Source organism: Nomia melanderi, chromosome 9, assembly GCF_051020985.1.
Source record: "Nomia melanderi isolate GNS246 chromosome 9, iyNomMela1, whole genome shotgun sequence".
In the NCBI taxonomy this organism is placed as follows: Eukaryota; Metazoa; Arthropoda; class Insecta; order Hymenoptera; family Halictidae; genus Nomia; species Nomia melanderi.
Genome location: NC_135007.1, coordinates 13,309,275 through 14,456,905, shown reverse-complemented (window position 1 = coordinate 14,456,905; position 1,147,631 = coordinate 13,309,275). Strand labels below are relative to the sequence as shown.

The 1,147,631-nt window shown below is 49.4% G+C and overlaps 28 protein-coding genes and 1 long non-coding RNA gene across 68 annotated transcripts; 11 read left to right on the top strand and 18 right to left on the bottom strand.

The window, feature by feature from the left end:
* Positions 1-34,888: 34,888 nt before the first annotated feature.
* Fak (protein tyrosine kinase 2 Fak) lies at positions 34,889-57,971 on the top strand. Of its 3 annotated transcripts, none has more exons than XM_076371059.1 (23): positions 34,889-36,217; positions 44,749-44,894; positions 45,613-45,788; positions 46,914-47,045; positions 47,488-47,637; positions 48,222-48,410; positions 48,509-48,589; positions 48,939-49,161; positions 49,517-49,552; positions 49,667-49,798; positions 49,946-50,128; positions 50,207-50,423; positions 50,540-50,730; positions 50,808-51,012; positions 51,076-51,155; positions 51,314-53,163; positions 53,992-54,135; positions 54,222-54,371; positions 54,450-54,549; positions 54,790-55,021; positions 55,094-55,385; positions 55,469-55,808; positions 55,898-57,971. In XM_076371059.1, exons 1-22 carry the CDS (start codon positions 35,967-35,969, stop codon positions 55,784-55,786), a joined length of 5,478 nt encoding a protein of 1,825 aa, XP_076227174.1. In that variant the 5' UTR covers positions 34,889-35,966; the 3' UTR covers positions 55,787-55,808; positions 55,898-57,971. The 3 variants fall into 3 exon arrangements, with proteins under 3 accessions (XP_076227174.1, XP_076227175.1, XP_076227177.1); XM_076371060.1 differs by having other exon boundaries at positions 35,531-36,217; positions 51,314-51,468; XM_076371062.1 differs by lacking the exon at positions 49,517-49,552 and having other exon boundaries at positions 35,535-36,217; positions 51,314-51,468.
* Positions 57,411-59,946, bottom strand: LOC116425547 (sister chromatid cohesion protein DCC1). Its single transcript, XM_031973436.2, has 8 exons — positions 59,662-59,946; positions 59,414-59,590; positions 59,164-59,362; positions 58,905-59,097; positions 58,615-58,831; positions 58,438-58,547; positions 58,182-58,365; positions 57,411-58,098 (listed from the first exon to the last, which is right to left on the bottom strand). The coding sequence occupies exons 1-8, from the start codon at positions 59,679-59,681 to the stop codon at positions 57,993-57,995; spliced, it is 1,206 nt and encodes a 401-aa protein (XP_031829296.1). The 5' UTR covers positions 59,682-59,946; the 3' UTR covers positions 57,411-57,992.
* On the top strand, positions 59,882-62,267 carry EloC (transcription elongation factor elongin C). 6 transcript variants are annotated; one of them, XM_031973438.2, is made up of 6 exons: positions 59,887-60,032; positions 60,312-60,398; positions 60,605-60,676; positions 60,867-60,935; positions 61,113-61,306; positions 61,388-62,267. In XM_031973438.2, exons 3-6 carry the CDS (start codon positions 60,626-60,628, stop codon positions 61,527-61,529), a joined length of 456 nt encoding a protein of 151 aa, XP_031829298.1. In that variant the 5' UTR covers positions 59,887-60,032; positions 60,312-60,398; positions 60,605-60,625; the 3' UTR covers positions 61,530-62,267. The 6 variants fall into 6 exon arrangements, with proteins under 6 accessions (XP_031829297.1, XP_031829301.1, XP_031829298.1 ...); XM_031973439.2 differs by having other exon boundaries at positions 60,312-60,530; XM_031973437.2 differs by lacking the exon at positions 60,312-60,398 and having other exon boundaries at positions 59,882-60,032.
* On the bottom strand, positions 61,979-63,146 carry Blos2 (biogenesis of lysosome-related organelles complex 1 subunit 2). Its single transcript, XM_031973450.2, has one exon. The coding sequence runs from the start codon at positions 63,000-63,002 to the stop codon at positions 62,508-62,510; it is 495 nt and encodes a 164-aa protein (XP_031829310.1). The 5' UTR covers positions 63,003-63,146; the 3' UTR covers positions 61,979-62,507.
* A 181-nt stretch (positions 63,147-63,327) lies between these two features.
* Positions 63,328-66,236, bottom strand: Gale (UDP-galactose 4'-epimerase). The gene is made up of 8 exons (XM_031973449.2): positions 65,617-66,236; positions 65,466-65,532; positions 65,106-65,248; positions 64,827-64,945; positions 64,470-64,760; positions 64,224-64,404; positions 63,860-64,144; positions 63,328-63,795 (listed from the first exon to the last, which is right to left on the bottom strand). The coding sequence occupies exons 3-8, from the start codon at positions 65,233-65,235 to the stop codon at positions 63,743-63,745; spliced, it is 1,059 nt and encodes a 352-aa protein (XP_031829309.1). The 5' UTR covers positions 65,236-65,248; positions 65,466-65,532; positions 65,617-66,236; the 3' UTR covers positions 63,328-63,742.
* A 940-nt stretch (positions 66,237-67,176) lies between these two features.
* On the bottom strand, positions 67,177-212,544 carry LOC116425555 (uncharacterized). The gene is made up of 6 exons (XM_076371063.1): positions 210,491-212,544; positions 143,945-144,260; positions 136,396-136,628; positions 73,607-73,791; positions 71,910-72,041; positions 67,177-70,743 (listed from the first exon to the last, which is right to left on the bottom strand). The coding sequence occupies exons 1-6, from the start codon at positions 211,760-211,762 to the stop codon at positions 70,599-70,601; spliced, it is 2,283 nt and encodes a 760-aa protein (XP_076227178.1). The 5' UTR covers positions 211,763-212,544; the 3' UTR covers positions 67,177-70,598.
* A 9,218-nt stretch (positions 212,545-221,762) lies between these two features.
* LOC116425557 (protein FAM151B) lies at positions 221,763-260,741 on the bottom strand. 3 transcript variants are annotated; one of them, XM_031973453.2, is made up of 5 exons: positions 260,559-260,741; positions 227,816-227,944; positions 223,871-224,097; positions 223,453-223,598; positions 221,763-223,213 (listed from the first exon to the last, which is right to left on the bottom strand). In XM_031973453.2, exons 2-5 carry the CDS (start codon positions 227,934-227,936, stop codon positions 222,823-222,825), a joined length of 885 nt encoding a protein of 294 aa, XP_031829313.1. In that variant the 5' UTR covers positions 227,937-227,944; positions 260,559-260,741; the 3' UTR covers positions 221,763-222,822. The 3 variants fall into 3 exon arrangements, with proteins under 3 accessions (XP_031829313.1, XP_031829312.1, XP_031829315.1); XM_031973452.2 differs by lacking the exon at positions 260,559-260,741 and adding an exon at positions 245,610-245,931; XM_031973455.2 differs by lacking the exon at positions 260,559-260,741 and adding an exon at positions 242,868-243,046.
* A 228-nt stretch (positions 260,742-260,969) lies between these two features.
* LOC116425550 (protein croquemort) lies at positions 260,970-281,804 on the bottom strand. Its single transcript, XM_031973448.2, has 10 exons — positions 281,371-281,804; positions 276,453-276,706; positions 272,691-272,857; positions 268,052-268,196; positions 267,339-267,551; positions 265,724-265,935; positions 263,796-264,204; positions 263,093-263,166; positions 262,747-262,972; positions 260,970-262,050 (listed from the first exon to the last, which is right to left on the bottom strand). Exons 2-10 carry the CDS (start codon positions 276,567-276,569, stop codon positions 261,922-261,924), a joined length of 1,692 nt encoding a protein of 563 aa, XP_031829308.1. The 5' UTR covers positions 276,570-276,706; positions 281,371-281,804; the 3' UTR covers positions 260,970-261,921.
* A 2,657-nt stretch (positions 281,805-284,461) lies between these two features.
* bdl (borderless) lies at positions 284,462-294,944 on the bottom strand. 2 transcript variants are annotated; one of them, XM_031973456.2, is made up of 12 exons: positions 294,312-294,944; positions 293,866-294,008; positions 290,140-290,368; positions 288,703-288,869; positions 288,480-288,624; positions 287,619-287,893; positions 287,230-287,364; positions 286,361-286,620; positions 286,113-286,288; positions 285,984-286,028; positions 285,725-285,904; positions 284,462-285,480 (listed from the first exon to the last, which is right to left on the bottom strand). In XM_031973456.2, exons 1-12 carry the CDS (start codon positions 294,364-294,366, stop codon positions 285,257-285,259), a joined length of 2,034 nt encoding a protein of 677 aa, XP_031829316.1. In that variant the 5' UTR covers positions 294,367-294,944; the 3' UTR covers positions 284,462-285,256. The 2 variants fall into 2 exon arrangements, with proteins under 2 accessions (XP_031829316.1, XP_031829317.1); XM_031973457.2 differs by having other exon boundaries at positions 288,703-288,839.
* Positions 294,945-299,878: 4,934 nt separating this feature from the next.
* LOC116433709 (protein turtle) lies at positions 299,879-535,640 on the bottom strand. 15 transcript variants are annotated; one of them, XM_076370870.1, is made up of 21 exons: positions 535,489-535,640; positions 535,331-535,397; positions 516,541-516,613; positions 486,004-486,056; positions 442,303-442,357; positions 404,148-404,188; positions 374,633-374,760; positions 372,980-373,147; positions 371,015-371,322; positions 361,630-361,763; positions 339,513-339,738; positions 336,276-336,551; positions 328,046-328,333; positions 326,387-326,796; positions 325,704-325,975; positions 325,448-325,620; positions 323,748-323,828; positions 319,762-319,947; positions 318,721-318,948; positions 318,371-318,464; positions 299,879-306,964 (listed from the first exon to the last, which is right to left on the bottom strand). In XM_076370870.1, the coding sequence occupies exons 8-21, from the start codon at positions 373,126-373,128 to the stop codon at positions 305,752-305,754; spliced, it is 4,038 nt and encodes a 1,345-aa protein (XP_076226985.1). In that variant the 5' UTR covers positions 373,129-373,147; positions 374,633-374,760; positions 404,148-404,188; positions 442,303-442,357; positions 486,004-486,056; positions 516,541-516,613; positions 535,331-535,397; positions 535,489-535,640; the 3' UTR covers positions 299,879-305,751. The 15 variants fall into 15 exon arrangements, with proteins under 15 accessions (XP_076226985.1, XP_076226984.1, XP_076226994.1 ...); XM_076370869.1 differs by lacking the exon at positions 516,541-516,613 and adding an exon at positions 376,589-376,758; XM_076370879.1 differs by lacking the exons at positions 323,748-323,828; positions 516,541-516,613 and adding an exon at positions 324,946-325,014.
* On the top strand, positions 535,626-536,793 carry RpL40 (ribosomal protein L40). 2 transcript variants are annotated; one of them, XM_031991692.2, is made up of 3 exons: positions 535,626-535,772; positions 536,191-536,390; positions 536,509-536,793. In XM_031991692.2, exons 2-3 carry the CDS (start codon positions 536,201-536,203, stop codon positions 536,703-536,705), a joined length of 387 nt encoding a protein of 128 aa, XP_031847552.1. In that variant the 5' UTR covers positions 535,626-535,772; positions 536,191-536,200; the 3' UTR covers positions 536,706-536,793. The 2 variants fall into 2 exon arrangements, with proteins under 2 accessions (XP_031847552.1, XP_031847554.1); XM_031991694.2 differs by lacking the exon at positions 535,626-535,772 and adding an exon at positions 535,803-536,098.
* Positions 536,794-536,795: 2 nt separating this feature from the next.
* On the bottom strand, positions 536,796-541,764 carry FIG4 (polyphosphoinositide phosphatase FIG4). 2 transcript variants are annotated; one of them, XM_031991690.2, is made up of 14 exons: positions 541,540-541,764; positions 541,182-541,407; positions 540,715-540,879; positions 539,785-540,169; positions 539,483-539,726; positions 539,203-539,398; positions 538,944-539,142; positions 538,284-538,859; positions 538,103-538,215; positions 537,783-538,023; positions 537,509-537,724; positions 537,260-537,442; positions 537,017-537,185; positions 536,796-536,945 (listed from the first exon to the last, which is right to left on the bottom strand). In XM_031991690.2, the coding sequence occupies exons 1-14, from the start codon at positions 541,621-541,623 to the stop codon at positions 536,856-536,858; spliced, it is 3,087 nt and encodes a 1,028-aa protein (XP_031847550.1). In that variant the 5' UTR covers positions 541,624-541,764; the 3' UTR covers positions 536,796-536,855. The 2 variants fall into 2 exon arrangements, with proteins under 2 accessions (XP_031847550.1, XP_031847551.1); XM_031991691.2 differs by lacking the exon at positions 540,715-540,879.
* Positions 541,765-541,943: 179 nt separating this feature from the next.
* Positions 541,944-542,950, bottom strand: LOC116433527 (uncharacterized). The gene is made up of 3 exons (XM_031991688.2): positions 542,782-542,950; positions 542,227-542,367; positions 541,944-542,154 (listed from the first exon to the last, which is right to left on the bottom strand). The coding sequence occupies exons 1-3, from the start codon at positions 542,854-542,856 to the stop codon at positions 542,017-542,019; spliced, it is 354 nt and encodes a 117-aa protein (XP_031847548.1). The 5' UTR covers positions 542,857-542,950; the 3' UTR covers positions 541,944-542,016.
* A 48-nt stretch (positions 542,951-542,998) lies between these two features.
* Positions 542,999-550,491, top strand: LOC116433524 (uncharacterized). 2 transcript variants are annotated; one of them, XM_076370439.1, is made up of 6 exons: positions 542,999-543,111; positions 543,322-543,538; positions 544,193-545,053; positions 545,139-545,290; positions 545,792-549,840; positions 549,922-550,491. In XM_076370439.1, the coding sequence occupies exons 3-6, from the start codon at positions 544,875-544,877 to the stop codon at positions 549,931-549,933; spliced, it is 4,392 nt and encodes a 1,463-aa protein (XP_076226554.1). In that variant the 5' UTR covers positions 542,999-543,111; positions 543,322-543,538; positions 544,193-544,874; the 3' UTR covers positions 549,934-550,491. The 2 variants fall into 2 exon arrangements, with proteins under 2 accessions (XP_076226554.1, XP_031847542.2); XM_031991682.2 differs by having other exon boundaries at positions 543,322-543,387; positions 543,493-543,538; positions 545,139-549,840; positions 549,922-550,490.
* A 69-nt stretch (positions 550,492-550,560) lies between these two features.
* On the bottom strand, positions 550,561-589,824 carry GABA-B-R3 (gamma-aminobutyric acid type B receptor subunit 3). 4 transcript variants are annotated; one of them, XM_076370440.1, is made up of 19 exons: positions 588,757-589,824; positions 582,947-584,427; positions 570,176-570,493; positions 569,817-569,921; positions 569,215-569,280; positions 565,309-565,512; positions 563,380-563,604; positions 562,858-562,918; positions 558,092-558,215; positions 557,022-557,138; positions 556,799-556,937; positions 556,591-556,707; positions 556,341-556,502; positions 556,117-556,220; positions 555,422-555,715; positions 554,576-554,820; positions 552,747-552,947; positions 552,412-552,639; positions 550,561-552,294 (listed from the first exon to the last, which is right to left on the bottom strand). In XM_076370440.1, exons 2-19 carry the CDS (start codon positions 584,369-584,371, stop codon positions 551,618-551,620), a joined length of 4,812 nt encoding a protein of 1,603 aa, XP_076226555.1. In that variant the 5' UTR covers positions 584,372-584,427; positions 588,757-589,824; the 3' UTR covers positions 550,561-551,617. The 4 variants fall into 4 exon arrangements, with proteins under 4 accessions (XP_076226555.1, XP_076226556.1, XP_076226557.1 ...); XM_076370441.1 differs by lacking the exon at positions 569,817-569,921; XM_076370442.1 differs by lacking the exon at positions 565,309-565,512 and having other exon boundaries at positions 550,953-552,294.
* Positions 589,825-600,130: 10,306 nt separating this feature from the next.
* On the top strand, positions 600,131-611,529 carry Eaat2 (Excitatory amino acid transporter 2). Of its 2 annotated transcripts, none has more exons than XM_031991695.2 (11): positions 600,131-601,711; positions 603,259-603,384; positions 603,472-603,679; positions 604,440-604,482; positions 604,577-604,830; positions 604,933-605,166; positions 607,638-607,832; positions 607,934-608,068; positions 608,151-608,259; positions 608,334-608,452; positions 609,575-611,529. In XM_031991695.2, exons 1-11 carry the CDS (start codon positions 601,537-601,539, stop codon positions 609,621-609,623), a joined length of 1,647 nt encoding a protein of 548 aa, XP_031847555.1. In that variant the 5' UTR covers positions 600,131-601,536; the 3' UTR covers positions 609,624-611,529. The 2 variants fall into 2 exon arrangements, with proteins under 2 accessions (XP_031847555.1, XP_031847556.1); XM_031991696.2 differs by having other exon boundaries at positions 600,133-601,711; positions 608,334-608,468.
* A 170-nt stretch (positions 611,530-611,699) lies between these two features.
* On the bottom strand, positions 611,700-833,541 carry LOC116433533 (protein dachsous-like). 2 transcript variants are annotated; one of them, XM_076370424.1, is made up of 17 exons: positions 833,330-833,541; positions 656,945-657,125; positions 652,122-652,598; positions 637,871-638,034; positions 637,353-637,757; positions 634,740-635,148; positions 631,707-631,985; positions 630,957-631,180; positions 630,112-630,778; positions 629,663-630,013; positions 626,836-627,162; positions 626,210-626,696; positions 621,840-622,785; positions 621,458-621,743; positions 617,834-618,130; positions 615,250-615,706; positions 611,700-615,142 (listed from the first exon to the last, which is right to left on the bottom strand). In XM_076370424.1, exons 1-17 carry the CDS (start codon positions 833,354-833,356, stop codon positions 612,841-612,843), a joined length of 8,286 nt encoding a protein of 2,761 aa, XP_076226539.1. In that variant the 5' UTR covers positions 833,357-833,541; the 3' UTR covers positions 611,700-612,840. The 2 variants fall into 2 exon arrangements, with proteins under 2 accessions (XP_076226539.1, XP_076226538.1); XM_076370423.1 differs by lacking the exon at positions 833,330-833,541 and adding an exon at positions 769,834-770,161.
* On the top strand, positions 787,475-788,568 carry LOC116427279 (uncharacterized). Its single transcript, XR_004235060.2, has 3 exons — positions 787,475-787,653; positions 787,807-787,978; positions 788,439-788,568. It is a non-coding gene; the product is annotated as an uncharacterized LOC116427279 (long non-coding RNA).
* Positions 833,482-835,018, bottom strand: LOC116427253 (protein dachsous-like). Its single transcript, XM_076370667.1, has 2 exons — positions 833,582-835,018; positions 833,482-833,487 (listed from the first exon to the last, which is right to left on the bottom strand). The coding sequence occupies exons 1-2, from the start codon at positions 835,016-835,018 to the stop codon at positions 833,482-833,484; spliced, it is 1,443 nt and encodes a 480-aa protein (XP_076226782.1).
* Positions 835,019-843,043: 8,025 nt separating this feature from the next.
* Positions 843,044-843,927, bottom strand: LOC116427252 (uncharacterized). Its single transcript, XM_031977376.2, has 2 exons — positions 843,707-843,927; positions 843,044-843,622 (listed from the first exon to the last, which is right to left on the bottom strand). Exons 1-2 carry the CDS (start codon positions 843,925-843,927, stop codon positions 843,130-843,132), a joined length of 714 nt encoding a protein of 237 aa, XP_031833236.2. The 3' UTR covers positions 843,044-843,129.
* A 249-nt stretch (positions 843,928-844,176) lies between these two features.
* Positions 844,177-848,035, bottom strand: Tbc1d15-17 (TBC1 domain family member 15/17). Its single transcript, XM_031977396.2, has 9 exons — positions 847,611-848,035; positions 847,141-847,233; positions 846,565-847,066; positions 846,315-846,491; positions 846,153-846,247; positions 845,870-846,068; positions 845,581-845,798; positions 845,187-845,501; positions 844,177-845,123 (listed from the first exon to the last, which is right to left on the bottom strand). The coding sequence occupies exons 1-9, from the start codon at positions 847,635-847,637 to the stop codon at positions 844,821-844,823; spliced, it is 1,929 nt and encodes a 642-aa protein (XP_031833256.1). The 5' UTR covers positions 847,638-848,035; the 3' UTR covers positions 844,177-844,820.
* A 5,007-nt stretch (positions 848,036-853,042) lies between these two features.
* On the top strand, positions 853,043-863,804 carry Atet (ABC transporter expressed in trachea). Its single transcript, XM_031977359.2, has 12 exons — positions 853,043-854,569; positions 857,437-857,606; positions 859,680-859,903; positions 860,857-860,974; positions 861,058-861,247; positions 861,544-861,751; positions 861,935-862,111; positions 862,193-862,554; positions 862,635-862,803; positions 862,884-862,984; positions 863,063-863,218; positions 863,312-863,804. Exons 1-12 carry the CDS (start codon positions 854,567-854,569, stop codon positions 863,654-863,656), a joined length of 2,223 nt encoding a protein of 740 aa, XP_031833219.1. The 5' UTR covers positions 853,043-854,566; the 3' UTR covers positions 863,657-863,804.
* A 72-nt stretch (positions 863,805-863,876) lies between these two features.
* On the top strand, positions 863,877-868,619 carry LOC116427245 (small ribosomal subunit protein eS28). The gene is made up of 2 exons (XM_031977358.2): positions 863,877-868,275; positions 868,436-868,619. Exon 1 carries the CDS (start codon positions 868,020-868,022, stop codon positions 868,215-868,217), a length of 198 nt encoding a protein of 65 aa, XP_031833218.1. The 5' UTR covers positions 863,877-868,019; the 3' UTR covers positions 868,218-868,275; positions 868,436-868,619.
* A 2,109-nt stretch (positions 868,620-870,728) lies between these two features.
* LOC116427239 (ATP-binding cassette sub-family G member 1) lies at positions 870,729-886,926 on the top strand. Of its 3 annotated transcripts, XM_076370938.1 has the most exons (13): positions 870,729-871,012; positions 871,564-871,674; positions 872,006-872,127; positions 880,314-880,431; positions 881,571-881,760; positions 882,478-882,623; positions 883,671-883,909; positions 883,972-884,268; positions 884,338-884,498; positions 884,569-884,737; positions 884,807-884,907; positions 884,996-885,337; positions 885,412-886,926. In XM_076370938.1, exons 3-13 carry the CDS (start codon positions 872,115-872,117, stop codon positions 885,568-885,570), a joined length of 1,935 nt encoding a protein of 644 aa, XP_076227053.1. In that variant the 5' UTR covers positions 870,729-871,012; positions 871,564-871,674; positions 872,006-872,114; the 3' UTR covers positions 885,571-886,926. The 3 variants fall into 3 exon arrangements, with proteins under 3 accessions (XP_076227053.1, XP_076227052.1, XP_076227051.1); XM_076370937.1 differs by lacking the exon at positions 871,564-871,674 and having other exon boundaries at positions 870,730-871,012; XM_076370936.1 differs by lacking the exons at positions 870,729-871,012; positions 871,564-871,674; positions 872,006-872,127 and adding exons at positions 876,002-876,484; positions 877,045-877,388.
* Positions 886,927-888,606: 1,680 nt separating this feature from the next.
* LOC116427227 (ATP-binding cassette sub-family G member 1) lies at positions 888,607-901,354 on the top strand. 4 transcript variants are annotated; one of them, XM_076370939.1, is made up of 11 exons: positions 888,607-890,128; positions 893,109-893,226; positions 893,985-894,171; positions 895,055-895,200; positions 897,174-897,412; positions 897,870-898,072; positions 898,142-898,310; positions 899,212-899,312; positions 899,394-899,549; positions 900,059-900,242; positions 900,710-901,354. In XM_076370939.1, the coding sequence occupies exons 1-11, from the start codon at positions 889,954-889,956 to the stop codon at positions 900,880-900,882; spliced, it is 1,851 nt and encodes a 616-aa protein (XP_076227054.1). In that variant the 5' UTR covers positions 888,607-889,953; the 3' UTR covers positions 900,883-901,354. The 4 variants fall into 4 exon arrangements, with proteins under 4 accessions (XP_076227054.1, XP_031833185.2, XP_076227055.1 ...); XM_031977325.2 differs by having other exon boundaries at positions 900,002-900,242; XM_076370940.1 differs by lacking the exon at positions 888,607-890,128 and adding an exon at positions 890,852-891,450 and having other exon boundaries at positions 900,002-900,242.
* A 145-nt stretch (positions 901,355-901,499) lies between these two features.
* On the top strand, positions 901,500-904,297 carry LOC116427229 (ribonuclease Oy). The gene is made up of 3 exons (XM_031977330.2): positions 901,500-902,670; positions 903,365-903,884; positions 903,974-904,297. The coding sequence occupies exons 1-3, from the start codon at positions 902,618-902,620 to the stop codon at positions 904,130-904,132; spliced, it is 732 nt and encodes a 243-aa protein (XP_031833190.1). The 5' UTR covers positions 901,500-902,617; the 3' UTR covers positions 904,133-904,297.
* Positions 904,290-906,118, bottom strand: LOC116427228 (UBX domain-containing protein 1). Of its 2 annotated transcripts, none has more exons than XR_004235054.2 (7): positions 905,931-906,118; positions 905,810-905,863; positions 905,593-905,748; positions 905,272-905,523; positions 904,986-905,202; positions 904,728-904,903; positions 904,290-904,561 (listed from the first exon to the last, which is right to left on the bottom strand). XR_004235054.2 is itself a non-coding variant. In XM_031977328.2 (7 exons), the coding sequence occupies exons 1-7, from the start codon at positions 905,984-905,986 to the stop codon at positions 904,506-904,508; spliced, it is 972 nt and encodes a 323-aa protein (XP_031833188.1). In that variant the 5' UTR covers positions 905,987-906,118; the 3' UTR covers positions 904,290-904,505. The 2 variants fall into 2 exon arrangements, 1 of the variants encoding a protein (XP_031833188.1); XM_031977328.2 differs by having other exon boundaries at positions 904,728-904,908.
* A 170-nt stretch (positions 906,119-906,288) lies between these two features.
* On the bottom strand, positions 906,289-907,784 carry LOC116427230 (histone H2A). The gene is made up of 3 exons (XM_031977331.2): positions 907,614-907,784; positions 907,332-907,539; positions 906,289-906,903 (listed from the first exon to the last, which is right to left on the bottom strand). Exons 1-3 carry the CDS (start codon positions 907,633-907,635, stop codon positions 906,726-906,728), a joined length of 408 nt encoding a protein of 135 aa, XP_031833191.1. The 5' UTR covers positions 907,636-907,784; the 3' UTR covers positions 906,289-906,725.
* Positions 907,785-910,547: 2,763 nt separating this feature from the next.
* On the bottom strand, positions 910,548-1,076,418 carry LOC116427259 (uncharacterized). Of its 2 annotated transcripts, XM_031977394.2 has the most exons (10): positions 1,074,740-1,076,418; positions 1,038,888-1,038,920; positions 988,390-988,608; positions 949,422-949,478; positions 923,845-923,981; positions 921,820-922,179; positions 917,577-917,639; positions 917,022-917,341; positions 916,504-916,800; positions 910,548-916,175 (listed from the first exon to the last, which is right to left on the bottom strand). In XM_031977394.2, exons 1-10 carry the CDS (start codon positions 1,075,308-1,075,310, stop codon positions 915,923-915,925), a joined length of 2,310 nt encoding a protein of 769 aa, XP_031833254.1. In that variant the 5' UTR covers positions 1,075,311-1,076,418; the 3' UTR covers positions 910,548-915,922. The 2 variants fall into 2 exon arrangements, with proteins under 2 accessions (XP_031833254.1, XP_031833255.1); XM_031977395.2 differs by lacking the exon at positions 917,577-917,639.
* Positions 1,076,419-1,147,631: the final 71,213 nt, after the last annotated feature.

The following is a 1,147,631-nucleotide window of genomic DNA, read 5'->3' as shown; positions in this document are numbered from 1 at the left end:
CCTGAATAAAGCAGAAATTGAAAACGATCTTTCGTTCTCCATTGGTCTCCCGAGGTTCTCGTCTCTTGTAGATCCAATAAACTTTGATTCTTCCAATGTACTGCTAAGGAAATTATATGTTTGTTGATTACCTTTAGTATGATATTAATTTTGCTATCAATGTATTATTTTTAAATAAAATGTCTACTTCGAGTAGAATGGACAGTCTCGTTGCATTTCTTCCAAATGGTTGATAGTAAAATGTTATACGAGCTTAGAGAGAGTAAATAATACGTCTAGGGGTTGAAGAATAAAACGATTATATAGAACTGTAACTATTACGATTAACTTGATTTTTCTGGAAAATGGACTTAATCTACTTCTGAAATAAACTCAAACACATTTCTTACATTAACGAGTAACGAGAAATCTCGCTAATTACCACAGTATCGAGAAAATATACAATTTAATTTGAATTGATTATCTATTTAAATATATATTACAGAACAATATATCTGAGTTTCTCTATGCATAGCGATATAAGTTGACCTCAGTGAAAATTGCCATCACAATTCAGTTTTCCAAAAATTGCCATCACAATTCAGTTTCCCAAAAATTGCCATCCGCACAATTCAGTTTTCTGAAAATTAGCCGATCCGCACTGTGGCCAAACGTCGACATTTCGACGAGATGAAATTTCCATATTCGAAAAACCAAGTCGCAAACAACCGATAGAATAACCCAAACAGCAACAGATCAGCGTATAATTCCCTTCATTCCATTATTTAAGCAATCGATGTACAATTTAACTTCATCCGCCGTGGGTTCCGTATATTCCGAATAATCTTCGTCGGCGAGGGGTTAAATTCAATTGAAAATTTCCGTCGCGAGTCCACGGTATTATAGGTCAAGGGGTTAATCACCGCGAGTGATGAACACACGAGCAAACGAAAGAATGAAGAGAGCACGCCAAACAAGATCAAAGAACAAGAAGAGGAGATCCTCACGCTAGATCGGGCCGTCGAAGTTAACTGGTCCCCGTGGGGCTTCTCACGCAGGAGGAAAGGAGACGAGGGTAGGGGCAGCCCGCTGAAGCGAGAGGAGTGCGCGCCGCGTCGAGAGACACGGTAGCTTCTCATAGAAGAAGAGACAGTCGCTGGCTCGCCGCAAGGCTGCTTGCATCACGGAGTACTAGCATCGAAAGAAACCGGGCCCCGCACCCTCTCGGTCCCTCGTCCTTTCGTCGCTTTCGTTCCCGCGACGCCGAGCGACGCGGCCCGCCGCCTCCTTCGCCCTCTCCTCCCTCCGGCGCACCTCTTATCATCCTTCGCCACCTATCCCGCCGCACAATATCGTCGGGCGTTCACGTTAATCGCGAGTTATCGAACAGATTCCACGCGACGTTTACAGTGTCCTCGCGACGTGGCGTCGATTAGACTCTCCGACGCGCGATCGGTGTTTACTCGAGGCAGTGATCGCGTTCGCTCGTTTTGCGAGTGGTGCAAGGTGGTTTGTGTTCTGTGGTGTTAGAGGTAAACTGTCAGGTAAGGGATCGGTGATCGTGCGTGAATCGTTTGGAATTGTTGCGAGTCGGTTGAAGCGTGGATGAGTGATGAAGTTCGACGCTGTTCGGTTTTCAAGGAGATGCGAGGGAGAGTGGGAGAGATTGTTGTTTATGGGAAATGATTGGGAGGATTGTAATGTGAGGATACGTGTACTGCGAATCGATTCTCGCTTCGAATGATTGCATCCTTGGAATGCAGATTGACAGGAGCTTTGAATGATTTCAAGTGGGTGACTTTGGAAGCGAGATACTTGCAAGCTAATCAACTTCAGAAGTTTTGAAGTTTTAGAGCAATCGGTTCTCGAAGTTTTCAACGTTCGAAGTTATGAACTTGTACTGTTTACAACAGTCGAACCGTTCAACTTTGAAACTAATCAACTTCTGAAATTTCCATGTTTTAGAACACTCGGTTCTCGAAGTTTTCAACGTTCAAATTTATGAACTTACTGTTTACAACATTCGAAGCGATCGACTTTCAAACTAATCAACTTCAGAAATTTTCAAGTTTTAGAACACTCGGTTCTCGAAATTTTCAACGTTCGATTATGAACTTGTACTGTTTACAACTCTCGAACCGCTCAATTTTGCAACTAATCAACTCCAGAAATAGTCAACCTTGCAACTACCCACTATTCGAAATGCTCAGAATTCAAAATGCTCAGCATTCGCAATGACCAACGTTCAAAGTTACGAACTTGTACTGTTTACAACACTCGAATCGCTCAATTTTGCAACTAATCAACTCCAGAAATAGTCAACCTTGCAACTACGTTCAAAACGCTCGGAATTCAAAATGCTCATTCGCAATGACCAAGTTCAAAGTTACGAACTTGTACTGTTTACAACACTCGAACCGCTCAACTTCGCAACTAATCAACTCCAGAAATATTCAACCTTGCAACTACGTTCGAAACGCTCGGAATTCAAAATGCTCATTCGCAACGAGCAACGTTCGAACCGACGAGAATCGAGAACAATCAACTTTCCATACGTTCACGCGAATGCATCGAGTCCGAGTGAACAACATAGATCTTAGCCGGGGGTTCGCTCGCGAGAGCCGCTTCCACGAGTCGCTCCGAAAATAATCGTCGTATTTTTACCGTCTCTTTCTGCCCACTTGGTCTACGCGGAGGCCGCCGCCGCCGCCGGAGGAAGAACAACCGAACAAAGTGGCGTTAATTCGCCGTGAAGCCGCGCCGCGAGGATGTCACGCCTTCGCGCGGACAATTGGCCCTTCGACGCGAGAATTGTCGCTCCCATTGTCGACCCCGCGCCTCTTCGTCCCGGTGCCACGGAACTTTCCTTCTCTTCCGCGATAAAGATCCACTTTATTTCCTGTTGGACGCGGAGCCGTCCGTTTCCCTCGCCTCTCTCGTTTTTCAAACGGCCCACTATCCAATTTTCGATAAACTTTACTTCCCCGCTGCCTTATCAACGCTCTCTGTCGCCCGACTTTCCTCGAAGATGACTGTTTTCGTCGCGCTCTCGCTTGGCAGCGGTGCGCTATCAACTTTTCTCGAGAATCGTGTCTGTTACTGGTCTGTGATTTACTAATTGAAAGTCTAACGTTTGAATTAATGAGGCTAAAGTGATTTCCTGGTAACGATGTTCTATGGAAATTTCGCGAATGGTAGTTTTCTATTGGGTTATACGTAGTAATTAAGGTGTTAGTTATATTTAATTTTTATTTTTGAAGAAATTTATTAGATTTGTTAGGAGTGGGTATTTTGCTTTGAAAAGATTGAGTTTTGGTTGTGGAAACTTCGGTGTTTTATCACTGCGCGACGAAGCGTGTTCCCTAACGGTTTACGGTGCTGCAAGAGTTTCTTGAAGCGTCTGCCTGACACAGGATGGTTCTACACGCACGGAGTTTGTGGCTGAGACGGTCGTTCTATATTCCGCCCACGGGATCCCACGGGAAACCTCGATCTCCGAAAGTTCCGCGGACGATCCGGCTAACGGGAACCGAGCCGATGACGAGATCTTGCGATTGATTCTGCTTTCAGCGGATGACGAATGCTACGTGTTTCTTACGTGTTTCCTGGTTTTCCTAGGAATGCAGCTCGAGTCTTTGATTTTTTATTCTGTTGCGAGGTTTTTTTTCTTTCTGTTGGATTCTTAATGGTATTTAATTAGTTTTGCGTTGGACTGTGTGCAAGTGTACAGTTCTCAGGAAAATTCAGTTAAATTTGTGAATAGTGTTTAGAAGAATATTGAGTAGAATTCTATTTCTATTGTTCTCTTTGATGAATCAGAAGTGATTAATAGTAGATTATCAATGTTGGTAGTTTGTAAAGTTGATCAGTTGCAAAGTTGCTCATTTCCAAAGTTGATCACTTCCAAAAATGATTGCTTACAAAGTTGTTCATTTCCAAAGTTGATCAGTTCCAAAGATGATTGCTCGCAAAGTTACTCATTTTCAAAGTTGATCTCTTCCAAAGTTGATCAGTTCCAAAGTTGATCACTTCCAAAGATGATTGCTTACAAAGTTGCTTATTTCCAAAGTTGATAATTTCCAAAGTTGATCACTTACAAAGTTGATAAGTTCCAAAGATGATAACTTACAAAGTTGCTCATTTCCAAAGTTGAGTCAAGGTTGCTCATTTCCAAAGTTGAGTTGCTCATTTCCTACAGTCAACGCTACATTTCCACTGTTCATTCCAAACATTCAAACAACAAATCCACCTTCCGAAAGAAATACCTCCGCGCTTCGTCACCAAGGGTAGTTACCTTTATCCAAAAACCTAATGGCCACGGTGATCAGCGTAACATACAATTAGCAACGAAACAGTTCGAAGAGAGTTTCATCGGTGACTCGATATCGAAAGCTATTATGTCCAGGCTCATCCATCTCCCCGAACGATGATTCACTGAACGTTCCAGGTAGAGGCGCAGCTCGGGCGAAAATATTCTTCCCGGCAATAAACACTCGAGCGGGCCGAGACGGGCCGCGTATTTTCGACTTTTAATCGAAACGTCGCGGCGACTCGCGCGGATCGTACGATTATTGACGTTCCCCGGCGACTGAAACTTTCGAGACCACCCCCTATTGAGATCCTGCGGGAGGATTGTTCGACGGGATGAAGGAAACGGTGTCGGCCTCGTCACCGATCGACTTCCATAGAATTCGGAGCAATGGATTCCTCGATCCATTCCATTCCTCCGTTGTTCGCTGTGCGGTTGCTTGTTAAACGCATTGTTCACTTGATATTTAGTAAATTCACTTTACAAAGGTTCTTAAAAACCGAAAGGAGACATAGGGGATGAAAAGATTTTTTAAGCCGATCAGCATATCAATTCGTATAAATTACTGTTCGTAGAACAGAACTTTATCGAATGGAATCTTCAGTAACCAACAATACAGACTTCAATCGTTGTTAAATTCTCTAGAACTAATCAAGAAACAGGTACAAATGAACACATTGAACGGCTAAATTTCAGCTGCTAAAAACGCGAGCGTCGCTGATTATATCGATACATTTTTAAACATCGATTAAACCAAAATTTCTGACTTACGGAAGAGAATAAGGAATTCGATTTTGTAAATTTTACTTTGGATTTGTGATGTACATATCTAAAATGTTACGTAGGATTAGCGATTAAACGATAGAATAAAAATCCCGCATTGTCGCGGCGCTCAATGTGTTAACTCCTTAAAATAATTGTCTACTAATCAGATTTCCATTGATTCTCCTGGAATCTCATACAATTAAATATTATAGAACTGGTTGTAGGAACAGTGGAAGATTCGATTAATGGAGAACGATTAACTTGGCGTACTATTTACTTTCGTTGCTAAGCTCGTGTAATATTTGACTACCGACAATTTGTAAGAAATACAAAATTTTCCATTCTACTTCAAGTGGAAATTTTATTTGAAGACAATACATTGATAATAGCAAAATATTTGTCTTGATCCGTGGGTAATGAACAACATCCATTGTTGTTAAATTACTCTAGAAATCTTCATCGCGACTCTCACTCTACCGTTTCGTTTCGATATTCGCCACATCTGATTTGCAACGTCGAATCAATTAACGTCGCAACGCGCCGCGGCACGGCCGCTTTATCATCCGCTAGCAAGATAACGCGGTCCGGCGTTCCCGAAACTCAGCCCGGGCCATTCGGTCGAATTGGTCCACGCTGCCATTGAATTTCCGCGGGTGCACGGTCCAGAATTTCGGCGGCCGAGATAATTCCGCGTCGGAGAGACCGTTCGATCCGGCGCAGGTGAATGAATCCTCGCTCTCACGATTCGCGTTCGCCTCTTTAGCCTGTCCATCGACCCTAACTAGCTATTTATATACACGAGCCCGTTGTCTCTGTGGTCGTGTGGGTTCCGCGTATCCTAACCGTCGACGGTGTGCACGCGCCGCGTGTATTCACGCGTCGACGAGCTCGCGAGCGAGAGGAGACGGGGCTCGCTCGCCAGGCTGCCGCTCGCTCGCTCGCCCAATTATAAGCGTCGATGTTATACTGGGTGATTCTTGATTGCTTGTCGATAGTTTTGGGAAGCCGAGTCTGCACGCCGAACCGGGCGAAAGCTGTTACGCGGGCTTGCGCGATCGGCACCTTGGTTTTCGAGTCGTGGATCGTGGATGATCGAAGAAGGAGTTCTTTGATGTTCCTGGAGCTCAATAGACGCTGCTGTAGCACTTTGAACTTTGATGTTCGCGTTGAACCGTGTTTCGTGTTATCCGAGTTTTACCTAACTAAAATTCAGAATGTAGTTAAACGAAATAAATAGGAATATTAGATCTCCAAGTGGCGCATTCTTAACTTTTGTATGAAATATGAAGTTTGGGTAGTCACATGTCTAATGGTAGTGAATTAGTTATGTATAATTTGGAAATTGAGAGAATGTAGGTTCATGTTACTGTTCATTCTCGTCGTAACACGTAGATTTATCAAGAGTCGAATTGAAGCATCGGCGTGCAGTAATTAAGGATCACCCTGTATGCACCGGTGGAAGCAGCACTCGTTCAACATAGCGCGAACCGTGATTTTTCTGGATACCACGATTCTCACCGGTTTCTGCGCATCTTCATCGCGTCGTCTCTCTCTCTCTCTCTCTTTCCCTCTCTCTTCGGGCCCTAACGCCGCAATTTGCTCTCGCCTGTCTTTATTAACTCGATCGCTGCATCTACAACGCAGCTAGTTGTCAATGCTAGAGAACACGAACGTGAACGCGCGCGTTAATGGTCGAAAGTTTGGAGTTCGTTCTTTGGATCGATGGAAATGTACGCTTGTTAACGGATCAACCGGCTGATTTTACTGCCGCATAAATTCACGGCGAGATCGTCGGAGGTGAATGATAACGGCCCGCGACGAATTATGTTGTAATTAATGCGTGTGGGTTTCGAGTTGTCGCCGTTGAAGACTGTTACGAGATAATTAAGTTCGGGCTGCGGATGGATAAACGGGAGGGTAAAAATTCAGGGTGAGGTAGTCGATGTTGACGAGTTAATTCGTCTAACGGCTGATTGGCGAAACGTTTGTTTACCAATCTAGTAGATTAGTCCACTTCTTGACACCGATGATTAACCATCCATAGAACCGAGTAACAGGCAAATTAAGCAACTCGCAGTGGAGAAATTAAACTGAACAATGGACAGTTGAGCAGTAGAATTTGTGAATTCTGCGTTCTCCTTTCAGAAAATTCAGAACTGTCTAGAGTAAAAATGGAACGGATGGGAATAAATTGAAAGTATACGCAGGAACATAATGGAGGTCCAAAAATAAAAAGACGATTGGCCGAACAGAAATTCGAAGGAAGGCAGCGGCGTTAATGATCTTTAAATAGCAACTGCAAGTTAACTTTCCCCGACAGCATTCGCTATAAATAATTGTTAACTCAGGTCTGCGATGAAAAGAACAGGTATTAATAATTCAAAGCAAAAGTCCGCGGCGTATGAATACTTCTTTCTCTCGGTGTAGCGTGGTCTTTGCAGCCTTGGGTCGCTGCGTATCTGATTTGCTTCAATGCTCGTGCCTTGGAGGCCTGTAAACTAGATACTGACCTAGCCGTCGCGATTAAAAAACCTTCTTCCCGTTTCTGCGTTTCATTTTCCAGCTGCTAGTAAATTTCTACGACGAATTCTTTGAGAACAAGCGAAGAGCTCTCTCGCGGCGCCATGTTGCGCAACGCCGTAAAAATGGTCGGCGCAGCGTCAAAATGGCGGCCAGTCGCGTCGCAACGAGAGTAAAAGAATAGAGTACCTTTGCATCTTTTCTAGAAAACCGAGACCATTTAATTTGTCTGCTAGTTCTAATATTAACTCACTATTCTGCTCCATTACTCGTGAGATACTGCTTCTTGCACTCTGGAGGACAACGAGAACGTCGTGTCAGACAATTCCCCGACCATTTGTCTTGTCATTAAACCGTAGAGAACAACCTTAAGATTATACCCTCTACAAAAGTACGATAACCTACGCACACCTAAAAATCTCTAGCACATTTTTCCCTTGTCGAATTTCACCGACAACTTTTTTCTCTAACGAATGATACCTGTTTCGCTTATTCCAAGGCAAACATTATTTTCCAAGTGTTTTTCCAATGACTAATTACTAGTCTAAGGTTTCTAATACTCGGACAACTCGCGTAGAATCCGTTTCCGTCTCTCGCAACGCGGTTCTACATCCGCGAGCGAAAAAGGAGGTCCACGGGACGAGAACTGGACGAGTCCCGAGATCGCGCGCGATTAAACCGCCCCTGGAAAAACTGCCGGAGTCAGAAAACTCTTTGTTCCGCAGCTGCGCGAGGCTTCTGCCAAGGTTCGCCGAGATCGCCGGCTAAATTCGTTAACAAAACGAAGTGTGCACGGCGAATCGCGTGGCGGAAGGCGGCGGACGGCCCGAGGAGTCGTCGCGACGCACGTGGAACTGTTTTCGTCTCGGAACGCTCTTTTGGATTCTCCTCGGCGTCGTCGACGACCTTTCGTTCCTTTGTTTATTCGACCACCGAACGATTCCATCGTGCCATTTTATATTCCGAGCGTTCATTTACCAATCACGAAACTCGAACGTTCGTACGAAGCTTCGAGAGGCTCTCACCGATTCACTGAAACCGAAGGAAGCTCTTTTATTCGGCGAAAAGTCTCGACGAAGCGGTTCGACGGTTCGAATCACCTGTCGACGCTCGCGTCGAAAAAGGAAAGGGAGCAGGATACGCCTCGTACGCCGTGTCAGACCACCATCGTCACACAACGGATATGCTCGGCGCATAATTATCAGGGCTCAGCTGCGAGATGTCACGTACGCGCACCTTTTTCCAAAAGCCACCGGTGCGTCGGCCGGCCGGCCGGCTCGCCGCGCACGCTTTAAACGCTTTAAACGCTAATGAAGAGGACCGGAAGCGACGCGATATGGCGTCCATCCGCGGCGTCGTTTATGGCCACCGTGTGTGTATCGGGCACCGATCGACGATACATCCGTAACGGTCGCCTCGGATCTTACCACCGATCCCTCCCCCCATCCCTCCCCTCCGGTTTTATCGATATCTGCGGATCTCTCGGCGAACCGCAAAATTAATGGAGCAGATAAGGAGGCTCGTAGATACAGTAACCGCAACGCGGCGACGCGCGCGATCGAAATTTTAAGACGCCGCACGGGATACGTGCCGTGTTATCTTCGGAATCTATCGGCGCTTTTTGCAATTTCGCTTTACGCTGCTTTCTTTATTCTTTCGAACGAGGAATTCAGTTTTCGATGGGATACCCGTGACCGTGGCTTTTGTTTTCTGAGGTCTCGTTCGTTTTTGTTACCGGAGGAATTAACCTTTCGCGATTCGAAGTATTTTCGGTTTTTCAATTTGAAGCTTCTACTAATGTTACTTGATTTAATGTATTAACACTAAACCTACCGAGCAGTTAAATTCACTTTTTGAAATTCCTCTATAGCAACTTCAAGAGTGCATTCATCGAGACTTTGATTGATAATTCAGTATACGTGTTACTAAAGCGATTTCTTGAATAATTTCTTCGAGAAATGTCTGTCATCCTTTTAATAATTGCAACAAGAAGAAACCAGGAATGGGTCATTTTGACTCGTCTGGTAGGTTTAGTGTTAATCTTATTGTAGGATTCAACTGAATTCGAGAATACCCGAAGCCCAGACTTTCTCTATTTCTCTCAACTCTTCGTTTCAACTTCAACATTCTCAATTCCGCCACCGTTCATTACAATTCAATATTCCACTCCACTAACCCAATTACATCTACAACGCTTAATTGTCATCTACAAAGCGAAAAACGAGAATGAAAGAATCAAATGCGCCAAGAAGCTCCGAAACACCTGTTCGTCGGAGTCAAACGAAATCTCAACTATTTGAACCGTCAACTCCGGCTCGCGAGGGGTCAACGACGTGTCAGAGGTCGCGACACCGATCGCCGAGCGTAATTCGGCGGCCCATAGCTCGCTCGTCAGGAAGCGAGTCGAAAGAACGGGGCACGGTTGGCACGTGACGCGTGGAAAGCGCGCGTGAAAGTAGTCGCGCGTGCAGCCCCGGGTGTCGCGCGTCGCGCATTCCCGATGGAACGGGACGTGTCGAACGCACGCACGCACGCACGCACGCACGCACGCACGCACGATTCTTTCTTTTCTTTTCTTTTCTTTCTGTCGCTTGTTCCGGCCCGTGCGCGCTCGCGAGCGCGGGGACGCTTGGTTCGATGAACTTGGGAGATACTTTTGTCCGCGGATATCGCGGTTACGCGCGCTGATCCGCGCGTTCTCCTTTTATTCGACGCTGCAACGGGAACAACGAGCCGCTTCTGCGCTTACGCGATACGCGGCGTTTATCATCTGTGCTATCGAGGACAGGGAGAGAGGAGGTTCCGATAGATTGCGGAATATTGACTGGATCCTAGCTGTTTTCTGTTGATTTCGATAGAGCCGGAATGTATCGAGATCCTAGCTGCGTCGAATCGAATTGAATTGGAATGTGTTTGAGATCCTAACTGATTTCTGTTCATTCGAATTGATAGTGTGCTGAGATTCCATTGATATTGAAAAATGATCTTCGATGCCTCTGCTTTGGACTGTTAGTTTTGTCTTACCTGTTTAGAATTGACCCTTTGAACTCTGTAGGCTCCAATTGCACCAGTTCTAATATTAAATATTTTAATGAATTTTAAGTAAACTACCTTGAGATTATTAGGTGTTCCTAATATACAAAGTTCGTACTTTAGAATTAAAGGAGAAATGTTATAACATTGCTAATTTTCAGTAGGACTATCAAAATTTGTAGGAGTTGACATGTCACAAAACTATATGGAGTGCTAAGGATTAAGAGTTAAAGCAATTTTTCTGTTTATACAAGGTTTTTCGACTTCCAACGATTTACTCGTGGATATATTTTCGTAGGTTTGGCAAGGATCTAATAAAGAAACACCGTGACTATAAAAATTCTCCATAACTCTTAGATCAAGAAGTTTAACTGAAGGATCTCAAGAAACGCTTTTCCTCTGCAAGCCAAAGGCTCGAGTGCATTTTTACTATTTACTCTATAATAATATTAACCTTCGGTTTACAACTTTTCCTCAGTTTCATCGAACACTCTGCGATAAACAGGATTCCACAGTAAACTCGCCACTTACAGTCTCTCGCAGCCTCTAGCGCGTGATTCCCATCGGGAACCATTCCCAAACAAAGTCGGGCCCTCATCAATGAAAACGTTCACGCAAACGCGACGAGACAGCAGTAAAACCGTGAACGAATCCTCGTAAAATCCGTCGTATCTCGCTTCAGTAACGGTTTAATGAACCGCGGCCCCTCTATCGGGGAAACTCGTTCTCTAATTAACGATTCGCGACGAGGCCTCTGACCGCGCGAATTTCCCCGACGCTCGTATCGTCGCTTTTCGGATCCTACGCGATATCCGCGGCCCGTCTACTTCCCTCCAACGTCTCGTTATCCTTTCCCCCCGTAGCGTCGCGGTCGAACCGCGAACGGTAGTTCCGCGACGCTTGAAATGCAAACAGCGTCGGGGGCGAGTGTGCACACGGCACAGGTGTGCATCCTCTGGCGAGCGCGTGCGTCGACCGTCAACGCACCGATGCCGGTAATTATATCGAAAAGAGCACGACGGTTTCAATTTCGATGTGAATTTTGAATTGTGTTTTGATCGCGTTGGAAAAATAACAACCTTCCGCCATTTTGGTTCTTCCGACGTTCGAGTAGACGACTGTTCGACGTCTCTTGATTTCGATTGAATCTTTGATTTCATTTAGTGAAGAAGGTTATTATATTTTAGGCATTACTTTAGATTGGATTTAGTGAAAAAGGATATTTTCCTTTTATAACAATATCGAATTCATCAAGTAACAAACTCATTGACATGTATTCTTCTCGACACCTCTCAGAAAAATTGAAATAAGAATTTTCCTTTGTCTAAACACTAGACACTAAATACTTTGAATATCTTTAATCTCTCTCCGTTCAGTTTTGACAGCGTTGGAGAGGGTAACGTTGCGGCCGCCATTTTGATTCTTCAGACGTTCGAATGGACGTCTGTTCGACGTCTCTTGATTTCGATTGAACTTTGATTTCATTTAATGAAGAAGATTCTGGAGATTCCGCGAGAGTAGAGTTCAAAGGTAGTTAGATTTTAGGTGTTAATTTGAATTAGATTGAATAAAAAATGATATTTTCCTTTTATAAAAATATCAACATCATCAACATGTAATACATCGAAAGTAACAACGTTGCGGCCACCATTTTGGTTCTTCCGACGTTCGAATAGACTTCTGTTCGACGTCTCTTAATTTCGATTGAACTTTGATTTCATTTAATGAAGAAGATTCTGCAGATTCCGCGAGAGTAGAATTCAAAAGTAGTTAGATTGTTGGTGTTACTTTAGACTGGATTTAGTAAAAAAGGATATTTTCCTTTTATAACAATATCAACTTGATCAACATTTATTCTCTTCGACGCCTCCCATAAAAATTGAAACAAGAATCTCCCTTTGTCTAAACACTGGACACTAAACACTTCGAATATCTCTAATCTCTCCGTTCGTCCCGTGCATCCCGGGCCCTCGGTCGAACCGTGCAGCAATAATAATAGAAACAAGGCCGGAAAGAGCAGGAAAGGCGCGCGATGATAACCAGCAACGATAAGAGAACGCGTGGCATCAGAAAACGTGGAATCATCGCTGGCTGCTCGTTGGCGGTCGGGGACCGGATGTGCGGCTACACGCGTGTGTTCTTTTCCCTCTCTCGCTGTTCGTCCGGTCGTGCACGCCGGTTCGAAGTTCAAGGCCGTCTGTCTCTCGTGCATCGAGTCGTGTAATTACCGGGGAAACTTCACCGTGGAAAAATCGCTGCTCCCGGGGAACTCCTCGCTGGCAAACCGTGGAACCAGTGTGTTTCTTTTGTTGCTTGTCCCTCGAAGTGGGAGTTTAGAAGTTGGGGGACTTACGGAAGCTTGGAAGGATTTTAGGTTTATATGTTGCGTGAGCTTTCTTTCTTGTTCAGTGTTCGATTGAGCGATCAGTGTGAACTCAGGTGATCGATTTTCTTAGATTTAAGTAAAACTTGGACTCGAAGTTCTCGTCGCTGTCGTTGAAATTAAAGATTTCTAAACTAATCTAACAAGAATTGTTCATTATCCACGGATCAAAGCAAACTATTTTGCTATTATCAATGTACTATCTTCAAAAATTTCCACCTGAAGTAGAATGGAAAATTTTGTATCTCTTACAAATTGTCGATAGTAAAATATTACACGAGCTAACGAAAGTATTTACTATTTAGTACCATAAATCGAATCTTCCACTGTTCCTACTAGTTCTATAATATTTAATCACACGAGATTCCAGGGGAATGAATGGAAATCTGATTAGCAGACAATAATTTCAAGCTCGAAGTTTCAAGTGTCTCGACCCCTGGCTATAAACAGGTCCTATCCGTTTAATTTCAATTCAATTACGAAGTTTCACTTTATCAGCAATTTGCGGAAGCCATCGATAGCTCTCGCATATCTTACCACGAGCCTCCCTTAGCGCAGGGTTCGTTCGGGACGCGAATTCTTCCCTCTCGTCAGTGCTCGCGGCAGCTGTCAGCGACGGAGCCTCCGACGAGCCGACGTCGGATCGATAATTCAACGTTCTCACGGGCCTCGATCCGAAAGAGGAGGAAACGACGGACGGACAGGACCGCCGCGGCGAGAGGGAGGGAAGCTTCGAGGGCTCGATACACAAACCCGCGGAGAGGGAGCACGAAAAAAGGGACAAAGAGGGGGATTCAGGGGGAGAGAGAGAATGAGATGCAAGGGGAAAAAAGTGTGTGCCCTCTCGCCGCACACTAATTTGCATCAGGGATACGCGGGGGATCCCCCTTTGCCGCGGCACGTATCAACAGGGGTATCTAACGGTGAACGAGGGCTCGAAACTCTGCCGAGGGTAACGATAATGCGCGCCCCGAACCTCCACACCCATCGTTTAACTCCTATATTAAATATTAGGCGGTCCCCAGCGGGCGCAGTGGTTTTCTTTCACGCTATAAACTCTCCACCCTCTTAAGACGATTAATTATCGTGCGCGATAGTCTTTTCGCGTTCGCTGAATCTGGTCCCTTGACTTTTGTTCGACGAGTTTCGAGCTTTGGTCATTGATTTGGGTGGGATATTGTGTGATATTCGATTTTATGTTGGGTGAGTGGAGATTTTAACCCTTTGCACTCCGGAGGTGACTCACCACTTGATTTCCTACGGTGAAGCTACAAAGTTTGATGTTTAATATTACACATATAATGCATCAATCTGAGAAATACTGACGTAGAATTGCTTTGTCCGTCAATTCACGTGAATTTGTCGAGGTTTTACGAAATATCGTCTTCGTCTCATCAGAAAATGTTGGAATGTTTCTAGTGAAAAACTTCGGAGTGCAAAGGGTTAAAATATTCTTCCTATCCATCTTTGCTAAGCATAGGTGTTATGTAAAAGATGGCAACGCGTTGATGTTGAACATTCTCGGATTCTCCCAATTCACGTGAATTTGTCGAGTTGGTTTTACAATCGTCTTCATCTCATCAGAAAATGTTGAAATATTTCTAGTGAAAAACTTCGGAGTGCAAAGGGTTAAGTATGAGGTATGTGATAGGAATGGGATGAGGTGTTGAAATGAACACTGTGATTGCCACGTCATTTGAATTCGGGTGATATTTTTTATAGACACTTGAATATTAATTTTTTTGATGGTATATCGAGTTTTGTTGAATATATGAGATATAAGAAAGTGGAGCAATTATTAAGAAGAATCTTGATTTCGCAGATTCTGGTTAATAAGAATTTTCGAGTACATGAGAGTTGATGAGTGTTTACGTGTTGAAGTGTTAAGGAGGGGATTGTTGGTTGATGGTGAAATATTGAGATTGAGTTTTGGTATTTTACGAAGCTTATTAAGATTAAGAAGCTTTCATTGATTGTTTTATTGACTCTTAGATAGCGGATTCATCGAATGTTTAGGTTTCGAAGTGAATTTTGTTGTTCCAGGTTCGAGTTTTTTCACCGAAGTGTTGCGTTATTGCCGCCATGAATTCTTCATTTGTTGTTAGTGTATTCTCTCGGTAGGCCATTTATCGTCGTTTTTATTGAAACGAACCCACGAAGGTTTGAAATAGACGTAAAGCCCGTTGATTTAGCGTTAACATGTGTCGACAGACGAGTTTAACGTCCAACTAAAACGATACACGTGGCGCAGAAAGAGTTGAACCTTTGAAAAGCGGAAGTTTCTGACGCTGGCTAGGTCCATTCAGACCGTCGCTCGTCAAACTTTTTCGGAAACTTTTTTCAAGATGTTTCTTCAAGACGCTTCAAGCTACTTGTTGCTTCTCCTGGAAAGAACTAATGATTCGAATTCATCTCTAGAAGCTTGGCGGTGACATAAAGCTTTAGAAGCTCTATTAAAATCAATTATGCCACACTAAATTCTTCTTTCCACATAACACAGCAAAAGAAATAAAATATTCGGTACCATACAAATTTCTGTTAATACCAGAAATCTCAAAAGCATAATCTACACACAAAACCTCTAGAAACCTCTCAATTCTCATTTCATTAGAATCATCTCGACTACACATTTCCCAAATTTCAATTTAACAATCAGTATCTCAAAGTTTATCATATCATTCTTTAAAAAATTCAATTTTTCAATTAACACGACTGCTACGCAGGTCAAAATGATAAATTATTCTCTGATGAATTCAAACAAAATTGTAAATCAGTCGAAATCTGAGTAGACGCACTTTCGTTTACGAAAAAATAATGAAAAGGCAATTCGTGATAAACAGAATTATAAATTAGTCGAAATCCGAGTAGACGCACTTTTGTTTACGAAAAAATTACGAAAAGGCAATTCGATATTTTCAGCGTTAATTCCGTAAGAAAAATCGACGCGCCACTCGACGAACCATTTCACCGGAATATCTTCCACGTCGATTCCTCCTCGATTCCTCCCCCATCATTCCCCATCATCCGTAAACGATACCGCGCCACTGTCCGCCATTTTATCAAGAAGAAAACGCGCCGGGGACCGACGGTATCATCGCTAAGGGAAATTCCCGTGGATCGATCCGTGTCTCCCCGGCGTAATTTTTCTCCGGCTCGGGTATTATTCCGAACCGAAGTTGTCGTACAGGATGCAGGCGCGTCAAGATTACGTACGTGCCGGGAATTCTGGGATATAACGGGCGTAGCCGTCGGGGGAGAGGGTCCACGAAAAAATTCTTTCGTCTGTTGTTCGCCGATTCGGCGTCGCCGGCGACGGGGAGGAGGAGAGGACCGTCGATTTCCCGGGAATCGAACGGTCGGCACGAGACAAAGGACAGGGGAGGCATTAATCGCGGATCCTACACAGGAAAGGAGGAGACTTATTGCATTTTAAACGCGTTTCCTGTCGCGATCTCCGCACGATCCGCTCCAGATATTTTCATTTTCATGCTCGACGAAAACGGAATCGCCTCGTATCGGGAGAACTTCGATATAATTGTGCTCGAGTGATTTCGATGAGTTCGTTTAACCCTCTGTAGGCCCGTGTGTAACATAAGAATTCTATTAGCAAATAATCAACCCTTTGCACTGGGAAGTTTTTCGCTGGAAATATTTTAACATTTTCTGATGAGATGAAATCGATATTTTGTGAAACTAAGTCGAAATCACGCGTATATTGAGGAACAATTTTATATGAATATCTCTCAAAATGATGCATTATAGGGAATATAATATTGAATATCAGATTTTATAGTTTTACTGTATGAAATCAAATGGTGAGTGAGAGTCACCTCTCGAGTGCAAAATAGAGGGTTAACATTATTAAATGATCGTGGGAGTTTATTTGAGAGCTCATCCGTTATTAATTAATCATCGGTAGGCTATATCGAAACGCGTCGAGTTCGATAGAATCATTTTAATTTCAGCTTATACTTCATGGAATGAAACTTTATCCAACTAATAAGGAGTTAGAATTTAGAAACGCATTAATCTTCAATCAATCATATATCGATGAAATTCGGATTTAATCGAATTATATTCAGTGAATCGATAACCGATGGACTGACTAATCTATAGCAAGTTAATCTAAAATTCACTCTGTGGTCAATCGATATCAACGCTACATTAATTCTAATATAATTTTCCACGATTATTTATAATATTCCCCAAACAAATTCCAAGAGTTTTCAATTATCATCCAGATATAAAACCCAACCGAGAGCTTCGTCGTCTAATAATCTGAACTAAGTACTCATCCGAAACAATTCGTACGACGCACAACCCCTCGGCCTCGATAAACCATAGCTAGATGGTGCACACGCGCGCTAGCAACCCCTTTAGGCTCATAGGGGAGCGTTCGTATCGGTGCTCTGTGGCTTCTCCATTTCCCCTTAATTGTCTGCTTCTCGATGGAACTCGCTGATATTGAACCCCCCAACCCCCGACCGGCGGGGGGACGTTGTTTGCCCGGGATACTGCGACGTCGACGGACGGCCGACGCGATTCCGATTCCTTCGATCCGTGGACAGCGTGTCGCGGCCGAGGAAAAATCGTCGAGGAGAATTTAATATCGTCCCGATTACACGGCGATCGCCCCTTCCGGCGAGGAAATTGTATTTGCGAAACAGATTCACTCGTGACTTCGCGCGACGGATTTACCTCTGTTCCCGGTAGACGAGTTTTGTCTCCGGGGATAATGGAATTTGCGAGGAGGATTAATTTAACGTTGCCGTTGCCTCTTAATTGCAGGGAATCTTATAATGCATTGGACATTCGACCGTGCCGAGATGTTCCCTTTGTGATTGTAGAGCGTTGTAATTTCTGTTTCCTCGGATTCTGTTTGATAGATCGAAAGTCTATTTCGTTGAAGTCATTTGAATTAAGAAGTTTGCAGGGATCGCTCAATGGGAAGTTCGTTAGGTTTTAATAATGTTTCTGATGTAAACTTTGGATAATCTAGCGAATCTACTTTGGACTACTTTCGAATACAGATTTCCTAGATTTTTGGTTTTCTTGGATTCTGTTTGATAGATCGAAAATCTGTTACTTCATTAAACTCAGGTTTGTATCAAGAAGTTTGGAGGGATTGTTCAATGGGAAGGTTCGTTAGATTTCTATAATAATGTTTTAGATGTAAAGTTTAGATAATAATCTTGTAGCGAATAACTTTGGACTACTTTCGAATACAGACTTCTTAGATTTTTGGTTTCCTTGGATTCTCTTTAATAGATCGAAAGTTTATTTCATTGAAGTCATTTGAATCAAGAAGTATGGGAAGATTCATTAGATTTTAATAATGTTTCAGACGTAAACTTTGGATAATCTTCTAGCAAATCTACTGTGGATTACTTTCGAATACAGGTTTCTCAGATTTTTACATTCGAGATATGTTCTACAAGTTTTGGAACATCTTTCCAAAGATCTCAGAAAATTCTCGAGTTTCTCGATAACAATCTACCCGAGATTCACCGAATTCTCAGTATCTCCTTTATCGAAAGGGAAATAAAGTTGAATATGAATGAGACACGGTGTTCTACAAGCAGCTGGTGCATCGACATGCACAGAACCGCAAGCACTCGGCACCCTTAACGATTTTCGATGAGATCAATATGTATCACTCGCGAATTTTCGAGAGGCCGCGCGAATGCGGGGCTAGGTTTCGGCCGTCGCTGAATATTCCTGCGTCCCGTGCTTACAGGAACCAGCGACCTGGGTTTATGTATGGGCAGAGAGGGTTTGCAGGCGACCGATTTCAGCGAGCACCGCCGCTCGAGGGTTGTTCATTGGAATCGAGGGCGAGTTCGAGGCTCCGGCGACCCCTGATGATAGGTTGGACTCTGGTTATTGCGTTCGTCGTGAAAATACTCGGACAAGTTAACCCTCTATAGGCTCGTGTGACTTTGAAGTCACGCATTAATATACCGAGTTAAATTGGCGTATTTAATTTTTTATTGCAAAACGACAAACGACGTTAGATAATCAGCCAACTTAAACTTTTGTACACACAGGCGTTTACGTTCAACCGTCATTGTAATTTCAAAGTTATATCGATGATTTGTGTTCATCTTCAAATTTTATAGAATATTCATTATTGCAGAATATTAATACTTACTATAAGAAAGATATATTCATTGAAGAGCCTTTAAAACTGGTTGAGTCTGTTCGAAGTAACGATAACGACTCATCTCTGTTGCAAATGAGAATATCTGAAATTTCAAGAAACAATGCACTGTTTTAGACGATATTGATACCGAGTTTAATCTCGAGAATGGTTTGCTGAAGCTTCAATGAAATTTCGTACCCGGGGTGACATTAAATTTAACCCCGAGCACCTTTACGACATTATGCACAGCGCACTCATCCAACAGCCATGAAACTTTAAATGGCCTCAGCGTTAAACCTAACCCCAAGTAAATCCGCGAACTTATGCACAATATATTCTTAAAAGAGCCTCCGAAGCTTTCGCGAAATTAGAATCCACGGGAACCTTGGAAACAACAACGACCGCCAGCGAAACCCAGCAACGCAGGCGAACGAGCCGCGGAACAAACGTTTCTCAGCCGGCTCCTGGCTCATTCTACTCGTTCTACTCATTCCGCGTCTCGTAACGAGCCCCTCCGTTCGAGTTAATAATTCATTTCGTCGATTACGCGTGGGTCGTCGTCGTTCTTCGGGCGTCCGTCGTCTTTCCTCGAAGAAATTCTCGAGGCGAAACCGAGCGTTGTCGAGTTTAACCCTTTCAAAGTCGACGCACGCTGTAATATACAGTTTTACTGCATCATTCTCTGGCAGAATATTAAAACTTTGAATGGCAACTGTATAGGCGCTCTTGCTTTGAGCCTGTTTCTTAAGAAATTCGAGTATCACTGTAATTTTTACTTGAAATGTATGGTTAGCGTAGAATAGCGGTGTAACTCATATTTCTAAGTTCTTAAGAAAAAATGTTCCCGTGAAATGGATTCATTAAATGCTGATATTAGTGTTATTAGTAATAGTTATTATTAACACTAGAACTACCGTGGTTTTGGTCTTCCTGTTTCGCAATTATTAATATCTTAACCCTTTGCACTTGAGAATATTCTTCTCAACAAGTATTCATTATTTTCTGATAAGATATCAATGACACTTCTTACAACTGACATAAAGAAATACCTTGTATATATTAAGTGACTATTTTATTTCGATGTCCCACGTGTCGATACACTATATAAAATTTAATATTGAATCTGAAATTTTATAATTTTGTTGGGTCGACTCAATAATGGAAATGATCTTGAAAATAGTTTCATTTGAATACTATAATGAATGTCTAAAAAAACTGACAATACATTACAACTTTTATACGGATTCCATATTAATCGTATTAAATGCTCGGTAGTCTAGCGTTAATTATTAGTAAATTCACCAGGAAGCTAAGGGTTGCATTATACAGAGCGACTCACGTAATCACTGGCGATGCATAAAACAGCATCGCTCTGTTAAACAAGTGAGCAACTTCGGCGAAAAATCAGGTCCGAAGTAGTTGAATGGAAATTCGTCAAGGAAGAACCAGGTTGGCTGCCTAGAGCTCGAAATCGCGACGGGGTTGGGTAGGCGAGAATTGATTCCGATAGTTTGGCCAACTACGAAACTAATTTCGCAAATGGTACGAGATTCCCCGGCCGGTCCAGGCTGCGAATGAACTTACGGCTGCCGCCCGGCCGTTTGAAGTTTCTTGGCCGGGATATTTTGCCGGCAGCCGGCCCGTATTACGCTCCGCTAACTCCCCCGCAGACGGTGCGACGAGTAGAGAACGAAAATTCGAATTTTCCGACAGCCATGACGTGGCTAAGCTGCGACGGACGTGCCGCGGAACATTTTCAAATCGTAGGATTCGCGAAATGCAGCTGGAATCCTCTCTTTCTCTGACGATTTCCCGGCGATTCCTCATTCGGTTGGGAATCGGAGTCAACTGGAAAGTGTTCAGCGACGTCCTCTTGCCAATTGGGTCGTCGAGGGGTGGAAGTTCGCAGGGACAGTCGATCGGGAAGTTCCCGAGCAACGACTAACGCGCGATAACGCGGAAACTCTGTCTTAACGTCGTTCCCGCGGGCTCTACGCTTTTTCGTTTCCGTTCCCCCGTGTGCGTGCGACGCAACCCCCGAACGTTGGCACGAACCCGCAGAACACCGTCCCACATTCGGGCACGCTCTCGCGGAAGTGCATAAATAGAGCAGTCAGTCTCTCTCGCCAAAGTTTGCGTCAGGAGCTGCAACCCCCGCGGAAAATGCTTCCCGCCCGGGGCGAGGGACGCGTCATTCGTCCATAAAGTCGGCGAAATTGTTTTTCCTCGACTAAAAGACTGTTGTTTTATTGTTTCAATCGTTCCCCGATCCTCCGGTGATCGGAGTTTTATGCTTGATCGCGTCTGAAGAAAGTTTCTTGTACGTCGAATGTTTGTGTAATCAAATTTATTCGTTGATGCGCAACGTTGAACTGCGCTGGCGAACGGTGAGTTCAAAAATTGTCAATTTTGCTGTTTGGATCCGTTGAAAAATATTATCTTCTACTGTTACGTGAATGGTTCGCCCTTGCAGTGGCTACACGTTTTCTGCAGATTTCTTTTGTTAGGAAGTTGATAATCTCTAATGACCCTCTCGAGGCGGATTCTATATTTTGTCATGATTACTGCACGATATCTACATATTCCACTGATTTGTGAAGCAACTCGTAACACGGTGATATCGAGAGGCGAAAAACAGCCCCATTTCCAGCAGGCCGTCATTCCCAATCCCGATTACTGTAAACGATCAAATATTCCCATTTCACCGGTGCCTACTCCGTGTATAATAGAACAGAGGCCAGTGGACGTTGGTTACTCGCAGTTCACGCAGGGGCCTGGCAGAGCTGCAGCGTGCGTGTGTGCACACGGGGGTTGCGAGGCGGCCTCGGTAACCCGGTAGGGTAGCCGGCGGCAGGCTGGGACGGAGGGTGAACTACCTACAGAGACAGAGACGGAGTCGGTCGGTCGGCCAGGGACAGAGCGATACTCCCAAACCCAGGGGGAACGTAGTCAGTGAACGCTGGGGGGAGCAAGATAGATTGCGAGAGGGGTTGAAAGCGGGAAAGAGCGAGACGGGCCGAGCGCGGGTAACAGAGAGCGAGACAGGAAGAGGAAGACAGGCTGAGGGAAGGGGAAGAGGAAGCGAGAGGGGTTGATCAGGGTGAAAAACAAAGAGGGTGACCAGTATACGTCGAAAGACGGAGAGTAAGAAAAAGCGAGCAGAGTGAAACAAACGAGGAGCAGGAGAAATCAAAGTAGAGTCAGCGAGAATAGAAATTGAAAAAAGAGACAGGAAGTAGATGACACAGGCGAAAAAACAAGCAATAGTTAGCTAAAAACAGAAACCAACGTAGCTAGAGGGAAACAGCTAGGGTGAGCTTCGCGAGAGAGCGACAGCGAACGAGCGAGAAGGGTGGAAACTGAAAAGGGGGCGAGACAGAGGCAGAGGGTGAGACAGGCTGCAAAACAGGGAGGGAAAGCAATATACGCCGGGAGAAGGTGAAACAGGGTAACGGGGAGCGACAGAGACTGTCAGAGGGGCGAGACAGGGCGAGAGGCAGACGTAGGCAGGGCCGGTTGGCAGAGCCGAACCGGCACCGGCGGGGAAGGACGCCGGGCGTCGCGGCGCAGCCTGCCGCACCCAGCAAAGCGCCTGCTCCCCTTGAACCGGCAAAACGGTATACCTGACGCAACCCCGAGGCTGGAGACGGCGGACAAGCGTCGTTCCCGCGACACGCTGTTGCTAGGCGCCGCGCCGCGCCGCGCCGCGTCGCGTTTTCGATCCCCCCGATACATCCCGTCCGTCCGCGTCCCGTTCGCGTCGTCCCGGGGGCTCGTCGGCCTCGCGCTCGGAACGTCCGCCGGCCCTTATCAGTCCGCGCCGCGCGACTTCCGCTGATATAATCCGAGCCCAAGGTCACGGGAAGCCGCGTTTTCACGGGCTCTCCGCTACGCGCCACGCCGGAAACCCCGGCCTCTCGGAGGCCTCGAGTGCGCACCCTTGTTTCTGTGTTGCCGCCGACGCAGATTGGTTCTGTGCCGACGCTCGGCGCACTTCAGTGCCGGTCCTCGAAGTTTCCCGGTTGCCGGAGGAAGTTGAAGCGTTCGGGAGCTAATTTGCTAGCCTCGAAGACTTCGCTGGCAGGAGCTCGATAGGTGAAGATGAGCTTCGCGAGCGAGGATATTCCGGCTTTATGAGGCGGATCTTCTGGATGGATGAAGGTAGATGCTAGGCGGGTAGATCGGTGAGCTGAAGATTCCGCTTTGATAGAAGATTCTCGATCAGTAAGCGGAGATTGTAGTTCGAAGATTCCTGCTAGATCAGCGAAGATACCGGTGTTTCACGGGGAAAGGTGTTCAGCGCGGTAGATAGAGCCTGCCAGTGAAGCGAGAGGGAAGAGGACAGTGATCCCAGGGTGAACACCCCCGGCAGTTAGCGTAGGATGCGTACGGCGGTCGTTCGGGGGTGGCTGGAACAGCGAAGATCGCCGGCACGCCGCGCCGCGGAGAAGGTGAAGCAGTGTACCGCGAACTCCGCGCGGGCGGGAGCGGCGAGGAAGATTTCGAGGCGGCGTGTCAAGGTTGCACGACCTTGGTGCGGCCGGCGACACGGACCGGGGTCGCGTTTCGGAAAATCGGACGCGTGCACCGCGCGCGCGTTTCGGCGACCCGCGCGAGGTTCGATCGATTTTTCACGGTTTTCTCCGTTAAAACACGCCGTTCCCCCGTGGTTTTCGAGTCTGTCGGGTCGACGTTCCGCGGGGGGGAGGCGGCCCTGAGTTTTAGGGGTTCTGGCCTCGCTTTTTGCGGAATGAACGGTTCGAGTGGCGCGCAGCTCGCATTCCGCGTCGGAAACGACTGCATCGGATCGTTGGGTTCAATCGTTCGTCGAGTTTTCTGGTGTGCTCGTGAGATCGTGTGTTAGTTTTAGGACATTCCTTTGTGAATTTTCGTTTTGGGATAGTTGTCTATGCGTAGGTTCGTTTTGGGAGATTCTTTGGGGTTGGAGATTTTACTCGCGTTTGCTTTCGAGTAGATTTGTTAGTGTTTGGAAATTTGAGTAATGTTGAGGTATTGTTTTAGTGATTTGTGAAGTGGAAAAATGGGGATTTTTTAAATTTTGTAATTGGGATTTTGGTATAATTAGGGATGTCTGAGTGTTGTTAGTCTCTTTAGAAGTTAGGGAATTGAAAGTTTCGGAGCGTAGCGTCGCGCGTCTCCGTTTTGGGGCGTGAACACTGTCCTTTCGAAAGAACTACCCCAAACGTTGCCATAGCGTCGCGAGCAGCTCGGAAGTTCCCTGACCCGTGAGTCGTATAATTTTTAGAGACTCTTACTCTATCTTCAGGGAAACGTTCGCTGTAATCGAATATCGACTTCGGCCGAAGTTAGAACTACTTTCTCACCCCCTGGAGATACAGGAAAGCTAAAAAATTCATTTCACTACTCCCTTGGAAAATGTTTAAAATAAAACTTTCGAATTACCGATTGCAAGCTTTCGAAAATCTCATAAACATACATTTTAATTCGCTGAAAAGATTCTGGTCGAAGAAAAACCTCTTACATAAATAGTTTTATAACGTCGATTCGCATGCGTTCATGTTTCGCCGAACGATTTCCGTTCTACCTAGTCATTATTTAGCTGCAAATATTCCCCTGTAACGTTATGTTCGATAGTAATCAAATGATCATCGAGGAAACCGCTCCAGATTTCGAGTAACTTCGAGCGTTCCTGCATAATTGCAGTTGTTTCGTAATCGCCGTTTACTCTTTCTCTTTGCTGGAAAGGAACGGGTCGCGGTACGCTCGCAACGGAGGTTAATTACCGCGGCGACGGGAGCAACACTGCGGTGGTCGGCTCTGCGGAGACTGCAGACAGACGTGGGTGGTGTCCATCTTGAAATAGGCTGCATACCTTGTTGGGGGTAGCACGGCAGTGCTACAGAAATTTTATTTCGAAGAATCTCCAGTGACAACCGTGACGATACTCTTTAACCCTTTGAACTCTGTAGGCTCCAATATTGCACCAGTTATAATATTACATATTTTAATGGATTTTAAAGAAAATACCCTAAAATTATTAGATTTTCCGCACATCCGAATTTTGTACCGAAGACACTTAGCTATGCAACTTTGCTAACCACAGTATTTGAAAAAATTAAATTTGATTCGAAATTATCTATTTAACCCTTTAAACTCTGTAGGCTCCAATATTGCACCAGTTATAATATTACATATTTTAATGGATTTTAAAGAAAATACCCTAAAATTATTAGATTTTCCACACATCCGAATTTTGTACTAAGGAAAATAAAAGATCGAAGAAATGTTACAGCATTTCTCATTTTCGCTAGGAATACTATAAAAATTAGTTGCATTTCGAAAATAACTAGTTTCACTTGTAACAATAGATTATTTTCAGTTTCTTTGGATATTCATCACAGTACTCAAGTAAAAAAATTCTAACAATAGATTATTTTCAGTTTCTTTGGATATTCATCACAGTACTCAAGTAAAAAAATTGTAACAATAGACGTCTATTTAAAACGATATCAATTTCTATATATTTTTCCGTTGTCAACACAAACTTCGTTTTTTTTCAATATCTCTTTTTTCTCGCGTTTATCCAAAACAACGCATACACGCACGCTACACCCATACATATGCACGCACATCGATGAAGTTTACATCAATATTAACCTACACGTCTACATAACGATAGATTATTTTCAGTTTCTTTGGATATTCATCATAGTCCTCAATTTTCATACAAATTACATATCAATCCTATCAAATGCTCTGCAGTTCCAGTATTAAAACCTCCGAACAATTCTCTCCAACAATCCATCCAGCAGCCGAAGCTCCAGCTCCATCCTCCAAATCCTAGCCATCCCTTCCAGCAGTCAGCCCGTCGTCCAAACTCGAATCCCGTACCATCCAGCACCGTCTCGCAGCAGTTAATACGCGACACCGCGTAGCCGGTGGAAATCCAACGTAACACCGTCGTTGCCGGCGGAATCGAGCGATCAACCGGTCGTGCCGGAAGGGCTTCGTGTTTACGTTCCATCCTCGGGAATTTACGCGCGCCGGACAGGCTGGCAGGGGTTGATAGCGGCCGCGGGGGCGGGGGGGCGGACGGCGCAGCGGCCGGCCTGCAGGGACTGCAGCCAGGCTTAGGCGGTGCCTGCGACGCGGCGGTTTTGGGGTAGGTTAGGTCTCGTGCATAGGGAGCAGCGCACGCGAGATCCTTATCAGTCGCGGCGCGCGCGGAAGACGAAGAAGAGCGTCCCGATAAGGGACAACCGGTGCGTGGCGGGAACGAACGCCCCCGGGACTCCATTAAAACTCGGACTTTCAAATGAACCGCTTCGCTGCAGAGTTCGTTCACCCCTTCGACGCGTTCAACCCCCTTCGCGATCGAGGCTTCCCGGCGCGTCTACCGGTTCGGCGCGGATCCAACGAACGGCTTCGAGTGGCAATTTTGTAATGGGTTTTTCGGGGGGTTGCGATTTTAGGGTGGATCTGACGTTTGAATGGCTTTCGCGAAATGTTGTTCGGCTGTCGTTTCGCTCGAGTGTGGTCGTTGGTTATCGAACTGTGAATAAGTGAGCTTTGGTAATGGTGAGAAGCAATTTCGGGATTCTCGACGGATGTTGGGGCTGGTAGGGGAACGAGGTTTCCGGGGTTGTCTCTAGGGGTTGCCTTGGGAAGATGTAATAATGAAACTTTATTAATCCTTTACTAACAATGGAAATGAATTAGTTAACTTACGATCGCTTCTTGCGGGAGATACTCAAATTCGATCTTTTTCGAACATTCTGCAATCTACTGTTAGTATCATCATTAACTGAATCCAGAAGCTGACAATTCTTTCGAGTAACAAGAGAATGTATGATTTTTGGTCGAATAATTCTTCCAGACAGACTAAAGGTCTCATCTCAACCGAGCCGCATTTTTTCGAATATTCTGCAATCTACTGTTAGTATCATCGTTAACTGAATCCAAAAACCAACAGTTCTTTCTAGTAACAAGAGAATGTATGATTCTTGGTCGAATAATTCTTCCAGACAGACTAAAGGTCTCATATCCCGTTAGTCGCCGCGAAGAAGGGCAGCGGTGAAGTCCTCTCTCCGTTGCACCTGTCGCGCGTGTTTTCCGCGGAACGTATCGATTCGGAAGCGGACCATACAGGGGGTACGCCGGAAAAGGGAAGCGGCGGCGTTGCGTTGCACGTGAGAGAGAGCGAAAGAGAGAATGGACAGAGCGTGTGCGAGAGAGAAAGGTAGATCAAGCGAAATCCCATTGAATCCTGCAGCCTCGTGCGCCCGGACGGTCTGAAATCCTGCGAACACCGGAACCGGAAGCAAGGAAGCAGCTCTTCCCTTCGCTAGGATACGTTTCCTTTGGAATCGGTCGATGGTATCGTTCGAGCGAGTCGTTTGAACAGGAAACGCGGAGAAGTTGAGAGATTGGAGACTTCTGTTGACTTTGTGGGTCTTTGTGGGTTTTTGTTTCTTTTTTTTTTTTAATATTTCTGTGGAACGTGGACACGTATTTTTGAGAAGAGTGTTGAACATTGTGCCGATGAGAACAGTGACCAGTGGTGGGTGATGATCAGTGAACCCACCATTTCGAATGAAGTGGTTTTAGGATGATGGTGGAGCGTGTCGAGGACCATCTCTTCATGTATCGACGTCCCGTTTACCGGGTCTTCCAGTACCTCGAAACCACCGAGTAAGTATGAACCCTGAGCAGCGGACGATGGTAATGTTATGTTTTTTCTAGTAATAACAGTGATTCCGTTAATGATTCTTTAACGATGCAGTGTACGCGAGATATTCGATTAGAAACTACTGTGGTAGTTACTGGATTTATCTATAATTTTATTTAATACGTTTGAAAATAGTTTCTTAACTTTACTATTTTCTTTCAGTTATTGCTTGAGTTGTTAATAATTCCTCAACTTGATATCGTAACAAGCTGACATAACTCAGAACTCTAATGCTCAGTATCTTCAATCAGATTTTCACTTTTTTCAACTTACTAACAGATTAGAACTCGGTAACAACACGGTACTTATATTCATTAGTCGACTATATTACACTGATACTTAACGATGAAATTAATCTTCTTCGTCCCATTTAGTGATAAAATGAAGTTACATCCGACTGAACACACGAGAGTTTCAGTGGCACCGAGCATCGCTCGGTTAACAGATTAATCAGCTCCGCCGCAGACATTCCCAAATGCACTGCTCGCCCGCCCCCCGACCCCCCAGGCCGTCAAACAAAATCCCGCAAAGCGATTCCCCGTAGAACAAACGCGAAAATCGCATTTCCCCGCAGCCTCATCGAATCGGATCCGCATAATAATTCCTCCGCCAAGAGCGTTCGGGAAGTTTACCCGCTGAGGGCGAGAAACGGGTTCGGGGGTCGGGATCCTCGGTCTCCCCGCGTATCTGCGCCGGAACGCGGAGTATCCCAGCTGTTGGGATCCTCCGTGGAACAGGCGTTTAAACAAAGGAGGGTTGGCTCGCCCGAGCATCCAGCCAATGGCGATTCACGCGCATAAAGCGTCTTCGAGTGGCAGACGGTCCCTTCGAAATCGTGAATGAAGCAACGGAAGCGGGGTTTCGCACGGAAATCTGGTTTCCTCTCGAGGAAATCGCGTGTTTTCGGTGGTCGAGTGATATTGTTCGTTGCCCGGTTGTTTATCGAATGGTTCACCCTTTGCACTCGAAGATGACTGTCAATAGCCACTTGATTTGATGCAGCGAAAGTATGAAATTGAATATTTAGTATTTTAACCCTTTGCACTCCAGAAGTTTCTCGTTAGAAATACTGAAGATTTTTTAATGAAATACCAACGAGAAATATAAATTAAAGAAAGAGGCTGTTTTATTTTAATATTTCACACGTCGATGCGTTGTACAAAGTTTAATATTAAACGTCAAACTCTATAATTTTGCTGTGTTGAGTCAATTGGCGATTAAGAGGTGTCTACGGAGTGCAAAGGGTTAAATGAAACTTTGTATTACTATAGGAAATGTTTAAATAAAATTACTTTATCGCTTAATTTATCTGTGAGTTATCGTTAAATTAGTTTAACAGTGTCGTCCGTATCTCGTCGAAAAATGTTATTTCCAGTGAAAAACTTTCGAGTGCAAAGGATTAAACGTGTGAATTACTAAACATCCTACACGAGACTTTTGATATCGTTAAGGGAATTTATATTTATGCTTTATTTGTGATACTGCATTCCTAAGTTACCATACTATATGTTTCTAATTAACGCATTGTGCACCGGTTAATTGGAAAACTGCCGATGATTTTCAGTGAGATCGACTTATATCATTATATGTGAAATAGTCGAATACTTTGTCATTTGATAAATTTAGAGCTTATTAAATTTTATTAGAACTGATTATTTTTAAGTTACGTTTAAATTTATCAAAATATTAGATTTTATTAGAACTGATTATTTTTAAGTTATGTTTAGATTTATCAAAATATTAAATTTTATTAGAACTGATTATTAAGTTACGTTTAAATTTATCAAAATATTACATTTTATTAGAACTTATTATTTTTTTTTTTAATGATGTGATAGGTATCAAAGCTAAGGAGGTATATATTTAGATAACTTTTACTTTTGAATATTATACAATCGACTCTCCGTTTCCAGCGAATAAATCAATGATCAAAGATGCATTTTCGCAATCGTTCTCTTTATCAACACTGTTACGTCGATGCGAGGGTGCGCGAATGGGGGTTGAAAGCGCAGGGAAGGATGGTAACCATGGCGAAATTGGCGTCATCGACCACGGGCCTCTCTCTCCTCGGTAACCGTTGCTAATTGGCGCCGTTAAACGAGCGGCCGGCAGGTATCGCCTCGTTAGAGTTTCGCAACTTTCCGATTCGTCGGGATATTAAATTATCCGTTTTGCGGTACCGTCACAAAAGACGATTGCTATCGGCTTTTATCGGGAGAGTTGACTGACCAGTGATAATCATACGGATTCAATGATATTAACTCGTTGAGCTTCTGATAATTCAATTTTTTCAATGCTTCAAATTATAATACTCTTCAAAAGAATTTCGCTAATTGCACTAAAAACTTCAGGTACTTCTAATAATTTCGATATTGCATTTTCTACGAGAATTGAACTTCGTTACAGGTGAAACTGAGTTCGTTACATTTTTGAAAATTTCATAAAAGAACGAGTTAAATTTGATAAAATATTGACAGAAGAATTTTGTTCAAACAGTAGTCTCGTGCTCGTCAACGCTACAAATGTCCGATAAATCGAAGCAATCCGTTCCGCGTTTCATATTTCACGATTATTGGAAACGTCGGGGTGTTTTCATGAAAAATTACTAGCCGATCGGTGTCTCGATGAGTCTACTTCTACATTCGATATTCAATATTGTAAAAAATACGGGGCAATTACTTCGATTGCTCTAGTATTAATCAAATGAGTATCTCACCGAAAACACTCCTCTATCGAGGCAATGGAACGATGATTAATTAATTGCAGTTAACTCTCAACCGGTGGACAGTTTTTTACCTTCTCTGCATACGAACTTTCCCGTGCTCGACGCGTAACTTTCTCGTTTCACCGCCGAAACTGTCCGAGGTACCATTTTTCCCCCGAAGATGGGGAAGAACGCAGGTACTCGAATTAAGGCGGAAAATTGAACTCGCAGCGGAAAGAAAACACGTGGCAAATGAGAAAAGTTTTCCTGAATTCCACCACCGTATCCAGAGGATCATGGCGGAACTCCGGGAAGAAGAGCACGGTGCCATTCGCTGGGTTTCGGCGCTGTAAGTCGCGTTTCCACCGCGAGAACTACTTAAACACCGATTTTCCGGGCTGCCGGCGCAGTTCCGTCCTTTGTAAGCATTCGGGCTCTTCCCGGAGGGAAATTAAAATGGTCCGAGTCTAATTAAGGTGTTTACTAATTCTTTACAACGTAATTCACAAATTCCGCCAGTGAAAATTAAATTATTCGCGTACTTTGCACTTTATACTCGCACTTCGCTTCGTTTAATCGCACAACTCGCATGGTAAATACGATTTTCTACGTAAATCGACAGTAAAACTTGAACTTCCATCGTAACTACATTAGCAAACATACGAACTACACGAACCAACAAATACAAACTCCAGCTCCGAGCTACGTACACGATAAATAAAATAACAAAACTATTCGCTCCGCCGTTTCCCGTGCACGAGCGACGCGGAAGTTGTCGCGTGACGAAGTTGCAGAACTTCCGATGTTCCGACACATCCCGAGGACAGTTCCTGTCCAACCGGAGTTGTTCAGTTATCAGATCGTCCCGTAGTTCGAAAGTTTGAACCAGCCGCAGGCTTTTCACGAAAGGTTCGCCGAGCTCTCGGACCTTTCTAGCTTTGATTTACGAAATTAACCGTTCGCGGCGAGGATTTTTTTTCGTTCACGGGAACTCTCGCCGAAGTGTAGGAAAAAGTGTAACGAATACTGAGAGTGTAACAAGTGTAAAAAGTATGAAAAGGTATAAGAAGTGTAGAAACTGAGTTATATAATAACATTACATATCGATCTATTATTTTAATGATTGAACTATTGCAACTTATGAAATCGTGTGACTTTCGATTTTAGACATAAAACCTCCAAGTCGCCATTACGGCGTTTAAATGCAAAATTTAATCCTCAATTAAAAGAGTTTCTTAACACTGGAACTACCGAGCATTTAACACGATTAATATGCAATTCCTATAAATGTAACAATAGATTATTTTCAGTTCCTTCAGACGTTCATTATAGTACTGAAATGAAACTATTTATTTTCAAAATCATTTCGAATATTCAATGCTTCGAAGATATCAATAATTGCTAAAAAAAGTCGAAATCAGTCATTCTGACTGGTAATTCTAGTGTTAACGCGTTGACTGCCATGGGTCACCGGTGACCCCCGACCAAATCGTATTACTATAGTTCACTCAATGAAACGACGATTATATGAAAAGATTTCTATATTATAAATGATGCTACATACAGTGACATTCAGCTATAGGAACGTGGAATAGTGATAATGTAATTCTATCAAATGATTTAATATTATATTTTTTCCACTCGGCGTATTTTCCTGCGTGAAATCGTGCGGCGTTCAACGTGTTGAAGCGAGACTCGCTATTTACTTATGAGATCTTCAAACGTTTCTTGCGTCGTCTTTTCTGTTTCTCCTCTGGTTTATCGCTGTATTAATCTCGCTTGCAATTAACCGACGAACCCGAAACTCGCGTAGGTTCTAGGATCGGCGAGAAGAAACGGATATCGTCGCGCTACAACGATAAATCGGATCCAGTCGGGTCCGTCGACCGTGTATCCGGTCGAAGCGCGGTGCCATTATGTGGAATATGAAATTACAGACTGCTTCCTCGCGAACGTTTCTCATCGCCACGGACACGCGAAACTGCGAGCAGCGATACGCGAAAATCTTTTGTTCCTTTTTTCGCTCTCAATAGAAAAATTCCAGTCGTTTAACGCTAGAACTACCAGTCAAAATCACTGGTTTCGATTTTTTTTAGCAGTTATTGATATCTTCGAAGCATTGAGTGTTCGAAATGATTTTAGAAATAGTTTCATTTGAGTACTATAATGAGTGAAGAAACTGAGAATAATCTACTGTTACAATTTTTATAGGAATTGCATATTAATCGTATTAAATGCTCGGTAGTTCTAGTGTTTGAGAAGATAATCTAGTTGGTGCAGTCTTCTGCGCCTTAACCTTTGAACCGTATATGTTTCACCTATCTAGATTGTTTCATTTGAGTACTATAATGAATGCCTGAAGAAACTGAAAATAATTTATTACAATTTTTATAGGAATTGCATATTAATCGTATTAAATGCTCGGCAGTTCTAGTGTTAAAAAGTCCAATACCGAATATCTTTTCCCTTTTTACACTATTCAATAGTAACTATTGAAATATATTTATTAAATTATACAACTAGTTATTCAAACTGGCACTCTTCTATAGATTGCCTTATTACAATAGATGAAAGTAGATCGAAGTAAACCTCGTTTACCATCGTTTTCACAGGAAAAAATGAAAGGTCTGCACGGGAAACACGGTAAAGAATGTTGATCTTTAGGTTAACTGTTCCCCGCGCTTTGTTTCGGTTAAATATCAATGGTGTTATTAGTCGAGTATCAATATTATTCTCACCGCAACAGGATCTCTCGCTGCAGGAGTCATAAGGTTCGCGGTTATTGAAAAAACGGGGATAGATCGCCGATGATACATCGCGAACGAACGTTGCACAGTCCATTGTTAACATTTTGTTCGTCGCCTAAATGCCAGTAGACATCGACGGCCGCTCGATCGGCAACCTTTCACGCCGATCGACGATCTCGCGAGCCGCGAGCCTGACTGATCGCGCGCCTGCATAGACTAATGTCCTCTTGACGGACGTCCACGTTCCACGGTGAAACTCGCCGGGAAAGAAAGTTAATTAACGATTCGCGCAGAAATTTCATTCTTGAATACCTTCGTACCATTATCAAAAGTTTATCGATGCTTCCACGTTCTACGGCGGTGTTCAATACTCCTTGGACACGCGATTTTTTCCGTTTTGCTCACGGCAAATTACATAAACTGTGCACTAGTCAAACCGGTCGATGTGCAATTTTCTGTCAGGATAGTAAAAAACCTCTTCATCAATCAAATTACTTCACAAGTTCTTATAATGGGCGTCCCGAGTTTTCCTCAATGAACGCAAAATTTAGTTATACAATCGATCTACTGGATCTAGTGCAGTCTATTTTATTTAAGTTTCGAGTATCGTTAAGAATTCCTTTCTTCCTCCATTTTTTTTACTTCGCAAGCTGTTATAATAGGCGTCTCGAGTTTCCTCAATGAACGCAAAATTTAGTTATACAATCGATCTACTGGATCTAGTGCAATCTATTTTATTTCAGTTTCAAGTATCCTTTCTTCCTCCATTTTTTTTACTTTGCAAGCTATTATAATAGACGTCTCGAGTTTCCTCAATGAATACAAAATTTAGTTATACAATCGATCTACTGGATCTAATACAATCTATTTTATCTAAATTTCAAGCATCGTTAAGAATTCCTTTCTTCCTCCATTTTTCCATAAAATCTACAACCATTACAAACCCTAAGAGATCTCTAAAAACAAGAACCTATAATAAATTCAATTATCCACAAACTCCATCAGAAGAGTCTTCCCGATTTCCCTAATCGACAAGATTCTAACACAGATCTACGATTCTTCCACAATCTCTCTGCCCATTAAATGAAACCTCCATCCGACCAATCAATCGGCGTGCAATCCTCGAATCCGAGAAGCCCCATCGAACGAGCCCACTTATCGAGCGCCATCAAAGGAATCCCCCCGATTTCGCAAATCGCGTAACAAGGAAACAGATCGACGTGTCCCGATAACGGCGTCCGATGAGCCAACCGGACGAAAGCGTGTCGCCGGAGCGGAGATCGAGTCGACGAGATTACCGGCGGTATCAAGTGAATCAGCGCGAGAATATGAATCGTCGCGATCCGGGAAACGCGGCGGTGTCGCGTTATGAAAGAAATATCGGTTGACCGGCGTCTCCAGGCAGTCTGTGCGCTCGGTCGCCCCGGCCGACCTGGATCCGGGGGCCTGTTCATTTGCGCCGCAGGAATTACGATAGCGGCGCGATTTTTCGCATCGCCGTCCCACGCGTCGTACGCGGCGCGACGCTAGTAAGCGTACGCCGGCCCGAGAACGAGACCGGGAATCGAGGGAACCGTCGCTAAAGAGTACGGACGAGGGAGGAAAAGAGAGAGAAGAGAGGAGAACGGCAGGTTGCGCGTAAGACAGCGTCGATCAGTTTCTGCTCGACGGCGAAGTTAGCGCGATCGCGGGGAAATGATCGAGATCTTCGAACGTCTAGCGGATATCTGGATTATTGTATCACGATGGACGCTTGTTTCCTCGTAGTATATTAATCCGAGGGGCGTACACCTTTCGGCTTCTCTCTTTCGGACTGTCGTAGATGGTACGTTCACGTTGTTGCGAGTGATCGTTGTAAGATAAGTGAATCGGAAAGGAACGGATGGGAAGTTTCATTTTCTTGAAATTTCTCGTTAGAGCTTCGTTTTTATAACCATCGAGCTCGGAATCTTGCAAGATAACTGGGAAGGAGGATTTCGAGAGAAATTGTAGGGTGCGTCTCAGCCTCTGAATTCGTCGTCTAAATTGATCGTCTCGCAGGACTAAACTGGATTTCAGAGGTTCCGGCGAGGAGTCGAGATACTAGGATGTCGTCCTTGGTTAGCTGATAAAATTGATGGAACGTTGCACAACGACACGCGACACGGTTTCGTAAGGCAAGATCCATGCGAACGTTCCGGCGACCGATCGCCGGAAGCTCGCCAGGGGATCGATAGTCTCGTGTTTCCCAGGGAGAAACCCCGAAGACGAGTCCTACGGTGACTGAAGGAAGGACTTCACCGGAAACCTAGTAAGCTTCTCGAGGAATCGATCCATCCGAACGAGGGACTTTCCCGCGGCCGAAACTCTTCGCCGACTCTTGCGCGCCCGTTCGGCTGAAGAGATGACCGAACGAATTCTTTGTTACCGGAACACTCGCAGCTTTGTCCTTGTAACTTCCGTTTCCTGGAAGTTGGCTGCCGGAGCTGCCATTTTGGCTGTGCAGCGTTGACGGAGCAGCCTTTTCGACGATCCCCATCGTCGCTCGAACGTCGCCGCTTCTAATGAATAAAGTTGATTAGACAATGAGGAACACTGTCGGGGGTGCGTTCGCAGAGATAAGTGAGTCCTTCGGGCAAGTTACGAGGTGTCAGTGATTGTTCAGAGAGATTGGGAAAGTTGTCAAAGAGACAGGATGCTGGAACTATTAGAGCGCAAAGCGAACGGGATCTCCTGGCCAGCCTGCCGAGCCCAGAATCTCGAGTCGTTCGCCAAGGACGCCAAAGGGGTGTTTTTCCTGAAGAGGGACAAGGGCTGCACGAGAGAGAAACGGTGGAGGAAGGAGAACAGGGGGTTGCTGTGCTCCCTGGGACAGTTGGGGTGCAACGAGTCCTACAGTCCGGACACGTTGGGCACGTGGAAGTTCCACAAGGTGTCTCGAACGAGGTACACTTCGCGAAGATTCGTTTAATTAAAGTTTGCTACCCGCCGAAGAGCGTTTTGCGCGTTTCAGTTCTACTCGTCATTGTTCCTCGAGTGTCTCAGCTTCTGTCCTACTTCTAGCTTTCCATGAACAACTCTCGTTTCGGCGTTTGGTTTAATTTGAATTAACCCTTAGTCTTCCAACGATTCGTTGAACTGGTAAGCGAGATTGGAAGATAATGTGTTTGTTATCGGGATTAGTTTGTTATCGTTGATAGTGTTGAAGTTTGACGAATCGCTGGATCGGTGAAGTTTGAGTTCCCCTCGTTGGAAACGGACCTGCATTTCACGCGGCCGCCGCCGCGCTGCCTCGCGTTATTACCCGCGACGATGCAAAAGCGCAATAGAGAAAGTAATAGTGAAAGGTAAAGTGCGTGGGCGACAGTCGCAGGTGCGTGGTAGTTCTCGCGACGGCGGGTCAGGGCCGGAGAGCACGTAATCTCTCTCTTTCTCTCCCTCCCTCGATCTCTCACCTGTGTCCCTCTTCGAATGAGAATCATCCCCTTTCATCCCCTTCGAGAAACTTCGATGATTTCGATAGGTACCTCGGAATTCGGAGCTGCCTCGATCAGTCGATTTATTCATCCCTGAGTATCAACGTGAATATCGATCTTAACCCTCTATGGGGCGAATTTTTGCTCGTGATTATAACAAAATCAGTACAAAATTAATAAATATCCACGTATGAATACGAGTTAACAATGTACTGAGTAGTTTCAATAATTTCATCAAACGAGTATATTTTGTAACTTTCAAGTTACAATGACAAACTTTCACGCCTGAGCGTATAAAAGTTTAAGTTAACTGGTTACTTAATTTTATTCACCACTTTGAGTGCAAAATCGAAGCCTATCGATGATTAATTAATGACAGATAGGCTCTCAAATAAACCCCCACGATCATTTAATAATGTTAACCCTCTATGGGCAGAATTTTTATTCATGATTATAACAAAATCTATGCAGTACAAATTGAATAAATATCCACGTATGAAACCAGTCATTTTAAATTTACGGAAATTTTTTCTGCATTTTATACCATTGTTCCCAGAAAGGTCGATGTTCGTTCGTTTCGATCTTAGTAGTTAGAAGTTCAAAAGTAGACAATTTAAATACATATTCATGTACTTGCATGAATTAAAATTGACGTGAACACTTACCAAATAATATTTATAGAATTCAAAATGCGTCAAATTGACGCGTTCCGTGAACGTAGTGTTAACTGGTACTTTAGTAAGTCTTTAGCAGATGAAGCTAAATTATATATCAGTTACTTAAATGCTAGGAAAAACAGAAACTACGTGCTGATCTCTTGGCGTTCGAGTAATTAAATCATTTGCAACTTAGTCTTCGAAACATGAACACTTCATCTTACCGAAACGTCGACATTCGCCCGCAAAGGGTTAAACAGACTGGAAAACGAGGGTTCGGAGGCGACGTTTCGCTCGAAACAGTTACCTCGTCGACCGATCCGCCGAAACAAACCGCGAAACTCGAACAGCTCGCGCGCGGGCATTGTTGTAGCCGCAGAAAACGTTCGGTCCGCGACAATACGCAAACAATTGGCGCGCGTCGTCGAAGCAGCCTTTAGAAATTCTTGAAAACCCTCTCGCTACTCGAAACGCGAACACTCGACGCCTGTACGCGCGTTCGCGCGCTTTTCAAAGGACTCCTTTTCTTCTTCTTCTTCTTCTTCTTCTCTCCGTTTCTTTTTTTCCTCCTCCCTCGATAAACCTGGCGTCGTTGAAACGCTTTCGAAGGCTTTCAAGTGTGCCACGCTCGGCTCGCGACGGGATATCGCGTATTTTTTCCCGATGCACGGTGCAACGCGACCGATTACCTCATTCTCGACGCTGCACGGCAGTATGCAGCGAGAAATTTCAACGTGTAGTTTTCATATTTATCTAGAATGCGCGAGATCTTAATTATAATTCATCATCGAATGAACTGTACTTATAATTGTACAGTTCATTGAAGTTTCAGAAGCAGAGTCCATAAAAATTCAAGGACTCTAGAGCTTACAATCGCAAAAAGTCTCAAATTTCAGGTAAACAATAATAAATTCTATACTTCGAAAACTATCCTATTAACCTAATTTTAATCATTTTCGATCTAGACTGAAGAACTCTGCTTCAGGTCAAAGTATAGTTTTTATATCTATCGAGAGTTTTCATTTATCTACAATTCGCGAGATCTTAATTATAATTGATCATCGAATGAACTGTACTTATAATTGTACACAATTCATTGAAACAAGTTTCAGAAGCACAGTCCATAAAAGTTTAAGTAATCTAGAGCTTACAATCGCAAGAAGTCTAAAATTTAAGGTAAACGATAATAAATTCTATATTTCGAAAACTATCCTATCAAGCTAATTTTAATCACATTCGATTTATACTGAAGAACCACGTAAATAGTAGGACTATGATCGATGAAAATGTAATTTCAGCGTTTTTTCTTCTAATTCGATCGTCCAGACCGTTGTCCTTACGGCGTATATATACACCGAACCGGGTGTGCGTAATTTACAAGCGGCTGGCCGCTTTTAACGGCGTTACCACCACGTCAGATATTCTCGCCCGCGATATTACGCGATAAACAAATAACCGTGCGCGTAGAGTGGCGCGGCGCGGCGCGCTCGGGGAGAACTCGTATCGCGTAACGCTGTCCGGTTAATTATCGGTGGAAATAAAGTGGAACGGATTCCTGCGAAATTAATCCTTTCGAGATAAACACACCTATTATTCGACGTGTTCTTATTAGCGGCCGACGGATTACGGGTATTTATGCGAATTAGCGTTTTTGCCGATCGGTTTTGTCGACTTTAGAACCGGGAAAAGCTCGTTCTGTTGATTAGAAAATTCTTTTCCGTCAATGTAACACGAAAAGAGTATGTTTTCTCATTATCCGGCACTTTTGTTCCTCTTTTGGCTCTATACGGAGTTGATACGCAAGATAATTACGCGGAGATTCGCAATCCGAGGATCGTTCGACTGAATTCTTTAATGATACCGAAAGACTAGAATTGAACGCTTCAGGTCAGAGTATTTTAGCTGTTGGCTCACTTATCGCTGATTGATCGTTGTGTTCGTTTAGGAGATAGGACACTCTATATATACACCCCTTTGTACTGTCTCCATTCTGCTAACCGACGTCGTCTACCTCGAACGCCCGGACGAAACACGAAGGGGATGGTAACTATGCGAAGTGGTTTCCTCAAGTTATCCCGTAACGAATGCAATTGCCGTGCACAGAATGCTGGCAGAATCCATCATATTACCAACACTATTTCGATCGAAAAATTTCCAACTCAATTGTAATTTACATAACGTCGCTTTACATTCCTTTTCTCCCGATATAACGTACAATCTTTCTTCTACACAATCGAATAAAAAAATCTCCAAGAAAATTGCTATTTACGTCGCTTTACATTCCTTTTCTCTCGATATAGTGTGAATCTACACAATCGAATTAAAAAATCTCTAAGAAAATTATTATTTACGTCATTTTACATTCCTTTTCTCTCGATATACAGTGTGAATCTACACAATTGAATCAAAAACTCTCCAAGAAAATTACTATTTACGTCACTTTACATTCCTTTTCTCTCGATATGACGTACAATCTTTCTTCTACACAATCGAATCGAAAAATCTCCAAGAAAATTACTATTCACTATTATTATTAGAACATAAATTACTATTACTACTTACTTAACGAATATTAACGAATATTAATTACTATTTATTAGAATATAAATTACTATTACTACTGATTTAACGAATATTAATTACTATTAATTACTATTTATTAGAATATAAATTCCACTGTCCTACTTTCCCATATTTCACTATACCATCACTATACTCATACGCAATATGCATGAACGCATAAGCTCCTGGACAGAGGAGAAATCCAGAGATCATCCAGTTACGGAGAGAATCGCTCGCGACGGATATACTCGTCTTAGCAAGTGAACAGGCTATCGTAACCTCCTGATGCAACAAATGGATAACAGCGATAAATAACTCGCTGCTCGGAATGAATTCACCGCGGAGGAGCAACGAACGCTCGCCGGTGGCTCCGTCCACGCGTGCGTCTCGTTCGTGGAAACGTGGCCAGAGCTTGAACCCGGCTCGCCGTCGCTCTTTGATGTTCAGTGCCACTAAGATCGACCCGATTCGGGCCGCGTGCCCGAGCCCCGCGTATTAGCCGAACAACTCTCCGTGGCTCTTCGCGTAAGTGCTTCGTCCCTGACCGACGGCATTCCTTAGCTGGGCCACGGCTCGTAATACACATTTGCATTAACCCTGGGACCGACTGGCCATCTGACAACGGGGCAACGGTCCCGGGTCAGCCGCGAGTCTCGTTTTTTTCGATAATCATTCACCGGAGATAAGGGCGGGTGCGTTAAGTGCATCGACGCGCTTTTCCTGGTTCGATGACGTTCGAGTGCGTTCGAGATTATTGGTACCGAATTCTTCGATGAGAATTCGGTTTTTCGAGGCATTTCGGGGGAAGGTGATTCTTTACGTTGAACGATTTTACAGAGGAAAATACGTAGAATGGAGAAAATGTAGTATTAATCCTTTGCACTCGAGAGGTGACTCTCAGTCATTTGATTTGATATAACAAAATTACTTTTGTTTCTTTGGATGGATCGTTGCTGGTTTTCTATTATAGGATTACTAATAATAATAATAATAGTATATATTATTAAACCTTTGAACTCGAGAGGTCACCGATGACCTCCGACCAAATCGAATTACTACAGTTCACTGAATGAAACGACGATTATATGCAAACATTATTATAAATAATGCTACATAATACAGTGACATTCAGCTAGACGAACGTGGAATAGTAATGCAATTCGATCGAATGATTTAACCCTTAGCACTCCAGATGGTTTCGTAATTTATCAGCAACTAATTTTTATGGTATCTCTAGTGAAAATGAGAAATGCTGTAACATTCCTTCGATCTTTCATTTTCCTTAGTACAAAATTTGTATGCGTAGTAAATTGAATAATTTTAGAGTAGTTCCTTTGATTCGTTAAAATATTTGACACAACTGGTGCAATATTAGAGCCTACGAAGTTCCGAGTTAAAATCTATCTAGTGGAAAACTGTCGGGTGCGAAGGGTTAATTGTTTCTTTGAATAAGTAATTGATCGATCGCTTGCATTATAAGATCCGAGTGTGGGCTATGAAGTCGTTCCTACGGAAAGCAAGTGATCAATTCTGATTTTCATGACATCACGGATAGAAAGAGGCTAAGAATCCTTATCTAAATTGCAAATGTCCGCATTGCGACCACGCGGCGAACTAGAGGATGTGGGATCGCGGGCGTTGAGGCATTTTTCACGGTGAATACAAACGGCCGAAATCAGGCGTTTCCGGGCACGCAACAGAGCCATTCACGATTTTAAATAGGGCCATTAAGCCACCGGCCGATTCTTTTCTTCACCCTTAACGCTCGTGCGCGCGCGGACGTTCAGCGGTTTCGCAATCGCGATGGAATCACGGCCAAATGAAATCACTCGGATGACGTTCTTAGTCGAAGGACGCGCTCGGAGAAGCCGATCGGCGATTCCCGCGCGGATTTTCGAGTATATTAATAAAAGCTTCGCACACAAACGACGAACGAAGCTCACGGAACTGTCGAGTAGTTAGGGAAGAGGGCAAACTACGGTTTAATCCGCCGAAAGAGCCGAAACCGAGCCAATAACGCGGGAAGTTTCGAGTGTCGCGATTATTCGGCCGGTTCGAGCTGCTTCGCTTTAACTGGAGAAGTTTCCGGGGCTCCAAAGTTTGATCGATTATTGAATAAAAAAGGACTCCGTACGCCGTCCGCTCGTACCAAGTGTTCCTTGGCTTGCTTTTCGAGCAGGTATCTGTGTTACGTAACTGGAGTAATCGCTAGAATTGAAACCGGTATAATTGGAAGACGCTGAGAAGTTGTTAAAACAGAGAAACATATTTTCTCGAGTGAATTCAATATATCTCAATTAAATTCGAATTAAAATGCAACTTACGATAAGAATCTATAAGAAACTTCACGAAAGACTCGAAATTCAGTGGTGAAACATTGAAACAAGTGCGGAACTTGAAAAAAATCTTAGTTAACACGTTGCATACTGGCAACGATAAATCTCGTTATATGAAGACACTTAGCTATGCAACTTAATAATTAATAAATTATTTAATAAATTATTTTCAGTTTCTTCAGGTATTCATTATAGTACTGAAGTGAAACTGGTTTCGATTTTTTTGTTTAGCAATTATTGATATCTTCGAAGCATTGAATATTCGAAATGATTTTGAAAATAGTTTGCTCGGCGATGGGGCTGTTAACACTAGAACTACTGCACCAATCAAAATGCCTGGTTTCGATTTTTTGTTTAGCAACTATTGATATCTTCGAAGCATCAATATTCGAAATGATTTTGAAAATAGTCATTTTGACTGGTAGTTCTACTGTTACCAGCGCCACCGCCGAGCAACGTAATTTCGAAAACCAACGGACGATTCGAATCTCCCGTATCCGTCGGAGTATTTCGAGCACGCACGTCGAGTTAACTCGTTTCCCCTGTTAACGTTTATCGCGATCCCCATCAAAATTTCCTGCGAACCGTCACGAGAGCCGTTCGATCGCAACGTCCGCGCCGCGAACGAGACGGTAACCGAGTGCAGTCCCCGCGCGCAAATGTGTCAGAAGGGCGCGTCCGAAGGGTGGATGAACGCGGCGCTTGAATGGGGCCGCGGTTGCGTGCAGACACGTGCGGCCCTTTTCAGAAAAAACGACCGTCCGTCTGTTCACGCTAGACGAACTTTCTATCGGCAGCCGTGCCGGGGTAGATCTCGCCCCGCGATTTCAACGGACACAGTCGCCGCCCTTTCACCCTTTAAAACCAACGAAGGGCGACTTCTCGCTGGAACGTTGCAGCTTATTTTATTCAGACATTTTTTTCGAACCCATTCACGTTCTGTTTCCGTTAACAGTTCGCGCGACGTCCGGTCGGAGAATCTTGGAACGAGTTTGGAAATAAAAGCGTCTCCATTCGTTCGCTCGCTCGTTCCTCCAACGGGAATTCACCGTTGAAAACGAGAAACTACGTAATTGTAACGCAACTATTGCGAAACTGTGCAGAAATTCAGCGCAGTCTGGGAAGAATAGATTCGTAGGAAATTGCAAAATTTTTCTCCGGCTCGCGAGAATTCGGTTGCGCCAATATAGCGATGAGTCAATCAAACTGATAAGGAGAATGCGCTTTCTTGGTGCAATGGTCACTCTCGATCAGTCTCGCCGTGTGCGTACACGTGGTGACACGCGACGTTTCTGGAAATCGGTGTCCGTCCCGTCCGGAAAATTCCGGTGTACAGTCAGACGACGTTCGGGACTGTTTCGAAGAGATCGCGTGAGAAATCGTGTTCCGATGTATCGTTTCGTGTACCTCGAAATAGTCTACTGGTGCCGATACTGCTTGTGTTGTGTGCGGTCCTCGACGAAAATCCGCCTGCAATCGGAGTATCTTCGTCATCGAGTCACCGTCGAGCTCCAGTCGTTGCTGAAAATGTGATCACCTTTATACTACCTATTCCTTACGTGAACAACCGATTTCTCGATTTTCCTCGTGATTCTTAACGTTTATGTGAAAAATTGCAAATTAACCCCTTGCTGTGCAATAACGAGTCAGACTCGTGACGAAGATTTCGGCATTAGTTTAACACTAGGATCTTGAAAATTAGGGATTGAAAATTAAGTTATTACCGACATAAACGTTTGCCAAGTAATGTTTATAAAATTCAGTATGCGTCGAATTGACGCACTCCGTAAACCTAGTGTCAGTAAAGATGAATATTGTTCAATGCGCATGGATCGAAGCAAAAAACTATTTTATTACCGATATATTATCTTGAAAGTAAATTTGTACATAAAGTGCAGTGGACAGTTTCTTTGCGTTTTTTCTAAACTGCTGATAGAAACATTTTGAGCTTAGTAGCAAAAGTAAATAAGATCTCCCTCTGCGATCGAACGACCGCGGATTTGCTAAATAATTCCGTCCTCTCTCGCTACATGTTTTTTACACTGCTCAATCGCAAATGCAACGGTGATATTGACATAAAACAAAGGTTACGCCGTGTTTTAATCGATTCACCGTCGTTTTTAAGCGAACAACGCAGTCCGGGCGACGCGAGAACGCTGCTCGGCGCAGAGAAAAGCCGGCGTCCGCCTTATTATCATCCGTTGCTTTCGCGACGGCGAAAATTCCTGGGCGCTCCCGATGGAAATCCTTTTCCTCTATGGCCCGGTGAATAATTAATCCCCTCGGCAAGCTTCCGCTTGAAGCGGGTAGCGCGTTGCCGAGGTTTTACGGGATAATGCATAATTGACGCGCTCCCGTTGCCGCCGCCGTCGATCGACCAAAGCCTTACGTTCTTGTTTTATCGTTCTTTCATTTTTCCCTCTTTCCGCTCCTTTTTTCCATGTCAGCCATGAGGGGATGAGCACTGGCGTGGGAGATGGCGGTGGTGGCGGTGTCGGCGGTGTGCAGGGCAGCGGCGGCGGCAGGAACACGCCGCCCCACGGATCGCCCACCCCCATGGACAAAGCGACGTTGAAGGTCCATCTGCCGAACGGTGAGTTCCTTTGATAATCCTTTTAATGTTTCTTCCTCAATCGACTATTCGGATTTCAATGACAACCTTGGCGGAGCTTAACACGTTGAACGCCGCACGATTTTATAGAGCAAAATATACAGAATGGAAAGAAGATACTATTAAATCATTTAATTGAATTACGTCGTTATTATTACATCCAGCTGAATACCGCATCGGGTAGCATTGTATATTATATAGAAATATCTTCAAATAATCGTCATCTAAGTGAACTATAGTAATTCAATTTGGTCACCGGTAACCACCATGGCACTCAACGTGTTAAAAACTGAAAATTTCCATTATCGTTCGTGTAACTTTGTATTGTACCGTTCTCTACCGTTTTATAATAGGACTGATGTAATGGGAACAGCAGAATCGAGTGATTTGTACTTTCCTCTGCCAAACTTTAACCTATTTGAAACTTTAACCTAATGTTTAATAACATAAATAAGTTAACAACATCGCGATGTAAGAATTCTTATGCCAAATAATTAATAATCGTTCCTATTTACCGTTGCTACGACGGAACAAATCATGTATAAAACGTTCGATTCTCGTGGCGCTTAACGTGTTAATGTGTGCACTAGTTTCAACTACCACGTCGATCCCAGATCGTCAGATGAAATCCTAGCAAGGTGTACCAACTTCTGCTCGTAACTTCCAACGTCGCTCGGTTGAACATCCGTTAATTTTCCAGGCGGCTTCAACGTCGTGAAATTCGGCGACGCGATCGACGTGCGAGGCATCATCTCCCTCCTGACCAGTCGATTGGCGCCCGGCCCGAGACACTACCAAAACCTCTACGCCATGAGGCTGCATCACCCTGGGTCGGGGGAGAGTTACTGGTTGCACCAAGACACCACCATGTATCAGGTACCGCGCACCTCCGAACCTAAAGTTCGCGACGACGGGGACACGGTAAGCCGGCGAAACCAGCGGGAACACAAACAGAGCGGTCTGTCAAAGGGTGAAATGCCAGCTGACTCGATGCAGCGAAATTAGTTTCCCCTTCGGGCCCGGAAATGGCAACAGTGAAGTCGCTTCTGGGCCTGAGGCTGATAGGACCTGCCAAAGTAGCTTCTGTTTATTGTCGTGCTGAGTTTGCTGGCTTGATGTGTTCATTGTCTTTCAGAGTATTCTGTAATTCACGCTTTAGACGTGAATTGATGAGTTGGGGATGAGTCATTTTAATGGTTAGACGGTGATTTTGTGAATTCAACCCTTTACGGAGTAAGTCACCTCTGATGAGTTATGGTAGGCAATGGTAGTTCGTGGCAATGGTAGTTCGTTGTGGTCGTACGCTACGTGCGTGACAAGATCATGTCGAAACCATGAATACGCGCACAGTTGTTAGATCTTTCTTAGATCTTTTGTTATCCTTGTTAGTAGAAAATTTGGATGTGTGGAAAATCGTATAATTTTAGGGTAGTTTAAGATTCATTAAAATATCTAGTGTTATTCCTGCATTATTGGAGCCTACAGAGTTCAAAGGGTTAATATTTCCGCAAAACATGAATGAAGAGAAGTTTATGAATTTAGATGACAGTGAATTCTTTGGAGGCAGTTATGAAGGTGATTTTGATTCTAGTAATAAGATTAAGATTAACAAGGACTTATTGTATTGTATATAGTGTGTTCTAATTGTACATTGCATGAACATTTAAGTTAAACATTATTTATAAGCTTTCAATGTATATCCTTTGAAACAATGTTATGAATAATTGTTTCAAAGGATATACATTGAAAGATAAATAATTATTCGAAGCTCATATATTTGTGATACTGCTTCAAAGAATAAATCGTTCCTATCAAACAACTATAACTTAGTGAGAATCATGTATGCAAAGCTAGCGTCCGATAAGGGTTGATGGAAGACTAGGTGATTAAATCTTTGATGAAACAGACGAACGTCTGTTTAACCGGTATTCTGGTGGATTGATCTTTGAAGAAGGTTCATACATTCACTTGGATATCCGTTAATCGCGAATTCATCGTTAGGTTCAAGAGAAATACGAGAAGAAGCATCCCCATTCCGAGTGGAGGTACGAGTTAAGGGTGAGGTACCTGCCGCAGAATATGAAGGATCTGTACGAGAAGGACAAAGCGACGTTCTATTACTACTACGACCAGGTACTTTGCTGTTATAGTATTTTTTTAATCTTAACCTCTTACGCTGGAAAGACGTGCTACACACGTCGAGACGTTTCTGTTTCAAAATGGTTAACGATGTCTGTTACACATTGATAATCTTGCATTGCGCATATTAGTTTCGAAATGAATCACTCTATACAAAACGATTAACGAAATTAATGTGCACATCTGCGTAAAATAGGTGAAAACAAAGTTCGTCGCGCGAGACTTTGTCGAATCTGTAAATTCATTTCCAGCGCAAGTGGTTAAAGTCTACGCTATAAACAATGGAAAAAGAGAGATTATTTGTACAAGTTCGTGAAGTCAATAACCGTAGTAACTCGGTGATACCATTTTTTATTGTTCCTTCTGTTTCTTTAAGTTATACAACATAAGTTTATCTAGTCAATCGATAACACCAACGAAAACATTACTCCCGCAGATTCGGAACGATTATTTGTACGCGAACCACGCAGCCCTGGACCTGGACGTGGCGATGCAAATGTGCTGCCTGGAGATACGCTACTCTTACAAGGATATGCCTCAGATGGCCCTCGATAAGAAGAGCAACATCGAGTTCCTGGAGAGAGAGGTAAACTTACGAGGATGGTGGGAATTAGGAGTTCGAAACGTTACCAATTAGTAGCGCGTCAAAAGTTTCAACCCTTTGCGTTCATCGTGAAAATACTCGGACAAGTTAACCCTCTGTAGGCTCGTGTGACTTTGAAGTCACGCATTAATATACCGAGTTAAATTGACATATTTAATTTTTTATTGCAAAATGACAAACGACATTAGATAATCAACCAACTTAAACTTTTGTACACACAGGCGTTTGAGTACTATGATGAACATCCAAAGAAACTGAAATGAAACTATTTATTTTTAAAATCATTTCGAACATTCAATGCTTCGAAGATATCAATAATTGCTAAACAAAAAATCGAAACCAGTGATTTCACTTTTGTGAATTTCTTTATTTTTGTGAACATCCAAAGAAACTGGAAATAATCTATTGTTACAATTTTTATAGAGATTACGTATCGATCGTATTAAATGCTCGGTAGTTCTAGTGTCAACGCGTTAATGATAAAGTAGTTGTATCGATCGTAGTAAATCGTAGGAGCAAGGGGTTAAGGGTTAATATAACAAGGATTGTCGCACCCCTGCCCGCAGTTCGGTCTGCACAAGTATCTACCGCGGACTGTCTTGAACGTAATGAAACCAAAGGCGCTGCGCAAGCTGATACAGCAGCATTTCAAGAAGGTGGCCGTACTGTCGGAGCTGGAATGCATGTACAAGTTCTTCGATCTGCTGAGGGCGCACTGCAGGTTCGACCAGGAGAGGTTTATATGCGCTCTTGGGGTGAGTAGTCTTATCTATTGTCGCCTGTCTACCGTACACCTCTTATGACTCTTGCCAGTCACCCTTGATACTGACTTTGTCGCTTCTCTTGTTTACAGTCGAGCTGGTCTATACCCGTGGAACTAGTCATCGGACCGGATTTAGGCATATCTTACATGGCTCACAGGGGTGGAACGGTGGTAGGTTCATCGCTGTCAGAGCATTGTCTTGCAAAAGATCGTCTTAGAAAAGAATCGATGAGACAGGACAGTGACCCTTGCTATCCTCATTGAACTTTTCATTTTTCACCCCTTGCGGTTCACTTAAAATCTGGACAAGTTGCTTAGCCTATTTCCTGAGTTATTTCTTTATTGCTCTAAATGTTGAATATTTATTATTGAATAATATTGTAAACTAATACTGAGTAAGATTGTTGCTTAGTAATATAGTATTTATTTGAGTAAAATGGTACATATATTATTTGTTGCATGGTGTTGTACTTTAGATAACTGAAGCAGTTTGTTTCTGATTTAACGAATCCTGTTGCAGCCAACGAGGATGGCAGAGTTCTCTCAGATACAATCAATTCAGACTCTGGTCTCGGACTGCAAGGAGCATGCGAAGGCGTGCATCAAACTGAGGGTAGCAGGGGCAGCGGAGACGCTCAGCATCACTTGCTCAAGCCTGGACCAAGCGGAAAGTCTCGCAGACTTGATCGATGGGTACTGCAGAGTGGTCACCGGGAGCAACACGTCGTTGTGGAACAGAAAAGGTACCTCTCCAGCTAGGCTGATGTCTCTGCCACAAAGAATCCCCCAAAAGATCATGGCATGTCCCAGAATACGAAGTAAATGTCCAGCGATACTCGAATAATTTCTATTTACACACGTATATATATATACATACATATACATATATACATATATTGTTTAGCAGTGTCGTTTCGATACCAAGAGTTTTCTTATCTTAGCTTTGATTGTACTCGAAGACTTAGTACGTTGGTTGATCGATAAGTACATATCGTTAGACACACATGAACGCACACATGCAAACGTGTACCTAGCACGAGACCCCCTTTTACATTTACGAACGATACAACTAAGTTTCTAATCGTTTATACTTGCAAGCTGCATCGTGGAAAAACTATCCCTGTCCATGCAAAGGTTTGTAGTTCTTGTATGATCCCGTAGACTTAACGTGTCTGGTGTAGACATACTGCATGAGCACCGGTCGCGAATCGACCACCAATTATTAAGAGTTACATTGCTTTGGAACAGACGCCCATCCGCCCAAGTACAGGCAAGACGGGTCCAACAGTCCCGAGAAGAATGTCAGCAAGACTGGGACCATTTTGTCGGAGGATTACGCGGAGATCGTGGATGAAGAGGGAGATTATTCGACACCAGCGAGTAAGAAGCTACTTTGTTGACAGTAATAATTGAATTTGTAGATTTATGAGTTGCAAGAGTCTTGTAGTGTAGTCTAGAATAATGAGTATTAGATATGAGTGTTTAAAGATAAAGGAATCCGCTGATAATATCGGTGAATGGTTTCAGCACGAGATTACGAGATAGTCAGGAACCAAGTGGAATTAGGCGAGATCATCGGGAACGGTCAGTTCGGCAATGTACATAAAGGTTCATATAAAGGAAGGGACAACCAGGTTATAGCCGTCGCGGTGAAAACCTGTAAAGTGGACGCGGATCTCGCCACGTCTGAGAAGTTCCTCGAGGAAGCCTGTAAGAATGCTAATCTACCAATCAGTGGAATTAGAACTTCCAGTCATTTAGTCCTTAATAAATGTGTATCCGCCGCAGACATAATGCAGCAGTTCGAGCATCCTCATATTATACGACTAATTGGAGTGTGCTCGGAAGCACCAATCTGGTTGGTGATGGAGCTGGCCAGGCTAGGAGAGATGCGAGCCTATTTACAGTCCAATAAACAGCGTTTGGATCTAGCTACGCTTCTGCTTTACACGTTTCAATTGAGCACTGCCTTATCGTACCTTGAGAGCAAAAAATTTGTGCACAGGTAACACTTGTTCTACTATTATCTCTTATTCAACTTATCTGCTGAATTTGAACAGCAACTTGAAGTATCTTCAGGATAAAAAGAGTTAAAACATGATGTAAACTTTTGCTCTGCAGAGACATCGCTGCGAGAAATGTCCTAGTGTCGATGCATAACTGCGTGAAGCTAGCGGACTTCGGGCTGAGCAGATGGGTAGAGGATCAGAGCTACTACACGGCAAGCAGGTGTAAGCTGCCCATCAAGTGGATGGCGCCTGAGAGTATCAATTTCCGTAGATTCACTACGTCTTCCGACGTCTGGATGTTCGGTTAGCTTTGTTGCTAAGAATAAATGCTCCCGCGCGTTTTTTCAAGTAACAGAATTCTATTCTCTCCCTCCTCCCAGGCGTCTGTATGTGGGAGATTCTGATGCTGGGAGTGAAGCCGTTCCAGGGCGTGAAGAACCACGACGTGATTCACAAGTTGGAGAACGGGGAGAGATTAGCCTTACCGAACCACTGCCCACCGCGTTTGTACTCACTAATGTCTCAGTGTTGGAGCTACGAGCCCAGCAAACGGCCAACGTTCAAGGAGATCAGGGAAACTTTACAGTAAGTGTATCTCACCCACTTGTCACTCCAGCGTGATTCTCATCGCTGCGTGTCGTGTTTCAGTGAAATTCTGTTGGAAGAGAAGCACCAGCAGCAAGAGACGATGAAGCGTGAGAACAGGAGAGTGCAAGCCATGTCTTGGGGTATGTACTAGGATACAAGGTAGCTTATACGGGGTGCCTCAGTAGAGGTAGCTTGAAAGATAACTGGATTCTCCAGACACTGTAAGACCGTTGAGGCACCCCGTACGTACAGGAAGGCTTAAGAGCTCGCACGAAGGAGATAATCTCTGGTGATTTAGGTGCAGACGATGTACCGCCGCCGAAACCTTCGAGGCAACCGCAGAACACGACGGATCAATCCCAGCTGACCGTCGCGGCGCCAGTCTCCACCTATATCGTAGCCCAAAGCCCCGAGGTTCTCGCGCAGCTACTCAAGGACAATCAAGCCAGGGGGGTATGTCCCTCCGTGTACACAACCCCAGCCTCACCCTTCAACACCCTGGCGGTTCAGTTCCAAGACGAAGATCAGGTTCTGACCACCGCGCTGGTCTCGGATCTGCCGTTCTTTGACCCGGCCGTCTCGGAACCGTCCGCCTCCCACGACACCCAGTCGGCCGACTCCACCCTGTCCGACACCAACCTCGACTCCCTCGACTCCTCAGACGCCGCTCCACTCATGTCCAGCCTGAGCATTTCAGAGGCGTCGCAAGCCCAATCACCCGCTGCGAACAGAAAGCAGCAACAGCAGCAAAAGGTTAAAGAGATGCAAAATTTGTACGCGGTCAGCTCTAAAGTGGTCGGTAGCGTGACCGGAGACCTCTATTCGCCGGTGCAGAAGTTCACCGCGTCGAGCGCGGTCCCGGTGACCACCGTCGCGGCTAGCTGCGGTGAAATCTACGGGCCGGTCGCCAATTTCACCCAGAGCTCGGCTATAGTCGGTAACCTGAGCCAGAGCCCGAGCGTGGGCGGCAATTACGGCGAGAACCCCGGCAACTTCGGGCCGAGTAGCTTGAACAGTATAGTAGGGCCCGCCGGTCAGACACAGACCCCGAGCTTCGTTCAGTTCCCCGCTCCGAGCGCGGGTCAGGCGTACGTCGTAGGTCAGGCTGTCGGTCAGAATCCCGTGCAGAGTCAATCCGCCGCGGGCGCGTATCCTCGCGTGCCGGTCAGTTCGTCGACCGAGCCGGTCGTTGTTCCCGCGTCGAACGCCGAGTGCCTGTACGGGCCGGTTCTGAAGTTCCGCGCGCAGAACGTTCAGAATCAAACCGTGACCGAGCTGAAGCCGATGAACGCCTCGCTGGCCACCTGCGTCCCGCCGGCGAGGAGCAATTTGACGCACGCCGCGGCGCCCGCTCAGAATCTGCAGTCTCAGCCGCAGATGATGATGCACCCGCAGAATTACCAGCAGCAAATCTACTCGAACATCGGTCAACTGGGGCCGCAGCCAGTCTACCTGTCGCAGTCGCAACACGTGCAGAACCTCCAGCGACAGGGGAACCAGGCCCATCAACCGGTTTCTTACATCCAGCCGCAGCAGACGTGCCAGCAGAGCCAGGGGAGCGGCGCGAATCCGATTTACACGGCCCACGCGACTTCCGTCACGGTCGTGCAGGCGCACAAGGTCCACCAAGGCGGCCCGTACCCGCAGCAAATCCAACAGCCGGGGATGTTGCAGTGTCACGTGGCCGGCTCTCAGCCGGCAGCCGTGAATCAGCAATTGCCTTACGCGGCCGCGGCGCAGAGTCATCCGGCGGTTCAGCCGCAGTTCGCTATGGTGCCGGGTGGCGTGGTTCAGCCCTGCGGGCAGCAGCTCGTCCATCCGAGCACCTCGATCTACGTGGCGACCCAACAACCGTGCCCCGTGTCCTCGCAGTGCAACGTTACCAATCTGGTGACAAGCACGGCGAACGTGCCGGCTTACCTACCGCAACCGGTGCTCTGCCAGCCGCCCCCTATTATAAAGACTGCTGTCGGCCCTCAGATAGCCACCGGGGTCGCAAAGATCACCACGTTCGTCGCGCAAAAGCCAGACGAACAGCTGACTAGCTCCACCGATGGTACACTCTCTGGATCTCTGATATCCTCCGCTGTCAGCGACAGCACCATGTCATCGAGCAGCTCGATGACAGAGGAGGCACACCAAGACCAGGTTTGGCAAAGCCTCCTAGGAATGACAATCGCATCCTCTATCTGCAACAGCATATTGTTCCGTATATGTATACTACAAGTGTCTGAGCCTGTAACGGTGACAGGATGACGATGATTCTACGTGTGCAAATAAGCTCGCTTTGAACCGAGGAAAGAGAGATTTAATGAACTGTGCCTTCGAGTTATTTTCTCATGTCGAATCTCTGTCCTGGTCTACCGATTATAAGACACACGGTATATGTATATGTATATATATATATTTATTATATTTCGTTACTCGAAAACGCTGCACAATTGTACACCCTTTGTTGCGAGCCGAGACGTGTACATACATCCGCGCAAATACATGCTTTTATTTTTGGTTAACGCAGACCTGCTCACACTCTCGCGGCGAGTTCACAGAAAACACGTGCTACACACAATCACGGTGGGCCTCTCTACCTTTTTCGTTCACGCAAACCTAGACAGGACGGTCTCGTTCCGGTCTCATTGTTTTTTTTTTATATATACTCTCTGATTGTTACGCAGTTTGGTAGGCTAATAATCCTTGTTCTACTTTATTTTTTTTTCTCATTTTTGTTTGCATGGCGAATGGACATGATAATACCAATAATGTTGGACGTTGTAACAATTTGAGCTGCATGCGACCAGTATGACTGCACTACTCTCGTCCTGAGATTGGTTTTTTTACCTTGCATCGAGAATTATGCATCTCTTTAATTTTACTGTGTACATACGTATATACATACATACATTTATTTAAGAAAATCGTAACCAATAAGCGTGCCAATGGATTTCAATGATACAAGACTGGTTCATCTTGTTGCAGAGGGTCGTGCAGTCGCAGTTGTTCGACAACATCACTGAGAATTTCGGTAGCAGCATAGATGATGAACAGAAGCTGCTCGAGCAACGACTCTTGGAGCAGCAACGCCAGTCGGAAGAGGATAGTCGTTGGTTGGCCAGGGAAGAGGTAACAATTTCAGACAATTGTTCTATAATTGACCTCCTTTGATATCACACAAAAACTGTCTCAATTATGACGATCATTTTCCTTAGAAACGCTTGTCAATTGCAACAAGTGGAGATGAGAGCGCCAGTCCTCCAGTTCCTCGCTCAGTCACACAATCACCGAATCATGATCAACACAGTGCCAATACTGGCTCGCTTGGTTCTGACAAAGGCACTGAAAAAGTGATCGTTGTAAAGGTAATTGGCAGCATTATATTCCATTCAAATAATAGCGTAGTCCATGAATGATACAGTAAAATGAATTCTCTTTTATAGAAAATGGAACCCACGCCAACAGCAGATTTAGATAGAACCAACGACAAAGTATATGATTGCACGACCAGCGTCGTTCGCGCCGTCATGTCTCTCTCCCAAGGTACACGTATATCTTCAACTGTTCGTTTAACCCACTTGCATAATTTGTATATCACAAAAAAGGGAAAGATACATTTTATGAGTGCTATAATTGTCGTGTAGCTATATAGGTTTTTTTTATTTCGAACTACTTTTATTTTGATGCAATTGAAACATTTGTTGACCAATTTTCCATTTTCTCGTATGATGCAAACGGGTTAATAACATTTCAACTGCCATACTGAACAACATTCTATCGCAGGTGTACAACAGAGCAAGGCGGAACAATATTTAGAGCTGGTCAGCAAAGTTGGCGTCGAACTGAGAGCACTGCTTTCATCTGTGGACGCTTTGATGGGGATATTACCCATAACTGCTCACCGGGAAGTAGAAATGGCGCACAAGGTTCTTAGTAAAGACATGTACGAACTGGTTTCCGCTATGAGGCAAGCTCAGAAGTACAGTGCTACCACTTTGGACGCGGAGTATCGAAAGTAAATATTCAAGGATATACATCTCCCAGTATGGTGAAGTAATGACAGTGCTAAAAAGATCTCCGATTACAGACAAATGCTCTCAGCTGCCCACATACTGGCGATGAACGCGAAGAATCTGCTGGACGTAATCGACTCGATACGCATTCGCTACCCTTACGTGAACAGCCAGATTTGCCAGAAGCAAAACGACGCTAGCGTCCCGCAGGAGTCCACGCCGGAAGCTCGCATCCGTTCCAGCCAGTCCGGGGAGCAGTTTCTGAGGAGAAGCCAATCGACTGAACGACAAGGTACAACGTTTCGACAAAGCCAAAGCGGTGATCTTCTGCACAGGATGGGCCAGTCGGTGGACCGCTCTTTGCAGGTAAAGATGACAGCCTTAAAACGAGTTACAGATCTTACGTCGGAGGGCCAGTATTGCTGTAACAGTCGGCTTCATTTATTTAGGGTAGTCAGACCGACGTTAGTAGTGGCTCAAGTTTAGAAAGAAGGCACCACATCGTCACCAACAGTCTCGAGCGTAACTCGACAACCAGACGACAAATGGCGACGAATAGTTTAGAAAGGAAACGACCCTCGTTATCTTGTAATATCAGTCCCATGAACAATTCGGTTAATCTGCCGCCGATGGTACCAGTTACCTGTAATTTAGTCCAAACGGTGGGACCTGTTATTCACCCCAGTCAAACCGTCTCGACAGGTATTAGTCAACAGTTTGCACCTAACAATAAGACGGCAAACGAAACTGCCACAAGTGATAGCTAACAACGAGGTGCCTTGCATTAAGGTAAATAACAATGTCGAGTTGAGGGTGAGAGCTTGACGTTTCCGATTTCACTGTGCTCCATATCTTCTCTTTTTGTTTTTCTATTTTAGGAGAACTTCGAGGAAATATTAGTTCGTATGTACATAGACGACATCGTACAAGTTACCCGTCTACATCCCGCGCATAACTCAGCAGCAGGAGATTTAGTATTTGTGCTTTATAGCCTCTTTTTAACATTCACCTACAACAGACTTTGTCTAAACGTACTTATAGATAGGACAGTATTCGTTAGATGTAGCAGTAGAAGAAGTATCATTAGCAAGTAAGTCACAGCTAATAAGGAAATCACTCCAAAGCTTTAGAATTATTGTTAATTTGTTATTGTATGACAACCGCATATATAGGGTGAAGCAAAGGGAACGCTCGACCATAACCTTGTTAATGTGAAACCCTTCGCCAACATAAAATAGTTTCAGTTCTCACGTGTAACATTATCGGAAATTTCTTACAAGAGAAAAAAGAGAGTTATCGTTACAACATTGTCACGTATACGATCCATCATCCTGAAGAGTGATCTGTTGCATCACCCTGTAGGTAGTTGAATAATTCTATATATATATATATATACATATTATATTTATAAATATATATATATTTAAACGAATAGTTCAAACGGTAATAACTCGCGAAAATTTAATTTCGAGTAGGACTTGATCTTACAAACGTTGTTTTACGAATCCATAATTTAATAGTCTATTTCCTGCTACGGGGAGTGATTACATTGTAAAAAAAATGCAACAAAAAGAATGGGACTGAATGTTATTTCTATTAGGTAATTATTTAGCGATTCATACCGATTTGTGAAATTTATACAGAATGTTTTATAAAAGAAAAAAAACGCGAATCATTCTTCAACGGCAAGTCAGTTCCTACGAAATATTTATAGAAAATTTCATCCTTGTGTAAGAATAGTATTGACATGAATTTGTCACCGCGATGCGCCTATGTGTGCGATGCATTTACGAATCTATCCAATATTCCATAGATATATAAAGTATTCCATTTTTATAGAATTTGTTACACCGCGCGTTCCTGGGAAAAAAATTTACTTTCATATATGAGACTAGATTTTTTAACTAATTTTTATTAATTACTTTACACACAGCAATTCAATGCACTCTTTCGTACGGTGCATCGTTTTACAACAATGAAGGTTCTAAATAGTAATGTGCCAAGGCGTGTGTGCTTGTGTACTTGGAATAAATCATACTGTCAATGAATCATCATCCCAGGAATTTCCAACATACGAATACGATGTTTGGCGTTGCAACCATAAGATACTTTCTTTCTTGAATTACATTAAATTGTATATAAATGAACATTCAAAATTTACATCGTTCAGTAATGACGTTGATCATTGATTAAGCATTGTATTTCGTGCAAATTTTATTTAACGCATTGCACCACGTGCATGATTAAAAAAAAAAAAAATTGACTTTCGGTTAACAGAACTGCGTTCAGACGTTCAAGTAGGTTTTTGTTTTCAATTGTATTATGTACTATGATGTTTACATTCTCTGCAATATTATAATCTTTATTCTGTAAAGTATAATTTCCATCGCGTTCTTCTTTTTATGTTACGTGTAATTACCGCAACTGTGTCGTGTCGAGTATCATAATATGTGATGATGTAAATTAAGACGAAGAACAAAATTCACTATACGCGCGATCCGCAGCTATAAAAATTTAGGAGATCCGTATATCTTCGAGATAAATTTAATTAATCGCTCTATTATCGAGTCATTCATTCAAGTTTCCGTGAATTGAACACTATCGAATGCTTTGTTTTCCTTTTATTTTAGCTTTGCAGCTAAAGTTGTTCCGCAATCATGTTACATGATATAAATTTTGTAATCGACGACGAAAAGATAAAGATACAAGCCATTTGTCATTGTTAGTACAGGTAGTTGTTCTCCGAACTACAAATGCAGTCCTTTGAGAAGGAACAAGTATTGAAGCGACGGCAGTCTACGATGATCGATCGTGTTACTGTTATCAACCAGACGAAGAATGATAAAAGTGAGCACAGTGCGTAATAATATTTCAAAGATATTTATAAAATTGTGTAAATGTAACTATGTATCATGATCACGAGCGAAATAAACAACGTGAATGATTTCAGTATCATGAACCATTTTCAATCGACTATTTACCGTGCTTCGAGCTATAATATTTAACGCCATTTACCGTTGAACATCTAGCGTATTTAGTCAGCAGAGCATTAACATTCATTTGATTCGTGGTCAAGTTTCTGAAAAGCAACACAAGAAAACTTTGTACGACAAACAAAAAAGAAATATATGTTCTGTGACATTTAGACGTTCTTTCACTTACAATACATATGGTGTTATTTCTTCGACTGTCCATTTATCTTTTGCTTTGAAAAGTTCATTGAACCTATCATAGATATTCCTTGACAAATCTGTTTCCAGAAACGATACTACTTCTTTCTTCAGTGTTGAACTATTCCATGTAATCAGAGCTATACCACTCAAATATTCTTCTTTTGGTTTCATTTCTAGATAAGTACAAAATACTATGTAAATTTATACTATGTTTACAATTTTTTATCTAGCAGATCTTGGCTTACTTTCGGGAGTACCAATAGACCATGATTCCATAAATTGCTTATGTTCTGTTACTGGTGAAGCGGACAGAAGAACCTTTGCTAAACTTTTGCAGCATTTTCCTTCCTTATACCTATAATATCATACTTTATTGTACAAATACATAAAGTACATTGCTACTCTAACAATAAAGTAGATACCTATACAGAGGTGTTCCATCTGGTTTTAATTTATCACTCACTTCTGTATACTTTGCAAATATAATATCAAACACACATTCAGGAAGTAATTCCTTTATGGATTCATATGTGATTTCTTTATCCACTTCATCTATTTCCCAACTATTTTCCTCAAATAGATCTAACATTAAAGTTAAACTTCGTATCTCAAACTCAAATGATATTATACGAAAATAACCTTTGGATACAGATAAATGGAATATAGACATAATTATAGTTACAGTGGTAGAATATCAAGACAAATTTAATACCATCAATATTAGTTATCAAATAATCATTTAATGCTTTATTTAATTCATCTTCACTGGCCTGTATTTCACTTCTTAATTTATCCCAATCATATAGATGTTCTTTGGATATTGTGGATTCATATTCTATTCCTTTGAAAGAAGTAGGCTCAAGTGTACTAATTAATCTATCTAGCTTAGGTTTACCTTCCCTCACCTAAATTATTTTTAAAGTATACAAGTTAATAGTTCCAAATAGTTTGCTAACTTATCATTCTTATACCTCATAATATCTATGAAAAACTCCTGAGATATTATAGTTCTTCATTATTCGTTCATTTGTATCTATATTAGTCTGCTCAAATAAATTTAAGTTTGGTACCACCAAACAGGAGTTGGATGTTTCTGCTTCTTTAATATCATATGTTTTATTTTTTGTACACAATACCACAGAGTCTTTCTTATTCCCCTGGAAAGTTAAACTAAAATATAGCAGATAGCAACAAGTTATAAAAATATAAATAGGTGTATACCTGTCTCCTGCCTTGATGGTTTCTAGCAAATCTTCGTCAAGTTCTAATAACTTTGTACATTGCTCTATGTTATTGTCTGCCACAGAATATACAATTTGTGTTACATTTTGCAGCTCTGGCTCTTTAATAATAGCCAAGCGTAAAGTTTCGCGTATCTCGTCCATGGTTCTTTCATATCTTTGAAGATAAGTGTATAATTAGTTTATAAAATTTAGTATTAAATAACTCGTATTCTAACAAATATTTACCCAGAATTTATAGTTACCATCCTGTCGAACTTCCACTGTTATTTGAACGGATTAAAAAAAATCTTATTTACTAAAAAATTAACCGATGTACTCAGATTAAATTAAAATCCAATTATTATATAAATGAAGTATCAACAGTCAGAAAACTATATTAAATAAATGTATGTTACAACTTGTACACAAAACAACTAACTTTTGCGCGCCACTTTTTAGCCCACTGAATAGCGCTGCTAAAGATGGAGTAGCATGATTCGACTTATCGAAATCCGTCCGACATTGGTAGTAGCCATATTAATTGCTATTGCACTTGTTAGGAAAATTTACTGTGCACCGAAAAGTCTGAATTTTATACGAATTTTCATTTGAACGAGGTATGTACCAGTTGTCATTCGTAAATCGTATGCGTTAAATAACTCAGTGTTAAAGTCCTTTTTTTATATGAATAATTTGCAACTCCAAAAACAATGTTTAAACTAGATGCAACAATGTCCATTTATTTTTCTGTTCATGCATGTATTCTTTCTCGTATCTGTTTTTCTGCCAATATCCTTCGTAATACTTTTGATCACTAGTGTATATGTTAATATTAATTCATAATATCTGTGTGTTAATATTAAATCCATTATGACGCGTTGTCTCTTAACGTTCAGAGTAACCTTTTCATCGACACGAAACGATGGAGTGAAAAACTGACCTTTCATTACGAACAAGGATATGTATGCGGATAGAACTCAATGGTATTAAAACGGTTCAGTCTTAAACAAAGATATTATATTTTTTTTTTAAAATAGTCCAATGATAATAAATTAGGTTGGCACATATGAATTGTCATACTTTGAACTTTCATATACATTAACATATATTTTAAAGTATGTATATAATATACATTATACAAGTCAGTGGAATACGTATTTGCAAATAATCGTTAATTTTCCTTGTGCAGATACCACACTTCTGATAAAACATGTCAAACGATACAAACATGCCAAATGATATGAACATGCAAGCTGAAAGGGTATGTATTTCCCTTAAAATATTTCGCATGTCTAACTCTTGCATGACTATTGGGGTATGTTCAAATGTATTTGAAAAGAAATGTACACGCTGTTACAATCGGGCTGCTATTTCATTGATTTCTCTATTGGAAAGCAGGAAAGTCATGGTAAAGAGTTCATTGATTAATGTTAATTTTTCTTTGGATCAAGCCCAATGAGGAAGAAACTGTCAATCGTGCAGAAGAAGAAGAAGTCAGTTCAACTATTGACCTGCATGCGGTACCTATTTCTGCAAATTAAAGTTTTGCTGCTTAATCTTTTTGTTTTTTCTTCGATCATTTACCCTGTCTTCTGTTATTAACGATAGATTCTGTTGTACAGTAGTTGGTATTAACAATGTAACGTTTAAGTGTATATTCAAGATAATAGAAAGTAAATAAGGGGTTAAAATTTTAGCAAGAAAGAGGATCTGTTTATGGTGGTTGTGAAGGGCCAAATGGAATGTATGTCAAACTAATCAGTAGTGATGGACATGAATTTATTATAAAGCGTGAACATGCTTCGATTAGTGGAACTATAAAAGCCATGTTAAGTGGTCCTGGTCAGTTTGCTGAAAATGAAGCCAATGAAGTGAACTTCCGTGAAATTCCGTAAGTTCTACATATATTTTGAAGAATGTTTCAATTAATCAAATGAGAATACATTAAATGATTAATATATTTTACTTGCAGCTCTCATGTATTACAAAAAGTCTGTATGTATTTTGCGTACAAAGTACGATATACAAATAGTAGCACAGAAATACCAGAATTTCCCATTGCACCTGAGATCGCATTAGAATTATTGATGGCTGGAAATTTCTTAGATTGTTAAATTCAGTAAAGAATTCCAATGATTAGATGGAATTTTATTCTGAATTCTAACAAAATGTTTTGTTACAATTTGTACTTTAAGATTTGCCAAATTATTGTGACATTTTCTTAAAGAAAATACATACCATGTGTTCCTCACTTTACATTTGTAATCCCAGAACATTTGGTATAGTATAATTCCAGTCATGATAACGCATTATGGAAATCAAGTAAGTGGCAGAATTTGTGGATATGAATTAAAAGATTTGTTAACATGCATTGTGTGTCTTGACACAAACGTTATAAACTTCAGTGAATGAGTTATTGAAACCTTACTGCTTTCGTGTAGAAAGTAAATGAAACTTGTTCACTTTTATTGCATACACCAGTGGCATAATAAACTACTGCATCTGAAGGAATCTGAATCAGGAACTACTGTATTGATTACATATATAAGGCTTAACTCCACCATTTTTACCATGTTTAATTAATAGGAACTGGTTGGAAAATTATGCAATTATGAATGTCAGGATGCAATCCTATAGTAATAAGTTTCCGTTACATTTAAGAATATTTATTTATTGGTTTATGTGCATAGTATAAATTACTTTCTGTACATTATGGTTTAACAACTTCTGTAACAATATCTTATATATTTTTGAAACAAAAAGTGACATCGTATAGATTAATAAGTAGACTACAATACAGTTAGACTAATTACAAGATTAAAAAAAAAAAACCAATATGTAATATATTGTAAGGTAGCTGCTAATGCATTAATTTTATACAGTGTCATGTAATTCAATAATTATAATACAATATCTCGATTGATTGCACATTTGAACTTTAAATACAAACAACTGTAAAGACTAACTGTATACACAATAAATTAGATCCATGTATCATACAACTGCCAGCGATCTTTACCATCCTTTACATATTTGTTATATACATATATTTCATTACTTATTACATGTGCACAGCATTTTCCATCACAGATTCACTTATTCCTCGTATCCTTTTCAATGTCTTTGAACTTCGCTTCTAATCGTTTAGAATATGATGCTAATTTATACGCAGCCTGTTCCAGCTTCGTTACACTGTCATCGATTTCATTAATATTATCCAAGATAGGTTGCAACTTTTTATATTTTTCATTCAAAGAGTCCAATGACTGAGCCACGCTGGAAGATATAGTTTTTAATTCGGTGTACTTGGCGATCGTCTCTTTATTTAATCGTTCCAATAAACGATAATCAGCATGAGTGGATGTGAGTTCTTCTTGCAAGTATTCACCGGTTTTCTGAAACATCGTATTGGCTAAACGGCTCAGATTTGGATCGTGAGGATCCAATGCTTCGAAACTACTCGTACTGGTTGACAGTGTAGTTCCACGTTTCGGTGAATCGCATCTTGAGTTGCGATCCGCTGTGTTATCCACGAGAGGAGGCTCCATTTGTGAGCTTTCTTTTAACAGATCTTGAACCGATGTCATGTCGGTTCAAATGTTTTATGTTTTAAAGGAAATTACCGTAAACTTCACTTGCAATAACAAACAAAATACTTTTTCCAGCGCCACTGTAAATGTCAGCGACGCCATGGACCAACAAATAATATAACCACCTGGTGGTGATAGGTTGGAATTAAAATGAACCTACTTTAATTCTTTAAAGTAACCAATCGAAGTGAGTGCTACTTCTTATACCGCGATATTCAGTTTAATGAAATTTAAAGGAACACTAAACAATCTTTGTGCATATGCCTTCTATTTTTGGATACATCATTCATACAATGAGGCTCTTAATTTACTCTAGATCACATTACTTAATACATTTGGTATTTATTGCACGTTTTATTAACACACAATTTACAGTAGGTAAATTTTTATTTTGTACTTATTGGTAATTTAATATCGTTGTCGAAAGCGGATTTATGCGTTTTTTGTAGGCACATTCATTAATATGGCACGATAATGTAATGTAGTTTGTCGTTCTGTATAAAACTCCAATGGGTTTCGATTATTATATCAGTATTATATTATAGATATTTAATTAAAATGATTTCGAAAATAAGAATTGCTTAATATTAGATAAACATACATTTACATTGAGCTTTGGTCTAAACTTTGGTAACCAGATACCACCATGGCTTATATATAAATAATTAAAAATGTATCATTGAAGATCGTTAAACTATTAAACAATATTTAACTGATAAATGCATCAACAATTATAACTAAGACTTATAACCGTTTGGATTGTTTTGTTGCCATTTCCACGTGTCTGCACCTAAAATTAATTGTACATTTAATAAAAATTCTTTCAATAATTACTTAAGCATATGATAACATACACATATCGTCAATATTCTTCGTGGCTTGCCATCCTAACTCTTTGTTAGCTGTTCCAGCATCTGCATAACTAGCAGCTATATCTCCTGCTCTGCGCTCGACGACTTTATACGGTATTTTTTGACCCGACGCCTTTTCAAACGCATGGATCACTTCAAGCACTGAATAACCCTTCCCAGTACCTAAATTGATAGCTTTAAATCCAGTTGGATTTTGAGTTTTCTGATAAATCATTGCTTTCACATGACCTGTTGCTAAATCTACAATGTGAATGTAGTCGCGAACACCTACAAATTAAATTACAATTGGTTATACACTGCAAGTATTTTGTAAATTCAGTGAACTTGTATTACTACTTCAATTAACCTGTTCCATCCACAGTATCATAATCATTGCCATAAACATTTAGTACTTCTCTTTTGCCAACGGATACTTGAGCAATGTATGGCATTAGATTGTTTGGGATTCCATTAGGATCCTCTCCAATTTGTCCAGAAGGATGAGCTCCAACAGGATTGAAATATCTCAAAGATATGACAGACCATTCCTAGACATATATTTATGATAATATTTAGTTAAACTGAGAATTCAAGATATAAAGAAACATTATACCTTATCTGATGTACACAAGTCTTTTAAAATTTCTTCAACCATGTACTTTGTCTTTCCATATGGATTTGTACAATTGCCAATTTTCATATTTTCAACTAGGGGAAGTTTTTCAGGAACCCCATAAACAGTAGCACTGCTCGAATAAATTAAATGCTTTACATTGTATTCTTTCATTACTTCCAACAAATTCAATGTCCCATTGACATTTGTTTTATAATATTCTAATGGTTTATCACAGGATTCACCCACAGCTTTTAAAGCAGCAAAATGTATAACACAATCATATTTATTCTAAAATACAAAGAATAATTGCAATATTGCTTGCATACTTGAATCTTGTATCAAACTTAATTATACCTTTTTAAACACATCTCTCAACTCATTGATATCTGTAATATCACAAGGGATAAATGCAATTTGTTTGTTTGTCAATTTTTCTATTCTTAATAGACATTCTGGCTTCACATCATTGTCTCCTAGTGATTCAAACAAATTTGTTATAACATAAATTCAATTTAATAAAGAGAAATGTAAATATACTTATTATATCTAAACAAGCATCATACGTGTTAATACAACTCTACTGTGTTATAGTATAATATTATTGAAAATTTCTTCCACTTTGATACTTCTCACCTTTGTAAGCATTACTAAGGTTGTCTATTACCACCACCTTAAAATCTGCCTCTAATAGTTCCAAAACAGTGTGAGAACCAATATAACCAGCACCTCCCGTTACCAGCACATTCCAGGTTTTATTTGCCATTGTTTTTTTTGTGCTGATGTTAATATAATATTAAACAATTATTCTACTTTTAATTAATAGACTTACATTGTGCTTCATATTAGGATACAACATGTCCAACCATGTGCAACAGGTTTTAGTATAATAATATTTATTTACATGAACAAATCAAACAATGTGTATAATAATTAAATACAAAACACGTAAAAACCTCAGAAATATTTACAAAGAAAAAAAAAGAAATGTTTTACCTTCTTTGACACGTAGGCAATTAACCAAACTCCGGGTTAGCGGGAAGCGTACCACTTCTATCGCAATCTACGAGAGGCAGAAAAAATTGTAATTTGTGATAAAGTTATGTAATTCTGACACGTCATTATGGATTTGACGTAAATTTACTACCTGGAATTACGATGAAACAGTAATGGAATGGAAAATTCGTTGATTCACATTTCTTGATTCATTTTCTGATAACAATTTTCCTAAACTAATTACCTAAAGGTATCTAGATTAAAATTTTGATAAACAGTGCCACATAACATTGTAAATAATGACGAACACCTATCTCTTTGTTCTCCAATTCATATTGGACATTAACAAACACACATTACATCCCATTGTAATAATAATACTCCACACTGTCTAGAATTTTAGCCACGGACTTAAGCTTCATACAGACATTGCATGTATTGTAACTTTCTAACAACTGTTCTGAAGTATCGGCATTATCAAAAGTGCACTCAACGTTATCGATAACACTTCATCAAAATTTAACAATCTGATTTAAATGTAGCCAGTGTGTCCTCACTGTCAAATTCCACTTATAGATAAAATAAATTTGTCAAAAATATAGTTTACTATCACATTTTAAAATTCCTTTGTTAATATCCCTGCTATTCTTTTCATAAATAGTTAGTTAAAACCAAGCCGTCATAGAAGCTAGTCGATAAAAATTATTGAATATAACAATTTAGTGAATATTATAAATAAATATATTGAATTAACACACGACAGAGAATTGACTGTGGCGCCATCCGTGGGAAAATGCTCAAACTGGTAGCCAATTGTTACCGATCTGGAAATTCACGAGGATCGACTGTGGCGCCACCCGTGGAAAATCGGTGAAACTGGTAGCCAAATGTTACCGATCTGGAAATATAGAAGGATCGACTGTGGCGCCATCCGTGGAAAATCGGTGAAACTGGTAGCCAAATGTTACCGATCAGGGAGTAAATAACGATCGACAGTGGCTCCATCTTTGAGAATATGCTGGCTAATTAAACGTAATTAAATAAGCATGTATGAAATCGTCTTGTGGACCGGAAACGGCTCAAAGCGTAATAAAAAAAAAATACTCCCACATCGGTAACGTTCGGCTACCTTTTTGAGCGTTTTGCCACGGATGGCGCTATATCCGATTTCTAACTTTTTCTTTAGTAGTGTCGGTAAAGTTTCGTTACCGATTTCTGCTTTTTGTGATAGATGGCGCCACAGACGATCGCATGAATTTCCAGATCGGTAACATTTGGCTACCAGTTGCACCGATTTTCCACGGATGGCGCCACCGTCGATCCTTGTGGATTTCTAGATCGGTAACATTTGGCTACCAGTTTGGCCGATTTTCCACGGATGGCGCCACCGTCGATCCTTGTGGATTTCTAGATCGGTAACATTTGGCTACCAGTTTGACCGATTTTCCACGGATGGCGCTACCGTCGATCCTCGTGGATTTCTAGATCGGTAACATTTGGCTACCAGTTTGAGCGATTTTCCACGGATGGCGCCACCATTCCCTAAATTTCACTTATATATCAATCACATATAAAATATAAATTTTAACATATCAAACGATTTCGATTTCTTTCTAAACAAGAACAATATCCTCTCCCACTTCTCTTCTACATCTCACACTACTACCAATTTTCAGGAGAACAGGGCGTACCAAGAATCGACACGTTGGTCTATAATTTACTCGTAATTTATTTAAATAATAATACGAAAATACACAATTGCGATTTTATTGAAACGATAATCATGAATTTCTTTATACAACTTTATTGCATGGTTTGCTGGCTACGTCTATATGAATATTGTCTACTGTCGGTAGCGAGTACAACAGCAAGCTGAATATCGGAGCGTTCGTCGTTCCCGCCTGTTAATCATGGAATCGGAATATTCCATCGGCGAGACACGACGAGACGCTCGTCACGATAAACCGTGCACGTTCCCCGGATCTCGTCTCGGAAACTAACAATCTCGTTCCAGAGAACTCTCGGGAGTATCATTTTCAATGATCGGGAACACGCTTTACTCTCTGCGCACCGACGAATCCCCCGCTAAAGGGAGATAAACGATTGAAACCGATCTGCGGACGAAACGTACACGGTATCTTCGTTGGCTTATAAATGCTGGATCGGTTATCGGTTCGCGATCAAGTAGTAGATACGTATATATTATAGTAATGTATATAAAAGCGTACAAAACACGTTTAGTGGGGTCGCAGAAGGATGGGATGGTCGCGATACGAAATACTCGAGACTCGAACGAGTCACAGGCTTATATTTTCCTCTTCTTTTTCTTCTTCCTCTTCTTCGTCTTCTTCTTCTCCTCTTTCTTGCATTCTCTCTCTTTCATTCTATCTTTCTCTCAATCTCTCTCTCGCTCTCTCTCTCACTTTTCGTATACTTAAATAGCTTCTTCGAAGGTCCGTCGTTTCTGTACAGGTCGGGGGTGGACATTGTCGCGCTGTTTCATCGATGAACCCCTTGCGGAGATTGTTGAACGTACAATCCTTTTGCGGATTCTGCTGAATTAACACATTGACTGCCAGGTCATCCGAACAAGGTGACGCCATTTTTTAGGTGATCTTGAACATTTTTTTGGTGACGCATCGAACTAAGTTTCATTGGATGTATGAGTTATAAGGAAGATAGAGCAATCGTTACGAAGAATCTTGACTCTTTAGTTTCTGGTTTATTAAGAAAATTGGTTCGATTGGAAGTTTCGATGATTTACTTGGCAGTCAAAGTGTTAAACACTGAATGCTTAATGCATAAATATGGATTCATAATTTTTCTCGTTAGAAACAAATGGAAATATATAATATTTTTCTCATCCAAAAGTTATTCTATGCGTAGTGTCTGTATTAAACCAACAATTACTTATATTCCTTTCGGAAGAATATGATCGCCAGCTGAAGTGCTGGTACGTTCAGTGTTAATGCTGTTCGAATTTCTTGCTGTTCGAATAGTTCAATCATTTGTTCAACTTTTCATCTCAAAAACGCCGACATTCGTCCGCAAAGGGTATAACCATTGCCGTATAATCCTCTTTTCTGAATTCCTCTAGCTTCCACCGGACGCCATTTGCGTTTCCCGTCCATTCTAACCTCAAATCCATGAACTTCCTGATTAACACTAGACTTATGTATTCTATACTTCATTCTATCGTTCCTAGAAGAGTATACTTGTTTATATAGATTGCGAAAATTAGTGTTTCAAGAACGAAGAATTACAATGGGTGTTCGCAAAATTGCATCAATAAAAATCGAGTTGAATATCCCTGAAATTGACGGGTCCCGTAAATCTAGCGTTAATCAGTGTTAATCATTTTGTTCGTTTCAACTCGTGCCAGTCATGTTCGATTCGTTTATTTGTTATTCAACGTATTTTCGAGAGTTTCCGTTACAGGCAGAGATACTTTCAGGAATTCTGACGCGAGTCTTTACACGGCAAGGGGTAACCAGCGATCTCTCGCGATTAGCGGGATCCTAGGAAGAGAACAGCAGACCGAACGATAGGGACCGTGAAAAAGGTTGCGATCTCGAGATTCTTTCCTAGCCGTTCGAGTGCCACGAGCTTTTATCAACTTATATCACTATACATAGAAAAACTCGAATATCATACTGTTGTATAATATATTTTAACCCTTAGCACTCCAGATGGTTTTGTAATTTATCAGCAACTGCAACTAATTTTTATGGTATCTCTATTATATGCATCGTGGAAAATTTAATAATTTTAGAGTAGTTTCTTTGATTCGTTAAAATATTTGATACAACTGGTGCAATATTGGAGCCTACGGAGTTCAAAGGGTTAAATAGATAATTCGAATCAAATTTTATACTTTTCAAATGCTGTGATTAGCGAAGTTAGCTAAGTGTCTTTGTATAAAAACGAGATTTCTCGTTACGACATTAATAAATTTCTCGGTATGACATTAATAAATATCAATATATGAAGAAATCTCATAAACAAATCGCATAAATTTAGTCATAATCACGAAAGAGAATTCGGCCCACAGAGGGTCAAACGAAACACCGAATAACCGCGATCGCGGTGTTCGCCACTCGAACGGCCAGTTTCTCAACAGAGCGTCAAGATTCCGCGCGCATCGTTCGCTTCCGCCGGGACAACTCGTCCCCGAACTGCCTCGACTCTCGACGTCTCGACTACAATTAACTAGTTCGCGGGCTGCGCGTCGTAAACGTTACAGTATCCTTCCTACGTCGGGGGCATCAGTGAGCTTACACCTATAATGGCAATCGACTTCCTCCTCTCTATACAAAATCGACGATGCGGCCGCGATCGTCCCCCCCGTTCGCGAAGAAACAACAAAATCTCTCTAACAATCGCGAACGCGAGGTAGAAACGTGACAAGGGACCATTACTCGACCCTTCGACCAACGGAATCATCCATCAACACGTGATCCTCTCAGCGACGAACAGCTTCCCGCTTCATCCGCGTGAAACCAACCGATTTTCGCATTTAATCAACGCGATCGGTGGATTCTCTACGAAATCGAGCGTCGCTGTGCGTTAACGATTCCGTTTCGACGCAGCGTAGCCGAAAGGTTAATAACGCCGGTTTAATCACTTTGGTATACGGCCCTCTCAGATCTACGAAGCGACACGCCATATTGTCGGAGTGGGAGTTCAATATTTGCGATCCGCAGTCTGCCGCCGTCGGTTCCTTATCGCGCGATCGACGTCGACAACAATAGTGTAAAAAAAAAGGAAAAAAGAAGAAACGAGACGGAAAAGAAACAAACGGAGAAGGGACAACGGAGTATAGCCGTCGGCGTCGACGTTCAAAAGCAGCGGGATTATCTTTCACCTATACGTTAAGTCGCTCCGAGAAGCGCATATATATAAATATATGAATAATATATATATATATATATATGAAGAGTCTCTGGTAGAAAAAAAAAGAAAGAAAGAAAACGGAGGAAGGAGTAAAGAAAGGAAAGAGAAAAGGCACTCGGAAAGAAAATGGCACCGTCTGGTTAAACGTCGCGTGGGTTCCCGCGCCGCTCTGGACTTCATCCTCCCCGGTTTTCCCTCTTCTCACTGGCACACGTCGCGATAACCCTTTGATCGGGCACTCTAGCTTCTGTACCGGTGGCTCAGGCTCGTCCGGTGGCTCACGATCGCGTCGAATTTGTCCTTCTTACGGGGACACTTTCCCTGTCGTCTCATGTACTCGCCGAACTCGCAGCTGGGCATCGCGCACTCCTCGTTTTGGATGCATCTGCGGAAGGCGAGGGTGTTTGGGTGAGTTTGTTATAAGTTTTGCACTTCTGATTCGACATTTTGAGGATTTATTTGGTTTATTGTTGACATAGTAATGATGTTTTGTAGCTGGGCAGCGCGCATTCCTCGTTTTGGATGCATCCGCGGAAGGTGAGGATACTTAGGGTGGGTTTGTTATAGGTTTTGCAGTTTCGATTCGAAATTTTGGGGATTTATTGGGTTTATTGTTGATATTGTAATGTTATTTTGCAGTTGAGAATCGCGCGTTTCTTGTTTTAGGGTGAATTTCTTATAGGTTTTGCAGTTTTGATTCGAAATATTGGGGATTTATGTGGTTTCTTGTTGATATAGCATGTCATTCGATTATTTTTAATACGTTCCGTGCCACGGAAACTTCAACTTCAAAAGTTTCTTTCGTTTCATCGATATAAATGCAGAATATTCAATATTCCATGTTTCATTGTACTTGGATGACACACAACGCATTCTGACCTAGTAATTTGCACTCATTTGTCTGGAATATAACTTCATCTTCGCAACATTCTTTTCAATATAACAATAAATAAATATTGTTGATAATCTATCATTTTCCTTATGAACTGTATCGATTTTCTCAAAGAAACAATAAGTTACTCTCAAGTTTCTGATTTTTATCCCTTATCACTCCTTGCTTTATAATCTATCAGCAACAGCAACTAATATTTATATTATTCCTATCAAAAATGAGAAATGCAATAACTCCTCAGTGCAAAATTTGTATGCGTGGAAAATCTAATAATTCTAGGATACTTCCTTCAAGATTCATTAAAACACTTAATATTCTAACTAGTGCAATACTGTACCCTACAGAGTTCAAATTACACACATTAATATTATTTCTTTGTTTTCACTTCGTAACGTACACTATCCGTGCACAAACTGCGCCACAGTTTCAAAGTGTGCACCAGTCGAAATCTTAATAAATCGCGAACCGGTCTATTCGACTGTCAGGGCACTTCCAGTTTAATTTATCGTGTGTGACGAATCCATTAGGAACTCCCGGCGATGAAAAAGGTCTTGGAAATGATAGGAGTGTCGAACGAAATGCAAATCGGAATGAAACGAGCCGTATAGAATGTTCAAGCGCGGCGTTGAGAGATCGGCGATGGAGATTGTGTCACTTACAATCGATCCGCGAGCGAGAAGTATCCTTTCCCCCGCCTGATCTTGATGCAGTTTTGATGATTCTCGTAGCAGTTGCACTGGCACTCGCCCTCGTGCGTGATCCTGGGCATGAACTCCGAGGGGCAACGGCACCTGGACAACCACCGGGATACAAATTATTCGTTGTCCGGCCAAGACCGAGCCGATCGTTCGCCTACGAAACGAGACAGGGTGGAGGGAAGTGGACACGGACCGCTCGATGTTCTCGGTCGGACCTGAATTCACGTGGCGGGACATTGGGCCGGCTCGATTGTGCAAGGATGGGCGCAACGGAGGATTTGCTTTTTGAGAAATAAATAGAATAAATGTGGAAGCTGTCTGGGTTAGGTTGGAATCGGAAACGTGATAGTTTTTGAGGGATGTGATGGGAGATTTGGTATTTATAGTGGGATAGAGTAGAATATGTGTTTCTTGTGGGGTAGAATTGGGAAGTGGTTAGTTGTTGTGGGCTGGAATCGAAAGTTTGTTAGTTTTTAAGGGCTAGAATCGATGAGTTATTAGTTCTTGTGGGCTAGAATCGAAAGTTTGTTAGTTCTCGAGGGTTAGAATCGATGACTCGGTAGTTCTGGTGGGCTAGAATCGAAAGTTTGTCAATTCTCGAGGCCTAGAATCGACAACTTGTTATTTCTGGTGGAGTAGAATTGAAAGTTTGTTAGTTCTCGAGGACTACAATTGATGACTCGGTAGTTTTTGTGGGTTAGAATCGAAAGTTTGTCAATTCCCGAGGTCTAGAATCGATGACTCGTTAGTTCTTGTGTGCTAGAATCGATGACTTATTAGTTCTTGTGGGCTAGAATCGAAAATTTGTCAATTCTCGAGGTCTAGAATCGATGACTTATTAGTTCTTGTGGGCTAGAATCGAATGTTTGTCAGTTCTTGTGGTCTAGAATCGAAAGTTTGTCAATTCTCGAGAGTTACAATCGATGACTCGGTAGTTCTTATGTACTAGAATCGAAGGCTTGTTAATTCTCGAGAGTTAGAATCAACAACTTGTTATTTCTTGCGGGCTAGAATCGAAAGTTTGTTATTTCTTGTGGTCTAGAATCGAAAGTTTGTTATTTCTTGGGGACTAGAATCGACAACTTGTTACTTCTTGTGGACTAGAATCGACAACTTGTTATTTCTTGTGGTCTAGAATCGAAAGTTTGTTAGTTCTCGAGATCTACAATCTACAACTCAGTAGTTCTTATATCCTAGAATCGAAAGTTCGTCAATTCCCGAGAGTTATAATCAACAACTTGTTATTTCTTCCAACCTAGAATCAAAAGTCTAATAGTCCCCGAAATGCTAGAATCGACACCTTATTATTTCCCGCAGACCAGAACCGAAAAACTCCAATTTCCCATGGACCAGAACCGAAAACTGCTCATCTCTCATCCCACAACAAAAACCCATCATTCCCGTGTTCACACTCTAAATCTAAAACCTCCCACACTCGATCTCGAAAATCTATCCGTCCCGTACGCGATATCACAGAAGCATAAAACAAGAAAATTGCAGACGAATCATTTTCAGACAAGACATTCCAGGTCACCACAGGCGATTTCCATACGAAATCCGATCCACACGCGAGAACGCGATCGGCGAAATCCTCGTGTCCGAAGAATCGGCGATCCGATTCGATTTACAGGCGCAGCGGAAGGGAAAGAGGGACTCACGGCTTTCTCGGTTGTGCCACTCTCATGTTCTGAGGCTGCTGGGACGGCTGATAGTGCCTGTACACTCTCTGCTCGAAGGGTTTCTCGTTGCCGGTCTCGTACTCGGACCTCTCTCTGCACTCGCATTCCGTGTGGTTGTAGAAGGACAGCTTTTCCACCGTGCTGCCGCCGCCCACGTTCATCATCTGCGAAAGAGGAGCGAAAAACTGTAGACGGTTTGTTGTGTACGCGTTTTCCATTCCGAAATGTTACAGGGAAACCCGTACGTCGCGCGCCGACTTAACTTCGTGCGAACTGATCGGAAGTGGACTGTATAAATATCAGTGAAAATAATTTGCTGTTTAACTTTGGGAGTTCAGTAATACTCGTAATATTTCACCATGCATTAGACGAAACTTAATATTATACTGTTGCGATACATCGAACTAACGAGGTTGCGACGTATCGAACTCGTCCCTCCGGTACGCACGGCTGAACCAACCCTTAGGATCTGAAGGGGGTTGGAATAAAATGGTCGCTAAGGAGTTGGTCAGAGTAAACGAAGACAAGCGAGTAGTCTTCGAGCGAAAGACGAGAAAAGACGTGTCGAACTATAGATTACATTCTGTAATATTTGTATGAAACTGTAAATATAAGTGTATAAAGAACATTGTAAATAAATATGTCGCGGGCGAGCACCCCCTTTATAACTTTGTTATATCAAATCAAATGACAGAGTCACCTCTCGACTGCAGAGTTAATAATACATACTATTACTATTATTAGTAACATATACCATCAATTACTACCTACAACACCCAATCCTCTAACAGAAAACCAGCAATCTTCCATCGAAAGAAACAAAACATAAAAATTCACGAATGCTCCCGAAACCCGAGACTAATTATCGAGATGACAAATGTGCGCGATTCCTCTTTCGATTCGATTCATCCCGCGATTCGACTCGCCTCGGTCCACATTCGCTTCAGCCGGCAAGAAGTCTTCATCCGGTTGCCACTTCTTGTCGTCCCGGCGTTTCTTTCGTCGGACCTTTCGCTGGGCGCACAAGGGTCGGCCTGTGTTAATTATGCGCAATTGCCGATCACCGATCACGATCGAACGGCCAAGGAGCGTCGCGATCACCGCGCCTACGCGCGGAATCCCATCGGGGAGCTTATCGATGCCCTTGGCGGCCGGGATCGCCGCGTTTCGTTCCGCCAGGCCCATTGTCCCCGCGATCCTAGGCCACGGCCTACTTAACGCGATCAATTACGGCCGCCGGTAGCCGCTTATCGGTCCGCGATCCTCGCCGGAGCAATTAAAATCGAGGCGATCTCGTTCGCTCGGCCAGGTGCGCCCCCAAACGCGCCCGCCGATCTGTATGCCGCGCGGGCCGGCTGCGTTTCCGGCGTGATTTACGAGCTTTCTATCCGCGTATCGGCTATCCCCGATTCCCCCGGATCGGGAACGACGCGCCTCCGAATTGAAATGCGACGGTTATCAGCGAATTAGCGGATTCCGGGCGCGTCCGTCCCGGGTTCCAGCAATTAGTGCTAACTAAATGCCGCGCTCGCCACGTACCCGCTTTCAAATCGTTTACAGCATGCATTATGTATCTCGCTCGCGCCGGTTCCCCGCGTCGCGCGACGCGGGGAAACCTCTTTTCAGAAAGGAAATTCTAATTATGAGTCCGCGACGTTCGTCTCCGTCACTTTTTCCTGCGAGTTTTCACCGCGGACGCTTCCGTCTCGTTCCGAGCGTGTGAAACTTCGACGTTGAAAGGTAAGCTGGATGCTTGGGTAAGAGTTACGTTAACGCGCGCTGAGTTTGGAAATCTGTGGAAGGAGTGATCGGAATTGGAATTGGTATTGGGATGGTTCTGATTGTGAGACTAGTGTTCTTTTGAATATAGATCACTGAGCTTGAGTTAGTATGTAGCTAAATATTCGAGTCGTAGACTATGGTTTGGAGAATTTATTTTGAAGAGAGTAGCTGGTTAGATGTATTGGTGGATTTTAATTAGGAGGAACGAAAGCGTGCGAAATTAACGTCGGCAGACTCGGTGGATATCAGCGTCCGAATTCACAGAAATAGTTCGCGTTCCGTTTAGAGGAATGTTTGGTCATCTAGGATTAATTATTCCGTTAATTCTCGTTCTCGAGAAAAGATCACAGGACAATCGCTATCTAAATAAGAACATTAATTCCCATCCATCTAAATCTACAAAATCGATAGCGAAATCAGCAGCTAATTAGAATTATTATCAACCGATTCTAACAGCGAAACTGCAGTATTCCTTTGAAGCTCGATCTCCGAGCGGTTGCTTCTCATTCCTCTCGTCGCATGAAACTTTGACGCCATCGTTATCATCGCCGAGAAATTCGCGTGGCGATCGTTATCTAAACAAGAAGCCACGTTAATACGCGTCCGACCGGCGAGCCTAGAAAATCGGTGCTGTAAAAATAGCAACCGAGGGTAATTAGTGTCGATTGGAGGAGTTGGTACGTGCGGCAACCCCCTTCCGCGGAGCGGAGCGTGTAACCGGCCACTTTAGAGCAGCCGGCCGGCTAAGGTTAATTGAACTCAATTAAAAGCGAAGCGATGCGCGGCCGATCGCGCCGATTCCGTCCGGGTCCTGGCCGTCTGCGCGATTTCCGCGTAGATACTGGGACGCCGGCCGAGGATCGAACGTTCGATAACGCGTTCACGACGATGCTCGATGCTTCGACGGCGTTTCTTTTGTAGGGCTACTAAAATGGAAACTAAAATAGAAACTAAGTTATATAGAATATTAAGCTTTGTTCGATGCATCGATATGTGGAATATTGAAATAAAATAACTTTCCTTCTTAATGTATGTTTCCTCATTCATTCATTCGATACAGAAAGACTACAAAGTTTGATGTTCAATATTAACCCTTTGCACTCGAGACTCTCAGTCACCACTTGATTTGATTTGCAAAATTATAAAGTCTTATATAGAATATTAAGCTTTGTACGATGCATCCATATGTGGAATATTGAAATAAAATAACTTTCCTTAATGTATGTTTCCTCATTCATTAATTCGATACAGAAAGATTACAAAGTTTGATGTTCAATATTAACCCTTTGCACTCGAGAGGCGACTCTCAGTCACCACTTTATAATTTTTCAAATCAAATCAAGTGGTCGCCTCTCGAGTGCAAAGGGTTAATATTGAACATCAAACTTTCTAACCTTCCTGTATCAAACCACGACTGTGTCTCTCGAGTGCAGAGATATTACTCTTCACAGAGTTACTAAACTCGAATTTTACGTTCGTCGAGTAATCATTGCATCGTGCAACGGAGCAACAAGGTTGCTCGCGTGTTTCAACCCGAGGAGGTTCCCGCGACGGGTGATTCACTGTAAGTTCAAGCGGAGCTCGACAAAAGGAGAACAAAGGAGACTAATGCCTCATCGAAGTCAGTATTCCGTCGAACGTGATCCGATGAAACTCTAATGGGATCGCTCGGACTATGAGTCCGCTCGGAATCGTTGAATCCTGGAGGAACGAATCGATTATCCTGCGAAAGGATACGGCCGAGCCCGGTGGAACAATAAAGAAACAGCCGGGACAAATTGCCGCGAAGAGTAGCTCGGGTCTCCGTGGGTTTTTGCCCGCTGACAAAGCGTGCAAAGATCTTCGCCGGATCTTTGTAACACGAACCGCGGGGCTGCGCGCTCGCGGCCCGTCTCCATCCTCCCGCGGCGCACTCTGTCAAGACGGTGCACGCCGGGATTGAGATTCGCGATCGTCCCTGACGAATAGCCCGGCCGAGAGATCGTGGTCATAAATTTGCTGCCACAGTGGCGTACTATCGCCTGTCCCTCGAGGAATCCTCGAATCCGGAGTAACTCGAAAACAGGATGCGAGCGTTCCGGCAACCTGTGTTTACCGATTTCTTGCTGCTCGAGCGATCCGGTTAGTGGTTTCTTTGATATTTCGCCTTCGCTTTCGAACGTTCGCTTGGGAGCTGGCTCTTGGGCTTGCTTGGCTCGATGTTGCGACGTTGTGGAGTTTAATGTTTGATGGTGACAGTCTTTATTGTTATTGTCTTGATGTTCTAATGGTTGAATGTTTGAATGTTTTAATGTTTGACTGTTTATTCTCTTAATGTTCTAATGTTTGAATGTTTTAATGTTTATTGTTTGAATGTTTGAATGTTTGAATATTTTAATGACTTAACGTTTTAATATATCAATATCTTAATGTCTTAATGTCTTAATGTCTTAATGTTTCAATGTTTCAATGCCTTAATATTTTAATGTTCCATTTTTTAAATGTTTCAATGTCTTAATGTTTCAATGTTCCAATGCCTTAATATTTTAATGTTCCATTTTTTAAATGCTTCAATGTCTAATATTTCAATGTTTCACTTTCTAAATGTTTCAATGTCTAATACTTCAATGTTCCATTTCCTAAATGTTCCAATATCTAATACTTCAATGTTCCATTTCCTAAATGTTCTAATATCTAATACTTCAAAATCCCACTTCTTAAACATTTCAATGTTTAATACTTCAACACTTTAATATCCAATATTAAACCATATACAATAATCTCCACGTAACTTAATAACTTAATCCCAAAAGACATCGTCACCAGAAAATATCAAACAACTGAAACCTTTCCAGAGCAAAGCTTCAATTCTCAGCATACAAAATAGATCACCGAATCCCTCAATACATCTTCAAGTATCAAAAATACCAAAGCACGCTAGAAAACAAACATCACGATAACAGAATCTCTTGTCCGACTATCCTAAGAATGCGCCAAGCTTAACGCGAAGCGGTTTACAACTCAGGGACACCGCTCGACGCCATTGTTGCGCAGTCTCCGTCTCAGCAACCACCCATGGCGGTCCGCGTCGGTTCCCCGCGACGGGCACATCCGTCCCGAGCTTTTGCATATTTTTTGCACGCTCGTCCTGCGAAAAATCGAGCGTGAATAATGCACTTCCGGCGCGTTCCGCGAGCTGCCCTCGCCGCCCTCGCAAACTCTCGATGGATCGAGGGATCGGGGTGAACCGGTGTTCGAGCGGTGCACGCCCATGCCGTGAACGCTCGCTCGAACCTGTCTCCGACGGCGATCGAGCTCGTTTTTCGACGTTTTGCGGTGCTCGCGCCTCTTTCTAAGGAATGCCGTACATCTCTATCGCGAGGCGTCCTCTTTTTGCAATGTAATCCGTTTATGCAAACGATCGCTCGACCCAGAACCCTGAATTCGACGCGAAAGTTCAATTTCGTTTATACGTGAATATGGAAAAATCGACATTTGCTCAATTGCGGCTCTCAAAATCCTCAGTTCAAGATTTGCGACTCTTGTTAGGATAAAGTCTGACCAAGTATGATATATAATAATGTTTACAGCGCGATGCAGAGAGTTGATTTATAGCTGACGGCGCACGGCCACACGACCGTTTTCTGAATGAAATTCGATAACTTCGAAAGTATGAGTGATACAAAGAAACTCTTTAGACAAAAGTTGTAAAGTATAGAGTTAAATATACGATGGTTATATTTTTCTTTACATTACTAGGATATTACGAAGTTTCTCCACTGACAATGGGTACTTTGCGTTTCGATCACAACGTTATATGAACAGAGAAACGGAGTTTACTCGCAGAAAATTGTCATTTTTCGAGTAAGAATCATTTCCTATAGCAAGGACTACTTAGCAGCACATTGGTAGTCTTCAATTTTCGTTATCTCAGTAGTCCAATTCTGGGATTTCTTTCACAGACGGCCGCATCGAGCCGACGATGCACAGAAGAGGAAACGAAAGAAGGCGAGATAAGGGAGAATCGCATTAGGGAGTCGTACGATGGAAGATTTCCCAAATTTCTCGACGAGAATCGATATGCACTTCGAGGAAGAAAGTCTCGACGCGAAGACCGAAGATCGAGTTTCAAACGATCTGTGACTAACGTCGTCCCGAAGACTGGAAAGTCGCATTTGCATGCGAAAATGCACGTTGCGGGCTCGCGGGAAAAAGCGAGTCGCGGTCGTCGAAGCTTCTTGCGGCGTCTCGGGATCGATCGACCGCCCACGAGATAGTTTCCGCAGGGCGATCTCGTTCGGCGGAGGTCTCGATGAAAGTTCCGTGGATCGTGCGATCGAAAACGACACGGCGACGCGCGGTTCCCAGCTTCTGGAATCTGGAACGGTCGTGTTACACGCTGAAGTATCAAAGACGATCGCCGCCCTTTTTATTGGCAATCGAAGTACCGTTCTGCGAAGAATCAATGTTTCGGAATCAATATTCGAGTTCATTGTAGTCGGATTTGCTATGGAGTTTCTTCGAGCTTTTCCTATAATCATTTACTTTATAACATTCTTTATAATGTTCATTTATTCCCTCTTTATTTATTTGTAATATTTATTAAATCAATTGAGAGCCAATGATTATATTTATACATAATATATAGATATTATTATTTCTTCAAGCTTCCTATAATCATTATAGAATCAATGATTACATTTATACATAATATAGAAATATTATCGTTTCTTCGAGCTTTTCCTCTAATCAGTGACTTTATTATTATTATGTTACTATTATTATTATTATTATTATTATTTTACTTTATTATATTCTTATTTATTAGATCAATCGAGAGCCAATGATTATATTTATACATGATATATAGATATTATTATTTTTTCAAGCTTTTCCTGTAATCATTATAGAGTCAATGCTTACATTTATATATAATATATAAATATTATCATTTCTTCGAGCTTTTCCTATAATCATTTACTTTATAACATTCTTTATAATGTTCATTTATTCCCTCTTTATTTATTTGTAATATTTATTAGATCAATCGAGAGCCAATAAGCTTTTCCTGATCATTGATTCTCGATTGATAGAACAGATATTATAAATATACAATGATTACGGATAAATATTAATGAATTCCCTCTTTACTTCGTAATACATTCTCTTCCAAATTTGGCAACCTAAGTACTGCTAAGAACATATATCAGCACCGAACTGTTAATCTCCCGCCGACGCTGTCCAATAATAAAAACGTTCAACCGAGGAAACAAGATCATTGCGGAGTAATCGACGAGCCGAGTCACGAAACGCCGAAAACCGCACGAAGAAACAGGGAAAAGAGAGATAGATCTCGGCGCAAGAAGAGCGCGCCGTCGATTCACGGTTCACCGATCGCCAGGCTCGTGTGCTCGCGATTTCGTGGCCGCTTGTTGCGTTTCATTCACGAGCGGCTGCCCCGAGCGAGATACGGTGAATGTTAATGAGAGCCGGCCGGTCAGCTGCTCGATCCCCACCGGAGCAAAATAATCCAGCTAGACAGGAAATTCCAGGATACGTCTGAGCTCTCAGCGGCGATCGCGTCTGCCTCGTCTCGTTCATCTTCGATCGTCTGGCTTTCGTTACTCGCTGATTGTTCCCTTCTCGATGGAAAGATCCTCGAGAAACGCGACTAAATCGTCCGTGATTCACGCTGCAATCGGCGAACAAACCCTTTGCACTCGAAAGTTTTTCAATGGAAATATTCAACACTTCTTAAGAAGACATAGGTGATATCGTTTGAAACTAATTGAACGATAATTCACAGATAAATTAAGCAGAAAGGTGTTTTATTTCGATATTTCGCGTTTCCTCATTAGCGAAATTCGAAGAACAGAGTACATATTTCGTGCATATTTCATAAAATTTCGAATATTTCTAGCAGAAACTTTTCCAGCTTAACTCTAACATCACTCACGTACAAACGACGAGTAACATGGAAACACTAAAAATTTGCGCTAGTCAACGTGTCAACGACCGAGTAAAGGGTTAATTACTCGAGCAGCAAGAGATTAGCCTCTAGCTTCTGTTTCTATTGCTTAAGCGATCAATATATGATTCAGCTTCATCCGTTGAAGGTTTCCTACGTTTCAAATAATCTGCGAAGGGTTAAAACCAGTACAGAGGTGAATTACGCATCGCGTTCTGCCAATCTTCCCGCTGGTGTCCGATACGAACGGATAAGCAGCTTGACAAGCGATCCATCGTTCGGCGAAGACTCGTTCCGAGCATTAATAATCGAGCGCACTCGCGAGAATCGTTAGGTATGCGAAGCAGGGAACAAAGAATAAAGAGCAGACGCACTTGCGCCCCGGGTCAGGCGTCTTATCAGCGCCGCGCGCCGTTTATCGGCGCAACGATAGAACGTTGACGCGGATCATAGGGAAAAAACGCGCGATAAGCCTCTCGAGGAGGAGTTTGTTCTGAAGATCTTGTACACAAAGGTGTCGAGTTACCGAAGTATCGCGGGGGATACGCAAACAGACGCGGTCTCGAGGCAGGCCGCCGAAACGCGCTGCGCTCGCGTTTCTGTCGCAGTCGTTGATAATCGCTCTCCCGCTGCTCCTATCAATGTTAACCCTTTGCGCTCGGATGTTTCTTACTAGAAATATTTAACATTCCTTTGCGAGGCGAGGACGATGTTCTTTGAGACTGATTCGAAGAGAAATCATAAGTACTGTCAGGGTACGGTCAATTATTGTACTTCGTGCCGTCTAAATTTACTGTCGAACCCAATTTTATACGGAATGGGGCCGTAAAGAATTCAAGTAACACTGATTACTGAATAAAAAACCTCTCGGTACTCTCTATTCTCTGTACTCTGTCTTTACTCTGTTCTCACTACTCTGTGCTCTCTACTGCTCTGTACTCTATTCTCACTACTCTGTACTCTCTACTGCTCTGTACTCTATTCTCACTACTCTGTACTCTATACTGCTATGTACTGCTCTCTACTCTATTCTCATTACTCTGTACTCTATACTGCTATGTACTGCTCTCTACTCTATTCTCATTACTCTGTGCTCTATACTGCTATGTACTGCTCTCTACTCTATTCTCATTACTCTGTACTCTCTTCTCACTACTCTGTACTCTCTACTGCTCTGTACTGCTCTATTGCTCTGTATTGCTCTGGTATTTTTGGCCCTTTTTGCCATATTTAAACGCTGAAGCCGAAAAATCAATAAATCAGTGCACGGCCATAACTGCCTTTGCTAAACTAAATGTCACGTACCATAGTGCTGGCATACAGATGGTACGGATAATAAACTATGGAATTCAAAAGTGGCCAATTCTTCCGTCATGTCGTAAACCTCGTCTGTATGAAACTCCAACAAATGCATCGAGGAACAAAGCAGTTATTCGAATATTCCACGTATCAACGAATTATGCAAAGTTCAACGTTAAATATCAGATGTTAAATTTTCACCGCGTCGAATAAAATTCCTTTGATACTTCAACCTCAACGGTTAAATTCCTCTGATAACTAGACAAAATTACTAATGTAGTTGAGAATTAAAATAATGAACAGTTTCGAATAATTCCGGAAATCCTCAGAATATACACGAAACAAACGAGAAACGAGTGTTCGATATTCATTACCCTCGCGTTCCCATGAGAACCAGTCCGATCCCATCTGTCGCGCTTATCGTTCGGCGAAATCCGCGGCGACTCGTGCGAAAGGTCGCGCGGCGGGCAGAGGTCTCGAAGGGTTTACACGAATACGCGTGTTCCTCGTCCATTCGCTCGTCAGCTTGATTTATGAAGTGTCCCGCGCTGGAACGAGGCGAACAGAAAAGAAGGAAACCCGCCGATGCGATCCGACGAGTCGCGTAGGTGTCCCGGAAGTCCGGGATTCCTAGGAATGCAATTAACGCACGTGCGCCGTGCAACATTGTGAGCGCGCGGTTACCCGTTGTGCTCGCTCGTCCGCCGATTTTCATATCATTAATCCTTCCCTCGATTCTCAGAATCGAATCGCCGATCGATCAATCCTTTTGTAACTGCAATTAAGCCGCCGATATGCCAATGCAACCTTGTTTCATTTTTTATTCATTACCGTCGGCTTCCAGGTTGCAACAGGCGACTATATTTTGCATTTTCAATCGTGCATTCGAGATAAACGAAATCATGGAAACTGCGATCTTTCTGGATTCGATTTTTTGTAATGTACTTAGAGTTGATAAGAGATAAGAATCCTTAGAATTTCGGAAGTAATATGTTTTAATTATGTAATATCTTGATTTTAGAGTGTTTACTTTGATTCATAATTTATTTTGGAATGTATATGTATACAGGTGGAATACTCGAAGAAAGTTTGTATTCTGCATTAGCAGATGCAGCCGTGTTTGTATCTTGGCTGCGGGTCGTTGAAAATCTGGCTCGTACCTCGTTAGTGTCGTACGAATGAGCTCGGTTGAATGATCATTTGTTAGCTGGGAACGGTGCTTCGATATAATAAATCTCATTGATGAATACAGAGACACTTATCGTGAAATACGTAGAATGTTCTCTTCATTGGGTTATAGATCATTGGTAATTTTTAGTTCTCACGTTAAAGAATTTCTTTGTAAGCAATATTTTTCTAGAGAGGGCTGTTTAGCCATGTTTTATAGGTTAAACAATTTTCACGAAACAAACGATACTTAATAATTCATCTTCATTTTCAATCGCAAGAGTCAAAAGTCAGAATTTTCGAAAAATCTACCGGTAAATCGGTTGAAATCACTTCAGCCTCCGTTTTCCTCGCGAACGGCGTCGCCGCAAGGAATGAAGACGTTGCAGAAGGGATTTCGATCGGATCCGCGGTGTCTATTCGTTATCTCAGACCGCACGAGCCACGCTAGGATCGTTTTACACGTGCGGCCGGTCCGCGACTGGTATGCGGATTTAGCCGCGACCCTCGGCATTAACCAGTTAACTGTGTTCGACGAGTATACACGTCATCTTAAAGCCTAAAACGATAGTAATTTCTTCAGCAGTTAATTATTTCCTTCAAAATAATCATATAATTCTCTTCCATTTTGCTTTGGCCTCTTATTATAATATATTTCGAGTGCATTTGCTTCGCGTTCACATGATCACCATAGTAAACGCCTGTTTAATTCATCTGTTCGACGAGTATACACGTCATCTTAAATAAAACGCTAGTAATTTCATGAACAGTTAATTATTTCCTTCAAAATAATCACACACTTCTCTTCCATTTTGGTTTAGTCTGTTATTGTAATATATTTTGGGTGCATTTGTCTCGCGTTCACTTGATCCCTATGGTAGACACCCATCACTAACTCTCCCGAATTGCGAACGATGGCAACGAGCCAACTGATATTAAGTGAAAATATTTAGTATCTAGATAATACTGCAAAACAAGAATGTTTAGTACTCAACTCGTTTCACTCGAAAGTTTTCTGCTAGAAACGTTGAATGCTCTTTGATAAAATATAGACTAATCTGTTGCGACTTATGTAACTAATTTAGAACTGGAACTAATGAGCATTTAATAGGATTAATATGTAATAAATTATATATTTTCAGTTGTTTCAGACATTCATTATAGTATTCAAGTGAACCTTTATTTTCAAGATCATTTCGATAATTCAATTCTAAACTATCAATAATTGCAAAATAACATAATCGTAACTAGTCAATTTCATTGAATATTCTAGACTATATTGATTTTCTCTATATTGATTTTTATGTTGATAATGTTCGTTTTTTATGAATCTAGAATATTCCAAATATACGTGAAGTTAATTTATGGTAATGAAAGAATGTTCTAGAACATAAACAGTGCGTGCGTTGATTGATTTTATTATTGTTTTATTGTGAGTTGTCATGAAATAATTATACTGTTTCAAATAAAATTCTCTTTCTCCTACAATGTTACACATCAATGTTTATAATATTACCGTATCAAACCAAGCGAGAGTCAGCTCCCGACCGCAAGGGGTTAATAATTAATAAACATAGTTGCTACTGTCCATCTCTGCATACGATTCTCGCGGCAGTGGACGCGTTAACTAGTTAACGGGTCGTATGCAGAGAGATTCGTGACGCACACGCGATTGCATTGACAATTCAAATCGTTCGGCCGTTTCGCAGCGCGAAAGGGAACCCGGACGAATCACGATTTGTCACGGACACCTGGCCGGTCGATCGGTTTCCGCAATTTATCGCCGGATCGTTACGCAAATGCGGATTTCTACGGGCCAATCCGTGGAGAATTTACTTCGGGAATTTCGCCGGGGAAATATATTTACTCTGCTAAAGTTTCTGGCAGGATCATTTGTACCAATGTATCACGCGCGGGGAAGATTTCACATTTCTCTTGACAACTTGTCTTCTGGGTTCTCCACTTCCTTTCGCGTTCTCCCCTTGTCCTCTTCGCAATCGAGTCGCAGGAAGCAATAAATCATCGCTATTACTAGGTTCACGCGTCAATTCGACGACCACTGAATTTTGTAAACGTCACTTGGTAAATTATTTTATATTTTACATTTCTACAACGGTTCCGATTAACGCGATCATACGAGTATACAGCAATTGTCTGTTTCGAACCTTTGATTCTCAAGATTTAAATCAATGTCGATTCTGAGTGCAAAAGAATAGTCACTGTATTCTACAAGAAGCAATAGGATATGTAACAAGTATTTTCAAATCATTGTTAACCTTTTGATATAGGAAAATTTTGAAGATATTTAACCCCTTGCCTTATAACAACGTGTTAGATTCGTGGTGAAGATTTTCATCACTTAACGAACACAAATATTACTGGATTTATTCGAATTCAAAGTGAATATTTTTCTTCTGTAATCAATTACTATACTTAAGAGCAATCATTTCCCAATAAATCTTTTTCCAATAAATTACTAATGACAAAGTCGTATCGAACAGAATTGCAAAAGAAATCACAAGGCAAGGGTTAATATCAAATTTTGTTGCATCAATCGTGAAGTATTCAAAGAAATTATTTTTCTTCTGTAATCAATTGCTATACTTAAGAGCAATCATAGACAATTTTTCTCTTTTCCCAATAAATTACTAATGACAAAGTAGTATCGAACAGAATTGCAAAAGAAATCACAGGGTTAATATCAAATTTTGTTCCGTCAATCGCGAAATATTCAAAGAAACTATTTTCCTCACTAGAAAATACCGAGTATTCCCAGTGAAACGCATATGGAGCACAAAGTGTTCATTTATTCTTATCATTCGAAACATCTAAATTCTCGCAAGGATTCGAATTCTAAACTGCAAGCCTGCAAGGGCGGGCAGACTCGGAAAATCGCGCGCAGCGAGCGAACAGAGCGAGCGACGTATTTATTACCCGTCATCCGAGAAACACCGGGTGAAATATAACACCTGGCCGAACGACGGGCTCTTGTTTCGTGCAATTTGCAAACGAGCTGAATTCGATTAACCTCCTCGAAGGGGACGACGAGGAAATGAGTCTCGCGGGGATCTCGCCGGACGGATCGATAATACCGTTGCGTCCGGCGTCCGAGGCGGCTTCGATCCTCGATACCGTGGATCCCTTACGCGCCAGGCATTCGCCTAGGTTTCCTGGATCTCTCTTCCTCGTTCTTTGCATCCCGAGGAATTGGAAACAGCTTCGAGAGGATTTATAACGACCACTTTCACCCGACACTCGTACCGCCGACCGAATGGTCCATCCTTTTTCCATGTGCCTCGATTATCGAGGCGAACACCTCGAGATTTCTCAACTCTGCGAACGGGCAGCTTCTGATATATTAGCCCTTTGCACTAAAGAATATTTTTCTCAAGAAATGTTCATTATTTTTTTTAATGAGATATCAATATGTTTTACAACTAATATAAAGGAATACCTTGTACGAATGAAGTGACAGAACTAGTTTAGGTCGATGTTCCATGTGTCATTATATAAAATTTTATATTGAATTCTAAATTTTTTTTATTAGATATCAATATGTTTTACAACTAACGTAAAGAAATACCTTGTATAAATGAAGCGAACTAGCTTATGTCGATGTTCCATGTGTCGATACATTATATAAAATTTGATATTGAATTCTAAATTTGATCATTTTGTTAAATTATATATCGACTGCTTAATTAATAGGAATAAAGGGAACTGCGTGCTGATCTCTTGCTATCCGACTAATTAAATCATTTGTTTGCGACTTAGTCTTCCAAATACGAACATCCGATCTCGCTGAAATGTCGACATTCGTCCGCAAAGGGTTAACATTAAATATTATACCCCATAATTTTTCTGCGTCAAATCGACTGATGACTGAGAGGAGCCTATGGAGTGCAAAGGGTTAAATGGTATTCCTAAGCGATACGATTGATTTCGATGAAAACGACCGATAAACTGTGAATTCCCGGTGTCCGCAATAATTTGTTCATCGCGTAAACGGGTGAAACCGATCGACTTTTTCACCGGCACGCGTCAACTGCCGGCCGGTCGATTTGCATGCGATTATCGACGGGCGTTCCCGTGTCCGATACCGAGATCTCTATCGGGCCTGACGCTGGGCGAGAAGATTACACGGGAATTAAGCGGGCAACGCTTCGCCTAGCTCGCGCGCGAGGTGGCTGCGAGCGTTACGCAATAGTTAAGTACCCGCGCGCCTTTGATCGCGGACGTTTATTGTTATTACGGTGTACTTGTTACGCAATAATTGGACGTGGACATTGTGGCTCTACACATATTTCACGCGGCGTTGCGAGAGCGCGGAATATAGGCTCGCCGTTGCGGAACCTGGTCGACGAGCTAAAACTGGAATTGGGTTGCAGTGAACTAATATAAAGAGTGCTCCTGAAATATATGATCGGTACGAGGGTGAATGTCAGATGAGAAAAAGAATGAGAAGAAGAGATTCGGAGATCAAAGAGTTGAGATTTGAAAATATAAGAGATGAGAAGATTGATGATTAAGGGAGATTTAAGAATTGAAGAGATGGGAAGATCAAGGGAGACTCGAAAATTTTAGATATTTGAAGATGGGTAATTGAAAAAGTAAGAATTGAAGAAGAGACTCGAGGATGGGAGGTTGAAAGAGATTTAGAAATGGAAGAAGAGGTTCAAAGATCGATAATTACAAGAGATTTAACGATTGAAGAAGAGACTGAAAAATCAAGGGAGACTCGAAAATTTTAGATGTTCGAAGATGGATAATTGAAAATGAGTGAAAATTGAAGAAGAGATTCGAAGATGGGAGATTGAAAGAGATTAACAATCGAAGAAGAGAGTCAAAGATGAAGAGAGATTTAAAAATTTCGGGAGACTTTTGAAGGTTGAAAGAGATTTAAAAGTGGAAGAAGAGATTCGAAGATCGATAATAAAAAGAGATTAACAATTGAAAAAGAGATTCGATGATCGAAGATTGAAAGAGATTTAAAAATGGAAGAAGAAATTCAAGAAGGAAGATCGAAGATTGAATGAGATTAACAATCAAAGAATCAAAGATTGAGAGAGATTTAAAAATTCCAAGAGGCATCCGAAGATCGAAGGTCAAAAGAGATTTAAAAATCAAAGAAAATACTCAAAGATCAAGAGACACTCGACAATACCAGGGGACATTCAAAGAAACCATTCCCGAGCGAATCGAATTCGAAAGTTGGTCCGACGCGCTCCGGTATTTACATAAGTAGAAACGGCATGTCATGATCAGACACGCTACTAGATCGATTCTCTGTTCACCGGCGCACCTAGAACGAATTTTCAATCGCAATTCGGGTGGTCTGTGGCGAATCGGATTTCATTGTCTGTTAACGATCAAGTATCTATGTCTCTCTTAGTAGATTTTAATGTTTAACACTTTGTAGACTAGTATCGGCATATTGTAGACATCGAGTTTTCGTGTCCAGAATAAAAGACTTTCATCACATTTGTTTGGCACATCTTTGCTACTTGATTTTCTAGTATTCCTAGTTCCCAGTATTCAACAGTTCTACTAATAATAGATTTAGGAATAATATAGGTTTCGAATGCGAGAACTCTTTCTCCCCAAAGAATTAACCCTTTGCACTCAAGCGGCGCCTTTCAATCGCCATTTCCTTTGACCCAATAAAACGATAAAACTTAAAATTCAATATTAAATTTTATTCAATGTATCAACATATGGAACGTCGAAATAAAATAGTTCTGTTACTTAATTTATGTTAGTTGTAAGAAATACAATGAATATTTGTCGAGAAAAATATTCTCGAGTGCAAAGGGTTAAAATGTTCAGAAAATTTGCTAAATGAAGTCGCCGAGAAGTCTGAACGAAGTCTAATATTTGAACGTCGCTGTATATGGATCGAGTGTTCTCCTGGCACAGTGCTCCGAAGTTTCCTGAGAGATAACGCTGCGAGCTCATCGTTCGAGGAGCCACGCCGCGTTTTATCCGCGGGATCGCGATAACCGCGCCGATATTGACTGGTTCGCGCGACCGTCTCAATTTGTCTCGTCGATGACAGACCGCGCGTAATTTTAGTCGTTGCCCGATAAGGTCGCATAAATCAAGTTCCCGCGGGCCCCCGTTCAACCTGCTTCGAACCAGTTACCGATCCCGATCGCTCGGGGCTGCCCGGGGCGCTCCGCGATAACCGTTAAGTGGACATTGTCAATGAGATCGTTCCGCCTCCGAGCGCGTTCGGGAAGCGTTCGACCGTTGCGACTTTCTTCGTGGAAACGGCGCATAGCGATCGCTCCGGTGGGAAATCGTTAAAAATTCCGAGTGGAAAATCTACGCGTGTTTGTAGAGATTTCGAATAATCAAAGGATTTAATCGTTTGAGTGCCACAGGTGCGAAAACTCGAAATCCAAGGCGCGATCGCGCTTCTTTCGTTTCAGTTCGGAAATTGTTGATTTGATGAATTGACTATTCTTATATGAAAAGATTGTAAATATCGCGATCGTTCCGTTTTTCCATTTGTAAGCAGGTAATAATAAAAGTAAATAATTAAGACAAATAAGTAAAGTTAATTTGATTCAAACGGCTGACGTTGTATCTATTCTTTATCAACCCTTTGCACTCGAGAGGTGACTCTCAGTCACCATTTGATTTGATATGACAAAATTACAAAGTGTTATATATAATACTATGTTTCGTACAATGCATCGATACGTAAAATATTTATATAAGATAGCTTTGTTTCTTAATTTCCGTACGTTTTCTCATTAGTCCGTTTCAAATAGTCTGTTTCATCGGAAAGTGTCGAATGATTAGCGCGCTCTCAATTTTGACTCAAGAAGTTAAACTTCGTCGAGTGCGTTCAATACCGTACGATCTTCCGACAGGTGCAAACAGATTTTTCCAATACCAATCGATTGAAATTGAATAGAAATTTGTTCGAATTTCCCACGGGAAAATCTGCCGCGCGATTCGAGCTCTCGTCCGGTTTCTTCGGAGCGTTTTCGAGCTGTCCCGCGGCCGTAAATCAACGTGTCGCCGGATATCGGCTCGCGATCGTGTTAATCGATACGCGCGAGCTCCGAGAGCTGATCCGCGTCGCCGCGGCATTTGCATACGCGCGGACACGCACCCGACTTCCCGACGATTAACGCCGTCGACAACGTTTCTGCCGCGTCGGCCGGCTGTGATCCGGCATTTTTTCTGCCTGGTGAAATTCTAGCGGCGGTGCTGGTTTCTGGTTCCATTGGGATACGGTTTCTTCGATAGAATCGTTCTTTCGATCGGGGATCTTTGAAGAAAGATCGCTGAAAGTATGTGTGTACAGGGCGAGGCACGAATAATCATTTAACGGTACAGTTTATGGAAACTTTGAATCATGGGATTTAATCCCTTGTCTTATGATTTCTTTCTCAACTCATTAATGACAAAGTATCAATCAGATATTGACATTGATATGATATTTGATATCAGATAGAATTTATTGGGAAAAGAGAAAAACTGTAGGTATACTCTATGTTTATGTTCGCTTAAGTATAATCGATTACACAAGACTAAAGTTTACTTTTGACGAAGTATATGAGCACTAAAGCTACCAGACGGGTCAAAAATGACCCATTCCTGATTTCAGTGATAGAACTACGGATAAATAAAGTATTAAAATTGCTAAATAAATAAAGTATTGAAACTGAACGAGAGAATATACATAAGTGAGCACTGAAGCTACCAGACGGGTCAAAAATGACCCATTCCTGATTTCAGTGATGGAACTACGGATAAATAAAGTGTTAAAATTGCTTTTAGAAAAAGAGGGATCCTACGAAGAGAAAAAAGTCCCAAGCTTTCGTTTTCCATCGAGAAAGTTCGAAGACACAAAGGCAGACACGCACGTGTCCGGTAGACGGTATCTCGGATATTGATTAAGGATCCTCCCGCGCGGCGTCGTGCGACGGATAACGATCGAGCCGTGCCGGTTCTGCGATTCCGCGGCGCGGATTAATTAACGTTGTACGGCCGACCGGTTCGCAGCTCGCGCGCGCCGGAGCATTCTTCGGTGTTTTACAACGGCCGGCCGAGCCGATCACGTCCTTGGAATGCACGATCCTCGCTCGGCCATTAATTCCCAGATATTACGGAAATTCAATAAGTAACAGCGCATCGATACTTTCACTCGCTGCGTAAAATGGGAGATCTTTCTCGCATCGATCCCTCGCGGAGTAGAGTAATTCCACGTGGGATCCCATTCTCGGATGTTTATGTTTTCAGTGATACCTAGTGGTACAGTGAATATTGCGCAAATGACTATGCTCGTTGTATATATTCAAACACATTCACTTCATAAACATATTCCTTTTCCTTAGGCATCAATCATGTTAATGATGTAACAGTTTAAGAAAAGACCACCTTCCTCGATTTCCTCGGACTGACTTAACACTAGAACTACCGTACCAGTTAAAATGACTGGTTTCAACGTTTTTATTTCGTAATTATTGATATCTTAATATTCAAAATTATTTTGAAAGTACATACTTTCACTAGAATAATATGAATGTCTGAAGAAATTAATAATAATCAATTATTACAATTTTTATAGGGATTACATATGAATCGTATTAAATGATCGGTTCTAGTGTTAATCCTAATCATTGATACGTGAGATCCCTCGATCTCATTCCGGTTCTCGAATGTTTGTTTTCAATGATACCTAGTACAGTGACTCTTGCGCAAGCGACTATGCGCCTCAAACATAATGATTTCATAAACATATTCCTTTTCCTTAGGCATCAATCATGTTAATGATGTAACAGTTTAAGAAAAGCGGACCACCTTCCTCGATTTACTCGGACTGACATAGTCCTAATCATTGATATCTGTGCTAACATAACACAGTTTTAATAGCCGACATTATCATCTGGATCAACGACCACAGCGCAATCCTAATCGTCGATATTATCGTTCCGATCGACGACTAACTGCAACGCGTGCGCACAATAACCAGTTAAAACCGCATTCCGTCCGCGCATTAATTTCCCAAGTTTGCACAGTGGACTAGTTGTCCACCGCGTGCCGATCGTTCCAATGCAGCTGGTGCCGGTTCGCTAGCCGCGTTTTTAGCGGGTGGACGTCTGCGATTCAGGTGGATACCATAGTTCGCAGATGACTTGATGTATAGGTGTTCTAATTCACCGTTTTATCATTTTGATTGGTTGGCTGTGTAGAGATATACATTTTCTGGCACATTTTTCTGGCGGCAGTGCCATCTAGTCGAAGCAAATGTATGTTTTTGAAGTTAGCTTTTTATATGTGGTTTATAATAAATATATGGATTACTTTTTTTAATACTAGAACTACAACCAAAATGACTGGTTTTGATCTTTTTATTTCGTAATTATTGATATTTTAAGAGCATTGAATATTCGAAATGATCTTCAAAGCAAGTAGTTTCATTTGAAGAAATTGATAATAATCAATTATTATTAGAATGTTTTGTAATCTATCAGCAATTGCAACTAATTATTGTAGTATTCCTAGCGAAAGTGAGAAATGCTATAACATTTCTTCAATTCTCTATTTTCCTTCTCAGTGCAAAATTTGGACGCGTGGAAAATCTAATAATTTTAGGGTAGTTTCTTTAAGATTCATTAAAATGTTTAATATTATAACTGGTGCAATATTGGAACCTACAGAGTTCAAAGGTTTATATACATTGATATTGTTTCTTTGTTCTAAACTGTGCCACAAACCGTTTCAAAGTGTGCACCAGTCGAAATCTTAATAAACTGCGAACCGGTCTATTCGACTGTCCCGGCACTTCCAGTGTAATTTATCGTGCATGACGAAGGGTTAAAACGAAAGGGTTAGAAGGATTAAAACGAAAGAAGCGCGATCGCGCCGCTTTATTTTTCGAGCAGATTTCCGCGAAAACCGGCGATACTCGAGCGGTTAACGACGAAACGAATCTCCAACTGTACGAGAATTTCGACGAGCAACATATCCAATCGTCTTCTCACGTCGACGCATCAAACGTCGAAACATTTCTTCGAACTTTCCATTTCGTTTAATCCGAGCGCCGATAGATTAGGAACTAAGCAAGCGGAATGCAACGGAACGCCTGTTAAGCCTTTAAGCTGCAGGACGGTTTTTCCGTAGGTGATTTCTCGGTTAACTGATTTATTATCGGCGAGTATTTAGCGGAACTTGATCCGGCGGACGGCGATCGACGCGAGCGAGTCCAGGGGCCGTGTCCGATCGCGCGAATATATACGTCGTTACGCGGCCGCGCGACACGGGCCCCTCGGGCCCGCATTCCGCGCCCGGGACCCGCGCAAAAACGGCGAAACGCTCGTCCGCTTAACTTCTTGCGGCGCTGGCCGCGCGCGTACGCGATACCGATGCGATCGCGATGCGGATGAACGAAGCATGCGACGGGCATGGAAATGCGCCGGGCCACTTTACAAATTGCCATCGAACAGTGGCCCCTTAACAGAACCTGACAGTCCCCTAAGTATTTCTAGGAGATCGTTCGACGGCTGAGGAATTCGGCTGATCGATCGGTTCTCCTTTTTGCTCGGCATCGGTTTCCCTTGGTCGTCGTAAACTGTTCACGCGCATGTGAAATTTGTATTATCATAGTGTTACTATAGTATAGATAACGAAAAGGTGGATCTTCTGTTTGATGAAATATGGAAACAACACGGACAACACGTAAAAACGACTCAATGCCACGGAGAATGCCTCTTACAGGCATTCTCTCTCGAAGTCGAAGTTTCTAATTAAAATCTACTAATATATCTCCTAACCAGCTACTCTGTTCGAACATCAAACTTCGTAATTTTTTGCACCCGAAAGTTTTTCACTAGAAATATTCAATATTCTGCGATGAGATACAGACGATGTTCTTTGAAATTAATCGAGGAAACATATATACATTACGAAAGAAAGTTATTTTATTTCAGTATTCCACATATTGATGCATCATGCAAAGCTTAATATTCTATACAAGGCTTTATAATTTTGAAAATCAAATCAAGTGGTGACTGAGAGTCGCCTGTCGAGTGCAAAGGGTTAATATCGAACATCAAACTTTGTAATCTTTGTATCAAACCAAATGACTGTGAGTCTCTCGAGTGCAAAGAGATATTACTCTTCAGTTACCAATCTCGAATTTCACATTATTCAAAATGAACGAACGAAACGCTACATTATTTTCGCGAACGTTCAACGTGCGCTTCGAGCGATAACCCGGCGGATTAAGGAATCTCGATTTGAAAGTCAATCTCCGCGACGGTCGAGGGGCCAGTTTTTTCGTCGGCCGCGGAGGGAGGACGAAAACGAAGGAGCAGGACGTCGTGGAGTCGCGGCGGAGTCGTAAAGAGCTGCTGCCCGGAGCTGCCGCGCGATCGATCTCTCCCTTGTCCCAGGTAATTTGTCAACGACGCCGGGACACGGGACTCGGCGAGTTTACGAATCCCGAGAAGACTAAATCCGGCGGGTTTAGGCTTGTCAGAGCGGGGGTTTAGCTTGTCAAAACGTTTAAGCCTCGCCCCGGAGGGAGCGGACGTCGAAGGGGAGGAGGGAGGAGCGAAAAAAAGGGGAATAGGATTACCTCACTAATTCCTCGACTCGTTTGCTGGACGTTTTTCCGACTCGATCGTCGAGAGATCCGAGGAACTGGCGTCCTCGGCCGATCGCCGGATTAAGCGGCCTCGCGTCGCTCTATTATCGTCGGTTTATCACGCCGGATGCGCCCGTCGAAAAAGCTCGACACTGTGCAACACGACGGCGTTATTAGCCTTTTGCATTCGAAAGTTTCTTAACCCCTTGGCGTACTATTTACTTTCGTTACTAAGCTCGTGTAATATTTTACTATCGACTATTTGTAAGAAATATCTTAAATCTTCGAAACATTGAATATTCGAAATGATTTTGAAGATAAATAGTTGATATCGTGATACTTATATTTAGCCTGAAATTTTAAGTTATCAACTTATTACCGTAAGTCGGAAAATAATCTAACTCAAGATTTAATTAATAGACTCAAGATACAGAAAAGTTTCGAGTTACAGGTGATTTCGTATGACGATTAACACTAGAACTACCGCGCCAGTCAAAATAACTGGTTTTGATTCTTTGTTCCGCAATTATTGATATCTTAAAATTGAATATTCAAAATTATCTTGAGAATCAATAGTTTTACTTTACTATAATGAATATCTGAAGAAACCGAAAACAATGAATTACCACAATATTCATAGCGATTGCATCTCGATCGTATCAAATGCTCGGTAGTTCTAGTGTTAAGTTATATTATCCAGTTACAAGCGTTACGAAATATTTTCCTCCGGCAATATTTCATCGAATATTTCCTCGCGACCGGGTAGCGTCGGTCGCCGTTGACCACGGTGGCAGTGAACTTGTTCGTTCCCAGCGAATCGGTAGCCGGCAGCGGTGCGCCGGGATAGACCGATAAATTTTCATTCGTTGTCCGCCTGTATGACGGTGCCCCGATATCGGGGATCCGGTCCCGCGATTAACCCGGAAATTTATCGACTGCGAACACCGACACCGACGCACACTTTTGCCGGCGAATCCGCGCGAGAGAGGATCGATCCCAACGGCGGCGACGGCTATAAATCCGTTTACACGCGATCGCGGCCCGCCGCGCTGCTCTCCCGCAACGGGTTTCGCCGCTCGGCTGACCGATAAAACCGCGTGTCGCGACGCGTTTCGTGTCTATTATCCGCGGAGGCACTTAGACCGAATCGCGACCGTGACGGAAACACGTGTTCACCGAAATGGCCGGTAATTGACCGCGAGATACGTCCCGATACGCCGGCCGACCGGTGACCGGTGCATTAAGGACTCCTTCCAGCAGATCTTTTCGACGATAGTCGTTCGACGTTAACCTCTTTCACTTTGGTTTTACAGAGGACAATTATAATGTTCGGTATTCGAGTATTATGTAATACAATTAGAGATATTGGAATTATAATTCTAATGCTTGATTCGTGTGTTCTAGTTGATAACGATCGATCGGTGTTTTGATCATCTGAAATCTCTGTATAGTCGATATCCTCTAATAGAACCTCTTGATCATCTGAAATCTCTGCGTATTCAATATCCTCTAATAAAACCTCTTAACACTAGGTTTACTAAACGCGTCAAATTGACGCATATTGGATTTTAGAAATATTTTGTAAATGTTTACGCCGATTTTGATTCCAGTTTCCAGAAACTGTTGTTGCTGTGTTGCTGTATCTTTCTGTTGCTGTCACGTCCACATTTTTGTTTCGCACATTCGTTAATTTCTTTCTCGATACCAGTCGTTAGATCTGATCTACGATCGACTAGCAAATCAAGTTGAACTTTCGCTAGAACATTCTCTAAAGCTCCCATCCTCGACAATCAAAGCGCCGGTGATCCAGTTCGAAATCGATGGAACACAAATAGCACCTAGACAAAATAATAACTCGGGCAATCACGAGTCACTTCGAACGCCGTTCGTCTCTGCCACGACGTACCAACCGGACAACACGCGGAGCGCTAAAACTTCTCGTGACAGTGGACACCTTAAAATACTCCCCGCCCGATCGATTCAATATCCTCTTAGCGTTCGGTCGCCCCGGGGAAAGAGTAATTAAAACGAACGGCGACACGTCCGAGCGAGCGAACGAACGAACGAACGAACGCGAGCGCCGGTGCTCGAGGGAGAATTAAACGGTGCCGGAAACGCGAGCGATGCGACGATAAATCCGTCGAGAGGTAACTTTCGAAACGAACGGTGGAATAAGTAGCGCGAATTGGCGAGCCGGGGCCCGACGGATCCCGACGATCCGCCGCGGAGACGTTTCGTAACGAAGCAACGTATAAATATCAGGCCCTCGCCGAGATTTCGCCGACCGGTCGTCGACGCAGGGTCGAACGGCGATCGGCCATCGAGCAGGATCTAATTACAGGGGTTCGCTTCCTGCCGTAATTAATCGCTACAACCCGGAAGATTTATGCGCGCAGGATCCTCTCCCCCCCTCCTCTCCGCGGGCCGGTGTTTGCCTTTCTTTCCTTTCGCCCCGAAATCCCGTGCTCTCGCCCACTCGACTCGTCAACCGATCCCGTCCCACCCTTTCAGCCGTCTGTTAAACGTCGAACGCGCAATCAGTCGAATTGCCCGGCAATTACCGGCCACCGGCTTTAATTAAGAACGATCCTGCTCGATCCCCGAACTGGTCCCATCGATGTCCTCGCGGAATATACGATCTTCGGTTAACCCTCTTGTCTTATGATATCTCCCTCGTGACAAACCTTTCGAACCGATTTAACGTCTGTGCGTTCGGTTGAGGGATGGTGTTTGTTGTTGATCGTCGATTTTTGACGATGGAATATTGAGTTTTTCGGCAGTCTTTGGTTGAATGGTGTTGTTTGATCGATTGAACGGTGGTTACTTGGAATGATTTCTTTATTGTCAATAATGTGAATGATATTGTGCGATAACGTGACTCAACACGCTGACGCTCAGTTTGAAATCGGTGATGGACAGAATTCTGAATTTCCTTCGCTAATTCCTTGATTCTTGGGAGTTTGATCAAGGTTTCATGCTTCTAGAATAGAATTATTATACTAAGAATATAGCCATCATTTGCACCAATATTTATGAGCACTGAGCTTCCATAAACATTCACGTAAACGTTAAATAATTAAATATGTATTTATAAGAGACATTTAAAGCTTGAGCGCCGGCAACGTATCAGCCACTTAGCCCAAACGCTTCACTCGCTTGTGTCTAATCAATGAGTAGCCAAAAAAAATATTCTAAACATTGTACATTTTCGTACAATAGTACATTTTAATTGCATATTCGTCAAACCCAGAAAACGCCGAATCCCAAGTTTTCACGGGGCCAAGCTCAATGTGTTATATTTCTGACTAAAGTAGTTCCAATTCCTCTCCAGCTACCACCGTTAGCAAGTTCCCAATTTTCCCAGAGATCACAGCGACGAAGACCGAGCAACGTTCTCAGCGGCGATCCGTGCCGCGGAACTTCCGGTGTTCCGGGGAAGACAGGATCGCTGGAGAGGCGTCCGGGGCGCGCGATCGAAATAGAGTCGAACGCGGGAAAGCTCGAGGGGCTTGCGCAGAGCGGTCGCAGAACCGGCTGGTAACAACGCGTTAATATTAGCGACGCTGGGATCCGTCCGAGGCGGAGGATCGGCTCCCTCGCGGCCTGCCGGCGGAGAACAATGAGCTTCCGGTCAGCTTTCCGCGTACCTGCCGCGACAATGTCCTCATTGTCCGGCGCGCGCTGCATAAAGATGCGGCGCGGCGCTTCCCTTTCGGCCGCGGCGCGCCGCTGTTCAGCGGACCGGGGAACAAGGGAACGTTACCGAGCGCGGCGGAATTCCGCGGAAATTTCACGGATCGGTAACGGTGAGTAACGACGCGCAGGATCGGGACTATTAATCGCGAACGGCCGCCGCGAGAATTATGTCTTCGCCGAACGATAGCCGGGCGGACGTGAATGGAAACGTTCCGGTGTCTATCTGTTCTTCCATCTGGCCGTTTGCACAATCGGCCCGCGCCGCGCGCTCGAGTTTATTACTCGCGCGACCTATCGGTCCCATTGCGATTGGTCAATCGCGGCTCGGCTCGTTGGTCTCGCCGATCCTGCCGATCGGAACGAGAAGGGCTCGAGGATCGTGGAAAGTGCTTCTGACGGACTTTTATTTTTATTCAACCTAGTCTGCAATGGTCTGTTGTCTATAAAATTTTATTGCATTGTTGTCTGGGTTGTGTGTGGAAAGGTTGTCTGCGCAGTTTTCGTGCGAACGTACTGTGAATCTTTATAGTTGTTTATATGAATTGTGTACTTAATGTGCGCTAACTGACTGATTCTCAGTCACCACTTGATTTCATGCAGTAAAACTATGAAATCTGATATTCAATATTGAACTGTAGAATATTGGGATATAAAAGCTTTGTTTCTCAATTCACTTGCGATTCTTCTTTGAGTTAATTTAAAAAAATGTCTGTGTCTAGTTAGAGTGTTAAATATTTCTGACGAAATACTTCCGAGTGCAAAGGGTTAATTAGTTTGAAATATATGCAGCTCTTTGTAATACAGTTTTGGTTTCTTATCGACTAATTAGAATTTGATGTTTCTCTTAATGAAGTGTATATGTAGAAGCTTGATTTGAAAGGGTGGATTTGACACGAAAAGGAGGAATTTAAAGTGCAACAATATTTATACAAAATTCTGTACTTTACAGAGTATCCAAACTTAAATTCTCAATTTGAACCAAACTAGTAGCATTCCCATAATGATCACAATACTACTACCTACAGAATGATTTCCACCTCATCCCACCGAAGAAACACCTGAAAACTCCATGCATAAACTGTCCCCATAGGACTTCCGTGAGAAGAACCGACGTGGTACCCAGTACTCCCCATTTCCCATGGACTCGTTGGACACCGCGAAAAGAGACAGTCGCAGTTCGATCGGGAATCGGATCGTTCCGTGCACGATCCCAATTGCAGCAGGCTCGCCCGCAGTACGTGCCGCTCGAATGGCGGCCCGGGGCCATTTCGTGTCCGCTTTCCGAACATTCGAAGGTTAGTTAGGAACTCGGCTCGCGCGTCTTGCTGTACTATTTTCCGAGTTCGCATCTCCGCGCTCGGCGTCCCACGGCGAGGATCTTCAACGTCGCCCCCGGCTGACTCACGGAATTACCTTTTGCTCATCGCGAATGCATTTGGAAGCGGCCGAGCGCGAGGGGAAGACCGTTTCCTCCGCGAATTTCCGTCCTCGAGTGTAACGCGCGCGGCCGGCGATCGCTCGTGTACCATGGAAGCGAACGTATTAGAGTTATCTCGGACTTTTCTAAACGGAATCTCGTGTTCTTTTATCAGCGGCCGATAGCGGGGCGGCTCGATAACCCGCGATACAAGGTGCTCGAAGGTCTCAATGGCCGAGGAAGCCTCGGGGAATCGATCCATCGGGCGCGGAGGGTTCAACGAACCTGTTCTCGCACCGTTTCTCGAGCATCTAGGAAACGCTGTCTATATCGAGCACCCATTGACCTCGTTGATCGAATCGCTCGAGCAAACAAATTGGCGCGCCAGGAATCTCCCGGCGGATTGTTCCCGCGTGGCTCGGGCCCGTAACTCTCTCGAGAGCAACGTTCCCGATTAATTTCCTCGGATTCCGGGACGCGGAACCAAGTAGCACGCTTCGATAAGAATTCATTGGATCGCTCGCGATTAACCCGGTGACCTATAATCGCGACGAACCTTTCAAACTGACTTTTAAGAATCTAAGCGCATCTTTGACAAATACAAATAAAACATCAATCTATGATTTGTAATATAACTTTAGCGAAGAGAAAGTCGAATGCTGGTCAATCATCAATCACACCAATCGTTAGCTTTTATAGCACGCAACAATAGAACCTTTAGCTACAAACGACGCAGCCTCGAAATACATATCGATCGTTGTTCCACGACACTTAACATGCTAGCAATTTGTTTGATCCTCTCGATCCCGAGAGACTCTGACAATGGGGATTCCCAGCTAAACAATGTTCTCAAGGCATTTCCTCAGCCTCCGAGCAACACTGCAGTGAAATTATTCCAAGTTTCCATTATTTTATTCCACGCCTGCGAATCCTAGCGTACAATCGTTAACCTTTATACCACAACCGTGGAACGACTTTTGCTACAAGCACGACGCAGTCTGGAAATACATCGCATCGATCGGTTGTTCCACGATACTTCAGCCGCAACTCGCTCGGTCCTCGAGGAGCCGCGATACTTCGATCGCCGAAGGTCTCCTCGCGATAAGCGACCTCGCCGCGTCCCGAATACCTGCAGCGGCGCGCTAATGGACGCCGGGATGGCCCCGGGCAGAAAAGTCGCGAGCGGAGAGTTCACGGCCGACGCGCGACGATGATAAATCGCGCGCGCGAGGGCCGAACGCCGCGGCCTCACCGCTCCTTTCTCTCTTTCCCTCGCCCGGCCGGCGGCGCGGGCAGCGCGGCGCTTAATGAACGGGACAGGTGAGCGCGGAGGCCTAAGTGGCATAAGTGAAAACGCATGAATGGCTCGGGGACCGGGGAGGAGAGCGCACGAGCGCGTCTAATGGCAGCCCTCGATAAGGCCGCACGAAGAAAATGGCATCCTCCGGCCGCGGAATCCTCCGGCCGCTCGGAACCAGTCCCCGGCGAGCGGCTATCTTCCCGCGGGCGGGTCGCGCGAGGGCCGGGATCCTCTCCTCCGACGCGATCGCGGCTTAATTATCGCCGGCGGCGGCTGGGAACGCGTTAACGCGCCGGCCGGCGATCGCCGGCTCCTCCGAATCGCTCGGGAACGATTGCGACCGAGGGATCGGCGGAAAAAGGTGTGCTCAGTAACGTGGATAAGTGGATAATCTTCGCCGCGAATGCATAAACGCCGGACGGAACGCTCGAGATTATCGTTAACGCGTGAATATTAGCTATCGGACACTCGCGCTTATTTACTTGTATCGCGCGGAGAGCACGGGGAGCGACGTTTTACGAGATTCCGTGCTAATTTATTGCTCTATCGGGCGATGCGATCTAACAGTTCCTCGGAGAAGCGTTTTTAACGATTCGACGATTGCGACAGGACATGTCTGGTTTCGACTTGTGATGCTTTATCTGCCGAAAATTCGGATTTCTAATATTAACGCCCGCTTGTAGGAGTTTTACGGACTTTCTTATCGATTGAATTAACGCGACGGATTATGTCACCGCGATAGTTCTAAGAGAGATCTAACGTATGATAATTACGTTAGTTATCGCATAACGTTCGATCCGAGTTGAAATTCCTCGAATGAAACGATGATAAAACGCCTCGGATAAAGGAATCGAATAAAATTGAAAGCGACTCGAGCTCGGAGTCGTTACTCACGGGACTTTACAGCCGATGTTTGTCCGTCGACGTTTCACGCGAGTATCGAGGCGTCCCTCGCGCTTCTAATTAGGCTCGTTCGGCGGCTGTAAACGCGCCGGGCCCGTTTGTATCGTTCATCGGGTGTAACCGAGCGGCTGTAGAACCAGGGAAACGTTGCTCGGTCCCCCGGCGACGCGACGGGCCCGAAGATCGCGCGTCGAGGGCCCGAAACGGGTGTCGGAGCGCGTTTCCTCGCGCACGCACGTGTCCCGCGGCGTCATTATCGCCCACGCGCGCTAACTGTACGCGCAATTGAATCCCTCTTCGTCTTCGGGGTCCGCGCGGCTCGCCCACAAAGTTCTCTTCCAACTTCCTCGCGGCCGGGCTCCTCTCCGAAGAGAAAGGGACTGCCGGAACGGAGCCGCGCGGGTTGTAATTAAAGCGCAATCAGCCTCGCGGACGCGGCCGACGTTTTTGCGGAGCCGGCCTCCGCGGCCCGACCGCAGCCTCCTCGCTCGGGATCATCATCTTTCATTACGCCGCGCTGCCTGCTGTTTGGTTAGGCGTTTAACCCTTTCACGACCAAGGCAACCGTTTATCGCCGCTCGTGAAAGCGTTCGGAGAACCCGTTCGTGACGCGATTTTTACGATTGTAGCGAGGAATTTGATAGATTTCGGCGGTTTCCGTAGGAAAATCTGTTAAATTCTTACATGATGTTGCTGGATCGATGATTCTGAGGGGATTGAGGATTTTGGGGTGTTGTCTTCGAGTTGACGGTGTTTTAGAGACCTCCAGGTGATTTTTTCCGAGGAAACTATCGGGAAATCGATTCGGAAAGCGTCGCTATCGATTGCCTATGTTCTTTTTCATTTGATGTTTGAAGTTTTGTCTGTAAATTCGTAGAACATAGAATAGGAGAGATGTAGACGTCTGTCGAGGAGGTTTCTTCCGATCGATGAAAAAGAAAGCGAGACCGCGTCGGAAAAACGCGAACGAGGCCGCGCGCCGTTTCCCGAGTGTTGTGGTTGTGGGTGTGAAGGGAACGCGTGGGTGCCTCGGCCATTATGTACCTGACATCGTGACGAGCTCGCACGAGCCCCGGGGAATCGGTAGTTGCTTGGAAACGGGCGAGCGGCAGACTACGCAGACTGTTTGGTATAAAAGCGCAGCTGCAACCGGTTGCAACCTTTTCCGAGCATCCACTTCGCCGGGCAGTTTGCTTTCGAAAACATAATATTTCGTTACGCAATCCTCTCTGCGCGTAATCCAACATCGGGAACGCGGAATCGAATGCGATTTCTCGGAGGAAGTTGGAGCGAGTTTCTGGAATTTCTCTGAAAATCGGTTTGTAGACGGAAAAATGGAATGCGATTCGAATTTCAGGATATCGATACGTGATTCTGTTCTCACGATGAATTCTATCTTGATCTTCACTGTTCTCTGTATTAATGATCACCGTGACATCATCCCGAGATTCAGAGTAGTATTAACTTCAACGATTCGTTACTTATCTCTTAAACGTGTGATTCAGTTTAATTTTGATTTAGCTCTTGATTGTAATTTATGAGTCACTCAGAAGATAATGCGGTTAAGTGTAGAAAGGAAAACTGAGAAGTCTTTTGCCCTGTCTTAACCCTTTGCACTCGAAAGTTTTCACTAGAAATATTCACTTTCTCCGAAGAGACACAGACGATGTTCTTTGAAACTAATTAATAAGAAAACATATAAATCAAGAAGGGAAGTTATTTTATATGAATATTCCATATATTGATGCATCATACAAAGCTTAATATTATATATAAGACTTTATAATATTGAAAATCGAATCAAGTGACTGAGGGTCACCTCTCGAGTGTAAAGGGTTAAATCTTTCCTTGATGAATCGAGTGTTCAGAGAAGTTTCACGATTGGAATATTCTTCTGTAAAGATCTTGATTTCCTAAGAAACTAATTGCGTCGCTCAGAAAATAAAAATTGAGAAAATATTTGTTTTAGAGAGGCTAGTATATTAATATACACCGCAGTTGCCACGAGTAAAAAATATAATTTCCCCTTTTCGACCACAGTTTCGATTCGCCGCTCGATCACGCAGCAACAATGCCGGATCCACTGATTCGTTAAGTGGCATTAATCGACGATACCGGTTAGTCACGGCCTGTTCTAGGAGGCCCTCGAACGTATTCATTCTTCCCACGTGCCGCGTTAACGATCTCCGGCGAGGGTCCGCCCGGTCGATTGTCTTTTATCGTCGGATTCATCGGACGCCGGCTCTCACGAAATCCGTCCAATCGAATCGTACGCGTTCGTTCTACGAGCTCCACGCCGGATTTAGGCCGGAGGCGCATGAGGGTTAAAATTACGCGCGTTATGGTGGACGCCGTTTTGTACGGGCGTTGATTCTCGCAGCACGCGAGTCGGCACAAAGTGCGAGTAAGTGAACGTGCACTCTTAATATTAATTTAGAATTGATTGTGCTATTATGATATTGTCTTTCGAAAAATATTATGATATTGTCTTTAGAAAATTCAGAAATCGGTATTAATTAGTTAACTGTGTTTGACGAGCACACGCTCCATTTTTCGATTTTATTGCGAGAACGAGAGGTTTTTCCAACTAAATTCCCTAGTTAACTGGTTAATATCCTCTGCACTCGGAAATCCTTCAGAAATATTGAGTTATATGCGACACTCCTCGAAACTGAACGAGAGAACATACATAAGTGAGCACTAAAGCTACCAGACGGGTAAAAAATCACCCATCCCTAATTCCTTCTTTTTGCAATTATTGGAAAGACAGATGTTTCTCTGAGAAATTCTTAAAGAAGTTGATTTAGTAATACGCAAACTGAATAGTAAATTAAAGTCTCAATAGATGCACTCTCGGAGTTTATAGAGAAATCTCAAGAAGATCAATGTAACTGCTAGTTCTAGCATTAAAGAACAGAGTTGCTTCACATATTTATAGACTACACGAAGCTTAAAATTCCCTGTAAGCCTTCATAACAGTAACAGCAACTCAAACAATGACATTCATTACTCTTCAATTCACCAATGCTCAAAATGCCAACATTTTCCTCCAGAATCCCGCACAGCAAATCCGACAGAAATCATCGCACGATGAATCCTCTATAAAACAATCCATGCTAATTGCATTGCAACGCACGCCGCGTCCTTCGTTCCAACACTCGCTAGAATCTCGATAGCGCCAGCAGCCGGTCCCAGCGCGTTTCGACGATTGATTCCGATAGAAGCCGCCGATAATAGCGGCCGCGCCGGCACAATCTACAAATTGGCTCGCGAACGATCCTTAATTTCGCGGCCCATTGTGCCGCGCCACGGCCCGCTCGCGATAGCTCGAACGCGTCCGCGGGGCATTGTCGTTGTTCGGCACAGTCACTCCGTCAAATTGCTTTCGTCCACCTTCCCCCCTCGTTCCGAGCCAGCGGGGCTCTGCCCAGAAGAGGAACGGGCCCGAGATAAGGCGGGCCGGGACCTCGGGCACAGAGTCATCGTGAGCCCGCGTTTCTCCGCTGCTGGGGGTTACTTAACGCGCTCCGTAAATTAACGAAGTTACGTCGATTACTTTCGCGCGGCCGAGATAATCTTAATTACATTGTTGAGCCCGGCGCTGCGCATCGTTGCGCTGAGAGTCCTCGCCGGGTATCTCGATACCGGCATCTGCGAAGCGGATTTATACGCGGAATCGACGGAACTCGGTCGTGCACTCGCGTGAACTCGGTCGATCCCGCGCTGTTTCCGCGAACGCGGAAACGCGTTAGAGTGCAAGAGGAGAAGAGGAATGTTTGCTGTTGTTACGCGCCCAAAAATGACAGTAGGATCGAATACCTGCGAACTTTCTGATTTTCTAAGGAACAATTAAGGAACAACAGGGGGGAAAGATTGAGAAAATTAAGGTTTTGGCTTGTGAGATGATTGTGCAAGATTCGGAAGCTGTAAGGGAAGTTCTTTCTTATCTAGGAAAACGAGTGGATCATTTAATAACTACGAAGAGTGTTATTTATTGCATTAAAATTGAGAAAAACCAGGAAATAGACTAATCGCATTGGCTTCTGAGCGACTCATATGTTCCGCGATTCTGAATATTCTTTACCTCACTCTTTACCTTGGAATTATTAATTATTAATATAATAACGATTCATAGTCAAGAAGAAATTAGATAAAGTTATCGTCAGACGTTGGAAGCCTAGAACTTATGCGAATATTTGAGGTTCAGTTGATTTTCGGTTACGATAGAAGTCATCTCTGCAAAAGGTCAACACTAGTCACTGATCAGACGAATCCTCTGTTTCCACTTTCTCACAGAAATTACAAGGGTGTGAGCCATGATGTATGAACTCGTTTAGTCATTCCCCGAAGTAATGTCTGCGCGTTTCAATAATTTCAAGGAGGAAACCGGGAATAGATCGCCAGGATCCACTTAGCAGTGTTGAAGCAACGATTCCGAAGTTTCCCTTTACGCGTGAGACGTATCGAGTATCGTTCAACCTCGCGCCAGCCCCCAGCAGTTCGTTCACTTTCGACGAAGATCGATGGGAAGCCTCATCTGCGTCGGAGTATCGATGCGAGACGCCTTGATCCACTTCGACCGGTTGAAGAGCAGTATTCCCCTTAACTGGTCTGATTTATCGATCGCAGCCGGGCCGCGCATAAATAATATAACAGCGGGATTCCAGCGAATCAATTAACCCCTTTCCTCGTAACACCGCGCGTGCCGGTGGCCGTAAATTGGATTTAATAAGCAACTTTTAATCGGCGCTCCTGCCAGGAAGCTATTACGGTGATTCCGGCCGAGGCGCGATCGTGTTTCAACTGCCAAATTTCTGTCTTCAATTATTTCTAGTACAGTGAACCTCGCATATACGTGTATTCAACTATTCTTACATACATTTCCTTTCATAAATATCTTTCATTTGTTCGATATCAATATTTACGATGTGACAATTATTTGCAACCCCTTATCCTATTCCTTTCGCAACGCAATAAAACTGCTCTATCCTTGATAACTCAGTAAAATAACAGAATCTGATGATTAACCCTTTGCACTCCAGAAGTTTTTTACCGGATATATTCAATATTTTCTAATGAGATGACGTTTTTTTAGATTGAATTACGAAATCTCACTTGCATAGAGGAAGAGAACTATCTTCTTTCAATATTTTGTATATTGATGCATTATACAAAGTTTAATATTAAATATCAGACTTTACAGTTTCGCTGTGCCAAATCACTTGGCGACTGAGAGGCGTCTCTGGAGTGCAAAGGGTTAATTTATCTACGTGTACTTTAAATGTTAAAGATTAATGATTTGAGTCTAACACGATGCTATAGGAGAAGGTGTTAACACTAGAACTACCGCGGATTTAAAGCGATTGATATGTAATCCCTACAAAAATTGTAACAATAAATTATTTTCGGTTTCTTCAAACGTTCATTATAGTATTCAAGTGAAGCTATTTATTTTCAAGATCATTTCAGATATTCAATGCTTTTAAGATATCAATAATTCCGAAACAAAACAATCGAAACCAGTCATTTTGAGTTCTAGTGTTAAAACTGGCCAACTCTTCTTGGCTTCCTCTAACGCAGAGGTGGCCAAACCGTGGCGCACGCGCCAAACGTGGCACATTGGATGATCATTGCATTCTTGCGACTTTAAGTGCTTCAATAAACGTGTGCCGTTTGAACTCACGTAAATTAATTTAATTGCGAGATTGAGTTATTCCTTCTCCTCTAAGCAGATCCTGTCCCTATTTTCCTAGCACAACCGTGAATAGGTCGAAGAGGTGCTCGAGTTGTACAACGTATCTAAACTTGTCTGTGAACAAAATTGGCGTCCGGTATGCGAAGATTGCCAGCGCTGCTCTAATGGCCGTAGCTCTAGCGCAGTCGCGAAACCAATCACAGGATAAGAGAATCGAGAGGATCGCGACGGAAAGCTCGTTCCACCCCGCGAATCAACGGTAATGCATAATGCAATGCATAGAGGCTCGGGGTGAACCGGAACGGGCTGATTCCAGCGCTCGGCAGAGGCACACGCTTTCAGCGGGCCGAGGCAGCCGTCGTAAAGCACGTCATAGCGTATCTAGATGTAGCGTGCGTGTCGCGAGGACAACGTCACGGAGGGTCGCGGTTCCGGAATGAAATTTACGAGCCAGAAAACAGGTGGTCGGGCCGCGGCGTACCCTCGGACGCGGCTGAAATGCGACTCCGTTCGAACGAGACCAGCATCCTGCGTCGTCTCTGCGATTTTCGGACTTAATCCCTCGCCTTTTGCAGTATCTACGTTTGTATCATTGTAGAAAGATTGTTCTTTTAACACGTTCAATGCCGTACGGTTTTATAGAGCAAAATACATGGAAAAAATCAAATATTGAATCATTCGATTGAATTGCATCGTTATTGCACGTTCGTCTGGCTGACGAGTCACATTTACGAGTTACATTATTTAGAACATAGAAATATTTTCAAATGATCATCCTTTAATTGAGTGAACCATGGTAATTTGCTTTGGTTGGAGTCACCGGTGACCCCCACGGCGTTCAACGTGTTAACACTGGAACTACTGGACGAGTTAAAATCTTCCTGGAGTCTTTTTGCAATTATTAACCCTTTGCGGAGGAAGATTCTCTGAAGTATACAGAATATTCAGCAGATGAAGCTGAATTATATGTCAATTACTTAAATGATGGGAAAATAGAAACTACGTGCTGCTTGGTGTTCGAGTAATTGAATCATTCGTTTATGACAATCTTCGAAACATGAACACTTCATCTCGCCGAAATTTCGACATCCGCAAAGGGTTAAAAAGGGTTAAAATTATTAAAGAAATTGATTTAATAATACGTAAACTGAATTGTAAAACAATTGATAGATGTACTCTGTAGAGGAATTTCATTAATTTAAACGCTACTTTTAGTGTTAATGTAAAGAAACAGTTTACTCGTAAGATTGTTCTGTAAGATCTGTGGAAATGCACTTGCAGTCCCATGACCCAATCAAATCGAATCGTTACAATTCACTGAATTGAACGAGAATTATTTGGGAAGGTTTGTTATCGTACATAATATTAGATACCGAGATAAACGCGACATAATGAAATTCGACGAAACAGTTCGATAATCATTCTTTCCTGCAGCCTCGTGAAATCACACAGAATGACGTACTCGCAACAGAATGATATACTCTCGCGTAGCAAAGCGTCTGCCCTCTGATTGGCAGCCGTATTATAATAATGTTTTATTGTATTGTAATAACAGGCTGTGGCTCGTAATGAAATTTTGAAACTGAATACATCGCGCTTGGGCATCACTTTTTCCTTCGGAGCCGAGATGAAATATTATCTTTCTCGAGTGAGCGTTTAATCTTTATAGCGCACTAACCGCGGACTAACGTAAAATTCTTCCCGCGTCTAGTTCGTTATTAAGGGTGCAGCGCGGCACTGAAAGGGGACGGCCGGGAAGGAGATCGTAAGGTGAGGGGTAAACCGCGATAATGCTCGGCGAGCGTTCCATTATCCTTTAATATTTTTCCGCCTCGCGTTGCTTAAACCCAATTTATTACTCGGGAGTGTCTTTGCTTTCATTGGCAGTCGCGTAAGGATCCGAGACGAAGATAAAGCGGCGGATTCACGGTCCCCGCGGCTCGCGGGGAAGGCGCGGAGGTGCGGACGCGGATATTATACGGCGACAAGCGGGCGATTTTACGGCGAGGCTCGCCATAAATTAGTCAGTCTATTGACGTTCGTCACGGGGCATCTGAACGGCGCCATTGTCTTTTACGCGGCCGACGAAATTCGCAATAGCTCGGTTCCCCGAGGATTTACTCGCGGAGCCTTCAGTCGGCACTCGGTCTAGCACGCTCGGCATCTCAGACGCACCACGGCCGAATCAGTGAACTCTGCGAAATAAAACCCGGAGGAACGCGACGGGACGGTGTACGTTTATTTTGAAATTTCCTTTAACCAGTTAACTGTGCTCGACGAGTATACACGTTATTTTAAAACTAATGGTGCTTTTTCAACGGTGGATTATTTATTTTTTGAGAGAAACGTGTGATTCTTCTTTGTTTTGCTTTAGTTTTTCGTTGGGATATATTTTAAGTGCGTTTGGACTAAATTTGACGAGTACACTTCATTGTTTGATTTTATTGCACGCACAATGGGGGATTTTTCAAACTAAATTCCAGGCTTAACTGGTTAACTGGAAAATCGAATAAACGTACAGTATATTTTACCTCGTACAACAAAACAGTTGTACCTCTCGAGCAATCTTTATTATTGTCGAGAGTAAGCATTAACATGTTCAGTGCCACGTGTACCACATGTGGTACACGTTAAGTTTTGTAACAAAATATTTGTAAGGGACACATGGTCAAGAATAGCTGTGTACGTTTCAAAGCGCCGAAAACATCAAGAAACGATATCCAAATATATAAAATTAAAAAAATCTTGAATATAACTTATCATTTTATTTAAAAAAGTTCATAAGCAAAATATCACCGAAATTTCCGTTGCACGGAACGTGTTAAATATATTTTTAATGATAAGAAATATGTTTGTAATCGCAAGGGTCAGTTTTTAATTTAATCAAATACATATTAATCAATATATACTAAGTTTCAAACTCTATTGTATTTAGCAAATGAATATTCAACGATTATTGCAATACTCGCATCAAAGGAATTATCAACCCTTTGCACTCGAAAGATTTCCACCGGAAATATTCAACATTTTCCGATGAGACACAGACGACGTTTGAACCTAATTCAACGGTACTTCACAGATAAATTGGAGCAAAGCTATTTTATTCAAATATTTCACATAGCAACACAAACTTTAAAATACCAAATATTCAAATTCATAGTTTCGTTGCATTAAATCAAGCGTTGACTGAGAGTCTTCTCGAGTGCAAAGGGTGAATACCCGCCGCTACCAGATAACAAAGGAACATACAGAAAAAGCAGAAAAATTTAATAAGCAGTGTCAACCGACGGCGAACGAGCTAATTAATCCAGGCGAAGGAACGATCCCGCTTTTCGTCGTGTCCGAAAGTAAAATACTAATCGCCGAGCGATGTTATCGCGGCGGGGAGGGCCGGTGACGCAACAAAGAGCTCATTCGGCCGGCCGGATAGGTAAGAAACGAGGAGGTAATAGAAATTCATGAGGTCGCGTCCGGCAAGCAAATTAATACCGCAAAGGGGATAAAAAGATAAATGAGATTTTTAATTGGACAGTGTCGAAAGACACGACTGTCGGGCGAGGAGGTGGAGCGGGCGGGAGGGGCGGAAAAAAACGTCGGGCCCTCGAGCCGTAGGACGCACGTAGGAAGGAAAAGGGATCGCGGACGCGTGCAACGTGACGCCGACAGGCTGGCCGGCCGGTTTCCGAGCGAACACGCGCGAGGAATCGAGGATTCGCTGCCGGAACGGTCCCCGAAGGGACGGCTCTCTCACTCCACTAACCCGTTTTCGCGAAAACGAACGTCCGCGGCTCTATTAACAGCGCCAGATTGGAGCTGATTGAGAAGGATCCTGTCCGGAACCGGCGCACGGCACGGAGCCCGGCCGGTCAATTAGCGGCGTAACGAGATTCTAATTGAGGAACCGATAGATACGACGGACAGGTGGCTAATTAGTCGAACGGGCGCAAATATTAACCGGTACCGGTACAGTCCAATTAGAAAAGCTTGGTAGCCGGGGCTGGCTCATCCGATTCGATAATTAACCGCTCCAGACAACCTGTCCGAGATCTGGTCACGAAATACGTAATTGTTCCGTCGTGTCTGTCTGACATCGACGTCGTGCAACACGCTCCGGCTGAGGCTCGAGGATGGAAGCTGACGGGTGGGCTTGGAAGTGAATTCCGAGTGATTTTTAGAGGATTTTAAGGGCAAGAGGTGTCTGTGGATTGTAGTTTTATGGTTTACGTTGGTTATAAACGTACTGGTGAATGGTAACTAGTGATTGAGGAATTAGAATGTGGAACTGAGAGATAATTGGGCGAGGGAAGATTGATCGATCGGTTTTCGTTTTAGCGGTAGTATAGGATCGGTTGGTTTTAGCGGTATAGGGAAAGGTGTCTTTGTAGTTTCTAATGGTTACGACTGTATTAACGAATGGCAAACTAGTGGGAATATCAGGGATTGGAATGTAGAAGTGAGAGAAAACTGGGCGAGAGAAGATGAAGACTCATCGATCAGTTTTCCTATTAGCTGTAAGGAAGATCAGTTGATGTCTAATCGACATAGAGGCAAGAGGTCTCTGTAGTTTATAGTTTCCATTGGTTACGACCGTATTAACAAATGACAAACTAGTGAGAGTATCACGAATTATGTGAAATCGAGAGAAAACTGGGCGAGGAAGATGAGAACTTATCAATCAGTTTTCCTTCTAGCTATATTCTACGAAAATCAGTCGATGTCTATCGATATGGTGTTTTTCTATATGTTTTGTCCATAGTTTTGATTGGTTACGCCTAACAATACTATCGAACAGTGAATTAGCATCGCAAGAAAAATTACAATTGACCGACCACATTCCTCCTAGTCATCGTGCGATCTCCAAGTACTACTCTAAACCACGTTGAATCTGGAGTGCTGGTCGAGGCTTCCGAGAGAAGGTCTACATGTCGCGAGACGAAGCCATTGGGAAGTACGAGCGGCTAAATCGAGCGAACCGCTTGTTCCTCCTGCGTTCCGAGCTGAGCTCGTCCCGGTCCAGGAGTCGTATGCAGAAGCTGGCCGATTAATCCCGGCCGGAGAAGCTTAAGGCTGCCGTGCACGCGATGTTACGTGAGCGGTCGCCACGAATGGTCCACCTTCTGCGGTTTTCGTCCGCGGTTTCTCGCGTGGCCGAGCTTCCCGGCATTGTTAAGCTCCCACTCGGCGCTCGTTACGCCGCGACAGTCCGCGTGCTCGTTATCGGGCTTGTAATTGCGGGCCGCAGTGAGCTTTCCGGCTGTTCCCCTCAGGGATTATCTATTAACCTTTTGCATTACTAGCTGAAATCCGGGTTGTAAAGTAGCGAGCGATATCTTACTCGTGATACTTATATTTACCCTGAAATTTTAAGTTATCAACATCTTACCGTAAGTCGGAAAATAATCTGACTCAAGATTTAATTGATAGACTCAAGATACAGAAAGGTTTAGTGATAGGTGATTTCGTGTGACGATTAACACTAGAACTACTTTGTTCCGCAATTATTGATATCTTAAAATTGAATATTCAAAATTATCTTGAGAATCAATAGTTTTACTTTACTATAATGAATGTCTGAAGAAACTGAAAATAATCTATCACAATTTTTATGGAGATACATTAATCGTATTAAATACACGGTAGTTCCAGTGTTAAAAGGAATCTTGAAATTTCGTACGAACAGTTCGAGATGTTTAGAAACTAATTCAGCATTACACTTAGGAGTCTATAATTAAAAGATTCCAAAAGGACCTTCCAGTATCCTAACACCTTCATGTGTTCAGCAAACCGCAATTTTCGGCTGAAAAACACCGAGTTCCAGGATCACCGTTCGATCGACGGCTAAACCAATCCAGCTTTCGGTTCGTCGAGCTGTTCCACGGACGTCCGCCCCCCGACGCCGGGAATTATCATTCTAAACGACGGTTAGAGGTAGAACGCGCGTATACACGCACGATCGTTCTTGCGTTCCCGGAGTTACAGCCGCGTCGGTGTGTCTGGATAGATATTGTGCGGCCGGACAACTCTTCTCTCAGAGACGGAGAGAAAGAGAGAGAGGCAGACGCGACCCCGTGGAACAACTCGCGTATAATGCAGTCACCCGTGGTAACTTAACTCGAGGAATAATCAAGCCTTAACGAACGTCCGCGCGGAGGTTCACGTGAGCGAAGGTTAGCCGAGGTTAGTCCCCCGATTGCTTGTCTGCTCGCCGGTGTCGTGTAAACGCGCTCCAGAGAGACCAGTTCCCTTCCCCTTCAATTTTGTCCAGGCTCGTAAAGTGGACTCCGCCGATCCCTCTCCCCGTTCCCCCGCGACGGATAGAATTATCCTGGCCGATTGCCTCCCGCCTCCTCCGTTCGCGTCCGTTTTCGCTTTCTCCGGGACGTTAATCCCGCCGGAGAAATTTTATTTACGGCCCCGTCGATCGGCCGGCCTCCTGCTCTGGAACGATCCATCGAAACTTTTAACCCCGTTCGAAGGGCGCCTGTCAGACGCAAATATCAAGCTTTCCGCTTCGACTGTACTTGTCAGACACTCCGACTATCTCGTCGCGCGTAACAGTAGATTTAGACGGATTAAACGTCCCATTTGGGAATGTTGATTGCACCATTGAAGTTATCAAGATTTCGTGAGAAATGGCACAGTGAATACAGATACGCGTCACTCCGAACGCGACGAAGCTAATTATGTTCCAGAGTCGCTCCAGTTAACTAGTTCCAGCGTTGAATCATTCGAGACTTGAGCAATCCTCTAATTTCTCAGTTGCTCGTGGTAAATATCGTTTCTTCGTGACGATTGTATTCGCGATACAAATATTTCTATTCGCTGACGAGTATACTCGTTAATCAGTCAGCTGTTTACGTAGTACTAAATTTGTGAGTAGATACAAGTCACTTCGAATGTTAAGCTAATTTCGATACGTTGCGAACGAGTCGGTCCAGTTGTTAACTAGTTCTAGCGTTGAATCATTCGGGACTCGAGCGATCCTCTGCCAATTTCTTAGTTGTCCGTGGTAACCCGAAATACCGTTTCCTCGTGACGAGTATACTCGTCAGGGTCCAAGATATTCCCATTCGGTGACGATTGTACTCGTTAATCACGGCCAGCTGTTCATCGCGGTCCGAGCGATAAGGGTCAATTTGGCTTCTCCCCGCGGGTTTTGCCAAGGTTCGACACGCCTCGCCGGGAAACGGCGCGGTGCACGCGCGGCCCCCTGAATTATGTATACGGGCCAAATGAAGCTGCCAGCCGTGCCTTTTCTGTTTCCCAGCGCGATGACGAACGGCGACGGGCATCCCTTTAAAACGCTCGAAAATTTATCGTCTCGCGCCGCGCCGGTTCCCTGTGTTATTGCTTTCGCGTCTTCTTGCCCCGAAGACAGCCCGGTGCGCTCGGATAAAAGACTCCTTCTGTCTCCTCCTCATTGTATGCAGATTCACGGTGTGTCTAAGACCGTCCTCTTTGAGGCCTCTCGACGCGCCTATGCAGATACTTCGCTCGGCCGCGTGCCGCGCGGTGCCAACGACGGTTTCCGAGCTTTACGATGAGCCGAGCGTGATCGCCGAAACTTTCAGAGATCCTATTGTTCGCCCGAGAAACTCGGCCGCCTCGAAAAATCCTGCATTCCATCGTTCAACGCTTTACTCGTTGCTCGATCGTTGTCAATTCTGTAACTGTACGAACCTCTAACTTTAAAGTCAGAGCAGAATGGGACGCGAGTCGCTTTTGTCAAGCAACGGGATTCTTTACCTATCGGTTGATAGGTAGTAATTGGAAATTTAGTTGCGTCTATTCACCGAGGAAACTTGAAAGCGCAGAATTGTACATAGTGCAGAAATGTGTATAAAACATTAGTAAACGTTCGTCGTAGCCATTGGCGATACTATGTTCTCTTTTTACGTTCTTAAACACTGGAATTCGTCGGAAGATCCGCGTATCGATAAACGTCGACGCCGAAAGACGTCGATAATGGACGTTCGGCAGATGAAGCGTTAAACGACGGCGCATGAGAGTTACGGCTGACCATCGTCGCACGGTAACACGTGAAAATAATTCGCAGGTCACGGTAGGCGACCGGTGATTCTGCGATTCCCGGCGAAGAAGCTCGCCGGACGGGCCGCGAGGACGCGGCGTTCATTATGGTTTATTCATAAAACGTTCCCCCGCGAACGACGTCGTGCCGGAGGCTGCTGCGTCGCGCGGCAAATTTAGACGCGCTCGCCTCGAGAATTTCTATGCGGACGCGGCCTGTCGATTCGCGACGTTTATTGCCCGCGACTAGCGTCGCTCGTCCGACGGGACGATCCGATAGCGAGCCCTTTCACTCCGTCCGGACGTATAAATGCATTCCGCGGCCGCGCGACTTTTTTCCCCCGGCGGGCGGTTGAGAGCCACTGGCGGCCGACGGCCCGATAGTAAATTACGGGCCGCGCGGATACCCGCATGCGACGCGTCCAATCCGCGCAGGTGGTCGACCGAGGTGTACACCGGGAAATTACGAGAGACAATGGACTGGTTTTTCTCGCGATTCGCCGGCGAACTCTCCCGGGAGAGGATGAGATTGGTCATTGTTTGTCGATTCGACGCGGTGAGCCGGAAGTACGCGAACGGAATAGCAAAATCGGGTTTGACAGACACCGGAAACGGTGAAAAATGCGGAGACAATTTAGAATGTCCATTGTTCGTTCGTTACTCGATTCGCATCGAGTTTTGCGAACATTAATTGATGAACGTCTGCGCGCGCGCGTCCGGCGGCATTCAATTTATCTGCGCGTCGGAGATATCGCGAGGAAGAACGAGGAAGAGCCGGAGGTAGTAAAATTAAACTTATAGGGACTCCTTTTAATAGCGACTAATAGAAATTTCTTTTCCGCGGGGATTGATTAATCGCGACACCGCCGGCATCCTCCTTTCTTCCGCCGGGAGGAGGAGAGAATCGAAATTCCGCGCTGCACGCGAACCATCCCGCGTGAACGTGTCGACTTTCCATTTCGAGAGCTGGATCACCGGCGTTTCACTGGTCGCGGGGTTAATCGATGGCTCGCTCCAGATGGGATTCCTCATTGACAGACCGCTTCCTAGCCAGCGGCTGCCAGCGACGAGAATGCGCGCGATGGATGGCTCTCCTCTCCTTTATACACGGCTCGTATCGAAATATCCTCTTACGCTCTCGGTGGTACTTTACATTCCACTCGAGGAGTAATTACTTTTTGCATCGGCCCGGCGAATCGTACGTCCGGAGTTTCTCGTCAAACGATCCCCGTGCTCGCGGGAGATAAACGTCAAGCTCACAAGCACGCCTCGCTTCGTCGTGAGATATTACCCTGTAAAGTTCCCCGTGACGGAAGCTCGCGGGAAACTTTGTATGCGCATCGTCCGAGGAAGAGACGATTGATCTTCACTCAAATGAGAATCGCTTGTTAAAAATACAAAATTTTCGCATGTGGCTTCGATGGTTTCTGGGATGTTCGAAGAAGTTTATTCCCGAATCCGAGAACTTAGAGTATTCTTTCGTTAACTTCCGAATTCGAGAGCTGCGAATCTCCAGCTTTCAACAGTTCCTCACTTCCAGATTTGAAAGCTTCACGCGTTGATCTTTCATCAACCTCTCACTTGAAAACTCGAGAGTTTCAGATCTCCAGCTCTCAGCAGTTTCTCATTCCCAAATTAGAACGCGTCGAGTCCACATCTCCCGCCAATTTCTCACTCGCAAATTTCGGAACATTAATTCCTCCTCGTTCGCCGATTTCTCATTCCCAAATTTCGGAACATCACATCCTCCTCGTTCACGAATTTCTCATTCCCAAGTCCCGGCAGTCGGTTCGCCGGTTGCCCAAGGGACAACTGATCGACTCGCGGAGAGCGTCGAGCCGAAAGATTCGTTCCAGTTATCGGTCGATCGCGACGATAGCTCGACGACGGGGAGAGAAGTGATCGCGGAGTAGCGGGCTCTCCTATTCAGCATTCGTGGAACGAGGATTGGCTCACGACGCGGCGGACGTGGCACGAGCTGCAAATAAATCGCGCCGTCGAGCGGTCTTATGCTAATCCGCTTGGCACGAGTGTCTATTACGAAAGTCGCCGCGCGAAGGAAAAAAGAAAGGAAAAACACGGAGGCAGGAGGGTGCCCGAGCGTGTGTGCCCGCGTGTACGTGTCGCACGCGCGTGTACGCGACACACAAAACGAACGATAACTCCTTCCGACCGGTTGTCGCCTGAAATTTCACGCGACTGCCGCTAGACGCTCATTAACTCCGCCGGCCGTAATAGCGTGTAATATAATTTCGATTCTCCGCCTCGCCGGGGATGCGGCCACGCCGCGCCGGGAAACGGGACTGGAAAGCCCCGGCGGCCGGCGTAATTTATGCGAAAACCCGCACCCCGTAAATCGCGCTTCGCGAGGCCATCGAAAGATGTAATCTCATCCAGTGGCGGTGACTTACCGCGCGGCGTCCTGTTACCAGCTGCAACTAGTGTTACTTTCCAGTAAGAGACTCTTCCCCGCGAGACAGGACGCCGGCGATCCTCGCAACGAGCGGCCCGTCGGCCGAACGGAGGCGTGTAACGCGTTCCGATCGGCCGCGAATTACGCGCCGTTGCCCGTTCCAGCGTCCCGGCACCTCGTCAGAATCAATATTACTGCAATCATCGGCCGATCGAGTTCGACCGTAAGAGCTGATTACCGGGTTCCTCGTTTCCGGTGCTCCGGCTGTTTCATGCTCGGCGAAATCGGCGGAGATCCCTACCGTTACACCGCAGGTTTCGTTCGGCGGCGAATGATCGTACGCATGGGAATCAGTTCGGATGCGGGTTTATTATTTTAAGTATACGATCCCGCGATGCTAAAGGCTTCGACGTGATGGCGTTAAGTGGAGCGCCGTTGGTGCTTTAGGAGGATACGCGTGTTCGATGCTCGGTTTTGACCGTGTCTGGGACAAGGCGATGGGAATATTAACCCTTCGCGCTCGAAAGGTGACTCTCAATCTCAGTATTCGAAATTAAACTTTGTATTACTATGTGAAATATTTAACTAAAATAGCTTTGCTTAATTTATCTGTGAATTATCGTTGAATTAGCTTCAAACGATGTCGCCTGTATCTCGTCGGAAAATGTTGAATATTTCCAGTGAGAGACTTTCGAGTGCAAAGGGTTACCCTTTGAGGACGAAGACTCTTTGAGATGTAAACCTTCGGTAGCTAAATTATGTGTCAACCGTTTGAACAATAGAAAAGGAGGAGTAATTAAACCTTTGCTTACGATTAAGTCCTTCAAAGACAGAACTTTCTATTCACCGAAACGTCGACATTCCTCCACAAAAGGTTGAAGAAGGATTAAATGGCTGATCCAGATCTACGTTGCTACTTGGGTCATTCAGTCAAGGGTCGACCAGAAGTCGTTATTACCCGACTTCCTTATCGTTACTGAATCACTCTAGGAACTGGTCACCCGACACCAGTAACGCGTCGTTTTGAAATAGGAGTTCGTGTCCGCTCGATGGTCTCTAAATCTTTGAAATGGCTCGGCGTTCCACGGCGTCCAGGGTGGCGTATTAACACTCCCAATAGCAGACCATAGTCGGCTCGTGGCATTTGCATTTTTTGTTGTCGTATCGTAAAACAAAGACTCCCCATTCTACCTTAGAAGCTACTAAACTCTATCACTGGAAATTGCACGTTACAAAATGCAAGAAAATTCGCACCAATTAACTTTCACAAAGTCCAAACCTCTTCAAACACTTTTCAAAACTGACATCTTTCGCGGAAAATTACTCAACGAGGAAATCCGTCTCCGAACGCTCCGCCTACCGGAAGCCTATTAATAGACGACGAAAGTAGTTTATTAAACGTCCCAGTGACTAATAATTACAAAACCGAGACAGCCGAACGGCCGTTACGCAATCGCCGCGGCGATAGGATAATCGACCGAGAAATTCCCGATCAAGAGATTATCGAAGAACCGTTGGCAGGCGTTATCGACAGGCGTATCCTTGATCGCGAGTAATCGGTCGGCGCTGTGCGAACGCCGGTTTTCATTCACCGTCGTAAAAGGAGCGTATCCGATGGGACCGGGGCCCAGACGCGGGGTTCGCCGCGGAAGCGTGCGTGACCGGGACATGCGCCGCGGTGGGCAGCGTGTCCGGTTGTCCGGCAAAAAGCAGAAACGGCGAACGGTGCATAGCGTGCAGGGCTGGCGTGCGCGCGAGGCGGGGACCATCGATAGCTGACAGCTGACCCCGCCGGGTCAGCGCGAGTAGGCGAGCCACCCAGCGGAAAAGGAAGTCGTGACGCTACCATCGTCCTCTCGCGCTCGATTTTTTCGACCGGCTGCCTCGTATTTTACCCTGCGAGCCTCGTCGTTTCATAAAATCACCGATCTAGAATAGGGGACACCGGGAACTTACACTCCCCTCTCTCTCCCCGCGATAAATTATGCACGACAAAGTCCTCGATGCACGATATTTCATGTTTTACAATGGGTTCCTGAGTTACGACGCATTCTGATCTATCGGAAAGACAACCCGACGATCGGTTCTAAATCAGTAGCCCGAGATAATCTGAGGAAATTATAGTTTGCGACCGCGATCGGAGGGTATAAGATAGAATCAGCGAGTGTTCTGAATGCTTCTGTTGAGAATGAGCATGAAGTATATTTTTAACACGTTGACCCCCGATCAAATCGACTTACTTTAGTTCGCTCAATTAAACGATGAATATTCGAAAATATTTCTGTATTATAAATAACGCCACCTACTGCGGTGACGTTCAGCTAGATGGACATGCCATTGTAATAATGCAATTCAATCGAATGATTTAATACTTGATTTTTTCCATTTTGTGTATTTTGCGGCACCAAATCGTACGGCATTCAACGTGTTAATGACTGCAAAGTATCCATTGGTGCTCATTGGAACTCAAAATAAAGCTAGTACTGGCATTAGGCAACAGAAAATGAGATACACAATTTAGCGAACAGTGGGCGACAAAGTATGGTCAGCCGCGCAGTCGCGAAAAGTGGCGCAGTATGTCATAGGTACGCCGTCGCGAAAGGGTTAATAAATATACACTTAGCTTCTCAAACTGTGTGTTTATTTCTACAAATAAATATTCAGCTTCAAAATCGAGGACAAGGGAACACGGACCCACCCTATGTAACCTGCGGCAGACCAGTACGCGTGGATCGGTTTCGGTTTGGGGTTCCGCGGTTTGTTCGGCTGACGGGAACTCGTTTCGAGTTACCCCGTTAGAGAGCCGGAGGAAGGGCATTGTCAATACCGATAGGCGTGCGAACGTTCCTCTATCGTTCCGAGCGTCCTTCTCCCGTTCGTTTCTTCTCCGCGTCCCCGTGATCCCCGGGCGACGCGCCGCTCGCCGGTGGATCGTTAATTTTCCTGCGGTTTAAACCGTTTAACCCGAGTCAGCCGCGTAAGAGGCTTACGCGATAAAGATGGGACGACATTCTTTTCGCCGCCACCTGTCAGGACCTCGGTCAGGTGTAATTCTGAAATAAGAGCCAACGCGGGCGACCCATTAAAATGACGGGCTCCGGCGGGCACCCGTCCTCGCCGGGGCCCGGGCCGCCGTTAATCTTGCGTGGGGTCCCGGGCTGCCCAGAAACAACGAGGTGGCCGAACGAATCTGGTAGCCACTCCGGCTGGCAACTCGAGAAAACCATTAAAAACGATAACTGGGCCTCTCCGTCCCACCTTGATTGGGATCTACCGCATTCCCTGGGAATGTAACGTCGCTCGGACCCAGGGGCCCGGGTCCCCCTTTGCTCGCAGGTGCGCCCTGCTCGGATCCCCTGCGCCGATAGCCACCGCGGATCCGGAAACTATGCGATTCCCGGAAACAACCTCGCCGACTCACGTATTTTCCGTTTTCTATTGGAAAGATCGGAATCTTTTGCCTTGTTTTCGGTGCGTTTTGAAGACGAGGGTTTCGGGAATGTTAACCCCTTGTACTACGACGAGTGAGAGTCGTGGTGAAGATTTTCAACATGATTCAACAAATATATATATATATGTTTATCGTTAATAATGCACTAGTAAAACAACATTCCATGATTCTTCTAAGTCTAGGTTTAGTATAAACCATAAGATTGCTAACAAGAAGAATAATGGATCATTTAAACTTAACACAACTTAATGATATATATATTTTTTGGAACTGTTTATCGTTAATGCACTAGTAAAAGAACATTCTATGATTCTTTTATGTCTAGATTTAGTATAAACCATAAGATTGCTGACAAGAAGAGTAATGGATCATTTAAACTTAACACAACAGAATGACATGTTTGTTGAACCATATTAGATGCAAATTCGCAGAAGTGACCTAGTATATTTAACGCGTTAATTGCAAATATTACAGCAATGTCAGTGATAAAAATAATAAAATGACTTATTCGCCGGCATTCGTTAGGAATTACGATTAAGTTTCAATATTATATTAATGTTCGAACTAAAACGAATCCCTATTTACAATAACCGAAGCATTCCCTCTCGTTTCTCGGAGATCGCATTAAAGTTAACCTTAATCACAAGGAAGCTCGCGCAAGGAGCTACAGCGTTAGTCATCCCTACGCTCGTTTTCGTTTCGTTCGCGTTCCGCGCAGCTCCTTACGCGTTCGCACGCGTTTCGACGACAGGGATAAAACAATAGCGAGGAGAGTCCCGTTTTCGTCGAGGCGGTGTCCGTCGTTGGCCGGTGTCGCAATCACTTGGCAGTGAGCTCGAGGCAGCTGTTCCCTTCGTCAAATTCGCCTCCCCCGTCCCCTCGGAACCACTGTTTCCAGGTTAATAACTTCCCGGATGCTGAGACCACGGTGCCGCAGCGGCGCCGACCTGTTCCCAGCTCCACTCGCGACAATTAGACAGGCTAGAACGCTATTCCGATCTCGTGTCCCTTATCCGTGACTCTTGTCCCCCGCGGTTTTACGAGGGGTCGGCCAATAGGTCGAACCACGAAGGGAACAGACGCCTTTAGAGCTTTCGCGATAACTAATGGCACCGGGCGCATAAATAGTGCGTCCGCCCGATAGGAGACGTTTCCAGCGAAGGTGGACGGCCGAGAGCGGCCCGGGATGCCCCCGCCCGCATGGTTTTACTTTGAATTATCGAACGACTTCGTTAAAAGGCGGGCGGCAGCGGCGCGTTCCTCATCGGAACGAGCCCTCCGACTCGTTACGCGGCTAGACGCTCCTACCGCGCCGCCCCCTCGCCGGCGAGAGCCCTTGCTTCGAAATAAACGCGGCTCGGTGTATTTCAATCTTTATGGCTCATAAGTGGAGTACGCCTCGATGGGCTTAACGAGTCGACCATTAGACGGTCGCGCGAGGGGCTCGAAGACAATTACGGTGCACGAAATGTCCCGGCGTTCGCTCTTTAGAATGACTCTTTAGATAGACTGCGTCCTCCGCGGCTCGCCGGACGGAACGAGACTCTAACGCCGATTCGGGCCGATTAAGATACGTTAACCGGTGGATCGTGGAATTTATATTGGAGGAGAAATAAGGCCCGTTCGAATAAGGAACTAAAAGCGAAGAATTGTGTAGTTGGAAACGCCAGTTCGATTTCAGGTCTCGAGATTACGAATGCGCTCGTTGAATCCGGTGAACTGGTTAATTGACCCTTTCACGGCTGCGAAACGAAATTCTATCGGCGATTCGGACGGTCAAGATGTAACTGATAATTGACCAAACCAATTGACTCCAATCTTCGAATTCCTCTCGGTTTCGGGGACAACGCTTAATTGGCGGATTTCTATTTAATGAGGGATTCTTTCGTAATCTCGTTAACCGGTCCAACGAGCGATCGACTCAATTACGATCCGCGCGGCTCGCCCGGTTAGGATCGTTAACAATTCCCGATTACGCAGCGGCGAGCCCGTCCGCCACGATCCATCACGCGTCGACCAGGAATAAACCCGGTGCATTATTCCTGTCCGGTGTCGCGGCCGTCCGAGCGAATGAAAAAGGCGACCCGTCGCTTACGCAAATACATGGAAACGAGGTGATTGAGTCGTTTCGAAAAGGTGGCCGGTCGACGCCGAGACACGGTATCCGCTCGTCGCGCTCGGAACGCCTCGAAGGTCCGCGGCGATGCACGATTCGCACCTTTCACCGGATTTCGTCGCGTCGTCGGATCAAGAACGCTGCGTTCCAGCGTCCCCTATTGATCTACCTGTCGCGGGAAGTCTGCTCCACGCTCGCCACCCTTAGCAACGCGGAACGACTCGAGCTGCCTAACAGATGTCCTCTTGCGCAAAGCGTAATATTGCATTTATTCAAATCTCCATTGTCTCGTGTGTTGGAACGTATATTACTTGCGAACATTTTCGGATTAGTTGCGTCATCGACGTCGGCGTCGGGTAACGATGTTCTTTCGAACGATTGTCGCTTATGACGTATGAGCAACGCCTTTTGTCAGGCATTTGTAAAATATCTAATAAATCAATGATACTTTAGTTACCTTTATGTTTTATTCAAGACTGTTGTGTGCTAATTCGCGAATCCTCTCGGATAGTAAATCAATTTTGCTTATACATTTCTAAGAAGAAATCTGTGTCTTTTTAATGATCCTTGGAGGATTCCAAAATGAGTCACCTCAGTCTCTTAGATAACTCTATTATTACACCTTGATGCATCAATGGTGGCAAAAGCCAGTTAATTACTTTGTTATTGTTGCAATATTGACAATTAGCATTTAAATATTGCGCTAGGTCACTTAACTTGAAATACTTTCAGCTCGTTAAGGGTTAAATCCAGACATTTCAAAACAATCTTTTAACACTAGAACTACCAGAGAAGTCAAAATGACCCATTCCTGATTGATTTTTGAACAATTATTATATAACAGATAATCCTTTAAGAAATTACTATAGAAATTCAACAATAAACTGAAATGTAAATCAATAGAAATCTCAATAGTAGCACTGTTTCCACAGAAAAATTTGAAAAAGTCAATTTGACTATTTGGTAGTTCTAGTGTTAACCCTTTGCGCTCGAGAGGTGACTTAGTCACTAGATTTGGTACAGCAAAGTAATAGTCTTATACATATTGAAATATTGTAATAAAATAGCCTTGTTGCTTAACCTGCGTCTCGTTCATTAGTTTCAAAGAACGTTGTTTAGATCTCATCGAAAAGTGCTGCACGTTTCTATCGAAAAACTTCCGAGTGCAAAGGGTTAATTTGTCGTGCACTAGTTTCAACTACCACGACGATCCCAGATTGTCAGATGAAATTCTAGCAAGGTGTACCAGCTTCTACTCGTGAGACGAAATGTTCAGATTTTGAAGACTAAGTCGCGGAAAAATGATCTAATCAGTCGAACAGTAAGAGATCAGCCAGTAGTTTTCTTTCTGTTTATTAATTAAGCAGTTGATATACAATTTAGCTTCGTATGTTTCGAAGAATCTTCGTCCGCAAAGGGTTAAAACACAGGTTCCCCTCTTCTCTCCGTCAATATCCGAAGCGGCTGAGCGTTCACGGAAATCCGAAGCGCTTTTAAAGCTCCCCGATCTAGGAACATCGCCGCGTGTTTACGCGGGGGCGCGACGAATCGCTTCTCGGAAGCCGAATTTCCCGGCGACGCAACCCGGTACCGATTCGCGCGTGCACTCTGGAAGATTTTAACGATCGACAGACGTTAACCCAGTTCGCCCCGAAGAAGGGAGGCGGCCGATGGGGATCCACATAGAGGTGGATCGTAAATCAGCGTATTTCGGTATCGCGGAAGCCGCGCGGCTGGGCCCCGGTATTAATATACGCTAAGTTCGCGGCTCGTGTCACGTTTTGTCCGCCATCCGCGCGTCCGCGGGACGCACGTATCCTCGTTGCAACAAGACCACATGCACCGCCGAATTTGATACGCGGCCAACTTCGGCCTGGCCGGGGGAGCTGACTCACTTGCCGCGAGGGGCGAGGAGCGAGCATAAACGACGGGTTGTACGGCGATCGTTTTGATGAACTATGGGGTTGGCCCGCTGCTGCTGGGACAGGTGGTGGTGGCTCAGAGGGGTTGCTGGGGATAATTATAGAGGGCAATTGGAGCGCGACGTCTCGTCGACGCCGCGGCGAGCTCGAAGCTGAAGTATCTGTCCAGAGTCGTTGGGAGAATATTTTATTTACTGGAGCTTGTTCCATGGCTTTTGGGAAGTTGTTCGTTGTTTGTAGGATTGTCACTATCATATGGGAAAATTCTGGAGTTTGATTAAGTATTAGAGTGGTGTTAAAATATCAAATTTTGTATGATGTACTTGGAATTCAGTTGTAATGCGAATAAGTTATATTCTTTGATTTGTGAATTGCTTGTAAAGAGCATCACCGATATTTTCACCCTTTGCACTCTGTAGGCTCCAATATTGCACCGGTTGTAATATTAAATATTTTACTGAATCCTAACGAAACTGCCCTAAAATTATTAGATTCTCCACACACCCAAATTTGTACTAAAAAGGAAAATAAAAGACCGAAGAAATGTTACAGCATTGCTCATTTTCGCTAGGAATATAAAAATTAGTTGCAGTTTCTGATAGATTGCAAAACAACCTGGAGTGCTAAGGGTTAATAGATAATGAATATTTAGTTAAAGGAATTTCTAGTGTAACAGTTTCGTTATTTCTACATAAGGATGAAGGAAGATTAACAACCTTCTGAATACACATGTTACTAACGAAAGCTCCAGATTTCCCAATTAACCTCGATATCATCTGCAATTAGAACTGCAATCTATCCTTCTAGAAACCACTAACAATTACTTTCGATGTCCCTATTCCCTCTCGCAGCAGTCATAGCGAAACCTATTTATAAGTTTCCAGTGCGTAAAGCGTTAATCCTGTTCTAGACCCAATTACGTTCAATCAACGAGCCATTTCAAAGAGTTCTCGAAATCTTCGCTTGCCCCCACCCCGGCGGCGTTCATTGAGCCCTCGGTCCACTTTACTCTCGACGCGATCGGCGTCACCGGGCGGAGCCGATTCTCGCTTATCCATCCCCGCCGCTGGAAATTACTCGATAATTGACGTAATGGCTTAATCGCGTTGTGTAAGCAGTGCCGCAACTGCGGACGGGATTGCTCGCATTCCGCGGCACGCTATCGGGCAGCGACTCGCGACAAAAAAACGCCCGCAACGCGACCCAGTCGATTTATGTAGCCGCGAAGCGACCCCCAATGGACTTGGACCCGGACGTTTATCAGAATCAAGCCGGCCGGCGCTGATTGGCCGGCCGGATCCGCGTGGGTGCGCCGATCTGTCGATCTCGATCGAGATAACGCTCGCTTTCTAAAGAACGCTGTCCCGGCTATCGACGCGTAATTAACGTTTTCGCGTTTCTCGAAACGCTGCTGCGATCTTACTCCCGCCGACACGGCGGATACGATCGATCGTGATCGACGAACACGCCGATCGTTCGTTGTCTCGCTGCGAGATCGATACGATTGCCGATCGGGCGAGCGTATCGACGACACAATGGCTAGAGGACATCAAGATAAAAGGGGAATGACTGAGGCGGGAGACAATAGGAAATTATTGAGGGAATTGTCGGTTGGTATCTCCTCTTAGAATTATTGAGCTTCTTTGAGAAAGGATTGCAGGAGCTGAGCTGATAGACTGAAGTGTAAGTTAATTGAAATTTGAGGAAATGTGTCGGAGTTTCTATAGAAAGATTAAGGAAGGAATTAAAATTGTCGGTTGGTATCTCTTAGAATTACTGGCGAGCAGCTTCTTTGAGAAAGGATTGCAGGAGTTGAGCTGGTAGTTAGTAGATTGAAATATGAGTTAATTAAAATTTCAGGATAGTTGTCAGAGTTACTATAGAAAGATTAAGAAAGAATTAGAATTGTCGGTTGGTATCCTGCTGAGCTGGTAGTTAGTGGACTGAAATGTAAGTTAATTGAAATTTCAGGATAGTTGTCAGAGTTACTATAGAAAGATTAAGAAAGAATTAGAATTGTCGGTTGGTATCCTGCTGAGCTGGTAGTTAGTAGACTGAAGTGTAAGTCAATTGAAAATTGAAGAAAATTGTCAGAGCTTCTAAAGAAAGATTAAGGAAAGCATTAGAATTGTCGGTTGGTATCTCTTAGAGTTATTGGCGAGCAGCTTCTTTGAGAAAGGATTGCAGTTGAACTGGTAGTTAGTGGAATGAAATGTGAGTTAATTGAAATTTCAGGAAAATTGTCTTTCTATAGAAAGATTAAAAAGGTGTGATTCCTTGGTGAATCTAGGGGTAAGTAGTATTGTAGAGAAAAGAAGGGAGTACATTGAACTTTGTTCAATCAGTAAATCGAACACACAAAAGTCCATTTTCCCATGGGAACTACAAAGCCGCTTAACGAATCCGCAACGAATTTCCCAGAAAAGTGTCTGCGTTTCCAATCGAAAGTTGAAAAATCGGAGACGAGTTATTTTAATTCATGCGTTAGGACGTCAAAGTGTTACGAAATTAGCGGTTACGAAATACTCGCGACCATTCATCACCGTCAAAGAATCGAATCCCCGTCGGAATGCTCAACACCTCGACGGAAATAATACGCTATTCACGAGATCGCGAAGCGCGAAATTCGTTCGCGGGAAAATCACGGCGCCCGCTCGCGAATTAGAGAGCAAGACGATCCATCACTGTCGTTCGCGTGTTTCATGATTCATCGCCGATTCCACGGGGAATCGAGGATCCGACAATGGGAACCCGCCTGTGGCCGTCGATTCCCGGTAAACAGTCGACGGAGAAAGAACTCACGCTAATCCCACAGCCGAGCGGTAATTGCGGTTGAATGCAAATGGAGCCGCGGCGCTATTTCGCGCCGGCAATTACGCCGGGCCCGGTTATTGCGATTTATACCGGGCCCGATTTTCGTTCGGGCCCGGCCGAACGGCGTGCTTTCGACGGGGACCGGTCGTATCTTATCCCCGTCGGGATTTCCGGTTCCATCGGACCCTCGCGGCGCACGGCGTGGCCGTCTGTGGACGAAACTGCTAAATTCGACTATTCGGATAACGAGAATTTAATCCTTTGCACTCCAAAAATTTGTCGCTAGAAATATTCAGTTTATTTTTATGAGACATAGATGAGATTTTTTTAAACTTAACGAGCAATCTATTCACAAAATTCGACTATTCGGATCACGAAAATTGAACCCTTTGCACTCCAAAAATTTGTCGCTAGAAATATTCAGTTTATTTTTATGAGATATAGATGAGATTTTTTTTAATTCAACGAGCAATCTATTCACAAAATAAGGGGAACAATATTTTATTTCCACATTTCACGTATCGACAGATTACTCGAGACTTAATGTTAAATTTTACAATTTTCATGCACCAATCGAGTGATGACTGAGAGGCATCTTTGGAGTGCAAAGGGTTAAGGTTAACAATGTGTTGCTAAATAGTCATTGCTATGCAAAATGATTTTTATGGGAATAAATCTCATTTTTCTATGTAGATAACATTAGAATCGAAACGCAAAGTATCCTTTTTAATTGAAAAAACTTCGTAATATCGTCAGAATGTTAACAAAAATATAACTACCATATATTTAGCTCCATACTTTACAACTTTTGTTTGAAGTATCATTTTCTATCACTCATGCTTTTTGAGTTTTGTTTAGAAAATGGCCGTTTGACCGCTTGTACGGTGTGACACGCTACGAGGGGACACGCTCGAGTAGATTGTCTCGGAATGTAGTCCAATCTAACCCGCGGTTTGCATCCGGCAGGAATGCGATTGATCCATCAGGATTAATTGATTCGTTAAGACCGTTAGAGAAGCTTAATGACTCGGTTCGATCAAGTCGCTACTCCAGTTTCTCGGTAGGAGTCCGTGGGGACTGGGAATTGGGAAAGGCTGCGATTATTTGTGATATGAAACTATAGATCTATGTCAAATATGTTCTATATCTGTTATCGAATAAATTTCTAACAAAACATGCATCTATTTCGAAACTCATTTCCCTTTGCTCAATGGAAAATTTAATTCCTTGTCTATATCAATTGATCTGCTGAGAAATGTGATTAAGTCCATTCGTTGATATTTGATTTTCGTATCTCCTTATGCAATAACTAATATTCCTTTCAGTTATTAAATCATTTACCCAATTTCTCTCCAGAATAAATTTCGGTCAAAGCATGCATCTATCTCATAAACATAAACGTTCGCCAAGTAACATTTATAAATTCAGTATGCGTCAAATCGACGCACTCCGTGAACCTAGCGTTAAGTATTTCCAACGAAATACTTCCGAGTGCAAAGGGTTAATATTTTCCAACTTCCCTTCGGCCGATTCACCATCGACAGATTTTCGCCCTGAAGTTCACAGATTCCCGATTCCTCCGAACGAACCGTCGCGACGAAGGTTCGACGCGCGGCGAATCGCAGGCAACGAATCGTCGGACGAATAAATTCACGCGCGTCTTTCCTCTATCTGCGATTCGCCACGGCGCGAGGGACGGAACCGCGCGATTAATTAAGGAGCCCGCGCGAGGATCGATCCCGAACGGGTCTCCGCGGTCGTAATTCACGCCGACGGCAAAAACCGAATTAATTACCATCGGCACGTATTACGCGCGATTCGTTCTGTCGCGCCGCGCGCGGCTTCGATGACCGTTCGCGGCCCTTCTCCGCGAGCGTTCCGCGGCTGGGCGTAATTTATTGGAAAAATCGCTGGCGACGCGACAACGCGCATTCAATGAGACGCCATTAGCCGCTAATTGGCCACACCGCTCGTCCATTTCCCGCGCGGGACGCCGTATATTCCGTCTCGAACCGCATTCGACGCGCCGCTCGCCGGAGATAATTTCCGGACGATCGGCCCCTCTCCTCGTCTCCGTTCGTCCGACGACGGACGCGAGGATCCCCGACGCCCACGCGCGCATCCGAAATTAGGTTGGCCGAGGGAAAGAGCCGAGCCGTCTGTAATCGCGCGATAAAACGACGAGCGACGGTATCGGGTTGCGCGACGGTAGCTTCTGCGCCAACCTGGAAACGCCTACCTCAATGCTGCGATCTGTTGGTTAGGTTGTTTTGGGGTTGGCAGCGAATCTTCGTCGTTGGGGTATTTAGTTTCTAACGTCGTATTAGATTCGTGGGGGGTTTTGGTCTGGTGATTAATCCTTGGCACTCCAGATGGTTTTGTAATCTATCGGCAACTGCAATTTTTATATTCCCAGCGAAAATGGAAAATATTGTAACATTTCTTAGATTCTTTATTTTCCTTCTTAGTGCAGAATTTGGATGTGTGGAATATGTAATAATTGTAGGGTAGTTTTTTAAAGATTCATTAAAATGTCTAATATTATTCCTGGTGCAATATTGGAGCCTACAGAGTTCAAAGGGTTCACACTCGGAAGTTTTTCACTGGATATTCAACATTTTCCAAAGAGATATAGGTAACATTGGAAGTAATTTAACGATAATTCATAGGTAAATTGAACAATAAGCTATTTTATCGAAATATTCCACATAATACAAAGTTTCATATATTACTAAAAATTCAATTTCATTCTTTTGTTGTAGCAAATCAAGTGGTGACTGAGTCACTTCTTTATAACGTCGTATTAGATTTGATTCCCTTTGCATTCGAAAGTTCTTCACTGGGAATATTCAACATTTTCCGACGGATATAGATGACATTGGTAATTTAATGATAATTCATAGGTAAATTAAGCAATAAGCTATTTTATCGAAATATTCCGCATACAAAGTTTCATTTAATACTAAAGATTCAACTTCATAGTTTCGCATCAAATCAAGTGGTAACTGATCTCTATCGTAAAGGATTAATCGGTTGGAAAGCTAGATATCAAATTCCGCGTTCTTTTCTGTTTAACTTCATGTTCGCCGTATCGGTCGATTAGTTTCGACGTTCTTATCTCCCCTTTTGTTTCCGAGTTATTTAATCCAACTTGTTTACCTTTACTTTGTAACCAGTTGTCCGACTGGTATATACAAAGTGCCGGTTTAGTGTTAAATGTCACTGCATTCATTTCAGTCGAATTACTTTTTCCAAGCTTGGAATGCTTCTGTTTCTAGAAAATTATCAACGATAAGGCAGTTCTAACAGGTGCAACGGAAATATAGCGAACAGTAGACAGCAAATTAACACTAGGTTTACATTTATTGTACAGTTTATTCTGTTCCTGGGGAAGTTGATATTCGTTTAGATCTTGGAAATTGTAGATATAGAAACACAATCAGGATTCATATTATAAAATTCAATCTGCGACAAATTGACGCGTTCCGTAAACCTACTGTTAAAGTTCCCAACACTGGTCCCAACACAGTCAGTTAAAGACAATCACTTTCATTCGTCTTCGAAATTGGCTCCGAAGAATCGTTTCATAAAAACTCCCAACGATGCGCGTTTCAGCGGGTCGAGATTGATGCCGTCTGGCGCGGGGAACGCGGATCGGCAACATTGTGAGCAGGCCTTAAGATCACGCACCGACGACAATCAAGCGTAATGCACAGGTAGGAGAACCGATAATTTTCCCGGGGATCGATTTCGTGCATAAATATAGTCGTGTGCGGCGAACGAGACACGGACGGACCACCCATGGTAGAAGGCGCGTGTCGTCCGTCCAATTATGGTTATACTGGCCCCGAAAGGGCGCGTCGATGCTCGTAAATGCCGCGCGGTTCCCTTCCTATACGGGACGTATTATGAATCGAAAGTTGCCGCGGCGAGGGAGCCTCGTCTCTTCGATGACTCACGCGGGGAACGTTAATTAGACTCGTCCGTCGAGAGAAAAATCACGGATGCTGAAATAAAGGTACAAGCTGCGCTCGAGCAGCTCGAGTTGTACCGAGACTCGAGCAACATGCTGAAAGATTGTGGATTATTAACGACGCGACTAACGAATGGATCTGATCGGCGCAGTCTTGGGTTGTTTAACGATTTATTGAAGAGAAGGAAGTTTCTCGGAGAAGCGATTGAACTGAAATTGATCTGGTTATGTGGAAGTTGAATATGTCGATTGACCCTTTGCACTCGAGAGGTGATTCTCACTCATCGCTTGACTTCATACAGTAAAAGTATGAAATTTGATGTTTAATATTATATTTCCTATAATGCATCATTTTGAGAAATATTCAAATGAAATAATTCTCGTCGACTTAGTTTCATGAAATATCGATTTTATCTCATCAGAGAATGTTAAAATATTTCTAGTGAGAAACTTCCGAGTGCAAAGGGTTAACCTCAATGGATGCATTCTTAGATGAGAAATGTGATCGGTAGTTACTAAGTTCTGAAGTTGCTAGTATCTAAATACTAAGCAGTTCTAGTGTCAACCGGGCATTCAATGCGATTGATATGTAATCTCTATAAAAACTGAAACAATAGATTATTCAGTTTCCTCGTAGATCTATGAATTCTTTAACGATTTATTGAAAAGGCGGACGCTTCTCGGAAAAGTGATTGAACTGAAATTGATTTAGTTATATGGAAGTTGAATATGTCGATTAACCTCAATGGCTGCATTCTTAGATAAGAAATATCATCGGTAGTTACTAAGTTCTGAAGTTGCTAGTATCTAAATACTAAGAAGTTCTAGTGTCAACCGAGCATTCAATGCGACTGATATATTATCCTTATAAAAACTGAAACAATAAAATATTCAGTTTCTTCGGACATCTATTATAGTACTCAAGCTTTAATTTTCATGATCATTTCGAATATTCAAAGCTTCTAAAATGTTAATAATTGCGAAACAAATATCGAAACTTCATTCTAGTGTTAATAATTTCTCTAATAACCTCGAAAAGATATAACAAAGTCTAAGATTTTCGAAAGTGATCGGAATATACAATATAAGTAAATAGGAACCTAGGATTACATTAAGCTATTGTACCATTTAAAAGTCTGTATCATAAAATGTATCAGCTATGTTACACGTAGCTCAACTCTAATGAACAACTTGTAAACTCTCTATTAATCTTTAATGACCCAAGTGTCGATGCGACTATAAATAAATATAAAAGAAAAATTTCTTTAAATTCTATACTACGTTTTTCCCATGTAAGCTAAAGGTTACGTTACTAGAAACCGAATAGCGATTTCATGTTCATAAGCAATGAGAAGATAAATAATTTCCTCGCGTACAACACTTCACCGAGACCATTCGACGGTCAAGAAATCGCGATTTTTCATCTCGAGCCTCGCACGACGCGAACCAATAAACCGTGATATTCGAGGGTCGACCGTATCTTCGTGCGCTTTGATCGATGGCGTAGCCCGGTGCGGGAGATAACGAAAAATAGCCGACATTCCGGCGAACGACGCGGACTAGCAGTTCCCTATGACAGTAATGGGCAGGTCCGCGGGCCGAGAAAATTTATGCGTGTTCTTTTCGCCGGCTGGTGTTAGATAAGCGTGTTTTGTGCAGTCATCGAATTCGCGGGCCGCCGATAACGTCGCCGCTCGTTAACCGGTACAGCGACCGGTCGGAAAAACCTGGCTGGTGTTCTTTTCTTCCACGTTGGACAAAATTTCGCATCGCGATAGATTCGCGCGGCGATACCAATGATAGATCGTTCGATAAATCATGACCAGCCACCGAGACTCGATAATAAATTCGCCGGCAATACGAATCCTGCGATTAATGCTACTTTCTCTGCGAAAGCCGATAAAGTCTTCGCGGCCGCATGCGCCTGTTTATCGTCCCAGCGGATGGGAACGCGTGTCCCTTTCCGCGCGCGCGATTCATCTATCCCCGAAAGATCCGCGAACATCTTTCAGCTGATTAGTGGAGATATATATCTTCATCGTCGTAATTTGTGATTCTGATGTAGTTTTCCCTCAATCTTGGTATCGTGAGATTTGCGGCATTCGAGTTTTGTTTCATGAAGTTCGCAGTGATTTTGATGGGAGATCCATTATGTTTGAGTTCTAACGTCATTTGTAATGTTAATGCAATGTTATCTGAGCCTTGTAGTGTATCGCAATTTGTAATTTTGATGCGATATTAATTCTGGAACCTATCGGTGCAATTTGTACGTTTAAAGATATGTTCCTTGATTATGAAGTCTATCGTTGCAATTTGTAAGTCTAAAGCTGTTCCTTAATTCTGAAATCTATCATTGCAATAAATTTTATATCAATGTTCTTTAATTCTGAAATTTACCATTGCAATTTGTAAGTTTAAAGCTATGTTCCTGAATTCTAAACTCTATCGTTGCATTCAATTTTAAAGCAATGTTCCTTAATTCTGAAATCTATCATTGCAATGAATTTTATATCAATGTTCCTTAATTCTAAACTCTATCGTTGCAATGAATTTTAAAACAATGCTCCTTAATTCTAAGCTCTATCGTTACAATTTGTAATATTAGAGCAATATTCCTTAATTCTGAAATCTATCATTGCAATGAATTTTAGAGCAATGCTCCTTAGCTCTAAACTCTATCGTTGCAATTTGTAATATTAAAGCAATATTCCTTAATTCTGAAATCTACCTTTACAGCACTTTCAACTCGATTCATCTCTAATTCTCAAACCTCCGTCGCAATCTCAATCCCAAAGCAGCGTTCCCCAACGCCAAAATCTACATTGGCAATTCTCGCTCCAATTCTCCTCTAATTCTCAAACCCACCGTTGCAATCTCAATCCCAAAGCAGCGTTCCCCAACGCCAAAATCTACATTGGCAATTCTCACCCCACTAACTTTTCCTCTAATTCTCAAACCCACCGTTGCAATCTCAATCCCAAAGCAGCGTTCCCCAACGCCAAAATCTACATTGGCAATTCTCACTCCAATTACCAAACCCACCATCGCAATCTCAATCTCAAAGCAGCGTTCCCCAATTCCAAAATCAACACTCGCAATCCGCACTTTCAGCTCGATTCTCCAATTCCTAAACCTATCGCCGCAATCTCCAGTCTCCCTTCAACATTTCAACTCCCACGTTCCTCGTCGTTCATTTCCTCCTGTAAACCGATAAAATGTAAAAATTGAAAGTAGACTCACGTAGAAGGAGAGCTCGACGCGATGCGAGTGCTTCGGCACGCAGGTCAGCGCTTCCGATCTGCAGCATCCGGTGTCGTCCGAGCACCTGTGCAGGATCGCGCAGTGTGGAATGTAGGTGGTCGAAGGGCTCGGGTAGACGTCGCGGACCGGGATCACCCTCGGCCGTGGCACCTGGCAGCTGCCCTCCCGCGACACTTTGATCGCGTGCTGAAGAGCCTCTCGGATTTCCGCAGCTGAAACAACACCGGGAACCACTCGTTTAATCGCTCCGTCGTCGGTAAACAAGCCAAAGAAAACGTGCCATCCGGTTTTTACGATACGCCACTAAATCTCGGCCCTCCGCAGGAAGTCTTAAATCGAACGGGAACCATTCACTTCGCTCCGATCAATTAATAGACGCCGAACGTGTATACAAACGCGGAGATTTATGGATTCAATTAACCCTTTACGGAGAAATCTCGACACTCCGCCGAGAACTTTCACGTTTGTGGTATTAAGTAGCGAATGAATGATCCAATTATTCAAACGACGAGAAACCAGTATATAATAAACCTTAGTTTATATTACTCGACACTAGAACTATCAGTCGAAATGACTGGTTTTGATCTGTCTGAATTTTTGTTCATAATTATAACAAAATCTATGTAGTGCAAAATTAATAATCCACATATGAATACGAATTAACAATATATTCAATAGTTCCAATAATTTCATCAAAGGAATATATCTCGTAACTTTTAAGTTACAATGACAAACTTTCACGCCTGAGCGTACAAACGTTGCAGTTAACCGATTTCATTTTATTCACCACTTTGAGTGCAGAACGAAATAAATCAACAAGATGCCACATACTGACACGTGACTTCAAAGTTACACGAGCGTACAGAGGGTTAATTCCTCATCGATTTACCTAAGTTTCAAGCGAAAATTAAGAACACCGTACCGATTCACCTGCATTTTACAGAGACTCGAGTTAAAATTAAGAGTGAAAGGTATCTTATCAGTAAGAGTGAGAGTGTACAAAACTTCAAGTCAACCGATTACTCAATTTTATTCACCACCTTGAGTGCAGAATGAAAATCAACAAGATGCCACATACCGACACGTGACTTCAAAGTTGCACGGGCCTACAGAGGGACTTCAATATTTCTATAACGTTCGGAACATAGAAAAGGTCAAGTCAGCAGTGGCATTGCTTCTCCGAGGCAGTAGTCGTTCGAACGAGCGACGTCGAACAAGAGCGACGAGTTAACTCGTCTCCGACGCGTGACAGGTTAATGGCCCGGTCGCGCGTATAATAAAGCCGAGGCGTTTCTCGCGTCGAGATAGCTTCGCCCGAGGTCGGCAGGGAATATCTGGGTCGAAGATCGGATCGGGGCATCTCGAAAATTCGTTCGGCCGGCATTCCGACCCACGGATCAGCGGGCCGCGTGCCCGCGGTGACATAAGCGGCGCGGGAGAGCTTTCTATTGATTCAGCGCGCGGATACCTAATCGCTTTCTACGCGTTTCACGGGCCGTCGATAATTATGCCGCGGCTATCGCCGCCGATTGCAATTTGTATGGACGGGCTCGCGGGAGAAACTACAATGTACCCGGGAAATCAATAAATCCTGCGTACCCGCTTCAAATGCCAGCCGGGAATCCTTTCCTGCCTCGATATTAAGATATAAAGCCGCCGCTAATCGGGGTAATAAATAACCGCCGCGTCCCGCCGACAAGACTGTTACGTCGTTACGCTAGGTTCCCGCGTTTCGACCGAGATTCACGGGATCCTCAGCAACTATTCTATGGAAACTGCGAGAAGTCCGCGTCGGACACGCCTCGACGATTACAAATTGCAGATTTACAGGCTGCCGGATGATTAGGATTGATTTAGAGCGGCTCGATGGCGATAAGGAAGTTGTAGCAGTGCTGCGAAGCGCGAGTCTTCGAGGCTTAAGCTTAAAAGCTGAGTCGATGAAGCTCGAGTTTCCGAAGCTTCAGGGCTTAATGTGAAAGGCTGAAGCTTGGGAAAGTCGCTTTGAAGCTGTGGAAGCTTACATCGAGCGTTGAGCGTCTTACGCTCGAATCTTCCTCGGCGGCTGAACCGATCCCGTGGCTACGTTCACGCTCGTTTTCCGCGTTTCGACCGAGATTCGCGGGATACTTAGCAACTATTCTATGGAAACTGCGAGAAGCTTACTTCGGACACGCCCCGACGATTACAAATTGCAGATTTACAGACCGCCGGATGATTAGGATTGATTTAGAGCGGCTCGGTAGCGATAAGGAAGTTGTAGTGTTGCGAAGCGCGAGTTTTCGAGGCCTTAAGCTTAAAAGCTGAGTCTTCGGAGCTTGGAGTTCGATGAAGCTCGAGTTTCCGAAGCTTCCGGGCTTAGTGCGAAAGGCTGAAGGTTGGGGAAGTCCGCTTTGAAGCTGTGGAAGCGTACATCGAGCGTTGAGGCGGCCGAACCGATTCCGTGGCCACGTTCACGCGAGCGTTCGGCATGGGATAACGTAACTCGGACAGTTTCCAAGGGGTTAATCGCGCGAAGTTCGACCCGAGACGGTTCAAACGGTAACGTCGCTGGTTATTAAAAATTATTGCGGACGATCAGCGAACCCGGACGTCGCCGCAGGCGTTCGTGGACTCGTTTCGACCACTCTTCGTCCATTAAACGATCGTTTGTCAATTTGCGGTCTCCCGCCCGTTGAAAATGAAACGGAATGCAAAGCCGCGTTAGCGGCGAGGGACGGCCGGGGCGGGGGAAGGAGATTGGTAGCACTCGACTCGCGAGATTAAGAACCGGCCGGGCTTCTGGCGCGTTTCAGCGGGTAAAAACTCTCGATCTCTTAACGAGGGAACGTCTGTCGGTGATTCGGGGAAACGCGTTCATCCTCTCGAGGCCTCGACCCCTTGCCGGACGTTTCGGACGATGGAACGATTATTCTTTCTCCTTCTCGGACGCGGAACGGGGAACGAGGGGTCTTCTTCTTGTTGCTGGAATTCGGGGGAGAAATGGACAGTGTTCCTTTGTTTTTTCGAACGCGAGGGCAGGAACGGAAATCTGCTTGTTCTTTCGGCGTGAACTGAGGAACGACAAGTGTTTTCTGTCTTCTGACATGCGACAAAGGAGATAAGAGTGTTTTTCCTTCTTTGTCGAAGCGAAGGAAGGAACGAATACTGTTTTCTTTCGTTCGCGAAGGCGAAGGAAAATTAGAAGCTGTGTTCTATATTGAATATGAAAGAAGAAAGGAAAATCTTTTCTGTTGCTTCTCGAATTCGAAGGGAGCAATGAAGACTTTCCTCTATTCTCGAACACGAAGAACATGCGAAAACCTATATTCTATTCCGAATGCGAAAGAAGAAACGGAAATCTCTCTTCTTTTTCTTAGACGCGAACGAAGGAACGATTCGTCTTCTTCTTCCTTCTGACATTCGAAAGAAGAAACAATAATCATTTCTCTAGCTTCCAGAGTGCGAAAAGAAAAATAGAAGACTTTCCACTTCCTCCTCAAAAGCGAAAGAAGAAACGAAAATCTGTCTTCTTCCTTTTAGACACGAAAGCAGGAACGATTCGTCATCTTCTTCCTCCTGCAACGCGAAAGAAGAAACAATAATCATTTCTCTAGTTTCCAGAGTGCGATAGAATCATTTTTCTAGCTCCCAGAGTGCGAAAGGAGAAACAGAAGTTCTCTTTCTCCTTGAAAACGAAAGAAGAAACGAAAATCTGTCTCCTTCCTCCTAAACGCGAACGGAGGAACGATTCGTCTTCTTCTTCCTTCTGACATTCGAAAGAAGAAGCAATAATCATTTCTCTAGCTTCCACAGTGGAAAGGAGAAACAGAAGTTCTCTTTCTCCTCGAAAGCGAAAGAAGAAACGAAAATCTGTCTCCTTCCTCTAAAACGCGAACGAAGGAACGATTCCTCATCTTCCTCCTATAAAGCGAAAGAAGAAACAATAATCATTTCTCTCGCTTCCCAAGTGTTTTCTCTTCCTCCCCGAGAGCAAAAGAAGAAACGGAAACGATTCGGGGAACCGGAGAGGTCGCAGATGGAACGATTCTAATTGCCGCTCGCCAGGGGCGTCGCGTGGCACGGAAGCGCGAGGCGAGCGATCCGAGCGGAGATCGTTTCGGAAACGTCCCTCGGCGTAGAATTATTTTCTCGTTTAATCTCCGCCGGTGATCTGGCTATGCTAATTCCCGACGTAGGCGTTACTCTCGCCACGGCACCACTGACACGAGATCATATCGGCCCTCCGTTCACAATGGAGGCACGACCGTCAGGGATCCTGAAGTATGCGCGCCTTTGCCCGCGACGAACATCCCGTATTCAAACGTATTCCAGCATGTATTAGAAGAGAAAGGGATTAGATCCGATCGTCCGTTTGTTTTTCCAAACGGCCGGATCGATTTTCTTCCATTTGCCGATACGTTCCCAATGAAACTGTCCGCCTTTGCTTCGATTTACTCGCTTGGTCCGCCGTATGTTTCGTTCTAGCGACACGAACTTTGGATTCTTTGAATTTTCTATTGATAATATACGATCGTAGCTTTTATAAGAAAATTGGAAACAACATTCTACTGATAATTCGTGAAAGATAAAATATATCGTGTCATCCTATAATATTCTTTTACTCCACTTTCTAATATAAGACTTACTCTTAATCGTTGCACGATCTTCGAGTAACATTTCAATACCTTCGAAATGATCAAAATATATTAAAGAATATAATAATATAAATAGAAACATGTACAAAATAATCTATAACAACGATATTACCATGTCATCCTATAAGTAATATTCTTTTACTCTACTTTCTAATATAAAAGTTACTCTTAATCGTTACACGATCTTCGATTAACATTTCAACACCTTCGAAATGATTAAAATATATTAAAGAATAGAATGATACAAATAGAAAGATACAAAATAAAATATAACGATATTACTCACAGGACGACCTAATATAAAAGTTGATTCCAAAGTGAAAGACTATAAAACTTCGTTCCAAGCGCCATTTCCACGCGCGCTATCGAAAACGCATTAGCCACCGTGTCCGTGCATAGTCTACCGTTTCTACTTCTCGCGGAGATAATACTAATCCTACGGCAGCAGCCATCAAGTTCAACGTTCCGCGAACGAAGCCTCGACCGAGAACATTTCGCTGCTTCCATCCGACTCGTTTCAGTAAAATCCAACGAGAATCGTCCGCAGGAGGAACCGAATTATCCATCGGCGGAATAATTCGACCGCGTCGCGGCAAATCAAATCGTTCGAATCGTTCGAACGAGTCGAGGCGAATCGAACAACTCTCGCGGGTCGCACACGTGCGCGTACGTGTCCCGTGTGGGACACGGGAGTTCGTACACGGGAGGGCGAGATATCGGTGTTGCTGCAATAGTGGCGGCTACGGCGCAATCGTCGTCGTTAATTTGCATATTAATAGGCGGCTCCGGCATTCCGCTCTCCGCTCCGTTAACCAGTTAACCGCGAGTACGACCGTCATCTTGGAACCCGAAATAATACTAATCTTCGGGGTAATTGGTTGTTTACTTTAGCCGGATGAACGCGTAGCCCTTTCTTTCTAGTTTAGCTTCTCGTGACGTTGATAGGTGAAAGGACGGAGTTTACGCGTTTGGGAGGAAATGTGATGTTCAATTGTAATTCTTTCTTTGTTAGAGGAATTTGTATAGGGATTCGTCTAATTATCAGAGTTCTCGCTTTAGATTTTGTTACTCTTGTTACTAAATATTTCCATGATATAGAATTCTAACTGTTTTCCTTATTATAATAGGAATTTGCCTAAAGATCCGTGTGTTAATTACAATTCTCGCTTTAGATTCAGTTACTCTTGTTACTAAATATTTACATAACATTCAATTGTAATTATTTCCTTGTTAAATGAGGAATTTGTATAAAGATACGTCTAATTATCATAGTTCTCACTTTAAATTCAGTTACTCGTGTTACTAAATATTTACATGATATTCAATTGTAACTGTTTTCCTTATTATATTAGAAATTTGTATAAAGATCCGTCTAATTATCCCAGTTCTCACTTCAGCTCTAGTTACTCTTGTTACTAAATATTTACAAAGTATCCAATTACAACAATTTTCCTTATTATACTAGGAATTCCTATAAAGACCCATGTATGTATCACATTTCTCTAGTTACTCTTGTTACTAAATATTTTCCTTTGATATCAATCTCCTTATCGCAACTATTCCCAGTCGATCCAGAAGCGCCAGATCGATTACGGCGCAGCAGTGAACGCTTTAACGATCACTCGACGAGAAAGAGTGCAGAAGACATTTCAATCGCGCGTTTTACGACGCCACTGGATCGTTCCTCGGGTTATCGATACGAACAAACCTCCATTTACGAACCAGCCCGGGAAAAGTTCACTGGCACAGATACAAAAGAATTCGCGCGGTGATACGAGTCGCGAGTCCTCAAACTTGATCTCCACCCGGTGTGTCGGGTTTACGTACACCGTATTTCAGACTATTAATTTCTAGCGGAACGTGGCTAACGATCGGCCTCGATAATTACACGATATTTTACGTTCAAGAAATAATTGGGTATGGTGGTATCGCGGGTTGACGGAGTCTGGGAGCGACGCCGGGACCACCGTCGTCGATATAATGGCGATCAATAACAATATCGGTGGGGGACGCCGTATCTGCATAAATCGATAGTTCGATCTTCAGCCTCGAACGCGATCTCCGTCGCGAATTGCCTTTAGTAACGAAGATTTATAAGAAGACCTCCTAAAATGATTTATCTTCGCAATTATATCACTTGATTAAATTTCCTTTTTACTTTCACCTTTCGTCGCAGTTACCTATTTCACGCGAAAATGAGAATTCCTCTATGGAATTTTTTTTCGCGATTATAACAAAATCTATGCAGTACGATATTAATAAATATATTGAATACGAATTAACAATGCATTCGATAATTTCAATAATTTCAAACAAATATATTCTGTGACTTTCAAGTTGTAAGGACATTGAACTTTCTCGCCTGAGCGTATGAAAGTTTAAGTTGATCGCTTAATTTTATACACCACTTCGAGTGCAAAATGAAAATCAATAAGACACCGATATACTGATATACGACACAGTTACATGAGCTATATTGATTTCTTGTAGCTTCACTAGTCAAATCATCGTTTACAACTTACTGTTTCAAACAGGAGATCTCAGAAGAATGTCGACTTCAAAGGATTAATTTAAAGATTTCCAAACGAAGTTTGTGTTGACAACGAAAAATATATAAAAATTGTCATCGTTTAAAATAAACGTCTACAAAATTCATAAGTGGGATTGAAAAAAAATTGTCATCGTTTAAATATATAAAAATTGTCATCGTTTAAAACAAACGTCTATACGAGTTAAAATTAAGAGTGAAAGGTACCTCAGCAGTTCACCTAGATTCTACGGAAAAATCTCGACCTTGAACGGTTAGGCTGAGAAGTGCCGAGAAATTTCCGCGAAATATAAAACTAGGGCATTGCCACCTTTCCCATTGCGTCCGAGCCGAGGGAACAACTTACTCTTCCCGTTCTTGTTGTACTGCTGCATGTTGCCTCTGGTTTCTTTGACGCTTTCTCGAGTGCCCAGGGACTGCCACTTGTGGACGCTGTGCGCCGACATCGGCGGGTAATCGTTTTTACCCTGGTACCCGTTGTACTGCGTCCCGGTCCCGCTCTCGTACCCCCTGGGATCCCTGTAGTCGTAGTTCTGGGTAGGTGGCGGTCTAGGTGTCGTGGTGGTCGTGGTGGTCGTGGTGGTAGACGTGGTGGTGGTCGTCGTCGTGGAGGAAGGGAACGCGGCCGGAGTCTCGCCCTCGTCCTCGTCTTCGGTGTAGTCCTGTATCACACAACAAAACGCCGTTGAATTACGTCGTCTCTCTCGAGCCGCCATTACAACGCGATGTACAACGCGACGCGGCTGTTAAACTCGCGGAACAAAGAACTGCGGGGAACAACGCGGAAGAGGAGAGAAAGAAACTGAGGAAAAGAAGAATTTTCATGTTACATGTATGAGATGAATAGTCGATTATTTCTTTGGTAAGAGGTAATTGATTATTCGTCTTATAGATGTAATATGGAAGAGAGTGAAAGAAACTGAGGGAGAAATTGGATTTTCATGTTACATCTGTGAGATGAATAGTCGATTATTTCTTTGGTAAGAGGTAATTCATTATTCGTCTCATAGATGTAATATGGAGGAGATTGAAAGAAACTGAAGGAAAAGTAGTATTTTCATGTTACATTTATAAGACGAAGAATCAATTACCTATTGTCAAAGAAATAATCGAATGTATCAACTGCAATTTCAACTGACTTCTGTTTCGATTGCTAAGGAAAGCTACACTGAAATACGTCATTTGAGATTCTAATTAATTATGGTTTATAAAGAGATTTGAGACAGAAACAGAAATACAGAAACCAACGTGACCAATTCAAAATAGGAGCAAGGGACAACCTTAACACTAGAACTACACCAGTCAAAATAACTGTTTTCGATTTCTCTGTTTAGCAATTGATATCTTCGAAGCATTGAATATTCGAAATGATTTTGAAAATTGTTTCATTTCAGTACTATAATGAATGTCTGAAGAAACTGAAAATATTAAATCCTCGGTAGTTCTAGTGTCAAAAACAACATAAAATCTTATCAAGTTCCTGAAAAATTCTAAACTATTAGAAAAAATAGTATAATACATACAATTGCTCATAATCAAGGTATTGATACTTAAGATATATAGATAAAAAAACAACAAGTAATATTTTCCATTCCTCAATTCCCGAGTCACGCTCGAAGAACTCCGTTCAATAGACCTCCCCGAGCCGGTGAAACTCCGAGCGGAAGTTCGACGCGCGCGTCGATACGCGACAAGCGAGCAACAAGCAACCCGCTGAGCGATTAGCGACCGGGTGGACGAGTAGCGCATAAATTTACTCCCGTTTCCTTTTTTTTTATCTGCCAGCGAGTTTTTTTGCCGCTCGTGGGTGGGCTGCGCGAGAGATTTCCCCGGCGAGATAAACGTTAATAAGCGAATTTGCATCTCACCGCAACGCACCTTCCCAGACGAGCCGCTCTGAGAGAGAATGGGGGATCTACTTAATGGCCGTACGCAACATCTGGGCCCTTTGATCTCGAGCCGCTTAATAGAAACAATCCGGGGGATACGTCTACGCGGGTACGCGAGTCGAATCCGAGAAGAATCACCGCGGGCTTCGATTCCGTTCTCCTCGAGTCGCGCGGCCGGTCGCGGACGGACGCTCGAAACTCGCGACCGATCGCTGATTTTTGCATCGTACGCCCTTCGTTCAGAGCTGATTCACGCTGGAAGTCACCTGAACGATCGAATCAGTGGTAGATTGGAAATTGCTTAGTTGATTTTTGGATATTTTCTTCGATTCGTGCGACCGATCGCTGATTTTTCTTTTGTACGCCCTTCGTTTAGAGCTAATTCAGGTTGGAAGTCACCTGAACGATCGGATCAGTGATGGATTGGAAATTGGTTAGTCGATTTTTGGATATTTCCTTCGATTCGCGCGGCTGTTCGCGGACGAACACTCGAAACTCGCGACCGATCGCTGATTTTTGCATCGTATGCGCTTCGTTCAGAGCTGATTTACGCTGGAAGTCAACTGAACGATAGGATCAGTGAAAGATTGGAAATAATCGGATTCTGTTAATATATGAGTCGCTTAGAAGCCAGTGGTTAGTCGATTTTTGCGGGTTTAATGGAATAAATAATATTCTTTTTGGTTGTTCAAGGATTTAGTCGGTTCTATGTGTTTTCTAGGTGAGAGTGTCCTTTTTGTAGCTTCTGAATATGTTGTATAATCCTCTTAGAAGCCGAAATATTAATTTTTTCAATGATTGTTTTGTGGACTGACCACGTTGGGTTCTGAGCGACTCATATACCTGATTCAGGTTTTTTCATTGGTTCGAAGAGAGAAGGCGACAGTTTTGTATAGCAGATGTATAATTGCCACAATGAAATTGAGCTTTTCACTTTGCAGAAAGTATTAAATATTCAATAATACATAATACTAAAATATCAGATTACTAATTGCTCGAAAGAAGCGTAAGATTTCCTTATCAATCACTTCTCAGGAGAACCTTGTATCTCCATTATTTATAAACAATTTCCGTCACGTTTCCCCGTAAGCCCTCACGCGCGTTCGGCTGCAGAGACGCCCTTACCGATTGCATCGCGAGAAAAACGTCTGCAGACGCAACTCGCTCCGAAAATGCCTGGAGGATCTGATTTTTACGCCCACAATTCGGCGCCCACCGTATAAATCTCTCGACCAATCTCGTTCTCGGTTGTCGCGGGGTTAATTCCTATCGCGATGCATCTGCGAATCGCGCCGCGGAGCGCGGTGCATCGTTCGAATGTAAATATACACCGTGTAGGATAGCAAATCAGCTTCTAGCTTCGCTCAGAGAGGTTCAAAGGCAACTTTCACTTCGTTAAGTTAAACACTCGCGCGAATTAATATAATATCGAGTTCCCCGGCGAACGAATGCATTATCGTTCTAAAGTGTTCTATGCTTGGTTCGACGATAGACGTTAACGTTAATAAATTTCGCACGGCCAGAGAAGGGGCAGAGGCGCAATCGCGATACAATGGGTCGCGGAGTCGTTTATTTCCTTTTCCTCTGTAAACCACGAACGCCGAATGCCGTAAAACATTTTTCAACCGCCGCTCGAGTGTATATGGTGTCTCGAAAATATATATCATGAAAAAGGAAGTAACTATTCGAAACATTCTGTTGGTCTTGAGAAAGAGTTCAAATTTATCACTGTATCATATTCTTAATTGCGAAGGTAAATATACCACGCTTTGGAAAGCTTCCTTGCAAATTACTTAAGTTCTCTGAAGTTCCCGTTTTTTAACCTTTGCACTCGTGAGACTGTCAGTCGCCACTTGATTTGATACAGCAAAACTATGAAGTTGAATATTTAGTATTTTAAATGAAACTTTGTATTGCTGTGGGAAATAATAAGTAAGATAGCTTCGTTGCTTAATTTAGCTAGGAATCATCATGAATAATCATCACTTGATTTGACACAGCAAACCTATAAAATTGAATATTTTGTATTCTAAATCAAACTTTGTATTGCTATGTGAAATATTTAAATAAAATAGCTCTGTCGCTTAATTTACCTGTGAATTATCGTTAAATTAGTTTCAAACAATGTCTGTATCGTCGAAGAATATTGAAAATTTCCAGTGAAAAGTTTTCGAGTGCAAAGGGTTAACACTGAAACTACCGAACAGGTCAAATCGACCTTTAAAATCTCTATTCCGCAAGTATTTCAATTATGAAGGCGTTCGCGATTGTCAATGAAATCTATATTTGCACACACAAGACTATATCCTTCGAATTCCAAGAAACGTGCTCTAATTTCGTAAAAAATTGGAAAGTCTGGTCGGTAGTTCTAGCGTCAAAGGTCAGAGTGAATCTTACGATTACTTATATCAAAAGGAAGTTGCGTTGTATGTTTATTAAGTGGAATAGTTTCACGTTAGTTTACGTTAGCTAATGAAATCACAATATCCAATCGATCGCGACGTATACCTCTGAAACACCCTGTGCATGGGTGCCCACGATGCGCGCTCGCGCTCGCAGCGCAGCGTTCCGTACCGTGGGCGTTATTATTACCGGCGGCATTTTTGACAGAGCGCGCCGAATCGTTGCGCGTTGCCGGCTCGCGGTAATTGAATAGAAACGAGTTCGCGGTCGATCGCGAAAGAAACGACCATCTGTTCTCCCTTATCTCTTCCCGGCCGGATACGATCTGATAGGGCCCGCCGTTATCCCGCGGGGTAGCGCGGAGGAATAATTCACGGGCGAACAGAGGAAAGGCGGCTCGAATTAACTTGTCGAACGCGCACAATAACGGCCAATTACTCGAAATGTGATGTATCGGTCGTTGCGCAACGGCCTCTCGCGGCGTTGTTTATCTTCCCGCTCGCGATCGAACGCGGCAAATGAATTTACACGTGCGTCGGGGAAAGATTGATTCCAACGAGCCCAACACCTCCCCGGAGCTTTCAATTACGCGCGAACAACTCGCGCGAGCCCGGATCTACGATCCCATCGCTTCGAACGGTGTTTCTGCAATTCCTACCGTCGAGTCTGTTATACATCTTTTCCTCGTTAGTTTCACGCGGCGGTGAAATGTATATATAGTGTTGCTGTATTATAGATAATGAAAAGGTGGATCTTGAGCAATCGAGAACTAGGGATATATATGTATTTAACTCTAAGAACCAAATAGATTCAAATGACGCATCACTGACTTCCAATCGAAACGTAGATTCTAAGTAAATGAATGTCAAAGTGCAAAGGAAAGTACAAATCAATCTTAATTCTCTGTAGGCAGAATTTTTATTCATGATTGTAACAAAATCTATGCAGTAAAAAATTAATGAATGTCCACATATGAATGCGAATTAATAAAATATTCGATAGTTTCAATAATTCCATCAAACGAATATATTTTGTAACTTTCAAGTTAGAATGACAAACTTTCACGCCTGAGCGTATGAAAGTTGAAGTTAACCGATTACTTAATTTTATTCACCACTTCGAGTGCGAAATGAAAGAAATCAACGAGATGCCAATATACTGATATGTGACTCGAAAGTTACATGGGTCTATAGAGGGTTAATATCTTAAAAGCATTCGATAATCCAAATGATCTTGAAAATAAATAGTTTCATTTGAATACTATAACGAATGTCTAAAAACTGACAATAATCCATTGTTACAATTTTTATATGGATTACATATTCATCGTATTAACTGCTCGATAGTTCTAGTGTTAAGAATTCGATGACTTGGCAGAGTCACAGAAGGTTTCGTACGCTTTAGAGAATCTTCGTCTGCAAAGGGTTGAAGCTCCCATCGAACACAAGGGGAGCGATCTCAACATTTAACTGTTACGCACGCGTACACGCTCCGATCGAAGTCTTCCTCTAATTTTAGCTTTCAGATCACTCTAATCGAATTCTAGAATTCTAGAATTCTAGTCCACTAAAATCGCTTTCGAAGGTATAAAGCATTCATTATCAAAAGAATCTGCACAAGGTGAAATTACTAGAAATAGAACGCGTCCGTCCTCGTATCTATATCACTTAAGTTACCACTTAAGTAAAACTACCGAGGTTCAACTACACGCATGCGATACACAAATTATCAAATTATCAGCTTGCTGGTTAGCTCACCGGGGGCAGTTGTAAATTAAGATTCAGAGGAAAAAAGTATTAATAGCCGATAGATCCTTTGAGAGATTTCTATTCCAGGCTTTTTTCGTTGCGCCGATAAAATATAGGCTGAGCGGCTGTGCATTCCGTTTGATCTTGGATCGCGGAAAGCGGATTAGGCCGAGCAATAAATTCAAGCGATACCCGCGCGCTGCGCTATCGTCAACGAATCCCACGGCGGAATCGGAAGGTCAGCCTCGGGTCGGATTTAAGAACACGCCGGTTCCTCTCTGAATCTCGATCTTAGATACCGACGGACGCCACCCACTTTTTATAGTCCGAGTTCATAGGTTGGAATCTGCTAGACGTCGAATCCAATGGAACCGACTGGATTCGTTAATCTATTAGCAGCGCTGTTAACAACCTCGGGCGTACACAATTAACCCTTTGAACTCGAGAGGTGACTATCAGTCACCGTTTCGTTCGATATAAAAAATTACAAGGTGTCATGTATAATATTAAGTTTCGTACAATGCATCGATACGTGGAATATTTATATAAAATAATTTTGTTTCTTAATTTACGTGTCTTCTCATTAGTTCGTTTCAAATGTCGTCTACGTCTTATAGGAAAGTGCCGAAACGTTTCTAGTGAAGAGCTTTCGAGTGCAAAGGGTTAACCCTTTACGGAAGATTCTTTGAAATGTACGAAACCTTTAACAGGTGAAGCTAAAGTCTATATCGATCGCATAAATAATAATAAAGAAACTACTGGTCTCTCGCTGTTTGAGTAATTAGATCATTCGTTTGCCACGTATTGGTCCAAATATGAAAATCTGATCGAAATGTCGACGTTCGTCCGCAAAGGGTTAAAAAAGCATTTCAAGTACAAGTAAAAAGAAATTTTAATTTAATATTGAACCTACCGAACAACTAAATTAACTCGAAATTTCTCTGTAGAAACTCCAAGAGTCTCTTGAGACTTTTAATTGACAATTCAGTTTGCGTACAGCTAAATCAATTTCTTGAATAGTTTCTCAGAGAAGAATCAGTAACCTTTTCACTCTTAAAACTCTAAATTTTAAACGACTCCGCTCGAAAGCGGCCCTAGTGCAAAGGGTCAATCGAACATCGAGTTATTCAATTGAGTCCGATCATTTTCCTCGACGAACGTCACTCGCGGCATCGACGAATTCACGAACGATTATCGTTTACACCGAACGAGTTACAGTAATTCGATCGGCCGGGGGTCATCGGTGATCCTGTTTCTTACGAGTCCAACGCCGATCGCGTCGCGTTGCGTACACACGGACGGGTAAACACGAGGACCAGTCGAGTGGCGATTAGATACCGGTCGACGTACGAGAATAATTAAATTCAATAGTGGGCGATAAACGGCGGCTAAAAAAAGGAGGTTAGAGCATCTCCAGGGAGGAGGAGCTGGGGGAGAATCAATTTCGGAGAATCGAGGCGTCATCCGGGGTTTTACGAGTGGCCGGTATCAAAGGTCGCCGGTTCTGGTCGCCGGGGAGACTCGCCGGGCCGCCGGATAAAGCGGCGCAGTCGCGAGCTTATGAAAATTTTCGCGATAAAAAATGACAGGGGTCGTCGACACGCTCGTATTAACCGGTCAGACACGCTTTCAAGGATTTCGCAGCTACGCTCGAAAACCCGCGACACTCTAACGCCTGATAACGGGCTGACGACTATTGTAAACTAGACCACACGCGCGGCCCTCTTGGCGGAGGAACGAGAGATCGTTATTCCGTCGTTCCATCGCGATGATTAACTTTAACGGCCGCTGTCATGGGAAATTGTGAAGTTTGATGTTTAATGTTACAGTTTGTATAATGTATCAATATGTGAAATGTTGGAAGAGTCTAGTTTAGTTCGTCAATACGCGTGATTTCTAGGCAAGTTAATTTCAGGAAATTTCATCTGCATCTCGTTAGAAAATGTTTAGTAGGCTTGGTCAGTAACAAGGACATGCTGAAACTAATTTCGCCATTATTATCGAGCCGAGCAGCAGAAACTAGCATCGCCGATGGAATTCCTATTGACGATGGTACTAGGCCAATGGCTGCGGAATTGTATGAAATTGTATTAACAAAAGAAATCGAGGTTCCTATAGTATCATCGAGTGCAAACGGTTAGACGAGGTAAATTTCAGCTACTAAAAACTCGAGCGTTGTTGATTATATTAATACATTGTTAAACATCAATCATACTGAAATTTATAACTTGCATTTTGCAATTTTACTTTGGATTTGTGCTATACATATGTAAAATGTTACATTAACATAACAATTAAATAATAGACTAAAAATCCCCCCACTATCACGGGGCAGGCGCGCAATGTGTTGATAACAAAAACCAAGGTTCCTATACAATCGTCGAGTGTAAACGGTTAAACAAGAAATTGTTTTTGATGTTGAACTCTAGGAGGTCGGGAGTAGGGTGGGGACCTTCGACCTTATAAGGACAGTCTGAACAGCAGAGGACTCAGTTCCTCGCGAACTCCTCAACTGGGAGGATCGGGGAGGACCAGAGGACCCTCCTGGAGCATCCTGGACTACCCTGGCCTACCCTGGCCTACCCTGGCCTACCCTGGCCTACCCTGGCCTACCCTGGCCTACCCTGGCCTATCCTGGCCTATCCTGGCCTATCCTGGCCTATCCTGGCCTATCCTGGCCTATCCTGGCCTACCCTGGCCTACCCTGGCCTACCCTCGGCTACCCTGGACAACCCTCGGCTACCCTGGACAACCCTCGGCTACCCTGGACAACCCTCGGCTACCCTGGACAACCCTCGGCTACCCTGGACAACCCTCGGCTACCCTGGACAACCCTCGGCTACCCTGGTCTACCCTGGTCTACCCTGGTCTACCCAAGGCTACCCTGGACTATCCTGGGCTACCCTGGACCTCTCTGGGCATCAGTGGCCTACTCCTACCTTCACTCTTGGGCACTGCTGACCAGTACTGACTACTACCGATCAGTCGAGGTTAATGCAGATCCTTGGCGGCCAATACTGATGGATGCCAATGAGTGGTCCTGGGGTCCTCCTAAGCTATGTACCGATTGCGAACAGCGATCGGTGAGTCGCATGCTCTTTCTTTTTAACTCCAGTCACCGATCATGTCGTAGGACGAATGGTCCGTAACGGCACCGGTGGCTGGTGTTACCATTTTAGTAGTTTTTGATTTTGTGAGTGCAGTGAGAGTAGTAGCATTTATTAATTTATTTGTTAGATAGGATAGGGTTTTCTTGTACGCCGCGTTTAACGTTAACAGCAAATACTAGCAACAATGCTTTGACTTTTTACCGAATTACGAGTAACGTAACTTGATCTTGTAGTTTCGTATATAAGATAATATGACTCAGAACTTAGTGGTACATTAACTGTATCAATAAGTTCAATCTAGTCTTTGATTTTTAAAGTTCTACTAAGATGCAATCGATTAAAATGATTGATTATTCGCGTTATAATTAATTCAATCGTTGGAATATCATACTAAATATCGTACAAGAAAACATTTCGCGACGGGTAGATCTCTGAATCGAAGCAAATACTTTGTAATACACTCTTCTGATATTAGAAACAGCTGCTTCGACAAAGGGATCACCTGAGGATCTTTGACAATTTGTTAAAAGTTTAAAATAGAATCATTCATATTGCTGTTTCACTTAGAGTCTCATTTTCTATTAAATTTCAATTTCTCTTATTATTTTATTGAATATTACAGTAGTTGTGCACTAGTACCCTCTTCATTTCTAAAGTTAGAGAGTAAAATTCTTAATATTGAGTCAATTACAGTCACTCTAGAGAACCAAAGAACATTAGTCCGTTAGAAAAATCAGAAACTAACATGATTTTATAGCTAGGATTTTCAGGATATTGTTTCCATGTTCGTTGCTCGATCTCTCTCACGTGCCCAGGTGCTACTTGGGAGAGTGAGAGCAATGGGCATGATGAAATTGTTATTATTTAAACATGTGAGCGATTGGCAATGCTTGACGTATCGTTCCCGACGTATTATCCACTTGTGTGTGTGTGGTTAGGAAGTGGAAATGCGTCGGTCTTTATAATATCATAAATACTCTTTATACGTATATATTCCAGTTACTGTAAATGAAATAAATAAATTATTCATGGAATATATACACACACTTTTCCTTATTCCCTTACTCAGTAGAGTACTAACATTAACATATTAGAATACTTTGATCGTCCATACATTACCAAATGACATAAAGAACAGTAGAATTATATTAATTTCAATAAATTCTTCATGCCAAGTAAAATATTGTCTCAAAGATCGTTAGCCATTGCCAGTCGATTTCAGGAATTGATAGAGTATGAATGTGGTTGTTAGCGAACGTCCCGGGACGTTCTCTCTAGTCGTTAGGTTCATTCGCACCCGGGTGCATCAGAGACAATCGTGGAATGATGTGTGTTTGTGAGAATGAGTCTTGCCCCTTTTTTAAATATAGCTATAGGTAGGCAGGTAGCATACTCTCTGGAATGAATGATAGTTTTAAGTAGGCAGGGGCCGGTGCTGGCCGTCGTTTCTGCACGATGGTCAGTTACCGGAGGAACTTGAGAAATCGGTTCAAAGTCGATAGCAAAACGGAGCATGCCGTTTGCTGATCAACCTTGATCTCGACTTTTCAAGTTCCACTTAGATACCGCGGTCGCGATCGGTATTAGGCGCGAATAGGCGAAACGTTCGAAATTGCTCGATTGCACTGTCGAAGGGTTGATGACTGCTTCCCAGTCATTGGCCGTTCGCTATCGAGCAATCTCAGGGTTTCAGAAATGGCGGACTGCCGAAGAAAAGAAGAGGCGTACGCCGAAGAGGCCCCGACAAAATGTCGCTCAAGAGGGCAACTACTAATGGCGCTCCATCTTAGCATGGAGATGGAGCGTCATTTTGTTACTACTTTGTCACTGCACTCACTTTAGCTTCAGTAGAAATGGTGGTAGTAGTAGAAGTAGTTGTAGATGCATTGGGCTGGCCATAGCCCCAACGTCCAGCAATGAGCATTTCGCGATTTTTAATTAGCGTTGCGAGACAAGCATTACGGTTTGAATTAGAGTTGCGAGTGATATAATCGCGATTTCGATTAGAATTGATTTTTATACTTGGTTTTTGAAGTTGCTTTAAAGATAGCTTTGCGTATAACAAAGATTTATCGCGTTTGAGTTTAGTACTATTGAATATAAAGTGTAATTATGTTAACTAACACGTAGTTGTCTTGATTTTGAGATAGCGTTGCGATTAATTGAATAAAAGCGATTGAGAGAGCGTAATTTTTTAGATATAATTTTCATTTATTAATTTAGTGTTGCGAAATCAATTGACCGCGTTTTTCTCAGTGTAGCGACAATGATTTTTCGCGTTGTCTTAGAGTTGCGTTATATTAAATGCTCAAACATATGCTGGAAGCATAAGAACCACAGAGCAGTTTGCAATACTGCGAAAGGTGGTTCATTGTAGCTAAAACAGCTGCACGTTATAGCCCGCAGCCCAAATGGCTGCCCCTTATTCTTACATGTAGCGTGGCGTGTAAAGAAACTGGTGCACGCGAGTTATTCATTTTAAATGAAATAATTTAGAGTTGCGTTCGATACTGAAACCCTCGCGTTTATATTTTACGATATTTGTAAAGTAGCGTTGCGATTAATCATACACCTTTCGCGTTTCTTATTGCAATCTCTGCTTATTTTATTAATTAGCGTGGCGAACAGTAATGCACCTCTCGCGTTTATTATTGAAATATTTTTATATTCCATAAATTAGTGTTGCGAAAGAAATGGTCCACTCTCGCGACTTTTATAGCACATATAATGTACAGAGTGGACAGTCCCATTTTTTACATATCCCTCCTATTCAATTTCATGTAATTGAACAAAATTTAATGAAGTGAGTTTTTGTTTCAGAGAAATCTGAGAGGGATACGACATGGCATTCTATGGGAAAAGTGGTAAACATTTTAATTTTTATTTTCATTTTATTTATTTAACCCTTTTTGTTTCTGTTTCAGGGAATATTGGAAAGGTAATTGTAAAAATTGTACATTTTAGACTACGTTTCTTGAATTATATTCATTTACTAATCAAATAAGGTAATTTCTGTTGCAGAGAGGACTGAGAGGTTTAGAAGATGGCATTCTGTGGAGGTAGAGGGAACAGCCACTTAACATGGAACCCTCCTGTTCGAAGAGTCTCTTCGGGATCTTAAATTTCTCTAATATTAGGCTCATCTCCATCAACTTCATTTTCGCTGAACAACAATCACATTCTAATCATTTTTGTTACAGGTAGCAACATATGTTACTACACACACATTTCTTGATTTTCTAATTTAAGTTTATTTGTTTCAGCTGCAATTCTAATCTACTCTTAATCTAATCTCAGTTTACTTGTTTCAGATATAATTCTAATCTACTTTTAATCTAATCTCAGTTTACTTGTTTCAGCTGTAATTATAATCTACTTTTAATCTAATTTCAGTCTAGTTTTACTCTAATCTTAATCTAATTTAACTTTAACATTGACACACTAATTTATTCGTAATATAATTTTTATTTAATGTTATTGCAGATCATTTACAATTCCATTGTAACCATTTTACAAATGCGTATTCTATTTCAGAATAGACTCAAGAAAGAAGACAGCCGCCGATGGATTAGTACAATATTAAGTGCAATAAGAAAAAGTGCGTAAAATATAAGTGCGTAAAATATAAGTGCGTTAGAAATAAGATTTCGATGTAGAAAGGGAGGTCGGTGGAATTGAGTTTCCATCCACCTCCCAGGGTCCCTCGCAGCAACCTCCACGTGGTAGACCTGGAAACTAGAACCATCGCCGACAGAGTAGTTCCTGTCGAGGATGGTGCTAGGCCAATGGCTGCGAATTTTGTAAAATATGCCGAGTAGTTATTCTTTAGTTTAATTCTGATATTGCCTACTTCCAATCAGAGTCTTCTCTTCTGATTTCTCTCATGATCGAATCAAGGACTTCCTCCTTGATTCTCATCCTTTTTGCTTCTTGTCACCATAATTGCTCGGCATATATGAGACGAATGTATAGTTTTATAAGGCTACACTAAGTTAGAATTAAGATTGCATCCCCCAATTTTGCTCTGGTTGAATCAGAGACTTCTCTGATTCGTCTCATGCTCGAATCAATTCTTCCTTGCTTCACTCCTTATACTGCGATGATTATGTAATGAAAGTTACGCGTCGCGGCTGAACTGCGTTAGAATTAAGCGAACGAAAGAAGACATCGATCATCCACCGTGGGGTACTCCATTATTTCAGACTCAAGAAAGAAGACAGCCGCCGTGGGATTATTATTAAGTACGATAAGAATAAATGCGTTTAACATTAAGGCTTAGAATTAGAACGGGAGGTCGGTGGAATTGAGTTTCCACCCACCTCCCCGGGTCTCCACTCGCAGCAACCTCCACGTGGTGAGACCTGGGCTACCACTCTCCTTATTTGAATATTTTCTGTATGGATCGTGGTAGGCTAATTGGCTGCGATAATTTTATAACTCAAACGTAAAATATGCAATATGCAGATAAACAGTTTAGATAATCCTTACGTTCTTCATGTATGGACAGAGTTATTTAACTCAAGCACTTTTTAGTATTTCGTATAATTAAAATAAACGGAATTATCTGTTCAAGGTGGAAGGCCGAAGTTCAAAGTGCAGTATCTATAGCACTGCGTCCATAGTATTCTTGTAAAATACAGAGTCATTCGTCTCGGATACGCGACGTTAATAGCGAACGTGTTTCCGATGATTAACGTCCGATTCCTGAGATGCCGACGTCGATAGAAACGGGCACGCGCGTCGCTCTAGATTTCATGGAAACTTCTTTCGTGCCCGAGCGGAAGCGGTGCAAAGATCACGTGGAACGATCGGGGCCCTCGCGCCGTCTGGCTGCGAAGGAACGGGCACGGTCGTTAAGCGCATTATCGCGCATTGTCTTCCCGTCGCTATAAAATATTGGCGGCGCGCGCGGTGCTTGGAAAAAGATCGCTGGCACGGGTTCAGGGAAACGTCTCGCAACTAGAGCTAGTGCCCTCAGCCTGGCACCCAGGTATCGCGCGAGATAGTTGGGACCGAAGTAGACTGAAACTAGTTCAAGACAAACGAGCCTATTAACAGAAAATGTAGGCTTTTCAGCTCTATCGAATCGAATTTCAAAGTGCCGCTCGGTCGTTTTATTGCTCGCCGTCGATTGAACCTTTTGTGTTCGATACTTTTCTCGTCGTACGTGTTCGCAGTCTGCTAATGAAACATCGATTAAACGTGTAGAGACTGAAATTAAGAGGTTCGACGTATCTATCCTTCGTTAACACTGAAACTATCAGATAAATCAACACGACGCGTTCCAGAATTCTTCTTTCTGCAATTATTAACCATTTGCACTCGGATGTTTACTAGAAATATTTGACATTTCCTTACGAGGCGACGATGTTCTTTGAGACTAATTCGAAGAGAAATCACCAGTACATTGAGGAAAGCTGTTTTCCAATGTTTCACGCATCGAGGCGTTATACGAAGTTTAACATTAAATATCACATTCTATAGCTTTACTGTGTCAAATCAAGTGGTGACTGAGAGTCACCTCTCGAGTGCTAAGGGTTAAGCTGCAACTGAATGAACTAACGTCGAACCTCAAACTAAGAAACCAAGAGCACCACGAAGGGATAAAGTATAGCTCCAATAAAGGGGATGCAAAAAGTAATCGGAGCAAGCGTGACCCAGATCTCCATAATGCAAACGATCGTCGTCCCGTGGACTCTAAGCGGACCACCGCTAAAGTTTTTGGGTGGTCCGGCAACTCGGCCGATGGCCCGGTCCCGGTCCCGGTCGTTTAATGACAGGAGGTGCACCGAAACTGCGCTAACGTAAGCTACATTTAAGGGCGCTTAAAATATTTCCGCTCGCCGTGCTCCCCGCCTCCAAGCTTTACACCTCCGCGTGTAGGAGAGCACGACCGCTCGCCGAGCAATTTGTAACCGCTCTCGTTGGCGCGTTTCGCGCCGCAAATTCTGCTGCTCGCCCGAAACCGGACTTTTTACTGCGCGAGGTTTCTCCCCTCGTCCCTCTTCCTCGCGACGATAAACCGCGGTTCGGGCAACCGTAAATTTTCCTAGATACTCCGACGCCTCTTCGCCGTGGCCGTTGGCACGGGCCTCGTTCAAATAATTAACACGTAATGCCGGCGCGATACGAACGGCAAACAGACGGTTCGATTCCGTCCCGCGGCTCGTCCCCGTTCACGGTGAACGTTCGCGGACGATTCCGAAATCGGGATCACCGTCGGCGAACCCGCGAGCCGAATTCGCAAGTGAAGCCCTCCACTCGCGAGATAACCGGGGCAAACAGAAATTCACCGGATGCCTGAGATAGTCGAGATTACGTATCTATTATTTGATCGGCTACACGGACGTTCGGCGTGCTGCGGTTTTGCGGTTAGATCTGTGATTCGACTCTTTGCACTTGAGAGGGGTCTCGTTGTTTCACGCGGTGAAGTAACGAAATTAGCGCTGACGCCTTCGCTGGAATATTTTAACCCTTTCGCGACGGGTGCCGTGTATACGGCAGTCGCTCGTTGGTGATAATTATATTGTTGCGATACGTCGAACTGACGAGGTTGCGATGTATCGAACTCGTCCCTCCAGCACGCACGGCTGAACCAACCCTTAGGATCTGAACTGGGTTGAAATAAACTGGTCGCTAAGGAGTTGGTCAGAGTAAACGAAGGCAAGCGAGTAGTCTGCGGAACGTTGACGAGAAAGGACGTATCGAACTATAGACTACATTGTGCAATATTTGTATATAATTGTAAATATAATTGTATAAAGAACATTGTGTGAATAATTATGTCGCGGGCGAGCACCCCTGGACCCGCCCAGCGCAACAATATTATTGTTTTATTTCAATAGCGAACTCAAAATAAAGCTAGTACTGGTATTAGGCAACGCAGAAAATGAGATACACAATTTAGCGAACAGTGGGCGACAAAGTATGGTCAGCCTTGAAAAAGTTGTTAAAACAGGTAGAGGTTGTAATGAAATAGAAGTTAAGGGTTATACTGTTCTCAACGGGCACACTATGGCAAAAGAATATAAATACTAAAGGAAACATTGAAGGCACCGATGTGTGTTCTGCGATATGAAGCCAGTAGATCCTTTGAAGCTGATCTGTTATCTCTAGTGAATTGATGGACTAGTTTGCTAGATATTATACCGCCTCTACTAAATTGATAGGCTAGTTTACAAGACACTCTACTACCCTTAGCGTATTTATAGACTAGTTTACAAAACGTGCTGTGTTTAATAAATTCTCAAGCTAGTTCGCGAGACCTAGCCATAATAAATCTCTACGCTAGTTTACACGATCTCCTGGTACCCTTAATAAATTACTAGGCTAATTCGTGAGATCTTCTCCTATCCCCAATAAATCTCTGAGCTGGTTCACAGTACCCACAACCCTTAAAAAGTCGCTGCACCGGATCACAGTAGCTTCTGGCAGCAGACGGATACTTCCCACAGAATATTAGATAATTACGTCTACTAATCAAAGTAGCAACGTTTTCTCAATCTATTAATATGTACAAATTGGGAGGCATTATAAATAGTATCACAGTCACAAACTTGAAAAATGTTTGTGTTTTGTTTTAGAGACACTAATCACATAACTGTCAGTACAAAAGAATTAATATCATAAGTGGAAAACAAGTTATAACTACTTCTTATATGTTACTGAAACGAGTTTTAGATTTACAATGATACAACATTTAATGTAAGATTCAATTATAAGAATCCAAGATTTAATTTTTTTGTCAACTAACTTAACGAGGGATCTATTCACAAAATAAGGGGAAAAAGGGTATTTTATTTCCACATTCTTTATTTTAGACAGTTTACTCAAGACTTAATGTTGAATACGAAGTTTTACAATTTCGATGCACCAATCGAGTGGTGACTGAGGCACCTCTGGAGTGCAAAGGGTTAAATGCTAATCCTACGTTCATGCAACATTTCAGATACGTACAACACAAATCCAAAGTAAAATTTACAAAATCGAATTCCTCATTCTCTCCCGTAAGCTATAAACTTTAACCGATGTTTAAAAATCTATCAATATAATCGACGCTCATGTTTCAGTACCTGCAATTTAACCACCGTTCAATATGAAACAAAATAAGCGTACCACTATAAAACACGTAAAAACAAAATTCATGAGACTCCAAATTTCGGAATTCACTTCCAAGCAAGTGGTCAAACACACTCAATACCTCCCCTGCATCAAATCAAGTAGTCTCTGAGAGTCTCTCGAGCATAAACCTCCCATAAAAAATCCCTTCTAGAAACCGTGCTCGCTAGAACCCGTCCTCCCGTCGAAAGTACGCGCGCCGCGCCGTCTATTCACCGGCGGTATTTTTAACCGTGCGCGAGATACCGACGCGAAGATAGAAAGACAGAAAAATGCAGAAGGTGGGCACGCCGGAGGGGAGGTACGCGTGTGATCGTCATACGGAATCGGCGTCGCCGGCTGGTACCGGGAAAGGGATCGCTCCGCTGCCAGGCTGTCTGCGAGCGGCCGCCGGTGGCTGCTGGCACTCGGCATGGGAGACCATAAACCGAGGCCAGCGATCGTCATAGATAATGCGTCGCCGGTGGGTTCTAGGAACGGATTCGCGCCCACGGAGCTAATTGATATGAATGACGATCGGCCGGGACACCGGGCGACACTTTAATCGACGTACCTGCAGCCGTTGCGTCGCGTCGCCCCGAGCAATCGCGTTAATGAGCCGCGGAGCAGCGCGTTAATGAACCGGCGAACGGCTGGAGGAACAATATCTCATACACACACGCGCGCGCGAGTGAGAGAGAGAGAGCGTTGGCTTCATAGTTCTATGCGGCCCTTATTAATCGCCGATCTTATCGCCGGTCTGTTAACAATAATTGATTTGTAGCCGAGCACGCCGGACAGCAACGATTGTTCCGCGAGCTCTAAACGTCTCTCGCAGGCCGGAGTCATTAGTCGTCCCGGGGTTTAGAGGATCGTTATCGCGGATAGATCGCAGCCTCCGCGTGGTAACCGCTGGTATGCTCTTATCTTCGACGAGATAACCGGCGTTCCGGCCGTTTGTTGGCTGAGCTGACTACGCTTGTTTGGATTCTTCCGAATTTTGGCGTGTAATAAATCCGTCGACGGAGGGATTTGTTGGAGTTCAGGGAGGGAGATAGTTAGAAATACTGGTGATAACCCTTGGCATCCGGGAGTTTTTCGGTGGAGATGTTCTAGATTGTTTGAAATTAATTTAGTGATTCATAGGTGAATTAAGCAATAAAGCTATTTTATCGGAATATTTCACATTGCAGAGTTTCAGTTGGGATACTGAATATTCGACTTCGTAGTTTTGCTGTATCGAATCAAGTGATGATTATACATGACGATTCATAGCTAAATTAAGCAATAAAGCTATTTTATCGGAATATTTCACATAATACAAAGTTTCATTTAGGATACTAAATATTCAAATTCATAGTTTCGCTGTATCAAATCAAGTGATGACTGAGAGTCATCTCTCGAGTGCAAAAGGTTAATACTAGAACTACCGAGCATTTGATACGATTGAAATCTAATCGCTATGAATATTGTAGTAATAGATTATTTTCAGTTTCTTCAGACACTCATTATAGTATTGAAATGAAACTATTTATTTTCAAAATCATTTCGAATATTCAATGCTTCGAAGATATCAATAATTGTGAAACAGAAAAAGTAGGACCAGTCATTTTGCCTGGAACAGTAGTTCTAGTGTTAAGATTGCGGTGAATGGTTTCTTATCTCTTGGATCTTCTGTGATGGAAATGTTGAAATTAATCATCAAACACACGAAAATTGAATCAGCTATTTTATTTCAACATTTCACATAGCAATACAAAGTTCCATTTAACATAAAACATTCATCTTCATAGTTTTGCTGTATTAAATCAAGTGACCTAGAGTCACCTCTCGAGTGCAAAGGGTTAACACTAGAACTACCGTACCATTCAAAATGACTGGTTTCAGTTTTTGTTTCGCAATTATTGATATCTTCAAAGCATTGAATATTCGAAATGATTTTAAAAATAAATAGTTTCATTTCAGTACTATAATGAGTGTCTGAAGAAACCGAAAATAATCCATTGTCACAATTTTTATAGGAATTGCATATTAACCGTATTAAATGCTTGGTAGTTCTAGTATTAACATTGCGGTGAATTATTCCTTATCTCTTCTAACTTCTGCGACGGAAATATTAAAAATAATCAGCAAACACACAAAAATTGAATCAGCTATTCCATTCCAATATTTCCCTATGTTATACATCAATCTTTACATCTCCATCGAATCGAGTGACACAGCCACAAAATACAAACGATAAAACCCATGGATCCCCATAAAACTTTTCATATCCACTATTCAGCGGCACCAACGCAGTCCGACATCGTCGCGGAGTTAAACGCCGCTAACGAGTGGTTCCCTCGCGATCGAATCAGCGCTCCACCAGCGCGCCGTCGCGGTTGCTTTGATTCCGGTTGACAAATATTTGCCCGTATTTTTCTGCGGTTGTTTTCGCCGCGGCTCGTTTGTTTGGTGAAACAACCGTCCCCCGGAGAACACGGCCCGGCTCCGGAGCCTTTCCGAATATTTTTCCGGCGCCCGCCAACGAAAATAAAGTTCTCGCCGGAGAAATTGGCCGCCGGCCAAGGCAGATGAAAGCGGCGCGGACGGGGAGAATCTCGACGAAACTTTCCGCTAAGTTCTCGCCTCCGACGGAAAGCTGTCGCGAGAGCCTTGGAACCGCGATCCGCGTTTCGTTGCGATCGGCGCACGTGTTCCCCAGACGAAACCGCGCCGATCGTGTCCCGATTCGCGCGAGCTGATGACGCTCGAGCCATCGACGGCTCGTCTCGCGACGTAACGGGCCCGGCGTGCGTTCCGAAGGCCTCGATTTGATATTCAAATGTTGCTCGAAAACGCGATCCTTCTCTTTCCCGGGGCCGTCCGATCCGCTCGCTGTCTATTGACCCATTTCGATATCTCGGGGAACGGTATTCGTGCCGGCGGTTATCGCGATTCTAATGTTTACAGCGAGTCTTGGGTAATTGCGACGTCGGGAATCTCCTGGTGGTTGTAACGTCTCGCGAATGAGTGTACCGTGAACTGATTATTATCGAACCCGATTACGATGTTCCTTCCTCGTCTGGTGATTTTCTATGTCCGCCCTGTCGCTTATCGAGTATGTAATTGCGCTCGTAAATCTGTCGTGCCTGGTGCTTTTAATTGGAAAAACGTAAGAAACGTGTTGACGAAGTCGGGAACATCAAAGTGGAAGTTGTGTAAATTATGTATGGGGATATTGAGGAGCGTGACGATCACGGTTCGTTACCGTTAACGACTCAAGTAACGCTTCATTTGCATAGAGACGCCTGTGCGTAGTCTACTGTAATAATTTAGATAGAGACGTTTAAAGCACTGAGATCTGACGTTTGATTTCTTAACACTAAACCGTACGAGTCAAAATTCCCAATATCTTCTTTCTGCAATTATTAAAAAGATAACAGATATTCCCCGGAGAAGTCGTTAAAGAAATAAATTTAGCAAACTCTATGGTAAATCAATTGAAGTCTCGATAGAAGTATTAAAGTCTCCACACAGAAATCAGTTTCAAACAATGTCGTATCTATCTCAGAGAATGTTGAAATATTTCTACTGAAAGGCTTCCGAGTGCAAAGGGTTAAATTCTCTCGGTCGATCCACATCGCGGGCGCTCCGAGTAGCCCCGGGAAATCAAAGTCTATCGCCGCTCGGAGGAATCCGCAGCGGCAATTGCGGCGGAGTTGAGAGGTCGATTGGTCGCGGATGGGATCGTTGGACGGAGCAATCGAAAGTGGCAGCCACTTAGGTTCCAGATGCCGCGCATCCGACGACAGTGATCCCGTCTGTGCCGCGTACGGCCGATTAATCGGCGAACGGTCCGCGGGAGACAGCCGGGCGTCGAACGGTCGGGTCGCCGGATGAATCATCGAAACTGGCTCGGCTCGGCTCGGCCGCGTATATAACAGGCCGGCTCGGACCACCCGCGAAACAAAAGGGAGGAGAAGGACGGACAGGTTGCCGCGCCGATTATAAATGATCCGGGGATCGCTGTTGCGGGCTCGCGATCGACTCGGAGGCCGATCGATTACACGAGGACGCACGGCGAACGGACGTTTCCGATTCGAACCGTCCGCGACATTGGTATTCCGCGCGCGGCCGGCCGCGGGTTCGCGGAAACGGAGGAGGGAAAATGTGTCCCCGTGTGACGCGCGCATCCGGCGATCAAATGTGCTGGGGAATCGAGTTTCCCGGGCACGAGCGAATCCTCCGCGTCCGCTGGGAAACTCGACGTGGATATTCGACGGCTGCAAGCAAATTGGGATGCAAATGTTGATAGTATAGAGGGATGAGAAGAAATGTCGAATCTAGGGGATGCAGAAAGGGGCGAGAGAAGGACCAACGTTCTCGCGATGAAATTGGGAATACTAGAACTGGAGCAGTTAACCCTTTGCACTCGTTGATATGCTTCACTGTTTAAGACGCGATTTTAACAGTAGAACTACCAGGTTGAAATGACCAATTCCTGATTTCTTTGGAGTGATTGCAAAGGTACATCTTTGAAATTATTGAGGAAGCTGATTTAGTACTTAACCCTTTGCACTCGACTTTTAGTCGCCACCTGATTGGACGCAGCAAACTTATAACGTTTTAAATTCAATATTAAACCGTAACGTATCAACGCATGAAACATCGAAATAAGCAATCGCGTTAGTTGTGAAAAATATCGTTAATATTTAGTCAGAAAGCAATGAATATTTGTAATGGAAAATATTGTCGAGTGTAAAGGGTTAAACTGAAGTATAAACCAATTGGAATGTTATTAAATTCACGCGTATAGTCTTTGTAATGTTCAAAAGACGGTGGTACTCGGTAGTTCAACAAACGATGGTTCTTTGATTGTACGGTGAATTGAGAAGGTTGGTACATTTGTAACGAAGAAATGTTAGCTAAAGGCTCTAGAAAATTGAAATTTAAATATTGGGGTAACAAACGATGGTTCTTTGATTGTACGGTGAATTGAGAAGATTGGTACACTTGTAGCGAGGGAATGTTAGCTAAAGGCTTTGGAAAATTGAAATTTAAATATTGGGGTAACAAACGATGGTTCTTTGATTGTACGGTGAATTGAGAAGGTTGGTACATTTGTAGCGAAGAAATGTTAGCTGAAGGCTCTGGGAAATTGAAATTTGGAGAATATTGGAGTAACAAGCGATGGTTCTCTGATTGTTGAATTGTGAAGGTTGGTACACTTGTAGCGAGGAAACGTTAGCTAAAAGCCCTGGAAAACTGCAATCCAAAGGAAACCGTAGCAAGCGTTCGCTGCTACGGAAACCCATAAATCAACAGTTTCCTATAAAACCGCCTAGAGGCCGCAGGAAATGAAAACTTCCAAGAAGCCAGCAGACAATCGTTGCTTTCCATAATGTATGCCTAACGTCGCAATGTATTCTACAAATCCCCGAGCGCGATTCCTGTCGATCTCGAATTCCTCGAGGTCTCCGCATGATTAGACGCGGAGACATTTCCAGTTTCCAACCGGCAAGAATTCCGAATCGCTCGCTCGAGCGTGCTCCGAGATTAATGCGGCCGATAATCGGCGAACAATGGAAACGGAAAACAATCGGGCCTGAGCGACGGGGAACGGATCGAACGGTCGTGTGCACTTTGACATCGTTCGATGACGGTGAGCCAATGAGATCATCCAGAAGTCCTCCGGACGCACGGTTGCTGACCGTCGGCGCAGGGGAGAAGTTGCAACGCCTGCATGACATCATCTCGTATTCACGCCTTGCAGAACACGGCGCACACGCGGCGGAGCCGTCGACACTCCTTTAGAAAGTCTTCGGGATAAATAAATGCCTGGAAATTTATTTATCCGTGCTCCTCTGGCAGCCGTTTACGATAAATCTATCGCCGGGCCGCGTATCGGGGAATAGATCAGCGGAGGACAATGGCCGTGCTCACCGCCGCAAATTACCGGACTCGCCGATCTGAACCCTTCGCGCTGCGAGCTTCTTGTCTACACGTCTGCCACCGATTCCGACACATTTCCATGGATTGATAATTATCTCCATTGGTGCGTGTTTAACCCTTTGCACTTGGAGAACGAAGATTTATAAGAAGAGCTCCGAAAATGATTTATTGATTAATGATTAAATTTCCCTTTTACCTTCACCTTTCATCAGTTACCTATTCTACGAAAATGAAAATTAAGTTCCTATGGAACTTTTGTTCGTGATTGTAACAAAATCTATGCAGTAAATTAATAAATATTGAATACGAATTAACAAGGCATTCAATAATTTCGATAATCTCATCGAACGAATGTATTCTGTAACTGTCAAGTTGCAAGGACAACTTTCTCGCCTGAGAAAGTTTAAGTTGATCGCTTAATTTTATGCACCACTTTGAGTGCAAATTGAAAATCAACGAGACGCCGATATACTGATATGTGACAAAGTTACATGAGCCTACAGAGAATCAGTATTTAATTAAGACAATAAGTGGTACAATTGATAATTGCCATAGAGACTGAGATACGTTGTTCTTTAAAATTATCATGTTGTCCAGTCGAATTATCATTAGAATCCACAGACAGCATTGCCAATTTTCATCCCTAATGGAAATTACTTGCAATGTATAATTTTTTAATTATTTCCGTCGCACACTGCAGTAACAATAAAAGTGCTCTACATAACTCTCACCAAAGGGTTAACACCGTCAATCAACAAAAAACTGTCTCACCTCCTTTCCTCCCCTTCCCTCCCACTTTCTTTACGACTCTCTCCTGTATAACTTGAAGAATGATCGCCATTAAATCATTATTCGCCGTTCAAAGCGTCTCCTCCTCACCCGGAAACTCGTCGGACTTAATCACAGTGTTCCCAGCTACGAGTGAATCGTACAAACACGTCGATCGCGTTCCCATCGGCGGAGAATCGAGGGATCGACGCGCGGCAAATTGCGTTTTCAGGGTTGGAGGGAAAAAGGGAGGCAAGAAACCGCGACAGGACTTCGCGCGGAGCAACGATCGAAGGGGCCGAGGTACGAGCCGATGGAACGGATCTAGATTGCCGTCGTGCCAACGGCGGCTACTGAACCGTGCAGTATTTCAATGACGCGTCGGTGCATGGCACGTAAGACAAGCCGAGCCGCGAGTGGCTCTAACGGAGGGCCATCGACAATTCGCCTTGTCGATGTTTAATTAACCGAACGCGCTCGCATACCGGGGCGTGGACGCGTTCCGAGGCGACCCGCGCCGTGTAAAGGCCTCTAAGCGGCCGGGAAACATCTTGTCGCTGTCGCTCACCGCGAGCAACGGTTACGAGGTACAGTCGGACCTTGTTCGACACGTTGAATACCGCGGGGGTCACCGGTGACCCACTACCAAATCGAATTACTGTAGTTCTGTTGAATATTTATTTGTAGAAATAAACAGTTTGAAAAACTAAGTGTATATTTTTTGACACTTAGGCGACCGCCTAAGAACTATAACTGCAATTGAACTCGTTCAGTGAATTCGGTTAGAAACTGTGTTTTTCATGAATTGCAAATAATCCCACTTCAAGACTTACTAAATAACAAAAGAAAAGATAAACAGAATAAAAGGCAATACGGTGCTGAGTGAAAAGTGGGAGATCTCCCCATTCGGTTGGCTAAGTGTTAACACGTTGAATGCCGTGGGGGTCACCGGTGACCCACCACCAAATCGAATTACTGTAATTCTGTTGAATATTTATTTGTAGAAATAAATGACACAGTTTGAAAAACTAAGTGTATATTTATTGAAGTGTGTATTACGGTGCTTTGCACTCGAAACTTTTTCTCATTGGTATTGCCAGCAATTCCAAGCAATTTTAATAGAAAAAGCATATTAACCCTTTGCACTCGAGAGATTCTCGAATTTATTAAGAAACCACTTAGGGAACTAAAGCTATTTTCTTTCAATATTTTTTTACAGATTTCTTTTAGAACCGGTATAGAGATGATATAATATTGTAGGATGGAGTGTGGTGTGGTGGTAGGCTTAGAGATTAATGAAAGGTTGTACTATATATTGAATTTATTAATATTCGGAGTTATTTGGTTGTTGGTGATTTTAATAGTTCAAAGATTTTAAGAATACAAAAGTCATTTCTCTACAAACTTCTTTTAGAACCGAGAAATATTTATAGAACTAACATATTACGATATAATATTGTAAGATAGAGCATTGAATTATTTGAAAAATGAATTCTATAAAATACATGTTTATTACATCTCATCAAACTCGAAAGCTTCCCACATATCTGCGACGCCAGCGAACCCATAGAAAGTTAAGAAAAGGAGACACACCTCGAACGTTTCATCCCTTAATGATATCCCTCGAAATGACCAATGTGCGAAGGATATACGAAGAATATAAAGAGAGCTGAATGAACACCGGTATTTTTGTTGCCTGTCACCGGCGAGTTTCTCGTACCGGTCGAAGAGGCAGGACACTGGAGCAAGGGAAAGGTGAGGAAGGTCTCCGACGGGGAGGTGGATCCGTTCATACAAGGTGGATTTCATTGAAAGAACTCGTTCCTCGGGCCAAATAGGGTCACTCCATTCATCTCGCGGCGGTACGATCGAACGCGGAATACCTATTAGCGGCGACGGGAAGTTGCCGCGCGATAAAAGTCGCTCTAACAACGAGGGTAGACGTTCCTGTCTGCGACTTCTAATAAGCCGGCGCGATTGTCGTTTCGCCGGACAGCGGGAAAAACGGAGACACGCTCGACAATTCCAACGAACACCTGGTAGAGACGTTGTCGATCGTTGATCGCTGTCGTAACCGACATCGCGTTCAACGTATCGTTCTATTAGTTCCTTCGGACAATAGAGTAGATTTTCATGGAGCCCGTATGGAAAATTTAGGGTGATTAATGACTCTGTTTAACCCTTAGCACTCCAGATGGTTCTGTAACTTAGCAACTGCAACTAATAAAGATGAAAAATGCACATTCCTTCGATCTTTTAATAAAAATCTAATAGTTAGCAATAGGAAATCTAATAATTTTAGGGTAGTTTCTTTGATTCATTAAAATATTTAATATTACAACTGGAGCAATATTGGAGCCTACAGAGTTCAAAGGGTTAACCCTTTAAGACATGGAAATCGTTTTGAAGATGAAAACTACAAATTGAAGCATTATAGTGCTGGATGGTTATCTATGGTAAATGCTGGAAAAGACAGCGATGGTTATCAGCACGTAGTTTCCTATTGTTCTATTGTTCAAGTAATTGATATGTAATATAGCTTCATCTGTTGAGGGTTTTGTATTAAAATATATATATTAAAATCGCGACATCCACGAAAGCCATACCGTCGTACAGTACCAAAACCATCAAATTTTCCAATCTCCCATTTCATCCACCAACAAGCCAGAACCCAGTTTCCCGACACCAAGAAAAACAGACAACCGACAATCGCGATCAGCGCGCCAAAACGTCGCCCACCGTCTACAATCCAGTCCGTCGACATACTTAATCAGCAGGTAGGCGGGCGGTATCCGCGATCGTCCCGCGCGAGATCCGCGTGCATCGTATCCGGTACTGTTTTCAATTAAAGTCGCGCCCGCAAGGAGAGCCGGTCTGTTCGAAATGCGCGATGCGCGGCATCAATATTCATTCTCCGATGACGCGGCGGCGGCGGCGTGCGACGGAGCGACGATGGACACTCGTACAGCCAGTCGTCGATCCGACGATCGCTCGAGCATTTTCAAGCGGGTCAACTATTTTTACCGCGGCCCGCGAGACATCCTCCTCTCGGTGGTCGTCCAATCGCCGACGCGATTCTTCGTACCTGCCGCTTTCGCCCGCTGGTTCGCGGGAACAAACGACAGACGGATCGCGGGAGTCCGCTCGCGCGGTGTTACCGATCAATAGACGGCCGGGCGAAGGCGGACAGCCAGCCAGACGAACACGACTCGGCGTAGCGAGCGTCGTTAATGCATTCGTAAAGTTTCCATCGTTCATCGCGATCGTTCTCCCGTGACAGCGCCGTAAATTATTCATCGAACGGTGTCGCGGCTGGCCGGCAAACTCTTGGTACCGCGGCGTGTTCTCTTCAAGGTGGCGCAATCGAACAGCGTCGCCTCGCGTCGCGTCGCGTCGCGTATGATGCATCGCGCTCGTTACGCGGCTCCCTCCCCCGCGGCCGTGCCGATAATTGCCGGGGGAAAGCGATCCGGCTCGCTGTTAAATCAACGGACAAACGGCCGGACACACCGCAGACGGTCTTCCACGAAGCGCGATCCGAACCGGGAACCCAACCGCATTCCCGCGGACTCTCTTATCGAGCGATTCCGGCCGGGAATTAGAGTCGCGCCGAGCGATTTACGGCGACCCTCTGCGCCGCGGCAGCGAGCAATTAGCGAGATGCGATCGCGGCTCGTTCCATCGATGCCACGGCGCTCGACCTTGCCCGCCAATCGAGCCGCCGAAGACGCCTTCTTCCACGTTTCTCCGCGAATATTCTCCTGGAAACCGCGCGACCGACGATTCAGGCGGACGGAGATCGGTGATAAGGCAACAAACTTACGGCCGATCGAGGCGATACTCGACGGGAAACGTCGGGTTTAGAATATCGATGATCGGCTGTGAGGGATGCGTCGAGGTTTCTGACTTCGGTCTTGGAATTGCTGGAGAGAGGCTCGCTGGGAACTTTTGACGAATGCGGAATGATGCAGGGTTGACCTCTTGGCCTGTGACTTCTTTGTGAACTGTGATCGATAGAACTGTGTAATTTATTGGAAATAAAAGATATTTCCAGTCTTATTCTATGTCGAGATGTGCTCTAAGGTACAATCATTGATAACGGACGTAATTTGCATTCAAAGAATTTGAATATTTATGTTTGTTAAATTTATTTATGTTTGTTACATTGCGTACCGGTAAGGAGAAATCTTGTTTTTATAAAGACACTTAGCTATGCAACTTCGCTAATTACCACAGCATTGAAAAAATTTAATTGGAATTGATCATCTATTTAAATATATTACATAACAATATGATATCTGAGTTTCTCTATGTATAGTTATATAAGCTGACCTCAGTGAAAATTGCCATACGCAAAATTCAGTAACGGGAAATCTCGTTTTTATATAAAGACACTTAGCTATGCGACTTCGCTAATTACAGCATTGAAAAATATAAAATTTAATTCGAATTGATCATCTATTTAAATATATTACATAACAATATATCTGAGTTTCTCTATGTATAGTGATATAAGTTGACCTGAAAAGTCTTCAGTTTCCTAAAAATTAGCCGGTGTGTTAAAAAAATAGTAGGGCAAGGGGTGAAAGGTGCGTTTCTTTGAGAAACGTCGATCACTGTCGATCTAGTCCGAAATTCGTTCCACTGAGAATTCAGTGCTAACGCTTTCATGCTAGATTGATCTCTGAAGGAATATAAAAGGATTTCGAAATTGTCCTGACGCCTGAGACACGGAAGGTCACCGAAAGTTTCGAGAGAAATCCTCAGGAGCGTTTACGCTCGCGCAGCGAGGAGATCCAACGGAGACACGCTGGTCTATTGTTCGAGGAAAGATCGCACGGGACCTCTGACAGGCGCGTGTAATTGTAAAACAATGTCGCGCGACGCATAACTGATACTCGGGCCCGTTATTCAGGGAATAAGCTCTCCCCGCTGGTGAAACTTGTACCCTCGTGGACCAGTTCTCGCGTGTGACACATACGAGGGACGCGTTAGATTTCCGAACACGTCGCACGGTGCGTCGTGCAATGGAGGGAATTAGGAGAACTAGATTTTTCTTATTCAGAAGACGGGATTTTAGAAGGAACTGGGAAACAAAGGAGAACTTTAACCCTTTGCACTCGAGAGACTCTCAGTCACCACTTGATTCGACGCAACAAAACTATGAAGTTGAATATTTAATATTTCAAATTAAACTTCGCATCGTTACGTGAAATATTGAAATGAAACACCTGTTGCTTTATTTATCTATGAATTATCGTTAAATTAGTTTCAAACAATATCACCAATATCTCGTCAGAAAGTGTTGAATGTTTCTATTGAAAAACTTTCGAGTGCAAAGGGTTAATAAACGCTTTACAATTTTTAATAAAACTTTAAAATGTATATTTGTTTATTTCATGACAAAACAGGAACAATCTGTCAAAAGAGCTAGTGGAAGTATGTAGTTCATAAAATGATTCGGAGTTGCTGGAAGGTCATATCAACCCCTTGACCTATGACTTCCTCAACTGTGATTGATACGGCTACTTTGTCATTAATAATTTATTGGAAGAAGAGAAAAATTCTAAGCATGTTACACCTATATTTCCTTTCAAGTATAATAATTGATTATAGAGGAATAATGTTTACTTTGAATTCGAATTAACTGAGTAATATATATATTTGTTGAAACATGTTGAAAATCTTCTAGGAGTGTAAAGGGTTAATTCCTGATAATTGAGTTTCGGAATATGTATAAATATCTTCGTGTATATTTGTCGAAATTTTATAGAATTTTCTCGCGAAAACAGACTTACCGACGCACTCTGCGTCGTTGCAGCGCGGCAGCACGTGTATCGGTAACCGATCCATCGAAACTCAATCGACCGGATGACAGTCCGTTCTCATTTGCCGCGGACAATGCGCCCGATGACGTTCCCCGATCGGCAGGTCCGGTTGATCGTTCGCGCGAACGAGGTTTCGAACAATAGTGGGACGTTTGAGACATTTATTCGCGACAAGTGGCTGTTGGGTGAAAAACACGGCCGACCGAGGAGTGTCTAATGCGAATCGGTGACTCCGACACCGTTCCCAGGGCCTTTGTTTTTTTTCTATTTATTTATTACGATTGAATCTCGACGAGTCGAAACGCGACGGGGGGAAACAGGTCTCATTGAGCAACGGAGGTTTCATCTCGTCAAGGTTTCGAGTAAGCGGTTCGACGAAGGAAACTTCGAGTTACGAAGATCCGAACCATCGAGATTATACTGATTACACGTAATTAACCCTAGACAACTAAACTCTCCTCTGAATAGTCCAACTTCCGCCACTTTCGAGAACTCGGACGCACTTTTAGCAAAAACTAGAAACGCTTATCTATTCCCTAATTAAAACCTAATGATATACAATCTATGCTGCCATATAAATGAGATCTAAAAGTATGCTTAACCCTTTGCACTCGAAAACTCTCTACTAGAAACATTCAACGTGTCTAAGATGTAGACTTTCTTCGAAACCAACCAATGAGATACATAAATCACGAATCAATATTTCACATATGGATGCATTATAGAAAGCTGAATATTATGACTGCATAATTTTACTATATCAAATCAAGTGACTCACCTCTCGAGTGCAAAGTATTAATTAATAGTGTCGAATGTTTATAGCGACAGTAATTTAAGGTTAGTCGTCCAGATTTAATTACGTTCCTCTCTATAATCAAAAGCAACCAAGAATGGTACGAAAAAATCCGAACAATGAATGAATTCCTGCAACACCTGTAACAGAGAAGGAACACGAAGAAATCGACGGAAACCTGTACTCGGGCGTTGTCCCTGAAAAAAATTCATCTCGCGCACGTGAGACGACGGGGCAGGTGTCCGCGTCGCGATTTCTATTTGCAGGGGCGTGAGAATACAATCGAGATAATTGACGTCGGAGGTGCATTGTTCCCCGCTCGTCGGTCCCCGGACCTGTTGCATTCGTTCCACGCACCCGCCTTTCCCTACGCGTGCCTCGCGTCGCTCGTAATCACCGTTTTCTTCGATCATCGCCGGCCGGCGACCCGATCGCGGACCGTCCACCTACAACCGCCCGCCTCGAAATGTCATCGGCATCGGGTTACCTCCAATTAACGCTAACCGTACTCGAGAACCGGTCATCTGACCGGATTTCAAATTCTAGGTTCCTTTTCCTGTATGTAGTTTTAACCGTTTGCATTCCACCGATTTTCACAGGAATCCGAAAAATCGCGCTTCTTTCGTTTCAATGTAGAAACTACGCTTTTCTATTTTTACGAAACCGGATTTTAAATACGATCGTTACATGTTTCTAGCTCTAAGTGGGTAATAAAAGTAATGAATAATTAGAAGGAAAATGGATAAATTAGATGCATCTGATTCTACGAACCGATAGACGAACTTTTAGGCAGCGCAGCGGAGAACCGCCATCTTGTCGCTAACTCGAACGGTTGACGCTGGAACCACCGAGCAATAAGACTGAGCCATTTATAATTTGTTCGGAAGATTAGGAAAGCAGATTTCTTGAGATTTGAATAGCGTTCTATTACTGCATTTCTTTTGAAATTCCCCATGAAAGTATCTGTATTTTAATAATGAAGAAATGAGAATCTCGGAATTGGTCATTTCGACCAATGGTAGTTCCAGTATAAATATCGATTCCTATATTGTCCGATTCCTCAGTTTTTCAATCCTTGCCTCTCCTATTGTTTCCGTTTTCACTACAAAACCTTTACCTAACTTGTTTGTCTTATTCTACAGCCAGTTATTTAACTGGTTACGGCAGGAAACGAGCCGATACGGTTAGCGTTAAGCGCGAAGATCGCTTTTCTCTTCCGAATTATCGTCCGTGATCTCTTACGGTCGGGAGAAATCTGTCCCACGAATCCCAGGTCGCTTTCCGGCCGGGAAAGTCAGTCGTCGCAGGACTCCCGCTGAGAGGAAATGATCAATTAGCGATTGGTCTCGCGGACGACGCGCGAGTTCATAGGCGACGGGCAATTGAATTCCTGCGGCGCGAATTTGATCGGCCAAGCGACGTGAAATCGACGATTTGCACAGTGCTCATCATTCCGACGAACGAACATCCGAAGATCGCTCGTGTGCTCTTAGAAATCTATGTACGTACGGTAGAACCTCGATTATCCGATTTAACGCGTCGCGCTGCAATACCAAACCCATGGATACTTCAAATAGAATTTGACAAACATTTATATCGAGCAACGGAGGTTTCATCTCGTCAAGGTTTCGAGTAAGTGGTTCGACGAAGAAAACTTCGAATTACGAAGATCCGAACCATCGAGATTACACTGATTACACGTAATTAACCCTAGACAACTAAACATTCCTTTACATTTATGTCGCTTGATCCTTCGTATTCGGAATGAAGTATTATTCATCTAGCATCAATTGCAGAGCATCAGAGTGAACGTAGAAAAGCATGAAATTTACTTCTGTCGCTAATGAATTGTAATTAAGGAAGCAGAAATCGCGCAGAGGGTTAATCGAGCGATTAACAGATAAACGGAGAATAGGAGAGAAACTCACTACCGAGTTTCCAGGTGCCTAGAACTTAAATTATACATCAATTGCTTAAATAATAGGAAAAACAGAAGCCGATCTCTTACTGTTTAAATAATTAAATCATTTATTCGCGACTTGGTCTTCGAAACAAACAGTTCATCTCGCCGAAATGAAGAAGCAAGCGGTTTCATTTAATCAGCTCCAAGTAAGGACGCTGCTGTGAACGCCCGACAATTAGTCTAAATTCGCGTCCATCGCAGCTCAGCTCCGCCGTGCTCCTCGGCGATCCGCTTTCGAACGAGACCCTTCGGCTACCGCGTCGCGTCGCGCGTTCTTTCCGTGGCCGTGGAACAGCTCAATGAGCGGCGGCCTTAACCCGATCCGACGGGATACAAGCTGTCCGTTTTCAATGGTTCGGAAATATCCCGTGACTAATCTCGCGCGCGATGCCGTGACGCAACAAAAGGCGTCTTTAGAATCCGGGCGGACATGAAAAATCTCTGTCAGCCCGAAAGAAGCCTTTTGCCCGCGAGCGGGTACCTGACTCGCGGCGCGCGAGCCTCGTCCGGCGAACTTTTCAACGGGCCCGTTGAAATCTCGGATCTTGAAAGGCATCGAACTCTCGAGGAACGCAGGCGATTTGAACGGCGAGCAATGTCGACGGCACAATGGCGCTTCAAGATGCACCGGGGGCATACTCAATGGTTACCCGGAGTCCTTTGAGCGCCTCAGAATCGCTTCGTAACTTTTCAGGAGTAATGCAAATCACTTGGCTACCCTCGGCGAGCGCGAGCTACCGATCGTCGAGAGTTATCGCGCGAAATTACTCGGAACTTCGCTGACTCGGGGATAGAGACGCGACTGTTGGTTATAGAGAAATCATCGTCGTCTATGGAAATGGAATTTCTCTCGTTAATACTTATTCCGGATTAGACGTAGCCGTGTAATCTTGTTCTATGAGTCGTTTCTATTCGAAAAGTCGACACTCGTCTGGAGGGTATCTTGAGTTTTTGAGGTTAAGTGGGGTAAAAAGTGTCCCTTTGATTAGCTTCTTATGTGTGATGCGATATATTTTACACCTCGGGAAGTTGAAGTTGTAGTACAGTTTAATATTATACTTAAAGATTCTTGAAGTAGCGAAAGAATAATTTATACAAGTCAGAATTAGTATTCAGACTTGTGATTAAGCTTGATGAATTGTTTGGTGTAATGAATTCTCTGCAGCTTGAGTTTTCTTCTTTAACCCTTTGCATTCGAGAAGTGCCACTGACTCACCAATTGATTTCATACAGTAAAACTATAAAATTTGATACTAAATATTAAATTTCGTGGAATGCATCAATTTGAGAAATATTCAAGCAAAATAACTTTGTCCCTCGATGTAAGGGTTAATTACTAAATGAGCTTCTTCAATAATTTCAAAGATGTACCTTCGCAGTCATTCTAAAGAAATCGGGAATTGGTCGTTTCAACCTGGTAGTTCTAGTGTTAAAATCGCGTCTTAAACAGTGAAGCATATCGATGTCTATAACTCTATCGATAGCCTCATCCGGAGATCGGAAGTCTTCCGAGAACAATTGAAACCAAATGAAACGATTATACATCGATCCCATATCGAAACCACAGCTGAAAACTAATATCCCCAGCGACGGTTACGACTGTATTTAGATTCTCCATAACTGTTTCAAGCACCGGAAGCAATGTAATCGTTCCCATCCCTCGGCGGCATCTCTACCAGCCGGGAATCCGCATCGACGCGTCACTGGGTCGTGCGCGTTCGCCTAGGATCGCTTGTATCGGGATGTCGGATCCTTATAGCGCGGCGTCGCCGAAATAGCCCGGTGCTTAAGATAGACGGCCACTCCGGGGTGTCTAGCTGGCAAATGTTAGTAAACCAACTCGGAGAGTCTGAGTTGCGAGGGGGTCGTTGCTCTTCCCGTTGCGCCGACGCCGAGATATCGTTCGCGGAAAGACACCGTGATAATTGGTGGAACGTCCTGTGTAACGGCCATCGTCGCCGGCGATGATCGCGTCGAAAAGCCGGATAGAGGACTTCAAAGGCGAATCCACGAGAATATAACGCGAACAATGCGCGTTAGACGCGTCCCTCTGACAATGGGAATTCTAAATCTCCGAGAGACAGCGGCGGAGTTGCCGCCCGAGGCTGCATCGAGGTATAAATACCGGCGGAGGCATAAATCACGGGAAATTAAGAGAGATTTGTCGCAGGGGCGCGACTCGTTGGGTAAAACCGTTGCGAACGACGCCGCGACCGAAACAATGACGGACCCGGCTCGTTAATAATTCTGTTCGATGGGATAGCGTCATCGGCGGAGACAGGTATTTATGTTAATGCGGGGGGACAAAATGGCGGACGTCGAGCGGACGTCGCGCAGTGGGCGATCGGCCCGCCGGTGGAAAATTTGTTCGGATCAACGGAGATACCTGGGTTCTCTGGTAATGAAATGTTCTTTGGGAATCTTTAAATTAACCCTTTGATGCCGATATTTTCCTGAGATCTCCTGTTTGAAATAGTGAGTTTGTAAACGATGATTTAACTAGTGAAGCTACAAGAAATAGTTTCTTTATTCTGGTATTTAAGCATTCGATATCTCATTTGGTAGAATTTCCAGGATTTTTAAACAGTCTTCGTGAAGTTAATGTCTAGGGTTACTCGCAATGATTCAGAATTGCAGTTTCTCAAGAAATATTAATACAAGATTGATTCCTATTCATTGTTACACTTGTTCATTATCTTCTAAGGAGATCATTATATTCACTATCAGCAGATACTGTGTTCCTGGTTAACCAGTTAACTGTTTGACGAGTACACACGTCATCTTAAAACTCTCAATGGTGCTAACCTTTTCAACGATTATTTATTTTTTGAGACAAACATGTGATTCTTCTTCGTTTCGCTTTAGTTTCTCATTAGAATATATTTTAAGTATAGACGTTTCTTTAAACGATGACAATTTATATATATCTTTCGTTGTCAACACAAACTTCGTCTTTTTTCAATATCTTTTCTCTACACCCATACATATGCACGCACATCCATGAAGTTTACATCAATATTAACCTATATATCTACATAAGTGCATTTGGCCTGCATTTAACGAGTGTACACTTCATTGTTCGATTTTATTGCACACAATGAGAGATTTTTCGAAAATTCCACACTTAACTGGTTAAACTTCCAGTTAGAGAACCAAACTTCCAAGTTTCAATCAACCGAGTCATCTCCTTTGTACAAGAACCCCGAAGGATTGCGATTTCCGCCATAAAAGCATGGGTATTTTCGACGTTTCGTATCGAGGTCGATGAAACGCGCCGTTTTTCGCGATGGGCTGGGCCGTTTCCCTGGCATTTATTCCCGGCGTACCTTGCGGAGTGACGCGACGCGACGCATCGGACGCTGGCCAGACCGCGGCTCGCGGCGCGCCGCTGAAATTCCTCGCGCGTTCCGCGCCGCCTCTGAATCAGCCGGAACGGTGACATCAATGGGAATTGACGAATTCGCCTAGTTAACATTCGCCGCGGCGCGCGGCGCGCGATTCTGCGAAAAAGGTCTGAGGCGTTACGAAATCGTCGCCGCGCGCGAATACAGATGCGGCCCGAAAGAGGAACGGCGCGGAAGCGACGTGTCCGTTGGCGATGGCTTTTCGAAAAGAAGATGGCGTTCCCGGCATTTCAATGTTACCCGTTAAACACGAACGGGTTCTCTTTCGGAATCTAAACAAAAGTACGGTAAACCTCGGACAATTGCGACATCGGGATCCTCGACACGATTGCAACGTCTCGCGAATTAATGATGTATTAATGATGCGCAGCCAACTTGAATCGCTTATTAAAGTAGCTGCGATCATAATTCGTGTTTGTGTCTTTTTACTGAGAAAACTATAACGAGTACGATGATAAAAGTTCCATTTATTGAAAGTTAAATAAAAAATGAAACTTATATTTCGACGAATGGCCTTTAATTCAACAATGAAACTTAGGGTTGAACGTCTCGAGCACGTCGCGACGCCGTGAATGTATAAATAATTGCAACCTCTTGTTAATTACTGATGTACCATCGAATCAACTCGAATTAATTATTAAGGAAATAATTATAATCGTAGTTCTATCGTGTTTTCACTTCAAAGCATAACGAATAAGATGATAAAAGTTCCATTTATCGAAAGATAAATGTAAGTTTCATTTTTGAGTTAACCCTTGGCGCTCCAGGTTGTACTCTATCAGCAATTGCAATTAGTTTTCATAGTATCCCTAGCGAAAATGAGATATGCTATAACATTTCTTCGATCATCTATTTTCCTTCTTAGTACACAATTTGGACGCGTGGAAAATCGAATAATTGTAGGGAAATTTCTTTAAGATTCATTAAAATATTTAGTATTACAACTGGTGCAATATTGGAGCCTACAGAGTTCAAAGGGTTAAACGTCTCGAGCACGTCGCGACGCCGAGAACGTCTAAACAATTGCAACCTCTTGTCAATTACCGACGTACCATCGAATCAACTCGAATCATTTCTCAAACAATTAATTATAATCATAATTCCATCGTGTCACTTAAAAGCATAACGAATGAGATAAAAGTTTCATTCACCGAAAGTCAAAGATAAGTTTCACTTTTTATTTAAACATCCCAAGCGAGCCTAACGTTGCCGAACGCTTCGACTCCCTCTCGCCACCCACTCCGTCCCCCCCACCTCCCACAATTGCAACATTTCATTCCCGATTCGTGTCGCAATCATGTTCACTGTACCCGCGATAGCCACAGAAATCATCAAGATCCCGAAGACCAGTAAATCATACAGCGTTGCTCTCATATTTCCCGGAGCGTGCAGGCTGATCGCATTCATTGAAATTTATGGCATCCCCGCGTATCCACGCTCCCTTCCCCAGTCCCGTCTCGTTAAACGCTGAACGATCGCCGGAATACCTCTTCCCCGCCGTCTGATCCGCGACGCGAATAAATTTCGCGGCACAAAACGAACCGTCGAACGGCCCGGACGGAGTCCCTCGTCGCGACGTTCGGTAACGCGAGCCGTGCAGCGTGTGCCGGCGCGATGCATTAAGAGCGCGATGTTGCAGAATGTTCAGCCGAGCAACGCAATGTATCGAGTTCCCTTTGAAGCGGGCGTCTTGAACGCGGAGACGAAATTACGCGCGTTTCGTCTTCTCGCGCTTTGAGACGCGCGACGCTTAATCGACTCGTCGCAGTTGGTAGTTCTCACGGGCGCGTCGGAGCGTCGTAAATTCGGATCGCCGTTTCCGGCACTCGGCGATCGCCTCTTTTTCCAACTGGAGCGCGAGCGTGGGCGGCGGCGGAGACAATTCCATCGGGATAACGGAGCGCTTCCAGGAACCGCGTAATCCAATAGCGAGACACGCTGCGGGCATTAGCCGCGCGAACGCACGCGGCCGCGATAAGCTCCGCATCGATCAGCATCCGTGTCGGATGAACGTGCGCTGGGTACTCCGGGTTCGCTGACTTTTCCCGGAAAATTTCGCCGGCCCTAACGCCGCCCACGCGGAACGTCAGAGCTGCGTCGTTTGAAATTCGCGGAGAGAGAAAACAAACGGCTACGATTTCCAACGAGGAACAGGCGGAACTTTGTCTTTGCGAATTTGGCTGTACTGTTGTAATTTTCGGCGTGGGAATGTATTGACGTTTGTTTTGGAAAATGGAATTGTTAATTCTCTTGGAGATTTGGAAGTGTTGATCATTGTGTTGATATTGTTTACTCTCTTGGTGATAGAGGATCATCTGTTGGAAGTGTTTTGGGGTTATTGTACCAGTGATCTAATGAAACTTAATTGGTAGAAGTTTCCTTTTGTACTCGGAAGCCTTTGACTAGAAATATTCAATATTTTCGGAAATATTCATATTTTCAAATATTCATATTTTCAAATATTCAAAATTTTACATTTTCATCAATAGGTGGGATATAGAGGAGATATAGATGAGTTATACATAAGTTAAGAAACAAAGTTATTGTTCCCATATTTTGCTTATGGATTATACAGTTTAATATTCTGTGAAGCTTTGTAATTTTTATATATCAAATCGAATGACTGACAATGCCAAGGGTTAACCAGTTAACTGTGGAATTTAGTTGGAAAAACCTCTCGTTCTCGCAATAAAATAAAAATGGAGCGTGTACTCATCGAACGCACGAATGCACGTAGAATATTTTAACACTAGAACTACCGTACCACTCAAAACGACTGGTTTCGATTTGTTTCGTATTTATTAATACCTTAAAAGCATTGAATATTTGAAATGATTTTGGAAATAAATAGTTTCACTTGAGTACTATGATGAATATCCAAAGAAACTGAAAATAATCTATTGTTACAATTTTTATAGAGATTACATATCGTATTAAATGCTCGGTAGTTCTGTTAATGAAAGGTCAAAGCGAAACAAAAGAATCACATGTTTACGTGAAAAAAAACAAAGAATTCATCGCTGAAAGAATTAGTATCATGATAAGCTCGATGACGTGTGTACTTGTCACAGTTAACTGGTTAATATAAAGTGCAAAAGAGTTAACTTAAAGGAATTATGGAAAAATTGAAAGATCTAAGGGATAAAACTCATTGGTAGATTCCGCAGAGATTGTCTCGCTGCGAGATGGAGTCTAAGGCTGTCGATTCAAGGATGGTTTATCGTCGCAACGGTAAATCCGCCGATGACGCCGCCTCGTTGCGCAATCGTACGTTAACGAGCTTGTTTCCACGGTGTCGAATACTTTCCTCCGTTCGTCCTCGATTCACCATTGAGTCTCGGGGACCGAAGATTGCTCATAATTAACGCGCCGGCTGGGACGCGTGCCTGACGGATAACGAAGAGAAAAAACGCCGCGTCTCTCGTAATCACGGTCACCGTCTTCGCTCGTGGCGCCTCGTTTTCTTGCTCGAATTCGAATGCTAATTAACTCGTTAATTAGCGTTCGTTGTGCGTACAAATTGACCGTAGAGATTCGATCGCGATCTCCAATTAGACGCGTGCCTCCCCCTCCTCTATCGACCGCTCTCTTTTCTTCGGAGACTACTTATAATTGCAAATTTACAGCGTCACGAATTTCGATCTTTTCTTACTCGCCCGCACGATCTCTTGCCGATCTTTTCTCGTCGGAATTCAGGAACCTTTCTATTCTCTCAGCTCTCGATTCAAAGTCTTTTTTCGATATTCTGAAAAATCACCTTGAATTTGAAGCGAACTTCATTAAGTTCCATATTAAGCTCAACTCACACTCGACAGATTTTCACAATATTTTGAAAAATTACTTTAGATAAACTGAATTTCATATTAAACTCAACCCACACTCGACAGGTTTCACAATATTTCTAAAAATTACATTAGATAAACTGAATTTCATATTAAGCTCAACCCACACTTGACAGTTTTTCACAATATTTCTGAAAATTACGTTAGATAAACTGAATTTCACATTAAACTCAACCGACACTCGGAAATTTCCTACAATATTTGAGAAATATCACATCAGACGTCACTTTATGATTCTCCTCTATCAAACCGGTAACTAAGTGCCGAATGCCAAGTAAAACGCATTAACACCTGACAATATCGTGTCACACTCATACTAAAAATTCCAAACTGTAAGAGTATGCGTTGTGCAAATGGCGAGTACGTAGAGATATTGACAAGCGTGACGATCGCCGGTTTGTCAACGTCAACAACGAAAGTAACACTTCGCTTGCTTCGGATTCGCATAAATCCCCCTTGCGTAATCTTAAACCACTAAATTCCATAAGTCACACTAAAAAAATTAGTGTCATGTCAAGCTTGATGACGTGTATATTCGTCGAACACACTTAATTTGTTAAATTACTAGTAATCCTATATTTTACATAATGAAAACGAAATTAACCCTTGCACTCGAGAGACTCTCACTTGATTTGATGGTAAAACTATAAAATATATTTAAAATCGACCTGTATAATGCAGTGTGTGAAATATTGGGACAAGGAAGCTTGATGCAATCAATTCCCAACGTAATCAATTCCATCCTATTACTGTTTCATGGTTTCGAACATTGATTTGCGCGAAATACAGCCTGAAGTTAATAAACATCGACGTGCAGGGGACGAGAGAAAGATCGCGCGTAGAAAGTTCAGGTGGAAGTTACCGTGCCGATTAATATTCGCGCGAAACGACGCGCATAACTCGCGAGACCGAGGGAACAAGGGGGGGAGGGTGCCGGATCGTAAATCCGTGAAATCGTCTTGACATTTTCGGTTGTGTAACCGAGCGGCGCGCCGCGCCTGCTTGGTCCGGATCGGAACGCCGCGAATCGGCGCCTAGAATCGTTTGCTCCGCGATGTTACCATCGACCGTGGATCGCGATCCCAACGTACGACACCGTCTCGGACTAAATGTACCGCAGTTACCACTTGCGAGAGAGATCGGACAAAAAGATCTGTATTTCACAGTTTGCACTCGACAGGCGACCCTCGGTCACCTGATCTGACACGGTAAAGCTATAAAATCTGATATTTAATGGTGAACTTTGTATAATGCCTTGATACAGAAATATTAGAGTAAACTAACTTTGTTTCTCAATGTACTTGTTATTTCCCTTGGGCTAGTTTCAAGGAATATCATGTTCGCTTCGGGAAAAAGGTTAATGTCTAGTGAGGTTGTGGCTTTTTTGATAATAGTCCTCCATTTTTGAAGGAAATGAGTTCTCGCGTGTTCGGAACATCGTGTTCGCTTCGTTAATAAATGTTAAACATTTTTAGTGAGGAACTTCCGAGTGCAAAGGGTTAAATGAAACTATGCATGTTGTAGTAAGTATCTATAAATGAAAAGCTCTTGTGGCTTTTTTTATAATAGTCCTCCATTTTAGAAGGAAATGAGTTCTCGCGTGTTCGGAACATCGTGTTCAAAGAATATCTTGTTCGCTTCGTCAAAAAATGTTAATTTCTAGTGAGGAACTTCTGAATTTAAAGGTTTAAATGAAACTATGCATGTTGTAGTACGCATCTATAAATAAAAAGCTCTCGTGACTTTTTTGATAATAGTCCTCCATTTTTTAAGGAAACGAGTTCTGCTTGTATACTGCAGTAAGACGATTGGAAGAAGTTTGCTGCAAGGTGTAGTTTCAAGTGTCCATACTTGGAATTCTTATTTTCATAAATAAATATTCATAATAAATATCATTCATCGTTTTACAACGGTAAGGTACAAATTTGAGATTACAAAACTCCTTTGTCTCGAAAACGGTGGACCACTGTCGAAAAGGTCACGAGTTTCATTAGAAGTTTCGTTAATTGTCAACAATTCACAGGAAGTGCATTCGAAACGACTGACGATAGTTTCGCCGTGAAATGCACACGTGCCCTAGCCCGGCGATTTCGGTCGTAATTTCTAATTAGCGCGTTGCAGATCGGTTAATTCGCGCGAGAAAGCTTCCTGGGCGGAACGCGCCGCGCCGCGCGCTCCGGCTCGTTGGCCTCGTGTCAAATGTCAAAGGTAAAATTCCATCGTCTGTAACGAGCGAAAAAGTAGTGGGGAGAGAAACTACACGCACGATCGGCTATGAAATTTTTGTCCGGCCGGTCGCAGCGCGTGCGTTAACGATCGGGGACACAGCTACGATTTGCCTACTTAAGCTGCGTCCTGATTAACACTGGAACTACCGATCATTTAATACGATTAACATGTAATTCCTATAAAAATTGTAACGATAGATTATTTTCAGTTTCTTCGGACATTCATTACAGTACCCAGATGAAGCTATTTATTTGAAAATCATTTCGAAGATTCAATGCTTCGAAGATATCAATAATAAACAGAAAAATCGAAAAGAGTCATTTCGACTGGTACGGTAGTTCTAGTGTTAAGTATAGGCATTTCCCAAGAATAATCATCGTTCTCTTGTTCTTTCAAGTCCAACGATGATCTAGCCTTGCTCGAACCGATCCTCCTTCGACAATCGATTCTCTATTGCGAACCGGAACGCATTCCTGCCCCACTTTTCGTCGGCGTTACGTCGAAACCGTATAATCGACCGATAAAACGGGGAACGGAGCAAAATTCTGTTGACGTTCCTGAATCGGCAACGCGATTAACGCGATAACCTCGTATTATCGGTCACCGTGGTTAATATCGAAACCGGTTCGGCTATTCTCGCGTCGGCAGATACGAGCGATCGCGTCGAATCGATTTCAGAAGCGCGAAATCGACCTGTTTCATCGTCTCATCGATTACGCGACGATCGTTTTATCTCCGCGGGATGTCCAATTAGGACGCGAGCGTGGGAGCGGCGAGACGAGCGGCCGATTGTCGCGATCAACGGGCGAATTGAAATCCTCTAGCGCGGATCCAGCGGATCGCGTTACACGCTCGGTTCCGCGGTGGCGTTTCAATTGAGCGTAACAATGCCCGTAGACGGGTCGCGATCGTCGCCACGCGAATTAACCGGTTAACTGCGGAATTCGACAATTTCTCGCGGGGCGCGCGATAGAATCGACCGGTGACGAGTACGCACGAGCGTAACGTTTGTAATGAGTCATTCGTGAATTGTTGCGAAGATAAGAATCGGTGAGATAACGCGCTTCTATGAGAGATCGTTAATACTGGAACTACCGAGCATTTGATACGATTAATATACGATTACTATAAGAACTGTGACAATTGATTATTTTCAGTTTCTTCAAGCGTTCGTTATAGTACTCAATTGAAACTATTTATTTTCAAGATCATTTCGAATATTCAATGCTTCGATGATATCATTAATTGCTAAACAAACAAATCTAGACTAGTCATTTTGATTGATATGGTAGTTCTAGTGTTGAAGGAATTGATCTAGTAATACGAAAACTGAATTATAAAGCAATCGGAATGATAGTAGACTCTTAGAGTTTCGATAGAAAAATTCTATTCAAATAATTCAAGTTCAAACAATTCAAATTCAAGTAATTTAAGTTCAAAGAACTCAAGTTCAAGTAATTTAAACTCAAGTAATTCAAATTCAAAGAATTCAAATTCAAGTAATTTAAACTCAAAGAATGTAAATAACTCTAATGTTAAAATATGCCATTAAACTGCTTGATTAAAGGAAAACGCGGACAGCTCTTCGACTCGATCCGTCAACGCTTTCTCGCTAGACGTCAGAAAGTGAGAGAGAGAGAAAGAAAGATCTTCGAACGCGTGTGTCTTAAATTCTCTCGTTGAGCCGCGATTCCGCGAGTAAACGCGAGAACGAAATTAACTCGCGGAACGACGAGTTGATTTATGGATCGAGACACACTGGAAATGTTTACGATCCTCTTAACAGCGTTACGCGGGGAATAATTGTATCCGCTGGGTAGAGTGACACGTGTGGGTCGCGACAGTTCTCAATTAATAGCTCGCGAGAGGTTCCATTGGCAAATCGACGAGACAGGGCAACGCCGATGGAAATGGTCCGGTCACCTCGGCTAACGACAACTTTGCAACAGGCGCGCGAGTTAAACTCTTTCCTCGCAATACTGAGTCAGCCTCGTTAGAAACCGCTCAAATCAGAAATTACAAAAATTAAATGTCGCTTCATTATCTTTGATTCGAATTGATTATTCTTCCACTATCAATCGTTACGTTCTGGCATAGTTTAACCCTTTGCACTCGGGAGACACTCAGTCACCACTTGAAACAGCAAAACTATGAAGTTGAATATTTAGTATTTTAAAGGAAACTTTGTATTATGTGAAATAATAAGTAAGATAGCTTTGTTGCTTAATTTACCTATGAATCTAGTAATATGGAAACTGAATTATAAATCAATCGGAATGATGGTAGACGCTTAGAGTTTCGATGGAAAAATTCAATTCAAAGAATTCAAATTCAAGTAATTTAAACTCGAAGGATTCAAATTCAAGTAATTTATATTCAAAGAATTCAAATTTAGCGCCTATATCTCGTCAAAAAATGTTAAATATTTCCAGTAAAAAACTTTCGAGTGCAAAGGGCTAACTTGCCATACAATGACGAGTGAGACTGCGATAAAAATTTCTACACTATTTTGCTATTAATATATTATCTTGAAAGTAAATTTATGTAAAGTGGAGAACAATTCCTCTGCGTTTCTTCTAACCTGCAAAAGTAAATACCATAAGGGGTTAATCGGTAATTTTTCTTGTTTCTCCGGTAAATGATTAATGACTAAGTGACCCCAGCGAGCGCGGTTAAGAAAGAAATCATAGACAAAGAGTTAATCGCGCTGTCACCGATGACGTTTCCATCGTGCCACGGCTCGTGGCTCGATGTTCGCTGGAGAAGTCAATCTTCCGTTGGGAAATCGCGAGATAATGCTCGACTCGAAAGCTCATCCGCGATTTCAGCAACGCGAACACGCCCGGCACGCTTCTCGTGTTTTCGATTCGCGCGCGGCGGCGTCGCCTAGATCGCTATCGACGCGACGAACGATCGCGAGCCAGATTAAGCGAACAAAGTGTACTATCCGCGGGAGTGTCGCTCGTTTTTCCGCAGACGGCGCCTCGCTATGAAATATAAATCATTCGCGTCGCATGAATGATTTAGCAGCGGTCTCGATCATAATGGGATCCGTCGCGTGAGAAACCAGGAAACGGCTTGTTGATCGGTTGATAAATGGAAACGAGTTAATCGCCGCGTTGAAATCATTACGAGCGTCCTCGGCGTTAAGCAGGCTGCTTTGTCTCGGGAAAAATTGAATTAACGAGCGTGCCATTAGCTGGCGACAACCGGCGATTATCCCCGATCGAGCCGGCTCGACGGGAACGTAGGATAATCGAATCATCGAAAATCGCCGGCTCCGAGAGAGAGAGAGAGAGAGAGAGATAGATCGCATAAATATCGGGCGTACGTGCGAATACGCGGCGAAGTAGCGTCAAGAGGGCTCGCGCTGAGCAAACACGCGCCGGAACATCTAAGTAAACATGTCGGGCCACCGGGTTAAACAGCCACGTGTCCTCCGAGAGCAGCCACCTCTGGAGTTCAGCTACTGGGAACCCGCTACAACGTGAACTTTCGTCCTTTGCACTCGAAAGTGGCCGAGAAATATTCGACATTCTCTGAGATGTGGACGATGTTTGCGAGTAATTTAACGATCGCGTAATTAAGGAAGGAAAATATTTTATTCCGATGTTTCAGATGATTGTAACCTAGGAAGTTGGAATGATCTTTATAGTGCGCCTGGTGGAAATAGAAGCTATTACAGGTCTTATTTTCCTGAAAACGGAATTCGTAGGTGAATTTCCGATTTACGATCGTTAAGGTATTTAACTGCTTCTGGTGTGCCTAAAAGTGGCAGCCTATTGGAATTAAATTGAGTAGAAGGTTTTTATATGGAAATAGAAAGGCGTTAGTTTCTGAATCTCATTAGCCTCTAATACTGTAATAACCTTTTAACACTAGAACTACCAGTCAAAATGACTGGTTTCAGTTTTTGTTTCGTAATTATTGATATATTCGAAGCATTGAATATTCGAAATGATTTTGAAAACAAATGGTTTCACTTGAGTACTGTAATTACTGTCTGAAGAAATTGAAAATAATCTATTGCTACAATTTTTATGGGAATTGCATATTAATCGTATTAAATGCTCGGTAGTTCTAGTGTTTGAGAAGATAATCTAGTTAGAGCAGTCTTTTTGTTTCACCTATCTAGATTGTTTCATTTCAGTACTACAATGAATGTCTGAAGAAACCGAAAATAATCTATTACTACAATATCCATAGCGATTAGATTTCAATCGTATCAAATGCTCGGTAGTCTTAGTGTTAATAGTAGAAATTATGCGTGGAGCCTGTTGAAGTTTCTAACGTACGAAATCAAACGTCAAGTCTATCGACTGCACTTTGCAGTCAACCCTTTGCCAACCTCGTCGTCCTCGAGGCGTTGCGACAGCGGTCGCGGCGCGTCAACATTTTCCTAGCAACTTTGCTAGGTCAGACGGACGCTTCTGCGGACGGTGCGGACGGCGGCAGAAAAACGGCGTTGCGGCACGTCGGCGTTCTCAAAGCTGCGCTCATAAATATTGAACGACACGATTGTGTCCACGAGTGTGTTACAATGAAAATGGATCGAGCCGGTTCCGGCGGGGCACGTTTATCGATCGGCGAAATCGAGAAACTCGGAGCCGCCATTGGTACGCGAGGGAACAGCTACAGTCTTTGCCTCGATTATGGAAATGATCGTGTCCAAGGGTGTAATTACACGCGTATCACTTAACAGACGTTTGCATAACTGCTCGCGATTAATGCTTCCAGGAACATGTTTCTTTCGCATGTCGATACCAGTTTCGCATTTTCGTGCACACGCGCGTTCCCCCGGCGAGAGATCCGATCTCGTGTAAATCGAACGTCGCCGGCTGATGATTATTGTTCACACTGTGCTAATGATAGGTATCGGATGTTGTCCGGCGACTATAATCGGGCCGAGCCGATGCTAATTCCAGGCGACACGTCGGCCCGTTATTAAAACACGAATCCGGGACGATAACGACGTGCCATTTGCGCAAGTTCGTGCGCACGCGACGAATTCTTCTCTACCCGCTGAAGGGAAATGTCGCCGCGAGCCGGCGCGTGCTCTTGCGTTAGCGATCGGAGTGCTTGCGCCTGTTCAAACTTCGGTGTCGCGATGTAATCGCGCGAATGTTTGGCTTTCGAAGCGAAAGTCGCCGTGACGCGGCCCGAATGGCCGAGGTTTAACGGAATTTTCTTCAATTTCTGCGCTCGCAAGCACGTAGATTTGTGGGTTTATATGCGCTTTGAGTAATGATTTGATAGAGTTTGAATATTTGGGGTTGCTGCTAATGGTTCTATCAGTTTATTCGAAAATCACGAATGAAGGGAAACGTGCGTATCTGTGTCGTAATGTAACATGCGAGAATGGGAGGAAGAAAGCGTCATCTATTCATCTATCTATTCATCTATCTATTAATATAGCAATTAAACTATCTATTAATCTATCTATTAATGTATCCATTAATCTGTCTATTAATCTCTCTATTAATCTCTGTATTAATCTCTCAATTAATCTTTGTATTAATCTCTCCATTAATCTCTGTATTAATCTCTCTATTAATCTATCTATTAATCTCTCTATCAATCTCTCTATCAATCTCTCTATTAATCTATCTATTAATCTCTCTATTAATCTATCTATTAATCTATCTATTAATCCATCTATTCATCCATCTATCAATCCATCTATCAATCCATCTATCAATCCATCTATCAATCCATCTATCAATCCATCTATCAATCCATCTATTCATCCATCCATTCATCCATCCATTCATCCATCTACTCATCCATCTATTCATCCATCTATTCATCCATCTATTCATCCACCTATTAATCCGTCTATTAATCTATCTAATAATCCATCTACTAATGTAAAAACGAGTTTATCTAGTTGCTCGGCAGATAAAGTAAGGGTCAGCCCATCGAATAATCTCGACGATTGCAGCAACGATCGCGATCTGTCCGCGACACGTCCTCGCCCACCGATCTCTGTCCACGCAACGTTCACCTGTCCACCGTGCCGCTCTCGTCCCGTCCCGTTCAATATTATAATTAGATCGGCAGGCGCGCATTGACGACAGCCGGGGCTAATCAGGCCGAGGGAATTGCGCGAATTACATCGAGTCGCGGCCACTTTACCGAGTCGCGAGCGGCGCGGATAAATTGGCTCGCGTATCAGCCGCGCTGGGCGCGCGCGCGCGGCATAATTACCGTCGAGACGGCCGGAGGCCCGTATAAATCACACTTTACGACGCCAGGGAGAGGGAACGATTTCGTGGCGAATATTTCCTGGGACGGGTCGTCTCGCCCGCTAATTTTCTTGGACATTCTCTGACGGATTCGCGCGGTTCGAACCCATTGCAGCCGACAGCCGACTCACTGTCGCCATTTCGTTTGACGAAGCGAAACTGAAGTTCAATATCATGTTTTATTGTAACGCAATTAGACATGCAATATTCAAATGAAACGGTTCCATCTACGAACGAGCCAATTTCACTGGTATTGAATTTTATAAACATTATTTGCTAAACCTTTCGGTCGATTTCGAATGCTTCGATTGCGTGATTATGCATGACATTTGATTTCCTTGATCTAAACCGAGGAACACCAATCTTTCTGGTAACAATATGAACTATAATAAATGTCCGTGAATCTGATATTACTCGATAGAATTAATAGCTTCATGAATATTTCGAAATTAATGTGAAACGCATTTTGCCACTGGAATTTGCAAACGTTCGAATAGTTGAATGAGTGAATTACAAATTACTGTACATTTATCACTAGATGCTATTGATCAATAGTAATCATTGCATAGTAATCATCGCATAGTGATCATATCTAGCGATAGATATACAATAATTCCGAATTCCCTCATTAGCAAATAACTAACATCTTTCGACGCTGTTACACTATCCCCGCAAGTCTCCAAGTGCAAGGCTGAACGTCGCAGGCAAGAATGCAAGATGGCGCGACGCGGTAACGCAGATTCAAGGAACGGAGCCGGACAACGCGTTCCCGGGGCCCCGACGATGACAATTTAAAGGAGCCGCGGCTCGTTGCCGATTCTCTGAATCGATGGCGTCGCTAGTCCTCTGTGACGCGACAACGAGGGACAATGAGGCCGGCCCAGCCGTCGTAAATTCGCCGGGCACCCACGCCGAGGGCTGCCGCGTCCTGTAAATCGGTCGCGATGACTCCGACGCGGTAGGTCGCCGCGGAACGCGTCGCGTCATCGCGATCCCCGGAAACCGGCGTGCCGTTCCATCGAAAGAGAGGATTCTCTCCGGACGACAATGCGAGCGTGGCAAATAAATTCCGCCCGTCGCCTGATCCACGACTGGCTCAATGGTTTCGGGCGTCCGCATATTCTACGCGTGAAAGAAAGCTGTTGCTCGCTCGGGACGCGTTCGAAGCTGGCCTAGAATGCCACGGGTCCTGTACGAATGTTAGAAATAAACGAGCACCTACGCAGAAATATTAACCGGTTAACTGAGTGTGACGGGTGTACGTGTCATCTTGAAATTGAAATGATACTAATTCTTGCACCGATGAATTGTTTATTTTTTTAGGTACACATGTGTCATCTTAAAATTCAAATGATATTAATTTTTTTTGCATTTGGCCTGCGTTTGACGAGCATACACTCCATTATTTTATTTCATTGCGAGCATTATCTGAGATGTCTGAAATTAAATTCCATAGTTAACAGTTTAAGAGTTGTTCAAGCAAAAGTCGAGCGGGGTTCTTCTCGGAAGTTTCGTGGAGAACTCGAGGAGACTCTCGACGTGGGTGATATCATCTATTCCAACACTTCAGACTAGATTATTTTATAAAATTACGTTCACTTATCTAATAATAGAGGACTATCGTTTAACGTTCGCTACCAGCGTTTATTTCAGTGATGGTTTCAATTATATTTTCTTCAATGGAATAAATCTAAAGAAAATAGAAAAATGAAACAAAGTCATTGAGTTCCTACATATAATGTCGTAGTTTATTTCTAATAACAATATCTATAGGATTAACCCTTTACACTCGGAAGTATTTCGTTAGAAATACTTAACATTCTCTAAGTAGACAAAGACGATTTTTTTAAACGAACTCGAAGTCACAAGCTTTCTTATCACAATATTTCACACACTGCATTATACAGTTCAATATTAAATATATTTTATAGTTTTACTGCATCAATCTAGTGAGAGTCTCCCGTGTGCAAGGGTTAATTTCATTTTCATTATGTAAAATATAGGATTACCAGTAATTTAACCAGTTAACTGTGTTTGACGAGTAAACACGTCATCGTAAAGCTTGACATGATACTAATTCTTTATTTTTTCATATAAATATGTAATTATTTGTTTCGCTTTGACCTTTCACTAACACCAGAACTACCGAGCATTTAATACGACTGATATGTAGTCTCTATAAAAATTGCAACAATAGATTATTTTCAGTTTCTTTGGATATTCATCATAGCACTCAAGTGAAACTATTTATTTCCAAAATCACTTCAAATATTCAATGCTTTCAAGGTATTAATAAATGCGAAACAAATCGAAACGTCATCTTGACTGATACAGTAGTTCTAGTGTTAAAATATACTCTACGTGCATTCGTCCTCCCTTCGACGAGTACGCGCTCCATTTTTATTTCATTCCGAGAACGAGAAGTTTCTCCAACAAAATTCCACAATTAACTACCTAACGAACTACCAGTATCGATACGTCGACTAAAATAACGGCACCGCTCTTGCCAGTAAACGTTTCGCCAGATATTGAAGCAATAAACGAACGCGCCTCGCGATGCGCGTTAGGTCCGAAGAGGTTAATACGCATTAGACGACAGTCTTTTCAATTACGAGTGCGCGTCGAGCGCGAATTCTCGGCGGAGCAAGTCCCAGCTGCACGGGGCTCGGTGAAAGAGCATTCCCGGGCGCGCGGACAAATTAGGAAAGCGAATTGAGCGATTAATTTTACGGCAACAACCGAAACGGGCGTCGCTCGCGGCTCCGGCTCGAGCATAAAGCTTCTTTATGGCGACGGAACGCCGGAGCGGGAAGCTTTCGTTCCTCTCGAGTGGGGATTCCTCGGCCACCCAGCAGCCGGAGGATCTACCGCGCGGACGGCTACCGATTCTAATTCCCTGAATCGACCTCTGCGAGTTCGCCCGGATCTGGAATACGATCAACGTTCTCTAGGGGAGTAAAATTGAATGCGAAAGTCGCCGGTTTACTTATGCAGAGTCGGATCCCTCGGGACGTCTCCACGTTCCCCAAGGAATTTCGGTATTCCGATGGCTCAGGTATTCCGGCTGGTAACGACGCGTTTTCGGAGTTAATTCTCCGTCCGCGGAGCTACCGAGTGCTCACGTGTCTCTTGAACGGAACGTGACCGCCATAGGAATCCCAGAGTACCGTGGAACACCCCGGCGTTTCGGGATTCGAGAGTGGCTACCGATGCTGATGCTTAACGCTTTGTGGAAGTACATTCGAGAACGTAGGTATTGTCTCTTAACGGTTGCGCGACCTAAAAGGAACTGTAACTACAATTTCCTTCGTTATCTTCAGTTGAAGTCGTTCAGAATTCGGTTGGAAACTGTGTTCTGTGAAAACGAGAATTTGATGAATTGTGAATAATCCAGCTTCGAGACTTATTAAATAACAAAAGTAGAATAAAAGGCAATGCTGAAGACTTACTAAATAACAGAAACAGAATAAAAGGCAATGGTAAAGACTTACTAAATAACAAAAGTAGAATAAACAGAATAAAAGGCAATGCTAAAGACTTACTAAACAACAAAAACAGAATAAAAGGCAATGCTAAACACTGACTAAATAACAAAAACACAATAAAAGGAAATGCTAAACACTTACTAAACAACAAAAACAAAATAAACAGAATAAAAGGCAAGGCGTTGCTTCGGTTGGCTAAGCATCAACATGCTTCGCGACTGATGCTACACTTGCTTCTCTACTAGGTTGACGAAAACACGGTGGAGATTCAAGAAATCACAAATAAAACTTCATTCAACTACACGTCGCGTGTTTTATTCTAGTTTTCTGAAACTCTCTTTCAGTTTCCTTATTACCTATTACATCGCGATACGAACATTGAAAAGCTAAAGATTTCCTACTCAACCTAATACTTCGAAACCTGCATTAACCCCTTGCCGTACAATGACGAGTGAGACTCGTGATGAAGATTTCTAAACTAATTTAACAAAAATCAATGATCTTCATTACCCACGGATCAAAGCAAGCAACTATTTTGCTATTACCAATATATTATCTTCAAATGAAATTTCCACCTGAAGTAGAATGGAAAATTTTCTTGTATTTCTTACAAATTGTCAGTAAAATACACGAGCTTAGTAACTAAAGTACTTCAACCTGTCATTCGCAACAAAATGCATTTCAAAAAGAAGAGTCCAACGGTACGCTGTATGTTTCCCACAAATAAATCCTCCGTCCCACCTTTATCTCAAGGTAAGCGCAAAAACTCGACTCGCGTCTACGGGGAAGTTTACGCAAGGTAATTCGGTGCTCAAGGGGTTAATCTTTAGTTTCGCGCGAAAGCGAGTCGCGTCCCGTTCCCCGCGTTTTCCGCTGGCTCTCCCATCAGGCTCGCCCGGAGGACGCGGCAGGGCGACGAGATGCATGTTCGAGATCCCCGGCGGAAAGTTACCGCCGTGAGATAAGAAGAAGAATACACCACGGTGCGCGAGGAACCATAATGGGCCAGCGAACACTGATAACGGAAACCCCATTAAGGTTCCGCTTCGGTAAACAAGCCGTTTCCCTCTCCGGTCGTGCTCGCTTTGGATCCCGGGCGCATCGTCGCTGGGCTCTCTGCGTGCGACTTTTTATAATGACTTCATCCCCGACCCCCCGATCCACCGATCTCCCCCTCCCGGAAGGTGGTAACGTGTTATTTGATCGATCCCGTGGCCGTTCGCGCGACCAGACAAAATTGCCCGGCATTTCCGCCCCGAGCACTTAACGGAAACCGCCGCCGCCGCCGCCGCCCCCTCGGATTCAATCGAGATCGCCGGACAGTGTAAACAGAATCGACAGCTGCGGCCTAATTGCGGGGCGGGAACGCGTAAATTTTAGAGCTAGATCGAAACTTCACCCTTTACGGCTGGGCGCCGACGTAATGGCGACTGCGGGGCTTAGGCGTCCGACGTCCACGAGCGGTCAGCGCGATTCGAGTAACTAGAGATCGATACTTTTTCTTCTTTCCGAGATTAGAAGGTTAAATTGACGGATGTATCGAAATAGCTTATTTCTTGTTTTCTTTGTTACATTGATGTCGGTCTCAGAATTTCTTCGTCGAGTCTAGCAACGGATAAGTTAAACGAATCTATTAGAATTTTGATAAACGCGTTTCGAACTTTCTATAAAAGAATCATAGACGATAGTCATAAGAACTCAATTTTCTTATTGTTGGTGAGTATTTTGTTTTTCTATACTTTACAGGTAGTATTGAGTCAAAATAGTCTTATCTCGACGACTACTTTACTCAGAATAACTGATAAATGCTCATTATTATTATTGCACACACGTGCAATCGGTTTCGAATGGGTTGAGAAGATACCAACTGAGGAAACGCAGGCGACCAGCGTTCGATTTTCCTTTCACTAAGATTATCTTATAACCCTGATTCGTCTTTTATCCGCCGAAAACCAGGGCCACCTGCAGCTAGACCGGCGATACGACCAATTTGGCCGGCGAGGACGGCACCGACATATTTTTGGATTTTATCGGTGCATCTGCCCGAGGGAATACTCGAGTTGGACAACCTCCAAACGCGCACGAGAATGACCCGAATACGCGGCGCGGGCACGGGCCGCTGCTCTCGGCCCGTTCCATCTTGATCCGATCGGTATCGGATGTGGCCCGATTGGAAGCAACGACCGGTTCATTGCGGAAGATATATCCGGCCCGAATATCCGCAGCTGGGCCGGATTACGCCGCAGATTGCGGCCGAACGGCCGTTTTCTGGGCAAAACTTCAAACAGAAGTAAGATATAGAGCTAATCGTACGGTGATTATATTTTTCTTTGCATTAGTTTCCATTAAACGGGATTAATTGGCAGTAAATTTCTATTTTTCGAATGAGAATCATTCTATAGCAGGGACTACTTAGCAACACATTGGTAACTTTCAATTTTCAAAACTCAAGTTAACTGTGAGTGACAAATGCTTCAGACAGAAGTAAGATATGGAGCTAATTATACGGTGATTATATCTTTCTTTGCATTAGCTCCCATTAACCCTGCAAACATCGTGTCAGACTCGCGGTGAAGATTTCAAACAGAACTGAGCAAACATAAATATCATCCACTTCGTTCGAAGGAAAACTGCATATCCTTTTATCAATGATTATAGAGCATACGTTGACATAGAATAAAACTGGAATTTCCCTTAACTTCAATAAATCATTAATAACGAAGTAGTTAGGTCACAGTTCAAAAAGAAATCATAGATTAAACAGGATTTACTCCCAGGAAATGTGTATTCTTCACATAAAAATCATTCCGTTTAACACCACAATTAGTACCCTTCGATTTTCATTACAATCAACTGTCGTTGCTTTTTGTTTTCGATCCGTCACACGACCTGGAACCGCTCCAAACGCGTTCTCCCTCGGACACGATCTACCCCAAAAGATCCTCGGCCCGTGTATTTCGATCGCCTCGCGCGTTTGCGCAATAACGTTTGAATTAATTGCGTCATCCCGACACGAGCGGGTTCGCGGGACCCGTAACGGACGTCACCCGCATGACAAATCCGACGGCGAGCTTAGTCATCCGAGCCATTGTCGCCGGCCGCGGCGTATGGAACGTTAAATAACTCGCGCCTTTACGCGCGTTCGATCTTGGACGGTGTCCAAGGCTCGATACACAGGGGAGGAGGTGGATCGGCCGTAAATGCCGGCGGTCGCGGGACACGCCGCGCGGATCACCGTTCCACGAATTAATTAGGATGATAGCCACGGACCGCGAGAGCAGGATCGGCGACACCGAGAGTGTTCCGTAAACGAAAACCGAGCCGACAGCGGGAAATTCGTGAGTCACCGATTAGTCGGCAGCCGGCGTCGCGACGCGCGGATCCTCGCCGAGGCTTCTTGTCTCGTTGCCCTCGGCTATTTCGCGGCTCCGCGCCGCTCAGGACTTCGCGACGGGCCGATATGATTCGCGAGCGCGGCGACCGTTGATCTCATATCTAATTCTGAGCTTGACGATGCTTCGCGCAGCGTTCTCCTCGGTTTTTCGAGTGTCCGCTGGACGAAGGGGTGAGTTAGGGGATAGATCGGTATGAGGCGAACCGTTTAACTCTTTGTGAAATTTTTAATATGACCTTCCAGTAATTCCAAATCTTTTCTACTCTGTGGAAGATTGGAACTCCTGCTTTGATACTAAGAAGGGGTGCATACATTTTAACCCTTTGCACTCGGAAGTTTTTTATTAGAAATATTTTAACGTCTTCTGATGAGATAGAGAGAATATTTTGTGAAACGATGAGAAATCACACATCGAGGGACAAAGTTATTTTGTTTGAATATTTCTCAAAGTGATGAGTTAAAGGGTGAGGGGTTGACCAGTGAAGGGTTAAAGTTACGTTTGATTGAAAATGGAGTTAGAAGCTTAGAATGTCGCGACAACGGAGTAAAAAGGATTAACACTAGAACTACCGAGCACTTAGACTGACTTTCGAATATTTCTTTATAGGAACTACGAACGTGCCTCTCAGTCACCACTCGATTGGTGCATCAAAATTGTACAATTTCGTATTTAACATTAAGTCTCTGTCGATACGTGAAATGTGGACATAAAATACCATTGTTCCCTTATTTTGTGAATAGATTCTTCGTTAAGTTGAAGAAAATGTCATTTATATCTCATAAAAATAAATTGAATATTTCTAGCGACAAATTTTTGGAGTGCAAAGGGTTAGTTAATCAGCTTCTTTAGTAATTTAGTAGCAACACCTCGAAGATATGTCTGCCTTTCAGTGATCGCGGAAGAAATCAAGGAATGGCTAACTTCGATCTGGTAATTCTAGTGTCAATTAGGTACAGACATTCGCTATCGCGAATTTTCTAATTAGTTTAGAAACTACAGCTCTAGTAACCGTATCACTTTGGAAACTATGCTCGGCATTCGCGATAACCTTTAGAAACGACTCGTCTCGAAAACTAGTCTCTGACCGAAATACTGCGTCGAGAACTCCGACACTACGAACAGCGACCATTGTTTCTAGAACTGCAGCATCGGAAACAATAGTATTGCTTCGGAAACTACGGTATCGTCCCGCTAACCGAAGTGTCGCCTCAACAACCGCGTCGCCCGAGACGTACCCGCGACGTTCACGCAAAAATCGAGACCCACTCGCTTTGGAAACTAGTTTCCATCTCGAACGCGCGAGGGATAAAATGCGGCTGCGGAACGCGGGCCGCGGCTTTTCGAGTTTCCCCGTTGCGCAACGACGCGCGTCGTTCATCCTTATTTCATGCGATTGCAATTAGAGACCCTGCCGTGTTCGCGCGGCTGCACCTATGCGCTCTCTTCCGCGTACGCGCTCGTTCCTTTCACGGGGGACCTTTTATCCGCTCGCTGCTCACGAATTTTACGATCGGACTCTCCCCCGTTGTCCCCGGCTCGAATTGAAACGCGGTTATTACCACGCCGGTTGAACGCGACGACGGTTGTCCCTCGGAGCCGCGCGATTCGCCGAAAGAACGCGGACTATTTCGGTCGATTCATTAAGCGAACCGGGTGCACCCGGCCTTCTTTCGCGCGGAGATCCTCCGGATAGGCTCTGCCCGTGGCCCTCTCGATGAATCATCGTCCGGGAGGATTAGCGGCGGTCCGCAGATTCTTTCTCCGCATCATCGGGAACGCTCGACTTTTTCGCAAGTGGCCCCCGCTTATCTCCGCCGCGATGACTTCATTATCGTTTAAAACTGGCTCGCGGAGGGAGGGCGACGGCGAAAAGGCCTCTCTCGCGTGTCCCTCGATTTCGCGCCAGCGATTCCATACGGTTGCGTGCGGAGCGACGTTTTAAATACGCGTGACGGCGCACGGAGAAACCGTGCGGCCGTTGGCGTGCGAGTTAAATACGGCCGAGTGTTTGAAAATTTCGAGACAGATTCGAAGATAAGCCTCCCCGCCGAGCCGCTGGAAATGGACGTCCGCGCTCGCATCGTTCGCTCGGTGAACGGCTACTGGGGCTTCCGAATTTGACCATCGCGCGAATGTCGAATGAGTATTTAGTAATAGGAGTGACTAAATAATAGTATACCTTAGAAACTATGGCACCAAACGGAAACATAAGACACGGTCGTATGAAGAAAATGTCGAATGAGTAATTTAGTAGCAGAAGTGACTAAATAGTAGTGTGCCTTAGAAACTATGGTACCAATTGCAAACTTAAGACACAACATGCAGAGAATGTCGAATGAGTATTTAGTAGCAGAAATGACTAAAAAATAGTATACCTTAGAAACCATGGCACCAAATGGAAATATAAGATACAGTTGCATGCAAAGAATATAGAATGAAAGTATTTAGTAACAGAAGTGACTAAATAATAGTATACCTTACAAACCATCGCAGCAAATGAATAATTCTAGTACCTTCGCCACGAAGGAACCATCGGTATCAAACGCTTAACACGTTCAGTGCCACGTGTACACATGGTTCACGTTAATCTAACAAAATATTTTTAAAGGACACATGGTCAAGACAAGCTCTATACTAAGCACCGAAAACATCGAGAAATATCAAAATACACAAAATTAAAAGAAAAACTAGAATATAACTCAACATTTCATTGAAAAATTTTGTGTTAAACTTCGCGTGTGCAACATTATCTGCCATCGAACCGTTCAGACGTCGATAAAAGTCGCGGCGAGAAAGAGAACTCTCGTTAATGTGGTCGGCCGAGAGCCTTTTTCCCCGGAGGAACGGGCAGGAGTGAACTCTAGGGTCGAGGAGGCGTCGCGTAAATTTTTCCCCGCGATCGTTTCTTTTTTATCGCCTCGGTTTACGAACCCGCGGCGCGCCGCTTTCTCCCGCAGAATCCCGTGACGGCGAGCCACGGATTTTTGCGCGCGGTCGGGCGCAGCTTCCGCGGCCGTCCGAGGGAGCGAGCTTTTACGGCCGATTTATGGGTGTTCCCCGCGTGGTCAGGTGGCAAAGTCGTTCCTCAACGCCGCGGTGGGACCGTTTCGGGGAAACGCTCTCGGTTATCCGAGCATCGATCCCCCGTTCCGCGCGCGGACGAGGATTCGGAGAAAGACTAGGCGGATAAAGCGGAGAGGAGGAAGACGGAGCGACGCTCCGGCCGAGATCCGCGTAAACACTGCTTCTGCGAAGTCTATCGGCTGTTTACGGAGACGCCGCGCCCGCACTCGAGAAGAGTTCGAGGTGGCGACCTGCCGTGATCCGTGAATCATGTAACGCTAACGATCCTTAGTCGTGTTTCTTTCCACTTTTCCCGCGACTTCTTTCCGCGCGACGCGTTTCCCGTGGAACTGTTCCACCGGAGGTTCAGCGTTATCTCTGGTGACGCTTAGGGCAGTGGAAAAGGGAAAGCGAAGGAAGCTAGGGATTAACCCTTTGCGCTCGGGAGGCGACTCTCAGTCACCACCTGATTTGATACAGTAAAACTAGAATCTGATATTTAATGTTAATTTGATACAGTAAAACTGTAGAATTTGATATTTAACGTTAATTTGATACAGTGAAACTATAGAATCTGATATTTAACGTTAATTTGATACAGTAAAGCTATAGAATTTGATGTTTAATGTTAATTTGATACAGTAAAACTATAGAATCTGATGTTTAATGTTAATTTGATACAGTAAAAGTATAGAATTTAGTATTAGAATTACTTGCGATTTCTCTTCGCATTAATCTCAAAGAATATCTTTGCCTGCTCAAAAAATGTTAAACGTTCCTAGTAAGAAACTTCCGAGTGCAAAGGGTTAAATGAACTCTACAATGTAGAGTCGCGTCTGTAGTACAAATGGTTATTGCCGACGAATCGTTTCTGTCAGCGAAGTTACCCAGTCGAATTATCAGTGAACAGTCTATCCGTGGCACCTGGTTCGCCGTTATCGTTGCAAAACGAGCGCGGCCTAACGAATTGCCCGCGACCGTCGTGAAACTCTCCGCGTAATTGTCTACGGGGGTCGAGCGTTTTCTAATGTCCCGGGAACGATCGTCTGGAACGACGTCGTTGAACTGTCGGTCGGCTGAAAAACACGCGTCCCCGCATTCCCGATCGGTCGGTAACGATCTCATTAATCTCGGATGTTTTTCCGTTCGAAAGGTAGGTCACGACGGATCAATCGCGGAGAGTCGCGAGCCTATCGCGATCTCCTCGGCTGAACAACGCGCGTCGGCGGGAAAGAAGCACGGCTATATCGAGAACGATGATTAATGACTAGACGATTATTGGTTATATTTATCTATCGCGCCCGATAATTTCTCGGACGCGTCTCGCGTTACGTTTCGCTCGGCTCGCTCGGTCTCGTTCTCCAATCGAATTACACGCCACTTACTCTCGCACACCGGCCACGCTTGTCTTCGCCTCGGAATCCTCGGTAAAACCGTGCTTCTGAATCGGACGTGGGAAACGTGCGTGTTTCCCTCGGTGCGCCGCTTTCCGCGTGTTTCTCCAGCGGGACGCAGTTTGCGTATGGAATTTTCTGAACTTTGCTCGGCGAACGTTCGCGTCGATTTTTATTGACAGTGACGCGGTTAGTCGATTATGAGATCTAAATGAACGCCGAGTTTTCTGGGAATGATAGACTGTACGAGGAACGTCTGAGATACAGACGATGTTCTTTGAAACTAATTAACGAGAGAACGTATATATTAAGAAGGAAAGTTATTTTATTTCAATATTCCAGATATCGATGCATCATGCAGAGCTTAATATTGTATATAAGACTTTATAATTTTAACCAGAAGGAATTCAATATTTAACTCTCCATTTAAGTAACTAGATTATCAAGGAAATATTAGGATTCTTTTCCCTGGTTAACACTAGAGTCAAGTGAAATTAGATTTTATACTAGATTTAATTACTAGAATAATACTTAGATCGGTAATACTTAGATTCATCTTGGAACGAAGGCTAATTATACTCATTCTATCCAATTTCGAAACTTCGACAGTATTATGAATCAAAGACGAGCAAACAATAAATAAACGAGCATCAATTCTTTTAGGAATAGAATGAAGAGTACAATAAATGCCCTAAACCTAGTATTAAGAATCAAACTTTATAATTTCACTGTATCAAACTCAACGGCGACTGAGAGTCACCTCCGAGCGCAAAATGGTTAAAACCTCAAAAACACAGCTACCCACCGCTCTCATCCAATAAAATTTCTCCTCCACGATGTCCCTGCCAGCGGCCCAGAAACGAACCTCGAAGCCGCAGCGGTCCCGGAGGGTTAACAGTTTCTTAATCGATGTGTACAACGATTTCGAGTCGGTCGTTCCCTCTAATCAGCCGCGCTGGCGAATATATCCGCGCCGGGAAACCGCGGGGAGCAACTGCACGTAGAATTGCTCAATTACCCGCCGCGGTAATTCCAGCCCGGCCGGCCGGCACGTACGAGTAAATCGCCGATGGAACGTGGCGGGTTTACCTTTGTAAATTGGCGCAAAAAGGCCGAGCCGCGATCGGCGGCGTCGACGACGACGACGACGACCCGTGTCCTCGCTATTTTTTCTTCTCGTTCGCTCCCCCCGGCCAGAAGCCGAGGCTCGGTTGAAATTAAGGTGTTCGAACGCCGGGCCCCGGACAATCGCGCTCGTCCTTTTCTCGGCCGCCGATAACAATCGCCGAGTAAATTCCCTTTAACCGGGGCTACCAGAAAATCCGCGGAATTCCGTTAGCCCCTTCCCGCCGGTCCCGCCGCGTCGCCGAGCCGATCCGTTGCGTATTCTTCTTGCCCGCCGAGGCGCGGGAGAGCGAGGGCCGCGCGCATCCGCGAGAAGTGAATGTACCGTTGCGATCGAACCGAAGCTGACACGCGAATAAAAACGTTTTATGATCTGTAGCAACAGACGGCGACGGCTTGGAATCACAGCCGGTGTTATTCCGCGATGCCTAACAGCTGCGCGACTCCGATTAACCGGCTAACTGTGCTCAGGCGTCATCTCGGCAGCCGAAATGCTAGTAACTCTTTCAGACGTTAATTATACGCTTCGTCGAACGAACGCGTAGTTCTTTGTCGTTTTGCTGGCGTTTCTTGTTTCGATGCGCGAGCCGCTCGGTGGCCTAGTAACTCCACCTTTCGGATCTGGAGTCGTTATTGACTCTAGAGTTTTAACTGACGCGCTGGGACTTTCTGCTTAGGTGGAGGAAACGTTCGTGTTTGAGAGAATTACTCGAATTCATTGGTTTGCTAGCGTCTTAATCTTTACACTTGTTAATGGATTTATACTATTCTGAAAATGATAAAGTATAGGTTGAGAGCAGAACAATGTAATCGTACAGCGTGACGCGAAGTATCCAAAAATCGGCACGAAACATTTCAAGCAAATTCCCTTGTTACTGAATTTAGTAAATAAAAATTCCCTTGGCCTAATGGATTCGAGTAGATATAAGTAGATGTAAGATAATTACTCGAAAATTCGTTGGTTTGCTGTCTAGCATCTTAATCTATACTCTTGTTAATATATTTATACTATTCTGAAAATGATAAAGTATAGATTGAGAGCAGAACAATGTAATCGTACAGCGCGACGCAAAGTATCCAAAAATCGGCACGGAGAGTTTTAAGCGAATTACCTTGTTACTGAATTTAGTAAATAAAAATTCCCCTGGCCTACTAGATTCGAGTAGATATAAATAGACATAAGTAGAAGTGTAGTCTATTACATTCATTTGCCGCGTTTCAAGTCTCCTCTCATCATCGCGCGATTTCATCCTCGCGAGAGACTTTTCAAAGGCAGCATTCCACCAAAGATTGCTGCATCTAGAGACGCAGCGTCGCGTCTTCGCGGCGTTGACTTCTCAAAGAATCTTGGCAGCCTGTTTATTTCCTTCCGGAGGACCGACGTCGCTCGTCTCCGAAATTCGCGGCGATCCGTCAACGTCCCTTCCAGCATTCCCATTTCCCTTGCTCGCGGCCCGCGAACCGCGCCAGGCATATTCCCGTCACGCCGTTGGAGCGACGGTAATCGAACGACGATCGCCTCGAGCCAGTCATTAGGCGACGCGACGTTTCGATGGCGGTGACAAATGGATCGGCGACGACGTGAAATTTGTCTCGGTTCTTACTTTCGAATCGCGGCGGGAATCACTTGTCGCGCGTTGCGCGCGAACTGTCGTCGGCGTTCCCAATTCTCGGCGGGATTCTCGCGTTGACGGGGCATTCGACGAATTCGACGCGTCCAGCTGACGGGAAGGTTCGACTGCGACGCTCGCGGATGGCTGACCCAAATACCGTTCGCCAGCGCGAAGATAACTATTCCGGCGATACCAGAAATTAACATACGCTCGGGCGTTTACACCTGTACGAAACGCGTAACACTTTTGAAGGAACTTACTCTGTAGATATGAAATTTTCCTGTTTGGAAGACTAAGTCGCAAGCAAATGATTCAATTACTGGAACACCAGAAGAGCTCGTAATTTCCTTTTCCTCTATTACGCAATTCATATATAATTTAGATATATCAAAGCTTTCGATTATATCAAAGAATCTTCATCCCCAAAGGGTTAACCCTTTGCACTCAAACTGTTCGGAAATATTCAACATTTCTCAACCAGATATACGTTGCTCGAATTTAACGGTAATTCACAGATAAATCAAGCAGCAAAGCTTATTTAAATCACATAGCAGTACAAAGTTAAAAATAAATATTCGACTCCATAGTTTTGCTCTATCAGATCAAGTAGTGACCACTCTACTACCATAACTTACTCTGTAGATACTTATGAAATTTTCCTGTTTGGAAGACCGAGTCGCAAACAAATGATTCAATTACTGGAACACTAAATACCAGCTCGTAATTCCCTTTTCCTCTATTACGCAACTGATATCGAAAATCGCATAACGCTGACTGTTTGAAAACTTTTCTATACATTCTATACATTCGACAATTCAAACTTGTAATAATAACAACATAATTCAATGGCATAAGTTGATACATTATTTTCATTTTCTACATTTGTCTTCTCAAAATCGTGCAGTCAACGTGTTAATAAATATACACTCATCAAACCGTGTTGTTTATTTCTACAAATAAATATTCAACCGGAAACCGCGGCACCACGTTCGAGCGGCGAATCAACGGAGTACGGAATGATTCCCAGACGCCAGCGGGAGCTTCTAATCCCCCGGATCCGCGTCTAATTTCCATCTCTCGGACTTAGCTCCGGCGAGGCATCCTCCGCCTCTATCATCATCGTGTCCCGCGCGTCGGGAGCTGGCCGGTGACTCAGCTCCGCCGAAGGGGGAGTCGCGGTTTCGTCCGACCACCCTTGCGGTGTCGATTTCTCGCGCGAGCCTCCGGTAATAAAGAGCGGCGGCGCCCGACAGCCGCGGTATTCCCGAGGTCGTACCTACGGACGTCAATCCTGGGGAATTTTGACGCGGATAAAAGCAAGCTGCCCTCTCCGCGTCTCGCTCTCTCCACGGCTGTGCCGTCTGCATTGCCAAGGTCGATCTAATCTTGGCCCCCATAAGTAAGTGGAGAGGAACCGTCCGCCGTGGCCGCGTTCGACGCACTCGAAAGTGCAACGAATCGCTAGAGAGCTTCTTGGAATCTGCCGAATGCCCGCGCGGGGGGAGCTTCCGCGGAGAAGAGGAACCTCGATTCGCGTGGCCCTCGGGACGCTTGCGTCCGGCAGCCGAGTGCAGGTTAAAAATGGTGCATGGATCTAGGGTTTTCTTGGGGTATTCTTTGATGAGAGTTGGGCGAATTGTGAATGGAATAGTTTTCTGTTTGCGATGTTGTATTGCTGGGCATAGTGGGTTTTTCTTCTGGGTTGCTAGAATGTTGGGTCTTCTGTTCTGGGATGGTGAGGATACTAGGTTTTTTCTTCTGGGTTGCTAGAAATATTAGGCTTTTGTTTCTGGGTTGCTGAGAATACTAAGTTTCTTCTTCTGGATTGCTAGGAATATTAGGCTTTCGTTTCTCGATTGCTAAGAATGTTGGGTCTTCTCTTCTGGGTTGCTAAGAATACTAGGTTTTCTCTTCTGAGTTCTTAAGAATATTAGCCTTCTGTTTCTAGGTTGCTAAGAATACTAAGTTTCTTCTTCTGGGTTGCTAGGAATATTAGGCTTTCGTTTCTGGATTGCTAAGAATGTTAGGCCTTCTCTTCTCGATTGCTAAGAATACTAGGTTTTCTCTTCTGGATTGCTAAGAATATTAGCCTTCTGTTTCTAGGTTGCTAAGAATACTAGGTTTTCCTTTCTAGGTTGCTAAGAATATTAGGCTTTAATTTCTGGATTGCTAAGTATGTTAAGCCTTCTCTTCTGGATTGCTAAGAATACTAGGTTTCCTATTCTGAGTTCTTGAAAATATTAGCCTTCCGTTTCTGGGTTGCTAAGGATACTAGGTTTTCCCTTCTGGGTTGCTAGGAATATTAGCCTCTCGTTTCTGGGTTTCCAGGAACATTAGGTTTTCCCTTCTGGGTCGCTAAGAATATTAATCTTTCATTTCTGGGTTGCAAAGAACGTTAGGCCTTCTCTCCCGGATTGCCAAGAACACTAGATTGTCTCTCTAACTCCCTAAAAATATTACCCTCTCGTTTCTAGACTCCTAAGAATACTAGGTTTTCAATTAAAAACCGTATAGAACACAAAGTTCCCGACTTCGAACCACGAAGAATCCATCCTCGACTTAGCTACGCATAACGAAACTACGATTCTAATTCGCGGCGAGACGAAGGTCCCCCGGCACAGCGCAACAGCGTGATCGACGAAAACGACAGGCGACGCGGGCGGACGCGATCGCGAGCGAACCGAAATAGGTATCTGGCATCGTTCCGGTCCCGTTCGCGAACTCTATTGCCAAGGACGGGTCCAAGGCAGAAGGATACTTCAAGGCGAACGGAGGCGATCTTCTGCACCGATGCGCTCCGTGAAAGTGGACGGTATCGGGCCGCTTCGCTGGCGCGGAACGCCGGGGATCGTTAAACCGTCTGGACCCGTTTCTGGCCGCCGAACGAACATGGAAACCTCTCTTCCCGCGCAGTCGGGGTTAAACGTCTTTGTTCCCAGCCGTCGTTTCGCCGATAAACGAGGAATCATGTTCTTCAGGTAGCAGGATGCAGAACGGCGCGGCACGTGACGCCGCTCCGAAAAATACTGCGCATCGACGGCACGATCGGCGACGGGCGTTCGAATCTCAGCTCCGAATTCCAAGTTCAACACCGCAGAAACTCGAATCATTCACGGTCAGATTCCACAAACCTATGCGACTCTCAAAAACATGCAAAACCTTCAAAATCTCGCCTTGGGTTCGACAGATCTTGAAAACCTAGGAACCTTCGAATCCCGATCTTTCCACGACTCTATACCGAATCAATCTCTTTTCAAGACTTTTATATTAACAATTATTACCGAACTATATTCCCCCACTTCCCCAAGTGTATCTCCTACCAGCCACCAAGCCTATCGCGTAACATCTCCGTGAAATAAATCTGGACTATCTTCGCCGTTCGAAATAATTCAGATCTCCCCGATTCGAGCCGATTCGACGTGTCTCGGAGCTCGTCGGTGGGTACGAGGCGAGGACGGAGGCATCGATAAGGATTCTCGCGTGTGGAGGAGAGCCGAGCAGCGCGAGAGAGCGTGCTCCGTAAAATCGAGCCCACGACGATCTTAATCTTCGTCGACAAGGTCGATATACCGAGAACACGAGGTGGCTTCCTCTCCCCACCCGGTCCCCGCGTTCTCCTCTTCTTTCCGCCGCGATGGGATCGTAGCTTAGCCTCCGAAGGGATCTCTCGAACCGGATGCGAGAGCCTACGGAGATCCCACCCCCGCGGCTCGCGCGAATTTCACCGTGTACCCGCGGACTCGCGCTATCAAGGTCGGCCGCGAGAGACCAGTCTCGATCCGACCGGGGAATATCTAATCCCGGTGTAATCAGGTGGACGGGACGGCGCTCGTAAATCTGTTCCGCCATCCGGGAACAAGAATTCCGCGGCCGCCGGCGGTATATCATCGATCTCGACTACCGAGCGGGCAGCGCGGCCGCGACTCGCCGCGTATCGGGCCAGGTATGCGCGTACGTACACACTCCCCGACTCCGATTCCCGTCCAGGCCGGACGCTCTCCTCGGCATTGTTATTAATTACCGCGGCTAATACGTTCTTTTGTCACGCGATAATCGAAAGCGAGTACCAGAGACGCTTACGCAACGCCGTTGGGCAACGGCCTCGTAATCGCGCGCGTTACGAAAAGACGGACGCGTGAGAATACACGAATCAGCGCGTCTGACATTTCCGCGGAATCTCCGATGCCGTCGGTTTCTGCCGGCGGGATGACAGTGATATCTCTCCGATCATGAATCACTGTTGAACGACTTCAATAGGTCGTTGCTTTCGGTTAGCCTCCGGTTAATGATTCGCTTTGCTCCCTAGAATTTCACTCTTCGCGCTCTACGGACGATCAGTCACTCCGGTGCTCGGCGGTATTGTGGAATGATCGATATTCCTAATAACCTCCGAGCGCAAAGGGTTAAAGCATTCGCGATTTGTTCCAGTAGCAATCTCAGTCGCGACTTCATCCAACGTGAAACAGCGTACTCTCGAAAGCAGGAACTCGAGTCTTCGGATAAGATACAAAATGACGTTCGAGTACGACAAATACGTCGAGCCCTAACTATCGATTCGACTCACCGTGTTGGTGACGTCCGCCTGCATGCCAGACTCCTCCTCGACCCCGGCTTTCATGAGGTCCTCCTCCTTCTCGGTGTCCGGGCTGTTCAGGTACTCGTCGTAATCCTGCTCGAGGCTCTTGGTCTTCGCCTGGGTGTCGTCGGTCTTCGATTTGGCCTTCTTCTCCTGCCGATCGACGCTCCTCGCCGCGACGGCGCTCGCGTTCCGCGCGGATTTACGGTCCACCTGCGAGTCCACTTGCTTGCTGGCGTTCAGGGTCCTCCTAGCCGCGTCGGCGTGGTGCAGCGAGTTCGCTTTCCCCTGGACCATCACTCTGGACAGATTCCTCGGCTCCATTCTCAGATAAGCGAACGCGTCTCGTTTCGCGTACTTCTCGATCCCGGCGTTCCTGTAGTCCCTCTTCACCGAGGACTTCGGGGTCGTCGGGTCGTCGGACGTGAGCCTTCTGATGATATCGTCGTACGTCTTCAGAGGAGCCTTCCTCTCGTTCTTGTAAAAATCATTATCGAACTCGTCGTCCTCCTCCGTCTGGTTCTCGTCCTCCGTCTCCCTCCAACCGTCCTCTTCCTCCTCCTGCTCGTCCCAGTCCTCCGCGCGATCGTCGTAGTCCTCGGAGTCCTCTATCTTCCTGCGACCGCCGGAAGACTCCGTCCTCCTCCTCCACTCGTCCAGCTTCCGCGCCTCGTCGGCGCGGTGCCTCTTCGCGTCGAGACGCCGGTCGCGTCTGGAGCCGATTCTGCGGCTCCTGCCGTTCCTGCGCCAGGCGCGGCCGTCGTCCTGCGACTCGTAGCTGCGGGACCTCTCCAGGTCGTCCTCGTCGTCCTCGTAGTCCGACGAGTCCCTGTTCCTCGAGTGGTCGAGCTTGTGTCTGGTCTTGTCCTTCTTCCTGACCCTGCGTCCGCGACGATCGTCGTCCTCGACGCGGTGGCCGCGGTGGTACCAAGCGGGGTAGCGCTGGTCCAGCGTCAGCCCGTGGAAACCGGGGTGCAGGAAGTCGAAAGCGTGGCAGCCCCACTGATCCCTGAACTCCTCGTCGTCGTCTCGGTAGGCGGACGCGTCCGCCAAGTGTTTCGGCGCGGGCGACAGCAAGCGCAGGGCGTCGAGTAGCTCGCGTTGCTCGCTGGCCCGTCTGGCCGAGGACTCGCTGTGCCCGTGTCTGTGCCGGTGCCGCGGGTCCGCGTCCTCCTCGTGCTCCCGGTGCCTGGCCTCGGCGAGCAGGCCGCAAGCCATCAGCAGCATCAGGAGCAACAGCAGCCTCCTGTCGCGCGTCATTTCGTCTGCCAGCAACAAGCCGTTCCTCGTTCGCTTCCCCCAAGCAGCTTACATTATACCAGCGCTGGCGATTCACGGCCCGCTCCGCGCCGGGGACCGCTCAAACGAGCATGCGTCGCGATCGGCGCGCGGCACGGCTGAAGATCCGGGACCCGCCGCTGTCGCGGTCGGGACATTTAACTTCGGCCCGCCCGCTGCTACCTAGGGGGGCCTCTGAGGAAGCTGGCAGCGCAAGGACGAAACGCTCCAACCACGTGGCCTGCGTGCGTACGTGCGTGAGTGAGTGTGGAGACCGCGAATATTAGCCGGGCGACGCACTCGCGGAGAGCAGCGAGGCTGCTCGGTTCTGGCCTGCTTCCAGTTCACTCGATTCCGTAAAAATGCCAACGAGCAACGGTAATCCCGCGCGGATTCCGCTCACGTCCCAACCGCCTGGCCTGCGCGTCCGTCTATCGTCGAATGGGACAGATCCGCGTACCCGGCCTCACGTCCATCGCGCGTGTCGCTTCGACGGCGAGTTTCCCGAACGGATCTCCGCCGGTTCGGCGGTGGCCCGCCGCCGACAGGTGTCGACGTTGTTCGAGAACGATCGATGCGAAGCCTCTCTCTCCGCGAGCCGATCGGTGGACTTTGCTTTTGTACAGGGAAGATATATCTCGTGCTCGCCGGCGACCGGCACACACCACTGCTCTACTATCTCCCTGGCAAGAGAGTCCGGCACGCGGAGATCACACCGAATCGTATCGCGGACCGAATGTCGCGGGCGACTGAGGCCAGCCTCTCCGGCCGGCGGCCTGAGAGATCGCGGAACGCACCGCGCATGCGTGCGGCCGATATTCGTCTCCCCCTCCCATCCCTCCGTCACCCCCGACCGACGAGGCTTTTCTGCGTCTCCTTCGTCCCTTACCTGTGCGCCCGTGTGCCACCGCGGGAGAGTGAGCACGGCCGTGTCTGCACACGACGCGACGCGTGCGTTTCACGGACTCCCATCGACAACGACGGGCACCGATCGCGGGGATTCGGTGATATCGATGCTCGAGCTGTCGACCTGTAGGCAGGGTCGCGGGCTGAATCGAAACGCGAATGGGATTCGTGTCGTGTCGGGGATCATTTCGTGTGCTCCGTGGAATGATTCTTACGAGACTTGTGACTCGTCGGAAATCGGTTGTAACCGGTCTTGATGCTGTTGAATGTTTTACCTGGGGACGGGAAATTAATTAGGGTCCGAGGAGCTGCGATTGATTTCGGGACGGGTTGATGTATTCCGAGTTTCTTGTGTCTGATGAGTGGAAGGGAGATTTGAATGATCTTTTTGATCTACTGGTAACGTTGCGGTATTTCTCGATCTTTTCTGACGAAGAGCTGATGCGATTTGGCTCGGTGTGGTCTACTTCTGGCTGTTCAATCTTCGTGCCGATGTTCGATATTCCGAAATCCGCTGCGTATCCGGCTCGATTCGATTTAGTAACTTATTTATTACATATTAGAGACAGATTCCGAAGCAACGATTTCCGTCGCGGTAAAGGACGAGCGGCTATCGCAGGTTATTTCCTATAATTGCTAATCACGGTCGTCCCGATCACGCCTGTCGATTAACGATTACCAGTCGCGGCTCGTAATCGCGGCGATTACGATTCAACGGTCGCCGGCGGTGGCAATCGGATTACGCTTTTTCACGGCTCTCCGCGAATAACCGATCGGATCCGCGTTCCATCGGCGCGCCATCTTCCCCTCGGTTCGCGGTGCAACAGCCGAATCGCGCCTTACCCGTGACGGCCGTCGTTAAACGGGCAATACGCCGGGCGTTATCGCGTCCCGTAGCGCCGGGTTCCTCGGGAGCCAAAGGACCGCCGCGGAGCGGGTGTAGGAGTTGGCCTTGAACCGCTCGATGCCTCGGATAATGCGGATTACGCGAGAGAAAAAGCGCCGAGAGGCTCGGAGACGGTAGAAGCGGCCTCCGTCTTTTTCCCTCGCGTTCGCGGCTTCGGTTGCCCGTAACCGTATTGACAAATAGCGAATTAGCAGCGGAAGGCCGAGCGAAGATGGAAGCCGAGCAATCAGCCGCATTCCTCGGACTACCAATCAACCGGTAAACGCTCGGGATGTTCTTCGCGGACTGTTAGATTGGTTCGCCGTGTATCGCGTTCGATTAGGGCAATCATAAGGAATCTTCCGCGATGCGCCGAGCGTCCCACGTTTTTTCGTTATCCGCGCGTATCGGCCGGTACATGTGTTTCCGTCACGGTCCGCCGGCCGATCCGTGTACCGCGGCCGATTTTACGATCGTCGGACGACGGGCCCTTTTCGGGGCCGCCACCGCCTCCCGTCCCATTCACTTTCGCGTCGCCATTCAGAGACGCGCGCACGGCGGGACCACGAAATCCGGTCGAGCGGAGATCGAGCCGCGCACGTCCCGCCGGTCGCGGGGGAGAGGGGGAGGAGCGGTCGACGGGATCGCGACGCCATCCTTACAACCGGTACAACGGGGACTGGTTTTTCGTCGCGTACACGGAGGTCGTCGGGCGGTTTTTGTCGCCCTTTTAAGCCGGCCCAGCGATAAATAAACACGGCAGCCTCACCCCCTCTCCTCCGGCCCAGACGGCTTCCGCTCCGATTCGATTCTCGATAAGAGAGCGCGCCGCGTATCGCGAGGAAGCATCGCGCTGCTACTGTTGCGAGATCCCTCGGTGGCTAGGATGAGAATGCCAGGCTGATTGGTGGGTCAGCTTTCCTCATCTCCGGTTGGATGATAGTTTGCAGGGATTCAGGGGTTGGAAATCGGTTGTGTAGTTAGATAGTTATGTGTATGTTGGTTTCGGATCCGATTGTGTTGGTTGTTATGGATTCTATTGGGTGAAGATTTTCAACATGATTCAACAAATATATATTACTCAGTTCATTCGAGTTCAAAGTAAATATTCCTCTGTAATCAACTATTAAAAGGAAACATAGGCGTAACATATGCTTAGAATTTTTCTCTTTCTCCAATAAATTATTAATGACAAAGTAGCCGTATCGATCAGAGAGAAAGAAATCATAGGCCAAGGAGTAAATAGCCAGCTATTTGACTACTTACGGTAGTCAGAAGTGGTATGATTATTGTCAACAATTTCGAACACTTTCGTAACCTTTCCAATACCCGATCACAACAAATCAAAACTAAACGAAACGCACAGAGAAGGACGTCTCCTGTTGCGTTCTGCTCATCAATCACCGATAATACGTCACCGGTTCCTTTCTCCCGGACAGGAAGACGTGAAAAGGAAGCACGACGTCATACGAGACGCAGGACCTCGTCCTCGGCCGATCGTCTGGCCCTTCAACGCCTCGTCGATCGTTTATCTCGTCCGCCCACTACCTGCGCGACCCGTTCGCTCGATCGAATCCCTGCGCCTCGCAGTTCCGAGCCGCTGCTTTATCTTCCCCGAGTTGGCGATCTTTCAAATGGAAGCTAGATATCAATTGTACGGGCGTAGCGTTCGTTCAGCTCGTTGGGACCAGTCATCCCCTAACGGTTTCACTCTCGTAGACTCGAGGAAATGTTTCCGAGAACCGTTCGTGCTCGTTGAATCTACATTACCGTCGACTATGAACAAATTATGAAACTTCATATATACTGTTAACCCTTAGCAGTCCTATGTCTAGACTCGACATTCTATTTTATTGCAACCTCTACCTTTAACAATTTTTTCTATATTTATTCGTAGTATCACAATTGTACCGTTTGAAGGTAACATTTCAATGACTCCCAAATATTCTTAAATCAATAGAACGTCATATTAAGCTGTCATTGAATGAACGTCGACGAATTTCTACATCTACAATTTCCAAAATCTAAATGAACGAATATCAACTTCCCCAGGAACAATAGAGTCTACTGTACAATAAATGCCCGTAAACCTAGTGTTAACCTCTTAGCTACCATTAGCAGAAGCTCGAAAAATTTCTCGGTGTACTATTGCTCGTGAAATGGCAATCGCAGCGAACCTTCAAATAAGTGGATCCTAATTCAACAATTACATCTTCCGTTAGTTCTACGTCATACAAACGCGATTATTTCCAATTTCCAATCGTTCATTTCGTCCAACCCAGTTCCGAAAGTTTCGATACACGAAGCACGCGTTGCCCGAAATTCTGCAACGCGTCGAGAAAACTGTATCCACTAGATAAGTGTCTACTTTCCACTGTACTTGCCCGTAATCCTGTTAACAATAACTGGAGTCCACGCGGATTCAGGAATATCATCAGCGACAGCGAGGCTGGAGATAAAAACGGAGTAATCCGTTCCGACCCACGCGCGAGTGAAGAACACCGGTGTTTAAGGCTAATATCAATCTCTCATTCGAGCAAGTATGATTCATTGAATTCTACTAGAGGTCTTCAGCGCGAGTCTCCCTCGTAATTACACGAGCAGAGGATAAATTGCGGCCCGACCGGGGAATCCGAACGGAACGCGTGTAATCAGCGTGCCGGATGAACGGAGCGTGGGTCCCAGGTGAGAGAGGGGAGGGGAGGGGACGAACGAACGAACGAAGACGAACAAATGACGCGGCGAGTTCGGGTCTGTAAGACACTCCCGTGGAATGCGATCGTCCCCTGCCCCGGGAAACGCGCGGAGGAGCCGGGCAGAATCTGGCGCGCGTTTTTCAAGATGATGGAGAGGAGTCCGACTTTCCAACGGATTATTCGGAGCAACCGAAACCGCCGTAGCTTTGTTCGGGACGGCAACGGAGGCGCTTTTGTGCTTCTATTCCTGCGCTCGCCGGCTCATTGCGCGGCGAACATGATCATAGTTTTACTTGTTTCGTGGTTAACGGCCCGTGACGTTTGAAGAAATGAAGATAAACTGATTTTGTAACGAGAATAGGACGGTCCGCGGTAATTCCACGAAAAAGTGGTAATCGTTTTCTGTGGAGATACTCGTTTTAACTGGGGATCGTTGCTGTTGCTAATTCATTAAGTTGTATTGTTGCTGTAATATGGCTTATACTTAATATTTATTGTTATATGTTTGTTTGGTAGTTTTAAGAAACTTAATATTTATATATTTGTTTGGTACTTTTTAAGAAACTTAATATTTATATATTTGTTTCGTACTTTTTAACAATAGAACTAATATGTCACTAGATTAATATGTAATCCCTATAAAAATTGTAATAATTGATTATTTTAAATTTCTTCAGACATTCATTATAGTATTCGAGTGAAACTACTTTTAAGATCATTTCGAATATTCAATGCTTTCAAGATATGAATAATTACGAAATAAAAACGTTGAAACCAGTCATTTTGAGTTCTGGTTCTAGTGTTAAGAAGCTTGTTATATTTATCGTTACTGAATGTTTCGCTTTTAGTGAAAGAGATCGGTTGCTTTAAGAACTCTGAAAAATGGATATCTCGACGGAAAGATTGATAGTTTCATAAAACACATGGCTGCAGCCCGAAGAACGAGCTTCCGTGGCATTCCATCAGCACCTTCGTGGTCACGCAGCGGAATTAGTCACACGGATTTAGGCATGGTCCTCGCGTCGGCGCACAGAGGGGCATTTGACCCGAAAAGCTGGTCAAAAGGTCAGATTCTATTTGCGAGTAACGTTTTGTCGTTTATTCGTTTGTTTCGAATAATATTCTTTCTCTGTATTCATGAACAGTTATATAAGTAAACTGTATCTTCGTTTTTCTATGAAAAGTAATACTTGTTAAGAAATGTTACACTTGAAAACAATTTCGTTTCATTCGTTCTTTCGACAATGACGATTTTGACGATTCTTTACGATCACGATTGTTAAAATTAGAACCAACAGATTCTTCAAAATGACTTATTCCTGATTCCTTTCACGATTACTGAGAAGATCAGAATTAGAATTAAAATTAGAATTGGAAAAGATTTCATTACTTCTACGAAAAATGATTAAGGGAATTTAATAACAGCAAAACTGAAATATAAGCCAATTGGAATCTTAATGAATAATGATAATGCTTATGGTTTTTATAAAAAAATTTGTATAAGTCAGTTCAAGGGAAAAACGTCAGTGTCTTACGTACTTATTCCTTCGTAGCAAAAATGGGAGAATTATTATCTGCTACCACGATCCCTATGTTACTCTGTTATCTATTTACGCTATTGGACATTTTAACCCTTTGCGGACGAACGTCGACATTTCGTCGAGATGAAATTTTCATATTTGGAAGACTAAGTCGGTAATAAATCATTTAATTACTCTGACAGCAAGAGATCAGCCCGCAGTTTCCTTTCTTCCTATTAATTAAGTAATATTTAATATAACTTCATTCGTTGAAGACTTTGTAGATTTCAAAGCATCTTCGTCAAACGGTTAACCCTTGAGATTTGACCCAAGAAAATTGTAAAATTGAAAATTCAATATCAAACTTTATATAACGCACGAGCACATGGAACATCGAAATAAAATAGTTCACTTAATTTATGCAAGGTATTTCTTTATGTTAATTGCAAAAAATATCATTAACATTTCATCAGAAAATAATGAATATTTATCGAGAATATTCTCGAGGGCAAAGGGTTAATACCGATCTGTACAGCTTCCGTAGATCACGACGAACGCGATAGGTTTAACGCGACGATGAACAACACGATGACAAATGGCTCTCGACGAATGACGAGAGATTACTCGCGTTCTTTCTTCGGTTTCCCGAAACGTTCTACGAAACGGGACGGAGTTAACCTCTTAAGCACGACGCGCCACTATAGTGGCTCCGTCGCTACCAATATGCCATATATTATACCCAATTGTATTAATTATTATTCTAAACTGTCAGAGTTAAATTACGTGTATCGTATCTTTCAGAAAAATTATAATTTAATCATCGAAAACTTCATTCCAATGTACTCGCGTAGAGAACAGCATTGTCCGTACAGAGAAACAGCCCCGCGCAAAATTCAGCCGCGCCTGAGAGGTTAAGGAAACCATCGACGTAATGGGAAGAGATCGATCTGTCGCGCGTCCCGGGCGCGCTGGTTCGGATCTGAAATCGTTCGCTCTGGATCACGAGGTTATCTCGCTAGATTATGCTTGTAGGTCACTTCGCCGTTTCCCGAAACCCAGCATCGCGTGTTGCTGGGACGAGAGGTCGCATTGTTGATCGCGCTTCTTACTTTCCTCGTTGTTGTTATGTAATCTGGGATTCGTACGAGAAACGCCATAGTTTCGCCGGGGATCTAGAATCTTCCGAACGTTGACGATCGTCGGATTGTACTCGAATACAACGTGGATCGCAACGCTTAAGCAGTCTTGCTTAACCATCGAGAGGAAGTGAATTATCGGTTCTACTAGAATGAGAAGATATATGAACTTATGGAGAAATTTATTTAGAAATTTACTTAGAATAATCGTTATGATTGAGAACTTAGTGACTTCAATCTAAGGAATTTTGATTTCTTATAGATATTCCTAAAATTTGTCTTGTATTGTTGTATTGTTAATCTTGTTTAGCAATAACTCTGTACAGTGACACATTCGACAATCTAGTTAATGCAGTAAAATTATCAATGCGTATGTCATTAGCAAGTTTGCAATAAAAACATCGAGACGTGCGTGCCACGTCTTTCCTGTATGAGTCGTGTAATTTATACAGCACTTTATTTAATTACGAATAATTATAGCAAAAGTTCATCGACTAGTCGGAATAAATCGATTCAATCCAGCTCGACGTTCTCCTGACAAGGAAAAAAGGCCAGACATAAAATCTTTAACCCCTTGACTTATGATTTCTTTCTCAACTCTGATCGATACATTCAACGTGTTAACACTAGAACTACCGAGCATTTAATACGATTAATATGCAATTTCTATAAAAATTGTAACAATAGATTATTTTCAGTTTCTTTGGATATTCGTCATAGTACTCAAGTGAAACCATTTATTTAAAAAATCATTTCAAATATTCAATGCTTTTAAGGTATTAATAACTGTGAAACAAACAAATTGAAACCAGTCATTTAATAAGATTGATATGTAATCTCTACAAAAATTGTAACAATAGATTATTTTCAGTTCCTTTGGATATTCGTCATAGTACTCAAGTGAAACCATTTATTTTCAAAATCATTTCAAGTATTCAATGCTTTTAAGATATTAATAAATGCGAAACAAAAAAATCGAAACCATTCAGTTAATAAGATTGATATGTAAACTCTACAAAAATTGTAACAATAGATTATTTTCAGTTTCTTCAGGCATTCATTATCGTACTGAAATGAAACTATTTATTTCCAAAATCATTTCGAATATTCAACGCTTCGAAGATATGAATAATTGCTAAACGAAAAAAATCGAAACCAGTGTTTTCGACTGGTACGGTAGTGTTAGTGTTAACAGCGTGAGTTTTCCCGGCGTGAAACGCTTATTCTCACGGTAAAAAAGCGGCCTCGCAGTTCTGGCTTCGATTGCCATTCCCGTCATGCACGGCGCACGCGGGACCGAGGCTTTTTCACGGTGCAACACGCAAACGCGTGACTGCGGGATCGCGCGAAGCACCTGCGAATGCGCGAGCACAAAGAACGACGAGGAGGAACGCGCGTAACCGAGCCCGATTGTGATAACCGGACTGCGTTCCTCCGTCCGTTCAAGGCCGCTCGCCGCTCGCGACCCTTGACACTCTCGCGCTCCGCCAACGACACCTCCCACGGTTCCACGATCGTTTTCTTTCACCGTCTCTTACCTTGGCACCGTGCCTCCGCGAACGGAAAGTCTCCTTCCTCTTCGTTCGATCGGAACGTTCGCCGATACCGTTGATTTGTTCCCCCCGATCGCACGATAAGGTTTTGAGTTCATGAAATATTAATGGTCTCCAAGTCCTGGAATTACTGGAAAACAGTCAAACGCAAACCTCGCGATAGCGTTTAGATCTACGTTCGGATTCGTGTTAGCGCGTTGGGGTTTCGTTTATTAAAGAACGAGAGGCAATGACAAATAGAACGAAAATATACGTCGTCGCACGGCTGAAAAGGGGAAAAGTCGCGGCGCGACAGACAGGCATCGGTGAAATACAAATGCGCCATTGATTAACCGAAGCGACATGAAATCTAGACAGCGCGATCGCGTCGCGTGCGACACGAAAGGTTAAAGGCGATCAGTTTAGACGAGGAATTCAATTACAGTGTCTGATAAAAGAATTAGGGTTGTCCGTTTGGAACGTTTTCCGTCGTACTGCAGGTTCAAACGATAATTCGGTAATCAATTCCCTATCGTAGCGTGAAGAGTCAAAGAAATGTCTGAGCTATTCATCATCGATATCATCGCTGCTCTAAGATGACATCAATGGTGGCCCTAGTTTTCGGAGTAACGATCGTGGCCGCTCGTCGGGACGCCGAGAATCTAACTCGCGTGAATTTCCGTCGAAGCAGTCGATCTGCCGAGCAAATCGGCAGTAACCAATGGGCAAACAGAAAAGATTTAACCTGCATTCCTCGACAAATGGTTCCGCAAACACGGCCGAGGAAGAAAGACGAAGTTTCTTTACATCCGGCAGACGGTTTCTCCCTAGTTTCTCCGATCTCTCCGATCTCCGGTTTCTACGCTACGCTTTATTTCGGAGATCCACGGGAACTCGGGACGCGAGTCAACGAGCGTGACAAACGCAGGATTCATTTGTATTCTTCGACGCGCGCCGCTGAGCGGCCATTAATTCGGGGGATTAGCAGCCGGCCACCCGTGGATTGCGGAGCTGAAATGTAAAATCCCGCCGCTGGCCGCGGTCACGTTCGAATCGCATCACAATGCGACCGAAACCCGGCTGTTCCAACACAACAGAACCGCCCACGGATCTAATCGATCTGCCAGCTTACGCAGGAAACGATAAATTCATAGCAGAACCGTCGAAGATGAATATTCTCTAAGAATCTGCCGCGAATCCTGGGCACGAATCTCTTTTCAGCGGATTTCGTGACGTTTATGGTGGAATATACACCGAACGGAAGCGTCGAAATCGTGGAATCGGTGGCAATAGAAGCGTCCCGGTGTTCAGATTTGATTGATTTCATTTATTTCGTTATCAAACGCGATACGCCGGCAACGTGGTACGCACGCGTAACGCAATCCTTTGGCTTACATGTATACACGTTACAGGTTAATACATATAATAATATACATAGACTAATACCGCTTCTGTTTCGTTTTCTGCTCTGCACCTAGGTCTGAGATATGTTCAAGGCAGGTACAGGTGATACGTCGGTGAACACTAAACGAGGTACGATACAACACACTAATCGGACGCGTCCGATTTCGTGAAACGCGGGGAACGGTCCGGGGTGAACGCGCGTGTGTGCCCGTGATAGACGAGTTCTCGCGTGGGAATCCCGGCGGGTCGCGGGATACTCCGTATGCGCGCGGTGCAACATTGACGTGTTCGAAAGAAATCGATGCGTGGTTTAGAAATCAATTGACAGTCCCGAACGACGCCGACGACGGGACCCATCGAGGAGAGTTCGGGCGAAAAGCGAGCCTCTCTAGTATGTTATATCTTACTCTACGCGGCTTACACACTCCCGTCCTGTCGACAGTTCCTCTCGCTGCCTCCCTACTGGTCGCGGATCCGTTAGAAATCTACAAATCGTGGCCGACGGGGCGGAATGAAACTGAAACTTGGTCTCCGGGTTAGTGAGTAGAATACGTCCAGATGTAAAAGCGGGATTTCCATTCGTGTTCCGCGAATACCTAAGAAAGCTCCCTTAAAATACTTAGAAAACACCTGTTTGTTTCTGTTGTTCTGTTGCGGATAAAGCTTACACGCTAAGGAGAATGACGGTTCGGGGCCCGGGCACGCCGACACGTCGCCCGGGTCGCGACACGCGCGCCGATGACGCCTTTTGATTACTCTTTTCTGTTTTCCGTTTGCTCGCCGTCGAAAATGTCGCTTTCAGACGCGCGCGCGATCGTTCGATTCTGATGGTTGTTTCATCCCGTAGACCGGTGCTGGCGTTCCTCTCTGTTGCGAGGCGATCTCGAGGCGACGGAAGGGGCGCGCGACCTCCCGACCCTGAAATCCCTTCGGTGCACGGAATCGTTCGGGGGGAGCGCGGCTCAACCCCTTCGCGCCATCGACGAGAAGAGGTAGCTGACGAGGAACGAGCCGAGAGCCATGGACGACGCGAAGCTCAGGCTGCTGGCGCCCGACAGGCGAAGCTCCTTCAGCAGGTCGGCCGGCAGGTCAAGGTACACCTTCTCGACGCCGACGTCCTTGATCAGCGTGGACAGCTGCGTCGCGTTCACCGCGTCGCCTTCGCTCGACCAGATGGTCAGCGTCGCGTTCTTCAGCTTCGCGCTCTTCTCCATCAGCGACTTCATCGTGGCGATGTCGTTCGCGGCTAAGCCGGCTCTGACGGCGTAGGTTATCGGCTGCTCGACCTCCTCCACCGCGGTGATCATCTGCTGGACGTGCTCCGCGGTGTACGAGAGGCTGCTGTTCGTGTACCTGCAAACGAACGGTCGCATGAAACCTCGGATGATAAAGCAAATACGTTAGATACGGAGCATCGATTTATTCGAAGCGTTTGCTGAGGGAACGTTAATTCTACGATAAATATTCGGCTGTAAATTTCTAACAGCTTTCGGATGCAGACTCCGCTTAACACATCACTTTTCTATTTACCGTTCTAATTTCACTTCGCGAATGGAATTATTCTACATTGCAAGTGGCACTGGGTTTCTTACTTGGTGGTCCAGCCCAGGGACAACGTGAATCTCGGGAACGCCTTCGCCATGGAGAGGAAATTGGTCGAGTCCACGGGTTTGGTGGCGTTCGCTTCTTCCGTTGGTCCCGGAAGTATGTCCGCGTTCAGGAACACCGGCTGTTTCGTCTGAAAGGGAATCGTTCGATCGATTAATCGTCGACGCGAGAAGAGAGAGAGGGAGACAGAATTATCGAGAACTGAAGAGCTTCGAAGAGTTCCGCGCGAACAGCGAAGAATTCCCGAGTACCGAGCGCGGCGAGGCGGCGGTGATCGGGCCGCAGAAATAGCGCGCGATTCCTAGAATATCCTTTTATCGAAAAAGTTTAGCGAAGCATTCCATCGGCGGCCGGCACCGCGAAACGTCGGTAGGTCTAAAAATAATCGGCGGCGTTACGTACGACGTTGTGAGTGTCTTTCAAGATCGCCATGCTCGCGTTGAAGGCGTCCAAGGACTTGAAGTCGAGCTTGGCGCCCTTCTTCGTCCCGTTCACCTCCAGCAGGAAGTCCTTCAGCGACAGGTCGCTCTCGGTGGCGGGTGGATGCGCCATTATCGGGATCTCCTCGTCCTTCTGCGAAGTTTTCAGCTTGCCGAGCACCACGTCGGCCTCCAGCATCATGACGGTTTCTTTAAAATGGAGAACAGAAGTTTCTCAGTTGCGTTCGTGTGCGTTTAGTAGTTTGTGTATGTATGTGTGTGAATGTGTGTGGATGTCGGTGCGACGGAGAAAGAGCGAAGGAGGGGCGGAACGCTCGCGGGAAAAGAGGGAAAAACGGCGAGAGAAAAGCCGGGAAGGAAAGCGAGAAAGTCGACTGGTTTCAGAGCGGGCTGCACACACGTGCAACGACAATATCGATCAGGCCTAAAGAGGCTGGGAGCCAACGACGGATCCTACTTTCTCCGACGGCGTTAAATACGTCGTTCCAGAGCGCGCCGGAGCTAAAAAGTTTCTCTAATCCGCCGCCATTTACCTTGCACTCTCGTCTATGGAATGCGCCGGTGCATCGAAAATATTCGACGACACCCGCCGCATTCGAGGCGAAACCGATCCGAAGGTTACGAGTCTGCGCGGTGAATCACGCGGTGATCTTCGCGCAACGAGGAAACAGGCCTTTCGAATTCGCAGTCGTTCGCGCTTCATTGTTTGGACAGATTCTACGTTTGTTGCGACTATTGCACACTGCGCCAAATTTAGATGGACCAGTGAACATTGCTAACGATCATACGTAAATCGAGGAACATGGCTATTGTGTTTCACATGCACGCGTTACGCAAGGATTAATATCGAATATCCGACTTTCTAATTTTACTGTATCAAATCTAGCGACTGGCGAGAGGGCCAGACGTAGAAATCTGTTTTCTAATGACACTCTATGCTTGTCGTATATACGTATCTAAATGAAAAACGTGGCTTTTTCGACAGTGGTCCTCCGTTTTCGAGGAAAATCGGTTCTCAGCTCGTTACCATAAGACGATCAGAAGCTTACTAGAAGATATCGTCCCAAATATCCATTATAACTCTTTCCCTCCATTCTTTGTCTCCAAATTATAATCTCTAAATAACTTGTACTTTATCATTGCAATATTATCCATCGTCCTATTACGGTAACAAACTTAACCTAAATATCCTTTGTGGACGAATGTCGATATTTCGGGAAGATGAAATTTTTATATTCAGATAAGTCGTAAACAAACATTTTACTCGAAGAACAAGAGATCATCACGTAGTTTCCTTTTTTCCTATTATTTAAGCAACTGATATATAATTTAGCATCTGCTGAAGGTTTTGTACATTTAACCCTTTGCGAACGAATGTCAGTTCGAGATGAAAGTTCTGTATTTAAAAAACGTGAACGAATGATTTGACAACTCGAACAGCAAGATATCAGTACGTAGTTTCCTTTTTTTATATTAACACTTTGCCGGCCGCACATTTACCGCATCGCCGTTAGGTTGGCGCGGGTATGACGCAGGAAGGCAGCAAAAGACAGTTTCAAACTAACAGAAGCATCTGCTTAAAAGATTTTAACAAAAGACGATCTGGTAAACTGGGAAGGGAGAACAGTGGAAGCAATTGTTCCTCTAAAAATAGCATCAATATGTATTCCTATACAAGCATCGGAATGATAATCACGCGTACGTGACAGCGACCGATAACAGCTGGCGAAAAGAAGTCACGTGTACGTGACAGCGACCGGTAAAGTGTTAATTAAGCAATTGACGAGTAATTCAGCTTCATCTGCTGTTTCGTATATTTTATAGAATCTTCGTCCGCAAAGGGTTAAAAGAATCTTCGTAAAGGGTTGACACTCATTCCTCTCGAAAACAGACTGTCAACACACTACATCCACAGTTTCATTCAAAGACTCTCTCCTCATGAATTCACTTCATTACAAATTCTACCCCTTACGTCCACACCCCCGCATCGAAGGAAACTCAAAAGGTGACCTTAACTTCGGAAGATCCGATTGCTCGCGAAAATCCGGCGACCGCCGTGCAAAGGGTGTTCAAAGGACGCGAAGTCGGAGTGACCCTGGTTCGTTTCCTGTTTTCGTCGGCGGCTGCGCGCGATCAATCGCGCGATTCGAGGATCAAGGCCGCGCGTGTCCGAAGACTGACCTTCCGCGACGATCTCCTCGCCTCCTCATTGGAATTCACGAGCGGCCCCAGTCTCTTTCTCGAAGATCTTTCGTCGACGTGATCGTTCGCCGGTCAACGCGCGCGCATCCGTTTCCCTGAATATTAATCGGGGGCTGACCAGCATCCGGTAATCCCTGCGACGCGTGTCCCAAATAGCAGATCCTCGGGAGCGGCCTTCGGCCGAGGATGCGCTTGCTCGGCGATAATTAGCGGCTGGTTACCGACGGCTCGCCCACGGCGAACACATGTTGCCGTGGTCGGCTTGTTGCATCCGAGAGCGGCGTGCCCCGAAAAGTTGCCAAGGATTCTTGGCAACCGACGCGACGCGTGCTTTGAAAGGACTCCGTGCGCGCGGGTCGGTCGGAAGGATTAACCCTTTGCACTCGAGAGGTGACCGTTAGTCGCCATTTAATTCGACGCAGTAAAATTTGAAAATTTAATATTTAAAATTAAAACTACCGAGCAATCGACTTTTTAAAATTTCGCTATAGAAACTCCAAGAGTGCATCTGTTCAGACTTTGATTGATTCACAATTCAATTTGCGTAGGGCTGAATGAATTTCTTTAATAATTTCTCAGAGAAACGTTTGTTACCTTTCTAATAATTGCAAAAAGAAAACATCAGCGTCTGGTAGTTTCAGTGTTAATATTGAACTATGTATAACGAATCGGTGCGCGAAATATTGGAATAAAAAAGCTTTGTTCCTCAATTTACCTGTGATTTCTCTTTGAATTCATTTTCGAGAAACCATCGTCTTTGTCTAGGTAGAAAATGTTAAGTGTTGCTGACGAAATACTTCCGAGTGCAAAGGTTTAACCCTTGTCATTAATAATTTTATGAAAGAAGTTTTGTCATGGAGATTGGAGAAATTGGTTTGCTCGAATTTCTGAGTCGTCGAGGTTTCAATTTGGTAATTAGTTCACACGAGGAATAGGAGAGTTTGGAAAGAGAAAAATTCTAAGCATAAGTTATGCATAATTATTGCATAATAATTCATTACAGAGGAATAATATTTACTTCGAATTCGAATGAACCGAGCAATATTTATTTATTGAATCACGTTGAAAGTCTTCACTTACTCGTTGTAGGACAAGGGGTTAACAGCAAAAGTAAATAATCTAGATGAATCCTCACTTTTTCATATTCTCTATCAAACAAGAAACAATCTCGCAGGTCGTCGCATATATTTTCGAAACACTCTGCGCGTTTCTCATCGCAGAGTTCGTTAGCCAATGAAACGCGGAGCCGTGGAAAGGGATTGGAATGGTATCTTCACCATACCCGGGGGAAATGAATGTTTCATGGGAAATCCGCACGGCTATCCGGCACATCATACTTTTCCGAAATCGATTATTCGGAGGCTGGCCGCCCGCCAGATACGTATCCCGGAAGAGACGAATCGATAGTCATTGACCACGTGTCGGAAGTTTGATCGCGGACCTCCAATACCATTTAACTTTCGACGTGTTGCTTGGTTACAAGGAGCCGCTGCTGCCAGCACCGCTCTCGACCGAGTTAAAGGCGAGGGATTGGAACGAGGTGCTCCGGAATTCGATACGGACAGTGGGAATACTCGTTTTAAGAGGTTATTCGTGAGAACCGAGTAATACCTGTTCATCCTTCTACTTGTCCGTGATGTTTCAATGGGAAGAAACGTGTGAGGATCCGAGTATAAAGGAGATACAATAATTCGGAGAGACTTACCATTCTTCAGTGCACTGTCCAGTAACGCTTTGCTGTTCACCGCGTGCGCCCATACGACCTTGGTCAAGTTGCCCTCGATCTCGGGGAAGAAGATGCTCGGACTCAACTCGTCGTTGCACATGGCAGCCTCTGTAACAAGCAGAAGAAGTCGTTTAGTTCGATGCCAGTAGCTTCGGTGCACTCGGGTTGACCCTGCAGTATTGCGTGACAAGATTTCGAATAGAATAGTGGTTTTAATGCTAGTCACCAGTTATTTTAATTCAGCTGAACAATTAACACATCAGTATCAGTGTGCCTTTAGAACTCTGATGAAGCTAGCTGCAGTGCTGGCGAAACGTTGGGAAAAAATTCCTAGTGGACACGGCTCTCTTCCGAAAGTCAGAAATGAATGTATTTCGAATAGAATTTGACAGTGTCAGTTAGTTCTTTCAAGTTAGAATTGAGTGTCATTTTTCTGTTAACAATTAGACTGAATTACGAATTGAAACAAAGGTTTTGCATGGTGAACACTGTAACATCTTGAACATTTCATATATATTCTTGCAAGTTATGCAATTTTTCTTCAAATCGAGTGGTGACTGAGAGTCACCTCTCGAATGCAAAGGGTTAACAAGCATCATTGTTATTCATTACCTACAAATCAAAGCAAACAACTATCTTGCCATTATCAATTTATCTTCAAATGAAATTTCCATTTCAACTACAGTAGAAAATTTCGTTGCATCTCTCTCAAATTATCGATAGCGAAATGTTACACGAACTTATTAGTAAATAGTACGCCAAGGGGTTAATATTCTCGGAGCCACTCTCGACCTCCGACCCCGATATTCGGCTGGCTCGTTCCATAATTGACCGGACGGCGAATTCCTCGCGAGGCGGGATGCTCGGTGCGCGCAAGGAGCCGGAGAGTTTTTGGGGGGAGGGATCGGTAGCCGGATGACTGAGAATCTCGCCCTACTTCGCTCATTGTGGCTCCTTCACTCCCCCCTCGCCGGCGCGCCGCCCCCTCGAGGCAGATCGATAATCGTATTCACTCGTTACCGTCGTTATGCTCGTCGACATCGAAGGAAACCGTTCCTCCCGCGACTCGCCGGAAAAGAATGCCAATCGGCGAATCGATTTTTCCTCCATTGTGCCCGGCGCTCACCTCGGAACTCCTTACCTGGACTTCTCTCGCCGCGAGTCAGCGTTTCTCGTTACACGAGTTTCTCTTTAATCCGCGCGATTCTCTCCTCTCCGCGACATTACTCGACGGAAGGTGCTTTGTGTTTTTTTATGATTTATTAACGTGACCCCGTTATGAATGGCAATTGAAAGGAGAAATAATAGAAGGGATCGAGGGAGATATTAGTGACATTCCTTTGGAATATTAGGAATATCACTGAATGTTCAGAGTATTGGTTGGAAATAATTGGACGAAGTTGAATGTATTTATAGGAAATCCGAGTGTAATCGAATACGTGTCCATAGTGTCGATTAGGAGAAACTAGCTATCGTAATGTTGATTTGGCAGTCGCTGTTAGAAATTTGAAGCATGAAGTTTCTGAAATAATTGTAACATCTAGAATTTTTAAGGTTAACGCTAGGTTTACGGAACAAATTGACGCATATTGGATTTTGGAAATATTATTTTGTAAATGTTTACGCCGATTTTGATTGAGATCACACTGACATGTACCCCAATTACCTGCTATCGAATCTCCAGTTTCCACAATCTAAATAAACGAGCATTCTTTTAGGAACAATAGAATGAAGTGTACAATAAATGCCCGTGAACCTAGCGTTGGTAAGAAAAAGCCTTTGACACAAAGTGAGCATTGCCAAGAATACAGCTGATAATAACAGAGCAGAAATAGATGCAACGAAAGTGACAAAGGGTTATTTGAGGAGAAACAACGGCCACGGTTCCACCGGGAAAGCGGAGAGAATTCATTCTCGTGTAAGGATAACGCGGGCCTTTTATTTTTAGACCGTTACGGGACCGGCAATCGGCGTTATTTTTGAAAACGGCGTATTATCTTGCGAATTTTAGTTGGCCGAATCGATACGGGGAGAGCGAACTGCCGATACAATGGTTTCAACTGACCCGTTTCCGGTCCAGCAAACGGTGCACAGTCGGGAGGGGGGGAGCTGCTGCTCTGTGCGTTAGCCCGATCGACCATCGAGGCGCGAGGGAAAACGGGTAAGCGGTTTCCCGTTCTTTTTATATTTTTTTCTGCCACGTCGGAGCGACGGGGATACCGCGCATGCACGAAAAATTCTGACGTTATCCGTTTATTCGCAGCCGTAAATCGACGGAGAGCGACAACAACGTTGCTCGCCGATAACATCGTAGAGTTTCGCTAACTTCTCAGCGTAACGTCGATTCGTCGACGATAATAATAGAATTGTATTGTTTAACATTAGATAGAATAGTGTCTTTTAACACTAGAACCACCGAGCACTGACATTGACTTTTGAAATGTCTATAGAAGCTGCAACGTCTATTGAAGCTTCAATTATTCAGTTTGCGTATTGCAAATCAATTTCTTTAATAACTCCCAGAAAATCTACTATATTTTTAATAATTTCAAAAAGAAATTAGGAATGGCTCATTTTCGTTCCGTGGTTCTAGTTAACCCTTTGCACTCGAAAGTTTTTCACTGAAAACATTCCACATTTTCTGACGAGATATAGACGACATTGTTCGAAAGTAATTTAACGATAATTCACAGATAAATTACGCGACAAAGTTATTTTATTTAAATATTCCCTATAGCAATACGAAATTTCATTTAAAATACCAAATATTCAACTGCATAGTTTTGCTGTGTCAAATTAAGTGGTGACTGAGACCTCTCGAGTGCAAAGGGTTAATACGCAAGTATTGAATTTCACACTGAAACTACCGATCGAAATCACCCATTCCCGATTCCTTTACTTTGCAATTATTATCAGTATAACAGATATTTCTCAGAAATATTCAAGAAATTAATTTAAGCAAACCGAATTGTCCATTCTCGATTGCGCTGTTAGAGTTTCTATAGAGGAATTTCGAAAAGTCGATGCAACTGCTGTGCAGGTTCAGCGTTGAAAAGATAATACGATGTTACGTGGACTGGCAACGTGGAATCTCCGATAGGGAAGGACAAAGACAGACAGTCCAGCCAATTACAAGTTAATTTCCCCGTCCACGGTTGACAGGTTCAAATGATTTTTCTTGAACGGTAAAAGGAAGTGCAGTTAGGAATGGTAGAACACTCGCGCCGCGGCCACAGCCTCGTCTATATTTCACGATTTCGTCTATGTAGTACAGTTAATTATCGGTTTTCTGCATATCCGCGGCTACGCGGGTACAATCACGCTATCTAGAGGCTCGAAAGGTCATCTGAAATGTGTCGCTTGCACGGTGCCCCTTAATCACGCTGAAATCCGGCACCGATCCGCGGAAAGTCTGGCCAGTGTAATCGAGAAGATTACGGAGTCAAAGGTGGCCCGACGCGAGATTTCCTTTAACGGCGGATAAATAATTGGCGGAACACAAGAAGAGCTGCAATTTCGGAATCGGGTCACCGCCGGGTGCACCTGTATTCTCGTTGAACGTTCTCTCCGTCGTTTTCGGTCGACGAATATTCCCGTGCTATCTCTGCGGAAATGGAAAAGGGAAGTAGATAACAAGAAGGAAAACATTCAGACGGCTCGGCCGTTAAGCTCCGGTTCGAGAGATCGTTGTTTAACCTCCCGCCTTATGAGTCGTTTCGCAATTATCCTCTTGAACGCTTTGATTTCAACCCGAATTCGAGTGATACCGTTTCTTAGGTAATTTGAAATATTAATTTTCTCGGTGACGTGTCGGACGGATGAATTCTGTTGGATGTACGAGATATGAGAGATATTGTAGAGCAATCGTTTAGGGATGTTGTAATAAATATATTTTAATTAGAAATCAACATTCTCTGACGAGACATAAGCGATAGCGTTTAAAAACTAATTTAACGACAATCCATAGATAAATTAAGAACAAAGGTTTTGTTTAAATACTTCACGCAGCAATGCAAAGTTTCATTTGAAACATTAAATATTCAACTTCATAGTTTCCTTGTACCGAATCAAGTGATGACCGAGTCACCTTTCAAGTGCAAAGAGTTAATATTAAAATCAATGTCAAAATCACGAATCCCATTCGCCGGTGCGACACAATGCAACCGGCCGAGGCGTTGTAGCGGATCGAAAACGGTCGTTATCTCGACCTTCTCGTCCCCTTCGGCTGCGATTCGCGCCGTGAGACTTCCGGTCGACTTATTTCCGAGCCATCGGTTCCGCACAGAAGACGTTCTGTCAGGGAATCGGTCATCGACCACGAGGAAAACGTGGCGCGGCCACGTCCTCTCGTTTCACCGCAGAGTTCTCGAGTTCCCGAGGTGGGACTGACCCCGCGCTCGCCCTAGCTCGACGTCGCTCTAATTGGCTGAACAATCGATCGTCTGTCTTCGCGGGACACGACGTTCCCTAATAACGCTGTAACGCGTCGCCGTCCTTATGCAACCGCAGTGTTTCCCAGAAAATTCCGAGCAGTCGCTTCTCTCTCCGTTATTCTCGCGCGCCGCGATCATTTCCCCGGGGGCCCGACTCGGCTCGACTCGACTCGACTCGACTCGCCTTTCCATTCGCCGACGCGGAGTCACGCTCCCGGGGACGTCTCCTCTCCGTTTGATCGATGCGTTATCGATCCTGGATATTAATTCCTCCGTAAACTGGAAGACATCCTTGGGAACGTATCATCAAGCGCGAGGTTATCGCGTTTAGAAGAGTAATTTTCAAAGAATTCTCCCTCCCACGCCTGTTTACCTGGATAAACTTGCGTCTAAACGATTATAGAGGAACGTGTTTGACAATTTCCAGGGAACGCCTTATATTTATCGTGGATATTTACCGTCCTCCTGTTACTACGACAGTTGATAAGCGGAAGATAGAATGGCCATTACAGATGTTCCGATACCAACGGCAGTTGAGAAATACTAAAATAAAACTTCGCTTCGAAATTACTGTATACTTTCCCATCGGTTTAATAGAATGTCGTGTATATTACGTCGTAAAATGTTGAACACTTGCAATAAAAAGCTTCCGAGTGCAAAGGGTGAATATTTATAACAGATACTCCAATTCTTATAAACCTTAACACTTGTCACCCAAATTCAAGAGGAATTAATATAAACTTCAATATTTAAATTTAAACATTAATTTTCTTAGCATGTCGAGCCGAACACTTGGATCTAGAAAGATACCACAGAAATCGTAAAGAATACTGACGTCTCAATTTCTGCCTTATTAAGAAAATTGTTTATGCATAGAACTGTGTTTACTTGACAGTCAGTTACAAAAATTTCTACTAACGTGCTTCTACGAGATGCATCGATCCAAATCTACTACAGCTGCTCAACAGTTGAAAGAAAAGAACGCGAGAAGCGGCGACAAGATGGCGGCTCCGAGGAGTTAAACGGCGAGGGACACCAGCCTACAGCGATCCATCGCGATCCGTTCGGATGTCGCACGCGCGAGGATCGAAACAGCTCCAGCTTCCGCTTCCAACTAGCTTAGGCTGCAGTTTTGCAGAGCCTCGCGCGGATTTCCGTCGGAATTGCCGGAATACGCGCGGCAGCGAAGCCGAGCCGGTACGGAGCTTAGTCGAGCTCAGCCGGTCCGACGGCTCTGACTTATGGTAATCGAGCCAGCTAGAATCCGGCTTCCATCCCCAGTCAAACTATCGGAAATTCCAATTTCCAGTGCCTAGCTGCGCGATCGGATAGCGACGAAAATCAAGACCCCCAGCGCCGTGCCCGGTTGCCTGGGCAAACACGACTTTCCGGGGAAATCTGCGCCGCACGTGTTCACCGGCTGGCAACAGGGGGTTGGTTCCCTCGAAACGAACAGATGGCTCGGATTTTTCGGATTTAGACCTTCTTGCCCCGATTTCCTTCGACGTACAAAATATCTCTCGAGTGAATCGCCGAAGCATATTTCCTGGGACTCGACACGTTGGGAAGTTCTCCCTGGAACTTGCGTCGATGTTCCTTAACCCTTAGCAGGGTTATTTTATTGCAACCTCTACCTGTTTTAACAATTCTTTCTGTATTTATTTGTAGTATCACAATTGTACCATTTAAAGGTAACATTTCACTGACTCCCAAATATTCTTGACGTTAAAATATTCCTAATAAACTTCCGAGATTTCTCAATAGAAATATTAAATATTTTTTGACGAAGCGAAGACGATATTCCTTGAAATTAACTCGTAGGGAAAAGTATATCAAGTAACAAAGCCATTTTATTCCAATATTTCACGTATCGAGGCGTTATACAGAATTCAACATTAAATATCTTATTTTATAGTTCCATTGTGTCAAATCAAGTGGTGACTGAGAGACCTCCAGAGTGCAAAGGGTTAACACATATTGTTACTCAACACCTGCAGAGTTCCATTCGAAAACAGGTGTTCCCTAACCCTATCTTGAGTTCGCTCGATTGCAAATTCCATACAATCGCGAGTTCCTTTACGAGCGAGCAATCTTACGCGATTACAAGTCCTTACGTCCACATCGCCCACGCCGGGTCTGAAATCGGATCGCCTTGGATTCAAACGTTATAGCTTCCGTTACAGGTGCATCATTCCAGTTCTCTAGGCCAGGACTTACGACCGGCATTACATCCCGAACGGCATCGAACCGTTTCAATACGATTACGAGCGAATAGCTCTAATGGATCAATTCCCCGCGGCCGAATGCAACCATGGTACCACCCATCCTGATATATGCATCGGTTCTCCCTGTGGACAGGCCAGTTATCGATACGCGCATACACGCAGCGCGGCACAGCCGCCGGCACGTAACCACCGGGTATACACCACTTTCTTTTCCCGTGACCTGGAACCGACTTCAACTATCGACTGCGTTTAACCGTGACGCGCAATTAGCTTCACGGACGAGGAGGACGCGCTTCAGTCGATGCAAGTTCAATGCCGACCCGCAGAATTTTACGGAAAGACGAGCTGCTACGTGGATTTCCCGCGATGCCCTTCGACGACGTTCACGTGACTCGCGTGGTTCGAACCGTCTTGAACTAACTAATACTGTGGTGAACCATATGCGCTTACTTTTTAGGTTCTGTTCAATTCTTTTGCATTCGAAAGTTTCTCAATGGAAATGTTCAACATTTTCTGACGATGCAAGTTCAATGCCGACCGAATTTTCCGGAAAGCCGAGCTGCTACGTGGATTTCCCGCGATGCCCTTCGACGACGTTCACGTGACTCGCGTGGTTCGAACCGTCTTGAACTAACTAATACTGTGGTGAACCATATGCGCTTACTTTTTAGGTTCTGTTCAATTCTTTTGCATTCGAAAGTTTCTCAATGGAAATGTTCAACATTTTCTGACGATGCAAGTTCAATGCCGACCGAATTTCCCGGAAAGCCGAGCTGCTACGTGGATTTCCCGCGATGCCCTTCGACGATGCAACGTTCACATGACTCACGCGGTTCGAACCGTCTTGAACTAGCTAAGACCGCGATGAACCATGTGCGGCTGAGTCATAGACCCTGCAACTTCAGATTTCGAAATCCGTGTCGGGCTCTGTTGAAATCGGAGTACGAACGGAAGCGGCGTGCTACGGACACACTTTGAATTCTGATTTTCGAGTCCTCGAGTACGAGGGATAGAGGTTAATATTATATGTGTTCTTGGGACTTCGTTTTCCGGTGTAGAGATACTCGGCTTATTCGTTGTCGATAGACTTTCTGCAGTTAGACTGGTGAAGTATATAGGTAGAAGAATAGATTAATGGGAAATAGTTGTTCTAATGAATACTATAGAAGGAACTATACTTTAGATTTCCCAGAAATTCATAGGAATGCTTGTTTGAGAGCTAATTTAAAGCTGAAGAGCTAACACTTAAAATTCTGCGTTTTCGTTTATTCACTGAATTTGATAGCAATTCCTATATTGTTCGATTAATTAGTTTCTCAATGTCTATCCTTCCTTTCCTTATCTGTTTCCATTCAGAAATGTATCATCTAATTTGCTTATCTCTGTTTTTTAGTCAGTTGTTTGACTATGTAGCTACGGCAGGAAAAATTCCGGTTAATGTTAATCAACGATTGTCTCATCGGTATTTCCGCCAGTGCATCGGTAAAATATTCGACGAGGTATCTATCGGCGGTTGCCTGCCAACGACGAGGCACGCTTTCATCACGTCAATAACGCGACGGATAGTCACCGATCTATTTTCGCTGCGATACCCTAATGACTGGTCGGTGCCAGTCGTGCGGACAGAAAAGATTCTGAAACGTCACGTTGCCCTTTATTGTCGGGATTCGAACGTCCCCCTAACCGAGAGAGCACGATTCGCGGTCCGGCCTCCGGGCACTTTTGTGCGAGCCACGTCGAGTGATTTCGCACGCCGAAACTCGTCTGCCTTGTAGACACGAACTTTGTAGGCCACGGGGAGGAATAATTCTCGGCCGTCTGATCGATACACGCCGGGTCACGATTTAAGCCGAGGCACTGTGAAATATTATTGCTGCAACCAGCGGAGACAGGATATCGCCCGGACAAAGCACGTGCATGTAGAGCCTCGATAAGGCGAATCGCGAGGGAGGCGTCAGATCTTCCAGTTATAGGGATTTCGAGCTATCGAGTTTCAGAATAAAAGCTTTAAAGCTCCGCATTCGAATGGCTTCGCTGAACAGATGTTTTGTATTCAATGTTTTTGATGTTTGTTGAAACTGAGTTGACACTAAAACTGTCAATTAGAGTGATTTCTAATTTTACAGAAAATTAGAACACGCAACGATTCGAAATGCAGAAATTTAATTACCTGTCGCAAGTGCTCCTTTATAATTCGAACGCTAGTAAAATAAACATTCTGAAATCCGTCGAGAGTTTATAATTTTCTATCAAAATTAAAACACGTTTCTGACCATTCGAAGGGTTGATCGTACGAATGCACAGATTTAATTAAAACCCTTTCGCAAACGCGCCTTCATGGTTTCAACGATTGCGAGATAAAAATTCTGAAGTGGGTCAATTTCATCCGTCCGGTAGTTAACGATAATCCGATACATTTTATTTCAATATTCCACATATTTCTCATTTCCCTATTAAATATTGAACTTCGTAATTCTGCCGTATCGAATTGACGATTGAGTCATTCCAGTGCAAATGGCTGATAACGTATGGAGGTCTTATAAAGGTTCCGAGCTCTTTGTGATCGTGAGTTTCGAATAGTGCAGGTTTGGATTCCGAATTTGCGTTAGAAAGGTGAAATATGCGCCAAACGCCTGGCAAATAATTCGAGTTACAGAGTTTTTGTATCTCAAAGACAGTTTAGCATTATAAAGCCTGAGTTGTACAGATTCCGGTGCGCAACGTTGCACGTAAATGCATCGATGCATTGTGGATCCTCAGAAATGTCAAATATTCATCCTGTACAAAAGCATAAAATATCCGCAATCTGTCGTTCGCGTTAGAAACCAGTTGCAGTTTCGCCGACGATTCGCAGACATCTACTTTAAACGCGAGCCGAGGCAGGCCGCAAACTTTACGAACGTCCGGTGAATGTTGCAACAACGAACCTGTAATCCTGACAACGTTCTCTTATTACCGGTGCGAATGATATTTTGGCAACACACCGTGCTACGTTGTGGAGCACGGGAACACGGCTCGTGTAGCCGGTTCGTGACACATTGTGTATGCATTCCACGCGGGCACTTTAAATGGTCCGATGATGCATCGGTATCGAAAGAGAAATTGTAACGAGGATAGATGTTTATGTCGCGGTTGGGAAAATATAGAAGTTAATGTTGAATGAAGGTTATCAATATTGTTGAAATGTATGTAAATATAGAACACTGGTAGATCTGTAGAGAAAATATCGAAATTAATATTGAATTAAAGTCATCAGTATTATAGAAATCTATAAAAATATTGAATACTGATATTTCTGAATAGAAAACATAGAATATTGAGGTTTCTGTAGAGGAAATATAGGAATTAATATTGAACTAAAGTCATCAGTATTATAGAAATCTATAAAGATATTAAACACTGATATTTATGCATAGAAAATGTAGAATATTGATGTTTCTGTAGAGGAAATATAGAAATTAATATCGAACCAAAGTCATTAGTATTTTATAAATCTATAAAAATATTGAATACTGATATTTCTGAATAGAAAACATAGAATATTGATTTTTCTGTAGAGAAAACATAGAAATTAATATTGAACTAAAGTCATCAGTATTATAGAAATCTATAAATATCGAATACTGATTTTTCTGTACAGAAAACACAGAATATCGATACTTCTACACACAAAATACAAAAACTCGAACAATCGCATTTCCATAGACACGCTCGCGATTTCAACGACCAACATTCCCTTATCCGTGCACAAGATCTCGCTCTACTTTGGTAAAAATAAACTGGTTCGTCTCGTTGCTGCCCAGGATAGAGATGTTGCGACAGAACACGTCTCTTTCGCAAAATTAAATCCCCTTCGCGACACGCAGCGCTACGCCGATTAAGAGGATCGAAAGACCTGTTGAAAAATCCACCGTGCGACCGGACGCGTTTGCTCGGTCAGGATTAGCAGCGCAGCGAAATCGAGCGGCAGCCGTTCTCGACAGCAAATATCTCGCGTACGTGAGCATAACGATTAATGTAACACGGTATGTACGCGGGTTTCGTATCCTTCCGAGAACCGCGCTCGCCGCGGCGCACAGCTCGAAAATTCGATTTCACATAATAAAAGTTGAACATTACCGAAATGTTGCTAAGCAATCTCTGTTATACAAAATGAGGTTAATTTTAACCCTTTGCACTCCAGAAGTTTTTCATTGGAAAAACATTTTTTAATCAGATACCAACGACATTCCTTTAAACTGACTTGACGAGGGACGAAACTATTTTCTTTCGATATGTCACATATCGAAGCACTGTACAAAGTTTAATACTTCTCAAACTTTACAATTTTGCTGTGTCAAAGCACTTGGCGACTGAGAGGCGCCTATGGAGTGCAAAGGATTAAGAATAAAAATCTTCTGCAAATAAACTCCGTTTCTCTGTTTATGTAACGCTGAAATCGAGACGCGAAATATCCATTGTCATTGAATAACCTTCATAATATCCCAATAACGTAAACAAAAATATAACCACCATATGCCTAGCTCTATAACTTACAACTTTCGTCTGAACCATTTGTTTTGTACCACTCACACTTCATAAGTTATCGAGCGTCGTCCAGAAAACGTTCGTTTGATCGCACTGTGTGGCGCGCGCTTTACGCCGCGATTCATCAAGTTGCGAGGACACATTCCGCTCGAGGATTCTATGAAACGTGCCCGCATTTCGCTCGCGTCTCTTTACGTCGCGTCATCCCTTGAGGCGGTTTCGCGCGTAGCGACAGGTTCAGTAGACTCCGAGGACCGCGGTGCGCTGATTGACCTACGACCTCGATGATTTACTCCTCTGCACTCGAGGGTTCTCAGTGGACAGGAATTCCCTATTTTCTAACGCGTGGACAACTTTGTACCTAATTAGACTTTCTAACTAAACACAACTAAGAAACCAATCTGCTTCAATCTCTCACAGATTAATGTATTATTCAAAGCTTGACGTTACATACATGATTTTCCAATTCCGCCGTATTGAATCAAGCGATAACGATCTCTCGAGTGCGAAGGATTAAAACGAACAGCAGATAAGCCTCTCAAACACAGGAATAATTCACTCAAGAATTAATCCGCCTTTCACCTCGCTAACAAAGATACTCTGAAATTCTTGCGTCCACAATTGAATTTCGAAACGCAACGTCGCGTGAAGGAGCCGCGGACCGGTAACAAGAGAGCTGGCAGTCACGATCAAGTGCAACCGATCTCGCAACGATGATAAGTTCGACGTTAACGCCACTCGAGATATCTCGACACAATTAGGAGCCCTCGCGCGTATAATCGAATACACAAACGAACAAAAACACCGTCGAGCAAATACGCGCATTGATACGACGATAACGATGATAATGAGCACATCGGGATTTCGAACCGTCGATAAGACGCTGGAAGAGGAATCATCGTCGAGAGCAGATGGTACAGGGATTTAGACGCGCCTCGCAACCGACCGTTATCGTTGCCCGTTTTATCGCGGGCAAATATTTTCCCAGTGACCCGTATAGTTGTCTGATTTCGTCGAAATCGGAACGCGAGCAGCATCGGGGCCCGATGGAAACGGGAATTAGAGACCGGTGAGTCACGCTCCTCCGCGGCGAGATAAGAGCGCAGTCACCGCCGGCGCGGAGATCCTCCGACTAAACCGGCGACGGGCAAACAGAAACGGGGTTTCTTGCGCAAACGGTATCAGGGCAAACAATTTCTGATTGTGCGGAGTGCCGGCTATGCCGTCAGTCACGTCGCTTTCGCGGCACCGATCGAAAACTCCGATAATAGCTGGGATTAGGTGGGCGGGGTCGAAGGCTTATCGGCGCCCTCAGGCGCACCGCCGGCGATATCTATAACTTTGTAGCGACCTGTTGTTTAATACGTGTCCCGCATCTCGCGACCGATAATTGGATTACACTCGAAACATTCTATAATATCTAGGAGCGCGATGATACTATTCGTTTTGGAGTATACGGAACACGCGCCGTTGGGATTCGTCTGAGACACTTGAATCATTATCGAATCGAGTGTCCTTTCGAGTGATAGCGCAGTGATTCAGGTTTGCAATTCTCTTTGATGTGTATCGAAAGCATGAGAGATAGATTGTCATTAACACTTTGCACTCGAGAGGTGATTCTCAATCACCACTTGATTTGACACAGTGAAACTATAAAATAAGATATTTAATGTTGAATTCTGTATAACGCCTTTGCTATTATTTAAGCGATTAATATACAATTCAGCTTCATCTGTTGAAGGTTTTCTACATTTCAAAGAATCTCGGCATTCCGGCGAGATGAAAGGTCCATATTTGGAAAACTAAGTCGTGGACAAATGATTTAACCCTCTGCGGACGAAGACTCTTTAAAGTACACAAATCTAACAACATATGATGCTAAATTGTACATCGAGTGCTCCAACAATAGAAAAGAAAGGAAACTATATACTGATCTCTTGCTATTCAACTAATCAAATCACTCGTTTCCATCTTAATACTCCAAATATGAACGTTTCATCTCGCTAAAATATCAACATCCGTCCGCAAAGGGTTAATTATTGAACCAACAAGAGATCACGTAGTTTCCCACTTTCCGATTAAGCAATCGACATACAATTTAACTTCACCTATCGGTTTCGTACATTTCAAAGAACCTCCGTGCAAAGGGTTAATTCTCAGACAAACAAGGAATATTATAAAAATTCCAAACAAATCTCCACAAACATAAGAATTCGATTAGGTAATCCAGTGCTAACAATGTTCCAAGGCTAACGGAGCGAAAGCAGTCGACTGGCGGGAATATAAAAATGAACACGGTCATTTCCTATCCGCTCCGTTTTTACCGTCGAACATTCTCCGGGCCGAAACGGAATTTATCGAGGCAGCCTCGATAAAGGTGGCCCGGGAAGAAGAGATCCGTCTTCCGCCGTTCCTGATTTATGCGATTCGCGATTATCTGTTTTTCCGCGATGAAATATCGCGGCCGCGGCACGCTCGTACGCGCGGATACCGGGCGAAGTTTCGCCCGGCGTTCGACGAGAGCTCGACAATAATATTTACGACGAACGAGTGTTGGTCAAGCGAACGGGTACGCCGAGGTCTGTTTATAAATGACGACGACCCGATAATTAGCCCGCTAACGGGCAGGCCGGTGTTTATCGGCGTTAAATAGAAAACCCGACGCGAGCCATCGATCCGCGGGCCCGGCCGATTAGGTTAATTAGTATTATTAATACGTCCTAATGGGCTTGGTCAGGCGATGATTAATTTTTCCCCGCTAATTACTCGCGTCGAGTCCTCGGTCGCTCCCGTCTGTGCGTGTCGCTGTTACGCAGACGTCGGATACTCGTCCTTAAAACCTCTGTACGATCGTATCTGACCGATTTCTCGTCGAAACGCTCGCCGTCTAATCGAAGGAACTCCCTTTTTCACCTCGCTCGCTAATTAACCTCTACTCCCCGGCTCTCGAAGCCGCTCGAGCGGTTTTTTTTCCAGCGTAAGATTGCGGGAACTCGTTAAAAGCGCGCGACCGTTGAACTTGGATATTAAATTCGAATGAATTATTACGATATTTTCACTATTTCACGGAGACAGAGAGAACGAAAGGCGATATTCGATTGTTCGACCGAATCGCGCTGTTATTGGACGTTCGTCACGTCGAATGTCACCGCGTTCGATAGCATTATTTGTAACACGCAAATGTAGCCGAATAATCATCGTTTAATCGAGTAATTCGATTCGGTTCGGGGTCACCGGTGACCATCGCAGCGTTCGACGCTCAACAGTTCGGCCTCTTCGTTCCCTTCCAAACATTCCGACGTGCGTAACGCGTCGACGTCATGAGAATCTTTACACTATTTATTCTACAAATTCAATTATTAACCCTTTGCACTCAGAGGTGACTCTTAGTCACCGTTTGATTCGATATAACAAAATTACAAAGGGTTGTATGTAATATTAATCCTTTGCGGACGAATGTCGACATTCGAAATTTTCATATTTCGAAGACTAAGTCACAAAAAGATAATTTAATTACTCGAATAGCAAGAGATCAGCACGCAGTTTCGTTTTGTTCTATCAGTTATACAATTTATATGTAATTTAGCTTCGTCTGTTGAAGGTTTGGTACATTTCAAAGAATCTTCGTCTGCAAAGGGTTAAGTTTCGTATAATGCATTAACTTGAGAGATATTTCTATGAAATAGCTTTGTTTCTTAATGTACGTATATTAGTTCCTTTCAAATGTTATCTACGTTTCATGGGAAAGTGTCGAATGTTTCTAGTGGAAAGCTTCCGAGTGCAAAGGGTTAACATTAGATTCACTTAATCCGACAATTCGACGGATGCTGAATCTCTTAGACCTACCTTAATAAGTTTCACTTGATTTCCATTGCAATTATGCGAATACGCGTTGCAATACAATTTCTTATCTACAATCTATTTAAAGTTTCCTAGAGCCAATAGAATGAACGTCCATAAATCTAATGTTAAAGATTCAGTACCATAGCTCTCAAGTTCTACAATTATAGCTACTTATACAAACACTTCCGACAGACTAATTGTTTCCAAGCAACCTGGAATCTCCGGTCGCCATAGAGGTCACCGTGTTAACCCCTGTGCTACAATATCGTGTAGACTCGAAAATTCCGAATAGAAATAAACAAACATAAATATTCTTCAATTCGTTCGAATACAAACTACATGTTATTTCTGTTATCAATGATTATATCTTACACACCATAGACTTTCTCTTATTTTCAATAAACTGTTAATAACAAAATAATCAAATCGACCATAGTTCATAAATCATAAATCACCGTGTCAACACCGATTTTTTCGTTCTTGAGCATATATAATATGATTGATTCATATATAATCCCTACAAAAACTGTACTAATAAATTATCTTCAGTTTCTGCAGTCATTTATTATAGTATTTAACCCACTTGCGTGGAAAATTCATTCTCACCGCCATAATTGTTTCAATTGTATCGAAAAAAAGTTCAAAACGTATGAAAAATCAAAAACCTATACAGCCATTTCCTCTTTTCTTGTGATATACAAATTACACAATGGGTTAAATGAAAACATCTGTTTTCAATATTATTTCGAATGTTCAATGCTTTCGAGATGGTGGTGCTTTCGGCATGGTAGTTCTAGTGTTAACCGTTTGAGTGCTGAGGAGCGCTATAGCGCTCTTTGTTGCGCCAAAATTGCGGAGGCGCTTCTGTTTATCAGTATCAATTATAATTTTCTTACTACATTCCTCAAGAGATAAATCAAAGTAAATTTATTCGAATGAATGTTATTTTTCATATTTCTCTGTAATAACACAATACTCGTGATCTCGTTAGATAAACCCTCTTATTAATTTCGTTCGCACACACACCCAATAGCTTCCGCATTTTTGATAAATATCCGCGAAAGTCGTTCAGCATCGAAGCGGTCGAACGCGTCGAGAATAACGAGCAGCGTCCGTTTGAAGTTCAAACTCGAAAGCTCTCGCGCGAGCCGAAGGATCCCCGTAACGAGCGGGCTCGCGCGCCGGGCATTTTCCACGCGGCGCGATCGACGTGCTATTTTCCATCGGGCGAGATCGGTTTATTTTCGCAGTATTTTCGCGCGCCGCGTTAGTTGCACATCCCCGCTCGCGGTCGCGGCGTTAATCTATTTTTGCGAGCGTTCCGCGCGTTCGCGCGGCGCCGCTCGCCGGGAACAGCTGGAAAACGGCGAGAGGCGGGAAACGCGAAAACGGACAAAAGAAAAGGCGGAAGGTGGGGGCGCCGGGGAAAAAAATACAGAGGAACGGCTCGAGTGGCGGCGGGTCAGGCACGAGCGGCCGGGTTACGCCCCGCGTAACGCCGCGTTTGCATTTCGAAATGAATCCTCGCCTCCCGCGAGAGAGCGGTCTTTGACGGAGCGGCGGGCAAACGCGTCTCCGTCCTTCTTTGAAAATCAATTTGCTAATTTCGTTGGTTCTCCTTCGACCGCGCGCTTCGAGAGGGACTCGGGCAAGGACACGTGACGCGTATGGATTTTGCGTTTTCCGTATCACGGGCTTCTACGAAGCGCTTCTTCGGTCTAATCGAACCGTGAATATATTGGCTTGCATATTGCGTACGATCTTTGGAGAACTGAATTGGATGATTCCCGGTGAGATCAATATATAGGAAAATTCATACGTTGTTCAAGCTCGGGAAATTCAGAAATCTTGCGCCCGTTACTGTAGGCGCTTGAAAATCTTGTTTCATCGGATTATTAGATATATCGTGGAAACAACATCAACGTGAAATTTGTACAATAAGAATTCAACGCAGAATACAAAGAAATAAATAATACTGTCTTAACACATTGAGTGGCTAATTCTCAGAAAACAATCATGCGGATGGCAATTTTCACCGAGGTCAACTTATATCGCTATACATAGAAAAACTCATAATGTTGTGTAATATACTTTAAATAGGTAATCAATTCTAATGAAATTTTTCTTAAATGTGGTTAGCTAAGTGTCTTCGCACGAAACGATTCCTCGTTACCAGTAATGCGCAATGTGTTACCAGTAATGTGTTAACACTACTACAATTGAAAACGTCTCGATCCATTCTTACAATTGCTCCGAAGACAACAGATGTTTCTCGCGATTAAGGAAATTTAGCGAAAGCAACCTGAATAGTACATCAATGAAGCCTGAACAGACACTCTCTTAGTTTCCACGAAGAAATTTCCAGTAACCCGACTCATCGTAGTTTCATTGTCGAAACGACGTTCGATCGTTCGCGAATAAAACCGATTCCGTTGCGTAACGCGAGTCGATCGCGAGAGAACCCGTTCGCGACGCGCGACGATCGAGAAACGTCCGCTCTCTCCGGATCTAATCGATACGAAACGGGCAATCGCGAGAGAAAGGCAGCGCGCCGCTCCGTTCGAGAGGCTGGATCGTTAGAGGATCGAGAGATACGGGCCGACACGGTCGCGTCGTCGTTCCGACGTGGAACAGTTGCGTCAATTCGCGACACATCGAGCCGAAGCGGCTGTTAGGGGTTGCTCGTTCGCGCTTCGCGCGGGATCCCGAGGGATGCTCGGGCGGGTAGACCGACGTGGAACTTACGGATCACTGCCAGGAAGAGGACGGCGATCGCAGCACCCTTCATGATCCTTTCTCAGCGTTCCTCTCAGCGTCCGTTGCTCGAACAACACCGAATATTCGCGGCGAGCGTCGATGAGGGATGGCGCGCGACGGGTTTCGCGGCGGACTGGCGAACAAGAGCGTCGTCGGACGACGTCGAACAGGCTCCACTACCTCGTGGAAAGAAACAGGGAGGAGAAGGAGAAGAAGAGAGGGAGAGACGGTACACCGGCGCGGCTCTGCGACGCTCGACGACACACCCGGTCAGCTCGGCAGCCTCGAAACGACTGAACTGTCGCCACCGTGTCCCGCGGTGTGCGTCGTCGACCGGCCGGATCGATCCTCGAAATCCACCGCGTACGCACCGTATCAGCCGCTCATTGGCGCAATCGGTTCACTCCGATTTTTCGACCTTTTCCACGATTTTATGCTCGATAATCGAAACTTTTGGATTGGACAGGTTAATGATCAGCGTGTTAGCTCTGTGCGATCAAACGAGAATTTTGACTGTGCAACAGTTGCGATGGAGATTGTAACGGATTCTAGAGGATTGTAGTCCCATTGTCTCTGGTAATTATCTTCGGTTAACGTTGATAATTACGGCAGAATTTTAATGGTATTTCTGAGAAAGTGTGTGGAAACCGTCGAAACTGAATTGAACTGTATCAACCCTTTGCACTCGAGAGGTGACTCTCAGTTACCGCCTGATTTCAAACAGTAAAACTATGAAATTTGATATTTAATATTACGTATAATGCATCAATTTGAGGAGTATTGAAATAAAATAGCTTTGTTCCTCGACGTTATCTTAAAATCTAATAGTCTTTATCTCGTCGTCAAATGTTAAAATATTTCTAGTGGAAAACTGCCGAGTGCAAAGGGTTAATAATTTCTTGAGAAAAATTCTAGGCATGGTTGTTTTGTAATGTACCAGCAACTGCAACTAATTTTCATAGTATTCTTAGCGAAGATTAGAAATGCTACATTTCTTCGATCTTTTATTTTCCTAGTTAGTACAAAACTTGGATGTGAGAAAAATCGAATAATTTTAGGGTGGTTTCTTTAAGATTCATTAAAATATCGAATATTATTCCTGTTGCAATATTCAGGCCTATAGAGTTCAAAGGGTTAACCGTGTACAATGACCCGATACATGAAATATTGGAACAAATTTTTCTTCCAATATTACAAAAGTTACAAAAGTTTGTCTCAAAGAATATCGTCTTCGCCTTGTCAAAAAATGTTAAATATTTCTAGTAAGAAACATCCGAGTGCAGAGTTAACTACATAGTTACAGTAGGAAAGGCGTTAATGTTAATCAACGATTCTTGGGTTAATTCACGCGTTTCCACATTGGCTGCCAAAGAAACTCATCTGCCTCTATAACCGTTGAACATTTCTAATGAACTTTCGAGTGCAAACAGTCAAAACGGTCGAATTCGCGTGAAAACGCGTTTCCGTGGCGTTTGCCCTCGCCACCCTCGCAGCAGCCGCGTACGCGCGCGGGGATGCGTCGGCCGGCCCTCCCGCTCGGATTTCGCGGCGCACCGGACCCACGCCGCGCGCACACGTGTCCGGACACTTCACAGTCCCAGGCAGTCGACGAAACGTGGGGTGAACAAGAGGCAGCGGCCGTGGAACCGGGCTCAGGGGGAGAAAGAAGGGCCCCGGCGATCGGAAGAGGGGCAGGGCTCGTGGATCGAATTCGAAGTCGCCTGGCCCCGGCGAAAAAGGATTGCCAACGGGTTTTTGTTTCTCGCTAAACGGCCAATTCAGTTTTTTTTGGCTTTCCCCTTCCCTTTGTTCCCTGTTTTTTCCTGTTGGATTCCGATGCCTGGGACAATGACGCTTCGAACGGTCGCAGGACCTTGAGGGACATTTTCAAATGATCGTATTTGGAAAGTGTTGCAACCTGAAATTGTGTATTTCGTTTATTATTACTGAATCTGTTTAAATCGTACACTTCTGGTTAATTCCTGTTTCGCTAAGATAGATTTATAAGTAACCCTTAACACATTGCGTATCGCTAACGAGAAATCTCGTTTTTATATAGACACTTAGCTATAACTTCGCTAATCACCACAGTATTGAAAGAATATAAAATTTAATTCGAATTGATTATCTATTTAAAATACATTACACAACAATATGATATCTGAGTGTTTCTATGTATAGCGATATAAGTTGACCTCAGTGAAAATTGCCATCCGCACGATTCAGTTTTCTGAAAATTAGCCACGCGATGTAAGACAGTATTATTTATGTCTTTGTATTCTGCATTGAATTCTTAATGTACTACTACAAATTTCACGTCGACGTTGATGTTTCCACGATATATCTAATAATCTGATGAAACGAGATTTTTAAGCGCCTACAGTAATACGGGCGCAAGATTTCTGAATTTCCCGAGCTTCAGGAGCCAACAGTAGTCAAAGGGTTACATAAATAATAATACATAATATTCTAATCCAAAATCTATGATATTAAATCATTACTAATTGATTCTACTGCCATTTGACTTTGTTACAAGTTCCGGCAATAATTCTGGCAATAATCAGCGTGTCGATTTGTCAACGAAAATTCGTTCCTCGGCGAAGTTCGCGCTCCCAGGAACGCACGCGTGTTACGCGGACGGTACGCCGGTTACCTGACTCCACCCGAATCGATGCATTCACGATCGCTATCGATTACGCGCACTGTTTGAACAATTTTTTTCCAGTTTTTTGATAAGACGACAGCTGGCACCGTTCGCACCTTGCCGCGCCCCACTCGACTCACGGTTTCGTACGTACTCGGTGACCGGCTCGGAAATAAAGGCTGATGTAACGGAAATTGGCTAATCGTATCTCGCCAGCGAAAATCGAGTCTGCCGATGTTATCGAGCTTGGTCTCTACGCTTAACCCTTTGCGGACGAAGATCGTTGAAAGTAAGAACCTTTTGCAAATTCTGCTAAATTAAACATCGAATGCTTAAATCATAGAAGGGAACTGTGTACTGATTTCTTGCTGTTGAATGAACTAATATATTTATTTTGAATCATGCTGAAAATCCTCACCACTCGCTCGTTGTAGGACAAGGGGTTAACAGCGAAAGTAAATAATTTAGATGAATTCCCACTTTCTGATATTCTCTATCAGACAAGAAACAATCTCGCTGCAGGTCGTCGCATATATTTTCGAAACACTGCGCGTTTCTCATCCCAGAGTTCCTTAGTACTGATTTCTTGCTGTTCAAGCAGTTAAATCATTCGTTCACAACTGCGTCTTCCATACATGGAAGTTTGATCTCGGCGAAATGCCGACATTCGTCTGTAAAGGGTTCAAAGGACGACCGTACCTTCGTGATTAGGAGCTGATAGATTTCAAATTAATGTTAACGCTTTGTCGTGTATTGTCACGAGACGTAGGTGTTGGTTTCTAGTCTGGTAAAAATCAATGTTGTTCCGTTGCAACTAGGAACAAGTGAGATATTTTACTATCGATGTTTTATCTTCAATTTAAATAGTGCACTAAACGGTGAATATCTCGATCCTGCGTTTTATTAACCCCTGACGGAGCCATGTATAGGCATGGCGCTTTTATTAGATCCAATACAGCATATGGAAAATATTTTATTATTTCCACCACTATTCTTGTAATATTCACAGATAACGAGTATTGTGATAGGTTCTGCGAATTTCTTTCCACTTGTTCTCCACGCTACAGTATTTTTCGGTAAGTAAGCTTGAAACGCTTCGTTAACATTGCGTGGCTAATTTTCAGAAAACTGAATCGTGCGGATGGCAATTTTCAACGAGGTCAACTTATATCGCTATACATAGAAACACTCAGATATCATATTGTTGTGTAATGTATTTTAAATAGATAATCAATTCGAATCAAATTTTACGTTTTCCAATGCTGTGGTGATTAGCGAAGTTATAGCTAAGTGTCTTTATATAAAACCGAGATTTCTCGTTACCGATCTGTAATGTGTTAATGTTCCAGAACTCGAATTTTCATGTTTCGAAGATTAAGTAATAAAGAAATAATTTAATTACTCAAACAGCAAGAGATCAGCACGTAGTTTCTGTTTTCCCTATCATTTAACACTAGAACTACCGAGCATTTAATACGATTAATATACAATTCCTATAAAAATTGTAACAATATATTATTTTTAGTTTCCTCACATTCATTATAGTACTCTAGTGAAACTATTTTTCGAATATTCAATGCTCCGAAGATATCAATAATTGCTAAAAAAAATCGAAACCAGTCAATTTGACTGGTACGTAGTTCTAGTGTTAAGTAGTTGATATATAATTTAGCTCCATCTGCAATATTTTGTATATTCCGAAGAATCTTCTTCCGGGTTAACCCTTTGCACTCGGAAGGTGACTCTCAGTCACCACTTGATTTCCTACAGTAAAGCTATAAAGTTTGATATTCAATATTATACTTCATATAATGCATCAATCTGAGAAATATTGACGTAAAATATCTCTGCCTTCGTCTCATCAGAAAATGTTGAAACATTTCCATTGAAAAACTTCGGAGCGCAAATGGTTAACTCGCTGTTCGAGTAATTCAATGATTCGAAACTTTCCGTTCCGCGAAAGTTCGATGTCGCCTGAATAACGGCGTTCGTTCTGGAAGGATTACCTCGCTCTCGAATCGCTCGGTAAACATTCGACGACCTCGCCAGAATTCCCGGCGATACGAGATAAAACGCGTTATTGACCGACGACGTCCGCGTCCTCGCGCCGTTCCGCTACTAGTTTTCGCAGCCGGGGAGTAAATATTTTGTTGCTCGCCCGCGATTGATCGCGGGGGCCTATCGATTACCCGAATCGGGGGCGGCCGCGCGAGGGTAAAGGGTTAAACGCGCGGGGTGTGCACGTTCGACGCGTTAAACGCGGAGGCTCTTTTCGCTTCGCTTTCCATTCAGGCGGCGCGAAGATTAGAAGATCGCTTTGGCGAGCGACGAGCGCAACGGAGAAAACCATTTTCTCGTACGCGACGCTACAATCGAATCCGTTCCAACGAACTCGAACGAATCTCTTAACGTCGTGTGACTTGTGAAACATTGCTCGTTGGTATTCAAATATTTATTAACCCTTTGCACTCCGAAGTTTTTCAGTAGAAATATTTCCACATTTGATGAGATGAAGATTGTAAAGCCAACTCGACGAGAAATTCACGTGAATTGACGGACGAAGCTGTTTTACGTCAATATTTCTCAGATTGATGCATTATATGAAACGTAATATTAAATATCAAACTTTATAGCTTTACTGTAGGAAATCAAGTGGTGATTGAGAGTTGAATATTTAATGTTTCAAATTAAACTTCGCACTGTTACGTGAAATATTGAACTAAACACCTTCGTTGCTTAATCCATCTATGAATTATCGTTAAATTAGTTTCAAACAATATCACCTATACTTCGTCAAAAAGTGTTGAATATTTCCATTGAAAAACTTTCGAGTGCAAAGGGTTAGATATGATCGTAACCCAGCGGATTAGTAACAAACGAACTTTAGCCTTTACCTTTTGCGATCCGACGTCGAGTCGGACTCGACGTTATACTTATTTTAATGACTGTCGCTGTTATTGTACTATCGTAATTGTGTTGTGTAAAGGTACAGTTTAAAGCTTCTGAAGTCTTCCTGAATAAATAATTAAAACGTTTGATTAAAGTATAATACGAAGTACCGACGATGCGAACTTTGGAGCGAAACACCAAGGACACTGTGGAAAGCGTCGAACTTTATAAAACTCAACGAGAGAATCGACGTTTTATGTACAACCGCGACACAATAGAAACATTGCTACCAATTATACAAGTCAAATAGAATGTTTCAGTCAGAACTGCTATAGAATTGAGAATCTCGTGACTCGACATCAGTTTTATTCACAGGTGTGCTTTGTAAGATATTTTTACAATAGATTATATCATTATATTATTTTCAATATTATTAGTAAAGATCGTTCACATTGCTCTCTGCAAACGAACTATCTTCTCGAATGCATTTCAAACGAAATCTCGCAACGACACGGAGTCATCGAGGTAGAAACGAGAAAGAAATCGTGCAAAGGGTTAAACGGCAGGAATATTCCGATCGATTTTTCACCGGTAAACGTTCGAAATCCCTTTCGAATCGAGCGTACGACCCGTGACTATCGCTTACCAGTGAAAAGCGGCGCAGCTCGCGCTGGGAACCGCGACAATTACGGCAAATTGCGCGTGCACGCGAGCCACGTTGTCATTAGCGTTCTAAAACGGCCGTGGCTTTCACGAAAAATTTGTTGCTGCGCGCGACATGTGTTCGGTGCACGAGCCCCAAACGAACCATGAACCCGGCGACAGGGGTCGTTTCACGAACCGGCCGAGGGTTCGTGCGGAACATCTGTCGAGGGTTTCTCGATAGGGGACGGGGCGGCCGAGCCGCCGACAATTTTGCGGGCCGCTCCGCGATCGGCGCGGCTCTCCTCGTCGCGCTTCGTTTGCGTAATTTCGCCGAACGAAGGTCACCGCCGGCGATCCGGTTCATTGTTGTGCAATTGGAGTCGAACGACAGCCGCGGAAAATCATTGACATCCGGTCTTATCGCGATCGATAGCGGCGTCACAGCGAGGAACCGGATCGCGCTGACTAAGAGCTGCGTATCGATTCGTCTAGAACACGCTCGTGGAATACTCGAAATTTACAGGTGCTGATAATGATGATATGGACGGAGAGGCGAAGTGTAATTTGAATATAGTAACGCGACTCGTTCGTTACCGATGGATATCATTTTATCTCTTTATCTTCGTATTACGTAATTGCTGACGTGACGACGATCATTAGCACTGGTAATCAGTTGGAATCAAGATTCTGAAGAGGACGATCGTGTAATTGATTGAAATATAATCTATCTACTTTCTCGACTACGTTAACACGTTCTGTGCCACGTGTGCCACGTGTGGTACACGTCAATTTTTGTAACAGAATATTTTTAACACTAGAACTACCAGTCAAAGTGACTGGTTTCTGTTTGTTTCGCAGTTGTTAATACCTTGAATGCATTGAATATTTGAAATGATTTTGGAAATAAATAGTTTCACTTGAGTACTATGATGAGTATCTAAAGAAACTGAAAATAATCTATTGTTACAATTTTTATAGAGATTACCTATCAATCTTATTAAATAACTAGTTTCGATTTGTATGTTTCACAGTTATTAATACCTTGAAAGCATTGAATATTTGAAATGATTTTGGAAATAAATAATTTCACTTGAGTACTATGATGAGTATCCAAAGAAATTGAAAATAATCTATTGTTATAATTTTTATAGAGATCACGTATCAATCTTATTAAACGCTCGGTAGTTCTAGTGTTAAGAGACACATGGTCAAAAATAACTGTATACGTTAAATCACCAAAAACATCAAGAAACGATATCAAAATACATAAAATTAAAAAGAAACTCGAATATAACTTAATATTTTACTTAAAAAATCAATCAGTTCGCAAGCAAAATATGACCGAAATTTCCGCGGCATTCGACGCGTTAAACAGTAAATTCTAAATGCGTCTACAAAAGCAAACCGTGAATAAAGGTGAAAAGGAAGATTGCGCATCGATTTTAGCACGGTGCTTCCCGGCGGTTATTTTCTATCCGCATTCGTCACGTTTACCTCGAAGCATAGCTGTCCGATGACGTTCGTGTTCATAGGCGGTTACAACACGCGATAAAACTTTCGAAAACCTGTTGACACGCATCGTTACGCATTCATTCCATTTCCTGCGATCTGATACGCTGGATAAGGGGCGATCACACCGGTGATTTATAGCCGGGCTGGATATATTCCGCGAGCGAGAGGAAAGACGGACGACCGGCCAGAAAGGAAGAGTGTCGGCGGGACCCGTGGGGTCAGGCCTGTTAATAGGTCAATCTCTCGAGCGACCGTCACGCGATTTTTGCTAAAAGGACGTGGTATTTGTTTGACGCGGTAATTGCGGCCTTTTTGATGCTCCGGCCGAAGTTTCGCGGCCGGGACGAGCGGAATTGTATTATATATAGCACTCCCGTGATGCAGTCGAGGGAACTCGAGGAAATTCTGCACTTCCCGGACCCCTTTTTCCATTTCCGAGGAACGGGAAGGTCTCATCGACAGTTCTGTCGCTGGGAGTCGCTTTCGAAATCTTCGGGAACTTTGGAACTTTAACCCTTAGCCTTGTAACACCGAGTGGGAGCGCGATGAAGTTTCCAAGGAGAATCTGATAAATATACGTGTCATTCTTCTGAGTTGAAATTAGTAGCATGTTATTAACCCTTTTGCACTCGGAAGTTTTTCATTAGAGAAATTTTAATATTTTGTAATGATATAGATTAGGTTGAGACATTGAGGAACAAAGCTATTTTATTTCGATACTCCTCAAATCGATGCGTTATGGAAGATATAATATTATATATCAAATTCTATAGTTTCACAGTGTGAAATGGGTCAACCCTTAACCCTTTGCACTCGGAAGTTTCTCAGTAGAAATATTTGAACATTTTCTGATGAGATAAATACGACATTCTTTGAAACTAATTTAACGACATTTCACTGATAAATTAAGTAACAACGCTATTTTAATTGCAATACAAAATTTAATTTAAAATACTGAATATTCAAGTTCATAGTTTTGCTGTATCAAGTGGTGACTGATAGTCACCTTTCGAGTGCAAAGGGTTAGCACTAAACGTACCAGTTCATTGTGTGAATTATTTGTAAATTGTCATTGTAAGGAGAAGTGGAATGAAAGATAAAAATTGAAGAACTGATTAATAAAATATAAAAATTGATGTGAAGTTAAGTGAACGAAAGAAAACGCAGAATTTTAAATCAAATTTTGAAAGCGGAATTTGACCGGTCGCGGTACGCTTAGGGTTAACGGACCAAAGCCGTTATATAAGCGGCACTGGGTCAAACACACACATTTACTCAGTAGGTCCACTGCAACGTATGTAGATGTAGAAATTATTTAATTTTATATAGTTTAGACTCGTCGGTAAGTAACCTTGGAATACTTCTGGCCGGTTAAAGGTTAACGATAACTTAATAATGATCTTTAAAATACACAGCTTGCAATGGACATAGAATTCTATTGTCTCTAGTCAATTCTTAATCAGTGCACTGTAGTATACGATGAAATGACACACTAAATCAGAATGAAAAAGAATTACACGCCCGTTTGGCCGAACAATCAATTATTAACCGTTTCCGGACGGATGTCGACATTTCGGCGGGATGAAATTGTCATGTTCCGAAGACTAAGTCCCAAACGAATGATCTAATTAGTCGAACACCAAGAGATCAACGCGTAGTTTCTGTTTCTTCTATTATTTAAGCAATCGATACATGATTCAGGGTCATCTTCGCTAGGAAGAGGATTCGAGAAATGATTATTTTGGGTTTCAAGATGACGGATATACTCGTCGCACACAGTGAACCGGTTAACGGTGCTTTAAAGGAGATAATCATGAAAGAGCCGCCAAGTCAAGTGATTATAGATATTTTTAAAAGACCTTCCAGTTCGCTTCGCGTTCTGTTTTTACATCGCGTTGGAAAAAGGACAATAAAAGAACACGAAAGAAGGCGTGCGCGAAGGGGCTTTTCATATCTAGACACGTCCCGCAACACGGTTCCGTTCGAAAACAGATTTTCACGCCTGGCCCTCTGCTCGCGCGATGTTTCTTCGTATCGTCCGTGTTCTTCGAGAAAATTGGGTGTTCTCGACTCGCGGAAATACACTGCGCGCACAGAGGAGCGCGCGCACACGTGCACGGGCACACCGACGCGGTGCCGGCGACGACCTGGAAAATTCGGAATTGCGACGATGCATTTCCATCTGCCCCGCTCCCTCTGAGCCCGGATCCGGGAACGGACGAGTCAAGGACAAGTCCGGGAGAGTTACGACCGATTTACGAACGACCTCACCGCGAGGCCGTTCCGAGGAAGCGTTTGCGAGGGTCGTGGTCGGCTCGAGAGTCCCGGAAGAGTGTCGTTTGAAACCCCTCCGTCGTCGCAGGAGCCACGGGATGCGTGAACTTACGCGAGGAATTAACCCTTTGCGAGCGGATGTCGGCATTTCGGTGAGATGAAACGTTCGTATTTGGAAGACCAAGTCGCAGACAAATGATTCAATTACTCGAACAGCAAGAGATTAGTATGTAGTTTCCGTTTTTGCTATTATTTAAGCGATTAATATATAATTTAGCTTCATCTGTTGAAGGTTTTCTATATTTCAAAGAATCTCGGCATTCCGGCGAGATGAAACGTTCAGATTTTGGAGACTAAATCGTGGACAAATGATTTAGTTACTCAAACAGCAAGAGATTAGTATGTAGTTTCTGCTTTTGCTATTATTTTAGCGATCAATATATAATTTAGCTTCATCTGTTGAAGGTTTTCTATATTTCAAAGAATCTCGGCATTCCGGCGAGATGAAACGTTCAGATTTCGAAGACTAAGTTGTAGACGAATAATTTAGTTACTCGACCAGCAAGAAATCATCGCGAAGTTTCCTTTTTTTATATTAATTAAGCATTTGATACATAATTCAGCTTCATCTGGTGAAGGTCTTGTATATTTCAAAGAATCTTCGTACACAAAGGGTTAAATTGAACCGTGTATTTTTTAGTGTATTCTTATAGTGTGCAACGTTTGGAACCATCGCGATAACCTCGTTTTTATTTAACATTAGAACCACCGAGCATTTAATACAATTAATATGCAATTTCCATAAAGACTGTGATAATAGATTATTTTCAGTTCCTTCGGATATTCATTATAGTACTCAAATGAAACTGTTTTCAAAATCATTTCGAATATTCAACGCTTCGAAGATATCAATAATTGCTGAACAAAAATATCGAAACCAGTCATTTTGACTGGTACGGTAGTTCCAGTGTCAGATCGTCGGCCAGTTATACCGTTGAATTTTGTTCAACTTCGTCTGGGAATATCTCCTCGTTCTCCTATTTCTTTCGCAGAAAATTAGATGTTGGTTCATTGAAACATACTGTGCACACGTTTCCGCGCTAGCCAGCGCGTGCACACTACTTCCAGGAAGGTGCACGTACCGGACTCAGGGCCGACGCTGTTGAGATACAATAGAAAAATGGGAGTTTCCCCGAGACAATGGGGAATGCTCTCCTTTGTCGAGCCGAAGGTCCCCTCGGCTCTTCCTTCCCTCTTTCGCGCTCCGTCTTCGTTCCTCTTCCCCTTCGCGCGTTCGTCTACGTTCAAGTGCTCCGTCGGATATCCCCTTTAATACCCCTCCGCGGAATCGGAACGGCTCCGCCAGACGACGACGACGATTGACCCTCGAACGACGGATCACGCAGTCGATCGCGGAACCCGGAATCATTTAGGACTCGCCGTTCACAGTATTAACCCTTTGGGGACGAACGTCGGCATTCCGGCGAGACGAAATGTTCATATTTGGAAGATTGAGTCGCAGACAAATGATTCAATTACTCGAACAGGAAGACATTAGTATGTAGTTTCTGTTTTTGCTATTATTTTAGCGATCAATATATAATTTAGCTTCATGTATTGAAGGTTTTCTACATTTCAAAGAATCTCGGCATTTCGGTGAGATGAAATTTTCATATTCCGAAGTCTAAGTGACAAAAGAATGATTTAATTACTCGAATAGCAGGAGATCGGCACGTAGTTCCCCTTTGTTCTATCAATTGTGCAATTGATGTATAATTTAGCTTCATCTGTTGAAGATTTTCTACATTTCAAGGAATCTCGGCATTCCAGCGAGATGAAATTTTCATATTCCGAAGACTAAGTGACAAAAGAATGATTTAATTACTCGAACAGCAAGAGAGCACGTAGTTACCCTTTTTTCTATTGATTAAGCAACTGATCTTTATCTCTTGAAGGTTTTGTACATTTCAAAGAATGTCGTGTAGTCGACAATATTTTTCATTAGAAATATTCATTACTTTCTCATGAAATATTAAGGACATTTTTCGCAACTGACACAATTGATTGTCTTATATAAATTAAGATACAAAACTATTTTACTTCGATGTTTTATGCGTTGATACATTACGCAAGGTTTAATATTGAATTGAAAATTTTATAAGTTTGCTGCGTCGAATCAGCTGGCGACTGTAGGGCGCCCCTCGAGTGCAAAGGGTTAACCCTTTGCACCCCTACCACTTCCTCGTTTTTCTTTTGAATAACATCCTATGATCCCACGGGTGTTGTTTGGCTTCTATTATCTTATTCGATTCTTGCTTCAGATATTTGATTACTAAACGTTCTTTCTAAACTAGTAACATCGAGTTTCTAAATATTTCTTACTGAACCGTAGAATTCTACTAATCGGATGATCGAATTAGCTACTTTTGTAACTACTTTGTACCTGTATTGTTATCAAGATAAAAAGACGCGTTACTGATAAAGTAATACAAACTAACTCTAAACACAATTAACGCAAAGGTTATCAATTGCATATAATTATCGATTTGAAAACATTGAACGAGTCTCGACATAGAAGCTATCTGTTAAACGCGGATATTTTTCAATGAAATTGAAACTTGAATGACCCTGGATACTAAAGATTGAAATTTTGATGATTATCGGAAAGCAAGCTCGTTAGAGTTCCGAACACTGGCCCTTGAAGTTAAATGCTTTCCGTCAGGTCCGCGTAGAGGAAGGTTCTAACGAGCCCGTCGTAAACGGTTCAGAATCGCGTCCCAAAGTTTCGGGTGAATTTAAGCGTTTCATGGCCACGATACAATGACCACCATTAAGGGCTTTCACCCTGCCGAGCTCGTTTAAGCTGTGCTTCCCCGTCGTCCGGCAAACATGTTGCTCGCCGAAAATCCGTGTTTCCCGGATCCGTGGGAACTTGATTTACGAGAATTATCTCAACGATCAATCATTCCTCCCCGCACTCTCATATTCGTACTTCTAGCGAAGGTTTCCTTCCGGCACATAAATTTCAAACTTTCTTACTCTCCTTCTATCTTCGTTGCATTATTCCCTATTCAATTTTCGTTGGCGTTATTAACACTAGGTTTACGGGCATTTATTGTACAGTTTACTCTATTGTTCCTGGGGAAGTTGATATTCGTTCGTTTAGATTTTGGAAATCGTAGATGTAGAAATAGAGAATCAGGATTCATATTCCTGTAATTGCCAAATTTGCCAAATAATGTTTATAAAATTCAATCTCCATCAAATCGACGCGTTCCGTAAGCCTAGTGTTAATGTCGTTCTCAGTAGAAACGATTGCAACAGCGCATTCGTCGTTCGATCACGAATAGATCGGTCCGTCGCTGATAAGTTAGAGTACAAAGATTCTAAAAATCGAATTATACCAACGCGCATCGCACGCGAGATTCCCTACTATCTTCTCAGCGAGAACACGAGAAGATAAAGGATGAGTAAGTATCAAGAACCATGATACATTCCAGAATACTTTCTGTTATCGCTAACTACGTGACTTCGGAATCGGACGTTACGATCTTTCGGAATCGAAGAATGACAGCTAGAAGCTATACAGCTAATGTTAACCCTTCGACTGCCGCGTCAGCCGAATTCCGATGACAGTTCCTCGCATAAACTGAAACATTCATTTTCTTGGCTACGTGGCGAACCGAATTCCATTGAATGCAGGAAATATACGATGCAGAGCAATTGCGAAGAATCCTAACTTTTTAGCCCTGACTTTATTAACACTAGATTTACGTTGTGAATGAGGGTTACGTTCAGAATGACGCATTCATCGACGAATTTATTTAGCAACATGCCAACTGACTTGTAAATCAATTGAAGTTTCGATAGACGCACTCTTGGAGTGATTCAAAAGTTGTAACAGGGCTTTCCGATATAGGGAAACGAAGAGACGAGTGTAGTGTTTGAATAATTGAAAGGAATATTAATTAGAAACATCAGGAAATATCCACATTACGTTGATTTCTAAGAGAGTTAATTAAGTTCTTACTACTATATACTTAAGACGTGTGAATTATTCACGTTGCCAAATTAACACTGAACTCACGGAGCATTTAAGCTAACCTTCGAAATTCCCAGCAACTTCAAGAGCGCGTCTATCGAAACTCGAATTGATTTACAATTCAGCTGTTCGATCAATTACGATAACACCTAAGGAAGCCCCGCGTCCTCGGTAACCCTTCCGCGGAGGAAGATTCGAGAAGGTGCGAACGACCGAAAGAACCACGAGATGCAGCGCCGTCGGCTATTGATTTTCAAGCGGGCCGCGCGAGCCCTCGGCCGAAATTGCTTTCTCGACAGGCGGGCCGTCTCATTTCCATTCAATTAGTCCGCGGGATCGGCGTTTCGCGCCGTCGCCGCGCGGCTCCTTCCGGCACTCTTCTACTTCCCTTAATTTCCCATGGCACTCGCCGGCCATTATCCGGATTGCCGGGGCGGCCACTCTTTCGTCCGGTGACCGTAAGCATTCCCGGATAAACCCACGGGCGTGTAATTGCGGCCGTCGCGATAATTCGAGCCGTCCGGACGCGCGGCGCTCGCCGCTTAACGCGCGGCTTTACGACGTTCCGCCTGAATAATTCAGTTTACGGCCGCGCGCATGAATTATTTCCCGAGCCGAGCGTGGCGGGTCGTCGTAAAACGGAGAGCGTCGCGTTATCATCGCCGTTTTATCGCGTCGCGGCTCACCTGGCGTCGCGCGGCGACGTTCGTCCGTTCCCTCGAGCCCGCCGCGCGATCGGTTTCGCCCGGCGATCCCGTTGCTTCGCGTCGACTCGCGTCGGAATCGCTTTTCCCGGTCCGCGGACCTCCCCCTCGATCGCCCGTCGATCCGATTGAAAATTCTGGAATCCCGGCCGCCGCCGGGGATCGTTAGCCCGTCGACCGAACGCGTTACGTAAGGCTGGATCAATGCTAGACGGTGCTCGCCTTACCTTCTGCCGAGCGAATCGCTGGTCCCGCTACTTGCTGCTCGACGATCTCGGGAATCCAGGTTCCCCGGTGTCCGCACCGCTGACAACTGGCCGCGTTCGACCTTTTGTTAACGGAAACGCGAGCTTGCGTGCGCCTTCACTCTCGAAAGTCGCGTGAAAGCGGTATGTCGCTGCTGGATGGAAAACGATGGAATATCGAATTGTGCTTGTCATCTTACGTAATGGGAGTTTGATTTGATTCTTATTTCTTTTAGAGTTCTGTAGTCTTTGGTTTGAGGTGGACGCAAGGTCCCTAGCTTATCGGTGAGAGATAAGTCTGCTCGCTAGGTTACTGGCTAACGATAACGAACGAGTTCCTTCTATTCCGCAGCGGTTCATTTGAAAACCTGGCGCGCCATGGAAACTCGGCAGTAACGTAGTAAAAGTCTGGAGTTTTTATTAAAATACAATACAAAATTTCCTTGTCTCTAACGGCGTCCCGCGTCCGAGCGTGAGTCGCTCGGCGCTGAATGGCGAACGTCGTGGCCGTTCCGCGAGGAGACGAAACGGAAATAGAACGAGTAACGCTGTAAATAGGACGCTGGACTTAACCGACTATAAACTTAACGCTGTAACCGCGACTAAAATTATTGGCACGAGACGTTGTCGCCTTTCGAAAGAAGAGGAACATACGCGCCGGCCGGCGGCGTCGCTAATCGCGCGCCAACCGCCGACGCAACGGTATTGCTGTCGGAAGTGATTCGCGGAGTAAGATTGGCACCTTCGAATTGACACGATTCGTTGCTTCCGTTTGGCACACGTCGAACGCGCTCCCCTTTGGTCCCAGTTTCCGCGATTACCCTAGAAAAGACTCGAAATTTCCGCGCCGGAGACCGATCGTTCAGCTGGCGGGCGTCCGTCGAAGCCGCGTTCCTCCGCCCGTCGTCAGTCTTAGATTCTATCGATCAATTCCCCGTGATCGCGGCGCGCCGGGCGATAATCCTTTGTTGCGACTCGGCTCGATCGAGCTAACGCGACGACGGTGCCGCCGTTAGCCCGTGACTAACCGTTCCCGAGGAACGAGAAGCATTCCAGTCGACGACCGTCGAAGATTTCACAAATATTTGCTCGCTGCTCGAGCGGCAACAGCATCCTCGCGAGCTCTGCGCGTTTCCTCGTCTAAACAGCCTACTTATGTCAGAGTTATCTAATAGATACCGATAGCTCGGCCCCGTTTAAAATCCTAGGTTCGAGCGCAGCTTCGATCAGCCGAGCCCGCCGAATATTCCGAATTTCCGCGGCGCGGCCGAACGAGACCGCCGCGCCGTAAAAGATCCGCCCAGGGACGGCCGGGGCCGCTTCGCCCGACCAACGCTGCCTTTCGCTATTTCCCCGGCTGGATCTTCGATTGTAGATCCATGTTGAAGCACTCGATCGAACTGGGGTACAGTCTGCGATCGATTCGCACGTGGGCGTCGTCGTTGCCGCCGCTCGTGTCGAGGTACATCAACACCTGCGGAGAACAGTCGCGATGATTAACAGGGAAACCGTGGATTAACAATAGGTTTATGGAATTAGATTATTGAATTTAGTTCCTGGTTAACAGTGGAACTACCGGTCGCGTCAGAATGACGCATTTATTGACGAATTTGTTTAACGTGCCAACTGAATTGTAATCAATTCAAGTTTCAATAGATGTACTCTTGGAGTTGCTAGGAATTTCGAAAGTTAGCTTAAATGCTCCGTAAGTTCAGTGTTAATTTGGTAACGTGAGTAATTCACACGTCTTAAGTATATAGTAGTAAGAACTTAATTAACTCTCTTAGAAGTCAACGTAATATGGATATTTCCTGATGTTTCTAATTAATTATGCAAACACTACACTCGTTTCTTCGTTTCCCTATATCAGAAAGCCCTGTTACAACTTTTGAATATATAATCACTTCAGTCCATTTAACACTAGGTTCACGGAACGCGTCAATCTGACGCAGATCGAATTTTATAAACATTATTTGGCAAACGTTTGAATCGGTTTTCGTTGATCCAATTACACGAATATGAATCCTGTCTATTTCTACATCTACAATCTCCAAAATCTAAATGAACGAATATCAACTTCCCCAGGAGCAATAGAATAAACTGTACGATAAATTCCCGTAAGCCTAGCGTTAACGGTGAACAGTTCGACAACTGCTGAAATGGAACTCACTTTGTCGCCGGTCGGCGATTTCACGCGCTGCCTGCTCAACAGGTACAACAGAGCTACGGTGAAGATCGTCAGTGATCCGACGAGGACCAGGATCACGCCGACGTACATGAAGACGTCGGTCAACGACAGCAACGTCTTCAGATCGTTGATAAACTTGTCCGTCGCCTCGACATCCAGCGAGAACCACATCACTGGGAAGTACACGCTCGGCACCTCTTTGAACAGCCTACATGGATTTCGAGGGAATTGAATTTATTATTAAATTCTACCTTCTGCCCGATACACCTCCGTTCGTTTATTTTATCTCGTTCCCCCGCGCGATTCTCATCGCTGCGAACATACTTACGACACGATCTTTGATGGCTCCAGGAGCACGTTCAGCTGCAGCTTCGCGGAGACTTTTAGCGGAATGCCCGTCGTCTGAAAGGAAAGTGGCAGTTTATTTATGAGCATACTTTATTCCAGCCTTTTACTTCATGCATTACTCGAAGTTTAATATTATATGGAAAATTCATTCATTTTTACGATTTTGCTCCTGTCATCTCTCGAGAGCAAGTTAACTAATATTCTAATAGCTCGTCGCTATAGCAAAATTCTTTGTAATCGATAGTTGTGCATTACAGTCTAACCTAACGTAGTTGCACAGTGGAAAATTCTCATCGATCGAAATACATTCAGAATATGCAAATCATATGAAACTTTACCGTACAGCAGCGGCTATCTTTTAACCCTTCGAACTCGAGAGGTGACTCTCAATCACCGTTTGATTTGATACAACAAAATTACAAAGTGCTGTATATAATATTAAGTTTCGTACAATGCATCAATATGTTCTGTTCTTGTCCAAGGACAGGAAGCAAGTCACTGACACCAAAAACGCGTGAGGAAAAACGGGGCGCGAAAATCTTGAAAGTGTCCGCGTGGAAAACCCTGACTCGTGCGAATCTGGCTGCCAGATGCGAGAGAGCGTACTCCGATATGTACAAAATAAATTGCCTCGCTACAATATCGTAGGCAAGCGGATCTACGGAAAAAGAAGGGTAGTTCACCGGTTCCAGGGTGATGGAGAAATCGTGTTTCTCTTCGTCGGGGCTCAATCCCAGCACTTTGTCCTTGAGATCTGGATCAGCCCTGTTGAAGTGAGGCAGGCTGACGAACACGGGCGCGCCGTAGCGACAGGAGCTGACGTTCATGAGGCCGACCGGGGTGCATCTTCCGTTGCAGTAGCAGTTGCCGATGTTCACGACGTCCGGGTCCTCGTCGGGCTGGTCCGTCACCTCCGCCGAATGTTCCGCCTCGAAGAAGTCCTCGGTGGTGGTGGTCTGCTCGAAATACTTCGCCTGTTCGTGAGGGTAGCGCCTCCTCGTGTTGTTGCCCAGCGTTTTCTCGCTGAGGATGAACCGGTAGCCCTCCACGCCCGAGTGGAAAGTGGAATCCGCGTACTCGAACGTCAACGGCCTGTGAACACCGACGGAACGATGCAATGGTCTTGAAACGTTAACGCGTTAACCCTTTGCACTCGAGAGGTGATTCTTAGTCACCATGCGATTCGATATAGAATCATGTCTTACATGTAATATTAAGATTCTTACAGTCCATGAATATTGGAAATATTGAAATAATAATTTTGCTTAACTTATGTACCTTCCCTTATTCAGTTCGTTTTAGAGTGTCATCTGTAACTCGTTGGAAACTGTTGAGTATTTTCAGTGAGAAACATCCGAGTGCAAAGGGTTAACCACGAAAATCTTAAGCTTCCTGTAGGTTTTCTTTTATAAACAAAAGTAGGAGCAATTATTAATTATTTGTTACAATGTTTGTATAGTATTGATAAGTTACGTTATTAGACATTTCACATCGGTATCTTGTATATTACAATTGTTCTCTAGTCATTTAGAAGCGTGAGTCACCTGATGGCGTTTAATGTGATCTTTGATTCATAGTACTAACGATGTTTCGAAATTGGATAGAATAATTAGCCTTCGTTCCAAGATAAATCTAAGTATTACCGATCTAAGTATTATTCTAGTAATTAAGTCTAGTGTAAAATCTAATTTCAGTTGACTCTAGTGTTAACCAGGGAAAAGAATCCTAATATTTCCTTGATAATTTAGTTAAATGGAGAGTTAAATATTGAAATCCTTCTAGTTAAGTATTATTCTAGTAATTGAAATCCTTCTAGTTAAGTATTATTCTAGTAATTGAAATCCTTCTAGTTGAGTATTATTCTAGCAATTGAAATCCTTCTAATTAAGTATTATTCTAGTAATTGAAATCCTTCTAATTAAGTATTATTCTAGTAATTAAAGTTTTTATTAAGTAGTTAAGTAGTTAAATTAAGTAGTTAAGTATTATTCTAGTAATTAAAGTTTCTATTAAGCAATTAAGTAGTTAAATCAAGTAGTTAAGTATTATTCCAGTAATTAACTAGGATTTCAATATTTAACTCTATCTAAGTAACTAGATTATCAAGGAAAATTAGGATTCTTTTCCCTTGTTGACACTAGAGTCAAGTGAAATTGGATTTTCCAATTTGTCCGTGGACTCTCCAAGAGATTGACGTTCTCGATAACCGCGAGAGAAAAGTTTAGGATTGGACGATTTCGAGTTATTCGGTAGTTGTAGCGTTAATTACCGAGGGCGATCCAAGTTTGAAGGTGGCAATCGCGAAGGAGATCGCGGGGCAGGGTGTGTAAGTCCGCACAGAATCGAATCGCAGGGGATTCACCGTGTCAATTACGATCCCATATATCGACGGCACGCCGGCAGACTGATTGGCTCCACCTACGGACGTGGAGCCGGCCCGCAAACAGGATTACCGGACGATCCAATTTACGTGTCTCGAAGGTTAATGGGGGAACGTGGGAATTAAGATTGTCCAAGGTTCAGCGACGCTCAATTTAGCGCGCGCAGACGGGACTAATTAGCGATCGACCGCGCGTCCTCCCTTTCCTGTTGTCCCCGGCGACCTACTGACCTGCACAAGTCACCGCTGAACAACACGATCTCGTCTTTCCGCCGGTACGGCGGCCAGAACTCGCCGGCGCTTCCCTCTACCACGTTGCACGGGCTCTTGAAGAACCTGGTGGTGTCCTTGTAGTTCCATTTCCTGAGCACACCGAACTGCTCGATGTCCTGGACACCTGTGTCCATGTTGAAGTGGCCGTCGAACATCGTGGACCCGTTCCTCTACGAAATCCAGCGGAGAATTGAAGATAAGGGATGAGATGCGGGGAACTTTCGAATTGTACGGTCGAAAATTGCAACAGATTTTGCAATGATGTTTCAAACTGGGGAGGATTTATAATTGAATTTGAGAGGAATAAATATTACTAGATTCTTTTGAATTCTAATTAATTATTAGTCTTCTGCTATAGATCGCTGCAACAGATTAACCTCTTTGAAATAATGTGTCAGGCTGGTGAAGATTTCTAATTGAATTTAAGAGGCATAAGTATTACTAGATTCTTTTGAATTCTGATTAATTATTAGTCTTCTGTTATAGATTGCTGCTTATAATTGAATTTGAGAGGCATAAATATTACTAGATTCTTTTGAATTCTAATTAATTATTAGTCTTCCGTTATAGATTGTTGCAACAGATTAACCCCTTTGAAATAATGTGTTAAACTGAGGATAATTTATAATTGAATTTCAGAGGCATAAGTATTACTAGATTCTTTTGAATTCCGATTAATTATTAGTCTTCTGTCATAGGTCGTTGTTTATAATTGATTTTGAGAGGCATAAGTATTACTAGATTCTCTTGAATTCTGATTAATTATTAATCTTCCGTTATAGATCGCTGTTTATAATTGAATTTGGGAGGCATAAGTATTACTCGATTCTCTTGAATTCTGATTAATTATTACTCTTCGGCTATCGATCATTATAATTCAGATACTAAATAACATAGACACTAGAACAATAAACAAAATAATACTTTAGACATCAGAATACCCCCAGAATATTCCTTCTTCCGAAAATGAGTTCTAACAAATCCACAAGTGATCGATCGCAGATAACAAAAAAGAAATCATCACATTTGCCTCCTTATCGCGAGTCCCGCATAATAAATACCCAATCAACCCGGCTTTAATCGTGATTACTCGATTAACGGTCATTCTCACTCAATTAAATCGCGCAGGTGTAGACATCAAAGGATTTCTCGGCCTCAAGTAGCCCGGGACAACGATAACATCGGCTGCACACTTTTCTACGCAGCGAATCGCCGAAATCTCCGCAGCCTTATCGCGAGATAAGGGAGAGAAAAAGAAACGCACAAGATGAAACCGTCGGGCGCGAGAGCGGCCGAGGATCGGCAGGCCATAAATGTTGCACGCGTGACGCGACAAATTAATACATAATATGCCTCCCATTGCTTTTCATTCGTCATTCAGCGACCTACACGTGACCCGTTCTATTCAGTAGCAATTTAAGTCTCGCTGCGAATAATTTACCGGCCGGCTGCAATGCCGTTGCTACGACACGCGCAAATCGCGTCTTCGACCTTCTGCGCGCCCTCGACACAATTAAATAAACAATTCCCAGCCGAACATCCGCGGAAGAAACGGCCGACGGACGCCGCTCACCATGTAGAACCAGCCGAATTTGTCGAACGGCGGGATGTCGTCCGCGACGCCGCCGACCGACTGCCCGAGTTTGATCAGCGTGTCGTCGTAGCCGGCGAACAGCAGCTCGTTCACCGTTTTCGTGATGTGGATCGGCGTGCCCGTCGAGTACAGCATGATCGACAGGGTGCTCTGCATCATCTCGTCCCAATAGCGCACCTTGTGCTTCGCCGACTGAAACGCGAACGTTGTTCATCCGCGCGTCGGGGAACGCGCGTCAACCGGCAACGAGATTTCTACGTTCAAAGGGAAACTTCGTTTTCCTAGCTGTCGATCGAAAATCTTCCTTTCCATTTCTTTCGACTGTCTACTAACATGCAATATCTAAAGATATTCAGTACCGCGATAAAGCTGTTGACACGTGAACGTTTTTCACTTGCGATACGCATTAGGAAATTTTTTAGGACTTATCACTCATAGCGTCAACGTGTATGGGGGTCTTCGTATGGAGTGTTCACGTTCACTAATCTCTTCAGTGTCAGATAATGTCTACACTGTATTGAAGTCAAACACTGCTAGTGGGTGAGAATATGTATTGACTATGTGTACTTGACTCGGAACGCGACAGCGGCGAGCGAAACGAGGTAAAATAACGTTGTCGGTTGACACGCCGTGGAATTCAGCGATAGGGAAGGGACCCGTGAGAGGAGCGAATCTGGAGTTCGTATACTCACGATCGCGACGGCGTTTAATTGCGTAATAGGGTCGCTCAAGGAGCCATTGGTCAGTTCCGGTTCAAAGTACCACCATCGCCGGTAGAAGTAGCTGACGGTGTTGTTCTCCGCGTGGAACGTCACGTTCGCTTTCTGCCGAATTTCCCTGCGAATCATATTTCCTCCGTGTGAATCGTCCGATCGCGGCGATCGCGATCGCCGAATGTCGTTATCGACAACACTTCAACCTGTATCGATAAACGGCGCGCAGCTGAGCAAACGCGCGTCGAACGGTTTTTAACGAAAATGTAGCGATGTGTACACCTGGCACGTTTTTCTTACGATTATGATAAGCAACCCGGTTTCCCGATACGCTAATGCCGCTTCCAAACAGGTGTACGCGTGAAAACATAAAAACCGATTGCTTCTACGAGACTTCGTACCTAGATACGCTGCGATCGGTTCGAAAAGTACACACGATATCGTCACGTGAAACATTTTATTTCTCGCGTTGTACATTACCAACCGCACCTACCATTTTTTCTAGAAACTTTCCTTTGACTTTTTTTGTCAAGCTAGCTGCGAGATAAAGGCAAACAGGTTGCATGAGAAACTAACATGTTGACTGACACGGTGGTCACCGATGAGCGGAGCTTCGAAATTGCTGAGGAACAATTACAAGAAACTTGATTTTAAATAAAATTTAGTAACATAAGTAGGTAGATCATAGCGTGATATGACTACTGTGATATTGAACTATTGATAATTATTTTCAATATCGTTTGCCTTTGTTATTAAAGAATAAGTATTACTATTCAAAACGTTAGAAATTTTGGTGGCAATCAGTATGTTAATGGAAACAAACAAAAGGACAATACTAATAAAATGAATAATATTACAGTCTTTTGTTTGAGAAAATAAAATAGACGACATTGCAATCTACTCTAGCTTCTAGCTTTTACGCTTCCGAGTGGTAAGTCCAATTCTCAGACGAGTTACGCGATTAGTTAAGGAAATCTGTTCACAAGAACGCGTTAACTCGTTAACGCAGAGGTGGCCAAACCGTGGCGCACGCGCCGAGCGTGGCACATTGGCACTTATTCTTTGTAAGTGCTTCAACAAACGTGTGCCTTTTGAACTCACGTAAATTAATCTAATTGCGAGATTGAGTTATTCCTTCTCTGAGCGAAGCAGATCCTGCTATTTTCCTAGCGCAACCGTGAACGTAAGAAAATCAAAGAGCTGCCTGAGTTATGGCGCATCTGAACTTGTGAACAAAATTGGCATACGGTAATACAGCGTACACATCAATCATTAACCTCGATAGCACGCAACAATAGAACCGACTTCTGCTACAAATACGTAGGCTAGAAATAGACCACGATCGTCGATTTTTACTATACTATTTTCTCAAACAAAAGACTATAATATTATTCATTTTATTATTCATAGTATTGTCCTGTTGTTTGTTTCCATTAAAAGAGTTTTTCATGCACTATATTAGATATACTTCGACATCTGCAATTCGCTTGTTCCTCTCCAGCAAGAGCCACGCTGACAAGAGGAACATCGCAGTAAAAAGAGTACCATTACGAGTTCCCACCATTTTATCTCAAGCCTATAAAATCCTACACATCAATCATTAACCTTGATACCACGCAACAATAGAACCGACTTTTGCTACAAATACGTAGGCTAGAAATAGATCGCGATCGTCGATTTTTACACGATACTTCATCTGCAGGTAATTCGCTTGTTCCTCCTCAGCAAGAGCCACGCTGACAAGAGGAACACCGCAGTAAAAAGAGTACCATTACGAGTTCCCATTTCATTATTCAGCCCATACGCGATTACCAGCTCCGCGTCTTCCCAAGATCAGCGACAATCGACGCGAAGCGTACTCGATATCACCGTGACTCCCGGTACCGGTGCTCGAGCACCGCATGCCCGGAGAACGGAAATCGGCGGACGCGGCGAAGAATTGCAGTGGCGTGCGGCGTGTAATTAAGAAGGCCGCTGTTTAGAATCAGTTCCACGAGGCGGCATTCAATTAAGGGACGGCGGGCACGATCAGAGAGCCGTGATTCGATGCTTTAGCCTACATATCCGTACGTGTCTCCCCGCTGATTAAATTTGACGCGACAATTGTCGGCCGCTAAGCGCGCGGATGCACCTCTCGCGGTCCGACTTAATGCTCCCTTATTGTTGCCGGCGCAATCTTTTTGTTGTGTAACCGTGCCGGGGGAGTCGAAGACGGAATCGGCTGGCCGCCATCCGCGAGGGTGACCGGACCGGATAGAACGTCCTGCCGTTTATTCCGAAGATCGCCGTGACCTGGTTGCATCCGCGGCGCACGCGACGCTGCGACGCAGCGAGCAACCTGTTTTTCGCTGTATACGGGATTTTTCCCAGATCGAGGTTGTATACATAATATTGCGGGGTGTCGACCTAACCCGCCAGATTGACGTCGATGAGCGATGAGCTGTACAAGAACCGCATTTGATGAATTGCAAATAATCCCACTTCAAGACTTACGAAGTAACAAAAGAAAAGAGAAATAAAATAAAAGTGAAAGGTGGGAGATCTCCCCATTCGGTTGGCTAAGTGTTAAGATCATTTCGGATATTCAATGCTGAGATATCAATAATTGCGAAGAAGAAGAATGGAAGTCGTTTAGATTATTACAGTTTTTCTAGAGTTAACGAAGAATGGACAATCTCTTGATCGTTTGTAATCTCTATAATATAGATACTATTCGAATAGGAATGTAGAGATCTATCGATTCTATTATTTAACCATTATCGCTCCGATATTGTAAGACAATTTGATAATTCTGTTTTTAACGGAACATAACGTTGAACTGTAAAGCTAGTGTCTACTGATCCGTGCCACCGGTGGGAAACGATGAAATTGTTAGACCTGAATGGCAATCATCGAGCAAACTCCAATTGCGCTTGGCTTCTAAAACGAGTTCCCCGGCATTATTTCGCTCAGCCGATCGCGTCGATCTTTTAATCGGTCCTCGGCCGCAAAGGAACAAAGGACGGTCTGCTCGCGAACGAGTCCACGAGCCTGGCGAAAGTAATTAATTAAGTAATTACCCGACGCAACGTTTCGAGCCACCTACGCCTGCGCAGCGGCGCACGTCGTAGACGTCTTGCCCGTTCATTAAGAAGTCAATATCGCGAGGTTAACTATGCCTTTCTTATCGTGATTAGACCGTCTATTAGAATGCCCTCGTCGAAGGATCGATTAGGCTCGTCTGGCCTGCGGGTACGGTGCACCGCGCGGAATTCTGATCGGCGATTTTCGCGTCGCGCACCGGATCGCTCTTCGACGTTGCGCAACGGTTTCCGCAACGATGCCGCCTTTTCCTCCGGCGAGTCCCCGATTTCCGTGACGCGCCGAACGGCTGGTGTAATTGATACTCGAACCCGATCACTGTGTTTCGCTCGCAGCAGGGACGAGACCGAACATTAACGCGACCTCGAAGTTTTCCTGGCGTCCAGCTAGGCGTTCGTTTCATGGTTAAGCTATGACGAGTTATTGTCGACATCGGTTTTTAGAGATGAATACAGTGGGATTTTCTATAGCATGATTTGAAGGATCGTCGGAAGGTAACTATGAAAGTGAGATTTTCTATGAGAAACTGCTATTAGCTAGAGGACCTAACGAAGACTTAGTTTGACTTAACCCTTTGCACTCCGAAGCTTTTCACTAGAAACATTCGACATTTTCCGATGAGACGTAGATGACATTTGAAACGAACTAATGAGGAATCACGTGGATTAAGAAATGAAGCTGTTTTATATAAATATTTCACATGTTGATGTATTATAAGAAATTTAATATTATATTCAACAGTTTGTAATTTTGGTATATTGAATCAAATGGTGACTGAGGGTCACCGCTCGAGTGCAAAGGGTTAAGAGATGAGTACAGTTGGACCTTCTATAGCTCCATTTAAAAGATTGTCGGAAGATAACTATGAAAGTGAGATTTTCCATAAGAAACTTCTACTAGTTCCCACCATTTTATCTCAAGCCTATAAAATCCTACACATCAATCATTAACCTTGATACCACGCGACAATAGAACCGACTTCTGCTACAAATACGTAGGCTAGAAATAGATCGACGATTTTTACTATACTATTTTCTCAAACAAAACACTATAATATTATTCATTTCATTATTGATAGTATTGTCCTGTTCTTTCTGCTTCCATTAAAAGTTTTTCATGCACTACATTAGATATACTTCGACATCTGCAATTCGCTTGTTCCTCTCCAGCAAGAGCCACGCTGACAAGAGGGGATTCCCCAGCTAAACATTGTCCTCAGAGCATTCTTCCTCTAAACGAGGAAAATTGCAGAAAAAGAGCACCATTCCAAGTTCCCATTTCATTATTCAGCCCACAGAATCCTGGCTTACGCGTCGTCCGCAACGCGATCATCCGAGATAGTCGCTGGAATCATCGCCCCCGCGATCTTCGCTCGCAAGGAACAATCTCCGAAGCAACGATAATTTCACTCTCGAACGGACGCGCGCGCTTATCGCACCTGCGAGCGTTGCACTCGCAGCGTGATTTCCACTTTCTTGCTCAACCGATTCGAGAACGACGCGCGTCAGATATGTTTACCGTTTCGCGTGTTGCATACCTAAACACGTAGGGGCCGACCTCCTCCAGGATCGGTTTCTTCCCTTTCACGTTCAGCTCGTCCGGGTTGGTCCAGTTGAAGAAGCGGATCCTCATGTACATGGGTGGCAGGCTGCTCGTGTCGTTCCACACTTCGAACGCCTTCGACGTCGGCGTCAGCGGCATTTCCTGTCGAATGAAAGGCGCGTTTCGCGTCGCCGAGTTTTATAATCCACGAGAATCGATCTTTCTTATTCTATTGTTAATCGTTAATTTACTGCAGTACTGATTAACTTGGTAACTCATAGATCAGACACCATGTGTGATTTACTAAATGAGGTATATTAACCCTTCGCACTCGGGAGGTGACTCGGTCACTTGATTTGCAAAACTAAAATCTGATAGGTAATTGAATTTTGTATAATTCGATACGCGAAATATTCGAATAAAATAGCTTTGTTCCCAACGTACTTGATTTCCCTCGAGTTTCAAAAAGTCTTCGCCTCGTGTTAAATATTTCTAGTGAGAAACTTCCGAGTGCAAAGGGTTAAATTATTCATATTAGTGAAAAGCTTTCTAGAATAACTTATCTTTGAACGAAAGAAGCGAGAACAGTTGAGTGTACAATGCATCCAAACGAAGCGACATTCTGAATTTCATTCAACACATTGCTTTAAAACGTTCGAGTCAACGTCTGGCGCAACCGTGAAACGATAAGATCGACTCGAGTAACCGTTCACGTTATCAATCGCGTCGGCCCAGCGGCCAGACGCTACACGGCGATCACGTTATTCCGAATCGGTCGGCGACGGCGTGAAATTTCGTCGGCTTCGACCGGTTCCTCGTCTTCCGCATCGGAAGTCGTCGACGGTTCGGAGCGTCTCTATCTGAGCCGACCGCAGGAATTTTGAAGAAACACGATACCGAGATAACCCAGAAGCGCGGGGCTAACCAATACGAGTCGTCGATGGGAAGGAAAATAGAGCGCCGCGACTCTGTTTACACGACGCGCGGCGGCGGTCTCGCTTGGAAATGAGCGGCGCGTACCTCGTTGAGTTCTCAGCGAGACGTGGACAAAATATCTGAAATCTGGGATTCGATGCGCTCCGCGAGCCGCTGGGCTCGTTGAATAATCGAGGAGACGATCGAAAATGATAGGAAGGAAACGGTGCGTAACAAACGCGAGCCTCGATGGCGGACGATTGGAAAAGAACGCGTTAGCTGTTCAATATGTATCACGCGTCGCACTTATCTTTGTTTTTCAATATTGTGCACCAACAATTGAGTCGTTTAGGAGCTGACGCGGTTAACGCTAGGTTTACGGGCATTGTACAGTTTATTCTATTGGTCCTGGGGAAGTTGGTATTCGTTCAATTAGATTTTGGAAATTGTAGATGTAGGAATAGATAATCGGGATTCATATTCGTGTGATTGGAATAACGAGAACCGATTGAAACGTTTGCCAAATAATGTTTATAAAATTCGATCTGCGTTAAATTGACGCGTTCCGTGAATCTAGTGTTAATTACCGAGCATTTAATACGATTAATATGCAATTCGTATAAAAACTGTAGCAATAGATTATTTTCAATTTCTTCAGACATTCATTATAGTACTCAAATGAAACTATTTTCAAAACCATTTCGAATAGTCAATGCTTCGAAGATATCGATAATTGCTAAACAAAAGAATCGAAACCAGTCATTTTGACTGGTACGTAGTTCTAGTGTTAAGAATATTCAATGCAGAGATATCAATAATTGCGAAGCAAAAGAATAGAAGTCATTTGGATTTTCGAAATTGGACTCTCGAAATTCCTAGCAACTCCAAGGGCGCGTCTATTGAAACTTGAATTGATTTACAATTCAGTTGGCACGTTGCTAAATAAATTCAATAAATGCGTCATTCTGACGCGACCGGTAGTTCCACTGTTAACGAGAAACGAAATTCGCTAATGTAATTCATCGACAGCCCGAGCGACGTGAATGAAAGGTCGAGCGGTTGTGCATTCAACGCGCCGCGTCGGCGTTTAGAAATCCAAATGGATCTTTAAATTTCAAGTGACAGTGGTACACTTCACTCCGGACGAACTGCGAGGATCGTAACGCTTAACCCCTTGCCGTACAATGACGAGCGAGACTCGTGACGAAGATTTCTGGACGAATTTAACAGTAATCAATGTTGTTCATTATCCAAAATAACTGCAAAATAACTGAATTTAAAATAGCAAAATTTTAAATTCTACCTGAAGTAGAAATGTCACTTGAAGATAATAAATTGATAACAGCAAAATAACTGCATTTAAAATAGCAAAATTTTAAATTTTACATGAAGTAGAAATGTCACTTGAAGATAATAAATTGATAACAGCAAAATAACTGAATTTAAAATAGCAAAATTTTAAATGCTACCTGAAGTAGAAATGTCACTTGAAGATAATAAATTGATAACAGCAGAATATTATCTTCAAGTGAAATTTCTACTTCAGGTGGAATGTAAAATTTATTTCTTCCAAATTGTCGATAGCGTAATGTTACGAGCTTAGAGAAAGTGAAGTAAAATTTTGAAATGAAATTGATGTTACATGAGAATATTTACTGAGTCGAGTAGGTAGTGTGAGAATGAATGTATCTGAGTGTGAATAGATATATTGATGAGTGATGAATGTGTGTGCAATAGATGAATGACGCGACTGTGTGCGCGTTTTGAATGAATGTTCACAGCCTTGGAATATTCTAGACTAAATTGATTTCCTCTATATTGATTTTTATGTTAATGATGTTTGTTTTCTATGAATCTAGAATATTCCAAATATATCTGAAGCTAATGCATGGTAATGAAAGAATGTTCTAGAATGCGAGTGAGACGAGAGCATCTGAGTGTATAAATAGTGTGAGTTGTTTGATTTGTGGATTGTCTTATTGTGAGTTGTCATGACATAATTGTAATGTTTCTAATCAAATTTTCTTTCTTCTACGCTAGGGAATAATATCATGCGATGAACCGTGACATGATGTCACTCTAAGTATTTCTAACCCTTTGCGGATGATGATTCTTTAAAATCTGCAAAACCTTCAGCAGATGATGCTTAATTACATTGCAGTTAGTTAAATAATAGGAAAACAAACTTTGCGGACGAAGATTCTTTAAAATCTGCAAAACCTTCAGCAGAAAAAAACTACGTGCTGATCTCTAGCTGTTTGAATAATTAAACCATTCGCATACGATTTAGCCTTCGTTACATGAAAATTTCATCTCGCCGAAATGTCAACAGTCGTCCGCAAAAGGCTAATAGCATAGAACTCTAGAGAACTCCGTTAACACTATTTCTACCGAAATTTTAACTTAAAATCATTTCCCAAGACTTTTCCAATAACGATTATAAAATTAACTACAGGAAATGTACAATATTCAACAGTATTATGAATCAAAGACGAGCAAACAATAAATAAACTCGCATCGATTCTCTTAGGAATAATAGAACGAAGTGTACAATAAATGCCCGTAAACCTAGCGTTAACCCCTTAACTTGTACGCTCGAGTTAATTCGAGCGCGCTAAACAGGCCAAACTGAGATAACAATGTGAAAGCAAAGAAAAAAGATCGTTTCATTGATATTTCTCATTTACATGGGATTGCAATCTACAACACTCATTTATTCAAGAATAAAATATAGCCTTTTCCATGGAACAAAAGCGCAGTATATCAAAATTGATTTCTCTGGGCTGGTTTTTTTTCAAAAGAACTGTGCGTTAAGGTGTTAAGTGTAAATAGGGTCGCTCACCTTTTGCAGTATCTGATGGAAGATCGACGGCGAGAAGAAGTACAGGCATGTGCCGAAAATGATCAGGAGGAGGCCGAGCAGGCCAAGGCCGGCGGATTTGTTGGTCCAAGGCCTCATGGTGACGGGAGGTTGCGCACGCTCGACGACGCTCGTCTCCTCAGCATGTGCGGTCCGCGTCGCGCGGTTGCGTTTCGCCGGTCAGCAGGCCTGGCGCTCGATCGTTTCCCCGGTCGGTGTGCTCCGCGCTGCGCGATCTGCCCGGGCCGAGATAAAACGTATCTAATCAGCGAGTCGTCGGGCTCCGGTTCTATGCGTGCTGCGGCGTCTTTCGACGCGCGTTACGGTCACGTGCTGTCGTTTTACTGAACGCTGACACGCGTTTCCCGGCCGGCAACCACGGAAGTGACAGTTTTGTCGCCCGTCGCGGCGGAATGATAGTAACAAGGGAACCTAAGAAAGGATCAATCGTGGCTGGCTCTAAAAGATTCATATTCGTTAAAATCATTTTCGTATCTTCTAGCAGCCTCTTTTTTGCGCTGAGAAGGCCTTTCTTTTGAGATTTTCAGTTGCGGATTGAAAAAATGGTAGACTATGGCAAGCAGTAAAATATTCATATTTGTTAGAATCATTTTCGTATCTTCTGCCAGCCACTTTTTGCGCTGAGAAAACCTTCAGATATTTTCATTAAGAAAGTTTCGTAGGAAACGATGGTGAACTGTAGCAGACAGTAAGAGAAGTTTGTTAGTATAACATATGTATCTTCAGCAGTCCCTTATCTTGCGCTGAGGACATCTGTCTTTGGAGATTTATCTTACTGAAACCCCTATGGCAATCTCATTTAAGAATCCCCCGAGAATTTCCTCGGAAACAGCCTGCTTTTCTTCGCTTCGTCTCCTTGGAAATTTTAAACATTTCTCGAGCTTCGGACAATCTTTCCATTAGTTCCGACGAGAATTTTCTATATCAGTTACAACTTAGAATGCTCGGTTAGCGAAGACGCTGGTTCAAGAAAGAAACGAAAATACTACTCTACGAGTCTACGTGTTTGTCTTCCACTGAAGTTCACTACGCTCGCCGATATTTTTTGTTCATTCATTTGTTATGAATCGAACGCACGATCGAATTTACTTGAGAGGAACCACGCGTGTATATAGCGAGCAGTGGATAAGTTTATTTGTTAGGCGGCCGACTCAATTTATGCCTCGGTTTTCCACCTGGCTTCAAACGAAACAGAAAATATTTGATCTCCACAGGTTCGAATTGTTCCGCCGCGATCGCCGCGGTCTAACCGCTGAACGATTTCAGGCCTCGCCGTGGAAAACTCGAACTTATTCCGTAAACTTTTCAGGCAGAAAAAATTCATTGATAAATCGAATCGCTAGAATAACAAACATAAAAACGAGCGATACTCTGTTCATCCTTGCACCGATTTAGCTAAAGTTCAACTCATTACTTATGAAATTATGCAACTCACATGGAGGCCGTCTTTCGCAAGTTCCGCGTAGATTCCGCGTACGAGGAAAAAATGAATCGATACGAGGAAGTGCCGGATTTAAATCGATATGGAAAAAAAACCGTATGTTTTTCATCGTTTATTGAAACTCGATTGTAATCTCAGCCGAGGAGTCGCGATAGTAATGCGCGATAATTGCGCGATCCGTAATGAGCGTACGAAAGTTTATCGCCGACCTCGAGTTAATGGCTCGTTATCGTTTAATTACCGATGGACAGTCGCGTTTGTTAGGCAAATGTTGCTGACTCCTCGAACGACGGATGCAAAGCACGTCTGAGATCTCAGGACAGGAACTCCGTAATTTTTCAAGGCCTCGGCGAAGGAAAGATGCATACCTCGCGTCGCGGTAATGCGAGCCGACCCAATCACGGGTCGCGCGCGCGCGCCGCATTTACGTTCTGCTCCCCTTAATCGCCGAGTGCCGCGAAAATCGGGCTGTCACGGCGCAGGGAAAACGGTAAACATCGTATCAGCGTGAAATAAATCACTCGTTCGTTAGAGCCATCCTGCTCCAATCAACGCCGTCCGCCAATTATGTTCATGCAAGCTTCATTAAACGAGCCGCGCGAACGTAAACACAGCGATTTTTCGCGGCGTAGTGCTTCGACGCAGTATCGGCAGAGGTTGGATAATTCGATAGACATAACTATGTAAATGTGTCTGCCATTTCGTCAAATGTCAACCTAGATTGACGAACCTTGTGCCATTGTACGTGACTGAAGCGTACTATAACATAGCGTAAAAATGGCGGCTGCACCACCGAGACTCTAGAAATCCCAATTATATCAGTAGAAGTTTGATAATAGGCACACAAAATTACATAAATGTGCTTGCCATGTTATGAAATATCAGGCCAAATAGGCGAACTTTGTGCCATTCTACATGATCGAAGCGTACTATAAGATGGCAGCGTAAAAATGGCGGCTGCGCCACCGAAAACCTAGAAATCCCAGTTATATCAACAGAAGTTTGATAATTGGCACACAAAATTACATAAATTTGCTTGTCATGTCATCAAATATCAGCCCAAATAGGCGAACTTTGTGCCATTCTACATGATCGAAGCGTACAATAAGATGGCAGCGTAAAAATGTCGGCCGCGCCACCGAGAAGCTAGAAATCCCAGTAACACCAGCAGAAGTTCGATAATCGGCGTACAGAACTACAGAAATGTGCTCGGCATTTCATCAAACATCTGCTACGACATACAGCTACGTCGCTCGTATTTTTCGTGGCCCTTCTGCCCCCGTTTCCCGCGACCGACGCGGCGTGTCCATTCACAACCGGCCGCCCGTTATCTCCGTCGCAATGAACTCTAACTCCGATCTACGCGCGTCCGACGGAGAGAAAAGAGTGTGATTCTTATAGGTCGAGTTTATCGCGCGTTCCTATTTCCGATGAAACCTTATGCACTTGCCACCGACGAAGTCGTACGATGATAAATACCGGCGCGCGATAGCGACCGACCGGCCGGAGCGAGAGAGACGCGGAAACATTGTGCCGGAAAGGAACGAGCGGTTGAAATTTATTCCGACGCAAGTCCGCCCGGCTCGACGGCGTCGGCGGAGAAAAACTCGGCCTATTCCGACGCGTTTCGCAACGTGAACCGCATCGGCGGCGACCGACGGGCTGCGGCTCGTCGCCGGCGTGCGATTCTATTCCGCGTGGCTGGAAACTTTCCGCCGAGCGTGACCAGACGCGTATAAATAGAGGGACAGATAATCGTTCGACGTTTGGTTCCAGGCTTTTGTCGCGGTATCCGGCGAATCCCGGCCTCGCCGCGTTGCGAGCGTTGTCGCTGTTTGATGGACGAGCGCGAGCAACGAGAGGTCATTTATCGGTTCACCGGCCCGTGGTGTGTGCCAACGCGTTGCACCAACAAAAGACGCCAACGAGCGAGCTCTTCCTATCGTGGGGAACGCTCGTTGGCTCTCCGACCGACGAATCTACTCCACCCCGATACCACTTGACCCCTAATTCCTATCCCGACGGGAGACGCGTTGTTTCGTGATTCGGAACTCTCAACACTTCACCTACGCTTTGCCCAAGTTTCGTGCTCGCCGTCTATCGGATTGCTGGAGCGAACGCGCGTTGATAACGACGCGTCGCTCCGCGGAGCTCTCCATTTGTATGCGAAGCTCATGACGCTGCTAATGTGTCAGCGCGAACACGGCGTAATGTTGATTCAGTCGATGACTAGTCTTGGCAGATTTCTCTGTCCAGTAATGAGTCTTGACACTGAGACGTTTATTGCACGATTTATGTTAAGTCCTGGAAGAATTCATTTCTTCTTTCGGATTTTGGGAGCTACACGTTGCGAACTAGATAATAGCATATCTGCTGTAATTGCAGATAAAATTCCACATGCCTCAAATTGAAGCGTTAACCTAGCGTTAAGAACATTCTCCGAGCGTGGATCGCATCCGAGATCTCTGGAGAAATGCTCCGGAGAAATGATAGTTTCACTCCCGAATGAACAGCTAATCCTACGAACACCCGGTATCGTGCAACTCATGAGATCTGCTGCGATATCTGGAATCGATCGCGTTTTGAAAGATATGTAATTCACGGAGAACCGACTTAATGAGCGTAAATGACACGTTACGCTAACGTTTAGCAACATTCTTATTTCTTGCTCGGTGTCGCAACTCGTAAATGTATATTAACCTGGGAATCGCATAAATAAACCGCTTTGTAGTCTATTATACCCATTATCGATAATTATTGACGAGTCATGCGACTTCTGATAAAACAACGGCGCGGCGCGAACGCGGAGCGTCGCGGATGTGGAATTGAAACGGCTCAGACCCTGCACTTTATCCCCACGGGAGCGGAGCCGCTGGATGAATGGTAGAACCGGCTCCGCGTTCGACAAGAGGTCCGCCCGGCCCGAACTGTTTTGTTGTTCGCCGTTACAATTGAGCCACGGTAAATTGTTTCCTCGTTAGCGGCCCGTTTCCTTTCGACATAAGCCAAGTGTCGCAAAGTGTCATTACCGCTCGCGCTGGACCTCTCGCGCTGGCTTTCTTCGGCCGCCAGCTAACTATAGCGTTTCAGCGCGTGCTCGCCGCGTCCGTGCGCGCGGCTACGGAAAAACGACTAGCGGAGTCGAGGCTGTGCGTAATCCTATTGTCGTAACCGGCTGGAGTAATTTATAAGCGGCGTTCGCTCGGTTTACGTGACCGTTAATGAATAATAAAGGGCAAGGCTCAACAACAACTCATCTCTAACGAACGTGTCCGTCGAATCGGATCGATTTAAAAATACCTCGAAACACCACCGAGCCGCGCGTTCCTCGAATACTCCGATCCGCCGCGCGACGCGACACGAAATCCGTGGCCCGCTTAAAAATAACGCGACGGGAGGCCGACGGTTCGACGCGGAAAGGGATTGATCGTTGCTTACCGCGATCGAACCAGCTTCCCTAACGTTCGGTCCGACAGTCGGACGCCTCGTTTCGCCGGCGGACTCCAAAAGGTCCCGTCTTTCAGTCACGAACCGTGGGCGACGACGAATTTAACGGAGACCACGCTGCAGCTCAATCACCTCGCGACTCGCGTGCGGCGCTGTATACGGCGCGGCTGTTACTGCCGCATTCGATGAATCAACAGGCTGCATCTAATATGTCCATTGGTCGCATCCCCTCCACCGGGGGATCTTTTCTCTCTTTCGGTCGGCTCTTCTGCCTGGCCGGCCTCGCCTCGCCGAGAAATTCTCTCCCCCGTGTGCGCCGGCGGTGGTCGAAGGATCCCCATTATCTTCCGGCGGACTATCGCGAGACCACGAGCGGCGCGATCCTCTTTGGCGCGGGTCGATCGCGCGCGTCGGACTGCAGCCTCGTTAGGAATTAATTGCTACACGTGCTCGCGTTATCGTTAACGCCTCACGTGGCTCCGGAACGTTGCACGCCGACTATCGGATGTATGGTTGCACGAGGATCGCGCGGAATTTGATACTCCGTTCGGATCTTGTGAATTATAAGAGAATCCTACGAAGTTGCAACGTTGCGAAAATCGATGGTCGGCGCTGAGTTTCGCGTGATGCGAGTTGGACGTTAAGAATTGATGCGGAATCGTTCTGTTTATTGTACTACTAATTGACGGTGTATTATTCCTATGTTATTCAATCGATAATTCGATCGACGGTTCATTAGCAAATGAATTTTCATGTAAAACTCGCGAGAAGGAGTCGATGCCTCGAAAGCTGAGCTGCCGAGCCGCTCGAAAACCGTCTCCAAAGACGACACGTGTTCGCCGCCCACGACGAGCAACCAGTCCGACGTTCACGGCCCCTTTTTTCCGACTCGCGACAGACTCGTTCCGTCGCGTCAACGTCCGAGCAACCCGGAACACGATGAAGGCGTCGGTTCATCCGCGACTCCGACGCGTGAGCCAACAACGACGCTTTTAAGCGAGCAGCCGTCGAAAAACAACTCTCGCCGCGAAGTGGGCCACACTTTTGGCAACGTGTTCGCGGCGAGTTCTCGACCTCGGTCCGCCGGCCCGGCGTTGCGTGGCATTAACGTTGTTATCGCGGCGCGGCACGTGCGTGCTCGGCAGCCTTTCTCGGGACTAATTATCGTTCCGGCGCGTAATCGATTGCGAACGCTCGCTGTCATAACTACGCCGTGAATGGGGAAAGATTCTCAATATCAGCATGAGGAAGCAAGAAAATGAAGGAAGATGAGTAACGCGTAATATTATTAACCGACAGCAGACAGGACAAACCGATTTTCTTCAGGAACGCAGTCATGGTCAGCTTATCTTCGAGTGGAGCACCTTAATTTGGCGACGGGGGTTCGACATTTTTCTTCTCCAACGAGAAATCGGTAGCACTGACACGCGTGATCGGTTGGATTCGTAGAGCGACGTTCCTCAAGCTACGAGAAACGCGTGCGCTGCAAGTCCGCGGTGTATTCTGCATCGAGATTTCCGTGCGGCGAGGCGCTCGTGGCGAGGCTCGATGCAAAACTGAAAGGGTTGGCGCGAGAGGAGGAAGAGGGTGCTAGTCCGCGACAGGTAGCAAGCCTGTAAAGTGCCGAGCCAACCCTTGCAGCCCCCTCCAACCGGTTGATCCTCGCGTCTCAAAGCCGTTGATCTCTCCATTGCTAAGCGGGATCGTCTGCCGCGTCTGCGACTTGGCGTCGGGACGCGGCTTCTGTCCGTTAATTGTTCCGGCAATTACGCTCTGTCGAACTCTGACCTGCCATCGAGCGTTTATCGACTCCCCTAAGCGTCGTTAACGCGTTAACGGGAATGCGAACGTGTTTCCGCGCGTTAACGTTCGGTTGTCGCGCGAAAGTACCGTTTTCAAGCCTTCGGATATTTTTGTGACGAGCACGCACCGATAGGAATTCTGCAACGGAGGGAATTGTCAGCGAGAGAGATCTATTGTTCAATGACTCTGTGTTAGTAGGAGTTTTACTGCTCGATTGAATCGTATCTGCAACCTTTGCGACAACACGAAGTAATCATACAGTCGCGCGGAACTCGGAGATACGCGGTCTGCGATGTTAGACGTAGCAGTGCTCTCGGAAGATAGAAATTGTTGATTATATTTCTGATCTTTGATCGGACTAGGCTTGTTTGCGGTAGATAACGGTGGGATTGGCGCGACTGTACAAACTGCTGGTATCTTGCCCGTTTCCGATACTGGCTACCTAGTCGGTAAAAGGCGGGGCACCGAAAGGCTTTCTCTTTCGGTCTCCGACGAGATCCTTGGACCGATAATCGGTAGTGGCGAGTGCTCCTAATCTCGAATGGACATTGATTATCGGTGTGTACGTACGTATACCTCGAGACGGCTAGTAAATTGCATTACGCGTTACAATCTTATCTCGCGGATCAACCGCGCCGCTTCGGCCACTGAATTCGCCACGGGGCGTTCGTCGGCATGCATCCGATCGCTCGCGAAAATCGCGAGCAAATGAAATTCTTACCGATCTCCCGGCGTTCTCGGTGACAGAGAACGCGCGTTTCCGTCGCGTTCGACGTGTACGGTGCCCCGACACCGTTCACCGGCGAAACACTATCTTTTCGGCGGATCACCGGCTATCGTTCAGCCGCTTACGAAGCCTTTCAAGACCTTGTAGTTGTAAGAACACCCGCATTATTCGATCCTGGTTCCTCGCGGACGATACGTGCGTCGACCGCGGGTCGATTGCACCCGAGATGTCCAAACAATTTGGGGGATTCTCCGGTCACGCGAGCCGCGTCGACGCTCTGACCCTTCTCGCGCCTCGTCCAGCTCGGCGGCGTGACGCGTCGAATCGAAGCGAAAATTATTAGACTCGTTACAACCGGCGTGACGCAACGATCGGAGAAATGTGCAACTCACCTGTGCGGTACGTTCGAAACGAATACATTGATTTTATTGCGTAACAGTCGCGGCGCGTAACGAAGCGAACAAACGGAAGTGAAACTGGAAAATACGGTTGAGAAGCTTTACACTTTCTTTCTTCTTCGAGAGTACAGAGGGCGAGGAGCAGACGGCTGTGCACGGATAATCGACACAATTTATTTACAATAGAAAAAAAAACGTATCGGATGTATACATGTATGCATAGTCCTAGCCTCGGGTTCGATCCTGGCCGGCGGCGAGACGTGCTCGGGCGCGCGCCGCGCCGACAAAATGGCGGGGCGCGTCTCCCGCGGCCCGGTACCCGAATAACGACCAAATGCCAGAACTAATCCTTAATAAACGTGCACTTATCTAATAAAGCTTTTAAACGATACATAATGTAACGAGATGCAATGCGAGAACACTCGTATGTAACTTATATGTAGGTAAACGCAGTAAATTGAATCGTCCCAGATACAAATTCCTCGGGCGAATCGCTTCCTCTCCGGCGCTTGCTCTCGTTTGCTCTCTCATTCTTTCTCTCTTTCTCTTTCACTCAGTCACTCTCTCTCTCTCGCTCTCTCTCTATGTTTCTCTGTTTCTGTCTCTATATCTACGCGATCGATATTATTGTATAATATATTACATAACTTAATCGAGTGACGATTATAAGTTCACGACGATCGGCTGCGAGACCTTGAGACGCGGTCGAGAAATAGAAATTAACTCCCTCCACTCTTTCCCTTTCTCTCTCTCACTCTCGGTCTCTGTTTTTCTCTCCCTCTTCGTTTTCTCTTTCACTCTGTCTCTCTCTCTCTCACTCTTTCTTTCTCTCTATTCGGCTATCGATAAAACGCTACTTTAGGGAAGTTAATTGGCGGCTGACCGTGGCAACGTATACGGTGTGCATGCGTGGCTCGTCGCCTAAGTATGTCGGACCACGAGGCATCCCCTACTTCTCGTTCGGCGACTGACAGAATCGTTTCCTTGCCCACCATATGGCTGCCAGGGCTGCGGCCAGAAATCCAATCCCGGCCACGATTCCCATGGAAATCGCTCGGTTTCTACGGTAAGCAGGCACTTCTAGGCTTATCCTCTCGCTGGTCGCGACGTCGTCCGAGATCGACATGGCTGCTACCTCGAACGTGTAGTAACTCTCTTCTTCCAGAGCTTTAACTGGAAAGACGATCGCGGAGAGGTTACTCGAAACGTTCAAGCCGCAAGTGTGTCTATCCGCAGATTCTCTTTAGATAGACTCTTTTCCAGCTGAAAAATTCTCAAGGAAAAACCTCCTACTTCTTACGATATAGATAAAAGAACTGATCGTAGATCGATGATAGGCTTCCATCTAGGTACTGCGCAACCGAATTTCTCATTAATGAGTAACAACGAAGTAACCGAAGCAAACTGAAGACGTTACCTAGGTAGTATGTGTCCGTCGTTTCCGCTCTTCCGTACAGCCGCTCGGACGGTCCACGGAACCATCTGACAGCGTAGAGTCTGACCTGGTCCTTGCCGTACATAGGAGGCTCCCAGGTGACCAGGTAGCCCTCGACGGTCGCCTGCACTCTCACGTTAACCGGCGGTCCCATTCTCTCATCTACGAATCACCAACGATCAATTGATATCAATCCCGCCGGAAAATTACAGACGAATCATCTCGGTGCTGGACACATTACCTGGAGGACTGCGGTACTCCGACGCGGAGTTCTCGTCGAACATAGCTGAAAAGCGTGTAGCATCGATAACACTTGCGTTTCGGAGATCGCGCGCGTAAAATCGTAATTACGTTAAACTGGGAAACGTACTCGGATGGGTGAAGATTCGTAAGGTCTTACTAAACATCCCGTCGCCGTGTTTGTCCTGGCTGAGCACCATGAACTCGTACTCGCGGCCCGGATTCAGGTTGTTCACGGTCGCCTCGGTGATCTTCCTCGACAAGATCTTCATCGTTCGCCATTCGGTGGTGTCGGTGGGTCTGTACCTGATCGCGAACGGAGATCGCGTTAACCTTTTAGCCACCGCGGGCCGATATGGATCGGAAAACTTCATTTACCAGACGGAGTACTCCGTTTTCGGTCTCACGTATCCCGGCACCCAAGTCAACGTGACAGCGCTGTTGCTGGCGTTGGCGCTCAGATTGTACGGAGCGCGCGGTGGCACGTTCATCACCATCAATTCCGTGTCGGCGACCACCGTCGCGGCCTCGTTGCTCGCCGCGCATTGATACAGTCCTCTGTCCTGCTCCTGGATCAAGTCGATCGTCAAGTTGCCTCCGATCAGGTAGGTCCTGTTGGGCGGAACCGGCGAGCCATCCTGGTAGGAGACGTCTTATTATCAAAAGTAGCAATAGATTTACGAGGAGATGCGAAGATGCTTAAGATTCTTCAAGTAGCAGTTAGCAAATGTTTAGAGTGATATGAATTCAGAAAGTTGTCACTTTGGTTCGTTAATAAACTCTTACTCGTTAACAATAGAACTACCGAGGATTTAATACCACTGACATGTAATCCTTATAGAAATTCTAACAATAGATTATTTTCGGTTTCAGACATTCATTGTAGTATTCAAGTGAAGCTATTTATTTTCAAGATCGTTTCGAATATTCAATGCTCTTGAGATAGCAATAATTGTGAAACAAAGCAATCGAAACCAGTTATTTTGACTGGTAGTTCTAGTGTTAAAATCATTTCGGATATTCAATGCTGAGATATCAATAATTGTGAAACGAAACAATCGAAACTAGTCATTTCGATTAGTACGGTAGTTCTAGTGTTAAAATCATTTCGGATATTCAATGCTGAGATATCAATAATTGTGAAACGAAACAATCGAAATCAGTCATTTCGACTGGTACTTCTATTGTCAAATCGAGGGTGATTTCGTTACACCATCATTCCACGTAGGATTTCCTAAAAGGCGTACCTTGAACCACACGATCGAGGGTCGATGAGCATGATCCCCGTCCGTGGCGTCGCAAGGTATCTCCAAGGTTTCTCCCAGTTTCCTGATGTACAAGTGCTGAGGTGTCACCGTGAACACCGGCGGCCTTTGGACGATCTGCAAAAAGCCGGATCGCGAGTTAGCGGCGAATTGCCTCGGAAACCGTACGGCGGGCAACAGTCAATTGTAATTGGCAGATAAAGGGACGGTTAACACTTGTCTGCTCGCGGCGGTCAGTGGTCTTGCTCGCGTCGTCTCGTTCTTTGTAGCGCGCACCACTTTTGTCCGGCGGATTCGAGGGTGGCCGCGGCTCGTGCTTCTATCAATTGCGACGGCCGCTGCTTTGATCGTCCAACGGGTACAATGCTCACCACTGAGATGGTAGGGCTCGGGCCCTCTGTACCCAGGTCGTTGTACGGCGTGCAGGTGTAGCTGCCGGAATGCGTCTCGTCCACTTTGCTGAAAGACAGCGAGCCGTTCCGTCTGTAGAACACTCCTTGCACGTTGTACGGGTCGAAGAGGAATCCGTCTTTCTCCCAGCGCAGATTCGTCATGGGCGGGTTCGCTCTGAAGTGGCAGTCCAGAAGGGCCGGCTTCCCGTAGGGGAGGTAGACTTCTCGAGGAGCGTAGATCACTTTCGCCTTGACTGGAACAATAGGCGAATGGAGGCGTCAGTGGGAAACATTTGCCAGGGAATCTTGTGCTCGGTGCTGTGAGAATTTCGAATGTTCTGCGTTATATTACTTATTATATTAATATATAAATATATGAATATTTTAATATATTAATATATAAATATATAAATATAATATAATTCTGGATTATATTACTTAGTCTGTCGTACTAATGACGAATCTTGAACACATTCATTGCTAGTGTAAATAGGCAATTTCGTCTATATTTCCGATTCATGGTATTGACTCTTTGACTACTGTTAGCACCAGGAGTGCTGAGAAAACGCGTTTACGACACTGAAGGCGCTTGAAAATATTGCTCTTATGGAACTGTAGACGCTTAGAACTATCTGAATTCTCGCTATTTTCGGTGTACGTTGCGACTGAATTCCTACGTCTCAAAGTTTGGCACAGTCGAATAGCTAACAGACGATCTCTAAGTAATATAGACTGATACACTATAATAGCAGACTGATTCTAATAACACATAAGCGTCCGACACATCGAAAGCCATCGAAATTCCCAGGCACGCGTTCAAGGTGCTTCGTCGATATTCACACTGCACATTGAGGAAGGCTGATGCGTTCTGTTGCTCCCCAGTTTCGCCGGTAACCAGACAGGTGTATTTCGCCAGGTCCCCCATCTGGGCTGAGTTGATCTTCAACGTTCCATCATCGGCGACCGACGCTCTTCTCTTGAAATCCTGTTACGAGGGGACGAAAGTTGTTCAAAGTGAACGATACTCCTGCGAATATAGGAAACACGCGATTCGTTCGGTTACCTCGATCTGCGTGATGTCTGTGCCGTCGCGTAGCCAAGTGACGAAGGAATTTTCTCCTTTAGCGACGCAATCGAAGCTCACCGACTCTCCCTCCATGATCGTCTTGTTCACCGGCGGAACAGCCAGTAGGTTTTCACCTGGAACAGACGTCCCAAACGGCGACGCACCTGGGTTGAACGATTTAACGAGTCTGCCCAGTGTCAGGTTAGTAAGCGTCAGCGGGATTATTCTATTCGTTCGTTCTCGGTCTCGGTAGCCATTTTCGAGGCGTTATTCTTTGTCATTCCGTGTCAACCTCTTGCCTTCTACCATCGAATGTAATTAGAGACGAAATTTTCAAAGGAATTTAATGGATGCAGGTATTCTCTCGTTCGAGACGAAATGGAATTCTTGTTCATCTTCTTGGTCAGTCTTTGTAGGATTATAATCTTTCTAATTTAAGTAGAATTCTTGCTTTTCCAATTAATGATTAAACTTAAGGAGAGAAACTTCTAACGGACACAATCTGGGTCAATCTTTATAGAATTATAATCTTTCTAATCAACGCAGAATTTTTTCTTTAATTAATCGGTAAATATAAGAGAAACTTCCAACGGACACAACCGCGAGGAAAGCCGCAAGGCAAGAGGTTAACCGCGTTAATCTCGCCGCAGTCAGCCGCAAGAAGTAGTTAATCGATCAAGATACATCGCAGGCAAGGGTTAATCGACGCGCGATCGGCGTAAATGAAGCGCGCACAACGCAAGTGTTATTACGAATCGGTGCGTGACGCAGGCATAAACGTTTCCGAATCGGAGACAGGCGACGGATATTCCTGCCCGCGGTTTTCAACGGTTCCGGGAAAAGGCGCGCCCCTATTGTGCGCGGGGCGGTATTGTCCGTCGATCTACGGGTTCCTGTTAACGGCAGGTCGCCGCTCTTTCGATTGATTATCCTCGAACAACGAAACGTGCCGCTGGCTGGCCGCGGTGACTCAATTCTCTATTGCCTTTCGTCCGGTGGAATTCTACCAGCAAAAACCAGAATTCCGTCTGGGTTAACGAGTTGAATCATTGACTCTAATCTCGCTGCGCGCGGAGGGTCGCGACTATGCCACGTCAGCCTCGAAGGTTCGGCTCGGAACGATTCGTCGATCCGCCCGGAAGATAAAATGAACCTGATCGATCTCAGGGTATCCTCTCCAGGATCCGTTCGACGAAGATCGGCGGGGGAATTCGAGCTAGGTTTTAAACGCTTACTTCATCCTCGCCGAGAAATCTCTCAAGATTTCACGGTGCAAGTCTCCGCTCCGTCCGGTGTTAGTGTCCGCACGCCAGCGTGACCCAATTCAGTGCTCAGGGTTAGTCAGCCGGCGGTTAACTACGTTAATTCCCTTCGCCGCTGGCTGTTATCGAATTAGTCGGTCAACGGATTACGAGAAAGCGAGCGCGACCTTACCATCTATGGCCAGGTGGAACCAGGTCCCGTTGTTCCGGGAGTTCGGCGTCCTGTTCGGGAATATCACGCGGCACTCGTACCATCCCTGGTCGCTCTCGCGGATGTTCGTCAGGTTGATGCTGCCCTGCCCGTAGCCGCGGAGCGCCGCGTCCTCTATCAGGTGCACGCGACCCTCGTAGCCCAGACCCACCGTCGGCGGACCGTTGTACCATGAAAAGATCGTTCGACCCTGAAATCACACGTGGACCCCGACGTTAAAGCTCCCTTCCGCCGCTGGAGGATGATTCGTACTGATCGCGCGCCGCTAACAGGTTCATCCCCCTCTGTCGGACGAGTTAGTCACGTTTCTCTCGAAAAGATCCATCTGTCTGTGTATACCACGCGATTCCTCGGATTGTAATATTAACCCTTTGAGTGCTGGATACTCCCAGCCGAAACGTTCCATGTGGACGGAATATTTGTTTGCTCGTAAGATCGATGAATTATGTTAATTCATACAATTAAGTTTTAATTCAACTGTACTTGTAATTCCTCGGTTTCATGAAACTGAATAATACCAAGAACTTAGTTAATTCGAATTCAAAATAAATATTATTCCTCTGTAATCAGCTATTATACTTAAAAGGAAATATAGTAATAACATATGCTTAGAATTTTTCTCTTCTTCCAATAAATTATTCATGACACAGTAGCCGTATCGATGAGAGTTAAGAAAGAAATCATAGGTCAAGGGGTTAATATTATATTTCATATAATGCATCAATCCGAGAAATATTGACGTAAACTAGCTTTGTCCGTCAATTCACGTGAATTTGTCGATTTGGTTTTACAATCGTCTTCATCTCATCAGAAAATGTTGAAATATTTCTAGTGAAAAACCTCAAAGTGCGAAGGGTGAAAATATTCCTCCTATCCATCTTTGCTAAGCATAGGTGTTACGTAAAAGATGGCAACGCTTTGACGTTGAACATTCTCGGATTCTCCCGATCGGAAATCTGATTCACTTTGTGTTAGTCGAAGGCTGCAAGACATTCGATCGTTCTAGCGAAGGATAACATCTTCGCTCCGGAAGTGTACGAGTAGAAGGAACCGAGTAAGAGTCGCAGGGAGCAATGGCGATCTATAAATCAATCGCGCTTGTTAGGCCGACGATGACTGTGTCTGTTCGACGAAGATTGCAGACGCGGCCGAAGGTGACGCGACCAGACGAGACGAGACGCGACGCGACTCGCGAGTCCCCCGGTGAAAATGTAAAACGACGGGCCTGGGGAGTCCTCGCGGTCAAAACGAGGCTGGCGAAAAGGCCGCTAATCGTCCCTAATCGTCTGACAATGCGTTAGCAGTGACCCACTGGTTGGACCCCTCGTGTCGCGGACCAGCCATCGCTGGATATAATGCAGCCTTGCGTCCCGTACTCCAATTACCATCGTTCGATAGACAGAGAGGGAGCCAGCACCTGTTTTGCATACGCATCAGGGACCAATCAGGTTAAGTTCCACTTGATTTTATGCGGTAGCCATGCGCAACGCTCAATCTGTTTCCGGCGTACGGCTGCACGCGCGTCGAATGCAACATCCGCGAAAGAATCTCGCCTCCTGTCCGCGGGCAGGAAGTCAACGCGACGCCTCGACGTCCTTTGGAGGTTTCAGCTCGGTTCGATGCGGACTTACCTCGCGAGCCGACGGCAACGTCGGCTCGCGGAAGCTTAACACTGGAACTACCAGTCAAAATGACTGGTTTTGATCTTGTTTCGCTATTATTAACCCTTTGCACTCGAGGGGCGCCACCTGATTCGAGGCGGCAAACTTATAAAATTTTCAGTTCAATTAAACCTTGTGCAATGTATTGACGCATGGAACATCGAAGTGAAAGAGTTCTGTCTCTTAATTTATAGAAGATAATCAATTTTTCATGAAAAATATTGTCGAGTGCAAAGGGTTAATATCTTAAAAGCATTCGATAATTGAAATGATCTTGAAGATAAATAGTTTTATTTGAATACTGTAATGAGTGGCTGAAAAAACTGACGATAATCTATTGTTACTACTTTTATGAGGATTACGTATTAATCGGTAGTTCTAGTGTTAACCCCTTGCAGTCGGATGTTTTGCAGAAACATTCGACACTTTTCGGTGACATTTCAACGACATTTCACGAGACTAACTAATTAGAGAATGTACGTGAGCTGGGAAAGCTGTTTTGTTGTAATATTTGTGGCGATGCATTGTACAATAATGTTATGATTTTCCTATGTCAAATCTAATGGCGACTGAGTACCTCTCGAGCGCAAAGGGTTAATCTTCATGCGATAGGATTAAACGAGAAACACAAAATTCACTTAATTTCAATTCGAAACATCAACATTTTAATATCACTAACGTTGCCGACGCTTAGCTACGGATTCTGAGAGGACGTAGGCTCAATCCACTCGCTACCAGCGTTTCCTTCGACTCCACGGTTGCAATGTCTCATCAAATGAAACACCGTCTTTGCAAGATACAAATAATAAGAAAGACTATCTCTGCGACTTCCTCTAGATTATACCAGAATACTACACAAATGAGACACTAATCGTCGCAAATACGCGAAGCTGGCAGCGACGCGTTAACACTAGAACTACCAAGCATTTAATACAAATAAAATGCAATTCCTGTAAAAATTGTAACAATAGATTATCTTCAGTTTCTTCAGACACTCATACTACTGAAATGAAACTTTTCAAAATCATTTCGAACATTCAATGCTTCGAAGATATCAATAATTGCTAAAAAAATCAGTCATTTTGACTGGTACAGTATTTCCAGTGTTAATAGACCTCCGTTCTAGAAAATGTAAACCGACGTAGGACGTTACCGGTGTTCAGCCGCTGAAACTCGAATGACACGGAACCGCGTCACCGGCCGTGCACGCGTCGAAGTCGTGTTTTCACGTGAAAACCGTGTAAACTCGGCGGCCCCGCGTAAGCGCGGCCGCTCGAGATTGTGCAATCGCGTATCGCGCGACGCGACACCTCGAAACCGAGACTCGGCCGACGGAAACTCGCACCCGAGACACGCGCGCTTCCCACGCGGCTCGAATTCGATACACACCCCGAGGAAATCGAATCGCCTACCCTGCCTTGAGCGAGCACTTTTCTACGCGGTTGAACGTTCTCGCTCCTGTGCTCCGTCTCGGGAGCGCGGCGATCGTCGAGGTTCGTTAAGCGACCCGCCGCTTTTTCGTATCAGCCGAATTGGCTTAATGCCGGCCAATTGGGAGCAGCTTTTTGCGTCGAAAACGCGGACGCTGCCGGAGAAGAAGCTTTCCTTGAGCCGGCCGATTGGTTTTCTCTCGTTGATCGAGACCGACGAGCAAGATCTTCCTGGACCGACCGCAGACCGCGTGTAAACCGACGCGACTCTCGTGATTTTAGCGTACCGATCGGCGGAATATCGCTTACGACCGTTGCGCAACCTTAAACGCGCCACTGATGCGCCTGAATGCGACAGGCTTTTAGAAAAAGGCGTGAGATGGACGAGGTCATCCTCCGCGACCTAACAGAGCTGCATTCGGATTCGATAGGAAACTGCCATCGATGCGACTTTCGAAGGAACATTCCGCGTGAACGAGATAAGATTCAGGGAAAAGACGTTCCTAGACGAGAAGACCTCATCTTCCTTAGTCTAGTAAACGAGAGGTCGCGAGATTTCATTGGAAAGTCGATCGAGCGGATAGCGTCGCGCTTACATCGCGGTTCCACTGCAGAATGTACGGGATCGGCGTCTCGTGCGGGAAGTCCAGGTCGCAATTGAACACCGCGTACTCTCCTACGCCCGCGTTGAGGTAGTTCGGCTCCTTCTCTTCCTCCAGTATCAGGCTGTAGCTGTAAGCTGAAACAGAGGAGAATAAACAGGAGTTGCGAGGGTACTGAGGAGGAGCTCGGTCCTCCGAACACACCGCGAGCGAGGGAGCAATCGGATGGCGCGATCGTCGCGTGACAGCCGGCGGTGACTATGGTCCGACTCAATTTCAGCAAATTGGTTAATTTTCTAGTTGTATTACGCGCGACCGTCAAGCGGGATCGCGGCGAACGGACGCAAAGTTCAATATCAATGATTCCGAAGTTGGAAATCGGGATCAGGGCTGCTGGAGAGAGAGGAGCGGACGGTTCCGATGGTTCCGGTAGGGCTCACCTTGCCAGCAGATGAGGATCGCCAGCAGCTGATGAATCCTCGCCGCGGCTGACATCTTTCTAGTGTTTATCCGAGTCCAATTGCGGCGTATTCTCACCGATCTCGTGGCAGTCTCGCCTCGCGGAGCGCGGGATCGCGAGCACGCGATCTCACAAGCAGGTCACAGCTCGCGACCGACAACGAGCACGACAACGCGAACGGAGCACGGGAGCAAAACACATCTGTCATCACCCACACTGGTCAACCGTCGGCCACCACCTGGCACAATAAATCGGCACGCGGCACTCTCGATCGAGGAGGCTAACGGAGAACGCCGATTCACCGGAACATCCCCTCGACCCTCGTTACTATCGGTATTCACCACTCCGACCAACGATCATCCTCCGCGATCGCGGATCCCCTATCCGTCGCGATTCCGGTCACCGTTTCACCCCGGCGATCGGGAAACCTGATGACTGCTCGCGTCCCTCGAACGGTTCCGACGACGTACTTGCTCCCTCGGGGGCCGCGGATTCGAAGCTGGTCCACCGTGGAACGTTCGCTCGGCGAGTGATCCGGTGGTCGCGGCTGATAACCGAGTAATCTCTCCGCCTCGCTCAATCCGAGCGGATACGACGCCGAACTGCAGCGGTAACGAGCCGCGGGTAGGGGTAACCGAGATGGCACAGGGAGGGAGACCGCCAGGGTACCAGACGTTTCTATCGGCCATCGTGTGCGAGCTGCACCAGCTCTTCCAGAGCGGTTTCTGCTGATCGACACACCCACTGCAACGCGTTCGCGGAAATTAGCCTGCGTCTTAAACTGCGACGTGGGCTCCGGGAATCTCGGCGGTTTGGAAATCGCTCGTTCGTCCCTTGACTCGAGGCCTTCGGTTCCATTTAGATGGAACTCGGGCGTACCCTGGTTCCATCGAGTAGAGCGAAATGTAGGAGCGTTCTTAATTATTGTAATCCTCGAGAACTGATGGAATTAGAATGCTAGAGTTAATTTCTGAAGGAACTTTAATTACTTTCTAATGAAATGAAGAAGAGTTACAAATTGTATTGATTCTATTATTTATACAAGAACATTGAAGTAACCATTTTCTCTGGAATGACCCTAATTGCTTCTCGATGTTTCACTCGGTGAACGGTTCGCCAGCACGATCGCCGTCGATTTCTGAAGGAACTCTAATTACTTTCTAGTATGGAGGAAGAAGAGTTGCAAATTGTATTGATTCTATTATTTATACAAGAGCATTAAGCTAACCATTTTCTCGGGAATGACTGCTTTTCGATGTTTCACTCGGTAAACGGTTCGCCAGCACGATCGCCGTCGATTTCTGAAGGAACTCTAATTACTTTCTAGTATGGAGGAAGAAGAGTTGCAAATTGTATTGATTCTATTATTTATACAAGAGCATTAAGCTAACCATTTTCTCGGGAACGACTGCTTCTCGATGTTTCACTCGGTGAACGGTTCGCCAGCACGATCGGCGTTGCATGCCGGCCGCCTTTCACGGCGAACGGAAGCATTACCCTCGCATTGAATCGGTAACGCGTCCTTTGAACGGCGCCGTTTCGTGGCCGGAGCCGATTCAAGGGAATTAAGGGGCCTCCAGCTGGGACTAAAGGTTCCGCAGAGCGAGCCGAGCACAGAGACCCACGCAGCATCCGAATGGGCCTAAATTTAGAGTCGTTTCAGTTCGCATCGAGTCAATCGCAGCTATTGACCCCCTCTATTTTTATCGAATTCATTTAACGTACGCTCCGCGTACCACTCCCCGAATGTTGTCTCCGTACGAGCGACGGAAAAATTCTCTAGATAGGTGTACCGGTCGGCTCGCCGCGATCGGCCCTCCCTTTATTTATCCGCCCACGCGGCGTAATTGGAGCTCGCGGCGTTCCCGCGGCGAAGACGCCGACTTCCGGCCGCGAATATTTACCATTGTGTCACGTTCGCCGAGTTCACGGCTGCGTTTTCGCCCTGGAGAAGCCTTCGAGCCTCGTCTACGTATCTTCCGCGGCTCTTCCGCCAATTAACGGCATGAAGGAATTAACGCCGCAACCGTCGAAGAGGTCGGAGTGACCCACTTCGGGTTTCTTCTGTTACGATCGCGAAAAGATGCAGTGAACCGCTTCTCTAAGGAGTAGTCTGAAATGCAAGCTAATCCAGATCGATGCACCGTGCAATTTGTATAAAGAGATAATAGTTAATTCATCCGCCAAGTAGATCTAACGTTAAGGACCACGTCGTTCGAGTCAATTGAAAACTATCATGGAGGATGACTAAAATTTCAGACGACGTTCCGGGAGAAACGAAGGTCTGGCTCGAAGGGTGAAACTCGGGAGGTTTCCTTGTTTCGTCGGTTCTCGATCGTAGGTCACCGTCGGCGGACCGTCGACGACGTCGCCGAAGCTGCACACGACCGCCGCGCCGGGCAGAGTCGTGCGCCATTTGCGTGGGTGACCTCAGATTACGTCACATCCGTCCCTTGCCGCATTAGCAGACTGCCCACAGCCTTGTCACGCTGTTGAGATAATGGATCCATTCGCATGGATCACGATCCAGGATTGGACGTGCCCGGGACACTGGAAATAAATGCGTGCATAATGATACCGACCGTATTATTTCATCGACGAGCCATACAAGGGAACGAACGAGTTGTTCCTGGTCCACCTGCCATGCGACCAATCAATCCGGCGAGATCGAGAATCGCGAGCTCCACGAGCGAACGGAATTTCCGTGTGCTGTTCCCCGTCGTTCCTGGATCTACTGTTTGTCGCAGGGACGAGGTGGACGAAAACAAAATGTTCGTGAGATGAGATTGGATGATATGTGAATATTTTAGTTGCTGAGTTAGCTGTCGCTCATTTCTGTTTACCTTTATTGCCTCGGATGGATCTTAATTGTGGAGTCTCGGTTATTCGGTGATGTGAACACTTGGGTAATAGGTTCTCGTAATATTATAGATCATTGTTACTGATTTCGAGAGATTCTTTGCTATTTAGACGTCTGGGAGATAGTGTATCGCCAGCTGCATTCTGTTTGATCAATTTAGCGTCTCTGAGAATCCGGGATAATTAACGCTAGATTTACCGACGTTATTTTACGCTTACGCTTACTTAGTTCTAAGTAACGAGAAATCTTGCTTTTATGTAAAGACACTTAGCTGTAACTTCGGTAATTACCACAGCATTGAGAAAAATGTAGTTTGATTCGAATTGATTATTTAAAATATATTACATAATAATATATCTGAGTTCTTATATGTATAGCAATATAAGTGATCTCACTGAAACTTTCCATCTAAACAATTGAGTTTTCTGAGAAGTGGCCGGTACGCAATATTAAGCAGAAATGTGCGCTGGTTTTAAATGACTATTGCAAACCTTGTCTGCGAAGGGTTAAATAAGACTTCGGTAACTCCACTGTAACACGAAAGATTCTGGCCCGATCGAATCGCGCGTCCCACGGTATTTAACCCTTTGAACTCTGTAGGCTCCAATATTGCACCAGTTATGATATTAAATATTTAATGAGTCTCGAAACTACCATAAAATTATTCGATTCTCCACATCCAAATTTTGTGCTAAGGAAAACAAAAGATCGAAGAAATGTTACAGCATTTCTAATTTTCGCTGGTAACACTATAAAAATTAGTTGCAGTTGCTGATTACAAAACAACCCGCTTTTATATAAAGACACTTAGCTGTGTGACTTTGCTAATTACCAGAGCGTTTAAAGGAATATTAACCCTTTGCACTCGAACATCGCTAGATATATTCTTCATTTTCTAATGAAATATCAATGGTAGGTTTTATAACTGACATTAATATAAACAATATAGAAATCAAGGGATAGAACTATTCTATATTAACGTTTCATGGATAATCACGTTAAATGAACTTTAATATTATACTTTCTAATTTTGCTGTATCAAACCAAATGGCGACTGTGAGTCGCCTCTCGAGTGCAAAGGGTTAAGTTTCATTAGAACCGATTATCTATTTGAAATATATTGCATAAGAATATGATGTTTGAGCTTTCCAATATATATAGTTTATATATATACACTTAGCTGTGCGACTTTGCTAAGTGCCAAGGGTTAATCCGTCCGCTGCTAAAGAAGACTCGTCCCGGCAGCGATTCGCCGCGCGTCAGCCCTCTGACACAGAATCAGGCATTCCAGACGTTATCGCGGGGGGATCGCCTCAATTTCTCGCGCCGCGCCGCGTCGCGCGCGAGAACCCGCATCGAGGGAAATCATGGAAATTGCGGTAATTCTCGGTAATCAGTGCCGTAGACGACGCGTTGCGCAAACGTCCCTTCTTCGCGCGTTTAATAGCGAGCCGCGCTGGCGAGCGCGTGGTCTCTACGCGAATTACGGTCAAACCGAGATTCCGCGTTTTCTCATCGCGAGACACTGGCCCCGTTTCGGTGGAATCGACATTGATCGCCAATTGATCCCGCTGCCTTGCCTGCCAATTATCTCGCCGGTGTCTCCTGGAAATTTGCGGATTCACTCGGATCTGTTCGACGGATACAGACGACAGGATCTTCTAAAATGATGTTTGTATTTATTACATTCGAACGTTGTAAATGATGGTATATGTATGTGGTGTATTATGTATATATATTTATTCGTTTATTTGTTTATGTATATTTGTGTATACGAAGCTAAGGTAATATGTTATATCAATACACGACAATAGAATATATACAGTATTATATTCTCTGTTTTAAAAAAGTGTGCAAGGTGTGTTAGTAACGACTCGATCCTCGATCCTCAGTCCCTACGATCGTAGATCGAACTCTATCCGAACCTGAATGTGCGACACGCGTGTACTAATACGACGTTTACCAAATCAATTAACAAGGTTCGAGTTTAGAAACATTTTATAGTGAATTTTAGTGAAACAAGAATTCTTTTCATAAATTGTAATAATAATAAACGTTGCATCCGATGTACACTTAATTCTTCATTAACACTAGAACTACCGAGCATTTAATACGATTGATATGCAATTCCTATAAAAATTGTAACAATAGATTATTTTCAGTTTCTTCAGACACTCATTATAGTACTGAAATGAAACTATTTATTTTCAAAATAATTTCGAATATTCAATGAAAATATCAATAATTGCTAAACAAAAAAATCGAAACCAGTCATTTTGACTGGTACGTAGTCCCAGTGTTAAAATCAATGTACTTCGTTGCATTATAAGTAACTGAGTTGATAATAGCGTAATGCAAAGATTGTATAGTGAATGATTGTTGCCACGTTTCTTCGGTAAAAATGATAACCGTACAGAAAAATGGTGATTTCCATGGCGCTTAACACGTTAAGCAATTATCCGAGGTGATCGAGATAGGTGCCTCGCCCTGTGTATCGTCGACGATCCTCGTAACGTTATCTCCGGCCAGATGTAATGTACTCGTGTCGTTTGCAATCGGAATCGAGTCGTCTCTCGTGTCCCCGCGGGTCGCATACGTTTCTTAGAAAGTGCGGGAGGAGGTGGTATATCTGGAGCGAGCGTTTGTATAACGCAATCCCATGCAGAACAGAGACAACGATCTCCATGTTTTCCTTTCAAATGTCGCTTTATTTTCCATTTTATTTGATAATAAATTGTCTACAATTTGTCCTAGGTTAGTACGTCTTGGAGTTGTTCTCGTGGGGGGAGAGGTTCGCGAGAGAAGCATAGGTCAATCAATAAAACGGTGAAAAATGGAGGGTGGAATAAGCGAGCACTCGCGATGATGTTCGGCAAACGAAAACGCGCCTCTTTCTCTCTCAATCTCTCTCTCTCTCTCTTACTTTCTCTTTCTCTCACTTTCTCTCATATTCTCTCTTTCTCTCTTTCTCTCTCTCTTTCATCGATCATCGATCAATCGTTCAAACATCTTTCTCTTCGCTCTCGATTCGCTGTTTCGTGTCGCGCGTACAGGACGAAAAAGGGGGACGACAAGCGAGAAAGTAGTGAGGACAGACGGTACAGAAGAACGTTACTGTTGCGCGCGCGTATTGTGTCATAGTCTCTTTTGTGTCCGTTTATACGTGTACGTGTGTCTCTGTGTATCGCGTGAGGATGCGTGTCTAATCTGTCTGTCCGTGTACCGGGTGAGTGAGTGCTATACCGCAGCAATTTCACGGACGAACCAATATCGCGTTTAGAACGAATCGCGCGTTCTCCGTTGCTGCTTGGTGAACGAAGAAACTGAAAAAGGTGGCTCGTATCGGTGGTCGACGGAACGCGCGGCCGCGACGCGTCGATCGCGATCGGGATCCCGTCCGATCCGCGTTCGAACGAATCCTCTCGCCGCTCTCGGCCGACCGAAGGAGAAACGCGCGCGAAACGTAAACGAAAATGCGGCGCGTCGAGCCGAAACGATCGGAACGCGACCGGCCCCCGGAAACGACGTTCGCCGCGAGCGATCCACGCGACCGCGACCGGTAACACACCCCCTTTTTGGAACGAAACGGAACGGAACACAGGAACGTGAAACGAACGCTCTCGGTGAACGTAAAAACACGGCGCGTAACCGATCGATCGATCGATCCATCCGCTCTCGCGCGATCCCTTGCCGATCGCCGACGATCTCCGCTCGTCCCGAAGCCGCGCGCGGCCCGCGTGCGTTCTGTTGTCCGCGAACGTTCCGCTCTCTCTCTCTCTCTCCGACGGATGAGAAAATTTGTCACTCGCGACTCTTCGTGAGAAATACGCTACGCCTAGGATGGCTTTCAGGTACGTAAAGAGCGAATACCTAAATTAATTTCATCCGTATGCTCGGCCCGGCGTGTGCTTTACCGTACCGGGATACTCTAAATAAATAACGCGACGAAGGTATACGTGATCGCGAACGCAAAGGAGAAGCCGTGTTGTGAACGATGAAACGTTTGAGGTAGACAGAAGTGAGAAGTAGAAGAAACTTTTGGGGCGCTGGGCGGAAGAAATAGAAGGGTGGGGGGTGGTAGTGGTGGTGGTCGACGATGAGGGGTTCGCGATGAGAGGAAAACGGGGTGGGAGGTGAAAGGCCTTTTGCGGAACGAAAGGAATAGACGACATGAAACGAAGTTATTCGGATAATGATTGTTGATGACGAACGTTACACGAACGAATTCACGATTCAACCATATTATATTCACTTAACACGCGATCGCGCGGAACCATTGTCCATTCTCTCCCGTTCTACATCGAATCCTTCGCCTTGATCTCTGTATACACATATATAATTATTACTCGCTAAATATCTCTTTCTCCATTACTCTCTCTCCCTCTCTCTCTCTCTCTCTCTCTATCTCTCTTTCTATTTCCCTCTTTCTTCCTCTTACTTTCTTCAAGCTCGCACACGCATACACGCACGCATTCGCTCCCTGAAAAACTTTCGAATCAATTACGCCGCGCGATTACGCTCGAACCTCGTCCGCGGCAACCGCGATCGTCGGAGATGCTTTTGTGTTTTTCCCTTGCCGGTCGTCCATTTTTTATCCGGCGGCCGATCGTCCACTCTGTTTTGCGCGTCCTCTTGAGATCGTTGTATCTAACTATGATATATCTACACGTTACTTATATGCCTATATCGATTGGTTGGTTTTCTCGTCCGTCGTTCGTTCTCGTTCCCCTTTTCTCCCTCATGTCTCCCGGTTCAGCTGTTCCCGGCGTTGAAACAGTCGAGGGGCCGAGAAGCATCGGGAAAATCGTCGCGCGGGGGGGATCGTCGAACAGAATTCGATCGACGTTCCCGATATCCTCTCCCTCGTCGGCTCGACGTCCGTTCGTCCGCGTTATTCCATCGTCGAGTCTCACCGAAGGGGAAAACTGCGGGTGTGAATCCGAGCCGATCGCTGCCGTTCGACGTACAAAAAGTTTATCGGCCAATCTTCCTGTTCGTTTTCCCTCCGATCTTCTCGTTCGCTCGCGTCGAACTCGCCGATCGACGGGTGCTCGTTGCGACGTGTCGCGAGCATCGTTTAGCGCGCACCGGGGGATTATGTATATGTGGATCGGGGCGTCGTTCCTAACGCGACTTTTCTTTATTATGATACAATCGGCGGCGACCGATCGAAACGCGTGTCATTCCTCGATCGCGCGCCGGCTCCTCTCGTTCTTCATTCCTCAACGCTCGCTCGCTCGCTCTACTCTTTCTCTCTCTCGTTTTCGTCACTCTCCGTCTCTCGCCATTCGCCTCGAAATCCCGGGCAAATACGTAATTAATGTAATGGAATTAATCGTCGCCGCGTTCGTCGTTCTCGTTGATTAATACGCTACACGCTACGGTCGTTTACGATTTACAATATCAATTAATTATCAAATTATTAAGTCAACCATTAGAATTACTTTAGAATATTGGTACTCTTTCGCGTCACCTCCGCTTTCATTTTTCATATTTTGTTCGTCTATTCTTCTCCGTTGGAATCTCTGTTCCCCGTTCAACGCTCTCTCTCTCTCTCTCTCTCTCGCACACACCATTTTCTCCATTCTCTCTCTCACTTTCTCTCCCGTCGTATCGTCGCGAGCAGCATCCTCCTCGCGGTTTCAACGACGACGCACCGCGAGTCTCAAGATCTATCCGCGTGATCCGAACGTCGGTGACACGCGCGTGCATTCCACCTCGCTGTCCACGCTCGCTTCGTCTTTCGTTCGTCGCTTCAGCTCTCTCGTCCTCGTCTCTCTCGGCTCTCCTCTCGCGCAAACACCGCAGCCACACACGCATACACGCGATCCTCCTCTCTCCCCCTCTGTCTCTCTCTCTCTCTCTCTCTCTCTCTATTTCCCTCTTTCTCTCTCTCTTTCGCTCTCCGTTCCTCTCTTGCTCCCGCGCACGCATTCAGATACACGTCGAAACGGAACAGCTCCAATACCAGAGCGCGTTTCCGCTTGTTTCGTTTGGCGCGTTCCGAGTATAGTTGAATCGTGAGTAGGGCCCTTGCTAATATCTCTATAATATAAGTATGTATAATACGTACGTATATAAATTAGTGTTTGTACTATAAAAAAAACGTGAAACGCTGAGACGCGTCGAGGGCGGTTGACGGTCCGCGCGCGCGTGGCGCCGCGGGCCCGAGAGCGCGGTTCGATCGTCGTCGTCGTCGTCTCTAACGTCGCTCCGACGCGCGCACGAACGGAACGCACAGAAGTTGGTGACGGAGGGAAAGGGTCTCGCGGCCGGGTGAAAGGGGGTTTCGCGGACGAACTTCGATCCTTTCGGGGGGAATCGGCGCGCGGAACTTTCGAACGATCCGAGACGATCGGTCCCGTCCGGTTTTAGGTCGCGTTCCTCGTTCTCTCGCGCGTGATCGTGATTAGCCCGTGTTTCACCATCGAAACGCTCTCGGGCCCGCCTCCACAGGCTTCGACCTCGACTCCAGATGAATCGGTGCGACGCGTTCGGTGTGGATTTTACGTGGGTTCTCGAAAAACGCGCTTCGGTGTGTGCGCGTGTATCGCGTGGTTTCTATTATCTCTGCTCTCTCGCTCGTTCTCTCTTGCTCTTGCTCTCTCATGCACACATACAGACATTCCTCTCATTCTCTCTGTCTCTTTCGTTCTCTTCTCTCATCTACCTCTCTCTCTCTGTCTCTCTTTCTTTCTCTCGATGGCGTGTATACGTGTCGTGTCGATTAAACGTGTCCGTGTGCGTGTACACGCGTGTAAACGGCTCCGTGTTCGCTCGAATGCGCGGACCAGGGCCGATCGGCGGTGCTCCCGACGCGAGTGCACGATTCGCGTGTTCTGTTGGTTCGGGAGGTGCGAGCCCCTTCCGCTCGCGGCGAGCCGGGGCGGCCGCGATCGACGTTTTCCTCGTTTTGTTCATCGGTTCGAATTCGATTCGGTTGGCAGTTCGTCGAGGATATAGGAGGTCGCGGTTCGCGTGAATCCGGCCGCGGGAACGCTCGCCGGAGGAGCGAAAGAGGCCCCGGGGATCACGCGATCCACGCGCAGAGAAGACGGCGAGCGGTTTCGAGATGATCGCGGGAGGCGTGCACGCGCGTGTACGCGAGCCTCGTGGCCGCCCGGCCGAGCGCGCGCGCGCGCGCTTTCGTTCCATCGAACGTTGTTGTTTGTTACATTACTTTTTATTTTTCTCGGTTTTCTCCGTCGTATTTTTTTTTTGTTTCTTTTAATCTTTTGTTTTTACGTTGCTTAAGAAAAATTATTGTGCCGATAATATGTTGGGTCGCTAGCGAAACCCTAAACAGGCAGTGCAGTACGAGTGAGTCCTTAAGCAATCTCGAGGCAAGCTTCGGCCTAATATCACGTTTCACGAGTCCATTTCGCTCATCGATATAATTACTTTTTTTTTCTTTTTATTTTCATATCGTGTCTATTTGTATATGTACGCTTTCGTATGCGTGTACTTGTGTATATGTACGAGTGCGCGCGCGTATCTTCGTGTGTGTACGTGTGTTACGCGTTTTACATTCGTGTCTGTCTCGCGCATGTACGTATGTGTGTCTGTGTGTGTGTGTGTGTGTGTGTGTATAGTAAATCTTCGATTATCTTACGTGTGTTACTTTTTATCTGTTGCTTCGCTTTCGTGTTTATATTTCTCTGCTCCTCCTTCATCGTCTCCTTCTTCCTCCTCTTCAGCTCTCTTCGTTTAATTATCACTTACTGTGTACGATTAAGGTAATCTTAAGTGTCGGTTTCGTTTCTCTCCCCTCTGTCGAAGGTGTATACGGAGCACGGTACAGTTTCTTTGGAGTATCGTAACGCCGTCGCGTTCTACCGTTTCCGTTCCGGAGTAATCCTCGCACTTCCCTTCTCGGTTCCTTCGTGTTCCTCGCCACGAAACGTGTCGCGCTACCGAGACATCGTTTCCCTCGTAATTAGAACTCTTCCGGCGCACTCTCGTCTCCGCTCTAATCTAGAATACAGCGTCGCCGAAGATCGCTGCTCGCCGAATCGTTCCCGCGACCAACAGCGGCCGGGAACTCGAGATCCCTTCGAAATTCCATTCGCGACGAGCATCGACGATCCGACGTCGCGACGGTGTCTCCTTAACGTACGCGTTCTCTACTACGTTAGTCGTCGCGCCGGCGAGAATTGATGTATCCCGAGCTGACGCTTCGTAACAGCCTTTTCTTTACAGCAGATGGTTGGCCAGCTGGCGTAGAATTGACTTGAAGTCGGCCACGGCGTGGCCGCGTGCAGATGATCCTCGTTGCTGTAACGGTTGGTCTCCGATGATGATCACCACGTCCGCCTTCGAATCGCTGGAACAGTCGCGCGTCGCAGACGGGGTGTGTGTTTATTAGAATCTTTCCTTCGCTCCCTGACTGGAACATCTCGTCTGCCCCCGGGGGAAAGCTTCCGAGCGGCTCCTCGGAGCCTGGTCGCTTCTCCCAGTCGATTGGTCCGCTCGCGAGTCACGCTGGCTCGCGAGCCGGAGCAGACATCCAACGCTGTCCAACCAAAGAGACTCGTCCTGCTACTGAGAGGGAACAGTGGCGTCAACAGGCGCTCTCCAGGTGTGCGCTCTGCCTCCGCCTAGCCTGCCGCTGCCTGAACTGATGGAACTCTGCCTTCATCGCCTGCACCCTGGCCTCGATGTTGTCCCTGGTGTACCTGGGCGGCTGGTGGTGCACCGTGTGCACCTGGTGGATGTGCGGCACGTGGATGGTGTGGATCTGGTGGACCGGCGGCCTCTCCTCCCTGGTCGGCGTGGAGGCGGACGTCGGCGTCGGCGTGCAGGAGACCGGGTCGAACTCGTAGTGCCCGTCGACGCTGCCCGCGTCCACGGCGTTCTGGATGTGGGTGTGGCCGGCGGTCAGCTTCGCCTGGTCCTGTAGCTCGAGCCATCGGCCGACCAGGGGCGGCGGCGGTGGCCTATAAGGCGGCGGCCTCCACTCGGCCACCGTGCTGCCGCTCCTCGAGCTCTGGTTCTGCTGCGAGGTGTTCTTGCTGCCGAAGCCCGAGCTGCTGGACCTGCTCTCCGGCGAAGTCTCGAGGTCGGGGGACGCGGCCAGCTCGGGGGCGGACCTCGCGTGCCTCGCGTGTCTAGGCGGTAGCCTCGCCCTCGGCCTACCGGCAGGCTGAGGCGGCGAGGAGGTCGCCAGAGGCTGGACCGGGACAAACCTCCTGGACTCCGCGTGGATGGCTTTCAGCGAGGGCAGCTCCTGGCTGTACCGCTGGTGCATGCTTCGCAGCTGGAGGTAGTCGGGCGGCGTCGGGAAGGAACGTTCACCGGAGGACGGCTGCCTGACCGAGCTGAGATCGCTGAAGTACAACGGCGTCCACGGCACCTGGGGCCCGCTCGGCGAGCTGGCCAGGAACCTCGGCGACGAGATGGTGCAGATGGCCGGCGCGATCCTGGCCAACGAGTTCACCGTCCCGTGATGATGGTGGTGATGGTGCATCGGGGGCAGGCCGCCGTTGATGGACACGCCGCTCCCGTCGGACCTGAGGCTCAGCTGGCTGGTGCCGACCAGCGGCCGCCGCCACGAGGACTTGAGCCGCTGCTTCGGCAGGAACCCGCCGTCGTCGCTGCTCGACGCGTCCAGTATGCTGTTGTTCGCCGAGCTGAGCACCGAGTCCGCCACGACGAAACGGCCGTCGGCCGCGCGAGAGATCTTACCCAGCGGCCGACCGCGGCACGAGTCCGGCGTGTCCGGGGTCAGGATCTCCCGCAGGAGATTCAGACCTGGTACTCGGCTTTTTCTAGGTCTACGGGTAGGACAGAACGGCGTTAGACAGATCGCTGCGGTGGCGGTTCGCCGGTGACGGCGACGCGATCAACGCCGTCGCGGGAGGCTGCTTGCTCTTGGCTCGTCTCGAACGGTATCGAATCTAGATCGCGATCGTTCGTTACTTTCTCTTTTCGATTGGGTTCATTATATATGATATACTCGAGATTGGAATTTGTTGTGTATGTTTTGTGGATGATTACTTCAGGAAACTCGTCGCGAGTCCGTTCGATTCCGTTAGCGAGACGATGGCAGACCAAGGGAGCGAAAGAAGAATTCTCGGCAGAGCGCGACGGCTCGAATGGAAGAATGAATCTCCTCCGACGGCGTTGATCGGCCGCCGTACGTCAAGAACGTGCAACAACGACGTGAAAAACACACGCAACTGTTAAAACCACGAACAAAACGAATTCAAAGGAAACACAAGGAGCTAGTTGAAAGAAATCATAACGTTAGGCAGACGTACAAGTTGAACGTACAGGATAATCAGGTAAAATTCAATTACGTGTACGTATATAATAACGAATAACGGATGCAGGCAGGGAAGGCATGCTCATGCGCATTCCGGTGCACGAGTGGTCGGGCGTGACGTGGGTTGTGGGTGGGTGGGCGTTGCCAGTGACTGGATCTTTCTCTTTTCGTTCTTCTTTTTTGTTTTTGCTTTGGTTTCTTATGTACGTACATATACGTTATTACTTTTTTTTTGTTTTTTTCCGTTACTTTTTTTGCGTGTGAACAATTACATTCTTTTCTTTTTCTCGTTTTTTTTTGCTCTTTTCTTTTGTCTAAAAAAGAAGATCTGTTTTTTTGCCCAATTTGTTTGTAATATATATATATAGATTATTTTTTTGATTTTTTAGTGATAGCAATCGTGGATTTAGGTGCTCCGAAACTCGTCACCTTTTCTCCTCCTTCGGGTCCGGCAGCAAGGAAAGATGGGGGAGAGAGAATGTTGTAACACAACGATTACATTCACAAAAAACAATATCGTAGCGATAATGATAAGAAATATAACGCTAAATAACCGAACGTTACTTCTAGGCGGTGGTGTTTAGGGAGCAAATAGATAAATGACGTTCCTCGTTTCCACCATCCGGGCGTGTCTCGCGCGTTCTTCGTCACTTTCTCCGTTGTATCCGCGGGGATTGCATCGTTCGCGCGCCTCCCCGACCCGCCCCCCACCCCCGGAAAGAAAGAGGGGGTGGTTCGCTCGAAAGAAAAGACGGAACAAAACATCGTGACACCCGTGGGATAACGTCGTTCGCGGCAAACCAAAGGAAAACCGTGTAAAAACCGAGGGAAAACTGGTGAAGAAGAATGCGGATAGAACAAGATCAAATCGAACGAGATATATATATATGTAAATTATTGTCGGTAAATTGGGGCTGGTAGTGGTGGTTAGGGGGGGTTGGAGTGGGGGCAGTGAGGGTGGTTGGAAAAGAGAGAGAGAGAGGAGAGATCAAAGCACATCGAAATAAAGAATGCTCGTCGGTCGTATGGGATATCGCAGTGGGATCGAGCAACTCGTACAACGACAACCGTCGTATCAACGTTTAAAACATGGATATACAATGATAGTCGTATGTTTGGATGCAGTTTCGGGGGAGGGTATAGCCGCAGTGCGAGCGGCTTACCTATTGCTTTTCGTTTGCATATGTCCGAGTGTTCGAATGCGATCGCGTTCTTTTTACGGCTCGTCTAAAATCGATAGACTGGAAAAGAGGAAAAGAATACAAAAAGTTTCGGTTAAAAATTTCGATCGTTTCTTTCTTTTCGAGTTTTTAATTATTTTGTTTCGCTTATTTATTTGTTTTCTTTTTTTTCTCTATATATTTAGATTTTTTTTCGTTTTTTTGGTCGTCTATCTGTCTGTTCCTTCTGGTCTTTCTGTTCTCGTTGATTTTCTCTTTCTTTCTTTTTTCCCTTGTTCGTCAGAAAAAGGCGTATCCTGATCGGTTAGAACTGTTACGCACAGGATAACACGTCAGATTGCGTATTCTCATTGGCATGCTCGGTCAAGTGTGATCACATGCTACGTGAGAGAGAAAAGATTGAAAAGCGAACGGGCCGACCCCGTCTCGTTCCGTACTTTTCTAGTGATAGAAGTATATATATATATATATTTATATGTATATATATATATCTAGATTTGTAACGTGTGAAGAGAGAGAAAAGGGTTTCAAAAGTGAGAATAAACAGCCGAGGCCGATACCGGTAGATTCTCTTTCACAACGCAGCGATAGTTCGCTGCCGTTTTATAACTGCCGGGATCGGCCCGAGGCATGTAAGATCGTTAAAGAAACGAAGCAAACTACCGAATGAATTCTCGATAACAAGTAGTACTTCGGTACGGTGCATCTACTGATAGAGAAATTTTGCGCGAGATCCATGGAAACTTCAATATAATATACGAGCAAGGAAATGCGAAAGCGGAATCGACGGTTCGGCTCGGATCGCGGCGCGAGAACCATGCGCCTCGTTAAACGACTCCGTGGAACCGTCGACTCGCTCCGGGGGCCTAACGGTAAGTATCGTCTATCGATTGAGCGAGTGGCGTCAACGAGAGACGACGGACAACTTTGCTAAAGTGGACGTGAACGTGAGAGCGATCGTGATTTCGGTGAGCGAAAGGTGGAGTCGACAGAAAACGAGCGAGTGTGATAACGAGAATGAAAGAAGGGATGAAAGAAAGAAAGAAAGAAAGTAAGTAAGTAAGATAGACAGAAAGAAAGATAGAAAGAAAGAAGGAAAGAAAGTGGTAGGCCGTATGAGAAAGAGTATGCGCAGAATATTAATGCGATATTGGCAGATCGAACAGAAAAATCAACGGAAACCAACGAACGAACGAACGAACGAACGGAAGAAAACTGGTGAACGAATAAGGTGAACTATGGTTACGATAAATGAACAATGCTGCTGGTCGAGGCGAGATCGAGAATGAACATCGTGATTCGATCGGAATGGTACTGATATCAATGTCCCGCGTTTCACCGGGAACGGTTCTTGTGCAACGCCGCGAACAAATGTAGCCTCGTTCGCCAACCCCGAGCAATTTGCGCAAAAAAGAAGCAGAACGTGTTTCTGAAGGGGGGGACCGATGTGTATGCGTGCGAGTATCAGTCGCACGCAGCCACGTCGTCCACAAAGCGTGTTTAACAGTCTCGACACGAAACGTTCGTTTCAACTACTTAAGAACATCTACCGTCTTGCCTCGATACTTTTTATCTATGTACTCCCTAAGTCCGCCGAACGAAGGTATTAGGGTACTGACTGGATGTTACTAGTGTGACTCCTAGCTGTATTGCCTGTACTGCTGATCTCATCTACAGTCATGACAATCATCCTAAGTAGTAGATAGTAGTAGATGGTAGTGGTAGATTAGTAGGTCCTAGCAGGTACACATTGCAGAGCTGTAGTCTCGCACCGTAGGTTGTGGTAATAGTAACAGTAGTAGTAGTAGCAGTAGTAGTAGTAGTAGTTGTAGTAGTTGTAGTAGTAGTAGTAGTAGTAGTAGTAGCAGTAGTAGTAGTAATAGTAGTAGTACTAGTAGTAATAGTAGTAGTAGTAGTAGTAGTAGTAGAGTAGTAGTAGTAGTAGTAGTAGTAGAGTAGTAGTAGTAGAGTAGTAGTAGTAGTAGAGTAGTAGTAGTAGTAGTAGTAGAGTAGTAGTAGAGTAGTAGTAGTAGTAGTAGTAATAGTAGTAGTTGAGTAGTAGTAGCGGTGGTAGTACAGTAGGTAAGTAGTAATACTGGTAACGGGCAAGTCCCAGCGGCAAGTGGCAATTGCTCGCTCGATCGATCAACGACGAACCACACGAACGTATCGATCGGGTCTCGTTTGACCGATCGACGGATCGTTTGTTTTTGGCATTAGATGTTTCAGATACACACACAAACACATACATGTAATACCGTCGGCGAGCTCTCATTCTTTTCGTGGTCTCGGGAGCAACCGTTGTCTCGGGTACGTAGTAGTAGTGATGGTAGTAGCAGTAATAGTAGTAGTAGTAATAGTAGCAGTAGTAGTAGTAGTAGTAGTAGTGGTAGTACTTGGTAGTTTTTTTTTCAATGTGGCTAGCGGAGGTTAGGCTTACTGTTCCGCCTCTCTATGATAAACACGCTCTCGTAATCTCGATTATCGAGGTGGAGCGCGTGATGGTCACGATCACGGTTCGGGGGGGCCTGCTCGTGGACCGGCTCCGAGGTGGCAGTGGCGGGGGTGGTTACTTGCGTAGGAAGTGGTGGTTGATGAAGAGGTTGTGGTGGTGGTGGTGGTAGTTGCGGATTCAACGGGCTGCAACGGGTCAGCGTCGAGACTGACTCGCCGCACGCGTTTAGATTTGTCGACCTACAGAAAACACAGAGAGAGAGGAGGACAAGAGACGCCCACGTGTTTTTTTCTGTTTTTTTTTTTTTTTTGTTAAGTTTCTTTCATCTCTAAACTGTTCATCGTACAACATTTCATTCTGTCTCTCGTTTCGTTTCTTTTCTTACTTTCTTTCTTATTGCGTTTATTTCTCGTTTGCCGTCTATATATATATATCGTTTTCCTCCGTTTTCTTTCTTTTCTCTTACGTTCGATTTTTTTTTCTCGCCCGCGTTCTTTTCTCGTTTATCGTTAACGGCTCGGCGCTCGTTTTCCCCGCGATACTTCTATCGCGACTGCCGTTCCTTCGCGGAACGGCACCGCGGCAAACGGGGAGAGAGAGGCGGAGGCAGAGAAAGAAGAGCGATCGCAGGCGGTGGCGTCATTGTGTCGTTACGCTCGATCCCCGGTACTTCTTCCACCGGTTGTTCCCCGACCCATCCCCTTCTGCCCCTCCTGTACCCTTCGATTTCCCATCGCGAGCAGCGAAAATTCGCCCGGTGACCGCTCGCCGACCTCTTTCTCTCCGTTCCGGCCTCTCGATCCCCAGGCAGAATTTTTTTCTCTAGCATCTCGCGTGTTGGCTCTCTTCTGATCCTTGCTCTGACCGCGATCCTCGAACGTCGATCGTCGAGGTTCGACCAGGACCGTGTCCGCGGTCCGAGCTCGCTCTCCTTCCGGTTTCTCCCGTTGTTCGCCGATCGATCGCGCGGGAGGCGCGACTCGGGGCCGCGAACCCGATCCTGCGAGTGGAAATCTTGGCAGTGGCTGAACCGTCCAGCCCGTTCTGGATATACGTGTTAGGTATAAAACGTGCATTATCGGCCCGGCCCGTGAATGCCCGAGGGAGAAAAACAGCGTTCGCGCGTCAACCGAAAAACGGGGCTTATCGCGGGGGTCGGCGGGAGGACGGATGGAACGGATGGATGCCTGGGAGCAGGGACTTCTCGCGTTCTTATTGTGCGTCTCGCGGCGGAGCAGCGAACGAATGCCGATTTAACCCTTTGCACCCTGTGGACGCCACTCAGTCGCCGTACGATTTGTTATAGCAAATTATGAAGTAGTGTGTTTGAGCCTTTGGTTTGACACATTGCGTACTGGTAGCGAGAAATCTCGTTTTTATATAGACACTTATGCAACTTCGCTAATTACAGCATTGAAAAAAATATAAAGTTTGATTCGAATTGATTATTTAAAACATATTAATCTGAGTTTGCTATGTATAGTGTTATAAGTTGACCTCAGTGAAAATCCGCACAATTCAGTTTTCTGAGAATTACCCGGTACGCGATGTGTTAAGTCGATTTATTACGGAAATCAAGTTAATCCTTATAATGGTTAGAATTCTTTATAGTCTTTTTATTCTTTAATGGTTCTTTAATGTCTTTTTTAATTAGACGACCGCATAGAAAGAATTATAACTACAATCTCCTTCATTATCTTCAATTGAAGTCGCTTAATTAATTCGGTTAGAAACTGTGTCTTGTAAAAACCGTATTTGATGAATTAATAATCCCACTTCAAGACTTACCAAATAACAAAAGAAAAGACAAACAGAATAAAAGGCAACAACCAATCGGTTAGCCAAGTGTTAAATCGACTCGAATCAGTTTCAAAATAAACGGTTCAACATTCCGTTTCGTACGTTGCATTACGTGAAATATTCAAATAAAACTGCTCTTTCTTTAATTCATCTACTCCTTAGTTTCCACGAGTGTCGACTAGATTTCAGAAAGCACACTTCCGGTAGAAGACTCGAGCGCAAAGGGTTAATCGATCGGTTCGCAAGGAAAGTTCCCGAACCCGGAAACTCGCAGAATTATGAAACTTGGCGAGCGAAGTAATACTGATACGTTTCAATTATCTTTTCAATCCTCGATCGCGACTGATCATACCGTCGACCATTCACGCGACTCAATTTGAACGATAGCGATCCGATATCGATTCGACTCCGAACGATTCCGGCCGCGCTTGAAAAGCCGTAATTAACAGAGACACGAGTTCAATCCGCAGATTTCCAGGATCCCGATTCGAATTACTTACGGCACGCCGTGCGCGTCCGATCCGCGACAGACGCGCGTGCGCGCGGGGCTTAATATTATCGACGCAAGTATCAAACGAGCGTTAATCGCGTTAATACAAACACCCGCGACGCTGGGCGTCGATGGCGGCGAGCATCAGCGATATTTTCACGGCTAATCAAACGTCGAAAGTGGCCGGGGTTCGATTTAAATCGTGAGTCCGCGGTTTCGAGTGGCGCGGGTATGCCCCGGCGATAAGCCCGGCTGCAAAACTCCGCTCGGATGTTTCGACGTTGTCCGGCGCGCTCGAATGGACGCGTCGATACACGAAACAACCGGCGGACGTACGGGGAGCGGCGGTTGCGGAAAGGGTGCGGGAGACTGGAGAAACTGCGTCAATGAAAATGAAGGACGGTGAATGAATTACCGTGGAAAATCATTCGCGACCGGTCGACGCGGGTTGAACGAACGAAAACAAAACCGAGGGCTTACGGGGAAGAGGGGAACAGAGAACGGGGAACGAAAAAAAAAGAGAGATATATATATATATATATATGTATATGTATATATATATATAGAGAGAAAGAGAGAGAAAGAGAGAAAATGATAGTGACAGAGAGCGAGAGAGAAGAGAGAAAAAAAATGATGGAGAAGGGAAAGAAACGGGCGTCGAACGACAAACGAAATGGCTCGTCGCGGGAAACAAAGGCGACATACGATCCAGAATAGGCATCACTGCAGTCGTATTGTGGACTTTTGGATGCCACGATGGAAATCATAATAGTCGGCTGAGTACCCGCTACTACACGTGCAGTCCGCTTGGCGTGATTTCAAAGCTGAACACCTCGGTGTTATCGAGGCCGATTCTCATTTATACGTACGTACGGTTCGTCGGGAAAATGCGATGACGTCGGCGAGCGTGCTCTCTCTCTCACGACCGTTTTCTCTTTCTCGACCGAACTCTTTTTCCCGTACGTATGATAACGTGCACACACCGTTATGTGTGTGTGTGTATTATATCGTTCTTTTTTCTTCGTCTTTTTTTCTCGGCTCTTTCTTTTTCTACGTATTTTTTCATCGCCATGCTGTTTCTTTTTTTTTCGCTCTAGATCGCATTACTCGGTCGGTTGACTCTGTTCTCTCTGTTTTTTCTATTTTTTCTGTTTTTTTTTTTTTTTTGCCGGTTCGCCGGTGTAGGCGGAAGACGGGAAGGTTTCGAGCGGGGCCCGCGCTCGGTCCGATCCGCCGCCGAGCCTCGCCACTGCGCGAGAGACAGCCGCGCGGCCGAATCGAACGATTCGGGCAACAATGCGACGGGGAATGCGACCGGGATCGAATCGCTCGGCGAACCCGGCTATGCCGCCTCGGCGTCGCGGACCGAACTGTGCGCCGGCGGCGTCGCTCGATCGTTCCTTCGCGCTTGGAAAGGTCGATCCGCGTTGGACGATCGGACGTGGAGATGTCTGTGCACGGTTCCTCTCGGGGTTGGACGCTTATTGTTTGTACCGTTACGTTCTGTTGTTGTATGAATGAAGGGAGCTTCGAGCTTTTAGTTGTGTACGCCACTGTAGTCATTTCTTTAACCCTTAACCCTTAGCAGTCCTCGAGTCAGACTCAACATTCTATTTTATTGCAACCTCTACCTTTAACAATTTGTTTTATATTTATTTGTAGCATCACAATTGTATTTGAAGGTAACATTTCAGTGACTTCTAAATATTCTTGAATAAATAAATGCGTCATATTCAGCTGTAGTTGAATGAACTAACGTCGACGTGAACCTCAAAGTGAGAAACCAAGAGCACTCCGGACCGCAAAGGGTTAAAATGATGAGTGGGGTCCTATAGGGAGTCCAGAAAGTATTTTTCTTTAACGCTTTCACGTCCGGTGACCTCAACGTGGTGCTATTGGAAATTACACGTATCATTAAATACACGTATTACACGTATCATTTAATAAAAAGCAGCTAAGTTTATTATGTTGTGAATTTTATATTTTATATTTGTACATTTTAATGAGCAACTTTGCAAAAAGTTCCGGCACAGAGAAGAAAATAATTGTGAACCGTGCGGACGTGAAAGTGTTAATAATCTTGCAAGTAATTTTTTGTAATTTTTCATATTTTATGGATTTTCTCTTTTTTCGTCAAGTATTGTGGATGATTTGTCCATTCTAAAATCATTACCGTTATTTTGTTTTTAGCTATGAACATACTGAAATGCTAATTCTAGACAGAAGCTAAATGTTTCATGTAGCTTTTCTACTTTAAACAGACTAAATTATTAATTAATGATTCTAATACTATTTGTCATTGTTACGAGAGAATAATTAATATACAAAATACTAAAAATTCTCGAGCTCAACGTGTTAACGATTTCATAGTTGCCACGTCAGTTTTAACGTTTCTAATTTCAACTGTGTTTTCAGGTGGATCATTTGAACCACCTATATCTCCACTGATTCGGAATCATTGACGTATCATCGAGACTGTTGTACGTCCCTCCTTACAAATGGAACAACCGTGCCACGTCCGAGCGGGCAACGCAAATCGACCGGAACTCTCGCAGCCGTGCACGCGCAGAGACGGACGCAAAACAAGTCCATTCGGGGATCGTTCGACGATCGTCGAAACGGATCGGTCTCTCCAACCTCGTCCAAAATACCTCTGCTGCTGCGGTTTAGTCTGCCGTTTTACGTGATGGGTCATACACACGTGTGGTTGCTCGCGCTGTGTCATGTACGGCGCAAGATCAAAAGAGATCTTTCGGTTCTCTAGGATAATCGACCTCCCCTTGTCCCGTTCCCTATTGTTTTCGCCTCCGTTACGCGTGTCCCCACCGCCCTTCCGACGAATTACGTAGAACCTCGCTTATCCGAACCTCTATTAACCGAGCCATTATCGTACTCTCGGTTACATGAAAAACTAGATAACACGTTGACACAAATATCGTCTACAACCGTCCAATATTCGTGACACCATACGTTATATTAACCCTTTGAACTCTGTAGGCTCCAATATTGCACCAGTTATAATATCAAATATTTTAACGGATCAAAGAAACTACCTAATTATTCGATTTTCCACACATCCAAATTTTGTAAGGAAAATAAAAGATCGAAGGAATGTTATAGTATTCTTCATTTTCACTGGAGATACCATAAAAATTAGTTGCAGCTGATAAATTATAAAATCATCTGGAGTGCTAAAGGTTAATATTATAAACCAAAAAATATAATTTTATTCTCAAAGTATAAAATCTTGACCGAACTAGAATCGACTAGTTGAAAATCAAAGAATTCCTCACCGGTTTCAAAGTGTCAACGTGTTAACACTAACTACCGAGTAATTCGATTAGATCTTATAATCTATCCATAGAAACTCCAACACTTGAGATTCCACTCGATTTACAATTTAATCTAAATCACTTTCATCGCTCATTTCCCTAAGCATCTGTTCTTCCTTAATACTAGGTTTACGGAACGCGTCAAATCGACGCATATTGGATTTTAGAAATATTATTTCGTAAATGTTTACGCCGATTTTGATCGATGCGATCACACTGACATGTACCCCAATTACCTGCTATCAAATCTCCAGTTTCCACAATCTAAATAAACGAACATCGATTCTTTTAGGAATAATAGAATGAAGTGTACAATAAATGCCCGTAAACCTAGTGTTAACTAGAAGGATTTCAATATTTAACTCTCCATTTAAGTAACTAGATTATCAAGGAAATATTAGGATTCTTTTCCCTGGTTAAAACTAGAGTCAAGTGGAATTAGATTTTATACTAGATTTAATTACTAGAATGATACTTAGATCGGTAATACTTAGATTCATCTTGGAACGAAGGCTAATTATACTCATTCTATCCAATTTCGAAACTTCGACAGTATTATGAATCAAAGACGAGCAAAGAATAAATAAACTCGCATCGATTCTTTTAGGAATAATAGAACGAAGTGTACAATAAATGCCCGTAAACCTGTTAAGAACTGCAAAAGTGAGTGTAGAAGTAGATCATTTCGACGTACTCGGTAGTTCTAGATACGCACGTTCGTATAACAGAGAGTAAACTTCCAAACGCCAAAAGCAAAAATCTCCTATAAAAACAAACTACATCATCCAACCTTCAAAACTCGAATTCTCGCAATAAATAAGATCAGGAGACAACCGAGCACACGCGATCCTCGTGTTCGGATAAGCGAGGTGCCACGGTGGAGGGCGGCAACCGGTGTTCCGCGGAGGAACGGGTCGTCCCCCGCGTCCCTGGCGGGCCTCCCAGGTAGACACGGCGATAGCGATCTGGTAGATCAAATGGGAACGGTGTCGTTCGCCCGATAACGCATACTTACACACCGCGTTCCGACTGGTCGGAGGCAGGCCGTCGATCGGGCTCGGTTATCGAACGAACGATCCGCGTCCCGGGTCCAGTGTCAATACATAACCTCGATAAACTCGTGACAATAGAAACAACGTATAGTAATATATATGTATTATATAGAGATATATATATATGTATGCATAATCAGGTAATAGAATCATCTCGAACATTTTGTCAGCTATTGATTACTCGTGAGAGGTTTCGTAAATGCTTGCGGTGCTTCGGTCGCCTAATGCTCGTAAGAGGGGGTGGAGTGGACTTAATTGCTAGCTCTGGCTAAACCTAAGTGATGTATATCTCTTCGAGGTCTCATCTGCCTCGTCCCGTACTTTCCGTATAATCTTAGCCGTTTCTCTGTTCCATCGAACCCGAAATTTCCGAACGAGAGGCGACACCTCTGTCTCGTCTCGTACAGGGACGGGCGCAGATGCGACCTCCTACGTCCTCGGTTCTGGCATTAAATCGTTCGAGAGTGTCCCCGTGTAACAGGGGGACCGAGAGATTCAAAGTGTGATTCGGATATATATAACCTGTATGAGTTCTCGATAGAAAGAAAAACGAGAAAATAAATGGAGAAAAGTAAACGTTAACGATCCGGCGGTTTGACACTCACTTTTTCAAAGGCACTGTTCCCTGGGGCCCCTGCCCTGCGCCGTTCCTGGCGTCGGTGACCCGGCAGGTCACCATACTATACGCTGAAAGCAGTTCTACAATGTTACAAAATTATGTTAACTGGATAAGGGGCGTGTTCGTGTGGACAGGTGGCTCGCCCAGCTCCTGCGTTACCGCAGTCGTCGTCGCCGTCCTTCTTGAACAGTTCGTCCGTCGCCGCCGCGGAACGGACGAAGTCACGAAGGAGGCGTTCGCGACCGAGAGCCCAGGTGCAGGCCAGAGTCGGGGACGACGTGACACGACGGCGATTTAATACGGACGCGTCAAGGCGTCCCGGCCGCGCTCCCCTACCTTTCTCCTGTTTTCGTCTCTTCCGCTTATTGCATATCTTCACCGCGCATATGCTCAGGATGATCGCGACGATGAAGAACAGTATACCACCGACCACGCCGGCGGTGATCGCCTTGTGCTTCACGCGGGCGGGCACCGGGAATTTCACCTGCTCGCTGGCGCCGTAGTTCGTCGCCGAGTTCGCGAACACTTGGAAATAGTAGGTCCTGCCGCCGACCAGATTCTTCACTGCACGCCGGCCGCGTTCGCGCATGAAACAGGGAATCATTGCTTGATCTGTGATTTACTGTTTTATTTACTGGTGAACCTGATGTATCGGGAGTTTCTTGTTCTTAGGGTTTGAGGAATACTAGTTTGTATGAACTGGAAGTAAGTCACTCTAATTGGTTAACAGTCTTAGATTTAGCCTTGAAATATTTTATACTTTCTAATTAGATGTAGGCAAGATTCTTTAAAATGAATTTAACCAGAAATCGTAAATTAGGTGAAGATATTTTCTTTCAAATATTCCTCGTATCGATGGAATTTATTAACCCTTTGTACTCGATATAGACGACATTCTTTAAAACGAGGAAATATACGGAAATTAAGAAACAAAGCCATCTTATTCCAATGTTTCGCGTATCGATGCATTGTACGAAGGTTGATAGTACATATAAAACTTTCTAATTTTCCTAGAGTCAATTAACCCTTTGCACTAGAAAGTTTTTCACTGGAAACATTCCACATTTTTCGACGACATAGACGACATCGTTTGAAATTTAACGATAATTCACAGATAAATTAAGCGACAAGCTATTTTATTTAAATATTCCCCATAGCAATACAAAGTTCAATTTAAAATACTAAATATTCAACTTAGTTTTGCTGTATCAAATGGTGACTGAGAGTCACCTCTCGAGTGCAAAGGGTTAACCATCGTTCACCGGTGAGTATCCAATGATCTAACATACAACGATCCCACGTCGATAACGAGAAACAGTAAGAAAAGTGATCTTTCGATAGAATATCGATGAACGCAGCGCAGCTAGGAATACCTACCCAAGTAACTGGTTTCTTCGGGTCGGATTTGTCCCTTGTTGAGCGTTTTCCAGGGTCCGTCCGTCTTGTACTTAATGGTGTAGTACTGGATAAGGTGGTTCCGTTCCACAGGAGCTTGCCAGGTTATCAGGAAACCGTTACTGATCTCTGTCACCGTGAGATTCTTGGGGGGACCTGGCTTCGGTCCTGACGATTTAAATCGAATTAGCGTGATCGTCGTCGGCACCGCCCGCGGGGATACAGAACGGACACTCCGGAGATACTCGAGAGACGAGGACGTGCCTTCACGTTTCTTTTTTTCTCTTTTTTTACATCACGGCCCCAGAGCGTCGATTCAAAGCGTCATTAACGTTTCCTCGAATCTGCACGGTCAGATACGGCGTCGCTCGGGATTGGCGTTTGCGGCGTTAATAACGCTAACGAATGTATGTCGGAAGCAGTTAGGCCGTAACATTATATATGCGAGTGGCGACGACAGAAGATGACCTCACGCGTCTCCGATTCCACCGAGGAGTTGCATCAACGCGGTTCCGCGGACGGTCCGCGACGCATCCGCGCGGCGGACGCCAGCGACGGGTAACGTTACCGTTCGCCGAGATTTATTTGTCGTTCCGTTTAATTGAGAGACGCGCGGGCACGCTGGAAAACGGAGGATACAGAGGGAAACGGAGAGTGACGAAGAGAAACCGAGAGAAACCGAGAGACAGGAAGAGAATGAGAGACAAAAGAGAGAGAGAGAGAGAGAGAAGAGACGAGAAGAAACGCGAAATAAAACCGAACAATCGGCGAGCGTGGAGAGCCGTTGTTCTTGTTACGATGAATTTGCCCGCGCGCAATATTCCCGATTATTTGCGAACGCGGAACAATGGCCGGACACAATACGATAAATTTCCACGATGGAAAAACATATACCTCGCAGCCGGGGCGGCCTATATTTCCGCGATCGTTTCTGCGGTATTTACAGTGTCCGTATTTGTTAACTTCATTTCCATGGGCGTGCACTCGCGCCTCTCCGCGCGGAATAAATTGCCGGGCCGCCGCGCCGCGCGGGCCGCATTAGGAGGCGCGGTGAAAAACACGCGAAAACAGCGTCGCCCGTCCCTTCCTACCGAGCATAAAAATATAAATGGTTTCCCGATGGAGCTCGAAGGCAGCGCGAACAACCGAAACCCGGTTATTGTGCCCGAAAAAGCTTTTCACCGGTGTAACAGTGAAACGCGAGTGGCTGCAATTAATTCGGCGAATGGAAATTTTTGCCCCGCGTCGCGCCGGGCACTTCCGTTTTTCTACCGTCGAGGCACGCCGCGACTCTTCGCGCGACACGCTTCCGTCTCGACGGTTTTAGGCGATGATCATTATTCTCGTTCGGGGGAAAGTTAATCGCGGACGCGCCGCTGTCTCCTAATCAGCGCGATAGAGAGAGCTCCGTCGTCCCGATTCATTATCGATTCGTTCTTCAGCCTGCCACTCGAAAATAACATCGAGTCGCGTTCGAACGTCGCCGCGTTTGTAGAAGCGAGCCACGTATCGCGGGGAATTTCGGAATCGCCGCACGGGAGCGAGTTTTGATGAACGTTTCTTTCTCGTCGGGAAGCCTCGATGAAGCCGGGGCCGATGACAGCGAAATCCGCTCGCGCGGGAATTTTTCCCGGGCAACGGAAGACAGTCGGAAATTCGGCGGAGCCGGGATCAGCCTCCGCTCCCGGGAAGCTTCGCGGTTCTGCGCTTGACAATCGAATATCGCCGGATAACGGGAGGACGGGCCCAACGAACGCGACTCGTCCTGAACGCTGGGCGCAGTCATTAACTGCAGTCCCGCGGAATTGTTATTTTTCCAGCTCCGGGCAGCTCTGCGCGATCGATACTCGCCCCCGAGCCCGCTGACCCGGACGATAATGGTTAATCCTTCGGTTAAGAGGACTCTAATCGCGGAGAAAGCGGCGATCGCAGGCTGCCCCGGCGTTTCTGCTTGAGCGTGCAATAATGCCGCGCGGTTTCGACAGGGGTAGATCGGAGGGACCGATCTTCGATGGAGCTCGACTCGGAAAATAAACGGCGGGGCCGGTCGAGGGTGTCTAAATGAAATCTCGCGTGGAACGTAATAAGGGAGATCCGAACGGAATCGGCCGCGACCGGGGAGGAACTCGAGGAAACACTCGGGGAACGAAAGATTAACGCAAATAATACGGACGAGGATGAACGGATAATGTAGTTTTAAGACAGTGGGACAGCGAGTGTTCTAATGGAGGATTCTATATGGTTTCAGCTGTGATTATATGTTAACCCCTTGCCTTACAATAACGTGTCAGACTCGTGGCGTTGATTCTTCTCGTTACTCAATTCTTCTGAATTGAAATTAAATATTATTCTTTTGTTACCAATTATTATACTTTATAGTAAAGATTGATATAGAATATGCTTATCATTTTATTCTTTTTGTTAATCATTATTAATGTCAAAGTAGTTGTATCGATCATAACTGAGAAATAAATCGTAGGGCAAGGGGTTAATGTTTGCGAATGAAGATTATGATGGTTCATTAGTTAGCCTGCGTAGGACCAGAACGAAGACGTCGGTTTGCGTAATATTTGTGAAGATATAGAAAAAACCGAGCGCATGGCTATGTTAAAGGCGATGTTTTGTATAGAGTGGTGAAAGATTGTTGGCGATCGTACCTAAGTCTATGCAGGTACAGGTAGTTCGGCGAGCGCGGTCACTTCGGAGTGAGACTAAGGTTTTATTGCGAAGGGATTACTGGTTCCAAGGGATGCGCCGAAAGGTAGAAAAAGTTATTCAAAGTTGCGTAGATTATATTCTAGCGGAGAGAAAGCGAGGTGAACTAAAGGGATGTGTATTTTCCATAAGCAACGATGAAGTGTTAGCGACGTTTCACGGCAATCACTTAGTGTCATTACGAAAAAGAGATACGAGTTTCGCCGTCATAAATGCGTTTTTAAAATTAGTATAATTGTAGAAGTTGTAATACAACCGAAGCGATCGAACACGAAGAAACAGTCAATTCTGTTTCGAAACCCTCGACGAATTATTCCACATACTGACCACTTGTGTAGAGACACCGAAAGAACTTATGGACCCTGCGATACCTGAGGTCAGGCATCTTTTGTCAGGAATGGCCGAGTGTAGTATCGTAGTTTCAACCCTTAGCACTTCATGATGTTTTGTAATCTATCAGCAATTGCAACTAATTTTTATAGTATTCCTATAAAATTTTTTTGATCTTTTATTCCCCTTCGTAGTACAAAATTTGGATGTGCGGAAAATCTAATAATTATAGGATAGTTTCTTTAAGATTCATTAAAATATTTAATATTATAACTGGTGCAATACTGGAGCCTACAGAGTTCAAATGGTTAAGACAGTGGGACAGCGAGTGTTCTATGGGCCATAAAAGAGAAAGGGACTCATGGAGACCAGGCCCAAGGGTTGGTGGGTCTTTCCGAAGGATGCAGAAGTGGGGTGTTGCAGAAGTTGAGAGTAGGGTGTTCGAGAATTCGTCGGAAGTGTAACAAGAATGCTTGTGGGGGAGAGAATGATTTTAACCAGTTAAGTGTGGAATTTAGTTTGAAAAATCTTTCATTGCGCGCGCAATAAAATCAAATAATGAAGTGTAGTTAAATGCAAAATATACCCTAACGAAAAACTAAAACGGAGCGAAGAAGAATTACATGTTTATCTGAAAAAATGAATAATCCAATATGCGTCAATTTGACGCGTTCCGTAAATCTAGTGTCAAGAGTTTCAAGATGACGCGTATACTCGTCAAACACAGTTAACTGGTTAAAGTGTTGAGAGACTTGGAGAGAGTTTCGTTGACCTGAGAAGAGAAAAGACCTGTACACTGCGAGCTACATCGTTTCTATTTATTCCTCCTCTATCCAACGATCTATTCCTACGTTTCTTTCAAAACAAAACATACGTAAATACCATTAATACCACAATAATAAAGAAACAGAAAGAAATGATACCTTTCGGGCGCATGATCGGCGGGAAGACCGGGTTGCCTGTGGAATCGGTCGGTAACACGAGGGTACTATAATCTAAGATGTCTGAAACGAGAAAGAAAAAAAAAGAACAAACGTGCGGCGGTGAGAAACGAGCGTGGTCGGGGCGGGTGGCGGTCGCGCGCGGTAATAACGGCTCGCAGGGAGCACGCCCGGACGTGCCGCAGGAGATGGATCCCCGCGAATCCGATCCACCGGAATTCTCGTTAAGCTGGCTGTAATCGCGTTACTCGAGGCAGGCTAACGAGTTTCGGGGCCGGTGATGCGTGGACTGGCGGCGGACGGGGAAGGGAAAAAAGGCCGCGCGGAAATTGAAGCGCGGGGGAAAGAAAAGGCGCGCGCGACGGGACATATGTACGCGCGCGGCTCATTGGGACGCCGGAATTTTCGTCGCGGGGTTATTAGCGCGGCTCACGGCCGCCGTTATTAATATGGAAATGTCGGGGAAATAAGGGTCGGACGCGTCGGCGCCGCGATCTCGCGGGATCACGGGGCCGGCGCGGACGTGCCGAATGAAGATTCACGCGCGCCGACGGGAACGGGGAGATCGGTGCGCTCCCCGTTGCCTCGGACCGGATGGAAATCCGTACGTCGGCTTTCGCGGAGGAGAAACCGAGGCACCGTGTGTACAAATGGAAGCCAATGAACCGGCGGATTCGGGGGAGGAAATAAAAGCGGAAACAGAATGAACGGCTCGATAGGTTTTCCGATACGATAAGTCGCAGCGGAAGTCTCCGTTGCCTTCCTCGCTCCCCCGCTTCTTCTTCCGCCCCTCGCCGCGGTATCTCCGCCGACGTTCCGCCTCCTCCTTCCGTTCCCCTCGATTCCTCCGCGTCCCTGTTTTCGGAAAGTTTCCCCCGGCGCGACCGCGAAATTCTCGCGCGCATCGGGCATCCCCGGGGGTTCGTTCCGCGCGAGGCATCTTTACGGAACCGTTGAACCGAGGTTCTTTGTTGGCCGGCCCGTTTTTAGGGGAACCGTCGAGCCCGGTCGGTCGGTCGGTTTCACGGTCGATCGTGCCCGAATGCCGGACCGTCCCTTTGATTCTCCGGCCGGCTTTATCTCGGCTCGAGTTGTTCCGACGCTTCGCTCCGCGGCTGCTTCCCGGCCTCTCGGTACCCGCTCGCGATTAATCAGCTGCGACTCCGTGGACGGGGCTTACCGCTTTGATCCGTGGCCGCGGCCTGGCCGGCGCTCGAGGATGGAGTCTCCGAGTGCGTCAGCGCCACGTCTTCGGTGCGACGGGCGGCCGGAGGACAGCGTTCGCATGGGAGAGGCAGTCTCGTTAGTCGGTTAGTGCGGGGGAGGGGCAGTTAGTGGAGTTGTTAGCGGCGGTGGTAGCGAAACGGAGGATTCCGGAATTTCGATCGGTGCGTTTCAATTGGCAACGCGGCGCGCCGCTATGAATATTTAACGCGCCGACTGCCGGGGGAGTCGCTTGTTGCTTCGCGACGGCGATAAATCGCGCGAGCAATTATACCGGAGTTCTTGCGTTACGCTATTATCTAGTTCGGTCGAGTTGTTAAATACGTTCATCGAACTTTTTACGATTCGGATGCTCCGGTTATCGGCAGTGGACGCGTTAAGAACCGCGGGCAAAACGGCGTCGATCGCGAACGTTGCACCGCCACGCACAAGATAGACGGCGAAGGAACGATCGTTACCAAGAGTCCTGATAGTAATGACTTTGCTCAGCATCCCGTCGCCCAGGGCGTTCTTCCCGATCACCTGGAACTCGTACAGCGTGCCCGGCGTCAGGTTGTTGATCGTCACCGTGGTGCTGCCGGAAGGCGTCACCGGGATCGTTAGCCATTCCGACGTGCCCGATTCCCTGTACCTGCGCGACGCGAGAAAAACTTTCCTTGAGAACCTTCCGAAAGACGCCTGCCGACATTTCGAAGGGTTCCCGGGGTTCCTCACCAAATGGTATAGTCTTGCTTGTAGTCGGGCCCGCCGGAATAGCCCGCCAGCCACGTCAACGTGACGGAGAACTCGGTCGCGGTCCCCGACACGTTGTACGGCGCGTGCGGTTGGGTCCCTTCGACGATCAGCTGCGTGGACGCCGAGATCGTGGCCACCTCGTTGGTCGCGACGCACTGGTAGAAGCCGAAGTCCGATCGCCGCAGGCTCTCGATCGTCAGATTGCCGCCGATGATCTTCGCCCGGTTGCGCTCGATGGACGCGCCGTCTCTCTGCGCAAATCAATCGAGCGAGCGTTAGATTGTGCACGATGTACGAGGATATCGCAGCGACGATTCGCTCTCGAACTCTTCTTACGAGACAGAAGTTTTGTCTTAAGGAACGACTGTTCTTCGGAAACTACCGTAGCTGCGATATCTCGCGAACGGTTCGCGCGAGTTTGGCTTTAAACGGATAACGAGCGGAATTAAACCGTGCGATTTAAATTGCTCGTTAATCGATCGATCGGTCCGGGAGCCGGCTCTTTTTCCCGGGCGGACGCGAAACGAGCGTAAAGCGATCGCGGGTATCGCTCGAATTTCAATTAATTAGAGTCCCGATTGAGCGAAGGGTAATCCGAGAGAGCCGGCCGTCGGCGAGCTCCGAATCGGATCGCCGGTTTTTTTCGCGCTCGGGGAATGTACCCTGTGCCACTGTATCGTCGGCTTCTGCGTGCCCTCGGCCTCCTGCGCGTCGCAGTGCATCTCGACGGTCTCGCCGACCTTCTTCTGGTAGATCGGCTCCGGCTCCAGCGTGAACACGGGCGGGTTACGCACGAGGACCTCCATCGGGCCGGAGCTACCCTGCGTGCCCTGCGCGTTGTACGGCGTGCACGTGTATCTGCCCTGGTGGTTCTCGTTCACACGCGTGAACAGCAGCGAGCCGTTGTTCATCACCACGATGTCCTTCGTCTGGTAAGGCTCCAGCAGCCGCTTGTCCTTCGTCCAGGTCACGTACTGCAGCGGCGGGTTCGCTTTTATGTAACACTGGACCACCCCCGCCAAACGGAACGGCAGGTACTGGACCGTCGGGGTGAACGTAACCTTTGCTGGATCTGGGAACGGAAGTTGGACGATCTTAGTGCATTCAGTCTGGGTCGTTTGCGACGTATTGATACGGTTTGGTTTGAATAGTTCTCGTAAACGTTGAATTCTGTACGATTTCCAGCAAATAGACGAAATGGGAGAAGTGAAGTATTAACCCTTTGCACTCGAAAGTTTTTCACTTGAAATATACTTTCTAATTAGATGTGGACGAGATTCTTTAAAATTAATTTATCAAGAAATCACAAATTAGGGAACGCTGTTTTCTTCCAATATTTCACGTTTTGATGCAGTATACAATTTTAAATGGTGAATGCAAAAGTTTATAATTTTGAGTGCAAAGGGTTAGATGTTTTCATTGAATTGCATCGTTGCACGTTTATCTAGCTGAATGTCACCGCATTAGGTAACATTATTTAGAAAATAGAAGGAATTTCAAATAACCATCATTTAATTGAATAGTAATTTGATTTGGTTGGGGTCTCCAATGAACCCCATGGTATTCCATGTGCTAATCCTTTGCGGACGAATGTCGGCATTTCGCAATGATGTTTGATATATTTGGAAGACTCGGGAACAATGATTCAATTACTCGAACGCAGATAGTTTCCTTCTCTTCTATTGAAGCAATTGATATAGTTTAGCTTCAGCTGTTGGAAGTTCTGTACGTTTCACAGAATCTTCGTCTGCAAAGGGTTTACATGTTAGAGGCATGATTTTGTTCTAGTTTCCGAGATGATCGAGGAATTCTCATGCTATCTCCCTAATATAGTAACACTAAAACAGTAAAAATGAGTTCCAGTATTGTTCTGTATACAATTATTAACCCCTTGCACTCGAGAGAGAGAGATAAAATTTAAAATTCAATATTAAATTATTTTATAATCTACCAACACACGCATCGAGATAAAATAGTTTCGTCAATTTATGTAAGATATCTCTTTATATAAATTGTAAAAAATACCATTGATATTTCATCAGAAACTAACATTTCTTCGAAAAACATTCTCGAGTACAAAGGGTTAATATTTTCAACGCATTAAACCTTCGAAACGATTTCAAAAAGAACTGATTTCACTCGAACACCATACCAAATGTCTAAAAAACCGGAAATAATTTACTGTCAGAATTTTCTAGCGTTAAAAAATCATTCGAATCAACCGGTACAAGTGTATCAGATCCAACCCTCGAATCCCCCAAAGTAAAAAGCGTCGAATCTCGAGGACCGACGAGATCCATCTCGAAGTTCCCGAAACTCACATTCCACGTTGAGGTAAGCGTTGGCGCTCTGCGGATCCCCGATGCCGTTGGTCACCTCGCAAAGGTACTGGCCGGAGTCGTCGGCGCTGACGGGATTGATAACGAGGCTGCCGTCGGCCTTGATGGTCACCCTCGTGTCCAGCGCCGAGACCTCCGTCACCGGCGCGCCCTCCCTGAACCAGCGCACCGTCACGTTGCCCGGGAGAGCCTTCGCCTCGCAGGAGAATTGCACCTTCTCGCCTTCCAGCTTCGTCTGGTTGGTCGGCGGCACGGTGATCACTGCTCCGCCTGCAAGTCAGACCCACGGGACGTTCATTCCTCGTTTTTCAGTGTCCGGCCATGAATCTCCGTTTCAGGAACGATCGGGAAAGCCGGCGAAATACAGTTAGAGAGTGTGCAGGAATTCTAGGAGGGACAATGCGAGAGTATATTACAGTGTGGGCGTTCGAATCATCTTTTATTCGTGTAACGCCTACGCCCGAATGACCAGGTTGCTGGGAACCTGGCACTCGTGACGTCATAGGGGCGGAGACAGTGGCAACGAGACATCCAGTCGCGAGTCGGGAACGGCTCCTCGCGCGACTGGATTGGTGGGCGTGAGCGCCTCGGCCAATCAGGCGTGCGCCTTCGGATCTGACCACTTAGACGAGAGTGCCAGGTTCGCTGCAACGGACTCTGCCTTCGTCTTTATTCTTTTCGGTGTGTGAAATACGGATGTTTGGAGGGATACTTTTTTGTAGGAGGGAACGGTGATTCCTTTTGTTTTCGATTATTGGCTGGGAGTTTGAAGGTTTGTTGGTGTTGTTGATAGGGTGTGGCGATGGGAGTTTGGGTTTATTTGGGGGTTTGTGTAGGATCGGTGTTTGGATCTTTTGGGGTTCTAGTGAAGTGGAGGATTGATCGGTGGTTAGTCCCTGAAAGGTATTACTAGAATTAGAGTGAAATTTCAGTTATGGTAGTCTGCAGGGTTGAAGGAATTCGTGATGGAGTTTAGTTTAATTGTGTAAGAGGATGAATATGATGATTCCTTTGGTTCTTCGTTCGTATTATGCGTGCGACTACGTGTTTGAGTACTATTGAATAAACTACTCGTTAATTTTTCGTTCGCTGTTGAAATAAAGGTTCTATGGCGCTGAAATTCCAGCGTCACATTTTCGGCGAGTCCATCACTTTGGCTGCCATGTCACCGGAATTCGGGTGACACCATGATTCACATAAACTTAAACATTACTTTTCTCGGCGATGAAACGAACAAACCGAATTGTGTTAGATGCGAGATGCTAGAAAGATAGTAGAGCAATCGTTACGAAGAATATTCACTTAGTTTCAGCGTTAAAGAAAATTGCTTTGATCGCATAGGAGTTTCGATGAGCGTATACTTGGCAGTCGAAGTGTTATAATTTTCTATCTTACATTTCCAGATTACCACTGATCAGACCTCGTCTGATAAAAAACGAGGACTTTTGCGAGTGTAGAGTGTCCAGAGTAATGAAGATAACTGCATTGCCTCCCTATTAAACCACGCCACAGTATTCGCTTAAAACCTCCATAAGACTGATCCCACAATATACCCATCGACGTCACCCGCTTCACCCTGCCGCCGGAAATACGCCGGCCAACCAATATCCTGACCGAAACGACGGACCCGCGGCGCGTGGAAGCTTTTAACTCGGACGTCCGCGAAAGCGCAAATTTCATCGGTCGACCGTCAGTCCCGGCGCTCCGCGACGCGTGAGCCGGCTCGCCGGACGACACGCTTAAACAAATGGCGACCGGCGATGGCTCGCGGAGCACGGGCGGATCGATGGCCCGATAGTCGGAAGGAAATATCCGAGCCGCGACTCGTCGGCGCGAAAGTTTTCGTTCCGATGGACTTTCGCGCGCGGAAGTATAAATCGAGCCGGCCAGAGTTCAACGGGAAGATGGAGAACAACGGCCGGGAGCTGGGAGGATGGAGCGTCTTTCGAAGACAGGACAGTTTCTCAGCAACGGAGCCACCCTTTGCTCGAACGACTTTTCGCTCCGAGTCTTCGTAAAAAGGATCAACAGGGTGCATTATATTCTCGTCGATATCCGAGAGGTCTCTCACGACCGTACTCGAAGAATTTTAAAACTTGCGGCTTTCGAGAGGGCCTCGCCGGGATAGGAGGAGAGGGAGGGGGAGAGAGAGAAGCGAGTTCCTCGTCGCGAGCGCGAATACCTTGACGTATAATGGGAGGGGATCGATCACGGCCGACAAAAGACGGAACTTCTCCGGGATTCGCCAGTATTTTCTGCAATCCGATCTATCGTCACTCGTCGGGAATTAGGGTGGCTACCTCGTGCTCGCGGGGATAGATACCTTTGACATTTATTACGTGTGTACGTATATCTCATTGAACTATAGTTGGACTTTATGGTTCAGCGTTGGATTCCTAGGAGTTAGGAAATTGTACAAAATTACTAACACAAAAAATTAGTGTACATATCTGTATGTAATAGGTGAAGAGAAAATTATTCATGCGAGATCCTGCCGAGTTTCTGAAATCGTTGCCACCGCAAGTTAATATAATTTAGATAGTTCTCATCAATATTTTTCTAAATGGTAATCAATGAAGCTACATAGCTAATTGTCTTAATATAAAATTAGACATCGTATTAACACTTAGCCAACCGAATGGAGAGATCTCCCACTTTTCATTTAGCAACGTACTGCCTTTTATTCTGTTTATCTTTTCTTTCGTTATTTAGTAAGTCTTGACGTGGGATTATTTGCAATTCATCGAATACGGTTCTTGTTTTTACAAAACATAGTTTTTAACTAAATTAATTGAATCATTATAATTGAAAATAATGGAGAAGTAGTTATAATTCTTTCTAGGCCTAAGGGTTAAGTAGAATGAAACAATGAAAAGACAGAAGAATTCTATTCAAATGCTTCACGTCTAAGTGCATTACTCGAAGCTATCGAATTCTATCATTCACATCGAGCTGAATGGTGACTGCGAGTCTCCCGAAAGGGTTAATAGATCTTCCGCGGCGACAGACGGAGTTGAAACTAACGCGCGGAATATTTCCCCGGCGCGCGAGGAATCTTCCGCAGCGAACGAACGAACGAACTCCGTAACAAGTTTTAACTCCCAAGATAAATTTCCGAGCGTGTTCGAGAGTTCGCGTCGCAGCGAAGAATGTTTACGACGACACACTGGGAACGACTCCCGGAGAAGGGAGAGGGGGGAGGGGGGGGGGCGGTGTTTCCGGTATCAAGAAGACCAACGACCAAAATTATTCGGTCCTTTGTCGCGTCGCCCGTCGCCGCTCGTCTCGTCGCGAAACAATGGGGAGAGGACCGCGGTTGAATTCGCGCGAACGCCCCCGCCCGTCGCTCGGAAACCGCTGCCGACGGCGGCGGGGGAGCGTGCCGCGGATTCCGCGACGCTGAAAACCCGGAGTTCACTTCCGGGAACAAAGCGAGCCTCCCGATAAACGGGCCAATGAAATTCACGAGAATTCAGCTCGCAGGGCTGGCCGCGTTCGGCCGTGCCTCGCCTCGCCTCGCCTCGCCTCGCGGCTGCTGAATGAATTCAGACGCAGCGGCACGGTAAATATTCACGAGTCGAATTAAAAAGTTTTCCTTGGCGGCGCGCGGTGTCCTTTCGGTTGCCGAGCCCAATGAATCCGAATGCCGCGCGTAGCGTCTGGCGAGCCGGTCGCTACGCGCGGACTGAACTTAACCCTTTGCACTCGAGAGGTGGCTCTCAGTCACCATTTGATTTCATACAGTAAAACAATAAAATTTGATGCTTAATATTATATTTCCTGTAATGCATCATTTTGAGAAATATTCAAATAAAATAGCTTTGTTCCTGAATGTACGTGTGATTTCTCGTCGACTTGATTTCAAAGAATAAAATAACTTTGACCTCGACGTAAGTGTGATTTCTCATCGAGTAGGTTTCACAAAATATCCTCTCTACCTCATCAGAAGACGTTCAAATATTTCTAATGAAGAACTTCCGAGTGCAAAGGGTTAACCCTTAGCACTCGGGGTTGTTTTGTAATCTATCAGCGACTGCGACTAATTTCTATAATATTCCTAGCGAAAATTATAAATGATTCAATCAGCAGAATTCTACGATTCAGTAAGGAATATTTAGAAACCTTTGTGTTACTAGCTTAGAAAGAATGTTTAGTAATCAACTATATCTGAGGTAAGAATCAAATAAGATAATAGAAACCAAACAGTTCAAAGGGTTAAGTGGTTCATTATTTTCAATATTATCGCTTAAGAGAATCGTTCATACTGCTCTCTGTACAGTAACTACTTCTTCAAATGCATTTCAAATAAAATATCGTAACAATAGAGTTCTCAAGGAAAAAATGCAAAAAATTCCTAACGAAAAGAGTTAATATTAACTATCAACAAAAAGACGATAGATGGTTCTCCGAGAGATCAGTAAAGAAATTGATACAGCAACACGCCAGCTGAAATGTAGATCAATTCAAGTTCCCCGCTAGGTGTACTCTTAAAGATAATCGAAAACAGTTCGTCGTTTCTCGTATAAAGTCACTGTAGCTTCGTATTTCCATTCGGACATTTCGAAAGATCCTAGTACCGAGCTGTTCTAATCTTTTCATAGAAAGAAGAGTATACATCAAGATTTTTCAGTAACTTCCGTGAGAGGCATTCCCGAGATAATCGCGAAAGGAATCAAGCTCGCGCCATTTGAAGTCGTCTAGCAATTCTAGAGTTAATAAACGTCGGCAGAATCTGGTCGTTCCGATGAATCCTCGGCTGGAACTGCTCCGTCGTGGAGCTCTGGGAATTATGCAGCGGAACGGAGAGCATTTTTTAGCAGCGCTTTCCGCGATTCGACTGGAATCGAGACGCCTTTCATCGCGATACACGCGCGTAGAGGGAAACGACGCCGACGGACGACGACGACGACTCTGCCGGGGATGAATCTCGGAGCGGTGGCTCGGTAAATATTCAAAGAGCGGATTCAAAAGTTTCACGCCGGCGAGAGGAGCAAGTTCGGTCGGGCGAGGCAGCTCGAGGATCCTCCGCATTAGCGGCGCAGTCGGTCGTCGGGCGTTTTATGCGCGAGGACGAGGGAGCCGCGTCTACTTTGCACTCGCTCGGGACTGCGCGCCGGGCGGTTTATTAGTCCGAAACTTCAGACTTCCGACCGAACCTATAAATCTCATCCGGAAACGGAAAGAACGTCTTCTCCTCGCGAGAAGGTCGCCGGAAAACGAAAAACACGCTCCCAGTTCGACCGATTAGCTCGCGAATTCGAGCGTTGTTCTCGGAAACGTCTCGACCGCGCGAAGAGTAATAGGCGTTCGCGTTCGGCGACGCGTTGCTCGCATCGAGCCGTTAACCGAACATCGGAGAAGCTCGACGGGCGTGGAAAGGATGCGCGATGATGAAGACGAATGTTCCCGCGGCCCTCTAACGAACCTCGCAAATCCGCGAGGAAGGCGAGGCTCCGCCGGGCGCAGGAAAACGCCGATCGCCGGGGTGCTGGAGAACGAGACAAATCGCCTTTTAACCCGCCTCTCCGGGAGCTTCGCTCTAATTGGCCGTGCGAGCGGCGCGCGCGGACGAACACGCTTTCTGGACGAAACTCGGTAACTTGGGAAGTATGAGTGATGGAAAAAAATGCTTCGGATGAGAGTTTTAGGGTATAGTGCTGAGCATCTGGTGGTTATATTCTTTTTTCACATTACGGAGGTATTAAGGAGGTTTTTCAATAACAATGGTGTAGACGGTTCTTTTGCGTGTCGATACTTGGGGGCTGAGAGATAGTCCAAGTCCATTGACAAATTTATGACCCAGGGGACCACCATGACGGTCACGTACGCCCTCGTCTAAATATATTTAGCGTAATAAATATACTTAACCTGACTATGGACTTAGTTTTTATTTTAACAGCCCTACAACGGATACGGTCCGATTCCAACGTACAAACAGAGGAGCCAAATTTACTCGCTGTAAATTATTTCCGAAACAAGAATCATCCGTACAGTTGCTACTTAGCAACGCATAAATAACCTCCAATGCTCAATATCCGCATAGTCGAATTTCGGGGTCTCGTCCGCGGGCGGACCGCGCGCGTCCGGAATGCCTAACGCTTCGATCGCTTCGGCCAGCACGAATTTCACCGCGGACAGGCTCGATCGCGCGCATCGGAGCGCACCGACTCGGCGTAATTGATGTTTGCGCGGAAGCTGCATCGCGAGCTCGCAGGGACGACGACGAACGACACGCGGATCGATCGATCCGGACCCGGGGGAGGGAGCGCGGCGATGGTTTCCGGGTCCCGGAGGAGCGGAAGTATCGAATGAGCCATCGGCGGTCCGCGGTGATAAGTTGAGTCCTTAATTAAAATACGCGGGAAGTTACATAGAAGTTGGAGCGGGCCGGCCGGGCGATTTCATGGCCGCTCTAAAAGACGTTCGGAGATTAAAAGTGACGTAAAAGTTGTACCGTTACCGGGGACAATTCAGCGGCCCCATCGGGGACGATTCGGTTAAACGGGAGTTTAAGAACTTCCATGAAATCGCCCGGTAAAAGGATAGTTGGCGTCGTACCACGAGCCAGACCGCCGCCGACGCCGCGGACGCGGACGACGCGGACGTCTCACTCCTTCGAGCGGCCCTCGAGGATCGTCGAGGGCCGCGCCGCGCGGATTCGCCGATCGATCGCCGATAATCGGCCGCGGAAATTTCCCCGCCGCGGTCGTCGACACGGATCCGGCGGACGGGGCAACAAAACCCGCCGACGAGTCGCGCCGAGGCATTTTCCGGCGTCGCGGTTATCGGAATTTCATTATCGGCGCTCGATCGATTACCGTCTACCGAAAATACCCCGATAACTTCTAATAACCCGGCCGATAATTATCGTAACGATCCGGCGTGCATTAATTATCGGCGCGCGGATAAATTCTTCCGTCGGAGCGGAGGCGCGGCTCGCGCCGGCTTCGACGCACGGTGGACGATGGACGCGAATACGGGGGCTGTTCTCTGTTTTAGGGAACTAGTTCGAGGATGTTCGGAGGTAAATGGTGAAGTATGAAACAGAGAGGTATTGAATCGAATCGATTCGATTGAATAATATTGAATGTAGTCGGACCGCTTCGGTAAACGTGAATGTTTATTAACCCCTTGCACTCGGAAGCATTTCGTCGGAAATATTTAGAAAATGTTACACAGACGAAAGAAAAATCACAAGGGAATTGAGAAACAAAGCTTTTTATCCCAATATTTTACACATCGATGCATTATATGCAGTTCAGTATTGAATATCAAATTTCATAGTTTTACTACATGAAATCAAGTGACTGAGTCACCTCTCGAGTGCAAAGGGTTAATGTTAGTTAATTTTGATAGGTTTATTGATACTGAGTGTATCGCCGAGTGGTCTCTTAAGCGAATGCGATATAAAAAGTGAATATGAACTGTAGCTTTACGTGCTGTCGATTGTCTCGTACCAGGCTTCCCAGTATCGAGAGAAGCTGTCACAAAGCGTCTCGCGTATGTAAACAAATGTATTCCAACAATAAATAATATTCCTTTATTTACATAATTTATCAGAGAATCCTCTCGCGAGAATACGCGCTCAGACGCACCGCGCGAGCGCTTCATCGTCTATCACGATCCGCGGCACGTCTGCGTTGAAAAGAGATATCGGGAATAATTGCGATGAGTCTCTGAAACGGGGCGGAACAGGGGACGAGGGGCGCGGCGCGTGTTTCAATGGTATTCCGCGTTAAATGAAAATTTCGCGTCAACTTCCGTAACAACGGGGACAGATTACGGAGCAGCGCCAGGAGCCGCCATTATTACGGGGCTCGCGCGTTTATGCCGTTCAGCAAATTTACTCGCGTCACGTTCGGCCATGCGTCGCCTTGCCGATTAACACGATTCCCGGCGCGGAAGCGGGCGGCGTGGAAGTCTTTGTCGCGATCAGGTGTCACGCCCGCGAATTAATCGGATTAAACGCTCTCCGGGTATAACGGTTTTCCGTCGCGGGGCAACGTTCGACGGAGAACGACAAGCGTTCGGCGCGCGTATCGGCGGAACGGGTTGTTCGCTCGCATTTATGATCGTGTCTGCGACCATCGCGCGTTACGTCTGCCCACCCGTTCGCAACGTTTCAACGAGAGAACTCGCCGGGAGAAGGGAGACGGAAGGAGTTGCCCGCTCGCGACGAAAGAGTGTTCGCGGCCGGCGTTTCTCTACTCACCTGCGATTATCACGCGGGCCGTGTGGCTGATCTGGCCCTCCCCGTTACGCGCGATGCACGTGTAATCCCCGATGTCCTCGGTCTTGATCGTCGAGATCCTGAGCTCCGTGCCGTCGTTGAATATCCCGATGGTGGTCGACGGCTCGACCGGATTCGCGTCCTTGTACCAGAGGATTTCGGGCGTCGGCGTGCCTTCCGCCTGGCAGTTTAGAATTATCGCGTCGCCCACGTTCACGTAGATCATGTCCTCCGGCGTGATGCTAAACTTCGGCGGCGCTGTGGAAACGAACGATCTTTATTCCGTCGCCGCGCGCCGATCGGACGTTCGCTTGCCGCTGATTGCTTGGGAGCTGAAAGCCGCGGAGACAAAGGGACTGCTTCGCAGCGGAGTGTCCCAGATTATCGATGCTCTGCGAACCTTTATGCATTTACAGGGGGATGCACGTTTCAAATACACGTGATACGAGAAGCAAGTGTTCGGATTACAGTTTTTATGTTTGCTGAAAACTGTTTCTTATCGTAAGTATACTTTTCTAATTAAGGTAAAGGCAGTAGTCGAGTTAGAGACCCAATGCGTGAGAACGCTGTTTTGAACTTCTGATGAAACAAAGAACTTTCTATACGCCGTTTCTGAATGGCAACGTTAACACTAGAACTACCGAGTTAATTTGAGTTTCTGAAATTTCTCTGTAAAAACTCCGAGAGTGCATTTGTTGAAAGTCGAACTGATTTAGATCTCAGTTTGCGCGTTGAATCGATTTGTTTAATAACTTCTCAGAGAAACATTTGTTGTCTTTTTAATAATTGCACAGAGGCGTTAGGAATGCCATTTTACCCGTCTGGTAGTTTTAGTGTTAAGGAAGTTGCAATACAGTCAACGTCAATGAAGTAAATCGTCAGTTTCTACGATAAACAATTTAATTCAGTTAAAAGTGTCTCGAAGCTGATATCTATCGCGCCTAACGAAAGGTTACTGCTTTCAAAAACCTAGTTTCCCCTTCTCCTAAAAAATGGTGCCTTTACCTTACACCCTCGAACACTCGAATTCCCATAAAAGTCCACAGTCTGATCATTAAAAATTCCCCCATCGCATCTCTTCGAATTGTTTCGTTCGTGCCTCCGAGGGCGTCAGTTTCCGCAACCACTCGACCGCGATCGAAAGGATCCCTTTGCCTCCGTGACTTTTTACACGCGAGTAGCCAGCCGACATTTCACCGGTGCACGGTGGTACCGACTCACGGAACGTGTCTCGCAAGGAGCCGAGCGACGGAACCGGCGCGGTGGGATGGGAAAACCGAAAAAAAGGAGATCGGCGGTCCGATTGCAGTGCCGCTTCATCGATCGCTGGTCGAAGAAGGAGCCCGAGACTTTTATGGGGTCGTCGAACGGACGAGAAAACGACCGCGGCACCCGGTGACGGTGCATTATTCCGCGGAAACGGCATTAAGGGAACAATCAAGCCCTCGAATCGCGCGGCCGCTCGGCGAAGACGCCTCCGCGCGCTCTTCGGGCGGTTTTTACCTCCGACAGGAATCACGACGGCCCTTCAACGACCCCGACGACAGCGCCGGCACAAAGGAGCGGGTCCATTTTTGCCGCGCGCAAAGCGTCTCCCTCCTCCGCGCGTACAGACGAGCGTCGGCTGGCAAATCGCGGACACTGGATAATCGCGCCATCGAGAACCTCTTCATAATTCGAACACTCGAGTCCCAATTCGCGTCGCGATTATCCAATATTTACCGTACTCGAAAGCAGCGACGAGGCTAACGGAGGGAGAACAGGAAAATCCGGAAGAGGGACGTCGCGGCGTCCGCGGGGTCTCCTCGAGCGTTTCCGGCTTCCTCGCGGCTCTTCTTTCTCCGCTTGCGCTCTTGGTTTTATTCGCGACGAGCCGCTATCTGTCGCGAACTTCCCGAAAGTTCGTCGCGCCGGCGATCGGGGAGGAAGCCCGACGGAAGGGCCGACGAGGCGGAAGGGGGCGGAAACAGGGGCAACAGTTTACGGGTGTAACGCGAGCAAACGACCGGCGGAGAGACCGCTCGGAAAAAAGAAGTACAAAGGAAGTAGGAACGCTTTCGCCGGCCGAGTGCTTCTCCGCCTTTGACGCCGCTGGCAAATCCTTAGTCGACGCAATCGTCGCTCGCCGCTGACGTTGGCCCGTCATCCGAGCCGTCGTCGACGTCGTCGGCGTCGTTGTCGTCAACGTCGTCGACGAGAACGTCGAGTGGTGGCCGTGGGCTCGGCAGAGAACGAGAGTGGAAAGTTGGACGGGCGGAAAGAGGGAACTATGGGGAGCGGGTGGAGGGGAACGCGCGGCGTGACGAGAGGGAAAAGGAGGATGCGGCGTTTCCTAAGCCATCTAAATGTTTCTCTTCCCAGAGGCCGTTCATCGTCGCTTTATGGCCGGGCAAAACGCGGCAATAAGTTCTCCTTTCTCCTCGGCTGCCATTTTTCCTGTTCTCCGTTCCTATCGTTCGGTTCGCTGACCCCGTCCTCGGCGTCGTCGCCGCCGCGGCGGTCGTCGCCGTCGCGTCGACGGAACGCGTAAAACTTTATCGCGCCGCTCGACGAAAAGAATTGAATTGAATCCGCCGTGGAACGTCACCTTCCTTTTCCCTTCGCCCGGTTGCGTCCTCTTTCTCCTCCGCTGTTCGGCCCCCTGTTTCGTTCCCCTGTTATCAGCGTCGCTTACCGGATTTTCCCTCCTATTTCCCCCCGGCGACGCGAGGAGGAAACTCCATTCGGGGGAATAAGAATTTACAAGTCCTCGCGAAACGATAGGGAGGCCCGAGCGACTTTCCCCATCCGTCAGGGAGACAGTGAAGCGCGGTCGCCCCGCGAAATCGCCTTAAGCTCGGGGTGATGTTAATGAGACAGCTAGGAGCCACGTAATTTCGGCGACTCCACTGCGGAGAGGGACTCGAGATATCAACCGATCGTCGGGAGTATTTGAATATTTTCGAATGGATACGATGATGTTACGAGATTCCTCCGATTTTTCCGTTTCCCGACGGAGGAACGCCGGATTTCCGGTCACAGGTCGCGCGGATGGATGACCGTCGCCAGTGGACCGATCTGTGATCGCGCGATTAAGCCGATCAATCGCGCGGAACGGTCCGCGCGCGTGCAAATTGGTCGGCCATTAGTAACGGCGGTCGTTCGGCCGCGATGCTGACTAATCATCGGGCCGGAACCGCGCGGGAACGACGATGTCCGCTCGCTCGCGCGTGTACTCACCGTGAACGTCCAGGTGAAACCAGGTGCCATTCTTGTTGTTGTTGGGCGACCTGTTGAGGAAGACGACCTTGCACTCGTACCATCCTTGATCGCTCTCGCGGATGTCGGTCAGGTTGAGGCTCGCCACGCCGTACGGTGAATTCGGGCTCACCTTCGAGACTCGACCTTCGTAACCCTCGCCACTGTGGGTCGGATACGACTCGTACCATATGTATATCGGTATCTCCTGCCCCTTGCACCAACACCAACACGCAACATAAACGAGGGATCGGCATGAACGGCTGCACACTGGTGCGAGACACTCTTCGGGATCGCGCGGTGACGTTCGGTACGGTCTTCGACTCGGTTCGGTACCGTTTCGCGACGCGTGTTCCGGCACGTGGACTCTATCGGTAACTCTGAGCTTCTTTCCTCTAATGAGAACCAAGGGAAACGATGATGACGGAGAAAATAGAAAGAGAGAGAGAGAGAGATAGAGAGAGAGAGTGAGAGAGAGAGAGGGAAAGAGAGAATGATACCGCGATCGGAATGTCCGAGACTCGCTCGCACCAGCTGCCGGGGTTAATGAAATGACAAATGACGAGACAGAGGATGCAGCGTGTGTGAAGAGCGGAAACGATCTACGAGCGAAACGTCGCGACCCGGTCGGCGAGCCGCGTCCGCGCGAACCGCGGAACGCAACGAGCGAGGCGGCGCCCCCGCCCCGTCACCGAACCGCGGGGCGCGCCGTGAATCCGGTGAAAATTTCATGCTCGCTGCGTTCCCGCGGAGCTGTCCTCCTCCATGCAAGCTTCTACCTACGGCCCGCAAAGGGGTTCGTTGCGCGCCGATGAAAAAGTAATCCCCGGACACGGTCGTGCGTGGTTCGAGGGGGTGCTGCTGAGAGAATAGGGAAGAGCGCGGAAACCAGCATGCGTTGCGTGCAGAAGTGTCATGCGAGAGAAAGAGAGTATCATCGATCGTCGGACGTTCGTTCGCTCTCGGTTTCAAAGGGAACGAGATCTCCCCGTTAATCGAATTCCAAGAAGCAAACGATCCATGAGCCGACCGTAGGAACATCGACCCTGGCATAGGGGAACTCCGCGTTAAGAATCCAGCGATTAAAGTAGCGCAATGGAATTTCAGCGGAGTTCGAGAAGGAAGTTGGATAGGGAGCGATTCCAACGTTCGAGATCGATGATCTTCGGCGTGCCAAGCAGACACAGAATACAGAGCAGCGTCGTGCGACGGATCGATCGGGGAGTCCCTCGATCGGCTCCTTTGTTCCCGTGCATCTCGCCTGCGGCGGGTGGCAGAACGGCTGCCGGACGCGCGTTTCGTGCGAGGCAGCGTCTCGTCGGTCGTCGACGTGAGCGAAGTGAGTTTGCCGAGCGATCTACGGAAAAACGGTGCATAGTGCGTTCGAAGCGGTCGACCGTGCGCCGAGATTCTCCGGGGCTGCTCGTGGCTGAACGCTGGCCGGGATCGATCGGAGAACACGCGATACGGCCGGGAAAATTGGCTGCAACGGGAAAAACGCTTGTCGACGATCGTCCCCGTTTCAGCCTCGCATTCTTCGGGCGCTCGCGCGCCGCGGCGGATCGATCCCTATCGAAATCGGACGGCCGGCCGAGGATCGTCCGCGACGGAGGAGCCGGCGCGCGTTTGCCGAGCGGGCTCGATCGAAGAAACGGGGAAAAAGGAGCGAGAAAAACGTCGAAGGGGCAAGAAAACCCGCGGACATGCCGTGACGATCGTGCACGTTGGCCATTGACTGCCCCAGTTGACGGTTTCTATTTCGAGCTGGCCTAGTTGCGGCGTCGTCGCCGGCCGGCGTCGCAGTCGTCGCGCGCTCGCGGCCGCGCACGAACGAACCGCACTGATTTCAATATTATTCCCTACCCGGAGCCGCCGCGGAGCTCTCCCGGCGTTCGATACCGCGATCCCCGCGCTCGACCGAGCCCTCTCCCGGACAAACAATGCGGGAACGCGTTCCCGCGTCCCGATGCCCCGAACGGGACAAACAATCGCTCCTTTTTCCACTCTAAAAACCCCTTTCCTCGGGCTCGTTCAGCCGCGACGGCAGAAATTAAGCGGCCCAGCCGGTTCGTCGCGTACCCGTTCTCGGCTCGTTCCAAAGACGATGCGTTCGATCGACGATTTCCGGAGTTTCCTTCGAACGATCGAGAACTGGGTGGAAGCGTCGCGTCGCTGCGAACCGAGCTACGAATTTCCCGTTTCCCGCGCGGTGGTCGGTTTCTCGATCTAACCGACGAAAAGCGGATACGCGGGGAAACGGAGGAAACGTAAGCTCCGCGGAACGAGTCGCGCGAACTCTCGCGTTTACACCTACGCGCGGCGCTCATGTAGGTCAGCCGACTTTGTTTTATTTTCCAGTCCGCGCTCCATTGTCCCCCGCGTTCTATCGCGTCGCTGCATGCGAAACGCCGCCCCTCGAAAGCCCCGGTGTCACAATGCGACGCATTGTACGTTTAACGTTACATTTAATTGTCAATTCCGCGCCGCGTTCGACGACGGCCGTGACGCCGCCTAAAATGCCCGTTGGCCCGGTTCCCCCTTAATAGTCGCCGCCGCAGAGTGCAGAGTGACTAATGCGCGAAACGTTTTCTAATATTCGGTCGGAGAATGTGGAGCAACGAGGATATACAGCGACGCGGTCGGCCGATGGCGTTCACCGGCAAATAATTAACTTGTCCGTCGGACCCGAGTATCGCGTCGTTCTTGCAACTTATCGTCGAGCTCGCGACGAACGTTCTTTTCCGGTGTCGATCGAATACAGTTACACTGTCCACTAGTAGAGGGTTTCCTTATAGGAGTTTCCCACCGATAAAAGTCAATCTTCCAGATATAAACCTGCCCGAAGTAGAATCCGCGGCGGACTAAAACGGGAAACTAAGACGCCCCGGCTCGTTCCGAACTGTACCGGTCGAAGAACGATAATCGATAATTCATGCCGGCGTGTCCTTTGACCGTGGAAAATAAAACGCCGTCGGAAATTGTCCTGGCACTCCCACGGGGAACGGGATTCCCTTACGAACGCGCGACTTGCCACGCCGACAGTGAAGAAGGGCTGCGCGGCGCGTGTTGCGGAAATTTTGATAATTCATCGCCATCCCCGTTCTTTCGGCCGGCTGAAGGCTGATATTTAAAGGGTCGCGGTCCTCCGGAGATCGAGTCGATCTTCCCGGTAACCGACTCGGTGAAATGTTAACGAGACGCGGCGAGTTTCTTGTCGTTCCGCGACTCCGACCGTTCCGGCGTCGAATAAATCTACTTCCTACCTAAACAGGCCGGCGTTAATATTAGGGGTACGCGTAAATCGTCTTTTTCCGCTGGCTGAGTTAATTTCGGCTGACTTAAATGTATTTATTTAAATCCTCGGGGCACGGGACTGTGAGAAGACAATCCGAGCTGCATGGAATTCACTGCACCACGATTCGTCAACCTTAACCTCTTGCTGTACAATGACGAGTGAGACTCGTGATGAAGATTTCTAAACTAATTTAATAAGAATCAATGTTGTTCATTACCCACGGATCAAAGGAAACGACTATTTTGCTATTATCAATGTATTATCTTCGAATGAAATTTCCAACTGAAGTAGAATGGAAAATTTTGTTGTATTCTTACAATTGTCGATAGCAAAATATTACACGAGCTTAGTGAATCACGATCTCAACTTACTAGTGTTTTGTATAAGTTGTTGGTTTCACTTGTTTACTATTTACAGTTAGTTCATAGATTGCGACTGGATGAGAAGCTTTAACCCTTTGAACTCTGTAGGCTCCAATATTGCACCAGTTATAATATTAAATATTTTGAAGAATGAATCTCAAAGAAACTACCCTAAAATTATTCGATTCTCCACACATCCAAATTTTGTACTAACAAGGAAAACAAAAGATCGAAATGTTATAGCAGTTCTAATTTTCGCTAGGAATACTATAAAAATTAGTTGCAGTTGCTGATAGATTACAAAACAACCTTAAATCAAATATTCAACCGTAGGACTATGAATAACTTCAACTTTTTGATATTCAAACACCTCACCATATATAAAAACCTAAATAAACAGTGGGACTATTTAACTCATCTAACTCCAAAGAGTTAAGCAAAATGAAACAACATATAATACTCTATATATTCTTCATTAGGTTAATAGCCTGCCATTTTGTTTCAGTACCACCCACTGTCCAGCAAAACAATACAAACTCACATTCAAACGTCGAGAAACATACAAAAACCTATCCTCACTAACAAACATATCTAAATCAGCCAACATTCACTCAACCATCTAGAGTACTGCCTTATTGCCCCAAATATTAACCGGCCGATCCGTGGACGGGCCGAGTTCCGGCTGAATTTCAGGGAACCGGTACGCGTCCCGAACTTTCCACGACCCGGGTACTTATTTCGACGCTTTGTTTCAGTGTCGGAAGTTTCCGCGTTCGCGTGGAAATTCATTAACATGCCCGGGGGGAGGCGGCCGGCTGGTTCTTTCGAGAATCGCCGGCCAAAGTCGACAGAGTTTCCGCGAGTTCCGAGAGAAAGCCGTGGGAAACTGCTCGGCCCCGCCCCGCGGACCTCCGCATTAACGCGGCAACTCGCCCCGAGACCTTTCCCCGGCGATTCGATACCATTTCTCAAAAATAATCGCGTCCCCGTTGCCGGCCGCCCCTCGCTCGCCTAATTATTCCCGCGAGTTCTTTCGGGGATCCCGGATTTCCGTCGGACCGCCGTTCGGTTTACGCGGCAAGTTCTCGCGGAAACTTATTAAGCGGGGCAGCAGCACTTTCGCCGGGGGACAATTAACTCCGACGCACACGCTTGCGCACGGACACGGGGCCGGGAACGGATTCGCCGAGTTTAGTAATCCCAAATGAGTTTGCGATACAAGGCGGATCGGTGTCCCGAAGCGACGACAGTGGAGCAAGTTTCTTAATCGATTAAGTTCGGCTCTGTAATCCGACGCCATTGCCATTGTCGACTCGCTAGCGGGATCGCTGTACAATTCGCGGAACGGTTCGCGAGCGACCGCCGCTAGAGATCGGCGACTGGCTGCTACGGCGTCTGACGACGCGTTGACTGGTTCTACTGACGCCGCGTTGTGTTCGATCATTGTGGACTGGAGTTCGTGGTCCAGGTGTTAGAAACTGATGATCTAGCTTGGAAGTAACCGACAGAAGCGTTCTACGAGATGATGATGATGAACTTAAGCTATCGCTCGACAATTTCTCGCTGGAAATGTTTATTGACGTGGAAAAAAGGAATCTTTTAGGAACAATAGAATGAAGTGTACAATAAATGCCCGTAAACCTAGTGTTAACTAGAAGGATTTCAATATTTAACTCTCCATTTAAGTAACTAGATTATCAAGGAAATATTAGGATTCTTTTCCCTGGTTAACACTAGAGTCAAGTGAAATTAGATTTTATACTAGATTTAATTACTAGAATAATACTTAGATGGGTAATACTTAGATTCATCTCGGAACGAAGGCTAATTATACTCATTCTATCCAATTTCGAAACTTCGACAGTATTATGAATCAAAGACGAGCAAACAAGAAATAAACGAGCATCAATTCTTTTAGGAATAACAGAATAAAGTGTACAATAAATGCCCGTAAACCTAGTGTTAAACACCACATTCTATAGTTTCACTGTGTCGAATCAAGTGGCCACAGAGAGTCACCTCTCGAGTGCAAAGGGTTAACATCGAAAACCGTCTTTTTACCGGATCCAGTCAAGTGACGACGATAGTCGCGTCTGAAGTGCACAGGGTCAGCCGAACGAGCTTATCGCGAGAAGACGCGATTTTTCAATTTCGCCACCGTCGCCCTACTTATTCCCGAAGCGAGGAGGCGCAGGCAGTATCGGCGGCTGCCATCCAATCCGAGACCGCGGACCGGGTAGCTCGCGTCCGCCGGCAGACGAAGCGCCGCGGATCGCGGATCCCGATGCCGAACGGTTGGGACGGGTTAACGGTCCGGGCTCCGCTAATTATCTCGTTAGGCGGCTCATCTCGAGGGTGGCATTAACAACAACAATGCTGGAAAAGGGAAGACGATGCCGCCAATTAGCGGACGTAACAAGCCGCGAAGCCCTGAACTCTCGCGGAGCGGGAGAAACAGAAACGACGGACGGGGAAGGCGCGCGGCCGGAGCGGCACGAGGGGGACATGACAGGAGGAGGAGGGGGAGGAGGAGGGAACGCTGGAATCTGCACGTGGAATCGAGCGCCGAGGAAGGGGTTAACCCTGACACAGTTGAGTAGTTCAGCCTGGCCTCCGTGCGCTCTGCATTATGCATGTAGACCTCCTAACCCCGTACGATAACACGCCTCCGCATTGCTCGGAACGATTTAGGGTCGCGGGAAGCGCTCGCTCCCGTCGCGTCCCCGAAGACGGCGAGTTTGCGCGAGCAGGCGTCGGCCGGAGCTTGCGGAAGACGACGCTCTAGCCGAGAACCTCGGACTAGCTGAGATTCGATGGACGGAGATCAACGATGATATTGTAGGCATTAGATATGAAAAACCCTTTCGCGAGCCTATCCTAGCAGCGATAAAGCCCAGGGACCCATTGCTTGTTTTTAGTTAATCCGTGGATCGAGCCCGAGGTAGGCAATAGCTACGAATTTTACACCTGCGTGTAATTCAAAGTCGAGGCGATCCTTGGGGCTGCTGCTACGGTCGTTAGAAATTTCCGAGTCTCCGGCTAACGGAACCAACCGACGGACCGCTGGGGAAGTAGGGCTTTCCCAATTTTGGGAATCCCACGCGTCCGTCACTCCCCACTAGCGGAGAGATATATATTACACCGACCAACCGGCGTATTCATTGTACATTTAGAAATTGAAATATTAGATTGAGAGATCGTAGACTGTCACTTTCGCGCTCCCCAAAATACATCCTCCCCAACGCCCCATCGTTTCGGTTTTCTTTTCTACAGTATCGTCTTTAGTTTTCGATTACATGTAACCGTATCGACGAATAGAGAGCGAGGAAAGAGGGTAACCGGTTGGAGCGTCGTTCGGAGCGTCACTCCTAGCAGGTTCTATCGAGCAGCGTACGTCCCGAGGATCAGGCCGCAGGCTGGTTTATGTAACACGGAGGCGGCCACGCGGCGCTAGTCTACGTTGTCCTATTTTTAAGCCAACTACGGGTTAACCGGCTAACGCTCAATCGATAGCGCGAGAGGGCAGCGTTCCTCGAAGCGCCGCATCGGCGACCGCAAACTCGGTCCCGGAGCTTTCGCCGAGGATGTCCGGGGCAAGAATTCCTACTCGGAAGCTCGGGCTAATCGATTCCCGCGCGACGGGGACCCGTCCGACGCACAAATATTTGGCGTGCAACTTCGAGGCGTCCGTCGCGGGGGATCCCTTTGTTTCGGCGGAGCCCGAGCTGACACCGCCGCGGAACCTCGGGGAGAAGTCCTCGGACAACTTTTGATAACCCCGCGAACGGTCTCCCGGCGAACTGAAATTAATTCCACGTTAAACTCCCGTAACAAGATTTCCTTCTTATATCCGGCGAAAGGCTCTCGGCCGGCCCCCGACTGAATTTACATTCGCGTAAGCGGAAGATCGAACCCGATCCGATCTGCATATTAACGAGACCGTCCTTCTTTTATGCGTCGAAGTTCCGCGAAGGACCGTCCCCCCCTCGCCGGCCGGGGACCGCGTTCCCTATTAATTGCGAATTATCCGGAGTTTCCGGCGGCGACGCGAGAGCCGCCGGCACGCCCCGAGCGGAAAATTGCTTCTTTGCCGGGGAAATTGTAATCGCGCCTGCGAGCGCGGCCGCAGCCGCCGGTCTCGACGTTTTTGCCGGCTGTTCCCGCTCCGGCGACCGTAACGCCGGTCTCAAACGCGAAACTGAATTGCCTTCTTTTCGGACGACGGCGCACTGTGGGCGAGACCTGTCTCGCCGAAAGTCTGCGGCGTTTGAATAAATCAGGGTAAACTGATTTTCCGATGGGAAGACTGAATGGTAATTGATTAAATGACGTAACGACTACAGCACTCTGCTGTGTATTTGTATTTATAGTTAAGTAAATTATAGCCCAAAATGGTCACTATTAACGAATAGTAAAGAATGTTGGAACAGCTTGTAAGAATATAGGAAGATAATTGCCGAACGTGAAGTTACTTAAAATATTGTAATTACTTGTCTTATTAGATATTCTAGCTAGATTATGATCGTTACTCATTTACTCCTCAAACTTCTATTATCAACAGATATTTCCTTTTCAGCGAAACAAATCGCTTAACCCTTTGCACTCGAGGGGTGACTCTCAGTCAACATTCCACATTTCTCGACGACATAGACGACATCGTTCAAAACTAATTTAACGATAATTCATAGATAAATTAAGCGACAAAGCTATTTTATTTAACACTAGGTTTACGGGCATTTATTGTACTTCATTCTATCATTCCTAAAAGAACTGATGCTCGTTTATTTAGATTGTGGAAACTGGAGATTCGATAGTAGGTAATTGGGATACGTCAGTGTGATCGCATCAATCAAAATCGGCGTAGACATTAACAAAATAATATTTCTAAAATCCAATATGCGTCAATTTGACGCGTTCCGTAAACCTAGTGTTAAGGAAGAACAGATGTTTAGGGAAATGAGCGATGAAATTGATTTAGATGTAAACTAAATTGTAAATCGAATGGAATCTCAAGTGTTGGAGTCTCTATGGATAGATTATAAGATCTAATCGAATTACTCGGTAGTTAGTGTTAACACGTTGACACTTTGAAACCGGCGATGAATTCTTTGATTTTCGTTAGTTAGTCGATTCTAGGGGAGTTCGGTCAAGATTTTATACTTTCGGAATAAAATTATATTTTTTGGTTTATAATATTAACCCTTAGCACTCCAGATGGTTTTGTAATTTATCAGCAACTGCAACTAATTTTTATATCTCTAGTGAAAATGAAGATTACTATTCCTTCGATCTTTTATTTTCCTTAGTACAAAATTTGGATGTGTGGAAAATCGAATAATTTTAGGGTAGTCGATTTGACGCGTTCCGTAAACCTAATGTTAATATTAAACTTTGCGTAACGCCTCGATACATGAAACACTGGAACAAAACAGCTTCGTTCCTCGATGTACCGGCGATTCTCTTCGAAATAGTCTCAAAGAGCCTCGTATTCGCCTCGTAAAGAACCGTTCAAATATCTCTAGCAAGAAACATCCGAAGGGTGAATTCCTCCAAGAACTCGAAACCGATTCTCAGCGGACACGTCGATAGTTTCTAACTGCGGTGCGGTTAGTGTCCGAGATCGCGCGGTCCCGTTTCTTCGAGGAAAACCTAATTACCGACCGCCGCCACTCGAAACAACGACTTCCACTTGCCGCGCGGCGGGATTTGCATTTCCTGGTTGTTTACGCCGCCGGGAAAAATAATTAACCCCGTGGCGCGCGCCAGGGCGAGACGGGGGAAAAAGGACGCCGCGGAGAGAGAACCGGCGTTACCGGTTTTTTATCCGGCGCGCGTCGGGGACGGGGGACGACGGGGACGTTGTCGAGCGAGCGCCGGAGAAATATTCGGTCAGACCGCGAGTGGGAAACCTGCCAGGCTGCGGCCAACTTTCGCAAACCTCGGCGAGGCCGTTCCTCGAGCGGATGCTGCCGGGGACGGAGCGGGAGGCCGAGAGTCAGCTTCCCCGTGGGGGTGGATGTCTTCCCGAGCGGAAACGCCGGAGAAATTGAATTGCACGAGGACTCTATTTCCCTGTTTCTCGAACACGACGCGTACAGGGTGTTCCTTGAAACGCGGAGCGGAGCTGCCTCTGAATATTCCACGCTTACTCGCGAAATGAAGGTACTGTGGATCGAACCTGTGACGTTGCTTTGGTTCGTTTTCGATTGGAGGGAGGTTGAGAGGAAATGGCGCTCGAGTGTCCCGTGCTGATTGGTTAACGCGTTAAGAACCGTAAAAATCTTGACTATCTTTCTGTAGAGTTGTTTTTAGCAGATGAAAGTAGCAAGGAATATTTACTATTTGGTGTTACAATCTTTGCATTACTGTTTTCGACTTAGTTATTAAGCATTTTGATTCGACATGGATTATCTTGCGTGTTTCGATTGTTTCAAGTAATTCAGAAGCGTAATTCAAAACTCGCGACTCGACTCTATCACGTTCCTACTATTTTTCTCTATTCTCATTATTTCACAATATTCGTCCTGTTCTTCGATTCCCGGCATTCAGAGCTCGTCGCTGCGTACTGTCAATCGAGCAACTTAGGTCGACACCCTACATTAACCCTTTGCTCTCAGAAGCTTCTCCCTAAACATTCGACACATTCCGATAAAACAAACACTAATTAAAACTAATGAGAAAACATACGTAAATTAAGAAACAAAGCTATTTTATATAAATACTTCACATATCGATACAATACTAACTTTATTATATCAAATCAAGTGACTGAGAGTCACCTCTCGAGTGCACTAGGATTACGGAACGCGTCAATTTGATTGAATTTTATAAACATTTCTTGATAAATGTTTCAATCGGTTCTCGTTGATCCAATGACACGAATATGAATCCTGATTGCCTATTTCTACATCTATAATTTCCAAAATCTAAATGAACGAATATCAACTTCCCCAGGAACAATAGAATAAACTACAATAAATGCCCGTAAGCATGTGCTAATAAATTCATATCAGACTCCTTACGATACGCTATCCAGTAACGTACCACATCTACGCTAAATTTCCATTCGACACGAGACGTATTGCAATTATTTCCAAGCAACATGGAAGCTGCAGTAGTCGGCGACCGCGACGGTGAAACGGTTAAGCCCGGACAGTGACATCGTCGGACACCCTGTAGCTGCGCGAGAGGTTCCTTTCTACCCGCTCGTTTTCCGGCCGGTCGTTTCGGACCTCGTTCCTTTCCTTCCCAGTCTGGAGCTCTCTGTCCGCGCAGTTGACTCCTGTCTCCATTTGTTTCATTAAATTACGCTACACTCCGCGCCGGCGATTCCTCCCTCACGGCTGAAACGTCGTCCACCCTCGCTCCCTCTCCAGGGTCCGTGTCAACTGGCCCGCTCGCCCCTCGCCCCTTCTGCCGCTCGTCTCTCGACCTCTTTCGAAAATAGAGGAGCGCGACGAACAGGAAGAAAAACTCGCCTCGTTACCCTCGCTCCGCTGCACCCCGGCCCCCGAGCATTAGCACATTTTTCCGCGAACGTTTATTTATTACGCTTCGCCCCCTTATCTCCTCCTCATCTCGTTCCTCTGGCACTCGCGGCGACGCGCGAGGCGAAAACCGATACTTCCCGCGAATTAACGATGCACGACGGAGACTTGGGAATTACGTGAAACCGGACGAAATGTGCGTCGGGGGTATGAACTTCTTTACGATGAACTTGGCGAGAGTAATATTGAACCTTATCGGTTCGAAGGAGTACTAGGGTGTCGATTTGATTGAGACTTATCCCGCTAGTCGATTCAGCGATGATAATTATCCTCATAATTCAGTTTCCTAATTCAGTAGTTCATTCAGTTTCAAATGCAAATTCGGAACGAACGCCATTTTACCGACAACAAACTCATCTTTGAAATACCAAGTAACAAACGATTCAACCCCTCAAACAGCAAGAAATCAGTACATAGTTCCCTTCTCTAGTATTCAACCATTTGATCTGAAACTCAACAGAATCCGCAGGTTTCGCGTACTCCCAACAACCTTTATCCGTAAAAGCTTAACCGTCTGAGTGCTGAGGAGCGCCATAGCGCTCTCGTGTTGTGCCAAAATTGCGTAGAACGCGGAGGCACTTCTGTTTATCAGTATCAATTATAATTTTCTTACTATGTTTCTCAAGAAATAAATCAAAGTAAATTTATCCGAATAAATGTTACTTTCTGATATGATTTTGTAACACAATATTTGTGATCTCATCAGAAAACTACTCTTACCAATTTTTTTGCATACACACCCAATCACTTCATTTTTGGTAAATATCCACGAAAATTGTTCAGCATTCAAAAGCTTAACACTAGGTTTACGAGCATTTATTGTACACTGCATTCTATTATTCCTAAAAGAATTGATGCTCGTTTATTTAGATTGTGGAAACTGGAGATTCGATAGTAGGTAATTGGGATACGTCAGTGTGAAAGCATCAATGAAAATCGGCGTAAACATTTACAAAATAATATTTCTAAAATCCAATATGCGTCAATTTGACGCGTTCCGTAAACCTAGTGTTAATCTCAAGTGGCGGCGGATATTCCTAAGAAACCGAAGAGTTCGGCAGCACATCGAACGTTCGTCGGAAATCCACGTTGCACGTATGCATCGCGGATCCCGTTTCCCAGGGCCGTCGCGTACGTGATTCCGGGGAAAGTATCGCGGGAACGTCCGCGAGTTTCGCTCGGATATTCGAGAATTGAAACAGCCGTGAACCGGCGAGTAGCGAAAAACCGCGGATACCGTGGATTCGGCGAAGCCGCCGCCACCGCCGCCGCCGCATCCGAATGCAAATCCCCCTGGCGCGACTTTGTTTTTCCGGGTCTCGTGTGGAACGATGGCGCCGCGCACACGCGAGAGATCAACCCCGGCCAGGCCCTTGTTCCCGGCTCTTTTTGTTTGCTACCTGCCTAAACACGCTCGGCGATGCAAACAGACGCGTATGCAAATTACCCGCGGATAAACGCTCGTACGTCAGTACGGGAAACACAAAGGGTTTAGGGGGCGGCGAGGGGCTGGGGAGTCGCGCGCGACAATCCTCGGGAGAATATTGCTGCGAGACGAGATGGTTTGACTGGAAGTTTGGCCGACGTTGCGTGCGCGCTTGAAAAATACCGTTCCCCGTGACAATAGCGATCTTAATTAACACTTTGCGCGTCGCGTTGCTGCGTGACGTTCGGAACTGAACGTCGACGCGGTGTCAACCGGCGAGGGAGATTCAACGTTTCCCTGAACGTTGTCCCTTGGCTACGCTGATCTCTTTTTTATCGGGACAGATCAAATGACGTCGGTGTTAACCGTTTGAGTCCCAAGGCGCCTGGTGCTTCGTTACAGTGGTTACATGTGTCGGTCTATGTAGAAGATGAAGCTTAATTATTTATTTTTATATTTGTTATTAAGGAAGTGTTATAAGTTATAAAGGAAGATGGACGTTGTAGAGTCGTGAGTTGTGTAAAATCGCGTTCGAGTTTCATTAACCCTTTGCACTCCGAAGTTTCTCGGTAGAAATATTTGAACATTTTCTGATGAGATAAAGACGACATTGTTTGAAACTGATTTAACGATAATTCACAGATAATCACTGTAAGAAGTAGGATCGGAGCGTGAATCGCGAAGTCGAAAACATCAACGACTAACCTCGCGAACTATAGAACTGAGGAAAATAACGAAGCATTGAAAGCTTGTTACTGTAAGGATACTCGTAGTTTTTGAATTGAAACAAAAACGCTCGGTAGATTTCTAGCGTGTTTTTGCAGACTGTAAGGCTCGAACAGTTGAACTGCAATCCGTCTTCCACTCGATTCGATGGAGTTCCCCGCGAAAAACCTGTGTATTAACATTTCCAACGAAGTAGAACGAAGTTAGTCTCGGTGCGCGAAGATTCCCCGGGAAGTTCGCTGAATATTCGTAGCGTTAACTCCGCAAGTTTCGGTTATGACTTCGCATCATTAATAGCTCGACGTCTGCGGCGCGCGCCCCGGCGGGAGGGAAGCGCGCGGCTCGAGGCTTCAGACGTCGTCGAGAAACAAGCACCGCGGGGGATCGTACAGTTACCTATTCACCGTGTTCCATTAATCGAAACGAGAACATCATTTAGATAAACGCGAAGCAATTGAACAGCGTCACGCCACGCCGCTTTGTTGCCTCCTATCGACTCGGAATCCCCGATAATTGTGCTCGCCGGCGTAACTCACGGTTTTCCCTCGCGGACTGGAAGCCTACGCGAGAAGGAGAACGTGATTCGAGTGGCCTCTCGCGTCCGTGCCGACCGGCGGCGAGCGAAAAGTGCACACGGCCGAGGGGAAATGTCCACTCGCGATGCTGGGATTTCGTTGTCGGACGAATCGCGTAACGCAGAACGGTGACCGAACGAAATACGACGATGCGAGATACGTATAAGACATCGATCTTGTTTGGATCGTCTATGTTTTTTATTGTTTTTAGCTATAACCGCTGGAAATGAATTTAGAGATTTGACAATGTCTCGCGAAGATGAATTTGGTTTGTACCTACTTTACGCGGATGTGGACGTTAATTTCGTTAATCATTTTGTATATACATTTCGAAGCAATTTAATATGCGTGATGCAACAAGATTGTCATTGTGTAAAAGACATCGTTGACCATTTTGAAACAGAAACGTCTCGACGTGGCATGTTTGTTCCAATATTTCGTGTATCGGGTCATTATACACGGTTAACCCTTTGAACTCTGTAGGCTCCAATATTGCACCAGTTGTAATATTAAATATTTGAATGAATCTTAAAGAAACTACCCCAAAATTATTCGATTCTCCACACATCCGAATTTTGTACTAAGGAAAATAAAAGATCGAAGAAATGTTATAGCATTTCTAATTTTCGCTGGGAATACTATAAAAATTAGTTGCTGATAGATTACAAAACAACATGGAGTGCTAAGGGTTGATCCTTACGTAGAATGTCGCATCGACGGGTATTCCTGAGGAAATGTATCGAAACCCTGAATTGAAATAAATGGAAGCAATCTAAGGTAATTTCATTTATATAATATACGACTAACGGAAGATTGTATATTTTCAATTGTTTTTAGGGGTCTACTGAGAGCTATTTAATCCTTACGTAGAACGTCGCGTCGACGGGTATTCCTGAGGAAGTGTATCGAAACCCTGAATTGAAATAAATGGAAGCAATCTAAGGTAATTTCATTTATATAATATACGACTAACGGAAGATTGTATATTTTCAACTGTTTTTAGTGATCTAGAGAGCTATTCAACTCTTTGGCAACGTAGAATATCGCGTCAATGGGTATTCCTAAGAAATTGTGCAGAAACTATCGAAAAATTGAATTGGAACTAAATGAAAACAATCTAAGTTAATTAATATTATATAATATAGATTTATAGAAAGATTGCCATTTAGTGGTCTACTTAGACTTATCAACCCTTTGGCAACGCAGAATGTTGAATCAAGCTACATTAAACCACTCTAAATAATCACATTTATACAATAGACACCTATCAGAAGATGTAACTGTTGAATTCGAATCCACCTACGTCGAATCAAAGCGAGCTTCGATTACTGTGAACATCTTACATCCGTCTATGAACGCCAAGTACACGAAATTTGTCAAGCCAACAGTAGCCAAGGGGTTAACTATCCCTCTTATCTCCATTTACACACTTCCACGAGTATATTCTCCTTCATTAACCAGTTAACCGTGGAATCTAGTTGGGAAAACCTCTCGTTCTCGCAATAAAATAAAAAAAGGCGAGTCATCTCAGCGCAGCGCAGGAGAGGCAAACGTATCGCCCACATACCTACATTCCCCGCGAACGAAATCCGCGGCCAGACGTTTCACGGGCGCTCGTTTTCGAAATCCATAATGCGGGTATCCTCTTTCGTCCGTTCACGCGGAACCGTGGCGCCCCGAGCTCGGGGCAAATAGAACGCGCTTCCGTCCCTGCTGGTACACGCATGGTTCGCGGCGGTTGCCGAAAAAGAAGGGCCGGAGAATAAACACAGCGAGCGGGACGGGAAGATAGGGAACGAAACCGAAACCCTCGCATCGGGGCCACGAAGCCCGGAATTATTCCTCCGTGGCTTTTACGCGAGCGCGGCGCGGAATCATCGACGCAACGGCTCTCCCGGCTACATCCTTTCAATTACACCGACCCAGACGTAACTTCCAATTCCACGGGAGCCCGACGTTTATTTCCGAAACACTTCCGGCGGAGTTCCGTTTCGCCGCTGTGTGGAGAGTCGGTGTTTTTAAAGGAAATTATGAAATGAATATCATTTATGTGTGAGGAAGATAAGTCCTTTGCACTCGAGCGAAACTATTAAATTGAATATTTAGTATTTTAAATGAAACTTTGTATTATAGGAAATTAAATAAAATTACTTTGTCGGTTAATTTATCTGTGAATTATTGTTTGATTAGTTTTAAACAGTGTCTGTATCTCGTCGGAAAATATTAAATATTTCCACTGAAAAAATGGGTGCAAAGGGTGGATATTTCTATGAGAAGGTTATTATCTTGATCATAACTATTAGTTTTATCTTCTCTTAAAAGATCTCTTCGATCTTTTATTTTCCTTGTCAATGCAAAATTTGGATGTGTGGAAAATCTCAATGAATCTTAAAGAAACCACCATAAAATTATTAAATATTTAACCCTTTACTTGTCGACACTTCGGCGAGATCAAACTTCCATATTTGGAAGATTAAGTTGCAAACAAAGGATTCAATTACTCAAGCAGCAAGAGATCATCACGTAGTTACCTATTTCCCTATTAATTAAGCAATCGATATATAATTCAACTTCATCTGAGAATTTCGTATATTTCAAATCTTCGTCCGCAAAGGGTTAATATCATAACTGCTGCAATATCGGAACCTACAGAGTTCAAAGGGTTAAGTTGCCTCCCTTGCACCCGGAAACCTACAGATCATTACTAATCGCAGCGGGAGGTCAGTCGCAGGTGCAACAAATCGGAAACAAGGATACTCGACGATCTGAACGAGATCGGACCGTCTCACCCGAAATCATCCCGACGAATTTACTCGACGCCCTTCCACGGCGTACAACCGCGAACAACCCCTGATCCGAAGCGATGCTCCGCGTGACGGACGCCCCCCGTTCGCGCGGCTGGTCGTCCATCTTCCGTAACGATTGCAAAACTGCGCGCGGATGGCCGGTGAAGAGACAAGGCCCTCCGAGCAGCTGCGTGGAGCGGAAGAGCCGCGCGAAAAGCGATCCCGCGCGCGCGTCCGACGCGCCACGGCCCGGGGAAAAAAGTCGGACGGGAAGAGAAATTAGTTGTCAGCCGCAGTGGCACAGGGTGAATCGAGAGGGGCGGCCGGGGGGCCTCCGCCACGGAAGCCCCGGGCGCCCCGCGTGATTTATGCGCGCATAAAAAAGGAAACAGGCTGCCTAGAGCACCGCAGCGTGGACTGCCTGGAAATGGAAATGGCGACAGCGCATCGTTCCGTCGCTCGGGACGCGGTCCGAGGTCCCGACCGGAAAGAATCGGCCGCTCGATCGGAATCAGACTTCACGCGGAGCCTTTGTGATCGATGAATACACCCCTTGATCCTTTGATCACCGGAGGGAAGTGTTGCGGTAATTAAGTTGTCGGCGCTGTTGATGCTAGTGTACACTTTGAACCCTGTAGGCTCCAATATTGCACCAGTTGTAATATTTTAATGGATCTTAAAGAAACTACCCTAAAATTATCAGATTCTCCGCGCAACCAAATTTTGTAGTAAGGAAAATGAAAGATCGAAGAAATATTATAGCATTGTTCATTTTCGCTGAGAATACTATAAAAATTGCAGTTGCTGATAGATTACGAAACAATCTGGAGTGCTAAGGGTTAACACCCTGGCTTATGATTTATTTCTGAACTGTGCTTGATAAAATAACTTTAATAATTCAGTAGAATGAGAAACGAATTCTATACTTATTTTGTGTATATTTACTCTAAAGGTAAAAGATTAATAATAGATGGGTAATAATTTATAGAAGTCAATAGGTAACATTTAGATTCGTCGAATTCGGTTCGAAATTTTCGAGTCTGACACGTTAGAAACGTTTGTTTATAGACAGGCTACTAAAGTCTATCTATAGAAATGATCGGAGAAGTTCGACAGTGGAGTATTAGGTAATCCTTCACAAATTCGAATCCGTTTAAAGATTCACGCGGCAAGCTTATTCCCGGAGAATCGGGCGAGGAAAAGGTTAAAGAATCTGGAGCAGCAGATTCTAAACGGCTGCGGAGGGGTTGAACTTTAATTTTAGTCACGCTCGAACTAGCTGACGTTTGTCGTAGACCGTTTCACCGATGGAAATTCGTATTATTGGTCGAAAGGATAGCAAATGCTGCGACCGCGAGCCGTTAATGACAACCGTGCCATGTCGGCATTATAATTCCAATCAATTTCTATTGGTCCGATCCCAGGATGGAGCCATGATCGCGGAGGAAGCCGATGATCGGTGGCGCGCGGCGCGGATCACGCGGACGCTGATCGTTATAAGAGAACCCGGTCGCGCGGAAGCGGATGCGATTGTCATTTGCGGCAATCACAGTATTGTCCCGCGGAATCGATCGATCGATTAATTAATTACACGAGGATGGATACGCGGGTTAGCCGGGTCAATATTGAATTCACGGTTAATGCGTCCCAGCCACGGCCGACGTGGCCGGTAATCGTCCCGAAATCCGGTGTCGATCGACACGGTCCTTTCGCCCTGCAAAAATGTTCTCGCTTCTCCGCGACGGTGTTCGACACTTTGCAATCGAGAGAACTCCCAGTCGCCATATGGTTCGATAGAGAAATTATGGAGCTTCGTATAATTCGTGAGTATGTGGAATATCGAAATAAAATAGCTTCGTTTACTCATTTAAGTATGATTTCTTAATAACTTCATTTTTAGAAGTGTTGTCCATATTTCGATAGAAAATATTATATGTATATAATATTAACCTCTACATAATTCACCAATATGTGAAATATTGAAATAAAATAGCTACGTTTCCTCATTTAAGTACGACTTCTTAATAACTCCATTTTCAGAAGTTTCGTCCATATCTTAATAGAAACTGTTGAATATTTCTAACGAAACACTTTCGAGTGCAAAAGATTAACACGTCAACTCGTTATAAAGTCTTCTATATAATATTAACCTCTGCAAAATACACCAATATGTGAAATATTGAAATAAAACAGCGTTTCTTAACTCAAATATATCCTCTGATCGCTCAGTTTCACGACAAATCGTTGAACCCCATCCACCGAGTAACTTCCGAGTGCCATAACAAGACGAATAACTAAACACCCTAAGATCTCCATCGCGATATAATTAATAATTGCGTCTATCCATCACCTCCGCGAAAGAACAATGCGCAAACCGCTCGAGATCCTCAAGATTGAGCGCGTCGATACGTCACGAGTACCGGCGTCGCACACTCTCGCGCGAACTTTTCCTCTCGTCCCTTTTTCGAGCGCGTCGAACGTTCGACGGGGACGCTCATTTCTCTCGGCCCCCTCGTTTCTCAGCGGAACGCGACGGATTAAACGGTAACGGCACCGACGCGGCCCGGCCGTGCACGTCCGCGGGTGACACGCAGATTAGTCCGGCAGAAACTACGAGCATGCAGGTGCGCGGCCGCCTCGTAACGACAACCAGATAACGCGTTCCAGCCGGAGCCATAATTTTTTTTAATGCCGCGCCGACGATACGAGGAACCATTCGTCTTATGGCATGTTAGGTAATATCCGCGGTCGTGCTCGCGTGCGGGCTCTCGGATCGCCGACCGGGACCGCTAACGAACTCCCTCCCCGCCCGGTTTTATCCGAGCTTTCGATTTCGAGGAACGACGGCCGATTCCGAGGTCGGCCTCCCCGCCGTCGGCGAATCCGCGAGCCGCCGCGCCCGCGTTTTCATGCAGAACACCAGAAGTTAGAGAGACAGAGACGTGATTTCCCGATTTCCCGCCTCCGAGAGGAAGGTGAGTGCACTACCCCGTTTCCTGGCGATCGACGAGCTCCGCTGCGATTTCAAAGTGTGTTACTCGTGACGAATACATCGTAGAATGTAGACGATACGATGACGATGGGAGAATAAGAATTCTTAAGTAAGAAGAGCTACGAAAATCTTAAGCGTCTTCACATAGAGTTTGTCTTTTGTAAAGAAAACTAGGAATAATTATGAATTGTTTGCAACGTTTGCGTTACTATTATCAACCTAGTTGCCTTGTTAAACATTTTTATTTCACATCGGTTGTCTTGTACGTTACGATTGATTTTTAGTCATTCAGAAGCGCCAGTCACCAGTGACTGACACGGCGCTTGTGTTAAGGAAGACGGAGCTCGTCGATCGCGAGAATTAGACGCTCGTGAACACCGTTTAGAGACAGATTCGAACAGACGGTTGGAAATTTCCGCAGAGATTCGACAGATTGTCGCAGCAGCTAAGAGAGGAGAGAAAAACGGTTGCCGATTCATCAAGCCAGATCGAGAGACGGATATGTCCGGTGATCGCGAGACGAGGAACAGCCCTTTCTCTTTCTCGAATCGGTGCAACGAACTCTCACGCGATCGAAGCTGTCGGGGACGCGTGTATCGCGGCTCGGGGATGCGTTAGGAGGATGTTACCGTATCTTCTACCGATAGCCGGTCATCCCTCGAGTCCACGATGCAGCGTCCCCGGCGATGACGTGGCGATCGCGTAGACACGATGGATTCGCGGCCCGTGATCGCGGAGATGCGTAAATATGAGAGACGCGTTGGTGATTCGAATCGGCCCGGAGGATCGCCGGTTCGATAGAGAAGAGATCGTGTGATCGGATGACTTTCGTTGATCGACGTAGAAAAACGTGCTCTGCCCTCTCCAGTCCGGATATACGGATATACATACGTATACAGTATAGAAACGTATCGTGGAAAGAATAAACAAGTTCGTTACTTGAAACTCTACGCGAGCGGGAAGCCAAAAAATACGTGAATACAAGATACTGGGCGTCCCCGCTCCGGATGGGAAACGAGAGGCGTGTCCCGTTCGCCGCCGGTTCCAACCAAAACGAGAAACGCAAGGGAACATAACGAACGAACGAACGTAAAAGAATAACACTCGAGAGAAACAACAAACGTAGAACGCGCGAACGAAAAGAAAACTTAAGCACTGAAGCGAACAAATCGCCGAATAAACAATACGTAAGCCAATTCGAAGTATCTTCGACAGGTATTGCGATGCTTTAAGAACGGTAATGTGTGCCCACGGGGCCCCGCTTCGTCCTCCTCGCTCCGCCGTTCCGCGTCTGGTATCAGCTCGGACCCGCGACCCGACGCCGTTTGCCGGTCGTATTTTTCCCGCGCGCGCGACCCGCGCCCACGCGGAACCCATAAAAACCGAGCCCGTCGCCCCGACCGCCGAGTATCGGGCCGGCGCATCCGATCCGGCCCCTCCCGTCCGCGCCCATAAATTCTCCGCGCGAATTTCGCCGCGAGATACGAAGCGAACTCGCACCTGGACGCACGCCTCCGTCGCTTATCGTTCTCCGAGACCTCCGAAACGCTATTATTAGATCTCAAGCGTTCGCTGATCGAAAAGGAGTTCCTCGAGACTTTCGGGAGTAAGTCTTGTCCCGTGGTAATTAACTCCCGACGAGGTAAGCTTATGACAATTCTATAACTTTCGTATTATACGAGATTTACTCCCGAAAGCTCGATCGCCTTCTAAGTCGAAGCGAGAACGAGGAGAGAGACTAACGCGAGAAACTCGAGATCGGTACGCGAGCGGCACCGCGACAATGGATACGTCGACGTCGCCGACTGCAACGCGCAGGACGGCCAGTGACCGTGCCTGTCGCTGGCAGAGGGAACGATAAAAAGAGCAACGTCGGTGCGGACGGAGGGGCGGAAGATTCGATCGCGTGGCTCACACGAGAGCACCATTCATCCGTACGCCGGACCCTTTTTCCGTCGCCTCCCCCGCCGACGGGTTTCACGCTCCAGTTTCCCGATTACGCAACGTTCGACCGGGAAAACGAAAAGGAGAGGCTGTCCGTCCGCGTCCGCGGGTCCCAGCGATTTCGGCGAATCCCCGGCGCGAGCCGCTGGACGTCCGGTCGGAGGAAACCGGCCGCGTTTCGATTCGTTATCCGACCGGTTCGCCGCGTCCCGCCGTCGGTCGGCTGGGGTGAATGTTAAATAACCGAGCCGAGCAATCTCGATCGCGCGACGTCGACGCGACGAGACGTTTTTACGTCGGGACCGATCGAACGGATCGGCCCGGCTCGAGAGCTCTCGTCGAGCCTCTGTCGGGTTGCTGATACCAGAACGCGATAACCGCTCGAGCGGGGCCCACGTATTTAACTCACGGATATAGAGAGCAGAGGGTGTCGTCCGATATCGTACCGTGTCGCCTACCTTCTTCTCCCATTGGAGAACGTAGGGCACTGGGTGCTCACCGGGGAACTCTACGTGACAGTTGAAGACAACGCTCTCCCCCAGGATTGCCGTAATGTGCACCGCGTCCTGGTGGCAGAGACCTGAAACACCGAATGAAAAATGCTTGGTTAATCATTGCTTCTGATGGTGCTCTTTCATAACCCTTTGCACTCGAGAGGTGACTCTCATTTGATTTTATATGACAAAATTGCAGTGTTATAGAGTGGGGTAAGTGCACCCCAGTTTTTAGTAAGTAACTTTCAACCCATATATATTTAGTTTGTTCTATAATACTTTAACGTTCATTGAAATCAATGAATACTCGAATTAATACGCTTTAATTGACGTTGACAAAAACGCGAGTTTCACTTGTATATTTTAATTTTTTAAGAAAATTGTGAAAAATCTAATGATAAAATACTTTTTACCGCATTCAAATATGTTGTTTCGTTTTGGAGTGAAGCAAATAAATAGAATAAATAAATAAATACAAAGGAGCTAGTGAAATAAAGGCCTAATATAAAAAGATCTGAAATATATTAATAGTAATGGTACAGTGTTAAATGTTAAAAAATGATATTTTTGAACAAATTTACTAATCAGAATAAATGTATTAATAAGAGCCTTGTGCAGTATTAATCCTTTGCACTCGAAAGGTGCCTCTCAGTCACCACTCGATTGGTGCATAAAAATTGTAAAATTTCGTATTTAACGTTAAGCCTTGAGTAATCTGTCGATATTGTGAAATGTGGAAATAAAATACCATTGTTCCCCTTATTTTGTGAATAGATTCCTCGTTAAGCTTAAAAAAAAGTCATCTATATCTCATAAAATAAATTGAATATTTCTAGTGACATTTTTCGAGTGCAAAGGTTGAAGTTTTGTCTAACACATCAATATGCGAAGTATTTACATAAAATAGCTATGTTTCTTAATTTACGTATGTTTTCTCATTAATTCGTTTCAAATGTTCGTCCATGTTCCACCGAAGCGTCGAATGTTTCTAGCGAAAAGCTTCTGAGTGCAAAGGGTTAATGTAGGGATGGAAAACGCGTAGCGACGCAGGATCTACACTGCAGTGCTTAGTTCTTAACACTTAGCCAACCGAATGGGGAGATGTCCCACTTTTCCGTTAGAAACAAAGTTTCTTTTGAGTGTAATTAAAGTTAATAACGAAGCTTATGGTTATAGTTCTTTTCTCAGGCGGTTGCTAGTGCTAAAGTATGAATGAACGACTGTTTGCGCGTGTGGCTGGCGTCACATTGCGACAGACATGCCACAGTTCCTCGCAAAGATCGCTTCAATCCTCTATCTCTAAGCAAGCAACGCAAAAGGAACTCTGTCCTTCCATTGTAAACCGATAGTCAGTTTAACCCTTTGCACTCGGGAGGTGACTCTCAGTCACCACCTGATGATACAGTAAAACTATAGAATCTGATATTTAATGTTGAACTTTATAATGCCTCGATACGTGAAACATTCGAACAAAACAGCTTTGTTCCTCGATGCACTGATGACTTCTCTTCAAATCATCTTTGCCTCGTCAAAAAATATTAAATATTTCTAGCAAGAAACTTCCGAGTGCAAAGGGTTAACACATCGCAAAAGAGCAGCGCGATCAAACGCATCAAATTCCGTTATCGAACTCCGAAAGAAGTGCAGAAGCAAAAAATCGCACATTCGTCAAGGCTTCCGCGAGCACAGCGGAAACTTCCGAGACTGCGGGACAGTTCGCGGTGACGACCGATAGATATTTCGCGAACAATCTCCGGCTGACTTTTCCGCGCCTTAAGTTCCCCGGCGCGCCGGCACCGGTCAACTTCCGTGAATTCGCCGAACTTCCCCGGCGATCCGACGACCGGTCGAACGGGACGCCCGGCGCGGCGATGTTTTCCGCGCGAAATGTCACGGCCGGTCGTTGAAAGCGGAGACGCCGTTTAAACGGCAGCCAAGTTGGCGCGCGACCCGCCGCCGCGCGGATTCGGTGCCGTGTCAAAGGCCGGGAATATTCCGGGCAACGCGGCGGAAAAATCGCTGCCGCGGCGAGGGAGGGCCTCGCGCGCGCGTCGCGGGAGGTCGCCGGCGCGACGAGACCCATTCGAATAATGGATCCGACTTTGATGCCCGCTCCCTTTGACTCGCGACGCGTCTGCCGCGTGCATTTCCGCGGCCGCGACAAAGGATCCCGCGGTAAATCCTCCGGATCCGCGGAGCGCTCCTCTAATCGTTCTCCGCCGTCTTCGCCGGAGGAGACTCGAGTCGTGGGCGTCGCTGACGCCCTCGAGGAATCGCCGTGATTGATCGACGCAGGATGGTACGAAACACGTAATACACTTGGGTGATAAATATTGATCGTATCGAGTTACTCCTTCGCTCGCGGATCATACGAATACTTAGTAACGAGCATCGAGCGGTTATCGCGAGCTGTTTCCTGGTAATTGTTTCGGTTAGACGGATCGAGAACTTCGAACGACGGTCTCAATTAGAGTCGAGTGTTAAGGATCGGAAAACTTCGGTGTAGATTCGAGAACGATTCTTTAGATGTTCGATGAACTTTAATGCATACAGGGAGAAACGAGTTGCTAATAATGATACGACGGAATATGAAAGGAATGTTTCAAAATGAGGATTTAGCTTTTCTGGCAGCGGCGATGTCGCGAGTTCTAGACCGATTTTCTCGAGAATCGACGGGAAAGTGAGGCGAGAGAACTTGGAAAGTATGAGTGATGGAAGAAAATGCTTCAGACGACAGTTTTAAGGTATAGTGCTGAGCATCTAATGGTTATATTCGTTTTTCACATTACGGAGGTATTAAGGAGGTTTTTCAATAACAATGGTGTAGACGGTTCGTCCTTTTGCGTGTCGATACTTGGGGGTCTGAGAGATAGTCCAGGCCCATTGACTAATTTATGACCAAGGGGACCACCATGACCTGGGTAACGTACGCCCTCGTCAGAAGAGTTTTCCTTTTTAGAAAAGCTGTCGAGGAAAAGCAGTAATCGCCGTTCCTCGTTAGAGCCACATCGCGTAATAAATATATTTAACCTGACTACGGAGTTTTTATTTTAGTAGTACAAATGAAACAATTAGAAGAGAGATCGGCGATAAAGAGGGAAACACTGTAGCGTTCAACTGAACTGTTTATTACATCCTCGAGGAGTCGCGTTGTGAAAACAGTAGTCGCAATATCCTCGTCATGTTATAGGGACTCGCGTTCGAGGGTCTGTTACTTAAAGCGACGTCGAAACTGCGCTTAAAGCTACGGGATTCCAAGCTATTGACTTCCCGAGGAACGAGGAGCGCGCGTTCACCCCGTTTCCGCGCGCGGAACGACCCTCCTCGCCGGCTCCCGTACGCATCACGCATAATAATTCGGCCAGAGGAACGCCCAGCGCGGGTTCCCGTCCCATTATCGTGATTACCGAGTCCTAGCTGGGAGTGGCCCGGTCTCCGGGACAACTGTTTTTATTGTCGGCCATTGTTAAAGTTTCAGGGCGGCGCGAGGAAGGCGCGGGCGCGCGCGCGGCTGGCCATCTCGTTATCGTGAAAAACGGGCTCGCGGATAAAGAGTCGCGCACAATTAGCGAAGCAGTTACCGTGACAAACCCTCGCGCGGCTATGGGGACGCACGGCGGTCGCTGCAATTACCAATTTCACGAATTGAAAGAGCCCCGACGACGTTCTAATGCTCCAGTTCCGCGACAAACGAGTCGCGGCCGCCTTTTTCGCGCGGCGCCGCGGCATCGCTGCGACGCCCCAGAAATCTGGAGAAAAATGTTTCCACGCGGATGACTCGGGACTCTTACGGGGACTCGAATTGTCCGACTTTGATTTTGATAGTGTAGTATTTGGATTTTTCTGCGCATAGCCACGACTGCAAATAATTTACTGATCTAAGATATATTTAGGTATCAAACTGTTATTTGGAAAAGCCTTCGCCATAAAGGCGCTACTCTGTACCTACCCTCGTCCGAACATTGTAAGGCCGGGGGAACATTTCTTGAAAATAAATTTGGTCTCTATTTGGATTTTTCAGCGTAGGTTAAGGTATTCTTAAGAAGAATGTAAGAATGAGTGCGAAGGACAGGCTTTAAATTAGAATTTTAAGAAGTTTTTAACGATTTTTATGGTACTCCTAATGAAACCTAAGGGATTTCATAAAGTTTCGTAGAATTTTTATTCTCCTACATAATTTACCTGTGTAACTAAATAATAATAATAATCTATCAGCAACTGCAACTAATTTTTATAGTATTCCTAGCGAAAATGAGAAATGCTATAACATTTCGATCTTTTATTCTCCTGAGTGCAAAATTTGGATGATTGAAAAATCTAATAATTTCAGGGTAGTTTCTTTAAGATTCATTAAAATATCTAATATTATTCCTGGTGCAATATTGGAGCCTAGAATTCAAAGGGTTAATTCAAGTCAAGAGCAACAAAGTCCTTCCACTGTATAAACAGTAAAATAAAAGAACTTTACTTCTCTATCCCGTTTCCATTTCCACCGTATTCCTCCCAAAATCGCACAGCGGCAACTGTTTCTGTGCAAACAGCTACGGTTCCGGAAGGTGCGGCGCGGAAATTGTCTTGGCCCGGGTAACAATAACTCGAAAGGAGAAGCCTCGCCGAGGGGATTCGTTCGATTCCGCGTCGAAGGCAAACCGCGAGCTGCTCGGAGTTTCTGGGTAAACGCGGGAGCCGGCGAGCACTCGCGGCGAATCGTCCCGCGACGATTCGAAGGAGGGAATTCGACAGCGGCGAACGCCGGGAGCTGGAAAACGGAGAGCGAAGGGAAGAATGATCGCAAACAGCGACTGAAGCGGACTCGCCGATTAGTTTCGAAAGCGACGGTTCGCTCTAGGCGCGTTCATCGGCGTTGCCGTTGCGTTGCGAGCGCGACTTTGATCGTGCCTTCCTTCCCATTGTCGCCGGCCATTGTTCGGGTTATTGGCAGGCTAGAGTCGATGCACGCGTTCGGGGAACTCGGCACGTAATATGCGCGCACGCAGCTCGGGGGTGCGTCGCCTAGCTTCCTAGGCAGTGTCCCCTGGTAGCCGCGCGAGCGACGCCTTTCGCCGGTGCGTCGGCAGCTTTTATTCGCGACATAAAGACCGCGCACGCTCCGGCTATCCCCGTTATCCGCGATCGAAAACTTCCCTGCCTCGAAGTCGATTCTCCTCGCGATCGCTTGTAATCCCTGCCACCGGGATTTACGGATTCCCGTCGCGCGTGGCTCGTTCTTTCGGGAGCATTCAGTGTTTCTGTTTAAATACGCGTCGAGTGATTGATTTCTGGTGATTAGCTCGACGATTCGGTCAACGATCGACTAAACGTGAATTATGATTCACCGACGATAAGGTGACTTCCTTACTGTTACGCGCCCGAAAATGACAGTAGGGCACTCATCGCTGTCGCGTGAGAAACAAAAGAAAGGCAAAGTCGCACTGATTGGCCGCTCGGTAGATGCTCCTTTTTCCTATAAATATGTCGACTTCTTTCCTTGATCGTCGGTTAACCCTTCATTAACCCGAGTTTCATTAACCCTTCGCACTCGGAAGTTTCTCGGAAATATTTAGACATTTTCGATGAGATAAAGACGACATTGTTTCAAACTAATGTAACGATAATTCACAGATAAATTCAGCAACAAAGCTACTTTATCTCAATATTTCTAATCTCGTCGCGGACGCGCTCGCGAACCCTCATCGAATCACTTTGAACGGAGAGTAGTGATCCGACAGTTAGATCCACGAGGGAATCCCTTCTCGCAGGAATGCGACACACGATAGGCTGCGAGCAGCTGGTAACGAGACACGCTACCCGAGGATGACGCATGGAGGCTCGCCCTCGCAAGAAGATCTCTACGCTGTCGCCGAATTTTCGGGCAGCGACGAACCGTGATATTAAGCAGCCTCTCCATCGACGCGAGTAAGCCGTGTATCGCGTGCAACGCCGAATAGTTATCCTCGCGCTAGCTCGCTCGCTCGCTCGCTCGCCAGCGAGCGAACGCTTAAGCTCGGTACACACGCGAGAACACGGCGTAGACGACGCGGAGCGGAGGAAGCAATTAACCGGGAGCTAACGAGCATTCTACCGCCTCGGCTAACTTTCGTCTAGAGTACAGGTTTTAATCATTTAGCGTAATTGGATACCCTCCCGGCGAACGTATCCCGAAACTAGACGCGTTCTCGTGTTCCCCGCCGCGCCGGTTAGAGACGTTCCACGGGAACGCGTCCGACCCGACGTCGCGGGCTCCGGTTCTTTTTTTTTCCTCTCGCCGCCTATCGATCGCGCCTAACGCGTCGCGGCCGCGCGACGGCGATCTCCCGTGCGGAACGGGCTTTAGCGCAAGGGGCAACGTACCCTCCAGGAAGGGACAACGTCATTTGCAACTCGTTTCATCGCCTGCCATCTGGGCCGCCTCGAAGCCGGCTTGCGAGGAAGAAACCATAATCGTTCACCGCCAACACGCGCGGATGCCTCGTTATTTATGGCGGCCATGCGCCGTTCCCCGGCCACGAGTCCTCGCGGTCCAGACAGGAATTTAATCGCGGCCGAACGCGCTCGCGAATAAAGTCTCCGCTCCCCCGGCGCTCCTCTCTCCCTCTCTCTCTCTCTCTCGCCGGCGAAAGAAATATTCGGGAAATAACACGAGGAGAGATCGACCGACCGGCAGTCATTTCGGCCGCGCAGGTATTTACAATGAAACGCCGCCGGGGTTTTTAAGCCGGCCGGGGCCAGGCTTTCTCGGGGAAATTACGCGGCCCGGCGAGTCCATTCGTTCGACGGAATCAATTTAAAAACTCGCGGCCGTCGCCGCCGTCCGAGTAGCCTGAAGGGCACTCGGCGCGGCCCGGAACTCGCGAAGAGGGCGGAAGGTCCGGCGGAAAATAATTGGGGAATAAATAAATTACGAGCATTAATTTGAAAAGTTCCCGGCGGAACGGGGACCTAGCAAGTGACGATCACAATGGCCGTCTTCCGGCCGCTCCGCGACTTACCGGAACTTTCTATATTAAACAACTTTTCCGCTAATTTCGCTCGGCGACTCCTCTTTTTCCTCTCCGCGGCTTCCTTCCTCCTCGCGTCCTACCCTCCTGGTATCCCTGATCTACGAGGTCGAAATCCACCAGTTGAAATCGAAAGCGAGAGCTCCCTTCTGTTCCCGGCTCGCTCGGGATCGCGGGAATAAGCTAAACGATCCGAAACGCCGGCGTTTCGCTGCACAAAAGGGGAAGGAACGCGGTGGTAAATTACATCGATTCATAATTTTCCGCGGGGGCGCAGGGCGCGTCGTTAGCGGGCGGGAAGGGCACACGTAAAACGAGCTTTCCGGCAGCGAAGACGGAGTTTTAATGAAATTGTTCTCGTTGATGAAGCTAACGAGCGTCGTAAGGGCGCTCGCCCGTTGAAAGGAGAAAGCGTCCTTTGAAACGAGCACGCATTGACGTCACTTTATTCATCTCGTCCCGGTAAATCGGTTAAGTGCGCCGCAGATTTTTCTGCCGCGGCTCAACGGCCGTAAATAAACGCGATAGAAATGCTCCGCGGGAAAGGTAAACCTCTCTCGCCGCGGCCTTTTCCTTCCGCGCAGCCACGACTTATCCCCGCGCCGCGCCGCTCCGCTCCGCGGCGAGCAACCGTGCCGAAACATTTCCATCGATTCGCGGGACGTCGTTTCAACCGTTCTTCCCCCGGAATTTTCCGCGTCGCTGTTGTTCCAGGCTGACTGTTCCCGAACGATAATAGATCCGGAGAAATTACTCGGGGCGATATTCGCGGGATCGGTCCGGTTCCCTCGCTCGCGGGGAGTTCTTTCGACTAAATTCGGAGCACGTCGCTCGCGATGACAAACGAGCGACAACGTGAATTCCGAGAGCGCCGCTGCTCCGCCGCAGATGCGTTTCAGCTGGTTGAAAACCGAGAAGGAGAGAGGACACTCCGCCAATTATGGAATATCAAAAATACGTCGGTCCCCTCGTCTCTCCGGGAAATTTCGTTCGTCTTCGAGATCGCTCGGGGAGGACCGTCCTCGGTTTCAACGGGATATCGTTTCTCGGGTAAGAGTACGGTTGGTAAACGATCACGTACGTCGCTCGAAGTTTCCGGAGTCGAAGGAGTCGCGGGGAAACTCGCGAAATTCCGCCGCCGGCGGCGCGGGGCCGGCGAGGATCGAATTATCCCCGGACTCGCATCGAGGGGAGATACACGGTGTCGAGTCTCCAGGGCTCGCGCGCGAGGTTCGCCGGCGCACGACCGAGCACACGTGTAACTGTACGCTGCGGCGGCAGACACGTATTACCAATCGCGAGAGGCATCTTGACGGAAACCCTCCGCTCGATCTCAATCGACGTGATTACGGGGGTCTGACCTACGCGCAGCCGAGCCAGCCCGCATTCAATCCGGGCATCGATCGGCTCGATCGTACTTGAGGGACGATGGAAAGCCATTACCGTGGCTCGGTAGACTTGTTCTGATTAGCGAGCTCCTGTAATTGATGTACAACGCGAGTAACCGGTAGACGGTAATGAAACAAACGCGTGTTGGAGCACCGCGCGCAAAGGGATCAACAAACATCCGCATCGCCTCCGACAGGTCATCGTCGGGTTTCCCATTTGCGACGTCCGCTGTCCGACGATCGATCCGGCCCCGAATTACTCGGGACGCGGGAAACGCGTCTGCGGAAGCTCACCTGAGACGCGGAACGCTAAGACGAGGAGATAACGAGTGGACCGTGTGTTCGCACGCTTGGCTCCCGTTGTCCTATTATCTGGTGTTTCGTGACGATAGATTAATAATATTGAGTATAAAAGAAAGTAATGGGAATGTATCTTGAAGAATCTTCGTTTTAAAGGAAACTAGTTGATCATTCACAAATGAAATTAATCATATTGAGTATAAAAGAATAAGAATATGTTTCATTCGTGAATGATCTAGTTTTCTTTAAAACTGTAGTACACAGAATAATGATCTACGAGAGTTTCTCAGGACGTAAAGAATGATTAGTTTGCTTGACTTCTTCAAACACTGACATCTAGTTTCCTTCTAATTGATTTGTAAGAAAACATGCAACGTGTGTATTATAAGGATGTGTGTGTGTGTGTATTCGAGTAGGGAGACTTTTCTGCGATGGTTTCTGAACGAACGACGAAAAAGAAAGGAAGGTGCAAGGGCTTCTGTGCTGAATTATTATTGACCAAATGAATCCTTATAGATTTATCAACATTTTACCCACAGAATAACCATTACTGAGAGTTGCTAATATTTTCCCTTACGAAAAGCAGTAGGCCTACGACGCAGGAAGCGCGGAAGCTCTAATCGCAGGACGATAAACGCTCGTTGCACTCACCTGGCGTGACGAAGAGCACGATCCCGAGGAGCAGGGTCCTCGTCGCCACATCCGCGATCCACCGTAAGTCCCTGCGACACCATCGGAGCCGATGCCTCTTCCCGTTGCTGGCTTCATCTTCCTCGGCGTCGTTGCCGAGGAATCTCCCGACGGAGATTCGGCGCAGCTTTCCGCAGAGCGAGCCGCAGCCGCCATTCGCGCGTCTCACACGCTTCTCGTGGCCATTCTCTTCGTTCTCCTGGCGTCTGCAGGGCCGGGAACCTGTACAAGTCGGTTGACCGGAAGCGAGGGTTGCTTGCAGGCCAACCCTGTTGAGAAAATCAATCTCCTCTTTACACATCTCGCTATTCTGCTTGTACATCCTCTTTCGTCAATGATCTTCGCGATACGATAGATCTTACTACATCGACTTTTTATCGATTTATTCTGATTTGTCTGTTTAACACGTTGACTGCCACGCCATCGTTGCTACCGGAGCTACCAAATTGCTTGACAATTACAATTAGAATGGAAATATTTCATAATGTAAATTACTAGATAACAGTGTAACTTAAGTATTATGATATCAGATAATGAGCAGCTGTTCCTGTTTACGTTTGTTACGAAGGAATAAGCGACGTATAAAACTTTAAAGGTTTTCGTGGCAATCAGCGTGTTAACTCTAGGTTTACGGAACCCGTCAGTTGCCGGATACTGAATTTACTAAACGTTATTTAGTAATAGTTTAAGTGGACTTCGACTCGAGCAATTACGAGAGTACGCGTGGAAATACTCTAGTTTTGAAGCTATAGTCTTCGCGGTTTCTATAGACGAACGTGTAGTTTTCTAAGAACAATAGACTAAAGAGCAGAATAAACGTCCGTGAATCTAGTATTAACCCCTTGCCTTACTAATATGGTTTAACAAACATAAACGTTATTATGTTAAGTTCAAACGAAACATTGTTCTCGTCAGCAATTTCTACGGTTCACATTAAATCTATACATAGAAAGAGCATGTTTCCTTTTGCTAGTGCATGATTAACGATGAGCAGTTCTCACAAAACGAAATTAAACCGTAAGGCAAGGGGTTCACCTGTTAACTGTGGAATTTAGTTGGAAAAACCTCCGGTTCTCGCAATAAAATCGAAAAATGGAGCGTGTCGTCGAACGCATGAATGCATAGAGTATATTTTAACCCTTTGCACTCGGAAGTTTTTCACTAGAAATATTCGAACATTTTCTGATGAGATACAGATGACATTTTCTTCGATTGAGTTAAGAAATCTCACATGCACTGAGGGAGAGAACTATTTTCTTTCAATATTTCGTACACTGATACATTATACAAAGTTTAACCCTTTGCACTTGGAAGTTTTCCACTAGAAATATTCGAACATTTTCTGACGAGATAAAGACGATATTTTGTGAAACTGACTCGAAGAGGAATCACACGTACATTGATGAACAAAGCTATTTTATTTCAATATTTCCTAATTGGTGCATTATACGAGGTATAATATTAAATATCAAATTTTATAGTTTCACTGTATGAAAGTGGTGAGTGAGAGTCACCCCTCGAGCGCAAAGGGTTAATGAAAGATCAAAGCGAAACAAAGAATTACGTTTCTGTGAAAAACTAAAGAATATCATGTCAAGCTTTACGATGACGCGTATACTCGTCAAACACAGTTAACACTAGGTTCACGGAGTGCGTCAATTTGACGCACACTGAATTTTATAAACATTACTTGGCAAACGTTTACGTCGTTTGGTTGATGCAATTTTATAATTTTAAATCCCTAATTTCCAAGATCCAAAGGGTTGAACACCAATTTTTCTAGGAACAACAGAATAAACCGGACGAACGTCCGTAAACCTAGTGTTAACCGGTTAAAGAAGAGGAACGTTCAGAATCCGACCTATTGACCGACCGATACAGGTCGACGGGGAGAAACTAGATTCCGGAAGGGTCAGAGGAGCTTACCTTTCTTCCTGGTCGTAGTGGTTTCCCTCCGCTGCCGGGTAACCATCGTGCCTTAAGGAACGAGGGCTCTGGGGAAGAGTGCTTCCTGAACACCGGGACTCGAGCCTTCGCCGGAGGTCCGTGGCTTGTAGCCCTCCTCCGCCCCCCATACCCCCGCTCCCATAGTACCTGTAAATCATAAAGGAGGGTCTTGACCAGGCGGCACGTGACGGTCCGGGATTCGATCGAATCGACGAAAAACTCGAGGGTCTCGGGGAAGAATGATTCGAGCATTTCCTTATCCCCGGCTCCCGCTCGGCGATCTCGGAAACGAGCATCCAGCGAACGATACACCGGGGGGCCGGCGAGCGAGCACGCGAGCCACGATTTATTAACGATTAGAAGAAACGGAGAGGCGCTATCGGCGCGCCTTCGTTTCAATTAAGAGGAATGATAAATCGCGGCGGTCTAATCGCGCGCGCCCGGTGTAATTACACGTCCGCCGGTTTATCCGATCGCGGTGTTTTCAATTTGCGCCGGCCGCGAGCTACTTAATCGGTCGCCGGAGCAATTCGAGCCGCGATAACCGCGCGTCTCGCTCGGCTCATTCTTTCCCCGCCCGTTCGGCCACCGTCAACCGAGCGATACAGTCACGAGACCGGCATAATGCGGCCGAGATAATGCCTCAATCGATCCTCGAACGGTTTAATGCCCGATTCTTATCGCGACCCGATTACTCCGCCCGGAGACCGACTCGGAATCGTTCGATAAAGGGTTCGATCGGTCGGCGCACGAACGGCCGCCGCAGCCGCCGCCCGGAGCGTGGAACGTGGTTCGTGTCCGTTCGAGGGGATGGTCCGCCGGCGTCTAACATCGACGAGGAAACGACGATCACGACGCCTCGGGGTCGAATGCTTGGCCGGATACCGGGGCCAGGATATCGGACGTTCGACGGAGCGCCCGATACGATCGTCCATTCACGGCACGATTCCGCTATTTTCAATCAGAATTCGCCCGACGCCGGTCGGCTATCCTTTAAATTGCAGATAAAACTTGTTTGCTCTGGTTCGCGGATTCTAATTGCCGCCAGGGTATCTCCGGTCGAATCCGACCCGGGGATTGGACGCGGTAATTCGTCATTCGAACGTCTGGGCTAGGTTACGGCTTGGAACTGTCCGATTTCGAGACAATTCCGGTGGTAACGCTGGGACTATCCGTCTTAGCTAATTCTAGGTGACACTGGGACTACCGAAGCAAACTGACTATATAAAATTCTTCGATGGGAACTCATGGTGCTTATATTGAGGGCACGATCGACTCTCGATCTGACTACTACTGAATATCTCTAGCAATTTCTATAGGGAATTTCTCTTATTATTTTTGCAGTAATTGCGAATTTGAATAGTTCTTCGTTGCTAACCCTGCAACTATTCGTCTTAGCTAATTCTAGGTGACACTGGGACTACCGAGTCAAACTGGCTCTTCAAAATTCTTCGATGAAAACTCATGGTGCTTCTACTGAGGTCTCGATTAACTCTCACTCCGAGTATTACTGAATTTCTAGCAATTTCTATAAGGAACTTCTCTTACTGTTTTTGCAGCAATCGCGAAGGGAATTTGCGAATAATTCTCGCTGATTTACGAGGTAGCTGGCAATTTGATTCATGTACTCACCCCTGCCGTTCCGCCACCACTACCGCTGCCCGGATCTTCCGCTCCCGGCGCCGATTTTCAGCAACTTCGCCACTTCTTCAGCCTTCGCGACAGCCACTTCAACCGCCACAGCGTGCCGCTAGCATCACCTGGAAAAGGAGGATTCGTTAGTGCCGGGAAAGGGAGAACGGACGGTCGCGTATTACGCTGCGAGCGCGATACTCGCCGGCGTCCCGCAGTTACGTTAACCCTAGCCCTGCGGGGTCGACGCGTATGTATTACACGTGCGCTTACATCGTGATTATCGAGCACGGCTGCTTTCTTCCGGCGCCTCGTTGAAATTCCGCGCAGGCAGCGCTTCAATCGAATCGATTAGCAAAATACGTGCTCAGACGCGAGCCCAATTGGATCGATTCAGTTTTGCTCCCGGCCAAAGGGACGAAATAGGTGGAAACATTTCGAACCGGCTGCCCGTGTCTCCACGGATGACCCTCGATCAGGCGGATTGTATTTCTACGAGGACCGATAATCACCTATGTGGCACCTGGACTCTAAGAAACAGCTGCCCTTTCTGTTTCGTCCGCGTTTTAATCAATTATTCGCAACAGACACGTGCGCAAAGGAATTCTGTTTATGTCGGCGTGAACTATAATCAGGAATTATTCCCGGAGTCATCGACATGACTGGTTAACACTAACCGCATAGGTCAAATGACCGGATTTAGCACTCCATGTTGTTTTGTAATCTGTGAGCAACTGCAACTAATTTTTATAGTATTCCTAGCGAAAATTAGAAATGCTATTTCGATCTTTTATTTTCCTTGGCACAAAATTTGGATGCGTGGAAAATCGAATAATTTTAGGGTAGTTTCTTTAGATTCATTAAAATATTTGATATTATAACTGGTGCAATACTGGAGCCTACAGAGGTCAAAGGGTTAAGATAATTTCCTTCAGCTTTGTTTATAGAAATATCTAATACTGTAAATGGCGACCTGATGGAGTCTATAGAATGCAAAGTGTTAAGAATATTCAGTTTTATATAAATTATACGTAACTCTATCTCTCCAATGAAAACGAATGAAAATAGTTAAACGAATCTACGCGCTAGATTCAGTATACCGCAGTGAGAATTCTGCGTTCTCTTTTGTTCATTTAACTCTATCCATCCCTACATCGTTCGATTTTCCAATCTTCATCCTTCCTCTTGTTTGTTTCTAAGAAAAATCTAATTTCTTTATCTCTATTTCGTAGCCAAATCTGACTTACGATATGAAAACTGCCGGTCGTCTGCGAACGACTCACCGTTCGACTAATTCAATCTTAACTAGATTCGAGCGCGTTTCAACGCAGAATTCCGCAAACATTATTCATTCAGCCCGATCCGACACGGAATCGTACGATTTCTCGATTCGCAGGATTCCGAACACATTCGACCGATCAAAGCATCCTTTGCCCCGGATTTCCCGAACGAGTCCATAACCGGCCAACGCAGCAGCAGAAATATACGGAGAGTCGTTCTCCGCGGAGTCCGTGTTGCCGGTCTCTCGCGCCCCCCCGGTTACATTCGTAAAAGGGAGAGAACGGCTCGCCGGCGTTTACGATTATTAGCCTTTAACGTCGATATTATTCCGGGCAGAGCAGCGTTTTACTGTCTCCCGGTGAACTGTCTCGGAAACGCAGTCTGCCCCCGGTGCTTCCGTCGTGAATCGCGGTCGGAGTAAACCGGCAATGAAGCGTAACCATAACCGGGATTCGGGACGGTTACACCGGAGCGGCCGGCTAACTGGAAACCCGTCAGCACCTTCGTCGCTGAGAAGGGGGGAGCCGCGGGGTCGGGGGGTCACGCGGTGCTAATAGCGAACCTACGGATCGGCAGGGCCGGCGAGGGGGCAGCCGGGAGGAATGTGTCCCGCTTTGAACAATGGCACATGTCGTCCGCTCAATTCCGCCCCGCCGAACGGCCCCACGACATCACCTGTCATAACTCGTCTTCGTGTTCCACGGTTATTAGCGCTGAGCCGCTGGGATCGGCCAATAGCTATCGCAGCCCCTGTAATCCCCTGCTCCTTTCATCCCCGGCCGATCGTCGCGCGCTAACGCCACGCACACCGACGGCGACGCGACACGGGAAGCCGAAGAAGCAACCTGGAACGATACCGATTTCTGGGTTTAGAGGCCATCGGTATTTTTATCGTTCGCCGGGATTTTCCTTCCGAGGAGAGGAGGACGAGAAGGGAATAGGTTTCGCGATCATCCACGAGAAGCTGTTGAGTTTATACGACGCTCGTAGCATCGCGAGAGGACTCTTACTCGCGAACGATCGGTTTAAGTAGGTTTTCGCTATTAGCGACTTTTCCGAGCGTCGGGGCTGCGTCTCCTTTGGATCGGCGCGGATCGACCGACTAATTGGACTCTGTCGTCGAACGCGCGACGCTTTGCGGGTTGAGGTCTCGCGTTGTTCTGGAATTTGTGTTTTGTTGGGTATAACCGTATCGAGCAGCGAGTTATCGGAAGTATGAAGTATGGAAGGTGATTAAGCTTGCATTTTTAGAGATCTTATGAATAATGCTGAATAGAAGATCGCGGAGTTGTGTAGAGATCGTTCGAAGGACCGGTGGACTTAAGTGCGTTTTCGATATCGACGGGCGAGGTTATAGCAGTATGACGCGCCTTTCCGTCGGCTCATCGTCGATCGAACGAAACCGAACAACGGGCTAATTGGCCCGTGTCGCCGGCTCCCGCGTGACGCCACTCGTTAGCCGCGATCGACGGGGAAAAACGATCGTTGTACTCGGCCGGCGGCCGAAAGGGCACGAGTGGCCGCTGGAATACGTGCCGCTTCATGATCCGACATGTTATTTTTGTCCCGTGATTAGCAACGATCGGTCCCCAGCAATATTTATCGCCGGCCGGTGACAGTTACGCGGCCGCCGTCCGCCTCGCCGATGCACCAATCAATTTCGAAGGGGCCGAGTTTATCACCGGCGCGCGCGGCCGCCGGTGCCAAATTGGCGAAAGTTCGCGGTCAATTTCACCTTCGCCATTCGTCCGTCTGCCGGTGGCTTTGGCAACTTCCTCCCGCTGCGCCGGGGAATTAATTAGGGCCGGTAAGCTGCGAACTGCGAGGAAATTTCGGGTCACAAAGCGAAGTTGCGCGACGGAAGGCGGTCAGCTCGCGCTGAAGGCATCGCCGGCAGACTGTAAACGAGTTCCGCAGTTACCAGCGAAGCACCGCGCGTCCGAGAAGGTAATCAGCCGCGGGAATATTCTCGAAAAACCGGCGAGCTGGTAACCGTTTACCAGCAATTTCGCGGACAGCGCGGTCCGCTGGTCTCGTCCGTTCGATTCGATTCGATTCGATTCGATTCGCCGCGATTCGATTCCGGAGGCGGCTGCACCCGATTCGATCAATCGCCGGCGTTTCTCGCTGTGCTTTTTGTATCCCCCGCGTCATGCAACGCGCGACGATTGCCGTCTGAAATTGAAACCGCTGCCGGGCCGGTCGACGCGACGGAACATCGATCCGGCGATGACAGGCGGCGCGCGGAATTTCCGCCGACCCGAATTCCATCGCCGGCGGAGGACGGCCTTGCGCTCCTTCCCTCTTAATCGGACTTCGGACCGTCGGCTAAGAAAACAGACACCGATGTTATTCTTCGTTCAAGGACCGCGGCCCGCTCCTCGCCGTTGAAAAGCCCGCGCGCGCGCTCGTAACCTTCGCGCCCGCTCGGACGCGGCGCGCTCGAATGGCCGAGGCCGACGGCTAAGAAACGGGCCGGGCCGGCCCGGTAGCCGAAAGGTAAAGCGGGACGAACGACGCCGGGAGACTTCATCAGCCGCACAAAGAAGTCGTTTCAGCCGGGAAAGATCGGATGCGCGTCCCCGAAGCTTCCCCCCGGCATCCTTCAGCGGAGGCTATTGCGCGCGGAAATATGTCAAGTGTCAGAGAAGAGTAACGCGGACTCGCAAATGCACTTGACACGTTCTCGAGGCCCACCCTGCCTCCCTCCCTCCCGCCCGCCCTCCCCGCCGCGCGAGTCCTCGTGCTCGCCGTTTCCAGGCTGCCTTTCGGAAGATGTTTCTCCGGAGAAAATAACTCGGGGCGGTGAGCGCGTTTAGGCCCCTAGTCGAAACTGCAGCGAGTAAACTGTTGCGCGTTTTTCGCGCCATCGCTGCCACCCTCGCGGAGCAACGTTGTCTATCGCGAGTCCACTGCTGCTTGGACAACATTCGAGTTGAATAGGGGTAGGCTTGGTGGATCATTCGATTCTGTTGGTGTCTGGCTCTTAGATGATTCGACGAAGGATCGAACCATTGAAAGTCAACGTTACGGAACAATTTATGCTTAGATCACTTTAAACTAGCACTCGGAAGTTTAAGTAGAAATATTTTTAGTTTCTAGTGAGATAAAGGCGATACTTTTTCAAGCTGACCTGGAGAACGCGTTGAGGAACAATGCTATTTTGTTTCAATATTTTAGAACGATTTCGCTGATTACGATAGGAGACTCGTGATGAAGATTTCTAGACTAATTTTACAACAGTCGATGTTATTACCCACGGATCAAAGCAAACTATTTTGCTATTATCATTGTATTATCATCAAATAAAATTTCCACTTGAAATAGAATGGACAATTTTATTTCTTCCAAATTGTCGATAGTAAAATGGTACATGAGCTTAGTGGCGAAAGTAAATAGCCAAGGGGTTAAATAGAATAATGAAGGATATTTAACTCAAGTTGTTCTCTAAGAGCAATCGCTAGATTAAGCAAACTTTAGAGCCAACGAACGTCCAAAACGAATCGTCCACGAAGGGAAGCAGCAATTCAATAGTGTTTCGATAGTCTACCGAATGTAGACCTCTAGTTCAACTAGATCGCGCTTCGGCGACTCATTCCGCTCGCGGCGGAAGGCTTCCGGCGCGCATTGTCAGCGTGCATCTCGTCCTAAATGCATGTCCGCGTCAGCGCGACCCGGAGCCCTTTCATCGCGCACAAGAGACTATGCGTCACGAGATCCGTTCGCACGTCCTTGCGGCACGATGATGAGCACGTTAATTATTACCGTCAAGGTTCTGGGTTAGCTGCACCGCGCCGCGGCGCGTCGGCCGACGAATTTCGGAGCTAAAAGGAAACGAACCCGAGGTCGCGCGGTGACGTTTTCATCGGAAGAAACAACCCCGTGAAAAGAAGCGCGCCGTTGGTGCGGCTCTCGAGCATTCTCCGCGGCGATGGGAATGTTTACCCTGCGACGATGAGCTCTCAGCGTCCTCGAGTCTCCTCTTTCGCAGGATTCTCCGTTTTTCAACTCCACGGAACGTCGGTGAAACTGAACGACCGATCGTCGGACGCTGGGTTTGCACCGGAATATTACGCGCGATCTGTTACAAGCTCGCATTAAAATGCACACTCGTCGAACAAAAGCATCGAACTCGCAACAATCGCGCATGGAAAACAGCGAAGTAGCGTCAGCCTGTTCGAGGCTGATCGAGGCTGATCCGCAATTGGACAAACAGGTCGACGAGCAATTAAACGTTCGGCGTGGCCGCGAGATCGTTGAAAATTACAGAAGCTCGAGAGGCATTGTGATCTCCGTTTAACGGCGTTCCATCCCGCGGCGCCGGCGTCGCGCGGCGTATTACCGGAAATGAATATTTTGATATTTCATGGGGTCCGGCCGGTGGCGCGCCGCGTTCGCCCCCTCTCCCCCACACTGGATTTCCGAGCGGCATAGACGTCGTTAGCGTCGCCGACCGCGGCCGAATCGAGAATTTATAACCGCGCTGGATGAATATCGAAGCGGGTCGGCCGTTTCCGCCGATAAAGACCGGCAAAGAAGTTAATTATGCAGCGCCAATTAAATCCGCCGCTCGATGCCGGTTCGCATCGATCTAATTACACGCGTGCGCGGGCCGGCTCGTCTTTTTTAAAGGAATTAACGGCCGACCGGCGCGCGGTCCGGCCGCGCGTATTTAAAATCGTCGAGAGCCGATTGACGCGATTAAAATGTCCGCGTCGACGAGGTTAAGCGAATTCGATACCGTAATTCGTCACGGCCCGCCGACTCGCCGCTGCGATACTTTAATTATTTTCCGCCGGAGTTACACCGCCCCCGCGCCCCCGATCCAATCGTCGCGAGGATCGTTGACCGCGTCGACTGCCGCAGCCGGCGGATTTCGATTGCAACGTCTTCATGGTAGCAAACGCCGAGGGGCGGACGGATGAAGCGTTCCGGGAAGCGAGGAACGAGCGAGTCGCGCGCGGGGGTTCGCCGGCGTCGGCGGACAAGCCTAACGGGGGACTCGCCGGTGATTACATCGGCGATAAGGTACGTGGGGTGACGGGCGAACAAAGGTGGATAGATGGAGGAGCTGCGATACGAACCCGACAGGGGAAATGGAGGGAAGGGTTGAACGCCGGGGCGAGCAGCGAGGGGCGGGGAAAGAAACGGAGGCGCCGGAGAATTCGGTGACGGACAGCAGGTGATACGACGGGAATGAATGTTAAAGTGGGGATGTTCAAGGCGCACCGCCCCCGGGGAAATCTCCGAACATCGACTTCCTAATATCGAACCCGGAACCTAACGGATTTTACGGACGCACCCGACGCGGGAACAAAAGACGCGAGACGGTTACGAGATAATGACTTTCCACGGTGGCGTCGCTGGAAAATCGATCTCGGAGGTATCCAGGAATCCCGCACGGTAATTACCGCCGGTACAATGGCCGAGAGGAGCTCTCGAACGGTTACGCGGCGAGAATCACGCCACCGCGCGCGGAGGTCCGGGATCTTTATGCAAACGACCGTCCGAGCGGGACTTCGTATCCGAATTAAAGAACATTCTCCTCCACTCGCGCGAACTGCAATCACGAACTGCTTCTTTTTCCCAGCGACCCACGGATCGCCAAGTTCACAGATTTCCAGAGGCGAAATTTCATTTTTAGCGACCAGCGCCGCTGTCTCGAGCAGAATGTTCCGCTGGACTGCGAGGGAGAAAGTTTCGGCTGAGTCCGCTGGGGAACTTGGATAACCGAGTTCGCCGGTTCATTCTTCTCCCGGCGGCTGCGTCTTGATTCCGAATGGAAAACCTCCCCGTTCGACGCGCGCCGCGAGGCGGTGGAATTCGCAGGGAGTCGAGAGGCAATCCGGAGCGACGGTTCGACTTACCGAATCAACAAGACAGGCAACTCAATGTAAATTCCGTTCCCGGCGCGGCGGCGGAAGGCAACGAGGCCGTTAACTCTCGACGAGTACAATCGACGACTGTCTGCGCCCGGGAGTACTTAACTCGATTGTGTTAACAAACCTAGGCGGTACACGTTCAGCCATCGTCGGCGGCGATCGAATATTCGCGCCGCGTCGCCACCCTTCCCGCTCCGACCCACATTCGCCCCGGCCGACTTTCGCCCCCTTCTTTCGCCCGCCCGCCGGAAAAGTCCAGAAACGGTCGACGAAACGTTTCGCCCCGACGATCGGGCAGATTATCGTCGCAATTACCGCGGGCGACGATAAGCGTCCGCGGGACGCGCGATGGGATCGCGCACGCCCGCCGGCACGGCAGAAGGCAATTTCTCCGGCGCACGTGTCGGCCGCTCGAAAGAAGGGAAGCCGCCAGGCCGGGACTCGCGGACCACCGGAATTACCCGCGGCGGCCGGCTGCGCCGGAAATGGCGGCGAGCACGCGATCGACCCGGTTTTCGTTCGCGGAACGGGAGCCACATTGTCGCGAGAACGGATCGCTCGTCGGCCCCTCGGATTACCCGGCGATAGCGACGGCGAACACGGCGCCCCTTTCGACGGGGCGCTGTCGGCGGGCGACGCGTTTCGAGAAAAAGGCAACGACGCGCTCGCGTGATCCGGCCGAGAGCTCGATCGGCGAGAGCCGCCGGCCGTGAAATTTTAACGGCGACGGAGCTTGTTCCGGGCTTCGCCGGCCGGGGCGAGGAAAACTGCGGCGACCGCGCACGGAAATCCGTTTTCTCCGGCTGCACTCGATTCTACGGTATAGATCCCACGGGTCTGTTCCCGGCTCGTGTACGTGAGGATGTGCAGCATTCGTGTGCGTGTATTCTCTGTACTGATTTTTCTAATGAATACTTTCTGGGTTGAATATATGCTACGTGTTATCGGGGAAAATCGTGAGTTTAGTTGTATATGTTGTTTATTAATGCTAGAACTACCGTACCAGGCAAAACTGGTTTCGATTCTTTTTAGCAGTTATTGGTATCTTCGAAGCAGTGAACATTCGAAATGATTTTGAACATAGTTTCATTTGAGTACTGTAATGAATGTCTGAGGAAACTGAAAATAAGCTATTGTTACAGATTTTATAGGAATTGCGTGTTAATCGTATTAAATGCTCGGTGGTTCTAATGTTAAATAAAAACGAGGTTATCGCGATGTTTCCAAACGTTGCAAACTATAAGAATATACTGAAAAATAGACGGTTCAATTTAACCCTCTGCGGACGAAGATTCTTTGAAATATGCAAGACCTCCAGCAGATGAAGCTGAATTATATATCGAATGCTTAATTAATACAAAAAAAGGAAACTTCGCGATGATTTCTTTCTCTTCGAGTAACCAAATCATTTGTCTACAACTTAGTCTTCCGAATCTGAACGTTTCATCTCGCCGGAATGCCGAGATTCTTTGAAATATAGAAAACCTTCAACAGATGAAGCTAAATTATATATTGATCGCTAAAATAATAGCAAAAATAGAAACTACATAATCTCTTGCTGTTTGAGTAATTGAATCATTTGTCTGCGACTTGTTAATTAGTGTTAATGAAACTCGAACACGACTTTTTGAAACGCGACTCAGCATCTTTCTTTCTGTCCGTTTCCGCTTAGTTGTTTCGCGATATTCGCTTTCGGTCGCTGTCAATCGACTAGGGATTAACACTAGGTTTACGGGCATTGTACACTTCATTCTATTATTCCTAAAAGAATCGATGCTCGTATATTTAGATCGTGGAAACTAGAGATTCGATAGTAGGTAATTGAGGTACACGTCAGTGTGATCGCATCAATCAAAATCGGCGTAAACATGTACAAAATAATATTCCTAAAGTCCAATATGCGTCAATTTGACGCGTTCCGTGAACCTAGTGTTAAGTCGACACCCTACGATAAACTTCGATCTGCGTGTATCTTCGAAGTACACAGTGAATCAGCGAGGAAGTTGAAACGAAGCAGTTCCCAACCCTCTCCCAGCGAACCCTTTCTCTCCACGCGGATTTCAAGGAAGTCCGAGGCGACCGTTCAAACGGGAATCGTACACGGAAATCCGGCGGAACGCATCGCTCGGCGAGGGGAGAAAGTAATTACACGATTATATCTTCCGACGGTGTTTTTCGCAGTTTTGCGGGCGCGCCGGTCGGTTTTGCACAGCCGAGGACGCGGCCAGATAGAGCGGCGGGCGCGGGCGTTTTTGCGCGGGCGAGTTTAATTAAAGTCGAGAGCCCGCTCGGTCGGCCGATGTCCCGCGGCTCGTCGCGATACATTTATGGAAAGGTCCCGGCGATATTTGCGGTGCGCCGTTCCAGTGTAAACCTCAAAGCGTCGGGCGTGCCGCCCGGCGATTCGCAGGGCTGCGTAACGACCGCGGGCGCCGCAAAACGCGTCGCCGCCTCGCCGCGGCACCGGCTGCGACTGCATCGTCACCTCTCCGACCGCAGAACTGCCAGCGGAATACCGAAACGCGACTGCGAGTACGAGCGGGCAGGCATCCGTGAAACGATATCCGGAGGAACACCCGAAATAACTGAAACTTTTGCGGCCGCGGCTCGGCTCGCGCCGCCGGATGCCGGGGATTCTGCCGGCGCGATCCGTCGAACTATCTTCCGGCGGAAACTCGCGCGCGAGACGCAGCGTCGCTCTCTTCCCGGAATGCCCTCGGGCGATCGTTCGATCCCGAGAGCGCACGCGACGACTGCTCGCGACTCGGATTGCTTCCGCTTGCGGGCGCGGCTCTCTGATAACATCCCGCGTAGAACGCTCGCGAGCGCGAGACACCGCCGCGTCGGGACCTCAGACGCGATATGAAGGTTTTATTGCCTCCGTTGGCGAGACGGCGCTCCAAAGATCCCGAAATCAGGGAGCTCGAACGGAACGGAATGGCGCGACCGGTATTTCGCGGAGGGAATTTCTCCCCGGTGATATCCTTTAGGGCTTTGCGCCTTTAGCTACATAGTCTGGCTTATACTCGGCCCGCGGTGTAATAACGTTAAAGCTCCCCGTATTCCCGGGGAAGAGAGTTCCTCAGCCTGTTCGCCGGTTATGAAAGATCGTAAAGCCTCACGGACGGGGCACGCGGGAAACAACGGACGCATAGTGTAACGAATGGACTTTGGATGGACGAAATTCGCCTCCGAGCAAACAGAAGCTGACTGTTTCGGTGCGTTGGGACTCTTGGATGTTGTAGCTTCGGGTTCTTTGTGTTGTACGCGGAGCGTAACTTCGGTTGAGAGGCAGATAGTTGACGTATAAGTGAATCATCACGGTTCGGTACCGCGTTTAGTAACTGAAAATGATGTGTTTCTTGATAGTGTACTATTTATTGAATGATTCTGTGCTAATTTCGTTGTATACTCTATCTAATCATAACTTAAAATATATTCTATAATTAACAAAAACAAACTATTATGACTCAACACTAGGTTTACGGAACGCGTCAAATCGACGCATATTGGATTTTAGAAATATTATTTTTATTATTATTACCCCAATTACCTACTATCGAATCTCCAGTTTCCACGATCTAAATAAACGAGCATCAATTTAGGAATAATAGAATGAAGTGTACAATAAATGCCCGTAAAGCTAGTGTTAATAACTATATCGTACAACTATGAACACCTGAATCGATAAACACAGATCCCACATTGACAATACTGTCCAGCTAAAACGTTCGTTCGTTACATTATGTGCATCGCGTTCCCCGTTCCCCTCTAATTTCTTCGCTCCTCGAAGGGGACGCGGGGCGAGGAGCGAGACTTTCAATTACCCGGCTCCGGTTCGCCGGAAGCTATACGATTCGCGGCCGAAGGTTCGCGGCCGCTCGCCGGAGAGCCCGGAGAATGTGGAACAAATCTAAAGTTGTCTCATCAACTTTTCACCGTTCGCAGCACCGTTCCTCGGAAGCTCGTTCACTTATTCATCCGCGCGCGCCGCGGCGAAGGAGCTCGATCGATGGATCCGCGGGAGGGCCGTGTGCCGCGGCGGAAGAAACGGCAACTTCCGCCGGCTCACCGGCGAGAAGCTCGTTGCCGCGGGAATCGTTCCGCGAGAGCATCGAGGATTTAATTGCGAGCCGCGCGAACGAATCTCGTTACGGAGGGAGACCGGGGGAGCCGCCCTATATTACGGCTGCTTTACAATCCCGTGGGACGCGGACGGTTAAACGGCGGCCTCCCGTAATCGAGTGACTCGCAATCTTCGCGAGACGAGGTAACGCGCTGCCGGATTTACGGGCCCGCCCGATATTGACCCCCGAACGACGCTTCCGCTTCGAGAGCCCGCGATCTCGGATATTTATTAAAATAGTGGCCGCCGGTAGCAGCCCGCTATCCGAAGGGTTAATTATCCGGCGCTATTAATGCCCGCTAACAATGCGCTTAAATTGCGGGTAAATAAAGTACCGCGCGCGCGCGAGCGCGCGGCCCTCGTAATTTCGCGCTTAATTAACGTTCCTCTCCGGCACGTATCTCCTCCAACCGACCTCCTTCCTGTCGATCCATCTTGCCGAGGCGCGAGAGCGCGCTCCGATCCCCGCCGACCCTCGCCGCCGCCGTACGCGCAGGCCGTCCGCCCCTCGCACCCCCGCGCCGCGGCGAATCGAGTGTTTCGAGGCGAACGCGGCAACGGGAACGCGTTAAACGAGCCGCAATTTGCGCGGCCGCCGAGACTGCGGGGGCATCGAAAGGGGTGGCGCAACCGGGCGCGGCGGAAAACCCGAATCCGCCGGGATCGAGAGATTTCCAGCCGCAGTCTCGACCCGAGAGGGTTTTTCTTCTCGAGCCCCCGCTAAGGAGGGCAAGAGGACGCCGCGCGCGCAAAAGGAACGAGACGTCGACCCCGTTCCGATGCCGAAAGAAAAGGGGTTGGGGCGGCCGGAACCGGCGCGGAGGGGGGCGGGGGTGGTTTCCATCGAGTCGGTCAGCAGCCCGCAGCTGCAATTGAATCGAACGTGCCGTAGGGAAGTGCACTTAGCCGTCGCCGTTGTCTCGTCTCGCTTTCGCCGGACGCGCGCGGCCCGAGCGACTTCTTGGAGGCGGCGAGCAATAACCGTGGCCCGACCGAGCAGCGCCGAAAGGGAAATTGCCGGTGCCGGGCGAATTTACTCTCTTCCCCGCGGGAAACCAATATCGCCGCTTCCAGTGGGTCAGCGGATCAGTCGGGCCCGGCGCGGCCGCGGATCGAACGCCCCTGGACGCGTCGCCGAGGCCGAATCGGAATTCGAACTTCCCTCCTTCCTGCGCGCTGATATTAACCCTCTGAGCTCGAAAGCTTTTCGCTGGAAATATTTAAGATTTTTCGACGAGATAGACGACACTGTTATTCGCAGATAAATTAAGCGACAAAGTGATTTTATTTAAATATCTCCTATAGCAATATAAAGTTTCATTTAAGATACTAAATATTCAATTTTAGTTTTGCTGTATCAAATCAAGTGGTGACTGAGAGTCACCTCTCGAGTGCAAAGGGTTAACCGTTTGACGGAGACAGCAAATCGAAAGACAGGATGAATATCGCGAAACAAAACGCGGAGACAATAGGAAGATAGACGTTGTAGAGTCGTGAGTTGTGTAAAATCGCGTTCGAGTTTCATTAACCCTTTGCACTCGGAAGTTTCTCAGAAATATTTGGACATTTTCTGATGAGATAAAGACGACATTGTTTAAAACTGATTTAACGATAATTCACAGATGAATTAAGCAACGAAGCTATTTTATTTCGCGCTCGCGAACACTTATAAAGAAAACAATCGGTTAAACACAATTCGCTTCCGCGAGAATCGCGTCGCTTGCTACTCAACCTATCTAACGACGGTATTACTCGGTTTTTAAGTCGAGCAACCTTTAATCCCCGCCTTGAACATGAAATTTCACGGTTTAATCCCGGCGACTCGAGCGGGTCCAGTCGAATATTCGATCCCCGCTGGCTGGTCCGAAGTTCCCGCTAGGCTTATAAATATTAATAACCGGCGGGATCGAAGTTTCATGGAAGTTGGGAATGAACTAGTTTCTTTGCCGCCCCTGACGCCCCCCGCAGTCCCGGTGCCCGGCCGCGGGACAATGTAAACGCGTCGCGGAAATCTATAAGCAGCTCGGCCCGGCCCGGCGTGAATTATTGCCCGGCTTCAACGGTACACGGATTATCAAGTAGAAAAGTTCCCGGGGAGAGCTCGTAAATTCCGCGAGTGTCGCGGGGCATATTTCAGCTGGGCAGCTGCGAGTCCGATCCGATTTTCCTAACTCGACGCGCCGCGCGTTAAGGGGATCGTGATTTCCTTAACCAGTTAAGTGTGCAGTTCAGTTTGAAAAATCTCTCATTGCGCGATAAAATCGAATAATGAAGCGTATACTCGTTAAACGTAAGCCAAATGCACTTAAGATACGTCCTAACGAAAAACTAAAGCGAAACGAAGAAGAATTACATATTTGTCTGAAAAAAATAAATAATCCATCGTTGAAAAAGTTAGCATCATTAACACTAGGTTTACGGGCATTTATTGTACACTTCATTCTATTATTCCTAAAGGAATTGATGCTCGTTTATTTAGATTATGGAAACTGGAGATTCGATAGTAGGTAACTGGGGTACACGTCAGTGTCATCGTATCAATCAAAATCGGCGTGAGCATTTACAAAATATTTCGAAAATCCAATATGTGTCGATTTGACGCGTTCCGTAAACCTAGTGTTGATTGAACGAGTTCAGTCGAAGGAGGTTGTAGTTATAGTTCTTCTTAGGTGGTCGCCTAAGTGTTAACCCTTTCGCGACGGGTGCCGTGTATATACGGCAGTCATTTATTACTTTACAGCGACTGCGCCGTCCAGATACGGTCACTTATTGGTTTTTTTACATTATTTTATTTCAATAGCGAACTCAAAATAAAGCTATAAATACATTGGTGGCGAAGTACGGTTCACTCGCGCTTTCGCGAACGACGACAGAGTATGGTCAGTCGCACTGTTGCGAAAAGTAGCGAAGAATGACACAGGTGCGCCGTCGCGAAAGGGTTAAGCGTAACTCGACCGGCCGCGATTTGTTAAGCGCGGATCGGTGGAACACGAGCGGCGACCGAGAAGAAGATCTCGTCCCCATTTTCCCCGCGAAAGTTACAAGGACGAAGATTCTACCCGGTGGTTCCGGGCGATGCAATTTCGTAACTGCTGACGAATCGAGGGCTGGAACCCGCGATAACGCCACGACCACCGGCGCTCCTCTTCCCACTGCGCGGCGGCGGATCGCGTAACAAGCGCGGAAACCGCCGAAACAACGACGGTCGTGCTTAAGCGGCGTCTGCGAGCTGCCTAAAGCACGTGGCGCAAACTTAGCGGGGCACGAACTTTCGAACGAGTCCGCTTGCATAATGCGGTGGCTCGGCGAGCAGCCAGACGAAGACGGCCGTGCCCGCGAGCGGGATGGAAACGAGAACCGATACGGAGGAAGAGAGATCGCTCCGGGGAAACCTGTTTCTCCCTTATCGAACGGAAGAGCTGCAGGGAGAGTTGCGGTCGGATTAGCCGGGACGCGCGGCGAACGGCGAGATGTAAAGACAATTTTTCTGTACAGTTGATGGAGGATAAGTAGAGATAGTTTTTTTAAAGAGCTACTATAGCGGGAATGTCATTGGCTTGTGAGAAAGGAAATATGTTTGTGGAGGTTAATACGGAATTTTTGTGTATAGTTGATGGAGGATCAGTAGAGATAGTTTTTTTAAGAGCTACTATAGCGGGAATGTCATTGGCTTGTGAGAAAGAAAATATGTTTGTGGAAGTTAATACAGATATGTTTATAGTGAAAATAGAGAATTAGAATTTTAAGAAATTTTTAACGATTTTTATGGTATTCCTGATGAAACTTAAAGGATTTCATATTACAAAGTTTCCTACATAATTTACCTGTGTAACTAAATAATAACAATAATAATTTATCAGCAACTGCAACTAATTTTTATGGTATCTCCAGTGAAAATGAAGAATACTATAACATTCCTTTGATCTTTTATTTTCCTTGGCACAAAATTTGGATGCGTGGAAAATCGAATAATTTTAGGGCAGTTTCTTTAGATTCATTAAAATATTTAATATTATAACTGGTGCAATATTGGAGCCTACAGAGTTCAAAGGGTTAAGATAATTTCCTTCAGCTCTGTTTATAGAAATATCTGATACTATAAATGGCGACGTGATGGAGTCTATAGAGTGCAAAGTATTAAGAGTACTCAGTTTTATGTAAATTATACATAACTCTATCTCCAATGAAAACGAATGAAAATAGTTAAACGGATCTACGCAAAAAATTCAGTATACCATTACCAACAATTGAAAATACAGACACGTTGCAATTAGAATGGAATCGAGCCATCTCAATCAAGACTACCCTGTCATTAAGAAAATAGAAACACAGTACACTTCACGAAACAAGAGCACGAATGCATTAGGGCCAACCAAACAATTTGGTGCAGACAGAACGGAAACATGACTGAGTGAAATGGTCCCGAAGAACACAGCAGGGTGAAATTCCGCTTAAAGGGTCGTTAAGGCCGAATTAGGCTGGCCGCGCGACTCCGCCGCAGGGATCGGTCCGCGGAATGTGCTCCGTAACTTTTGAATAATACTCCGCTCGAGATATCTCATCGTCGGGGCTTGAAGGGTGCTCGACCGCGCCGTTCTCGAACGGCTGGATGGCCGAAATGGAGGGCCGTATATATCGGTACGTGTCTCGCGCAAAGCGGATGACCACTGGAAACGAACTTCAGCCGCTCTACAGCGTGGGTGTCCAACCTTTGACTTCCCAGGCTGCCGGCGGAGGAAGAATTTTGATAAAGTGTATTTAACCTGTGGCGGCCGAAAAGCTGCCTTACGCCACTGGATTTTCCTCGCTATTCTTTCACCGTTAACGCTGTCCTTCCGCGCGGGCCTACGAATTTTCCGAAGGTTTCCCAGGCCTCGCTCGGAACTGTCCAGTTCGAGGGGCAGGCCCTCGCAGACCTGGAAACTTTCACCTTTTTTACAACACTCCTGTTTACTTGTCTTTACACCGTTATCCTTCTTCTTCTCTGTCTTTTGGATCTTTTCTCTCTTCCTCGTTTTTCTTCTCTGTCTTTTGGATCTTTCCTCTCTTTCTCGATCTTCTCCTACTTTCCCATCTTTCTGTCTTTCTTCAGACGAGTATATATTTTTCGAGGAGAGTTTAGGAGCGGTCATTTTCGTCTACACCCGCGACCGACGTCATCAATAATAAATACCCACATATGAATACGAATTAACAATGTATTCAATAGTTTCCATAATTTCATTCAACGAATATATTTCGTAATTTTCAAGTTAATGTTAAAAAGAAATATTATCTTCGATCACCACGCATTCGGAAGTCAATCGTCGATCGCATTCCGTCGAATGTCAAACTCTGGTCATTTCAATAAACTAAATCATCACGCAGTGTATTTTTGTTCGGGAAAAACCACCCTAACCCTTCCGAATTTACATAATGCTACCTAATGACATTCAGCTAGATAATGACACCGACCATAACAATGCAACTCAATCGAACGATCTAATACTTTTCCATTTCGTGTATTTTGCTCTATGAAATTGTGTAACAACCGTTTACGAAAGTAATCTTCGACTTCCGTGCGTCGAACCCGCGGTATCCGTACGCAGGATTACAGCGCTATAATAATGTTTGACGTGCCTGAATCATCGTCGCTCGCGATCCAGTCGATTCCGATCCGTTCCCGGTGTCCATCCGCCTGTCGGCGTACCTTTGAATTATTCGGCGCGCCCTTTTCACCCGGACGGAAGGATCGCGGTCCAGCGTCGGTGGCGGAATAAAATTCCGCGCAGACGACAGGGAAATACGCGGGGTCGCGGGAAAATCAGCGCAGGCTATCCGTCAGGGTATTAAAAGGTCGGCAAAAAGCGGACAAAAGAAATATTGGCTGGCGGGAATGGTGATGAACAGCCGGCTGTCGGCGTTCGGATGCTCGCGACGCGACGCGGCCACTGCATTACACTGTCACCGGCCGGAGGAGCGCTGTTTATGGCCGCCGGAGCCGTGGAACGCCGCGAAAAATCTACGGCGAATCGATCGCGACGGCAGCTGCGCGGTTAACTTAATACCCCGAGCGACGGTGATCCCTGATGGACGACCGGGGAGGATCGTGTCATCGAACGTGCACCGGGTGCTCAGTCGTTGTTTACGAGAAGAGTTCCGCGAGGAGTGCGGATCTAATTGGCTGGCTTTCATCTTGCGTCTCGTCTTCGATACCAACTCGTCATTCGTCGATACGGTTACCGATCGGAAGATAGGAAGAAGCTGAATCTCTTCTCTTCAAGAACTCCCTTCCGAGGAATCGAGGTAGATTCTCAGGACACGTCTCCGCGTTTCACTCGTTCGTACATCGTCGAACGGGACGCGAGGAGAATTGGCGTAAAGATTACGGTCGTCCAGCTAACGAGTTAATTTCCGCGGCGCACGGGAACCGAATGGCCGAACCGGTCGGGGGCGAGCACCGAAAAGTTCATTAACGAAGAGAAGTCTGTCGCGAAGCACGGCCCGGAGCTGACCGGGTTTAATTACATTTCTCGTAGAAACACGGTTAACTGGACGGCCCGGTTTAATTACTCCATTCGCGGCTGTAAAGTGTAAGCGTAATAGATGCCGGGCCGCGGGAGCGCGCGGCTACGCGACGCGTAATTGAAGGTTTTATGAAAATCGATTTTCCATAAAGCGGTGCATTGTCACGCTACATTAGTTCGAATAAATCTGCGCGGCGGAGGCGGCGCTCGGCCGTCGCGCGGGAGGATCGATCGCCGATCGACTCGCGATCCCTCGGGGACGGGGGCGAGCCGCGTTCCGCCGCGCCGAGCGTGTCGTCGCGAGACTTCGCCGCGCTCATTAGCGTTTACAGCGCGCGTTACAAACACGAACGGACCTCCGGACGGGGCGCGGCGGCGCGCAAGGGGTGAACGGTCAAACGAGCTCGACCGCGGGAAGCGCGGACGCGACTTCAATTTCCCCGCGTCCGATTCGTAATTACCGGCAACACCTCTCTTTAATTGAGACCCAATAGCGTAAATTAAAATATTGCCCGACGCGCGCGGCCGAGCCCGGCTTCATTACCACCCGCGCGCGCATCTCTCCCTTTCTCCTATAATTAAAACGGTAAATTACCGTATGGCCCGTGTCGTTCGCGCAAAAACTGGGTACGCGGCGTCGTTACCGTGCTCGCGGACGTTGTTTGCCGCGCTCGTTTTCATCGGCCTCGACGCGGTTTCGCGTCAATCCCGCCCCGCGAGCCTTCGATTCGCGATCTTCCGGCGGGACGCATCGTTGCGCGCGCGAGTCGAGTGTGACGCCGTTTGGTTATCGGAATTGTTGGGATTTCAGTACTCTTGACTGTTTCTATTGAACGTGTCAGAGGACACCTTTAGAATTTTTAGGTTAAAATTATTTTGAGTTTAGTGGTTTATTGTGAATTCACTTTTCGATGTTTGTAGTAACGATTGTAAAGTAGGAAGTGTTCGAGATTTAAATGAGGAAGAATAAGTGAACTGAGAAAGTGGTTTTAATTTCGGAAGAGTAGAAATAGTGTTGACACTAGAACTACCGGATGGGTCAGAATGACTTATTTCTGATTTCCTGAATTAATAATAGCAAAACTGAAATGCAAGTCAATTGAAATCTTAATGAACGCTTATGGTTTCTATAAAGAAATTTGTAAAAGTCAGTTCAAGTGATCGGTAGTTCTAGTGTTAACCCTCAGCAGTCCTATTTCATTGCAACATTCTGTTTTATTGCAACCTCTACGTGTTTAAAAATTTTTTCTATATTTATTTGTAGTATCACAATTGTACTATTTAAAGGTAACATTTCAATGACTCCTAAATATTCTTGAATAAATAAATAGAGCGTCATATTAAGCTGTAATTGAATGAACCGACGTCGACATCAACCTCAAAGTGAGAAACCAAGAGCACTTCGAACCGCAAAGGGTTAAAGAAAACTCTTGGAGAGATGTTCGTTAGATCTTAGGCTTGAATCGAAATAAATCAGGTTCGATTTAAATCGAGGAACGTGTTGGTTTCACACACACTGAGTTTCATGAGGATCAATCGAGGAATCTTCACGTCGACCTTGATTGACGCAATCACACGAATCTGTTTCCTAATTGTCTACGTTGAATCCTTTAATTTCCTAGATTCAAATCGGCGAACATGAATTTTTTAGGGTACAGAGCAGTTTACCCCGCGATAAACGTCCGTAAAGCTAGTGTTAAGGCTGAACGCAGTCGTTTTTACTGTCGGTGTACGTCGCGGTTAAGGGGTTAATTCGTATCCGACACGGACGAAGTTGATCCGGGCCGGTCTATCTATGGGCGCGTGGTATTCGCACGCCACCGGATGGAGGCCGAAGTTACCGCGTTGCTCCTGGACGGCCCCGAAGAAAGACCTTCAACTTTCGACCTACGGGACTGGCGAGAAGAAACGGCATCGCGTGTCCGCGAAATCAGCACGATCTACTGCCGGAATTTCGATCGCCGCGTCTACCGTCGGCACTCGAAGGACAGATGTTGTCTCGGCCCTGGGCCAGAGCAGGGAGTTCCGGATTAGCTCGAGGAAAACCACGGGCGCATCGAATATGTTAACCCTTTGAACTCTGTAGGCTTTAATAGTGCACCAGTTGTAATATTAAATATTTTAATGAACCTTAAAGAAACTACCCTAAAAATATTAGATTTTCCACATATCCGAATTTTGTAGTAAGAAGGAAAATAAATCGAAGAAATGTTACAGCATTCATTTTCGCTAGGAATACTATAAAAATTAGTTGCAGTTGCTGAGAGGTTACTAAATAAGCTGGAGCGCTAAGGGTTAACACGTTGCGCACTGGCAACGAGGAAGCTGGCAAAGTTTCATTAGAACTGATGATTTATTTGAAATATATTGCATAGGAATATGATGTTTGAGTTTTTCAATATATAGTTTTTATAAAGACACTTAGCTGTGTAACTTTGCTAATTACCAGAGCGTTTAAAGGAATATTAAGTTTCATTGGAACTGATAATTTATTTGAAATATATTTCATAAGAATATGATTGAGTTTTTCAATATATAGTTTTAAAAATATACACTTTGTGTGACTATGCTAATTACCCAAGCGTTTAAAAAAATATTAAGTTTCATTAGAACTGATGGTTTATTTGGAATATATTTCATAAGAATATGATTGAGTTTTTCAATATATAGTTTTAAAAATATACACTTTGTGTGGCTATGCTATTACCAGAACGTTTAAAAGAATATTAAGTTTCATTAGAACTGGTGATTCATTTGAAATACATTGCACAACAATATGATATTGGAGTTTTCAAATATATAGTGTTATAAGTTGATCTCACTGAAAATCGCAATTCAGTTTTCTGAAAATTAGCCCGTACGCAATGCGTTCACCGTGACGCGTGGAGGCCGTACTAACGAACGCGGCGATTAACCTTTTGCACTCCAACGGCCACTCAATTTAATACATACAGAATTATAGAATTGAATATTTAACATTAAGCTTCGTATAATGCGGCAAATGTGAAATACCGATACAAAAAGGACTTGGGTGAATAATCTGTGTGTTTTCTCGTTAAGTTGCTTTCAGGAAATATGCAATCTCATTAGACAATATTGATGTCAACAATGGTCAACACATCTGAGCTTCTTGAAAACTGCAGTAATATGTTAGAAGACTGATGTTAAATGAAAGTGTAGTACTATACAACATAAATAAGTTACTAATAGCATAAGGATGACACCATATGATTAATAAAATAATTCCCGAGATGGCCACTTCAACTATCTCGTACAAATAATCGATGCAATTATATTTAATACGTTGAATGCCGCACGGCTTCATGGTACAAAATACTTGAAATGGGAAGAATATAATATTAAATCATTTGATTGAATTGCATTATTATTATTGCAGGTTCGTGTATCTGAATATCACCACATTAATTAGCATTATTTATAATATAGAAATATTTCCAAATAATCATGGTTTAATTGAGTGAATTGTAGTAATTCAATTTGTTTGGGGGTCACCGGTGACCCCATTAAAGTTTTCTTAGGAATCAAATCTACTGTCCTAATTCTGATTGAATCGCATTATTATTATTGCAGGTTCATCTATCTGAATATCACCGCATTAGTTAGCATTATTTATAATATAGAAATATTTCCAAATAATCACGGTTTAATTGAGTAAACCGTAGTAATTCGATTTGGTTGTTAAACTTGATGTGTTAAACTTGATGTTCAATTAAAGTTTTCATAGAAATCAGATCTACCATCCCAATTCATCCAAGAATAATCTAACCCCCCCGCAATTACGTTAATCGTTCCTATTTCTCCTCTCCGCGAAAGAAACAAGCGTCGCGTGGATCGGCCAAGACTTCCGTCGCAGTTAACGCGTTAATAGTTGAAGCGGCTCGGCGGGCCGCCTCTAAATGTAAATCGCGGCCCGACTGGAAGCGGAGGCGCGCTGCCGCCGTCGAAGGGGAGATCGAACGACGTCCGCCCGCGTCCTAGCCCGAGTCGCACTCGCCCGAACGTATTAATGCGGGAACTATTGGAAGCGTCGTCGGCCGTCGAACGAACGTATCTGTCAAACGCGAAAGAACCAATATTCGTACACTCGAATGATTCACCGATCAATTTCCCCGGGCCGGTTGATGGCTGTTCCGCTCTATAAAAACCAGTCGATAAAAATGACGGTGCAATTGCGCGGCCGGACAACGATTAAATTTCATTCTCGCCCCGCGATCGCCATTAACGCGGCGCGCGTCTGGTTCCTGGGCATCGCTTGTCAATACAGAGAAATTAGCCGGCGAGAAAAATACGGTGGCGCGGCGCTCCTCGCGAATCGATGCAACGCGCTCGAGAGCGCCGCCGCATTTTCGCGATCGGCGATCCGAAAGACGCGGAATCAGCCGCGATATTTCGAACGCGCCGAGTCGCACGCCTCGCTCGGCCCCGCCGGCGGTTCCGGCGGGAGCGGCGGGGGCGAGTTTCGACGAGTGCATCGGGTCAAGAGAGATTAAATGGGGGTTCGGCTGGCGGAAACGCGCGCGAAATGGCCCGCCGTAAGCGCCACACCGCGAACAACAATAGATTTTTCTCTCCGACGCCGGTCCCTTTTGTGACTCGGTAATCGTTCGGTTACTCCGCAATTGTAGATAGCGTCGAGATGTATGCGCGCATACGGGCGAGCCCGAAAAGCGAGCCGGCGTCGTTTCGCCCTGTTGTTTCTCGAATATGGGTTACGGCGTGAAAGCTCGGGGAAAAACCGGCGCGCGACGTCGGTCTGTCGGGTGCAGCGTTTCGCCCGGTGACTCCGCGCCGCTGCGATCGTCGGATTCGCGATTAACAGCGATCGCGGAATTTCCGCAGGAAGGACGCGCGCGACGATCGTTTCCTTCGCCGAGCTGAATCGGTACTAGGTGGCAATCTCATTGGCCACGGCGAGCTAACTCGGCCGCGAAACGCAATTTAATTCTCCTCGATTTAATCGCGCCCCGGCGCTCTTCATTTACAGCCGGCCGAATGAAGAGTCCTCGATGCGCTCGAATTAAAACGCTGCGCCGGCACCGGGATCGAGCGAGCCGCGCGCAGGATCGATCGGCCGACCGGTCCCCGACCGGGCGGGCGATTCCTAGGATTGAGAAGGAGATCGCAGCGCAGCCTTGATTCTTTCAGGCTCCGCCGCGATCCTCCGTAATTGGATTCCGCCTTTTCTCGGACGAATTCGCTCCCGTCCCCGCCGGTCCTCTGTGTTTCCGCCCACGCAGAAGATTGTTGCGTTCTTCTGCAGAAAGGCGACGCCGGCACGGAGGACGCGAGGGTTCGATTGGATTACAAGGATTCGCGAAACTTCGGCCCCTTCCCCCCGGCCGTTCGTGCTAGCGCCGATCCAATTTCGCGGGCTCGGAGTCCGCCCGTGACTAATACACGCGTCACCGATCCCTTTGCGACTCGGATCGACGGCTAATAAGATCTGTCGATGGGGAACTCGGTCGTGATTTTCGATTAAGGGTTCGAACGAGTCGCCGAACGTGAATGGCCGCGAATCGTTCGGTTCACCGGTTTTGCCTCCAGCCGCGCTGTTTTTCGATGTTGCGCTGTAAACTGTTCACGCGTAACGCTCGCGTCCAATTATCGCGGTGTAAAGACGGCAACGATAGAAATTCGCGTCCGGTAACCGAGCACGTCGGCCAGCGCCCGCGTTCCGCTCTGGATTTCAGCGAATTCGCGTTAGCGTTCGACTGTACTCGGTCTTCCTGCTGCGAGCCGATCGGGCGGCGGCATGATCGATGCGAATGAATGAAAAAGGAGAACCGATCGAGCCGCAGTTGCAGCGGACCGTTGCGGAGGCAGGTGCATAACCCGCGGTGATGTTGTACCGTGACGTCACGCGGCTCGCTAGTTCTCGGCGAAGCGGCGCGGGTCGCGGCGTAACGGGCCCGTAAATAACTCGCGGGGAGCAAAAATCCCGCATAAATTACGGTGAATTGATATTTGCCGGGCTTGTAAATTATATGCCAGTCCTGGCCGAGCGGTGAACCGTGAACCCGCTCTGCCAGCGTTCCGCGCGGAGATCGGCGAAATCGAGCGCGTCGCGATCCTCGGGAAACGAGTCGATTCCTGTTGCAGTCGCTCGAACGTCGTTCGACGCGAACGCGTGGCAGGCTCGAGAAAGACGCGAGACTACGCGTGAAGCGGAAAGCTGGATCGATGCGCCAATTAACTGTAGGAGGCTGATGTTTGGGTCTAGTTTGACCCAGATTTTTCAACACTTCGTTCAACTTCTCACGTGCTTACGCCGAACGTTCTCGGTTGATTACATCGGATCAGCAGTGAAAAACATAAACAACAATTTCCAGAGTTCAAGGGACTTCCGTTAATCGTTGCGCGGAGAAAGTTAGCAACCGGCGAGCGAGCGGCGGAGCCTGAGTAGTTGCTGGCTCGCTGGGAATATCGGACGCCACCGTTTCGCGACCGTTTCGAGGGCAATTAATTCGACTCGAAACGAGATCACGGGTGAGTTTGTTCTCGAGCCTCCGCTGTTATTTCGAGCGTCGGTCGGAGGCCAGCGCACCCAGTTCGAGGCGATCGCGCGAAATAAATGCGCGGCGGGACCGGGGATCGATCGGGAGGATCCACGGCTACGCGCGGCTCCGCTCGCTGGCATCCTCGCGCTGCCCTTAACCCGCCCTTCCTTCGCGGCCCAGTCGGACCTAACCTGCGCGACGTCGCTGCGACTCGCATCCAGCGTGGAACGAGGCCATGTGCGCCATTAGATCCTCCTCGAAGGATCAACGGAGAGAGAGAACGGGGTCGGAAAGAGGTTACGAGCGGCGTCGCGGCTGACGGACCTCCTCGGGAATCGCAAACCGCGCGAAACGGGGCTCGCCGCGTTCCTCGCCGGTCCCCTCTCTCCGCCCGCGCGATTTGCATTCCGCGGAAAAGAACTCGGAAGCTGGGTCGGACGAGAAACAGAGAGAACGGCGGATGTCGAAGCTTACCAGGAGGAGAACTCGGTAAATCTGTATCCTGGGTTCGTTCTCTGGCCGGGGTGTGGTTCCTTCGCTTGCGGGCGGGGCCAGGATCACCCCACGGGATTAAGGACTTTGGACTTGGCTGGATTCGGGAGGAAGCTCGCGTGCCCGTGTACGCGTCACCCAGTGCACGCTCCGTGTGCCGTTTCGCCTCCGCGTACGTGTGCGTGCTCCGTCGTCTCTAGGTGTGCGCTCTGCGCGCGTTTCTAGCCGAGTCGTGTCCACGTTCCTGCTGGAAACTTGCCGAGAGAACGACGTCGGGAACGAGGACGCGCGATCGTTGCGTGTTCACGTCCACCGTGTCTCCGTTCGGTAGATCGGGTCGCGCACGTGTCCCTTTCCAGCACCGTCGAGTCTCGCGCGTGTCGATCGGTGGCTCGAGAGTCGGTCGTGTTTGTTCCGGAGGTTAGGGTGTTTGCGAGACGGGGATCGAGGTTCTGTTGGACGAGAGACGGAACAGGACGAGGGGGATCGGCCTAGACGCGGTCCTGCCTTCGCTAGGACATTGTTAGTCCCGGCCCGTCGTCGCTGAGAGACCCGGCCGCTGCCAGCTCGGTCCGCCCACGGCTGGTAGCCACCTCCGTCTGCGTTCGGCGAGCACGGCGCCCTGACCTGGACCCGCGAAGGTCCTCACCGGAAGGTCCTCCTTCGGTCGGTCGGCTCGCTCTCTCTTCTCGCCTCTGCGCCCTCCACCGCTATTCCTCTCCTGGACCGTGCTCAGTCACGTGACCCATCGCGGCGCGACATCGTGCGTACTACCAGCCAACGAACGATCGCGTCACGATTTCGCGTGCACCATCGATTCACCTCGCGCGCGAACGACTGCCGCGGGTCCGCCGATGGGATTTTCGCTCGTGGCCACGGTCGATCGAGGGACGCCCGAGGCCGAGCCGCGGATCACCGAGTTTCCACCACCGAATCCTCGAGACTGCTCGCGAGGGCCTCGGACGCGCGGCTTTGGAACTCGCTGTAGCTCTCTCGCGTTCCGTCACAGTCTCACTCCGCCTCGGATACGCGCGATCCTCGCGGCGGTCGGACGACACTACCCCGTTCGCGATCCCTGGCTCTCTCTCTCTCCTCGCCCCGTGTTTCCAACGGACGAGGGCCGAGAGAGTTCTGTCCCGTGACGCGGAACGGCCGTTCGCGGACCTGCTTCTACCGACACAGCCGCAATCCCACGACTGCGACACGGCGTTGCGAGCAACGATTCGCTCGCGCCGGAGGATCGCGAGCTCGCGCGCGCGCGCGCGGCCTGATCGACAGCACTCCCGGAACGGGGGACGAGAGCGGAAGCGTTCCGCGCGGCCCTCGCAAATCGCCGGACACACTCGCGGAGCCGAAATTTCACCGGAGAAACCGCGGAGAGCGCGTCACACACCGCGAGGGAGTAGTTGGAGGTACCGCTTGGCTGGCGGTGGTGCGCGGCGCCATGACAGTGCTCGCTCCTCTACTACCGCCCCCACCAAACAACCCCCACCGTCGGCGCACTCTCTCAACCCCTCCACGGCCGACGGATCCGTTCCATTCGCCCCGCCGTGCCTCGTCTTTCACCCTCGCCTGCCACCCCCTGACGTCCCTCGCCGTGGTTCACGCTGCCTCGGCCCCACCAACGCAATATTGATCGGGCGGAAGGGCGGCATCCAAGCTCGTAACGACTTCCAGCGGTGCCCTGGCCACGTCCCTCGTGTCATCCGCCACCCTTTTTTTCCCCGTCTTCTCTTCTCCATCCGAAACTTCTTTCTTTCGCTTTTTCCCCGTCCCCCGTCCACCGTGGCCCGCTCCACCCTCGTAAAACGTTTCTCGCGATCGTCCCGCGAAACAGATTCTCCGGAGACGCGAGTCCTTTTTGCCCGACCGCCGCTACGCGCCGCGACACATTTTTTTTTCTCTCGTTTGTCGCACACCGCACGTGGATCGTCGCGTGCGCCTGCACCCAGCGGAGAGAGAGAGAGAGAGAGTGCCACCCCGAAATCTCCGAGGTTCGCGCGTGACCGGGTCGAAGCGTTTCCGTTCCTTCGCACCGTCTTCCGCGGAGTTCCCCCGGTGCAAACAAATAAGAGCGGTATCGCGAGGCTCCCGTAATGCGATCTAATCCTCGCGGCTTACAGGAAAGAACGGAAGCGGGTTTCGGCGTCACCTCTTTTCGCCTGGACTCAGTCGTGGGTAGCTAAATTGCTTGTAGCTCCGTAACTGGGTACCTGGCTAGCAAGCTAGCAAGCCAGCTAGGTAGTTAGGTAGCTAGATAACTAGGTAGCTAGGTCGCTAAATGGCTAGGTAGCTAAATATCTAGGTAACTAGGTGGTAGCTAAATAGCTAGGTAGCTAGATATCCAACCAGAGGACTTGTCCAACGCAACCGAGTCGATCGGGTGAAAGGATAGATCGCCGAGACGGCAAGCTACGTCGACGCACCACCGCGAACAGCCGCGTCGACAGGGAAACGATAGGCGCGGTTACACGGATAGCGAAAGAAACGCGGAACTCGGCGGCCGGGTTCGATTTAATTAAGCCGCCGACGGATCCAGCGATGCCCGGTGCCTTAATTTATTCATCCTCCGCGGCACGCCGTCCCGCGGATGTTCGAGCAAATGTATTCCAGTCGAACGAGACGTCCCGTCCCAAAAATTTATCGCCGCTGACGGAACCGAGCGTGTGCTCTCCGAACGAGACCGCCGCGCGTTCCGATCCATATTTATGACGTAATGAATATTTGCTCGCTTTTGTATCGATGCCCGTCCCGTTCCGTCCCTGCCTCGGCGATATTTCCCAGGGAATCATTCTTCGGCCCCGCCGAAGATTTCCGCCCGCATAAATCCCCCGGCGCGACGGGTACGCGCCGCGCGAACGCGCCGAGCGACACCGTCTTCGAATTAGCATGCATCTATGCATGCATGCGACGCAGCTTCCGCGTTAATAATTCAGCCGCGCGACTTTTCGCGGGATCAAAGGGCTCGCCGAGATTTCGCGGCTCGTCGGTCGTCCGTCCCGCGGAAGGTTCCGCGCGCGCCGATGCCGGCCGCCGACTCGACGAGCCGCCGAAGTCGGCTGGAACTGTCTCGAGCCGTGCCCCGGGAACGGGAAACTTTTCGGGGGGAGGTCGGGAAAATTTCGCGCTCCGTCGCTTTCCGTTATCTGTCCGACTGCCGGCTCCTGCAGTCCCAGGGGCCGCGTTCCGGGCCCTCCGAGCGAGCGCTCGACGCGAAGTTCGCGATTATCGCGGGACCGCGCGCCTCCCCGTGACTCGAGCGTCGAGTTCGACGGACGCTCGGATTACGCCTGGCCCCGCTCACCGGCGGGGAACACACCTTCCCGTCCGCTTTCAGCGTTCCCCGGAACGCACGCTTCGTTGCCCTTGCACCGTGAAATCCGAAGATCTTTTGTTCGCCGGTCGAACGCCTGCACCGACAGTCGCTGATCCCTCCGCTTCGGAGTCGTAAAACGTAAAGTCGCAGCGCGGCTGCTGCCATCCCCAGCTACGGCGAAGTGGGGTTCGAGTACGAGTGATTCCCTTTAAGCGTGTGTTTCTTCGAGAAATAAGGCTGCCGCTCGGAAGGGAGGCGGAGTCGCATAATAGAAAATAACGAGATACGATGCATCGTTGGCTCAGGCGGCTTGACACCTGATCCCCATTCTCGGGGGACACAATGCGCGCTGTTAACCAGCCGTAGGAAGCCCGACTTTTGTCTGGATCGCGATAGCGCGAGCGCCACCCTCGCCGTTCCTAAATAATACCGAACGCGTGGCTTACATTCATTGTGCGACGCAGCCGTTCCCTCTCGCGGGGACGCGTTCCGACGATTTATCACGCGGACTGCGCGACCCGGAGGAGCCGCGGACGCGCGGAAATCACGCGCGCCGGGAGCCGCGTTCCACTCCGGGGCGACGATTTTTCGTGCCGTCCGGTTATCGAGCCTCCCTAACGAACGCACCGGCCCGACGGATCCTTCGCCACCCCTAAATAACGAGCGGATGCACCGTTCAAAGTGGTATCTAACGGCGCGCAGAGGAACCTCGTAAAAACCGTTGCGTTCATGCATATGCAACGGCCGCGGAATTTATGCGGACGTTCGCGTCCCGTATCTTTATTCAGATTCGGACTGTATCTTTTATTTTCCGTTCGCCGAGGGGTCGGGGGGAAATATAAACGAATCGCGACGTAACGAGCGCGAAATACGAGGGGTCGATAAGGGACCGGGGGAAAAGTACGATCCGGCCGCCGGAAAAAAGCAGAACCGACGTGCCAACCGCGCGGGATTATTAACCCCTTGCCGCGCGGAATCGCGTCGGGCTCGCGATGACAATTTTCGAGCGTACGAGACGAATCGTCGCGTTACTTGCTCTTTCCCGATATAAATTACACGTCTCTTTACATTATCAACCCCTTGACGTACTATTTGCTTTCGTCACTAAGCTCGTGTAGTATTTTACTATCGACAATTTGTAAGAAATACAAAATTTTCCATTATATATAACTTGCTTTGATCCGTAGGTAATGAAAAACATTGATTGTTAAATTATTTTAGAGATCTTCATCGAGTCTCACTCGTCATCGTACGGCAAGGGGTTAACAAGGTAAACATAGACATAACCATCAAATCCTTTTCTCAAAGAAATTCACGATGAAGCAAGTATCGAGCAAAGAAATCACCGATGTTCAACCCGATCGGTTCACGCGCGATTATTAAACGCCGCTTACCGAGAGCGTGCTCGTCCGGATCCGGATGGACGTCTTGGGATCTGTAACAAGAAGAAACAACAGTTAGCTTCGAGGGGGTAGCGGGAGGGAGCTGGACCGACGGCGACGCTGGAAGTTTCGCAATTTACAGCCGGGAAAATTCCCGTAAGAGCGATCGCGTGACCAAAACGGAGGCGGTCCGGGCTGGGGCGGGGAGGCGGCACGCTCGCGGAGACGTGGCCACGGGTTTCGTGGCGGCGCGAACGTGAAAAGAGAGCTGGAGACCGTGCGCGGCGCGGGGGAAGCGGAAGGGAAAAACTGAAACTGCGCGGCGAAAGTCACCCGACACTCCCCGGGGACTTCGGAAATCCTATTGTATCCGGGTTTAATCGGGGAGCGGCGACGTCGGGACATCTTCCTCCTCCAATCGGAAGGAGATAATAGCGGAGAGGGGATCGAGCGGTCTCGTAATCGACGTCGCGAGATAACCGACGGGGCGGAATTCCTTGCGAAAGATTCCTTCCTCCCGAGGCACGCGGGACCATCGAAATTTCCCTGCTGCGGTTCGAGTTAACGTCCGGACCGCCTCGATCCCGCTTTCCTCGGAGACACACGGGCGATCGGCGAACCCGAACGTGCCGAGACTGACCGGCTCGTTGGTTTACGAGAACGACAGCGTCGTCGGAACGACTCGCGATCCCGACGGTGTCTCCGTTAACTCGAGACACTCGTTTACAGCGAATGGCCGGGTGTTATCCGGGCGGCCACATAAATTATCCACTCGAATTCGTCCGGCCGCGTTCCCTGGGAAATTGGGTTGGCCGACGTTAATGCGACGTTCGCGGCGCGACCAGCCGGCACTTCCGCCGCGGAGACGCGTTTCCGGCGAGGACTACCGGCAACGAATTGCTAAATATCCGCGCTGGAAACGAAGCAGCCACTCCGGCCGCGGAATAAGCAGACTCACTCTCGAACGCGCAGTTGGGAACTGTTATCCGAACGGTTCTCCTTTTATCCGTTCTTTTTTTCCCCCGTATGAAATTCGAACGGCAGTCGGATCCGACTCGACGATCGGCTGATCCGATGGGAATGCAAACGAGCCGAGCAGCGAATTCGAGCGGCGCGATCGACGGTGCGCCCGGCGATCGCGACGGAATAAAACAGCTATAAATAAATATCTATTTGCGTGAAACGATGCGAGTTATATATACTGCACGCGTGCGATCGATAGTTTCGTAGAGTTTAATATAAATGTCATGCCAGTATTTTCCGCTCGCGCGAGTGCGACGGGGGTGGGGGACAGGTGGCGGAGGGAGGGGGAGTCCTCGACCTCGTAGGAACGAGTACGGCAAAGCACGGCACACTCTGTCGTGCACCGAATAAATACGAGTCCGCCGATATCCGCCAATAAAATAGGACGTCCCATAAATCTACATAAAGCTGTAATGATTGAGAGCCGAACGGTAACGCGATCCGAATCGACCGGTGTATTAAACTTTAAGAGAACGTCGTCCCACGAATTGCCATCGTTAAAGCATTAGGCAAACATCCGGCCGTAATTTAGCAAGGCGGGAATCTCGCGTCCTTCCCGATACGACTGCCGGCGACCGCCAATCCGGCTGTAAGCCCGAGTCCCATTAAAAATAAACAGATTTCTCGAGGTTTCCAGCCCTTCGTCATTAATCCACCCTCGACGCCTCCCTCCCTCTCTCACCCTCTCTTTCTCACCCTCTCTCTCTTACTCTTTCGTCTCCTAATCCGTGAGAACGCTCCGAGGGTCGCTCGTTTGCATCTTCTCCCTTCGCCCCTTGATTTTTCCGCTATCCCGTTTCCACGGTTCCCAGGGAGAAAGGAGAGAGAGCTCGGAACAGGGTAAACAAAACGAACCTCCCTCTCAGCTATTAACAACCTCTCTCCTGTCCTCCAAGGACGCGATACGTCGGAATGGCTCTTAAAGCTGTTCACCGGGAAACGCGAGCTACTCGAGAGGACCGGAACCGAAGGCGAAACGCTTCGACCGAGGATCCGGCTGGAAATCCAATCGATCGCGGACGAGCGTCTCGAAGGATCGACCCGTCCCCGGAGGAGCGAATAGGGAAACCGTCTCTCGCCTCTCGACGCGGCTACATTTAATTGTTCTCGCTCGCGACGGCACCCGAGAACGCACGTTTTTATCGCGACGCGCGCGGCGTTCCGGGGACAGAGGCGTATTGGATTCGCGAACAATCGCGTCGGGGAAGAAAGAGACTCCGCTCTCGATCGAACGGCGCGTCGCGAGAAAAATCGAGGCGGGACCGATTACTCCGGGATCCGTTCGGCGTCGATTGCGAGCGCGACGGTGAGTGCATCGGCGTTTCATCCGGGCGTGGAAATTCGCGGAAGAACCTTGGGACGGAGCGCGTTTCCCGTTCGCCGAGCGTGCGCCGGCTCGGTTCACGCGACCGTTCACGGATTCGCGGCGGTCCTTTACCTTTGCCTCTAAAGATAGCGGATCGTCGCGCCGCGCCGCGCCGCTCGAATCGGTCGCTAATTTTACGCGCGGCGGCTGCGACTGGACCGGCAGGCCGATCCGAGCCACCGGCGCGGCGCGGCGCACCGGTAACCGACGGGACGAGCAGTCAGGGCTGGCTGATGATCGGACGGCACCTCTAATTTTAGATAAATCCATCCGGCCGCGGCTGAGCGATATTAGTTCGTGGCCGTGTGGCTCGTACGTGCGAACGTACACGCCGGCCCGAATACACGTCGCTCTCGCCTAATAATGCACGCGAAGGTGCGCGCATATATGTACGTGCAGCCGCTCGATCCGCCGGCTCTCGTCTCTCCGAGCCCTCCTCTCTCTCGCTCTCTCTCTCTCTCTCTCGTTATCCCTCTCGCCTCTCTCGTCTGTGCGAGACCGACGGCCCGTGTACGAGCATCGAATTGCTCGCCAGGAAATCGATGTCCCCCTGGACGGTACCAGCGCGGCACCGACCGCCCCAGGCTAGCCTCCGTTGGGTACGCGTGTACGCGCCGCTTCGGACGAAACTCCGCTGCCGGGGATCGCTCTTCTTTTTCGCTTTTCGGGGGGAATAATTACTCTCTGAGACCCCTTTGGTAATCGCGAAAGGGAAACGTCGATTTTCTGCGCCGCGCTGCGTCGCCGGATCGGCGAACGATGGGGTGAAATGCTAGGGGTGGCCGGAGGTCGTCGGTCTTTCTTAGAGGCTGAGTTCGTTTAACGCGTTGCATGCGGTGAAGTTCGCCGCGGACTTGTGTAGCGTTTTTCGCTAGTTTTGTGGTTTGATTCAGTAGAATCGAGATAAGTCGATACTACTTTGTATTTTACACTTAAATGTATGCTCTGTGATTACTTCTGAACAATGCAAATCGTTGCCTAGTAATACATAGATACAATGCTCGTATTTATACGTAGTGAGAGTCACCTCTCGAGTGCAAAGAGTTAATAACTAAAAAGAAATTGACAAGAAAATATCAAAAAATCGGCTTAATATCAGCTTCCGAGCGACTACATCGATGCGCCTCAAAGCGAAGGCGGAAATCCCCGCCGATAGAAAACAGTTTCGAAACACGCATCGCCGCGCGGCTCGCGTGCAATAAGCTTCCGCGTCCATGCCGACTGTTTACCTATTTACGAGCCAAAGACGCGAGGAGAAATAGCCAACGAACGGTTCCGCAGCTGTAACAATGACGCCTCGATTTTGGCAGATTCGCAGCTGCGAGAGACGTATTATACACCAACGATGACTGTCCAGAAGCGTACAATCGAATTCCGTCAGTTTCAAAACGCATCAGCAGCGGTGATCGACGATCCCGCGGACGTAAACTCCGGCGGCGGAAGCATCCGGTAATTCGAGCTCATCGAGGTCCAGCGGAGTTGCTGAAAAGCGGAGCCATCGCGGGATCCTTCGATCCCCCGTTCGTAAACAGAAATATGCAAATCCCCGGGCAGCCTCGTTCACTTTCGCGCGCGGGCCCGAAGGCGAACGCTCGAGGATCCGGCGGAGCGTGGAGCGGAGAGCGTAGCTTGCCAAAATATTGTTTCGCTTCCCGTCCGCTGGGAGGACGATCGCGGGGAACTGATTATTCGCGAGATACACGCGCGAGGATTCGCCGGGTTGCGCGTGGGAAACGCTCCGGCGAGCACGGTTCGCGGAGTCGACGGAGCCGGGAAAATCGGGGAAACCGAAATTTATTCTCGGCGGGCCGCGTTCCCGATAATTCTGTTTGCCCGATCCCGCGGCGGGCTCGCTCGCGCCGTCTCGGTGGCTCCGCTCGGCTTCTGACCGAGACGGCCGCGGCGCGATCCAGGCCAGCGATCGAGCGAGACACCGCCGCGCGGGTATTTATTCTCGCGAACAATCGGCGCGGCCCCGCAAGCCCCGGCAGCGGCTGGGAAATCGAATTAGAAGGCCGTCGCGTTCGGGCTGCGGCTCGAGAGCTATCGGACCTAAATCGTTTGACACACATTCGTCGGGCCGGGTCGTCGAATGTGACCGAATTTAGCCCGGGAGGCCGGAAGAATTGTTTGAAAGCGGAAGGACGACGACAGGAGGGCCCGGTAACGAAGGAGAAGAGCGGAGAGAAAAAGCAGGCCGACTTGAATGAACGTTTCATTTGGACGCTCGCCGTCCCCGGAAGCGGGAAATGGAGCTCGAGGCCAACGAGACCACTGAAATGCAAATGAATGGCTCGTTCCACCAACTGCGCCTTCCTCGTGCCTCGTTCCTGGCCGAACGATGGATTCCGAGCGTCTCGCGCGCTCGCCGGGAAACTGCGATCATCTCGCGGGATCGCCAATCAGGATCACCGTCCATCCAGCAGCACAAGCATCCGACTGTCTGCTTTTCGCTGCGTGTTTCGTTTATAATTTCAATCGGCCGTACGCAACCGTGACAGCGAATTAGCATCGCAAATGAGACGAAAGCTAATACATTCATCAGCCCGATTTGCCCGTAGTACTCTCGATCTCGAAACTATCGCGCGACGTCGAGGTCGGACGCGTGCCGCGTGATCGCGTAAAACAGGAGACATCGTCCACGGAGCTCCGGATGATTGCTGATCGAATTACCGCCGGTCCGACGGCCGTCAAAGGAATCCCCGGATTCCGCGGGACCGGAAATTTCATTCCGAAGTCCGCCACAAAGGACCGCCGGCCAATGGGATTAACGAATTCGACGGAAGACTTCCATTCCATCGATCTTCCTTTCCGCGTTTCTTTCCTCCTTTTCTTGCGTCCGCCCTCCTCCGTCCTCGTCGCCGATGGAACGCCGCGATTGATTCGTCGCGCGGACACCGCGAGGAGGTCTCCCGAATATCGCCGCTACCGATCTCCGACATACGCGAGCGGAACGATTAAACGGGACTCAAAGGAGCTGCCCGGAACCCGTACAATCCAGTTTCCAGCCGATTAACGCGTGCCCGGGCTAACGAGCTTTATTAGTCTAGTCTAATGAAATCCGAAGTTATCGAGTACGGGGCGGTAAGGGAGTCGGGAACAAGCCTGTAGCTGGTAGGCGCCGGACATAACCAGGCACAATACCCGCGCGCCTCTCGGAGTTGCCGGCAATTCCATTCGGAAGGGCTTCGCCGGAGAGATCCGAGTTAGAGGCGGATCCGATGAACGGAAGAAGAGGGAACCGGCCGCAGAAAAGGAGAGGGGAAGAGCGGGACGGGCGGTCGGCGACGGCGGAACTACGAACTGCGGCTCGACCGCGGGAGTTTGCCTCCGACTCCCAGAAATTCCACGGTATTAATTTATCTTCGTACCTTTAGCCGACCGTGTTCACCCACACCCCCGTTCCTTCTTCCATCGATCTACGCGTCTAACGTGTGATTCGTGCTACGAGCGCCCCGTCTCCTTCGCAGATTCGTTCTGCTGCGGAACGCCGCCTAATATGGAACAGCTTCTAATACTGAGTAACATAATATTATGGGGAATAGCTTGACGTGTCAGTTACTAGGGAACACTTGATTGAAGAAAATCGTAAATATTCAGTACTGGAGATAGAAGTGTGTTTCATTTGCAAATCGCATAAGTGTTCGAAGCCATTCTGTTGTTTCTGTTTCTATACATCCTTTGCCGCTCGGAGGCAATTGGATTATTAACCCTTTGCACTCGAGAGGTGACTCTCAGTTACCACTTGATTTGATTTGTAAAATTATGAAGTCTTATATGTAATAAGCTTTGCATGATGCATCTATATGTGGAATATTGACATAAAATAATTTTCCTTCTTAACCCTCTATGGGCCGAATTTTGTTTTGTAATTATAACAAAATTTATGCAGTATGAAAGTTTTCTTAAAAATCAAATCTACAGTCCTAATTCTGATTGAATTGCATTATTATTATTGTAGCTTCATCTACCTAAATGTCACCACATTAGTCAGCATTACTTATAGTACAGAAACGTTTTCAAATAATCACGATTTAATTGAGTGAACCGTAGTAATTCGATTTGTTTGGGGGTCACCGGTGACACGGCATTCAACGTGTTAAAATATCACTCTTAACCAAACGATCCTCGCAGCTTCCTGGCGCGACACGAAAGACAAACGCCGGTCCAAGATTCCCTCGAACGCGTCTCGGTGCGGTGGTTCTCGGCGCGCGTTTCTGCTCCCGTCCGCCCGAGAGGCGTCTCACCACATAAGTTACACGCTTTTCACCTAGCCCACGGTCGCCAGTAAATATTCCTTTGCAACCAATTTCCATTTGCGAGTCGAGTCCGCCGCCGTTCCCGCTCCGGCGACCGCCGTGGAGCGTTTTCTTTTCCCTAAGTGAACGCAACGTTCCCCCTGGCGCGGGCGGCGGGCGACCGCCAGACCAGGGTGAAAGTGGGAATTCAAAGGACCCCGCCGAGGGGTTCGAGCTCTCGCCAGACGCCGAGGGAACGAGCGTTTACGAAGAGGAACGGCGTCGAGAGAGAGAACGCGCGCGAGAGGCCGCATATCGCGGCGGGCACGTTAATTGCGACACTCCTCGCGACTCGCGCGCGAAAGTAATCCGGACAGCGTCGCGTCGTTTCTCGATAACGTCGCTCTCGTCACCGTCGACGCGCGGCCCTGTCAAATTCAAACGCCTCTCGTCTCGCCCGCCTCTCGGCGATCCGCTACTCGACAGCAATTTTTCAGGCGGCCAGGGAATTACTTATAAAGAGAAAACTATATAAAGAATCAGCGTTTTTCGGAGGTACCCGCGGCTCGCGCGGGGAGAGCAAAGAAACGTCGGGGAGCTCGATATTTGTTCCGATTACGCTCGGAAAAGCGGCCGAGGAGGAAACGGCGGGGGGGGGGGGGGCGATGATGATAGAAGATCCATAAACGTCGCCGTGACAGCTGACCAGCCTTTCGCGATCGATGTCAGGCTTTCCGGAGTATCGTCGATCGTGATTCCTAGAGAAATCGACGCGGTCTCGGCTCGCGAGCCCGTTGAATCGCGGCTGAAACGCGGAGACAAGCTGCCACGGTAGATTCAAAGGGAGGATTTGCTGAAAAGCTTCGCGTGCTGCCGTTCAAAAGAGTCGAGTGAATCTCTCGAGCGAAGATGCGCAGGCGTTTGCGGCTGAAGGGGCCCCGTCCGCGTCCTTTTGCGCGCGATAATTTTCTTCTCGCCGCACCAATTTCTGTTCCGCGGCTGAATACTTTAATCCTTTCTCCGCCGCCGCCGCCGCGAAAAATAGCCCGGCGGATTTGTGTACGTCACCTTTCGAGAGGAACGAGTCGGGAGAAATTTCCATGCAGATGTACCCTTTTACCGAGCGGCGGAATGGTAAATGAATACTGCATGGAAAAACGCGAAGGGCGGCCCGCGCCGTACTTACCTTCGCTTTCCCTCTCCCTCCCTCCCTCCCGCCCTCGTTCGTTCCTCCGGCAACCCCTGCCGCGTCCCGTGTCCAACGCGCCGGCCGAGTGCGAGCTGAAATTTCGTTGCAACGCGACGCGTTTGAATTATTCCCGCCTCCCGTTTCTTCCTGCCACTCCCGGCCCCGACTCGCTTAACATTTCATAAACGCGTAGCGGCGCGCGACGCCCCGCGAAATCACTCGCCGCGGAACATTCCCGAGACGATCCGCTTTCGTCCGGTTCCGTCGAATTCGCGGAACCGTCGGAGCGCGCGGAATTCGCGGCATCGTTCTCGTTCGACGGCGCTGACGCTTCCGGGGCGAACCACGTCGTTCGCTGTCCGATTCGTGGCGAACGTCTGGGGGTTCTGTTGTCACGTGACTCGCGCTTGGCGAAGGGGACGCGTGTTTGTTGGGTGTTTTTCTGATAATCGACGTTTTTCTGGCTCTCCGATTGAAATCGATGATTGCGAGACGTATGTGTGGGGTGACGAGCTGATCTGGTGGCTGATTGACAGGCAGTGGGGGATGAGGGCTGAAGACGGCAGGAGTCGAGAAACAATATCGTGAAAAAAGAGACAGTAGACAGACAGAAAGAAGGAAGATGTCAGAGTCGAGTTGCGAGTTTTGTACAATTATGTTTGAGTTTCATTAACAGTAAAACTATCAGATCAAAATGAAGCATTCCTGGGTTCTTCATGTTAGAATTGCTAGAAAGACCACAGATGTTTCTCTGAGAAGTTGTTAACCAGTTAACTGTTTTTTGACGAGTATACACGTCGTAATGCTTGACACGATGCTAATTCTTTCAGCGATGAATTCTTTATTCTCTCACAGAATGTAATTCTTTGTTTCGCTTTGATCTTTCATTAACCCTTTGCGCTCGAGGGGTGACTCTTAATCACCACTTTCATACAGTGAAGCTATAAAATTTGATATTTAATATTATACCTCGTATAATGCACCAATTAGGAAATATTGAAATAAAATAGCGTTGTTCATCGATGTACGTGCGATTCCTCTTCGAGTTAGTTTCACAAAATATCGTCTTTATCTCGTCAGAAAATGTTCGAATATTTCTAGTGGAAAACTTCCGAGTGCAAAGGGTTAAACTTTGTATAATGCATCAATGCACGAAATATTAAAAGAAAATAGTTCTCTTCCTCAGTGCATGTGAGATTTCTTAATTCAATCGAAGAAAATGTCATCTGTATCTCATCGAAAAATGTTCGAACATTTCTAGTGAAAAACTTCGAATGCAAAGGGTTAAAATATACTCTATGCATTCGTGCGTTCGACGACACGCTCCATTTTTCGATTTTACAGTTCGCGGAACGAGAGGTTTTTCCAACTAAGTTCCACGGTTAACTGGTTAAGGAAATCGGTTTAGCGATACGCGAAGTGAAACACAGATCAATTAAATATCTGAATAGATGCACTCTTGAAGCTTCCACAGAGGAGTTTCAAAAAGTCCATGGAACTGCACGGTAGTTCCAGTGTTAATAAAGAATAGATACAGCGTTGGCTCCCTTGAACGTTGAATCTCTACATACATCATCCTAGATAGTTTTTACCGAGTGTTTCACCGGCGCATCGTAGCCAGCGCCAGCGGTAAAATAAAGACGAAAACTGCAGCAACGCATCATTCACAAGCGCAGTCAACAATTCAGTATCACCGGCGAACGTAAATTCGCCGCCGGCTCGAAGAGCGCCGTTGTTCCTCGTAACGCGACGCTCCGCGACGAGGCGACCAACAGGAAAAGTGGAAGACGGCTGGACGATAATGGCGATTTATCGGCGCGCGAAGTTCCGGCGTAGTCGCGGCGGAGTCGACGTCCATTGCTCCGTCGAAAATCCACGCTGAAGAATTTCGTCCGAGAGGATAATCCCTCGTCAGGGAGCCGACGATTCGAAACGCGTTACGGGCATCGACGCCGACGGTACGACCGCGGATTAACAAGAAACGGCGTCGCGGAACCAGCGAGCGGAAGGGTGAACGGAGGAAAGAAGTCGACGGAGAGTGAACCCGGAAACGCGAAGGAGCGGGATCGCGGACGAGAACTCGTCTCGACGTAGGGAAAAAAGAACGGAGGCGCGAAAAGCGAGGCTGTCGGGACGTCGGGGACTTTTGTCGTCGCTTTGGCGCTCTTATTCAATCTCGTTTGGACTAATACCGGAAGGCGAGGCAGAAACAGCGACCGCGGGCCGGAAGGGCGAGCGGGAACGCGAGTTTCCTCTGTCGGGAAGACCTGCCCACCTTCCTTCTTAATTACCGAGCTGGCTCGTACATTCGTTTCGCGGCTCGGGGGCCGGTCGCAACACTTCTTCCCCGCGTTGCCTCTTCAGCCCTCGGCCGACACCTCCGCCCCCGTCTGGCCCGCTCTCCGAGGGAAGCCGGAAGCGCGAGAGCGTCGGCGAACAAGTGGCGAAGGCGTTCCGCCGCGCTACCGTTCCTCGAGGATTTTGGCAACGCGGAACGTTTCTCGCGCGAACGACCACGCCTTCGTCTCGGCCGCCGCCGCCGCCGCCGGCGTCGGAAACGTCGCACGCCCCCGGCAGAAATTCGAGAAACGAGCGCCGATCGCCTCGCGAGCGGATCGAAAGGTGGGCGGACGTCGCCCGCGTGCTCGCGACGTTCGAGGTGAGTACGCGTGCCAAATTTCCTTCGCGGCGATTAACCGACCCGCCTCGAGAGCCCTCCGGAAAGTTTCCTCGATCGATCACGAGACGCGACGCGTCGGCGGGAACTCGCGACGCGCTGGAATGGGTCGTTCGCCGCGGAATCATCGCGACGTTATTAACGCATCGGCCGCGATCGCGGTGTGCGGCGGGGTGCGGAAGAATGGATGGTGTTTTTGTGGTGAATGGAATTTTTAGCGTAGGTTAAGGTATTTTTAAGAAGAATGTAAGAATGAGCGTGAGGGCAGGCTGTAAAACGGCCGAGGAAAGTGACCTGCGCAACGCGGTGCACCCAAGATTTGGCTTTAATATGATATGGACATAATATTTAACTCGAGAAACAAAGTGTTCAACAATGATGACAACATTATATTTTGAAATGTATTTCTATGTCTGCGACTTAGTCTTCGAAATATGAACATTTTATCTCGTCGAAATGTCGACATTCGTCGGCAAAGGGTTAACCCTTTGCACTCGAGAGGTGCCTCTGTACATTGCATCAATTTGAGAAATATTGAAATAAAATAGCTTCGTTCCTCGTACGTGTGATTTCTCTTCGAGTTAGTTTCATAAATTGTCTTTATCCCATTAGGAAATCGGAATATTTCTAGTGAAAAAGTTCCGAGTGCAAAAGGTTAAGTAAGATAATTCTAGCGGCAGGTATTGTTTCCCAATAGAAAATAAAGCAGTTTATTACAAAAGAACAGAGAAAGAAATCAGCGAGATAGAATATCGCGTGAAAGATACATTTTCCGTATCATAAATCTCAAAATATTTAACGTCCAAAGACAAGGTAAATAATCTAAATTTAATCTCGTTAATTCCTTCATTGTTAAAGTCAGCAGACATTCAAACGAAAACAGTTGATCAGACATCGATATACGAAACTTCAATTTTCATCAGAACGTCGCCATAATGTCCACCCACCGTGCGCTCGAGCCTAGTTTCCCGGTTACACTCCGCGAGATGATTATCCGCCGCGATTCCGATATAAACGTCCGGAAATTTCGACGAGATCGCGCACACAAAACGAAACGAAACGAAACGAAACCTGCTCGGCGGTGTCCCGGAGTTTCCAATTTTCCGCAGCCACGGGTGCAACTTTAATTCGTTCCGTTCGCGGTAGTTCCGCGGCCGGTCCGGTCGGGCGGGCAAGACTAATTCCCCGCGAGACGGCGGAATTCAATGCGCGAACTTGCTCGTCCCGGTTTATTTCTGTTAGCCGCGTGTCTCAGCCCGAGGACTCGATACAATGGCGGCCGCACAATCGCGTCTTTGACGTAATTTCCACTTCTTCGCTGGCGGAAAGACGCCCCTCTATCTCTCTCTCTCCCTCTCTCTCTCTTTCTCTACCTCTTCTTCCCTTCGGCAAGAACGACGAGCGGTGGCTCGAACGTGTCGTCGGACCGGAGTTTCATTGTTGTCTGTTCCGTGTTTCCGGATGCTGGGGGTGCGAAAGGCACCTAGGAAATTACGTTGCACGTCAGGACGCGGTTTCTTGTCGCAGAATGCAGCCGGTTTTACCGACGATCGACAAAGAGGTCGCGCGCCGCGATGAAACGGAGGAACGGAGAGAGAGGCGGGCCCCTTTGACGAGATTCGCGAAATTCACCGTCGACTCGGATAAGTCTCTAACCCGCCGCGCGAAGATTTCCGAATCGAAACGAGTCAGGTTTTACGGGCACACCACGGCCACGCACCGCGACGCTGCGGGAATTACGTGCTCGTAACGTTTCGCTCGTTACACTGTATCGTTACGTAACGAACGACGCGCTCCGTACGGCGGCGGTATCGGGAGGAGAGTTTTTGCCCCGCGATTGATATTATTATACGCCGGCCGGAGGTGGCTTCCATTTATTAGAGCTCCCGGACGAGGGAAATCGGTGCTCGGAATAACAGTCGAGGTGGGAGCAATCTTTAAACAAGCGTCGTAAAACTCGGATGTCCCGGTCTCCCGTGGCCAGTCATAAAACTCATAAAGCCGCGCGCGCGGAAAGGGGATTCGCAGGAAAGAAGCCGGCGCGCTGGTACGGGCTATCGGTTACCGGCAGTTATCTCGCCGGGATAATCGGGAGACGGAAGGAGCGGCTCGCCTGTTACACTCGTTCCTTTCGGGAAGCCCGCGGAGATCGGAAGCGTTCCCGAAGAATCGACGCCGCGCGCCGAGCCGAGCGTATCTCGTCGCATCGCGGCTCTTCCGGCGAACGAGCGCGGATCAACGAAGAACGACAAATAATAACGATAATCCTTCTTCGCGCGAGGGCCGCGATAACGAGGCAGCCGATGCGAGGAGGGATCGCGGAGGTTAACGGGCCTGCGAACGAGATACGGCGGATCGCTGTTATTCCCTCGTCGCCGGGTAAACCGGTCGCGTATCGGGGAACTCGAGGAATCGCGATCTGCGAAGTTCCCGTTCGCCGGGGCGGCGTTGAAGGATTCGCCGCCGCCGCACGAATCGAATGACCGATCGCCGGAAATGCCCGCGATCCTTCTTTCCAGCGGAGTGAGCGGTGGAATCGGTGTCGCGCCGGAAGAGGGATGGAGTCATCGCGGGGGAAGTTCCCCAGGAATCATCGGAACTTCCACGGAGACACGAAACTTCGGCTTAACCATTTGGAAGTCAAATTTTATCGCGAGCTGCGCGCGATGCCGGAGAAAAAAAGGGGAAATAAAGTCGTCGGTCTCGGCGGGCGAGAGCGGAGATGTAAAATGGCTCGAGACGCCGGCGTCGAGAGGCGGAAAACGAGCAAGAAAGAGGAACGGGGGAGGAGGGAACTCGATTTCAGGATCGGGTCCCGGAGATCGATCGCGGAAATCGTTTCCGGATCCCCGAAAACCGACGTCGCGCCCGTCCGAAAATTCGACGACCGTTCGCCGGTGACGCGCGGCTTTCCCAGCCGACATTTTTCTTCCCCGGTTTTTTCCCCGTCCGGCGAAACGCGGATTCAATTTCCACGATGTCGCGGCTCGTGTGTCGATACCGAATTATCGGGCGCGTCCCGACGCCGCGGCGAATCCCGCGCGCAATAATTCATCGGTTGCCAGCCGATCGTCGTCATAATCGTTGCCAGCTGAAAATTCGGATTGATATTAGAGTGTTATCGGGCGGACGCATCGCCGCGCGGCGTGTCACGGTTCGGTTCAATCTGCTCGGACTCGATGCAATTGCATCGCGATTACGCGGCGAGATCGATGATCAGCAGTGATTTCGAGTCGGAAGAACCGGACGATTGAAATGTTCGTCGACGCGGCGATCGTTGAAGGTGTCGAGACGCGTCTTGAACCGTTTCGTCGGGATGCTGCACGCGTACGCTCGCCTATTCCGCGTCTTCCGGGAGTGACGTCTCTAGACAGGCATTCAGCGGTTTCAATTTTCCCCTACAAGTTCCGAAACGAGTCCGAAACTTCTGTCGCGATAGAAACATTACGTTCCTCGTCGCAGCGAAGTCCAGCGGTCACGCGAGCGCGTTCGAATCAGTTCGAAAGACGAACAACTAAATTCCTCCATCGGTTCGGCATTCAAAGTTAACCATGTTTGTCGAGGCTGACGCTAATCGAGCTTCGTTTACCGTAGATGGGCAACCGCAGGTTCCGAGGCGTCGATACCGCGGAGGTTTACGATCGGCGATAATGTTCGCGCGGACGCGATACGGGCTGGCCGGGCGAACGAGCCTGGGAAAGAATTATTTCCGAGCGGAGTCATTTAGATCGCCGCCGGACGTGCCGTCGCGTTAATAATTCAACGACGGAGAGCCGAACGGCGCGGCGGTGGCTGTCGGCCGTGGAAATTCGGGACGTTATGCGACGCCGACGGGAATTATTAACAACGCTAACGCGATCGTCCTCGGAGTGTCGCTTATTCCGGTTACTCGCGGGATCTTCGGCGGGTCGCGACCCCCGGGGTGCGCGTCGCCATATGAAATCAAGCAGACAGCGATCTCGGATACTTCAATAATTCCGCGGCGAGCGCGCAACGCCGTTCAATCTCTCCGACAGACGCGAAGCGTCCGCGGCCGGAGAGCTTTCAACGATCGCTATTCGCCGGAAATGTCTCTTCGGCGGGGAGGTGCGCGAGATCGGCGCGGTTATAGAAATTCCTCGGAGGAGTAACGACTTAATAGAGTTCTCCGACGGAAAACGAGCTGAATCGGTCGCGCACAGCGTTCCGACTGCCATCGCGGCGCGCATAGTTAGCCGAGTTGAAAACTACGATTCCGACGGCGGAGACCGGGGACGGACCGGACGAGTTTCGCAGTGAAGTTTCTTCGACGTGCCTAAGCTCGCTAATCCGGGAACAGTTGGCCGCCATTCGGAATTATTAATCTGTAATCTCGTGAACGCGATCGCCGCGCAGCTTAGGCTTGTCCGGAACAGCCAGCAGCGGAAGTCCGCTCCGTTTTCCGCGCGCCGTGGGATGGATGGGACTTCGAAATGCCAACGGAAAGCCAGACGCACCAGCTGGAACGTCGGGCTGCCACGCATCCGACAAACCATGGTGAAAGAGGGATAGAGAAAGAGAGAGAGAGAGAGAGAGAGGGAGAGAGAGATAATGCGGACGGTACACCTCGAAGTAAATCGAGTTTGGAACGGCGCGCGCTGGGAGTTGACCGGCGAATTCCCCGCGTGCCGCTCTCCCCACGGCACGCATTAAAACAATCTTGTTTCCCCTAGTCCGATACGGAATCATATTAAATTATAAACAGTTATTACGCGCGGCACGGCCCGGCCGACCGGTCAAATTAATAATGCGGTCGCGAGCCCCGCGTAAACTTCGTTAATATTCCATTCGTTAAATCGGATTACACGGGCGACCTGTAATTTCAACGGCGCCCGCCCCGCCCCGCCCGCCAGCTGCCGAATCCGCGTAAAAAACGGCCGGAAGACTCGCCCGGTTTCCCTCTTCGACGCGACAAACACTCGGTCGCGATTAATATGCGACCGGCGCGCGATCCTTTTGTGGGAACTCGGCCTCCGATGAAGCGCGGCCTCCGGCGGAGCGCGGATCGCGTCCGATCGCGCGATTACGCTCGGCCCGTATTATAATCAATCATTATCGCGTATTGTTACGTCGCGTAACAACAGCCGGATACAGAGAATCTCACCGTTGCCGGTCCCGTTGAAACACGACGCGGTCAATCGGTGACTAAAAACAGACGAGTGTTCCCAATTTTCTACATGACTCGGGGCAATTAACGGAGCTCGGCCGCTCGCACGCGTACATCACCGCGTCGATGGATTATCTGATAATAAGGAGATTCCCTGCCGAAATCCACTAATTGCGAAATTCCTATTTACTGTAATGAGTCTGGAAGTCGATGGGAAACGCGATCGCCACGTCGAAAAAACGTTAGAGCGCTCCACGTTCTAATTTCTAACTCTACCGCCACAAATACGTTTTACTGTAGTTTGTAACGTATTATTCAACTTTTCTAATATCGTAGTTTAAATGCATTATACAAACTGAAGTAATACCCTATCGTTGAAACATCCTTAACTTGCCCCGTAATTTCTTCAACTGTGATCGATTTAACTTCGTTACTAATAATTCATTGAAAAAGGAAAATTAGGCATGCTCTATGTCAATCACTGATAACAGGAATAATAGTTCAAATTCAAACCGATTAAACAGCGTTAACATTTGTTAAATTCTATTTGAAATCTTCACGAGTCTAACACGATATTATAGAGCAAGGGGTTAATACCTTAACGCTAAACCTCCCGAGCAATTAATAGACTTGTCAAAATTCCTAACTTCAATAGCATCTATCGAGACCTTAATTAACTCACAATTCACTCCGCGTATCGCTAAATCGATGTCTATAATCATTTCTCATAGAAACACCCATCACCTTAACAATTGCAAAACAAGGAATCAGGAGTTCCCACCTGTCTCGTATTTTAGCATCAGCGAGCAATAAGGAACCTAACGAGTATCAAACACGCATTATTACAGTGCGCCAGAATAAGGGCGGCTCGCGGTGTCCGCGCGGTGTTTAGCCGGCGTTCGATGCACGAAACCGTTGGCCGCAACAGAAACAGGAACGGCGAATAATGTTGCAGCGAGGAATTCGCGGGAGTCCCGGGCAGACTTTCGCACGGGAAACGTTCGAGTATGCTCACGCACACAGAGGCGCGGGCCGAGGTAAACGTATCCCGCTAACGGTAGTATCTTTCAGCCTGCTAGCCTCTTGCCGTACCTTTAATCCGATATCGTATTAACTCGAGCATACCGGGGCGCCTGGGCGTGTGTAGCCAGCGATGGCTTCGTTTCTGCCCGCTCCCGGGGAGTTCCGCAACTTTCCCCGCGGAGCTGCTCTCTCTCTCTCTCTCTCTCTCTCTCTCGCCGGGCAGAAAAAAAAACACATCGCCCGGCAGGTCACGTTTATTATTCGATAATCCGTGTAATCGAAGTTTCCAGCCCGAGGGAAGTCGCGGCGAGAATAGGGGACGCGATTTCCGGCGAACCGCATCGCGGACAGCGGCGCGCTCGGATTCCGGCCAAAGTTCAAGTTTGCGAAGGGAACGTCGGCTCTGATCCGAGTATTTACATTGGCCGAGTTAGATTTCCGAATGGATTATAAAGCCATCGGGTCCGATCCGACTGTATCCACACGCGGGCCGCGTGTAAATTACGAACTGGACCGTCTCCGCGGGCGGTCCCTTAATTATTCGACGGCGGAGGAGCCGATAGCCGAGATTCGGCGAAGTTCGATCGGGAATTTCGAGGGAAGATCAGTTCATCGGCTCGCGAGCCGTGGGGAGGGATTTTAAGGGGAAAGGTGCGCCGCCGATGGGTCGAACAGCGAAACGGCTGCGGAACGTAGCGAGCAACTGGAACGAAAGACACGTGTACGCCGGCAAGAAAATACGAGCGGACTTCTCGCGGAAGTCGTATTATTTTAAGAAGAAAACTCCCCTCGAACAGGCCACTTCGCAGAAACTTTTCTGCCGGTCTCATCCCCGCGCCCCGCCGCCGTGTCGTCGCATCGCCCTGTAATTAGAGAACTTTTGATCCCTGTATCCGGGAGCGAGGTAATGCGAACAAACGTCTGTCGCCGGCAATTTCGCTCGCGGTCGAGCAGAGGCCGGCCGGGAAGACGGACCGTTTCGCGCTCGAGCAGTTTTTAATATTTCCTCGCGGACGACGCGTCGCGTCCTCTCTTCCCCGCGCGGCTGGACGCCGCGCGATAACGCGTCGCGACGTCCGATCCCGTGTACCATTATCAATTCACGGCTTTAATTAATTCGCGCGTCACATGCGTGTAACCGGCGACGTCCCCCTCGTCGCGGAACGATTCTCACGATGTCGAGAATTTTCCCGTAATTACAATCGCCCGGCCGATCGCCGATCGAAAGGGACACCTGGGAGACGCGCCTGTTTTTTCCGCTCGTATCGCGCCGGGAGGTCCGAGAGGAGAATTTCGGCGAACGGCGAACGAAAGGGTCGGTCGAATATTAACCGGTCGCAGTTACGTAACGGCGGAACAGAGCGGCGGCACTCGGCCGCTATCGAGTTTGCCTGACACTCGGTTCCAGGGTTTTCGAGCGGGGCCGGCGGCGCTCGTGCCAGCGGAGTCAGCGGAAAAATTCAATTTTTAATTAATACCGATACAGCCACTTCTGCCCGGGCGAGGCTCGCCGCCCGCTCGCCCGATCCCGTTGTGCCGTAATTACGTAACGTCCGGCGCGGGATTGCGCCGCGCGAATGCAGTCCGCGTCGTTACACGCGACACGAATAGTTTTAACGATTCCGCCCCCGGTGCACACAATTTTTCTCCCCGCCGTCTTCTTCTCGCGCGGATTTTCGGCTGAGCTCGCTGACGCCCGCCCACCCCGGCCACCCTCCGCCAGCCCCGCCGGGCACTATCCTAACCAGTGTCCCCGTGTTCCATGGGAGAGAGGAAAATCCCGGCCGGGCGGGACGTCAAAGAACGTTAATTCGGTGCGTCGCGTCGCGTCGCGTCGAGTCAAAAGGCGATTCAAAGCGTTGCGTCGCGCCGCACTGATTACAGAGAGGATCCCCGGTAATTTGCGGTCGGCCGGGAGTCACCTGTGGGATTCAGAGCCGTCCGCGGACCAGCGATTTCGCGGACGAAGCTCTCCGCTGAAATCCGCTCGGCGACGGTTCAATGGAACGCCGACGCGACGTGTCTCCGGCGACTTTCTTTGCGCGAGACGTAGATATCCCGGCAAAGGTCGGACAATTAGATCGGACATGGGCGGGGTGGGCGGCGCGGCTTCCAATCAAGCTGCCGGAATTGAAAGGGATGCTCGCGTTGGCTGAAAAATGTCCCCGGGAATGACGACACCGTTGCCAACCTCTGATCCGGGGCGTCCCGCGGAACCGGGCGCCCCCTCCCCGTTTAGACTGCGCGTAATTAATAAGGCTTTAACGCGTCGTCAGCTGCACCCGCAATTTTTCATCGCTTCCGGCCGCGCTGGGATGCCGATTCCTCCGCAGCCGTTCGCCCAGCAGACCGAAATGATGGAAGAGGCGCCGATGTTCTTGTTGCCGGGCCGAGGAGGACCGCGCGCGGAGGGCAGGCGGAACGGCCGAGACCTCTAAGATAATTCATTAGCCGGGCGCGGGGCATTGTTGTGATTCATTATCGGCGCTCGCCGGCCAGCCTCGGCTTCCCGGCAATTTATTAGCGGCGAACGAGGATCGATGATTAACGAGAAGGGGACCGTCCCCGTGGCAGGGGGTTAACGGACGTAAACCCGCGGAAATTTGTTTCGGAACGATCGCCTAACGATGTCGTCCACTCCTCCCGCGAATCTTCGTGATCGTCCTTTGTCCGTCCAACCGGCGATCCTTTTCTCTCCGGCTCCTTTGACGAAACGCGCGACGTCGGTCCGCGCGTTTCGCTGCGTCGAGTCGCGCGCACCGCAAGATCGGCCAGAGAAATCGTCAGGATTAAGAGCCGTGGAGGACTCTGAAGGTCCTCGACGCGGCCGGCGTCCCTTGACTACACGCTCCATCGCATCTTCCCGCCGGTCGATACCGATGCTCGTCAGCCACTGTCCTCCACCCTTCTTCCTCACCCTTCCCCGTGGCCGGCTCTCTCCCTTTATAGTCGGCCCTCTGTTCCCCGGGGCTGCTCTCTGCCGGCGAGACTCCGCGCGTTACGTCAGTGGCAGACCGACCTCAAACCTTCCACCTTAACTCGGCGTCGCCGATGTCTTCCTCTCCCGTCGGTTTGCCCGGCCGTGACGTCACGCCGCTGTCCCAGTCTCCGCTCGGTTAAATTCATATCGCCGTGCCGGCACATAATAACACATCGATTATCAATGACCGACGTCATCCGCTACATTTCTCGCTCAGCTGCTTCGGCGCCGTTGCACTCTTTTCGTAGCCAACCGGGACACCTGACGCGATCCTAGCGAACCGTTCCGAACAGTTTCCTGTTTAACGGCGAACCCACCGGACGGGTTAAAACGGTCTGTTCAGGATCTCCTCGTTTAGAATCGTTAAAAATGGAGATTGATTTCTTCGAGATTTACGCGCTGGTTGTTAGAGGACTTGGTGCTCTTGGTAAAAACTATGTAGCTCGATAGTGTGTCTTGTAATCGTAAACTTATATCGGAAAAACAGGACGTCGATTATTTGTGAAATGCAGAGACGCTATAGGGAAAACTCGGAAAAGCTCAGTAGACGCTGATCCTTTCGAACGAATGCCGACACTGCTGAGATCAAACTCTCACATTTGTAATACTAAGTTGCACACAAACAATTTAATCAACAGCAAAAGATCTGTACATTGTTCCTTCCTTCTCCATTAATCGACAGGATCTGCAGTTTTCGTATACAATAACTAATCGTCCGCAAAGGATTAGATAAATCGATTAGCGCGAAGTCAACAGGAATCTCACCGAATATGCACTAATTCCTAGAATAAAACAAACGAAGCAATTCGACAGCTAGACAGTCGCAGCGTTAAACGCCGGAGAATTTCACCCGCGGAATTTCATGCAAATAGACGCGTTCGAAGTACACCTATGGAAGCTGACCGGGCGAAGTGACGTTTTTGCAAGTCAACGACGGGAGTTAGAAGAGTGGCGGCGGAGTTTGAAAATAGTTATCCCGCCGGATTCCGTTTAACCGGGTTCCCCGTTAACGCGCGGGGATCACGGGGCCCGCGATAACGGCACTGCGAGGGAGTTCGCGGGAGAATCGGCCGTAATCAGTCCATCGAAAATCCGGCGGTGTTAACAAGCCGTCGCGAGCAGCGGGCCGGCATTAACATTCCACTTTGAAAGTTCGCCGGGGTAAAAAGACAGGCGGGCCGAGGGCCGACGTCGAAGCGAAGATAACGAGAACGTTTAACATGCAAATACTCGGTACGAAACGGCCGCAAAACAGCGGCGCGGGATCGTACGCCGGGTCAAACTATTACGTGGTCCGGGCGCGGCCGCGGGAGGATCGCGACCGGGAACAACGTCGCCGCGCAAAAACGGTAATGTTACGATGTAGGTCGGTCGCCGGTGGTTCTTGCCTTCCGCTGGAAGCTGCTGGAGATCGTGTGCCCACGCCCGACCGGCGAATCTGGTTTACTGGCTCGAATTCTCACGATCGCGCCGGACAGAAGTCGGGGAATCGAGAAACCGTTGATCGGATACATCGGCGTTACGGGACGGGATCCAGCCGACTAGGACCTATCTTTAGAAGCGAACGTTGGGGTGTCGACGTAAAGATCGAAGTGGATCTTCCTGGACCATTAAACGGATAAGACTTTCGATATTAACTTCGATCCTTCGGACTTCCGCTGCAAATCATCGGATCTGCCCGATTAAGTCGCGCCTGAGCAGCCTGGGTCCATTTATTTCCATACCGGCTCCGTTTACAGAGGCGGCGTGTAATTACTGGACCACTGGGAGCTATCAAAGCATTCCCGTGGACGCGTGCAGCATGACGGCTGAGATGGTTAGCTAGCTAAAGACGCGTATTCGATGATGATTGGGAAGTTGTGCGAGAACAATCGGATCGTTCGATGTTCCAGGTCTTATTCAAGGGCTGAATCGCGTTGTTCAAGCAGTTGAAGCTGAACAGTACGTCGAATACGCATATTGTGGGATTTTCAATGTGTGTACTGTGTGGGAGAGGTGTAATAAGCAATGCTCTCTAGGTTTTAATACACTTTTAACCCTTTGCACTCCAAGAGTTTCCTATCGAAGGTACCCAACACTATGCGATGATATAATTAACATTTCTTGAAACTGGCTTCACGAGTAATGGTACATGAATTGAAGAAAGAGGCTGTTTTATTTTAATATTTCACATATTAATGCGTCACGCGAAACCTAACATTAAATATTATACTGCGTAATTTTTCTGCGCCAAAAATCTTATTATGCGCCATTTTATTTCATTTCCAATTACTCTTTCTCTTGCGCTCACCTTCTCACTCACAGTCTTTAACCCTTTGCGCTCGAGAGGTGACTCTCACCACCTGATTTCATACAGTAAAACTATAGAATTTGATATTTAATATCATACCTTATATAATTCATCAATTTACAAAATATTTCAATAAAATAGCTTTGTTCCTCAATCTTTGTTTCACAAAATATCGTCCTTCTCTCATCAAAAAACGTTCAAATATTTCCAGTGAAAAACTTCCGAGTGCAAAGGGTGAACATTCGATCCTCAAAACACTTCATTCGTACCTCGATCTCTCAAGCTCTCGGTCCTAAACATTCTCAGTCTCTCGATCCCTACGCTCGGTCATTTCACGCTTTTCATTTGCACCCTAATCTCTCGCGTGCCCTACACTCCTTGGTTATAAACATTCTTCATTCGCACCCTAACCCTTAGCATTGAAGATGAAAGAAAGAATGAAACGTTCTTCATTTACACCTTAACCCTTAACCCTCAGCAGTCAGCAGTCAGCCTTAATATTCGACTCTATGGCAACGTCTACATTTTAACAATTTTTTCCATATTCATTTGTAGTACAATCGCACCATTTCAAGGTAACATTCCAGTACTCCCAAATATCCTTAAATAAATAAATAGAGCGTCACATTAAGCTGCAATCGAATGAATCAACGTCGACGTAAACCTCAAAACGAGAAACCAAGAGCACTTCGGTCCGCAAAGGGTTAACCTCTCGCGTGCCCTACAATATCGTTTCGTTCCGTTCAGCGTTCGTATCCCCAGAATCGTCTATTTCGAGAATAACGAACCCATATTCGAACCGATTACCGTGCGCGCGTTTACCCGGGCGTCCAGCGATCCCATCGGTGCACGCCGCTTTATCTCGGCCGGGCCAAGCGCGTTTACGCAGGAGGGTGCGAGGCGAGGGCCGAGGAGCGTTCCGTATCAAACTCCGGCCGGTGTTTGACGTTCAGGAGACAACGCGGGTAGGGCGAGGCGTCGCGTGGCAGAGCAATGAATTTCCGGCTTAAGACGCCCGAACGATAGAGGATGAATGGGGCCGGCCGGGGGAAGGGTAAACGGGCGGACAAGATAGAGTGCGACTAGTCTAAGCCGAATGCAACGGCGGATAGCCCTCCGGAGCGCGTCGAGCCCGCCGAACCGGAACAAAGCGAGATCCCGATGAGCTGACTCGGCAATTCCTCGCTCGAGTCTAGCCGAAACTAGCTCGCTAATATCGCCCGTGCATTCGGTGCCGTTCCGCGCCACGCCGCGTCGCGTCGCGTCGCGTCGCGGCGTGCGCCGAGGCATCCGGGCTTTACAGGCGCGGATGGCCACTTGACCCGCTCTAGCCGCCCAGCTCGGGCGCCGTTATTGATTCCAGAAAAAAAAGAGAAGAAGAAGAAAGAGAGTGGGGCGAAAAAGTGGCGTGCCACGGCGAAGGGAACGGGACGCGTTCGGGACGAGAAATCGGCTGGGAAATCGCGAAGGACGAACCGCGGGAGAAATTAGAGGAAGAGAACCCACGCGTTGAGCTTTCAAAGTCCAGGTTGCAGAGAACGGAAGAATATCGCGAAGTCGCTGGAATATGGGATGAAAATTTGGAAGATCGAACCGTTTCGTGAACAGGTCGTCGCTAGATACTTCGTAACACTGTGAACATCATCGTGTATCATCCTGCAGATTGTTATTCTACATTCTCCAGTAACCTAGTTTATATAAATTACAGTCCACGCGGGTTCAGGTCTCATTTGAATAATCCTTAACAAGCCTTAACGAACGTCCGCGCAGGAACAAGGCCGTCGAGGGGAAAGCGATCGACGGTTCGCGCGGCGCGCGTAAACATTATTAAAACGCAACCGGTGTGTCCCGGCTGGGCTCTCCTTTGGGAGCGCGATACAATTTATTCGTTAAAGCGAGTCGGAGCGCGGTCGGCACGTTCCGAAGGAAATCGTTTGATTCGCCTGTATCACGACACATTCAATTTACCTCGTAGATGCTTTTATTTCCAATAAGCGCGCGCGCGGACCCGTGCTTCCCTTTGGACGACTGCGGATCAAAGGTTTCCCGGCGCTGGCGAGGAAAACCGTGCGGGGAACAAGCCCGGCCCGCGTCCGAGCGATCCACCGTCTTCGCGGCGAGCGGTTCGATCGGAGGGAAGGGATCGCGATCGTCGACGCGGCCGATTCCCCCTCGGCGTTTCGCGGAACGTTTCGACGCGGCGGAACGAGGGGAGAAAGCGGGGACACGCGATATCGACGAGGCTCGCCGATGAGAGGAGAAAAAGAGCATCGGGGTGGGACGATAAACGGCGAGCCAACGAAACGGAGAAGCCGAGCCGCGGCGCGTTGGGGGGACGAGGGAGGAGAGGTTAAGCAACTTGACCCGATTCGCAAAGTGTTTCACCTGGATGAGATCGTCCCTACTCGGTTGGTCCGCACCCTCTTGACGTCACAGATGCACTCGGTGACGTCACGCCGCAACGTCACTGCACCGCCGTGTTGCCTCGGGTCAGGGGTCGTTGCCAGGAACGTGGCGTGCACCGGAACGGGGGAGGGCATCGATGACGCGCAAGTCACTTCCGTTGCACGCGCAACGTATTATCCATGTGCAATTAATTACCCAGTCCAGCATCGGGACGCGTCGATACCCCAGACTACACGGCAGATATATATTTGTCGGAGGCCCGAGCCTCCTCGCCGCCCCGGGATCGATGGGAAATCGCGGCCCGTTATGTATTCGAGCGGACACCGCCGCGATCACGCGCAACGGAACGCCGCGCGCGATTGATCCGGACCGCGCGCAGGTCTTCGCGACCGCTGGAATATTTTAATTAATAATTCGCGTCGAGTTCACGGAACGGTTAACCGCGCGGGAGAACGAAAACAGTTGCGCGATTATCCTGCGCGATCATCCGTCCAGCTGCGGCGCGACGCGACGTCAACTTTCCTTAACGAGTTTATGCGCTCCTCGCAATCGATAGCGACGACGTTCTGTCCTATGCAAACGCATTCGCTCGATGCACATTCTACCAAGTTCGGTACCAGTCCGAGCGAATCCCTACAGGAAACAGTCGAAGTCCTGCCGATATCAGTACCTTCGTCTACTCGGACCTTTGGGACACAGTTGCTCATCCGTGACACGACCTGATCCTCCGCTACATGATTTCCTTTCTAATTTTATTTCTAGATTCATTTTCCTGCGGGAAATTTCATTGAACCGTCTTCAGACTAATCGCGTCGCGAACTACAAACTTAACTTCTTGGCGTACAATGACGAGTAAGACTCGTGATGAAGATTTCTAGACGAATCTAAGAATAGTCAATATTGTTGAAGAAGAGAAATATTTGAAAGACCCACGGATCAAAACTATTTTGCTATTGTCAATTTATTATCTTCAGATGAAATTTCCACTTCAAATAGAATGGAAAATGTTGCAATACTTCTCAAATCGATGCATCACACGAAGTATAATATTTAATATCGAATTTTATAGCTTTACTGTGTGAAATCAAGTGATAAGTGAGAGTCACCTTTCGAGTGCAAAGGGTTAATACAATAATCGTCAAACAATAAAGTCGAGTCTATCGAAACGCCACAATTCGCAGCGGCATTTATACACCGTGTTGCCTAGAACCTAGAACCGAGAACCTAGAATATAGAATCTAGAACTTAGAACCTAGAACCTAGAATATAGAATCTAGAACTTAGAACCTAGAACATAGAATATAGAATCTAGAACCTAGAACTTAGAACCTAGAACCTAGAACCTAGAATATAGAACCTAAAATATAGAATCTAGAACTTAGAACCTAGAACCTAGAACCTAGAGCCTAGAACCTAGAACCTAGAATATAGAATCTAGAACTTAGAACCTAGAATATAGAATCTAGAACTTAAAACCTAGAACCAGAACCTAGAACATAGAACCTAGAATCTAGAACCTAGAACCTAGAACCTAGAACCTAGAAGCTAGAACCTAGAGCCTAGAACCTAGAACCTAGAATATAGAATCTAGAACTTAGAACCTAGAACTTAGAACCTAGAATATAGAATCTAGAACTTAAAACCTAGAACCAGAACCTAGAACATAGAACCTAGAATCTAGAACCTAGAACCTAGAACTTAGAACCTAGAACCTACAACCCGACGAATTCCCCCGACGATGGTCTTCGAACTTCAATCAACGACGCGTCTCCGTCGTCGGCCCGCGATCGGTCCGCTTTCGTTTCTCCGTCCCGTCTCCTCGAGGAACGCGCCGTTTACCCTCTCGACACCGCGACCGAGCGATTTTCCTCGGTAAAACGACCGGGCTCGGGTTTCGGCCGGCGGCCGCGCCACTTTATGAGTGGCCTCGTTATCGAAATGCGATAATTTGTTTAGCCGACCGCGAAATCGGTGTTCCCGCCCCTCGGCCCGGCTGCACCCTCCGCCGCGACCCTCTTCGTCCCGCCGCCACTCGCCGCGGACCTGTCAACCAGCCTGCACTTCCCCGTCCGTCCCCCCCCCGCCGGGGGCGGCGTGTTATCGTGCGCCTGACAGCACTGACACTTTGGCGTCATTACGATGTAAATGAACGCCGAGTGTCAATACTGGCCGGCCTCGCTCGACCTGTTCATTATTTTCCGTGGTCAGGAATTGTCCGCCGCTGCGCCGAGCCGCGCGCCGCCTCGCTGGCCGTGCACCGGCCAGAAATATCGTCGAGTTTATTCACTGAATATCAAACGCGCCACGGCTGATGGAACACCGTGTCCCGGATCGATCCGCAGCGGTGCACTCTTTAACTTTAATTCGCCCGAGCCGCCGCTGGATACCGCGTCTCCTCCTCCACGCGCTTATCTTCCCTTCCGTGAGGCAAGTCGGGGATGAAAGTGCCGTTTTTCGTGTGGATGAAGTTTAGTAACGATCTGCAGGTCTCTTCCTATTTCTCGTGGACCTGTTGTGATTCACTTCTACGCTGTGTTCTGATTGGTATTGCTTATTAATCCTTTGAACTGTAGGCTCCAATATTGCACCAGTTATATTAAATATTTTAATGAATCTTAAAGAAACTACCCTAAAATCATTCGATTTTCCACATATCCAAATTTTGCACTAAGGAAATAGAAGATCGGAGAAAGGTTATAGCATTTCTCATTTTCGCTAGGAATACTATAAAAATTAGTTGCTGATAGATTACAAAACGATTGATACGTAATCCTTATAAAAATTGCAACAATAAACTATTTCCGGTTTCGTCAAACATTCATTACAGTATTCAAGTGAAGCTATTTTCAAGATCACTTCAAATATTCAATGCTTTTAAGATATCAATAATTCCAAAACAATCGAAACCAGTCATTTCGACTGGTACGTAGTTCTACTGTTAAGTTGTATCAAATATTTATCAATTCAGAATGGACTGTTCACCTTAAACACCGGGCAGGTCAGTACTACTTTAGAACTTGTTCACGTAATTACGTAAGGAATTCTTTTCTAATTAACAAATATTTATTAAACACATCCCTTTTCACTGCATCCCTTATACACAGACAATTGATAAACTGATTTTCCATTGAGGATTTCTTACTCGGACTTTTAACCCACTCTGCCCTCCCCTTTGAACTCCGCGGTGCACCGGAACACGCGTTTAATCGTTTCCATCAATCGTTTATCTTCTTTGCGTTCGTAACAACCCGATCGCCTTTGATCGTTATCCTCGTTTTTCGGTAGGCGTTCAAGTTGATCCGCGTTATCGATCCACCCGTTACATTTCCACTCGTTCGACTATCCGAATCGCCGGTACTTACGGGACAGTGGCGAAAGCGAGGCGAACACTCGCGAGGAACGCGCGGACCGCCGCGACGCCGCTCGCGAAGACGCGAATCTCCTTGCGCGACTCACGAGCTAAACATCGTTTACGACGTATCCTGCTTAACTAACTGTTACGATATTAATGCACCCTAACAGCAGCGGGAATCTCGCCGGAGATATTCCGGGGTTTATCCGGGACTCGACGCGGCGCAGATGGATTTCCTCAGTTATTCGATGCAGCCGGATCCGCCGCGAATGGAGGTCGCAGGGGAAAGTTCGTGCGCGGAGAGCGCACGCAACGTTCGCGGAACCGCCGGCCGAGCGGTTTCACTGCGAATGGCCATTTTTGCGCGGAGAAGATTCATTTTCAACTGAACAAAAGCTAATTGCTCCGATATAATCCACGGTAGCCGTGGACTGACACCTTTGAATATTAAAACTTCAAATTCTTTCGCTGAATTTTTAACCCGACTGCGGCGCGTTCAAAAATGAAACAGACCAATTTTCTGTTTGTCCGTGACGGAGACACGATTTATGAGAGTTATATTGGAGTTTTGTGGGGGAAACTCTTAGCGGAAGGCGAACGAGTTAATGCGCATTGTTAGGCTGATGTTTAAAACAAATTAACGGCGCCTATGGGCGCTGTTTGCTGCGTCTCGCATTGGAGGCCTGAAGGCGTCGCTCGTTGTTGAAGGGTTAATAGCGTGTAAAATTCATCTAAAGACCAATGGTTCACCTATGAATTAACTACATTTCCATAGGCGTTAGAAATATTTGGAAGTTTACTGAGTTTTTGAATTTGCTATGTATGGATGTAGCATGTTAAACTGTTTTAGATTGAATAATTCCAAACCTACGTTCTTTCATGATCGAAAATGACGTCCTTGATAATATCTACTATTTGTTAATCAATTAACTGTTAATACTTTAATACTTTAACTGCCACGTCACCCAAATTCGGATGACACCATTTTTACATAAGCTTGAACACTCATTTTCTTAGTAACGTATCCAACGAATCGAATTTTGTTGGATACACGAGATATAAGAAAGGCAGTAGAGCAACCGTTATAAAGAATTTTGACTTTTTAGTCTCTCTTTTATTAGGAAAACTGTTCCGACTGCATACGAGTTTGAGTATTTACTCGGCAGTCAAAGTGTTAATACAACAAACACACGAGTAACAACACAGAAAAATCGCACTTAGAATTTCCTCCGGCTGAAACGCCGACTCGTTAGACTATGCGCCGAGCGGAGCCAGATCGATGGTCGGATCGATCGGCGACGCTCGCGGCCGCGCATCGAATCTTCTCCTCGATTAAACGGGAAGAACGCGAGCCCGGGATAAAGGGTCGACACACTCCTAAACCTTCTATAAATACCGGATGATCGATCCCGCGGCGAACGGCCACGAGTTTCGTGTACTTTTCTGCCCATTGTGCTCCGCCGTGCACGTTAACTTCATTCTTACTTCTGCGAGCACTTCCCTTTCAGAAACGTCTCCGGCCGTTATCGTGTTCCGCGGCCGGGCGACATTACCGCCGCCGTCGCCGCGCGAGAAAGAAGCGCTCCGAGGAGGAGGAGCGGCGGCGGAGGCCGCTCGTGGCACGTAAAATCGCGATGCGTCGAGGGTGTTTATTATTTAGCGGTAATAAACGGCGATATCGGCGTAATGGAGGGGCCGCCGCTCCGCAATAACGCCTCGCCGGTGCGACGCGCGTGCGGGTTCGCAAAGCGGAATATAGGCCGTGCCGTGTACGGCGCCGTTAACGCGGCTGTACGTGACAGGAATGCTTTCAGATATTATCCGCCGCTGTGTAAACCGATAACGTATTCGCGATACGGGCCACGGAAGTATTGTTTACCGCCATCGAAGGTGTCGATCGCAACGAGGCCTCGCAGACGCGCGCGTTTCCCCGCGGTCGAGTTATTGTTTCCGTTTCCACGGGAAACATCGCGGCGCCGACCACTTCACGATCTTCGGTTCTCGAGCGACGCGTTCATTCGCGAAACTCGCGCCGGGACGAGCAAAATGGCCGCCTTACGTCTAACTTTACATCCGACGAGCTTCACAGGTTTGACGCGTGGGAGCGGAATCGCATTCGCGGCGATAACGCGACTATCGCGGGCGGCACGTGGCTATTTCGCAGGCTCGCCTATCTTCCGTGACCTCTGATAAGTATCCGCGCCGATTGAATGGCGTCGAATGGTATCGATATCGACGGACATCGGCGTTCGCCGGCTGTTGTATCGAATGGCTGAACTCGCCGAGCTAATCTCCGCGAGCAACTCGCGTGCGAACATCTTATCGAGAGCAGCTCCACCGTGAACAGCTGAAGTTGTGGTTTAATTCTTGGATATTCAGGGCAATGAACCGTGTTGCGCGCCCAAAAATGACAGTAGGACACACCGTCGTCGCGTGAGAAACAAAAGAAAGGCAAAGTCGCACTGATTGGCCGCTCGGTAGATCCTTTTTTCTATAAATATGATTTTTTTTCCTTGAGCGTCGGTTAACCCTTTGCACTCGAGAGGTGACTCTCAGTCACCACACGATTCGACGCAGCAAACTTATAAAATTTTCAATTCAATATTAAACCTTGTGTAATGTATCAACAGATAAAACATCGAAGTAAAATAGTTCTGTCTCTTAATTTATAGAAGATAATCAATTGTGTTAGTTGCGAGAAATAACGTTAATATTTAGTCAGATCATGGACATATTTAATGGAAAATATTGTCGAGTGCAAAGGGTCAACAACATTGGCTCGCGTAATCAACAACCACCCAGTCTCAACAACAAACGTAACAAGCATCCAAAACCAACCTCTGTGTTGATGGAATTGTTAGAATCACTGTATTGCTTCAACATTGTACTTTCAAGTGTGAAATTATATTGTTTGGTGAAACTAAACAAACCAGTTCAACAACCTTATTACCCTATCACTATAAGAAGTAGGGTTCAAGCGCGAATCGCGAAGTCGAAAACAGAAGTAACGACTAATCTCGCGGACGCGCTCGCAAACAGAAATATTGAACCTTATCGGTTCAAAGGAGTACTGCAGGGTGTCGATTCGATCGAGACTTATCCTGCTAGTCGATTCAGCGATGATATGGAGTGACGGAGACAGCAAATCGAAAGACAGGGTGAATATCGCGAAACAAAACGCGGAGACAATAGGAAGATAAACGTTGTAGAGTCTTGAGTTGTGTAAAATCGCGTTCGAGTTGAAGTCATAGTGTCCGAGCGTAAATCGCGAAGTCAAAAACAGAATCAACGATTGATCCGTTCGATCAATCGCGTCTCGCGATCGGTAGTATCTTCGATGTTGCGCTCGAAGCGAGCAGAGCGAACGGTCGACCAGCGGAACTCCGGAAATTTACATTAGAGGATCGAACCGTTAAACGAACGCGATTCGCCCGTAACGCGGCCGGGCCTGCCATTAAAGCGAAGCGGCCGTTCGCGATTTTATCCTTTTACATTTAACCCGCGCCGCTTTATACCCGCGGTATTTACAAAGCTCGTTAAAGCGCGCACTCCGCGCGATTATCCGGGAAACGGCATTTTCGAAGTTTCGCCCGGAGGAGCGTACCGTTTAAAAACGCGCGGCCGAGTCGGTTTAGTCCGCGCGACGTTAACTTTTTAATAGAACAATTTGTCGCGGCCGTGTCGGGGAACGTTGCCCGCGTAAACTTCGTTATTCGACAGCGTGCGACCGTTCACGCGCGGAACTGGCCACGTGGATCGCGCTGAACGCGGCTGAGCATCGATTCGAACGCGGACGGTTGACTCGACGATCTCGCCGATGGAAGCGGCGGAGCTTTCCGAGCGTAATTATCGAGAAGCTGGTCGGTTTGCGACCTCTTGACCCGAAGATGAACGTGTATACTGAGCTTTCGTGTCAAGAATTGCAAATTGCATGTAATGCTCCGTATACGAACCTTCCTTATTGTTAACGCATTGCGTAAAGGCTGATTTTCAGAACACAACTTCATGGTCGTTTTCGGTGAGAACATATATCATTACACATACAAAAACTCAGATATATTGTTATGTGATATATTTCAAATAGATTTCGAATCAAATCGAATATTGTTTCAAACGCTGATAATTAGAGTTACATAACTAAGTATCTTTAAATAAAAACGAGATTCCCTGTTACCAGTGCGCAATGTGTTAACTCTTTGCACTCGGAAGTTTCTCACTAGAAATGTTTAACATTTTCTGACGAGACAAAGACGATATTCCCTGTAACTAACTCAAAGGGAAATCACAAGTATATCGAGGAACAAAGCTATGTTATTCCAATATATCACGTATCAAGGAATTATACAAAATTCAACGTTAAATATCAGATTTTATAATTTCACCGCCTCAAATCAAATGGTGACAGAGTCACCTTCCGAGTGCAAAGGGTTAAGGTGTCAATGACGTTTCAATGAGCAATGAGTAGACTATACTCCCGAACTCAGTGTCACAAATACTGATTTCTCGCCATCAACACGCCAACTAATTAGTCCCCACATTAATTTACGTCGAGAATAGATCATCGAGATTCCATTCATCAAAGCAACCTCAACAACAAAGAAATATCGTTTCAGTGTCATCCCCTCTTTTCCTCGGATCCAACGTACATCTTTCCCTTCACGAAAAGGCTCGCAACATTTCGAGAAACCCCGGTCTTAAAGGGTTCGCGAAAGCCTCGTCCGATTCCAGGTGTGCGCCGGAAGTTCCGGAGCCGTCTAACTTATAGCCCCATCCATACCGCTTGTATCCGCGAGACGGCGACGGCCGTGCCGGCCGTTCGGCGATCTTTCCGCGCGGCTGCGGCCGCTCGGAGATATAGCCAGCGGGTTGTCGCGAAACGATATCGACCGCGGATTGTTCGAGTAGTTACCCGCACATAAATAAGCGCGCGCGGCGCGGCCGACACAGCCGAGCGGGTAGGTACTCGGGAAAATTAAGAGCACGCGATCCAGAAAAACGAAGAAAGAGGAGCGCCCCGGCGGCTGTGCGCTCCGTTATCGACGTCGAATCGGGCCGCAGCGTTTTCAAATCGGACGAAACGCAGCCTCCACCCGGCGAGTTATCGTCGAGCGCGGTTTCCGTGTTCCCGGCGAGCTGAAAGGAGCGTCTCGCTCGTTCCGCTGGGAAAACGTCGCTGCGCCGAGCGCGCGAGACGCCAGCCGCCCCCGATACAGGCCCTCGCGGCGTTCCGGTTGCTCCGCGACCCGCGCGTACGCGCCTGCCGGGAATTTTCCGGGTCGGAATTACGCCGAGCCGCCGCGAGCGCCCGGACGAGCGTATCTCGGAGCGGCGCGAAACGCGATAAACACGTTCGGTCTGATCGTTTCGGCCCTCAGCCGGCGCGCCGTAAATTTTACTCCCCGCTGGAAGAGGCTGTTAAAGCGGAGGAATTAAGAGAAACAGCCATTAAACTGTGAGAATGGCCGGTATTCGGCGGGATCGCAGCCGCGGGAGTGCTCCCTCGGCTAGCGCGTCGTGCCTCAACGTCGACGCCAGGAATAGAAGGAAAAATAAACCGCGGCCGCATCGACGCACCGCCAGCGATGGGATCCCGACTTCGACGCGATATTTTCCAGAAAGAACTCCGTCGGCGAGAATTTTTCCAGTACGAGCATTATGGCAGCCGTGTTTTTCTGGGGAACGTTCAGGCGAAGACTCGAAGAATTAGGGAGCTAGATTTGTGAACTTTAACCCTGCGGTCCGAAGTGCTCTTGGTTTCTCACTTCGAGATTCGTCAGTTCATTCAATTACAGCTTAATATGACACTCTATTTATTCAAGAATATTTAGGAGTTGAAATGTTACCTTTAAATGGTACCATTGTGATACTACAAATATAGAAAAAATTGTTAAAGGCAGAGCTTGCAATAAAATAGAATGTCGAGACTCGACATAGGACTGCTAGTTAATCTCTTGCAATGTGATCAAGGATTGAAATTGCAAGAGGAAAACATCGATTCTTGAATGACTATCTATGACTATCCTGAAATTCGAAGAATAACCTATCATTATCTATCCTATGGAATTCACTGGGAAATTCGACAGCTCTCCGAAAATCGGACCGACCGATCGAATCGAAGATTCGACGCCGGTATCAGCGGGGGGAGTCCGGTTTCGCCGATTCGATGGCTGCTGATCGCGGCGCATTGTGCCCGCAACAACGTTGCAACTTCGATTACACGGCGCGCGCGGATAATCGGTGCCGCCGAATCCGGCCGGGCACGGTCGCGCGATCCAATTTGCAGTCTCTTCGTTAATGAACTTTTCAGCGGGAGGTCCCCCAATGGGATTCCACTAAGTCAGATTTTATTGTCCGGCGAAACCGCAAGGGTCGCGGAAATGGAACGCGGCATTTGGCTGCGGGTCTCGTGCGCCGTGTGCGTGCGTGCGCGGAATCGCGGCGAAGGGTCACGGGTTCGCGCGGCTATCAGCCCCGGCCTCTGAAAAATACCATCGAAATTTCGACGGCCGAAAAGACGCGTACGCGCGCGCTTTTCGATGGCCGCCGCGGCCGCGTATCGGCGCGGCGGTAATAACGCGGCTCGAATACCAACGAATCCGTTTAATTATACCATTCGCGGGTCGACGCAGACGTCGGCTTTCGGCGTTGTTTGCCGTCGATCGGTTTTAATGAATCATCATCGGCCGCCGTTCATAGATTAATCGAGCAGCAGCGGGACAAAGGACGCGGATAGAATACTTCCGCGGTGTAGCCATAGCGAAATAAACAGTATTATCGTACGAGGGCACCAATTGTTTTCGATCTCGTTATCGTCAATCTGTTCGTACCCACGGCCGGCGCTCATTTCGTTCGCTAATCACCCGATCGTTCGCCCTCCCGTTATCTTTGTCCGTTAAATCGCGACAACGCCGCGTCTTTTTCGCGACATAACCCGGCGCGAATCGAACAACGTTAATTGCTCCGACGATCCCCGATTCGGAATTTCCATAATCGCCGGCGCGTTCATAACCTTTCGGAAACGGACGGAGAAATATCGTACTCGGATCGCGCGACTGGTTCTGCCGCTTCGTTGAATTAACGACGAGTAAACGTTGAATTTTTGAAAGGGAGCGCGACTCGCTGGAAGGAGCGACGGAGACAACGGAGAGGAGGGACGCATGCGGAGCAAGTCGAGCCGAGGCGAATCGAACCTCCCGAAATACACAAAACCATCAATTTCCTCGTTCCCCCGTATCCGCGGCCCGAAATCGGCACGTTTGACAGACACCGACCATTACTTTTGACACGACCTATACGTGCGCGGCATGTCCTCGTTTCTGGGCCGCGCCACCCTTTGGTGATACCGGCGGCTCCCGATGGGAGGAACGGACGGTAAACCCGCGGGACGTGATTTATTCGTGCTTTCAGGGATCCTTTAAAAGGGACCCGCCACCCGCGCTCCCCTGTGAAAATGTATCAAGCTCGTTTCCCTCGCGAGCGTTCCTTTTTTTATAATATTTCCCCGGCAATCCTCTCTGCCGAGTCGCGTCGCGTCGCTCGTTCCGCTCTGCAGCGATGTCTGCGAACGAAAAAATTGCGAGACGCGCCGGGAAAATCTGCGACGGCAACGACGGAGGGAACTCGAAACGCGATTCTCCTTTTTCTAAAAGACCAGCGGAAAAGCGGATAGCTTTCGCATGTTCGAAACGTTGTTTTCGTTACTTTGCCGCGCAGTTGGCTCGACGTGTCCGTCGTTCCGGCTGGATGAGCAAATTCGACGGCGAACTCGAGAAACGAAACGACGAGAGGCGCGTTCGCAACGTCCGTCCTTCGGTCGCGCGGCGTTCGAGAGTTGCGTGGCAAATAATTGGCCGTTTACGTACAAAGGAGGTAACGATCGGATTATAGGGACGTTTAAATTGAAGCATCGAGCGCGCGCTGGAGCTCGGAACGAAGGATAATTCGCGTGACGTCAATGGAACGCGGCGCGCGGCGCGGCGGGGCGAAAGGGCGGCCGCGGGTCAAAGCTAAAACGCGCGGAAAATAAAAATGTACTGCCGGCACGCGAAATTCTGCGGGAGAACGCGCGCGAAGCGTACGGCCGCGCTGTTAAGGGGAGTCCTTACAATGGGATACCAGAGTCCTTCGCGTTTTTTCCCCTCCCCGGCGCGTTGAATAACTCGGCCGGCGAGAAACGGAGGGCGAGAATGGAGGGCGAGTAATTAAAAATGTAAATGAGGATAATTATTCGAGGGAAATGTGGCTAATAGCGGTGTCTAGCCGGGAGTTTGGTGCGAAACGCGCGTCGGCGGCGGCCGCGGACGTTGAAATTCGAGGCGAGCCGCGAACCGCGCGCCGCGCGCGGGGCCCCGCGCCGAACCAGTCGAACAATAGCTTTCATTAAACCGCCCAAGTATCGCGCGGGAGTTTGCGGAACTTTACGGCACAGCCGTTGCTCTTAATAAAACTCTGTTGCGAGAGATTGTATATCTTGCGCGGGTGGAACTCACGGAACGAAATTGAAGCCAGCTCGTCGGAACATTAACGCGTTCGAAGGGAACTTGCTCGGGAACTCGGCCGAGTTCTCCGGGGGCCCTCTGCCAGTCAGCCAGCCAGCCAACCGGCAAGCCGGCGAGCCAGCCAGAGATCATAATGCGAGAAACCCGACGAAATTCCCGCGAATTAAGCCGAAACCCAAGCAGCGCGCCGAGGTCCGCCTCCATTTCGGCATCTCCCGGTCGAACCGAGAGGATTCGCGATATTAAATAATTCACGTTCGTTAACCGATTCGGTGCCGTGGCCGTTGCCCAGTGCAGAGTAACTGAAACCGCTCCCCTAACTCCATAAATATCGATCTCCCACCCGAAAACGATACGGTTCCCGACCGACCGACCGACCGACCGACCGACCGACCCACACCGTCCAATTTGCTCGCTTTTTCGAAATCCAATCACTTTCGAACGCAAACGTGTTCTACCGTGCAACGAGATCATGTTCGGTACCCAACGATTCTTTCGCCGTTACGTTCCTCGGGGCCGTTGCTTCGCGGGAGAGCGCGGTTCCTTTTATTCGTTCAACGGTAAATCACCGGACGAGTATCCAGTCGTAACGGACATCGCGATCGAACCCATTAACGCGCCATTCAAGGCCGTTAATTATACGCCCCCTTTATGACGCCTATTTAAACCGTATTCAGCCCCCGGACGCGACCAACAACGCACTCGTTACCGCGCGAAGAATAGCGCGCGGCCAATTCCGAGGCACGATTTCCGCGCGAAATCATTCCGGCGAATAATAACGCCGGAAAAATCGATCGTCCCCTGCCCCCGCCGCGTAACCCGCGATCGTTACCAGCGATTCCCGTCCTCCTCGCCCGGAATTCCTCTCGGCGAGCGTCGAGGAGACGCGTCGACGCGGCTCGTTCGAGAAATTCGACCCTTCCGACGAGAGGACGATCTTTATCGTCGAGGGTATGCGCGACGCGAGCCGAGATGGAGTGGATCCTCCAAAGTTTGGCGAAAAAAAGGAAAACAAGCCGGGACACGACGGGTCCTCCCGCGCCGCGCGATCGATCCGGATGTTTTCAAGGGGGCGAAACGACCGAACGATGGAGCGGAGACAAACGCGGGAAAAAAGCAGCCGGAGAAAGGGGAGGGACGCGCGTCGTCGCGGCGAACGCTCCGGGCAGCTTTGACGAATGGGCTTCGAGGTATCTCCTCCTCGCGGCGGCGGGCGCCGCGCGACGCTGAAGAATGATGTTTCCCGAACAACGATAAATATTCGAGGGAACTTGGCGAAACTCCGAGCCACCTGGCCCGTCGACTCACCTTTCGCGGCGAGCGTTTCGCAGCCCGGGGACCGCTGTCTGCGCGGCTCATCGATGCTCGCCCGTCGTTTGTCAGCTTGCGCGGAAAGCCGGCCGCGGGCCGCGACGAATCCTCCGCGAGCCATTACGAGGCGAGAAAGGGAGCGGGCACGTCGTTCCGCGTGCCTCGAGGACTGGATCTCTCCGGACGCGCGATCGACCGCTCAACGACGCGAACGCCATTAAGGGGTCGGCTCTTCTTTCCCCGTAATATCCTCTCGAAATAACGATCGAGTATATTCGGCCAGAGAGAGAGAGAGAGAGTCCGGCGCGGGAAGATGTCAAGGGCCCTCCGGTCGCGTTCGCCGAAGAAATTTTAATCGCGGGTTTCGCGCCCCGCCCCCGCCGGGGGCTGGTCCCGCGACGCTAACGACCGCCGCGGCCGGAAAACAAATTGGGAAAAACCGCAGTTACCGGAGCACCGAGCTACGAAGATGGTCAATTACCGCTAATGCACCTATATCGTTTGCGGGGAAGGGATTACAATGGATCCCGGATGGAACGACGGGAACGACCGAAGGGAGTACTTGAGTATGCGGCGGCGGGAGCCCGGTCCGCGCCTCGAAAACCGTAATTTAGGAGCAACTTTCGGCCGAAGTTAATTTCGTCGCGCATTTTTCCACGCGGAAAACGCCGCGCGCCCGGTGAACTCACCTCGCCTCGGGAAACTTCTGCCTTGGCCCCTCCTCGTCGTGCACTCGGCTCCGTTCTGCAACAAAGTAGCGACGACCCAATTAGCGCGTCGTTGACGTTACATTTTTTTTTCCGCGGGATATTTAACGAGTCGCCCGTTCGCGCTAATAAAACCGAAAAATAACGGAGATTCGCCGATCTCCTCCCGCGATCCGTGAACCCCACCGTTCCCGCTCGCGGTTGCGTGTCCCGCGATCGACCTTGGATCTCGAGACGATAATCCCGGCGTTCTTACGATCGAATCGATAACGACGGGGGTGTGGAACGAGGGAGGCAACGGCTGAGTACGAAGGAAGGGCCGAAATCGCTGCCTACGGTTACCGGTCGACCTTTCCGTTGATCTTCGGGATTCGAGTCCGGTAATTGCCGCGGCAATTACCGCGAATTACGGCGATAATTACCGTCATTACGCGGTGCAGTAATTTCGGTAATTACTGCAGTAAATCGTAAGCTCCGATTGCAAGCTCTGCCAACCCCTCGGCGGCTCGAGGCCGCATAACTTTTAAGACGCGTGACTAACAGGTTGACACCGGATCCCCCTATAGCATCGCGCTGCTTCCGTTCTCCGCGATCCGCGTCCGGCTGCTCGGACGAGTAATGGCTGAAAACCTGTAAGAACTGCTTCTTGATGGTAGAGCAATACTATCGGACGCGCAGCGTTCAAGAATTGGAACGCTCGCGCGAATTTTTAGAATTGTCCACGCGCTCTTTTCAGAGGTGGACGCAAGGGATGAGCGCAAGGGTAGAAAACAACCATTATCGTTATCTTTAACAGTGTTTCTACCAAAGCTATCGAAAGACGCCTTTCGAAAAAGTTAAAATTCTTTTCCAAGTTTGCTCGTACATTCTGAATAGACTTTTCGAAGGTTTCAACGACGATTATAGAATTAACTATAAGAAATGAAAATTCAACGCAGAAAAACTAATGAAACTGAGAAAACGAGTATAAACTAAAATTTCAAAAGGTGTCTGCTGACAGCTTCTATAGAAATGGAGTTAATAAACCGACTAATTATCGCGCGAGTGTATTTCTGTCCCGGACACCATCTTTCCGAGCTTCCATTGCGAGCCGGCGTTCCGAAATTCGCAGAGGCGAGCGGCAGTTCTTCGCGGATGTTCGTTGAAATAATTGCTCGCGCGAATCCGGCAGCTGCGATGGAGGCAACGGCAAATACTCGGGACGGGATCAATGGGAACTGTATTTCACGGGGCGACTTAACGCTTCGCCATTTCGGGCGGCGGCCCACACGCGCGCAGGTGGTCCGATTTCGAATCGAAGCGACGACTCGTGCGAAACTCTGTAGTCAACGTTTCCACCGGCGAGATCAAAGGAAGCCTGGGGCCGAATCGATGCTTCGAGCGGGCCGGCCAACTATCGTCATCGGACCGGAAGCTGTAATCGCGTTTCTGTTCCAGCGTTATCCGGAAGCGAGCGGCGAGGCACGATCGGTGTTCCGCAATCCGAGCGAAACCAGAGGGGATCGCTGGAATTGGAATCATCGTTAAAAGTGCGCTCGAGGGAGGTACGCGTCCGTGGCGGAGCGACTTTTATCGAGACGACGCGCGGCTGCCCGTTCGCGTCGCATCGCGCCGATACGGAGTCCCGAAGAGAGGGGCTGGGGAAAGGAGACAATGAAAAAATGCTGCGCGGCGCGGCGGGCTTTCGGTTCACCGGCGATCGACGGAAACGATGGACGCGAATGCGAAGACAATGTGATCTTTGTCGTCGAATCACGTTGATTCGACTCGAAACGCGAGTATTAAGTACTGTTAACCGCCGTACTTTAACGAGCTTGATAAAAATTTTGGACCAAACAAATACGAGTCTGACTCGAGGTGACGACACGAGAGAGATATAGGTCGCTATAATTATGGCACGGATTTTACCTGGTTAAATAGTATAGCAAGGAGTTAATATAGGCGTAATAACTTTGTATGTAGATACTGGTTTAAGAGAAAGTAATGTATTTTGAGAACGTCCGACTTCATGAATATTCGAAGCCGAAAGTAATTACAATTCTAATGGCAACTATCAGAGCTTCACAAAATCACTATAACGTTCGCCACTTTTGCTTGTCGATACTTGGGGCCTGAGAGACAGTCCAGGCCCATTGACAAGTTTATGACCAAGACGACCACCATGACCTGGGTCACGTACGCACTCGACTGAGGAGCTTTCCTTTTTGGAAAAGTTGAAGAGCAGTCGCCGCTCGTTAGAGACATCGCATAATAAATATATTTAACCTGACTACGAGTTTTTATGTTAGTAGCTCTACAAACTAATATATGCTCTGTTCTACGTCATACAGCTACCCGAAACATTTCCCAGTACCATTCATACGTTTCAAGTCGCGGAACTTCATCCCGAGAGCAGGCTCGTCGACGCTCTGTCGGATCGAACCGCGTCGCGAGCGCCGAGCGATAACGGGTAACGAGTACGATCGCGGTCGGGGCTCCGCGGGAAGTCGAAAGAGATTAAAACGGTATTCAGGAATCGGGCTGCCGGTTTCATTCGTCCGGGAACAACGGGACGGAAATGAAAAGCAAGGGGACGCCGTCGGAGGAACGAAAAGTCAGGCGGATCGGCCCGCCGCCGATGATTCGGAAGCGATCGATGGAATAACGGTTTTCTGCGCGGCGAAGTCGGACAGGTAGGCGGACAGGCACGCAGTGATTGCGCGCTGCGCGCCGCGACTCGCGTCCATCAAGCTGACAAACGTCACGGTCGATGCAAATGGCTGGGGCCAGAGGCTCGCCGGCCGCGCCCGCTCGCCCGCTCGCATTCGGCGGAACGCTAAGCCGCCTAATTCGCGCTAAACTCGGCCATTTTTTACCAGGGCCGATCGTAACGTTGTCGAGCCAGCCAGTGACGGCCGCTTAACCGTGATGTTTTCCCGGGCGCAGCAGCGCGCGCGGTGCACCCGCTGCGTTTGAAATGATTACCGGTGCGTCGCGTTCACCGGCGCGCCGAACTGCCGCGAATCGTCGCCGGCCATTTCCGAATTTATGCGCCACTCCGACGGCCTCGAATATCGAGGTTCGCTCCTGCCCGGTTCAACCGGCCGGCATTATTTCCAGCCCGTCGTCGTCGCGCCCCTCGCGCGCGCACCGATCTCTCCACGGGTGCCGTTCGCCGGAACGGCAGCGCGCGCTGCCGGCCCCGATGTTTACGACCCGCGGCGAGCTCGAAAAACGCCGGGCATTACTGTCCACGTATTCGAAAGCCTCGTAAACAGGAGCGAAGGGATTCGAGGGATTTTCGGGGGAACGCCGGACGCGACGTCAGCCTCGAGCGTTCCTCCGGTTTACGTCTACGGCCCCGCGACCCTAGGGCCGAGCCCCAGCCACGGGCTCCCCTCGATCGCGCGGGACCGTTTTTTCCCTGCAACGTACGGCCGCTCGTTTCCGCCGAGAAAATTACCCTATCACTTGCACCGCGCCGCAAAAGTGCCGGCTACGCGGACCGACCGCCGCATTCCGCGGAATCGACGGCGGCGCGCCGACGAAGAGGAATCTGGTTCGACGACTGCATACGTAACGAGATCGGAAGGGATATTCAAATTACGGCTCGCTCTTTCGGAGATCCCCGGTAATGGCCGATATTTTCACCGACGCCTCGCGCGCCGGAGCATTTGCCTTGGAAAGTTGGACGAGATGTTAGATTCGATTTTTTCGGACGAAAGTTTTGTACTTTGGTTCTGGAATGCTTGTGAATAAAGAATGGTACTCGATCATTTGGAGAGTGCGGTGTTTAATATTCCGGGAAAGGATGGTTTTAGTGAAGAAACTAACTTTGATATTGTTCGAGGACAGTCCAGTTTTAACCCTTTGAAATGTACAAAGTCTTCAACAGATGAAGTTACATTAAATAGCAATTACTTAATTAATGGGAAAGCAGGAAACTACGTGCTGCTCTCTTGCTGTTTCACTAATTAAATCATTTGTTCGCGACTTGGTCTTCCAAATATGAACATCTCGCTGGAATGACGACATTCGTCCGCAAAGAGTCAACTTTTACAATATTGTAGCTTGTCTAGACGAATTCAGTGCTACATTACCATTTCTAAGGTCTAGATTTTTCGAAGGTTTTGCTAAGTAGTGCCTGTTAAAACGATGTTCATTTCAAAATTTCCAATCGTCCGCAAACAAACCCCGTTTACATAGCGTTGGAATCAATACGAAACACCCATTGTCATTGAAAAACCTTGATACCAACCCCATAATGTAAAAAAAACTACAACCACCATATATTCAGCTCTATACCCTACAACTTCTGTTCGAAGCATTTGTTTGCACCACTCGTGCTTTTTAAGTTATTGACTTTTTATCCAGAAAACGGCTGCTTGGTCGGCCGGCCGCGTTCACCGGCGAAAGGGCTCGGCCGAGCCGCGCGCGGACTGACTGGCAAAACACCGCTCGCGGATATTCCGAAAGCTATGAAAGTTTTATGACTCGACGGCTGAGACGGCGCCGGAAGATGAGCGAGAGGGTTCGCCGGGGACAAACCTCGCGCCCGGCGGCTCCGCTTTTTCGTCGCGCCGCGTGCAATCGCGGCCTGATTCGATCGCGCCCCGCCGCCGGGACAAGATTTTTTCCACGGTTTTTCGGACACCGCGAGTCGGAAAAACGTTCCCGGGCAAAAAGGGACGGGGAGGAGCGATGCGCTCGCGTAGCCAGGGGCCGCGAAATATAACGAAGTCTTCGACAGCGCGCACCGCTCCCATTTTTGCGGCGCGGATTGCCTTTGTTCCGACCGCGATTCATAACTCGATCTTCGAAAATATTTTCACAGTTTTTTTCCGATCGCCGCCGGTGCTTCGATCTCGGCGTCGCGATGAGTGGACCGAAAGACCGCGCAATGGAGGAGTGGGGAGGAAGATAGAACTCGTTCAGCATCGTAAATGTCAATATGACAATGGCATTCGTTTACAAGATAGGTGTTACGCGCCTAAAAATGACAGTAGGACACTCACCGTCGCTGTCGCGTGAGAAACAAAAGAAAGGCAAAGTCGCACTGATTGGCCGCTCGGTAGATGCTCCTTTTTCCTATAAATATGCCGACTTTTTTTCCTTGAGCGTCAGTTAACCCTTTGCACTCGAGAGGTGACTCAGTCACCACACGATTCGACGCAGCAAACTTATAAAATTTTCAATTCAATATTAAACCTTGTGTAATGTATCAACAGATAAAACGTCGAAGTAAAATAGTTCCGTCTCTTAATTTATAGAAGATAATCAATTGTGTTAGTTGCGAGAAATATCGTTAATATTTAGTCAAAAAGTCATGGATATAGTTAATGAAAAATATTGTCGTATGAAGGGAAATAGTTTTCTACATTATTAAGAGTGTCGGAACCACCATTTTGAGGATTCCAGTGGTCAAAGGGAGTGTTGATTTGTAAGACGCACCGGTTGGCAAGAGCAAAGTTGCGATGGGTTTGAATCACTGGTTCACCCACCCTACAGTTCGAATCTAGGTGTTATAATTTGTTCTCAAATTTAAAAAGCAAACTAAGGGGAAGAATGTAAAGACGAGGAAGAAGTGAACGAAGCAATTTCGAATCATTCCGAGGGCAAAGATGTATCTTTTGAAGTTACGCAGAAGTTAATTTCAAGGTCTAAACGATGCATCGAGCGCAAGGGTGATTACATTGAGAAAGAAAAACAGTTGCATTGTTTTATTTAATTTAAAACCGTATTTAAAACGCGTACCCTCGGTACCTCGCATTCCCAACCGGACGCGGACACGGCCGGTCTTCTGCCGGCCGATAGCCGAGCGCGTCCGCCTCGATAGCGCGAATTACGATCCGAGAACGTTCCCATCGACGCGGCGCGAGGAATAATGGCTCGCAAGTGTTATCGTCGTAAAATTAATTTCAACGATCGCGCCGCTCGACCCGCCGCGGCGCGCCGGGTTAATTCGAGTGGACCGCGGGGCCGTGGCGCGACGATAAATCAGGCACGGCGCAATAATGAAATTCAATGCGCCCGTTTCGGCGTCAGGCAAGTTTTCTCAAAAGCGACTATTCATCTTTCTTACGAAACAGTTTGAAAACAGTTCGCTCATAAACGGCACCGGCCGGAAAGATCCTCGTCCCCGCCCGGTCGCGGGGCGAAACTGGGCCACCGAGATTGATGGCTTTTCTTTTATTCTCGAGATAGCCCGGAAAGTAGCGGCGGGTTATTCAGGAATTCGGTAAACAAGCCCAGGTGAACGGCGCCGCGCCTCGATGCGACACTTTAAACGCCGCCCCGAAAAACCGCTAGCTCGCGCCTAGATGAGAGTTTCCGGTTTCCTCCGGAGAAGGAGCGGACGCGGGGTCGGAGGTAACTGGCGGGGTCGCGCGGTCAGCTGAAACCGAGAACGGGATCGAGAGAAGGAAATCGGATTCGAGGAGGTAACCTGCCGGAATCGAAAACTCTCGAACGTGTCCTCGTGGCCGGTCGGGGACCGACGAAAGGGATAGGCGAGGACTCAAGTGCCGTGAAACCGATTCGATTTGCACAACCGCCCTTCGATTCCAGCGTTCCCTCGGATTCCGCGCAGTTTCCTCTCGATCTCGAACTTCACCGTTCCTCTGTCTCGCGTTCCCTTAATTTCCTGTCGGCTCACGGTCGCCGATGCGCCGGTTCCCTGGAACGATCTCGATCCGAGTTCGCCGAGGCTTCGATCGACGAAGCGAGAAACAGTTTCGGAACGCGCGTGGCGCCCGTGACAAACGCGGCGCGGCAACGGTGGAGTGAAAAAAATTGGCCGGGAAAACGGTCAAACGAATCGCGGTCCGGGGCCTCGGTTCGCGCAATTAACTCGGTTTGAAAACGGAGAATCGGGGGACAGGCTCGCCTCCAGCGAAGCTCGAATTGGATTCATCGGGGTCCATAAATACGTTCCGAGCGGGACGATCAAACGCGCGATTCCGATACGGTCGATTCGTCACGCGCGCCCTCTCATTAGCCCGCGTGAAAGGGATCGGCGGATTCAAGGGCGGAAAGGCGAGCGAAATCTCGGCCGGCGGCGCGTCCGAAACCGCAGCTATGCGGCCCGGAGGTTCTTTCGCGGAAGTTTTCCCGGCGACTAATTGTAAGAACGTTGAATCGCGGGGAGGAGGAGGATTTCCTGCGGTTCGCGGCGCCGCGCGGCAGCCGCACTCGACCCCTCGCGACTCCTCGCAACCCCCGAGATGCCTTTTGACGTTCCCACTCGACGAACCCCGGTTGGGGTTCGCTTCCACGTACGCGTCGTATTTAATCCGCGTTTTATGCCTCGTCGGCCTCAAGTGTGATTCAATTACGAAACGAGGCTGGTTTAGATCCACTGTCGAGTCGCGTACACGGCCGTGTCGATCCGCCTTGTTCGCTTCCCTTCTCTCTCTCCCTCTCTCACTCTGTCTCACTCCATTTCTCTCTGTACTCCTCTTCCTCGAGCCACGCTCGCTCTCCGCAGTTCCCGTCGCAGCTCTTCCTCTACACCTGCAGCCTCCGGAATGCGAGAATTACCCCGCGGACGTATGTACACCCGCGAATACGTACGCGTGTACCTGCGAAACGCTCGGCTCGTAATGCGCTCGTGTTTCGGAATGCTCCCGGCCGTCCACGGAAAAGGAATAATGGGAGAGCGGAGCCGTGTACACGCGCGGCTGTTCCCTCCCTCGCCCCCCGCCGCCGCGCTCTTCTGAAAATTTGACAATGCCCGAGCTTGGAAATTAATTTCCGCGGGAACGTTCGCCGGTACCGAGCTCCGCGAACCTTCTATCGTGCAGTCACGAACCCCTTTCCCGCGAACGCGACGGAAGATGGACGTACACGGCGCAGAGGCTAATCGTTCGGGAACACGCCACCGAAATTTCCCGTTTTACAACGTTCGACGCGTTACGATTTCGAATCGGAACGATCGCGAGACTTATCGAATCGAAGATAACGATCGAATACCGGGACCCTGTGCTTTCCACGAATCGATTACGATGAGGATAATAAGGTCGAAAGCCGACGGGTCGTCAAGAGAAACGTATCTTCGATGGCTGATTACCGTCTAACATCGGTGAACGCTCGGATCAACCGTTACTTTGCCCGCGATCCCGAGGCCGATAAGTTTCCGCGGTATTTTCCGCAGCCGTCTAACGGAAACAAGGTAACAATGGGCGCCTAATGTTTATTCTAAGACGCGCGAGGCTCGCGGAGGCGCGGATCCGCGGAGAGCTCTCGACGCGTTAGCCGAGCGCGTTCTTTACGTTACCAATTCCCCGCGAGAGGCCGGCAACGAGAACTCCACGGCTAATGGGTCGAGTGTGTTCCCAAAGTAACCGAGTATAAACGCAGCTGCAGCGGAGCGCGCCGCCGGCGCGTTAATTTTAAGGTGTATTTGAGCGCTCGTTGCAGGAAGCTCGCGAGTTCCGCGCCGAGCGTCGAGCCCCGCCGTCGAGAACGCCGGCTGTTTTTCCGCCCCTCCTCCTCCGCCGCCCCCGAAAAAGCTTCTATCGTATTTCCGGCTCTTCGACGAGAGTCACGGCCGTCTCTCCGAATCCTTCCGCTCGTTCGATGCTCTTTAAAAACGTCGAGTGCTTGCTTTTCGCTCGAAGAATTTCATTGAAACCGTACAATTTCGTTGCCGGGCCTTTAGCGGGACGCGGGCAGCTCCCGCCGGCTGGAGAGGCGCATTAATCAGAGTACCCCTGTCTCTGACCTCGAGTGTCGCGACCGAAATCTTCGGAGACTTGTGTTCGAGGCTGCGCCGGCCGCGGCGGTTGTTCTCCGAGGAAAGAGAGAACGAAACGAATTCGACAACACGCCACGAAACAGCCTGTGGCCGGTTGCTCGACGATTATTAGAACACACCGTATATGAATTTCCGCCATACCTGACTCGAGCGAGTTGGCCCAGGCGAAACAGAGAGGAGTATCCGAGGGGGCGGAAGGTCGCGGGGTGAATTCCGTGGAGGCCGCGGACGGGGGTAGGCCGGCGGTACGGAGCTACCAAGTTTAAGATAAAATGGATTCGCGGAATCTGAAATAGAAAATTCCCTGGCTAATACCATCGCGGGATTCTCATTCCCCTCGCATAACCTCCGTCATCCGGAGACTCCGTTTTCTTCGTATTCCGGTCGCGAACGGTGGCTTCCCCGCTGCCTCGGCCGAAGAGAAAAAGGAAATAACCGAACGCGGATGAAATCGGTCGAGTTCCTTCGAATCATTCCGGCCGTGTCCCTCGGCCGCCCCCGCGCGCCGACCCCGCTACCGGCGACGACAACTCGAAAATGTACAATAAACCCCGCGCGCGCGCCCGGCGCGGTAACGTTTCGTTATTGTTTCCCTTCCTTTTTTGCCGTAAATCGGATTCCGTCGTCGGAAGAAATTGGCAATTTCAACATTTCGTGAACAAAGAACCGTTGGAAATATTATGACGCAACGTTGAACGCCGCGGTCGGGGGAAGGGGTCGACGGCGCGGGGGAAGAAGAGCGGAATAAACGCTCGGAATTGAAACGCGAGCAACGGAGAGATTAGAAGCGAGGAGGGGGCGGATAGAGAGGCGCGGAGCCTGTCCGGTGTCTGCATATATTAACAGGGTACTTTTGCGGCTGGATGGAAGGAGGATGGACGGAGCTGACGTCACCGGTAGCCGGCGCACAGACGCAGCTTCGAGTACAGTGGAAAGCGGGTCGGGGATGAAGGTGTGAATTATATCAGAAGCCACTACCAGCACACCCACTTTTTCCAGACGGCGAGCACAGGCCCTCTTGCACGCGCGTTCGGCGCGGCGGTCCGCTAATCGAATTTTTCCAGCCTCGGACGGGGAAGACCTCGAGCCAGCATAATGCGACCGCCCCGGGAGAGAGGAAAAATCGCGGCCGGCCGGAAGTTTCGGATAGTGGGATCGGACGCGTTCCAATTCCCGCTAGAAAATGTTCGATAAAACACGCGCCAGCTAATTCCACGAGCGTTCAGGATCGCGAGGCATCCGATTCGAGGAACCGGTGCTCGCGCGTGGACGATCGGGCTCGGAAGACGGAGAAGATCGGTACGCGGACGTTCGTTATTACCTGCTACCTTGTTAACCGTTTGAGTCCCACGGGTTCTCGCAGAAACCCGGTCGAAAAATGCCAAGCGGCGCGATCGCGCTTCTTTCCTTTCGATTTAGAAACTGAATTACGCTTTTCTTTAAAACAAATTTTAAATAGCTCGATCGTTATAGTTTTCCAGTTTCAGGCGGGCAATAAGAAAAATAATGAATAATTAGAAGGAAAATAAATAAAGCTTCATCTGTTTCTACGATCCGATATACTGGCACTTTCGAACAATGTAACAGAGAAGCGCCATCGCGCCGCTTGGGACTCAAACGGTTAAGGATGTTTCAAGTGGATTGTATAGTTTATTTAAACTGCGATATTAGAGAAGTTGAGGAATATGTTACATATAGTAAAGTAGTAGAGGTTAGAATCTGATGAATGCAGACTTTTCCAACGACGTCAAGAAATCTCGTGTGTAAGGTCTTTATGAGAAACCATAGTCCATTTCCTCGCAAGCCATAAACGGAAAATAGCGATAAACACATTGAACCCGCGGGGTACAGGTAGGATAGAAATTTAGAGAGTTTGCACTAGGCTACGCCTCCTCGTCCGGTGTTCCGTTAATTGCCTCGGAATTCGTGTACACGGTTGGAATTTGTCTGTTTTTAATCAGTAACGCGATCGACCGATTTTAACGGGCCTCCGGACGCCGAGATTTTACGCAACAGACTGTTGTCACGCGACGAAATCAGGTTCCGTGAAAAAAACCAAAAGCCGAGGGAAGCAGAGGAGGGGAAAGTCGAAGATGCCTGAAATATCCAGGTCCCCGGGCGTACTCGCGTTAATTGATTCCGTCTGAATACCATCGACGCGTAGGCGTGGTCGTTGACTGCAGTCGCCATAAATTAATCTTTCCACCCGTAATCATGTAAATTTTCAATTCCGCGCTGTTGACGCAGTGATTACGCGACCCCACCCTCGTCCCGGACCAGTCGCCCCCTGTTCGACACCGTTTTCCCCATTCCCGTCGACGGTTTCCCCGCCCCGATCTCTTTCTCCCGCCGATGTCTAAGTTAATCGCGCCAATTAAGACAGACCTTCGGCGAGGAGAGAGAGAGAGAGAGAGAGAGAGCCGGGGCGAAGTAACGATTCGGAGGAAATCGAGAAATTAATATTTCCACGAGTTCGGGGGCTGCGGAATGATAGCGCGCCCGTGGACGGCGAGGGTGGAGTCTGAAGGTCGGAAGAGGGTTGTAAGAGAATAATTAACAGTCGCTCTATAAAATCCAATCGAGACATCGCAGGAGGGGAAGACGGCCGGCGAGGGGAGAGCGGGCCGGGAATAGACGGACGGACGGACGAGTGGTTGAACGAGCGACGAAGAGACCGAGAACGCCGGAGTGTATTAATGAATTCATTTTCGCCCCCGGGCTTCCCTTCGGAAACGGGGGACGATCTTCTTTGCGTCGAAGAACGGCGTCCGACCGTCGAAAGACGTCCGCCGGTTGCTCGCAGTTTCCGACGCGGCGGAAGGAAAGTCGCGGTCACCGCGAAGAAAAACTCGGCGCGCGCCGGCCGGCTACGCTCGCCTCCCCCTGACCCCGGTAATTCATTCCACTTTAAGGGGGAACAAAGAAAAGTGTCGTCAAGACGAGCCGGCGGGGAGAAAGAAATAAGGAAAACAGACGACAGCACCGCCTATCCCGCTCCACGATTTTTCTTTCGCGTTCAACCCCCCGCGAAACTCGTCCAATTTATCTGTTCGCCGGTTGTACCGGTGCCGGCCGAGTTCTTTGCTCTTTTGTTCGGCCCCGGCGTCTGTTTTACCGAGCTCGACTAATTCCGCGCGCCCTTCCTCGCGCCCTTTCCCTCCATTCATGCCTCCTTGTACCCGCGATAATTATCAAGCCGATTGTTTATCGAGCGGCCGTATCCCGGCGTTGCCTCGGCTAAATGAAAACGCGAAAGGGATTGGAACTTTATGAATACACAAGCGGAGGGAAACTCGCCCCGGCCTGAAAGAGGACGTTTTCGATTCTTCGACGGCGCCCCGCCTCCCCCCTCGCGCCGTCGGCGGCTCCATTCTCCTCTGACTTTATTACGCGAGGATTTAAATGCGTGCACGCGCGAACGCGCCGGGAAAGACGAGCCGCGCAGCGGGGATTTCGAGGCTTCTCCGCGGGGGCTGAGCCCGGAGCGCATAAAACTCGACGCGGCTCGCGCGCGAACGTTAATTTCATTTATCGCGGAGAGCACTTAACGGAAGTCGTTCCGTCCGCGGTCTCGATGCCCGTTTTTTCTCCCCCGGTCGGGGAGGAGGAGAACGGATCCGCGAGCGATCGCTCCTCGATATACCCGTTTCACGCGCGATCGCCGTTTCCCTTTGCGAGACACGACCGTCCCGGTCGACGGACCGCCGCGGGCGAGCGAGGCGTCCCGAATTTTGCGGGCGACGCGTTTTAAAAGCATGCCCCGCCGCTCGATGATCCGGTTTTCAACGTTATCGGCAAATTGTGTCGCAACAGGGTTTTTGTAAAGTTGCGGGTCAGGTCGGGGGCGACCTAGCTGGCTGCGGCGCAACGCGGATATAGGTTTTATAATAAACCAATAATATGGCTGGTCCACGGGGAGAAAGAGGCTTTCAGGTCTCTCCATCCAGGGGCGCAGCGGGGGCGGGGGGCGGAGCGGCGGACAATTCATGGGCTCGAACGAAGGATGAAAGGATATAAACGCATTACGGAATAACGAGCCGCCGCCTTCGAGATACTCGCTCCCGCTGCGACGCCGGCCGCGCGTACCGCTCCGTTTCCTTGTTTAAACGCGACGGTTAAATCGAAAACTGATAACGACGCGCCGCGTGCGTCTCCTACGCCTCGCGTCCCGGGCGGCCGGTGTTTTCGCGTTCATTCTTCCTCCGCCGGTATCGGACACGCGTGATTCCGGGCGGAACACGTTACATCGTCCCTGTAATCCGGCTTGTTCCGACGCGGCAGCCCGGACATCCGGTCTCTGGCGGGCGCATAAATTAACCGGGAATCTCTGCCGAGGCTAATTATCGATGCAAACTCGTCGCGAGCTTGTCTCGCGCCGGCCCCTCGATAATGTATGTGCGGTTGCGACTAGGAGGTCGCGATTTCGTGACGCCCGCCGTCGATACCGAACTCTTGTCAACGCGTGCCCGCCGCGTACGCATCCGAAGATGATTGGGGCCGATAAGGCGACCGATAAGGAAATAGGTCGAGCGTTATCTGACCGAGAAACCGGAGCATCCCCCGCGCGATCGGCATCGAACCGGAATGAACGACTGCCGCTGCAACGTTGCGCAACGTTCATAATTCATTTCGGCGTGGCGGGGGGCCGGTCAAAGGGGCGAGACAAAGACGTCCGATCGAAAGCAATTTCGCGATCGGGCACGAATTAACGGCGACCGACCGAACAGATTTTAAGGAGATTCCGCTCCACGGATTCCCGGATATTACACGGATCTACGGATAGAGAGGGAAAGGTCGGCGTCGCGGCGCGCCGCGCCGCGACGAAGGGAAGCTGAATAATTTCACGGGAGTATCTTTCTTCGCGTTGTTCAAAGCAGTCTCTCCTCTCCTCCGCCCGGAGAAGTGCACTTTGTTTCATTAAAGCGCGCGCAATACATCTGCGCGGCCGCGGAGTCACGCCGAGAAAAAGAAATGTTTGCCTTAATTTCGCATTCCTTTGTGCCGTCTCGCGTCTCGCGTCGCGCCTCCACCCGCCGCCGCCGTCGCGCTTCAGCGCATAATGCCCGAGCGATGTATAAACTATTTTCGTTGTCGTACCCGGGACGAAGTTTACCGCAGTTTCGTTTTCCCTCGCCGCGAGCTGCTTCTTTCGTTCTTCGTCGAACGCCACGGTGTTCCGGAGCGACGGGGCGCGTTCAGAACATACGGGCACCGTCGATTGATCGCTTGAAAATCGTCGATGGAACGAACACTGCGTCTCAGCGCCGATATTCAGGTTCTCCATCCGCCGCACGATGGTCCGTTTCAGCTATCCGGCCAAACAAAAATTCTTAATTCACTTGTAACTGATCAGAGGGAAGAAAAAGCGACTTTTGCTTAAGAAACTGCGTGTAATATATAATAATAATGAAATTATTGATAATTTTATTGAACGGTTTAATATATTTGACTTAATAGAAGAATTTAAGTAATGAAATCGTACTCTTTAACCGTTCAGTGTGACGAGTTTTCGCGAAAACCCGGTCGAAAAGCGTGAAACAACGCTTTTCTATGTTCGCACAAAACGATTCTAAACAGTAGATGCGTTTCATTGTTTCATTTCCAGGCTGGCAATAACAGGACTGAAAATAACTAATGAGAAGGATGATAGATAAATAAATTCAATTTGATTCTACGAACCGATAGGCACTGTTAGCCAGCTCAGCGCGATCGCGCCACTCGAGCGTCTATTACGTTTTTGATTATTCTCTTCTGTTTTGACGAGTTATACATCAATTGGGAGTTTTGTCCGGCTGGCATGCCGAAACGAACCACCGCTCGCCGCACGCATTCCAGTCCCGTAGCGGGCTATTCAAAGTTGTCGTCGCAACGCGCGATTCATAGACGCGAGACCCATCGCTGTTAATAACCGCGGCGGCCGCGATAAATGGTTTTATTATACCGACGCGCGGCCGTGTCGCGTGTTCGCGTGAAACGAAATATTTCGACCGTTTCTCGAATAATATCGGGCCGGTTGAAAACGCGTCGCTTCGAATTACAAATTGAACATTAAGAGAGACGTCGAACGCGCGGCGCCGACACGCGAGCTGGAAATGTCGAAATCCGATCCGCGCGCCGAACGGAACGCCATCGACCAGCGTCGCGGGGAAAAACAGCGCGTCGCTGTACGGTATTTACGATCTATTTCAACAATGTTTGGACCACCGTCTATCCGAAGCATAAGAGAGAACGAGGAAGATCGGGAAAGATCGGGAGAGAGAGACCTCCCTCGGTGCCCGCCTCCGGTTATTATCCGCCGATATCACCCTCTTTAGTCGTCCCGTCGATTATTCCCGCCACCTCATTCATCTCGCAAATATCCGAGGATAATAATCATTTCCCTCACCTTCGATCCCCGGGCTGAAAATAAAAGTTCGCCGGGGGGGGAGGGCATGCAATTTAAAAGTTCCGCCCCTTTGAATTTCACGACAATCGGCCGGAATGAGTCTGCATACCGCACCTACGATTAACATTCAACGTATTCTCGAAACTCGGTTAATCGACTCACGTGGCGAATCGAGCCCGTGTGTTCGACCGCCCCCCAATTACGTGCCCGGCGCGGCGCGGTTTATCGATTCAAAATCGACGACCGCCGGGGCCGCGTCGTCGTCCCCGCGAGCGGAGCGGGCCGGGAAAACGGGCGCAGATACGATTGTTCCGTTTTGAAAGCGCGCCGATATGAAAGGAGCCGGCCGACCCGATCCCGACGCGACGCAGGCACCCATTAGGTGTCGCTAATCAGTCCGCTAATCCATCTCTCGACCCCCGTTTGTCCCGGCAGCGTCCTCCTGCGGCCCCCGTCCGGTCCATCCCAGTCGCTCGAGGTCCGTACTCCCCGGAGTCGGTTTAAAGATAACAAATGTCGGGCGTTTAGGGGCCGCGATTACGACGGGCCATTCGTTTCGCGCGTCAGGCGAGTCAGCCGGTTCGAGGGAACCGGGAACCGCGGTCTTCCCAGCGCACGTACAGCCCCTTTCTGCCCGAGCGTCGTTAATCGCGTCGTGTACAGTCGTTGCCAAGGTGCGGCGGGCTTGTAAAATCCGTCCACCGTTGAAGCGAACATGTATCAAGCGAACGGCGATGCGAACGAATCGACGGCGGCATGATCCGGTGGTTCTACCTTTACAAGCTTTAATCGCTGTATCGCGGCGAGCGTAGGCGGAAGACTATTCGCGGATTCAGCGTCCGGTGAGACTCGACGGATACAAGACGTTCGTTCGTTAGAGCTGGGCGAAGAGCGGAGGAACCGAATGGAATCGCAGGCGTTTCGGTGCTAAAACTCGAAGATGATTCATACTTCGGGCAGCAGGGGGAGCACCCTTAGAAATTAGTTGAATGGGAGCCGGCGAGGGGTAAGACCGATGCATTCGCGCCGGTGCCGCACGGTACACGGCGAGTTTATCAAGTAACTCGGCGAGTTACAGGCAAGTTCACACCCCTATCTATGACTGAACACCGGTTCGCACTAAATCGACCAATTCCGACCTTAACACGCTCGGCCGGAGCCGAGCGGAATGTCTCTCTTCGGAAGAGCTGTTACGTTCTCGAGCCCCCGGCAGCCAGCGGCGGATTAAACCGCTTGTAATCTTCCTCCTTCACGGTGCCGCGGACTCCGGCCCGGCCCCCGCCTCCCCGGGCATCCCTTCCGTCAATGAATACGGAATGCCGAGTGTTGTACGACCTCATTCAGGACCCGGCTCGCGCTTCAATGTCCACGATACGAGGCCATTGTTCGCGACGGCATCGCTAGCAGCATCCGACGGACGGGTGCACCCCGGCCGCTGGCTCGCGTCATAAATGTATAATTAAACGGAGCAATCTAATTTCGCGGCTTAGCGAGAAGGGGCCGTGAATCGTCACGACGACGAACGCTCGGAGGAAACGAGCGAACGCGAGCTCGCGCGTGATCGGGCCGAGCGGATCAAGCGTATCGGACGCTGAAGGGAAGACGGCCGGCCGGAGGGAAGAACGGAGGCGACGCATTTTCGAGCGCGTTACGTAATTCCGTTATGAACAAGGTCGCATTCGTTTCAACGTTGCAGCGTAATTCGAAGCGGATTTAGCCGGATGTGCTCACTCGTCCGTTCATTCGCAGACTGACTGACACTCGGTGCACAAAGCACCAGCGCACGTGACCCGCCCGTCCCTCGGCTCTGTCCTCTCGCACACCGGTGCAACCACCCCGCAGGACGCACCCTCTCGCTCGTTCGCCCGCTAGCTCGCCAGGTCGCTCGCTCGCTGATCGCGGACACTAGCACGGGGCAACACTTCGTGCACACCGTGGTGCACGCAGTTCCTCTCTAGGCTGCTGACACACTCGGTCGTGGCCCTCTCCCTTGCCGTTCCTCTCCTTCTCACTCTCTCTCTCTCTCTCTCTCTCTCTCTGTCTCTCTCTCTCTCTCTTCCTGCCTCTGTCTCCCGGCCGCCGTGCCACAACCAATCCTCGCAGCCGGAGTGTTACCGGATTACAATGTTTGTCGGCGACTGTGCAAACACCGTGTGGTTCCTCCCGTGTACGCACACCCACTTTCGCGTGGACGCGAACCAACGCTTCCCGGTGCACACGTACGCGTCTCCGTGATAACACAGTGTCGAGCGGGCGACATAAATAGAGGCAAACGAGCGGCCGCGCCCCGTCCTCCTCGTTCTCCTCGTTCTCCTCGTTCGCTCTCTCCGCGGCCCCGTTCCGCCGCTGTCTCTGTCCGGCTTCCCGGTAGCCTGTGCACTCGTCCGCACTCTACCACGCTGGCCGAGCTTCCTCTCGGCCGTAGTCGCGAATTAAAATAAAAATCCGCGCGATTTCGGGCGGTCCGCTAGTCACAATTTTCCAGTCCCGGCCCGGCCACCGTGTCCCCCCGCTCGCTCCGCCTTTATCCTCGTTCCCCGGCGTGGGTTTGTTTCGCGCGCGGGCTCGCCGAAGACGATGCACCCGGTTACACGTGCCCGCCCCGCGAGAGGCACAATGCCGCAGGATTTTCGCTAAAGCGAAAGTGTGTCAGACCGAACGTTCAGCGCGGATGTCGTACGTAGCGAGTCGGGCTCGTTGTTTGGGAAACCTTGGGCTCGAATGAACAGCTTGCGACTGGGCGAACGGTCCTGATTGCGCGGGCCTACATGCATCGCGGAAGGTTTGCGCGAGAATTTAGATATTGAAGGAAAAGTTGTGTTCTCAGCATCGAGGAGGGATGTAAACAATCTAGACGTTCGAGCGTTAAATGTTCTAAGACACCTAGAAACGACGCTGCTGTGATCAATGTGAATCACTGTAGACTTTACTTCGGTTCCCGATAATAAACCGTGTTACCGTTAAATCCGCGAGTTCGTTACCCATTCGCCACGTGGGACTCGCTCGAAAATAGTCCCTACAACGCCGTCTGCTCGACGGCCGTTAGATCGAACGCGTTTCCTTCCGCGCGCTTACGCGACTCGTCGAGACGATACGATCACGAGGAGGAGCCGGGGTGAAAGGCGTTCGCGGGAAATCGCGTATCGCAGTCGCGTCACGTACGGAACGCGTGAACGGAGACAGGGAGGACTATTTTTCCGAGCGCTCGCCGAGAGAATCCTTGTCGTCGAATATACATTTCGGGGGACGGGGAGACGCGACAATAGCTGTCGCGCCGGGAAGGGGATGTCGTCTTCCATTCGGCCGAGAGCGTTCGCGAGGAAGGAGGCTGCGGAACGGAGCCCGGCCTCCGTCTGCCGCAGCGGCGGCATTCGACGTTAACGCACTCGACCCCTGAAACGATAAGTAGATCGAGCGAACGCGCAGACGACGAGGTCTCGACGATGTGTCGACGTCACGTGCAGTTGGTAAGGAAGACGGGGAGCGGCTGGAAACGCCGCGGACGAGCGGCTGCCTGGCAGACATGCCAGCCGGAACTTGACAAAAGTTCAGACACTTGCTAATGAGCGGTACACGCGTCCCGCCGACACGCGTACACACGTTTCTCGCCCTCGCGGATCTCGGCGAGCTACTCTTCCGCCGGGTCTACGCGTCCCGAGCAGCCAACCGGTCGGCCGACTAGCGAAACACGGGACCAACGACCTCTCGGCCGCGCCGGCGACCTATTCGAGCCGCGAAAGACCGACTTAAGGAGAGCGGTTCGTCTTTCAACTTCGGAGCTCGCTTCCACGAGCGACGCGCGTTCGCCCCGGAAATTCGGCTCCGTTAATGGCATTTTAATCGGCCGAACGCGACCCGTTCACCGGGGGTGTTGAAACTACAGCGACTGCTCGGCGCCGCGGCGATTGTAGCCTGCCGCGTGCTCAAAGAGCATCGAGAATGTCAAAAGATGGGGACCGCTCCGGCGAGGAGGACGAGCCGCGCAAGGATGCAGATTACTTCGAGTCGACGCACGGAATGCCTAACGAGGAGCCGGCTCTCCGATAGTGTACGCTCCGGATCGAATCCACGAGGAGTCTGGCAAGCCTTTCAAAGGCAGCGATTCCTGGATTACGGGCTTCCGATTAAATTACCACGACTAGTCCCGACGTCGCCGGGGCGAGAAGTATCGATCACTCCGCTTTGAGGCTCGCTTCTTAGATTTCCGGTCGCATCCGGCGCACGGTTACCGTCGCAGCGTCCCGTTGTCTCGGCCGGAACACGAGATAATAAGGAGATCGTCGAGCGGAATTCGTTTAAGCGACGCGGTAATCCCCGTGCAACCGGTGGATCCAGGTTTCATTCGAGCATAGGACAGACCGAATGATCCCTCTCGCGCGGTTCGTTTCGCGCGGCGAGTCACGCTCGATCGGGACGACGGCGAGTCAGCCGGACGAAGAGCGATCGCGAGCGTGATGTACCTTGAACGACGCGAGCACGGAAACGCGAGTTTGACGAAACGAGCGCGGCAGGGAAATCACGCTGCGCCGAGCTCCGTTCTTCCGACGATCGCGAGCGAGTAATTCTCGCAATCGCACCTTTGCTCCTCCTTGCGGATACAGCGTTCCGCTACGTGCCCGGGGAACCGCTCGGCTCTGAAAGAACGAAGCTCGCGCGCGCGCGCGTGCGAGCTTTGAATCGGCCGCAGGGAACTTCCATTTAGCGTATCGTCTTCGCCCGGATCGCGCAGCAATTTCCCTAACCGTGCAGGCGGGGTTACATTTCAGCTCGGTGCGTGCAAGCATATTCCCGGCCGGCGTTACAACGAACAAGATCTTTGAAGTATCCGCTCCCGCAAAGCTTTGCTACCCGTATCCGTCCTTCTTATAACGATCCTCGCCCTGCTGCGCTCGACTCGGGGCAACCAGCGTATTTTCATTCCCGCGAGGAGATTCGAATCCGCCCCCGCGCCGAGCCGCGCCGCTTAAGCGCGCCCGTGAATGCGAGCGGGCCCGAGCATTTACACCGGCGGCGTGTTTAACGATTTCCGGGCTACTGATTCCGTTCCATCGACGCTCGCCCCTTCTTCTCGCGGCGAGGGCGAATTTTCGAAATGGACCCGAACCTCCTCGAGCTTCACGGTTTTTACGCGAGTCGGCCTCCCGTAGACTAACGGGATTCGAGGGATTCTACGCCGGGAACTGATCGTTGCCGCTCGCTTATTCCCCTGGAATGGGAACGGAGCAAAGGAAAAGGATTCAGGGTTTCATAAATATTTCGCGAGAACCGGTTGAAATCTCAAAGGAATTAATTTCGACGAATTAATTTCCGAGACAATTCCCTCTCGGCTAGCGGACCAACGAAGGAGGTAGGCACTTCTATCAGGGACTATCGGCCCAGACAAACGAAACGCTCCAAGTTCAAATCTTTCTTCGTCCTTGGCACGAGCCCTCGAGGAATTTGAAAGGCAATCCCATTTGCGTCCTGTCACCGCCCCCTTTCCATCTTCTGGCCAACATTAACGTTTCCCGTCTCTTCCCGCTTCTCCTCTCCTCTTTTCGTCTTCTCTTCCTCTTCTCCCTCCCTCTCTCTCTCTCTCTCTCTTCTTCTCTTTCCCGTTCGCTACTCGGCTTTCTTCCTTTTTTAAGCCTTATCTTCCACTCTCTTTACCAGGGTAAACACAGGACGACGATACCAACGGATGGTTTCATCGAGCTCTTTGAGAGGCCAACCTCGCGCTCGCGTCATCTTCTTGGCAATCTGTTGAAACGGATCATAACGCGCATGCCCCTTTCGCCGCGACCCACGGTGAAAACGAACACGGACTAACCCGGGAACGGGAACCACGCCGGGGATGAAAAAACACGGCGACGGTTCTCTCCCTTTGAAGTCGGCTGCTTCCGTGATCGTCTAAGAAACTAGTGTTCCCGGCCTTTCTCTCCGCCCTGGCGCCGTGTCACGTACTCGGTCTTTTATGCCGAAGAAACGAGGAACGTAATGCTGATGAACCGGATAGGGGAACCGAAGATCTTGTCACGATTATTCCCGCAATCTTTCCGCGAGATACCAACCGTGTACCATCGCGTAACACGGCCGTGTATATGTTGCCCAACGTATTCCTCGAGTGTCGTTCCTTCGAGAGAAACGCCGAATAATAGAATAGAATTTCGTACCCGCGAGCCGGCCGAAGAATCCCCTTCAACCCTGCCGTGGCCTTTTTACGCGAGGACGCGACGCGCCGCTTCCCACGAGGGACAGGCTGGAAATTTGAAAGAAACATTCCCGTCCGACCTCGGTAACTACAGGGATCGATTCGACTCTTTGTTACGGGAAGCGTTCCCTCCGCCCCGGCCGCGGCACTTCGCGACATTTTCACGGAGGCCAACGAGCAAGTTATTCTTGCGACTATCGAATTTCGCACTCGAAGAATTCCAAGAAGTTGCTCGGCGCTCCCGAGCGTGCAACGTCAACCGGCTGCATCAAAATCGGAACCCGTACGCTTAGGCCGCAGTCGGCCAACTTTTGCGGCTGACTACAGCCGGCACGTTACCACTGGAATCCCGACAACGCAGCGTCGCGTACCAATCGCAGAGGCACGTCTCGTTCGCGAGAGGGACTCCCGAATGTCCCGAGGCTACGAAAAAACGAAACCCCTCCGGAGAGCCTAACTTCGTCGCGGTTGCCCGGGAGTCCAATTTCTTCGAGACTCGGAAGATTGCCTCCATCTTGGTGCGTCTTCGATGTTTCGCGTGTTTAATCGAGCTCCGCGGAGCAATCGATGCGTGCAACGGGAGACAGGTAAACGCGACGACTGGCGAGGAAAAAATTACTCTCGAGGATTAACCTCTCTGACGGGTCTCCCGTGAAAATTCCGGATCAAACGCGAGCGAGACTCGACATCCCGGTTTCAGGGCGAATATCGCCGGACATCGGTGCAATTGTGATTGTCGGTAGTGCGCGGGGTTGAAAAGCGACGACCGGTGTCCAAGTGCTCCGTGATCGTGGCTCGGTGTCGTCGGATCGGAACGCGCTGTCCTCGGCGTCCTCGCAAAGGCTCCGCGAGCCCCCCGAGAGCGTAACGCTTGTAATAATTATGATATTCCGTCACGGGGGTGGTTTTGATCCCCTCCGGCCAGCCCCCCTCGCTCGCACCTACGCGCGTTCACATTTACGGGGAGACCCCCGCGCCGGTTCGCTCTCTTCCTCTCGGTCTCTCGGCGCGTCTCTGTTCCACCCTCGGTCCTGACTCCCTCCCGGGGGGTTGGGGCGCGGCCGTGTTTGCTCTATCGACCGCCGACGGTCCACGAACTTAACCGAACGTGTCCGAACGCCTTCGTGGAAGGGCACCACCACCACCGCCGGCAGCAACGCCGCCGCCATACCACCTATCTACCCGTCGCGTGCCACCTCTCTTCCGTTCCATCCCCCGCCGCGACTCTCTCTCGCCTAGTCTCTGCTCCCGTCTCTTCTCCCGAGAGCACCGGCACCAGCGCCCGCTTCTCGTTTCCACCCTCTTACGTCTCCCTTCGACCATTCTTCCCCGCCACTCCTCCGCCGCCACATCTCCGTTTTCCCTTTTTCATCCCCCTTGTATCCGTGTTCCGCGTTCGGCCCTCGCCCCGACTTGGCCGGCGTCCCCGCGGAAAGAAAAGGTAAAAGGCAACCGGCGACTTTTCGGAGGCTCCGCGGCGAGCCGGCCGAAAGAAGATACGCCGAGAGGAATCGAACGTTCTTCTCGCGAGCGGATCCTCTGGGATCCTAATTTCTTCTCGCGTCGGTCCGACGTTTCTCGGGGGAAACGTCGGTCCGCTTTTTCAACCGCGGCGCGGTCGCGCCGATGCACCTTGAACGGACGCGGAAGTCCGTTCGCTCGAAGACGCAGAGCGGGGAAAGGGTTTAGCGCGGTTTAACGAGAAGTCTCGCGGAAAGTTCATGGACCGAGTGTCTCGCGATTATCGTGGTACGGCTCGATTCTCGTTACTCCGAACCTCGCGGTAAGCGTAACGGGAGATATCGATGTTTCTGTGGGAGAAATCAATTCGCTGTTAGAGACGTGAAATGATTTCAACCGAAGGTGCACGTCTGGTAATGACGTGATAGTTTCCTTAAAAAATAACGAGCAAATGCGAGCAACGATATGCTTTAATAATGCAGCTCGAACAAGCAACCGCAGTAATCCTTAATTACCGCGTGTAACCCAGTACGAGATACTTATCATTCTTTCGCGGAATTGTCAAAGAACGTCTCATTACCGCTAAAAGAGCTCGCGGTCGGTTATGCAAACGTTACAGGCGTTTGTCCAATAAAGCTGCGATCTTGCCCAGTGCGCGACGAGCCGCCGGCCGAAGTTATTAATGCGAGCGCGCGTTCGCGACTTAATTAACGAACGACAAAGATTTCGGTCGGCGCGCGGGCAGCGCGTGCACGCGGTAATCGCGATTAACCGTGCGTACCGGCGAGTAATTAACTGGATACAGGCCGCCGCGCCCTCGCGCAATCAACAAGTCCGCGTTTTTCCGGCCGACTCGCGCTATGAATACTAATTACATTCGTCCCGCTAAAAGATCCGATGACTCGGTGACACCGGCGTTCGCGAGTAATCCCGTTTCCCGCGGTCGTTCCGGGAACGAAGTACGCGCGCGGCCCGACGGTGCGCCGATAACGCGGAAAGTTGAAATTTTAATCAAGCTTAAATTTCGACGCGCCGAATTACGCGGGAATGAGACTCGCGCTAGTCGACTGTTTCGCCTGATGGGAAATGGAGGAGCGGCGGCGCGGATTAAGATAATCGCCGAGGCACGCGGGCCGACGTCGCATCGAAACTCGATTTCCACGGGGGAGAATGGGGCGCACGGAAAATTAGGGTGCAGCCGGCGAGATCGAAAGGCGAATGGAAGAACGACGAGGGAAAAGGATTGTTGTTCTTCCGGTGGAAGCGACTTTAAACCGGATCCTTTATCTCTGTTAACGGTTCCAATCTCGCAGAAGGGACCGGCGGGGGTGGAGAAAGCGAGGGAGGCACGGTGTTCCGTACGTATCAACGTCGTCCTTTTCGAGGAAACTCGATCGGTCCGGTTAGCACTCCACTTACCGCGGTTTGTTTCCTCCCGCGATTGCTTCCCACGCGACTGCGACTTCTTTGATCCACTCGATCCCGTCGGAAATACCCGGTGCGCAGTGGTTGCGACTCGGAGACGAGGGAAGACAATGAAAAATTCCGGTGAGGTCGTTGCTTCGTTACTATGCGGCCGAGGAAAAGTTTCGCCCCGCCCCGCCCCGCCGCGATTATGAACAGTTTGTTGTTCATAAATACCCCACGGGTCGGGTGTATTAACAGCTTGTTAGGCGGCTTTAAAGCCGAAGACGGTTTTCCCCGCGCACAAAGCGGATAAAAATAGCGAACGGTGATCCGCTCGTCGGGCAGCGCGGCGTTCTTCCTCGATCTTCCCCGGACGGGGTCTCGCGTTTCTTCCGTATCGGACGTTGCCCGAGACAAAAGGGAAACGCTTTGCGTAATATCCTCGTTCGTTGCACGGAGGATTTCTTTGAAGTTTCGGGGGGGGGGGGGAGGGCGGCCGGGCCGCGCGATCGAGTAGCTCGCCGCGCTCGACTCGGCTCCGGCTGATCGATAGGTTAAATTCAAGATCGCGTGAGAGAGGCTATTACGGGCGGGCACTCGAGAGTTCGCCGGTCGGGTATACGGGTACCAGACGCCGATCGCCGGCGATCATTCTTGTTGAACCAAGAGCAATCCACCTCTCGGAATGCCAAGGAACCTTGACGGCGAGATCCCGAGATTGCGGGCCGAATGAGAATCGGCTATTACGGACGCCCGTGTCCCCGGGACCGAACTCCGCGGCCGGCTCGGAACAGCTGCGACACTGGTTCCGCCGTCCGGGAGATTCATCTTTGTCGCCCGGAGGCGTCCGCGCGGCGAGAATCGATGGTTTTAATCCCGCGGCCGCGCGGAGGGGGACGGGAACAGAGGAGCGGGAAAAAAAGCAACGACCCTCGACGTTGCGCCCGCGTTTTAATTCGACGAGAAGAGCTCGGTCACTCCGCGGCAATTACGCGCGAGCGAGCGAGCGGACGCCAGAGCGAACGTTGAGGACACCCTCGAAGCGGGCGCGGGCACCGTTCGCAATCGAGGAAAGCATCGGGGCACGAGGTGTCGGGCGAATGGAAAGAGAGCCCACGCTCGACGGTCGAGCAGCCGGTCACTCGACGAACGCGTCGACCGGCGTTCGTCAGAGAACGGAGGCGTCGCGCTCACAGGAAAGTTCCATCTCATCAGCCATTAAACAAAGCAGCAGCAGACACAAAGGAGCGTCTGCATTGTCGAGAGGGTAGCTGGCAACGGCTCAAGAGACAACCAACCCCCCGCCGACTACCGTCGAGAGGTGTTTCTGATTAATCTCCGCGGCCCCCTCGTTGCCCCCTTTCTTTCCTTCTCTCGGCCCGCGTCCCTTTCTCCGCTAGGTTCGGCGCAGCTTTCAAAAATGCAAAACGCTACGTAGCTGGCCCGTGGATAGCCCTCCTCCTTTTCAACCGTAAGACTGCCCCCTTGCGGGTAGTTAACCATCCGGGAATATCAAACTCAAAGGGACGGAATCAATGGCGAACAGCGGCGTGCGCGCCGACGGGCCGACGCGACGGGCCGTCCGGCCGGCATCCGTCGAGATCGTCTCGGGAGGAGTCCGGCCGGCTATGAATAGTTATGAATCCCCGGCCGGCATTAATACAAATGCAAATTAAAACGTCAATCGCGAACGGTTCCGGCTCGACAGCCCGGAATAATATTGTGAAACGAAACCGGGGGGATCGTGTCCGACGAGGCCGCGCGCCATCCCCCGCAGCGACGGCGGCCGTAAGCGCCCTAAAGTTTTCTAATCTTGGGGAATCCGGTTCCGAGGCGGCCGGAACGGAAGTCTGTACGGCGTGCCTTTAATATCCGTTATTGCTTCGTTTTCCGCGGCGCGATCGGGAGAGGAGGGAGCCGAAGACCGATGCCGAGACGGCGCGAAGCGCGCCGGTAGCTGCCGCCGCGATATCCTACCCGATAGAAAGGCGATCTCGATTGAAAGGGTATCTGCTTACCCGGCTCTGGAAAGTCGAGATAATCAAGCCGAGTAACACGAGAGTTCCGTGAATTGTTTGATCAACGACGGCCTCGGCTAAGCAACTCCGAAATCCGCGCTACCTTTTTCTCCGCGGCGGAAGATTTACACGGAGAAACGAGAGGTCGACTTTAATCGCGGCGAACGATCCCCGTTCCAACGAGCGGAGCAGAAAAGATCGGAGCTATCCGCTGAAAGCAGCGGGAAGCCACTTGTCCTTACACGAATGTTCCTTGGTACAGGTTAAAGCTTCAACGACGATTCAAATGAAACTTGAATTTTAATGGATTGTGCTGAATTTGCAACTACGTTGTTGGAAACATGTTGAATTACGAAAACTGATGACTGCCTAATGAATACTCTGTTCGCTCGCCCAAAAGGACACAAATGACATCTTAATTTTATAACTGGTTCAGCTGAAAGTGATTTTTCTAATTAGCGGATGGCAGAAAATTCCGACATGTTTCTCCGAAAGCCAGACACGGAAAATCGCGATATAGACATTTAACGACTACTTGTCCGCGCAGATGGGATAGAAATTCACATAAACCAGAGCTCTCCCGGTGTTTCGTTAATTGCCTGAAAAATCGCGTGCACAAAGTTTGAAATATTTATCTGTCTCTAGTTAGCAGCGCGATTGACCGCCTCGGGTTCTAACGGGTCGCCTAACGGCGCGATTTTCCGTGGCCGGCTATTGTTACGCGTCCGGCCGCTGACAACGCGAGCAGCGGCGGGCGCGCAAATAAATGAACGTTTATTCGGCTTCCGCGGTACGATCCGCTGGTCAAACTTCCAGCCGCGCTTCGGCTCGTTATTAATCGACGGGGGTCGCTCGTAACTCATCGCTCGCTCGCTCGCCCTCTTCGCCGTCTTCCCTCGCTCTTCGTTTTTCCGCCCTCGGTCTCCGTCGCCGGCCGCATTTTTCCGCGCTAGCTCGACCCGCAGCCGCGCACCTCGTATATCTCGGCCGTTCGGCCGGCGTCGTTGCGTTTTTACCTCTCGCTCGGCGCGACAGCGGCGATCGAAAAACGTTCCGGCCGCGCGAGAGATCGTGCCCAAGGCCGGCCAGCGTAAAAACCGTGCGAGCGATCCGGAGAGGCCGCGAATAGGCGGCGTGCACGGCCTTATGACGTCCGCGAAAGGTCAGGGGTGAGAATATAAAACGGCGCGAGGGAGGTCACGATGCACTTCTTTTTAGAGATAATTTGGTCGAGCCCGCGTGGGCGGTGCAGCACCGGGGAAGGCCGGGACGGAGGATTTCGAATCGAGCGATAAACGGTTCGCCGAGAACGAACGGACTACTTTCGTCTCGCGGTCGCGCGCCGCGGGAGGGAGAAAAAATCTGGTCGCTGCGGCGACCGTGGACCGAAATAGGGAGGGAACCGGTGGCCTGTCCGCCCGGAGAGCGAGCGAGACCGACGGGGGAAAGAGAAAACGCGTTATCGATCAGGATAGCGAGAGAGATTGAATGTTCCAGCTGACGTCTGAACAGGTAATGGCGCGGGACGTATACATTGAACCGCGCGGATGGAAGTAAGACCGATGGCGTTTGCAACCGAGGATTTTGGAAGCCGAAGCTCCGGTACCCGTGGCGGCGGGGCGGAGCGGGGAGCCGGCGGAACGGTGATCTCCCGAGAGACTTTAATGACCGGACCGCCGAATTCCATAAACCGGCTCGGTATCGGATTATATCGCTGCTGCTATACGGCTTTCATGATCGTGTTCGAATTTTAATGCCGCGTTTCGCGTAACGCGCACGACACGGTACACATAGAAGCGCCTACTATGAGGTCCGCCTATCGCGCCCGGCTTCCCCTCCGGGCTTTACGATATCGCAAAACGCCCCCCGGACCCGTTTAAGTGCGATGGACGTCGTAAGCTTTACGACCGTCCTAGAGCCGACGGCCCACTTTCGCGATATTGCAAATCGTTTCGATTTTCCGGCCGGTCCGGCCTGCCGCCACCGGTTTTTCGAGCCGGTACGCGGGGAACGCGAACATTCTTCGGTTGTTCTCGCGTGACGAAGTTTCCTCGATTGCGAACGCGTTTCTCCACGTTGCAACGGGGTTTTCGAGGAACAAACATCCCGTAGATCGATGTTATCCGACCGCCTTTCTTCGAAAGATCGTTTCGAAGGCCGTCGACGTGCAGCGTTCGATTCCCCTCGGATCGGCGCGACGCCGAAGAAACCGGGGACTCGTGTGAGTTCCCGCGAGCGTTGCGGTGACAACAACAACGCGACTCGGTCGGCAAGAAACTATTACTCCGCGGCGTACCCTGCAATTAGTTCGCTGGCAAAGGAGTGCAACGTTTAGCGGTCGCATCGTTCACGCCTCCAAGTTAGCTGCGAGTTTAAGCGCGCGGCGCAACTTCGGAATCCCGGCTGCTGATTAGGTAATTAGTTCCCGTGACGTGCCGTTAAACAGAGTTTAAGCCTTTAAGAAATTTCGCGGCGTTCAAATAAACGCGGAGTTCGCGGGCCGACGGGGTCGACCGCCGACGAAAAATAATCCCGGGCCGCGACGGGGGAACGCGAATTCCCGTTGACGCGCACCGGGTCGAGAAACTTCCGCGACCCGTACCGGGGGAACTCTTCGTGGGAAGCCTCGCAGCGAACAATATGCGTTACATCGATAAATGCCGGGACCTGTTATTATCCCGTAACAGGCTTCCAAACTGGCCGTTTTCACAGAGCCATCATTCCCCCGTCTATACGCGGAAACAATCCCTTTCGCAGAAGGAAGTTCGAAAACCGCGGCGAGCCACCTTATATGCAAATTTAACAACCGCTATCATACTATGCTGGATGAAGTAGCCTGCAGGGGAACCGACGTGCGCCGACATCGAGCGGATAACTACGGAAAACTCTTCTCGCCCGGAGGACTTATTTGTCGTGCATCCTCCTCGCGGAATTATCGCCGCGACGATTCCTCCGGCCAGCGGAAGCGACGCGGACGCGTTCGACGTGTTTCCTTCCATTGCGTGTCCGTGATTTCCAGCTCTCGACGCGTTTGACATGGTTCTATCCATCGCGTGTCCGTGATTTCCAGCCCTCGAACGCGTTTCAACGAAAACGAGGGTTGTTTACCCTAGCCGACGCACGCTATTCCGTGCGTTGTATTTGCCCGGCGAGGTATTCGAGCGAGGAACGTTTTATTGGAACGAGAGGCGGGGGGAGTGCTAACTCTGCACCCCCTCCCCCTCCCCCCTGCGGAAACGCAGAAATATGTGCTGATCGAGTCGCAGGAATCCCCATCTAGGATTAATAGTCCGATATTGCCGATAGAGGGGAACAAGCCTCGGGCGCTTTCGAAAAAGTTCCCAGCCATATATTCGGCCTGTCTAAATGAACCGACGTCGATCAAGCCGAACGCTGGTCGAGATAGCCGGCCGGCGGAGGGTCGATTTCGCGGCGGCATCATTGGTCGGGGCAGAAAAGTTAAATTAAATTCTACGCGGCGGCCATTTCGGTTCGTTTCGGCCCCGGCGTCGCGCGTACGACAGACGAGACGAGCGCAGCCTACACTTACGCGCGGTCGTTATCATAATCCCGCTCTCCCAGAGGCCTACTATAGATTTTTACGATAATGGGCGGACTGTAAAATTTTCCGCGTTACTCACTTCCTGAAATATTCCCGCGGCGGAGCGCGCTCGCGGATAAGGGATCGCTGTCCCCGCGATCGCCGCTCGTTAGCTTTCTCGTTCGGCTCTAATTGACCTCGCGGAGCCGGGCTCTCGAAACTAAATAATTATCTCCGTCCGCCCACGGGGATCTTCAGCGTCGCGCGGTGTTGCGCGGCCCGATGGGGGCGAAAAAAAAAGGTGGCGGATAACAGGAATCTCCGTAATCCGGCTGTGTCCCGTTCGCCGTCACATTTTTACGAGCGCGGCCAGCATAAAATCCCATCCACGGGGCTCCTGTTCGTTTCGCGAAACAACGGGGGTGGAAGGTGCGAAGAGCCGTCTCGAACGATAACCGGGGTACGCAGGGGTCGCAGCCGAGGCAAAGGTCGCGCGGACAATTATCCCCGTCCACCCTTGTAACTGGAATAGAGAGCAGGCGGGGGAGCGCGGAAGACGGGCGGCGAGCGCGCCGGCAAAAAGCGGCGGGTAGCGTTGAGAGATACGTCTAGCAGCTGGCGGGAAAAAGACGGGGGTAATGGGAGGAGCGAGTTACGGGAAGAAGGATGAGGATACGCGGCGGGAGGGGGATGAAATTAATGAGACGTGGGAAAGAAGGGTGTCGATATAGACGACGCTCCCCGATACGCGAAAAACATCGCGGAACGGAGGAGGATCCGGCCGAATATGCGCCTCGAATTGCGCTTATCCGCGATCGTCCCCCTCGTCCTCCAGTCATTTTTCCCGCGGAGATGCCGCGAATTGTTTTTGCCCCTTTCACGGAGCGGCGGGCTTCCCCTCGCGGTTCAATATCCCGGGAAACATCTTGCCGGGGAACCGAGCAAGATATCTCCGGCCCGGTATTTCACTCGAGCGCCACGCAACTCCCGATGGAATGTACAATAACGACGGTCGAGCGTGTACACCGCATCTGCATTTAACCGTTCCGCATCGGACGACAACGGCTGACGTCGCGAACGCAGACGTCGCCGACAGGATCGCGCGTCGAGGGTCTTCCCCGGCGAACGCCGCGACCAGACGACCGGAGTTCGAAAGCCGGTCGGAAAGTCGCGCGACAGTTCGATTAGACTCCGACAGAATTTTCATTGGACATTTTCCCGGGGATCACCGCGGGGAAAACCTTCGCGACTATCGCGACGCGAGATCAGCGGAATGGCCGCCGGACCGAGCTGGCTGAAAGAGTTCCCAGACAACGTCTCGGACCGCTGTTCGCGTCCGCGGCGGCTCAGACCTCTTCAGGGACGGCTGAATAATACAGAGGGCCATCGGTGCCTCGAGGTCGACCAACCTGTATCTTCGCGGCCACCGCCCGCGCCGGCGATAGTTGTGAATAACGATGCCCGGGGGAAAACCGACCCTTGTCCGTATCGTCATGCTAGGTAACCGGACTAGCCGCCGCGCCGACCCTCCCGTGATACGCTCCATCCCTCGCCGGACAAGCTCCGATTCTATGCGCTTTCTATCAAGCGCACGCCTGTAACGCGACACATTCGCCGCGCTGCGAGGAGCGTTTGCCACGTGAACGCGCAGGTTGCGTCTGCTGAAGCTGGGAGGATACGTTTACAGCTGGGCTAGGATACATTAGAGGAGCGACAAGCGAGATACACATCGATTTCAGCACATTTTAAGGGAACTATGGAAGATTTTCTTTTGTATAGTTACGTCTCGGTTCGTTATACTCGGTCTCGCTTCTGTTCTGGGTTATTGCAGGACGCTGATGACTATGCGTCGGAAACTCGACTTCTTGCTCATAAGAGCTGTCAACACTTCTCAGTCGGACGATACTCTTGTTTCGCAATGGAATTATTCTGCGTCGATGCTCGGAGATGCGTTCAGTCGATTCTACTGTCTTCGGTCTCTTTTCAAATTGTAAATTATGGAACTTCTTTGGTAACATTCTTCGGGGTACCATACACTTCGTGTTCTCGTACTCTGTTAGCATGTTAAGCGGTCACCGGTGACTGACGCTTCTGAGTTAAAATCAATCGTAACACGCAAGATAACCGATGAACATGTTTAATAATGTGACTAAGCTGGTAATAGCGTGCAAGGATTGTAAACGCCAAATAACGAATCGTTGTTTCTGCTTTTCTCTGCTACGAAAGAACTCTACGACGAAACGGTCAAGACGTTCGTAGCGCTTAACGTGTTAACCATCGTGCATTTGTTCCCGTTTTCGTTATTCCTTATACGCTGAGTAACTCGCGGTTAAAAATTGAATCTGTTTACCCGTTCAATACACAGCCGAACGGTACTTTCCCGTGTTCCGATACCACGGACGGGGTTCCCGATACCATCGCGAAATGGACTACTTATCGGGTGCCGCTACTTATTCTACCCTTTCGTTTTCCACCGCGGTATCGCAGCCTGAAACTTACTTCCAGGGAGGGTGAAGAGCCTGGGAAACCGAATAGGAGGAAGTTTTATCTGGGAAGGTTCCCGGATGGAATCAACGGACCCGACCGGCTGCCGCTGCAGATATTTTTCAGTCGCGACCCCTTCTTCTTCCCGCAACGGAAGAAGAATCGGGCTACCCTATCGGCCGCCGAACCAGGAATCGAACCTGGAATCTTTCGCTCGCCGGGCGACTGCTTCGAACGTTCCGCTAAGTATCTGTGCCGCCGCGAAAGCGACGGGGACACGTTGACGTTCGAGTTAACACATTCCGTACCGGTTAATTCTCAGAAACCTGGGATGCGAGGTTGGTGATTTTCAGTGAGATAAACATGTATCGCTATATGTAAAACATTCGAGTATTTTATTAACACTAGGTTTACGGGCATTTGTTGTACACTTCATTCTGTTATTCCTAAAAGAATTGATGCTCGTTTATTTAGATTGTGGAAACTGGAGATTTGATAGTAGGTAATTGGGGTACATGTCAGTGTGATCGCGTCAATCAAAATTGGCGTAAACATTTACAAAATATTTCTAAAATCCAATATGCGTCAACTTGACGCGTTCCGTAAACCTAGTGTTAAAAAAGTTTCAAAATAATCGGTTCTGATAAAATTTAATGTTTTTTCTACTGAGGTGGTAGTTACGAGAGGTATTTACATAAAAGATTACTTGTTTCCGGTACGCAGTGTGTTAATATAAAAGATGCAACGAGCACGGACCACGTTTCGCACGAGTTTCGAGCAGCGAGCGGTACTAAAATGTTCCGACTACTATTTCCAAGCGTCTTTTTACCTAAAAACGTCTCGGCGCGCAGCGAGTTCGCGTTTACAAACGTTCGCTGGATATCAAACATTTCGTTGGGGGTATCCCGCGTTCAATTTACCGGGAATACGCGAGCGCGCGGGAAAGTGCCATTGCCTGCACGGATTTCTGGGGAATTCGCGACCGTTCCGTCGACGTCTGCGACGAGCCAGCCGAGTTACTCTCCCGGACGAGACGCGACCGGTTAACTAGCCGACGACCGGTTGCATCGCGAGAACACGATTCGGAGATCCACGAGTTCCCGTGTTCGCGGCCGTAACCGTGATAAACAGGAGACAAAAAGTTCGCGACGGACGGGAGATATAAATAGATAACAGGGGAAGAGTTGCGAAGTGAAGGCAGCCGATACTCGGCTCTCCGACGGCGACACGCTCGCGAGAGACGGAAGGAGACGGAATACAGCGGTTACTCGGGAATCGTGCCGAACTGCGGGAACAGGGAATGCAAGGGAAAAGGGCGAGGGGACGGGAAACTTGACAATGCCCGCAGGCCGAGGTGGCACACGGAGCAAGAAGACTGGAGAGATTGGAAGAGAAAACGACGGCGGAGGGGGAGAACGAAGTGCCACTAAAAGTGTCATCCCTCATTCCTGGTACTATTTAACGGCGTGTACAACCAGATACAAGTCGGACGTGTGTGTGTGTGTGTGTGTGTGGGTTACCAGCGAGCGTGCGCGTGCATGCACGTGTATATGCCGCATGTACATAGAGATATAAGTATGTACGAAATGAAAGAGGTACCGACTCGCCATTTTCTTCCGCAACACCTCCAAAGTTTCACGGGCACTCGGCCAACGTGCCATTTCTCCGCGAGTTCCGAATCCTCTCTCGACACCTACAGAATTATCGCGGCTCGCCTCCCGTTTTACAATTCCCGAAGGATTCGTGAAAATGCAGAAAGGATACTTATTTTCCCGGGGAAAATACCGGCGAACGGAGACCGACTGGCTTCGAGGAAATCCACTGGAGACATTCGAAAGTGCTTTATGGTTATACGTCGCATACATATTCCCCCCTCGCGACCGAGCGAATTTTTGGGAACGGCTACTTCTAATGGATCCTCCGAGCGGAATATATTATTCCCCTCTACGCCGATAACTATCGGGAGAACGAAGGTCAGGCTGGAAACCGCGTCCCGCCGGGACCTTTTTATCGATCCGCGCAATCGGTTCGCGGAAAGTAATGTCTGGAGAATTACGAGATTCCTAGTAGGGCCGCGGTGATTCGTTCTCGCGGGCAGAGCGATCTTATCCGCGGCCGCAAGACCGCGGGACAGCGAGGACGACGGGGCGGGGGGAACACTCGAAGATCACAATTACCGGCGGAGGAGCGGAGGCCGGCAAGAAAAGGCGTGCAAAGTCGTTGCGGTAATTAAGTAAGAAACCGGACGGTTCCTTGGAAACTGCTCCGAGGCTCTGTTCGCCTTCAATTACCGCTTCCGCGGCAAAAAATCGCCGCGAGCTTCGGCTTTTCGAGCACGGCCGGCCGCAACCTGTTCCGAAACACCGAATTACCGTTCCCGGCGAACAATCACGCTCGAAATTGACGATTCGTTTCGCAAGCTCCGGCCCCGGGCGCAATTAAGACGCAACCCCGTATCGCGCGCGATGCATTGGCGATCCGCCGCGGATTTTGCACGTAATAATGCTCGCGCGTCGGCCGGGTTCAACGGGGAAGCGTAAAGGAACGAATAACGAGCGGCGAGCGGGCGAACCTCTAACCAGCCGGTTAATGCAGAAGTAATTTTCCCGCGCGTTTCGGTAAACCGGAGGCACGAACTGCGATTAGCCACGAATCCTGAAAATTCCGCCGTTTTCGGGAAACTTCTGCCCGACGCGGGCGGCCATCGCCCCTCGCTTCCGTCTTTCCGCCGCCGCGGCCGCCATAATACCGAAACTTTGCATATTGTGCGCGCGCGGTATCGAGCAAGTTGCGCGTTAAGCGGCCGAAAATTGAATACATTCGGGATTTCCATAAATTGTCCGAGCCCCTCTCGTTACTGTAATTCGCGCAACTCGAATTAGAATTTCGCGGCGGGTTTTATTACGGTCGTTCGGGACGGTCGAGGCTCGCGTTACTCGGAATCAGCGACGCGACCTTGTTGCGAATACACGAAAGAACGGCGATCGCGATTGCAAAAACGAAAGAGAGAACGGCGGGCGGAACGAGCGGATCGAGAGCGGGAGAGAGCCGCCGGGGCGCGATGATCGCGCGAACTCGAACTCCCATTCCGGCGGATCGTTTCTTCGCACCTGTTCTTTATTTACTGCCCCGGATCCGCTCGCGAAATTTAATACCGGCCGAGTAATCCGGCTGCCGAAATTAATGCCGGCGGTGTGTGCCAGATAATAGACAAGAAACGTATGAAACGCTCGAGGGAAGAGTTATACGAGCGCCCGCCGGGGAGCGTGGCACGCGGAGATAAAACATCGCGTCGAATCGATAAAAAATGAATGGTCCGGATCATCCTCGATCAACGCGAGCCCGTTTCTCGAGGAGATCGTTGTCTCTTTCGTCCGGGATCGAGCCGGCCGCCGCTGTTGCTGCTGCCGCTGCCTAGGAGAATCCTCGAGGTCAATGAGACCATTGCCAAGATCCGCGGAGAGCAAGAGTCGCTCCTTAGAAAGCACTTGCCGCCGATGGCAAGAGAAAAAGTGGATGGATATAATCTGGCCTCCATCGGGAGACACGGGTTTAAGGTGCCGGGGAAAGATGTCTGCGCTCGGCACCGAGCACACCGCGCCGATTCGCGGCTCCGGGCTCGGTTCGGGGCGGAGGACTCGCGAGGGGTGCGCCGGCTAGGAGCAACAGAAGGGTGGAGCAGGCGGGGGTCGGAGCAAGGCCGGAGACGCTTCCGACGGTCGACTTATTCAAATCAGCCGATAGATTGAGCCACGAAGGCGCCATTTGTTTCTTTCTCGAAGTCGTTTCGCTCGTACTCCTTCGCCGCGGGTGAACCCCGACTGAGCTGAAAATAATGTTACGGTGGTTGGCGTACGAGCCAGGAATCTTAGAATCGTCGTCCCCCGGATTCCCGCTGGAAAAGGAGCGCTGGAACTCCGGGGCGACGTACGATTCGCTTTAACCAACGCCACGACGACGTCCGCCGTCTCGGGCTCGCGGGACAGCCAACGCTGAGAAATCACTGACTAATCGAGTTTCCCCGTGCCAGTGTCCGCCTTCCGTCGGACGAGTCCGCGGCGATCGCGAACGAATCGAACCGAACCGACTCGCCGGCGTTAACGAGATCGGGTCAAGCGGTTGAAAGTAAATTCGACGCGAGAGAGAGGGAGAAAGAGGGAGACAGTGCGAGGAAGGGGAGAGACAAGGAAGAGGAGAGACGCTAAAAGATTGCACCGGACTAAAGGAGCATTCCCTCCGATTTTCCACGTCATTTCTTCGCATCAGCTGCGATAGGAAATTTTCTCGGGTTCAGCTGTGATACGGCGAGGGGAGAGAAATCAGTAACGCAGAGAAATCCTACGTATAGTCTGCTCGTCGATCGCTCCGCAGATCTTGCTTCCTCTTTTCCTTTGATCGTTGCCTCGCCACGTCGCTCCTCCCTTTCTGTTCGTCCCCTCGGCCCGCTCTCTCTTTCCCGTGCTCACCCTTCGATTCCCGTGTCGAACCTCCACCGCAAACGTAAAAATCGATGCTGGAACAGACAGTCTTCCTTCTGCTCGGTTCTCCCCGGTTGTTTGTTCTTCCCGGTCGTACGGCTGCTCGGGACGAGCGTTGCCGGCCCGCGTAACGAGCCCGTCGCCGGCGATCCAGAAAATTTTAATCAGCCGCCGGCCGTTCGATGACCAAGGAAATCGTTAGGATTAAATTCCCGGAGCCCGGTAACCCCGATGATCCACCTAACTTTCGCCGCGCGCGGCTCGTTATCTCCGTTTTTCTGGCTCATCTATTCACCGAGCGGATGAATTATGCCGTCGAAAGAACCCGAGGAGCGAGTGGGAAAGAGCTAGCCGGAGAGAGCGTGCGGAGCCCTTTAGAAATCGAATCGACGAGCAGCGCGGCCGCTCGACGAGGAAACTTCTGACTCCCGCCGCGATTTCCGATCCCCCTCCTCGCCCGGCAACCACATCCTGAATAAAATAATAGGACACCCTCGCGCTGGTTCTCGTGAAATATACACGAAATTTTCCCCCGTCTTCCTGCGCCCCGGCTGCTCGGCGAGGGGTGGATCCGGCCCGAGACGTTACGTTACCACGAAGAAGCCGTGCCTCTGTGCCGGAAGCGGTCAGACGCTATGTAAACGCGCGTGCACACGTGTTTGCGGACGAGCATCTGGAACCCGCCTCGCCTCCGTGTCTACCCGGCGAGCAGGTAACTTTACACCGGCCGTAAAGAAGGCTAAAAAATGAGACTAAGTCTTCCCGCTGACCACGAGGAGGAAATCTCTTGTTTGCGGCCAGCCTCGGATGCACGGATCGATGCGCGAACGCCGCCCCTGGGTTCGTTTTCGTGTACGAACCCCTCCCCGACGGTGTTACGGAAAAGAACAACGTTGGAAAAATTAAGCTTTCAATTAAATAAACTTCACCGGTGGAGAATAGCCTCCGTGTCGCAGGGAAAACATTCGATCCATTCTCTACCCGTTCCGCTCCTCTGCCTCGGAAGCCTCGTCTCGCGGTCGTTTAGTCGTATTTAATGAGAAATCCCAGGTATTCCGCGATCGGAGTCGGACGTGTTCCATCCGTTGCGGGAAAACCTGGCAAAGAACTCGCTTCTAGCCGGCCGATAAAGTTTCTACCTTATAAGCAGGCTCGGGGGCGGGCAAACTTCCCTTCCGAAACGTCGAGCATGGAGCACCGTGTTCGCCGTAAAGGAATTACGTTTCGGGAAAATGGAAAAGCAACTTTCAATCGCATCCCGTTCCCGAAGTGGAAATAACGCGCCGTTGCATCGGGCGGCACGTGTATGTACGCGGAACGGAACAGGAACGTATTACATCGGTGACCGGCCTGCGACCGTTTAGGCAACGGGGAACGTTCGCTATTCCAGCCAGCCCGAATTCCTGCTGAATCGAAGCTATCTTGTTTCAGCTCGCCTTTGGATCACGGCTCCGCTCTCTCTCTCTCTCTCTCTCTCTCGGTCCTCGTCTCTTGTCGGTTAATACAATTACTCGCAGTCGCATAAGTTTGCGGATGACTCGACAAACACGACCCTATTTCTATTATCCGGTATCTCCCGGTCTCGAGCGCGGTTCCGCTCACAGGTGGAGCGAGTCGCTTTCAGGCCCGTAAAAACGAATGCATAAAAGTGCGCGTCATGAATGCATAAAATAGCGAATAAACCCCCATAGTGGAATATTCCTTCTCACCTGTTTCCTACCCCTTCGATTCCGCTGGCCTCTGCCCGATCCCCCGTCCGCCCGGAGAGCGCGGGCGCAGCCACGCGATACCTTTGGCCGAGGATCTATCGAGTTTCAGCGCGCCTATCGACGTCTAAGCCGATATCCTCTCCGGCGAGGCCCCTTCCTCTTGCCAGCGCGACATCGAGGATCCAGCCGGCCAGCCGGGAAGCTTGTATACGCCAGCTCGCTCCTTTGAGAATTTAGTCGACATCCGATTCTCGCGGAACTTATTGGCGCGCTCTCGTTTCTCCGCGCTCCGGGGAATTTTCATCGAGCCACGGAGTCCTCGTCCTCGTCGTCGTCGTGGTGGAAAGGAAACCGTTCCGAGCGCGGCGTGCACTTAGCCCCGGATAAGTGCAATTTTCTGCTATTTCTTTGACTTAACGTTTACGATTTCCCCGTCTCGCGAGCTCCGGAACAACGAGATTATACCGGCGCGCGCTTCCGCGACTGCCGCTCGGAGCGAGGGAGACGGGTACATTTTCGTTGCAGCGCCCCTTAAGAGAACAGCGCTTTGTACTTCTTCGGCTGAATACTTGCCCGGCTCCTGGGAAAAGTTTCCGAGAGTTTGCGGATCTCTTATCGCCGAATGAAAGCGACGAAAACGCCGCGCTTTAACTTCGATCCCGTTCCTATTAACGGTCCCCGTTAAAACGCCCGACGTTTATCGCGATGCTCGCGACTCGCCGCCGCCCCGCGCCGATATGGTTTTCACGGGCGCCGGCGGCCGTGGTTGCGCAACGGGCTCCTCGATCGATTCTCGAAAACCGATGTGTTTTCTGGCAAGAATTCCGGCGAGCCGGAGAGAGTTCACGGTTCGAACGTGCCTGCGCGCGCGTTCCACAGTGGGCCAGGATCGTAAAGACCTGGACTACATTCAAATTTTCGACCTGCTTCGGACGACATGAGGTTTTTACATGTTCCTAAATGTGTATAGTAACCGGAGATATACTTAACATTTGCGGGAAGGCATAGGAAATTAATTTAGGAAGCTTCGAAAATAGAAAAGTCGCTTTCCAAATCAATTTGGCGAGGATTCGTCTTCTTATGGTGGAACACCAGGCGTAAGTTTCTCATTTCACTGAGAAACCAAGGCTAGAATCAGATTCTACGATCCCAAAAATCTCGAAAAAACACGTTATTTCGTAATTACTGATACGAAACTGGCAGAAATATAAATTTAATCCGGGCGTTTACGATTTCGGCCCACTGTGCGCCGCTGCGAAACGGCGAACGAGACGCACTTCGAGGGCTGGCTGCACTTACCCCTGAAAGAGCCCCTTTCCCGCGTCATCCCCCAGCCGGTACAACCGTACTCGGATCCCCTACGCAGAAATGCAATATGTGCATACGGCGGACGTGCCGGGAATAACGCTGCGAGTTCGCGCACGTTCCCGATTCTCGCGGGTAGACAGCCGCGCGCGAGACTGCGGTACCTCGCATCAAGATTTTCCTAGGGTTTATCCGCGAACGCGAACGCTCCGTTTAAGAAGCTGGTTGAGTCCTCCATCTCCTGCATCTCCTTTTTCCGCGTCTCCTCGTTCACTTGCGTCGAGTCCAATGAAAACGTCCGCGAGACGATTCGTTCGAAGCGATACTTCGCGGAAGGAAGGACAACCGTAGATCGTTGAGAACCAGGGTTACACATCGATTCTTCCCTCGATCTTCGCCCGCAAATGGTTCCCTTCCGAAGAATATTAGCAACGGAGGAATAAACTGAACGATAAGACCCTGCTAACGACCGGGCGAGAGCGTGTCGCTGCCAACTTCGCGGGAGAGCATCTCTGCGAAGCGAGCGCGGGGCGGTTGTAAAATACGAACGGCCGAGAGGGAAGAGAGTTCCGGCCGCTTCCGTATTTTACGCCGTGGTTTTCGTGTACGTGTATGAAATTCGCTTTATCTGCAGCGTGGCTGAGGGTTAGGCGGGACGGCGCGCGGGAAAGGGCCGGGGGCTGTAAACTCTCGGGACGGGGCTACGGTCGAGTAGCGTTTTCAACTATTCGCGGCGGCTGAATACGCGTAATGTCCTCCACGCGAATATCGCGCCGGATCGCTGAATGAGTCGTTAAATTAAGTCCGGATCCGCGCGAGATGGGCGGTGCCCACGCGTCACGTCGGCAACGTTTCGCGCGAATTAACCGCCGCGAAGGCGCGCGATATCAATGCGCGAAATCCGTGTTGTACCCACTCGAGCCTGTGTATCGGCCTGTCTCTCGGCGAGTGGATAGCTACATACACGGTCGCCCGGATCTTCCGTCGAATGGAGGCATTCAGCGGTACTCGGTCGGAGATACTACCGTTGTCGCGTGTGCGCCGTGCACGTACGTGCACGCGCACGAGAGTAGCCGGCGGATAAAACACCGGCGGAAACGGAGCGAAAGAAAACTCGCCGGGGCGAAATCATCGTCGCCGCGTCGTCCCGGGCGAGTGTCAAATTTCGCGAAGGATTCTCGAGATGAATCGCGCGGGGGATCTGTCGCGAATGAGTTTCACGAATGTCACGGGAAGAATCGGAGGCGCGGTGAGAACCGTTCCGCGGGTACTCGTGTCAAGATGCGTCTGCTTGTAGAACGACTGTTGAGTTACGTGCCAGGCAATCGCCCAAATGTGCTTTTTCGCGAGATGCGGAGGAACCGAACGTATTCCTATCGTACACCTCTGGAATCGCCTTGCGAGCGGTCAGATGCTCGATTGCGAGCATAGACTAGGTTCTGGAGTCATGGCTACCTGATTTGTACCTGAAAGTCAGAGGAACACGGCGATGTTGCACGAGAAAACACTGATTAGTTGCACTGAGAGCGGCAGACTGTGGACGTGTGATAACAATTATTATAATTAAATAGCTCCGAATTCTCAGATTTCCTTTTTCTTCCGATTTTCTCTTATTCCCTGCTCGCAGCTTCCGAATCGTCAGTTCCTTTTTAACACAACGATCGAAGTCATTGTATCCCTTTCACAGCCGACAGGAATGTACGCGCAGCCCCGAAGCTTTCCGCGTCGCCTCCTCCGGATCAACCGATCGTTCTCGCTGCTCCCGCTCGCCGACGCCCGGAACCGGCATGATACAGTCAACTTTAATATATCAGCCGTATTACCGACGGCCGCCGCGACAAAGACAGAACGCCGGAAGGAAAGTCGGGGTGGAAACGAGCGAATCGCGATACGATACGCTGAATCGACGGTAGAAGCGACGACGAGCGCACGGATGAACCGGGATCGACAAAGAGCCCGGGCGGAGCCCGTCCCGCGATAAATACATACACGGAAAACGGGCAATATCGAACGTTTTCCTCCGTCTCGGGGATTTCTGCCGGCTCGGCGGAGGCAAAGACGAGGGGAGCAATAATACGGCTCGCGGCAACGATACGGGAATTGCCGCCGCGAACCTCCCTTTGAACGCGGCTGAATTCGAGAACGCGTCGGGAATCAACTGAAACGCGACATCGCGAAACATCCGATGAAACAACGTTCCGCCGTTGACCGAAAAACCCGGCGGTCGATGAATATTAAAATTTCACCGACGCAACGGTCAGCCCGCCGCGAGTTCCCGTCTGTGAAACGGCAACACCGTCACGGCCGCGGGAAACCAACAGCACGCAACGCCGATGATTCAATCTGTTTTTTTTTTTGTTGTCGACGGGGTAAAAAGGATCTCTTTCCGGATTAATTTCGCGGTCGTTTACCAGTTTGCCCGCGATCGAGTTCGCTCGCGTCCGCAGCGAGGACTCGCGGAATACGCGGAATCGCGAGCGGTAAACGCAAGAATCGCTGCGTTTCAGCGTAAACGGCGACATTGTGCGCTTCGCTGCGGAAACTCCTCGCTTCGGGCAGTAAGAATGTCCCCGCGATACGGGGTTGCTTTCAATCGAGCTCTCGCCGACCCCATCGAGCGTTTTTTTCACCCCCCTCCGCGCGTCTGAGGCTCGCATTCATCGCGATGGAAAGGAGTCCGTTCGCATCGCAGGGAAAATATACGTTTCCGCCCCGTTTCCCGTTGAAAACGTCGCGATAGAAGGATCGGGGAAGCAAAGAGCTACGGCAACGTGTGCGTCACAGGCGGAGGAGATGCGTCCGCGGCTGGCTTCCATCGGTGAAACGTGCTAGAATGATTCCGGAATGCGATCCGACAGTTTCGCTAAACTATGCAGATAAATTCTTTCAAAGAAGTTGAAGAATGTAAACGCCGCGGGAAACACAGAAGGCGGTTCGGCTCGGAAAGCCCGACAAACCTCAAGGTATACGTGACCGTCCCCTCCGATACGGTTTTTACCTTCGGCAAAGACGGGTTTTTCCAGCGCGACGCGAACACAAGCGGAAGGGGGCGGGGGGGAGGTTGCACGAAGACGTAAAAGCGAGCGAGTGAATAGTTGAAAATTACGGTGAATTCGTCCGTGAGAAGAAACGCCAACCTTGCCCGCCCTCCGTGACCCTTCCCCCTTCGACCGGCACCGAGTTTCTTTCCCTCGGCCGAGAGAATCTTCCGATCCCTGCGCGAGCCAGGTATCGCGACGCGATTCGCTCCGATATCACGCGAGACTTAATTCAGCGATACGAGTTTCTTCGTGCGTTGCGTGTTATGTTATACGGAGGAAATTCTTTATTCGAATACGTAGCTATGTATCGTAATTTAGAGTGTCGACCTAATCTGGCAGTCGATTTACGACAGTGGATGAAGACAGCGACAGAGAATATAGAAACGAAAACAAGAGAAAGATAGTAGAAAGACGTAGAGTCGAGTCGCGAGTGTTGTAAAATCGTGTTTAATAAAGAATAGATGCAACGTTGAATCCCTTGATCATCTGAAATGTCTACGATACGCGGTTGGAAATCATTTTGATCGGTGGCTATTGTGATCCTGCGAACGGGTGTTGATGGCCGAGAAATGAGCGGGTTAACGGGTTAATCTCGCGGCAGAATTCCAAACGAAACATTAGACCCGGCGTATTGAGAAACGGCCGGGGCGAGCGCAGCGAACCATTTACAAACGATTAGATTTCAATCTGGAGGCAAATGAGAGCGGGCGCGCGCGTTAATTGCCGGTAGTTTCGACTGTTCTTTAAACACAGCATGGAAAAGTGAATGCGCCCCGGCGCGGTGAAAGACGCGAGCGGAACGGCGCGCAAGAAAGGAGGGAAAGAAAGAAAGGGGGAAAGAAAGGATAGAACGTTGAATGGGAGGCGGCCGCTCGTTCTTCGCAGCCGTTTACAATTTATAATCGTATTAAACGGCTGGGGAAAACTCACCGGTTCGCGTAGCTCCGGCTCGTCGGCCGAGCCCTCTGCCAGCAACTCCGATTCTGAAACAGAAAAAGGAGAAAATGCAGTTTGATGGAGGCGCCGGGATATCAACGGGTCGTTGGCTGAATCACGTTCGTCCATTCCTCTGTGTATCGCGAGGAAAGCTACTTACCGCCGTCAATTTATCGGTGCTCAACGTGCGCCGAGCATTCGTCGACGTTTATCAACGTTCCGGCGTACCGGGTAATTTCATCTGCCGCGATCAAAACGCGATGCCAGCCCGGAGCAATTGTGTCTCACGTCGTCGCTCCCCCGTTCCCACTCGAGCGTCCAACCGATTAAAACTCCGTTCCCGCTTCGACTTCGCGCCACGGAGCCGCGCGACCCTCGAGTTACCTACGTGCTACGTGCTCCGGCTCGTCGGCGACCGAGCCGGTTCCCCCCCTTAGAATAATTCCGCGTGCGCGAGCTTTCGCGATCCGCCGATCGAAACAAAACAGAGAACGATGGGGAGGGAAGGGATCCGAGTTCCGCGGCGATTACAGCTTAATAAACGATTAACAGTTACGAGCCCGAGAGCGCGTCGAGTTCGCTAATTGATTTTTCTTTGAACGCTTTTCAATAGCCGCGAGACGGAAAACCGGCGGAGCTCGCGGCGGAAATTCTCGTGGAACAGCCAGCCCATCCGGCGACCGGCGCGCGAGGCGGATCTGAAAACCCCTCGACGGAAATCTTTTTGCGCTGGAATATTTAGCGAACGATTCCCGCCGACCGTGCTCCGCGCCCACTTCACCAAGAAAATCGTCCCGTCCTGCCGGCGAACGTTTATATCGTTCGACAAACGCGATAGCCGCGCGTACGCGATTCTTTGTTTCCGCGAAGGATAAAAACGGCACGCGCGTCAACGATGCGCGAAGCGTCGCTAACGTGTGGGAAACATATCGAACACGACAGTGATTTCTTTGCGAACCGTTTGTTGTTCACCGGCGTTTACGCTCCGCGCGCGTTTCCATTCCGTTGTTTTTTCCGAACGTTCCCCATCGTTTCGCGTTTTATCCGGGAAAGTGTAACGGAAAAACCGGAGCGTTTCACGCGGTCGTTCGTTCCTTTCAAAGTATCGCGCGGCGCGCGTTCCCGCCGGACAATCGTAATCCCCGAGTTAGGAAACAATATAATAATTTTTCGCGACGGAAGGTAGGGTCGCCCGCGAGGCTCGTACGAAACGATAAGCCTTCCGTTGCATTGCGTGCTCCTGGAGATTAATTCCCCCGCCTAAGGGGGACATTATCCATTCAAAATGGCCCCGGAGCGGAGTAGAGCCCGGGCAACGAAAATCATATTCGAGCGAACGCTGCGAGGCGCTCGCTCGCTTGCTCGTCCGACCGGAGACGCGTGGCGCGCGTGTAATTCATTTTGCTCATTCATTATGGATTTTAATACCGGCCGCGTCGGGAGCCCGTCATAAATTAAGTTCCGTCAGGCGACAGCCCACCGAAACGAATGAACCCGCGGAATGCGACGCAGACTGACAGAATCACTGATCGGAATTTTTTCCCCCGATGAGTCTCTCAATTTTCAGAGTCGAGCGCCGATCGATACGCGCCCTCCCCGTCATCCCGCAGCCACGCGAGCCCGACCGCTCGACCTTTCACCCCGCGGACGCGTGCTGCTTCGTTAAAATGCACAATTCGCGGAACGCACGAACATGCCGGGTATCGCGCACGCGACGCCGCTCGTCTCGAACCTTTCGTCGAATCGATCTCGACTCTCGAGGAAACTTTCATTGGATCATCGGCTTCGTCGGCGACAACGAAACGTCGAACCGTCGACGCGTTAGGGTACGTTTGCAACGGAGGTATACAAGACGCTCGACGAATCATTTCGCGGAGCTGAGACACCTGTAATTCGTGTTTAGTTACTGCTTCTAGCAGCTCCGCTATTAAAGAGCGCCGCGCAGAGACGTCCTAAATATACGTAAACTTTATAAATTACTTTGATAATAACTATCAACTGAAAACTTCTGATTTAAGACCCAGAGGAAGTCAGGAGTTTCCACTTAATTATTATTAACAAAGGAATTCCTAAAGTTTACCTTTAATTAGAACGTCTCTGGGTGTCTTCCCTTAGCGTAGAGGAAGACACTTCATCGAATACTTTATTCTCGCGTCTCCTTATCGGCGCTCCCTTGGTCAGGTGTAAACGCACCGTCACGATCGTCCGAAGGAAAGCATCGCGCGAACGGAGCATCGGCGAAGCACGAAAAGGCATCCAAGAAATTCAAAGTTACGTAGGTTAGGGCTCGCGGGACGCTCGCGTATATAACCCGGCCCGTGTTCACGAACTGTGACGTTCGCACACTCGTTCCCGGCCGCGTATCCCACGAGAGTGCACGAGAGGGCACGCGAGGAGGGGCCATTAAGAGGTGGCACCAGCTAGTTTTCCTGTCGTTTCTTCGCGATACCGCCGTCTGGCGAATGTATTACCCTCCCTTTAATTACACGCGTTACTTACGCTCGTTAATTAGGCTCCGCCCGCGAATTAGAAAGCCAACAGCGGCCTGCGGAAGGGAGAGGAGGGTCGCACGCGAGTGATCGCGAGAACGGTAAGTGGCCGCGCCACGCGATATTTTTGCGAAATCAGAATTTCGTGATTCGAGCGGATACGTTATCCCGTCGCGAGCCCCGCGTAGATTGTTCCCGTGATTCCCAGATTCGAATCCACCCCCACAAGCGTCCCCCGTTAGAAGGATCCGACACAATTTCCCCGGCGTCTCGCGCCTCGAATGGATGCATACGAATTTTTATGCGTCGAGATAGGACCGCTTCCCGTCCGCTTTCCAGGTCGTGCATCGTGTCCGGTGAATTCGAGAGCGCGCCGTTTACATTCTCCTCGGCGGACGGCGCGAGCGAAACAGAAGAGAACCGAGGAACGAGATATCGCCGATGGGGCATCGAGTTTCCGGTGACTTTCAGGCCGTCCCGTGGCGCGCGAGAATAATACGGGAGACCCGGAGGAATAAAAAGGCGTATTCTTCTGTGCTCGCGTCCCCGTTCTTCCATTACAAGCCGCGCGCTCCGCTCTGAACGGTGTTCCGATACGCTAGACAAACTTCGGTTAAGCTACTTACAGCAGCATCGTGGAAGATCGTCGAAGTTCGAACAACGAATCGGGAGCCGCGGTGACGAGGAGACGTATCCGCGCGAACAAGCGAGTTAATAATTTCGCGGCGGGTGTGCGCGATAAATCCGGAATAAAGAAGCAAGGAGTTTATCGCGAAAATCGCGGGCGAGAGGACTAAGCCGGGATTTCAGCGTATATCATAACCCGGGCGGGGAAAAAAGTTTACCACCCATCGCCAGGAAATATAACACCCCCCATGGTACTGCTAGGATCCTGCGGCGAGCGGAATAGCGGTCCGCGCAGCCCGTGGCCCGGCACGAAAATGTTGTACCCGTGCAAGCGGCCGTGATAAAACACAGGGAGGATCGTTAAACTGTTCCGCCGCGCGTCCCCGGGAAAATACATTCGTCGCCTATCGAAACGACGCGGCGCGCAGCCGATCCGCTGGCCGGATTCTCGCGTTCCCCGGGCCGCGGCTCGCCGGAATTATTCGGCCGCGCGGATCGCGGAGTCCGCGGAGCGGAATCGCTGCTGTCGGCTCGCGACAAGCGTTTACCCCGCTTTCTCTCTCCGTGAACTTGAAATCGAATTACACGCGCTCACGCACACGAGCAATTCCCTCTTACGCAATTCCCCGTAATTCCAGGCACAGCGGGAATACGGGCCACGAGCGCCGCCAGAACCAAGACCGTGAAAGCTCCGCGGAATACGTGGGTACGCCGACACGCGGCGCGGCGCTCGCAATCTTATTCTCCTCGTTGCGGAAACCGGCGATTCGCGGTACAGTGCGCTTCATAAATTCCTGCCGGGGAATGTCGGAGCGGACGCGACGCGCATTCTTCCGTGGCCTCCGCCGTCCGCCTTTGTCTCCCTCGTCTAGTTCCACCCCGCAGCGAGCGCCGGTCGAAAAATAATTCCCGCGAGTTTCTTTCCTCGAACACGTCCCGGCCGGGTTCGCCGCGGCCCGATAACGTCGAACTTTTCGACTGGATTAGTTCGGCGGCGTGCACGCTCTAATTAATGAATCGCCCACGGCCCGAGCACCGGCGAAACTTAATCGGGAGCGCCGAAGGAAATAAGAGAAATAGACGAGACTGATCGAGCGGGCGTTATCGCTCCAGCCATTCCCCGGGGGGTGCACCAATTAACGTCACCGGCTGATTCGTCCCGAGCCTGAAGTGTCTTAATAATAACGGAACCGCGCCCTCGCGAAAAATCAGAGTTCGATCCGTCGCGGACGGACGATTCTCGTCGACGAGGAGGAAGGCTGCTCCTTCTTGTCCCGGAACGCCAGCGCGACAGTTGCTCGATCGCGCGGAGCACACGCGTCGCTGACTCCGCTAATTGCGGGGCCGGCTGTGAACGCGGGGAATGAAAAACGCGGGAGCGCCGGAGGAAGACGGGGAGCAAGGGTTGAAAGGCTGGATCGGAAGTGCACGCCGCGCACAATGCACGCCACGAGGTTCCCACCGGCAACGTCTTCGCCGCATCCTAAATTCTCACAGGTAAGAGTGCGTTCACTTCGCTAGACGAGTCGTCGACCGATTCCTCTCGTCGGGCGGCGAACGCACCTCGGACAATTTCAAGCTTTCACGGAATATTGTGAGAAGTGTTGAATGTTTGCGGTGTAAGTCGCGTCCATTAGGAACTGTTTCCCGACGTTTCGCTAGCGTTGCTGGCATCATCGGAGGGTTGAGGACTCGCTGACACTGGTTAGTCAGAATCAGTGCTTCCTATTCAAACATACCTTCCTCGGAGTTACGGATAGATGATCAGTGTTTTGAGTTGATCAGCTGAAAACACGACTGATCATGCATCTGTAACTCTGAGCAAGGTATGCTTAACCCTTTGCGTGACTCTCAGTCTCCACTTAATTTGATACAGCAAAACTATAAAATTAGATATTTAGTATTTTAAATGAAACTTTGTATTGCTATAGGAAATATTTAAATAAAATTACTTTGCCGCTAATTTATCTGTGAATTATCGTTAAATTAGTTTCAAATAGTGTCGTCTGTATCTCGTCGAAAAATGTTAAATATTTCCAGTGAAAAACTTTCGAGTGCAAAGTAACAGCTTGGCTACTGTTAGCGCCTAAGGCTTGAAAAATTTGGTTCCGGTGTAATGTCGACCCCATAGGCAACCGTAAAATGTTATCGACAATAATTGCGAAGCTGGCTTAGATCTGACGTAAAGGAATTCTAATAGAACAATCACACCTTGCGTTAGACATATATTGTCTACATGCGATTATTCTAGATTGGTTTAATTTAGTTCAGTTTAGTGTTCCGATGGTTTCAATACGCTTTCTTAGGAATACCCGTTGACGCAACATTCTGCGTAACCAAAGGGTTGAATAGGAAGCGAACAATTCGAGAGCGTATTCCTAATAGACAGGGCTTGTACCCGGAAGCTTCGAACGGTTCTCGTGTCTCGGACGGTTTCAATCAACGTGTACGGATAGGTTCAGAGAGAAGCGGGCGAGTACGATTCCGCTGGATTTTTTAGCAGCAATTTCGACGAGCGAGCGAGTAATCGCTACATGCAGATTTACGGTGCCGCGGGAGCGATCTCGCTCGACCTCCGATAGACATAAGCGATGGCAACGCCGTGTCCCGCGATGCATTAACTGCAGCTGCCGCAGCGCGCGTCTGCACAGGACGGACTAGGTCCAAGCCATTACATTATGCACATGTGGGTCACATAAATACATCGATCTCATTGGTCGCCGATAACAATCGGACCGATCCGTCGGATCGACGTCAGCGGCAACGTTGCGGGGCGACCCGTGCTCTTGGAAGACGTTCAACCTCTCGATCTCGGTCCACCGGAGACCTTCCGCGTTTGCCAATCGCGGCGATCGCGTTCGCTCGACCCTTTTCCCTGTATTTCTATAATCTCCCTTCTCCGTTTCGGAACTACTTCTTGCGGGTCGAAGTTCGAACGCCGTCGCAGCGCTCGCGAACGAGCCACTTTGGCCGATGAGCCTCGCGGCGAAACCTTAATAAGACTACGTCGGTCGCGCGGCTGACTGCTCATTAGCCGATCGGAAGCGCGCGTACGGAAAAAAGAGTGAACGGCTTCCGACTACGGGGACGAAACGGACTCGCGTCGAATCACCTCGTTAACGGTGTAATTGATAAAAGAGCCGGCGCATCGGTGGCTTGTTTAATTAAGAAGCTATCCATTCGCGTCACGTACTTTCCGTTTGACGCCGTTCGACGGTAGAAAAACCGGGAGGAAAGTGTGACGCGATACGCGTCGCCGCTGGAAACTAAGGTCTGCGAGGCACTTGCACCGCCGTGTCCCGGGATTTCTATCAATGCGGCTGGAGACGGAGTTGCTAACTAAACGAGTTTCTCGCTAATAAACCCGGTGGCGCGAAACAATGCCGGTGACAGTCGAGGCTTAGGGGAATCATTGGAGAAGCTGCGTTAATATTGTTCAGAAGTTCGTGCCGCGCGATACAACGATGGCGAACGTAGGGGAATCGAGTGCACGGGGAAAATGGTTATCCAATAAATTCGGACGATAAACTTCAGGCTCCGCCTAACGTGCCGGGGTATTACTTCTATGCAGAATAGATGTATCGAGCGGAGCGCTACCATTACCGAGCCGGAGGAGGAAGCGGGCGGCGCACCCGCCGAAACGTAATTTTTAACGATTAATAAAACTTCACTGCCGGGAACGCCGGGATCGCTGTTAACAGATGATCGAAGGAGCCCAGCGTCTATCGGCGTTCCGCGCTGATTATTACAGTAAGCTCGAGCCGCGGTTGAATAACAACGTTGAAATAACAGTTGGCCGCAGATGAGAACAACTTCCTGCCAGACCACCATAAATAGCCGCGGATCGAGCTGTCAGCGGGCGAGGCAAGCTTTCCAGAAACTTATTAACGCAAGTTTCGCGAGCGACGCGGCGGCACGGGATTCGGTTAATTTAATCCACGCGAATTCCACGAACGCGATCGAGTTTGCGGAGTCGCGCGGTGTCGCCGCTTCGGGACGATAAAAACCGTTCGAGGTGTAGCGTCGAAGGTCCCGATAAGAATAACAATAACTCGGCGAAACTCGACGTCTCGACGAGAGAAAAGAAATATTCTGGTTTCCCCGGGCCGGCGACCGATCTCTCGGGAGGAGAGAGGTAAGAAGGCTACAGAGAAGCCAGCAGGAGCTGTTTCTGCTGCGACTGCCGTTGCTGCTGCTGCTGCTGCTGCTGCTGCTGTTCGCCGAAGAAAGGGTGAAAGGAAGGCGAGGATGGTAGCGAACACTCGACAACTTGTGGATCGTTTCATTATCTTGGAGTGGTACTCGCGCGCAACTTCTAAAGTTTGCCGCACGGATTCGGGCCATCCGGCAGAGCAGAATAATCATATTACCCAGGCCGCGGAGCCTTTGGCAGCCACCCTCTTGACACGGTCCTGGCTAGGCACCGCGGATCTCGACACGAGATTCCTATTCGCCACCTCGGATATCATCGGTGTAAATAGCTAGTTTGCTTAAGGCGACCGCGATATCGTTCGCTTTGAATACGGGCTCGGCCGCGCATTATGCTTCCGGCATCTGGCGTTGCATATCTCTTATCGCGTCCATCTTATTGTTCCTTTCCGAGTAATTCGCCTAGAAGGGAATTCGAGTTTCGGTTCTCGCTGGGTCGAAACCGCGGCTCCGCGATACAGGGACGAAGCGGAGAGTCGAGTCGAGTCGAGTCGAGTCAAGCAGGACGGGTCGATCCACGGAAGGACAACGAACAGGAATGGAAGGATGCGGATAAGTTCGTTCCAGCTATTAAATTAACGGGATCGAGGCTTTCACTCGGAGCCAATCCAGCACGATCGGCCCGCCGCGCCGGTCAGGCCTCCGGCTTTCAGTGGATCTATAGTCCCGACTTCTGCGCTAGAACCAAGGTAAATTTGTTGTGCTCTTCAAGACCGGCTATGATGTAATATAGTAATGGATGCGACCATGTTGACTTTGGAAGTATATTTAGGTCTTCGGAGGAAAACTCGGAAGATCTTCCGGATACAAAACCAACATTTCCTTTTCATATCCGACCGCATACGTCGGCGTAACATCCGAGTTACACAGAGATAATATTGAATCACGGCGCGTGCAAGTCAAAGCGGTATTTCAATCTCGCTCGCGGTAAGATGGTTCGGCTGCCTGGTCGCGGTAATTAGAACCGTGTGAGACGAGCGTACCCTTTTTTCCCTGGTTGCGCGTTCACAATTGCCATCGATCACGTCTCCGCCGGGTTCTCCATTCGTCTCGAAAACGAGCGCGCGCGCGCGCCGATGTTCCCGTGGAGAATAACGCGTTCGAGGAAGCGGAGGAGCGTGGAAGAATGGTCGGGGCCGAGATTGTTCTCGGCGAGGTGGAAGGGAAAAAACGAGGAAGAAAAGGCGGAAAGGTGCGGGCGGCGGTGCGCGGTTACGCGTAATTAAATTTGCAAGTGTTAATCGAGTTCCGGTCAATCGATACCGACCGAGCACCGCAGACCTCTCCGGCGAACGGGGAAAGAGAGGGAGAGACCGAGTAGTTGGGTCCAAGAGTTTGGACAGCGAAGTGCGGCGTCGATCAATAAAATCGGACAAACACGGACCGACCGGCCGGCCGAGAGGAAACGACAGTTCAAACTTCTAATTGGAAATGACCGTGACAATGACCAACAGCTGCCTGACGGTAGGAGGGCGGACGGTGGAAAGAGAGAAGCAGCCCTTGCTCTTCAATCCTGTAATGACGCTCTTCCTGCACCTTCTATTGGTTCAATCGGTCCGGTAGTCGTCGAAATTGTCGGCAAAAGTCACACGATCCGTGCGGTGTGCGAACGGGATCTGGTCCTGTGGTCCTTTCCGAAGCCGTTTGCGGCGGGGAACACCGGAAACACGAATCATCGCTAAACACTGGGAGCGACGGGGACGTTTGAAATATAAGAGCGCCGCGTTTCGGGCCGGGAGCACGGCGCGTCGCCCTTTCAGCGCGCGGTTTAACAAGCGTTTCGCAGCTTAATCGCTTCATCGACCGGCTACGTCGCGGCCCATTCAGAACAATGTGTGTATGCAAATACATCTGCAAGATTGATGACACGCGAAAGATATATTACGGGCTGCGCCCGTAATCAATTGACCTTACAACCGACGCGATCCACGGCGGAGAGTGCAACGATCGATGCGCCGCGCCGCGCCGCGCCGTCTGGCAGCACGGGTATTATCGTATCACCGATATCCCCGGCCCAGCCCAGACATCTTGCGACTTCTTCGCCGGATACGGGGATGCCTTTCGCCTCTATAAATCTATCGCGTGCGTAAACACGTCGACGAATCTATTGCCATTTCATAGCGGGAGATCGTTACCGACGATTCCACCTATAAATCAGTCCACTGGAACTCGTGAAATGTCACACGGCCCAATATTGCCCAACTGCCAGCCAGAACTTCGGCGTCGGTGAAAGTAATTTTCGACCTTGCGCCCGTCTCTCGCTTCCGCGGGGAAATGGAAACAATCGCTGCGAAAGCTGCAGAATTAATTCAGACACCCGCGAAACGCAGCCTGGAGCCGCCTCGAGTTTAATTATCTAATGGCTTTCGCCGGAACGGCTAATCCAGATGACGCGCGGGCACGTTTGCATATTCGCCGGCGGGATCCGCCGTAGGATGCGGCGCTATTGATACCCGCAAATAATAATTCTCTGGCTACTCCGGGTCGTAACGCGAGATTGTTTACCGCCGCTTCACGCGCTAAAGATCAAAACGGGGACCAAATTCCTGCCAGCGGCGGGCTGCTGCCGCTACGCCGCAACACGACGGGATAGATTGAACCCGATCGAGCCGATCGATCCGAGTCTCGTCGCGCGTCCTAACGTTCGACGCCGGTAAACTCCGACGGCGAACGGTGGCCCCTGATCGCTAACACCTGCTCGAAACCTCGGAAATGAACTTCTCTCTGGCGACAAGTTTATTTCTGCATCAAGTGCCCTAAAGGCGAAGTTTCCAGACTTCAAAAATCGCTGTCATTAGTCATACAGCCGTCATACAGTCGTCGTGTGATTAAATGGGATTTCATTGAGTGAAGTATAAAGTGAATAACTTTTCAGCAAACTCACCAAATGGAATTCTGTAAAATGAATGCTATTCCTCGTAGTAAGTAGAACGTTTACGAAATTGCCGAAGATAGTTAAGAGTTAGGTATGGCAATTGAAAAATGTAGTAGAAATATGAAATTTACATTTCGTAATCAGCGATCGTAAAAAATCCCGAGTACGGAATTTCGGTTCGATTGAGCCATGTTTCGGGGGTTCGACAAGGTTTTGGCCATTTGGGACCACTGTACGGCGTAGCTAGTATGGGACAAGTTGCTCCGCTTATCCAAACACAGCGAAGCGGGCATTCATGCATGGCCATACGGCGAACGGAACCCGGGGAAATGTGTCTGCGCGGACGACACCAGGGAAAATGGCAGCGGCGCGGAGGAAGGGGGACCGCGCGCATCCAGAGCGGAGAATCGCCAGCGGCTAGGCGTTATCAGTTCCCGGTCTATTCCGCGCGCGCGTTGCAGTTCGATCAAAACCACCTTTTTGTAGCGGGCTCGTTTTTCTTTCCGTTTCCCTTGCTTTCACGAACGAACACCGGCCATCGCTTCCCGACGCCCACGCAGCGGTTGGCCGGCTGACGGGAATCGTTGCGACGTCCTACGCAGCCACGCGGTTGCGCCATCAAGCGTAATTCGCTGTCGTTCAAGGGAAACGATCTAAGAACGCGCTGCGCAGCACGGAGTTCGAGGCGGAGAGCTGGCCTCCAACGCCGCGCCAACCGCGCAATCGGCTCGATCTATCTGGTTTAACAAATCGTGACGCTTCGACGGATCGATCTAAACAGATTAGTTCGTTCGCGGCTACCGTAACGAGCACCCAGGTGTCTAGAAATTTCTATGAAACCCCCGTCTCTCGGTTCCCGTTCCCGGATTTACGACCTCGCCGACACCGCCGATTCAGCGCTTCCGCTCTAAACGGACGCAATAAAATCCACGGTGTGTCCGAGCGAACGCCGTCCGTCGCCTCGAAACAGTTGGACACTTTCTTTTCATCGGTCCCCTCGTATTTTCACCGCCTCTAATGGCCGACCGGCGATTCGTCGCGACGACGGCTCACGGTGTTCACGGGCATACCGAACGAAGAACGCGCTGCGTTCCTTTCGCGGACAATCGAAAACGATTTTACGCCCGATCGACCGTTCCCCACCCGCTCCCGCGGCTTTTACGAGGCCCCATCTGCTGGCTGAATGAAAGAAAAACAGCGGGCACCGTTGAAAATGCGCCTAACGAACGCGCCGCACGCGACCTCGCCGCGCAGTCGGCTGAATCGGGGGAACAGGTGACATTTTGCTGTAACTGTTCAAACACGGAAGATGTCGGCATGAAATTTTCACTAAAGTTCGTTAAAAACTTGTTATATTGTAACGATAATCATTGTTACATATTGTCAGACGTAAAGAATTTTGAAAATGTTCATTACTTTGTTACTTAAGCGTTGTTGTTCTGATAGGTAACAAACAGTACCGTTTAGTACAACTGTAATTTCAATCACAGAAGTATACTGAATATTTTAAGACCAAAACGAAGGAAACATATTGCATACAATTGTCATAGCATCATGCAGAGGAAAATTTCTTTCGTAAGAAATGGTACTCTCAAATTGTCCAACTTTCGATGTTTACAACTACAATGTTTACTAAATTATATTCAGTGTTCGTTTCCGAGGTTCACAGACATTTAAGAACCAAAATACCCTGACTTTTCGGCAAAATGTCAGCCACTGTTTCGATCCGGCTGACTGTGCGCGATCGTCGAGAGCGTCGCGGCCATGGCACACACGATCGTTCCCACATCGTGCGCGCGGTACATCGAGCGGTTTCGCTCGTCGACGTAAACTCGGAATTCCGTCGCGTTCCCGGTGAAAGAGATGCTAATAAGGACCGTCCACGCGACCATATATTCCGACGTCCTCCTCCTCGAGGCTTTATCAAGCCGAAATCGACGGTTCGTTAACGTCGCCGCGTCTCCGGCTTGTTCGTCGTCTCCGGCGACGAGCAGGCCACGTCCAACGGAGGACATCGAAGCGAGCGTGTCCAGAAAACGGATTCGGCAGGAACAATGTCCGTCGCGCGATCCGTCCGGCGAGCGGACTAAATATTTGCCCCGCATTAATTGCGACGGGTGACGCCGATACTTCGGTTAATTGATATTTGCAGAGCGGTTCGCGGCGATTCCGTTGGCGTTGCGCTAATTAAAATATGACTCGGCCGCCGCCGTCGCCGCCGCGCCGGTCCGCCGTTTATAAATTCAGACCTAGGATCCATGGTCCCCGGAGCACGATGATTCGTGTAAACGTGGCCGCAGCCCGGCGTGTTCCATCTCGTGGAAACCGATCGAGCCTCGCCGGGAAATATTAACTGCTTTCGTAATTTTCCGATAGACCGTGCCACCGGTGACGAGGCCGGTTCGCGGCTCGGTTAGGCGAGACGAGGAGGGACGCGGGAGGCGAAAGAGAGGCGCGCCGCGTTGCCGGAGAGCGACGCGGCGCGACGCTCCGTATACCCCGGAAATTCTCTTTAAAACGCTGATTGCTACGTCCTCTGACCGAGTCCCGCGCAAACGACGAACAAATGCCGCTTCCATTCACGCGATAAACTGAAACTGCCTTTAGTAACCAATACGCGGAGAGAGCCGGTCGCGGGTCCGCTCGCGGTGTGCGTGAAAGGTAACCGATTGATATACGATGGGTATTTTATCCGTCGCCGGCACCAAGTACATACATTGATCCACGGCCGCGCGGTATAAATCTGGTGTTCGTCTGAGCATGAAATTAATCGACAAACCGACTTCCCTTGCACCGGCGCGATGTCGGATCGAAATGCTCCAGCGTAATTACAAGCCGCGGAGTATTTAAGGCGGGCAGCGTTATCTAACGAGTTAGCGGTTATCGCGCGAGCGATAATCGCGGAACACGTTCCCGACGAGAACGGCCAGCCGGCCCGCTGGTTCGATCCGTCCCGACGTCGGCTCGGCCGCGCGTTTTCGCCGGATTTCTCGGATTGTTCGGCTCTCTTCCGGATCCTCGCGCGGCCGGGCGTACGCGTATCGAGGGCACGAGAACGCCTTTGTCGAGGATCGAGCGTCAGGCACGCGCGCGGTTGCTACTCCCAAAGCAAATTGGAAGGGTTCGTTGCGCCAGAAACTCGACCACGTTTAAATGGCGAACCGAACGAGTCTGCCAAAAACCTACGTCCCACCTCCGCCGCTAGCCGGGGGACAGGGATACGAGTCGGCCCTGCGGAGCGTACTCAAGGCGACCGCTTTCATCCGTTCCGGGCCTATGCTTGAAATTCAAGGAACTCCGTTGGCAACGTTGCCCGCCTCACTGCCCTGGATTGGAAAGGAATATAGTTCCTCGATCGTGAAAGAGGCTAAGGGAAAGAGAGAAGGAATCAGAGAGAGAGAGAGAGAGAGAGAGAGAGAGAGAGAGAGAGAGAGAGAGAGAGAGAGAGGGAGAGAAAATATATATCGGAGGGATGGAAGGGGCAGAGTCAACGCCGCTGCGAGCACCACGCGAATGCATCCACGAATCGGTTTGCAGTCGCTGCAGTGCCAACCAAGGCCTGCTTTACGTGTACGTATAGTGGAATGGAGGGCGACGGGGGTGGCCTCCCTTTATTCCTGATCCCGGGGAGCACGGAACCGCGGCCTCGATCGGCCATTACTTAGAACTCGATTTATCGGCAGCGAGTAGCGTGCCGGAGCTGCTGCTCACAGCTGTGCCACGGATAATGCAGGTGCAGGTGCAGCGGGAGAACGGACGGCTTCCAGGACACACGAATTTATAACGTCTGGCCCCCGTGTACGCGGCCGACCTGCCCTCGGATCGTCGCTGGGATACGAGTCCCGGGCTTTTCTCGGTATTTTCCTTTTTTTCCCCGTCCCCGCCTCTCTTTTCTCACATCCTATCACACGGTTCGTCGCCTGTTCGTCAGGAAAATCCCTCCCAGCGTTCGCCGGAAGAGAGCGGGGGAAGAAGATTTACAGACTCGTAAATCGTTCCCGATCTGCTCGGAAATGATGTTCGATCTTGTTCCGGCGAATAGACAAAGACAGGCCGGATGGCCGACGGAACGGCACAGGATGGGCGAGGCCCTGGTCGCGGATCGTCGCCGAGGCGAAATGACTCGTGACGAAATAATTTTCGTGCCGATACGCGACGCGTAATTCGACCGAGACTTTTCACCGGAGAAACGCCTCGACCGCGTTATTCCGCTCGAACTCGTGCGGAGGCCGTAATCCCGGGGCCGATAAGGAACGGGATTCATTTCTCCGGTCGTACGTTTGTCCAGGGAACATACTGCGCGTCCACGACATCCCCATGCGCGAGGATTTACGGGGGAGAGCCAGTTCTCCGAAGAATAATCCGCAAGATGCGGGGAAAACTTGAAAATTGGTCTTCAAACTAGGAGAACCGGGCGCGTGATAAATCGACCGAAAGGGATACTCGTCGAGGTTCCTGCAGGCGCCGGAACACTGCCGTTCGTCGGTCTCGCGAGGGTCATAAGTTTCGCGATGGCCAATATCTTTTCAGCCGGCATGACACCTATAATGGCAGTCATTATGCGCGCGGAATACGTAAGGCATCGATAAATCAGGGAACGGCGCGGGGCGACGCGCGACCCGCGTCCCGAGAGGAGGCGAGCGAATTTTCACGCGGCCCGTAATCTCCGTCCGGGAGGAAACGGAGGCCTCGCACGCGTTAGGGGAGTCGTTAGAGTCACCCCGGTGTACGGAGAGCCGATTTCACGCGCGATCGTAACAGAGACTTAAGGTTACACGAGCCCGCGACATGGTCTCGCTACGTCCAGCCACGAAGTATGTAGAGTACCTCTAGGTATTCGTGGCGCTGCTCTTCGAACACTGGTTCACCTTGGACGTGTCTCGACTCCGACTCGCCTCGCACGAAACTCGTCGAAGAGTCGGCTCCGCTCGTCGAACCAACAGGATAATTCGATCGAGCATTACTCGCGGATAAGTGGCTTAATTGCCGGTTATCGACGGATACGCTTTCGAAGTTGACGAATCAACCGGGACGCCGGAGACGTCTCTGCCGATGCACACCGAGGACCGACCGATTTCTTTCGCGCGACCGTGCGCCGGTGAAGTCGGTTTTCGTTTAACGACGCCGGTTATCGTTACGGTCCCCCCGACGATCCGAGACGACGACCCGGGGATCGCTTATGATGGAAAGTTCGGCGGATTTATTCTCTTATTTTTCTATCGGTTTCGAACGACGTCCGTTCCTGAGCTCGATCCCGCGACGGAGTCCCGCCATTCCGTGCAACCGTAAATATTTTAGAGCCCCGGCGACGAGCACGCGCGGCGTACAATCAATTCGTTAGCTTGATTCACAACATTTAGACAATGTTTAAGGGACGGTCTTTGCGATGGCATTCGAGCGGCAAGACAGCTTCCTTCCTTCCTTCCTTCCGGTCGAAACTCGGCAGCCAGGTTCAGCAATTCCAACAAAGTTAGTTTCGACTACTGTGACCGCGAGTGTCCATCACAGTCGCGTTCGAATGTTCCTTTAACACCGGGATTACGAGCGCTGTCGTTACAGCACGAACTCGGCCGACCGCGATCGTTACCGCTAATAATACGGCATCTACAAGCCAGGTAGATGCAGTTCCGACGGCGGATACTACTTCCAAGTTTGCACGATTTTTAAAAACCGGTTCTCTCCTCTCGCTGAGAGAAGGAGAGAAAAAGAGAGAAAGAGAGAGAGAGGAAGAGAGGGAGGGAGAGTAAGGGAGAGAGAGAGAGAGAGAGAGAGCCCGAAACGATTCTTCTAAAGGCGACACTCCGGCTCGCGGCGAGCCTTCCTGTTATGCCAGCGAATTTCTACAAGCCCCGCGGAAAGTCGCCGGCGACCCTTTTACGGTCTCCTTATTCCCCGTATTATTTTAATTCCCTAAATGCAATTACCGTCGCCGAACGCTGGGACGATTGCATAAAACGAGCGAAGTTGACTCGTTCCCTTCTGACAGTTACCGCCGAGAAACTTGAAACTTTTATTACCTTCGCGTCCGGTATATATCGGGATCCCACGTTTCCACGTATTTATAGCAGCCACGGTTTCAATGTTATTTTAACATCGTCGTTACAGTATGTATGTCCGACTCTCAGGAATATTGCACCGGCGCGAATAATTCATGCAAATATTCCGCTTAACATCCGCGCGCCACCGCGGGCTCATCCCATAACTTTCTATTTGCGAGCGCTGCTTAAAAGTTTACACAGTTTTTTAAGGACTGGTTTTACGGACAGAAGTTGAAACAACCCCGGCTACGATGACGTTCAGGTGTTAAGGCGGGCTTCTTACCGCCGCGTCCCCGAGAAACTCCATAAAAACTTTCCGCCGCCCCGGGGAACGGCTAGTTTCGGCTATTGTTGCGAACCACTGTCGCCCGCGGATCGTACTCGCCTACGTGTAGGTAGAGAAGTAACGTGCATACCTATGTAACGCGTTATCCCGGACTCGGACGGCGCGATCCGAGAGGAAGAAGAAGAAGGGAGGCGGAGAGGAGGAGCTCGCGCGCCGCGGCGTCCTGTGTACACAACCGGACCGGCGAGCCGTGTTCGCCGGACGTGTCCTGAAAACGCGGGGATTCGAGGAAGGGCCCGGCCGACCGAATAACGAAAATAAATTGGCCGAAGCGACGACTTCCCGCTACGATAACGCGATTCCAGCGAGATACCGGTCCGCGATAATCTCGCCTCCCACGCGGATGATCCATCCGAGGGATCTAACGGGTGAAATTCTCATCAAGAACGATCCTTTGACTGGTAGGAGGTCACGACCGCGCCCTGAGGAAGCAAGCTGATCGTTCGGGAAAGTGAACAAACCACGTTCCATCCCTACCACCATCGCGGAACCAAGGTTCTCTCCCTTTGCTCTCTGCCCATCTGCGTGGTTCTGATCCTACCATCCGTGGTCTCACGATTCCCTCCGATCCACCCAACATCTTCTCTCGGGCCAAGCTCGCTTCGCTCGCTCGCGCGTCTTTTTCCTCGGCCGACTCTCTCGCTCGCCTCATCGGCCAACAACGCCTCTCGGAGTCTGGTTTGATCTTTCGCTCTATCTGCTCCTCCGTTTTCTCATTCAATCGTTGCAAAACCTTCTGCCTTCCGTCTCCGTCTTTCCCCCTGTCTTCCCACTCCTTCCTCGTCTCTCTTTCCTTCCCCGGTCGGATAAACGTTGCCTCTCCCTCGCGCCTGGTACCTTTCCCTCTCTCCGTCGCACCGACCGTGTCCCTTCCGCCTCTTTGTTTCACCAACGGCCGCTCTCGGACGAGAGGATCTCGAGCCGAGAGACGGAGAGAAGGATCGAGCCGCGCACACGGGAACAGTTTAGGCGAAACCAGTGCTGCCGGGGATCGCTCGGACCGGTATCTAGCTCGTGAGTAATCCTAAAGGCGTGCACTCATCTATGTTTACAAACAGAGCAAGTTGAAGGAACCATGAATGACCAATGCAACGGGGCGAGTCCACCAGTCGCGTCCACTTTGGTCCCGGTTTCGCGGAACCGGCGTCCCCGATCAAGCTGAATTCAATTTTCCGAGGAGCATCGCGGCATTGATCGTCCGCGGCGAATCGTATCGCGATCGCCGAGCTATTAACCGCTCGAGCACCGATCAAATTTTACTCTCCGGGAAGGATATGAGATGTCCGTGCAGCTCCGCCGCGCCGCGCCGCGCCGCGAATACCGTTGCGTACACCCATTCCAGTTCTACACGCGAGAGATCCAACGGCGAAGAGCGCAGTCCCATTAAACTTCTTCGCGGAGACACAGCGTTTGACAGGCGCGCGATATCCCCGAGGTATACATTTAATCCGGAATAGAGCTTGTTCGTCATCTAACTAAAACGTTTCGTTCAGCTACGGAATTACTTGGTCGCGGATGTTTAAGCTGCTCCCGGCGTTCGTTTTATCAGCTTCCATCAATTTTATCCCGACGCTCGCTCCGTTTTCTTTCCTCCGTGTCGAGCGTGTGCCCCCGTGAGCGCGCCGACGCCCGCACTTCGGTAATTACTATCGAACAACGAGCGCGTTCCGCGCGGTGACCCGGTACAATGAATTCGGGAGTGGCCGGGGAACGCTCGACGCCGATACGCTTTCACAGTAGGATCCGAAGTATCCTACGATATCGAATTCGGTGGAAGCCGAGGAGAGCTCGGGAGGGTCGGGGGAGGGCAAGAGGAAGGCCGAGGGAAAACACAGAGGGAGGGGAACTGCTCGAGCACCTCGGCCGTTTCGCTCGGAACGAACTTACGTCGTACTTTGATCCGCTGATCTCTGGATTAACAAATAGCTCGAGGGTTTGATGGCGAGTTAGAGTATCGGAGACGAGCATTGACGAGACAGACGGAAGAGGAATGCGATACACGTGGCTGGCTTACGCTCAAAATCGTTACTAAAACGTTCCGGGGTCCAGATCCGACGTCGCGAATGAATTTCTGCCAAATCTATGGCGCGCATCGGGATCTGGAGCCCGTCCACCGAGATTTATTCGCGAATACGGTCAACGAGCAGAAGAAAAACGAAAATGCCCGGTACATTCCCGCATTTTCGTTCCCCGACCACGCATTTGTATTCTACGGCGTCGGTATATACTCAGTGCACCCGTAAAACGTCCGAGTAGCTGCGGGTTACTGCGAGAGACCTCGGCTCGCGTCCTCCGTACACTCTCGCGTGGACCGCACGAACTCACTTTAATCCGTTGATCTCGAGATTAACGGATGCCCCGAGGGTCACCGGTGAATTCCTCTATCAGGGGCGCGAAACAGCGAGGAATGCAATACCGGACGAGACCACCGCGTCGATCGTCGGTTCCGCGATTATCTTGGAAAACTATGAACGAGTACGTTGAACGGTTCGAAATAAATAACGATGGGAAAGACTTCCTTCACGATTAGTCTCCTACAAACGAAGATTTCTAGGAGTGTTAGAAGCCTTTTACATGGAAAACTACATTAGATACGACACTCTTAGTACCAGAAAAGGAAACTATGTAACAATCTTTCATTCTTTCAATAACCAGATTTCTCGTTCGCAACTCTCGATTGTATAAACCTGACACAAGCCAATGGCCAGTCGCTCGTCGTTCGAAAAATCTAGCCGCACGAAGGAATCTTTCTAAACGGATTCGTGGAAAGTATCGTTTCCGTCGGGCCTGTCGGAGATTCTTCGGGGATCTTAGCCAGGTAAAACCACACCCTCGGCGTCGGGGGTGAGGGATGCTCCACGGATGTTTGACACTTCGGTCGGCGAGGTACAAACGATACGAGCGCGATGATGGGCGCGTCCTGTGGGAAAGTCAACCGCTTGAGAAGGGTCGGGAAAGGCAGATACGATGCCCCCGGCGCGAAGATCGAATTCTTCGATTAACGCGGAACGAAGCTCGAGGCTAATAAAGAAGTGAGCATGGTAAACGGGCACCCCGCTGCGAGGCGGCCGGTTCGAGTACCAGCGATCGTACGTTTAAACCCGCGGAATCGTTAACGGGCTACTGTAAGAGCAAACCATTTACGTCACCTCGAGGAAGGCAGAAAATACGATCGCAGCGTACGCTCAGTGCAAGGAACACAGCGCAATTACCGATCCGACGGACACGAAAAAACCCTGTAACCCGGCTCCGGCGTTCGCGCTCGCGCGGCGGAGTTAAAGTTCAACGTTTCACTCGCAAATGGAAACACAACAGCGCGCTCCCGGCCGCGGCGGATCGGCGCGGAAGCCGATCGAGCGGGCACCGCGCGAAACGAGTTCCGAACTTCGCGATAATTACTCGTTTAACCCGTCGCGCGGCATCAAGTCGACGGTCGGCAATCGTGTTCGATCCGTTCGCTGCCGCGACGTTTCAATTAAACTCCGCAGAAACCGCTAGTCGGGATTCGCGGACGGATACACGCGCGACGCATAATTTCCCTAATTGCCAGTCCCGTTTCCGAATCGCTCCGCCGGCAGCCAGACGAATCTCGCCGCGCGGTCACGCTCGACGTCGATACCCGCCGATGAGTGTCGCCGAGGGGAAGGAGCGGAATCGAGACGCATCCCGCCGGCGAAAAGTCGAGGCGGGAAAAAGTTTCCGCCGGGTCTCGAGCCCGGAGAAATATTCTCCGAGCCACAAATTGCGACCCATTCAAGATTATTTGGAATTCGACGGAAGTTTCGCTGCAAGTGGTTTTCTTACCGGTGTGTGCGACCGAGTTCAATCAAGTCGAGTCTCTCCTATCCTTTTCCTCTTTCCCATCCACGCACCGTTCGCCTGCGACCGACTCCCCGCCCCGCCGTGCGCCTCGTCTTCCTCGGTTTTCCGCTGCGAGCGGGCTCGAGTTATCCGACGTCCGACATCGGTCGCCCCGGCATCTGTCGTTCCCGTTGCGACACGCCTAACTCAATCCCGACTCCGCTTATTACGCTGTTTCATTCCTTCGGCCGGGACTCGTTCCCCCGGAGTCCCCCGCGCCGCCCGTGAAAAGAATCAACCGGGACACACCGTGCACGCGTATAATCACGCGAGAATGAGGGCCGACGAGGAGACGCGGCCGCGCTGAATCCCGTGAAATTGCTGGGAATCGGGAGCCGCGCGCTCCTGAATGGACGCAATCGCGAAGAAACGTCTAGTCACGTTTACACGTGCGCCGGACGGGATCGGGCCGGCCTTTCCTCCTTGTACACGGGTCGCCACGTTAAGACGGAACGGGAATATCGGATTAAACGCGGGTTCCGGGACGCGACTTTATCGATGCGCGGGGAACGCGCGGAGAGTGGAACGCGGGAGCAGTTTTCCGGCCGATAAACCCCGAGCGAATCTCTGCTCGTCGGACAGATTGTAAAGCTTGTATCGGCGCGCTCGTATGGGCCGCCGATTAATTTCGGTTAATGACGTCGATAACGACCGCCGTTGTGTACCGTTAAAGACGATTCATTCGACGCGGCGATCGGTTTTCGAGAGCACTCGCATTCATCTTTACAGCCCTGGCGATGCTCGACCGAGCTGAACGCCGCTCGTAAACGGGAACTCGTCGAGGTAGTGCTTTTCGGCGGCGAACTCGCGCTTCTTGACCTATTCCCCGGCCTGAACCTCGCGACGGACCCACGGGATTCGAAGATCCCGCGGCCGTTCCCATATCAGCCGCGTGGAACAACCCCGCCTTTTGTATCGGGAATTACCGGAGAATTGCCGGGCCAACTCTCGCCGACGATATATCTCTCGCTTCTCAGATTTTACGAGCCCCCGGCACTTTTTCTTTACCGCGCGCGCTGGTAAACCTGCCGAGTCTCGCCCTTCCGCGGGGACCGGCTCATTTTTTCTCGACTCGTCGTCGTTAGTATCCGAGACGCGGGGCCGCGAGCTGCCGCCGCAGCCCCGCACTTTAATGCCACTTAACTGCCGTTTAACGACTTTTTTCTCTGTTAGCGTCGTTCGCTTTTCTTACGCGTCACTCTGTCCAGTCGATCGTTTTCCTCGGTGCCCCTGTTCGTTCTCGCCAGCGAGCTTTCCTCTCGGTTTCTTCTACTCTCGCTGCGTTTTTGCTCGCCCACCGGAGCTGACACCGAACTAACGGTGTTCCTCGCGGAAAGACAGTTTTATAAGCGACACGTTTCCACGGTGGAACATCTCGCGCGATGGAAACGTACCGCGAGCAGCGCTGGTCCTCATTCGACGCGCGAACCGGTCGATTTCGTACATCCTCGTCGTAGAATTCGCGAAACCACTCGCAGCGACGGCGAGGCTGAGCGAAACTAGCGGGTAATAACGCGACAAAGAACCCAGCGAATCGGTGATAAAACGAATTAAAATTAATGCCTCGAACAGTGGATAACAGGGCTACATAATATTTTCACTAAGCACTCTCCGGCAAGCTGTCAGACCTGCAACGATTTGTAGCTCATTTACGCGGCCGAAGAGCTTAATTCGGTTGAGCTATTAACCGTGGCACAATGGTTTCGTTGATTTAGTTACATTGCTGCAGGCGAGATACAGAGGTGGATAGGGACCGAGAGAGACAGAGACAGGCGGACAGACGGGGAAGGGGGAGGGAACGCGAAACGGAGAATAGCTGTTCGAAGCTTCAAGTGGCGCGACTCGCTCGAAAACACAGATCCGGCGGGGTACAGCGGCAAACACGCGTTTGTTGACTTGATAAAATAATCTGATCGACCGTAACGCCGGTCGAACGTTCGGCCTTCTGTCGAACGCATGAAAATTATGCGTTCTCTGTGGCGAAACAAGTTCCATTCTGCCGGTGATCGTCAATAGCCGGTACATTAATTGCCGCAGCGTTGCGCCGCGGCGGACTAAACAATCCCGGCCGGTTTCGCACGGTGCACGCGAAATCCGTTATTCAACTTCGTCGTGCCATCGGTGAATTTCTAACCAAATGTTATCTTAAAGGAGGAACCGCGCGCGCGTTGCTCGGCGCTGGATGCGGCAACGGCGATCGCTGTGCCGATTAATACGAGTACCAACATTTATAATGGATCTATCAGCAGCGGTGCGGTAAGTGCATCGAATTGTACCTACAAAGCTGATTGTACGGCTCCACGGTTCTCTAGTCTGGCCGTTTGCAAGCGCGCCGAGGGTTGCGTTGCTGTAGTTAGGAACAACCACGAGGGAAACGGCAAGGGACGCGGCCGCAGGGACGAAGAGGGAGAGTGTGTGCCAGGTGAAACGGGAACGGACCGGTGAGAAAAAAAGGGACCGAAATAGCGGGGGCAGGAGAAGCTGGGATAGAAAGGACTCGAAAGATTTCTGTTATTTGACGTAATGATCCTTGTGGAATGCGACGAACGCGGCCGGGAGAATATTTTCTTGGCAAGGCAATTTTACCTGCCATCGCTTTACCCTCTCCCTCGGAGCCTTCCTTTCTTACTCCATTTCCTCTCCCTTCCGGGGCCTGTCATCGATCCGGCAGCGAGCCGAAGCGAGAATTCCGCGCGCCACCTTCGAACGAATTTTCTGTTAAGCCTGCCGCCGCGCTAATAAAAGAAACAATGGGCGAGCATTGCGCGGGGCCGGGCTATCGACCGGAAAAATTAAAATTCCACCGACCGGCGCGGCGGGCGGACCGTTGATTAAAAATACCGAAGAATCTTTCGCATAACTCCTTGGCTCGTTTCGAATCGGGGAACTAAGTCGCGGATACCGAGGTGCCCGCAAGTCGTGTATTCGCCGCGTGAACATAAATAGCCAAACGAACCGTAAACTTTTAAAACATCCCTCAATCGAACAGAGTGCCGTCGTCGAGTTTTCCGCGAAAAGCGAAACTACTGTACACCGCCGCGTACTCTCCAATATTGCCCGAGAAAAATACTTCACCTAACCAAATTACTCACCGCCCGGCCCCGACCATCGTTTCTCGATGAACGCGGAGAAACCTTTGCGTCGAAAATCTACCGCGTAAAAAGAGAGAGAGAGGGAGGGAGGGAGAGAGAAAGAGGGAGAGACAGAAGGGGAGTATCTACCGGAGAGGAATAGATATCGGCTCCTTTTAATCGGGAAAAGTGCTCGGCCCGCTAAGATTTATAAGGAGCCACGGGCATTTTTTCAACGGTCCCAGGAAGATAATGATTGCCGTTCGATTCGGGGTACAAGCTTTCCGAGCGGTCGTGCTCGGAAACCCGAAACAAATAATCTCCCACGGCCGGCGACGCGCCCGGCACGGAAGGAGAACGCGAGAGCGAAAGTTATCATCGGGAGCAAGATAATGGGAAGACGCGTTCACCGGACGATAACCGTCAATCATCATTTCCTCGCGACCGAACCGTAGCCGGGTGTCCCTTCGAGCTAAAAGCTCGCGGACAGAAAAAGTAATTGCCTCTTTCGGCGGCGTAAAAGATGCACGGGAACAAAACACCAGGTTGTTTTCGCGGCGACGGTCTCCCAGGAGCATCTTACAGCGCGATCATCTATATTCCGCCGAGGCGTACGGGTGGCCGTCGGAAAAGTTTGACGCGTCGCATCGACGAGTTCCCGCGAAGCGCGAAGAAACGAGCCGAGAAGGTTAAGACCTGTCGTTCCTCGCGCGACTCGCCCAATCACGCAAAGTGCCTGCCGCCTCCGACTTTCCGCGCGCGTTTCACCTGTGTGCGCGTGCCTCGGCTCGCGCGAACGCATCTCTCCGCAGACAAGCCTACGTTCCGGCAAATATTTACGCGCGCGACGTGTACGATACGAACGGGTAGGCAGGAATCTCGATGCGAGGTTCCATTATCGGTCGAGGGAGCGACGGAGAGAGCGAGCGGGCGAGACAAGGCGCGAGGGAAGACTGAAAACCACCCTCTATAGCGACTTCCCTGCCTTCAGCGAAGAATCAATGCGACCGCCTCTCTCTACATCCCGCACCGCCAGCCCGCGTTTCCTCTCTTCTTTCTCCTCTCCACAATCGTTCTACTCGCTTACCCTCTCGCCCCCTTTTTTCCCTCGGCTTCTTCCGCTGTTCCCCGGGCGGCGAAGAATAAGGTACGCGCGCGACGCGAGAAATAGCCCGCGCGCGGTTTATGCACCGGCGAATTTCCATTCTGATTCGGGGAATCCAATTTACATCGCGGCCCGCCGGAGCGGAAAAGTCGAGACAACGTAGATTCGTGTTGGTTAGACATCCGCGGCTCGTCCGGTGGAAATAAGAGAAAGATCGAAGGATTCGATCTACGGTTTGATCGCGGTGCGGTTCGTTTAGGGGACGATCGCGGCGGGAACGCTCGTTCCGCGGCCGATATCGAACGGATGGATGTTTAAGATTGGAAAGTTCATCCGCGAGTTCATTCGCGCGGTTCGGCTCACCCGGGAAAAAATAGAATTTTAAACGAACTCCGACCGACGAGTTTTCCACCCTCTTCTCTTTTCTTTCCCCGCGAGGGAAGTTACGCCGGGGGAAATTCGTGATCCGCCGGGAGAGAGGCGAGAAGCAAACTTGCTCGCGCCGGGGAAATACGTTATAAGATTTCCATAAGTTGCTCGCGCGCGCGATTATTCGAATTTTAGGTTTTACGATCCGTTCGCCGGCCGAGTACCGATAACAGCCGCGGCGCCGAACCGGCACGGGGAACCGAAGAAGAATCACGGATAATCGTACGTTACGAAACCGAGTGAACGGATGGTCGCGAACCGGCGCCGGTAAACGATTCGAAGAGCGTGTTACGTGGGGCCCAAACTCGCTGATATTTTGACCTCGGAAAAGAGGCGCTTCGAGGAATCCAAAATCAGGTAAGGAGAGCGAGCGAGCGACCGACCGACCGACCGAGCGGGTGGGTTTACGTGACTGCAATGTGCAAGATTGTCCTTTGTGGGAGGAAATAGTGGTCGGGCCGACATGCATTATCCCCGGTGCGGCGGAGCATATGCAAACTGCCAATCGAGGCTTCGAAAAGAAACTTTCGTTCGTGAATTCGGGTCGGGGTAACGCGAAACCGATCCCGGGGAAAAATCGTGTAGAGCATTGAACGGGACGGATGGATCTCCCGTCGAAGACAAGGGGAAATATGCGGAAGGAAGCAAAAAAACGAAGGGAACCTACGATAATGCCATGCCTCGGACAATCTTTGCTCGTCGGACCGTTGATAGATGCAATGGCTTCTGGTAGAGAGAATACGGGATGTCTCGGCGAAATATTTTTCGAGCGAAGCGCACGCTGAAAGGCGCGCGACATCGGAGACAGAAGAACTCTCTCTCGTATCTCTGGCTTCTGGTACAACGGACGCGTACCTCGACGTTCTGCCCAAACATCTAGTTGCAACGACTGCGCTTGTATATACTCGCGACGTCACGTTACTTTCTTTGCTTTCTATGGGAGGGATAAGTCATCGAGAAACATTTTCCATTGATATGTAAATCCCGACGCGAGCTTCCATCCGAGAAAGCGAGCGGCGGCGGTCCTAAAACCTTTCGCGCTTCTCCTTCCGTATTCCAAAAGACATTCTCGAGAGACTACTTTACGACTGCTATAAATTAGAATTTTATCGGGCGCCGCTAATTGGAATGCACTGGCTCGCCGGCTATTTTTTCTTATAAACTCCCCGGACGGTTGACGCAACATCGGACTTTATCGGTTTTATAGGTTCGCCGTGCACGAAATCTGTTTTCTATCGCCCACGGGGAACGCATCCACGACGTAGGAGAGACGCGTCGCTCGAAGACTCGAACGATCCTAAACACGAAGAGCCGGAGGGGGGACGCTATTGCATCCTACGATCGGAGACATCGACGCCGGGCAGAAGCACTCGGCATCATAGAATTCAAAGGACGGCGTATGAATAGCCGGTTAATCCCGGATTCCTATTCACTCGATAAACAAGAATCTCGAAGTGTAATTATGCTAAGTCTACGTAATACCGTTCGATTGTACGTGTAACGCGATTGCGCGTTCCGGTAACGCTAACAGTCCGAAGCTAGAGCGGCGGGCACTTTCAAACAATTTTCCCTGTTTCCCTTCTCTCGGAGATTCCGTTCTCCGCGTCAAAGGATAAATTGCATTAGCCTCTAAGCAACAGACTGTCGGAGGGAGACCGAGCAAACCTACCCCCCTCCCCGGAAATAGGGGCCCGAGGCCATTTCAATTTAGACCGGCGAGTCATTAAATCGACCAGGTGCGCGACGAGAAAGAGAGGCGTAAGACGGACCGTCCTTTCACCTGTCGCCCTGGCTTTCGAGTAACGAACGCGTCCAACCCACCCCTCGCCAATTTCCATGGCTCCTCTGCCGTTCGCGTCAAGGTAAGGCAAATGCTGCCGGCCCTTCCACTACAATGAGTTACCAGCCTGCTCTGACCACAAATACGCTGAATATGCATGAGCCCCTTGTCTCTACTATCGGGTACGAACGTCCTCGAATTAGGTTTCCCGCAGGTTCTTCGAGTCCTGTTCGCGTTGGTGCTCTAGCCACTCCAGAAGCTCTCTAGTCACCTCTCATACCTTCTCCTCGAGGGCCGTGCCACGTCGAGCCTCTGTCGTGCTTTTCCGCACGTACCCCTTTAGACGGCCCGAATTCGAGAGTCTCTTCTGCCGCGAATCGATAGATCGGCATCGAACCCGATACTCCGTGAATAGAGTCGCGCGGGGGCGGAGGGCCAAGTATCCGGGGACAAAGAACCCACCGGCGAAAAGTGTTACGCATCGAGTCCTGCTAATACAGGCGTCGCTCCCTTTCTCCGATGGACTACATACACGAAGGGATTTACAGCGCGCCGTATAACGGTTGCGCGGCTCTATCTGCAATTAAAACAAGGGAAGAAAAGAAAAGGAGCAAACTCCCCTCGGTTTCTCACGTATCGCACGCGATTCCTATCCGGAAGTAACCGAGAAGATAATACGCCGCCGGTATTCTCACGCCGCGCGAGATGTTATCAGAGTTTCCTGTTCCAGAAGTTTTCGTTGCAAAAAGGAAAAAAAGGGGGAACGAGCGGTAAAAGCTCCGACGGCGTCTTACTCGGGCGTCGAATGCCCGTCGATCTTTCGACGGCCCGTCCCGGGCGAATCGAAAACAGTTTTTACGATGCAATTATTCCATTGTATCGATTATTAACGAACGTTCGGCGACGTTAGAGGCAATATCGCCGCGCTTTATATCGAACCCCGTGTATTCGAGGCTCCGGCGAGCGAGGGTGGGGACGTTTATGCGAGAGGAAAGCGCGCGCAACCCTGCGCGAAGGAAAAAGCGAGGAGATACGATCAGTCACGAGAAGGAAAGATTTTCGTCTTCTCGCGTGCGAATTCCTTTCCCGCGATGGCGTGCAGAGCCGTAAAGAAAAAACGGAAATAAAAAGAGAAGACGGGAAAAGCATTCCATTCTCGGCGCGGCCGCTTTTATATTCGACGTCACGACGACGTAGCCTGCTTTTACCGGCGAACAATGGCCCGGCGTCGACGATCGAGAGAATTTTCATCTCTTTAAAAAATAATTCACTCCTCCCGGTAAGTTGGCGCGTGCATCCACCTGGCTTCGAGTCGATCGCGGCCGACCGACCGACCGGTGCGTGCATATTTATAGGAAACACACGCCGGTCGAGTGCTCGTTCGATACCGACTCCCGGCCCTTCGCATTCGAAATATACAACCGTGCTCACACGTGTCTCTGTAAAACCAATATCGGCGATGCGCGGTTATCTATATATCGCGGATGCGGCAACGTTCTATAAATAATACGCGCCGGCCGTGATGGAAAACGCGGCGACGACGAGCCGCAGCGATTCGGCCGCCAAGCACGTGAGAAAACAAAGAGATCTTCTTCTCCCTTCTATCCGCGAACGCGGCAATAATATTATCGCTGAGCGCGTGAGAATCCCGGGATGTGCGTCCGCGCCGCGCGTCCCATTTCTCATCGTTCCCGGGATAAATAACTTGGCATTGAAACGCGTGACACTTTCGCTCGCGTTCGTTAACTCCCGGTTCACGGCTCGACGGCGCGCGGGAACACGGGAACCGCGAGCGTACCGAGGGTTTTTCCGGGGATACGAAACCCGCGGCGCAGGAAACTGAATTACACGTCAAACCCTTAAACGCTGGAAAAGTGGAGAGATCTATCTGCGGATCTCTCGTCGCGAGAACAATGAATTCATTCGTTTCGAGGTCTCCATTTTATGGAAGTTCAACGTCGCCGACACGACAGTCGTCCTGAAAGGCTTAACGCGCGGAATCCGTGCTCGCCGTGTTCGCGCCTCCCTAATAAGAAGACGGCGCGATAACGTGGGAAAATCAGCTCTCCTTAACGAAGCGTCCCGGCAAGTGTAACTCGCCGCGCGTAAAAGTTACCGTGGGCAAGCAAATATTTATGCAACGGTGGCGGCGGGATACAAGCGACACGGGGCAGAAGAGAAAAGATCCCTCCGCCGACCCGGCAGCAAATTCCTGGCCGGCGTGGCGCGCCGTTAAAAGAGGGAGGGAAGCATCCAGTCCGATTCCTTAGCTGTCGCGGCGACTTATTTTTCGATGCGTCGCGGGCATCCCCGAAATTCGGAAAATTCATGTACACCGCAACACCGCGACCGTCCGCATGGTTTAAATCACGAGAGCGAGCTCCTCGCCGGGCGAGATGGATTCTAGTCTGGTTATTACCGCGAGGAGCGGGCACGAAGGCGCAGAGTTCGACGAACCGGGGGGGAAGCGGATTCCAGAAGTTAGGGCGACGCGATCCAATACCGACCGGTCGTCAACCGTGTTTCTGATCGAAACGGCGTCCACCGCTTCGGTCACAATATTTACCCCGTGCTCGGGGTAACCTTGCGCGGTTCGAACGATACAATTCGCGAAGCGTGGTTGCGTGGCAGCTTCTCGCGAGCGTACCTCCGCCGAGCGAAAAGAATTCCGTGGAGGAGAGACACGAGGAATGCGTCTCGAAGCATTCGGAGGATCGGCGTCGTTCAATCTGAGGAGCCGGCGACGAACGAATCGAACGATCGTCGACGGAGGTGCTTAAGATGCGACGAATTCGAAACCGGATAGCCTCGGCTCGGGAAGAACACCGAGCCGCGGGGATTAAATTGCGAGATCTCGCGTCGCGCCTTATCGGTAATCCGACAACGCGCTGTGCAAACGCGACGGCGAGAAACACGAAGAGCACTTGTTAATTCAAGCGATTCGACGAAATTCCGGCCTGGAATCGCTGCACATTTAATCGACGCATAAGGCGCGCGGTAGCCGCGAAAAGCCAAATATTGAACGGAGCATGGCAAACGTCAACGCGGAAGCGTCTCGAGTGAAACGCTTTCGACGTCGGCAAATATTTACGGCTTCCTTGGGAACGGATTTTAAATCGAAACCGAAAACTCAAAGGACGCCGTGTCCGGCGAGCGTCTATTTGCTTCCCGGTAAATAACTACCCTGTACAAAGAGACCCCCGCGTCGCCGTGGCCGCGGTTCGCGGATGCCCGCCGCGGGAAAAAAAACGCAGTCACGTACGGAAACTTTCCGCCGTTCCGAAAGGCGCGCACACTTGACCTTTGCTCGGTTGACCCGTGATAGCGGCGTGACGCGGATACCGCCGAGACGCGCAGTTTCAGCGCGAAACGACGTCAGAGGAAACGCGGACAAAGAGCGGTGAATTGAACGATTAAAGGAGCGGTCGCGGGGAAACGTCGAAGAAACGGAGTTCCGGAAGGATAATCGGATGCGAAGGCACGATAAACAGGACCCGCCGCTGCTTTGCCCCGCGGCGAACGAGTACGCGAGATAATTCCGACCGATACGGGGATACCGGGAGACGATCGAGAGCAACGACCTTCCGATAATAGAATCACAAGAAAACGAGATTGTTGTCGGAGGATAGAATGCCGGGCGAAGGGTGAATTAACTGGTCCGGTCCGGTTGCGAGTTAATTGAAGGAAAAAGAGAAACTTACCAGCGAAGAGAGCGCGGAGAGGAAGCGGTCCCTGGTATGCGGGTTCGGTTCGCCAGGATGCAGATGAGAAATCCTCGAAAAGCAACAAAAGGCACTGGATAAACGAGGACTCGCGGAACACAAAAGGGCTCGGTCACAATGTGAGCACGTAACGACACCCGGCGGCGCCCGGAAAACCCGCAGAATCGCGCCGCTCTCCCGCGGAGCTTGACAGCCGGGTTGAAAAACAAGAGCGTTTTCGACGCGGACTCCGTCGCCCGACGACACCGATGGGATGAAGAGAAATTAAAGGGCCCGGCAGCGGGATCGGGCAGCTGCTCCTCGGATCAGGCGTCGGTTTTGCTCGCGCGAGAGGCACAGAAACGTCGGGGGCCACGGGGAGTACCGTGGAACCATGGGAAAACGGGGAAACGAAAACGGCCGCGGCCAAAAGCGTTCGGTTCTGGCACGCGGTCCACGGCGGAGCTTCGAAGCTTGAAAAGCAGCGACACGTAAAACGAAGCAGTTTCCCGTGCGAGGCTCTGCCGGGTACTGGGGGTTCGAGCCGGGCTATCGAACGCACCTCCGCGCGCTGACCAATAGGCGCCGACGCCGCGCACCGCTCGGCCAATCGACGACCGCGACACCGGCATCGCCGTACTTACACACGCCAGGACTCTTGCCGCCGTAATCAAAATCCCTTCGCTGACACTCCGATTTTTATTATGCGCGCATATTAAGCCCTGCATTTCTCCTTGAATGGCTACCGCGGATAGAATCAATGGAACAGACGCCGGGGGAATCTACGAGATCTTTCGCGGATCGCGCGACCTTTCGCGTGCTAGCGTTACGAGCGGCTTGCAAATTGTTGCCGGCAGATGAGATTCGGAAACGAGCGTGTGCCGGTGTCTTTTCGGGGGAACGGGTACGGAGTTTCGCGAAGTACTTTTCTCTTTAGGATCCCGTTTCGCTGGTAAAACGGAGGAACGCCGAGGATCGGAAAGGAATAATCGCAGCAGCCGCGTGTCCCTTCCACGGTCCGCATTTATTAATTGTTTCTGCCCGTGGCTCCGTGATTTATGACTTTTGACGATTCACCGGGCAGCGTTTCGCGAAATCGCGTCGGAACGGGAAATACAATAGCGGCTCGCGGAACCAGCCCTGCTACGATATAATCCCTTGGGCAATAACCAGGATAGGATTGGCCTAACGCATATTAACGCTTCTAATTTATGCGAGTCCATCGGCCGTGCTAGATCGCTCAAACCTGGCCGGCTCACTATTCAACCGTGGCATCGCGGTTGGTCACTAGCTGCGAGCCGGCCGGCGTGTCACTGTGATCGCGTTGATCAAGAGGTACAAAGGGATAGGGAACACTTAGAAGCCGGAACCATAATCCGCGAGGCATTATCGCCGGAATCCGAATATTTCCCCATTAATAACGTCGATTATCGCAATTAGAAAGTTTCGGCCGTATCGATCCGCGGTCAGCGGAGCACGCGTAAATCCAAAGTTATCCGGGGGAGCCACGTGCCCCGCTCGCTCGTCCGACGCGACGCCAGAAATGGAAAAATTTGCTGCGATAATTCGACCGTTGTTTTCGGCCACGCTGTTTCGAGGGAGCTGTTTAATGTAACGGACAATGCGACTGGCCCCTAGACAGATACCGGCCGTTCCCGTTATTCCGTTGATGAAAATATTCCACTCTAAATAACGTTGGGACAAAAATGATCCGCGAGCACGGGGCTTCCCGGTCCGGCTCGCTGCCCGCGCTGATTTTGAATGCCGGACCGAAAATTAATGAAAACCATTCACCGTGGCCGACGTTCCCGCCGGTTACAAAAGCACAGACGTCCGCATGCATTGCGGGATAGACGTCTCATTGTTTTATCGTTTACATTTCGGTGATGTTCACGCGCCGATTGGTAATCCGGTCGAATTGCGTTAAGATCGTAGTCGGATTAACGACGCGCCGGCCGAATTCGCTTAATAAGGCACTGCTTTAGCCTCAGGCATCAAAGGAATATTAGTTTCGTAACTGGGTTACCGTTAACCGATTAATACGTCAGAGCTTTAGGAGGTGAATCGGATCGGATCGAATCGGGGGAGGGGTATTCCGATTGGCGGAGCGCGAGGGCGCGCGCGGACCGGCGAAAAAAAAAAGTTGATCGCAGTCTGTTCGCGTTAAGGAAATATTTCGTAATCGTGTCAAGGATATTGCTTGAAATCCAGATCACAAAGGGCGGACTCGATGCGTCCAAGCCGAAACAGCCCGAAGGGTCGGGCGAAATAACGTGGACCGCCATCCACGAGAAAGCAATTAATTCTCATGGAACGTTTGATCTACGGCGGCGTCGAAAGGGTAAGAGTAGAGCGTAATCTTTTCCTCGAGGAGATATTGTTCTCTAATTAGACAAAAGAATTTCATTTCTGGATCTCATTTCCATGGAGTAGCGTGAACCGGCCGCCCCCATTCGAATAATCCATGATAGAACTTTTCACACTTTGCCGTATTACCATTTCACCCCGGAATAAGAACGGCGGCGCTAGGCTTCGCGCCGCTTTACCTCCGGTAGACGCTGCCATTTTTCTTGGCAAGCGACCATAAACGTATCTCTGTAATCATGATAATCACCAGAATAGCAAGCGGCCGCTGTACATCCGTTCCGGGGGGTGGCACGGAATTTATGCCCGGAATACGATATGAACGAAAAAAGAATGGCAACAGCGACGCGATTCTTAATACCCCCCGGCATCGGGAAACGCCGCCACTTCATCGTTCTCTTTAATTTATAGCGATCGATCGTTCGCAGTAATCAGGAACCGGGGTAATTAACAAGCAGCTCTTTCGTCCTACTTGGACTCATTCAATCTTCGATCCGCACAAAGGTGGCAGTTGCCTTATTCGATTCTTCCATTACTCGAAGCGATTCGTCTTCGTTATTATCCGTCTTGTCGTGCATTCTGATGGGAGCGGAAAGGAAAATAACGCGAACGGGGGCCGCCGCCTCGAAAGTTCAAGCTAGTTGCTTCTACAACCCCGTGATCATGTCAACTTTCAACAAAGACTGCTGCTCCCTTTTTTTTGTGTGCGTTTATTATCTTTCCACCCCAGCCCTCGACGAAGCAGACTCCGTCGAATCTGATTTTGCCGTAACAGCCAATGAAATCGCGTCTTTCCGCCTAATATCTCGCCGTAACGAGGATCGCGATACCACCTAAGAACCAATTAATCCTTCCTCCGCGTTCGCGATCCGCGGCTTGTCTTCGAACGCCGTCCGAATCGATGAGACTTTAAAACGCTAGACGGGGATCATTACAAACTCGAATAGTTATCGGGCCCAGACAGCCGCACTCCCCTATCCAAACGAACTCTTCTCATTACAACGACGGAAACGTCGATATTCGACAGTTATTCGTATGCAATGCCTGTCGAAGCATTCTATCCGTTCCTCTATAATGTGACTCGCACGATCCGTCGACCTCATAAACCATGCCATTATTCGATTCGAGTGACGTTCATTAGGAAAGTTCCGTTTCAGAAAGTCGCGGATATTTCTTCGGAAAGGGGGATACTCCGGGCGCGCGGCACGCTCGCGCTAACAGCGATAAGAATTATTTCCGAACGATGAAATATTGAAAAATAGGATTCCCGTGTAGCTTTGACGTGGGACTTTGATCGGCGTCGAACCCTCGATTTGAAGCGCGACAGAAGGAGGCCGGGGAAAAAGGGGAAGAATAATCGAGGAACTTTGGGACCGCTCTTCTAAATCGATGTTCCGCAACTCTGTTCTCGGATGACAGTCACACTATGAATCAACGTGCGCGCCACGCCTTCGTTTCAATCACCCTCGAACCGAGAGCGCCATTTGCCGTCGTCGGAACGCGCGGGACGAGGACAACCGGCGGTATCCGCGGACGAGAGGGACGAAGAGGGCGAGAACGAAGCCAACCACCAGGGGCAGAGATTGCGGTGTCCGTTTTGGCCTTTATTGGAGTCGGATCCGAGACGACTCGATATTAGTAGCGACAGTTACGAGTCACCCGTGAAAGCACAAATCCTTCGAGACGCGCTGGATTCGGAGGAAAAGGGAAAAAAAATGGAGAAACGTTACAGGGATTCGGGGCCGGCGATGCTCGCAGTCAATCCGGGTAGCGCGACATTCGATTCCGATCGCGCGTTCTGTCGATTTCCCGTACACCGCGAGGAGAGAATGAAACAGAAAAAAAAGCAGGATCGCAGAAACAATCTATACGTTTCGCTTCGACGAGTCGCGCAGCAAATTCACAAAACCAGCCTGTCATTCGTACGAAATTAACTGTCCTGTCGAGCTTGGCCGCGATTCAAATTGAATTGACTATCGTTATGCATTGGAGGAGCGTTGGACATCGGCGAGGGGGACGGAATTCATTCGATTTCCGGCTCGATCCGAAGGGCCAAAGGCTTCGCCGGAACGATCACCTGAGACGGATGATCACGAGTTTCCGCGATCTCGTGCGAGTCCTAGGAACGAGGTTCGCGTCGTTTTTTCGAGGAGCAGGCGCGTTATCGCGCCGCTGCGCCGAGCCGAAGCATTTCGAGCCGGTAAAAGGGTTCAAAAGACGAAGCCCACATGGAAAATAGAGTCGGAAACTTGACTTGTATCCATTGTAAGCTAGATGACGGAGCATTGTGCTGGTTATGAAGGCAATTTACCACGCGTAACGAACGGCAAAGTTTCGTCGTTGCGGCCTCGCCGCCGTGGAACGTGTTCTTTGTTCGTTCGGCGTTCCCTCTGCCTCTAATCGTTTGACGCGGCCGCTCGCGCGCGGCTGCGACATCTAACTATTTAGCATTCTATTTTGCTCTGTCGCTTAATTCGTAGCCGGTTCTAATCCCCGCTCGAGGCCCGGCCCTTCTTAACGGCACGCGATCGCCAAACTTCATCGAACTTCAACGCTCTTCTCGCAAACTGCTTCAGCGGAGCGCGCTCACTTGAAGTTTATCAATGTCCCGGGTTAATTGGCCGTGCGGTCACGCCACCGATACGAAAATTAAAAGCCGTCGACCCGCGTGCGGCGCCCGTCGAAATTTCGAATTCTGATCTATCGGCGCGCCGCGCTGTATAACGCTCCGTCGGGCAGACGACATTCCGGACTGTCCTATAGCTTTAGCTACGATTACGTGCGTACGTAAATCGCGCCTTCACGACCGTGAATCCTGTCGGTTTCGATCGAGGATAAATTGCTAACCGAATTACGAATCCCACGGATAGTTGGCCGGACTAATAGACGCGCGGCCCGAATTATCCGTTTTCTCGGTGTTCCGGCAGTAAACATCGCTCGTGGACGCACGTCGCGATGCAACGAGACCAAACGAGACGAGTCCGAACTTCGGTTCTTCGGTGCCGGTGTTTGTATTTTCGGCACGGTATCGAACGATCTTCGGAAAGACAAGCGTTTCAGCTAGAACCCTCCCTAAACGATATCGAATGGCCCGGTAATTGAACGGTAACCATGCACCCGGCGGAATATCAATCCTCCCCCGTCGCTAGACTTGTACCCCCGTTTTACACCGGCGTTTATATAAATGTAAATCGGCGATCGGCCGGCCGCCGTTCACAAATCGAAATCGTGCTCAATCGTAAAACAGAATCAAAATACGAGGAGCATTCGTTCCTCCGACCAGATATTCAATCATATTGGGCTCCGCATTTTATTCGAGATAAGCTATCGAGTTGGCCCGGCTCGTACGTTTTAAAACACCAGACTTTATTGAGCTGACCCGCCAAAAATTTGTTGCATCGACCGCCGCGCAATAATGACGTACGTGACCCGGCGTATCTCTGCAGCCAGATGCACAACGTTTGCGGCGTTATTGTTGTTACGCAAACACTGGAACTCCGGCCCGCCCCGGACACGTTTATCTTCGGATTAATGATTCCATTCCCTAAACCTTTCTCGTCTCCGTCCAAGAACGCTTCCGACGCGTTTTCCGCCGTCGGGTTTCCCCGGGAATCAGAATCTTATTCCGGTATTCCCAGCTACCGATCGTCCTCCTTTCCCTAAAAGCGAAGAGTTCCGTCGTGTCGTATTCGATGTATACCTGAACGCTCGCGTGAATACAGATAAACGGGAACGCGGAAAGTTTAGATAGGGCTACCTAGACGACGTCGCGCGGAACTCGAAATTTCATGGGTTCTGACGTATTTCACCGGTTCACGAATCCGGTTTACGATCGTTGGAAGTCCGTGGCGGAATCCTGCTGGAACTGGAGGACGAACGAGATAGAGAGAAGTCCTCGGTCCTCCGCGCCGCCGATCGATATACTCGAATCGACTTACTTTTCCCAACACACCGAGGATATCTCCGATCGCGGGCGAGTCGATGGAGGATGAAAAACAATCTAATGACCGGAGAATATGTGCGCGATCCGGATGCCGTTCGCAGACCGAACTAATCCAATCTCCATCGCGAAATCCGGCTCCCTATCAGATTTAATTTCCCGAATAATTCCGTCGTTTATTAACGTCGAGCGACCCGGGTGTTCCTCTCATAATTTACAAGTAGCGCGCGATGGGGCGTTAATTGAAATATCAAGTGGCCGGATCCTCCGCCGAACTCTCGGCTCGGTCTTTTTTCCTCGGTCACGCGACCAACGTCGAAACTTTCATCTCCGGCGAGGCGTGAACGCCGCCGCCGCCGCCGCTGGGTTAAGAGATGCACATCCTCGTCGCGCTGTGTCGCGTTTTATTTCATCGATTCCCTCCGCGAAGCCCGTTCGAGACTCGCTGAAAGCGTGAACGGGAGATTCGACACCGGGACGACGGTACGCGTAAAGGCGTTCGCCTTTCCGCGCGATATTTCTACGGAAATAGCGGAACAACGTACGCGCGCGGCTTGCACGCTTCGGGCTACCGTTGACTTTGTTAGGAATAAGCAAACAAACGGTATTCGAGCCAGCGCCCGCGTCTTAACAATCCGGGAACACGTGCGCCGAACAGCTCCGGCTTCCTCGCCGATATTACTAAGAGTTGATCTTGCCGAAAGTACTCGCCCGGTGAGAGAGAGAGAGAGAGACTCGGAGGCGTCGCTACGGGTTTTACGCAAAATCCCGGCCACTCCAATTAATTACGCCTAACGACGTTAATCCGACGAACAGACGGATGCGATGCGAGACGACTGCCGTCCACTCGTCACGCGTCATTTTCACTCGCGTAACCCCATCATTCCGTAGAGTCGAGAGTGATTCATGAAGCTCGAAGTTCATCCAAGTCCTGGGTCCTTTGAGGATACGAAACACGCGCGCGCGCTCACACGCCGCGGAGAAACGAGAAGATGGAACTGTAGAAACACCCTCGGGAAACTGTCGGTGACTTTATCCTTCTCTCTCTCTCTCCTTCTCTCTTTCTCTGTAGCTCTCTCTTTCTCTCCCCCCTTTCTCTCTCTCTCTCTCTCTCTCTCTCTTTGCCTCTGCCTAGGTCTCTTTCCTGAGCGCACTATCTCCGGGAACGAAGCAACGCAGAGATTCCTGACTGTAGTAATGCAATTTGGTAGTTGCGCAGCTGTAACGAGGAGACCATAGCCGTGTTATGCGCGCTTGATGCGCTGCTTCCATCCACCGTACAGCGGTCGTTATATAGACGGTCGTTCGGTCGGTCGGTCGGTCGCCCGGTTGGTCCACATGTCGTATTTGTACTACAAATCCCCTAACCTCAAATCCCTCGTCTGCAACGCACGCCAGCAACCCCTAATCATGCCCATAGTGACGCCCGCCGAATTTCACCACCACACTCTCCTATCCCTTTCAGTCCGGCAATACGACAAAATGCTTGATTAGCTTCTACACCTCGTAACGCCATGGGGTGTACCCTGCACGCGACGCCACAGTCCCGTTTGTGCATTCGCAGCGTCCGGTTCAAGGCTGCTTTCACCTATACCGACCTCCCGCAATCCGGTCCACCCCTGCGCTATCAATAGCTTCGTAATGCCGACGTTTCCGTTCATCCGTCGAGTTAAGAGTAACAACGAATCGGAAGCCCATCAATATGAATCGAGAGAGAGAGAGCTACAGTCTGCGCGTCGAGGCTCCTCGTACTCGAGCGATCGATCGAAATTTTGAATCGCGCCCTGTACTCTCTGTCCCGATGCTCGTCCTTCGCTGAAAGCAACCTGCGCAGCGAAGACAGCAGAATGATCGATGGTACCGGCAAGACGTTCCGCGGTACCGTTCCGGACAGCGGAAAAGTGTCCAACAACTTCCTCCCGCCGCGAACAGTACCGCATACTCGAACTGCCGTCACGTTCAACGCCTAGCCCGGACCTTTTTCACGGACAGGTGGAACCATACATACGTAGAAGCATTACAAATGCATACGTTTTCAAAGTTTCCGTCCAGTTTGAACGAGTGGACGTCAAATGAATGTCCTTACGGCGAGGCGCAGCGGCGCGAAAACAACCGTGCGAAGCGTACGTGTGGGTGTGTACCTGTGCAACGTATCGTATTATAGACTTTTGGCGGCGACTGCGTACGGGCCAACAATGAAACGTCAGGTATTTCCCAGCGTGAATCTGATTTCCCCGCGATCGGGGCGCGGCGCGCATGTCCGCCCGCGGGACTCTACGCGAGTCGGCATTAACAGGAGAATAAATTATCCTATTCGGCACGAACCCTTCATAATTCACCGCGAGAAATTAGCATAAGATCAATATTGCTTTTTCGCGGAGCCACCGACGGAGCTTTGTCCCTCGGTCCCGCGTACCCTCCACGGCCGACGCGTTTCGTCGCGCGAGACGAAAGACACGCCGGATCGATCATCGGAGGTCTCGTTCGGTCGGCGTGCAAGCGCACCGTTACCGTTTCCCGTAAGCGCGGCAACCTTTCCGAGCCTGCCCCCGATTTCACGTGCGAATCGGTGACGACGGTGACATCGAGCGAAAGAGAACACGCGTGGTTCCGCACGCCGCAAAGTCGGTCCGGCCGATGCGTCGGCCGGTGTAAAAATAAAGATCCTCCGGTTCTCCGGTTGGATGACGTTGGGGAAAGCGTGGAAGCGGTGACGTTTCCAGGTTCACGTAAGAGACCACGTAACCGAGGACGCTTGGCATCGGCGACGCGTACGCTCCCGTACATCCAACGTTACCAAGAAGGACCGTCGCGGTGAGGAGAAAAAGAGGAGAGGGTGACGTAAAAGGAGAGAAGGTGAGAACGAGAGGAAGAGAGGATCGCCGGGGAAGAAGGGAGAGAGAGAGAAAGACAGAGGGAAAGGGAGGGAGAAAGGCGAAGCGTGTAAGTACGTATTTTGTAGTAGACCGTGGTCCACGTGACCGGTTGTGCTCTCGGAGTGGAACGCCGAGGTCAATGCTTTCCGTCCAAGGCCAAAGGACCGGCACAGCCAAGACTCGAGTGGGTACTCGGATACGAAGAGTACACAGCATCCAGCGTTGAAGGCAAGCAACGCGAAGGCAAGAACGAGAGGTACCACCGATCCACCGGCCCTTCCCCTTTACCTTTTACAACCTGCTCGTTCTCTCGTTCGCGTCCAGAGGCTCTCGAGGTTAAACGAGGTTCTCGCTCTCGCCACGAGGATCTCTCCCGTAACGCGCGACGTTACGTGGACGCCGAACGCCGCGCTCGCGATTCGGAGCCAATCGGATTTCGAAGCTTAACCACCTTCCGACGATGATGCCCGCGATGAAACTTCGCGAAGATACTTCCGCGTGAAATTTCGAAACCGCCTCGCGCCGGGGAAACGCTCCGTGCCGCTGATAGCGCGGCCGGGAGGAATCAACAGCGAGGATAACAAGGCGAACGAACTTCGCTGCGGCCAGCGGAATGGGCGAGTTGCTCGCGAAAACCGAGCAACGCCAGCCGTTTCTCCCTTTTTCTTTGCCCGGCAACTTGCCGCGGAGCAGCCGTGTTTACGTCAAGCTCGTCGGTGCACGCCACATAAATATCCATTTCACCGCAACGAATTCGATTCCCCAAACCAATAACCGGCGGGCGGTTGGAAAATTGCTCGAAAATAGCGCGAGACCCACGCGCAACATTCCGAACGTGTGTGTCGGGCCAATTGAAGCACCGAGAGTTCCTCGGATCTCGCGCGACGTTTTAAACGGTCTGATATGCGGTTATTTCTTCGCTGGGAAAAGGGCAAAACGCTTATCGCTCGAACGGTCCGAAACGCGCCGCGACGATGCTCGTTCCGTAAAGTTTCTCCGGCGAGTAATCCCCGCGATCCGGTGGGAAACGCGAATTTATATCTCCAATCTTCGCCCGTTGCCCGAATGACCAAGCGAGAATCGTACTTTTTGAGGGGAGAACATTCGGAAGTTCGATTTCCATAACCACTCCGCGAGAAGCCGCGGGAACACGCGAAATTTGGTCCGCGAACTACGTCGAGTGCTCGGTCCCATAAATTCTCGAACACACTGGCCTGATTGAATATCCGATCGGTGGGCACAAGTGGCGCAGTTAGGAATGTATGTTAGAAACTCGTTTAATGCTAGCCCTCGGGACTGAAATTCTGCGGTGGCGGCGGTAGCTGCTGCCGGTGCAGTCGGTTTCGAGGCACGCAAACTCGCACCGACCGATCCGCCCGCCCGTGGTGCTGTTCCGTCTCTCGTGCCGCTGCGGCCCGGCGTAAAGTGCAGTCTCGCTCACGGTTCACGATTCACGGATTAATCGACTCCGAACGAACGCAAAGTAAGGGCTTGTAAACGCGTTGCTCGATGATCCGATCCGTCGCGCCCGCAAATCTTTCTCTTTCACTGGTTCAATCTGATTTCCGACGGTTCCTAGGAATGGATGCGAAGCCGACAGGTAGCAGAACGTTCCCCGATATATATCGAGTAATCGATGGATCGCTGGTGGCCCCGCAGGTCGTGTACGCGATATGTACTTCCTATTCGCGTTGCATTACGTCAACCGACCCAATTTGGAGAGTGCACGAACGTAGACAATGTTCGTGGCGGGCGACGCCTAATAAGGTACGAAGAGGCGTACCCGGGACAAGACGCGGGACACGCGTGCACATACCTCTGTGTGCACACAGGCTCGCGCGGTTACCAGTGTGCAGAGTGCAGGCCGCGCTGCAACTACAACTGTTCGCTTCCACCGAGTCCCCGACGCCTGGTGTCGGCGACGCCGTCGCCGCCGTCTTCGCCGTCCTGAATGGCGCGGCACACATGCATATTCAGACTGGTCGACCAGTCGCCGAGTAAATTAGACTATTTGGCCCGCTCCATTATTGAAGGAAACCTGCGGAACGGAGCTGCTGCAGCTTGTAATACGCCACCGCAGCATTCGCAACTTCGCGACTCCCCATGGCTTTCACGAACTTCCAGCAAATGCGGGAGACACGAGCAGAGACCGGAGACCGGAGGCCGGAGAGAGCCCGGCCGAGAGAGGGAAATAATTCGAGGGACGGAGAAAGGATGTTTTGAAAGTGAGCTTTCCGCCGGGACGCTGATTGCGAAATTTCTTCACACTGATTCTTATTAACCGCTGTTGCGTGCGTTCCTTAAAAGAGAAAGATTTACGGAATTTACGGCAGATTTCGATAGAACTTTCAAAGGAAACATCAAGTTAGCGGCGTTTTATGATGCTTGCGTTTATCTGACGGGTCGAACGATATCTTGAAAATGTTTTTTCGCGGCGCGGCAGAAATGTACGCTGATACAGCAAGAAAGGCAGTGATATATGCACCTGGGTCAATCTCTGCTCAAATACTGCTGCTAAGCCGGAGCGAGGCGAACTGAACTGACGGTGTTATAATTTTGGAGATTTTGTAAGTGAGAGTGGAAAAGGATACATCGAAGAAGGCTGACGAGTTTGCAGTAGATATCGTGATTAGATGGGAGAAACGAATCCAATACGCCTAGAAAGCGGTGCCTATGTCGCATCGAAGAGCTCGGAGCGAGAAAAACGTCGAATCCCAGGTACACAGCAACAATGCCGATTTGTCTGACTGCTCCCGCCGTATCTACTTGACTGCACAAAGAAAGAATACCGGCAATTGCGGAATGCCGCCCATCTAACTTTAAGATTTCCTTCGTAACCCGATGCAACGCCGAAACTACAGGATCAAAAGAACTCTGTAGGTTTCAGCGATAAACTGGCCAAAGTGAATCCTGGACTTGGATGTTATTTTACGTCGGTAAAGTTTTGAGGCAGCTTTTTTCAAAGCGTAATCCTCCAATGGAAAGAACGGATCCCGCCGGGAACCTCTTAAAAAGAATAAGTACCACCAATACTCGCGAGGAGCCTTCCTATAGAAATGTTTATTCTGAATACAAAAACGTTTGACTGAAATAATACGAAGAAAGAAGAAGCCGTGCTTCTTTTCTTCCTCTTTAATGACCGGTATTTAGAAAAGAGAAGAAAAGGGGACGAAGAAAAGGCGGGGGACGGGTTGAACGAACTTGTTACGAAAATAGTACGCGCGATTTACCGCAAATTGCATAGCCGGCGGGATCCGTATTGTTCGAATTACACGTATGTTTCCCCCGTTTATATGCTGCGGTCTCAGCGAAACAGTCCCGGCAGGCTCGTCCGACTGATCAACCAATAATTTTTAAAATTTTTAAACGCCCCCCGCCCGAGCGGAACGCTCCGACCGTGCCGCGCGAGCTTGCTCGTCGATCCATTACAATGCCACCGTGATCGGCATGAAAACGAGGCGGCAGAATGGAACGGCCATTCACGCTGTGAAAGATGAAATAACGCGAGAGTCAGGTGCCGTGGTTTTGGACCGGAAACGGGTGCGCGACCGCTGGCTTCCGGCCTGGTTTCACGAATCAAAGGAAGAAGGGACCGTTTTATCCGTTTCGTACCGGATTCGGATGGCACTCACACCATTCACCATCACGGCACGTTAATTACAGCCCGGCATAATAACCTTCCCGCGAGCATCGAAGTTCACAGAACCTGTTCATCGTTCCAGATTTCGAAAGGAAGATCGTCCGTTAGCAATATCGGCAGATTTCCCGTCGCCGGAGACGTTACGCGATCGCGACGGATTTTATTTTTCGCATCCGGGAGACACCGGGCGTGCATCGAGTCCCGCTTTATTTCGCAGTCTGGTCCACGAAACGGGTAAACCACGAGCCACGCGTGCATCTCCTTTTCCTTCCGCTCGCTACATGCCGCGTTATTCGAGAGAGAGTTTCTTATTCAGCGAGACTCCGGCGGAAAGCAAGGTAGCTCCTTTAAACTCTCGCGCTAAATAAAGTCGAGGGACGTTTAATTTACATACATTTACTCTCCCCCTCTTCCTTTTTTCTCTTTCGTGGCTCGAAGTGGCACGATGTCCCTCTCCCGGTGCGGTCTGATCCACGATATCTCGCGGCAACCCTGCACCCCACCCACGACGATGACGACAACCTCTAACCCCGGTCCAGCACCCCTCTAGTTACGCGCGTTCGTTCCGCCCTCTCTTTTTCTCCGGCACTTTCTCTCTCTTACACCCCCTCCGCCGGTGTTACTCTTCCGCCGGTCTCCCCTCTGCTCGGCTAGTCTCTCGTTCCCTCTTTCTTCCGTCCCTCCGCTACTCTTCCTTTCCCACTGTCTCTGTCTAACCCGAAAACTCGCTGACCTAATTTCCACGAAACTGCATTGCGTGTCCTACCTGCACGGTTGCACCTACCGCATTCGAAACTGCACGTCCCCCTTGCCTCGCGATGTCCTCCGTGCACGTACGTATGACGCGCGCCATCAAACCCCTTTACACCCCCTCCACCTGGCCCGCGTCCTCCCCGCGTGTACACGGTACCCGATGTCTTCCTCCTATGCGGACGGGAAAAAATATGCCATCCGGTGCATCGCGCCTCGTTCCCATACGGGAACACGTACCAGCTACCAGGGAACCAATAACGCGACTCGAGTACACGGGGAGCGTGCAATAAATTCGCGACGCGCGCAACCGAAATCCGAGTCGAATCTATGCACGCTTTATTGCGAAATATCTGGTGAAGTATTACATTAGACTGTTCCCTTGCCTACGAATGTTATCGAAGCCAAAATATTTCGCGAGACGATCAACGCGCGGACGAAGCTTCGTTTCGCGGAAAATACAAACGTTGCGATATCACCGGGAATCGGAACTGCAGGCAAATTCCTTCTTTCAGAGGAAACTGTAGAGGAGAGCCGTGTCCCGGTACAGTTGTTCGCATCGCACCAGCGCGCGGCGAGAGGGAAAAAGGGTAAACGGGCATCGGGTAACGTAGATAGTTGCTCGGGGAGAAATGAAAAAAGTCGGTCGACGATTTAGACCGATGAGAATCGGCGGGTCGCGGAATCGGCTGAACGAGCAAAATACGAATAGCGGGTATATATCGGCGAGATGGGCGAGGGACGAGGGAACGGAGGGCGCGGTTTGATGGAAAAGTTTTATCTTGGATCGCGATGGCGTTTCATACTCATTTTGTGGTCCTTTTATCGTGGCCGCCGATGTACGGGGAGGGCGCTCGAGTTATTACCGGGAGGGGGAAGAATTACATTTTGGTCTGTAAGTAAGCAAATATAAATTTTACGGAAGCGCCGATAAAATTCTGAAAGTTCGTCAGTTTCTTATCGGACCGGGTCACTTAGAAATTTTACGATACCGGGGTCCCCGTTATCTCGACAATGCTTGGATACCTGTAGAACGTGGACAACCCTGTAACGATCTGACTCAGAAAATTGTTTCACGCGTTACTCGCGTAAACGACTCCTGCCTGAATTTAACAAGGAATTTCAACGGGGGTCCGCGAATAGACCGAACAGCAGATTACACGGGAACCCGTGCGCGGGATCGCGGCTGGAGACGAAAGGGGACAGTCTCGTCTATTCATCGATGAGCTCCGATTTCCTTTAAAAGAGCCGGCCACAATTAAACTGGTTTCGAGCCACGTTGGTTAACAACTTTTAATTGCACTCCTCCGATTTACTGGTGGGGCAAGCCGAAGTCCGGCCAGCAATGTAAGAAGTCAAGTGGAAGAGCAAAAGAAGTAAACGGCGGAATGGCGGAAAAGGTTGCCGAGAAGCGTTGGTCGCCGCATCGCCCCGTAATCGATGATTCCGACTTTTCGACTCGCGGGCTGCCGGATACGCGCGTTCTTCGGGAAAATTGTGACCCAACACGGGCCAAAGTGTTGTGAAAAAGTTAACGGTAGTTCGAACGAGTTCACCATAGAGTTAGACATCGATTTCAAGCTGTACACCGGGGCCTTTGCAGTTTAATGATCTGAGTAACTTGAACGGGCTTTTCCATTTATTAGTTTCCTCGAGGGTTAGCTCGCCTGTCCGCGCGATAAGGGTAACAAACATTAATGGGTCGCCTCGTCGGATCGGTGAACGATGCTGATCAGCAATTAATAATAATAAAATCACGGGCCAACTTTCTATGTTGCGGATCAAACGCTCGATCAGCCTTCGCTCGGTCCACGTGTCACCGTATCAGAGTTTCTAGCGGTACCTGTAGGAGGTATGTCGTAAGGGTTTAAGCAGTGTCGAGTGGAAACACTTGGATCTGCACTGAGGCCTGCCGCGGCGCCATCGCTCCGAATGTCCGTTTGGTATCTCTGTCGGAGAGTGACTGTACGGTGCAGAGAAACCGGTCGGAGCAGCAGCGTGGTAGCTATTCTTCGTCTTCGTTTGAAGCCCGCGTGCGTCTAACAGCACTCTAAGAATAACGTTACCTTACTTAGCATGCAAGAGATTGCAATTTCTAAGGGGAAGTACGCGCTACCCTTGTTTCGTCGCGAAAGGTACGCTGCGAGCGTAATAGTATTATTAACCTGCGAGACCCAGTGGAGCGAAACTCCATTTTGGTCAAGAAAAATTTAGAGTCGGCGGAAACGATCGGCTCGTAAGACTGGAAGGAGCCTGAACAGCAAATCTCTGATGGAAAGTCAGGACTGAACGAAGGAGAAAGGCCGTAACCAGAGAATTCGCTAATAATTCGATGTAGAAACGAATGTTCGGTTCGGGTATAGCCGGAAATAATAGCCGTGTTCTCGTTAACGTCAGCGTACCGCGTAGTTTGTTCGCCCGAGGTGATACCTGCACGCGATCCTTGTCAAATTTATTAACTATTCTACTGAACACACGGCTCCGCCGTAGGGTGTCCATCAACGGACCGTCTGGATAGACACAAACTTTCGGTAGATAAACCTGGGGGGCTGTCGTGTTCGGTTGGTCTTTCCAGTCGTTGAAAACGTCGGGCGGAACGATGTCCGCACGCATTACGGCGATATCGTTCGAAATTTCCAGAGATAGTACACGGCCCGGGGTGCATTTAATTGGGCCGTTTAAGGGCGAGAGTGTAGTGTGCAGCGTGTGTAAATGGAAATCGCCGGCGAAACATGGAGCACAGGTATCCACAAACGGACAACCGGCCGAGTGTCATAGCGGCGATGGCGGTAACATCGTCACTCAAAAACGACGACATCGGGCTACGTCATACGTTTACGCGAGAAATTCGCTGTTCCTCGGGGTGAATAAAAGCCGAATAAAAATAAAAGCTGTTCGCGAACGTCGCGGGACACAATGGGATCCGAGTGCGACAACGTTCCCGTAAATTTATAGTGTTTCAACGCGGACATTATTCTGCTCGCTTTCAATACGGCCGCTTGTAAAATAGTCATCGTGCTTCTGCACGCCTACGGTGGTCGTGTTCGGACTACCGTCTACGCGTTCCCTTCGTTTTCTATTATTAAAACGCGCCAATATCGAAGGAATTTATATTGGCGCGGACAACCGGTGACGCAGCAAACGCACAAACGCACATCGACCACGCGAAGCCGCCGCGATATAAATACAGCGGTAACGCGGAACAGATAGAAAACGCAGGTTTTATTATCTTCTCTGTAACGCCGGCGCGCTCGCGTCGATCAAATTCCATCGCCTATCGCGCGAACCTACGGATACGTTATGATTAATGCTTCGCGCCGCTCGTTTGTACGCAAACGGACCGAAAGTTGCGTAACATTATAATTGAATCGTTCAATTCTCGACGAGCGGCGATCGATTCCGCGGGGACGAAATTGCAGATGGGACGCGGCTCGTTATTCGCGACAGAACCGCGCCGTTTCGCCCCGATCAAAAACATTCGGAATTCTCCTATGAAATATCCGTATTAACGCCCATTTTATTCGTCCGAGCCCATGGAACGCGGTAATTCTCATCCTCCGTTCATAGCCGGCCCATCCAAAGCCAAATCCAGTTACCGTTCGATTCCCACAATAGCCTTGAGACTCCGGCTAACTTTATTACAGCCCAATAACTCAAAGCAAGTTCCCGTGCCCCGGCTGAGATCGATGCGCGCGAATCGGGGCGCGTCGCGGCGGCGTACGAAAAAACAGGCGATCGGTGAATCTACAACGAGGAAACTCGACGCTTCTCGCGAGCATTGAAAATCATCGCGTCGCCCGTGGAAGGTTTCGCGCGGTATCGGTCCAGGACACGACCGACCGGACAGCGAAAGCCGTGGCAATCGATTGCTCGTTTTCCTCCATCGAGCGATACGTGCGCGTACGTCGGTGCCTCGCGATAGACCGAGACGAAAATCCGAGGCGTCTTCGTTCCGATTACGAGCTCGATACGACTTCTCGCTGGCAAGAAGGCATCGTATACTACTTTGAGCCAACAAGTGTTGCTCGCTGATGCGTTAAACGTAAATACGCGGATCGAGCTGTGTCAGCGGTTTCATAGCCTAGCCGCTACACTGCCGCCGAAATTTATGATACGTTTTACGCATTTCCTCCGCCTTTCCCGTATTTCCTTTTATCTACCTCCTTACATGTAACGCGCCGCCTCGTGACTTAGGTGATATACAGGGATTCACGTTCAACGAATGCAAAGGCATTCGGGTCGTCGGGGTATCATAAAACTTCCTATACCTCTTCAAAGTATCGCGAAACTCATTCGAGTTTATGGAACGCATTCTCGGGACGTATACCCGCGAGAAATCGCGGGGATGCGGATATTTCGCTGGGAAAATTCAACGAATCATTCGTGCTATCTGGACCACGATAACGCACGAAATCGTGACTAACTTTCACCGGTGATTTTCGCGCGGCCGCGTGTACCAGCCGGGGTGTATCGGGGATGCGGGTATCGAGGCGACATCGTTTACATGGCACGCGTTTTCATTAACGACCCCGCGAACCGTATTCGAACGGGATTCCCGCTGTTACTCTAATTACAATATCAAATATGTTTCGGCGCGCAGTAATCGCGCCGGCCAATTAAGATTAATTAATAAATCCGTGGGCGCGGGGGCGCGTCTGTTCCTACAGGATACCGTAAAACACGTTTAATTGCGAAGCCTTTAGGCAGGTGAGCATCTAGGTCAGAGTGTAAAGTTTAAGGGTTACTACTGAAATTTGCATATCACCGTGGCCCGGAGGCACAGAGCCTTCGTGTTCCCGAGGAAGCTGTACATCGGATGTAACGCGCGTTCCTCTGCAATACGCCTCGAATATACCGGTACACGAGTACGGCCGCATTTCCGCAAATACGAAATTAGTAACGTATCCGTTCGATGGTACCTGAAATAAATCAAACTTGTGCCACCCTGGCCAGAATGTCTCGCAAGACTTTAAAGGCCACTGCGCTTGATACGTCTCCACCATGATAGGTTCGTTCGGGTTTCCCACCCCTTGCCTTTTAAGTCCGCGGACGTATTGTTCCGCGGTTATTTTAATATTATACGTAACGCGGCTGTTACTTAAATAGGTTTAACTAAACAACACGTTATACAATTATTCAGTAACCTCACTTTGTAATAGTTTGTTGTATAATAACGAATATTGTTGTTTGTATAATAAAAAGGAACATGGATAAACTTACGGTACACTGGAAAAGGAGAGTGCAACGGGTTTCTGACGATTATTGACAGTTAACAAAGCGTTGACGACTATAAAAATGACAATAGAATAATTATTTTAGGTAGCTTAGATTTTGGCGGTTTAAGTTGAAGGTGGCTAATCTTATTGTTTGAGATTTACCTGCGCTGCGGGTTTCTTAAAGGTCGTCTATTATATAGAAATGTGGGCGGAACTTCGTTATTGTAATTCGTGCAGATCTCGACAAGAGAAAATTGGGAATTGCAATGTAAATTTAAAAAATTAAACGTTCCGTGAGCAGTTCAACTTTTGCGTGTCATTCACCAAATAACTTAATAATTCTGCCACGAGATGGCAGATGCATTTCCGTGTTAACGGAAGTTACAGTGCTGCCATTGTACAATTTCTTTAGGTTGGGTTTCTGTGGCGTACACGTTTCGTGAACGGTGAGTGTTCAATATTTTTTATAATTTTTAGGATTAGTTTAAACGAGTTTCACAATACTGGTACCTACAAGACATCCTATTTATTACTCTAAAATAGGTTTTCTCTTATTTTTGGTATTAATCAGTTGAATAGTTAAACAAAAGGGCTTCAAAAACAATCGCAATACGATACGTTGCTAGAACACGTTCGTAAACGCAATGTCGGTTGTGAAATTTTCCAGTTGTTTTTTCATATTTTTTGAGACTTAACATTAAAACTAATAAAATTCAAGAAAAATTGTAAATAATAGTGATAAATTATTTGCTAAATCTAAAGAAACTGACAGGTACAAGTTGCGGTATTATTTAGAATGTGAATGATTTAACGTTGTAATTACATATGAAATACTTAGCTGGCCTTTTCTCTGTTACAAATTAGATAAGCCACGATGCAGATATTCGTGAAGACCCTGACGGGTAAAACTATTACCCTTGAAGTAGAAGCTTCAGATACTATCGAAAATGTAAAAGCAAAAATCCAAGACAAAGAAGGAATACCACCAGATCAGCAACGTCTTATTTTCGCTGGAAAGCAATTAGAAGATGGTCGTACCCTCTCTGATTACAATATCCAGAAAGGTAATATATAATTTTATTAACAACTTATCTATTTATCTAATAATTGTAATGTGTAAATAGTATATATTAATGTATTGTGTTTACAAAATATAAAACTGAATCTATGTGTCTTTGACAGAATCCACTTTACATCTTGTGCTTAGACTTCGAGGAGGTGTCATTGAGCCCACACTTCGTATTCTTGCACAGAAATATAATTGTGACAAGATGATTTGCAGGAAATGTTACGCGCGTTTACATCCACGTGCAACCAACTGCCGTAAGAAGAAATGTGGACACACAAATAACATTCGTCCAAAAAAGAAGTTGAAGTAGATTATAAATTCCATTTATGCTTGCATGTTTTGCAAGTTAATGTATTTCTTAAAAAAGTTTTAATAAACGAAACACGAATATAAAAATATGTATTATGAAATTTAATTTTTATTTAGTTTACAAAATATGTACATAATTTTTTTATTTTTATTACATTTTGAGATCAATCTGTGTGAATTGATCTTTTATATAATTTTCGTATAAATTCATGTCGTTAGGACTAGGTATTGATCCACCAACCTATGTAACAATCTTCATGTAGCTCATAAACAGTAAGAATGATCATTAATTTACACATAAAATGTACTTACATTAGCTCTTTTGACGTATTGTTCGTATATACTTATGCTACATTCTTTCACTATAGGTAGCGCGATCACGGGTGTCGTAGTCTCTGGGTACGATGCTTGTTGTATTAATTTGGATCGAAGTTTTGTATAATCCGATGGATAAGTTGCATTGCGTCCAATTAATACAAATCTGCGAGATCATTTTCAAAGTTAAAACAACAGTACATGGAAAATGAAATTTTTTCTGAACTTTCAATCACTTACTTTTTATACAATACTAAATCGTTTCTTTTCGGGTATTCAGGTTGTGTACCATATACTTCCTTCATAGATGGAAACAATGACTCAAAAGATACTAATTCCAAATTTTCTTTAGATGATATTAATTGAGAATCATTGGTATGCTGATGACTTTCTTCATCATCTGAACTAGAGTCTTCAGTAGAACTGTAAAATAAATAAAATTCATTATTACATAATTATATATGAATTAAAATGTCAAATTAATGTTACCTCGCACTTGACGTAGTACTACTGGTGCTACTTTGTCCAGTCATTGAAGGATTTTTCATATTTAGGTTTTTACTACCCGTTTCTTCCCTTCTTCTACCTGGCCGCACTCGTACCGCAAATGGGCTAAAGTTCGTCGTAAAATGTGGCATAAAATCTCTTACGGAATGACTAATTTTATATGTATAAAGTTCGGAAAATACAGATAATTCGTAAGACCTGCAAAAATTATTTTATGTATGGATCATAAATAACTAAGCAATAAGATGTTCAGTACCTGTGATAATCATAATAAACATCAATCATTTCTTCTAATGAATTCTGTACTTGTATCATTTCAGTACAGGATTTCGTTACTTCGTTCAACGCATAAGGGAGACACTTTAACACGCTGGTATCCCACCACTGCGTTAAGAGCTTTGTTCTACGAGAATAATGACAAGCGGGTTTATGATGAAGATAGTAATCAGTTACAAGCTCCCAAATTGGAGGCTTCCCTTCCTCAGGTATGAACAAACCTGTTTAATTCACTTATTTGTTAATTAATTGATTAATTCACTCTATTTCTCTATGTTTTTTACAAACTTTTTTATTTACCTAAGAATAAATTAATTGTATGTTGTTTTTCTTGATCGCTGAATGTGTTACTATAATACCTACTTAAGGTTTGCATAATGTCGTTACCCTGACTAGTCCATGGAGCAGTCTTTCTAAATCATAATAAATCATCTACTTAGAATTTTGAAAAATTTGTTTATTTAATGTAATATGGTTTTACCTGTATGTTTTTATTCTATGTACTAATTGAGAACCACCATATTGCAATGCTAATGTATCTCCATGATCCTCATATAACTCCTCCAACATTCTTACACAGTCAGAATCAAATTCCAATTTAGGAGACTCTAATACACCTAAAGCACATAACTGAAATCCTAAAGCACATTTTCCTATTGCAAATTGTGCGGTATTCGTACGATCTAAACAATCGACACAATTTGTTCTGATAATTCCAGTTTGCAATGTGCCTTTTTGGCCAAACCATTGTCTTACTTTATGTTCTATGTGATTTAACTCATAATTATGTTCCATGGTATATTTAGAGCCATTATTGTAATGTATAGATATATTATTAGTATTATCATCTGCTGAATCTAAAGAACTTTGAACATTATAGGAACTGAGCGATAAAACTGTGCTTGAGTTTGTTTTATTCAATTTTTTAATATTATTTGATTGAGCAGAAAATTGATTTTCTTGACTGTAGTATGGCTTTTGTGACTGAAAAATACCTGTCTTTAGCACTGCATTATATGCTATATTTGCCAAGCGAGCCATAACATTGACCTTTTTCCTAAAAACACAGTATCCTCTTACTATATATTTCTTCATTCAATTTTTTCATAACTTGTAATATAAGTTCTCTGTAACTCTGTACCTTTTATTCATTCGAGCCATATCAAAACTTATGTATTGAATATGATGTTCTGGAGGTAAAAATTGATTTAAATAATTGACAGCCATACACAATTCTTCACTTAGTGTACTCTCGTGTTTCTTTTTCTCACGTTTTTTAACAAGATTCAAAATTATGATTGGAGATCCATATCTTTTCAAGAGTTGATTAAAATGTGCGCCTACATTTATTAATCACGAATTAAATATTATACTAAATACAAAACCCTTAACACTGTTACCTGCAGTTTCTACGTAAGGATCAGCCAAATCACAAGTAATAGTCGGCTTAGGAACAATTTTACTAACATCTTGACTCCAATGACCAGGAACTGATCCTCGCATTTGAACAAAAGAACTGAAACGGCCTTTACTTAAAGAACTTACTCCGGAATCGTGAACTATTTGTTCTGTTTCTACTTCATTGGCAACATCTCCCTTAATTAAAAAAATTTTATTGAGATAATTAGCTCTGAATAATTGTGACCGTGACAAAAGTGTGTATTCTATAATTGAACTTACATCAAAGTTTGCGCCACGCTTTAAAAATCTAGTACCCGCATATTTGTTACTTCTTCTAGCAATGATAGTTACATATATAGATCTCCCAAAAATACTAACATTTGATTGACCAATAAAACCATGTATAATATATAAAATCCAATCACGATGTAAATCTTTTTCTACTGGTTTTAAGAGATGAGAGTTCCATACAAATCGGCGATGTGGATTATTTCGTATACCGTAATCAATATATTTCTCTGTGCTAATGAAAAAATTTATTATTTTAACTAAACTAAATTTTTCAACACATTATTACACACCTATTATTCTGATAATTCTTTCGAACTGCCCACATGTTAAAAAAATCTCCTGCATCTTCTACATCATCATTGTCTGATTGATTAGAAATTTTATCAGAAATATTTGGCATATTTGATTTAATATGTTTTGGGGTACTCATATTATACTGTAGAGTGTGTGTTAAATCATATGAATAACTAAAATAAAAGTTGCTGCGAAGATCAATACTTTGAAACATTTTTACATATCTTTGTTCATCAGGATGAAAGATACGCACTGTATCATTTGGAATATAAATCATTGCAGTATCTTCTATTTTATATATTGTATGGTGCCCAATTACAGTAACTCTACGTCGTTTTGTCACTAGGATTATATAATATCCTTCCAGAAAACGTACAAAACCTATCACAAAATTATTAGAAATTATTTTAAAATCATTGCAATGAATATATTTAAATATGTGTTTGTTTCTATCCATTAATATATATCTCATACACAATACATATAACATGCTTAAGGCCATGTTTATAAATAAAATGACAAGCAAATATGGTATATTATGCTGAAACACATATGTATTGCAATATGTTACACATGAAATATTTGAATTCGTACAATCACATAAAATATATATGTTACAATTAATTTTAAAAAAAACATCAAACTTTCAATGTAGTAATGTACCATGAATATGTTGCAAAAGATCGCCATAATCATATCAAAGCCATGCTTTTATTACATTATTTTTTCATTACACCAATTCTAGAAATTTTAGTTTTCATAATATAAAAAAAAAGACATATCTGTACCTATATATTTTCTCATATATGCTTATAAAAATTGAAAAAGTATATATACCCTTTAAAAAGTATTAACTGTGTGATATCTTACTGAAAATACTCCATTTAAATGTTAGTTGTTTGATTATTAAGCTCCATAGTCCTTACCAAGAAGGCCGAAAGCTGGCACTAGCCGAGGAAAACTGTCTCTCTGCCACATTGTTTTCCAGGTGAATTTAGTTTGAGTTGGTTTGTGCATCGGCTTTTGAAATTCTTGGTGCTCAGACTCTTCTGATACATCATTATCAGGTGTGGATTCTTTGTAATTGCTGCCTTTGTTATCAAGCAAATATAAATAAGCATGGACTACATTTTACATGCGGTGAAAAAATAAATGACATGCAAATTGGTGAATTTTCAGTTAACATGTCAATTGTAAATGAAATATCAGTATGCTAATGAATTCATAAAAAATATACACATAAAATTGTATAATCTTTATATTTTACATACTTATATGTAAATGTTAATGATCATAATGTGTAAGAACATCATATATAATAAAAGCACAAACATGCTCTAAGAGATTGTAACATATGCAAAACTGAAAGAGAAAGAGGTTTGAAGTTATTTACCAACAATACCAAAAGCTGAAACAATTCTTGCAACTCCACCAACATTATTTCGTTGTCCAGTACGTGTACGGTTGCCCATGTCTATCATCTTCACAAGATCTTTTATCTCATCTTGATTATATTCCCTCTTATCATCTACAACAACTAATTCTTTTGGTTCCATACGATCTATTTTTAATACTCGAAAACGATTTAATGTATTATTTGATCCCATCAAGTAAAATCTCTGAAAAAGAGATTATATTACATCATTAAAACATGTAGTTTTGGTAACATGTTGCAAACTGTATCATATATAGTATTTTAATTAAACAATGTATCTAACATATTAATCATTTATTATTTGTAGTAAACTTACAGACTTTGTTTCATAAAGTGCAATTTTTTGTATGGATGAAATAATAGGATGGAACACAATAACAGGAACTGAATTGTCATCCATTTTACATTAATTATTCTTAATATCCAATAGTTTTAGGTCTTTTAGAATTCTTTATAGTTCAGTTTTACATATGACATTTAATTTCTCTCATGACAAGTAAAACATGTTGTACCTCTGAATTCCATATGACAATCTGATAAACGCTATAGCCATCTAGCGGTAATATGTAGGAACTGAACGTAGACCTAATTTTTTAATGTCTTTAAATAACTTATTAAAAACGATGTAAATGCTTAATACTGATTCACCTATCATAGTATAATTTAAATTAATATGCCTATAAGATCAGAGAGCAATTGGGGGTAGAATAATACAAACAATTTTAATATCTTACTATGAATACATTTATTTATGTTACAGTCACTATTATTCTTATGATATAATGTTTAAGATCTAGTTGCCTTTCTTTTCAATCTGATACCACTTATACAAATTTGCAAAAAAGCCAAACGTAGTGAGTGCAACTGTAAACCGGAACAAAAGCACATCTCTTTTACCTGCCAATAGGTAGGAAGGTACTGACAGATCAGCCTGCAAAATAGTTTCAATTGTATAATCCTTTATAATATAAAATTATATTAAAACATAAAATATGTTTCATACCTGGTATCTTTTCTGAAGTTCTTTTATTTTTGCGGGTACTGTAGAGTAGTTGCTTTTACTCAACGAAGTAGATACTGGTTTAGTTTTTTTAGAATCGAACATCATGGCTCTTGGCTCTCTCTTATCTAATGGTTGAGGACTCTATAAACAAACAACTTTTAATAACTTTCTAATAACAAAAATTAATTATGTGAAGGCATGGCCAAAATAATGAGTTACTTTGTATTATATTGTAAAAAATAATATAAATTTTTAGCTATGGATTTTTTCCTACCAATATTTTGACATCAGCTATTACATAAACATGTAGAATTTGTTCAGTATAAAATTATACATTGTTATCACAGAGCGTAAATGTGTTTCAGAAAAAAATATTTTGTTTTCTATAATTTGTTATCATTAAGAATTTATTCTGTGAACTGTATTTAGAGAAACTGCAATGATAAAAGTGTAATATACTAAGAACAAGTCTGCATTATGTTTCCATGGAAATATTTGATTAGAAGATCCATAATTTGACAGCTTTACAGCAGATTTAATGGAAGTGTTACTTACTAATGGATAAAGAGGTTGAGACTGGGTAGACTGTTTCAACTGACCAGTAAACTTATTAAAATCATGAAACGACATGGCTTCGATTGCGCAACCTATTTTCAGTAGACTGCTTGATATTGACTTCACCACCCTCTATAGGGGAGATTCTTGAATGTTTAGTGTTAAGTATGTTCATGTTGGCGATACGACACTTGGTGATTTTATCAATAATTCCCTAGTGTGAATATGTTTGTTCAGGGATTCTCAACTTCACTGTGAACCATTTCCAATAGATCAACAACACAATTTCTGAGTCATATCTATTAGATATAAATTATATACTTTACACATGTACGTATGTATAAATGTATATATTTAACTTTTCAATAACCATTTTTGATATAATAAAATTTTAATGTCAATAGTATATAATACCCTACTTTTGTAACACATTATCCTCCAAATTTCTATGCATATGTACTATTAATATTCATTGATCTTGGATTTTTTCACATTGTTCTATCTTATTTTATTGTACATACAAATTTGTTTATTTTATAGCTAACATTCTGTATAAAAAGTGGATGAAAGGTTAGAAGTACCAAAAAACAAACACCTACAACCAAAGTATGTACACTCTGGAAGAAATACAGATTTTAGATAATCTACTAATCCATGTAATAATCAGTTTCATTATGAATACTTTATAAATTCTGTCTAACTACAATATAGGAAGCAATGGATTCTCCACAGAAGGATATACGTATCATAAGTTTTTGTAAGTTTATTACTTAATGTATAGTCTTTCCTATAGGTATAACAAACAAAATCAGGAATTTTATAATGATCCTAAGATATGGTTATGGATATAGTTATGAATTTGTTAGTTCAATAATATATAATTTCTAAATACTCAAACTTGTTATGATGTTAGAGTTTTGATTTTGGTATACATAATACCAGAATTTTTATGAAATACATTCTACTACAGAATGACAATTACAACATGTAAATGATCCAAAAAGTACCTAAACTCGTGAATTGATTACAAATGATTTGATTAAGGGCAAATAGATTTCTACATTAGATTGAAAATATTGCAATTTGTAATATCTTCAACATAAATTATATTTCTATTAGGTACAATGAGATTCAATCTATATAAGATCTATAATATATTACATTTTAAAGATTCATTATACTTAATAATACAAAAATTTGTTAGGATGATCTCATATTAATTATTATTGTAATGCACAATTAACTACTTGCACATATAATATAAAATATGAATTATTTAAGAAAGTTAGTCTATGTGTACTGAACTCTAAATACTTTAAGCCAATGAATTAGTATTACAATGTAGTAATATAAACCATCATAACAAAATAGTATTTATAGTTTTATTTTCTTAAACTTAATATGTTTCCAGGTTTTTATATTAGGGAAGATGGTTATAAATATTCCATTATGACCTGAAAGTCTGCAGCTATGCCAAATATGCAATGTTTACACCTGCAGTTATTACAAATAATAGTGACAACATAAAGCAAGCATTTACTCAATAATATTGGGAATTATCCTGTATAAATTATTGCAAAACATTTGTTATATCTTTGACTATAAAAGTGTTTGGATTTCTTAGGATTGCTTCCAATGTTTTCCGCAATGGCAGCTCTGTATATTCTGTTTTACCGACATGTTGGAAACAGCAAAACATATCATGGCTGAATATGGTGGTTTTCTGATTTATAACAATGTGTTGACTTTAATTAATCTATTACATGATATAAAAGAGATGTACAATAAGAATAATTAATTGTGAAACTTGTTAAGACAGATGTGATTAATTGTTCATAGTGTTATCTGATTTTAAGTGTTGTACCAAGCTCATTGTATGTCATGAAAAAGTGTATGATAAAAGCTTGTAGTGAACATGATATATCACTAGATGTAATAGTGTTTCACTGCCTTTAAAGAAGTTCTAAATATTCGTGCAATAATATAAACACTTCTATACTGGAGTCTCATATTCATTTGTGACTTTCAAAGCATCAGACATATTCTAATGGATCATACTCTGGAATACTGTGACATGTAATAAATAGAATCTCATGCCAAGACTACGAAAGGACAGAGGACACAAAACCAGGTGGGGTGTTCAGTATTATGCAGCAGTAAGAAATGCTGTTTTTATGATACGGACACCCCCATATGTACCACCAGAACCACCTCCTTCATTAAATAAACATGAATGTGATACTTTATATGTGTGTCCACAGTGCAAAGATCGGTAAGTTTCTTAATATGTTAAAGGTTTTAGTTTCAATTAGCTTAAAGTTAGGTATGTTTAATATATAAAATTCATTTTGTGTTAGCTTCCATTTTCGAAGTAGCTTGGAAGATCACCGTGTACGGAAAAGTTGGATATTGGGATATTGGTGTCAACACTGCTTTATGACAGTTTGTAATCATGAACCTAAAGAGAGGTCATTATGTTCTGTATGCTCAAGCTTAGAACGTGAAAAACGTATGTATTTAAAAAACAGAGGTTTGCATAAAACTCAAAGGTTTGGATCAGTCCAACTTTTTTTTAATCAGTGTCAATTTCTTGCACATCTGAAAGCTCATTCTATTACAAATGTAAATATGAGTGACCTAATGCTAATGCCTATTCCAACAAACTTGACTCAGAATTGGGATCCTGAAATTAATATAATATGTGAAGCTCTTATGGAACATACATTTATAAAAAAGGTTCATATAATGGACTGGTTAAAGGATGAAAACATTGTCAGTAATTGGTGGCAGGTAACTAACAAAGAGAGGAAAGATGATAATGATGTGGTTAGATCTATTCTTAAAGATTACAAGGGTCATTGTTACTTTCCACCAATAGAGATACCAGTAGAGGAGCAGGTTTATATTTTGAATAATAAGTCTGTATCCAATTTTTATACCAATTGTTCCAATAGTGAAATGATTAATACTACAGAAAATGCTGATAAAATGAAGAATTCTTCCTCTGTAGATTCCACAACACTTATTTCTGATGACAATGAAATTGAGAATGAAGATACTCCTTGTACAGTAAATGACATTGCTTTTGTGGATTGTGGCCCAGCATCAAACTTTTTTGAATCTGAAAGTTCAGTAAGTAATATTTCAAAAAGACGGACTACAATTACCACAAAGTCAAGTAAAAATTTGTCTAACGTTTCTCATATAACTAATGTGGTTGTTAATAAAGCTAAGAAAGTTAGTGCAACACAATGGAACTCTATTTCATCTAACACAATCATGTCGTATGGTAATACAATGATAACACCAAAATTTGGTGAAAAAGATTCTTCTAAATGTGTTATTAGTAAAAAGTCAACGAAAAATGTAATAGATAAATCCAATAAAGGTACAACACCGATGAAACTAATTAGAGATGGCATTAGTATGGGAAAAGGAAGCAAAAGAATATCTGAAAAAAATGTATCGGTTATTGAATCAGTTTCTAAGGTAGAACCTGATACTTCCTCATGTGCAATAAAAACCGAGACGTGCAAAAATAAATTAGAGAAACCAAAGCAAAATACACCTGTAGTAACTGTTAATTCTGCCCAAAAGTTTGTTACACTTCAAAACACGGTACACATTGATATTAATAAAATTATTAATCAATTGCAACCTCGCGTCGTAGGCAACAAGAAAATTTACTTGATCGGACAAGACTCGAAGTCTATCGTTGTTCATAATACGGATGACAAGCCGTCTAAAAAGTCAGTTCAGTTGGTCCCCGATGCAAATCACGAGAACGGCGTGAAAAATAAGGTATTATCGTCAGATTCATCGGAGATCGAGTTAATCGATAAAGATGTGAACAAAAGTGTCCAAACAAAACCAACTGAATCTGTTGCAAAAAAACCGCAGTTTATAAGAAATAAGATTGTATGTCATAATGGACAAAAATATATTATCAAACAAACACCAGGTGCTATAAAACCATCGAAAAGCAGATCCAGTGTTAACAGATCAATGAAGAAAGAGTACCAAGCAGTACTTTGGAAATCTACATGTAGTATCCCGCCATTAATACCTATAAAACGGAGCGACACAGAAAGCTTATCGACACCAGAAAGAATCAACAGCTTGCACGGTGATACCTCCCCTTTAACCCCTTCACCGTCACCATCAGAATTATCAAGCAGTTCCAGTTGTGATGTGCAATCGAAGCAATCCATTCTAACAACAAAGAGCACGTTAAAAACCGATGCTTCTAATTCGAGTAACAAGTCTGCAGATGTTAATATGAAAGAGCGTAATAGCACCGATTCGGTCGCCCCTCTGACTTTTTATAAAGGCGAGGACCAGAACTTGTATCTCGACATGAAGTATCACCCTCAAAAGCCAATCTACACTATTGTTGATTCTGCGAGTATGATCATGAAAACTAAGCACGAAATGCTCAACGAATTCTTTCACTTGACATACGCAGAACTGAAGAAACGATACGATCACTTGCAACAGCTTAACAGTGAGATATTGGCAGTAATGGATTTCGTACCTGATAACATGGTTAAGGAACGTTTGAAAAAAATTAATATCTTGGAGCATGTATTAAAGCACTGTATGGACAAGTGTAGCGATAAGGTTGAAGATAGCGGCACGAAAGATCGGCAATTGGAAGATTGGGAATTGGAATACAATCTCTCGGCGGAGAAAACATTCTGTAAAGCTTGCAAAAAGCCACGGAAGCCCGAGTATTATATTCCAGGATTTTCAAAATCTACGAAGAACGATATCTATTGTTCTTGTTATAGGCACGTTTGTCACCAGTGCGATACCTACCAAGGCAATTCAACTCGGTTCGTGGCACATCAAACGTTCCACGACAAGGAAAAGCCATATTTATGTCCGGATTGTTATCGCAAATTTCTAGCGTTCACGTCGCTGGAGGCTCACACGTGGACCAGCTGTTTTCACCCGTTAAAAAAGCGTGTCCTCGGTTGTAAAATCTGCGAAATAGACGGTTTCAGGGACATGGAAACTGTCGCCAGGCATTTCGCTGTCATGCACAGTCATAATAGAATCGCGTGCGAGAAATGTTATATCGTTTTACCGTCGTACACCGAATACCAGAAGCATCACAAAGAGAAGCACTCGGACACGGATGACGAGCATCCGATAAGGCTGGTCTTGTGTAAACTCGGCCGATGCATTGTACGCTGCGAAGAATACATGCTGCATATGGAGAAACATCTGGTCGTTCAAAGATTAATATGGTTCACGTGTCCCTTCTGCACGTTCATCCATGTAGAAGCGAAACGGATAATGGCTCATCTGCAGAGCGAGCATTTGTCGCAATTGTTCGGGATCATAAGTCCTCGGGTGCTGTGGAAAATCTTGCCGCCGGACATTGCGAGCAGTTTCCTGAACGGCACGCAGCAGTCGATTAAGTCGTCCTGCCTGAACGAGGAATCTTCGGAGGACAGGACGATCATGCCTAAAATTGTGAACACCAGGACCATCACGTCCGAGGTGTTCGAGCGCGGAACCGAAGAAGTGGTCGAGTATCTACCAGTGACCGACTCCGGGCAGCGACCCAAAGTTAACAAGAAGTTCAAAGCTATCACGAAATTCTTCTCGGAATTCAATGAAAGTTTACCCAAGATACTCGAAGTCAGATCGATCGCCGAACAATCGTCGAGCGACGCTTCCGACTCGCCTATCAATGAAAGTGCAATAGAGTCCGTGAAAGGAATGGAAGACGTGGCAGCTCGGAAGGAAGTAAAAACTGATACAAAGCGTCTAAATGATCTTACAGAATCGGAACACGAAATTTCGATCGAAGACATCAAATTGCAACTTTCACCGGGCAATCGGGAGGTGAAGGATGAGCACGCAACAGAGATCGATTTAAGTAAGTTGACGACTGAACCGGCTCAACAAGATAGCAGTTCGTATCTTCGGAAGGATGCGCTGCTGTCGACGAATAAGGATGCAGCTAAAACGGATACCATCGATCAGAAACCATCATGCGAGATAGGCGATGCGAAGGAAACAGAAATAAGACAAACGAATGATACTTTCAATAATTCGAGTCGGCTGTTGAAACCTCCTCCACTCGCCAGAATTCCTCAGCGCGTTCTCGAACCGGAACAGACGTCAAAAACGGAGGGAAGGCCGAAGGTGTTCTCGCGCAGCCAGAAAACGAGTCGACATTTTTATCAACGAATCGCCCTGAACGGCCCACTTAAAGCGAAAGAAACGGTCCTAAATTTCTTCTGTCCCCTCTGCGGAGACCTGATAAATACGTCGTGGTCGGTCGTGAGTAGTCATTTCGAGCAAAAGCACAGGCAGGATTGCAAGCTGGTGGTGGTCAATCCAACGCTGGTGCGAATGTCGCAGGAATTCATAAACGACGGTTACAAGGATTTGCTGGGCAACAGAAAGCGCAAATCGGACAATGCCTCGACGAACACGAAGAGGAGACGAAGGTGGACACCGAAGAAGTACTCGGAGGGTAGAAACGCGAACTTCGCAGGAATCGGGCTGTGCGTGACGCAGGAGACCGCGGAGGATAGCGAAGGGAAATTCCGGTGTAAAAAGTGCGACCAGCGGTGTTCAAACATGATACATTTGAGAGAGCATATTGCGACCGATCACAGGATCAGAGGGCGATATCTGATCTGCCTGGAATGCGGTGACAATTTCGTGGTCGCGCCTAGTTTGCAGATGCATCTGAAGGCGTTCCACGGGATTGAAGACCCCATTGCCTATATGGCAAAAAACCCGTCCTATGCACCGGATAGCATCGAAGATCTCGATGTTGAAGGGAAGGCCATCGAGGCGAACCAGTGCCACGTCTGCATGGCTGTCTTCGAGAACAAGGCTGCCGTGGATAAACACCTCAGGGTTCACGGTATGGCGTTTCTAAATCGAAAAAGGATAGAGGCGCAGAACGCCATGAAGAGTCCGGAAAAGAAAAACGGGACCGACGAAGAAAAGCAGGTACCGGAAGCGACGACGGGACCAAAGGTACCCGTCAGGAAGGGTAAACCGGCTGAGACGATATTAGACAAAATTACTGTAAGTTCATAGTAATAAATTGCGCGCGTCGAACTTGGCGATTTGTGTCCTGGTATTGATATCGTTTGTTTGCTGTTTTAGGCAACCATGTAGTTAACGGAAACACGACTATCCGGAGGCAAAAGCGACCGAAGCATAATAAATACTTAAGAATTCCCATTCTCAAATATGCCAATCTGTGATTTACCGTTTTATTTAAGTGTACGACGAACTTTTCTTGTAATTAGGGCAGTTTAGACAAGGATTGTTAGTTATTTCATAGGATCGTGGGAGAATAGCGTCTCGTTTATCGGAACAGACTTTTATTAACTCGCTCGAGTTAATATAGGCGTATTACCTTGTTTTAGAATAACGAAACGTAATGCGAAACGTAATGCTTCTTGTAAATACGAGCGCGTAACCGTAGACAAGTCGTATTCCAAGTACGTTTGATTCATTACACAACGCGGATCCGTTGAGATCCGATCGTTCGATTTATTCGCGAACTTTGTGGTTTTACTTTGTGTTACTCGATCGTAGGTGGCTCTGTATCTATTGTATCCTTTGGTATTTACAGAGTCCCGCGGTTACAAGTACAAGATAATGTAAATAATTCTGATTTAAAACAGATATAACTTTTTGTACTCTACTAATTCGTATACATCGTTGTACCAAAAGATACATGAAAATAAAATATTCTAATTTACTTTCGGTCATTCTGTACATGTATCTGTCCTCGAGAATAGAAAAGAATCTCATTGATAACAGTCACATAGAATATATATATATATATATTTATCTTTATTACACCGTCTTTAATTGCACCGACGAACATTATTGCTTAGTAATTAGCGGTTCAATGATTGACACATCGATATTATTCGAGGTACGAAACGAGGGTACGGTTGCGCTTCATTTGTTCTTATCTACATATTTATAGATGTATACATAACGCTTCTTTATGCGTTGCAGCATCAAAATATCAGTACATCTCGCATTAAAATTTACAGAGGGAACTGACATTCGTATTTTCGCAATTCTGCCGCGTTACGAAGAATTATATATATATATTTTTTTTCTTTTAGTATTACATCGAGTGCAGGTACTGAAGGAAGGGTTTATAGGGCACTGAACACTTTGATGTTGGACCTGTAAGAGTACTCTCAGCTTGCTCTCCACGATATTTGCACGGTTCGTGCGGTTTCGTACAAGTACATGGAACGATATTGTGGACAATAAAACTGTTAACATAGTCGTCGCATTCTCGATTGGCTGCACGAATCGGTCATATTTATGAACTTTCATCGTTTATTAAAAATAATTTCGCGCAACGAAGAGAAGAATTTGTTGCTTTGGTCCCTTCGCGATCCATATACGTAGTCCCCCCCCGATTTGCTGTATATACTTTTACGGGTCCTGGATTCATGTCTTTGGCACAACTGCTACGGAACACACACGATTAAATTGAAACATCGATTAGTCCTCGAGTCTCGCACATTTGAGCTTCGCTTGAGCTTGATCCTGCACCCGCCGCGGGGCGCAGAAGATTGTCGCGCGCGCGAAGGATTGCGCGATCCCTTCGAAAGGAAAGGAGAACGTAGAATAAACCGATCATATACTTCTATGTGTCGCTCGATCTCTCAAAATGTCTCTGTGCCCTGTTACTATACATCGTTCTTATCCTTTCTCTCTCTCTACTACGAGTAGACGTCGAAGCGAGAATCAACCGATAAAGGAAGAAAAATAACACGACGATGAAGCAACGCTCGCTATTTCATTCCGCGCGACGGTCGTTCGATCAATCTTTGCACGACGGGTTCGCGCGATTGTCCGCCGCTTCCGGTTCATCTAAATTCGCCACGTGAACAATAGGACTCGATGGTCGACTCGGGACCCGGGAATGCTCCGGTTCCCGAGTAAAGTTTGTACTCGCGTCCAGTTGAACTGTGCCAGTCACGGGCTTGGGACGCGATTCAATTTTCGACGGCGTCGCGCCGTTCGTGTCGTCGGACGTTCTGACGTTAGCCGGCGACGACGAGGCGGGAGAAGCTTGTCGGGTAGATTTCATCTCTAATTCAGCGGGACTGGCGGTCCCAGGGCTGTCGTTTCCCCTGAAGAGCGTGCTTGAATCATTACCGAGTCTCGTGTCATCGGGACCCGCTTTAGATTCCGCGGTGCTGGGCAGGCCTAACGATTCCGGAGGTTTTTTCCCTCGAGCGGTGTTTCCCAGTTCGCTTAATGGAATTCCAACTTCACGGGTCGCCCACACGTCGTAGCTGGGACTGCAGGTTAAGCCTCGTAGACCCTGCGGGGCTTTCGTTCGTCTCGCGTCCTCCATTGAATGCCATCTCTGCGACTTCGAGATCGATGATCCGGAAGCGATAGCGTTCAGGCTGTTCGCCGGTACTATTCGATGCGGGAATCGCGGTGATCCGCGGATCTTCTCTCGCGAGGATGTCTGGCTGGTGCTCGCCTCTGCAACAGAAACGCGTTTCATTCGGCGGCTCGAGAATCGCAGCCGTCGCGCGCGCGATCGCTCTCTACATATTTCATCGGGAAGTAATCGAAAATGAACAGTCTGCGTACACTTACTGGGTGGTAGGCTAAAATTGACTCTGGGCTCGCTGCACTCTTTACGACGCAGCCCGAGGCTTAATCTGCGATCCTCTTCGCTAGTGATACTAATTATTGGTCCTGAGCCACAACGGGGATGAGGTGGACGGGCGCCTTGGGCATTAACCTGACAGGTAGACGCGGCCTTCGTCCCTGGCACCAGACCAGCGATGTATCCCATGTGTACTCGGAGCGCTGACGCCACTCCTGTGGCATAACAATAAAGTTACCGGTAATCCGGACAGAATTCAAGCTGATATTCCGTGTACCGTGTTTCTCTCGTTGGTTTCCCAATGATATACTCTCACCCTCACCCGTGAACGACGCGGTCGACGTTTTCCTGCTCGCCGGACGACTGCCGAAAAGGCTGAACAGCCGCTGAAAAACGCCCAAACGGTTCGGCCCCTCGGTCTCCCGGCGACGGTGAAGCTTGTAGATGTCCGCGAGACTTCTTCTGGGACCGTCCGGCTCCAAGTCCGGCTGACTGCTAAACGCTACCGTACCTCGGCGCATTCCTGTGTAAGTTGAACAGGTACCAAGTCGAGTCTTACAACCCTTCTTTCGCAGTACTCTCGCGATTCAGCGGATGCTGGTAGATAGTTGGTCGCTGGGTTTTCGCGTCGATACGGCGAATCGAAGCGCAACGCAGAAGCGAAAGCGGGTGCTACGGTAATTGCGGAAGAAGAAGGAGGAGAACTGCACATCTTTCTCGTGGGTGTGTAACTCTCGCGGGTTTCTACACGAAATCTTCGTGAAACGGGTGTCGTATCTTGCGTCTAAGGGGTACCATTCGATGAGCAAACTCGACGGTGCCGCGCGAGATCAGGGTAAGAACAGTCGTCGGATCGATTCGAACGTTCGTGTACGCGACGATGCTTGACCATCGAGTTTGATCATCGACCATCTAACCAATTTTTCTTATTGCATTCTGAAACGCGTGCAAAGCTATGGACGTATGCATGTATAACGTATGTATTATTCGCACAATATACGTCGGGGTCTTGTCCGAATTCGTCAAGTAGATCGAGTCTTGCGACCCGAGGAATACAAGTGCAACCTACTACCTCAAGTGGCAATTACTGTGTCAGGAATGCATGAACTGTGTTCGCAAGCTCTTGCAGGTTAGTAATACGGCCCGATGTCACGGTGACAATCAGAGCGATTTCGTGTCAACCGCTTTGTCTGCGATCCCGAGTAGCAGTCGATCAATTATGAAACATACAATATTCACTGACATTCGTGCGCTTTCAAATATAGCCGCCCCGCGGACTTGAATCAGCGCGGTTAGCATTATTAGACTGCTGTTCTAGATCGGCGGACAATAACCATTCGCGTCAAACTACGGTTCTACGTGTACTCGCGGGAAAATCTTGCTCCGTATTCTACTTTACATGCATTCTTCTTCGAAGAACAATAAAGGGAGCTTCCTTGAAGCAGAGAAATGGTCGAGGAAAGAGACGTGTCCGTTGTAAAACGATATCAAACATTCCTAAAACGTTTGGCCGTCCTATTCTAGTGCTCTCTATCGCGAGAACGGGTCCTTTCGTCGAGTACAAAAGTCAAGCATAAGAAACGTTCGAACCGTTCAAGCTATTATACGTGCAATAAACGGAATTCTGTCACCTTTCTTGAACACCTGAACGACCGAAGGACGACGAAGCGAGAAGAATATTAATTATGTATCGTTCCTTCCTTCTCTCCTTGGCATAAAGGTTCATTCATCGTGCAAATTTACATAATACATTGAGGAATTTCGCCTCAGCGGTTCGCGGGTGCCTCTACGAAGAAAGCAATCTTTCCCGTATATACGCTCTAGTGGTTCGCTACGTGTATCCCGCCTCCGGTTTTCTTTTTTTTTTTTTCTTTAAAATCCTGTCGGAAATTCGACGCGGAACGTGTGTCGTCTGTGACGACCTACATCTTCCCCGTCGGTCTCTAGACGGAGGTTCGACCGCGTACGCTCTCGGGTTCGTCGAATATCCGGGCGTAAATAAAATTCATGAGAAAATGTCAAGAGGATGGATAACGAATGACTGATTGATTGGTGATGCGGTATCCGGCTCCGCGCGTCACCGTCGAGCGGCGTCGCACGGGTTCATTTGCACAACGAATCCTCAAGTACGTAGCGAGGAGTCTCACTCACCGGATGGGTCCGCGGACGGCCAGCTAGCCCTGGGGATGACCGGCGGGAGGACGCTGAGCAACAACAAAGGTAGACCGCCCCCGATGCTAGGATTCCGTTGCGGGATCGATGCGCTCGACGAAGCGTGCGACGGTTCGACCGGCTCCTGCGCCAGTTGTTTCTCCAATCTGGCCAGTTCCAGCTCCAGCTGCGCCATTTCGCGACGGTACACGCGATTCTGCACTTCCACGCGGTATTGTAGCTCGCTGTCACGGCGTGAAATTTCATTTCGGTTAAGCTCGTTAAACAAAAAGGGGACTTTTTCGTCGCGCTGTAATCGAGAGGCCAGAGGAAAACGCCGCGATACCGGCGGATTAACCGGCCCGATACCGCTGCCTTCGACACGGGGGAATTAAATCCTAATTGGCTTCGGTCCCGAACGAAAATCGACGCTCGTGATTCGATACCCGTTCCGCCGGTGCTTCGCGACGAATAATCCCGTCGCGGTGAATTAAATGAACGGTTCCCAGCGGCCGACGTTTCGCAGGAAATCCAACGAAAGTAGCGGGCGAGTTGAATATAATATGATAAACGATATCTGTGACCCGGTTCGAGGCGAATCGATTCTTTGTACCGTTCGAGCAAGGGTTTAGGGGGATGCGATAAGGTGTTTCGTCCCGAGGTCGATCCGTCCGAACGATTAGCCCGCAAGTGACAGACGTTTATCGCTCTCGGCGGCCGACGCCGATGCTCGCTCGTCCTCTTTCTTCGCGCCTGCACCCTTTCGGCTTTCCCGTTTCTTCGTCGCCACTCCCAACCGCGCAATCTAATCGACGGGAGGATCGCGAATGGAAGCGAGTGACTTACTTCTTGTCGTCGGTCACGAATCTTCTCGTGTTGCACTCTATCTTCAGGCCGAGGCTTTGGACCACGGGGTCGGCCCTCTCGCCTGCTAGAATATTCGCCAGCTGGGGGAGGAAGAGCAACGCCAACGTCGCGGTCGTCGAGGCCAAGATCAGGGCGGTTATCGTGACGAAGGCCAAGGTCGCGCGATCGGACATCAAATTAGCGAGCACCACCACGATGCCCGACGTGATCACGACGAAATAGACGCTCATGCCAATGTACTGCGAGTCGTTCAACGCCGGTATCTTCACGTGCCTGAAACGATTCAATTAGCGAGTAATCGCGGACGGTTCGTGTTCGAATGGAATTATCGACGGGTCGATATGTTCCGTTGTTATCTCCTTAAATTCTCCGCCTCCTCTTCATTTTCCTCCCGTTTCTCACCCCCCCCCTGTTCCCCCGCCTCGTAACGGGTAATGCCAATATACGAATGACAGTTCTTCGACAAAAAGAGGAAACACCTTTGCTAATGAACGTCCTAATGGCATCCCTCATTAAACTCCAATTCCCGTCCCGACCCCGCCTCCCCGGGTCGAACTTCTGCGTACCCGAACGCTCCGAGGACGGTTGTTGGAACGAATTTTCGGCCCCGGAGCGTAAGCTAAATTATCAAACGGCCGCGAGTTCGTTAAAAAACAGTTGTCTGGTATTTTTACCTTGTTTCCCAAGCCATATAAACACCGACTATGAGCAGCAGACCTTTGTAAACGTAAAGCGCGCCCAGCCAGCTGTTCGTGTGTTGCGAATGACACACCTCCACCTGCGCCCATATTCAAACGTGCAAGTTAATTGGCTACGTTCGTTAAAGTTAACGATACCGATGCCCGATATACGCTTTTAATGGAACGATCCGCTCCGGACCTGGCCAGATTTCGTTTACCTGAGGTTGATACACGACGCCGCGGTCCTGCGGGTTAAACTCCAAGGTCAGATTCCGCAGATGACGCTGCATGGGGTCGAAGGTGACCCACAGGGTCACCACGAGGCCGTCTATCAGCAGGAGGACGCAGATCAAGCTAATAAGCCGGGTGTCTTGCAGCAGCTGCAAGCGCCAGACGAATACTGTTTTCGTAATGCCGAGGAAACGGGGGAGCTCCCTGATAGATCTGAATCTTTCAGTGGCACCGTACCTTGTTCTTGACGACGCCGCTTCTGCTCTTCGTGAAAATCCGATGCACGCGGTACGTCTTGGTGAACATCGATCCGAAAGCCAAAGAGAAGCCGGCGGACAATAGGTATACTCGCGCCTGGAACGAACACGATCAGATTTCGAGGAAAGGGGATCGAGATTGGTCGCGGGACCAACGGGCTTTCCGGCTGTGGAAAATGAATGCTCACTGTGCAGACCGCCGGATAATAATCGTCGCTGTCCGGCAGCGTGGCGTGATCCAGGCCGAGAAGGATCACCGCGGCATAGACGAGGCCGCATCCGACGGCCGCCATGTTATTCAGCCTGGGGCTCGAAAGTTTGATACTCCTGCCGGTCGCGAGAAACGAAACGATTTGTACAATTCGTCGAAGGTTATCGCGCGTTTCTGTGCAACGAACCGGCGAGACTTACTTGTGCCTGCGGAAGTGCAGATTGAACGCCAGGAATGCCAGCGCCAGAGTGACACCGACGCTCGCGATGCAAGTAACCGCGAGGAAAGCTGCAGGTGCCACGGTCACCACCCGTAACCTGTGCACACGAAGAACGACCGTTTCAATGCCTTTACGATGCCGCCGAAAGTTAATAAACCCGTAACCGTGGCCGTAACGAACGTCTAATGCCCCGAGAAAACCCGCCAGGATGCTTTAATTGGTCGGCGTTCCCCTTCTAAGCACCGGCTCCAATTGAAAGTTCAAACTTCGCCGGCTTCATCCCCCGTTCTATTCATTTTTCTCCGGCTTATCGCGGTGTTTTATCATGGCCAGCTTATGCCGCGATACCATCTCGTAACACGTGCCCGAGCACTTTCGCCGGATATTTCAACGGCAAGATGTTAACAGAAATTTTTCTCGAAAGTAAACGTCAGCCTACGCCCAAATACATTTTTATCATCCATATCGGTTCCCGCCGACTATACGCGGCTATCGTAAAATCCCCGTTTAATAAGGGGAACTTTTACAACCGTTTTATGTGCATTACCGATGTGATCAAATTTTACGCGGTCGCGGGGAATCGCTGTTAACATGGAACCGCGGCGCACTCGAGATTCGCTGAACGCGTCGCGACAACGTTTACCCTTTACCGTGAATAACGCGGTTATTAGCATAGGGAACCGATACCTGGTTACGAACGATCATGTAGTTAGGAGTCCTGTACCGGCGGATACGTACGAAGCTTGCCGATAATTATATTTATATCCCGTCCGTATCTGCGCCAGCAGATTGTTATTCATTATTTAACAAAACCCGCAAGGTGTACCGGAATTATCGACAAACGGAACTGCCTGCATGACAAGTGGAATTGAAGCGTGGTCATAGCGTTATTAACACTATACCGATGACAGAATACGCGTCAACGATTATTTTACCGATGCGCGGTGTAATCCAGAAGCAACAGAATAATTGACGCAATTGGCACGGCAATCAGATCCGGGCGATCTAAATCGCGGTTGAAACGATAAAATCGGACGCGTTAATACGTACCGGAAAACCCTTCGCGCCGTAGGAGGTTGTCCGCCGGGCCATTTCGTCGTTGCACATTCTGGACAATTCATTATCAGTTTTTCATCCTCGGGGTTAAAAGTAGCTATCCGCCTGGTCATGTGGTCTGTAATTGAAAAACCTTAAGACCTCCTCAGTCTTCGAGCGGGATCGCGGAGCAACATTTGACAAGTTAAATAATCGTACAACACGACGCATCAATCTTTCCGAAACAATTACCTGCTCCGTGAATCAATCGGACGCGATCGAAGCACGACCTCGGGATCTGGACGCGATCTCGCTGACGAATTCATGAGGCGAGCTTGTAATAAACGGGGAAACGATACCCAAGACCGTCGGTTTTCATAGAGTTTTCGATTTTGTTGGGGAACGCCGGTGCTATTAATATTCACGGAAATCAACGCGAAGTTTACATTTAAATGACAATACTCGCTTCGTTTCACGCCTGTTGCCAGGTTTCCCAGGCAAAGCCAATTTCCGAGAGCTTCGAAGTTTATATTCGCGGGAAATGCTGCTCGGTCTTTGTCACGGTAAATCTTTAAACAAGTATACGCTCCTATTTCTGGGTTGACGAGTAGTGGAACCAACGCGGACATTTTTTATTTTAACGGGTCTTCTTTCCGCGAGTGGTATTATTTCCTCCTCGAAATTGAACGAGATCTTGCATCGCCGATGCGATTCTTTAGAGCGATGCGCCGTGAACTTTCGCGGAAGCATCTTCGCGCGTTCGTCAGATTCTCTGGGGCCAACTTCGCGAGATACCTCCGTGCAGTCTTTAAATTTTATATCATACTGCAAGCCCTGGGAATTCCGATCTTACAGTTTTCCCATACTCTCGATTCAAAAATCGCGTGTTTACGCAACTCGTCGCGTAACCGGCGCTTCCTACGAAAAGGACAATTCTGGAAAATTGCTCGGCAATTGAATTTACATCACGTTTCCTCGAGCACTTTGTTCGAACGTCGCGAGCGCTTGTGCTTTACCTCCTTCGCTCCTGTACAGTTAATTAATAATCACTAGTCTGTAATACAAGTTGAAAGTTACTGCTCCTTTAATCAACAGATCTTCTTCTGAACGAGAGAAGAACAGAGATTTCCATGCGTTCACGTTTTTCCTGGTCTCCCTCGGAAAACTGACGTCGCCAATTCCGATCCCGTAATTTCTATACTCCGACGTGGACTTACACTTCTCTCTGGAAACTTTCGACGGGAAACTGTTCCAACTCGTTCCCCTCTCCGCGAAAGAGTACTTTCGCAATTTATGTTACCAACTTATCGTTTTTTGCATCGAATGCGACTACCGACGGAACTTCGTTCGTCGAACGTACAGTTTACTTTCCGTCGTCATTACTTCGCAGGGAACTACTTGGCGCGACTAATCACCGCGAAAATTGTTTCGAATCGAAGCAGTGATATTTGTGTTGGGTTTATCTTCAGGAAGCCAATGCGCGGTACGTTTCCCCTCGCGTGGCCGGGAAACGAGGCGAGCACGCGTCCGCCATTTTTACGCGTCGCGCTGCTCCTTCTTCAACGTCGCCCGTTTTCCTATAATAAATGTTCCACGGAGACAACGAAATCATCCGTACAGTTTTTTGCTCCTCCCGTCCCTCGGAACTGATAATACTTTTTCGTTCGCGCAACAGCGACGGCTGTAGGTACACACATTCAATTTCTGGCGAATCCCGCGGTTTTGCGCGTGATCCGTCGCGTGAAAGGGGAAGGAAAGCACGGCGGCGTTCTTCCTCCTCCTTTCTCCTGTCGCCGAGATTATGCTCGAAAGTTAAATCCGAGACCCGCGCCGATGTGGCTGTTATCCGCTACGGGATTTGATGGATTACAGCCGCAGGATCTCGACTGTCGCCTGGCTAGATGGATGAAAGAGTGCGCGGAGGAGGTAAAGTGGAATAAAAAACGGAGGAAACAAGGAGAAAAAAAGGGAAAATACAGAACAGAGGTAACAGAAAGCGCGGAGGTAAAGAAGCAAACGGTTGATGGTATCCAATTTGTCTCGAACCGGCGAGGGTTCTTTGTGGAGTACCGTTAGCTATCGCTGTCGGAAATTCGTGCCAGTTCGTTGACTTTATCTGAAATCGATGCTCGAAACGCGAACCAGAAAAAGAAGCTGTTTCTTCGAGGCTCGTGCAAGGTTAACGAGCCAAGCTCCGAGTCCCCGGGACCGCGAACGGCCGTCCGGCCGTCTGAACTGGGTGAAAATGTCATGAACTCGGTCGCCTCCGTCAATCCCGTAGGACACCACCTTCGCGGGGCGAAGCTGCGCGACTTTCGAATCTCATAGAAATGTTTTACGAAGCGACGGAAATCTTCTTGTACCGCCCCAATCTTCGGTCCTCTTCCATTCCCACACCTCGAACAACGCGGAACCAGCGGTTTCCCGCTGGGACGATCGTAACGGCTTACAAGGAAACTGACAGCCACCGGGATAAAGAAAGAAACGCCACCCCCCGAGTCCGGCGAGCTCCGGCCGAGCGATTCTAACGATCGAGGACGCGTTTCAACGGTTTCGGCGGTCGGGACACAGGTGTAATGAAAGACGAAAGACAGGAGCGGGCGTCTTCCATCGAGGCTTTTAAGAGATTGTTCGGATCTTCGTCCAATAGCGACTATGTGGAACGAGGGAGGGAAACGGCGAAAAAAGGATGGGAGCGAGGGGAGCGACGGGGGGACACAGGTAGAAGAACGGAGGAGGAGTAATGAGTCCCGTTCTCAATTTCATGGCGCAGCTTGCGAGAACGCGAGCACTTTCCGGCAGATTGATTTTCGATCGCGTCGAACGTAGGTACAATAATCCGTGAACGCGAAAACGGCGCGTGGAGCGGCGGGCGCCTTGATTGCGTCGATTCGGAGCCTCGGGTCCGCCGCTTCCGTTCCGCGCGAATTAAACGAATTCAAATCGAAACAGGCGACGAACGGCCTCGACGGCAGGGGCGCGAGTGTCATCGACACCGATACATCGAGGTCGCGGGGCGGAAAAGAAGCTTAATTTCACAGAGAGCCGTACGTCTGTTCTCGAGGCGGGTGTTTCGAGGTCGTCCAAATTATGCGCTTGCGTCGTTAGCCGGAGGAGAGCGGCTAGTACGCTCCGCGAGTAGCCTCGGGGCGCGTTCCGTGCCACGGACGTCCGACAATTGACACGGGCGAAATTCGTCGATGCAAAAAGATTCGCGGGAAGCGAAGGGAAGATGAACGAAGAAGAAGAAGAAGCTTGACACAATATTCATTGACTCGTATCCGAGGCAGCGGAACGCGGGCTCGCTTCTTCTGCCGGAATAACGATTAATACAGGCTGGATGTAATACATTCCGGCTCCTCTTGTTTCCCAGCTCCGGTTTTTCTGGATTCTCGGGCACGTTCCCTTTCGCCGAGGATTCCACGCGGGTCCTCTCTCATTAATTATTCATCGGCTTCTTGCCGACATCCGGCGGGTAGAACGGCGAGCATCTTCGCTCGTGTTCGCACGAACCTCACGCCGGTCTCGTTTCGAGGTTCGAGTCGCGGGCTCGAGCAGCCTAGCGGTCCTCGCCGCGGCAGCCGCACGGAAACCCGCACACGCGCGACATCGAGAGTCCTTACGGCTCTTTCGACTCGATTTCCCACGCTTACCGCCTCGCGAGTCCTCCACACGGAAATTTCGAGGCTGATACGCGACCGAGCGGCTGATTGATTCATCGTTAAACACGGCTGTCGATGTTCCTCGCTGTTCAACGCAAGATCGATCGCGAACGTCTACTTAGAATATTCGCAATCGCAACGCGACGGTTCGCCGTTTCGCCGCGGATCACCGGAACGATGATCGCGCATCAATATTTCCTCTCTCGCGAAGAAAATGAATGGTTGCCGGGCAGAGGGACCGTTTGCACTAGGGGTGGGCTCGTGTTGCCTCGTCATAACTCTGTTTGACCGGGTAGCGGGCTGTTTCTTGTTCCAGCGTTAATTACGCTCTCACTCTACCGTAAACACATACCGAATTCATGACGGGCTAAGTGCGGCGCTGGTTTAATTGTCTCGTGTTTGAACAATCCCGGAACAGCGCGACGTGCATGACCGATCCATTTTGGCTCGCGTCGGGCTCCTATCGCGATCGTTAATTTACCGAGGCACTCGTCAAAGGCACTCGTTCCGCCGCAGTGAAAGGCGGTCGGACAGCAAACGCTTCGATTCTGTCCCCGGCCGCGACCGATGTAAATAACGTGTCAAACGCGGATCCGTGTCGACGGTTTCTTAAAAACCGTGTCGACGCGTTCGTCGGTGTTCCGTTCGGCGAACACTGCGAGCGAGAGGTAGACGCGGGCGTTAAACGATCCGTGAATTCTTCTCGAATCGTATCATCGGATTTCCACGCGACTTGCCGCTCGTCCTGTAAACGGGCAATCCAAATATTCCGAGTGGACGACGAGACGGTACCCGATAAATCGGCCGATCGAACGCGTCGCACTTAGCGGCGGAATTCATTACGAGAGACGTCGCAGCGCTATCCTGTCGGTTGAAATCATACCGTCGACCGGACAGTTCACAATGCGAATCCTGTAAATGGGTTCATCCCCCCGTTAAAACGTGTCAGTTAACAGCGACGCGAGTGTCCGCGATGCGCACAATTGTGCTCCCCGGCTCGCCGTCCCGATTTCCCCTTTCATGCATCGCTTCTTACGAGCGGAGCCCATTGTCGGGGCTCGCGTGCGCGCTGCACTCCGGGAATCGCGGACCGTTCCCTGAAAAGTAAGCGCTACTCACCGTGCATCTGATAGAACGCCGTGATACCGACGCGATCCGCTCCATCGAACGAGACGGGACCCTGAAACGACACGACACAATGAACCAATTCTTCCCGATCGATGTGCACGCGATGAAATTAACGACGCTCACGAGCGGCCGTTGAATTATCAATGATTCACCGGAGCAATCGATCGTCCTTAAACGATGTTGTCCCGCGGTTAATGAACTCTCAACCCGCAAACCGTGTGGCCTACGAAATTGGTGCACGCGTTTTGCTGGTCGAATAGCTTAGGGACCGGAAGACCCGCCATTATTGCCTCGGCGGGTGATTGATGAGTACGTCGGGAGCGGAAGAAGAGCGAGGTGGCCCGCTAATTTTGCTGCGCCTCGCGTACGTGGCGCGGTTGTTAACGTGCTCGAACAGAAACGTTTAGACAGACGTTGAACAGTCCGGAGGAGACTGTTAGCGTCGCTGCGCCGGCCGTTCCGCTCCCTTTGCCCATGTGTTTCCGTCGATCGACCATTGTCCCACCTACTCACCGAGACTCCGACGAAACGAAGAAGCTTCATCTGCTCCAGAAGTTTCTTCGCGATGTCCTTTCTCTTGTGCGTGTACTGCGCCAGCGACGAGTTCTCTTTGTTCAGCACGATCTCCGTCCTCTCGAGGCCGAGCGCCATGGTCCAGACAGCGTCGTACGTTTGCGCGGCGTATTTCGAATGCGTCACACCGATTCTGGCCAGTTCCGAGGTGAAGCTGCTGCTCGTCTGCGCAAAAGACGATCGTATCCGCGTTAGGTTCAACGGTTCTTTTCGTCGAGTGTAATAGCAGTTACGGCGGAGCCCGGCGTAATCCCTTGGAAATATGCGCGAACACTCCCTCTGCGTGTCCCGGGGCTTGATAAAGGTTTCACGGCGAGGATTAAATAAAAAGAAGACTCGCAATCTCGGTGTATCTTGGTGGCGCGCGGACGCGGCCAACTCTTCCCCTTTGTTAGCTCACCTCACCGGGAAGGAAGGTAAATCTCTTTCGCCGAAGCGGCCATCGCTATGCATCGCGGAAAGCGGAATTGCCGCGGGAGGGAATGGTTTCGGGCCTGATAGACGGGAAAATAGACGGCGATGTGTTTTTTTTTCCCGAGCGCGTTGCTCGCCCCGGGCAAACAATTGTTACGAGAGGAAAATAAATTTCATTTCGCCGAACGGCGCGGCGCGGTGTGTGCTCGCGTGTCTTCGGCGGCGCGGCCGGTTATTAACAAATTAAACGGTTCGCGTGCGCGCGACAAAGAGCGCGACAGCCGTCCGCAGTTTGTCCGACAGATTGGAAACTGTTTCGGTTTCGATGGAATCTCGCCCGCGCCCCCGTTAAACGCGCGTGGAAATTTGATCGAGGTTGTTCCGTCGTTGCGTTCTCAAGCGATGATTCCGACGGATTACCATCGCCTCCCGGGGCTATCGAAATCTCGCCGGTTTCTGCGATCATGCTCGCCGGAACGTGTCGGAAAGACCGCTTACACAACCGTCGGTTATATCCCGTCGAAACGACGCGTCGTTCCCGTCGAATCGAAACAGTACGAAACGACCGACCGGGCCTGTCGGGTTTCTCTCCCGTGTAATGGAAAATCCGGCCTGCTTCGCGCGCCGGTTGCTTGAGTATGCAAACAAGACGGTCGCCGCGCGTCGCGTACCCTTCTTGGTCCCGACGCCGCGTGTAAGCCCGCGGGGGCCGCGAATTTCTATTTTTCCGCGTGCACGCGCGGTAAATATTCAGCGCGCACGCGAGCGCGGCCGGAATTATTCATGGCGTCGTTCGTAAAACCAAGAAGACGAACGGTTTCGCGGGGGACGGTTCCGTCGCGGACGAATCGGGAGCGAAGCTCGCGGCACGGATCGGAAAGGATGCGTGACCAATTAGGAGGGACCCACGGACGGGCATACCGCACGGAACGAACAATAATTAGCGACACGTGATTTCATCGTTAGCTCGATCGCTCGAGCACGGAAACGCTCGATACGGGCAAGTTCGTACCCATTATCGAATCCGTGACCCGATGCGCCGTGACGTTTCGTCGACTTTCGTTCTCCGCGAAAGGAAATTCAATCGCGGAGCTCTCCGGTCGAAATCTATAACCCGCGTTTCTTTCGTGCGCGCGATTTCCTGGCCGATATTATCGAGGGATGCTCTCTTAACGCGATATCGGGTAATCACAGCCGGCAAGAAAGCTCCGAATCGCTTTGTCTTCCTTCGAACCGGGGTCGGACGGTACATTAATCACCGGCTACCGCGAAACCTCCTTCCGGCGGAATTTCTTTGCGCAACGGGCGATAACTATTCGAGCGGGGTCGCGCGATTACTCGACTGAGACGGATCGTTCTCCCCCGAGCGTACGACACTCGAACGCGTTTTCCACGCGCTGCAAATGAGCGCGAGGGCGTAATTGGGGAAAGGCAAACGATCGGAGAGGCACTTACCAGGCCCGACAAGCTAATCTCGTTCCCCATGACGGCAGCGTGGCTCTTGACGATGATCAATCCGGCTAGGGTTTGCCATAGCTGCGAGGGCGTGCATTCCTCTGGCCCCGAGTGCCACCAATTGCTCGCGAGCCCCGACAGGTCGATCGTGTCACCTGGCAGGATCCATGCATAGTCGCCTCCGTGCATGCCTAGCTTCCATGCCTAATTGCGGCCGGCGAAACAAAGCGAACGAACCGATTAAGCTGGACACTTACGGGCGCGACCCGTTTGTTTTCCCGACTTTCGCTTTTCTTTCGCGAGACCGGGCGAAACGGACGGTGCGAGCCTCGCAATTGGCTCCCGCTGGCAGCTTCGCTCTTTATGTTCCCGCGAATACATGCAGCACACTCGGATAAGTCTTTTATCTCGCCGGGAAAACAGACGAGTTCATTACGCGCCCGAGTTTTATATGTTTCAGGAAAAATGCACCTCTCCTCCCTCTCTCTCTCGCTCCTGCCGTCTGTCCGTGTCGCGCACACCGTGAAATTAACGCAGCGTTACCCACATTCTCGACGTGCCGTCGCGATACGTCCGTCTGCAAGGATCGATCGTCGAGTGCACTTGCCAGCGAAGAAAGTTAATGGGGTCGCACTCCTCGCGGCGAGGCTACTGTAGAAAAAATCGCGGGGAATGCAACGCGCATCTGGAACCTCGGAGGGAGCCATTGGCATACCGGAAATACTTCGTCGATAGGCTTCTGAGTGGGTGGTCGCTCGGTATAGCCGGGAACGTCCCGAGATCCGGGGGACGTCTTAATAAAGCACATCTCGCGACGCAAGCCTTTCATTCTATCGAAAACGTCGCACGCGTCTTTCGATTATCGTCGAATCGCGTTTCCGGCGTCGTATGCGGTTCAAGCTAGCCGAAACCGAGAAATCCCATAGTTCCTCTACGTTTTTACCCGTTTACGGTAAAAAGTTTTCGCGTTCGGGTAATCGATTTCGCTCGCGCGGCCGAGCCGAGTTGCGTCGAGCCACCGACTATCGATGTCGATATTAACTTTCGCCGGGGGAACTCGCGAAACTTGTCGCGAAGCGCGCCGTTATCGCCGGCGGTCCTCGTTCTTCGAAAGTTCCGCATTTCTTCGGGAAACCGATCGTTCGCTCGCGGTCACACGCGACTGTCTCGGCGAGCTCGGTCGCCGCGCGAACCTAAAAAACTGGGTCGCGCGACGAATCGTCGCAGTTGGTCGAAATCGTCGAACAGTAGATATTTAATGGAGCAACTTTTTCTCTTTGCACTGATACAGTGATTCTTTATGGAGACTATTACTGTAGAACAAATACGTATTTGCAAGCCGAGGCGCGTTCCTTGGCTGGGAAAGCGAGAACGACGAACGCGGCGCGCGCGGAGCGTGATACGCTTCCGGAAACGGGCGAGAAGCGCGAAAGTAAAGTAGCCGTAGTTCGCAGCGTCGAACGGCGACGCTCGCGTAAATCAGACCGGTCTCTTCGTTCCAGCAAGAACGGGGAACGCAGTAAAAATGGTAATAAAGAGATATAGAGCGACGCGTGCCTCGGATGCACCGTAAGTAATGCCGTGTATTATTTACGGTTCAGGCTGTTCCCGGGCGTCCGCGCGTACGCGCGCGACCGTTCCGCCCGTCCAGGTGTTCTCTTTATTTTTCCCCGTGAGTTTACATTGCGATTAAACGGGTGATAGGCGCAGGGCGACGATAAATTCCGTTCGATCGCGAAACGAAGCCCTCGGAAACTATACTCCATGAAACGACGAGTTCCCGTACAGGCGTTCGCCGTAATTTCCGTTGATTTACGACAGGAACGTTTTCCGCGGGCTTCTTGTTTCGCAGCGCGCGCCGAAGAAAAGAGGAAAGCCACGTCCCGGCCGAGTATCCGCGTAACGAACGACCGATCCCGACCCGCGTTTATTAAGCATCGGCCGAGTAACGAGAGGCGCAATTGTTCCAATGGGAAAAAAGACACCGGCACCGCCGATCTAACGCCTGCGTTCCCGTTTATTGCTTTCCACCGCTAATTATTTCCGGCCGGGTAATGGTGCAGCCGACCGAGGCAGCTGGGAAACCGTGTCCCGATGAAAAATAGCCCTACATGGAAGCCGGCCGTCGTCCGGTCGGTTACACCGCGCGAATCCGTGATTTTTCCCCTAATAAGGTTCTAACGAAGCGTCCAGCGAGTTCGCGAACAAAAAGAGAGAAAACCGAAGAAAGACGAACGACAGACCAACGAGGAATTAACGTGGATATAACCGACTCGACTCGCTCGGACGAGGGTGAGGGTAAACGGATACGTTTCGCGCGAGTGTATCGACATTGGGGTTTCTATAGGGCGGACAGGTGGCGAACCGTGATACCTGAGGGACCGATAACGGGGTTTAAAGAGCATCGGAGGAAGGTCGGTCCAGCATTTGTTGCGAGTTCGCGTTACGCCAGCGTTCGCAATCCGACCTCGACGTATTTTCGTGAAACGGTCCGCGGCGGCGTGTCGGCGATACCGGTGTAAATCAGAAGCGCGATTCGCTGACGCTGATACAATCCCGGCGAACCCCGGAGCGCCGGGACATTACCGGGCAGTGCAACTTTTCCATTTCCCGGCTAATTTTCGATGAGCAATCAAGTTTCTCCGACAACGGAACAAATTAGCTCCGCGCCCGGCCCCTCGCCGATTCGGCGGGCGGAGACCCGGCGAAAGTTTCCGCGATGGCCGACGCGTGCGTTTCGGGCCGGCGAGCGTCGAAAAGTTCGCCTTAGGGTCGCCGGAATTCCGGAGGAACGGGGGTGAGATCCGGCGGAGACGTCTTCTTTAAAATTATTTTAATGATTTAATTGTGCGCGACCCAATTTGCCACGGGTTATTAGTATGCGAGCCGAGCGGGCGGTTAAAAATTTTTCCAATACACCAGCCGCCGAGTGGTCCTCCGAAAGCATCGGTCTCTAAATGTAAAGCGAGCCGGAGAATAATGATAAAGACGAGGGACGGCGGGGCGAGAAAGAGGGAGGAATCGCGTCCTACTTTGACACAATGTTCATTATTCGCTTAGCTGGAACACAAGCTGCGACCATGTGTTTGCATTTCATCGGCTCCCGGCTGAAAACCGAGGCGCAAACCTCCTCCGCGCGGACGGTGCATTTTAGCTAATCGATCGGCGCGGGGGGGACACGAGCCGACGAAACACGTACGCGAGGATCGTTACCCGCCGCGAAAATGGAAAAATAATGCCCCCCGGACGCTTTAATGTCGCGGTGTCAACGACAAGGGGCCGCAATTCGTCGCGGAAACGACGATTTTACGAGTGGCCTGTAAAAATTCGTAATTGAGCTGTCGTCGGCGAGCGGCCGAACGGCTCGTAAACCCGGAACACGCCGACCGCCGTTTTATCTGCTCGCCGTTCGAAGAGAATTCCAGACGCACCGTGTCGCCGAAAACGGAAGCCGCGATGAAAAAAAGAGAAAAAGGGCGCCGTGGTTCCGCGCTTTTAAAAGCGTCGCCGACGTTTACCGCGGCCGCGTTTCCCCTCCGCGTCCATTGAATCCTCGCAGTTGACGAACGGAGTTTCCAGAGTCGAATTCACGCGGGGCTATCGCGCGCCACGGGTCAGTTGGATTCAATCTGTTTGCGCTCCCTCGATACGTTTCAGTGCATCTGTCTCTTCGATGTTTTCAGGACGCAGCCTGTGATCGATTAGCGCCTGTGATCGTCGGTTATCTCGACGAACGGTGGACAAATTTGAGCAGCGAGCAGCGAGGAACAACTGCACGATTATTTGCCACGCGGTATCTATTCTTTATCCACGATCCTCTATATCCGCGCTCCAACGGAGAAAAATGCACCACGAACGGTGCTTTTCTAACGCGACCGAGTTTCTACAAGTTCTCCAGCGACTTACCTCGCAGAAAACTCGCGGCGCCAGTCGCGGTGAGAAACTCCCGATGATGATTCTCGTGTCCAACTCCTGTAACCGTGTAAAAAGTCTGGCTGAACGATCTTTCTGCTCGTCGGCCATTTTCCCGCCGCTCATCCCGAGCGTCGCGTCTCCTCGCGCGAGCTGATCGCGTTAGACGCGGCGAGTAATTAGTTATGAACTGTAACGAAAGAGCTACGGAAGACCGGGACTAACTCGATTCCCTTCGCCGGCTCCTCTTACAACGATTCTTCTCGTCGGAGCGTTCGGGGCGCGGCTCGACAAAGCGTCCGAATCGTTGACATAGATCTTTAAAGCCGAGACGCCGGTATTCCGCTCCGCGGAGACCGCGGGAACGGGCGGCGTGTTAATCCCCCGCGCCCGGATGCCGAGTTTGAATTCTTTTTCATGCGAACCCTCGGCGCTCCGGCCGCGACACGCCGCCGGTGAATGCGGTTTAGCAAGTAAAATTCTCGGCGTCGGGAACGGCGAAGCCGTCGCGTAACTATGCGCGTCAAGTGGTAGCAATCCACCGCGGAGCTCGTCGGAAAAATTCAATGAAGTTTAAAGCTTTAGGCGTGTCTTACTTTTAAAGTCCGCAGCTGTTCTTTGTAATCGTTCTCCGCGAACGTGATGGTCGCCGTGCACGTGATATTCGCCTGCTCCAGTTCCGTGACTAGATCGTTCACAGCCTGAAAACAGAGACGCGGCCGCGACTCGTCATCGCGTTATGCAACTTTCGGACAGAGCGGAATTTCGCGTGGAACGTACCTGCTTTGCGCGTGCATATCTGAAAATTCACCCGCGCACCCGGGGGCGACTTTTTAACGAAATTACTCGGCCGCGCGTCGCGCGCCGCTGGCTGGCTGGCGGCGACGGCGAGCAGACCGCCGCACGCTCGATTGAATTTCCGCATCGGTTACCGTATCGGGTCCCTTCTACTTACCAGCGAGTACATGTCGCCTGTTTGCGACAGGGTCGTGACCGTGTCCCAGCCGAAATGCTTGATGAGAGCGATCCTCGCCGAATTGTGACTCGAGTCGGGCGCAACGGTCCGCAAGAACAGCGGGAACTCGGTGGTATCCGAGAGAGCAGGTGCGGTGGATCCGAACGAGACTTGGGTCACGTTCCAGTAGGGCACGATTTTCGCCAAGGTCTCCGTAACCTCGGAGCAGGCGGTGCCCAGCAACAGCGGTATCAGATCATTCTTCTTCGCCGAGTAGAGAGCGTGGAAGAATCTATCAACCGCCACGCCGGGATCGCACTGAAAATAAATGAATTCAGGACGCCGGATCGCGTGCAACTTTGATAGTTTGATAAATCGGTTCACCCGCCCCGCGCGGATATTACGGCAGCTACGCTAGGACGAGCATCGACGCATCGTTCGACGGACCTCGAGGATACCGGCCAATTGCCGGTCGCCACGTAATCCGTAACGTAGAGCGGAGGAGGAACGATCCTACTTTCGGCAGATTTACGTGTGTTTGCTCGAGAGATAACGCGAGGGGAGACAGGAGAAAGAGAAGCCAAAGTCGTGAGTCTTAACGAGCAATTATTCAAGGCGGACGGTGACGAGGGTGGATAGCTCGCGAAAAGCGCACGAGGGCTCGTCTCGTATCGTGGAATCCGACACGATGTCGCGCGGTGCTCCTAAATATCTGAAATCTCTCTGAAAGCTCGAAATACACTTCGATCGAACCTGATCTCTGTACTCGACGGTTTTTCGCATCGATGATTACAAATCTCTTAAAGTTTCGTACGTCATGTATATATCAAAAAATCGTTAGTACCGAAAAATTAACATTGCAATGTCTTTCGTTTCTCTGATTACGAATCTACTAATCTACTACATTTCTCAGTTGCAAGACGTCGTAACTCTCTTAGGCAATTTCGTATCAACATTCTACTTGCTCCCAGGAATATCATCCATTCCACAGAATTCAGTTCGATTAATTTATTCCAAAGTCATTCTCTTTATACTTCCTATGAAGTTCCACTTAATCACACTACGACCGTACGACTAATAACAGCGATTTTTGAAGCTCAGTGCGTCGATTACAGTGCGTCAGCTCGAGGTAAGCTACAGATTTACCGACCCGACTTTCCTCGAGTCGCGCCGCGTTTCCCCCCGATTTTCAATCGTCCCGATACGCAGCTGCAAGTTTCTTCGGGGCAACGGTAACTTCGTTAATGACCCGCTCCGAGAAAACCGAATCGCCGTGCTTCTTCACCGGAAAGGATCTTCGCTCGGGAACATCCTTTGTTTCGCGTGGCCCGCGGCGACCGCTCGCCTCGATTCCAGCCATCGATAGTCCGGCAGAAAACCGTCTCGCCGATAAAACGGCAGCGCCGGCGATCGCTCATGCGCCGAATTCAATCTTCCCCGCTCATCCGTAATTTCGGCTCCGCGTTTCCCGTTACACGGGCAAACGCGCCGCGACGTTTAACTCCATTATCGCGCGCCGTCGTGAGTTTCAATTGCAGCCGAGGTTTCTGCCCGAATTTCCTCGCGTTCCGCGCACCCGGGCGGATACGTATGCGCATAGAAATAGGCGGCTGCTAACGAGACCGAGTAATAATTCCTATAAATATTGTTACCCGGGACGCTTCATCAAGGAGAACGGGCGAGGCGGAAACGAGAGAGATTCCGCGTCGCGCGGCGCGAAATACTGGGGAAATCGTGGCGTTCCGACAAGACGCAGGCTCGATAACGGCGTGCAGACGTGCTTAATAATATTAAACGACTCTCTCGGAATCGGGCGAGTAGCCGACTTTCGATCGGTTTTTCCCGAGCATCGAATATCATCCGTTTCCCGCCGCGATCGCCGGGAACGTGACCAGACTGCCGCGCGACTCCCGATCGGAGAACAATTTGTAAAATTGCTTTTCCACGCACGGACGTCGAGTTTCCGGAAACTTCGTCGGGATCCCCGCGGACCGAGGAGGAATCTGTATCAACGCGGAGACGATTCCCCGTGTCTCGGAGTCATGGCTTTCGGTTCGGCCGGCCATTGTGCGCGACGTCTGGGAGCGGAACAGGGGAACCGATGGAACAGAAAATTGCCCCGGGCCAGGAGATTCCTTAGTTAGCAATCGGAACAGCGCGGCCGATGAGAAACAAGCTACGGCTCCTGATGGGAGAGCCGGCTGTCTGATTATACCGTCTTGCGCGGCGGAACGTCGCCGTAAATTCGTCGGGTCGCTATTCTCTTATGTACGGTATCATTCGAGGCCTGCTCGTCGTACGAAAAAAAGCGGGCTCCCTCCCCAACGTTCTTCCGTTACCGGGAACGGAACACGCATTCACGTCTCGTTGCTCGGACATAATGTTCCCATGCGGAACGAACAATCTATTTTATTGTCAAGCGAGAGGAGGAATAAAAGTTTATGGTCCTGAAAATGGGACGATCCGATGTATCGGGCGGGAACGGCGAAGGAACGTCGTGCCGCGCGATTTCTTCGCAACAAACGATTCCGCGGGCGAAGGCGCGCGCCCGCTCGCGAGGGATCCGCGCCAGGATTACTCGTTAGTCGACGGAAGCGCGGCCATTACTTGTCCTATGGCGATCAGTTGACGCGGAACGGATCGCGCCGACGGTTCGGACGAACAAACGCCGGTAATACGAGCGTCGAACTTCGAGGGAACAAGTTCCGCGCCGGGCGTGCGCGAGCTTCGCAACTTTAAACGAACGCGGAGGTTTTCACCGATGCGTTGTTCCCGTTAAGCCACGCGGAAGCTCTTACAAAGCTCGGAGAAAGAAACTGCCACGCTTTATGCTCCCGCGACGCGTGTCTGCAGCTACGTAACGATTCCGCGGAAGTTTCGCAGGCACTTGGGCGGACGCCGGACCATGATCGCTCGTAACTACTTACGACCGAGTCGGAGTTCGCCCGTGGCAACCGGTGATAGAAGGGAATCGAGCGCGGCCACGCCGACGTAAACCGTCGCGTCGTTAGAAAGTTTGCGAAACGCTGATGCAACGCGCCCCGTGTAAACTGGCATTATCGCGGGAATGACGAACGCCGCCGCCGAAACACCGGGGAACGCGGATAAAGCCACGAGAATCATGCGCGACTCGCCGAGCAACAGCGACGGTAACGCCGAGTGTAACGGGGCGTGCTTGAAAAATCGGTTTCGCACGAGTTGACGCTTTAATTCGAAAGTTATCTGGCCCGCGGAGCGGAAATGTTGCGCACGGTTCGCCGCAACTTTGCTGCCGCGATACATCAATGCGGAGAGAATTAAAGTCGGCGCGGCCGTCCGAGCTGGCCGGCGAGCGGCCATTTGTACGCGCAAGTCGGCCGATCCGCGGGAGAAGGTTTCCCTGTAGAAAAGAGGGGACGATACGTCGAACGTTCGGGCAGACGGGATCGCGGTCACACGGATTTACGACGCGGCTTTCGCGCGGCCCGCAAGTTTTGACAGTGTAATCTTGAATAAGCCAACTTCTCGGCCAGGGTTAACGTTTCCGTGCCGCGGGACGCAAGTTCGCGCTGCCGGAGGATTACACCGTAGAAAGGCGGAAGTTCGTACACGCCGACGTCATTCGACGGTTTCGAAGCGCTGTAGTTTTTAGTGGTCCACGCCTGGGAACTTCCCCGTGCGAGCTTAACGCACAGCGTGGAACCCATTAGCATTTTCGCGTGTTATCAGACGCGAACATCCCGCCGAAGACGCGGTAAATGTCGAAACTCGATATTTCGCGGAGCGGTTGACATTTAGCTGCTCGACGGCTCGGATTACGTCCATGGAACGTTGGTTACGTTCATGGGACACCATGATTCTCGGTGACGTCTAATATCGCGGCTGCCTAAATGTTACCCCGACGGTGACGCGCAAACCAGTTCACTTTTAGAGCTCGTTAAATCCCATTCGGACGCTCCGCGAACCACTTAACGCGGCCGCGTGGCTAGGGAATGATGGCCGAGGGAGAAAAATTGCATCAAAGCGGTGTGTTCTCATTAAACGTTTGCTCGCGTGGGCGTGCGCCGGCGTCTCTCGCGGACACCTCGGAACAGGGAACATCATTTTTCATTTCCTGAAGGATTACCCTAACGCGGCGAACGAACGAGTCGCGCGCACTCGCCCGCCCGTATTCCTGGAGCTCGTATTCCTTCCGCTCTATTTTTTCGACCGATTCCGAAATCAATTTCAGATGACTTCGCCAGCACGTCGTCGCCGGGGAAGCTTTTTCATTTCCCTTCCACGGGAGAGATACGCGTGTTATATCGCGTCCCCGGGACTTCGTTGCTCTTATTATCCGCGCGTCGTTTATTTTGCCGTGACACCGACGCGTTCATCTGTTTCTCGTCCCGCCACGGTGGTCCCCCGGCGCTGAAAGTTTCGCGATGTCCAACGGATTGCTGATCGCGCGCGGGAAGCCTTCCCCGATATCAACTCTGGCCGCTGGTTAACTACCCGCGACGAATCAATTCCGAATGCGCGGTCGATCGTCACGTATTCGCGTGATTGTCGCGTCGTCCTCGCTCGCCGCGCGTTACGGCATCCTCGAAAAATTAACGGCCGGATCGATCGCCCGTAATCGCGCGCCTCCTCGCGAATATTCGCGAAACACGGAGACGCCGCGGCGAATGTATCGCGACTATTTGCAATAGCCGCGCTCGGCGCGACGGGAATGAGAGATCGGGAGGAATGATGGAGCGCTTAAGCGACCGATACAAACGAGCAGCATATTTTTCGCGCGCTGACCTCGTCTTCCGGCCCTATTCTCGCCGTTCCTCTTTATCTAGTGAAAATGCAGATAACACACAATATCGTGGTCGTTTGTCAACTGTCGCGGAGCCCCGGAACCCGCCGTAGACGCTTCCTTTTCCACTTGTTCCGCGTCTGCTCCGAGAGGATAGATACCTCGGCGCAACGTCGAAGGAGGAACGCTTTTGAAAGGGATCAAACTGGCCAAGGCGAGTGCACGTTAAATGGACGAGTTACTCGGAGGTAATTGGAAAACGCGGAACGCCGCGCCTGTAACCCGATTCATCTGTCTCCATTCCGCTTTGTCCGTCGCCGATGACTGGCGTTCACAGAGACAAAGCGGGCCCCAATGGAAACCGATGAATAACTTCGCCGATAAGATGCTTCTGTCTTATTCAATCTCCTCCAGCGTTTTAACCGCTGCCGGCCTACGCTCGCCGAGACACCGCTGGACGAGTTTCCGCGGCGAGCTCCACTATTGCTTCCCGTGAATTCAATTTCCCAGCCGAAAATGCTCGTTAACGAGATCAGACCCGCGCCCCTCTCGGCGATATTGCAGGACGTTCGGCTGGGAAAGGATTGCCCGATCTCGGCTCTCGAACGGGAGAGCAGTATCACAAAGAAAAGCAATATACGAGCGACGAATCCGAAAGGGAAGACGGGAGATTCGAAATCGGGCCGGCGATGCTCGATTTATTATTTGACGAGTGGCTGCCAGACACTTGACCGTCCTCTTCTACTTTGACGTAGAACAAGGCTCGCCGAAGCCGCGCCGAAGGCCCTCGACGCCGGGCTACCTGTGTATCATTTCAAGTCCCCCCACCCACGTTCCCATCGAACACCTCCCCTTCGGCGCGCCCTTTTAAAGGGCCAGCCGCGAAACAAAACTGACAATTTCGCCGGGTCACCCACCGCTCGGGGAAGAAGCGAGCAATCAATCTCGAGGACAGCCCGTGGGATCGAGGCGGCTTGTTTCGGTGTAGCTTAACGCCGACAAGGCCGGTTTATTGCGAGCCTCGAAATTAACGCGGTCGTTTTTGGGAAATTTTAAGAAGCGGGTCGTGCGTGCGCCTCCCTGGCCTCTTTTCATCTCTCGATCGGCTCGGAAATGAATGGCCGGATCGACTGGAAAGTGCTTTAACGGCAAACGCCGAGGATCCCGGGGGAAGAACGGAGGCGAAAGGAGACCGACGATCGGACGCAGACTAGAGGGAAGCGCGCTGAAAATTGTCGCAGCGTCCCCTGTAATTGTTCCCGGATTTACCGGATTGGAGGGACACCTTTTTGATTCAGAAACGGCCTTTCACTCGCCGTCTCTTCGTTTGTAATCCGAGCGAATTGATTTTCCTCGCGTTCGGCTGCGGGTCACTCGGATCGATAATACGGCCGTGGTCTCGAGACCCTGCTCCGGGGATCGATTCGGACCCGGCCGGCCCGTTTCCTAATTACCGGACGTACGTGGTAGATTACCGAGCCAGACGACTCGGATTTATTCGACGCGCTGGATCCACGGGAATGTACCGTTCAACGGAGTAATGGCTCGTAGAGATTACCCGGGCTGTAATTGTTGAAGTTACAAGGAAGACGTGCAGCCGGCAAAAACGGGGCGACCGTCGGGGCTTTGATTATCCCGTAAATTTGTCGCTTTATATGCCGTCGGAGCCGCGACGTGGAAATCTCCGGCCCGTGAAAGCAGTGTGCAGAGAGGGTGCTTCGGGACGAAGGAGAGAGAGTGAGAGAGAGAGAGAGAGAGAGGCGAACATGCTCGGAGCTCGACGGTGAGCCAAGTCCACGCGCCGCTCCGTAGCAGGCAATTAATCAAAATTTCTCCTTTCCGATCCCAGATTGTCACGCGAAACGTACCCTTTCATCGGAGTGCTTCGGCCCGCGACCGGAATATCGATTATGAAAATGTCCAATTTTCCTCGATTGAACCCCGAGCGTTCGCCTTTCAATTACTTCCGAAGTGGGGCCGCGCGTGATTGGCGTCGCGTCGAAAAATCGCCGTCTTTATTCGGAGCGGTTCAACTTTCAAAATTAACCGCGATTCGTTCCCGAGCACGACGCCGCTCGGTCGCCGGGATTCGGTGTGCCGCGCACGTATTACCCACACCGCTCACCGAAAGTTAGGTTCGCTCGCGGGGATCCGCCACGGGAAAAACGGTCCGCGATAACGCCGCGGAATGCGGTTCTGGCGGACTTATCTCGCGGGATGCGCGCTAGGATAAACGATGGCAAATAGTTTTTATCGGGGCGCGGCCGATTCGTTCGAGCGTTTCCATTTACAAGCGGCAGAGGCGGTTTACGATGCGCTCTCGCGTAGAGACGCCGCTCTCGCGGATCCCCGTTTTTTCAAAGTTCTCGAAAACCCTTTGCCTCGGCCGATTGAAGGAGATTATTGCCGGCGGCCGCCGGGAGCCTCGGTAGATCCGCCGCCTATTTTTTTGCATCCGCGGTTTAATTGGACCGTCGCTGATAGCGACGCGCTTTTTAGGGTAACCCACGTTTCGAAACAGGTTCCCACTTTAATCTGCGCGCCCACCGGGACTTAGCGTTCCTTTCTGTCCCGCGTCCCGAACCTTGCCGGGCGAAAGGAAAATTTATATTCCGGGGAACGCGAGCGGCGGGGGGTGGGTCCGCGAGGCGCATAATAGAATTAAACGCGGTGCCCATTCCTTAATTGCGTTTCGAGGTATCGCGGACCCCTGCGGGAGGCCTCCCTCTCCGATGCAATTCTCATTCGATGGAACCGGGGACGCGGCTATTATCGAATACATCGGATTTCAACTGGAAGTAGTCGCGCCGGTTTCACGCGAACGCGCCGGTCCGTTGGAACTTTGGTTCAGCAGCGCGATCCGCGTGGCTGCTCGGAGACGGGCGGATATTCTCCTCGGTTAACGCGTTAAGTGCCACGGAATCTTGAGTGTTTTACTAATTCTTTAAATAGCGAGATAAGTAGGACTGATTATTTATTATTTGGCGTCATAATTGTTACGCTAGAGACGACTCTCTTCGAAAATTCTCACTGACGTCTTTCATACATTGACAATCTTGTTGCATTACACCTATTCGACTGTTTCGAAATGTATCACTCTATATAGAATGATCAACAAAAGAAATTAGTGTACATATGAGCGTAAAATATGTGAACTCAAAATTCATCGTACGAGACTTTGCCAAATCTCGTTCATTTCCAGCGCAAGTGGTTAACTCCTTGTCCCACGAGCAAGACTCGTGGTGAAGGTTTTCAACAAATATGTATATTAGTGAGTTCATTCGAATTCAAAGTAAATGTTATTCCTCTGTAATCAACTATTATACTTAACACTATGCCGTCTGGTCACACCACGTTGGTATCGCGTGCGAAGCTATCGAAATTTTATGAAAACGGAGGGACAGGATTGAGAACTGTCGAAATTAGTAAAACTTGACGTTCGATGATCTCCCGAAAACCTTGAGGAAACCCGGGCGAAATGGTCCAAACGAGTTCTACTGGCGCCAAACAAAAGATTCCCGATTACGCTCGCGGACGGTGTTAAAAGAAACTATACGCGTAACATATGCTTCGAATTTTCCTCTTTCTCCAATAAATGATTAACGACAAAGTATCCGTATCGATCACTCGAGAAAGAAATCACAGGCCAAGTGGTTAAGGGTAGAAATGATCCGAGTAAATTCGCAATGATAGTGAACTGGTTTCCCGGTGTACGCGGGAAGCATTTCAACCGGGGACAACGACGTTCCATTCCCCGCGCTTTTCAACGTCCACCGGCGACTGCCGGGAAAAGGAGCGGGGCTCTGTTATCGTATCACGGGCCATGCAAATTTTCGAGGAACGCAAACACATTAACGTCGAATATTCAGGGATCAACGGGGGAGCGTTTCGTTTGATAAGCGGCTCTGTTTCCCGGCGCGCGCGCGGGGGGTGGGAGGGGGTCGCGCGCGGCTCGGAAGAAAGAGGACGGAATGGAAGCGTGGAAACGGTCCTGCGAGGAAATCCCTATTTCTCGAATGCCCGTGGAGGACCGGCATCTTGCCGAGAAGTTCGCTCGCGCGGGATTGGTTCAATTACGAATGGCCTACGGCCGTTCCACGCTCCCGATTCCATTTCCAGCCGGGCACTCGTATTCATAGGTGAGCCACGCAGACGGCCGGGCTGGGCACACAGCCAACCGAAAAGACGTGAAACAGGCTCACGCACTAGGCCGAGTTCGCCGAAGACACATAAAAGCCACGTGACGCTCCGGGCCCGCGTTTAATGAGACCGCTGTTCTCGCCCCCGTCAGGAGAGAAAAAGGGAGCGACCGCGAACTCTCGAACTGGGAAACAATCGGTACCCCCGGCCCGCTACTGGCACGCCAGAAACCTTTCTAATCTCGTACCGGTGCGTGTTACGTCGTGTTACAATAGCCGGCTACATCGACTCTTGCTGTTGCGAGACTGTTAAGCCTTTGCGGACGAAGATTCTTTGAAATGTAAACCTTTGACAGATGAGACTAGATTACTTCTAATCTCAAATTAAATTATCACTAATATCTTGGCCGGGTATTTCTGATTCTTTGAAAAGCACAAAGTCTTCAACAGATGATGCTAGATTATTTTTAATCTCGAATTAAATTATTACTAGTCTCTTGGTGTTCGAGCAATTCTGATTCTTTCAAATGTAAAGCTTCAATAGATGAAGCTAGATTATTTTTAATCTCAAATTAAATTATCACTAATATCTTGTCCGAGTAATTCTGATTCTTTGAAATTTAAACCTTTAACAGATGAAGCTAGATTATTTTTAATCTCGAATTAAATTATTACTAATCTCTTATCCGAGTAATTGTGATTCTTTGAAATGCAAACCTTTAACAGATGAAGCTAGATTATATATTAATTACTTAAATAAAAGCGAAAACAGAAACTATATGCTAATAAATTGCTCCAAGTATTAAATCATTTGTCTGCGACTTAGTCTTCGAATATAAACATTTCATCTCGTCGAACTCTCGACATTCGTCTGTAAAGGGTTGAAACCTGACGCGGTCAATCGCGCTGATAGCTGAAAGTAGACCCCTCGTGTGTTCTCTCGATGATCCCTCTGCACGTATCATTTGGTGCTTTCGAATAGCCCTTCGGTTCGACTGGACTGAAGTTTGGGTACTTCAGCTTCGGGAGACGAATCGAAAGGGCGGGGAAAATTCCGATTGTCGAGAACAAAAGATTAGCTTGATACGTAAAATCAACGCTGACAGCTAAAAGCAGAGGAATATTTCCTGATCTGCATACGACTTCCGGGGCAACAGACGAAACACTGGATAAGGTATAACCTAGTAGAAATTTAACAAATTTATTAATTTTTACTTGCACAGCTAGCTAGCTTCATGTCTTCACTGCGATATTCCTTTTACGATCGAGGATCTCTATTCGTCAGAACTACGGTTTGCGAGGATCAAAACACTATCTGTGCGGATGAAGTATGAAGAAATTCCCTTTCGAGATCTACCAATGAAATTCCTATTTACTGAAACACTGGAAGTCGCTGGGAAAGTTCATTATCTCCGTCCTGCCGGAAAACCGATTCGGCAGTCCTACAACGTTCGAGCAGTTCACAGCGTAAACTCTACTACCCCACCGCAATCTATTTTCTTTCTATAGTCTGTAATTTATCATTCAATTTTTCCAATATCCTAGTTTCAAATAAACTATACAGTGCACTAGAATATCGTTGATCATCGAAACATTCTTAACCCCTAGCACTCCAGGTTGTTTTGTAATGTATCAGCAACTGCAACTAATTTTTATAGTATTCCCAGCGAAAATTACAAATGCTATAACATTTCTTCGATCTTCTATTTTCCTTCATAGCACAGAATTAATGTGCGGAGAATCGAATAATTTTAGGGTAGTTTTAAGATTCATTAAAATATATATTATAACTGGTGCAATATCGTAGCCTACAGAGTTCAAAGTGTTAACACCTTAACAAGTAACGAGGACCGTCCACCAAAATTCCATTTCCGTGTCCCGCGAAAGAATACGAGAGCTTCCCGATGGAAACGGGACGCCCTAATTACACGTTCCTTTTCCGCCGTGTTACTCGCGGGGTGAGGCGAGGGGGAAACGATTCTTCTACTTGTTGAATTAACACCGCCGTCCACGGCGTCCGGAGAACCTCATGATTTCACAGTTGGAAAGGGTCGCGGGAAGATCATTAATTCTACCCTGTGCATTGTGCGGACGTCATCGGTTGCGCGGAACGGGCACGGAATTCTCAAACACCTTGTACCGAGCTCGCGCGCTATTCGTCTTGCTCCTTCGACCTTTCACAGAGGAGGCGACGCTGGTGGAAAGTTTCGAGGGTGGAAGCTGTTTCGTATTCGATTCGCGTTTATTTGTAACCGCGGGCACGTTGCCTGTCGGTTCGAAAAGAGTGATTCGCGCGAATTAAAGGGTTGCCCACCCCCTACTTGTTGAGTTAATTCGTTCCTTTGTTCCGTCCGCGATCCGATCCCCGCGCAACGAGGGGCGCGCGTTCCTTCCGACGGAGATCGCGGGATTTCGCAGCGGCGCACGATGTAGCTTTCGCCGTTCGCTCTCTCCGCGGCTTTTTTCTCTCCGGCCCGTTGTTTTCCGTTCGCCTGAAAACAGGCGTCCCCAAACAGTCCGTGTTATTTTTAATTCGAGAACGGGACGCCGGAGAGGCCGGAAATGATCGCGGCGGCCAACAAAATTTCTCCCCGTGCTCCGTTCCCCCGTTTCCCAGGGCTCTCTGTTTTTTTCGAAAGGCCAATGCACGCCGAAAGTAAGACCGGAGCGCGCGCTGTTCCGATCAAACATTGGACGAGCGATTTAATTGCTCCCGGTGGAATTGCATGTTTTCGAGTGAACCGACGACTCTCGTTATACGGTTATCGACAGCGCGTTGACGTGGAATCAAGGAGTGGCAGTTGACAGGAACTAAGAGGAAAAACAGTTTAACGCCGAATACTCCCGGTACGCGGCCGAGACGGAGAGATAACGAGGTACGCGCGCGGAATGGGCCGCGCCGCGTTATAATTCGGTGATAATGTAATCCAACGCTCATTTCGTATTTATCCCCGTTCGCGAGCGTGCGCGCGCGGGGCCGCTCCTTTGCGAATTAAAGGGCGCGTCGCGACCGAAACAGCTGGGAATGAAATTTTAAACGGGCGTAATTTGCAAATTCGCGCGCAGCTAATTTAGAAGTGAAATTCCGACCCGTATAGCTCCCGCCGCGGCCCCGCCGGGAGCGCGCCGTCGAAAATATTCCGCCGCGGGGGAAAAGAAGCAGCATCGACGGAGGAACGACGCGTAGTTCGAGGATCGCGCGACACACGTTCTCCTATGTAAATACGCAGCTAATATCGGGATCTCGTTTCGCGGAGAAATTTCCGGGCGTCATCGAGGAACTGTCGCGTTCCTCGACTACTCGATACATTCGCGAAATAGCTGGGTCCGACCAGGACAGATCACGAATAACGAGAGCGCTTCAGCTCGCGGTTTCGTTCCGTCACCTCGCCCGACTGTCAGACGATATGCCGAAGCCGCTCCGCGCGAACGTGCAATATTTCGCGGTCGCCTGCGGTCGCAGTCGAAGGACCGATCGCGCGTGCATCTGGCAGTGTCCGAATCGAGGGATCGCTTTCAACCATCGCACGGTGGTCCGTTTCGGTAATCCAGCACGAAACTTCCAATTGATATATAACTCAAAACAAAACAGAAGCTACTTTTCCTTAAAAGGTAAATTTAATCGTAAACGTTGTCCTCATATCGTAACCATAGATTCTATTTGACAATGGTGTTGACCTCTCTTATCAAACTGTGTTATCACAAAATGAAAATAACGCACGTTCAAGTGGAAGAATGATTCGTGACCGAAAGAGTTAAGGAACTTATTAATTCTATCGAACTCATTAAAATTCATTGTTCACATCATTTCATCATTTCATTGTTCACATCCAAAGGACGACAAAGTAAACATTTGCAGAAATTCCTCACCTTGGTATCGTTGTAAATCAGGCGCAGCCTGAACTTGGAGAGGATGTTCATCTTGTTCACGTGCTCGACGGCCAAAATGGCCGCCTGCAGCTCGCTGGGCCCTTCGGGTCTAGGCTCCAGTCCGCGCGTCATCTCGAACAGGCCTAGGATCGTTATGTTTATCTTCTCGCTCTGGGAATCCTCCCTGACGGTAGTCGCCGCCGTCGTCGACGTCGACGTCGGGTGCTCCGTGACCGTCGTGACCCGTTTCTCCTCCGGCGAAGGCTTGCCGCCGGCGATGTTCGAGGATCGTCGACCGGACGACGCGCCCGGCAGCCAGAAGTCATCGGTGTCGTTCATGTTCTCGCTCGCCTCGACGGTTTCCTGCCTCCGCTCCTCCTCCGTGATCTCGTCGACTTTGCGGTGCCGGTTCAGGACGTCCCTGCCGGGGCTCTTGGGCAAGTCCGGCGACAGCGTCGACGGGAACGCGAACGCAGTGGTCTCCGGGACCGGGTCCACCTTCGGCGGGCCGAAGTGTCTCCTGTCGAACTTTTCCACTTGAGGAACCACCGGAGGCTTGTACGTGACTTTTATGGGGAACTTCTGAGAGCCCTCGAAGCCGGTGAACGGCTCCTCCTCGCTTCCGTCGGAAGGCGGCGACGGGTCGCCATCTATTTCCGTCGAATTAACTGCGCCCCCGGTCTCGTTGTTCCCGGCCGGCTTAGGATTATCCGTCACGGTATCGGATCTGTTCCGTCCGACGGAGCCGGGGTCGCCGAAGAATTCCGCGGCGCAGCCGGCGCAATCGGAAAGCGATCCATTCAGCCCGAGGGAATTCGCGGCGGCTTCCGATTCGGCGTCTCTGCCGAAGTTCCTCTTCGCTCTGTGCCCGGTGTGTTTCTTGGCAAAGGAGCTCGCGCTCGCGACGGTCGACGATATCGCGCCGTCGGTTCTCCCGTCCTCCTCCCGGCGAAATTTCCGTCTCTCGTGTCGTTTGCGGGTGTCGCGACGACTGCTCGCGTCGAACGGCGAGCCCTCGAGCGAGTCCACGCGAGGCTCGTTCGAGTTCTCGCGTCTCCTCGCGACTGGTTCCTCGCGTTCTTTGGTTCCCCTTTGCGAGGGTCGATCGCCGTCGTGAACTCGGAGGCTCCCCGGTCGGTCCGACGAGCCGGGAACTCGGTTTTGACTCAGACCGCGTTGCGGCCACTCGCGATAATCAGCCGGGCCCCTTTGCCGGTGGTTCCTTTCAGCGACGTCATCGGGACGCGGAAACGCTGGGAAGTCATGACTCTGTGGCCCCGCGCTTTCACCGCAGGCCAGGACGCTGCGAACGGAGACCAGGCCGAGGAGAAGGAGGATCAGGTTGCGAGGAAGATGAAGGGTCTCGAAGGATGAGAATGGCAGGAGGAGACGAGAGAGATCGCGGCGCGTGCGGACGCGCGTCATAATCAGTCGCCGTCGTTGTTCCGACGACTCAAGGCGTCATCCCGGCTTCTCCTCATCTGTAACACAAGAACACGGCTGTACGGCGAGCTTTGGAACGGCGATCGACCGCGCGCGGTGTAACGCTGAGACTAACCGACGTATTAAACGAGACCGAGGCTGCGGTGGAAATTCCGAGTGGCGTGCTCCGCCGCGGTTTTAAACTGTTTTCGAAAGTGCATGAACAATTTACGAGCAGGCCGGCACGTTAACCGAGTTCTTTTCCAGCCGGAATCGCTCGTGGGGAGCGTGCCAGCCTCGCATACGCGTCGAACGACGAGCCATTAGGGCCACGAGCGTCGGAACGATTTCTCGATTCCGCTAGATTCCGTCTTTCGGCGAGATCTATCATGGCGACGCGACGCGACGGGCGTCGCGCACTCGGCCGCACTCCCCTTTATTGCGATTAACGAACATCGCTCCGTCAGGTGTACCCGCGACGCGGAAACTACCAGCATCCGTCACCTTGAACGGGAACTGGAACTGAAACGGGAACGGGAAGGAGACAAATACGCTCCCGACGAGCCGTATCACTGTTCCGTTCCGCGGCCGGCGGAACCGGGGGCGCAATCTGCTTAATGTAACGTCGTAGAAACGGGAGCACGTGGCAAGAATCGCACGGGATACGTTAACGAGCTCGATGCTGCCCGTCATTGTACCGTTGCTAAAACTTCTGACCTTGTTCCGAACGAGCGCCGCTCGCGACGGCGGCGATTAGAAACAACGAGATTTAGTTTATTCGCTTCTTCCCTCCTCCCTGTTACGTAACCGCGCGCTCGCTCGCTCGCTCGCCCTTCTGGACCGACGCACGGCCGGCTCGCCGGCAATCATTCCCTCCGACGTTTTAACGTAATTGTCTTTCTAACGACTAGCGCGGCCTGCCTTTCCGAGGAACAGCATCCGCAAACGTCAATTGCACATCGCTCCGCCTACCTTCTGTCACGCACGGGAACGCAAATGGAATTCGAATAACCCGTTCGATCGGAACATTCCCCTACGGATCCGAACGGTGATTCTCGAATCTCGTCGCGTCGATTTCTTACGTTCCACCCGTCCCTAATTCAGGAACCGCGAAACAGCCCCCGGCTGCGCCGCCCCTTCGCGCGACACCGTGGAAACCTGCGACGTTTGCGTTCAATTATCGCGTAAGAAAGCCGACGTAATGGTGATAATAACAACAGCAATAATCCTCGCGCCGCGAGCGAGAATGTTTGACGGCCGGGCGCACGTCCCGTGGAAATTCCTCGAAAAACAGACCGTCGTTTCGCGTCGGGATTCGCGTCCGCGGCGACACGGATTTAATCTGCGTCCCCGGTAATTGCGTCGCCTCGCCTGCGAGTTTACAGCTTTTCGGGAATTGAAGAAACTCCCCTGACAAATGAAATTCCGCCCCGGAGCCGACCTGGCCGTTCGGTCCGCCGGCCTTTAAGCAGCGAACGCGCTGGCCGACGCGTTCCTCGAGCGTTCTTAGCGGACGTGACGCGATCCAAATGGATATTATAAACCAGCGCGACCCGCTGTCGATACCTGTAAGTCGGATCCCCGGGTATCGACGTTTTCATTGTCTCGGGACCGAGGCTCGCGCCCCTTCCGCCTCTCGGTTTCGTATAATCCCACCTACCGTTTTATTTCTGGCTCCTCGAATCGAATAGGGGGTGGGTCGGAGCACGACGCGCGACACTTCCGATAGACGCTCGGTCCACAGAGGAGGCCCGTGTCCGAGTCTAGCACGAGGGTAGACCTCTCGACACCCTGACCTAACCCACCGGCGAAAACCGTGCCTCGATACAACACACACACACACACACCCCCTTTGAGCGGACACCGTCGAAGAAAGGGACCGACGTCTAATCGCGGCGTCAAAGAGTTCATCGGCGAAACTAAAAATACGTCGCGTCGGGGACCCCGTAACGGACGCTTTGACTTCGTTTCTCGCGCCGGCGACGTATCCAATTACGCGAAAGAATGCGAGAGCAGTTTAATAAAGGTACGGGCCGGCAGGATGCTTGATCCTCGATTCGGGTCCGTCCGCCGCGAAAGATCCACCGGTTGCTCGCGGCGACGGCGAGGGCGGCGTTCCGCTTTCAATAATACCGTAGCGACGACGAACCCATCGGGAGAGTCGTCGTTTAAGGGAATCGAGCCATTCCAGAAGTTTCCCGGGCTCGACGGCGGAAATAAGTTTCTGCTCGAGAACCCGTGTCGCCGATGGATCGCGCGCGCGCGACCCGCCGCGATTGCTTTCCGCGCGTCTGGAGAACTGAATTTCCCCGGGTCCCCCGAGTATCGGGACAAGAATTACTACTTTCGGATTCATGCATCTCGTATGCGTGCTCGGTATGGATTCTGGACGTTCCGTCGCCGGGAGCCTCGCGTTCTGCGAAAATCCGTTATCGCGGAGTTTCCCTTTTGCCCGCCGGTCGGGCCCCGGCGAAACGCGGCACCTTTGTCGCGGTCCGAGGAATTCCCTTGTCGCCTCGGCCAATTGCTGGGTCGCCGGGAAAAGATCGAAGGAACTACGCGGAGAGACCCTCGGACCGTGTTCCGCGAGTGTAATCTCCGTTCGCCGTCCTCGAGGCGCAACCCCCGCGCCCGACCGCGGAGCCGTCCAGCGGATTTCTGAATTTCGACCGGCGTGTCGCGGCTGCTTATGAAAATTCACGAGGCGAGGGTCGAGAAGCGCGATATAGGATAACAATGTGTCTTGCGTAACCAGAATAGCTGGGTCTCCGGGGCAACCGGCGCGCAGAGTGGCCGGGTCGAAGCCGAGACACGGGCAAGAAGGCGAATCTCCGTACGCTCGGCTCGGGAGATTCAGCGGAAAGTTCATTAAGCGATTTTTACCGAACTTTCCCGCTGATTGCGGTTTCTTTCGGCTCGCCGTTGGCCCTCGGGAAGTTCGCCTCGCCGCGTTTCGACGCTTCAGCCGGCGGTCGTTACGTAAAGTTCGCTCCTCGGCGAATGCCCTGTAATTGCGCGTAAATCATCGCCGCGCTCCCGGTTCCTTAAGCAGCCGAATACGGATTTGTACGGTGCAGGGGAGGGGGGATGGGTTCAGCGCAACAAAGCTGCAATTAAACCGTGCGATTCAACTCCGAGCGAAGAATTTCCATCAAGCCGTCTCCCTTTTCAGCTCCCCGAGATCGCTCCGATCGCGATAAACTGCTAGATTGCGCGTTCGATCAAGTCTCGCGAAATCCTGCGAACGATTATAGAGTTTCGTGACAAATTTCGTCGGCGACGGACAGGCTGAAGGGCCTGTGCGGCGCGGCAACTCCGCGGCAACTTCCATAGATCGCTTCCGCGTAATGAAACTGCGCGACTCGAAATGCCGGGACACCGATTACCCGTTGATTGTCCGTCTCCCGAGACGGTTCAAGATTGGATCCGCGTCTACTGCGAATTAACGTTCGAGATAATGAAAACGGATGGCACGGTCGCGGAGCGGAGACGCCGGGTCGCGGCGAGTTCAGCGGCGATCCCCCCATTCTTCCGCGGCGAACCGACCCACTCTCATTGTACGCGGACGGAACAGGAAGCCCCGCGATTCGCGACTCGCGTTTAACTCCATCGATTGCATTTATTAGAACTAATGGGAGAGACGGAGGGTCGCAGCAGCCTTAAAAGCTCGCTCGGTCTCTCCTCATTTGTTTGTCCGCCCCGTCGATGTAATCGTTTTATCATTATCGGAGAGCGATCGGGGAAAGGATGAGATCGATCACGCGGCCCGGGGGGTGGGGCGGCGGCGAGAAGACGGGTAGCTTCGCAGGAAGCGATTCGAATGCGAGCATAACCCCGTGGAAAATTGAAATCGAGTGCGAGCCGCGCCGCGCCGCGTCGGTTGGCTAGGAGAAAAGCGATATCTTCTGGCGACAGCCGCCGAGACAAAAGAAGTACGGCGGATTCTTGAAACTGTCGCTGAACCGGAGATTATACGGCCCGGGAGAAGTCTTTTTAAGTCTGCGCGCGATATCAGAAGCGTCCTGACCTTCATAACTACTCCTTTATGAAAGTTGGCTCGCGACGCACCGTAAACTCGGGGTATTTCCTTTAAAAGGATAAACGGGACAACGAATAACGACGGAGGTACTCCCGTTGTTTCTCGTGCCCGGTCGTACCGAACTTCTCGAGCTTGATATCGGTCGGTCTCGTTTCTCGATAACCCGAGGCTGCCGTTACATTATTCGCTGCTTCTGCCCGGGCAGCTTGCATCGTACATCGGTGTCCGCGGCGGAGCCATCGAATATCGGTCAGCGGGAACTCGTCGAAATTAGTCGCGGAAAAGTTCTCGCCGATGGTATTCGGCGTTCGCCGCGGGCGGAAAGGGGACGCGAAAGGGCGCGAATTACCGTAAAGCGGAGCAACATCGCCTCGGACGCCGCATTTTTCTTGAGTGCAGCGGGAAGCCGTAATCGAAGTCGACGGTCGTCCAGGGCAGCTTCTTGGATAACGTCTCCCCAGCGATTCCTCGGCCGCTCGAACCAATTTATTTCTGTTGCCTCGATTCCCCGGCAGACGCGTCACTTCTCAAAGGATCATTCCTGGGAGCGATACCCGACGCACAGGGTCCTCTCGGACACCTACGTTGTTTGCTCTCGTCCCGTCGACTTTTTTCGCCGGGGCTGCGCTCCCGTAACCGATACTCGTATCGACATGTGTCGTCAGAATCCCGCTCCCCGCATCGCTCTAAAAACTATTTGTACTTTTTCCGAGCGAACGTCCATTACACGGACCCCCGAATGATTGTCTTTGGGCGGCCGCGTCGCCTCTTCACGTCCAGCCGCGTGGATCCGACCGCTGTCCGCGCGGTCTTCACGCGTCCTTCGACGTCGCACCCCGCACGAGCGTTACCTCACGATCGCATCCGAAAGTTTCGAGGATCGAGGATCGACCGCGGGCACCGCGCGATCCCATCATTCGCCTTTTCCCGCTGGAATACCGCTCGCTGTCCGCATCTTTCATCGACGATCCATTGCTCGTCGAACCGATTGAAACCCCTCCGCAACAACCAGTTGCAAAACTGTCTCGCAGGTTTTCGCAGGAACGTCGAGGAATCTCGTCGAATTTCGCTGGAGTCCTCCGGATCTTTTCGATCAGGGGTTTCGTGGAGGAGATTCGCTGGTTGCCGCGTCGTGTCGGTTGTATTTTCAGGATTGCGACGCGTCCGTGATGGCAATCGCCGTGGAGAGCGTCGGGTGGCGTCGCGTCGGAGCAACCGCGTCGCGTGCTGGCGGTCCGCGCACTGTTGGCTCCGTGAAATTCTGCTAGCCCCGTCTTCCACAGGAGTTCTCGCGACAACCAGACTCGGGAATGCGCAGTCGCTCGTCGCTCTTGCATTTTCCCTCGAGAACGTGGACACCTCTCGTGTGTTCCCTCGATGATCCCTCTTCCCGTATCGTTCGGCGCTTTCGAATACCCTTTCGGTTCGACTGGACCGAAGCCTGGGCACTTCAATTTCGAGAGACGAATCGAAGAGGCGGTGGGGCACGATTGCGGTGACGCGGCGACCCTTGTCGGGAACAAAAGATCAGGAGGACGCGACCGGAACGAAAGCGAGGAAAGCGGCGGAGCTACCCTGGCGGGACACCTACCGATTTCTTTTATTTTCGATCCTTTTCACGCGTCCCCGTGCTTCTTTGCCACGTTTCCCGGGCGAAGCTGGTTTAGAGCGCCTCAAAGGGACAGTTTTCGATCGTTCGGGAAGCATCAGCGCGCAATCTCGCGCGGAAAAAGCCCGATTCGGCGAACGGGTTCGATGGAGACCGATACGCAGAAACAAGTTCGCCGGATTCCGGTCTCGCTAACAAATTCGAACGGCGACGGCGCGGCAGTTGCTCGGCTCGGTTTCGCGGGATCGTTCTCTTTGCGCGTTAACGGAACGACATAGGCGTCTACTTCGTTAACGAATCGTCGGACAAATTGCGAGCCTGGGAACTTCCGCAATATCCGTTCGGTGGCGTTTTCGGTTCACCCGTATCGATGCGTATTTATATGCAAATGAACGGACATCGATGGCTTCGGGGGAAAGTAGATCGAATAAATTACGTTATTCTGCACTGGGAACACAATTTCCGCGCGTCTTGCCCGCGGACAAGCTTGGAAATGTTCGCGACTGTGACGGTCAAGCACGTAAGTATATTATCAGTCGACTGCCGGCCGCTTAATGCTCGCTAATAACGTTACAAATTTCAATCGGTCGCCCGTTTTACGGGCGGGCCGAAATAATTTCATCGGCGCGGCGGACGGGCCGATGGCGGAATTTTAATTTGAAATTACAGTTCCGCGCCGCCGGCCGGGCCGTGATATTTTACGCTGGCCGTTCGGTCAACGGGCGAAAATAATCTGCGGACGGAACATTCCCGGAAACTGCTCCAAGTTTCTCCGAACAATCGAGCCCGCCGCGTCCCGGCCGCGCGCCGCGATTTCGAAAGCGCAGTAAATTTTCAATCGCCCGTTAATTATCGGTAACACCTGTTCGGGTTCGCCGTTCAGCCGGCCGCCCGATAAATCTGAGGGCTCGGACTGCTGTTGCGGAACGCTCGAGTCCTCGAGGCTCTCGACCTTAACGGCTGAATCTTGGAGGCTTAAAGTTCTGCAAAACTCGAGCATTCGGAGCGCTAAGACCGAAGCTTAAAGAGCGTCGAAGGCTTCAGCTTTTACAGCTGAAGGCTCGACCCTTCAAAGCTTGAGTCCTCTAAGCTACAGATTCCAGTCGTGAAGCTCGGACCTCATTCTTACAACACTATTGACTGATATACGATTGTGACGGATTTCGGACGATTGTTCGAGCGTTCGAAGCTCTGAGATCGGTGCTTGAAGAGCGTCGGAGTCGTCAACTTTTACAGCTGAAGACTCGAGCCTACAGAACTCGAGTCCTCTAAGCTACAGCTTCTAGACGCAAGGCTAGAGATTCTTTGTTACATTAGTACTACTGACCGATATGCGGTCGTCACGGATTTCGGACGATTGTTCGAGCATTCGAAGCTCTGAGATCGGAGCTTGAAGACCGTCGGAGTCGTCAACTTTTACAGCTGAAGGCTCGAGCCTACAGAGCTCGAGTCCTTGTGGCTACAGCTTCTAGATGCAAGGGTATGGACTCTTTATTGCAACACTACTACTGACCAATATGCGATCGGCACGGATTTCGGAGGATTGTTCGAGCATTCGAGGCTCTGAGATCGGAGCTTGAAGACCGTCGGAGTCGTCAACTTTTACAGCTGAAGGCTCGAGCGTCCACAGCTCGAGTCCTCTAAGCTACAGCTTCCACACGCAAGGCTGGAGATTCTTTATTACAACACTACTACTGACCGATATGAGATCATCACGGATTTCGAACGATTGCTTTGCGCATCGTGGCCCGCACTCTCCTCGCTGTAATCCGAGCGGGATCTCGTCGGATTTCGTTAATGCACGCTGTCCAAGAAACTGAAACCCGAGCGAGCCGCGTCCTCTTTAGACTAATCCTCTGCGATTCGATCTCCAGCCGCGCGCATTCTCCAGACACGGTAAGACAGTGACCTTACTTCATAGTCGTCCAGCGTGTTCCTCCGTTTCCCATGGCAGCGCGGTATCATTTCTGGGGATTTTCCAGGGGTTACCGGAAGTACAAAGCGGCCGGCGGAGTCAGAGGACGATGGTCTTTGTGTCGGAGACTGGCCACTGGCTCGGCGCAGTTCCAATTTGCTTTGCCAGCTCGCACGCGTCATCTATCCAAGAGAGAGGCCGTCGATCAGTTGCTTAATTAGATTACCTGGACGTCGCCGGTGATAGCTATCAATACAAAATGACGAAACGGCCGCGGAATTTGCGCGTGGCCGACTAAATTGCGAATGCGTCCACTGATGGATCGTATTGGATCGAAGATCGGTAACTCGAGAAGAATCGCTGCGTGCGAGCGTGCATTGTTCCGAGGGAAAGTGTCTCGCTCGGTGGGATGTTTGAAATTTCAGTGGGACGACGGTATTGTACGAGAGTGCGCGCCGTGAATGATAAAAATTCTACAAAGATCCGTCGCAGAGCAGCCGGTCGAGTTTATTAAATGTCGTCGAGTGTCCGCGATGTGATCCACCGGTGGCTCGACTGTATTACCGGGGGCGTTGCAAAGGGAACGCAGCTGTCATTTTTCTTTGTCGCGGCCAGGCCGCGAAGACGTTGCCTCGAGTAGGCGAATCAATTTCTGCTCGTAACAAGTTTTCCCCGCGATTGTCTCGGAAGAGAAGTAACGGCACCTGCAGCTGGGATAGATTAATATTTAACGCCTTGGTTTGTTGCCACTTGATTACCAACTGCAACGCAAAGGGCAGCCGGAAAAGCGAGGGGAAGAAAGCCAAGAAATTGTAGCGCGAGCGGAAAGTAAGAAACGGGGAAGCGCAGCGTTTAAATAGGTCTTACGTCCGTAATGTTTGTACTTATTGTCTGTAACATACTATCAACATTTTGTCTGACATGATTTTAAATGAATTATAGTTCACTGAAATAGCCTTGTATCATTGAGACATTAACACGTTCAGCGTCATGAAAGTCCGTTTCTCCGTAGAGCTATTCTTTCATAGCAAAGAAAAGAAGGAACAATTATTATTTGGCTTTATAATTCTTGCGTTACATTATTATCAACTTACTCACGTTATTAATCCTTAGGATTCCAGATGGTTTTATAATTTATCAGCAACTGCAACTAATTTTTATAGTATCTAAGCTATAACATTTCTTAGATCTTTTATTTTCCTTAATGCAAAATTTGGATATGTGAAAAATGTAACAGTAGGGTAGTTCTTTTGAGGTTCATTAAAATATTTAATATTATTCCTGGTGCAGTATTGTAGCCTACAGAGTTCAAAGGGTTAAACATCATTCGACATCGGTTATCTTGCAAGTCACGATTATTAACCTTTAAATGCTTGATGTATCTAAATTCGGTAAATTTGATTGTAAACGTTCTCACATCATCACAACCATAGAATCTATTTAACAATGACGTCGACCGCTGTTATCAAATTGTGTTATCACAAAATAAAACTAAAGACTAACATTCAAATGGACGCAGGAGAGAATAATTCGTGATAGAAAGAATTAACCAGTTAACTGTGCTTGACGAGTACACACGTCATTGTAAAGCTTGACACGATACTAACTCTTTCATGATTTTTTTATTTTTTCACATGTAATTCTTCTTTGTTTCGCTTTGACCTTTCATTAAATATACTCTACGTTCATTCGTCCTGCGCTCGACGAGTACACGCTCCATTTTTCGATTTTATTGCGAGAACGACAGGTTTCTCCAACTAAATTCCACAGTTAACACATTGAACGCCAGCTAAATTTCAGCTACTAAAAACGCGAGCGTTGGCGATTATATCGATACATTTTTAAACATCGATTAAACCAAAATTTCAAACTCACGGAAGAGAATAAGGAATTCGATTTTGTAAATTTTACTTTGAATTTGTGTTATACATATCTAAAACGTACATGAACGTAGGATTAGCGATTAAACGATAGACTAAAAATCACGCATTATCGCGGGCCCACTGACATGTTAACACCTAACCGAACGCGTTGATACCTTAACCCTTTCACGACGGGTGCCGCGTATATACGGCAGCCACTTTTTGGTCCACAGAGGCTGACGCCGCTTATATACGGCAGTCATTTATTACTTTACAGCGGCTGACGCCGTCTAGATACGGCAGTCACTTATTGGTTCTATTATATTATTATTTAATTTCAATAGCGAACTCAAAATAAAGCTATAAATACATTGGTGGCGAATGGTTCACTCGCGCTTTCGCGAACGACGACAAAGTATGGTCAGTCGCGCCGTCGCGAAAAGTGGCAAAGTACGGTCAGTCGCACTGCTGCTAAAAGTAGCGAAGAACGGTACAGGTGCGTCGTCGCGAAAGGGTTAACAAGTAACAAGAAACGTTCAAGTCGAAGGTAAAACGCCGAAGAACAAGGTGTAAGCGAAGGAAAGCCTCGGCGTATCGAATGGCGCATTAACGGGGGGGAATGGCGCTAACGGGCGTAGCGTCGGGGAAGTCGGAAAAGTTCAATTGGAAACGCCGCGAATTTCAATCGTTTCGCACGTGCGGCGGAAAGTTTCGAGGTTCCCTCTGCATCGGAAGCGCCGTCAGGGACTCCGTTCTTTCCCGCAGCTTTCTTTGAGCATCACGCCTCGCGGGTTATTACACCGACACCCGGGGGAGCAGCTAGCCGGCGTGTACAAAAGCCTGATCAGAAAGTTTCGGTGGTATTAACGGTCTTTGACGACGGTGAATGAATCATGAGCCCGTGATGGGGGGGCGGGGGGGCGTAATCTCCTTAACGAGTCGAGGTCGAGGAAATTGTACGAGAGCGGGCTGGGAGCCGACGACGTCGGTTGCCCGAGAAATTAAATACCGTTTCTGCGTAACGCGAAAAATAAGTCTTGGCGGCTGTAACGTTGTTACGAAAAGGGAATGCCGCGCGCTCAATTAAGCCCCATTCCGACGTAAATCTCGTTTTTGCAGGGGCAATTCCCGGCCGGATTCATCGACGAAGATCGCGTCGGAGGGAAGAAACTCTCGATGGACCGTGTTTCGACTGGAAATCTCGTCGCTCGTCGCCGAACGCGGCACGAGGAAAAAAACTCGTCGCCATTTACCGGGAATTTTTCGTCGTGCCATCTTCGCCCGCGTTGCCTGTATTGGGCGGTTCGTTCGCGAGTTAACGATTATCAAAGATAAGAGCGAACAGCTAGGTCGCGCCTGCAGTTCCGCGCTGTAAGATGGCGGCTAAAATTGTTAGATTACGAGTCCGGTCCCCTATGAACTTGGGAAATTATGGAGAGCTCGTCGAGCAGTTTCCAAGGGACTTCCTGGTAACGAGTCCCTTCCTGCCCACCCCCCGCGCGGTATCGTTAAATGTTTCCTCCTCGAGGATTCGATTATATTCGTCCGAGTAATGCCCGCCGTTTTCACGATTCGCTGCGATTCGCGGAATTGGATCGGCGACGGCAAACGAGCCACCGGGACGGCGGATTCTTTCAGCTCGTCGCGGCCGCGGATCAAAGCTGATTCGATTTTCCAATTTCCGGAGCCGCGCGGTCTTTGTGCGGCGCGCACGGGCGGACAAAAAAGTCTCGAACGCCCAACTTTGGGCGACCGCCGTAAACGTTTCCGCGCTCGCGATCGTCTGCGCGGGGAAAAACGCGGCGTGATTCAATCTCCCCGCCGCGGCGTCGTCGTTAATATTCCCTTTTGTCCCGCGTATTCCGTGATTCCCCCGCTCAAACGGATCGTGCCGCACGGAATTGAACAAAGTGGAATAGGTAAACGATACACGAACCCCGAAGATTTATCGCGACGCCGTCTAATTCGCTCGAACGGTCTCCGCGGCACGTAAGCGCGCCGGTTCCCCGGGAACCCCCGTTGTTCCTCGGCAGTTCGGTGTTCCTTTGGTCTGGCTGCACGCTCAATGAAAATCCTCGCAGCGCTCTCTCCTCCTACGGAAGCATCTTTCCGCTGGAATAAAATTACCCTCGATCATGGCGCGTCCTAGCCGGTCCTCTCCGCTCGCAGCGTCTCCGGCGAGCTCTTCTCCTCGCCGCGTCGGTCAATTAACTCTCCGGCGATGCAGCATTTTCTCCAAGGTTTTCAGAAACTTCATCCGATTACCCGCTGCAGTTCGGATCGGTAATTGTTGCGTCGACTCCGAGGGACGACCCGGGCGCCGTTGAAAGGCTGCGTCTTCCACGGGTTAATTGACGGGAACTTTAGGGAATACTCGAAAGTTGCGAGTCACGTGAGAACAATTCGACATTTTGCCGCGTGTTTTCAGTGAAAACATCTTCCCCGCTGGTCGCAGCGACGCGGAGAAAGGATGAAACGTTCGAATCGGAAGTACGGAATAAGCTCCGAGTGTTTCTTCTCCGAGAAAGGTTGACCGTGCATTAATCATGTATACCTGCTACGCTCCGCGGACGAGTATCGGTGTAATTTATTGCTTATCACGCGTAGCGTGAATTAGAGCATGCTAGATGCAGATAGCGGCCGACGACGGCGCACGCATTGCACGCGCCTAATGCAGAAACGGTATTGTAACGGCAACAATACCCTTACCCGGAAGACCGTGTGGATACGCGATAACCGACGACCACCTACGGAAAATGCATTTATTCACGGCTGCCGGCGGATAAGTCCCCGAGGAATGCCGGACCTCTCGCCTGCTCCGTCGGAGCAGCGTTACACGGTAAAGGCGTAGCTTAGCTGGTTAGCTGAGAAGCCTGATGCCGGCTAATGAAAATATACAAGATGTTTCGGAACCGGTGCCACGGGATAGAAGATTGATTGCACTGACAACGATGGAGCGGAAGAAAATAGCTAGCAGTCGAATGATTCGATTTATTCCGAACAGTTCCATCCTCCTTCGTTAACTTAATTCCGCGTGTATCGGGCAGTGATCTCTGCCGTTCCGTTTTAGCACCCTCTCCGGAGCAGCTCTCGAACTCTCATCCCGTACCCAGGGCGTTAGGTAAATCGAGGGCTCGCTGTCTTTGTGAGTTAAGAAGTTTCGAGGGGAAATTCGGAACGCAAACCGGCGCTATCGGTCCGTTATTATCAATTCATCGATGTAATTGGGGGAACGTGACTTTTCGCAACCTCGTTTCCGAATTAACCTCCCGAAGATTCCCACCTGCAGCCGGGCGGGCGCTCGAGTCGAAAGTTTTCAACAGGCTCGATCGATCTTCGATACTCGTCGTGTACGGACGCCGGGAAACTTCGTGAATAACTGAGAGCCGGCGAAACGAAAGGAACGAGTACACCGGAGAACAGCGGCGCCTTTAATTACGCGTCCCGTCGCAGCGCGGCGTCGCGCCGTGGGAGGAAATTGAAAAATTTAAGTCGATCGGAGAAGTTCGGGCGCGCCGCGATCGACGAAAATTGAATTCGCCCGTCGGACGTGCCGGCGTTCGCCGCCGGAAGAGGAGGAGCCCCGGCGGGGGATTTCCGGATGTCCTCGAGACCCGGTGTCTTCGTGGCCTACCGAACGTCGAATCCCAGGCGGCCGAGACGCGCGAAGAAATAGGTGAAGAACGCCGGGGAAAGCGAGACTGGATGACGGAGAGTACTGTACGACTGACGTCGCGGCGGAAGACGAGGAACGCCGGCTGGACGGAGGACGCGAGGAAGAAGGAACGAACGGACACTCGAGCTTTGGCTGACGTCGCTTTACGTGCCGGCATAATGGCCCTTGTCTTCGCCGCAGTTCCGAGTTCTATTCAGGCTCGGGGCGAGTCGCCAGCCGCCGTGCAACAGCGACGCGATTCTTAAATCTACTTAGGGGAAACCCGACTTCTTTCCCGCCGTTCCCGTTCCGCGGCGACGCCTATTGTGCGGGCCGTCTTCGTCGCCGGCGTCGCGGGCGGAGGCAGCGCGAGGAGCGCCGTTGCCAGCGGTGTTTTGCCTAACGTCGTTTAATCGAATTTACCGTCGCCGGTGTACACATCGGGGATAAAGGCAAAGGAAGATTAATGGTCCGGGACAGGCGGTTGTTCAAGTATTCACGCCCAGATCGCTTTTGTTTCCCGTAACTACCATGTTTGTGCTCGTTAAACCGATTTGCTAGTTCGCGGCCGAACAATGGAGGATCGCGTTACGCCCGCGACAATATGATGCAAATCTGCAGCAGCACCGACAGCGGCGGCACCGTCGCGCGTGCATCGGCGTCGCCGATTATTGTATTCGATTACCGCGAAAATGACGGGCCCGCGAAATTTACGTGTCGCCGGTGCGGTTCGGGACGCGATTACCAGCCACCGGAATCCCTCAAAGTTGCGGATCCGAGATTGCTCGAGCGGAGGCCGGCTGACGGAGCGTCGATCGATAGTTCCGTGCGTCGTGTTATTCTTCCAGCTTCCAATAGTTTTCGTTACGGCTTGATTAGGCCGCTTTCTCGGTGTTCCCGGCGAGCCGTTCGCTCGCGTGTGCCCGCTCGGCCGTGATGACAATCCGATCGCGAGAATTCACCGGTCCGCTTCTCGTTCCGCCGACCCTTCCGCGCTCTTCATCGAGCTTGCGATACAAATTGAATCTGTTGCTCGTTCGTTCGCTATTCCGCTCGTAATGAGATCCTCGGATTGCCGGCGAATCGTAAACCCGGCGTTCGACGAGCGGGACTATAAACGATATTTCTTTAGCCGGGCGTCGACGTCGGCGTAAAAAATTCAGCCCCGGCGAGCCGTGCGCCGGGAGACGTTGCGTTTCTTCTGTCCTCGCGCGGCTATCCGTGGAAAGGGAGATACGGAAACCCGTGGCCGTGCTCGTCCGCGGAAACTCGATAAATAGAAGGTCTCATGTAGACGACGCTGTTGCTATTACCGTTGCCATTGCTGTTGCTGTTCCTGTTACGCTCGCGAGCGTAGAGATTATTTACGAGGGGGATGAGAGCGACTCGGCCGGAACGATCTCGGACGAGAAGTTGCCTTCCATTATTCAGCAATGTTGACCCGTCGGTCCCTTCGAAGCGCACGGACACTCCACCGATGGGTCGCCTAATTCACGCATTTCCACGGACATTTATCATGCGAACGCGACGGAGGAACGGCACCTAACGGCAATTCAGCGGCCGGATAAGAACCGGTCGTTTTTCAAGATCACGTTTATTTGAATTGTTATCGGCGCGGCTGTCCTCGCACACCTACGCGGCTTCGGGGGATCGAGAGTTCTTTCTGACCGGAGAGTGTACATATTTTTACCCGACGTTTCCGTAAAAGACTTTCATTGTTCTTGTCACTTGGAGAACGGAACTCGAGCCTGTGTACTGACAGCGTTGTAAGGATTTTAGCGGTGAAGCGTTCGAATATTTTTGAAGGAGGCGAATGTTGTAAGGAATGTATGATTAAATATATTAACCCTTTGCACTCGACAATATTTTTCAGTACAAACATTCATTGTTTTCTGACGAAATATTAACAATATCTGCAACTTACATAAAGAAACATCGTGCATAAATTATGGGGCAGAGTTGTTTTAGTTCTGTTTTATTTGTTAGTACCTGATTCAACATTTTATATTGAATTTTTCAGTTTGCAATTTTGTTGCATTCAATCAAATGGCGACAGAGTCGCCCCTCGAGTGTAAAGGGTTAACCCTTTGAACTCTGTAGGCTTCAATATTGCACCAGTTTCAATATTAAATATTTTAATGAATGTTAAAGAAACCATCCCAAATGTTCGATTTTACACGCATCCGAATTTTGTACTAAGGAAAATAAAAGATCGAAGAAATGTAGCATCTCTCATATTCGCTAGGAATACTATAAAAATCAGCAGTTGCTGATAGATTACAAAACAACCCGGCTAAGGGTTAATAAAACGGTAGGATCTATTATCTACAAACGATTCCCTTTGGGGATGGAAGACAAGGTTTAAAATGGCAAGAATTATAGTATCAAATGTATAGTAGTGTCATCTGTGGCGTTTCGCTGAAACCGGCAGAGAAACGACTGAAATTTGCATATCGTAGGTACAATCGACAGCAATATTACCGACGGCTCCTAAAATACCGATCACAGGTAAATCCGGTAATTAAACCAATTATTGGAATCAGCAGTAGAAAGAGACAAATTCTAGTCAGACGCGAGTAGATGCCTGCACGCGCGGTCGAGTTTATCTAGGACGCGTTCGAGAGCGACGTTATAGCTGCTAGGAAATTCGTATTTAAGCGGTCGCCTCCGAATAGGCGAAATAGGATGAGAACTGGCGTCGCGAGCCGCGCGCGACGCTTAGAATTTTCCAAATCCAATTACACGAAACGACGCAATTCTCCGCGGCGACGGTCGTTTCGCTCGGCTACAAGGGGTACGGTCGGGGGCGGTTTGTCATTACGTAATTAGAGGCTGCTCGGAAATCCGGGGCATCCGAGTGCAACGCTTCAAACCCGCGAAACGGCCGGATCCGTGTCAACATTCGTGCCGTTCACGGTAATGCATTTTCGTCGACGGAAAGCTACCGTTCGCCTGGCGGCGTTACGCGGCTCACCCGTTCCAGGCATCAAAGCCTGCGAGGCTTTATCCGGACTCCTTTGTGCTCCGTCTCTGTCCGACCATCGTGTTTGACGATGTACAATCAAGCGGCAATATCATCGGCGTCGGTGCACAATCCTCGTTTCTGGCGACCGACTTAGCCGCCGGAGTTCGCGCAAGCGTCTTCCGTCCTCGGTACGTCGACGTGACGAGGGAAAGGGTAGTAGTCCCCAGCAAATCAATACGTATATGTCCGCCAGTAACCGGCCAGTAGGAGCTCATCCTTCGTGACGGACGTATCGAAAATCCAACGAGCGCCGACATTTCTGAGGATCGTACGCTCCCAGTTCCAGTGAATCATCCCGTTGCCCGGGTGACGCGCATCCTACTCGTTCCACGGTGGAGACGCACGAGCCATCCGAGCGATCCTCGCCCTCTCGCCGTTCCGAGGATATCGGCCGAAAGCTGCCAGGCTCTTAGAGGTAACTGACCCTGTGCAACAGCGCGAACGTTCAGCGCTGGATCAAACGACCACTCCGAGCGACCGGTGACCTCGCCGCGAAACGACGATCGCCGAACCGCCACCATCCCCAGCATCCGTCGTTCCCCCCTTTTTAATTTCCCGTCGATGTTGTCTCGCCGGAATCGCGTCTGAGGCGCGCACGGTCCACGGATAAGCAAACGAAGCCAAGGGAGAATCGCGTCCGAAGGTTCCGGGCTACCGCCGTTGGAGACGTCGTCGTTCCCTATTCAACAGCGAGTAAGCGAGAGAGGGAAAGATCTTCGATCCCGCTGGCGAAAGAGCGTCGGGCTCCAGACAAACTCGTCCGAACGGAGTTGGGTAGCAAGCAGGTATCACGATCGAGCTACCGGGTTCTCGCAGGGCCGTCAGGCTATTGGGACGTCTGGTGGGAGCCCGTGATTGCTCGTTCCGCACGGATTTCCCGAAACACCCCCAAAACGGCAACCCGTCGTCGTCGTGGTGCTGCCGGGGCCCCGCCGTTAGCCGCGAGAGATCGCGAGAAGGGAGCTTGGCCGAACCGGTCGACCGATCGACCAGAGGATCGGCCTCCTCGTGCGCGACCGGCTCCACCGCCACCACCTACACCGCTTACTGGCGGCCCAGTGAAATGGAGGAGAAGTCCTCGGCTCGGTTCTCCGAGTATCTGTTCGCCAAGATGGATGGGCAGGACGTCTCGGCCTCTCAGGGTCCCCGTAAGGTGACCGCCGACACCAGGAAGTTCATGCGGGAAAACCTCCTTCTTGTGGTCACCCTCTCCGGCGTGCTGTTCGGCGTAATACTCGGTGAGTATCCGCGATACTAGATAATCAAATATTCCCCGTCTTCGTCGAGCCGAGAGCATCCGGCGCTACGCGAGTAAACAGATCATCGATATGCCAAGTAAATGTCAATCGCGTGCGCGTTCAGCCCCGAAAGGAGGGGAGATCGCGTTCGAACCCAGAACGGGGACGAACTTCTAGCTCAAGTTTCTACCGTGCTCCGCTTCCGGACCGCGTCCAGCGATAGGCCCGCCGTTAAATAGGACAGAGGGATCGTATAGGCGGCTTAAGGCGCGTTATGTGCCGGGGCTAATGATAGGGCCGTGCCAAAAGCACGCCACACTCGCATCCATTACGGGAGATCCATGCCAAGGTCGAGTTCATCCGATGTCGGCCGATTTTACTTTTTCATCGAGACCGACGCGAGATATACGGTCGGAATCGATCGGCACGATTAAACACGAAAACCCTTTCGAATCGTGAACGGAACGATTCTTCTACCCCGCAGCCTATACACAGCCCCCGTTGCGTCACGTGCGCTCTTACGTTCGCGTTAATAACGGCTGGTTATATCTATCCCGCTTAGCGATCTATTTAAGGCTTCGCGATCGTTGGATGTTAGAATCCTCGGGCGGTCGTCTATACACCGCGTTCGGATTAATTCCATAAGGAACCGATGTCTCGTAGACGTTGGCTGACAAGAGAGAAGCTGTTCCCACGTAACAGGGCGGGCGCAGCTTCAACGTGAACGACCCAATTCGAGATTCGCGTCGGTTACATAAAAGCTGATCACGTTATCCCGTTAAAAGGTGCCAATCACCGACGAGAGGTTTCCTTCGAAAGACTCATCTAATTAACTCGTCCCCCTCGTGGTTGGAGGAGCAACCTTGAACGAGCGATTCGCGCACTCGACTCGACCGATCCTCCGGGAGATCCTTCGGAACGCGCGTTCAATCGCGGTACGTTCGCACGAGGGCCGAGAGAACGAATTCGATTCCCCTGAAGCGCAGCTCCTCCTCCTCCTCTTCCTCCTCCTCCCCCTTCTCCTCCTCCTCCTCCTCCTCCTCGGACGACGAAAGCGAGTCACGCGCGATCGATCGGCAACGCGATGAATTACGCGTAGATATTCGCCGCGGAATCTGTCTACCTGCCGCGCGTCAATTACGTAGGTAATTCCGATGAAAAGCTCTCGTCGGGTTCACTCGCGCGTGTCGATAAAGCAATTTGTTATATAACGCGCAGCTTCTATAGCCACAATGTCAGCAGCCAGCTCTGCCCGGCGTTAGAGGTACACCTCGGAGAAGTAAACGGTTCTATCGACGAGTTTTCAGGAATAGATTCTCGCGTTCGGCTTTGTCCGAGCGCTTAACCCTTGCCCGGCGAGTCGCACCCTAATCGTTTCCTTGAATGGGCGCAGCGGGACGAGAGGAACGCCTGTCGAAAGCGTGGCTCGAAGATGAATTTTCTCGTCGGTTTAACAAGCGCGCCCCGGGGTCGACGGAGAGGCCGAGAATCGACTGTTCCGTTCGGAACGGATTTTGCCGCGGTCGTGACCTCGTTATTCTTTCCAGGTTTCGGTCTGCGACCGTTGGGCCTCGGCGATGACGCAGTTATGCTAATCAGTTATCCCGGAGAGCTCTTCATGAGGCTGTTGAAGTTAATGATCTTGCCGCTGGTGATCGCCAGCCTTATATCCGGTAACGTGCACACGCTCGAACGACATCGAGCGTCCCCGTTTCGAGCGGACGACGCCTGGACAATGACACAGGAACGAAAATTTTCAGGCTCGGCCAGCTTGAACGCGAGAATGAACGGGATGATCGCGGTGCGCACGCTGGTCTACTTCATCCTGACGTCCCTGTTGAACGCCGTCCTCGGCGTGATCCTGGTGATACTGATCCACCCGGGCAATCCGGGGATCAGAAAGTCGATGACGACCTCGCACAACGGAAGGGCCGTCAACATCCTGGACAGCCTGCTAGATTTGGGGAGGTAGCTTTTCTTATCCGCCGTCCACAGGGGTCTACGCCTCGTTAGGTTATCGATCGGAATCGTTATTTTCGTTCTTTCGCGTCGTCACGCATGGCAACAGCCTTCCGGAATTTTTCCACGATAAAAATGGAGTCCCTTGCCCCGTGGTCGAAGCAACGCTCGACTCGTTCCACTGAACTCGCCGCTGACAGCGGGGCTGTCGTGAAAATCGACGCGATAACCTTGCTCGCGTCGGCGGCGGCGGGAATAGCTTATCATCGATCACCGCTCGTTCGTCTTATCTAAACGGGACGGCGGGCGGATCGACGCGGTTCTAAATAATCAATCGGCACTTTCCTATCGACGCTTTGCCATCGACAACATACCGAACTACCGGGGGGAACTAAGCCACCTCGTCAACGGTAGCCCGCCGTTCAATTATTCGACAGAGCGACCGCGACGGTTGGATTAAGGTCCCGCGTAGCTTGACGACCGGTGAACCTTTCTAAGCCGTCGCAATCGAGGATGATACCCAGCGCGATGAAAATAGAAGTATGCATATCGATCGCGCGCGCACTTTACTCGCACCAACGCCGAACGCCGCCGTTTGAAAGCTACGCTGGCCGCACGTGTCTCTTCCACTAATATAGAATCGCGCGTTCTATCGAGAGAGAATCGGCCACGGTGAACCCCCCCGATAAAAAGAGCCGCGTATCGATCGGAGCGTACTTATAAAAGGTACCACTCAACCATCTGAATCGAACTTTCTCGAACGTTACAGAAACATGTTCCCGGACAATATATTCCAAGCGGCGTTCCAGCAAGTACGTGTACCTCTTAATCTATTCTGTGTTCTCTATTCGCTGTCGCCGGGCCGATCCGCCGTCGCGCCGCTAACGCGTACGTTGTTCCCCGCAGGCACACACGGTATACGTTCCAAAGACCCAGCCGTTCCGGAACATGACCGACACCATCTCGACGGAGGTGATGGGCGACGTGGAGCTGACGAGAGTCACGCAGTACAGAAGCGGAACGAACACGTTGGGCATAGTGTTCTTTTGCCTGGTGTTCGGCACGTTCTTAGGTACGCTAGGCGAGAAGGGACAGATCGTGATCGACTTCTTCAAGGCTGTATTCGAGGTCATCATGCGCATGGTGTCGACCGTAATGTGGTGCGTCAGAGAGAGAGATAGTTTTCCAGCGAGATTCTCGCGACGAAACGATAGAACACTACGGGGCGGGCGTCGTTAAACGAAAACTCATTGAATCCGTAGGATGACACCGGTGGGCATCACCTCTGTGATCGCCGGTAAAATACTCGGGGTGACCGACTTGGCGCTGGTGATGTCGCAGCTCGCCTGGTTCATCGTCACGATCTTGATCGGTGTGTTTTTCTATCAGCTGGTGATCATGCAGCTGATCTACCTGGCGGTCGTGAGAAAGAACCCTTTTAAATTCTACGCCGGCCTCGCCCAGGGCACCCTCACCGCCTTCGCCATGGCATCAACGTGAGTCGTCGATCTTCGAACTCAGCCCGACCTTCAGCGTATAACCCATACATGACACGTATCGCCTGCCTCACATGGCCTCGGTCGTCATCGTCGCCGCCTCTGTTCTCCGTGCATATTTTCTTTTCTGTTTCCGTATGGCTCGCAATTCGCATTCTCGATCCTGCCCACGGTATACGAGTAACGTCACCTTTTATACGTTTCACCGTTCGTTCCGTTACGTTACGTTTTGTTTCTGTCGCGGCCGCCGCGAGAATTCGAGACACTTTTTAAAGCCAGGCCGGTAGATGAAGGTAAACAAATACCGAATCGAGATTGATCGAGACAATATGTTTCAGCTAGCCGAGAGGAGGCTTTGCGAGGCCGTGGTCCCGTAATTCCATTCCAAATACCGCTCCGATTTAGAGCAGCGTTTCACAACGTCGGCGCGGTGTGACGTTGTCGAACGCTGACGGAGACGCGTTGCATATTACTTCCCGTCCAATAACAAATATTCTGATTCCCGCTCGGGCTCATTACGTTTCTTTAATGTTCTCGCGTTTCTCATTGGGGAGGTCTCGCCACCACCGATGAGAAAGGGAGAAAGAGAGAGAGATATATATATATATATAAAAGAGAAAGAGAAAGATGATGAGATAAAAGAGAGAGAGAAAGAGAGAGAGAGAGAAAGGGGGAGAGAGGTATGCAGTTCTGGGTGGCACTTAGGATGCGGATACTCCCGGTTGTCGATTGATCGTCCGCGAACTTTCGGTGTAAAACTTTGCTTTTTGTCTGTTTCGCTCTCTCCATCCGGTCCGTCCGTGCGTGTTCGATTCGTCCCGATCGAATCGGACCTCGATACGAAACCGAAATTTCGAGGCGCGCGGCGCAACGCATGTGCGAACAGAGAATATACGCAGGATCATGAAGGACACGTGAAAGATACACAAGTGCATGGGAACGGTGTTTCGTGTCTCTTGAGCCGGAAATCAGCTGACTCCGTGTCACCTGGACTGATTACCGGCGTAGAAGCCTTCGAGGGCTTCCATTATCCGAATCTTCCAGTCGTCCCAGCCGCGATGGTAATCGACGGAAGAAGAAGATATCGCCAAAGGAGGCTTCCGCGCCGGCCAATGTTATTATGTAAGCATCACCTACATTCTCGAATAACAGTGGGAAACTGAAAAAAATATTGATTGCTCGCGTCGAGCCCGCTCTTCCAGGTTTGACGGCGACGTCCATCACTGGCCAGAACTGCTGAACTACGATCGCTTTCTCTTTATTATCGTTCACTATTTGTATATTCATTCTCTCCGCGGATCACGCGAAGCAACGATCATTTTTTCAGTTTATCCGACAACGTTTGCCAAACGTCCGAATCCCCTGTCTCCCCTTCCGTTCTCTTCACCCTCGACGCTTTCCCACCGATTCTCGTCCTCCCCTTTCCGACCCGAACCGTCCGTCACCCTTGACACCCTTTCTCTGTTCCCCTCACCCCTTTCATGCTCCCGTCCCCCTTCTGGTCGGTCCTTTTTTTCTAAAATGCATCGTGGGACAGAGAAGCATTCGTACCCGAAACCGCTTGGAAACGAAACGATTCCAGGCGTTGAATAGCTCGTGCTTCGAACCTTTTCCGTCCCATCGTCGCGGTGCCTCGAAAATCAAGATCGTTCTAAACCGTCCCGTCCGCAACGGCAATGTCTAATTCAACTTGTTTTCTATGTGGATTAACTTTTTCCAGAAGAGAGCGTACACAACTGTGCGTACACTGTGACTGATAGAAACAGCTCTCAGTCTATCTGAACAGAGACTGTATGAATATCATGATGATGTATTAGAGCACGCGCTGCACGCGGCCTTTTGCAGGTGGTTCAGAGAGAGAGAGGTCGAGGGTGGCCTTGGTAAGTAATCGATGGCCGCAACATGAAGGTACATACGATTGTCTGTTACAGGGTTAGGCACACTGCGAGACGCAACGGACGATCACCTTCTGCCCCCCAACCCCCTCCCCCGACGCCGTCCTGATTAACCCTAGGTTGATTTTCAGCTCGTCTCACGGTCATTCTGGTTAACCCCGATCGAATTCAATACGCGAGAAATTTCATCTTTCCGCCGGACAATGACATCTCCGCCGACGAACGAACGCGGCCCCGTCGCGCCGGTGGCATTTTGTCCGTACCGCGCGCGCGCGCGCGCGCGCCGTCGTTGTCCCGCTCGTTTCTTTCAACAAACGTTCCAATTAACCCCGCCGGTCGCGATACTCGTCTATCGGGACGGCAAAAGCGAGACGGGCGGCAAATCGATGAGATCATCGCGACTATTCGCGGAACGATCGTTAAACGATCAGCACACAGTTTGCTTCGACGATTCTCTCACCAGAATGACCACCGTTTTCTTCACGGACGCAGGGCAAAGCAGCGCGCGGAGAACTAACCATTCTATCGATGTAGACACGCGACCTGCCCGATCTTTTCTAACGCAGCTTTGTACAGGGCCGCCGCACTACCGGTCACGTTCCGCCTGATGACGGACAAGCTCAGAGTCGATCCCCGAGTGACCAGGTTCGTCCTGCCGATCGGCTGCAACATTAACATGGACGGGACGGCTCTGTTCGTCGCTGTCGCGAGCATATTCATCGCGCAGATGCACGGCATCGCTTTGGGCTTCGGCGAGATCGTCACCGTTATGTAAGCGGCTTACGCGACCCGATCGTTCGCTCTATCATTCCACCTCTATGAAAACCCGTTTATCGGAACCGAACGTTAACATTCTTCTCTCGCCCCCGAAGCTTAACGTCGACCGCCGCATCCGTGTCCTCGGCTTCGGTGCCGAGCGCCGCGCTGGTCCTGCTGCTCGTCGTGCTCAGCGCCATCGACGCTCCCGTTTACAACGTGTCGCTCCTCTTCACCATCGACTGGTTCGTGTAAGTACACCGTAGTTCCATAGATCATCGGCGACGCTCGATAATTCGTCAATGTTAATCACCTCTGCGCGCCGATACTCAGGGACCGCATTCGGACCACCAATAACATGCTGGGCGATTGCTACGCGGCCGCTGTCGTCGAGCAACTGTCGAAGAAGGAACTGATGGCATTGGACGCGGCAGCTTATCAGGTAGGATCGTCGAGGACAATCGACGTACCAGCCGGCAAAACGGAATAATCCACGCACGATTGTGTTTCTTTCAGTCGGAGACCGTTCTGCCGACCACGATCGCGAACGGATGCATTTCCGCCAATCGAGTACCTGACCCTGACACCATCGTAGTTGAGATGCAGGACGATTCGAGGATAGCCGGCATCGCCAAGTAAACAAGCTTGTTGGTAGGGCTAGGCTATCACTTTGTACGATCACGAACGATCGCGTGCATTCATCCTGGTTTACGCTGTGTCTTTGATTCCGCTTCGCTACCACGCTCCTCGCCCGGCGAGGAACCGCTCCGCTCCGCCTCGCGATCATACCGCGACGACGGTCCGTTCGATTCGTTGGCATTTATAAACGATTCATGGCAGGCTTCTTTCGTCGTTCCCGCGCCACGAGCCCGTCCGGCACTCTTCCGTTCGTTTTCCAAGGGAAATCGACGATCCTCGTCAATCGCATCGATCACGGACGGAAGAAGGTGAGTCGACGCGGCTCGCGTCTCGCGCTCTACCGTCCGCGGTCCGTGGTTCTCCGACGGGACTCGTAATCGTCCGGCGCCTTCGTTTGCGATTCGCGACGAGCAATCGCGCGGCTGACCCGCGGAGGCCGTAGAGCACTGCGTCGCCTGACGCGCAAACAACCGATCAATCGCCGGCAAATGTACCGCGCCGCGAAAATGATTCACGCGAGAAACGGCCGGGCAGTTCGGCGCGCCGGCATTATGCAAATCCTTTGCGCAACGAGCGCGGAGGGCGCGCGGCACGATAAATCGAGCGTGGCATCGGGGATAAGCGAGCGTATTTAATTCCGGGAGAGTAATGTTGCTTCTCGGCTGTCGTTTGTTTACACGCCACGGTCCAGCGAGTGAGGCTGCGTCGCTCGGAGGTAGATAACGATCTCTTTCTCTGTCTCGTCGACTTTTCCTGGGGACTCCGCAACGGCGGCCGGCACTTCGCAACGGTCCCGAATCAATTTATAGATCGCACGCACACCTATCGAACGACACGAAGCACGCCCGAACCGAATCGCTTCTAAGATCGCAGCCTTGTTTGTCTGCCCGCGCGATTAGACTAGGCGCCTGCTCGTTCCCGGCGATCGTAGAGAGATATCATAATCCGGCAGTGATTTCGTCGATCGTCATCGCCGCCGTCACCACCGGTCATTGCCATCATCACGATCTCATCGCCATCCGCAAGTCTCTCTCTCTGTCATCCGCTTGTTAAAGTGCCGCTGCGAATCGACGCAGGATCGTACGAGACGTCCCCTGAAATCTGTTGTTTCGTTTCAGCATCAGCGTGTTGCAGATGCCCAGGAGCGTCACGGAGGAGACCGTTTGACCGCTGATTCGTCCCGAGATTAGTTCGAAACGTGCCCGAGCGAATTGTTAACGAACGCACACTTTCATCTCGGGAAAGTTCGACGAACGACGCGCGTTCACGCGTGAACACTAGACGAACTAACGCGATGCCGCGAGTGTCCGCAAGAAACATTCCCCGATTGCGACGATCCGCGAGCCGCGCGAGACCGTTCGTTCCCGGGTTGGGTCAGCGCGTTCAGTTCTATATATATATATATATATATACATATATATACCTGTACACATGCCACGAGACAAAGGGAAAACAATTTACGAAAGAAAACCAAGTCAATATCGAGGAGTGCGCCACACGAGACTATACTATATTAAGGACATAGCAATAACGATACTGTTTACGAAGCTTCTGTAGTAGCTTTCTCGAACGGATAACGTAAACCGAGAGATCACCGATTCAATCGCACTCCTGGATTCGAACGGTACAAAATCGTTTCCGCGACTGGCCGCGCGAGCAGCAGAATCTGGTGCCTTATTTTCACACGGCGTTCAATCAGCCGTTTCGAAAGTCGATTAAACAAAGATGAAAAATACAAAAATGCAAAAAAAAGAGCAAGGAAGAAAGATAGAAAGAAAGAAAGAAAGAAGGAGAGAAAAGGTAATAAGAAAATCTAAGAGAACATTCTTTTCATTTATCCGGAGTTAGGGGAAACATTTAGCTCATTGACTGAAGAAACACTGTCTGGTGATCGATCGTTTTACTGCCACGAAACACTTTTCCACTTGATACGTAAACAAATCCGAGCGTCGACTAGCGTTCACGATACGCCGGGCGACCGCCGACGACCACGATCGTTTCGCGACGCTAGATCGATGATACGAGAACATGTCCCAAGATGTCTTCGGCGATAGTTTTGTTCTGTATTTCGTTTCGTAGCCGGGACGCGTAGATTTAGTAAACCTCGCGAGCCCCGGAGCCGATTATCGCGAGCCGCGACACTAGTCGCGTGGGCGAGGAATTAGTTTTCGGTTAGGTTCGACGCGTGCGAACGCCGTTCGAACGTTTGCTACACACCGTAGGCGAAGAGAACGTTCGAGAGAAACCGTAGGTTTACGTTAGATCTCGACTGTAAAACACTGAATTTCAACTTTCGGACCATTCACAGACTACATGAGACTGGTGCACGGAAACCGCGCGCCGCGCGACTCTGCCTCCGTGCGCCGTTTTACGATTTAGTGTTCCCCGTCTAGGGTAATTCGAATATACCGGAGGCGACACGGTATTCACCGGTGGTCTCGTAGATCATAGAAGGAAAGAGAGGATCATCTAGCGCTCTTCGACGAGCAGCCTCAAGACTGGACATGCCATTTGAATATGTCGTTTTAATAAATACCACATACTACAAGGAGTAAAAGAAAAAAAAAGAGAAAAGAAACGTAGGAAAGTTACCAGGTGAATTTCACTAATTCTAGGGCACTAGGTACGTAGGTCGATACGTGTTCTACCGTAGAGACTGTTTAAATGTACAAATTAACTGGGTAACAATAGTGCTTCGTAGTTCGTGTCGTTCAAGCAAACTGATCCGCGGGATGATTCGCGATGCCCGAGCGAGTTGTTTCCGTTCGACATGGGGACACGACGATCCAGCCCTCGATCGTTTCGTCGTCGTTCAGTCGTTGCGCCCGCAACCGAACCAACCAGCCGCCGCCAACCGTCGATGTATCTCCGACTGTGAGCCAGACACATACCTTCGCGCGATACCAACCTTTTATTTGACCGTTGAACAGTGAATGGGAAAGTGCTTTGTTTATAGCCTACAGACTGGGAGCGGTTAATAGAGAAAGAATTTATCGAACTACTTCGAAGACTACGTGTGAATATACTTATAAGGCTCAACGTGTTGTATAACAAGATGCAGGTTTATACGGGACCACGCTTTCTTCTTTTATTCCCTCCCTTCTGCCCCCCGCCGTCCTCCTTCCTCCGTTCGGCGGTTCGCCGGTTCCCGGACACGCGACGGTTGTGAAATAAAGGGATCTCGTAACACGGTTTCCTAAAAAATTCATTTATTTAAGATCCACCGTCGCGCGGATCCTCGGCTCACAGGAGAGTCTTTGTACAAAGAGTTTGTCTGTCTTTTTTTTTATACAAAATATGACAAATATCTATTCTCTAGCGTTTACGCGCGTGTACCTGGCGTACGCGTCGTCCGCCGTTACATCGAGATTCCGCTCGGCGGACGGACGCGGCGCGGAAAAGAGAGTTAAATGAGAAGTGATCCAAAGGATCGCGTCCGGTGACGCGCTGCCACGAATTCCAGAGTAATCAGTCCGCTCGTGGCGACGCCATTTCGGACGCGACGACGACCCGCCATGCTCGCGAAAACGTTTCGCCGAGCGGTTCGACCGACTCGCCTCGGTCCCTAGTGTTAATGATAAACAAACAGAAAAAAAAGACGAAAAAAAAAGACGTCGTCGCGTGTCATCTGTACAGTCCGCGCGTTTCGACGGGCATGGCGTGAGCGTCGACTTCGTTCGCGTAAAGGGGCAGTCTATCGTTTTGATTATAAGGCGAAAAATCGTGAACTCTTCTTCGTCCGTTCGTTAGAGTATTATTTACACGGTCACTTACCGGCTACGCGCTCGCGTTCGCGACTCCTATTTACAAGGATTCGAGTATTCGTTCGGCTATCGATCGACCAACGATCGAGAAGGCAAGTAACAGTCGTATCGTACAAAATAAAGAGAGAGGGAGAGAAAGAGAGAGAGAGAGAGTGAGAGAGAAAGGATTGGGGGACGTAATAATGTTAACTTACAGGAATCAACGCGCGATCGCCTCCTGTTCGCATCGTCGATGCGTATCGTAAGTACACTCCACCGCGTCAAGTACCTTGCATAGCGCGAGAACACGAGAATTATCTACAAATGAAAATTAATACACGCGAAGAGGAGGCGCTCGCTTATCACGTGGGGCGAGGGGGCGTAGAAAATTTGCACCTTGGCGCCCTCGAGGTCTCCCCCGAAGGTTAGTCAACTTAAAGTCACTAATTTATACACATCGCGCACCTGGATCAGACGATCAGTCCTCGAGTTCTACACTAAAACACTTCTCTCCTTCCGGCGATCCGTCAATCCGATTCGGATCCCCTCGTCGCCGGCCTAGAACTCATTTCCGGCCCCGACGTCGAAGTATCACGCGACTAATACTAATACGCGACGCGACGATTGTCCAGCGAGGATCCTCAGATCCTGAGTTCCGCGTCGGTAACAGGAATTCCTCTATTGGCACTTTGACTGGACCTTTGCGTGGCGGGCGGCACCAAAGGACTGATGCTAGGACTTCTAGTGGCGAGCGGCGACAGGGACGGCGAGAAACTCGGGCTGAGGGCGGCGGAAGGGAACGTTGACGCGTCGTGACTGATCGGTGACCGCGGGAGGATGCCCCTGGCCAGCGCCGGGGCCGCCAATGATCTAGGAGCAACGGAGGTGAGCAAAGGAGGGGGCGGAGCTTTATGTACAGACTTGGTTTTCCCGCTGCTGCCCGAGTTTCCGCTCTGCACGCTGGCCGCGTCGTCCTTTAGCCTGGCGATTTCGCTAAATACGTGGGCGAGCGGTTGATAGTGAGGACCCCAGTCCAAGAGGTAGTCCCAGTTGTACGATCCCGTGAGCTCCTCCTCGCTGTGCACGATCGAGCTCAGGGAACCGTTCATGGACGGGCCGCCGGGCACCTCCAAGCCCGACATCGGTCTCCCCGGCTCGCCGATTTTCCCGTAGATCAACGTGGCGATGTCGGCCTCGGTGGCGGCCTCGTCCTCGAACAGGTGCAAGCTGTTCAGGGGCAGCGCCTCCGGAGGTCGCCTCGGCGTGCCGGCCGGCGGGTCGACGATACCTAACCTGGCTAAGTATTCCTGAGTATTGTGAACCGACAGGTCGCTCGCGGAGTCCCCGGTCTGCTGGCCTTCGTTGATCATTCGGATCTCCTCGTCCTCGCCGTCGTCCTCGGCGGAGCCGCGGCCGGACGAGCCGGACTGGTCGCTGCCGGACAATTCGGAGGTGGCCTGTTGCTGTCCGGACTGGCCGGAAGTACCGTACGGCGGTATCTCGTCGTACTTCGGAGGCGCGAACTGACAGGAGGCAGCGCCGCCACCCCCGTTACCGTTCCCGGATCCCCCGTTCCCTGCCGTACCGACGCCGGCCACGCTTCTGATCGGAATGGTGTCGAAAGCGCTCGGGTCGACGTAACTGTTCGACGCGGTGGCGTTGCTCTCCCCGTTCAGGCCCGGCTTCGTGCCCGGTTTCTTGTGCCTTCGGTTCCGCAGGTGAAGGTACAGGAAAACGGCCCCGAAAGCGACCACCAGCAGCAGCAGCGCGATCAGCAAGCCTAGAGCCCAATCCGCCAGGCCTCCCGTCGCGGCCACGGCCATGTTGGAGCCTACGTCGGTCGGAGTGGACAACGCGGTGTCGTCGGTCAACGTGATCTCCACCACCGTCATGTTAGACAGCGAACCTTGCCTGCCGGAACTGGCGCTGACCACCAGCCTCGAGGACTCCTCGACGTCCATGTCGATGTGCAGCAGCTTCTGTTTCACGATCAACGCTCCCGTGGTGCGGTTCAGCTTGAAGTACGGGTGCTGGGACGTCAGCTGGTAGACCAGCCTGCCGTCCGGACCTTTGTCGCGGTCCGTCGCGGTCACCTGACCGATCACAGTCCCAGGCAGCACCTGAGCCCCGCTCTTGATGCCGAACCTGTACATCCTCTCGGTGAATTGCGGATAGAACTCGTCCCTGGACTCGATCTCCACTCTAACCGGAACGGCGGCGGTCCTTCCGCCCGCGTCCGTCGCGCGCAGAGTGAAGGCGTACCGGTTCAGCATCTCGTAGTCGAACACGGCTCGCGTGGTCACCGTGCCGGACTTGCCGTCCACCGCGAACAGCTTCCAGCTGTCGTCGATTTCGGAGAAACCGGTCGCCGCGGCGGACACGATCGAGTAGTTGAGGGAACCGAAGATACCGCGGTCCAAGTCCGAGGCGCGGGCGGAGAAGACGGTCGTGCCGATCGGCTCGTTCTCCCCGACGAACTCTAGGTACTCCGAAACCGGGAATTTCGGGGAATTGTCGTTGACGTCCTCCAGACGGATCCTCAACCTCGCCAGCGCGCACAGCGGAGAGACCGGGTCGCTGTCGCACGCCATCACCACCAGGTTGTAGATCTCCGGCTCGAGGTCGCAGTCCAGGGTCGCGTTCACCAGGACCGCGCCGGTGCTCTTCTCCACGCGGAACAGACCGGCGTCGTTTCCGGATGTGATTTCGTATACTAGAGTGGCCGCCGGGCTCCCGGCCAAATCGTCGTCCTTCGCTCGCAGAGTGGCCACGATGGTGCCGCGGCCAGCGTTCTCCTTGATGGACACCTGGTGCAGCTCCTCCAAGAAACGCGGGTAATTGTCGTTCACGTCTTCCACCGTGATGATCACCGTTACGGGCTCGTCTCCTACCAGCGAGCCGATCGTCATGTTCTCGTTCTTGGAGCCTAGCCGCAAAACGTACCTGGAACGATGCACGTGGTTGTTAGCACAAAACGACGATCGTCGCTATTTTTCTATTAGAGAATATCGAATGAATCCCGAGTAAACGATAATACTCGGCGTACTCACTTGTCTTTCGTCTCTCTGTCGAGCACCTTGGAGAGTATCAACTTTCCTCTGGACACTTCGAACGTCCCGCTGTCGTCGCCAGCAACGATGCTGCCGTCCAACAGGTCCACGTCGGACAGTCTCATCAGCGTGGTGCCCCTCGACGAATTTTCCTTCACCGTTATCTTGTACTCCTTGCCTGGCAGGGTGCTCTTCAGGCTGCTCAGTCGCACCACGACCGAGCAGACGGCCGACGCCGGTGGTTTGCCGTAATCCTCCGCGACGACCGCCAGCTCCACCTCTTTGGGCAGCGGCCTCGGTATCGCGGTGCGATTAACTGTCAGAACACCGGTCACCGGATGCACCGAGAAGCCCTTGGTAGCTTTCAGCAGATAATAGCGGATCCGGCTGTTGTCCTCGGTGAGGTCGTCGTCGGTCGCGTTCACCGTCAAGACTTCCTGCAGGTCGCCGCGTCCCTCTGCGCAACAGAGAAAAAAGGGGGGCGTGAGAAAGACACGAGGATAAGGTCATCCGCTTCGAGCGAGTCGCGTTCGGAATTGGATCTCGGGGTGGAGCGGTGCTAGCGCGGGGGCGAGAGACGGGGTGCGCGCGAGATTGATCGTCGGTTCGCGAGAGGCGCGAATGCGTACTCGAAAAGGGCCCGGGACAAAGATCGAGGGATCACTGGCGCGAGGTCAAGTACCCTCTGCCTCTTTTTGCCGGTGGTACGTCCTCGAGCTGGTGGTGGTGGCGGTGCCGGTGCCGGTGCTGCTGCCACCACCTCCAGTTCTTTCTTTTCTCGGTAAAGGAGGAGGATAAGCCGTCCTGACATCGGGCTGAACGGAAGTATGAAATAATAACCAGTTGTATAAATCGCTCGGCGAGCCGAGCCGTGGGGCCAGCTCCGCTCCACCGTACAAAAATCATTTCGATGCGTTTCAAATCGTCGGATAACTCGGCATTAATGTGCCAAGCCCCGTCCCAAAGCGGGAAGAGGGACGAGGACGGCCGATCGGACGGAACGGAGAAAGCGGCGAGGGTGAGCTCGAGGTGGTGGCGGGGACGGGAACGCCGGTGGAACGAGGGGGGCGGAGGGGAGGAGAGAGAGAGTGGCTGAAATAAAACTTCAACGGACTCGCGCAGCCCTTTGGGGATGTCCGAGGTGAGGAGGCAGGAAGACCACGGAGAAGGAAGGGAGGATCTTAACCGAGAAGCGACAGGTACTCTATAATTATTGCGAGGTGCGTATGACCGTGGAGTATGCGTGTTCGCGTCACGATGCCTCAGTGGGACGAATTCTTATTACCGGCAGCGAACCTCGCCGAGATTTCTACCTTTTCTTCATTAATCCCTCCTCCATTACGGAACGTACCCTCGGCCGTCCCCTGGGCCCGCCGTACCGCGCCGCGCCCCGGCCTCCCCCGGGACACCTTAATACGATTTTGATAATCACCGGATTAACTCGTCTTCCTTGTTCGCTGATCGCGAAATAAACGATCCGCCCTTCTCGCCAAAAAGGAATTGAAAACGCTGAACCGGATAAGAATTAAGGCCGCCCCGGCCTCCGCCGTTACCTCCGCCGTTACCTCCGCCGGTTATCGATCAATTACACCGCTCCGAGATATTTTCCCCGATTCCCCAAAACGTTTCTCGTTCCACGCCGGTCCGTTCCTTCCCACCCCTCCCTCCCTCCCTGCCGGGCCCGTTTTCGCGATTCCACGTTACCGACGGGGGCCGCAGAACCGAAGGCGAACGGAACAGAAGACGAAGATGCAAATTCGCGAGGCCGCGCGCGGCCGTCGCCGTGGGACCACCCCCCACCCCACCCCTCTCTACCTCGACTCTTTCCACGTCCACCTCCTGCCAATCCAGCCTCCACCGTCGCCCCTCCGCCGCCCACCCAAATGCACCATTAGGCGCGGGCCTATGTATTTTTAATAAGTTTCGAGAGTCTTCGAAGCCGGTGATCTCGGCCGGCGGTTGCCAGCGAAGGCGGCTTTTCGGCTGCCACGCAAACGGTGTCCTCGCGTTTATTTATGTGCGAGGCGTTCGCAATTCTCCTCGTCTCCTTCTCCATGTCCCTCCTTTCTCCGCCACCCTCTCGCCGAGGCAGCCTTCGCCGTTCCTCCTCGTCCGTCTCTGTCGCTCTTCCCGTTCCCTTCGTTCCCTCGTTGCTCCCTTCAGCGTTCGAGCGCAGCTAGCTTTTCATCGGTCCCCTCCCTCGCCCTTTCTCCATCGTCATCCACCTTCTACTACTTCTTCTACTTCTTCTTCTTCTTCGTCTTCTCTTGCTCATCGTTTTCGTCCTTCCTGCCCCTTTTCCTCCCTCTTTCTCTTTCCTGCGCTTTATCTCGGCGCGGTGTCAATTCGAGTTTGGAACACGGACAACAGGACAACGCGTGTCTACTAAAAACCAGTTTTTAAACTCGCGTTTATTAAACTCTCGGCGAGCCCTCCCCTCCGTCCCCCCATTCCGCGCACACGGTACATACTCCGTTTCGGCCCGATTCCCGATTATCGGTCTTCGTCCGCGTCGCGAACGGATTCGCCGGCGATTCCGCGCGCATAGATTTCCGGCCGTAACGCGGCCGGGTACGGTACTCACCTGGAAGGGTGGTGATGTACGCGGACTGCTGCAGCCGGGGCGCGTTGTCGTTGAGATCCGTCACGCGCACTATCAGATCCGTGACAGCCTCGTGCATGCCATCGCTCGCGATCACCTGAAGGCTGTACTCCGACCGCGTTTCTGCGTCGAGACGTCGCCGGAGGACGACTTTACCTCCGTAACGATCGATGCTGAAGGGGCCTGGATTAGTCACGTTCCCGAATCGATAAGTCAGCGCCGGCGAGCTGTCCACGTCGTTCGCCGTGATGGTCGTCAGCACCGTGCCCACAGCGGTACCTGCAGCAGAATTTGTCGCGCGTTAATAATCCCCCGGGATTCCGGCGTTCGGCGGAACCGAGCGCGATCGGTAGCCGCGCGACGATGATACCGTTTAACCGCGACATCGGTCGCTTTATCGCGCCGCAACGCCAGACACCGTTGTTACTGACGAATGGCGTCGTTACGAGGGCGGCCGATCCTCTCCTGGTCCTTTTCTGTCGGACCAGAGGGGCCACTTTGTCACCGGCCAGACGATCGTCCGCGATACTCGCGCGGGGCACCGTCGCTTGCGAGCTCTTCCGCGAACTTAAAGACACTCGGTGGGAGTCGCGTTTAAAATGCATTGAATCCGCGCTATCGGCTCGTTGCATCGCTCGGCGACGGTGAAAAGAGGCCGGAGCGGATCCCTCGAACGGGACAGCATCGTAGACGATAATCTCCTACCAGCGATCGATCCGGCAGGCAATCCCGAGGGCGACGCGTTCACGATGGAAACCGGGTCAGGTCCGCCGGCGAATAAAGATCGCAGCGGTTCGGGGGTCGTTCGATACGCGGCCGAGCCGTGCAACAACTGCGCCAATAAAAGAATGATCTCGCGGCGCGGCGCGGCGCGTTCGGACGGCTCCGGGGACTAGCTGGCACGCGGCAACGTCCGCTCGTAAATTTCACGGGCGATCGTTAAAGTCGTGTAAATCGGTTTCGAGAGCGGTCGCGTCCCTGAGCGAACACGTGGCCTGCCCACTCTGCGCGCTCCTCCGGTTCCGGTAGTGTTCCCCGGCCTCGGAAGCGAAGGCGACCGTGCGATCTCTCTATTAGAACGCGCGTTGCCGCTTCCGAGGCGAGTAGGATCGGGACGCGGCTCTCGCGATTCACCGCGCACGGCGAGCTCGCTCGCGAAATAATAAATTCGCGTCGGTGCCCACTCGATCTTCGTACGTTCTGCCGAGTTAATTCTGATTACCGGGGGTCCTACGCGAACGCGATACGTCGGCGGCGGTGTGCGCCATGTACGGAAAATCCGCTCGTCGGTGGTCTACCATTGTTTCGATTTCTCGTGTCAGTGCCAGTTTCGGAACCGATTCGATCGATGCTGTCGATTAAATCCTCTTCGGGACGTGCGTGCGAGCGAGCCGGCCAGCGATCGAGCGGGCGAGCGAGCGATCGAGTACGCGTGTGGACGTGCGTGTGAACCGCGCGAGTGGAGGTGCGTGCGGCCCTGTGTAAGTACGGAGCTGCGAGTGGACGCGGCGAAGCCCCTTCAGGAACAAAGGCGTGTGGGGCTATCAAACATCGGCAAAACCGCGCCTCTCGTTTTAGGCCGAACGATAATTATATACGCCGCGTCCGTCCGGATAATTAAAAACAATTACTGTGCGCTTCGCTATCATACGACCGGTCGCGGATCCCGGGGATCGTTTTTTTACTGGCGCGCGGTTCAACGAAATAATGAAGTATTCGATCGGCCGGTGGAAGATCAACGATACTATTTGCCATTCAATTTGTTCGTTCGGTAGTCCGTGACCACCGGCCCGCGCACGATTACGGCCGGATTAAAATTCCGATATCCCGGAGCCGGGCCGATCGCGCGTCGCGCGCGATCCACGCCGCTCGGCCTCGACGGACCCCGTGTGACGGACCGCGCGCGCGATTGTCAAAACACGATACGGGGAGGATCGGTACCGCCGACGAAGCGCGGCGGCGGCGGCGGCAGGTGCCTGGAAAGGCAGCCGCGTGCTCCTGGATCCGCGCGGCGCGGTATCGCGCTCGGGCCGCGCTGGTATTAAATAAATTCTATCGAGCGGCGAATCGCGAATAGAAGTGGTAGCAAGTCTCGTTTGCGCCGGCCTGAAATTTTATGGTGATACAAATTAGATAGCGATCTCGAGTTACTCGGTTGGCGCGCGAGTACGCGGCCTTTCGTGTTGGACGTTCTTAGAACTTCGCAATAAGAAGCTGCGGAATGGAACGAGGCGAACGGGACGAGAGGGAGAGAAGAGGAGACGAGAAGGTGGAAGCTGGAAGAACGGAACTGGGGAATGGCGAAGCGAACGGGAACGCGGGTGGACGAGATAACGCTGCCGCGATGGAGATTAATGGACTCGCGTTTCGGATGGAACGCGGTTCTAGGAAAATCGGATCGGTACGAGAGTTTCGGAAACTGTCGAGAGATCTGTACGCTCTCGAATGTTTCTCGTTCCGCGCGTCTCGTGGTACCTTTCATCGGACGATCCTCTGGGCGATGGTTCGCGCGGTGGAAATATCGTTCGAAGAGGACGGTAGCAGCGCGAGGCCGGCGCTTGCGCGTCAAACTCCCGGCCACCTTCCCTAGGTGCCGTTCCATTGAATCGTATCTGTCAATGGGGAACAATATGAGAAGCCGAGAAGGACAAAGGAACGAGCGAGCAACGCGCGAGGGAGAGACGGCGAGCTACCCGAACGGGCGTTCGCAGCCTCGCCTAAGTTATGCAGATTGTTCCGAACAGTTGGACTTTAATGCCGACATAAATCCTTTGCCACTTAACTTTATACTTCGAGAGTAGTATGCACTCCCACTTGGAGCGGCCGCGTCCTCCTCCCTCCTCGTTTCGCCCTCTCGGTCTAACTTTCGCCCTTTTCTCGCTCCGTTCGTCCTTTCTCGTTCCCCTTTCGACCTTCCCGCGCGGTCGTCTCTTTCCCCGACCGCTTTGCTCAGCGGCCGGTCCCCTAACGGATCATCGTGCTTCACTTTGCCACGCAGAAACGTCTCTTTCTGCGGCCGCGTGGGCGTCCTACCGACAAATTTATCTACCCGCGGCGTGACGCGGAGCGGCGTCGACTAGATTTCGAACGATCCCCCGTCTCGGCCGATGCGCGCGCGCGGCGAACGTCGAAACTCGATCCATCGATCGGGGATCGCGGGCCACGCTACCGTGTCCCGGACGACGAATCCGGAGCGGTTAACCCCTGCTTCGGGCAAAAAATCCCGTCCGGTCGAATCGATCCGGCAATTAGATTAAAGAACGAGGTCATTCGATAATCGTCGGCCACGTTGCTGAACGGCTGATTGGAATTGACACGGACCGATGAAATATAAGGAGGCGTACACGCGATTGCGTCGGCTCGTAACCTGTTCGCCACCATTCCAAATAGTACCGGCTAATAATCGCCGGTTGGCCTTCACTTCCGCCGAACGTTAAGGAGAATAAACGCTATAATTGGACTATACGAGCGTTGCAATTATCTCTCCCGTTTAATTTCTAGGGCACGCTGGCACTTAAATTTCATGTCTTCTTTTTTTCGATAAAATAAATATATCGCCCGAGATGCTGTCCCGATCTCATTTACGAGCAATCGTTTGCGACTTACCCTCGGAAACCGAGATAATGCTGTGCTCTGGAAAAGTCGGCTGATTGTCGTTGATGTCGATCACTCGGACGCTGAGCGCCGCCGTTCCGGTCAGTTGCGGATTCCCCTGATCCGTCGCGATGATCGTCAGCCTGTACTTCTCGCGGATCTCCCGGTCCAACACTATGTTGGTGCGCACCACGCCGCTGTACGGCGGGCTTATGGTGAAAGCGTTGTCCGGATTACCGTCAACGATGTGATAAAGGATCCTGCTGTTCATTCCCTGATCGGCGTCGCTCGCCGAGAGCTGCGCAGAACGAGAAGAGAGAACCATCAATTCGAGAGCTAGGTTACCGCGTCGAATAAACGCTGCCGGCCGATAACTCTTTCGCGCGTGTCCTACCTTCACGACAAAGTCGCCTTTCACGTTGCCTTCGAGCACGGTCGCCGAGTACTGCGTCTGCGTGAAAACGGGTGGATTATCGTTCACGTCGGACACCCTGACGACCACTTTCACGTAAGCCTCCAACGGGTCCGATCCGGTGGTCTTCGCGACCACGGTCAGCACGTGCTTCGAGCTCTGCCTCGGCTCCTCCTTGGACAGCTGTCCCTCCAGCGATCTGCCCCACGAGTTCACGCGTCCCTCCTCCGTTTGTCCTTCCGAGGGCCTCACTCTCATGTCGGTCCACAGCTCCGCGTCGAGCCTGGTCGGGTCGTTGACGCGGAGCAGTCCGGTGTCCTCGTCGATCGCGAACGTCCCGAAATCGTTCCCCGAACCCAGGGAATAAGAAACGTGCTGCCTCCTGCCGTCGGACCGAACCGCGGTCACCTGCACCACCTCCGTCCCTGCCGCGGAATTCTCTTGGATCACCACCTCGTAGCTCTCGTTCCGAAACTTAAGAGCCGGCGACAGGTCCGCGAGATCTCCGACCTGCAGCTCGATCAATCCCCGAGCGCTCTTCGGCGGGTTTCCCTTGTCCCTGGCCAGAACTTCCAGATAATACGTCTTGCCGTTGTCCTGCGACAGGGACAGCGCGGCGGTGACCGCGCCGGTGCTCGGGTGTATCCTGAACTTTGGCTTTTCCTGCTCGTGCAGGAACGAGTAGACGATCTCTCCGTTCAGTCCCTCGTCGACATCGGTGGCCACCACGCGCAGGATGTTCTTCTCCGGCTGCGTGCCGATGGAGACGCGCGCGCGGAACGGATACTCCGCGAAGACGGGTGCGTTGTCGTTGACGTCGCTCACCCGAATCTCGACGGGGATGGAGGTGCTCTTGGCGTCGTACTTGCCGCTGTCCGTGGCCACCACGACGAAGTTGTACGAGCTCTGTCGCTCGCGATCCAGCGACCTGCAACAGAGACGATCGTGAGGAATCGAGTCGCGCGATAATTACAGCGGGACAAGGTAAACAAGCGATTCCACGGCGAAGCCCGGCCCGCGGGGAGGACGAGACGCGACGCACGAAAATTACGCTCAGTTCGGAGCTCGTTCGTGCGCGCATCAGATGCATCTTTAATACTGATTTATCGGCCAATAGACGATTGTTCGAATCCGGGGAACGGGCCGGATTTAAGCGGAAGGTGGCGACGCGGCGGTGCGGCGGCGGGCAGCTTGTTTGTGTGACGGAAGCCTTAATCGCGCACGGCGATCTTGTGTAATCCACGTCCGCCATTACCATAACTCTGCGGATCCTCCGTGGCGGCTCACCGACCGCCGCCGCCGCCGTCGCCGCCGCGGCCGCGGCCGCAGCCGTTTCGTGTCTTAAATCGCACGAAAGCTGGGGGAGGTTGGCTGCATTTTCGCCGTTGCCAACCGAGCGAATTTAACGTCCCCGTCGCCGTGAGCTATATACCCGGAGAAACCGCTGCTTCGACTTACATTAGACGACAAGTAACGAGATACATCGAATCTAGAAGCGTTCTAGATATTACGACCGCATTAGAAGCGAGCAAATTTCGAAGAATGTTCGCTGCTATACAACATGGATCTTCGATTTCTCAGTGACCCTTTGACGACAGTTGAGACGCACCGATCACACGGAATTCACTCGACGTACACCGAGGCGAAACATTTTAAACGATATTTCTAAGAGTCTTTAGGCGCCTACAGTGTCACAAGTTTTCTTCTTTAGGCGTAATTAGTGATCAAAGGGTTAATACCGATTAAACGAGTCGCGACCGTCGATGCAACATACATAGAAGCCTGACGTACAAAGCAGAGAACACGGTAGAAGTGTTCCTCTTAGATTGCAACAAATCGATGCACAGCTACACAGCGCACCGCGCGATAACCGCGGCGGGAACTCTATTACTCCACGTGTTCTTATCTGCGTCCGTTACGCTAAACGTTCAAAATTATCCTCGCGTTAGCGTTCCGGCCGCACTAACCCCTCCGTGGGGCATGCGTAGCGCGATTTCCGTGCCGCGGCGGCGCACAGGTACGCCGGCGGATTTTTCAGCTCCGTTTTCCGGCCCACGCTCGCGTTTCCCACGCGAACGCGTTCGCGGAACGGCTCGACGTCTCTATCGGGCGCACGCTAATTCTAATCTAATTATACTATCGCGGCGAATTTTTCGCTCGACCCGTTCGAATGCATAATTCGGTCTCATTGAACGGGCAACATTCAATCGGGGACCCGGGATTTTCGCGCGACGTCAGATGCCGGCGATAACCGCACCGGGCCGGGCGTAATTTATCGAATCGGCAAACTTTGTCTTTATTAGCGGGCCCCGCGGAGTCACGCGAACCCATGCGAATTCGCGGCCGGCCGATAAGCACCGGCGCGCCGGTCGGGTCGCCGCCCGCCCCGTCCCGTCCCCCCGCCCCTCTCCTCCCGTAATGGGTTTCGCGCGTACGTACCGACGAACGTACGTACGTGCACGTAATAACCTTTAACGAGCGTGGAATAATAATCGAGCGCCGGTAGCGCGCGCAAGATCGACGCGGTTATTTACGATTTAACCGAGTCGGCCTGACCGCGCCGCGACTCGCCCCGTCCTGTCGTGCGATTAAACGAGCTCCCGACTATTTTCATTTACCGCGGCACGAATCGCCTCCCCGTAGATGCCAGATAATATTCCTCGAACCGGGCCGCTCATTGAAAATCATTGTTTCTGTCACGGCAACGTTCGCGCCTGCCAGGCCGGCCCGTGGGCCCGGCGGATCGCGAGCGCGCGCGCGCGGGGTCCACGGATCCGGCAATATTATCGCCGCGGAATCCTACTCGACATCGAACTTCGTTATCGGCTCGGATCTCGTGAGATCTGGTCTTGTTTCGCGGCGCGGTTCGGCCCGCATCTTCCGGGTGGTCCTGGGAACGAACAACGGGGAACATCGGTACGCTCCGCCGGCGGTACCGGACCGATGCCCGGACGCCGTCGACACGCGCAGCTAACAGCAATAGCAACAATAACGGCAACAACGCGACACCGGTGTACGCTTCGCGGCTACCGATACGCCGGTGAAACGAGAAGAAACGGAGGAGGCACGAGCACGAGAAAAAGAAGAAGTAGGCGGCGATGGAGGGAAGGAGGAGAAGAAAGAGGAGGTGGAGGAAGAGGAGGAGGAGGAAGATCGGGGGATGAGGAGGACGACGACGAGAAAGAGAGGAAACCTCGAAAGAAGACGAGGCGGCGGAGAAAGGGACGGAGAAATGACGCGGACAGAGATCGCGAAAGAGTGGCCCGACCGGGATCTGGTTTTGCATATCGGGCTTTTTGCCGGCTGAAATAATGCATTGAAATGCCACATGGTGTCCCGCTGAAATGACACACGGCTGTCGCACGGCAAAAGTACGCCCCTGCGTGCCTCCTCGCGGCTACCGACACCCATCGCCCTATAGATCTCCCTATTCCTCCGGCTCGCTTCCCCTTTCTTTTTTCCTCCTCGCTACCCGTGTTTCTTTTTCTCCTCCGGCCGACGTCTCCCCGGCAGTCCGTCGCGTCTCTATCGGAAAGCGAAACCGAAACGGACAGCGTCGTTTATCGCCGCTCGCCCGGAAAATCGAGGATTTCGAGAAAGCTCTTCGATCGCGCGGGCGGAAGACGGAGACGCCGCAGTCCGGATCGAGCGCGATTCGGTCTAGGATTTCCGTTCGGGGAATCCGGCGTGAAATTGTCTATCGATTAACCGAGTTCAGCGCAGACGGGACACGGTAGCCACGAGGAGGATACCAGTCTAACGACGCGTCTCGCGACGCTGGATTATTACGCGGATAATCGCGAAGGACACGGCAGAGGGTGACGCGGAGGAAGATGGAATGGCATCCGTGGGACAGAGACAAAAGAAGGAAGAACATGTTTGGCCGTGGCGACGGGTTATGCATATGAAATCGACTAATCGACCGCGGTGCATCGTTCGCGAGGCGCATCGGCTGACTTTATAATTTTACGACGTTCTTAGACCCTCCGCTTCCTTCCACCTCCGCCACCTCCTCGCCCGAATGTTCCGTCCTCCCTCCCTCCCTCCCCGCGTCCCGCCGGCTCCTCCCAGGCACCTACTTCTCGCTTTATGACGCTACAGTGCCGGCGTAATATCCCACCGGCGATCCTAATCGGTCGTGCAATAAAGGTCACGCGGTAATTAACGCCGGAATGAAATTAGTCTGCCGCGCGAACGGCGGAACGCTGTGGGAGAAGGGTTTCGGGTGAAAAAAGCCGGGCGACCGGAGATATACGCGGCCGCAGTGAGAAAATCGTCTCGCCGCGTAGATGGAACGAATGCGCGATTTCGATAACGAGAAAGGGGGAAAAAGCGGTGGCTCGATCACTCACCCTGCCGTTGTAATTATGCCGGTCAGGTTGTCAACCCTGAACAGCCAGCTCGTTTCCTCGCCGATCGAATAGGTGATCTTCCCGTTCACTCCTTGATCGGGATCGGTGGCCCTCACCGACATCACGCTGGAATCCGGCGGGACGTCCTCGGATATCGTCGCCACGTACTTGCTGGCGTGATAGTTGCTCGGGTAGTTCGACGACGCGTACAGGAACCCGCTGGACAGCCCGAATCCGGAGTATTCCGAGGTCTGCACCACTCCGCGGGATCGCGACTCGGTGTATTGGTTCTGGGCGAACGCCGGCGCGTTGTCGTTCACGTCCAACACGATCACGGTCAAGTTGCACCGGGCCTCCAAGCTGGGCCGACCTTTGTCCTTCGCCGAAACGGTCAACACGTACTTGGAGACGGCCTCCCGGTCGAGGTTCGACATCGACAGCGTGCCGGTCACTGAGTCTAGGATGAACTTTGCGCCGATGTTGCCGCCTGCGAGAGAACGCGAGGTTACGCGATTGAAACGAATCTGGAAACGTACGGTAGGCAGACTGGACGATGGCTGCGCATCGAGTCTGCCGACGATACGTTCCGTTGGAGGTTAGGTGAAACTGCGGGGAACACTACTCACCGACTATGCTGTAATAGATCTCCCCGTTCTTGCCCTCGTCGAGATCGGCCGCCGCGATCGTGTGGATCACGGCGGTCTGCTGGTTCTCCGGTACGGCGAGCGTGTAACACGAGCCCGGCCGGAATTCGGGGCTGTTGTCGTTCTCGTCCATGACTAGAACCTCGAGCGTGCTGATGTCCAACAGCTTGCTGGACCTGGCCAGGATCGGGACGGAGTAGCGGGCGGTCTCCTCGCGGTTCAGGGGTCCGCGAAGAGTGACCAGACCCCTCGGGGAAACGGCGAACTTGTCCGACGCCACGTTGCTCGGAATGCTGAAGCTGACGTTACCTGCATAATCGTACACGGATTTTTGTCAACATCTCTGTTCGTGTTTTTATCGGCGGAAGACTCGCCGGGTCGAATAAAATTAGCCGCTTTTTCTACGAGCGCTCGCTCGCTCGCTCGCTCGCGCGGGCATCCGTGCCGCGCGTGTTCCTCGCCCCGCGCCCGCTCGAAATTAGAACCACGCGACCGGGTCTCCGTTTCCCTCAGGGACCATTACGCTGTCGCGTCCTCCCCGAGAATCCGAAATTATCCGGCAGTTTGCATACATAAAGGCGTGCCCTCAAAGCGAAAGCGATTAGGCTCCTCGCACGAAGATCGACTCGCCGGCGAGCGCGGGGAGCTGCATAAAATCTAAGAAATATACCGCTCGAAATTCGATTCTCCGAACATCGTCGGGTCCCGGCGAGCTGGCCCGAACAAGGGGAATCGTCGCGATCCGCCGGAATTGTACGCTCGCGCGCGCGGAGGCCGCGGACATTGTCGGGGATAGTTACGGCTCGATCGCCGGCGGATTATCGGCCATCGTTCAACGCCCGCCGTAAAGATGCTCGTTCGTACCCGCGGGAAATATACTGTACCGGTCCGTGCCGCTCCGGACGAGCGCGTTCGGCTCTCGAATTCCCGCGGAGACAGCGCGGCGGTCGGTTTTTCAGCGGGTTCCGCGAACAAAGCGACGCGTTCGAAGTGTATTGCGAGGGTATACGCTCGTGTGTTCCTTGCTCGTAGACGAGAAGCAACGGGACGGTAGTTACGGTGGCGACACGCACACGCTCGTGCCGCTCGCGCTGCTACACGCGCGGCGAGAGGGTGTCGGTGCTGGTTGGAACCGGTGATTTGCCTATGCGTACCGCGGCAGGCTGGCGGCACGATGATATACGCGGCCATTGTTCCGCGTCTCTCCCTCCGCGCCGCGAGGCTCCTCGGCCCTGCGGAGGACGAGTCGTCCTTCGGGGTATTGCATGGGGACGCGGGTCCCTTTGCCGGTTGGTTCCGCGGGACGCGCTAATGCGCTCGTCTGATACACGGGCGCCGGTCCAGATAAGCGCGAAACGAGCGATATACCGTGTTCCATCGGTACGGAACGCTCCTCCGGCGAGATCGATCGCGATCGATCGCAGGCCTCCCCCGTTTTTCCGAGATTTCGGCGATCCTCGCGGTCGCGGCGGACTCTCGAGGGACGGATCGTCGCGGAATGGTGTCGCGGAACGATCGCGGCGCCGATAAGCGGGGGACCGCGATGTCCTTGCGGTTCGAATGGACACGGTATGCGATTAAACGGGAGGAAGCGGGACGGGTAATGTCGAGCCCGGGACGATTATCGTTATCGCTTGCACGCTGAAAGTAGAGCCGGCAGCATCTGTACCATGCGGCGACGAACGTATCCGCCGTACGATGGAATTTTCTCGTCTCTTTAGGAATCCTTCGGCGAGCTTTTAGAGCGGCGACGAGGAACACCGTTCGGTTCGGCTCGGGGACGGGGACGGAGGGCCACGGGGAGGAAAGGGGCGCGGGCACGGCCGCAGCAGGGTATTCCGCGGACGTTACACACGGATGGAACGCGCTCTCGACCCCAAGGGAGTCGGACCGCGAGTCATTTCGTTGAATTTACTATAATGCCCCGCACCGACCGGATTCAAGGCAATTATTCGAGGTATTTTCATAGCAGGGCTTTCCTATTAGCCGGGCTGGGTATCCGACGCGGCCCGACGCCGATTATATTCTCTCCTCGCGGCCGTGCGCAGCGTAGGTGGCGCGTACCTCGACGTTTCTGCGCCGCGATGTCCGCGCGGACACCGTCCGGCGAAGCAACAGGCCGAGTCGAAAATCCGAGAACCCCGGGTGGAGGTGGAGTAGGAGGAGAAAGGACGCGGCGAGGAAGGGAGGGCCGGCGAAAGGGAGAACGAAAAGCGGAGGAGAGGGTGGAGGCGGCGCGGAGGAGACACGGGAACGGGGACAAGATAGGAGACTGTAATTTCAACTTCTCGTCGTCCTATACAGCGCTAAATTGACAGCGCCTCCTGTTCCATGGCACTTTATGCACCGACGCACCACCGAAACAATAACGACGCGAGCGGAACACCTAAAAGGGTAGCCGCGGCAGCCCCATTTTTGGTCCTCTCCTACGTCCTTGTCGTTCCTGGGACGGCGGGGCGCGCGCGTGTGTGCGTTTAGGGGAGATCGATAAGTCCCGAGCGTGCCGGGTTCAGCTTTGTCCCTTCGCATTATCCTCCGCGCGAGCGTTAAACGGATACACGCGGTTTCTATCTGATCATCTCGCGCGAGCCGCGATACGCGAACACCGCCGGATATTTATCAATAAAACCGACCGACCGGTTGTAAATCCAAACGGTTTCATCCCGCGCATTTAGCGTCGCTATAGAATGGAATTGGGGATCGGCGGGGGGAGGAGGATCGCCGAGATCTTGACGATCCGCGGTCGTTACGGACGCGCGGCCGCGGCCGCGATAACCCTTTCGGTGAGATCGCGGCTGGGAACGCTTACCCTGATCGGCGATGATAGGCCCGGCGACGTTTAGAACCGGCGCTCCAACCTGCAGGTCCTCTGAAATTCTAGCTACCGGGTTGCCGAGCAACAGCCGTGGCGGCCCGTTGGTCTGCCCGGAGGCGAGCGTCAGTTGCAGCCTGAGCGTCGACTTTCGCGGTGGGGAACCGTGATCGTTCGCCGTAATCTCGAGTTCCGTGGACCTCACCATCGGCCTCTCCAGGCTCACTATACCGGACTCGTAACCCACCGAGAATCTCGCCTCCTCGTTCGCCGATGTAATCACGTACGATACACGGCCATTGTCACCTGCGTCTTTATCCACGGCCACCACTCTCACGAGCGTCGCCCCTGCAACGATGCCAATTTACGATACGGCCGTTATAATTGAATCAGCCCGTCACGCGTGCGTCCTGATAAATTCATTAAAACGGAATCCGGCCGCTTACCTGCCAGCAGGTCGGGCGTGACCGCGACTTTCGTGGTTTCCGGGGCGACGAACACCGGGTCGTTGTCGTTCTGATCGAGAACGATGATCCTCGCGGTCACCGTCGAGGCCAGCTGCTCGCCGGGAGGCGCTCGGTCCGATGCCTTCAGGATCAACGTGTACTCCGCCCGGTCCTCCCTGTCGAGCGGCCTCGCCAGAGTTAGCGCCCCCGTCAGCGAGTCCACGGCGAAGCAGCCCTTCGACGGGAACTCGGCCACCAGCCCGTACCGCAGGTCGCCGTTAGGACCGCTGTCCAGGTCCGTGGCGGTCAGGTTGTAAATGGTGGAGCCGATCACCGCCTTCTCGGACACGCGGACCGTTATCGGGTCCTGCAGCCACCGCGGCGCGTTGTCGTTCGCGTCCTCGATGACGATCTTCACGGAGACGGCGATGCTTTGAGGGTTCCCGATCGACGTGGTGTCCAGCGCTCGGATCTCCAGGTGGTATTCGCTGACGTTCTCGCGGTCGAGGGAATGAGCGACCACCAGCTGGCCGGAGCTGCGATCCACGTCGAACGCCGGGAACTCGCTGATGGGCGTCAGGGAGTCCAAGGTGAAGGCCACGCGACCCGCGGGACCTGCGCCCGACACGGAGCCCACGGCTTGTCCAATGCTGGCGTCCTCGCGCACCTGATGCGACAGAGAGAGGAACGTCGATTAGTCGTTCGGGATCTTCGAACGGTCGCTTCGAATTGGTCCCGTGCTCGGAAAAATCGCGAGGAAAATCGTAAGGAAAGCCGGCGGGAAGGACGAGACGGGGAACTCGAAGGTTGCAGGTTGGTGGTTCGATGGAGTGGTTCGTACTCACGTTAAAGGTAAGACTGCTGCTGGTGAAGGTCGGCCGGTTATCCGCAAGCGCTAAAACCTCGACTCTTAGCGCGCGCACGCTGTGCCGGGGTGGTCGTCCGGCATCGGTCGCTTTTACGGACACCCGATATACGTTCCGCTCCTCGTGATCGAGAACCGCCTTCGTTCTGATCATGCCGGTGATCGGGTCGATGGTGAAAACGTTGTAGCCGTCCGAGTCTCGGTCTGGGAATCAAGGTTGCTCGTGAACATAAAATAATCGGGCGGGAGTAAAAAGTGGCGATCGGGGAGGCAAAAGAAATCGGGAACGAACGACGTTAAGACGCCATTAAGGAAATAGCAATATTACGGCTGCCGAGCGTCGATTTAACCATGTATCCGACGGACGCGTCGGCCGGGTAGCCCGAAACAGTTGCGTTCGTGAACGCGCTCGAGAAAATCGGATGCCGATCGTAACGAGAAGATATAATCGTGGCAACGTTCGCCGTACGTGGCCCGCGGCTCCTCCATAAAATTCAACAAAGCCGCTCCAGCCCGTTTTTAAGACCGTGCATAATTGTTTCGGTAATTGGCTAATTAATTCGCTGGAAACGTCTTATTTCTTTTTCGAAATCCCGCGGATCGAGACAAAAGGCGAAACAGGTTCGATCCTTTACCGTGGCTCGCGTGTCACGCACCCGCCGCCCGTAGGCTCGCTCGCCGGTCGATCGGCCCCGATGCGTTGCGTCGCGTCGCGCCGCGCGGCTTTTACCTTTTAGAATGGTGTAAGTCACGGAGGCGTTCTCGCCGAGGTCCGTGTCCAACGCCCTGACCCTCGCGACTTCCGTTCCGGGCGGCTGCTCCTCCCTGACGCTGACCACGTCCCCCTGCGGGTCCACGATCTCCGGCGAGTTGTCGTTCACGTCGAGAACGGTGACTTTCAGCGGCACCCTGGCCGCCCTGGACGGCGTGCCCTGGTCCCGCGCCTCGAGCACCAGCTCGTGCACGCTCTTCGTCTCCCGATCGAGCGGCTCCCTCGTGCTGATCTCGCCTGAACAACGACAACAACAACCAAACAAATTTATTAGACGAGTCGCTTGAATTGCGTCCCCTCGATGGCCCGCGCATCCCCTACGAAACGTTCCGTTAACGATCTATTAACGATTTCCCGCCGCTCCATTTCGCGGCCGACGTCCGTAAGTGGACGCCGGCGAGCGTTTATGACTTGCATTCGTTTCAACTTCCACAGGCCGATTGCTGAAACCGTTTCCCTGCCCGGGGAACATTTATATCCCGATCGTTCGGGGAGAAAATATACCTGAAATCGATCCAGTGGGGCTACGAAAGGAGGAGTGAATTGCCGTAAATATCCTCGAATAAAACGGCATACGAACGACCGACAAACGTTCGGCCGGCTCCGCTCGGCTAGACCGACCTTATCAATTTCCCCGGACGGGAACGGTTAATTGGATAATCGGCGTTCGTGCGCTCTTAAGAAACGCCATTCGGAACGCTCGAATTCCTCGGTCGCGCCTCGACACCGGCTATCGTATTTCGTTTCCGTCCTCTTCTCGCATATTATAATCGTACCACGGCTGCGTGTGTAGAGTCGCGCGTGTAACGAGCCCCGCTGTAATTACGTATCTCGGAGAGTAGACGCTGTGTTGCAGAAGTCGCGAACTGCGCCGAGCCCCGGCGAAGGGAGAGGCGAGCGGAGGCCTGGAAAGGGGTGAACGAGAACCAGAAGAAGAAGAAGAAGAAGAATACGAAGAAGAAGAAGGAGAAGGAGAAGGAAAAGGAGGAAAAGAAGGAAAGGGTCCAGAGGACCGGCACGGAGAAAACGAAGAAGAGGGAAGGAGAGAAAAGGCAGGTCGGAGCTGTCTTCCCGACCGGTCGGCGCATTAATGGGTAATTAAGCAAGCGCCTAGCCGACCGGCGGGCGGAACTATTCCAAGAGCTGGAATAGGAACGGGATAATAATTCGTACGGAAGGTCCGAGGCGCAGCGTCGATGTTCGGCGGGACACACGGTGGGCACCCGCGTTCCACCACGAATTCTCGACGTACCTAGTACGTCCGTCCGCCTCGTCCTCCTCGTCTACCGGCCCCGGGGAGAGGACCGTCGACGTGGCCGTGCTCGTCGTCGGGAAGACAAACGATCGACGAGGGACATGCAAACGCGCCGGCATCGAGGGATACCATCGCGGAACAATAAGAAGTATATCGTAGGACGCGTGCTAATGCGTTTCTCGTGTTAACCGTGGGACCGTGCGACGACGGGCTGCTCCCTCCCCTCCAGCGGCGGACCGGCTCCCTTTCCGTTGCCGCGTGTCTCCTCCAATATTTGGAAATCCATGCTCGCCGGAGCATGAGTTAGGAAAGCCTTTTCCGCGCCGCGATCGGCGAGTATCTTCTCGGAAGCGGCGAGGCCGTTGGACCGCGATCGATTCCGTCGCCGGGGGTTGAAGCGTCGTCCACTTCGACGTCGGTGGGACCCTCGGACCGACGGACAATACGCGAGGTACACCTCCGCCGGGGATTAATATAGAAATACTCGCGCGTCGGGGCCGGCTGATACTTCCGGCAGAGAGTGGTCCGTCTCGCTTTTATTTTTCCGCGGCGAGGCTTCGCGCCGGGACGACCGAAGAGGTCCCACCTCTCCGCAAACAGGCAACCCGGCGAGAGTTCTCGGCGGATGCGAGAGGAAGACCGGCCTGGTCTCGAACCAGCGTGTACACAAATACTCTCCGTGTCGCATGCCAATCAAACCACGTATGCGGCCGGCATACGGCGAGAGGGGCGGCGGGGCTAAGGGGCGCGGCGTGCGTGCTGGTTCCGCGGTGCTCGCTGAACCCGGGCCCCCTTTCTGGTGATTTGTTACACGCCGGCCAAGGTGAAAGCACCACTCTTACGGGATTATACTTTGATATCCACGAAGCAGGGGAGATGTTACAAAAACGAAATAATCGTGCCACCGTCCGCGTCCCTCTCTCTGATATTGCGTTCTACGGTCCTCCAATTAAAGGCATTCGTATCAAAAATAAATTTACGCTCCCTCCATATTCCGCTTCTTTTTTCCCCTCCGTTCCGGCCGCTATAAATCTTGAACGCGCGCCTCCGCCGAGACGCGAGCTTGTACGGAGATGAGAGGAGACGGAGGACAGAGGGCCGCCTCGTTCACGCGAGAGCGATAGAAGAGCCGATCCCATTAAGCGTTTCGAGGACTTACGAAACACCCGCGAACATCCATCGAGCTTTCGAACGATTCTTTCTAATCCCGGTTGCCCAAGCCTACAATGGCGCGCTACACTCAACGGCGACGCGCGTGAATCAAAACCGACGACGGCTGCGGGCTGCTTAGAAAACGAATCTCCCTCGTTTTCACTCGCCCGGCGACTCGCCGCTCGCATAGATCATTTTCCCTTTAGAATCTCCTAAACCTCCACGCCAGGCGGCAACGAAGAAACCTCGGACGGTGGAAGCCAGTCCGAGCCGAATAACTCGCGCACGGCGAGTTTCGTCGAGGATCGAACGGCAGAGTGGATTCGCCAATATTTTTCTCGCGGCTCGAATCGCGTGGGACACCGCTCTCCGTTTTGGTTCCGCGGGTCCGGTGCCGGACAAGCTTTCGTAAACACTCGAGCGTCGTTTCGACGAGACGGACGCGTAGCCGGCCGATTCGCTTCGCCGGATACGGCGTAAAAGCGAAAAAAGGAGAAGACGAGGAACGGTACGCGCGCTATGGGAAAAAGTGTGTATGCGTCTGTGTATGTGTATGTATGTGTGTATGTGTAGAGGCTTCTTACCTGTATCGGGATCCACCGCGAAGCTGCTGTTTGCCTGGACCACCGCGTACCTGAGCAGGGCGTTCTTCCCAAGATCGGAATCGGAGGCGCTCACGGATCCGACCAGCGTACCCGAAGGCAGATTCTCCAGCAGCTCGAACCCGTAGAAGTCCCTCTCGAACCGGGGGTCGTTGTCGTTGTCGTCCAACACGGTGACCAGGACGGACGCGCTCGCGGTGGCGGCCGGCGAGCCGTTGTCAGTCGCGAGGACGGTCAACGCGTGCCGGTCCAAGGTCTCCCGGTCGAGGGTCTGCGCCAAATAGATCCAGCCGGTGTTGGGGCTGATCCGGAAGGCCGAGGATCCTTGGAGCCGGTAGCTCAACCTCGCGTTGTTGCCCGTGTCGAGGTCCACCGCGGTCACTTGGAGGATCTGCGGAGCGACAAACGATCTTACGTTTCACGGAGCGACGGAAAAATTGTCGCGGGCCAGAGAGATCGAAAGAGGAACGCACTCGAGAGAGACGGGACCAGTCGTTCCGTATTAATTAAACGCGACCGTAGACCTCGAACCTAAACGCGTTCGAACCGGTCAACATTTTCCAGCGCGGGAGGATCGTGAATTACGGTGGTCGAGGAGGAAGGCGAGGAACACGAAGAGGACGAAGCGAGAGAAGAGGACGGAGCATAGGATCGAGGGTATATAAGTTCGTATCCCGCGCACGAAGCTGGCGCGCGGGCAATGATGGATGGCGAGCCGAAAGAGAGAGGACGATCGGCGCGAACCGAGTAAGCAAGAGGAGAATAGAAAGCATCGATCGCCCGTGCTCGTTCGGTGGGAAGGAGGACGACGAAAAGGTGGGGAGATCATCGGGCACCATTAGAAGGAGAACCTGACGTGGGAGCAGGCTGTAATGTGTCTAACTGTACGTTATTAGTTCGCGGTGGGTGAAGGGTTACGCTCACTGTAGCCAGGTTACTCTCGCCGGCTGCTACTTCCCTCCCCGCTTTGGTCTCCGCGATTCTTTCTTTCTCCGGCTGTCTCCCTTCTTCCACCGCGGCTAAGATATTGTCCGGATACCACCGACAGCTCACAGATCTGTTTCGCCGATAGATACCACCGATATATACGTGTACCACCGGGAGAAAGATGGAACGAAAGATCGAATGGCGAACGTGGAAGGGAAGAAAGAAACGGGTAGAGAAGGAACGTGCGGTTCTCGTCGTCGTCCGGCTCTGGTATCGTACCCTCGTGTATCCGTTGTATTAAAAATGTGACGTCATTTAACGGGCCTATCTCGCGGCAACGATCTCGCGACCATTCGTCATCGGTATCCTCGTATTCGGGATTACGTCTACCGGTGGCTACCGCGGCGAGGAATCGTTGCTCGTCGCTCGTCGCTCGTCCCACGACAGCGCCGCGTGTTCCCCGGCCCCCTAATGACTCTTTCCCGGCGCGTTTTCGAGGGATGGTCGCCACCGGCACGATTTCGAGAAACCGACAAAAGACACCGCGCGAGATCCCGTCCGTCGAGCGCCGTCCGTGCAATTAATACCGCGGTTAACGAAATGAACGATCGTTCACGCGGCCGGTAGCGACGGTCGCGCGAAACGGCTGACAAAAGGATTCGCGAGACCGCGTAAAGGCTTGGTTCATCGTCCGCGCGTAATGGTGTTTAAGCACGATAAACAGGCTCACGTGCGGAATAACCAGCAAAGCCCGCTCGTAAAAGGAGCAGCAAACGCGCAGCGTTTCTGTTAAGCCCATCAACGATTACCTATCAATCCAGCGCATCCCGGACTCCATAGTGGCTCGCGATGCTCGCGTACGTATGTATGTATCGCGTTACAGCGCGCCGCGTTCCTATATCAACCGATCAGTTATACTCTATCAATCCTTACACCGAACTGGTCTGTCTGGTAAGCCCGCAATCCGCATCAACTAATCTCTCGCGCGTTGCATCGTCCAGCTAATTCATTTCTGTTCTACGCTGACAAGGTGAACTCGATGAGTCAACGTCTTCTTCTTCTTCTTCTTCTTCTTCGTCTTCTTCGTCTTCTTCTTCTTCTTCTACTACTACTACTACTACTACTATTAAAACTACTACTACCATTACTTTTACTTCTCCTTCTTCTCTTGCTACCACGGCCGACGAGGTTCCGCGTGTCTAATCGAAGGGGAACGAGAACAGCGCGGGAGGGGAACGGCAAGGAGAATGGTAGCCGCGCACGTTCGATCCGGGAGGGAGCAAAGGTTCAACGGAATAGTCTTCCTGGTTGTCTCGCCGGATGAAATTACGCATCGCGAAGGAGACTTTGAGGAACAAAAAGGGTCGGAACACGAGGGAGGAAGGCAGACATAGCGGAGGAGGGCTGTTAACTCCCGCGAGAGACCTCTTCCTCTTTCCGACCCAGAATTTCGCTTGTCCTTCTCCATCTCCGTTCACAGTTTCTCTCTCCGTCCCTCCCTGCCCCGGTCTGTGTACCGATTCTTTCTCGCGTGCATTTCCATGTACGTGCCTCGGCACGCACACCCTCGCCGCGGCTGGGTTCCCTTCCGCGAAAGGGAATCCTACCGCACGTCTCCTCGACAAACAAATGCCCGCGTGACGGGCGTGTAATGAAGATTTTTCTCACTTGAGAATCAAGCTTGGCGCCTTCGGGAACCTCCACGTGATACTCGTTCCTCTCGAACACTGGGGGGTTGTCATTCACGTCCTGCACCTCGACGCTCAGGCTCAGGTTCGCGGAGAGGCCGGCACCGTCCAGCGCCCTTATCAGGAGTCCGTGCCGTTGCTGGGTCTCGTAATCCAATCTCCTCGCTAAATAGAGCTCTCCGGTGAGGGCGTCTATACCGAACAGCTCGTTGCTGTTCTGGCCAAGGACGTAGCGTATCGGCAGGGGCGGTGTCGCGTCCGGATCTGTTGCATGGGCGACGTACAGCGCCGTATGAAGGGGATGCGACTCCGGCACGGAAATGCGGACGTTGCTGGTCGGGAACATTGGGGCGTTGTCGTTCACATCCTCCACGTTCAGCTCGACCTGCAACGACGATCAACGATGATAAGAATCCGCTGCTAAAGCCTGCGATCAGAACCTCCTTCTCTCGTCTGGTCTCGTCTTGTTTCGCTTTTGTTAATCAACCCGATGCGTACCTGGCAATAGCCGACGGACACGCCATTACGCGCGACGACGCTCAAAATGTACTTGTCGCGCCTCTCCCGGTCCAACGGAAGGCGTATTCGAATCATTCCCGTATTGGGGTCCATCGTTAGATCCGGTTCTTCCTTCGCCAAATAAAATATCGTTGGCCGTTCACCTGCGAACACAGTTATTATCGTTATTAAATGGCTACAAAGTGGCTTTTTCTTGTACTTTTCTTTTAAATAATGATCGTGTTAAGGCCGCGCGCACCAGTCGGAAGCTCGAATCTTTGATGAAGGAGAGATACGGGGCACCGCGGATGGTCGATGCATAACCCTCGTATTAATTTTTTTCCCCTCGACCTTACCGAACGAAGAGTTCATTCGTTTCTTAAACGGAACGAGAGAAAAAAAGAGCGGAAACGAAGGGGGGTGTGCGCGCGCGCGAGCGAGCGAGCGCGCGGGGAGGGAAAGGCTGAAAGCGCAAAAATGACGAAAAAGTGGACGGATACTATATAAGCAGACTGCTCGTTAATTATAACCCAGGCTTGTTCTCACGTCTACATTTTGCTCTTTTCTCTCCATCGGCGTGCAAATTGCACGAAAATTTTCGTAATGGCCTCCGGGCGCGCGATTCGACGCCAGCTTCGGGCCGTATGATCGATCGATTGAATCGAATGCGCGCGCGATCTCTCGCTAAGCATCGTTTCGCGAAACGTCCCCGCGCGCCGGTCCGCGCAGCGGAACGCATCGTTCTTTAACGATCCTACCAATTACCGTGTTGCCGTACGCCTTCGAGAATCGAGACGAACGTCCCCTTTTGACTAATTTTCGCGGGAGAACCGGCAGACAGATAGACGTAGGAAATGACTGATGACCGGCGACCGATGGTTAAACGAAAACGAGTTCTCGTTGCCGCTGACCTCGGTCGATTTCATCGCGCGGAGTGCACCGGGGCCCGGCCGACCGACCGCAGCCGAGCGAGCGAGCCCTCGGTTCACTCTACTACTCGAAATCAATTAATAGGCAAATCGGCCGGTCATTACCGCTGGCAGATGCAATTGTATGATGGACGATTCGACGGCGAAGCGGGGCATGTTCCGCGCATAACGAGTGCCGTTCCCCGTCCGCCCACGTCCGACACGCCGCGGTGCCCAGGGATGTTCCGACGTCGCCACCGCCACCGCGATACCACGCGGAATCCCACGTGGCATTGTTCTTGCGTCAGACTTCCAGATCGTCCTCCCTTTTGCACGCGCCTATTCAACGTTCCCGAGAACCGTTACCGCTTTTGTCTCGGCGTTCGCCACGTTCCAGCCGGATCGATCGATGCGATGCGATCGATTCTTCGTTACCTCCCTGATCGCCGAGAGCTCGATTTTTTCCACGTTCCTTTGCTCCGGATATATTACGACTCGGCCGAGCAAAAAACACCGACGTGGCTGCTGGTTTATGCCATACGGTATGCGCGAACCGTACCCCGGGAAGCCTGTCGATAATTGATCCGATCGATCGGCGCTCTACTCCAAAACGGGAGAGCACGCGTGTATCGTTGGTGGATGCGTTTCGACAAACACCTCGGATCTACCGCGTCGCCGTCGTCTCTCCCATGGAACCGATCGAGTTTTTCCCCGGGTGATCGGTGCGGCGGGAAAAACCTGGTAGACGGGCCCGCGAGCAGGCACCGCCTTCGCGGAGTTTACGTGGAAGGTATCCAGCTGCCAGCGTTTCCACGACATCCGGTGACGTCGCGCGCTCGTCGCGTCCGCCGGCGTCGAATCGGAGCGGGTCGACCGGCTCGACGTCGCTCGACATCGCCGAGATCCCCTCGGACCGTATTCTAAAGATGGTAGCTTGTAAACGTGGATAACATAATTTATGATCGCCGTTCGCGTCGCTTCTGCCTCCGCAGCCCGGTGACGACTCGGAGAGCAAGGTGCTCGAGAGCTTTCGTCGATTCCCGTTCGACGGTTTAACAAGCATATTTCGACGGAGCCGGGAAACGAAGGCGCATTCCAAGGAGACGCGATAAAGGTTGATATCGCGCGGGGATGCGTTTATACGACGCTTACTTTCCTCGCGCTCGCAAGGGCGCGAATCGGTCTCGCCCTTCCCATCGAGCGTCCGGTTCGATATCGATCCGAGGAACGTATCGGGATACGCCGCGTATACGGCGAACACACACGCGTGCCGGCCGCGTACGCTCGGCCGAAACTTATGCTTACCGGCTGGTTCGATAGCCGTGTTATTAAAATTGCTGCGGACTCGTCCGCGCGCATGTGAAGGTAGTCCGTGCGGTCGGAGTCGCGGCTGTGTGCGCGCCGGTTCGGGGAACACCGCCGCGGATCACGAGCGCGTAAATGTAAGCAGGTTTGTACGAAATTGTGTATCGTAAAGTGTAATTGTAAAATAGCGTACGCGGGCCAGAGGGGGGGGGGGCGGGGGGACGCGGCGGACTCGCGGGAGACGATCCACGGCTAGCCGGCCGCGAGAGGGGATGCCGAGATGGGGACGGAGGAAGACGTGGCCGCGCATCGACACGCTGTACCTACACCCATCGGCATTCGGTACCCGTGTTATTAAACGTCCGCGTGATCTTTTTCCATCGACTCGCCGCGAGAGGAGGGACCACCGAACCTGTACTACTCTTCGTATATAATTACGATTTACTTCGCTTCCCAATACGGCAAAATCGTCCGCGTGTCCGAGGGGATCCGTGGCTCGGACGCGTTCTCCGGCTGGAAACGAGATTGCCGGGACCGTTCGAATAATCGTCGCCGCGTTTTAAACGGCAATATAAACAAACGCGGATCGCTCCCTTCGCGCCCATCTATTTATCGATAATCGTTAAATTATAATAGCCGGGCGAGCCCCTCGTCTCGCCTCGCCTCGCCTCGCCGCGCCGCGGCGCAGCCGTGTTCGACACGGGGGAAAAGGTATCTCGATTCGCGAATAAAGCGATTCAAAAAAATTTCATCGTGATTTTACGCGCTCCGCGATGGCGCGGCGCTGTCGTCCCTCCGGGCCCTGCCTACGGTATACCTACGTCAAACCCGGGGACGCTCCTCCGCGTATCGTCCGTTTATCGAGGGACCAAATTGCGATCGGCGCCCGAGCTCCGAGCGGTCGCAGTCGGTGAACGGGTTTTTCACCCGCGGTGCCGTCGACTCGAGGGGGCTTCGTCACCGCGGTTACACAGGCGTGCCTCCGGGGTGCCCACGTGGGTGTAACGAAGACAAATCGCTCGCGTATTTGATTAATTCGCGGGGATCGCCGGTCCCAGCCCAGTACCTCGGAACCCTCGTGCTGCTCCGTGTCTGGCCATCCTCCTTCTCCTCCTCCTCCTCCTGTTTTCCTCTGCCTTCGCCTCTTCCGCCCCGTCCCCGAACGTTCATCTCCGAGTTTCGTGCATCGAATCAAGAGCGAGTTTTTACTCGGCAACCCGACTCGGCCGAGGAACCCGTAACCTACTCATTATTGATTCTCGCCCTCTCGCGTTCCCCCGAGTCGCAGGACGAATCCCCGGGATTCGTTCCGTGGAAACGCGAGCGTGCAACCTTAACCCCTTGCGCCAGTTCGACGGGACCCGGCCGTGAAACGATTACGAGACGAACGAGATCGTCGGCAGCCGCGGCCCAGATTTCGCTTAACCGAGTAACGGCGCGAGGGGGTTAATAGAAAGCTCGAGCGAGGCGAGTCGTGTTGCGCGGCCGATCACGTTGCGCGTCTCCCGAGGCGCGCGGGGTATCGTATTAAAGATGCGTATCTCGGATCGGTCCTCCGCGATTTTTACGCGCCGCCCCCGGTCGCCGGCGCACGAACGTCGGGATCGGTTCTAATCTCTCAATCAGCGGAGTCACGGGGCTCCGAGGAGCGGAATCTAACGCTGCTAATTCCGCGCGGAGGGTATCGGTTCGTCGGGAATGTCCGGTGACGAGGCGAAATTCGCTGTTGCACACTGTTGCGATTTAACAGTCCCGTTGTTAAATCGAGCGGCGCGATACAGCTGGCCATCAGCCGGAGATTCCAGTCAATGGTCCGCCGATCGGTATGTCCTGGTTCTGGTGTGCGTGCGCGTGTGCGTGCGTACACGTGCGCGGTGCGTACAGGATATATCCCCGTAACACCTCGTACCCGTGCAACACCTCGTACCACAACGTGGCCCCTGGCGTACCGACAATACGAGCCGGTAGAAACTCGTCGAGAGCTCCCCGATTCAGAATAATCCCGCGCGTTCACCACGGTTTCCTCTCTTATTTACAGTCTATCCGCGTCCCGCTCCCTGCCACGGGCACCGTTTATCTCCTATCCTCTTTTCTATCCGCCTCGGCGTTCGTCCCCGCGCACGGTCCCGTGGTATCCTTACTTACGTCTTTCCTTCGGTTCACCACGAGGCAAGGTAACCCCCTTCGATGCCGTGTTCCTCGCGACCGACGTCGTGCCAGAGCCCTTTTTATCCGGCCCCCCTCGCCCGTGTCCTCCCTTTCTGCCTTTCTCCGTTCCTCCCTGTCCGCCTCGGTTCCACCCGTTCGCCGGCTCGGCTTCGGCCGCTCGCTCCCTCTCAATCGCACAAATGGAATTCATTTCTAGTTCCTTGACTCCCGTTCCCGCGTGCTCCTTTTCTTGTCTCCGTCGCTCTCTCCGTCCGTCGTTCCCGCGCGACGACGGTTCGTCTCGCTTCCGCCCGGATCGTTCTCACGTGCAGAGACGGGAGAAGGGCCGCCGCGCGCCGTCCTCTTTCTCCCATTCCCTCGAGCGTCCCGGCGCACCGCGCGTTGTCCTCCTCGCGGTGTGCGCGACGAGGACAAAAGTTTGTGCGGACGGCCGCGCAGCGAACGCGCCACCATTTATTTTTCTTCGATAGCTCTCCGCGGGCGATGCGCGCCCGCCACCCTCGTATAAACGAGCCGACGATACGAGCCCCTCGTATCGGGGCAAAAACTTTCTAATTGATATCGAGCGTTCGCGATCGAATCGAGTCGCATGGCCGCGTCGCATTCTCGTCTCGGAAAGAACCCACCGGGCAAACGTTAAGCCACGTTAATAAACGGCCGCGTTTACGAGCGGCATGCGACCCACGGTTCTCTCTCTGTCCATTCGTTCGTCCGTTCGTTCGTTCGTTCGTTCGTTCGTTCGTTCGTTCGTTCGTTCGCTTGTTCGTACGTACGACGATCGCGTGCGGGATACCACTTGGACCGAGTTAGAGAAGCTCGAGTCTGAGCAGCGGTGCTGCGTGGCCTCTAGTAGTCGGACCGGCAGCTCCCTGCTACGCTCTCCGGTAGACTAATTTTCTCGTGGTCCGCCGCTGCGTCACGAGCTCGTGCGTGCAACGAAACCCGGCGAGCCGAGGCAACTTTTTATCCGATGCGCCCCGATGGATTCGATTCGAAAACGATCGCAGGAACATCCTCGCGTTCGTTGGCGCGAGTATCGCACCGCTCTCCGGGCGCCGCGCAGGGACAAAAGTCTCGAGGGAGAGAGAAAAAGAGAGGAACACAGAAAGAGAGAGAGAGAGAGAGAGAGTGAGAAAGAGAGTTAGAGGGACGGCGGAAGGGATGGAGGGAGAGATCGCGAGGCAAAGCTCGGCGAGCAAAAAGGGTTTCGTTCGGTTAATTAAAAGCAGTAATTATCAGAGGAATGGGTCGGCCTTGGCTCGCCTTCCATAATCCGATCGGAGACGATTATAGGTATCGTTTTCGACGAGGCCGGATAGAAAATGACGAGCTCGCGGATGATATTCGTCTCCTAAGCATCGCGTTTAATTGCTCTCCCGTCGGACGAACGAGACGGGAGAAGAAGAAGAAGAAGGAAACGGAGAAACGGCGGGGAACAGAAAAAACCGGTGTACCGAGTTTCACAAGGAGAAACATTCCGGGTTAAGAAAACTCGCGATAAATTACAGACTGACGATTCGATCATGCCGTATAAGGACGCACGAGTTCTCTTGCCTACGCTGCTGCTACGACGCTGTATATACCTCACAGTGAGTTTCTCTTATTTTGCTAATTAGCTCGTAACGGGCCATCCCACTCGAGGTCGGTCGGTGGCTGCGACTGTGACTGTGGCTCTGGTTCTGGCTCCGGCTCCGGCTCCGGCTCCGGCTCCGGCTCCGGGTCTGGACTCCGGGGCTCCGGCTCGTTTGCCGTCCGTCCAGGGGCGGCACCGTGGCCGCGATAGCCCCGACCACGTAAACGCGCGTTTACGAGCGGCGAGGAAACCTCACAACCGCCTTCGGTGAATACTTTGTCACCTTGTCCCTTCTTGGCTCGCGGGACACCGAAACGGACCAGTCGGTCGAGAGGCCGAGCCTCTCGGGGCCGGGGCCGGGGCCATTCACCACCGAATTACGAGCTATTTCGCTCTAAATAGGACGATTCCCCGCCGGCCGAATCGTCGGATCTCTTCGTCCCGCGCTAGCGATTTCCGACGCGGTATCCGGCGCGATCGATTTCAGAATGCCCCGAGTCTGGTCGGCAGCCAATAAAAGCCCGACCGTTTGCATAAATTCGTGGATTTTTAATTGGACCGGGTAGGCAGCCCACCCTCCGCCCCTCCGAGTTATAGCGGGCCGAGCGAGATAGCCGCGATCGGAGTTGACGCCGAGCCGAAGGGAAATCAAATCCGGCCGCGCCATTCGTTAATTACGAATTTGGGAAATACAGTTTCGGTAATTGCCCGATCGACCGAAATAGAGAGGAAACGTTCGCCACGATTTTAATCGACGTCCTTTCACCCGGGACTAGGGCTCCTCGCTGCACCGCTCCGCTCCGCGCCGCGCCTCGCCGCGCCCGTCATGCGCTCCGTCGTTCCGCCGTTTCGCCGTTTCGCTGATTCTCCGCCTCGCCGATTCTCCGCCTCACCGTCGGTCTTTAACGACGATTCGATGGCACGAGAGCCGTAAAACCACACGGACACCGAGACCTCGCGTCCCTACGACGCGAATACGTGTCTCGAATTCCAGCCGGGCCGGAGAACGACCTCCAAACCAGATTTACGAAAATCGCCGAGGGAACGGCGCCTACCGATGATTAGGACGTGCCTCCGCGAACCAGCGACACTCCTCTCCGCGCAGCGAAAAACGACCCCGTAATTAAATAATGATGATTAGCCGCGGATCCGTGGTAGCGTCGAGCGACGCGACGAATGCGATGAAGAAGCGATACCGTGGCGGAGGTATGCTGTCGTTGACGGGGGTCCCGCTCGTCCCTCTTTCACCCCGCGGCCATCTTTCTGTTCGTACCCGTTCCGTTGCTCGCGTCTCCTTTCGCCCCGCGAGCCGCTCCGGGTTTCACTCGGACGCGTCCGCGCGCGCGGTTCCGTCCGCCTTTTATCCTCGGTCGCACGTACGCGATTCCCCGGAACGCCGCGGACCGCGCGTACCGCCTTCGAATCTCGGGATTATGCGCTCGAGGGATTCGCTCGGGTCGCGAACGCGGCGAATCTCGGATCGCGCCGCGGCGATGCACCTTCTCGCGACTAGACGACCCGGAGATCGCCGGTCTCGCCGAGACTTGTACTCGGCGCACAATAGAGCAAGAAATGCAACCATCGAGACCGGTAAACAAACGAATAGAGATCCGTACATGCGTAAAACGTCCCGCACGCACAGTTGCGGCTAAATGGTCTGGTACGGCCGACTGTTGTACAGAACGAGGGGCAACAGCAGAGGAAGCAGCAGCAGCAGCAGCAGAAGAAGAAGAAGAAGAAGAAGAAGAAGAAGAAGAAGAAGAAGAAGACGAAGAAGAGGACGAAGAACAAGAAGAAGAAGAAGAAAAAGGTTTAAAAGCGGAGGGCGGCAAGAACGACAAGACAATGGACGGCGACAATAAGGTTGCGCGCAGCTTGCGGCCGAACGAAAATAAAATGATACTCGACATTAGCTACCGTTGTCTAGCACCGTGGGGCTATCCTATCCCATCTCGGAACACGCTCGAAGCAACATCGGGACGTTACCTGTCTCGATCCGCGGCTGGAGAGTGGCCGCTGCGCCTGGAACGCGCGGCACGAAAACGAGGGTGAGAAGCTATGGGAAGCGAGGAATCCGTCATACGGTTCGCCGCGCTGAAACTCGAGCTCGCGATTAATAGATCGAGGAATCCGGGTCACCGGCTAGTAAACTCTCTCCGAATTCTAGCGAATTTCCTATTCGAAGGTCGTCGAACGTGTCGAGTTTCGCCATCGGCGCGTCCCTCGGCGCGCCCCACCTGTGGCCCACCTTCTCGTCCGATCCGGGCCCCTCCTCGTTCCCGGCAATCTCATCTAGGATTACCCCGCAGTGATTCTCCTCCCTCGAAATTCCAGGGGAGGCGCGGGATACGGCCCCGAGTGGAGAGATAGAAAGGGGATCGAATCGCCGAAGGATCGGAGGAACAGCGAGAAAAAGATATACGGCGGAGCACGTGCATGTACCCGCGGAGAGCGCGCACAGGACCCTCCGCTCTCTAGACCGTGAGATGGTAAACGGCGATAACGAGGCGCGAGATAAGAGTCGGGAAGGCGCATCATAGGCCTAGCTCAGGGGAGAAAGGAGAGCCGTTCGTTCTGTTCGCCGCGGTCTCATCGCACCTCGTAGCGCGAGTCCTATCTGCGCATCTATATGTTCGCACGCACACCGCGCGCTATTGGCCGGCCTGGGCCGCCGCCGCCGCCGCGGGAAGGGAGCGAGGAAACGATTACACGCGGACCTGTCCGCGCGTCGCGCGAAATACCACGGGAACTCGCGATTTCTGCAACGCCCGTCACCGTCGCGGTCGCGGCCGGTCGTCGTCTTCCGACCGACCCGTGTTCGCGGCGATCGAAAGCGATTGCCGCGGCCATAACCGCTCGCACGGACTCCCCCCGAACCGGGAAGACGTGCTTTCCCCGCCTGGAAACCGGCCACCGAGATCCCCGGCGATTTATAATGCCGATCGCGCCGGGAAACAGGGTAGCTTCGGGCACCCGCCGATCCCCGGCAGCCGCGCCGCAAGCGGCCGTGCACGGTGTACCGTGAATTTGTTTCAATTAGAGCGTGGAATCGAAAGTATTCGGGGTTTTGCAACGGTATTTAACCGGCGATCGTTTCGGTCCGGTGGAACGGAAAAAACTCGCGTTTCGCGAGAACCGGCTCCACGTTTTCTGGGAGCCGGGGAGCCAGCAAAGGCCGCGAACAATGAGGCCGCCACACCTGTGAGTTATTATATTAAACCGTCCTCGCGAAGCGGCTTTATGATCTGTGGAAATACCTGCGCCGCGGCGAGTCAAGTGGCCGCAATAATTCACGCGCGACCGGACCCCGCTGAACTTTCTCATGATTCGACGGAACGAATCGGCTGCTCGCTGGAAGAGCGACACGCGAGCGCGTGTCGGTCGCAGCGGAAACCTGGGCACGATTGTCTGTAGACTTAATTCCGCGATCGCTTTTTAATTGAACGATACACGGGTGCCGGGTAGACGGTCGTGGAATGGTCGCTTTTGTCGAGGAACGACGGAGAGGAAGGAAAGCGAGCAGTTTCCTCGGAGTTTGCAATGTTACGAGCAAAAATTTCATCTCCGATTACCGGGGCGGCGGTTAAGATTACCCGCGAGACTCCTCGATCTTCGTTCGAAAGCCGGCGAACGGCGCACGGATGCAACAGCAGTTTCGCGAGGCGAGCGAGCGCGCGCGGAAAGCGTCGCGAAAGTATTCGAAGAAATGAATTCCGAGAAACCCGGCTGGCGTTCTCGCCATCGGAAGTTTAATCGAGGGTAAATACTCGGATGAGCTTCTCCGTTGAGTTATTATTAGTGCTCGCGACGGGAATACCGGGTCTGCGCGGCCCGATCGTTAATATGGACGAGTCCCGTTCTCGCAGCCCGAAGACCCAATCGCGTCCAGAAGAATCGCTATCGTGGCCCGCGTCGACCAATTAGAGAAACTGAAATGGATCGTTAGTAGACACGTCGGTCGTTATCTCGGGAACGGCTCTCTTAAGAGCGGAGTAACGAAAGGGTTACCGATACAAGGCGACGGGCCCCGATATTTGAAGCGCGAGGTTCGCGGCGCCGATCCCGGTGAATCGATGCGTCCGGCCGGCACAAAAGGGGACTGGAGCCGAGACAACGGGCTGGGTTTCGGCTTCCCTTGAAGGTCCGCCGGTCCACCGCCTCGCGTTCGGCCCGAACCCGTACCTTCGGAAAGGAGCGCAGAAAAGGGAAAAGACGCGGCGGTGGTGGCGATGGCGACGGTGCCGGCGCTGGGAGCCCCTCAAACCGAGCTGAACCGTGATATTTAAAGCGTATGCAAAGAGTGCAACTCCGTAGCGGCAGCGGCAGCTTCGCCCGCGAACAACCGAGGGAGAAGGCGGCAGAGGTGGAGGGAAAGAGGAACAGAGAGAACAGCGGTGGAGACGGAGGATGAGGCGGAGAAGCGGAGAATGGGAGAACGAAAGAAAGAGAGGGAGAAAGGCAAAAAGTCCTGGACAATGGCGGCTTGCGTTCGGCTGCCCGGAATCCGACTCGCGACGATTTATGCGACCTCGACGACGACGACGACGACGACGACGACGGCCCACCTCCTCCTCCGCCTCCTTTCTTTCTCCGTCTCGTTCTCGTCCCATTCTCTTGTCCGGAGAGGTTCAACCCTCTCGTTCCTTCCTCCATCGGGCGACCGCCACTCGAAGCGCATTCCCCGGACAAGAATCCCAGGGTACGAAAAGCTCTAAACTCCCGATCGCGAGGAGCGCGCGAGAGATTACGGCCGACGGTGGAGATCGATGCGTAATTCGACCTCGTTACCGGCGATTCCCGATCCGTAAATTAAATTCGAATACGTCCCGTCCCGGCGGGTATCTTATCGTCGAGATTAAGTATTTCGGTGTCCGAGTTAATTCCGGACGGGGGCCGCGGCGGGGCTCGACGCGGCTCCATCGAATAATACGTCCCCGGGGATCGGTGGGATTGCGACGCGGCGCTGAAACGAAACGAAAGGGAACGAAAGGAAACGGAGACGAAGCGAGACGAAACGGGACGAAACGAGACGAAACGCGCGCTCGATATCCTCTCATTTCCATTCCCGATCGGCGCGTTCGCGGTTCGATCGCCGCGATTGCCGAACGACACCTCGGTACAAGCGCGATCGAGGGTCCCAGAAAAGTTGGGAGCGACCGCTCGTTCCGCGGATAAGATAAGACCGGTCGTCTCTAGTCGACGCGATCACGGCGCGACGCGGCCGACGATTCAGCTCCGCCGGGTACCATAAAGTCGGCCGTAAAATGAAGCGCGTTCCTCACTTTGTCGCCAGGGTTTTATGGAAGGTTCGTGCAGTCGTTCGTCCGTCCTCGGCTCGAACCCTGTCCGCCGAATAAGGAGTTCGTCTACGCTGTTTTTACCGGCCTTCTCTTTTTTCGACGATCATACGCCCGTATAACGACCGCGCTGTTTTTTCGTATTTCCAGGGGGGGAAGCTACGCCGGCTTTATCGGAACAGGTGCTCGTAAAGCGGCGGTACCGTCTTCCGGCGCTAGTTCCCGTCGGCGATCTGATAACGCGATTCGATGTCCCACGATATATACGAAACTAATGAAGTCCGAGGTGACTTCGCGGGGCAAACAGTCGGCGGCCAATAATTATGCAAATCTTCCGCTAGACCGACAGCTCTCGCGCACCACGGGGATACACGGGCCGAATTAACCTCGCGTTCCGAGCGTCCATGGGAACGCTCGGGACGCGTCGTTCCTATCGCAACGCCCGTGTCGTAAAACACCGAGCAACGGATCGGAGAGCGGTCGGAGGTGCGCGTGAAGCGAGCTGCTCTCTCGCGAAATCGAGTCGCACCTGTGCCGACGAGCGAGCCCCACGGTCGGCACGTCTGACCGTTTAATCTGATAATCTGATTGGCTGCCGTGTGTCAAATATTGTGGGCCCGAGTGCCAAGCCTCGATCTTCCGCGCGAACAGGTTCTCGCGCGGACGCGTGGCTGATTGGAAGCCGCGCACCGAAATCGCCGGATCGATCGGATCTATACAGGAAGAGCGAGTTTAAGCGCGAAACCCGAGACTCCTCCGAACTTCCATTAGGAGCGCGAACTGCCCTTCTCGAACACCAGTCGATTTCTCGACTCGTTTCCTTTCAGGAGCGCGTCGTTAAACTCGCGCGGACGGAAAAAAGGCCAAGACGACCGAGCGAACGACGCGCCTGGATGAACGTCGTCTCGCGGGACTCCCAGGTTCGCCCGCGCCGTCGTCGTCGCGGTAATTACGACTTATCTGAGAACGCGATCGCGTGGCGAACGCGAGGAATTCGAGTTGCGCTCGGGCGAATCGGGATCGCGCGTCGCTCGAGGTTAAGACGCTCGGATAACGCGACCCGCGATTCTCTTTCGTCGCACTCGCGGCGGGGAACGGCGAGGAGCCGGGGCCTCGGCGAAAGAAGAGATCCGTCCGAGCGGAGCGAGCGGGCCGCAGGAATCGGAGCGAAGGAGAGGAGCGCGTCGCCCGGCGAAGGAGGAACACACTCGAGGTTCGCGCATTGATATGCAACAGGCTGCATATGCGGGCCATGGCGGTCGAACAATACGACCACCGGTAAGGCACCACCGTGTAAACTATCCAGCATCCACGGCCCTATAACGTACCGAACCGTGCCGGTCGATACGCCACGAGACACTTTACACGGTGCATCGGGTATATGGCGCGGTGAGCGCAAGTCGTGACGCGCCGTATCTTGCATCGGATGTACCACCAGTGTGGAAACACGGATACGTACCTCTCCCGCCTTTGCCGCTCTCCTCCCGCTTCCCAACCCTCCGCGAGTTGGACCGCGACCGCGACCGCGAGCAACCCACCCACCCGTTCGCGACCTTACCCTCCTTCGGATCCACTCGTTCGTCTCTCCGCGCGCCTCGCCGCGCCGCTTCATGAATTCTGTTTCTTCGATTCGGAGAGTGAGCCATGCTTCCGCGAAACGCGAAAATTCGTTCGGCTCCCGCGAGAATCGCGACGTTACCGATACGCGGAAGAGGCTCGCGTTCGCTCGGAACGCATCGTCGCGGCTCGCCTTTGCGAAAGAAAGAGTTGCGAGCGGCTCGCGTCCTGTCGAAACGGATACCGCGTTCCTCGGAGGCATCGCGCACAATAGACTCCCCCGTATGATTTACATGCCGTCGCGTCGGTTCCCCCTTGGACAGGAGAAAGAGGGATACAGGATGCTCGCGGTCCGGGGCCGCTGCCTCTTCTTATACGATCGCGCGGCCCGTGGGCTCGACGTACTTGCACGTACACCAACACGTGGGCGTTCGCTACGTCGCCGCCACCGCCGTTTTCTCGTGACGCGACTATGCTAACGCGGTAACGCCGCGCGTGGAATACGTTTCCGATGCATTCGCCGGCTACCGAGCGCTGGTCCTACCTCGCTTTTCAAACTTCAACGATTAAGGGCCGTCGCGCGTTTAACAACGCGCGGCGGACGGAACGGTCGGCGACGATCAAAAATCTATGACTTTGATACTGACTTCTGTTTTCATGAAATTTACAGGAGTAGATCGTTACGATAGAGTATCGTGAGATTTCAGGGGGATTGAAACGCCAGATATTCTGTTAGACATGCTGAACTTGTGACCATTGTCTTTGTTCAGTAGCAATTCTATAGTATCGTTTTTCGTCAATGATCCGAGTATCCATGTTTTTTCCAATCTGAGCTCGTACACAGCGCGATATTATAGGCGCCCTCAAAATAAGTCCGCCTAAGCTACAAATTAAACCTACTAAGTATACGTGCTTTACTCGTGTGATCATCCGTCTTTAAACGTTCACAGCAGGAAAGCAACAGCAAAATCGCATAAAGTGTCTTTTAATGTACAGTATTATAAAATCGGCTTTCAATATTAACCCTTTGAACTCTGTAGGCTCCAAAATTGCACCAGTTATAATATTAAATATTTTAATGAATTTTAAAGAAACTACCCTACAATTATTAGATTTCTCACGCGTCCAAATTCTGCACTAACAAGGAAAATAAAAGATCTAAGAAACATAGCATTTTCCATTTTCGCTAGGGATACCATAAAAATTAACAGTTGCTGATAGATTACAAAATCATCTGGAGCGCTAAGGGTTAAACGTGTCCCAGTTCTATCATTCCACTTGCGATCCCCAGACTCGACAAGGCACAAGGTATCGAACGCTCGGAAACCCTAATCCCGGCGACAACCTTCGCGAGATCGCGACTTCTTCACCGGTAGCGTAATTCGCGATAGTTCAGCTTCCAAGGGGCGCGTGCCTTAATAGAGTCGCAGCGCGGAACGTACCTGGCGAGGAGGACGACGCCGCCGCGTCCTTGACGCCTCCCACGATGCTGTTCTGAGGCACGGTTTCCTTCACCGTGACGGTGTACCGCGGCTTCTCGCAAGCGGCGATCCAGTGTCCAGGCGAGGACACCGTGATCTGGACTTCCGCGTCGACGGTGCTCTTCAGGCCGGCCGCGTCCGTCGCGGTGACGTTCAGCTGATGCAACGGCGAGCGGGCGAGCAGGCTCGGCCTCTTCAGTTGTAGCTCGCCGGTGTTGCGGTCGATCTGGAAGACTCCGGCCTCGTTGTTGTTGATGCGATAGGCGACCTGGCCGGAGAGGGCCGCGTCCAGATCCGTGGCGACCAACCTCAGGATCGGACCCTGCACCGGGCTGTCGCTCCTCAGGGTGACGTTGTACTTCTGCGGCTCGAACACCGGCCGGTTGTCGTTGATGTCCGTCACTTGCACGCGCACGATCGCCACCGTGCTGAGTCCACCTGCAACGGAACGTTCGATAAGTCGGGCTGCGTGGCGTCGTCGGGCTCGGCGATTCGGCGGAACGCGAGTTGGGAGGCACTGTATATGGAACTCGAGGCGGGTTCCGAGTGCGGAGGCCAGAAGTGCGAACCGGCGCGATTATGTTTATTTCATTCTCGAGCGAAATCCTCTTATCGAGCCAAATAATGTCGGGGTATTAGCCGGCGTAAAGGACGAATCTACGGGGACTCTGCGAGCTGGCCGACATAAATCTCCGCCGCCCCGTACCGTGGCCTTTTTTCGGAGCCAATCAGCCTCCCGCCTTCTTTCCACGTCATTCGCTCTCTCCCTCGTTCCGCCCGCGGTTCTCCTTCGCGTCTCGCGTATCTCGGTTTTTCTCTTTCGTTCGCAGAGCTATCCGCTTATTCCCGCGTTCGGACGAGCACGCGTCGGTCGATTGGCGTAGGTACGCGGGCGTTGTCGAACGGGATCAAAGGAAAGGGAAAAAATCGGGGGAGAGTGATAATTCGTTCGCGGGTCGAGGTGTATCGGCTCCCTTCGCGGTGAGGTGATATACGGTCCGACGGAAAGTAATAACGTTCCCCCGATCGTTATCCGTAAATCACGTTATTCGTCGGGGCCCGATCGCGTACCGCGATTCCTCTTCCTTTCGTCGAAGCTGGACGCCTGACCAGGGGAGGATTAATTAATCGGTGCCGAAGGAGCGGCGCGGCGGCCGCGGACCAGCGCGGACGCGTTAACTCTCGCGCTGCTCCCGGTCTGCTCGGGCTGATTTAGGCTGGCCCCGGCGCAAGTGTTAATATTAAAGACAGTATGTAAAACGGGTAATCCGATGTTTAAACGGTTTACACCCGTAACTCATAGTAATATATGGACTCGGCCGCGCCGAGCTCGGAGCGCGACGAGATTTATAGGTACGAGTGTCATTGGAGTCATGCGTCAAGGGCCGGCGGCCTCCCTTTTCCCCGTGAACCGCGCCGCGCCGAGCCGCTCCGTTCCGTGCCCTTCCGCTCCCGCCCGTTCCATTCCGCTCCGTTCCCCTCCACCGTCTCCAGGAGGATCGAAAAGAAAAACGAGGAAGGTTTCGGCCTCCTCGCCGTACGACTGCGAGGTATCGAAATGCCGATCTTCGGGCCCCTACGATACTCAGCCACGCGAATTCCCTCCCGAGAAATGCACCTCTAATTTCTCTATCGAACGACTCCCTTTCTCTTCGCAGCCGTCCTTCCCCCCCCCCCCCCCCCCCCCGCCCCCGCCGCGCCGCCGCCGCCGCCGCCTTCCAGATTCGACCGGCCGAAACGATCCTCCGGCATTCCTCGCGCATCTGGTCCCCGGAGATCGATCAAATTAACGATCGAATAAAATAAAACCGAGCATCCGGGAGTAGATATCGGCGTGTCGTCGAAGGATGCCGCTTCCTGGACAATAGGTCAACGACACCGTGACGAGGTACGCCGATAGCTGCCGGTGTCCGTGCGGGCCAACCCTTTTAATTTCACGCGGTCGATCCGGGGGACGAGTCCTTTCCGTGGTGTTCTCTCGCGGCGAAGGATTCAGAGCCGGCGGAAGATTTATGCGGCCGGTGGTCGCCAGCGGTGCTCAACCGTGCCGGCGTCCCGTTGTTGCGCAATCGACGACAAACACCGTGAAATCTCCGAGGCGTTATCCGGCCCCGGACGATCGGGACCCGATAAGCCCGCGGCTCTCGAGGTCACTCGAGCACGACCGCGATCGCGCCGACGAACAAACCGCGGGGACAATGATCGTCGGTGGGAGTTAAGCCCCGGAGATTTATGACACCGGTGTCAATAAAGTCACCGGCGCGCGCGGTGTCGTCGCGGCCCTCGGGAAGTTGCCGCAACACGGGCCGCGCCTTTCTTTGCATTTCTGCCCGTTGATCGTGGGACGTGCATCAAGATGCGCGGGCCCCGTTTCGCATGTGCCCCACGTAATGCGCAATTTCCAGAAAGGAGAGATAACATCGATCCCGGTCCCCGTCCCGTCAAGATCCCGGCGACAGCCGTAGCCGAAATCTCGAGATTTTATCCCGCCGGTCGTCGCATTGTTAAGAGGAGAGGAACGCGCGCGCGTCCCGGCTGGTCCCGATCAACGATCTTGCTTCTTAATTCGCGAAAAGGGAACGGGAAGCGGGCTCGGCTCGAAAGGAGAGCGACGAAGCGAGTGGACGCACGAATAAATGCACGCGCGAGGATCGCTAAGTGACGCGGAACGGAGCGACAGTCGAATTTCTAGTTGTCCTTTGCATAGAATGTGTCGTGCATTCCACTGTACCGTTCGTACTTTCGCAGCTTTGAATGCGTCGTTACCTCTCGAGTCTTCGGACCAACGGCACGCAAACTGCGAACGATACGCTGTCTTCTTAAGATCCACCGAAACCCTTAGTTTGTAATATTGTTGTAATAAACGTGAGAGTGTCGATCCAAACAGGCAGCCGATTGACAGCGCCGGTACGGAGCGACGAGCTCTGAATCGAGAAACAGGAGCGAACGAATATCGCGGAGTAACGAACGCGGAGAGAGACAGCAGAAAGAAAGACGATGCCGTAGAGTCGAGTCGAGTTTCGTAAGATCGTGTTTCGTTAATGAAGAGTAGATAGAACGTGAAATCTCTCGATCATGCGGAATCTCTACACAGGTTATACAGCAAATACAAGTCTAACGGAATTCCGATAACGGGATTCGAGTTTTAAATAAAAGCTGTACGGAGGAATGATCCGATTGTGCTTCGCTACTTGGCTCCTCGATGATTCCCCGGTCAAGGGTCGAGCGCGCAAGAGTATGCGTCGCTACGATTCAGTTGTGATCATCATTAGAATCACTCCAAATGGAGACTGATCATCCGACAGTGCAAAGGCTGTCCGCGGATCTACGAATCCCGATTCGAAGCGGGACCGCTCGTGGGCAATAATTACCGGCGTAGGTCTGCCGTTACCCGACACCATTAAGACGATAGATCGGCGCGTTTAGAGCATCGTTGCTCTTCCCGGCAGATGCTTATCGTCGGATGCGTTCCCCGCCTAGGCGTCGCGGCTTCTAGCGGCGAAAATGAGAAATGACCTCGTCGGCTCGTCCCGCGCGCGAGGGGCCAGCTCCAGCCGTCGACGGTGAACCTCCGCGCCTCGGCCCCGCGAGTGTCGCGAACCCATTCGAGCGGCGAACCGGTAACGTAAGTGACTTTTTTGCGCGGACTCGCGAGGGATAGTTATCTCGGGAGGCGAGAGGAGCCTCGGGGCGTTGATTTTGCCCGTTGTAATCGCGTATCTCGAGAGCCGGCGCGGCCGGGGCGCGTTCGGTGCCGGCCGAGTCGTCCTAAGTCGTCAGCAGGTGGTATAAATCACGCGAAGCCGGCTCCGGCGTGGCGCGCCTCGCGGTTGGTCCGTCCGCAGCACTCCCGTCATATCCGAGCGGTACTATTGTGCCGATGGTGTCGGCGGGTCTGGTAGCACACCGAACAATCGTATCGATAACGAGCGACAATTATGGACCGTGGTTCTGCTGTTTGCAAAACGGCATGCAGCCAACAATAGAGCTCTTCCATTTGCTCTTGCCCTCGCTCGTTCGCCGATCCGCTCCGTTCCACGGGCTCCCGCTCGACTTCCCGCTCTAATTTTCCTATTAATCCCGCGAGCCTCGGCAACCCCGACCGCGAAGCCGCGCGCCGGTCCGATTTATTAAAACGTCGTTGGGATCGCATCGCCGACCCGGCTACCTGTTGCGACAGGGAACGCCAACCTCCCGGCGGATCAATGGACTTCAATGATTGTCCGCGGCGGCGTAAGGGCGGCGCGGACGGAGCCTGTTGAAAATGGGCACACACCGTGCACCGGCGACATAAATCATACACCCCATTACAGAGCTACTAGATCTCGGCACGGCGATAGCTGGCGTCTTCCTTCGTTCCACCGGCGCGGCCCTCGTGGCCGGCTCTTTTTCTCGCCGCGCGCACGTTTCCACCGGGTGTCGCCACGGCACGGCACGCCACGCCACGCTACGGCATGGCACAACGAGCCACGCCACGGTCGGGGCTGCGGCAGCTTCTTCTCGTTCTCGTTTCTGCGTCTCTCACCTCTCGCCGCGGAGAGAGAGATAAGACCGAGGAAAAGCATTGTTCGCGCGGTCGCTACTTTACGGGCTCCTATTTTGGTCACGGAAGATTCGTTACGGTACACCGACGCTAATCGATCGACGTATCGGGCGAAAGTTTACGAGATACGCTCGCAGCATTATCCGCCGCGGCGTGCCGCGCGGTACGGCTCGGCTCGGCCCGGCGACGGGCGAAACCATTATCCCCGCGGAGAATAATTAAAGCCGCGTAACGTTCTTACCTCTGTCCGTGGCGATGACGGTAATCTCGAGATAGGGAGCGGTCTCCCTGTCCAGCGGCGTTTTCACGCAGATATCCCCGGTGTCGCTGCGCACCATCAGCTGCTCGCTTTCCACTCTGCCGGCGGCCAGCGTGTAATTCACCATCGCGTTCACGCCGCAATCCGGGTCGGTCGCCTGTACCTGAAACGGACGAGATTTTCAAATTAATCGCGCGCCGTTATGTAATTGCAGGGTGTCGGCGACGAGTTGAATAAACAGGGACGTCAGCGGACTGGAGGGTATCGATTAACAACGAGAGATTCACGAGTGCGGAGGCTGGCCGAAAGCGAGGCGCCGCTCCTAAGGCCCCGCGCCAATCTCTTTTTCTCCGTTCCTCCCTCGGCGCCGGGCCGATTTGTTTAATTTCGTTCAGCGTTCCTGAAACGGGATACCCGATGGTCGTCAGGGAAGGTGGTCCATTCGTAATAGCGGCCCTGGTGACTAATTTGCGAGTGGTCCGTTTGCTCCACCTCCCGTTGGAGAGGATGCGGCGACGTTATAACGACGAGCGTGGGGGCGGTGATGGACGCCTCCGTGCTCCCAGCACTTGTTATTTATGCGACCACGCAACGCCACCTCTCATCCTCGATGGATTACACGCTCCAACGTTTCGCGGACGCGTATATTTTTCGGTAGGCCGCCGAGACGCGACGATTCCACCGTCGGCCGCTCCGAGCGAGCTATTCGAATTCCCCGTCGCGACCTTAAATCGCCAGGTGAGCGGACGTTTTTAATTTCCACGCCGACGCGGTATCGAACGCACCGCGCAGCCGGTAGATTAGAATCGATCAATGGATCGGTAATTGGTATCGCGATCGATCGGACGCGGGTTAACGCGACCGGCAGGCGGAAACCGCGGAGAGAGGAGCGAGGGGGGAGAAAGAGACGTAATTTGCGGAATGGTAGTCGTGTTATGTGCCAGTCGCCGGGAACTCGGAGCAGAAGAAATCGAGACGCGAGCCGGCGACGGTAATGAACCCTTTAACCCAGCCAGAGCTGCCTTAATGACAGTTTAAAGTTTCTTCTCGCGTTCGAGGTATCGCGGCGGCCATCTAGCCGTGATCCGAGCGCTCGCCGCGCCGCTGAAATCGTACCGGTTGTGCTCAACGGAGAACCCGGAGTCGCGGGATCCGATTGCGATCGACGAACGATTACTCGATTACGCGGCTCGCTCGACTCGCCGCTACCAATCGCGCCTAAAATTCTGGGATCGCGGCGCGGCGATATAACTTATCCGGCGGGTTTTCCTCGGCGCAGGCGAACAAGTGGCCCGGCGAGCTTACGGTTGCGAGGGGTTGGCACGAGAAACGCGGCGCGGCGAGAGGGGCGAGGAGGATGAGGGCCGAGCTCCCATCGAGAAAGGCGAGGAAAGACAAAAACGAAGCAGCCGAGGCTCCGGCCGAACCAAGAGAGACAGTAGATAATAAAGCAGGAGTCCACGAAGAATGATTTACTGGCGGCCGGTCGAATAACTTTCCCGCCAACACTGTTGCCACCTTGAAGAGGCATTGCGTGGTATCCGCTGCTCGCCGGGCCCTAGTCTCTCGGCGTGTAACGCGAAGACGGGAAAAAAGTTTCGGACACGGGCAAAAATCTGAGCAGGTTGTCGCCGAGGGAAAGAAATCCACCGAAGCCCCCTCGAAATTTCGTACGGCTCGAGGCGGGGAGGCGCGGGGAAAGGGGATTCGCTCGATTATGAATCATCGTCGCGATACTAACGAACCTCGATCTTTAATTCCTCGCGTGTCGTCCGGCGCGGACGCGTCCCAGTTAATTCTTCGCATTAACTATCGCTTAATCTCCGGCTAGCGTCACCAATTCCGAAGGCAACCAGTTTACGATCCGCGAATGATGTTATCGCGACCCTTTCAGTTCGCTGAATTATTATTAAGCCCGACGCGTGATACGGTTAAACGTGGGCAGATATCTTGTTACAAACACGCTGTTCACAATTTTCCAAGCTAATCCAATAACTCATGATCGCGCGCGACGATAGTTTCACTTTCTATCGACAGATTAATTCTTATTCGTTTACTTTATGCCGCGCCAGTTTCGCTCGCACCGCGCGTCCAGCTCTCCCGGCCGCATCTGCATAATTTTCCAATTTAGATTTGCATTCCTAAATTGCATTCTCGCGCCTCCTATCTCCCGGCCGGTTATCAGATAATCCCGGGCAGTCGCGAATGGTTCCTTTGTTGGCCAGCACGCTCTTTATCCCTGCCGGGCGATCAGCAAAAATCCCGGCGAGCGAAACCTAGCCCGAGCCCCGGCTCGCCCGAAATTTCGCTCGAGTTTTCCGTCGATTCCCGGCGGTTCCAGCGAGAAAACAAAGCGCGGACCGGAGATGGGAGGAACCTACGCTCCGGCTGCGGCAGGTTCACGAGAGCTGTATTAAATCGCGAGCAGTTTTACCTGTTATTCCGCTGCCCGGCGAATGTATACCACGCGAACCATTGTTCCGCTGGTTTTGTTGCGCGCCGACCTTGCGGGGAATATCGATTTCAATCGGGGTGTATACGGAATACAATCCGCCGTGGGTTTCCTTCGAAAAGGCCCGAGAGCAGCGTGTGCACGGCTCTCTGAATACCAGCGCTCTCGGACCGAATACCTTGCGCCCTTTGCACGGAACCGAGTTCTCGTGCTTTCAAAAACCTCCGAGCACAAAGGCGCTCGATAAACGCAAAGGGATTCTATCGAATTTCTAATGAGCGCGCCTCCTCTCGATTCGCGCGCGCATAAATCCCGCCTAACCTCGTCGTGCTCGACGGTCCTACGGCCGCGAACGCGACTCGCGCAATTACCGCGCCGATCTTATCCCTTCCGTTCGGCAATTCGGGAGTTTTCGAAGGAATCTCCGGTGCCTCCGTTCGACTTTCTCGCGAAGCCGCCGTCGATTTCGCGCGGTTAGTCGCGCGCCAGCAGCGTGCCGTCGCGTCGCGATCAAAGCCGCGAGCCAACTACTCGCCCGTTACAGGTACAAATTGTCCGGCTGCTAAAGTTATCGCCGTAAATCGCGGATGACTCGGCGAACCGCATCTGGTATGTCGAGTTTTATGTGGCCGGCCGGCCGACCGGCCGATGACGATACAGCTCGACGCCGCATCGCACCGCGCCGGTCATCTAAGCAATAGATGGCCCCGCGATTGACCATTCTTTCCGATGGGACGCGCTCGAACACGCGTGGCTGTAATTGCGCGTTGCGTTCCATCCCGCGCGACCTCTCGTCGCGTTTTTCGCGTGTATCCTTTTCAGCCCGGACGGCCGTCGGAATCGCGAGAGTAATAGAAGCGAGTCGCCGGCGCGGTGGAAGGTTCGCGACGCGAAAACTAACCGGCGCGGCGGAAGAAGGAAGACGTCCGCGCAGGGAGAGAGGAACAAAAGGAGATGTAGAGGGCGGATTCACGCAAACCCTCGGCGAGAGGGTAACCCCGGTAGAAGTTCGCGTGTACGAAGCAATTATTCTAGAAAGATATGAAGTTCCCGTCTCGTATAGATACATAGCTCTTCAACGCTTAAGAAGAGCCCATTACGAGGCTATAATCGATCTCGCGCGTAATTGCTAGACCGGTTTGCCGCGTTCCGGATCGTGTGGCACAGTTCAATACAGCTCGTTTCAAATTTTCTCCGCGTCCGCCGGTCTATTTAATAAGCCCGCTCTGCCCATTCTGTTTCCACGTAAGAATCGTTTTACCGTTTAATCGACGCGGGGCCGAGATTGGCACACGATCCGACGAGCCGGCTACGCGGCCTGATTAATACGAGCGATTCAACGAGTTAATAGCCCCGCCTTTCAGTATTTCCTGCCGCGAGGGAAAAAATCTTCGTTAATATTGTATGAAATTCCCGTGCATTAAGCTCACCGAAAGGCCTCGCATTCCCCGGGGTCAACGATGCCGCGCTCACCAGGCATTCGCCGTGTGTACACACTCGGCCGGGATCGTTGCCGCGGCTACGATACAACGATATTTCATACGATTATCCTTCGCATCGTTGGGTTACTAAATCATCCCCAAAGGCAGTAGTATCTTCCTTCCGAGCGGTCGTATAATCCTCCGGAGCGATCCATAAAACCGCGGTGAACTGGAGCGCGATCTCGTCCTTAAGAGACCGTTTCGCGTCGCTTCGTTTCGTTTCGTTTCGTTTCGTTTCGTATCGTCTGGATTCGAAAGGAAATCGAGCAGGCCGACTGCAGCGCGTCGCGCTCCGCTACCGAGGACGCGAACGTCTCATTAACGATGCATCGGCACCGCGTGCTCGCGTCCTCTCGCGAGCAATTAACGCGATATCGTTCGCCGGCGACGGGCGCTCGATCACCCACTCGCCGCCGCCGCCGCCGCGCGTTATTAGCCACCGCCGGTGAAATTCCGAGCTCGGATTCCATCGCGGAGTATCCACGCTTCATAAAAGCCGTGGCGAGCGAGTGCCTCGGCTCGTGCTCGCTCGCGGCGACGGACCTTCCGGATCTTCCCGCCGGTCGGCCGCCCTCGTCCGCGGCTGCCGGCCCGCCACGGTTCGTGCCGCCACCCTTCTGGACACGGGAGAGCGGTATCCGAGGGTTTTTCTCTCGGCCGCTCGGCTCCTAACCCCCCGTCGTCCATCGTCCCGATGGTTTCCGTTGGTCGTGCGTGCGACCACGCGGGCCGCCGGTTTTTGCTCGCTCGAGCTCGACAGATAGAGCTGTTCGCCGGGTAAGCTGGGAAGCCATCCTCGGTATTCCCGGCTCGCCGGCTCTCTGATGGACTGACAGTCGTCCTCCGCCGGTGCCACGAGTATTCCCCGCGATCCTTTCACTCTTCCTTCCTATCCGCGACGCGCGTTCCTCACGGTCCCGAGAGCTCGGAGCGTTTCCCGGACGACTGCTCGAAATTCGAAGCCCGACCTGCGAGCCCAATTCGCGCGGCCAGCGCGCGAGCGAGCGGGCTGCTCGGTTATCTACGAAAGGGAAAGGAAGGGAGACGCCAGAGGACGAACGGTAGGGAGTGGACGAACCGGAAGTTTCGTGGGTGGACGCCGGCTCCGCGCCACGACCCTTTGTCACGCGAATTGACATGCAGGGACGATGCCCGGGTAGCCGTCACGTGAGTCACCGCGGGTGTGCGACCGCACAATTAGCTGGATGCGTATTCCGTTTGCATAAATAAATATGCGCGTGTTTGCCGCCCTCCTCCTCGCTCGGCCGCGATCATTCCGGCCCCTCTCGCTCGCTCCCCGTTCCACTCTCGCCTCTTTCTCGCGCTCGCGAGTGCGTGCCCGTACCCGCACGTAGGCCGCAAATAGACGGTGAAAAATCGCGGACGTCGCGCGAAGGAGGGAGAGGAACGCCGAAGGAGAGCGGGACCGACGAACACGAGGAGGAGAGGAGCAGGTAGAAGAGAAGTAAACGGAGGGAATAAACGATGCTGCAAATTTTGTTCCGTGTCTCTAATCCTAAGTAGAGTCTCGCGAGGTAACTGAAGTCGGGACTTTTTCCACGCGTACAATAACTGCGCGCGGATATTTCGGAATGCGCGGCCAGAACGCGAGAAAAATGCACTCGAGCGCATGTTCGAGATGCATCCCGCTTTCTCGAGGATTTCTCTTGTTTCAAAAGTGAACGTCATTCCGACTACCTTGGAATTAGAAAAACGTGCTGTAACGAACGATTATCTTCAAATATTACGATGGTGGCTCATTCCGGATGACATCCCGCGAATGTCAAGCGTACCACCGGTTACTGTGAATATTTACAATGTTCAAGCAGCTCGAAAATTTGAGATCAGTCCAGACTTTTACGAGTCTAGCCCAGTGCGCGCGGTAATTGAGGCGCACCCGAGGCGGCGATCCCGAAGGAATCGGAACGGTGATCCATGGGCGGCCAGTGGGATTTCGAGCTGGAGACGGAACGGGGCCTCCGCGTAAATAGAGTGGCAAGTGGGCGCTGCGGGCACCGGAATCGGTCTAAAACGTCCGCGACGAGGAGATAATCGAGCTCGGTGTCCGAGGGTACCGCGGCTCGTCTCGCGGCGCAGTTACAGCCGGTATACACGACGTACGGTACTAAATGTCGTAAGCGGTACCGAGGCCGATACGACGCTTTACATACGAGCTCGCGAGAGTACCGCGGCAAAAGTGACCGCTAAGGGAAGCCGGAGGAGAAGGGAAATCCGCACAATGCTACCAACCCGACGAACTCTATAGAGCTGTCACTCACTGTTGCCCGAAGAGTCGGTTGCCGGAGACGACTCGTCCTTCTCTTTCTCGTTTTCTCCCTCCCACCATCTTGTTCTCTCTCTCTCTCTCTCTCTCTGCCCCTCTCTCTTTTCGTTATTTCCCGTCTCGGCGTCCTCTTCCTCCTCCGGCCCGGGCTTTCCTCTTCCTCTCACGTCCGAGCGTTCCAGGATCCTGCCACGCGAAGAACCGCGGCAACGCGAGGTCCGTCGACGTTGATTTTCTATGGAGTTGGATAAGGAATATCGAGACGTCACGGATATCACTCGGCTTCGGCGCGCGCTGTCGATGATCCCGGTGCCGCGGATCGTCGACGAGGACCGGCGTCGCGTCAACGTCGCGCGTACCCCTGTAAGTATGTATGTAGGTACCGAAGGTACACGCGCGGTACGGCTCGCGACGATCCAAAAGAGGCGTGCATCGGATCGTTCCGGCCGATCGAAGGACGCGACGCCGTCTCCGCTGAAAGAAGAAGCTGCGCGGGACCTCCTCTTAACCTTTGCTCTCGGGGTGCGTGTTTTTGCGACGGGGCCGCAAGCCGAGAGGCGAGTCGAACCGAGGCCCCCGGCGGGTCGGTGCCCGGTAATTGCGATGAGATATGGCGGCCACTTCTCATTAAAATAGTTTAATATATATTTGTCAAGCTATCACCGCGACATATGTCCCGCCATTCGTTATCGCCTCTCCGTCCCCGTGTTCACCGCGCGTCCCGCCCCACCTGCGCGGCGACGCTCGCCACGGGGACCGGGTTTATTTTTCGCAAATTCGGCATTCGGCTAATAGCGGCCGTTTGTCTCGTTGTCACCGTGCCGGGGACGTTCACAGAAATTCAGATACGGACATCGTGCGCGAAGCGACCCGCCGCGAGGCGAGGAGACCCCGCCCTTCACGGCGCTACGAACGAGCGCCGGTCGTTTCCTTTATTTCTCGAAAACCTGTCGCATCGACGATCGAGAAACGGCCGGATATTTCGGCGGTCGACGCGGGTCGTTTCGATCTCGTCGAGGTATCGCCGAGGCGACGGGGAAACATCCCGGAACATAGACGGGAAATCTGGTTTCCCTGGCGAACCCCCCCGTCGAGTTTCCTCGTTCGATCGGCGCAGACGGCGCGGCGAACCGTCGCCTCCTCGGCGTGTCCTCTCGAATCGTTACATTATTGCGCGCGCCGGGTCCCCGCTACTCATCGTTCCCTCTTGTTTCTCCCTTTATCGCTCCTACCTGCGCTCATAACCATGCACGAAGGATACTAGGGCGCAGAAGAGCTCGTTAGTAATCTGCCTTTACAATCGGCCGCTATATACGAGCCGTGGGCGGATGTCGACAGTTAAATCTGCAGTTTAAACGCGCGGCTCGTTGCACGACACTGCGTACACACACGTACGACGTTTTTACGCGTATTAACCGACTCAAAACTGGCGTACCGGGACGCGGTAATTGGAGCCCCCGCGTCACGGAATTGCACCGCGACCTTGGCTAAGGTGCAAAAGGTTTTATCCCCGTCGCGCCGTCCCAGCGAGCCGAAGCAATCTCTATCTCTTTTAGCCGATAGTCGAGGCGCGTAAGACCTGTCGTTACGAGCGTTTCCGTTGCTCCCCGTACCACCGACGGCAATTAACGTGTCCCGCCCGGGACTCCAGAAATACGATCGTCCGCCGTACAACCCGTCGATTTTTCCGGTCGGCTCGTTTACGCGCCGCTAATGTTTCTATTCCGTTCACCGGCTAACTAATTAGGCGGCGGGCCGATAAGGGCGCCCGATGCGCGAACCTATCGACGAAAGCTCTCGGAATAATTCAAGCTTTTACGAGCCTCTTGAAAGCGCGATCGCGCGAGACCGCGCCGCGCCGCTCCGAGGAAAAAGCGGAGAATATAAATACTCGGAGACAAAGAGGAGCGGGATGCTCGCGGCTCGAGAGACCAGTTTATTATTATTCGGCAACCGCCCACACGTACCCGGTTCCCGTTCCCCCCTCGTCTCGACCGGTTGCCCCGATGCCCGATTCCCGGCCTCGGATTCCGCGTTCCTCCGTTCTGTCTCTTATTCTTCCTCCGGCTCGTTCGGCCAGCCTCGCCTCGCCTCGCCTCGCTTATTCTCCCTCGTTCGAGAAGCGACGGACCTTCCACGAGAAGCGACTCGTGGAAAAGCAACTGTCGGCCGAGCGTGCCGCGCAACCATCGGCGGGTTAAGAGAAAGGTCGTCGATTAAGATAGCTGTCCGGTGTTCGTGGCGTGCCTTCCATAGTCCTTCCCCGGCTGGCTACCCCTCTCTTCCATCCTCCCTCCTCTCCCCGCTCCGTTCCTCCCTCGCCGGTCGGACGTCGTCGCTTCGCGTGGTTTGTCTCAATAGAATACGATCTACGGACCGGTCGAACGACACCCGCTACCCGTGGCATCGCCCCCCCTTTCCCCCCCGCGTTCACGCTCTGCCACCGACGTCCCCGCCGCAACGCCACTCCCTACCGTTCGTTGATTACCGGCCGATGACAGGGAGAATGAAACCGCGTACCTCGCGGCTTTTCTAATACCGCTCTCGCACGGAACCCGTCGCTACTCCGCCGCGCGCAGCGAGACAAAGCCGTTCGCGCGACGTCGCGTCCGGTGCGATCCCCCCGACGTGTTAATTGTCCGCGTCGCTGGTGAACTCCGGCGGAGTGTTTAGCCGTAAAAGGAGGGACAAGGAGAGTCCGCGTGATCGATGCACAGTTGGATTTCCGAGGGGCCGGAGTAATTGCGCGCGGCGACCGTCGTGTCCCGGGCAATCCGCGATCGTGGAAGGTTGCGGCCGATCGGCTGCCAGAGCGGCCGGCAAAAGAACAGCCGGATAAACGAGATCGCAATAATCGATACACCTATCCTCGCATTAAAGGATCCCCTTGCGCCTTGTAAGTCCGTCCAGCGATATTATTGATCCTGCGCACGCAATCGGCCGTATCCCATTGCGATTTAATCGATCGTACCGATTAATAATCGCGTCTCTGAATAACCCGGCCTTTTCTCTCCGGCCTGCTCCCTCGGCCCCGTCGCCGATCGACCCTCGGCCCGCTCTCTTCTAACCGGCGATTCGCATCCTTGCCGGTGAAAAATCTTCCTTCGCCGTCGCCACGCCGCGCCGCGCCGGTTTAGTTCCATTTCTCGGGTGTCGGGAGTCGCTCGAGCGCCCGATACAGCGGGACGAATTTATTATCGAGTGTCGCGACCCGGCGAGGTCGTCGCGGCTGTCGAGGTATCGCGCGACACCCGCGGAAGATCGATATTCCGCGGCGACCGATTCAAGGGACGGTCCCATGACGCGTACGCGAGCGGAATTTGAGCGCGGGCCGAGGGAAATCGGCGACGGGCCAGCTCGGGTCGTCTCGCGACTTCGCACGCCTCGTCTTCGTGGAATTGCGAGAACTTCGAAGATTAATGGGACCACGGGGAATCCGGCTCGCGTTTTTGCCGGGCGGACTCGATCGGTCCTGGTTCCCGACAGGACTCGGCCGCGCCGCGAATCACGTTCTACCCGCCGCCGCCGCCGCCGCCGCCGCCGCGGTCCGTCGCATTATAATAAACGAAAAAGCACCTTTGTTCACCTGTCGGAGCGAGGAGACGACGCGTAACCCTCGCCGGCATGGCGCCTGCGGACGCGCGTCCTCCGCTCGCGGTCGAAAGAAATCGAAACGGAGCCTCGATTAACGGTACTCGAAAGTAATCCCGAGATTTTTTCCGACGAATACGGAATACCTCGCGGCGCGCCGCGAGAATACGAGCGCGCCGGGCCCGCGTTTATGGGTACGTGGAAACGTCGCGTTCAAGGGGACACGGAATTTCCGAGATTAATGGGGGCGCGAGAAACCTGATTCGCATTTTTGTTGCCCCGGAGCCGCGCCGCGGCGAGCGAGTCCTCGTTCTTTCCGCGAGCGCCGCTCTCCTTCCTCGTCTTTATCCTTGGCTCGTGAGCCGTAATAAACCGAGAAACGAACGCACCGGCAGAACTTCTTTCACCGAATAAGAAAAATCGGTAACGATCGATCCACGCTACCCGCGGACCCGTACGCGCCCGAGCCCGTTAAATTTATTCCAAGGCAGCCCTATTTTTTCCGTCTGCCGAGAACAGGTCCGGCGATCGTCGTTAAGAAGGCGGACGCGCGTCGATACGGAATTCTTTATTGTTACGAGAGACGAATTAATGGAAGGTGTCTCCGCTTGTCTCTGTAATTAATTGATCTCGCGCATGATCGAGCGAACGTTCCTCGAAGCCTGGTCAATCTCGCGCTCGCAAACGGCACGGTTTTAACTACGTTCCGAAGGGGTAACCAGTTAAATGGATCGGCCGTCATTACCGGAGAAAATTAAGCTCGCGTTTCATCGGCGCGCAATCTAAATGATTGGTCCATCAAGGCGCTGAGTAGACGGAACGATAGATGGTGAAACTCGCTAGATAAATAACCGTCCGGCCGAGCGTACCCTCGCTCAAAGAATTGTTTCTACCGTATGAGATTTCAATTAGGAAAAAGAAAACGACGACGACGACGACGACGACGCGCGGTTGCTCGCCGCGCCGGCCGTTCTCGCGCGCTCCGCGGTTCCGTGAGAAAACCACCGGCGATATACCGGCGCGTCCCGTACGCCGTCCTATTACGCGTTGCGCGAGATGCAACGATTACGGAAATGTAGCGTTAACGCGATCATGAATCGGCTGGAATGAATACGAATCGCTGCGAACCGCCTGGTAATCGAAGCGGGGCCTCTCGACGCGACCGTGTAAAGACGAACCGGTGGTGGTTCCCTCGCGTTTAGATCGCTCGCGAAAGAATCCGAGAGGCACGAGAGAGAGAAAGCGAGAGAGAGGAAGGAACAGGTAAAAGCGATGTAAAGCAACAGCTTATCTTAATAGATTGCCCAGCCATTCGACGTAATTTGCCGAACCCTATTACCGGCGTGTCCGCAGACGGCGTCGCCTCGCTTGCCGCGATAATATTCTCTTAATTCGGGCCCATAGGCGTTAATAGCGTTAATCTTGTCGCGCTTCGAAGAACGCTGATGAACGTTCTTGCCGCTCGACCAGATGCTCGCCGCGGATAACAGCTGCATCGATATCGGTCGCGCAGTTAAGATCGCGCATCGTTTTCCGGAGTTCCACGGACAGTCGGACAACAAATGCCTTTAACGAGGCGCGTTCCATCGACGTTCCCGCCTTTTCCGCGGTCCGATCGGATCGGTCCAACCCGTCACGATGAATCAATGTTCGTATTCTCGATCCCACCGCGATTCAACCCCGGACGATCGCCTCCGCGTACGTGTGTATGCAACGTAAGCGCATCAACGTCGCGATGCGACGACGCACCGGGCCGAGACGGGACCGGACGATGCCAGACGAGAGAAGATGAGAGAAAACGAGAGACGAGAGACGAGACGAGACGAGACGAGACAAGACGATGCCGCTCTCGCGCTCGTGGAGTCCCGCCAGCCTACAGTGTACGTACGAATGACCGCCTCTTTGGATGCATTACGATGTATGTATTAGCATAATTATTGGTTGTTCGCTATCAGTGCCGGCGGGCTGGCGTTCACCAATTTATGATTTCATCGCCGGTCGTGCCGTGTGCCACGGCGCCGTTGAACCAGTGCATTCGGCGTGCGGAGACCGAGTTCGAGCACGAGCCGAGCGGATCTCGCCCATTGTTGCTTCATTTTCTCGTGCGGCCGAGCCGGCGCGAGCCGACAACCGCAGGGAGGAACGCGGCTACGTAGGCCGCTTACGACCCCAATCGATTTTTGCGCAACGATCGATCGACATTTCCGCTCGATCCGAGGAACGGTGTCGCAACGGGCCCGGGACTAAAAGGATTTGCCCGCGAGTGTGCGTGTACTCGCGCGCGCGCGCGCGCTCTCTGTCTCTCTCTCTCTTTCTCTCTCTTTCTCTGGCTCTCATTTTATACTCGTCAAATATTCCTCTGTATCTGCGTTCGATAAAGACCGGAGGATCGTTCGATCCTTAAGGACATCTTCGGAGGCTCCCGGCCCCTTTCCCTTTTCTTTCTCCCTCTTTCCTTCCTCTGCTCTTTCATTCCCGCGGAGCAATCCGGTCCTTAAGTGGCAGGTGCTTAAGATTCTCTGCGATCGCGCGAGGAGAACCAGTCGTGCTGCATTTGGATCGCATTCGGATCTCTCCCTCCGTCTCTCCGTCCCAGCCTTCTCCGTCTCTATCGGTCCCGGGCACCGTGTATGCTAAAGCGTCTTCGGTCTTTTCGTCCGTGAGCGCGCGCGTTAACAGCGCTCGCCGTCCGCCGCGAATATTTCAGCAAATCGCGTCCGAGCGTTTCGCGCGGCGACGCAGATAACGATCTCGATACGGGAGCGGCGCGGTCTTGCTCGATTTTAAGGACGGCCGTGTCCGCGCGTCTAATCGCGGAACGGTTCTCCGGCCGATTTCTCGATCGGTCGCGCGGGAATAAGCCGGGACGTTATCGCGGCGGCCATCTCCGGGCGTATCGCGCGAGCGCTAGGCGGAAAAACAATTTGTCACTCGCCGCCGGCCCGCGGGGGGCCGCTCGTTCGCTTCGCCGACCGACCGGTCGGCGCGCCTGTATATCACGCGCGTCTTCGCGCGTGTCGAAATTTCGTAACCCGCGGGACCTTTGTTCGCGAGGTCTCGCCTTACGATCGACCGGTCGATTTACTCGAGTCGTCGGCGGAGAAAAGAATCGGCGGAAGAGAGAGAGGAGGAAGAAGCTACGCGAGTCATGTCGATATCCTAGCAAAAGAAAAGCTTCGAAGCTGTCGCGAAATGATAACCTGCTCTCGACCGCACGCGTACAGGTGCGAGGCTGCCGCTTACGTAAGTGCAGGGGGGAATAGGTGGCAAAAGAAAAGGGGCGTGATGAAAGGAGCGAGAGAGAAGCTCGATGTACAGAGAAACGAGAGGCGGTGTACGCGGTGTGTTCGCTCGGTCTCGTTCCCTCCGCCTCTGTTCGCCTTTCCTCGCGCTCGTTCCTTCCCTCTCGGACCCTTTCCCTGTTCGCCTCCCTTCTTCTCCCCGACCGTGCAGATGTGTGTGAAATATAGGTTGATATCGCGATAAATAATGAGGTGCCCTTCGTGGTGATGCCCCGGGCTGCCGCTACTGTACTTCCACGACGCGCTCTCCCTCCTACCTACCGAGTGAAACGTGTACTTGGTGGCTGGATATAGTCGGGTTATACGCGAGCCGGCCCACGTAGAACCGTAGCGCCTACGTAAGATATTGCTAGGCAGGGACGGCCACGCCGTGTTAATCTCGCGGGCCGATTGGCACCGTGGCCGATCCGCCATCGCGCCTCGTTCGCCTCGGTTCCTTCTTTTTGCCGCGAGGATCATCCGCGGATCTCGCCTCCGATTTTCCTGGAAAACCGTTCCGCGCGCTCGGTCGCCGTTGGGTATGGAAGAGGGCGGATAAAGATAGACGGACGGAAAAAGGAAGATGGATGCGGAGAGAGAGACTGAGAGAAAGAGAGAGAGAGAGTGAGTAGTTGAGGCAGTAAACACGGCTAAAAACTCGATCGAAAACGCACTCGTTAGCGTCGGCGTGATTCAAAGACGGCTCCGTGGAAAGCGCAACGAGTCGCCGCGCGCGGCACACCGGTCTAGGGCGGATCGTTCGGTGGTTTTTTTTCCATTCTCTTTTGTCAAACAGGTAGTCGACGAGTGGAACGTAGCCCGAGGTGTCCACGTTTTCATCGAGTCTCGTTCGAAAGCGCAATAAAATATCAGATTCGAATCTCTCTCGATCGTATTCATTATGCATACGGGATCTTTTATTTATCTTTATCGCGCACAGTTCGCTCGACAATTTTCGGCGATCGAGCAATTTTGATAAAAAGTATGGGCCGTGTCTTATTTATACCCTCGAACAGTATGGTTAAGTCAATTTAGTCTTCCGGTTTCCCACTCTCGTCGCCCCGAGACAGGCTCGCTCGCGTGTACGAGCCTCTGCGGAGGAACGGTGCCACGAATGTTCGTCCGTCGGCCGGTCCCCATCCCCCCGTGCCGGTCCGTTCGATTTCGCTCGGGGATCCGAATTCTTGCGATCGATACGCGCCGGAATCGCGGCACACGCACGCCGGTCGGCCCGTCCGTTCGCGCCAGAAACGAGTCGAACGAGGGACGAACGCGGCGATCGCCCTCGCATAAACAATTACGCGAAACGCGCTCTATCGTCCTCAGGATCGGCGAAGTCCCGCCGACCGTAAGAAACCGCGCGATTTCTCGGGCCAGACAGCGTTGATGTATCATCGGCGTTATTAACGCGTCGATCATAAAGATATTCACAAAGAAACATCGCCGCGCCGCGGATCCTGATCGGCCGCGTTAATGAAAAAAACGAGTATGTATATCTATTCCCCGGTCGGCTCGGCTCGTTTCGGTGAACGATCACCGGCGTAATCTTAATAGCGTTTAATTATACGTCCGCGCGAAATGATAGAACCGGCGATCTCCCCTATCCGCATCGCGAGCCTGGCGAGCCACGCGAAACGCTATACCAGATCGGACCGATCCATCCGGCCGAGCGATGAATATCGCGTAGCGAGAACTAAAACACCATTCGATCTTAATGACGTGGTTATGAATGGGGAAAAAACGGCAACAGACCGGAGAGGGGTTGGAAACGATCCCCTTTTCAGCTCGGCGATGATCGTCGTCGTTTTGCCTCCCGTCCGGCGCGGCTCGTCCCCGCCGCGGTTTCTCAGGATGAGCGTCGGAAATTGAATTAAATCCTTCCGACTGGTTAAGCTGCGAGCCTCGGTTAATTCGTCTCGCGCGGCGGGTCACGATTCCCCGGTCGTACAGTGCTCGCGGTCCGGCCGAGTCGAGCGGGGTCGCGTCCGAGACTACGCACTCGATGAGATCGGCCTAGGCTGCGAGGCGAGCCCAGGCTTGGAGTCACGAGTTACACCGTCGAATCGCGCGTGGTTACACGCGTGTATCGACCTCGCTCGCGCAGACCGTACCTAATTACCGGCGGGCGGTCGGGAGGTCGGCCGGCCCGTCGGCCGCAGGATCGCGCCGCCGCACACGGCGCATCGTAATGGCCCGGGACGATCTATTTTGTCGGGTCGGGAACCTGCGTCGAGGGATCGTGATCTATGTCCAGTCTCCGGGATACCTGTACTCGTCCGTATATCGGGTATTCGTCGCTCGTCGTTCTCCAGCCGCGATGACCAAAAAGTCCGATCCTACCCGTTGTGAATCCCGCCGGCCGGTCACGGCCCATTACTCTTGCGCGTCTCGTCGCCGCGCCTCGAACGATAATTTCGTGACCGAATACGTAAACGGCGAACGCCGCGGACCTAATTCCGAGCCGATCGGGATCGGCCGAACGTGTAATCGCGACGGCGAGCGGCCGCGTAAACGGATTTCACGCGCTTTTACAACTAATGGAGCGAGACTATCTCTGTCGTCGGTCGGGGACCGGTGCCGCGGCGGGGCCCGATTTGCCGGCAGTGGCCGACAACAGTGGTCTCGATTTATGTTCGACCGGTGCCTCGCGAGGCGGCAGGCGCCGATCGCGAAATTGACGCGTCTAATCTGTCCGGTGCGATCGAGCCGCGTGCTTCGAACAGGCTGAACGTCGTCGGCGAACCAGGCAGGATCAAACGTAGTCGAATCTGTCGCTCGCGGAGCCGGCAATCTACTTAGAATTTCCCTCCGCTGGCCGCGTGCACGCCGTCGGCCGCAATTACCGGAGCGAAACGATCTATTGTCCGGCACACGAGCCTCGACCTACGATCCTCGGCGCACGCGCGCGCGACTTTGAAACCGACCCGGACCATTTCCATGGTCGGCACCTTGCGTATTATTTGCGAAGGGGCGAAGCGTAGAGAAAGGCGATCGCCGGGAGGCGGAGCGGCGCGGGATAGAAATGAAAATGGAAATGGAAATGGAAGCGGGAATGAAAATGGAGAGAACCGCGAACGTTCCGGTAGGTTTCGTCGCCGTAATAGAACTGCCGCGGCGGTAAGGAGAACGAATCGGCCGCGGAACCGGTCGTTTTTTTCCCTCTTAACAGGGAACGTTTTCTACCGACATCGCGTCGAACACTCGTTCGATTTGCCAACGCGTCTGGCTAAGTGATTAACGGACCGGACCCAGTTCGCCGGAGCTCGTTATACGCGCGTACCTAGCCGTTTTTTGTCTACGGCGTCGCGAGTGATTAAATCTGTGTGTTGTTGCCGCTGGAAGACAGGTGAAAACGAAGTTTCTGTTTGTAGAGCGAGCGTAATGCATGCCTGGATTTATAGTTTCCGGAGCGCGGGGCGGCGCGCGAGCTCGCGAGTCGTAATTACACCGAGAGCGGCCTGTAAACGCGGTGGCGTCGCTTTCGCGGAGTTCAACGGCGAGCCTTTCGCCGGAATCCCGTTCCTCGTAATCTCCGATATAAATCTTCCGCGGTGATGTAAACCGCGGGAGCAGCAGCGTTCGACTCGGACCGATTGGATTTTCTTCGGGCGCGCGATACTATCCGCGGATCGCGATAATCGAGGCCGATCGAGTTTGCCCAATACCGAGCCCCGCGAAGCCGACGGTGTACCCGGTCGCGCGCGGCTTCCGAGAATCACCGGCGTTCCGGTGTCGGGGAGCAATTATCGGTGTTTCGAGTGGGGCCGAGCGTTGCGAACGCGATACGAGCGGCGCGGATTTCTTTCGCGTTACCGTTGAATTCCATGCCAGTTGCGCGCTCCCGCGAGCACACGCTAATGCATCCGATCGGAATTTATAGTTTCGCTCCGGACGCGTATCGGCCGGTACCCTCGGCTCGGCCGATTAGATTCATGGGTTTCGCGCGTTTCAATTAACACGTCGACACAGCTGCCAACACCGGTCGCGTTTCACTCTGCCCCCTCGCGCCATTCCTCTCCTCGCACGGCCGTTCGTCCTCTCGCCGCCGTCCGTGCGACAGCGGCGAGGAGGAACGGATTGGTTTTTACAACGCGGCTACAACGATTCGCACGCGATTCCAAAGTCCGCTGTGTCCGCTGAAATTGAACGACAAACGAACCGGTCCGAGTCGGCGATTCGGTGTAACGACTGCTCGCCGAGGTGGACCTCGTTATCTCGTGCCCGGGATAATTAATCCCGGATTAATAACTCCGTTATATTACCGTTCCGTTTTCCCCGCGCGTTTCGCTGTCCGTCGACGATCGGGCCGAAGCCTTCCTCCGGTTTACGAGATACGATCAACGCGCTTGAATTCGCTCGGACCCAATAACGCGGGGATAAAGATAGCAAGAGAGCCGCCAGTCCATGCGTCAGTGGTACGTTCCAAAACCATTCGTTTTGATTACACCTTTCGACACCGACTTCATCCGGTCGTGGAGCAGATAGGCTCGATACGTTCGCCGGCCGCCGTGATTTATACGCGATTAGAACGGCCAGAGGAAGAAACGCCGAAGACCGAAATTCCTCCGATACTCATTTATCTCGTGGCTATTTAATCACCGGCTACCACGGCACCGACTCCACGCCCGACAGCAGGAAGCGAAGCCATCGCGCGCCGCGCGGACCGGCGCGAAGACCGAACAAGAACGCGAGGAGAAAGAATATGGAATCTTAATCTTAATCTCGCGCGTTATCCCGGCCCTTCTAAACGCTAAAACGCTTCCAACGAAGCGGCCAGCGACCGGAACACGGCCGACGATGACCGGTTCATTTCGTTCCTCCGATCCGTCCCCTCGCTCTCCCCCACCGCGCTTATTCCCCGGGGAATTACCGGCTATCTCGGCCGCCGCTTGTTCGTTACCGATGCCACCATTTGTGTATCGGAGAGACCGAGCGAAATGACTAATACCGCTATTAGTACCGACCGAAAACTTTACGTCTCAATGTATCTCGTTCCTCGTTACGTCTCCGCTCACGGCGTCCCTCCCTCTATCCGGCGCTACTTCGACACCGCGCAGCACCCGATAACGCGATGGGAATTCTTTGTCGAAAGTTGAACGCACCCGTGGTGTCGGCATAATCTATCGCTTCCTTTCACTCCGTTCACGGATAAATTAACGCGCCGCGCCGGGACGATCGCGTGCCTCGCGCTTACACCGGTCCGAACGAGAACTTCCTACATCACTTAACGCCGCGAAGTGGGCCAGAATCGTAAAAACCCGAGCTACATTCGAATTTTCGGGCTGCTTGGGAAGATATGAAACGTTCAACGTGCATTCCTGAGTCCGTATAACCGGCGGTATGTTTGAACTTTGGAAGTCATCGGAAACTCATCGAGCAGGCTTCGGAAATGTAGTAAAAACGCTTGTTCCAGAAGAATTCAACCTTTCTCGACAGTGGCGTATTTTATTTCGATTATTTCAGTTACCTGAAATCCAATTGTATAGCGTTGAAGAGCATTCTTTTGTCTACATGTAGGTGTAATTTTAAAGGAACACGAATTTATCCCGGGTTTTTACGATTCCAACTGCGCGACGACCGCTGTTTGGAAATCCGTTCGCTCGGTGAACTCGAAAGCGTGTATCAAAATACGCGATCGAGTGCTGCGAAGATCGCCGAAACGAATTCATCGCTGTAGATCTACGTTCGATCGCCGACGGCCAATTTGCTTTTTTCGCCTCTCTACTTCTTTCACTCTCTCTCTCTCCCCCTTCCCTTCTCCGAAGCGGCCTTCGACGCGACGCGCGGCTAATGCCTCGTGACGTTGATCTAACGCGGCTCGATGGGTCACGGTATCTAGGCCGATGATGTATCGTCGGTAGGAAAGACGATAGTCACGTTCGCGTGTGAGCCGTGGCTCGAAATTACGAGGAACGCGCGTCGCGTCGGCTCGAATCACGGCCGGGTTGCTCGTTATTAGAGGGAATTTTGTCGCCGGAACGCGTGTGATCGGTTCCCGCGGGCGCGACGGAGCCGAGCGGAGCGCCGAACGGAATTCAGATGTCTATCGGGAACGCGGGGCCCTCGCGGGGGCATTAGCATTCACGAGCATTTCATTACGCCGGAACGGCCGATTCGGAACATCGCCGGGTTTCGGTTCGACGCAATATTACGATAAATTCGGCCGAATTAATTACCGGCCGTGCGTTTAACTAAATTCAGGGACGTATTTCGCTGGCACGCCGGCGGGACTCGTGTAGAAAAAGAAGGCCGAGGGCGGCGGAACGAACCGGGGGTAGGGGGCAGCGTGGCAAGCTCTCGGACCTCCGAGTGTATCGAAAGACACAGGGACGGAGGGGAATAAAAGGGAGCAGAGCGGCGAGGACGGGAGAAAAAGTGAATGAAGGAGAGGAACGGACCGAGGGAGGAACCGAGACGGAGAAAGATATTGCCAGGAGTTACGAACGCATTACCGCGAGGCGGCGAGGTGTCGAGCATGTTTATGCCCTGGTTCACCGGACTCCCGATAGTCCCTAATGGGCCACGACCACGCTGCCTTCGGCTCCGCTCCCCTTTCCCTGGCCGGTTCCCGCACGGAAAAGCCCTCGTCAACGCTGCCCTTTGTCGTCCCTCCCTCCCCACCCCACGTCTCCCCTATCTACGTACATATTTCGTTCTCCCGCGGCCAGCGTCGTAACCTTAATTGGAAACGGCATCGAACTCGCGTTCCCCGGGACGCCGAAACCTTAATTAGAGATTATATAAGACGGCGGATCGCGAGCGGGCACGATCACGAGACGGCCGGGCCGCGGATTCGCCGGTGAAATCGATCAATGCGCTTTTTAACGGGGGAAACCGCTCCGAACAGCCGCCGTCTCGGAGCGCAATTACGATCGGGGGGGAAGAGAGCGTATCGCGACGCACCGCGCCGCGCCCAGCCACAAAAATTATCGGTTCGCGAAGCGAGACGAGTTTAGCGCCGCTGAATAACGATTTTGCGCGGATCTCGGGATAATTCCCGGAGCGATTGCCACTGGACGCGACTCGGCCGCGCATTTGCATAAACAGTACCTACCGCATCATAAGCGGTTAACCTCCTACAGTTTCCTGCTGACTCGCGAGCAACTCGAACCGGCCACCTAAGGGCATTATATATCCGTGGCCGTTTCGAGGCGAATTTCAACGGACGCGAACGGCACATTGTAAGCGGCATGGACGCTTCCATGATCCGAGAATCGCGTACGGATGTCGTACGTGAATCGGTAACGAGGGAGGCGGGACGCGAGCGATCGCCGTGGCTCCGCCGCGAACGGATCCCGGGGAATGAAGGGAGGCCGTAGACGCCGGTGAAACGACGGGAAAGGACAGAAAGGGACAGAAAGGGAGAAAAAGAGAGGACGGTTATCGGTGGGTAAGTGCCCTCCCGTGTCGAGATAACGCCGACACCAGGGGCGACAACATCATCCACGCCGGCGAATCGTACAAACGTAATCCTCGGCGCGTCACTAGGTAACAACCGGTAGGTAGGTAGGTTGGTAGGTTGGAAGGTGGAAAGGTAGGTAGGTAGGTAGGTAGGTAGGAAGGCCTGGGTAGGTAGGTAGATCTTTCTTTCTCGCCGTGCGTCTCTCTCCTTCCCCGTCGTCCCGTCTCTCGCGTACTCGTGCGTGTACGTACCGCCTCGTCGAAGACGAAAGAGACCCGCGCTGAAAGCGAACGAGAGGAAAAGACGAGCGAAGGAAGAGGGATGGAGAACGAATTGACACGTCATTCCTCTTGGGTAGCGAGCACCTGATCGCCGACCAAAGGGAATAAGACCGGACCCGATCCGCGCGACGACACGCGCTCACGACCTCTGCGAACCAAAAAGAACACTCCCGTCCGCGAACAAGGTCGACATATTCGTCTTCCGAGGCCTCCGCCTCGAGAGCCGTTCGCCGCTTCGTCGTTCGGGAATCGACGCGATCGGCCGGGACTTCGGTTTCCGAAAGGGACGTCGAATTCATAGGATACTCCAGTTCGATGCTAGACCTCGATCGCCACGTGTTTCACGGCGGATAGAGGAGGATCCCTACGCTTCGAAAGCGCGATCCCGCTGCCTCCGTCGATGGGATTGCGTCGTCGTGTTCCGGCGGAAGATCGATCGGCTCCCGGTCGAGATCGCAGTCGGATAGGTAACTATGTATTAATTCGGCCGAGAGTTTGCCTCCATCGCGTACACCCGCAGGTACGCGCCGGGGCGGCGAGGAGAGCTCGAAAGATTCCGATTCGGATCGACACGCGGTCCGCGCCGGCCGGAAAAAGGAGGAAACCGAAAAAGAAGACGCGCGAAACCGGGGAACGGCCGTTGGCTCTAGCGTCGCCGCGCGAGCCTGTGTGCGTCCCCGGGCACGTAGATTTTTGGGGATAGGTGTGTGGCCGAGTGTGTGCCCCGGGAGGATCAGGACCTTGCATCCTCGAAGGGCTCCTATCGAGCGGACCCATCGCTTTCTGTTCGCGCCGGGCCTTGTCCCGTGTCGGTCATTATCGGCCCTCATTATATTGGAACCGATCAATCACCTCACGTCCGAACCGCCGTCGACAACCTCGCGGAATCGCCTCGGCGAGCACCCCGGACGGACCCACGTGAACGTTCCCTCGGACACGCCCGTGCCGCGGATGAAGATACGCGGTGCGTTTCGAGAGCGTCGAAACGGTCGCGACTAATTACGGGTTTCGATGCTAGCGCGCCGGCACTCGGAGCGTCGCCGCCGCGACGAGAAAATATCCGGCGGTATTCGCCCGATGACGGAATACCGGTGCTCGCGGCGGTTCTCGGGTTCAACGTGACCGCACGTCGCTTTATGTTAATGGGTGAAACAGCGGGGAAACGTCGTGCCGCTTGCACTCGCGAAAATTTATGGCTGACATTTCAGCAACGCCGGCAGAACCACGGCCGCGACGGAGGGGGAGAGGGATCGTCGAAGCCCGCGGTTCGTATCTCGGTAGCGTCGATCTCGAGATTCCACGGGAGATCGGAAAGGGAGCTCCGAAAACGCCTGGCGAGATCGTGCGGCGAAAGAGAAAGGTCAGACGAATCGCTGTGCGGCGCGGCCGGACGATAGCGACGTACAGGATGAAACGGAACGGTGATTACGCGAGTCACCACCGGTGGTATCGGTGTCGCGAAAATCGAGCAACACGAGCGAACAACAGTCTTAGATACGAAATTAAATCAAATAAAGATTAATGAATCGATAAATTTTAATGGGCCGCGTCTCAGATTAAACCGCGCAATCGGACCTCGTAATAGACGAATAAAAATGCGAGAAGGGGAAGAAAGGAGAGCAGTGGGATAGGCGCTGCATCCCGGGCTCTATTCGGCAGGGGCGTACACGGCTGCTGGCGAGCGGGCGAAGCGTCGGGGAAGTACGAGGCGCCGATGTATAACGAGTCCGGGCCTGCCCCCGATGGCCGGGCGGTTGATTAGCAATTTTAAAAGCAATAAAAACGATTCATAATTCGTCGGGAGAAAAAGCGGCCGCGCTAATGAGAAACTGCCGCACTCGTTATAGTGTGTATGTATGTATACCGTGCGTATAACACGGCTCCGTACCAACACCAACCGGCGGACGGCTACCTGCGCGTTATGGGATACCCACGATCTCGATTCCCGTCTGGCCGCAACACTGATTCCACTCGAAGTGTTTGATCGACGGAGGAACACGACGACGAATACGAGTCCCCGCGTCTCCGCCGCGCCGCGCGATCGACCGGGCAACGAGTGGACGATGAAAAAAACCGTTTGACAAATGGGCGCCGCGTGTTCCTTTAACGCGACCAGCGAACGGCGCTCGCGCTCGGTCTTTATGCCGGAACGTGGCCGCACCTAAAAGCTTCTTTATCGTCGCGAGGGGCCGTGACGACGATCGCGCGATGCCACGTTTTCTTTCGGCGGGCCGGTTGATATCGTAACGGTTAACAGAGTCTTTCGCGTTCGTCGTCGCGAAACTTTGAAGCACACGCGAGCGGCCGACAGAGTGGCAGGAGGATATCGAAAGGACCAAACAGGGATATCGGAAACGAACGAAACGGACGGGGGAGAGCCGGCCGAAAACGAGTGCGTCTGGACCCCATATCTCGGTGCCCACCCTCCTTTCCTGGGCTCCGGCGTTATCTGCATAATTAGTTACTTCGAGTTATATATACGCACCGAACAGGAGCGACTCAATTCGTGCTGTCCTCCTCTCTTTCCCTCCTACGTGCTCCGCGCGCGTCCTCCTCGGGGAGGCGCGGAAGTTACTCGGAAGACGCAAAATGGCGAGGAGGATCCTCACAGTGCGACGCAATCGTCGAACGCTGGGCATTCGATGGAACGTCATTTTCTCTTTCTGTCATACTACTTTTCTACTTCTGCTGTCCTTGCAGAAATTCTATCGCAATTTTCTAACGCGACACCGTACTTTGTGCATAATTCGGTAAACTTCATTTGGAAGTCTCGTAGCATACCCAAAGTATTCTTTAGACTTTAGAGGAAAGGGTCGTCTGATCAATTTATGTTGGAATAGCTTCAAATTGTGTTTTTCTTTGACATTATTATTTTTTCTTTCGGCAAATTGCCACTTCTTAAACGATTCAAGATCGCAAGAACGATTTCTCTACGAAACGCCTAGCGTTCGACGATTCCGTCGCGTCGCGTCGTTCCACGGAGCGCGTGCTCGGTCGGATATCGACGTGTTCTCGAGTATCCGGAATCGAGACCGGTCGAATCGCTCGTTTCCCGCAGCACTCGAGCGATAACAGTTCTAACGCGTCGCTGAAAAGCAATCCGCGCGATCGATCGCCGATTCGGATCGCGGCGGATTTAATTGGGCCGAATCGGTCTGTCGGCGCGGAAAGTTAATTATTTACATATAATTGAAGGTGCGCGGCGCGGTGGTAGATCGCGCCGATTGCGTATTTCGTCATCAATAAAGTTCCGCGCAGGTAGGGCTTTCGCGGTATCGCCTCTCATCGGCGAAAACATCCCGAGGCTCGGTCTCTCTCTCCGCCTCCCTCTGTCTCGGCGGCTCCCCGTTCTCGCCGTCTCTGTTTTCCGGTCGGCGTACCGGCCCGACGAAAGCCTGGTCCTGCACGGGTACACCGACGGCCGCTCGCCCGCGCGGGTACACACGGCGCGGCGCACGGAGCGAGCGAGGGGGCCGTATAGGTGCGACGAACGCAGACTACAGTCGCATTAATATCGTCGGATGATGAATTATGCTCGCCGAGGGTTTGATTTATTTTTATTCCGGCGTAAAACATATACTCCCCTCGGGAACTCGCATATGTATGCACGTTGTCGCCCTTATCGCGCGCGGATGCGTATTCCATCGAACGATGGGACGGCCGGGCCGAGCGCAGTCGCCAACGGACGAACACTGGACGCGTTGAAAACACGCCGTAAAGCCGATCGGACCCCTCGTCGCTTCCGTTCCTACCAGTATTCGCGGCGCACCGCCGCCCGCGTACAACACTCCTCGCGACGCCCGTAATCTCTCGGACGTCCCTCGCGCGTCTCGTAACGAGCTCGAGGTTTCGCGTTCCTCGTTACCCCGTCCGATAGAAAATCGCGGTTTAATTAATCCGCGGCAACGCGGCCGGGGATAGTTCTCCCCGTTGAGCACCCTCCGCCTGTCGCTAGCCGGCAGCGTGAGATTTATCGCGGTGCGGCTCGGCGCGGCCGCGATATTGGCCCGACGCTGGCATTCCGACGGATTGTTTTACCGCGAGGTACTCGTTAATATCGGTTCGCCTCGATTCGGCTCGGCTGTTCGACTCCGCGCGGTTCACCACGGTGATTCCAGGTCTCCGATAGAGAAGGCCTCCGATCGACCGGCGCGCGGAGCGGAGAGCGCCGGGGAACGCTTGTTCGTCGCAAATTTGTATTCCTCCCGACCAGCGGTAACGCTGCGTAAAAGATTTCTCCGCGAAAGGATCGGCCCCCGCTGACATTTACGGCGTATCGCGTACATATTCACACACGTTTAGAACCGTTTAACATTTCAACGGCGTGTACGATTCTCCTTATTTATGTTGCACACCCGACGGAGTTCGTGGCAGATTTGTTAGCCGCGTATCCGTTGCCATATACGCGATATTAGTAGATGTTAGATAGACCGGGTGGAATTGGTCAATCATCGCATCGGCCGGCTGGATCCCGAGCGTTGCCCAAGGCGAACGTTAAGCATCGCGCGTTCCGATTGCACCTGAGACTCTTTATTCCCCGCGCGGCATCGCTTCAACGCCCAAAGTTCATCATCGTCCGTGGCATCATCGCGAACTATCGGCTCCGCTTCGCGGCCCTCGCATCCTCCCCATTCCGCATTCCCATTCCCATTCTCATTCCCATTCCCATTTTCCTCGGCACTTTTCAACGACTCCCGGCCGGTTAACTGTTGCAAAACCACGCGGAGTACCCCGTCACGGAATCATGCCCAATCACTATCGTCCCGCATAAGCCGTACGAATTGAAATTCGTAACGCTATTTAGTATCTAGTTTCACGACGCAATTACCGCTGGAACGGAGCAAGGGCAAGCAACCGGTTAATTCCTGAGAAAGCGGAGGAGATTACTCCTCTCTCCGTCTCTCTCTCTCTTTCTCCCTCTCTTTCTCTCTCTCTCCGTCTCTCGCTCTCCCTCTCTCCCTCTCGCTCTCCTCCGTCCTCCCTCCCCGTCCCCGCCATCCGCTTATTAACCGGTCGAAAGATTTCGACACACGAACCCGAAGGATAACTCGCCCAAGTTCCTTTTAACGATTAATACGGGTGTCGGTCGGCCGGTCCGTTCGCGAGAAGAGATTTATGGAAAGAGCGAAGCCGTGTCGGCAGGGGGAACAAACGGAATCGCGGATCGCGAATCGCGAATCGCTCGGTAGCATCGATCTTCGTCGTTTGGCGAGGCCGCGTTATCGGGCGTCGGGATCCACCGACAGATTCGTCCTTAATTAAGTCGTCGTTCGTTGCAGAGGCGTCACCGTCTTCGCGGCGTAGCTCGGTTCCCTCCTCCGGAGGCCGGACACCTTCCCTACGACAAACGAAAGTGGAATCGGACCGAACCGACGGAGAAGCCGCGAGAGAACGTCGAAGAAGAAAAAAAAGAACGGACGTCAGTCGGGGACTACGAAGTCGAACCGAAAGAAAAACAGATAGACCGCGCCGAACCGACGTGCAAAGCGGGGAAGAAGGAGAAACGTGGAAGACAAGGAGGAGCAGGAGGAGGAGAAGAAGAAGAAAGAGAAGGAAAAGGGTGGAGAGGAAGGAGAAGGAGTGGCTCGAACGATGCTCCACGGAGAGGACCTAATCAGCGCGCTAATGCACCGATCCGTCATGTCGCGAAGCGGCCGCACGAGATAAACCCGCATCAACCGCTTATACACGCCTCGCTTCCAGGATCCAACGAGGACGAGATCCTCGGGAGAGACGAGACCGGTACGGGAGGCTGCGGTCGATTCCTTTCGCGACAGGTGCTCGACGGGAGTGTCCCGTCCTTGCGCAAACTCGCCGGCGAGCACCACGAGTTTGCGGATCCCGGACTCTCCCCTGGCCGTATCGTTCCGGGAGAGCAAATACTCGGCGCCGGGACGCACTCGTGAATCCGAGCTCGCGGACCGCAAGGTACTCGAATCGCGCGAATTCGTGGGAGCGTGGCAATTCGAAGGAGGCTCGACCCTGCCCCCGAGGTCCTTGCCGCGCGCAACGGCGACAGGTGCTGGACGGGAGCGTTTGTTTCGCACGACCTCTCGCGGGGAAGCTTACCCCGCATTCCTGCGGGACGCACCGAGACCGAGCTCGCAGCCCCATAAATACAGTTAGCACCAGGCGTCCGTTAAATTTTAATTAAGTTCGCGATCCTCTGAACTCGTTCTACCGTTAAGTACACACGTATCTCCGATAGGCGTGTAGGAAGCTTTGATCGATGGGAAAATGGCTTCTCGAAACGACGGATTCGATCGGTTGAAAGTAGCGCCGTGACATCTACGCGACACGTTTGAGCGTATTTTTATTCGAATTTCCATGTTAATCGCGTCGCATCGGCGATCGCGTTCCCGTTGATTCGAGATGAAGCGAGAGATTCCCGAAATCGGTGTGGAGTAACCGGTTTTCCACGGGCCGCGATAACGCCGCCAGTCGAACGGACGTTGCCTCGGAGCTTGAGCGAGGACGCGAAAACGGAAAGGAGAAAGCTCGGCGCCGCTTCTCCGATATTCGATCGAGGCGAAGTTGAAGGATCCACGGCGAACGAGCACGATCGTCGATCCGTAACCGCGACTCGGAAGACCGTAGGCAACGAAGCTGGCTTGGGAAACGGAAAGGAAACGTTTCTATTTTTCTTCGGTTACAAGGTATTTTCTCGTAATAATCCCCGGTAATTGCCTGCCGCGCATTCGCGGACGCTAATTTCGTCGTATAAGTTTCAATCCAGCCTAGGCTCGCTGATATCTTCAACGCCATTAATATCTCGCATTCGTACGGGGATAACTATCCCGAAGATTAATGCCAGTGGTTGGCAGCAATATTCTCCTCGGAGCAACGTCTGTCGCAAGACCCGGCCCCTCGCTATAATTATCCCGGTGCCTAACCCCTGACGAACGTACAGGAATTTCCTTAATGAGGGATTCACTTTGCAACGTGGCCTAAGCGCGACGCCGACACGTCCCTAATTAAGGACAAAACGATTAAGCTACCGCCGTTCTGACTCGCCCCGATCCGACATTCGTCATTTTTATTCCCGTTCGAGTGTAACGCGCAATCGCAAGAAAGGAGACTCCGCACGGTCTGGACGGGGGGAAAAAAACAGCGGGAAAAGAGGCGAAGAAGGAGGAGATTTTGCTGTTGGTCGCGAAGTGCATCAGACCAGACTAGGATAAGACCGGCTTAGAGATTGCCGCGTTTACGGCCAATAAAGTCGGCTTCTTGTTGCCCGTTAACATGTCAGCCCCAGTTTTTCATCGACGCAGCGTCTTTACTGCTTCGTTCCCTCCCCCTTTCCCGTCCGGTCCCGTCCCGTTCCCGTCCCCGTCCCGTTCCGTCTCATCCCGTCTCATCCCGTCTCATCCCGTCCCGTCTCGTCCTGTCCCGTCTCGTCCCGTCCGGCCTCGTACGTTCCTCCTTTTCCATTTCTGGCCGGGGACAGGCTAACGCGCATCCTCCGGCGGATCGTACCTTCCGAAAAGAGGAGAGAATGCGCGTCAACCGGTGGAAGCCGCTCGGATAATTTATATCGGGCCGAGAGGAAAAAATAACGCGGCCAAAACACCACGGTGGAATGAAGGAAGCGAGCCGCCGCGCGCGAGAGAGGATCGGGAATCGCGTAATCGGGAGGATCGGGATTCCCTAATAATTGAGACGGATCGCAAGAAACGAGAACGCAGGAAACGAGGTGTAAACGGAAAAAGAACTTGATAGAATGTAATTTCACGGGTAATAGTGCGCGCGAGTAATACGTTCTCTCCTGCCGGGGCGGCGCGGTCTCTCGCTCTCTCACGATCCGAGGATCGTTTTTGCGGCCGGCAAAATCGATCCGCGTTGAAATCGTTTCCAGTCGAACGCGCTCGCTTCCAGTCCGCGCGCACGCCACAATGCCCGCAAGCGTCGGTCGCGTCCCACTTTTACCTATTCGGATTACAACCGGAATTCGATAGGGTCGAATAATTACCCTGCCGCGCGAGGGCGGCGTTCGTTGTTGGGCCGCGGTGCGATTCGCGCGAAACGGAGAACCCGCGCCAGTCTGATTTATCGGTGGATGTTCGATCCGATCGCCGCGCTTAGCATGCTTTTTCACCGGCGAGAGATCGATGACGCGAGGAAACGAGAAGGGGAACAGGGGAACGGCCGGGCTCGCGCGAGCATGTGCTTCCGTGTACGTGAGCGATCATACGTGGGTGGGCGTGCACCGGGCGACCGGTGTGCGTTTTGACGTTTCGACTTTACGATCCGGCACGGCCACGACAACCTGCGGAATTAAGGATGTAGATTGCTATCGTCGCGTCGGCTGGTCGCGACCGACCGACCGACCGAGCGAGCACGTATACGTCCAGCCTCGTGAATCCCCGCCCGGAGGTGCATTCTGAATCCCGTATTCGCGAATTCCCTCACGAAATTACTGGGATCAGGACTCCCGATCGGCATCGAATTTGAAAGTTAATCCACCGTCGATGATATATCGCGGCGCATCCCCTGAAATATTACACCTGATATTTTTCGTGCGTTACAGCTACAATGTCGGATGAATTACAAGCGCGCGAGCGCGGGGCTCGGGTGGACCGACCGAGCGGGCGACCCGCGCATAAATTTGTCGCGTTTACTTCTGCCAGACGCGATTATCGATCGCGTTCCAGTTGGCCCGATCGATCGCCGCGCTACGCGCCGGATGGTTCTCCGGGGGCCGAGTTCTCATGCGCGCACTCCGCGGGGAAGTGATGTCGGGGGAAATTGAGAAATTGCGATTCCACGGGGTCACCGGTGTTCCGAGCAGCCGACGTTGCCGTTGCCATTGGCTCGTCGCTGCCATTGCATTGCCTTGCCTTGCCTTCCCTTGGCTCACCGTTGCCGCGACTTACGATCACTAAATTCCAATTAGCCGTACGGCTTGTGTCGTAACCGTCATTCGATTCTAACTCATCTAACTCTGAAACTTGCCACGGTACGGTTCAAGCGGTTATTCGCTTCTCCCAGAACCGGCGATCCGAGGAGCGGCAACGGTCGAGAACATTACGACCGCATTCCCTATCGATGGATAAATAGTTACCGAAATCCAGGAACGCATCGCCTAAACCTTCCTTCTCGATCGCCACGGCGGAACGACGCGAGTTATGTTCGAGCGGCGCGCAACACGGAGCGCAGTGCCGTTCCGTTTCTGCGTTTCGGTCGAAACATCCGTTCCATCGTTCCGTTCCGCTTCGCTTCGGCCAAATTTGCTCGCAATCTCGCGCCACGGAACCGAGGGGGAGTCAGCGGCGAGGAGTAACACGAACGAGAACGAATAACCGCGCCGACACGGACCGTTTCTATCGCGAGCCGAGGTTGCCATCGAGGCGCAGACGTATCGCGCGTCGTTCGATCGGCTCGGTAACCGCGGGATAGCGACGATCGGCTCTTTGTTCGTTCTAACGCGTTCTAGGAGGTTGACGCGCTCGGCACCGGCCACCACGGGGCATCCGACGAACGATCGGCCGGGAATCGCTTCTAAATACGGCCTAGTCACGGTATTCCGTTCCGAGCGAACCAGTCGGCGGATCGGCGGGCCGGCAGCGCGTTCGCGTAGGTGGATTACGCAACGTTCGGCCGGCCGCGGATAAAAGTTCGCGGGCTTTAATTAACGGTCGTTACGACGCGCTACAGGTAAATGCAATCCCGGCAAGAATTTACTGCTCGACCGTGGAATATTCGACGGCGTTTCTTGCCTCCCGCGGGACGGGTGGGACCGACGGAGGGGCGGAGGGAGAGGGAGGCGAGGAGTCGGCGAGAGAACGCCTAGCGACCTCGGAGTTCTATCGGGGCCGGCTACGCACGAGGCGGGTCCCATCAGAGGGGCTCAGGTTAGTTTCGAAGTCTCATCTTACTCTCACGTGGGGCGGCGTAATGAAGCAACATGACTTGCGGTTTGCGGACCCGTGTTCTTGCCTTATTGAAAGCAGTGTCGCTCATCCGCCCACTTTGGAATGCATCTATCTTCCGCGTCCCGGCATCTCCTAGAGCCTCGGCGGACGCGCGGTGCCGAGCCGTTTCGCGTTTGCCCGGTCGGGTCGTCGTCGCCGGGGTTCCCTTCCGGCGCGGCCTTGAACCCGTTCCGCATCCATCTTCCGCCGTTACGCGGACGATAACACCGCGACCGATGCGCGCGGAATGTTCCGCGTCGCGACACGGCGCGGGACTAACGTTGTACGACGGGACCGACTGAGAACTTTCTCCGTTGGCCCGACGCGTTCCGCGAACTGGTCCCCGGGCCGGTGGACGAGGAGTCGCGGGCCGAATGGATGGGGTCGGCACCCAGGGCGCCATGAATTATGCAGCGGTGCCCGACATACCGGTAAATTTCCCCGTAAATCGCTTTGGAAAGTTTCTTTCGCGCCACGTGAGCGGACAAGTTATTAGATCTGTATTCGCGGGGACTATATTTTTTCAAAGGGCCCATCGGTACCTTTCCGATGTTGTTCCTTTTGTACGGGCGGTAATGCGAGAATCCCCGGATCCGACGTATTTATCGCGCGCGGCCGGTCGGTCGCGAAAGAATATAGCGTCGCGGTTACCTGGAACGCGCCTCGTATTTCTCTGGCCATCGCCGATAATTAAGGGAACGAGCGGACTCTATTTTAGGGGCTCGTCTCTATTGTGGGGCGTCTAAATAAGGCGGGTACGAAAGTGAAAAACGGGTTCGGGAGGCGACGTAAAAGCGGTGCGCCGGTTGCGTAACGATTTAAATGATCGGTGCGCGGTATGTACATGCGTCCGCCGCGGTTTTTGCCGCGTAATCGTTTTACAGTTTTCTCCGCGGCTGGACGGGCGAGATCCCGCGACGGCGAGCACCGCGCGCCGCGCGCCGGGCGAAAAAGTTCCGCGACAAGCGCGCGGTTCCACGGGTTCTGGATTCCAGGGTGTCGAGTGTCCTTGAAATTGTACGCGGAGGAACGCCGTCGGACAAGAACCTTCGATTCCACCGGTCGATCATGACTCCGAGTCGTTCCGGATTATGTCTTGCTTCTCACCGTCTCGTGTACTTCTCTCCGCGCGGACGGATTTTTTTCCACGGTGCCCGCCGCCGCGACCTCCTTTCCCGAACGCGCTTAAAAACGCCCATACTAATTACGTCGGGCCCTAATCACTTTTCCGCCGATCCTTCTTTACGAGCGTGTCCGTCATATTTTTTAATGTTCGCTGCGCGCTCGAAGGGACACGGAAAGAACGGCAAAAAGCGGCTCGCGGACGGCGAACAACGAACGCCGGAACGGGGAACGGCGAACGGGGTCGTCCCGAGAGGAGGAACGTAAAAGGGAGAGGTCTTAATCTCGGTCCGTCGATATTGCCGGCAGATCGGTTCGGAGATGCACCCACGCTCGGCTCGGCCGGATACCGTGCGCACGGTACAGGTGCAAGGCCCGATTCGACTCGCTCGTCGCCGGTACCGATGACTATTACGGCCATTAAGGGCCAAATTTGAATCGGAAAGGCATTAAAGATATTTTATGGTCTCCCGTGGCGCAGGGCACCGTCGGACACACGCACACGCGGCCGCGTTCGTCCGCTGTATCGCCCGTGGCTGCTCTTAATTATCGTTATAAATAATATTAACGCCCTTTTCGTCGATTTGCCGTACGCAAATGCGAGTGGTGCTCTAGTACCGCAGACGTCGGCGACCCGCGGCCCTCCTTTTATCTCCAATCGTATAAGCTTCGCCCGAAATTGCCAAAGCGGGGGCTCAACAGTTTCTTTCTGGGCCCGTCGATCGTACGGTTGTCCACGGATCTCGACCGGAGCCGAATCTCGAATGCAAATGAACGTAATTCCTTGCCTTTTTCGTCCCCGCGCCGGAAGGTGGGACGCCGAGCATAGACCGAACGACTCCGCGCCGTCCACTTTGTCCCCTCCTCTTTTTTCCTCGTCGCTGTTTCTATTAGTGCGAGCCGCTCGAACGAGCCTGTATAAATTAATTAGTAGATATGTCCCGATACGTGGCCTCCCACCGTACGACGTGCCGCTATCTCGTTCTCTATCGAACGTCGACCGCCGTGGGTAACGCATTACGATCTCGACCGTGTGCGTGCGCTATCCCTTTCTCCTTTCCTCCTCTTCTACCCTTCCTCCCTTTCTCCCTTTCTCCCTTTCTCCCGGCGTCCGGTCCTCTTCGTCCCGGCCTGTTGCTCGCTGCTCGCAACCTCCCTCGCTCCTGCTCGCTCCTCGCGTCGCTCTCACTCTCGCTCTATCCCGCCGTTACCCCCTTCTGTCTGTCCATTCGCGCATGTACACCGGCATGTTGACCGCGTGTGTAGAGTCGTGTATATCGACCACGTACACGGAGGTGTCGGTAGAAAGGAGACCCCTGCAAGGGCCACCGAAGAATACTAACGGTCCGGTGGCTGACACACCGAAGGACTACACTGACAATGAGAGCAAGGGTGTAATTGGTTCCGGGGTAATAAAACATGGTGCTCGGGAGATAACCTCCGGTTGTACGCGTCTACGATATTCTTTCGTCGGCGCGGCACGCCGCGATTCGACTCCTGCTATCCAGCCGGGACGAGAACCGGAGTTACACGCGCGAAACCGAGCCGCTCGGAACGACGGACACGGCGGAGGTTGTCGATCCTGAACCGCGACGGAGATCGACGTCGCTCGAACCTCGCGGCTTTCGGGACGAGAGTACAAAGCGTCGCGCGGCCGCGGCGACGCGTGAGGTCCGCCGGGGGGAGATCCGGCGAGGGCAGCTCGTAAAACGCGAGGCGGTCGTCGGCTGCGCGAAACCGCGCGCGCGGCTTCCCGGTTTCCCGCGATTCGACGCGCTCCGCCGATCGACTCGCCTCGATCGTTCGCCTTTTCGGGCCCGAGATCCATCGGGGACGCGTCCGCGGCGGAACGTCCGTCGACCGCCGATGCGAAACCGCGAGAGACGCGGGAGACGCGACGGCCGACGATGGCCAGCGAATACGGAGCGGAGAGCCGTGGCGGGGACCGCGAGACGGAGAGAGAGCGCGGAGCGGAGTGCACTCGGTGGAAGAAGAAGGTGGTCCAGGGCGGTCGAAACATTCCCGGCTCAGGGCGTGCATTAAATATGATATATGCTTATTGAATTTGTAAGTAAAACGGCCGACGGTAGAACTGCAGCACCTCGCCGTTGAACGGGATGCGGAGAGTTGGAACGGACGGAGAGAAGAAGTTCGAAAGAGAACTGAAATACCGAAGGAGAGGAACATCGCCCCTTCTTCTCCTCGTCGCTCCTCCGCTTCCATCTTTCGTCCTCTCTCCCATTCCTTCCTCTTTCTCTCGTTTCCGAGCGATCATCTTCCCTCTGCCAGCCTCTTCTCGCTTCATCCTCCAGCCTCTTTCTATCCCTCTTTCCCTCGCTCGCTTTCTCTCTCTCCCTCTCACACTCTCTCTCTCTCCATCGTTCGCCGCCTCACGTTCCTCCCGCTTCCCGACTCGTTCCCTTCGCCGGTCTCTGTCGGACGCTCGGTCGGTCGGTCGCTCGCTCCCCGACCTGGTAGCCATGGTGGTAAAGCGTGCATAATTAGGAGGAATTCAACGGGGATTACCCTCGTACGGATCCCATCCAGTCATCCCGCTGCTGCCCTTCTTTGTCGAGCAACTAATTTATTTAATCATTCCAGCGTCGTCCACGAGGCGGCGCCTTTGCTCGGCCGCGGACCCTAAGTTGTTTAATCGCCCTAAGAGGCTGTTTCTCTTCTCCCCGCGCCGCGGCTCTCCCTCGGCCGTTCGCCACTGGTGCTCTTCATCGCGGATCCCCGTTGCCCGTCGCCCTCGCCCTCTTCCCCGGAGTCGTTGTTTAAATTTTCGAGGTCCCCGGGAGTTGCCGGACGAGCGGCGTCGCCGCGTCCTCCTCGGCCTTCGCTCCCTCCTGGCCGAGTTTGCGGTCCTCCGGTCGTAAACGACCGCAGCGGCGCGATGTTTCGAAAAACGAACTCGCGCCGCGTCTCTTAACGCCGGATGGGTGTTCCTCCGGTGCACCCGAACGAAAACGGCGAGGCGGGGGGTGGAGGAAAACGAATATCGAGCGCGGAGGAAAAAAGGAGCGAGCCGAGGGGGAGGACGGAGAAGGAGAAACGAATAGAGGGGCCGTGCGCGCGTAGTCGGGCTCGATAATCGGGCGAGCGTGCCGTGGCGGGAGCCCGGCCGACCGTGTTTTGCCCGGTCGCGCGTACATCGAAAAGGAATCCGGTTCGTGGAACAAAACCGCGTATCCTCGTTGACAAATTGAGTCTCGGGGAGAGGAGTACGCGTTCGCGCGTGCATACGTCACCCGGTCCACGCGCACCCGGGGCTCCTCTTCCGCGGCCGACGAGCCCGGCCTCGCGACGCGGCTCGGCCCCCGGGCCATCGATCGTCCGACGGTAGTCGGCGAAATTGATTTTTCGAAACACTATATTTCACGGGCCGAATTCAAATTGCATCCCTCTCTACGGATCGCGTCGCGTCGCGTCGGTTCGTCGATCGCGGTGCACGACCGAGAAGTTGCGCGATGGGACTCGGACGCATGATCGATAGACCCGAAACGCTGGCCGGCCGACCGGCTGGCTCTCCGGTTAAAAAACGACGGAAGACAACCGCGGCTAACTTTTCTTTTTGCTTTCCTCCGTGTACGTCCCTGGCCCCCTCCCACCGGGCACTGGTACCCGATGGAAATTAATCAAAATGCGCGCGCCACGATAATGCAGAATTCGTCAGCGGGTACGAGTCATTGATTCAACGGCGAACGACACCGTCCTGGGAGGCAGGAGGGGGGGAGAAAGGGAGAAAGAGAGTGAGTGAAAAAGGAGAAGCGACGAGAAGAGAACGCTGAAAGGGGTGGCGGAAAGAAAAACAGAAGTAGTCGAGGTGGAGGGAAGAAAAAGAAGACGAGGAAGAAGCGAGGATGGTGGGACACTAGCGGAATAAGAAGAAGAGGAATAGAGGGAGCCGTGCTCGAATCGAACGAGTATAATTTTAAGCGGAGTTCTTTCAGCTCGAAAGTTAACCGGTCTGGTATTCTCCTGCCTGAATTATCGTTGACCTCCAACACGGTCTTACAAGGCACTCTCCTCGAATACAGGGTTTCTCCCTGTGGCCCATCCCCCCGCTGCCCGGCTCTGGACCTGGGGCCCGGGCAGGCCTGTTCCGACAATGTTGCACCACATAAATTGATACCCGGGTCCAGGAGTTCCTGTGTTACCGGCGAGCATCGACATGCACATGCACCGGTGCCGATGCGCCGAGATGCCGAGCCGAATCGAACCGAACCTGCGTTACCCAGGCGGATACTGGATACTCTTTCTGTCACCGAAAACTAAAACCAGGCATCGAAAACTCTGCGCCGCGCCGCGCCGCGCCGCGGTAATAAACGCTCGGTCCACTTTCACGTTCGTTTATCTTCGACGTCTGATCAGTACTCCGCCAGATGTACGTTTCAAACGTATTAATCGCCCGTTTCCCGAATAACTCGTCCCTGTGGTCCGCGTGTCTCGATCGCCGTGTCGGAGAACGAGAACCGATTCGGATCTCGGGGCCCGGAAGAAATCGTAGACGAAACGACCGGCTGAAACGCGTTCCGTCGCGATAAGCGCAATCGTCGAGGAGGATCGGGCCGGCCGTAGAGCCCGATCGATCGGTCCGCGAACCGTTCTACGGCCGGTCGAAACGACACCGTGGCGGCCGACGCTCGTGGTTTCCGCGACGCGGTCGATTTGCATAAGGGAATCGGTAACGGCGATAGGGCCGCTCCGTCCTCGCGTCACGTAGCCGCACGGCCGCGGAGAATGTGTGCTCGTGTATCGGTAAATTAGTGCGGGGGGCTGGGAGAGGCGCAGCCCGCGGCGAGCACACCGCGGTGGTACTCGTCGTGTCCCATGCCACTAATCGATTTTACCGGGCGAAAGCGTGCCTCCGCGCTACGTCTAATTGGTAATTAAGCTTAGGTTTACGGCTCTCGAAAGCCAGGCTACCGTCGCGTCGCCAGCCGGACGAGAGGAACGGAGCCGGGGCAGGAGGAAAAAGCGAGACGCAAAGGTGGAAGAAGAGAGCGAACGATAGCAGAAAAACGGGCAAACGGCGAGAGAATGAAAGAAGGAGAGAGATTCCTCGGCGCTGGGTTCGCTCGCACCGCAAAAAAGAGGTGTCTCCTACGACGTTCGAGTTAACTGCCGGATAATACGAAGCCGTTTAATTACGTCATGCCGCGTCACTGCTCGGGGAAATTTCTGCAACGACGACTACGTCGATCGCGGGTACTCGCGTCGGCGCCGCTCGCCGAAACGGCGAATTAGAGATCGAAACGGCGTCCGAACGACGACCGTCCGTTTCTGGCCGACCCGCTCCGAGCCGTGTACGCCCGGGCCAGCCTAATCCCTGGTAGACAAGCTCTCGTAATCGGATTGGCTCATCTCGTATTCACCGATTCATCCCATCAAAACAGACCGGACTTTCAGCCGCAGCCCTGCTCGCGAAGGCGGAAGTTGCTCGGCCACGCTTCCCCTCTAATCATCGATTTACTTACAGCTGACGACAGTGACCTATCGATCGACCTTGACAATAGAACTACCGAGCAGTCAAAATGTTCTCGATTTCGCCATAAACAAGAACGGTTCTCGTAATTTCTTTTACTAATACCCATTGCACACTCTATACCCTGCAACTCTCGCTCTAACCTTTGTCGGACGACTGCAAGCGAGTGAAGAATCGCGCGTCAAAGGTGACACTCCGCATAGTTCAATTTGCGTGTCACCGAGTCGATCCTTCGGCAACGTCTCGGCTAGGCATCTGTTATCCCTTCGGTAATCGTTGAAGAGGAATTCAGGAACGAGTGATTTCGACCGATTCGGTAGCGTCAATCGTTTCTTCCTCCTCGAGACATCGCGCGCTAATGTCCCCGACCGATACGCTCTCCGAGCCGCAGGAAGCGGTCTTCTGCCCTCACGGACTCGGCGGAAAGAAAGAAACGACGGTTACGGTAAGAAGTCCTTTCTGGCTCGAGCCGAGCCACGAGTCATCACGATTACACCGAACCCGTCTTCCCTCGGTTCCTCCTTTCTCGTTTTTCTCCCCTGTCCATCTTCGCTCCACCGTCCAAGATGGGACGAGGGAAGAGTATCTCTCTCCTCTACGGGCCGAGTATCGCTAGGACGATCGCCCGAAGAATTCCCAGAAATAATACGAAAATCTCGGCGGTCGCCGCCCCGTCTCCGTTTTCGGCTCGCGGGGCCCGGGCTTAATCTACCGGCGCGCGTGCACCTTTATCCGCTCTACGCCCGCTCGCCACGTAACAGTAAGGACGTGTACACGCGTAGGGTACGTGGCCGAGCCGCAAGACTTCAGCGTCGCGATGGCGGTGGCGGCGGAGTTGCCTTCTCTTCCCGGCCGTCTCCTTCTTGCCTGCCGGCATGCTGATATATAGCGCGCATAAGAGATGTAGTCAGATCACGGTCCCCTTCATGACGCTGCTTCTACACCGGTGAACACGTTCTTTCCTACGATAAATCCTCGCGGAATGTAAAACCTCCGGACCGGCGCACACGGGCTTGAAGAGAGCAGTCAGCGGAGGCGGGGACCTTCTATCCCGTGCTCCTTTTCATTCCGCCTATTCTCCGCGTCTTCCTATTCCACCTCCCCCTCGAATCGTCTAGATTCCAGGCCGCCTCCTCTCAGGCCGACCTCGTGAGAAGTCGCCGATTCCGCATCCGTCATTCGCGTTTCGCCACGCCGACTCCCATCCCCGAAAGATCCGTCGTTGTTCACCGGCCGGCCGCGTAACGAGGCGGAACGAACGCACGGACGGAGCGGATTCGGTGTTCGTCGACCGATCCAGGAATTTCGAAACGGAACGGGACCTCTGGCGCTTTCTCCTCTTTTCTTTGCCGAGCGGACGATACATCACGGAAACCGATTATCGGGCATCTCGCGAAAAAACGACGAGATCATCCGATCGATCGGAGGCTCTCAGTCATTCAAGCTGTGTAGTAAATTTATATTTTTGTTATTGTCACTTGAAGTGAAATCGGATAAAATTCAGGTTCGCTGGAGGGTAGTTTCGTAAGAGTTGCAATAGGTGTATTGCTTTAAAGTTACACGCACGTATAAGTGAAAGAATTTTCTTTAACCCCTTGCCCTACGAGTGAGACTCGTGAAGATTTTCAACGTGATTCAACAAATATACATTACTCAGTTCATTCGAGTACAAAGTAAATATCATTTCTCTGTAACCAACTATTATACTTGAAAGGAAATATAGACATAACATACACTTCGAATTTTTCTTATTCCAATAAATTATTAATGACAAAGTAGCCGCCTCGACCAGAGTTGAGAAATCATAGGCCAAGGGGTTAACGCTGTATGGTTAGATCTGAGATAACTTATCTACAATCTGAACGTAGTGAAGCAAAGTACGACGAGTTGAAAGGTAATAGAATTCTCCTAGAACAAGCACTGCTGATCTTCGAAGCTTTCTCAATTAAGTCCGGATGACTTCCAGCAAATTTCAAAGGTATCATCGGTTACTGTACACATTGGATAGCGCGCGGTACAAGTTTCACGTCTTCCCGAGCAAGCCGACGATTCGAATCCCCCCGTTCCCGTGGCCGTTTTCGCCGTGGGAATTGTTCGTCGGCTGGCCGCGTGCGTCGGATGGTACCGTCGTTAACCCGTGAAAAGCAAGTTCGCGGCTCGAGTCCCGGCGGACCGGGTCAATTAGACGCGCGATTCTCTAATCACGAAGTTACTCCGGCGAACTCGGTAGAAATCCGCCTCGGTAATTAATTTATGCGGTTAGCGTCTCACGATGGTCAGCTCGGCGAGATCCGGCGCCTCGATACACAGCGCCACGAAATAATTCCCCAGACATTTTTCCTCGAACAAAGTCGGCCGTACCCTTTTCCCCGGCGCGGAGGGCGAGCTCGCGCGCCGTCCAATGAATCACGATCTCGCCGAATTAATGGAACGGCGGCCGGTCACGTTAATTACGAGGGAAAGCCGGCGAGCGGCCGGCCCAGTTCCCCGCGGCGAATCGATCCCCGATCGGTCTGCGCGCGTCGCGCGGCCTCGCGACGAATTTCAATCCGCGTTTAATCGGCGAAAGGGGACAATGCCGCGGCGGCCTTAACAACCGCGCATAATTCGTCCGCGCGACGACTGTAGATTCTGTATGATTGACGCGCGACCGCCACTGTTCATTCGTCGCGGGCTGATTGACAGTCAGGGAACACGCGACGCCGGGCCATAGGCTGCATGACGAACCGCTCGGACGCGTCGATACTTTTCATCGTCGGCCGCGCACACGCGCTGAATGAAGATTAACGCGGAGGAACGGTCGCGAAACTGGTGGAACTCGTTAAGAATACTTACACCGGAATCCCCGGGCCGCCGAGCGATTCGGTAGTTTTCCGCGGCTCGATCTTTTTACGGCTCGCCGAGAGAAATCCGCGATCGCGGCGATTATTCAAAGGGATTCGCGCGAGGCGCGCGACCCTCTTTGCCCACACATGGTAACGGTGAACGGCGCGGCGACGGCTGCGAGTTTCGCTCGTCTCGTCGTCGCGGATCGCGCGAATCGCGAATTAAGTCTCGGACCTGGAAATCAACCGGTCCCGCTCGTCCCGTGTTTACGGTAAACCCGTTCCGTTCAGCGGCGCGCCACGAATTCTATCGGATCCGGCCGCGTTCGATCGATTTCGCGGCGAGTTTCTTCTGCTCGTTGCCGATGCAGCGCGGCGCGGCGCGGCGCGAGGCGCGCGTTCGCCGGGCACCGAAAGAAGGCGCTTGGCGAACCCCCGAAGAAGAACGATCGGCGCGTTTCGTGCAAGGTCAGACCGTCCGGCAAATTTATTTCACCGGAAACGCCTTCCTACTCTACTCGCTAACGACCGACAGAGCGAGCCGAAGAACCGACGAAATGAACTCCTGCGAATTCGCCTCTCGAACGCGGCGATCGAAACACGCAACGCTCACCGCGGAGAAAGGAATGAACACGCGGCGAGGAGGCGAGCGAGCGAGCGAATCGATCGGAGGGAACCCGATCTCCGTCGTTTCAGCGGTATCGTTCCATAATCCGGCACCGTAGGCGGTACACGTACACGTACGATCCGGGAGCGTAAGATCCACCGAATCGCGGAACGACGAGGCGCGCTGCACCTGTTCGCGCATGCGATCGATTCGCCCCCGTGGCTTTCGATCTTGCACCTGGACGACCGTCTCGCTCGCTCCGGCAACCGCGGCTTAATTAATTCGTAAACGATCGACCATTTTCAATTGCTCGTTAACCGGCCGACAAATCGTTTTTCGATCGCTTTGCTCGTCGACGCCGTCGCGCCGCTTCTCGGGCTACCGACTCGGGAGGAGCGAAGATTACTCGGATCGACTGTCACGGTGGTATTAATTTTAAAGGCGATCGAGATCGGGACGAGAAACCGGGGACGGCGGACTGGTCCGCGAGGATCGCGAGGACGGGAGGCGCGTTTAATCCGTATCCAGAAGTCACGCTGCGGTGCCGGGCCGGCTGGTCGAGTTCTATCGTCGCGTTTCGCCGATCGACATTATTTATTGCGGCGCAACGCCACCGGCGAGTTAAGATATCGCTCTGAAATTGGACGGTGTACACCGACGGCGATACGGCGCGGAATTTTTCATCCGGTTTGCGCGCGACGCGCCGCTGCCTTTTTCTTCGGTGTCGCGCGGCCCGCCGCCCGAGGAAAAGGGAAGAGCGCAGAAAGAGAGAGCGTGCGGCGAGCTCCAGATTAATTGCCTATCGACCGTTTGTCTCGAAAGCCAACCGCGCGAGTCCCACTTTCCGCGAGAGCCAGCCCGTTCCTCGCTGACAGGAGTATCGTGGCCGCGGATCGCCGCTCCCTCGGAAGACCTACGCCTAATTATTGCGAGCCGGTCGGCTCGGTAGGGTGGACGCGCAGAGACGAGGAGCCGCGATAAGGCAGCCACTTCTGCGCTCCGCGTTTCTACTTTTCGTATAGGCCGCGCTCGCGACGCGTTCGTTACGGGCGCCTCTCGTTTCGTCGGCGGCCGCCGAACGTGGACCGGACGGCGATCGAAACAAAACGAAATGGAACGCGTCGGAAATTGTTTGAAATTTCGACGGACCAACACCAAGGGGAATGCTCCCCGGCGGATTGATCGTGTGCGTGCGCGCGACGGCAGCTGCAGGATGCAGCAATTAGGATTAGGATCGAGAACCCGTGTGATTCGAGGCGGGCGAACAGCCGGGATAGACCCGTAGGGAAGAAGACACCGAGCAACGGCGGCGGTGCTCGCGATCGTTCCGAGGATGCGCCGAAAGAAAGGGAACGCGATGCCCTGATGCACGGGTGTCCAAGCAAATTGCACCGATTCCAGGATTTCGGGCTCCCGGAATCGACGAAATCAACGAACGGAGGGAACGAAAGGACCGGTCCGTGCTCGATAAGAGGCGATTAAAGATGGTGTTCTCGCGCGTAACGCAATCCGCGGGTCGTAAAGCCGTCGTCCGAATGGACGGATCCGTGCACGGACGGGACCGTACGTAATTATTCGCGAACGAGCTAATTGTTTCAGCCGGAATTACAGAGCGGTTTGCCGCGCGCACACTCGCCGGCGACGCGTTCAAGGTTTCCGTCGAGCGTTCCGATAATTTCGCTACGACTCCAAGTACCCTAAATTGTTGTTTGTTTAATGGAGGACCGCCATTATTCGGGGATCCGAGACTAACGAGCGACGACCTCGTGAGATTTTTTCTCCCCTCGGGTTCCCTTATTTCTCTTTCTCTCCCCTCCGCCTCTTTCCACTTTGTTCTTCGGAGTCCACTCCCCGCCCCGTCGGCCGGTTGACTTCTTTCCCTCGGCCGTACCCGGTCGTCTTAACGGAGTCGCTGCACGCGTGCGTCGCCATCGTCGCGCCCGGCTTTCCCCGACAACCGATCTCGATCTGCCCCGAGGTATTCGAGAACGGACGGTTCAAACGATTCGCCGGTCGTTCTCCGACCATCGTTTCTACGCGATTCACCTATGACCCTCGTTCCCGAAGATGATGCTCGGGACGGAACGGATCCGCGGTGGTTCGCCGAGGCTCGGAAGAGAGTCTCGACGCAGCGGAAAAATACTGTACCGCGAAGCAAAAAGCCACGGAGAACATCGGTTACCGTGTTCAGATACAATTACCATCAAGGCCAGGAGGAGAGGTCTATTAAAGTTAGATCAGCGGAGGCGAACAACCTAGCCGCGTGCTTCGTAGCCCCGTTTCGTAATTTGTTTTCCGATTCGCGGGCGAGACGCGGCTGACGCGTAACGCGCCGTGAAAATCGCGGGGGGGAGCACGGGGGTGGGCCGCGAGATAGGCTCGGTCACGCAAAACGATCCCGGTTCCCGAAGAAACGGAGGAGGCGGACAGCAGAAACGCCGCTGCCGGGTCCGCGACTCCTCGCGATCGCGTCAAAGACCGAGCGGGGGCCAACAGCCGACAGGCCGCGTACACACGAACACCGTGAGTAATAGTAATAGCTTTTAAATTGTCCCTCGCTTTAATGGCAAATAATATCCGCGCTGTTTCGCCGTCCCTTTTTTCTCCCCTGGCTGGCGCTGCCCGCCTCGTCCCCCCGTCCGGCCGCGACATCCGGCGACGAACGGACGGCTCTCGGGAACGCGGTCGGTCCCGGCCCGTCCTCGATCGCCGGCGGAACGCTCGGAAACGTCCGCGACACGCGCGACTTTCTTCGCCTCGCCCATTGTCCATAAACGCGAGGTCATTCGAGAACGAAGATTCGCGGTTTTTGCGGAATTTCGCGAGCAGCTCGGAACCGGAGCACTTTTGTCCGACCGGATTCGACCCGCCTCGACCCGGCGCGAGGGCAAAAACCGGCGAGCGGGGTTGTCTTTCGGTGCACCTTGATCGTTACGGACGACAGCCGGACTCGTTTGCAGCGAGTTTTTAAAGGCGGCGGCGCGGATACGAAACTCGCGTGGAGAGATCTCGCGGAAAAATCGTATCGCACTGCGTCGGACTCGATGTAATCCGATCGAGGCGAGCCGATGGATCTCGGCTGGCTTTTTCCCCGAGCAGGAAGCGTGCAGGGAACAATGAAACCGAGGATATTATCACGACTCGCGGCAAGGGTCACATGCGAGCCGAGCATTAGACGATCCTTTCCGAGGACATCGTCGCGAGCTGGCCGTTTCTTGCGCGGACGGAAATATTTCTTGCGGGCAACGCGAGACGCGACGCGACGCGACGCGAGCTTTCGGTCCGGGTTACACGCGGCTTTACGGATCGCTTCATTAGCCAGAAAATCCCGCGCGACGAATCGCCGGCCGGGATGAAAGAATCGACGCTGCGTGGCACGACAGACGCGACGCGAGGCGACGCGACAGCTTGGCGAGCATCACTTTTATTTCGTCCTCGAGGAGGGCTCTAGAGGCGAGCGCTGCTCGCGTGGGCAGCCCGACACTCATTGTTTCACTTCAAATACTGTGTATAAATATTCAGCAATTCCGGCGGTGAGCGCGGCCAGGCACGGCTCGGCCAGAAAAACCGTAGGGGGCGTATGGAAATCCGTATCTCCGGCTCGCCCCGAGGCTCCGTCCCGATACCAGGACTCGATATCTGGCGGCCGTTGCGCGGGAAGATCGCGCGCGCGCTCGCCCGCTCCGATCGAAACAATTTCCGGCTCGTCGACCCCTGGATCTCGCGCATTCCAGATTCCAGATTCCAGATTCCAGATTCCAGATTAGCGGGGATCGGTCGCAGTGGATCCCGGTCGGTGTTCCGCGCGGTCAAAGGAGCCGCGAATCGCGCGGCCCCGCTCGTGTGCGGCCGCGTTAATAAATGCTCGGACCCGAACAGGTGCGGAAACCACCTCCGCGCGTGTGGTGGCGTCGTAAAAGGGCCGGGAACGAGCGAAAAAGGAGCGAAACGCGGGCGGTTCGGCGCGGTTCGGCGGCGTATACGGGAGTATATAGAGGCGTACGGAACCGAGCGGATAGAGGAAGATGGCGGCAACCGTCGGCCGAACGGGGCTCGGGAGAGGTGGAGTGGAACTCCCGCGGCGAACCATGCTAAAAAATGAGCGAGGCTCGGGTGAACCGACGTGGTCTCCGACTGAATGGTCCACGCCGAAAGTTAAGCCGCGAGCCACGAGCCACGAGCGGAGCGGGACGTTCGACGCGCGTGCGTACGTCGCCGAAGCTACCACGCGCACAGGTAAACCCGGCCTATCGTCTACACGTGTACGCAGCCGCGCGAGCAACACGCTACACACAAAAGAGGTACGCTGCTAGCGACCGGTTCGCGGCCCCTTAATGACTCGTAATCACGGAACGCTGATGTCCCTGAGTTATGACGCGCCTTCCCCGGCAGGGACGGGTACCCGCGCGCCGTGAGCCCGAGACCCGGCCACAGAGGCGAAACGCTTCGGCCACGAGGAAGAACGCTGCCCGGATCCCCTCTTACGTAACACCTACGGGGTTACCGCGGCACACCCTGCTCGAACACGCTCCCGTTCGCCACGACGCGACGCGACTCGAGTTACGAGCCTGCTCGAAATCCAGATCCCCTCGCCGGCGAGCGTCCACCCGCGATCTGAAAAATAGACGGCCGCCGCGCTGCCGCGCTGCCGCGCCGCCGCGCCGGCGCGCGTGATTTCCCGTTTCTCGACCTCCCGTCGAATTCTGGCTGTCCGCGAGATTAATAGAGCCGACCGCATCCTTTCCCGCACCGGCACGGCGTCGAACGAGCTTGCCTCCTGCTCTCGTCCGCGGCCGGCGATCGTCTCTTTTTTCAATTGCTACCTCTGGCAACCACCGATTACCACCCTACCCACGCGTGCCTCAAAGAGAAGCCACTAATGACTCCGGCGTTTATGAATACGGATTATTCGAGTGAGGTCGAGAGCGCGATAAAGGATTATCGCGCGAAGGGGCGTCCTTTTGTATGCTGGAAGGCGAGCGTGCACGAGCAACGGTACAAAAACAGCCCCGTCAGGGCCACCTTCCACCTCCATCGCGTAGAATACGTTACCCTACCCTCCTGCCCGCCGCGGCTCCCGCGTTCCTCTCGCTTCGCCGCTCTTCTTTCTTCTATTATTCCCTAGCACATTCGACCAGTGCTCCTCTTCTGACCGCCGACGCGGCCGGCCGCGGAGGGTTGGGTCGACGACCTTAAACCTCAGCGCCGGCATTTTTCTCGCTTTTTCCCCGCGCGTCGTCGAGGGGAGCAGCCATTGATCGCGGAGTGTATCGATTTACCGTTCACGGGGGAGAGATCTATTCGCGGATCCCGATGACGAGTCGCGGCGGGTCGGAGCGACGGCCCCGACGCGACGTGTCCCCGTTTTTACGGTCGAAAACGAGTACGGGTCGGCGACAAGAAGATACGTCAAGGCCGGTTCGCGAGGCAGCAACGTCGAGCGAGCGTTGTCCGTTCCGGAGCGGTCCTCCGGAACGCGAAAGGATACTTACGGGGACGGAAAAAAGTGGCGGTCCCGTTTTTTCCCCGGCCGACCTTAATGATCTTTGCTTTTCCCCCATTACCGGGCAAACTGACCGGTCTCGGCGAGCGACTCGTCTCGCCGCGATTTCAGAAACGACGGACGAAGGGAACGAACGACGCACGACCCGGAAACCGCGTCGAATATGAATTTCAAATCGCCGCTATTATCAGGGACGTGGGACGCGGAGTTCTTCCAGCTACGTCCTCGGAGTGTCTCCCCGCAGAACGATCGGGGCGGAAGTCGCGCTCGGTAGTAACGTCTTCGATGTCGACACTCTCGAACGAATCGGCCGGTTCATCGACTTTCATGAGTCCACGGTACCGTGACTTTCGAATACCGGATACTTTCCTACCGCGGAATGCGTCTGCGACCGAGGATCGATCGAAGGACTCGCCGCAAGAAGAGATCCTTCGGTTTTTCTCACCTCCTACTCGCCGTCCGAATCGAAAACCTGTTTTCGGCGACGTCCGCTCGTTAATTATTCGCCTATGACGAATTCACGGGAGCCGGCCGAGCCGCGAACGGACGGAGAGAGTAGAAAGGTAGGGGGGGGGGGGCTACGACGAGACGCGTCGATCGCGAACGCGTCGCCCCGTCGAGATGTCCCCCGCGTTAAAATTATAGAGTACATCCGGACACGCTCGGCTATAAACCCTGCCGGCGGTCTCGTTGATTAATTGCCCGCGACGATCGACCGGGATCCACCGTGGCATCGCGGCTAGACGTACGTGTGAACGAGTCGAGAGATTGGTACACAGGCCGTTCGATAGAAAACCTGTTTCCTCTTTGCCGCGACACGATCGGGTGACTCCTTATGGTCGATTGAACGGTGTTTGCGACTCGCTGGAAACACGAGAGGATAATATTATCGACGAACGAGGCTGACTGCGTACGGAAAGATGCTCCGCCGGGTCGCCGGCTGCTCTCCGACCGCTCTCCTGCCGCACTCCGTCGACCCGGACGCGTTAATTGGAGCGGTCCCCGTCGTGCGGGGTCCATCGATTCCGAGAAATCGTCATTTCGAAAAATTACAGTGCCCCGATATCGCGTCGCGCCGCGTCGCCTCCGCGTCGCTTCCCCTCGAAATGCTACTTTCCGACCGATAAGTTTGCAACCGAAAATGATACGCTTCCTCGTTAATGAGAGCACGGACGGGTTTCTCCGTTCCAGCTATCCGCGTCGAACGGGAACGAAGACGAACGATCGTCCAGTCGCCGTGTAGAGGCGTGTTTCGTAAATTCTCGACGACCGCCGCGAGGTATTATTTTCCAGGACGCGCGGCGTGGAACGCCGAGAGACGCGTCGCGACGCGACCACGCACGCCGGCTGATTTTACGTGAATGGTATTCGAGACGCGGCAACGGCCGCTGTCAGAAGGACGATATTCAATCGACACGGTTGAGACGGAAGAGGGAGAGAGAGAAAGAGAGAGAAAGAGGAAGGGTGAGAAGATGGGCGCAGCCTCCTCCACGGTGGCTACCATCGAGGCTCCCTCTCACTCCTCGGCAGGTTTACGACGAGCCAACGCAAACACGACACTTGGCCGCTAACTGGCCACCTAGCTACCGGTGACTAGCCTCTTCCTGCTACAATCCCGAGCCCTTGGAATTTAACCGCGTTCACCGTGCTCGCCGCTTCTACCTACTCCCACTCCGTCGCGATGCTGTTACGGTATCGAAAAACTATCTCGCGTGTGTAGCCCGTCTACCGGTCGATGGCTGGCCTCGGGAATCTAATTGGCCGGTTTTCATCTCATCTCCACCCCGTTTTCGTTACTAATCTCCTATTCGTCGTTACGGTTACCTATCGAAACTACCAACCAAAACCATACCGCGAGAGAACCTCTGACCGTCGAACCATAAACGACATCGTACATCGGCTATTTCCCTCGGCAGAAATCCGTTTCCGTTGTTCGACGCGGATGAATAGGAAAGTTACCGGGTTCTGGAAATGTTTGTCTCGGCCTCGTACAGCCCGATATCCGGGTACGAGGAGGATCGTGTAGTTTTGACGTGAGGCTCGCCGCTGCGAAACCACGGCGAAAAAACGAAAGATGCAACCTCTAGATTATGTCGTAGCCGTCTCTAAATAATATCCGCGACGGGCACCATATTTATCGAAATACCTCCGCCTGGCATCCGGCGCGGCCCTCTACAATAGCGGAGTAAAGAGTAAGTGATGTATTCTCGTGAGGAACCGTGGTCGACCGGTAACGTTGCGCGGGTCACTGTCCGATATCTCATTCTCCCGGCTACGTTGCACGTATACGCTCTGGTACATGCGGTTTACCTCTTTCCCTCTTCCATCTTGCTCGGTCCGCGCGTTCGTCTGGCCGGCTCTCTCGCTCGATCTGGCCAGCGAGCGCCAACAAAGACGGGGGGGAACGGAGAGGGGAAGATTTGCAGATGGTATCGGTCGTATCGCTCCGTAGACAGAAGTGGCTCTATACGTATATACAGGCCGATATTGTTTAGCGACCGGTGAACGGAAAATCATCGGCGAGTGACTGGACGCGTTGCGTGGGTCAGGGTCCTAGATCGTATCGCTTGCGAGGACGGGGCAATTAACCGCGATGGCAACAAGACGAATGTTATAATGCGAATAGGAAATATCTGCGTGCGTCCTGTTGCACGCGTGTACCGCATCCCCGCCGATCGACCGATAATTAGAAACACGTACGACGCTCTACTCGCACGGTACCGTAACGCGCCCATCTCGTGCGCAGCTACGCGCTGTTACTGCAAATCATCTTCCGACGATTACGGCAGATTTTCTGCGGGGATCCTCGAGGTGGTCGATTTAATGCGGCGCCGGACAGTTGGCCAAGCGGCCGTTTCCGTCGCGTGGTAGGTAAACTCGGAAACGCCGCAGGAATCGTTCGAGAGCCGGGTTACACTTTCAGAATCATCCGGGAACACGAAGGGGCTGGGCGATTCGGTTCGCGTTCTTGTAAACAGGATCGCGTTTTACGACCCGTCCGTCCCATCGGAGCCCGCGTGTCCTACCTTGCCGTGGAAAAACCGGGGAAAGGACGGACTCGCGTGATTTCCAGGCGCGAAGACCAGCTCACCTGAAACAGAAAGAAAACGTATGGTTAGATAGGGTTTCGCGAGGCTCGCCGCACAGTGGTCTGTTTCGGAAAACCTGCGGGACGAAGGTATTAACTCTTAGCACTACAGATTTTTATGGTATCTCCAGTGAAAATGGAAAATGCAATAACATCCCTTCCATCTTTCATTTTCCTTCTCAGTACAAAATTTGGATGTGTGGAAAATCGAATAATTTTAGTGTAGTTTCTTTGATTCGAAAATATTTGATATTATAACTGGTGCAATATTGAAGCCCACAGAGTTCAAAGGGTTAACTAACACGTAACTCGTCGGAACAAAGAAGAAGGAACTGTGTGTAACGTATAATAAAGGAGTTGTTAATCATTTTATTGAATAGTTCAATTTGTGTAATTTGTTCTTTATTTCGATACTTATGTCTAAAGAAAAGTGACAAAATTACATCCAAATGACACGAGAGTTTCCAGGTTCCACGAGATGCCTGAATATTATCCCGCTGTATTGCCGAACCAGAGCACTATGCACCGCGAGAACGGTTCAATTACGATGCGATAAATATTGTGCGAGCCGAGGCGCGCCTCGCGTAAAGTTGGCCGGGAAACTTGTAAATCCGAGGAAAATGTCAACGTGCCGCGCATTGCTCGCGTTCCTCGCGGTCCGGGCTAACCGTGCGGCGCGGATAGCCGCGGCCGCGAAAACCGTAGAAAAAGTCTGTCTGTCGCTTCGTTCGAGCGTGACCAACCGATACGGGAGGAAAGACGCGGTCGAACTTTCGCGGTGCTTCCGATAATTCGCAGTAGTTGGTTTACGTCGATCGAAAAGCACACAGTGGTGCTTCTGACCCGATCGTAATTATCGATAATAACAGTACCAGTTTCTTTTTCTAATTAATATCGATCCCGGCCGTGGCCGCGTACACCGGATAGCGTGCGCACCGGTATTCGTAACGCAACGATAATCGATCGCGCTGGATGAACGGCAGCGGTAATTAATTACCGCTGCGTCATAATTATTGCTTTCGCGGGTAATACTTTTCTTGTTGCTCGTAAACGTTACCCTCGCCGCGCGGTACATATTTCATCGTTATTAATAGGCCAGAGACATATACTCTGGCCGGTACGAGACGAGCGGAGGCCGCGCGAGAACGAAAAAACCGCGGCGGCTGCTTGCGAGAGCGGCAGCGCTATTATGCAGATTAAATTGATAAGAAAATCGGCCGACGCCGAGCGCCCGTCTTCTTTCGCTACCGTTTTGCCGCTTCATTTTTCCGGCGGGTCTAGCCACGTAATTTCGCGCGACGAGCATCGCTCGTAAAGAGCGAAACGCAGAATGTCGTTTCTTCCAGCCACGCTCGTAAAACTGCGAACGCTTAAACCCGGCTCGGCGAGCGCGACTCCGTCCGTCTCGGGTCGGACACGTCAGGCACGCATCGCAATGTCGGACGAATCCGTGGATTCGGTGAACCGGTTGCCGAGGAACGCGCGAATCTGTTCGTTATCGGGCCGCGATAAGCGGCGCGATCGGTTCTCGAGTTAACGCATCGTCGAAGCGTAACGCGGACGACCGGGTTCTCCGCGTGTGGTCTCGCGAGCCGAGCCGAGACGAGCCTTTGACGCCGGCCGGGGAAACCCGGCGGAGTAAGACACCGACGGGAGAATACGACGCGGCGGAAACGGCGACGGAGAGGACGCGCCGGCCGAGGAAACGAGAGGAAGCGAGCCGGCGGACGGAGGCGGAGGATGAGGAGGCGGAGGTGATTCGAGAGGATGCGCGAGGATACCGCCATCTGACCCGGGACAAGGGCTGCAGGGGAGGAACGAGGCACGACCCTGCTGCCCCCCGGTGAGCATTATTACACATTTAACTAATTTCCTTGTCTCGTAAAGTACGGGAAGACACCGCGGCGCTCGCGCGGCTCTCACAAAGCGCGCCGCTGTTATGGCACCTCCGCGTATAGAGGCTGATTCGAGGACGCGCCGATAAAATTCGGGGACGGCCGCGACGAAGAAAAGAAGACGTGGAAACCTGGATCCACGAATCACCGAAAGTGGGCGTTATATTGCGGCTTTAATAGCGCGCTTTATTGATTCGCTTTTTATTGCTTATTTACGAGCGAACTCGAATTTGCACGCTTTTATCTCGAACGATCTCGCGCGAAATTATCTTACGCCGAACAGCATCGGCCGGGGCACGTTTTAGAAACGACAGGTATCGCGGGCCATCCGGCGGTCGTAGACCTTTCGGCGACGCGCTCGTTAATTGCGGCCGGAACGTGGTCGGCACCTCGGCCTGCGAGCCGAGATCCTCGAGGATTCGCCGGGCCCCTAGGGGAATCGCGAGTCCATCGAAGCCACGGCGGATTCGTCGTAGATCTCGCGGACGAGCGAGTAAATTCGAGCTCGCCGGTGGCGCGGGAACCGAGCTCCGAAAGGAAGGACCGATTATCCGAGCCGGAGAAACGGCGTAACGGACATCGGCCGGGGTTATCTCGCGATAATCGCATTGTCGTCTTCGACCGCTACAACGTCATTAAGGATAGCGGTGGAAGGCAAATATGAGACCGCGTCTCACGTTTCAAGCGAGCTCGGCCGACGACAGTGTCTTTTTTCGCAACGTCGCATCTCCCCCGCGCGCGCGCCCGCGGCCACTTAACACCGCTATTCCGTCCTTCGGATTTAACGATTTAAGGGATTCCTCGATCGCGGGATGATCCCTCGGATCGGTCGGTCGCGTCCTCCTAGGAACACCGGTGAAACAAATGGAACCGCATCGACGTTTCTGGCTCGATCTTTATTGCGCTCGCCGAGACAATCCCTCCGAAACTCGATTTCCTTCGGCTCCGGGACGTTTAATTAAAAGTTTTACGATTATATCGACGGGCTTCCAGCCGTTGGTTGCTTTTCTCCTTTCGACGCGGTTCCAGGATGTATCGAAGACATAAGAACGGGACGAAGAAATAAACCCGTTCGCTGCTCGTAAAAAGTAAGCGAAACCAGAAAACTGGTTTGCATACGCCGCGCCGACCGGGACGCGCGTTTACACTTCGCGACGCCGGGAACCGATCGGCTCGCCGAACTTCGCGCGAGAAATGACAAAAGATTCTGCGTGGTTCGCGTCGCCGATAAATCTGCCCCGCGCGCGCGAGCTCGTTCCCGCGAGCGGAGCGCCGCGATCCCAGGAATTTCAGGAAAAATTCGAAAAACCCGCCGTTGCAAGCGGCCGCGAACGCCTCGGACCGAGTTTCAGGATCGGCCGCCCCCTCCCCGGCCGCCCGCGCCGCCGCCATTCGTTGCCCCGACCCTCACGATCCTCTTCGGCGATTCACGCCGTCGGTGGAACGATCGCGGCGGAAACAATGGCCGTTTACGGCCGACCCGTGGAACGCGAGAGCGTCGTGTCGAACCGCGATTACGGAAACGCTTCGTATTTTATATCGTTGCATTGGAACGCGCCTAGGAATCCGGGAATCGCGTTCTAGAGAACCAATTACTCGTAACGGTCCGCGAAACCGAGCCGGCGAATTTCTGCCTCTCCTCCCCCCGTTGCCCCGTTACGAGCTGCTGCCTCCGCTTCCTCGAACCGTTTTCTTCGTGTTTTCGGCGCCTGTTTCGAGCAAAACGCGTGCGACCCGTGGCCCCCGACCACGGCGACGCGTAACGATGATTGCTTCGAGGAAATATTCTTTTTCCCTCTCGCGCGTTCGTGGCCGGCCAGTAAAAACTCGGCGTTCGTTTGCGCGCGAGCCCGCGAACCGAGAAAAAGACCGCGGAGTCGTTCGAAATCGTAATTTCAACGATTCCGGCGCTCCCACAGTGCCTAGTCCACGCTTCGCCGAGCAAATTAGGGGGTTCCGGTGCTCGCGAGAAAGCGGTGCTCTCTCGCGCCGAAAACCGGGTCGAGCGGACCCGATTGCTCGAGAAGGAACCGTCGAAATCATCGGTTCGTCGATCGTTCGTAACGATTTCGCACGTCTCCGAGCGATATCTATTATTCGCGTTCGTCCGAGCTCGAAGTTCGCCAAGTTTTCCGCGGCGCGAGCTTGCCGCTGCGATTCGAGAATAATTGCGAGCCGCAAAAAACACGAAGGCTCGCCGAAAAGGACGAGGAGGAGGGTCGCGATGCGCGCGAGCGGGAGAGAGACGTCGCGACCGGTGAGGTTGCCCACTGACGCCGAGTTTGCCGGCGTGTCATTGTTAGCCGCCCCGGGCGAACACGAGAATTCAGCCAGAACGACGTCTCCGGCCTGCTCCCTCGCCATTGCCGCGCCGCGTCCCGCGCCGTTCGCTCGAACAAAGCCATCGTTCGATTAAGCGAAACATCGGAAGCATCGCATCCGGCGCGATCGCGACTCCTTCCGCACGGAGGAGAAAAACGACACGGGCAACCGGAGAAACCGCTACACGGTAGCGAAAGGGGCTGTTCGTTTCAATGAAACGGGTCTATACGTTGGACGGCGGACGAAGTAGATATCGTTCGTACGACCGAGAGTAGCGAGCGACGACAGCTCCTCGATCATCGCGAACTCGAGCAGGTTTCTCGCATATGCTTGTCGGGATTCCTTTAGATATTTATCGGCTTTAATGTGGACAAGGGACCTTTCGTTGGCTGTCGCTCGGGACGCGACGTCCCGCGAATCGGAGCCGATCTAACCACGAACCGGGGCCATTCCTCCTCACCTAGACCGAATTCGGCCGCGTTTCGAATGGGTCGGCGAGATATCGTCGGTGAGAACGGTTGGGAACCAGGTCGCCGTTAGCTCGATTCCCCCTCGGCCACTTTCCCCGATCCGCGGCGCGAAACTTCTCGGCTGGAACGGAATAATGGAGATCTCGGGATGGGAAAGCGGGGAAGAAAAGCTCTCGAAGGCTTCGCCGGTCACGAACTCCGGCCGGATGATCCAGACTGATACGTGTCGGCGCGTACCGAGCGTATCCGGTTCGCCTTTGGCTCTCCGAGCGGAGTGCAGTTCGAGTTTCCGAGCGAAGAAACGCGGAGCCGGGACGATGAGCCGCGCCGCGCCGTGCCGGGGAAGCCGCCGGCTGGCCGCGAAATGCAACTTAAAAGGACGGTAGACAAATGAGCTGAGCGTTCTACATAGATCCCTTCGAGAAGATTGGATCGAGTTTCTCGCGTCGTGAGAGAAAAGAGTAGCGGCGGGAGAGGAAGGCGCGCTGGTTCGCCACCCTCCGCTCGCGAGCCTCGCGAACTCCCTCGGCCGCAGTCGTCGCGAAACGGAACCGAGCCGAACCGAACGAAACGAAGAAAGAACGACGAACGGAAAAAAGGAGGAGCGTCTTTCTTCTCGCGAGAGCTCCGGAATATCTGCGCGGCCCTATTATGCGAGAATGATAAATCGACGGGCAAGGCCGTCGGGAATCTCGATAAGGCGCTCCTCCTCGCCCTCGTTCCTTCTTCGTCCTACCGCGGACGCGTAGTCCGCGCGCTTCGTCTTCCTCAAACTCATCCCGAAGCCCGAGGTCGTTCAAACTATCGACCATCATCGTCCGTCCAACGTAGATTCGTTCTCGGCCGGCAGACCGGCCGACGATTCTTAAACGCGTTGCCTCTATCAAGGACGCTCGATGATCCCGGATGCCGACGGAGTACAGAAAACTGTAGCGATCGCTTCCTTCGAGCAGGTTTCCCTCGTCGCGCGACGATGCTCGATGGTATCGCGCGCGGAAAACGCGGCGGAACCGGTGGCCGGTGATCCGCGAAGATCGACCGCGGACGATAAAAGTCCCTTCGAATCTCCACGACCCTGAGGTATCGCGGCGATCTCGAGTAGGAGTCCGCGAGGACGGCGCGGCCGACAGAAGCGGATGAACGATCGTCATAACGGGCTTCCGCGCAAGGGAAGTCATGGAAACGGGAAAGGTGGCGAGATAAGGAGTCTCGCGAATGGTCCCGGAATCTCCGCGGACGCCGTGGGTCACGGTGCGCGCGGGTAACTCGTGTAACTCGAAACGACGAACCCGGAGCTGGCCGTTACCACGAGACCCCTGTTCGCTGGCTTCTTCTCCATCTCTCTTTCCTCGGTTGTCTGGGTTTTTATCATTCGGTTCTCTTTGCCACTAAATGTGCCGTTACGCCGCGAGAAGGGCAACACAACGGAGGCAGTCGACGAATGCAGGCAACAACGAGCCGAGCCGCATCGCGGTTGCCAAACGTATTGCCGGGCTGGGTCGATTACTTAGGATTAGCTCGCGCCTACGTGCGAGGGATACCTTGCATCTCCTCGCCTTCCGTTTCTTCGTCCCGCCGCGAGCACCCTGAGAACCTGCCGGGGGTGGGAGACCTGGAGGTAGAGAGGACGAGGTTCGACGCGAAAACGAGAGAATCTGCGCGAAAGGGACGCCGAGGCAGGCAACTGAAAACGAATGGAATGAGGAAGGAGAAACGAGAGCCTCTCTCGGAGGCTCTATCGCGGAATAAAAGAGAGTTCGTGAGGGAGAGACGGACGAGGCCCGGACAGGAGACAAAGAGAGGAAAGCGACAGACTTACAAACAAATACACGGGGAGATACACGAGAGCAAGGATCTCTCCCTCCTTTCTAGTATCTGCTGCGCAACCTTTGCGGCGCTCGAGTTCCCGGGTGAATGCAAATGAGACAACCGGGGTACCGGTTAACCACCGCTGCCACCGGGGAAGACGCTCGGCCGTATCCATCGTTCGCTCCGGTACGATCGATGACGTTTCGACGGAAGAATCCACCTGGATCCAATCCCCCGCGCCTCTATTCTTCTCGTTCCCGATTCGGAGCCGAAACGCCGAGCGTCTCCCTGTATTTAGTATGGCGCGGAGGAACGCCGGCGAACCACTCGGAACGTGAGAACGCCGGTATTTTACGAAGCACCGAGGAACGGTACAGGGAAACACCGTCGGGCCGGCTGGCCGGCTGCCGCGCGTGCTCGCGCTATTCCGCCTCGCGTGGATAGAACTCTCGCGCTCTCGGTCAGGAGCGAGGAAACGGCGCGGCGCGCCGTGTCGAAGCGGCTCGCTCGCTCGCGTATCCCTTTCGCGACGTTCCGTGCGGAAAGCTCCTCGCCCCGCCGGCAACCACCGTCGTCCCCGGGAACTTTATGGCTCATGAATGAAACATAGGCTTAACCGTATATTCGCGGGGCTACGTGTTGCAACGGTGGCTTAATGTATGCCGCGATCGCGAAAAATGCCGAACCGATAAATGGAATTAAGGCGGGGACCGGTGTCGTGGTCTTTGTAGGCTGCTCCGATATCACGAACACGACGAGCAACCGCGTTCGCCGCGCCACGACTCGACCGACTCCGGCGACGCCGCCGAAAGATCCAGCGATCTCGCGGAGGAACGCTCGAAATCGGGTGAAAGGACGGATCACGACGATCGACGGCTGCCGAACGCCGCTTTGCACCCGCGAGCCACGTTTCCGGGCGTCTCTCGCCTAGGTCCGTCGACGCGTTCTCGTATTCCCGGATCCGACGAGACGCGAACGAAAAACCAGGGACGGAGCGGCGCGAGGGAGGTGACAATCGCGCGGCACCTACCCGAGGGATTAAAACGTCGGGCGGAGGTAATATTTTTGAAAGGCGGCGGGTGGTTGAAAATGCGCGACGAACAGCACGAACGACGCTACCGGAACGCGGCGCAAAAAGTTGTCGCGTTAAGTTTGATCGGTCCGCTAAAAGTACAAAAGGAATCGGGCATAATGTTGAATAAGAGGCGGGCGGACGGGCGGTCGGGCGGACGGCCGACCTCTGGTCCACCTCGGAAGCGAGTGTCCCCGAACGTCGTAAAGAGCGGGGCCAGAACCCTCTCGCCTCGGCCCACTTAACCGCTTAATGGCGGGTCAAGCGGCAATAACGCCGCCAAATAATCATAAAAATGAGGTTGGTAGCTACGCGGAACCCCCCGTTGCGTTCGTAGCGCCGCGTTAACGTCCTCCACGGCGACGACGTATCTTATGCTGGGCCTTCGCGGGGGCCTGCAACGATACAGCTGTTCGAGCCACTGAACTCTCCGTCTCTCTCTCTGTCTGTAGACCACGCACGCCGAACGAGTCACCCTTCCAAATTTCCGTCCATCCTTTTCGCTAGCGAAGTTTCCGAGTCTGCCATCCGAGAATCGATTTCTCCGGCACGGCTGTCCGTGACAGGAGATTTTTTGTCGGCTTTCCATCGGACCCGCCCTACGCCCTTTGTCTCTGCCACCAACGAAGACGGGGGATGAAGGACAAAGGACCGAGCAGCTTGCCGGGTAGAAACGAAGCGTGGTCGAGGTTACGGCACGCGGTGGGCCAGGAAAATCACGCTCGACCCTCGGCCCTGACCCGTAGGGCCGTGCAGTAGCGGGGACGTCACGTTAAAGAGGAGACCTCGTTGCCTACACGATCCCTGCGGACGACATCGTGAACGCTTCCATAACCCTTTAAACGTCCATAGATCTGGATGCCTCTCGACGTTGTTATTCCCGAGTGCGTCGCTTCCGCATCCGCTTCTCCGAAGTTAATTCCCGGGGAACGCGGGGGGATTCTTTCGATCGGCAGAGCGTCGGAGAATTTTCTGTACGGGAATGAGTTTCGTTTGCTCGTGCACGTTTCGCGTTATTTGGTTGTTCTCGCGAACGAACGTCGAAACCCCGGCCGATTATCCTTTCGGAGAAGCGGTTTGCGCGAGGACACGAGCGGAATCGAAGAAACGTAGAATCGAGGGGTCGCTACCCTCTGCGACGTCGACGCGTCCGTCGTTCTTCCGTTACAGATGGACAGGAGGCAACGTTACCGAAGGGGTAGCTCTATAATCATAATTTAGCCATAATTACATTTATGACCCACTTTACCCTCGTAAATTGTCCACGAAGATCGAGGCCCTCGGTCGTCGTTATTACGCGCCTCGGATACCATGGCCGATCCTCCCGAATCACTTTTTCTTCCTCTCTCTTCTCCACCTCCTCCTTTTCCTCTCCCTCCAGTGCCTTCTTTCTCTTCTGCTTCTCCTGCTTCTCCTTCTCCTTCCTCTTCTTCTGGCTCTTTTCGTTCCACTTTCGCCGGCGAGCCGTGTACGCGGCGTCGTTGTCGTCGACAGCGCCGTCTTCGTCCTCTTTTCGACCGTCCGAGGTTATTAAGATCGTGATTGGAAGAGGCGAATGGCTCGGTTCGCCGGGAGATGCGAGAGTTCAGCCACCCCGAGTAATCGAGAACGGTGATAATCCGAGCGCAGGGGAAACGATAAATTCCAGGTATCGATCTCTTTCCAAGGAACGCCAATATTCCCCCGAAAATTAGCGTTCGTGGCTTGTTTCCGAAGGTATCGACACTGCCCATGTCGGACGGCCGAGCCGCAAACGTTTCGGTTAATCGACGCCCCTTCCGTTTCTCGCACCGTGACGCTATTACACGGATCGTAACTCCTTACCGCGGCGTTGCTCGCGAGTAAAACGAAAGGAGACCCTCTCTTCTGGAAATTTCTCGATTCGCTCGGGCCAACCCCACCGCTGCGAGTGTTGACCGAAACGAAGCGGTGCGCCGACATCCGGTTGCTCGGACGAACGGAAATCGACGCCAAAGTTGCCGGTGTTTCGGTCGTCACGGTCGTTGTCGCCGTCGACGACGATTCAACGTGTCGAGCAATAAAGACAGCGAGAGAAAGAAGCGAGAGGATGGCACGAGAAAGAGAGAGAGAGAGAGGGGAGAGGGTGAGAAGGAGAGGGAGAGAGATAGAGATAAAGATAGAGATAGAAAGAGAGACGAAACGAGGCAGTTTCGGATCGATCCCGACGCAAGAAGAGAGAATTCGTCGATCTTGCCGGAAACGGTGGGGGCTCGTTTTCGTGGAGGGCAAGAGCGAAGGTAGGAGTGGACGCATTCCTGCCGCGATGAGACGCGGTGCCATTGGCTCCTGGGACGCGGAGCGTCACACCGGTTGGCCGCCTTAATAATATGGTACGGCAGCCCAGCCAGCACCGACGACTACCACTGCCTACCTACCTACCTCCTTCTGCGTTCCTCGGCTTACCTACAGGAGGTTGTTGCCGCATGGTTGTTGTACTCATACCTATCGGCTACCCGCTCGTTACCTTGCCCCCACGACAAGCGTTGCGCCCGCGATCCTGGCAGGCCCGTGTTTCCCCATCGACAGCAGCCGTTCACCTCCTTCGAAAACATTCTACGTAATTTCGAGCTCCGCGGACGATACCCCGCCGCTCGCCGCCCCAGAACCGCCGAGCCATTTCACTCGAGAGAGTTTCCCGGTTCTCGCGACATCTTTCCCCACCGCCGGCTTTCGACCCCCCGCCGACCAAGGTCGAGGGACGAACGGCGAGTTCAAAGGGATCCTAGACAACGGCGAGGGGGGGGACTCGCGATGCGGCGCGACGCGACGTCGCCGTTTCCTGATCAAACCCGATGGAACGTGACCCGTTTGCAAATGGTCGAGGCACCGGGGAAAAAGAAGTGCGAGGAAGACATTAGGCATTTCTCGCCTCTCGAATCTCGAGCGGTCAGGGACGAATTCGCGCAAATTTCATAGTCCGACTTATGATTAGTCGAGACGCAGCCTATCATTACGCGTATTACCATCTCTCGCGCGTTTCGACGGAGGCTTCCGATGCTCGGGTAGGAAGGAACGAGCGCGCATGCATTCGGCTGGACTGAGGGCATAGATAATACGGGAGCGCCGACGGATAATTTTACAGTACGCTCCAAACTTTTCATGCGATACGATTACCTCTCCCAAACCGATCGGCCGATCGGCCGAACGGCCGGCGCGGCTGCGCTCGATCGGCCACGAATCGTGCGTTTCGTGGCATTCGGCACTTACCGCCGGACTTTCTTCTTTGCTCATTAACGATCGGTCCACCGACCGACCAGCCAGTCGATCGATTATTCCACGTACGTACCGGCGATCCCGGCGAATCGTCGACGCGTCGGACATCTCCCTTTGTCACGAACGTGCGTCGATGGGACTCCCTGCGACCGGTATTGTTTCGCGGCTGGCGTCGCCGTCGAAGCGAAGAAACCGAGAACATTCGATCATTACGGCGGCGGTTCTTTCTTTCTTTGTTTCTTCCGATGCGGACCACCTCGGATCAGCGGCGTGCGCGGAAAAAAATTCTCCCGTGACCACAAGCTACGCTGCTGGCCCTCGTTGCGGCTTGTTTCGGTAACCAGTGGTGCATGATACATTGTAACGCGCGTTATTATTTCCAGACGGCCGTCATAAACATATTTTCTCGCCTCGCTTCATCAAATTCAACCGCCTCCTTCGCAGATCCATCCCCGAAAATTTCAGCGGCGATTTCGTCTCGAAGCTCGGTGGACTCTAGCCAAGAGACTCGCCTGCCATTGCAACAACGGCGCCGTTGAGTCGGATCTTTACGTAACGCGCGTCATCAGTCGGCGCGAGATCCCTTCGCAAGGGTTGACAAAGGTCGCTGGTACTCGGGAAGAAACGCGGTGCTCGATGGTATCGCTCGCAAACGGAACAAGGCGAGGCCAGCGACAGCGACAAGGCGCCTCGATTACGCGTCGGAAGCGTCGATGAAACGGAAACGGTGCTAAAGCGATCCGCGATAGCGGTAAATGAAAATCAACTGGTTTCCATTTATATGTATAATCACGGCTCGTTCGTAAGATGCACCGTTATTATCGAGCGGCATTCAGCATCATATCCGGAGCTCGGATTTTCAATTAAGTCGACGCTGCATCTGGATTGCCATCGTTGTTGGTGAAAGCCCGCGGCAAAGAAACGAAACAAAGTATCGATCGGGAAATAACAGTTGCATGAAAAAAAGTGGAAAGAGGTCGGTCCCTTATTACGAAAACGGCGCGTTCGAAGCTGATCATACACAGGCCAGGGTCCCCCTTGACGCGCGCAGGGGTATCATCCGGAGCATCATCGCTGGCTCGCCTCACGGTACGCTACCAGAGGAGCCTGCAGGAGTGATTTTTGCGTGGGCTACGGCCGTTCCAATAAAATTCGAACGGCAGACAATTTTCGATTACGCGTGATCTCATTAACTCGCCCCGTAGACGTCGGCCTCTTCCCCCTCCTCCTCGGCCCGTCTCTCATCGTCTCTCTCGGTCCCCGGGTCACCCCTGTTCTATCTCCTTCTGGCCCTGCTCCTCCTCGTCCGCGGCCCGTTCGGCCCTCTCCCCTTTTTATGCCTTCCGTTCCTTTCCCTTCGGCCGCGCCCCCACGGATTTCAGCTTCGCTGACGTGGCCCGCGTACGCCCGAGGTCGGGGGACGATCATTATTTTAAATTCGCTTCAAATATTGCTACAAAAAGCGCATATTGCATCTTGCGGTGATCGGCCGGTCCGGGTGGATGCTCCCCGGCCGATTCCCCTCGGAGGGGAATAACTCGCGCGAGCGCGCGCGACTCGTTCGCGGCGAATTTCTGTCCCGACGCGGCGAAGCGGAGTAATTCGGAGGAATCGGTGGGGCAGGGACCGGGATGCTACGAGCTGGGAGGGAGCAAGGAGAGGCGGGTAGGGCCGGGGATACGCGAGCCTTCCGCGAGTAAAATGGTAGCACGCGGGATCGCGTACGGCGAGCCAGATGCATCGCCGTTGGATCGCGGGGCGGAGGGGTGCGCGGCGGAGGGGGCCCGCGAATGCGGCGCAGAGGAGGAACGAGAAGATCGGCGAACGCGTCGAGATGGAAGAGAAGCGGAAAGACGAGGGAAGGTGACGAAGGTAGCAGCGAATGGAAGGAAGGTGGTGGTGGTGGCAGCGAGTCCGGCCAGAAGCGGGAGGTGATGGCTTAAAAATGAAGTAATATGGTAAAAATATGGCGGGCAATTTTCAAGAGAGACGGAGCTAAGCCTGTTACTCGCCGGTCGCCGGGACACTGACGTACACCTCGTGTACGAAGGGGGTTGCGCGTGGCTGTGTGCGGCTGAGAGCGCGGCCACGTAACGTCGGTAGACCAAGGGCTCACGGTAGATACGCCTCACCCGATCCGGCAGCGTAAAGATGGTCGTCCGAGATAGCGTAAAGTTAATAACGAACGGCCGGATAGACGCGTACGCAAACCTGGACGTGGACCAAGGGGATCCGTCGCGGCAGCACGATCAAAACCGCGGACGTTTTTTGCTTTTACGTTCGTCATAGCTGACCGCGTAAATACGAAATCCTCGCGAGCGTGTAAAATCACGATCCGCCGGGGGATACCGCTGCGCGACGTGTACGAGAGGCCCCCTCTCGGCGACGTAATGGCGTCCCGATGTTGGATTACGCGTCTCCTACCCCAACATTAAGGCGCGCACCTTTGTCGAGCTCGAAACGGATCGAATGAATCGCCTCGTTTCCCCACGCGTGTGTCGCCCCCGTTCCCGGCCATTACTCGGGAACGTTAATACGTCGCGCCGTGTAAAAAAGTCCACTCGGGCTCGGCATTAAACGCGTCCCACGAACGGAGATCGCTAATCCGGGACGCAACGGGAGAAAAGACGGGCGAACTGCACGCGATCTTCTTAATAAAGAGATAACTAACGACGGCAGAACCTCTAGGAACACTGGATAAAACACCGCGATCCGAAGCTGTATAGCGTGCTGTAACCTGGTCCCGCGAGACCACCGCACCGCGGAAAATTCTACTGGTTCCTCAGCGCGAACGGTCCTCGCTCATTTAATTATTCCCGAGAGATTTCTCACCGATCGGAAAGCATAAATCTCTGGCATGCACGCGATTACCAGCGTTCCTCGAGCGCTACGACGCGTGGCCGCCGGTACTCGCGTTCCTTCCTTTCTTTTCACGCCGGACGAATACATAGACCCGACTTTTCGAAGGCTGCTCGTTTCCAATAGAAATCGGAGTCGTCGCATCCGTCTCGGTTGCGGAGGAGAAGCTCGGCCGCGGTCGCACGCATCGCTCCGCGAACCGTCCTGCACCCCCGCAGTGTCCAGAACAGATTCGCCGCGGAGTCGTTCGAGCGTTGCGACTGCGTGTACCGGAACGAGCACACGCGCCGTATCGATTCGCTCGCTCCTCCCCGCGTTACGGCCGCTCGAACAGGACGCGTATCTACTTAGTGTCGACGATGTACGCGGGATTGCTGGTTGCTCGGCTGCGACGCGAGCTATCCGTCGTGGATGGCTAACGAGGGACCGGTACATCGTGTACTCCTTGTATTTGTCTTCCGAGCAGAACGAACGATAGAACCTTCGTCGCGGCGAACCGAAAATTGAAACGTTCCGGTGTCGCCGGCCGATTTCACGAGAACACAGGACGAAAACGCGAGAGCGTTTCAGTCGAATAGTCGTCGACCGCTTCGAGAGTCCCATCCGTGAATCGTGTCGAGTCGAAGCATTGTGCTCGCGTCGTCAGGTGCTCGTGGCGATGACTGCGCGCATAGTTTCGTTTACACGTGCGCTTGCGTCACGCAGTGGGTCGAAATCGTCAAACACTAGGCGCTTGACGGAAGAACAGTTGTTTGTTTCTCTAGTGTTGTACCACTTTTCTACTCCTTGTATCGTACAACAAATATCCATCGCAATTCGGTAACGCGAAAACATACACGCTCTCTCTCTCTCTCTCACCACTTTCAAGTTTCTTTAAACTACAAAAATTCTCCGTATTTGTCCGAAGAATGACACGTACATTGAAACGTAATAGACAATCACAAAAAATTAAATAATTGAGATCGCGTCGTCTCTCGTCCGATCGTGCGTGAAACGCGTGCCACGCGTGCCTCGCCGCCGTTCGTCCCACGTTCCCGAGCCAACAATGCCCCGGTGTTCGTCGATCCGATTCGATCGATCTCGTCGATCGGCTAAACCCAATCGGCGAGAGGGATTCCGTTGTTGGGAGCATTATAGGCGCGACACGCGTTGCGAACGATCGTTGAATCGTTGAATCGTTGAATCGTTGATTCGTTGAATCGCCGAACGCCGATCGACGTCGTGGGCTGGCCTCGCAGTCGTACGCAACAATCGTGTCGGATTAGCGAAACCGGTAAAGGACGGAATGGCGGCTGTAACGTGCAATTTTGATCGACGCCGACCGCCAGACCGGGCATTACCGAGATCACGCGGGAACGAATTATCGGCCGATTAACGCGGAGCCGCTCCGCGTTCCCATTTTATGTAACACCGGTCCCCCCCTCCCCGATCGATCAACCGTGTTGAACGTCGATCGAAAGCGTTGCCTACGCTCCTGGCAGGTGCTAAGGGAGACACGCGCTCGCTAGACGCGTGAAAGGATCGGTCCACATTCCGGGCGCGACGATTGTGTACCGCGACGCTGGAACAGCGGGAGCACTTGTCCGCCGCGATTCTGCGTGGATCGGTTCGACTGCGACGCGGAATGCGTGTCAGGGAGACTGGCAACACAGGTTCCATCGGTATGTTTCTATAGACGGACAGACAATCCTCAATTATCGTAATAACAAATAGTTGATGATTGTACGCCGAGACCGCGGTCTGGTAGCCCTAATCGTGGGGTCAAGCTTCCGAAAACAAATGACCGCGTCGTGTAATTTACGACGCAGCGCCGCGGTCATTGCGAACGCGGCAACCCGCTCCCGCCTCGACCCTCCCCGCAACCGGCGTAATTAATTGACCGAACCTCAGTCGGTGGACGTACCGGCGTTCGATCGGTCCAAGAATAAATGAACGGACCGTTTCGACTTTTCGGAACATACCTCCCTCCCTCGTAACAAACGGCCTTTGTCGTCGTCGATCGTCGGTTCGGAAGGAAAGTTCCACGGCGAAAGCTGCCGATCGGTGAGCGTAACGTTCTTCGGAATAATGGGAACAGCCGTTGAACGTCTAGCTTCCAGTTGATCCGTGAGACGGGCGCGACGCGATAAAACAAAGCGATAAAACCCGAAAATGAGTCAGGAGATGATCTCATTGGCGTCTTCCGAGCGCAACAAGAGAATTTTACAGCAGCCCGATGACCGACGAACGCCGTGACGGAAATAGTCTCGCGGAAAGGTCTCGGTGTTATGTCTGATTACCGCTTTACAACCGCAGAGACCTTCTGCCGGCTGTTCTCCTTTCCGTTTGTTCGGTGAACTTCGCGCGGCCGTCCGACCGGCTGCGCGGACCGGCCTTCCCTCCTCCCCTGTGCAATACCGTACGTGGAAAAATGCAGAAACGAACGGGGCCGGCCGGTGAGAAAACAAAATCACGTTGCGCCGTTCCGAGCCCGGAGAAGGAGAATCATCGTTGACCGGAGAATAAACCGACCGCTGCGCTTGGAAGGAAGGAGGACGGTACGCGCGCGCTGAGATTCAATTTACGATCGATCGAGCCCGGTCGGCCGGTCGGTCGGTCAGCCGACCGGCTAGCTTCGCTCTGGACAAATACCTCGCGCGAGAGATAAGGCGGATCATTTCGGCCGCTTCCTGGAGCCGAAGGCTGTTAGGCCTCGAGTACGTTTGATTCATTGAACCGCTTTTGTCACCGGAGAACGCGGACGGCGACCGACGAAAACACGCTGGTCCGAGGGTCGGCTGCGACGAGAGAGATTTCGCGTCGGTTTCAATCGGAACTGACGGCCGGCGTGTGAGAACACGACGACGACCGTGCAGCGGAATGAAACGTGGATTATTCGAGCCGTCGCAGCTCGTTAACGCGATACGAACGGATCGAGCACGAAACGATGAATGGAAAATCGTCGGGCACGGAGGCGAGTCGTCGGCACTGGGATCAATCACCCGCGTCGATATCGGGAATGACACCCAGAAACGAGTCTATTAGGAGGTCGATAACCACCGCGGCAGCGTTCCTCGGGACTTACAGCCCCTATCGTCGGACCCCATCGACATTCCTTATCGACGCGATAATAATTTATTACCTTGCCCCTCGTTCCGGTGTCCCACGGGGCGACGGACGGTCGAAATACGTGGATCGCCGTAGGACCGGTCAGTCACACCTCCGGCCGACGGGAATAATCCACGAAAGTAGACGTCCCTAACACGGAATTGCTTTTTCCCTAGGCAGTTCGGCCAGCCCCGATGATCCCCCCGGTGAACGCGTTCGACGCGTGCATCTCGCGTAGAATGTAACGACTCGAAGTAACGACCCTTAAGAATGAATTGCCGGTGTCCAACCTTTTTGCAGCGAGGTACGAAGGGAACGACGCCGGGACAGGCATAAAGTTTGCCGTGGTGTTACGCCGGCGCGCGCGTTCACCGAGCCGCGGAACGGTGGGTCGCGTAGATGGAGACGCATTTATTTGGCAAAATACCGAAGGCCATTTTCTTAAACGAAAAACCGTCAACATCGGCCGACGTTATTAACGTAACCGACAGGGCCCCGCATTAATGATACGTAATACAGAAACACAAAAAGGTACGTTTCATCCCGATAATCATCGACGCACGTTGAAACGGCCGGAGGTCGTCACCGACAGAGGCGGGGAACACGAGTTAAGCCGAGCGCGCCTCATCTTCGTAAATCGAGTCTTCGACGTCCCTGTTCCAGCCCCATTTCAATATCCCTGGCTTCGTAAAAGCAATCGCTGATTCACGGCGTAACGATCCAGGTGTATGAGATTTGCACCTTGCCGGGCCTCACGCATCGCGCATGAAACGACCGACCGTAGAAGAACCTTTCCAGTCCGAATGGCGTAGGGATATCGCCGCGGCCGAAATGACATCCCACCTAGAGAACGCGAACGGACGAAATTCGGTGGGGTCGTTGCGGAGCCGAGCGGCGTTCCGCGGAACTGCAAAAACCTCGAAATACGGACCATTGCGTTGCGTTGCCTTTGCGTCGAATACGACGCGATTTGCGTCCGCCAATAGACGAACCCCGGCTTCGGCTCTGGCGTTCTTCTTCTTGCCCCGGCACTTCAGTCCCCATTCGTTCGCGTACAAAAACTTTAATCGCATGCTCCGAGCGTAAAGGCGGCCCTCTGCTTCCGTCCTTGTCCCGTGGCCTCTGGATGCACGTCGCCGCGCCATCGCCGTCGCCATTGCCCGACGACCGTGCTCGGCCCGAAAAAAAATCGCTGACCGACCGTTTCGCGACGAACCACGACGCGGCACACTAGCCTCGGAGTTCAAGGTTTCCGGGAAACGTGTCGTGTTTCCTGCGGGTTCCCAAGGACGAGTGTAGGTCAAATCATTTCGAAGGAATAACGAGACGCGAGTTTCTTTTATTCCTCTTACCGAGGGACGAAAGAACTTTACGTCTTTGCTCTTCTAAAACGGCCGCCGCCGCCGCCGCCGCCGCCGCCGCGAATTGCTCGTGTGTGCATTTAGCCTAAAAGATGGAAGCAGCAAAGAATTCCTAGTATTACGAGTTTCGCGCAAACGCTTCAAGGACGGGTAAGCAATTTCCATCTTCTTGCGGCCGGCGAGGCGAACGTAAACGGCACGGCAGATAGAAGAGTTTCTTTCTTCTCTCGGTCTCCTCGCCGCGTCGTCGTTTAGTCGACCGCAAAATTAGCTGCGAGCTGTTCGAAGGGTCCTTGAGTGAGATAAAATAGCATCCGTTTTTTGATGGTGCGCGCAGAGACAAGAAAGGTTTAGAGTGCCCCTCGCGGCTGAATGCTATTTGCGCGGGGACGAGCAGGCGATTACTCCGCTCGGTCGACGTTCAACGAACCAAGGGAATCTACTCGTTGGCGGTTTCGCTTCCTTCTCGCTTCGACGTTTCCCAGATCCGTCCGAACGTTCTCGTTCCCGATAATTCCGCGCTGCGGCTTCTCGAAATTCCGCGGCCTGCTCGATCGTGGCTCAACGAGTTTGATTTGCGACGCTGCCCGTCGCGGAGGAGTCGTTCTCCAGAGAAACGTGCCCGACCGTAGAACGATCCCACGAACGACACGAAACGTATCGGCCCCGGTCGCCGGGCTTCCACTCTTTGGGAATTCATTAAACCTTTTTTTCGCGCGGCGAGCAAATCGACATCCGTGGTTGTACCGAATCAACCGGCACGGGAGATGCTTATGTAGGTCTCCGACAAAAACAAGATATATCGTAGCCGGTATAAATGCGCGGACAACGGCGGGAGACGCGCAGCCGACCCGAAGGTGCTCGTAGCGTTCACAGGGGTCGTGTACGAAGGATCTCCGAAACGTCTGTTCGAGGCGCTAACGAAGCTGCACCCCTTCGCGCCCTCGTCCGAGCCCGGCCGGGGAAAGAGGACGAGAACGAAGAGAGGAGGAGCAGTGGAACGACCGGGGTAGGGGGGGAAGGTGTCCGTGTCGTCGCTCGGGGAGGTGAACGGGGCGGCCGGTAAATGTAAATTGATCGAAGCAACGTTCATTAATTAGTCGCGAAGCGGTGTGTCCCCGCCGCGTTCCCGCAGACACCGCGGTCCATCGGTTCCCTTTCGTTGTTCCTCCCGCCGCGCCGCTTTATTCCCGATCTTTGGTGGCGTTCGTCGCGGTTTCTTTGGGAACCGTGTCCCGATGGCCGGCTCGGAATACGCGACGTTAGTATCTTCGCGGGGACGACCTACCCGGCGCAGCGATGACTCGCGCTCCTATGGGAACCAGTCTTTTCGAGCCGTTCGGCGCGTGGACGTCGCTCGACGTCCCGCGAATCAAAGAATGATTTGCTTCGGGAAGGTTAAACGGCTATTCACCTATCGGCTGGTCGTCGCGAGACCGTCCGGCGAGGATGACGAACGGCTGAAAACGAGCCACGGCTAAAGAAAGCGAAACGAAGGAGGCGGAAGCCGAGCCCGAGGGGCGCGAAGCAAATTGCATCGTCGTCGTGGTCGTGTTCGGTGCGTGGCGTATTCGCCGCATGCCCGAAGGTAAATTAAATAAGCGGAAGAAACGCGACACTCTCGTCGCGGCTTGTCGCGGCTTGTCGCTGCTCGTCGCCGATCGTCGCCGAGCAGCGGTTGCTTTCCTGGAGTGCCGGTGACGGAGAGCGAACCGGGGACTCTCCGCTTTCCAAGCGTTTCTTTGCTCGCGCTTGGTACGGTCGCGACCGTTCGTCTCGTATTTACGGAGGTTCGCGAGGCGATTACCAGACCCCCGTCGCGAGCGAATCGACGGAAATAAGATTGTCATCCGAGGGGATGCTCGCCGGGAAAAACCGGTAACGATTCCGCGAACCAAATACTCGATCACCGTTGACTCCGTTCAGCCGCGTTATCCTTGGGGCACGCTAAAAAATCGGTGACGCGCCGCGTTCATTTCAATCGTCGAGAACTGGACGGCGCTCGGTCGCCGGGACAAATGGACGGACGGACACCGCGCGGTACGGACGGGGCGTCGATGTAAAATTCATCGGTGAAAAAGGAAGCGAACGTCCGTCGGAATATTACGATTCGATTCGGCATTTATCACTCGTCGCCTCCGTGAAGCCCGCGGAGAGGGGGATACGGTATTAAAAGCAATTATTCATCCGGCCGAGGCACGAATTCGTAGAGGCCGACCGGCCGGTGCGTGTCCGTCGTGTACGGAATAATCGGCCGAACGAAAATACCTCGGAACGCGCACGCACGGATTATATCCTTTGCACGCGCGTGCTCGCGCGGCCGCTCGCTCGCGATCGCGCCCATGCCCCCCGTTTTTCTTTTTCGCCGCGGCCCGCTCTCGTAATCGAGTTCTCCCCTTTAACAGGGACTCACCTAATTAAGTCACCCGCGGGGTACCTTGATTTATTCGATCGTGTAACGGGGAACGCGAGACGGCGCCGAGAAATCGCCGGCCGATTTCGGCCACGATGGTCCTCTCGTCCGGTACGCGATGTAAACTTTTTGGCGGTGATCCCCCGAAAAGCCCGGCCGATACCTCGCGCTTTGCGGCCCGTAGCCGAGCGTCGCGGTCCGATACGCGCCTGCACCGCCGCCCGCCATGTATCTTTCGCGCGGAACGTAATGCATGTATCGTTCTGTGCGGTGCCCTCGATAATGCTCGCTCGTGCATCGACCCGCGCGCGTGTGGGATCCGTTCCGCCGAAATTCTCGCGCGCGCGTCCTCGGCCGGGGATGATTTCTCTCCCCCTCCTCGCCCTCTTCTCGTCTTTCCACCGTTCGGCGAGGGAACGTTCAGAAAAATACCGGCGATTGCTCGCGTTTCACGCGCTCGCGATGGACGCCGGCGAAGAAGGGAAAGGGGGAACGGGAGGAGGACAGGAGGAGAGGGAGAGAGTTCCGTGGAATGTCGGCGCGGTGCGTCGGCGCGCGATGAAAAATGCTCAAGACCCGAAGGCGGTACGTGCCTCGAAGAGGGGCCCGCTGCGAAAGGGCTCCGGATATCGATTCAATAAATGCCTCGATACCGATGCACGGATGTACGAATGCGATCCGCCGCGGCGGCGGATCTCTTCGGCCCTGGACGTCACGTCCGGGCCAGCGAGAGAAGAACGGGCCGTGGGTTGGGGATCGCGCGGAAGAGATCTCTGAGAACGCGCCGGTATTAATTGGCAAACTAAATACGGCAATCGAGCAATTGACGGGGAAAAATGTCTGCTTCTGGATTAATGCGGCCTGCCATGCCGACGCGCCGCCGTTGCGGCACCGCCGGAACTCTCCTTCGCGGCGAGTCCTTCGCTCCGTTTCCTGGATCCGCGTCTCGAGCCGATCGAGGACCGGTCCGAAATGAAAATCTACTGGACCGGTGCCGCGAGGCGACGAGTCCAGGTCGGTGCTCTTTCATTTCGAGGATCGGGATCGTAAAGCGAAGGAAAGCTCGTGGAAAGGGGCGTCCACGTGAAACGCTTAAATTACATCCATCGGCAAGATGAATCGCCCGACGAACTTTCTACATCGTCCGTCTCCGTTCCTCCAGGGACGGACTGGCCCCGGAGAGAAGGGAGGCAGATAGTTTGGGACCAGGTTCGGTGCGCGAACATAAATTAAGGGACCGGGACGCGTACGTATATACACGAACCCCTCCGAGCGTCGTGAAACGTTCCTCTTCCTTACACCTCACGATTAGCCACGGAGCGTCCAGCTCTCTTCGGCCGAGAAGGCGGTGTAGGTGGCTCTGGGAAGCCATCGCGTCCGAGGGATTTGAAAATCGGGAAGTTATTGCGCCACGGGGCCTCGCCGGCACTCGCTCGCCCTCTGCGGACCCTTTTCGGGCTCCACGTCGTGAAAAGGGAGGCATCTCGTTCGAGCTGCTCCCTCAAAGGGATCCGGGTGACGCGCTCGAGTCTACGATAACGGTGCTGGATCAACGTTACGGTGCGTCGACCGATAATCGGTTGATTTAATAAGGAATTTAACGCGGTAACCTTCGCGTAAATAAGGATCGTCCGTCTGGCCCGGGGCCTGGAAAGTATTCCGGGGCCGGGGGCATTCGAGGACCGGAAAAAGGCGACGAGAGATATCGTTCCCTCGATTCGGGGACGGGTAAGCGTTAATTATTAGGTATGCCTCGGAAACTGTGCCGTCCCGTCGCCAACGGAATACGCGTCCGTCCGGAAAACCGTGCCACGCGCGCCTCCGTCCGACGATTTCGCCGTACCGACTTTCTACCGCGGACGCGAGGCCACGGGGATCACGCGCACGCACGAAATTTCCGCCGAAGGGCTGCACGTCCCGGCGTAGCGTGCAACGGTAATTAACTCCGAGACGATCGCGTTAAGGCGTGAAAATATGAAAGAGTCTTCCCTATCGCGGCGAACCGAGCGCTCTCTCCGCCGAGCGGTCGTAACCTCGACCGAGCCGATCTCCCTCCACAGTCCTCCAGCTTCGCGTCTTCATGGCTGTTGCTCGAGATAACGAGCGTGATTCAATCTCGGTTGTCTTTCGACGTTCACGAGCACCTCGCATTAACGGGGGCTACTTGAAAGTTCGCTCGGGACCTCGCAGCGACAGCCGGTCGAACGATTCGTCGGGCGGAACGCCGCGGAACCAGACGTTCGGCTCCGAACCCGAATTTTTTTGCTCCACCCAGCTAATTGATCCGTCGAGACGTCCGTCCGTTCCTCTCGGAGAGGATATTCGCGCTCGAGAACGAGATTGTTCCTCGCCGAAGCTGAAACGCGAGCGACGTTGCACGGCCAATCCGCGTTATCTGCAACCGGCCGCGTTGCCCTAATGATTCACTGTTTTCGGGCATCTTCGGCGGACCCATCTCCGAACTCTGAGTCACGACGAGCAGGGTTTATCTCCGAGGCCTGCTCGTCTTCTCCCTTTCCACCGCATATTTCAGTATATAGAACCTCGGTATTCGGCGAGACGACAACCCTGGCGAATCGCGACGAAATGTTGGCGAGTCGGTGACCTCGTGCATCGGCGCGTCGCGTACAAAGCCGATTTGTTGTTTCCCACCTGCGAGGCAAGAACGATCGCGTGACGCGTCGATCGCTCGGAACGCTTCCCGTTTACATCCCGCCATTCCCGTCTTCCTCCTCGGCCGGACACTCTTAATCTTCGTGGGAAATCATCGCGGCGGACGCTTCGATTTTCACGCAGCGTTTCATTGGATCGTTCGTGCGGTGCGATCTCTCGTGGTCGTCCGGAACCGCGGCTCGTCGCCGCTCGAAAGCGGCGGGTATCGCGAATCCAAGCACCTCGCCGAGCCGGGACCGGTCAAGGAATCGTGTTTTGAATTTTAGAGAGGTCTCGCGGGACGCGCTCGGGATAATAATATAATTCTAATAAAAATACGAGCGAGTTGGTACCGCCGCTCCGGCGCGATGCTTATGTCCCTATGAACTCTGTTACCGAACGTCCCTTGTACCGGAGCCGTGCTCCCCCGAGCCTGGTGCACGGACCTATTCCAGAACGCGAAAGCCGTATCGATAAGAAGCGCCGACCGGGGTGTCCGATTTTACGATAGCGGACGGAGAAGATCCTCCGCGGCGTCTTCCTGCCCGCGGAATCAAGTTGTCGCGCTTCCTAAAACCGTTCCCGCGCGGCCGCGACGCTCGCGTTCGCCGAAGAAGGAGGGAACCGATACTTTCCCCGACACCGTTTCGCTCTTCGTGCTGCCCCGGCGCACCGGTAGGTACTATAAACCGCGAGATCGAAGGGTCGACGAAGGTGAAACGGATGATTCCCGGCGGGACGGCGCGAAGCGGCGGCGCCGGAGGGAAGGAAACGGAGAAAAGGGTCGTACGTACATGCGGGGGAATGTAGGAGAAATATCCGGCCGGGGAACCCGAGGCAGGCGGACAGAGACGGAGAAGGAGAAAGAAGCCGGAGGAGTGCGAGAGACAGCGAGAGGGATGTGGAAAGAGGAAGAGCAGAGTCCTCTTCTCGGAGGGTTTATGGTGGAGGTGAACAAAGCGGGTGGCGGTAACACGGCCCGTACGCAGAAGTTCTCGTGTTTATGTGTCTACGGCTGGCCCCGAGTGACACTAATTAATGAAATAATGGCACCGGGACCGACGCACTCGCGAACCAAGGTGTCGAACGTCTCGCGGCGGGGCGTAGGCGGTTATTTACGCTCATTTGCTTTGCACGCTTTTGTCCCCTTTTGTCGCGATCCCTGCCTCTCGCCACGCACTCACGCTCGCTCCGCGCGGCGAACCGTGCGACCTCGCGCCGCCACCGAACCGATCGCCCGCCCCGGCTCCGATAATTGAGTACTGATGTTGAGTTACATGATAGGCAATCGCCCCGAATGGGCTTTTCGGCGTGATCCGGAAAACCGAAACATTCCCATTCGCGTATACGCCGTCTAGCGTGCCGACTGATATTTGCGAGCGTCCAGATGCTGAACTGCGAGCGAGAACCAGGCTCTCGAACCATGGCTACCTGGTATGTACCGAGAAATAAGAACAGACGGAAAGTTACACGAGAAAGCGGTGATCAGCAGTGGAGAGCGACAGCGTACGAACGTTTTCACCTACGAACGTGTACATTTATAGAGAAATAAATGACTATAGTTAAGTAGCTCCGAATTCTTGGTTTTCCTTCCGAGTTTCTCTCGTTCCTTACGATTTTGGTGTCATACTGAGTTCCCTTTAAATTCAACAATTCAAGACTCTTCCATCGATCAATAAGATCCATCGGTCTAATTCCCATCCGTTGCCGGTACGATCGATTTCACGAAGCATCCGGTCAATCGAGTTCCCGTATCGCGAGCGAAATCTGTTCCCCAGATTTCGGCCGGGGGAATCGTAGGACCGAGGCGACACGGAATTCTTAAACTCGAAATTTGATAGGCTCCGATTTCACCGGTTTTCCCAAGCGGCCGCGGGCCCGCGGCGCACTTTCACAGGCGAGGGGAGCGGCGGACCGCGCGCCGCGACAAGCCGAACACGACAGAGTTCGTAAATCGGCGTCGCGCGGCACTGTCCGGACCACAACGGGCCGACGAATTTATCCAATTCCTCCGCCGGCCCAGCGAACGTTTAATATGCCTGGGATGTATCTACTTCCCCTTCGTCGCGTTTCCCTCCGATGTAGCCCAGGTAATCGGATACTTTCTGTCGCGCGCAGCGCCCAAGCCGATCCCGATAATTAATTGCGTGGAATCTACGTTCTTCCCTCGCGAATCCTTTCGATTTCTTCGTCTTCGTTGTCGTCGTGCTCGTCGTCCTCGTCGTCGTCGAGCTCCGGCTCGAAGCTTGTCGGACGTCGCGGTACCGATGATTCACCCTGATACGTTCCGGATAAAACCGCTCCATCTTCGCGCGAGATAAGCATCGCGCGGATCTCGTCGGAGAAACGCTGTCGAGAGCGGCCGATTTTTCGAGGAATACAGAGATTTCGTGGACTCTCCGACGGTGTACACTGTTCGCGTTATCGAGCCTGGAGATCGGGAGTACGTTAATCGGCTTCAATCAGCCCGTTGCGGATCCGTCCGGGCGTAAATCACGGCTCGATCGGCGGTAATTCCATCGCAGAATCGAACGCGCCTGTTACAACGTACTTCCGACCCGCGAAGCGGAATAAAGTCGTCGGCCAAGCGAAGTTACTGAAAAATCGGCGGCCTTCGCAGGAAGCTCCCGCGCCCGAGACATCGTAAATCGGCCGCGGAATGGCTCTCCACCGGTCGCGATGCGACCGAACGAGCTATATGCGATTCCGTGCGAATACCTCGCGCAAGGACGCTAATTTAGTCGGCGGAGCCCTGTAATTTACACTACGGGACAACGAGGGAAAACGAAGTCTTCATTGCGAGCGTTGATTAAAGTGTTAAGCATTATTGAAATGTCACTTGAATCCCAGTGGACTGTATTTAATGTATTCAAACTAGGTTGTTGGGAAATGTGGAATAATTTAAAAGATTACGGAATATCAGATGAACGATGTTCGCGGGCTGTTATGAAGTATCGAGACGATGAGGAAAGACAGTGACTTAATAAGCAGCTACCTGTGCAGCGCGGATAGGAATTATGAAAGTTATCAATAGGCTGTGTGTTCGCGAGTTACCCTGGAAGTCGCGTGTATGCATTTTCAAATGATTGTTCTCGTTCCGCGACAGAACACAGAGCTAATATCGGCGTTAACGGCGCCAGACGTCGAATCGGTCAGTTCCGTCGAGATTGCCAGTTAGCTGAATCGAGTCCGACTAGGTGCGCGATAATCGAACGCCACCGGATGGCGCATCGAGCTCCATAATATTGAGACATCCGCGGATCGAGCGAGCCTTCGATTCCTCCCGGTACGAGACGATTCGAGTGGCCGCGATCGCGCCATCATCCGTGGCAGGATAGCGAACAGGTTTTTCGTCGGGGTGCGTCGGGAATATTTCCTACCATCGAGCAACTCTAACCGGAGAATGATAGCCGGCGCGTTCGCGCTTCGCGGAGGGTTCCACGGTAGAAAAATCCTCACCATAATTACCGGCGCGTCGCGACGTCACCCCTCGAACCGCGCACACGCGATTTCCCCGATGTCCGTCGGACGTCGCAGTGTCCCTTTCAATCGGCTGTTCCGTTCCGACGATCGCGGCGAAGAACGCAGCCGAAGAAAAGTTAAAGACGCGATGCAGATAGTCGGTTAGAGACAGGTCGTGGCCGCGCAAAGAGAAGCGGCCGTGGCGGAGGCGGAGAGGGGGGCAGCAGGAGGAAGAGGACACGACTAGCGGCACGTTTGAGTATTCAAGTCGTACCGTATCATAAACTGTCCGCCCGCGGTTCCCTCCTTCTCCCCGGCCTCCCGCGACTCCTCCGCCTCGCTCCTATATCTCTTTCTATACCTATGTTACCGCGTATGTAGCTACGTATGTCTGTCCGTCGGTTTGTCCCGCGGGTACACAGTCCTCCGGTACTGGCAACGCTTTCTCCACTCCCCCGGTAGCCCCGCTGAAAAGTCATCGTACCCGTTGCCTTCGCCGAGGACGCTTCTGGTTTTCTGTTCGCGTTCCCCGGCCCTCGTGTTGCGTACCCGTGGAAGAGGGACGAGCCACGGCGCAGCGGCCGGCGTAGCAGGAGCACCGGCGGGAGCAACGGCAGGGGCGAAGAAAGAGATACGGAGCGTTTCATACGTTTCAGGCAGCCGGGAACCGCGCGTCCTGGGTCACCGGGAAACGTACGCGACGCACGCTTCGATGATATATACGAGGATAATGGAATTCGCGGAAGAGGCCGAGACGCGAGATACGTAAAACGTGGAAATTGATGGCCGAGGAATCCATTCCGAGACGCAGCGCTCTTCCGCGAAACTCGTTATACGCCTCGTTATACGTCTTTGACCGGTGCAAGAAATATCGTAAACGTACGAGAACAGCCGCGGCCCAATAGAACGCGTTTACCGCGAGATTACACGTACCCGCGCGACGATGTCGTCATTTTTCAGCTGGCACGACGGATTCGTCCTTTCCGGTGGTTCGAAACGAAAGGAAAACCGACCGGCGAAAGCGAGGCATCGCGTGAAAATCCGTTTTCTCGTAAGACCGCCCCGACGACGGACAATTAAGCGACTCCGATCCGCGGAGAAATTCCTCGGTCGCGCTACTCGATGCCGCGGTCGTTAAAATTCTTTCGATGGTTCTTGCGCTTCCGGCGCGCGCGAGGCCGTTTTTGCGGGTCGCGCGAAAATCGTCGCGTGGCGTGTTCGTGACCACACGCCGTATCATAATGTCCCCTCGTCCTTCGCGAATCGTCGATCCTACCTGCGACCGGCCGAGACCTCTCGTCTAAGATTAACCTTTCTTGTAGCCGGAGAAATACTTAGAAAAGGATCCGGCCGGGGGTACGAAGAGAGTGGAGGGCTACATCTCATTAAGATGCTTCGCCACGGGAATTACGGTACTTATCGATACTCGAAACGAAACCCGATCGTCCGTGGCAGACAATGCGACCGAGAGGAGCTCCATGCTAGGAGCTTCGATTGATCTCTCCTCGTGTTTCTTTCTCCGTTCCCGGTTCTCTTTTTCCCCCCGCGGTTCGGCCGTCCTCGTCGCTCGCCGGCGTCCCCCGCGATCTCCCTCGCCGTCGAGTTCTCGTTATTCTTACCGTTTCTTCTTCCCTCCCGTGCAACCGTCCCCGAGGCCGCTGCACGAGGGCACCGACTCTAATTAACGTTGACAGTAATTAACATAAATACCAGCGCTTCCTTGCTAGAAGTAGCTCGCAGCTCGCAGCTCCGGGGCTGCGACGACGCAGGCTCGCTGCCGATCCCGTCTTATCTCGCGAGTCCGCGCTAATCGTTCCGCTGCTCCTACGTTCTTCTCGCTGCCTCCTGTGCAGCCCGTATTTCTAGTTCGAACGGTTCCATTAGACGGGAACTTACCTGAAATAAAGAAAAATCGCTGGATGAGTCGGGTTATCGAGAACGGAAGAGTGGAAAAACGTGTGCGCCGGATCGATCGGTGATCGAACGAACGTCGAACCGCGGGAAACGGAATCACGCCGTGTGGACGAAACCGGCTTAATGAAGACGACTCGCCATCTATACGCGCGCACACGTTGCGTTTCCTCGACGCGTCGCGCGTTCCTGCGGTCGATATCACGGCTTCCCGTGTCTATCGCGATCACCCCGGACGATATAGCGTCGTTATGCGAGGCATGTGTTAGCGGTGAGAAATGGCCGTAACCGGAAAATAAGAGAGACGCCGGAGTTCCGTACCGGTACAGTGGGTTTACCTAACGGCCGATAAATACAAGCCAATGCGCTGCCTGTTATGCCGCTTAACACAGCCGTTAACCAACCGCCTCGCCGGGTTCATGTCTGTGTCCAATCATCGATATACGTGTAAACATATTCCACGGTATCTAGATACGCACGGAACACAATTGCCGTTCACACGGGGGGATTTATCGCGTCCCGGTCGCCCTCGCGACAAATCGCCGCCGCTGGCCGGCTCTCGGGTTCGCGGCAGCTGCGAGAAATTTCGTAACCGCGTCTCGCGCGTATCCCCTTGAAAATGAACCTCGACGATTGTCCCGGGTGTCCGCATCGATCGCGCGTATATTAATATCTTCGCGCTGCTCCGCGTGTTTTACGAGTCGCGAAGTCTCCGATCGAACGACCAGATGTCTCGGCGAAACGTTCCGAGCCGTGGGATATCTCCGCGTATCGAACAGCTCACCCCCCCCCCCCCCCCCGTTCCGCGAGACTGCATTACGGTAACGAACGAGGAAATTGGGCTCGACGGACGCGAGGCAACGTTTCAGGTAACGCGTATCGCGAGTGCGCACTAAAAACTGGTTATATGTATCGGGCCGGTGATTCGAACGTTCTTCTAATCGCCTCTGCTAGAGTCGTTGCCTTATTGAGTTGCAGCTCCCTTCCTACCTTGTAATCTCTCCCAGCCGGTGGAGTCCGAGAACTAGAATATATCGGAACCGGGGGAGAGGAAACACGCGGAATTCAAGTTTTCCCGTAGCGGATGAACGGGGCCGGAGTGATCGAATCCGCGGCGAAAGAGACGATAGGACGCGATCGCGGATAGTCTGGACGGGGAGAATGAGGAGGAAGGAGGGGGTGGAAGAAAGAGACGCGATGAACGAACAAGAAGGATGAAAAGGGGTGGGGGGGGAGGAGAGCAACGTAGTCAGAGCGGTGGAAGCCAGCATTCGAGGCCGTCCACGTAGTGGCTCTAACACGGCTCATTAGCCTACAGCGTCGCTAATGAAAGCTCGTTACCCGGGTGCATGCATGCCGAGGAAGAAAAAGAAGAGTGGGAGGAGGACGCAAAGGAGACGCGAGAGGAACGGAGAACACGAAGAAGCGCCGGGTGGGGAATCCCTCCGGTGTATTTTGCGCCCGGTGACTTAGTATTCGCAGGCCGCCCCCGCGAGTACCGTCGACGAGCTTGCTGCTTTAAGCAGGCGGTAGGATGCTGACGACGTGTGTATATACGTGCATACGTACATGCATACATGCTCGCGGTGGCGTGGCGTGGCGTGGCGAGGCGAGGCGGAGCGAGGCGGTCCGCTCGCCTCCCCGCGAGAGACGCTGCGCTCCAGGGAGAGGAGAACCTTATCTGGAACCGCGGATCTAAGTTGATTGGGTGTGAGGTACAAGGCACTCTCTCGCGCCCTACGTCGAAGAACCGAACAAGGCCGAGGACGCGGTAACCTTCGACCAGCTACGTGCCTCTCCTCTTCCATCCTCCGGCGGCCTCTTTCTCGCCGCGTCTCTCGCGTGTACCCTTCGCGCTCGCTCGATGCCGAATTTATTATCTTCCGCTCTCTCGCGTTCACCCTCCTCGCACGCCCTCGCCGGCCGCCGCCGACTCTTTCCTGCGACTCGAATTCCGAAAATACCGCTCGGTGACACGGGTGATTATTTTCGAAAGCTCGGGGACCGTGCGAGAAGCGCGCGAATAGAAACGCCACGGCGAGAGGCGAATGCGAAGGCGAAGGGTGAGAGGGGGAGAGAGAGAGAGAGAGAGAGAGAGAGAGAGAGAGAGAGAGAGAGAAGGAACGCGAAGGCGAGGTGGAGAGATCGTTGCGCGAACCGGAACGCGCCGCGCCGTAAATTCCTCGGCGTGTGTTCCCGGTCGGCCGATGCACGAAACGAAACGCATCCTCCGAAGAATGGATATTCGGTCGGACGATCGAAAAAGCGAAAAGCGAGAGGCGAAAAGCAAGGCGGGTGCCAGGGTACACGCGAGCCGGGAAAGAGGAGAGGACAGAAGCACAGAAGCGCATCGTCGCCGGTGGTAGAAAGGCGGGGCAGCCGGTAAAAGCTTCGTTACCCCTAATGTCGATCCCCGCAGGATGAAAGGAGCCGACGCCGCGCTGGAGGGGGTGGCCGCGGATGGCTCTTTGCACCTCTGCCGCTTTATGACCGCTAAGTGTACCCAAATCCCATTCCGTGCCATAAAATCCTTAGAGGCAGCGTCGTTCGCGCGGCAGGAGGCAGACTGTCCACGGACCGTTCGCATCTCGGCCTTCGGATCGGCTCGCGCGCACACCCGAACGGCCTCCGATCGTTTCTACATACGAGTATAATGCGTGAACGATCCCCGCGCGGGAGAAAGCTCCTTTTTCTCGTTGCGAGAGGAGGCCGGTGGAGAAAGAATCGGAGAATTCTCGAGTTCCCGGCGAGCGAGTCGGCCGGGCGAACGAGCGGCCGCGGTCTCCCACGAAATTTATCGGGACGCCCGAATACGGTTCCGTCTCGGGTAACAGCTGTCCGGGCCGGTGGTGCGCGTCGTCGATAAACGCCCCCGGGTCCGCGCAATCGCGACCACTTTATGTTTGGCAATTATTTAAAATCGACTTCGATCAACGCCTCGTTAACCCACTTTTTGCGGACGTTTCCTTTGGCAGTTTTTTGCCCGGGCAATCGGGGACCCTCCAGCTCGCGATCGAGAAAAGAGACGAAAATGAGCGGGGATCGATGCGCATGCGACACGAAATCTCCGAGAGGACCGGGTTACAGGGATCGCGGGCCAGACCGGCGATTCGGCCGGCAGGGAGGAAGGAAACGGGGAGAGAAAACGGTCCGGAGGAAAGAGCCTCGCACACGGGACCGCGGCGCGTCCGAGCCTCGGTCAGGCATCCGACGTTATTAGCTCGGTGAATCGCGCGCGGCTTCTACGCCATATCCCCGAGCTCCCACCGTATTATTACGCGCAAAATGGCTCATTATTATCATTATTATTTCATATTTCCTGCGCTTCACCGAGGCCCCGAAACCACCGAAAAGCAAAAAGCCAGCGAAATTAATATAAATAAAAGCTCTGAACCGGACGGCTCTCGACACACGGAGAAGGACGAGAGCGGGTGATGCCCGAAGATGCCGAAACGCGAACGAAGAATAAGACAGGATCGATGCGCGCGAACGACCGACGGAGATGGAGGCGCGAGCCGTCCGCGATGGAAAGAGACGGCGAGATTGTACGGGGACGCACACGCGTGACCGGCCGGTGTATAGGTGCGCATAGAAAGAGAAGGAGATGGGAATCCGAAGACGTCGGACGTATCGTTAGTCGGGGATACCTAGTCGTCAGGGCAGAGAGAGAAAGAGGCGAGGAGACGGTGGCGGCGGCGGCGGCGGCGGTTGCGGCGGCGACGCCGGAGAAGGGCGAGGGATGACCGGTATTAACAATAATTATTGGTTCGAGCCTCTCTCCGTTCGCGATCTTTCGAATCTCAAGATCACGAGTGAGATCAATTATGTCCGTCTGATTAGTCCAGGCCTCCGATCGGTATATAGGCGCGCGTATAATACGAACGGGGCCCTCTCGTACTCCCGTACTCCCGTGTGTGCAACGCGATACGTAGCCCGCCACTCTCCTCTACTCTATCGCTGCTCGGTAAACTCATTTCCTCTCGTTCCTTCTCCACCCTGTTCTCCTCCCTCTCTGTCCGGGCGGACTCGCGGGCACCCCTGTCGACGTTATTATGCGGAGCACCGGCGTTGCCCGTCGTTTATAAGGACTTTCCTCCGGCTTCCTCGTCGTCCGCGCAACGCGGTACAACGGTCCTAGGCGAGCACTTTCTCGTCGACTCGGCGAGTCGTTGTTTCCCGCGTGTTCGACGGCGATTAAACGACGGCACGACGGACTCGCGGTCACGGATAGTCCCGCAGGAATGTAGAAGAAGCGAGGAGACGCATCGGACGGTGACTCAGGGATTCAAAGGACGGTGCGCTCGTAAAAAAATATAGTGAACCAACTGGTACTTGTTCCGTCGTGACAACGCATACCTACGCTCGTCGCCGCCACCGTAAGAAGGTACCCACCTAGATATAAGTATCTTCGAGATCGTAAAACGCCTACTGGCCGCAGGCGTGCGATCCTCCCGAGCTGGTCGGACTGGCACGCGGTCGCGGATCCACTAGCGGAGAAAATCAGACGTACCGCCGGGACGAGCACGAGGAGGAGGAGGGGGAGGGGGCGCGCGAGCCTTCCATCGAAACCACGAAATTTCCTTGGCCGACGCAAAGTAAAGAAACGCGTAATAGGCAACGCCGCCGCGTGACGACTTGATTACACCGGACGCGGACTGACGCGGAATGAGTTTAAGAAAATTATCTGCTGGATGAGACGTACTCCTGGCTCCGTGCTCCCCTGCCTGCGCCAACTTCGGGTAATAATTTTCTCGTGAAACTTCCAAAGTGGCGTGCAAAAATTAATACGCACGAGAAAAAGGGCGGTTCGACGACGTAGCGGCCCTTTCTCTTTCGCTCCCGTTCCCTGCCTTTCTCTCCACCTCCTCCTCCTCCTCCTCCTCAGACCAGTACCTCCTTTCTTTCTTTTCTCTTGCCATTCGCTTTGGCCCGTTACGCGAACGAACGGGCCGCGTGAAACAACAAGTCTTCTCTCCAGCGCCAAAGTCGACCGAGAGGGGCGAGAGAGCGAGAGGGAACGAGTAAAAATGGTGAAACTCGGCTGAGAAAGAAACGGAGGAACGAAACGGCCGAGGTATTAAGGTATCGAGCGCTCCGCGGGATATCCGATACCCGCACCGTCCGTTTAATGCCTCGAACGTGGAAGCTGCGCCGCGAAATAACGACGAAACGAATCGGGAGGTCGGTGCACCTCTTTTCTCGTCCGCGGCGAACGAGAAACGCGCCGCGTGCAAGCAGGACGATAACCCGGCGCGGCGCGGCGTGCCGGACGGTGCACGCACGATAGGTGTAGGTGCGTATCGTAGACGAGAGAGAGCAGTAGGAAGGTAGTTTGCAAAGTAAAAGGCATCCACCTTACCCCCATAAATTTCGTGCGGCGATAGTTTACGAGGCGGTACCGCCCCGTGTCATTATCGCGCACAGGGGAAGCACCGGTTCGCGTGGATCGCCCTTGCCCGTCTCTGACTTCACCTTCTTCCACCTACTCCCTTCCGATCTAAACCGTTTATCGGATTTTTCCGGCTGGTCCCACGGCCACCCGATCGCATCCTGAATCTTCGACGAGGCCAGTTATTCCAGTTCTCCGGCTAGACAGCCGGACTTCTCGCCACGGACCATCCGTTATCGCGAGCAACGGCGCTGCCCGCTCGATTTCTGCTAACAGACGACCTTCAGCCTTCCGATAATCGGACTTTGACCGGCAATTAACGCGCGGAGCCACTCGGCGAGCCGCGGTGCGCGATACGCGCCCCCTGTGCCGCCGATGCGTGGGTGGCGCGTGAAATAACGCTCGATGGCGGGCGTCGCGATTCGCGGGGCACCACCGTGTCCGTGCGAGGGAAATCCATCGGTATCATTTTTACCGGGAGCTCGTCAGCGAGTCGATTTGTCTCGCGTCCGGGCAGGTCGCCGATTCAACGAGCAACGGGAGAACCGTCGGATTCCAGCCAGAACCCGGCCAGAGCCCGGACAAGGTCTAGAGGCTACGAACAAGTGACTCTATCTGCACGCTAGTAGGACATATCGGATTACGTGTTTCGCATCGGCCGAGAACTCCGGCAGTCTGGACCAGCTAGATCGGCGAGCGAACGACCGAGCGAGCGAGCGAGACGCGGGGATCTCGATTCCAGGGCGAACGAGAGAAGGATTCTCGCGGAGGCCGGGGAATCGACGAAGATGGAATAATTATGGAGTGGCGAGAGATGCTGGGGCCGAGACCGAGACCGGTGCCGGGCCGATATCGAATTTCAGCGGGGTCCTCTGCGACGATATTTTTTCCTCCGATTGAACCTTTCTTTCGCTGTCCCCGCGCGACACGCGAGGGAAGAGGAAACAGAGGGAGAGAGCGGTGCGCGTCGCCGGTGACCGCGTCGAATCCGGCGGAACCCACCTCGCCGAGGTGAGAACGATTACGCCCGTAACCGCCTTTTCTTTCCTTTCTCCGGCTGTTACCTATGCGCGGTTTACCCCTTCCCCGAGAACCTACTGTTTTGTTCTTTTTCCGGGGGAGGTTATCCGGAGAACCTCGCGAGGTTATCCTTTACACGAGTTCCAGCTCGACTCGCCGTGGATCGAGGTTCCATCCCCGGTTCGCTCTGACATATTTATCTGGTTCCTCGTTCCCGCCTCTATGAGAATTTCCATCCTCCTTTTCTTCTTGTTCGCGTCGTGGCTCGGCATCGTGGATCAGCCACGGTATCACCGCGTCCGTATAATACTCGCGCGAACGTGAGCGCGAGCGCGAGCGCAGTCGCACACTCTACACGGCTGGTATATACGTTACAAGACCGAGAACACTCCTCCTCCTCCTCCTCCTCCTCCTCCTCCTTCTCCCAATCCCTCTTTCTCTCTGTCTCCTTCTATTTCCTCTTTGCCCGCCAGAGAAGCGGTGCCTTGCGTATATAACGTAATAGCAATTTAATCAATAAAATAAGAGGATCGCTTTGGTCCGAGCGCGGCCCTCCGAGACTCTGCAATAATTACAGCAGAGAATTATGAGCGGCTATACTTGATTGGATCTATACGCGCTTCTCTTCCTCCCCTTCCGTTCTTCGATCCCTTCTTCTAGTTTCCACGTTCCCTCTCCGGCTTTCTTTTCAACGGCGCTGGCCGTCCGCCTCGCGTTGCTCCTTTTACTCCACCGTTCAGATATCTCCGCTTCTTTGTTCCGTCCGTTCGCGGTAAACGGGACGAGAGGGTCGGGCCGCGGGGTGTATCTTCTCGATATCGCTCGCCTATCGTTCCGTTTCGCGGCCGTTTTTGCCGGGTGAACGAGACGGCCGCAGCCGACGAAGAAGTTACTGGGAATCGAATAACTCCACGGGTAACCAGAAGGCGGACGCAACGCACGATCGCCGAGAATAGTCGGGAATAAGGAAAATGCGTGGCGGCCGATGACTTCTTCTGCAAGTTAATGAATCCTGCCGGCGTGGAACGAGGAAGAGAGGCTCGCGACTACGATGTATCCCTCGTCGAGCGCAGGGACGGCGCGTACGCCGGGTTTAATCAATATTCAAGTCGTGATTTGATTATAATTAAACAATAACGACGGAATTATGATTTATTACGGGTAATTACTAGTTGCTGGTTAAATCGAGACCCTCGTATTCCGGCTGTAACCCCGCCGAACGTCTCCCCGTTTCTCCTTCTATCCTCTCACAACGTTCCTTTCCACCCCTTCCTCCCGCTGCCCGCTCCTTTCCCTTCCAATCCGTTCGATTCCATTCTCTTCGTCCGGCGAGCTTCTCTGCGATCACTGTCGCTCGGTATTCACCGGCGCTCGATCACGAGCGTACGAGAAGGAACGAGATTTACGGCCTTGACGAGGTCAATTGCAAATTCCCCTGCGGTGGAAATCGAGAGACAAAAGAGAGTTGGCGCGCGCGAGCGAGCGAGCGGGCGACCGTTCGCCCCGTTCTTCGTGGCTCGACGCGAAACTCGGATCTCTGGGTCGGCGTAAAAGAAGCGAGAATCTTTGTTCTCGGGGGTACCGGAATCATAAATCCCTCTACAATTAATTTAGCGGGGGCACCCCAGCATTAATTACAGGCATCGCGCTGCCGGTTATCGAGGCCGCGTATCTGCCCGGTACAAAGGACCAGCTGCAACTAGAACGATCCGACCGATAAGCCTTGGAATCAGATACGGAAAGACGGGGAACGCGCGCCGTGGGCGATACGCCGTGACCGGCATAGAGACGCCATTGTCCTGAAACACTCGATTCGGTATGTTTAAGTTGTACCGCGGCCCGCTAAGCGACGCACTAGTTGGATCGCATTAATCTACATATCCGGGGGAGGGGGACTTTTATTTTATCCTTAATTGTACGTGCGCCGAGCGGAATGGTACTTAACGAAAAATATATAGGCATTATACGTCAGAAAACGAGTCATAACTGGTACTTATGCTAACCGCTGGGCTAGGCCAGCTCCGCGTATAAATACGCTTATACATCAGACCGATACCAGGCAGAAGATAGGGAAACGACCTAGTCCAGCCTGGAGATCGACCGCTCTCTTCTCGTGTCCTCGTCCACCGTGCTTCTCGCCGTACATTGTTAATTATTATATAGCCGGTTAATTAACGACCGACGAAGGAAACGTTGTCGAAGAAATCGACGCAGAGGTACCATAACTCCGGCGCAAATCGCGCCGACGACGAGGATGCTAATGTAGCCGCGATAAGCTTACGATCCGAAGAAACTATGTTGCAGCTGCAACGATCATTCTAAGGGAGAGAGAGGAGGATTAAATGAGAGAAAGAGTCGGCGGCATCCGACGTATCCGTCGCATCCATGGGATTCGTCGCGTCAGGTGAACGGACGAGAACTCGACCGCAAACCACCGGCAATCGATACTCCGCTCTGGAAATAGCGTCGCGGTAACGGCGACGCGCACCGCGATCGAGTAAACGAATGTTCGTCGGTTGTCGTGCAGCCGGGAATCTCATCCAGCGGCGAGTGCCGCTTTCGTTCGCCTTTAGCAGAAACGTGTCACGCTTATTAAAACGTTTTCTTCTTACCAAAGACGGCGGCGCGCGGCGGGCCGTTCGCGTCCTTAAAAATCGGGCACGAGAGCGCTTCGCGCTCGCTCGCTCGCTCGCTCGCTCTCGCCGCTGAACCAATTTGGACCGAGCTTTCGAGCGAAGCGAATTACACGCGACATTACTCTTAATTACCTCGTCTCTCGGTCCGCTCCTTGGAAAAACTGCGGATCGCGCGAGCGCGGGGGAAACGGCGTAAGGTTAATTAGCGGGGAACGATGGAAGCGGTCGACGTTCGCGGGGTAGCCTTGACTATTTATTTCTAGACGCAACCGTATCCTTTACGGTACAACTAATTGACTCGTGGTGCACCGGCACGAGTTATGTCACTATTTATGCTCGGACTTCGATCGGGACAAGTGTACACACGCATCGGTCGCTGGGAGGGAGGGGGCGTGTTGCGATAATAAACGGGCAGCGTTTCATTAGCGGCCGCTAATACCGTACACGCTAGTTCAGCATAGCGTAACTATCACCGGTTGTAATACACAGCGGTCGCTGATAGCGCCACGAGCAACCAACCATTAAGAATGCTCACGAGAATAGCAACGTTCGTTAGCTTGCCGGAGGAGCGCGCGGCGGACTCGATGCGACGCGGTTCGCGGTGCTCCGCTCTCGATCGACGCCTCGATACCCGTCCGATCGACAACGAATCCGCCGGAGCGGGAAACTGCGAACGGTTCTTCGCGATACGCGAAAAGATACCCGGCGATCGGCCGATCGGGGACGATCGCATAATTCTAATCGCGGCCGCGGAGGAATCCCGACACCCTCCGCGGCCGCGAGAAGATCGTCCGGCTAAAAACGCTTTATTAACCCGCAACGAGTTTATACCAAGCCATTATCCGCGTTACACAGCCACGGTCTCTGGGACAGCGTTAAGTTCGCCGTCGAACCGGCGGGCATAAATCCACGGTGCAACGGATCGTGACTCGTAACCGATGCGCCTCCCTTCCCGCAACGTCCGGTACGGCACCGCGGAGCTAATTGACTCGTGCTACGTTGCCCGGGAGTTATGTCACTATTCGCACCGTAGCCGCGCGTCCCTCGGCCGAGCGTCCGTGCCTCCGTGCCACCGTGCCTCTGTTCGTCCCTACGTCCGTACCCCCCGGCCGGTTCTTCGGCGTCGTATCGCGGCAACTTTCTAGGTACATTGAAAGCCCCGCAACCGGTTCACAACGATCGGGGGCTATCTAAAAATCGATGGTCGCGCGAACGCATTACGCGCGACTCCGAGGAGAGGAGGAAACGCGTAAAGTCGGGGGTGCGCGGCGGACCGGGGGAAACGAGGCGGAGGAGAGGATGCAGAGCGCGAGGAACGATAGAGGAGGAAGTCTCCGAGGCGAAGGGCGAGAAGGGATCAAAATTACCCGACGCGAAATTCCTCGCTACCAATCAGCGCGGAGATAATTAAACGAGGGGAGGGTATACGGTGTTCCCGAGAAAGAACGGAGGAAACGGGGGAAGGGGGAGATAGGATCGAGGGAGGGGCGGGCGTGGCTGTTCTCGAGAATGATGGAAGCACCGGTAACCGGCGGAGAACGACGATGAGCCCGAATAAAACGTGCAACGAAGAGACCGAGGAGACCGAGGCGAAGCGAAACGATGCGATGCGATGCGATGCGATGCGATGCGATGCGATGCGATGCGATGCGAGCGATGCGATGCGATGCGATGCGATGCGATGCGATGCTGTGCGATGCGATGCGATGCGATGCGATGCGATGCGATGCGATGCGATGCGATGCGATGCGAAGCGAAGCGGGGAGAAAGAGGCGGAAAAGAAGAGACGAGGAAGAAAAGGAGGAGGACGATGACGATAATGTATATAATAACACGCAACGTTGCGGCGGGGCGAGTAGGCGTTGCTCTCTTTCTAGAGCAGGGATAAGGGCAACGCGCGCGAGTTGCGTAAGAAGCACCACGACGTCCCCCGTTCTGGGTCGCGGCTCGCCGTTCGATGTTCCCCGCTCGCGGTCGAACCTGTTCCGTTTGTCTCGGAGCGCTCGATTTATTCCTAGCGGAGCATGTTCGCGATACGTGCTCGTTTAGAGGCCTCTATCTCGTTTCTCGATGCTTCCAGGGCCTGGTCGACCGACAGCGCGCGGTGCACGCGAACGAAATAATAAAACACGACCGACCAGGAAAATCCGCGCAACCGAAATGATGGGAGATAGTACGGGGTATTAATTGAACATGCGATGCCGTCTCTCTTATCGTTGCAACCATTTGTCTAGAAATTAATTAATAAGTTTCGTTAGGTTTCGCCGCTAATTAGCCGGCGCATCGTCTCGCGCCGCTGTACCGGAATCTTTATTGCGAGGCAGCTCGGAACCGCGGTATTCCGGGGTGGAGGAGAAGCACGCTCGCCTCGGAACGTCCCTCGCGGACGGTTTACGCTCGGGCAGGAACGTTTCATGTTTCCGCCTTCGCGATCACCGGAGTCGCGGCAGTCGGCCTCTGTCTTTTCTCTCCAAACACGCCTAAAAGCCCAAATATTTGAGGCTATACCCCGCCGACCGTTGTAAACACGGAACGGGTTGGCCACGTTTCCCTCGGATCCTCTTTCCGTTGCCACGCCGCGGTCCGTCGACGCGATCGCGGACCTTCGCAAACGCGGCCGCGACCCGACGTTGACACGCGATAAACAGCCGTCCTCGGAAGGCGGTCGTGTTGATTTAGGCGCGCGCGCGGTCGCCGGCTCGATAACTCGAGATCGACTCGCGTTTCCGTCGCTGTCGTCGTCGGACCGCGACGAGTAAGTAGGTAAATCGAAATCCGAGAGCGTGTCCGAACGTCGGCGACGCGTCCCGATCCGAGGAGTCCCGACGCCTCGGCATTCTCGCGGTTTACGACGATACCTGTCGGCCCAGCGTCCCACGCCTCGAGGTGCGCGCAAACAAAGGAACCGGCGGATTAAGCGGCGAAGAGGAGTCGGATCGAGCGCGTGGCCTTTGCCGCTACCGGATTTTTAGCGCGTTTTAGAACGTTTAGCGTGTAAATTCGGAGTTATAAGAGCGAAGAGCGATTGCCGGCAGGCAGGCCGGTGCATCGGCCGGACACGATTCGGTGTCCGACAAGGTTCAGCTAACACCTCGACGCTAACTGCCTCGAGTGTTTTCACCTTCTCCTCTCGCGCCTACACGCCCGCCTCTTCCGCGCCTCCGTTCCTCTCCGTCGCTCTTTGTTTCTCTCTCTGTCCCTCTCTCGCCCCCCTGGCCGACGTCCCGCGCCGACCGAGCTTTCTACCATGCGTTTCTTTAATTTACGTTTACATCAGCCCTCCATAAAGCCGAGGGGATACGGAATGCTGCGCGGCGCTCGCGGGTTCGACGTAGAAGGATTCCTCGGTGATTCCTCGCTGCTCGGCGACCAGCCAACAAATAAAAAGATTCCAGAGTGCGTCGGTTACGCGCCTACTAAAATATCCACGACGATAAGGAAGAGGCGCGCGGTAATTTCCCGACGCGGAACGTCTCCCTATCGTCGCCGCCGACGGGAAAAAGGTGCTCGACGCGTACGAAACGTTGCTCGGGGGGCACCGCGGGGGAAAGAGAAAAAGGAAAAGAGAAAGTGAACGAAAAGGAAATGCGGAGGAGAGAGGAAAAAGAAAGAAGAAAGCCGGGGAAGACGGAAAGATGGAGAGAGGGGAAGGTCGAACGGTCCGTTTCGTTCAATGCCACGAACCACACGTTCACATTTCTGGCGAAAGCATTTACCGTTCGGTGATTTATGCGAGTGTAGACGATACGCCGACAGTCTTACGACAGCACGCGCGACTCTTCCTATTGCTTCACACGCTCGCCACTCGGAGTAATCTCTTGACGCCTGCCAGGTACTCGTCCATCGCGGCGGCACGAATTTGTCGGTAATTACGTTAAAGCCTTTTTAACGCTTTTTTACTCGAGGAAGTCAACGGCCACGAGATAAACGGCACCGAATTGAAATATCTCGGCACTTCGGTGCCCCCTTATCTCAGGAATTCCACGTTTCACCGTAAGAGAGTCGTCTCCTCGGGGCCATGGACCGATCTCTCCGCGGCCTCCTCGTCCCGTCCCTTCCGGCGTCTTTCCTCGTAGTTGTCCGTTCGGCCGATCGTGTTCCTTGAATTCGTAGGCCCGGCGAAATACGAACTCGCGAAACGATAGGGCAGGTGCGTAACGTCATTGATGCGACCAGCGAGCGCGTCAAAGAGAAAACGTCGACCGGAACCCACCCAGAACCGCCGCCGACCGATCTATCCGGCATGTCGACATTCCCAGTCGTTGACATTATCGGCGTCGTAGAAATCTCGGCGCGACGCGTGCGCCCGGCCTGTTCGCGCCTCCCTCCGCGGACGCGTCGCTCTCCCCGGGCGAATAGGAAGAAACGAATCACGGGAAATACCGGTCGCGGCACCGTCGAGTCGGCCAATTACCGTAATTTTCATTGCGTCATCTCGTGCTCTCGAGTTATCCTTTCTCCCGACGTTATTACGGTCGAAGCAACGCGGCCAAAAAAGAAGGGGGGAGGGTGGAGGAGAAAAATGAAAAAGAGGCCGCATTCGTACGGCCCGAAATGGAAGGTCGATAAAATGTAACTAGTTCGTCTGGTCGTAACTGACGGCCATTAAAGCCCGTATCTCGCGGCTCTTTACGGCCAGTTTGACGGACCCAGATTCGCCTCTCTCCGACGCGACGAGCGTACGCTCTCTTCCCCTTCCTGACATTCCTCTCTGCCTTCCACCGGGACCTCACCGGGAACGTGTCAGCGAGATCCGAAAGGAGCCGTAAAAACTCGCGTAAAGATTCGCCGGGTATAATGCGTATTGTCGCCATATGCTCCGACGCGAACGAGCATAGGCCCCTCACGGAACAGCCCTCTTAATCGGTGCCCATTCGGTTCGACCCGACGCGACCCGACCTTCCAATTCTGACCACGCCGGGCCGTGATCCCGCTTTCTCCGGAAACGGCTCGCGCGAACGGGCCACGTCCGCCGCGCGGTTCCGATATCTGCGGACGCAGCGGAGCTCCCGGTGAAAAAAGAATCGATCGCGTGCGAGCGGGAACTCGTTAAAAATGACTTTGTTTAATAAGAAACGGGCCCCCACCCGAACCGTCCATAACGAGTTCCAAAACCCCGTCGCGATGCGTTTCGTTGGCACGCAACCGGTGCTAAATCATCGATAAAATGTTGCGGAGCATCGCCGGTGAGCAATCGATAATAATTACTCGGCCCGCGTGAGTTATCGCCGGGCGTTATTCCGATTACGCGGAGAGAATCATCCGCGAAGGTTCGCTGCGAGGCGAATCCGCGGAGATCGGTGCCGATGAATCACACGATCGGCGAGGCGTTCGCGCGCAAGACGGACGCCGACGCGGAGCAGGTTGAAGCCAGGAACGCCGAGAGTGTCTCGCGAAAAGAAGAGAGGTCGCGGACGTCGGTGGGACGCCCCGTGGGATCTTTGAACGCATTATGCGTCCGGATGCAAATTCCCGTTGGGCCGGCCGCGACCGAGCCAGCGAGCATTTATTTGTCACGCACTCGCGGACGTACACGGCACGGGATGCCGGCGAACGCTATGAACAGTATGGGACGAGCACGTATTCGCGCGCACACGCACCCGACGTCCACGATGTTTCAGACTTCCAATTCCTTCCACCGTATTCTCCGTGCCCCTCCTCTCCTCGCCTCTCTTCTCTTCCCTTATCCACTGTTCTGTTCTCCTCCACCTCCGCCTCCCGCGGCGGATCGTGCGCCGTTTCACTCCTACCCGCGTCCGCTCGCTTCCCTCTCTCGCTCGAATTTCCAGCGACCTAGGCGACCGTGTACCCTGCCACGATTATCTGCCACCGTCATCTTTCAGCCCCGCGTACTTTTGTCCGCGTATCGCCGCGGCCAGTCTGCGCCGCTGCACATGCTGCTGTCGCTTGTACTTTTCTATTAATTATACAACTGTACTCGACGTTCTTTAACGAGCTGACAGCGCGCGCCGGTACTCGACCGGCGGAGAGGGAAAGAGGAGAAGAGAAAACGAGAGGGAGATAGAATCCACGAGCCTGCACTATCGTTCGTCGCCGAGTTATTCGCGCGCCGACGTACACTCCCCGCGGAATCCCTTGATTTCGCGAACATGCAAATTCGCCGAGATATACGCTTCTCCGGGGACGGCGCGCGCGCAGTTCTGGATCCTAACGATGAAACCATTCTTGCTCTGGCCTGCGGCGTTTACTCGTGAAATCGTAATTAATATCTAGGGCATTCGTCATCCAGATACGAGTCAACTTCGGTCCACGGAAAACATCGCAGCACGTGCCCACCATAATTTCTAACATTCTTCTAAATAAACTGCACAGTCTAAAATATCGTTGCGTCATTGAAACATCCTTAGTACCTTAACCCGTAATAAGAAACATTCGCGCACCGAACACGCAGTAACAAAGTAATAAAATTCGTGTCACACGAAAAAGAGGATAAAAGATCTTCCCGTCCCCATTCCCTCAACACAATGAGAACTGCGACATGTTTGTTCAAGTATGCGCCTGTGCATTTGACCTAAACGGTCTCCGCGCGTCGTTCACGGATCGTAAGGCATCGCATTACTCGGACGCGCGAACGGTCCAACACAAGAAGGCACGCACGCATCGACGGGTATTAACGGTGGTCCACCGCGTCCCGGTCAGTCGGCAACTCTCACCGTATTTTGCATAATTCGTGCAGAAAAGTGGCGGGACACCGAACGTAACTCTGTTTCAAAGTCGACGACCCGAAGGCGGAGGAAACATTCGCGCGTCTGCGCGGCAGCGATTCGGTCCGAGTCACCGGAGGCGACTCCGGTGTCGCGTGCAAACCGCCAGCTCCGCGAACTCTCGAGTTCCGTTGGCGGACAGCAGCCTCGTTCCGCCGCCGGTCGATATTCCGCTTCAACGAGCCCCCGTCCTCCTTTTCTCGCGCTCGTCCCCCGCCCGTCTCGCGCGTACCTGTTTCCCCAACCCCGCGTTCCAACGAAACAAGAGAAAAATGAGGCTTTCGGGCGATGATTCCGCGTCCGCGATACCAGCACGCCGGATAATCCCCGCGAACACGGAAGCCGGCAGTTATTCCGCGCGAGTTACTCGCTTGTTAGGCGTGTCAATAAGTTGCTCTTTTTGCGGGGGCACGATGAATTCGATGGCCGCGATAAACCCGTTTTATAAATCACCTAAACACGCCCGAATGAAAGCCTTGGAAATTGTTATTATCCCGTGTTCCTTGTTTGAGCTTCGTTCCCGTAATCCAGCCGGGCCTCGCCACGACGCCGCAGGATGGGAATTAGGGCTAAGTAAGTAGCGGCTACCTAGGCAGGATGCGTCCCGACGGACCGAGAGTATGCAATTCATGAACGCCGACGATGCCGGGCGGTAGGAAGTCGCGGCGGTGAACGAGCGCGCGGGGAACCCCGGGACGAGCGGGAGCCGCGAACGCAAGGCCCGCCGGGCTCGATGCGAGATTAGGTGGTCCTCCCGCCGACGTATCGCGAGATGCGTCCCCCGATCCGCCGGCGTGTTACACGCGACAGTAATGCCATGTAATCCGGGAACAATATCCCACCCAAACGGTTCTGGCTGGAAACGGGAAGTAGTAACCGGGCGGCGTCGATTATCGCGCGTCGCATCGATCCGATCGATCGGTACGGAAAGTGAAACGCGACAGGGTGACGGGCGCGAGAGTACGCGCGCGCGAGTGCGAGAGGACAGGGGGGAGTCTCGACGGGGACGGAAAGGTGAAGCGGCGCGGAGAAGGGCGATGGTGAGCGGGAGCGGAAGCGGCGAGCGCCCCCCGGCCGACAAAATGATCAAAAGGCAAATTTCATACATTATTTTCACTTTAATGCTACCGTATCGCAATTTATGGGAGGCCCGGGATTTATGCGGGCGCGTATACGCACCACAGGGCCTAATCTGAGAGGGCCCACCAGACAGAAACGTTCCCGGGCCCGTTCGGAACGAGCAGTCGCGAGAGCTCGCCGAGCGGTAGCACGCGCGCGGCCGGCCTGATCGTAAAGAACTTTGTATTAAAACGTTGTACGTCCCGGACCGTTTATGTCAACAACCTCTGAGTTGTGTGTGGAACGCCTCACGCTGCGATGTTAGGGTCTACGCTCGGTGCAACGTTCGTTCTGGCCCCCGGGGCAACTCGGCGGGGAGGGTGCTGCCGCATCCTTTTCCTTTACGCCCCACTTACGGCCGAGCCGGCTGCGATCCAGCCGACGACCGATCCTGATGCCTAGTCGATCGGTAGCCTCGACGATCTACGGGTACGCACGAATAGGATCGATTCAAAACCCGTTACCGGCAGCGATCTCCTTAGCTTACCTACCATTCCCTTCTCTCCTCCGCTCGTCCCTACCAGTCCTTTCCTATCTCTCGCCGTCCCTATCCTCCGCTATCCTTTCCTACTCCACACTACTCTACGCTACTCTAGACTATTCTACTCTACTCTACTCTACTCTAGGCTACTCGGCTCCACTCGACTCTACTCTACGCCGCGCTTCCCCACCTTTCTCGGCCGATCCACCTTTTCTCTTTCGTCGCAACCATCCCGGATCGTTTCGTTCCATCGATCCACGGATACGCGACCAAGTTGGTTCTTTTGCGTCGGTAAACCAATACTTATTCGCTGGGAAGATCATCGCGAGGAATGAAATTATCGAACACGGGTTTCGCACTCGGTTTCCGAAGGAACTCCGTAGCGATCGTTAAACGGAAACACCTTGATCGTTCGGCGGCGAATCGTAGCGCCGATCGATAATTAATAGCGACCGCGGCATCCGCGTGCAACCGGACCGATCGACCGCGAAAGGGGCGAAGCAACGGCGGATTCGCGTCGAAGGGAACAACCGGCATCTCGACGGAACGTTCGAATAATGTGCAAGCTCATAATTAATTTGCGGTGGGGCATAATTAAGGAGTGGCGGGGCGGGGGATCGAGCCGCTACCGGATTCGTAAGATCGTCCGGTCGCGGTGTCGCCGCGCGAAATTCGAGCGGCCGCTGGATATTAACCGCGGCCCCTGTTCGACCGGCGAACCGCCGCTCGGTTGTAACGAGGCGAGCGGGTAGACAGGCAGGCGTGCGAAAGCCGCGCATACGCGTCGAGAAAATCGAGCCGATGAAAAGTTAAAAAGCATCGGGGCCCGAACTGTTTCGGTCTTCGCCGTTATATTGGCAATCGGCGGAGACTGACGGACAGGTATCGAGAGCCTTCCCCGCTGCGCGCTCGCTCTCTCTCCCTCTCTCCCGTCTCCCTTTTTTTCCTGTTCGGCTACAGATGACGTGGAAGAAGCTGAAGAAGATGAAGAAGCAGAAGAAGAAGAAGAAGACGACGACGACGATGAAGTTGGAGGAGGAGGAGGAGGAGGAGGAGGAGGAGGAGGAGGAGGAGGAGAAGCGGTCGAGAAGAGAGTCTTAACCGCGCTCCGTCGGAATATGGTCGCAATTACCGCGGGAGATTAATGAGCCGATGCTCGCGCGATGCGAGAGACTGCTCTACGAACGGTCCACCCCCTCCCTCCTCCTTTCCATCCTCCTCCACCAACATCTCATCGTCCCTGTCGAGAAAACGACTAATTCATTCTGCGAGAGACAGGTCACGTATCTATTCTTCTTGTTCGCGTGCGAGCGAGAAAGCTTATAATTAAACCGAGAGATTTAGTATCGACCGCTTTAATGTCGCTACGAACTGTTTTCCTGCCTTTGCTTCCATCCGGCCGTTTTATGTCCCGGCGCAATGATTCAAGCCAATCGATGAACACCGCGCGAGCGCGAGCGCGCGCGGGCATCGTGTACTCGCCGCGGCACGGTTAACCGGATTACACGAGACATTTCTCGCGACCGGCAAACCAGAACCACCGGGAGAAAGCGTCTCCGACTTTGCCATAACCTGGGAACACCGATCGTTTCGACGATTCGGCCCCGAGACCGTATCGACATCGTTCGATCCTCCTTTTGGGATCGAGCGAGGCGACCTGAAATCGAGGAACGACGATACACCGGTCGGCACCCGGGCTCGATTCAAATTTCTGCGGACGGTAACGCGCGCGTCCGTTCTTACGACGACGCAAGCAACCCACCACCTCCCCTTCCTCCTCCTCTTCCTTCTCCTCTTCCTCCTTCTCTGACCCCTCTAATTAACCGTCACGCAGCAGGCGGATATCGCTACGAAGTTATTATCCTGGGCTAGGTGCACGATCGAGATCAGTCGGCAATATTAATAATCGGTCGTTAGTCACTCCCTTTCATTAGCAAACGTACCGGACGTAGCCCGTTTTGGAAGCCAGCCTGCCAACCCGTCTAATTACCGGGACTGGGTACCAGCCACCTCTTCGACCCTCCCTTAGAACTAACTTCGAGCGTGACAAACGTGCCGAGAAATCGTTCTTCCGTTACAACCTATCCGAACGAGAGCTTGACTTTCACTGGATGCACCGGTATTCGAGTACCGTGAAAATTACGAGCTGTTCCAACGGTTTCGAGAAAGGGAGTGTGATCGGCGCTCCCTTTCAAAAGGTGAACACGGAGAACGGCCGATCGGCGAATCGGTACGCGAGCCTCCGAGTGCAAACGATCCCGGCGCGAGTGACAACCAGTTACCGGGCACGTAACCGAGCAACCGGCAGACGGCCGCGCGTCGGATAGCCATCTGCCTCCAGTCGAGTTAAAAGAGTACTAATCCTAACCCTACGGGCATGGCTCGGCACGCCACGGAACGGAATAGAACGGAACGGAACGGTTCGCGTGCACGCGTGTTGTTACGGTGTTCACCTACGGCGTGGAACGCGCGCGTAACTACGTAAGCTCGAGCGAATGCACTCCTACGCCGTATACCATGCGCTCTTATCACGGGGAAACGAGCGCGAGCCAATCCCGCTGCGTCAAGGGTTCCTCCGGCATCGTCGGCGACGATCGGTGTGGACGGCCAGTCGTCGCACAGTGGTCACAAACGGCCAAAACGTTAAAGCGTACTTCAATGCAACCAACAGTTCGTACGCAAAGGATTGAATCGCTGATTACGAATCCCAACTTAAAATTTCTGAAAACAAAAGGGCGAATAGAATATGCCGTACGTGTATATCAAAAAATTGTTGGTACCATTAAAAATTAACATTATGTTTCTTGGAATCTTAGGATATCTCTTCTACTACGTTTTCCAATTGCAAAACGTAAGTCTTAATAGTCTTAGGCAATTTTGTAGTGATAAACGTTACTCGCTAAAAGCTCTATGAAATCGCACTTAACCACACGCCGACTGCGTGACTAATGACAGCCATTTTTGAAGTCCCGAAGCAAGTAGAAGCGATTAACCCCCTACCCTTTGGTGTCTTCAGAGACATACGTTTAGGGTACGTGATTCAGAAGTGAATTTATCGCTAGCGAGAAGTCGATTTTCGAAGTTTTCAGCGATTTTGGACCACTGTGCGTCGCGGATGAAGAGGCGAGACCGAACGGAATCGAGAGGTGTTCGGCGACCAGTTGCCGGCAGGCTGTCTTCCCTCTCCGTCCGCCGCGATGAAACCTCGGCCGAAAAAAGCTATTAACCGATATCCATCTGAGGTCATTCGTTGGCGCGCGCGCGGAGGGAGGACCGGCGAACGAGCCATTTTCAGCGGTATCGCGCTTAGCGGAATGGGTAATGCATCCTGCCAAAGCCCGGGGGCGCCAAATGAATTATAATATTTCATTCTCACGCCCGTGCACGCTCGACAACGCGACGGCCCGTACCGGCGCGGCGCGGCGCGGTGCGGTGCGGTGCGGCGGCGGAGCCTAATTGCATTTCACTCATTATTGGTTCATTCGCGCAACGACCACGAGACACACGGCCCCTCGTTTCCTTCTTTTTGCGCATTCACCCCCCGTTCCGGTATCCAGTGGCATCTCGCCTCTCTTTTTCTTTCTCGCCTCCCATCTCCCAGCTTCCCCCCTCCTTTCGCGTCCCCTTTCGATACGTCCGTACCTCTTTTCACTGTCGAGATTATTACCGTTCCCCTTTTTTGTCCATCGAACTCGCCGTGACGCCGACGTCCGACGTTAATGCAGCGGGCCGATCGACCGATTCGAGGACGACTCCTCTTTGATCGGGAGCACCTACACGCACCTCGTATCGCTATCTCACCGACGACGCGACGGAGCCGATCGTCCTGGGAACGAGCCGCCGGGAATACTCGCCTCGGGATAAATTCTTCCGGCGTTTGATCGCCGGCCGACATCGCTACCGAACAATCGCGGATTCCGGCTCGACCGCGACGAACGCGAGACCGTAATTCGCCGGGTACCGTTGCGTCCACGGATTATTGTAATTAGCTTCCTGTCGCGCATCCTTCCTCGTCCGAAGTTCCTCGGTCCCTTCAGCACCGGTAACGATTAACTCTCGTTACGACCAGGTGTGCAAGCGCCGGCTCAACCTCCGTGCGCGTCCTAGCTTCTCCCTTCCTTCGCTCCCCGCGCCGGCTCATTCGGCCCCCACTGTTCTTCTGCTGTTCCGCCTTATCCGCGTTCTTTTCGCTTCAATTCCCTTTCCAGTTTTCACGCGGCCATTTTCTCGGCGAGCACAGCACTCTCTAATTGATATAATCCACCGCGGCGTGGCTTTGTTACGCGGAATCCACGGATTATACGGCCCCGCGCAATTAGTCGACCACTCCGCGATGGATGTTAATGCACCGTTGCCGTGTATTAATGCTTTTTTCCTCTTCTTTCTATCCGGCGCGCAGCGCGGCTGCGTCCCTTTCTCGGTCTCTCGGTCGTTCGCGACCGCCGCGCCGTGCCGCGCCGCGCCGCGCCGGGGCTGGCCCCGGTGATTCCCGTTCGCTCGAATGCCGCGAGTAATCCCCGCGATATCTTAATCCAACCCGCGACGCCGCGGACCGTTCGCCTTTAACTCGCGGAACTGGCTCGTTAGCCGAGCTACGTAGGTACACGTCTCGTGCTGCGAGCGTCCGCGAGCAACCAAATTAATTTCTCGCTTTCCCCGTGGCCGACCAGTTACTGAAACGAGCGGCTCCGTGCCCGGCGACCGTCCGAAAGGTCGACGATCCTAATGGGGGAAGCTTCCGGAGATTGTCGAGTAACCAGAGCTCGTCGAAAGAGTTCCGTTCGGAACGGTACGTCCGACGATCGGCTACCCCAACGGCGAGACGAGTACCGATACAATGAGGAACGGAGGGTGACGATGAAAGGATTGGAGGCGTGCACGCGATTTCTTCGCTGGGCGATGCTGTAAAGTTGTCGCTGCGACGAGACACCGTAGACGATAGACGACAGACGATAGACGATAGATGAGAGAAAGGAGAAAACACGCGTCGCGTTACGTTACCCGATCCTCCGCCGATCTCTCGGCGAGCCTCGGATCCCGTCCCGAGATCGACACACTGACGTCCTTCTGCCACGCGTGTGATTCTCGTTCCCGGTGTCCCGTTAGCCAACGTTCACGCGAATCCGCGTTGCCGGACGAGCGTGTTGCGCTACCGCCGAGCGAAGATACCGATCGGATGGGCCGCGGTCCGGGCCCACCGAGCTTGAGAAACTCCGCCGAGTGGAATCGTGGAACGGTGGAATGCCCGGTCGGGCTAACCAATGGAAAGTAAAGGTACGCGCGCGTTAATAACAGACGGGAGGTATTCGCGGTATCCGGCTAACTTTCGGATCAAACGTCTTCGGTGGAGGAAGGCAGAGAAAGAGAGAGAGAGAGAGAGAAAGCACAGCCCAATACGCGGCCGCGCCGCGGCCACACCGCGGCCACGGAATAGATGCCATAAACGTAAACACCGGTCTCTGGGCTCGCAACAACCACCGGTTCGTTAAATGATTGCCCGGAGGTAATCGGTCCTCGCCAGAAGGACAATGAGATCCGGTGTACCACGAATCTCGGTCTTCGTTTAGAGCGGAGAGACCCGATACACGAAATTACACCGAAATTTCGCGGGACGAGCTTATTTCGGAGTTTAACGACGCTGGGCCCCGGTAAGACGCCTTCCTGGAAACTTCTCCGCCGCGGCGAATAGAAATTTGGGCCGCGGAACTCGGCGCCCCTGTTCCGTGGAATTCGAAGCCGCCCGAACGGCGCGGCCAGAGTAAAACTCATACGCCAGCGAACGAAATAGCTGGTACGTAATCGGCGGTCGCGAGACGCGATCGACGGGGAATGATCGACCGACAACCCCCGCGATCGGTGGCTACGGCAAAACAAGAAACGCGCGCGCCCGACGTTCGCCAGCATCGATAGGCAATATTCGTTTTCCGGTTCACAATAATTACACCGCCGCTGGCCGCGATAGCGTGCGTTTCGCATTTTATTGCTGCCTCTGTCGACTCTATCGCTCCCATTTTTCAGGCTCCCTATCTAAGACCTCGCTTTCCGTATCCACCTCATCCCTTTCCCGTCGGTAATTATCTCCGTTTCTTCTCGTCCGCCGCGTTCTTTCCGTCCCTGCCCCCCATTCTCTTCCCCGCTGCCAGCATCTCGCGTACCAATCGCGTCCCGAGCATATACCGTTAATTCTCCGTCGTTCGTGAACGTCTGGCACAAACACCAAGGTCCATGCGTGCGTGCGTGCGTGCGTACGTGCATGCGTGCCTGCTCGCACCGGCCCGATCACTCTCTCGAGAGTGCAATGCCGCCGCGACGATCGAATCGATTCTACTCGTTCCACGACAATGTTTCCATTCAAATATGTATCGCGCACCGTCCGGCGTGTCACCGGGCAACAAATAACTCCGACGCGTGCGACCTCGCCACTCCGCGATTCTTTTTTTCCCCTCGTCGAACTTCGAACCGATCGGCATAAAGAAGAATACGATCGGTGAACGGTGGTTGACGAGCGCGGCTCCGAAAAAACGATCCTTTGTCGGTGTTGTCCTTTAAATCGGTTTAAAGGGACCACCGACGGGCCCGGCTGATTAATAGTCCTCTCTCAGCCGGCGAAGCCGGTCTCGATGACGAATCGAGAATGGTGCGGGGACAGCCGGCAAAAATGTCGGCTGACGCTTCCCGGCGAGCTTCCGGATTACGATCGACTCGCTCTCCGTCTGGCTCGAAAACTCGCCGTTCGCTTTTCCCGCTCGATCCGAGCGCGGCTCGCGGCTGGACGCAACGCGCGCGCGGTACGTTCGCGGTTGCACACGCGAGCGGGTCCGAGATGGACTCGAGGCGTAGTAGCGAGAGATGCCACCACAGAGTAATTTTACAGCAAATAGGTTTACACAGCGCTAGGTGGAGAGAGAAACTGAGCTACGAGGCGAGATACAGCTGTAGCCTGCCCCGGGGTGAATGCACCGAGCCGCGTGTACTCGCGGCCAATCGCTGCCGCGGCTATTATTCTCAATTACCATCGGCTGTCGGCCGTTTCGTGACCGGTGACGCTCGGCCTCGAGTATTCGCGAAAATCTGGTCAATCGGCTGGAAGGGAGAAGGAAGCCGATCCCGGCTGCGGAATCTCCGAAACGATCGTCATCGTTGCTCCGGTGGAAACAACGAGACGCTAATATCGACGCGGCCCCGTAATAACGAGTACTGTTCCCGGAATGCGAGCAGCTACTCGAAAATAAGGCTAAGCGCACCGCGGACGGACTATTCTATGGGAGGGGAGACCGGAGGACTCGGCCCTGTAATTTCAGGCCCGTAATGGGCCCCAGTCTCACAATTAGACCTTCCTGCACCTCCGCGTCTTTCTCTCTTTCCACGGCTCACGGTCCTCTTGTCCATCGCAGAAGGCATTTTTCTTCCATGTCGAGGAGTTCCATCGAAATCGCCGCATGAGACCCACACACGCGAGCGATAAAAGCTTCTCTCTCCAGTGAGCGTGCGCGCGCGCGATACGTGAAGTCGTTTCTATACCTGATAGAAGGAAACGATCGCACGTATTTACGAACTCCGGTTGCGCGCCGAGTATCGTCCTTGTCCCAGGCCAGATTCGTCCTAGAAGACGATGACGCTGCATGACTCGCCGCTTCGTTTCTTATCCTCCGGTCTTCCTCTTTACCCTGAAGGACCCTTCGAGCGTAATTACATAGTGGTTTAGCGGTGCCGCGGCAAAGAACGGCCGCTTTCGACGGGTAAACCAACGACTAATGACTAATCGGGGTCGCCCCGTCCCAACGCCGCGCGATAGATCCCTCGATACCATTAAGCCGCATCGGGAACCTACTTACGCGCCGCGCTGCGACCAAGCGTTAATTACTCGACCGAACGGGCGCGCGAACCTTCCCTAAAATTCACGTCGGTGAGGGGGGGCGACGCGGGTCGAGATCGGTCCTCGTTTCCAGCAATGGGGTCCAGGTACGGACGTCTGGTTCGGTTGAGGCTACCTCTGGCTTCGTGGAAGCATCCCGTGTTATTAGAGCCGCAATCATAGAAATTATTATCCTCCTTCCGCCTCCCGGCCGTCCGGCCGACCTTCCTAGGTCTTCGTTTCGTTGTCGCGGCGTGACGTAACAACGTACCTTTCCCGAAGAATATTATCGCTAATTCGTGCTTCGGTTGTAACCCTCGTTAACGACCGGCCGGCCAACTCGGAGGACGCTGACTGGAATTATTGCGTAGCACAGATATCGGCGAGGGCCTCTCGATTCGTTCGGCCGAGTCGTTAAACGTCCGGATCCGAGCGTCGCTAGTAGGACCGCGACCTTCGGAACAATCGCGGAACGCCCCTCGTCGCCCGTCGTTTCCGTTCTCCGCGTCGAAATCGACGGTACACCGCGAGTTTCGAAATTTTCGCGGGCGTGGGGCCGTTCGTCCCGAGCGGCGCGGCACGGCGTCCAAGTTCTGGTTCAAGGTTCGCAAGATATTCGACGGAAGAAAGAGAAACAGGGCGAAAGAGGTCTCGAGGTCGTTTCTGGGCGTGGTAGCATCCACCTTTACATCTCCGGTGTTCGTATACCTCTCCGGTCGGGCCTCTTCTCTCTATAACCGTCTTTTCCTTCGTATCCTGCTCGTCCCGGCGGACAGCGGCGTTGCGCGCGCGCGCGCGCGTGCACGCGGGTTCGCAGAGGGTTTCGGTTCTTCGGGCCATTTATTTTTTCCAGCGGCCCAGCCTCCAGGGCTGTCCAAACGACGGCCTGACGGCTGTGGAAGGAAGAGGCCTGGCCTATTGTTTTAGCCGGGTACGCTTAAATTGAAGCCCCGAGCGATCCACGGTCCCTGCCGCGAAGAAAAAACCGCCGTGTCCACGTGCTTTAACTTGTAGGCGGTTGTTACGTGCCCCGTCTTCTTACGTGGCCGAACTTTTTACGAGAAACAAACCTTGCGAGGATGGTTTGCGCGAGATACGAGAGGAGTCGTCGTCCTTTCGTACATCTTCCCCGGACCGTGGCCCTCGCATACACGTTTCGCCGGTTCCATCGTTTCTTTCGCGGACTTCCTCCCAACCGGAAAGACATACCGTGACCGTTTCGCCTAATCGTTTCCGAGGAACGTCGACGCGATCAAACCTGTCGTTTCCGAAACGGAACGATCGGTCGGCGGGTCGCGAGGTTACGAGTTCCCGGCTCCTTTCCGCGCCTCGCTCTTCTCCTCGTCCGGCTTTCGCCGCCTCCTGCCTCCGACGTTCCGTGCCGCACGACGATCGAAGAATGGTCCGAACAAAAAATTGCGAGTACCATCGGCCCATCGTGCCTCTCTTCGTTCGCGTCGGGGAAGGTTGAAACGAGAGAGCACGCACCTGGACGAACCATCGCCGCGTTCGAAGCGAACCGGCGCGGCGGAGGAAGAGAAGTGTAACGACGAGGACGCCGGAATGGAAGGGAAAGGATAGGAAAGGAAACGAAAGGGAAGGGAAGGAAGGAGGAAAGGTAGAACGAAGGGAAGGAACGTCGAAGAGAGACGGCGAACCCGCTGCCTCTGAGCAGCAAACAAAAACTCTAATCGAACTTTCCGAAGCTCTCCGGTGCTCTTGTTGGACCTTTTATCACTCCGGCCTTAGGGTACCGTCCGAACGCTTATTTATACATACACAGCTGTGCGCGAGTATGCGTTTCGCCTCTTGGTTATTAAAGAATGGGCGTCCCCGGCAACAATATTTATTTATTATTTTCCACGACCCCTCCGCCCATAAGGGATCACCGGCCGTCTCCTTCTTCCCCGTGTCCGAACGGAGCAACGGGTCGACGACGAAAACGTACCGCGTGGTAGGTAAATTCGCGTCTCGCCACGCTCGCGACGGGTTTACCGTTCCGGGCCGTTTTCTACCGATTATCTTCGGTATCTCCAGGAAACCTCTGCGGAGATTTGCCAAGCCGATCAACCGTTCTCCAGGCACACCGTCCACGTGTACGGACACGACGTTGCCTCGAAACGTTCGAGCCGCCTCGCCGATAAGTGGCACCGATTTAACGCGTTTCGCTGTTCATTGGCCGCCGCAATACCCGATCATTTCACTCGGGACCTTATTAGTTGATAATGACGCGTACATTTGCCCCCCGATGCCGGCCAGGTGTTCTCGTTAAACGTTCCGTGCGAAAGTCGCGGTAATCGTTAGACCTTTTCGGGACTCGCGGATACTTTACGAGCTATCTATCGATCAACGGAGACCGAAAGGACCGTCGAACACGGGCCGAACGGAACCCTCGTCGCGTTCGCCGCGACAGACGTCGAGAATCGAATCGCACCGACCCGCGCGCTCCGAAAGAGCGCGATGGTAGGCGAGTGTTTGCTCGCCGCGAAGCGAAGCTCGAGAAGTACCAATCGTAGGCGCGCCGTGCGGGTAGCACCAACGTAAATCGAGCAAGACGTAAAGAGGGTCCGGCGTATGGAACAGTACGAACGCGGGAAGATATGTAAATGGACAGCGCAATTTGTCCTCGACGCGCACAGTTGGCCGCTTAGAGTACGTCTCGGGCACGCACCGGCAAAACGTTTCCGTGACGGTATTTAGTGTTTATACTTGGCTCGCCGGGTTCCACCGAGTTCCGCCAGGTTCCGCCAGCCTCCGCAATGACAGAAATTGTATGCTAATTAGGGGTAAGAGTGGCATGCTGCGCCAAAGTGGCTAGGCTCGGTGCCCTTAGACCGCTCTCGTGCTCCTTGTCCGCCTCTTCTTCATCCCAGCCGTACCGTCGTCGTCCGCGTCGACTTTCCTTACACGAACGCGCATTATATTTATCGTGTTGAACGGGCAGCACGCCGCCGGCCGCATTCATACTCTCCTCTCTCCGTACCTACCTCGACGATACATCCTCTCCCGGAGAGGTCTATCCGCAAGAACTGGTACCGGCTGCCGCGCGGAAAAACGCGGAACCGTTTAACGTAGAAGTCAGAAGTTGCCTACCGCCGGAGCCGTCGAGACTCCGTCGGAGCGGTCGGGTATCGAAATCCATTGGATCGAAAACGGAATCCAACGGCGAACGCTCGCGGATCGATCCCCGCGCGCGGGCGCTGTTCGAGGTGAAATCGGGTTCCCGGCGGCGCACGAGCCGCGCCATCGCGCGTCGGCCTGCGGTGTACGGTGCCGACCTCGCAGTATTCGCGTAATGACTCGTCGAAGCTCTCGTGTGCACCATCCACGAACGAGAAGAGAAACTTCAGACGCCCAAGTGGCGGATGATGAACGACGAGACCGAGACGGAGAACGGCGTCGAACGGAGACCGACTACGTTGATTGGTTACAAGCAGAGGCTCTCACCAACAGCTGCCACCTAGACTAATATCGTCTGCTAACGGCAAGGTGTACCGAGAGAGGCGGTTTAGAGGCTCTATCTGGTCGTGCATCGGGTATCCTCGATGCCTGCCACTTCTCAACGGCGCAGCGGCGGCGCGGCGCGGCGCGGCTGGCTCGCGGGAACGGCGACGCGGAGTTCGCGTCGATCGGTGCGTCTTCGAATCGATGGAACTCGAAACGGACACGCGTTCCGCGAGCGATTCGTCGCCGGCCCGATAACTTTCTCCGTTGAAGCGGCGCATTCTCGATTCGATCTCGCGCCGCGAGCAACAAATAATCCTTGACGGCGCGCTAATCGGCAACATTCGACCCGTGCATTTCTCGAGGTCGAGTTCCAGACGAAGGAGAGCGATCGTTAGGCCGAACCGCTTCACCGTCGAATAAATTAGCATGACTAGCTAGGACGGAAGGTAATCTACGACACGAGGGGCGCTAGTCTCGTCACGAAAAGAGGAGCACCGGGGCGACGGTGATGAAGCAGAAGACGAGGAGAGCAGAGAAGATGGACCGCCAGCGTGCTGACCTTCTGCTTGACCCGAGACGCCTCCGCAACGACGACCCTAACCATCGTCGTGGTGGTTACGGTCGCGATCGCAGCCCGAGGAGCCGCTCCCGGATTTATTTAATTAGTCCTCGAGGTACTACCGTGCCTCGTCAACGTGTCCGTCCGACTGTGATTCTCTCTCCTTTCGTCCGGCCTTCTTTTCTTCATTCCTCCCTTCTCGTCTCTTTCTTCCTCCTCTCGTCCCTCCTCTTTACTGCTCTCCTCTTCTCTTCCCGTCTCCTCGTTCCTCTACCCTTCTCTTCTCGTCCTCTACGCCCGTTTCCTCCTCTTCCCTTCCGTCCCGATTCGTTCGCTCTCCTACAAGATCCGCGCGTCCTTACGCCCGCGACACGACTCGAGTTCTCCTCCCCCCCAGCCACTCGCGGACCAACACGCTCTCACCCTCCCGGTCCGCGGCACGTAAGTAGCTAGGCCGTGCACGTTTGCACCACGTACACGTATTCGTACGCGAGTGCGAGCGTGCTGGTATACCGATGCTAATTAAACGAAACACAGACCCTAGATATTTATCCCACGCTTGGCGACGTCCTGCTGCCCTCCGTCGCGCCCCCACCTCCTCCGCCAACCCGTTCCACCTTGATATTCTTTCTCGGACCGCGAGTCACGAGTCGAATGAATACGTCTATAAATGGTGACCCAGTGTGTGTGCGCCGAGAAAACGCGGCCCGAGTTTTCGTTTTCGACCACCGGCTCTAATAGTCGCGCCACCCCGGCTCCTCGCGCCACGTTCTATTTGATGTATGTGGCCCGGAGTGGAACGCGCGCACGCCTAAGAACTGGAACGCGAGCGCGCGTCAGCATTATTAATGGAAATTACCGAACCGACCATTACACAGACTCGAATAGCCGCGCTATCGTTCCCGTTATAAATGTTCCCAACTCTATTGTATCGCCTCGTCCGGGATACGTTTACCCGTCGAGCAGTATTTCTCTTCCTCTCCCCTCCCCTTTCCCCTTTTCTTTCTCTTCGTTTTCTCTCTTCGCAGTCCCGAGTACGACTAATGCTAACTATGTTAAGGGCCGGACGAGAATGTTCCTCGTTACTCGGCTGCCCCTCCCCTTCGCCGTAATCGGGATATAAATCTCGATTACCGAGAGCACGGGAGCGCACCGACTCCCTTACTCCACATATTTCGGCGCAGGAACAAAGTTTTCTCCCGCATAATGCGCGACACCGGGACGTTTATTTACCGCGCCGGCCGACTTTCGACGCTAATATCCCACGGTGTTGCCGGTAACCATCCCTGCTCCGGTATAATTCACCCGAATGCCGAACCGCGCTCGCATCTGCTCCCGGTTACAAGTGTTTTCGCGCTTTGCCAGTCGCCGAAACAACGAATCTCCCCTCCTCCTTCGCTGGTCTCCCAGCATTTTCGGTCGATTTTCGAAAGATCGATAGCCTCGTCGCGTCTCTTTCATGTTCATTCGCGGCTTCGAGCACGCGACGACCGATTACCGCATTGTATCGTTATTCTCATATTAACCGACGATAATGCAACACGTTGGTAGCAGACGCTAATGTTTTCTGGTACGCTCCGTTCACCGAGCGGGCCCGAGTTCGTGGCCCGAGAAACGATGTTGCATTCATCAAGCCAGATGATTTGAAAAATCTCAAGGACCCTCCTTTCTTTGGGTCTTTAGCACTGTGACGTCCATGATTTATTGAGTAATATTCACCGGCGTATTGGCCAGCGAAAAAAGGCGCGTAACGTTAATCTGAATAATGAGCCTCCGGCATCAAGCGCCGACCGCCACCTTTTCATTGCTATCGATAAATAATGTCCAACCCCCCTTCCTGGCTCTCCCTTCCTCGCCCGTTCTCCTCCCTGACACTCTCTTTCTCTCGTTGGTTCCTTCCCCCTTATCCACGAGCCTTCCGTCTTCGAATCGATTTTTCGTTCGCCGTTTATACCGATTCACTTAGGCGCACCTATCATTCCCTTTCGCTTCCTCGATCGAAAAAAAGCGGAATACATTTCTGCGAAAACAAACGCGGCTCTTGTTTTTGTCCAGCGAGATTCGTCCGGACGTATTCGAAATACGCGGTGAATTTAAACCTCGTCTCGGAATTAGGACGAACCGACCGAAATTCGAAGTAACGGTTCGGAGATAGCATCGGTGTCAGTTTCCGTCTGGTTTTTCTCGAGTTTACGATCCGGTCGACACAGGAATCCAATTTAAACGATACAATGATCCGCGGCAGACCCGTTTTTCGTTTGCATAATGTATCCCGCGCCAATCGGGACGAGTCGATCGGAATCGAAATAACAATCGAACCTGTCGATGACAACTAGCGCCGCAGGGAATGCCAGAGAAAGAGCGAGAAAGACAGAGAGAGAGACAGTAGGAGAGACCGAATAGAGAAGAAGAGGAGGAAGAAGGTGAATTTGACTTTCCGAGGATGTTGTTTCTTCTACCGCGCTATCTACTACGATCTGGCTAATAGGTACAAGCCGATCGCCGCAAGAACCAAGGCTGTTCTTAATAAATGGAAATTCCGGCCGATTCCGGTAGCCGACTTATGCAGAAATAGGCGTGACCGAAGAAGTCGCGTCCGCCGGTTCCACGCTCTCCCCGTACCCCGTAATTTAAATCCGTTGAACGCGACGCGTCAGTATTGTACCATTCCGTTGTCCCGCGTCTCGCGGCCCTCTATCCGAACGCGAATCTCCATCGATAGCGAGCTCAATTTCAGGCCGTGTTCGACTAGCACGGAAATCGATGGGTCACGGACCGAGGTGGGAGGATCGGGGAGCGGTCTCTCAAAGATACCTATCCTTATCCACCAGAGGCAAATAGGTGGAATAGGTTTCGTTGAATCGGTCGAGATCCGGAGGACTGCTAATAAATGGAAATGCGATTCGCGGGTTCCCGATAGAGCGATAAACCCGTGCCGGGTCCGGACGACGTAACGACGAATGGAGTTATACGGTGCAACGGCAATTCCACCCTCGCCGGGACGGAACGGAGGGGGAGGTAAGGCGAACGCGTTTGCTACTCCGCGAGGAAGCCCTAACGTCTAAAAGGCAAGAACAGGAGGGACAGAGAGTAGGGAAGAGGCGGACGAAGAAGAAGCGAACGAGGAAGAACAAGGGGAGAGGGCGAAGGAAGAACGGAGAGGTTGCGAAGGATGTAGGAAAGGGCAAGGATGTGTGGCTCCTCGGATTGTGCTCCTGATGCCGCCACCTCGCCTCCTTTTCTTCTCTCTGTTGCTCGACGGGAACAGAAGTAGCAGCGGCAGACTGGAGGGAGGAGGGGCGCATTGTGTGTTTCCGAGAACGGTGCGCTTATCGGTGGATCTGTCGCGGTAATGAGGTATCAGCCAGCAGCAAATAAACGAATGAACGTAAAGAGGATGAGGTGGCGGCGGCGGCGGCGGGTGCGGCTGTAGTACTGGTGGTGGCGGCGGTGGTGGTGGTGGTGGTGGTGGTGGTGAAGGCGAAGGTGGCAGTTGAAGCGGTGGCGGTGGCGAGTGAGACAAAAGACGAAAGGGAAAGAGACGGAGGAAGAAGGAAGAGATGGGCGGAGTGTCTCTTTGGCTAAACACAACGAGAGAAGCCAGCCAGGCAACCAGGCAGCCAGGCAGCCGGGCAGTCAGGCAGCCAGCCAGCCAGCTAGCCAACCAGCCAGCCAGGCAACCGGGCAGCCAGCAGCTCTGGGTCCTGCCGATACAATGCTTCGATTAAACATTCGCTGCCTAAATAATCAGGCGCGCTTCGACCCGGTGAAAGAGAAAGAAAGAAGGACAAAAGAAGACGAACCTTCCTCCTGGAGGTACTCCGCGCTCCAGAGGAAGGAGAAAGAAGAGACGATTCCGGTTCCGACCGAGTGGGAATGGAACACGTTCCTCGCCGTTCCTCGTTTTCGATCCGCGCCAGATCCTCCCTACCTCCCTCCCGCCTCCCAGCCGGCCACGATCAACGTTTCTCTTCGTCTTTGCCATACGCTGCGCCGGCTCTCGCGCCTTCCTTTCCCTATCCTCCCGCTCCTCCCCCGTTTCTCGGGTCTACCTTCTTTCGCGTCCTCCCTCGCCACCCTTACCGTAAGTGTATATACGTATTATGCAAAGCGGGTAACCGTAGGTGGCCTAGGGAGCCGGACGCGCGCCATGTAATTAATACCGATGCTCTCGTTCTTTCTTCCTCCCTCCGACCCGTTTCTCTTCTCCTCCACCTTCCTCGCCTCGTTCTACTTCACCACTGTTTCTTTTAGTCCCTTCTACCGATCATTCGCTTTATCGGTCGTCCATGCGCTGCTCCTCTAGCCTCGATCCCAATGTTTCCAACGTATAACGCGCACCCGAGTGACAGGGGTCACAGCGAATATGAAGCTACAACCCCCGGTGCTTGTACGCGATTCGCGCGGATAACGATCTCGAGGATTCGGCGAGGGAACAGAGGAAATTCCGCGATAGGATCTTTTTAGGATTTCCCCCCCGGACCGGTTCGACGTTCTCGCCATGATGAAGTTTGCATGGAAACGAAAAGTATCCTTGAGCGAACGGGAAACGGTACAACCTCTGCGAGGATAGATAATCGTCTAGGAAAACGTGCGACGGCGAACTGGGGTTTCTGTCCCCGAGGATTGAGTTATCTGTAGGTGAAAATCAAGCGGTAGCGCGTGCCACCACTAAATAATTCGTCGCCGGAGACCGACGGTAGCCCTTCTGGCCGAGGTTCTAACGGGACCCCGGGGACAGGCTGGAATTTTCAATGAACTGCGACCATCGACACCCACGCCCCTGCGTTCCCCCGAGCGAGCTCCGGCATAAGCGATACCCGCACGAGCCGGTTGCGGCCTCCGGAAGATCGGCGAACGTGTGATATTTGCGTCTCGCTCATCCGAGCGAGGGAGCGAGGAAAAACGAAAGCGTTAGATGCGAATCGGGCCGTATCCCCTAACGGACTGTGAAACAACGTGAACAACGGCCAAGGGAGAAGAAAGCTTTGTCGTCCCTTCCACGAAACGTAGTTTTTCCGGTGAAAAGGCTAAAGGATTTTACGAGGCGACACCGCGTTGGTATGTGCTATCGTCGATTCCAATCGTCCCGCGTAGCTAGGCGTCGCGTTGAAATTCCTACGATGGCCGGGCAAGATGTCCGGCGAAAGAGGAGTACGAAGAACGATGGGAGAAACGACGGAATAGCTTGTACCTATCCGAGCAGAACCCGCGATACTTCTTTATCGAGCCGCGCGCCCTTCCCCCGCGAGCCAGAACGGACCGTGCTACGCGAAAAAGCTAATCCACCGTTCGACATCGCGAAACGCAATCGTTTCTTCGATTAACACGATCGCAATTCTATCGATCGCGGGCACGATCGTTGTTCCTCGGTATATACATATACCGCGCGCCGCACCGTCCGGCTTCATTAATTAACGCAATTTGTTCTCCCTTCGGAGAACGAGCCACGGCAACGAGCGCCGCTACGAGCGCGCCGCCGCCAAATAAAACGTTAACGATACGAGGATTCTCCTGGCTCAACGTATAAAAGGACGTCGTTAGGACGCTTTCAAAGACTAATCGCACTCGACGCGGTCGCGGGACTCTCTTCGCTAGCGGAGTTCGAATAATTTCAAAACTCCCGCCAATTTATCACGCGAACAGTTCTGCGCAGGTTTCCAACTTTCCCTTCTGCGCAGGGTTCGAACTTTCGCTTCTGCGCAGGTGAAACGCGCGAGAACGATAGCCAAGGATGGGTACGAAGAAAAATTTGTTGGAAAGACATTGATGCATACCTCAGACTGATGCGAAGGGATTGTCTGGAAGTTCTATAGCATCAGTTCCATGGATTCCCAGTGTGACCAGTTGCAGTCTCTCGAAATCCGTTCACCAGGTACTCGAAACATTCAGGTTAACCCCATGTCTATGCTACGCGTGGTCACACTTTTTTTCGGTCGCGCATACACGGCTTTCTAGGACTTGCCACTTCACGCAAACGTTCACGCGAGTCAAACATCTTATCCGCTTTCCCGACACGAGCTCGAAACTTCAATCACGCGACACCGATAACAACTTTTTCGCCCGATCCGAGGAACGCGGCGCGCTTTCCCCGCTCCGCGCACGGCCATGTTGGTCTACTGGTCACGTGACGCAGCCGCGGGAACGCAGCGTCGCTATAACTCGTTCGAACGGTGTTTCAATATTTCCGGTTGTTTCTCTTGTGAAATATTGAAACTGTTTAAAAATATTGTTTCCTTGGCAATCTTTGTATACGGCAGTGTCTCCCGAATGTATTTAATGGAAGTTACAAACAAATATATGAAAAATTAAGGGACGAAAGCTATTTGGTGAAGAAGTTGACTTGCGCAGTGGACTCACGTGATCGACATAGCTGCGCGCGCAGGGGGGAGGCAGTCCGCGTTCTTCAATTAAACGGTCATGTTGGTGTCGCGCAACAAATGTTCCGAACTAGTTTTGAGAAATGCTGTAAGAAATTTGGTTCGAGCAAATATATGTATCACGGTGAAAGTTCCGGGAGACGGTGAGTGACCGATAAACGCATGAAACATGTCTGCACGCTTTGAGAATGCGGTTCAAAGAGAAAATTAGACTGGCGCGTGAACGAGCACAGCGGGCGGGAGGGTGATCAGCGAGAGGAAACATCTTCGAGACGTTGGAACAGAGGATCCAGAATATTCCTGCGAACCGGTGGAAGGTAAATATCTATACGTTCTATATAATTGCATAAAGATTCATTTCGTCGTTGACAAACACTTCGCCTACATACACGCGCTCGTCACCGATTCCTCTCTAACCTTATTCTTTTCGTCCGCTCACAAACATGGCGGCATCGCGTAAACGAACATTGCACATATTACAAGTATCTATATCTTCACGTTAACGAATACTTTAACTAATTATTGTAAGAATCTTAAGCGATCTTGAGATTCGAAACGGTATTTATTTATGAATAACAAGGAAAACTGAAACTATACAGTGTAACGTTACCTGGGGACTTTACAGTAATCACATTCGAGCTTGCCAATGGACAAGGGTACGCGGTAACAGGAATGTCCTGCGTGACCTTGAAACCGACATATTGATATTGAATCCGAGGAACTGTCAACCGTGATTTATCACTGGGAAAAGTAGAAATACTGTCCGAGGAATAATTAAAATTAAACCGCAACGCAAACGGACGTAACGCGAAAGCGAACGCTTCACGGTTATCTCCATGTGCGACGGCTGTCACGGCCGAACGAATGTTATTATGAGGCATACATGTGGACGCGATGGTCGTAGCAGAGTAACCGATACTCTACTCTCCCCGACGTACTCGATGCACTCGAGTTTATCGAGCTACAGTATCGCCTAGGCGGTAATCTTACCGGTCTCGTATGGAGACTACTATACTTTCCATTTAATCAGATTCGCGCAACTGGTCGATCCTGCTCTTCTTAGAAATTTAGACGGGATTCCCTTATCGGAGGATCTTATTGCAAACCTTCGACGATAGTATTTCTTTTAATAGGAAGGCGCGGCGAAGCAACCATTAATCGCGCACAGGTTCGGCTCGTCCCTGGAATCGCGAACGATAGACTCGTTTGGAACCCTTTCGCATAGTCGCCGACGCCGCCGCCGCCGGTGATATCCCTTTACCCCGGCCCCGGCCGGATGCACCGCGTTGCCGAAATTTACGAAGTCGGTGCACCGGAATACAGAGATTCTCCAGTTCTACCTGCAACGGACAAGAGAATCCGAGCGAAAGCGGCATTAGGATGCGCGGGCGTCCACGTATCCCGTTTCAAGATGGAGATAGCCGACTCTCGTCCCGTGGCATCGCTCCGAGGAGATGGCTAGACCTTCCCCGGGCACCGGCTCGTGGAACAAGGAGCCAGCCCTCTTCGCGGCCCTTGACGCGCACATTTATCACCCTCTATTGTTGCACGGCCAAACATCCGGCCTCGCAGGCCACGTAACCGAGGAGACGAGACCCCGTCCCCCACCACGTCCATCTGAAGCATCGAGATTCGCGGGAGCGGGTTAAACCTGCGATTTCCTTTCGGTCCGAGAGACTCGGGATGAGACTGTTCGGCTCGATCGTCGTCGATCTCATTGGGAACTGCCGAAAAGGGCACGACAGGGTCCGAGGCGATAACGAAGGCACTCGCGGAGGTGAACGCGTGTGGGAGGATCTCGTGTCACCGTGGGCAGCGAGCTTCTATTACGATGATTACCGCCCCGTTTACTCTCGTGGCCGGTGTAATCGGGGAAAATTGACTTCCTGGAAACGCAGTTCGCCCATCGGACGCTGCGACCGCCGATGGGCGGAGGAGTAAAGTCAGCTTTTAATAGTAATACCGGTTATAGCCCGGCCCTAAGTATCGCGTGTAATGTATTCGTCGAATAGTATTCCCGAGAGTTATTGCGGGTCCCGCGGTACGACTATGCGGCGGGCACGTTCGGCGTATCCCGATATCGTTGAATCGGGAGATTCCAGCCATCCCGTCCCGTGGTTCCCGCTTATCATCGTTTTCTTATCTTCGACGCAATGCCTTGTTTGCACATTGTTTTTCCCATTAACCTAGTCATTACACGTCGCTGCATTGTCTCCGGTACCCTGTAGTTTGCACGTACTCTATGATCGAAACTTTCCACGTAGGAAAGACTCGGCTCCGGCTCCGTCTCCGGCCGCGGTCGGGCTCTGCCCGAGCGCATCTAATTTTCTATTATGCTCCTTATCGGAGGAGAAGAACCCGAGGTGGGTTCTTTTCCGCGGCGGGGTCCGATCGTAGCCCGCACGAAAGCGTAAAAAGATGCAATCCGAACCACGATAATCACCACCCACTGCCGCCGCGGTGCGGCAACGTCGGGAATTTCCTTGTTCCGCTGACCGTTCGACGACAGCGAAAACATTCGTGACGCGTTAACCTTTCGTCGGCCGGCGAGTCCTTTCTCAGGATGTCGGCCGGTCCACCTTTAGAGATTCCCGCGATTCAGGAAGTTACCTCGGCCCGACCCTACCCCGAAAGGAACTGACAACGAACGTCAGGCGGAGAACGTCCGAGTCCACGCAAAGATAGCCGGGGATGTTAACGCGCGGGAGCTCGGAACCCGGATTTTTTTCGGCTGGAACGCGAAGAATCGCCTTATAAGTCCTCGCGGACTTACGAGAAGAAGAAAAAAACCGCGGGGGAAGAAAGACGAACGAAGACAGCAGAAACAGAAACAGCGGCCGCGATGCGGCGGCACGGCGCGGCGCGCAGGAGCAGCGGTAACCGCAGCACCGGCAGCACCGGCAGCAGCAGCAGCAGCAGCAGCAGCAGCGGCAGGAGCTGCAGCAGCAAAAGTTGCAGCAGCAGAAGAAGAAGAGGAAGAAAAAAAGGCGCGCGACAGTCGGAGCGGCGCGTCCGCCTGCCTCTCCGCACGACTCGTTTTCTCCGCGGTTCTCCTCGGTTGGTCCTTGTCGCTCTCGGTTCCCGATCGGCTGGTCCCGAAACGGTCGAATAAAAGGGAGGGTAGGGTTCGCCTCTCTCCGGCGGAGTGGTGAGCGCTCGGTGGTCGTAGAAAGAACGCCGGAAGAAGAAGAAAAAGGGGAGAAACGGAGAAAAAGAGAGAAAGAGGAAGGAGCCAGAGTTAGGCAGAAGCTGGACGGGAAAAGGGAACGAGAGGAAGAATCGAGACTGTTCGTGAATTCGCCGAAAGAGCGAAAGAGAGACGAGTGGGAGAGGAATCCTTCGGATCAGCGACGCGTTATTGTATCGATGCTCGTCCCGCGGCGCGATTTCGTTGCCGGGCACGAGCGGCGAGGGACAGGCCGCCCCGAGACGCTTCGTTTCATCTCGAAAACCAGCCAAAGATCCGAGATATCGGTTATCAATTAACAGACCGTACACGGAAGACCGAAACGCGTCGGTCTTTGACGATCGCTGGCCGGCCCTGGCTGCCGATAGTCGCAGGTTCCGAGGGACCGGCTTCGGTCAGGGTAATTTAGAGACTGACGTGGCTGTCGGGCCTTGCGGAGGGAACGAGCAACGCGAAGATAGAGGGAAGAAGAATGGGGGAGGTGGAACAGTGCGCGGCAGAGGAAAAAGGGGAGCACAGGAGGAATGGCGAGGACCTACGCGGGAAGACAGCTGAAAGGGGAAACGGGCCCCGGCAGCCGGACCGATCGCCGAAACAAATGCAAAGCGAAGAGACCAGCGGGCCGACGATCCGCGATCGAGGACCCTCTTTCTCGCTGCTCGCGGCACCGCCTTAAAGTATCTACTGCAACGTGGAGGGGGATGGAGCTGAACGAAGGCTTTTGCCAAGCTAAACGAACCAACTCCCGGTTACCGCTGCCTCTGCCCCTGCCCCTGGCCACGGCACTGCCACTGCTTCTGCCTCTGCCGGCTCTTGTCCCCCGATCTCACGGGGTGAGACAAAGATTGCTCTCAGGACCCCGCGGTACCCATAATTCTTTCAAAAGACCCAGCTCCGTAACTCCCAGGACCGATCATTGCGTTTCTTGTAAAGTGTCATCGGGAGCATGGGTTGTTACCGGATAAAGGGGCCGCGTCGGATCCAGCTCGACGTCGAGCCGAACCCTGCCTCGTCGATTTGCAACCGCGCTCGCCAGCCAGTCCCTGCTCCATCTAGCCCAATATCCGACCGCGTTCGATTTTCGGAAGCTTCTAACCGAACGCGCCCACCGAAATTACCCTCGTACGGACGGTCGAAGGCACAGATTCGTCTCGAGATTGTTTGACTCGTCAATTAGCGAGACGTTTCCTTTGCGTGTTTCGGACGAGTTTGTATCTCCGATCCCCGGACGGTTTTCGCCGTCACGACACCGGAATATTTGAGCAGCCCAGTCGACGAGGACGCGGAACGCGCTCCTACTTACTTACTTACGTACGTCCCCGATCGGCGATAGGTTGATCCGTATAAGCGGCGGAACGTGATTCCTTACCTGTAAACAAAAGGAACGGAACGGTTAGGTCTCGTTACGAATTTTGTGTTTGCGATAAATCTTTCAAATGCGGGCTACTAACGTGTAATTTACGAGCGGTAATAGAAAATCGCGATTTATAGGTCATGGAGACTTCCGCTGCGCGAGCGATATACCAGCTAGAATTAATCGCGTTATATTATAATTATTACGGTCATTAATCTACAATGGTATTTCAACGGCGAACTCGTTATGTAAATTGCGCGACGTTTGATCGCGGGAGAAGGTGTCTCGTAAAGAAGAGAGCTTGGCAGGTCGCTCCTACGGTGCACAGGCGAAACGAGAACGAATCATGGATCTCTAAATCGACCGCGCCGCGACACCGAACGAGAAACGGCGCGCAGCTTTTCGTCGAGTAATTTAAATAATTTTCGCGTAGATCGGCACAGCCTCCGAGCGCGGTAGAACGACGAATCCGATCAAGGTCGCAAATTTTAGATCGGTCCACGGTCGCGCCGAACCTTCCTCGTGGTCCTTTGAATGTCAAACGAAGACGCTCTCGAGCGGTATGCGCGCGACCAGCACGGAAACTGGTGGAATGGGCAGAGAAGAAAAGGATTTTTTCGTTGGTCGTTTCTAGTACTCTTCTGGCAACGATGCCCTCGTATATTCGCATCCGAAGTGGAACCATGAGCCGTGTATGCGGCGGTGTTCACGTGTGCGTGCGTGCGATCCCAGAAGGAGGTTGGCCCGTTAGCTGCCTCTGTGATGGTGATATTTACGGTCCGATAGAATCAGCCCCCGTACGACGTAGACGAGAGAACGAGAAGAAGCCTGACCGAAGGAAGAAGAGTGGTCGTCCCTTTCCTTCTGTATCGAACGAACGAGGGACCGGCTTTCGCGTTCGGTGCCCGAACCGTGTGTGTGCTCTGCGCTTTTTTTGCGGCTTCAATTTGAATTGAAAAAGGCTGTGGACACGAGGACAATAGGTTGCGCCGTCGCCGTCGCCGCTCCCGCTGCCGCCGCCGCCGCCGCCGCCGCCAGATCCTCTCTTTTCTCCGTGCCTCTCCCTTCCCTCGGGTCCTCCGCCGTCCCACTCTTTCATCTCTTTTTTTCCTTCGAGCCATCTTCTTCCGTTGTTTCGACGGCCACGTTAATAACGACGGCGACATCGACTAGAAAATAACCGAGGAGCCGCTGGACACCCCGTTCCCTCGGCTTTCGTAGCGAAATCTACAGCGACGACAGATCCTCGAGCCTAAATATCGCGTCACCGGCGAAACAATCGTCGTTCTCGCGTTCGCGAGTCTTCCTCGTCGCCGGTACTCTACTCACTCCTCTTTGTTTCCGCGATTATCTTCGTCGGTTGCAGCGGCCCTCTATCTTTTTTCCACTTGTTCTTCTCTCTACGGTTCGATTCGTTCTACGTCTTTTTCTTAGCCTCTCTCTATCTGGGGTCCTTTATCCGTTGGCTGCTGCCGGATCCCCCCGCGGACCGGGATCCTTCGTCCTCGTCCCGATCGCGTCCCCTCGCCGCTTCCCGTCTTGCTCGGCGAGAGCGCGCGCACGACGGCCGGGACAATCGCGCGGGGGCCTGCTCCCTCGGACGTAGAATCAGATATTACGTATGCACGGCTTAAACCGCAGAAAGCAACCTCACCCCGGCCATCTCTTTTTCTCTTCCAATTTCTTCTCGTTCCCCGTTCTTTCGTCCCGCGTCCCCAAGATCGTCCTCCCGCCCGCCCGCGCCATCCCCATCCCTCTTAACCTCTGCATTCGAAGAGAACGACCCGGCTTCTGAATACCATCGAGATGGTTCCGACCCTAGCCGGCCGACCGGATCGTCGATCTTTTCAATCTCGCCGTGCGAGGTTCCGTCCCTCTTTCCGACTTCCTCGAGAGGCAACGCTATTAGCCTCGAAATTGCCGCCAGGGCGATCTTAATCGCGCCAGCCGCCGAGAACGATAAAGTCGAGCACTGTTCGCGTGCCGCGGTTTCGTCTAGGCCGGCCGCTCTACGACCGATTTAGTCCTCCAGCTGCGAAATACGTCCGGCTCGCCAGTTCTCGATCAATTCGCTCGGTCGTTCCCTTTTTTCTCTCGTGCGACAACGATTCCGTCATCTTGGAATTCCGAGTGCCGATCTACAAATTAGACTCTGGTATCGCGGTGCTCGGGCTCGGCGTTCGCGTTGTTCCGGCGAACCGAGAAGCGAATCGGTCGAGCGGGCGTTCGATCTGGCTACGATCTCGCGTGCGAGTACTTAAAAGAAGGACATTTAACCGAGAAACCGAAGTAGTCGGTTACCGGTCTGTCTGACCGCCGTTGGAAACCGTTCACCGAGCACGGTGTTGGTCGATTTTATTGCTAATAGGAATCCAATGGTCTCTAGAGCACCGATGTAATTTCCTTCCCTTAACGATCTTCGTGCGTCCTTCTCTACCTCACGCATCGCGGATCTCGGGGCCTCGTTCCTCTCGTTCCGTCTCGTTCTCTCTCCGCACCCTAATCCGTATCTCGCACTGCCCCCTCCCTCGGTGTCGCAGCTTATATTTCACGAGTATTTTTCTCGGGACGCGCGCCTCGCCTCGCAACCCTCTCTGTTCGCCGCTCTCTCTCTCTCTCACACACACATACACACACTCTCTCTCACACACACTCTCTCTCCCTCTCTCTCTCACACACACACACTCTCTCTCTCACATACACACTCTCTCTCACACTCTCTCTCTCTCTCTCTCTCTCTCTCTCTCTCTCTCTCTCTCTCTCTTTCTCTCTCTTGCCGCGGCTGGTCTCCTCCTTCTCCTTTTTCCCTTCCACGAAGCGAGTTCGCGTGCAAAGTCGATGTACGTTTAAGCGTAGCACGAGAGGGAGGGGCGAGATGAAGCAGGGGGGAAAGGGGGAGAGAGCGAATTACCGATCGCGCCGCGGCGCGAAAGGTAGAAATCGGGAGGGGGAGATGAGCAAAAACGAATTTACGACTATCCGGTCGTTTTATCGACGCGCTAGGCCCTCCGCTGCTGGATGCTCGGCTGGCTGGCTCGCTGTCCAACTCTCATCTCTTCTTCCAGCCGGTGTTCGTGTTCGTGTTCGCGTTGGTATTCGTGTTCGTGCTCGTGTCCGTGTTCGCGTTCGTGTACGCGCCGCGTTCTTTTTCCGCGTAGACAGGAAAATAGCGGTCGGCTCTCCAGAAAATCCCGGTTCCGGTCAGACGGATTTTCGAGAAAGCCGAAAATCCAGCCGCTTTGAGGGGCCGAAACCGTCCGCTTGAAATTCCAGAATCGCGCGGCTCGATTACATGGAACTCGTGTAACGCGGCCATAGCGGCGACCGCGGCGGTATTAAAATTCCGCGAAGCTCCCCGATTGTTTCGGAGATGGCCGCCGTGTTACCATGCGGCGTACGGCACACGTATCGCCGGCGGGGAGTAGAACGGAGCGAGCGGAGATAGGACGGATACGAAGAAGAAAAGAGCCACGTCCGGTAGTAACGACTCGCTAGGAACTTCCGCCCGCGCGCTCTTTTCGAGAGCCGGCCCGAAAGAGGAGGAGGACTCGACCGGGGACCGAGTTCCGTGTCGTTCGCGGGCACGATCTCACCCGTCCCCTCTTTCTCCAGCGGTCACTCGATGCGAGTCGTAAAAAGGGTACCGCGCCGCGGTACTCTGTATACATCCTCGTGCGTACGGCGTTCCCGAGTCGCATACGAATCGCTTCATTTCTTTACCCGCTGAAGGCCGGCTGCATTTCTAATTCCGGGTTTGCCGCGATCTTTTCGAAAGACCGTAAAAAATGTTACGAAACTGCGCGCCGCGGCGAAAGCACGCGCGGGACGGCGTGCCTCGTGTTCATTCATCGATCGTGTCCGGCCCCGTCCCGTCCCGTCCCGTCTCGTCCCGTCTCGTCCCGTCTCGTCCCGACCGATACAACCGCCGGGATTCGACCGGTTGCGCCCCTTCCAGAATCGCAGCGCTGGAATCCTCGCTGTCAAATTAAGACGCGCTCCGTAATATGTAAATCGTCACGGTGACTATAAGCAATGCGCGCTGGGATCGTTAATCATGCCCGAACTCTACGGGTTGCTATTAACGTCCGGAGCAACGAGAGACTCGATCGGTAAAAGAATCGTGGTCCTAGGACGACCCGTAATTTATAGTCCCGCCGAAAACGTTCGACGGGTCGCTGTCACCGTCGGTGAACGGGACCGATCGATTTCGATTTCGACGTTGTATCGAACTCTCGGTTTAGTTCTAATTCCAGGGAAACGCCGTTCGAGCATTAAACCGGCGGGATCGGGTTCGGTGAACACACACCGGTGCAAATAATTCCGGAGAGCGAGGCGCGCCGACGAAATTAGCCCCGAACTGGTAGTGGTGGCGAACCGAGAGGATGGTGGTCGTGACGTTCGAGGACGGTATTGGTGGCGGTGCGATGCGTACAACAGCCTAATGGTTGTGTGCCGGCCGAACACGCTTTTGTCGTGGAACGAGCGACGCTCGGACGAGCGGATGGACGAGCGAACGGAGGAACCAAGGAAGAACGTACGAACGAACGAGCGACCACGACGACGCAACGCGAGCGAAGACGGTGGTCGTGCCGGTTACACATGCGAACGAGGATCGCGTGCTTCGAGTCTGAAAACAGAAGCGACTCGCCGAGACTGACGGCGAGCCACGGTAAAAGAGTTTCAGCCAGAGAGGGAATATAGGCTAGGCCGAGGGCACACGGGACAAGAGGGAATCCAGTCCAGCTGGTAGGAGTGCGCCTGGAGACGAACCGAACCGTACCAAAGAAACCGTGCCTCGAGCCTCGCCTAATCAACGTCTAGCTAGTTCTTGGATCTTCGCGATCTAAGCGATCCCGTGCGAAGCGTGCTCGGGATATAAGTGTCCGTAATTTCACTGAGCAACACGACCAAGCCCCTCCGATAATTTCGAGCGTACCATCCGAATGCCGCAGGCGCGCGACGGATATGGATTATCGGATGTGTCGCGACTCGAAGCCACGGAATAAAAAGGCGAATCGAATGGTGTGGCAGGCACCGTACGAATCCGAGTTGGAACGCTTTCGTGACGGACATTGAGCGAAATCGAAATTCCCTGGTGCCGAGGCACGAAAGGACGGACGGCCGGGACGGAAAGGCATGGCACGATGCAGGTCGGTCGAAGCGTAGCAAATCGGATGGAAGTTTCGGCGATCCTGCGGGCGCGTTGGTCCGGCAAAACGGCGCGGATGCGTGCTTAAGGACAGAGCATGAACGGTTGCAACCCGACACCTGATAAATTCGATATCAACGGGCCGCCCGCGCCCAGACCCAGACCCGGGCCCGGGTCCGGGCCCGAACCAGGCCCGAGCCGAGGCTCGAGCCCGCATTTAGATCGGACCCCTTCCCCTTCGCCTCGTCTCTTTCCGTTTCGCCTCCGCGATCTCTTTCCTTTGTCCACCTTCTTTTCCATCGAATCCAACCTCTCGTTCCATGGCTTCGTCCTCGTTCTCCTTCTCGTTCCCTCTGTCGCGCCGGGGAACAGGCCCGAAAGAGAAAAAGGAGGAAGGGATCGATCGAGAGGGAAGAGGCACGAAGTCCAGGACGATCGGTCTTGCCGTCTTTATCCGACGTTGCGAGCCGGCAGGCGGCGACGCGCGGGTTCCCCTTTTTAACAGGCGAGTCGGCCGCGAGCGTCGCGTTTGGCTGAAATTTCACCGCTGTTTGCTCCTTCTCCCTCTCGCCGGCGACGCGAGCTACAGCCCCCACAGCGAACACGAGCAACTCGACCGATTCGAGGCGGTAACTGCGGAAATTCGCGGCCGAACGGACGAACGACACCGACGAAACGATCCTAGACGCGCGAACCGTTCGCGGAGCGAACAGTTTATCGCGCGGTTGCGAGCTCGACGATGCGAGCAATCTGGGAATACCTCGGATCCTTCGATCGCGACGCGGAAAGGTTCAATTTTCGGCATGGCACCGGTTGCATTCCGCGGCTGATTCGCGCGTCTTCGCGAGTTCCTCCGTTCCCCGCGAGACGAGAAAAAAGGCGGACGGAATTTAAGGGACGCGCGCAACGGTTCCCGCCGGGGGTGACGCGGGAGAATGGAAGGGAGGGACGGCCTGCGAGAATAACGACAGCGAACAGCATCGATCCCGCGAGGATCCCGAGCGCGTCCACCAATAATGTTTCGTTCTTGGCATTCGGCCGGTGCATCAAGATCGGCCATCCGGCTAAATAATCGGATACGGCCGTCCGAAAATCCCTCTTGCGGTGGTGGAAGAGCACCGTCGAACGGTCGGCGGACCGCGAAGACGAACAACAGCCGGAGACGACTGCGGATTCTGGCCAAGTCGAATTCCGGGGGAAGAGTGGTCGGTGAAACGCGAGTCCGCGGATTGTCGGGCCGAAACAGGCCCGGCAAATAAACGCGTACGAGTCGCGCGGAATGCAATCCGCTTTATGTACACGCGATTGATCGCGGAATCGTTCGTTCCGCGCAGCGAGGCGAAGCGGTCGTGAATATCGGTGGAAGAGAAAGACGAAGGGGAGGAAGACTGGACATGGGAATCGAATACCTCGAATCCGCGTTAATTTACTTTCGCCAATTGGAAAGGGGCGAGGGCCGGAGAGGAGCGCCGGGCGAGAGGAGAAGAATAAGAGGAAGGCATCCTTTCGGAGTCGCGGGCATGCTTTATCGAGTCTATACGATCTCCGCGGGCCGGTAAAGTAAATAAGAGGGCTCGCGTCCCTCACGAACTTAACCTAAACCGCTAACCCCGCGACGCCGCGCGGAAGAGGGGACAGATCGTGGGAGGTGGGAGAACCTCTGGAAAAAAAGGGGAGATTCCGGTAATAAACGCGCGTGGGCGAGCATCGACGAATTTTACAGTAATTCCCGACTCTTTATCCGGCAGATACCAATTTAAATTCTTTTAAGGTACTGCTCGTACCTCTTCTTTCTCCGCGTCTCGTCTCGTCTCGTCTCGTCTCGTCTCGTCTCGTCTCGTCTCGTCTCTTCGAGTCGCTCGCAGAGGAACCGGTACTCTGCGAGAAACGGGGAATCGGTTCCCGCGAATTCGTGAACGCCATCGAGGAAGCGACACCATCGGAACAACGAACCGTTGGGAGCGTTCGCCGTCTCCGTCATCGATCTCCGGCGTGGCGGCGGGATCGCCGGGCTGTCGGTGAATCCTCGGGACGTCGGAAGGATGAGTCCGCCGCGACTCGCGACAATATTAAATAAATAGCTTGACGGCTCGAGACACGGCGGGCCTCACGGCGGGCCCCACGGCGGTGGAGTTATACCGACGGGCACGGTGCGCGGTAAACACCGCCACAGGACGGAGGCAACGAGAGAGAAAAGGAAGCGAAACGCGAGGGGGTGAGACCAGTTGAGAAATGACAACACGATCGCCGACACCTCCCCTGCATCTCGCCGGCTGTCTTCCCGTCTCCCTTTCTCCGGCGGTTTCTCGGTTCGACTCGGTTCCCCGGCCGATCCTCTCGGCGCCGATTCACCGCCACCTCCGCCTTCCTCCAACGTGGACGCGCATCCTCCATCGTCCGCAACGTTACGTGCACGAGCCTCGTACAGCTTATTACGAGCTATAGGAGAGGTGTTCTCGCGGCGAGCCACGCCACTTACCGGGATTGTTTAGCGGCGTTTACGCGTCGATTGCTGACAGGGGGGTCGTTCTCCGGGTACCGTATTATGCATTCGTACGCGGTCGACTCTCTAGCCTTCTCCCATTCCGGAATTGCGACTTTGCCGCGCGCTTCTCGGCCCCTACTCACCGCCGCCGTCCTTTCCACTTTCCTTTTTCCACGTACGAGCCACCGCCTCCCTCCGACGCGGCAAGAAGCGCCGGCTCCGCTGCGTGCCGCGCGCTCCAACGAGGAATAGAAACGAGAGAACGCGCGCGAGCAGACCCGTTCCCTCTCTGTCCGCCTGTACGTAGTCGGATGTATATACATTCGTTCGTTCCTTCGTCCGTTTCGTTCGTTCCTACGTTCGTTCGTTCGTTCGTTCGTTCGTTCGTTCTATGGGAACACGGAACGCGAGATAGCTGCTATTCCGCGACACCCGGATGCGGACAGCCGCACGAGTTGCTGCTCGCCTCTCGATCTCTCATCCGATAGAGATCTTCGATACTGGCTAGCCGCTTACATCGGGATACGATACGGCGCGCCTTAAACGGTCAGCTCGAGCCGCGATTCTTCTTCTTTGCACCGAAATAAGCCAACCGCGATCACCGCCACCTTTCCCAACGAGCCACCATTTCCGAATCGGTTTCACGCGACCGCGTTAAAAACCGCTGGAATCGGAATTCCTCGCCGATCAACCATTCCGCGGTTAAACGGCGCCGAGCGGACTCGCGTCGGCCGGTGTCCCGATTGCGATCGATCGCGACGACCTCGTCGAACTCCGCGGGATCGCGCGATTAACGTTCCGCGCTAATTGCACGCCGCCAGTCCTACGACGAGGGTTTCCGACGGCGAAAGTTCGAGGATCGGTTGAGAAACCCTGCCGCTTCGAGGAGGGCATCCACAAAGACTCGCGAAGAACGAGGGAGAAGCAGGGAAAGACCGAAGAAAAGAGGATTGGATGAAGAGGAGGTGGGCCTACGCAGCCTCCTGCGAAGTAATATGCTCTCGCCGCATGAGGTCCTCCCTTCCTCCTGGGTTCGCTCACCCTCCAGGCTGCACGGAACCCTTTTCAGAGCCTGGCCTGCGCGTCCCTCCTCCACGCCAGCCTCTACTCCACAGTTGATCAATGTTTTAATTGCCGTTAATGATTCGGAGATATCTCTCACGCGTCTAAAAGCGAAGAAAGACCAAGCTCGTGATGAAACGAGGAACAGAGAACGGGAGGAATCGAGGAAGAAAGTACGGACGCAGAGGAAACCCTTTTACCGTCCACCAGCGGCATCCCTCCGTTCCTTTCGAGTTTTCTCGACCACTTCCATGTCTACAGCCTCGTCGTCGCGTTCACCTTTTCTCGAGATTCTTCATGATTTTCGATCGGTACGAGACTAACATGTCCGTCGAATAGATCTTCGACTAAAATGTCCTCGACTACTTTTCTTAAACGTGCTCGGTTCCGGCGTCGATCGAATCGGATGTCCGGCGCGTTCGTTCCACGACAGCGCGAAACAAGAGAAAAGGTCCGTTGAATCGAGTACCCGCTTCTCTCGATTTACCAGGACTGGGTGCGCACGTGGCGGAGCAGAAGAACGCGGCGGGTGGCTGGCCGAAAGAAGGAGGACCGGAGAAGCGAGGGGAACGAGAGGCCCGGGCGAAACGAGGAGGTATATGAAATAGTAACTGTCAGCGTGTAGGCCAAAGTTGATGGCACATTGTCGTATTAAGCCGGGGGTAATTTGTCTGGCCTTCTTTCAACCACCCACACCCGGGAACGAGAGGCGGCCGTTCGACGACCTCTGCTGGCCTTCGATTCGACAACGTCGTGCCACGCCACTTCGTGGACCTACACGTCCGGGTGTTCCGTCCACGCGGTACGACCGCCTCATCAGGTCGGCCGAACGGTCCGTCCAGCCGGCCGATCAGCGGAAAACTAAAAAGCAACAGGAGAATAAGAAGATTGCGCGGGCAAACGACACGGCGACGCTCGGGTCACACCTTTATTGCAGGACCGGCTATATAATCGAGCCGCCCGGGTGACGGAGAACCGATAACGCAATGCGTAAATTCACGAGGAAGCGGCTCTACGTCGCGTCGCTATCTCTCGATGGTAAGTGCGCCCGGCAAAAATGAGTTTACTCCGGCCGAGCTTCTTCAGCTGTCGACAACCTCGCGGGAACTTTCGTCTCGCGTTTCCCCGGGAAAGAAAGAAAGTCCTGGCGCGCTTCGCGGCGGGAAGAACCGTTCATGTTCGGCGTCTAAACGACGCTCGGTTGCATTCCGTTTCGTGGGAAGGCGAGCGTGCCTCTTATTCTTCGCATACCATGCCCCGTTCTTCGCGGACCCGCCGTTTCCTATTCATTAAGTCGGCACGCATTTCCTGGATCTCGCAGCAGGGACAACGCGGAACGACGGCGGAGAGTCGCGTGCGTGTCGGATCGCCAGCCCAGCAAGCGAATTCGCATGTTCGAGCCGTGAACTCTGAGCAAACCGCACTTGTCGCGACGACGTCGACGCAGTGACACGCCTGGCGAGATCGAGCCTTGATCGATTCGATCCGTCATTCGATTGAATACCTGCGAACGTTGGCTATTCCACGAATTTACTGGTCGGACGGGTTACTCCCGGATCGTCGCTCGTCTCTCGGAGCTCGGCAGGTAATCCATGACTCGTGCAACAAAGTTCGCCCGACCGAACACGCGCGACAGCGGCGAACAGCCGTGGAAGAGGGTGGAATCGGAATTTTAAGCGGCGCGACGCGCGACGGGGAGAGATTACGTCCGAGACCACCTAGACCCGTCGCAGATCATCGCCGCGGGAGAAACTAAACTAGCCGTCCCGTGACATTGCCAGGATTCATCGGACGTCGCGAGAGATTGGCAATAACTGCGATCGCGTGCAAGCATCTTCGGTAAGGAGCGAGGGAGAGGACGCTCGGCGCAGCGGCGGCGCGACCGGGAATACCCTGCGAGAGGACGAAAAAAGAGAGCCGGCCGGCCGGCCGGCCGGCGGCCGGCGGGGAGGGACGGAGAAAATACGAGCGAAAGAGGATGGGTGACGCGGTCTACGGCGGGGTAAGCCGAGTCGCGCATCGCTTACGCACGCGCGTGTATATGCAAACGCGCCACATGGGGCGACGAGACAGCCGACAGAGTACACGGCCACGGGGAAGAAAAAGAAGAGGGGGCTCGATGGGGCTGGGAGGCCGCCGGGAGGGAAAGGACGAACGAGCCGGGAGAAGCTGGAAGAAGCCGAAGCGAGGGAACAAGGGTGTAGGTACTTCTGATTCTAATTACCTCGAGTTACGAGCGGACAATCGGCTGATCCGGCGAGGTCCGCGGGGGTTTCCTTGCCAGGACGCCGCGCACCGTAACTTCGCTCCCCGTTGCTTATAGACCGCGTAGCTCCGTAATGGTCCAGCCGGCCGATACACCGTGCTCGCGATACGGTTACGGGGTGAACGAGCAGGACGCCCGGCCAGACGCGTCCGCGGACAACCCGGACGCCCCCTCTTCCCCCCGCGAAACCAATTAGGTCGGAAGAACGCGTGGCGGTAACGAAAAGAATGCGGAAACGCGGCGATTTTCTTTAGCTGTACCTCATTCATGACTGGAGTACTTTGGCGTGTCGAATCGCGATGCGTGACACCGTTACATTTCGGTGCGCCGCGTCCGGGAAACAAGAGAGAAAGGGGAAAATGGTAACGCGGAAATGAGCGCTTAACGAGGTTAATTTATCCAGTCCCCCGGCCCGTGTTCCCGTCGAACGAGAAATCGCTGAGCAAGCTGATCGTAATTGCGAGCATGATAATCGTCGATCGTTTTGTTCGTTCGGTACGATCGAACCGTTTCCGACTATCGTTTCGATAAATCGTGGCCAGTTGCCCGTTTCATCCGGCCGATCATCGACGGCGAGCATCTCGGATCGGCTCTTGACGTTCGAGTTCGCTCGGCCTCGCGCCGCTCGTCGCGAGCGGTTCGCTTTCCGCCGGTTTCTATCGGTCAAATCATCGTCGTCGGCTGTACTCTCGTACGATACGGACACACGCGAGCCGTTGGACGCGTGCGCGCGGGCCCTCGCGAGCGCACGCGAGTCGAAGAAGATGGCAAATTACTTGACCGCGAGCGCTCGAGGTGACTCGAAGGAATTCCAAGCCCGCAACGGTGGATAGGTCGCTGGACGGGGAACGTCCTTGAAACGATCCGCAGATTATTCTCGGCATCTCCGAGACCGGCGGACGTGGCGTCGTTTCGAAGTTACGCGAGCACCGTGTCTCTCGCCTCCTCGCGACGGGGACCGACGATCGGGTAACGTCGACGACGCCGTGTCTCGCGGCGAGCCGCGACGTTCTTTCGTCGCCGAGGATATCCGCGCAGCGGCGATTCCCGTTACTCAGGCGTTTAACGCGTTATTTGACGCGCAACGAGGCAGTTATGCGGTGGACGCGTATCACCGTTATCGGCTCCGCGGGTAATATCGCCGCGATGCACGCGGCATTAACGTCGCGTCGCCTCGGCTGCGATAGTAGTCCCGCCGTTTCGCTATCGACGCGTATCGCGGCTCTAAACGTCCGCCGCGCCGTCGTAATTTGTCCCCCGGACAATCAATCGAAAGCTGCTATCGCGTTCCCTCCGAACGTGGAAAGAATGCGGAGAGGCTGAGAGGAACGGATCGCGAAGACGGTCACGAATCTATTAGCGTTCTACAGAACGACGAGGAAACGATGTGCCGGAGGAGATAAAAAAAGGAACGACGCAAAAGCGACAATGACGAGGCGAACTCCGGGGACACGGGAGAGGCGTTTCGGTTTCCACGGGGGGTAAAACGCGTTATAACGCGGTTATGCCGCAATCTCGGTCCATTACGCCATCGACCGTTCGGTTGCTCGTAATTCGTTCGTTTCGAGATTAGGTGCGACCTCGAGGTCCGTCTTCTTCTAAGTCTTGATCGAAGTGTGTGCGCGTGTCCGTTCCTCGAGACTGGTTAAAGTATTAAGGATTGTCGAAAGGAGACTTGAATCCGTGTGGACTGTATTTAATCCATTTAAACCAGGTTGTTGAAAACACGTAGAACGATGAGTTCGATAACTATATATAAAATGAACAATATTTATAGACTGTCTTATAAAGTATTGAGATGATCAGAAACGAGAGACAGCGATGTTAACCGCGCGAGTAACGGTGACTGTTTTGATCGCTTTTCCAGGAGGGCAGAGATGCAGTCTTACAGAGACTGCCGAGCAGATTTCCCCCCGGTAAGAAGGATTTATGTGATCGTTTGAGGCGGATTTTTCTTATCAGCGGATGATGCCTGCCGGTGCAAGGAGTGCGGACATTAAGAAAGTTAGCAGCAGGCTGTACCTCCACGTCTCACGTCTGTAAGTTACCCTGAAAGTCGCGTGTATGCGTTTCGAAATGGTTCGATCTTGTTCGGCGACGGAACACGATGAGATGGACGCGCGGAATTCCAAGTCGGCCGTACGGGAAGCGAGGGAATCGCGAGCGCAATGCCCGTGACATTGCGATCGGGAATTACGCGCGCCGAAAAGCGGACTGGTCTCAATGGCAGAGCGTCGTCACTCGGCTGATACATACGTGGGTATATACGAGTTCCCTCGTGTGCACGCCCGGTGCCGTCGCGTTCCCCGTGTTCGCCGTGGAAGTTTGGACGCGGGACGGACGAAACTTTGGCCGGCCGGTGGCCCGCGAGCATACACTGCAGATCCACCTCGGGACCCGTTACCACTGCGAAACTATTGGCTATCTCTTGTTGTGTATCTGGCATATTGTTAAGTTAATTGAAAGGGGTGATAAAATCGCAATGTTTTTGACATTAAGTGAGCTGCGAGTCTTTGGGCGGGAGACAGAAGGAGACGGGACGAGATAGGACGATGGAGCGTGTCTGCGCGAGGGAGGAACCGGCAGCGGCGGAGGCAGAGGGAGAGAAACGGCGACACGGGGGGAGGAGGAGCAGGAGGATCGGCAGGAGGTGGAGGAGACAGAGGAGGGGGATGAAAAGAGCGTGGATCGAGAGAGCGAGATACGCGGTACGTGTGTATAGAACCGCGTACAGGTAGATAGAACGGCATCCGGGGCAGCGCGTGTTTGTGTCGCTGTCGGTGAAGAGCCCGGAGGATCGGCACGGGACCACCCGAACGGTCGCTGCCTTCTCTTCTCCGATTCTCGCCAATCCGCGCGACTATCGGGTCCGTCGACACGTCGCGTCGGAAGTTGCCCGGGAGATCGCGGCCGGTTCCGCCGACGCGTTTCGCGTCGAATTTATTGTACCGCCGATGGAATAGATTCGGAGCGAACGGTGTGACGGTGCGCATTCCTCGGAGTAGTTGGAAGTAGCGCGCGATTCGATCCGCGCCGAGGAGTTCCCAGTGCGTCAATTTCCCCGGGCAGTTTCGAGGCCGATCGAAACGATCCCGGTGTCGAGGCTGGCTCGAGAGAGCTGCCTCCGCTCGAAAATTCCCCGGGCGAGTCGCACGGTCGTCGCTTGGGAGGAGATTTCAGCGGGCGCGGGCGGGCGGATCGCGGCACGATCGCGTCGACCTCGTCAGCTCGGCTGTTGCGTCTGTTCGAACGAACCACGAGGAGCCGGGTTACGGCGATGCTAACGCAAACGGACCGTATCTCGGTGAACGTCGCCTCGCGCTGCGACAGGGGAGACACCGCGGCGGAACGAGAATGCCTAAACAGGAACGGGAACTCCCGTAACGAGAGAGAGACCCGGCTCGCGTCGAGTCGACGGGGACACGGCGGAGACGTGCCCGCTAGCCGGGCTTCCTCTCTTCCGCCCGGGGAAACGGACCTCGTTAACATGAATTACAACCGTCCGGTGCGTACCCGGTCGGACGCGATCGAGCGTGTCTCGCGGCTCGATAAAGCCCTCGCGGCTCCGTGCGCCGCGGATGATAAAATTCGACGCGTAGGTAGGGCGTCGATGTAGCCGGCGGAATCTGAATGGTTTACCCTGTCGCGATTGCATATGAAAGCTGTAAGCGCATTCAGAGATCCTCGAAACGTTTCGTCGCTCAGCGGGCTGCCTGCGCGCAGGCCCGAGAGGTTCTCGCAGGGAAAAGAATCGAAGGACGATTAACTGGCTACGAAGGAGGACGAGAATCGCGAAGACAGATCAACCGGTGTCACGCGTTTAGCCGGGCTTATTTATGCATTTACGAGGTCCAGGATTTACCAGCGTTCCGCGTGCGTCCGAGGCCCGAGGCTCGAGGCCCGAGGTTCCGGGGGAGTCCTGGTACCGGTCCCGAGCTCTCTCTCTCTCTCTCTCTCTCTCTCTCTCTTTCTCTCTGTCTCTTCCTCTGCCTCTCCCCTTTCTCTCCCGCCTTGTCTCTCCCTCTCTCTCTTGAACACAGATAATTATCTGCGGGACCTATAGCGTGCTTTATGCTGGAATGCGTTTCTTGTACGGTCCGACACAACTGATGCTCGCACGAGCCCCTTTCTGCTACCATCTACGCTGACGCTATTATTTCCCTGCCGCGATGTTTGCACGACTATTTACTGCGTTTGCATGTGAATGCCGCGCGAGCTGCTTCGTAGCCGAGGTTATGCGGCGGCCGTGCCTACGTATATCTAACAGAGTTGCCCGTATTGCCTACCGGGAGCGTACCGCATCGCGCGCCGCGAGACACCGGGAATATCTGAACGCTCGCGGTCGCGTAATAACGCGAAATCCCACGGTCGCGTTGAGTTCGTGGAAAATCTCGCTCGATATTTCGCGCGCTATCCCCCGATTCCGTCCACCGAGGATCTCCGGCTTTTATCTCCGACTCGAGCGGACGCGGCGACGACGTTCCGCGGACTCGCTGGACCGTCTCCTCGGTCGTCCCTCGCGAGGACCTCGAGCAACGAAACACGGAGGCAGCGTCCGACGGACGAGCACAGTTAATAATTCGTCCCGGGCTCGCGTAGCGGACTGCCGTTTCGTGCACGGGAATCCAAGAAGCGAACGTCGCGACGCGATGGCGAAAAGAAAGAAAGGGCAGCGATGCTATCTCGCGGACGAGCGGTAACGGGATTTCCGCCTCTCGAACTCCTCGCCGGCCGGCTTCGAAAAGTCTACGTTTTCGGGCTGCGTCGATCCTTCGGCGCGTCCACCGAGATATCGTCGCCGGGCTTCCAGTGAAAAAAGGGGTCTCGATTTACGAGCAATTTCGCGCACTTGCGGGCCAGCGTGTAACGTTACACAGAGTTAATAAAGTCCGCAGCCGAGACCTCGGACCCCCCTCCCTATTTTCTTCGTCCTTCTCTTGTTCATGTTTGCGTGGCTCCGCTGCCACGCTGCCACCCCGTTTTCTCATCTACGGCCACCGACCACAACATCCTCTGCTCCTCCCCGTTTCGCGTTCTCCTGCTCGCGCTCGACCGGCAGCCTCTACCGGCATCCTCGTCGGCCGAACCGAGACCGCAGACACAGCCGACCGGACACCCGCAAATTATTTTCTCCGGAGAGAACTCATCCAGAAGAACCTCCCTCGTTCTTCTCCGCGATTCTTCTTCACCGCTCTTCGATTTAAACCGGCCGCCTAATCGCGCGCGTACGCCTTTCCACTCGACGGAGCAAGCGTTTCAGGAAAACCCGCTGCGTCGCGGAGCAGGTTCGATCGATCCGACGTCCATCGATGAGAGAGTCGCGAGAGCCGTTCGTAAAAATGTGAAAACAACGGCGAGCTCGAGGATAAGAGGAAAGGAGAGAACGCGTGAAAGGGACGATTCGTTGAGCTGCCGTTTATTCGGGCGCGCAGGTGGTTCGTCGCTCGCGATCGTTTCGGAGGTCGGAGGATGTTCGTGGTTCGGTCGTTTCTCCGGGCAACGAGATCGCACGAAAGATGAATGGCGTCGGGAATCCGTCATACCGAAAACGCTCGGGGCGTCGTCCAAACGCCCGCCGCACGCAGCCCTCCCCACGCGCGTACCGTTAAGCCGAGCGGATACGGCATCGGGCCGCGCGCGATTGAAAATTTGAATAATTCGCGTTAACGTTCCGTCCGAGCCGGCTCGCCGACGAACGCGTTCCTCCGCGGGTGGAGGACTATTCGGCCGCGACCAGGTAGCGCGGTTCCATCGTGTTCGTAACGGATCGCGCGGTGAGATGGACGGACCCTCTTGTTCGAGCGTCGATTTGTCGGTGACCCTCGTCAATCAACGTTGTTTCGATGTTTCCCGAGTTGCCCGCCGTCACGAACGGTCGACGGGGCGAACCCGCAATTCGCCGTACGCGGTAACGACGTTCCGCGCGGAGGAAGAGGTCGCGCAAACCGGCCGGGAGTCGGGAACGCGGCGCAAGCGGTGCGGGCACGAACGAGATCGCCGAAAACGATACAGTGTAAGAGCGGTTGCGAGCGGGATCGTTACGGGCGCGCGTATATTTCATTTGTCGCCGTTCGGTGTCGGAGCCCCGTGCTTTTACTATAATTATCGCGTTACAGTTTCGCCGTGCGAGTCGATTTATTCTGGCGAAGTTACCCCGAAATGACGGACGATGACGAGAATCTGGAATCTTGGTGTAGCCGGGGGCGCTTCAAACCAGCTCTCAGCGCGCGCGCGCGCGCGCGCTCGCCCGCTCGCTCGCTCTTGCTCCAGCTCGCGTATACGGTAGGAGGTTTTTACCGTCTCATATAAACGGGGCTGTCCGGCTGAATAGTCGAGCGGCATTGGCGTCGCGCGATGAAAAATACGGTTTATTAGTGGACGCGCGCGAAAACAGCCGCGATCAGGACGGGCCGTGCCAATGTCTCGATTAATCGCGCCGTCGTCATTTTATCACCGCCGCGCCATTGCGCTCGACTACGCTGCCCAGAATGTCCGCTCGTACCGCGTTCATTAGTCTCGATGCGGCTATTCAGTCGCCCCTATGCGAAAACGCTCCTATACGTTTCAGTCCCTTCGCCGGGAACGAGGAATGCCGACTCGAAATATCGGTTCGGCGGAAAACAATTTTTTCGACGGTTCTTTTTTTCGCTGGAATGCAAGGCCAAGAGCGGGAGAGAGATGGAAAGTGAAACGAACAAACTGTTGGATAAGGAGACAGTGAGTGAGAGAGGGGGGGAGGAGAGAAACAGCGGGAGGGGGAAGGAGGGACAGAGCGACAAAGAGATAAACAGCGCTAGAGAGCGACGCATCGATCAATCGCGGTGAAGATCGAACGATCGGCCGACGCGTTTCGTCCTCATTAAAATCATCTCCTCGTTAAAAAGTTAAATGCCGGCGGATCGACGGAAAGAGGAAGGAGCGAACACCGGCGAGGCGTGCGCGCGAGATAGGCGCAGCCGAAAAGACTCCGTTCCCCGTGGATACCGGTAGCTAAATGCGAAAAGATTATTAATAACTTGATCGTCGATCGACGGTGCGCGCATAAAACGCTGTCGATATATTTCATGCGTTTTTATCGGTGCCTCTCATCTGCTCCACTGGTAGAAAGTTGCATGGAAGATAAGTGGTGTCGAGAATCTGGAATCTCCGAATGGCCTCGGGCCGCGAAACACTTTGCACGCGTGCAGCGAACGGTTTTTACCGGGCATCCTACTTGCGTGCATCCAACGACCGCTTTCTACCATATCCGATCGGTAGCGCCTAATGATGGATTCGACTTGCATCGCGGAAACGTGTGCTTTCGGCTCGGCGTGCTCTTCGAAACTCGATTCCCCTCGTCGCGCTACGGATATCTTCGCAAACCTCCGATCGCGTCGATCGGGAAGGAAAGAAGAAAAAAAAAAAAGAAGAAGAGACGAGGACCGAGCCAGCGTAGGTACGCTGCGAGACAGGAACGAGATCGGCTCGAAAGTAAGGCGGTTTCCAGGTTGTTCAACGCGGATAATTACCGAGATAGAATTACCGGTTATCAGCGACGGTGGTAAATACGCTGGCAAATGCCGCGGACAAGCCGAGCGAACATAATGCACGGCGGTGCATGGCTACCGGCGCGAAACAAACGCGGCGGCTCGCGTTTACGCAAGGTTTTTCCTCTAATCGGTAGAATCGGATCGCTAAGCAGCCGCTAAACGCCCGGTTACACGGTACGGTGCAACCGAATGCATCGCCACGGTTCCCTTGTTGCTTTACGAGCGTGCAGCGAGCAACAGTCGGTGCACGCTCCGGTGCGGCGATCTCGCGAGCGGTGAACGGGCTGGGCGGTTTCGTTCAATTACGAAACTTCTTTCCGATGACTCGCGATCTCGCGGGATACCCGTCGCCGCGCAACCTGTCGCGCGAATCGATCGTCGGGACCTCCCGCGACGCGGAGTCGTCGACGACGTCGCTCGACGGGCTTCGCGCCGGGTCGCCGCCGTTCCGGTCGACAGTTTTATCGTGTAAAGTGCACGCGTTATCGGTGGATCGGATATGCTCGGAAGACGCGTCGACCGGGAGCAGTCGGGGCGGCGTTAATAGCCGATCCTGAACACCGATAATCACAATAGCCATGAGTTACGGTATAAGCGTGGTCGCATACCTAATGCGCCTACGTCGGATCCCTCGCTTCTATTTGCGGGAAATTCGCGCCGGTGGCGGCCGCTTTCGCCAAATTTATAATCAACCGACGCGCGTCGCCTCGTCCAGTAGACGGCCGTATCGTTTATTAAGCGCTCGACGAATATTTAAGGGAACATTCGGTGTGTCGCAACGAACGAGGCGGGGTCGTCGGCGGTAACGTCGTCGGGAACTGGTTTCACGGTTGAAACCTGGAGCCAGTTGCGCGCATCGCTCGCTATTACAAAACTGAGGCTCCGGAATCCAGGAAAAGGGCCGTGGCATCTGGTGTCGCACAATAGGCAGGATCGCGCGCGAGTATGGCGGTCGGCAGCGTGTACGGTGTACGCCGTCGACAAACCGCGAATGCGACGTAACTGTAACCTTTACCGGCGGCGATAAAAATCCCGACCAACGGATAAATCATGTTCCATCGCGCTGGTTTTCCGTGCGGTTGCGCCTCCGCTGTGCTCTCTGCACTCCGCTGAACCCTCGCGAGACCATCGTCCGTCCTTCTCTCTGTCCCCTGCGACTCTCCCTCGAACGATTTATACGCGTGTTCCCCGCTGGAATGTATAGGTGACGAACTCCGTAACGTTTCTCGTTTCGCTCGGAACAATGTTACAGCGACGGAACTTCGGTGTTTCGAAAGCTGTCCGCGGGACACGGCGCGGGGTTGCGCGACAAAACGAATACGGGTGAAACGAGGAAGACGACGGTATATTCGAGAAGAAGGAAGAGTCCGAGAAAGTGAAAGAGGCGGGGAAAGAGCGAGAGGAGTAACGAAGAAAGAGAAAAAAGACACGAAGAACAAAAGGATGTTGGGCAGAGAGTTCCGAGCTAGGAGGATGATCGGCAAACGAGGAGGGAAGAGATAGATGAGGATTGCTGATGGCAGAAAGATGAAAGAAAGGGGAAAAGGCTGGCGGGAGGAGGGCCGTGAGGTGGAGGAGTACGCTGGGGGTCCGAACCCTCCCGCGGCGAGAAGCTATCGACGCTACAAGAATTTTTCACGTAATAACCTGCAACGCCTAGAGAATCGATTGATCGATTGCCCGACGCACGATTTCGCCTGTAAACAGCCTCTCCCTCTTTCTCTCTTTCTCCCTCGCTCTCTGCCCCTCCGCGATGCCTTTTCTCGGAAGGACGGCCTGGACCGGACTTGCTCGGGCAACGTCTTTCATTCCGATGGTAATTCCTCTCTTTCCGCGAAAGATCGGCGCACCGATGATCGATGATAATTAACTTTACTCCCCGATACAACGAGAGATCGAGGCGCCATTAGCGATTACGAGCCGAGAAAAATCGTTAGACGATCTCGTTCGAAGCGCCTCGGCTCGCGAAAGCGGGAGATACGTCTATGGAAAAATGCCGCGGCTAATGCACGCTCTTCACCGGGAATGAACGCTGTCCCCCCCGATCCGCGGAGATTCGCGAAATATTCCCGCGAACAAACTCCCGACGACGGTCTATCGTTTCACGGGGCGATAAAATTGTCAGAGGCGCTACGTCTGGTGTCTTTATAGGCAGACAAGTGGGCTTCGCTAATGCTCGCAGACCATTAAAACGCTGCATACCGTAATCTCGGAGCGTTTAGCGTCCAGTCCGGACTACTCGTACACCGGGTTTCCCTCGTAATTGTTATCTCGCCGAGAAACCCTTCAGCGCCGATAATTATTCTATCACCGTTCGAACGTGTAGGTACCGCGCGATTTCCGCGCGACGATGTCGCGTCCCGTCGCCATCTTGTCGCGTCGCCGGACTTTTCCAGCCGCGAACGAAAACACTTCGAACGATGCAGGGCGAGATATCGAAGGAGGTTTCCGCGAGAAACCGATGGAATCGCGCAGGCCATTCCAGTATGCAGCAATTATAAACGTTACAGCGCGTAATAAACGCGAGCATTAAAATTCCAGAAATTACCACTCGACGGAGTACTTCCTAATAACCACTCGTGGTTTCCTTGCTCGCGAAAATTTCGCACGGTCGAACGCGCTAATTACGGTTCGGCTTCACGGTAACCGCCGATCGAGCGTGTAGCTTCAATTACCTGTGTCTTCAATTTTTATTACACTCGTGGCTCGGCGGCGGGGCATCGGCGCGGCGTCTTCCGCGAAATCGCCGCCGATAGAGTCCCGTAATGAAGAATTTCAATCCGGCCTTCGCGAATTTCGGGGGATTACGGACCGGACGCCACCGCGAGGATACCGAGTTAACGGTAAACGGACACGATCTTGAAAAGCGCGGCTGAGCGGAGGCGACGCGACGCGTTCGAGTTTCTGGAATAATTAGGCGCGCGCGAGTGCCGCGTCGATCGACCGATCGACCTCGAATAAAGCGTAAACGGTGTGGCGGATCGAACGCGGTCGCGCCTGCGGATTTTTCCCGACTGGGAGCCGGTGTACCTTTGTGTAAACACGAACTTGCTCTAATTAAAGCGAATCGAAGCGGAGGCACGCATACACGCGCGCGACGCGGCCCCCGTCGCGTCGATCCGAGCAACGGCAGCGATCGCGCCGACAGCAACAACAGCACCGGGAGCAGCCAGCCTCCTTCTATCGGCATCGTCGCTCTCACCTACCAACCTACCTACCTACCTACATGACAGACACGCTCCGTTGGCACACATTAATAAACAGCGCAATTCGCTCGGCTCTTTTCTCTCCATCGTTCTCTCGCTCTTTCCGTCGTCGCACCCGCTTCTCCTCCCATTCTTTCTCCGCCGCTCGGGGTCCCTCCGCCGCGTTTCTCTATGCTTCGCCTGCGATCGGTCCACTTTATCGGTACACGCGGCATGCCGTGCTCGTGGGTTTCGCCTATACCCGACGATAGGCGTAGTAGAGGCAGCATAGGTGTACGCGAGGTCTGCTAATTGCATCAGCATACTAGTCCGCTGTGTCAATCCGCACCTGCGCTTATTGCGTTAGCCTCGGCCTCGTCCGTGGCTGGGCTCGGCGCGCGATTCGCTCTCTTCCTTCCCATCGGTTTCCCGTTTCTCGTTCCGTTCGTTGTTTCGTCCGTTCGATCGGCTCGAGGAAATCTCGCCTGGCCGTAAATCGTAATATAATCGAATTCTGAGCGGCGCAACGCGCCGTGGCGCGGCCGCAGGATTTCCCTCCTCCGTTCTTGCCTTCTGTCCTTTCGCTCTTGTACTCCCCCTGGTACAGCCGGTTGCAATTACCGATAGGATCGCGTCGCGCTGTGCGGTGCACGTTCGTCCCGTCCACGACGACAAGCGGTCGAGTGTATCGTCCCAGAAATCACGGCAAAAGAGAGGTCTCCAACCTTCCCCTTTCACGGGAGTAAGAGAATTCCTTTACCGCCGGCTCCGCGTCGCCGGGGAAAGCCGGCTCGAATTCGACGGGAAGAACTGCGAACCGAGACGCTCGCTCTTATTCCCTCCGCGCCCTGTATCTCCGATCGTTCTCGCCCTCGATCGCGTCACGAGTTTCGGCACACGTAACCGACGGGAGCGTGGAAAAATCGCCGGACGGGAATAGAAATCGCGAGATATCGCGTTATGAGTGAGTCACGAGAATCGCCTAAGCCTCTCGAGAGATAGCGAACCGCAATTAGCGATACGATCGCATCGCGCGCGATGCACGCTCGTCCGTCCGAGCGAACGAGAAGTCCGAGAAGCGTGTATCGAGCGTGGAATCGCAGCGGGAACGGATACACGAAACTATCCCGGCCGTCGTCGTTTCCGGGAAAGAAAAAATGAATGCCGAGCAGCCGAGCCGATCGGCTCCGGTTAAGGGAAGACGAGCGTTTCGCTCCGGAATTCGGCCGGAGCCGAACGAAATCGACGGAACCGTGTTCGTGTCTTTTCGGGGACGGTTCGCATTCCTCGGAAACGAATTTAGAACTAGCCCCGCGAAATTGCTCGGACAATTTTCTGGCCGGTTCGAGCCGCGGGAACGAGGGCAGCCGCGCAAACCTGTGATTTAACACGGAATTTTCGTGGTGTCCGCGACGATAAATACTCGATCGGTAGGCGATCGTGGTTCGCGGGGAATTTTTGCGCAACACCCGCCTATGAACGTTCCCCGATACATCGTGGAAACGGTCAGATCCCATTCCCTCTCCCTCCACGCCGCTCGCAGCGCACTTTCCACGCGGCACGCCGGAGTTATGCATCTCAGGTGCATAGGTTCTGGGTAAACCGGAATGCAGATAACTACAGGCCACGTCCGAGCCTCTCCCTTCTGTCTTTCGTTTCTTCTCCTCTGTTTTCGTCCGACTCGATTACTTTCCGCCGCGCCGCGCCGGTCCCTCGAACCGCGACCGAACGAACACGTTTCACCGAGGGATCGCTCGCGATCCGGATCTACGAGACATCGTCGACGCGTACGGCCGACTCGCGCGACGCAGCCGAGCGACCGTCGAAAATAAATCCGAAGACCGCCAAAGCTTAATCCGTTTCTTTACGTGGGCAGATACGAATAACCAGTTGCCCGCGTTAAAAATAACCCGCGGAATTAATTGCCACGCCCGCGTCTTACTCCGGGCGGTATTGAAAAGTCCGAGGAAATTAGTGGGATCGTTTAAAATCTTTATGGGAATGCGTTCTGGTATAATTGTATCTGGTTCGTAATCCTGTAACGCGCTTTACCGGCTCACCATAGGCTGCGCGTGTATATGGGCCACTCGGTGCTAGCGAGCGGCCGATCCCGGCCGCTCTTAATTATTCATGCAACGAACGAACGAACGAACGAACGAATATCCCACAGCTCGCAAGACAGGACACGAATACCTCCCTCTCCTTTTGCCTCTCCGGCTCCATTTCCCCCCGATGCCGTTCCCTCGTCTCATCCGATCTCCACGGACCGACCGCTCGATCTCCTTTTTCATTTTGATTCGCCCTTGTATCTGTCCGTGGCCTTTCTCCCTCGTCGTTTCATTTACTCTCGATCAAAGGCAACGAAGGCGGAACGAACGACAGGGAATACCGCGGCGACGCGCGTTCCAGCTTAAAAACGACTGCCCGCGGACCGGAACGCCTGCGAACGGTGGACCGTGCATGCATGCGTGCATAGACGAGCGCATAGCTAAACGAGGCTCGTTTCGTCTCGCCTCGTCGGAACGATCTCCTCTCCTTTCTGCCAGCGTACTAAACGGATCGCCGAGGGGTTGCCGAATACTTCCAAACGGAGCACGGCGCGATCACGTTCGGACGCGTGGTGGGAATAGAAAACGGCGATGGAAACGGGAAACAACGGAAGAGAGAATGCGTGAAACAGAAGACATCGAGAAGCGAGCGAGTCGAAATAGAGAAAGTAGCGGGAGAAGCGCGAAGAAAGAAGACGCAGGAAGAAACGAGGCATCGCGATCGGCGAGGCTCGCGAGTACACGGGAGAACTCGTACGTACGTGCATAGGAATGCGTGCGTGCGTGCGTGCGTGCGTGCGTGCGTGCGTGCGTGCGTGCGTGCGTGCGTGCGTGAAACGGCTGCAGCGTAGCCGCACGCTCGAGTATAACATAGCGTGATTTATATTCGCGCCTCGGTTCGCTCTGTGAGGGCCGTATACGTTCGGGTACGTCACTGGCGTGTACCGGCGCGCGGTTCGACTGTGTGCCACGAGTCCGGCGTTCTCTCTTCGGGTCGTCCTTTCGCCCGGTGGTTGCACCGTGACGGCTTGCACCGGGCCTTATCGCCACTTCCGTCATCCCCGCGCCTCCACGATCCTCCAATTAGACGGCTCTAATTGGACGGCGAACGGCCGCGTCGTAATAAGAACTCGCCATCTCTCAGCTACCCTCTTCGCTCCTTCCCGCCTTCGTCAGCCTCCCTACCCCCGGGAGCCTACTGCCGAATCTTCAGCCGGATACCGGCGTGTCGCGTGACACATCTCCTCCGCGCGTGCATTCGATCACCGGTGCATTCGACTTTTGTATTTTCGATTCGTCCCCGGGTTTACGGTTCCCCGAGGACTCTTTTATTTTCCGTCTGACACGGGGAACCGCGTCGCGACGATAGACGTGTCGACGCTCCGTCGGCAGCCGTCGCCGGTGTACGACGGAACCAGCTCGCTTCCGCGATAAAAGATTTCAATAAGTTCCGACAAATCCGTTCGGCCGGGCATCCGAACGTGGTCACGAACGTACGCTCGTACGTATTCATTCGGATCGGCGATACTACGCAGGCTCGTGCGTGCAGACGATTGTCGAGCGAGTTTACGAGATGTTTCTGCACGTTCTCTCCGTCTGAATTCTTCGGCCGGCCCTCGCTGTCTCTGTCCCCTCCCTTCCCCTTCGATTCCAGGCCGCTTGGCTGGGGAGAAGCCGAGGAGCTCGAAGACGGATCGCGTGTTCGAGAATGTCGTTGCATGTTTAGCGACTCGTCCGCAATTACCGAACGGCGATCCGAGGCGGACGACGAACGGCGGCGGCGGCGGCGGCGGCAGCGGCGACGATACCGGTCGCTCCTCCGTCGGTAGCGGACGCCTACGTAGCGGAGTTTCTCGCATCAGCGGGACACCGTTGCCTCGGGCGTGCGTTATCGCGAAGCCCGCGAGCGAATCGCCCTAACCGAATCGAATGCCTCCCCGTATCGCGTCGAGGAATTCTTGCGAAACAAAGGGAAGCCAGGGGACCGCGCCGTCCGACGACTGCTACGAGTAGTCAGCGTTTCTCTACGAAGCCTTAGGGCCCGAACCGATTCTACCTTTCGGAAGGCCGGGTAACGCAATGCTCCGAATATTTGGCAAATGACCAGTTGTTGCTCTTCCGAAGGGAAGAAAGGAAGAAAGACACGCGCGATCGAACGGACCGGAGTATAATGAGTGGCCGGGGTGGGTGGAGGGCGCTGAAAACGTCGAAATGCGGGAGAACGCGGCGGCGCGGCGGTTTCAGGTAGAGAGGAACGCGCGCGATGGAGCCTCGAAAAGTGGGGGCTTGGCATCGCGGTGAGCCTCGAAATGACACGACCCGCCAAATTATACCGTCTGTCTATCTAGACGAATGGTATGCCACGGATAGGAATTGTGTAAGTCCGCTCGGAGAGAGACAAAGGAGCCCGGACACGATCATTTGGCGGATGATAGCGGTCGGTGCCGGCGATCGTTACGAACCCTCGTTTCCACGGAAGAATTATTCGCGGCGGATTCGTCCCGTCGCCCGTCGGACGGACGCGATCAACGCCGGGGACCCACGAATAACAGCCCCGAGTTGTTTCGAAGCCGGAGGAACCTCCCGGCGCGAGTATCGGGGACCGATCGCCGCGTCGGTGGCGAGAATCGTTTCGATACCTCCGCCGCGTTTCTGCTTCCGAACGAGTCATGCTGCCGGTGATTCGAGGAACGGGTCGAGACTTGGCGAGAGATCGAAATATTCATCCCCACGGTAGAAACGGTTGGCGTACGCAATTACCGGGCTTCTTTCTTACCGGTGGCCCATGCGGTAGCCCGTCCTTCTTTCTCTCTTTCATGCTCTCAATCTTCTTCGATCCCACCTCTCTCTCCGTCTTTCGCTTTTCTGCGTCTCTCCCGTGCGCGCCCGTCCGTGCTCTTTCTCTCCAGCGTTCCTCCTCTCACTCTCTCTCTCTCTGTCTGGCCAACCGGGTTTCGTCTCTTTTATCTCATTGGTGCAGCCGCGATACGTACGCCTTTCCTTTTTCGTCGGCTCTTTCTCTCTTTCCCTTCGTACCTTCTACACCGGGTACACCGGTGCGCGCCCCTTCTGCTTGCCACCTTCGCCCTCTTTCTCCCGCTGTCTCTTCCTCTTTCCCTCGCATCTGCGGGCAATTCGGAGCGATGAAGCCCCAGACGAATCGCGAGAGAACACGGCATACCGCTCCTACAGTGCCCAGTCATTTTGAAAAATACCCCGGCAAAATGATTCGGCCGCTATTACTGTGGCGCGGCCTCTACTTCTTCCTTTTCCCGTTCCTTCTCTCTCTCCTCTTCCTCCCCTCGGCCCGTCGCGCTTCCTCCTACCCCGGCGCTCATTGCAGCCACCATTTTTCTCATTTTTCATCCTGCTCGGACGGAAGCCGCGCGCTCGCCGCGGCGACGCGCCGCCTCGCACCGTTCCAATCCCGTGCTCGATATCCGTTTCCTCGCCCGCGTTGATACGCTTATTCGGGAGGAACGACGATATTCCGGCGACGGCCGATCGAGGGAACGGCCCCGAGATTTCTTTGAATCGGCGATCCACCGGTGGTAACGAGCACGCCCGTCTTTCGGCCGGTTCTCCTCCGCAACGGATTACGCCCGGCGCAAGGGGAAGGTACCTTTCTTCGCGTAAATACGTACCGCGCGTCGTGTAAGCTCCCAATTAAAGTTTCGAGAAGAACAGGCTGATACCTATCCTCCGGTTGCTATCTGTCTTTCCCTCCTCGTCCCCGGTCTTTTTCGGACCTCCGGCCCGGCCTGCCTGTCCGAGTACGAGCGAGCGGTGCGTTTTCGCGTGTCCTCGTCATCGAGCCTCTCCTCTCCTCTCCTCTCCACCTCGCTCTCCTCCTCCTCCTCCCGCTGCTTCCCTCTTCCCCCGCGGAGCCGGGGCGAACTCGGTCTCCGGAATCTGCTTGGTCCATCTGAAACGCGCAGGGACGAGGACGTGAACGCGGACGCGGACGCGGACGCGGCGGACAGAGACCGGGGGTATCCGAGGAGGATTCCGGGTAGGGGGCCTGGTGGGTCCGGAGGTGGAGGCGGGCAGAGGAGACGTTCACCCCGGTAGAGTTGGCAGGGACAACCACCGGACAGATACAGATATGCTAATACCCGAGTCGTTTACACGTGATATATAGCCGGGCTGACGGACACACCGCAAGGGGCTGGCCGCCGTCTCTTTCGCGGGCATCTCGAACGCCTTCGCCCGAGCCTCCCCTCTACCCCTCGACGGCAGCCGCTCTCCACCACCTCTTTCGATAAAACTGTACCGCTCTCGCTCCCGCCGCCGCTCTCGGTTTTACTCGCGCACCAGCACCCTGCTGAAATCACAGCGGTAGCTCGACTCCCTGTCTCGGGTGTGAGAAGCTCCGCGGAACGGACCCGCTTCGGGGTGAATTCCTTTCTCTTTCTCTAGCCCCCCTGCTCCTTCCTTCGCCTGTCTCTCCGTTGATTCTCGAGTTGCGAGAAATAATTAGAGTCGTGCCGGGATTCTCTCCCCGCGAAAATTCCACGCGCGCGCGCGGACGGATGGGGAGGACTCTTCCGGATCCGAAGGGTACGCGCCGCTCGGCTAACGAGATGGTCCGCCGACGAACGCGGAACGTCGGAGCGTAACGTCCGAGGAAACGGGTCGGGCAGAACGGCGGCGATACCGGCACAGGCAAAAAGAGGGACGCTCGCCGTGGATGGAACAAAGAGTTTACAAGCCGCTAGAGCGATTTTTTCGGATCCACCGAAGAGACACGCTACGGCGCAAGAACGTCGATGACTTTTGGGACGGAGGGAAGGGGACGGAGACGCTCCGAGATAGGCGGATAGACGGTTTCACGGAACGCTGGAGAGAAAAGGAGAAGAGACGGGGCGTAAAGGCGAGTGGGTAGGAGAAAGAGCGAGACGGAGCGAGCAAGGGAGGAAGAGCGAAGCGTAATCACTACAATTACCTTACCGCCGCGGCTTCGCTTCCGAGAAGAAGAAAAAGAGAACGGGAAAGGGATGGAAAAGAAAGACGGACGCGCGGAGAAATGGTTTGGCGGTTGCGAACTGGGGAGGAGCATTACCGAGGAAGCGAGAAGAAAAGCCGAGGTGTGTCTACGGGCAGCAGTCCTCGCGTTACGGCCAGGCGAATCGGCGCAATGATATCCCCGGCTTTCGTTTCGTTCGGCGCAAAACAGCTTTACGCGGTTCGAACGATATCGACCGCCTCCGAAGCCTCTCCCCTCTCGCCCTTTCAACCCTGCGATTCCAGCGTCCTCGTTCCTCTCGCTCCTCCGCGTTCCTCTTTTGCTCGTCATTTTCTGCCACATTTTCATCATCATCATCTTCTCCCGCCTTTCCCTCCGTCCTCGCGTTACCTCTGGCTGACTCGGCGATACGCCGGATCGCGCGGACTAATGACGAGCCTCGGGGCGATCTTTTTCGAGCGTTCCACGCGCTCGTGCCCACGACGCTGCAACGGCCCGCAATCTCTTGCCGCTCCGTGCCACGAACGTTTCCCAGATTCCGCGCGATGAGACCCGTCCCGTCGTTACGTTTTCATTGTTTCCCCGTGAATGCGGTCGTACGACGCGAGAAGGAAGCGTTGAGAACACGCGCGAAATCGGGTCGTGAAAGCGACGATCGATGGAAGCGTGACCGTGCCCTCGACCGAGGTTCGTTTCACACTCGCCATGATGAACACCGTTGAACTCGCGAGAGCGCTCGCGCGCGCTCGTGCTGCTACGACACGGTCACGCTTGAGAGAAGGAAGGTATTCCGCGGACGTTCGACGGAGGATTCGCGCGGAACGGAGCTCGCAATCTTTCGGGGACGGAGCGCGAGCGAGAGAGGACACGAGATAAAGGGGGACGGCGTGAAGGAGAGAGGGAGAATAACCAACTAGGAAGAGGAACGGGAACCGCGTCGAGAAAAAGAGAGAGAAGGAAAAGAAGCGAGATGCCTGGGCGAACAGAACAAACTCGTAAAGCCGCTTAACGATCCATAATTTTACAACGTTCTGTAATAACCGTGCTCTCTCCGCTCCTCGAGCTCCTCCCCGGCCCTTGTCCCACCTTTCCAATTCTCTACGTACGCCCTCTCGCGGTCGGCTCTAGGCCTCGCTGGACCCTACAGCTCGGATTCTAGGACGGTGGGTGTATTTATCTACGTCCGTGGCTCTTCAAGGGCGCGACTAGTCCACTCCCCCCTCGGCTCCTTTTATTTTCGGACCTTGGGAACCTTCTCGAAAGAAGCGGACGCCGCAGCATCGTGCGAGAAGAAAATCGAAATCGCGCCGTCCGCTGTATCGCGTTTCGATCCGCCCGACGTTTCCGTCGAGTTCGCCGACCCCGGCTGTCCGGCTCCCCCGTGGAATTCAGGAAACGTCAGCGTCGCGGCACCGACGACGGCTCGACGAGCGGCCGGCCGCGAGAATGCCTTCGGCGAGTCGCGTCTGAAAAGCGTCGACCCCGCGCGATACGCCGATCGCGCGAGATACGGGACACGGAGGGCGATCGAGAAAAAAAAAGAGAGGAAAGGTGGGAAGGCAGGGACGAGAGCCCGAGGAACTCGTCGTCCCGCGGAACGCAGGAAAAAGAGTGGAACCGAAAAAGAACCACGTCGATTTACGTCAAGCCGGGGAACGAAACTGATAGGGGGCGCGACGTCGAATCTGCGCGATAGAAGAAGATACGGCGTCAATGTAGAAAGAACATCGTCATTGTCGACGTCAAAGAAGTTACAGGTCTCAGGCGAGAATGATTATTCGCGATCTTCCCTCTCGTGGCGCGCCACGCCGCTGGCCAAATGAACGGACGAGCGGAGAACGCGCGCGGATACCGATAAAACGTGTCGGTGAACTCTCGTCGATCACCGGTAATTCGAAGATAACCGGCGCAGAAGTCCAGAGAATAGAAGAGCTAGCCAGCGAGCGGACGCGGCCAAAGAATCCCGGGACGGAGCGGGGAAAAAACGTTGGCACGAGGATCGCACGGACGAGGCAAACAGACGACTAGACTCGACGGGATAGGAGAACGGAAGGAGGGCAACGACTAGAATACCCGCGGCGGAATACTCGCGTGGATTGAACCGTAAAATGAGAAACAATTAAGCTTTTATAGAGTTACGATCGGGACGGTTGCCACGGGTTCGCGACGTACCGACCGGCGACTGCAACGGCAACGGCAACACCACCACCATCACCACCACCACCGCCACCATCACCATCACCATCACCATCGTTGCCGTCCCCTCGTCATCCGTTCCTCTGTGTTACAACTTGTTACATACTTCAAGGTCGAGAGCGAGCAGACCAAAGGAGAGGAAAAGACGGAGATCCGATAGCGTCGTTGATTTTTAAAGGAGAGAGCTGGTCACGCGTGTACCGGCGTCTTGCGTGTCACGCGTGTTTGCGCGTTCGCGTTTCCCCACTCGTCTGCCACTCGAATGTATTAGTGCACGCTTATACGGACGTTAGATGTACCCGCGAGATACCCGTACACCGGCCAGCGTGACAGGCTTCTTCTCCGCGCGCACTTCCTCTCCCTCTGCGGCCTGTCTCCCGCCGCTGTGCCATCGGCTCGATTTCCTTTTCGATTTTCGACGGACTTCCGATCGGCGCCGCGCCCTTCGGATCGAACGCGGCCCGACGACGCGACGCGACGCAACGCGGGGAAACAACGTCCTTGCGAAACGACGAAACGGCAAAAATCGTGCGGCCGAGGATTTCTTCTTTTTCTGCCGGCTCTCCCGCGAGCTGCCCCCGTCTCCGGCTGCTTTAAAAACGCCGCACGCATCTGCCAGTTTTTGCGGGTCCGAGCTTCCTTGCTCGTCGCTCGTAGCTCGTCGCTCGTCGATTCCGGAGCAGCGACGCGCGTCTGTCTATGGCCGCGCACCGCGCTGCACTCCCTTTCTCGCGCCTCTCGCGAAATCGCCGAACCGCGGACAACTTTTACCCCGTGTATACCGATGTCCGTGAGGTCCGATAACAGTCGGTTCCAAAATTCTCTCGTTGTCTATTGTTTTCGATGGACGAAGGTAGAGATTGAACCGTGATCGATAATCGGAACGGACGAGTTATAAACTGCTGAACGTTCGACCGAATCAAAAGCGGATCGGGATCCGGTGCTAACTGTGTATCGAGTCTTGTGTACAATTGCGGACTGCTCTTCTTTGAAAATTCTGCAATTCTCATATAGTCGATATATAAAGTAACGAAAAGAACAAAGATGAAAATATCGAAACAGCTTCGTGGCGAGTCACAAACAAAATACCTACAGTGGGCGAAATTTCTAGAAGATTACTATTTTGAATAAAAAATGCTACATAAGTTCTCAATGCAAATAGCAGGTCAGGAAATCATAGCAGAAGGACGCAGAAAGAGAAAAAATGTCGAAAACAGTCTGTTTTCATGGCGAAATCCAGTTCACCTTGGGTTTTATAGATCAGAATTCACATTTTTGTTGAGCATAATACAGAGGAAATCGAGACGAAATCAAAAACAATACATTTTTACCGCCATATACTCGATTTACAGTGGCAACGTGATTCGAAACCGAAGAGACTACAGAATGTAAATACATTAATATTCCTTCGCAAACGATAGTCTTCTCGCAGAAACCTCGCCGACTGTAGGTTGATCATGCGACGCAAGAACCGCGATCACGTCTCGACACGCAAGACTATTCGCGATCGCGACGGGAACGAGACGATCGTTCGATTCGAATGGGCGTTCGAGTCGCTGGTAAAAATGCGAATGACAACGACGGTAATGACCGCGATAAGGAACTGTCGTCTAGCCCGGCCCATCCCCCGTTCCCTCGGCGCACCGGCACGCCACCCGGCCGCGGCTATTGATTTATCCGCCTCGGCCTACCAACAAATAATCTCTTGTAGCAATAATTGCTGACAATATATAGCGTCGATAGCGTCTCCCCTTCTCCGGATTTTTTCCCTCTTCCTCACCGACCAAGGGAACCCGCGCGAAGATATTTACAGTCCGCCGGTCGCCGTCGTTGAAAGCCGCGCAGCGCGATGCGGTGTGAGGGTGCACCTACGTACTCGCGGCTACGTGCTCGAGCATACGTAGCGACGTACGTGTAACCGGATAATATGTTCCGCGAACGTGTCCGTTCGGAGTACACGTTGCGTCTGCGCGCGCGCGCGGGCGCGGGCGCGGGCGAGCTCGTCTACACGCGAGCCGAACACGATCGCGCTTCTATCTGGTCTCGTCCGACCAACGAAATCGACTATACGCGGCGACCGATGGATAACGATCTTCGCTCCCCATTCTTCGAGCGATTACAAGCTTTTCCGGATGTCGGCGGCGTTAACGATCAGCCGCGGGATCAACGGATACGGTATAGATGAAATTTCAGCTTATCCAGCAGACGCGGCGCAGCGACGCGTCATTCGCCGAGGCGATTAAATCGGAGCAAGCCGGTCGCCACGCTGGCGGCGCTAAACCCTTAACGGTTCATCGAGGTTTTCGATATCGCGTTACTTAGCATCCGATCGTAGCCGCGGCCCGCGATTCGCGTAACGAGAAGCTGTCCCCTATTCCTAGGGCTTTCACGCGATAGCCGTCGTCCGCGATTTCATACCGGTGAACAATCGGATCGAGCGGACCGTTCACTTTCGTCGCCATTATCGCGTGCTTTCGACGAGTATGGTGTCTCAAGGACCGACCGATTAGCCTCGGCGACTCTTTCAGACGACACCGAGAATAACTTTAATTGTCCCCGTGATTCTGGGTGACTGTTAAAGGCACCTTGTTTCCGGTCCCTCGGCCTCGGGCCGGCGCGACGGCACTAGCGGCAATCGATATCCGGCCCGGGCGCATTAAGTCGTTCATGTTTCGCTGATTTTTCATCGAGCCGCGAGAACCGAGCGATTGACTCGATTATTCGCGGCGATTAGTTTTTATAGGGTCGGTCCATTTGCCGGTGGTGCTCCGTTCGCGCGCCGCCCTTGAACGAGTTCCGTGCCGTACGTCTTCGGCACGATCGTTAGCTTTCCTTTTTCGTCCGCCGACTTATCACCGGTATCGCGTGTATAAATTCGATACAAATATTCGCGACGGCGATTCTCTCGCCGCGTCCGTCTCCGTCCCCTTTATACGCCGGACACCTCGGACGCCCAGGGACTCGGCCCTGGAGATATCGTTAATTATTCCCGGCCGAATACTCGGTGTTGACCTTTCCCTCTTATCGCTGGAATAAGACCGGTCTACCGAGACGAAAGAGGAAAGCTGCGGAAGTTATTAAGGAGAGGAGAGAATGCGCCCAGTGAATGGGGAACATCGGGAAGTAATCGTGGGCGTGTGGCCGCGGAGCCTCGGGCCTCGGGTAACGCACGCGGCGCGGCGCGGCGCGCAGCGTCGACGCTTTCCGGGTAATATCGAGAGCCGGTTGATTGCGAACCATAACAGTACCGGCGGCTGGCTCAGAAAATAGCGGGTCGTCCGGTAATACGCGGCCCCCGTACCGGCGATACGGCTGCTCGAATAAGAATTTCATTTAGCGGATAGCCCTATTAGTACCGTGCCAATGTTTCCGACGGCTCGCATTAATATCGCGAAAGTATTCCCGATAAAACGCCGAGCGAGTTTTCTTCCTCGGATCGGCTGGCGACCGGTGGATCGCGGTGAATCAATTTCACAGGTAGCCGGCGTATCGTCGATTGGGCACCGTGCGCTCCGCGACGAATATTCTCCGGGCTTTGTTAATTTTACGAGCGGTATCCAGCCGTAAAATACAGCCCGGCCTCGGTTCCACGGTCGAGGGGTGGGGAGGCTCGGAACGTTTGCGATATAATTTCGGTGTTTCCATCGGTCGGAACGCCATCGACGGCGGTGAGAATCCAGACCGAAGGAGGAACGCCCGTCGGCCGCCATTTTCGTCTCCCGTGGAACCCCGTCAGGCGAACGAATTGGTTTTCTGGCCGTTTTTCGTGTCCCTTTCCCGGGGCTAGGGCTAGAATCGAAGGGAACACGACGCCGGGCAACTCGTCGGTTTCCTCTCGTTCCCTCCTCCCCTTCGCCTCCGGTCCCTTCGAACCCTCCGGAAGCCTGATCCGCTGGTCCTTTTTTCGGCCACGACCTAAGAAAGTCAAAGGTGGTTCTCCGCGACGGGGCGAGGGATCTCGGTGCCGCTGGTATTCGTGATTCCGAGGTAAAGGAACGCGCGACAAGGTTTCCAACTTAAAATTCTTCCTGTCCCTTCTCGTTCGCTCTCTCTTTCTTTTTCTCTCCATCTCGCCCCCCCTCGCCGTTCTGTCAACATCGTCGCACCTCCGGGTGGACCCTCTCCAGCCTCCACGTTACACCGATGCGTTTCGACGCGAGCAACGCCACCAGGCCCGTTTTCACCCTTCGAGAATTCTGAATCCGATTCTCCGGGAGGCGCGTCGGTAGGATAATCGAGGCAAGAAGCGCGCCTGGACTTTCGAACCGGCGGGGATTCGAGAAAAATGTCGGCACCGGGTTGAAAGGTGGACTGAACGAAAAGGGAAGAATTTAATCGCGCGTATCCCGCGCCCTTCCCACCCCGCCCTCCGCCGTCCCGCTTCTTTCTTTCCGTCTGTTCGAAACGACACTAAAGCTCCGAGAGGATAAGAGACGATGGCTGGCGGATAAATTTCGTTCGCGCCGGCGACCTTCTTAGGATCCCGTGTTTAAGCAGAGGAGGATACACGGGAATCGCGAGCAGCGATCATCGTACGAGTTCCCGATAACGCGCGGCGGCGTTTAGATGGTATCTAAACGGTGCGCGCTTCGGTCAGCGTCACGCGTTATTACGCATGGCGCGTTCGGATAAACGTGGGACACGCCGAGGTTCACGCTCGTATAACTTTTTCGAATTCGTCGGGACTCTAACGGCTAACGGGCAACGGCGGATCCACGGGTCCGAAACGGCCGATAAATCGTGGGACTCATCGCGCGAACCTTTCGTTCTATTCTAGAACGCTGCCCGAGAGGCGTCGTGACGTCCATGACCATGAGCACCGAATAATTCCGGATTATGGTCCTTAATATCCCCATCAATTTCGAATTATAATGAGAACGATATATTTTGGCATTAATAAGCGATACCGCGGAGGAGCGTGTTATACCGGTTCCATTAGCACCGAAATATCCCCGCGACTATTTATCGAGGCTTTCCCGACGTCCGTTCCCTTAAAAAGATTATCCGGCCGGCGTACATCCTCGTAATTATAAAAAACTGTATTATCCCCGGGACCGTGGTAATTCAGAACTAATGATTTCAATTTAAAGCCGGGAGAGGGTCCCGCGAGAAACGGCGATTCCTCGAAAGAGAGCGCGCGCGAAATAACGAAATGATTCTCGCAGCGAGACATCGGCGATTACGTTTCCATCCTCCTCGGCTCCCTCTCGCCTCTCGTTCCTCGCTCCGACCGCGTGTCCGCCGCTCTCTCTCTTTCCCTCTTTCTCTCGCCGCTTGCCCGCAGAGGTCCCCTCTCGCTCTCACCGCCGGGACCAGTCTGTTTTTCTCGAGCTCCCACTCGTTTCGTCCCCTATAATTCTCTTCTTTTCTCCGTCTCTCTATCTCGGTTCACGCCGGTACGCGTTCGTACGTACGTACACAAGTACGTCGTTAGCGCGATCCGCTAAGGGGCTGGTCCATAAATTTGCGATTCGCGAAAATATCTCGGCAGACGGGCAATTAAGATATCGAGAGCGAGAGAGAGAGAGAGAGAGGGTGAGCGAGAGAAGAAGCGTGCGAGAAGAGAACGGGAGGGACGAAGAGATCGAGAGAGGTAGAGACAGCGGAGGGTGATCAGAGGAAGGGGAAGCCGCGAAGGAGAAAGAAGGTGGAGCGGTCGCGCGCGCGCGTGAACGAGACGCGAGTGGAACGGGGCGGGGAAGAGCGAGTTCCGAGGGAAGCTAGAGGACGAGAGGGCGTCGGCCCTGAACACCGACCGAGCACCGGGCACGGGAACACCGCTTTAGCCAGACACACTCGCCTAGCTTTAATTACGACGCTGCGGTTCACCGACAGCCGGAAAAAGGGAAGCCTGGTCGAACCCCGTCGAACCGACTTCGGATCGACTTCGAATCTCGCGCGCAGCCCCCGTCGGCCGACGAAATTTCGCGAACGTTAAAAAAGGAGCAGCCCAGGGCGAACGGTTTTGCCGACTTTGCCCGGGCAAAGAGCAACGGATTCGCTCGTAAACCACTCTCTCTCCCCCTATTCGCGGTCCGGCATCCGCTTCGGATTTATCTCTATGTGTTCGTTCCCCGCTGGCGGCTGTTCGCGCTACAACCCGAGCGCGCCCTGTCACCCACTGACCCTCTCCGTCGCCTCCTCGGCCGGAGCCGTTTCACGGCTGTTTTCTGTCGGTCGCCCCGTGCGATCTCCACCTTCCTTTCTCTCCTCCCTTATCGTGTCTCTTGTTTTGCAACGCGCGAAACAAATCACTGTCTCGCAGCCGGGAATTCGCGACCTGCGACAAGCGGCGAGAAAGTGGGACGGTGCCGGAGCCGGTGCCGGTGCCGGTACTCCCGTGCGTCGCCCTATGCTCGCTCGAACGCGATAATCCGCGCGCTGTTACGCGTCTGCTCCGATTTTAAAGACTTCCCAGCTACCCACGCGGCCATTAGCCGGATCGTCGATAATTACGAAGCGTGGGCCGTTAGGCGGCTATAAATTTTTCCTCGCCGGCCCCTCGATGATCTAGTCGCGCGGCCGCGTTCGCGCCTTCGCCTGGAACACGGCGGGACACTCGCGAGAATCCGGTACGCGGTGACCGGAGAGTCGCGAGCCGAGCGATGGAAAAGCTGAACGTCGAACGGGTCCGCAATCTAGCGCGATAATGTCCGGATAAAGCGACACACCTGGCCCCTTGTTCCACGATGTTCGCCGCGACGCGGACGCTCGGCGCGAGCCACGTATGCACACGCTTAGGTAGGTGCGAGATCGCGGACGAGAGAGGCTATCGGCCTGTGAACGACGCCGATTAAACCGACTTTGAGGTATCGCGTCGCCGTGAACGGACGGAAAAACGGGCGGTCGTAAAAACGGTTTTCGTTCGGAACAAAACGCGTCTGGCGCGCATCCGCCGAGCTGTATCGTGTAATTAACCGCCAACGCGTTCCCGACCTGGCGTGGCGCGGCCCGGCGAGGCTCGGAGGTGACACCGGTCGCGATTGAGAATCGAGAAATTGAATACAAGATAGGAGGCGGTGTCGGTCATCGCGGGTCACCCCGACGAAAGAGGAATCGTGACGGCTCGTCGCGCGAAACTCGACGCGGCAAAAGTTAAGCCGCAACGAGTCCATGGGGTCGGCCGACCGCGCGAATCGCAGAGACCAACTTTATTTTCTCATGACAGTGCCGGTGGGTCCGGCCGGTCCGCGTCGGTGACAGACGTTAAAGTATTAGCCGATTGCGAGTATCCGATGTCTCTTCGAACCGACTCGGAGGAGGCGAACGTGGAACGCTCGAACGGGGAGGAAAAAGAGGAGGAGAACGAGCAGGATAGAGGAGGAGGAGACGGAGGAGGAGCAGGAGGAGCTGGAGGAACCAAGTAAGAACGTTCCTCGTGCCACCCACCAAAAATAAAATCCTCTTTCCCACTCGTACTTTGTCCCTCTCTCTGTCTTCTCTCTCTTCATCACTCTCCCGTGTCCCCTCTGGGAAGAAGACCTTCTTCCTCGATATCCACCCACAAAAATGCAACGACCGTCACTCCTCGACCACGTTGCCGTCCGCCGATGGGCCAACAGTCTCTCCTGAACACGATCAATGATACCCTTTCCGAACGCTGCCGAAGGAAAGGGACGGGAACCCGGTGGAAAGGCTTTCGAACGAACGGATCGAGCTTCCGCAGAGCTCTTCCTCCGCGGAAATCGCGCGAACCGCGAAACGCGAACGAGGGAGGCAGCCGCTTCCCCCGATTCCGTCGGAAAGAGTTACCACGGAGACGCGAGAGGAACCTCGTAGCGTGAACCTGTCCATGGTTATAAATAAGGCCCAGGGGTCAGGGTGAGGGCCAGGTTTACGAAATAAATACCGTAAGTTATGCCGGCCCGCGAAGAACGAAACCTGGACCGAACAGAGGGGCTAATTCTACGATTTAACGCGATCTGCTATGCCGTCTCGAAGCGTCGTCGCACCCGCGCACCCCCGCCCCATCGGAAATCCCCCGAAACGCTCGTAATTCCTGCTCGCGAGGTCGACTCGAATGCGTTCGGGATTCGAACGCTCCGCCGCGTCGAGCCGATCGGCTGACTCTGTCGTTCCGACGAGCATTCTTGACCCCTCGGGTCAACCGGTGACCGTCGCGTCGCTCCTCTTCCTCGTCCGAGTCCGCTCGAACTCTGAAAATTCGATTCTCCGCTCGCTGGCGGCGTTGAACGGGATCAACCCAGTTCCCCGCGCGTCGAGGCTTTCGAAAAATTTCGCTCGCTCGAGCAAACGGCAACGCGAGTCCTGCTGGCAACGGATCCAGCGCAACGACAGGATATTCGGAGGCGTGGACGATTTTTTTGTGCCAGGACTCCGCTCTCTGCCGCCCCTTGCTCCCTCCCTTCGCCTCCTCTCCACCCTCGGTAACCGCGGTCCTTTTTTCTCCCACCCCGTTCTACCTGGCGAAGCCTCCGGCCAGCCGACCATTGCGCTCGACAAAGCTACACTTTTCTACTCTATCCCGGGCCTAATGGATAATTAATTTTTGATAAATCGTTCCCCGGTGACTGGCGTCGACGCGCGGCCTAATTTATTTTTCGATTTTTCACAAAAGCGTTCAACCTTTCCTCGGTCGAGCACCGTCCGCCCTCCCCCCCCTGGGCCCGTACACGACGGAACGGGGATTCCGAAGCCTCTTTCGGATTTGTTGGCGTGCCAGCGTGTCAGGATACATTAGGATAATGCGACGAACGACCGCCGTAAACTCGAGAACTCCGACCGAACGGTAACTATTGTAAGCGGTGATTTACACTCTGCCTCTCCGTTTCCTTCTCCATTCGACGGGGCGCTGTTAACTCTTCGAATGTCGTGCAATATTTTCAGAACACCGGCGAGACCCCGGAGTTGTGGCTCGTTCGTCGAACGGGGCCGCGGTAACTCGTAAGCCGGGGCGATCGAACGAGTTCCCGTGAGCGAGCGCGGCTCGCCGGAGAAAATACGTCGATACGGAAGAAACAAATTCCGCCTCGCAGCCAACGGACTGCCGGTCGCGTGCTGAGCCGTCTCGATCGGGCGGAGGCTAGTCGAAAAATCGGGGAGATCCTTGACGAGTCGCGCGTACGGAGAGCGACCGAGCGAAGGTCGTTGCCAGCGAGGGAGGAACGTGCGTCGACGTAGCAAGGACCTACAAGTAAAAGAGACAAGAGGCAAGGATTCGCCCGAAGCGATCGCGTGGCTACCATTCCACCCGGCCGTGGATCGCGCGCGCGAACGCGTCTCCTGGTCGTGCAACGCGCACGCAACGCTACCGCGCGCGGAATCATCACGGTCGGCGATCGCTTTACAAACGAGATGCAACCGAAGATCCCGCCGGTTCTCCCGTTCTCACGACAGTTTCCATTGCGTGAATAATTATTCGCCTTTCCAGACACCGTCTTCTCCTCCCGAAGTACTTTCACCTTCGGCTCCTACCGAGAACGGACGATGTTAATCGGTTCTGGAGCACGGCGGTTGCGTAACTCGGAAACAGAGCGCGATAACGAACCGCAATGGGACGCGGTTTTCACGGTCGGAGCAGTTCTCGCCTACTGGTTCACGGTTCAACCGTTCCATTCGGCAAGAAAGGTCGCGAATCCTTTCTAGGAAAGAAGAACGGAACACAGGATTTCGAGCGGGCACGCGGAATGCTAGTAGCGTGTGGTAGCAAATTTGATGGCGACGCTAACGGAAAAGAAGAGGAATTTTTTAAGCGTTCCGCCGCGGAAGGGAAGGGTCCGGCCTACGATCGAAGTTTCAGAGGTGCAATTTCACTAGCCTACTGTCGGGTTTAGCAGTCTCCGGACCGCCGTTCCGTCCCTCTTCCCGTCTCCTAGCATCCTCGCATCTCTCCTTTCCTCCTCGAATCCTCGCAGCGGCGCAGTCCCGTGCCATCTCATCCTCTAACTTCACCCTTCTCCGCCACTCGCCCCGCGCATCCCGTCCGACCCCTATGCCAGCCCTCCACCTAGAGGTAATTTACTTTCCATCCTCCTTCGCTTGCCACGAGTGCCAGGTACGTTCCTTTTTCCCCTCCCACTCTTCTTTCTCGTCTACTTCTTTCCCTGGGACGCGTCGACTATATCCGATACGCGTTAACTATATTCCGCTCTAGCTCCAGCGGCGCGTTCCGACGCTCTCGTTCCGTGTTCGAATCGCGTGGAACGATAGGAGACCGGGGATCAAAGGATCTCTCCCCTGCGACCAACGAAATCGCGATTCGGGAGGGAACGCAGCGTGCAGCCTCCCTGGACGCAGGATACGCGGTCCTCGCTGTCGATGCCCGTGGCAACAATGTTGCTTCACAGCGCCTACCAGCTACATCCCTCTCGAGTTTATTCCTCCAAGCGTTCCGGCTTATTGTTAGAGAGGCAGTAGATCCGCATTAGCGTACTCCTACCGCAGTCGAGAGGTCTACCTTCGCGTCCCTTCTCTTCCCCGCCCCTCGTACGCCGTTCCCGTTCCGTTCTGTTCCATTCCGTTCCGTTCCTTTTCTATCCGCGCCGTCCGGTCGAGCCGCCGCCGCCGCCGCCGCCGAGGCGATCTCTCTCGCTCCCGTGGCGGCCGCGGGAAAAGGAGGGTCGAGAGAGACTGGAGGAACCTCTTTCATCGGAGAGAGAAAAGAGGGAGACGGGCGGACGGCGAGACAGAGACGAGGAGAAAGGAGTCCAGATTTCTCGCTCGCACTCGCGCAGCATCACCGAGGCCTGGTATAATTAATACGGGCCCCGTGGAATGCCGGTCGCCTCACTCTCTTGGGCCCTTATCCCCTCCTCTCCTCTCTCGCCTCGTCCTCGATGAGGGACTCATTCCGCCTTCTCCTCTTACTCACCCTCGTCCCTCCTCCTCGGCCGGCTCATCCGCGTCCCGTACACATCCGACCAGTTTCCATGCTATCGCCTAGGCCCTAGTCCGGTGCCAGACAACCCCTGCCCGGACCGACTCGGCCCCCGAAACCCTCCGGAGCCGAGGTCTTTCTCTCCGCTCCACGAGAGGGGACCTCGTCGAAAAACTTCAAAAGTGGAGCACGCGTAACGAGGATCTCGGCAACGCCGACGACAACGACAATAACCGGACCCGGGGCCTCTCTTTTGACAGCCGGACTCAAAATATTGGGCCCCCTTTATCCGTGGACCTCACAGAAGCGTGAACTCCGGTAGCACCGGCTCGGTGCCGTTACGATTCCGGGTCGAATTCGTCCCGACACCCGGAGACGGTCTCTTCCGCCGGGATTTTTCCCGTCGCGGCGGAACTGTCGCCGAAATTACGGTGAAAAGAGCCGTGGGAGAGAGGGACGAAAAAGAAAACGGCAGGTAAAACGGAACGGTCCACCGGATTCGGCCGGGCGGTTTTCTCCTTAAAAGGTGTAATGCGTTCTCTCTTCCCTTGACTCCGTGATTTCGTAACCGTGCGGCGCACTCGGCTCACGGAATATTACGCGCGAAAGTCGGGAATTTCTCTGGGAAATCGCGATCAAGCCGGCGAAATCCGAGAGCGTCCGGTTCGCCGAATCCGCGCGAATGTATTCCGACGCGAGCGGGCCCGGCGCAGACTAATTTGTCGCCGTTCTGTCTGTTCGTATTTTTCGAGCGCCGTGAGATTAATGTTATCTGCGCGGCGCATCGGTGACGAGCGAACGAACAAGGCAGTCGTTAATTAAAATGTATTAGACTGGGTCCCGGGGACATAGGAAGAACGCGACTTCCTTTCACTCTCGGGAATTTCTTTGAGTCGAGCAGCTAATAAAACCAACCGGGTTCCTTTAAAGGAGGCAAAATCGAGAACGCCAGTCTCCTTTTCGCGTTAGAGCGTGCTATCGGCCCCGGCGCGCCTGGCCTGCGATCCCGCGTCCCTCTCCCGCCGTCTCGTTCCATCCGTCGTCTCGCGCTGCTCCTACTTAGGATAAACTAGCCTCTCTCGTCCTGGTTTCTGTCCGCGTTGTTTCTCTGAGCCTCGTTCCCGGATCGGTCGCGCCTATCTCTCGTCCGAATGTTTGAATTCGACCTGTCGCGGCTCGATTCGGGGACGGAGATGAGACGAGATACGACGACGGCTCTCGAGTCGGGAATCCTGGCCGTTCTCGTAGCGAACGAACTGTAAATCCGGAAGTGAAGGAATTCGTGAGCGCACCTTTCGGCGCCAGGTGCACCGAAGAAGGTGGTCCCGGAGGGAAGAAGCTCGGGCGGGGGACGTTCCTGAAAAGTTTATTTTCCAGACGCGTTCCCAAGGTCCCGGATTCGACGGATCGAACGGGAGAGAGGAGCCAATTATCTTAATTTCTCCGGTCCGCCTGTTCGTTCGCCGAGCCATCCTCGTAGCCGACGACGCGGAACGGGGCAAACAACGAAGAGCGGATTAGGCGGGGCCCCGGACGGGAATAATAGAGTCGGAGGCGACTTCTCGTCTTTCGAATTTCTCATGACTCACTATCGGGATCGTTATTACGCGCTGCACCGGCAAATGAGCGTGCCCGTGAGGGAGCGTGGGTGCAAAAAGCCCGGCGCGGAGCCCACGGCGTCCATGAAATTAACTTCATTTCCGCGGATGACGCGCCGAGACCGCCTAGCGCCTCTTTTTCCAGTTTTCTCGTCGGCCGGCGAACGATCCGCGCGTCGTTCACCTTGGAGGGCGTTACGCGGACAAGGATGTCTCGCGCCCGCGCGTTCGTTTCCAGTTTTAATTACTTTAATCTCGGCGGCGGCGGCGACGACGACCACATGGCGCTTCGATCGTTCCTTAAACTCCGCTTAAGCGGATTTCAATGACCTTAAATAACTGGGATTCCTCGACACCTCCGTTCCGTCGTCTGATCCGCAGAAATACACAACGGCGATCGTAAAATTCCAAGATAATTTCAGCGGGTCTTTCTCGCTTTTTCACCGGGACAAAAATCTCGAGCCCCGAGCGGCGGGAAGGCCGGTCGGTCGTTCGACGCCGGCATAAAAGGACCTTCGCGGACCTTTCGAAAACTCGAGTCGGGCGCAGCTCGAGTCCCCCGGCGGACGCCGAGGAAATCGCGCGATTTCTCCCGACGCGGGAAAACTCGATTTCCAGTTCCGTGGTCCCACGGCGCGGAACAACCGATCGGCGCGCCGCGTCGAGCGAGCACCGCCGAGAATTGACAAATGAGTTTGGGCAAGTGCAAGCGAAACCTGCCCGCAAAAAGCAGGTTCGCCCGTCCGATTCGGCGGGACGGAATATGGATAGCCAGTCGGTCGGATCTCTGCCCTTCTCGGCTGCTCTCCGTTGCCGATCTTCCCGGCCGTCTATCCGTTAGTCGGCTACCTCCGAGTCCTCATTAACCGACGGTTCCTCCTTCGCGATCCTGTCGGGCAGAGGCGGAGGAACGGTGCAATCCCCGCAACTCCCTCGAGATTCCCCGGAGCCGAAGAGGAACGGACTCCGCGCGGAACGAGAAATGCTCGCCTCGAAAAACTCGAGCTTATCGTTCGCCGAGGATGTTCGAACACCCCGCGAGTTCGGACAAGCTCCTCGGGACGATTGGAAGACAACGACAATGGACGGGGCGAGGGAGAAGGGCCGACGGCGCGGTAGAGACGAGGAACGAAAATCGGCCGTGCTCGGGGATCGGCGAAATAAAACGATCCACGAATAGGTCGAGCTCTCGCGGTTTAATTTATGTCGTCGTGGTAAAATTAACATGATTAGGCAGCGTGGTAAGCCTGGACGGCCTGTTGAATGCGGCGTACATCCCATTCGCGATCGGCGGCTAAGGCTGTATGATAAATAACGCGGGGCCCATACGTTACATGCCGTGTACAAACGAAACACATGTGCGGATCGCGGAGGAGAGGAGTCCGATGTCGGACGGGATAGAGAGAGAACGAGCCGGCCGGCGGACCCGGGAGGGCGACAGGGGGCCCGATGTGAGTAACGAATATCTGATAGCGAATCCTCGGCATTTCCAACGTATTCCTCGGGCCCGGAGAACGAATGCGGGCCCCTCTCGACATCGCGGGCCCCCCCGCGCGTTCGCGAACCGTGGCACGATGCCACGGTACTTTTACCCACGCACTCGTCCGCCGATCACCGGTGATGGCCTCAACGCGCTCCGAGCCGACCCGAGTCCTCCGAACTTTCCACGTACGTAGACTCGAGCGCCTCACCGCCGACCGATCCGTCCGAGCGTTCACGACGCGTTTCCGCGTGAAACGCTGCGTTTACTTTCGAACGGCGAAAAGGGAACGCGAGAAACGCCGGAGAAATCGAGGGGAACGCGCTCGCGCGAGCGCGCGCGTTATCCTTATCGCGGTAATAGAAATGGGATCTCTTTGTTCGATCGACGAGGGAAGCGCGAGCTCGCGAGCGTCGCGTGGGAAGCGGCGCGCGAGAGGAGAGGAGACGATCGAAGACAGCCGCCGGTCGAGCCACCGCTGAGTATTAATAATTCATACTCGAATGTCAGCGCCGTTTTTAATTCCCGTGTCTTCCCCCCATAATTTCGGGCTAACGTTTCACTTGTATCGAGCAGCTTTTACATCAAGCGATTTTTTGCCGCGACGGCGACGGATTATAACGTCGGGAGCGTGTAATTAAATGTTCGAGACCGGCGACATAGAAAAATGAAGCCGGACTTTCGTGCGGCGAGGCCGAGCCTCCGCGGCGGACTCGCCGAGGATCGGGGGGGAACGCGCGCCGTGGGAAATGCGACTCGCGCGCGCGGAAAAGAGAGGATTCGCCGGGATTTTCGAGGACAGCGCGGACAGACTGCGTGGTAGGGATATTTAAATCTGCGAGGAAGCACGTGCCGGCAGGCCGCATTCCCTTCGAGCAGGCCTCGGTACAGCTGGCGAGCGTCGGCGGTGCTGCTCGCGCCCGAGTCTGCCCCGGACGCGCGATGCAACGCGAGAGAGAAAGGTGGACGGGCCAGGCTGGGCCAGGCAGGCACGGCTGGACCCGGCCAGACCGAGTAACTTTCAGTTCGGGTTACACGGCCTGGAAACGGCGTGTGCGTAGCCGCCGCTTCATTCACGCGTCCTGCACTCTCGGCTCTCGGTTCTCGCCCCGAGAGTCGACGCGAGTGAAACGCGGCGTACCGGGCGGCGCGACGATCCTGTGAACCGAGGAGGACGCGCGCGCGTTCGGGCCCGACCGGATCGTTCGACGCGACGCGAACAAAGGACCGAGTTGTTGTAAAATTCGAGGCGTTGCCGGCCTTAATTCGAGAAACCGCCTCGAACGGAATCGTGTTACGCCTAGTACACCGCGCGACGTCATCGACATCAACATCGATATATCGCCGCCGCAGAGTTTTCTGGGACGCACGGCCGAGCGACGTAACGCGCCGCTGCTACCTGTAATTATTGTCTTCTCGCGCTGCCGGCTGGCCGGGTTTAACGGTAACGGATCTATCCGGAGAAACGTAGATCCGCTCCGACACCGTAACGATTCGGAAGGAGATCCCATTCCGGCCGAGTGATTTCGAGATTTTCTCGGAATTTCGTTCGACGGAGGCTGCAGCGGCGTCTACTTCTAACGACTCGTTCCAGAGGACCATTCGAGTAACGAGGGTCAAGTTACACATTGACCACACGATCACTGCAGCCTCGTGTTTCCCTACGGCCGGGAACGCGTGACACGAGGCAGTCCATCTCAGATGTAATCGTGAAGGATCAACGATCCTAGGGAAAGTTGGTCACGCACGCGGACCACGGGAAATATTTTAATAACGGAAAGGGGCTGGTTCTAGCTGGTTCTAGTCCTAAACACCACGAACAGCGTTTCGTTGCTCTGCAACATCTGCTCTCGCGACTGAAGAATCTATTCTACACTCTACACGTTACAATTCTTGTAAACTTGTAGACGAAAAATCGTTAGAGGTAACACTCTGTACACCATCCTCTCGTCTAGAGTAACAATCTATCAGCCTTGGCGACGAGTTCAAAGTTAGATCTCGGACGAAACACTGCCCTTCGTATCCCTTCCTCCTAATCGCAGCAGTCTGTGTCAGTTCCATTCGGTTCGGCGCGCATACCGAGGATACCGAATCGCTACGTGTGCCGTTACGCGTTACACTATTCGCCGGTCGTAGGTATTATCGGGGACTATTTAAAGAAAAATACCCCCTCGAAAGGAGTACGGGCTCCTTACCCGTCTTACCGGTTTACAAATACCGACGCGCGTCAAGTTTGATCGAACCGCGAATATTATGCGTGACGTATATGGTGTCCGGGATATATATACACACGCGCTGGTACACACTCGAGGGATGTGACGTACGCGCGCGGACGTCGTGAACGGAGTCCGCCACGAGGTGTACTTCGAGCGACAGGTGGTCCCTCGCTCCTCGGCCCCTTCTGGACCGAACGTTTTGCCGAACTCGTCCGTTCCACGATGAAATTCCGTCTGCCGCGCGCAAGGGAAACGTGAGAGCGACGGTGCCGCGGGGAAGGGCGCTGGGAAAGATTTTAGGTGCCGTGCCCTCGGAACGCGACCCTGTTTCCGTTACCCTTGGCATCGTTGCGTCGGATGCCCGAATAAACGTAGCGTAGGAATAGAATCTCGGACGAGTCCCAATTACGAAATGAATACAGATTCGATTAACAGAACAGCAGTTTATGAACTATAACTAGGATTACACTAATGCTATTGCTAACTCGGTCCTAAACACTCTCCTTCGACAGTCTTTCAGGCACTCAAGCTTTTCTAAACGCTATCACCCTATTTCCCAAACTATCCAACGCTGACCGCAAGCACGCACTGGGGACCATCCTACATTGGTAGGATGATCACTTGATGACTAGTTTCAGGAATCATCTTTAGCTTCATTTCTCTCACACTGCCAATTTCCTGCTCGACAATACGTTTACGCATAACCAGTCGAAACTATAACAAACAGCGAAAAACTGCTGCAACCCCTATGTCATTCCGGCAGACCGCAAACGATCGGCAACTTCCTCGACTTCCCGATCGTTACCGAATCACTCTAAATAGAGACTAGTCATCCAACAATCGCGACCCGCCGGTGAGTAGGTTCGATAGGCCGGTTCAAGTGGGAGCGTTCGCTAGAAAAATCGCGCCTCCGCGTTTCGCGCGGCAACGTTGCGATACGAATCGCCGTAAACCCGGGTCCGAGCGCGTTCCGATCCGCAGGCCAGAAGACACGCTGTCGCGCTTAAACGGGCCGGCTACAATGCGATCGTTAACTTACACGCGTGCCACGCGTGCGTTATAAATCATCCGGTATCGTATTAAGTGTAACGCGCTTTCGCGCTACGTTCCTTCAATTGCGCGATAGGGCCGCGCATTCGACGCGCTCGCCGGGCACGGGCTACGTGTGCCGCATGCCCGGCTCGCGACTACGAGAGAGTAGCCGCTGTCGGAAGGTGGCAGGTACACTGGTGCGCGTGTGTATATTAAACCGATTCCCGGGAAGGCGTATAAGCTAACCAACCACCTGCTGTTAGTCCGAACCCCGGCCACGGCGTATCTCTCTTTCTTTCCCTTCCGCTTTCTTTTATTCCCTTTTCTACTCCTCTTCCGATGCCCGCTCCGCTCTGCACACCTCCCACTCCAGGTCCCGCCGATCCCCCGATTTTCGCTTCTATTCACAGACGTATTACGGCATCGCGCGATATCTCGCCCGGCGGCCGGGTGAATCAGGTCTAGTTATGCAAGCCGAAAACTCTCTCAGGGACGTCGGAAGGCCGGGCGACCCGGTTCACCGAGATACTCGACCCCGCGGTGTCGTTCCCGGCGACCGAGCCGATCGAAACGGAGAAGCATTCGGAACGGCGACTGCCTCGAAGAGTCGGCCACACCCTTGAGATAATGATAACGCGCCAGATAAACGCCGCGTACCAGCATTTCCGTGCCGTTCTCCGAGAGAACCGGTAGATCGGACGCCGCGTAAAACGAGCAACGGAACGATCGTAAACGATCCGCGCGGCGTTCGAGAGGAACGAGGAACGTCGAATCGGCTACCGCTGGTTTCGCTATTTTTACCGTTCGCCGCGGTTGGAGTTTGAGAACGGGGCGACAGCGGTGCCGGGAGTAGGCCCGATTACGGCGAATTAATTAGAGACGCGTGGCTAATCGTTCGTTGTCCGTTCGCTCGGATGTTTCTAGCTGCCGGCCGCGGATCGGCCAGAGAGGAGAAAGGAAAACGAGCAAGCGGAACGAAATGGAACCAGGCTAGGAACTAGCCCGAGAAGAACTCGTTCGATCGAGGCCTCGAAGACGGATGGACGGGTGGATTGACCTCGGGGATAAGTTTCCGACGATATCTCTCTTTCTCCGGAGCGGAAACCGGCGATGGCTGAGCTGGATCGGGGAACGCGGAAATGCACTGTGCCACCGAGAGTAAGCGATCAACGGCGCGTAGCCGGCCGCTGATCGAACGTCGGTTTAATTAAAAGTCAAACATCGCCCCCAGGCGAGATCGGCCGATTTTCGATCGTTCCGTCGCGTCGCGTCGCGTCGCGTCGCGTCCGCGCGACACCGGGGGGACTTTTGCCCCGCGGTTCAACGCTCGCCGCCGTAAATATTTTCATCGGTGACGGTTTCGCGCGGTCGAGCGAGCCCGCCGAGCGAAACCGAGCCGTTCCGATTCGATCCGATCCGATCCCATTAGCCGCGGCGATCGAACAGCGAAATATCGCGACGAAGATATAGCCGCGCGTCTCGGTGATTGATTCGCGAGCGACGGAGGCGCGCCTACCGGCTCCGATAGCATTAAGCCTAGACGTTCCCTCCGTCGGAAATTTATCCGACGGTGAAATTTATTACCCCGGACCAATTACAATGTATACACACCGGGAGCGCGTTACGTGATCGATACACGGCCGGCCGGCCCGTTCGCTATCGTCGCGAATAAATTTCACCGGGAAACGACACAACCGGCCGCCGATGTTTCTGGGCAACCGATGCGCGACGACGATCGCGTCCGCCTCGAATCGGACGATATCTCGTTGATTGGTGGCCGGTCTAATTAAAAGTGTATCCCGATCCGTCCGGCAGCGGCGAAACTCTCCTCCGCGCGGTCGTTCCGGCTACCGAGCGGTTAGAATCGTTCCGAGTGGTCACGGCACTTTGCTTGCCCTATCTAGCCGCTAATGACATAATTGGAACGTTTCGAACGGCTATAAATTAAACGAGCGCCGAGCCCGATGATTCCGGACGAGCGACGCAGCCCCGGCTCGACGAAATTCAACCGTGGGTGTTCAACGCGCGGCGTTACGACGTTCCGGTTCCCGATCCCTCGGCCGAGCACCGACATTATCCGCGGACCGAGGTACTTTGTACCGCGTATGCGCCGTAAAATCAAATTGTGAGGATCGACGGTGTATCTAAATATCCGCGGCGAGGGGAGGGCCGATTCGCGGGACGACTCGGCGTCTCGATCCGTTCGCGCGAAAACTTATCGATGGCGATCGGGAAAGCTGAATCGGCGCGGAGCGGCACCGATCGGTACCGAGCGGCTCGCCGCGTCACAGTAATACCGGGGAAGGCTCGGTGGAGCGCGTCTGCCGCGTCGTAAACGCCAACCGGGAGATATTCCAGCGTGGAAAAGGAAGGTTCGCGAATCGATCGTATATCAAGAGTAATAGAGAATCAACCGCTGCAATATACGAACGATTCCAGGAAATCCTAGCCGATCTGTTACGCTATAATTACCGAGCACGGGAGTAAATTCGTAGCCCGTTTGCCGCTTATAATGCCAAGAATTCGCCTCGGCCCCGACAACTTCTGCGGAAATCAAAGTTTTATGTGTACCCGAGCGGTAGCCGGCAGACCGATACGGACCAGTTCTCGCATAACCGTCGGCGCAATCGCGTCCGACGCGAATGTGAATTAATAAACAATTAAGTTGTCAGCCGCTCCTCTAACGTAAGAGCCAATAAAATAAACCGTCTGTTTCGCCGTTCTCCACCGGAATCCCCGGTGCTCGATTCCGTTCGCGGCCACCGCGAGGGGACTATCGACGGCGCGCCGTCGCGAAACGAGGCGACACCTCCTTCGTGCCATCGAAATTTCGAAATCGTCCACGTAACCGGCGCGAACGAACGCCTCTGCCGAACCCGGGCAGCGCGGCCCGGGGGACGGGGGGGATCGCGTTATCGATCGCATCGATCGGACGCGTCGGCGCGTATAACGACGAATTTCTGTGGAATGGAAGAGGCGATTAAGAAAGGCAGAGTCCGAGGAGCCCGGCGCGGCGGAGCGCACGGGAGATGATTGGAGCGGAGAGCGAGAAGAGAGACGCGGATCCTATCGGAAAGTAATTACCGGGCCGGTCGTACGGTCGTAATTAATCAAATTCCGCGCAGGGATGACGCGACGAAAACGAATCGGCCTGCGGCCAGGAGAATCCATTAGCGAAACACGCGTGTCCCGGGAGTATTATTTCGCGCGGCGACGCGTTCCACGGCCGCGCCGCCGAGCGGACGACGATTCTCCGCGCGGGTGCGGGTGCGGGTGCTGGCCGGCGACCTATGCGAGCGCGCGCAGCCGCCGCATTAGCCCGACATTAGCTTCCACGTGACGCACGATCCCTCGATCTTGCACCTTACCCGGCTAATTGTGCGAGCCACTCTCCGTTCAGGAGGAGAGCCGTGACGGATCGACGGGTCAATCGAGGTCGTCGGTCGGCCCGTCTTCGCGTCTCCCTTCCTCGCCGTTAATCTACGCTCGCGCCTTCCAGCAGATTTTCTCAAGCCTTTTCGAATACGGAAGAGCCGCGCGACGCGACGCGATCGCGCGAGACGAGTCTGGTTGGTTCGAGGCAACGATGTTTCCCGGTTCCACCGCTCGGACGCCATTTCACGGCTGTCGATTCGTCGGGAGAAACTTTCACGAGCTTTCCTCGGCATGATCCGAATCCGGGGAACTACGAACTGCGAAGAAGAGGGGGAGGAGAGAGAAGGACGAAGCGACACGAATTCGTTCCATCGTTTCAACAGAAAACCCGTCGTGTCATCTCGGAACGTTGGAATCGGCGAACAGCCGCGCCGGGAAAAATACCTAAATTAGCCATCGATGGTCCCCGGTGGAATTACGTGTGAAATTGAAATAGCGTGTGGCGGGGTACACGAAGGATCGTCGGGTACTCCGCGACAGGTGTAAAACTCGCGAGCGGGCTCCGGGCGAGCATCGTTTTTCCAGGAGGGACGCGCATTCCGCGCGTAATTTACTACCTTTGTAGGCTAGAGTCGGGCAATTTCCACGGAGCCGAGGAAATCGTTTTAGCGATTTCTGTGGTCGCGATGCACGCACACCAAGCTCGCCCCGGCGCGGCGGACGTGTGAACGGTGCCTCCGTTGCCGCTGAACGTTCGGCCCGTCGTATGTACTTTCCCGGTGCAACGGTCGCACCAAGTGCATTGGAAAGTGCAGCTCGCACGCAGTGCTCTCTCCCCCCGACCCCTTATCGCGATTGGTTACCCGGCTTATACCTGGCACCGATCTGCCTACCGAGCGTTCGCTCGCTCGCTCGCTCGCTCGCTTTCTCTTCCGACGCGACGCCTCGATACATACACCGATCCGTGTAAGTACACACGTGTACCGCGTGCACGCACTCGCGATCGGCTTCTCTTTCGTCCCGCTCGTTCCACGATCGTTTCGTTAAACGTGGAAGAAACGCGGCCGACAGCCTACGGCTCCCCGATCGAGGCCGACCGACCGACCGACCGGCCGATCGATCGATCGGATTTCTCGTACGAACGGACGGCGGAATCTTGAAAATCGGGCCGACTCGCGTTTCAATCGGCCGACAAATTGAAACACCTGTCGTGCTCGCTTTTCCGTAACCCGCGAAATCTTAATTCCACCGGTCGGGGCGTTGTTCCCCGGCGCGAACACCGCGGTGAAAGGGAGCGGTGCACCAAGGAAATTCCGAGGCGTTCCCTTCGGTCGGTGGGACGCGTCCCGTGAAACTTCAGGAAGAGCAGCGAAGAATTTCGATAACCGGCGACGGCCGAGTAAAATTCAATCGGTCTCGCCGCGCTCGAACAACGGGTGTGCGCCGCGTTGGCATGCAGCGCGGAAGACCGAGCCACGGAATCGGCGTCGATATCGCTCTCTGCATCGACAATCGAAAGCTGCGTGTGCAGTTATGCGAACGACGGCGCATCGATGCGACGTTGCGACGGGTCCTCGCCTTCGCCATCGAGCTTCCGATCGAGGGAACGAACGGGCCGCGTCGGAGAAAGCGAAATGTCGCTAGATTCGTAGTCGGTCCGCCGACGGTTACCCCGTTTAAACGGTCCGCGGGCATCGCGGGAGATTACCGAGGCGCCTCATAGACGTCGAGGGGACGATAATAGCACGGCTCGATCGGTGAAAATTGTCGAGGCGGTGAAAAGCGAGACGCGCTTAATCGACATCGTAATTCAGCGCCGCGATAATTGCACCCATGACCGGCGAGAAAGGTGTTACTCCGAGATTTCTACGGGTCGGTCCTGGTCCGCTGGCGAACCGGACCACGCTAACGCGAATATTTTACGAGCAGTTTCTCGCGGAGCGTCTCGCGACTCGAACTCCTTTCCACGCCTCCTATCCCTCATCCGCGATCGCGCTGCTATTTTCGCTCTCCAATTGCCATCGCGATTGCATGCCATTTCAGCGCTAACCCTCCGCGCTCGATGGGTTCTCGCTAGAAACATTCGACGGTTTCCGATGAGATACAGGCAACTACCTACGACGCTAACCAACGAGAAGACACGCATAAATTAAGGAACGCGGCCGTTTCATTTCAATGTCCCGCGCATCGGCGCGTCGCACGCACCGTGATATTATACACAAGACTCAATAATTCCCCTGTATCGAATCGACCGGTGACCGAGAGTCGCCCCTCGAGTTGCGACGGGTTAATGTCGCGCTACTCGTGCCGCGTAATTGTCTCGCGTCGATATTTTTTACGACGACATAATCCCGTCGGTGTAAAATGCTCGCCGATAAATATAACGGACAATCTTACAGCGGGCGCACGCGTCCCGAGGATCTTTGTTTCCTACCGTTACCCGATTCGCGATCGCGTGCTCTCGGCGACGCGATCCACGAATCGATGAACGAATCCGAGCGGTGCGCCGCGCGGCGTGCACGTACGCGCGCACGCATACTCGCGATGCGGGTCAGTCATCGTATCCATTGGTATGCGACCTCCTCCTCCTCCGCCGCTGCATCCTACTTCTCCGTCTCGCTCGTTCTCGTTAAGCTACGAGCCGCCGCGCGAAGATCGACCGATCCACGGAAACGAGAGGACGAACGGCGACGATCGATCGTCGCGCGGTTCGCCACCCACCGATGGAGGAAGAGGACGTTGAGTAATTCAGGGACACACGGAAACTCGACGACCAAGCTTCGCCTCCCTCGCTCTTTACGTGGAAGCGGTCGCCGCGATTCCGCGTAATCGGCGGTCCCCCGATCTTGTTTCCCGTTATCGCCTAATTATCCGTAATTTCCGGCCCTATTAGCCCCTTCGTTACGGCGTCCCGTTACCCGAGGTGGCACCCGGCGATCGTTTCGGAGGATGGACGAGCGGACGACGTCCGCCGCGTTCATAACAGCGAACGCGCGAAGAACCGAAGAATCGATGGACCCAAGTACGGAGATTTAACCGATAGCCTGCATGGAATGTTAGGGTTTAAACATGGAGTCCGATCGACGACAACGACGACGACGACGAGGACTTTCGAGCGTCGGTAATTGCGCCAGGATACACGGAGATTAGCCGGGTTCCCACTCGGTGAGAGGCAAACCGTTTTCCCGTCGGCCCTGTCTCTATTATTCCAGAAACGGAGATAAACAACCGCGCGGCTGTTACGCGGCGGTTTCGCAATTCCGCCGGGTGATTCGCGTCGCGGAAAACCGAAGGGAGACCGGGGAGGCCGTGTCACGGGGCTTCGAATGGAAGGAACGCCACTGGTCGAGCGTGTCGAGCCGGCGCGGCGCGGCGCGGCGCGGAGCGGCGCTCGGTGGATTTCCAGAGCAACGGAATGACCGAAATACGAGGAGCGGACGACGTTTGTAACGTGGAACGGCGAGCGCCGAGACCAACGCGCCGAGGGAGACCGAGAACGGGAGGAAGACGGAGAGAGTATAGAGCTGGTCCGCGGTCGCAATGTAGCGCGAGTAGAGGCGCGCGGTGGCTGCAGCGACCGGTGCACGCGAATGCATATACATATATCTCTGCCTCGTCGTTGCACTCGGGAATGCGGTCTATAGCGCGTAGGATCGAGAGCGGACGAGCGAGCAGGAGGCAGAGAAACAAGAAGAAAGACGGGACCAGGCATAGGCGCGGTGAAGAGAGCGAGAAGAGCCGAGGGAGCGACGAGAGCGCGCGAGAGAGGAGAGAGAGAAGCGAGCCGAGAGGGACGCCGGAACGGAGCGACAGGGAAAGAAGGAGAGCGTGCACGGCAGTCGTAAACGGCAACAATTGCTGCGGGCGTTGCCACTCGAAAGCTCGAGTGCCTAATGCCAGATGTCAGACGGTGGTTAGAGTCATTACGGTCATCACTTTGTACCGCGATACACGATGCACACCCCAGCCACCCGACTGATGCGCCGCCGCGTCTCGCGCTGCGTCTTCCACGTCTCCGGGCCGCCGGTGCCACGATCGAAATCTCATCGGCGCTCGTGAGTCGAACGGAGTTACCGGAGCACAGCTTTCCCCGAGCCGGAGACAATTTCACCGAAACCGTACCGGACCGGCGAACTCGGTCCGAAGGTACTCGCTCCCCCGTAATGCCTTCCACCGTCCGCGGCCGAAGAGGAACGCGCGCAGCCGGACAAAAGGCTCCGCCGTGGCTTAATGATCCTCGGTTACCGGTTAGAACGGATAATGGGGGCCTCGCGCGAGGATGAATCGGAACCCGTGTCCTGCCACGCGGAATAGAGAGACGGATACTCGGCTGACGGATACGAATAGTTTAACGCGTGAAAGCGCACGCACACGGCCGAGGGCCGTCCGATAGGGAAGAATAGCCCGGAGGTCGATCCGCGTTTTTCTCTCGCCGCGTCGTTAGCGACGATCGACGATTCAACGCGATCGCGGCCCTCGAAACCCGTTCCCGAGGCGTGACGAGAAATTCGCGGGGAAGAGGTCGCGAAAAACGAGCGAAACGGCGCGAGGCGGCGAGGAGAGGCAGAGAAGAAGGTAGACTCGAAGGGGTGGAGCCGGTACTCAGAGGGATGGAACGAGAAGAAGCGGCCGTCCGGCCGGTTCGGCTCCGCCGGACGGGTGGGAGAGCCCGAAAAATCTGTAATTATAATAATTATAGTCGAGAGGGCAACAATTATAAATCGTCATTGAACTAGGCAACGAAACACCGATAAAATATATATCGTACAAATGTTCGACCGAGCCGTTAATAGCCGTGGCCGTGCGCGTATCCCGGCGCGCGCGCTTATTGCGAGGCCTACTCGTTTATTAGAATTTCCGTGAGACGTTCCGTATTCGGTGCTCGGTATTCGGTATTCGATGCGCACCGGCCGCGAGCATTCACCGCTTCTCCCTTGAATGCGGATGACAATCCAACGGGAGAAAAAAGAAGGCACGCGTTTCGCTCGGCCAGATGGACGGCCGAATGTTCGTGGGAGGGAGAAAGAGGAAGGAAGATCGAGGGAGGATTTTTCTCCTCTTTTTCTGCCGCGCGCCCTTTTCTCCCATCTTTCCCTCCTCTCTCCCTCTTCCAGCCGCTTCTCCTCTCCGCCGGTCGGAGTCTTTCGAATCCACGGTCCACGGATCACGGACGTTATGAATGACAGACGCTTCGTCACAGCGGTGACGACTACCTCGCGCTCGTCTCGCGACGCGCGCGGTCCCGGTTTCGCGTGTCGCTCTCCACGAAGATTCCTCGTGGAAAGTCAGAAGTCGAAGAAAACGAAGAAGACGTTGGTGGAAGAAGAAGAAGAGGACAAGCAGGATGAAAATGAAGTCAAACGAGAAACAACTTCTCGCGACGCGAAACGATATAGGAGGAGCCATCGACGGCTCGATGTTACATGGACGCGTTGCGTCAGAGCGTTTCGCTTTCATATCCGCGGGACGGAGTGTGTTCGGCGAGAAATTTCGCCCGCAAAGAAGTGGGTTACTGCTCGTTACTTCAACAGCCCACAAGAACCCGTAACGACTTCGTTATCGTACGCAAACGAGCGTATAAGTATAGTATTACCTTCGACGATTACGCGGAGCGTAAGACGATCGTCCTTAAAAGGCGACAGCAGGTAACGCCCGCGTAATCCCCTTCGCGGAACGCTTCGACATCTCAAATTTCAGAAACGCATTCGCGCCTCGGGTATGTCCAGTTTTTCGAATTAGTCTGCGAAACCCGCTGGCCGGGACGTGCGAGGCTGCTCGTCGCCGCCGCCGCCGCCGCCGCCGCCGCCGCGTCGGCACTCTGGGACGGCGAGGATCGGCGAGTCCACGCGCCGTAAAGGTATACCGATCGAGCGTGGCTCGTAAAGCAGCGTCGGTGTCGAGAGCAACTTGTTCCCGGTCGAACAACGCTTCAGGGAAGAGCGTCTCGCCGTGGCTACAAAGAAACTGTTGCCAACAGGTTTCCTCGCGCGAGACGAGCCCGCGTCTCTACCGGCCACGTGTTCCGGCGAACGCGTAAAGGCGGAGCAGCCGCGAGCGCGAAGCTTTTCGGACCTCTCTTTCGAGACGACCTCACCTCGCCTCGCCTCGCCTCGCCTCGCCTCGCCTCGCTTCGCCTCGCATTCGTACGCGAGATGCTTTTCCCATTCAGGTTCCTACGCGCGGCTCCTACTCGTATTGCTCGGATCACGCTCGCAGCGAGCCGTGGCGAGCGAGAGTTCGTTCATGGCAGACCGAGCGGGCGACGCATGCAAATGAACGAGCGCGGATTTATTCCGCCTCCAGGTCTCGAGCGACGCGAGCCGACCGCCGACTCTGCCTGCTTTCGCGGGTAAAGAATCTGATCGATAACGCTGCGCGAATATCCGCGACGATAAACACGCTAATTGCAACACGCTGGATAAAACCTTTCGAAGAGCTCGGCCCGAACCGCCGGTACCAATTACGAGTTTCCCAGCGTAACGTGGATATTTGCCTCGCGGCGCGACTGGTCGCTAACGCGGCTGCCCTTTCGGCCAGCAGCTGCGTTTCAGGAAACCTTTAACGCGAGAACGATGCGCCGCGAGATCGAGGTTACGCAATCGCTAGCTAGTCGCGGGCCTAGCCGAACGCTGTCACTTTCGCGCGCGCGCTATTAATCGGCGACGAATCCTCAGCGAGGAACGTCGACCGTCGTTCTCGATGACAGATCAATTAGGGGACCGCTCCCGTCGAAGATCGATGAACGTCAATCTCGGTACACGTTTGCGACGCGAGCGCCGACGTCCCGCGAGATTACGCAAACGTTTCAACTTCGCGTGTAACGCGCCTTTAACGGGCCCGGTGTTTCCACTGTCGTCTCGCGGAACGAGAGGGAAAAGCACCGGGGATAAGGTACAGATCGAAAGCGCAGGTTTGCGTGGGTTCTAACCTTGAGAAAGCAGCGTCCAACGGGCATGTCCTCCGGCACTGTCGCGTTGTACAGGGGCTTCTCGAAGATGGGCTCGTTGTCGTTGAGGTCGTGAACCGTGACGCGAACCGTTGCACTGCTGCTCAGCGGCGGACACCCGGAATCCGTCGCGATCACCACTAAAATCGGCGCGGGGTCGGCCTCGCAATCCACGTGAGTGATCGTGGTGATCAGGCCGGACGACTCGTCGATCGCGAACCACGTGGAATTCACCAGGGAGTACTTGATGGCGGAATTGGAGCCCTCGTCGAGATCAGTGGCCGTCACTTTGAGCACCGGGGTGCCCGGCTCCGATGCCTCCAGCAAGTGGGCCTCGTACCTCTCCTGGACGAATTTCGGCGCGTTATCGTTGACGTCGGTGACGAGAAGCCGAAAGGTCCGGACGGCCCTGAGCGGCGGCGTGCCCGCGTCGGTCGCCTCGACCGACAGATCGTAGACGGGTTTCTCCTCGCGGTCGAGCGGCCTCTCGACCACGACCAAATATATGTAGTTCTCCCTGGTCGCCAGGCCGAAGTGTCCCTCGCCGCCGGTCAACGTGACCGTCGCGTTCGAGTACTCGGTCCTGGAGTCCGGATCGCTGACCGATATCCTGGCCACGAACTGCCCGGGCTGCGCGCTCTCGCTGATCTTCGGGGTCGCGTCGTCCGACAGGAAGATCACCGTGATCGCCGGCTGATTGTCATTGACGTCGGTAACGTTCACCGAGAGGAACGCGCTCGCCTCGAGCGGCTGCGCGCCGCAGTCCCTAGCGACGATCACCAGCTCGTGCCGTTCCTTAGACTCGAAATCCAGCGCCTTGTTCACGTACACCATGCCGGTCTCCGGATCGATGCGAAACATCTCCTCGCGGTCGGATTGCCGGCGATTGATCGAATACTCGATGCGGCCGTTGTCGCCGGCGTCGCTGTCCGTCGCGTTCACCGCGAGCACCGGCGTGCCGACGGTCGCGTTCTCCGGTATGCTCGCGACGTACGTCGTCTGGTTGAAGATCGGCGGATTGTCGTTAACATCCTGTACCGTCACGTTCACGTGCAGCCTCGAGCGTAGAGGCGGAGCGCCGCCGTCCAGCGCTTCTATCACCAAGTGATACTGCGAGCGAGCCTCCCGGTCCAGGGAGCCGGAATTCTGTAGGTCCAGGTAGAGGACGCCGTCGCGGCCGCGATGCGGGGACAGCCTGAACGCGTCCCCGTGGTTCCCGGAGACGATCTCGTACCGTTGGGTCGAGTACTGATCGAGATCGGGGTCCTTCGCGGGCGGCAGGGCCCTCTTCGCGTCGCGCGGCGAGTTCTCCGGGAACTCGACGTCCACGCGGTCCACCGGGAACGTCGGCGCGTTGTCGTTCTCGTCGAGCACTTTCACGACCACCTGAATGTTCTGCGGCAGGGCGACCAGGCTGTAGGACGGCCTGGTCTCGCGGTCCAACGGCACCTTCGTCCGAATCTCCCCCGTCCCATAATCCACGTTCAAGTCCGAGTCGACCGCGGACCCCGAGACCGACACTATCAAATAGGGCGGACTGTCGGCGTCGATGTAACCGACCCTGGTGCCTGGCCTCGCGTTCTCCGAGACCTCCAAGTATCTGACGAGCTCGGACCACGTGCCCGGGGCGAGAGTCGCTCCCAGGACGAGGAACAGTAGCAGGTGCCGCATCCTGGAGCCTTCACCGTCGCCGCCGCCGTCGCCACCACCACCACCACCGCCGCCGCCGCCTCCTCCTCCTCCTCCCCCGTCTTGCGGTCTATTATCTCCTCGACCTCTCCATCGCTGTACGATCGTGAGTGAGTGGACGCGAACACCGGCGACACCGCCAAGGATCCGTCATACGCGCCGTGAAACGCTCCGAGACGAGGACACGGTGGCAGCTTCCCTGGCTCGGCTAGCTCTCGCCTACCTATCCGCCTTCTGTTGCGCGCGTTTCCCTCCTTCGTTTATCGAACGACCGACGACGAAAAGCACGAATATCCGATCCACCAGCACATTGATCACCCACCAGCAGCACCAGCACCAACCACAATCACGCTTTATTCTGGTTTCTCTATTCGCGATCACTTCCACCACGTCGTAGTAGCACGCGTACCGAATCGTCTCGGCGCGACGACTTCTCTGTTCTCTGTCCGCCGATCTTCCGCTCGATGTGGCGTTCACCGAAGATCCGCGACGCGTCGCGGAAATTCCATTAGCGGCCGCGGGTCTATCTCGGCTCCGTATCGCGTCGTTCCGTCCCGGTCTATCCCCGGTCTCCCGTATTCTCCGGTCGTTGTTCCTCCGTTCGTCCCACCAACGCGTACGTGCCCGCCTATCTCCGTTTCCCTGTGGCACGCTCGTGCTGGCACGCCGCGCTATCCAGTGTCCTCGCCGTTGCTAGAATATCTTCGGGCCGAGATATATCGTGCATTCCTCGCGTTAGATCCACGCCGGATAAACCAGACGATCAACACGAGGGGAACCAGTCGCGAACCCGGCGCGATCCTCTCGCGTCCAGATCGGCCTTCATCTCTCGCGCGGTCCCGTCGGGCCCAGCGCCGAAAATCCACCCTCCGCCGGTGCCCGTCCGCGTCCTCGCCGGCTCGACGCGAATCGCTTATAAGGCCCGATCCGCGGCGGCTTTTGTCATCATCGTTGGAAAGCGCGGCCGCGCGAGCTCCTGTCTTCCGGATCGTCGATCAATCCTCTCGGAAGTTAACGACCAGGCAGGACCAGTTGGACCAGCGAGCGAGCGCGCGCGACTCGGCGAACGAGTCGAGTCTACCTTCTCCGGGGACTCTGACTCCGCTTGCACCGCGACCGCGTTCGCGTTCGCGTTCGCGTTCGCGTTCGACTTCCAACTTGGCTTACAGTCACCCGGTCCTCTCCACCAAACTGTCAACCACGACGCGCACTAGACGCGAGCGAATCCATAAACCGCGGATACCTCGGAATAGAACGCGACCGCCGGACCTCGTCGATGAACCGCGGCTTCGCGTACCGTTGGCGGCCCGATGCGTGACCTTCGGCCCCGTATCTCGCTGAACGCGCTCTCCGTTCCGATCGTAGGCTCCTTTCCGCACTCGAGGACACCCTCGCCCGCGACTCGACCGCGGGGACGATACGTTCCCGTGCTCCGAACGATTCGCGATCCAGCGATCGACTCAACGCGGACCGTTTCGTGCTCCCTGAACGGTGACTAACCGATCGACCTTGGACATTCGGAATCCCGATCACTCTGCGGCCGAACGTGGTTCCACTCTCAGCCCGGAAGAGTAATATGGCAGGAACCGTGAGCAGCACGAGGTGTCGCGTTCTTGGGCCCAGCGTCCGTTCCGCGCGGCTTCGAGGTTAGGCATGCACTGACATGGCGGCACCTGCAAGGCCTACCCTTCCCCTAACTCGGTGGACTCGGCTGGCTCGGTCAGGGGGACCCGGCTGGACCCGAGCTGGCGGCCATCTTGGAGAGGGGAGAGGTAATACTGGGCCCCGATATGCCGGGGCCTCGGCATTCAGCGCGCTTCGCGGCACCGAGCAGCTAGACTATACCAAACTCCTCGCTTCCCTGCTTACTTGCTTGCTCGCACGGCCGCTTCCTTGCTCTCCTGACTGCTTGCCTGCCTGACTGCCTGACTGCCTGCCTGCTTGCTGCCTGCCTGCCTGCCTGCCTGCCTGCCTGCCTACCTTGCTGCCTGCCTGCTTCCCTGCCTGCTAGCTTGCCTGCTAGCCTGCCTGCCTGCCTGCTTGCCTGCCTGACTGCCTGCTTGCTTTGCTGCTTGCGCCTCTCTCTTCCCCTTCCCGTCTCCTAGCTGCCTCTTTCTTTCTCCGTGGATTCCTCGTTTCCTTCCTTCTTCGGCCACGTTCACTGCCTTCCTACCTACCTGAGCGCCCGGTATGCGAAGAACTGACTTACCAACGGCGCTCATTCCGCGGTCGACTCTACGAGCCTCTTCTACGCCCGTGCCAAAGGTCCTGGAATTTCGTGACGCGACGAGAAAAAGATTCCGAATATTTCGCGTGCACGGCCTATACGAATTTCCCATTTCCAGCGGCGAGGCTCGACGGCGACGAGCAGCTCGACAGACGCGGCTCCCGAACGAGGGATCGGTTCATCGACGCGAGAGCGAACCGTGTCCCCGGTTTTCGTCGCGAACAACGAATTCGTATCTCGAGCAACGATCGAAGCGCCTCGCGAGTAGGCACGATTGCGTCAAGCCGAGTTTCACCGTGGAGACCAGCACTAAAGGTCGCGAAATTTGCATGTTAACAGGAAGCGGCACATTAATTTTGACGATCTGTTAACACGTCCCCCGGGAGGGCACGAGGCCGATGTTGGTTACATGATGCATGCGATCCAGCGCGACGATACAGCGGAGCTTCGAACTCGGCTTTCCGGAATAATCGCGTGCTTCGATAATATATTTCGCAACGGTACACGCATAGATCACCGGTGATTTACTCCCGCCGCGCGGGCAGACGGTAAGTGATAAATTCCCGAGTTAATAATTCCGTGTATCGGCGTATGACTCGTGACGCGGCGGGCGCGACCGAGGATCTAAGAGCGACTCTCCAAGAAAAAAAAAAAGAAAGAAAAACAAATTAACGAATTCCTCCTACCGGCACGCGCTGGAATTTCATATGCGCCAAGAATTCAGATTAACGCGCCGGTACTCGCGCGACCTCCGCCGAAACGAATCGGACGTCTCGTACGGAATTCATCGATGAGAGAGGCCTAAAACTATCGACGGGACGAGACGGTGCGTCGAAGCCGCCGCGAAATCGAGCCGGAACGAAACGCGGATCCATCGGTTCCGTCGCGTCGCGTCGGCCCGCGCGACGCTTCTCGAGGGTCGAGGACCCTTGGACTTCTCTACCTGACTCTACGAGTAGGCAGATAAATCCGCCGCCTACTACTACCCGCTACAGACAATGCGGCCGAGACGGTGCATCATCGTCCGTATTGTTTGCTCAGCCATCGGCCACACGAGCCGATCTTTCGCAGGTGCTGGATGCAACAAAGCGGCTCGACCTCGAGCGCGTAACCCGCGCGGCGAGCGGCGAGCGCCGAGCGCGCAACGATCAACCGCTTCGCGGCCTCCCGCTGCCTGGAAATTGGAATTCGTGTACGAGACATTAGAGTGGAATAAATTTGCGTCGCTCAGCCGGCCGCGGGCTTTTGTTTCTCGAAACGAATACGTTGTCCTCGGCCCTCCTTAACTTTGCGTCTTCCGATACACGGCTGACATCGATCGGAGTTGGGTACGAAAGCAAGATATCGACGGCGGTCTCCTCCTTTTCTTCTGCTTCTTCCTCTTCTTCTTCTTCGTCCTCTTCTCCCGTTTCTTCTTTACAGTCAACGTTTCATTCTCGATATTCTTATTCCCTCTTCCAAATTCTCAACTCCCGCGATCGTTCGTTCTTCTTCCTCATCCTCCGCCTCCCTCCATTCCCTTTTCTCTCGTTGCGTCGATACTTCTTTTTCGTCGTTTCGGGAGAGTAGTCGAGCAACAGAAGTGCCATTGTCACCGTTCAAACGGGCAAACCCATTAAAGAACGTCAGGGATTTCTACGAAATCTTTCCGCCGTATACCAATTTCGGCGCGACGTGGTGGCACGGTCGCTAGGAGAAAATTACAGAGTTCGAAAATAAAAGGTGAAAAAAGAAAGAGAGGGACGGAGAGAGAGAGAGAGAGAGAGAGAGAGCGAGAGAGAAAGAGAGACAGAGGGAGAGAGAAAGAGAGAAACGAAAAGAGGCAAAGTGGGCCGCGTTATACGAAGAAAGAACGCGCCGCGATAATCCGAGACCGGAGAAAGAAAAAGGGAGACAGAGGAACGAGAGGGCGAGAGGAGAACGGGAGGCCGACAAAGCTCTCGTCATTAAGCGAAATGATTACTGGTCGCGAGGGCCACCTACACCCGAACTTGCTTCCAACGGCGAGTCGTTCGTTCCCAGATGAAAGACCGCGAACTTTCTGAAAGAACACGGGGGTTTCGGGAACGGTTGCCTTCCGGCGTGCCCTATCATCCCGCCCTCCCTGTCTTACCCTTCGTCGCTTTCACGATACCTCCCTCCCCTCGCAACGACATAGTGGGAAAAGGATTGCCTCTGTTCACCGAAAAAAATTCAACTCACGAGAAGAAAAAGAAAACAAAGACGATGATGAAGTAGAAGAAGAAGAAGAAGAAGAAGAAGAAGAAGAAGAAGAAGAAGAAGAAGAAGAAGAAGAAGTGGCGGCGGAGGAGGAGGAAGAAGAGGAAAAGGAAGAGAAGGAAAAAGGGCACAAGGAGAGGGAGCAGACAAAGAAGAGTAACTACATTTCTTGCGAGCGGAGGCGCAACGATGATGCCAGCCGGGCCGAGCGCGATCGAGTTACGAGTTTCGAATGTCCGCAGTAGTCGTGAGCGGCTCTAGAGTTTCGCGCTCGAATTTCGTAAAAAACGTGATTTCGAGACGCGGATTTGAGAACTCGATAGATAACTTCGTTGCTCGAGCGTCGCCGACTTTTGCCCTTTCTTCGATCGACCTCTCCTTGCATCCGTGAAATGCGCGAAATCCGATAGACCGCATAACTCCTCTACCTACGTCGACGTTGTTCACCCGTCAAACGCCGCTTTCGAGTAAGAAGAAAAAAAAGCGCCGAAGGAAACGTGCGGCGGTCGTCTATAACCCGACCCGCCACCTTTCCGCTTCCCTGTCGACGTTCGCGGCGGAACAGTACGAATGTCGAGTAATGGAGCAAGAAAAAAGGGATGACTGGAAAGACGAAGCAAAGCGAAGAAACCGAGGTAAGAGATTTCGGTGGGGCATAGGTAGAGGGGCACTGAAAATTGGGAACTGGTGGGGGTGATGGAGACCAGCCGCATAATGACAGGGTGCCTCGCGCCAAGGTCCCGCTAACGAACCGGCCCACAGGACCGAAAGGGTCCAGGCTAGGAGACGACACTGTATTATTTTACCATTTCGGGGGTCGGGGGCATCATCAGAAATCATCGCCGAATCCATATAATCAGTAGACGGTTACGTGCAGCCATGATTTTAAGAGCTCAAGGAAAGGGACCGAGAGGGGTAGAAAGGACGGAGGAAGAGAGGATGATGCCTAATAAGGCGAACGGTGGTAGGTACTTCGGTATCTTCGTCATCTTCTTCGTCCTCCTTCTCATCTTCATCTTTCTCTTCGTTTTCATTTTTCCCCTCATCTTTATCTTCGCCTTCACCCTTGTCCTTGTCCTCGTCCTTGTCCTCGTCCTTGCCGCGCCGCTCGTCTCGAAAATCTTGCACTTTTCAATCTTCGATACGAACTTGTAGTGCTTGCTCGATCCGCTAATGACGCGATCCCAATAAGAAGTAAGCTCCCTCCACTTTCCTCTCCTCTTCACCCGCTGCGGCCCCACTCTATCTTGACGCGTTGCACGAAAGGCAGACCTTAAAACGCTCCAACGAGACCGCGAATGCTGCGGGGAACGATTCAAGAGCGCGACTCGAAATTCCGCGTGAACAAAAAATCCGCGCGTCGCCACTTAACTGTATCTACTCGCCTCGGGAATGAAAGCACGAAACCGGAAGATTCGAGAGAAATTCTTCTGACTGCTCTCGCGTCTCGATAATGTACGGTAAGAGCGTGTACCACGGACAGCTTCGTTTCCAGCGAAAGATAGGCAAGATCGCTCGTTAGTTTCAATTTGCATCGAAAGCGTTCTACCTCGGATCTATCGTGAAATCGTCGGAATCGATTGTTCCAGTAAACGCGTGTAGACGCGATGAAAAGGTTGGGCGGAGGGGGAGGGGAGGGGGGTAACAACAAAAATTCTGAAAAGTTAATACCTGAAATCTCTGTTGCCGCGCGTTCACGGGAAAGCGTCGAGAATGTCAAGACTGAGGCAATAAAGAGCAATATGCGAGTATACCGTGAAAGTTAATCGATAAAGATCTAAATGAAAGTTGTTGGTGGATATAAAACGCCTCTCGTACGTACTCAGCCCGCTTTGCGTAGGTACGACCGGTTTGTTACAAATCGAGAAAAAGAGCTACGTGTCGATCGATAACTTGAATCTTCGTAAAAGTTGATCGGGAGAAAAATTCTGTATGCTAATAAAAACCTTGGGGATAGCGCCTTTCCTCGCCCCATTTCGTCAAATCGGAACGGAATACCACATCGGCCGTGAACAACGGGAACAAATCATCCGAAAATCCTCGGGGATTATAAGAATAGGTGGAGGGACCCGATACGTAACCAGTATCGACAACGCGACGCGCGTTATCCCGATAATTAGGGGCTTTCTCTGGGCCGAAGTATCGATGTTGGAGCCTCTCGAACTGGTTCCAGAATTCCATAGACCGTGTCAGCGGATCGACCGAGAGATAACAGACTGTCCGAGAAACTCTCTCGCCTGCCTTTTTCTAATCTATCTTCGATACAGAACAAGAATATTTATTTCCCCCGTCGATCCACGATCAAACTGGATACTTTTCTCGAAATCGCCTTTTGAAACGGTGCCCCTTATCGAGAACCTACCACGAGATCGGTGAAGCCTCTATTTTCTACTGAAAGAATTATCGGGGAATATAAAGGAAAACGTGAGAGAGATTAGCATCCTCGTCTTCTTTATATTCGAGTAAAAAGAAAGTGACTCGCGCGGATAAAGCCGAGGCGCGTGAATCCTCGCGCCGCGTAATCGTGTAATCTTCCGGGCATCTGTCTTAAATCTGAAGACACCTTTTCTCATCTATCCTATTCGATCCGCTCCTTTCGTCGTATACCAATATTATATCATTAACTATGGACGCCCTCCTCGTACACAAATAATCGTGGTTATGTATATCGCGTTACTTATTATTCCTGCAAACTATTCCGAGTCAATAAAGAATAACGCGACATTGCCGATTGATTGTTTATCATTCGGGTAATAATAATTATAATAATATTATTATTAATAATAATAATAATAATAATAATAATAATAATAATAATAATAATATGTGGACATAATTGCACGGTCGTTTAGATTAGCTATTAATTGCTTCTACCGGTATATTTCATAGGAGAGGTGTCATTTATGACTGCCTCGCTGGTACACGACTCCGCTGAGAAGAATAACTTGATATTGCCCCTGGCACGATTGGTGGAGACTTCAATCTCGACTCTTTTAAACTCCGTGTATGTACGTGTATATATATATACACATATGTATATATATATATATATCTATATGTCTATATATATATATATATATATATATAGATACATATATATATACCCCTTAGACGATGCTTTATAAATTACGAGTCAATTCAATCTCATAGACGGAAGATAATTTCGTGTATTTTATGAGAACGACTCGTAACTGTCGCCGCATTTCAACTTTTTACGGCTAATTTAAGTTGTCCAATTTTATTGCTGTCGCGAATACGAAGTAAGTGAATATTTCGCGGACAAGGTCGATCCTCGAGTTCGTTAATTACGAGATAACTTGATAAACAATTTTCGAACGACATCACGTTTTTCTTTAACGTCGAACCTGAATGCGTACGGTTTTATTGATATCTTTCGCATTTTCAGTTTCGCGTCGTCCCCGTTCCCATATCGGACGCGAACAGCGATACGTATCAAGCGAGAAAGGAGTACGTAGCGTCATCTTCCGTCGTCAATACAGAGACAAGATGAACCCACGCGGAATCATTGGATAAATGATAAGGAATACTAATTGGGAATATAGGTGAAAAAAAGGCGTTTTTGTATTTATACATAAAATACATATTGAAATATCTGTAACTATAAAATAATACCTTATCCTAGAATTTATGGTTTCAAAGGGATAATGGGCCACAATTGTGGCTTCGCTTTATCCTTGTGTCTATCGACTGTAGTCTGGAGGGCAGTTTCCATTGCTAATATTGTAGCACTAGCTTCGCCGTACAATAATTTTGCATTGGTATTCCTCGCCTGTACCCACGCAGCTCCACCTTGAATACATTCGTCTTTGTTCCTTTCCTCCTCTTGTTCAGCGGACAATTCAGCGTCGCGTTTCTTCTTCAGTTCGATCTTATGCTTCATGCTCTGTTCCAAAAAGTTCAACATATCTTCGTTCACATGAAACTCCAAGTTCTCGTTGTCTTCTGTAGAACCTGTCTCATCCTCCTCTGCTACTTGCTGATCCTCGTGATGTTTGTTCCTCTGCGTATAATAAGACTTTTGGGTATTCTGACTAGCCAAGGATCTCAACTTTTCTCTTAACATTCTATTCTCGAATTCTAATGCTAAACAACGAGTCCTCCACCATGTTACACTGTGTCTGAAACCATTAAAATTCTGCTAGCTTACCTAAACATGAAGATACGTAAACTTCAACCAACTTGAGAATGACATACGTACTAACCTGTTCTGCCATGCTTGAGCTAGCATATAATTCTCCCAGAAAGAATTAGCATGCATAGTGTTGGATATAAATCTTTCTTTAGCAAATATATCCGTGTGTTCTGAAGTAAACCTTCGACGTTTCGTAGATCTAACCTCAAACTTTACCTGTTCAGAGCGTCGTTTTTTCAAATTCCGTCTCTTTTTTCGACCTCTGTTACGTTTTACTGTGGAGAATTCCATACCTTACCGTTATACCATCGACGAAGGGCATTTATGTCAATACACGAAGGTTGTTTATATTTCCACCTAATCACAGGAAGAACACCACCAAACGTCAACCGAAGAAACGCAGCAGAAACATGTTTGATCTATCGCGCAGTCGTAATAAAGGTATCGACTTCAAAAGTGAACAATGTACAATTTCAAACATCGATTATCGATGTTAAACGTTAGTCCTGCAGGTGATTCGTAAAGAACAAAGCGTGTCCGTCACAGATTAAACGGATGATTTTTATTAGAAATATACAGCAGTGTCTAACCCGTTTTATACAAACATCTGGAAAAGACACCTTGAACATAAGTGAAAATGACACGACCAGTTAAAGTGAAAATACGTTGTGTATCGTTCCCGCACATTACTTCGAATTCAACGTGCATCAAAGGTATGGTTAAGACGAGTACAATCTTGTACGAAACTACCTCTTACTCGCTAAGTATGCGCGTCTATAATCTCTTCGTAATTACAGTGAATTTCATAAATATCTCAAAATTCAACGCTACTAACAGTAGTTTTCACTAAAACTTCGTAAATTGGAGGTAATATATCACGTTTACTCGGTAAAGTTGCAAATTCGATGACCGAAACATTACCGTTCCGATCTGAACAAGTCGAAAAGTCCACGGCGTTCGTGACATTTTCGTAAAATATGCGTATTTCATACAAAGCATCGCTCGCACGCGACAAAGTTCATTGGGAGTCAAAATTTGGTTCGTTGCACTGTTCCGAACGAGCAACGGGCAAGTTCTCGCCGTAAAGCAGAACTACAAACGTTTCTTTAAAAGTGTAGTTCTTGTAAAATTGACTGCGGTGCACAACACGGTCCTCAAATCATAATGAACGACCGGTCCTGGTCTCACATGTACGATAGATTTAATCCCTTTTCAAAGGACACCTCGTTATCTCCCAACGTAACATTGTCACTTTCCATACTATTTCTTCTAGAACTACAATCGGCCCCGTTAGTTTGGACATTTTCACCAGAAGCTGCAACGTCCTCAGCTCTGTTAGCTGGCACTTTATTTAAACGTTCGAGTCCAATTATCGAACGAACGTTATCGGGTAGCTGGTCCGCTATAGAAATTAGTTGTCTATAAATGCCCTCCGCTTTCGATAACGTCCGTTGTAACTCGATGTGCAGCGAAAGGTCGTTTATATGCTGTTAATAATGTCAGGGTTAATTACTGAATAACCACGGAACTATTTCATTCCATACGCTTACCTTCAGTATTTCTGTGAATCCATAGCGATTTTCCATAAGTATACTCCTCTCCGTATCCAATATGGCTGTACATAGGAGCAAATGGAAATTTTTACAAGGAATATCAGTCCACAGTACTTCCCATAATTTCATTATGTCAATCGAATTAAATTCTCGTTTAAATAGAACCAATAACCATCGGAAACAAAAAAACATGTTTCCTGAATCATGTTTACTCAAATAGGTTGCTAACTGTGGATCTATGGTGCTCAACAATGTATACAATTGGCACAATTGGGCCTTCATACCAGCTTGGTCTATTTCGAAATTGGTGCTCTGTTTCATATATAATTGTTTTATTCTTAAATGTTCTGTATAAAAAGCTACTCTTCGAGATAGAAGATATTAAACATACCACTTTCTCCATGAACCCAACAAAACACCAAAACGCGTCTACCTCGTTTTCCATTAAACATAAAATAGGGCTGAGAAGATCGCTCATTCCTTGAACGTAACCCAAATTAAAATTGTACATTACATATGTCATAAGAATGTCATGCAATTGTGCTAAATGTGGATTGTTATCACCCGCATAATACGGATGCGTTCTGTCCGTCCTATTAACGTCTTTTTCTGAAATTTTTACGGTACAATTTATATCGTACAAGTAAGCTTATTTACTTGTGCACACTTGCATCCATTACCTATTAAACTTTTTCGATCTCGATAATCGGAGAAATTACTTTCTTGTAAGGGAGTCATGGACATCCATTGAAATTTCATCCTGAAATATTCTTTAGTCTTTATTTTTCTGAGTTCGTGTCTTTCAATACGTGTGTAATGCCATGGGTAATAATTTAATAGAAACTTCCATACTTCGAATCGCAACGACGGAGCGATACCCTGTAAATTTTTAACCGTTGCTTGATTTCTTACAAATACCAATCTGCGACAATAAAATTTAGATTTAAATCAGGTTGTACGAACCCCGCGAAAAATGATTTCTTTTACTTCTTCAGGATTTAAAACTCTCCCCTCTGGGTCCTTGTATTTGTTCCATTGTTCTTGCGACAATGGTGCACCTATCATAATCACGCAAATTTTGTAGATTTTAGATAAAATGATTTCATACAAGACTGTTCATTGTACCTCTCGGGCAAGATGGTCGTGGTGGTAATACCACACCCAGTCCATGCTCTCCAATTACTTCGTATTCCTCTCCAGAATCTACGGATATTGGTGGATGAGGCACATCGATAGGCAACGACTGATTGAATATATCAACAAGTTCATCTTCAACCGTACGTTTAGCTGGTTCTTTGTATACTGCAAGTAAGTATATAATTTCAAAAGTTTAATATGATATAAAAGTTACCATATGCTGGTTTTGTATACTTACACCAAATATCAGCCAATTTACTGAATGCCTCCATTGTTGTTTCATATGGATGATTATGTAAATTTTTTACAAATTTCCAAACATAATCTGAAGTATTTTCTTGAAATATATCTAATTCGGCAAATGATTTAGTCAACACACTCTGCACCTCATCTACTACAAGGTACAAATTTCTACTTGTACGAGACTTTATAAACTTAATGAACCCTTTTAAAGAATTTACAAAACTTTCTGCATTAGATAATTGGAAAAAGGCAACATAAGTGGTTCCATCCTTTTGCATAAATATAAGCTGTTCCCCTCCATGATTTATACGAAAGGAGTTCAAGTCTGAGAATAAAATTCTGACAATTCTTGTGTGTTCTAGGGAATCTGGTCCCTGTGACGAAGAACAAGTTCGTTTGGTATGAGTGTTCACCAAAGACCATTCGGAATCCTGATCTTGATTCTCAGACACCACAGAATCCTCTATACATCTCCATTCTATGCATTTTCCAAAACTCTGCGAATGTGGAAGAAGATATTACAAACTATCTGCAGGTATTAACAGTATTTCATAGTATAAGATCTGCTTACATATTCAACAATATTTAATGTTCCTAGACTATGAACTTCATCTTCCCTTGTGTTTGCTTTTCGCAATACAACTCCGGTGTGAATGCATAGATCCTATTAGAATCACAGAATCAGATTATTCAACTTACATCCTAATAATCCTAAATAACTTAAAGAAGAACGCAAATAGAAGCCAACGAGTAACAAAGAGGAATCCACAGCAATGAAACTAACAGCAACATAACCTCGCTGACGTCATTAAACGAATGGGGCAAAATCATTTTATCCACAATCGCACGATGACAACAACATATTACCGATTCAGAGATACAAACGAATGACTCTTAACGTCTGTATAGCTACACAGAAGTCGCCAAGGGTCTTGTTGACAAACTATAGGAATCGCATGTGATTACATGTTTGGGGTACGTCATTCACAAAATCTGACAGAGCGTGATATTTAGTTCGCATAGGTGTACAAAGGTACGTACCTTTCCTTGCTCCATGGGCTCAGACATTTCGTTTATACACTTCTGCGTAAATTAGCAGGGTAAGCGAGTTACGACCGTATTTCGACGCATCCCTTCTACTGTCCTGCAAGTTTACTTCGTCCTCTCTTACTCTATTCTATTGTCTGTTGACTCACTCACGCAATCATGCAACTACGTGTACCCGCTTACGGGTATAGCCGTGTCTTTTTGATGTTGTTTTGGTCACGGACGTGAACAGGACAAATTTCCTGCTGATTTTTATATACCTCGAACGGGTCGTAATCATAAAACATTTCGCGATACCTTAAATCATTTGTTGTAAACTATAAACAGTCAATGGGTGTGCATCGAGTACGTTCAACGCAAAATTCGTAGCACCTACTACATATGAGTAAGCGTCTAATCGCGACCTCTGTCACGAAACTTTACTCGCCCTCTCTCTTTCCCTTTCTCCGTCTCTTTTCCGCCCGTTCATTCATTGCATATGTTTTACGTCCCTATGATCTTTTCATTTCTGAAATAAAAACCTCTGTCTCTACAAGGTAAATCATATTTTAATGCTCAATTATGTAAGCACACTGTTGCGTGCACTGAATTGGGCACCCGCAACAATGTCTTCGGCATCAATTATGCAACATTATACGTATGTTCGCTTTATATTCATTTTACTACTTCATAAGTTCTTCCCCTTCGGTTTCTGAAAATTTCAATCGAGTGAGTAACTGTAGATTGCCTTGAAGACACCTGCGAAATAGGTATCTTTGATGCACGATTGTGTAGATTGTTCGCAGAAATCGTTCCAATTACTGATAAACACCACTGGAAAGAAAAGATTGTTCCGATGGATAGACCTCTGGATTAAGACGGTACTCATTATCTTTAGCTTACATAGCTAAACGCGCGGCGATTTTAACGGTACAGAAGATAAGAGTGTATCTGCCCCTGGTACGAAATAATTTATCCAAACACGGTTAAATATTGCCATCTTTCGTTTAAACTGGCAAGCTACGTTCGCTGCTCCTGAGGTTATAGTCCTCGTACTCGGAGGTAACGATCTAACTTAATGAGAGTGAGATTTTAAAGCGAACTGCCTCTTGCGAATCTGATCTGCTCGATCCTCACGCGCAGAATCCTCCTCGATGTTTCACGGTTGTTCTGCTTAAAGAATGAGGACACTGATCAGGCCAATGTTTATGATACGCGGACTTTGTTGCATGACTCGAAATTAAACAATGCAATTATATCTCTATCAGATGCACTCGTACTGAGGAAATAGTGCTATCCAAGTATTAGTCAACCCTATTATTGTCGCTCGTACAACGTTTGAACCGTCTTAGAGTCAAATACGACGGAAGCTAAATATTTAACATTTCCACTGTCATAAATCGAGTAATATGTTAGTAAACATACATCTAATGTGTATTTTGAATTCGTCTCGATGCCCTCTACAATATGGTAAAAAATATCTCTTCCCATTTGTAAACCTCAAAGTGACGTCGACTTTGTAACGAAAACAAACTGTTTTCGAATTTTCTGTCATCGACATTCATTTTTTCGTTAGATTGTTGCAAGTTAGAGATTACACCTCGTACATTACACTTGGACGATGTTTTGTACCATGAGTACTTACGATACTCGGTGCATTCGATCGCGAAGCCTCAATGTTAAACACGTGGCGATAAGCAAATCGTGTCCGCGAACCGATCTAAATAGAAACACTATCGTCTCGCTCTGATCCGACGTCGAACTCCTTTGTTCTAATGCATCTAATTGAAACGGGGGCTCGCGTTTCGCGATGCAGATGCGAAGCCGAGTGCAGCTGCACCGAATTATGCGAGCAACACGGGAAACGCACTGCGTAATCGGACTGATACGATAGACTCGGAACGACGATACACGCTCGCGTCGTGATTTAATTAATGTCATTATAGAACCAATGGAAACAGAATGTTCCTTCCAATGTCTACGATACGCCGCGAATCTCGGGACTTTGAGCCTGTTCTACGAAGGATCCGCAAATCGCGTGACTCCGGTCGTTAAGGAGAAAACACGATCGCGATCAACTCCCAAAACAAACGACGCTCGATCGTTTCCTACGACAAATTTACGCAAATCTCGTTCTCCTGTTCGCTCGGCGCAAACTTCCGAACATTTCGCGGAAGCCGATTGAAAAATCTCTCGCGACAAACAAATCCGAAGCGAAGCGGCAGTCGAGATAACGTTCAACCGAGTAAGATTTTATGCGAGACATCGGCGGCGCACGCGAACTATCAGAGAAATATCAGGGACACGTGCATCTGACTCAGAGGAGGATGAAACGAGTTCTTTGGAAATTACGCTGGAGATTATAGTGCGCGTGCATTCCGCTGATTTTTCAGTGAACCGACCGGAGACGTTAGCGAAACAAAAAGGAACGTGGCTGGGATTATCCGCATTGGGTTAACGTCGATCGAAACGCGCGAGGCGCGGCGTGGTTTCCGAGGATATTAACCTCGTTAATCATGCGATCCTTCAATTCCAGAGATCCACGTCGTTACGGTCTGCCACGAGCCGGCGGGAGAAGAACAACCCGAGTTATTTTTACCCGACACGATTCAGTACACACATGTACGGCATTTCAGCGACAATTTTAAACGGTCAGTTCTCTCGAAATAGATCGTCGTGGCAGACGGCTTGATTACGCAAAAATTGGCCCGAAAAAGAGGCTCTTCCACCGTTCCACCACTCTGTTTCTCTCTCTTCCCCCCTCTTTCTTCTCCGTCCACACGTTCGTTTCGCCTCGCTTACGCCGAATCGTTTTTGTATACAAACAGAGTAGACGCAACGTGGCGCGACAGCCGTCTTGTCACGTGTCCGTCCAACGCGTGAACCGGAATATTTCGTAATTGAATCGGCAATTTAAACCGCTGGATCAGCGTAAGTGTGATGTTTGTTATGCGTGCGTTGCGCCGATGGCAAAACTTCCGCCGCGGTGGCTATCGACAAAGGAAACGCGATCGCGAGATGACGCAGGAAGAAAACCATCGTTGATTCGATTCGAACTTTGACCGAGGCCTGTTATTGCTGATAAGAAAGATGCGGAAAGTGAAACGCGATCTGTCCCGTTGAAAAAAGTTCTGCACATTTCGAGCCGACCGTTGAATTCTCGGCGCGAGCTTTGTTCTATCGAAAATAATTGGTGCGTGTCACGCTCGCGCGTCCGTGTGCCAAAATCTGCGACGTTCGTCCGCGCGAAAGAGACAATAACCGTTGAAAACACGGCGATCCGAAGCGATCGGACGGACTCATCGCCGTCCGTTGGAATTCTTCCGACGTGTAACCCTGAAATCTCCTCGCATCCTTGCGGGGAGACGTGCTCGCTGGCAATGGGACATTTGTTTTCCAATCTCCGCGCGCGAGCTTCCACACGGTCACAACGGAAATTCTAAATTCGGAGTTAGAGCCTCGGCGAACCCGAAGAACGGGTTCTCATCGAAGTTCTGGCGATTGCTCAAAGAATTCTGTTGCTCCGAAGTACGCGCGACGGTGGGGGCAAAGCGTGAACTTCTCTCGCCGGTCCTCGCGAATGGCGCAGCCGCGAGCGAGTAAAAACGAGGAGCAATAAAATTCTATTCGAAGCGGTCCCGGCGTTCTGCGGCGAGCGCAGCTATGCGGTTTCTTCCGACATAATTTCATGGTCTTCTCGGAAAAACTGCGGCGGACTTTCTTCGCGAGATGATCGAGAGCTCGGATGATTACGGTGCCGCGCGTAACGATCGGTTGTGGCTAGAAATCTTCGATTGGCTTCTTCAACGGTAGCGTCGACGATGCGCATTCGAACTTTCTTCTCTCGCGCAACAAATATAATCGACGGATCTTCATTACGGAAACGATCGTAAAACATACAATGCTCGGCGCGCCTTCGAAACATTCGTATCGCTGAAGAGTCGAAGAGAGATCCGTTGTTCTGAAGGGTAAGCGATTGTTGTTCCCGCAGAGGCGAGTTGCCGATAATATAGAATCGAAAAATTCCCTCTAATCGGTGCACGCGTACTCGGTTGCCACTTAATTCGCGTATCCGTAGATTGCAGGATTAATTCTACCCGTGACAATGTTGTCAGCTTTGTTTTTCCGAGTGAACCAGACATTGATCGATAAGCAAAATCATTCGGAACGATCGGTAGAATTGATGAGAGGTAGAATCTGACGGCGAGATTGAGTCTACAATTACGTTTCCCGCGTTTTCTCAGCTAAAGTAAGATTCATGTATATCAGTGCTACTGGCCATACGCTCATCAACATAGTTGCAATACACGACTCATTCTTCAGCAGAAAAGCGCAACGCGTAGAACTCGTGTCTTGACGTAAGTTCGCGATTCCCGCAAGTAGAAATAACGAGTAATGGACAGACAGTGCGGTACAAAATCCCAGACGAGTCACCGATAGGAACAAATCCAGAAGCAAAACAGCTCGATTAAGAGCAAGCAACAACAGTTCATTAAAACAGTAACAATACTACCAAATAACACGCTAAATCGCTACAATAATCAGTCTCTCGCCCCGACTTTCAACCTCAGCTCGCGCTAAACTCTCGCCTTGAACTCTCGGTTCAAGACTCTCCCCAAGACTCTCTGTAGACTCTCTTTTCGCTGAGCATACGCGCGCTTTAATCATTCATCCCCAATCGGTCTTTCCTTCTTTTCACGCGCGCCCCTTCTCGCTCGCCGGCTGATCCTCGCATCCATAGTCTAAATTCGCGCAGTCACGTACACGCTTCGCTAATCGCCGCATTCCCATGGTCCAGTCGCTCGGTCCCGAACGCTCCTCCCCCGCATTCTTTCGTCCACTCGTGATTTCCTACGCGCAGCCACCCTATTTCCGAAACGTGCCGGCGCCGACCGGTCGCGAGGCGATACAGAGCACACGCTCGGACAATCGACCATTCACACCCTGCGAATAGCGATCGGTCGTATTTAAAGGCACAGCTCCTCGACCAATGCCGCCGATCGATATCCGCGCGGAACGGGGAGGCTTCGCAGGGGTAACTTTTATTCCAGATTTTCGACTCGCGTCCGCGAACGGGGGAACGAACCTTTCCTGTAGGGTTCTATTCACCGCGGAACACCTCGTACACGAATCCCCTCGATGTCCGCGAGAGAGCCTCTGACGCACGCATTCAGATACGCGCGAGTACACCTACGTATGTATTCGGCGCGTCAGTACAGAAGTTAGACTTCGATCTTCATTCACAAGCGCGCGTCGGCCGTTGTCTGCGGCCGTGGCACGTTCATCTACCCCTCTTTCTCTTTGCACCGGCGATGAGTCAAGCGACGTTTCGTCGGTGCGAGCGCACCCGTCGGCACCGGTGCGCTCGCACCGAGCTTTCCGCTTGGTGCTAGAGTATCGACCCGCGGGCATGTGGTAACTCATTCTCCTTTCTCCTACGCGCGTCTCTTTCCTGCTTCCCGGCAGCGCTATAGTGCCTCCTCTGGCCCGTTCCTCGTCTCGGTTCTTCCAGCGCGACTCGTTTCCGTTCTCTTTCGCCCGCTATCGTCCCTTCTCTTTCGCGCAACGCGGACCGAGGATACGGCCAGGTCGAAATTGACGGAACCGTCCGCGGGAATCTCGACCGTACGTCGACCGGGTACATTGTCGTGCATGCGCGAGGAAACGCAGGAACGTGCTACCAGCTGCCGACGCCCCGAACACCTGGACTCTCGAGCGATTCTTACAAACGGTGCGTTCGAGCCCGACGAGCTCCTCAGGGTCATGCTACGCTGCGACTCACCTTCGGCTCGAAGAAGGAGAGATAATCGTCAGCCTTCGAATCTAAACGCGCCGTGCACGCGAAGCGCGGAGGAAACGCTCCGCGATGGAACCTGGTTATTATTACATGGATCGGCTGTATACTCCTTGCTAATAACGTCCAGAAAAGTTCGTAGTCATCGGACATCGGGTCTCGCTAATTTGCATGTAACTTTACGTAAGCGCTTCCGAGCGATCACAAAGAGCATTTGAACGCACGGTTTCGCGCGGTTTCCGCTCGGCAGCAACTCCGTCTCGGCGATAAACCGGGATACTTTCTCGAGCAGATCCCGTGCGCGACCAGCAACCTCTGCGTAGATCAACGAACAAAGAACGTGTCGCGTGGCTCGGGCAGCGAAACGGACGTTCGTCTTTGTTTTCGAAAGCGGATCGCGCCGATTCGAGTTGAATAGTTATCTCGAGACGACACGGAGTACGCCGGAGGGACAGTAGCTGCGACGGTTCTTCGAAAAGCGTAATTGACGAACAGAAACATCCTGAGTCATCGGTGACGAGAGGACAACGCATCGGTGGCCAGCAACGAGCGGCAGGTCAGGAGAACACGCGCGCGAGAGGGAGTGGGCCCGAATGATCGTGGTCGCCCCTGGGTTTCGAGCCGGAGCAGCTCAGTTCATTTGGTTGGCAGAGGCGAACGGTGGTGCATAGCGCGACAGCTGATTCCGAGGAGTGTTGCGTCGACCGATCGTTTCTCTGGCCTGTCAGTCGCAGTTCGCACGGCGGATCGGTTGGCCGCGTAGCAATTCGATCTCCCCTACCCTGTGATACGTGTACGGCGGTGTCGGACCTAACGCTCCGCGGGCGAGTCGCGATCGGGACCGCTGCCACTGGCCGACGACGATCCTCGAGGACGAATGCAGCCCCGCGATTCGGATAACACCTCATCGATCGTCCGGAAAGCGAAGGCGAGGATCAAGCGCGTATCGTAACGCCTATGCATTGTCGCACGCGCACCCGGGGACTCACCGAAAGTCGCCGTTCCAGCGATCCGCGGATCAGTGAGCACCGTGCGAGACCGATTCCCCTAGAAACGGGAAACGCAGAAGTGAATGCCGAGGCGGCCGGACGAGGGGCGTAGAAGCGGAGGATGTACAGCGTCATCCTTGGGGTATGAGTCCGGACGCCGCTAGAACACCTGAATCTACATTCGACCTATGGTGAGTCGACGCTCGCCGCGACTCCTCGCCGACAGGGGATGTCCGGAGCGGCGTTTCGCGTCCCGAACGATCCGCGCCCTGCGCTCCGATTCCATCTGGAAGCTCGAACGCTTTCCTTTGTCTCCTAGGCTCGTATCTATCCGGCCGTGCGTCCGCTTTGCGCCGCTCCGATCCTCTCGTCGCGAGGCCAAGGTGTTCGAGAAGGCGGCTCGATTTCTAATGGAACACGGTCCGATCGATTCGTGCCTCCGCTGCGTTAAGAAACGCGTTCCGCGACGGATCGCGTTGTTTGCATATTACACGATGACCCAGTTATTCCTCGTCGGAGCTTTTCGACGCTCGTTCCCATCGGCCCCCCTCGTAGAGCCGCACTCTCGGTGCCACCGTCGAGCGGCTGACGGCTGCCCGGTTGCCAGTAATTTTATTTACGATGACTCGGGGAAACGAACGGGGGAATTTGCTGCACGTACGTCGCCGTGAATCATTGATTATCCTGTGCGCTGTCGCGAATCGACATGTCCTGGGGAATAAATAATGACACTCGTGTTTGACCGTTGCCACGCTACTCGGGGCCTTTAACGCGAAGGAGGTACCACTCCACGCGGCTCGCCGCGATTTTCTTCCAACCCGCAGCGAGATCGTGTAGAGGTTCGCCCGACCGGGAACCCGATGATGCCGGATAATGAGATAAACGCACGGCAGCGAGCTTCGCTGCCGATCGATAGCCGACGAGCACGCTTCGCATCGTGCATCGGGGCGAGCCCTCGCGCTGCACGTGTCCATCCCGATTCGCGTCGAGTCGCCGCTCGCGATTCCTTCGAGGCTCGACCGAACCCCCGAAGATGACACGGCCGTTCACCCTCCTCGAGGCCCGATCGATTCGTGCGTAAGAATTCAGTAGCATAATGCGTCCACGAGTTTGTTGGCCGGCCGACAAAAATATCGCGCGATCCTTGACCGTTTAAACGAGTGTTGGTAGGCGTTCGATCGTTCGGCCACGATAGCGCGTGCTCATTACACGCGATCGCGATCGTTAATTTATTCGTTCCCTTGTAATCACCCGGATAAAGTGATATCCAGATCGACACAGATTTCGATGGCTTATCGAGTCGACGGCCGGTCGCACCTTTATCGCAGGACTCGACCGTCCCCGCGAGTCCCTGGGACAGCGCGCTCGCGGATCGTGCGTTTCGAATGTCACGTGTGCGGAGGCCCGATGCAATTTCCGTCACGTGTTCGCGTTTGAAACTTGCGCTCGATCCTTCACACCGCGTACCGACCGCGGACCCTTTCTCGTTCCTCCGTCGAATCGCGCGCGACTTCTTCCGAAAACGATCGCGGCAGCCGTTCGCGCGTTCCTTCGAAACGTTCCCGTCCGATGGAACTGCTCGACGGTTAATCGGACCGATCGATGGTGAACGAGAAAAGATCCCTTTCTTACGTAAGCGTAGAAATTTCGAGTGCGATACCGAGAGTGAATTTATAGCCGAAGGATACGAGGGCGCATCGATCCTAAATCCGTACGAAGATCGTCGGGGCCGCACGGACGAATACGAACCGTTCGCGTGCACGGCGAATCTATTTCCGAGCGCGAAACGTTGTCCGCGGAACAGCGTTTCCATAATAGAGATCGGAAGGTACGGTTCGGCGCCGCTAATCCCGCCGGGTGTTTTATAGTTGGTATCGGCCGATGCTGGTGGGATTTCTGCATCAATCAGCGTTATCATATCTTTCTACACTTTGTACTTGTAATTGAGAGGCGGCGTTCGATAACATTGGCGATCGAAATATCTCGTAGGACTTGAGCCGCATTGTTTTCTGGATAGTGGGGGATGACGATAAATATCGCGTGCTCGAGGAGATGCATCTGTTCGAATTCGTTTTCGGGAAAAGGATCTGTCCCCTGGCGTCCGGCCAACTCTTTCCCATTGCCATGCCGGTTATCGTCGAAGGAGATTAAGGGACGTTAGACGGCGCGTTTTGATCAAGGACCCTCGTAACGAAGTCGAAGAAAGTTTCAACGTATCGCCGGTTAAGTTGCCACGGTGAACGCTCGAGGACTGGTTCGTCTATTCTCGTTCGCGCGACCGCCAATCTCCTGTCTCGATCAGCTGTTGTGTCGCACACTCCTCCGGTTCTCGTCAAAGTAATCGTGATCTGTTTACCAAAACGAACGGAGATCGAGAGATTAGCATGTAATCCAACTATTTTCCGCGTGCCTCGCCGATAACGACTGTCCGCGATTCCTTTATTAATTTACACCGTTTAATTGTGGATTATTTGATTAATCGATAGGTCCTCGTTCGGTTTCTACCCGATAGCATCGGAATATTATTCCGGATAGGTCTCGATTCGGACTAGTCATGCTTCCGCCGATTCCAAGTCACGTTCGACTTTCAACGTTTCGCGGCGGTTCCTCGTGGCCGAATTATTTTTCAATGATCGGGAACGATTTAGTCACTTCTCGGCAGACAGTATTAGAACTTGCACCACGGTTAACGCACAGCGATCAAACGAGAAGGAAGGGAATTCCGTTCCACGGGCGAAAAGGAGAAAGTCCTTTGTCCGCGAACTCGTTTTGACGGTTCCGAGGACCTTGCGTTTAAATGCACATGATTCATCGGCGTCCTGGGAGAACTTTGAAAGCGTGCCGATGAATTTTTTATCACGTTCGTCTGCGCACCAGCGGCGAACTCTCGACGTTCCCTTCGATTAGAATTAAAAACCACGAAGCATCCACGGGAAACTTTCCAGCGTTATCGTTTATTCTCGGATTCACGGCGTGACAGATAAATTCTACCCGGAGCAACCCGCGAAGAAAACTTTCCGTCGATCAGAAATTTTAATTAGCCTTGTTATCGTTCCAGCATCAGCAGATGATGGCGGATCTGAAGAATCTCACTCTGAGCGATGGAGGAGGGCCTAGGTACAGTGGCGACGAGCAGGTACAGTTCATACCTGGCGGAAGCCACCAGGTGACGATCAAATCCCCTCCACCGACGCTACATTTGGAAAACCTCAACAATGCGGTCCTCAGGTAAACGCGATTCTCGTGTTAATCGCGCAAACGAGATAGAGAAAACGTACAACGGAAGAGCGCGCGCTTAAGCCTGCGGATTACAGGCCATTCGAAAATGGAAATTTCGAGGCACCGACGCGAAACAGAAATGTCATACGAACGAGATAAGAGTCGCACGTGTCACTTGCTACTATTTATCGTGCATACTCCGTGAACGCTGCCTTGAATACGTATGCGAGTATTTCAACGAAAAGTCGAATTCGCGTAATAAATCCTCTCAAACATTGGAACGAATTATATCGGAAATAGATAAACATGAACTGATTCAAATTACGATTATACGAATTGGATTTTTCGATCGTTTCGCATGGTATTCGTGCCGGATTGTGCTGAGATACACGCTTTCCGGGGGATGAAATTTTTCGTAGAGGCAGCGATTCGTTTCCGTCGAGCTTAAAGTAGAATCGGAACGATGCAATCGTGCCACGGACAAAGTCCCGCGTAAAGTAGATTGAATAGCTCCGCCTGGAAGTTCGCGATACACGGTGTAAGTCTGGTTGAAAGGACATATTTCCAAAGAGCGCATGATAATAGCCGTCGGTTTCTCGTGCGATCGAACGAGAAATTCGCCATTAACATATTGCGATCGCGGGCGAACAAAGAACGACGACTCGAAGACCGCGGCGCAGATCCCGCTTCTTTCTCATGACGTCCGCGGGCATGGAATGAAGTCATCGAGCACCGACTAACTATGGATTTCTCCGTTGCATCCGTGACCTTTGCTTTCGCTGTGTGCGCCCGTTCGGGCCGGACTAGAATTCTATTGGCCGTCTCATGGCACAAACAATGAATGAGGCAGAGCGCGGTCATCGAGTCGGCATCGAGCACGCGAAGCGGTACACCCCAAATATGTCTAAAACGGAGCCCAAGGTCCTCCCATTGATCGCGTTAAGGCATAAGGCTACCGCGAACATTTTTCCCCGAGCGTTCCGGCGAACACGCGTTATTGTTCGCCGGAACAAAGACGCCCGATAGGTTTCTAATCGAGCTCCTTGTGTTTTCGCCGCGAGCCTGTTCTTATCGTCGGAGGCATTTGGACGTCCGGTCTCTTTTGCAGGTGGCTTCTCGACGGGGACACGTGTTATCAATTACATCGACGCGTCGCATGTACAAAATAAAGTAATCAAGAACAATCGGGAGTCCGCGAAAACAATTGGCACACGAAAACCGAATCCGAGACAAAAGGTTCACGCGCTCCGGCTTAACGGTTTAAATCCATCGTCGCCTTCACGGTCGCGCGTATGTAGACCGAGCGAGCCGCGATATCGATTATTCTTCATCTTCGGTGAAACCTTAAAACCAGCCTTCAATAGGAGATTAAATTACGCGCGTCAAGCCGCACGCGATTGGCTCGCGCGGCTTCCGAGGTTCCTTCTAAAGCGACACGGGACACGAAAAATCCACCTGCCACGTCGAGCCGACTTTGGGCTCCGCGCGAAGAATTCACGTACGAACAGCAGCTCCCGGTTCTATAAACACGTGTGAAAGAAACGAAGTTCACTGTTTGCCGCTCCAAGGTCCCATCAAATTTTTATAACTATAACTTTTTACTGTTATCGACCGTACGCAACGGCACGTACGCTATGTCGTCCCGCCGTAGCTGAACCTCTCGTCGCCGACACGCGACGCGACCGTCGAAAAATACTTCGCGCGGTGGTTCCGTCGGGGAGAATTTCTTCCTCGCCGGAATTTCACCCGCGGAGAAACGACTTCGCCGGTGCACGGAGGTGTTTAAAGTTTCACACTGCGCACCGACGGAAAAACGAGTGTCGGCCGACGAGTCGCGAAGCGGCGCGCTGTATGCCAAGCTTTATTGGTTTCATTAAAACGCCGAGTTCGTGGAAACGAGAGCTGACAATCATCTAATTTGCTGAACTAGGTGTACCGCTCCTTTACAATTTCATGCCCGGTAGCTGACTCGCGGCTTTCCAACGAATATCGGGGCTCGTTCCCCCGTTTTCGCGACGAACTTTCGTAAGTGACGTCGAGTTTCTTACGGAGTTTCACGAAATGCTCCCCGTTCTGTTGCAGCGGCTCGCAAAACAATCTCCACTGCAATTGCAATGGAAACGCGTCGAACGGCGCTGCGGTTGCGATGTGCAGCAACAGCATGTTCGTGAGAAAGGTGCCGAACCATAGTCCTGGCCAGGACGGCAAGAGGCCGGCGGTAACGCTGACGCACCTGCCGAAGAGACCACCGGTTGACATCGAGTTCAAGAATCTGGCGTACAGCGTGTCCGAGGGCAGGAAGAGAGGTTGGTCGTCGGAATCGCGGTGTCTCGCGTTCAAAGCGAACCAACGTTTCACGACGTCGGTCAATTCACGCTAGCGTCGGGCGAAAGTTATTCGAAATGACGAGCAAAGAATAAGTAGATTTGATTCAATTCTTTGCAAATAACGAATGATTCGATACTTACGTGAATCGCTCAGAGGTCAACGCAGTTAAATATATCTTTTGATATTTTCTGTAAATTTCAATGGAACAAATAATATTCTTTGTAGCTACTAAGGATTCGTTTCTTCGTTTTTTTCTAGATTACAAAGCCCTTTTTTCTACAGATTCTAAACGTGTTGTATAATTATTTCGAAAGCCAAAACGTTCGTTTTAAGTTTCATTTGCACATAACCGTAACGGCTTCAGAGCGACTCGGATAATGCTAACGATTTTATTACTAATAAATCATACTAATGATAATTTCGAATAATTATTGCTCAACGCTTAATAACGTAAGAAACGTAAACGATATTGCCTTGTTATCCAGCGAATGTATAAATCGCGAATAAGGAATGACTCGAATTAATTGATCCTTCGCAGAAGCGAATAAAGCTGTAGATCGAAGTTATTCGAGACACGAAAATCCGGCGAATCGAGGAGACACGCGTAGTCGAAGACGCACGCCGTAGGCGTTCTATTCAAGAACGTGTGTGAACGACCTTAGCTAAAAGAATCAATAGGAGCGTGCAGGCTGGTTCCTGTTTCGGTCCAGATGCACCTCCGTGGTGCAGCTGTACTCGCGGTAAAGAGGTCAGTCGTAGGATCCACGAAACGCTCGACGGCGTAACGAAATTTCTCTATCCTTTCGCCGCGAACGCCGTGAAATTTGGCAAGCTCCTATTTTGGCAATGCGCGACGTTACGTAAACCCAACAACGATAAACGCGGACCCGCGTCGAGCGAGATCTTGAACGCGCGTGCTGTCGCGTTGCAGGTTACAAGACGATCTTGAAATGCGTCAACGGGAAATTTCGGTCCGGCGGGTTGACCGCCATCATGGGCCCCTCCGGTGCCGGGAAGAGCACCCTGATGAACGTGCTGGCCGGTTACAAGTGAGTTCCTCCGTGAACCGAGATTGAACGACACGATATGAAAGAAACAAGGCACGTTCTAACGATCCCCCGCGTCTTTCCAGGACATCGCATCTCAGCGGCTCCGTTCTGATAAACGGGAAGGACAGAAACCTCCGAAGATTTCGGAAGATGTCCTGTTACATAATGCAGGACGACTGTCTTCTGCCTCATCTGACGGTCCTCGAAGCGATGATGATTTCCGCGAATCTGAAGCTGGGGAAAGACATTGGCGCCAGGGAGAAGAGAGTGGTGGTGCGTCTCTGGAATTTCCGGTTTGCGCTTAACACTTTGACTCAAGTAAAACACTCGTCGAAACTTCTGTACGGTCGAAACTGTTTTCTTAATTAAACAGAAAGTAAAAGGTTAAGATTCTTCATAATTGCTCGATTATCTTTCTTATATCTGATATATTGAAATTCAGTTGATTTGATGCGTCGTGTTTAGGTTTAAAAAATAGTGTCACGAATTTGGGTGACATAACAGTCAAAGTGTTAAGTCGAATGATGAATGGTTTGAAATGTGTTAACGGATGTCCGGGTTTATTGCAGGTCGAGGAGATCATCGAAACCCTTGGCCTAAGCGAAGCGAACAACACGCAAACTCAATGTCTCAGCGGAGGGCAGAAGAAGAGGCTGTCGATCGCGTTAGAGCTGGTGAACAATCCTCCTGTGATGTTCTTCGACGAACCGACCTCCGGCTTGGACAGCTCGACTTGCTATCAGTGTCTAAGTTTGCTCAAATCGTTAAGTAGAGGAGGTAACTGTTTGCGTAATCCTAGTTCCATATTCAACGCTGTCATCCATTACTTCCTGTTTACTAGACTTTGGATTCTTACTTGGATAATTTGTTTATTTGACATTTCACGTTTATAAGATATTTTAACATATCATTTGCGTAATGATTCGTCTAAAGATCGCTATAGGCTAGTTTTATTTACAGGTAGGACGATCATATGTACAATCCACCAACCGAGCGCGCGGTTGTTCGAGATGTTCGATCATTTGTACCTATTGGCCGAAGGGCAGTGTATATACCAAGGGAACGTAGGCGGTCTGGTGCCCTTTCTGTCGTCGATGGGCTTGGAATGCCCCAGCTATCACAATCCAGCGGATTACGGTACGTGGGGAAAACAATTGTCAGCGATACGGCTGCGACGATGATCGATCACGCTTTCTCACGATAAAATTTTACGCTCAGTGATGGAAGTTGCATGCGGTGAGCACGGGGAATGCGTGCATAAATTAGTGATGGCTGTGAACAACGGTAAATGCGCTAATTACCAGCACCACCAGGCCGCGATAAACGCGGTCCAAACCGTGCCGAACGACATCGCGAAGGAATCGCCGCAGCAGGAGACCAAGTCCGAGTCCGCCTTGATACCGAACGGTGTACTGAAGCAGCCGAACGGAGGAACCGTGATAAACATGCCCATTTCTTGTACGACGTCTCTGTTAGACAGCGCGGAGAGTATAGAGCAGACGGTTGGATTCCCAACGAATAGTTTTACCCAATTTTGGATTCTGCTTAAAAGAATTTTCTTATCGCAAATAAGAGACATGGTTGGTCCATTTTATAGTCGCGGTACGCAGACGTTTTGCGTAGCTGTTCGCATCGTTGTAATCGGTCGTTCTCGTTGCAGACATTAACGAGAGTAAGGCTGATTTCGCACATAATCGTTGGGTTCCTCATCGGTGCGATCTATTACGACATCGGTAACGAGGCCTCGCAAGTGATGAGCAATGCCGGCTGCGTCTTTTTTACGGTGATGTTTCTCATGTTCACAGCTATGATGCCTACCATTCTCACGTGTAAGTATACCGCCTGTTGCCGACGACACCGATCCTTCCGCCTTTGCAGTCGTGTCCATTAATTGTATTTCTATTTACAGTTCCGACGGAAATGGTTGTCTTCGTGAGAGAACACTTAAATTACTGGTACTCCGTGAAATCTTACTATATCGCGCGAACCCTGGCAGATGTTCCCTTTCAGGTAGATGCAAAGTTTTCAATGGAAACACGCGCACACGTCGAACGACCTCGTTAATCCGTTGACGCTTTTCTATTGCAGATAGTCTACTCTGTAGCATACGTCATTATTGTATATTTCATGACGTCACAGCCATTGGAGACGAATAGGTTCATGATGTATTTAACTATATGTGTATTGACAGCGTTAGTGTCTCAATCCATCGGTTTAGTGATAGGTGCAGCAATGAGCGTCGAGGTAACGTAACGATGACATTTACACTTCTCGCGTTTACATTGACATTTCTCGAAGGAGCAAAGAAATGAGAGAAAAACCGGTTTTTTATTCCAGAGCGGAGTGTTCATCGGGCCTGTGTCGTCAGTGCCGATCGTTCTGTTCTCCGGTTTCTTCGTCAATTTCGATGCCATTCCAAAGTACCTGAAGTTTCTTTCGTACGTGAGTTACGTCAGGTACAGTTTCGAGGGGGCGATGATTTCGGTGTATGGTTATAATCGTGCTAAGCTCAAGTGTTCCGACCCCTACTGCCACTTCAAGAGCCCGACGAAGTTCCTGGAAGAGATGTCGATGCAAGACGCCGTCTTCTGGGTGGACGCCGTCGCGCTCGCAGGCTTCCTCCTATTCCTGAGAGTGACCGCCTACTTTGTACTGAGACTGAAGTTACGATCTCTTCGTTAAGACGCGCGGCGGCCGATCGGCGATCAACGATTCACGATCAAACCGATAGTGTCCCGGATCTGCCGTCGGGGATCCCGAGTCTTTCGTTCGTGAGCCTGACAAACGGTCGCGGTTGCGAACGGACATCCTTATCTCGCCGAAAAAACGGTCTTCGAGGACTCATGATTAGGATTCACAGTTTCTCTCCACATCGAAGGTAGAAATGCTGCGATGTACGACCGTTCAGCCTTCTCGCTGTCAATTTCCGAGGGTTCTCGCTGCTGCTCGTGTGCATCGAGTCGAACGTCGAGCGAATCCTCGACTCGTAGCCCGTATTCGCGTTCCAAGAGCACCGACGACGTCCTGACGCGAGACTCGGGGCGTTTCGTCGGCGACGATTACGACGAAAGACTAAACGGAGACCGGCGTTCCGGTAGAAGAAGAGGAAGAAGAAGAAGAACGCACGCGTGGAACGTTACTTCGCGTTACCAGTACAAGTCGAAAACGATATTGGTTTGGAGAAGGATCATACGCGTAGAACATTTAGGCATTTCTAATAATCTAGAGTACGCAAGAGTTAGACTTGAATTGTAACATCATCGATAACAGACCGTGTCGAGACCACCGTTGATAATACGCATCGAACCGAAATGCAAGAGAAACATTTATAGCCAATTACTACAAACTCGCCAGGAGCCTTAGGCCCATTCAAGACTCATGGTCCCTCCAATGAGCGCGTGTGTATCACGCGAACAAAAATAGACTTTTCTCAATAGATAAGCAATAGGATTTACGGATCCAAGGTTAGGAAGGATTCTTTATTGTTCTCGTGTTTACATCGACCGCCACATTCATTTAGGCTATGAAACCTCGGGGTACCTCAACGATATACAAAAGAACCACTGATAAATCGCTCGACATATCGGACAGCAGAAATTTTAACTGACTCGTAGCAGCATAATGGAAACAAAAATATGGATTTCTACGTCCGATACTTTCTTGTATATCAGCGCGGTGCTAGCGCGTATTTGTACTTCGAAATGATTTCTTACGTGACCACTATCGAACTTTGCCCATATCGTCATTCCATTATATAGATAATTCGATCGAAATAACGTATAAACGATTAAAACGAAACGGTAAGCATGTATTGTAAAAAAGAAGAAGAAAAAAACGGAAAAAGAGCTCACATCTGACCAATCACTAGCTGCCTGTGCGTTTGCTTCTAACAAAGTGAGGAGTGCTGAACATTGTTACATTTATTACGGTACAGTTATTTAATTAGGCGGGTGAAGGGAGCATATACATTAATGAAACAAAAGAAGAAGGAGAAGGAGAAGAAAGAAAAAAAAACTTGAAAAAAATCATAGGCACGTGAATATCCATGCATTAACGAATTTAAGGAGATTATTCTGGTTTTGGAAACTTTTACAGGAATTCTGTTCACGGCCTACATCGTACATGATTCGTATCGCCACGGATTCATTTATTCGATGACTGACGCAAAACGAAATCCAATAAGAACTTCATCCATTCTGTTTCCTTTCGCTTATCGATCTCATTGCATAAGTTTTCCTTTTCTCGCGAATGCCGCGGTACGGCCGACCACAGAATAATCTTACCGTTTAGAGCCGATTCGATATCGTTACACTTTAGTTTAAACTTTGTACGGCTCCGGGTAGTAATAGCGTTTGTTAAATAATAGTCGTATAAATATTTTTATATTTCGAATGTATCGTATAGGAGTTCTACTTATAATTTTTTGCGGCTAGGGTAAAGCGATCGTCGCCGATGCGCTCGTTCTCAACCGTACTTCAATTACGCTCGTTTTGATTTTTACAGGCAGGAAATAGCGGTACCGTAAAATACGAATTATCGATTTCGATACTGCGTGCGTGCGCTGCGTTTGCGACCGTGGCTGCGTTGAATCGGTGATAGTACTTAATTCCGTAACGTACTGTATACATTTAGGGACGTTTCACTCGGAACCTTCAGAATCGTGCTTCTTTAATTAATTAAGTCGTATACTCCATTCGACGGAATTTTAGCCCGCTTCTACTTCTGCTATCCTATCAGCGACAATTTCGATCGTACAAGAAATGGCGGAGGTACTGCAGAGGGTTCGCGACTGTTATGCGAAGCAGAACGATTTTCGAAGCGTCGAAGGAACAAAAAAAACTTTCTAACCGGTGGATAGCCTTCGCGGACAACTGGTAGAATAAGCGGTTAATATGTAATTTACCGAAGAAAACTCTACGAATCATAGACGATCGAGAGGGACGGTGGAAAATGGTGACGAGAAGGAGGAGGAGGAGGAGACGGGAGAATGTAGAAGGGAGGAGGGAGCAAAAAAGTTTCCATATTTTTAGACTTGCTATATAATTATTATCGTTTGTACTTTCACTTACTATTGTTAAATGTAAGCGAGCAAATTGACAAAATACGTAGGGCAGGAGACAACGAGGCATTGCATTAAACGTGCAAGTAAACAAGCTTCTTTCGTTCCGTTTCTCTTATGTTCTTCTAATACTCGTGGTAGCCGTCGTATCGCGATCCGGCGTTTAATTCTCGTTCGTTCGTTTAATTCCGAATGCACTTCGATTATGGTAACTTGGTAACGACTGTGATTTCAGTGTCGGCAAACAGACGTTTGGCGTAGAAGAAACCAATTCTGTAAAGTGTATATACATAGAGCGATGTAAGTAATAGGGATTTATGAAGGCGCGAACGTTGGGCGAAAACGGTGGGCGGCGAGAGGGGGCGAGGAGGGGTGGCGTGTGAAGACAAGTCGAGCAAGTACGATGAAAGTCCGACAAGTTGTGCTTTCCTCGCGAAACAGAGAACGACGTTCGTTGCATCCGTTGACGCGAATGGGCGCGCGACAACGTTCGCCCGTTTAGATTGTGGGCTCGTCTCTCCATACTGTATATACCAGATGCTAGGTTTTGTAACACGCGAATCGATCGAATAGCGTTATACCCCTACCGTTTTATAGTTACCATATTAATCCCCCGGTAATCTAGAATCCGACATCACACTCGCTCGTAACGAAAGTTTGAAGAGAGAGGGCCGATAGCTAAACGCGCGTCACACGGTTATTCGCGATTCAATTACGATTTTCCTTTGTTCGGGGGGGGGGGGGGGAGGGATAGTTTGCGGTGTATCGGCTGATCGTTTAGATCCTTGCGAATCCTCGGTTTGTCTTTGCGGCGACGCGCCGCCCGCCGCGTCCGCGGCCGGGAATTAAATTATCGGCGATACGTGAAAGCAGCGAGCCATCAGATTCGATCGCGCGCGAACCAGTGTTCAAGGCTCGCGAGAGCTGAGACTGTGCTAACGAACCAGCAAACTTTCAATTACATAGAAAAAAGAAAAAAATACTGTCTTGCGAGCAGAACGTTCGAAATCGCTGCGAAAGAATTGAAATTCAAGTAGGAGAATTGATTCATGGATTTCCGCTTTTAGCGACACACACACATATACACGGAGAGACACACATGTACACAGAAACAGACACACGACACGCAAAACAACGCCTCGCGTCGATATATGTGTGTACAATGTGCGTATATTGTTCAGTCATATGTCGCGTACGGTACATGACACTTTTTTCAAGTATTGTAATTTTATATGAACAAAGGAGTATACGTGTGAGAGGCTGTGCGCATGTGTGTGCGAACATCGGAGTATGTATAAAAGCCGGAGAGCACGGGAACGAGGGAACCTCACGCGGGGAAGAAGTTATCGCAGATCCTCGCGAAAAACGAGAGAATTGTCAGCTACAATGTTCCGTGTTCCAAGCGAGAGGTGTCACGTTTATACTAAAGCACAAATGAATAAACATCTGTACCTATAATGCGTACGCCAATGGTTTCGATCGATCGGACACATACCGCTGTAAACAATTTAATTCGTAACCGTGACTCGTCGTTTCTCGAATAACAATCCGGCCCGACGGAATCGCGCGCGCCGCGCGTGCACATGCGACGTTTAAACTTTCAGCCGAGGATTCGTCACAAAGCACGTGGGCTCCCGGCAACCAATGCAGCGTCGAACAAGTTATTTTAAGCTCGCTATCGCCAATGCTGCCAAAGCAAGGTTTGTCGATTTTTCAAATTTCCCTTAGACGAAATACGAAAAGTCCGCCGAACGCGATTATCCCCGACGCGATAAGCTCTCGCTTCTGTAATTTTACCGGAAGAAGCTCGTCTCGCGCGCCCCGATTTCCGACGGAATTTCAAACGCGTCCCCGTCGAACCTTATGACATATTTTCCAACTAAGTTGGCAAGTGTATCCTGTGCGCTTCGTCGAATTCGTCGGATGTGCCGTTGATCGTTCGTGCGACAGTGGAACGTACATAAAGGCGGCGAGGAATCGGAAGAAATGGAAAAGCCTATAGTGCGTGCAAGGGTGGTAAAGGTCCTCGGCAGAACTGGTTCCCAAGGGCAATGCACCCAGGTCAAGGTGGAGTTTTTGAATGAACAGAACAGACAGCTAATTCGAAACGTGAAGGGTCCTGTACGGGAAGGGGACATTCTGACCCTGCTGGAATCGGAAAGGGAGGCCAGACGGCTTCGCTAAATTCTACGAGGGGTGCCCATTGTGTTAATCCATCGAAGGGCAGTTCGAAATCCTCCAGGTATACACCAACACCCAGACTCTCGACGCTCGACACGCATTCCCCACGTGAGACGTTGTTCTCGAGAGCTATATTTATATCTGCACGCTCGGTTACATTCCTACCGTGAACGCGAACACGTTCGGCCCGTTACTAATTCATTTAAAATTTTCTTTCTTAGGTGTTACGAGTAACAATGACGATACCTATCCTGAAATTAAGAGCAGATTCCCAATTTTTATATGTTCTTATTTTGTAATAAAATTCAGACGCGTGCACGCCGTGGTCATTGGACAGTGGCAACGGTGCACGCTGCAAAATGGATATAATTTAAGAATATAGAATAAATAAATACTTGACCTGTGCCTGTGAAATTATTGATTATATCGCGCAATATCAATATTCCTGCGACGACCAAAACATCCGAGGTTATATCAATTATTTATACTCATCGAGGCTCATATTAAATACTGAATATTAATTTCATAATTAACTTAATCGAATTCCCTTCATAACCCGTGTTACGGTACCCCGTAACATTCCTCCGATCGATCTAAATAAAGATAAGACTCAGCGACGCATGGATGATTTTGGAACGGAGGAAGTCTTTCCCTCCATCGAATATCAAGTTTCGTTATCGTTTCCGGTGCGTCATCTATAGATGCCGCTGTAGTTCTTGCGCGCAAAACCGCTGAAACACGTTTACATAAAATAAAACATATCTTTCGCATCTATCACACAATTAAATAGTATTTCCACAGAAATAACAGATTTACTCAAAACACCTCATTTATTTCAGAGGATCTCTTAAAACGGCGAATCTGATATGGAAATAACCGACTTCCGGTGGCAACAGCAGCGCCACTCGCGCGGACGTGGTTCGGCGTGCTGCGTTGTTTCCTCAGTCTAGTTTGAACACTTGGGGAATAACGTTGTCTTGCCAATCCAACATCGGGACCCTTTGTCCCTTGGATTCTTTTTTTTTTTCGTTTCGAGTCACGTTCAAACTAGGCTCCGTGGAGTTGTTTCGCTCAAACGTGTTAGTTTCTCTCCCCTTAGGTCGACCGCGCCTGCCGTGTCTTCCGCGTCTGCCGCGTATGTTCGTTAGTTCTATTTCGCAGTTTGAACGATTGTAGTCCCCTGTGCCCGTTTCTCTTTCCTCCTATTCTCGTCGGTAAGGTGAGATCGCTGCGTCGCCGAGACAATCGGAAACGTGCACCGCCATTACGAGACCCGTTTTCGCGCGACGATTCAACAGACCTACCGCAGTGTGTGCTTCCTCGTCTGCCTCGTAGTAATACGATTCCCGTGAATCGGGCTGGAGGAGATCGTACGCGTGAAACACGGTAACCCATCAGGGAGCTTTGCGGCCGCCGGTGGAAGAAGGCGCTGGAAAATTCCCTCTCGGTGTCGACGGATCTTTCCCTCGCTTTGATTCGCCGGCGAACGTCGCGGTAAATACCATAGAAACTTCTTCGGATTTCCATGGTATCTACGATCTTCCCGATACCCCGAACTTCCCCGTGATTACGTTGTCGGGCATGCTGTGCAATTGAACTGAACGGCATAACTCATTTCCATGGAGTGTCGCGTCGAGTCCGTTCCTCGTCTAATGGCCGTTCCCGGTTGGGATCGGCCATTTTGCTAACACGTTGGTAAAAGCTCCTCCACACACCAATATTAGCCTACCTATTTAAAAGCCTAGTTTAGAGAACATAGTCGTAAGTTAGAATTAAGGTTTAACGTAGGGGCTGGAAGCTGATTATCGCTGACGCCTCTACCCGGGCAGGTCAATTAGTGTCGTGATCGCTCATTCGAATATGAATGGGCGATTCAAAAGTCGCGTCATGTTGTTCAGCGACGTTGCTTGCAAAGGAGGGTGGATGGGACGACGGAGTTAGGGCGAGTCGCCGCCTGCAGCAACCTCCACGTGGTGTGACTTGGGAAATTCGTGTTACTTCCGCGACAGCGCTGAGGTAACGCGAATTTGCGAATGGCTGCAGTATTGTTACTTATTTGAGAATAAAACGATGATCAAGAACGCAGAATATTCTTCAGTATGATCCTATTAAAAAATAAACCCGGTATCCCATGGCTTCGACTGTTCATGTATTCGTCAAAACCATTGCGTGTTTCATATCATGATAACGTAACCGCTGATCAACATATCGAAGTGTGCATACGAACGTAAGTTTTAACGTTTAAACGAGGTTATTTAGTAATAAAACCGAATGCATTTCGAGTAAAAATATTTTCCCTCTCCTAACGTGCAATTTGCAACGTTACCGTCCGCGGTAGACGCGACGCGAGCGGCCATCTTCGTGAAGGAATGTGCGCATCGGATTCTAGCGTGAGGCGGAAAGAAAATGGCGGTGAAAACATGGAAGCGGGATTAAGAAAACGATCGAGGGCTTCGCTGATATCGAAGCAGCGGGGCGCGGAGAGGAAGGGTTCGATAAAGAGGAATGAAGGAAAATTAAGCTCGCGACGGCAGTCCGCGTTATCGGCAGCCAATCCGCTGTTTGTATTTACCAAAGGGTATATACAATGTGCGTTGATCGTGGATCGGACGGCGACTGCGATTAGAACGTGCAACAGTCGTCGACCATCGATCGGCACGTTTAGTGAAACGTCGTGCCGCGTGCTGGCAGACGGTCTCGTTGGTATGCCGAGCTTTTCTTTCACGTTCCATCGAAAATCGAAGCGTTGCCACGAAGCTACTCCGAGAGAGCACATTTGCACGCCTCCGACTTAGGCGGTATGTATTGAAAGGAATCCGAGCGCGTGCATATAGAACGAGAGCGTAGTAGATTTTCTATCCTAACCTCGACTCAGCTATCGTCGACGATAATCGTGTCCGTTGCTTATCGTTCATCGACACCCGTGCTTCGCTTTTGTTCCTAATTCCTGCTAAATCGAGCTCGCACCGTGGGTGCCTCGAGTCTCGACACGGTCGTTCCTACGCGTGCGAACGTGCATTGTCCTATTGAAATCGGCACGACAATTGTAATGCGTCGGTGGGAAACGTTCCATCGATAAGAATAGAACAGCCTTATTGATTAAGCAGCACGGTTTTCCACGTCTCGTCGTTCGGAGACTTCGCGTAGGATTCGGAAATAATTTGAAGCTTTATCCGCGAGTCCATCTGGCATCGCGACTCGTTCGAAGGGCGTTAAACGGTGCCTTACGCGTTTCCGAGCGAGAGAGAAACGTGTAGGGACAAAGTTCATAACCGCTTTTTGCGTGTTATGTTAATTTTCTGAATAACAGTCGATCCGATTGTCTACTCAAGGTTGCCGGGTTTTATAGACATTGTTGCAGAAAATGAAAAAAGGAACGATGACAAATGGCCGTTTAGCAAAACGGTGAACGCAGTCGATAAAAGAACGAGCCACGAGCCGGCGCCGTATCGTTCGTGTCGTGAGTTATTCCTTTAATTTAACCGCATTAATATTCCTCGGTTTCCTCGAACGCGCATAAGAATGATAAACGTACCGCCACCGGCAATGAGTAACTACGTGAAGTCACGTTTCCACGTGGACACGCGCTCGGTGAGTTGCACGCTCGAGCCGCAGGGAAAGAACCGGTCACCCGTTGCGCGCGGACCTTTACGTTCGTTCGGTTTTCCATGGTACACCGCGGATGCTTATTTGCACGTAGCTAGGTCGCGCGGTCATTGTCTTGCGTTGCAGCATCATGCGGGATTTAATATTCCACCCATACATTGACCAATGTATTTTTGTCCTTTCAGAAGACCGAATCGTTGCCTTGATAGCCAGATAAACCCGTCCGGAGGAATAAAACGATTAAAGCGATGGTGGAGCATGGAAAGCAGAACCGTAACGTTCGCCTGATCAACAATGATGCCGAGCGGTGAGCCAAATAGATACCGTAGATTTCCAATGATCTTCGCGAATCCATTGTTCCAGCAAATTAGCCGCAAGCCTCGTTGCTAATCGTTTTCAGCGCAGCTCATTCGCTCGAAGGACGTTCCAATAGAATCGATTAGAAAACGGACGTGAAAGTCCGACTGAAAATGTGCGTACAGTTTCACGTGGGAAAAGAGAAAGAAACATTATCCTTCGATAATCTAGCGTCGCATTGATCTATGGGCAGCGGTGGCCTTGCAGCCGCATCGCCTCGATGCAGCGAGAGCTATATTCGTGATAAAAATTTTAATAAGTCTCAATGACTTCCTTCGCCGCTCCGCGGCCTCAGAACCCTTCCACGGGCGTGCCATTGACAGTGAATCGATATTTATGCATTCGGATGCGATATTCATGCGTCCCTCTGACTCCGGCTCGGGAATAATCGAGTTCACCGTCGAAAACGCGAGGAACGTATCGCAGCCTTGTCCAAAGTGTTTGAACATTTCCGCGATATAAACGATGGCACGCCGATAAGTAGCCCGATAAGGATGCAATGTGATTTTTTGAACATCGCCGGCGCTTTCACGGACTTTGATACCGAATGCGGAAGATTAATCACCGTTAAATGTCGGTTTTGTAACAACAGAGGTGAGGTACAGCTCGTATCGAGGCGGTGCCTGGAATTTCTCTTGTATCTGATACGTATTATCTGTCGCGCTACACGTGTTGCCGCGACAGAAACGTTTTTACCGATGTATCCGCTCCGTGAATTGGTATGAATACAGCGTAGGTCGCGATAGAACTAGACGAGTAGGCAAATCGATAGGAAATCGTATCGGGGAACACAGTAATTACACTCTTATCGGAACTGTTAAACAACGATCACTGTTCTCGCGGACTTTGCTCTTCTGGTTGTGTAAGCGACCTTTATTCCGGGTAGCTTCGTGAAACCGTCCCACGATATCTGTGTTTCTACCGTATCGGTCATACTTCATAAGCGGTATGCATTCAATTTCGAAGATAAGCCAAATATTTGTGCGCGATTTCGAACGGATCGTTCGCTGCTCGTTACTTCGGACGAGCTCCTAGTAAATAGATGCTCGTCGCATTAGCCGCATGCATAAGCAGCGGATCGACTATCTCGCGAGTTTTATCGGAACGGTGGCTTGTTCCAAGAAACGTTATGTCACGCTCACGCAACGAATTTCCCGAGTTCTCGTGGATCGCTCACGTGTCTTGAATCGTTCGGACATCTTTTCGGCACGAAACCGCTCGAGAAGTTCTGACATTCATAATTTCGCCGTTTACGGTTGAACATCGTCGCAATGGCGGCTTCGATATGTAACATCAACTGCAAATGAATAATTATTCAGTTAACGAGAGAGTGCATGCGTTTTCCTTCTAGAATCTAAATATGTACAAGATGCAAATAAAATTCAGAGAAATGTCAACTTCTCGCGTATCGTACCGTGCGTTACGCTTTCAAGTAATACCATACGTTAAAGCGTACACCCTATAGTATACAGGAATGACATACATACATATAAAATTCAGTAGCGTTCAGTGGACGACGTTAACGCACTCACGTGCCCAACCAGTTCTCCGCATACCAACAGGAAACCAAAATGTCCTTCTGATGGCATGTAAATGTACATTCGTACAATGACATGATATCGTGCAGAGGCCTACGTGACGTTAGCCATGCGAATCCTATAAGAAAACGAAAAGAGCGTCGCTTCTCGATCCGACGGGAAAAACGATTTCAGCGACGGCGAAGTGGTACGTTCGAGACGAGCACACGTTCGAACCGATTAAGAGGTAACGTGCAATTAACGAGCGATATATTACCTAATTCCGAGGGAATATGTAAAGTCTCATCGACGCGTTTTTACGTAACGAATCGAAGCTTTTTTCCCGAGCGCACACTGGCGGAGATGTTACGTACGGGCAATGGCAATGAATTATAATGATACGATGTAGGTTATATACGTAACTGAATGAACCTCGATATTCCGCCACGTTACAGAACGGAAGTCAAGCGATCGTTTAAAACAGTTCGTCTTGTTACGGTATAAATCGAACTTGAAACACAACCGTCGGACGTAGAAGATCGCAAACGACGTGACCGAATCACCGTTTAAAATTCTGCAAAAACGAGTCGGAGAAACCTGTTCGCCTCGTGTTATCTGACGTTTGTTCTCCGACGATCCCACACTTTCGTCGACGAGGATAGCGAGGAATTTTCTCTTAACGCGATTGTGCTCTCGTTTCCCATCTATCGGTGACTGCCAATCGGAATTATTATAATTCGCTGAATGAAACGAAGATTATTGCGGACTCCTCTGCACTATAAACAATGGAACCTACAGCGCTGACCTTTAGCAAGATAAACGCGCATTAACGATAACGCGATTCGCGATACATTATATTTGTCCCATTCTCTGTGTTTTGCTCCGTGAAATCGGCCGGCCTTTAACGCGTTAACGCACAAGCCGCGTTTTCATACGGTACCGTAGCGAGCTAAGTATGTACTTCGCTCTTTCTCAAATCCGACACGTCCAACGTGACGCCGATTCGACGTGACGCGACGGATCTCGGACGTCAAAGCGACGGTTCTCGCTCGGCAACATTCGTAACTACCTATTGTTTTCCGGAACCTCGGCGTACATGCAAATGGCGGTTAATAAATCAAAGTTACGAAGGATCCGTGTAAACCAGTGATCCACAATCGATTCCGAAGGATCGATTGTTATTCTCCGCTGTTCGGAGTCAATCGTTCTATGAAACATGACAGTTCCGATGATAATGTTTCCCGTAACCGGAGTTTTTCTCGTGATTAGACTGTTCCTTTGCGTGGAACGTTTAATCGACGTAATGACAGTGACATCTTTTTTCCAGTTATGATTGAGTATCTCGTCTCCGCTGGCGTACACGTTTCACGCCTCCACGCGCGCTGTTATTCGCACCTTCGGCTTCGGAGTTGGATTTCTCTGGACGGAATCGAGAGCATCTTAAAAGAGAAAAAATAGTCGGTCCTGTTCGGTCGGCTAGAAAGGGGCGCGCATTAGAGAAATTGCTCACTTGCCGCGCCTTTAATGATCATTGGTTAACAACGGGGCCGGCAACGAGGTCCTCGTTGAGAGATATTAGGCTGAATCGAGACAAACTGAATAACAAATTGCCCGACGTGTTTACTCGAATTATTCTGAAAAGGACGAGAGTCTGAACTCCTCGCTGCCTTTAATCCGTGAACAGTAGAACCGCCCAGTGAAATTGACGTTCTCAAGTTCTATAGGAACTCTGAGAGTATATCTATCGAGATTTCGATCGACTAGCGATTTAGTTTACGGAATACTGAATCAAAACTTTGAGTAATTTCTCAGGAAAGCATCTGTTACGTTTATAATAATAAATCTGAACCCTTCGCTGCCTTTAATCCGTGAACAGTAGAACCGCCCAGTGAAATTGACGTTCTCAAGTTCTATAGGTACTCTAAGAGTATATCGAGATTTCGATCGACTAGCGATTTAGTTTACGGAATACTGAATCAAAACTTTGAGTAATTTCTGAGGAAAGCATTCGTTACGTTTGTAATAATAAGTCTGAGCTCTTCGCTGGCTTTAATCGGTGAACAATAGAACCACCCAGTGAAATCGACGTTTTTAAGTTCTTCTATAGGAACTCTAAGAGTATATCTATCGAGATTTCGATCGACTAGCGATTGAGTTTAAATATCGAATCAAAACTTTGAGTAATTTCTGAGGAAAGCATTCGTTACGTTTACAATAATCGTGAAACGAGAATTGAATTTGATCCATTCGGTAGTTCCAGCGTCAACGCAGCGACGGTGTACCGGTAATTTTTAATCTCTCGATCCGTTTTCCTCCGTCGCGACGCTGTTGACGAGCCAGGGACAGAGAGTCGAGTAGAATAGGCGGGAGTGGGACGGAACGAGACGTTAGAGAGAGGAAGAGCGCACTGGAAAGCAGCCGACGGTCAATGGTGATGGCCGCGGTGCAATCGAATGGCGGAGTCAGTCAGTCAGTCTCGAGACACCGAGGCACGAGCATCGTTCGAGGCTCGCCGAAGTTTATCCGGAAACTCTGTTTCGCGTTCTCGGCGGCGATCGCGTATTGGTAAACAGTTGATTCACGACACGCAGTCGTCACGGTTCAGCCGCGTGTGCGCGAGGAACCGATTCGCCCAGCGGAACCTTCGACCTCCGAGCTTGGAGAACGGGCAATTCCATAGACGCGGTCTGGTTTCCCGAGGATTCGTGTTGATGGTCTGCACGGTTGTCTCTCGCAAAGGCACGGTCGTCTCTTTCCGTTCAACTTCCCACGCATCACCGCTCGCACGATGTAAGAACGCGCCTTTATTCGCATCGCACGGGAACGCGACCAATGTTTGCCTCCGCGACCACCGTCGGCGGACGCTGTTTGAAAACTTGACTCTCTCGAGACAGCTGGTGCACGCTTCTTTCAAACTGTACTGAAAACTTCCAGTAAACTCACGAGTCACGCGTGTATCGCGTAGTTCGCCGTTTAACGAATGTCTGCGATGATAGACACATTGGAGGCTTGGAACTTCAACTTTGACTTACGTATTCGACGGCCGTTTCGAAAGAGTTGAAGTTCGCCAAGTCTAAACACGGTCGGCAACGCCGTGACATTTAGGAGATAGTTGTAACTCGACCGTTCCGTCATGCTGAATCAGCAGAAATAATCTCGGTGTCCGGTCTGCGTTTCTACTCTGTTCCGCCGCGGAGACGATCGGCTCGAAAAAATTTCGGACGCGTGTAACCCGGCGGCAAACATCGGCAAACCTCGATGACCGCGATTAGAAGTCGCCGATGTATCGTCTAGACCGAGTCGGAATCGTCGTGTGCCGGACGGCTGATCGGAACGGTGCATTCTTTCAGGCGATGATTGAAACGGAACGGTTGTTCGCCGACGAGACAGCAATTTGTTCGAACGAGGATCAGACCGCGCACGGAACCGCAGGGCGTGCTTGAAGCTCCACGCTGGTCGACGTCGAATTCGATTGGAACTGTTACGAAGTAACTATCAGAGATGAAGCTCGAGGGCAATTGTTCGAGCGAGGACAATACCAATGAAATCCTGCTGCAACCCAGGAAGGGTTCGGGGACCCGGTTGCAGATCGTGCCGATACAACCCAAGACGATCACGCATCTGCCGAAGAGACCGCCGGTCGACCTGGCGTTCACGGACCTCGTGTACAAGGTGCGGGAGGGACGGAAAAATAGTAAGTACACGTGTTCCAACGTTCGACTAACAATTAGAGTAAATCGTTGAGAGATGGGCGACTTTTTTAAAATGGCTACAAATATCATTGATACCCAACAGAGAAATACATTCACAAAACACGTAGAATAGTTAAATATTGGAAGATTCGGTGCGAGAACAATCGAAAACAGACATTGGAGAAAATCGGAGCATCGCCAGGAGTTACTCGAACAAAGGCTTGAAAAAGATTATTGACGACGGTATCGAAAGTAAAATAAATGCGCTCCAAAGATCAAGTATTCCAGCGAAGATATCGACTCGCTTTCGGGGGCGTTCGCGATGTCTCTCGGTAATCGCGTTTCATGGGGGTCTCTCGAATTGCATTCGATCGTTGGTCCCCGCGGCTCCGCGGCTCGGATAAGTCGAAACGGTTGAAACTGGTTTCCGATGACATTGACCACAAAGTGAAAGTAAACGGGATCTACGCGAAAGAGGGACGTATTGCGGGCGGTGCAGTCGGCGCGTGACGATTCTTGTTCATCTCGGAGCGATACTCTCTTATCGCGGCGTGGTACGGCCGACCGGATAACGGCGTGGAACAAAAGGAGACACGAGCCGATTGTACGAAGCGAAAAATTGTACGTCACGCTCCGGCCGGCTGATAACGCCGCTTAATTAGCCCATGACTGATGACGAGCTCTCGTTAGCTGCGAGGCCTCTCGCCGCTCGTTTTGCTTTTATCCTCCACGGTAATGTAACTTTCTACGCGTTCGCGGAGCGGAGCGTGGACGTCGGGCCGCGACGGCGAACGGAATTACTGACCGAGATTTTGTAAGAAGACCGGTTGTGTGGCACAACGCTTTGGACGATTTCCAAAGAACCGACCGCTCGAGCAGAGCTCGCCGCGTTTCTGAAATTTCCGAGCTGAATCGGCCGTTGTTTATTATCGTCCGCGTTTCTTTTAGGCAATCCGAAAAGGCGAGGCTTTGTTCTTACTTATCGGGAACTTATCGGCTCGATTTCTTTGGCGGCCGGTGGCTATTTTCGTTTCGCGGCACTGGCGCCGCGAGGAACGATCGGTTTCCCAGACTTCCAGCGTACGATCGGTGCTAGACTTTCGAACGTTCGTTGTTCCCTTCGCTGCTTCTTCCGTGGGAGGTCCGTTCGCGCAACCTTAGAAAAAAGACGCGCGAGGTGGTTGACACGCTTCAGGTTCCTCGGCCCGCGCAGTTGTAGGACGTCCTCGATAAGTCAGCGGAAACTGCGGCGCGCGCGGAAAACTCCGACCAGTTTCATCTGCGTGTAGATTTTGGAATGCGGATCTTCGAAGTAACAAATGTATCTTATTCTTGCAACTATAGTAGTGATAACGTTATATTCGTCTCTACACGAATGAAATATAAAAATCGTTGGGAACATTTTAAATTTTCATGAGTGGTCGAAGTAGAAAGTTGCTTTCTATAAATCTATGAAGACAAACTCGATCCTGGTTGAAACGTTTCCCGCGTGTTGGCCGATCGATAAGACTAGTCGATTATCTTTCCGAAGCTGAGCTTCCTCGTACGCCCGTCAGATCTTATCCGGTCCGATTCGGAAGAATCGCGATCATTTATTCGACGCAGGTTCACGCGTGCGGACGAGCGTGTCCTTCGCGCCATATGATTTAGCCACGCCGACACACTCGCCTCTTTTCTTTCCATTTACGAGACACGCGTGCACGCCAACGTCGGCTCCTCGAAACGGGTCGCGTTCGAACGATCCTTAGATCCCGAAAGTTGAACGCACTCGCCTCGATTCGTCCGCGGAAACTTCGGACTTTTCTTCTCCGGGTTCGTCCACCTGGAAACGCGGCTTCCGGCGAGACTGAAAATGCTCCGCGATCGGCAGGCAATGACGTTAGCTCGTTTCGTGTCCCAGTTAGCAGGCGCGGAGTCCACGCGTTTCCTTTCACATTCGCGGTAGAGCTCGCGTCGGTCGCTGGACGAATCGAATTTCGAAAGCATGGTACCGTTCCGCGCACGAAACCGAGGCAATTAGCCGGCTCGCCGTCGATCGCGAACGGAGTCGTGGTCAGGGAAGCGTTCAGCTTCGCCAGCACGAGTACACTCGTATCTCGAATGTACTTCAGTGCGAAGCAAAATGCGTTTGAAACGAGTAAATCGTTTTCAGTTTCGATAGCAGCGAACGTATTCAAATGAGACTCGTCACCGTTAAGTAACATCGCGTAATAAGTAATATCGTACGGAACGCTCGGAGCTCCACCTTCGAGAACTCCGGGTTATTCCTCGTTCCAGTTTTTGCCAATCGGACGATCGTTACATCGGAGATTAACCAGAACATTCGCTGCCACGCAGCAATTAATGTGGATGCTTATTATTTGCATGACGCAACAACAGTAGCAACATCCACTCGACTTATCAATTATAACGCTGGATCGGTGGCGAGCGGCTGAAATGCTAACGGAAGTTCGCGCGATGAGCTAACGAATGTCACAGGCAATGTCAACGCGGAGCCGATTTTTTCTCGCCGCGTGCAATATCGAATTCTGTACCGATGATACCGTCCGAGCGGTACGATAAGAGCGGCACCGTCATTCCGCGATATGCACTCCCGGGGGCAAAGTGTGATTGACGCTGCAGGAAGCGATGTCCGCGTGCTGTCATTATTGCGAAACGCTGTTTCCTTTGTTCCCGCGTTTCTCGGCAAAAAACTAGCAGCGTCGCGAGCTCGGGAAATGTTGTTACCGGTTCTCCGGCCGTCTTTTTCGTCGCGCTCGTGATCTTCCCTTTAATCCTCTTTCTCGATGACTGTCACGCTTTCTTCTCGCGCGACGCGCAATATGATAATCGTTGAGACCGTTGTTGTCGTCGTCAACGAAGGCTGGAATCTGTTCCAGACGATCCTTTCAGTTGGAAACGTGTACAATTGTACGATTTGCTTGCAGATACGAAGACAATCCTAAAGTCCGTCAGCGGACGCCTGCGATCCGGGGAGCTGACGGCCATCATGGGTCCCTCCGGCGCGGGAAAGTCTACGCTTTTAAACATCCTGACCGGATACAAGTGAGTCATTGTGTTTAACCGGGTTTAGTAACGCAGTCGTCGACGGCCGGTCATTAGAATCGTAAATCGTTGGTATTGCCGTCGATCTTTTCGCCGTGAGTCGGCGCGCGCTGTCGATGATGTTTCAAAAAGAACATCGAGACGCGAAGAAAACATTTTAACTATAGGTTCGCGTGGAAACGTTCGATGTGTCTGAAAAGAACTGCGTTCCACGCGGATCGGGCATCGGTCGCGATTTCACTTTCTTTCTGGGATGCGATTTCGCTTTCTTCTCGAATCCTCGGTTGCGCAACTCTTTCGCCGGTTTTTTGGCTACACGCGTTTACCTGGCGCCGCTTTCTAAACGACGTCGGATCCGCTCGTCGCGACGACGGCGACGAAACGAGGACAATTATTCGCTTTTATGATGCGTTCGTTGAGAAGCTTTTCGGTTGGTACATCTTGATGATTTGAACTTCTAAATTACTTAACTGTAACAAGAAAACTGATTAATTCGAAATCTTTAGTAACATATGTAATTAAGTAATAGTGTAACTTAACACGTTGAATGCCATGGGGTCACCGGTGACCCCTCCGAATCGAATTACTATAGTTCATTTCAATTAAACGAAGAGTTGACAATATTTCTGTATTATCAGCGTGCAATAATAATAATGCATTTCAATTAAATGATTTAACATTATATTCTTCCCATTTCGTGTATTTTGCTCTATGAAATCGTGCGGCGTTCAACGTGTTAAGGATGGTACCAAATCACTGATCGATCGTAAACGCCGAAAATTCGCAAAATTCTCTTGGCAACCGGCGCGTTGATAGTTCCTAAATAAAACCGGTTTCACGTTTGGCGAATCGGGCGCGAATAAATTCCACGATCGAAGGTATAAATCAACCGACTGTCGTTCCTTCCGTCCGCCGGTATTATTCCTTTTTCGTTCCTTGACGTCACGGAGACGCCGAGGCGACACTTCGGAGGATCACGCGTGCGAGAATCGCCTCGGCTACCTGCGCGACGCGGTTTTCCTCATTTGGAGTCGCTCACAGCGCGACCTCGACGTTTCGTCTTGGTCGTCTTGCTCGCCGGCGAGCTGGAGATCGCTGGAGACATTACAAACCCGAAAATCTGGTTGACATGTGTACAGGTCAGCGGGCGCGGAGGGCAGTATCACGATGAACGGCCACGAGAGGAACCTTAGTGCCTTCAGGAAACTGTCCTGCTACATCATGCAAGATAATCAGCTTCACTCGAACCTGACGGTCGCTGAAGCCATGAAAGTCGCCGCGAACCTGAAGCTCGGTTCGCACGTTAGCAAGGCGGAGAAGGAGGAAGTGGTACGTGCCCGTTAACCCTTTGCACTCGGATGACGAGTCACCATTCGATTTGACGCGGTGAAACTATAAAATCTGATACTTAATGTTCAGCTTCGTATAACGCCTTGATACGTGAAATATTAGAAATAGCTTTGTTCCTCAATGTTGTGATTTTCCTTCAAGTTAGTTTCAAGGAATATCGTCTTCGTAAAAAATATTAAACATTTCTAGCGAGAAACTTCCGAGTGCAAAGGGTTAAATAATATACATACCAACAAAACTATCAATATCTCCAAAGCCTGCTTTAGAATTAATTTAAGCTGAAATGAAGCTTAGTGTTTAATACATAAATGAACAAACTTCCTTTTAAGATTATAAAGATTTAGTTTCATTTTCTACTGTTAACCCTTTGCACTCGAGAGGTCTCTCAGTCACCACTTGATTTGACACAGTAAAACTATAGAATGTGATACTTAACGTTAAACTTTGTATAATGCCTTGATACGTGAAATATTAAAAATAGCTTTGTTCCTCAATGTTGTGACTTCCTTTCGAGTTAGTTTCAAGGAATATCGTCTTCGTAAAAGAATATTAAACATTTCTAGCGAGAAACTTCCGAGTGCAAAGGGTTAAATTTCTTGTCTGGTGTCATTCTATTCAGAAGAGCCCTGTTAGCCTCCTCGTCTAAGAGGTAAACCACGACTCGCCAGCAGAATATTTCATTATCTTTCGTTTTAGATCCAGGAAATCCTTGAGACGCTCGGTCTGTCCGAACACACACGCACCATGACCTCGAACCTGAGCGGTGGCCAGAAGAAGAGACTCTCGATCGCTCTCGAGTTAGTCAACAACCCGCCTATCATGTTCTTCGACGAGCCTACCAGGTAAGGAGAAACATTTCGCACAGGTTCCCGTGTGGTATTCTTTTCGTCCGATTTCTTTTCCCTGCGCGGAGAGCTCGATTTCGCTGCCCCTCGCGTTGTGCAACCATGCATCATCCCCTCTCGCGCGCAGGCTGATTGAACGTTACGAGTTCTTGTAATTTTAGCTCGGTGAACCCGAGGAAAGCGACTCAACAGGTGGTTCCGTTACCTCCACGCGAACCGGCGTGCTCGTACAGTGCGGCGCTAAAGGACGTGAAACGAGAGTCAGTCGATTTCAGGGACTCCGCGTTTCAAATCGTTCGATGCAACCGCTCGTCCAAGTCCAAAGTCATCTCGAAAACAGATCCATCGCTTTTTTTCCCTACCGTTATCCGCCGCCTCTCACTTTCACTGGTTCAGGAGAAACCTGTTGGGTTTTTATATAACGTCTCGGGCAGACATGGTCAGTGTCAGTAAATAATCGCGCGAGCTCTTCCGCTCTCTCGCCATAGAAATTTCCACAGCGATTGGCTTTGTTGCTTTGAATGAGCCGGACGGTTCATTATTTTCCATGTACACGATCCTGCGGATAGGTTGATTAAGTGAAAGGGTCTAATCAGATAGGAAATAGACGCAAGCTATTTATTCTTCAGATATTTTAGGAATACTAAGCTAGACTGCTAAGCATCCCCTTCCCGCGTCCGTTCGAGAAGTAGCAATATTTTGCCCGAAACATTCACGTGAGACGGTCGAGGAGCAGCTGATGATCCGCGTGTAAAAGGTCAACTGAAACTTTTGAGAACGCACGTACACAACCGGTTCCGCAAGGCTGTCGTGTATGCTTATTTTTCCTTATCACGGGAAGCCAGAGAAAAACAATCGCGATCAATGACCAGCCGACTCGACGCTCGCGTTTGTACGCAATCGGAACTCGTCCGCGGAAACCGAGATCAATCTCTTCGCGATCGGATCCTCGGTTTTGCTCGATGGTTGCGCAACGCGGGTAGAAACCACCAACGATCCATAAACAGAGCAGTCGTTCGTTAACGTTTCTTCGTTTGTTCGCAGCGGTTTGGATTCGTCGTCTTGCTTTCAATGTATCTCGCTGCTGAAGACTCTGGCTCGAGGAGGAAGGACGATAATCTGCACGATTCACCAGCCCAGCGCGAGGCTCTTCGAGATGTTCGACGCTTTGTACACGCTGGCCGAAGGGCAGTGCGTCTACCAGGGGTCCACGTCGCAGTTGGTGCCTTTCCTTAGGAACATTAACCTCAACTGTCCGAGTTACCACAATCCGGCCTCTTTCAGTGAGTCTCGCACGGCTACTTCATGCACGAAACGATACTGACGCCTGTAACTTGATCCACAGTTATCGAAGTGTCTTGCGGGGAGTACGGAGACAATATCAAGAGTCTCGTGAACGCCATAAACAACGGCAAATACGATATACGGGAAGGATATCCGTTTCCCGAGAACAAATCCGAGGGGCTGAACAACGCGCCGAGCGAGTCGCTTCAGAAGGATGCGGTCGGCGGGGAGGCTGCGGAGGTAAAGGACAAGAACGACCTGAAGAATTTGGAGGAGAAGTTTCAAGAGAACAGTACAAAAATGTCGAATAGCAAAGGGATTATTCCTGCATTCGCGAACAACGATATTTCGAAGCAAAGTATGTGGAAGGAACGAAATTAGCTTGGCATTTATGTAGTCTTTTATCATTAACCTCGATTCTCCACAGCGGATGTCGTGATATCCATGGAAACGGACAAAAAGGATAATGCCGATGCAGCTCTACTAGACGACACGATTGTAGTTACCCCAGAAAGATACCCTACATCAGAGTGCCAACAATTTTGGATCGTATTAAAGAGAACGTTGCTCTTCAGTCGCAGAGACTGGGTATGTTTCTTGGTTTATCAGTGAATTCTCTTGATCACGGTATCGACGTGAATTGTTCTTTACATTTCAGACCCTTATGTACCTTCGGCTGTTCGCTCATATCTTGGTAGGGTTACTAATCGGTGCGCTGTACTACGATATCGGAAACGATGGCGCTAAAGTACTTAGTAATCTCGGGTTCCTGTTCTTCAACATGCTGTTCCTCATGTACACGTCCATGACCATCACGATTTTATCTTGTACGTTCGTTTCTTACTCAGCTAAATGCCCTCGTTAATCGCAGCTATTTAATCTCGCACGTTTTACAGTCCCGCTAGAGCTACCGGTACTTCTGAAGGAGAACTTCAACAGATGGTACTCGCTCAAGTCGTATTACTTGGCGATCACAGTGTCCGATATACCGTTTCAGGTAAACGTGGAAAGCAAAAAGCTGCTACTTAAGAAAATGATATTATGCTAAACCGAACCGACGTCTGATCTGTCCACTTTTATTGCAGGCGATATTTTGCATAATGTACGTCACGATCGTGTATTTTATGACGAGCCAGCCGTCGGATATGATGCGATTCAGTATGTTCCTGGGGGCATGTTTGTTAATTTCATTCGTCGCGCAGTCGGTCGGACTCGTCGTCGGGGCGGCTATGAACGTGCAGAACGGTGTGTTCCTAGCGCCGGTGATGTCCGTGCCGTTCCTCCTGTTCTCCGGTTTCTTCGTTAGCTTCGATGCTATTCCCGTGTACCTTCGATGGATCACTTATCTGAGTTACATCAGATACGGGTTCGAGGGCACCGCGTTGGCTACCTACTCTTTTGGCCGGGAGAAACTGAAATGTTTCCAGGTACGTGTAGCTTCTCATTACACTTCGCAGTTCAACCATTCATGATCCTTCTTTATCGAGACGAATGTTCACAGGTCTACTGCCACTTCAAAAATCCGGAGACGACCTTAGAGGAGTTGGACATGCTCGACGCCGACTTCGTGCTGGACATTCTTGCCCTGCTTTTGATATTCCTCGTCCTTCGGATCGCCGCCTATCTATTCCTTCGTTGGAAACTGAAGACTGCGCGATAGGGCGTCCCGCGCGACCTGTACAAAAGTTACCGATGTTCAAGCGTGCAAATCGTAAAGGCAACGCATCTTCCTCGAGCGATCAAGAATTCTTCGCGGAGCGCTCGATTTCTCCGAGGATTAGTTCCTCTCGACGGAGAAGTCGCATCTCTCGAGGCAACGAAGAGCTAATCAGTGCCGTGCATGCTTGAAAATTGTTATACGCGGACCGCGCGAGGTCCGACGCAACGTAATTCGCGCGATTTAATTAGTTTTATAACGATGAAAGGGCAACTCTGCAGCAACCAGCGCGACACGTTTGTTCAGGGTACCGTTTCGTCGCTCACGACGCGATTAAATAGACAGGGGTAGCACAACACGGTCTAGTATGCACGCAAGAGAAACACGTAATGTTGATCTCGAGCCGACCGTTGACCCGGTGCATACGCGTGTCACCGGTCACGCAAAGACGGGCAGGGATCAGGAATGCGCGTTCGGGCGAGGCCGCTCCGCCGCGTATCGTAGCGTCGCAAGTTTCAATTCTCTGGCAGGGATAAGAGGCCTTAATTGACAACGTCTCGCGAGCGATCACATTTCTCTTTTAACCACCTATGGCTGTGAGTTTGACGATGTAGGAAAGTTACGAAAGACAAACACGACGACGCGTGTCTCGGGTTCGAACCGACAACGTTCCTCGCGGAGAGGGAAACGGCCGAAGGGACGACTATCTTGCCAACTCTACCATGTATCTCGTTGAATCGTCGGATTGTTCGCGTCGCCGTCGCCGCGCTCGCGAGGACTCACGGTTCCCGGCGAGTCGACGGAAACGTCATGTTCATCGTAACTCTTCCCAGTTAACGTGTCTATCGTGCGTAGCGTCAATGTACATTGTACCAATCGATTTATATTTTTTTAAGCGAGCCGACTTTTGTAAAAAGGATTGAACACACCTTGCGAGTTACGTCTCGGAGTGAGGCACTCCGGGAGCTTTAAAGATACAAGCTTTACCCGTCGGTTCCCCGTTCGAATCGGTTCGATTCGGACACTTGTTGGACATCGTGGCATTGATTCGTTGTTGCTAAGCAATTAGCCATCGCTCGATCGTTCTTTTCCTCCTTTTGTTTGTTTTTTATACGTACGTACTGTACGCAGTGCCGACTCAACAGATGTACTTTACCAGGAAATACGTTTCTATATATTTACATTGAATGGGGTAAATTATATACGTGTTTATATCTAAAAGGATTAACGTGATCGATCCCGAACCGAAAGCTAATACTTTTACAAAGCATCGTGCACAAAGGTCTGTGCCCGTGTCGCGTATTCTTCGTTGTATTTTATAGAATACGTTTATTACGAATAAAAGTATACCTTTCATAATGGCTGTTCAGCGTCACTCCTCTCCGATTAGCATAAATTCTCGCGCCTTCCGATCGTTCGGAGTGAAATAACATTATCCGTATACGTAACACTTTTAATTCGATTCACGTCTTCCTTATCCGCGTGAAAAAAAAAGTAGCAATTTTCAGGTTACACTTGTCAGAGGTCATCACCTGCTTTTTCTACCGGACGAGCGACCGGCGTGTTACGTGCACCTGCAGGCTACCTTGTAGCCATTCCGTTTTGGTAAAAAGGAGAATGTAGTTTGGAAAACTATAGGTATCACGTCTGCAACTAGGAATGTAGTAAGGTACAGCCCCTGCGCATGCTTTCCTATCGTACTAGGAAAGTTCAACGTACTCCGCGCCGACAGTAGCACCTACATGGCTTCTTCGCGTTTGCCTTCCTTTAAGCTTAAACAAATGATCGGGTTACAGGGTAAAGGTCTTATAATTCACTTCCGGTGGAACGAACGCGACCGTTTCTTCCAGTGGGATCTTGTCAGCGATGCTCCACGAAAAAATTGCCCAACGTTTACCAATTGAAATTACCCATTCTCAATCTTTAGGTTCCTTTAACAATTAGTAGTCAGCACATTAATGTATTTTATTTTAACTAATCGGTAACCAGTGCTTAACCCTTTGCACTCGAAAGGTGCCTCTCAGTCATTGGTGCATCAAAATTGTAAAATTTCGTATTTAACATAAAGTCTCGAGTGATCTGTCGATACGTGAAACGTGGAAATAAAATACCAGTGTTCCCCTTATTTTGTGAATAGATTCCTCGTTAACACTAGGTTCACGGACGTTTATTGTCCGGTTTATTCTATCGTTCCTAGAAAAATTGATGTTCGACCATTTAGATCTTGGAAATTAGGGATTTAAAATTAGGTTATTACGATACGTATTCTTGTAACTGCATCAACCAAAACCGACATAAACGTTTGCCAAGTAATGTTTATAAAATTCAGTATGCGTCAAATGGACGCGTTCCGTAAACCTAGTGTTAAGTTTAAAAAAATGTCACCTATATTTCATAAAAATAAATTGAATATTTCTATTGACAAATTTTTCGAGTGCAAAGGGTTAAATGTACTCTTCATTTGATCGAAGAAACACAAACCTAAGCTGCAACCCGTTAAGTCTCGGTGTTATTAAAGAAGCCGGTCAAGCCTTGAACGCAGCAACCTGTTGCTCATCCTAACAAAAGCTGTTCAACCTATAAAAGCAGGCTAACCAAAACGAGTGAAAGTGACAATAAACACACCGACCAGGGATACAACTTTACAAAAGGATACCTTTTCAAGAGAGCATTTCCCAGCCGCGATTCTGCATAATAAAGCAATTTGTATCTCCCATCTACCGCATCCGCGGCTTTCAGTGATCTCCCGACGAACAATGCCAATAGGCCTGTCGCTAATCACGTTTCCCATCGAAAGCCGTCCACTAATTATGCGCTGCACGGGACAATGACTAGGAATTCAATGGAAAATCTTCGCGTGCGACCGAAATAACAGGCACTTACGAGGCGAACCATCCTACGGAACAATAGGGGCTAGAGCGTCTTCCGCCGGCGACCACTAGACACGAGAGATCATCGTAGGAAAACGTCCCCGGCCACTTCGGGCGTTGCTGCCAGTGAAATATACAGCGTCTATACATAGTCGCCGCGTAAAAGGGCGAATAGAATGTGCAGTAGTCAGTCCGCGGCGGTTGCTCGTCGAGCGCAAACCTAGCTCGACGGGACTCGCACGATTGCCGTGGGTCGATAAGCTCCAAATTTAAGAACGCAATTGTGCGACGAGCGTGGCGTGCGGGTACTTTACGCGGTGCGTTGCGAGTGAAACAGAACTACAAACTACAGTTTCGTTAGGGCGAGTGAAATGAAATGGAGCGACTGCATCGCGATCCGTACAAAGGCCGCGGTTAATTGCCAACGTCAACTGGGTGACAATGAGTGCCTCGATTCTCGGCTGATCAGCAGGGCGCGTAGCGCAACGTGCTCGCTCACGCGCGTTACACGGACTCGTCGCATGACTCAGAATTCGTCGCTGGCTTCCCGTAAACAACCCTCCTTACTCATCGTCTCTCGCTCCGAATGGCCATGGTACCATTTACGCGTCAGTTTCACGTACATCGAAGGTTGTAGCATTGTTCCATTAAATCCACGTCGATTTTGATCGATGCGTTATACATCTTAATCGCTCATTCCTAAGCCCCTAAACTAAGATCTAAACGGATTATACCATAAATCTCCGTGAACCTAGTGTTAAATAAACATTCACCACGGTAGATTTTGGATCAGAGTTAATTTCGATTTCTCTTGTCCTCGACGCACTTTACAGGAATCATCCTAGGAGAGATTTCCTTCGGTATGTCGGTAGACAATTCAAACGAAGAGCCGGATCGTCCGTATCCAACGATTCGCGCGATGATAACCGCTATCATCGTTGTGTGCGGCTCGTATCCGCGATGGTGATATAAAACAGGCGCAGGCGATGTCACCGTGTATTAGTGTGCCGCGTTGAGAACAAGGAACTCGGCTAAGCGACTTCGGCGTCAGTCTTCTTCCGCGATCTGTCGCGCGCGCCGAGCTTTCGTCCGTTCTTGCGACGCGCGTACTCTCGATCGGTGTCACCCCCGCGGGCGAGAGCGAATCGCTCGGCAGCGACTGGATTTTACATCGTCGAACCTGCACTGTCGGGCGTGCATTCTCCGTTTCGACGTTTATCGTTGCACTTATCCGAGGGACGCGGCCGAGGACTAGATAAACGGGCGTCTCGCCTTTATCGTCCCGGCGGGCGAAAGTTTTCGGACCGTTATCGTCCGTCGGATGCACTTTTTCGAGCCGGAGTTCCGTCGCGCAGTCGCGGTAAACTCCAGGAGAAACCGCTGTCGGCCGTTCTTCGGGCAATTTCTTCGGGGGCATCCGGTGTCGTAAAGTCGCGAGAGGCGCGCAGGAAAGCGGCTCGGGTAATGGGTTCAACGGAACGGGCGTGAATCGGTCGTTGGCAGTCAGAGATCCAGCATGCCGTCGAAGTCGAAAATCGAGATGACGGAGGGGAACGACGGAATGCAATTGCAGCGCTGCTCGGACCGGCCGCCCACGCAGGACGCGGTGCCGTTGTCGCACCTGAGAAAAATGGCACCCGCCAACATCGAATTTAGTAACCTGACTTACACGATACCTTACAGCGGAAAAGGTACGACGGTATTTTCGCTAGGAATACTATAAAAATTAGTTGCACTTGCCGATAGATTACAGAACAACCTGGAGTGATAAGGGTTAACAGTAGAACTACCGTACCAGTCGTTTAGACTGGTTTCAATTTGTTTGTTTCGGAATTATTGATATCTTGCATCGAATAGTCGTAATAATTTTGAAAATAGTTTCACTTGAATATTATGGTGAATGCCTGGAGAAACCGAAGATAATTTATTGTCATCATTTTTGTAGGGAGTACGTATCAATCGTATGCTCGGTAATTCTAGTGTTAACCCTTTGCACTCGAGGGGCGACTCTCACTTGATTTCATACGAAACTATAAAATTTGATATTTAACCCTTTGCACTTGAGAATATTACAGCGGAAAAGGTACGACGGTGATTACAATTGTGCAAGTATATCGTTATGTTATTCGCGTGATCCTTTCACCAGAGATCCTCGTTGCTAATAAGACACCCACCATACCGGTTGACAGTCGTTTACATTTCAATCTCTCGTAATCGATGCACAGCAGTTTTTATTGCTTAATAATTGTGATGAACGATTCAATTTGAACCTGACTTTTTCAATAATAATTAATGATGCATAAGTAGAAGCTCGACGCTACCTATGGTGTTCCTCAGCACGTGACGCGTGAATCACAGGCGAATGTGTGGAAACAAGAGCGAAAAGAAATGGTAGGAGGCTTACGAAACGTGTGACCTATTTAATCTCGTTGTTATCCTAATCGTATTAGCGCACGCGTTCGATATCGCTAAACAATAACGAACTGTTTACATGTTAGTGGAATCGGTGAACCGATGATTAACTAATCAGACTAGTATTTCTTCGCCGATGTGGGTTGATAATTAATTTATTCGCTTACACGCTCCCAACGATAACGCAACACGACGTCACCGCGCAGATGAATTGTTTCCGGAAATCCGTTGAACGATCTGATATACGCGCACCGATTTGCCAACTGTGTTTCAGGCCTTGTTTTAGAATAATAAGGGACGCGAGAGAGAGAAATAGAAAAGTAACATTGTTGACCGGTATCGCGTGCGATTAATTATTCTCTAATGTCTGTACGGTATCCAATCCATTGGAACGATGAGATAACCGCGTGTAACGTGAATTCCGCGAAGCAAAGAATTGCGGTAAAAATTCCTCCTAGGATTCTGAGGCGGAACCAATCGGAGACTGTGGCTATATCAGGCACGTTGCGATGCAACATGTCGAAGCGTTGATGCAAACGTAACTCGACTGCTGAATTGCATAGACTTTTTAATATCGCGCCGTTCGCAGTGTCAGACATTGGTACGAACTAGTCGGTAACGATCCTCCAACGAAAACATTTTATATAACTCTTTGTTACTTAATCGGATAACATAATCGTCTCGGACTTAGAGTGTGAAAATTCTGTTGGCCATCGTTCATTAATTAACCGACAGGATCGAAGGATGTTACATTGCACGTCCGTTCGACACAAGACACCGCGAGGCTCTCGCGAAACGATATCTCGCAGATGTAATCTGGTCCTATTACAATAATAGTCCACCATAATCCTCGCTGTTTCGCTTTCTATGCTTCTACAATGACTACAACCTTTCTCCTCGCGGATAAATAGAATTCGAGCGAGCGTTTCCGACGTGCTGCTGCACGGGTAAAAATGCCAGTGGCAATTAAGCGTTTTCAACCGTAAAACGAAATACACTTCCCACGCACGCGCGGCAGCAGACAAACTTTTCAATTAACAGCGAAACTAAAGGTTAACCGATCGACTGGCAGCGATCGCGCTTCTGCGGTCTGCTTAACCACTCGAGACGTTTCTACCTCAAATTTCTCAATGACGTCTTTCACAGTGAAATGTATCACTCTATATAGAATGATTAACAAACAAAATTAGTGTACATATCAGTGTAAAATAGGAAAAAATTCATCGCAGGTCTGCCAAATTTCTGACTTCATTTCCAGTGGTTAAAAGTGACAGTTCATCGGCTCGTAGAATCAAATGAAGTTTATTTACTCGTCCTCCTAATTACTTTCATGGTTGTCATTGCCTGCTTAGAAATGGCAGAATAAACGATCTGTTTAGACACTTTTATGTGACAATAAAAAGCGTTCAGTTTTGAAACAAAAGAACCACGATTGCACTTAGTATTCTTCGACAGAGTTTTTGCGAGGACTCATAACACTCAAACGGTTGGTAGCGCGAAAACATTTGCATCTCTCAACGAGCCTCGAATGCGATTAACTGTCGAACATTGAGAAGTAATTCGATGCATATCGTTTTATATAATGCTTCGCTATTAGGAGCACTAACATAGCCATTCATTTTTTCACTGTGGTAATGACGTCCTCGCCCAGCTGTGCATGGCACTGTTCCATGGTATTGAAATGATCTCGGTCATTAGTCAGTCCGCGTTGCAGAAGTTGAAGAATGATCGCTTCAAGCGGAATTTATTTGTTCTCTTTAACTGGCGGCGGTGTTGTTTCAATCTGCGTGTTACTTTGTATCCGCATTCGAAGAAAAAATCCGTGAAACGAACTGCCTTTGCCTATAAAATCCTACGTTTAATGGTCGGAGCCATTAAACGTTTAATCCTATGCAAACAATATGAACGTATATGTTAATCATCGTGATTCGGGAGCTCGCATCGTCTTTATTTAACGAGCGCTCGGCTGACAGTGTGTTCTACTTCCTGTGCCGTTGCTCGCGAGCATTCGACCCTAAAGGCAACGATTCGATCTGAATCCAACGCATGGCAGATTTCCGTGATGTCTCTTGTCCATCGGGAATTACAGATATTTCCACTGTCCGTCGTTCGTTAACATTAACAATACCGAGATTTAAAATTCCGCGTTTTCTTTTGTTCCCTTAATTTTATTCCTATATTGTCCGATTAACCAGTTAACTGTGACGAGTGTACACTTCATTTTTTTGTTTGTCAAACGATTCTGTCCGCATGTCGCAGGTCCGAAAGCGATTTTAAAAGGCATCAGCGGCCAGTTCAGGTCCGGAGAGCTCTCAGCGATCCTGGGCCCGTCCGGTGCTGGGAAATCCACGTTGCTGAACATCCTCGCAGGATATAGGTGAGTCGTCGCATTAGCCCTTTGCGGAAATGTCGGCTTTTCGGTGAGATGAAATGTTCAGATTCGGAAGACTCGTAAAATGATCTAATTAGTCGAACAGTAAGAGAGCACGTAGTTTCCTTTCTTTCTATTAACCCTCTATAGGCTCGTGTGACTTTGAAGTGACACATCGATATACGACATTAATAATTAATCAACTTAAACTTTTGTACACACAGGCATGTACGTTCAACGTCATTGTAACTTCAAAGTTACAAAATATATTCGTTTCAATAAAATTATTAAAACTACTGAATAATTTGAAACTACTGAAATTGCTAATTTGTGTTTATATGTTGATATTTATTAATTCCATACTGCATAAATTTTATTGTAATCACGAAACAAAATTCGGCCCATAGAGGGTTAATTAAGCGATTGATATACAATTTAGCTTCATACGTCGAAGATTTTCTGTTTCGAAGAATCCTCGTCCGCAAAGGGTTAAACAACGTCGTTCCCATCAGACCGTGCCTTCGACGCGCGACTCGAAACGAAACGAATCAAGGTCGCATCGATCTTTTCCCAAAGCGTCGGCCGGTACAGTCAAAGATCAGTGACCCCGCGACTCGCGACAAGCGGAGCGGAAGCCTCAGTTAGGCCGGAGTCAGCGGCACGAGTCCTAACTTCCTAGGCCGACCGATAGATCGATCGACCGTTTCTGTTCCGTAGCGAGGCGAGAAAAAGTTTCCGTTCAAAGTCGAAAACGGCATTTTTAGATCGACCGACGTTACCGGCCATGTGAGCGTCAACGGGCGAACGGAGTGCATCGATCGCCTGAGAAAACTCTCTTGTTACATTATGCAGGAAGATCTGCTGCAGCCGAGGCTCACGGTGTTCGAGGCGATGCAGTTCACCATGGACTTGAAGCTCGGCAACGTTTCGGGGGAAACGAAGCTCGCTGCTGTGAGGACGATTCTCTTCTTCCCTTTGGCTTACGGGGGATGTTATCGAGCCCGGAACTTCAAAAAGCCATGAAACTTTGCGTGCAAGTAAAGTACGTCTAGTCTGATGTATCGCAATCTCGATTTTCCGTCGAATCTCGCTTTGAAGGGCTGAAACCACCCCTATTTTGAGGTTTCTCGTGAATTTCAACTTTTTCTCGAGATAATCCACGGGAAGAGAAACTATGCATTTCAAGGGAACTACCCTTGAAAGTGAAATTGGGGAAGGATTGCAATGCAGGCTTGACTTACTCTATTCGCAAGTTTCACGGTTTCTGGGATTTCCGGTAACTTCCTTTGTTAAAGAGAAATTCCGATTCGCCGCGCGTTGCGTCGGAAAAGGAGTACTACGAGAAACCTATCGAATGGAAACGCAACTGTCGCGTGGAACCGACGACACGCTCCCGGACAGACAAAGGATACTCGAATTGCATCGCGTCTAAATTTGTATTCTCGGCGCACGCCTGGAGACGCTGATAATCGTAATGGGAGGGAATCGTGTTTCGGTGTAGTTCCTTTGTCGTCCGGGGAATCCCTTCGTTCGCGATGCTCGATCTTCCCGAATCGACCGTTCTATTTTGTTCGGAGACATTCTGACAATCAATAACTAACGCTGCATACGTAGAACGTATGAATCTGACGCGTATCGAAATCGTAAATTCACCATGTAACGTTTATCAAATTCGATTTCGATCGATTATGCTAATTTACCTTTGAACCTCTAACTCCCGAGACTCGAACGAACGAGCATCGATTTGTCTAAGAAATATGAAATATACTGGACACAATAAGTGTCCGTAGACGCAGAGTTGAATCTACGCGATTGCCACTTGCCGTGATTCCAGATCGAAGAAATCCTTGAAGTTCTACGACTGAAGCGCGCGAGAAACACAGTCACCGAGAATCTGTCGGGCGGCGAAAGGAAAAGACTCTCGATCGCCTTGGAGCTTACGAACAATCCCCCAGTGATATTTCTCGATGAGCCGACCACGTGAGTATCTTGGCGCGAAGCTCCTAGCAACGTTGGTTAACGCGTTCCGTGCCACGGACGTTTCGATTATATTTAGCTTACGAACTGTATTGATGCTTTAAATAAAATATTCACTTTTATTCAAGTTTTTAGTAACTTCGATAATTTTGATATTGTTCCTTCATGTTCTCGCTGCTTTGTAACCCGCATCATTCATGATCATAGAATCTTTATTAATGTCAATAGATTTTACTATTAATTTTTCTTCCTCCTTTATTACTTTTAGAAATACCATGCGATTTCTGGCCTCCTACGACTTTTCTGTATAATCTATCTTTGTAGTTCATTGTTTTTTGTGTACCAAAGGGTTGAAGCTTGTGTACTAAATAAATAAATGTGTCCCTTAACCCTTTCGCTAAGGTGGGCCACGAAGTTCCTTATGCAGAACGAAGCGCCGTGCCGAAAGGAGCATTAACACGTTCGCTGCCAGTGTCATATTTGTAACAGCTGTAATCCCATTAATCCCAATAATCCCATTTTACATAATGACAATGAAATTAATCCTTTGGATATTGTTATCAGAAATGATAAACTACGTTATATTTAGGAACTCAATGACTCGCTTCAGTTTTATTTCTCTAATATTTTGTTTAGATTTATTGGATCGAAGGAAATATTATAATTGAGGAGACCGTCGCTGAAACAAGCGCTGGTAGCGAACGTGTTAAGCGTGCGCAGTCTTCAGCGCCGTTGTGACGCTGCTTTTAGGAGCAAACTGATTTGTATTCATATCAACGCGTTTATAATCTCCCACGAACGTATTGTTTACGTTGTCTTAACTTCTGGCTCCTTTTTCGTGGCCAGTGACTATAGTCACCCGTAGCGAAGGGGTTGAAAATATTTTCTTACAGGCGGCACTGAACGTGTTAACCCTTTGAACTCTGTAGGCTCCAATATCGCACCAGTTATTATAAATATTTTAATGAATCTTAAAGAAACTACCCTAGAATTATCAGATTTTCCACATATCCAAATTTTGTACTAAGGAAAATAAATCGAAGAAATGTTATAGCATTCATTTTCGCTAGGAATACTATAAGAATTAGTTGCAGTTGCTGATAGATTACAGAACAACCTGGAGTGATAAGGGTTAACAGTAGAACTACCGTATCAGTCGTTTAGACTGGTTTCAATTTGTTTGTTTCGGAATTATTGATATCTTGCATCGAATAGTCGTAATGATTTTGAAAATAGTTTCACTTGAATATTATGGTGAATGCCTGGAGAAACCGAAGATAATTTATTGTCATCATTTTTGTAGGGAGTACGTATCAATCGTATGCTCGGTAATTCTAGTGTTAACCCTTTACACTCGAGGGGTGAGTCTCACTTGATTTCATACGAAACTATAAAATTTAATATTTAACCCTTTGCACTCGAGAATATTTTTCTCAACAAACATTCATTATTTTCTGATTAAATATCAATGATATGTTTTACAACTAACAGAAAGACCTTGTATAAATTGACATAACCAGTTTATTTCGATGTTCCATGTGTCGATACGTTATATAAAATTTCATATTTAATCCTTTGCACTCGAGAATATTTTTCTCAACAAACATTCATTATTTTCTGATTAAATAACAATGATATGTTTTACAACTAACAGAAAGACCTTGTATAAATTGAGTGACACGACCAGTTTATTTCGATGTTCCATGTGTCGATAGATTATATAACATTCATTATTTTCTGATTAAATATCAATGATATGTTTTACAACTAACAGAAAGACCTTGGATAAATTAAGTGACATAACCAGTTTATTTCGATGTTCCATGTGTCGATACATTATATAACATTCATTATTTTCTGATTAAACATGATTCATTCATTTCTCATTGTCGCTAGGAATATTATAAGAATTAGTTGCAGTTGCCGATAGGTCACAAAGCAACCTCCAGTGCTAAGGGTTAAACGACCGATTTCAGGGGACTGGACGAAATATCAGCTCTGCAATGCGTGGATATGCTGAAGCAGGTGGCGCAGTTGGGGAGGACCGTGATCTGTTCGTTGCACACGCCGAGCGCGACAATGTTCTCCAGGTTCGATCACATTTACGTGATAGCCGAAGGTCAGTGCGTCTACAGGAGCACCGTGGACGATCTCGTGCCGTTCCTCCAGCAGGTCGGCATCGAGTGCCCGAAGCACTACAATCCCGCCGATTTCAGTGAGTTCACGAAGATCTCGCGGCGATTTCAACGTATTGAGCGCCGGCGACTTAACCCTTTGAACTCTGTAGGCTCCAATATCGCACCACTTATAATATCAAATATCTTAACGAGACAAAGAAACTACTCTACAATTATTAAATTTTCCACAAATTTCGTACTGAGAAGAAAAATAAGAGATCGAAGGAATATTACAGCATTTCACATTTTCACTGGAGATACGCCTTCATTCGCTTGTATCTAATCAATGAGTAGCCAAAAAATATTCAAAACATACATTTTCGTGAAATAGTACATTTTAATTGCACATTCGTCAAATCCAGAAACAGAAATCCAATCGGCATTATTGCGGCGCTCAAGCGATAAATTCAGAATCCCGCGTTTTCACGGGAAACTTCAATTTCTCAATGCGTTAAACGATACAGCATGATCGTTAACGTTCCTTGTTTGTTCCAGTGATAGAAGTATCAGCGGGCGAGTACGGAACGGAATGGATCGGCCGATTGATGAGTTTCGTCGACACGGAGCTGCCGATCGTCCCAATTTCCCCGTGGTCCAAGGAGAAGGAGCAGTTCGCGAAAGAGACGATCAGCGTGCCCTGGCTCGATCAGTTCGTCATTTTATCGAAAAGGATGCTGTTGCAGTTGTACAGGAACAGGGTACGAGGAATCGATCGATGTTCGCCAATTTGTTTCGCAGCGATTAAACGTTCTCTCGTTTTCCCGTAGAGCTATGTATATATGAAACTCAGCATTCACGTGTTCCTCGGCTTGGTGATCGGCGCGCTGTTCCAAAACGTTGGGAACGACGGAACGAAGAGTTTGTTCAACTTTGGCTTCTGCTTCGCCTCTTTGATGATATTCCTCTACGTACCCATGTTACCGACATTGATGCAGTGTAAGGAAATCATATTCTCGCGAGCGCAGCCAACGTCTCGCGTGTAAAGTTAATTGTTTCTGATGAAATCTGTTCGCTTTGTCGTATGTGTCCCTTTGCAGTCGAAAGTTCTGCTCTAGAAATATTTCTCCATGAAATGTAAACGACAGTCGACACGGACTATTGAGAAATTGTACGGAAATTAGGAAACAGCTGTTTTATTTGAATATTTCACGTATCGACACGAAGCGTAATGTTACGTGTAAGACTATAATTTTGTTGTCAAATCTAGTGAAATTAGGAAACAGCTGTTTTATTTGAATATTTCACGTGTCGATACGAAGCATAATGTTACGTGTAAGACTATAATTTTTTTGTCAAATGTAATGATATTAGGAAACAAAGCTGTTTTATTTGAATATTTCACGTATCATACGAAGCATAATGTTACGTGTAAGAATATAAATTTTTATGTCAAATCTAGTGAAATTAAGAAACAAAGCTGTTTTATTTGAATATTTCACGTATCGATGCATCATACGAATGTTACGTGTGAGACTATAATTTTTTTATGTCAAATCTAGTGGTGACCTCTCGCAAAGGCATATTAACCCTTTGCCCTCGAAAGGCGACTCCCAGTCGCCAACATTACAAACTTTATATTTACCATTACCCTCTATATGCTGCATCGATGCGTGAAATATTGAAAGAAAATAGCTTCAGTTCCCTAATTCATATGTGATTTCTTAACAAATTCATTTCAAAGTATCTCGTCTACGTCTAATTAGAACGTACTGGATATTTCAAGTGAGAATCTCTCGAGTGCAAAGGGTTAATCGATATTGTCTTGCGCGTTCCTCTTAACACGCTCTTTTCCGCGCGCCATCCTCTCCTCGAGCTAATTAATCTAATTATCTTGCAGTTCCTGCGGAAGTGCAACTGGTCAAACGTGAATACTTCAACATGTGGTACAACTTGAGCCCGTATTACTGTGCATTCACCGTAGTCAGCATACCGACGCGGGTCAGATTATGACTAATTTATTTATTAACGAGTCGCGCGTGCAACCTATTCATTACCGTCTGTTTCCCCTGCCGTTCGTAGATAATGGAGTCAACGATATACCTGTCGATAGCGTACCTGATCACGGGGCAACCTTTGGAGCTCTTCAGGTGCTCCTTGTTCTTTAGCATCTGTATCATGTGCATGTTCATCGCGGAGAGTATGGCTTTGGCTGTGGCGAGCACCTTAAGTACCATAGTACGTTGCCTTTTCGTCTTCCTCGTGTCAACGCATTCGCGACTGCAAACAATTGTTTAACCGTTTGGACGCTAAACAATTTTTCTGGATATTTACCAAAAATGCGATGATTGGGTGTGTAAAAAAATTAATAAGAGTAGTTATCTAATGAGATCATAAGTATTGTGTTATTACAAAAAGTATCAAAAAGTAACATTTATTCAAATAAATTTACTTTGATTTATTTCTTGAAGAACATAGTAAGAAAATTATAATTGATACTGATAAACTGTTCTCTTTTGCTCATCAGTTCATAAACTTCAGTTAATCATAATAATAATTCATTATTCATCATTTATTGACGAACTCTCCGCAATTTTGGCACAAAACGTGAAAAGATATCGTCTGTACGTCAGCAGTCTCGAATGTGTTCACGCATTCTCGTCGAGTCTCTACATAAATTTGCTTTTCAGAACGGACTGTTCGTTGGGACTGTTATGACGGTACCTTTAATGTTGTTCGCGGTACAGGGTTTAGGCGAGACAAAACCGTTGCCCATTTATCGTAGTCTGACGATGTACGTGAGTTATATACGGTACGGCTTAGAAGGACTCGTGACTAGCTTGTACGGTTACAACAGAGGAAAACTGTATTGCCCGCCGTCGGAGTACTTCTGCTACTTTGCGGTACCACAGCAACTTTTGCTGATAATGCGTAAGATCCATTTAGATACGGTTAACCCTTTGCGGGTGAAAACTCTTTAAAGTACACGAAGCTAAATTATACATTGAATACTTAACGCGAATTATTATAATTCACTCAATTAAACGATGATTATTCGCAAACATTTCTATATAAATAATGCTACCCATTGCGGTGACATTCAGTTTGACAAACGTGCAATGGTAATCCAATTCAGTCAAATGATTTAATATTGTATTTTTCCCATTTTGTGTACTTTGCTCTATGAAATCGTGCGGCGTTCGACGTGTTAAACAATAGTACAAAGGGAACACATCAATTACTGTTCAAGTAATTAAATCATTCGTTTGCATCTTAGTATTCCTAATATGAAAATTTCATCTAACCGAAATGTCGACGTCCGTCCGCAAAGGGTTAAACTTTACATCGCGGTGACGAGTGTCGTAACAACAGAGTAAACGCAGTGAATCTCGTTTCAGGGATGGAACACGTACAAATGTGGATAAACATTTTCGCCCTGCTAGTCGTTCTTCTTGCGATGAAGATCCTTACTTTTTATTTACTGAGACAGAGGCTCACGCCGAACAAGACATTCCAAGCCCTTCGTCTTGCCGGTAGATTAATAAAGGGACACCTTAACATCAATACTTAAAGCTCGCTTCTCTAATCTCGATGCAGCGTCTACGGGGTTAAAGAGAATCCGATGTTCTCCTGCATCCCCTAACGAAGGGTAGGTCTAAATTAATCACGGTTTATTAGTAACTACTATTTTGCGGAGCGTTTGTACGCATCGTTCCAGTTGAAGCATTGTTTTACCCCCTGCCGTACAATGACGAGTGAGACTCAATGAAGATTTCCAGATTAATTGAACAAGAATGTTCGTTATCCACGGATCAAAGCAAAAAACTATTTCGTTATCAATGTATTATTAAATGAAATATCCGCTTCAAATAGAACAGATCATTTTGTTATATTTCCAAATTGATAGTAAAATGCTACGCGAGCTCAGTAGCGAAAGTGAATGATACGGCAAGAGGTTAACAATAGATTTACGGAGCGCGTCAGTTTGATACGTATTGAATTTTATAAATATTTAGTAAAAAATAAAAATTATTACTATTCGATGCAAGATATCAATAATTCCGAAACAAACATTGAAACCAGTCTAAACGACTGATACGGTAGTTCTACTGTTAACCCTTATCACTCCAGGTTGTTCTGTAATCTATCAGCAACTGCAACTAATTTTTATAGTATTCCCAGCGAAAATGAATGCTATAACATTTCTTCGATTTATTTTCCTTAATACAAAATTTGGATATGTGGAAAATCTGATAATTCTAGGGTAGTTTCTTTAAGATTCATTAAAATATTATAACTGGTGCAATATTGGAGCCTACAGAGTTCAAAGGGTGAAACATCGCGTAAATCATTTCTTGTTGCGTACAACGACAGTGGCGACTCATTGTGTTGGTGCACGGAACTGCGATGCGAGCTGATTTACACGTAAGCGTGTAGGGTTGCATGCGAGAAGGGTTATTGTAATAAAGAATATGGAGCCGATGCAAGGATGAATGTGATGTAGTCAAATCGTACGCGTACGCTTGCCTGCAATCGTTTCCCAAGTTCCGAGTCAATAGTATTCGCGGATAACGGTCGCGTTTAGTAGATAATTTATATGAAATTCGCTCGTTTAAACATTGCACGTTACATAACGTGATTCATACCGACACTTGGGCCTATACAGGTGCGAATTTACGAGGTGATAAGTTCAACGTCTCGAAAACACTGCGAGTGCTCGACGCGTGCTTGGCTAACGGTTGCGTACGTCGGGAAGCATACATGGCGGAGAAATTGAATGTTGATGCTAACGGATCGATCGAAAAATTCGAAACTCAAAGGTTCCCGTGTACGTCGAAGCATACGGAACTTCGAACCGTTACATGATATTATATTTTTACTCGACTTTTGTACACGTTATCGGAATAAACCACTGAGAAGTACATTCGAAAGCGTTCCACGAGGAACTGTGTTCGGGAACAAAGGAATCAACAGATGATCACGGCTAATCGTTATCTGCTCTCGGCTTGACGGTGGCCGAGCAACGGGACGGGAAAGCGTCGGCTGATAAGCGACGAACTTTTTCAATCGTAACTCTTTTTTTAATGTACACACCATTTCAAACGATTTGTCGTATTATCGCCGATGACATTGTGTTAACGTACTGGGGACACAGGTAGCCGAGCAGCAGTCACGTAACTTGTGGGAAATAGAAATGGTGGGGCGGTCCTTATAAAAGACGATGAGAGCATAGTGCTAGATTAAGACGAGTAACACACGCTCGTCGGGTACGTCGAGCTTGAACTCGCTTTGGGAAACTCGCAGAGATGTTTAGTCATAAAATAGGTTTACTATTATTTCTCCTCGCTGTGTTAAATGGGTGAGTCTCCTGTTTTTAATTAATATATTAACCCTTTGCACTCGAGAGGTGACTCTCGGTCACTTGATTTGATTTGGAAAATTATAGTCTTATATATAATATTAAGCTTTGTATGATGCATCATTATGTGGAATATTGAAATAAAGTCCTCCTTAATTTATGTTTCCTCATTAATTAATTTCAAAGAACATTGTATCTCATCTGAGAATATTGAATATTTCTAGTGAAAAACTTTCGAGTGCAAAGGGTTACTCTATGACCTACAGTATCCTAACAAACTCGTGGAAATTTAAGCTGAATTATATACTAACAAATCTATTACTTAATTTCTTAGAATATTAATTACTTTTCTATAATCGTAATATATCCAGAAAATATAACTCGTGAAAGTTTTAACTGAATTATATACTAACACATCTATTACTTAGTTTCTTAGAATATTAATTACTTTTCTATTATCAATCGTAATATATCCAGAAAATATAACTCGTAAAAATTTTAACTGAATTATATACTAACAAATCTATTAGTTTCTTAGAATAATTAAATACTTTTCTATTATCAATCGTAATATATCCAGAAGATATATACAAAATAGACGACGTTCAGAGACTGTGTATACGCGGTAGATTTTCCAAATGAATGAATTCGAATTATAGTATTCCCCTGAAATGAACACCAATGAAATCAACAGGCACGCGACAGCGAGATCAAAGCACTTCGACGTTCTAATTTTCACTCAACGATGGCCGCAGACGATTTGCATCATGTGGAAAGAGGAATCACCTTCTCATTCTTGCGCGTTGCCAAGCGACACTCAGGAATGGACGATCCACGGGCTCTGGCCGACCGAATTTCACAGGATAGGGCCGGAATACTGTAACCCGTCGCTGCCGTTCGATCCCTCCGCGTTGAGTCCTTTGGAAGACCAATTAAAGGAGAAATGGATAGACATAGAGTTCGGTAGAGACTCTTACTCGCTCTGGAAACACGAGTGGGAGAAGCACGGCACTTGCGCGGCGGTGCTTCCTGAATTAAGTAACGAGCAGAAGTACTTCGAGGAGGGTCTCGCTTTGTTGTCGCAGTACGACATGAAAAATGTATTGGCTCAAGCCAACATCGTACCTGGATACCAATATGCGGCAACTGATATATTTAACGCAGTTCAACAAGTATTAGGCGCTAGTCCTGTAATCGTGTGCAGAAGAGACAGGGTGAGAAATCGTTTAACTTTTTGATGCGACTTACTACTCTTTGGAGATATAATGTTACGTTGTGTTAATGTATGTAAATATTATTTCAGGATTCCGGAGATTCATACTTATTCGAAATACGAATTTGTCTCAGCAAATCTTTGGAATTAACCAATTGCGATAGTGTTACTGAATTCCCTACGAATTGCGGTGAATCTACAAGCGTTGTGTATCCTGCTGATGTATCACAAGATTACAACGAGGTGTGACTGTTGCAGTTACACCGTGGAATTGTATAAAACTGTGCATAAGAAATATTTGAAGATGTTAAACGATTTCTATATACATGAGTTTTGAAACGATTTGATAATGAACGATTACCTTTATCTTTAAGCGAGTTTACTGTTTGAAATAAACTTCGCAGCATTTCCAAATGTGTAGTCTTTTTTATTCCTTGAACTTCTGTAGATCGTATCATTCTCGTATAATAAATGTCACAGGCCGTGTACTGCATATAAATTACAAACGGAGAATAGTTAAAAATTAAAAATGTCTTATCAATAAACAATCTGTTGGACATTGTACATTGATATATTTATTTGTAAGCCGTATTACTGGTTGTAAGGCAAGAAATTCCGGTATTTATGAAGATTGCTGCACTTTCTTCTTAACGATTATTACAGATGATGGTACTAACCCTGAAAACAAACAATCGTGATAGTCGTATGAGTGGACTTTGTTCCCGTGAATATCTCATTACTAGGAAAGATAGAGAATAGTGTTTATGTACAATTTTTGCAGATCATAACAATTATCATAATCATATTAATGATAGCGGTATTACTAAGTGATCCTATTATATACCTAAAACATCTAATGGAGTGTCATAATCGTCTTCTGTGAAAATTTTCTTTGGGAAATTCGTCATTAGGCTAAATGGTCCAGTATCATCCGTTCTGTTCATTTCAATGTACAATCTTACTGCAGATAACTGTTCTTTGCTTCCAAACGTTTGCATTAATGTTTGTCCATTGGTAAGTCTAATCTGAAATGTTGAGTCTCATAGTTTCATTCGGTTATCGATTTACAAAGATATATACCAATAAATATGTAATTTGTTACCTGTAACTTTGTTTCACTATAGTCTTTTCTGGGGAGTGTTGTAGAAGATGAAGGTACGGGTGGAGTTTGTTGAGGTGGTTCTATGTTATTAGCTCTGGCACGTCTAGCTGCTTTGTCTGCTTCAATCTGCGCTTTTATCCTTTGTCGTGCTAGTTTTTCTTCTTCTTTTTCTTGCCTTCTTTGTTCCAACATCTTTTTTGTTTCTAATTCCTCCCATCTGCATTTACATTAAACAAAGAACTATTATTAATGGTCACTGTTTATAGATAATAAAAAACAAACTTACTTCTTTTTAGCTTGAGCCATTTCTTTTCCAACTCGTATCCTATTCTTCTCTCTTGTAAATGTATCTAATCTCTCCTGTTCTTCCCGCTCTTTATTTTTTTGTCTTAACTTTTCTGTTAATATTCTTAATTGTTCCTTCTTTTCCTCTTCTGTAAGAGGCTTCTTTTCTTCTGTACTTTCTGAAAATTTATCATGTCCAGACTTTGTTGCATGAAATTCAACTTCCAGATTAGTTTTGAATAGTTTCCCACATCTATGAATATGCATTTATTAGAATGAATTGAAGACTAATCAAGACTAGGGCAATAATTAATATACATACACATCACATTTCATAGATTTGGCAACTTCAGTAGTCGATACTTGACTACTAGCAGTCGCTGTGTTGTCCTCTGCTGGTGTTTCAGCAACAGACGTTGGTATATTTTCAACAACAGATTCAGGTGATGGTTCTGCATCATCTGAATGGGCCAAAAGCCTAAAACAAAAATTAAAATCGTTAGCGGACGATATGATTAAAGCCACAGATTTTTTCATACCATTCCATTGCTGGAACGACGCCTTTGTTTCCAGTCACCTCTAAAGCTTTCTCCCTAGAACAAAATACATGACAAGCCATTAAAGGTTAGACATATACAACAATGAATAAGAACAACTTACGCTTTAGGTAAACTGAAGCCCATGTCGACAAGCATGTTTATATCACTCGAAGACATTCTTTGTTATTTTGTTTTTGTTAAATTAATATATATTTTTCATTAACGAACAGTATTCAACGACCAGCGATCAAAAACTAAACGTCACGTTGAACCGACGCGCTACCTACACCAGTTCAGACACGTTTTATAACGGTACATACTGATGGAATCACCGGAAGATGTGTATGTCGTAATATTAAAAATGTAATTTTTTAAAGTTCAATATATATGAACATACATAAAAAATTCTTATATTTGCGTTACAATTGCGCAAAATACATGCATTCAAGGGGAAGGTAAACATTTTCTTAAAGACAATATAAAGTGAAGAGTAATCAGTTTATTTTCACTCTAAATGTTGTTTACAGTCAACAAAAACATATAATCCGTTATTATAATTACCGTTTATTATTATAATTCATAGAATATGGAGATTTTAATAAAAAATCAGTCAAAATAAAATGAAGTGGATATATTAATGGAAGTGAAGACTTAAATTATACAACTTATATGTAGGTACATAAAATGTTTATCTTAAGTAAAAATGCAATACACTCTTGTACATTACTCAAACGAAAAATATTATTTGGTAATGAATGAAGTAGATTGCATTATTCACTTAGACAAGGCTATCATGTGTGTGATTGGAATAATGATTGTGATTCTGATACATTCTAGATATTCGTTTCTTTTTGCCAAAAATTGAAGAATGAAGGATATAGTCCTAAAGTACTGTTAAGTTAAAAAGGTTGTTATTCTAATATTCTTGGGATGCTTTGTCTCCTTTTCCAGATCCACCGGTACCAGTCTTTTTCGGCAAAAGAACTGCTTGGATGTTAGGCAGAACACCACCTTGAGCAATAGTTACACCAGAGAGCAACTTATTCAACTCTTCGTCATTACGAATAGCTAGCTGCAGATGACGTGGAATTATCCTAAAAAAAACAGAGAAACGAACACATGTAGTATAAACATTTTAAAAGCCTATGAATCAGGCAGCAGCAATTTCTTAATATCAAGAGTTTATGACCTTTAAATGTTATCCAAACTTGCAAAAAGACAAATTATGAAAGTCATGTAATTGTATTGCTCAATTGTATACAATGCATTCATTACTTTATTACTGAGCTTGAAGAGAACAATTTCTCTTTTGAAGCATTACTTAAATACAATAGCTGTAAATATTTACAAAAAATATATATCTCAATGAAATCTAAATATCGAAATACATGTGCAGAAAAATGTACGTTACAAGAAGGGGGATAGGGGAGAGGTAAAGGGAGAAAGAGAGAAACAGAGAGGGTGAGAGGGGGAGAGAGAGAGAGAGAGAGAGAGAGAGAATGGAAAGGCTTGCTCGACCAACCTTGTCTTCTTGTTGTCTCTTGCGGCATTCCCGGCTAACTCGAGTACTTCAGCCGCTAAATATTCCATTACTGCAGCTAAATAGACCGGTGCTCCAGCTCCCACTCGTTCCGCGTAATTCCCTTTTCTCAGAAGACGATGGATTCTTCCAACCGGGAACTGCAGCCCTGCCCTGCTGCTGCGGGTCTTCGCCTTTCCCTTAGTCTTTCCTAGAAGAACAAAAACGATCCTCCCATTTTCCAGCAACTTGGGTTAATAGTCACAAAGAAAATGTTATACTTACCACCTTTACCGCGTCCTGACATTTTCCAAGATAATCTGGTTAAACTCGACTCGCACACGAACAACGGAAGAACTTCCTCCTTAGAATGCCTAACTTCAAATGAACCTCTACCCTCACCAACGACGGTTATGCGTATGGACGTCAGATATTTTGGCGGCGACAGTTAGGTCGGCGCCTAGTTTGCGCGGGAACGCTATCTCTAACTCGGCGGAACTTTGTGGCGCCACTGTCGCAAGATTAAAGTCTCTAGACAACGACGTGAACTGTTTCAAGAATATGGTCGTTGTTTGCTTAAAAAAAATTCTAAACTCCGGAGGGATATGTTACTGATTAAATATACAATAGAAAATATAAAATAATCATTATATGTAGTTACCTCACCGTGATGTATTACATGATTTATCCCTAGGTACGCGGATTATCTTCTAGTATAAAATTACTAGAACTCCCAACCCTTGGAATCGAAAGGTAACTAACGGTTATAACGTCGGTGACATTTTAATGAAATTCGAACAGCAAATTTTACAATATAAAATACATACAAGATTAATACAATGTAGAGAAATACTGAAGATTATTAACGAGATGTGTTTTCATTTTTTCCCTTGCCTCTTTTATAATTTTGCGTTTTCATCTATCGCATAGCAAATCTCGGGAACTAATTTAATAATTCAATATATGTAATTTCTGCACGATATCATAATAAGAAACGAACTATACCTTTATTTTTAATTCTTTACTGTATATGTAAATTTGTAACATATTTGTCATAATAAATCTTGAAACTATTATTTAAACGCTACGATATAGTTTAGACTTTTGTCGTGATAAACTCTATCATGATATAAATTGGAGCTAACAGAGGGAATTAACATTTGTGTAATGATGGCTGCAGAATGTCAGGGGCGATGATCACATATATGCTAATTTTTCCAGCACACAACAGAGTCGTCATCTAGCGGTGAATATTTTAAATTATTTTTCCTTATTGCGCAGACTTATGGTACGTATTAAAGTTTCCCTTAATAATAATAAATAAAGTCAATTCCTATCTGTTAGTAGAAATTGTTTAACTTCACATTTTAAAATTCTTTTGTTAATATCCGTAATATTCTTTTTGTAAATAGTTAGTCAGAAGATTTTGAATGTTTTTATTTTATAAAATATTTTGAATATGTTATTTTATAAAATAATGCATGAAATATTTTTATTTGAAATATATTAGTTAAAGATACACATCACACCACGTGAATTTTCATATCGGTAATATTTGTTTACCGGTTTCAGCCTTTTGACACGGATGGCGCCACGATCTATCCGTGTGAACTTCCAGATCGGTAACTTTTGTCTACCGGTTTCAGCCTTTTGCCACGGATGGCGCCACAGTCTATCCTTGTAAACTTCCAGATCGGTAACTTTTGTCTACCGGTTTCAGCCTTTTGCCACGGATGGCGCCACAGTCTATCCTTGTAAACTTCCAGATCGGTAACAATCGTCTACCGGTTTCAGCGTTTTGCCACTGATGGCGCCACAGTCTATCCTTGTAAACTTCCAGATCGGTAACAATCGTCTACCGGTTTGAGCCGTTTGCCACGGATGGCGCCACCTGTCAAAAAGTCTGTTTTTTTTAAATAAAAAAACTAATTCCCACACACTACAAAATTACGTATTAAAATACGATTATAAATCACACAATACACGCTAAAACCACTGATAAACTTACAATTTCCAATGAATAATTATCCTGACTCGCCACTTACCTCCAATCAAAAGCCACCCTCATCCCAAAGTCAGGACAGTGATTGCAACGCGTTCGATATCTATGACGCAGTTTATTATACAATTACAATACTCTTACTAATTATACTGTGATAATGATCGTAATAATACCGTAGTCTAGGTAACACGAACTATTCCAGATTGATATGACTTTATTTATACAGCGTCATGCACGCACTCTCGCCCTTTCTCTCCCGCCCATTCTCTCGGTCTCTCGTTCTTCCCCGTGCACGCCGGCTTCCGGCGGAACCGGAAGGCCCCAAAGGCGGACGTCAGAAATCCGTCGGGCAATTAATTATTCCTAATGTTGCTCGCGCAGCTCGCGGGCTCGATTCGACTCCCGATCGCGGACGTGTGCGCCTATCCTCTTAAAACGAACGCGAGTCGCTAATTCATGGTACAAAATAGTTTTAGACAACTTTGCCGCCAGACGGAGGCGTTCCTCCGCCCCCGTCGTCGGCGACTCTATCATTAGAATTATTATTCCGTTTTTTTCCCTTTAAGAACTGTTATACCGTGCTCCTTCGTTCTGTTCTCGCCTAACGTTTAGTCCGGTTCGAGCTTAACAAACACGCTACTCGTTAATGGTACTCGTCCCTTAACTAATTAATCGTTAATCCCACGCACCGAGCCGAACAACGCGCGCGTGTCCCATTATTTACCAGGTTACACATCGAGTTTCGTTTAGTAAGTCCCTAATAGTAATCGCTAGCCGTCTCTCTCTCGTCGCTCCGAGGACGAATCGTACACCTCTACTGATTGATTAGACGACCGACTAACTTCGGTACAACCAGCGCCCGATTCTCTGCGCGGCGAACGCTATCTCTCCCTGTGTCGCGATCACGCGATCGTTTCCGCGTGCCTTCTTTTATAAGATTACTTGCGAACGTATGTACAAATCGATCGCGGTGGGACGGTAGCAGCGAAAATTCTCCTGCGAATTCTGACGAACGTTCGTTTCGAAACGGAAACAGAGAAATCACACCGATCGCGGATAAAAACGTCCGTTGTGGAATCCCAATGAATCCATCGTGCTTCGCGCGTTACTATCGATACACGATACTGTATACTATAAATAACGAAACTATAGAAATGGAAACAAAGGATAGTTGGAGCACAGAAAGAAACCAAAGAAATAAAAGAAAGCGAAATAACTAAAGTCTGTCTAGCATTTTTATTTTCAAATAATAAAAGTTAAAATATAATGAAATAATAATAATAATAATAATAATAAATCATTAATAATAGATAATGAATAATAATTAGTAATAATTATTATTGATAATTAATAATAATAATAGTAATAATAATAATAATAATAATAATAATAATAATCACTGTACTAATGCGTCTATCGCGGAATGCGCCGGCTCATCGAGGTTCACCACGAAATGAACCAATGACACGTCGATCAGAGGGCGGTGGAGGGTTGGTTAGGGGCAAAGGACAACTAACTTCTCTCTATCTACAATTTCTTATCGCAATCACCGACGAACGAGAAGAACCAACGAGGACAAATAAAATGGACAACCTTCGTTCTTCGATTCTCCATCAGTTTTTGTCCCTCGATCGCTAAACTGCGGCCGTTCACGCGGTTATAAAATACGAAAAAGTTCTGATTCACTGAAAACGAAAGAAAAGGAAGGTTTTTGTAGTTCGGTGTCCGTCGATCTTTCACGCGTATCAAAATTTCGAAGGAAACGTACGGCGGACGCGTGAAAACCCGCAGTCCATCGATCGTGTTCCGCTTCTCCTCCGTCGTCCGTCGTTCTCACTCGTTTCGACCTTATAAAACGTCTGACAGCACCTCGGCCACGAGGATGGGTGCTCTAGGAACTCTTTGTCGTATCGTTTCATCGTTTCTTTCCTCGGCTATCTCGTGTTCCCTTTCTTTCTCACACTCTCTCACTCTCTCTCTCTCTCTCTCTCTTCCTTTCTCTCGGTAACTCGCGTTCTCTCGCAGAAAACAGACTCGCTCACGTTCGCGCTTCTCTCTGCTTCGCTACAGCTTGGTCCACGACTCTGGAAGTTGATGATCGGAAAGCAAAACGATGTGTGGCTAGGAAAATTGTGGGCGTGGGGGTGTGAAGACGCTTGGGCACGAGCGAGGGGATGATTTCGAACGGAACGCTCGGGCACGCGATCGTTGCGTGATCTCGCGCGATAAATACATGCATACACGCGCAAACATGCGTCCATTCGTACATATATACAAACATGTTCATTCGTATATACATTCATATATGTACACAAACATACATTCATTCAAACATACAAACATACGAACAGACAAACGAACCTAGATTCACGCGCACGTACACGTTATTATATTATACATAACCACGCGGCCAGAATATATTAAAATATCGAAAATATATTGTAATATATCGTGTCGCGTCGACCTGGTTCCAGGAGGAAATCACATATAATATAATATCAAACTCGCTCACGTGCGCGCGCGTCGATTGCACGCGCGGCTCTTAATCGCGCGTGATTGATCGATGCGTGGACACGTATACACTTGTGTTGTTACAAAAGGGAGGGGGGCACTCGCGACAAATGTACACGGTCGAAACGCACTGCGGTTTTGCGGCGAAGTCGAGCGATTCGGAAGCTAAATAGTTCTAGAAGACTGTCAATTCTCGTAACTTGGAATGTTACTTGAAATGAAGAATTTATAGAATAATCGAAGACTATAAATATTTGTAGCCTTGGTACTAATAGTAAGTAGTTATAAATTTAACGTGATAATTCAAATCTAGGCAACTAAAGAATAATTGAAAATTGCTAATATTAAATAGCACGATAATGAAATTAGTAAATCGTATTTGTTTCGTAGAAAGTTAACTCAGATTGCGATTGAAATTTCTCGCAGTAAATGGTTCACTTTAATAAAATAAAGTAAACTGATATTTAGTAGCCCGAACCTTTCGACTTCCGGTTCCGACAATCCAGCGCCGCTCGATGATACCTACAGGTTAAGAATACTTAATAATGATCGTCGTATTAATAAGAAACGATGACAACTCGGCCGCGTTTATCCGGCAATCGTCGCTCCTCGTCGATTCTCCTTCTATTATTTACAAAACACGTCCACTTTATACATTTATGTATAGTTATGTATATATTTATACATGCATATGTATATCTCGCGCGACTCTTCCGCGTCTCTCCCTTCCGTGTACGCGTGTACACACACATATATATATATTCATAATATAATATAATATATTTATACGTATATCCACGATCCTTAGCATACGGCGATTACGATATTACTTCTATTGTGTACGGCCCTTGCGACCACGTCCGTTCCTCGTCTAAGATCATAGCCCTAAATTTAGTCACCGGGTGTTCACCACCTCGAGGCGGTCCAATTCAGCCTGCCAGACCGAGAATTCAATTTTACATCAACGGTATACGCTCAATTTTGGATATTCATTGAAAATTGTTAGGAAATCATAGGAAGAGACATTCGTTTTACTCAATTTCAATCGTCGTTAGGGAACGACAGTTTTTAGATGTTTTCTTTAAATTTCAATTAATATATTAATAAGGATTTATTCGCTGTACATTCGCAAGAATGTATGGAAACTTCGCAGTGTACGAAAGTTTCAATGTTTAAATCGAATGGAACTTCAAATTGAGAAGCGAGGTAACGAGCTCTCGGTCGTCGAGCCTAAATTCGACCTCTGTAAACGTACATGCGCTACATATGTGTAATTATTCTGCGTGCAGCGGGTGTATATATACCGTATGTACACGTACGCACGTATCTACAAGAGCTAACCCTCGTGTCTGTCCAAGGAATGTCGCGGAGAATACGAATATGCTCTCGGTTCGACGGCTCCGACGCGTCGAGCAAGATGGCGCTTGACCAAGCGTTGAAATCACTCGCGTCGCCACACGTTCGCGACGTTATTCCACGGAAACCCGTTCCCTCTGAAACGGGAACCGTCCTCTAAGTAATCGAATCGCTCGTTACGCAAATGAAAAAATAATTTCAAACCATCCTTACGAAATATTTTCGACGATCATTCGATTTATCCGAATTCTTTCCGTTCGGGACTAGCGGTCCGCCGCCTAACCTGCAGCGTCAAGTGTTTCCATCTTTGTTCCTCCGTTTACTCGCGAGAAGATACTTTGGTTAACGAATAGTTACTAGTAGACTGTGAATTTTATGTATCTGTAATCACTTCGGATGAACCTAACGGAATAATAATTTCAGCAATCAACGAAGCGTTCGTGTCAGATAATTCTTCAATAACTCGTAGAGTAGTTTTATTGATGAAATCAGTTTATTTCTAAAGATAGTGTTTCCAAATTGATTTATAATGATCGATACTCGCATAAATATCCGCAGTCCACTTCTTACAAAAGGACAAAACCGATCGTCGAAGACCCCGAGGGCCCGGCGAAGAGCGCGGCACTCGTATTCTCGCTAACTTCGCGGAAATTAACGCTAGCGTATTTATGTACAGATTCGGGACACGGATATGTATGACGACAGACACGCAACCGTACGCATTAATTATGTACAAACGTATTGTCGGACCTCGCCGCATTTTTCGTTCGACGGACGAAGGAGCGTGGCGTCGAGCTCGAGGATCGGGAACTCGTTCGATCGTCCCGTGACATTCATCATTGAAAATCGATACCCGATATCATTACCAAACTCGGAATTTAAAGCAGTCCTCCGGACAGAACCTTGTTCCTGCACGTATAAATATTCAATTTTTCCCATTAGCTTCTCGTTCCTCGTTTTATTCATTCCTTGTATCATCGTAATTTTGTTTCACGTGTAACAAAACCGCTCGTATAAACGAACTGATAAATATTCCTGCAACATCGTGTGCGTCGATTGTCATTGGAATTCCAAAAAACAGAACAGTCGAAATTAATTTCAAGATAGCTCTAGTTTCCCGTGGCAGTGAGACGAGTTCCCTTAAATCACGACAGGCACAATTTTACAAGAATATTCTTATTCACTTCCGAAACTTTTCACCGTTTGTTCTCGAATATTTTCGTTATATATTTTCAAATATTTTTACGAATTATTTTTTAATATTCCTACTACTCACATTACTACTTGCAGTGAACGAGTTCTCGATCCAAAAATGGCGGACGCTCCCTCGCCAGTCGTTAGTAAACCCTGCTTGCCACGAAGAACCGAGCGCTACGAGGAACGCTCGTCCTCTCCGAAGGAACCGTCCTCGTTCGCGTCGCGACGCGAGGAGCATTCCTCTCGCGATCGATGGAGAAACCGCGCGCGGGAAACCGTTCAAGATCGCCGATCGAAGTTGCATGCAGCACTCGGCGCGACAAAAGTGCGCGTTCGACTCGGGGCGAAGAAAGAGAAAAGAAAAGAAGAAGGGAAAAAAGGAGAGAAGAAAATCAAACAACATCGGAGGGAAACCAGTCGATAATTACACGCGCATCGTCGAACGGTTCCCCTCTTGATAAATATTTCATGATAATTCAAATGATAACTCGGTGGAAGCCGATTAAGGACTTACTTTATGGCGGCCGGCTGCATTCGTGTCATTAATTGCATCTCTGTAAAGTGAACCTTGAACGCGACCGTGCACCGTCCAGTATGCAGGAATGAAGGCCTCAAAGTAAATTCATTTTCCGATTGTGTCGGTTCACCTTTCCAAATAATCCCCAACAAAAACTACGGCTCGTATCTGGTTCTCCGTAAAATCCTAATCGAAGGTACCCCGTCGAATCGATCGAGTCGGCGAGACACGGGCGACCTTCCTCGCGAATGAACGAACATTTACAAACTTCCGAAGCCTCGTTCGCCGCAACGGGACGATTTACAAGTTCCCCAACCGGTCGGCGTTCGCAATCGGTAGAAACACGGTAATACTGAAAGAAATCGTGAAACTCAACGAAAACACCGTACCCGGAAACGGACTCCTCTCTCCTCCGGTCGTTCGACACTGAATTTCCTAGCGCTTAACGGGTAATTGTCTAAAAACAAGTCTTTCGTCGAGTTCTCTCCGGAACGTGGGGCGCCTCGTATACTCATCGACCTCTCGATGCTACCTTGTAATGAAACGGTACATAAGAATCGTGTCCGCGATCCCCGATCTCCCTTCTCCCAAGGCGAGACCCTCGATCGTGGAGTCTCCGACAGTCGTGGAACCTCGCCACCAGGATATGTATCGAATCGTATCGTCGACAGTCTCGCTGACACCTCCGTTTGCTCCCAAGACTCTGCTATTGCTCTCCAGGCCATACTCTAGCGACGATCCTCCTCTTCCCGATCGATCTAGACTCGCGCCAAATTCCATTTGGCGCCGACGTACGCCCATCTAGGTCCGACAGGTCTCACCAGCGGCATCGTCTGCTAAGATCCAAGATCGTCCATGAGTCTGTTCGATCCTCTAATGATAGAACTCGGGCAGATTGCACAAACGTCGCTGCTGCTGCTGCTGCTGCTGCTGTTGCTGCTGCTGATGCGGTTGCTGGTGATGGTGCTGATGATAAATCGCGTCCCCCTGCTGGTGGGCCGACTGCTGGTGTCACTCGTGGGACTTGCCGCCGAGTGGATGGTAGTTGCCACCCGCGGATGCGACTAGGGCCAACGGCAGAGGCGAGCCTAGTGGCGTCGGGTGGGGGTGCGAGTGACCCATACCAGAGGAGTGCGTCGTCAGGGCGAGAGGGCTGCCGGACATGGAGCTGGCTAGCGACGCGAACACCGAGGGAGCCGGGGACGCCATTGTTGGGCTGCCCATCGCCGCTGTTGGGGGGTTGATCCTTTTTTCCTTCTGCCGTCTGGAAAGGCAAGGCTCCGAGTTAGATCGGATGATTGAGATTGGGGGGAGTAATTGTTAGCAGAGTACTAACTTTGATAGTTCTTGACCGTTCGTAGTGATCAATATTTCTCTTTTGTGATTTTATTATTATTTTTTTCTGCTTTCTAGAATTAAAGATAGTTATGACAGTATCAGAAGAGTCTAGATTATCAATAGATTAATACGGAACATGAATTTCGGGGAGTTCAAGTGGACTGGAGTCGAGTTTCTGGTTGCAGCGGAATCGGTAGATGCGACAGGGATGCGTTCTGGAGGATGATAACTCGATGATTAAGGGGTAGATTTACCTATTGCAGAACCACACTCGAACGACTTCCTTCTCCATCGCCAAACTATCAGCTAATATAGTGATCTCCTCCGAGGTGGGCTTCGGGTTCTGCACGAACGCTTTCTCCAGCGCCACCCTTACGCTGGTCTCTATCGAGGTCCTCTTCTTCCGCCGCCTGCCGATGGCTTCTGGAGTGGTGAGTGGGTTCGAAAGGGAGTTGGGGTTGTTCAGGGAATTATCCGCGTCCTCCAGCCACTTCTGCAACAACGGCTTCAGTTTGCACATGTTTTTGAAGGAGAGGTTCAGCGCCTCGAACCTGCAACACAAGAAAATTCAACGTTCAGAACTGGATAAGACTTGTGCTATTTATCTTTCAGATAATTCCCTTTCTAGCAAGATATCGATCGAAGTAACAAGCAGCCTATTTTTTAAACTTCCAGCTTATAAAGATGATTGGTAACAGCAGTTGTACAGTGATTGGAACGAACCATTCGATTATTGGACTCATTGAAACGATTGAACACTGATCGAACTAACCTGGAGATCGTGGTCTGCGAGAAATCATTGCCATAAAGCTTGCCCATAGCCAGGCCAACGTCGCCCTGCGTGAAACCGAGCTTGATCCGCCTCTGCTTGAAGGTCTTCGCGAACTGTTCGAGCTCCTCGAGGTCCGTGGTTTCCTCCGGAGAGGGTTCGAGCCTGGTCGGCGGCTGTTTGACCGCTGGCGGCGTGCCAGGCGGCGGCGGTGACCTTTGTTGCGTCAAACCCCGACCAACCAGACCACCGCCACCCTGAAGAGCCTGCTGCTTCTGCAGAGCCTGCAGTTGCTGGGCCGCTTGCGCCACCGCTTGCTGCACCTGAGACAATAAACACGCTCTTTCATCATCCTCGTCGATGGTTCTTCCCCTAACTTGCTAGATTCTTTGTACTTATTGCATTTACACTTTGATACTTTTCATACTTTCGATTTTGATAGTTTGCTATTTGTTAGATCGTCTATTATCTTCTGAGTTTCCCGGTTATTGTTATTAGTCGTTCAGCTCGACGAGGCTCGAACGCAACGAAATTAGTGGATCAATCGTTAGACAGTACCTGCATGGACTGTGAGCGCGGATGACTGGGTCTTGAGGCGTAGCCACCGCTCTGCAACAGCCCCTGCAAGACGTTCACGGCCATTGATCAAACTGCTTGACAACGGTCCCGTGTATTTTAACGCTAGCCCATTACAGTTAATTACACTTCTTTGTGATTGAATCGTTCGACGGCTACGCGATCCGTTCACACTCCGCCGGCCGACTATCAATTAGCTTCCGTTTCGCGATTGGCTCACGGCTGACGGATCGTTAACGCGTTCTCCGCTGTGTCGCTAATGCACGCGCGTTCCTCTGCTCGCGGATGAATGGGTGCTCGGGGAAAATGATTTCGGAGGAAATCGAGGGAAAAGGTTCGCGTGATCTTAATGGTTCGTTTGCAGCGGCCTGATGGAGGATCTGTCAATCTATTGATATTGCCGATTATTATATAGGAGTTCGTACTGTAAATCAAAGATCTTAAAGTTATACGATACAAACGCCTGAAATCCTCTTAAATACACAGAAGGTTAACCCTAAGGAACTAACCATCATTATCGGTTTAAGAATAATTCATCACTAACCTACTCAACACAAGAAACACTCTAACTAACATAAGACAGATGACACATCTTTCACTATTCCCATACTTCAAGATCAACCTGCTCAAGCTCAAAATATAGAATCCCCATTAACACTAGAACCACCAAGCAATCAAACTATTTTCAAATTTCTATACAGGAACTCTAAGAACTATTGACATTTCAGTTGACTTACGATTCAGTTTGCGTATTAAGGAATCAATTTCCTCAGTAATTTCGCGGAGTCTGTTATCTTTTTAACAACCGAAGAGAAAGAATATAGGAAGTAAACTTTAGTAGTTCCAGCGTTAATCTCACGCGTGCCGATCAGAATGGAGAACCACGAGCCCATTTCAAGCACTGTAATTTCGCTCGTCGGTGAACGTAACGGTAGATCAAGAGAGATTTCAGTTCGAAAGACGGCGACACGTGTTGCGCCCGTGGACAGGTACAATCGAAAGAGTTCGCTCGAAGGGTGCTGCTCCTGCCGTCGATCGATTATCTTCACCCTTTTCTTAACCAGATGCTCGATCGCGGGAATAAAGGGCTCGTGCGCGAAACGCGGCGCCTGGGGAGCGAAAGGGTTTCCGTGGGCCTGCGGGTCGCGTGTCGCCGCTAAAATGCGTTTATGCTTATAAGAAGACGTACAGATCTACACACAACCCCCTCGGAGGAAGACACGTGCCGCAGGTTGCGGGGAACCGCGATCCACCTGCGCAACCCTTCTCAACCATGGAAATCAGAAAGCATGACTGTTCTTCTCTATTGTTCCCCGATACCACTCGGAATCAGGATTTTCTAAGACCGTAGAAAGCGATGCAACGGCCAGATAGATTAATGAGCACGTAATTAAGACTAATTGAATATTGTTTAGAAATTTAGATACCCTATCAGCGCCATTGTTCCTGTATTATTCCGTTACTCCGAAGGAATACAATGACTCGGAGAACGCTCGAGAATTAATCAGTTTTTGGGACTAGCGGTTTCGCGTTTCGTTATTATCGAGCAAACACTTCAGTGATCTGTTGTTTACTATGATCATTCTAAATATTTCGTTATATATCACGATTCTTAAACAACCTTTCCAATTTCCAAAATTTGTTCCAATTCTCTTTCAATGCATCGTCAGCTCACCGTAAGCTGATCCGAATGAAAATCAACAGCGAAGAATCTTCCCTCACGCGAAATCAACTCGTCGCAGCCGTCAAGCCCAAGACGCTAACGCGACAACTCAAAGGGAGAGGTCCCCGGAATTAAATATCGGTTACAGGCCGAAAAGATTCTTACGCGATGCGTGTAACCTTTGAGAAAGGGTTCGCGTGCAGGTTGCCACTCGACGAAGGGTTGCAGGATGTCGAGGGGGTCGTGTGCGCACCCTTAATTCCCGGACTGTTCCGAAGGAACGTTGCGATCAAAGACGGCACGGGGGAAATATGGGAAGGAGACGACGAGGAAAAAAGAGAAACAGCCTGGCCACGTGTGAGGGAACAAAGGGCGGGCCCCGGGCAAGGTGCCGAAGGGCCCCGTAGATCTCCTTGTTGCACCTTTCAAAGGAGACACGGAAGACCCGGCCTTAATGCCCCGTCTCGCAGATACTCGCGCGCGCGCGTTCGGCACCCGCCATTAAATCTGCTCAAGTTCGAAGTCGTTTTTGTTGGTTTTTCCGGAAGGTTACGTAGCCGTGCACGCGTTCCTTCCTTAGAAATTTTTTTTCTCCAACCCGGCAGGCCTGCGCTGTTCATTGTTGCGCGGGGGTGGGGGTAGGACGTTTGGAAATCGGATGGAGGATCGTTTTTCAAACGTGTCCCCCGGATATATATATATATAATATCTGCGTCGATTTTCCTGCGATCCGGAGGAACGAAAATGGAGGGTCCGCTGCGAGAACGCAGGTGATAAATGTCTTCCTTCGGGGAGAGATATATTTGAGATTTTGCGATCTATGGGAGTTTTGGTAGATTCGAGATAGGTTTAATGCAGAGGACGTTTCTGTAGGTTTCTGGGGAGAATAGTTATTCAGAGTTTCTGTACTCCTCAGGTTCGTTTAGGAATCGAGTAATATATTTATTCTATCGATACTTAAACTTCAGGGTAACTAGGAATTTCCAATCGATACAGATTCCTGTCGTCCTCTAAATTTCTAATAACACATTCCTCTCTACTGTCTCTACATTGAATTAAAACTTCCATCAAAGAAAAACGAAGACTAAATATCACAAAGCTGGTGAAGAGGAAAGAATAGTACTGCTCAGGTTCGTTTAGATAGGAATCGAGTAATATATTTATTTTATCGACACTTAACCTTCAGGATAACTAGAAATTTCCAATCGATACAGATTCCTGTCGTTCTCTAAATTTCTAATAGCACATTCCTCTCTACTGTCTCTACATTGAATTAAAAGTTCCATCAAAGAGAAACGAAGAATAAATGTCACAAAGCTGGTGAAGACAGTTTCAAAACAAGCGCAGAAAATCGCGGATTATTCACTGTCGATGCTTTCCCTTTCTGGACATCAGATTTTCTACCGAGGAAACGCGAGACCGAACGAGCACATAGAGAAAGAGAGAGGAAGAGAGACGCTGTCTCCCTTTGTGACATCGGCAGTCAGCTATCTCGTCGTCAAATCGAGCGAACCGTCCCCCGAAGAATAAGATGTCTACTTCTTTTCGGGCCGGCCCGATCAGATATACCGGTAGGAGAAGCCGTCGCCTTTGGATCCGAGGTTGATCCAACCCCCTGTCCCGCGATTCGAATCGAATCCGCATCGAGTGGATAATTCGCGTCGGAGTGACCCGGTGCCGGGAGAACAATGGCGGGAACCCGAACGTTCGCGCTTGCGATCTCTTTGCGACCGATACGCGACGCGTCGTCTTAATCAGCGCAACCCTCGAGTCTTGCGAAAGAAGATTCTGTGATTGGACGCACCGCTGGTAGAAGAATTTTATAGGCAGATTCGTAGACGTTCTCTAAATATGTTTCGTAAGTTGAGGTATTGAGGAGCGAGCAACGGAATTTTCGGTTCAACCGTAGGAGGATGGAGATTTGGTAATTTCGAGAACTACCGATATTTTTTCGACAGTTTTTAACCAGTTAACTGTGTTTGACGAGTGATACTAATTCTTTCAGCGATGAATTCTTTATTTTTTCATAAACATGTAATTCTTTGTTTCGCTGTGATCTTTCATTAACACGTTGAATGCCATGGGGTCACCGGTGAACCCCAAGCAAATCGAATTAGTATAGTTCACTCAATTAAACGATGATTATTCGCAAACATTTCTGTATTATAGATAATACTCCCCATTGTGGTGACCAATAAGCCAATTCAGTCGAATGATTTAATATTGTATTTTTTCCATTTTGTGTATTTTGCTCTATGAAATCGTGCAGCGTTCAACGTGTTAAAATATACTCTACGCGCTCGAAATTCCACAGTTAACTGGTTAAATGTACTTTTTATGAGATGCGTTATTCTTTTCGTCAAGTTTGGTATAATAAAACGACAGCTTTAGATAGGTCTAAGGTAAAACGAACGAAGTTTCTAGAAACCTAGATCAAAGTGAATACAGAATCCGTTATCGAAGGGTTAAAGAAATGTATAGACAGTTCGCGAGAGTAGATACAGAATCTTCTTTCCACGTGAAACGTGGACGAAAGGATGGTTCCGACGATTGGATACGAACCTGGTTCTGCAGGAAGAACTGCGCCTGAGCCGGAAGCTGTCCCGCCGCGGCGGGGTTGGCCTGCTGGAACATCGCGAACTGCTGCAACTGTTGCTGCAACGATTGCTGCTGCTGCTGCAGCGTCGAGGCCAACGCTTGGATCTCCTGCGGGCCGAGCGCGCCCAGAGAACCGTGCATCAGCAATTGCTGGCCAACCAGCTGAGCAGCGAGCGCTGCCTGCGAGTTACTGTTGTTCTGCTGGTTGGCCGTGTGCTGCTGCTGCTGATGGCTTCCGGTTATCTGGCTGCTCACCCCGGAACTCGGCGACGAGGCGCTGCCGCTGGTTCCGCTGCTGCTGTTGCGGTGGGACACGTCCGTGACCTGGTGGAGGTTATTCGGTTATTACAAGTACCGATCGTTCTAATTATTAACCCTTTGCGCTCGAGAGGTCTCAGTCACCACTCCGTTTGATACAGCAAAACTGTGATGTAGAATATTTAGTATTCGAAATTAAACTTTGTATTGCAATGAAATATTTAACAGAAGTGTTCCTTAATTTATCTGTGAATTATCGTTAAATTAGTTTCAATGTCGCCTGTATCTCGTCGAAGAATGTTGAATATTTCCAGTGAGAAGCTTTCGAGTGCAAAGGGTTAATTCTTTCACTTTCAGAACAACTGATCGTTCAACACTAGGTTTACGGAACGCGTCAAATTGCATATTGGATATTAGAAATATTATTTTGTAAATGTTCACGCCGATTTTGATTGATGCGATCACACATGTACCCCAATTGCCTACTATCGAATCTCCAGTTTCCACGATCTAAATAAACGAGCATCAATTCTTTTAGGAATAATAGAATGAAGTGTACAATAAATGTAAACCTAGTGTTAACTGATTCTTCAGTTATTCAGTTCTCCGTTTTGTTCAATCTTTGGAAGAACTCTGTTGCTGCTTTCTATAGATTCAAATGTCAAAACAGTGCATTAGGGCAATTCGGAAGAAATTAAATAAAGTTATCAAACAGAAACGAATGAAATTACTTTTCTCCTCAATCTTATTCTCTGGAAGAACTCTATTGCTACTTTCTATAGATTCAAATGTCAAAACAGTGCACTAGGGTAATTCGAAAGGAATTAAATAAAGTTATCAAACAAAAGTGAATGAAATTACTTTTCTGTTACAGCTAAAATAAAATATTGCTGTCGTATCATTTGGGCGACTATAAACTCACATCTTCAGGTATCTACGCGCCGCGCTAAAAAAAGTGGTCGATCCTAAGGGTGCTTTACGAATTGGATGGACGTTACCGATGTCCCAACGTAACGCGCGGCGATTACATTCTTCCCTAGATTCGACGGAAGTGAAAAAAAAATCGATCTCCATAGAATCGTGGCCGCGAGCGTCACGCCGTAACGTGGGACCAGAAACACGAAGAACCGGAGGAACAGGCGCGCGGGCCACCCTCCCTAATATTACAGAGTAAACGGCGCCGAACAAAGACGTGTTTACACTCGGCCAGGTCAGGATATTGGTCACTACGGTCCATCCAGTGCTTTTGTGTTTTATAAAACCCACACGCCCTCTCCCTCCTCCCTCTGTCCCTTCCTGTCGTTCATCTCGCTAGTGGCTTCCTTTATTTATTTGCCAAATATTGAACGGGAGCACTTTTTGCACCGTGAAAAAAGCCCCGGATGCCTGCGACCCCAGAAATTTCACCGGAAACCGTGATCTTGAATATTACCGATGTCACTTTCGTCTGAGAACTGTTTCCAACCCCTAAACTTATTCGTGGTCGTTTATTTCTCGTGCTTTCGCTTTGAATGATTTTCTGGTAGCAATAAATAATCGTTTGGAAATATGTTACCTTAGAAAGATAAGGTACTTTGATTCGGGACATCGATTGTAGAATTTCTTTTGTGAATCTTAGTTAAGAGATGTTTTATTACAATAACTAAGCTGCATTAATATTCTAATCGTTAATTGAACCTTCGACTATTGATATGAAATGGTTTCTAAACTCTTCGGAACATGCGTACTTACCAGATTGAGAGCTTCCCTGTCCGAGTCCATGGAGTCATGGTCAAGGTTCGCCTCGGTGGCATCCTGGATGTCACTGGCGATGCTTCTGTCGTCTCCGCTAAGTTCGTGGCCGTCCACGTCTCCATGGAGGTCAGCATCTATAACAAAAAGCAAAGGAGCAATCGTTAAAATCATTTCTTGCGATCCCGGAAGACAGGTTCATATAACAGAAAACAAAGAGGGAAAAGGGAGTGCACGCGAAGAAGGTCGAACGAAAGGGTAACGGTAAAAAGGGAAACAATTCAACCCCGCGTACGAGAGTCGACGATTAATCGGCGAAGAACGAATTCGTACAATCATTGTTGTTTTGCGGCCTGTACTTCTGATGGAGACGGTAACGCGTGGGGGTGGATGTCGGCGTGCTGGTCGCATGTAGTCGCATGTCCGCAAAGATCATCCTGGGATCTTCGAGGAAGACCATCTTAGCCTCGTTCGTGTCCGAGGATCCTCGTGTCCCTTCACCAGCCGTCACATTAGTGCGGTTTCCGCGATCCACGACGCTCACCGCTCGCGATTCTCAAGCGTGGCAGTGGGGGACGATCCGCGACGATCGAACATCAAAGTGTCCCTCCCACCGTCGTCCTCCTCATCTCGGAAAAACGATCCACCGCACTGTTCACCGTGTTATATCGGAATTACATAAAATATCTCGTATCCCGCTCCAAGTGAGCATTAAAAAAAATTCAAAGATACCAGAGAACGTAAAGGAAGAATTCACATTTCAAATGCGGCTGATTATTCAAAGTTCAGGTTACTCGAATTTACACGTATATTCTATAATTAGCAATCACTGTTCGAGTATTCAAATCGAAGAAATTCACGTTCCATCGAATGCAAAAATGCAAATATAAGGAAGTCCATCAGTTGAATTAAAAATATATATACATATATATACATTCAACATGAATAATGAATAAATTAATAATCGCGCACAGTGTTGTATATACTCGTAGTACCGAAGCGACCGGAATCCTTAAGGGGCGCTCACATCAGGGAGACCGAAGGTCGCGCGGAACCGTCGGTCCTCGCCTCGCCGCCGGTACAGAACGAATGTCAGAATGACGCAACGAAATCGTGGCCCCAAACGAGCGGAGCCAAACCCTCCCCACCAGCGTCGCGCCGGGTAGGCCCTCGACGATTGGTTCCTCGTGTTCGTGGTGTTCGTGCACGATTGGCCGCGACAGGGCCGAACCCTTTTCGCCTTTCTTCGCGCGCGCCCCTCTACGCGGCACGCGAAAATCAACCCTTCGCGCATCCATCATCGTGTCTTATGACCTACCTCCCTCGCCACCCCTTTCTTGCCGCGTCCACCGGCGCTAAACGCGCCCCCCCCGAAAAAAAAGGGCACCGCGCCGGGTATAATGGCACGGAACCGATTCGCCCGGATCGAGGAAACGAGCTTACCAACGCCATTCGCGCTCCGGCGCAACGGTTTTTAATAATAATTACTTCGATACGCTTGGGACACCCCTTTTTTGCGAAGGGAGCCGAGGCTTGGACGTCGCAGACGTGGGATCGAGCTTTGATCCTTCTGACAGAGAAGGATGGCGTTTGAATGTTGCAATTGGAAGTTTGAGGAATCTTTCGGGGGAGTTCGTTTGGGGGTAGCGTTTTTGGAGGAGTAGGGATTGTTTAGAATAGGGAATGTGAAAATGTTGGAATTTGAATTGTTAATCGAGTTATAGGGATGTTTCGGTGTTGGTAATCGGTGAGTTGGAATTGTAACTGTGGAGGGTGAGATTATGGAATAGAGGGAATGAGCTGTGAGATTCACTGGAAGTATTTACAGAAAATGCGTTAATATCGTTGATAGTTATAAAATTCATAGCTTCCAATGGAAGTCTAGAAAATCTGATGTACCATTCGAATCGGCTTCGACAACTCCGAAGAATCACGGTTAACAATAAATTCCCAAGGATCCTCTTCCGAGTCGTTAGGCCGTCAACTCTCGCGCCTCGGTACCAAAGTGAAAAACCGCGCGGGGCGCGAGAGCGGGCAAGGGTCAGTGAACCGTCCAAAGAGAAGAAGTCGCTCGGCCGCTGAGAGCAGACCCGCGGCCCCGAAACTTTCCCATCGCAAGTCCCGGGACAAAAGCGACGGAATAGAGATAAACGCTCGCGAAACGCCGGTAAAAAAGACGGCGGTCGCAGGTGGGGATGGGCGCGCAGCGGCACAAAAACGTTCCTCGCCGAGGGGTGGAAGAGAAGGTCAAGGCTGGGCGGCGAGCGGATCGAAAGAGGAAGAAGAAGAAGAAGAAGAAAAAAAACACATTTCGAAATCCTGTGAATCCTGTGAATTTCGACGCGACCGTTCGTGCTCGCCCCGATTTTCGCTCCTTCGCATCTGTGCGCGTCTCCCCTTCGTACCTGACGTGGATTCCCCAGAAAACGGCGAAAAAAAAGAAAGGAAAGATGGTAAGAGGGGGGAGAGACGTGACAGGTCAGGTAGAACGCGCCGAGAGAGATCGAGAAAAATCGTCGGTATTGGTGGATTCCCTATAAAATTTCAGTTACTCGTCCCACCGTCGTCGCTCCGCGCTCGATTACACCCCTCGCGCCGGGGAAAGCAGGTACACGCACTCGGTTTCCCTTTTTACCCCCGAATTTGCATCGTCGTTCCCCTCTTTTCACCGAAAATTACGCTTTTTTCGGCCGTGAGAAGCTCCCGCGTCCTCCGAACCCGGGAAAACAAGCGGCGAGAGGGGTCGGAAAGGATTTTTTCGGCCGAAACGCCGTAGGTTCCCATTTTTCCACCCCTTTTCTCGGCGCGCACGTCTCCCGCGACGTTTATCGCGGACCGTGGCCCGCCAGGTGCGAGATCTCGTCCGTTAACGGACGAATCACTTAGATAAGGAGACTCCCAGTTCTCCGTCGTTCCTCTTTTTACGCCGTTTTCTTCCCCACGATCGCGAGCCACGCGATTGGTTCTTCTTCGGCGCGCTCCTCGGGTTGGGAGAGTCCGCTGACGGTTTCGGCGAAGTTCAACGGACTTTTGGCGGTAAGGTTAACGGAGAGAAGATGGAGGTGACTGTGAGTGGAGGAAGAGAGGTGATACCGGTGTGCGTCAACGGTTTTTCAACGGAAGACTGTTTTGAAAAATTGTGACGGCATGGGAGAGCTGGTTTTTTTACCATCCCATCGATCGTCTAGAGAATGGAAGATTTGAGCTAATCTTCCAAAATTTAATAAATAAATCTTAAATAAATCTTTCGAATCTTTGGAAAACAATATCAAAACTGAACTGAAATTCTGTAGACATTAGAATATTAACACATTGCGTACCGGTAACGAGAAATCTCGTTTTTATATAGACACTTAACTATGCAAATTCGCTAATTACCACAGCATTGAGAAAATATAAAATTTCATTCGAATTATTTATTTAAAATATATTACATAACAATATGATATGAGTTTTCCTATGTATAGTGATATAAGTTGACCTCAGTGAAAATTGCCATCACAATTCAGTTTTCTGAAAATTAGCCGGTACGCAATGTGTTAATTATTAAAATTTATCTTATATCTTCCGAATCCTTGGAAAACGGAATATCAAAACTAAATTTAGATCCTCTAGACATTAGAATACTGACACATAAACTATTAAAATCTATCTTAGATCTTCCGAATCCTTGGAAAACAGAATATCAAAACCAAATTTAGATCCTCTAGACATTAACACACAAACTATTAAAATCTATCTTAGATCTTCCGAATCCTTGGAAAACAGAATATCAAAACCAAATTTAGATCCTCTAGACATTAACACAAACTATTAAAATCTATCTTAGATCTTCCAAAATAAAACCGAATGAAGTAACAGAACGAAGTTCAACTGTCCTAACAATCAGAATATCAGCGAAGCAACTGTCGGCTGCGATTCCCAATTATTCCATCGGCGGACGATAAAACGGAATTCCAAGCGATCCAGCTGCGGACACGGAATCTCGCTCATCCGGAACAAGATCGTATCTCACGATCGCATCGGCGGGCTCTCATTGTCCCGCATCTGCATACACCGACGCAGGCTAGGTGCCATTATAAATGGGCCCGGGCCACAATGCCCCCTGCCCATGCAATTTCCAGGCATTGATGCCCGTTTAACGTTCGCGCGGGTGACACGGTAACCGTCTATCCATCACCCACCCACATTTACGCGGCGGCCGGCCTGCACGCGCACACCGACACACGGCTGCGACGCAACCGGGACCGTTCCGCGAAGGAGGGCTGCAGCTGGACCGTCCCGACCTTCGACGCCTAGATTTTCTCTTCCTTTTGCCGCTGCGCCGGGGGAAAACTGGGCGACGACCTGACCTTCCGAAATAACCAGAATCCGGGGAGACCACGGCCACGTCACGTACGTCAGGTGATAAAACGGGACAGGACACCTGAGCTGTGGACACTGTGCATCCCCTCGATCGTGGTTTTCGAGGAACGCCGATCGCCGATCGAAGGGTTGACTTTTCGCAGTCTCGGAACTCGAAATAAGACTTCTTGCTTGTTCGACGAAAACGTTCCTGGGAGATTTCGGAGCTTTTCGAAGAACTTTCTTGAAGAATTTTGGGATCGTTGGATCTTCGAATGGAAGTTTCGAAGGTTGTCTGGGCTTTGCCTTAATTGGTTCTTTGATTGGTTAGGTTAGTAACATTGTTTGAATGATTTGGACGTGTTAAGGACTAGAGAAGCTATAGTCCAGTGATTATCACAAACTATAGAAATAAAGTTGATAGAATTGTAAATCTACTAAATCTACGAAATGGTCTACTTATGATTGGCAGCATATTTTCCTCCATTAAAGGGTTATTCCACCTTTGCGGACATTTAAACGGCAATAACCCCAGAATTCAGGTGCCAAGCACGAAAACTGTCTGCGCTGTCCATTCAGGTCGCACTGTGAATATTTCTATCTAATTCGAGGGAACGCCTCGGTGAATAGCCGCGGCAGCTTTCTCCGTGCGCGACGCAACAATCGCCACGAAGAAGTTCCATTTTCTGGATGAATTCTGCCGTGCAACAAAGGCCCTCTTTGCCTTCGTCTTCCACTCACCCCCCCGGCTCCGTCGTTTCACGACTGTTGCGTGGGATCGGCCGATGTTTTTGTCCGCTCGGGCGAGAATGGCTGGTGGCGACGGCGAAAGGGCACGTCGCCCTTTCCCCCCGCTCGATCTACATAAAATATCGATTCGAACAGCTTTCAGGAAAAATATCGGCAAGTCACGAATACCCGTGTACGCTCTTTCTCTTCTCTTGCTACCGTGTTTTCTCTTTTCATCTCTCCTTTCCTTTTTATCTTACACTTTTCTTCAGCCTTTCTCTTTATCCTTCATCTTTTTCTGTCTTCTATTTCTCTTTAAATTTCGCTTCTTTATCTTTCACTTTTCTCTATCTTCCGTTTCTCTTTAAATTTCGTTTCTTTATCCTTCATCTTTTTCTGTCTTCCATTTCTCTTTAAACTTCGTTTCTTCATCTTTCACTTTTCTCTATCTTCCATTTCTCTTTAAATTTCGTTTCTATATATTTCACTTTTCTCTATCTTCTTTTACCTAAATTCTTTCCTCTTCCTCTCACTATTCACTATTTTACTTCTTCTCTCTTGTCTCTCTACCTCCCTCCACTCTTCACCTTTCACTGCTCTTTATTTCTCATTTCTCATTTCTCTCTATCCTCCTCCTTCCCCATCCTCCTCTTCCCGCTGATTCTCTCCTTTCCACCCTCGGTTCGTGAAACCGGCTCTTCTCGGTTTAACGAACGGCACCACAAAGGAGAAATCGTTATTTTCACGGCTCTGCCCGATTTCGCGGTTGCATCCCTCGTTCCCCTGCGCTCCGGCACCCTCCTCATCCTCTTCCCTCGCGGCTCCGCCCTCAGGTTCGCCCTCTTCCTCTCTGCCTCTTCCAGATCGCGGCTTCTCTTCCCTCCCTTTTTGCTCGATTTACTCGGTGCGCTTCGTCTTCCAACGACCATTCCTTTTTTCCTCTTTCCTCTCCGTCTCTCTTTCTCTCTTCCCCCGCCGCTTCTTATTTTCCGCCGCGCACCGCCGCCCTCCCGCGATCGATCCGCTTTCGTAATTCGCAACAGAGACTCTCGGACCGAGCACAAAGTAATGGTACCGCAATTACCGGGCTGTGTCTCCCGGTTCCCCTTTGCTCGCTTCGTCCGTATGTCGGCCGCAATTAAAGCATTTCCGATGACGACGTCTCGTGTACGCGATTACCGTTACATTTCGACGTTTCAGGGAGGCATCGACGCATATACTTGACGCATTCGATGCACGATAGTGTCCAAATGCAATTCGTTAATACATGAAACTATATGCTCGCTAATTAATAAATCTTCGATGATCAAATACGTATTCAATAAAAATCCTCTTTCATAATATACGTAACTGTTCACTCGCAATTTATCCATACCACTATGCTTCAACGCATCTTAAGTATTCACTCGCAATTTATACATAATACTGCATATTTCACTAAACAAATATGAAACTCCACTTTCCAACCGATTCGATTCGAATAGTAATACATTTTCAGTTCAAATGCATTTCCTTCGAAGCTTCATCAAACACGAAGAATAGCTCAATGAAATAAATTCGTTCTAAAATGATCCAGGATCTCTTCGATCCAACAGTGTCAGCGAAAAAACAGATTCACCCTCCCAGAGTGAAACGTTTCGAAAGGAGCCTCCTCTCGATTTACCTGCATCTTAGATCGTCGCAAGATCGCATTAAGTCTCTCTCCTTCTCTCTCGCAGTTCTCGGCAGAATGTCTAAACGGCATCTGCCTCCGCGTCGTTTCTTCGTCGCCATTCTTACGTAAGGGGACGACAATGCGGCCAACCCCCTCAGAGTACGGGGGAGGAATGTCGGGCCCCATTATTCCGGGCCTGCGTGCACCGCCTGTCAGCCGACTTACGATTTTATTAGGGCCTTACATCATTCGATTATGCTCGCCGGGTCCGTTTTCATGCATCGAGGCACACGGAGGACGTCATCGGGCTTCCAGCGTCTCTTGAACGATCGCGTTCGAATTTCCCTTCGCCGAGCGTGACAAACCCCGTTCCGATCTCGATTTTTTCGGACGGAACAGCGATTTTAGTTGCGCAGAAAATTTCGTATTATTTCTTTGAGATTCTTAGAGTACAGTTTCACTTTTATGTTGTGAAGCGAGAATTATAGTGGAGAATTAAATTTAACAAATGTAAGCTAATACTTGTTTCGAATAAATGCAAAAATGTGAAAATAGAACCTTCCTTTGTACTAAAATAAAAAAAATTCAATCAAAGCGAATTTGAAAGTAAACTCCCTAGAATTCAAACTGTAATAACAAGCTTCGAAATATATCATTCGTTACCAAACTCATTCCACAAGAAAATAAAGATGTATTTGGAAGACGCGAACAAATGACTCAATCAGTCGAACAACAAGAGATCAGCACGTTTCCTGTTCTCCTATTAATAAAGCATATAATTTAACTTTATCCGTTGAAGGTTCTGTACATTTCAAAGAATCTTCGTCAAAGGGTTGAATAATTGAAACTTCATAGAATCAAGGTTTCACCATATTCCTCCGCCAGAGTTCCAAAGTTTTCTAACACTAGGTTTCCGGTCATTTATTGTACACTTCATTCTATTATTCCTAAAAGAATGCTCGTTTATTTAGACTGTGGAAACTAGAGATTTGATAGTAGGTAATTAGGGTACATGTCAGTGTGATCAATAAAAATCGGCGTAAACATTTGCAAAATAATATTTCTAAAATCCAATATGCGTCAATTTGACGCGTTAAACATTCTCTCCTAGTGATTCTTACGTTTTCGAAGAGCGAAAGAGAGGCTGAGGCCGGTTGGCGGGAAAAAAAGCGTCGGAATCATTGTCGAAGGGGCCAGAAATCGGCTAAGGCGAATCAGACAGTGGTCTGAAAAGGGGGGAGAGGACACGCGAGGGGGATAGATCGACGAGCCAATAGAATAACAGTTTCCTCTGGCGTGTTTTGAAACAGCAGCGGTGCCGGCGGCCCGGCAAGGGTGACGAGAGAAGGGGTGGACTGGTTTTCGAGCAGCGTGTGGGGTGAGTCTAAAACCGTTAGGTTGGTCGCGTGCTACCAGAGGCACGTGGCCTTCCTCTCTCTCGCTCTCTCTCTTCCTCTCTATCTCGTCTACGCAAGCGCACGCTCACGCGTGTATACCTCCGTCCCGACCTTCTGGTACTGGTAATGGCTCCGAGCATTTAGAGCGACGATCCTGCTACCACTTCGTCCGCAATCTTCCGCCGAATCTTTGGTAACGACCGGAACCTCGTTTGCCATTCATGGAATCCTTCCCATCGGGAATGAGTTTCGGGATGCAACGAGCGGCCATTAAACACGCTCCTCGCGTTATCAAATGCTCCTCGAGCTCTTGGCTTATGGAGATTTCGAATTGCGACCGATAAACGAACGTGTCCGCTTGGTTTCGGTGGATATTCTCTGTTATTGAAGTTTCATACGTAAACTTGCTGGGGATTTCCTTTTGCTTGTGGATGGTTGTTCGTTTACGTAGGTATGATCGATGTGGTTGCAAAGAAATCATTGCGTGAATAATATTGGAAAGGATATGAAAGATAGAACTTCGAATAGAACTTTTTATATTTAAGCTTAGATTAACACTAGGTTTACGGGCATTTATTGTATACTTCATTCTATTATTCCTAAAAGAATTGATGCTCGTTTATTTAGATTGTGGAAACTGGAGATTTGATAGTAGTTAACATTTACAAAATAATATTTCTAAAATCCGTAAACCTAGTGTTAACACTTAGCGCTCGAGAGGTGACTCTCAGTCATCACTTGATTTGATACAGCAAAATTATAAAGTCTTATATATAATATTAAGCTTTGTATAATGCATCAATAGTGAAAAACTCTCGAGTGCAAAGGGTTAACTTAAACTTTGTATTGCTATGTGAAACGTTTAAATAAAATAGCGTCGTTGCTTAAATTACCTGTGAATTATCCTTAGATCAGTTTTAATGTCATTTATATCTTGTCGGAAAATATCGAACATTTCCACTGAAATTCTTGCCAGTTCAAAGGGTTAAATATCGCGAGAGTCCATTGAAGACACCCGAGAAACACGAATAAACCATCGATGCCCAGAAATGTAAAAATTAGTTCCCAAGAGTTACAAAATTCTGATTCCTCCGGAAACTACCTGGCGTATACCTACGTATCTACTGTTCAAACATCCATAATTTCAGAATCCGAGCGCAAACGTGAACGGCAATAGCGACAGGCCCTTTCACCGCCACACGATTTAATGACAGGGCACATGGAAATACGGGAAAAACAGTTTGTCAATTAACGGCGGCGCAGCCGACGCCGTCCAATTTGCTGCGATCCGGGCACAAAGGGAACGCCGAGGGTCAGGGGCTATCGATCCAGGAAATTCGATGATCGGTTCTAACCCGAAATTAAGCGCCAGGTAAGCAACGAGATTCCCTGGACACATGGCGCGGCCGTGCGTGCGCGCCATTAGCCGCGGTTGCACCGGTGAAAGCGAAATATTCCGGGGCGGCGGGCGTGGGTCGGGACAGATGCAGGATCGGTAAATAGTCGGCTGGATAACAGGCCCTCGCCCGGCGTGCTCTCGTCCTCGTGATCGTCATCGTCGTCATCGACAGCTACCGTTATAATGAAACCGAACGCGCGAGAGGCACGTGCTACTGGGACGATCTGGGAGTCTGCGATGCAGATGAGCGCCGCGTAACGGTACACGGAGGCGCAGGAAATGCAGATGGCTCCAAACACGAGCACCTTAGGCTACGAAAACATTGAATATTCCTGGTCTCGTGAATTTGGGATAACTGTGCATGACTGGAATTATTTGAGCGTGTCTTTAGAATTCTGTATAGTGGAAATGGTTCTGTTAGTCGCATAGGAAATTGGAGAGTTTGTGAACGGTCCCTTGAGATTGGATCTTGTAGATCTTACGAAGTGATTGATAAATATAATAAATATGATTCGATATAGCATCGAGAGATTTTTGTAGAAATTTATGATTAAATTGAGAATAGTTTCAGTTGGAAGATTGAGAGATTATTGATTATTTGCGTACTATTTGCTTTCGTTACTAAGTGTAATATTTTACTATCGAGAATTGGTAAGAAATACAACGAAATTTTCCATTCTACTTCAGGTGGAAATTTCGTTTGAAGATAATACATTGGTAATGGTAAAATAGTCCCAGGGTAATGAACATTGATTCTTGTTGAATTAGTTTAGAAATCTTCATCGCGAGTCTCACTCGTCGGCAAGGGGTTAATATATTGCAGACGAGGTGATGTCAGTTGAAGGGGGTTGGGGATCGAAGTGAGTTTGCCAATGAGAGAAATCGCAGGAACACGACGACGCGACAGGATCGGCTGCAGCAGCGGTGAAAAGCAATTAAGGGGTTGAAAACTCCATCACGGGTACGGGAAGAAAAATGGTCCGCAGTGCCGCGGCCACGTTCACCGTAAATTTCCGATAAGGAAATGAGACTATGCATATAAAAGAGAGGGTTTCCGCGAGGGACTTCCACATTGGCACTTCGGGTCCATTTGGTGCCGGCACCCCCGCTGCTGGCTGGCAGTGATGTATGGTGCGGTGGACCTGCACGCTGACCGCTATCGGCGATCTTCTGTTTCACAGGTTCGCGGTGCTCGATTTTCAGCACTTCGAATACCTTTACATACGCTGCCTTTCAATTCGAGTTAATTTTCGCATCGCTATCTCCGCGTAATCGGGTGTACAATAAAATCCCGAGCTTTTTACATTGATAATTTTTCTCACAGGAATATAGGAAATATAGATAACACGTTAGATTAGATAAAGATAAAGGTTTCTCAACGTAATATAAGAAACGATAATAAACGATTATCCAGATACTAAATATTTAATCCTGTTATCACTTAATAACTCGATAAGAGAATCATTTTTAACGAGGAAAAAGGTATAAAGATGCCAAATTTTTCACAGATTCATTAACACGTTGGATGCCATGGTCACCGGTGACCTCAAATTACTATATTCAATTAAACGATGATTTGGAAACTTTTCTGTATTAATAGTAATACTAATGCAGTGACATTCAACAAGATAGACCTGCAATAATAATTTCAATTACATAATTTCATATTAGATTATTTTCATTTTGTACATTTTTCTCGGTAGAAACGTGCGGCACTCAACGTGTTAATTAATTTCTAGGGGAAATCGATGAAGTAGTGGTTACTGACGGTGTATTATGGAAAAAGTTCTGAATGCCAGCCTGACCCGTCACGAACTCCTGAGGGCTCGACGATGATGGAGGAAAGCGGCTGACCGACGAGGAACGAGGGTGGAGGGATTGGAAGTGGCGAGACTATTTGAATATCCCATATTTAAGATTCGTCCGGCGTAGTACGGGGCAGTGATTGCCGGCTTGGCAGGCCGGTCACGTGGCCCGGCGCGTCATACGCGTCAAACCGACCGACCCCCTATGGAAACCGCCCCTATTGCGCCTAAGGCCGGCCGCCAGTCCCGCGAACACTTTACATTCTATTTTCACGCTGTACTGACCCCGATGTATGCGACTTTCTTAACATATTCGCCAGATATTGGCTCGCTGGCACGTGCTCGGGCTGACCGCTCGATATTCATTCCCGAAAGAGGATTCTTCGCGGGCCACCAACGTCGGAAGAGAATCCTTGGCTTCAAGGGTTCCTTTCCTGATTCAATTATCAATGGTAATTAACGAGAAGTTTCGAAAAGTGAGAAGTACGGAGAACGGAGGGTAGAGTGCAATAAGATGTTACAAAGGTGTTAACCCTTAGCACTCCAGGTTGTTTTGTAATCTATTAGCAGCTGTAACTAGTTTTTATAATATTCCTAGCGAAAATGAATGCTATAACATTTCTTCGATCTTTTATTTTCCTTAGCACAAAATTTGGATGTGTGGAAAATGTAAGAATTCTAGGGTAGTTTCTTTAAGATTTATTGAAGTATTTAATATTATAACTGGTGCGATATTGGAGCCTACAGAGTTCAAAGGGTTAAAGTATAATAAAGAGAAAATTAAATATTTGCTTTTAAAAGATATTAATTCAATAAGCATCTAATCTTAAAAAATATTATTCTAACACCAAGTCCAATTTAGTATTCCTAATTAAAATTGCTCTCCGCTTCGCTTACAGTAAATTATACCTTGACAAAGAAGATGATTCAGGAAATTGACGTAATTACACCAGAAACGGTTCCATTCTTTAAAAAATTTTAATGTAATAAGCATCTAATCTTAGAAAACATTACTCTACCATCAAGTCCAATTTAGTATTCCTAATAAAAATGGCTCTCCGCTTCGCTTACAGTAAATCATACCTCGACAAAGAAGATGATTCAGGAAATTGACATAATTACACCACAAACGGTTCCATTCGACTGCGAATCACACCCACCCCTAACCCCCGCGTGAACTGTAAAATTACCAAGATACAATAGCAGCGTTCAACCGGTTCAATCGCCACCGGTCAGCCATGCAAAGCTCCCTCCCAGAATTATGACGAGCACCTGACAAAACGAAAATGGGGTTGCCTCCTATTTTACGCGTGTCACCGCCCCCACAGTGTTTTCACGGGACGGCGAGCACCCCCGGACTTTTCGCCAGGGGCGGACCGCTCGCGAGGGGTGGCACACCTAACCGAGTTAAATAACGCTACATTAGCGTCCTCGTGCTCGATACTGGCTCTGTCCGAGTGTGAAATACCCCCGGGCTTATCAGGCCGCCGCAGAGCTTTTTTTTTATTAGCCTCCGGCCATCCGGCCCTCTCGCTCTCTCGAACCACCGGCCCGGTGAAAAGTAAATTCTCGGAGATATGGGAAACCATACTTTCCGGGAGGACGCGTTTAATCGAGCTTGGAATGTAACGAGGAACGAGAACCGGACGGTTCTCGTTTTTACTGCTGGCCTAGCTGCGCGAAATTCACAGGTCACAAATTGACCCCCGGTGAAAAGGGGATGCTTCCTCTTTCGAGAATCCTTTGGAAAAAGAAAGATGTAATACGTTGCGATCGTTAGTGTATGGTAAGCATAGATTACAGTGATTTTTAGTAATTATAATTTTATATTATAAGAGATCAGTTGCTCGAAATAAAAGTTTATTATAGATCTTTCGCGATAGTAATTGAAAGGTAACTTTTATATCACTCTGTAATGAAAAATGAATTCCCTAATAATCAGTAATATACTCTAATAACGGAATAAATAAAACAATTCCTTTTGAATAATATTCTAATGTTTTTCATAGTGAAGAGTGTTACAAACGTTGCTCGTATAAAATAACAATGAAAACTGCTCCCGATAGGATAACTGGCAAAGTGTTAACGCGCAGTCGTAACGCATGAAATATTTCGCGATCGAAAAAGTTGTCCATACGAATCCATCGCCAGACATCATCCAGCCGTCCAGAAAGCGAGGCTAACGATGAATTTGAGCGGGTTCCCGGACGATCGAGGCGGAGTCCGATAATAGATTTAATTACTCCCTTGGAGGGCCAGTTGCTGGACGAGGACGGCCATTCCCCGGGCCGCACAACTCCGTATCACCGGGGCGAGCGCGTAACGACGCCGTTTACCTGGGCCGCGTCGCCGTCGTCCTTTGTCCTTTTGCCACAATTACCGTCGTCTAGACGCGGGCCTCCGTTTCTCCGCGAAATGACAATTACATAGCGCCGAGATCGCCCCGTCGACCGTTTCTTCCCTCGGAACGACCCCGGCTCATCCTCCGAGGAACGCCTTTGCCAAGAGCTTTCTTTCCTCTTTCCGCCATTCCGCGCCGAGATAGCGAAACTTTCGAATAGGCTAATTACATTAGAAATATCGCGGAGAAATTCAATTCTACTCGATTTCTATTATTACCGAATTCGAACTTCGGCAAGGCGGTTTGTTACGTAGGAGTATTGATCTTTTTGCGATCATTTCCGAGGAAAGTTTTGAATAAGATCCGGGATAAGACACTTTTCTTCGTCTTTTCCGCCATCCTGCGCAGAGATAAGGAATCTTTCGAGTAGAATAATTAGAAATATCGCGGAGAAATTCAATTCCACTCGATTTCTACTATTACTGAATTCGAAGTTCGGAAAGTCGGTTTGTTCCGTAGGAGTATTGATCTTCTCTCGATCATTTCCGAGGGAAGTTTTGAATAGGGAAGATAAGGAATCTTTCGAATAGAATAATTACAGCAGAAATAGTACATAGAAATTCAATTCTACTCAGTTTCTTTTATCATCAAATTCGATGTTCAAGAAGTTAGTTTGTTCGGTAATGACGCCTGTCTTTGGTGATTATCGTGTAAGAAGATTTTGAATACGGTTCATGAACAAGTTTCTAGATATTAGCAAGTATATTCGATCCGAAATAAGTCGAGACAGTTTTTTTCTGGCCATCCCCTTTTCGTTTGCCCTTCGCCATTCGCGACAGCACCCTTTTTTCGTTCGGGCAAGAGAGAGCGAGAGAGATGTTCTTTCCTATTGTTACCGGATCTCTCACCCCTCGCCGGCTCTTCCTTTCACAGTTCTGGCTTAATGGCTGACGCGGCTATCGGGTTTCTGCAGAAGCGTAAAGAATCTTCGAGGAAAGCCGCGAGGAGAACGATACATCTGGCTCGGCTTCGGATCGCTCGTTTTCATTGATCAGCCTCGCTCGCGAGCGGGGAAGCTGTTATTCATAGTTTTCTCCGGGGCGAACGCGAGTCTCGCTAAGTTTCCAAATGGCAGGAGAGACGGCGAAGTTTCGGGCCATTAAATCCTGCAATATATGATGAAAGAGATTCGAAGAAGTTCGAGAAATGAGGATGTATCGATATCGTGACAGTTAATTTACAAATAAAACCGATTATACGTATTATTTGTATTTTCTTCAGTTGATTCGTTGAATATTAGGTGTAATGAATTTGTAAGAACACGCTGGCAAAGTGTTAATTTATGATGAAAGAGATTCGAAGAAGTTTGAGAAATGAGGATGTATCGATATCGTGACAGTTAATTTACAAGTAAAACCGATTATACGTATTATTTGTATTTTCTTCAGTTGATTCGTTGAATATTAGATCTAATGAATTTGTAAGTTGGCAAAGTATTAACCTTTTAATTGATGATGAGTTTGTCATGTTCATAAATAATCATGTTCTATCAAATGTTCGTATTAATAGGAAGCAATATTGAAGTTGTCCAGTGTTTATTATATTAATTGAATTCCTCTCGAGAAAATATCCAGTTAAAAGGTAAACAGCGGAATTGACAAAAGACTTGGAGTCCAATAAGAATGCGTGAAACGACCGTCATAACGGAAGTCAGCGATGGGGTAGCGAGGATAAAAAACGTCCGACTACTCATCAGCCTGTTGCGGAGCCACCCTCTCGGAACCGGCGCGGGCTGGTGTATAAAAAATCTGGAGGGTTGCACCCCTAAAACGCGACGTTTCGTAGATGCCAGATAACCGGTCGCTAATTGATTATAATAAGTGATCAGGAAGTAGAGTCGGAAGCGGCGAGGGGGTTGGATCGCCGCGAGGGTTGAAAGTGGCGTTCACTCGACAGGAAAACGTTTCTATGGCGTGACGACGCGGAGAATGGTAAACGAGGAACTGATTTCCAGCGCGCAGAAGTGTGCTAACCATCAATCTCAGTTAGAAAACAATTACAACTAGACTCAGGCTAGATATGAAAAACTACCAACATATAATTCGATTACTCAAAAAAACCGATCAACACAGTTCCCCTTTTCTTTAATGCTTAGAAGTACGATATACAATCTAGCTTCCTCCCTTAAAAGTTTCGAATATTTTAGTATTAACCCTTTGCACTCGAGAGGTGACTCTCACTCACCATCCGATTTCATACACTAAAACTATAAAATTTGATATTTAATATTTTACTTTCTATAATACATCAATTCGAGAAATATTGAAATAAAATAACTTTGTTCCTCAATGTACGTGTGATTGCTCTTCAAGTTAGTTTCACAAAATATCGTCTTTGTCTCATCAGAAGATGAAATTAAACAGATGCATTTTCCATAGCACAATGAATAAAATAATAGCTTCAAGTTCCCCGATATCCCAATTCAAACTGAAATACGCTTTATTCATCGAACAAACGCATTCGTCATCTCTCGTCTCGAATCGTTCAAGGATTCCTTATTCTAATTCCTCTCTGTCGTTCACTCGGCGAATAAAATTTCCCTCATTTCATTCGCTTCGAACATCAGAAGAATCGCCGGACCAAACGAAAAGGAAGTCGCCAAGAGAGAAACGAGCAGAAGCGGACGAGGAGGTCGAAGGAGGGGGAAAGAAGGGGCGGGAGAGCACGAGACACGCGGCACCGACAGCGGGGGCGTTCGACAATTTATCGTCTTCATTTGGCCACGTCCATATTTATTGCGTCGTTACGAACAATATGGCGCCTATTAAGCGAAATACGGGCCCCACCGTGGACCGCGCGGAATCGAATTAATACCGGGGCTCTCGCGGCCGCCACCGACGCCGCCGCCGTGTCCGATAATAAGCTTAATAAATATTGATTGTTTAATTAATGGATAATCGTCGCGTGGGACAGGCCGCGTGCGCTATCGGCAGTCAGGACGTTCCGGGGCGCCGCCCACTCGCGGCCACGAATTTATTAGCGGCCGCGCGACGATCGGAGGTCGGGCTCCACGTTTTTGCGCGGAACTCTTTCGACGTTTTTAATTGCCTGCCGGAACCGGGGTCCTTTGAGGCCGGCCAGCGTCGCGTGGGCGACTTCTTTCTTTCGTTCTAGCGTCAACCCGTTGTAAATCATCCCCGCGTCAACGGATCCCGACGACCACCGTAATCGAAGCCGGGAACCGATACGCCCTAGTTGACAGTGGGACTACCGATCGATCGATCTTGATTTTCTCTTGAACTATGAAAGTATTGAGATTTCGAGTGAAAGCTTCTAGGAATCTTGATAAACTGAATATAATATAAATGACTGTGAATGGTTTTATAGTTTGTGTTCTGTGCATTTTTGTTCGTCATAATGGAGAATTTTCATTATCGAGTTTCATCGAACGTCAAAGTGACCTTCGTGACAATTAAAATAGATTTGCTTAAGTAAGTGTTGAGGTTCTCCGTGTTTTTTTGGTCGATCGGACGATTTTCCAGCGAGTTTATCGCGGGACTGAGGCGACGATCGATGGACGATCTAAACAACGCTGCAACGCCCGACTGCGAACGGCCGTCGACGGGCTAATTATACGTTCCCGAAGCAATTGGAGATCATAGCGCGAAGGAGGAACTGTCGGCGGATGAACGTCGAAAAACGTTCGCCTTCTGTGGGAACGAACGTCCCATTAATGGAATCACCAATTGCAGACTTATTGGTTTAATTGCTAATTGCTAGTCCCCTTCTGTCCCCGTCGATCCCCTTCGCTCTCTCGCTCCTTCTTTCGAGCGACTCCTAACGTGGCGCGTCGCGGAACTTAAACAATGGCGCCGACACCCACTGACGGTTGCCATTTTCATAAACAGCTCCCCTCCATATCGATCGTGACCGAACGAGCGCTTCCACCGAACGAATTTCAGGCTCCACTTTCAATTTTCGCGAGAATGAACATTTTAAACGACGAAACGAATTCACGCTGGTCAATTGTTAATAAAATTCTACAGAATATCAACATAGACCTCACTAATATTAAAATAACTATTAAGAAATCATATGATATTACGATTACCATGAATCTTATTAATACTAAATTAACTAATATTCCATAATATGATATTTACAAAAAATCAAATAACCATTTACACTTTCACCCCGTATTCTTACTCCTCGTTAACCCCTAAATTGGACATCCATTCATTCTAGTGAATTGACAAAACTGCTTTCGATGTTCATTGTCTGACGTTCACCTCGACATTAGCTTCACAAAGAAGAGAACCACTCGGAAAAATCGCAGCACAGAAATTTGGATAAACGTAAACATTTCAGGCGTCGAGGGGTTAATCCCCTTTAATCGAACCGGCCGATCTTTCCCCGGCGTCTCGTCGTTTGGCGAACGTCCTCCCTTTCTTCTTCTGCGACGGCGGGGGCGGGGTGCGCGAGGGACGCGGCAAGAAAGAGGAACGGAAGTCGTCCACCCGGGGCCCCGTGAGAAATATGTCGAAGAAAGAAAACGTCTTCGAGACCTCTGGGCCGGCCCGTTCCCCTCGTTCGCGGCGCTTCTCCTTTTCTTCGGCCCCGTTCCCCGAGCTCTCCATCATTCCGAGAAACGGCCGCTATACTCGTTTTCATTTCCCCTTACGCGATCCGAGGCCGATGCTTAGGTGTCTGCCCCGTGCACGCGTTCGCCGGGCTCGCGTGCAGACTCCTGGGGACCGTTTTTTCCCCCTCTTTTTTCCCCACGGCCGCGAATCGTCCACCCCTTTGCATGGAAAAGTTAGTTAAACAGCGGCTCCCGATTCCTGGGAGCCGGCTTTACAAAAAGGTCTCCGAGGAATGGAGGAAACGCGTTTTCTCGAAAGCGAAGGGCACGATCGACGCGTCGATTAACGTCGGAGGCATCGGTGCGTTTTATTTTAATGAATTGCGGAGGCGGTCGTGGGTTATTCTTTTCGACGTAGAAGAATGAAGTGAAAGAAAGCTTGTAGGTAACAATTGAGTAACTCTATACTTAGAATTTAGAAGAAACAGAGGAAACTGCTGTTGGCAGGAAGATATGCGAATCGTCGCGTATTCAACGCGTCAATCGCTATCCTTCGAATATTATTTATTATTCTATGCGTCGAATCTGAATATTTCCGAGGCTAAAGAGCAACTCCGACGGAGCTCTCTTATACGATTCAACCTCCAATCCTAATCGACGATGGAAAGGGAGAATCCTCGAGCGTGCACGAGCGGAACGGAGGCCGCGGTCAGCAGCCGGGCGAATCAGCATATTCCGTTTACGGGACACCGAGCGGCGCGGGTCGCCGATAAAAATCGGGAAATCCTCGGGAAAGCCTCGCCACGGAATTTGAATTTGCTCCGTCTGCGGCGGACGTCCTCGTCAACATTCGATGCCGGTACCCGCGTCGTCACCCCCGATCCGAATAACAAAGTGAGGCCGCGCGTAGAGGAAACGCTCGTTAACGGGCTCGCGGAACGTTCCCGTTCACCTAACCCCTTTTTGCCCCGGCGGCCGCCTCGAACAGGTGGATCCGAGTTCCCGGAAAAACGGGCGTGGATGGAACGGGAGCCGTATCGCTGATTGCGGGATGACGATTTACGATGAGTGGCGGTTTAGAATTGCAGACGAGACACGGGGATACTTAAGGCAAGTTGAACGAGACGAATTAGAATTGGATTTTAGAAGAATCCTACGCGATTCGGATACGCTGGGGGATTTTCTTAATTGCTGCCGAAGGAATATTCATTAATCCTTAAACAGCCCTATCTATTTGTATAATAAAGTAATTAGTACTTATAATTAAACTCGATCCGTTACTTCAATTTCAACACGCAACCACTTGCTGAATTACTTTAGTTAGTCAAGAATTTACGAATCTTATCTATAATGATTGCAATTACCAATCTCTTCCTAGCTTCAAATTCCAAAAACTGCGAGCGCCTTTAATACATAAATACTTTGGCAAAATAAGCTTCACATCGTTTACGAAATAAATACCGTTTACTATCAGAGATCAAAGTATCCGTTCAAAGGAACGTAAGTAAAGATGAAAATTCACGCGGCGAGCGGCGAAGAGGAGCGAGAACGCTCCGCTAGGCCGAAACAGAGTCGGATAATCGGCCGGAGGGTTCACCGTTCCAATCGAATCGGTCCCGATCGACGTTTAAGCTTAACGGGAACCGAGCGATACGCGGAGCGGCTTTTTTGCGACTAAGCGGAGCGGCTTTTCCAGGGACGGCGCTACAAGAACCGGACGTTCTGGATTGCCCGGGCGTGAATGGAAGTTCTCGCGGGAGGGTCCCCTTCCTTCTGCATCCCTCACGGCCCGGAGCGAAGCCGTTTCGGCATTCAATAGCGGTTTTCCACGGCCAGCACGGTCCTCGCGGCGATTTGAATAACAAAATCACCAGGAAGACGTATTATCGTCCGTGGCCGTGCGACCGTGGCGACTTCGTGCGAGTTTATCGCGACGGTCGTTTGCATTCCAAGCGAAACCGATCCCCGTTGCGCCGTTCGGGATTCCCATCCTCGTCGATCTATCGTCCTCTCGCGGCGATCTCGGATCTCCTTTCCGCGGCGTCGGCGACGGGAGACCGTGCTCCTAGCTCCGGTTCGGGGAAAAGTGTCTGCGCTCGCGGCTGCGCGCCGCCATTTGCATCTCTGCCCGCGTTTGCGTGGATGGGAACTATGGCGTTTGACGTCGATGCTTCTTAAGTATTTAAATTCCCAGCGGTACGGACATTTGTAATTTTAATGTAGGGTTTCTGGATGTTTTATTTGTTCGATGATGATTTGTTCTTAACCCCTTGCCCTACAACAATGAGCGAGACTCGTGAAGATTTTCAACGTGATTCAACAAATATATATATTGCTCGAATTCAAAGTGAATATTATTCCTCTGTAATCAATTATACTTAAAAGGAAATATAGGCATAACATATGCTTAGAATTTTTCTCTTGTTCCAATAAATTATTAATGACAAAATAGTATATCGATCAGAGTTGAGAAAGAAATCATAGGCCAAGGGGTTAAATATCTAAGGTTAGGGTAATTCAGAGAACTTATTAGCAACTTTACTGAACTACGTATGGAAACTAATAAACGCAGTTCGTTTGTGTTGTCTTAATACCTATTTGTCATTGATTTATCAGGAAACGCGTTGCATCGAGAATATCTGGCTAAACGATAACCCTTATTAGAACGAATAAATATTTCCCAACAACTGTTACAATCGCGCAGCTTTCCTAGATCCTAGCAGTCCAACATCCTACAACTAATTTATCAGGAACACCTTTCAATAAGCGATCCCGATCTTATAACACCTGTATCCGAACGTTTCGCTTTCGGTAAGCTAATCGGAGCAGACGAAACACGGAGCCGGTGGAAACAATGGCGATATCGATTTCACGGGATAACGATCGACAGGTGAACGAGGATTAACCGACAAATTACGAGGCGAAAGACAGCGCACCGCGATGTCCTACCCGACCGACACTCCGTTCGAACGTCCTGAGCCGGGAGTCTCGATGATCGAAAGGTTATTAAGAGACGCTGAAAGAACGACGCGGAGAGCGGAGGATTAAAAAAAAAATAGGGACGAAGAAACGAGACAAAGAACGAAGAAAATATCGCCGGGAGTTTACATTACAAAGTATGATGAGGGACTCGGCCGTTCTCCGTTCGAGTGATCTCCATGAAGCCCGCGTTAAAAGAATCTCTGGTCTGACCATATCGGTCGAACAGGTGTGCCTGTACGACGCAGGAATAAACGATTAGCGGTATCGATTAGCATCCGCGGATCATATCGATCGCGGCCGTGCGCTTGCATTCCGAATCATAGCAGGGCTGCTCGTTTTCATCCGGCGACGCGACGAATCTTTCGCAACGCTCCGGCGATGCGCATTTACAGCTGTTCGAACGCCGCGCTCCGTAAGCGAGAGCCAAATGTCAGGCGAGAGTTAATTATCGGCGATTCATTAGAAGACAGCCGACGAAGCTTCGGCATCCCACGCTGTCTCAGAGACACTTGACTAATTGATTGTACCTGAACGTTCCGCACAACGCGGCGTGTAATTTCAATTAACCCTCTTAGTAGTCGAGTGTTTGGACTTCGATGGAACTATCCTCGGCTGCTCCGACTCTTCATCGGGTCGGTGTGTTCCTTTTGTGAAGTGAGTTTTAAAGAAAAATACCGCTAATGAAGGGAGCAGGTGTATTTCGAATCACCTTGCTTCTAAATGATACCCGATGCTCGGCAGTATTTCCCAACGTGCCTAATCTTACTAACAAAATTCAGTATTACAAGGTTTATGCGAAATAAATAGAACTTTTCCACAGTTTTATTTATCTATTAGAATATGTATGTATAACACAAAACTCGCATTACTCCGATCGACACTTTCGCCGACTCTCTTACCCTCTTTTCTACACGCACGCTCACTACTCTTCAATACGCTAACTTCGATTGCTCTAGCTCGCATTCCTCACTTTGTTTATATGCTGTTCTACCACCTATCCTATTTGGGACAATTTTAGTACAGTATAGATCTTACAGTGTTGCAAATATTCCATCGGAATCGTCAATCCAACGAGAATTGACCCTTCGCGCTCGGAACTTTTTTCCAAGGGATACTTGACACCGAAGACAAGTCACAGGCAAATGAAGAGACCAGGCTGCCATGCTTCGACATTCCATAGGTTATCATATAAAGTTCAACGCTGACCAAACTTGACAATTCCGTATCAAACCTGACCGAGGCTCCCTGCGCAAAGCGTTAATCACCAATAGTCGTCGCGAGGAGCGGTCCATTCACTTTCCCCGCCGAGGACCTCCGAAGAAACCTCCAGCTGCTCGTGCAGCGACCATCCTATTCCAGATAACGAACGAAAGAAGTCGGTCGCGAAAGGGAAAGGGTAGCGCTGAAACGCTGCGGCCCGAGGAGGACAGGCAGCTCGCGGTGGCCGGGGGAGAGGGAAGAAAAATGGAGCGGGTGGCGGCAGTGGCGCTAGGCGATCGGAAGTGTGTCAAATTACAGAGGTCCGTGATATTAATGACTCCTAATGACATGCCCCCCTCCTGGCCCCGTTCCGTCGGTCGTCGGTCCCGTCCGCCAGCGAGTTCCCCACCATCCAATTCCGCCGTCTGATTTTCTCCTACCGTCCCCGGCTGGCCCGAACCGCCAAGGTTAGCAGAGGAAGCGGCGGTGCTGGAGAAAGAGGACCTCTGTCCTCCCAGCGCTCGGTCCCCGCTGCACCGGACCCGATTCACGGAATCGGCATTAAAGATACAATTACTAATTGACGGAGGCTAATAGCAATAAGACAAACAATGGGGCTAAATGCTATAAAGTAAAACACAGGTCGGCTGTGATCTGTCGTCCCTCTCCGCCTCGTCCCGCACCCTGTCGACGCCGAGGCCAGGTAACCCGGTGCCCGTTTCCTCCCCGAGCACGGACCAGATCGTTCGCTCCTTCTCGGTTTCGCCCCCTTCGGCCGTTTGCGGTCGTAGACGAGATACGCGACGACGACGACGATGACGGAGACGACGACGACGACGGAGAAGATGGAGACGACGGTGCAGGCGGCCAGGATCCGTTCGGTCCACCTCTTCCCTCTTAGTTACGACCGGTTCAGGATTTCCGAGAGTCCGGTCCAAGCGCCGATTTTTTGCGACCCTTCCCCCGCGAGCTTTGTTAGCATCCCGCCCCGATCGTGATTGCTTATTTTTCGATTCCCGGGGGGAGGGGGCGCGCTTTTGATGCGCCGGAGAGGAACGTTCTCGCGGATGCGCTCGGGACCAAGGACGCGGTAGAACAATGCCTCCTCTCGCGCCGCGTGAGTCGTGGTCGGGTTCGGCCGAGATTGAATATGAGGTAATGGAGTTTTCTGGCGGGGTGTCGTCTGTGGAAAGTCTAAGGTGCAGATGTGGATCTAGTAGACTTTACTGTGCGAATAGGAATGGTAGGATCTGAGGTACTTGGTTTTAATGTGGATGCGAAGTAGATTAGATCGTGTTATTAAAGAACAAAGCTAGTTCGTTTCACTATTGTGGGAAGCTTAATGTTCAAACTTTAGAATTCTACTGCATCGAATCATGCGTCGTATAAAAGACAACAATGCTAGAAGCCTTCTGTAAGATCTATCAACCTACAAGATTGACAAAATCATCAGAAGTCACTTCAAGCTAAAAACAACGCTTCATACCAAAAACCAGCCGAAATATCTCGATACAAATTCCAGCAAGGAGACATCCAGAAGTCGATTCGCTCGTTAATGTCTAACGTCTCATTACAGTCGTCGTCGACGTAGACATCCCCGAAACGTGTTACGATCAGAGACAAGCGACAGCCCGGCGTTTTCCAGAGAAACGCGAACAGTCAGCAGAATCAGCCGCGAAGGGACGGAAAGAGACACGCAGGGATCTAGGGCCGACAGTTCTCACGCGAGCCTAAATTATCCGACGCGGGAATCGTTTCGTCGGCCGCCTCAGTCGCGTGGGAAGCCCGGTTCCCTTGAAATCCCTTAAAACAGAATCCCTTCGAAGATTTTTCGAAATTTTTCTGAACGCCCGAGGGGGTTGCGCGGACGTCTTCATCGGCCGTTTACGACTCCGGCGAAAAATCATGGCGGGGGCAAGGCTGGCGGATAATGTCCCTAGTTAAAAGGCCGGTTATACACCGCGAAAGAATCCGCCGGGGCAAATGACAAACCGCGCGCGGGCCCCGGTGGGCGGCGCTCCCGCCGAGTGTAATTGGTTTTATGACATATTTTACGTGGAAACAGATTAGCGGAGGACCTGCGCGGAACGCCGCGAGATGAGACTGTGTGGGCTTCGCGCTGGCATAGTGCGGTGTAACGGAAACATCGATGGTTCTTGCGTGGAAGCGGGATTTTGTGGAAATAGGGAGTTGAAAGTTCGATCGTGTGGATTGAGGGATTGATGGTTGAGAGTTTGGAACTCTGGGTGATTTAAAAGATTGGTCTACTTGGTAGTATTAGAGTTGATACTTCATATTTAAGGTTGAACTATCTTCTCGCAATAAAGGTTAGAGATATTTATAAATTAGGCGTAGCTTTAGAGTCACAAATATAGAGGCTTGTTCGCGAATAATCCAGATTAGTAGATAGATTTGTATAATTTCAGAACGAATTGCCAACCGAAAATGTAGGTAACTATTAACAGAATCTATCAACACCTCCATCGGCCGTTCACTTCTAATTGCTTCAAAGCAACGGTTCATCAAACTGTACTCGGCTCGTACTCCATTGTCCCCCATATAGAAACCTCCGCCACCAAGTGGCATCAAAAAGTTGCTCGATACGAAGATACAAACGAGGAACAGCTCGGTTTTTCGTTTCTGCCTGTCGGAAAAAACGCGTGGCGCGCGACGAGAGAGCGACAGGTCCCAACTAGGTGGCCGATTAATAAAATTCCCCGGGCGGCGGTTCTTTCGCCGTCTGAAAATTTCTCAATCAAGCGCCCCTTTCCTTTCTCGACGATTTTCTTCGAGGCGCGTACGCGTACAGGCTCATCGGTGCAATTAAACGTCGGCCGGGGCTCCGTCGGCCCGGCAAAAAGGAGGCGAAGAAATAACGACGCGGATTTATAATGCCGATACTTCGGCTTTCGCTCAGTCTCCGCCGTGTCGTATTATTCGTTTGTGAAATTTATGTTCCTGCCATCGGCGAAGGTTAAGCCCTTCGGTACGTTAATCGTATCGCGAACGGAGACGGGGACGGGGACGGGGAAAGGTGGAGAGGGACGGACAGACGACGATGCCGCGGGAGCGAGAGAAACGCGGGAGAAGAGGGGAAGAGAGGAACGGACGACAGACGGACGATGAAACTCTGTGCAAACTCACCTTGTATGGATTCCGGCGAGGCTGGCTCCTTATCGATTCGGCCGAGCGCGTCGCTGGCTGCAACAAAAAGTGCAACGGTGCCTCGTTAGTGACGTCGCGTTATAAAACCGACCGGGAAACTTAGCCTTTTTCTCGTAAAAATGATAGACGCGACCGCGGACGCCCAAAGAATTTCCACGGGGGCTTTATCCTGCCCCGACAGCGGAATGATGGACTGCCGGTCGATCCGATAGCGATCTGTTTCTTAATACGTCGCCTCTGCGACGCTTTCCGTCTTTCTTTCAGCGTTCACGCGTTTGCATTGTTTTGGAAATGGATCTTTCCCGAGAATCGCCTCTTAGAATTCATTTTCTTAGCTGTTTCGTTTGTCAATGTTTCATCCTCTATAGGCCCATGTTACTTTGAAGTCAGATGTCAGTATATTGTCATCTTGTTGATTTATTTCATTTTGCACTCGAAGTGGTGAATAAAATAAAGTAATCAGTTAATTTCAACTTTTATACGCTCAGACGTGAAAGTTTAACGTCATTGTGATAGTTACAAAATATATTCGTTTGATGAAATTATTGAAACTATTAACTACATTGTTAATTCGTATTCATATGTGGATATTTATTAATTTTGTACTTATAGATTCTGTTACAATCATGAAAAAGATTCGGTTTGTAGAGGGTTAACTTAGTCGTATTATACTGTTAGATATATTTTTGAACTCGACGGCTAAAAGGTTGCTATCATTATTATACACTCTATTCTACTTTCTAATATTCTTTTAATAGACAATGCTTCTTCCTTCTTTCCAATCCTGCCTACTGATATTAACACGAATGCCATGGGGGTCACCGGTGACCAAATCGAATTACAATTCACTCAAACGATGATTATTCGCAAACATTTCTATATTATAAACAATGCTACCCATTGCGGTGACAGTTTGATGAACGTATAATTCTAATAACCCAATTCAGTCAATTGATTTAATATCGCATTTTTCCATTTTGTGTACTCTGCTCTAACACTCGGTAATTTCCATTTCTCCGCGCACCCTTCACCGAATAAATTAATCCATTCGTCAAATTATCTCCGGCCTAATCTCCAGAGTCCACCGAATTCCTGGAAGCCCGACAAGCAGCCCCTATAATTTCGAGGAACCAGTCTCCCACGTGCAGCCTGATTAAACCGGGGGACGGGATGAATGCGATCCAGATAACATCCCTGCACCCCGGTTATCAATCAGCCGGAATTATGCTAAAACGCGAGCAATCCCGGTGACACATGGCCGCCGTGTTTCCGAGTTCCCAGGGAATACAGAGCGAAAGTGCCGGTCGATATTCAAATAATCTATTCGAGACCCTCGCGACAGCGCTAGGAGGAAGATGGTGGCAATTCCGCGCCGGAATGACCGCTATACGTCAGCGGCGGCCGAAGACGGTTCCAGCGCGGCCACCTACTGCCCTCCGGGGGGCCGCAACTCACCCCTGAAACGACTGTATTCAGATAATCCCACCTTTCCTCTCCCCCTCGGTCCGGTCGTCCGCCGGTTTCCTCGGACGCACACGACGACATTTCAATACCGTCGGACGGCCGGATAGCTCGGGCCGCAAATACGAGCGGATCTACTTTGCGGGGAATAACGGAGGCTCTAACGATGACATATCGACGGCGCGGGGGATGATTCATGGGCCGGTTCTCGCGATGATTCCCTCGGAAACGAGATCTCGAAGGTTCCCGTCGGTCGTTGATTATACGAAACGCTAATTGACGGATTAGTCTCGCGATTTTTATGGCAATTACGCTCGCGGTGATTAAGATAGTCGGCCTCCGAATGAATTCAACGTTTAAACTTTGAAATTACATTTACTGCAATAGTTATGCGCCGAATAATGCCGAGTCGAAACGTTTAATGTTGACTCGTCATTAAGGTACAAACATTTGGCTCCGATTGGGATCGGATTGAAATTTCATCTGAATTTCATAGGAAGCCGGGGTTCAAACGTTTGAACGTAAGCCGGAGAATGTTGTTCGCCTTCGCTCGATACGAATTGAGTAATTTCCGTGTTCATTAAATTCAATTTGAAGTACTCGCCTCATAAATTCTGCAGCATTATATAATTAATTAGTCGGGGGAATATTAAAATAAGGTAGACTCTAACGAGTAACTGAATTTAAATCGCCGCCGCGATTATTCACCGTTGCTCGAAGGTGTACGCTCGGAACGACGTTCGGTGGTATTTGAACGGGCGAAAACGATCGTTGCGGGATCTTTTTGCTCCGACAGAAGAGAAACGCGAATGACCATGTTTTCCCGGGCCCGGGGAAAAGGGAAAAACTCGGCGTTCAGCTGGAAAAGGGAAACGGTGCCGGCCGCGTCCAGCGATTGTTACGCGGCTCTGAAAAGCGGACAACAATGCGGCGGATCCTTGATGCGCCCGTTTTCATTATTAAAACGAAGGACTGCCGCTCGACGAAACTGGCACACGCTTACATTAAATATGAACGGTGCGACCTCGTTCCGCGTATCCGCTCCCGCCGTCGGATCGACTTTTTCCAACGGCGTGTTAGTCACAAAGCGCAATAACGCCCCCGGCGATCGCCGGTATTCCCGTGGAAAAACATCGAAAAACGGCAAGATGGCGGCCGATTAAAGCGCCGCCGGTGCGATCCATAAATACCCGGACACGGCGTCGGCGTGTGTCGGTGCCCGGCGGAATCGTTGAGACGATTGATAATTCGCTTCGGATTAACCTGAAAATATTTTCTTGCTATAGCGTCGCGAGTGTGACGCGTTTAGGGCTCATGCACGCGACATAGGTAAAATTCTCTTATCGTTCTTCTATGAGACAGACTTTGTTTTGTTACTTTAACCAGTTAACTGTGGAATTTAGTTGGAAAAACTTCTCGTTCTCGCAATAAAATCGAAAAATGGAGCGTGTGCGTGAGCAACCTTTTGTGCTATCGTGCACTCTGCCGGCGAATCTACATTATTCCTTTCGAACTGTTCCGTGTTTTCGGAAACTGTTCGTCAACGAGTGCAACGAATCATGCTTCAACCCCTATTATATTCGAAACGTTCCAGACAATCGCTGCGACTAGCTTTAAACTCGATTTCCTACGTTATTACATATTATTCTTCGCATTTCATATATTTCTGGCTAAGATACAACGTTTAGATGATTATTTCGCATTTTAACAAATTCTGAAACCAATGCTGTCCTCGATTTGACACTGGAACAACCGAGCAGTCGAATCGTTTTGAAATTCTATAGGAACTTTAAGAATACGGCTAAGATTTCAATTGACACGATTCAGTTTGGAAACTAAATCAATTTCTCCAGTAATTCCGCACTGAAGCATCTGTTATCTTTTTAACCACTTAACTGTGGAATTTAGTTGGAAAAACCTCTGGTTCTACGCAATAAAATGAAAAAATGGAGCGTGTATTCGTCGAACGCAAGACGAATGCACGTAGAGTATATGTAGAAGAATTACATGTTTATGTGAATAAATAAAGAATTCATCGCTGAAGGAATTAGTATCAAGCTTTACGATGACATGTATACTCGTCACAGTTAACTGGTTAAAATAATCACTGCAGCAATAGGATCGCGTCGTGTGCATAGGCTCTTACGCGATTAATTGGCGAAACGTGACACGGAATAGGACAGGACAGGTGCCAATCGATTTTAAACGCGAGCGTGAAATAAATACGACCCTTCGCGCCGCCGTGTAGATCCTCCGGAGGATCGTAAAGTAGTTACGGTGCCTCTCGTATTCACGGTGTCGTCGCGAACTCGCCCCTAAACACGTTATCTCGTTCCCAGCCTGACGGCAAATCGGTCGCAGGTGCGTTAAAAACCGGAACGACTGTTTCTTTAAGCTTTCGCTTCCCTTTCTTCCGATACCGACTCGCTACGGGCTTCCTATGCAGCTCGCCGGCGCGCCGTATCTATTTAATTAATCGTTAATCCCTAGGCTTGTGATTACTTTTCGCGTCTCAACCGAGGGCAGCTACTTTCGCACCAGTAATCTACAACGGGGAATGATTCTATCTTAGTCGCTCGTCTATATTTACATCCGATCTATTAAAATTCATACGCTAAATCGGTTTGGAAACTCTTCGATTTCCACCATGTTGACTGAATATAATAATCTAGAAGCTTCAAAGAAGTATACAGAATAGTTCTATCGATACCATGAACGCTATCGAAACCTAATCTAATCTACAATGAGGAATGATTCTATTTTCATTGCTCGTCTATATTTACATTCGGTCGGGTGGCATTTACATCAAACTCTTCAAGTTCCACCATTTCGACTGAGTCCAATAATCCAGTAACTTAAAAAGAATGTACACTTTCGTTACTACTATAAACGCTACACTATCGAATATACTCGAAGTACTGACGTTTCGCTAAATTTTTCTATAAACTTAGAAATATCGGAAATATCGGAGCGGCGCAACACCGAGCGAGTCCACTGAATAAATGCTAGTTTTCCGGCACCGGCGATCGATCTTCCGTCAACAGTCGGGTTCACGCATCCGGCATTTCCCCGCGACATTGATAACTCCCGTGAACAGACGGGCGCATCGGTTCCACGGAGTTCCACGGCGCGCGGTCTGACCGGCCGCTCATTAATTCGGCACGACCGCCTTCTGACAGAGCCGGGATATCGCGTGCAACCCCTTCTCCCTTAGTATTCATAAAGGTCAGGCTCGCAAGTGGCGGATCCGTCGTGCACGGCATCCGCCCCACCAGGTTACGTGCGCAAGACACCTGTACGGATACTTGTCAGCGTAACGGACAGGTGAGGACGAGTAATTTTCAGGCCGAGGAACGGCCGTGGCCGAAGCTCGGCAACATTATTACTAGACGCAGGGATCTCTATGCGTCTATGGGAAACTTGACTTAAAAGTACTTAGAAAAAATTATCTAGTTGGGAAAAATGTATAAAATGTCCAAAACGTAATGCTGTTTACAGTGTTTGTCCGACGAAACTATTTTTCGGGAATTATATTTTTCTGATTGTGTTATTGGACATTTGAGTTTGTATATAAATTTGGAGTCACGCTATATGTAGTCATTTTTTTATTGTAACTTCTAGTGTGTAAGGTTATTACGTTTCTTTGTTAATGGTTGATGTTTTGATGTTTTCCCAAAGATTGATTTTTTGTGGCATTTTAATATGTACGATACTCGGTTGAAACAATGCGGAGAGATCGATCTCCATAGAAAAAAAGACAACCTCGAGGAAGACAAAAGAACCGTGAATCGTTAACCTCGCTAACGGTCTTGTGTCTTTTTGTTTCAACGAGAAATCAGGTGTCCCCTCGCCGATGAATCATCGTGCAACGAGTCGGGGAATTTCTTCCGTAGGAAAAAATTGTATTAATGTCTTTTATGAAACGATCGGACGTTAAAGACGATCGTTAGCGATCGATTTCGAAGGATTTGCTTCCTTATATACGGAATCTTTGTTTTTGCTGGTTTGCCTTGAAAATAACAGATTGCTATAACTTTAACTTACGTCTTTGTAACTGTCAATAACTCCAATTTCGTCTAACTATAATATAGATAATTCTTATTACAATATTACCTTACACCTTCGTGATTTTAAAACTTCCAACGACTAACTTTACCGAACTAAAATTGAAATAACCATTATAATTTTCATTTATAATAATCCGTATAACTTCACAATCTCCAGCAACTCCCAATACCGTCACCCAGTTAAATTCCAGTTGAAACAGTCTCTAAGTAATCGCGAGTCGAAAATCGGATCGATTTCTTACGTGGCCGAGGAAGGTTTCGCCGGGGAAACGAGATTTTAATATTTAAACCACGCCGCGATACAATAAGTGTAATAAGCATAGAGGCGACCGTTGGCCAGCCCGCACAAGAGACGGCTGAAATATTAATGCTGACATTTCGTTGGTTTGCGGTAGTTTAACCGCACCGCCCCCGGCCGCTCTCAAGGCTGCGGTTTCCGGGGAGAGGAAGCGATACCGCGGCGGCGGCCATTCCCGTCGCGATATATTCTAATCGCGGTGAATTCGCAGTGAGCGCGCGTTCTTTCCTCGACTCTTCCATTTTTTTCGTTTCGCGCGCTGCTCCGGTCACGCCTCGCTCTCTTCCTCACCCTTTCTCTCGTCCTCTCCCTCGCCGTGTTTCCTGCTACCCTTCCCGGCCCGAGGAAGCACCATGAATACGAGATGCGGCATCTGGATACATCTAGTTTGCGTGGAGCCGGCCGTCTCATCAATTTTTAAGAACCATCTTGTAATACGTATGCACCACCCTTGACCGGCCGATATGGAAACCGCGCGGACCCAACCCCCGCGCGTTACAGACCGTCCGGGGGAGAAAATCGTGCCACAACGGGCGTGAATAGCGATGAGAAATCGCGAGCTGCCACTGCCTCGAGGATTTCTCCGGTTGTCCGAGATTTCTGCTGTTCTTCTGCGTATTAACCCTCTGTAGGTCCGTGTAACTTTAAGGTCACATGTCAGTATATCGGAATCTTGTCGATTTATGCCATTTTGCACTCAAAGCGGTGAGTAAAATTAAGTAATCAGTTAACTTAAAGTTTGATGCGCTCAGGCGTGAAAGTTTCATATCATTGTAGCTCGAAAGTTACAAAATACACTCATTTGATGAAATTGAAACTATTCGATACGTTAACTCGTATTCGTATGTGGATACTTATTAATTTTGCACTGCGTAGATTTTGTTATAATCACGAACAAAGTCGGCCCATAGAGGGTTAACTGCGATTTCAAGCGAGTGCGGGTTGGTTTTAAGAATACTGAGAGATAGGTATGTTCTAACGACTTAATCAGTTGCCACTGTTACGTTCAATTTGGTAATAATTCTAGTAGCGAACCATCTAGAAAGAATACTAGAACAGTGTTTCCGAAGATACGAGTCTAAAGTTACGAATGAAGATAAATGAATTTTTCCTAAGCAACATTACGATCGTCAGACTATTACGCTACTATCGAAAGTCTCAGGATAACCTTTGCACTTTAATAAGTCTACTCAAAACTGCACTTATCAACTTCGTCGTCCCCGAAAGCACAGCTCTAGACGATTCAAACTTACCAGAGAAAAATCTGTTCCCCACGCACGAGACACGCCTTCGATTAGCGGCGCCGCCGATAATGCGTACGCGCCCGGCCATAAATAATTATCACGCGAAAAGGAAGAATTCATTCCGCGGCCGGAGAATTTATTAGACGGAAACGCGTACCGGCGTTAAAGCGTTCCTCTCGACAGAGAAATCTTAATCCATCGGGCAGGTTGGAAACTCTCCGAGGGGGAACGGTCCGGCGAGGCGCGGCGTGCGGCGACCGGCGACCGGCAACGCGGCGCGCGGAAGGGGAGGAAAGAAGGAAGAAACGCAGGCAGCCGCTGGAAACAGCGTTCTTGCACGTGAGCCGAGACTTTTTCCAATTACAAACGGCGCCATTCGCGAGCCCCGGCTGCCGGCGATTATTTTTAAAACAAGAATATTCCCTTCCGCCCCGGGACATAATGAGGAGCCGGCGGGGTGGTGGAAGGAGCGGGCCGCAGCCCGGCGGGGGTGGAGGCACGGTCGGAGGGCGCGATAATGGCGGCCGTTATGAAGAAATCAACCCACCCCCGCGCTCGCCGTTCGCCGCCCTCTCCGCTGCCCACTTGATCTTCCGTCTCCATGGCGACCGCCTTGTCCAACGGAGTCCCGCGCGCCGGCGGGGGTGGGTCGCGGCATTCTCTCTTATTATGAGGCTCGCTCCACCCGCGGAAGGGTTGCTGCCTCGATTCCTGCGTCCATGGCTCTCGCGAGAAACGGAATGATCGCTTCGACTTTCTGGCCGGTGATTTATGGCCTCGGAGATTTCGCGGATTTTGAGGAATGTTGAGCGAGGTGAATGGGGGATAGAGGTTTGGCGTTTGTAAGTAGAGTTTTAATTGAGATTTTCTTGAGAATATTGAGATTTTGTATTTGGGAGTGGAGAGGATGGGAAGAGGTAAGTTTGAGCATTTAGTAATAGGGAAATTATCTGAAGCTTTCTTGAGAATATTGAGGCTTTGTATTTGGGAGATTGAGTGAAGAGGATGGGAAGAGGTAAGTGTGAGTATTTAGTAATAGGGAAATAATCTGAAGCTTTCTTGAGAATATTGAGGTTTTGTATTTGGGAGATTAAGTGGAGAGGATGGGAAGAGGTAAGTTTGAGCATTTAGTAATAGGGAAATTATCTGAAGCTTGAGAATATAGATTCGTAATCTCTCGCAGTGAGGGAAGATGGAGGAGTTCCAGTAAGTCCTACAATTTTGGAATCTTGTACATTAGGTGCCGAAAGCTACAAGGTGAGATACACCGAGAGTTCTTTACTTTTCTCGAACGAGAATTGGGAAGAGAAAGACAAACACCAGTGGATTCTCAGATTTCGAAATCTCGGTCGATCGATTATCGCCAGCTACAGGGGAGGTAGCCCTAACAGATGGTTCTCAGCCGAACTCGAGCAAGAACCGGCCGGCGGAGCGTCCGCCTGAAAATCGGCATGATATTCAAGGAAGCCGCGGGTTTTTTCCGCCGGCAACCCCGTCACGAAGCGCGTAACGATCACCCGCGATCGTTTTCTGCGTGGCACGATAATTTCGAGGCATAAACGGTAACTGGATCGTTTCCAGCGGCCGCGCTGTTTCCGGGAATCCCCGGTGTTCCATCGGGACTCCCGGCCGGACCATCCCCCCGCCGGTGCCCCCGGGTTTCCGCGAACCGTAACGAGGATAATGCGGGCGCAAAAACGGTGCGGGCCGCGTTCCGTCCAATTAGACGTTCGCCCGGTGGCCGGCGAGGCGTCGGATCGATCGATCATCGGCCCCTGCCCCCCGATAATCGCTCTCGAAACGCTTAATCCGGCTGCGGAACTGATGGATTCCGAAATAATTGCTCGGTAAAGTTCGTGATTCGACGCTGCACGGGGGTCGCCGACGCTTTCCGTCGATGCTGCAAAAGAGTGACACCTCGGGGGAGGGGGTTGAACAGGGAGAGAACAAGCGGAGACATCCACAGATACTGGAGGGGCGGACGAAAGGGAAAAAATGGTCGCGTCGCAGAGGAATTATTTGAAATTGATGAGGAGAACGAGGAAGGGTTGGGGGTCGCGTGGCGCGCATCCGATGCATAAAAGAGCCTCCCCTTTATTGGTTTCCGTTCGACGACACGCGCGCGCTCCTCTGCAACCCCTTCCATCGCGGATTCTCCCAGTCCCCGCCTAGAAGGCCCGTGGCAATTCGAAAATGGTAGAGTAATTTCAACGAATTAATTCGATGGGGTTTATAAGCTGGCTCGACGCCGGCGCTGCTAATGGAATAACGTGATTATTATTATGGGGGCATGAATATTCATTACTGAGACAGTGAACGCTGAATTCTTTAACCCTTCGATAGCTACTTTATCTGCCAAGAGTGTTTATTGTGTATAGAGTTTAAATTATTTGTATTAGACGTTAGACTTTGTATTTGAAACTGAAAGTTTTATAGCTACAAAAGACGTTCCATATAAAAAATTCATCTCAGATTTCCACCTTAAGTTTCCAGTTAACAAGTACAGTAATTAAGAACCATACACGCTCAATACTAAGAGAATATCCGAGTAACTCCTCGTTATTCGCAAGACTCAAACGAAAGTCGCTCGAACCTGTCTCCAACGCTTAGAGTCGTTTATCAAAGGCACAACGAGCGACGATCGAGCCGCAAATCGTGTCCCATCACCCGTAACGCATCGCACAACTGTGGAATCGAAGTCGCGGGGGTGGCGCGGCTTCGCACGTACCTTATTACGGTATTTTCGTTCGAATTACCGTGAAACTGTGCAGACACGTACGCGGGGTCGTAGCCGCGAGGACGTTGCGGCGCACGTAGAGGAGAACGAGGGGCCATTAACGGCCTCGCAGGGACGTTCCCGCTCGAAGGGGGTGGTTTTCCGTGCGACGGCGGAGGAAGGAGGCGAAAGCGTAGTAAGTGCTTCACGCGGCGAGGTAATGGAGGCGACTTATTCGTCAGGAAAACGCCTCGACCGGGAGCAATTGAGACCGGGCGACGCGACGCCGGGAGAGAGAAACGGCCTTCCTCGCGGCGGATTCACGCGAGCGCCGCGTGAACCTTCTCGCGTCCGATTGTGATTAACGAGCTTTTGATTGGGACCGTTCCCGAGGCCGCCGTATGCAAAAATTGGAATTTACTTCGTTTCGGAGATCAATGGAATTGGCCGATGAAGACAGTGTATATCATAGAGTACCGTCTACGACGCTCGATCGGGAGGATACATTAATTTCTTTCATCACTATTATTGGAAGGACACGAATACCTCGAATCATTAAAGCCGCTGAACCATTAAGCACGAAAAGTGAAATACAAGACGCTTGAAATCTCAATAAATCTCGATAAATGAAAAAGATCGATTTAAGTGCTCAACAGTTCTGGAGTTATTATCGTGCGCGCGATACAAGAGGTGCAAGTTCCTTCGATAATTGGCGAAAAGAAGGTAAGAAACTCTTGGGGTGAGTTTCTACTGGTCTCGTTGTTGTCGGCGCATAGTATGAAGAATTCCGGCCGTGTAAGAGCGTGACGAGCGATTAAGCCGCGAGGAGAGTATGCTCCATTAACCGGGTACGACACAGGCCGGCCCATAAATTCGACGCTGGCCCGTTCGATTAATTAATCGGGGTTTCCGGCGTGTACCGGTGCAAATGAAATATTCATCGAATGCAAATGCCGCCGGGGGTCGCGTGTATAATCCATTAAAAAATAATAACGACAGAAATTCGCCTTAATTGGCACAATAGCCGCGCCGCCGCCGCCGCGCCGCCGCCGCTCTCCGTAGTCCTGACAATTAACCGACGACGACGGCCGTCCACCGGGGAGATCCTGTGTGCGTTACAAGCGGCGTCCGCGGGGCTGACGCTCATAATTACGCGGTAATTAGAGAGGTTTGTCGGCAATCAACATCCCGGGTATCGCCGCGTCGTCGTCGTCGCGCTCTATCGGCCCGATATCGCTGTTCCGCTTCGGTCCGGCCCGTGCACACGCGAGCGGATCCGCGGAACGCCGAACCTATGTCCCCGGTGCGTGTTTTACGGCCGGATTGTAATGCGATGCGATCGACGTCCCTTGATTTAGTTGTCCAATCGATTCAAGCGACGTACGCTCACGGGCATGTTTTCGGTGGTTTAAGTAGGATTAACATCGATGTTCGTTGGACTTGTTAGCAACAGGAAGAGCTCGTTGGATTCGATAGGAATTGAGAGAATTCCAGGTTTCACGATCTCACGTTTTCGTTCTATTCGCTAAAACAGGAAAACATTGAGCGATGGAATAACGGCGGCTAATATTACGCGTGTTTAACGACCAGAATGAAGTGAAATCGTATATTTTTAATTACCCCCGGGTAATGTTCTGAAATTAGAAGTCAACGTCGACGCGTCGTATCCCGGGAATCGATCCTCTCCGGGAGGGACCGCGAGTCCCGCCTCCGTTCCATCTCTGGATATAATTTCTCGGCGCAAAAAGTTCTAATGATGGAAAATCTAATATATATCGCTTCGAGCCAGCCGACCAGCCGACCGGCCAGTCGGCTGGCTGGCTGGCTGGCTGGCCGGTTCGTACGAGCAGCTTTTCTTGTAATTAAGTTATAACTAAGGACGCGGGGTGGGGGAGGGAGAGGAAGCAAGGCGAGAATACGATTCGGACGGAGTTGCCGAGGGGGTGGCACAGGCATCTTCGCGAGAGTGGAAAACAATAAGGGGGCTCTGCTAATCCGGACGATATATTATATCCAACGAGAGTGCTTCTGGCACTGGCCAGGCAGCTGTATATGTACAGAGAACGGCGGAGAGGGGGGCGGAGAAAGGAAAAGGGAGGAAAGAGGAAGGAACGGCGCGGAAAGAGCAACAAAACGTAAGAACATAGTTTCCGGTGGATACGCGTGCACGTTTCACGCGACGTTTTATGGGAACGATGCACCTTTTACTGGATGATAGCTCGAGTTGGGCAAGAATATTACTTTAGAAGGGTTGAAAGTATTTTTTCAGCGAATTTACCTGAACTAATGGCACGGGGATGTTAATGTCTTTGTGGCTGTATTCTCCATATCTTCCGTGTTTTCTAGATTTTCTACATTTTTTATATTTTTCATACTTTCTTTACTCGCTGCGTTTAAAACGTGCAATTAATGTCGCGATTTCTAAGCGAATTTCATTTCTACTCCGAGGCACAATTCGAAGCATTGAAAAGATGCCTAGATAACACAGGGGTTAACGAAGGTACGAACAAGCATTTAACCGGGAAATTAATTTCGTTCCTCGCCCTTCGAACCGCGTATCGAGTGTTTTATCTAACGTGCCGGAGGAATTGTAAATTACAAAAGAATACTCTATCATAAACATTTTGCAATCCGCCCGACAGTTACCGCGAGAGGAATATAACACGGCGGGGAAGCGTAGGCGCGGATCAGATCATACTCGATATACACCATTAATTCCCCGCGCGGCGCACGAACACAAAATCGAGCCCCGATAATTATCGCGGCGTGCATATATCGATAACAGCGCGAGCCGCCGTTGGAAGCGGGAAACGGCTCGCCGGAGCGAACGGTGGGCTGGGTGCCCCGGCCTCGGAACGAACAACTCAATTGCGCGAAATCGAGTTAGGTTACCAGCGCCGGCGAAGATGTAATTAATTAATTCGAGCGCCATTTTGCTACTGACGGCCGAACGAGAAATATTATTGGCGCGGAGCGGGGGCGCGCGGGGCGAAGCGGCGTCGGGTTCCTTCTCTTTTCCACGGCGCTCCTTCGATCGCCTTTCCTACGTCGAATTCGCACACCCCCGTCCGCGTCTCATCCAATTGGGTGATCGGGGAAATTGTTAGAGACAGCTTGGGAATTTTAGTCTTCCAACGGGGAAGTTAGTTTAATCGCAGGTGAGTCGCTAATGGAATATGATCGATGAAAACGAACCTTCTAATAGATTTATTTTACATTGCTGAATCATTTGTTGATATAGCTTCTACAGAATTTGTAGAATTTGTAGAATTTGTAGAATTTGAAGTTTCTAGGATCTACAATCCACAGAATGTAGAATCTACCGTCTAAAGTAAGCTAAACTTTCGTAAAAATGTAATGAATGAATGAAAATGGATCTTCTTATAGATTTCTTTTACATTGCTGAATAATTTGTTGGTATAGCTTCTATGGTATTTCTAGAATTTGTAGAATGTAAAGTTTCTAGGATCTACAATCCACAGAACGTAGAATCTACCGTCTAAAATAAGCTAAACTTTCGTAAAAATATAATTCTCCAATTGCCCTAATTATAAGATAGTTATAGCTCATACCGAACGTCCCACGCGAATATAGTTGCGCAGGATTATTTATTAATACTCGGACGAAATTAGCTCTCCAAATGGATTATAAAGGGCGGAACCTGTGGTACACCAGGTAGCGAAGTCGATTTTTTCGAGTTCCGTTTCGCTACAAATTTGTAACAAACTCCACGGGGATCGTGCGCGCCACGAGGAGGGCTACGTGTTCGCTTAACGAGGAATTCAAGTCATAACGCTTAATTAAGGTACTGTACGAAGTAAGGCCCGCATCGAGGGAAAGGGGGGTTGGCGGAGTGGGAAGGTATGAGGGCCATTGGGCCCCGATCGTGACCAACCCAGAAGCAGGAACGCGGTCAGATCGGCTGATAACGATCTGATAAGGTGCCCTCCCAAGATTACGAGCGGAGTTTCGTTCGGAGCTCCACGCGCGGCTACAGGGGAGCCAGTTTTTCAGCGGGCGAGTTTAATTAGATTTTCCGTGGGATTTATCGACACTTGCCCCTTAAACCCTTCGCCCCCTTACACCCATTATCCTCTAAAATAACACGGACGAAATATTTGTAATATATTTTACATCTAAATTTTACCCGCGAACCTCTCATTAAAAGCCCTATAATTTTATTCAATTTATTTCTTCCATAAATTTATCCCTTGTGTACACTATGTAACAGTGATTAAAGTTTGTTCAGATGAAAAGAGACAAGGGGTGAATTATATAATTCGTGGTTTAAATTATTAAACGTGGCGATTGCGAGGGTTCACTTTTGTTCTCTATTGTCCGTCATTGTGAAAAGGATATTGCTAGTACGATTTCCAATGATTCATTATTCGTGGGACGAAGCATTCGTTTCCGTGGCCACCCTTCCGTCGAAAAATCGATGAGCGCGCGAGAAATCCGGCCATAATGCAAAGCGTGACTGACAATCGACTTCTTGCGGTATAATCCTATTAAACTATCATTATAGGCTTAGCTCGGGAAACACCGCAAGTGCTCGCCGATATTTCATTAAAATTTATGAATTATTAGTCCAATTAGCATACGGGAGCCCTTCGACGTATTCCGCGTAACATCGAAGTCGAGGGAGAGAAGGAAAATCTCGACGAGCAACGACGCTATTTCATTCGACGAATGAACAGGATTCCACGATCGAAAACAGAAGGGGTGAGAATCTCTCGAAAGTAGATACAACGAGATCACGAGGGAGGGATGAGTGAGTGGGACTCGAGTGCGTCTACGGATAATCTGGAGCGTATGGGGTGAGCAGAGACTGAAGCTAGTACAAACGAAGAGGGGTGGGGACTTTAAAATGGCGGGACACCCCTACTCGACCTAAAAGCAACCCCAATCGTTCCACGCTGGTCTAATCACAGAAAAGGGGGTTGGTTTTGCATTCGAAACCCTACCAACTGAACCTTTGACTCTTCTGTGGCCATCTTAGCTATACTCGACAATCTCTAATTTGCAATAATTTCTAATATACAGAAACTATCCCTACACGAGATACAATTTTATATAATTTTTTCAATAATGAAAAATAATGTATCTTAGAGATGAATTTGAATTGAATTGATTGGACGTATTAATTGAACTACCCCTATAGAAATAGAACTTTACAAAATTTCCCTTTTCCATTAATGAGAATGAATGTGTCTAGGGAATGGAATTAAACTAAACATATCGTTCGCAATCGATAGTATAATCAAATAAGGTACCACCATGAGGGGGTGGCGGCTAATTTAAGCGGACACGTTGTCCCATGCGGGACGCGTCGTTTCTTAAACAAATTGCTGACGTATGCTGGTATCGCATTCCGGGTTATTAATTAACTGAATTCAATGGGGTGGAAGTGTATCGAGTTAACGATGTAATTGAACCCTCGTTGAAATCGCGTTAGAATTTTAGACGTTGTCAGACAGTTATGTTTGAGAGAAACTTTTATAGAAGATAGCAATCGTCTGCATCTTGGACGTGAACAATATTATCGAGAATGTTTCAAACGTTAAAAATAGTCAGCTTACGTATACGAAACGTCGGCTTCGCATCCGCGTGCATCTTCCTCTTGATCCCGAAGTGACAGATCCCGACAACCATTAGGAAGCCTTTTAGAGTCCTTTTCCAGAATCTTGACAGCCTACTCTCGTAACACAACTTTCCTCGATGGTCAATCCACGCGTTGTCTTCATCAAAACAATGGCATCCGTCTTGACACTTTTATCTTGATGACATGTGTCATTTGATCTCTTGCAATTAGAACTGTCTATACTTCAACGAACTTACACTTCAAGTACTTAGAAAAGGAACCGGTGCTCATACTTTGGAAACTTGTACGTTTCGATACAAACTTATCCTTTATCTTTTGTTTTTAAACTTATTCTCTGAAACCAGAAATTATTTTGGATGCTTCTATACTAAAACTGAAGCTTATAGTTAGAATCTTTTTATATTCCAAAACTTCTCTCAATATTCCTGTTTCTTAACTCATTTCTACTACATTCAGATGTTGCGAACTGTATTCTGAATGCTCCTATGCTCCAGAACTAGAACTCATACTCCAACGGACCGTTTCCTAAGGACACAGAGTAACATTTAATTCACTGATCAACGAGGGACCGTCCGAGCAATCGACGCGCGAGCTATTGTCGCGCGCGGCACGTCAGTTTCTGAAAAAGCTACTGGGGTGCCCCAAGTTGGCCAGCCGGGGGCAACTTGTCTACTGGTGAGCCAAGAGCTGTCCGTTCGCGTTGGTCAGCGCTGCCCCTCTTCTCAGCTGGCCTGTGGGGGTGCACCCCCGCAAACCCTCCGCAAGGCCGGCGAGAGCGACAGAGAAAGACAGGGAGCGAGCGGGAGAGAGGCAACAGTCTCTACGTGCTTCTCCGGCGCTCTCCTCTCTCGCCACGCTCTCGGCGGAGGGTACATACATTATCCGCCCCTGATCCTCGATCCCGAACGATCGACGTTTCGGTAGGTACCGCACTGAATTATAGAAACGTTTCTCCCCACGGTGCTCCCCCCATTTCGACGCCGAGCGGGACGCGCGCCTTTTAATTTCGCGGATCGTCGCGGGACTGATTCGAACTGCTCGTTGTCTCGTACGAATCGCAACGTGGGATTTGGGAAATTTTTGTTTGGTGCAGTTGGAAGTGGAGGTATCCCATTGTTTGAATTTATTGTAACGTTTGTAAATGAGAAAGCTACTATTCTTTTTGGTGTCAAGTGGTGGTAAAAATATGGAGATATGGAGAATGGCTGATCGTAAGGGATGATTCGATCCGTGTTTCTCGAAAGGTTGACAGTTTGGATGAAACAGAATTGTAAAGTTCGGTATTCAGTGTATTTGTTCTACCCGTTGATTTAGTTAATGTTTAAAGGGTCAATATTTACCAGTACCGTTCTATTGCGTTAGAAGCTACAGAAATTCATTTAGAAGGTAGAAATGTCTTTATTAAATATGATTCTAAGTACTACGGAGTGCACTTCAGCAATCAAATTACCTTCGGAGCGAAGGATTCTAGAGTCAACAGCAACCCCATTGCCTCGAGGGTGAGAGCAAACCGATAGGAGCGGAAACTTCGTGCGAGAAGAGAGGAAAGTCGCGCAGAACGTGGCGGACCGTTGAATGAAGGCGACGAGAGGGCAACGATCAACGTTGCACGGTGTCTTCTATCGCAGTAAATTCCGTTCCCGATTGTTCTCCCAGCCCTTTCGGGCGAGCGCGAGGCGAGAGAACGGGAGGAAGAGGGACGGAAAGGAAAAGAGGAGGAAAAAAAAGGGGAACAACTGCGGCGCGGTTCGTCGGAATTTCGGAATGCCTCGTCGGCTGGAGGAGTCATTAAGTCGTAAAACTAGAGAGTAACCTTTGAACGGGGATGGGAGGAGAGGAGGGTGGGAGGGAAGAAAAAAAACATATTTGCGTCCCTGGTAGGACCGACGCTCGGGGGTGCTGTAAATTTTTTTCCCGCCTCGTGGCCCATGGATTTTACACGGCGCGTCGGAATATTCGAAATGGGCTTTCCGTGTTTTTGGCGAAAATCTACGCTTCCCGACAGTAAATCTTCCGGCGCATTGTTTGAAGCGAAATCTAACCCCTTGCCTGGAGATGTCGGGCTCGCGGCGAAGATTCGAAGAGGAAATTAACGAATACGAATCTCTGATTGTTCTATGTTTGAATCGAATATTCTGTTATCTATGCAATATTCCTTATTCTTTTATAACAATGACAAATCTTATAGTAACCCATTCACTGCTAGCATAAAATGTGTGATTTCGTTTGTACTTTCAATTTATTTTGCTTTATGTTACGATACATTTCAAATACGACCAAGATTGTACCAATCTCTTGCTACGATTTTACTAAATTTTAGGCATTCTATACAATATTCCTTATTCTTTTATAACAATGAGAAATTTATAGTAACCCATTTACTGTTAGCATAAAATGTGTGACTTCGTTTGTACTTTCAATTTATTTCGCTTTATATTACGATACATTTCAAATACAACCAAGATTGTACCAAACTGGCAATCTCTTGCTATTCGTGACTGGCAGTGAACAGGTTAATACGATGTCTCGTCAAAATTACTCAGTTGTCACGCTTAGGAGTCGGTGAATGAAATTATCTAAATTTTCTGGTAACTTATGAACACAGTTCTATCCAGTTGTAAGATAAATCACCGAAGAAAGGGACAACAGAGACGAAACGCGTTTCCAACGGTCCGAACGACGTAATGAATCTCATTCGTTTACTCGGAAGCTTAGCTCCAGGAAACGAAAAGTAAAGGAATCTGTTGGAACGACAGAATTAAGGGACAAATTAATTGTATCAACGCTAAGGTCTGGAAACATTTAACAACGTGGTTAAGCGGTCCGACCTGCGAAACAACTTGATGCACCGATAACCCGCGATCCTAGGTGAAAGGAGTTCGTCGTTAGTGCCTATAATCTGAGCATCGTCGCGGGTTTATCATCTAATGAGACGCGGCAACGTCGAAAGAAACAACGACGAGCCTATCTCCCTCTCGTTCGTTATCTGCGATGCAGTCGGCTTTATAAAATGGGGGATCACCGGGTATAAAGCGAGGATCACCGGGTATCATTCCATCGAGCGAGAGAAACGCGGGATCCGCGTTACAAGCGGCCCGATCCGGCGCAACGTCCGCGCTTAATCTATGTTCATCCCAGCTGCCCGCCCGGCGATCATTATTGTAAATGTTGATTGGGCAATTGCGACGGAATTGGCGCTTCCCACGGCCCCCTCGATACATAAATACGCGCGGCCCCGCGTTCGCCCAGAAAAACCGGCCAATAATCGTCGACGCTCAATTATTCTTGCGGATCGATCTGTGAATTATCTAATTCGTTTAATTAACCCATTGCCTTAATCGTCCTTATTGACTACTCGATAAGAATAGCCGGGTTACAGCGATGACAAAACGTGCCAGTGACGTCCGCGCAACCGGCGATTCTTCAATTTTCTTTGTACCGGTCTTCTGAACGAGAAAAATCATCTGCTAGCTTCACTTAGTTCGAGATATACTAACTCAAATCTAGTTCGATGCAAATCTAAATCCGATTTAATTACTGAATTCGCTAACTTCCATGTAACATCAATCCTCCATCACCTACTATTGAATCAAGATTCTACCAAAACTCACGAACCGTCATTCCAAAACAAATTCATTCAATCCGATGCGAATCCTCCGTTACAGTATCCTCAAACAACAGAGAATTCTTCATCAAAGACACTCACAAATCTAGATGAAATCATCCACGCTCCCATCAAAGACGAACTTCGAAACCGAGCCATTCTCCCGAATTTCACGCATGCACTGTTCCTCCGTCTGTCGCCGATCGGTCGCGTGCCCGTCGGTTTCCCGTCCGCTGAAACAGTCTGCCGGCTTCCCGCCCGGAAATTTGTCCCAGACCGGCCATTAACCGTCGCACAATTAAAGCCAATAATTCACGGTGGCGGGGTCAGCGTGGCACGAGCCGGGATCAATGAGAACCCGAAGTGTCCACGCTCCAGATTTTCGAGTGTCCCCGCGTTTAGATGGACACTGGCGCGGTGAAAAAGGCAGCGTACACGGGGTGCACGCTCGCTCGCACACACAGAGGCCGAAGGTAACAATAATGGCCACTGACCATCGGCCATCCCCGAATATTCGGGACCCCGGCCCGATGATTCAATCCGACAATGGACCGTTCCGCCGGACAATGCTTCGGTCAAATGCACTATCGGCGAGCGAGGGGGTGGTTGCAAAATAGGGGCGCTCGCGGGAGCGTGGGTGCGGCCCCGGAACGGCCTTTCACGCGGCAACTCGGATTTTCTTCCGAGCAGCGTCCACTCACTGAAAATTTGCCCGATTCTCTTCGACTCGGACAGAGGAGTGATAAATGTCGCGAGTGGGGATGCGGGTGGTTCCTTCAGCTGTCATCCGGATCGTCGGGGAGGAATAATTTCTCTTCGGAGGAAAATGAAGATGAAATGAATTAACCCTTTGCGAATGAAGATTTTCTGAAGTATATAAAACTTTTTGTAGATTCTGCCAAATCACGCATCGAATGCCTAAGTAATATAGAAGGAAACTGGTTTCTTACTGTTTGAGCAGTTGAATCGTTTGTTTGCAACTTAATATTAGAATCATGAACATTAGACCTCGGCAAAGTGTCGACGTTCGTCCGGAAAGGGTTAACTCTTTGAGCTCGAAAGGTTTTTGATGGAAAATTCTTCAGAGGATATTTCTTTAACTTGAAGAGGAATCGTGAATTGTAGCCTAAAGCTGTTTTATTTTATGGGTTGACGAATTATACGAAGTTTAATGCTGATAGTTTTATTATATTAAGCGGCGAGTGAGTTTCTCGAGTGCAGAGAGTGAATTTAAAGGTAGACGCCCTTGTAATGCGTTCGAAGTGTCAGGAGTGTGTAGCACTTAGTCGCGTGCACAGTTTATTCAATGCACCCGCGGAGAATATTTTAACGCAGAATGGAATAGAATATGGCATAATGAAGATTGAAGCAGTGCGTGAATGAAAACGCATGCCTTGATGGCCATGCTACAAGGTTCAAATATGTATATGAAAATGCGCGGCTTAATAAGGACTAAATGCAATTCCTGCTTTAATCAGGATTTCTTGAAGCCCTTGATATGAGAGAACATTTCCGTTCGAGGATAATAAATGCGATAACGATATGATTAATAAAATTTGTGATTCAGAATTTTATGATGAGTGATACGAGAAGAATGGAAATGAGAAGTCTTCACCTAGCAGTATCTCTTCTTTATCTACACATGAAATATTATTCGCGAAACAACTTTTTCATACCCTTCTCGAATCCAACATCGTCTACAAAATAACAATTACAAAATAGCAATTAATAGCAAGCAATTAAATAAAGAATACGTAAAAATTGTATGATTAACAAGCTAAGATTCCAAGTCCCAAGAATAGAAGGTTGAAAGGACCCGGCGAGACTAAACAAAAACGTAGACCAATTACCATTAAACCATTAGCCGGACTCATTAGCATCGGAGGATGCCTGAGACCGTTCCCGAAATCAAACTGTCCGCTCCACATCCATGATCTCGCCGTAAGAGCGAGCGTCCGGCGCAGGTACAAACACATTTTCTACCGGGATTCTCGCATTGTCCCGGAGCCAGAGGGGTCAAGCGGGCCGCGTGGGGCGCAGCGGGCCGCGTTATTGTGTAACGGCATCATTCGTATGTCGCTCCGGCGTGTCCTGCCCGGCGCAGGTCGGCGGGGTCAGAGGGCAGAGTTTTATACCGGTTTATACCCTTATTATGACATAAGTGCGCTTGGGGTGGCACGCGTGTTTTCCGTGTTACAGGAGAAACAGAAGTACCGGCGTCGATCGATCGCAGCACGTCCCACGGCTACAAATCGAAAGAACAGAACGAGATTCGTCCGCACGACTTTCCTCGGCGAATAATATTTCCATCATCCGCCGCGTTAACCATTGAAATTTTGTGCACACACTATCGATTTCCTTTGAGAGCGTAACACATTCAATATTCGATCATCAAGGTGTCCAATGAGGCGAGAAAAATGCCCCGCGAGGAATGTAGATAATAAACCGTCGCGTTCTAATCGTTTTTGTTGGCACGCCGAGGGAAGAGGGATACGCACGGAGAGGCTCGGAGTACTGCACACGCCTTGACCGACAACGAGCAACTTAACTGTATTACTCCTTTATTTTCTCGCATGTTTAATGTCCGTATTCCGATCTAGTGTTACGTTATGCCGCGGCAATAATGCCCGCCGAGCGAAGGGATCTTCAGCCCGTTAATCAATACTAATAATAACATCCAAGCCAGCGTCTCGAAATGAAGTGCACCAAGCGCGTCTCGTCTTACGGTTGCAAAAGGGTTAGAACGGCCGGCCACGAGAGAGAGGGAGAGAGGACGAGAGCTCGCGAGAGAGGCATCGCATTATAGATCTATTAAACACAGAAAAAGTAACGGGAGTTGCAGAATCCATCAGGCTCGACGCGCTCGAGCACAAAAGCCGTCTTAATGAGTCCATAACGCTACCTGAGGCCTAGGTCAAAGGCGATATCCCGATCCGGCGGCGTTCGGGAGCGGCCTTGGGCATGCTAATGCGAGAGGACCGGCGCAGGACTGCTAAGACTCTCATCGCCGTCGGGCTCACGTTCCCGATACGTGCCAAAACCGTCGCGTTCGCCGGAAAATCACTCGATCCGCAGAAATCTCGATTTGCATGTCTATGCCGCGAACGGAACGCCGCCGAGAACCATGGAGCCGAAAGGTCCGGGCGTTGGGTAGAAACGCCGATACACCGGCATCTTTAATATTCACCGTCGGCGGGCTGCTTTGAACCACCGGCACGTTTCCACGAGTTTCTGGGCCCTCGTAATTGCGCCACTTCCTGCCGGACCGTGCAAATCGGGAAAGAATACCGTGAGAATCGTTAATTATCTTCGCTGATGGATTGTTGCCGCTTCGAGATTGTTCTCGGAATTTTCGTTTGTTGTGGGATCCTTGACGTTGTTTGCTAGGGAATCTAGCTCTTTCAAGGACGCGCAGATTTGATATTGCATCTATTAGTAAAACTATTTTCAAGCTTTATCTTAACTACTTCAATTCCCGATTTCGAACTACAAAATCTTTCGATGTCCAAGAAATAGAGATCTAAAGTAGGAATTCCTATGAAAATTATGGAATCCCTTCAGATCTCTATTTCTTGGACATTATTAAGTCATACGCTTTGAAAATAATAATGTTATTTATAAATACTCTAACACCGAAGTTTGAATAGAGCATCTTGGTTGCTAGGGTAAGGGTTAAAGACGGAGGATTTTAATACCCAAAGACCACCGGTGGGAAATCCTTCGTCGAAGGATGCAGGGTTTTAATATTCCGGAGTCCAGGCAGAAGTATCGGCGTCTAAGAGGAGAAATGTATTTCCGGAAGAGGGAAACCGGGAGCAATTAACGGCGGAGCGAGCTGCGGCCCGAAGAAACCCGATAGGCTGTCCATAACCGCATTCCATATGCCCCGGGTCCGAGGGTTACCGGCCACCGGCGACCCAGGAAGTAGGTAGTAATTTCGGGCGCAGGGCCCCACCGAAATTAGCAGGCAAAGAAGAGCCGAGAGATGATTTTCCAAAATAACACGTCCCGGCACAATGGCCAGGCAATTTCCCGAGCACCAGCTGCCGCCACCTATCTGATTTATCGTCTCGCCTCCGCGGAGTCCCCCGCCGCCCCCACTTTTCTATCTTCGACATCGGGACCGAGTGTGCCCGGTGTTCCTTTTTTCCTCTTCAACTTTTTTCCTCTGCCGGTAGATCTTTGGATTCGTTAATTGTATCCGTAGGATCGAAGCGAAGGTTCGACGAATTTCCATAAACCTTAGACCGATGGCGGCTGATACGCAAGATTGCGTGAACGTTTTGGTACCTCGAGGCGGTATAATCGATCTTTGGGCATCTATTGTGAAAGGTAACTTCTTTGTGAGATTTCTTTGTGCGAGATATTAGTAATTAAGGATGAGAGTGTTGGAATTGTTTGCTTAAGGGACTTAACTCCGAGTTTTGGCAATGTAGTGATTGAAACTAGACACTTTCGCTATTTCCGATTTCTAATGATTAGTTTCTAATAAGTTTTAATACCTTGCTGCGACTTTTCATAGAACAATCTTTAAGAATGTTCTCGAGAACCTAATGAGATAAAGGATGCAAATGGTGGATACGATTATTCAATTAACATATTGCGCACCGGCTAATATTCAGAAAACTGAATTGTGATGGCAATTTTCACTGAGGTCAACTTATATCACTATACATAGAAAAACTCATATTGTTATGTAATATATTTTAAATAAATAATTCGAATCAAATTTTATATTTTCTTCAATACTGTGGTAATCAGCGAAGTTGTATAGCTAAGTATCTTTATATAAACCCGAGATTTCTCGTTACCGGTACGCAATATGTTAATACTATAGACATTTTAGCAACTTTAGTACCATTTCCCAGAAATTCAAATGTCCGACTAGTCGCAGTTCCGCATATAGGTCGGCCATCAATTACCCAGGCGGCGCGTCCACGTTGTTTCATCGAAATCGCCTGGGACGGCGGGAGCAACGCGCGGAACGCGGGATTGTTTGGCCGTTCGCTCGAAGGAATGCGGCCCGTCGGAGCAGATGGGGGTTGAGAGGGGGTTGTTCAATCGGTTATTGATTGGAAATGTAAGCCGGAGCATGCAGCCCGTGGGGGCGACTCGTCAAGGAGAAGGGTCGAGGGCGGAGGGCAGCAGGGAAGCCGACAGATGGCCATTGGTCAGCGGGACCTCGTGGCGAAGTTCGCCGATCGGGGAAAGCGACTCGGGCTGCGCTCGAAATTATTGGATTTTCGAAACGATCGCGAGCGCCGACTTTTTCCCCTCTCGACACCTGTCGCTCTCGCGAAAACCGGTTCCCCCGGAGTTTTCCTCGCGATCGTCGTTAACCCTGAATTATCCCGAATGGCATGCGAGCTGTCGCGGCCGGCGCACTGCATATTAAGACCATCGTAAATGATTTAAAGCAGAATTAAAAAGGAATCCGGCTCGCGAGTTAATGACCGTTAAATTAAAAAATTGCTCCTCGAGCTGGACATCTAAACATTTAATCTGCTGCCTGACTTTACTTAGCACCGATAACTGCGGATTATCGGTTTAATCACTTGTTCCCGAAATTGACAGCTTACGATCTCGATCCTGTGTAGATACCTACCCAGTGCTACAGATTGCATTAATGAAACGCTCAAGATTTACCAACAAATAACAGAGAAATAATTTCAATACCTATCCATCGAAGATGAAATCTCCCCAAAATAGACGACGCAACTGTACGAGAAACAAACCCTCGAAGGTAGCGATTCCGCTAATCGGTATCAGCCGACGTCGGTGCCAGAGGTCGGCCGGCTAGGTGCTTAACGCCGTTGTATCGACGCTGCCGATCGGAAAGCCAGCGAACCGATCACCATCGGCTCGCGTTTTCCCGTGGTATCCGCGTAAACGCGCGCTCGAACGAGCTAGCTGGATCTGCCCACCAATGGGAGGCCGCTTCGGGGCCGCAAGGCTGGCACCGCCACCTCCGCTGCCCGCCGCCGCCGCCGCCGCCGCCGCCGCCGCGATAGTCCGAGAGCCTCGGCTCGCCAGGCTGCTCCCTCGCATCCCCCGGGCAATCTTTTCAATTTAAAGTCAAGCATTATGGCTTAAATTGCATTATGGTTTCCTTCCCCACGAAGAAGGTAGGCGACCCGGGGTGGAGGAGCAACGAAGGGCGGCTCCTTGTAAGCAAGACTCAATCACGCCGCTTAACCTCCGACCCCCATGGACCTCGGGACGCACACGCGTGCGTGCACGACCGGCCACCAACATCACCACCACCGACACACGCACCAAGACCGTGGATTCATCCTCGATCGAACAGGACCCGCAGGAAACACGCGCGTCTATCCTCCGACCCGTGTCCCTATCAGGTGTTGCGCCGCGCGCCGGAGAAACGGCCCGTGAAATTAGTTAAGGAGGTTTGTTCGACGGTGATTCGATCGATCGACGCGCCGACAGCTTTGCTCTGGATCGTTGCCTCGGTCCCTTAATTGATTGATTAGAAATAGAACGGATTTTTAGCGGCGCTCGGTGTAACGGTAGTATCGTTGACTTCGAAGGAGGCAGAATTGGATTTCGGCTTTTGTTTGAATAGATCTTCAGTGGTTCGTTTGAGAAACGTGAAACAAGGTATATTCAAGTGACTAGAGATTCGTTTACAATAATTACCAGAGAAGCAGGATATTTATCATCATCCAAGATTTCTGCTTCCAGGTGAAACCTTGATACAGAGAACCTTCCACTAAAGTGCAACAATTAGCAAGTTGCCGCGCATCAAGCTAACATCCCACAAAGTCCCGGCAAAAACTTGGTGGAAAGGAAAAAAGGAATCGACGATAGGACACACTTCGATGCTCGATCGCTAAGAGAGACGTTATTACTGAAATCCAGCGGAGAGGAAACGATCGCGCTGAATAAAGCGTCAGGGGTAATAGCGCCGTCACGCATGCGACGTCTCGATCCCGTCCCGTGGCCGGCGAAAAACCGAATCGAGACGCGCACGATCGCCGATGCATGTACATACATAATATGCACGAGGTGTGAGCACAGGTTTGAAGCGAGCACGTTGCAAGTTGTACGCCGCGCGGCCTGCCGGCCGGCCCGGTGCAACCACACGCGTGCACTTTTCACACGAATGAATGAAACGACCCAGCCCAAGCCCGCCGCGGCGGACCTTGAACTTCGTTCGGCCGGGAAAAAAGCCACACAGGTAGAGGGAGAGAGAAAGAGCGAGAGAGAGATAAAACGAGAGAGAGAGAGAGGGTTCCCCTCTAAACCGCCTCTCGCGCCGTAATAACGCGTTCCGCGGCGCGCTGTCCATAAGCCGTGTAACAGATACCTTGGGTGGTTGCGCGCCGCCTCCTCTCGCTTTTCCCTTTTTTCCCCCCCTCCGTATTACGTTATCGGGCCCCGTGAGCCGCGTGCATTTATCACGTCGCGCGCCGGACCCGATAACCATCGATAATTTTCATAGATCACCGGGCAACCTCCGCGAACAATGTGGTTAATTGCGCGATAACGAGCTGGGAAATCGCGAGCAGGGTAAATTTACCGACTACGCTTGTTTCGTGGGAATTCTAGAAACTGGGGGATGTTTCCTGTCGTAGGTATGCTCCAGGAAGCTTGGAAAATATTCGTTCTACATTTTCTATACTTCTAGACGTTTCTCTTCGAGAAACCAGAATAGAAAAGTGCATTACTTAAAGTGACCCCGAATTAACCCTTTGCACTCGAAAGTTCTCTACTGGAAATATTTCACATTTTTCGACGAGATGCAGACGACATTGAAACTAACGATAATTCACAGATAAATTAAGCGACACAGCTACTTTATTTAAATACTTCCTATAGCGATAGTTTAATTCAAAATACTAAATATTCAACTTCATAGTGTCGCTGTATCAAATCAAGCGGTGAGAGTCACCTCTCGAGTAAAGGGTTAACTGCGCTCCAGAGGCTCCTCTGAGTCACTAAATGATTTCACACAGCAAAACTGTAATACTTAATATTAAACTTCGTATAATGCATCGATGTACGGAATATTGAAAGAAAATAGTTCTCCCCCAATGTGAGATTTCTTAATTCAATCTGAAAAAATGTCTATATCTCATTAGAAAATATTGAATATTTCCGGTGAAGAACTTGTGTAAAGGGTTAATCCCAAGTTCCAACAATTCACCATTGCCTCGATATCAAGACACCAAATTCTGAACTTCCATCGGAACCACGAGTAACACTGTCACTCCCTATCCCGCAATCCTCCTAGCCATCACCGTAGGACCTCGCCCCGATCGAAAAGCGAAGCCGATGCAGCGCGCGGGCAGGCCGGTGATCGGCGGACGTGGAGGCATCGTCTTATCGGCCGGGGCCGTTCTTAGCGAGCAATCCTTAAGTAATATATTTCTCGGGGGTAATTGCAGGCAGCGATTTCGTGCGGCTCGTTCGAGATCCGGCAGATACGTCGGGGTGTACCACGGGGGGAAAGCATCCGTGTACTGCACGTGCAAAAGAGGAGAGAGAGAGCGTCGGCGGAGCCCGCTTGCTACGTGGTTGCCTACGTACTCCCGACGTACCTACTACGTAGGTGCCTACGCGCGCACGTAGCACGTAGCTACGGTAGGTTGCACGCGTAGGCAGGCACTTACGTGCCTATCCTCGTGGGTAGACACACACGGCTTTTAAACGGAGCGAGAGATGAGCACCGGCCCGGCCGGCCGGGACGGAACGAACAGAGACGGGTAGAACGAAAGCGAACGGGGAACAGGGCCGAGCGAGCGAGAGAGGGACCGGGCGGAGGGACGGAAGGAGAGGGCATGCACACTGATAGAGCGTAACTGACTTCTTGGCCGGTGCATATTACCGGGCTGTTAGAGGGCGGAGCCGGCTGATGAGTTAGCAACGTATTGACTTTATAATAATCACGTTAGCCGGTCCACCGTGATCCCTCGGTATTACACGGTGGTTCGCGCGGATTCACGTACCGGGTGATTCTAAGTGTTCCTCATCTTTTCGCTGACGGACCGTGGCTGCCCTTTTGGCTCCCTTCGATTACAACGCGAGAGGACATTGTATCGAGCTGCAATGTTTGTGAGTTATCGTGATTTTTTGGTTTATTACTGCTGCTGGTTTGGTATAGTAATGGTAACTTTGCAGTCGAAAGTTTTTCATTAGGAACATTCGACAGTTTTAACGGTAACACATGTAAATTAGTTGTTTCGAAGTTTCATATGTATTATAGATCGACATTGGTTTTATCAGTTTCCTATCAAGTGGTGAGTCTACTGAATTTAAAGGTTAACAGTGTATAAGCTCGCGAGATATCGCCGAAGATGCCCGACGCAGTTGATCATCTTCGAAGGAAAAGCGAAAGAAACGAAGGTCCGAGGCAAATTCGTTGCAGGGTGAGCCTCGGTTGAAAAGGCTGTCCGTTTGTGTAACCCTGCCGTTTAAAGGCCGCGCGGTATTTTTCTGCGCGCGGACCGCCGCCGCAGCGCCGATAAATCTTCAACTTCTGCCGGCGTACGTAACCGAGGCGAGCTGCTGCAAAACCGCGAGCGCGGCCCCATAAATCAACGCTCGCGGAAAAGAAACGCGAATCTTCGATATCTACGGGAACACGCGGGACGTCGATGGCCACGGGGGTCATTAATATTAACTTCGGCCGACCGGCCGGGTTATCGCGTAATCGCGTTACTCAATTAGGGAGGGACCGACAGTTCTTCTTTCGCGGGCCAGGCCGGCCGGCTTCGCCGCGGGACGATCGCGATCGGCGCTGCGAGTCTCCCTCGTGTCGCGGACCGTTCTTGCGCGTCGGCGTATTGCTACAATATTAATTATCGGTAATGTATTCGGTTTTATTTATTAGGCGCAGGCTCGACGGCTTTCTTTCGCTCCTCCGGCGCACCGAGCTTTAGACTCTCACCGAGGCTTCCTTATACAGAGAGATTCGTTTAACCCTCCCATAATCGGCCGCGGATCTGTTTCGATCCTTCTTGCGGGAGCTTCGACGATAATAACGACGGGCGAGCTTCGGAGATCGACGATGACCGAGGAATTCGGCGATGAAACGACGCGATAGTTCGGCGAGGAATTTTGTATCTGATCGGGCACCGATGAAATTCAAATACGCAACTTCGAAGGATAAATGCAATTTCTGAAATCGAATCATCGCCGACGTTTCGAACGGAACAATACAGTTTCTCATTATCTCGAATGAATAATACATAGTTCCTCCCATGAAACGTAGACACTGCAACGATAAATACATCACCAGCTCGAGATCCTCGAGGCTCGCAAATCCTCCCTGCTCGATCTCGCACGATCCCCGGATCAACCCGGCCGCGTCTCCCCGCTCGAAAACCCCGAACGTGCCGCCTAGGCGATAAAAATCCCTCAACGGACGATGCTCCTTAATTAGCAGTTCGGCGCAGGCCCCGACAAGGTTTCTCTTGGTGCGCTGTCGGATGTTCCGCAGGTTGTTACGTATTCACGCGCGTCCGCCCGGGTGACGGGGATGTCGAGCGAGCCAGCGAAAGTGACGTCCGCTCGCTCGCAACGTCTTCCTTTATGCACCGGTCGCGTCTGCCAGCGGACCGAGCGTTTCCCAGTTTTTCAGTTAATAAACTCGCGCGCGCTCCGGCTTTTCCGAGTTTTCGTCCGGTAATTGCAACCCGTGCCCTCTCCTCTCCTCTCCCCCTCCCCCGCGTCGGCGACGCGTAAAGGGTAAAAACGGCGCGAGATCCTAGCGAAATAGAGTCATTATGCATGTACGAGCGCGCGGCGCAGGCGAAATAACGGCGGCGTTAACTGTGGCAAGAAAATAATTGATCCTCCGCCGCGGCTTTTTATTAGCCCGCTATTAATACCCCGTTCGCGGCGATCTTAATAGCTCTGGATAACGCGCGTTTCTTGCTCGCCGCCATGCTAATCTGCATCCCCGGTACGACTGCCGACATAAGCCCCCGAACGATCTTCTCGCCTCCCCCCTCTCATTCCGGTGTAATCTTCTCTTCATTATCTGCGGAATCGAACGGGAAAATCGTCGTCGGAGCACCCATCGATTAGAAGGAATATCGCCGGCACGGTTTTTTCATGGCACGAACACGCTCGCGCGCGGCCGGTGGCAAAAAACGTCAGCACGCTCCGCGATCGCGAATACCCGACGACCGTTGCTCGTTGTTTCGTTTGAATACCGAAACTCGCACACGTGCTTCCCCCGTCGTGCACGGACCATCCGTCCGTACGTCCGTCCGTCCGTCCGTACCGGGGATATTGATTTTATTCCATAAAGTTTTTGATGACGCGGGGAGGATTATTATTACCGCCTTGATGGCCGCTCGTTGCGTTATTAGTGCCTGTCGAAGTGGATCACGCGAATCGTAAAGCCACTCTCGAATAGGAATTAATGGAGTACCCGGAGTCAGAAGAAATTATCGGCGCGGCTTCATGGGGGTTGGGTGTGCTTCCAGCAACACTGCCGAAGACGTGAGAATGTAATGCTATTACCGTACGGAGGAGGTGTGTTTTAGCGCGCTTTAGCCGGTGGACGCGGGATCTTGGGTATTCCTTGGTCCTCCTCGAGCATCGTTTGCGTGTCGATTGTGGTACGCGATCTTTATTGTTTTCAATTGGTAACGCATGAAACGACGGTGTAAGTTGTACACTATATTATATTGAACGTGACATTTGTCCTTTGGAGATTGAAGTTCATTGTTATTCTCTAGTGATCTGTTTTTTACATCTATTCCTCAGCCACCCTTCAAATATTCTATATTTCTAACAACCTATTATTTGAAACATCTCTAACGACCCCTATTATTTGAAAAACTGTTCCGTATCAACTGTTACTTCAAAAATTCACTATTCTTCATGAACAGTCTGAATTATTGAGCACAAAGGAATAAACAAAGAGAATGTTCCGAATAGAAGCAAGTTGCGCAAGTTCAAAAAGATAATTGTACATTGCTCGCCGATCCATCTACCATTTCCCATGCGTCCGCCGCTTTTTCCACGCCTCGGACTGCCCCTAAAAAACTCGCGCGCACGGCGAGGACGCAAATTGCTTTCGTATCGCCCGTTGTGTGCACCGGCCGAGCCGTGGTAACGGTCAGCGGCGCAGTGCTGACCTCCAATCTCACCTCAATTTGCCTACACACCGCCATTTGCGTCAGCGGGGAACGCCGAGCGGCCTATCTAAAATTATGATCTCAAAAAATCTCCACGGCCGGCGTGGCGTGGCGCGGCCGCGCGCGCCACTGACCCGGCCCCGCGCACGTCTCGCCGCCGTAATCGATTAATTATGGTAAATCGCTCGTTATTATAAATTTTAGAGGTAATTGGTACCCTTTTCGGACGCGCGAGACCTGCAGACGGCTCGGATATCGCGTTCGTTGAGAAAACGCGAAGGCTTTCCTAATAATCGTCCACTGATTCTTAAATGACGAACGTTGGAAACTGTAGCGGAATTGTAACATGGTAGGTGATAAAAACCTATAGGATTTCTAGAAAATATAGAACACTCATGTACATCTTTGTATGAAAAGATTCCAACATTGGCCCGCGGTTTAATTACAAATTTAACACGTTGCCGCACGATTTCATGGTATAAAATACTTGAAATGGAAAAAATATAATACTAAATCATTTGGTTGAATTGCATTGTTATTGTTGCAGATTTATCTAGCTGAATGTCACCACATTAGTTAGCATTATTTATAATATAGAAATGTTTTCAAATAATCATGGTTTAATTGAGTGAACCATAGTAATTCGATTTGAGGGTCACCAGTGACCCCCATGGCATTCAACATGTTGAAATGACCTGGGATAATAGATTCTATAAATACCATGTCAAAATTCTAAAGTTAAACAGAAACAGGGAATATAAAAATTGATCCTACCAAAGGAAATGAATAGTATTCTGACATTCCAATACTTCAACCAAGAAATATCTAAATCGCTTATCTATTCTGTTGCCAGCACTTCAAAAAATAAACCAGAGTCGTTCATCAAAGAATCCACTAAAGTCCCTCGCGCCAATGAAAGCCCCGCAACAGAAGTCCGCACTATCGAATGGGAAATGGTGTATCGGTCGTAATTGAATTTTCCAGCGCGAACATACGCGAGCGCGCCGCGCCGCGCCGCGGCGAAAGCTTTCAGCAGCTCGAAACAATTCGGCCGGGCCATAAAACTTCGGTCACTATAAATCTGGACTCTTAACTGCGTGACGATAAATCACGTAACTTATATGAGCCCGGCCAGGCCCGGGAACGCCGGGATAGATCGGGAACTGCGAAACTCGTCGCGTAGATCTCCACCCTTCCGAGGAATCGCTCGCCGGAGGGTTTCATCGCGCGCGCTACCAGCCAGCGTCGCGCCTCCGTGGAAGGGGATGCATTTCTGGGCTGGCAGAAGACGCGGTTAAATCAGAATTCAATTTGAACGACGTTCGAAGCGGGGAGATCCCCATAGAAGATACGAAATATTCATGGCGGGAATGCCTCATCGTCGTTATTCTTAGACCGAGACGCAACGTCCTCCATAAATACATTTTCGCCGTGGCAACGCACCGGCGCGCGATTTACGCCGCTTAGCCGCGCGTACGCTTTATCTGGCCGAGGTTTTATTTGTTAATTGAAACTTTGTGCGGACGCCGGGATGAAACGGGCGGACGATAACGCCGCGCAACGCAGACCCGGCGCGTCCCTTTGCAATTCTAACAGAGTCTGGAATCAATTCTCTGAATCTAATTGTCCTGAGAACTGTACACCGCTAGCCTCGTTCTCGTTTCTACTTATCGCGCAAATAAATATACAATTAGCAGATGTGCAGATGAACGGGGAAATCGTTTGCTAATTGAATGGCTTCAGGATGGAGGCAATCAGTGAGTAGGAATCAAGATAGAAATGTGGAAACGGAGGTACATATTAATATTTAGTGATTTGTGGAGGGTAGTCAGGATGCACGGCGAATAATTAGCGAATCCTGCGTGGAACGCTGTTTCAGTTTTCGTATAGAAAATACGACTGTGAAACTATAAAATGATAAAATGATAAAAACTATAAAAGTCTCATTTAAGTTGTCAAATATGTATATTTCATCGGATATACTGAATCTTGCATTTGAATATTCCTCTTATATGTTTACCTTCATTTACTTTACCTTTGTTAGGTACCAATGTTATGCTCTAATAACTCTTCTAAAAAAACTGGACCTTCCCCGACTTATTCTACTCTAAATAATATCTTATTCATAGAAATTAGTATTTACAATAGAGTAAGTCGGGGAAGGTCCAGTTTTTTTAGAAGAGTTATTAGAGCATAACATTGGTACCTAACAAAGGTAAAGTAAATGAAGGTACACATATAAGAGGAATATCCAAATGCAAGATTCAGTGTATCACTGATGAAATATAGATATTTGACAACTTAAATGAGACATTGCTACGAATAAGATATGCATCTCCAAATAGTAATCTCTAAGTATTAGTGTCTATGGACAAGATATTCGTTAATAGTAATTTCATCAATAGTAATCTCTAAATGTTAATCTCCACGAATATTAATCTCTAATCAATTATTTACTTATTATTCATAATCAAGGTGCTTACCACTCAAGAATGATTCAAAGACAGTACAATATCCACCGAGACCGTCGATGATCGCGCGAGAACGGTGTTCCCGATCCGCAAACACCGCTGCACCCTCGCGATCGCCGTTGGATCGCGGCACGGCGCGTCCTGATCGATTTAGCGCCAAATGTCGCCGTGTTTTACACGCGGCAATAATGGTCGAAATCTATGTAGCCAATATTTCAAGCCCACCCTTTCTCGCCCCGTGCGCCCCCGTATATGAAACGTTCAGATACATATATATATATACACACTAGGAAACGCGTAGCCCCGGTTATTGGCTCGCATATGGCCGCCGCTCGATATTTCAAAGCCGGACGGTAAAATGGAAATACGAACTGCGTCCCCGGAAACTGTAAATTATCAAAGAGAAAGAGATAAAGGAAAGCAAAACAGACGAAACGAAAACGAGACGTACGAAACACCGGCGCGCTGCTCTTGTTGTAATCTTACCGCGGAAACGCTCGCGCGGTTACCTAATCCTCATTGCTTTTCGTATTCTTTTATTGCCCTCTTTATTCCCTGGAATTTCCATTTAACCCTTTACACTCTGATTTCATTTCTCCGGGCAGCGGCGAATGTTTCATAACGGAACAACGATAAAAATTGCGTTCGGCGTCGGGAATGCGCGCGGCACGATGTATCGCTGGTCGGGAAAATTTCGTTGCGTATCGGCCGAGATCGACGCGTCGATCGCAAGCTTCCGAAATGCTCGGGTGTGGTGCCTGAAGACTGATACTTGATGGAAATGTTTAGTAACTGCGTGATAGTGTTGGTTGAAGGGAAGTGTTTAGTACGGTAACTAGATAATATGAATCGAATGGAAATAGTGAGGTAACTATATAATCGTGTAACGCGAGAACTGTATTAGCAGATCATCGGTATTCGTGATATCGTTAATCTTTATCATTGTAATATAAAGTAATATAATTGTACGGAATGTTTAATAGTTGTTAATATTACGTTACAGAAGAACATGGACGGCCGAGCGAAATAATGCGAGCGACCCGGCCGAATAAACGGAATTTAAATACCTCGGAGGGAACCGACCGATCCCGAGAAGAAGAACGATAGTCCCGAGGGAGAGATACATCCGAGAACGGCAAGAAAGGATCCGTACGCGGCGGGGACGCGTAATTTACACGCGACGGGACCGCGTTACACAGTTCACCGACTTCAAAGATTACTTTTTAAGAGGCACTTGACCGCGATCCTTCTTCTCCTTCGCGAGGGGGTCGCGTGTTCGACGATTATTTGCTGTCAGTCCTTCGGCCCAGCCAACGATTATATTAATTATGGTGCGCCGAAGGTTGACATCGATGATCGACGTAAAAGGAAAACATCTCACGTTAATGAAAACGGAGGAATATAATTGCTCTGAAAGGGTTTAGCGAATGTTTCGATTGAAAGAGCTGAGGAAAATCATCCAACAATCAGAGAAATTTTACTGAATAGTTTCCCTGGTACTCAATAATGGTTATTATTATTTCCCCTGGTTGTAATAGATCTGGGAGAATGTAGTTAATTAAAGCTAACGTTGATTTTCCTATTTCATTCTGACAGTGACGTAGAAATGATCAATAATTCCCTCTTTTTGAAGGAGAATAATCACTGTCGAAAGGTACAGACGCGTGAACTATTAACATCGCAGTTCACCCCTTGACACCGCTTTAATTATTCGAATGATTTATCGCCCGACCGGCGGCCATTTTCTCGGGAACACCGTGGGTCTATTAAAGGGCCGATGCAGCCTCCAGTTCCGAAAGGATCATCGTATCGACACATGTCCCCTGAATCCGGCGGGTCCGCAACATTTTAGGGTGCTATCCCCGTTCATTCTTCAAAAACCGACCAGTGCATATGTCGGCGCAAGAAACATAATGTTATCAAGCTGTCCGGCGGAGAGAGGCCGTCCAGGCCCTTGGGGGACCTCTTCCTTATTGATATACCGAATAAACACACTTGGCAGCTAGACGAAGGATAGCTTTGCCAGGCAAATAGACTCGGACCACCCTTAAAGTGGAAATGGCCGGCGAAAATCTCGAGGATGCTATTATTGCTGAACGCGTCGAATGTACTGGCAATACGAAGCGAAAAGGCAAATGTAGATAAATGATAAATCAAGAAACTCGAGAGCATTAATTTACTTGGTTCTCTTTTATAAATGCGGGAAACTGAAACTGCTGAAATGAAGCTTAGTGTTTAATATAAATGAACAAACTTCGTTTTAGATTATAAAGATTAAGCTTCATTTTCTACTATTAACCCTTTGCTAAAACTATAGAATGTGATATTTAATGTTAAACTTTGTATAACGCCTCGATACGTGAAACATTGGAATAAAACAGCTTTCCTCAATGTACTGGTGATTTCTCTTCGAATTAGTCTCAGAGAACATTGTCTTCGCCTCGTAAAGAAATGTTAAATATTTCTAGTAAGAAACATCCGAGTGCAAAAAATATCAGAGTGTTAAATAATATATATATACCAACAAAACTATCAATATCTCCGAAGCCTGCTTTCAATCTCTTCACGAATTCACAGAATCCAAAAATTCAACGCATCTGTTCAAAATTTCAGCCCTAACACAGCGCCTCCACTAATTCTCCACTGCCTCATCCCTTCTCGCCCACAAACGAAATCATCCCTCCCCGAGAAGTCAGGCCGCAATCAAACCGAAGTGAAACGTTACGTCCGAGTCTCGCGTTTCAACTTTCAACCCCTATCGATCCGGCGTTAGCGCACCTTGTCCGGCGGTCGGTCGGCTCGACGGTAAATAAAGATGGGTAGTTTTCCCATCAGCGTGCACCCTCCTGCCCCTCCGCCGCCGCAAACGTCGCGCGTGTGTATGTGCGCGGCCAGACGGTTTTAAATTCCGCGAGTCAAAGCGATGTTTGACATGGAAATGTTGAACGATGCATTAAACATGCCGCGCGGAGTGCTTCCTCTCTTTTCCCCCGGAAAAAGGGAAACGGAACCCGTCCGCCCCGCTCCTCTCGATCGCCGATCGTATTGCCGGGAAGAGAGGCCCCCGAACTGGCCCCCGTCCCCGCCCGCGCGCGCGCGCGCGCTATTGTTCGAGCAATGTTTATTTAAGCAAACGAAAGCAGCCGCTTCTTCGGCGAACCCGGATGCTGCCGGACCGGCTCTTCCGGTGCGGATCGATAGCCGAGCGAATGTACTGTGCGTTCTTCGGGAGACAAACTCTGAAAGGAATGTCTAATTTGTTAGTCTCATTTCTTTATCTCGTTTTCGATACTAATTTGCTGGTCGTCCAATCAGAGCTGTAAACAAAGTATGTAGCGAGAGAACCTTCTTGCCATGACGTCTGGAGGATAGAATGATGATGAGAACGTCTTCCTGCTTGTAGCTGATTCTGTTAGTGTTTTAATTAGGTAACACGTACGAGTAGGTAAGTGTATTAGATGATAGTTACATCGAGATTAACGGAAACGGAAGTCACGTAGCGATAAAATAGGGTTTGAAGATTGAGATTGTGATCAATGATGATTGGTAGAATTGGAAATTTTGGGAGTGTTTATTGTATTTGGGGATTTTTGGGAGGATTATGTGGAGGGTTTGTGGATATTGTTGCTTTGAGAATTGTGGAAGTGTTGAATGTTTTGTAGGACTTAGGAGATGAATGTTTGCAAAGCTTGTTAGAGAATTTATTGAATGAGGAATGATGTGGGAAGTTAGTTAACCCTCTATGGGCTGGAGTTTGTTTCGTGATAATAACAAAATTTATGCAGTATGAAATTAATAAATATCAATATACGAACATAAATTAACAATGTACTCAATAGTTTTAATACCTTTATTGAAACAAGTATATTTTGTAACTTTGAAGTTACAATGACGTTGAACGTAAATGCCTGTGTGTACAAAAGTTTATGTTGATTAATTATTTAATGTCATATTCTAATAAAAAATTAAATAAATAAATTTAACCCGGTATATTGATGTTTGACTTCAAAGTTACACGAGCCTATAGAGGGTTAATATCACTACAATTAAGTACCAGTCAAAATGACTGGTTTCGATTGTTTTGTTTAGCAATTATTGACATCTTCGAAGCATTGAATATTCGAAATGATTTTGAAAAGTTTCATTTCAGTACTATAACGAATGCCTGAAGAAAGTGGAAATAATCTATTGTTACAATTTTTATAGGAATTGCGTATGAATCGTATTAAATGCTCGGTAGTTTCTAGTGATATGGTTGTGGTTAACGAGGATAAGGTTTTATCGCGCTGCTGAGGGCTGGCAAAAAGGATAATTGTTATCGTGGCTCATTATCAATGTAGCAGGTAGAAGGCAAAACGGTGCGAGCGTCGCGAATCAGGGAATCGTGATTGGTGGAGTCACGTTTTGCCAAGGGTCGGAAGCACGCACCTGCGAGGGGCAATTTCGCTGGACCTTCTCGTAAAAGCAGCTCCCCCCATTGTCCGGCAAATGACATCAAGCTTATTGCATTATTTAAAGAGGCTCGCCTTAAGGCCGCTTTAAGGCGGCGACCCCACGGTTTACCGTCTGTCCCCGCGCGGGACGGTTTTCGGCGATCGTGCAATCTCAATCTTGTTAGAATTTTGAGAGCGCGGTAACACAAAGCTGCAGTTGATATTCATTCGATCGTTCATCGATAATTCGAGAGTACTTAGGTATTAACCCTTCGCACTCGAAAGTTTTTCATTAGAAATATCAAACACTTTCCAACGAGATATAGACGATTGAAACTAATTTAACGATAATTCACAGATGAATTAAGCAACAGCTATTTTATTTGAATATTTCACATAGCAGTTTAATTCAAAATACTAAACATTCAACTTCATAGTTTTGCTGTATCAAATCAAGTGGTGACTGAGAGTCTCTCGAGTGCATAGGGTTAAATGGTGGCTGAGCAGCAGAGGTGTTTTATTTAAATGTTTCACGTAGCAATGCAAACTTTAATTTAAAATACTAAATATTCAATTTCATAGTTTTGCTGTATCAAATCAAGTGGTGACTGAGAGTCTCTCGAGTGCAAAGGGTTAATTCATTCTTAAGAGTAGATTGGAACCCATTAGTTAGAGAATTACTAATTTTTACAATTACTTGACAAAGCTTTCTGAGAATTTTGATTGAAATAATTCTAAATAATAATAATTAATCATATATGCAATAATAAGTAATTATAATTATATAATTCTGATCCTTTAAGCTTTAATTTCTAAGATATTGTTCTAGGAACTGTTAAGAAAATAGATCTGAAAATTCTTCAAAGTGTTTTTCACAGGTGAAATTGAAACGTTCGATGATTTTAAATGAACAATCGTTTCTCGTTAGTGTCGATACTCACCAGGAGAAATGCCGAGTTTCACATGGAGGCTGCTGGGGCTTCTGTGATCGGGAGTGGTCACGGGGGCGGCTATGGGTGGTGACAGGTGGGGGAGTGCCGGTGTTCCGCCACCTGTCGTCGTCGTGGTAGTCGTGGTGGCGCAGGGATTTAGGGGTGAGGTCCTCTTGAAAGACTGCTCGGTCCGCCACGCGACCTCGTTATCGCCTATCCAAACTTTACCTGCGGGAATAAGATGATACGACTATTAATTCGCCTGCGTACCTGCATAAGGGTGCGTGCAACCCTTCAGTGAACGAAAAAAAACAAAGAACACATAACCGACATTGCCAAGCATTTAAGTCACGTCGAAAGAAATCGCGTTGTTAATTAAAAATTCTTAAAAATATCTATTCCGATCTTTTATTAGAATATACTTTAATTAAGCATTCGTTATACTATTCATTAGCCGATTCGAAAATGATAGAAGAGAATTATGCTAATGCGTTACGATCACGCGACTGATGATAGGCATATCTGGGTTAAAGTAGAAATCTGAAATTGTGTGGCCAACGCCCGTTATAATATTTATGATTTTCTAAATATGTATAGGCCGGCACCGCGGAATCTTGATCGAGAAATTCCGCAACGCGGAGGAGAAAGTCCGATTCGAAACGGAAACGGCCGGCCGCCGCGAAAATTATTCGTACGCAGCAACGTGTGGCGCCCTATCGGGCCGGGATCAAATTGCAAAAGGAGTTCCCGAAACGAATTCCACGTCAGCCCTCGCCCTGTATTAGTATAACTCGCGCTGGGGTCTTTGTTGTCCGCGCAGAAAATGGCTTCCTCCCCCTTCGAGGGCCCGCGTAATTAGCAACCCTCCGAATCCCCTATTTCTGCCAGTTTTCCCGGCCTTTTCTCCCGGTTTCCCTTAATTTCTGGGAACAATGCCCGCCTCTGGACGCTGTTCCATGCGCTGCAGTGTCTAATTACACCGAGGCGCACGGAATATTCCCTTCGCGCGGGGTGTATCGAATTTTCGGGGCTCGTTGTTGGCAGAAACGGCTAACGATCATCCCAGAAGTCTACAGCGTTGGATTTCCAATAAAACATTTTGTGTACAAAGTATCTTCTATCTCCGACACAATGTACACCTACGTTGCTAATCACATTTCTCAGCTCTTCGAAGATTAGAAGATTGTCTAATAATACGGATAATAAAGTTGCCAGAGATCTGGGAAGTAGCAGAGTTGCTAGGATACATAAAATACATTAACGTCGTGAAACTGCTGGAAGATAGTTTAATAACTCGCCTAATCGTCTTAATTAGCGCCTTGAAGACTCTATTACAGGATTACGGAATAGATTCGGCTCGCAAGATGTCTACGATTATGCCAGAAACCAAGAATCTCCTTGGATAATCTCCAACCAAACAGAAGTTTCCAACAACGGGCTGCCTTTTCTCCGGAGAATCTCAGGGAGGATCGTCAAGTGCGGATTTCCCAGCCACCCCGTACGTGACGCATCGAAGCCACGGAAACACGCGAGTATCACCCCCGCGCTCGTGTGTCGTGACTCAGACCCGGGTATTATTTGCTTGATGAATGATTTAGTCGGAGAGACTTAGCCCGGGCCGAGGCCCGTCTCTCTCTATCAGCATCTCGCACCCCGTCTCGCTCCGTCCGCTAACGAGGGAGAGAAGATGGCTGAGGAGAGGGAGGAAAGTTCCCGGCGAAGGGGTGGGTGGACGGCCAAGTGTTCCACGGCGGAAGGGAGGCCCGGGGGGGGGGGGCTGCGAGAGGAAACGTTTACAGAGAGGAACAGGAGCGAGAGGAAAAGCGGCGGGGCCGAAGAAAGTGTAGCCGGCGCTAACTAAGGGCGTCGGCTAATCAATATCATCAGAGAATGGCCGCTGACCTCCTCCGTAGACCCGTGGACCCACCATTGTTCCGTATGCCAACTTCCAGCCGAACGACTCCATCTTTGCTATCGCTCGCGGCGGAATGGAGTGCTTCAACCCTTTGCACTCGAGAGCTGCCTCTCACTGACCAATTGAGTTCATACAGTGAAACTATAAAATTTGGTGCTTAATGTTAAACTTCGTGCAATGCATCAATTTGAGAAATGTTTGAAGAAAATAGCTTGATCGGTAGATAAGTGATATTTTTATAGTGTCTATGCTAATGTAGGTAGATCTATGACAAGTATCTACAACATTCTTTATTATAATCTTTATTTTCTTACTATATTCATTAACCCTTTGCACTCGAGAGGTGTCTCTCGCACCAATCGATTTCATATAGTAAAACTATAAAATTTGATAGTTAATATTAAACTTCATACGATGCATCAATTTGAGAAATATTCGAACAGCTCTACCTCATCGGAAGACGTTAAGATATTTCTAATGAAAAACTTCCGAGTGCAAAGGGTTAATGCCTAAGCACTTTTGAATTATCGATGAACGATCGAATGAATATCAACTGCAGCTTTGTTTTACCGCGCTCTCAACATTCTAACAAGATTGAGATTACGGATGTCGACATTACAGAGAGATCGAATTTTCATAGTTGGAGCACTAAGTAACGAACGAATGATTTAGTTATTCAAACGGCAAGAGATTAGTACGTAGTTTCCTTTTTTATTGTTTAAGCAATCGATATGTAATTCAGCTTCATCTGCATTTTGTATTTGGTATTTTGTATATTTCAAAGAATATCGTCGTTGTCTCGTCGAAGAATGTTAAATATTTCTAATGAGAAACTTTCGAGAGCGAAGGGTTAATATTCCGTTTTTATGGGGATAATGTAGTTTGTTTCAGAAATGATATTTGGAAATCTATTTTGCATAGATTAGGAATGGTTAGATTATCGTGATATTGTATATATATAAATTTGATACATAGGTGTTCAATGTGTTGCAAAGTTCAGTTTCTCACTCTTCACCTGATTGGAAAAATAAAGTTCGCTTTGTTTCTCATAGAAGCCGAGGTAATTTTATGAGACGATCGATCGACAGCAGGTGGACAACAATAGCAGCCAATAACTGCGATTTTCGCGGGCAGAAGAGCGTAATTGAATTTTCCAGGACGTGGACGCTGAGGAACGCCAAGACCGCCGCCCCTTTTGGGGCTGGTTCGGTTTGTCTCTGTGGGGCGGATGAAAGGGAGGGAGCATGCAAACACCGCGAGATTAAAGGAATCGTCGATTCGAATCGCGGTGCCTTGGAATCGTGTCCGGAAGACACGCCTCGGGCGTGGGAATCGTGAGCGTTTCAGAAAATCGAATGCTGCAGCTGAGAAATTAACCCCTACAATTATAATCAATTGTGATTCAACTATATACTAATATATGTAAACAATTCCACTAAAACTTGAAACATTTTAGTCAATTCTAATTTGACTATACATACATATATCACAGTATCCATACCATCCACATAACAAATCTACATAAAAGACATTCGACGAGTTTTCGCATCTCGAAATAACATTTTCCACCGATGCGAACTATCATCAGAATTTCATTCCCCGTTTAACCAGTTAACTGTATTTGACGAGTATACACATCTTAAAACTCTTAATGGTGCTAACTTTTTCAAAGATGGATTATTTATTTTTCGAAACAGACAATTTGATTTTATCGCGCGCACAATGAGAGATCTTTCAAACGAAGTTTCACACTTAACTGGTTAAGGGTTTAATAATGCGTCGAATTTCCCGAGGATCCAGGCGATTCGACAGCTCCGCTCGAGCGGACGAAGCTTCACGGGTGACCGGGCCGGCTTTAAACGCGCCACTCGCCGATAAATCATCGCCGGCGGCGGATTTGTTGCGCAACAGCAGCACGAATAATTATTGTTATTCAGCGGGTCGTCCAAGCGTCCCGAACGCGGCTTTCGTTTCGGCCGAAGAAAAGGAGAACCTAATTACCGCCGGTAACTGCCAGTACTATTAATTAACGGGGGAAATAAAGATATACCGGGAATACAGAGAAATTCCGTGTAATTCTGAAGAAATATCTTCTTCGTTTCGCTGTTTCGTTCCTCGTTCCTTGCTTCCTCCGGTCGGACACACGCGCGGTGTACGCGTTTCCGAGATTACGTAGGTGGAGGGCACAGCGAAATTCAAACTGTTTTATGACGGCCCCTGCTGAACAGAAAGCTGATATCTCGTACAAAATGTTGCATCGAGGAACGAGCGCAGTAGAATCTTAACAAGCCCGCACTAAACTGGAACGCTGAAACTCTGGCGATAAGAGGAGCAGGTAGCTAAAGCTTGTTGCTTATGAAAGAGGATTCAAAGTATGAAACTGATTCCAAGGATAGTATTAACAGTTTAACCTCCAGTCATTCAAATTCAAGTGAGACGACTCTCTCCGCAGATGAAAAATAAATGTTCTCGATGGTACACCGAGTAAACGGAATTTCATTGAATCTACAAGGAGCAGGAAGCTGAGGAAGAAATATAGCAAATCTATATTTATGTAAATAGCTTCCTTCAATAAATAATAATATTCAACGTTCGTATAACATTGACAATTGTCGAAGTTTTAGACCAATCTTCCCAAACCTCATTTTCAACCAGGAAACAAGACTACCAAACAAACTCTTACGTCCCACCCTAAACGTGTTACGTCCGAAACATCAAGCCCCTGTTTTCTATTACCCGGAAAGAGTCGCGAGAATGGACTCTCGAAATCCCGAGGCTGGTCTTCGCATAAACAGAGCCATCCATTTCATGATCGGTGGCCGACGGGGTCGAGTCCCCTCCATTTTGCATCCCCCGCCCGCCCATTCGTCCGAGCTGGGCGCGAACTCCATTCACGGGTTTATCACTGTCCAGATAACAACGATTTACCTATGGACCACGAGCGTAGGGCCACTGTTTCCGAGGGTCCGACCGAGACAGTGAAAAAGGAGACGCTAGAAAGAGAGCAGAAGGGCGGTCGCAATGGGACGGAGTTGGCGGACCAAGGGGAACGAGAGAGAAAGAGAGAGAGAGAGAGAAAGAGGCGGCCAGCCACCTTGCATTCAGAAGTATTTCACTTTAACGGCCCTCCGGGGGATTGGCTGACCCTGGTCGCAGACCCTTCACCGTTTCAGCATAATGGACCTCTACATTACTTATTCGTCCTGGCCAATGTCCTGCCAGAAGCGTCCGACGACCGCTCTCGTTTCCACGTCCTTCCATTTCCGTGCGCGATTAATCGCGGGCTCCAGTGAACTTGCGATAGTCCACGGTTTCCTTGTTCCTTCTTCGATCGTGGGACGGGATTTGTGCTGAGAAGGGAATTAGTAATTTTCAGGGGACGTCTCGGGGATGATCGAACCGAGGAGAGGAATATATTTAACCCTTTGCACTCGGATGATTCTTACTGGAAATATTTGAATTCGAAGAGAAATTACCAGTGAGGAACGAAGATGTTTTATTCCAATGTTTCACGTATCGAGGCGTTAGACGAAGTTTAACATTGAATGTCACTTTCTACTGTTTTGAATCAAGTGGTGAGAGTCACCTCTCGAGTGCAAAGGGTTGATAATGTTAACGGTGATACCCGTGGAAAATTGTTTATCGAACGTTCGGATATTGCTTGATTGGTTCATTGTCACTTTCGAGTAATTTAATCCTTTGCACTCGAGGGCGCCTTGTCGCCACCTGCTTCGACGCAGCGAACTTATAAAATTTTCAATTCAATGTTAAATGTGTAATGTATCAACACATGAAACATCGAAGTGACATAGTTCTGTCTCTTAATTTATATAAGATGATCAATTGTGTTGCGAGAAATATCGTTAATATTTAATCAGAAAGTAATTAATATTATTAATGAAAAATATTGTCGAGTAAGTTAATTGTCATATAGTTTATAACTCGATAAGTTCCTGTACATAAAAGTACTGCAAACATTAGCCCTCTTAACATAGATAATTAACGTGAAATACATAATGAAGTATTTTCAAATATTGCTTGATTCATTGTCACTTTCGAGTAATTTAAAACAAAGCTTGAAATAATATAGCTAAGTTAATTGTCATATAGTTTATAATTCGATAAGTTCCTCTACATAAAAGTACCTACAAACATTAGCCCTCCCACCAGAGACAACCGACGTGAAATAGATAAGGAAGCATTTTAAAAATGAACAGTCCGATGCGAAATAACGTCACTGTAGTAGATACACTTATCAATTTCAATATCAGCACAAACCGGCGATTCACCGGTAAGAGAGACACAAAGGAATCCGTGGATCACCGCGGGGGAGACAATTTTAATTCGAGGAGCCGCGCGAATCCGGAGCAACGGTCCAGCAATTTATTTATTGGAGAAAGTGCTCGAGGGCTGGCCCCGGCCCGCCGGTGGCGGCGCTTCGCCTGTCCTAAGCAGGATTCAATTTGGCCACTGCCCACGATTCCACCTTCAAAGAGGAATCACCATCGTATATAGCCCGGGCCGCCCCCGCCGACGTGTACAGGCTCGGTCAGCGGCCTCCACTATTAATCTTATATCGAACGCTTTATCCGCGTCCGCTTCTCTCCTCTTCCTCCAACGTTTCCCTCCGGCCCCTCCCCCCCCCCGCCCCTCTCCATCTGGCCCGTGTCTCGCCACCCCCGGCTCGACCTCTTCAACCCTTGGACGAGCAGGAATTTTCAATTCTTTCGAGTACCGCGGGAAAGCAGATTGCTCGGGGCTACGCTCGCGACGAAATTTCAGGTCGACTGGACCTGCAGCTGGAGGCCGATGGTTTCGACTCGTTGAGTTCGTTTAATTATCGAGTTTACTATTATTAGTATCATAAACCACTTGGCGTACTATTTACTTTCGTGAGCTCGTGTAATATTTTACCATCGACAATTCGTAAGATACAACATTTTCTATTCTACTTCAGGTGGAAATTTCATTTGAAGATACATTGATAATAGGAAAAAAATGGTTGTTTGCTCCGTGGGTAATGAACAACATTGATTCTTGTTAAATCAGTTTAAAAATCTTCATCGCGAGTCTCACTCATTGTACGGCAAGGAGTTAACAGTGGAATTACTGTAACCGTTACTATTAATGGTATTACTAGTATTAATCTACTCGGTACAATTAATATAATTGACAGAATTAAATCGTGGATGGTTCAATTAATGTAATAGACAGGTTAGCTTAATTATAGGTTACACTAGTGTGAAGCTTATTATCCACAACGACAGTACGGAGACGAATGTTAAACAATAGGTTGCAAAGCAAAATCGAATCACAACGAATTCGATACCGATCGCACTGAGTCAGCAATATCAATACGTTCGAACAACAAGTGTAAACAGTGTCGAGAGTGAATATTCCTCTATTAATACATCGACCGAAAACATCGGTGTCATCGCGTCTATCGAAGAAAAAAAAAAATTCCTACACCGGCTATCGGCCGATAATCAAACACGTCCCTCTCGACCGTTTGTCGAATTCCCCGATAATCTCGATCCACCACGTGGCCCGCGGCACCGGCCGATAACGATGCCCACGAAAATGCAACCGGTGCACGAGATAACCGGACTACGGGCGAGACGCTTTTCCGCGGAGAGCGTCGCCGCGGTGTGAACGACCTTTAATCGGACAACGCTTTCATCTCGAGTAGGGACGCGTAGATATCCTCCGCCGAAACGCTGCGTGTATCACCGCCGCCGGCTGCGTTTCGTAATTTCAATAGCGGAACAATACACGCGCCAGATAACGAGCGGACTCGTCGATCACGTAGATCCTCGAAATCTCCGCGTCCCCGTCGACGCACGTCGAAAACGCGATCCGTCGCGTGGAGTCGCTATCGCTATCCGGCGCGATCGGTTTTTAAGGAACAACGTGGAACCGCGTCGCGCTGCGCGCGTTTATCGCCGTTAATTGCCGTTTCATTCAAAATACCGGCGAAGTTCTCGATGTTCGGGACGAGGAGGAACGCGGCAGAAAGAGACGGACAAAGCGCGGGTGCGCGGAGGGAGGATAAAGAAAAGGAGACCAACGGACGCGATATAAATCGACGGGGGAATTTATTTTGTCGATAACGATGTAAGTTAATTGCATCGGCGGCAATTAAATTCCCTCGTCGGATTCATTAGGATGACGCATTATAGTGGAAAATTTATGCTGTTTACTCTGGAACTAATAAAGTGGCCTTTTATCTAGAAAAAGAATCCGATAATCACGCGTGTTACTCCTACGGGCCGAGATAATAAACACTAATACGCGCCAGAGAGAGAGAGAGAGAGAGAGACTTTTACGGGACTTAATCGGGAAAAAATCGTGGCGCGAGGCGACGCGTCGCGCTTTACAGGAAACGTGCTACATTGTATTATCGTGGGACGGTCACGTTGGCGGGGACGCGGGACGGCTTCGGGGAAAAGAACGGCTCGATAAACGTCGATATTGGAATCGATGTATAATCTAGTCGGTATAATCTTGCGGGTAATTTCCTTCCTCGACTTTTTCCTTCGAACGGCCACTTGAGAACGCAGTTTCAGCTGCACTTCGTTTCGATTCCAGCGCACCGCGGTTGCGTGTTACCGTGTACTTCTACGGAATTATCAAATGGATATCGATAAAATGATTTAGTACTTCGGCCGACCGTTTCTTTCGAATATTAGACTGTCAATCGAATCGAACCTGCGTTTTTCTAACATCAGACGAGTTCACTGATTCTCTCCTTAATCTTCGCATTAGACTATCAGTCGGATTCACTGATCCCTTCCCCGACGTCGAACACGAAAGCCCGACTCACCCCAGTGAAATAAGAAAGACAAAGGGACAGGCATTCATCGCGAGAGAACGGTTTCTCTATTTCTTGCCGGTTGCCCTTGTCAGAGCCGCGATCGATAAAGCCAGCCTCCTCCCTGCGTCTGCCTCCGGCTACCTTAACACTCTTCCACCCTTGTGTACACTTTTCCGTGCGTACGGCAGAACGCGCCCGAAATGCAGTTTCCCTCGGTCATCCTATTTCGGTGATCCCCGCTCCGGCCCGGGAATCGATCGGCACCGGCAGCGTGCATACGAAATAAACAAGCAAATTTCGGAACGCGACATCTGAATCGCAGAATAGATTTTTGCTGCGTCGGATGCGGACGGAAGAAACGTGGAACCGAAGGGGATCGGTTAAATGGTTCGACGGTGAATTTAATCGATCGCCATTATGTAAATTCCGGGGGCTACCTGATTCGATCGGAGTCGGCGGCCAATAAAAAACGTGAATAATGAAAAGGTGCTCGGCTCTAGGGGCCGGCCGAGGGGATCAAAGGGGCACGGGAGGAAGGGTTGTCAGCGCAAGCGCGAAACCGCCCTCCGCGGAGGGGCTGCGGGGAACCACCCTTCGGCATAACTCCTTTCGACCGACACCTAGCCAATCTGCATGTAACTCGCGAGCCGACGCCATTTTGGGAGAAGTTTAAAGCGAAGGGGGAGGTACTCTGCAACCCTTTATAGTTCTATGGGGATTCGAGTGTGGAGAACGAAATGGAGATGAACTTGTGGGGAGAAATGATTGGAGAGAATTTATTTATGTTAGTAATTTTTGTGCTCAAGCTAAATGATTAAAAAATTGGAAAGTAAAGTACATTTTTTTATAGTGAAATAGATTTGGAATTCGATTTCTGGTACTTTAAATTAAAGTTGATAATTTTATTTTACTTATGGGTATTTATTGTTAAGTGAAGCTTTCGTAGATCTGTTTTGATTATTTGGAATAAAATCTTGATCGTTTTTTATTACACAATGCCGAGGAATGTAACGTTTTTCCTTCTTTCGAAAGTTCGGGATGGTTTTCCGATATTATTGTAACCGATCCCCGTTCGCCGAATAAGAGAGTTTATTCCCGAATGCAGCGATTGTGGCACCAGAACCCGCTGCGAGTGCCGTACTTTTTTCGACGGAGAAGACGCAGGGGCCACTCTCGGCCCTCTTGTGAGTACAGCTGAATGTTTATGCCTGCGGGTCGTGGCCGACGTACCGTGTCGAGCATCCCCGCCGAGCGACGCGGAAATGGAGCCGAACACAAAAGTAGAATTTCGGAAAGCGAGAGACACCCTTTACGTGCATCAGGTTGTACGCTGTTAGAGGTTCAAAATATTGTTCACTTGGGGCCATTGACAGGAAAATTCTATACAGCACAATGTGATATTCGATGCGAGTAATCCGTTTTGCAGATCGAACTTCGATAAAGTTTGATATAAAAGGAGGAACCAATAAATCCTCGAGTTATTCTAGAACATTACAGAATAAATATCCGTTCTACAGAACCTCCATCGATAGAATTTCCTCTCCAATTTTAACTTAAGAAATCTAATAGAGAACTAAATTCTCCTATAAACCATAATGTCTAAACAAAATTCAAATTCACGTACCTACATCCACAGTTTACCAATAAATCAACTGCACTCGAACGTATTATAACTCAAGAATCAAACATTCAAGAACATTTCGAAGCATCCGACAGATTTAACACGCCCAAAGTCAGTGTCTCCATCTTAGCAATCCTCTAACCATGAAAAATCTCTCCAATTTTAACTTAAGGAATTTTCTAACAGAGAACTAAATTCTCCTATTAAAACCATATCATCTAAACAAACTTCAAATTCACGTACCTACATCCACAGTTCACCAATAAATCAACTGCACTCGAGCGTATTATAACTGAAGAATCAAGACATTCAAGAACATTTCGAAGCATCCGACAGTTCTACCACGCCCAAGTCAGTGTCCCCATCTTCGCAATCCTCTAACCATGAAAAATTCAAATACCAGAGTGCACAGAAGGGTGGACGTTAGCCGAAATCAGTCGACGTTTACCATGAAGATCAAAGATCCTCTCGAGAGCCGGGCTACACGGCAGCCACGTAGCTTCAAAGGGGTGGCACGAAGGGGTGCGGTAACGACGGGGCGAAGGGTGGAGGAGGGGTGGTGGTCGGGGCCGATTTTAAAATCACAATGGCAGACACACGTCGACGCGGGCCGAGCCATTCGGCTGTGCTCACCCCAAAAAGAGCCGGCTGGCCCCGTCTGTTCGCAGCATCTGCGTCTGTTCCGCCGCTGAACGCTTCTTTCCTGCGCGCCGTCAACCGTCGACGCGAGAAAGGTGTGCGGCACGAACCCAGCACGCGTTTCGGCGGCCCCCGGACGTTGTTCCCGACAGGAATATGGGATTCCGCAGGAACACAACCCCTGCCGGCACCTCTCGCGTCGAACCGACGAGGGTGGGGGCACGGCGCGCACCCCTTCCTCAAACATTTTAAAGTTTCTCTTTTTTCTGTGCGCCCGCCTCCCCTCCGCTCGCGCGTTGTCTGTACGATTTAACGACCCACGACCTTCCGGGGGTCGAAGTCGATTTGGGGTGCGCCGCCGTTACGCGATTTTTTATTTTTCTGTACGGTCATGACCGGTGCTGGTGGCTGGATTCGATTTGGAGACTTCTGGAGTTCGATGCTGGTTCGTATGTATGTTTAAGCTTTGTTTGAGATGATTGTTAGTGGTTTTGGGACTGATCGAAGGGTCTAATGGGTTTGATTAATGGATCGCGTGTTTTGCGATTGTTTTGCATTTGAAAGAACTTTTGGTTCCATTGGGTTGCTGTCTAGTTATATTCAGAATCGCGAGGAGAATTTTAACTGAATGGCAGTCGGATTTTGCCCGGGCTTTGATCGAATCGTTCGGGGTACCGTAAGCGAGTCTGCGATCTGTGAAATAGCAGAATGACGCTTAGCTCACTGAGAATTCCTAATGAGTTCCCCGCGGATCGTTACGGGAAGATTCACATTCTTGCAGCTTCGTATGAAAGAACGGAAATTTCACAGAAGATGTAGATTCTTCGTTTTATCCAACTGTAAACGGGCATTCTGTTCTCATTCGGTAGCACAGAATTCGCTCGCGGTTCCGGGGGAATTCGACGGACGAGATCCTTTTCCGAAAGTCGATCAAAAGATCGCGCGCATTAATGTATAATCGATACTGCTTCCTTTTGCAATAACGATATATCTAGCCGTGACGTTAAGAAGGCAATTACGGATCACAACGACTCAACATCGCTCATTTCGAGTAAAAGAAACTATGCCGGGGCTCTTATCGCCGCCGTGTAAGCGCTAATTAAAATACATCGTTCTCGGATCTAATCTAACGTTTACCAATATTACCACTATCAGTGACGCAGACCATTATCCACTCCGCGAGAGACCCGGCCGCCTATTAGCTTTATCTCGAGCGATAAACCATCGAACACAATAACTGCAGTACAATTACACCGGGGGATCGAGGTGCATGCGCGCGCGTCCAATTTAGACCGCGTTTTCTCCCGGCACCGGCCAACCGGGCGAGAATGGAACCGGAGAATTTCGTTTCTCGGTTTCCACCGGCGATTAAAAACCGGGAAAAGGACACCGAATAGCCGAGTTTCTAGTGAATCGGGGCCGTCTCAGTCTCCGGCTTGATTACCATTCGGGCCGCGTTCATTCTCACTCCGAACGGAATCCCATGGCCGACGAAATTCACCGTCGACCGGGAGAACAAACGAACAAGAAACGCGACGACGTTAATTAATCATTAACTTGTAGATTTTTATGCGTTTATGGAAAGTTGGAGACGCAGAATTCCATGCGAAAGCGTACGAGATAGGAGAATCTAATGGATTTAATCATTTTTATTAGGAAACATAATCCTCCGTCGTAATTCCATTTCTTCTAATTATATTCTTAAGAGCTCGAGTTTGCATAAGGGTGTAAGTGTCCATTAATTATGATAATTCGTAGGTGCAAGGGGCACGGGTTGGGTTGAAGTTTCGAACGTATCGCGGCGAGGGAATAAGCGAACGAGAGATCGAATCCGCGATGCATTTATGCATTTCGCGGCGGAACGCGACGTGGGAACCGCCGATAAGGCGGGTGGCGCGCGGGCTCGGCTTATTAAATTCCAGCCGGCTTCCCTGGCCAATCGCTGGCAATCATCTCGCACCTCCTCCCAGTTTCTCTTTTTCACTTAGTACTTAATTAATCTCCCGGTGGCTCTGGCCTCGCACCTCGTTACTTTTGCCCGGCGACGCTTCCTCAATGCTTATCCGTACGCATCGTGGATCCGTCATCCGGCTTGCGTGAGGGATTCTTTCGGATTCGTACTGTCAATAAATGGTTACGAGTTCTCCGAGCGTTCCACGAATTACGTTCAATTGTCTGCTAATCAGAAAATAAGTCGGAGTTCCTCGGTGGAATTGTTCTCGTAGCTTTATTCCTTTCTCGATAGGATCGACGGGAATAATGACGAGATCGTCGGAGAAATACGGCTGATAAATTATAGATTTTGTCGCGAGTTTATATTTTTATGTTTCAGTTAAACTAGGGTAACATTTCGTTTCCCGCGTTAATGGTTACGGTAGGATAGAGCGGGAAGATGGCGCGTCGAAGAACGAAACGTAATGGGAGTTTCTCTTATTCGTTTTTGCATAGTTCCGCGAGCCCCAAATGCATACGGATGCATTTCAATTTGCGGAGACTAGAATTAAATGGGAATATGTTCGCCACGCTGAGTTTCTTGAAACTTTTTCGTTGGAAATGTAGGTAATCGGTTGTACCGTAAATGCATAATCATCCACGGCGAAATCGTCGGTTGCTTTCGATAAGTCGGGCAGCGTATTCACGTAGAGGAGATAAGATTCGTCGAACAGATACAGTGAATTAATTAGTTAACGAGCGACGTACTTCGAAGTATTCTCTGAGATTTCGTTACGGAATCGCGATATTATTGATAAGGACTAGCCAACAATTCCTTTCTGGACATTCCTCTCTCGCGAAACCGTGAAAAGGGTTCTAGCTAATTTAATGTATCGTTAACATTAGGATGTTAACGTTACAATGAAATCACCGGACGAGTTAAAATAGCCGATTTCGAGATTCCTGTTTCGCAATTATTAAAATGATAAAGATTTCGCGAGAAATTTAAAGAAATCTATTTTTCGAATTTTTACAACAAATTCTAGGTAACTCAATCTTATCGCTAGATGGTTCTAGTGTTAAATGCGAAAGCAGTTCGGCAAAATCATCGACTCGGGAATATTAAGTTTTACGACGCGACTGCAGGAAGCGATTTCTTCTGGAACGTTCCGACGAAGATCGAATACCGGACTCCCCGAACGATCGCTGAAAATCCGTAATTGTAGCAACGATTCACCGTCTGCAATCGATTAACACGCCGGTACTGTGATTTACGTCCTTGCCTACCTGGCGTAATTATTAACCTATTTGGAACTATTAAAATTACCAATGAGTAAATTAATTTCCATTTATACCGCAACTTTTCTGTCTACCACTCCAACATAACGCATCACGGGAAATTGATCGACTCATTATTCATCAACATTACGTTCCTTTACGAAACAATACCAGATCAGAAAACAAAGACACATCATTCTTGTTCAAAGTCAAACAAAATGAGTTCCGAAAGTTAGATTTTCCTTCACGAAACTGAAACTCCACATTTAATTTCGTGAGAATGCGACGAAACATCCGTTTAACACATTCCGCGCCACGGAAATTTCAGTTACATTTTGTTTATGAACCGTATTGATTTTTTCCATAAAATATTAATTTATATTCAAGTTTTTACTAACTTTTATATATTCTGATATTGTTCCATGTTCTCGCTGCTTTATAACGCGTACCACCATCCGTGACCATCCCTTAAAAATATTTTCTTAGAGAAACTGGCGTGTACCATATATGGTACACGTGGCACTAAACGCGTTAACTTAACAGAAATTAGAAAACAGTAGTTAATATTGAATACTTTACCACATAAAAAAGAAGCTTAACCCTTTGCACGCGAGAATATTTTTCTCAACAAATATTCATTATTTTCTGATTAAATATCAATGATATATTTTACAACTAACATAAAGAACTACCTTGTATAAATTAAGTGACAGAACTAGTTTATCTCGATGTCCCATGTGTCGATACATCATATAAAATTTGACATTGAATTCCAAATTTGATCATTTTGTTCAGTCAAATCAAATGGCGATTGAAAGGTGTCGCCGAGGGTTAACATTTTGCAAAGGGTTAACATTCCCACAATTCAAAAATACCAGAAACCGATCCGAATGACAAATTACGAGCGTTACCAGTGTTAGAATCTCAATTAACAGAGGCAGGCCGGCGTGAGCAACAAATTGCGCGCGTTCGTTGTGGAAAAAAATCCACGGGAGGGTCTGATACCTAGCAGAAAATCATTTCCTCGTCTCCGACCGGTAGGATGTCTGTGTCTCGCCGCGCGGATCGCGCGTACGGTGCGCGTATCTAATTCCGCTGGTCTGCGAGGTTAATTAAGGCGTCCAGTGCAGCGACTGCGTTATTATTTCGCTTTATCTGACCCCGATACGCCGTTTTCCTCGTTGAAAACGAAACGCGTCGGCCCTAGCGGCGTGCAGCCCCGCTATTCATATTCAAATGGGAAAACCGCTAGCCACTACGCCCTTTTTGTTACGCGCTCGCTCCTTTTACGGCTGCAGGGCAACGTTTTCCATATCGCACACGGCACGCTGAAAGGAACACGCTGATGGAGATTTATGAACCGCGATCGAGACAGATATCGCCGGAAAGGAACGTCGGCAGATAGGTTCGGAACAAATGTTGGTTAATCGGATGGTTTTTCCAGCTCGGTTGCTCTAACACAACGGGTCAGATCGATTTTTGCGATAGGCGAGTAGAATATTAGATCCCGCGGAGTGCCTCGCGGGGATTTCGAGGAAAAAACGTTTCGCGGTGCATTTCTCGCGAGATTCTATTGCGTTTCTATATAATTACGTGTAGCTACGTGTATAAATATATGATTGATACATAATATTACCATAATATACATTATAATATACGTTATATACATCATAATATAATAAATTGTTGCAACCGGTTGAATCGGCATTCGATTCTCGGATCTCCGGTATTCCTATAGGATTTTCAACGGTGATCTTCAATTCTAGCGAATATAAGGTTCAGTAGTGTGTATCTCCTATATACTTACAGTGTATATCATGGTAAATATATAGGAGATACACACTATTGAACCTTATATTCGCTAGAATTGAAGATCATCGTTTAAAATCCTAAAGGAGTACCAGAGATCCGAGAATCGAATGCCGAATCAACCGGTTGCAACAACAATTTATCTGAAACAAGCGCATCGAGCAGCAACAATGCAACAAGATCCAATCGCGAGTGAATAGCGATCACGAGGAGGCGAGCTCGCAACAAGATAAAGAGGGAAAGGGAGAAAATAGCAGAAGAAGAAGAAGAAGACGAAGAAGAAGAAGAAGAAGAAGAAGAAGTAGAAGAAGTGCCGCGCAATAAATAAAGAAAAAAATGCGGGGGGGAACGAAGAGAGATCCTTAAAGCAAACTGCCCGCCTCGAAGCCCGCTCGAGCGGGGCCTGGAGGGGTGAATTCGTCGCCCGATAACCCGATTGGCTGGCCTCGCCGCCAATGCAACCGCGCTCTCCGCGAATGCAATCGGCTGATGCACTTCGGTCGCGACGAGTGCGTGGCCGCGATGCACCGAGACCTCGTGCATGCGTAATGCATCGCTGCAACGCGTGTTCGGCCTCTTTCTCCTGTGTACAGGGTGTCTCGCTTAATTCTGTCGCAATCTACCCCTATTACTGAAATCTTGGAAAAATCCTTAAAACATTATTGAAAATTCCAATCTCCTGAAGCATTGCTACATCGCATTAATCTCGTCCCATTCTTAAAACTATTTATAAATTCTCCACTTCCCACTATTAACCACTCGATACTCAATCAACACTCAACATTCGATAAAGCACAGCAAAATAAAATTTCAAATTCGATATTAAATTCTGTATAAAATGTGTCGCTGCAAAACATTGGGACAATTCTGTCCCGTAACTTATCCAAAACGATTCCTCCTGGCAGATTCGAAAGGTATCGTCGATGTTTCTTCAGAAAATAATGAATATTTACGAAGAGAAACGTCGCCGAGCGCACAGGGTTAATATTCGAGTATTCTTATTCGTTTACTGTCAAACAGAAGGCGATCCGATTCGCCGCGGTCTACCCTACGAGCACTGATGCGCCCAGCGCTGCGTGCACGCTCTTTCTCCTATAAACGAGGCTCGTTGCGTTCGAAAGAGTAAGTATCCTCTGAGCCGTTGTATGCGTATCCCGTCGCTTATGTAGGTGGCGAGCGAGCGAGCGAGTGCAAGCCGAGAGGAGACGCGAGTCACCGGACGAGGAACCCCGTAGGACAACGGCAAAAACTGGTAGACCCGCGGACCGGTCGCCTGTATTGCCATTGCGGGCTGCGCTCCTCTCCTCCCCCGACCGGACCGCTCCGCCGGATCGGTCTTCTTCTCTCTGTTGCGCGGCTCGAGGGGGGAGGCAATGCCGGACCGATCGAGGGAGGACTTTTCTCACGACGCGAACGTCGATCGAGGTTCGGTAGAATTCCGAGATTTTCGGATTCGCCACGTGTATTCGGAAGATGAAGGAATTTTTTCGTTGGAATAGTTTCCTTTTTAGTAATGATTGAAGGAGTATTTTTATCTTCGTGTATGCGTGGACAGTTTGGATATATTGTAGTATATAGTAGGTGAAGGTTAGGTTCACTTAGCAAGTAGAATTGGTTTTATAGATCTGTTGGATTCTTAATCCTTGGCGTTCCAGGTTGTTTCGTAATCTATCAGTAACTAATTTTTATAGTATTCCTAGCGAAAATGAATGCTATAAGATTTCTTCGATCATTTATTTTCCTTAGTACAAAATTTGGATGTGTGGGAAATAATTTTAGGGTAGTTTCAAGATTCATTAAAATATGTAGTATTATAACTGGTGCAATATTAGAGTTCAAAGAGTTAAGTGTTCGAAGGTTAGAGGTAATCTTTGTTATAATGTAGCATAGAGTTGAAATAGAATTCTAATGTGTGGAGTTAATTATTTGCGGTGTAGTGGTTATAAGATACTTGTGCGATGGAAGAGTGAGAAGAGAAAATGCCTAATATTGAGGTATTACAACGAAAATCGAGTGGGGACGCGGCTTTTTGTTCGATCGGGCAAGAGGGTCGAAGTAAAGAAATTATCGAAAGAGCGATCGTAGAAGAGAGGATTCGCAAGACAGTGTGGTTACAAGTTGGAACAAGTATTAACCACTTTTCGGTCAGGTAGGACCGACCTCCCCAGAGATGTTTCTTCTCCGGGCTCCTTTTGCCCCGCGGTGGCCACTGCATGATCGCCGAACAAAACTCTCCGGCCGGTGAACACCACCCTTCGATTAATCGATATCCCCGCGGAGAATAGGAGGAGAGAGAGAGAGAACAGAGGGAAAAAAGAGATCAACGCGATACTCATCTAGCGTCGCGTCGTGACAAAGAGAAAAACGATTCGTATAGGCGGAGCCTGGGTTTAAAAAATTGATTGATACCGACCGATTGCGGCCGCGGCGAGGCCTCTACGGCGGAATTAGCAATTTGATTGAAATTCGAGAATCGTCGGGTCCCCCGATAAAGCCATTAAACGATCGCTTCCAGATTAAGGGATCACGGGAACGCGCAGTTGCGCGAGCTTTCCGGTTGTCATCGATATTCCGTACGTTGAAACCGTAGGGCGCAATTATCATTGAATTCATTTGGGAAAGTGAAAGGTATTGATTCGAACAATGCACTTGGAACAATGGAGATCCTGAGGATTATTTTCGAATTATCGTATTAGTTTAATCGAAAACAGTATATCTTGCTCGAAGTTTAATAACACGAGATCTTCAAATGTAATGATCAGATTAATCCAAAGCAAAAGAGAAATTCAAGTCCAATGGAAGTTACCGATTTTCTATCGCTCAAATACTACTCGAAGAAACTAAGGAACCTAGGTCTCAACTATTTACTAACCGAACGAGTTCTATTTCTCTTCCCAACGCACATTGTCTTAACACATTGCACGGTGATTATATTGATACATTTTTAAACATCGATTAAACCAAAATTTCTAACTTACAGAAGGTAGTAAGGAATTCGATTTTGTAAATTTTACTTCAGATTTGTGTTTTACATATCTAAAATGTTACGTGAACGTAGGATTAGCCATTAAACGATAGACTAAAAATCCTGCATTATCGTGGAGCGCTCAATGTGTTAACTTCCTTATCTTTATCCTTCACTCACTCGAATCATAGAAACCAAGAAACACTGCTAATTTATTATTTACTACCTAACTCTACCTTATTCCGTCCGTCATAAAAATCTTCATTCAAAAAATCGAGCAAACTCTACCGGAAAACGCGACAAGCATTAAAATCGGAACGTCGCGCGAAACCACCGATGACCGTCACGTTTCATCGGAAACGCGTTCGCCGGAGCACCGGTGTCGTTTCCACGTACAAATACTCCAGATCGTCGAAGGCCTCGAGTATTTCCGGAACGCAAACCTGTTTGATCATAGGAGGAGGCTAAACACCGGTGCCCGTGGAACCTACGGAATCCGTCGTCGACGGATAGCGGAGGTTCACTCCCAAATACTTGCCGGCGATCGCGTACAAGCGGAGTTTCGAAACCGGAGCAAACATCGGCGCTGAAGCGAGTTATTGACGCCGGTTGTTCTCCTCGTCTGCGCTTCGTTCATCCAGGTTATCGAGAGTTTGCTCGCTTCACCGTTGTTTGATTTATTCGGCGTTACTCAGCGATAATCTTATTGACTGTTAAAACATGTAAAACCGAGGTGCGCCCTCGGCACCGGCCGTTATCGCTCGGCTCGGTTCCTCTCGATCGTTCGTTCGTTTATCGGTCGACGAGCATTGTACGGGCTATCGCGATCGCAGGTCGCACGTAGCCCTTTCCCGAAGTACACTCTGATCCGTTGCCCCGGATCCCCAAGGTGGGACCTTGGCTTTCTCGAAAATCTTCTCTGAGCAAACCTCGATCCGTGTCGGACGAGCTGATAACGATTTAAATCGTTCCTGGAACAGATCCGTCGCTTCTTCGGAGCATTTGTGTTTGTAATTTTGATGTTTGCAGGGTGGATTCTTCCGTGGTGCAATGGAATTTAGTTGGTAGGTATTAATGACTGACTTTTCTGAATTTCTTCGTGGAAATTAAGCTCATTAGGACTTCAATTGAGTTTCTTCGATTATTTCAAGTGGTTTTAATATTGATATTTGAAGTTATTTCTGAGTAATGAGTTATGGACGTTCATTTTCGATTATTATGACAGACAGTAGTGGATTGTGGTATTCAGGATAATTGTTTGATTTGAGTAATTGCTGTCGAAGAATTGAGAAAAATATTGCTGTTTTGATCGCTGACTTGTCAAGGATTATAAACGTTGGCAGACGAAGCGACGAGGAAACGACGGATTACTCAATGGTACAGCTAAAAGTTTGCTCTCAGTGTCAACGTGAAATTCACCGAGCAGCGTATGGGAAGCGTTTATTTTCCGTGACATAACGCGACGTCACGCCAATTACCTCCCGACGCTCGCCGCGACGACAAAGAGCTCGCGCGTTGCTAACGCGCAGTCCTGGACAGACGGTAATTAACGGCGAAGCATGACCGAGTGTCCACCGGTGGTCTGATCGCGATCACGACGGCATGCTCGCGCTTTCGCGTTTTAAAAATTACGAAACGCATCCGCGTGTCTTCGAGTCCCCAGGCAAGCCTGTTTTTTACAAGCTTCCTGTATTTGCGTGCGCTCGGATCGTTAATAAGCTTAGAAATATTAAAAAGTGTCACTGTATGTAAGACATTGGTATGTTTCAGCTGATATATATAACCGATGACGCAAAATATCTCATTTCAACCTGTAGAGGATGCATCAACGATTAGGTAAGTGCATAATTGGTTTCCTCATTTGTTCTGCTGCATAAGAACTCATCGAATTCCGTTTCTAAACATTCGAATCCCTCCTGAATCTAATTATATAAGCAACAGAAGGTTCTCGGATAATAAACGAACCGACAGATCCACCGAAAAATCATCCAACCACTTCCAGTAACAAGAACACACCCCATCTTCGCAACAATCCGATTCTCCCCAATCGCTTCAAAGAGGTTCATCGCTCGAAAACCACGTTGTAGGCATGAGAAATTTCGTTGAAATCCCGGCAGAAGCTAGTGTCCGCTTTTAAAAACTCCGAACGACCCCCTTTTGCCGAGATTGAGCCCCCCGGACAGCGAAACGCGTAAAAACTGTGTGAAAAAGCGTTATTTCGGGGTGAAATCCGACGCTGCGCAGACGCGTTTTTTTCCGTTAACAAGGAGATACGCGGTTGAAACGAGCGGGCAAGAGAGAGAGAAAGAGAGAGAGAGAAGTGGGGAGAAGAGCAACGAAATGACGGGGGGTGCGCAGGTAAATTTTTTCCCGATTTCGGAAGATCATCTCGCGTGGGGACGAAATCAAAGGGGGACGCGGATGATGCATATCCTGCATATTCACCGGATTCCTGTAAAACTCGGGGAACCGAAGGAGAGGAGAGAACAAAAAACGGGCAGAAGTGGCGGAGAAGAAGCTATTCAAGCTAGAAAAAACGTTTCCGCGGCGGAGGGGGACGCTAAGGAGGGTCGCAACGGGGTGAGACCGTCTGTTTTTTGAACGCAAATCCGCCGATTCTTTAGAATTCCCGATTTCTGGGTCATGGGAAGCCAGCCCGTGGGATGAATGCGCGTTGCCCCGATCTTGGAAACTGATTTTTTCCCCCATATCAGCCCCCTCCGTCCTTTCATACCGAGTTCTCGGTCGATTCTTCCAGTTTTTTCGAGGCGCAACCTTCCTTAACCGCCGCGCGACGCGAAAAGGGTTCCTTTCTCGGAGGAGCGGGACGCGGTCTCCCCCGAAACGGAAATCGGTGATTCGAACGTGAATTTCAGGGGGCCGATGACCCGGTAGCCCACTTTCCACGAAAAAAAGCTACGCGAAGAGGGTTGTTCAAATATCGGGAATGTACCATTAAAAATTTAATGCGCCAATGAAACCCGACGCCGAACGCGGGAACGTCGAACATCTCGAAACAGTAGAACTCACAAAGGGTTCTCTCTTTTTAACCGAAAAACGTGAGGAAACGATCCGATAAAAAAGGCGCGTTATATATCTGTGAATATTCCAGTACGAGGAATATTTAAAATCGCTGCCTTTGATGATCACCGTCAAAGGAATAAATCAAGCATGCTTCCTTTGGGAATAATTAGTCGAATCGAGGGACGAAGGATTATTAATACCGAGTTTCCGGGATGACTAATCGGCCAGGGGGATCAAAGATCGACTCAGCCGCCGCGATCGAGGATCCATAAGCGATCATGGCCCGATGTAAATGAATCTGGCCCTTTCACCGCACCGAGACACGCGAGAAATTCGAGATTCGGGATCCCGATGCATTGAGGGTGCAACCGAGTTGGTCCGCCCGCCCCCTCCGGGGCACACATTGAATCGTCATAAAGCGATCGCGTGCATCAGACCGGGCTCATTGTCCTGTCATTCACTCGTCATCCCCCGGCTGTTTTTCACGTTGCGCGCGCGCGTTGCCCGGGAAAAATAAACCACCCCCGATTCACGTTTCCCTCCGATTACGTGAAACGCCTAAGCCAGGATCAGCGATCCGAGAGGTTTTCCTCTTTCTTCAGCTCCTTTGCCGTGCCCGGCCAGTTCCGTTCACGGTTTTATGCGAAACTGTTGCGTTTACGGTACCGCCGGATTAAGATCCCGCTGGATTTCGAATCGAGAAACGATGCGGTTGCGTCTCGCTCCTCTGAGAAGAGAATTCCATTTATGGGAGAGCTCCGCGCCCCTGGTGTTTTGTGCAGCTTGATATCTACTAATGCGCCGGCGATTCAGGTAAGTGGGATCGCACGAATTCGAATAGATGTGTTTCTTAAGTTTGTTTTCCTTGGAACCTTTGTGTTGCAGGGATTCGGGTAAATATTTGAAATTTGATTAGGTATGCGTTTTGTCTTTTGACGTGGCTTTGAATCCTTGTTAGGTTTGTTTTGTATCAATGGAGTAGAATTAAGGTAAGTAGAATATTCCGAGTTGAAGACTTTATTTCCATGTTTAGTATTTTTCAAGTTTTATTAGGTTTTCTGTTTTTTAGCAATGAGGTATAGGTTGAGGAAAGTGGAATATTGAAAATTTAGTTGGTAGAGTGGATCGATCCCTTCCATAGGTTTCAAAGAATTAAATGAATCGGGAGTTCTAGTGAGTTTGCTGAACGTTTGATTACATTTGAAAATTAAGATTGATGCATGGGAAGAGCGGAAACCGATCGAACGGATGATAATGGAAGAGAACGTTCTCCCCGGACTAAAAAATCAGCGGAATCGACGCAGCACGTGCGCTGCGACGAACGTAAATGTGACTTTTCAAAATTCAGCTAGGGTGAATTCAAAACGAACAATGCTGCTCGCCGCGCAGCTGTCCCATCATTACCAGCCTCGTCACCGTAACTCTTACCACTCGCTCGGATGTGCAAGGACGCGCGCGTTCGATTCGAGCGAGGCGGCTGCTCTCTTCCGTTTCTAATTCGAACGTCTGGAACGCTCCACGATCTCGGTAAACCGATAAATCTCGCCGAGTAACGAGCTTCTGTCTAAACGATTTCACTGCTAAACACTTCTATCACATAAAATTAAGTGGATCTTTGTTGTCTGTGTAAAAATGCTCGTAATATTCGCTATCTTTCGGTCAAAATAGGAATGGTTCCTTCAAACAAAAAGAGACTCCACTTTTGCGAAAGAAATCTCCGAAAATTAACTAGAATCTACTAATTCCCTTAATCCAGTAATATTAATAAATGAAACAGCAAATAATCCATCGAGGAATCTACCTTCTATCTAAATTTCAAAATTTCTCGACTCGTCTGCAGATATTCGAGAACCTTTCGAATTCCGCTATAAATCAGTTCGACCCTTACAAAATCAGCTAAAGAATCAAAACCTCCCCTTTCTAACGGTTTAACCAGTTAACTGTGTTTGACGAGTATACACGTCGAATTCTTTATTTTTCCACATAAACTTGTATTTCTTCTTTGTTTCGCTTAGATCTTTCATTAAAATATACCCTACGCGCATTCGTCCTGCGTTCGACGAGTACACGCTCCATTTTTCGACTTTATTGCGAGAACCAGAGGTTTTTCCAACTAAATTCCACAGTTAACTGGTTAACCCATTGGCGTACTATTTACTTTCGCCACTATGCTCATGTACCATTTTACTATCGACGATTTGGAAGAAATGCAACAAAATTGTCCATTCCACTTCAAGTGGAAATTTTATTTGAAGATAATACAATGATATTAGCAAAGTAGTTGTTTATTTTGATCCGTGGGTAATGAATAACATCGATTGTTGTCAAATTAGTGTAGAAATCTTCGTCACGAGTCTCACTCGTCATTGTACGGCAAGGGGTTAAGTGTACAAACTTCACGTTTCGCCCCTATAAAATTCTCGAAGCGTTCGCGTTCGAATTTTGTAAAGTAACCAGGAAACCGTTCGGCGAAATCAATTCCAGGCCAATTTGCAGAGTCTTTGAGCGCGGCTCGGGTGGCGCCTTAAAAGTGCGTAAATAAATAGATTCGGGCGTGGGCGGCGGCGCGAGGACGAGGGTTGAAGCTCGGGAAACGAGACAATAAGCCCGGAGGGTCCTCGGCGAGAACTCAAAGAGTGGCCATGCTGCGACACTCGTCCGGTAATCTAATAAAGGGGTTGCCTCCACTTTCCTCTCGCCCTCCCCTCCACTCGTACGCGGCTCCACCCCCGACACCGCGGCCTGCATTCCTCTTATTTCTTCGTTTTCCTCGCCGGGACCGACCGGCGACGCTCTCTCCTCGATGATTCTAAGGTAAATATTACCCCAAAAGATTTCCCGGGCCGCCTGGAAATGGGCAATTTTTGCTTCTCAAAGCTAGCCCTGCTCGCCACCCTCGCGTCACACTTCTGCGCAACGCGCTCTGTAGAAAATTTAACGTTAAACGGTTCGAATATTTTTGCACTCGAGAGGCACTCTCTGTCGCCATTTGATCGGACGCGACAAAGTTATCGAATGAAACATTCAATATCAAACGTTGAATAAGATATGAACACATGAAATAAAACTCTACTCCATAATTTGTGCAAGTTTCTTTAAGTTGCAAATGATATTGCTAATGTCAGAGAATAATGAATGTTTGTAATGATATTGTCGAGTGCAAAGGGTGAACAATTTATTCTGGATGAAAGCTTCTGTGAGTTGGAAGGATATTTGCTTTTTGATGGAGTTGCTCCTAAGTTTTTACAATGATGACTGAAAGAGTATAAAATGTTTTCTAGATTCCTTGTTGATTAGAGATTACAAGAGGCTAAGAGATTAGGAATAGGTTGATTTAGATTAATTCTAGAAATAGATTAGAGATTAGAAGCTTTAATGTTTCAGAGAGAATAAACAAGTTCCTTTGATTGAGAGGTTATTTAGAAGTACGGTTCAGGGGATGTAGAATAATACATTCGATTGAGATGTGAACTAAATTGGTAATTAACAGAGTGTCCACAGTTTCCCAGTCTCCTTCCTTTTCCCCAATATCCCGGACACGTGTCGCTTTCCCGTAATGTCTCTCTTGGCAGCCTACTCCCATGACCACCAACCAACACCCATAGCACCTTGAACGCATAGCCCAATAACACCAGTCGCCACAGAACTGCAAACTGCAGCTACTTCGCTCGTACTATCCCTTACGCTCGCTGCACCTAATTGAATTCACTTTCCCGCATTCTCGCACGATCTCCGCCTATAAATTTCCATTCACATTCTCCTCATAACTCCGTCCACCTTCTCGATCCGCTACTCCGTCCTCCACGATCGTAAATTTCGCGGAATCCGAATCGAGAGCGACCCAAACGAGGTCTGTTTTACTTTCCTCCGATTCCTCCCGGAAAATTCAAAGATCTCCCCGAGAAACGGGAGCGTCCGATGATTACTCGCCCGTAACGCGGCCGAGACCGTACGCTCCGCGATAAATTTGATTGCGTTTCAATTCGACCGGCGAACCGTACGACATTTCTCGCAAGGTGCACGGAACACCGGCGCGCGCACTCGCGCACGGAGGGAAAAAAGGACAGAAGGAGGTCTTTCAGAAACGGCGGCTATTTACGAGGTTGAATGGAAGAGGGTCCTCGACGGCGAGGGGGGCGGCGGGGGGCGGCCACCCCTCATTCCGCCCCTGAGAGCACCGCTATATCGACCGCCGGCTCCATTCGGCCATTCCGCATTTTAAAGGGAAAATTTCAGTTTGTTCGGGCCGACTTTTTTCTGGCCGAAGATTATTCGAGGCGGACAGCAGCTCAGATGGAAAATAACGCGACCTTTTGCTCTTGGCAGCTACCACCCCCGCGCACATACACAGAGACGATCGGGAAGACCGTTGCGCGACCGTCTCCCCCCTACGTATTCTCCGGCATTCTCCTCTCATTTCCGCTCGGAATTTTTCTTTCGTTTATCTTGCTGCCCCCCGACGGACGACCGGGGGAATCCGCGGAGACGCGGATCGACTGCATTACTGAACGACCTGCTCGGGATTGGCACGGTTTTTGCACCCTTGTTCCTGTCTATGGTTGTTCGGACTGAAAGTCGAAACGTGATGTTGGAACTGTTGGATGAAATGAAGTGGAAGTTTCGGGATTTTCGATGGATGTGTATATTTCTGGAGAATTGATAGAGAAAATGATCGAAGTTGTAACTGATAATGTGAAATTGGATTCTAGCGTTAACGTTCGACTTCGCGTGTTTGACTAATAATTGTTGGTAAGTGATCAGTCTTCACTGTAATTATTTTATTATCCCTCATTAAACGGTGTACTGTACCTGAGACCTTTGATTTAGCGACAAGGTAAGCCAAAATAGAATTAACCCTTTGCGCTCCGAACAATTTTTAGTATAACCTTTCAGCAACTCCGAATCAGTTTTAATATGAGCTATCATACGAGCGTGTAAAAGATGTAAGATGCTTTGTCATTAAAAAAGCGCGTGTACGTTTTAAAATTATGTTTGAAAAAATGAAGTTATTAAACGGAATGCAAGGGGTTAAATAAAGTAAATAATATACATCCTCAAGCGTTTCGGTTAATCCTGTAAGTGTTCGATGCCTGGATTCGAACTTTTCTTTTGTTCTTCTTCTTTCTTGATAGCGGAGGGTGGAAGAGAGGGAGTAAACAAACGAGTCTTCATCAAGCAGCGAAATTCCGGCGTTGTTTGCCTCCAGCGTGGCTCGTGACGGGAGGATGCGTGTCCGCGGACGAGGAAAAAGGATTCGGCCAAGGGAGAGAAAGTGACGAGCGGAAGGTCCCGCGCACGTGACGGTCCTTCCGGCCTCGTCCGGCGTCCTGCTCCTCTTTCCAGCAACTTCCCGGCCCCGTGTTTGTTTTAGTTATTTTATCACACGGCCGAGAAATCGGGACACCTCTCGCAAACTTCCGTTCGAGTCGTCAGGATATTCGAATGGAGGAGGAATTTGGTTCTCGGCTATTCTCTCCGGACGAATACTCAAATTTGCTTTTCATTAGTGTATGGCAAATGATTTATTGTTCGAGTTCTCTATCAATAAATTACTTTAACCTCTTGGTCCTATTATTTCTACCGCAACTATGCTCTAGAATTGTTCGATCGTGACTAATTCAATAAAAACTAGAACGGTTCAATTAGATTAAACTAAATTAGATTGATTTGCCTGTCAATTGACTATTTGAGTCTATGTAGCAATAGCAGTGTCGATCGTGTTCAACGAGATTTTCGTTCGACGTAGAAGATAATGGAATCGCTGATAAGGGAATAAGATTAAAGATTTTTCTTGATAATGTAGATCCATAATGGAGATAAGGATAATGCAGATATTCTGTAGTTCAGATTGATCTTTTCTTAATAGGAGATTGCACAGGTCACACTCGGATAGTTTTGAAAGTGGAATTTTATAGTTTCAGTAATGACTAATTCCCTCATTGATTAGCATATCCACCGATCAACGGGCCGTTAATCCAATTAATCGGTGATCGCCAGTTCCATTATCCGGTCGATTGCTTCACTAATTCATCACGCTGGCCGGCCAGGTTACTCGCACGCGGAAAGCTCTAATTCTAATTAGCATGCGGCTACCAGACGCGGCTATCAACGTAACAGCATTGCACAATGCGTACCCGTGCATCCGCGTTACCCACCGCGTCGAATGTACTACGGTTGGAGGTGTTAATTATCCGCGGATAATTGCCGCTCTCTGTAATTCGTGCGATTCTGAAAGTTGGAAAGCATGCTTCCAGGCGGTTGCAAAACTACAACCAAAGAAACGCGTGAGTTTCGAGCCTCTGGGAGAAAAATTTACTAATCAATTTCATATACTTTCTTATGATACCAAATTTCGAAATTTCGAGAACTAAACAAATTATTCACGGAAATTCCACTGTACTTTTTTCTACACAATGTTCTTTTAGCCCTTTGAGGACGAAGATTCTTTGGAATGTACAAAATCTTTGGCAGATGAAGTTACGTTATATGTCGATTGCTTAATTAATAAAAAACGAACCTATGTGCTGATCTCTTGCTGTTCCATTAATTAAATCATTCGTTGACGACTTCCTCTTCCAAATCTGAACATTTTGTTTAATCGAAATGTCGACGTTCGTCCGCAAAGTGTTGATTCTTTGTTTTTGATTGAAATTCTACCTGTTTACTTACATTCGAACTGAATATTATTTAGAATAAGATTGTTACGATTTTATTTTGTCTCGGAGAGACATAAATTTTGATATAATTTGTAACAGAATCACCAGGCAATAAGCGAAATAAAAACAGTCGCCGCATGATCGATCAAAGAACATAGGTAGGTCTTAATCCGGAAGAGCACGAAGTGATCCATCGCTGGATCTTTGCGGGGGTTGATCGAACCGCGGGACACCGGCAGATTTACTCTCGATCGCGGGAGGCGTGCTTCCTTCAAAAGTAATGCTCTCCGTACGGAGACGGAGCGTCGCGATCTACCGATAAATAAAACAAGGCCGACCGGCAATCCGGCGGATCGCGGGGACATCGTCGATCTAGGGGCGACTTTGCCCACCCACGGACTGCAATTCGTTCTACAGCACGCACGTCGGGACGCCTACGGGACGCGAATCCAGACGATCGGATGACTGGTCGCCGAATGCGAGTCAAACACAGATTTGTCAATTCTCTTGGTATTCCAATAAACGCTGTAAACTAATACACGACTTTATTTGAACATTTCTAACAACAAACGTAGATCAATGCTTTCACTATTTATAATTCTTTAATCTCAGCCAATAGACTACTGCAAATATTCAACCCCAAACACCAACTAACTCAAAGAAATCTCTGATGAAGATTAGAGATTTCTAACTAATCATCTAAAAGCTACAATTCTCACCCTTCAGCTTCCAAAAAATCTCTTCATTAACCCTTTGAACTCTGTAGGCTCCAATATTGCACCAGTTATAATATTGAATATTTCAATAAATCTTAAAGAAACTACCCTAGAATTATTAGATTTTCCACACATCCAAATTTTGTACTACGAAGGAAAATAAAAGTCCGACGAAATGTCATAGCATTTCTCATTTTCTGTAACATATAGAATATAGAATATATAGGAATACTATAAAAATTAGTTGCAGTTGCTGATTACAAAACAACCTGTAGTGCTAAGGGTTAAATCTCGCAAAAATAAGACAAACAGTCGAGTAGATCCGAGCAACACGAGAATCCTCCAGTCCAAATAAGACGATCTCACCCGGAATCAGCCTAGACGAAAAAGTCAAGATTCCCCAGGTCTTTGACCAGCGCCGGCCGTGTTCCCGAGGAGCATCACGGGACGCATCGATCGGGAGTACGAAGAGAGGTCCGGGGCTATTTCGAGCAGGAGGTGACGGCGGACGCTGGGGTCCAGGGATCCCGCGGAGGCATCGACGAGAGGTCGTGAGGCTCGCGAAGGTTATGACACTCGTAGGAGGACAGACGAGGTCGAGAACAGAGGTTGTTCTCTCCCGTGGGTTGATGGATGGTCCTGCGGAGATATGACGCGGCGATTGGCCGACCGTAAACCAGGGACAAGCAGCAGCAACCGCGCGCTGCCTTCGTTTCCGACCCCGTAATCCCGGCCAGTCGCCTCTTCCGCGGCCGCGCTCCGCTCCGCTCCGCTTCGCTTTATCGTCCGTTTCGCCGGAATGCGAGCTGATCCGTCTACGTAGACGACGGGGAAGACAACGACGCGGCCGCCGCGCTCCGAGACGTGTCGCTTACGAGTTCGGTTTATTGTCGCCGAATCGCGGCGTTCGCCACCAGCTGTTCCGCCGGCGTCAACGATCCCACCTTTTCCGGGGAATTCGACGCATTTACCCGGTGACGATGGGACCTCCGCTGATGATGCTCGATCGCAGACGCCGTTCTCGCCCGCGACCGATCGGTTCCTCGGATCCTGCTTGTTGGGATTGATGGCTGGACCGGGAAATGGCGTGCCTGGTTTGGGGAGGGTGGAATTTCCTGCTGCGGATATTCTTGAGGAATTTGGCTGTGCTTGAGATCACTTTCGGATGTGTCGTCTAAGAAATTTGTAATCATTCTTACCCTTTGCGAAGGTTTTCCAGTAGAATGATAGAACTAGCTTCTGATCAGGTGCAATCTTTGAAACTGACTTTGAGGAATCGCGTGTAAATTGAGGAACAAGGTGTATTTTAGTATTTCGTTGATGCGGGTTTAATGTTGAATGTGGAAGGTTGTAGTATTTCCTGCTGGGACATTCTTGCGGAATTTGGCTGTGCTTGAGGTCACTTTCGGATGTGTTGTCTAAGAAACTTGTAAGAATTCTGACCCTTTGCGAAGGTTTTCCAGTAGAATGATAGAACTAGCTTCTGATCAGGTGCAATCTTTGAAACTGACTTTCAGGAATCACGTGTAAATTGAGGAACAAGGTGTATTTTAGTATTTCGTTGATGCGGGTTTAATGTTGAATGTGGAAGGTTGTAGTTTTGGTGTATTGAACTGAGTAGTTGAGGTGTCTAAGGAGTGCGGCGGGATGATCGGTAAATTAGAATATGTAATTTAGATTTTGAAGCTTCGTGAAAGATAATATTGAATATAGCTTTTTGAAGATTATAGAGAATAGTGTTCCATAGGAAAATTATGAATATTCAAGGTGTAGTAAATACACTAACGATTAGTTAGTGCACTGCTCGATGTTCCTACAGTTTCACCGAAGGGAAAATCCAGCTGACGAAGGAAAATCCAATCAGTAAAGGAAGTAGGCGCACGAAACTAAATATGTTGATCGACCGAAGAAACCGATTAACCCGTAAGGATCCTGCCCCGAGGTAGAACGGTTTTGCATCGACGTTACGGGATCGTTCGGGGCTAATGATTCCGCGAAAGCTTCGAGAAACATCATCGTGCCCCGAGATATTCAACTGGCATTAATCCCGCGTTAACTCCTGTCGGGATTGTCTTGATGAGACGCGCGTTAATGATCTTTTATGCGCGGAATTAGCCAGAACGGCGCGTAATGAGTAATCGGCCGAGCATTACGGCCGGGTCCGAAGATGCCGAACGTCGGAAATGACACACTCGCGCCGCCATTCTCCGTACTGCGATTACCAAACGAGATTTTCGTATTAACCGCAGCTAAACTGTGGCCAACTTGTTCTGCAGACATAAATGCAGTGGTCGAGTCGAATAATGAACGTTGCTGGTGTACGCTTTGAAAAATCTTTCGACAGCACGACTGCCTTGGCGATCACCGATGACCAGCTAAATCGGTCGAAGGCATCGTGTAAAATAATGTCGACTGAAAATGATAGTGCAACTTGAGTTATTGTACCTAACAATTAATCATTTCTACGTATCTAAGATCTTCGCTACGAGATTCGTGTAATAAAGTATTAATATTGTGTAAGATCATCATTATAGGATCAACGTCAGCATTCTGTATACTAATCTCAACAGCGGTATCCCCCTTACGTTGTCCTGTAGATACAATTATTCGAGATCACCGACACATCAAGCAAAACTCTGTCGAATTCAAGCTGAATCGCATAAAAGACTGGAATCTATATTCATGGAAGCTATCCCGCGCGGCCGGAGACGGGACCCGAGGTCTTTCATTTTTCCATTAATGTCTCGCGCAAGAACGTCTCAATACAGGTACCGAAGCGCGAGTTGCGCTCGGTCGGTGCCAAGGGGCCGTAATATATGGCCCCTAAATCATCGGGGAAGAGTGGATATGCTGGCTGCTCCTTCTAACCGGGGTAACCGCTCCGTAAACATATCAATCAGCGCGGTCTCCATACCCGTTAGCGGTGCGCGCTGGCGGGTTAGCATATGCTAATGGGGATTCCATTAAATTGTCGGCGGTCGGAATCTTAATCGTGAAGAATTACACCCCCGGCTAATTTCACGCCAAATATTCACCGGAGAATCGTAATTGCTCGTCTCGCTTACGCAGCGAAATCCGCGGCGAACAGCGACGTAGATTTTCACGAGCGCAGAGCAGCGTTCTACGAGCGCTAATTCTTTCGTCGACCAGCACCGGGTCAATCCTATAGGGAAAAAGTCGTTGCAACCTGCTTCTTCAGCCACGCTAATTAAAAGCTACCATGTTCTTCAGCGAAGAAGAAGCCTACCTCCGCGTTGCCCCTTAACAACAGGGACTCCATCCACTGGCAAAGCAGAAAATCCCCGATCCTCATCGACGGTAATTCAACTCTGTTCATTTGTAATTCAATTACGCCACCGTAATGGCACTGATAATCCCGATAGCGAAGCCTACCGTTAAGAAGCCCTGCCCGACACCCGGCGCAGCCGCGATCATCGCAGAAACCAGAGAAAGCGAGAAAGGCCGCGGCGCGGAGCGCTATTCGCGGCCGTCTTTTTGCTCGTGAGCTACGAACCGTTCCAATCAAGCCAGCGAACGTAAAGCGAAAAAACAATGGCGAGAATCGGCGAGGGAACGCTTCGCGCTCGCGGTGGGGCGGATTCGCCGGGAGGATCGAGATCGATTCGCGGGGCGAAGACGCGGCCCCGAGCCCGCTCGAAGAGCAAACAATGAGAAGATGGACAACGAGCGAACCGAGACGCACGCAATTCCGATGTTGCGCCCCGCGCGATTGCGGCGCGGCGCGGCGATCGCGTGCGTTCGGTTAATTCGCCGCGGGCCGTAAATAACCGCGGTGAAAATAATTTGTAACGTTTCCCGATTCCCCTCGCGTTAGCGCGAAATATCAATCGGCGCCGATGCCGGCATCGGCGAACCGCGCGCCGGCGGCCTCACTCGCCCATCGCATCGGCCGCGCGCATCCGACCGGACGACCCCGTACACCTTCCCCTTTGTGCTCGGACTTCTGGTATTCGTTGAATACACAAACGGCGCTTTTCAATAACCGGCAACATCGCTCTCTTATGACCGCGATCGGAATTGTTTGCTCGATTCATACGCCGGGCCGGCCCCGGTCGGGTCGGATCGACTTCGTTTTCATCAATTTATATTTGCACGCCTCGGCCTCGGGAACGTAAAAATCAATTAATACAGACTGGCCGAGTGGGGGGGAGGGGGCGGATTATTAATGACATCGTCAATGTTTCGAAATTAAATTAGATTAGCGGCGGGAGCGTAATAATGGAAGGAACGCCGGGGTGGGGATGTGTTTATCGTACCTTCCGGTGCGATGCTGTTTATGAGTATAATAAGAGCTTGGCCGTAATTGATGGAACTACCCCCGTTGGAGTCCTTGGATGAGTTGAACTTGAACGTTCTGCGCGTAGCACGATATTGTGTTGGCTGTGTTATCGTGCTACTATATTACTGTATTAATGGTAACTATATTACTAGCTTAGTATGCTGCTATATTGCTGTGTTATTAGATTACCATTTCACTAGATTCCAATAGGACTGTTACTATATTGCTATGTTAATCACTGTATTACCATATTAACAGTAACATTATATCGCTACATTACTATTTCCTCTCTCTTACCATCCCCTGCAAATACAAGGATGCACACACAGCTAAGAAAACGTCGCAACCCTTAGCAACCCTTACCTTAATTAAATCATTCCAGCCGAATTTAACGGTAGAATAATTTCGTATCAAAAGACGTATCCATCGCCGGCGGCCATCACGGTAATCGGACGTTACAGACAGGTCTACGTGGCGAGTGGTAGCGGATCGCGGCGGCCAGATGAAGTTGTAGCCGGGGAACGGGTAACAATGAACGCAGTGATAATGCGTCTCGGCGCGGTGAATGGATGAAGAGGACGTGAAAAGGTACTGGGACGCGGAGCAACGGGGAGGCGGGCAGGGGGGACGCGGGAGGTTGCCCAAGGAGATCATTAGTCCACCTGGCCGTGGCCCCGGGTAACGCTTAACCGCTTGACAAGCGTTGCGGGCCGTTATCGGTTTGTCCCTAATTATGCACACGTGACCGACCGATGCCCCGTGGGTAATAGCCGCGTCTTCCTTTTTACACCCGGCCCAGAACGGCGGTGCTTAAAATGAATCGCATTGTCTACGCCCGGGCCCGTTCGATCAACGCGCCCCGCGGAAGACACCGATGAATGGGGACCGGGCAGATGCAACAATGCCACCTGTGCACCGCCGATTCTTCCTCTTGTCTTGCGTAATGGTTTTCGGTTGTGGTCGAGGGCGGAAAGGGTCTTCGCGAGTTGGCGACCGCTGGTGCAATTGTTAGCTGAAGTTGGCGCTGCTGTTGACTTCTCGGGACTTGTTGGGCATTGTTTTATACCATTAACCCTTTCCACTGTGGTATCATGATGGAGACTTATGAATTTGATGAATCTAAAGGTTATTTACTTTGTGTGTGGATTAGATTAGATTGACTTCCTTGGACTTGTTCGGCATTGTTTTACACTATTAGCCCTTTTCAGTATGGTATGATGGAGATTTATGAATTTGATGAATCTAAAGGTTATTTACTTTGTGTATTGGTTAGATATTAGGTTTTTGTTATCAATCGTCAATCTTTGGAGCGAATGTGTACACATAGGTGTGAAGTTGTTTTCTTCTAATAAAGTTTTCGTTTGTACATTATATATACATTGTGTAGCGGGCGTGTCTGGTGTCACTGAGGATAAAAGAGACTTTGAGGTTTCATACAGAGTGGACGGTGATTCGGAGAGAAACGTCTTAAAGATGATGCTACTTGTTTCGGTGATTGATGTTCAGAGATACGATAGCCACAGCAATCCGAGTCATGAACGTAGGGTCGTTGAACCGCAGATTCACGTCTGACTTTTTGTAACACCGGGTCGGGGCATTAAACTCCTTTCTACCTGTGTCTAGAAGAAACTCGGAGCCTCCGTAAAATACAAGATATAATTGTACTCCCGATTGATCAACGAAGAAAGAGAAACATCGAAACTTCACTTGGAATCGCGAAACATCTGATCGAATCGGTTAAAATGCGATTTATTTTTGCTATTCGTTGCTCGTTTTATTTCTTCGATTCCATGAAACTAGGAAATATTATACAATCCACCGTTAATGGTTTCGTGTATCGGATACTACAAGGAGAAGCGCTCCGCGCTCGCGCGCGCGAAAGTGTTGAGCGGCATAAATCAAACGCTGTGCCCCCGCATTCCCACCGTGGCGGTGGATCGATCGGCATTCGTTCCGCGATACGATTCTCAGAGGTCCACGATGAGAGACGTTTTAATCGTGCCGCCTAAACATTCATGGCTCGTCACGGGCGCCCGGCCCGCCAGTCTCCGTTCCGCCATTTTCGTGCACTATTCCGTTTTTTCGCCGGCCGGCCGGCCGCCATTTCGAGCGGTACGCGGAATCGCTTCGAACTTCGTTATCCGCTTTTTTCCCGTGACCTATAATACCTCCAGGCACGAGAAGAAGCTGGCTCCGTTCGGGACGTTAAATATTAAAAAATAAAATGGCTCGAACGATCGGCGCTTCTTCTATGAATAACGTGACTTTGGACCTCGATATTCTTGTTTCGTTTTATTCTTGATACTTTAATTAACTCTTGCTTGAATATTTCAAATGTGCAAAAGGTCACTGTAAATTCTTGTAACTCCTTCAACTAATCTATAATAGACTAATCGATCAATAGTTATATACTCTCAATGCAAACTCGAATTTTCAGTGAACCAATCATTGTCACTTTATTTGAATTCTAAAAATTATCTTCTTTACCTACACTATCATTTCTCTCGTGATTATGCTTGATAGTTCTACGTTATCGTTAATACTTTATTTATTAGCACCCGCAGAAAGAGGATTTGGCGGTGGAAGTGACTAAAATCACAAGCAACGACGAGAAGAAAGTATATCCCGCGAGCGTATCCGAGGAACGCGCGCAGGCAGCGTGCGCTCAGGCACCGGGACGCCCCGGAATCGGCTTAATCGTGATTAATATCGCGGGCTCATACCGCATGTCGGTAATTATCTACACGTGTTTTACCGAGTCGAACGATGGCCGATCGCGGGCCCCTCGTACGTGTGGGAACACGATCCAGGCCGGGGCTCGTTCGCTACCATCGATGTCTCTCTCTCCTCCTGTGCCTCCCACGCGATTCTTTCGACGCTTCGATCTCCCGCTTCGCCGGCTGGATCGAGAGATCTCTGCCGGCGGGTCCTCCGATCCCGTCGAGCCGATAAACGTTCGCGAAATGAAGGAAGATGCGCTTTGTTAAAATAGAGACGTAAAGTTCTCTTATCCTTCTCTCAAGACGGACGAAGTTCTATTAAATATTCTTTAGTTCAGACCAAATGCACGAGAGTGATCAGTGAAAAATGTGGCAGGGGTGACGGTTTTGAAAGAATGGAGATTATCTTAGCCTTCTTGCGAAACAGAAATCCTATTCGGTGATACAAGTGTTGTGATCGTACTTCGAACAGTCCGCCATGTAGATCCACTGCCGATGGGATCGCGAGGCAGTCGGTTCAGCTGAGAACCCCTGCGTGGACGGTGGAAGTCGCTCTAATCGGCTCTTTCCATTTTTACGCGGTCCATTACAGAAGGAACGATCCGTGGCTCGGCAAAGAAGCCGCGTAATAAGCACCCTCTAGCGCGGTAATTAGAACGATATTAACAACAACGCGGCTGCAGCGCGGCCTAATCGATTCGCGTTGCACTCGCATTTTCCGACACATTTACCGGCGAATCCTCTAACCGCCGCCGCGGTGTTGCGTGTATATTACGCGCGCTAGACGCGTGGAATTTAATTTTGGACCGAGTTCGTGGCCGACTCAATGTGTCTGATCCTACTAGCAGGGTACACGAGGATTAGCGAGCGTATCTTTCACGATGGTCTCCTCAAAATCATTCTCGAACTCTGCGACAAATCGCTAAACACACGCGATTCCATCCACGACGGACTCCTACATTTGACACTGCCATTAACGATTCCATTCAATCTATCGTAGTCCCTTCATCAACATACCAAATCGCTCGACAAACACTGCGCCCACAATCGATTCAACGTTCCCACCATCCCCGCGCGATACCAAGAAACAAGCACACCGACTCATACACCGAAGGCGATCGGCAGAAAAATAATCGATGGTGGGAGGCAAGGAGCCCTCGTATTACCATATAGCAGCGTGACTCCGAGCAACCACCCCGTCCGGCCCTCATCTGAATAAATATCGTATTATAATTAAAGGAATCGTTCGACCCATAAATCAATGAAGTCGGTTTATATATCAGCCCTCACCTATATTATGTGTACCGAGCGTAGCGTACCGCGGCGGGCCCCGCGCACGCCGTGGGGGGTCCCCCTATGCTAATGGCGCCCTCTCACGAATGCGCTAGAGCCCGGATCGCCGGGGTTGCCGCGGCGAGTTCGTCCGTCCCTGACCTGGGGGCCCTCTCGCTCGCGCTCGCTTCCTCCCGTGACGCTCCGCGCTCCTCCCCAGGCCCCGCGCGACGACCGATCGCCCGTCGCTCTGCCTCTGATCTTCGCCGCCCGCGACCGCTTATCAATTTGTTAGCGAGCGCTGTTTGTTAAATCAAATCAAGGGCTCGCACGCCGTGCCGATAAATAATCCTGCTTAATATGTGCCTCGATTCCGCCCTCCGCGGCTCGATACACATTACACCCACGCGCTGCGGAGGAGGGGGCGAGAGTACACGCGTTTACATCCACGTGGTTTATTGATCCATCGATCGATCGCCGGATCTCCTGCTCCCCCCACCGCCCTCGCCATCGACCGTTTCTCTTTCTCTTTTTCTTTCGTCGGCTGTTCGAGCGGCTCGTCGGTGGCAGAGCTAGCCGCCGCGCAGTGATCAGGCCTGATTTGCGGGTAGACCGGAGGCTGATTTATGGGGGAGGAGGATGTCTTTGATCCCGATCGGATAGTTCCGCTTTCTTCTTCGACACGGGCATTCTGCGGTGTAGGAAGTCGGCCGAGATTTCGAGACTCTCGAGTTTGGGAAGGATGATTCTGGGATGCGTCGGGACTTTCGGTGACTTCTTTGGGTACGTTGCATGTGAGAGACTTCGAGGATGATACGAGTATTGTATTCGATGAATCACTACAGTAGATGAATCATAACATGTGTAGGAACAAGAAGACCTAGAACGTAGCAAATAATTTGCTTATCAACTCATCACAAATCAGTCTTCTACAGTATTCAAAGATCAGTGAATTCGAATTAGAAAATTGCAATCCATGGTTAAAGTTGAAGATTCTAAACGATTCCCCGTAGAATCCTCGACCAGCGATCGTCGCATTGACCCGGGAAACGTAGCTTTTATTTAAAGTATCCCTGGTTACCATAGTTCGACGTTGCCGATTTTCGGGGCCCGTTCACGCGCGACGCATCCGCCGCGAGGAATCCCGATCGGGATCTAACAAGTGCGGATTGCGCGGCGAGATTGTAGTTACGTCCCGCCGGTGAGGAAGATTGCGTGGCAACGTGGATGGAATACAATACAAATAAAAGTATCGGGTCCGAGCTGCGGGGGGAGAAGAGGAGATAAAAAAGTGAAGTGGGGAGAGGAGTCGGGCCTCAACGAAGAGAGGGGTGGGAGAGAGAAGGCGCTGGCAGAAATCCGGCGAACACACCCCTCGAAACGTTTGGACAAGCTGTGCCCGAGCGGCCCCGGCGGCTGGCCAATATTTAATTACAGATAATTACCGGTTATAATGCGCGGCAGATCGGCGGCCTGCCGTTTAATTGATCGGCTTTACGGCCTGATTTGTGTATCTGCGGTTCGTGCGATCCGCCGTTAAACTCCGGCTCCGATTTTTAATCCTCATCCGCGGGGTTCGTGCCGCGCATGCCCGCCGGTGCATCCTATACGTCCTGCCCGCCATTATTTAAACGGCATTACGCAATCCACCCACCTCGTTGCCGGACGGTTTATTGCGCTAGTCGTGCGCGCCGGTCTGTACCAAGTGCTGAGTTTAAATGTTTCATTGGCACAGGTCTTCGCTGAAATCTCGAAAGTGCTTCTTCGTGGAAAGGCGCGATCGCGTTTTCGTCGTTTTAGTTGTAAAGCTGAATAACGGTTGGCCGATCTTGCATTAGGAAACGGTAAATGCGAGATTTTTCGATTTTTCTATTTCTACGCAGGTGATAAGGAAAATGAGAATGAGTAATCTTGATTTGACACTGTAAATCAATAAATAGGTATTTTTCTATTGCTAAGTAGATAATAAAGAAAGTAGAAATAAATAATTAGAAGGAACACAAGTAAATTTAATTTGACTCCAAGAATCAACAGGCTTGCACCCTCAGGCAGTGAAAAGAAGAATGATAATCTTCGAAGTCTGGCGCTCGAACGGTCAAAACGGCTCCTCCGTCCGCCCCTCATTGTCTCTTTCACTCGTAAACGCACTCTCGTTTGCATTTTCATGCGCACAATCGCGCGATCCCCGTTTTCGACAAGTACTTGAAATTCTAATACGGAGGATCTTATCACCGGACCGCGGATGTTTATGGAAACGCGTCTGCAGATGCTTGTCTACCGATCCAGTGGTCGGTTCGTTTTCATCGGCGGTTTCTAGGAATGTTCAACGGAATAATCAAGCTGCCGCTTTTGATCCCAACAATTGGTTCGTAAACGCAAGCGTGAAAAATTCATGGGGCTTTATCTTCGCCTCACGGCGAACCGTGAACGCCTCGCGTCTATTGTTGGCTAATTATCTTTGAAATTTTACCCAGCTATCTCCGAGGAATCGTACGTTTATATCCAGCAGGGACGTTCCAAGATTAATTTAGCCGCCCGACGAACCGATAATTCTTCGAATTCGCCGCACGTATCGTTCTCGGGACCGTGGAATTCGATATTTCATAAGTTTCCCCGTGATAGGGAAGATCTTTCAATATTCACCGATCGATTAATCAACCGGCATCCCGCGAGTCGTGTGCAATTAGGCTGGCGTAATCGCCGGTTACTCTTTTTATGCAAAACGTGAGCGATTCGTATCGAAGCCAGAGGGAACAAGGTTGCAGCAGGATCGTCGGTCACGGTGATGCACCGGGTAGCGTTGCATTCGGCATTCCATCGGCCGAAGGGACGCCGGGACTCCGTTTAGGCATCGCATGACGTTCGTCTATTTATCAAGCGGTATCATCATTCGCCTTTCTCCACCGTGATGCCGCCCCCTACGGCGATTTAATCTAATTTGTATCGCCCTTTGTTAATCGCGGCCGCGCCGTTAATTCGTACGGGCCCCGCAAATCCGGGCCCGCTCCGTCGCCCAAATAAACTACCGTGCGTCCACGCTGCGCCCGGACTCGTCATAATAAACGCCTCGCGCGGATCCACGAATCTTTGAATTATCCTTCGGGCTTGGCTATTATAAAAAGCTACGAACCCGATGCTCCGTGCTTTCGAAACCATTATGCTTCGAGAGTCGGATCGATAAAATTACCGTGGAATATTTTTCGAAGACTATACACGCCTCATCTTTTAATCATTAAATAACGTAAGTTTCCATTATTGAAGAATTAATAGTTGAATTAGTTTGCTTATTTTCATACGTTAATAGTTCATAGTTTCAGCTTCAGCTATAATTCCAATTCAATTTACTTAGAATTTAGTAACAACTTCCCAAGGAGCAATATTAAACACTTACGAAATCTCCGATGCTCCCTTCTAATTCCATAGCCTCCGATGTATATCCAACAAGTGATAGCTTCAACACAGAACTTAACACATTCCAAAGACCATCTCGCTCGGTAGAAGTGCAACACGCAAGATATTAACTCAGGAGATTAAGGCGTGTAAAAAGAATCGCGGCTACTATGGACAAGTTTGAGAATCCCTGATCCAATAAATAATCGGCAGATCGGACGGCCGATAGGCGGAGGTGTAGCGATCTCTTTCAGAGGGAAGAGGTGCGAGGTATAGGTGGAGGGAGCGCCGATCCGATCGTCTATTGCATTATTACCGCGCTATATCGGGCCCTCTGGCAGCCCTCTCTCCAGCTGGTACATTTAAAAAGTTTCCCCCGCTGGTACACGAAAGTTCGGCGCGGTCGGCTCCCTTTGCCGGGGTCGGAGCATGCAGATCCGACACGAAATATCATTAATAGTCGTTTGCCGGATGACCGAGCCCGGTAATCGTCCCTTCTGCGGTTCGGATCGGATCGGCCCCGAAAACCACAACACGATGCCGAGGCAACCCTCTCCGCGCCGCGTAATTTATGTTCATGAACTCTCCACCTTGCCAAGTGCGAAACGCCATTGCGCCCGCTCGCGATCGCGCGCGCGGAAACATAAATTCCGTTGAAACGATGACTGGCCGGCTCTCGCTCGGGATCGTCTCACTTGGCCAACTTTCGGTCGTGTTCGCCTTGATCGACCCGTTCCACCCGTTTTCGATTTACGCGCTCGCCACTCTAGCCCCTCGCTTGTAACATTGTTGCTCGGCTACGTGTTGCTGGGACCGGGCGGATACAATTGGAAAACCATGCTCGGATTTGCGGTCGATGGTTTCTAATCTCTTTTCGGGAACGTGCCTGTTGGATCTAGATTGAAGTCGATGTTTTCCTTTTCCTCCCGTAGTTTGTGTACCGGGAATCGGTGCGTTTAGTAATATCTTTTTGGATCAAACCATCGTGCAGTTTCGCAAGATTGTTTCTATATTTAGAGGATTTCTCGGGCGGTGTTTTGTAGTTCATCGTTGCAACGTTTCTTTATCCATCCACTCGCAGGAATAGACTCTTCATTGAATTAAACGCGTACAGATCGGTTCGTTATCGATCTTAATGATTAAACGTGAAGTTTCTTTCAATTCCGACGCGTAGGAATAAAGTTTCGTAGGAATCTAACGCGCGGATGATCAGATCCCGAGATTATTCCTACGTTCCTATGCCGCCGTATATCACAGGATGACTATTCCAATATTTCCTTTCCTCCTCGCAGTTTGCGAAACACTGATCCGAACTAACGAGTCACCAAGCGCACAAAGTGCTCTTAACGATCCGCCGTTGAATCGCGAGCGCTATCATCGCGCGCAATAAAGGCGACAAAGCAAGACTTTAGCCGCGACTTCTCGGCTATCCCGACCGGACCTAACGACCTTCGCGTACAAGTCGCCTCCGTCCCGCCGATCGCCGCGTCCCTTCGATCGGCGCACACCTGGCGCACGCAGAACCGCGAGGAAACCGGCAGCCAATCCCACGCACAATGTCCGCGTCGCGTGAAGAGCTCTCGCGACGGTGTCATTGTTCGTTTGATTGCTCCCGGCCGAGCTCCCGGCCGCTCGCGCACCGCCCGCCTTTTATTAGTCGTCGATTAGCCTCGCCGTACGAGGTCCGCGCGAGGGAGCCACGGCGAACCACCGTGAACCCTCGGATCGCCATGGTTTTCGATCAAAAATCCTCTGCCTCCTCTGACGCTGATTAGGCGATTCAACATTAGAGAGGCCTCGAGTGTGAATACTATTACGCTGCTGGATTTTTCTATAACGCGCAACAGTTTTTTCTAGTAACAAGTTTCAGAACCTTGAGTCGTCGCAGGAGAAAGAGTGTAGAGATGACGGGATGATTACAATATTGTAATGCGGATTTGAATGTAACTAGTAAGAGGTATTAATAACAGAATGTAGGTAGGTTGAAGAATAGAGAAGTTGTAAAGTGAACTTGAGGGATGAAAAATACGAGAACGAATATAGACACGTAGGACTGAGCTTGTCAGTGTGAAATTTAGCGTTGGAAATGAGGAACGTAAGGCTTAATGAAATAATAGAGACTAGGGTAATATTAAATCGGTAAAGATGGTTGTATACGAGAAATGGAAGATTTTCGAATTTTACTCTTCGAGAAGGATATTGTTCCAAGAACGCGAAGTTCGGAATGATTTCCAAGAAGATCACGGATCTTCAAGCAAGGATCTCCCCGCAACTCTGCTTCTTCCCCCGATCATTTAAGAAAGACTCTCCCGAGATGCTTTCCCCCGTAGAAAATTACAATACCGCGCACCGTTGACCCGCATGAAGGTCCCACGTCGTCCAATTTAATTAGATGAGCATCCAGACGTCCCTGGAGTGGTCCAATAACAATAATAAAGCTCGGCCAGCGGAAAAGAGGCCAGCGTCCATTAGTTACGTTGGTGGATCGGGCCGACGGGCCCGGGCAGCGGCGAGCGAACCTGCTCCAGATATTCTCGGCCGGCCGTGCACCGTCATCGTCGTTCGTCCCGATACAAAGACAACGCCGCCATGACGGACGGCTCCGCAGAAAAAGTGGCTATGCTAAATAATAGTCCTCCGGGGCGGTTCGTTGCGTCGGGCCTCGCATAGTTCATTCATGAATCCGGATTCAGTTGTGCCTTTAGCGGCGGAGGAAGGCCTCTGCAACCGCATCGGCAATCACCGATCAAATACCACGGAGATTCGAAGGTTAAAAAGGAACACCGAGAGATTCGCTTTCTACCCTGCAGCCTGCCTTGCAACCTTCTCCTCCGACGTACTCCTGGAAAGGTCCTTAAATCTACAGGAATCCTGCCTAAGAGTCTTCCGATCGTCTCGAGAAATGAAACTTTAAATAGTACTCTATGAGAAGATAGCGGCCTAGATCGCTGGTAGATACATCCAGGCTCGCAATGGGATTTCCTACGTTTTTCGTGTATTCCCTCGGAACAGGATACAACTGCCGGATGCGGATACCTGGCCCCTCGTCACGGGTTCCAACGGAACCCTCGAATTTGCGTAGGACATCGAGAATTATTACGGCGAGATTGCCAGTCGCTTTTTTTACACGGGACCAGCCCTGCCGGCCACTTCTAATGGAGGACCGCCTCTGAATGACACAGTCTTGTCTCGCACCACTCTGCGCCACGGCAAAACGATGAGGCCGGGGGTCGACGCAGAGGTAGCCGCTGGCTGGCCGCGCCAGGTAGTCCCCGGGAGCCTCGCGATACAAGCTTTTGACATTAGGTGACGAAGGTGAACAGATATTGGGCCTGTTAGCCGAGATCCGGCGGATAACGCGGATACAGGCGTTCCCGTTTCCGTGCCAGTGTTAACAGGACCCGGAGATTGTTCTTCTGTGTCTCCATTGACCTTCCAGCAACCATTCAACTTTCCAAAGATTCGCGTGGAAGATACGGTAGATCTCAATCTAGCAGGGATAGCGGGTGAATCCGTGTTTGTGAATGACTTAGGAGGCTGCTGACTGAGTCGCAGCGCGGCGAGAGTTGAGGATGATTGGAGACGAAAGGGAACTATGCAGAAGTCGTTCAACTTTTCAAGGATTTAAGTAGAAGACGTAGATCTTAATTTCTTGGGATTCAGGAATGAATCCATACTTGTGAATGACTTGGGAGACCTCTAACGAAGACGTACAGCATTGGTCAGAGTCGACGATGATTCAAGACCAAAGCAAACTACCTAGAAGTCGTTCAACTTTCCAAAAATTTGCTTAGAACATACGGTAGACTTTAATTTCCTGGGATTCACGAATGGATCCATGTTTGTGAATGACTTAGGAGGCTGCTAACGGAACCGCAGCGTCTTAAGTGATGAGGATGATTCAAGACAAGAGCGGAGCGACGACAACGTCCAGACCAGTTGAACCCCGTTGACCATTCCGGAATAGTCAAAGGACTCGCGGGATGCTCCCAAGACGACCGGGACGGTTTGGTTTTTCATCGGTCGCCTATCAAACGAGTTTCACGGCGGCCTCGGAACTCGCGTTAGTCCGGGAAAAGAAACAGAGCCCCGGTAACGGGATAAACGGCCGATCGAGCCTCGGCTCCCTACCGCACATTCCGATACGTAACGGAGAAAAGTGTGTACATCGCCGACCGGCCCGCGGGAGATCGTACGCGGCGGGTATAAAAAATTTCTCGGAAACGTTCACGTGCATATAAAATTCGAGAAATTTCAAGCGGGTCTCCGCGGATTCGCGGAACCGTTGCTCTGGGAAACGGTAAAACACTTGTCCGATCGACTTCAGCGGGATGGGAGCAAAACGATCCACTTGCGCGAGGACGGATGAAAGTTCGAGCGATGAAAGTGGAGTAACCCTGTGAACCTGACATTGTCCTTTGACATTGGATCTATCGAATAATTCTTAATCGGGTTTATCAGTGTTATTGTTATTTATTAATGTTATATTGTAGCTATTATTTCAATATTCTTTGTTTCAACAGGGAACTAGGAGTTCGGTAGAAATTTGGATTCTAATATCCCGAGGTGCGCAGTATTGCGTTGTCAAATATAAGTGACCTTTTTCAGTGATATAAAATTACTTTTGTATCGGCCCTTGGAGAAAAGAAAAATGGAAGAACCCTTGAGCTCCGAAGGAAAATCCTTTGTTCCACGGCGGCTTATTAAATTCCAAAGTAATTCCTGGTTGTCGAGAGGTGTATTTCCGAAAATTTTTACGAGAGACGAGTCAGCGCTCCGCCGAGAACCAACCGAAAAATTCTACCTCCTACCCCTACCACCTGACAGCGCCATTTCCTGTTCGGAGAGTGCCTACCGTAATCATTATTATTCGCAGCCAAATAGCCGGTGGCTCTCTCGGCACTGATTGGCCGTCCTATCTCGAAAATACCAATTCTGCCTGAGCCTTACTAGCGCATTAAGGCTCGGGGTTAATCGTCAGCGGTGGTATTGTTCGCCGAGGCTGCGCCGTCAATGACTTTCACGGAATCACGAGTTTTTTCAATGCTCGTACAGCCTCGCTTCAGATACAAGTCATAAATCCAAGTTATTAAATACCTTCCAGGAACCAACAAACGCATCATCCTCTAAAGAATCATCCCCTGCTCTTCTTCGTAAATAACCCAATACAACAATCGTTTAACACACAGAGATCATTCCTACAACCGAGCACCGTACCGCACAATAACCCACACCTCATCAACAAAAGCACGAGACCGTCAACAACCAATCAGCCATCCGAAGACTCCGTCGACAAAGAAAACAACCAGAATCCTCAACTCGTCCACCCTTAATTTTCCCAATTTCCCAAACCCGTTTCACTCGCAAGCGTCCTCCAGACGAGAAAGTAAAAGCCTCGGTCACCTAATTTAATTCCCACCCTCTCCGGAATTAGCTGTGGTTCGGCAACCCCCTGGAACAGGAGAGATTAAAACGTCAAACGGCATTCCGCAGCTGTTTCACGCGGTGCACGCCCGCATGCGACTTCCGCCAATTACCGGCCGCTCCGAGCGAGGCGGAAAGAGACAGACAGAGAGAGAGAGAGGGTGGTTGAGGCGGCACGATGCACGTCGAATGCACGCCGAATGCAAAGCACCGGCAAGGTCGCGATTCCCGGTTGAACCGAGTTTCTGCTGCTCCGTCACCTTTCGCAGGTAGTCGAAACCCGTCGAGGGAGGAGAATGGACGCCGTTGGGGGGACAGTGAGGCGGGGAGGAGGGCCGGCAGCCCCGGCCTGCGGGTTCGGCGGGACAAGGAGGCGAACGGGGACGCCGCGGAGGAGAGTAAAGGCCCCGGGCGAGGTCACCCGCCGCCCCCGAGCCCTTCACTCCCCCGCACACTCTGATTACCCGCAGCCGGGGGCGGGACACGCTGTAATGAGCGTCGAAGAGGTGCTCAACCTTCGACTCTGAATTTTCCCCTGGTCCGTGCCGGTGGAAATGGAAGGAGATCGGCCATAGAGGGACTGACCGTACGGCTCTTCGACTTCTGGTATCTTCGGCGGGATGGTATTACGCCCGATTCGACCTCGTTATGGAGGAATTCCCTTCTGCCTGCGCGCGCCGGCAATTACTGGGAATGGAAGGTGATACGAATCCATCGGACGCTTCGGTGGATGGAGTGTTATTTTGAATGAGGGACTGACACGAGCATTTGTATGGATGCGTTAGTTCTTGCTTTTTTAAGGTTGAGGGAAATGAGGATGTATTGTTCTGGGAGTGTTGAGTGAGATGAAGGAGTTCTGAAAGTTCTCTGGAGTTCTACAAGACACTTCATTATTCTAATCATTCTATTGAATAACAATTTATCTCCCAGACTCTATCAAACGAAACTAGATAATCCCAGCTTTAGTTCACTCAATTCCACCAAGAATCTACTATAACCCACAGCGAAATAATTCGAAACAGGATCAATTCCATCGAACCCCTCTGAGGCTAAAGCATCCCCTAACTCTGCATCCTTCCTCTCGCAAACCGGAAGAAGGATACTCTGAAAGACAGATCGCCGGTAATACGACCTCGATCGAAAGGTACCCGCTGAGAAGGTCGCGTCTAGTTCAGCCGCAGGCCCTCGAAGAGGGGACAGGCTGAATACAAGAGTAGCCTAGTCGGCTGTCGGCGAAGACACCCGGATGATCGAGCGATGTTATTTTAAGTTTTCCGTGGGGGCCCTCCCGTCTCGTCCTAATCGGCTGTCAGCCACCCCCGTGTCTGGGGTCGCAGGCCACCCCCGTTACACGACGTGCCGACGCTCGTCGCACACGCACGCACGCACACAGCGATCCCCGTTTCACGGGCAGGAACGAGGTTCGTCGTGAGAGGACCCCCCGCGGACAAGATTCGTCCCTTTCCGCGGCGAGCGTCGGATTCTCGCGCGGGAATCACACCCCTCTAGGGGTCGGTCGGCTTGAAAACGCTTTACACTCTCATAACCGGGACCTGTTGCTCGAGAAATCGCGGCCACCCCTCGCGAGCATCTTTCGCACGCGCCACGTCATCGTGATCAGCGGAGGCCGCGTCCCCTCGCAGCGCTGAAAAGCACCGAGCCTTTTTACACCGGCAGATAAACCGTCGAATACGAGCCCCGCTCGAATTCCCGGGGCCTTTTAATGTCTTTTTACTCGCAGCGCGGGCTGCCCGGGCGCGTTTCATAAGCGTACTTAATCGACCGTCCGCCGGAGTCTCCTTAAATACGTATCACCGGCGGGACGGAGTGACGAGCCTTTAAACGGCCGTTGCCGCGGCGAATTAGTTATCAAACGGCGTAATGCCCGCAGCGAGAGACGAACGCGGTCGTTACGAAATTTGTTACATTAGCGACGATCCCGTTCGTCCGGCAGATAACGCCGGAACGGGTGTAAACCGGCTGTATCGGCCAATAAATATCCCCCTCGGCCCCGTGGACCGACGAACAGTAAAGCCACCCGGGGGCGGAATGAAACGCATAATAAAAATTATCAGCTCTTGGCTCCCTGAAATTCCTGCGGCGTCCGGCCGACCGCGGACCGTGGAGATGAAGTCGCTCCAGGAAAGCCCGGAGATGACCTCGCTCGGGGTTCTGCGGCTCGTTTGATGGGACCTCCGTCCCTGTCCCGCCGATGCTGCCTCCTTTCTTCTGCCACCAGGACCCGGCGTTTCCACCGGATACCCGTTTACGCCACGGTTTCGTGGCACATATTATATATACCTGAGAAAAGGAGGCAGCGAACGCGGGCCTAGCCGAGGGACAGAGAAGAACGAACGGGCGGCAGGGGGTGCGGTGGAGACGGAAGGTGGTCTTCTCGAGGGCAGCGTGCTTATTGCGTGATATTAGCCACGGTGGCTGCTGGGGTAATCATAATCTCGAAAGAAGGACAAAACACAGGCCCCGAATCGCATAACGCTGAATTTTACGACTGCTCGCGCGGACGACGGACGACCGGATGCCGCGCGACTTTTTACCGCCCCCTAACGTACCCTTGATGTCAACAAGAAGACGCCTGGACCACGGAAACCATACACCCCACTGCGGCGAATCGGTTGGGAACGTTTGGCCGCGATTTGTCTGGTGCTTTTTCAGTAATTAGCTGATATTCGCGGTGCACCGGCAGCGGGCAAGGTGTTTTGCGACGTGAGGTGCTTGATAGGGGTGATTTACCCTTCCGCGGGGAAATTTGAGAGAGTCCGTTGGATAATTGACGGTTTAATCGAGGTTTCGAGATTTTTAGTTCTTGGTGACTTGTAGAAAATGTTTCTGGTTTTCGTAGTTTACAATGCGAGACAATAAGATTTCTTTGTGTTACAATTGCCTATTCGACGGAAGGAATTAAAGGTGTGTTAGCCGTTTACGAACATCTAGACTCGTGAAGAGTGCAGTTTAGATTGACGTACTTTTACGATCCTTTGTCTTCCTCGTATACAGGTGCTCTCCCAGAGCCGACTTTCACAAAAATTGCACCGAAGGGTTGGGAGGCGCCGAACGCAGAATTTCGCGGGCGGAAACCGCGGCGAATCGTTCCCCGAGTCGAAAGCGAGAGGACGTAAAGGAGCGGTCGCGCTTTCTATCTGAAACGGCGCCGGTTCCGAGAATCCGATCTAATTTACGCGTTTGCATAAACCTCGGGCCATGAGGTTTCCAGGTAATAAAACCAAAAAAAGGTGGAAACGCCGAGCCCGCGCAGCCGCGTGAGAGAAGAAGTGACCGGGATATCGGGCCCGCCGTTTCTCCGTTACATCGTTCGCGTTTCGCAATCGCGGCCGCGCGGAATGGCCGTCCGAGCTGAATGGAAAACGGCCCTCGAATCGCTACGACTCGCGTAATGGCCGGTCTGACAGTTTTTCTGCTCGCGGAAGACACCGGCTCGAGAAATAGACGAGGAACGTTCCGAAATATTTGTTTTCTTTCATTGGCAGTCGTAAATATTGTGCGTTGACAGAAAGAAGGCGGTTGGGAGGATCCAGTTGGCGATTGTAAATTCTTTAAATATTGACCTACAAGATCAAAGCTGTATCTATCACAATTATCGAAGACTAAGGATGCTCTCAGAAATTATTGAATGGATCGAGATACACAGAGGTTCAAGCATAAGTCAAGCTAAATGTCAATAAATGCATTTTCGATTTTATAAAAAGACTTTCATAATACTGATAACATGAAACTTATCTAGAGTACAAAGTTGCAAATAAGCAATTAAAATTCAACGCACAGTCTACTCTGTCCCGAGTATTCCAAACATAAGCCTCCGCGAACCTCGAACACTTCAAGAACTCCTTATCAGCTCCATCATCCCGAACAATTCAATCACGTTAACTTCATGTTCCATAGACAAAGCGCGCAACTAAACATTCCTCTTACCGTCCCAAGCGTCTTCTCCTTATCAAGCGCGCGATCCATGAAACCTCCAATTTCTAAAGGATCAAGATCAAATGAGTCACTCACCGTAAGGTCGGTCCGCAACCGGCTCGCAGGAGTCTGCAACAGAGAAGCAAATACGGGCTAGATAAGACACGCATTCCCGTCGAGGCGCGGCGTGCGCCGAATTCTTGGTTCGTCTCTATCGCGGGCATTAAAACCGCGGAATTCCCAGCGATGGGACCGGCGAACGGCGACAGTCAACGGCGCGCGCGCCTTCAAAGCCTCCACGCCCGATAAATTTGAATTCTATCCGCGGTCCGGGCAAAACGGGGAGGAACAGAGGGAAAGAGAGATTCTTTCCGTCAATTTCACCGATTGTTGCCCGCCCCGCCCCCTCCCCTCACGCCCCCCTTTCCTTCGCGAGATTCCACCGCGAACGGCAGGAAATAAGTATCATTACGCAGTCGTTCGAACACAGTTTATTCACGGCGAGATCCGAGAACGTCCGTGATCCGTCGGTAATAACTCCGCGGCCGTAATCACCGGCCGATCGGAATGACACTAGCGCGCAACCGTGCCCATTATCTTTTTCAATTTGCATACGCGATAATTCATCCCCGCGGCGGACGGGGGAGGTCCGCCGCGGCCGTCTAATAGAGTTCCTTCCCCCGCAGCCCCGCCGCCGCCGCCGCGCCGTTAAGTAATTCCGTCGGCCGCGAAACTGTTGGCAATTTGCGCGTCGACGGGGATAATTGCTCGCTGAAGGATTGGATCAATTATAGCGGGATATATCTTTATCTAGTATCGAATAATGAAACATTGGAAAGAAATTCCTCCCCGCGTTCCAGCGGAGCACAGGCGTCCCGGATGGACGGTCTTCCTTTTCCTGGAAGAAACGTCTCTATCGCGTCTTCTGAATATTTCGTTGGTTATTTTTTGGAAGAGGGAGATTTATTGGGTTGACGCGGAAGTTTCTTTCGTTCGTTAACCCCTCGGAGTATTATCTCTTCCGTGATTCGGCTCGTTAAGACCGCTTTATGGTTGATAGTTTAGTAGGAGAAAGAAGGAATTTTATCTTCGTTTCGTGACTACGTTTAGTTCAGAGCATAATGATAGATGAGAGATGAATAGCATTGAATTTGGAATCATAAGAAGCGAGGGATACTCGTATTTATTAAATTCCGTTTGAATTCTCCGCGAGATCCGCGTGATATAAGGCAAGGTGTTACTGTATATTATGCGTTACGCTTTATGTTACTGAATTTGATATCCTTGGATGCATTTTGTAATGCTTGCGTATTCTGCTGGACTACGAGCAGATTCATGGAAAAGTGTATAGAACAATTAGATGGGAAAGATATTTCGTTGTTCCCCGAACGTTCTATGATCCGGGATTCCGTCGAGGAAGCGCGAAACGAGAGCTCGAAGAGGAATTGGTGGCGATCGTCGAGAAGCTCGAAGTTTCGAGAAGTCGCGAAACGCGCCGCTGTGACGGGGTCGCCGCGCAAAAACCAGGAAGTTTTAATGACACGTCCGCGGACGGTAGCAGATGCTAGACCGGGGGCAGGATCGACTTAGCCGGAGCTGGAAAATGTCTCACTCAAGGCGATCGCGCGGCGGTGCCGTGATAGAAGCCGCCTAGGTAGGTCATCGGATGTCATAAACGCTCGGCGGAGTTTCTTCGGTGGTGCAGCGCGTGTTAATAGCCTCATTAGATATCGCGGCGCAGTGACGTACGCGGATGTCGGCGGACCACCCGACAAACGGACGCGACGACGGACGCGAACGATCGAAATCCACGGTCGATCGAACGGGAAAATCGTCGGTGCCGCGAGAGAGAAGCTCTCGTCCGACGGAACGGATTTATTCGCTAGGACAGGCGACGAGTCGAAAATTCATCGGAATAATTCGTGAGATTCGATAGAGTACCGGCGTGGAACCTTTCGCGTCGCTGGAACGTTTGCGGACAAGTCGGATTTTCAAACTAGTTTCCATTACGATCTCGCCGCGCAGACAATCCGGTTTGATCATAAAATTCCACGTGTTTTTAGTTTCGAGGAGATAGTAACGCGAACGCGCAGTCTACCGGACAAGCAGCGGTAATTAGGATAATTAAAATGATTTGAGACAGTGGTTTCTGTAAATTTATTATGTGGATTATTCGCCGAGCCCTCGGAAATTCTCGTGAATCCCGTAATTGTCCGACAGCGACGCGGCGAAAGCAGTATAAAACTGGACACTGATGGCGATTGAAAGTACAGATTAAATACGATAGGGCAAAACGTTTTCTGCATCCGGCGCTCCGCTACAACCTTTCATTGGCCGGCAAAAAAGGCCCAGGCAGAAATTGACGGATAAACAATCATCGGTAGCGCCGCGAATATATAGATCTGCCGGCGATACGGGAAAAAAGGGGGGAACGCTCGTCGGAAAAACGATGGGAAAGAGTAACAAAATACTCGTAAAAGTTTTTATTGCGAGCCGACGCCGTTTGCTTAGACAGTGGCTTACGTTATAAATGCATCAGGATCCGGGCGTTTAATTGTTTAAGCCCTTCAAGCACGGGGCTTTTATCCTTGCAACTACATTTTCCTTTAGTACTACATGTTGGTAAATGAGCACCAGAAAAACAGCTGCTTCGGGACACCGGTTTTTCTAATTTCACGTTGTAACGTCTAATTTTATGTCCGCTGCCAACACCTCTCTAATACATACCCGACACACCTATGTCGCTCCGCTATCGGAGCTAACTTTATTACAATCATTACGGAACCTTTTTTAATCTACTTACCCCTACAGAATTGGAGGCATCCACGACTAAAAACGAACCTCACGCCAACAAAGTGTACGTAGTATTCACGGAAAGATTCCAAGACACCAGAAACAATTAGGAACTCTATCAACACCTTTGCAATCAATTTTTCATGCGCCACATAATTCCATAATTAAATCAAACTTCGTAAAACCTTCGTCATCCACAAATTCAAACCTAAAGTAACCAACAAGTAACCAATAAACTACCTATACAATATTCCTCCCAAACCGCCTATACAAATTCCTCATTCCTCCGTCGTTCGTCTAAAACTCCAACGAGTCCCGACGAAGACGAAGGATCAACGATGAAAAACGCACGAAATCGTTGACAAGGAGTAGGACAATCGGCCGGGCAATCACGGCGAGTCGTATTCAAATATTTTCCCGTGAACCGCGGACGCGCCGTCACGAATCCTAATTGAATCGGTGGGTCGGATCCCGGGCCCGCGCCGCGCGGAGGTGGCAACGGGGTCGCACGCGATAGTCGATAAATATTAAACGACTTTCCACCTGCCGGTGGCCGGTGCTGCGTTTCGAGCCTCGTGGAGAGGAAGTGAGGAGGGGGGGAGGGGAGGGGAGACTTCCGAGAGGGAGATCACTGAATGTTAATTAGCGAGGCGTGACAAGTGTTAAGTAATCCATCCATCTAGCAGCGCGCGACGACGAAGGGAGAGAGCGAGAGTGAGCAGCGAGGAGGAGGAGTAGGAGGAGAAGGAGGAGCCTTGGTTAACTCTCGGGCAATTAACGCGACACACACCGGCGCGCATCATCGAACCGAGGGGCCCCACGGGTCCCGGCGGGCCCCCAGGTGCAATTAGCGGCCGATTTAAACTGTTAACCCCGGCCCCCCGAAAGTGAAACGGAATTTCGTGCCCCCTTCTTTGTCCCCGGAAGTCGGCGTGATTCGCTTTCGCAGGACGCGCAACCGTACGGTAAACCGAAGACGATCCATCAACCGCTGACAAGCCTATTCCGTTTCGTCGGCGCATTCGTGAGCGACTAATACGCACGCTGACTTTTACTTTCGGCCCGATACGCCGCTCGTTCGCCGCGAATCGAGGATTCTTCACCCTTTACGCTCCTGTGCCTCGTGCGATGCGACGTTGGATTCGAATGTGTTGTCCGTGGAGACGGTTTTCAGTTTCGATGTTGCATTGGTTTTGTTGGTATTGGGGAGGATTTTGTACATTGGTTTTGTCTATTGTCTATTGGAGTATATAAAATAATGGAAATTATTGAGAAGAGAATGTGGAAGGAATGAAAAGGTTAATAGTGGATTTAACCGATTGTTTATTGGGTTTTCGATTGGGACTGTTTGTAGCTTGTTAATGTCATGTTTGGAAACAAAGGATTTTAACGGATAGATTTCAGAATTTGGAACTATAGTTGTCGGAACTGGATTTTCTTTTTCTCGTTTTGATTGTTTTGTATTTGAAAGAGTTTAGGGAGTTTTTGGAAGGAATCGGTAAGCAAATGACGGTGTGGGAATTCAGTTGAAGGAAATCGCGGTTCAGTTGGCGAGCAAGTGTAAGAAGCAAGATCCCGGAAGCGAGTCCGATCGACGAGCTAACGGATGGACAACGCGAGCTATTATTTAACTCTAATTGATGACGGCTGGTAGGCTGTTCCACATTGATGGTCATCGATAATCGCTAATGATTCCGATGTTTCGCTCGCCGCTGTCTGGGAAGGGGATAAAGCTCCGCTCGGATACCCCGAGGTGTGCGTTTTAGGCATGTCAATGTTCGCAGGCCGGCGCTGTTCATATTTCCGTGCATGAATTAAGTACTTGCGATGAAAGTCAAGTTAAGCATTCAGATGAATGTACTGATACGAATGTTGATTTAAGAATGATCATTGCAGTGCGCGCGAGTGCACTCCTTTAAGTCTCATATTACTCTCAAAACACAATGATTACAAACGAAAACAGTGAAAACCTGATTGGATATTATAAAATACTCGAAAAATCAAAGTCAAAGAATTTTAGAAAATCCCAATCCACTCTTACAAACTTCTAAAGAGACTATCTCAAAAAGCCAACAAACTAGCTCAAACCTCCCAACTTTCCCAATTTGTCAATCAAACTACCCACGGAAATCACTTCCATCTAAAATATGTCCATCAGATACAAATCGACGTGTTCCCAAACCGAAATGTACACACAATCGCCATCGCGCACGCGACAATTCCAAAATATCCGCCGTCCAATAAGCAAACCGCTTCCAACTCATCAATTCTAAGTCGTTCTGCGAAGCGGTACGTCGAAGAGCCGCACGGCGCGCAGCCGAAGGAGTCGCGATTAGAATTCGTGTGCGGCTGATTGTGTCCGGGCAGCGGAGCGTAGAAGTAAGGGAACGCAAAAAATTAATCGAAACGCGATCGGTCACGACAGCCGCGTACAATGTAGTCGTGGAAGTGCCGTAGTCACGGTGTGGCCCCGGTCTCCTCGGCGGAGTTTCGCCCGCGGTGGAGCGACGCGTCGCGAAGACGGTTAGAGGGGCCCCCGTAGGAACCTTAAGGCGATTCGTAGCAAAGTGGCGGCTTTGATCTTTCCTCTCTCACGGATGAAAAAGAACGTCAGAAGTACAAACGCACCCGCGGTGATGATTAACAACCGGGGCCCCGGACGCATATCTCCGGGGCCCCGGCTCCGGGCCCCGGCTAATCGATTAATACATACGATATCGAGCGGCGCGCGTCTCGCCGCCATTGTTTGTTGTTAATTACACTGATACATCTATCCGAGCGAGGAACGGGGCACCGGTTGACTCGTGATTCGGCGATTCGACCGCCCGCCGGCCGCCAGATCACTCCGGAGGATTTGAATCTCGCTTTTGACGCACGTCGAGAATCTTATCTTCATTTCTCCGTCTCGTTCCTTCTTTGTTTCTGATTCGACTTGGTCGCACGGGCGTTTGGGAAAAATTTATATTGAATCGGGAACGTCGTACATCATTCTTTGTTGCCGATCGACTTGCCGTCACTGTGTTTATTATACTAATCGGCCGTTGAGGGGAGTGAGAGGTTTTGTCTGTGGTTGATGAGTTACTTTATCGTTTGATGGCGTTGTTGGCTGTTGGTGATAGTAGGTTGTGAACCAGAGTTTTTGAACGGACAGCTTTTGAGACGGATCATTGTATCTTTTGTTGGTTTGGAGATTGTCCTGTAACTTTTGTTTGTGCATAGAAACAATTTTGGTACTAGATCATATATTTGATATTAGATTTGATGAACAAGTTGGTCTGTTCCTAGAAATATGTTCGTTTATTTAGAATTATAAAATTCCTTAAAGCAACATTAAGGAATAAAGAATAATAATTCTAACACCATAGCTTCATATGCTACTAGTATGATAACCAACCTCGTATCCTACAAATAAACGCAAATCCTTCACCGGAATGAGCAACATTAATCCCGCGAATTGAATCGTGTTCTTAAAATTCCATATTTCTACATGACGGCTCGTCGTAAAGCGAGACGAAAAGGTGGAAGATAATCGAGGAGGAAGCGGCAGGGTTAATGTAATTCTAATTGCCGGCGGATTGCGACACATCTCGGTTCACGCGTCGGATCACGCGAAATCAGCGCCGCGCGCTACGAAACCCGAGGGGGATCCTTGCCGTCGTTCCCGGGGAGCGGCAGGAGCGGAACTCGTAGAACTCGCGTAGCTAATCGTAGAATCGTACGTGACCGATCGAGTGTTGTCCTGCCGATCGGAGCCGTGAACGGAATAGGTGTCGAAGACCCCGACACGTTGTCGCGTGTGATTTTTCGCGTCGACACGCGTGCGTACCTGCCCGCCGAGACGTGTCCATTGATCGTTCAATCGCTGGAATTGCGTAATACGACGGTTTCGACGGAAACGCTGCTCGTTCCTCGGTGTACCGTTAGATCCTCGCAAAAAGTATCGCTAAAAAAGGCCTCCGACCGTCGAAAAACACAACCGTAGTCGCGATTCCACGTAGAACCGCCCGAAATTGCTTAACCATACGCGCCGTAATACAAGCGGAAATATTCTAGTGTCGTCGAATTTTTATTCTTCTATAGTACTTGAATCGTTCGATTGCAGAAATATGTATATGGATTAGAACAAACCACAGTAATAGCAAAGAATAATAATAATAGAGAATATTAATATTTATAATAATAGCAAGATTAACGTGAAAACATCGACTGTTTATCAGCTTAGTCTAAGGTCCTAGTCTAAAAACCTACGCTAAGATTTTAAATGCATCAATTTCATTTCTTACACGTTGATCAGAAGACTGGCAATCACGTTGGTAGTGAACGTGATAAGCAGCATGGAAGAGTAACTTTCGCCGGATGATCGGGCCGCGATTCGGCCGCTTGTCAGCCGGATCAACGGCCGATGGCTCGGGTGGTCGCGATGAGTCGACACGCTGCTTAATCAGTGCCCCGGCCTCTCGTTGGGGATATTTAGTAATCAAGAGAACGTAACTTCGTTTCCAGCGCGGTGAAAGGCCCCGTACGCGGCGCGGGGACCGCCGCTAATTGCCACGACAGTCCCATACAATTTTATATCCGCGCCTCCGGCACGGCCGAATCGTGTGGCCCGTCTTTGTATGCCCACCGGCACCATTGTCGCTCGTTTTAGGCCCCGACGGCCGGAATTACGAGAGGCAATTCGATTACGGGGAGCCGCGGACCGTATTTCATTCCCTGTATAGTCGTCAATTAGTCCGTTTATACTCCGCGCCACCGCTGGTTTCCTGTGTACCGCCGAATCTCTCGCCTGACAAGTCGGATTCCGGATAACAAATGAAACTCGTCGAACCCTTTTCGTTTACATTGATTTCCATGGATTTCGAATATTCGCTACTCGTATATTCGATTCAATTACGATTCAGCACTACTAATACTACTATTAACCCTTAGCACTTGGTTGTTTTGTAATCTATCGGCAACTGCAACTAATTCTTATATTCCTAGCGAGAATTACAAATGCTATAACATTCCTTCAATCTTTTATGTTCCTTCTTAGCAGAAAATTTGGATGCGCGGAAAATCGAATAATTTTAGGTTTCTTTAAGATTCATTACAATATTTAATATTATACTGGTGCAATATTGGAGCCTAGAGTTCAAAGGGTTAAAAGCATACCGTTCTTCAGTAGAAAGATCACTTTCTTCGAGACACTAATCGCTTCGAAGCCTACCTTCGTAGTCAATAGGAAAGTAACACTATCGAAATTGCTACATCTACAGCGAAGTGTAGAGCGAACCTATCTAAATTACCAGGTGCTAATGCCTCGCTATCACATAAACAAATTCTCAAGACCTTGAAGCCGGGTTGCAAGAATTATCCCCGTCTATGGCGTTCATAGGCTCGTCATTTTTATCGACTAGATTACGTCTTGATTATCCGCGTCGTTAACAGGGCCGCGTGGATCCTCTCCGGCTTGCTCTCTTCGCTAGATGCCCGGACGAAGCGTAACACACAGCGTCTGTCCCGTCTCCGCGTCCGTCTGTCGCGGTTTTTGCATAATAAAGACGGCTGGACGAGCGGGGCGCGCGGGCAGCGCGTTTCAAGGAGCATTACCCGCTCAATAACCGCGATCGTTATTTATACACGTGAACGGGACCGGACGGGAACGGAAAAGCGTAATTTGCCACATTTTCACGCGGCTCGCCGGCCCCGTTAAATACAGAGCGCATCGATCCGGGGGGATCGCTTACGCGGAATCACCGGTCTCCGGCCGCCTGTGCCCACAAACGGCCGCGGTATCGGCTCGCCCGTGCAACTAGGTGCATTAACATACCTAAGTGATGCAAATTGCGGGCCGCCGTTCGAACGGGGCCGAGTTCGAGTTCAAAGCGAGCGCGCCGGGCAAAAAGGTCCGATTCCCAGGATTAATTTTCCGTCTATCGCGCGCGAAACGTCTGTAATTTCAGACAGTAATGAAGACGGGGAATCCGCAGGGAAAACCGGGATTCCTCGGCCGCGTAATTGCCGGCGATGGTAATACAGCGACTCGTTAAATATTCAACCAGATCCGCGGAATAATTAAATATTCCGCGATTGTTCCGCCGACCCGGCGTTATTGGGTTTCCTGGAAAATTAGCGCCGCGTACGGCCAGTCTCGCCCGTAATACGCCGCGTTCCGTCGATTATCGTTAATGCCGCGGCGGAGAAGGGATCGTTTCCGATCCATTAGCGGCCGTTTCCACGACCGTCGAAAATAAGGAACGCGCATCGGCCGATTGCGATCTCCGTTACACCCGCCCCCTCCCTCCGCGCCGTCCGCGATGTTTCGAGGATCGTATCGCGCGGCGGCAGATGCGATCGCGATATTAATATTTCATGAATGAACCGCGATAGGCCTACTCCGGATGCTTGCGCGAGCGCGGCCGCTCTTTATGGATTCGTTTGCGGAAAGCCGCGGCCGGAGGGTGCGATTTGAATGAATCAAACGAGGTTCGCGGATCGCCTGGAAATCATAAGGACGTAAAGTCTGCTGTGAAAACCGGCTCCGGGTGAGATTACATTCACGAAACTAGTAAAAGCCACTGAGATCTCAACGAGGTTACCAACCGCAAACAACTGAATTACGTCAGAACCTATCAGGAAGCTTATAATCATTTGATCGTAGAACTTCGCGAGATCCTGGAGTTAAGCTTCACGAACGAAACGCTGCTAGTTCGAAATAGTCGTACGAATGCAAAATTTGCTATAGAAACTATTATCCACGAAGATCACGTTAACAGAACTGAAGGCGATTCCTAATAGGATCACCATTGAATAAGTAAATTGCCCGAAAGCCCATCGCGAGACGAACGATCGTTCGCTCGCAAGAATTTCCAAGCTCCGAACGACGCTGCTTCGCACGCGAAACGCGGTGGTGGTTCCTGGTAAGGGACCAATCGCAGCGTCCCACGATCCCGGATCATTAGGATCTTGCGCCGAAAGTCTATTGTCGATCGCGTTTCTCGGCGAGGCACGAAATGCGTGGCCGACCGCCGAGCCGCGCCGCGCGCCTCGCTTAAGTTTTTGCGTGGTCGCGGGCGCGCAGCGCTCATTTTGATCAATTTGAGTTTTTTGCCGGAGCGGCAACCGTTGACTTTACTACCGGTCGGCGGGCCTCCTCCCTTTGGCCTCTCGGTGGCCTTTCTCTTCTGCCCCTTCCGGACCCATTTCCGACGGTCCCAGGTCCGACGCACGAATACATTAACAGGTTCACGCCGAAGTACCACCGGTGGTACACAGCTGATTTCGACATTCGTATGAATTAACGTTGACCGCCACCGTGGTCACCGATGACGCTTCCGAATTGCTTAAGAACAATTACAGTAAGAAAATTGATGGTGAATAAACATATTCGGTAACATGAGTAGTTAGATATTACTGCGATACAAATACTGTGATAGAAGATTATTAATAATTATTTCTATTACGATTTGCTACGGAAGAATAAGTATTATTAACGAGACGCTTGAAACTCTCGCGGCAGTGAACGTATCAGAGTTAACCCGTTCGCATGATACGATTGAAATACAAAATAATAACAAGAAATTTGAATACAATTATATCTTAGTTTCACATATCTGACTACATAGGCACTTCTTTACTGGTAACAGGATCGCTGTTCTCCATATAAACTGACAAATAATTAAATCTGATCGCGACCGGCACTGTTCGCTCGCAACGCGGACGCGCGCATAGTATACGCGCTCCGGTGATAATGGCCAGGAAAATTGCGTGCATACATATGCTAACGATCCTAATGGATTAATAATTAATTCACATCTGGAGTTATTTATTCAAACATTTATCCATAAGCGAAGTCAGGAATTTAAGCCTGCACCGAAGGAATGCACGCCGATAATGCTCGTGATAACACCACGGTGTTTGTGGTATTTGCTCGAGATCATAAGAATGTAAATTAAAAATTATATTAAAAATTGTAATTTCTACCATTAACCACTCATGTAGGCTAGTTTTTCACCGGTGATTAATAATAAGGATTCATAATCATTACAGACGATGGCCGATTGGTCTTTTTAGCCGGGTACTCCATTACACACCTGGTGTGCAATTCGCCTCGAATGGGTTAAATCTCATTCTTCCGTCCCACGTACCTAACTTCTTCGCCTTCCACGTCGTGTGTGAGTCACACAACGCGACCGACCGGCTTCCGTGACGTCCGGAGACTCGCCGCTCGACAGAAAACGACGCACCGGTGACGGATTGTTAGCCGGGGGCGGGCCTGATAGCCCTCTCGCCCCTGCCCTTCGGGCGGCCGAATACTTCCCCCGAGATTTCACGCTCCCCGGGACGAACCGCAAGGACTTCCAGCCGACCGGACGAGGATACTCGCCGGTCGACCCAGGTGAAACGATTAGGAAACAGGTTGCGCCGCGTGACCCTTTCGGGATTCTTGTGGTTATTGCACCGGATCGTCAGGTGCGAATGCTAATGGCTCGCACGCTTGATCGCGCCCCGCGACATTGCCCAACGCGGAATTGTCACGCTCGACTCGTGCGGCGGTGGACATTGCCTAATTCGGCCGGGTCGTTAGCAGAACTATTGTATTCTCCGATTGTTCCTTTCTTTCGAGGCAGTTTGATTTCAGTATCTTTCATTGGTTTAACTTCCTTGGCTTCGTTTATTTCGTTTTGTAGACAATCAGGTAAGAGCTTGTTAAAGTTTCCATTACCAAGCGTAGAAATTACAATTGAATTGTAGTGCAATGAAGATGGAAGAATCAAGACGAAACGTAAATATGTAGAGTAAAAGGTATTTCATCGAATCAGTTACCAAAGATCTGATTTCTATTGGAAGCGACAATATTGTCGGAAAGCTGTCACCGGAGAGTCAAGCGACCGATGTCAGGAACGCAAGCAGAGGTCGTCCATTTTCTGCTCGCATTCGCAGACGGCAAACAATATGATCCATGCAGAATGGGAATTATGCATTCAAATAGCGATCGTTCTTGGTCGTTTCCCTATTCCCACCGACTGCGCGCGTTTAGACGATGAATCACGCGCGCGGAACGTCACCGAATGATCCGAACGGTCGCAAACATTCCTGGGAAATTGATGCTCTCTAGATGAGGAGCGGCGATATCGGGCCACGTGGATCGAGATGAAGCTGTCGGATCGATTAAGAAGTCACCGGCGTGACACGTGCAATTGGTCCTTAAAATATGGCCGCTCGCCAGCCGCCGGGGTTAATTACCTCCGTCTTGCCGAACGACCGGTACAGTAATGTATTAGCGCGTTTAGGCACGGCCAGTTAATCCCAGACCACTGGCTGAACGCACCGTTAACCACGCTTAACTCGTTAAGTCGCCTAATACTCGTCTGTACGGCGAGTTATAACCATATTATCCTAAATATCCCCGGTAATCGTCGACTGCTTTATCCGGCCGGTCTACCGAGCACAAAAATGAATTAAAGCGGCCCCTCTCGGTGAAATGAATCCGAGAATCGGTTGCGTCAGTTCCACGGCCGTCGTTGGGCTTTCTTTTACGGGTAAATCCGACTATTAATCATCTCAGCATCCTCGGAGAACACGCGCAGCTCCGTTACGAATTCTACCGGAACGGTATTCTTCAAATTTCAATACTTCGTTCCAATATGTCGACCGACTCGACTATCATCGAGATTCTATATAGTCGAAGTCCATTTTTCGACGAAACAAATACTCGGAAATTATCATTTCTAGTTGCGATTAGCTTCTTTGACCTTTGCAATTGACAGATAACTATTAGTTATTTGATGGCGTAAAATTAGAAAGTATTATGTAAGCTTCGTGTAATGTATTAATATATGAAATATTAGAAGAAACCTTGTTTGTCGCTTTAGGTACGTTTTCAAGATTGAAAGAGTGTCGTCTGTCTCGGTAGAAGATATTGAATATTTCTAGAGTGTCTCGGAGATGCAATTCGATTCGTTCGATGCATCGTCAAGGGAACGACCGTATAAATCAGCGGAAAATGTTGAATGACACGATATTCGAAACTATTCAGAGCACAGTTAGCTAGGAAATAAATTGCCCGAGACAACCGTCGGGCGATTCTACGAATCGAATCCCGCTCGAAATCTGGTCGCGCGCAATCTCGTAGGAAAATCAGCCGCGCGCGATGCGAATCGGAGGCCACCACCGAGGCGGATGAAAAATCTGGGGCCCGTAATGAAAAACGCGTCCTTAGTCACGCGTGCTCGTTTTTATCGTCCGGCGGGATCGTGCCGGAAGCATAACTCGATTCGCCTTTTCGTTGGCATTTGCATGCGCGGAAATAATTCCCATGATTCGCCGGAAACGTATCAGATAAGGGCCCGCGGCTATATCCCGGTCGCATTAACCGGCTAATTAAAGCGGCGTAAACAATGGCCGGGCGGTATGGCGGGGCAGCCAGCATCGGCGCGTCAGAGAAATCCGGAATACTCGGGTATACACACCTGAACGTCGGTACGTGTAAGCGTAATCCGGGGCTGGCGCATTATGCGCCGTCTGTAAGGTAATGCACGAACACGACCGACTAATCAGCTGCCATCTACATCGTTAGACTTATGTTTATGCATGATACATGTGCTTACAAGCGCATCACCCGTAATAACGATTACGAAACACAACTATTTCAGTTAGCCGGCGGCGGCAACCACCTACCCCTTGTTCCCGGAGAATTCGACGCTTTCGGGAAACCGTGGTGGAGACGTGGTGGATGTTCGGTTGAGTCGAGGGGGATTGATGTAATGTTTGGAAGGGTTGAAGCAGTAGGGTTGGGGATGATGAGTTGGTTCTGGTTTGGAAGTAGGAGGATGTGTTGTGGGGTGGAACGGTTGCGGGAGTGGAATGATTCTGCAAGTTGAAGGTTTGAGAGTTTGAAGGTTTGTAGGTTTGTAGGTTTGTAGGTTGGTAGGGTTGTAGGTTTGAAGGTTTGTAGGTTTGAAGATTTGAAGGTATGGAAGTTTGATAAATTGAAAGTTTGAAAGTTTGAAAGTTCGAAAGTTTGCAAATTTGAAGATTTGAGGGTTTGAAGGTTTGTAGATTTGTAGGTTGGTAGATTGATAGATTGGTAGAGTTGTAGGTTTGAAGGTTTGCAGGTTTGGAAGTTTGATAAATTGAAAGTTTGAAGGTTTGAAAGTTTGAAAGTTCGAAAGTTTGCAAATTTGAAGATTTGAAGATCTTAAAATTTGAAGATTTGAAGATGTCAAAATTTGAAGATTTGAAAATTTGATATCTGAAAATTTGATATTTGAAAATTTGAAGATTTGAAAATTTGAAATACGTATTAACCCATATTACCATACAATTCAACCTAGAGTCAACCCTTCCATTTACCGACCAATGCTTACACACAGCGACCCTGAAATAGTAGTTACACACACCTACGTATTCAATTTTACATGCACGCGCCTCAATAGAATGTTTTATCTTTAGAACATCCCGGCAGGCCTCCTCGATTCCCTGTATGAATCCATCGAGTTTCCGGGAAAGAGAAAGACCGCTGGAACGTAGAATCGAGATCGATATTTGCGGAGCAGATAAAACTGTTAAACGTCCGGCAAAACAGCGGAGAAATCAAGGTGGAGTCGGAAAATACGAGGCGCAGGGCAGGACGTAGGATATGTCAGGTGTGCACGCGAGGAAACGGGAGAGGACGGTGTAGGTTAATGCACGAACACGGCCGCATAATCAACGAGCCATCTAGATCATTAGAGTGATGTTTATGCACGATACGCCGGCAGCATGCGTACCAGATATAATAACACCGGCGTCATTTGTCCGCTCGTACACAGGTTCCATTGTAGCCGGGCGTCGGCGTACAAAAATTGGACCACCGTGAACGGCGATCCCTTTTATCGCTAATTAATAGTGGCGGGCGTCGCGTACGCTCGCCGATTAGCATTCTCATCTCGATAACCGAGCCCCGGGAACGGCGCCAAGATCGATCGTGTGTCGTCGCCTTCGACACTGCAAATTTCGAAGGATAATTCCCTGTTCAGGACACTTCAAGATTTCCCCGCGAGTAACACGGATGATTTATTAACCCCTCGATCGACTGTGTTTAATCCACCTATATTTTACTACATCTATTGAGCGATTTAATTACATTTACTGTAGATCGTTTGACTTTTTGCACATAGGAAAATTTAAAAATTTCAACTATGCTTCGGTTAGACAGCAATTGTTTCTGAACACTTTAACAATTCAACAATTCAACAATTCAATAAAATTTCAAAGTTTATAAAATGGAGAAGGTACGAGCTAGAAACTTTGATCTCGAAATCTAGAAAAACTGTACTTCCATAGAACGAAACATGGTTCACGTCTAATCATACGAACAGCAAATACTTCTCAACATTTCCTAACTCTGACAAATCCCCGCTCCCTCAACGTATCATTACAAACGATTCCATCGGAAGTGAGTAAGCGCATCTCGCGCGGAAACGACAAAAATCCGCGGAAGAAAGGGGAAAATGGCAAAGAAGCGGCAGCATTCTCCGCGATACTCGTATCGGTCCGTGACGCATCGCGGAATTGTCGGCGTTATCCTTGACGTTCGGCGGTGTCGAAGGTCTCTTCCTGCTCGCCGCGGCCGCGGGCGTCCCGGCTAATCCTCGGCCGTCCCGCTCGCGGTGCCCGAGTTAATCGTATGCGGGTATCCCTACGCCGGAGTACGTGCTAATTGAATAAAATTAACTCTCGCCGATGACGGATCGCGATATAAAATTATACGGCTCGCGAATTATCGGCTCCTCCGCTCGGCCGCGGCGAGGGAACCGCGAAAGAAATTAATACCGAGGCGGTCGTTCGCGGGGAAGAAGCGGCGCAAGAAACGCCGGCGATCGTTCCGAGCCGAATGTTAATCGGAAGAAAAGGAACGTGCAATTAGCGAATGAACGACGACGACCGGACGGGGAAGGGGATCGTGCTAGTGGGGGTGCGCGGAGAGGCGGAGAGCGAGAGAAAGGCGAAGAAATGAAATAAAGCATCGAGGCCGAGGCTCTCGGGCGCTGGCTGATTATTCATGATTTGGGGAATGCTCGACGCGCTTATGGTCTCGTCGGATTAGCATAGCTCGTATAAACTGCGAAATAACATGCTTGCGCACGCACGCACGCACGCACGGACGCACGAACGCACGCACGCATGGACGCATGCACGCACTCTGCTCACGCAACCAGGGGAGGAAGACGGAAAGGACGACGAAGCGGAGGGAAAGAATGAGAGGAGGTTGAGGAAAGGAAAAAAATACTCCGGGTGGACGACGGAACGGTGGAGGGGGATCGAGATCCTCTCTAAGCCGACACATTAACATTGTGCTTTATCGAAACCGCTCATCGTGGCCGCATCCGGATTCAAATTACGCCTCGCTTACGCTTATGTTTATTTATCCGGTTATTAAAATTGCATTAAGACTCGTTCCTGATTATGTCGCGGACGGTAAGAGGCACTAGGATTGTCGGGGGTGGTTGTGGAGTGTGCAAGGATCGTGGAGGGAATGAGAGGAGTGGTTTGGAGGATTCAGATTTTAGACTGCGATTAGTGTTGTTTGGAGTCAATGAACTTTGCTTGGGTTTCGTTAGACGATGGTTTTGGCAGCGAGCATCGAGAGGATTGTGGATGAAGAGTTATTGAGAGGGAAGGAGGATGGTTTTGACTTCGGTGGTTGGTTCGTTTCGTTTATCAAATTTTGTTTAAATCTCAATCCCGACACCTTTATTTCCAAACACTCGAACATTAAATCCCGCTAGAACCATAACCGATCAGAAGAACTAAATTAAATCGTTTTTCCCATCGCCCGGTTCCACATTCCACCGGGTAACCAAACATATCCGCGCAGTTTTTCCGCGGCTCGGCCGAAACGGCGCGGACGCGTTTGATCGGCCGACAGCTCCGAAAATGCACCGAAAATGCGCCGAAAAACGCGTGTAACGGCGAACGCCGCGACAAAGCCGCAAAAACGGTGCTCCATTAGACAAACCGTATCAACAGGAGCGTACGCAAAAAGGCGAAATTCTGCGGGCAAAAAGTGACGCGAGCAACGAAGATATCCTCTGCGCGCTAATCGCGTCTAGCCGGCGCGGGGCGGCAGCCTAAACCTCGCGCGCGCGCGCGGCGAACGTGTCAATTACCATGCGGCAAGAACGATCGCCGGTTTAATCGGGACTTCGCGGGCCCCGGTCGCGGCGGATCAACGAAAACGCCGCGGCTATCGCGGCTGGGAATAATATCGCCGGGGGGTTTGCGTAATCGCGGCAAAAAGCCGCGCAGCCGGTGGTCGTTTCGAATTTCGCGGTGGTTCTGAGTCAGCGAACGAGCGAGCGAGCGAGCCAGTGGCCGGGCCAGCCACGGGAAAACGTGGGATACGTCGATTTAAGTAAAGCTAATGCGAGTGTACACAGAAACACGCGTGGCTAATGCACGGCCGGCGTCGCTTCCTGCCTCATGTATTCAAATTAAAGCACGTAACGCCGTCATGGAGCCGGTGTAATGGTAATGACGACGGTAAACGAGACCCATGGACGCCTCCTTCTTCGTTCTTTCCATCGTTCTTTCCTTCGTTCTTCCCTTCGTTCCTCCCTTCGTTCTTCCTCCCCGCTGTCGACTGTCACTCGATGACGGTGCAACAAACGCCACCGCATCCGCCGCAATCAGACCCGGTCCCGATCCGCCACGACTCGACCGTCAGGCGGGGCTAATGCGAAATACGCTCGCAATTTGCAGCTGATTACCCGCGCATCGCGCGTAGCGATTGCGTCGTTATGCGCACCGGCGTTTAGCGGGTGATACGGCGTACGTGGGCATGCATCGCCGCGATTACCGGGGAACCTGATGCCGAATATTCGAGGAGACCAAGGACGAAGTGAGATTGAGACGGCTGGACGCAGCGATCGGTTCGTTGGTTGCGGAGTATTGAAACTGGTTGAAGAATTAAGTTGGGGGAGTGTAGCTTTTGACTGTAGATTGTTGGCAGGATGTTTGGAAATTGTGTATTTGTGATGCGATGACGAAGGGAGCTTGATTATTGCAGTTTTTATATTTTTGTGTAGGAGGAGTGTAATGTTGAGTTGGAGAATGATGAAGATTGTGACTGTATCGTGACTTCTTCAGAAAGAACAATTGATAGAATGTAACATTGAGAATGTAACTCGTCCCCAAAAGAAATGTTTACAAAAAGTAAATGAAGAAATGGTGATTCCTCCTTGTTTCCGCAACGAGCATTAAATTCATCCGCCCGAATGATTCCCGAAGGCGACGAATTATTCAGAGCTGTCCGTGCCAATCGTAAAATCGTCCCATGGCCGCGCGTCGCAATTAAAATCGCCGAGCGTTGCGCTAGAATCGTCGACAAAAACATTAATGCAACCGTGAATTCCTTTTTCCATAGTTAATCCATTAATTAACGCGCGTGACGCGGAGGAACGCCGCCGCGGGGATCCGCGGCGCGGGATCCACGAGGCGGAGACGCGTCCCGATTGGAATCGCTCATTAAGTCGATCCGAATTCAGCTTTACGCGAAACGGTGTAATTAAATCTGCATCAGCCCCGGCTGAAAGGAGGCGAGAGAATAATAAACGGGCCATACGTAATAAAACCATCTGTGCCTGGATATTATCTGCCCGCGGACGCAAACAAACGACGACGCATCGTTTGAATATCGCGCCTCGCGAGAGGAGTGACGATCGTTACCGATCATTCGCAAAGACGAACCGAACAATCGCACAATTTCGAAACGAGACCCTTTGTTTCTCCGCGAACGTGAATTTACAGGAGGATTCGTAGTTCAATAACTGTCACTCGTTCTACGATATACTTTAATATATAACTTAATAACGAAAGAAATATTGTCCCATTCGAACTCGAATGGATCGAGTGACGTTTATAGTTATTAAATTACATTTTAAATCGAAAACTAAATTTGTAATTTGAAAACGAGGAGTGACAAGATTGAACGGGTAATTCCTACGGTAAATCTCCGCTCGGTGTTCCCCATTTTCTGAAATAAATTATCTCGACTTTTCGGAATTTTCATTAGCACCGGGTCTGGATTAATAGACACTATCGCCGCATTTACGCCGTCGTTTGAAAGCAATAATCGTCTATCGATCTCTCGACGCTTGCGAAACCGATTATCATCGTATAATGAAGAAAAACGTATGTCGGTTTTTTCTGATCGGGCAGTATGCATCTCGCGGAGCAAAAAGCTGAACGCTATCTCGCGATCGATCCGGCTACCGTTGCGAGAGAGAGATTCTAATTGAATCGCATGGCAAAGCGGCGATCCGCGTTCCTCGATATTTCATTCGCCGCAAGATAAATATCCGTGGACAACAATTTATCGCTAAATACCGGCGATTAGCGCGGGAACCAGCGAGCGAGCGTTCACGGACCGGCGCGGGAATAATTGAACGCCGCACGCGTTACGTCGTTAGCATCCGTGGGTTTTCCGCTTTCTTTCGATTTCCTTCGCGAGAAAGTGTTAATTAGAAGATCAATCTCGACGCAACGTTAAGATGAAGTCGGGGCCGCCGATGATAGTTTGTAATTATCGATAACGTCGACATGCTTGTTAACGCATTGCGTACTACGTTTGACGTAGACACAAACGATTAAAGAAAATTGATAAAACATTGATAGCGAACAAGTATTTAGCGAATGATTTCCTTTTTCAATATCCTCGTTATCTCCGATCGTGCTCCTCCTCTGAAACTGAGCGTCTAGTTAAACTCTGTTTAATTTTAGATCCAATCTTCCCTCGCGTCTAAAATGAAAAATGCAGTTGCATTCCGTGAAGTTTATAATATTTTCTTTATAAGTCGGAAGTAATTAGAATATTTTCTCTCGTTAAGTGGAATGCATATTTATCCTAGGAAAACTGTTAGTGCCGGAAGCATCGAACTGTACGAAATTGCATAAAATTGAAATCAGTCTACTGGGAAACTTCCAGCGCCGCTCGTCCTTCGTTCGCCATAAAGATCAACAAAAGAACGAATTCCCGCGGACGATAATCGCGGAGGTTTCGCAACGCTCGCGGAATTCGCGTGTTCCTGCTTCCTGCGCGTCTCCGCGTCCTTACATTCCACGCCGATGATCCAGAATCTCCGATCGCCTCCCGCAGGATCAGCTGATTCATTTTTCCGCGTTCACAAAGCCTCGGATGCCATCGGCGACAAGGGAACAACGAACGTGAGAAACTTCGTCGTTTAACGAATACGCCGCGACGATCGATTAACTCTTCCACTGCCATGGTAGACAGCGATCGCTTATGTTTCCGAATTATTTGGAAACGATTACAATTCGTCAAATAACCGTCGTTCAATAGTGATTTAGATTGTCCAGATAAGTTATTAATAAGCGAGTTAATTTAGAACATGATCATTCTTTAATCAGACTTAATTTAGCAAATATATTTTGAAGGATTTCTTCTCAAGCCTCCACTTATATAAATTTAGCGCCCAATCTAATTGGATAATCGAGGCACACTGCAACTATATAATAGTGTAACGCAAGAATTACGGTACCAAATAATTAACAATCATTCCTTTTTATGATTGTTGCGACGGAATAAGCGATACGTGAAACGCTGAGGATTTTTCTGGCAGCCGGGGTGTTAACGCAGCGACGCGCCGATGAAAGCGAGTCCTTCTCCGCGAATGGTTACACGAATTATCGGACGCCTTCGCGGTTTCTGCGAGTCCTCTAATCAACGACGCATTCGTCTTTGCGCAACGCGACGTTGAATGGGACATTGAAAGCCGGCGGATCATTATTCCGATCCGTGTCGCGCGTTTTTTCATTTTCCTAATTGGCCGGCGGACTTGTCGCTGGCCGCACAATCGATTAAATTGCGGAAAATGCGCCCGGGAAAAAATTGAATTAACCTCTCACGGGATTCCTTTCCCCGTTAATCCCGCGATAGTTACTTTGTTGTTAGCAGTTCCTCGGCGGACAAGCGAATTATGCATTCGCCGCAAAAGGGAATTTATTGCGGAAAATTACGCATTCATGAAGGGAGATGCGTATCTCGCCGACCGATGCGAACTGAATAATATTCATATTTTGTTTAGATACGAACGGCGAGCTAGTTTAAAGACTTCATTACCAGATACAGCTACTTAGACATTATGAAACATGGGATTAACCCATTTGCGTCATTTGCATATGTACATCTTAGATTAGTCAATGAATAATCAATCAATATTAGCATACTGCTTCACCATTATTATCATTACTTACCATACCTTTTTCCACTTTGGTCGTTCAATATAATTAAAGATATCATTAACATAATATCCATCCTTCGGTAACTAATATTAAATTTAATTAATTTTCTCAACGATAAAACCTATTCGTTCTGCATTTCACGTGTCTTCCCTTATTCTACAACATTCCAACTACAATTCAAAAGAAAATTCTCCGTCTTAATTTTATCAAAGTCCTTCAACTTTCTCACAAGAATAAATGAAATTATATTCTAATTACATAAATATGAAAAATCGAGAAATAATTTTCACGAAAATCAACCTCGAAGTAACACTTGTATCAATCATATTAAAACTTCCATTTTGAATTTCGCTTTTTCGATACAGTATACAACTTCGCGATCCCAAGAACACAATGCCAATTTTTATGGAATCTCCATGAAAGTATAAATTTCGAGCAGCTTCTCAAATGGCACTATGTAACGTCGTTTCACTCTGTCGGAGGGAATAATCCACTCCGGCGAGGCGAGCGCGGATCGGCAAGGATTATGCCGCGCGCCGTCCTTTTAACCGGTCGCGCGTCGTCCTAGGCTGCCAATCCGCGTCGCCGCGGGATTAGCATACGCGAAGACCGCCAAATACGGCGAGCCGCTCACCTGCGCTACCGAGCGCGCCGACAAATGCGATGAATATGGTGATTTCCATCATTTATCCGGCCGGCCAGGCGCAAACGCGTTCTCTCCCCCGGTCCTTGAAGCGGGATGCGCGCCGCGCCGCATACTGAACGCTCGCCGGCCTATCATTGAGAAATATTAGCGATTTCCATTTACGCGGCACGCGAAAAAACGAAGCCGCCGGACACCGCGAAAGAAAATCCTCGATAACGAATCGCCGGACGATTCGATTCGACGCGGGGATTAATAAATCCCGGTGGTTCGACGTAACCGGCACGCGGCATAATGCGATCCTTCGACCAGCGTTTTCAATGAGCTTCAGGTATACCGGTGTGAGTGCTGTGAGTATAGACGCCGCGGAATGAAAATCGACGCGCGCTTCTGCATTTTATAAATTGAAACTATTGTAGAAACAGAGACAATGGAATAGAGAACAATTGGTAGAAATTGGAGGAAGTAGGGTTAAAGCGATGACACTGAAGTTGTCCTACGAAAGAAAGGTAGAGAAAACAGGGAAATTATACGATTTCCCTTGGAACAGTATTTCGAAAGGGGAAATATTTCAAACGTGCACGAGCGTTTACTTTTACCTTTCGAAAGTGAACTCCTCGAACAAATGCGTTAACGCTTCCTCCTGTTCTTCTTCGGCGTAAAATTCCAACGTGGAACTTATGAAAGCGACTGCGGCGTCGGTTAAGTATGCAAAACACGAGATAGAAACTAGAATTGATTAGAGGAACGATTAATCATCGGGCATTAAGCCGGAGGTCGGCCGATCGGGGATCGATTAAGGAAAAGCGCGCTCCAGGTGGAACCAATTAATGTTTCCGGGGCAAAACGCGCGCGCGCGCGCGCGCGGCGTGGACGAATGCGTAACGATCGAGGGGGAGCGAGCCCGGCGCGATGAGGAATTAGCATGAAAATGCTGGAAAAATTTTTTCTAATAATATCCGCGCGATTATCAACGAGATCGTACGGCCGCGGCATGAATATGCAAGGCGCGTATACGCCCGACGTCTATCGAAGCCTCCACTCTCACGTGCAGCCGCGCGCTCGCGTCAGATAAGCCGGCTACCCGTGAAAAGTAAACTCGGATCGCGTGCGAAAAAAACATCTAACCCGCGCGCGGATGAGGCCGACTCGGGCGAAGAAACGGTGAGGGAGAGTGTGCGCTCGCGATGAGGTTCCAGTTTTTGCAACAATGTTCGTCCGTGTACGGAGGCACTGTTATGGCGTGTAGATTGCAACATATTCGATTATACGATTACACCGCGGTGCACAATCCGAGGCGCAACAAATCAATACCGTCGCTGCGTTGAATCGCTTCGACGATCAAGTGTATCGCGTCCCTCGCTTTAACGCGTCTAATTTATAATGTGTGCCTCGATAACGCTGGCTGGATTCAATGAGAATGATCCGCGAGAATAAATGGGCAGCCGTTGGACACGGTCTCCTTGAAAAGTTTACTATGTGTTGGAGTGGGCTCGAATTCTGTAGGAATTCGTGATCATGGAATATTCCGGGGTTTTTTTGGCAGGAGGGATTGGTAACCGAAAGGAGCAAGTACAACTGAAACTAAAGTTCAATGAATAGTTGAAACTGATACCGGAGCTATAGCTAAACCAACAACTATAAGCAAACCTCACGCCATACTGAAACTGAACCGACAGGTAAAACTAAAATTAAACCCAAGTGAACAGCTTGAATGTAGAAAAACGCTGGCGATCGATAGTATCTTAAACAACAGAAAAACAGGAACAAAAAAACACGCGGCATTCTACATTCTCACCGAGTCCCCCGTCATCGACAGAGTTTCGTCTGTGAGTGGTCACGCGTGTTGTCTCGGTTCACCTCGCATTATCCTGCGCGTACCGGCGGAGCTCTCATTACTGGGGAGCGCATTTCCTTTTCCGATCAGCGCGCGAGAGAGCGAGCCGGCAAGGTCGGCCGTGCAGTTCTTCCCGCGCGCGAATGACTCGTCCCAGGCCGGCTTCGACGCATTCGTCATCGACGCGCGGGAGATCGTATCGATCCGAGTCGCGGGAGACAGGATAACGACGCGACTCATAATTTGCATGTCCCGACCGGTGCCACGGGTAACGAAGAGTTATGGACGGGGTAACCGGCCGAGTCCTTTCGTTGGAAAAACACTCGAGGCTGACGGAGATTGCGATCGGCCTGGCTGACGCGCGTTTGACAACGTCCGGCTCTCGATCCTCGGCCGGGGAACTTTAGATGAACTTGGAATCGCAACTTTAATGTCAGGGTAGCTTATATCCTTATTTCTCTCGATTTCACAGATAGTTTAGAACGATTAGACAGTCGCTTCCACGAAGATTGTAAAGATAATTATTATTGGCGAAGCTGATCATTTCTAAGGTATCACTCGGTCGGACGTTACAAAGGTAAAGTTCCTTCCGTGTGCTAATCAAAGTTACAACATCCGAAATTACCTATGGAAGTTCAGATGAATTAACGATGAAGACATCGGATTGAATGTAACGGATATGAATATTCTTCGGTTCACATCGATTGAAGGCAAATCCCGAAGTTCAGAAGCCTAAACTTTGTAATCAATGTAAATCCACGGGGAACAATAGAATCTATTACCTTATTGGAAAGTTATTAAGCCCGCGTTAATTGTTCCACGCGCAATTACCAAAGAGAACGTAAGACAAGAGTCACAGGAGTCCCGATGAATAAAAGACAAGCTTCCCAGCCTCCGCGTCCCGAGGATTAAAAGAGGGGGCCAGGTGTCCAGACGCGTGTACCAGGAGAGAAACGTGAAAACCCCTGGCACGTGGCCAGAAACCCTTCTGGCTGGATGTTTAAAGAAAGCCGCAGGAAAGTCGGTCGCGTGTCGCGTCGGGACGGTGATTTGTCGGCTTGTTTCCCTGTGTTGCGTCCCGGGGATCCCGTACACACCGGGAACGCACACTTCCACGTCACACGCGAAAAGGTGGCTGCTCCGGTCGCGTCAGGGCAAAAGGGTTGCTGAGGTATACCTGGTACCTAGCCGGTCAAAGAAACACATGGGAGGATCCAGCGGGAGAAACGGAGATAAAGGGACAGTGAGAAAGAGAGGGAGCGGTGAAAAAAGAAGAAAGAGGCGGGGAAAGAGGGAAGAGAGCCGCCACGTGACCCCTGCACGGTCCTCCATTCCTTATTGGAATCCTCCTGGCCCAACCTGACCTATCCAAGGTGAGATTTATCCGGCGGCTTTACCTGCCACCAGCTATATGGGTGCGCTGCTATACCTTCCTTACTGTCTGCGCCTACCTACCGGGAATCCCCGCATTCCCATTCTCATTCCCCATTCCCGTGAACCGGCCCCCGACGTCCACCCACCGCGGGTCACGTATACGGAGCCTTTTTTCGTGAGGATCCACCGTGTCCTATGTAACAGGTGAGATTTCTCTGGTGACAGGCTGATGGCCTTTAGGGCTGTCGTTATGGCGGACTTTTGTATTCTGCGGGGATTGTGCCTGGTAATTGTAAATTTCTTCGGTCGACTTGGGGGATAGACGCTGAGATCGCACCGGATCTGTAGCGTTCAGGTATTTAAATAGGGTATAAGGATTCTTTGTTTTCTGTTCTCTTCAGCTGAGTAGTTGGAAGTTCGAATGTAGATTAAGAGCAATTCTCTTTTCATCGTTAATGAAATAAAATCGAACGAAACTCTGTTCAGCGATATTGAATTCTGTTTTACAGCTCTTCGAATGATTAGTTCTTTCTAAGCTGACAGGATACAAAGTTCCATAGTCTAATCAGTTCTTCTTAAGCCGCAAAGATAGAATGTTCTACAACTCAATCATCAGCTCTTCCTAAACCACAAAGACGCGATCCGCTGGAGTTTAAGTAGCTTTCACCGCGTTACAAAAACACCAATTTTCATAATTCAATTATCAGTAGCCTATTTCTTAGGACGCCAGTCGACGGTACGCGAGATCCCCGAGAATCGGACGATCATACTCTATCCGTTGAAAGCAAAATGAAGGGCTACGCCCTTCGCTCGCGTGAGAAATACCGGGGCCGAGAAGTTGCCGGCAGTTTACTCCGTCGCTTGTCGCCGTTAATTTCGCATTGTTTCGGTTCCGCGGCACGTCCCACGGCGGGTTTCAATTTCCCGATGCAAATCGGCCACTGTTCGCCGACGATTTCCATAAAGCCCACCACCTACGAGTCACGTGCCCACGAGCTCGCCCGGAGAAACCGACATCCGTGTCCCCGCTCCGTAATAGACGGGATTCGGCGAGTTCGTAGCCCGGAGCATTTCGCAGACAGGTTACGAACGCGGCCTTAATTCGAACGGGCCGTAGTCGCAAGGCCTATAATCGGTAACCCGACGGACAATGCAAATCAGCGGTCACGATAGCCGGCCTGACGTAACGGGAGAAATGGCTGCCGGCTTCCGGGACCATCGCCGATTAGAATCCGATTAATCATCGACGTTAATCCGTTCCTTGTTCGCGTTCCCCTAACGCCACGCCGTTACAAATTATTTTCTTTTTATAATTGGCGAAGCTACTTTTTTCTAAAGCAACTCCCATTGGCGTTCGGAACGTACGGATCCTATAGGAGAAGCATTTGGAACGCAATTTCGATTCGAAAGTGTGATTTATGAATTAGTAAGTAGCTTGCCAGGCTTGAATATCATTACTTTCATTTTGATCTTTGATTGATGCTTCTGAGATTGTGAGGAAGTTTCTGAATAGACAGTAATGTGACTTAAGTTACAATTAAGTTATATTCGTTCGAACGTTGTTACCGAGAATGTGAGAAAGCGTTCGAATCGAAGACAGTCGACACAAATCTCCTTCGGCGACTTAGTAATTAATCATTTGACCGTTAAGCAATGTTACCGTATTATTATATCGACATTCCTGTTACTTACTATATTACCATCACTCTGTATTAACATCTACATTCTCCCTTTCACACTTGAATCGTTCGAATACAATGAAGAAAAGAAATTCGAAGGAAATCTACCTTATTCGTTGTCGTACGATGCAAATAGGTTAATTAGCGGAGCTTCGATGAACGGAGGAGCAACACGGGCGGATTGATTAGGAGCAAAAATCGACGATCGCGCGCAATAAATTCGCTCGGTGCATCGGTATCGCGATTGATTATCTCGTCTCGATTCGAGGGGAAAAAGGAGGCGAAGGAGAAAAGCGAGAACCGTTCGTCATTCCGAGAAAAGGCGAACGTCTGTTTGCTTTCGCAATCGCGATTCAATTACCCCGTGGAATTCGGCGATCGACCGACCGATCGAGGAGAGCCGTCGTGGCCGATCCGCGCGCGTTTCCACGGGGTTTCCACGATTTCCGAGCGCGGGCCATCCCCGGAAACGGCGGAGCGGGGCTCGGTACATTATTCATTCGAGTTTGCGTTAGCCTACGAAATTTACACGAACGTGAAACGCGTGTTAGTCGAGCCGGGACGGCGTCGTTTCCGGTCCCCGTCTTGTCCTTCTCCGTTCCACCGATCGCGCCCGTCCTCCTGCCTTTTTATCTCTCGCGGCCGAGCCAAGCCTTCATTTCTCAAGTGACGCGCGAGATTGCCGATCGATAAAAGACCGTTTCGCCTCGTCCCCCTACACCAACGCGAATCGCGAAAATAAATACTAAATAAATATTCAACTCGGATCGATCGGTGTCAACAAACGATGTATTTTTGCTTTTTTTTTTTAGGTGATCGATGATTCAGGCTGGATCGTGGTTCGTTTGAATGCAACTAGGCGTGGAGTATATATCGAAGGATGAAGGCGTACGAAGGACTCGAATCGTTTTAGACATTTGAAGGGGTAATTAATTGAGTGGATAGAGTTGATATGTCGACCGCTGCACGTTGATCAATAAATACGTGCAGTCGTGGACTAGATAGAAAGTTTTAAACGGCGAGCGAAAAATTGGAGATAGTGTAGCTGTAAAACTAGATAACGCGCTTGATTGATTAAGTTTTATTAAAGTGTTCTGGTTAAGCTGTTTTCGTTAGTCATCTAGCGGTTGGTTAATATCGCGCATGGACGTGGCGCTGATCAATTAAAGGCCGTAATAAATGTATATCCCCTGTTAGGATACATTGTTCTTTTTTACTTTCGGTTGTTAAGTAATGTTATTAGTACGCATTGCTTCCACGAAATAGTTGGGTATTTCTGTCAGTGATCGCGTTGGAGTCTGATGTAACGGAACGTTATTGTAAAACCGTGTCTTGCGTAGATTACATAAATATTTCCTTTTATTTCAATGCTGATTGGAACACGGTAGAATCGTCGAAGTATCTATGAAAACGTTTAAATTGGAAATTTCAAATTCAAACTTCAAACTTCAAACTTCAACACTGTCATATCCCAGTAGCCCAATATTCGAAGCACAAGAGAGACTCGAAGAATTGATTTACTCCAGCGTAATGAAATATTTCTGAAGCTGCTAACCGGATGATCCTCGAGCGACGAGGACACTCAGCGCCGTTGGCCACTCGATATTTTAAAGAATTGGACGTCGTTGCTGAGCGGTCATAACGTCGAAGCTGTTTCACGGCGTGGAACGGACGTCGGCGGGATGCCGACCGATGAAAATGTTAAGTCAACGAAAAGACGAGGGAGGGAAAAAGAAGTTCCGCAGGGAAGCGGTCGCTGGTCCGCCACTGGTGGAGGGACGGCTTCGGGGAATTGTCGTCGACACACGAAACTCGGCGGATCGCCGAAGATCATGGCCGGGACGAAAAAGGAGCCAGAACACGGAGCGAGCACTCTCACGAATCGGTTCGTGGCCGTCTAATTTTCCGCACGCGAGTAATCCGACGGCGAAGGAGATCCACGGGACCGCGTCTCTCTTACCGCTAACGAACGCGGATGCCCTCTTTCGCATAATTACACCCTCCGAAAAATAAACGACCGCTCCGCCGCGAGACCTAAATAAAATTCGACCGTCGGAATTCGCCGCGATAGCGATCGGCTCCCCGATCGAGACGGAAGCTTCGATAACGGGCTCGTTGAGGCGTAGATTAGGACGGTTTCCACCGGTGAACCACCGACGTTTCCGCGATTACGAGCCAGCGAAGCCTTGGAGAACCACTGACGGTTTACTTACCGATCAATGTTATCGTAATTAATCGGACGTGGCTGGATAGGTGTATAATTAACGGCCGGATCGATGATCGGCGTGTCTCGCGGCGGCCCCTGTTTTTGTTCGTGTACTATTGCCGCTAATTTAATAGAAAAACCGTTTTTCTCCGAGACATTGCGCGGAAACTTGGAAATATAATTAAAATTCATTAGAACGTTTATGTGCTTCACTCCTTTACTTCCGTATCGTTCAACTCTCGCGTGACATCTCGCATTTACGAAAACATCCATGATACCAGGAATATCTCCTCCAGTTTCTTATCACTCTCATCTAAACAGCCCTCTCGCATAACTAAAAGTACTAAAAGCGTCTAATCCTTTGCACTCCGCCACACGATCTGATACAGCAAAGTTATAAAGTTAAGCGTTCACCATTAAACTATGCCTACTGCATCAATCTACAATATTAAGATAAACCAGAGTTGTCCCCTAATTCACGCATCATTGCTACATAAACTACTCTCAAAAACTATCATCCTCCCCAGAGAATATCGAATACTCCCAGCGAGAAGGATTCGAGTGCAAAGGGTTAAGCAACGCGGCGTTACCAAATCTCCGAGAACCTTCGACTCTAGCTCGACGTCTCCCACGGATTGTTCACAACGCCAGTCCCATTATCCACACGTACGGCACACCGTCGAAAGTCACAATTAAAAAAAAACCGGCGCGTTCGAAGCGCGGAACGCGGAGAAGCCGAGAAGAGAAAACACGGGGCCGGCAGAAAAATCCTGGAGGCCGGATAAAACGAGAATGGAGGACTCGGTCACGTACGGGACATTGTCGGACGGAATCAATATGGAGAACGCCGGCGGAGAAAATTATTGTTATCACGGGGCGCGCGCGTTGCTATCCCGCGCGGAAACGTCGTCGCCGTCCACCGAGGGGCCCGACGGACGGGCCCGCGATAGAGATTGCCCGGGCATAGAATCTAATTATGTGATAAACATTGTTGCGCGGCTACACCTGCCCGTAAATAACATAGAATCAAACGCGTATCGCGTTACACCGTAATACACGGGACGGGGCACACGGAGGGGGAGAGGGGAGGGGAAACAGGTCCCTGGGCCCTGTTCGATCGGCCATCTCCGATACATAAGCCGCTTCCCCACCTTCCCTTGCGCGTGTTCCTTGCCAGGATTAATTATATTCTCCCATATTGAACGTTATATTAGCACGACGAAAAGAAGGCAGGCTCGTTCCTCGGCTAATTATACCGCTCGCCGTGGAATAATCCGCGTAACGTGACAACCGACGCGAGGCTGCGTTATTGGGTCGTGTAAGAAAAACGACATGTTTTTCATTGTGAAATTGCGAGTGGAACGGGGATGTCAGGTTTGTCGTGTATAATGGTTCAGCAGTGGAGGGTAAATGCTGGGAGAGTTGTGCGTACTGGGACAATCTAGGAAATTGAGGGAAAGGAGTGGTACCTTTGTAATTAGAATAGGGTCTATTTGGTTTTTACGGAGTGTGTTGCGTGTGAGAATGATCAGTACTTACTGGAAAATTCAGTGGATATTTTGTACGTTGTAGGTAGAATCGAGTATTTGTTTATAAAGTCCTTGGTAAAATGAATCGTTCTTTTTATGCAGACGAATCGTTCTTTGACATTTAGTGGCTGACAGTTTGGAGTGTTGAGTGGTTAGGTGTAGGTTAATTGGCGAGTAGCAAATTAGCATCGGAAATAAGATGATCAAGTAGAGTGAGTTCAGTGAAACAGGAAAAGGGGAAAAAAGGGAATCGATGATGCAAGGTGATCGAAGGAATTGGTTGAAGCGTGTTGCTAGGCTTACGGAGCGAGTGTTTGAACGGAGGAATCGGAATCCCGAGCGTTCCAGCGTTTCATTACGGAGTTTGATAGGGATAATGGCGTGTTTAGTGGATCTAGTACAACTGAGTGTTTACACTAACGTATAATAGGCCGTGGTGTGCGTGGAACTGAAATAAGAGAACGAATCGGGCAAATGAAGCATTGTGAAGTGGTTATTAAACTTAATCGCTAGATCAGAAAACAGTATCATTGTAAAAGAGTCGGAATAGGAGGCGAGGTCTTTTCCAATCGGTTTTCTTGAAAAGTCTACGATACTGTGCACGATCTTCTAATCTAAAATTGGAACTCCAATTAATCTCCGATGCGCGACGAAAAATCTGATCGAGCAGACTCGACAGCCTTATCGCCGGCACCAGCTCGCGCGTCGTGTTAAGTGACTATTGAAAAACCAGATCGAACCGTCGAATTTCTGAGTGATGTTCAAATCGGTTTCCACGATAGGAGATAACGAATCCGAAACGCAAGCGAAATCCGTCGTTCGACTGCAACATTGTCTCGCAATCATTGTGATTGAAAATTCTACAAAGAATAGTCCAAGGATCGCATTCCATTGTAATCCTAGAAGTAGAATCGAGGACTTTTGCCGGTGCCCGAAGGACTCGACGTGTCTCGCCGCGCGATGGAAGAGGAGCGAAAACAGAGGTGAACGGTAATCTGAATTTCAACGCGTCGCTCGCGGATGATAACAACGTGACAGGTAAATAACGCGGCGGAGCCGAGCCTGTGGTCGTTATATAAGGTCGCGGCGTACCTATTATCTGGAGCACTCCACGTTTTCACTCGAGAGAAGAAAAAACCGCGGGGACAACGAAAGAAACGGATTTTTCGTGGTATCGCGCGTAGCTCATCGAAAATAACCGGCGCGATCACGCGCGCGCTTACGTGGAATATTTATTCAAACAAGCCTTAGAAGGCAAGTACCTTATCGACAGATACGATATCGGGCAACGTTTTTTTCTCTCCGCGCGGCCGCTGACTACACGGTTGTTCTTATTTACCGTCGTATTTTTGAATATCGGTGCAATTATGTAGACAGGCTCGCGCGCGGGAACGACGGCTTCGAGAAACCGCCCGCTCGTCCGCCGATTAAGCCGAGATAATACGGAAATCAAAGATAATTTCTTTCGACTCGGTTTTCCTGGATCCGCCGATTATCGATACTCGACGGGGATTAATCGGCGAACGGTATCGTTTTATCGGGGACGAATAAATGCCTACATTTCGCGCCGTTCGGGATCGAACCAGTTCGCGATCGCCGTGTAAATTGGTCGTTATTGTCGTCGATATTTTCGAACGAGCTACGCGGCGAGAGGAAACACTGTTATCAGCGCGGCACCGCGTTCGCGCTGCAACGTTTCTGGAAACTAATAAAGATCCGTCTGTTTAGAATCAGATGACGCGAGGCCGGCCCGTATCGTTTTAATTGCGACCATTCTTATTTTCGCGGTATCGCGACGACACACGTTAACCCGCGATAATAAACACGCGTTCCGAGATAACTTCGACGCATCGGCCAGATACAAATACAATAATATTTAGTTTTTACGGGGCGATCGAGGATTTATCGCGGGCAAACGGTGCGGACGACGCTCGTCGCGATTTTTCCAGGCTGCTACCGGTTGTTCGTCGCCCGACGCGGTTGCGCGTGCACGTGCTCGGGGCACGCGCGATTCCAGTGAACCGAACTGATTCGCCGTTTGTAAAACTGCCTCTCTAATGGAATCGCAAAAAATCCCTGAAGAATTTTCCCCGATGCCAGCGTGCTAACAATTAAAGGAACGAAAAAGAGGATCCGAGAGATGGTACGGCGGACGAAACATTCGCCAGCTAATTAATTTAATTATAAGAAACCGTAATAGCCAGTGTAAAATATTTCTTCGGGCACTCCTTTTTCAACATTTGGTAGCGAACGACTAGAAATCGCCGGCCTCTTCCAGCGCCATCCGACTCCAGCTCCAATCAAGCTAATAATCAAACCCAGCATCGCCATTACCCGAAAAACTGTTAAACCCGGAATGGAGTATGACTCACGCCGGCAATAACGCGCAAATTATTGACACACTTTGATCGGCTCGGGGCGCAAAGATAGTACACGGAGATTCCCCCTCGATAAGCCGATCGCCGGTCGGCTCACGTCGCTCAATTAACGAATAAGCGAGCGAGCGAGCGAGCGAGCCAGCGAATCCGCGCGCGTTTCCACGGAATAATGTTTGTTATCGTCGCCGATAACAGCGGCGGAACACGTTCTGCTCTATGGAAAAGTGGGCGCGCGCGTCAGCCGATCGTTCGTGCCCGAGCAAAGGAGAATCCAGTGTTTTCTAGGCTGACGCGATTCCCCGTCGCTAAACGAATACCTGGATTGTCGTTACAGCGAGGCGATCGGACTGATCCAACGAAGAGTCGGGGCAGGGGATATGAAAATTCAGGAAAGAGGAAGGGCAGACGTATTTAGACATTTTAATTCCTGTTGGTACAGCAATCACTATTGTAGCAAGAGTAAAATATGCTCGTGTATCAACATGTAATCCTACAGTGAATATACGATGTGTTCAAACAATAAATTCTAAGAGAGCAATTCTATGTATGCCGAAGAATCTTCTGTGTTTATACTTTCCGCTAGTCTAAGGACAAGTCGGAGATTGTAGATCTATCAAGATTGTAGATTAAGACGATGATGTAATTGAAAATTGGAACATGGGGTATGGAAATCGACGAATGAGGGAAGAAACATTTTAGACGCCTATGCTAGGGAACCTATTTCTAAGTTCTTCGATAGAACAATGATAGAGCAATACGATTCAATAGATATGTAGAAGGATTCAACACTCAATCGTAGCAATCGAGTAGAAATAGGAACTATGAACATTTGAAGACATTAGAACAGCCCCAAAAGTATCTCTTAGAGACATTTAGCACACAGACAGCGATGAATAAATTCTGAAAAATCGGGATGTCTGGTCACCCTGCGTTAGACGGACTAATTCGTTCTCAAGCAGACAAGTGTCTTCAGCGGCCGCGGAGCGCGAGCGCGAATCTATCCGCGAGGAATTCCGTTATCGCGGCGTGGAATCGTTCCGAAGGGAGCGAGGCGAGACGAGACGGAAAAGGGAATTGGCCTTCCCGTCGTAAAACGCGCGCGTATTTGCGTATGGAAGCGAGCAGCGTTATACTCGTAGCGGAGTGCGGAGAGAACGCTCGTTTCAGGTAGAAACGCCTTACATCGCGGATGAGGCTCGGGGTTGCACGCGCGCTCACAATGGAACGAATGCACAATGCGACCATTTCCCCGGGCAACAAAGGCCACGGCGAGATTGCGCGGGGGTGGCGATCGGCTGCGGGCATTGACAGCTGACGGATCGGGCCACGGTTTTCCCCCAAAATCATGCACGACACCCGCGGACGTCGTTTCGTGTTTCCGTGAGGACAAATAGCAGGAGCATGACGCACCGTTCGTTTGTCTTGTCCGCGAGCTCCGGTTTCGTCGGTGAACCGAGTCGACGGTAAATGGACGGGACTGGTTAACCCCTTGCGCACTTTGTTTGGTTTCCGTTTGTCTTTGGAAAATGTGGGAGAGTTGGTTTGTTATTGGTTTATCGGAGGGATGATTTAGTCGCTCGAACGTCGCGGTAACGATTGAGGACTTTTGGATGAAGCTAATGTGTCAGTATCGAGGCTAACCTGATAGTGGATCTCATTGTGTTTTGTGATCTGCGGAATGTTTCTATTGTAATGTTTGTTACAGTTTAGATGAAAGATTCGGTGTTGCATTGTAACGCGTAGTCGGGAGATATTGAAGGTAGTTTTTAATATTTAGTGTACTGTTTCAGTAATGTTATATTCGTTTTTGTTCAGTGTAGTTTGATTAATGAACTTCGTGAAGTTAACTTGTATTTTGTTCTTTCCTTGAGTTGTGTTGCTGGATTTAGTATACGTAAATTGTGTGATAATCATGAAGAAAATGGAGTAGTTGGAGGATGTAGTATTTGGTGTTGTTCGAATATGTTTGTTTATGCGAGATCACAGCGGGATATGTTAATGCACACTTTTCGTATAATATTCCAAAGATAACGAGCTAATGGGGCCGCGTAATAACAACAATATTCGTCGGTAAGTCTTTAACGGGCTTTTTCGATCCCCGCGATTAACATATTTGTTGCGGCGTGGAATTCAAGTGCTCCGCGTAGCCGCGACACAACTGCCAGTCAATTATATCGTAATTCCAATTATTTTTCAGTATTGCAAGGCATTGTGCAACCCGACCTATAATATAGTATATAAATCACGGAATTGTATATAGAAACAATTAAGTCACATTTGCCGGCGCGTTGTGTCGGAGAGAACGAGTGACATTTGGCGTCGAATATTGAAAGTTCGTTTTTGCCCGCGGTTAATATGCTTATTGATGAGGCGACAGAGTGATCCGACAGTGCCGCGATCGGAAGGGATTAATTAGTGGAAACGAGATTGCGAGGTTGCGTCACAAGTATTCAGAAAAGCGATGATGTCAGAGACGACAGGAACGCGCGCGGGCACCTGAGCGTCAGGATTGATAATAAAACGGAAACGAAAATGCTGCGAGCATTATAATATCGTAATCGGAAGAGCTCCGAAAGCGAGAGTCACGTAGAGAAGAGGTCCGAGAAGGAACGGCGATATCGACCAACGTGACTCACGTTCGCGAAGTTTGCAATAAAATACGACGATGTACAAACGATATCCTATCGCGGACAAGAATGGCTACTCCAAAAGAATTAAACGTCCGATCAAATAGTAATTAAATAATCGAGCGTAGCGCGCAGTACGAGCAAGTAAAAATTACTGATAACATTAATGCCGAACCCATTTCCCGGCAATTAAACAATCGATACGGAAAATTAGAACATCTTAGTCATCGATTACCTTATCGCCCAGATAAGCCCATTCAAACAGACAATCTTTCAATTCCTCCGAATTGAGAAAGCACCGGAGATAAAGAAGGAAACACGGGCTGCATCGCGTTCGGCCGCAACGCACGATTCGGCTGGAGAACTGGCTTCGCGCGTCGGTCTTATCCTAAATCCGCTCGCGCGATCTCTCAATCGTTCCGACATCCACGCGAAACGAATCCCGAAGCAGCTCGCGAACAAACGAACGGAACACCGCTTCGAATTCCGACCTGGCTAATTACGGCTCCGCCTGATTACCTCTTGATCCGTGTATACGATTGTACAATACGTTGCGTCATCCGCGGTTATCAACGCGACGTGATGCGACGCGTTCAGCTTCCACGAAAAACCGGCGAACAGCACGTCGAACGAAACTCGGTGTCGAAGACTCACCGTTTTCAGCGCCGCGAAGTGGCCCGGTAGGGCTGCCGCCAGTGGAAACACCTTCGTCCTCGCTGCTGCTGCTGCTACCCTCGCTAGGGCTGTAGCTTCGCCTGCTGCCTGTCCCGCGGACGATCTTCTGTCCACCGACGGTCGTCCCGTTGTTGTTGTCGTGCATCCTACCCTGGAGCCTTTCGTGGATGGTCCTCGCCCTGGAGTGCACCCTTTGCTGTTGCATCGAGCCAACGGAGAAATCTAACGGCTGGTCGATCTCCGACTGAATCTGCTGCCTCTGGCACACCAGGCCGGTCTGCTGCGTCTGGCCGACCTGTCCGATCGGGGACACTTGCTGTGGCTGCTCCTGGTGCACGCCGCCACCAGGAGTGCTCCACCACTGGTGTCCACCTTGGATCGATCTCCACGCTTCGATCGTGTTGTTGTTCGTCGGGCTGGTTTGCTTCTGTTTCTGCTGTTGCTGTTGCTGCTGCATTTGCTGCTGAGTCTGTTGCTGCTGCTGCTGTGCCATCGCAACCTCCACCAAGTTGTTGTTCTCCAGCAGATGCATGCTGGGGGTCTGGGTCATCGACGACGGCAACGCGAAAAGGGAGGCGCCCACCGACGGTGGGCTAGGCTCCTGACGTTGTCGATGGCTGGAATGATGCTGTTGCTGCCGGTGCTGTTGCTGCTGTTGCTGCTGGTGATGGGAGCTCGAGGGTACCACAACCGGAGGCGGAATCTGCCGGACGGTACGCGTGGCCTCGGCGACCCACCGGCGCACCGCCTCGCTGTCGAGACCCGCCAGCCCTGCGGACTTTGCTTTAGACTGACCTCCGGGCGATGATAAACCCTTGTCGGGTATCAGGCCGGGCAGCGCGAGGACCCCGGTGCCCGCCACCGCGACCCTGGGTCCCGAGACGCCCCCGTAAGCAGCCAACGCCGCGAGATCCAACGTGTCCGCCTGCCGCGTCCCTTCGACAGAGAACCTTCCTCGGCGTTGCCCTCCGTTGCTCGCGGACAGCGAGATCCTCTTCTCGTTCGGCTGTGAACGGAGCAGCCTCGGTCAACAGGCGATCAACGAACAGTCCCCCGCGAAGGTCTCTGTTTGCCGATGATCCTGCGTTGACGTCCCTTATCCCGCGAGAACACAGTATACTCATCAAACACTACACACTACAAGCACAGAATTGTCCGGCACCGAGCGTGCACTCCCAAAGTTCCACCGGTCCTATCGTCTCACTATCCGTTGCCCCACGGCACTCGACGCGCGCGCGGTGTGTACAGTTATCGGGAAGAACACCAAAGTCCCTCGGCCCTCGTTCCCGTCGCGCTACACCTGTCACCGGGGACACGTGCCGGGCAGCGTACCATCGACGAACTCCGCACTCGCGCGACTCTATCCGTTCACCGGCGCGGCCCCGCGTCAGTGTCTGTCACCTGTCGCGGCTCGCGTCAGCCGTCGATGAACCCGCGGACGTCGGGGATGCGTCTCGCGCCGGCCACCATGTCAGGATCCGCCGCGGGGTGGCTTTCGGGATACTGAAGGAACCGGCACTGCGTGGTGGTTGTGGTGGTGGTGGTGGTAGTGGTGGCGGTGGTCCGGGTCGCGCGTGGTCTCACTGTTTTCACGGGTGCTGCGGCGGCTCGGTTATCAAACACTCTCTGTGCTCGGGCGAACGGTACGCGCGGACGGACGGACGACTCGGCGGCGCACGTGCGGCGGCTCCGTTCCGTTCCTCGCGATTGGGGGTGACAACAGGAGAGAGAGACAGAGGGGTGTGCGTGCGGCGGTGGTGACGGCGGCGTCTACCCCCTCGCGGACGAGCAACCCGGAGAGCGGATACCGAGGCGGGAGAAGGTGGAAAGAGAGAGAGAGTGAGTGAGAGAGCAAGAGAGAGAGAGAAAGAGAGAGAGAGAGAGAGAAAGAGAAAGAAAGAGAGAGAGAGCGAGGCGAGGCGGGTTACTCGGGTTGTTATCGCAGGCACACGGGCGTCCGCGACGAGCTACGACGGTGGCAGCTACGGCTGCGACGGCTAGTACGGCGGTCAGATGCTGTCGCGTGCATGTGTGCAGCTACACTAGAGGGCCCACGTACGCCCGGTCGGCCGCCTACCGGCCACGGAGAACGCGGACGCGTACGCGGACCCTGCTCCGCTCGAGTGGGGGAGTCCGCCGAAGCTAGACGGAGACCGCCTGATCGGTAAGAGGGCCTTAAGCGCCGCCAGTGCGACGAGGACGGCCGAACGGGAACGGAAAGCGGCGGACGAACGCCTGGACGGCGCCGCTGGTGGGGAATCGAGCGGCGTCGGTGGGGAACCGAGCCTCCAATCGCGGTGGGACGCGGATCGCGCGCGGCTCCGCCCGGCGAGGAAAGGCGAGCTCTTCGCTCGCGAGACCGCGAACGCGCCTTTTTACCTCGCGTGTACCGGCCGCTGCAACGACGACGAGGTACCCGTTCGGCGAGCCAGGGAAGGTAAGCTTGCATTTGCATATGCGGGGCCACCGGCCAATCGCGCGGACCCGTGTCCCTCCAGACGCGTCCTGGCGAGGAGGACTCTGGTTTTGGGGAGAGACCGCTGTGCGTAGGTTGGCTTGCCGCTGATGATGGAAAATGTTTGTTGAAGACGGTTCGGGAGGGATCGCCGGTAGACTCGGGATGGTGGCAGGGTGGTTTGTTTGATTTTAGGAAGAGGTGTTTCAGATGTTTCGGTATGATGGTGTTGATTGGAGATTGGAGAATGTTTGAGATGAAAGTGGTGGAGGAGGTTGATTAGGGAGGAGCTTCGGGGGTGAGACACTTGGGGGTATGTTTTGGAGTAACGTTTATGTTGGACGAGGTCTAGTATGAAGATTTTGTTGTGAGAAGTAGAGGATGAATTTTGAAGTATGCAAAGAAGGTGTGTCAGATGAGGCAGACTATGAGCGATTGCTCAATGCTGCTTTTCGAGCAGGTCAGACGTATCTGACCTGAATGAAGTAATTGTGTACCTGTCTACGACGAATTCGAATAATTCTCCGTTACGCATGAGCGATCCCTTCCATCTAACGCGAGCAAGTTGAACGGTTCCGTCGGTGCTCGAGATCTGCCCGTTACGCGTAGGATTCGTGGCGCACGAAAATAGTCGTCGGAAACCGTCCATTTACGGATCGGTATGGTACCGTCGATCCTCGAAGATCGATATATACCTGGCCCGATAGCCTACGGTCCGATGAATCTCTCCGTCCGAACAGCAGGTGGGTACTTTTGCAGGTTAAAACCGCTCTCGGGTGAACGATCCGCCGAACAATGGACTCGTTGTGAATACGATCCGGCCGGTATTGGCGAATTCATTCAAACCGGATCAATGACGATAATCAGAATTTTTTTCTGGCCCGCCATCCCCTAACGATCTCGTAACACCGAGAATAGGAAGGATGATCCAGCAGCCGAGATCGCGAGACGATGCAATTTACCGATCCTTCCCGTGGAAGTTCGCGGAACGGACGAACGTCTATAGAAACGGGAGCGCCGCGGAAGAGCAAGGGTATTCGGTAATCTATTTCGGACGCCATTCCTTCGAAAACACCCCCACCGCGGGGCTCTCATGAAATATAAAAATATTCCGGGGATATCCCGTTCGGGTCGCCATTTCTCGAGAATCGCGTCTCACCTATCATATTTCCATACACTCGGACACCGGGCCGGGGCCACCACTCCCAGCATTTGAATGCGGCATGCGCAGTGCCGGTGCAAAAAAATGAGGCGCTTTAAACTGGGCCTTTATTGGTCGTAGGAGCCGCGCAGCATCCCCACCTCGCGCGAGCTTTCACCCTCGCGTACACAAGCATCCCTGCCATTCTTCCTCTTTTTATCGCGCTATCATATTTCCATACAGCCACCGGCCACCACCACTGCCACGGCCGCCCACCCCCGATACCGTTCGCCCCTCCAACGCCGACGCGTTCTCTGCCCCCGCCACCGCCACTCGATACCAGGCTCGAGCAGATTTGAATCCGGCATGCGCAGTTCCGCGCGCAAAAAGGGCGCTTTAAAGAGGTTCTTATTGGCCATGGGAACACCACCCCCACTCCTTATCGCGTGTACCGGCTACCTAACCTTGCCGAACGGGGCACCCTTCCCTCTTATCGCGCTCCAACCCCTCTCCCGCCCTTGCTTCGTCTCGCTCCCGCGATCTTACCATTCTTCTTCTCCTCTCTGTCTTACTTTTCCTCCCTTTTTCTCTGTTCCTCCCTTTCGAGTCTCCTCCGACGACCCCACCAGACGTCGCGCGACTCCCACGTCAGACTAGAAACGCGGGCATCCCCTAACCGACCCCCTCTTTTCGCGTTCGTCTCTCTCCGTCTGGATCGCGGGCGAAGCGGCTGGCGTGCAAGGGGCGCGACGAGGACACGCAGCGTTCGGCGGATGAAGACGAGAGCGGGACGTGCCGCGCGGGGAGATGGAGCGGAGAGAGAGCCGGTATTGATTTTAATGACGCCCCTACCGACGCGAATTCACGAACAGGCGCGAATAATATCTACGCGCTCTGATTCCGGGACTTCGGGCTCGGACGGTTTATGGGCACGCGTGAAGCCGCGCCGTGGATTCGCGTTCGATCTAGCTGGACGTTCGCATCGATCGACGGTGATGCGAATGTTTAATCGGAGTATTGCGATGTCTTGGCGGATTGAATATTCAGTAGAGCATCGAATGCATAAGACGTTTTTTCTGGATGTTCACGTTAGAACGATTCGTTAGGTGTTCTGAGGATCGGAAACTTGAGAACTTTGCTTGGTGGATATAAAAAGTGACGATTTCTAATAAAGCGTTAAGTGAAAGGAATTGCATCACTGTCTGTTAGAAGTGACAAGGTTGAATGTTTAGTACATTTAGTATCTTCTTATTAAAGAGAAGATTCTAATTGGAGGATTGTAGTACAGGGTAACCAACCGCTAAAACCGTCAAATTAACGCAGGTTATTATCTGTGAATCCATCATCATACATAATGCCTGACAAAACGCCGCCACCTACCGAGGGGAACCCGATCGCCGTCCACCCCGATATTCAAATACAATGTTCCGTCACAGGTGCATAGAAGGGTTGGTGAAAAAAGTCAGCCGGTATTTATGTGCGGCGCGCGTGCCAGAGGGTTTAAGGCACTTGCCGAAAATCGAGAGGCTCGTCGGGGCCCACTCGAAGGGTTGCTCGAGCCCTATATACATAACCAAGACCCTAATCTGAATAAAGCGAACCCTTTCACCCGGGACCCTTTTTGCTCTCTCCTTTTTTATTCATCGCGTGCAGGTATTTGCATGACCCGAGAGCTCGGTGTTGCAGGTGGCCGTTCGTTCCCCTTTTTTCTTCATTCACGGTTGAATGGGGGAAGCGAACCTGTACGAGCGAAAGGGTAACAGCGCGTATGGAAATACGGGTGGCGTGATAGCTCGCCATTTGCTCCCTCCGCGGGTCCGTTGATAGATCCTTAACGCGGTGTATCGTCGTGTGTTGATTCAGCAGAAAGGCGCAGCTGAGTGTGAACGGCCGCTGCTACAGGTGAAATCATTTCTGCGCCGTTTAATCCAACCTCACGTGCCTCGCAGCCGATAATTTGCGCTCGTAAAATTATGCGTTCACTTCTTTGTAGTTAATATTTCCACGTACGCGGCGCGACGTTCCGCGAAACTGTAACGCGCGAACCCCTTTGACCTTCCATGAATTAACCCTCATGAATTTTTCATCGTTTTCATTTTCCTTCGCGCGCGAGCACCTCTCCTTCGTCCCTCTCTACGCCGTTCGTTCCGGTTTTCGGTTCGCGCGCCGGTTTCGTACCAAGACACCCGATATAGAGAGGGAACGACGACTCGCCGCCCCTCGTGACCCCGTGACCCTCTCACAAAACCCGACGACCTGTCTATACGCTGGTACACGTGAATTGCAGGCTACCATTCGGCCACCTGCGGCTCCTGACATCTCAAGCAGCGTCGGTAGTGACCGACCGAACACCTCTCTTTGCACGCGTGAACACACTCTTTGACAAAGGTGCATTATCCCTCGCCCTCGGCTTCCCGGAGAACCTGTTTGCAAGCGCGCCGCGTATAACCGCGACCACGCTTTATATTCCCTCCTCCCCCCCGCGCCGACCAGTCACAACATCGTCGACGATCGCGGCAGAGAAATAATCGCGCGGAATGACTTCCAATCGCGAAATCTAATTTGCGTTGTTTACGATAATATTCGAACTTCCACTTGGACGACAACGTCGATGGGACTGTGGGGAACTAGTTCCAAGTGGCTGATTGAACAATTCTAAATTTCACTGAATTTCACATCTAAACATTTACTAAAGTAAGATTCAGTACCACTATAAGCAACTAACTCTATAAACATTCCACAATTTAAATGAGGTCGAACTATCTCACTCGGAATTACCCTAAGTGTCCGTTATCAAGTTTCAAACACCAATTCTCTAACCGTGTCACTCGTTCATCGATCCAGGGGAAACATTCATTGTCGGAAGCATTGAAACGCACCCCTGAGCGGTGAAATTCGAACGAACCCGGTCGATTCAATCGTGCCTTCTTCGTCCGAGGCTGTTACCGTTACGGCGATTTCGATTTTCGAGGAAAAAAAGAGCGGAGTGGAGCGACTCACGAGATTCCTCCGGGGCGAGAAAGCCTGCGAAAATCGCTTCGCCCCCCGTGAGGAGGTATTTTCGGGTCCTCGGGCGGCCTGCCACCCTCCGGGAATAATAAAGGCCTCCCATTACGCGCGAAATTAGAGGTTTTGATTCTATAGAGCGCGCGCGCGAGGAAAGTTTATTTCTATCCGGGAACGTTTTAACCACCACTCGTCCCGATACTCGTCGGCGGGTCTCCGGGGGCCAGGTGCGCCGAAACATTATTTTCCTTCGATGATTTGTTGGGACGTGAAAACTGGGCCAACCTCGATAGGGTTTCCGGGGAACTTGTAAATCAAATCTTTTTTTAAAACCCCTGGGACCGCCGCGATACACGGTTCACGTGTATGGTTCAATGTATGGGACCTGGTCTTGCAACCAATAAACACTCAGGGTATTGTTTTCCAGAGGCACAATGAAGGGGATGATGTATAATATTGTTTTATGAAATGAAAATGATACTGTTAAGAAAACTTGAATGTAGAAATGTGGAGCTGTTTGCATTCACTTGTGAGATGTGTTTTTATATTTGAATCTTTGTGAATGTAGTTACAGTTTTGTAGATTGGCAGTTGAGTCGATTGAAGCAGGGAGTATAATATAAATATTTCGTGTGATCAACGAGATTTCCGTGTACACACGAAACATTTTCAAAAGAAAACGCGACCCCTCTTGAACCTTCCCCGGACTATCAGCAACAATGCCACTTATACCGCACCTAAAATTATATAGTTCCCGCTATATCGCACTCTTGGCGGACAGCTAGCACCAAGAAAAAACTGAAACGCTGAAGAAGGTCCTCAAGAATCGTAAAAACTTGCTCGAATCAGCGTGCCTCGCGTCAACTACGCGAACCGTTCCTCTCCGCACGCCGGTGCACGATTTCTTTTTTTTAACAGAACAATTTCCTCGTGGAATAGAATTTTTTCTCGTTCCCGGCGGTATTTTTTCCCACCTCCCCCTCCCTTCCTTTCCGAATTCCTCGCCCACTTGCGGAAACTCGAGACGCATTCGTCGGCGATTGTTCCCCCCACTTTTTCGCGCGGAAAAGTTCTTAAGAGCCGAGGTGAACTTTACTGGCCCGCTATTTTCACCGAAAGAGAGCTTGCTTTTTTCTCCCTCCGCCTCCCTCTCTAATTCAGGTCGAACGGTTCGCAACGCTGGCATAACGTTCGACGGAACGGTAATTTAAAAAAAAAAGAAGAAAAAAGGACGAAGCGGAGAAGGAAGAAAAGAAAAGCAAGAAAAACAGACGGAGAAGTGGATAGCGGAGAAAAAATAGACAAAGCGCGCGGAAATACAACATCGAGTATATTTTACTGTTCCCCGAGTCCAGCGTTCGAACCCCCGTTTCACTGTTTACGGTACCTTCATTTATGGCGCACCGAAATGGTGGCCCGAGCCCCGTTCAGGTAGCGCTGCATCGATCCCCGCGTATCACTTATTAGCTCACTAATTGCTTTACAGCTAGACGCCTACGGAAAGCCGGGCGCAACGCTCGCGTCGTTTTTTCTACGGCTTTTTACGACGCGTATATATCTCTCCGCCCCGGGAAAACTTCCACGATTCCGGCTTTTTTAGCTCTCGTCTCGAGTCTCCCCCGCAACACACCGTTGGACCTTTATAAAATCATCGTGGATTATTGACCACTGTTCGGCTGGGAAGGGAAGGAACCATCCGAATAACGGGTCCATAAACCAGTGGGACGTTCTGGAAACTTATTCCCCGGTTTCCCGGGCGCTGCCGGTTTCCGAAAGGAATATTCATCGGGCAATTAGGATAAATTAGTTACGCAAATCGGCCGAGGGACCGCCGACGCGTTGAAAGAAACGCCGCGGCGGACGGTTCTCAAAGCGTATTTTCGTGAAGTCACTCGGAGAGATGCAGAAGAAAGTCTTCTAAATGCAGGAGGGCGGTTTTTCGAGAAGCGATTAATTCGGGCCGGCGTGAAATCGAAAGCTCGTGCTGTTCCTTGTGCAACGCGCGGCCCGGGATCGCTGCGGATTTTCGGTGTAATAATGAGGTTTCGGTTTTTCCGAGGCGGAGGATCAAAGGAAGCCGACCCGTTGCCTTCTCCCTATCGTGTTTCGCAATTTCCAGGCCTCTCCCAGACACCTCTGACTTCCATTTTCCGGACGTTTCCCCATTCTCGTTCCGACCCGGGCCGGACCACCCCTTCCACCGCATCGGAGGAACGCTCATCTCGAGGCTTGCGACGCGCAGAGGGACGATAAACAAAGTCGTTGCCGCGATTACGGAATGCGTCGGTTTGATCTGCTTCATTGGCGTGCTGGACACTTACACTGGGATTTCTTGAAGGTTGTTTGAGAATGTTCGTTCCATTTTTCTTGGAGAACAGGGTGTGTTCTGTGTATGTTGTTAGCGTAGGGCATGCATTTTCATAAGGTACAATCGATTTGATTAGGAGCGACGAGTCGCGCGAAGGCCACCACGGCCGTTCGCTTGCAAAAAAATTAGAGCGTTAGGTTTCTAGCAGCGGGTCTATAGTCCAAGAAACATCAAACGATAGGTGAGCGACCTAGAGAGCGAGCGAAAAAAGCCACCTATAGCAAAGGAATCAGTAGGCGACTGACGCGAGGAGTCAAAGGCGCAGAGACATGACATGGTCGAGTGTCTTTGAATAAAGAGTGAAATTCTGAATACTATAATTAGAATTATAGTAGCGTCAAGAAGCAGACATTCCAATGAACGTCATTTCATTCCCAGGAATTTAGTTGTCAATAAGGAACAAGAAGACCTTCCGCAATTATTAGCAATCAATTTCGAAACGTGCGTAGCACGCGCACGGGTATAGGAAGAAATCTCGCGTGGTGCATACGAGCGCTTTCCGCGTCACTGGAAGGCGGAGCGGCTCGGTTTCGCGGAAGTTTTGAATTAAAAGAAACGGAACTCTCAATTCCCGTCGGAGCGGCGGACTCGCGGGATCGCGGCACGCGTGACAGAGCGCGCGAGCATGCCTGGTAATTTTCCCGGCATTACGCATGTGAGGGAGCGTAACGTACGATTATAAAATAAGCGGTTCCTTTTGTGGTAATTAGCGGATCAAGGCCAGCCACCGAGCGAATTCGGGGGAATGACGTTACGCGGCTGCACCTACGAGTCGTGTTCCTTTCGCTGGCACGATTCGAATGTTCTGTTGCCGAAGAAGATTATCTCTTTAATTTCTTAACTGTGGTGCCATTTTTTAACGCGTTAAGCGGCAGAAGAAAATTCTGAAAATAAATTGTGCTGCTAGAAAAACTTGTCAATTCTAATACGGAATCAGTAATTATATCTTCTCTTTATTCATTTTTCCGGAATTTGTTTATCTAGCGATCTTTAGGATCTCCAGTGTCTACATTGTATACGACTGATTGATGATGATATTCGACAGAGTATCCCCAGCTGTTGTAAGATTGAATGAAATTATGAAGAAGTAACAGCAGTTTCTGTTTGAAAACTCCATAAGACACGTAATTAAACGAAAGATAACGATTCCTTCGCGACGAGCGTGCTCGTCATTCATAGCTAAGAGGTTAAAAGTTTCGCCGACTGGTAACGATATATCTCCCATTCTCTGCCGTTTCGCCAGGAATTTATTAGCCGCATGAAAATGTATGATACTCTAACCTAGAATAATTATGTACCACTGACATTTATTTTTAACAAGCCCCGGCGCAGATCGCAGACTTCCAGCCGCCTGCCTACTTAGGATTTGTAATTAACGACGCCGGCGATCAGTTACCGGGGATTATGAAAATCAGTTGTAACAACATATAATAAGACGAAAATTTATTGGTCCATTGTACGGAATAACATCGCCGCGGCTTTTACCGGCAACAAGGACTCCCAACGCGCTTCCCGGTAAACAATCTTCAACAATTTCTCGGATACACCATGTAACTGCCGTGAAGCCGAAGTTCCCTCCTCATTAATCCCCTCGCCGCTGAAACTGCGCGTTCAACTTGCAGGAATGTTCATTTGGCTGAGCGTGGATAGCACCGCTCACCATGAAGCCCAATTATCCTACGCCGTATCAATTAGTCTTTGTTCCGTATTTTCATAAAACCGCTATCAATCACTCGAGGGAATCAAGATTATTCAGCCGGCCGCTTACGCGTTTGGCACCGTTTTGTTCGGATCCGACATCTGTCCGCGGCTTTCATACGAATCACAATACCGAGTGATTCCGCAATGAAAGATCGTCTTCACGGTTTGCTTTCGAGACCGGCCAATAAAAAGAGGAGCGAGGCTCGCAGCGTGCGCGGTATTCCGCGGGACACAAGCGCGCGCGGTGACCTCCGGCTCGTTGACGTCGGCTCTCTCGCGATTTGCCAATTGTCTAACGCTCCCTCCCGCGCGGAATTCCATCCGAGCCCCGTTCGGAGCGGTGGCCGGCTCTTTTTCTACTCGGTGCCTCGGCCCTTTTATTCCGCGGAATATATATTCACCGGATTAAGGTAATTGCTCCGGCGTAGCGCCGCGCCGGAACGCTCGAGCGTGGGCGTGCATACACGCGTACGTACGTGCAGGCGTGAGACCGATCGGCTTTTCTGCCGGCTTATGTAACCGTCTGTTTTGCACGGTGGCACGCGACGATCGTCGGAACGCAGACGGGGATCAATGGTGAACGTGGAAATTGGAATATAGAGATCGGACGCAATGAAACCTTTATGCGACGATAATTGTAGCGTAAACGCCTCAGTCGTGTTTCTAATAGATAGCACCGTTTACCTTGGTTTATATATGTATATATATATATATTGATTCAAGAAACTAATCACTCGAATAGGCATAGTTTTGTTTGGGTTTTCGTTTAAAGGAGTCGAGTAGTATTCTTGTTTGGCTGATCGTTGAAACTTCGAGTTAGATAGCAGCAGACAATTATAAAATTATTACACACTGTGTATTGGAGCGTAAAAGCTTTTCGACGAAAAAGAAGCAGAGGCGAAAGTCAATTTTCGAACGCGAAGAAGATATTTAATTGGAAAGGTGCGATCATCGTGCAGAGGGGTGTGGAAAGGAGATGAAGTCCAATCACCGGGCAAGTAAAAAAATCGTCGGGGCGTTATTGTCGAATGGAAAATGATATATACCGGGTAATGCCGGTATTTGGCGGCAGGATATACAGTTTCGTCGGTGGTAATTGAAGCGGCCAGTGGCAGCGTAGCGCCAGCAGTGGTAGCGGCTCACGGGGTCGAGGTCTAAGCCGGCGGTGTTGGGTTTCACAGCGATATCAAGCGTAATATAGCACGCGCCTCAATTCAATCCAGCTGCCAGCCGCTGTCACGCTTAACGAGTTGCACTTTAACGACCGGAAGGATTAATTCCTCTGCCGAAACTTGTTTCGCGCTATTTCGGAATCAGGTGTCCGGCCCCGCTGTACCCTAATCGCCCGCCCACGCGTCCAACCGAGTCCGCAGTGGGCTGGGAAGCGGCTCGACGTGACATCTTTCAGGAAGCTCCAACAAGGAACGGAGAATCACGTTGCAGGGTAATATCAGTGCTAAACTTGAGTGGAAGTTGCAAATAACGTCGATGAATCTTAAACACTTTCAAGATTTCGAAGACTCTCTTCTATTTCCACTAGTTTGACGGAAGATTAACTGCCAATCTAGCTCCCTGTCACGTTTGCTACTTTGTATAAAGTGGTCATCCTCTGGAAACATTTCGAGACATCTAATCGATCTAATTTTTAGATCTAAAGGGTCTTCGATAACTCCCAACCAAATCAAATTACTGTACTTCGCTGAATAGAACGATGACTGTTTAAGAACCTTCGTATATTATAAATAGTACGACTAAGAACAGTGATATTCAGCAAGACAAAAACGTGCAGTGCTGATAAAGCGACCGAATTACACAATGTGCAATTATATTTAGTGTATATTGCTCCGTGAAACCGTCGCGTTAATCTGCTGCACACGATCGTTGCTGTTTCCCTAGAACGAGCCCGAATTCCAGAAAGCAATGATGTCTAAGATCGAAAGCTCGCTGCCTAAACGGCGTGGTTACCTCTTTACGGACAAAGTAGGGGTAATTAATCGCGCAACCCCGCGCGCGCCGCTCCCGCCCGTCATGGTAACGAGAGGTTCGTGGAAGAGATGCTAAGTGGCCGCACGAAGTAAGAGGAAGACAACGAAGAGCGAAGATCCGTGCCGCGCGTGTTGCGTGCCCGCGCGAAGAGCAGCCGTGCGAAAGAGGAGGACAGAAGTTAGGGGATCGCGAGGAAGGGGATGGAAGATTCGTTGTTGTCGGTCGGAGGCACGATAATGCCAGCCGGCCACGGTGGAATCGCATGGTAGCGGTTACGCAGTTGCGTCGCGTGAGCGTGCACGCACTGGTGGGCGGTAAACATCAAAGACACGTTGGCTAGTTGAGCCACTTAACGTCCTCGAGTTTTCACATTAGCGAGGCAAAAGACCGGGGCCCAACGGGGAGGGGCTGCGGAAACCGTTCTTCGAGAAACCACGATACGCTCGCAGAAACTTTTGCATGATAATGGGACACGGCCGGCGCTGCGCTGTCTGGCTACCGGGAAAAGGGTTGGAAGGTGAAGGCTGGCTTCCACGAAGCGTTTAACATCGATTGCGTTTATTCGACTGACTTTACGCTTTTGGTCGTGTTCGGCGAGCCTCGAATAACTCAGAACCTTGGAGAGTCTAACCCTGTGGAGGCTGAAGGGTTGTTCTTCGATGATTCTAATTAATAGACACTGTTCCTGTTTCTATGAAGATTCAATCGTTTGCAGTCGAGAGGCGAGTTTCAGTTACTACTTGATTTGATACAGGAAAATTACAAAGTTTAGTATTTAATATTTAACTTTGTGTAATGCACCAGTATTTGAACATTGAAATAAAGTAGTTCTGTTCGTTGATTTATGTGAATTATCGTTGAATTTTAACGTCGTATGTATCTCATTAGGAAGTATTGAATATTTCTGGTGGAAAACTTTCGTGTGCAAAGGGTGAACAAGTATTAACTTAATAAAGATTTGATTTCATAAAGGATTTAGTGAAGGTGTAATTGATAATTTGATTTAACCAATGTTCAAACTTTCTGTTTCGTTCGCGAGGAGGTATAATATTATCACAATTATGAGCGCAGTAGTACGTGTTTCCCAGGCGCGATTGTAGTTTAATAAATTCAAGTCGGCTTCTAATAAATGTTGCTTCAATATTTCGCGATCGCTGCTCAGGTTTCAGGACCACGGAAACAAATCCTGCGCCCCGAGGACGAATGTTAAGCGTCGAGCCGATACACGTCCGACTTCCATGAAACGAGATCCACGAGAAAAAGGAGCGCGGCGTTACGAATATGGCCGTTACGGCTCGCGTGTCGCGTACGCATTAACGCGAGATATAAACCGTCGTTGTCAGGACGCGACCGATTCCCGACGATCGTTCCCAGTGAAATAGGAATGGGGTCCACATCGAATCCGCCGGGGGTGGTGCGCCGTCGAAATTGATTATTGGTAACCGATGCAAACTCGAAACTCCGGAAAAAAGTAGACGTTTATCGGTCTTTACGATGCGTATTAATGAAACAGTGATCTCGCAGACTCGACGCCATTTTGTTCGAACAGAGAACAAGAACGCTACAAGATAATTCATTTGCCGGCTTATCGAACTGAAATTCCTGTGTTTATTTCTTCATTGGAAACGTTAGAAATTTTCTAGAAATTTTAGGGATCAGTTGATATTCTCTATTTCGTAATTCATCTTTTGAAACGTTCTATCTAGAGAATAAATGTCCCACGAAAGTTATTATTGTTTGGATAAAAAGAATGCGCCTCTATTCACGATGATAATTTATCTGAGAGCCAATGAGCCTTGGTGTCCTGAGTACACAAATATACAAGCAAAAAGTCCGGCGATAAATCAAAGGGGGTTAAATACTCCATGAAGGAAGAATGATCGCGCCCCCTATCCCGTGAAAGATCATCGAACGCAAACGAATCGTGATCTCAGCGTCGATTCGTTACGGATCCTCGAGCACCGCTTATGCAAATACCAATCTCCCCTATGGAAGCCAAAAAAAAACTCGGACCTTTATTCGACGCGTTGCGCACGGGACGGTCCTCTTTTTTGCGAACTTTCACCCCGCGTCTCTTCGCTCTCTTTTTCCCCGTTTCCACCAGCGACAGTTGGTCGCATTAGGCTCTTAATTTCCAAAAAGCGGAGCGATCACGAGCCACGTCCTTCCTCCCCTGGCCACGGGAATTGAAATGAGTAGAAGGGCGGGTTTCCGTGCGCTCCACTTTCACCTTATCGCGTCCTTTCCCTTCGTTATCTCGATGCAGCGCCTTTCATCCGGGCTCGTCTACTCTTTGTCCGAACGCGAAAACTCGGAACGCGGATAATTGTTCTACTCGTTTGCCAGCTTCCCTTTGACCGACGATTTTCGGGCTAGTAACTTCGTTTCGGTGCGTATTACCGGCTGTTTCATCTTGGGCGCTGATCGCCCTTTTCCTCTGGCGAGATTATTAAAGAGAAATCTCGGAGATCTTCGATGGAACGATTATTGTTGCAGAAGGAGGAAAATAAGGACGGTAGAAAATGAATTACAGTTCCTAAATACACTTTATGTTTCCCTTATCTCCTCTCGTCAACGGTTATCAGATCTAAATGAACAAAACGAAGGGTAACAGTTCTCAGATTGTTCAGCGGAGGCTGCTCTCCGCGAGGAGGACTGCGCTGAAAGTTAATTTCTAACTGGCTAAATAAGGTTCCACGCGCTTGAGACCATAAATCTTAGTCAAGGATGCGTTCACCATTTATTTCCCTCTTTCTCAAGGACTGCATAAATAGCGGGAGCATTTTTCCCAGTGCATTATCAACGCAAAGATTAATATTCTTCTTTGCGGAAAGGACGTCGCCCTCGTTGCCGGCCGCGGACTCGCGCGTTCCTCTTCTCTCCGTCGCCCTCCGACCTTCGTTCTCTCTTATTCGTCGCGAGTCCGATGATTTATTGCAATATTTTGACGTGAAATATATATAGGAAAGATGAATTGACAGCCGAGTCTTTATGGGCGAAAGTTTGCCACCCTCAGCGACCGGCCAACCCCCACTTGGACACGGTCGCGCTCGCCCCCTCCCGTTGCTCTCGCAGAGAGTTTGCCGAACGGACGGCAATTTTTTCCTAATTTGGGTATTAATCATGTCGGGCGACAGAAGTTATCGGGAAAAGAGAACCGGAACAGGAAAATAGCCGGCGGCCGGGGGGCGAAAGCGTCGTGGGGGGGAATTAATGGATCAATTTACGCGGACGGTAGTCACGGGAAACTATAGCAATCGACGCGAGTATCTTCCGTGCTTTTACTCTCATTAATGATACCGCGGAGAGATTACAAATAAAACGCCGCGGATTAATGGCACCGCCGGAGATTAACGGGTTCTGACTTTTATGCTTGATATTACGGAAAAATAATTACTTTTTTGATATATGTTTTTTAATGTGCGTTGCGATACTAAACATTTTTTTTCATTTAGGATTGCGCTCTATCGAGTTGTTAGCGATATAACTGTCTTTTAAGTGAATTATACTTGCAGTGCCTCAGAGTTTCTGTAATTATGATTTTTAACCTCTCACTGTGGCTTGTGTATGAGCTATGGTATTGTGAATACTGATTTCTAATTGTTAACCTCTAAATCATGCTGATTTTGAAGTTGGATTTTTGACTGTGTATAATAAGCCTATACTAATGGGAAAGTAAAAGATAATGAATATAGTAAGCATATAGTTTAAATATCTTATAGGAAAGAAGTTATTAAAATGTTGAGACTTACCTTGAAGTGGTTCACAGGAACGTTCTGGAACTTCCTGTAGATCTTCATTGTCTCTTCCCTTGGAAACAGCTGCCGGTTCAAAACCCAAGTTTGCTGCGATGGAATAGTTCTTCTATCACAAAACTGTAAATTAATAAAGTTATAGATTAAGAACAAAGATATTAACACGTGTGAATGGTTATGGGAAAATGCCGTTAAAGGCACTGCAGAGATGCTTCAAGATTTTCAACTGATAGATAGAATATTTTTAAACTTTTACCTTCAAACAAATGTCGTCCTGGTTCAAATTTATTAGACGATTCACTGGAACAACTTTGAAACACTTGCGCGCAGTAATAACAATATTTTATTCACTTAATTGAAGAGCACAAAACGCGCGCCAACTAACACTGCAGCCATATTAATTTCTATGATCACGTGACGTAAGAATATCTAATATCGAAATATTTGAATTTGGTTCTCGAAGTCGCGTCACGTGACTACTTGACCAACATGGCGGCGCGTGAAGAGGAAGCGGTCGTTTGTGTCCCTCAATTAAGCGAAGAATGTGTTGTTATTATTGTGCGTCAGAAATTTCGGACTTGAGCCAAGAAATCTTCAAATTATCATAGACAGTTGTGTCCATTTGAGGTACAATACGTCGTCAAGTAACTGTTGTAGCAGATCTCTGAAAGGCACCTATAAAGGCACCTACCAAAAGCGTTAAGGTAAGCGCATCACCGTGTCTTTAACAATTCTTTCCAGCAATACTTTGAGACTGTCAACTGTTCTATAATAATCCAGTACAAACTAACACATTTATTGTTCAAACAATGCATACTGTTACTTATGTACATCGAACTGTAACATTGTTATCCCACGTGTCCCAATTTATAGGTTAACTTTTCAACCGCCATATATCAAACCAACTGCGCATCAGTGATCAGTAATTCAAAAGAACAATACAAACCCTAAATCACAACAATCCCCTCAACTTTATTCTCAACCCATTGCCGCACACTTTTAGTTATAAAATCGTGCCCAGAATCGCAGTTTTTTTTAAAATCCTTTGTTCTGACTTGTTCAGATCATGAAAAATCCCACATAAATTTAATTTACATGTTACCTAGACTGTTACGTCACTCTTGTTCAATGCATCACTGAAGAATAAACAAACAAATGCGTACTAATAATACTCTTTTTATTAACACGTTGAATGTCGCACGATTTTAAGTCGTGGAATATGCGAAATGAAAAAGAAATAATATTCAATTATTCCATTGAATTGCATTGTTATTATCATCACATTAGATAGCATTATTTAAATATAGAAATGTTTTCAAATCATCGTTTAATCGGGGAAATTGCAGCAATTGTACATGGCAATTGAACGTGTTAATGAAAGTATGCAGGGCGGTTATAGCCATAATTTGCCTACATATCACCAAGAAATGGACGGCTATAGCCATAGTTTGCGGCAATGTGTGAAGTCCCTGTAAGGTAGCTCAAGAAACAGAAGTACCCAGAGTTACATTAGTATCCCAGCCATTAGAATAGCAATAGTAGGAACTGGCCGGTTGTTTAGCGCACGGGATCGCAAATCACAGCGTCCATTCGGTCCATGGTATCAAGGAAGTAGTCCTCGCAGGAAAAATCGACGTCGTGGGTGTAACACGCGAGCCACGAGAGCGCGTTCTCGCGGGGCCTCTATGAATGGCAAATAAGGGCTCTCTCGCATCGTCAGCCCTTCTGCCTACAGGCTACTCCCGTCTAACTATCGGAGGGCCCGGCTATCTGAATACAATGAGCCGAACCGGGCATAATGCATTCCTTAATGGTATTGCGACTCCCCGCGACCTCTGGCCGCGGGTCCGGCGAGGCTGGGAGCCGCGCGGACGCCCGGCGACTCGTCCCGACACGGAGCCGGCGTCGTTTTATTAGATAATTAGCTGACGAGATGCGTGGGCGGGTCGCGCGGCACGCTTTGCGTAATGCATCCGAGCTGCTGGATCGATCAATTGAAGTTACCGCTGCGCACGGACATCTAATGGGATGCATTGTGCAGCGCCCGTGTGCGGATTAACCGGGACGGCTGATCGCGTTAATGGGTTTCTCGTCCGGACGGCTCGCTTTGGGATCGGGTTGGTTGCATTTGAATCACGGTGAAATAAAGTGAATTCCTGCCTGACGTTTCTTGGTATTCTTTCGTTTGCAAATGATTCGTATAAATTAATAGCAAGAGCTACTTGGGATACCTTGTAATAGGATATACTCATTGGGAACACGAATGCCTACCTTAAACAGCTAGAATTCCTTGTCAAGCTTACGGTGTCACTGAGAACTACCATTTTCGTGGTACACTCTTAGCATCTTCAACCCCTGGAACCTCTGCAAATGTTACTAAGAATACGGAATTCTGTAACAGTTCCATTTACTAGCAACAGTTCTAATCAAAGCAACTCGCATTTCAAAGGAAGCATCGGTGAAACGATGAAAGATCGTTCCACGTTCCACTCCGCGTTTAATAAGCAAGAAAGCTCGGTCTCCGAGTGAACCGAAGACTCTCAAAAACTCCTGAGACCGTTCCCGTTCACCGGAACCCCCAATTATCTCAGCGGTAACCCCCGTTCAACCCCTGGAATCCGAGTACCGGCGTAATGTTCGATATGTCCACGGAGTGCGCACGAAGCAATCGCTGGTCGTAATAAAGCGCGTCTAGCCCCTCGTTCTCCCTGCCCCCGTCGCTGTCAGTGTTTAAGTGGAAGGGTCGCGGTGGAATCGCAAGGCGTACCGGCTGTGAGAAAGTTGGCAGCGTGTACGGGGACACAACGTTCACCGGTCCGCGCGGCGGGGCCCTCGCAAAGAGAAAAACTCGCGGAGGCGAGGAAGGTCGGGTATTGAGAACGGGGGTCGTCGTTGATGGAGGGAATACGGACGGGCAGGAGGACGACGGAGAGCACAGGGGGCTATTAGCTGGCAGATTAGCAGTTAAAATTGAAATTTGCACGGACAGTTCGATGCGCGGCGGCGAGCGTCTGAAGAGGCCGAAAGTGTTCACCCTCCTCCTCCGTCTTCCATCGTCCGTCCTGCTCGCTCGCGCACGGGGGCCCCGAAGATTGGAGAACCGAATCTGCCACGCATCGAGTTCGACGAGTTCTCTCGTCGCTGGTCCGTTCTTGCGCCCCGTCCTCCTCCCCTGCCACTTCTCTCGCTTCAGGTATGAAATGAGCTATGGTTACGAGGCCCATATACCACGGGGGAACGATCACGGTTACTCATTTGCCGGCCGTTCACAAGCCCGGGCCGCGATTGTCTCGGCCCCGCGTTTGCATTCGTCGGCCCCCCCCCCCCCCCCCCCGCGCTCGAACGGCGAACGAGCAGCCGACTCGGCGAAGTTTCCCGTTAATGCCGGCCGCGATTCCGCGCGTACCCCCGGGGACGATAATGAATTCGCTCGCTTCACAGAGGGCCGTGTATTATTCGTTTAATTAATGAAAAATTATATGTTGCGGTAACCGTTGCGCGTTTATCTCGTAATTGATCCTTTGATCGATACCCGGGCCTCGTGTAATTGTTCCCTTGTCTCTCCCTCTCGCGCATATATGCATAGCGATATTCGTTATCGAACCACGCGGTGCTCTCGTATAATCAGCTGAACGGTAACGTTTAACGCTTTTGTTGGAGCGTGGCCGGGTGAATATTTCACGCTCTCCACTGGAGTTCCTTCGAGCCGGGTACAATGTACGCCGAGCGACGCGTACTTCGTTAATCGCGAAACGTTTCTCGCCTCGACGGCATTCGTACCGTGGAATTTCCGTAGCGTACGGCTGGCTCGACCCGGCGTGACCCTCGATCACGCAGCCACCCTTACGTGCAACGGCCGCGTTCGCGTCACCGTTAAATATTTACTCGTCCCGCCCGCTCGCGACCTGGCCGGAATTATCTTCGTATTATCCGCGATTAATTCTGGAATGAGGAACAAGCGCAGGAGTCGTTAAACGCCGGCCGATCGACTTCCAAACGGCCCGATACCCGATTCGCGTTACCCCCTTTCGTCACGGGCCAGAGTTAAAGGGAGAAAAAACTCTCGGCGCGGCGGTGCTGCGCCGCCATGGGACGCGGGAGTGAGGGAAAAGTTTCGAGAGGGGTTCCTGCAATTAAAACCCAGCGTTCGCAATAAAGGACGGTGGCTAAACTCGTTGCACGATCGACTACCGAGCATCGCGTTAGTCCCTTTTAGTCACGGTCCGCGGTACACGCCGGCACCAATAAAACCTTCGCCCGGCAGAACTTGCAAATTTCAGCCTCGGCTGGGTAAACGGTCCCACGCGTCCGGTCGCCATTTTATAGCGCCCTCGTCACGCGTTTCACGGTCCTCTATTGGCCTTTTGGCAATCTTTTTCTTTGATCCTTCGATGGTTTCTTGTTTATCTTTTTTAGACAGATTTCCTGAAACATGGTAGACAGGAAATTGCAGCAGAAATAAAGGGAACTCGATGTTCAGAGTTAGATTATCTAGATAGTTAGACTAGATTAGACTTTAGATACGCAGATTATTTGGATTTCAAAATAATGGATGTAGTACTATAAATATTCTTTAGTGATTTTTGTGAAAAAGTTCAGAGCAGTTGTTAAATCGAGAATAATACGGTTGATCAAAGGCTTTAACTTGCGCTGGAGGTGTTTGGTCACACCATGTATAAAGAACGAACCACCCACAGAGGATTATTAAGTCCGTGCACGGTGGAACATCTTCCAGTCATTGTCCGATCGCGGTCGAACACGTGACTGCGTTTTTAGGGTACCCAGTTGAGACCCATGGGAACGCGGGAATGACAGCAGTCGCCTCTGAAGACAGACTTTCGTGCATATCGCGAGAAATGCATCCGTTGCAACGTGCGTGACTGCGCAAGGACACGTACGAAGGCTGCCTTTAATGGTTTCGTTTCAATTAAACGTTATCTCGGAATACTTTCGATACACGAAATTGGATAGAGGTTGTCCTTAACAATTTCGCGTCAATATACGTTACACAATCGTTACCCTCAATACGTGATCCCAACAATTAGAAAACTATAATTACTATAGAAAATAGTTTTCCCTAACGAACGTTACAAAACGCACCACACCGTGGATATTTCACATACTTTTCCGTGTCGCGTGCACTCTACGAATTTCGACACATTCAGGTGTCCCATAAACTCTTAAAGATTACATTCTACTCGTATTCCGCTCATCTCCGAAACAAACGAGCGACACCGCGTCGCAGTTCGCCCCAACGGTTTCCAACCGGCGAATCGCGAGAGAAGAGACTCGAGCGTCGCTCGCGGAACAATAGCGCGACGTCGGATCGCCGGTGCTCGTTCGTTGTGTGTCTCCGTGACCGAGGAAAGACGGCGTCATTAGGAAGTCGACTTGACTAATTAAGCTTTAATTGAATGCAAAGCCGCGGACTGGCAGAACGAAGGCAGGAACCAACCGGCGGGAGAAGGATAAAGGGAAACGGAAGGAGGGCGAGAGAAAGAGAGAGTGACAGAGGAGAGAACGCCGGGAGGAAGGACGTGAACGATGAGCGTGTAAGAACGAAAGAATGAGCGGTTCGTTCGGTTACACGCAGCGGACACGTACCGTATGTACACGCCGTGCCGGCACGATCGGGCTCGGGTTTCTGCGCGCGGAAACAAGACGAATGGCAATTTTCTTAATTACCATGCTAATTGTCATAATTACGGAGCCGTATTATGGTAATGAGATGTGACAGGAAGAAACGGCGATGGTTGAACCTTTCTCTCTTTACGCACGCGAAACGATCCGCTCGATACGAGTTCCTCCGGTGAACGCTTCGCCAAATTACCTCCGCGTTTATCTGTTGCATCACGAACGATCGGCCGGATAATTGCAACAATATCATTATTATTCGATTAAAAGGGGAATTAAAAAGTAACAGGCGAGGGTATAACTTTGAACGGTAATTCGTGATCGAACGCATTTCCAACGAAAGTTGTCGTGTCAGACCGCGGTAACTCATGCGCGGGCTGTTGCATCAGATACCAAAGATTACCAGTTGCATCGGGACGTCGCGTTCGCGTCGTTTTACTCGCTAAATTGAAAATTATCCTCGTTTTACCTCCGATGCGCAGACCGAGGCGCGATAAACGGTCGAAGGATCCGGGTTGCAAATCGGCATCGGAGCGTGCGCCGGGTATTTAGCCGGTTATCGGGTTCGTTATTCAGTTCTTTGTGCGTTATCTTCGTCAATCGAGTCGGCTACCGTTAATAATCGCGTTTCGATGGCTCGTGACCGCCGGTTTCCGAATGATCGGCGATATCGTGACGTACAGGAAGACGCTGGCGAACGTGGACGGTTTGACTGCGCGTCTAGCCGCGATGGCCAGCCAGGTGTACGAGGTCAGCGAGCAGCGGCCGATCGTTTATGCACAGTGGCTTCTTTCCACGACAATAAAATTGCGGCAAGTGTGTCCGTCCGGCGCGCGGTGCACGGTGTGTGGGCCGTGGGCCGTATATTCAGCGCGACACTCGCCATTAAGCCTGCCAGCCAATACGCATTTATATGACGCGTTTGATGCAAACACGCGCGCCGACCCGTGGGCTTCGGAACACTAGGGTCCGCGCGTCCGCCTTCGCGGTTCCGTTTCGCGTTTCCCGCTGGGTTAATACGCTGCGCCGGACGGCCGGTCGCTAACCTGTTAACCCCCTCAGTTCTAGACTTAGAGGACTTGGAAGATACCTTCCGATTCGATAGCAGAGGCTTTAGTTTCGTAGACACTTTAGGAATTGGTCATTTGAATAATAATCAAGAAACGCTAGATGAACGCATTTCCTGCTAAAGACGATGAAGACTAGCTAACACAAAAGTGTCTAGTACGTTTCTAAAGATTCCTCCCGAAACTTGTTATATGAATGTCATCAGCTAAGAAAGCTAGGAAGACAGTTTCTAATGAAAATGACGATACCCTAATCTTCGTTGGCAAGAGGTCGTGTATTCTAGATTCGATAGGAGACGACGCGAGACAAAAAGAGCGAAAAATTTCGCTCGAACAGGTGAAGTTCGCGATGACGATAAGGGGGATGTTTGATCGACAGCGTAGCCAGTCGCAACGGGGTCACGTGTGAGCCGGTGGTACACGCGACAGGCGTTCCTCCGCGTGTCCCGAGGCAACGGCCAGGCGAGGCATTGTGCTCGGTACCTTTTGCAATGGTGAAATTGGCCGTGCAGGACTCTAGGGCGGCGGCGAAGAGACGACGGGGCGGCTGACCTCGTTTCAGATTCCGCGGCCGTACCAACCCCAAATTACCCTATTCTATCTTGGCCTGGCTGCACTCTGATTCTGCAAAGCGTTTTGTCGCCGCGTCTTCCTTTAAAACGTGCACGGGCCCGGGGACGTGCCGCCCACGCGAAAGCAGGTCTAAACAAATTTACGTGGATTCAAATGCGGTTCGCGTTCGCGCCGCTGGATTATTATTATCAGCGTTCATTGCAATAGACGGTGCAACGGTGTTTTAAGTATTCCTTGATTCATTTAGCGGTTATATCTTTCTGGATCGGAACATTGTTCGATCTCTTCGGTAATCGCTTGCCTCGAATGAAATTTAGATTCAACGTGTGAGGATAACGATGATAATTTGCAGGAAACGTGGATGTTAAGGGACAAGTTACAAGTGTTGTTCACGCAATAAACCGCACGATCGCTCCGAAAGGTCCCATCGACAGCAGAAATTAAGTTGCAAAGAATAATTGCTCGTTATTAGAGCAGCTGCGCGATAAAGAACGGCGAAATGAAACGGCTCCCTTGAAAGTCAAACCGGTTTTTATATTTCCATCTTGATAATTCTGTGAATATGGATCTTCCGCGGAGATATCTCAATTGCTCATCCCTACGATTCGTTGAATCAGCGCGGAGGTGCCCAGACAATCCCGTGATTAGGCACGAAGTATGTGTCAGGTAACGACGCCGCCAGGTGAATACACTCCGGTCGTGGCTACGCGTGTACCTGTCTCTCGTAGGAAGCCGCGGCGAGATTTCGTTTGCCGATATTACAAGCGTACATGCAAACTTACACGCCGGCGTACACGTGTACAGACGATGCGAGAAATTCTCAGAATGCTCGCTCGCATGCAAACGCGGCCTGCCCGTCGTAATTCCTTCCATTTCTTGCCTGCCACGCAGCGAAACCCACGACGAGCGCTCCCCGGGGAAGACTCGCTCTTCCTCTCCCTTCATTAAATTCATTCCAATATATCAAGAAAACCGTGCCCTTAATTTACGTGGGTCGTCATCGATGTAGGTAGCGAGGGAAACGACGGGCAACACTTTGATGACGCCCTCGATAATACATTTCCATTATGTATACTCGTTTCACGGAATACCAGTCAACGTCATGATTCCTTCACGGATCATTTTCTCCCAGATATATGCCTCTTAATTGATCGCCATCGGGAGCAGCGCTCGAACGTAGGAAGAAATATATCTCGATAGCGTCCGACGGAACACTGTTGCCGCCTTCATTTTATTGCATCTGCAATTAACGCGATAATTAAGTCAATTCGTTTAATTTGTCGGTTTGTTTCGAGCGAAAGAAAGAGAGGAGGGTACCGCAATAATTCGCTCGGTGCCGGCGTCTTCTTCCACAGAGGATAAGCCAATTTGTGTTTAATTATTTAAATAAATGTATGCCGTGACGGTGGACGTTCGTTACCAGGCAAATGAGCGAAACGGTAACACGCGATGCGCCCGCCGGGCCGGCCCGGCGATTCTTTGTAATCGCTCGCGGAGCCGGCCTATTAGCATCGCTCACGATTCTGCCGATAGTACCGGAGTTTTCCTGGAAATCCCTTCTTTCGCCTTTCGAGGTTTCAGTTTCCCCGCGTCGGGCAGTCCTACCGACGGACTTATTACTCGGGAGACCGTCGATCTCTGGTCCGAGGGTCTTAGCCTCGCTCGAACCCCGAGCGCAATCACGCTCCGAGGATCATACGGTGCCATTAAAATTAGATCTCCGCGCAGCGTGCACGACTAACGACCACTTAATCAAATATATTGTTTCGGGGAGATCATCTAATTAGCTGAAGTTTCAGTTTGCAATTGAAAGGAACTTATTATCTGGTCCGAAAGCTCGGCGCGGCCGCGGCGAGTCTAGCACGCGGGTACGCCCCGGGACTATGCAAAACGCCGGTACGAATGGGATCGCTGCTGTATCAAGCGCCATTAACACCCAATTAATCGTGTATATCGCGGAACGGATCTCCTAATGAGCAGAAGTTTCAGAAACCGTGAAGGATGAACGATATGCGCTCGCTCGGTCGCTCGCTCGCTCGCATTCCTCCATGCGTTCGTGCTCGGATCGAGTGCGACCGAGCGGAAACGGATTCTTCGCGGTCGCGTTTTTATCGGGAGACATTTCGAACGAAGACACGCAGTTTTGCTGAACGCGCGATGACGAATCGCGCCTTCAAGGGTTCGATCTGCGGAATGCCATCTTGTTTGCGCAGAACGCGGGGATAACGCAATCAATTTGTGCGCAAACAAAGGATGATTCTGCACGGCGTCGTGAATTCCTCGAGCTTCATAAATAATACAAAAATCATAGAAAGTAATAATTTAGAAGAATCATCCAGTTTAGAAACGAAATTAACTGTGCATTACATAAAGCATAATATACATCGCGCATTAACGCGGGGATTATAAGAAATGTAATTTGAAATTATCAGAAAGCAGTCGTAGCGCGGCGGCCATATTGAATATTCATCAGTCGTAACCAGAAGTTCATACTTTTCCATCTTCTTTCCCGGTTTCACTCGCATAATAGACCAGTAAATCCCGTGTAATCAGTTTATAATTAGTTGCCCGCCCCGAAGATAATAATTAATCGATTATCAGCCAGCGGAATCAGCGGGATTCCAGAATCTAGCTCGGTATCCAAGCGAACTTGGCGCGAACGAATTTAACATTTTTACGTCCGACGTTCGGGTTCACATATTATTGAGAGAGAGACCGAGAAATCTAATTAACAGATTTAGGAGTTAATAATTTAATCCTTTACCGTATTGTTTGTTTCTCAACTATGATTGATACAACTACTTTGCCATTAATAATCTATTAACAAAATAGAACAATTCCAGGCACATTTGCTCTACAGTTTTGTATAATAATCGGCACCAAAGAAGAATGCTCTAATACTTATGCTTATTACAACAAAGCAAGCGATTAGTAATATATTAAAAAAAGGAAAGAATTAGATTCTCGTTCCATCTCCACTCCATAGAAGTTTCATCAATCACAATTATTAACCGTTTACGGACCAATGCCACTTCGGCGAGATCAAATTTTCATCCTTGGAAGACTAACTCGCAAACAAATGATTTTATTATTCAAACAGCAACAGATCAGTACACAGTCTCCTTCTTTCTATTATTTAAGCATGGTTTTATATTTCAAAGAATCTCCGTCGGCAAAGGGTTAAAAAAATCACACAGCAAAGAATCCTAATTTTTCTTTACCGAAACTTACAAACTTACTTTTACTTAAATCCGTTTCCGTCGTATTCCCGCGTAACTCTGCCGAGCCACACATTGTATTTACCTGGATCCCGTTCACGAGGATCCAACGACCGCGCGATTACCGGTGGTCGACACGTCCGTGCCCGGCATGCGTGCGCGAGGCGCGGCGCGACATTAGGAAACAACTTTCAGCTTTCATTTGCATCATACGTACGCCGGGTGGCATTTCTAGATCGTGCGCTGAGAGGTTTATTACGCATATTGATCGACGTTTCACGACGCGCGTCGTCGGTTAGGTGCACGGGCTCGTCGGCGAAGGTGTCGTCGGGCTATGCGAGACACCACGGGCCGCGCATTCAGACCAATCGAAGCATTAGTGCCCCCGGATGCGTTCCCCGGGTGACACCGACTGGAATTCCGTCGTTTGTCAGACCGTAAAAACTTTCTCGCGACTCGCGACGCGGCCTACGAGCGTTTTTCGCGCGGCTAGGGACTGAGCCGAGCCGATGCGCGCACGCGATAATAAAGCTTATCAGATCGCCCAGGTAAGCAATGCCCGCTCCGTCGGTTTCGTTTCCCCTTGAAAACCCGCTGAAATCTTCCGCCGGCGAACGGAACGGCTGAATTAGAGTTATAAAGTTTTCTTAACCCTTGCGTCGACGATCAGACGTTCTTTAGGCTTTGGTATTAAAATGTTTTCGTATAGGTTTGTTGTCTTGGAAGCGGATTCGATGACGAAGCGTTCGATTTGTTCGATTATTGATTTCTTTTTCAATTGGAATCGATACGACTTTGTCATTAGCAATTTATCGAGTAAGTGATGCTCTCTATGTTTGGTCTGAATTATAGTAATTGATAACAGTAGAATAATATTTAATTTACAACAGGAAGTGTTAATATTCATGCTTGTTAAACTCTGAAATCTACACAAGTTCGTTTCGATGCGTTTCAAATTGGAAGATTTTATCGAGTGTTTAGGCATTCTCGTGGTACGGTTCCTAAAAAAGCGGCAGACGCAGTCGTGACCGAAATCGATGCTGCCAGTCGAACTCGTGCCACTTTCGAACGGAATACTAAAACATGCGGAGCGATTAGGTGTTACTTTCGTTTCAACAAATGCTTGACCTTTCTAAATCATATTACAGCCACACGTTAATTTCTCATACGTCCCGTAATTCCTAAAATCGATCACTTCGTCAATACAAACCGAACTCATCGCTCTTCGAACATCGCTCGAACGAATCCACGATATAAACCCAACGAGCAAACAGCAGAATCGACGTCGATTGAATCACGTAATGCCGATTTCGCGCGATCGCTATATGCAAATATCGAAAGTCGATCGACGTTTCCTCGCGACGGTTTCGAAAGCGATCGCGCAGCGCAGACCGAAGCTCGGACCGTTAAACGGTCGAGCCGCAGAAGCGTGAACGCCAGCACCATCCGCCTGCCTCTCGCCCCCCTCGTTTTCGTAAGTCACTTAATTCGTTGGCGGCGTAGCGAATTTAAATTTAATTTTCCCCGCGGTATATAATTAATATAATTAATATAATTCTTCGCTATTAGATCGGCGCAGATAACTCGTCCGGCTCATGAATAAAAGTGTTAATACAATTTCTGTTCATAAATACAAATTAGTCGGGGAGCAAGAATGCGCCTATCGCCTCTATGCTCCGCGCTCATTAAAATATCGCCGGGCGTAATTTCTCCTATCCGTTGGCACGATTCTTCGATCCGATGGTGTGGTATAGATACTCTCGTACCTACTCCACGGAGGAAAAAATAAAGGAAGAGGGAGAGAGGGAGAGAGAAAGGAAGAAAGAATATATAAAAGCCGAGGAAGAGGAAGACTGTTATACGATCAGACGGTATAAAACAAAGTATGACTTATACGCCGCGTACGCCGTCTAAGTGGCAGTCATTTTGTTGCTGCCTTCCTCCCCCCCGCCGTCCCGTCGATGCGTATCGCGCGCGGCGCGCCGGTTTCCACGGGAATAACGTAAAACGGAGGAACGGGAAGACTTATTAAGTGTGAAAAAGGCGGAAGTCGACGTCTTGAAGGGAAAATAAGCCGATTAAACTCGCCGGCTCGCCCCCGCGATGCTTTCCCCGCGTCGATAATCCTCGCGGAACGAGCTGGTACGCGAACCCCGGGAATAATTAAGAATAATTAAACGACATTAGATACTTGTTATCTCGTCCCGGTGCGACGTTCGCGTGCGTTTAATAAATATCGCGGCCGCGTCACGCGGTTTTCGCGCGATTGTCTGTTTGTACACTTGCCCCGTAATTCCGTTCTCCGTAATGATATATCCTGTTGCCGGTGAATATTATTTCGATAGCTTCTATTCCTACGCTTTTATCTTCGGCGATAATTAGAATCGCATGCGCGCACGTCTTGTTCTGATTCTGGCTCGCTCGCTCGCTCGCTCGCTAGCTAGCTAGCTGGCTCGCCGGCGAGGAATGCCCGCGAATCGCGACGCGCGATGTGAACGGAAACATCGCCGGTAACGCGCGTCTGCCATTAGCGAATGCGGTAATTAGTTTATCGCGAATGAAATTTATTTAGAAAGACACCGGGGTATTCATAAGCCGCGAGCACATAGGCAGGTACGTGTAAGTACGCTTCTGCCGCGAAGATGTTGCGGCCGATTATTACGTATACAACACGGGAACTCGTGATTAGCAGATTCGATCGCTGAGAAATAAACGGCTCCAACTGTGTTCCTCTTCTTCTTCTTCTTCTGATTCTTCTTGTTCCCTCCGAGCGTTACGAGTCTCTACCGTAATGGCAGCCGTTATGATTTATTTAAACTAGATCGCGTTGCTAGATTGCGACATGGAATTAAATAATTTCTCGCTCCTCGTTTGCTGATGGGAATCGTAGAAATTCGCTCCGTTCAGGATTCCATTCGATTACACTTGAACTTTCCGGAAAACGTGTGTGGTTTTACTTGTTTCCCTTATCACTGTCTTTAATGTACCTCCTAATATCATGAAATATACAATATTCGTAGCAAATCTATGAACCAAGTTCAAATCTTCAGCTGAATCAAACTTTTAATAAACGGATCGTCTAATTCTCTCATCACGGAAGAAAGCAAGCTTCCAACGCAGCAAGTCTACAACCCAAAGCACAAAGCTCAACGAAATACCCCGATTCCCGTCACAGTGATCCACTGACATGACAGCTGCGAGCTTCCCACCGAGAAAATTCCCTCCGCGGATACGAATTACCACGTACGATTAATTCCCGATGCAAACGGTGGAAAGCTAACATTCCCGTGGCACTCTTCACATTTATCTCGTTTCCCCGGTGCAACGCCGATAATTACGAGAAAACAGGAAAACAGGTCGATTGCGGCGTTTCATTCTTACCGAATCTGTTCCCTCGCCTGCCGCGCGAGCCCATCCGCCGTCACAATGACTTCGCCGTGCGATAAATCTCATCGGGATCTGTCGCGGTTGACGCGGGTCGTCCGAGCCCGCGGCCTCGTTAATAAACAAAGATGCAATTACCTGTCGACTCGGTATCCGTCGTGTCTCTCGTTCCATCGCTCATCTAAATTCCCCGGCGCGCGGAGGCGCAATAGGATATTCCCCGGTAGGTTTTCCGCTTCTAATTACCACCGGCTTGGTTGTTATACAACGGGAGCCAGCCGGCTCTCGGGCCCCGCGCGGGGCCCCGAGATATATATTCAATTTGCTAAATTAACCGTGCGAAGAAAAAACTCCGGGCGCGCACACGCGGCGCTGCCGGCATGCCTATATCTTATTTATGCTGCGCGTCGGCTTGTGCGCGCGGCGTTCGGCGCGCTGGTCGCGTGATACGGCATAAAATTAAGCGGATATACATTTTAATCTCGTCTCGACTTTCACGCCGAGCGAGGCCGGGACGGGACGGGGGGCGCAGAAAAACGGCGAGGGAGATGCGGCTCGCATGCACCTGACAAGATCGCCCGGCGAATAATCGAAAGAAACTCCGGGGAAAAGGAGAGGCACAGGTCGAGAGGGGGTTGGGCGAGGAGGGCGAGGGAGGAGTCGTATCCGTACGATAATCATTACCGTCGTCGTTAACGTTCGCTCCGCGCCGATTCGAACCGAACGCGACGAACGGTGCATCCAGCCGTACGCCGTTCGCGTGTCGCATAATGAATTACGCTTTTCCGGGGGCAGGTACGCAAACACCCGTTTACCCGGCATTTGCATAATGCGCGGCGCGCGCGCTGCTCCCCGTTTAATGACACGTGTAACCTCCGTTTATCGGCAATTATTCCTGGACGACGATGCTTCGGCTCTGATAGCGGTTTAGGCTTGATACACAGTAATGGCATTCTAGACATTTTTTCTCCGTTCGTCGGGTCTGCTGAACGACGCCGGAACGAGATCGAATCGAGATTGGTTCTGGGTAAATGGTATGGATATGTGTATTATAAATAACTGAAGAATATTAAAGCGGACTGAGAGCGGATCGATACCTGATCGATTGTGTGTATCGGGCCTTACTCGTTGGAACGTTAGGGGTGGAGCTGCCGCGGAATGAAGGAGAAATGGCGGCTGCGAAGGAGTATACGGGGTGTTTGCGAAATCGTGCTTCGTCTAGGAGGGAATCTTTATGTGGAATTAATTAGAAAATGTATGATAAAATGTCGTAAGAGATCTCAATTTTCGAGACAATTGATTTTGAGTGGGTATTCGAGATGTATGTGCTGGTGCTGATTGAAAGTAGAAGTGGTATGTTGTGGACGGACGTAGTAGATTTTTATTGAAGTGTATGGATAAGAGAGTACCGTGTGAAGAATTGATATTATAGATTTTCTACTTTGTTCTCTATGTGTAATGGTTTATTCAGAGATTCTACCGTGATGCCGGGAACACCCTGTATACGAAGATCGGGAAGAAACGAAAAAAAAATAGAAACACAAGGTGGCGCTTCCTTTTGAGACTCGACTTCCTAAGTATCGATTTTATGTGTGCTCGATCCCGCTGGTCAATTGCCATTGAAGCACGGGTATTCTAATTTCGATCGAGGGGTCTTGTTTTACGAGCCACGCGATTGGCAGAAAGGGGATTCGCGAAGGGAAATGTTAAATAGGAAGACCATCGGGGGAAGGCTTAAATAGAATTAAATTGTAAGTTAATTGTTGACGTTAAAGAGTTCTTGCGCGTATTACGGGGCGATTTCATAAATTTATTTGAAGGATTAACGGGAAGGTAAGGGTATCTTGTTTTTCCGTCTGTTGGCCGATCGTGATCCAGGAATTGATCTATTCTTCCCCCATTGTATAGGTAATCGCCGTTCATCAGGCGAATTCGTTCTCGATAATTTTCCGCGGCTATGGGAACAAGATCCAGCTCGGATTATCGCTATTACGCCGATTAGGCCGATGGTCAAAGTTGTTTTTGATCGTTGCATGCTAGGGACACGGCAACGAAAACTTCGTTCCAACGAATATTCGTTGACCAGATCAATTCGTTTCATCGGAATCACCGAATTTCTATCGCGACGATATTCGTAGTTCATAAGTAACAACAATGAATATTTTGATCATCAAAGATATTTGTTTGTAGAAATATGATTGAGATATAAGATTTTATTTTAATGATTAAGGATTTATACGTGTACTGAGATATAATTGAGATACAAAGTATCAAATAGACGAAATATTTATACAATGTCTGTAAAATTACATGCGATCACAATTGAAAGATGCAACGAATACGACTACAAATGATAACGTTAAAAAATTAGATAACTCGACTGACAACCGACAATTGTGACAGAAATTTTACCAACAACAATCATTCCTCTTATACTCAAAAACAATCTCCTTCCCGTGAATGTTTCTCTTCAAATGATATTCTATATATTCTATATATTCTATATTTATTCTATATTTCTGTAGAATCTATAATATATATTCTATAGATTCTACAGAACACTGCACATTACTTTCATTAAAACTTCGATTTTGCCCAGAAATCGAAAAGAACTGTTCACTGCACCCAATAAATGTCCGTACGTAACTACGGTGCCGTGAGCGGACGTTGAAATATCGGCGACGCTCGAACTTTCGCGGCCAGGCCCCGCGTAAAAGTCGGGCTAAGTTATTTATTTATTCCGGCCCGTGGCTGCGAATAGGTTCGACGCGGCGGGGGACTAGGAAAATGTTTTCGAACCGCTCTCGTTTTCCCGCGGCTTTCCCCGCGCGGGAAAGCCCTCGGCGTTCACCTTCTGTGTTTCATTTTTTGCATCGTTGCAACATTGTGAGATCGTTACCGTAATATACTGTATGCCTCACAACCACTTCCTTCTTCGCGTTCTTAATTAATTCCGAGTTTTCTGTTCCACGGAGCGCGCTGTCAGAGATGGCGAACGATTAGGGGTGACATCACTGTATAATAGACAAACGGAATTAATTTCGTTGAAATGAGCGAGTCGGCGAAAAGAAACGTTACGATAGTATCACTGTCCTTCTTCGAGGTATCCTTTATCATTAGAGCTTGGAAAATGGGTAACTCGCATTCGATTAAATTTCCCTTTCGATGGATTGTTTTCCAGTAATCCCTTTGTATCATTTAATAACAAGCTGCGAGAGGGATGATTACACTTTATTAATACAATTCTCCGTTACCGTTATCTTCTCTCGACGACCACAGAGAAAATCACAATCTTCGGAAACACCGTTACTATTTCTATTATATCTCGCTAATGATTTCTCCGAAAGCGCAAGAAGCTACGGTAGCTTCCGAAAACCCAGCATTTCCTTCTCCCGCTTGCATCCCCCTCCGTTCTACCCCGAAGACATCGTTATTGCGCGTTCCAGGACATTTAAAAGAATCCCCCCGCGTCGGCGAAGGTCCATTCCAGCCGTGATTTATTTCGTTAACGTAATTGCGACGTAAAAGCCGGCGCAGGACCAAAAACCGTAGGTGCTCGGGTTCCCGGAAAAATAATCTCCCGACGCTTCTCTTTCTTATTTCCTCTTCTTTCGCGCCGCCGATCCCTGTAACAACTTTGTTGCAATTACACCCACGTGTTCCCGGTTGTAGAACTCGCGTTCCCCGTATAATAATTCCGCGAAGCCAACGGAAATTATACAGCAGCGCGCATTTAAAAATGGGAATGTTAATGCCCGATTTTTATCTGTAAACGACCGGCTTATCGATCGGCGTTATCGACGAGGGGGAGAAAGGGAAGTACGTTGCGCGCGTGAAACGAACACGCGATGGGGCCAGGAATTACGTCCGATGCTTCCTGCCGGCGCCAAAAATACACCAAGCCGGGACGCGGCGAATGGAAAAGAAAGAGAGAAGAGAACGCCGGGGCTCGGGCCGTCGATCGTGCGTGAATGCGCGATCGATCGGCGATCATCGCTCCTCCCGGCTTTTCAGCGAATTACGCCTTGAATGCACAACGATAGATTTCTGACCGGCTCATTTCCATTCACCGGCGGCGGGCACATTTAGGCGGATTTGCATGCACAACGCCCGGCTCCGACGAGGACCGAAACGAACACGCCGCGCGCGTACGACGCTCGCCGGCTGAATCGCAGAAACCCTTCGGGAAAAGGAAAACGTTCGGCCCCGTCGCCGTTGGAAGACATTGTAGCGGCCGGCGATCCTCGTTCCGCGCGTTTGCATAACTATGCAAATGAACGAGCCGCGGCGATTAGGCGGGGACCTCTTCCGCGAACGCTTCGGAGCCACGGTTTCTGGAGAACTGACATACATCACGGCCCCCTGTTCTCTAATTAGGAATTGCTAGCCCGAAACTGGGACCGGTGGACTCGGAGATGGTGTTATTATATAGAATAGATCCTTCCTTCCTTTCTTTCCTTCTTTTTCCTCTTCCTCCTCTCCCCTTGGGACTTGTTCGCGTTGCTTTCGTTTCGTCATGCTTCTTTGCCGTTGTTTCTTTTATGTTAATTCCTCCCAGGCTGTGGCCTACCGTGGATAAGTGCTCTTATTATTTTTATTTAGATAATCGGCAGAGTAATAGGAGTTCGGCGCGAGTTCGCGCGGTTCGTGAAAGCGGCTCGTGTGCGAGTGTATTCGAAGGGTTCGGTATTAAGGATTGATAGCAGGATCAATTGGGACTTCGATTTTCGTATTGAGGAATATTTGTAATATAGTAATTAACACGTTACATTTTACGATTTATTTAGATTTTCCATAGAATTATATAGATTTTACTATTATTGATTAAGAAGATTGAATAGAAATGTTTCATAACGTAACTTAATAATACTGCAACGTAAGAATTGTGGCACCCAATTAACGATTCTGTCCATTTAATGTAGAAAAATAAGTAATATACAAAGTGATCAAGATTTCCCATAACAGTCAAGGTGTTAATAACAGAAGACATAACCTTTCAGCGATATAAAAGGTAATACCAGAAGTAGCCTTCCGAACGATCGTTATCTTGTTAATAAAGGTTCGCCGGCAGTTCATTATTTATGCAGCTTTCTCTCGCGCACCTTCCCGTGTCCCGTAAAGCGCGGAAAATTCCGCAATTTGCCAACGAATTAAGGAGAATATAAACAACAACGAGCGACAAGCGAGGGCACCGTGCAAGACCAATTATATATATCGCCCGCGCGGTAATGTTAGTTGACAGCGGGTCCGCCGACGGAAGATCGGTTTGGCAAACACGGGGCCGGACACCGGCGCCCGCGTGGAAACTTCGCAGGAGAGAGAAAAAAGAACGTCGGTAATTAGCGGCTGCACTTAATTACCGCGTTGCGCATGCAAACGACTTGCTACACGATCGTTGACCGCGCGCAGTCGTGTTTCGTGACGAGATGTACGTGCACGATACCAGGGCGACCGGCCGATTGGGCAATTACAGTTAACCGGCTCTTGTTTTCCGCCATCTTTGATCAGTCGCCGAAATCTCCCGCTGTCTCGTCGCTCCGATCCACTTTGGAATCATTGTACGTATCCGAAGAATCGTGTAAATCGTTTCTCTCCGTCGTGAAAGATGTCACGAAGATTCTTCCGTTTAATTATTAGAAAAGATGATAACTCAGGATCGTTGACATTTAACTATTATATTCGAAGAAAGTGTTCCCAGATGGATATCGCGAGAAAGAAGATAAGACTACAAATTTGTGATACATTAAGTAATTACATTAGAATAAACCCGACACGAAAACGCCGTTCGCGCCGTGGTTATTCGTTTCTAAATGTTTCGGAGTGTATAATTGCATAAAATTCACAGTCTAGTTGTCAGCAAATTACGTGAACGCCGCCGCGAGTCGCTGTGCGCGAATGTTATTCAATTAATTTTCTCCAGTGTTATAATAGAAAGTTCTTCTTTCCCTAAACGATATTCCCGTGCTGCGCGGAATATCGTAAAACATCAGGCTGGAACTACGAATTTGTTCATCGTCTGCATTCCTGGTAACAATCACAACAGCGTGCAAGCACGGAGGAACGATGATTCCGCACCCGAAAGTCAGTATTTACCGAAAAACCGAGTGATCCCCTGCGCGATGGGATTAATGGAGCGATTTCGCAGTCCAAGGACGTTGTCTGCGCACGAAATCGAAGGGAAGAGGTCGATAAATCAAGCGGGACGCATTTAAAAGCACATCAAAGCCTCCTCTTCCTGATAGACCCGCTACGTCTCTCTTTCTCCAGCGCACCAGCTGATTGATATGCGTTTAATAACAGAGATCCGGCGCCGCGAGAGACGCTTCTCTAGGATGTTTATGACTGCCTTAGAAACTAGCGCCGGTGAACATCGAGCGAACGAAACGGAGGAGGAGAGAGAAAGACGGCGAGAGAGGGAAGGAAAAGGAGAGATACGAGGATGTGGATCTCGATTAATCGGAGTCCCTGGAAGCCGGTTGCGGGTGGTTCCCCGCTGCTTCGTCGAGCTCTAATAATACGGTTTTATTCGTCGAGGCTTCCGACGCCGGTATCGCGACGCCTCCGGCCATCTCGGCCGCGTTGCGGGGCTCCTACGCTTCCTAGTCCCTCGATTTTCGACGGTGCCTCCGTTTCTTCAATCTCGAACGTTCCATCGATCGACGGCCTTCGTTTCTGCATTGGTCTGTTCGTCGCGACAACGAAGTTTGAGAATATTCAGGGTACAGGCTACAAGAACTATCTATCTAGAAAATCTAACCACTGTCATTTTGGGTTTAAGAAAATAGTTTAAGCAGATAAGATAACCAATAGAAATTTCTACGGTGCTGGGAATGAGATCGATTGATCTTCGTGACGAATTTAGCACCGACGATGTGGTTTCATTCTTGATAATTAGCTAGAAGGAGAATTGTAGAGGGATATAGCAGAAGAAAAATGTTTGCAAACTACTCGTAATATTATTTTTATGAAGAGATTCGTGGGTGTGCGAGAGAGTTTTTCTGGGCCGCGATACGGCGAAGCGCGCCGGTAGAACAGATCCTTTAGGACGAAGGTACACGCGGCTGGTGTCCCAGCAGGGACAGAGAAAGGCGCGTCGTGTGGCAAGGATCGTTATCAGATTCGATCCAGCTTCCTGATAGTTAATTAACGAGTTCATTATGCACCCTTGCCCTCCGCCGGGGCCCACTCCTTTTCAGGGTACCGTGCAAGCCAGCCAGGGATCTGGCCCGAAGTGAGGCATTACGGAGATCCTCGGTAGATAGCGACGGGCCCGGTGGGTGGCGCTATTTTATTGCATCACGACTCCAACGGGGACCGCGGATACTGCACCGGGCCACGGCGATGCACTTTCAGAACTTTCAGAGGCGCTCGTGAATCTTCGCCGGCCTCGCCTCCGTATTCACCGGGCCACCCTTTTACGTTCAAACGGCGAGCTCGGTTAACCCATTTCTCGCCTGTGATACAGAAATCACGTGGAAAATATCGCGCGTTGTGTAATTAGAAAGGAGCGTTTGTGACGCAAGTAACAATTACTGCTGCGAAATTATAATTCGAGAATTAACGAGAGTAGATATTAGTATTCCTCCGAGAGAGATTAGTTCTATTTCCGAATAATTCATCTAGAGTCTGTATACTTCTTGAATAGAACATTCAGAGATTAAACATTTCTAGATATTAGTTTCACAGTATCCTCTGTTTTCACTAAAATATTACCTGCTAAACGAAAACTAACAGAGCTACAAGCGGAGCAGTATTCTATGACACTTACAAATTCATTGATCCAATTTCCTTCAACTTCTACTTTCGAAGCTCTTTCGGTTCCTAGGATTCCGCAGCTCGCGGACCTGCCTTTACCCCGTTCCGATGCATCAGCCGCCGTAAAATCTGTCAGTCGCAAGATTTACTCGGTTCCGGACGAGGGTAAAACGGTGCCATTAACGCCCTGTTTGCGCATACCTAATAACCCAGATTACCCGGGCCCGGTAATCACTTTGCGTTAAAGACGCGCTAAAACCCGGCCCCGACCTCGAGCCCCGAAAACGCGTCGGCGTCTCTAGGCGGTCGCCACCGCCTCACCCCGGGCTACCTCTGATCTTCCGCTTCTATTTAATTTCCTGGAAAACGCCGCGGTGGTTTCTGGGTGCAGAGCCATCAATCACAACAGCTGACATCGAAGCTGTAATTTGGCTAACCCGATGCGCAGCCCTTCTCTGTCTCGCCCCTTCGCGCCCTGCGAACGCTATCGGCTTGCAGCGAACTTGCTCCAATTGTCTTCTTCAACTTCGTCATCACTGATTTCCCTAGAAGTGTTCTGTGTAACAATTTGAAGCGTCACATTCATTGCTATCTAGGAATAGGCAATGCCCCTTCCAATCTGAAGTTGGAAACATTTTTAAATGAATGAAATAAGTTAGGATCTACGGGAAATCGAAAGGTTGAGATGGAATCGAGGAATGTTGATCTGCATTTGGTTTCATCGAAAAAAGATTATCAATCTCCTGGTAAAAACTGTTGAGGGTAGAAATGAGGATTATTGGACACAAGTGAGATGATAGTAGCAAAGTCCTTATAACTTCGTATATGTATAATTTATTCTAGCATCCTAAATTCATAGTAATCTAGCGTCAGAATGCAATATCCAGACTATAACCGATATTAAGAAACAAGCTATGCGATCGCCCTGCTAGAGTCGGCCAGGCAAAAAGAATTGCAGCGTCTAGCTCCCCTAGCCACAAAGAATATTTCTCCGAGGCGAATTCTTAATTAATTGGATTATTCGAGCCCACGTTACTTACCTGTCGAATAAAACGATCAGTCAGCTGGTAGTCTAAGGGGACCACACATGTCTGCGGTCCCAGGTTCGAGATCGCCGGGCGCAAATTTCACCGCCGCGGTATTCCCGGTCAAGGAAGCGGCACAGTCAGGTCCCAGTGATTATAGGGGTGGCGCTAGAGAACTCGGAATGATTTACATCCCGGCGAGGCCCCAGCCTAGTCCAGTTCTAAATCTCCCGTCCTAAATATCGCTGCCCGGGAACGGCTAGACGCGACCCGTCCCTCCTGGCAACATTCAAATACATCCCGCCATTCATAAATTCGTCAGCGCGCGCGCACGCCGAAATTATCCGGCGCGCCGGACCGAGCCTCTCTTCTCACGCGTCTCGGAGCGGAGAACAAAAGAGCGCGCTTCCAATCGACACACGATGGGGAAGTAAGTTAAAGTAAATATTACTTTGAAGATATCGAATTCTCTGCGGCCACGAATCAATTGTTTGGGACTATTAAAAGAGGATACGATTCGTTCAACTTAAAGCGAGATATTTACTAACCATAAATGTAATAATTTCCTTGGAAAAGAACAAATAGATATAAGTAATTCGTGTGGATATAAAGTAGCTTCGAAAATATCGTGGCTTGAACTGCTAGTAATTGCCACAATCCTTAATTATATAGATTATAGAATAAAACGTAACCCTATACAAGATAACTATCATTTTTTCATCGTTAGTCACTTCTTCATTTATCCAAATGTTACAAACTATCGGAAATTTGTTTGAAGTATGCGCTTCCACGCGGGTCGCTCAGAGGAATTATGTATTTGATTTGACGATCGCATCGGGAACAGCGAGATCCCGACGCGGATAAAGATCCTCCTCCGCGAGAGGAGGATACAGAGCGAAGCTGAAATGTTTGAAGCTGCAGGACGCTGGTGTCGGAGTTCCCGTTCCGGTCGCGGCAGATCAAAAAACGGGAATTGAATTTTCGTATAAGCTGACCCCGAAGTTCCCTAAGAAGAATACAGCGCTGGCAGCGGAACGTAATCTTTGTTTACCGCGTTTTCGTCAAGGAGGCAGAGATTGACCCAGATACCTCCAGCGAAGGCTAAAGAGAGATCCCGGGGATGATGCCGGAGCCGCGTCAGCGGTTCTGGAAGAGAACGGTCACGCCATGACTTACGTAGCTCGTAAACGCCGGCGGAGGTTCCACGAACACCTGGGACGGGGTCGTGGAACGTTTCCTTTTTTTCCTCTGTTTCTCTCCTTTTTTTCTTCCGAGCGGCGCACGAGGTGGAACAGTTTGCGGAGGAAACGATTCAGTCACGTAAATATCGTTTTGAACGGTACACGAGTTTGCAGGCGCTAAAGAGGTTCAGGTGAAATCCGGTTCGGGCACGAACGACAATTTGGACCCTCTTGGCGTGTGATTTATTATTCCTGTGTTCTACATTCTTGCTAACTTGTCCTTACGATGATCTTGTTCTCGTTTTTGGGCAAACTGTGTCGAGGTGTTCTTATCGGTTTAATTGTAGGGTCTGAGGGCCTTGGAATAATAGTTTGAGTAATCTTCGTGAGCTATCGAGACAATTTATTATTAATATTGATGATATTGATTATTATTGTTAATACTATTAGTCGTTCAATTTCGGAACATTTCACGTGAGCTGTTTTTTCTTGAGAATTCTAAGATAGGAGATAGTATTATTCTGAGCTAATTTACTGGTAATTAAATTTTGAAATACTTCCAGTTGGAGTAATATAGACTCAAGATCGGTGAAAGTTCAGAAGATTCTCGTTGTATTCCTGCACGATTATGCACGTCTACCGAGAACGCATGAAATAAGGAGTTACCTCGTCGGAAGATAGCACCGTTGCACTTGAGGTGTGGGTTCGTGGAAAGGTCGGCGCCTATCGGCCGCGATAACGTGGCAAATATTCATAGCACGGTGCAGGTCTTTTACTATACGCGCACGTACGCGCCGAGAGGTCGCCGAGAGTTTCATAGTTGCGAGTTCAATGTAATTTCCATGCCGCGAACACTTCGACGCTGGAAAGTATGAATCACGTTGTGCTTTCTAAAGAAACTGGCTTCCTCAAGCAAACGAATATTCCACTCTGAACTCTGCTGCAACAATAAAACAATACTCAATCTAATTAAAACTGAAAATTCGGAGAACCTTTATCATTCTCGAACCACACCTATACAAGAAACCTAAGACTAATAAACTTTCCACGTTAGAACTGACTCATCAGACTACCACAAGATAACGCTTCCGGAATACCGCTTTTACAAATCATCATTCACAGTGCGCACTATCTGTTCCGAGAAATTAATCTATAAATTTGTAACACTTACCGTTCACCTTATTAATCCGTATAAATCAACCTTAAATACCGCTGGCCAACTGGCGAACGATAAATCAGCATCGAACTCGATCGAGCAGCTCACCTGCGAACATGAGCGATATGAACAAACCCGACGTACGCTGGAATCCAGTGCAATGGTCCGCGAATTCCGTTGCACTGGTTCTCCCGCGGCTGAACTTCACGTGTACGATAAGGCGATCGCGGAAAGCCGGCGTCCGCCGAAAAAGGAAGCAATCAACGGGTCCCCGTCCCTCTCTCGTTAGCGAGCAACGCTTTATTAGGTGCAAATTGCGCGCGTCGGCTCGTCCCGGCCGACCCGTGCTCGTTGCCCGCCTCGTTTCCGGCCCGGCGGGGATTTAAATTCGCGGATCATGTGAATCAGAGGTAATGGGGACGATCGCGAGAGAGGAAACACGTGTAAAACGCCCGGCCCGCGTACTGATAGGTATCTCCATGCAGATCGCGTTTCCACCGATGCTAATCAGCCGTCCCCCGCGGACCGCCCCCGGAAAAACGATTGTATGGAGAGCGAAGCTGCCTGTTTCGCGGCCAATTTGTGTACATTAGCCAGAAAATCGTCTGCTCCGCGGGTCGTCTAAATTGGTTCATCTCGACGGGCCCGACGCAAGCGAATTGCCTGATTGCAATTGATTTTCCGCCACATCACACTGTAATATTCATTATCCTCGGGGAAGCATCGCGCCGCTGGGATGTATCTCCGTTGTCTAGAAATTATACGACGCGGAATAATTTATACTTCTCCTTTGTTACGGTGCGTAATTAGTCAAAACTCGGAGTGGGATAGATAAGAGTTACAGCGTGGCGTTCGTACAATTTCGCGGTGAAATATGTGTATACGTAGGCAGAGCGCGTTATTTAGGCTATCTCGCGGCAATTTATCGAGTAATTTACTCCGAATTTCTCGCGAGAAACTTTAACGATGGAAGCTAATTACTTTGTGCGGAACAAGTGACTACAATGTTGCGCGCAGGATATTTTTTTAACGTGCTGTTTACTCCGTGTAATGTTCCGGGGGTCTATCGTTTAGTTTCGATCATTTTTACTTTTGAATTGGAATTGTTTTCTTGTTTCATTAATACCAGTGATCACTGAGTTCGGTAATATTTGTAATCACTTTCTAATTTCAGTAGCATCAACTATCATTCCCACGTTTCAACGGTATCGATAACCATTCGCCAATTTCCGCAATACCAGTAATTACTTTCTAATTTCAATCTTGACCAACCCGGAGCGTAAAAAATCGGAATCGATCCGGTTCGATTCTCGTTCAATTTTCCCGCGACCGTTCCCGCTCGCATTGTCTGTATTTGTTGCGAGCTCGGAGCGACCGATGTGCCGCGTTATCTCGACACGAGCCGCGTGATGTTATCCGGGGGCCTCGGCTCGGTAATGGCCTCGATCTGACCATCGGTCCCGGCGTTCGCCAGATTCCAGATATCACGGCCCCCTCGGACAGGGTCGCGATCGGATCCGGTCACCGTCGTGCGTAAGATCGACTCGCGTGTTCCCGCCTGGTGGAAACAATGCTTCCCGGCCCGTTCTCGATTCCTACCGGCCGTTATACCACCCAGCCTTGAAGCTCTACCACTCACGGTTGCGTGTTTATCAATTAAATCTGGAATAGCATTGTTCAGGACCGAACTGACGATCCCAGAGGAACGGGCAGGAATGTTTTGTCAAATTATCGTCTCCGGGACGGATCGAACCTTTGTCTTCGTAGGAAAACAGTCCGCCTCGGCTTTGCTTTCGTTGTGTGACGCGATGATCGAGGAATAGCGTCGATCTACTGTATCTTAACAAAATATTGAACTAAATCGTTTTACTCGAACGCTGATAGTTCAAATTTCTTATTCCTTCCTCGATCCTGTTGCATTATACCGCATCAAATGCTCGTAGTTCAATATAAACCTAAATTAACCCTTTGCGGACGAATGTCGGCATTTCGCTGAGATCAAACTTCCACGTTTGGAATACCCCGTTGTGAACAATTGATTTAACTATTCGAACAGCAAGAAATCAGTACACAGTTTCCTTATTCTTATGATTTAAGCGTTCGGTGTTTAATTTAGCAGAATTTGCGAAAGGTTTCGTATACTTTCAACAATCTTCGTCCGCAAAGGATTAAAGACTTGAGATCATAGAGTATCGAATAGCCTTCATTCTCAACAATTGTCTTCGAAAACTCAATACCAACATTTCCCCGAAAACCGCTCTAAAACGCGAATCTAAGCCACGATCAACTGAAAACACCGAAACTCGAATATCGAATGTCTCACCCCGAAATCGCATTGCGCCAAACAAGTATACTCATTTCCAATTCCAGCTCTCATATCCCTATCCGCAGCCAATAACACACGAACCACTACGTGTCTACGTGGAACGGTAACGATCCATCGCGGGTCGGCCGATGGGGTGGTAGGGGTACGAGGAAGAGAAAGAGTAGAAGTAAGGAGGTTGGGTGAGGAGGTGGAGGTGAGGCCTGGCTGCCGTGGTGATTCAGGACGATCCCGCTTATTAAGTGGAGGCGAGTCCAGGGACGTGGAGGCCCCGGTGTATTATGGTCCCGCGGAGTGCCGGATGAGAAGATGGAGATAGGTGGGTACACCGTGGCTCTCTCCGAGGCGCTCCACAAACCGCTATTATTTATATTAAGTTTAATGCAACTACGTGACTGAATCCTTCCCGTGGCCGGGGCTGCCGAGAGCCTCCCCCCTGTATCATTAGTATACGCCTATTATTGCATTACTCCGTGCTCCGGGCCGAACGTAGCCAACGTGCGGTATTACAACGAGATGTGTGTATATACCGGGTGGACGATGACCTTTCTCCGTTGCGCGCGCGAAAAACCGGAACCGTCCCTCCTCCCGCCCGGCTCCACCCTTTCGCCGCTCGCTCTGCAGGGGCGACCGAGGGGGATGACCGAGCTGGATCCTGTCCCCGGCGTTATCGCCGCAAGAAATCCCTCTCGGATACGCTAATGTGGCCGCGGTGCGTGTTAACGATCGATTTCGATGGGCCTCGTCGCTCGCGTCGCCTCTCGATGCACGAGCCGAGGCTTCCCGCGGGTCGGTTCGTTTGTCGAGTTTTTTCGCGGCCCGCGCGGTACGATCCGGTACATCGGGAAGCGCGTTCGGTTTCGACGATACGTCGTTGCGCGAGGTTACTGGTTATAGTCCGCTGTTAATGTTGTTGGTTCTCGGTAAGAGGCTCGTGGGGTTTCTTGTTTCTCGTCGAGCGTACTTTTGAATTGGGCAGTTTTTGCGCCGATACGTGTGCGCGGGGATTGAGAGACGCAGCGAGGGATTGCGGGATAAAGTGATTTGTACTGATACGAGAATATGAGGTTCTTTGGATATTGTATTGGAATTTCGATGATGTTCGAATTGGTGGGTAGTTGTAGCGTTGTTCGGAGTTTCAGTGTTTAGAGTCAGTGATTTAGGTTGTGGTGAAATGTTTGTAGCTGTTGTATCTGACGTATTTGTTTGAATTATCTTTATAGATTGTGTGTGATAGATTAATAGCAAATTGTTGAGGAGACTGTCATTGATCGTTCAATCGGGAAAGTATTATTGAACGTCGGACCACCAACGTTTAGATGAATAAATATTACGGATTTGATAATCATTAAGCATCGGAGACTCGCGATACAGTTCGTATTTACGACCCTACGGTTTACGATTCGATGAAACATTTTACTACAGTCGCCTTACATATTCCGCACCATCGACAAGAAGCGGCGATCTGACCGCGATCCCCGCAATAATAACGCGACAGCGACTTCCTGTTGGCGTAACTCACCGGAGGAGGCGTAATAAATAAATTGGAAATATCTCTGGGGATCGTTCGATCGGGCCGATCGATCGCCCTTCTGGATATAAATCCCCCTGTCGTTATCGTCGTCGGTGCTCCCTACCCAGAGTTGAAGAAATAATAAGTGCAACGATCGATCCTCTTCATTTTTATTTTAATCGATCCTCGATTCGTTCGGTTAACTCCTCCTTTTCTGGCGGGACGCAACCGAATAGTCTTCGATTTTCATTTTATTGCAGATCTATCACTGTCAGCTATTGAGATGTAATATTTGCGGCAAGATTAATTAATCTAATCATTTCTCACGCTGAACTTCTCTCTTAATCTCACTTAAGAATTTCGCCATTAATTCCACTGAAAACTTTCATATTTTCTACCCGCCGCGTGTTCTCTGAACCACATACCGATGTAATACCGATTACGTAATATATATAATTGAAAATCGTATCGCGATATAATATCAAGAAACCGTATACTACGCTAAGCCCCACCGAAATGACACAGAAAAGCTGCTCAGACGCCGAAAACCGAAAGAAGCCCGGTCCCGTCGCAATGGCGATGCCGCACCGTCTGCCAGGAACAAACATAATTCCTCTCTCATTGTAGTTGCTACACGTCTTGACTTAATAACAAGCTCTCGGGTCTCGCGTGGAGAGGCCACTGGACTACCTCGGAGCCACTCCTCTTCCGAGGGACCGCAGGACTTTTATCGTTTTCCTGACGGCCGTCTCAAAAACTACAGGCCGGTGAAATGATTTGTATACGGGTTGCCGAGCGTGACGACGCTCCCCCGTTAACTACACGCCCGGCGAATGATTTGTATAGTCCCGGCACCCCGACGATTTCCAAAATATCCGGAACCCTCTCCCCTCCGGCCCTCGAGGAGGGTGGCAAGCCTAGACCCAGAGGAAATGAAGATTCCTCGATCTCCTCGGTCACGGTCGGCCCCGACCGTGATCTATCCGGGCAGCCTCCGAGCTAGGCCCGGCTCCCTCTCGTCATAATTGCCGGCGAATGCGTTACGAGGTAACAGGATAATTATGACGAGACAACGACGCGATGGTACGCGAGCGAACGCCTAATCTGCCTCCCCGTTTCTCCCAGAAATTTGTTTGGGGAAACCATTTTTCACGGACGGACAGTAATAACAGCGCCGATCCCGATTGCGACCCGTCATTATATCCGTCCAAAGCGGACCCTCTATCTTTCCCTCCGCCAACACCACCCCCTTCGCCGCCGTTTCCTCCATACAGACGATCTTTTCTCTCGCTGGCCAGCTCGGAATATCGTGCAGATTATTTTATTCCGGGGAGTCCGTTGATTGCGATTTAGACAGCGTGCGAGGGAAGAATTTCGGGAGTACCCTATGTGCCTGGCTCTATAGCTTTTCAAGGGCTGTGGATTATATGTGTGAATGTTGTTTGAAATGCCAGTAGTGTTAGATAATTGCCTAGGAAGTTAATGGATAGTCGATATGACGAGAATCCTCTTTGTCAGAGAGAGCTTTAATTTGAAAGACGATTGGTTATAGGAGAAAATAGTAAAGATTTGAGACTTAAGGAAGATAGAGACTAGAATGATTAGGATTTGATTACAGGATTCATATCAAAAGGTTTGATCGTGTATAGGTAAACTTTTTATTAGAACAATTTTCGGAGACGTTTACATATTCTGCTCACCGTATATATCGGAATATAACATTCGCATTCAGAAAACGAGTGTCGAACAAATCGGCCAATTTTGCGCCGCGGATATATCTCTCCGCCATCATTTATTCCTTTATTCCCGCCCGCCTCTATCGGTAATTAAGTTACGTACATTATTTCTCGGTGGCTATTCGTTTCTGTCCCAGCCTCTCCCGTCGCCCCGCTCCGCGCGAACCCCCTACCGACGACGGCCGATAAGGGCACGTCGGCGGATGCGGCCGAAGTTAATGAATCGGAAGGAATAACGGCAATCAGCGAAATATAAATGAGGAACAGTGGAAGCGATCCTTGGCTTGCGCGTCACGCACGCACCGTGACTCACGCGGAGAGAGCCGACTCTGCCGAGAAATGGAGCTTAATTATGAGAATCGGCGGCGAGAGACGATCGGCAGACACCGGAGATGGTTATAGAATTCCTCTGACCGAACAGGAAATGCGAAAACTCGACGATTTTCACGTTTTTTGAGTATCCTTTTTGATATTAGCCCTCGTGTAGTCTCGATGCAGGAGCAAACACTTGCATTGAAAGATGTTATAACGATCCGAACAGCGTCGAAGACTAATTCTACAATTAGTGGAAATTGATAGCGTCAATTATGAAGTCGGTAGTGATGGTATTCTAATATTAATACCGAGCAATACTAGTAATAGTAGTATTAATCCAGAGTAATAGCGACAGTAATAAAAACGAGAACAGTGGTAGTAATTCAGAGTAATACTAATAGAAAAAGTAATAGTAGTAACAGTTAATGACAATATTAATACAAATTTGCCAATAATTCATCGAACACCCATCCCCCATCTTGCCAAGACAAACACGTTGAGATCATCTCGCAGTAAATATAAAAGTCGGAGGACATATCGCGAGGAAATCTCGCGAAAGGCGATCTCGAAGGTCCAAAGAATAGAAATAACGGTAGGTATCGATTCTCCGGTACCGCACAAGAATACCCAACGCGATACATCTCAATGCACCGGAAAATCCGTCCCCGGCGCGGCGTGTGCAATCTGCCGCCGCCCACGCGTCGCGCGAGGCAGGCGTCTCTCGTCCGCCCTTCTAATTACGCGTCACAATGGGGCGTCTGTGGGGGTGGGCCGGTCGGTGTGGGTGGCGGCGGCGGTGGCGCGAGGAAGACAAAAAGGGATCGGGCCGGTGTTCTTAGCCAGGCGAATGGCGGCCGATTAATAAAAGCGGAAAAGCACGGCGCGAAACCGGCGAGGATTTTCCAGTCACGTTCGCCACGGGCCGGAGTTAATTTACGAAATAAATAATATCTTCTTCTTGTGCGCCGCGCCCGTCGGGCCGACGGGAAGGGAGGAGGGAGCAGGGCGTCGGGGAAAGACAGTGCGCGCGAGGGTTGAACGCCAAAGAAGTGGGGGGGAGAGAGAGACTCATAAAGCTGCCTACGTGTCGAGCGTAATGAGAACCGGTGATTTTTCTTTCCGCGCTCGCGAATGTAAAAGAAAAATGAACGTGTTCCTCCACCTTTCTTCTTCTCCCTCGTCTTCCTCTTCTTCTTCTTCTTCTTCTTCTTCTCCTTTCTCCATCTTCCTTCGCCACCCCATTCGCGTTGATTCCTCGTGGAGTGGGTGGTGCGTATACCGTCGCAGGTGGAGTCGCTACCAGAAATCCTCTTTCCGCGTCTGCGATATCCTTAAGGGTGACTGCCAAGGCTAAATCTTGCTACGGGGGTAGTAGATTAGATTAACGTTGCAGGTTATGCAATCGATCGCGATGTTGGCGGAGGTAGTTACTTGAAGATGTTGATTAACTGACGTTAGAATCTTATAATAGAAAAATGAATTCGTCGATCCCCAAACTAGTATCATCAATTAACCTTTTATCTGAGACTTAATAAAACTTAATACCTAAAACACAGATCCATGATACTATACATACATCTCAACCATCGCTAAACGACACCTCCCGTCACCCGCGATCGCTATCGATCAAAGTGTCACGGCGTCGCCGTCGCTTAGCCGAAGAAAAGCAATTTTGATCAAAGGGTACAGGGTGCAGCGGCCGTACCGGCGAATCCCAAAAGAGATCCCCGCAGCAACGGGGCTTCCCGGCTACCTAATACCCGGGGCATATACACGGGCATCATTTTTATAGCGGCAATTTCATTTGAGCCGCGACTCATGCAGTGGTTTCTGATGAGCGAACTAAAGCAACCCTCCCCCGGCCATCGTCCGGCATCGGTATCTCGGCTCCACGGCCCTGTCTTCCCGCTCCACCCCGCCGCGACGCCATCTTTTCATTAAAACGGTTCATCTGTGAGCCGCGTCGAGGCGCTGCCCTTCTTCGGGGTTGAAGCGGCCGAGGGTGGAGGGTGGAAAGGGGCAGAGAAGCGATAAGGAAGAAAAAGAAGGCGAGAGGAGCTGCAGGGAAGAGGACGGAACACCGACACCCTGAAGAACGAGAACTCTGGTGGGGATGGCTTCGCTAAGTTTTCCTTCGTTTCATATCTCAACTTTCCCCTTCTTCGGGTCCTCCCTCCGACCCCTCCCCGCCGTTCCGCCCGTCTTTTTTTCTCCCCTGGTCGCTGGCCACGAGCTCCTCTCCGCTCCATCTAGACCGGCTAGGCGTGCTCTGATTAATGCCCCCGCTAATAACGTCTTCTCCCCCGGGGAAAACCCACCCTCCCACGCCACCTGCGCGCCCCCGTCACGCCGCCGGACCGTGCGGACTTATGCGGAATTAAAAACACATCTCGCAGCCGGGGCGAGTTATTGCGCCGGGCATTGTCTCCCGGTTTTCCGCGTCGGTGCACGGTTTTTCGGAGGAGGCTGCGGACGGGCGGATTCTTCCTGTAGCATTCGACTGGGAATCTTTGGTTAACAGTTAATGATCCGGCATGCTTTTGTGCTGCGGTCTGTAGATAATTTTGAAAATGGAGTCGGAGAATTTTCTTGCAGGGAGCTTTGGTATTATTTAGGAGATGGAGCAAGGAGGATGTATTAGGTAAAGTTTAATTAGATATTGAAGAGTTCATCTCGATGTGGGTTGAAGGACCGTTTCGAAGTTCTACGGAAATTTCTATTTTATAGTGAACTCGGAATCTTAATTAAAATTCTTTCCACGGTGATACTAGATATTCACGATTTCATTTTAAAAACGAAGTCGAAGAGTGAAAACCATTTTTCCTCTACTTTTCTGCGTTTTCCATCCCTTATGTCAAACATTTTCACTCTCCTAAAGTAACTAACATAATCCCGGCCAATTAATCCAAACTTGTTCAAAGAAGCTCGCTTATTCGACAGGGATTAATCGTCCTCCGTCACCGATCCGCGCCGCTCCCCGCCGCGGGACAGTTTTATTTCCGCTAGACACGCCGCGGCGACACAATGCCGGGTCTCCGTTTCTTCTCCCCCCTTTTTTCCCCCCCTGTCTCGCTCCGTCTCTCTCTTTTCGAACAATCCGCCACTTTCAAGGAACACGTGGAATTCCTTGCAAAGTGCAGCGCGCTGCGAGATGTGCCGGCGGGTCTCTGCGAGGTATCCGAGGCAAAATCCAGAGGCGAGTGGAGCAGAAAAGAACTGTCAGACTGTCGTCACCTCCGCGACGGTCTGTCGTTGATTAATGGCGGTAATATTCCGCCGTATACGGTGACCCAGGCGTCGGTGACACCGAGGGCCTCGTTATATATAATGCTGGTACAGGTGTGCGCGGGACCGTGGCGTTCGTGGCTTTTACTGTATCCGGAACCGACGAGCAAGAACCCGACTCGCGTTTCCTATCGCGCGATTAGCGGCAATCTTCGCGGAAAGCTTCATGGAAACCCTCTGTACAGCTAATTTTGCTTCAACTGAAATGGTCGAATCGTGGATAACTGTATTCGCGACTGGCGGTGTAACTTTAATGTTCAGTTACGATTGTTAAATACATCTAACCTTCGAGAGTTTCTTTGACAAATGAAATAGCTGGAGTATTAGAACATACGTCTGAATTTAACTCTTTGTACTCGGAAGTCACCTCCCAAGTGACACTGTAAACGTAATATCAAAATCACCAAGTGCAAAGGTTCAATCCTATAGATTCTGATGTCAACGCTGCAACTTTTGTCGTTTATATGGCTTATCTAATCCATAAGCTACCTAAGGCAGAGCCTATCAAACGGCTATCTACGTAAGAAGACAGTCCCTCCATCATTTCTCGCACAAAGGACACCGAATCGCCGGAGCGGACGTATCAGAGGGTACACAAGTCACGAGCGTCCGCGCAGGAAATAGCGAAACCGGCGCCGATATTACAGATTTGGTATCAATCGTCCGCTTAATCCCCGTCCGGATAATGGAGGCCCCTGCCGCGGCCGCGGGACGGACGAGGGCTGATAATTTATTCCCGGTAACAAGACGTTCCTCTGGAACGGCCGATGTTAGACGGTTTTTCAGCGTGCTCGGTAGTTGGTTGTTGAGCAACACGCACCGAATACAAATCACTCAGGGTCCCGTCCACGGGCAGCCCCGGTCGCGGGCAAAACACCGATCCCGCGAACCCGTGGACTTCCAAATCGACTCGCAAATAAATTCTCGGAAACGGGCTTTTTGCGGCCGCCGGAGCGGACGCGGAGAGCAAGTAACAGGCGTCTAAGAAGCGTCCCGTGGTTTCTTTGGTACCGAGCAAAACCTCTGATGTCCGGGCAAAACGTCGGTCCAGGTCTCTTCAACTTCCACTAGCCCCTATCGGCCTGCCTACATCTGTTCCTCCTAGAACAGCCGGCTACCTTTTTCTAGACAAGCGCCATTTTTCTCTATGTTTATTTAGAAGCTTCCACAAGAGGCTGAGATGGCACTGTAAATAAAAGATACTGTGAGATTATTTGAGCTCAAGTTGAATCATTCTGGGAGGCTAAAGAGCTCTGATCATCTATTTTTTCGAAACTGATGCCATTTTCGAATTTGATCGAGTCCATGCAATGCGTGTATTGCGAAGATATCGCATCCAATCAAGAGAGCAACGGAGGAGAGACTGGCGAACGGAATCCGGCGGCCAATAAGCGATGCAATCATGTCACCTCGAGCGTCGCTACCAGTCCTCCGCAAAGAAGGGACCAAACGGATCGACCGACGTGGAAGGTGGTGCCCAAGGACTATTCCCACGTCGTTAGCCAACCGGGTCATCCCGCCTCCGCCGCGATCTCTCGCTTCTGGTAAACATACTGCTGCGCGGCTGCCACTTTTTTGCATCCTGCCCCCGAGCGCCGTGACGCGAACCAACGACGAGGACTGAAATGGTCCCCGTCACTTTGCTCTTTCACGGGGTACTCGTGGCTTCTTGGTGTCTCACTTGTTACCGGGGTCTTTTTGGCGATCGGCTCGTTGAATATGTGGAATCGATGGGTTCGATGGAGTGACTGGCGAATTGGCTGGAGATTGGAATTTCTAGGCAAGCGGTCGTTCTTCGGTTTGCTTTAGGTATCTCGGATTTTCGGTTTTTCTATTGGTTCAGGTTGTTGATCTTTGAAAAGTAGATTATTTCTTATACCTTAACCTCGATTCATTGAAATTGATGAGGAGTTGAGTACGTAGATATGGTTTTGAAACTCATTAGTCAGACCTTTAAATGAATGTCATTTTATCTTGAGATAGCTAACGATACACAGAGTAATTACGAATAAATTTTACAGTACAATTGAATCAAATCACCTGTCACGAAAGGTATTAGTCCCGTAAAATAGTATCACTCCAACAAAGACAGTCGTAAACGGTTCCCGCTCGTCTAATTTCGATTATTTCCTCGGTCCCCTTAATTTCCCAAACGGACCCTGTTATCTGCCGACGGTCGGCCGATCGGGGGGTAGTTAATTGAAAACGAAAATTGAAATTAGCAGCCCCAACAAGATCGAGGCAGTTCCATTTCCAATTAAACTTAACCTGCTGGCGCGCGGTTATCCCGCGGACGTTCTCCGCCCGGGAGTAACGAGAGTGAAGATACGTTCCGCTGTTAAATTAATTATTAAGGGAACGACGTTATCGTTACGAGGCTGCTGGCATAAATTTCCTGTTGTCAAAAGCCGCGCGATGGAAAAGCCCTCGGCGAAGGAGGGGCGGGGGTTCCGAAGGGTAGCGGAAGATAAGGTGAAGGATCTCGTTGCCGTGGAAAAGGATGATTCCAGCGTCGTGCTCAGGCAGGCGTGACAGCTCGTTAGCCATAATATTCGATTGGATCTCGATCGATTAGGTATCGGCATCGACATCGTACCTGGTTCTTAGATCCGTTCTCTCCTTTCCATTCTTTCTCGCTCCCCTCCCGGCCGGCTCCCCACGCCCCGCCGGATAAGTGCGGTATAGAACGTCTCTCGATTATTTCATACCTTTATCGCGAAATAATGATAATAAGCTTCGGGCTCGGGAGCGAGCCGGTCCGAGAGGAAGAAACGGGAGGGAAAAGGGACTCCGGAGATCTCTCGGCCGGCGAGGAACGCTGCGGAGGAGAGGATCGCCGCGGCGCGCGGGGGAGACGGAGAGATAGGTGATCGTACGGTGCAACAACAGATCGTAACGAACTCCGTTTAATTTCGGTAAAAAAGCTTTATTACGCCTACAAACCTTCTATCGGTGACCGTCGACGGGGCGAAATTGCATCCCCCGACGACGATGAAATTCCTTTTCATAAAAACCAACGTAAAACGCGATAACGTTCAATTACGGGGCCCCCGGTAAAAGTTCGCCCGCTGGATATATGAACGTTTTTCGGCATTTTTTCCTGCCCTCCCGCCCCTTTCTCCGTTGGCCAGGGGGCGGCCGCGAGAGAGGAACAGGTTTATGAAATTTTTCGCGTCGAACCTCTCGCTTCTCCGCGCCGCTGCTAATAATTCCTTTCATTTCGGTCACCGCCGCCCATTTTTGCCGCGCGATCACTTTTAGGTTAGAAGTACGGTGTTCGAGGGACGTCAGGCTTTGGCAGCGAGTGTTTTTTCTCGTTACGGATGATCAATCAGCAATCATCGTCGAAGACAGGATCATTTCGCTGCCGTTGCCAATTGACCGTAAATCCGATTTCACGTGCGCCGGTAATTAGACGATGCCCGCGGTTCGGTTAATAGGCGACGCCGAAGTTCAACGGATCGCGCGCGTCTTTGGAAAATACGGGGAACGACTCCCGTACCGTGAGGAGCATGATTATACGTCGGACTTCCTCTTATCTTTTATCAGCGCCGATATCGACGCAACGCGCGCGCTCCGTTAACCAACCGTGACGATCGAGCTTGGTGCAAGGATCATCTGCGGATCGGGGAAGATTGATTGGGCTATCGCGCGGTTAGTTGCAGGGAATTGCTCCCGTAATATCCGACATTTGATAGTGGAAATGTTTGGATAGGTTTACGACGGGTTCATTAGATTTTACCGTACTAATTATGCGTGTTTGAGGAAACCAGTACTCGTGTACAAGGTTGTAAACATATCAACACGTTGAATGCCATGGGGGTCACCGGTGACCCCCAACCAATTCGAATTACTATAGTTCCCTCAATTAAACCATGATTATTTGGAAACATTTCTATATTATAAATAATGCTACCTAATGTGGTGACATTCAGGTAGATCAACCTGCAATAATAACGAAATTCAATCAGATGATTTAATATTATATTTTTTTCATTTCAAGTATTTTGTACCATGAAATCGGCATTCAACGTGTTAAAACTGAAAGTACGAGTTATGCAACTGAATTACTTATCCGAAGCAATCTCAAAAACCTGGTAACAATTTTCAATACCAGAAAACTCCAACGAAATTGATCAAGTTTCATAAAGATTAAAATCGAAACTACAAGACCAGTAAAGATGAATAATTAACCAACACTATTCACTCTAAAACCCTAGAATCCGCATTATCCGAAGCTCAAAGCTTAAGACTCCGGACACAAACAATTTCCAACATGAGAAAACTTCGACGACCCGTCCAGAAACTCGCAAGTATAACGAACTCGGCGCGAACACTGTCAAATCAGAATCCCATGGGACAGCCATTCATTAGAGCATCGACGGAGCGAGTTGCATTAAGGCCCGCGATATTGTTAATAACACCTCTGAACCATCGCATCGGCGCGCAATAAGATTGTCTTGGAAGCTGGGAACGGAATCACCTTCGACTGTCATCGGGGTACGGGTCGAAGAGGAATGTTCCCCCGGGACAGGCTCCCAAAATAAACGACCGGCAAAATGAATATTCCCGTGGCGGGGAATGCTCGGCGCGGCTCGCCGCAGTAAAGAACGATTTTTCTCCGGCGTCGCCGAGCCCGGACGCCACGGGATATTATACATGTACAGAGAAGGTGGACTGACGCGATCTCTATTAACCCCGCGTCGCGGCTACTCTCGGCGTTCCCTTCGCGGCTGATAGGCTTCAATTCTCTCGTACGCCGGCTACCGGTCGCTACTGCCCGGCGACTCCGACGTCATTACGCGCACGTGTAATCCATTCGATCCTCGTTACGACGTACTGCGTTCCGTTAACACCCGCGTGCAACCGCGGCTCGAACCGTTCACCTTCGACGAATGGATCCTCTGTCTGCCGATCGCGCGAGATATTTACTCTGCCGTAGTCTGTTTCTTGGAAGATGCCGACGGTTCAGATGACTGGGCCTCTTGGTGCTGGCACTAGGTTGACGACAGTTTAACCCTTAGCTGTCCTATGTCGAGTCAGACTCGACACTCTATTTTATTGCAACCTTTAACAATTTTTTCTATATTTATTTGTATCACAATTGTACCATTGAAAGGTAACATTTCAACTCCTAAATATTCTTGAATAAATAAATAGAGCGTCATGTTAAGCTGTAATTGAATGAACCAACGTCGAACCTCAAAGTGAGAAACCAAGAGCAGGTTTCAAGTAGGGTGGATGGGTATTCTGATAGAATCTATCTTTGAACAGCACTAACAGTTCAGCTTGTTAACGTTATTTTAGTGCTTCATTTGTAACTTCTGTTCTATCGTGGTTTGGAAGTTTGATATAGATTTGTAGGGTTTGATGTGATTCTAGTATGTCTATCTGTTGGTAGTTTCTTTGAAACATCTGTTTTAGGGTATCCTCGTAGTCATATCTTCTAATACGTATTATCTACTGAACACTATCCTAACAATCCCCATCTAGAAACTACCATTGATGGCTAGAAAATAGTCACAGCAGGTCTCAACCATAACTCCCATCCCCGAATTCCGACTTCGCTACCGAAGCTAGAATCGTCATATCCCTAGCAATGGTGAATACGGTGGAACCCAAGCAAATTCCTTGATCCGGTCGGTGTCGGCGTCAAAGAAGACCTCGATCCAGACGCGTCCCGCCGTTTTTACGTGGGTTTTTCATCGACAGCCGCGAGAGAGCCTCCGGGGAGACGCTACTTCCGAGGCAGCCGAGGCGTAATCCGGTACATAAAACAAGAAGGAGCTCCTAGCATTGAACTTTGCCCGCGGGAGCGGCTTGTCAGCGAGCCAGCCCGGCCAGGTTAGACCCGTGTGCGTGGTGCACACCTGCACAGACGCCGACGGCTCGTGGAATCCTTTTCTCTCTGCTCCCCCGCGCGCCGCCTTCCTACTCCCGTTTCGCGCAGGACTCGCGGCGTCGAACCGTCCGCTCGCTCTTTCTCTTTCTCTTTCTCTTGCTCTCTCTCTTTCTCTCTGTTTCTTCGCCCGTGCAACGCCAGATGCGACGCTCCCACTAAATCACGGGGCGCGCATTTATGAACACGGCGGAACCGGTGTCCCGCGAACGGACCTCTTCGCGAGGGCGTGCGTGTCACGCGATCGGACCTGGGAAACATGGCGTTCTTCGGTCTGCAGACGCGATGGGGACCGGACTGGTAGCGTGATCTTATTGTTACAGGCGAACATGATTGTATGGACGCTAACGGTAGAACCACCGAGTCGTTGGGTTGATCTGTTTAATGTTTTTTGTGGGAACTGTGAGCGGGTTTGTTGAGATTCCGTTTGATCTGTGTTTTAACCCGTTGAACTCTGTAGGCTCCAATATTGCACCAGATGTAATATTAAATATTTTAATGAATCTTAAAGAAACTACCCTAAAGTTATTCGATTTTCCACACAACCAAATTTTGCATTGAGAAGGATAATAAAAGATCGAAGAAATGTAGCATTTTTTCATTTTCGATAGGAATACTATAAAAATTAGTTGCAGTTGCTGATAGATTACAAAACAACCTGGAGTGCTAAAGGTTAAAGTATTAGCTGATAGATGAGTTTAATAGTTTCTTAAAGGCTTTGTGTACTTTCGGTAATTCTGAAAGAAGGAATCGCGAGTCGTCTAGTGATTCTAGTGTTAAGCGCGTTTAGGATAATAAGGATTTCTTGATTTTGTTTGTTTCGTAACTTTATGGTTTTATTTCTAAGTTTTGTGTCTCGAGGTTATGATGTGATTTTATGTTCTACTTTTCATCGTTGATAATTTCTGTTTCTGAGGAACATGGAGAATTATATATTTTTACATTCTTATTTATCGAATAGGTATTCGTTTTCTTTATTAACACTTCGGCCGGCGTTTTAGGTACTTAATAGAGAACGGAGATTGCAATGGTTTTGAGTATCATCTGGTATTAATTGCGATTGGTTAGATTAGAAACACTTTGATGGCCATTTTAGACGCGTGCTATTGGAGATTAGATATCGAAACGGTCGTAAGTATCGTCTACTAATGATTATAATTATTGTTACGAAGATACTGAACGCGAGAAGTTTCAGTCGAACACGAGGTATCCGACGAGGCTCGGCTCGCTCGGAGGAATACTAACAAACGACGGGGAGATTTAATGCTGATGCGACCATCCCGCGCACCTGTGATTTAATGGAACCATCCTCGTTCGAAGATTATACGCTGGAATGATACATTGCAGGCCAATTTCGTTTTTATCCCCATCGTTTACGTAATATCGCTGTTACCGATTGCCACGGGGTAAACGCGCGGTGCCCGCTCACGCGAGCCGGCTCGGAGCCATCAAGAAATCTCCATAACCCTTCCAAAATCCTTCTTCTTATCACTAGTATTACGTACATTCGACCATCGTACCAATAAATTTCAAACAATAACACTCCAAACTCTCCAAATTACCTTCAAATAAAATATTCAATTCGTTGCAATTGCGTCAAGAGTTATCACACCATAAAACATTACATTGTAGAATACAAATCAGTGTTTTCCACGCATATTTGATCAAAGAATCAATTCTCTAAATTTCTTTTACTCATATTAATATATATTTCATATCGTCTCACAATCATATTAATACAATTAACATAATTCAGTCTCATAAACCGTATTCACAGTTCTGTAATCGTCGCGAATGTGAAACTATTTATAAATCTGCAATCAAATGATCAGTGATACAAGCGAACATCTAGATCGCTGTTCGATTTCCCCAGAACCCTCCGATCGCTTTCCCACGCGGGAAACGTCGCCAGCGCGGTGTCCACAGTTCTCCCTGGAACACACAGTAGCTCTGGCATTCCATCGGTAGTGGCGAATCGCCGGAATAAAAGCGACCGATTGGTAGGGCATTTGCGTACCGCAACGAGCCCGAACGGTGTTCGCGGAATCGTAAAGTCCGCGGTCGCGCGCGCGCGCCGCGCCGCGCCGTATCCGTGAATCGATTAGCCGCAAGCTTGTAGCCGGCTGAATGGGCGATCCTCTCCTCTCGAAAGGAGATCTATCATGAAGTTTACGGGCGGGCGCCACGGACGAGCGACGATCCTCCCGGGAGACGCGGCATCGTCCTCGACATAAATTTGAATACGCTTAACCGTTTGAGTGTCGGACGATCGCGCTTCTGTTTAATGCCTGCGTAAAAGTGCGAGCGTATCGGTCCGTTGAATTGAATCGAGATTATTTATTGTACTTTTCCTTTCCATTTGTTTATCTCGGTATATTCCCGTCTTATCGAATCATCGATGATCTTACTGTTTGCTATAATACTAAGTAGAAGCATAAACTATTACTTTTGAAATTAACTCTCAGGAAGCACAGGTGTTTCAAGTAAACAGCGATTTACAAGTGAATTTTCTATAAATAGACTATAAATAAATCCAGAGAAAGGGAAGAGAAAGTGAAGGTCAAAAGACAAAATTAAATTTTCCATTATTTCCTGCTTAGAAACATACAAATAGTGCCATATTTTAAGCTAGAAATTACCAAAGCGTAATCGCCTATCGTTTCTGAAGCTCAAAACTAAGAAAAAGCTCGTTATAAGCAAGTTTTCGCAAAGCCCCGTGACACTCGCGCGCTTAAGCCCTTGAACCTCCAGTCCCTCGGCCATAAGGCAAACTGGGCGAGACACTTTGGAGCCGTTTAATAACGATTATGCTAATAACCAGCCGATAGACACGGCTGGAGAGACATATAATTAGAGATAAGAGTGGCCGGGACAACGGACAGGATAAACTCGATATGTGTAAAATGAAATGAAATTAATTAAGTGGCACTCAGCGATGCATCGGACATTAAAGTTCATGAAGGTGCATCGCAAATTAAAGTTCATTCGAGTGCATAACACTTCCTCTTAGCACCACGTTAACGCGATATTTATCGGGTGTTCATCTGGCGCATATAAATAACGCGCTATCTTGATATCCTTCTTGGCTCGGTTAAAGGATAATGCACCGGTATCGTAACACCATTGGCCGGCCGATAGACGGTTTACCTATGCGATCTTCCCTCCCCTCCGCCCCCTCCTCCTCCACCCCCGCGCGGCACCTAGCGCCGACGTTTTCGATAGTATCGTCGGCCCGAATACCAATTAGAAGACAATTAGCTCAGATTTTTCGTATTACCGGAGCAACGAGAGCGAATTATACTAATACCGTGGAGCGGATCTCATTTGCAAACTCGGCGGGCAAGTCAATGAACGGTGGTACGAGGAGCTCTTTGAAAATTTATACGCAATCGTTAGTGGAAGAAGACTTATTTCGCGAATTCGGTTAATGATCGTTCCTTTTATGGTCGTTACAGTTCACAGTGCACGGTTTTTTCATATTTATCTCTCTTCTACATACGCTTTACATAATGCCGGTGTATCTTGTACATTTTTTTCAATTCACCTTGTACACACCTATACACTGAGTTAATTCTCTTTTGTACGTAACGCTCGTTTCAAATTCAAAGAAATTCCCCGGCCATTCATCAAAAAGTAACTCGCCAGAATCGCGGCGAGATTTCCATCGGATAAACCGTTCGAATAACATAAACTGTTCTCTGTTCTTTAACAGTGGACTTGGCAAGCGTGCATTAATTGTAACAGTGGATACTCCTTATAAAAATTCCAACAGAATTTCTTTAAATGTACGTTACAGCATTTAAGCTGCTCAAAACGTAATTTCCTATACTCAATAAACGCGGAATAAACGAAGGCATTCCAGTGTTAGAGTGCTCTTTTCGAAATCTAATTTCCGAACGATCTCCAAGAACACAGTAATTTCAATGAACACACAGAATATTCCATCGAACGGAATGCGGACGATAGTACCAAAGTCACGAGCAACAATCGCAGCATGAGAAATCGCGTAACCGTGGCCAGGCGGCAGCGCGGCCGTATCCGCGACATTTATTTCTGCCGAGGATAAAGTTCGGTATCGTAAATCGACGCAGGTGAAACGAGCCGTCATCGTCTGGCGAACTCCGCTCCGGGACTCCGCGAATCGCTGTTTTAAATCGGTGTGAACCGAAACGCGCGCTCGCTCGCTCGGCTCGGCTCGGCTCGCGCGTCCCCGTATAAACAGGCAGCCGCGACGCGGCGTGGCAGGGGCAGAAATCGTGTGAGATCGGGGAGAACGATAAATCGCTCTCTTACCAATAAAGTTCGTTACCTCGGAACACGCAGGCCCCGTGTAACGAAGGAGAAACGTCAAATTAAGTGAATTACGTGCATAATTACGATGCGTGCGTTTATCGCGCATCGACAAACATTCGTAATATGGGGTTGCGCCTACGGTCGCGATACCACGGTGAGACCAGCACGAACTCTCTCGGATATATACGCCGGCTCTATGGCGTACGGCCGCAGGGAACCGTGGAACACACCGTGGATCCGGGCCTGGCTCCGCTTGCGTGTGAATTCCTTCAACCGTCGCGCGGCCCGACACACATCTTCCGGATTATGTCACCGCGTTTCCGATATCCTTCGACGGTTTTGTATATAACAACTCGTACGCGAAGCGGCGCGATCCGATCTCTTTCCATTTTGATGAGCCGAGAGATAATTTTGATTTTTGGGAAGTACGGATTAATATCGAACTTATACTGGATTTCTCTTGTTAATTATGATCATTTATTTGAAAGATCTAGATTCTATATTTCTCATATTGTTCGATAATTTATATAGCCCCAAGTACTACTTTCCAAGTAACCATCGATACCAAACCCTTTATAATCTACTACCAAAACATCAACCTTCACAGGAACTTTTACTGAATAATCGAATACAACCTTGCTTCTCGATTCGCGTATAGCTTCTCGATCTTTCGACAATGTTGCCCTTATCTGATCAGGAATCGTTGAATACCTTTACTGAAAAACTGTCGAGCGCGAAGGGTTAATAGATTCCCCGGCGGACGTGGAAACAGAGTTGCCTATCGCGGAGCGAAGCTGGATCGCCGGCCGTGTGTGGGAAAGGCGAAGAAGCGCCGTTTCTTTCTCGTTATTTCATAATGCGGCTTATAGCGACGTGTTGTCCGCGCGGCCATCCGCATATCGATTGGGTTTCCATTTATAAACCCGGTGTGTTTCCTGAGTTTCACTCGGGGCGAGCCGGGCCGGTACCCAGCGGCCAGGCCTCCGGCTCGCAGCGCACGGCAGGCCGAGCGATGAATATCTATGGGGTATGCAAAGTATTTCGTGTTCCCCATAACAAGCACCTCATTGACCCATTGCACGCCCGGGTATTACTATTGTCTACACGCCGGTGCATGGTATCGGTTTACCCGGTGGGTGGCATCGGAATCTGAGACGGTTACGACTTTCCACCGGAGCTTAAGAACGCTGGCTCCCTGATCGATTCCCTTCGCGCGTTCCAACGGGGAACAACCGGGACCGCGATTCCTCCTTTCCACCGCGTCTAGCCCCCTCTGCATACTGAAGCCACTTGGAAACTGGGTGGCGGAACTAGAGCCTCCGGCTGTTCAAGCTTCACTTCGGCTACCTGAATATTTAAGTTCCTCCGAACGAATGTCGCAATATTTTTGCAACGAGTCTCTTGTTTTCGAAGGACTCGTGAAAGTATCGAACAACTCGAGATCCAAGGTTTCGAATTTTTGTAATATAACCAGTTGCCGGGAACATTTAAAGAGGATACTCTATTGCGTTAAAGGTTAAATATCTTCGTCTTGCGTCGATACGTGTTGATTGTATAAAAATTGAATTCCATCTGATCCGTCAGGACTTTGTATTATCCTTCTACATTCTAGTTATAATGTAACAGGATTTTTATGGATTGTCGAGGAATTGCTCGATTGTCTGTTTAATGAATACGTCAATTTTCCAACGAACGTTACCTATAAAATAAGAGAAACTCCATGAAAGATTCATCAAAGTTACCTAAGAGCAACACTCAGCTTCGAGATATTCCACATTTATGCACGAATAAACGCAAACCAAAATGCACGAAAAACGGTGAACGCTTGGTTTAAACGATCAGAAGTTCGGAAGCAGAGGGAAGTTAGATCGAGGAGATGCGCGGTGGATCCAATAGCCGATCGATCTATCCGCGGACGCGCGTACCGGGTGCGGTGCACGGCCGTGTGTATAAGTCGCGGGTGCGAGGATCTCGATTCAGGATCCCGATAGGATCTCCGTTGGCCTCGGCCAATTACACCCGCCAGGCCCGCGGAGGCATCGAGGAGGAATCGAGCTGGCTGCTCGGGTTAACGCTGGGCCCTTTCGTTGTTCCTGCATACGTTTCGCCTCCGCCGTGACCCACCTCCTCCTTCCTCTTTCCTGTCTCCTTCCCTCTCTTCGGCTACCTCAGCTCCGCTTCATTTTCATCCTACCCGAGACCTCTTCCTCCTCTTTTCCTCGCAGATCCAGCGTGCAGCTTCTACGTCCGTTGCAGCAGGTCCTCTTCCTATCTACATTGCTGGAACTTCTTCATTTTCTGTGTCCTTCGTCGCAACTTCTTCGGCAACCCGTGCTACAGCTTTTTTTCTTCAGCCTTTTGCCCTATACCCCCCGCTGCCGGCACTCTTCCTTTTCTGTGTCCTTTGCTGCAACTTTTATTAACTGCCTCGCTATACTTCATCCGCAACATCCTCTTCTGCAACTTCTTTTCCCGTGTCCTTCGCTTCGTGTTCTTTTTCTGCCGACTTCTTTGCTATAATTTCTCCAGTTACTAAATCCTCTGCTCCTCTTCTCTTCTACATCTTTTTCTGCAACTTCTCATTGTACATTCTTCGCTGGAATTCCTCTGCTTTTTGTCTGCACGTTCTTCGTCCATCGAGTCTCACTATGCTTTTCCAAGTCTCTCGCACTTTCGTCTTCGACTACCGCGTTCTCCGCTTCACTGCCTCTTTTCTACATCCTCCTCTGATACCGCAGCCTTCCCTTTCCAGTTGCCTGTTCTCTCTTCCTTCTTCTCTCTTCTTCCCCCACGCCCTTCGTTGCACTTTCTCCTGCTTCCTCGCGGATCTTCTCCTTCGCGGAGGATCTTATCTGCGCGTTACGTTACTCGTTCGCTCCTCGTGCAGGTCGTACGTGGTACCTTAAGCAGACCGTTTACTCCCGCTGCAAAACGGTAAGCACCTCGTTGACTGCAATAGCGATTTTAGATCTGCCGGCGGACGGGGCCCGAGTGCCAGGGCCGGGTTTCCCAGCCTGCCGCAGCGGCCGCTGATGCATCTGGAAGCGTATAATGCGCCGAATGACAGGTAGACGCGGACCGTTCCCCCTCGGGGGCCGTATTGTCGTGCGTGGCCGCGAGATCCGGCCACGATAGAGCCACGCCGGGATCCGAACGGACGATCGCGAGCGGAATGGCGCTTTGTTGCAGCGCGCGACTCGATCGCGACGCTTTTCTCGCCATCACGCGACCCGTCCGCGAATGTCGAGTTTCCTTCGACGACGTCGGCCGTCAGTCGCGCGAGAATTTGGAGCACTCCGTGAGACACAGCAGTTTCGAAAGATAAGTAAGAGTGTAGACTTTAAAATTGAATTGCGATTATATACGAAGTATCTACTAATTTTAGATTGGGTAGCTCGATGTTGATTTGATACGTTTTGGTAGATTTTGAGAGTTGCTGTATTTTGGATTTATTATCTAGGAGAATCTATTGATCTTTAGAAACCTAATCTAAATCTAGATTCAGTAGTTTAGATAATCGGAGATCTTTAGAATTCAGAATGCAGAGAGTGTAGAAATCTTAATTAGCGATACACTCTGAGAGATAAGTAACAAGGATGTATCAATGTTGATATTTTATTATCGTATCTCATCTCCTAATCGCACTTGAATGTCCTCAAAGCAACATTTTCAATTACACCGGGACACTCGTGTCCCTCGGAATTCACTTAGCCGCAAATGCGCGTCGCAAGAAGCTTTTGTTCGTCCCGAAACGATCCGCGAACACCTGCCATCGCGCGCGCTCGAATATTCCTCGGGTAAATCCGGTTGCAACGGGCAGGTGCCATTATCTGTTGCATTCCGCAATTGCAGAAAAGGTTGGCCGCCGATCCGATTCGCGGCTTGAACGATTCCTCGCGCCGCCGGGTTTAATGAACAACGTTACAGTTACACTCATCAACGGGAACAACAACTGCCGCTTCTTCCCCATCCCGCATACGTCATAAATATTTACAGCGCGTTCATACGTAATAATTACACACTTACGCGTTCATACAAAATAATTGCAGCGACGCTTCCGCGCTCGCTTCGCGTATTCACAGAATCCTCGAGGAACGCAGCGCCGGCCGCGATTTTCCGTCCGCGGAGCGGAACAGAGCATAGGTGTAGGGCCGATTTCGAGGACACCGCCTGAATACGCTCGAAGGGCTCGCGTGTGCCGCGAAAATTGCGCTTCCGGTTTGGTCGTTGATGATCATCCTCGTTCCCTCTTGCGAACGACTCCTGGTGAATGAGCGACCCGTGGGGACAGACGGGAAGGGTCACCGCACACCTGTGACCTCCTTTAACACGAAGTCGTACTGACTTTTTTCAGTTTTTATGTGGATACACTAAGGGCATTTCATTGCTAAATGAATTTCTTTAGCAGTTTTTTGGAGAGGTGTTTGTTACCTTTTTGATTGAGGAATAGGTCACTCTGGGATTCCGTTTGGATTTGTTGATGATTATTTCTTTTTGTAACCGTTGAACTGTTCAATTTTTGAGGTAAGGCAACATTCTTTTGTTTGGTTTTGTCAGTCGCGGAGGATGCATCGGCGATCCTCATTCCTACTAACCTGAATAATATTCCTCGTGGGAGGAAATTAATCGTAGGCTAATCTCGCTGCGGCATCGAGAAGTTTCTGTACCATGAACAGTGAATCTCTATGCAAATTCGCGTTTTCATAATACGAGTCCATATAGGAATATAATTGAACGATTCTTCTTGTCCCGATTAAATCTTTCCATTTCTGAGGAATCAGATAAATCTGCGTCAGCATAGAATTCCGGGGAATCTGCGGCCTATCCACGCATGGTTGTATCGGTTAGAGTGTTCCCACCGCGAACTTCAAATCAACAAAGAGACAAATGACCTATAACTAATCTAATTAACACGATACGTGCTTTAACCAAATAATTCATATTAATTTCACAATTAGCATTTCCATCGTAAGTTTCAACGATCAGAATAACCTACTTACAATATATTAACCCCTTCTATCGTCCATCTTCAATATTCATCACACGCAAACGTAAAACCTTGCTCGAAGACTACCATCACAGTACACAATTTCACTCAGAACAATATCATTACTAATGCACCAATCATCAATCTGTTCTTAAACTGACTCGAATTTCCCAGAAAAACCTTATAATATTAAACACCAAAAATCAATGCCTACCGATCACCAGCCATAAAACCGCATAAAGAACCACCATTAAAAATCGTGAATGGATCTGCAGGCGCTCGCAGAGGAACGGGGCCCGTTGGGTCCAGCGTGGCGACGCATTGTGCCCGGTGCGTTGTTCCCGGGTCAGATGCTCGGCGTGTGCGTCGCCGCGTTTTATTTGCCGCCGGCCGGCCCGGTGCATTTGCATGGTGCAATATCGTACGTTCTTAGGCGGCCAATTACGCGAGTCGATTCTGGGACCGATAGGAAGCGAGGCCGGGGCCCCACCGAACGAGCGGACGCCACGAGAACGGTTACGGCCCTCCTCCTCCTCCCGGCACAGCCTTTTTCATGATACATTGCGAATGCGCACGCTAACCCGCGCGCGATCCGATGCTCCATATGTTCTTCCCCCCTTCCGCCCCGCGGCCGCCGGGCCGCGGAACGGTGTTTGTGGGACCGAGTCCCGGCGAAAGGTTAACCGAAGGGAAGAGGAAGAAGGATGCGTCCCGTCGCATCATTAGCATAGAGGCAGGAAGCGGGATCCACGCAGCGCACGCGAGCGTTTCGCGGCCCGCCGACTTCGCGCGTCCACTTTCTTGCTTTTGTCTTCTTTCCCCCGGATCTTCGATCTTCGGCCGTTCGAACAATTGTTTCGTTGTTAGTTTCCGTGAAGCGTGAAGTGCAGTCGGAAGGGGGTCAGGTTGTTATTCGCCAGTTATTGTGCCTCGGGTATTGTGTATCTTAACATTGCGACAAAGAAATTGGAAGTTTTGCGTATTAACACTAGATTTACGGTCAATTCGACTCATATTGAATTCTGTAAACATTATTTGCTAAATGTTTATATCGATTTTGATTACTGCGATAATATGAATTATAATCGTCTACGTTTGAACCTCTTCCGAAATCTAATGAATATCAATTTTTCTAATAACGATAGAACTAACTATAAAAGTCCGTAAATCTGTGTTAATGATCTCGGTGTTTTCGGTTGTATTATCGTGTCGTATTATTGGTTGTTCATTGTTTGATTGGAATATTGTGTTTAATGATACGAATGCAATGATACATGTATTCGAGGTATTTAGGAATATTCGAAGCGGAGTACTCTGTACAATGTTTATACAGGACGATGATCATTTATTGTATGCTAACGATGTCTCCCGACCCCAGCGTATTCTTAATGCGGCTCTATCGTGTCCGTGTGCTCGCATGTTTCCATCAATTTGAAAAGAATCCACCGGGGAATTCTTTTTCCTTCTGCGCCTGTAATTATCAGATACTTAAAGAAGAGGTGGATGGTGTGTCAGGGGGACGTTACACACATTGTCGGTAAACTCCCGGGCAGCGTGCCCGTACGAAATTAACTGGTGGCGTTGCCGGTTTCTATCGTCGTTCAGTCAATACCGCGTTTAGCAATATAAATTCCATCGGTCAGATTCCAGCCGCATTATTAATATTAATCCGGCGATTCTAAATTACAATGTACGTACAGACTGAATTTCAATTAACGCGAGACCGTGGCGTAATTAGCATCGGTGGGATGTGATTAAATATTTAAATGGTCTAGACGAGGGCCTTACCGGCGCGCGCGCTCCCGATGCAACACACAGACGAAACGATACCCGCTTAATAATCACGCGCGGCCAGACAATGGCGCTACGGGATAACGAGCGAAACACGTAATCTACGGACTGATCGTTAGCATATGTAGCGGAAGCACGAATTTCGCGGCGCACGCGAGAGGCTCAATTATATACATACTATTATTAATATATATGATCAGTCGGGCTATCACCGGATCGAGATCCCCTATCTCGGCTCGCGGCTGAACAGCTTCCACTGTTCGCAGCAGCTCAGCCCGGCCCCGGAATTTCTAACTTGCTACAATGAAGTAACGATGTTCTTCGTATCGTTCGATTTCTCAGGAGTCACATTCCTTGTAGCTCCGCTATAAACACCATCGGAACCTTCCGCTTCAGTTTCCTCCAAAAAGATTCTAAAACAAGTCTCTATTTTCCCATAAAGCCTCTTCTTCCCAAAACCTTACATATTAGAAAAAAATAGAACTATGCATCGATCTGTTATTCAATATAACATCACCTTCAAAGATTCAGTCTCCCATATAGAGCTCCTAGTGACATGACCTGATCTCATTTAACCCTTTTCACTCCGAACTCTTTCACTAGAAATATTTCAACATTTTCCGATGAGACGATATATTGTAAAACTTGAAGAGAAATCACACGTACATTGAAGGACAAAGCTATTAGTTTCAATATTTCTCAAATCGATGCATTATACGTATAATATTAAATATCACATTTTATAGTTTCACTGTACGAAATCAAGTGGCGAGTGTCACCTCTCGAGTGCAAAGTTTAATTGCCAAATGCTATTTTTAATTATTTCTACTCGTACCTTAAATCTAGCACACAAGCCTATTCAACTTTTCTCATCCATTCTCTTTCACGCATATGTCTCCTTTGATTAGTATCAATCTATGACGTAACACTTTTTCTAAAAAAACTGGGTTATCCCTGGCCAACCTACCCCACGCGAAAATGCCCGAAGAAAATCGCCGCGGTGCGTCCACGGCAAAAAGCCCTCTGCCGGGCATGAAGCCGTCATTTTTACGATCGTGAAATTTAACGAAGCCGCGGGCCTCGGCTCATTAGCGGCTCGTAACTAAGCCCCGTCCGGCCTCGGAGAAACCGGGTGACGTTAACGCGGCGTGACAGAATAATTCGCGCGTGGATCGCGCTGCCGCCCGCTCCCCCCCACCCCCTTTTAAAAATCACACAGCCTCGCACCTGTCCCCGCAACGCAGAAGCGTTTTGTCGCGCGTTCTCCCGTTCCAGGCCAGGAGAGTTTCTCTTAATTGGTCGCTTTTTATCCGGTGCCGGCAACAAATTGTCCGCGTTGTAGGTATGCGGTTCCAACCCTGTTTCCCCGCGGTCTAAGGCTGCGTTTACATCGCAACTTCGATAGTACAGAGCGTTGGTCGCAATGGATAAAAGCTGTACAAGCTGTCTTTAATCTGTTTACAGTAAAGCTGTGATAATCGTAGAGTTTCGATCATTCACACAGAAAGTCTAACATTAGAACCATCACGTTGCCAAATTGATTTCCAAAATTTTCTATAGGAACTCTGAGTGCATCTATTAAAATGTAAATTGATTCTACGTGTCACTAGTAAATATAACGCGATAATATACGTGTCGTTCTCAGAGAAGCTTCTATCTGTTTGGTAATTGCAAAAGAATTCTGGAATCAGTAAGTTTAACTGATTAAGTAGTTCCAGTTAATTAATACTTCCAATGAATGTTCCTACGTCCATCACGAAGGCGACTAAAGCATCGATCGATGATCGCTGCTTCGACGTAAACGTTTCTGTACCGAAGCAACGCGATGTGCGTAACGCTCCGCTTTAGTGTCGCGGCCGCGATGTAAACGCACCCTAAGAGGAGGAACGGTTCAGCCGAGGAACGAGGAACAGCGACGTCCGCGGCGGTTGATGGACGAGGGGAAATCGTCGGTCGCGCCCATTTTTCTTCTCGCCTCGGGGATCGAGGACCGATTATACTCCGGCTCCGTTTTCCGGGAAAAATCTTAATGCGGCGACCGGTGCCATGAATCCTTCGCCGACGACGGCTACGCCCGTCGTCGCGCGGACCTTTTAGGCGAGACACTTTACGCGGAAGAGGCGATTGCGATAAACAGCGGCCTATATTCCCGTACGCCTCAGCTTCTGCGGATTCCGCCCCGAGATCAACGGAACGTTCGGCGACCGTTGCGAGTGCTTGCCGCTGCTTTTTGAGACGCCTAGGTATTCCATTCGCGGTTGGGAATGGGACTGAGCTGCCTCCTCGGGAACGGGTGATGGATCGTTGAAGAAGTTTCTGATGTAGGGATAGACGCGATAGGGGACTGGGATACGTGAAATTATTTTGATAGTGGAACGCGATGCTAGTGACACTAGAACTAGAACTAGAAAGGTTTTAGTTTTATTTCGTCGTTGGTGTTTGGTCAGTGTTGAATATCCGAAATCATTTCGAAATTGTTTCATTTGAGAAACTATTGATTAGATCTGTTACAATTTTTAAGGATTACGTGTTAACGATATTAAGCTTCGTAGTTCTAATGTTAACCCTTTGCACTCGAGAAGCGACTCTCAGTTGCCATTTGATGGAACGCAACAAAATTATCAAATGAAACATTCAATATAAAATGTAGATATGAACACATGAAATAGAAATGAAACAGCTCTGTTCCATAATTTGTGCAAGTTTCTTTATGTAAGTTGCAAACGATATTGCTAGTATTTCGTCAGAGAATAATGAATGGTTGTAATGAGAAATATTGTCGAGTGCAAAGAGTTAAGTTCGATGGAGAGTTTAGCTAGATGTACTCGGTGTGCATGATACAAGAGAATTAGACTCACTAGGAACACTTCAGTCAATCTTTAAAATGCTCTAGAAACATCGAAGACATCTGAAACGAGACACGCAGAATTTCACTCTACATCCCACTAAACTCATCCTACCAAAACACAACCGCAATTACCCAATGCTCCCTCCAACAAGCTTCGAAGCCCTTCCATACCCTGGACAACCCTCCGAAGAAGCAACCCACATTTCCCCCGCAATCCGTGCATACATTAATCCCCATTGTCAACTGCGACCGCCCGAAATTCCAGCGATGCATTCCGCAATCCCCGATTCCGCGTACGATTCGCCGGTCGTCAATTAGCCGGAAAGTACGGGGGCAACCAGCCCATAGGCGGCGTCAATTTGCGAGGGTCATTAATAAAAATCGGCGTTCGCCGAAGCGCGGCCCTCGCCCCGAAAAACGCTCGCAAGAATCGGTTCCCGGGCGCATCCCGTTTGCGCGGCCTGGATCGGAATCGCATTATCGTGCTGCGCCCGACGATCCGGTCCGTCGATCCGGACGGAAGACAAGGAAAGGAAGAAACCCGGAGGCGAGCTACGAGAAAGACGAGGATCGTGACGGAATCGGACGAAAAGCGGGAATCGGCCGGAGCGACAATTTCGCCGGGCCAGTCGACTGGCCGGCCGGTCGGTGCTCGCCCCCGTGGTCTTTTGCGGACGGTGCGGGCCCGCATTATTCCGCGTGCTTTTTCCACGGCTGGGATTTACTAAAGCAAGATCGGATTCCACGAATGGATTGGACTGCATTCCGTTCGCACCTGGGTTTCTGGGCTCGTTGCTTCTTCTGCACGCTGCACGCTGCACGCTGCTGCTGCTGCTGCTGCTGCTGCTGTTGCCCGTTGCTGCCTCGTCGACCGCTTCTCCCGGCTTCCCTTTCTTTCCGCGGCGGCTCTCGGATCCCTCGATCCTTCGATCCACGGCCCTCCCGTTCCTCTGCTCTCTTCTTCCCTCTCTTTCTCCCTCTTTATCCCTGTAGCCGGCTATCCCTCGTTGTAACTAGGTGCTGACGATTCACCCCGCGCTCTCGCGGCCGATCTATATCGAGATATATCGGCGGCTGGCCCTGTCGGCGCGGCTCCGGGAATTACGATCGAGGGCGATCCTATAACTTTACCCGGGGAATCTATATCGATCGATCGTCGCGGAGTTAGCTGTTACGACGGCAACGCGGCGCACCTCGCCGAGCGGATACGAGAAATTGATGTACATTTCAAGCAGGACACGGGTGTCGCCGGCGACGACCGCGGCCCGGGCCACGGGAAATCTGAGATCGCGCCGCGACGCGATGTTTGATCGGTTCGTTTATGGGGGGAAGGATCAATGGGAGTCGCGTTACGTAACGCGAATAATTTTGGGGGTAACGGAAGATTGTTAATAGGTTTCTTGGGAATTGGAGTGTATGAGGAGTTAGGTTATTTGCTTCTATCTAGTCTGGACACTAACATTTGTTATCGAAACGTTTGTTAGGATGCTTAGATATGCTTAGATATTAATCATAGTTCTTCACGAGAGGCATCTTTCGAATTGAAACTTTCGCGAAGCCTGGAGGACGTTTTAAACGATAATAACAGTCACTCAACAACAATCGTTCTGTACTTTGTATAATTCGACTATGAGAAAAAGCAGCAGGAAGGCAGATAAGCCGAACGACGTTCCCAAGAAAGGCAACGAAGCAAAAATTGCTGACGGGGAATATGTTAATGCCGGCAGCAGAAAATACGAAATTTATGAATTTTTAAGCGAGCCGATGAATACGCGATAAAAGAGAAGTTCCACGAAGGGCCGGCGTCGAACAAGGTTTATATTTCAACCGACGATGGAATACATACGCGGCCGGGACCGATTAGAGATGAATGATTCAAGAGGATTATTATTGGCCGAAGAAGAGAGCATCCCGGTGGATCCATTTTGGAATGGCACTAGGCGACGCAGCGGGACGGAGATCAAAGTGGATGGTACGGGGTGGACATTACGTAGCGCGCATAAATATGTGAATGCAATTCAAGAAGACAACGAAGCACTCAAAGTTGTCCAGCGGCGGAGCGGCAGCTGCGTTCCCGCCAACTCGCCTCCAGTGGTTCACATGACAGCTTCGTTCCGTCTTCGTCCTGGCTCGTCAAGGTACCGCCCATTCTATCGCCAAACCCACATGAGTTCAACCCATCGATAAGCTTCGAATCCTCATCATGTCTCATCGAACTACTCTCTCCAACCTAGCATCATCCCCTAATCCTCATCGCTGCATACCGCGTACTCCTAAAAACCAACCGAATGACGAAATACTATCTCTATCACAGACACCGAGAAACAATACGAAACCGAAACTAAATATTCGCCAACGTCCTAGAACGGATAAATCGGTTCGGACCGAATGCATCGCGCTCGACGTCCTAAGATGGCGGGGTATTTAAATGGCGGAGCGGTGCGGTGAGTGTCACTGCCGAGGGACAGTTTCTTGCT

What these genes read in the sequence shown, in the direction of transcription:
- LOC116427230 (XM_031977331.2), bottom strand. Translation starts at nt 907,635, where the DNA reads ATGTCAGGACGCGGTAAAGGTG. An exon ending in GTCAGGACGCGGTAAAGGTG is followed by an intron (nt 907,540 to 907,613) that starts GTAAGTATAACA and finishes TTGTTCTTCTAG; the next exon opens with GAAAGACTAAGGGAAAGGCG. An exon ending in AGAGACAACAAGAAGACAAG is followed by an intron (nt 906,904 to 907,331) that starts GTTGGTCGAGCA and finishes TGTTTTTTTTAG; the next exon opens with GATAATTCCACGTCATCTGC.
- LOC116427239 (XM_076370936.1), top strand. Translation starts at nt 877,196, where the DNA reads ATGAAGCTCGAGGGCAATTGTTCGAGCGAGGACAATACCAATGAAATC. An exon ending in CCACAATCCGGCCTCTTTCA is followed by an intron (nt 883,910 to 883,971) that starts GTGAGTCTCGCA and finishes CTTGATCCACAG; the next exon opens with TTATCGAAGTGTCTTGCGGG. An exon ending in TGTCCGATATACCGTTTCAG is followed by an intron (nt 884,908 to 884,995) that starts GTAAACGTGGAA and finishes CTTTTATTGCAG; the next exon opens with GCGATATTTTGCATAATGTA.
- LOC116433709 (XM_076370870.1), bottom strand. Translation starts at nt 373,128, where the DNA reads ATGGGGGGCGGAGGAGGGCTACAAGCCACGGACCTCCGGCGAAGGCTC. An exon ending in CGTGCTCTTCGTCACGCCAG is followed by an intron (nt 361,764 to 371,014) that starts GTGAGTGCAACG and finishes TCGGTGTTTCAG; the next exon opens with GTCTCTGCCACCAGGACGCG. An exon ending in CGAAGAAACCAGTTACTTGG is followed by an intron (nt 318,949 to 319,761) that starts GTAGGTATTCCT and finishes GCCGGCGTGCAG; the next exon opens with TGAAGAATCTGGTCGGCGGC.
- Tbc1d15-17 (XM_031977396.2), bottom strand. Translation starts at nt 847,637, where the DNA reads ATGTCTGAGCCCATGGAGCAAGGAAAG. An exon ending in AAGAAATCATTTTTCGCGGG is followed by an intron (nt 846,069 to 846,152) that starts GTTCGTACAACC and finishes AAAAATTTACAG; the next exon opens with GGTATCGCTCCGTCGTTGCG. An exon ending in AGATCGAAAAAGTTTAATAG is followed by an intron (nt 845,799 to 845,869) that starts GTAATGGATGCA and finishes TAAAAATTTCAG; the next exon opens with AAAAAGACGTTAATAGGACG.
- LOC116425557 (XM_031973452.2), bottom strand. Translation starts at nt 245,652, where the DNA reads ATGAAGGGTGCTGCGATCGCCGTCCTCTTCCTGGCAGTGATCC. An exon ending in CCTCTTCCTGGCAGTGATCC is followed by an intron (nt 227,945 to 245,609) that starts GTAAGTTCCACG and finishes TGCTTGTTACAG; the next exon opens with AGGCTGCCATGTGCAACGAC. An exon ending in TGAAAGACACTCACAACGTC is followed by an intron (nt 223,599 to 223,870) that starts GTACGTAACGCC and finishes ATTCCCTTTCAG; the next exon opens with ACGAAACAGCCGGTGTTCCT.
- LOC116425547 (XM_031973436.2), bottom strand. Translation starts at nt 59,681, where the DNA reads ATGGTAACTATAAATTCTGG. An exon ending in TTTGATAACTAATATTGATG is followed by an intron (nt 58,832 to 58,904) that starts GTATTAAATTTG and finishes CTGTATCCAAAG; the next exon opens with GTTATTTTCGTATAATATCA. An exon ending in GATGGAACACCTCTGTATAG is followed by an intron (nt 58,548 to 58,614) that starts GTATCTACTTTA and finishes ATGATATTATAG; the next exon opens with GTATAAGGAAGGAAAATGCT.
- LOC116433524 (XM_031991682.2), top strand. Translation starts at nt 544,875, where the DNA reads ATGCCAAGACTACGAAAGGACAGAGGACACAAAACCAGGTGGGGTGTT. An exon ending in TGTCCACAGTGCAAAGATCG is followed by an intron (nt 545,054 to 545,138) that starts GTAAGTTTCTTA and finishes ATTTTGTGTTAG; the next exon opens with CTTCCATTTTCGAAGTAGCT.
- EloC (XM_031973437.2), top strand. Translation starts at nt 60,626, where the DNA reads ATGTCAAACGATACAAACATGCCAAATGATATGAACATGCAAGCTGAA. An exon ending in CAACTATTGACCTGCATGCG is followed by an intron (nt 60,936 to 61,112) that starts GTACCTATTTCT and finishes TTAAAATTTTAG; the next exon opens with CAAGAAAGAGGATCTGTTTA. An exon ending in GTGAACTTCCGTGAAATTCC is followed by an intron (nt 61,307 to 61,387) that starts GTAAGTTCTACA and finishes TTTTACTTGCAG; the next exon opens with CTCTCATGTATTACAAAAAG.
- LOC116425550 (XM_031973448.2), bottom strand. Translation starts at nt 276,569, where the DNA reads ATGAGGCCTTGGACCAACAAATCCGCCGGCCTTGGCCTGCTCGGCCTC. An exon ending in TCTCCATCACCCTGGAACCG is followed by an intron (nt 263,167 to 263,795) that starts GTGAACTACCCT and finishes CTTTCCTTTCAG; the next exon opens with ACGACGGGCATTCCGCTAAA. An exon ending in GAGCCATCAAAGATCGTGTC is followed by an intron (nt 262,973 to 263,092) that starts GTAAGTATGTTC and finishes AAATCCATGTAG; the next exon opens with GCTGTTCAAAGAGGTGCCGA.
- LOC116433527 (XM_031991688.2), bottom strand. Translation starts at nt 542,856, where the DNA reads ATGTCGTTTCATGATTTTAATAAGTTTACTGGTCAGTTGAAACAGTCT. An exon ending in CTCAACCTCTTTATCCATTA is followed by an intron (nt 542,368 to 542,781) that starts GTAAGTAACACT and finishes GTTTGTTTATAG; the next exon opens with AGTCCTCAACCATTAGATAA. An exon ending in AACTTCAGAAAAGATACCAG is followed by an intron (nt 542,155 to 542,226) that starts GTATGAAACATA and finishes ACTATTTTGCAG; the next exon opens with GCTGATCTGTCAGTACCTTC.
- LOC116433533 (XM_076370424.1), bottom strand. Translation starts at nt 833,356, where the DNA reads ATGCCCGTTGGACGCTGCTTTCTCAAG. An exon ending in CGTCATCGCCACGGACAGAG is followed by an intron (nt 652,599 to 656,944) that starts GTAAGAACGTTA and finishes GTTCCGTTGCAG; the next exon opens with GTGGACTCAGCACGGTGGCG. An exon ending in GCAGCAGTCTTACCTTTAAC is followed by an intron (nt 630,779 to 630,956) that starts GTGAGTACGAAC and finishes CTGTCGCATCAG; the next exon opens with GTGCGCGAGGACGCCAGCAT.
- bdl (XM_031973456.2), bottom strand. Translation starts at nt 294,366, where the DNA reads ATGTCAGCCGCGGCGAGGATTCATCAGCTGCTGGCGATCCTCATCTGC. An exon ending in CAGACATCACGCAGATCGAG is followed by an intron (nt 288,625 to 288,702) that starts GTAACCGAACGA and finishes CCCTCGTAACAG; the next exon opens with GATTTCAAGAGAAGAGCGTC. An exon ending in GGAGTACCGCAGTCCTCCAG is followed by an intron (nt 285,905 to 285,983) that starts GTAATGTGTCCA and finishes GGTGATTCGTAG; the next exon opens with ATGAGAGAATGGGACCGCCG.
- LOC116427259 (XM_031977394.2), bottom strand. Translation starts at nt 1,075,310, where the DNA reads ATGACCCAGACCCCCAGCATGCATCTGCTGGAGAACAACAACTTGGTG. An exon ending in GAAACTCGGCATTTCTCCTG is followed by an intron (nt 949,479 to 988,389) that starts GTGAGTATCGAC and finishes TTTTTGTTGCAG; the next exon opens with CCAGCGACGCGCTCGGCCGA. An exon ending in CGAGTGTGGTTCTGCAATAG is followed by an intron (nt 916,176 to 916,503) that starts GTAAATCTACCC and finishes TTGCCTTTCCAG; the next exon opens with ACGGCAGAAGGAAAAAAGGA.
- LOC116427227 (XM_031977325.2), top strand. Translation starts at nt 889,954, where the DNA reads ATGCCGTCGAAGTCGAAAATCGAGATGACGGAGGGGAACGACGGAATG. An exon ending in GATACCTTACAGCGGAAAAG is followed by an intron (nt 890,129 to 893,108) that starts GTACGACGGTAT and finishes CGCATGTCGCAG; the next exon opens with GTCCGAAAGCGATTTTAAAA. An exon ending in TGCAGTTGTACAGGAACAGG is followed by an intron (nt 898,073 to 898,141) that starts GTACGAGGAATC and finishes GTTTTCCCGTAG; the next exon opens with AGCTATGTATATATGAAACT.
- RpL40 (XM_031991692.2), top strand. Translation starts at nt 536,201, where the DNA reads ATGCAGATATTCGTGAAGACCCTGACGGGTAAAACTATTACCCTTGAA. An exon ending in TGATTACAATATCCAGAAAG is followed by an intron (nt 536,391 to 536,508) that starts GTAATATATAAT and finishes TGTCTTTGACAG; the next exon opens with AATCCACTTTACATCTTGTG.
- LOC116427252 (XM_031977376.2), bottom strand. Translation starts at nt 843,927, where the DNA reads ATGGAATTCTCCACAGTAAAACGTAACAGAGGTCGAAAAAAGAGACGG. An exon ending in GCTCAAGCATGGCAGAACAG is followed by an intron (nt 843,623 to 843,706) that starts GTTAGTACGTAT and finishes TAATGGTTTCAG; the next exon opens with ACACAGTGTAACATGGTGGA.
- GABA-B-R3 (XM_076370440.1), bottom strand. Translation starts at nt 584,371, where the DNA reads ATGACGCGCGTCCGCACGCGCCGCGATCTCTCTCGTCTCCTCCTGCCA. An exon ending in TGATTTACAACGATACCAAG is followed by an intron (nt 570,494 to 582,946) that starts GTGAGGAATTTC and finishes ATTTATTTTCAG; the next exon opens with TGCGATCCCGGCGTGGCGGT. An exon ending in CTGCACTTCCGCAGGCACAA is followed by an intron (nt 556,938 to 557,021) that starts GTAAGTCTCGCC and finishes CGCGACCGGCAG; the next exon opens with GAGTATCAAACTTTCGAGCC.
- LOC116427228 (XM_031977328.2), bottom strand. Translation starts at nt 905,986, where the DNA reads ATGTCTTCGAGTGATATAAACATGCTTGTCGACATGGGCTTCAGTTTA. An exon ending in GTCGTTCCAGCAATGGAATG is followed by an intron (nt 905,749 to 905,809) that starts GTATGAAAAAAT and finishes TTTTTGTTTTAG; the next exon opens with GCTTTTGGCCCATTCAGATG. An exon ending in AAATCTATGAAATGTGATGT is followed by an intron (nt 905,524 to 905,592) that starts GTATGTATATTA and finishes GCATATTCATAG; the next exon opens with ATGTGGGAAACTATTCAAAA.
- Atet (XM_031977359.2), top strand. An exon ending in CTCAACAATGCGGTCCTCAG is followed by an intron (nt 857,607 to 859,679) that starts GTAAACGCGATT and finishes GTTCTGTTGCAG; the next exon opens with CGGCTCGCAAAACAATCTCC. An exon ending in TATCGCAAATAAGAGACATG is followed by an intron (nt 862,555 to 862,634) that starts GTTGGTCCATTT and finishes TTCTCGTTGCAG; the next exon opens with ACATTAACGAGAGTAAGGCT.
- Eaat2 (XM_031991695.2), top strand. Translation starts at nt 601,537, where the DNA reads ATGGAGGAGAAGTCCTCGGCTCGGTTCTCCGAGTATCTGTTCGCCAAG. An exon ending in GCTGTTCGGCGTAATACTCG is followed by an intron (nt 601,712 to 603,258) that starts GTGAGTATCCGC and finishes TATTCTTTCCAG; the next exon opens with GTTTCGGTCTGCGACCGTTG. An exon ending in AGGATAGCCGGCATCGCCAA is followed by an intron (nt 608,453 to 609,574) that starts GTAAACAAGCTT and finishes GTTTCGTTTCAG; the next exon opens with CATCAGCGTGTTGCAGATGC.
- Fak (XM_076371059.1), top strand. Translation starts at nt 35,967, where the DNA reads ATGCTGGAACTATTAGAGCGCAAAGCGAACGGGATCTCCTGGCCAGCC. An exon ending in GAAGGTCCATCTGCCGAACG is followed by an intron (nt 44,895 to 45,612) that starts GTGAGTTCCTTT and finishes TTAATTTTCCAG; the next exon opens with GCGGCTTCAACGTCGTGAAA. An exon ending in AGATTATTCGACACCAGCGA is followed by an intron (nt 49,799 to 49,945) that starts GTAAGAAGCTAC and finishes GAATGGTTTCAG; the next exon opens with CACGAGATTACGAGATAGTC.
- Gale (XM_031973449.2), bottom strand. Translation starts at nt 65,235, where the DNA reads ATGGCAAATAAAACCTGGAATGTGCTGGTAACGGGAGGTGCTGGTTAT. An exon ending in CCTTAGTAATGCTTACAAAG is followed by an intron (nt 64,946 to 65,105) that starts GTGAGAAGTATC and finishes TTGAATCACTAG; the next exon opens with GAGACAATGATGTGAAGCCA. An exon ending in ACTTGTGTACATCAGATAAG is followed by an intron (nt 64,405 to 64,469) that starts GTATAATGTTTC and finishes ATATATGTCTAG; the next exon opens with GAATGGTCTGTCATATCTTT.
- LOC116427229 (XM_031977330.2), top strand. Translation starts at nt 902,618, where the DNA reads ATGTTTAGTCATAAAATAGGTTTACTATTATTTCTCCTCGCTGTGTTA. An exon ending in CTCCTCGCTGTGTTAAATGG is followed by an intron (nt 902,671 to 903,364) that starts GTGAGTCTCCTG and finishes TGAAATCAACAG; the next exon opens with GCACGCGACAGCGAGATCAA. An exon ending in TCGTGTGCAGAAGAGACAGG is followed by an intron (nt 903,885 to 903,973) that starts GTGAGAAATCGT and finishes ATATTATTTCAG; the next exon opens with GATTCCGGAGATTCATACTT.
- LOC116425555 (XM_076371063.1), bottom strand. Translation starts at nt 211,762, where the DNA reads ATGACGCGCGACAGGAGGCTGCTGTTGCTCCTGATGCTGCTGATGGCT. An exon ending in GTACAACAAGAACGGGAAGA is followed by an intron (nt 136,629 to 143,944) that starts GTAAGTTGTTCC and finishes GTGTTGTTTCAG; the next exon opens with CTGCGGAAATCCGAGAGGCT. An exon ending in GCGTCGAGCTCTCCTTCTAC is followed by an intron (nt 73,792 to 136,395) that starts GTGAGTCTACTT and finishes CCTCTTTCGCAG; the next exon opens with ATGATGAACGTGGGCGGCGG.
- LOC116427245 (XM_031977358.2), top strand. Translation starts at nt 868,020, where the DNA reads ATGGAAAAGCCTATAGTGCGTGCAAGGGTGGTAAAGGTCCTCGGCAGA.
- Blos2 (XM_031973450.2), bottom strand. Translation starts at nt 63,002, where the DNA reads ATGACATCGGTTCAAGATCTGTTAAAAGAAAGCTCACAAATGGAGCCT.
- LOC116427253 (XM_076370667.1), bottom strand. Translation starts at nt 835,018, where the DNA reads ATGCGGCACCTGCTACTGTTCCTCGTCCTGGGAGCGACTCTCGCCCCG.
- FIG4 (XM_031991690.2), bottom strand. Translation starts at nt 541,623, where the DNA reads ATGGATGACAATTCAGTTCCTGTTATTGTGTTCCATCCTATTATTTCA. An exon ending in TTCAGCTTTTGGTATTGTTG is followed by an intron (nt 540,880 to 541,181) that starts GTAAATAACTTC and finishes TTGATAACAAAG; the next exon opens with GCAGCAATTACAAAGAATCC. An exon ending in CATAGAATAAAAACATACAG is followed by an intron (nt 538,216 to 538,283) that starts GTAAAACCATAT and finishes ATTATGATTTAG; the next exon opens with AAAGACTGCTCCATGGACTA.